We start from the raw sequence: 926579 nt of genomic DNA, 5'->3' as shown, positions 1-926579 counted from the left end.
ATTTTGTTAGCTGCTGCCATAATGCCTAGCTCATAAGTACTCATGCATTCATTCAGCAAATATCTATTGAGTGCTTGTTATGTGACAGTGTTAAGGATTAAAAATGCTGACATTTTCCTTGCTTGTTTTTAACATCTACAAAATAATAAATACGTTAATTTTGTTGTATTTGTTGGTTTTCCAGAGGGTTAAAAATACATATATCTAGGTAAGAAAGCATTGAATGGCAGTAGTATTTCTCATTGAATACGGAAACAATAAGGGATGATCTTGCTGAAAAGTTTAGTTAAATTTTATTCTGAGTCTAGTATCAAATCCATTGTGAATCATTTCCTTGAAGATATAAAGGCCTTTTTTCTACTTAATGTAACATATGACACTTTGTATAATTTGGTGCATATGTGGTCCATAAATATTTATAACTATTGTTCTTAATTGTTGATTCTTCTTTGTTCACAAATTGTCAGATGATGGTTCACCGTTTGGTAGTATTTTGTTACATTTTTTCACTGGTATAAGAGGTTGAATTTTTCCCAAAGCCTTATCTTTGCAAGTAATTTTTGTGTGCCATAGACCTATCCCCTAAGATAAGATATTTACAATGCTCTCATCCATGTGTCTTACCCTCAGAACAGGATTTGAACTCCCCACCAATTCATCTCAAAGTTTAATAGCATACATTGGGACTTATGTCTGTTGATTTATTTAATTTGAAAACATAGTTCAAGTAGGAATTCAAGTACAGTGGACTCAACTGACTTATCTTGCTGAAGGAAACGAAGTTTAGTAACAGATAAAAATATACATTTTTATGACCAAGTTTCCATGATTTCTACACAGTTGTTTCTTATTCACCACACATTTTAATGTAAACCATACACCAATCTAATCTAAATATAGTCAATATCACTTGTATTTTACCTTTTACCTAAAAAAAAAACATGTATTACTTTTAAAATTCCCCAAACTTTCTTCCTTATGTTCCAAGGTTAAAGAAAGAATTATGGGAGATCACTTAAAACATGTATCCATTCATTTTAATGTTTTCCGGTTGGTATTTTGACAGCAAATTGTATTTTTCAGCCAGTTCCCTGATGCTAGGACATCAAGAATATTGAAAATAAGAAAATACAGTTAATACAAATCTTTGTAGAGAGCAGTTTAATATCAGTAATACCATGTTACAATATCAGTAAAAACTGCATTTGTGTATACAGCATGACCCAGTTACTTCTAGGTATTTACATAGTGAAACTCACATATATACACAAAGAAATGTGTATCAGAATGTTCACAACAGCATTATTTGTAATTGCAAATAAATAGAAGCAATCAACTGTACATCAAGAGAATGGATAAATTGTGATTTATTTGCATAATAGAATATTGTGATGAAAATGGATAAACAGTACACCCCTTAATGATAACAACAAAAGTTGCAAAATTATAAATATGATTTAATGCCATTCATCAGATCTTAAAATTTGCTAACAAATACCACATGTTGCATATGAATACATGTATAAATGGCAAAAATATAAAACCATGTGTGGTAATAGTACATACAAATTCATAACAGCAGTTACCTCAGGTGAGGAAGTAGGATCAGAGTGGGATATGTGAAAGACATTGACTGTGCCTAAAATATTTCTTTAAAAGCCAAAATAAAATATAATACAATGTTAAGGCTTGAATGAGTTATGTGTACAAATGGGCTTGTCATATTTCTGTTCTCAAGTTAGGATCTAAATACTATTGCAAAAAAAGAATAGGGAATTCCCTGGCAGTCCAGTGGCTAGGACTTGGAGCTTACACTGCAAGCCTAGGTTCAATCCCTGGTCAGGGAACTAATATCCTGCAAGCTGTAAAATATGGCCAAAAAAAGAGAAAATAATAAATTGGCTTTGTCAGGCAAATTCAATGGGGAAATATATTCTAAGAATAAAGCAGCATGTGCAAAAACCAAAGATGGGAAGCAGCTTGCTGCCTTAGGGGAGTCACAGCTTATTTGAATTTGAGGAGGGGCACCTGGGAAGCAGTGTGAAGAGATGCCAGGGGCCAGTGTTGTTGGCAGCATCAGGAGGGAGGGAAGCAAGCAAGCATTTGCTTAAACTAACAAAATTCAGCTTTTCCCAGGAGGCACTGGGATACTGACTGAGGTGTGGAGAGGGGCTGGAGTAAGTTAAGGAAAGAAGCTGGAAGATTAGAATTAATAGGTAGATTTGGGACAACAGCTGAGGAATAATTTTAAGTTTCTGACGAATTTTGCTAAGGATTCACACTTCTCCAGAGAAACTACAAACTGCTTCACATACAAAATACAGTAGTAAATACAAAAAGTAACTATGCATTTATTTATTGTGCAGAAGAAGGGAAAACAAAAAAAAGCTGATAGTGCAAGAATTCCAGTTCAGAGGTGAGACAGTCTTGTCATCATTACTGTATCTTCCATTTAGTCCTTTGGGTGCTTATTATAAATGAATTTTTACAGAATTTTTAAAATCCAACATGGATGGAAATGGATGCTGTCTTTATAGATGTGGGAGACCATGCAATGACGGTGGGAAAGCCTGCCTCTCTCCAGTGGCCTCATTACCTTATTGCAGCCTCTGGATCCACTGTCTAGAAACCATGCCAATACAGCAGAGAAAGAGAAGTCTGGAAATGTAATTTTTTATGGAGAGAATACTGGTAGAATAATTTGTGGCAATACATATGAATAATAAAAAGGCAGAAACTGTGTGTAAGAAATATTGCCTCAGTAAATCTAAAGACAGTAAACTAACACCAAAATTATTACAGAAATTCCTGAATATTACTATCCATAGAAAACAGACATACTGTGATAAGTGAGGCACTTTTGACCACCTCCACAATTATCTTAACAAAAACTAAACAACTCTCTTAAACATTACAAAAGAAAGTCAATCCATACTAATTCTAATGTAATTTCTTTCACATTCATATTTTAGGTGATTTGAAGTTAATTATTTGGTCTTCCTCTAAATTTCCTATTTGTAATAAAATATAACTATAAAATATTGGAAACTACATAAATATCCAAACATAGGTGAGTGAGTGAACACAGTGTGGTACATACACACAATGAAGTATTACATAACTGTTAAAAAGAAGGAATGAAAATCTCTGTGAAGTGATATACAGTGTTTTCCACAGATATTGAGACACGAAAAAAAGCTGAGGAAAAAAGAGCATTTACAATCACCATTGTTTGAGACAGGAAACTAGAATACATACCTATATCTGCCTAGCTTTGTGATGAAAAACCAGGAAGAATAAGCCAGGAAACCATGAAGTTGTTTACTCCTGGGGGGACTGGGTAGAATGGAACAAAGGAGGGAAGACATTTCTCTGACTACATTTGTATAGCTTTCACTTTGGGGATCAATGTTAATCTTCTACAAATTTAAAAATTAAATCAAGCCACCAAAAGGAAAATAAACTAAACTAGAAACTATAGCACTATCTAACTCACAAAGCTGTCCTAATATGAGTTAATACAGGTATGGTACTTAGAACAATTCCAAGCACATGTGCCAAATACTGAGTGATACTCAGTATTACTGTTAACAATTGTTGTCATATTAAGTCACCTGACTTACTTCCAAAATTAGTTTATAATCTACCTGTCTGCAGTGTTACTGCTCAAAATCTGGCCCTCCAATCGGCCCACCAGCCTCACCCAGGAACTTGTTAGAAGTGCCTATCTCAGGCTCCAACCCAGATGGACTCAGTCAGAATCTGCATTTTTAACATCTCCTATGTACATTATAGTTTAGGGCTCAAGGACTAACAAGGTAATCTCATAAGATGACAGTGTCAAATGGATGACACCGGAAATGTATGTCACAGGTACCCAATTCCTCCTCAGTATCTCACTGTTAGGATTTATTCAGAGATGATCAAAGTCTGAAGAAAAGTACACACACCGAGCTATCAGTTTAGTTCATCACCGGACTCTCAGGCTAGTGTGGTACCCTTGAAGAGAGTGCCCTCGTGTGGAGGAGAGAGGAATTTCCAGCTCTTCCTCCCGGGCAGCGTCGTGAAGGTGATGCTCGGTCTCTGATGGGATGGTACTACTGGTACTGGTACTACTGCTTTTTCTCCAGGCGCACTTTTCAGCTTTAAAAGCCGCCACCAAGTAACTAGCTAATCATACAGTCGCTTTAGAAATGCAAAAAGCAGGGCGGGGCGGGGGGGAGAGTGACTCTAATGAATCAACCATAATCCTTGCTAAGACAAGGCCAAAGGAAAGTTTTTATACCGAAATCATTTCTGCCGTTCCTCTTCTTGGATTGGAGCACTCTGGCCACGGTGCTTTTATTAGGCGTTAAAAGCAAAACAGGCTCTTTCCTTCCCTCCTTCCTCATTTTATCCCTTCCTTCTTTCCATACTCCATTTTCGCTCCATTTACCTTCCTATCTGCTAAACTGCATATCAGGTCGCATTACTTAATAAAAAACAAACACTGATTTGTACATTCTAACTCGAATGCCTGGGAAAGAATCCGTGGCGCATATGTTCAAGTGTTTATCCGGGGCAACTCCTCAAAGCTTAAAAAAAAAAACAAAAAACCTTAACACTGTCATTCAGTTTTGTCATTGTTCCTGTGTCAACATGATTCTCCATAAGGAGTGTATTTTGAAATATATATTAGCTTATTTTCATTAAAAAAAAATAGTAACATGTTTCTTACTTGAGTACTACCACTTTATTTACCGTGTTTGCTCCACGAATCCCATCGTCAAGACCCCGTGAGCAGCGGGAGACAAACGAGGGTGTTGTTTCCGTGGCCTTGGGGGGCTGGACGGGCGGCGTATAATTTCCAGCGCACCTTAAAAGTTCTAGAAGTTGGAGAAGAGACCTCTGGGTCGCAGGGGTCGCGCGGCGGGGGGCGGGGCGGGCTCGGGTTACGGGTCCTGCGGGACGTCGCGCCTCCACAGCCTGTCAGGGAAGCAGCGGCGAGGCATCGAAACGACGGCGGCGGCGGCTCCGGAGCGCGGCGGGGCGGCGGCTCCGCCAGGGCAGCGCCGGGCAGCGCCGGCCGGTGAGTGCTCGCGGGCCGGGCCGGAGCCGGTGGGTGCGCGCGGGCCGGGCCCGGGGAGGAGCTGCTGCGGCGCGCACGGAGCGCCCACCGCCAGGCCCTCGGGGACCCACGGGATTCCCGCGTCGCCGCCTCTCCCGGCATCTCTAGCTCCGCTCTGTCTCTTGGGCTCTCCTGAAACTGCTTTCGAAAAGTGAATTCAGCATTTGACTTGCCCACACCTTGCCTGTCTCTAAAAAGCGCCTTCCTTTGCAAACCTCCGGCTCAGGCCTCCCTGTCTGCAGCGGCCGCGCCGCACAATTTTTTTTTTTTTTTTTGCCAGACGTTTGCGTCTTTACTGGACGTGCGCAACTCTTTGGTTCTGACCCAACCCTTTGCTGTTCACAACTTGGCTTTCATAGCTTCTCAGGTGCCCAGAACGTTCTCAGCCTTGCCGTGCTGTGCGCAGCCTCAAGACACCTTCTTACTGCAGCCCGCGCGTCCCCCAGCCCCGCGGTTGCCTTCGCCTGCTCTCTGGAGCCGAGCGCCGCCCCTAGTCCAGCCGGGAGTCGGGGTGGGTTCTGCCGCTTGGACGGCCAGGGTTCCCCGAGAGGGTCTGTAGTTCGTAGTCCGGACGGCTCCCCTCCGCGCCCGGAGGAAGCTTGTACCTGGAATCCGTGGCTTCTCCATGAGCCGAGGGCTTGCTGAGGGCCTTCCTGCCCTAAAATTGGGTAGTGGTAGCCTCTTGCTTAAAAACGCTTCTAAACACTTGCAGTGATGGGCGCTCAACCGCAATAAGGGTTCTGATACGAGGGCCTCTGACTTATATTTAATAAAATAGTTGATCAGGAAATCAGTTTACTTGTGTCGACTGCCTCGTTGAGGCGCACTCTGGGCAAGACCCACGAGGAAGCGTGCTGGAAGCTGTGCAAGGACCTTCGCTGTAGGGAAGGCAGCAGTCAGGCTGTGAGGAAGGTGGGGAGACCTTTCCTCACTGGGATGAGTACTGTGTATCAATCCGAGGTCTATAATTTTCAAAACACGTAAGAAAACACAACAGATATGGCAGGTTCAGGGCGGAGGGTGCACTGAGATTCAGCGCTTTCTTATCTGAAAAGTGGGGACAATGTCTATTATATAAATGTATCATTTAAGGTAAGCTTGGCAAATGCAGGGGAATTTGAAGGATGCAAAAGGAAGTGCATGCCTTCTTGAAGTGAAATTTGAAATAGTTTTATGCCATGCAATCCTTATAATTACTTCCATAGTTTTTCTGTTTCTCAAGACTTTCTGGCAGGGGACAGGAGGCTGGAGAGAGAAATTCAATCTAATTTACATTAGAAAGAAACTTGGGGTGAAGAATTCCTAGGTAAGGTTGCTATGGCTGATATGTTAAGTGCACTGCTGGAAAGCATTCTAGCCTGTAAGTAACACCTGAAGCCCCAATTCTGTTACGTAAGGTTTCTTTTCTTTCTTTCTTTTCTCTTTAACTACTCTGAAACTATACAGAGTTACACGTCCCTCATTAATTTATGAGTGATACCAAAAGAATTGACTCAATCCAACAAGAATTTGAGCTCCTTTGCTGTATGAGGCACTTTGCGAAGAGCTGCAGAAGGATGAAAGATGCAGGAACTTTGCAATTAAAACAGTAGCAACAACAGTAGGCTGATTTGTAAAGAGTGGATGCAGGTGTGCACTGCCTATTCGATTTAAAACCAAAACCAGTTGGGCTTTTATTTATTCTAAATGCCATGTGTAGCCCCTGATATCCTAATCATTTGGTAATTTATTTTTCCTATCATTGCCAGTGGTCTGCATTTTAGTAATTCCAAAGGAAAGGGTTTTCTAGGAAATACAACTAAATAAGAATATAAGTCTGTTTTCCCTAGTGTTTGCATTATCATTAAGCTAGTGAAGTCAAAATCAACAATAAAAATTAGGAGATGATTATTTTCTTTCCCTTTCATTTCAATCTAGTAAAACAAAGTCAGCATGAGTAAGTTTAATATTCTGTTGCCTCCCAAACTATTTTATCTAAGTCCATTCTTTTGGAGGATGATCCACCATCATGAAATCTTTCCATCCTTCTTTTGGAAGACAGTTCCAGAGGCCAATTTCACAAAACCTTTTGTTACAGATACCAGAAGCCATCAACATCATCACATCATCTTCTTCCCAGTTTTACCCTTGAAAACAGTTGTGTTCTATGGGACTTTAGGGAGGGGACAGGTCATTTTTAAAATCTGGTCAAAGCTAGGACTTTATCCTCGGAAAAAATGCACATGCATTCAGAATATTGTATATCTCTTGGAGGATTCATGGTACCTTGCTCAAGAACAGGGGCAGTGTGGAAATGAAGCAAGGATGTGGGTAAATCTATAAACTGTGGGTATAATTTAATTTACTTCAAATGGAATAATACCTGGCTTTTTGAGTTAGTGTTCTCTGAATGGGAAGTAAAAAACTATTATTTATAAAATGGTAAAGACAAATTAGTCCTATTAATTTTTTAGTTGATCAAGATCAGCTTTTATCTTGAACATTATTAATCTGGTTTTCCGTTTTTGTCATTCTTCTCAAGGAAATGTTTCTGAGATTATTTTTCTCTCAGCACTGATGCCTCATTCAGGATAGTTTCTCATGTGCCAACTTTTGTAATATGGGAATGGCTGAGTTCAAAATTTGAACTTGCTCACTCACACAGTTCATACAGGAAGGATATATATCTCACATAATTACCATATTCAATTTGAACCACTGTGACAGCAGTAGTTGTGTCTTGGAGAGAGTTGGTTGGTATTAGGAGTGAGTGGCGAAGAAGGCAATGGCACCCCACTCCAGTACTTTTGCCTAGAAAATCCCATGGACGGAGGAGCCTGGTAGGCTGCAGTCCACGGGGTCGCTAGAGTCAGACACAACTGAGCGACTTCACTTTCACTTTTCACTTTCATGCATTGGGGAAGGAAACGGCAACCCACTCTAGTGTTCTTGCCTGGAGAATCCCAGGGACGGGGGAGCCTGGTGGGCTGCCATCTATGGGGTCGCACAGAGTCGGACACGACTGAAGCAACTTAGCAGGCAGGCAGGCAGGCAGGAGTGAGTGGAGAACATTAAGAATATCTTGGATGTAGCTTTTTTTAAAGAACCAGCAACCTCTGGATTAACTTTCCTTCTTCTATCTCTAGGGCCAAAGAGCGAGCTCTGTCTTCTCCAACTCTCAGCCCCATGGATCAGGGTTTCATTGAATTGCACTAGACCTGCCATCTGGGTACCCTGCCCCCTGCTCTGTGTGCTGCACATTGGATCTGGCTAAGTAGAGGCCCCCTGGAACTAGTAAATGGTAGAGTGAATCATAGGTAGTAATGGATTTTACCTGGACCACGATTCGTAACATTTCTAGAAGCGAATATCACATTACACTATTTGGAAGAAAACAATAAGACACAGAATGCCAGAAGCATCACTGCTTACTCTCTCTTTTTAACTTGGACCAAGACCAACCCAGTCGATCCTTAGAAATGAACCAATCTGACTTACCTTATATTTTTTATTCTTTATCTACTTGGCTGCATTGGGTCTTAGTTGTGGCTCTCGGGATCTTAGTTGCATCAGGTGGGGTCTGTCTGCAGCACGCAGGCTCAGTACTTGCAGTGCACAGGTTTAACTGCATGTGGGATCTTAGTCCCCCAAGCAGGGATCGAACCCATGTCCACCATGGAAGGTGGATTCTTAACCACTGGACCACCAGGGAAGTCCCTTGACTTACCTTATTGTTGAGTCACAACTAGGTAGCTGGTCCGGAGAAGGCAATGGCACCCCACTCCAGTACTCTTGCCTGGAAAATCCCATGGACGGAGGAGCCTGGTAGGCTGCAGTCCGTGGGGTCTCAAAGAGTCCGACACAACTGAGCGACTTCACTTTCACTTTTTCCCTTTCATGCATTGCAGAAAGAAATGGCAACCCACTCCAGTGTTCTTGCCTGGAGAATCCCAGGGACGGGGGAGGCTGGTGGGCTGCCGTCTATGGGGTCGCACAGAGTCGGACACGACTGACGCGACTAGACGGTAGCAGCAGCAGCAGGAGCTGGTCGCACCCCTACAACGTCGTTGATGGATGTGCTCAGTCATTTCCAACTCTTTGTGGCCCCATGGACTATAGCTCTCCAGGGTCCTCTGCTCATGGAATTTTCCAGGCAAGAATACTGGATGGGGTTACCATTTCCTACTGTAGGGGATCTTCCCAACCCTGGTATTGAACCCACGTCTCTTGCATCTCCTGCATTGGCAGACTGATTCTTTACCAATAGTGCCACCTGGGGAGCCCTTAGAATGTCACTGATACACATTAATTAGATTAGTAAATTAATGGACATCATGGTTTTAATCCAAGCTCTGCCCTTAACTAGGTACATGGGCGAATAACAAATTAAATTCCTTGGACCATATTTTTCTTATATAAAATGAGGGTGTCATAGGGATCAGTGGTTTTCAACTACTACTATGTAGTCCCACACGTCTGAATCACATGTAGAATTACTTAAAATATGTATATACTCTGGGTCAGAGATTCTGATTTAATTGGACTGGGGAAGAGCCAGACATCTCTATTTTTTAAAAGCCCACCTCCACCCCATCCCACCCCCCAAGAAATGCTAATATCCAGCCAAGGTTGAGAATCCCTGAGTTAAATCAATATTAAGAACTGATTCTAAAATGGTGTAACTTAATATGAACTGTTTTTAAATCACACCCTTCCAATGTGTTACCAGCTCCTCTCTTACCAGAATGTCAACATTTATTGGTTGGCAAATTTTAAATGTTAACAATGAAATATGTGATGAATTACTTACGTGGAAAAAACAGAAACCTCTGCAAAAGATACTTAAGGAAATGTCATATCTCTTCTTAAATAAATTTTGTTTTCTTTTTCAAAAAAATTAAAAAAATAAAACCAGCTTGAACATCAAAAAGAAATAAAATAAAATGGTGTAACTTAAAGATAGAAAAGCAGACTGGTAAAACCTGTTTCCTGTGTGGCTTAGCCCAGCATTACATACACTCCACAGTAACCAAGCCTACACACACTTTTCTAAGAAGCAGTCCAAATCAAGCAATTTAAATTTATTCAGGGAAGAGTCTGTGCCTTCTCGCCATTTCAGTATTCCCACGACGCTTTGCAGGTTCTCAGCACCTTGTACATTTTGATGGACTGAATTAGATATAACTCTGCCCCTCTAAAATGATTAGCTGTTCCTGAAGGTCCCCAGGGAAATTATCTCTCTTCTCTTGGTGTCCATGCCTGTGTTTACTAGCCTATTGAAAGTTTCTCCTAGAGGTGATCTGTGACTTTCTGGGGTTGAGGAGAAGGTGTCAGCAAGGGATAAGGATGATCACATTGATGGTTGCCGAAATGTGAGCTACTGTGACCAAACTGAGATAAAAAAAAAAAAGATCCTCACACCTTCTCAAGTAGTTGTAGACTATCGAGTTACCAGAACTAGGATAGGGAAAAAAGAGCACATTGTTTACCTTCATCATTTGTTGGGACCTAATCCTGTTGCCATTACATCGTAAATTCAATTCAGGTTCACACTTTGAAAATTATTCAAGTTAAAGATAGAAGTTACTGTAATCCATGAAATTTCTGTTTATCTTTCTCTTTTTTCCCCTCCCGCTGCCCTTCATATTCCAAAATACTTAGAAGAAGAAAAAAACAGTGTGTATGTGTGACTGTCAGATCAGTAAAGAGAAACAGACATGAGTTGACAAAAGATGGAAAGGCATTAAGGAGGAAGGAGGCCCATGGATCACTTAAGTTTTTTCTTTTCTCTCTGCTGCTGGGCTTAGAGCTGCTATACATTTATTCTCAAATTTTCTAAAGTTTAAGCAAATTGTACCCCAGCTGCTATGTGTTAGTAAGTGTGGGCTTGCAGCCCATGATCCTGTGTTGCCTGCATCTCCCATACATGGTGCATTGAGTGCTATCTTAATAGGGTGCAGCCTGGACATGTTGTTGTTTAGTCACCAAATCATGTCTGACTCTTTGCCACCCCATGGACTACAGCATGCCAAGCTTCCCTGTCCTTCACCACCTCCCAGAGCTTGCTCAAACTCATGTCCATTGAGTCGGTGATGCCATCCAACTATCTCGTCCTCTGTCGTACCCTTCTCCTCCCGCCTTCAGTCTTTCCCAGCAACAGGGTCTTTTCTAATGAGTCAGCTCTTTGCATCAGGTGGCCAAAGTGTTGGAGTTCAGCACCAGTCCTTCCAATGAATATTCAGGGTTGATGTCCTTTAGGATTGACTGATTAGATCTCCTTGCATGATAAAACACATTAAACAACGTACTGGTCTGTACTGTTGACTGTATGTCAGCTGAACCTCACTATGAAGGAAGTTTAAAATGGAAGCCAACATTCAGTAAGAGCTGATTAGTGCTGACCACTTCGAGCTTGGCATGTGCTCTCAAGATTGGCATAGACTTATTACCTGGTTCACTTCAATCATTGTCATTATGTACCTGGGCTTCCCTGCTGGCTCAGCTGGTAAAGAATCTGCCTGCAATGTGAGAGACCTGGGTTCAATCCCTGGATTGGGAAGATCCCCTGGAGAAGGGAAAGGCTACCCACTCCAGTATTCTGGCCTGGAGAATTTCATAGACTGTGTAATCCATGGGGTCTCAAAGAGTCGGACACAAATTAGCGACTTTCACTTTCACCAGGATCCTGTAGATGACATTGGTGTGTGATTTATGCAGTAGTGGTTTTGATTTCGACTATCAATAGAGAACATATCTGAAGAGGCCTGATATGTTTAATTGGCAGTGGAGAAATTAGTACCTGCCTCCTAGGGTTGTATGTGAAGCAGGTAACAGAAACATAATCTTGGTAGCTTATGCTTACAGTCAAGCGGCTCACCTATGTCCATCTCTCAGTTAGTGGTATTCTCGAATGTGGAATTCTCTGAGGTCTCTAAACATAAGTCTCAGCTTTCCTCTCAAATGCAAATGTCTCCTGTGCTTGCAGACTCCTCCTCCTAAATGTACAGAAAGTACATTTAGCTCCTATTACCAGCACTTAAAACTTACTTTTATTGTGTTTGTTATGTGTCTACCATAGAAATCTTGGAAAGTACAGACAAAAGGAAAATAAAATTACCCACAATTCTGAACATAACCTCTGTTTACCCTTTTGTGGTAAATACTTTCAAATTTTTCTTCATAATGTCATAATATAAAATATGTCTATATATTTTATGTTAAAAAATATATTTACTATATAAAATTTAGCACACAATCACCAAATTTGCAAATTAAAAAAACAAGTTAAAGATGAAAGATAACATCCTAGGCACAGGCATTTGCCTTCCCTCTATCCTATAACTCTTTTTAAATGACTGTGACATTTTGCAGATAATAGAAAGAACCTGAAGGGAGTGGGGGCAAGTTATTGATGAAACAAAATCAGGAAATTGGTGCGGGAAGGACCACCATGGGAGGGAGAATGACCTTCTAGAAAGAAACTCAGGGCATGGAGTCAGCAAGGACAGAGAGCAGGCATGAGCAAGGGGGCCTGAAAGCAGAGAGCTTGATGGAGTTTTTATGGGTTAGTTAGGGTGAGCAGCGCTTCTAATTGAGTTTGGCATTATGGAGTAAATCCTTTCTCTTTCTGGCATTTGAAAAGGGAGTGAACTCTAGTCTGAAGGCCAGCTCATGCCTCCTCACACTAAAGTCAAACTAGAAGTTGAAGAGCCTACTCTGCTGTGCAAAGGTTCCTGATCACCATTCCATTCAGGGAAGAATCCTGTCCTGAAACACTTGTGTACAAGATAGTGAAGGAAAGTGACCCCAGTTAATCAGAAAAGTCAATGAGGTCTTTGTATATATACACACATACACACACATGTACACACACACACACATATATATTTATAAAACCAAGAAAAATCTGACATATGAAGGAGTATGAAAAAAACAACCCCAAGATAAACAGTTATTAATGTTAGAGGGGAGATTGTTTAAAATAGCTTTAGAGTTACCAAAGGGGAAGCAGGAGGGGAGGGATAAATTAAAAGTTTAGGATTAACAGATAGACACTATTATTGGATTGGCCCAAAGTTTTGTTCAGGTTCTCCATAATATCTTACAGGAAACCTAAACAAACTTTTTGGCCCACCCAATATGTTATTCAAACTAGATAAATAATAAGAATCCGCTGTATAGCAAAGGGAACTATATTCAATAATTGTAATAACCTATAATAGGAAAGAATGTAAAAAAATACATATATATATACATATACACACACATATATATATAACTGAATCACTTTGCCATACACCTGAAACTAACACAGCACTGTAAATCACTATACTTCAATTTTTAAAAAATGTATAAGGACTATCAAAAAAAGAAAAATATATATAAAATAACTTTTAAAAATAAAAAAAATCTGAGTACCTTCTGAGTGATTAAAAATATATTGTTTCCATACAACAAAAATATAATTCTATAAAGAAGGAGTAATAATCAGAAAACAGACAAAAAAGATCTTGAAATTTTAAAAAGTAATTACTGAAATCAATTTAGTAGAGCAGCTGAAAGATAAAGTTTAAGCAGTCTCCTGGAATGAACAACCAAATGTCAAAGAGATGGAGACTATATATGCTAGAAAAGATAAGAAACATAGAAAATAGTTCATTATGTCCAACTTCAATCTATTGGAGCTCTAGAAAGAGAAAATAAAGTCACTTAAGATTGATCTTAAGCTTCTCATCACTGAATAGGATGCTAAACTACAATGGAGCAGTGCCTTCAAAGTTGTGAGGGAAAATGATTTTGAATCTAAAATTCTGTTGCCAATTAAATTATTAAGTGCGAAAGTAAAATGAGGACATTTTCAGATCTTCAAAGACTCAGACAATTTTCTTCCAAGTACCCTTTCTTAAACAATTACCTAAGGATGTGCTCCAGCAAAATGAGAGCAGAAAGTAAAACTGGAGGAAGATGTGAAATAAGAGTGTTATTCCCCCAGTACAATCCTAGGCTGGCAGATTTGTACCAGACTTAGAAAAAAAAAAAATGATGCAAATTAAAAACAAAAAGTAATCAGTATACTCTAAGAATCATGACTTTAGGAAGAACTAAGTAACTTTTGTTCAGTAGCCAGAACCAGTAATGAACTATATTCACATAGTTATAATAACAGGACATCTAGCAACCCGGGGTATTAAACTAACTCATGCAGACCTCTCTTCAGTACAAACACACAAAAGTAAAGGATAAGACACAATGAAATATATAAGTAAATCAGTCAGTCAGTTCAGTTGCTCAGTCATGTCCGACTCTTTGCAACCCCATGGACAGCAGCATGCCAGGCCTCCCTGTCCATCACCACCTCCCAGAGTTTACTCAAACTCATGCCCATTGAGTCAGTGATGCCATCCAACCATCTCATCTTCTGTCGTCCCCTTCTCCTCCCACCTTCAATCTTTCCCAGCATCAGGGTCTTTACCAATGAGTCAACATTTCGCATCAGGTGGCCAAAGTATTGGAGTTTCAGCTTCAGCATCAGTCCTTCCAATGAACACCCAGGACTGATCTCCTTTAGTATGGACTGGTTGGATCTCCTTGCAGTCCGAGGGACTCTCAAGAGTCTTCTCCAACACCGTAGTTCAGAAGCATCAATTCTTCGGCACTCAGCTTTCTTTATAGTCCAACTCTCACATCCATACATGACTACTGGAAAAACTACAGCCTTGACTAGATGGACCTTTGTTGGCAAAGTAATGTCTCTGCTTTGTAATATGCTATCTAGGTTGGTCATAACTTTTCTTGCAAGGAACAACCGTCTTTTAATTTCATGGCTGCAGTCACCATCTGCAGTGATTTTGGAGCCCAAAAAAATAAAGTCTGACACTGTTTCCATTGTTTCTCCATCTATTTGCCATGAAGTGATGGGACCAGATGCCATGATCTTAGTTTTCTGAATGTTGAGTTTTAAGTCAACTTTTTCACTCTCCTCTTTCACTTTCATCAAGAGCCTCTTTAGTTCTTCACTTTCTGCCATAAAGGTGGTGTCATCTGCATATCTGAGGCTATTGATATTTCTCCTGGTAATCTTGATTCCAGCTTGTGCTTCTTCCAGCCCAGCGTTTCTCATGATGTACTCTGCATATGAGTTAAATAAACATGACGACAATATGCAGCCTTGACGTACTCCTTTTCCTATTTGGAAATAGTCAACTTTAAAATAAAGACTACCAGAAGAATGCAGAAAATCATTTAGAAGAGCAGTTAGTGCAAGTTTATACCCAGCACAACCATAGCAGTTTCTCTGGAGGTTACAGATCCTGAGATATAGAGATGGGATTATGCCATTTAGATCTGGAAGGAAGACGTGCCCTTAGGCACAAGGAAACATGGAACCTCTTCTCACCTCCCCCCACTTAATATGAGCTCACAATTTTAAAAACCTATAAACAGTAGTGAGGGAGTTTGAACAAACAAAACAAATAGAAGAATCAAATCCCAATGAATCAAAAATAAAACAAATATATGAAAAAAGTTATAATTGTGTTAAAAAATTGTTAAAGGGATAAGAATAGAAAACAAAATTTAAAAAAAACAGTGCATAAAAAGAACAGCATATTTTAAAAAGAAAATAAATGAAAAGTACAGACATTGATTATTTTTAGTTAATGTATTAACTAAACAACATATTACCCAAAGGAAGATCAGGGAACCAGAAGTCAAATCTGAGAAAACTGCCTAAGATCAACCCGTTGAGATTAAAAGATGGAAAATGTCATAGGTTGAAAGACACATTGGTATAATGAGCTCCAGTAGATGTCTAATAGAAATTTCAGAAGGAAAGAATAGAATGTTTTAGCCTATACTGATTACATAAGTAAACAAATTAAAATGTAATACAATCTAGAAAAAAATAGGGAGTAAGGAGACTTAAATATTCATTTTTCGTGGTAAGCACTCATAGATAATATCTAAATTCAGTAAATCAAAGATAGCCATATATTACTTAGAGCAGTAGTTCTCAATCCTAAAGGAGATTTGGAAATGTATCGTAGTGACTGGAGGGCGCTACTAGCATTTAGTACCGGGGATGAACGTGCTAAATGCACAGCACAGTTCCACATATGTCCCCCCCAAATATTAATACTAATAACACTCTTTTTGAGAAAAGCTGATTTAGAGTTAAAAATAAGCCCACCAGAACTAAAAACAAAAAAACTATTTTAAGAAAAAGTTTGCTTTAGGGAATAGAGCTGGAGTTGGGGAGAAGAGGGGTGGACAACCATTTATTTTTGTGATTAGTCCTTCCATAATACTTGTATTTTCACCATGTCTGTATTATGTTTATTAATGAAGACTGGTAAACCAGTATATTGTTCTTCCATTTTCATTTAAAGAGAACTCTTATTAAAATATCTGTCATTCAAACTTAAGCACCAATATGAATTACTGAGCTTTTTATCCCAAAGAAGATTCTAGAGGCGTATCTTCTGAGTATTAATGATCTTTCATGTGTTCCTAGTTGGAAAATAAATCTTGCAATTTATCACCTTAAGAAGTCATAGAAAACTAGTGCTTGGATGATTAGTATCTTTAGTGGAGTTGACTGTCTCATAGTAGGTGGGTTTGATCAGTAGTTCTGTATAGGACAAAGGAGGATGGAAATATGGTCAAATAGCTAGAGCACATGGCTTCAAATTGGAATGTGTAGCCTGCTTTTTTATGATCCTTTAAGACCACATCCTGTTCAACCTCTCCAGTTTCATTTCCACTGACTACCTAAAAAAAAGTCTCTACCAGTACTTTTGGTATTCTGTGACTGTGCTGCGTGATGCTTAGTCGCTCAGTCATGTCAAACTCTGCAATACCCATGTACTGTAGCCTGCCAGGCTCCTCAGTCCATGGGGATTCTCTAGGCAAGAATACTGGAGTGGGTTGCTATGCTCTCCTCCAGGGCATCTTCCCAACCCAGAGGTCGAATCCAGGTCTCCTGCATTGCAGACAGATTCTTTCCCATCTGAGCCACCAGGGAAGCCCAAAAATTCTGGAGTGGGTAGCCTATCCCTTCTTCAGGGGAACTTCTCAAGCCAAGAATCGAACTGGAGTCTCCTGCATTACAGGCAGATTCTTTACTAGCTGAGTTACGAGGGAAGCCCATTCTGTGACTAGGTCCCATTAATTTTACCTTTCACTTCTCAGTGCATAATCACATGCCTCACTTAAAGGTCGGTTTTCATTCCAATCCCAAAGAAAGGCAATGCCAAAGCATGTTCAAACTACTGCACAAGTGCACTCATTTCACACACTAGCAAAATAATGCTCAAAATTCTCCAAGCCAGGCTTCAACAATACATGAACTGAGAGCTTCCAGATGTTCAAGCTGGATTTGGAAAAGGCAGAGGAACCAGAGATCAAATTGCAGACATCTGTTGGATCATAGAAAGAGCAAGAGAATTCCAGAAAAACATCTATTTCTGCTTCATTGATAAGAAAGACTTTGATTGTGTGGATCACAACAAACTGTGGGAAATTCCTAAAGAGATGGGAATACCAGACCACATTACCTGTCTCCTGAGAAACCTGTATGCAGATCAAGAAGCAATAGTTAGAACCAGACGTGGAACAATGGACTGGTTCCAAATTGAGAAAGGAGTATGTCAAGGCTGTATATTGTCACCCTGTTTATTTAAGTTATATGGAGAGTACATCATGCAAAATGCTGGGCTGGATGAAGCACAAGCTGGAATCAAGATTGCCAGGAGAAATATCAATAACCTCAGATAAGCAGATGACACCACCCTTATGGCAGAAAGCGAAGAGGAACTAAAGAGCCTTTTGATGATTGTGAAAGTGGAGAGTGAAAAAACTGGCTTAAAACTCAGCATTCAAAAAACGAAGGTCATGGCGTCCAGTGCCATCGCTTTATGGCAAATAGATGGGGAAACAATGGAGACAGTGACAGACTTTATTTTCTTGGGCTCCAAAATCACTGAAGATGGTGACTTCAGCAATGAAATTAAAAGACGCCTGCTCCTTGGAAGAAAAGCTATGACAAACCTAGACAGCGTATTAAGAAGCAGAGACATTACTTTGCCAACAAAAGTCCATATAGTCAAACTATGGTTTTTCCAGTAGTCATGTACGGTTGTGAGAGTTGGCCCATAAAAAAGACTGAGTGCCAAAGAATTGATGCTTTTGGACTATGGTATTGGAGAAGACTCTGGTGAGTCCTTTGGACTGCAAGGAGATCAAACCAGTCAATCCTAAAGAAAACCAACCCTGAATATGCATTGGAAGGACTGATGCTGAAGCTGAAGCTCCAATCCTTTGGCCACCTGATGTGAAGAGCTGACTTGCTGGATAAGACCCTGATGCTGGGAAAGATTGAAGGTGGGAGGAGAAGGGGACGACAGAGGATGCGATGGTTGGATGGCATCACCAGCTGAATGGACATGGGTTTGAGCAAGCTCTGGGAAGTGGTGATGGACAGGGAAGCCTGATGTGCTGCCATCCATGGGGTCACAAAGAGTTGGACATGACTGAGCAACTGAACAACAACAATCCATCCCTCAAGAGCTACTTCCAGGTAGTATCCTCACTGAAGCCTTCCTTGAGCTCTAGTCTTGCTTCTAATTTGGTTAAGACCACAATGTTCCATAAGCAACAGATCACAAGTGGGAGCATATGCCTGTAATTAATATAACTTAGATAGAAGTAGATAAATATTTTGATATGATTAGTCTGATGCACAATTAATGAAGCAACATAGCATAAGAGCATGGTTTCTGCAGTGAGCAGTTCTAGATTCCAACCCAGGCTGTTATTACTTCATCTGAAAAACGTGGATAATTCCTGCCTTATATAGATGCTGAGATTCTTCAATTTCAGTCTCAATAAATGTTATACTATAATTATCATTGTATATATATATATGTATATAAGGAACTCACATAACTATCTCTCATTTATAATATTTTAAGTCAATTTGTAGTTTTTATGTACCCACTTTGTAAGTTGTCCAATACTTAAATAGAGCATTCAGTTCAGTTCAGTTCAGTTGCTCAGTCATGTCCAACTCTTTGCGACCCCATGAATCGCAGCACGCCAGGCCTCCCTGCATTAACATTGTTTAAATATAGACTATATTTTATTACCATTAACATTGTTTAAATATGGACTGTGTTTCATTACCATTATACACATAAACTCACAGAGATTGAAGAACAAAATCTCACTTGTGATAGCAGAAAATTAGAAGTAGCCTAAGTAGTCTAATGATAAACAAGTGAAAAATGGAAGTGTTAGTCACTTTGTTGTGTCTGACTCTTTGTGACCCCATGGACTGCAGCCTTCCAGGCGCCTCTGTCCATGGAATTCTCCAGGCAAGAATACTGGAGTGGATTGCCATTCTCTTCTAGATGCTTAACTAAATCATGGTATGTATATGAGAAAATATCATATAATCATTAAAAATATCTTCTGACGTTTATTGATAAGGCAAAATGTTTATGACATAATGTTAAGTACAAAAGATTTTAATGAAAAACTATTAAGACAGTATCTCAGTTCTGTGAATATACATTACATGTATGTACATACATTGGATTTGTAATACACATTTAACATATCATTTATGCATGAGAAAAGTGAAAAATTACATATTGTGCTATATATTACTTTTATAATGAGGAAAAAGTAGCATGATTTTTATATCAAAGGCCCTTGATCTCATTTCCTAAATGTTTGTATTTTGTCATCAATGATCTCTTACTCCCATCCCCAAAACCTCCTACATTCCCCTATATGTTCCTTTATTTCATATGCCTATACCCACTTGTAAGAAATCCTTTAAAGGATATAGATTGCAGAGACCCTAGATGACAGGTCCCTGAGGGCATGGACCAGAGCTTTTTAATCTCTAAGTATAGCCAACTGGTAAATTTTAGCCAAACATATAAGTAGGGACTAAGTAGATTTGTGTTGACCAAATTAATAGATGGAGACCCAAGGACTTGAGAAATGAAGCATATGAAGTAAAGGTGAGTGAGGTTCAGTTAAAAGGTAATAGTGTAAAATAGATAGCCAATGGGAATTTGCTATGTGATTCGGGGAACTCAAACAGGAGCTCTGTATCAACCTAGAGGGGTGCAGTGGGGAGAGAAAAGGGAGGGAGATTCAAGAGGGAGGGGACATGTGTAATACCTATGGCTGATTCATGCTGATGTTTGATAGAAAATAAAATTCTGTAAATCAATTATCCTTCAATTAAAAAATAAATAAAATTTAAAAGATAATAGTAATTATAAATAATAAATATTGAATGTCTTGCTGTAAGTGTTTCATAATTCTTACACTAAGCTTCAGTGCAGCACTACAAGGACTGGCCAAGCAAATTATGGGACATCCATGTAACAGCACACTCTGCAACTGTTTTAAAAAACATGAGAATGAGGAAGCTCTTTTGTACTGATATGGAAAGGTCACCAATATATAGTAAGTGAAAAAAGCAAGGTGCAGAATGGTGTAAGTCGTGCTACTGTTTGTAGGAAGAAGACCATATATTTATATCTGCTTGTGTAGAAAATATCTCTGGGAAGACACAAGAAGCTGACACCGTGATTGCCTCCCAGCCATGGAATGGTAGTATAACGTCACTTTAATGCTTCTTACACATGAATTTTCGAACCTTGTGAATATGTTGGTGATTCGAAATGACAGTTAAATGCAGACAGAAGAAAATCATTATCGCCATTTACAAATGAGCAAGGAGATTAAAGGAAATCAGGTACACTGCTCAAAGCAGCAATAATAATGGTCACTTTTACTGAGCACTTACTGTGTACCAGGCCCCAGTTGAAGTACCTTAGAAACATTTTCTTTTTACGTTTATAATTTTATTATTTATTTATTTTTTACTTTACTGGGTCTTAGTTGCTAAGCGGGCTTTTTCCATACATGGCTTTGTGGGGGCAACTCTTGCTGTGAGCAGGCTTCTCACTGCGATGAGTTCTCTTGTTGTGGCGCACAGGCTCTAGGTCGTGAACTTCATGAGCTCAGTAGTTGCAGCTCCTGGGCTCTTAGAGCACCGGCTGAGCAGTTGTGGTACACAGACTTAGTTGCTCATCGGCATGTGGGATCCTCCCAGACCAGGGATCAATCTGGTCCGAATTGGTCTGCATTGGTCTGCGTCAATCAGTCTGCATTGGTAGGCAGATTCTTTACCACTGAGCCACCAGGGAAGCCCAAAACTTTTTCTAATTTATTTTCACAGATATATAATGATTTTATCCAAGTGGTAGAGCTGAAGAATCTGAAGGAACTGTAATTTATTTTCCAGCTCAGGACACTTTGGAAGTGATAATTACTCTGGGACAGCATGCATAAGCCAGGACTAGGGTCACTCTATTTATAGAGAGGTCAGGTAACTTGCTAGATGTTCCAGCAAGAGGGAACACCAGGACTGGAACTTTGGTCTGAGAGAATCTACAGCCTGTGCTCCTGACTTCCACTTATGGATAAGCAAATGAAGGCTTGCAGAATGCACACACCTATGAAATGACAGTTCCAGCCTCCAACATTGTCCTTCTGAACCCAAAGCCTTCCATACCGTGTTGCGTCTCAGAATGAGAAATCCTTTGGCCTAGGAATTGAATGGGAGGTGGATAATTACAAAAGAAGAGAGAAAGGATGGGAAGAGCCACAGGCTATATCCTCCAGCAACCACGGCCCCCACCACTCACAAACACTCTGAGAGCATTCAGGCCGCACGCTGCATGTTACTTTGTGTTAGGTGTTCAGACAATCACGCTGTCCTCACAGAGCTTACAGTCTGCATTCAGGACCAGCTTGCAGGGATTATTGGGCCTTTGGCTCTTTCCACATATTGGGCCACTTCAACTAATCCATGATCATTAATATGGAAAAGCAGGGAGTTTATCTTGGTTATGCTGAAAGTCCCAGAGGTATAGAAAAGAGGAAGCAGCTTTTCCAAATTCCTGTAAAGAGAAGATTACAAAAGTTATAAGTGAAAGAAAAATTTTTTCTGAACTATAATCTTTCTCTGTGAGCTCTGAAAAATACAGACTCCAGAATTACTAAATCAGAATCTCTAGAGGTATTTTAAGTCCTCCTTGTGATTTCAAGGAGAAATCTGTGGTCTTTTAAGCTCTCCTTGTCATTTCAATGTGCTTCCAAGTTTGTTGTGACTGGTCTAGTTGACCCTATGATAATATCATAGAACAGCTCAGAATGCTTGAGAGGCAGAACTAGGGCCAGACCCTTACCCCAACCTTCAGTTTGGAGCATCTTCCACAAAACCATAGTGAACCTTCATTATTGGCAAGCAACTAATTCTTGCTTTTAGTTTGAAGTTAAAAATGTTGTCACTACATTTTTATTTATAAATATGTGTGCTTTTTAAAACTACTTTGAATAGGAAGCAAGGTTTTCATTTTGAAAATATTTTGGGATAAGTCAAGTGAGTGTAGATGAGTTCATTTTCAGATTTACACAGTGAGGAAGTTAAACTGGATGGTTTACAAAATTACTTTCAGATCTAGAAATCAATGTTGAAAGGTATTCTAAATTGTTTTTAAATCCCTTCTTTCATAGCTTTGAAAACCAGGGCTTCTACATCGAGATCAATTGGCTTTTCTGTCATTAGCATTTTTGTTGGAGACTCTGTCAGAAGGCTTGTTCCTTAGGTCCATCCAGAAAACTTACTCATGTGAGGGTTTATATACTTAGTTTTACAACTTGGTGATTTATAATGATAATCCACATACTGGAAGCTCATTATCTGTCAGATAATCATCTGGTCATTTGATCTCCTGCCTTGGTCCCTTGGTTACTTTGCCTCTCTTCTGATATATAACCTCTTCTTCTGATAAAGTGGTTATTGATAGCCTTCAAGGCTTTAGTTATTTAATTCTTGTGATGAGCATACAAAGTTCCCCCAAAGGACAATCTTGCATTATAACATCCTCTTCTTTACTCCTCCCAGCAGTCCTTTCCTTTCTCAGTTGAGACATCTTTGAAGTTCCAAATAGATATCTCAAGGAGGACAAAAATTGTAGTCAGGATCCTGAAACCTCAAAAGAGTTTGAGAATCCCCTCTTTTCTGTGTGTCCTCTTGACCTGCTGCTAAGTCACTTCAGTCGTGTCCGACTCTGTGCGACCCCATAGACAGCAGCCCACCAGGCCCCCCAGTCCCTGAGATTCTCCAGGCGAGAACACTGGAGTGGGTTGCCATTTGTTACCAGATTTAGCAAAGGACAATATAAGATACTCAATTGTAACTAAGTTGGGATAAAGAATAAAATTTTAATATAAGGATGCAATATTTGGAACATACTTATACTAACCATTTGTTACTTATCTGACATTCACATTTAACTAGACATCCTATAATTTGGCAACTCTGCAGAGAGTACATAGCTAAGGCTTTCCTAGTTCATCTAATGTTTTGGGGTCTAAATTCTTTTAATATTTGCTCTTAATTTAAAACTTGAATGGAATGTTTGTAATAACTAAGATTTCAGTTTTCTTTAGCATTTTCATAAAATGTTAGCATTTGCACTGCCCACCTATACACAATTCCCTTTTGTTGTGAGAATATAAGAATAGAAATAAGACTTTTCTGTAGAAACCCAAGCTTGATAATTCTCTCCTTTGTAAGTTTTTATTAAGTATTTCAAAGATACACATAAGCAAAGATAGTAATATAATGCATTGCACACAATTTATTTATACCCTATTCAGCTTCCTTCTTTTTGTTTGGTTTGATAGGTAGGTGTGAGTGTATATATTGCCATCTCCTAAGTCAGTGGTTTTGAACCTTGACTGTGCATTAAGAATCACCTGGGGAGCTTTTAAATCTCAATCCTTGCCTGCCTCCTAGACCAATTAAATCAGAATTGCTGGCAGTAGAGTCAGATGATTCCAATGTGCAGCCAGGGCTGAGAACCAGTGCCCAGAACAAAAATGGCAAATGCAAAGATACATTTTTTACTGCTAAATCATCTCCTTATATTTCACATTCCTCTTCATAACTTACTTCATGTATTTTTCAGCAAGTATATTATATCATGGTGTGTGTGTGTATATATATATATATGTATAATGTTATGTTGAATTACAGCAAACATGTCATTTTATAAAATTTACTTAAAAAAAATCTCATCTGTCTTTAATCATGTCACTGATTCATTATTAATTTCCTAAAAGCTTCCTAATTGGCTTTGTTTTCAAATATTTATTTGTGATTTTCTGATGTCTTTTTCATATACATGTCTGTCTTAGGTTATAAACCAGTGGTTCTTAACTTTACCTGCTCATTAGATTCATCTTGCTGCTGCTGCTGCTAAGTCGCTTCAATCGTGTCCGACTCTGTGTAACCCCACAGACGGCAGCCCACCAGGCTCCCCTGTCTCTGGGATTCTCCAGGCAAGAACACTGGAGTGGGTTGCCATTTCCTTGTCCAATGCATGAAAGTGAAAAGTGAAAATAAAGTCGCTCAGTCATGTCCGACTCTTAGCGACCCCATGGACTGCAGCCTACCAGGCTCCTCCGTCCATGGGATTTTCCAGGCAAGAGTACTGGAGTTGGATACCATCTCCTTCTCCAAGATTCATCTTAGGATGCGCTAAAAAAGATGTCTGGGCCCCACCTCCCAGAGGCTCTGCTGGGAGGCTCTGTGCTAATTGGTCTGGTATAGAGCCCAATCATTGAAGTTTTTAAAAAGCACCTGAGGAGATTCCAAGTTTAGGGAGAATTGAAAGCCAGATTCAAAAGATATTTTGAATCTTCCTGGGAACATTTAAAACATGCACATAATTACCCTGCTTAATGAACCTGAACCTGCATACATGCTCAGTTGTGTCTGACTCTTTGCGATCCCATGGACTGTAGCCCGCCAGGCTCCTCTGTCCATGCTTAAGGAGGTAGAAAGAATTTTGAGGTTCTAGGAGGAAGAGAAATGAGGAAATGATAAATGACCTTCATAGTAATAGGTGTAAATGAGGAATTTCTGTTGGGGGGAGCCAAAGGACTTTTGAGAATAAAAATAAGGATGTCTAATATTTTAGAAATGTTTTATTTCTTCTGCTATACTTTAACATGACCTATTGTGTTGCACTGAAAGCTTCAAAGCAGTTTGCTGTACTCAGGTACAGGGATCCATGCCCACACCCCTGTGAAGTAAATACTCACTGTCCAGACCTCACCTATGGGACCCTAATTCAGGAGGCTCAGAGTGAGGCCAGACACCAATCCTTTAAAACCTTGCCCAGAACATTGTGGTGAGAGGGCAGGTTTGGTCACTACTGCACTTTACGATAACACATCCCAATTCATTGCAATTCATCCCATTGACAACTGGGCAAATTCAAGAAGAGTAACAGTAAAATCAGTGGTAAAACTAGATTTTTGCAATAGGGATTCATATTATGAGACCTCTCTCAGATCTACCTGATCTTTTTCTCTTTGGCTATGTGAAGGAAGAAGTTATCTTTCTATGACAGGCTAGAAGACAATAAAGGAAGAGGTCTCCAGAAAAATAATTAAATAAAAATGTCAGAGTAATCTTAGTCTTCTATAATGTGAAGTACAGAGAGGAAGAATGACATACACTATCAATAACCATGATGCACCAGTACAAAGACTGTGTGTGTTCATCAGTGAGACAAGGACTGAGCTGGGTCCTGGGAATTCAGGGTATTGTCTCGAGGGATTTACAGTCTAGAAGAGGAAACCGATGATTATATAGAGGGGAGAGATAGGATATTATACATAACAGTGAGTAGAGACCCACTTCATGGGAGATTAGAGGTGAGCAAGGACTCAGGAAAGCAAAGAACAAAACCTGGCTTTTGAAAGATGATTAGGATGTAGGGGAAATGGAAGGAGAGTGAGGGAAAAGAAACAGCATTCCTTGTCAGAGTGAATGTAATTCTGGGCACAGGCACAGAGGCTGGAAGCAGCGTGGTAGGTGGCCTGAGTTGCAGATGGTTCTATGTCGCCGTTGCATGATGTTCTGGAGGAGTTGGGGGCAGAAGGGAGGCAGAGTGGCAGTGTTGCTGTCTATAAACCCACCCACATACCTCAGCCCAGCCATTCTTGTGTATTATGATGAGTTCCTGGAATAATAAATAAAAAGTTATATGAGAAGCCAGTCTTGCAAACTCTAAAACAAAAGATGTACAGTCTTAGTCAAATTGTGCCGCAGAATCCTCTTTCTTCAGGCTTATCTTTTCATATCATCAGTACTGATACTTGGTTGCATTTGCTGCTAGAATTCCTCTTTATTCTAGACTTTTAAATTTTCAACCTTCTTGGACCTAGGCTTTTGTTTTGTGTGATGTTTTCTGATTGGTCACACAAACATGATTTAAATTTGAGTGTAATTTCAGTTTGATGAATATTGAGCTTTTCACCATGAGCAAATTGTATTGGTCAGCATCAGTAATCCAGCACCCACCTGCAGTTACCACACTGGCACCTAACCATTAACTCTTGCTAACCCCTGGGGAGGGAAATGTCAACCCACTCCAGTATTCTTGCCTGGGAAATCCCATAGACAGAGGAGCCTGGTGGGCTACAGTCTGTGGGGTCACAAAGAGTCAAACATAACTGAAGTGACTAAGCATAAGCATGCTAACCCCCAACTTCTCTGCCCTTTACTTCCTTCAGTTGGGACCCATGGCTTTAGTTGTTGTACACTTATTTTTTATTATAAAATATATCTTTCAAATTTACAACTGCAAAGAATCATGTACCAACCACAATCACCAGTTTACTTACCACATAGCTTAGTCAGATCTTAACATTTTGCTCTATTTGTGCCAGTTCTTTTTTTACAAACTAAACATTGCAGATACTGTCAGTCGAAGCTCCCTTTCTGTTCCCCTTCTCTCCAGAAGTGACACCATCCTGATCTTAGTGTTTATCATTGTCATGCATGCTTTTATACATTTACTACATATGGGCACATAACAAAATACAGAATTGCTTTGTAAGTTTTTTAAACTTTAAGTACTTCCATTCTTGAAGTACCCATCTGTTCCATACACTTTTATTGAAAATTATGTTTTCGAGGTTTATGATGATGACATATGTAGATTTAGTTCATTTATTAAAATTACTGTGTAGTGTTCAATTTATGACTATACAAAAATTTATGTAGACATTTAGGTTTTTTCTGATTTTTCACTGTCATAAAGCTGCAGTTAACATATTCCTCTGTGCAGAAGCATATTGGGGTTTTGTTCCTTAAACATTTATTTTACTCATATGAGTAGTGTTCATTATGTAGATAAGTAGGTAGATAGATGTAGGTATAGAAATATCAGTCATCCTAATAGTCTCACGCATAGAAGCCTCAGCTCTGAACCACAGAATAATGTAAGGAGTAACCATATGTGAGTACAGAATTGGGAAGGAGGCTAATATACCTTCAAGAAACTTGGAGTCAGTTTAAGGACTGGTCTTGCTCCTTTTTCTGTTTCTTTGACACATAAATTGTTAGAGTCAGCCTAATTCGCTGTTTCCTTAATATTGACTTAGAGCCAATTGCTGCAATATTTGTCCACTGAATTTAATACAATCCTTTGTTTAAAGTATATACATTACCCACTAATTGCCCTGGGAAGAAATGTCATATGTTTTTTATTGACCTTAATTTCCTTTCATTTATTTGTGCCTACTCTGTCTAGATCACTAGGTTTGGTGCTCTGGGTATTCAAAGATGAAAAAGTCATTAGAGAACTTACAATAACACTGCCAGGAAGAGATGGTAGGAAACAATCATCTGTAAGATTTTGGCATCTGAAATAGAGTTTTTATTTTCTCCCTTAGTGACACTCAGGAAATGCTTGTCTCCTGCTGTTGATGAATAATTTCAGAGTACTATGGATCATGCTGAAGAAAATGAAATCCTTGGAGCAACCAAGCGGTACTATGTGGAAAGACCTATCTTTAGTCATCCAGTCCTCCAAGAAAGATTGCACAAGAAGGACAAGGTTTCGGATTCCATCGGGGATAAGCTGAAACAGGCATTCACGTATGTTCTTTCAGCCTGTTTCCTTTATTCTCTCATTCAGTTACGAGAGAAGCAAGGTCAAATGTACAAAGAGAATCTATGATGTAGAGGAAAAGACAAATGATGAACACTCGTGATTTGCAGAGCTGTCCACATGGTTCATTCAGATGTCCACATCTACATTCGGTGGTAGATATCTGATGGAACACAAGCTTTATTATGCATTTCACCATATGAAATTCCAGCTATGCCTTATGTCATATAAAGGTTTATATAAACAATCCACTTTTCAGTTCTCCACACACCTTTAAAATATCCACTGCTTTCAGTGACTGTGAAGCTGGGGAGATCCCAGCCAGGAGAAGGACATAGGATCTCATTGTCTTCCTAACCTGTCAACTCTCCTCCAAAGCCCCTCAATAAAATGGCTTGATCCTTCCCCCTACTAAAAAAATGTCCACCTCTTCCATTTCAGGAATGTTCCAACCACTCTAGTCTTTTTCCTGCTTCTACTCTAGTGCCAACACCTTGAATCTATGAATGTAAGTCCCCAACTGAAGCTATCAAAGACATTCAGTGTCTTGGGACTCTTCATTTTGAAAACACAAATACAGTAATGTGGCAGGCCTGAGACTGATAATACCTTGGTGCCTGATTGCATACCTCATTGTGCAAACTATCTGATTGCTGCCTCCTGAACCATTGAGACCACAGCTCCTATGCTGTGTTCATTTAAGCTTTGCAGTGACCCTGTGCTCTAGGTATGACATCATGAGAGGTTAAAAATACATACACTGGAGTCAAGACTACCTGAGTTTTAATCCTAATCCCAACCACCTATCAGCTGTGCATTGGTTTCCTCCTCTGAAAAATGGGAATAGTAATAGTGTTTACATCATTGGGTTACTGGGGTTAAAATTTATTAATTTATACACAGTGCAAGGCACACGGAAAACACTGTATAAATGTAGCTAGTATTAATATCTCAGTTTTCTAAACAGGGAGACTGCTATCGAATCTAGTTTGTTTTACTCAGATTCATTGCTCTTGTCATAGTTGCTTTACATTTTTGCTTCCAATATCCTTCTACATCTAATTACCAAGTACTTTTAATCACTAAAGACACTATATAAAATACCATGCATGGGCTTCCCAGGTGGCACTAGTGGTAAAGAACCCACCTGCCAGTGCAGGAGATGCAATAGACTTGGGTTCGATCCCTGGGTAGGGAAGATCCCCTGGAGAAGTGCATGGCAAACCACTCCAGTATTCATGCCTGGAGAATCCCATGGACAGAGGAGCCTGGTGGGCTCCAGTCCATGGGGTCCCAAAGAGTCAGACACGACTGAGCGACTAACACTTCACAACAATGCATTATCCTTTTAAATGGAATAAATTGCTTCCTTGTCACCAAGAGGACTTGAGACTGTCACAGTGATAATGGAATTCATCTGTCTATACTCTTACAGGCATCGACCAGCAAGACGACTGGCCAAAGCCCATAATACAGTCTCTGTATCAAAGTTAATTAAAACATCCAGGGATTAAATACAATGCCTTGGTTTTATTACCACGGTGTTCCACCTAAGCAAGACAGCCAGGCATAGACTCAGCTACAGTAACGGTGGTGTTTTGAGTTTACCTAATCAAAGACCCTAAAGCACTGAACACATGTTTATAAAGCTCATAATACCTGTGTGAATTCCTTTCATTTTATAAGGGAAAACTTAGATATATTTGTATGGCTGAGTCTCTTTGCTGTTCACATGAAACTATCACCACATTGTTAGTCGGTTATACCCCAACACAAAATAAAGGTGTTTCTGAAAAAAAAAGAAAAGGGAAAACTAAGTGGGTAGGTGCTGGTCAGTGGTTCCACAATCAAAAGTTAACTCCATTGGTAAGTACTTCCCATACTTTACATCAACACAGAAAGCACATTAAAGATTTCACCTATTGAAATAATGGCTTCTGGGATATCTCAACTATTTTGAAACTAACTTTTTCTTATTTTTCATGGTCAGTTGTGGAGTGTTAGAGTGGACCCAATTCAGATGTTCCTATTTTCTAAAAAAATAATAAGCAGCTATTCTCTCTGATCTCTGCAGAATAGAAAAATCACCCTCATCACCAGTTTGAATTTTTCCTTTTTGTTCCAAAATATAGGGAAGGGAAAATGCCTTGATGTGAATTCTACAGAAATGGTTCTCATTTATCTATTTCTTTGTCCTTCCAGATGTACTCCTAAGAAAATACGAAATATCATTTACATGTTCCTCCCCATAACCAAGTGGTTGCCTGCATACAAATTCAAAGAGTATGTGTTAGGTGACTTGGTCTCAGGCATAAGCACAGGGGTGCTGCAGCTTCCGCAAGGTCAGTAGAATATATTTCATTTTTTCTTCCTCTGATATCATCTCAAACAATTGTGTTAACTTTGTTCTGTTTAATTTCATCGTGATTTTAAATTTATAATTTTTATCACATTGTTCTAGCACCTTTTCCTGTCCAGAGTAATTCTTCAGAAACATTTTACCCTTTAAAAGCCTCAGAGCTTTTAGTTGCAGAATATGGTGATACATTTACAGATCAATACATTTAGGAACTGGTGGGGCATTGTCTTTCCTTTGCTAAGTTAATTTCTAACTCCATGAACATGTTGTTAGGGGCTGTCCTTAAATCAACTATACTCCATTTTTAAAAAAAGGTTCTTGACTAAGTCCATATCTAATTATAAGGTACCATGATATACTGAATTCCTCTGCAGTTGTATAATTTTATAGATATACAAGAATTTAAGAAAATGCTCATTGATTTATTCATCTGTTCACACGTGTGTAACCTGGCCCTCCCTGTCTTCACAGAACTAACTATCCAGTTAGGGAGAGAAGCATGAAATAAATAAAAATACACATAAATGTTTATGTACAAATGATGGTAAACACTATGAAAGATACAGGGCATTCTGACATGATAATAATATGGGGACCTAATTTAAGTAGTTAAGTCACAGAACCTCATTGAGAAAGTGAGATTGACCAGTATTGCAATAGGACCCGGAGAAGGCAATGGCACCCCACTCCAGTACTCTTGCCTGGAGAATCCCATGTACAGAGGAGCCTGGTAGGCTGCAGTCCATGGAGTCGCTAGGAGTCGGACACGACTGAGCGACTTCACTTTCACTTTTCACTTTCATGCATTGGAGAAGGAAATGGCAACCCACTCCAATGTTCTTGCCTGGAGAATCCCAGGGGCAGGGGAGCCTGGTGAGCTGCCATCTATGGGGTCGCACAGAGTCGGACACGACTGAAGCAACTTAGCAGCAGCAGCAGCAGCAATAGGACCTAAGTAGGGACTGGAAGTACTTGGCAGGGCAGCAGCCACCTCACTACATTTTATATCATATGTACCCTTGTGCATATGCATTTAAATCTTACACTGTGGTAAAGGGGTATTTTTTACAGTGCTGCAATAAAATTGGATTCTTTAGCTCTGTTCTTGTCTAATATCTAAAAAATTAGTACTTCATACTTCCACATAAGGGGAAAAAAAAGGTGAGATTGAGCTGAGACCTGAAGGATCAGTAGGAGGCAGATAAAGAATGAGAAGAAATACATTTCAAGAAGAAGCAATAGCATGTGTGAAAGCAGTTAGCAGGAAAAGAATTGGGTGTTTGAAGAATTCTGAGAAAGGCAGTGTGCTAGGAGTGTGGGGAGTGAGAGGCCAGTGGCTGGCCAGATGGGCAGCAGCAGGTCTGCACAGCCTCGATAGGATCTTTTGGATTCCATTCTGAGTCCAGTGCAAGCTTGTCAGCTTGCTTTCCCCTTGGGTGTTTTTTTTTTGCTTTTTTTTTTTTGCTAGGAGATCTCTGGGACTGTTGTGTGGGGAAGGGACTTGGTTGATGGGAGTGGCACCAGAATGAATGTAGGGAAACCAGTTAGAGGCAACAGTGACTCAGTGTAATCAAAAGGGGATAATGGCTTGACAAACCTCTAGGTTCAGTTCAGTCGCTCAGTCGTGTCCCACTCTTTGGGACCCCATGAGTCGCAGCACGCCATGCCTCCTTGTCTATCACCAACTCCCAGAGTTCACTCAAACTCATGTGCATTGAGTCGGTGATGCCATCCAGCCATCTCATTGTCTGTTGTCCCCTTCTCCTCCTGCTCCCAATCCCTCCCAGCATCAGGGTCTTTTCCAATGAGTCAACTCTTCACATGAGGTAGCCAAAGTATTGGAGTTTCAGCATCAGTCCTTCCAGTGAACACCCAGGGCTGATCTCCTTTAAGATGGACTGGTTGAATCTCCTTGCAGTCCAAGGGACTCTCAAGAGTCTTCTCGAACATCACAGTTCAAAAGCATCAATTCTTCAGTGCTCAGCTTTCTTCACAGTCCAACTCTCACATCCATACATGACCACTGGAAAAACCATAGCCTTGACTAGACAGACCTTTGTTGGCAAGGTAATATCTCTGCTTTTCAATATGCTATCTAGGTTGGTCATAACTTTCCTTCCAAGGAGTAATTGTCTTTTAATTTCATGGCTGCAATCACCATCTGCAGTGATTTTGGAGCCCCAAAAAATAAAGTCTGACACTGTTTCCACTGTTTCCCCATCTATTTGCCATGAGGTGATGGGACCAGATGCCATGATCTTAGTTTTCTGAATGTTGAGCTTTAAGCCAACTTTTTCACTCTCCTCTTTCACTTTCATCAAGAGGCTTTTTAGTTCCTCTTCAGGTTCTGCCATAAGGGTGGTGTCATCGGCAATCTTGATTCCAGCTTGTGCTTCTTCCAGCCCAGTGTTTCTCATAATGTACTCTGCATGTAAGTTAAATAAGCAGGGTGACAATATACAGCCTTGATATACTCCTTTTCCTATTTGGAGCCTCTAGGTTAGCTGGCCGGAAGAACTATTCCCTCACCAGTTTCCTGAAAAGTAATTACCAAATGATAAATTAAAAAAAAAAAATTCCCCTGTGATCAATTAGTTGGATTTTCAATTTGCCAAGTAACTGAGTTGTTGAATCTATTAAATCTGTTAAACAAAGTTTTAAATCAGGTTTAGGACCATTCTCCATAACCATTTTAGTACCAGAGGACAGAGAAAGGGATGTATTTAAAGGCAGAGGTGAGGGTGGGGGAAGGAGCAAAGGTCAACTCAGCATCTGAAGTGGGAAATAGGATCTAGACTGACGTTCAGTCAAGTTGGACTGACAGAGCTTCAGGAAATGGCTGCAGTGAGCACGTAGACAAATGCTTCAGAGAAATTCTAGGATTTTGCATAGTTGTGTTTTCACTGAAACGCCATTCTGCAACTTTTTTTGGACCTTCTTCCATTTTGATAAAGATGGTAGCTGTAAAAATGGAAAGAATTGGAAACATACATGCTGTGTTTTATAGGTAAAATCAGCAGGAGTGGCTGTTGGATTGATTTGGAGGAGAATGAGGAAGCTGGGCATGTGAGGGACAAGGAGACTGACATTAGATTAGGAGTAAGAATTTTCTAGAGAAAGGTGAAAAAGCCTTATGCATTTACCCTCCACCAAAAGTCAAGGAAGGAAAGAAGGACTGCAACAGAACCACTTGGAGCACTGGACACGTGTCCCTTAAAGTTTGTGGGCACTATTGCAGGAAAAGTAAATCTACAGGTGGAATGGTGTGAACCACCTAGAACAGCAGAATGTGGCCTGCACTTGCAAAGTTTCCTGGGGCTAAAGCACTACGGGTGCTTTGGGAGGTAACCAGGCTTGGCTCATTTGAAAGTAACCTGCCCAAGAAGACTGCCTACAGCATAAGCAGCTGCCCAGCAGAAAGAACCTGGAAGAGGTGTAAGACCTGGAACCTGGAAGGGGCCAAGATTAGGGGAGGGGTGTTACATCTGCCAGAGAATGCTGCACTGGGAGTTCCTCATTGAAAAGGGGTCTCCGGACAACCCTCAAAGCAACGCACTGGAGAAGCAGCCGGCATTTGGGAATTAACAGCAGATTACAGCTGTGCCAGTCAAGGAAGACTTTCTGCCCATATCTAATTTGGGAAAGATTAAAGCAGAAAAAAATCTACTCCTGGTGAAGAGGGAATGACAAGAAAAACTGTCTCAGCCTGGACTCTCTGAGCACAAATACAAGATTCTGTGTAGGAGTGGGACAGAAGTGTGGGCACGCTGAGACACGTCAGCTTAAATTAATAGGGTTTTCATTTGTTCGTCATAGATAAAGAACCAGGAGAGAGATAAACAGAGCCCGCTGTTTTCTAATCATCTCCCCATTTCTGTTTGGTCTTAATCCCGCAGGTTTAGCCTTTGCAATGTTGGCAGCTGTGCCTCCAGTGTTTGGCCTATACTCTTCATTTTACCCCGTTATCATGTATTGTTTTTTTGGAACCTCCAGACACGTATCCATAGGTAAACCTTATAGTTGATGTTTTACTACCTTTCCTTTTGGATTTCCCAGCTTTGCAATGTGCTGAAGAAATAACATGTTTGTTATTAGGATATCAAACTTTTGTTACTGTATGCCCAATAGGTGCTTTTAAAAAATACACTCTCCCTCAAGATTTCTAGAATTGATAGCTTTCTTATAATATGGGCATAATAGAAAAAGACAGTTTTCTTGTCTGAAAAGACAAGAAATCTGTGATGTAAGTATTTCAGTTCATAATACAGTTTGCTTGCATCTGTGTTTTCTTTTTATTTATTAACGATACTTCAAGTTCCTATTGCTATGCATACATTGCATTTGCATCTTATTTTAGACACTGAATTGTACATGGTTTCTCTTTAGTGTATTTAGGATCAGGTTTATATGGGTTTCATAGTAGTGTTGGTGCTGCCTGAGGGTGCTACCAGCCAACACACACACACACACACACACACACACGTCTCAGATGTTCATTGCTAGGTGACAAACACGCCCAAAACTTAGCAGCTAAAAACAATCATTAGATTATCTCTCATAGTTTCTGTGGGTCAGGATTTGAGAAGGGCTCAACTGGACGGTTTTGGCTCAGCATCTCTCAAGCAGTTGAGAGTCAGGTGGGAGCTGGAGCCAGAGCAGCTACAGGAGGTGGGTCTCCCTCTCCCTCTCTTCTTGCGTCTCACCCCACCCTCTCTCCATGGGGTCCTTTCTGGGGCTCTCTCACACACAAGGTTGAAGCACGAGCAAGCAGCACAGCTCTCAGGCAGAGGTCATAGCATCTTTTGTTACGTAGCCTCACAGGTCACACAGTATCACTTCCGCTGCATTCTTTTGGTTACTAGAGTGCCGCAAGTCCACCCAGATTCAAGGAGAGAGGAATTAGGCCACCTCTTCATGGGAAAATGTCAAAGTTCTAGAAGAGTGTATGGAATGGAAGATTCTGTCACTGTGCAGTGTTATTTCAGTGAGGATTTATTGACCTCACCTGTCTCTCCTGGGATACTGGCAACAATCATATCAGATATGCTGAAAATCATTTCTCTGATTAATACTTCATTATTTCAGGTCCATTTGCAGTTATTAGCCTGATGATAGGCGGTGTGGCTGTTCGATTAGTACCAGATGATATAGTCATTCCAGGAGGAGTAAATGCAACCAATGGTACAGAGGCAAGAGATGCCTTGAGAGTAAAAGTCGCCATGTCTGTGACCTTACTTTCAGGAATCATTCAGGTAAGACTCAGAGATGTGGAAATAAGCTCTCATTTGCTGATTTAATAAATATCTTTTGAGCACTCCTGGCTGGTCGTGGGCAAGGTCGGCCAGCAAAACTCCAGAGCTTAGGGTTTGTAGCTCAGGAATGCCAGTCCCACTGCATGCTTTACTTAAATTGATATTGAGTAGGAACTAGCTAACTGCAGTTGGATACTTTAGAGGTTCTAAAAGCAAGACTAGCTTGAAGCAGGGTGGGTTGGTAATGGGAAAAGGCATTTCTTATCTGCCTGGAAGGAGCAAGCAATGACATGACTAAGTGTGCCCCCACTTCTGAGGGACAGGGAGCATAAAAAGGGTGCCCAGTACTTTGTGAGGCTCCAGGCCCCTCCAAATGTTGTTGTTTTCTGAATAACCACTGACTGATTTGTTAGCTACTTACCTGCTATAGATACAAATTTGTAGTGTTAGAAAGTGGTCCAGAAAAAACTTTGGGATGTTTTCTGTTGGATTTAACTTCCTGATCTATCATGTGATTTATTTGTCTCTTTGTCATAAAAAAAAAAAAAAAAAGTTTTGCCTAGGTGTCTGTAGATTTGGATTTGTGGCCATATATCTCACGGAGCCCCTGGTCCGTGGGTTTACCACTGCTGCAGCCGTGCATGTCTTCACCTCCATGTTAAAATACCTGTTTGGAGTTAAAACAAAGCGGTACAGTGGGATCTTTTCAGTGGTGTATGTAAGTAAGCAACTTCCCGGCTGACTGGCACTTGTTTCCCTTCTGTATTTTTCCTCCTCCTCTCCTGTATCTCAAGGTTCACTTTGCTTATTTCTAAGAATTTCAGTAGAATGGAGAAGATTTAGTCATTCTAAGGCTTTTCTGAGAAGAGCATTACAAGGGGAATTAAACCTTAAAGTTTCACTTCATTAATATGTGATACTATCTACCTCACAAGAAATTTTTTGTCAGGTATTTATTTGGTGACTACAACTTTAGCCTAATTAGCTCCAGAGACAGCTTCTTCATAAGATCAGATTAGGTTCTCTTTGGGAAAGTGAAAGTGAAAGTTGCTTACTCATGTCTGACTCTGCATTCCCATAGACAGTAGCCCACTAGGCTCCTCTGCCCATGGAATTTTCCAGGCAACAGTACCAGAGTGGGTTGGCATATCCTCGTCCAGAGGATCTTCCCAACCCAGGATTGAACCTGTGTCTCTTATGTTCTCCTGCATTACAAGCAGATTCTTTACCATCTGAGCCACCAAGGAAGTCAATTTAAAGTCATTCTGGGATAATATCTCTCTCTCAAAAACTGCTTGCTCAAGCAGGCGAAAATTGGACGTCTATAAAGGATTTGACTAACACACCTAACCAGTTTAATCTAATATAATGTACATAGACCCTTCCACCCAACTCAGAGAAAATACAAATTATTTACAAGCATGTAGGTAACAATGGTAATAACTGATCATGTTGAAAATGGTCATGTACAGCTGACCACAACTTCTAAAAAAATGCAGTTTCACATGGTGCAATATAATTAGCAATCGATAACTAAAGATGGCTTAAAACCCCCATACATTTGGAAACTAAAAACACTTCTAAGCAGCCCATGGATAAGAGAAAATTATGAAATAATTAGAACCAAATGACAGTGGAACTGCTACTTATCAAAACCTCTGAAATGCTGCTAAAGATATTTTTGGAATGAAAGACCTATATGGCCTTTGTAAGAATTCATGTGTCACACACTGTGTTAGGCAGAGCAGTGAGCTTACACTTCAATGGGAAGACAGATGTGTTAGTTGCTTAGTTGTGTCTGACTCTTTGCGACTCCATAGACTGTAGCCCGCCAGGCTCCTCCGTCTATGGAATTCTCCAGGCAGGAATATTGGAGTGGATTGCCATTTTCATCTCCAGGGTATCTTCCTGACCCGGCGATCGAACCCAGGTCACCCGGATTGCAGGCAAACTCTTTACTTTCTGAGCTATAGGGAAGTCCCCAGTACAATGGGAAGACAAATAGTAAACCACTAATCACATAAATGGGCTGCCCTGGTGCCTCAGTGGTGAAGAATCCGCCTGCTATTGCAGGAAATGCAGGTTTGATCCCTGAGTCAGGAAGATCCCTTGGAGATGAAAATGGCAATCTACTCCAGTCTTCCTGCCTGGAGAATTCCATGGACAGAGGAACCTGGCAGGCTACAGTCCATGGGGTCACAAAACGGTCAGACATAGCAACCAAAACAAGTCACATAAATGTGTAATTAAGTATAAATTGTGTTAAGTGCTATGAAAGAAAAATCAGGCTGCTATGAAAATTGAATAGGGAGACCTTTAGATCAAGGATCTATAATTCATACACACAACATGGTGGAGTAGAAGAAAGTGCGCTCATCTTCTCCTGTGAGAACTCCAGAGTTACAACCAGGTGGTCAATACCGAAATCAGATTGATTATATTCTTTGCAACCAAAGATGAAGAAGCTCTATACGGTCAGCAAAAAACAAGACCAGGAACTGACTGTGGCTCAGATCATGAACTCACTGCAAAATTCAGACTTAAAAGAAAGTAGGAAAAACCACTAGACCATTCAGGTATGAATCCCTATGATTATACAGAGGGAGTGACAAATAGATTCAAGGGATTAGATCTGATAGAGTGCCTGAAGAACTATGGACAGAGGTTCCTGACTTTGTACAGGAGACAGGGATCCAGACCATCCCCAAGAAAAAGAAATGCAAAAAGGCAGAATGGTTGTCTCTTGAGGCCTTACAAATAGCTGAGAAAAGAAGAGAAGCTAAAGGCAAAGGAAAAAAGGAAAGATATACCCATCTGAATTCTGAGTTCCAAAGAATAGCAAGGAGAGATAAGAAAGCCTTCGTCAGTGATCAATGCAAAGAAAGAGAGGAAAACAACAGAATGGGAAAGACTAGAGATCTCTTCAAGAAAATTAGAGATACCAAGGGAACATTCATGCAAAGATGGGCACAATAAAGTACAGAAATGGTAGAAAGCTGAAGATATTAAGAAGAGGTGGCAAGAATACACAAAAGAACTATACAAAAAAGATTTTCATGACCCAGATGGTGTGATCACTCACCTGGAACCACGATGGTGTGATCACTCACCTCGAGCCAAACAAGTGGGCCTTAGGAAGCATCACTGGAGTGTGAAGACAAGTGGGCCTTAGGAACCATCACTACAAACAAAGCTACTGGAGGTGATGGAATTCCAGTTGAGCTATTTCAAATCTTAAAAGATGATGCTGTGAAAGTGCTGCACTCAATATGTCAGCAAATTTGGAAAACTCAGCAGTGGCCAAAGGACTGGAAAAGGTCAGTTTTCATTCCAATCCCAAAGAAAGACATGCCAAAGAATGTTCAAACTACCACACAATTGCACTCATCTCACATACTAGCAAAGTAATGCCCAAAATTCCCAAGTGAGGCTTCAACAGTATGTGAACCGTGGACTTCCTGATGTTCAAGCTGGATTTAGAAAAGGCAGAGTAGCCAGAGATCAAATTGCAAGCGTCCGGTGGATGATAGAAAAAGCAAGAGATTCCAGAAAAACATCTACTTCTGCTTTATTGACTATGCCAAAGCCTTTGACTGTGTGGACAACAAAATGTGGAAAATTCTTCAAGAGATGGGAATACCAGACCACATTACCTGCCTCTTGAGAAATCTATATACAGGTGAAGAAGCAACAGTTAGAACCAGACATGGAACAACAGACTGGTTCCAAAATGGGAAAGGAGTACATCAAGGCTATATATTGCCACCCTGCTTATTTAAGTTATATGCAGAGTACATCATGAGAAACGCTGGGCTGGATGAAGCACAAGCTGGAATCATGATTGCCAGGAGAAATATCAATAACATCAGATATGCAGATGAAACCACCCTGATGGCAGAAAACAAAGAAGAACTAAAGAACTTCTTGATGAAATTGAAGGAAGAGAGTGAAAATGCTGGCTTAAAACTCAACACTCAAAAAACAATGATCATGGCATCCTTCCCATCACTTCATGGCAGATAGATGGGGAAACAATGGAAACAGTAAGACTTTATTTTGGGTCTCCAAAATCAGTGCACATGGTGACTGCAGCCATGAAATTAAAAGACGCTTACTTCTTTGAAGAAAAGCTATGACCAACGTAGATAGCATATTAAAAAGCGGAGACATTACCAACATAGGTCTGTCTAGTCAAAGCTATGATTTTTCCAGTAGTCATGTCTGGATGTGAGAGTTGGACTATAAAGAAAGCTGACTGCTAAAGAATTGATGCTTTTGAACTGTGGTGTTGGAGAAGACTCTTGAGAGTCCCTTGGACTGCAAGGAGATTCAACCAGTCCATCCTAAAGGAAATCAGCCCTGAATATTCATTGGAAGGACTGATGCTGAAGCTGAACCTTCATTATTTTGGCCACCTGATGCGAAAAACTGACTCATTGGAAAAGACCCTGATGCTGGGAAAGACTGAAGGCAGGAGGAGATGGGGACAACAGAGGATGAAATGGTTGGATGGCATCACGACTCAATGGACATGAGTTTGAGCAAGCTCTAGGAGTTTGTGGTGGACAAGGAAGCCTGACATGCTGCAGTCCATGGGGTCACAAAGAGTCAGACATGACTAAGCAACTGAACTGACTGACTTACTAGATTAGGGATCTAGGAAAGTAGCTTTGAGGAAGTAACAATTAAATTGAGTGTTTCATTGATTAGAATAGAGTCCAACTGTGGGTGTCCATGTATGCTCAGTCATATCCAACTCTTCATGACCCCATGAACTGTAGCCCACCAGGCTCCTCTGTCCATGGGATTTCCCAGGCAAGAATACTGGAGTGGATTGCTGTTTCCTTCTCCAGGGGATCTTCCCAAGCCAGGGATCAAACCCACAGCTCCTGCATCTCCTGCATTGGCAGGCAAATTCTTTACCACTGAGCCACTTGAGAAGCCTCCAACTGTGGGAATAGTTCCTAAATATCTAAATTCTTCATTTCCCATAATAGCTGGTAACATGCTTCTTACTCAGAGATTTCTCAAAGTGCCATGTCACAAAGGAAATAGGACAGAGAAGCACACCAGAGAATGCTCTAGGCGTTGATAAGAAAGGTTTGTAGCCTGGGCTCGGCGGTCATCTACTTGCCCAGGGTCCAGAAGAGTACTGACTGTACATGGGGTGCCAAGACTGCAGCCTTAGGAGACAATTAAGTGGCTTTCTTCTCTTAAGTTTCCTGGGCTTCTTTCTAAGTTTCATCTACTCTCTTGCCTTCGAAGCTCACCTGATTCATCTTTCATCTGCTAAAAATGATTTCTCCCGCTTTCCGTTCCTAAAAGCTTTTCTGTATATTTGCTTTCAGATAATTATGCTGATATAACCCATGGTCCTTTCCTAATGCTCAGTACTCAGCTTCAGGGTGACTGTTCTGAATTTTACAATTCTACATTGAGACATTAGTGTAGCAAAAAACACTGTAATATATGATTGTTGGTTAGATATTACAACTACAAAGTTGTATAGCTGGGTAAAAGTGACTCCTAGTGGTGAAAGCTGCGAAGAGAGAGATTTCAGCCTGAGAAGTGTAAACTGGAAACATCCGCTACTGGGATGGCTAGTGTGAATTAGAGCACTGGACTGTCTGTTCAGGGGCTACTGCCTGATGTAACCTCCCGTGTTCACTGTGTTACAGAGTACAGTTGCTGTGTTGCAGAATGTTAAAAACCTCAACGTGTGTTCCCTAGGCGTTGGGCTGATGGTTTTTGGTTTGCTGTTGGGTGGCAAGGAGTTTAATGAGAGATTTAAAGAGAAATTGCCAGCACCCATTCCTTTAGAGTTCTTTGCGGTAAGTCAACTTCCAGCCACGTTCACCTAGCTGTTTCTGTGAAGGGTTTTGAAGTGGGACAGGGGAGAGAGAAGTTAGACTTTTTTTTCTCTCTGTTCCTCCAAGAGAAGGTTGGAGTTTGTCAAGGGGAACTTTTACAAATACAGTGACAAACAAATAAAAGCACTAAAACATAGGCATGGGTGACTTTTAAAATATAGATGAAGACTATCCACAAAACGTGAATGTAAATTATCTGAGTGAAATTATGGAGATTTTCCTTTCTCAGAGTTTTTATTGTCTAATTGTTTTATAATGAATATGTAATACTTTAATGACTTGAGAAAACTAAGCTGTTTCTAGTTTGGAAAGAGCAAAAGACAAAGGTTCCCAAACTTTGTTAATTCTTGGCACTCATAGGTCAAAAAAAAAAAACCTAACTAATAGTTCCATTTACTAAGTAATCAAATCCAAATAATTTAATGTATATTTATGTCTGACAACTTAAGAACTGTGTGTAAAAATAATGCATATAAATTGAAATAAAGTGTTATTACATTCTTAAATAACTACAGCAATTTATTAATGAATTTGTGTGGCTTGTGGACACTGCACAACCCTTTAAACTTGCCAGTCAGACGCCACCACCCTCATTTCCTGTGCACTTTTGATCTTTGTGTAGTACTTGTTTTCTAAATCACAGCGACCAAAGTTTGCAAACCTTTGGTATGACTGAAACCAATGTAGTAGGAACTAATGTGGAAACTGTGAACTACTCAAACTAGAAGTTTGCCTAGTATCTGACAGGTGTCCCTATTTCCCATGAAAGTCTCACAGAGAATGAGCTCTCCTTGGGACCCTGGGGCACTTTGGTGTATAGTTTGGGAACCCACAGGAGAAGAAATAAAAAGGATAGGTATCGGATCCAAATTTAGCAAGAAGTTCCAGCCCCAAAACCTACCAGCTGGTATAGCTCACAAGGAAGCCAGTGCCTTTGATCCTCTTCCTTGCTTTCATCTCATCTACACCCAAATAGGACTGTTTCTCATCATCTCAAGACCTTTTCTATCACTGGGGTTTGACACAGAGTTCCTGTTTCCTCTTGGAGAACAACAGGAGGTTCTCAGCTCCCTTGCATGGCAAAGGAGAAGGACAAGCCCTAATCATGAAGTAAATAATGAAGATTGTTTTTTCTGGCCGAGGTTCCTAGCTCTGTCCACTTTCCAGATTCCTTTTAAGGTTTCCTTCATGTTTCCCAGAGCAGTGGTTCTCCAGAATTCTTTCATTGTAATTATGGTGAACCTGTGTTTTTTGGGGTTTTGGGTGTTTTACTTATTTGTGTGTTCCTCAGAGCAAGGAAGAAGAAAGCCATGCTGGAAACTTGGGAACAGTATCTACATGACTCTCTTTAAACATAAACTTTCTTTATCATAAAATTGTTTGGGGTTTTGTATTCTGTTTCAAAATGCATCTGTGTGTGTTGGTAGGAAAGCTGTGGTTTAAATTATTTACCACTGCATAAAGTTGATGCTCCAGAAACTTGAGCCATGTGTATCCTGTGGATTTGAATTTGGGGGCACTCCCCCAGTTTGAGATGCACAACAGATGCAGTTAAGGGTGGCAGACATTACCACCAACAAAGAGGAGGCATTTCGTCATGGGGCCAGAAGCAGCCATGCCCTTGACCTCGCAGGCTGCTGTGTCTAATCATGAGCTTACCTTCTTGTTGGTTCCTTGCAGCAGGCCCTTCCATGGGGGACTGGCTCCCTTCTCTGGCCACCCCTATTCCTGAGTAACCCACTCAGAAAATTCTACAGGCAGTTGTTCTTTGGGATGAAGAAAGTTGCCATCTCTCCTGTTATTTTCTCTTCTTGTAGCTCACTGAGGCTTGTACTTCACACACAGACTAAATCCAGAAAACCTTATATATAAGTACACTTAGTGACAGGCGGTTTCGCTCTGACTCTGCCACAGACATGGGAGAAGACAGCCATGCTTCTGGAGGTGCTGGTGGGCACCTTGGTCCTGCTGTCCTGGAGACACAGTCTACAGGACGCTGATCCACCATTGTAGATCCAAACATACCTTTTACAATGATACACTGTCACTGTATCACCCTCACAAGACATATTTCATATCCTTTGTTTGTGCCACCTTGGCCGGAGCCTCATCTTACTTGCCCTAAATGCAAAGCCAACTCCTAGAAGGTTTTACGGCTTCTTTCTGTTTGGAGCCAACTAGCCAAGTGCCTCAGGATGAAACAGAGCAAAGTAAAGAGGAAAGAATTCCAGGTCACAAGGAGACTGTAGAGTCCACCTTAATGTTGTGGAGAAGGTCATTAGAAGAAGTTAGAAATGCTGGGAGCTGACTATAATTCTTTTTAAAACTGAAAGTGTGAGAATAGATTTGGCTTGGCTAACAAGTTCTTTGAAGCTTATTTTTGTGATGTTTGAATGTTTATTTCTCAGAGTGCATTCAGGTTTGTGTCTCTTTCAGGTGGTTATGGGAACTGGCATTTCGGCTGGGTTTAACCTGCATGAATCGTACAATGTGGATGTCGTTGGCACACTTCCTCTGGGGTAGGAAAATAGTTATAAGTAACAGTGTGACTTGAATAATCAGTGGATGGATATCTTATATCTCCTACTTTAATGTTCTTGAAATGAAAAATCATTTTCTCCTATATATCAAATAGCTAAAAGGGTTTGGAGGTTTTGTGTTTTTTTTTAGCTTGTGTATGTGTGGCAGAGGTTATTGTGGTAAAAATAATAATAATAACATAAAATTCACCATTTTAATCATTAAGTGCATAGTTCAGTATACTAAGTACAGTCACATTGTTGTGAAACAGATCTCCAGAACTTTTTCACCTTGCAAATCTGAAACTCTGTACTGTTAAACAATAACTCTCCTTTCTGCTTTTCCTCCAGCCCCTACTTTCTATCTCTATGAATCTGATTATTTTAGTACTCATGACTGGCTTATTTCATTTAGCATAATATCATCAAGGTTCATGTTACAGCATGTGACAGGATTTCCTTCCTCTTTAAAGTGGAATAAAATTCCACAGTGTGTCTGTACCACGCTTTGTTTATCCATTCATTCATTGATGGACATTTGGGTTGCTTCCACCTTTTAGCTATTGTGACTGATCCTGCTATGAGCATGAGTATACAAATATCTCTTGAAGACCCTGTTTTTAGTTGTTTTGGATATACACATAGAAGTGGGATTGCTAGATCATATGATAGTTCTAGTTTAACTTTTTGAGAACCTCCATACTGTTTTCCATAATTGTTGCACCATTTTACAGTCCCACCAACAATGGCATGTGGTTTTTCATTTTTTTTCCTATATAGCACTTACCAGTTTTTTATTAATAGATATCTTCCTGGGTAGCATAGGAGTTAAAAGCAAAATGACCTTAATCTAGCCTGTCACTTACTAGCTTTGTGACCTTGGGCAAGTCACATACCATCTCAAAGCCTCAGTTTCCTCCTCTGCCAAGTAAGCATGGTAATTAGTGACTCTCCGAGGGGCAGTTGTGAGACCTCTGGTGAAGTGCAGGTAAAGCGGTCCACGTAGCACCTGGCACACAGTGCATGGTCTAGACATGTTAATTGAAAGCCCTGTGGCTCATTATTTCAACCAGTTTTCTTGTTTTAGACCACATATTGCTGCTTTGCTTCATCTGTTTTTCTCTTATCTAATTCTACATTTTTTTAATTTTACTATTATTTTTTATATTTAAAGGAGTAAGAGTGACTACGAGCCTCTCCTGGTCTCATCTGTCCCTCCTTGATCATCTCTGGCTCTCTCTGTATCTCTCTGTGTGTCTCTGTCTTTTTGTCCCTGGTACCGTCTGTTTCTTGCCACCCACCCTGTCCTCTCCTTGCAAAAGAACAGAGTCAGACATTTGCCCAGATGTTGGATATTGAAAGAACCTGGCATATTCCATCAGGGCTTGCCCCAGGGACCAGCTAAGAATCTCCAGGGAAGCCCAGGGAGGAGGAGTTGCTCTCCAAGCCAAAGTTCACCCAGGGAGCAAATATTGAAGGAGGAAGCTTGCACTCAGCTTCAATGAATTGCTATCATAAATGAGTTACTTATGACTCATTTAAAAGTATAACAGTGATAATCCTTGCTTTTCTACTTGGACTTATAATTTTTTAAGTACTTTTATACCCCCATGTCAATTGATGGCTCACAATAACACTGTTGACGTGTTATCCTCACTTAGCAGATTAAAAAGTTCATTTATTCTCAATTATTCAGCATATATTTGTTGAATGCCTACTAAGTGCTAGGGACACAGGAGTTAAAAACAGAAGTGAACATGGAAGCAAAAAAGTCTTTGCTCTCATGGAGCTGATATTCTACTAGGAGAAATAGGCAGTACATCAGTGGTGAGACATGCCGTAAGACAGGGGAAGCCGGGTAAGAGACAGGAGGGGCTGGGGTTGCTCTTTTAGGTAGGGTGTCAGGGAAGGTGACATTTGAGAGATGTGAGTGCAGTTCAGTGAGTCCCAGCCTGGAGTCAGAACTCAGTCTTCTGATACCCAGTTGTGTGATCTTTCCATTACCTCACACCTGCGTCACTAACATAGTTAGTCATGTGATAAACACAAGTCTTTGGATCCAATAGATAACCCTATTCAATAACTAATCACAAGTAATTTACATGGTGAATTTTTACACTTAGATTTCTCCTTTTTAAAATTCACATGCCACCATAATTCCTACCTAATACCTTACTTTCCCTATTGCATTATACCCAAATATGCTTTCCCTCTATTAGTAAAAGCTAAACCTTAAAAAAAAAAAGTTCCGTTTTGAAACTTGGCTTCCCAGAAACCTTATCTTTATGGAACTTTGCTCAAAACCAGGCAGGAAACCAATAATGCCTGTCTAACATCCTATCTATGTACAGTCATACCACTTCAGTGATATATGAGCCTCATTGCCAAGCAACAGTGGTTTATTGGCTCACAGTTTGTCCGTGTAGGTGAGGCTCAACTGAGTGATTGTCTCTCTTAGGATCTCTCAGGCAGCCACAGACTCTAAAGAGATGACTAGGGCTGGAGGAACCAAGAGGACCTCTGTCTGACAGCTCAGCTACAGTGGCTGGAACAGCTGAGGGCTGGCTGGCATCTTCTCTCCACACAGGTCTCCAGCAGGGTAGCCAGGGTCTCTGTGTGTCGGCTCAGGCCAACAGGACAGAAGAGCAGAAGCTGCCAAGTGGCTTACCGCACTTATTCAGCATCACTCCCACCACGTTCTGGTCAAAGCAAATCAAATGGCCAGCCCAGATTCAACTAGAGGGGAAACAGATGACATCTAGATATGGGAGCAGCACACACATGTAAGGGAGGAATTGTTAGTGATTGTATTAGAAAACACTGCTGTAACTACCACACTTAACCACACACACACACAGGCACACACACTTAAATACACAATACAGTGTCCAGAAATTGATAGATGACTGTTAAAAAGATCCCATTCATGGCAATATATCACATTCCTTGGTTCACGTTCCTTCTCTTAATTCATTGCTGCATACATTCTTTTCTCATATTCTTATTCCTCAGACCCAAACCTGCTGCCATGCCTTCTCTCCTGATTAATGCTTATGCAGCAAAGTTGCAGGGAAAGACAGTAAGTTCTATAGTCAGACCTCCTGGGTCTGATCCCAGCTCTGTCTTCAGCAGATCACTTAACTCTGCTAATATCCCATTTTTTTACCTATAAATTGGGATAATAATGACACCTATGTAAAAGGATTGTTGTAAGGACAAATGAGATGCCATTTGTCAAGCATGCAGCACATAACTTGAGTTTAACACATGCTAGGTTCCTTTCCTTTGCTCCCCTCCCTTTCCCTTACCCCAGAACCTGAGACAACCCCTTCATCATGATATGACACAGTATGAGAAATAACACGGAGAGGCAGGTTCTTCACAGTTTTTGTTGAACTTGGTAGATAAGTCCTTTGATCTTGGACAAATTGCTTGACCTCACCATGCCTCATTTTCCTCATCTGTAAAATGGGGATTATAATGGTGCCTAGCTCACTGTGCTATTAGAGATAGGTAAACACAGAACCTGGCACAAAAAGAAGCACTAATAAATGACTATAAAAATATAATGCTGTGCATCAGTTAATTGATGTTATTATTATTTAGCCCAATGCCTTGAATTGGAGCAGGTGCCTTTGAAAACCTCTATTGCCCTTTCCCCCATACAATTCCAGGGAATACCTATTCTGTCTTTTAGGACAAAGGTTCCAAACTATAGGAATGGACCACAAAATTAGGTTCCCCATTAGGACGCTCCAGGAGTCATATTTATGGCCCCTCCAGACTCCTAGGGTTCCCAGGTGAGACCCAAGGAGTATAATCTGCTGCTGCTCCTTTCCCATGTGAGAAACTCACCTAAAGGGATGTGGGGGGAAAAGCAGAGTCCTTACATCAAATAGCAAGGGAGAGCAGTGAGTATCCCTGGTGTTGCCTAGACAGTAGTAATTCTCCAATAAGATAGCCTTATCCAGCTCCCTCCTCACCTCTGTTTTGGTTTGAATGTCTTGTGGCATCTGAGCGCTTCACTGACCCTCTCTTCTTCCTACTCTTGAGTCTTACTTACACCTGCCATACAGGGAGCCGTGAGGTATGGGGTTACTCCTTTTCTAAATAAAATGGCATTGGATCTCTGCTGATAACCCATTCAGGTTGAAAGCTGACACTCTGGGGGTGCGGCCTGGAAAGAACCTGTGCGTCAAAGAGGGCCCTGCTTTTTGCCCAGGAACAAGTACCCAAGTGCTGATTACCTCATCTGCAGATAGTGCCCCTCCCCCTACTAAAATGCTGCCCTCTAGCTGCATGGTTTTTTCCAATGGTCACAACACCCAGGTTAAAGTCAGCTTCACTTTTCAGGCTGCTACCTCCAGCCAATCCAGACACCAGCCTCTTCCACCTCGTGTACGTGGATGCCATTGCCATAGCCATCGTTGGATTCTCAGTCACCATCTCAATGGCCAAGACCTTGGCAAATAAGCATGGCTACCAGGTTGATGGCAATCAGGTAAAAATAATTAATTTCCTGCAGATGCTTCCTAGCGGTATGGTCATCTTACTCTACTGTGCGAGGCATTAAATCATCAGAGTACTGAGGTACTGAATCCTACCTCACTTCATCAGTCGGTGAAATCTCCACTCTGAAGTTTACAGTTTGCCAAACTCCTCTAGGTGCTGTCCCTACTTTAAAGCCCAGAGCTTGAGAGACTAATATTTTTCCAGAACCATTTTTACTCTACTCAGAAGCTTTCTCTTTGTTCATTAAACTTTGAGTTTATGATTCTTCACTCGAATATATTATTTGCTGCCATCTTTTATAAGATAGCTGCAGATAAATTATTTAATCTGAACAAATTATTTAATCTGAATGAGCCATTAGTTGGGCTTGAAGTGTTACTGTAACACTGTGTAGTTCTAAGAGGAGACTAGATGTTCTATGTTTGTGTGAGACACAGTGATCCAACTAGGAAGACCAGAAGTTGCCCTGAGAAAAAGACTCACTCACTGGTCGAAAGAGGACACTGGCGTGGGTTCCTGGATGAACATGAGCCCAGGCATTTAAAGATGCCAGTAGTCCTATCCACCAATAATTTTCTCTTAAACGTCAAAAATATTTTGTCCCTGTTGCTGTAGTTTTCTTTTAAAAACAAAAATATTAATTGTGTAGAGAGTGTGTTTAAGAAAGAGGGGGCTAGGTGATGATCACAGCATTTATCTCTAACACAATAAAAATTCAAAATGTTTTTCTCCTACCTTAAATTATGCAAAAATTCCTATTTTGAACTCATGCTAAACAAATTTTTATATCTGGAAAGAGAATGAATAGACAGTCCGTACTGTTGAAGATGTCCATTAAATGGGTCATCAAGCCTGTCTTCCTGAAAAATAACTGACCTCTTTTGTGCTTTCCTTCCACATGGAAAAGGAGCTCATTGCCTTGGGACTGTGCAATTCTATTGGCTCACTCTTCCAGACTTTTTCAATTTCATGCTCCTTGTCTCGAAGCCTTGTTCAGGAGGGAACTGGAGGGAAGACACAGGTGTGTATGCCGCTGGCACCTAAGGTCTGGTGATTTGCATGATAAACTAATCTCCTGATTATATTCTGCCTGAAGATCCATGCTCCAGTGAGCTGTGTATGAATCAGAGAAAGGCATGATTGTTGAAGCAAATCACAAGGAACTGAATCTACAGAAAAGGAGTATATTCACCAGTCAAATCAAAAAAATTAACACTCCTGGCTACCAGTAAACCTCAAGGTTCAGACATAGGATGTTGTCATGAAAGCCTGAGAGTGAGTGTGGGCAGATTGCCAGCCCCGTTCCATAGAACTTTCTGCAGTGATGGAAATGTTCGATATTTGTACTGTCCAGTATGGCAGCCACTAGTCACATGACCTTCTCGAGCACTTGAAATGTGGCTAGCGCAACCAAGACCTGAATTTTTAATTTTATTTAATTTACTTTTTACAAATGAAATAACCACACGTGGCTACTGCAAATGGACAGCAAAGCCATGTCTGAACTCTTCTGGCCCCTGTGTGTCTTAGGTCTGCACCATATCTCCTTTTCTCCACCACTGCATGGGCATTTCATTCAGAGTCTTTAAGCATTTCAGCTTCTGTTTAAAGGCTAAAAGACTTCCTGGTGGCTCAGCTGGTAAAGAATCCACCTGCAATGTGGTAGACCTGGGTTCAGTCTCTGGGTTAGGAAGATCCCCTGGAGAAGAGAACAGCTGCCCACTCCAGTGTTCTAGCCAGGAGAATTTCATGGACTGTGTAGTCCATGGGGTCACAAAGAGTCGGACATGACTGAGCGACTTTCACCTGAAGGCTCTAAGAGGAACCAAAACCTCAGAAACAGTGGGAAACAGTTACAGGTTTATGTAATGGTATGGCTGACTTATGTGAAGCCATATCTTTCCATAGTGATTTTCAAGAGACTAAGAGGAACCTATGTCCCACTTTTCACTCAAGTCTCCTAAAAGCCCCTTCCATGTGTCTTTTCTCTTCCAGCTTGCAGGTTGTTTGGCTTCACTAATGATTCTGCTGGTCATATTAGCCACTGGATTTCTCTTTGAATCACTACCTCAGGTGTGTACCTTGGACTTGGTGAGAGGTTTTTCCATGTGTAGAGATTTTACAGTTTTGTTAGTTGATATATTTGTGACTCTCGTGGGTTTTTACTATAACCCTAGTAGGGTAGTAGCAAAAAGGGTCAACACTAGGGTCAATATCCTCTTCCGCAATCTGCCAACACGGACCTACGGGAAGCCTTCTCAACATCTCTGGTTCTGTTTCCTTATCCACAAAGTGGAGGTTTGGGTTTGGCTTATCTCCAAGGTCCCTTCTCTCTGATCTTCTATGACCTTATACTTCTATTAAAAATTTGAGATGGCCTACACTCATAAAACATTTAATCTAGTAGAACTTAGGAACAATATAGAGTAGAAAACTCATGATGCAGGAAGACCATGGGGGAAATCATTCCTTGAGTACCATTGAATGCTAAACCTCCTGGCCACCATACAGGTTTGCTACTAGGATCTAAACCTGGTTTTCCAGGGCCATTTTAGCTAACCAAGTCCTGAAAATCCAGGTATTCTTGGCTCCAAGTGTACCATGACTGCTGTGTAGGAAGTGAGTGGAGAGAGGATGTGGGGAGGGCAGCAGGAGGACAGTGAGGAGCCAGCAAGGCTCCTGAGGACACAGTGTATCAGGGGGTCTCTGGACACAAGAGGAGAGGCAAGTGTGGATGTGCTGTGTTTCAGGCTGTGCTGTCGGCCATTGTGATCGTCAACCTGAAAGGAATGTTTATGCAATTCTCAGATCTCCCCTTTTTCTGGAGAACCAGCAAAATAGAGCTGGTAAGTAACAAAAGTGATTGTTAGGTGAGTATGTCATAGCAACAAATGAGTATGTCATAGCAACAAATGAATTGTTGCTGGTAAAAATGTGAGAAAGATAAGTTACTGTGGCCAGTTATTATATGCAGTATCCAGTTAAGCAAGGCTAAGTACTGTATGTGTGTGTGTGTGTGTGTGTGTGTGAGACTCAGGAAGTTTTTCACATGATTCTACCTAAACCTCTCTGTCTTTTGTTTAGACCATCTGGCTTACCACTTTTGTTTCCTCCTTGTTCCTGGGACTGGACTATGGTTTGATTACTGCTGTGATCATCGCACTGCTGACTGTGATTTACAGAACACAGAGGTGAGAGTGCAGATTGGCTTGGTTGTGTTTTCTGCCTGACACTTCAACAGTGACTTTAGATACAGACCAAAGCTCAACCTGGTCAAAGAAAGCTCTTTGATTACTTCTGGTCTGCGTGAGAGGGAGCTGAGGACTCACTGGGCTTGCTGGCTAAATAAACAAAATGACAAATGAAAAACTCAATAGGATGTTGCCAGATGCTCTATTCTGTCACAGTGTATAATTACATTAGTGACTTTTTGAAAAGAGCCCAATTTGTCTCACGGTTCCTCCCACTCCAGCCCCTGTGGCCCCCTGGCTTCCTTGCGCTCTTCTGAATGAACTATGTATTCTTGCAGTCTTTGGCACTGAGTGCTGACATAGGTTTTGATGATGTGGAGCAGACTCTGGCAGCAAGTTACCATATGTGGGGCTTCAGCTGCTCCTTCCTCCACCCTGAACTGTTATCACCTGTCATCTCTTCTCCTAGCAGGAAGCTGAGCCCAATGGAGAAGGTATAAAAGAACTTTTTTTAAAAAAAATAGTGTATTCATGATAAATAAATAACTCACTACGAAGAAAAAATAAAGAAATATTGTTTCCAAATAGCCTGACTTTGGAGTCAGACAACCCTGGATTCAAGTCCCGGCTTTCACCCTCTATATACTCTGTCATTTTACATGACAGCGTCGGTCTCTGCCTCTATAAAATGAGTCTAATGCTTGCTCCCTCAGAGAGTCACAGTGAGGTTCAGATGAGGATAATGCATGTGAAGAGCCTAGCACAGTGCCTGACTCATACTATGCACCCAACAAATTTAACACAGGAGGAATGAAAATGAGGTTAGTCTGCTTTTGCCTGTAGTTGCAAATCATGTGATAGTTCTTAAAGTTTTGATTGTGGTTTATTGAAGAGCTGCTAGATGGAGAATGGTGGGATGCTTCCCACTCTGAAGGAAGGAAATGAGCATTTTCATCAAAAACTACATAAAGGGAAATGTTAACATGTGGAATCTAAACTCAAGATAAGAATTACACTGTTTTCATAACAAACTCTACCCTGTCACTCATTTTTATGTAAAAAGAAGTCCCCTACTTGTTTTCATAAAGACATTATTAGTACATGCAAGATTTCTTTATCTCAGAGCTTTAGTGAACATCATGGTTTTAAAATATCTTTATCTTTTATGATATAGATACAGACAAAGGTCCATATAGCCAAAACTGTGGTTTTTCCAGCAGTCATGTAGGGATGTGAGAGTTGGACCATAAAGAAGGCTGAGCACCAATGAATTGATGCTTTCAAACAATAGTTCTGGAGAAGACTCTTGAGAGTCCCTTGAACAGCAAGGAGATCAAACCAGTCAATCCTAAAGGAAATCAACCCTGAATATTGGAAGGACTGATGCTGAAGCTGAAACTTCAATACTTTGGCCACCTGATGTAAAGAGCTGACTCACTGGAAAAGACCCTGATGCTGGGAAAACTTGAGGGCAGGAGGAGAAAGGGATGACAGAGGATGAGATGGTTGGATGGCATCGCTGACTCAATGGACATGAGTCTGAATGAACTCTGGGAGATAATGAAGGAAAGGGAAGCCTGGCATGCTGCAGTCCATGAGGTCCCAAAGAGTCAGACATGACTTAGCAACTAAACAACAACAAATACCCTTTAAGAAGCCATGGTATAGAATTCAAGATTTTTTTTCACTTTTTTTTTTCACCCAAATAGTAGTTTGTGATTTCTTATCATAAATTTTAAAGTTAGGTTTTTTTTTTAATGCTCTGCTTCTTTTTCTCTCCCAAATGATTTAGTAAAGTTCATTTTTTATGTTTTGTCCCTGTTGGTGATTGGGCTGGGTCTTTGTCGGTTAGAGTTTGGGGAGCCACTACTCAGGCTACTTGTTTGTTTTCAGCTGCTAATCTTTTTCTGTAATTGGAGCAGGCTGTCCAGAGAGGGCTAGTGCTTCATTGGCTTTGCTTGTCTTCCAAACACCCAGATTCCCTCATAGCCAACAAGCTTAAGGGACAGTCAGTTCATCAGCAAATAGTTCAGGATACCTCCTTCCTGTAGGTGATGTGGGCAATGATATAAATGTGACAGAAATTCAGCTTCCCCCCCCACAACTGAGGTGGGGGGAGACATATTAAAATAATTATAAGCTTTTCTTAAAAATTATAATCTTAATTGGATAAATTTTTTTCAAGGAGTTCTATGTTCTCATAGAGATGCTAGGCTAAGGGATATCGCAGTAAATAAAACATGGCCCTTCCATTCAAAAAGGCTTCACTCTCCTAAGAATGATAGATTCATAATGATGATGATGATGCTAATCATGGTAATGAAGTAATGGTGGCATTAAATTAGTGTGGTTATGTGCCTGGCTCTGTGCAAAGATCCATGCTTTGTATCATTTCATCCTTATATACCGATGACTATTAGCATCCCCATTTCACAGATGTGGAAACTTGGGCCTAGATTGATTAAGATCATATAGCAAATGGTAGACAATGATTCAAATATGAGTTTTTGTAAATCCAGAGGCTAATTCTTAAAGAGCATTTTATAATCCATCTTTAAGAAATTGAAATGCATGGTTATAAGTGCTTCAGTAACCATAAGCAAGGTACAAGTGATAATAAGCATAAGAAATGGCCAGATAAAACCCCATCAGAGTTCATAAAGAAAGACTTTCTTGCTCCTTGGGGTGATTAGAAAAGAAACAAGGAGTATTTAGACCTGAGGGTTTTCAGTGCTGCTCCAGCTGGTCGGGAAGACTTTTCCGCATCTGTCTGTTGAAGTCCTCATACACTGAGACCCCGCTCACCCAGCCAGAGAGTGCTCCTCCTCCCCTGTGTGCCCACAGCAGTGCTCTGGTCCTCCAGCACCTCGCATGTCTCCAGGTTACTTGTGTTTTGTGTGGTCCATATGCTAAGTCACTTCAGTTACCTCCAACTCTTTGCTACCCTGTGGACTGTAAATCTCCAGGCTCATCTGTACATGGGATTCTCCAGGCAAGAATACTGCAGTGAGTTGCCACTTCCTCCTCCAGGGCCTCTTCCCGACCCTGGGATCAAACCCTCATCTCTGATGTCTCCTGCTTTGGCAGGCAGGTTCTTTACCACTGTTGCCACCTATGGTCTGTGTGTTAACCCCTACTCACCCCTGCCCCCTGGCAACTAGATTGCAACATATGGACAACATTTTGAGTCTCTTTTAAAAGGTTTTCTCATAATTGTGAACTCAGCTGAGAACCTTTCTTCTTGTCTACAGTATGTTCTTGGTGTTATATTTGTCCACAGTCATCACTAGACTGTGAGCATGAGCAACTTAATTGTAGAGGTGAGATTCCTGGAGCCCAGAACCAGCACATGATTGTGTGTTCTCTGAATGTTTGTTGAGGGAACCCACCTAGAAAAACCTGTGACATTTCTGCTGTAGATTCTAACTCACAAAGCAGTTGTACATACATGCTGAGGAATACCAGAGCATGGTAACAAGGTCATGAAATGTCAAAGAAAAGACCTTGAGCCATATTCTGGGTCTGCCAAGCTCTCTAACTTGAACAGCTTACCTAACCCCACTGGACTTCAGTTTCTCTTCCACATGATGGCAGAAATAAACCCAGTATATGTTTAATGGGCTATAATAAGGTAATATCAGATGTTTAAGAAATAGTACCTATCATCATTTCACTGTCTACTTTGATCCAGACTGTAAAGATATAGGAATTTGTGTTCTTGAAAAATAATGTTTAAAATCTCTTCATTTGGGACTTTGTTAGCAGTCCAGTAGCTAAGACTCTACACTCCCAATGCAAGGGCAATGTTCAATTCCTGGTCAAGGAACACAAAATCTCACATGCTGTGAGAGAGAGTCCACATGCTGCAACTAAAGATCTCCCATCCCACTGTGCAGATGAAAGATCCCACATCCCACAGCTAAGGCCCAGCACAGCCAAAGAAATCAATAAATAATTTTTTTTTAATCTACTCACTTGCTATTATTTTCTCCCATTCTGAGGGTTGTCCTTTCACCTTATTTATAGTTTCCTTTGCTATGCAAAAGCCTTTATGTTTAAGTAGGTCCCACTTGTCTATTTTTGTTTTTATCTCCTTTATTCTAGAAGGTGGGTCATAGAGGATCTTGCTGTGATTTATGTCATAGAGTGTTCTGCCTATGTTTTCCTCTGTGAGTTTTATAGTTTCTGGTCTTATGTTTAGGTCTTTAATCCATTTTGAGTTTATCTTTGTATATGCTGTTATGAAGCGTTCTAATTTCATTGTTTTACACATAGCTGTCTAATTTTCCCAGTGCCTCTTATTGAAGAGACTGTCTTTTCCCCACTGTATATTCTTGACTCCTTTGTCAAAGATAAGGTGCCCATAGGTGCATGGTTCATCTCTGGGCTTCTATCTTGTTCCACTGGTCTGTGTTTCTGTTTTTGGGCCAGTATCATGTTGTCTTGGTGACTGTAGCTTTGTAGTATAATCTGAGGTCAGGAAGGTTGATTCCTCCAGCTTCATTCTTCTTTTTCAAGATTGCTTTGCCTATGTGAAGTCTTTTGTGTTTCTATACAAATTGTGAAGTTTTTTGTTCTAGTTCTGTGAAAAATGCCATTGGTAATTTGACAGGGATTGCATTGAATCTGTAGTCTGCATTTGGTAGTATAGTCGTTTTCACAATATTGATTCTTCCAACCCAGCAACATGGACTATCTTTCCATCTGTTTTACATCATCTTTGATTTCTTTCATAAGAGTCTTAATAACTTTCTGTATACAACTCTTTGATTCTGTAGGTAGGTTTACTGCTAGGTATTTTCTTTTTGTTGCAATAATTTTCTGATTTTTATGTTGTTAGTGTGTAGGAATACAAATAATAGCAAGTGAAACAACTGATGAAGCATTAATTTACAAATTATACAAGCAGCTCATGCAACCCAACACCAGAAAAACAAGCACCCCAATCAAAAAGTAGGCAGAAGATGACCTAAACAGACATTTCTCCAAAGAAGACATACAAATGGCTGATAAACACATGAAAAGATGCTCAACATCACTCATTATTACAGAAATGCAAATCAAAACTACAATGAGATACTACCTCACACTTGTCAGAATGGCCATCATCAAAAAATCTACAAATAATAAATGCTGGAGAGGGGGTGGAGAAAAAGAACCTTCTTTCACTATTGGTGGGAATGTAAATTGATACAGCAACTATGGAATACAGTATGGTGATCCCTTAAAAAACTAGGAATAAAACTCCCATATGACTCAACAATCCCATTTCTGGGCATATACCCTGAGAAAACCATAATTGAAAAAGACAAGTACCCCAGCTATTTACAATAGCTAGGACATGGAAGCAACCTAGATGTCCGTAAACAGATGAATGGATAAAGAAGCTGTGGTACAAAGCTGTGGTACATATATACAATGGAATATAACTCGGCCATAAAAAGGAACATATTTGAGTCAGTTCTAAAGAAGTGGATGAACCTAGAGCCTATTATACAGAGTGGAGTAAGCAGAAAGAGAAAAACAAGTATTAACGCATATACGTGGAATCTACAAAAGTGGTACTGATGAGCCTATTTGCAGGACAGCAGTTAAGACGCATACATAAAGAACAGACTTGTGGACACAGAGAGGCGGGGAGGAGACGGTGGGACAGATCGAGAGAGCAGCATGGAAACATATACGCTACCATATGTGAAACAGACAGCCAGTGGGAATTTGCAGTATGACTAGGGAACTCAAACCAGGGCTATGTGACAACCTAGAGGGGTGGGATGAGGAGGGAGGTGGGAGGGAGGGTCAAGAGGGAGGAGAGATATGTATACCTATGGCTGATATATGTTGATACACAGCAGAAACCAACATAATATTGTAAAGCAATTGTCCTTCAATTAAATATAAATTTTTAAAAAATCTATTCACACTAAACTTAAGGAAACTCCTATGCTGATTTGAATTTTTTGTTTTCTCCCCACACCTTATGTTGATCCTCCAACCTCTTGCTCCACAAGTCAGTTCTCTTATTTCAAATAAAATGAAAATCCCCTCTCCTGCTTCAGAATTAGAGCAGGAAGATAATTCTGTGTACCGAGTGACATGAAATCATGTCCCAGACGTGGTTTGAACTCTGCACAGCTCATTTTACCTCCCATATTTAAATCCTTAAGTCATTTGTCTGCAACAGATTGTGTGTATAATATGTGGATGGTATATACCAGCATGTGTGTGGTGTTATGTGTGTGTGTATGTGGTGTGAGGCATATGTGCTGTGTATGTAAATTGTATATGTGTGAGGTGTATGTAGGTGGGGGGTGTGGGATGTGTTAGGTTTGGGATGGTACTGGGAATGCAAATTTAAGTGGAGCCCTTCTGAAAAGGGACCATAAAAGGACCAAATAAACAAAAAGAGAAAAGAACCAAGTATCCCTGAAGTCACTAGCAAATCCATACCGGATTTGCAAATGTGCAGAATCTTGTGTTTCCATCACTACCTGAACGTCAGCATGATAATACTCCTTCTCTGTCTGCAGTCCAAGCTACAAAGTCCTTGGGCAGCTTCCTGACACTGATGTGTACATTGATATAGATGCGTATGAGGAGGTAGGTCCTTTTTTCTATCACTTTAAATGGTTGTAAGCATATGTTGTGATTGGCTAATTATTATTTTTACTCAGGATAGAGAGTTAGGGGTGGAGATGTGGAAAGTGTGGTGGTCAGAGTGAAAAGTCTGAACTTCCATTTGCTGTCTGGATTCAGTTTTATAGTTTATACTATACATCAGTTACACAGTCTCTTAATATTTATTTTTCCTCTTTTTTAATGAGGATAAATATATATTCTTGGACTTAAAGTATATGTTTACAAAATACCAAGACTGTTTGCCAGGGTGGTCTGTATGTGCGTGATTTCCTTCTGATGAATTCAAAGGGGTGATAAAATTCTAACATTAACCGTGTACAATGTAGGTGGTGGAGCTGTGGAATTCTTTTTTTTTTCTGCTTCATTTTTAGTGGTTAAAACCATGGCTTAAAATATCCTTGACTTTGAATTTTCTTTTCTGATGTGGAATCTCTTATGTAGAATCTTTTACAAAGTCTTCTTAAACTAGTTTTATCTGTTTGTTTTGTGTTTGGGAAGAATTTCTCAGACTCACTGTAAGATATTAATAAATTAGACTGCTAGTAGGATTGGTGTATTTTCCCCTTCCAAAGAATTATGTGCTTGATTACCTGTTTCCATCTGCATTCCAGAATTTCACGAGGCTTCTTGATATAATTTTCACCTGAGTCTGTTTTGACTCCTACCTACATTCTGTGAATAAACCAATATACACTTCTGTTCATTTTATGTGACTGCTTCTCACAGTTTGAGTGGCAGCTCCCCTCTCCTAGATTCGCTTTAAGTTTCTTCTTTGTATTTTATGGTTTAAAAAAAAATGAAACAAAGACTTTTAAAAGAAATGGGAAGATGTGCATTTTTAAAGGCCTTCCATTCAACATGCCTTCCTTCAGAACATGAGTAGGTCAGCTAGACTGACATTTTATTTAAACTCTGTCAAAGGGTCCTTGGCAACATCTGTATTAATTTTCAAGTTGGAAAAGGGAGGCAGTTGAAGTTTTGATTCTGAAATATTTCCATATATTAAATTCACTGACATTTTATTTTTCAGGTGAAAGAAATTCCTGGAATAAAAATATTCCAAATAAATGCCCCAATTTACTATGCAAATAGTGACTTATATAGCAATGCATTAAAAAGAAAGGTGAGTCACAAGGAATTAAGAGTGATTATTTCTGAGAAAGGAATCTAAAGATTGATAGGCATGTGAGGGTCACTTACATGTCTCTATATATCATTTATACGATTTCATTCTCTGCATCTCTATTTTTTAAAATTATAGTAAAATGTAACAAAATTTATCATTTTAATGATTTGCAATTATACAAGGCAGTGGATGGAATTAAGTACGTTTCAATTGTTGGCTAACCAACACCACTATTCTTTCTCTTTTAATATATACATATAGTTGTTTCAGAAATATTTAGAAAAAAAATTAAGTTTCTTATTCTTGGGAATACATGGATTCCTTTGGTCATGATTAGTACTCCACCCCACACTATCTACTAAAGAGGAAAACCTCCCAGTCAACCCTGCTGCTGCTAAGTCACTTCAGTTGTATCTGACTCTGTGTGACCCCATAGACGGCAGCCCACCAGGCTCCGCCGTCCCTGGGATTCTCCAGGCAAGAACACTGGAGTGGGTTGCCATTTCCTTCTCCAGTGCATGAAAGTGAAAAGTGAAAGTGAAGTCGCTTAGTTGTGTCTGACTCTTAGCAACCTCATGGACTGCAGCCTACCAGGCTCCTCTGTCCATGGGATTTTCCAGGCAAGAGTACTGGAGTGGGTCGCCAGTGCCTTCTCCACCCAGTCAACCCACAGTCTCTTAAATATAAAAATCTGAGAGATCTAAGTTTGAAAAACACTACTTTAAAAATATTTTTAGGGACTTCCCTGGTGGTCCAGTGGGTTAAGACTTTGCTTTCCAGTGCTTGGGGGTGTGGGTTCGATTCCTGGTCGGGAAGTAAAGATATCCCACATGCCTTGTGGCCAAAAACCAAAGCTTTCAACAGAACTAGAATTGTAACAAATTGAATAAAGACCTTAAAAGAATGGTCTACATTAAAATTCTCTTTAATATTTAGCTTCTGGCTGTCTTGAATCAAGACCAAGAATAAGAAAAGTTACCAATGTTCTTTTAATGAGGGAGTAACCCAGTTCAGGGCATTTGAGGGAGAGGGAGAGCAAGGGTTAGGGTGATAACTTGGCATAGAAAACAATCAGATGGAGAGAATTAAAGATTAATTGCTTTGGGTGGATTCTGGGAGCAAGAAGTGATTTTTGCATTTATTGCCCTCTGTAAAGACTGGAGTGAACCCAGCCTTCATAATGGGAGCAAGAAGAAAGGCGATGAGGAAGTATGCTAAGGAAGTTGGAAATGCCAACATGGCCAATGCGACCGTAGTCAAAGGGGTGAGTAGTCCCTTCACTGCAATTTTCCTTTGTCTCTTGATCTGCGTGCTCCCCCTTTACTCTTGATCTGCATGCCCCTCACCTTTTAACACAGCATGAAGTCCCTAAAATAGGAAAGCTTAGAAATAAGGTAAGTATCCTTTATATATTAAAAATACATAATAAGGTCAGTTATGAGAATGCTTCTGAAATAAGTAGTGATAGGAGCCAGGAAAACGTGATTTTTAGAAATGAAAATCACATCAGATCAGATCAGTCGCTCAGTCGTGTCCGACTCTTTGCGACCCCATGAATCGCAGCACGCCAGGCCTCCCTGTCCATCACCAACTCCCGGAGTTCACTCAGACTCAAGTCCATCGAGTCAGCGATGCCATCCAGCCATCTCATCCTCTGTCACCCCCTTCTCCTCCTGCCCCCAATCCCTCCCAGCATCAGAGTCTTTTCCAATGAGTCAACTCTTCCCATGAGGTGGCCAAAGTACTGGAGATTCAGCTTTAGCATCATTCCTTCCAAAGAAATCCCAGGGCTGATCTCCTTCAGAATGGACTGGTTGCATAATAAATGTTACTATTATTACTTTGTCAGAAATTCATTCAGCTGATAGTACAAAAAAACCTCAAAGACTGGTTTTTGCTGTTTGGTCTTATGGTAACTGTGATCTGTCATGTTGAAATTAATAAGACTATTTTAGAAGTGAGAGGAAAATGGATATGAATACTAAAGAAAGTGGTTTCATTGGACAATAGAGGAAAAGAAGGAAGAATAAAGAAATAGCTAAAATTGAATATTGTGTACATATCCTTTTTTGTCATAGACAAGGCTGGAATATAGTGAGTAATTTAGAAGAGATCTGCTATAATAGAAACTGGAGAATATAAGGACTAATTTTCCTCTTATAAATCTTTCTCAGAACCAAAATATGAGTTGTTTATAGAATTCTGGTTTGGTTTGATTTTGACGTAGGATGCTGAAGTAGATGGAGAAGATGGCACCAAGCCTGAGGAAGACGAGAATGAAATAAAATACCCCCCAATAGTCATCAAGAGCACACTTCCTGAGGAACTGCAAAGATTTATGCCCCCAGGGGATAACATCCACACCATCATTCTGGATTTTACGCAAGTCAATTTTATTGATTCTGTTGGTGTAAAAACTCTGGCAGGGGTAAGCATCATCTTCAAGGAGTCTTTTAAGGATAATATCTCTGTGCCCAGAATCACCATCAGTTAAATCAGAAAACTGAACTAGGGTTTCCAGCTCTCAAAATTTGGTTGCTGTTGCTTTTGTTTTTCAACTTTTTGTTGTTAAAAGAACAAAAATATATAAAAGTAAAGACAGAGTATAGTGAACCCCCTGTAACCATCACTCAGCCTCAACAATTATCAATTCATGGCCAATTTTGTTTCGTTTATCCCCCACACTCACTTTCCCCTCCTCTTATTTTGAAGCACATCTCAGTCATCATATAATCTATAAATATTTTAGTATATATCTCTTTGAGAAGATTTTTTAAAAGTCATTACCATAATGATTTTATTACACCTGAATAAAATTTAACAAGAATTCTTCAATGTTCCAAGTCATCACTGTTGATATAAAAATCAAACAAAAGGCAAATTTTAAATGATTAGTTCAAAATGTATAATTTTTGAAGCAAAGTCGCTCAAGTGAATGAACCAGAGCATCTTATATCACTAAATACATATTAGTAGAAAGAAACTTCTCTTGACACCTCACAGAGTCAAGAGAAACTAAACTTTATTTCAACGTTCTTACAGATTGTGAAAGAATATGGAGATGTCGGTATTTATGTATATTTAGCAGGATGCAGTGGTGAGTACAATTTTAGAATGGGGAGGCATTTTATTTATTTATTTATGAAACAGAATTTATATTACATTTATTTATAATAATTTTTGTTATAAAAAAACTAAACAGCATCCATGAAGAGAAAACTTCATCTCTTTGCATCCTTGGGGGAGGCATTTTAACATTTTGGTTTTGTTTCCTTTTTTTTAATAACTACACTTGGAAGAATTTTCCCTTAATTTTAGTTTTGGCGAAAATGAAAATTATTCTTCTGAAAATTACTCTGAAGCTAAGCTTTGAAATTAGCCACTTAACAGGCACTAACGTTCCTGGGTCACTTGCGGCAGGCCTCTTGTACTGAAGTTTGAGGAAAGGAGTTAGTAGACCACGGTGAAGGAGTTGTGGGTTTTTTTAGTAATCATGTTTTTAATGGCTGCCATAACAAAGTTATATAAAATCATTTAAGTGTTTTACCATGCAATGCCTGCTATTTTTAATATAAATTTTGGTTAAAACAGTACTTGAAAATTAAATCCACCTAAAGGCTTCACTTTTCACCTACCAGAATGGCAAAAATCGGAAATGTTTGACAGCAGGCTCTGCGGGCTGGCTGTGGAGGATAGGAACCCTGACATTGCTGGTGGGAGTGCAGACTGCAGCAGCCTCTACGGAGAGCAGACCAGCATTTCCTTTCCAAATTACAAATTCATTTTTACCTTTAACCCAGAAAATCCAGCAATATGCTACACACACTCAAAATGACACATTACATGATTAATCATCACAGTATACAAAAACAAAAGGCCAAAATCAATTTGTGTCAAACAGAAGGGGCCAGTTAAATAAACCATACATAGAACACTGTGTAATGGTAAAAAAAAAAAAAATATATGAGTGAAAAGATTAAGTGTAAAAAAAAAAATACAGAATTATATGTATGTGTATAGATACACATATATACATACACATACATACCAAAAGATAATGCTATCTTTTGGGTAATGGAAAATAAAATAAATATATACTTACATTTACATCTGCATAAAGACATACTGAAAGAATACACAAGAATATAATAAAAGTGGCTTCCTTGACCAGGGGAGTGATGTCATGAGGACAAGTATTGGGGTGAGATTTTTTACTTTATATCATTTTAATATTTTATGTGAAAGTGTTATTTTTTTTAATGTTTAAGACTGACACCCAGAGTGTGGGCTAACTTTCCCTTTTTCTTTTATAGCCCAAGTTGTGAATGACCTCACTCGAAATCGATTCTTTGAAAATCCTGCCTTACTGGAGCTGCTGTTTCACAGCATTCACGACGCAGTCTTAGGCAGCCAAGCCCGAGAAGCGCTTGCCGAACAGGAAGGCTCGGCTGTTCCTCCCCAGGAGGACTCCGAGCCCAATGCCACTCCCGAGGCCTAGACGAGGAATTCAGCCTGCCATGGGGTATGAGCCTCTCGTGATTATTAACCTACATGCTTTAAGTACTAGACTCTACGTTGTCCCCCACCCCGCCACCCCCGCCACCGAGGGTAAATACTAGTAGTCAAGGCTTGATTTGGAGGGTGAATGACACACAGCAAGATGTATCTTACTTGTATTTTTTAATTGACTATTTCAAAAATGTTGGCCTCTTGCCTGCCTTTATTGTTCAATGACATTTCTGTTACTTTTTAGTATTATCTTTATGAGCCAAGCACTTAAAAATGTATTTAAGTACTTTATCCACAAATCAGATATGCCGTCACCAGATGGGTAATAGTACTTAGTTTTTCTTCTTGTTGATCTACAGACTTTCTGTAATCAGTTACCTCATGAAAGTGGTGAACTCACAATTTTTAGAAGTTCTTCTTTTAAAATAACTATTTATTGTAATAGAAGCAGTATAAGTACATTGGGGAAAATTAGAAAAGATAAACAAAAATAAGGAGAACCTTACATTACCACCAAAGATTAGTGCTAACACTTTAATGCATATTCTTCCAGATCTTTTTCTATTCATATAATTTACATCTTTTAACCAAAATAAGATTATACTCTATGTAGTGTTCTGTAACCTATTTTTTTTTTCAGTCCACAATTTCTGCTTTCTCATTCTAACCATATTCAAAGTTCCCCAAGTGTCCCCACATTTGTAGTTGGTTTATCCAAGCTAGTATTCAGTCTATCGGAGAAGGCAATGGCACCCCACTCCAGTACTTTTGCCTGGAAAATCCCTCCTCCATGGATGGAGGAGCCTGGTAGGGTGCAGTCCATGGGGTCACTAAGAGTCAGACACGACTGAGCGACTTCACTTTCACTTTTCACTTTCAGGTATTGGAGAAGGAAATGGCAACCCACTCCAGTGTTCTTGCCTGGAGAATCCCAGGGATGGGGGAGCCTGGTGGGCTGCCGTCTATGGGGTCGCACAGAGTCGGACACAACTGAAGCGACTTAGCAGCAGCAGCATTCAGTCTGTGACCTTACACTACAAATGGTCATGTCCCTCTAAGTCTCAGAAGTCTATCTTAACCTAGCACTGTCCCTTTATTTATGACATGGACTTGTTAAAGGGAGTTGGAGCAGTTGTATAGAATCCCATCTTGTGAATGTGTCCACTTGCTTTTTCAAGATGTTATTTAGCTTGTCCCTCCATTTCCTGAACTACCTATAATCTAGAAGTTGTATCTAACTAAAGGCTTCATGAATTTGAATAAAACATTTTTTTGCTAGAATATATCATAGATGAGACACATGCTTCAAATCACATCACAACAGAAAACAAATAATATCTTGTTGATCTACCATTAATGAGGCTAAAATAAATCATGGGATTAATGTGACAACCATCCCCCAATTACATTTTCTCCTTTGTGACTAGTGAGTTATCTGTGTGGTTCCTTTAGCATTGAATGAATGCTCAGTTCTCCATTAGCCATTCACCCAGGATTTTTAACGTTTAGTAATAGTTCTTGCCTTAATCAGCAATTTTATTAAGGGTTTGTGAATTTTTTTTTCTCTAATTCTCTCCTAGTAATTTTCTCTCAACTTGAATTATTTGATCATCCTTAAATATAGTTCTTACTTGAAATCCAGGTTAAATGTTTTATTTTTTATGCTTAATTATCAACTTCGAAGTAAGGAGTTGGTTTAATAGATGATGACAGATTAAGTTCTTTTAGGTTTCTCTTTTTTGGTATAATTATAGATTCATGAATTTTTGTAGTTTTAATGTCTTTCAGTCTATCATAGTTATTCTTTTTGGTTTTCAAATCATCACACCTGTGGCCAGTAGGACCCCCCATAGAAGTTTTGCTGTTGCTGCTAATAGTGAAGTAGCCTTCAGGACCCTGTATTTTAGAAATCTAACCAAATCCTGGTTAGATTTGTATAGTTATCTATAACCATACAGATAACTGAGTATTATCCTTCTAAGTCCATAGAGTTATCAGTTAATTCTTCATCAAACTCAGTTTTAGCCAATGAGTGAGTAAAAAGCTATTTCAAGCATTTTTCTTTATAGCTGTTCAAAAGGAGACCTTTAAGCCAATATATGTCATCAGTTCTTGTTCCTATAATTCCAACCACGAGGTCACTCCAAATCACAGCACAAGTATTAGCCAATCTGCTTAAAGCCTCATCTGCTAAGATTTCCTGCTAATGTTTTATCTTTTTTATGAGTTTCCTTACTGACTCCTTATTTTAGTTTTCAGGAAGAAAACACTTTGAGGAGAAAAGTACATCAGGAAAGGACTAGATTAACATGAGTCTACTCCAAACCAAACCCTATGGTTTATTACTTTAACTCCTATCAGGTTTCTCAATGACTTTACTAATTTAATTCAAAGTAGTCCCCCTCCTTTATAACTGATACTGTATCTAGATCTAGAGTGAAATTAAATTTGCATCCAGTTGTTTCCTTTGCACTCATCACACACAAGATCAAATACATCTGCCTTCTGAAAGAGCATGTAGTTGTAGAACCTCAGCTTACACTGGAAACTTTTGTATAAAGGCTTGATCATTTCAGCCATTAAAGTAGAGCTCAAGGATTTTAAATAATGTTACACAATATTTTATTGCATAATCTTAGCATTAATTTTCAATAAATGCTTTACACACAGCATATACTCAAGTCTTGGTTGGTGATAGACTGCAAGTAGTATACAGGAAAAGTACCATCCATAGCTTACAAATTTGTATTTAACTTTTCTGCCCTTTAATTTTTAACCTACTCTGAAGAGAATTCTACCATGTACATAAAAAACACTGAAGTCTTACTGAGGAAAAGTGTGTTTTTCTGCATGCCTCTGATAACATAAGAATGCATTTCAAAATGTAATCTACATGTAAATATTTTGGAATTTTTTGGGTTATTTCGTATAGTGGGAAGTTTCCTGACCTTTTTATACTTACAATCAAGTTTTATCTCTACCTCATTCTTTCTGGACCTTAAAAGCTATGTATCCTTCTATGTCTGTATGTGTATGTTTCTGTTTTTCAGCCCAGGTTCAAATTCAGATTCTTATTGCCCTATCAAAGAGCATAATCCATACTGATAGATATAGGGACTGCTGCTAAGTCGCTTCAGTCGTGCCCGACTCTGTGCGACCCCATAGACGGCAGCCCACCAGGCTCCGCCGTCCCTGGGATTCTCCAGGCAAGAACACTGGAGTGGGGTGCCATTTCCTTCTCCAGATATAGGGACTAGACTACTATGTTTTATGGCAGTATGGGAACGCCTTGTTTTCAGGAAGGTCCCAGATAGTGAAGTTGTCTTTCTCAAATCCTCTGCCAATATGACCATGGTTTATCTCTGTCTCACAGTTGGATGGAATACGTTTGCAAACAGTTGTGAACCAGGGCCCAGGAAACTCCTCATTCGTGTCATAGACACTGACTGTACAATCATATAGCAGCTGAGAGTGGGATCTCAATGCGAGTCTCATCTGCAGTGAGATTCAGTGAAGGGAATGGATCCTCTGCAAGCCCTACGAGCTCATTTTGTAGTTTTCAGGTAACATCTAAAATATCCACTCCCTGTATTTGGTCCTGCATCCTTACCTGTACCTAACAGAGAAAGGAGATGCCTGCCTACAAAGGTCCATGTTGAGAAAATGAGACCGCCCTCTCATGTGACTGGAGAGGGTAGCAAACTGAGAGTCTGCCCCCCAGGGGGCAGGTGTGTGTTGATGTTGGGAGGTGCCCTTGAGTGGGAATGAGGAAGGAAGGTTATGATGGTGAAGAAGCCCGCCCTTTTAATCAGTTTAAATCCTAAAATCAAACCCAACTTCCTTGGTGTTAGACTGTATGCTTTAGTGAGTGCAAAAATGCTGTTGGTTCTTTGTTATTGTACCTTTTAGGAATGCTTTTAGGATTCAGCGTGTAGGTTCTTGATAATGTGGTTTGAATGCTGATAAAAGTTGGTTTGAGGACTGACAAAAGTATCTAATTCTCCAAACATATAGCTGACCAAAATGCATACAATGGTTTTTAATTCCTTCAAATCCCATAGCAAAACGTTCAAAAGCCAGGACTCCAGCAGGTAACTTGCCTGCTCTCTTGACTTGGGTTTAATATAGTTTGAGCATCTCAAAAATCCACTTTGCCTTACCAGGTTTTTCATTGTACTGGTGTATATAGCATTTCAGCTTTATGTTAACCAATGAACCTGAGCTTTGTGGAAAGTAAATTGTATAAATCTAATCACGTTTTTAAAATGTTATTTAAAAGGTCACTGCAGTATTTTTCTGAAGTCAGAAATCCTTTGTATTCTATCAGCATGCTGATACACGTGTAAACATGTGTCTGTACACACAAATACATATTTTATGTGGAGGGAGTTACCAGTGCGTATTTTCTTTTTTAAATGGAATACAGACATGCTACTCTAGTTAGTGTTGATGCTATCTGCATGCGTCTGGGCAGAGACACCCATATTTTTTCAAATAATTCATTGTGTACTGATTTTATGTGTGGCCAGTAGATTTTCATCATGTAACGGAGATGTCAAGATTATTCAGAACCTGTAACAGGTTCAGCCTGAGTACCACATATCCAACTTGAGCTGTTTCAAATTGGTGCATCTGATGTTTGTGGTGATATATGAACAAGTGCTAAGACTTTAGTGTGTTCTAAATGCATACATTGATCAAAACAGTACAAAAACATAAATCTTTAGTATTACAAGCATCACTTGGAAATGGTTCACTTTACTTCATACTTCCTGAAAGACTATAGCAGGTTTAGGGAAAAAAAGCTTTTCTGATCAAGTTCACAATAAAAAGAGAAAGGATGCTGGCTGGATTTTATGAATGAATGGCTTTAATTTTTCTGCTTAAAAATTTTATTTAAAGATTTCAATGCAACACTTAGAGCATTTTCTATGTTGTCAACTTTTTTTGTGAATTACAATGTATCCATCTCTATTTTGCATTACTTGTGAGTACTGAACTACAATAAAAATATTCTTTATTGTGCTTGGGTCTCAGTGTTTGGGAGGGGCACAGAAGGGGGGTTATTGTGGTGAAAGAGGGAGGGAATTTGGTGGTGGCGGTACATGAAATAATTTTAAAATGCTTTGTTTAGGATTCTAATACAACTTTTATTTTAGAAATACTTCAGTGTAGACCAGAATTCTTTTTTTTTTTTTAATTTTATTTTTAAACTTTACAGTATTGTATTAGTTTTGCCAAATGTCGAAATGAATCCGCCACAGGTATACATGTGTTCCCCATCCTGAACCCTCCTCCCTCCCCATACCATCCCTCTGGGTCGTCCCAGTGCACCAGCCCCAAGCATCTAGTATCATGCATTGAACCTGGACTGGCGACTCGTTTCATACATGATATTATACCTGTTTCAATGCCATTCTCCCAAATCTTCCCACCCTCTCCCTCTCCCACAGAGTCCATAAGACTGATCTATACATCAGTGTCTCTTTTGCTGTCTCGTACACAGGGTTATTGTTACCATCTTTCTAAATTCCATATATATGCGTTAGTATACTGTATTGGTGTTTTTCTTTCTGGCTTACTTCACTCTGTATAATAGGCTCCAGTTTCATCCACCTCATTAGAACTGATTTAAATGAATTATTTTTAATGGCTGAGTAATACTCCTAGACCAGAATTCTTATGGAAGCTTTACCAAAATTTTAAACCATTAAATTTATAAAATGAAAATAAGTACTTTTCTGTATAAAGCCAATTCTGGATTTTCTAAATGAATTATTATAATACATATAATAATATGTATTATATATTATTCTAATTTACTACTTTGCTAGTCATTAATATCAACAATCCTTAATTAATTTGAAATCGACTTAAACGGCAAAGCAAAACACATTACATCAGATGCTTCTTACACTTTAAACAAAGTTTAGCCAAAGCTTTATTATTCAACATTGTAGGAAAAAAAAAACTATTGAAACACATGTGATCATGTGCCTTGATGGGCCACTGTGATGAAGGAAGAAAAGTATTATGCCTAGAAGCATCAGTGCTGGCGCAGTTAAACGTGGACTCGAATCTCAGCTCTGCGACAAGGAAACAAGGCAGGAAAATTCTGCATCTGTTAAATCCACCTCACTGGGCAGATATAGTGGCAGACACAGTGAGCTAACATAGGTACAGCACCCTGCCAGCATGTCTAGAACACACGTGGTCAGAGTGAGCACTTTACAATTTGGAACCTTTAAATGGTTAGTGAGTCAAAAAACAGCTTTTCTGTCGAATGGCATTAGATATCACCCTTTATTGTACCGCAGAGAAAAAAAAAAAAGACATCTGGGAAGAAAAAATACCATTTTGAAAACCATTTATTTTGTGTGTGAAATGGTTATTAAGAAATCTGTATACGGTTAGGATTCCAATGAAAAGAAGTGTTTTCGCAAACACCGCCAGGGCTCAGTTGTATGTCATATAGCGGGGAGTAGCACTGAACTTGGCATAGGACTTAATGACCTTATTTACAGCTTCCAAGAAATCCTTCTCAGTAGCAATTTTTCGCCGTGCTCGGATGGCAAACATACCAGCTTCTGTGCAGACGCTTCTAATCTCAGCACCTTTCAAACAAAAAGAAAATAACAGGCTTAAATAAAGCAGCCCAGACAGACAGACCAAAAAACAGAAGCAAGACGTTTCCACCTACCAGTGCTATTTGGACACAGTCGTGCTAACAATTCAAATCTGATATCTCTTTCAACACTCATTGAACGGGCATGAATCTTAAAAATGTGAGTCCGACCCTGAAAATAGGGAAATTAACAATGTTAAAATGGAAAATAGCACAGGAAGGAAAAAATGTCAAGAATCCCTTTTCTACAGTGAAATGATGTTCCCACCTCTAGATCAGGTAAGCTAAACTCAATCTTCCTGTCCAGTCTCCCCGGCCTCATGAGTGCTGGGTCCAGAGTGTCAGGTCTGTTTGTAGCCATCAGCACTTTAATGTTGCCTCGAGGATCAAACCCATCCAGCTGATTGATCAGTTCCAACATGGTCCTCTGCACTTCATTGTCACCCCCAGCACCATCGTCAAAACGAGCCCCTGAGAAGACAGGAGGAAAGACATGATCTTCACATTCACTCAGAGAAGCACTCTCTGGGGAATATCATGCCCTCCAGCCCAAAGGAACCTCTCAGTTGTAAGTAAATTCTGTAAGAATAGCCTGCTTTACACAAAACTAATTAAAAGGGTTCATCATAGGTTTATTTAACACAGGTTCCTTTAAATAAGTATTTTTTTTAAATCTTCTTTAAGCAATTTTGGTTTTTAAGTCACTCAAGAACACCTCTTTTATTTGACACAATATACACCTGGACTAGGTAACAAAAATACATGCAAACTTTAGCACTATAATGGTATTTGATTATATGTAAGAAAATGCCATGCTTTTTTAAAACTGTCAAAAATATGGCTAAATCCATAATACAGTAGAACTGTAACAGCTTACTATCACACCAATTTGGATACATTAGAATACTCTATAGTGTCAAGACTTGCCTTCATTTCAATCAGAATACCACAAAACAAGACCTCCAAATATATATATTTTCATTTTAAAGTTGTACAAATACATACTGTTGCATTAATGTATTATGTACAGTATCAAGCACCAAAATGAAAAATTGTTAAATGAGATTAAATATGAGCCAAAATCCCAGTATTTTCTTCTAGTACCCTAATACAGTTTTATACAAAACTGTACCCTAATATGGACTTCCCTGATGGCTCAGAAGGTAAAGCGTCTGTCTGCAATGCAGGAGACCCGGGTTCAATCCCTGGGTCGGGAAGATCCCCTGGAGAAGGAATGGCAACCCACTCCAGTACTATTGCCTGGAAAATCCCATGGACAGAGGAGCCTGGTAGGCTACAGTCCATGGGGCCACAAAGAGTCTGACACGACTGAGCGACTTCACCTTCACCCTAATACAGTTTTATATAAAATCCACTTTGGAACCACAGATTCAGAGCATCCTCACATCATAAGGCTTATTCCAAAGGTATTACAAAAATGACATCAGGGTCACCACACCACATCTACAGATGGGTCAAATTACAGCCCTTGAACATTTACTAAAGAATGTCCAAAGCCCACAACACCCATCGAGTCTAAAAGCAAGGCTAACAACCACAGTCCCCAAACACTGGTACAGTGTCCACTATATTTTTTTTGTCAGTGAGTTCATTAAATCACAGCTGTTTAGTGATATAACACTTCTGCAGCTAACAGGGACTATTGCTTGTATAGACATAACAACAGCCAAGGAACAAGAGAACAGTATAGAGTTTTCAAAGTCCACCACATTTCTTACTTACTTTAAGCTTCTCAAAAACCCATGAAATAAAGCTGTAATTATTCTTTTTATAAGAGAAGCAAACTGGAGCTCAGAGTTAGTTAAGACAACTTGTTTAGATCGCACAGCTAATATTGTATTTCATCAAATCTATGAAGCCAGTAATATTATTTTATGTACATTTTATGAACTACCAATTAAATTATGCCTCAACTGCTTTCTGATCCAATTAAGTGAAGCTGTATCTCAAGTAAGGAGTTGCCAAAGTGTGAAAATACAAGTTCTGTGAATGAAATTGGGCAAGTTCAAAGATAAAGACTTTGAGAAATATCAATGCTATTTAATGCTTTTCCCCTTTATGTGTAGTCCTACTATTAGATCTGTAGCTCTCATGTGCCAAAGCTCATAACAGAGCTGGAATTAAAATTTCAAACAAGACTAACATATCAGGGACCTTCACACATACTACTGTAGAATCCTCATGAAACTCAGTCTTAAAGTTCTCTGAGATACCATTCATACCTCCAATAGCATCAATTTCATCAAAAAAGATAAGGCAGGCTTTCTTTGTTCTGGCCATTTCAAAGAGCTCTCGAACCATTCGAGCCCCCTAATGAAAAAAATAATTTGTTAATTCAGACCTGGTTTAAAATCTTAATAAGTTATGCTTCAACCTTTTCAGTATTTCCTACAAGTATCCTCAACTGTCATCACCTAAAATTTTTTCACAAAGATTAATGTGTGCTACCTAGTCCATCAAATTAATCTCACTAGGTTTAAAGCACTATTAAGTAATTTCATGATTCTGTACTTATTAAATAGTCAATAACTTTAAGACTTGAAGAGATCAAATTAACATAATTGAATAAAGGTACCATTTCAATCAATAAAACTTGAAGAAATGAAAGAATCTGATCACTTGGCATTTCTGATCACTGAATTTGATTTGTAAGTTTTGATCAAAGAATAAAAGTGTATCTCCACATATGGAGATCCTTTTCTAATTCTCACTGTAAGTATACTAAACATTAATGTTTTAATGTAATATATTCAGCCCTAAACTTACTCCCCAATGAAAAAAACATGTCTGTTTGTATGTGTACCTACACCGCCCCCCACACACATATATAGACAATCTCTGGTCTCTTTATCAAAAGAACATAAAACACGGCCCCTGAAGTGAATATACTTTCTAATACATTCTCTGGGCATTACTGGGGTATTTATCTTATAAACCAAATCTGTAGAAAATGGTGCCCTTCAGTAGGGAGCATACTGATTAAAAATGTTAAGCAGTTGTTTATTTCCAGCTAACTACAAGGGAAGACTAGTGGCTTCTAGACTTCTAACTACTAATTACAATCCATCAGTCAAAACATTTCAGGTCTCAAGCTTTCGATGGGGAATCACCATTTTAATTTCATCTATGCTTTATAAATCTTTCATAGAGCTACATATTCCTTGATTATGATCAATTTACTTTACCTCACCAACATACTTCTGTACAAGTTCAGATCCAATAACTCGAATGAAGCAAGCATCAGTCCTATTAGCAACTGCCCGAGCACAGAGTGTCTTGCCGGTACCCGGTGGACCAAAGAGCAGCACACCCTTGGGAGGCTCAATGCCAAGGTTAACAAATCTCTCTGGCTGTGATGGAGACATAATTTTTACACTTACTATTTCTCTATAATAAAAACAGGACTATCTCTACATCAGTATTTTTAAACCAAAATTATTAAGTCCACAATTTATGTATTTGATCTAAATAAGAATTTTACTTATTCTATGACATAAGATCCAGACTCATTAATACCCAAGGCTGAATGGCTTTTAAAGATATCCTACTATCCAGGGTTAACAAAAACACTTTTCCCCCCTAATTAAAAAAAAAATAAAAGTGTTTAAATAACAAAAGTATTAACTCATATTTAATATCTTGGTTTTTTGCATTATCCCCTAAGCTTAATTTGATTCAATTTAAGCCCATTTCTTCTTGATATCATTAAAACACACTGCTTCTTTTATAATAACCTACCTATAACATATTTAACATACTTATAAAGGTTATATCTCAACCTCCTTTGTCACTCTAAATAGATTTTCCTTTTTTGAATAGGGCTGGCTGCTCAATCCTTTTGCCTTCTCTTCTGCAACTTAACAATTCTCCACACCTTTACCCTCTACCCCATCAAAATTTTTTATTTAGAAAATAAAAATATTTAAAATGAATATATAGGTAGAATTTTACTGCACAGTAGGCAAAAGGCTGTCATATCTTTGTACAAAAAAATTTAAAAAGCAACAGTCTCAGCCACTTACATGAAGCAGTGGGGTCTCAACTACTTCTCGAAGTTTCTCAATCTGTTCCTTACAGCCACCCACATCACTGTATGTAACATCAGGTTTTTCCTCCACCTATGAGAAGGACGAAAGTGTACAACATAGAGCCACACGCTTTTGAATACTAATTATTCTATCCAGTACAGCAGACCCAATACCCTAAAGAAAAATCAAGACTTACACCAAGTAAGAATTTTAATAAAGACTGAATACACTGCCAGTGTCCTAGACTCACAAGCTATACTACTGTTATAACACTAAGTGAGAGACAAACTAGTAAAAGACTGATAAAGACTTTCTCATCTGAAAAATTATTTTTAAAATGTTGGCAACTCTTCAGTATATATGCACACATTAATATTTTTTATTAAAACTTTCAACACTTTTTGAGATGAATGCAATTGTATTCAAATTCATGCCATTCCTTTTCCCTCCCGCAGTTTCTTACCTGCATCATGGTAACTGTTGGGTCAATCTTAGGAGGCAATGGAATGTGAATCTGATACTTATTTCTGTCCACACTAAAGAGATAAAAAAAGATCCTCACTAACACATACAAAAAAATATACTGAATTATCATTGTTCTGTATACATTAATTACATTTACTCACTTAGTCCTTATAACCATGCTAGGGCAAGTGCTTCCTCCACCTACACCATGTTACCTTAAATAGACCAGAAAACTCAACTCTAAAATTCTGTACTTACTTTAATCCTGACATTTGAGGCCATGAAAGGCTAAGTAGGGGTGGGAGGTCAGGAAGCAGATGCAGAAGAAAGGATGTTCAACCACAGTCATCTACTAGATTACCCCCTGGTATTCCATGACACCCAGTTCATTCACTCAAAAGAAAGTCAAGGATGTGAATGTGACATGGCATTTTTAATCAAAGATGAGTATTTACTATAGATAGAAATCTTACCCAACTCTCATCCCTTCTTCAATATCGGTAGGTGCTACCTGATCACTGAGGTCCACCACAAACTTCGCAAACTGCTTCACATTGATAATGTACTTCGGGTCCTCTGAGTCAGCATTGATTATCTTTGTGCATCTAACATGGCAAAAGGCTTGATTAGAGTAAGGAACCTGAACCACTAATCATGAACTGAAGTAACTGGATTCTCTCCTGGGCAAGCAGTACACTACCGAGCAGGTGTAACTGCAGAAACTGGGCCACTGTTAAGGATCCTTCTCTACAGAACATGCTCAATCCCAAAGGTCTGCTCAGCTTTAGTCAAGCCAGTAAAATTTCAGAGGATATATACCCCTGGAAAATTAATCCCAAATAGTTCATAATTAGGAAGTTCCCTTTCTTGATTTTCATAACTATATCCCTTTATTAGTGATTACTCCTCTGTATCTTCAGGTATTCTCCTTTTTATTTTTCTTATTAAAAGATAGTCATCTTGTCATATCATGTAATAAGTGTTTTCATTTTTCCCTGAGTTTATATTTCAAACCCATTTTTACTGTTGCTGCTATTTTTAACTTAAATATATTTCTTCTTATGGGTTATGGTGAAGGTAAATTTGCTATCCCACATACATCACAGGTGGAGAAGGAAATGGCAACCCACTCCAGTGTTCTTGCCTGGAGAATCCCAGGGATGGAGGAGCCTAGTGGGCTACCGTCTATGGGGTCGCACAGAGTCAGACACGACTGAAGCGACTTAGCAGCAGCAGCATACATCACAGGAGAAAGTAATCTATTCCCTATTTGCTATACTATCTGCTTACAGAAGAAACACAAAAACAAACAGAACTTATATGAGAAAAAGCTTATAAGCTATCACAACAAATACAGGGAAATACAAAATAGTCTCTGGAATGTGCATTTAGGCAGAGCTAAGAGTAAGGTAAAGAATGCTTTGTCCTTGCAGCATAAATTGTGGACAGGACTCTGTTTTCTGTTATGAGCCAAAGTCTACCAGGGAAGTATAATTTTATATAAAGTATCCATCACTACTTTATCTAACAGACCGTGCCAACACAGATACAGTTTTAATCCTCAGCTGAGAAAGTACATATACAGGGACCTCAACATGCAGAACATTGAAGTAAGGAGTTTTGAAAACCTGCTCATCCTTAAAAGCAAAGAGAACACTGGCAAAAACAGTCCAGATCAACATTCTCAGAATTCTGGAAATTAACTACAGGTTTGGAAAAAAAAAAAAAAGGCTAAATCCCAGTAAGAACAGTGAGTGTTTTGCATTTAAACTCACTTTAATCCCATAACCCTCTCCCCACCTCTGCGGAAGACTTGAAAGGCAACGGCCTCCCAGACATAGTAAAGGTGGAAACAAGCAGCCTCCCTGAGGGAAGGCAGGGATGAAGAAATGGAGCTCCTCCAAAAGCCCTACCTCAGAGAACTCCTGACCTGTGTGACAGCTGGCTAAAAAGCCCCATTCTCAAGATTTGTTTTTATCTGACCTGACTCAGAGTTCACTGTCTACAGATGCCCTCCCCACAGGGCACTTATTGGAAACAATCAGTGGCAGTTATTTAACATCAACTGGCTGAAGCAGCATTTACCAGTTGGAGATAACAAGAAGCTGACCAAAAAACTTCAAAACAAGAACAGGAACAAACCCTGGGGAAAGGGGAAATCTGAGTTCCAAAATTGACGTCCAGTTTCCATCAAACAGTTATGAGACACAAAGAGAAGTAAGATACGGTCCACACACAGGGGAAAGGCAGTCCAAGGGAAGACACTGGTCTTACCAAACAGAATCTTTGATCCATGTCATAAATGGTTTTTTTGAAAACTAAATGAAATCATGTCTAAAGAATTAGTGGGAAGTGTGAGAACAAGGTTTCACCAAACAGACAATACCGATGAAGAGAGAAACTGGACTGGAATATTATTTGGCTATAAAGAATGATGTTCTGATATAAGCTACAACAAGAATGAAGCTTAAAACATCATGTGAAGCCAAAGTCAGAAACAAAGGGTGATACACTACATGATTACGTTTACATGAAATGTCCAGGATAGGCAAATCCATACGGATAGAGTAGATTAGTAGCTGCCATGTCCAAAGAGAAAGGGGAATAGGGACAGTTCATGTGTTTGGGGTTTCGTTTGGAGGTAGTGAAAACATTCGGCAGAGAGTAAATCAGAAGGTATCAAGAAATGCTGGGGCAAGTGGTAGGAGGGTGGTAGTGGTGGTGCTAACTTGACTGAAAATGAGGCAGGTGTGGAGGTGAGAGGGGAAGGGTAATTAAACGTAAGTGAACCCGCTGCTGACATTCCCTAGACCCCTACCTCCACTGTTCTTCCAAAATATTGGAGACTGGAAACAACAGGAGACAGAAGACAACTTCTCTAGGAAAAATGACCGTCCAAGTGAAAAGATCTAAACATACTGACACTGAAGGCTCCCCAACTAAACATTCAATCATATAAGCTACAGTGATGTTTAGGACAGACATGCTTCACTACTGAATCTAGAGCATCTATCAGCTTTTTTGCCTCCCACTAAAACAGAAGCCCAAAGATTATCAGACATCTAGCATAAAAGACACACACCATGCAAACCAGTACAGCCACTATGGAAGAACAGTGTGGAGATTCCTTCAAAAACTGGAAATAGAACTGCCACACGACCCAGCATCCCACTGCTGGGCACACACATCGAGAAAACCAGAATTGAAAGAGACATGTGTACCCCAGTGTTCACTGAAGCACTGTTTACAATAGCCAGGATATGGAAGCAACCTAGATGTCCATCAACAGACAAATGGATAAGAAAGTTGTGGTACATATACACAATGGAGTATTACTCAGCTATAAAAAAGAACACACGTGAGTCAGTTCTAATCAGGTGGATGAAACTGGAGCCTATTATACAGAGTGAAATAAGTCAGAAAGAAATACACCAATACAGTATATTAATTCTGTATCATATAATATGTGTATATTAACATATATGGAATTTAGAAAGATGGTAACGACAACCCTATATGCAAGACAGCAAGGGACACAGATGTAAAAAATAGACTTGTGGACTCTGTAGGAGAAGGCAGGGGTGGGATGATTTGAGAGAACAGCATTAAAACATGTATATTACCATATGTGAAACAGATGACCAGTCCAAGTTTGATGCATGAAAGAGGGCAAAGCTGATGCCCTGGGACAACTAAGAGGGATGGGATGGGGAGGGAGGTGGGAGGGAGGGTCAGGATGGGGGACACATGTACACCTGTGGCTGATTCATATCAATGTATTGCAAAAACCACCACAATATTATAAAGTAATTAGCCTCAAATTAAAATAAATAATTTTTTTTTAAAAAGACCAAACAAGAAAAGAAAAAACAAAAACAAAAAAAGAAAAACCATCTTAGAGGAAACAGAAACCTTCCAGTTTAGCCTTAGCTTCCTTAGAGACGACAACATATTATGACCATGATATGAGAACAGGACATTCAAAAAGCAACCAAACATATACACTGAAAGCTCTCAGGAAATAAAAACTTAAGTGAAGTGAGCGGGGGAACAAAATCAATACATGGACTCAAAGTTAAGAAAAGATCACGAAAAAGTAGAGCAAAAAGACACAGAAAAGCAGAAAAGAAAGATTAGCATATCTAAACAATCCAGTATCAGTAACTAAAGTCCAGAACAGAAGACCAAGAAAACGGAAAGAAATCACTCACAAATAGTTTCAAGAAAATCTACACACTGAAGGACATGAGCCCAGCATCACAGATAAAAACAATGTTTAATAAGTAGTAAGAACTAGGTATACTAGTCATTAGCACGATACAAATTAAAGTGAGCTGGGTTTCTTGCCCAAATGGCAAAAGTATAGAAATCAATAATCACATATCTTAACACTGATCAGGCAAATATACATTTCCCTCAAAACCTTTTGGTTAAGAGTTTAAACTGGCCAAACCATTTTTTTCTCCACACATTTCAAAACGGTAAATACCTCTGTCCCCATTCCACTTCTAGTAAGCTATGCTATAGGTATGTATGCACATACACAGAAAAATGTTTAACATGCGTGTTCAAAGGAGCACTGATGCCTGAACATCATCTCTTATGAACAGTGAGGAAGGAAAGGGAGGTTTTTGTATTTTGCTCTGTATTTTCCTATATCATTTAAATCTTTTATATGATTATGTCTTTGCCTATTTCTTGAATTATTACTAAAAGCATAAAATTTTAACCCCAGATACTTTTGGAGAAAGCTTTATTTACTTGGAATATGGAATAAAAATTCTTTATGAACTATTGCCTTATACTCAAAAGTACAGATAAAAAATCAATTTCCAGAGACCACTATGCATACCTCGCAACCTGCAAAGGCTGTTCACTCTGGAGTGTTTGCTTATCCGCAGCCAAATCCCAGAGTGCTGGTGGGGCCAGGCCAGTGTCAGACTCTTTAATACCTACATAAAGAAAGATCACAAAACTCAATGAAATGTACTGCAAGCTTTCTCAACCTCAGCAATAGTAACATTTCGGACTGAGTAACTGGTTGCTGGCGTGGTCCTGTGCATTCCCGAACGGCTAGGAGCATCCCTGGCCTCCAGCCACTACATCACTAGCGCCACTTCCCCCTCAAGATAGGAGAATCAAGAGAGTCCAGATATTGCCCAGTGTCCTAGGGGATCACCCCAAGTGAAAACTACTACCCCAAAGTACACATAGGCCAAAAATGTAATGCCATGTTTGACATTTTTCTGTGCAGGTCAAATACTATAAAACTTCACCACTCAAGTTCTCAAGAAGAAAAGTTTCCAACTACTAGGCACAGTCTGCTTACTTCAAGCAATAAATACCTTTTAAGATTATATTTTTATTCAAGAAATTCTGACCTGTTTATTAGAGTCTATGGAACTTGGCCTTGACCAACAGAAACATTACTTGCTTAAAGGATGATGTTTCTTAATTGCTAAGCAGTAAACTTGCTTGTAGAAATAGTGAAAGAGATTATTAAATGAGATGCAATTTCTTAACAGATAAGGGGAATTTTTTTTTTACACTTCATTTTTTAGTTTATTCTCTGTGAAAATAAAGTTACATATACTGCTTTACACACTTGGGCAGAAATAATACATAATTTAAATCTGGAAGACTGGATTTTATAATACTCCTCGTTAGCAATTAAGAGTAGAATAGGGATGACTAACAGTAGACATAAAAAACTTTAAAAAGTGAAAGAAAAAAGGAACAATGATAAAAACTTAAGAGTGTATTAGTTATTAGTGCATATCCATTATATTCACTAATGGATTTTTGTGGTTAATATGGAACTTGGGCCTGATTCTATGGAAGAATTCTATTTTGGCTTTTAAAGTGAAAACAAACTATAAGAGGAATAGCACATTTATTTGTAGCAAATAAATAGTTTTTGGTAAAGGATGACTTTCAAAAATGTATGATTAAAGAGTAACATTTGTATTTCTGCTCCTTTGATATAATTAAACCATTACATATACAGAAAGGAAACAGGAATAAAATATATTTATACCAGTGAGCTCATTAATTTTCTTGAGAAGTTGTTGAATGTCATCTTCAACCTGTTTGATCTGCCTAGAATAAGTGCTCTGACCCTAGGAGATAAAAGATATCAACAATTTATTAAACTATATTAACAAAAACTTTTAAGTTACACTTGTAATAGCTATTATTGTCCTAAAGCTTGTAAAATGAAAGTAGTTTCTCATTTTCACAACAATTCCTGAACCAACCTACACCCCCCAAGCAGGCAACACACCATCGTGCAAGATAACAAATGAACATGGTGCCTGAAATTATCTAAAATTGAGGCCCATTTCTATGCATTAAAACTTACATTTCAGCTAATTCATTTTCACACATTTTCAATATAGTAAATGTTTGTGTAAATTATTTCAAATATCTTTCCATAGAGTATCACACTTTAATTACAAATAGTATAAAAATAATGTATAAGCTTCTGATTTATTCTAAATACAAACTGTAGATATATAACATTTTTCAGTGAAGATTAAACTGCTCAAAGTCTCTTCTAACTATTCTGGAAAGACAATACCAACAAGAGTCCTAACTTCAACATAAAACATGTGTATTTTGTAGATACTTAAAGGACTTACATAAGTTTTCAGCAAGGCAATATCCCCTTCATCCAGCGCTAAAAGAAGAGAGATAATACATGAAATTCAAACAAAAGAAACTTGAGCTCACAATTCTTTTCTATTCAAACCGAACTACGTCAACTGAGAAGAAGTGTGCAAAGTTGTAGTGATGTAAATATAACCATCAATTAGTTCCTGGACTCAAGGAACTTTTATCTAACTGGGTGAAGGCAAATTCTTAACATTATATAAAACAGCTTCAGAGTGATATGACATAACAAGAACTGAGAGCCCAAAGACTTTAAGAATCAAAACGACTTCAGCACTAGTCCCAGCAGGGTCATGCATTTGCTAAGTTACCTTGGAAAAACCACTTAATTTCTCTGAGCACCAGTTTTCTCACCTGAAAGAATGTTAGCCTCAGTGTTTCTTTAAGATAAAGTAAGACATGGATTTAGAAACACAAAAAATTCCACACCCATTAGTTATAACTGTATCCAAGGGATAAACCTGTTAATATGTTTATAGAATTATAACTTATCCAGAGAAATACACAGATGAAATGTTAAATCAACGACTAAGTTTTCCACAGGGTGACTGAGCACCTCTTTCACGGAAAAAGAGTGAGATGAAAGCGGAGAGGAAACGCTTCTTTGAGGGGTGGGTGACTTAAGAAGAAAGGGTGCTACAGGAGGTTGAACTTGTTCAGAAAGGAAAGAGTTAAGAGAAAAAACAACAACGAAAAACCACCATAAGAACATTTTTAAATAACCTATAAGAAACAAAACAGCATAAACATGAGAGTACAAAAGCAAAGAAATCATGAACGGAAGTGTTGCAGGTGAGGGGTCAAGTGGTATGGTCTCTCAGGAGAGTAATCCGCACTGTCTATAAAAATGTCAAAGAAGAAAAAAATTCAACTGCATTTCTAAAACTTACCTCACAGCTTGTGTCCGTGCGTGTGGTAAGAGTTACATGAACAAGGTTATTCATTGCTCTATAATGGCCAACAGATTAGAAGAAAACGAAATGTCCATCAATGATGATTAACTCATAGGTGACTGAAAGTCCAATAATTTGGATTCTATACACTTCACACTGACTCTATATAATGATATAAACTAATTCCTAAAACATACTAAGATTTTAAAAGTCAAGATGTACATTTTTGCTTTTTCTTTTCTAAAATAGAAAAGGAATATATAAGCAAACTTGCTTGTATGTACATAGAAAATGTACAGAAAGATGAGGCAAAATGGCAACATCAGCTTCCTCTGTGGAGAGATGGCTGCGGTCAAGGATGACGCTTTTCAATTTGGGTTTTGAATCATGTGAATGCATTACCTAGTCAAAGAAATTTTTTTTTTACAGTTATGTCTCAGGATCCTGGCTATGCAGGGATAGCATAGCAGCAAGTTGTCACTTGAGGGAGCGGAGAAACAGAAAAGAGGGTCCAGGTAAGCAACCACCACCAGGCGGGGAACTTTTCAAGGCCTGCAAGACCAAGTGGAGTGCGTGATTTCTTCAAGACCTGAGAGCTGCATGTGAATAAAAATTTCGATCAGCGAAAGATGAACAGAGGACGTGGGGCTGAAAGAGGGAACAGAAAAGACCAGCCGGTTAACCCGGCTGCCGCACCAGACCGAGCGACAGAGCGACAACCTGGAATCCACTCCCCTCCCCCCACGCCGGGCCAAGACTGGTCCTGACGCGGCCCGGAGCCCCTGCCTGAGTCAACTGACCTCGGATGGGCTTGTCGTCCTTCTCATCTTCTTTAGTTTTCCTCTGATCAGCACCGAGGTAATCAGGCATTTTAAGGGCTCCAAATACCTCAGCTCCTCGGTGATTACACAGCACCTTTCTCACTTCCGGTGGTGCCCCCACCTTTCCCTTCCTCACCGGAAGTAAAGCCGGCTCCGCGGTCTTTTCACTGAGGCGCCAGGCAGAAGAGCGCCCTAGAGGTCACACGCTGGCGTTGCACCCGGCGAAGCGGGAAAGGGGGAGGCTATCCTGTATGAGGGCGAACGTCGCTCTCCTTCAGCCTCTCACTGTGGCGAGGTCCCTCAGCAACAGATTTCAAGACCAACACAGACTCAGGTTGCTAAGTTTAAATCCTGCTTTAGTCATTTACGCTATACTTAGGGGTAACTTCTTTAATTTTCCTCTTGACCTCCGAGTATTGTGGAGGCATTAAACAACGACGTTTGTAAAGTACCTGGCTTATTAGATACACAGTGAGTAGTGGCTTGTTTTATAGAGTGAGGGTAAATAGGAGTTGTTCATTAATTTGATGTTAACGACGGAGGGGGAGGTAAATTGTTTCCATTTTTGAGCTCGCTGCTAAGGAGTGGTACTGTCTTCAGATACAGGGAAGTCAGGGAAAATAGGTTTTGAAAGAAATGAATTCCGGAGATGAGGAACAGAAGAGAGCAATTAGGAGACAATTATAGAATTTAGAAAAAAAAAAGAAGCCTGACCCTTCTGTACACAGCAATGAAAAGGCAACCTACAGAATGGGAGAAGATACTTGTAAGTCATGTATCTAATAAGGGGTTAAACGACTGACCGACTGATCTGATCTGATCTGATACAGAATATATAAAGGACTAAAACTTGGTCCAGAGGTTAGAACTGGAGGTCCAGAAGTTGGGATGCAGAGCTTTTTCAGTGTGGGAGCCCAGGTTCAATCCCTGGTGGGAGAACTAAGATACTGTAAGCTATGTGGTGTCTTCAAAAGAGAATAGAAAAAACTAAAACTCAGGACAAAACCCGATTCTTTGAATAGATAATGTACTTGAATGGCTATCTCTCCAAAGAAGTTCTACAAATGGTCAACAAGCACAGGAAAAGATGTTGAGCATCATTAGGCCCTGAGGAAATGTAAATCAGAACTGTGAAATATCCCTTCATACCTGTTAGAATGGTTATTATCATGAAAAAGGGGGGGAAAAAGTGTTGGTGAGGATGTGGAGAAAATGGAAATATTAAAATGGTGTAACTACAATTGAAAACAGTATGGCAGTACCCCAGAAAGTTAAAAATGGAATGGTCAAATGACCCAGCAATTCCAGTTCTGGGTGTATACACACAAGCAGGGTCTCAGATAGTTGTACTCCATATTCGTAGCGACGTTATTCATGATTCCTGAAAGGTGGAAGCAACCCAGTCGACAGATGAATGCATAAATAAGATGTACATACAATGGAATATTATTCAGCCTTAAAAAAATCTGACACATAACCACTTGTGAGGAAATAGTGTATGATTCCACTTACAGGAGTTACCTATAGGGGTCAAATTCAGAGATGGAAAGTTAAATGATGGTTGATGGGGGCATAGGGGTGGTGGATATGGGGAGTTGTTGTTTAACACCGTAAGTTTCAGTTTTGCAAGATGAAAAGAGTACTGGAGATTGGGTGCACAACAGAGTGAATGTACTTGACACTACTGAACTGCACACTTTAAAATGGTTAAGATGAGAATTTTATGTGATTTCACTACAATTTAAAGGTTATGATGAGAATGGATGGAAGAGGTGTGAGAAAAAATTATTAATATTAAGAAAATGGAGTCAGGTTATCTTGAACTTTGGAGACTGTTTTAACAGTGGTTACATTAATAAAGAGCCTCTTGATGAAAGTGAAAGAGGAGAGTGAAAAAGTTGGCTTAAAGCTCAACATTCAGAAAACTAAGATCATGGCATCTGGTCCCATCACTTCATGGCAAATAGATGGGGAAACAGTGTCAGACTTTATTTTGGGGGGCTCCAAAATCACTGCAGATGGTGACTGCAGCCATGAAATTAAAAGATGCTTGCTCCTTGGAAGAAAAGTTATGACCAACCTGGGACAGCATATTAAAAAGCAGAGACATTACTTTGCCAACAGAGGTCTGTCTAGTCAAGGTTATGGTTTTTCCAGTGGTCATGTATGGATGTGAGAGTTGGCATATAAAGAAAGCTGAGCGCTGAAGAATTGATGATTTAGAACTGTGATGTTGGAGAAGATTCTTGAGAGTCCCTTGGACTGTAAGGAGATCCAACCAGTCCATCTTAAAAGAAAGCAATCCTGAATATTCATTGGAAGGACTGATGCTGAAGCTGAAACTCCAATACTTTGGCCACCTGATGCGAAGAACTGATTCATTGGAAAAGACCCTGATGCTGGGAAAGATTGAAGGAGGGAAGAGAAGGGGACAATAGAAGATGAGATGGTTGGATGGCATCTCCGACGGGATGGACATGAGTTTGAGTAAGCTCCAAGAGTTGGTGATGGACAGGAAAGCCTGTGCAGTCCATGGGGTTGCTAAGTGTCAGACACGACTGAGCAACTGAACTGAACTGAACTGAAAATTAATAAAGAAAGGGGTTAATAAGAGTTTTAGTGGGAAATTTATTAGCTTAGTTTTTGAAATACCAGTTTTGTCATGTAACATACATAGGTAAAAGTCAATGTATTTTAACAAATGAAAATTAATTCCTAGATAATAATTTGCTTATTTCTGGTTCTCTTTGCAGAAGAGTGGGTACATCAATTGCACAACCTAATCCAGATACTCTGGCATCGGTAATGGGAGTGGGAGTTGGGGGGGTGGGAGGGTCTGTGAATTTTCACCTATTGTTTTCCTTTTGCTAATTCTTGCTTTTTACTTCAGTCCCAGAAGGAATCATACAGCTGGAGTATAAATGTCTTTATGAACAATTTAGTCCCAGAGTCCTGTAATTGGGAATATCCTGAAAGAAAATGGTGCTAAAGCAGTGTAAAATGATTGTTGGCCTTGGATTAGGATCTAACACTGAAGAGGGGTTTCTTATGCAAATGATAGGAGTGTTAAATGAGATACCACTGGTACACTAGTAACAGCACAATAAACATTAGCTTCTATTATTTCTGGAGAAGGAAAAGGCTACCCACTCCAGTATTCTGGCCTGGAGAATTCCATGGACTGTGTAGTCGATGGGGTTGCAAAGAGTCAGACATGACTAAGCAACTTTTACTTTCACTTTCTATTATTATTTACGTAAACATAATTGCATTAGAGTGTATGTACAGAATTCTCTGTAAACGTGTAGGCTATAACAGTTATTCTCAATACTAATTTGTACACATCTTTTCACTTTTTTTTTTTCAAGTAGAGCTACTACAAAAATGAACGGTTACATTCAGACTAATAAAGTAGTAGTAACTTAAAAGGAAAAGAATATAGTAAGAGCTGCTTTAGAAAATCATGTTCTATGTATTTCACTGGAAGTGGAAATTAATCCTTTTTTTTTTTAAACCAGGAAACTGATAATTCTAGGAACCTTTCATTCGTGAATTTTGGTCCCCAGCCGGATGTTAGTCAGTAGAGGACCTAGGCAGCCGCACACGTTGGCTGAGGGGAGTGGGGGTGGGATTGGCCTACGCACCACGAAGGATTCATCCCGGAAGTAGTTATTGGCCGTCTCCATGCGCCGGTTCCTGGACCTCGTAGAGCCAAGGCGCGAGGCTCGGACAGAGAGGTAGAGCTGGAGGGACTCTAAGCGCCCTCCTCCTGGGACGCGAGCCGCTGCGCCCGCGGGGCTGGCTCCGGCGTCATCATGCTGCTCCTGCCAAGCGCTGCAGACGGCCAGGGCACCGCCATCACCCACGCTCTGACCTCTGGTACGTGCCCACTCAGCCCCGGCTCCGTCTAGCCTCAGCCGCCCCTCTCCCGGTCCTCCACCTTGGCGACTCCGTAACCTCTCTATCCTTGCCCGTGGCAACTAGCGTATCGAGTGCGGAGCTGCGACGTCACGAGTGTCTTTTTGCTCCCTGTTACACAGAAGTCCTTTCCCAGACTGGAAGGAAGGAGGGAGGGGGGCGTCTTCTTTCAGCCCCCGCAATTTCTTCCTCGTGTCGCTGCTGCTGACTCATGGATCAGGCGGAGCAGTTCGGAACCGAACCCTTCAGTACCCTAAAAAGGTTCTTAAAAGCATCTCCTTGCTTAAGGCAAGAAACTGCCCGCAGCGAGCTCCCCACGTGCCTGAGCCCCTACAAAGCTTTGCTGCCGGCGCTCACTTGAACACCTCTCTCCCTCTGTACGTTTGCTCCGGCTTTTGTTTTTTAGATATCCCAATCCAAACAGTGCTCCTTATAAGAAAAGGTGTGGTGGTGGTAAGACCCGTGTAGACAGACTCTTAAAGGCAGTCATTAAGTGAAACGTCCTATGTAAATCAACTGTCTTCAGTTTTTGGTTTTAAGGGAGAGAAAGTTCCCCTGCTGCTGCAGCTTCTTAAATTTATAGCCCAGGACAGTCATGGTATTGTAAATTTAGAGTCTCTAGTTTCAGTGATTTCATTGATTATCAGAACCACGTATACAGACGCTTGTTGTATGTGATTTCAGACATAGTTCGCAGTACATGTTATGTTCCTGCTTACAGAGGTTTCTCTGTAATCTCGCAAATAGAAAGGCTTGAAAGCCACACCTGCACTACACACACAGGTCGTACTTCTTAAATATAGTGGTTTGGAATCTTCCCTTGTGCATGGTAGAAGAAACCTCAATTTTCCTACCCAAGTAAAACATGAAAAGTGGGACTAGTTTTACAAAATTGTGGCCATTCAGTACAAAGAAAGACTTAAATCTGAGTTATTAGACAATACAGCTTTTTGCTTTCATTTGAAATATAAAATCAAGATGCTCACTTTTTTCCTGACCCAAATTACCTTTCTTTAATTGTTAATGTACAAAGGTATAGTGACTGACCGCACTTCCCAGGAATAATGATAAAGACTTACTTTTATTCAACAGCTTGGGGCTTCCCTGGTGACTCAGATGGTAAAGGGTCTGCCTGCAATGTGGGAGACCTGGGTTCGATCCCTGGGTCTGAAAAATCCCCTGGAGAAGGAAATAGCAACCCACTCCAGTACTCTTTGCCTGGAAAATTCCATGGATGGAGAAGTCTGGTAGGCCACAGTCCATGGAGTGGCAAAGAGTCAGACATGACTGACTTCACTTTTCTTTCTTTCTTTCTTTGATTTTCAAAGTGCTTTCATAGTTTGTCATCCAGTTTTACAAGGAAGCAGATAAGTATTCCCATTTTACAGTTGAAGGCATCTCTGACTCATTTCACATAGCTACTAATAGACCCACGCTGAAATTCAGAGCTTTTGATTTCAGAGCTGTTCCACTAAAGCACAGTTTCATTAGTAAATTCCTGTTAGCTGCTTGAAAATTGTCTTTCAGAAAAAATCAATGCTAATGAATTCTTAAAATGTTTGAAAGCTATCTAAATTCAGTTTTTAATAATTAAAATATTTTGAGTTATTTTCAGAAGATTTTTTTGATGAGGCTAGCTCTTTATGAGTTTTTAATTATTTGTTGCTTTATTACAGTTATTAGTCTAAAAAAGCAGAGAAGGCAGTGGCACCCCACTCCAGTACTCTTGCCTGGGAAATCCCATGGATGGAGGAGCCTGGTGGGATGCAGTCCATGGGGTCGCTAAGAGTCGGACACGACTGAGGGACTTCACTTTCACTTTTCACTTTCATGCATTGGAGAAGAAAATGGCAACCCACTCCAGTGTTCTTACCTGGAGAATCCCAGGGACGGGGGAGCTTAGTGGGCTACAGTCTATGGAGCTGCACAGAGTCAGAAACAACTGAAGCAACTTAGCAGCAGCAGCAGTCTAAAAAAGAAGGCAGTTAGTCTCTGTCCCTCATCTTCCTCTCATTTCCTCAGAAAAGTATCGATTTATTGACATTGCTGAACAATTGGATAATTATCAGATAATTGGAAGATGTTGATTAACTGTAAATACTAGGAAATGATTATTGCTTATCCTCATGTTAACTGGATTACTACAGTTAGCTTCTCAGTTGATGGTTTTAAAATTATATATTTATGCTGTCATTGGTTTGATATTATTGCCTTGGAACAGATTTATTCTGTGCAATACACTGAAGCCTCTCTTAACACTTTCACTCACAGCCTCAACACTCTGTCAAGTTGAACCTGTGGGAAGATGGTTTGAAGCTTTTGTTAAGAGGAGAAACAGAAATGCTTCTGCCTCTTTTCAGGAACTGGAGGATAAGAAAGAGTTATCAGAGGAATCGGAAGATGAAGAATTGCAGTTAGAAGAGTTTCCCATGCTGAAAACACTTGATCCCAAAGACTGGAAGGTATTTAATATCTGACTCTTGTTCAGTCAGATGCAGTTTTCCATTATTAAACCACGTTTTAAAATGATTCAACAAAATAATCATAATTTAGCACCTGTTTATGGTCAAATCCTGAGTGGGACAGCACTAGCCATAGAATACTATCTCTACTGGAGAAATCCAGAAAGATTTCATGGAAAAGGTACTGTCTGAGTGGTCTTAAACGGTTAGGTGACAGTCTTTGAAGCAAGAGGGAGAAGAGGGAGAAAAGGTGTTCTGGGCAGAAGGAACAGATATGCAAAGACACAAAGGAGTAACAGAATGTGTGCTGCCTCTTCAGGGCCTGGTGAAGGGTAGAGTAGCACATGAAAGGGTGGTGGCGAGAAATCAGGCTGAAAACAGAATCTGAACTCTGGAGTGTCCTTTTTATGCCATACCAAGGAAGGAATTTAAATTTGTTTTCAGGATAGTAAGACATCATCAGAAGTTTCTGAGCTAATTTCAGAAAAGTAATTTCTGGTAGTACAGAAATTTGCTTGAAAAGGGAGATCAGGACGAGAGGGGAAGGGAACAGTTTGCTGTTATAGGGCTAGTGTACAAGTGAATGCTTGATGCTTGAACTAAATTTGTAGCCAAGTTTTGAGACAGAGGAGAAAGATCTGCTTTTGCGGGAGGTAGACTTGACGAGTCTTAGAGACCTTGGTTGTGCTGCCTAAGAGAAGGGGACGTATTTGGAAGACCCCTGATCACCCCAGCTTGAGTCACCTGTTAGACTGTGCTGTTGGTCACCAGCACAGCATTGCAGGAAAGAAACTTTGTGGGAGGCGTGTTGTTGTGTTGCTCTGCATCTGGAACTCAGACATCTATGCTAGAGTGAACTAGGGAGTCATGAGCATTTACAGGGCAATTACTATCTTCCAACCCTGGCATCGGAGCAGATCAGCTTGGATCAAGGTATAGAGAGAGACAGAAAGAAATCCCAGGACTGAGCTTTGTAGGGCATTGAGAAGCCAGTCAGAATAACTGGAAAAGCTACTGAAAGATGGGAGAAAAACAGTGGATTCACAGAAACTAAAGCAAAATAATGTTTCAAGAAAAGAGTCACCTGTGCTGCCAGTGAAAGTTGAAGTCAAGTAAAGGAAGTTGGTTGATCTTATATTTGGCAGTTGGAAATTGATTCTGAAGAGAGCAGCTTCATAACCCCATGGCTGAGAATGGACAGAGTAGAACTAGATTGGAGTGATTTGAAAAGTAAATTCTAGAGGATGTAAAGCTAAAGGAGGACAGCTATTTCAAGAAGTAATTTTGATGGGAAGCAAAGAAATGGAAGCAAGGTCTGAATGAAGAGCGATAACAGAGCATCTTCTAATACTGATGAAAAGAATTCAGTTGAAATTTAGAAGACAGCTGAAAGATGCTAGCATTTGAGAGACATAGAGAAGATGGTGTTTAGAACCAAGAAGAGGAATGGAGTAATTTGTCTTAGTAGGACAGGCTTTCTCAGTGGTGAGGGAAAGGGAAAAGATATATGGATGCAGGACAAGGGCAAAAAGATGCAGGAATTTGAGTATGGTAATTTACATAGTTTTCCTTAAGCAGGAAACAAGGCCATTGATGAGAGGGTGGAGCAGGGTCTATGAAGCTTAAGGAAAGACTAGAGGACCAAGGTATGTAATAATAGTTGGAGAGAGTGGAATGAAGTGTGAGTGCCAGGCATAATAAAGGAATCCATCCATTGGGAGTTTGCAGTCCTGAATTTAAAGGAAAACCAGGTGATCCTATTTGATTTTTTTTCTCCCATGTTTTATACCTTCAACTCCCCTTTCTTCCCACTCATTCTCTGATACTAGATACACCCTTTGAGTTCTGTTAGGAGCCTTCGCTCAAGTGCTGCCTCAACCTCTAAATTTGCAAGGAAAATGAAAGCAGGTGCTTCCTTTTGTTGAGAAACCCCAGTTTCTCAAAATGTTCATGCAACCTTCTTTGCTCCACATGGTTCCTATCCTGTCATTGACACTGGCCCAACCTACTTGGGCTTCTGTAGTGCTCTCCTCAGTTCTGAAATCTTTCTAGCTATACCTTGATTTAAGGATAGCCATAGGATATTAATTTGTATTAATAGAAAAAGAATTATTTGGCCAAGTAATTTCAAAAAATACTAGACTCTCTAAGTTTCTGTCTGCTTGTTTTTGTTTTGGTTTTTTGGTTTTGTTTTGTTTTTAACTGCAAGGCTTCTCAGAGCCTTTGTTTGCTTTCTGTGTATACAAATTAACAAGAAGGCTATATATACAGTGGTCCATGTTTTCTAAACTTCTATGACCTCAGGACTCATTTGGAATATCTTGCTAGACTTCTATTACGAGAGTCTCATTTTAGGAAACATTGTATTCGAATAGCAACACAAGGGATAGGATATATGGCTTCATTTCAAATTTGACTCCCTTTTGTGTCTTTATCAGAACCAAGATCATTATGCAGTACTTGGACTTGGCCATGTAAGGTACAAAGCTACACAGAGACAGATTAAAGCAGCTCGTAAGTACTTGGTTATTTTGGAATAATCAAATATCTGCTATAGGAAATGTTATCCTCTTGAAAAAGTATTGCATGATTACAGTTTTCTAGGCATAACTCTGGATTTAATGTAAGTTATGTAGTGTACCAGCGTATAACCACAGTCTCCTTACCTTCAAAATAAAAAATAAGCAGTAAGTCTCCTGAATGGATATTCTCATTAGGGTCAAGAAATCGGGTGAGTGTATTTGTGACAGAATAAACAACATTCTTCTAATGGCACACTTTAAAAAAAAATAGTATTTCACTTCCCTTTGGAAGTTCGGCCAGTTGTGCTTAGTGGAAGTTGCCTTGATAACTTCAGTTTGTCGGTACTCTTTTGTGATCTTAGGTCACATCTCTGTAGATACCATCTTATCTCTTCTGTCCAAGAAAGAGGTATCTGATACTTCATTGTTCTTTTTATTGACAAGGTTAAAAATTGGTGGGGTGCAGGTACGGGGGCAGAAATCGTTGGCTAACCAGTCTTCATTGACTTAAGCGTCACTGTCCACTTAGTGCTCTAAACTGTTCTGTCCTCTGACGTCTTGTGGATGTAATTTCTTACACACCTAATTAGTAAAGTTTGATCACCTAATTAGTAAAGCTTCATGAAAGAGGTGAAGGTGATCAGTTTTCTCTCTTATCTTAGAACAGTGTTCTGCCTTCTACTCTAGAGAATGGATATTGAGATCAGAGGAGGTAAAATTGTGGCCATATGAAAAAGGAGCAGGGAATCAGGGTCAGTCAAGAGGAGAAAGTATTGTACTTGGAGAAAGATGACTGAATGAGACCTACCTCATGTTGAAAAATACTGGTTGAGCCTGAGTAAGGTAAATGGGGCTTCCCAGGTGATGCAGTGGTAAAGAATCCACCTGCGAATGCAGGAGACGCAGGTTCAACCCCTGGGTCGGGAAAAATCCCTTGAAGCAGGAAATGACAACCCACTCATTTTATTGCCTGGAAAATTCCATGGACAGAGACACCTCGTGGACTATAGTCCGGGGGGTGCACGAAGAGTCAGATATGACTGAGCACAAAGCACACACAGCTATGATAAATAAACTCAAAAGTTTCCCATTATTGCTTGTATTTAGGAAAGTCACAGGAAGTATCATCTTCATTTTGTTAGTTGAAGGAATTTATGAGATTATTTAAGACCTATTACTGGATTTCTTTAAAGGCTGGCATGATTTTAGAATAAGCATATGTTAATACATATGAATAATCATTGCAATATACATAAATGCTAGGAAAATTCATTTGCTCTGGAAAAGTATTTGCAAAGTCTTACTCTGAAAGAATAGCATACAAATACTATAAATGTGTTGACACATACAAATTTGTGAAAGAACTGAAAGTGATTTAGAACTATGAAAGTAGTTTTATGTTTTAAGATGAGGGAATTATTTCTCTAAAGATAGAAACATATGTAACAATTATAAAAGAAACATTCATTTGCTTCTGTTAAGTCCATTCATTTTATTGGGATAATAGAAATTAATTTTTGAATATTCTGTTGCCAAAAGTTTCGTACCCCCAACGTACAGATTATTAACATTATGTGGATTTACAGTTAACTCTCTGCCTCCTTGTTGTGTATTCTCAGTATTTATTTAGAAGACTGACATTCTTTTTCCTCTGTCACTGTAAAATAGATGGCTGCTACTTACTGCTCCCTGGAATCTAGTCCAAAAGTAAAAATGCAAAGTTACTTGTTAGCAAGTTTGTAATTACTAGCATGAAGTGAAGTCACTCAGTTGTGTCCGACTCTTTGCAACCCCATGGACTGTAGCCTCTCAGGCTCCTCCATCCATGGGATTTTCTAGGCAAGAGTGCTGGAGTGGATTGCCATTTCCTTCTCCAGGGGATCTTCCCAACCCAGGAATCGAACCCAGGTCTCCCACATTGCAGGCAGACGCTTTACCGTCTGAGCCACCAGGGAAGCCCATTATTAGCATAGACAAACCCAGTAATATGAGTCTGATTACATTTGAAACCTTTCTAGTTCTTGAATCCTATTACCAACACATAAAGGAGGTTGTAGGCTTTTTTTACATTTTATTTAATTTTTTAAATTAAAGTATAGTTAATGTATAATATTATATAAATTACAGGTGTCCAGTATAGTGATTCACAATTTTTAAAAGTTATACTCCATTTATAGTTACTGTGCTGCTGCTAAGTCACTTCAGTTGTGTCCGACTCTGTGCGACCCCATAGATGGCAGCCCACCAGGCTCCCCCATCCCTGGGATTCTCCAGGCAAGAACACTGGAGTGGGTTGCCATTTCCTTCTCCAATGCATGAAAGTGAAAGTGAAGTCACTCAGTTGTGTCCGACTCTTCGTGACCCCATGGACTGCAGCCTACCAGGCTTCTCCGTCCATGGGATTCCCCAGGCAAGAGTACTGGAGTGGGGTGCCATTGCCTTCTCCATATAGTTACTGTAAAATATTGATTATATTCCCTGCGATGTATAGTATATCCTTATAGCATATTTTGTACTTAATAGTTTGTTAACAGTTTTAATTTTTTAAACTTTTTGAATGGCTATGATGAAAATTAGGGATTCATTCATGAGTAGATAAAGTAAGTGGTCTTTTTTTTTCCTTTTCTGCATTATCTGAAAATAATAAATTGCTAGGAAAGTTGAATGATGGATTAAGAGAAAGTCTCTGCTTGGAAATAAAAGTCTTTGATTTGAATTTTCTAAATTTAATAATTTTAGCTTAACATACTTTTCATGGGGGACTTCCTGGGTGGTCTAGTGGCTAGAACTCTGTGCTCCAGTGAAGGAGACCTGGGTTCAATCCCTGGTCAGGGAGCTGGATCTGATACGCGCAACTGAAGATCTCATAGGCCACAACTAAGGCCCACTGCAACCAAATAAGTAGAAATAAATAAATATTTGAAAAGTAATTCTCATATTTTAAGCTGAAAACTGTTTCATAGAATGCCTCTTAAAATTAGAAATAATAGAGACTTTTTGTAATAATCTATAATGAAAAACAATCGGGGAAAAAATATATATATATCTGAATCACTTTGCTATAAACTGAAACTAACACAATATTGTAAATCAGCTGTACTTCTATATAAAGAAATCATAGATGCTTTTTCTGATAATAACAATATGAATGTACAATAAAAGCCCATTTAGTAATGCACCTTCAAAACCCCAGAAACTGTCTTTGGTGAGGAAGGGAGGAGAGAGAAGTCTGTAATTACAATAAACATGCACAACAGCTGCTCAAAAATTACCCTTGTCTCTTTCAAACTGAAAGATGTTCTTTGGCCTCCGTTATCTCATTTTTAATATTGGAGGACATCTTTTGCCTCCTTCAGCCCCACCTCTGGGCAGAGTATACTGTACATAAATGACTAGAGGTGACTAGGTGGAAACGTCAATGAAGGAAAAAACAGTGTAGCCTAAGAGCAGACTATTAGCAAGAAACAGGCATCGCCTATCTCAGACTTTATCATGAGGTTCGAAAGAAGACTTACTCCACCTTGTCAGTGCGATACAAAGATGTTGCATTGGGGTAAGGCGGGGGGCGGCATAGGCATTGCAGAAAGAGACTCAAGAAAAAAATAGAATTGCCTGGAAACTCAAAACTGGAGAGCAGGGTTTAGAATTACAAAGGCTGACTACAATTAGAAAATAGTAAAGCAGACAGCCTAGAGGAATGTTCCCAAGATTCAGAAGGAAAGAATAAAAAGATGTCAGATTTCCCTAAAGAACGGGTCAGAATAAATGTAACAGAGGCAGTAATTGCAAATAAAGAAGAAAACTTACCTGATTTATAAAGAGCTGTGACTTGAGTTTGAGGATATTTGTAGGCATGTGTGTGTGCATGCGTGTGGGTTGTGTCCAACTCTTTGTGACTCCTTGGACTGTAGCCTGCCAGCCTCCTCTCTCCATGGAATTTTCCAGGCAAGAATACGGGAGTGGGTTGCCATTAGGGTGTACTCCTCAGCACACACTTGCATTTCAAAGAACAGTGTGAGTTAGGCCGAGCTGCACAGCATCCGTTTTGCCAACCAGGGTGGAAGAGCCCCGAGCGGTGACTAGAGAAGCTATGGTTTTCCCCAAGCACTGACCGTAGGAAAAGCCAGTTCTCCCTTCCTGCAGTGCCCAACAATGGTGGGTCATCACACCTCTGAACTATCCTATTATGATGTGATTGTTGTTCCTGGCTAGTAAGCTTCCAGGCCTAATAGTCAGACTCTTAGTTCCTGTGAGGTGCCTAATAACCTTCAGTAAATTTCCTTTTCTTCTTAAACCAGCTAGAAGGTGAAAATGTCTCCTCTTGAGTGTTAGTGGACAAACTGATAATACAGTTTTTTTTTTTTTAACTGTAGCTCAAACAAAAGTGTATTTATCAAAGTTTCTGAACCCTTGCAGTGTATACAAAAATCACTAAATATGCCATAAAAAGAAATACTGTACAGAAATATTTATAACAGCCTTATTCACAGTGTCCAAAAACTGGAAGCCACCCAAATGTTCACCAACAGGATGATGGATAAGCAAACTGCTTGTATTCATAACATAGAGTAGTATTTAGCAGTTTTTAAAAAATTGCTGATATACATAAGGGGGTGAATCTTAAAACATTATGTGAGATACAGAGACATACTGTATGATTCCATTTAGATGAACTTCAAGAGCCTACAAACATAATCTCTCAGGAGAGAAATCAGAAGGGTAGTCCCAAGTGGTGGGGGTGGGACTTAACTGGAAAAGGGGTAAAGGGGAACTCTGAGTGATGAAAACAATCTGTATTTTCCTCTGAGTGGTTGTTAAACAACTGTATACAATTGTCACAACCTTTTGAACGGAGTACTTAAAATATGAACATTTTATTCTATGTAATAAAGTAGATCTGACTCAACCAAAAAAAAAAAGACTCGAGTGTTTGTATATATACACTTGGACCTGGACAGAAATAAAAATTGTATTAATAGATGTGAGAGCAAGATCACTGACTATCAGAACAGACTTTTGGCAGCTAGAGCCCTACCATCAGGAAGTTCATTGCTTGCAAAGCTATCATGTTACCTTCCCCTCCCCCTCCCCCCCCCCCCCCGTTTTTTTTTTTTTTTTTTTCCTGCACTGCAAGGCATGTAGCATCTTAGTCCTCTGATAAGGAATCTAACCCAGGTCCCTCGCAGTGGAAGCGTGGAATCTTAACCACTGGACCACCAGAGGATACCTCTGTTACCTTTTCTAAAGGAGAGAAAAAATAAAACATTCAATTCAGATATTTAAAAGAATATCACTGAGGAAAATGGAGGGAAAAAAGTAGATAAAACAATATCTTAAAATGGATTTATAAGAAGGAAAAACATAGTAGAGTACAAAAGGAATAGAAAGTGTTATAGAAGATATTTTTAACTGAGGCCACAGTTAAATGCAGGGAATTTGAAATTTTTGATAAAATTGGCTTTTTTTTTGGAATTGAAAAAATTTAAAGAGTTACCCAGAATTATCTCCTGAAAATGTTTTAGGCCTAGGTGATTTCTTAAGTGAATTTTTTTTCAAATGCTTAAGGAATTGAAAATTCTCATGCTGAACATAAACTGTTTTAGGAACAATTCATTTCATGACCATGTAATCCTAGTATGAAAACCTGGCATTGAAAGGCAACATTATGGAAAAGTCAGTGAAAAGTTCTTGGTTGCCAGGGGTTGAGGGATTGAGGAGAGATGAATAGGTAGGGCGCAGAGGATTTGGGGGCAGTGAAAATACTCTGTATATTATGGTGGATACGTGTTGTCATGCATTCATCCAAACCCACAGAATGTCCACCACCAGGAGTGAAAACCATGGCCTATAGGTGATTATGATGTGTCAGTGTAGGGTCATCAGTTGTAGCAAATAGTGGGCATTCCCTGCTAGTCCAGTGGTTAGGACTCAGCACTTTCATAGCCAGGGCCTGGGTTTGATCTCTGGTTAGGGAACTGAGATCCCACAAGCCACATGGTGCAGCCAAATTTGAAGGAAAAAAAAAAAGCTAGATGAAAAAAAAATAAATGGACTGCTCTGGTGGGGGGAGCTGATAAGGAAGGGCGGAGGGTCTATAGATCTGTTAATCACCTTCTTAATTTTGTTGTGAATCTTAAAACTAACTAATTTTTAAAATGTGGCCAGAAAGGCTTAAAAAAAAAAAAAACTACAAATATCATCCATGAATGTATTGAATAATACGAAAAACAGTTAATAGCAAAATGAATTCAACAATGTGTTAAAAGAATACTGCCAATGAATATTATTTTTAGGAAATATATTAACAAAGCTAAATCTGCTTATATTTTACACAATATTATCAATATATCAATGTGATATCCTAAGAAGATAGTGAAAGTACATACAGTACAATTTAATATTCACTCCTTTTTGATAAATAGAACTTTAAAAAGAAATATAATTAATTCCCACATATTTCAGATTTCACTGCCAACAAACTTTTAACTGTGTGATATTCTAAAAACCCATGAGGGAGTCTGCCAATGACTTTGACGCTATTTGGGAGTTTGGGTCAGTGAATTAAGATATTAAAGGAGAGAGAACTATTAGAAAGAAAGAAATATATTATTTGTAGGTAATATGTGAAAGTGAAAGTTGCTCAGTCGTGTCCGACTCTTTGTGACCCCATGGACTATACAGTCCATGGACTTCTCTAGGCCAGAATACTGGAATGGGTAGCCTTTCCCTTCTCCAGGGGAGCTTCCCAACCCAGGGATCAAACCCAGGTCTCTCTCATTGCAGGCGGATTCTTTACCAGCTCAGTCAAAAGGGAAGCTGTAGGTAACAGGATCTACCTAAAAACTATAAGAGTTGAATTAAGTAGCCAAGTGCAAGAAAAATAAACAAAAATAATAGTTTCTGAAAGGTACCATCAAATATATTAGAAAGACAGAGTCATTTTAAAGATAATCCCGTGACAAGAATAGGTAGCCAGAAACAGACCTTGGTAAAATTTACTGAGATAAAGGAAGCCTCACAAATTAGTAGAGAAGGGAAGGATTATGAGATAATGTTAAGACTTTGAAAATTAAATAAGCTTTTCAATTTTGACCATAGAAGATACTCAGATAGAAACATATCAAACTTCTGAAGAATGAAGGACCTCCTTTATAAGTACTGGAATACAATATAAAGGAAATGATCAGTAAATATGAATTAATGAACTGAATGTTTTTTAAAAACACAAGAATGGTCACAGCAGCTGGGGAAAGCATTAGCATCAAACATGATGGACTAGGAGAGGCAGCATACAAGCACAGGCTCTGGAGTCAGGCTACCTGGATTGGAGCCTGATTTTGGCCAGGACTTTGGACATGTTGAATAGAGGTAAAGTAAGTGGTTATTTAACCTCCTTGTGCCTTATTTCCTCATCTGTAAAATGGAGAAACTAATAGTACTTTTCTCAGAGAGTTACTGAAAAGATTAATTGATAAATAGTGCTGGCACCTATTAAATGCTTAATGGATATTAACAGCTAGCCATTATTCACTGTAAAATGACTCACAAACTAAGAAGAAAAACTAAGATAGCTCTCTATTACTCCATAAGTAAGGGATGAAAAATAGAAACCACAAAAATTTTTTTGATCTTGAGCACCAGTGATAATGATGTTTTAAACGATTGGATCCAGTGCTGTTGAGGTTGTGGTGAAAAGAATGTTAACATAGGGGTTGCAGTGGTATAACTTTTAGAAAGGGATTTGTTCATACATTTCACTCACTGATATACCTCTCTAAGTATATACTGAGAAGAAAGAGTCATAAATATGAAAAAATAGTTCTGTACAAAATGATTCATATTGAAATATAGTAGTGAAGAATTGTAAACAATCTATGGTAAATACTCAGTAGTAGGGAAATAGTTGAATAAGTTATGAAAAATCTACTTGAAATACTGTATTAAGTAGTTGTTAAAATTTTCTGAAGCGTTTGCAACTGCCTGGAAAATGGAACTGCTGTAATGCTTAGTTGAAAAAAATCACAACTTAAATTGGTACGTATAATATGATTATACATTTTTAAAGGTATATGCTTAAGGGGGAAAAAGTCTGTGTGGAAGTACACCAAAATATTAATGGCAGTTGTCTTTTTGGGTACTGGCACTTAGGCCAGTTCTTAAAGTTATTTCAGGGTTTCTCAGGTGGCCCAGTGGTAGTGAATCTGCCTGCCAATGTGGGAGACACAAGAGACTTCTGGATCAGGAAGATCCCCTGGAGGAGGAAGTGGCAACCCACTCTAATAACCTTGCTGGAAAATCCCATGGACAGAGGAGCCTGGCAGGGTGCGGTCCATGGGGTTGCACAGAGTTGGACATGACTGAGCACACACACAGTATTTCTCTGTAATTTCTTTTTAATAAGCGTATGTTTTACTATGGGAGAAAATATTTTTAAACTAATATTATGCTTTTAAAAATGGCTCTGCTTGACTGATCTTTTTTAATTTTGATGACTAAAAGGACAAGTTATCTAAATCTTTGTAGATAAAGCAATGGTTTTAAAACATCACCCGGACAAACGGAAAGCAGCTGGTGAACCAATAAAAGAAGGAGATAATGACTACTTCACTTGCATAACTAAAGGTAAGAAAGCGTGTTAAAGAGTTCGGAATTTTTGATAGTGAAGATTATTTATTGTTTAGATTGGGTTTCCTATGTATACTGCAGTTCATTTATACCATAACATTTAAAAACATTTTTAGTTAACATCTGGTTATTTGTGGTCATCTCCCCTAGAGCCTCACTTTATAAAGTGAGGTTCTCCCAACCAACGGCATCAGCAATACCAGAAATGCAGCTTGTCAGAAATGCAGAAGCTTTGGCCCTGCCCCAGACCTACTGAATCTGAATCTGCATTTTTAACAAGATCAGCAGGTGATTCTTATGAGAAGCTTATCCTGGAGTTACTTCATACAAGTGCTGTGTTTAAGGTTGAGACTACTAACATCTTTTTCAGTTTCAGACACTTTATGGAATTAAATTGTTCCTCAGATATTTTGCTTATTTAAATCAAGAAGTTGATTCTATCCTAGTCAAGGACCCACAGCTGTCAATGGCTATTTACATAGCCATATCCTCATAAGCAAATTAATAGAGGCAACCACCATTTCTAAATGTTTCCTTAAATGTGATTTTTAATTTTGATGCTAATTTTTTAAAAACTGTATACACACTTTTCAAACTTACTCTTCATTGGCTCACTCTTACACAGTGCTCAGGATGCCAAAGATCCTTTGATTTTTTTTTTTTAACAGCCTTGGGATCTAACAGTTAATTTTCTAGCTATTTCTTTTTCCTCAGTCATGCTTTCTTCAAGATTGAGTGTTTACTGTTCTGTCCTTTCTTTTCCAGAAGAGATACTTACAGAAGTTTTTAAGTCCAGTTGTAACCAGTAGTGCTCAAGCTATTACTGAAGTCCTCCCCTCCCCATAAGCACACACAACTTTTAAGTACAAAAAATTATTTTAAGGAAAAAAATGTAGTATTATGGTGATGTGACCTTTGATTTTTTTTTCTTCAGCTTATGAAATGCTATCTGATCCAGTGAAAAGACGAGCATTTAACAGTGTAGACCCTACTTTTGATAACTCAGTTCCTTCTAAAAGTGAAGCAAAGGACAATTTCTTCGAAGTGTTTTCCCCAGTGTTTGAAAGGAATTCCAGGTGAGTTCTGGCATCCCCTTGTGATCATAATGCTCTACTGGCTGGCTTCTTAATAGTTCCAAGTTTTGGTTTTTTTCCTCTGGTAATAGTTTGGTTCTCTTCTTCCTCCTCCTTTACAATATTGAGCTCCTCTGGTGAACTTACTATGATTGTTTATTTTATTCTCTAAACAGTTCTTCCTTCCTGTAGTTAAATTAACTCACAGGACATTTTTCTTTTAAATTTCCTTTGGGGGAAAGAACAGTGGTTGACTTTATGTAGTGTGATGCTGATACTTAGGTGACAGTGATTTCCCGTTTTCTCCTTCCCCTTTGTTAACAGGCACACTACCAACATTTGGTCAGTTTTCATTGAGGAAAAACTTCTATTCTATTTTTGAGCATCTGATTATCATAAGGTTCTCTGACAAAGGGTGAATTTATATTTAAGATTAAGTCATATGTAATTTATTTAATTAAAATCAGTTTCAAATTGTGTGAACCAGTAATCTACATTTTTTTGCTTCCATCTGCACTGGAAGGTTTCCTCAGAGCACATCTTAGCTGCATATTGGAGTCAGCTGGGGAGCTTGAACAGTTCCTGAAGCCTGGGTTCCACCTGGAGAAACTGTGATTTTAATTTAAGTGGTTTGGAATGCCTGTAGGTTTTTTAATGCTTGCAGGCGATTTTGATGGGTAGCTAAGTTTGGGAGAAGGCAATGGCAACGCATTCCAGTACTCTTGCCTGGAAAAATCCCATGGATGGAGGAGCCTAGTGGGCTACAGTCCATGGGGTTGCTAAGAGTCGGACACAACTGAGCGACTTCACTTTCACCTTTCACTTTTATGCATTGGAGAAGGAAATGGCAACCCACTCCAGTGTTCTTGCCTAGAGAATCCCAGGGATGGGGGAGCCTGGTGGGCTGCTGTCTATGGTCGCACAGAGTCGGACACGACTGAAGCAACTTAGCAGCAGCAGAAGCAGCTAAGTTTGAGAAGCACTTTGATTAGTGGTTTGATACAGTCTACTATTTCCTACACCCTTCTCCTTACCTTTGTTTTGTGGTTTAAAAAAAAAAAATTAATGTTGTAAAAAAAAAATTAGTGTATTGTATTCATGTGTGTGTGGAACAGTGCATCAAGTTGGAAAAACAGGTCAACAGCAGTCTCAGGATCCATTCAGAGATGGTGGGTGAAGTGCTAAACTTACAAGTCTGATTAAGGGGGAGGTGATAGAGATGAGGAGGTGGAAATCTATTCCCTCCGAGGATTCACGTTTCTTAAAAGGCTCAGCCTGCAGGTCACTTCTGTACTGCCTGTACTGCAGGACTAAGTGAGCTTGAAACATGGTGCTAGAGTCTGTTTTTCCTGGCCATCCTGGCATCTTCCACAACCTTGTAATTTACAGAACTAAAGATAAGCTGAGAGTTAGAACACTGTTCCATTGTTTTCTTCTGCACCCCCATCCTCCCCTTGCCCTCCCTTTACTGCACCTGTATTGCTCATCACAGCACTCCTGATCCCTCTGCTCTGTCTCTTAGTCATGGAGGACGTAGGGCAGGGAGATTGTAAGGGACTGATAAAAACTTTTTTAACAAATCAGTTGTTGAACGTTTGTACAAAATGTTTTTAGCTTTTCCTTTTTTCAATATTTCAGGTGGTCAAATAAAAAAAATGTCCCTAAACTTGGTGATATGAATTCATCATTTGAAGATGTAGATGCATTTTATTCTTTCTGGTGAGTGAATACATTGTTTCTCCAGCGCTTTCATTTTTTAAGAAAAGCATTCAATAAGTACTTGACTGACTTTTATAAATTAATTGATAGGTGGGAAAATCACAGAACCTTCACTGAACAAAAGGAGGACTCTCTTAAGAAATCAAAGTTTCCACAGAATGCTGTATTATCTTCTGTGTAATATTTAGGCTATTATGATTGTTTTTTCAATCTCTATCAACCAGATTTCTAGATGTCAAGCACACTATAGCAATAAAAAAATGAAAAATAAGGAGTCATTTGAATTCAGTAAAAAATAATTTTTCATTTATTTTTTAAAGTTATTTGAGTATATGACAATGGAAGACTGCGGTCTCTAACTGGTTCATTAATTTTAATACATATTACTCATTTTCTACTTTTATATTATGTGTGCTATATTTTCTCATTAAGTATCTGGTAAATATGAAAACAAAATCACTGTAAAACAGAAACGACAAATTTAGCTCTGTCAGTTGTAGTTGCTCTTACCTTCGGAGAACACAAACCAGGTAAAGTGACCATTACTAGATGACCTTAAAACTTGACAAACTAGTGGAGGTGAAGGCAGGGACAACTTGTACCACGTCCCAGTCAAGCGTAAAACCTGATATTCAGAAGAGATAGCAGGAAGCTGTATTTTGATTTAAGGCTGATAAGTATTTTAGACTTCCATTCCGAATACAGCATCATTTTAAAAAGAAGAAGAAAAAGAGTTGAGTACAGTGTGATTTCAGTATCAGAAAAGAGGGGAGGGACCTATTAGACTCATCCACTTGTCATTAAAGTTTCTTAAAATTTAATGCTCCTAACTTAATTTTAAAAGGAAGATATTTTTCATTTGTTTAGGCTTGACTTTATTTTATTTCTATTTATATTAGGTATAATTTTGATTCTTGGAGAGAATTTTCTTATTTAGATGAAGAAGAAAAAGAAAAAGCAGAATGGTATGTATGTAAATCATTGATAAGACATTTATTTGGTTATTTGGTATTTGTGATGATATAAAAATGCACCATGTGTATTTTCTTTCACATTTTTCTGTGTATCCATTTTAAATAAGTTTTTTGATATTTTGAGATCCCATCTCACAAGTTAAGCTTAATAGTGCTAAATGTGATTATGAAATTGTCAATAAAGCTCAAGTCAGCAAATTCTTTTTCTTCTGGTTGCTTAACTAGTTTTATTTATAAAGCATTACATTTTCTTATCATACCATCTATAAGCAATAGTTTGTTTCCAATATTTCCTATTTAATAGCCGTGATGAAAGGAGATGGATTGAAAAGCAGAACAGAGCAACAAGGGCCCAAAGGAAAAAAGAAGAAATGAACAGAATAAGAACATTAGTTGGTAAGTTTAACTAATGAATTTTTAGACTTCTTTAATTAAATGTTTGACATTCAAAAGATTTAACTTTTTTTGGTAGATAATGCATATAGCTGTGACCCAAGGATAAAAAAATTTAAGGAAGAGGAAAAAGCCAAGAAAGAAGCAGAAAAGAAAGCAAAAGCAGACGCAAAACGAAAGGAGCAAGAGGCTAAAGAGAAAGTAAGATGACATTTGATAAAGTTGGACTTTAAATGTTCATAATATTGTCAATCTTCAGATCTGTTTTAAACACTGACTGTCAGTAGAGAACTAGGTGCTTCTATGAATGAATCATGACACTTAGCACAGTTGACAGAAGGATCTTCTTTATCACCAGATTCTTACTGGGCAAAAATATGAAGTCATATAATTTCTTAACACTACACTTATTTCTAATATGTCGGTTTTACATTTCTACAAATTTTTGTAGAACTTTACCATCTGCTTTTCCTTCAGTCTTTGATAAGTTGATGTTTACCTTTCTGTAATATAAGTTACTAAAAATTGTATTTTTTTAGTAAGGTTATAGAGCATTTAAGAATTCTAATTTTATTACTAAATAATTTTATTAAAGCAAAGACAAGCTGAATTAGAAGCTGCTCGGTTAGCAAAGGAGAAAGAAGAAGAAGAAGTTAGACAACAAGCATTATTGGCAAAGAAGGAAAAAGATATCCAGAAAAAAGCCATTAAGAAAGAAAGGCAAAAACTTCGAAACTTATGCAAGGTACGTTGACTGATTGAACAAGCACTACATACAAGTAAATCAGATTTCTGTTTAAACTTAAAAATATTTCATTACGATAAAAATATAATTAAACTACTCTCTGCATTTTATCTCAAAACATAAATGTTTTAAAATTCACTTTTTAAAAATTTCACACATGCATATTCAGTATGCAACTCTGATAGGGTCGTGTTTTGTTTGTTTTTAAAATAACCATCTTGCCATTTTAAACCTTCAGAAAGAAAAAAGCTTATTATTTTAATACATGTCCCATATTCAGATCTTCTTGATTATCTTAACATCTTTTTATACTTGAATTGTTCAAATTAGGATCTAAATAAGAGCAACAGTGTCAGCTGTGTATCTCCTGGTTGTGTCTGTCACAGGTCGCCTACCATCACTATCTCGCCCCCTTCTCCCAGTTGGAGATATCAGATCATTTATTCTAAGAATGCACCACAAATTGGTTTTGTCTGGTTGCTTCTTTAATAGTGTAAATTAATTTTTATCACAGAAAAAGTTCTTTTAGAAGTTAAACATGGGTTGCTTTTAAGGATCTAAAAGCTTTCATTTTTGTCTAAATAAAAGGATATTATTTAGTTCAATGCTGGTAGTTTGTGTTCAAATAGATCTTACTAAAAATATTAACTCAAAAGGCCCAAAAGTTTTCAAATGTAGTTTTGTCCAAGAGACAGTCTTACGTTTTAAACTGGTAAAGTTAGAGGCCAGTATTATTTTATATCACACAGCATAAAATGGATAAATTAATGAAATTCCAAGCTAGAGATTGCCACACCATATACTACACCATTGTAGTTTAATTCAGCAAATATGTTCATGCTTACTATGTACAGAAAACTCTTTCATGTAACTGTCCAGAGGCTCCAGACACTAGAATATGTATTCTAATATATGGCATCTTAAATCTTCACTTAATAAAATTGAAATTAAAACTGCCCCATCACTAGGCTTTGAAAGGCATTTAATAAAAATACAATCTGTCTCTTCAGACTTTTGACAAGTGGAAAATCTAAATAGAAAAAATGAAATATTTTCCTCAGATTTCACCTAGAAAATTATATTGAGAAGAATGCAGTGTATTATAGTTACTGAGAGCATGGGCTCAGGGCTAGCAGCTTAGATTTGAAGTCATTCTCTACTTCCTGTGTCCTGGCTGTGGTTCTCAGGAGGTTCCCTCAACCTATTTGTGTCTCAATTTCCTCATTTTTACAGTAACTGAAATAATACCTAGAAAGAGTTATGAAGATGAGATCATTCACATGTAGCACTTGTTAGATTTGGCATAAGGAGAACTGAGTCAAAAACTTTAAAAGTTAGTTAGAAAATAGAAAATTTTAAAAGTTCTTAGAGATGGTACATAAAAGAGGGTTAAAGTTCTGGCCTTGGGTAACTTTATATCATTGCTCCTTTCCAGCGTAAATTCTTTTATTCACTCATCAGATATCTGATAGGCACTAAGTATGTGCCAAGCAGTTACAACGGATGTTGATATAATGAAAACACAGTCTTTGCTTTCAGGAATCCACTAGTTAATGATGGAGAATGACAAGAAAACAGGCAATTGAAATACTTCAACATGAGTACCAGGTTGAAAAAGTACCAAACAGGTGGTTAAGGAAGGATATTTGAATCTAGTGGGATTTAGTCAGGTGAAGCAGTGTGTATATGGGATTAGATGAGAGAGATCAAGGAGCACTGACACATCCATACAAGAGGTTTGATGAACCACAGGTAGCTGAAGGAGAGGTTGGGTCTTAAAGGCCATTGCTAGTCTAAATCTGACCTGAGTCAGTTTTGCTCAAGATGCCAAGAGAACACAAGAGGCCAAGAGACAAAAGTCTTTTGCATAATCCAGGTGAGAGGCTGGGCCTTAAACTGGTAGAGATGGTGGAAACAGACAAAGGTAGATGACATGAACCAACGTTTAGGAGGTAAGATCTGCTGTTGCCTGTTGGGTATCAATACTGATTCTAAGTTGGAGGAAGTATAAGTGTTAATACATGTTCTGGTTTCTTGAGTGGAATATTAGATGGTTTATAATATTACTCAGTGAAATAGAAAACAAAGGAAGAGGAAAGGGGTTAGGAAAAATTATTTCAGTTTCGGGCATGCTGAGATGAAGATACTCAGTAGGTGATTTTGAGGTACAAGTCTGATGTTTAGCAGGATCATCAGAGTCATCCACATCTCAGTGGAGAGTAGATGAGACTCCCAGGGAGAAAGAATAAAGAAGTACAGAGATCAGACCCTGGCAATCACCAATACTTAAGGTATGGATAGAGGAGCACTGATGTTAATGATAACACAGTCTTTGCTTTCAAGATCCACTAGTTAATGATGGAGAATGATAAGAAAATAGGCAATTGAAATACTTAAAGATGAGTACTAGGTTGAGAAAGTACCAAACAGGTGGTGTTAAGGAAGAAAGTGAAAGTGAAGTCGCTCAGTTGTGTCCAACTCTTTGCAACTCGATGGGCTATAGCCTACCAGGCTTCTCCGTCCATGGGATTTTCCAGGCAAGAATACTGGAGTGGGTTGCCATTTGAAGGGAGGGAACATACAACAGGGAGGAAACACAGTCCCACCCATCAACAGAAAATTGGATTAAAAATTGACTGAGCATAGCCCCGCCCATCAGAACCAGACCCAGTTGTCTCGCCCTGCCCTGCCCAGCCCAGTCTCCTGTCAGAAAGCTTTCTTCGTAAGCCTCTTATCCTTATTCACCAGAGGGAAGACAGAATAAAAACCATGATCACAGAAAATTAACCAAACTGATCACATGGACCATGGCCTTGTCTAACTCCGTGAAACTATGAGCCATGCCTTGTAGGGGCACCCAAGACGGACACGTCATGATGGAGAGTTCTAACAAAACGTGTTCCACTGGAGAAGGGAATGGCAAACCACTTCAGTATTCTTGCCTTGAGAAGCCCATGAACGATATGAAAAGGCAAAAAGATACCACCCTGAAAGATGAACTCCCCAGGTCAGTAGGTGCCCAGTATGCTACTGGAGAAGAGCAGAGAAATAACTCCAGAAAGATTGAAGAGACAGAGCCAAAGCGAAAAAACACCACCCAGTTGTGGATGTGACTGGTGTTGGAAGTAAAGTCTGACGCAGTAAAGAACAATATTGCATAGGAACCTGGAATGTTAGGTTCATGAATTAAGGTAGATTGAAAGTGGTCAAACAAGAGATGGCAAGAGTGAATGTCAACATTTTAGGAATCAGTGAACCAAATAAAATGGATGGGAATGGGTGAATTTAATTCAGGTGACTATTATATCTACTGCTGTGGGCAAGAATCCCTTAGAAGAAATAGACTAACCCTCACAGTCATAGTCAACAAAAGAGACCAAAATGCAGTACTTGGGTTCAGTCTCAAAAATGACAGAATGATCTCTGTTTCCAAGGCAAACCATTCAGTATCACAGTAATCTAAGTCTAAGCCCCAACCGCTAATGCCAAAGAATCTAAAGTTTAACAGTTCTATGATGACTTACAAGAGCTTCTAGAGCTAACATCCAAAAAAGATGTCCTTTGCATCATAGGGAACTGAAATACAAAAGTAGGAAGTCAAGAGGTACCTGAAGTGCCAGGCAAGTTTGGCCTTGGAGTACAAAATGAAGCAGGGCAAAGGCTAACAGAGTTTTGCCAAGAGAATGCACTGGTCATAGCAAACACCCATCTTCCAACAACACAAGAGACATCTCTACACATGTACATAACCATATGGTCAATACCAAAATCAGATTGATTATATTCCTTGCAGCCGAAGATGGAGAAGGTCTATATGGTCAGTGAAAAAAAGACTCGGAGCTGACTGTGGATCAGATCATGAATTCCTTATTGCACAATTCACACTTAAATGGAGAAGGAAATGGCAACCCACTCCAGTATTCTTGCCCGGAGAATCCCACAGACAGAGGAACCTGGTGAGCTATAGTCCATGGGATCACGAAGAGTCAGACACGACTGAGCAGCTATACACACACAGGGAAAACCACTAGACCATTCAGGTATGATCTAAATCAAATCCTTTACGATTATACAGTGGATGTGACAAATAGATTCAAAGGATTAGATCTGATAGACAGAGTGCCTGAAGAACTATGGACAGAGGTTCATAACATTGTACAGAAAGCAGTGATCAGGACCATCCCCAAGAAAAAGAAAAGGCAAAATGGTTGTCTGAGGAGGCCTTACAAATAGCTGAGAAAAGAAGAGAAGCGAAAGGCAAAGGGGAAAAGGAAAGATATACCCATCTGAATGCAGAGTTCTAAATAGCAAGGAGAGATAAGAAAGCCTTCCTTAGTGATCAATGCAAAGAAAGAGAGGAAAACAATAGAATTGGAAAGACTAGAGATCTCTTCAAGAAAATTAGAGATACCAAGGAAACACTTCATGCAAAGATGGGCACAATAAAGGACAGAAACGGTATGGACCTAACGGAAGCAGAAGATATTAAGAAAAGTGGCAAAAATACACAGAAGTATACAAAAAAGATCTTCATGACCCAGATAATCACTATAGTGTGATCACTCACCTAGAGCCAGACATCCTGGAAAGTGAAGTCAAGTGGCCTTAGGAAGCATCACTACGAACAAAGCTAGTGTAGGTGATGGATTTCCAGCTGAGCTATTTTAAATCCTAAAAGATGATGCTGTGAAAGTGCTGCACTCAATATGCCAGCAAATTTGGAAAACTCAGCAGTGGCCACAGGACTGGAAAAGGCCAGTTTTCATTTCAATCCCAAGGAAAGGCAGTGCGAAAGAATGTTCAAACAACCACACAACTGCACTCATCTCTCACGCTAGCAAAGTAATGCTCCAAATTCTCCAAGCGATGCTCCAACAGAACATGAACCAAGAACTTCCAGATGTTCAAGCTGGATTTAGAAAAGGCAGAGGAACCAAAGATCAAATTGCCAACATCTGTTGGATCATAGAAAAAGCAAGAGAGTTCCAGAAAGACATCTACTTCTGTTTACTGACTATGCCAAAGCCCTTGACGGTGTGGATCACAGCAAACTGGAACATTCTTAAAAGAGATGGGAATACCTGCCTCCTGAGAAAACGGTATGCAGGTCAAGAAGCAACAGTTAGAACCAGACATGGAACAACAGACCTGGTTCCAAATTGGGAAAGGAGTACATCAAGGCTATATATTGTCACCTTGCTTATTTAAGTTATATGCGGAGTACGTCATGCAAAATGCCAGGCTGGGTGAAGCACAAGCTGGAATCAAGATTGCCAGGAGAAATACCAATAACTGACATATGCAGATGATACCACTCTTAAGAGAAAAAGCCAAGAGGAACTGAAGAGCCTCTTGATGAAAATGAAAGAGGAGAGTGAAAAAGTTGGCTTAAAACTCAGCATTCAAAAAACTTAAGATCATGGCATCTGGTCTCATTACTTCATGGCAAATAGATAGGGAAACAACGGAAACAGTGACAGACTTTATTTTCTTGGGCTCCAAAATCACTGCAGATGGTGATTGCAGCCATGAAATTAAAAGATGCTTGCTCCTTGGAAAAAAAGCTATGACCAACTTAGACAGCATATTAAAATGCAGAAACATATCTTCCACGTGGTCTAAAACCACATTAATAAGAGACCTCCTAGAAGCCAGGGATCTTCTAGAGTTTACAGACTTATTTACAGACTTATTTATACTGTCAGATATTTTAGGTGAAAAGAACCTTTCAGGTAGACTGATGTCATTTTTGGGAGTTGAGGCATCAAATTGTTTTACAGATTAAAATGGGAAGGGAGATGTGTTGAATGGGTTTGTGCTTGAAGTATCTTTAAAAGTATGTTCATCTTCATCATCTGAATCAATTCGTCTGGCTTTTCTTCTGATTTTCACATTAACTACTTCTTCTGGCTCATCATCTTCCTCAGAAAGATCCACACTGAGACATGCTTTGCTATGCACTGACTCTGCTCTGGAAATAGCTGCAGAGCCACACAAGCTATTTTCTTTCTCCACATGCTCCAAAAACTGACTGGAAAGATTTTGTCCATTGTCTGCAGAGTCTTCCAAGAACTCTGTAAACTTCATAGAACTATGTTATTTCTAGAGAAGTTTTTGTAACATTACTCTGGCCATTTTAAATTTTACTCTGAGAATGTCAATTTTGTATACCACAGTCCAGATATTAATAATATTACTTTTCTCAAGCAAAAATAAATAAATAAATAAAATGCAGAAACATTACTTTGCCAGCAAAGGTCCATCTAGTCAAAGCTATGGTTTTTCCAGTAGTCATGTTTGGTTGTGAGAGTTGGACCATAAAGAAAGCTGAGCGCCAAAGAATTGATGCTTTTGAACTGTGGTGTTGGAGAAGACTCTTGAGAGTCCTTTGGACTGCAAGGAGATCCAACCAGTCAATCCTAAAGGAAATCAGTCCTGAATGTTCATTGGAAGGACAGACGCTGAGGCTGAAGCTCCAATACTTCAGCCACCTGATGCGAAGAACTGACTCATTGGGAAAGGCCCTGATGCTGGGAAAGACTGAAGGCAGGAGGAGAAGGGGACAACAGAGGATGAGATGGTTGGATGGCATCACCAATTTGATGGACATGAGTTGAGTAAGGTCCAGGAGTTGGTGATCGACAGGGAAGCCTGGCGTGCTGCAGTCCATGGGGTCACAAAGAGTTGTACATGACTAAGTGACTGAACTGAGAGGAAGCGGAAGCCTAGGGAAGTGTCCCAGTAAAAGAAGCGTTGGAACCTTAGCACCAGGTTGCATGGAGTAAGGGAGCAAGGAAAAGCGAGGAATGGGAGATGTGTCAGCGGCAGTTTAAAGAAGCATGAGAAGTACTTTCCGATTCTTGTTCATCCAGGCACATCATGACATTCCATTCTAGGTATCATCTCTAGTCAACAGGTGTTGCTGGCCTTCCTATTTCTTAACACATTATTTTTTTATAGTTTGGCGCACACACTAGATAGAACAGGTAGCCTAACAAAGGGATTTTGTTGTAAAGAGTTTCTTGATTCTTCAGTGGTTCTGTGGGGAATCATTGTTTTATAACATCCAGAGGTCCTCTGCACCATCACGTTTCTGTTTTGCTCCATCCTTGCTGATGCCGCTTTATTGCTGGCTGGCCACGGAGAGCCTTGGGAGGTGCCCTGGGAATGTCGTTGGCGGTGGTCAGAAGGCAATATGTTCAACCTAAGAAGTTCTCAAAAACTTCAAGCTTTGTAATTGTGTTTATGGATGTCTTGAGTGCCAGTAGATAGCAGATGAAAATGTTTGTGTTTTTACTTCTAGACCTGGAATCACTTTTCTGACAGTGAGGCAGAACGTGTTAAAATGATGGAAGAAGTGGAAAAACTTTGTGATCGGCTTGAATTATCAAGGTATAACTACAGAGCTGCTGTTGAAGTCTTCTGTTGGGCTTGGGATGAAGTTTCATCCCCTTTTTTCTTTTAAGTTTACAGTGCTTGAATGAAACACTCACATCTTCTACTAAAGAAGTAGGAAAGGCTGCTCTGGAGAAACAGGTAATCGTATCACTTCTACCTGTATTTAGCACTTAATTCTGCCTCAGTACTGCTTTCACCTCAGTATTTCCCCACCTAACATGGAAGTTACTGTAGGGGCAGAAAGTGTCTCATTTCTGTTAGGGTTGATGTAAACTGGATTTAAGTATTTATGCTTATTATCATATATATTTGTTTGATTTGTGGTTATCTAGCACATTAATCTGGAGAAGGAAATGGCAACCCACTCCAGTATTCTTGCCTGGAGAATCCCAGGGACGAGGGAGCCTGGTGGGCTGCCATCTGTGGGGTCACACAGAGTCGGACACGACTGAAGTGACTTAGCAGCAGCAGCAGCACATTAATCATAGATTTTTCAGAATCACTGTTAAAAAAAAATTGTGTTAATTCCTTGAGCAAATTTTTGTAGGATAATAACATTTAGAACCAAAAGAGATTTTTATTCTGTCTAGTCTACACCTTTTATTTTACAGATGAGGAAACAGGCCCAGAAATTCAATTCAGTGCAACAAGTGTTAGTACCTGCTATATATAACCCAGTGCCTAGGTGATGTGGAGAAAGTCTTACGCTATTTATTGTTGCCACAAAGTTCAGGAACAGTTACACTAAAGAGAAAAGGCCTAAGGATCAAAAGATGCAGGACACCCAGTAAATACTGTCTGTAGCTTAGAGAGGAGGTGCCAACAGTAGGTTGGAGTGCTCAGGGAAACTCAGTGAAGGGTTTGAGCCAGTTTTGAAGGACGACATTGTTAAGTGAAGGTCAGGGGAGCAGCATGAACCATAAAATACAGGTAGGAGTACAAAGTTGGCGGGGGCGGGGATTGGGAGATTAAGTTGGTTAAGAAGAGTAGAGCCAAATTAAGCAAGATTTGAATACCAAGATGACTAGTTTCCATAAGCACAGATCTTTTGAATAGCACAGGGTTAACACTGCTATTAATCTGGCATTTGTAGACAAGAGGCATTGGATGAGTGTAAGTGACTAGTGTAAGAATCTCACTTGGAGGACTTGGACTATGAGTAATAATGGGAATCACTGAAATCTTTGGGACTTGGTGACTTGTTCTAAGGGACTGAAGTGGGAAAATGAGTCAAAGATGACTCCAAGATAGCAGAAGCAACATCAGGTAAAGGCATGTTTTTGTTTTTGTTGTTTCACTTGTGCATGTTTGAAGCTACACTGGAAGTGACAGTGTAAAAGATAGAACTTAAAGATTAAGCAAAGGGCACTTTGCTGTGCTGCTACCTTTTTGTAGAGAATAAATGATACTGTCTGCAAGAGAGGATAGATAAGAGCTTTGAAATTGCCTTGTGGGTGAGTAACCCACTGACTGTAGACTTCACAAGTAGTGTCCACAGCAAATAGATATCATGTGACAGGAATACAGTGTAGTTTAGGCTGAGGCTGGTTCTTGGTTCCTTGAAGCAGAGATATGCAGCCTGGCTGGGGCAGTGTAGGGTCCTTGTCTGAATGATGCTGAGGGTCGAGAACCACAGGGGCCCATCCAGAAAGAGAACTCAGAGTAGTAAGATGCTTTAAGTCCCTGACTTACCTATGATATTTGTGTAGATAGAAGAAATAAATGAGCAAATTAGAAAAGAGAAAGAGGAAGCTGAGGCTCGTATGCGACAAGCATCTAAGAATGCAGAGAAGTCAGCTGGCGGAGGTGGAAACGGAAGTAAACATTGGTCAGAAGATGATCTGCAATTACTCATTAAAGCTGTGAATCTCTTCCCTGCTGGAACAAATTCAAGGTATTGGTTCTAATGAAGCTTCTCTTCACTGGAGCCTCAGGATTATGTAGACAAGCATCTGAAATAGCAGCATATTGCGGCAAGTTTCCAAAGATTTGCTTGGGTCTAGATGCTAAATTCTGTGCCACGGTGGAAAACGTAAAAAGCAAGAGTACATTTTGAACCTGTTTGCTAGTCTTAACAGCTTATACCAGCACACATACAAAGATCCATATATACAGCAGGATGCTTCATCAGTTTCTCAGGAAATTAAGGATCATGAAACATAAACCTTGACTGTCATGCTGGCCTATTCCATTGTGGCTTATACTAGGCACTAGGTTTTGTGTTCCATGGTTTCTCTTTAGTCTTAATTCTCCTGTATTACTTCCCACCTCAACCTGGAGCTTAAAAGTATGTGTCCAAATGGCAGTGTACACAAATGTGTGCTCTTATTTCTGTTGATTTTTTACACGATCTGTAAGATTTTATACAAACTTGAAACCAAGATTATACACAGCTGATTTAAACACTCAAGTCCAGGCAATAGTAATAATTAGAGCACCAATTTAGAGCTAATTCTTTAGATGTTATAGCTAACCTTTCTGCAGTAAAAATGTAGGATCATTCTGAATTTTTTTTTTTTCCTTCTCATTATTATATCCATTTTTCTAGATGGGAAGTTATTGCTAATTACATGAACATACATTCTTCTTCTGGAGTTAAGAGAACTGCCAAAGATGTTATTGGCAAAGCAAAGAGCCTTCAAAAACTTGGTGAGTTAGTTTTTGCCAAAAGAGTTTCTTTGCTACCTGAGATACGTATTTTAAAAGTAATCTATGCGATTTAATGAAAGACTGAGATGAACTGTATTAAAAAAAATTTTTTTCCCTTCTCAGACCCTCATCAAAAGGATGACATAAACAAAAAGGCTTTTGATAAATTTAAGAAAGAACATGGTGTGGTGCCTCAGGCAGACAATGCAACACCTTCAGAACGATTTGAAGGTAATGAAATTTCATTCTTCTGAGTAGAAAATGCTAACCTTGTGTCTACCTGGGAATATACAAGATCTAGGGCCTACAAGCAGAGTGACTGGGAAATAAAGCATTTAGTGGACTGGAAGGTGTAATCTTTTAGGACTGACTGACTTCAACACCACTGAGAACTGCAGTTCTTCCATTTCATATGCCATGAGGGGAGGGGTGTGTTTGTTTTGTTCATCGGATTTTAACAAATCAGAATTAAAGGATATTAGGACGATTGAAATTTAAGGTCTGTAACTAACTTTTTATCAAGGTTAATTTCCTGATTTTGAAAAATATACTATATATAAGGAAATGTCCTAGTTTTTAAGAGAAGACAGGAGTTAAGGGGAAGCATGCCTACAAATCACATGGTTCAGAACAAGTTACGCAGACACAATTTGTTATGCTGACATTGTCTTGAGTGTTCTAGCTAATCTCTGATTACTCTGGACCAGTGTGTTTCAAATGCAAATTATGACTCAGAAGTGGGTCATGAAATCAGTTTAATGGGTCATGAATAGAAAATATCAGAGGGCATTACATCTGTTGTACAAGTGGGTATTTGTGAAACTTCTGTTCATGTGTATATGTGTTCAGGATGTGATACATTTTTCCTTACTCTGAGTTGTTGACAAAAGTTTGAAAAGTTCTCTTTCACTTCATGCATTTGTGAGCCACCAGTCCTTTCTCCCTAACTAAGCTAATCTTGGATACACTTTCCAGATCACAGTGCCAGATCTGTTTTGGGATTAACTAACAGCTTTGACTCTTCGTGACCTCCTGTCCCTATCTTAGCAGTGCCACTTTTCCTATAGTCTGATTTATTATCCTGTATTTCAATTTGAAAATATTTTAATAGAAGAGACTTAGAATGTTCTATAAAGAGTAAAAAAATCATTGTGTTTGCTTGTTGCATTTGCAAAATCAAGGGTGACTTTTGTCTAGGCTGAGTGTTATTTTGGCTCTTTTAAGAATGTTACCTGGAGTACAAGTGGCAACTACTCCAGTATTCTTGCCTGGAAAATTCCATGGACAGATGAGCCTGACAGGCTACAGTCCATGGGGCCACAAAAGGTCAGAAACCACTGAGTAATTGAGCACAAGAAAGATAAGTAACAAAGTGGACGTATCAGGACACTTGGAGGGCACGTCTAAAGGAGATAATGCTCTTTTCCCTATGCCCTCCACAAAATGCAGACATGTTCAGATATTACTGTTACTGCCCTTTCTTATGGTTCTAATTTACATGCTTGAGGCAGGCACTGATGGTTGTTTTCTGGCAAGTGGGAGACCCTGTGAGGGCAGGAGTGATTGGCAGTGATGTGGTACTTGGGCCCGACTCCTTTATCTCTTCTATGGATTTAATGGGTAAGCCCCCCTCTCTCCAACTGTACCAGTAAACAGCAAGCTGGCTGCATTTTTTGGAATGGTGATTTCTCATGGTAATTTTACATTGCATTCATTTTGGTATTGTGAAGTACTAGGTTGGCCAAAAAGTTCATTCAGGTTTTTCCAGAAAATGTTAAAAAAAACCCAAATGAACTTTTTGGCCAACCCAATACATGGATAATAATAGCAGATAATAATTGCATGCCAGTTCCATCTTTTTTCCAAGAGAGAGAAAGTGAGTTAAATCTATGATGTTAAATGGGTGTTCAAACTAATAAAATTCCACTTAAGGGTTTTCTGGAACTTAAAAGCTGACTTCAAAAATACCAGAAGTCTTTAATCTGTCTAATCTGTCTTTAAATGGAAGTTCTCTGCCTTGTTTTGAGGTATGTTGTTTTTTAACTTGTTCACTGTGCCTATGAGTATTTTTTAATTGGGAAAGAACTTAGATTTCCAGACTTCACCCCTGGATACCATTTGTAGTAGTAGTCTCATTACTGGCAGTATAGGTGCCACTGTGTTCTCATTGCATGGTCTGAAATAACTTAAGCTATGGCTGTCTGGGGAGGCCTTACAAATAGCTGTGAAAAAAAAGAGAAGCGAAAAGCAAAGGAAAAAAGGAAAGATATGAACATCTGAATGCAGAGTTCCAAAGAATATCAAGAAGAGATAAGAAAGCCTTCTTCAGCGATCAATGCAAAGAAATAGAGGAAAACAACAGAATGGGAAAGACTAGGGATCTCTTCAAGAAAATCAGAGATACCAAAGGAATATTTCATGCAAAGATGGGCTCGATAAAGGACAGAAATGGTATGGACCTAATAGAAGCAGAAAATAAGAGATGGCAAGAATACACAGAAGAACTATACAAAAAAGATCTTCACGACCCAGATAATCACGATGGTGTGATCACTGACCTAGAGCCAGACATCCTGGAATGTGAAGTCAAGTGCGCCTTAGAAAGCATCACTATGAACAAAGCTAGTGGAGGTGATGGAATTCCAGTTGAGCTGTTCCAAATCCTGAAAGATGATGCTGTGAAAGTGCTGCACTCAATATGCCAGCAAATTTGGAAAACTCAGAAGTGGCCACAGGACTGGAAAAGGTCCGTTTTCATTCCAATCCCAAAGAAAGGCAATGCCAAAGAATGCTCAAACTACCGCACAATTGCACTCATCTCACACGCTAGTAAAGTAATGCTCAAAATTCTCCAAGCCAGGCTTCAGCAATATGTGAACCATGAACTTCGTGATGTTCAAGCTGGTTTTAGAAAAGGCCGAGGAACCAGAGATCAAATTACCAACATCCGCTGGATCATGGAAAAAGCAAGAGAGTTCCAGAAAAGCATCTATTTCTGCTTTATTGACTATGCCAAAGCCTTTGACTGTGTGGATCACAATAAACTGTGGAAAATTCTGAAAGAGTATTCCCATCTCTTATATCAATCACCTCAGATATGCAGATGACACCACCCTTATGGCAGAAAGTGAAGAGGAACTCAAAAGCCTCTTGATGAAAGTGAAAGTGGAGAGTGAAAAAGTTGGCTTAAAGCTCAACATTCAGAAAACAAAGATCATGGCATCCGGTCCCATCACTTCATGGGAAATAGATGGGGAAACAGTGTCAGACTTTATTTTTCTGGGCTCCAAAATCACTGCAGATGGTGACTGCAGCCATGAAATTAAAAGACGCTTACTCCTTGGAAGGAAAGTTATGACCAACCTAGATAACGTATTCAAAAGCAGAGACATTACTTTGCCAACAAAGGTTCGTCTAGTCAAGGCTATGGTTTTTCCTGTGGTCACGTATGGATGTGAGAGTTGGACTGTGAAGAAGGCTGAGCACTGAAGAATTGATGCTTTTGAACTGTGGTGTTGGAGGAGGCTCTCGAGAGTCCCTTGGACTGCAAGGAGATCCAACCAGTCCATTCTGAAGGAGATCAGCCCTGGGATTTCTTTGGAAGGAATGATGCTAAAGCTGAAACTCCAGTACTTTGGCCACCTCACGCGAAGAGTTGACTCACTGGTAAAGACTCTGATGCTGGGAGGGCATCAGAGTCTGCCCCATCTGACGCTTGGTGGGGCAAGAGGAGAAGGGGACGACAGAGGATGAGATGGCTGGATGGCATCACTGACTCGATGGATGTGAGTCTCAGTGAACTCCAGAAGTTGGTCATGGACAGGGAGGCCTGGCGTGCTGCAATTCATGGGGTCGCAAAGAGTCGGACACGACTGAGCGACTGATCTGATCTGATCAGTCCATTAACTTAGACTTACTACTAAACCAAGCCAGCTTTTGAACCATTTTAATTTTCCTACAAAAGTGGGATATGCACTTCTTACATCCTTAGGAAGGAATGTATTTGTGATACATCTATGAAGTGTTCTATAAGACATACAGATTTGGTTTAGCAGAGATGTACAGCATAGGCTTTAGTGGATGTGCTGACAGTAACACTGGAACATGGAATCTAATCTCACATTGCCTCTACAGCATTGGGTACCTGCCTTAATTTTGTTAAAATTGTTTTTTCTAGTTAAAAACAAAGAGTAGTTTACAGGCTCTCATCCAACGAAAAGTTTTGTAATTAGGCAGCTCTTTTCTCTATGCTATAAGGAACTAGATATATCAAAAATCTAAAGTGACTTATGATTGTGTTTTTGAACCCAGTAGTCCAACTGTATATTTTAAATCTGATTTTTAAAAAATGTCTGGTAAGTATATTTTGAGACCAGAAATACAAAGCATTTCTTTCCTTTTGTCTCAGATAATTTTCTGGGATGTAAGCTATCTAAAGTTTTTTTTCCCCAGTTAATATTGGGTTGGCCACAAAGTTTGTTTGGGTTTTTCCATTAAGATGGAAAAACTTGGTCAACTCAGTGCTGGTATATGTTTGTCTAATCTCAAAGTACATTTAAGATTACACACCAGATTCAGATGGGCACTTACAAATGACTCATCTGAGAAGGTGTTCCAAAAGAGTTTTCTATAAATTAGGATAACTGTTTGAAATAAAATTTGTTTCTTAAACAGGTCCATGCACAGATTTCACCCCTTGGACAACAGAAGAACAGAAGCTTTTGGAACAAGCTTTGAAAACATACCCAGTAAATACACCTGAAAGATGGGAAAAAATAGCAGAAGCAGTGCCTGGCAGGACAAAGAAGGACTGCATGAAACGATACAAGGTTGTAGATCTTGAGTTTATAGATTCCATTATCATTTAAATTATGGTGTTATACTTACTTCAATACCACCATAGTTGTGGGGCCAGTATTAGACATTTCCTAGCTCTGGCAATTAATTTAAAAAAATCAACCTTTTCAGTACAGATTTATCCAATTTGAATGTTTTACATATTTATATCAAACACTAGAAATGTCTGAAATCTTGACAACTTTTTGTCTAAGTAAAATGTTTGTCTTCTTCCTAGGAACTGGTTGAAATGGTAAAAGCAAAGAAAGCTGCACAAGAGCAAGTGCTGAATGCAAGTAGAGGCAAGAAATGACTTATGACAATCTTTGTTGCGTGTGCATTTTTATAATAAAACTGAAAATACTATACAAATTTTCATTCTTAAAATTATACTTAAAGTGTGTCCCAGCATAATTTCTCTGAACTCTGAGAATCTACCATTCACTGTGGTGGTCTTATCTTTTCAAAGTCTGACATACAGTATTTTATTCATATTTACCAGTATAGATTTTTTTTTTTTTTCTTTACAACTTGAGGGTCTCAGTTTTATAATGTTCCAAATGTTTATTAGGAGCATTTTTAATCATGAAGCCAGCGCATGTTACTGCAAATCTGGTTAAAATCTGGTAGTTGCTCAATAGGACCTAAGGATTTAAAAGAAAAGACAGTTATAACTAAATAAAAGGAAAGTCCTTAGCCAACTTTCTGCATGGGAGACTAGGAGTCAGGCTTACCAACAGCAGCAACAGCTGGACTCTTATCATAAATATATTTGGTACACACTTCTCGAATTACCTCAGCATTTACAGCCTGAAAAATTGAAGATACAAGCATTCGAGGTTTTTTGTATTAGTAAAGACATTGTATACCTGGAATATTTTAGAGCTAAAGCAAATTTTATGATACCTATCTTGAGCTGTTGTATTAATAACAAAGATTGTTTTACACAAGATCCAACAGTATCTAAGGACTACTTACATCAATTCTTGCTTCAAGCTCAGGGATGGGAATTCTTCGATTATAGCATAACATTTGCCTACCTATATCTTCACAGATGGGAGTGGAACCTGTTTTAATGAAAAAAGAAAACTAAGGACTGGAATCTAGATAAACCATGTGAAAAAAAGACCTAAGTCTTTATTCTTTTACCATCAAGTTGCAGCAACATGTTTGTTTTCAGAAGATTTTTGGCACGAGCAACTTCACTTTCAGTGACACTTGTACACAGTCGCATCCTAAAAGCCATTTGGAAAAATCAAAGGTCAAGTAATTTGAAAATGTTACGTGTTTTATGAGTTAATGACCTAAAGAAAGAAAGGATGCTATATTCTCTGTTATACCACAATGTACAATTGATTATGAATTCAATTTAGTAAAAAGTTGAAATTACTATTGATCCCAACAGGTTACACAAAGTTAAAATATTACTGATAATTTTCCTGGTAGGGTTAATTTCTCAAAAGGGATATGGTTAGCAGAGATTCACTACAATATAAAAATAGGCTGACTGCATTTTGAGAAATTCTACAGTCATTTTGAAAATTTGTGAATCCCCATGTGTTAGGATCTGACTTGCTAGGGGATAGATAGATCAGTGGGTCACTGGTTTCTCAAAAGAATCTAGCTGAGTCTAATTTAAACCTAATAATTAAGTTAATGATTACATCTCTTTAAGTCTGGCTCAGACAGTAAAGCGTGTGCCTGCAATGTGGTAGACCAGGGTTCAATCCCAGGGTCAGGAAGATCCCCTTGAGAAGGAAATGACAACCCACTCCAGTACTCTTGCCTGGAAAATCTCATGGATGGAGGAGGCTGGAAGGCTACAGTCCATGGGATCACAAAGAGTTGGACACAGCTGAGCTACTGCACTTCACTTCACATCTAGCTAGAGCGTAAACCATTTAAGAATGGTGTAGGAAAGGGACCAGAGCTAAATAACAGTTTTCCAAGAAGCCGTGGGACCTTCTGCCTGTCTCAAGGTACTAGATTTGACTAAAACACTACATTTCTTTTAGCAATGGCAACTTCAGATTCATTTTTAACACAGCCTTTCCAAGCCAAATAGGTTTAGAAATATTTCCTAAAATTCTAGTTGGCGTTTAAACATTTTTAACTTTTAAGATCTTTCTGAAGTAATCTGCTACTTAATGATTAAGAAGTTTATTTTTGGTTATTGTGATAGGCATGGGAAGTTTATCAGGACAGCACAGATAAATCTAATGGGAAGGAAATAAGCTTCATACTTCATATTTTTGCCCAGAGCTGTTCTTCAATGACATTGTCCTGATAGTATAATCTAGGGATTCAGTACCAGATTTCAAAAATAAAATTAAAAGACATCAGTTTCATGGGTGCATTAACATTTATGGGACAAAGGTCCATAAAAGAAAGGGTATTTCATACTCCTAGTCACACAGAGATGAACAATGATTTTTCAGAGATCTTGATAGTGTATGAATTACAATATGTTGAGCCAGTATGGTAGTAAAAACTTGCTACAGGGACTTCCCATAAGGGATGATAATCAAGTTATAGGTTTTAAGATGTTTGACAACTTATGTCTACATGAAAAGAAAAAAAAAAAGATCTCTTTGGATATTAAATATCTCTGTGAATATTCATAAAGCAAAATATTAAAAAAAAAAAGAAGAAGTTTCTATAATATAAATCAGCTTCACATGAAACCCAGAAGAAATGTGATCTTTAAAACATTGCAACAGTTGCTACTGTAGAACAGTACTTAGTCTTGTTCTCTTAATAAAATGCTATCACCATAAAAAATTAATCACCGTCAACAGTGTAAAAGAAAATAGTCTGAATTGGTAATTCTTAAGCAAGATTTAAATTATTTTCTCACCATTCTTTTTGAACAACATGTAGCATATCTGCAACAGTGGCTGGTTCACAAACCATATAGATTCCCCACAATCCTGTATCTGTGTAGGAAGTGTTGAAAGACTGGAAGCTATGGCAGAGGTTGCCATGACAGGTAAGCTGGGCCAGCTTGCTAGATAAATTCTGAAAGGAAAAGAAATTGTCCAGAAGAACTGTAGGTATACATGTGCAGACTACCAGAAAGAAAAATGACATGTAGAAATAGTGACTGCCCAAAAAGGCTGAGTTTCTCAGTTTTATTCAGCAATATCTCAATAAAAAGTGAAAATTCAATGAAACTAAGAATTATAGTTACCTCACCAGCCCAATGCATCATCCTCAGAGAAAGTCATAATGTTAAAAGAGTTAATCCTTAGAATTTGCACCCACTTCTAAAATAATAATCATACTAAGTCAGAGAAAAGCAAATATATCACTTATATAAATGTAGAATATTAAAAAACAAAGATACAAGTGAACCTATTTACAAAAGAGAAACAGACTCACAGACTTTGGGATTAACGTATACACACCACTATATATAAAATAACAAGGACCTATGCATGCCACAGGGAACTCTTAAGTAATACTCTGTGAATGGATTTATATAAATATGTATCACTTAGCTACATACCCAAAACTAACACAACTACATTGTAAATCAACTACAGTATAAAAATTAAAACCAAAAAAAAGAAGTGACAGATCCCGTCAGGACAGAGCTATCCCTAAAATTAAAAATGGGATGATCTCACATACTGTAGTTCAAGCACATTTTCAGGATCCCTTGGCTAATCCAACCCAGCATTCCACTTCTAGCACTGACTGACGTGGGATATGGTTATTAATTATGTGTTCCAGCTTTGTTGAATAATCACTTATAAAAACCATATAAACCAAAAAACTGAATAAACTATGCCAATTTGCTTTGCCAACAAAAAAGTTAAAAAGTTAATTTAAGAAGTAAAATAATGCACTATTACCAACGTACTTTGTAGAGCTTTTGGCAGTTTGCTTAAAAATCTGAAATACAGCATGTGAACCTAAGATATTTGTATGAAATATATTTTGTCAAAGTCTTTGAGTACAAATATATACATTTTGTTAGTTATTTAAAATCCTAAAATGATGCTGTTGAAGTGCTGCACTCAGTATATACTGTCAGGAAATTTGGAAAACTCAGCAGTGGCCACAGGACTGGAAAAGGTCAGTTTTCATTCCAAGGGAAATGCCAAAGAATGTTCAAACTGTCATACGATTGCACTCACTTCATATGCAAGTAAGCTTATGCTCAAAATCCAAATCCATCAAGTTAGGTGTCAGCAGTATGTTAATCAAGAACTTCCAGGTGTACAAACTGTGTATAGACTAAAGGTAGAGGAACCAGCGATCAAATGGCCAATGTTCACTGGATCATAGAGAAAACAAGGGAATTCCAGAAAAACATCTGCTTCACTGACTACAATAAAGCCTTTTACTGTGTGGATCACAACAGACTGTGGAATATTCTTAAAGAGATAGGAATACCAGACTACCTTACCTGTCTCCTGAGAAACCTGTACACAGGTCAAGAAGCAACAGTTAGAACCAGACTTGGAATAATGGACTGGTTCCAAATTAGGAAAGCAGTATGACAGGGCTATATATTGTCACCCTGCTTATTTAACTTCTATGTAGAGTACATCATGCGAAATGCCAGGCTGGATGAATCACAGGCTGGAATCAAGACTGCTGGGAGAAATATCAATAACCTCAGATATGCAGAGGATACCACTCTAATCGCAGAAAATGAAGATGAACTAAAGACCCTCTTGTTCAGGGTGAAAGAGTAGAGTGAAAAAGCTGGCTTAAGCCTCAACATTCAAAGAACTAAGATCATGGCATCCAGTTCCATCACTTCATGGCAAATAGAAGGGGAAAAAGTGGAAGCAGTGACAAATTTTCTTGGGCTGCAAAATCTGTGGATGGTGACTACAGCCATGAAATGAAGATCCTTGCTCCTTGGACGAAAAACTGACAAACCTAGACAGTGTATTAAAAAGCAGAGAAATAACTTTGCTGAGAAACATCCATATAGTCAAAGCTATGGTTCTTCCAGCAGTCAAATACTGATTCGAGAGTTGGACCATAAAAAGACTGAGCACCGAAGAATTGATACTTTCAAATTGTGGTGCTGGAGAAGACTCCTGAGACTCCCTTAGACTGCCAGGAGATCAAACTAGTCAATGGTAAAGGAAATCAACCCTGAATATTCATTGGAAGGACTGATGCTGAAGTGAAGCTCCAATACTTTGGCCACCATACTTTGATGTGAAGGCTTGGCTCACTGGAAAAGATCCTGATGGTGGGAAAGATGGAGGACAAGAGGAGAAGGGGGCAGCAGAGGATGAGATAAATTTTGAAGTAACTTCAGACATAACAGAATAGGAACAAAAATAGTACAAAGAATTACCTTTTCCAAATTCCTTAACAATTGTTAACTTATTTTCCTTTATCAATTCTCTTTAACATATTTTTCAACTGTTTGAGAACATAGTGCAAATATCCTTTTTACCCCCAAATACTTGTTAATATGCACTTCTGAAAAACAATGAATTTAACCTTACTACAGTTATAAAATTAGGATATTAATGTTGATATAGTACTATCAATGAATCCTTCTATCCTTAATCAAAATTTAACAATACACCAAAAGAAAGTTTTTTTTCTTGCCTGGGAGCAATCCAGGATCAGTTCATATGTAAGTCAAAATTCATAGCACAGTTTTATCTTCTCATTTATTATGGAAATTTACTTTTAAAATCACATACCATTCCTCCTCCGAAAGAGCGATCCCAGTTGCCAATCAGTGTGTTTGCAACCATGAGACAGATTGTATCTGGATGTGCCCAACCAACAGCTTCAACAGCTACCGCAAGATGTGCCAAAGGCATCTTGTCATCCCTCACTCGAATCTAGTTGGGATAAAGGATGCAAAGCTCTAGTTGAGATTACCACTCTATAACATGCTTGACAATAAACTAATTCACCAGTGCTATTAATTGCAAACTTAAAACGCTCACCATGACACTCTTGTTTTTTAAACAATCAGGCCTCATTATACTCCATAGTTCAGAAGGATTTCACCAAAAGATCTCTAGTTGAAATTCTACAGACACGTAGCTACCAGATAATTAATGTGGTCAAAAAGCTTTGCATTATTTAACTGGCAAAAATAATCATCAGTCTGAATTTTTCTGTCTAAATTTAGGCTAATCTCAACAGGCTTATTTTTGTACTGCCAATGCTAGTCTCATGTAACTGCCAAAATCAGGCTTCTTTCCAGATACTAATATATGAGCATCATCCCTAATGTGGCAAACAAAGCTTCTAATGAGGCTTAAAGAAATAGCTGACAGAGAGCAGATTTCTCTAGAAGTTCTGGCTTTAACAGCTACGCCCAGAAATGTACTGTGGGTAGACTCAGTCAGGAATAAATCTAATAGTGTCAAAATGTGGGATGTTTTTAAAATAAAAGATTACTTTTATGCCCTGCCAATAGGAAAATAGGCATAATGTCAAAAAGCACAAAAAGACCAAATAATACTTTCCTTAAAAAAGAAAAATAGGTGGTTAAATACATGGAACAGGAAGAAATATAAGCAACTGAATCCATATGCATTTGGACTCCTTTGGTTTCCTCCATTTTACTGTTAGGAACAGGCACATTTTGTACGAACGGTCATAAATACAACACAAGAAACCAAAAGGGTTAAAAGCTTAGGACGCTCGGCCTACCTCACTTCCTGTGAATTTGCACGGAGGCAGAGCTGGTATTTCTCCTTTGTGTGTGGACAAAGATTCACCAAAATGAAATTTTGCTAACTCAAGCAGCTCATCATGGGAAACTCCTAAATTGAAGGAAAATATTTCATATATCCAGCAGCAATAAAATGTAAAGCACACAATTAACTGCCAGTACTTCTGTTTACAATGAGCTTAAGGTGGTATAACTGATACAGGTTACACAAGGACTACTTGCAGTCAGTAAAAAGCCTTTTCAAGAGTAAGCTCACAAAGCACATTTTATCCCTGGTTGGTAAGACTTGCAGTTGCACAGATTTCTCATTCTGAATAACAATCAGTTTTCATCCACTGATTCAAAGATAAGGATAAGATAGCTTGAAGGTATTACTTTCCATACAAAATCATGTTATATTAAGTAATTAAAAGTCCTAAATGGTGGTGGTGATGGTGGTTGAGTTGCTAAGTCATGTCTAGCTCTTGCGACCCCGTGGACAGTAGCCCACCAGGCTCCTCTGCCCATAGGATTTCCCACACAAGAATACTGGAGTGGGTTGCCATTTCCTTCTCCAGGGGATCTTTCCGACTCAGGAATCCAACCTGGGTCTCCTGCACTGTAGGCAGTCTCCTGCATTACAAGTGAATTCTTTACCAATTGAGCCACTAGGGAAGCCCCCAAAAGTCCTAGTTGCAAACTAGCAAAAAAGGGTCACTTTTCAATAAAATTTTTAAAGTAGAAAAGAATATGAGCTCTGTATCATTTAAAGAAAGCTGGACATACTTTATTCTCTGTGCTCTGCTATCAAAATTCAGGACTAAAATAACCTCATACAGATTCCTGAATAAATTCATAGCTAATCAAACACTCACTATTTGCTATCCAAAATTTAAGAAGTACTTGGATTCTATAGCCCTATTTTCCAAACTTGAGCCTAAAGAGATTCAGTGAAAGATTCTTAAACTTACAAGACTAATTCAGGCATGGGTAAGTGCCTTAAAAAATATCGCCACGAAATTTTTTTTTTAATGAAACATTCCATTAGAACATAAAAGCACAACTTACACCCATATTTTCCAAAGAATCTCTGGTATAAAACAAGACAGTGAATGATTATATACACGTTCTTTTCACAATCACTACATAGGAGAGCCACCTTGATTATCAGTCCAGACGGTGACAATAGGAAGAACTTGGTGGTACAGAGATGACAAGCAGAGGGTAGATCCGTGAGCATGGACACAATTCTCAGCACCTGGCAACCACCTCCACTGTTTTACTACCTTTATCTGTAGCCCTCCTGGTTGGATGTTCCAGACTTTCAGCTCCTGTCCCAGTACCACCTCTACTTACCTCTATCTAAAAGGCAGGGGAGCCAATAATTTCTTTTCTTTTTTTTTTTAATGAAGCTGGGTCTGGCCTGTTTCACTGAATTTATAATGCCACTGCTTATAAGAAACATCATCGCTTATGTACCAATAAGACAATATGCTAATTAATCTAGGATAGGCCATTAATTGTAAGATATCCCAACTCTGACAATGTCAAAATGAACCAATGAACTGTGTGACAAAACCCACTGCATCCATATGCCACCAACAATGGCAGAATCTCCTAGACAACTTAGTTGTTGAGGCCCCATCCAACCAACAGTGTCCCCTTTCCAAGGCAGTTTCACTGTGGAACTCCAGTCACCACCAGCCATTTTAGAAACAGTGTTACTAACTCGAGAACTTTAGAGCACACAGAGCCACACAAAGGTACCATGTTTCTGACAGTTAACCTCATTTTCATCTTCTTCATTATTCCCAAGTAATAAAGTCTATCCTGGCCAACTAGAATTTTAAATTATTATCATTTCTAAAGGAAAATTTACACAAAAGAACATGCCATGTAAATCTTCGTTTTGTCTTAAAAAGAGAAAATAAAACTGGAAACCAATAAAATGTACTATTTGCCTAAATTCAGACTACTAGGAAATCTAGCAAAATCTAACCTGAACTTACTTTCTCTGTTCCTCCAAGGAGGCCTTGTCCTCATGCCACTTTCATGTTCAAATTCCCATTAAATAGTCTCAAAATCCCTTGTATACTTCCCCTTCTCAGTAATTAGCAGATCTACTGAATGAACGAACAAATCAAAGAATGAATAAACAACGTAACATACTCGGGCCATGCCTGACCAAGGATGAAGCTAGTTCTCAAGAAATAATTTAAAATCTCAAGAGATTCCCAAACTGTTGAACACTATCTTCCACTGTCATTATCTTCCAGCTCACCCATCTGCCCTTTCCTTGCAAGTAAATTCCATTATGTATGTACACTTATATACTAGAGGGTCACTAAGCTTTCCTATTAAAAAACTCTACTAAGTAAAGAGAAGACGGGGGAAGTCCAGTTTCAGTGTTCCGCATTGCCCTTACCCAGCATACTAAACAATTTGCTCTGTAAATGAAAACTCTAAAGATATCTCCCAACAGGATCAAACTGATAAGCATATCACTGTTTAAAATAGTCGTAGAAATTTAAACTTACCTCCAGCAGCAGCAAGTACTATTCTTGGTCCCTTATAATGTGTGGTTATATAATCCACTAAGTCCTTACGATTTATAGATCTGTAAATGGAGTAAGAAAAGCAGTACTAAAGGGAAATTTAAAAGCAAAGATCCTCACATAATATACCTTTATACCTCACATAATATACCTCACATAATATACCTTTAATATCCAATTAAATTGGATATTAAAGTTATTCTAAGTTAAATGCAGTCAGAAATAGGATATATACAACAAGTATCAAAGAATTTCAACATATATATATATATAAAATGTAGTATCATCACTTGTTTACTCCAGAAATAGGACCCAGATACCTGAAGTCAAGTAGGGCTAAAGGGTCATTCAAGTACTATAATGATACCATTTCATTCAGATTATTGGGGGTAAAAAATTACTTTCTGAAACATACTTTTTGAATGTTTGTGAATGTTAATTTTCACAATTCAAATTTTTTCTCAAAAAAAAAATCTGAGAATTATACCTACTTGATATTTTCAGTTGGTCCCAAAATTGTCCGTCCAAGTGCAGTATTTTGATAAGCTGTAGCATGAAGATAATCAAAAACAACTTCTTGTAAATTGGTTTCAACTTCCTGCATCTCTCTAAGGATTACTCCACGTTCACGTTCAATCTCTGCTTCTCCCAATGTGCTGTTTTGTATTATATCAGCAAGAATTTCTACAGCTAATTGAAAATAAAACACAGGAAGAAACACTGAGTCTTAATTTTCACTATTAATATCTATTAAATTAGCATCAGAAACCATGATAGTGACCAGCACTCAATACTGAATAAATGATTATTACACTGGAAGAAATAAATGTTTCTGTACATTTGATATACCTAAAAGGAATAAATTAAAATGAAAAATATAATCCCCTGTGGTACAGATGAGCTTGGAGAAAATTCCTAAATTTGCGAGAATTAGTGTCGTCTCAAACATCTTTCCCCACTTAATTACAATTAATGGTCAGTGCTGGTTAGATTCTGACTGTTTATCAAAGACTCTGATAAATGATGATTCAACAGAGCTGGAATAGTTAACAGTTGTAGAAAAGGATAATTACCCCAAAAGACATACATGTGACTATCAAAGGATAATTAAGTGACCCTTGGGGAAGACTGATAAAACCTTCAAATATTTATACAAAAACAACCCTAATTTGTAAAAAGTCACAAGTAAACTAAAGGATATATCATGCTATTAAGCAATTTTATCAGAGAAAGTACATACTTCTCCAAAAAAGAGAAACCTAAACTATCCTTGAAGAATTAGTATACAGTTGTAATCACAATCTAAATTTTAGTAAACAGAAAACAAATTTATCAACTTTCATTATGTTACCCTGCTATAAACTTCTGTTCTTTAAGTTCACTTAAAGTGGACTTGTTTCAGAAGCAAAAATGTTTCAGTACCAAGGACTTCTGTAATTAATTACCTCTACATTGCCCAAAATGACAAAACAGACTGCAAGAATAAGCTGGGACTGAGATTATGACCAAGAGGAAAAAATAATTTGTAAAACCAAATTAAAGCTATCTGTCCATCTAACACCATGTTGTGAATCAAATAAAAAATGCTCCAATAAAATTTAAAAACAATAAAATCCCATCTGTCCAGAGAAGTAAAGGCCCAGATGGGTAAGGAAGAGCCCAAAGACAGATGGGAAAATGAGAGATCCTGTATGAAGAGCCTCCTCTATTTGGAAGTAGTAGTCTAGACTAGTACCTAAAAGTGGGGATTCATATTTCCCAATATTTATGTTTTAATAAGAATCTTCTTTCTAATGTATATTTAATACTGAAATTTAAAAGCATAGATCCTCAATAACATACCTGAAATTAAATTGGACCTTAAAGATATTCTAAGTCAAATGCAGTCAGAAATAGGATATATACAAGTATCAAAGAATTTACATACACACACACACACACACACACACATATATAATACCATCACTTGTTTATTCCAGAAGCAGCTACAAACCCAAACAACCTGGAGTTAGGTGGGGCAAACTATTATTTAGGTATTCTAATGATACAGTTTCATTCAGATTGGTCATCACCAGAGATGGGGGAGGGAAAAATGAGTGAACTGTTTTAGGTTTATTTTTTTGGGTTTTAGTTTAAATAAATTGAATTTTAGAAATTCAAATTTGAAATTGAAATTAATGTAAAGGAAGCTAAGAAAGAAGTGCACTCCAGGAGGAGGAACCAGAATATGCAAATGAAATAAAGAAGCAAGCACGTTCTGTTCAAAAACAAAGCCTGGCAGTCAGAAAATATAAAATATGTTCTGGCTTGTAAGAGAAATGAAAAATTCAGATAACACAACAGAGAAAAAACAAAAATAAAAAGTAGACAGTAAAAGTGAACATATAATAAAACAGTTAAAAATCATTTACTACCCAGGTATGACTCTGGAGGAATTAATATTTGAATCAAGTGTTAGGACCTGGTTTGTACAAGTCTTGCAGCCTATAAATATTTAATATCATTTGTCATATTGGTAGAAAAAATAGGTGCCCCCTCACCCGGAGTTTGATTCACTTATTTTCACATTTCTGGGGTTTAGTCTTTCTCAAGAAACATAATGAAAACAGTACTAAATTGTTTCTGAATGCCTGTGAAAATTACATATCTGCAGTATAAATAATAATACCTCTTGGCAAATCTTTAGAGAATGCTTTGGCATAATATACAGTCTGCTCTCTGGAGGTATAGGCATTGAGATGAGCACCCATATTTTCGATTTCAAGTTCCAGATCTAATTGGGATCTCTTTTTGGTGCCCTGAAATAAAAGAGAGAGAGGGGGGAAAAATATATATATATATAAATATAAAATCTCTTCCTTTATCCCTCATTTGTTCTACACAGTTCAAACAATGAATATGAGGTGAGGACAGAAGCCTATGTACAGTTTGATGTAAGGACCAAATTTGGTTTCTAAACTACATCGGGCTTCGGAAATAGTGACATACTTTCAGATGACATTTACATCCCAAGAGAAAATCTTTGTTTCACCTCTACAGAGCAATTATCAGTAATTATTCCAGGTAATTATCCTGAAAAAAGAAAGATTCTAAAAAATAATAAAAATAAGACATGCTATACTTTTGAAGTAGTATATATAAGACATATATATAGTCTTATATATAAGACTATATCACGTAGTCTTAGAATAAGACTTTGTGTTTACTATCTCTTAAAATGTATTTAAAAAAATAATAACTTGCCTTAAAATGTATTTAAAAAATAATAACTTGCCTTGAAAGCCATATGCTCCAGAAAGTGAGCTGTTCCATTATTCTTCTCATTTTCATATCGACTTCCAGCATCAATCCAGAGCCCAACCTTAATATAGTCAGGTAAGAATTAGATAAGACGTCTTCTTCTTTCTTTTGAGGGGATAAGGAAGGGGTGGGAGCAGTGTTCTTCCTTTTTCTGACAAATGCTTTCCAGTCTTAACATTAAAGTTTTCTTGACTGGATTGACAATATAATCCTATGAATTATGAGATTTAAAAATTTTAGTCGTCAGTCTACTGGGTGCCGCAAACACTTACTTGGCAGCTTTACTGAGGACCCAGATTGTTAGCCCAGTGTGTTACTACAGTCAATTATCAAGTATAAGATAAAGAACATCAGAAGAGACTGTCAGAAGATCTAGGTTAAGATCCTGTTCTGTCATGTATTAGTTGTGACCTTGGACAAAACCATTTAACTTCTCGAATCTTGTTTTTCAACTATCAAATGGATGAAATGATCCCTGCTACAAAGAAGTATTTTAAAGATCAAATAAGACAAGATATGTAAAAACATCTAGCACACGGTAGTCCAGCAAGTATACGGCTCTCATTATTATCAACACTGCACAGTACAACCTGCTACAAGATGTAGTCACTTAAACTAAGCACACACGCATCCAGTATGGAAGTATTACAAGAAAAGCGTCACAAGGGACAATCACTTGTCAAGGCAAAATAACTGCTGCTCCTTCCAACTACCTGCCAACCTACTGAAAAGCTTTACACGTACAGTCTGCTGTCTCCTAATGAGGGGTCAAACTAAAGCACTTACTGTGCATGTTGCGAGCCCAGAGTCTTCAGAGGCCACCCTGAGTCCATTCGCCAAACAGGTTACTCGAGTTTCAGGAACATTCAGAACAACTTGTGCAGCAGCCTGTGTACTTCTCAATCTGTTTCCTCCAAAATATAAAGACTGGTTGGGGAGAAAGGAAGCAGCAAAACATATCACTGTTCTTAATACAAATTACTGATTGGAAAACCAAATCTATGTCAAAGAGACTCTAAAGTACTCTTTCCTCCTTAACTTTTACTTCACTAGATCCACCCCTTTGCCTACCCTAGGAATATTCCTCGACCAACCACTTTCCTAAAGCCAGCAACAAGTCTACAAACATGCCCTTTCCTGAAGAAAAATGAACAGTTTTTGTCATTATCCTAAAAGAAACTACTTTTATTTCAATACTTCTAGAAATGTTTAGTACTCATAAAGGGAACAAGGGGAGGAAAAGGTCAAGAAAAGGAGAAAAAAATATAAAAATACACTCACAGCATAGAAATGCTTAGCTTCCACTGTTCAAGAAAAGCAAAGTTTTGAAAAGGACAGAAAAAGAGGGTAGAAAGAAGGGTAATTACTCAAGATACACTCTGGCTGACTGATTAATTGACTATGGACTATTCCCAGGTCCCCACATGTTTTCTTCTTTATACATATGTTAAAAGTCCCTCGAACTCTAGAGAAAGCTAGTCTCTTACGAGAAAAATACATATACAGACAAACTTTTCCTTTAGCTGCCCCAGGGTTCACAGGAACCAGAGCTGATGATCAGGACGAGAGCCAGTTTTAGGCAAAAAGAGAACTCGGAGCGGATGGGGGTGGGTCCTCAGTTTTTAACAGCAACCCCCACCGCCCCCCCCCACCCCCGCCAATTGTAACCACTGCGATTTTAATAATCAACACACACTCTTTATAATGACTGAGTAACTGGGGGAGGGGGTTAGTAAACCACGGTCATCCCACACGTCCCTGGCAGGTCACGCGCTGCGGGTGACCAAAGCCAGCCCAGCGCCGACGGGAATAAGCGTCCCCGGCAGCCGGATGCCCCACGGGTCCCGGCTAAGGCCCGATCCGCAGGTGGAGGTGTGTGGGGCGGACGCCCGCGGCCCAGCCGGGCGCCCGTTAACTCAGGGTCGCCGCACAGGGTCCTGCGGGTAAGGCCCGGTCTAGCCTGATTCCAGGTGGCACCCAGACAAGTAGACGGAAGCTCACCCGCCCAGCAGCGCCTCCGATTAGGAGCCTCTCGGTGAAACCGCAAAGCCGCCGCCGCGCCGCAGAAAATAGCACCGCTCGGGCCACCGCCGCCGCCGCCATCGTCTCAGTTTGGGACTGTAGGAAGGGTGTGCTTCCGGGGTCATGACCTGATGTCCCAGAGGAGAGGGCGGACCCCACCTAGCGACCATGATGGGAATGACAGTCCTGTAAGCGGTCTTGGAATCTTTCAGGACGTGGTGCTGACTGAAGAACACGAATTAGGGAGTCTGTAGAAGCCCCTGTATCAGCGGTTACTTTTATCTCCTACGACGTGCAAGTGCACAAATGTAGAAAAAGGTAACTTGGGGCAACATATTATCCCAGTGGTGGGTAAAATTGATTGGAAAAGGAGGGATTTGATCCGTAATATGAGGAACATGATTCCTCACTGTCCTTAGAGGAAGTCTCTAGTGCATGGGACGGGCGTGGTAAGGGGAGAGAAGCAAGTATCAGTGTTGACACCTATTCACACTTCAGCACCTTACAGTCTGGCTCATCCCATGCCACAGAAATTGTTGTGAAGCCACTAACTGCTGAAAGATGGACATACAATCCTTGACATGGATTTCTTTCTTCATTGTATCTGTTTAAAATTTTTGTTTATTTATTTTCCTGCATGGGGTCTTAGTTGCAGTACACGGGGTTCTTCCTTGCAAAGCGCAGACTTCTCTAGTGGTGGTGGGGCTCCAGAGCACGGGGGCTCTTTAGTTTGGGCGCCTGTAGTTGACTATGAACTATTGTAGCTCAGTAATTGCTCGCGGTGGGTGTAGTTGCACTGTGGCATGTGAGATCTTAGTTCCCGTGACCAGGGATCAAACCCATATCCCCTGTGTTGGAAGAGGACTATTTCTGTTAAGATTTGTTTGTTTGTTTGGCTGTGCTGGGTCTTCCTTGCTGTGGCAGTGGGGCTTTCTCTACTTGCAGAGAGAAGGGTGCTATTGTTCCATTATATACTGTTCTGTTATCTTGCACGGGCTTCTCATTGGAGTGGCTTCTCTTGGGCTCAGTAGTTGTGGCACACAAGGCTTAGTTGCTCTGAGGTATGTGGGATCTTCCCTGGACCAGGGATAGAACTGTGTCCAGTGCATTGGCGGGCAGATTCTTAATCACTAGACAACCAGCGAAGCCCTGGAAGAGGAGTCTCAACCACTGGACCACCAGGGAAGTGGACTTTCCTCATTGTATCATTTTATTTTACTTTATTTATCTATTTTGGCAGTGCTGGGTCTTGGTTGCTGTGCAGGCTTTTATCTAGTTGCAGTGAGCAAAGGCTACTCTCTAGTTGCCACTGAGGCACCAGGAAAATCCTCCTTTAAGAGCTGCTCTTTCTTCTAGTCCCTTCTTCTTTACTTTCTTGGGCAGCTCTTCATGCACATATATCTTAGTGCGACTAAAAATAGCCAGCACTGTAGTAACTGTACTATTCCTGTGCTCTTTTATAGATGTAGAAACTGGGATAAACAACTTGCCTGAGTTCAGTTTAGTTCAGTTCAGACACCCAGTCATGTCCGACTCTACAACCCCATGGACTACAGCACACCAGGCTTCCCTGCCCAACACCAACTCCTGGAGCTTACTCAAACTCATGTCCATTGAGTCCGTGATGCTATCCGACCGTCTCGTCTTCTGTTGTCCCCTTCTCCTCCCACCCTCAATCATTCCCACCATCAGGGTCTTTTCAAATGAGTCAGTTCTTCGCATGAGGTGGCCAAAGTATTGGAGTTTCAGCTTCAGCAACAGTCTTTCCAATGATTATTCAGGACTGATTTTCTTTAGGATGGACTGGTTGGATCTCCCTGCAGTCCAAGGGACTCTCAAGAGTCTCCTCCAACACCACAGTTCAAAAGCATCAATAATTCAGCACTCAGCCTTCTTTATAGTCCAGCTCTCACATCCATACATGACTAGAGTTCAGGATACTAATAATAGGCTGTAGCTCCAAAGCCTTTGCTCTTAAGGCTTCCTGCCTTAAGCTGAAAGCTGATGTTCCCCAGGGTTTTGGACCTCGGCCTGGGCCTCTTCCACTGCACATTCTCCCTGATGGTTTCCACTTTCACCTGAGGCCTTCCCTGTTTGTCTTTCTTTTGAGACCAGGCCACTTAACCATTCAGTGACTAGACAACTACACTTTAATATCCCATTGGCACCTCAATATCAACTTGTCCAGAATGCACTTCACTGGCTTGCTCCTAAGTCTATTCTTGTATAGTCAATGAAAACAGCCAATGATACCTCCATTAATTAGACATCCAAACCAGAAACCTGGATTTAATCCTCAGCTCCTCCCTGTTTCTCATTCTCAACATCCAATTAATACACCCCTTTCCAGCCTTTTCAATCTACTCCAGCCCAACTGTCATAGTGTTTGGAACAAGGGGTCTTTTTTGAGTGCAACTTTTAGTATGATAGTCCCATTGTGAAGAACCCCCCAGTAACTTCCCTTGGTCAGGATAAAGTGAAGGCTCCTTAGTATGGAAGATAGGTCCCTTCATGAGCTGATTCCTGCTTATCTTTCCAGACTCATCTCTCTCCACCTCTCCCTTCTGCTATGATCCACAGGTTCAGCCTACAGGATCTATTATATAATAAAGACAGCCAAGTTTATTCCTTCATGTTTATAAAACAAATGTGTGTTAACAATAAAGAAATACAAGCATCATACATATATACAAAAATATTTAGGTATAACCACAGGAAGCACCTGGGAAATTTCAGCACATCTTAATTCAAACTTAGCTTAGGATCTCAGGGAAAATGACAGGATAAAGACCTCTGCAAATTCTCTCTTCTTTTCATAAAATAAATGAGAAAACTGAATTGGCCAAAATATGAGACTTCTCTGGTAGTCTAGTGGTTAAGACTCCGGGCCTCCACTGCAGAGGGCATGGGTTTGATCCATGGCCAGGGAACTAAGATCCCACATGCCACGCAGCATGCCTAAATAAATAAATGAAAAATAAAAATGGCCAGAATCAACATTTTCAAAACTCTGAAAATTAAACAAGGCTTGCAGTAATCTGGGTGCTATTTTTTTTTTTTTTATCCAGTAAAAACACTGAAATCTCAGTAAAAATACTGAGCTTCATACTATTCTAACTTAAGGGTTTAAAACTATAGTGTTTAACTCTGTCTTTAGCCCCTTGCCCCTAACTCGTACCCTTGAAAACCAGGATCTCACAACCAAGGTGAAAATCAGTAGCCTGGTAGCCACCAGAGAGGGCAAAATTGGGTTGGAATTCCTTCAAGGCCTCAAATCCAGAGAATCTAAATTATTTGACCTGTCTCATGCTCCACTGGGGCTTCCCTGGTGGCTCAGCGGTAAAGAATCTGCCTGCCAATGCAGGAGATGCAGATTTGACCCCTGAGTCAGGACGGCCCCTGAAGAAGGAAATGGAAACTCACTCCAGTATTCTTGCCTGGAAAATTCCATGGACAGAGGAGCATGGTAGGCTACAGTCCATGGCGTTGCAAAGAGTTGACATGACTGAGCAACTAACACTTTCACATCTTTCACTTTTCATGCTTTTTTGGATGACCTCACTTGTGAGTTTGCCTTTATTTGACCTGACTTGAGGCCAGAAGCCTTCTTCTGGAGATGTTTGTCGATAATATTTAGAGGCAGCTGTCTAACTTTAGGTGGCTGCTTGGAGGTAGCAAACAATAGGCAAACCAAGAAGCTTAAAAGAAAAAGCTAGGGCCTCAGTTGTCCATATAAGGATACCTCGTTTTACTGCTCTATACTTTTTTGTGTCTCACAAATGTTGTGACTTTTAAAAATTGAAATTTCGCGGCAACCCTATTGGCACCATTTTCTCCTGGGTCATTTGCTCACTTTGTGTCTCTATGTCACATTTTGGTAATTCTCACAATATTCCAAACTTTCTTCACTATTATTATATTTGTTATGATGATCTGCGATGTCAGTGATCTTGAATGTTACTAAGGCCCAGATGATGGGTAGCACTTTTTAGCAAGAGATAATTTTTAAATTAAGGTCTGTACATTGGCTTTTTAGACATAGTACTATTGCACATTGCAGTATAGTATAACATAACTTTTATGTAAAGCGGGAAACTGAAAATTCATGTGACTCACTTTATTACAATATTTACTTTATTGTGGTAGTCTGGAACTGAACCTACAAGATCTCTGAGGTCTACCTATAGAGGCTTTAAAAAGCCCAGACAAAAATAAAAAAATAAAAAATAAAAAGCCCAGACATATTTCTGGGAGTCTGGAAAGCCCTGCACATGTCTATGGCTGTGTGCATACTCAGGGCTGTACACATGCCCAGGAGAGACCTGAGAACCCACTGACTGACCTCGAGGCTCTGTGCAAGCAGGAAGAAAAAGCTAAGGCTGAGTTGTCAACTGCCTGGCTAAATGTTGAAGGTATACACAGAGCTTCTTGACAATGACTGAGAAGTTCATTGGATCTAGGCATTCATGGAAGTATCTGTGTAATTATTAGCTGACCATTAAGCTATTTGAGCAGAAACTTCAGTGGTAACACATGAATTTAAGGAATTCATTTAGAAAAGTCACTAAAGCAAACAGCAGCGACTATATCTGGGAAAGAGTGGAATCTGATATCCAGAACTGACACATTATATTAAGTGTCTAGTTCTCAACAAAAAAATTACAGTTCAAAGAACTAAGAAAATACAGTCGTGCACAGGAAAAAACATCAAAGTAAATGTCCCTGAGGAAACCAAGACATTGGACTTAAAAAGACAAAGACCTTTTAAAATAAGATGTTTTTAAAATGTTCACAAAACTAAAGGAAACAATGTCTAAACAACTAAAGGAAGGTATGAGAATTATGTCTCATCAAATACAGAATATCAAGAAAGAGATAGTAATTATCTTTAAATCAAAAGCCTGAAATTAAAAGATATAATAAATGAAATGGAAAATTCATTAGATGGGCTCAACAGCAGCTATGAACAGGTAGAAGAAAGAGCCAGAAAGTAATGATAGATCAACTGAGATTAACAGTCTGTGAGTTTAAGAGAAAAAAAATGAAGGGAAATGAACAGATCCTCAGATTTCTTTGAGATACCTTCATGCATTCCAACATGCACATAATGGGAGTTCCAGACAGAAAGTACAGAGAGAAAGGGAGGGAAAGTATCTTTGAAGAAATAATGATCCAAAACACCCAAATTTGATGGAAAACACTAATCTACATGTCTAAACATCTGAACAAAGTCGAAGTAGAATAAACTCTAAGACGTCTACACCTAGACATATCATTATGATAAAACTATAGAAAGACAGAGAAAATCTTAAAAGCAGAACAACTAAGATATCTATTCAAATCCTTTATCCAAGTCTTGGTAACAATTTTGAAATAATTCACACATCATATAATTCTGCCACTTAAATTATACAGTTCAGTGACTTTCAGTATATTCAGAGTTGGGTCACCATCACCACCAATTCCAGAACATTTTAATTACCTCAAAAAAAGAAACCCATACCCTTTGCTGTCAACCTCCACTCTTACCTTTTCCCTCAACCCTAGGTAACTACCCCAAAAAATTTACTTTGTTTCTTGACAGTTTTGCCTTTTCTAGACATTTCTAAAAATGGTATAATAGAATGTATAGTCTTTCATATAATCATTGAGTATACTTGTTTCTTGTAATCAAGAACTATACTTCTTTCACTTTACATAGTATTTTCAGGGTTCGTCCATGTCGCCGAACATGTAAGTCCTTCATTCATTTTACTACTGAATAATGTTGTTTCATGGATATACACCTGTGGATCATTTCCACCTTTTTGTTCTTATGACTTACGCTGTTATGAACATCAGTATACAAGTGGACATGTTTTCATTTCTCAGGTATATACCTAGGAGTGGAATTGCTGTGTCAAATGGTAACTGTGTCAAATGGTAACTCTACACTTAATTTTTTGAGGAACCATCATATTGTTTTCCAAAGTGTTATACCACTTTACATTTCCACTAGCAGCACATAAGGGTTCTAATGTCTCCACATCCATACCACTACTTGTTATTGTCTTTTTTTTTATTTTAGCCATCCTAGTGGAGGTGAAATGGTATCTCATTGGGATTTGAGTATGACTTTGATGTCTGGGGGACTGTAGGGGAGGTGGGGAAATGACTTATAGCAGAAGTGGCCCCTGGAGAGCCCAGGCGTGTCGGAGGCACTGAACTCCCGGTGGAGGCTGTGTTGTACGCATCCTGCTTAGCCTCTGATTCCTACTCATTTTCAGACCTTGCTTCTTCAGTCTCTCCACTGAGTCTGTGAAGCACAAAAGTTTTTATTTGATGAAGTCCAGTGTATTTGTTTTTTTTCTTTAGTTGCTTGTGTTTTAGGTGTCATATTTAAAAAATGCACAAAGATTATGAAGATTTACATCTGTGTTTTCCTCTAAGAGTTTTATAATGTTAGTTCTTTCGTCTACGTCTGTGGCCCATTTTGAGTGAATTTTTATAATACCATATGAGATAGGATGTCTAATTGTCTCAGCACTATTGTTGGTATGGTCATGATATTTAAATGGGTTGACGTTTATCACCAGTCCTTTTATGCGGCTTTTCTAAACTGATTAATCTTTTGACTGAATATCATTCTCAAATAGTTGTTGCTAGTTTTGTTGTTTTGAAAGTTTCTTTATGGATGTCAAATTCCTTTAAGCTTTTCATGTTTGAGAATATCTGCTTTTGTCTTTATCCTTGAACAATATTTTATCTGGGCTTGATATTCTTGGGTCACATTTTCGTTTGCTCAGAATTTCATAAACACAGCTCCATTATTTTCTTCAGTATTGCTTTGGAGAAACAGAGGCTAACCAGATTTGTTTTAACTGCCCTAAGTATGGCTCACTTTGTCTGTTTGAAAATCTAAGAAAAAAATAGTTTACCCTTGAAGTCTAATAACTTAACTATGGATATATCATAATATTGAGTAATTTTTTTCTTTTTTTGAGTAATTTTTGTGTTCAGTGATTTTCATCAAAATTTCAGGGAACACAATATATTTTTTCAATCTGCAGATTCACATCTTTCTTCATTTTACGAAAATTCTCTTTGTTTACATATTCTGGCATTCCACTCAGTGAGTTCTTTATTGGGGATAACAGTTCTCTTTATGATGAATTACTTTATCTGTCTTCCATGTTTATTAGCATCTCTCCAAGTTCTTGAAGCTTTGTCATTTTCATCTCAATCTTTTGTGATTATCTCAAGCCAGAAATAGACCCACACACATCTAGCCAACTAATTTTTGGCAAATATGAGAAAGTTATTTAATGGTCAAAGGATACCCTTTCCCACAAATGGTGCTGGAGCAGTTGGATATTTCTAGATACCCTCCCCACTTCCCTCAGTGAACCTCAGCCTAAATCACACACCTTATATAAAAATCAACTAAAATTGAATCATAGACTTAAACGTAAAACTGTAAAACTTTTAGAAAAACATAACATAAAATCTTTGGGATGTAGGGCTAGGTGAAGAATTTTTAGACTTGATATCAAAAGTTAATTTCCTGGGTGTGATATTGTATTACAGTTATGAACAATATTACCGTTGGACAAGATAGATAAAAGGTACATAAGATCTCTATACATTATTTCTTTTACTTCAAAATAAAAAGTTGAATTTTAGGCAAAAAAGAAGTTACAGTTCCAAAATAATTTTGTATTGTGGGAAAAGAACCATGTGGGAAAAGTACTGTTTCTATCTACTGATCATCACGTATCACAGTCAGGTGCACGCGCACACACACACACACACATTAGTCACAGAGGTTCTTACAAATTGATATAGGAAGAGAAATTTAGAATTGTTCATCTGTGCATAACTAATAAGGTAATAAAGCAAATTGCAAATGAATTGGAGTAAAAAAATCTTTGCATGTTTCACAAAGCTTTCCTGATCCAGCATTTTCTACAGTGGCCCTCTAATGAGGAGGGAGCTATTAGCGAACTATGAGGTGTGTAATGTGACAGTTGGAGCAGCTCTCTGCATCTGGCTATGGTACTAGCAGCCTTTGTGCCCAGTGTGGACCACTGAAGTGCTTTAGCTTTATTTCCTTTTGTTTTTTTGCCTCTCAATGGAGGTTACATTGAGTGGGAAGGAGGCCCTGAGTTGAATGTATAATCACCATGGGAACAGAGGCCACAGTCAATCCCTGGGAATGTAGCTTATGGCCCCCCCACATGACTATTGTCAAAGTCCTTCTTACGCATTTTTTCTATGTCTTGAATGTTTCTGAGTTTGAGTGAGTGTGTGAAAGTGTGTCTATGTTTGTCATTCTTATAGATTACCTGATTTGTCCTTGAGGACAGAGGCAGAGGAAAATGTAGGGTACTTTATACAAACAATTTCACATCCTTCAAAGTTCTGGTTTGTGTTTATTAACTAGGAATCAATTATAAACAAGTGTGGTAGGAGAAAAGTAATTCATGAAAAATCTGAACTCCCACTTACATCCACTCAGGCCACTGTTTTTTCTATAGGAAATTAAGTCCAGCATTTATGATGATAGCAAAATCTGATTTTATGTCTTCCTCACCTTTATTTTCTGCTGGTCTACCACTGCTACTAAGTCACTTCAGTCGTGTCCGACTCTGTGCGACCCCATAGATGGCAGCCCACCAGGCTCCCCCGTCCCTGGGATTCTCCAGGCAAGAACATTGGAGTGGGTTGCCATTTCCTTCTCCAATGCATGAAGGTGAAAAGTGAAAGTGAAGTCGCTCAGTCGTGTCTGACTCTTCGCAACCCCATGGACTGCAGCCCATCCATGGGGTTTTCCAAGCAAGAGTACTGGAGTGGGGTGCCATTGCCTTCTCCCTCTGCTAGTCTAGATGACTCCAAATTTCAAGGATTTTTGCATACCCTGTGGTCTTTCTGGGACTCTTAAATCATGAATTTCCTCCTCATCTTGTTCTCCATTGACTATCCATTCAGTGCTCCTTGACTCACATTGGACTGATATGTACTAAATGTTTCTTCCCCTGGGCTCCATTTACTCCACAAACCTTCCCAGAGACTCTGTCTTTTTTGTAGTGAAGACCTACAGTACCTTCTAGAAAGATATTCTGCTATGGATGACTCCAGTAGGGTGTGTGTGTGTGTGTGTGTGTGTGTGTGTGTGTGCGCTCAGTCACTAAGTCACATCTTTAGGATAGACTTAAACTTATTAAATCTTCACAGGAGGCATCCAACGGGTCTGGTAGAGAAGGAATGTAGAAGACAGAGTATCTGCTAAGTCACTTCAGTCGTGTCCGACTCTGTGCGACCCCATAGACGGCAGCCCACCAGGCTCCCCCATCCCTGGGATTCTCTAGGCAAGAACACTGGAGTGGGTTGCCATTTCTTCTCCAATGCATGAAAGTGAAAAGTGAAAGTGAAGTCACTCAGTCGTGTCCGACTCTTAGCGACCCCATGGACTGCAGCCTACCAGGCTCCTCCATCCATGAGATTTTCCAGACAAGAGTACTGGAGTGGGGTGCCATTGCTTTAGGTTCTAATTTAATATTGGAGAAGCTTTTATAAAGATCTTAACACAAATACACAAGAGTACGAAATCACCTGGGTCACAGGATGCTATTCAACAGACATAAGATTCTTACAAAAGTGAGAATTGAACCTATTTTCAACATTTTCTCCATTATCTGGTACCTGAGAAAAGAATAGGCAATTCAGAAACTATAGGAATGATGATCTGCCAATTAAGTAATTTAGATTTCCAGGGAGGGGCTCACCTGGTGTCTAGTGGTTGGGAATCTGCCTCCCAATACAGGGGTCAAGGGTTCAATCCCTGTTTCAGGAAGTTCCCACAGGCCACGGAGCAACTAAGCCCCCTGCGCCACAGCTACTGAGCCAGTGCTCTAAAGCCCAGGAGCCACAATTACTGAGCCCCTGCACTGCAAGTACTGAAGCCCACTGCACTTACCAGCCCATGCTCTGCAACAAGAGAAGCTACTGCACTGAGAAGCCCACACACCCCAACGAAGAGTAGACCCCGCTTTCTGTAATTAGAGAAAGCCAGCACATAGCAAGGAAGACGCAACACAACCAAAAATAAATAAGTAAAACTTTAGGCTTCCAGGGAGAGAAGCTAGTCAAGTCAGTTTGGTTTTCTATCTACCTGGATCTTTTGTATGCATCCCTCTCTTCTTAACCCTGGCTGATTTCACCATGTTTGTATAGAGATAGCTAGTAGTAGTAGTATTGTTAGTCACTCTGTTGTATCTGACTCTGTGACCTCATGGACTGTACCCACCAGGCTCCTCTATCCATGGAATTCTTCAGGCAAGAATACTGGAGTGGGTTGCCATTGCCTTCTCCGGAAACCACCAGAGGAACTTTCAAAAGCACAGAGATCTGGGTCCCACCCATCTTCACCATCTGGTCCTAACCCCACCTTCGCCCAGATTCTCCCCCTGCCCTCATTCTGTTGCTGTCACTCCCTTCCGGACTCCTGGGAGTGCTCTCTCAATGAATCACTTGCACAGGCATCCCCACTTCAGGCTCTACTTCTAGAGAACTTGCCCTAAGATGCCCACAGTAGAAGTGACATTCCTCATTTTTGTCTCATGTCCACCTTCTTTTCCTTCACTGCACTTTTCACAAATATCAATTTTATGTTTGTTTGTGGGTTAATTCATTGTACCTGTTTCCCTATTAGCCCTGTCCTCTGTGAGAGTGAGGACCATGCCTGTTTTACCCCAAAAAGTTGCACCATGTCTAGTCCCGTGGGGGAGCTCATAAGTTGTTGAACAGATAAATGAATTTGTGATTTTGGTGTCTGTCTTCAAGATGAGTGTAGCTGGTAATGGATAAAATGCATACATGGTATCTTGGACTATGACTTGGAAGTTGTATGGGGCTCCTTTATGTGTTTCTAAGTGGAAGCACTTAGAAAACTAAACTTCGCTAATTTACATTCTTTGCTCAGGAGGAGGAGGGTGGAGGGGTAGAAAATAGAATGGCAGGTGGTGGTGTTTCTTTATCTACATTAGAGAGGTGAGAAAACTGAGGTTCAAGGGGATTAGGCCACTTGCCAAGGCACAAAGTGAATGAAGGTCTGAACTCTGAATCTAATTTCAGGCTTTCTGACTCTAAAACCCATGCTTTCCTCCTCCAAGGGTTTCTTTCTCTTTCAGCCTACTAGCTTATTTAATTAAATTATCTTGGACCAAATATAAGTAAAGGTTTAAATATACGAACTTTGAGTTAATGTTAAAACTGGATATAAATCTTAAAATCCTCTTATGAGCTGCCATTAGTCAATCTATAATAATGTACTGAACATCTATAATATGTTAAACATTGATCTCATCATGATTAAAAAGGGAAATTAATCGGAGATGATTTTTAAAATTAAAGTACAATTGATTTACAATATTGTGCTAGTTTCAGGCATACAGAAAAGTGATTCAGTTTATATATATATATATATACATACACATATATATGTATATAATTTCAGATCCTTTTCCATTCTAGGTTATTACAAGATATTGAATATGGTTCCCTGTCCTATATAGTAAATCCTTGTTGTTTATCTATTTTATATATAGTGGTGTGTATCTGTGAATCCCATTCTAATTATCCTGTCCCCTTTCTCTTTGGGAACCATAAATTTGTTTTCTATGTCTGTGTGTCTGTTTCTGTTTTGTATTCATTTGTATTACTTTTTAGATTCCATATATAGGTGATATATTTGTCTTTCTCTGCTTTGCTTAGTATGATATTCTCCAGATCCATCCATATTGTGCAAATGGCAATATTTCATTCTTTTTTATGACTGAGTAATATTATATTGTGTATATATATATATACACACCACACCTTCTTTGTAAGTAGAGATGATTTTGATTTTGAATTTGCTGCTGGCCCAGTTGTTCCAAGGTCACCTGATGGAATTAAATGTACCTGTGTTTCAAGGACTGGAACAGTAGCCTAGTAGCCTCTGTATCTCCAGTTTCATCTCCCTCAAAGCCATGCTTAACCCCAGAGTGTTTTTTTAAATTGAATTATAGTTGATTTACAGTGTTGTGACAACCTCTGCTGTACAGCAAAGTGAGTCAGTTATACACACATGCATATTCTTTTTTTTAATAGTCTTTTCCATTATAGTTCATACCAGGAGACTGGATATAGTTGCTTGTGCCATACAGTAAGAGTTTCTTGTTTATCCAGACTGAATATAATGGTTAGCATCCACCTACCCCATACTCCCAGTCTATGCCTTTGCCCCTCCCCCTCCCCCTTGGCAACCACAAGTCTGATCTCTACGTCTGAGGCTCTTTCTGTCTTGTAGATGGGTTCGTTAGTGCCATATTTTAGATTCTATATATCTCTGTCTCACTTCACTTAGTATGATCATCTCCAGGTCCATCCGTGTTGCTGCAGATGACTTCATTTTGTTCTTTTTAATGGCTGAGTAGTATTCCATTGTGTGCAGAATACATCATTTCTATCCATCCATTTATCTATCGGTCAAGCTTTAGGTAGCTTCCTTGTTTTGGCTATTATGAATAGCGCTGCTATGAACATTGGGGAACATATATATACACTCTATATTCTTTTTTTCTCCTTTCTCCCTTCCTTTTTAAAATACATATGGCAGCATATTATATACAACATTCAACTCCTGTTTTTTTATTAAACAATATATCTCAGATCACTGTATAGCACTGCATCAAGATCTTAAATGTTTAAATATCTTTTAATATACAGTTTTAAACATACAATTTTAAATTATAAATATACAATTACATAGGATTCTAGTGAATTGATGTGTCATCATTTAACCAATCCCCAGTGATGGATTTATTTGTTCAGTCGCTAAGTCATGTCTGACTCTCATAACTCTCTCCTCCTCTCTCGCTATTATAAAACAGTGCTGCAGTAGATGACTACAAATACACATCATATTATGTTGAAATTATCTCCCTATGGTCTGTCTTGACTTAGGCTCTAAGTTCCTCTGAGGCAGGAAATGATGCTTTATGCATCTCCAAATTTACCTGCTTCTAGCAGGGCTTGGCATGTGTTAGGTGTGTAGTTAAAGTTGGCTGGACTGAAGTTATTATGTAAGGAATAAGCCAATCTCCACATGCTTTGCTGCCTGTCCAGGTCTGGGAATCACTGGACCTGCGGGCCCCAAAGGGTCTGTTGGGTTATCCTCTACCCTTCTCCCTCATCCATCTGACCCTCTCTACCCTGATCTCTGTACCCAGGTGGGAGCTGAGCTACATCACCATCCAGGCTCCCCACCTCTGGCTTCCCCTAGGGTTCATCCAGTAGGAGGCACTGCCAAGGGATGGGGAGTGGGAGATGGAAGTTCTTCTCCCTGATGCTTCCCTGCCTCAGAGTTCAGTTCCAGCAGTGGTTCTGTCTTCCTCTGTGTAGGACTACAGATTCCTCCCTTCACAGCTCCAGCACTCACAACACTGTCTTCTGCCCTTGCCCTTCACGCCCAAAGTGTAGTACCAAGCCCACTGTTAGTCCTGGGTGGTTGTGATCTCCGGTGCCCGCAGCCTGCAGAAGCTTGAAGCAGGGTTTCAGTCCCCAGCCAGAGATTGAAGTCAGGCTACAGCAGTTAGAATGCTGAATCCTAACCACTAGACCACCAGGGACCAGTGGCCAGTGACAAGGCCCCTTGCCCTTAGCCTTTGTAGAAATTAATTCCCTCAAAGACAGAAAAGAGTGAGACAAGTAAAGTGTTTATTAGGAGAGAAAAGAGTATGTGTGAATAGGCACACATGGGCAGGCTCAGAGAGAGCCACATCCCTGTGGTAGTTTGAATCACTTATGGGGCATTTCTTCCAGGCTTCCTGTGGCCAGTTTCCTTGCTTTGCCTGGTTCTGAGTCCATATTCGCTTTATCTCGGGGTCCTCCCCTGTGTCCGCACACTTCTCTTAGCCAAGATGTATTCTGGTGAAGAGGCCTATGGGTAGGTTGACATCATTTAGTATGAGGGGTCACCGCCTCCCTTTTAACTCTGAGGAGCATTTCTGCACATGTGAGGTTGGAAAGGTCTCCTTGACCTTGAGAATGATAAACATGTGGTCTCTTACCTGGGCAGGGCTCAACTCCTCCTCGTCTTCATCTTGGAGTATCTCTCCACAAGGGACAAGCTCCAGCTGCTCAGCCCTGGGCCCATCTATCTCCTGCCTCAGTCCTTCATCCCTTTTTGGATCCCTTAACCCTGCCCATGTCCCTGTAAATCATCTTGCCACTAAATTATCTTCACTTAAACCCTTTGCATAGAATCCTGTTTTCTGCCAGGACTTTCCCTGATTTAAGGTCTCTTCTGAATCTGAGCTTCTACCATTCTAAGCCTTGATAGAGAGTTTCCCAACTCATTTTTGAGATATAACAAAATCTGGCTAAACAGGCAGTTAAACCATAACTGATTGCCCAAAGATTTATAACAATAGTAACAAAGTAGTGTTGAGAAAATGAAGCACCTAAACCCCTGCTCCCTCGTCCTACTGTGACTGCTTTGCCAGCATCAGCATTTGTCATTCAGCCAGGAAGGCTTAATAAAAAATAAGCACAGAATTCAGAGTATTTCAAAGACTTCTGCCTAGCAGCTCTTTTCACTCATTGAAGCAGCAGATAGGAACTGAAAAAATAAAGCAAGCAAATAAGACCAGAAAATTTTTATGTGAATTAAGCAGTATGCTGCTTTATATATTTCTTATAATGTACATAGTGCTCACACAGCATGAGCATTTCCTGAATAGCTGTTCATTAGTGGGCTGTGAATTACACTTTTTTTTTTATATCTATAGGTTGTTCTCCAACCAATTAAGTTGAAAATAGGGTTTTTCCCCCAGATTAATAGCTGAGCAATAGCCTGGAGAGTCTTCAGGGCATTGAGATTGATTCTTTGTACTTTTGAATTGTTAAGGAAATCTGGCTTAAAGTAAAACATAATGGCTACAGATTGCAATGTTCCTCATTAGCAAAGCTCAGGCTTTTGAAAGGAGTGATTTAGGATTTTCCTTCAGGGAGGATCAGGCTGCAATACCTACACACAGTTTTTGCTTCTAGACGTTAGTTACCAAAAACTTGAGGAGACACACAAAGTGCAGATCTGTCACTTTGTCTCACATCAGGGTGCTTCTAAGATAGCAGACCTTTTCAGGCATGAATGATTCATGAAATCATTTCTCCACCTTAAAAATAAAATGATGAGGGGAATGACAAACAAAATGATTCATTTATTTACAGCATGTAAATGGAAGTTTCTTTGGGAAAATATATGCTATATTATGCACATGTATATAGATACATACATATATAGGAAACTGAGTCCTCCTAAAATCAAGTTCCCATGCTGAGTTTATGATTAACTTCTCTATCTAAAACTTTATTCCCTTTCTTGTCCTGCCAGTTATTATTATTGTATATAAAAGTGATATTAGTATATACACAACTAATAATTACTCAGTTTATATGGGAGTTAAGTTTCCCATGAAAAGTTTCTCTTCAGTCCTTAAAACAACCAGGTGGTCAGCTGATATGATCACCTTATGGATGAGGAAACTGGAGATCTGAGAAGCTAAGATGACACAGCTTTGAAGAACTAGAAGAGAGATGCTAAAAACAACCTAGAACTCTGACCAAATTCTGTGCTTCATGGCTTCTGTTGTTCTACGGCTTTACTTCTACGAGATGTCTCAGAAATTTCTCAGAACAACCTCAGCCTTGAATTTTATGGTACTGAAGACATGAGTTCATTTAATATTGATGAAATAAAATTCATTATTTTAAGGTAAGACAAAAATTTAAACATAAAATTTTTCTCTGCCCATTTGGAGCTCCTCCCACCCCTCTGGATGTGCATCGTACCTCTGCATTATGCATTAACGAGACCTCCCCAAGGGCAGAAATACCAGCTCAACCAGGAAGTTCAATTTTTCTTCTGGTGCCAGTCATGTAACTCCCTAGAAGATAGTATTACTTACTTATAACCTTATTAATGTTACTAGCTACATTATTTGTATTCTGCCTATTTTACAATATTGTTGTTCTTGCATTACCAAATGTATAACTGACTCTCTTTATTAAAAATAATGACTATGTGATTTGAAACAATTAACCAAATATATAATTCTATAGGATCAATAATTGTAATAGTGCAGCTCTAGATATGGGAAGAACAACAAGAAGGAACCATTTCCTGGACCATGACAGACTAGTAAGACAGGTGGGCTTTTGGCTACTGTTAACAAGACCTAGGCCAATAATAGCATATTGAGTAGCCTGTCAATGAAATCCTTGCCTGATCTGAGAATGAGTGTTTCTAGTACCATGGGACACATTGATCATGAAATGACTCTAAAATCTAGCAAAAATAAGACTAAAAAGAGGACTCTGTAAAATAAAGAACATAGCCCACCATCCAGTTCTACAAAGATCAAGTCATTAGCTGCTGTAGTTGCTGCTGCTGCTGCTGCTGCTAAGTCACTTCAGTTGTGTCCGACTCTTCGCGACCCCATGGACTGCAGCCCACCAGGTTCCTCCGTCCATGGGATTCTCCAGGCAAGAGTACTGGAGTGGGGTACCATCGTCTTCTCCGGCTGCTGTAGTTGCTGACCTGCAATATGCCTTGAAAGGAATTCAGGGCAAAGATCAGGATGAAGCATTTTGGACTCTGGGGAAACTGGCAGATTGGACCTCAAATACTTAAATATTTTCAGGAGAAAATTTTAAGAACCCAGTGTCTTGCATTTTTCCCATCCTTACCTCTTTGAAACAGTCTTCAGGGCTTTCTAGAAGACTATCTCCTGGTTTATAATCTTCAGGTTGACTTGAGTAAAAATATCTGTTTCTTTGTCAGATTGACTATTAATTTTTTGGTCAACAATATAATGAAGAAAAATTTGTTCAGGGAGATTTGCCATAAGATATCCTTCCTGTTCTCCTTTAGAAGATCTATAGAAAAATGGAGATAGTCTTTACTAGCATAGCAAAATTTAGTGGGGCCTGGCATACTGGTCCTCATACAAAACAATTTTATCGTTTGAATCACTAACACCATTTTCAATAAATTCTAACGATCTTTATTAACTAGTACATTACACACTTACTACCTTCCACCCTTGAGTTGTTTTAATAATCTCCACAAGAATCCTTTGAGAAAGTTGTCACTGGCCTTGTTGGAGAGATGAATGCAAACCAATGTACCGACCAGGTAAAAAAAAAAGATCATCTTTCTGGGTAAGTCCCCAAAGTGAGAATCTGCAGAACAGAGCTTTGGAAGTCAGGGGAAATTGCAAGATAGCCAGCAGTCAGAACTTCAGAGGAAAGAACTGGAATAGATTTTCTTAGAATATTGGTTAGAACCAGCACCAAAGTATCCCAATGGTCAAATAGTTTTCTGTGACCTAATTGTACTGTCTGAATTCAAGTGGACTTCATGAATTCAACCCATCAGCAAGTCCATTAGATCATAGCCATTGTGGATTTGGCTTTAAAATCCTGTATCAAGTCCATTCCTCAAGGCTGCATCTCACAGGGATGAATCCTTTCCTGTTGCATCAGTTGTTTGTCCCCATGTGGTGCTAGTGGTAAAGAATCAGCCTGCCAATGCAAGAGACTCAGGAGACGTGGGTTTGATCCCTGGATCTGGAGGATCCCTTGGAGTAGGAAATGGCACCCCACTTCAGTATTCTTGCCTGAAACATTTCACTGGCAGAGGAGCCCAGTGGGCTGTAGTCCATGGTATTAAAAACCAAAGACATCACTTTGCTGACAAAGGTCCATGTAAGTCAAAGCTGTGATTTTTTTCCAGTAATCATGTACAGATGTAAGAGTTGGACCATAAAAAAGGCTAGGTGCCAAAGAATTGATGCTTTTGAATTGTGGTTCTGGAGAAGATTCTTAAGTCCAACCCCTTGGACTGCAAGGAGATCAAACCAGTCAGTCCTAAAGGAAATTAACCCTGAATATTCATTGGAAGGATTGATGCTGAAGCTGATGCTCCAGTACTTTGGCCATCTGATGTGAAGAGCCAACTCAGTCAAAAAGAACCTGATGCTGGGAAAGATTGAAGGCAAAAAGAGAAGAGGACAACAGAGGATGAGATGGTTATATAACATCACCGACTCTATGGACATGAATTTGAGCAAACTCCAGGAGATAGTGAAAGACAGGGAAGCCTGGTGTGCTGCAGTCCATGAGGTCACAAAGAGTTGGACATGAGTTAGCGACTGAAAAACAAATTGGGACATTAAATTCAACTTAGTGTTCATTCTGTATCAGTCTGTTTTTTTCTTAATATTACATATATTAACTTATCATCTCAATTACACAGTAATTCATATAGCAACTTATTATAAAAATAGTAAATTTCTCAGTAAATATTTATTTAGTCATTCATTGACTAACTTTTTGGGTGCCTACTCTGCTCTGGGCACCATGCTAGGCTTTGGGGATCCGTTGCTGACACGGAGCCTGTTCTCATGGAGTTCACACTGTAGTCAGCGAGACAGATATCAAATAAATGGTCAAATGCACCAATGCAAAACTGGGATTGTGACATGCTAAGGAGAGGCGGACAATGCCGTGTACGTACTCAGTGGATGGGAACGTGTCCTATTCGGGGAAGTCAGCAAAGACTCCTATGAGAAAAGTCCTTTGAGCTGAGGAAGGAGAAGATGCGTTGTGGATGGTGATGCAGGCAGAGGGCGCAGCGGGGACCGCTGGGAGGTGGAGGCGTAGGAGTCTTAGCACCTGTGGAAACCTGTGATACTTTAAGAGTGAGGTTTGCAGAGTCCGGTGAGACAGGTAAGGAGCTTGTCTTCATTCTAAGAGGTAGAAGGCCAAAATTTATGTTTTACAAGGAAACTCTTGCTACTGTCTGTGAAAAATGGATCAAAGCATGCCAGAGAGGGTGCTGGTAGACCAGCAAAATAACTCACAATAGGCCATGGAAGAGTCATCTAGTCCAGAAGAGGCTAATTTTAAACTGTCGGTTCAGGAAGTTATATCTGAGCTGTCTTCCATCCCAGCTTGTTTAGGCACTGCTGTTTTTCTTTATTTTCCTCTTTATTCAGGCTTTTTCCCTTTTGTCACTGATGCTCAGTTTAATTGATCAAATGCATTAAGAAATAAATGAATTGACAAAAGGTCTATGGCATCATTTTGCTTGTGAGAGAAAATGGCTAAGTTTGGAGCAGCGCCATATAAAAGAACTATTAAATGTTACTGATGCATTGTTTAATATTGCTCTTGCTTCTTAAATCACAAAATACATCTGGTGATATCGGAAATTTGTTTCTTGAAATGTAACATGTGAAAAGCAGTCCTGTGAGTCCACTGGGATTATGAGTAGCTTCTGCTTTCTTTGTGTAGTGTGTTGGGTAAGAACACACACTCCAGACAGGCTGCCTCATTTGAATCCACTTTTGCTTACTTCACCAGCTTACCTTACAGAGCGGTTGGGAGAATTAAATAGGTTAAGCCACTTAGTACAGAAGCCGGCACATAAGTGCTCTCAGGAAGTGGTCATTACTGTCATTATTTTTCCCCCAAGTGTTATTTCCTAATAAACACATATTATTATATGCAGAGCTATTTTTAAACATAATGATATGCTTTATTTTTATGATGATTTGCAAAATCAATAATATTAACTTTAGTAATTGTGGTAAATAGGCTCTTGGTGTGGGATTTTATGGGTTTTTTAAACTTTTTATTTTGTATTGAAGTATAGCTGATTAACAAACAATGTTGTGATAGTTTCTGGTGAATAACAGCGAAGGGACTCGGCCATACATATATGTGTATCCGTTCTCCTTCAATCTCCCCTCCCATCCAAGCCGGCGTATAACATTGAGCAGGGTTCCATGTGCTATACAGTAGGTTCTTGTTGGTCATCCATTTTAAATATAGCTATGTGTCCAAGTTTATCCCAAACTCCCTAATTATCCCTTTCCACTCTTCTTCCCCCATGGCAACCGTAAGTTCATCCTGTAAGTCTGTGAGTCAAACGGAGTTATTTTAAAACTGGCAAATATGATAGCATAAAAATGTTAGCAATGTTTATCTCTAGATGCTGTGGTGAATGGTGATTTTATCTGCTTTTTTTGTATTTCACTGTATTTTCTTAGTTTCTAAAGCGAGTATGCATTGTTTTGTCATCTAAAATGCTCTTTTTAATTGTCTTCTTTATAAATTAGATTAATGCCAACAGGCAGATAGAAGCATTAGAGAAACAGTTCTTCAGAACAACACACTGTTGCTTGAGGTTTGTCCGGGTGCCTCATCAGGTTCAAGGTGATTGAGCCCAGTGACCTGCTGGTCCAAATTGGGCACACCTAGGAGACAGTGTTGGCAAAATAGTACCCGCTATGCTTGCTTCTTAATACTTGTAAGCTCCCAAATACAGTCAACAACCAACTGACAGCTGTGTTGTATAAGAATTGGTGATACTACAGCACTAATCTACTATCTACACTGAAGCTCAGTCCCAGTAAATATTAATGCTAGGAGCAGCTGAACTCTCCAGTTCTTTAACATATGAACATCAGATTAAAGCTCCACAGATGCAGTGACCTGCCTGCATCCCCAGAGTACTTTAATCCTCATATTTGCAGTCTCCATGACCATTTTCAAGGTCAAAAGGTCAAGGACTTAACCAGATTTTATGCACCTCAGTGTGCCCCTCAGTATGATGGTTCTACTACCTTGATCTGTCTTCCAGTATGAATAGGCAGGAGACATAAACAGAATTCAGGAATCAGACCTCATAGCTGGGTTGGGACAGGTATTTAGAGAAAAGATACTAGGAGAAAGGTGTATTCCAGAAAGTGGGACACACTGCCCAAGCCAGGTGAGGGGGAATTTAGCTCCTAGTAACTGGAATCCCCAACTGATGAGGGCCAAGGCCTGGAACGACAGAACAGGTAACACTTGGAACTCCAAGCAGTGGGATCGGGGAGGCTTGTTAGCTCGTGGTAGAACCATGTTATTGGACTGGCCTCATGAGCAGGAATCTTGTCCTTGATCCTCCTGGTGGAGGAAGGATTATGAGGGCTGGGAAGTTTGACAGGAGGGTCCCAAAGAGGGAGACTTGATAATGGATGGAGCACCAAGGCGCAGGCCCGTGGGAACATGGCAGGGGGCCAGATCTCAAAGCAAAAGCAGGAGGGCAAGAAAGTCGGCAGTGGAGATGGGTGGACATTGCAGTCAGGATTAGCCTGCACACGGGCCCAGAGCTGGGCCACCCTTGGTGGAGTGGAGGCTGGAGTGGTGTGAGTGGTATCGCAGTATGGGGGGAGCAGGAATGAAGCGGTCGGTGGACTAGGTGGAACCCGATATTAATAAAGATAGCAACTGCTTGATGAGCACCTACTGTGTCAGTCACTGTGCCAGGGCTTTGCATACACTCTTACTCAAAACACCCCTGTGAGGAAGGTGTAATTATCTCTATTTGATAAATGAGGAAACTGGGGCTTAGAGGATGAGCAATAGCCCAAGGTCATAGAGTTACAAAAAAGCAATCCAAAATGTGTGTGACTTCTAATCCAGGATCTTTCTACTCCCAGAACACATTTACTCTTCACTGTATCTGAGCACAGGTGACTCCAGTTTTTCTGTTCCTGGGGGTTAACATCATACTTGCAACCTATGATTTATGTTAAAACAGTAAAATTTCTATTCGTGGGAAAGTCAAGTCAAGAGTGGAGCTGGTAGTCTCAATAACATATATTTGTATTTCCATATTTTAATAAGTGAACTCTGTCCTTAACTTTCAGAAAACATAAATATTCCTGGTAGTAGCTTGAGAATTTTTCTCTGGCCATTTTGCTAATTCTGGAAACCCTGAAGATAAAGATTAGCTGATAGCCATTGGAACCCTTTTTATACAAAACTAGAGAAGTTTTTTAAAGATTAGACACTGCAAGTTGAAGGAAATTGTCAATAGGAACAGGAATTCTGGCGGAAGACTTTGAGGTCATGGGTTTCGGAAAGGACTTTGAGTCCCAGTCCCCTACCCACTCTTCTGTAGCAAAACTAGCAGTATCACTGCCGTCTCCACTAATCAAACAGCACATAAATGAGAGCTGGCTGCATCTTTGTCTTTTACAATTCCAAATTCCAGTATCTCAGTTTAAAAATTGAATCATGACCTCACCATGACCATATTTTAGAGTCATTGGAGGAAAGCAAGCAAGGAGGGGTAAGAATGAGCCAGGTAGTAAGATCCTCAGGCACAAACCTGTGGGCCCACAAAACCAGACTTACTGACCCCACGCAATGAGGGAGACCATTAAAGACAGGGAGGAGGAAAGCATTTTGTAAAGCTTAGGTTCCTTCTGAAGGATTCCGAGAAGGGCATAAGGGAAACAGGCACAGCTCCTGTACTGAATGCTGTTTCTGCTGTGGGCTTAAGAGAAGCGGGTACTGCCAGGAATGGAGGGTGGTTTAGCAACTAGGAATCTCCAGTAAGAGATGAGAATAATAAGATGGGTTGAGGCATCCTTGAAAGGAAAGAAGCAGTCATTCAAAGAGGAGGGTTGTGGCATTTTACAGACTGGGGAGAACAATGGTTTCTGTTAACTCTGCAGCTGGCTCTCTGTTCCTCCTCCCCGGCTGATTGACAGCAGGGCTGCTTTTTTTTTTTTTTTTCAGTTCAAGATGTATTTTTTCATCTTTTTGTTCCAAATAGGATTTTCCTCTTTCAAAAGGGTGGAGGGAGAACAGGGGGAGGAAAGTTGATTGATCCCCTTGCTCTTCCAGCTGACCTTCCTGCACTGTGATCTGGACCTTTCGGATTTTTCTATTATCACTGACGGCTGGGGCCTTCAGCCTCTCTCTATGAAGCTATGTTCGTATCATAACCTGGATGAAACATTGAAAAACATGCTTATAAGATTCTAAGTGACAGAAATTTCTGGATGAATGGACTGAGCAACACAATACGCTAAGTGCCCTCCAGGCCCAAACACCTTGAGTAAGGCATCTCCAGGCAGTATCTATGAGTTACCACGTTCTGCTCTTTGTTTAAACCAGATCATGCTCCCTACCCTCAACACACACTCCATATTTAAAACTCCTAAGTGGCTCCTAAATGATCTGGCCTCTATCTGCCTTTCTGATTTTATCTTCTCTGTCTCTTCCCCTTTCTCCCAGTAGTCCAACTACATTGGCCTTCTTTCTGCTGCTCCTGAACGCTAACCTCATTCCAGTACTCAAGCCTTTGCTAGACTTAGCTGGAATGTGTGGTAATATGCTTACAGAGAATTTTTTTTTTTTTTTTAACAGAGATTTTGGACAAGAGTAACTCCTCATCATTTAAGTCTCAGCTTAAATTTCATCTTTTCAAAGATACTTTTCCAGTCACTTCTGTCTAATCCCTCCCCCCAGCCCTGCCTCTCTCATTACCTCTTTAAATATATGAATGTATATAGCAAAAGAGAAACAGGCTCACAGGTATAGAAAATGAACTAGGAGATACCAGTAGGGAGAGGGGAGGGGCAAGCTAGGGGTACGGGATTGATACAAACCACTATGTATCAACCAGATATAACAAGGACATACTTTACAGCACAGGAAATTATAGCCATTATTTGGTAATAACTTTTAATGGAGTATAATCTATAAAAAATACTGAATCACTATGCTGTATACCTGAAACTAATATACTATTATAAATTAAACGTTTTTTTTTTTTCCTAAGAATTGAAATGGAGAGAAGAACTCTCCAAAGACACAACTCTCCAACTCTTATGGGTCTTGCTTCCACATCTTATTAGCCTTGTGCCTTCAGAAAAGTTAATTAGCCTCTAAAACTCTCAGCTCCCTCCTCTAAAAAATAAAGAGTAAAATAATGCTTAGTGCCTGAGTTTGTTATGAGGACTAAAAGATTTGTAAAGCCCTTAGCATAGTATCTGGTATGTGGAAAATGTACAGTAAGTGGTGCCCTCAAAATAATAAGCTGAATCTCAAATGTTAAAACTCTAAACTGACACAAGAATATGGAATAATACAAAGGAACATACAGAGATGACTACATCATAAAGAGAAATGCATGATCAGAGACAAACAGTAAATTACTATCAGTCTATATATTGTGAAAATACGACACAGGTTTTCTAAAGTATGGAAATGATAACCTCATTTCCACTTTAAGGAGGTTTTCTGAGTAGATTTGTCATTTTTACTTTGTTTCAAGAAAACGGAAGGCATATCCAGATCACTCAAGGAGCAGGGGGAGGGTATTTCTGATGCCTAAGAAAGAACCCTGAATGTAGACAGTTTTATGAGTGTTACTCAGAATGGTCTGTAAGGACAGAGTTGTTAACTAAGCTACCATAAAATTCTAGAATTGTGGCCTCTGCCTAGCGGCACACAAGGATGCAAAGCTGACAAATCACGTGTGGCTGCCTGCCGTCCACCTCAGTTAAGAGGCTAATCAGCAGATTGCTGTGTGAGGCAGCTCATACTGTTGCTGCTGCTGCTGCTGCTGCTGTTAACTCCACTTAAAACTGGCTTTGAAGCAAGGTCAAGAGAAATGCTAGATTGCATGTACAATGAGTATCTGAGGACGGCCTTGAATTAAATCATCACACACATCAGCCTCATTTTTTTCTCCAGGGGTCTGGAAGTCTTGCAGAAACATAAATTTCCTGTCCTCTTGTACTTCCCTTCCATCCCCCCTCCAATTCCCACTCCTGCCCAGCCCCACGTGGATTCTTCAGAATTCAGTAAATCATAATCTATTTATTCAGTCCACAGACACAATAGAAGTGTCTGTTGTGTGCCAAGCACAGTAGTAGGTGCTAGAGGTATAAATATGAATCAAAGCAGAGTATCTGCATGTGAGTAGCCCACATCCTGGTTTGGGGAAACAGAAATGGAAACAAATTGTCACACTATAATTTGCTCCCTGCTTTAATAGTTCTCTGACAGCATGAAGGTGTATGTCAAAGCTGTATATTGTCACCCTGCATATTTAACTTAAATGCACAGTACATCATGTGAAATGCTGGGCTAGATGAAGCACAAACTGGAATCAAGATTGCCAAAAGAAATATCAATAACCTCAGGTACGCAGATGACACCACCCTTATGTCAGAAAGCAAAGAAGAACTAAAGAGCTTTTTGATGGAAGTGAAAGAGGAGAGTGAAAAAGCTGGCTTAAAACTCAGCATTCAAAAAACAAAGATCATGGCATCTGGTCCCATCACTTCATGACAAATAAATGGGGAAACAATAGAAACAGTGACAGACTTTATTTTTGGGGGACTGCAGATAGTGATTGCAGCCATGAAATTAAAAGATGCTTGCTCCTTGGAAGAAAAGCTATGACCAACCTAGACAGCATATTAAAAGCAGAAACATTACTTTGCCAACAAAGGTCCATCTAGTCAAAGCTATGGTTTTTCCAGTAGTCATGATGTGAGAGAAAAGCTGAGCACTGAAGAATTGATGCTTTTGAACTGTGGTGTTGGAGAAGACTCTTGAGAGTCCCTTGGACTGCAAGGAGATCCAACCAGTCCATCCTAAAGGAGATCAGTCCTGAATATTCATTGGAAGGACTGATGTTGAGCCTGAAACTCCAATACTTTGGCCACCTGGTGTGAAGAACTGACTCATTGGAAAATACCCTGATGCTGGGAAAGACTGAAGGCAGGAGGAGAAGGGGATGACAGAGGATGAAATGGTTGGATGGCATCACTGACTTGATGGACATGAGTTTGAGTAAGCTCCGGGAGTTGGTGCAGTCCATGGGGTCGCAAAGACTCAGATATGACTGAGCGACTGAAATGAACTGAACTGAACTGACGGCATGAAGGTAGAGTTGGCCATTCTGCTTTGAGAAGGTGGGAAAGCTCCTCAAAGATGGTGATTCTTGATTTGAGTGTTGCGAGATGATCCTGAGTGCTTAAGGGTGAAGCCAGGGAAGATCATTCTAAGTAGAAGAAGCAGTGTGTACACAAGTGCAGATAAGTGTGTGGTTGACATGCAGGCTCTTGGTGGACAGGGGAGGCCGAAAAGGTTAGCTGAAGAGTGACTGTCACAACAGGAACATGTGAATGTGAAATTCAAAGTTAAACCATGTTTTGCTTCAGCTCTGAATTTTGGAATTAGAAGGAATCTTAGGGATTATGTAAATTAACCTCATAGAGGCTCAGGGTACTTAATGACTTAATGGTACTTAATGACACAGTAGGACCAGAAGCAATCTGCTGGGAGGAGAAAATATTTTCCCCTTCCCCTCTTAATTCTTTTGGCTGGTTGAATAATTAAAATGACATAAGACAGACAAACAGCTGAAAAAAATTTAATTACGAATGTACTGTGCTTAGCTGCTCAGTCATGTCTGACTCTTTGCAACCCCATGGACTATAGCCAGGCTCCTCTGTCCATGGGGATTCTCCAGGCAAGAATACTGGAGTGAGTTGCCATTTCCTTCACCAGGGATCTTCCCAACCCAGGAACTGAACCTAGGTCTTCTGCATTGCAGATGGATTCTTTACCATCTGAACCGCAGAGAAGCCCATGATGTACAGGGAATCCAAATAAATACAGGAGATTCCAGAGAGTAAAATGAGGTCATCCTACACCAAGGAGATGAGAGTAGAAGTCTGGGACTTGAAAAATAAGTAAATTCGTAGGAAGAATGAAGAGAGCAGAGGTTTAGTAAATACATATTTGCTGGGACAAACAAACAATGGGACACAGAGGAGAATTTTAACAGGCTTTTCTAGGTTCCTTCCCGTCTACCACACCTAGTTCATATTATACTACAGATCAGCGGTCCCCAAACTTTTTGGCACTGGGGACTGGTTTTGTGCAAGACAACTTTTCCTCGGACTGGGAAAGGGTGGGTGGTTTTGGGATGATTCAAGAGCATTATATTTATTGTGCACTTTAATTTAATGCTGCTGCTGATTTGAAAGGAGGTACTGGTTCTTAGAGGTTGGGGACGCCTGCTATAGATAACTCTGGTGATAGTTCTTTTTTCTGGAATAGGCCTTCTGTCTAAATTCTTTTAGGCAGGTAAAGTGAGAGTTGATAAGAAAAACTTCCCGAGCCTTGCGTTTCTTGCTCATGTCAAGAAACACGTTTTAGGTTTGTCAATTCTGCTTCCTTACCGATCTCTCCCACCCAAGGTCTGCTCCTTTCTCTGAATCCTGCAACCATGACTCCTGGCATCAACCTGAAATACTGGTCCTACAAAGCCTGGAAATTGGGTCTCTCAGAGCTCAACTTGGAAGTCAAAGTATAGAGTTTAGACGTATGTGCCCATTCATTAACTATGCTAATTGACAAATATTTTATATACATTGTTATCACACTTCAAAGACTGTTTAGAGGAGAATATATTGGTTTCCCATTGCTACTGTAACAAAGTACCATAAATTTGGTGGTTTATACATGTTTATGTATCTTCTTACAGTTCTGAAGCCAAAAGTCATAGTCGTTTTCACTGGGCTAAAGTCATGGTGTCAGCAAGGCTGGTTTCTTCCAGAGGCTGCCCACCTTCCTTGGCGATGGCTGCATCACACGGGTCCCCACTGCTGGCACCACAGGGCTGCTTCTCTTTGACCTGCTTGCTGCCTCCTTCTAAGGTCCCTTGTGATTACACGTAGGGTCCACGTGGATAATCCAGGCTGATCTCCCCGTCTTAAGATCCTTAATCACATGTGTAAATCTTTTTGCTACATAAGGTAATATTCACAGGCTCTGGGGCTTACGGGGTGAATATTTTCAGGGGAAGAGAGGATTCTTTAGTGTAACACAGGGAGCCATGTTCTTTGTTCTTGAATTGGAAGCAGTTGACACACAGCTGTTGTTGGCTGGGGACTTGGGAATTTGGGGAGGAGGACTGGACAAGAAACCCTCACTAGTCCTCAATCTCTGAAAAATCAGGTAACCTGAGGTGTTTGTTGGGAAGAAGGCAAGAAATCTTTTCTCTCTCTGCCATAATAAATGTCATCCAAGTTGAATTAACATTGTATTGTTTCTTTGGGCAGCGAACTGAATATAAAAAGAAGTTATATTAATGCAACAAGTCAATAGGGAAGTGTCTATTTTAAGGTCCAACCATCATAAGATAAAATGTTTAGTTAGCTAGAGTGAAGAGGATAAATAAGATTTAATGTCTTCAACATTAGCAGTCAGTTTTTGCTGTTTAGAGTTTGAAAAGTATCTGATTCTTTATTCTAAATTCCAATCTTTGGTTTTAACTGTGTAATTCAGCTGCATGGAAACCCAAAATAATGTTAGCTGAAAAGCATGAGAACAAAGAAGGCTGATTTTTTCTCAGGCAGTGTGCCCAGATGAAGACTTCCCTCACATCATATTCTTTCAACCACTTAGGTGTAGGAGGAGTCCTCTCTCATTGGAGATAATCAAAGTGGGTCTTCCCATATTCTTCTGGTTATTTTGTCAGTGGATTCAACCTGACAAGCTAACAACATAAGGATTAAACACTGAAGTGTATAGTCAACATGAGCAGTGTTTTAAGTTAAAACTTATGTTTTAAAAGTTAAATGAAAACTAAAATCAAATAGAAAAGTCTAAAAAAACCCTTGAAGTCTAATAATTTTTCTTAATCACAAAATACATATGTATTGGTTACTTTAAGTTTCCTCTTTCACCGTTGATGGTTTTATATATATATATATACATATATATCTCTCTCTCTAAAGTTTCATGATTGAAAAATAGCCTAACACAGAAGTCAGCAACCTTTTTTGGTAAAAGGTTAGATATTTTAGGCTTTGTAGGTCATGTCTCTGTGGCAACTACCCACTTCCGCCCTTGTATTGCAAAAGTAGTCAGATGATATATAAATGAATTAATATGACTTTATATAAATAAAACTTTTATGGACCCTGAAATTTGATTTTTACAGAATTTTCAGGTATCACAAAGTATTATTTTTTGAATTTCCTCTCAATCATGCATGTAAAATTGTAAAAAAAAAAATCATTCTTAGCTCACAGGCCATATAAAAACTATAAAACTGAAGAAAACTGAAGAAAAGGATGACATTGGACTGGCAGTGATTTCTTAGATATGACGTTAAAAGCACAGGTAATAAAAGTAAGAATAGACAAATGGGACTATACCAAACTTAAACTTTTGTGCATCAAGGACACAATTAATAAAGTGAAAAGAACCTATGGAATAGAAGAAAACATTTGCAAATCATATTTCTGATAAGCGGTTAATATCCAGAATATATAAAGAATTCTACAACTCAACAACAGAAGTCACTCAATTTAAAAATGGGCAAAGGAGTTCAAATGGAAATTTCTCCAAGATGGTATATATTAATAAACGGCCAACAAATGTACAAAAAGATGTTCAACATCCCTAATCATCAGAGAAATGCAGATCAAAATCACAATATCACCTCATACCCTACTATCAATAAAACGTGGCTACTATCAATAAAACAGAAATGACAAGTGATGAAGATATGGAGATGTTGAAACACTTGTGCACTATTGGTGGAACTGTAAAATGATGTAGTCACTATGGAAAGTATAAAAAAGTTAGTAAACCTCAATTAAATAGAGTTGGGAGACCAGAAGGGGAAGCTGTCACACCATACAATGATAGCAGAGCCCAATGGAAAGGAGAAAAACTCTTCTTTCCTGGCAAGGATTCAGCCAATGGGAAGTCATGAACTCTTTGTTTCCTGAGCCCTCCCAACTCCCTTTCCTCCTCCATGAAAGGATGCTCCTTCCATTGCTCTCTTGGGACTTGCACATGGCTCACCATGGTTGCAGACCTTGGATTGCAATTCTCTGCTGACCCCAAATAAACCCATCTTTCTGGAGAAATATCTGACAGTCTTATCTGTAGGGGCAGCCCAAATGTCCATTGATGGATGAATGGATAAATAAAATATGGCAAATACATACAATGGAATACTATTCAGCCTTAAAAAGGAAGAAAACCTTGTCACATGCTATAACATGGATGAACCTTGAGAAAATCACACTAAGAGAAGACATGGGACTTCCCTGGAGGTCCAGTGTTGAGACTTAGCCTTCCAGTGCAGGGGTTGGGGATTCAATACCCACGTGCCTCATGGCCAAAAACCAAAACATAAAACAAGTAATATTGTAACAAATTCAATAAAGACTTAAAAAAAAAAAAAAGAAGGCAGTCATAAAGAGACAAATATTGGATAATTCTATTTGTTTATGTGTTGCTGAAGGGAGCATGGATGATTCCATTTGGATGAGGTTTTTGAATAGTCAAATCCACCTAAACAGAAAATAGAATGGTGGTTACCAAGGCCTGGGAGTTGGGAGGGAAAGAGAGTATTGTTTAGTGAGTATAGAATTTTAGATTTGCACAATGAAAACATCCTAGAGATCTGTTTGCCATCAATGTGAACATACTTAACGCTACTGAACTATACCTTTAAGAATTTCCACCTTAACCATTTTAGTTATGTGTTTTTTACTGCAATACAAGAAATGAAAAAGTATTACTATAATGTAAAATTTGAGGATTTTATATTCTGAGAACTAGTTTGAATCAGAACCAAAACAAACTAGGGGGCAGGTTAGATCTGGTCCTCAGGTCAACTTTGGTTGATCATTGGCTTAATGCAATCCAACTTACCCTGTAATCAGCATGCAGTCTTCACATATTTAACCCGCCCCCCACAATCTTTTTTATTAGAGTCATTGAATGTTACAATTGTAAGTGGCCATAGAGACTTGGTCATTTTGGAGGGTAGGAGTGGGGGCCTGGTGATGTGTATTTTCCAAGGTCAAAGAGGTAGTTAATGGCAGATTTAGACGTTAGCTGCCTCATTGCTATTTGGAGTTATCTATAACAAAGGTCCATCTAGTCAAGGCTATGGTTTTTCCAGTAGTCATGTATGGATGTGAGAGTTGGACTGTGAAGAAAGCTGAGCATCAAAGAATTGATGCTTTTGAACTATGGTGTTGGAGAAGACTCTTGAGAGTCCCTTGGACTGCAAGGAGGTCCAACCAGTCCATTCTGAAGGAGATCAGTCCTGGACGTTCTTTGAAAGGAATGATGCTAAAGCTGAAACTCCAGTACTTTGGCCACCTCATGAGAAGAGTTGACTCATTGGAAAAGACTCTGATACTGGGAGGGATTGGGGGCGGGAGGAGAAGGGGACGGCAGAGGATGAGATGGCTGGATGGCATCACCGACTCGATGGACATGAGTTTGAGTGAACTCCGGGAGTTGGTGATGGACAGGGAGGCCTGGTGTGCTGCAATTCATAGGGTTGCAAAGAGTCAGACACAACTGAGCGACTGAACTGAACTGAAGTGATAGATTCTTAATGTTCATGTAAACAACTTTTGATTTAACGGGAGGTGAATGCAGTAGTTAATTCCACAGGTGCTGCTATAAATACACATTGAATTAAACTCCCCTAGTAAGTCACACGACTGAGCGACTTCACTTTCACTTTTCACCTTCATGCATTGGAGAAGGAAATGGCAACCCACTCCAGTGTTCTTGCCTGGAGAATCCCAGGGACGAGGCAGGCCGGTGGGCTGCCGTCTATGGGGTCGCACAGAGTCGGACACGACTGAAGCGACTTAGCAGCAGCAGCAGCATAAGTGACTTAGCAGCAGCAGCAGTAAGTAGTCACGTGGTGCTCTAGTCCTCTGTGCCTTTAGGCTTGGAGTTGGGAAAAGAAAGGACAATACTGATTGCAGAACTCACTTTACAGATGAGCTATTGTGCTAAAATTGGTTTATATGTGGTTTTACAGAAGTTATTTAAATAGAGCCTAAGATTTTGTGAAGTATTTAAAATAAGCTCATTTAATACTAGTCTCCAGAAATGTTACCTTGGCCCACCTAACTACTTAAGGGATCTGTGTAAATTTGCTCCTCTTCTTTACAGCATTAATTAACATTTAAAAAAGAAGTAATGTTTTTTAAAAATTCAACAGTAAATTTTAAAGATCTTATAGGCTTTATTCAGTGATTCATGAATTTGGCAGCATCCCATCTCATAGATAGAAAGAAGCTCCCAGGCATTGTACAAAATTAAAGAACTTTACAGGCAGAAGGGAGTGGGACCTGGAAGTCATACTAGCAGAAAGTGAATTGGTTGTGACAAGGTCACTTTCCTTTAGGGGATGATGTGGGTCTGGGTGTGTCGAGTCATGACATAGATATATCAGGCTGATTATCTCACTAGTGCTGACCAGGTGATTCCTTGATTGACTGGTTTAAGATTCCAGTTCCAGGAGAGGCTGACATTATAAGTCTCCATTTGGTGATGTGGAGCTAAGCATTAATTGACTCCATTTTAGGCCTGTTGTCTTATTTTTAACAGTGACAACTTAAAAGACAAACCATTATATGCCAAATGCCTGACTTTCTAGGGGTCACCAAAGAGCGAAGGACATAGAAAACCCAATTCAGCAGGTCAGGATCTAAAATTAAACCATGAGTGAAATGCAAGAGGCACAGCATTCATTCTGCTCTGTACTGTGAAGCAGGACAAGGTAGTTTTGCCTGGAATGACAAAAATTGGTATACTAAACAGCTTTTCATTGTCAAGAAAAATTAAGCTTTAGAAGTGTTAGGGGAAGCACACTGACTGAAACCGCCCACCCTGGCCAGGCACCATAGTAACTATTTGCATGACTTGTTTTACAACAGGAGGTCCTGGTAAGGAACAGGGAACTAATAAGCCAACACCAACCAGAAGGGTTCGGTGTCTGACCACCTCCCCAAATCCTTCTGTCTGGCATCCATGTTGGCTGAACAAGGCATGCACCACCAGAAGGACTCTGAGTGGACTCTGAGCAGAGCAGTTCTCCTGGGTTCCCTTACCTTGTTGCTCTCTGCTCGGGTACCTTCTTCCAATAAAGTTTCTTTGTCAGCACATGTCTCCTCCGACAGTTCTTTTCTGAGTGTTAGACAAGAGCCCGTTCTTGGGGCCCTGGGTGAGGGGGCCCCCCTTTCTACAACAGAAGTTGAGTAGAAATGACAACACAATCCATAAAGTTTATGTGATATTCCAGAGTTTAGAAAGCATAAACATTAATGCAGTGCATGAGCCTAGGCAATATCTTAGTTTAGGGGAAAAAAAGGCTTAAAAGACCTTCTTGGGACAATCACATAACTTGAAAATGGACTGGATGTTAAATACCATCAGGGAATTGTTGTCTTAGATGTGGTACTGGTATTGTGGTTTCTGAGGCGAATGTTCTTATTTTTTTAGAAGACACAGGCTGAAGTATTTAGGGGTGATTGATTTTGATACCTGCAATTTATTCAGACAGTATAACAAAAAGGTATCTCTATTTTCTGTATATTTGAACATCATCATAAAGAATTGGGGTGAGGGGAGCAGAGGACATTTTTCAAAAGTTCCTCTGCTAAGGGCACTGTGAGGACCTCCTGAGCTATCAGTAGCTTCAATTTATAGTTTGGTTTTGTAGCGCTGTTTCTTTTCCCTGCTGCAGCGAGGAACACTGTGACCCAGGAACAAGCAGCTCTTAATCACCCTTAAGTCAATAAGATTCAGCTGCAAGCTCCCCGAGGAGGTAAAAGTCCACACCTGATATAATCTGCTTTACATTCCTACGCTATTACACTTGGCACGTTCACCTTCAAATTGCAAAGTAATTTGTTTTGCATTTTTCCGCAGTTGTATCTGCATTCGGAGGCCCAGGCTGAAGGCATTTCTTTCTGGCCCGTGAACACCCAACCACTCATTGTTGAATTCTATTTGCATCTGTCTATACTTTAAAACACTTTAAAAAACAATGAATTGCATCCTGCAACTCAAAAATGAAAACTTGGGGAAAAGCTAAGAATAGTAATCTGGTGGTATTTGGTCATCACCGTAAGTATCTTGCTACCTAAGCTTCCCTTGTGGCTCAGACAAAGCGTCTGCCCGCAATGCGGGAGACCCGGGTTCGATTCCTGGGTGGGGAAGATCCCCTGGAGAAGGAAATGGCAATCCACTCCAGCACTCTTGCCTGGAAAATCCCATGGGGAGGAGCCTGATAGGCTACAGTCAATGGGGTCGCAAAGAGTCGGACACGGGTAAGCGACTTCACTTTCACTTTCACTGGCCTACTAGGATAGCGCAGGCTAAGAACCGCCACCACGCTTCCATTTAATTTTAGCAATGGGCGGCTGATCCGGGAGCTGTTCAAGCTATCTGCAAGTTAGCGTCTGGTCTAGGACAAGATAGCCTGCATAGTGTCAGAAGGGCTTGTGCGGAGGGCTAGTGGGGCAAGGACAGGGGCCGGGCCGGGAGGGGCGTAGCGGGCCGCGGCACCTCCTTTACCAACACGGCCTCGCCGGCGGGGTCCGGCCATCTTGGTAAAGGCCAGAGCACCGGCCAGCCCGGGGCTGCCAGGTTCCCTGGCGGGGCTGCCAGATTCGAAGGTCACAATGAGTGAGTGATCTGGCGACGTGGAGCGGAACCTAGCTCGGCCAGGGTCCCGCGCGGCCTCGGGCCGCCGGGTGGGCTGCGGCGCCTGCTCGGCCTGGGATGGTGAGGCGGCGAGCGCTGAGGCGCTGCCTGCAGCTGCTGGCGCCCTTGGCGGAGCCGGCGCGGCGGGGCCGGGGGCGGAGGAACTCGGGCGCCGGCCTCCGTGGCCCCTCCCGCTGCGCTGGGGCGCTGTGGCCAGTAGCCGAGGAGCTGCAGCAGCAGAAGCGGCGGCGCGCGCGCCCGACCGCCCCCCGCGCCTGGTGAGCCCACGCCCCGCGCCCGCCTCCCTCCCCCGCGCTTCGCTCAGTTCCACTGCGCGATTCGGCTGGCTTCCTCTAGGTCTCTGGGAGGAGCGGTCCTCACGCCCCGGCCTGGGGCTGCTTGGCCTCTTCGGCGGAGTAGAGCGGGCTGTGGGTGGATTCCTGCTCCCGAGCCCTGCCTCATTTCGGAGATGCTGCGCTTTTGAATGGTAGGGCTTCGTTTGAATTTGTGCGGAGCCCACATCTCTGCGCTGCGTGTTTTAAGAGCCACATAGTTTGTTTTTTTTTTTCCCCGCGCTTGGGAGAGTAGCCGTCTCTGGGATTTGTTATATATAGGTCCAAGCTTCTCTGCAGTTCACGAGGTAGCATCTTCACCGACTGGAATATATGTGGGTGTCTTTTGGTGTATGTAAATGAGTGGTTAGACAACTTCCTTAGAACAGTTTATTTCTGCTTCACCTATAGTACTTACTTCTAAAAATTCGTTGCGACAGGTTTCTCCCCATTTATTTTGAAAGTTAACCACGGAAAGGAAACGAAGAGCTAAAGTTTGGAGCAAGGTGCGGCTAGGTGGTAGAAGACGGTGCTTTCTTTTTTTGTTGTTTTTGTTTTTTTGACCGTGCTTTCTTGTTTTCTGTTCGGTGGTTTGTTTCTCAAGTTGAGTGTTACTGCAGGCTTTTCAAAACAGGTATTCAGATAGTTTTTACCCCCTCCTTTGACTAGAACTCGCTATAATCTTGGTAGTTGAGATCAATACGTTTCTACAGGTTTCTCAGTCTAATGCATCATATCTCTGTTGTACCTGGAAAATTCTAGTATGAGAAAAGTTAACCTTTAAAACGTCACTTGATTTTTGGTTTTTCCTTTACTGCAGTTGTTCTGTATATGTTAGAATATGACTCACCTGGTTTACTTTGGCTAATTAACATCAAGTGTTTGCTAGTTGATAATTCTGGTTAATGTATTGAGAAAGTGATTCTTGAAATACAGCTCTCTGAAAATTAAGAAATAATTTCCATCTTTGTTAAGAATGAATATCTAGCAGTTCCATTTCTATTTTCGGTTTCATTGGTTTTGATTTAGCCTCAGACATCCATATTGTTTAGGAAGAAGTTATGTAATGTTTAAAAAGAAAAGATTACCAGTTTCCCACAGTAGTCTGATTTTGTTGGAAGAAAATTTCAGTCTGTTAGAGAAGAAATTTAGGTCTTGTTTAAAATTTAAGAGTGCTACTGACTTCAAAATGTTTTAAGTTAAGTGAAAATATAGTCACAATTTTCCGATTTTATTTAATTACATTCTGCAGGTCTTCCTGCTGCAAGAATTTTGTAGTCTCAAAGAGACGATAATACTTAGTGTATTTCTCATACTCTTATTTTCATTCAGCGTCTCACATTTCATATTGCAAAATTTAATTATGAAATTAAATCAGTTATAACTATATGAAGGACATTTTAATACAAGCATTCCTTCGTAGGGTTAGGGTTTTAGTTAAACTTTCTATGATAGAGTCATCTTGTATGAAAAGGGTGTTATGTTAATTTTGAGTATTAGTGAACTTGGGAAATTGGGGCGATTTTTAAGAACATTTTTGTCTGTTTGAAAAAGTATTGCTTGCCTTTAATTTGTTGTTTCATTCTGCTTTTTCTTTGTAATGGTAGACAGCTGTAATTATAGTGAGTTTTTCCATTCCATTCTATTCTTTTTTTCTTTGTAAATTAGAATATGCCTGTAAGTGGTTTGTGTTGATCTGGGCATTTTAGATTGAAATGCATACAGGTAAGAAATGTTTTCATGGAAGTAGTACTGGGGAAATGAACTGTGCCCATAATTAATGAGCACACAATTTAGGCTGAAGGCCTGAGGTCATGCATAAAACTGGTATTTAAAGAATTACCCATGTGATTTCCAGTCTAAGTCAATCGTGTACTATTCTAGATGCTAGAATACTGAAGACTTCTACCTTTCTATATTTATAGTGCTTTCCTTGACTTGTCTTTTGAATTTAATAATCATTAATTGTGTATTTAAATATTTTAATTAACAGACTTTGTGATAGATTATGCATGAACTTATACATGTCAGGGGCAGTATTGTTACATCAGAGATACAGTCTTTGCCAACTCAGTTGTTTAAATAATGTATTGTTGCAGAAACTAGAAATCGAGAAACCAAGCACCATACTCGGAGAGTTGGAGAACTCAGGTTTATTACGCTGGTGGGCCCAGAGGAGTTAACACTCCAAGGTCTGAGCCCTGAACAAAGGGGTTACAGAGTTTTTATAGACAGACTATAGTGGGCAACACTAGCTGCTAACAGGCCGGTTTAAACTAAGGGGTTTTGCGCACGCACGAACAGCAGTCAAGATGGGGAGGGGATGCCTGACCTTTACATGGACAGGCGTGATTAAGTAGGTTTCCAGGGGCTGTGCAGTTGCAAAGAGCAGAACAAGGGTGAGTGAGATGAGCTCCAGTTCCTAGTATTCCCCACTTTCTGAGACTCTGTGACCTACATGATCCAGACTTTGCAAGGAGCAAGCTGAGTTACAGAGGCAGAAGGAGCAGGAGATTATGTAAAATTTTAACTTTTCCTCTTCATTCTCCCCTCTTGATGCTTCTATCATTCATTGTAGAAAGCATCATCTCATGTTTTGGTAGGACATTCAGAGCTCTCCATTGTTTAGGGGGCTATATTGAGCTATTACCATATGTAAATTTATGGATTCAATCCGAGAGGTTATGATCCTGGTAATTGTATTGAGGCTACAAGGGCCAAAAAAGAGCACCGTAAAGAGCATAAAGAGAGGACCTGTTAAAGGGAGAAGCCACGATCCTCAGCTCCAGATATTGTTTCAGTTATCCCAGGAATTAGCTAGTTTCTCCCTTAGCTGTTAGGCCATGTCTCTGTCTATTTCTGATTGGTTACATGCTGCTTTTAGCAGCCTTTTTCATTCAGGAAGAGGCAGATTCCTCCCTTTTTGGCTGTCTGTAGGCCTAGCTCTCTCCTACTTTATAAAATGACCTCAGCCAGGAAGTCTAGTTGGTCCTGTAATGAAGACAACAGCAATAATACCAATTAGGGTTAGAGGCCAGGTTTGACAGTGAAAATCCATCCATATTTTGATAGCTGGATCCTAAAGCTTCGGCTGGGTGTTGACCAGCCAGCTGCTGGAGTGTGACTGGAGCAAGACTGAAGGATCCTCAGGCTTCTGCCGTGTGTTGACTAGTCAGCTTTTGGAGTGACTAGAGCAGGGCTCAGCGTCCTTCACGGGTAAGGGCTGTTGTCTTTGGAACCGGACCTTGAGGAGGTTTTGGGGGGTCCTGAAACTGCTTTCCAGGTGTCTTCATCACAGGAAGTCACTGCCTTCTTGATTCTGGTGTGGTGGATCCAAGGAATGACACCTATAACTTTAACAGCAGTAGGGGTTGCCAGGACAACCGTGTGAGGGCCTGTCCAAACTGGCTGAAGTGGTTCCTTGATCCAATCTTTAACCCATACCTCATCTCCTGCTGATAGGGATGAACCCAGTTGCCTAAAGGAATGGGTGTCCTTTCTAAGGTTTCTCGGGCAGTTTGGTGGAAGACTTTTCCCAGGGCCTGGAGGTGTTGGGACATCTCCAGGTCAGCTAGTTGTTGGTGGTCTCCCTCGAGACCATCTCATCCTTGAGCTTTTCTATCACTGGGGGTGGTCTCCCGTATAAGATCTCACAGGGAGAATAGGGCCTCGGGGTGCCTTTACGGAGGGCGGTGAGAGTCCACAGAGTGATAAGGCAGCTTGTTCCAGCACTGTCTGGGTGTTGGCCGGGGGGTATTCTTGTTGTACTACTACTTGGGGAAACAAACCTAACGAGAAAGTTAACGATATATGGCCAAAAGATTAATAGAAGTAGGAAAGCTGCTGAGGGGCTAGCCAGGAGAACCAGGTCCAGACACTGGTTTGTAATATTAGTGTTTGTCTAGGTATGAGAAGATCCAAGAATTTGGACTCATAAAAATCTGTACCTGAAAACATCTGACTATCTGAAAGTCTGTTTTTCTGGGGTTTTCCTGGAGCACAGAGTGCCTTATTTTTTGTCTCCACCCTGAACTCCTTTCAAGGGGGTGTTGAAGGTCAGCATCTTATAGTGGTCATGATTTAATCTTTGTAGAGGCAGTTGGCAAGGGCCAACTTCCAGTCAGCAGCGCCCTTTCATAGCCACATATTTGACCATGTTTTGGGGCATTTCGTGGTCATTGTGTCCTACGGTGCTAGGAAGTCTCATTCCCAGATCTAACAAAGATTCCGTTGACAGGCCACTCAATGTGGTGTCACTAGACCAGGCCTGGTAAGTAGCAAAAGTCTCTGGACCATACCTGTCCTACTAGCCTCTTGGTCCAGGAAAATATTTCCTCTTGTTGCTTCTTCCCATATCTAGTTACATTATTACAATTATTGATCTCATATGGAACTGCATACCAGCATTTTATCACAGGCTCAGTCACACATTTGGTAACATAAGAAATAATCTTCTGAAGCAAGCTACATAGAAAATAATATCAGATCAGATCAGTCGCTCAGTCGTGTCCGCCTCTTTGCGACCCCATGAATTGCAGCACGCCAGGCCTCCCTGTCCATCACCAACTCCCGGAGTTCACTGAGACTCATGTCCATTGAGTCAGTGATGCCATCCAGCCATCTCATCCTCTGTCGTCCCCTTCTCCTCCTGCCCCCAATCCCTCCCAGCATCAGAGTCTTTTCCAATGAGTCAACTCTTCCCATGAGGTGGCCAAAGTACTGGAGTTTCAGCTTTAGCATCATTCCTTCCAAAGAAATCCCAGGGCTGATCTCCTTCAGAATGGACTGGTTGGATCTCCTTGCAGTCCAAGGGACTCTCAAGAGTCTTCTCCAACACCATAGTTCAAAAGCATCAAGTCTTCGGCGCTCAGCCTTCTTCACAGTCCAACTCTCACATCCATACATGACCACAGGAAAAACCATAGCCTTGACTAGACGGACCTTTGTTGGCCAAGTAATGTCTCTGCTTTTGAATATGCTATCTAGGTTGGTCATAACTTTGCTTCCAAGGAGTAAGCGTCTTTTAATTTCATGGCTGCAGTCACCATCTGCAGTGATTTTGGAGCCCAGAAAAATAAAGTCTGACACTGTTTCCACTGTTTCCCCATCTATTTCCAGGAAGTGATGGGACCAGATGCCATGATCTTCGTTTTCTGAATGTTGAGCTTTAAGCCGACTTTTTCACTCTCCACTTTCACTTTCATCAAGAGGCTTTTGAGTTCCTCTTCACTTGCTGCCATAAGGGTGGTGTCATCTGCATATCTGAGGTTATTGATATTTCTCCCGGCAATCTTGATTCCAGCTTGTGTTTCTTCCAGTCCAGCGTTTCTCATGATGTACTCTGCATATAAGTTGAATAAACAGGGTGACAATATACAGCCTTGACGAACTCCTTTTCCTATTTGGAACCAGTCTGTTGTTCCATGTCCGGTTCTAACTGTTGCTTCCTGACCTGCATACAGATTTCTCAAGAGGCAGGTCAGGTGTTCTGGTATTCACATCTCTTTCAGAATTTTCCACAGTTTATTGTGATCCACACAGTCAAAGGCTTTGGCATAGTCGATAAAGCAGAAAGATGTTTTTCTGGAACTCTCTTGCTTTTTCCATGATCCAGCGGATGTTGGCAATTTGATTTCTAGTTCCTCTGCCTTTTCTAAAACCAGCTTGAACATCAGGAAGTTCACGGTTCACATATTGCTGAAGCCTGGCTTGGAGAATTTTGAGCATTACTTTACTAGCGTGTGAGATGAGTGCAATTGTGCAGTAGTTTGAGCATTCTTTGGCATTGCCTTTCTTTGGGATTGGAATGAAAACGGACCTTTTCCAGTCCTGTGGCCACTGCTGAGTTTTCCAAATTTGCTGGCATATTGAGTGCAGCACTTTCACAGCATCATCTTTCAGGATTTGGAATAGCTCAACTGGAATTCCATCACCTCCACTAGCTTTGTTCATAGTGATGCTTTCTAAGGCCCACTTGACTTCACATTCCAGGATGTCTGGCTCTAGGTCAGTGATCACACCATCATGATTATCTGGGTTGTGAAGATCTTTTTTGTACAGTTCTTCTGTGTATTCTTGCCATCTCTTCCTAATGTCTTCTGCTTCTGTTAGGTCCATACCATTTCTGTCCTTTATCGAGCTCATCTTTGCATGAAGTGTTCCCTTGGTATCTCTGATTTTCTTGAAGAGATCCCTAGTCTTTCCCATTCTGTTGTTTTCCTCTATTTCTTTGCATTGATCGCTGAAGAAGGCTTTCTTATCTCTTCTTGGTATTCTTTGGAACTCTGCATTCGGATGCTTATATCTTTCCTTTTCTCCTTTGCTTTTCGAGTCTCTTCTTCTCACAGCTATTTGTAAGGCCTCCCCAGACAGCCATTTTGCTTTTTTGCATTTCTTTTCTATGGGAATGGTCTTGATCCCTGTCTCCTTTACAATGTCACGAACCTCATTCCATAGTTCATCAGGCACTCCATCTATCAGATCTAGGCCCTTAAATCTACTTCTCACTTCCACTGTATAATCATAAAGGATTTGATTTAGGTCATACCTGTATGGTCTAGTGGTTTTCCCTACTTTCTTCAATTTAAGTCTGAATTTGGCAATAAGGAGTTCATGGTCTGAGCCACAGTCAGCTCCTGGTCTTGTTTTTGCTGACTGTATAGAGCTTCTCCATCTTTGGCTGCAAAGAATATAATCAGTCTGATTTCGGTGTTGACCATCTGGTGATGTCCATGTATAGAGTCTTCTCTTGTGTTGTTGGAAGAGGGTGTTTGTTATGACCAGTGCATTTTCTTGGCAAAACTCTTATCAGTCTTTGCCCTGCTTCATTCCATATTCCAAGGCCAAATTTGCCTGTTACTCCAGGTGTTTCTTGACTTCCTCCTTTTGCATTCCAGTCCCCTATAATGAAAAGGACATCTTTTTTGGGTGTTAGTTCTAAAAGGTCTTGTAGGTCTTCATAGAACCGTTCAGCTTCTTCAGCGTTACTGGTTGGGGCATAGACTTGGATTACTGTGATATTGAATGGTTTGCTTTGGAAACGAACAGAGATCATTCTGTCGTTTTTGAGATTACTGCATTTCAGACTCTTTTGTTGACCATGATGGCCACTCCATTTCTTCTGAGGGATTCCTGCCCGCAGTAGTAGATATAATGGTCATCTGAGTTAAATTCACCCATTCCAGTCCATTTCAGTTCGCTGATTCCTAGAATGTCGACATTCACTCTTGCCATCTCCTGTTTGACCACTTCCAATTTGCCTTGATTCATGGACCTGACATTCCAGGTTCCTATGCAATATTGCTCTTTACAGCATCGGACCTTGCTTCTGACACCAGTCACATCCACAGCTGGGTATTGTTTTTGCTTTGGCTCCATCCCTTCATTCTTTCTGGAGTTATTTCTCCACTGATCTCCAGTAGCATATTGGGCACCTACCGACCTGGGGAGTTCCTCTTTCAGTATCCTATCATTTTGCCTTTTCATACTGTTCATGAGGTTCTCAAGGCAAGAATACTGAAGTGGTTTGCCATTCCCTTCTCCAGTGGACCACATTCTGCCAAATCCTTCTACCATGACCTGCCCGTCCTGGGTTGCCCCACGGGCATGGCTTAGTTTCATTGAGTTAGACAAGGCTGTGGTCCTAGTGTGATTAGATTGACTAGTTTTCTATGAGTATGGTTTCAGTGTGTTTGCCCTCTGATACCCTCTTGCAACACCTACCGTCTTACTTGGGTTTCTCTTACTTTGGGCGTGGGGTGTCTCTTCACAGCTGCTCCAGCAGAAAATGATATAGCTAGCAGTTATTAGTAAGATTACAAGTAAGAATTTAAGTCAGGAACTTTCACTGGGTATACTCTGGTATACCCCAGGTCATCTGACTCAGTTAAATGATTATAGCCAAGTGTTAATCTCCTGGTTGTACATCATGGAGCATCTGACCTTTATCCAAAGACTGGTTACTGAGATAAGCTTTAGAAACAATCTTAGAGTGTCTTTTTTAATAATGTAATTAAACCTTTTAGCAAATAACAAGGAAATATCTCAGAAGTGAGTCTTAGTAAGCACAGACCTTAATTAACAAAACTAGAATATTCAGTGAAACATAATTTTTTTCTTTTTTGGAGAACTCATTGTGAGGACATTAACACTGTAGCCAGGGAAGGCTTTAACCCATCAGATAAAAATGTCAGGGAGCCAGGAAAAGCCAAGATTTCCCATAGCCCTGGCTCTTTGATTTTCAGCTGTTGTTTATCCATTTTTAATTTCCTGATTTAGGAGCAGACTGTTGCCATGTTTTAAGGACATCAGGATAGCAAAAATCTAACTGTGAGGGCTTATATATTTTTGTTGAAGCAGAATGAGCTTTGTCTCCCTGTACCATAACCTTAACTAATGTTTATTTACTTTACCAAAGTAACAGAAAGATTTTAAAAACAAATATAAATCACTTAAAGGCAAAGAAATTAATAATCTGTTATCAAAAGCTGCATTCTAAGAAAACTTTGTTCTCTAAACAGAGAGAAGACCAAATTCCAGTCTGGTACCAGCTTACTGTTAATAACAAAATTTGTTTATCTGCTTAATTTTAGAAAGTCTTTTCCCTAAATCTTGAAGAACTAGCAGTATTTTTCTAAAGGCATGAGAGTAGAACCATAAAAGGGATGTTTAAAATCTGATTCTATTGCAATTGACAAAAGAAGCCTGGTCATAACACTTTAAGATGATAACTAGAATTATAATTGACCATATTTTATCAGGGCATATCAGAGCTATATGAATTTCATGTAATTTTAGGATATCTGTATTAGTAACATCAACCATACAGTATAACCTGAAAAGATTTATCATCCCTTTAACAGTACTTCCCATGTGATTTAACGTGTCCAATCAACCAAGGTAGCTTAAGTCTCAGGGGCCCTCTGAAGCATCCCAAAGTTAGCTAAAAGTCAAGTTATTTAGGAAGTTTTGTCAATAAATGTCAAAAGGATTTATAACAGTCAGGTAGGATCATATAAGTTACTGTGAAATAATAGTTATTTACTGTCACACAGAGTTGGACACGACTGAAGCGACTTAGTAGTAGTAGTAGTTAGCCAAAGTTAACAAAAGATTTCAAAGGTAAATATAGAATGGATCAATTAAGAGGTAAACTTAAATCTATAATTAAAAGCAGTTCAACATCTGAAGAGAGTATGTCCTCTTAACAGAGAGAAAGGCCGAATTTAAGTTTTTGCACCAGCTTGCTTTAAACTCATTTAGGTAAATTTAATTAAATTTATTTTAAACTTAATCCTACCCATGCACAAAACATTTTTTCAGGGTCCACCTTTCACATACCTTTTAACCACTTTCTGTAACAGCCACCTGTAAGTCAGACCTACTTTCTTTTCCCTTTATAAAATGTAATTTTTTTATATCTTCTTTATTAAAAACATACATCTTACTTCTTCCTTATTAGATTAGCAAACATTAATACTAGATATTTAATGTTGAATATTACCCAGTTTATGTGACTCTGAAATTTATTTGGATTAATTTTTCTCGTATTTAGAATTGTTTGATTTGTAAGTGCTTACTTTTCTTTAGGCCAATTAAATTAGAACTCATTTACAACTTCAACAATATCAGAAAAAAAAAAAACAAAAGACATACACTGAGACATAGATAAATCCAGACAGTCAGAGATCTTATAGTTTTCTGTTTGAGATTTAAAATACCTCTTTGACTACCTTTTTTCCTTGCTTGAAGTTCTAATTTGCCAAAGGCTGAGGTCTCAGGCAAAGTTGGCTGTGTATTTCAAGGACATGGAAAGGGTTAACTTTAAGCTTTTCCCTAGGGAAGCCTTTTAACAAGCTAGTTGTTTTTAATTTCAAATGCAAAAAGAATTGGTTTTGCAGTTTCCAAAAAGAAAAATTTCTTTCACTCCATTCAGTCAGCAATCACGCACTCAAAATCATTCAGAAGCTATCACAATACTTCCCTTCTCCCAAGTCCCCAGGTTTCCTTAACTGTTGCTTCCTTCCTGGGAGCTCCAAGGAGATTATCAGTCACAATACTTCCCTTCTCCCAAGTCCCCAGGGTTACTTAACTGTTGCTTCCTTCCTGGGAGCTCCAAGGAGATTATCAGTCACAATGCCTCCATTCTCCCAAGTCTCCATTTCTCCCTATCTGATGTCTCCTTCCTGGGAGCTCCAAGGAGGTGATCAGTCTCTTCTTCTACCCGTTGGGGTAGGAACTGACTGGGGACTGGCCCCAGGACCATACCTGATTCTGTGGCCATTCCTGGTGAGTTGGTCCGTCCCTCCAGTGAGTCCATTTGGGGCTCGGCCATCTGGAGAGTCGGGACACCAGTCTGAAAGAGAACCCGGAATACCATCAGGCGGCATGCCTCCTCATTCGTCTTGGGGTTCCTTCGCTCCAGCCCAGCCAAGCCACCAGTCTGGCGGCTCAAGGGGTTGGCATGGTTGGAATCTTGCTGGGGCCTCCAGAAATGTTGCTGAAACCACTAATCAAGAAACCAAGCACCACACTTAGAGAGTTGGAGAACTCAGGTTTATTACGCTGATGGGCCCAGAGGAGTTAACTTACAAGCTCTGAGCCCTGAACAAAGGGGTTACTAGCTGCTAACAGGCTGGTTTAAACTAGGGTTTTGTGCTCGCGTGGGACCAGCAGTCAAGATGGAGAGGGGATGCCTGACCTATACACGGACAGGCATGAATAAACAGGTTTGCAGGGGCTGGGCAGTTGCAAAGAGCAGGACAGGGGTGAGTGAGATAAGCTCCAGTTCCTAGTATTGTTAAGTCCCCACTTTCTGAGACTGCGTGACCTACGTGATCCAGACTTTGCAAGGAGCAAGCTGTGTTATAGAGGCAGAAGGAGCAGGAGGTTACCTAAAATTTTAACTTTTCCTCTTCAGTATTATAACTTCATAATTTACAAAAACTCTTTCAAGTATTTTTTTTAAATATGTTTACATTTAGTTTGGTTTTAGAGACTTACATGAGATTATTAATGCCCTTCCACAGATGAGGGGAACAGGAAACCGAGAACCTGGGAGATTTGAGTGATTTACCCGAGGTTCCTTAGCCTAGTAGCCCTGGCCTTAGGCTCAGTATGTGTATACGCTGCTGCTGCTTATTAGAAAGGGGTACCAGTTGAAGCCAAGGTAAGAGTGGTTTGGATCAGCAAGCTTTGGTCAGCATCACAGCCATAAGTTGTACCCTTAAAATGGTAGTACCGTTGGCTATTGGGGCACAGGGCAGGCATCTAGATGGATCAGCATAAATTCAAAAGTGACTGAAAATCAACTCAGTACAAGCCTGCTACCTGGAACAATTCATCTTTCCCCTCTGAGGCAGCAGATTTTCCTATTTATTTAGTTTGGGGGCCTTCCCAGATTAAGAGACAGTGGCATACTGTTTGAACAATATATGCCTGTGCTCATTTGTAATGTCTCTCAGCTATAAGAATGAAATTGTCAGAATACACACCAAGATTTCTCATTTTTCCGGCACCGCTTATAATGGGGAGATGCTTGTTTTGCTTAAAAAAGACGCTGATGCTGGAAATACTAGACAACAGCAGTAATTAGTTTTGAAAATTGTTTTCTGTGTTTTGAAGATCCTTCAGATTACAAAGGTGTTTGTTTTCAAATTACTTTGTTCATTCTTTAGGCTTGTTTAGAGAGTTCATGAAAAGTACTGCTGTGTATATTGTGCTGTTGTATGGCTGAAGTAACTAATAACAAAGAGTTTCTGAGCTCAGAGTTCTATTTAAAACTTGAAGCAAGTTTATCTGTTTATGAGTTAAACTATGTGAAATATCTCCCATGAGGTGAAGCAAAATGTGTTACTTATCTCCCCATGCTGACCACAAGCTATGTTGGTTCTAAGTGTTTCTGAGCATAATTCTGATGAGAATATGGCTAATAAGCTGTCCAGCCTCTTTCACCAGCCAACCCTGGACCCTTGGAGTGCTATGTAACTCTCTGGCCTAACTTGTTTCTCCTGTAAAATAAAGAGGTCACAAAGGAATGACTTGGGTCATGGAATGCTCAAGTTACAAAGGACCTAAGTATATGGCTGAGTCCAACCACTTTTACAACCCTGGACCCTTGCAGTGCCATGTAACTCTCTGGCCCAGTTTGTTTCTCCTGTAAAAGAAAGAGGTCACAAAGGGATGACTTGGGTCATGGGGTGATCAAGTTACAAAGGACCTAAGTATATGGCTGGGCCCAACCTCTTTTAACTTACAGATTTCCTGTTTCTACCCCAGAAAGTTTTAAGCCTCTTATGATACCATGGAACTGAAACATCAAAATTAAACTTTACCACCATCTCACAGAGATGAGGGTACAGCCCTCCCTGACTTATGATGGGGTTGTTGGTGGTGGTGTAGTCACTAAGTTGTGTCTGACTCTTGTGACTCCATGGACTGTAGCCCATCAGGCTCCATGATGGGGTCACATTCTCATAAACGTAAGTTGAAAATACCATCATTTGAAAATCCATTTACTATGCCTGTCAAACATGATAGCTAAGCTTAGCTGTCTTTAAGCGTGCTCTGAACACTTAACATTGGGCTTCCCTGGTGACTCAGATGGTAAAGCATTTGCCTGCAATGCAGGCAGTGTGGGTTTGATCCCTGGGTCAGGAAGATCCTCTGGAGAAGGGAATGTCAACCCACTCCAATATCCTTGCGTGAAGAATTCCATGGACAGAGGAGCCTGATGGGCTACATTCTATTGGGTCACAGAGTTGGACATGACTGAATGACTTTCGAGTACTTACGTTAGCCCACAGTTAGACAAAGTCATCTGCCACAAAGCTTATTCTATAATAAAGTGTTGTATATCTTTTATAATTTATTGAATACTAGTGAAAGTGAAAAATAGAATGGTTGTAAAGATATGGGTCATTTACCATGGTAATTGCTAGCCAGCGACCCATTCTCCTTTGGGAACTGTGGCTTGCTGCTGCCTATCAAGGCAAGAGGATCTTTTGGTCCACGTATTACCAGCCCAGGAAAAGATCAAAATTCACCATTCGAAGTAGGATTTCTACTAAATGCATCATAAAATCATAAGTTGGATCATTGTAGGTTGGGCTTCCCTGATGGCTCAGTGGGTAAAGAATCGACCTGTAATGTAGGAGAAACAGGAGATGTGGGTTTGATCTCTGGGTTGGAAAGATCCTCTCGATGAGGGCATGGCAACCCACTCCAGTATTCTTGCCTGGGAAATCCATGGACAGAGGAGCCTGGTGGGCTGCAGTCCATGGGGTTACTAAGAGTCAGGCACGGCTGAGGACACGGCACACACACAAGTCGGGAACCATTTGTACTTTAAAACTGTTGTTTGAATTTTGATTCCTTTTTCATTGTTTCTTCATATAGTGTCTCAGTTTTATACATATATATGAAATGTCTGTTATATATAAATGTATGTGTGGCTGGCAGAGCCCATTTTTGGACTGGGTGAATGGTAATCCTGGTGAACTTGTTGAATATCACCACAGTGAAGAATTTGACATACACTTGTGATGTTCTCAGCAACGTTTTCTTGGTTAAGCATGATTATATTGAGCTTTGTAATTTCTTTTTTGCTTAGCTGCCCAAATATCTTACAATCATACTTTATAATAATGGTGGTGATTTAGTCACTCAGTCGTGTCTGACTCTTTATGACCCCGTAGAGTGTAGCCCTCCAAGCCCCTCTGTCCATGGGATTCCCCAGGCAAGAAATACTGGCGTGGGTTGCCATTTCCTTCTCCAAAGAATCTTCCTGACAGAGGGATCGAGCCCACGTCTCCTGCACTGCAGGCATACTCTTTACTGCTGAGCCACCAGGAAATTACCCTTTTTAATAATGCTCATCTCCAATTTCATATAAACTGTCTACGTTCTAATACATTTTATTGAAGACATAACTATGCATGTATATGGTACCCTGAGGCCACAGAGTGATCAGTCTTCAGATTATCCCAGGACTGATGGAGTTCCCAGGATATAGGACTTCCAGTGCTAAAACTGGGAAAGCCCTGGGGTATTGATCCTCTTACCTGAAAGTGTCTCTTCTTGGGATTTAATTAAAAATTCTTCAAATTGGAAGGATAAAATGCCAAGTAGTTGTATACTGCTGCTGCTGCTAAGTCGCTTCAATCGTGTCCAACTCTGTGCGACCCGATAGACGGCAGCTCACCAGGCTCCCCCGTCCCTGGGATTCTCCAGGCAAGACCACTGGAGTGGGTTGCCATTTCCTTCTCCAATGCATGAAAGTGAAAAGTGAAAGTGAAGTCGCTCAGTCGTGTCCGACTCTAGCGACCCCATGGACTGCACACTACCAGGCTCCTCCGTCCATGGGATTTCTCAGGCAAGAGTACTGGAGTGGGGTGCCATTGCCTTCTCCGAGTTACATACTAGATGAACTCAAAGACATATTTTCAAGGCAAGGCAAATATCTTCAGGGCCTCATATATATTTTCTGTTTATATGACTGAAATATAGGATTAATTTATTCTTTTCCATGTAACTTTAAACAAAAATAATTTAGCAGTTAAATGAAATAGTTACATCATTTAAAATCTCCATGTAAAATTAAAAGGGCAGTTATAAGAGAATTGGTATTTATTGTGTACTAAGTGCTTTTTACTTTGGGGTCTGAGAAACATTGTTGAAAGCAAGAAAGGCTAGCCTTGTTTGTGAGACCATCCTGTTGGCTGTGTGCTACTAACTTTAGAACCTAGATGTCTGTTCAAGACAAAGTTTTTGGGTTTTTCTTTCATATTCAACATGATTTGTGGAAAGAGCATGGATTATGGAGTCTTATCAACTTGGGTTAGATTTCCAGGTCCAACTGTTACCAGCTTTTTGACTTTATGCAAACTATTAAATTCTGTGAACCGCTGGTGTGTCACCTGTGATATGAAGAGAATATCTGTTTGGTGAGAATGTGAGGATAAAACTAGATAATGGACGTGTATAAATTGACACACAGTGCTCAATAAATGACATACTTAGAGCAGTCATTGTGCCTCTCTGTGGACCCATGTTTGGATTAGGAAGGCTCTGTTTTTGGATACATGACCTTACATGTTTTTATATCTTCCCTAAACTTCCAAGTTAAGATCATTGTGTCAGTCAGGCTTAGTTTTGGGAGGTCCAGAGTTGCAAGGCCCAGGCTGGTACCTGGCCTCTGTCTGAAGTCCTGGCTCTCTGTGCCATTCCCAGTGAGTTGGCATCATACTCATGGCTCAAGATGGCTTGAGGCAGCAGGATGCAGGGAGACTCAAGAATGCCTCCCTTTCCCTTAAGGAGACTCCCGGAGGCACCCTGTGAGACTTTGCTTCTGTCACATCCGCTACAGTGTCATCAGTGTGGCTGGAAGGTGTGGAAAGGTAGTCATTAATTGGGGCATCAGTCAGCTCAGTTGTGTCCGACTCTGCGACCCCATGGGCTGCAGCACGCCAGGCTTCCCTGTCCATCACCGTTGCCCTGATGGGCCAGGAGCAAACGAGGAGAATGAAGACAGAACACGGAATCTGGTGCAATGGGTCAGGGGACCTGCAGTCTCCACTGGACTGAGGTGCAGAGTCTACTCTGAGTACAACATTTATTCCTAATTGCAGACTACAAGATTTTCTCAGATATTATCTTTTTTTGTTCCCTTTTCATATGAACTTTATTTTTTTAATATAAATTTATTTTAATTGGAGGCTCATTACTTTACAATATTGTAGTGGTTTTGCCATACATTGACAGATCTTACCTTTTTCAAGACACACGTTGTGTTAATCATGTACTCCTAAATGTCCTGTACTGCACTGCCATAGTCCAGATCTCCTTGTGTTACCTCAGGCCGTTCCCTCTGGGCTAGTCTCGGGAACAACTAGCAAGTGTGTAGGTAGAGTTCATGCCTGGCACCGACCCGATGTTCCAAGGTCCATGCTTTTATGATCCCAGTCATACTCCCTTCTGGTTCTGGCCTTGAGGTTTGTAACAAGGAGATTATTCTTAAGAAAAACATGAAAGGTAATCATTAACATAATTTCTTAATATATACTGTTTTTCTAGGTGCAATTTCTGTGGAATTTCTCATGGCTGTGAAAGACATTATTAGGAATTCCCACTACACATCACCAACTCCTGGAGCTTGCTCAAACTCATGTTCATCGACTTGGTGATGCTATCCAACCATCTCATCCTTTGTCGTCCCCTTCTCCTCCTGCCTTCAATCTTTTCCAGCATCAGGGTCTTTTCCAGTGAGTCAGTTCTTCGCGTCAGGTGGCCAGAGTATTGGAGCTTCAGCATCAGTCCTTCCAATGAATATTCAGGACTGATTTCCTTTAGGATTGACTGGTTGGATCTCCTTGCTGTCCAAGGGACTCTCAAGAGTCTTCTCCAACACCACAGTTCAAAAGCATCAGTTCTTGGTGCTCAGCTTTCTTTATAGTCCAACTCTCACATCCATACATGACTACTGGAAAAACCATAGCTTTGACTAGATGGACTTTTGTTGACAAAGTAATGTCTCTGCTTTTTAATATGCTGTCTAGGTTGGTCATAGCTTTTCTTCAAGGAACAAGTGTCTTTTAATTTCATGGCTGCAGTCACCATCTGCAGTAATTTTGGAGCCCCCAAAAATAGTTTGTCACTGTTTCCATTGTTTCCCTGTCTATTTGCCATGAAGTGATGGGACCGGATGCCATGATCTTCACTTTTTGAATGTTGAGTTTTAAGCCAACTTTTTCACTCTCCTCTTTCACTTTAATCAAGAGGCTCTTTAGTTCTTCTTCTCAGCTGGGGCATAGCTACCCTAAGTATAACTGGCATTCTGTTACTGAAGAGAAAATGGGGACTGGATTTTATGGTGGCATCTTCTGGTCTCTACCTCCTTGTCACCACTTTACCACCGCAGAATTCAGCTACTTCAGCATTCCTTGATAAAGATTTTTCAATTTTTATCTCCATAGTTAGTAGTCTTAATGGGAATGCCCCTTGTTGAATTTTGTTTCATCATTCTTTGGTTACTTTTGCTTCTCCTGTAGTTTGATTTCCACCAGATTCTCTGAGAAAAATTTAAGTCTATCCCACTGAAGAGTAATTATGATTTAAGCTCCTATTCATTAATTCATTCAATAAATACATTGAGCATTCATCATGCATAGGCTACTGTGGGTTATTATAGACCATGTTCGTTATCACTAAGTGTGTTTTGCATTTTGTTTGTTTGTTTGGCTTCTTGGGTTCACAGAGTTGAATTTGTGACTCAGCCGGTTGAGCACGAGTCTGTGACCTGTCAGCCCCTGTCCCTGGCAGTGCAGTCTTCCCGGTCCTAGTACTGTGTAGCCATCTTGAGGTTAGGCCACCTTGCTAACTTGGAGTGCAAGACTTTGGAGGAAGAATAGGCTTTGTTGTTGGCAACTGGTAAGCTAGCATAAATTCAAGGGTGCCAAAGTGTTTTCTTTGAGCTGGAGAATGTAAATGCCCGAGCTAGCTTTGCACAAATTGCTGATTGAATAGTGGTTCTCAACCCTGCCTACATGTCAGAATCACCCCTAGAGCTTTTAAAAATTGCCTGGGGAACACCTGCCTGGCATTTTGATTCAGGAGCCTCCAGTGTAGTTTAAAAAGCTCCACAGGTAATTCTGATGTGCATCCAGCACTGAGAACCCCAAGTTTGAGGATTTGTACCCGGCTGGCTTGGAAATACTCTAGGGAGGAGTCCCACTGTGCTCTCTATCAGTCGTCAGTCATACAAGCAGAGCCCTCCTTGATAACCTGTCTTGACCGTCAGAAGGGGAATGTGGGAGAGCTCAGAGATTTAGTACCTGGATAGGACATGTGAGACGGTGAATGTTTGGGGGACACTTAACTACAGCTGGCCTTGCTTGCCTGTTTTGCCTGTTCCTATTGTGAAAGATTTTTTTTGAGCTGGAGAACCTCAGTAACTGGGGCTCAAGCTCTGGGGAGAGTGCAAGTTGTGGATGTGGCTGCTATTAATATTGTGAGCTTGCTTATTTTTGTTCTCTAGGGACAATAAGGGGAGTTGAAGGGGGCCGAGATTGTTATTTTCAGAACCAAACACTGCCAAGGTTTGTGAGAGCCTCCTGGTGAATCTGGAGGAGTAGGTGGGGCCGCATGGAGCTGTGGGATTACATAAGAGTTCTGTGGGGAATCGTGGTTTCCTTTTTTTTGAGTTGTGTGAATTCTAGGAAGACCAGAATCTTGTATCTTCCTCAAACAGAAGAACAGAAACATCCAGACTTTATTCCTTTCATGTTTGTTCACGCCACTGCCTTCAGCCCCCATCTTATTAGTGCAGAAATGTCAAAATGGAATTCAAAGTGGAATTTTCTCCACTAACCCTTATTACTAAAATAGTGTTTAGCATGTAGTAAAACAGTGGCTTAGTTATTGAGGACTTACTATGTGCCAGACACAGGGCTGAAGGATTATGTACCTTTCGTCCAATAATCCAATGAATAGGCATCAAACAGGGAAACTAGGCTTAGAAAACATGACAGGGGTGCCAAGTTGAGAAGTATTTATTTTTAAAATGTTTTACATCTCCTGTGCATCTTTTCCTGATAATGTGGTTTTTCCTGATAAATGATTTAAAATGTACATTATGTTCTTTTTTTTTATAATGCTTGTATAATTTACTACATCCTAGTATTCTTAAATATTGAATTAACTCAGGGATCTCAAAATACTTTTGAGCCTCAAGGTTCTTTTAGGGCTGTCTGAAGGCCTTTACTCTGAGCCTGTTGTACTGACAGGAGGTTGGCTGACCAGGGTCTGACCCCAGTACTGCCCTGGGCCTTGCTTCCTTGTAAAAGCCCCCACTGTTGGTTTGGTTTTTGTCATTTACCTTTTTCTCACAAAGGATCCGCAAGAGACAAAATGATGTCTGCCCTTCTGCCGTGTTCAGTGAATCACATAACCCTTCTAGTGACTTGCCTGCTTCCCGTCACCCTCTGTCAACATGAGGGCCCTTTAACTTGTCTGCATTTAGGAGCTTAAGAGCCTTTTCAGTCTTCCTGACCCTGGTAATCAAAGGACTTAGTCAGTGTGAACTATTAATACTTGGCACGTAAGGAAAAGTGTTTCTTGCCATTTCAAGATGTAGGGCCCATTGTTTTGGAAGTGCCTTATTCTAAAGATGACTTTTCATTATTCAGAGCTGACACTTTCTGTAAATATGGTATGGTTGCTTATGGGTTTTGTTATTTTTTTTGTCCCTGAAGGATTTTGAATGCTTGGAAGTTAGGGGCTTGTATTACCCACTGTACCTAGAGAGTTAGAATTTAGATACAGTAGACAAACTGTGCTTGTTAAATATGACTTTAAAAACGCTTTAACTAGAGGCCCTTACAAATGATATCTCAAATCTTATTTTAAGGTTGAAAGTCTTAAGGGTTGTTTGATGTATCAGATTTGTCATGAAATGCCTTCTGACGTACTTCCTGCTCTGAATGACTCCTGGTCTGCCCCATCAACCTGTGAAACTAGAGCTTGTCCCTGTGGCTGACTCCGCTGTTCTCAGGCGAAAAATACTTCACTTGAAAGTGAAAGTGCTAGTCGCTCAGTCGTGTCAGACTCTTTGCAACCCCACGTACTGTAGCCCACCAGGCCCCTCTGTTCATGGAATTCTCTAGGCAAGAATACTGGAATGGGTCACCTTTCCCTTCTCCAGGGGATCTTCCTGACGCAGGGATCGAACCCAGGTTTGCTGCATTGCAGGGAGATTCCCAAATCTCTTGCTAACTTGGCCTAGGGAAAGTGGCCAGATCTGAGCTACTTGAGCTGGAAGTTTCCTAGGAGGCTGGGGCCCTGGAGAGGGGCAGCCCAGGGCTCTTGGCCACTTCAGACTCAGCAGCTCCAGAGTGGCATAAATGGGCTGTTTGGTGCAAAGACTGTTAGAAAAGGGTTGGCTTTGTGCAGGTATGGTCCAGTCCTCTCATTTTATAGATGAAGAAAGTGAGCCTTGATAGTAAGTAACTTTTTAAAGGTTGCAGAATTCAGTAGGACAAATTTGGAACCAGAACTGAGGTCAGAACTTTTTTAAAAGAGTGCATTTTCCCCCTCTTTATGTTTCGTATCTGTCCAGGAGCTATGAAGACACATTTCTCGGTTCCTTTCCTTATGCTGCTGCTGCTGCTGCATCGCTTTAGTCGTGTCTGACTCTGTGCGACCCCATAGATGGCAGCCAACCAGGCTTCCCATCCCTGGGATTCTCCAGGCAAGAACACTGGAGTGGGTTGCCATTTCCTTCTCCAATGCATGAAAGTGAAAAGTGAAAGTGAAGTCGCTCAGTCGTGTCCGACTCTAGCGACCCCATGGACTGCAGCCTACCAGGCTCCTCCGTCCATGGGACTTTCTAGGCAAAAGTACTGGAGTGGGGTGCCATTGCCTTCTCTGCCTTTCCTTATGAGTTATGCTTTAAGAACAGGCAGCTTTTAACCCAGATCTCTGTGACAACCTAGAGGGGTGGGATGGCGTGGGAGATGGGAGGCAGGTTCAAGAGGGAAGGGGCATATGTCTGTATACCTTTGGCCGATTGATATTGCTGTGTGGCAGAAACCAGCACAATATTGTAAAGCAATTATCTTCTTATAAAAACACACACAGGCAGTTTTTCTTTTTCCAGCATTGATTATGAGCAGGAGAAGGAGAGGCCATATTTTTCTTTTTAATAACCTTGGTTGTTTTTGGTAGTGTTGGGTCTTCGTTGCTGTGAGGGCTTTTCTCTAGTTGGGGCAAGCGCGGGCTACTCTAGCTGTGGTGCTCAGGCTTCTTGTTGTCGGCACAGGCCCTGGGGCGTGTGGGCTTCAGTAGTTCTGGCTCCCAGGCTCTGAAGCCAGGTCAGTAGTTGTGGTGTGTGGGGCTTAGTTGCTCCAAAGCACGTGGGATCTTCTCGAACCTGGGATCAAACCCATGTCTCCTGCATTGGCAGGCATATTCTTTACCACTGAGCCACCAGGGAAGCCCGAGACCACATTTTGACAAGTGTATTTTTGTTGAAACCTAGGATTAAGGAATAGTAAATGAACATTTAAGATCCTCTTTACATATTTAGAGGTCAAAATGTGATACATTTTGAAGTCATGCAGGCATCAATTTAGACTTTTTCCTTCTCATCCTTCCCAACCTTTTCAATTAAATAATTCTCTGTATTATTGATTATACCAGAAAGGAATCTGCACTTTTGGTTTGGTATTATTTTCAAGATATTAAGGAGGTGATGACCATATCATTTCATTAAACTTATTTTATGCGTGTCTTCTCAATTTGCTGTAACATGCCATTTTAATTTGCTAATCCCAAGGATTCCTCTTGTAATACTGGAAGTTGTATTTTTGAATGGGCTTTGGTCTTAAGTTGGCTCTTTATCTTTTTTTGTTTTGTTTTGTTTTCTAATCCTAATCAAAGCTTTGGTCTCTTTTTAACATATAGGAAAAATTTTATCATAGAGGAAGCATCTACAGAGTTTATCTTGGTGACTTAAAACCTATAAATAGCCTGTGAAATGATTTCTAGCTCAACATACTGAATTTTGTCCAATAGCAAAGAATTTTTCAAAGCCTTTGGCATTCTATGATCAAGGACATTAGTTGTTCTTGATTGCTTTTTAAAAAGAAAACATGTTTTCTAATTTGTATCCTGCAGAGTCTGATTGTATTTTACTTTCATCCTTCTCAAAACTGCCTATTCTGATTTTTTTTTTTTAATTTTATGTGGTTTAACCATTTATTCAGCTCTGTGTGCTCTTGGTAAGTTAGTGTTTCTTTGGGAATTATTTGTGTCAAATGACAAAAACAAAACAATGTAGTAACCAGTTTGCAACCCTTTTTTCAAGGGAAAACAGCCCATGGATTGGGGGAGTACAGGGCCTCATAAACAGTGGAGTGCTCCTCCCTGGGGATTTTGGGCAAAAGGGAGTTCTACGGAAGAACTCCTTAGAAGAGGCAGCCTGGAAACAGGATTCAATTGGCCAAGAGACTGGTCATTTCCTTATAAAGCCAGCAGGTCCATTTTCTAGGGTAATGTCATAAGCTAGTTAAGCTAAATTGGAGGGTTGTGCATGGTTTATGTTTGGACTCCTTGACAGGTATTTCCCCTAAGTGAAGGCTGACTTGGGTTCAGGTTTGTGATGTGGGCCAGGCTACTGGGTGGCGGGGTGGTCCTGATACAGTGTGTTGTGTGTTGAGTCACTTCAGTCGTGTCCGACGCTTTGTGACCCTATGGACTGTAGCCCACCAGGCTCCTCTGTACACGAGATGCTCCAAGCAAGAATACCGGAGTGGGTGGCCATGCCCTCTTCCAGGGGATCTTCCCCACCCAGGGATCGAACCCACATTTATGTCTCTGCATTGGCAGGTGGATTCTTTACCACTAGTGCCACCTGGGAAGCCGTGTGTGTGTGTGTGTGTGTGTGTATACACACATATATGTGTATATATATGTGTATGTGTGTGTATTAACTTTATCATTTGTCAAAGTAATTTTTCTGACTATAATCAGATGAGCACTTTATAAGACAGATTTAAAGTTTCTTTTTTTTTTTAACACAGAGGATAACTGATGTATATAAAGAATAAGGACACTTAAACTTTTTATTACTTTTTCTTACATAAAATTTTTAATGAAAGAAAAATTTCAGCAATCTGAATTTTAAAATCTGAAATTTTAGGATGTTATCCTTTACCTGAAAAAAAAAAAAAAAAACAGCTCAGTTGGATCTTAAGGTTCTATTTGTCATATTTACTCTATTTGCTCCTCTGATCACAAATAATAGTAATACTCTTTGTATTCGTGTAGCAGTGAGAAAGGTGGTGCTAGTGGTAAAGAACTCGCCTACCAGTGCAGGAGATGTTAGAGACACAGGTTCGATCCCTGGATCAGGAAGACCCCCTGGAGGAAGAAATGGCAACCCACTCCAGTATTCTTGCCTGGAGAATCCCACAGACAGAGGAACCTGGTGGGCTACAGTCCATAGGGTCACAAAGAATTAGACATGACTGAAATGACTTGACACAGGAGAAATACTAACCTATGATGTCGTAGCTCTTCATTACAGTCCTTTAAGGATGTAGTTAGGTATTATCTTTATTTAGCAGTTGAGTGGAAACAGTGTCAGACTTTATTTTGGGGGGCTCCAAAATCACTGCAGATGGTGACTGCACGCATGAAATTAAAAGACGCTTACTCCTTGGAAGGAAAGTTATGACCAACCTAGATAGCATATTGAAAAGCAGAGACATTACTTTGCCAACAAAGTTCTGTCTAGTCAGGCTATGGTTTTTCCAGTAGTCATGTATGGATGTGAGAGTTGGACTGTGAAGAAAGCTGAGCACCGAAGAATTGATGCTTTTGAACTGTGGTGTTGGAGAAGACTCTTGAGAGTCCCTAGGACTGCAAGGAGATCCAACCAGTCCATCCTAAAGGAGATCATCAGTCCTGGGTATTCATTGGAAGGACTGGTGCTGAGGCTGAAACTCCAGTACTTTGCCCACCTCATGCGAAGAGTTGACTCATTGGAAAAGACCCTGATGCTGGGTAGGGATTGTGGGCAGGAGGAGAAGGGGATGACAGAGGATGAGATGGCTGCATGGCATCACTGACTTGATGCACATGAGTTTGGGTGAACTCCGGGAGTTGGTGATGGACACGGAGGCCTGGTGTGCTGCGATTCATGGGGTCTCAAAGAGTCGGACACGACTGAGCAACTGAACTGAAGCCCAAATTTGGGTTTCCCTGTTGACTTAGCAGTAAAGAATTTGCCTGCTAATGCAGGAGATGCGGGCTTGATCCTTGGGACAGAAAGATCCCCCGGAGAAGGAAATGGCAACCTGTCCCTGTGTTTGTACCTAGGAAATCCCATGGACAGGATCCTGGAGGGCTATAGTCCATGGGGTCGCAAGAATCAGACACGACTTAGAGACTAAACCACTACCACACCCAAGTTTAGAGAGGTTAAATTTCTCTCTAAGCTTAACCTCTAGTTAATTGGAGAACTGAGTCCTGTCCCGATTCCCAACTAATGTACTTTCCACTACTGTGAAGATAAATTGCTCACTAATGTAGATTATATATTATATATACATATATCTAAGTATAATCATGTATATATATATACATTCTAACTAATACGTTGTTCATACAATAATTGTCACTGAGTTGTATATTAATAACATTGCAGTGTGTGCATGCTCAGTTGTGTCCGATTTTTTGCAAGGCTGCCAGGCTCCTCTGTCCATGGAATTTTCCAGGCAGAATACTATAGCAGGTTGCCATTTCCTCCTCCAGGGGATCTTGGTAATTAAGTATTAATTTGCTGACCCTCTTTTCCTTTGTGAACAACAGATGGATTTGTGAATAATATTGATAGCTAAGTTTGGAAAAGAAAGCTAGAATCCAGAAACAGATTTTGAGGTAATAAAGCCTCTGTGACAACTGATAAATATAAAATATAAAATTTTTAAGACCAATTTGTTTCCAAAAGGACAGCATAAATTCTATCTAGTAATTATCAAGTGCATTCTCTACGTTTCTTTTTTTTTTTTTTTTAGAAATGCTTGCATACTCTTGATTTTTTGGTGTAAAAGCACACCCTTCCCCGGCTCCCCCCGCAAAAGGTCAGTTTCCCCTTTTCCCCAAATCCCTGGATCTTGGAATGAAAGCCACCGTTCTCCAGCCCTCCCCTCCTTCAGGCCACCTTCATTATGCACTCAAAAAAATATGGAACGCTTCACGAATTTGCGTGCCATCCTTGCGCAGGGGCCATGCTAATCTTCTCTGTATCGTTCCAATTTTAGTATACGTGCTGCCGAAGCGAGCACCTCTACGTTTCTTAGAAGATTAAATGCCAACTTAATAGAAAAACTTTTATTCCTGTGTGTCTAACCAAAGAGAGGTCTGAACTGCGACATTTGGTGAAGACAGGCTGTCCAAGTACGAATATTTTACTTCAGAAGCTGCACACATGGGTAAAACGCTTTCCAAAAACAAGAATGCTTTATTTCAAAAGGAAGTGTTTTATCTTTTCTTTCTTTGACATTTAAAGATTGCCAGCTGCCTGGAATTGAATGTGTTGCTTTATCATTTAAAAAATTAAGGAATAAATAACAGTACAATGTGTGTTTGAGATTTCAACATACTCATGAATTGTAACATTGGAAATCATCATTCCTAGATTTAATATTTAATAATAATTGAGTGACTATCCATGACATATCAAAGATGCTAACATTTACCTGGAAAATATTCAGAACTGTATGTTCTGATATCAAAAATACTGAATTCACTTTTATTTTTTTAATTTAATTTTTATTTTATATTACAGTGTAGTTGATTTATAATGTTATGTTAGTTTTAGGTGTACAGCTAAGTGACTCAGTTATACATGCACATATATCTCTTCTTTTTCAGATTCTTTTCCCATATAGGTTATTACCGAGTAGTGAGTAGAGTTCCGTATGCTATAAGCCAGGTCCTTGTTGATTATCTATTTTATATATAGTAGTATATATATATGTTAATCCCAATCTCCTTATTTATCCCTCCTCCCACCAACTTTTCCCCTTTGGTAACCATAACTTTGTTTTCAAAATCTGTGAGTCTGTTTCTGTTTTGTAAATAAGTTCATTTCTGTTGTTCTTTTATATTGTATATAAGTATTACTTATATTCTATATAAGTGATATATGATCTTTTCTCTGTCTGACTTCAGTTAGTATGATCATCTCTGGGTCTACCCATGTTGCTGTAAGTGGCATTATTTCATCTTTCAATGGTTGAGTAATATTCCATTATTATATGGAATCTTATCAAATTCCACATCTTCTGTATCCACTCCTCTGCTGATGGACATTTATGTTGCTTCCGTGTCCTGGTTGTTGTGAATTGTGCTGCAGGGAACACTGGGGTGCCTGCATCTTTTTGAATGATGGTTTTCTTCGGATATATGCCCAGAGGTGGGCTTGCTGGATCATATGTTAGTTCTGTTTTTAGTTGTTATTTTTTTTTGTAGGTTGTGGAAACTTCCATAGATATATTGAGCAACTTTCAAAGATCAGATTTAAAGGAAGAGTTCTTGAAAGTTTCAATGAATCAAACCCAATTGCACATCATAATATACTTTCTTACGGTTATATCTGAACACACTGATTTTGAAACTATAGTGCAGATAAAAAACAGTAATCTTCCAATGCAGTGTTGGATTTAGTGTCAAAATGGATATGTGAATTAAGAGGTGCATAATAAGTACTCAGTAGTTTAAAGTGGTGTTACAGTGCAGCTGAAGACCGCACAGTTCCTGTTGGTTCTTGACAAACTCAAAGCAAATATTTTAAAGAATTGCAGAAATATTCTGGCAAAATGAAGCCACAGCTTTAGAAAAGGATCATAAAACTTTGATCAATATAGAGAACAAGCCTTTATTTCTGAAACTGTAGTTAAACATTGGCCAAAGATTGGCCACAATGAACATAAACTAGATTCTGGCCACATGAGAGAGGATCCACTGGAGTTTGAGGTAAAGGCCAGAATTTTGAGGGATCATTTATTGAAACAAGACATGAACTGCATATTATCTTGAAATTTCTGGCTATGGCCAAATTCTACATTTGGGCCCTTTTCCTATTAAAATTGAAAACCATCACTCAAAACTGAATATACAATCTATTTTGCTTTCCGTGAAAAGTTGATTCAACTTGTTGGGGCCTACTTTTACACTGTTTGGAAAAATCTGTATTCTGTACTTGTGTGTGCTCAGCTCTGTCCAACTCTTCGTGACCCTGTGGACTGTCCACAGGCTTCTCTGTCCATGGCATTTTCTAGGCAAGAATACTGGAGCAGGTTGCCAGTTCCTACTCCAGGTATTTCTAGTTTTATAAGGAAACCTCTGTACTGTTCTCCATAGTAACTGTATCAATTTACATTCCCACCAACAGTATACCAGGCTTCCCTTTTCTCCACACCTTCTCCAGCATATATTGTTGGTAAATTTTTTTTTTTTTTTAGTAATAGCCATTCTGATTGGTGTAAGGTGATACCTCATTTTTTGTAATTTAGATTTGCATTTCTCAAGTGATGCTGGGCATCCTTTGACCTGCTTTTTGGCCATCCATGTGCCTTCTTTGGATAAATGTCTATTTAGATATTCTGCCCATTTTTTTATGGATTATTTATTTATTTTGATATTGAACTGCATAAACTATTCCTACATTTTTGGGATTAATCCCTTGTTGGTCTCTTCATTTGAAAATATTGTCTCCCACTCTGGGGGTTGTCTTTTCATTTTACTTATGGTTTCCTTTGCTGTGCAAAAGCCTTTAAGTTTAATTAGGTCCCAATGGTTTATTTTTATTTTTATTTTCTTTAACTTTAGGTGATTGATCCAGAAAGATACTGCTGCGATTTATGTCAAAGAGTGTTCTCCCTGTGTTTTCTTCTGAGTTGTATAGTATGTGGTCTTACATTTAGTTCTTTGATAACATTTTAACTTTCTAAGTGGCACCTAAAACAATTGCTTTACGAATCCATGGTGTCTTAAATTGGATGAAAATCAGTATAATATAAAGATCCTCATCAACTTTTGAGACCCCTTTTGTAACAGGTTGTTGACGGTGTACATTTATGAATACGCCTCTCTCCTTGTACTCCGTGTTGGCCAGAAATCAAGGCAGAATTTTCACTTATTTAACCATAAGTGAAATTTCACCATAAGTGAAAATTCTGAAATTGGAGACAGATATATAACAAAAAATAATTGGGAAGTCTGCTACATTTGAAAAAGGAAACTCCAACCTGGGTATGTTCAGTGAGATTTATTTTCTAAGTTTACAGAGCTGAAAGCTAGTCAGCAGAGCAGGATCCAGTGGATGGTCTTTGTGAGATTGTTCTGTATCCACTACAGAGTGACCACCAGGGTGATATTCGATGCAGAGCCTTCGCATGGCCCAGCCATCCAGCAGCTGTGTGTGTCTCCGCAGGCTGATGCTGCCGTGGTCGCCGGATCATCTGTTGACGAAGCTCGTCATTGGGCACATTCACCAGATGCACTTGTAGTACTTTTCCTCCAAAGGAACGAGCCCAGGTGGTCGCAGTTGGGGTCTTGTTCTTCTGGTTCCTTCTGATCATCTCACGCCTAGAGTGTGTAGCGTGCAACGGTGCATCATAGCGCCAGCACTTTGTGTTGTTTGAGCACCGTCACGGGCGTACACAATCCTGTGGATTCAGCGGTGTCTATGTGCTGCTCCCTCCTCTCACCCCAGGGATACATGAAGAGTCACGTGCACAGCACTGTGGCGGCAAGGGGGCCCTGCAGGGGCGTGTGATGCATCTGAGCAGACAGATGAAGGAAGCAGACGAAGGGCCCGTATTTGGGACAGAGGAGAGTGTGGGCAGAGCTGGAAGCACGCACCCTCACGGGCCGTCTTACTGACTTTGTCCTCATTCTGAGAACAAAGGACATCTCTAGAGGTTCCCCTTTACCACATCCCCCTCTTTAAAAAAAAAAAAGATATGCCTTTAAAAAGCTCTCTTCTGAAGTCTGGATTTTGTATGTGTTAGGGGTGGGGTATGTTAAGAGAGGATAGGTTTTGGTGGAGACCTGCTTCTAAGGATTAATCTGGATGAAAGCCTGAGTCGGGGGGGAAAATGGCTTCCATGTGAATAGACAACTTTAAAAAAGTTTCTTGTCCAGGAAGAAAACAGTCCCCAAACCCATTTTTCACCCTTGTTTCGGTCTCCAGGCCCCTGGAAGCCTCTTTGCTCTCTCTTTCATCACCCCCAGAGCAGCCTGGATCCCAGAGATCCGTTTGCACTGGGTATCAGTGCTCACCTTGGATCCTTCCTTCCCTGTGATCTCAAACCCTGCCTCAGACTCCCTGGGGCACAGATCCAGTTTCTCTTCCACACTTGAAACATGTACTTAATTTCCCCTAATCCTTTACTGGATTAAGTAGGCTTCCAGTTCTGACTCATCCCATTTTTAACTCCTAGCCCCAACCTGCCCTACAAAGTGGCCAAAGTTGGCCACCATCCAGAGACTCTCAAATCTTAGTGATGCAGCTTCTTTATTGTCTCTCTGAATTGATCTTTCCTTTCTCACTATCACCGTCTCATCATCTTTTGCCTGATCTGCTATTCTGCCTTTTAGTTCTTCAGTTAAAAATAAATGATTATGATAGCTGCCTTGAAATTTTGCTGGGGATGTTAATTTAAATGCAGTGTGTGAAACATGCAGCATAGAGCCTCACTGTTAGTGACGTTCTTCTGGGTTTCTTCTGTCTCTTGCTCGTTCATTTCTGTCCCTGGCTCCAGGTTTTAGCCACTCCATTTTTGTTTTTATCCTGCTACCAGAGTTGTTGTCCCCAAACATGCCCTATTTAAGTGCCTTTAGTGTTTCCGCATGCCTGAGTGTAGCTAGACCTCCTCAATGTCACAGCCCCAGGCCCGTCCTTTTCATCCCATCCTCACACCTTTACCACCCCGACTCTCAAAGCCTTTCTTGCATCTTATGTTCCAGGTACATTTGACAACTGGGTGTTGTCTGAAAACCCTGCTTTGAGTTTTTTGTGTTTGGTTTTGAGTCAGAGTTCCCTTTTCTTTTTTCTCCCCTATCTCTTGATTGTTGAAAACAGTGAGCCAATACTTTATTATACATTTGGTAGAATTATTACATATGTGTGTCTATATGAATGTCTGTGTGTAACAAGTGCACACAGTCTCACAAACTGTTAGTCATCCCAGGGGGTGGGCATGAGGTCAAGCTCTGCCATTGGCTAGACATATTATCTTGTCCAGAAGTGACTTAAACTCTATATCTGTGTATTTTCATCTCTTCAGTGAAGTAGGGTTTAAATGGATGGTTTTTGTTTCTGCCTGGACCCAAACTTTATTATAACCCAGGTAAAGCTATTCTATAGGAGGAACTGAGATAAATCTCCCAGATCCTTTGCTTTCTAATAGAAGTTAACAACTTTAGATGTTAACTGGATTAGGGAATAAAGAATTAGTTGTGTGAGTAGCAGGCACTTTATGTATATTATGTCATTTAATCCTTTGAAGCCTCACTTGAGATAAGTAGGTATTTAACAGATAAGATGATGGAGGACTGGAAAGGTTAAGTCACCTGCTCAAGACATCAAGCTGGTTAGACTGTGGTAGCTTTTGGGCTCTCGCACTAGCAGCCATGCCTGAGCGGAAGTGGGTGCTTCAGCTTTCGTCAGCTGTGGCTTCTTAATACACTTTTTCTCTGGACCATGAAGTGTTTACTCCAGACAGTTTTGGGGGAAAAGTGTTTGGTTGTGTGTACGTGTTCATCCTGGGGTTTGAGTTATTTCCCTTTCTTCCTGGTAATATTTCTGTTTAAACACCAGTGAAATCAAATCATAATGCTTAGCTCTCTGTTATTTGTGCTTATTTTTCTCAGAAAGCAAATGTTCGTTTAACAGAATAGGAAGGGGATGAAATCCTTGGCAGGTGAATGGATAGTCTTACTGCATCGTTGCTCACTTTAATGTGTCTGGAATCCTGTATAGCCCAAAAGCAAGGATTTCAGTGCCTTGAGGGAGGTGGTGTAAGTGGGCGTAGGAGCAGTAACGAAGAGGGTGGCAGCCACGGCTCGGGTTTGTTGAGCTGGTGAGCCTGATGCGTGGGACTAACGCATGTGAGGATGTGCATACACGTGTGTTACATTTGCTGTATACATTTTGCCTGCATGTTTCTAAGTGGTTTACTTGGATTTGCTCTTTCAATCCTCTTAATAACTTTGGAGGCTGGTATTATTATCATCTCCATTTTTTAGATGAAATCAAGGCACAGAGAGGATAGGACACTTGATTAAATTCGTAGAGCTAGGATTCATGCTTGTGGTTCTATATCTGAGTTAATTGAAATTTGTATTGTTAACCTGTTACATTGATGAAATGTCTCTCAACTAATGTGTATCTCCTTTTTTGGTGTTTGGACTCAGTGCACTTTTTGGAGGGCGTTAGTTTGTCAACTGAGAAAGCAATGGCACCCCACTCCAGTACTCTTGCCTGGAAACTCCCATGGACAGAGGAGCCTGGAAGGCTGCAGTCCACGGGGTCGAGGCGCTGAGGGTCAGACACGACTGAGCGACTTCACTTTCACTTTTCACTTTCATGCATTGGAGAAGGAAATGGCAACCCACTTCAGTGTTCTTGCCTGGAGAATCCCTGGGACGGGGGAGCCTGGTGGGCTGCCGTCTATCGGGTCACACACAGTCAGACACGACTGAAGTGACATAGCAGCAGCAGCAGCAGTTTGTCTTCAAAGTAAAAATAACTAGGCCTTGTGGGGTTGTAGTAAGTCATTGGAATTAATGAAATATCCTGGAAGAACTAAGACAATCCTTCTTATTATGTGTTATTAACCATGATATTTAAAAAATGTAGATATGAAATATTACAAATTCATGAAGTTACTTTATTCTATAGACTTATTGAAATGGAAATTTTTCTTATGTTTCAGTGCTGGCTAGTGAAGTAGATTTGTTTTGAATTACAACACATAAGCAATTTTTAAAATGTTTGGCAGTAATAAGGAAAACAAACACCTTTTCTATTTAGCAAGCAATAACAGTGGATTCTTGGAGAAGGCAATGGCACCCCACTCCAGTACTCTTGCCTGGAAAATCCCATGGACGGAGGAGCCTGGTGGGCTGCTGTCTATGGGATCGCACAGAGTCGGACACAACTGAAGTGACTTAGCAGCAGCAGCAGCAGCAGCAGCAACAGTGGATTCTAAAATGATATTTTGTAGGAAGAAAGTTTCAGCCTAATAGAGGCATAACAGCATGTGTATGTTTTAACTTCTTTATGTTAAAACTCAGTATATTCTTCTTCCCTCTGCTTTCTTTGTTTTTAGGTCTTCACCAAAGAACATGGATGAAAATGAAACCAACCAGCTCCTGATGACAAGTAACCAGTATCCTAAAGAAGCAGTAAGAAAGCGCCAAAATTCACGAAATTCTGGAGGAAGTGATTCTTCTAGGTTTTCCAGGAAGAGTTTCAAACTGGATTACAGACTAGAAGAAGATGTAACTAAATCAAAGAAAGGAAAGGATGGGAGATTTGTTAACCCTTGGCCAACGTGGAAAAATCCCTCTATTCCAAGTCTTCTCAGATGGGTGATAACGGAAAGAGATCACAGCAGCGTTCCATGCTCCAAAGAGGTAGCGTTTGTCTTCCAAGTGCTGTGTATTTGCTCTTTTTTTTAAAAAAAAAATTATTGATTTATTTGGCTGGGCTGGGTCTTCTTTGCTGTGTGGGTGTTTCTCCGGCTGTGGCAAGCTGGGTCTGCTTGCTAGTCGCGGTGCCCAGGTTCTCGTTGGCAGCAGCTTCTCTTGTTGCAGAGCATAGGCTCTAGAGCATTTGGGCTTCAGTAATTGCAGCATGTGGGCTGAGGAGTTGCAGCTCCCAGGCTCTAGAACACAGGCTCAATAGTTGTGTTGCACAGACTTCGTTGCTCTGCGGCATGTGGGATCTTCCCAGGCCAGGGATCAAACCCGTGTCTCCTGTGTTGGCAGGCAGATTCTTTACCACTGAGGCACCAGGGAAGTCCTGTATATTTGCTCTTAATATATGTATTCCTTAACTTTGCTGTAAATTGTATTATGACACTCCAATTAGGTAATCGAGCCCTTTTATAGGATAAGGTTGTGGAGAGATGACATGAATAAGGTACCTTCACATTCATAGTGGAGCCTCAGAGTGCACGTGTGTGTAACTAGCTCTGATCCGGTAGCAGCTGGAAGTAGGAACAGAATGTCTTAAAAGTTCAGGGAAGGAAGTTGTTGATTCTGACTGGTGGGATTGGAAATGGTTTTATAGAAGAGATGATCTTTGAGGTAGGCCTAGAAAGATAAAAAGTATTTGGCAATGGTTTTCCCAGTGGATGGTGGCATGAAGAAGGTCACAAAAGGTGAGAGTGCATGACGTGTTCCAGATTGTACTAACCCGTGCTTTGGAATATGGATTATGAGGGTTAAGCCTAGAGTGCTTGGTTCTTCATTCTTGGATAAAGCTGCTAAAATTTTAAAAGAAATCATCAAAAAACCTTCCATTCCTTTAAAAATTGAGAGTAGGTTCCTGGCCTTTCAATATTGCAGTTATACTTATGATGAAACAAACTTTGGCCCACGGTTGATTAGATGAATGAGATTTCGCTTTGGCTGGGAGGGGCGGCTCCTAATTGCAGTAGGACTTTCTTCTCTTAGTTTCTTGCCGCTCTATTCCTCCTAACCCACCTTGTCCTGTCTCTTCCAGCACTGCCTGTCCTGTCAGACATTGTGGGGAATTGAGAGATAAGGAAGTAGACATAGGAAGTGGATGGGATTGGAAGTGGGAAGTGGGTGGGAAAAGAGTGGGGACATCCCTGAAGGCTTGATCCGCAGTGAGGCAGGAGGTGGGAGTAAGTGGGTGGTGGCTACATTGGATCTTTTAGGTCAGTGTGTCCATTTTTCTTTAAAGGATATGGGATTAAAAAACAAAACACAACCCATATTGTCACTTCAATGCCATGGAATGTGCGTACTATTAATCCTAATTAACAGAATTAGCATGAATAATATTTTCCCAGCACTTTTTAAGAGTGAGTCAGGAGATTAATAAATAAAACCTTATTGTATGTTTAAACTTTGTGGATGGGAGGAACAAGAACATTTTTGTTTCTTCTAGAAAACCCGGTATGAAGAGAAACGTGGAGTCAAGCTGTGAGAAGAGGGGCTTAGGGCAGGAGGCCAAGATGGGTGGGCTACCTGTTGGGTAAAATTCCTTCCTGGTATTTGGGCCACAGCCTCTAAAAATATAGCAGGCAGTGGCACCCCACTCCAGCGCTCTTGCTTGGAAACTCCCGTGGACGGAGGAGCCTGGTGGGCTGCAGTCCATGTGGTCGAGAAGAGTCGGACATGACTGAGTGACTTCACTTTCACCTTTCACTTTCATGCATTGGAGAAGGAAATGGCAACCCACTCCAGTGTTCTTGCCTGGAGAATCCCATGGATGGCGGAGCCTGGTGGGCTGCCGTCTCTGGGGTCGCATAGAGTCGGACATGACTGAAGCGACTTAGCAGCAGCAGCAGAGTTGATTTACAAGCTTCTTGCCATGTAGGTATTACCGAAATAGTGACAAGAGTACCCTGTTCCTTACAGAGATCCATGCTGATTATCTGTTTTATATTTAATGGTGTCTACATGTTAACCCCAAACTCCTAATTTATCCTTCACTGCCAGGTTTTCTTGTGCCTACAGCAGCCACCACTGAGCTTTCCAAGTCTGTGAGTCTATCTGCAAATAACTCCATTTGTATCATTTTTCCTTAACTGTACCTAAAAGTGATACCAGATTTTATTTGTCTTTCTCTGACTTCCTTCTCTCAGTATGATCATTGGAAGGGCCATGTACATTGCTGCAGATGGCATAATTTCAATTTTTTTAATGGCTGAGTATATATTCCCTTATATGGATCTGCACCACATATTCCTTACCTATCTTCTTCATCCATCTTCTTCATCTGTTGATGGACATTTTGGCTGAATCCGTGTGCTGCTGCTGTGAATAGTGCTGCAGTGACTGTTGGGACGCGTTTGTCGTTTCAAATTACGGATTTCTCTGACAGACACCCTGGATGGTATTGCCGGGTATATAGCTTGATACTGTTAGTTTTTAAAGAGCCTTCATACTGTTCTCCATAAAGGCTGTTACCAGTTAACATAGGAGGGTTCCCTTTTCTTCATGGCCTTTCCACTATTTATGCTTTGTTATTTTTAAATTTTATGTATTTGTTCAATTTTGTTGAAATTTGTTCAATTTGTTCAATTTTGGCTGTACTGGGTCTTCATTGCTGCACAGGCTTTCCTCAGTTGGCAGAGAGCAGAGGGGCTGCTCTCTCGTTGTAGTGTGTGGGCTTCTCATTGCGGATGTTTCTCTTGAGGAGCCCGGGCTCTAGGTGAGCAGGCTTCAGTAGTTGCGGCGCGTGGGGTCAGTATTTGCAGCTCCCGGGCCCTAGAGCTCAGACTCAGTAGTCCTGGGACACAGGTTTAGTGGCTCTGAGGCATGTGGGGTCTTCCTGGACCAGGGATTGAACCCATGTGTCCTGCATGCACAGGCAGATTCTTTCCCACTGAGCCACCAGGGAAGCCCCCTCCCACGTTTATTCTCTGTAGACTTTTTGATGTTGGTGATTCTGATTGGTGCAAGATGATACCTCATTATACTTTTGATTTGCATTTCTCTAATGGCGAGTGATGTTGAACATCTATTCCTGGGCTTTTTTCCTTAAAAGAGCCTTGTGAGTAATATTTGCCAGTTGAAATGAGCTTCTTGAGAGCTTCTTGATTGCCTTGGACAGCACATTGCATGAGGGAAAGCCATGAATACAGTAGCTCTGCGGGCCTTGCGATGCAGTTCCTCACTCCTGGTTTTCCAGTTGTTATTTTGGGAAGTGTCTACAAAGGAGCAGCATCTCTTCTTTCCCAGCACTGGTCACTAAGGGCAACTAGAAGATGAGGGCAAGTCTTGCTCCTGGGTTGTTAGTGGGAGCCCACGGTGCCAGAAGAAACACCCACCTGGGCTACGTCTCGATGCTGTCACCCCTTACCCTTCAGCCTGGGGCAGATCTCAGCCCCTGCCAAAGCGCTGTGTTGAGCTTGCTGTCCTCTGTAGGTGGGGACTCCAAGGAAGGAGGCTGTAGGTGGGAATGCCTGGAGCACCAGGAGACATGGAGGCCAGGTGACTTCTCAAAGCTATTGCAACCCAGAGGTCTATCGTGTTTTCCCTGCACTTAGCTTAGCTTAGTTTTCTGATGGCCCTCCTGGATCAGGGCATTCTGGTCTCATTACAGGGTACAAGGCACCAAAGGTCCAAGGGGGTTATTCTCTTGGCATGTCCTTCCCAGCTCCCTGAGCCCCATGACAGTCCAGCTCTATAATCTCTCAGGCTCCAGGGATGAAATACTAGCCCTGAAAAGTCAGGCATGAGGTGGGAATAGAGTCTGCTTCTTTCCTTTTTAGGTCGTCATTTAATTTTTAGTTTAAGTTGGAGTTGTTGTTGTTCAGTCGTGTCTGACTGTTTGTGACACCATGAATGCAGCACACAGGGCTTCCCTGTCCATCACTATCTCTGAGTTTGCTCAGACTCATGTCCATTGAGTTGACGATGCCATCCAACCATCCTCTGTCTCCCCCTTCTCCTCCTGCCCTCAGTCTTTTGCAACATAAGGTCTTTTCCCATGAGTTTGCTCTTTGCATCAGATGGCCAAAGTATTGGAGCTTTAGCATCATTCGTTCTGATGAATATTCAGGGTTGATTTCCTTTATGATTGACTGGTTTGATCTTGCTGTCCAGGGGACTCTGAAGAGTCTTCAGCACTATAGTTCGAAGGCATCAGTTCTTTGGCCTTCTTTACGGTCCAGCTCTCACATCCATACATGACTACTGTAAAAACCATAGCTTTGACTAGACGGACCTTTGTCAGCAAAGTGATGTCTCTGTTTTTTAATGCACTGTCTAGGTTTGTTATAGCTTTCCTTCCAAGAGGCAAGCGTCTTTTAATTTCATGGCTGTGGTCAGCATCTGCAGTGATTTTGGAACCCAAGAAAATAAAGTCTATCACTGTTTCCACCCCCCCCCCCCCATCATTTGCCATAAAGTGATGGAACTGGATGCCATGATCTTAGTTTTTTGAATGTTGAGTTTTACACCAGCTTTTTCACTCTGTTCTTTCACCTTCATCAAGAGGGTCTTTAGTTCCTCTTCACTTTCTGCCAAAAGGGTGGTGTCATCTGCATATCTGAGATTGTTGATATTTCCCCTAGCAATCTTGATTCCAGCTTGTGATTCATACAGCCTGGCATTTTGCATGATGTACTCTGCATAGAAATGAAATGAGCAGGGTGACAATGTACAGCATTAATGTATCCATCTCCTAATTTTGAACCAGTCTGTTCCATGTCCGGTTCTGTTGCTTCTTGATCTGCATACAGGTTTCTCAGGAGGCAGGGAATGTGGTCTGATATTCCCATCTCTTTAAGAATTTTCCACAGTTTGTTGTGATCTACACAGTCAAAGGCTTTAGCGTGGTCAGTGAAACAGAAGTAGACGTTTTTCTGGAATTCCCTTGCTTTTTCTATGATCCAGCAGATGTTGGCAATTTGATCTCTGATTCCTCTGACTTTTCTAAATCCAGCTCATACATCTGCAGGTTCTTGTTTCATGTACTGCTGAAGCCTAGCTTGAAGGATTTCAAGCATTACCTTGCTAATGTGTGAAGTGAGCGCAGTTGTGTTGTAGTTTGAACATTCTTTGGGATTGCCCTTCTTTGGGATTGGAATGAAAACTTGCCTTTTCCAGTCCTGAGGCTACTGCTAAGTTTTCCAATTTTGCTGGCATATTGAGTGTAGCACTTTAACAGCATCATCTTTTAGGAAAAAGCTCAGCTGGAATCGCACTACCTCCATTAGCTTTGTTCGTAGTAATGCTACCTAAGGCCCATTTGATTTCACACTCCACAATGTCTGGCTCTAAATGAGTGACTGCACTATCGTGGTTATCCAGGTCATTAAGATCTTTTTTGTACGGTTCTTCTGTGTATTCTTCCCAACTCCTCTTAATCTCTTCTGCTTCTGTTAGGTCTATACCATTTCTGTCTTTTATTGTGCCCATCTTTGCATGAAATGTTCCTTGGTATCTCTAATTTTCTTGAAGAGATCACTGCTGCTGCTGCTGCTGCTAAGTTGCTTCAGTCGTGTCCGACTCTGTGTGACCCCATAGACGGCAGCCCACCAGGCTCCCCTGTCCCTGGGATTCTCCAGGCAAGAACACTGGAGTGGGTTGCCATTTCCTTCTCCAATGCATGAAAGTGAAAAGTGAAAGTGAAGTCTCTCAGTCGTGTCCCTTAGCGACCCCATGGACTGCAGCCTACCAGGCTCCTCTGTCCATGGGATTTTCCAGGCAAGAGTACTGGAGTGGGGTGCCATTGCCTTCTTCAGGAGAGATCGCTAGTCTTTCCCATTCTATTGTTTTCCTCTATTTCTTTGCATTGTTCTCTTAAGAACACTTTCTTATCTCTCCTTGCTGTTCTTGGAACTCTGCATTTAGTTGGGTATTATCTTTCCCTTTCCCCTTTGCCTGTCACTTCTCTTCTTTGCCCAGCTATTTGTAAGCCCTCCTCAGGCAACCATTTTGCTTTATTGCAATTCTTTTTCTTGGGGATGGTTTGTGTCACTGCCTCCTGTACAGTGTTACGAACCTCTGCCCATAGTTCTTCAGGCACTCTGTCTACCAGATCTAATCCCTTAAATCTATTTCTCACTTCCACTGTATAATCATAAGGGATTTGATTTAGGTCATACCTGAAGCCCTAGTGGTTTTCCCTCCTTTCTTCAGTTTAAGTCTGAATTTTGCAATAAGGAACTCATGATCTGAGCCACAATTATTTCAGGGCTTGTTTTTGCTGACTGTGTGAAGTTTCTTCATCTTTAGCTGCAAAGAATATAATCAGATTTTGGTATTGATCATATGGTGATATCCATGTGTTGAGTCATCTCGTGTGTTGTTGGAAGAGGGTATTTGCTATGACCAGTGTGTTCACTTGGCAAAACTGTTAGCCTTTGCCCTGCTTCATTTTGTACTCCAAGGCTAAACTTGCCTGTTAGTCCAGGTATCTTGACTTCCTGCTTTTGCATTCCAATCTCCTCTGATGAAAAGGACATCTTTTTTTGGTGTTAGTTCTAGAAGGTCTTGTAGGTCTTCATAGAACTGTTCAACTTCAGCTTCTTCAGCATCCGTGGTTGGGGTATAGACTTGGATTACTGTGATGTTGAGTGGTTTGCCTTGGAAACGAACCAAGATCATTCTGTCATTTTTGAGACTGCATCCAAGTACTGCTTTCAGGACTCTTGTTGACTATGAGGGCTACTTCATTTCTCCTAAGGGATTTTTCCCCCGATAGTAGGTGTAACGGCCATCTGAATTACATTCGCCCATTCCAGTCCATTTTAGTTCACTGATTCCTAAAATGTTGATGTTCACTCTTGTCATCTGCTGTTCGACCACTTCCAATTTACCTTGATTCATGGACCTAACATTCCAAGTTCCTGTACAGTATTGTTCTTAACAGCATTCGACTTTACTTTCACCACCAGACACATCCACAGCTGGGCATCATTTCTATTTTGGCTTAGCTCTTCATTCTTTCTGGAGCTATTTCTCCACTCTTCCCAAGTAGCATATAGGACACGTGCCGACCCGGGGGCGGCTCATCTTTCAGCGTCATATCTTTTTGCCTTTTCATACTGTTCATGGGGTTCTCATGTTGAAGTAGAGTTGATTAATATGGTTATGTTTGTTTTAGGTGTGAAGCACCTTGATTCAGAAATACTGAGATGTGAGTCTGTTTTACAAATTGATGGATTTGTATCCGTTCTTAGATGGGTCGTGGAGGTGCTTTCATATGCTACTGGTCCTTATCTGACTTGCTTCTCATAGTATGAGCTTTTCCAGAGGCATCACTATCATTGTAAGTGGTCTGATTCATTCTGTTTCATGGCTGAGTAATATTCCCTTGTATATATGGACCCTGTCTTCCTTATGCATCTCTTTGGTGATGGACGGTTTGGTCTTGACTTCCGAGTCTGGGCTATTGAAATCGTGTTGCAGTGAATTTTCATGTGTACAAATTTTTATAGTTTCTTTCAGATATGTGCCCAAGAGTGAGATTACAGATAATTTAGCTCTAATTATTTTTTAAGGAATTCCATAGTGTCTGACTGGTGGCTCTTACCACTTCACCTTCTGAGGAACGAGCTAGGAGGGCTCCCCAGCATTTGTCATTTGTAAAGGTTTTAATGATGGCCACTCTGAATGTTGGGAGGTGATCCCTCATTATAGCTAGAATTTGCATTTCTCGACTAATGAGCTATGGAGGTGCTCCTAGGCTTTTTTTTTTTCCCCCCGATAGAACGTTATGACTAAAATTTACCTCACTGCATATCCTGAAATTCACCCTGTTTTGTATTTCCTCGTCATTACCTACAGTGCATTTCTCTAGGGGAGGTTCCCTGCAAAGCCACAGGCCTTATGCGGCAGTCCACCTCAGCACTAGTTTTCCAGGTACTGTTACAGGCAGCAGCATTTGCCCGTTCCAGGCACTGGTTCTACAGGGAACAAGACGACTACGGTGAGACCTGCTCCTGGGTTGTTCCTGGGAACCCCGGGTGCCAGAAGAGATGCCGTCTCAATTCTTCCACCCCTTGCCCTTAACCCTGGGACACATCTCGGCTTATGCCAAGGATGGGTGCTGAGGTTGCTGTCCTCTGTGGTGGGGTGTCCAAGGAAGGGGACTGGAGGTGTGGTCCCCGAGCCCCAGGAAATGTAGCACCTAGCTGACTTTTCAAAGCTCTTGCATCCCAGGGGGTCTGACTTGTTTTCCATGCACTTAGCTGTTAGCTTACTTGTTGGATGGCCCTTCTGCACTAAGACAGTCTCGTCCCAGCCTGAGGTTCCCGGCACCACAGGTCCAAGGGGGTTGCTTTCTTGGTGCATCCTTCCCAGCTCCCTGGGCCCCATGAGAGTCCTGCCTTAGGATCCAGCCTCAGATACCAGGGATGAAATACCAGCCCCAAACAGCCAGGCATGTGGGGAATAAAGTCAGCTTTTTTCCCTTTTGAGATTCCCTGGTGGCTCAGATGATAGCATCTGCCTGCAGTGTGGAAGACCCGGGTTTGATCCCTGGGTTGGGAAGATCCCCTGGAAAAGTTTCGGCAACTCACTCCAGTATTCTTGCCTGGAGAATCCTATGGATGGAGGAGCCTGGCAGGGGGTCCTTTTTCCTATTTTATACCTGTCAGTGTCCAGATGTTCATCCCAAACTGCAAGGTTATCTCTCTCTCCCAGCTTTCCCCTTTGGTAACCCTAAATGTCTCTCTTTGAGCCTGTGAGTCTGTTTCTATTTTACAAATTGGTGTTTTTGTTTCAGTTTTCAGATTGTTCTTGGGGTGACAGCACGTGCTAGTGCTCTTTCTGACTTGCTCCCCGTGTTTCCTGTCCACTGTGACCGGACTCACTTCAGTGTGTGTCACGGCCAAGTGCCCCCTCTTATGTCCGTTTGATGTCTTCCTCTTATATCTGTTTGATGGTGAACAGCTGGGGCCTGGCTTCCAGTTCTTGGCTCTTGAAAGCATGTTGCAATGAAACCTCAGGTGACCATGTCTTCTCATTCCAGTTTCATTCTGATACAAGCACAGGTGTGTGATTACAGATCAAATGGAGCAGTAATTAGTGTTTTAAGAAACCTGCATAGTGTCCTCTGTGGTGACTATTACCAGTTTACCTTTCGAGCAGAAGGCTAGGAGGATTCCTTTTCCCCACACCTTCCCCGGCATTTACTGTGTGCAGAGTTTTTAATGATGGCTCCTCTGGTTTGAGGTGACCCTTCATTGTAGTTAACATTTGAACTTATCTACTAATGGATACTGAGCATCTTTAGTATTTGTCTTTTAGTAAAAGCCCGAGAAAAATCTCCCTCTTTAAATGGGCTTCCTGAAGTTTAGCCCTGTTTTGAATTTTCTTTCAGTTACCTGCCTGCATGCTACTCCTCCGAATTTTTGCAACCCTCTGGACCGTAGCCCTCCAGGTTCCTCAGTCCATGGGGTTTTCCACACAGGAATACCAAAGTGGGTTGCCTTTTCCTCCTCCAAGGAACCTGCAAATTTCTCCAGGTGATTAAAAGCTTTGCAGACTTTCTTGCAAAACCAATATTGTAAAATTAAAAAATAAAATTAAATTAAATTAAAAAAAGCTTTGCAGGCTTTCTGGTGCAATTCAAAAGAGCACTGGTTTTCCAGTGGTACTTATATTAGTGTCCACAAGGCGGCAGCATTTTCGCAGTCCTAGCAGTGATTTAATAGGGCCAGGAGGCGTTAGGAAACCTGCTCCTGGCTTGTTCCTGGAAACGCCCGGTGCCAGAAGAAATGCCCTGGAATGTCTCAGTACTTCCACCCCTTACCCTTCACTCTGAACATATGTCAGCTTATGCCAAGGATTGGTGCTGAGGTTTCTATCTTCTGGGCTAGGGTCTCCAAGGAAGGAGGCTTCTGTGGGGACCCTGGAGCACCAGGATGTCTGGAAGCCAGGTGATGTTGCAAAGCTATGCAGCCCAGAGTCAGTCGCGTTTTTCCAGTCCTTGCTTACCTTTCTTGTCCAGTGACCCTCCTGCATCAGGACAGTCTGGTCCCATCCTGAGGTTCCAGATAGGACAGGTCCAAGGGGGATACTCTCTTACCACATGGGTCCCAGCTCCCTGAGCCCCATGACTGCAACATTAGGATGCAGCCAGCTCAGGCTCCAGGGAGGAAGTACAAGGCCTGAGGAGCCAGGCATGGGAACTGAGTCAGCTTCTTTCCGTTGTAGATTGTCGTTTTTCATTCATGTGGGACTACTGTTGATTAACACTGATGCTTTAGGGGACAAGCATCTCGATTCACATACCGTGATGTGAACACCTAGTCTTTTTTGGAGTCTTGTCCCATGTAGGTTATTCCAGTGTTAAGAAGTTTCTCTGTGCCAGCCAGTTGGGCCAGGTTTCTTACTGATTTAGATCTGTGAGTATGTAGGTGTTAATTCCAAATAGATTGTTTATTCTTTCCTCCCAGCATTTCCCTTTTGATCCCCTAATTTTCTTTTCTACGTTTGTGAGTCTGTTTCCCTTTAGAAATCGATGTGTTTGTATCTTTGGTCAGATAGCACTTGCAGGTCATATGGTATTCTAGTACAGTTTCTCATTCGTTTTTGGTCATGTGAGAATTTTTGTTGTAAATGTCTGATTTCATGGAGTTTCATGGCTGAGTAATTTTCCCTCCTGTGTACCCCATCTTCCTGAACCATCCTGTGCTGATGGCCAGTTTGTTGCTGGCTTCCAGGTGTGGACAGCATGTTGCAGTGAATGTGATGTGCATATATATATATATATATATTTAATTAGTGTTTCTTTTGGATATAAGCCCCGGGTGTGAATACAGATCAAATGTAGGTCTGCTTACCATTCATAGAACCTTCATAGTATCCTCCTTTGGTAGCTTTCCTGGTTTCCCTTCGGAGAATATGGCTAGTGTGTTTCCTTTTAACCAGCTCCTTTCTAGGATTGATCATAGAGTTTTTAATAGTGGACACTCTCAACTGTTCCAAGGTGATCCCCCATTGCAGTTACCAGTGGCATTTCTATCCTGATGAGTGCTGGTGTGTTCCTCTTATGTTTGTGTGTTTTAAAGTTTATTCATTTTACTTGGAGGATAATTAGTTTAAAATATTCTGATTTTTTTCTTTTTTGCCAGACATCATTGTGAATTGGCTGTAGGCACATGTGTCCCCTCCATCCTGAACCCCACTCGCGCCTCCCTCTCCAGCCCGTCCCTGCAGATTTTCACGGAGCACCGGCTTTGCATGCCGTGCTCCACACATTACCCTGCAGTGGGCATGTATTTTACAGATTCTAATGTATGTTTCAGTGCTGCTATAATGCGTGATCCCAGCCTTGCCTCCTGCAGAGTCCAGAAGTCTTATGTCTGCTTTCCATCTGTGTTTCCTTTGCTGCCCTGTATGTGGGATCGTTGGCTCTGTCTCTCAGGATTCCATGTATGCTTTACTGTACGGTCTGTCTTTCTCTGTCTGACTTACTTAACTCTGTATAATAGGCTTTAAGTTCACCCACCTTATTAGAACTGACTGAAATGCGTGGTCTTTTGTTTTTTTAATAGCTGAGTAATGTTCCACTTTGCGTATGTACCATAAATTCCTTATCCATGCATCTCTCAAAGGACAGCTAGGTTGCTTCCACATCCTAGCTATTGCAAATAGTGCTGCAATGAACACTGGCGTACATCTGTCTTTTTCAATTCTGGTTTCCTTGGGGTATATGCCCTGTAGGGCGATTGGTGGGTCATATGGCAGTTTTAATTTTAATTTTTTTAAGGACTCTCTATACCGTTCTCATAGTGGTTGGACAGATAGATAAACATAGAAGAGGAAGTGGACAATTAGGGTAGAACAATAAAGTTTCAAGATTAAGTTAGGACAGAAACCTTTTCCATCACTTCCTGCTGAAGTGTACTTCCCTGTTCCATCCTACACATGGATGGCACAGCTTCAGCTTTTACTTTGAAATTCCTAGTCCAAGCAAAAATTGAAGCATGAATTTTCTCCCAGTGACAATCAAATGAGTAAAGCAAATTGCTCTGGAAAAGAAGAGCTTTTCCTGGTTCAGGGAATTGAAAGTAATGTTTCTGAGGTGAGTGGGAAGGTGGGGTGGAGGTTGAGTGGGTACCCAGTTCTAAAGACAGCCTCATGGGACATACTTGGCAAGTTTCACGAGTGGCTTCCTGGGAGAGACCTCAGTGCAGCTCAGTGGCAGAACAGCAAAGCGCAGTTTGTGGAAGTTTTATAGAACCCAGGAATATGACCCTAAAACGAGCTCCCCTGGCGGCTCAGCGGTAAAGAGCTCACATGCAGTGCAGGAGCTGCTGGACATGTGGGTTCAATCCCTGGGTTGGGGAGATCCCCTGGCCAAGGAAATGGCAACCCACTCCAGTATTCATCCCTGGAGAATCCCCTGGACAGAGGAGCCTGGCGGGCTACTGTCCATAGGGTCGCAAAGTCAGACACGACTGAAGTGACAGCGTGCACACATGTATGACCCTAAAACACAGCTTCTTGTTGCTTAACCCAAGGATTAAATGTAGAATAACCTAAGGTATAGTACTTAACACATTTGTTGTAGTTATTGGTTCACACCTGCTTACCCCCAAAAGTGATCATCTTATCACGTCAGGACCACATTTCACTTTGGTTTGACTAGTGGTAGAAAACTTCAAAGGAAAGGAATGAGGAGAATCATCTTTGCGTGTGATTGTCCAGCAGTGTGATCACAGTCCTCTGCTTTGAATTCTGTGTACTCAGAAAGTTAGGTTCATAAGAGATCCAGGATCTGCAGTTATGTTGTCAAAGGTTTTCTTTACTATTTCTAGAGGCTGACCTCCAGAGGCAGTTTTGCAGTAGCTGAGCTTCTGGCACTTACAGAAGAGAGCCTTTACAAATATTTAGGAAAGTCAGCAGTACTCCAAGTTTTAAATTTAATTTTCCCTTTGTCAGCTGTATTTGCGAGTAAGATCTTACATTACTATCTAGTGATTACTGTGTCTGATTCACAAAGAAGTATGCATTTTCAGTAGAAAAGCAAAAGAAAAAAGATTTATCAAATGACTTCAGTTCTTCTCAAATAACCCTTCTCTCTATAATTTAGGTCAAAATGTGCTCATGATGATATATACCTTCTGTTTGTTTTTAAATATAACTGCTGCCTTTCTTTCTTTGTACACATAGCTTGATAAAGAACTCCCGGTGCTTAAGCCGTATTTTATTGATGACCCTGAAGAAGCTGGAGTGAGGGGAGCTGGCTTAAGAGTCACATGGCTGGGACACGCAACAGTGATGGTGGAAATGGACGAGCTCATCTTGCTCACGGATCCCATCTTCAGTGCTCGGGCCTCCCCATCGCAGCGCATGGGTCCCAAGCGGTTTCGTCGTGCCCCATGCACTGTCGAGGAGCTGCCCCGGATAGACGCGGTCCTTGTCAGCCACAACCACTACGACCACCTGGACTGCAATTCTGTCATCGCTCTCAATGAGCGATTCGGTAACGAGCTGAGATGGTTTGTGCCCTTGGGGCTCCTGGACTGGATGCAGAAATGCGGCTGTGAGAATGTGATCGAGCTGGACTGGTGGGAGGAGAACTGTGTCCCCGGACATGACAAGGTCACCTTTGTGTTCACGCCTTCCCAGCACTGGTGTAAGAGGACCCTGATGGATGACAACAAGGTTCTCTGGGGCAGCTGGTCTGTCTTGGGGCCTTGGAACCGATTTTTTTTCGCAGGAGATACTGGTTATTGCTCTGCTTTTGAAGAGATAGGAAAAAGATTTGGCCCTTTTGACCTTGCAGCTATTCCCATTGGCGCGTATGAACCAAGGTATGTAGGTGTCCAGAGAAAGCATTCCTGCTAAATGGTAAATCAACTGGGCTCAAAGTAGTCATGATACATGTAATCTGTGATTTTATGGGTGGTCTTTGTTATACATTGGGTAGGGGCTTGTGCGTCAGACTCAGTTAAAATTTTTTTTTTAATTTTAAACCATTTTAATTAGTCATTATCAGTTAAATTATTCAAAATCAGAAATTATATTGCCAAATAAAAAAAACACCACAGTTTAAAGAATTACTATACCTAGCACAAAGTTCATGTACTATTCCGACTAAAGTTAAACCCATCAGCTGATAATCAAATCTGACCCCAGCTTTGCCTCACGTGGAAGGTACTCTCCTTATAGAAAGAACCACCTTTTGCTCCATGACTGGACTGCCCCCATTCCTGCCCTGTGTTGAGGGCCGAAAAAGCAAGGACTTGGCCTTCAGCATCAGTCCTGGCGATGGTCTCACTTCAGTGAGCGATGCAGTCAGTTGGGTCAAGACACAGTTTCACGACTCATGGTTTCACTGGCCTTCCAACCTCTGCACTCATCACCTGACTTCAGAGCAGATAAAGGTCACACTGGCATTTGAGACCCCTCCACTGCCTATCTTTTTCTTAACACTATTTAAAGAAAAAAAGAAGTGATTTCAAAGAACTTGGTTAGATTTCCATGGACTGTGGTTGATATGTACATGTGAAGAGAAAATAAACACTGAAAATAATGAGATAAGGAAGGGCTAATTTTAAAAATGTTTTATTTTCTAAGGTGCATGTGTATGTAGGTCATGTATGCAGACAGTGGTATGTAGGATGGCATTGTATGTAGGCAGTCCTACAAAGAAGAACACGGGCACAGACGAACTGAGCAAATCTGACCATTTGTTCTGATTTTGTTATACTTAAAACTTTAAGTTCATCGAAACCATTATTTCTCCCTTCTTTCCCCTAGTTTCTTCATTTAAGGAACTAGTTTTACCTTATTAAAAACTATTATGAACCAGTAACATTGCCAGAATTTCCCTTTTCCACATACTTCTAATTCTGAACTCTATGAAATCTCAGAATATCAACCTGTTTACACATCAGTTTTCTATGGTATTGATCCTTATTCAATATATCTTCTTAGTATATTAGACTACTTATATGTAATTGTGAAAATAAGGTTTCGTATGTAGCAAGATACATGTGTCATATATATAGGTGATAATACAATGTGTACAGCTTAAGTACACAAATGCACTCATATAATTCCCCTTCTTGCTTGCATTGTAGCTGTCTTGTTCCTAAGATGGGAGAAGGATCGGGGAGGGGACAGTATTTGCTCTAAATAATTAAATCATGGTAGCCTCTACTCTGCAATCCAGTTATCTGGTCAGTACTAAAGTTTTAGAAATAATGTTATCAGCAACATTTCAAAGTAGTCTATAAATGTAAGACGATTACACCCAAAATGATTTTCAATGATCTTAGAATGCTTTCATCCTTACATCTGGGATCCCTGTCATCAAGTTTCCTATCCAAGTCAGGTAGGATTTTAAGTTTTTAATTTTTATACCGGAGTGAACATTTTTAATTTATTTCAGACAAACATGAAGGTAGAAAGGAGTATGTGTATTTCTTTGATTTGAAGTACAAGTTTCAAAAAATCAGTAGAAACACCTGATTCTACAGCAGAACCAGTAGAAACTGTTTTCATCCTGCCCTGACTTCTGAGTGTCAGGAGATAGAGCAGAGCAAGTGTCTCTCTCATCTGCTGTTGAGCAGAACACAGGGGCTCTGTCCTGAGCCCTGCAGCTCCTCACCATCGGTAACACCCCTTGTGCTGTTGCTAGACTGGCTTTTCCAGAATGTCTCTAAAAACCAGAGCAGCTCCCTGCTGGAGCCAGATCGCTGAGTTTTAACTGCAAATCAGCTGACAGTAGCAGACCCAGGATATAAATAATGTGAAGACACTTGTTTTTCTAAAGTGGTGGCTGGGAAAGCAGAGGATTTACTTGTAGATAGTACATTTTACTTATCAGAAATAATTCTTTGTCCTGAAAGTGCTGGTTTTATCAACTAAGTTGGTGCTGTATTTGATGCTTTGAATAAACTCTGTCTTGTTTAATGCTCACAACACTCCTGTGAAGTGGGAATTGCTACTATTTCACAGACAAGGAAGATGCAAGCTGGAGAATTTGAAGTGGCTGCCAAGGCATTCCCAGGAATCCGTAGAGCCAGGGTTCATGCCCAGGCCCCCTGTCTACAGAGCTCTGCTCTTCCCAGGCGTGAGGCAGCCTCAGCATTTCTACACTCTGTCCAGTCCCCCGAAGTCCCCTTTTTTCTTACCAAACCACACACTTCATCTTTGGTTGTATGATGTTTAATTAAATCCTTGATTAGTAAATTGGATTTTTTTTTTTTGCTCCTGATATTACAAATTATACAGTAATTTTTGTTTGCTGTTCACTTTAGCATGTTAAAAACGGTTTCTGTAAGTTATTCAGGTTATTTTGCAACTGAAGTTTTGATTTTTAACTTGTTACCCATTATTCCACTTCTTTGATTAACACCAAGACTGCAAGATATCTTTTTAAGATAAGACATTTCTTCAGAATAAATCCTCAGTAAAATGAAAATACATGTGGAACAAAATCTTAGTAGTCAAAGGGGAGTTTTGCTTCAGACTTACCTACTGTATAGCAGTCTGTACAAAAAATATTTTAGTGGTCTGAGGGCGATGGTTTTGACTACTGTGACTTACTCCTGTGTAGAATCGTAAAGGTTGATGAAGCAGTAATTAGAATTTAGTGTATACTTCAAAGGCCATATTTAATAAATTACTGTTTTTTAAGGTGGTTTATGAAGTACCAGCATGTAGACCCAGAAGAGGCTGTAAAGATTCACATTGATGTTCAGGCAAAGAAGTCTGTGGCAATTCACTGGGGAACTTTTGCCTTAGCAAATGAGGTAAGTACAACTGTGGTCACAGTAACTCATTGTGTGTCTGACATAGGATAGGATTCAGGCATCAGTGTACCTGGCAGTGTGTTCAGAAACCAGACTAGAATCTGGACCTGTGTGGTCATCATAGTCATCAACGTGAATTACGGTGGTAAATTATTAATTAGTAAAGCAATATTTATATACAGTGAGAAAAGCCTCTTCATTGCATGGGGTCTTTTGAATTATTTATATAACCAAAAATATGTGTGGTCTTAGGAAATAGAAAAATGAATTATCATGTCATTCCTCTTAAGGCAGACTTTTGTTTAATGGAAGATACAAGATATGTACAGAATTACTCTAAAAGTAACTTATAAAAAGTGGGACAGATGAAGGGGTCTCAGAGTCAGGGACTATTACTAATTGAAGGGGTCAGGGAGAGCTTCATGGAAGAGATGACATTTCAACTTGGCTGTGAGAAGGTAAGGAAGAAGGCATCTCAAGGAGGGAAGTGTGGGCGTGGAGATGGTGAGCAGTGAGTTCAGCCGGAGTACGAATGCTATCAAGAGCAGCAGGGAAGTAAGGCTGGACAGCTTGGAACTTTTCAGAAGTGTTATTTGTCCAGTAAACACTGATTCTGTGTCTGCTGTGTGCCAGGCACTGGGGTAAATAAATGGTGGTTTTATTCCTAGACTAGTAGAGAAGACTTCATTTTCCTATAAGGTACCCGGACCCTAGACCTCTGCTACTAGGCAGAGTTGTGGGATCAAACAGAAGCTTAGCAAAAAACTTTCTCTCCTCTCCTGGAGCCAGGGCCTGTCCTAAGCAAAACTTAGAAACGGACAAGTGAACTGAGCTGCTGCTCCTTGCTCTCTGCGGCACCTTCCACATTCCAGGGCCCCTCTGCAAGGAGTCCTCTGCTTTTTAAGCATTCCCTGTCCCTGTCCTTTTTCTGGCCTGCCTTCTCCCTGGTTGCATCTTATTCCATAATTATACACTGCCTGCCCCCGTCTACTCCCTCCCATCAAAACTCCCCCTCTGCAGTGCTACTATCCTGAACTACACTGTTGGGGGGACACCACAGAATCAATAGCTGAACGACAGGGCATAGGAAGGGTGAAGGAGAGTATGTTTCTGTGTGCTTGGAGAAACACAAGTACACAGGTCTACCGCTGTATTTAGTGGCAGTGTCTTATTCCATGTGTGCGCGTGTTCCGTATGTATATAAATTTAGATGTAAGTACGCTTATTTATGTTCCATATATATTTCGGCAACTTAGATGAAGTAGTAGTATTTTATTAAACCCTGCAAACAGAAGAGTCAAAAATGAGTCCTAGATTTTTAACTTGAGTAATTGGGAAGATGGTTATGCTCTTGACTGAGATGGGAACTTGAGAGGAGAGAAAAACCTCAGTCTTTAAGAGTTATTGTATTATTCAGTCTTACTCCTGTTAAAAATCTAACCTTCACCTTTACTTCTTAATGAAACATAAAACACAAACTCATTTAGTCTTTTTGACATTAGTTCTGTAAATCTGACAACTGCAAGTTTGCTAAATATAAAGAATTTGTGGGGAGGATATTTAGTCTATGCTTTGTAGACAGTTTAAAATGATCTGCATGTAAATAGTTGTAGTAACTGCTTACTACAGTATAAGCAACTTAAGGATGTCCTTGACTTGGCAAGACTTAAATCAGAGGTCGCTGTAGATATATTTAACCTGAGGAGTGTTGAGTGAGTTTCTTACATGTATTTAAGCATTTAAGTCACTAGTGTTGGTGGAGACAAACTGCAGGCACTACATAATATGTGTTAACTTCTTAAATGACCAGGCTCTCTATTTTGAGTGTCTTATATCTTAGAAAGGGAACAGTTTGAGTTTTCTGGGGCTGGTGCCTGGCCTTCAGTGGGTCCAGACTGCTGGGAACTTTCACCACTTACTCATATTTATGTCTGATCTACTATCTTGATCAATACATATTGTTTGGTCCCAGGTCTATGGGGCATTTCTGTCTTCCCTGCAGGACTAAGGTGCCTGCACTAAAATAGTTTTCTTGCCTGCTTGTCAAGTTATCTTCTAGATGGTTGAAGCAACCAAGAACTGACCTGTGAAGAAACTCACAGAGATAGTGCAACATCAAAATCCATACGAAGTTATAGCTTATAACTAAAGTTACAGTTTAGGAAAGAAATTATTAGTGTGAGATAACTGTGTAAGTGTTTTGTTACTGGCTGAGAGTTGTAGAACACAGGGGAAGTGGGGAAGAGTTTCGTCATTTTGAAATCTCTTAAAAACAATTTTGCAAAGGAAAGCTTCTTGGGCTATTAAAGTTATATTTTACTGGTGATATATCAGCAATCTCCTATATGCAAAGAAAAGATGAGTAGATTTCTGTTATCAACTAACCTTAATAAGTGGCTATTTCTAGGACTACAGGGTAACGAATGCTTAGTTAACCTCAGTTACTCAGCAAACAGTGGCAACGCATCTCTGAACACAGCCATAAACCTAGAAGTGAGCAAGCAGGGAGGAAAAAACTTGAGTGTGGCCAGTAGCTGTTAGCAGATCTGTACATCTGAAACCACAGAAAACTTGCCTGGTTTTCCTACTGCATCACTGGCTGGCCCTTCATAGTCTGTGGCTGATTCCTCCTCTCCCTCCCAGCAGTGAGAATGTTAGGACGCCATAGTCCAGGGGCCCCTTCTCTTTAGCTGGTTACTCCCTGGGGGAATCTCACGAGTCTCATGCCTTTAAACACGGTCTATGCACTGTAAGCTCTCTAACCTAGGATTTTCCCTACAATCCACATTTACCTACTTTTCTCCACTTGGATGTCCACCAGGTTACAAAAACTTCATACTAAAAGTTAAAAAGCTTCATTCCAAACTTCCTGTTCTTTCCTCAGACTTGTTTCTCTTGTATCTCAGCAAATGGCAAAATCCTCCTTCCAGCTCCTCAGGCTAAAATCTTTACCGTGTATATCCTCTGTCCCACTTTCTCCAAATGCAGTCAGCTCACCTTTCAGACTCTATTTGGACTCTGACTGCTGCTTATCCCGTTCACCAGTGCCACACTGCCCCTTGCTGTCTGTTCTCCACACTGCAGAGGGCAGCGACCTTTACCCCTAAACCAGATCAGGACACTTCTCTTCCAGGAGACCAGCCGCCCCAGGTCAAAGCCACAGTGATTCTAAGGGTGCCTGTAAAGCCCCCTGCAGTCTGCTCCATTGCCGGGAGCCGGCATATTGCATATTGAGTGCAGCACTTTCCACAGCATCATCTTTCAGGATCTGGAATAGCTCAACTGGAATTCTGTCACAGCCGGGAGCCAGCGTGAGGAACTCCGCCCATGACAAAGGTCATGAGGAAGGAGGCTCGGCATACGCAAAGGCGGGATCGAGCCTCAGGAGTCCCCCTGGAAATTCTCGAGCATCTACCCCCAAAACCAGAGTCTGCCTACTTTCTGCTTTGTGCTTTCACCTACACCTCTGACTTTACGGGGGGCTGTCCCCAACTACCTCTCTCTGAAAAAAGAGTTAGCTTACAGCTCCAGTTAATAATTCCTGGGTGTGACAGTGTTTCAACCTACAAACTCCTTTGGAAATCCTCTAGCCTGCCTGAATAGGTTTTCTGGCCACATGTGATTGTTCAGAGCCTCCCAACTGTGAGAGGCGGGGGGGGGGGGGGGATATTCTAAACTGTCTAAACACAGATTCCTTTGAGTAGTTAAAAGATTGATTAGAAATTGTATTGGTGAAGGGTTTTTCACTTATTGGGCCAGTGTTTGCTGCTAAGTCTCCATATCCCTTACCTGCTGTGTCCCTGGCAGTGTATTGATTAATATAATTGGTGTAAGTAGTAGCTTTAATGTTTGTAACCTGGGACCCTTGAGTTAATTCTTTTCTTGATTGAGCCCACCACACCTTTGCCCTTTAGGAATGCAACTTTATCTAATGCTTTTGGAGGGTGGCTCCTGACTTTGGAATAATCACCTTTAGAGAAAAATAAGTTTCTTAAAATGTTAACAGGCCTCCTGGCCAGAAGATGATGTAAATCACCTGAACTTTTGCATATGATAAGTTTGAAAGTCTGGCTTTGATTAGGATCAGGAACTGCTGTCCTTGCATGACTCTACCCCTTCCCCCATTATCCTCTATGCACAACTTAAGGTATAAAAACTACTTTGGAAAATAAAGTGCGGGCCTTGTTCACCGAAACTTGGTCTCCCCATGTCGCGCTCTCTCTCTCTCACTCTGGCTGAGTCTCCATCTGGAGCGCGGAACCCACCATGCTTACTAATTATGCCTGGGCTTCTAAGATCCGACCGGGGAGGCCTCAGTGTCTCCTCTCCTTCGGGAGAACGGAAGGACGCCTGCAGCCTACGTAAGTGGTGCAAACTTCTTGTCTTGAAGTTTTATTGGTCTCCTGCGTAAACCAAGCTACTCAGCCTCTCTTCTCCACTGAATTTCCTCACTGAGCTATCCTCATTCTATTACTCTTTATATCTTTGATAAATATTTAAATACATAGGTCGCCTATGCCGTCTCTCCTTCGAATACCCTGGATCAGCCGGGGCTGGACCCCGGCACTCCATCAGTGTTTGTTCAAGTGTTGCCATCTTCTCAGGTGGTTGTATTTAAAATTAAACCTCCAACTGATACTATTTTGTCCCCAGAACACATCACCCACCCCAGTACTGTTTTCCTCCTTGTTCACGTCTTACCTGTCTGTGTACTGGGATGTAAGCTCCAGGAAGGCCAGCGCTTGTATTTGGCGCCCTGACCTGGCTACTCCAGGTGCTCACAAGACACTACTGCATGAAGGGCAGCAGCGGACTCACCGCCGGCGATCAGAGGAGAGACCGGGTGATTTTTACTCCTGCTTTTAACTTTCACATTTTTACAGCTTTTCTGATTGAAATTGAAAAAAAGAAAATAACCTTTTCTGTAACAGCTGTTTTTTCCCCCTTTATTTGATATAAAATAGCCACTATCCAATGTACAGTTTTAACTCAAAAGAGAAATAACTGGTGAAATGACTTATACCTTTTACTTTAATAATTATAACATTCAAGTGGTTTTATTTGGAAAACATTTGAGTAGGTTGAAACATCCTTCAGTAGTGTGCTATCTTCCTTTTTAGCTGTGAAAAGGTGAGGAAGCACAGTGAAACTCCACTGTCAAATCTTCTCCAGCTCCCTCTCCACGTCTCAGGCTACAGAAGTGGTGTCTGGCGGGGGCTTGGGGATGACAGCCCTTCTGCAGCCAAAAATATCGTCTCTAGAGTTTGCTTACACACAGATACTCTTCCTTATAATCTAAGTTTCTATATTCTCCCCCAGTATTGGTAACACTTAATTCTTTAGCACTGGTTCCATTTAGGCTAGAATTTCATGCAGGGAAAATAGTGATCAGAGTTCATGCAGTCTAATGTTCAATCTAAGCTGGCACCAAAGTTGATATACATGGTATTAGATAAATTGATAAACGTGTGACACTTATAGCAACAATGATTATATATTAGAAAGTGATTGACTCATCTGCTAATCTTTCAATGAAACAGAAAGATATTATTTTAAGCAGGCTGTGTTGGTTTATTTTAGTTGAAATCTTGTTTGAACTATCCCCTCAAATATAGGTGTGCTTAATCTTTTTCCATTTTTGTTTCTCTCTGCCCTTTGCCAGCATTATTTAGAGCCTCCAGCGAAACTGTGTGAAGCTCTAGAAAAATACAGACTTAAGACTGAGGATTTTCTTGTCCTGAAGCACGGCGAATCAAGATACCTTAATACTGATGATGAAGATATTGAATAATATGAACACAAGAGTTTTTCATGAAAAAGGCATCATTTGATATATATGTGAGAAGACGAAGAAATGCATGAATATTATGATTTTTTACATTTGGAAGCAACTTCTGTAGGTTTATGTTCTGTTATCACCTGATACTAATATGATTGCTGGTCCATATAAACAATAGTTCAGAGGTGGGTCATTAAAATCCACATTAGCCAACTCATTATTTAAGGTCCTATCTCAGTGACATAAACACTGCAATGGGTTGTTTATTTTTTTTTTTTAACTAAAGCATTCTACTTTCATGGTAGAGTTTTGAGGTTATAAAAAACTGATTTTAAAAACTCACTCCTCTTTTTATTCTTAGGGGCCTTCTGCAAGGTAAGTCAAGGTTATATACCTACCTTGATTTTCTTAGAGGCCTGCACAGAGAAACATTTTTTATAGTCACAGAGTAAATGATGACATTGATTCCCATATGCTTATAGCAATTTGTGCTCTATTAAGATTATGCCAAATGGTAAGTGATTTATTTTTTTAAACATAAAAACATAGGAGTTTTGGCTAAGTTACCATTTGTAAAGACAATTTTTTAAAGAGAGGAACAGTATGTTCTATGGCACAAGCCCTCTGAGCTGGGAAGTGTGGTTATGAGACATGACTTATGAAATTTTTGATTTTTAATTTAAAAGTCAGACCTGCTCAGCACAAATATAGCTGCAAGGAAATAATTTAAAAAGACAAATGCACATCTTATATGTTGATAGACCATATACTTTGGATTTTAATTTTTTCCCTATTCCATCTCCTCTCTATGTATATGTACTCATTTTTTTTTTCTGGTTTCTTAATAATGCTGGCAAAGGGCAGAGAGAAACAAAAATGGAAAAAGATTATAAGATTTCAACTAAAATAACCAACATAGCCTGCTTAAAATAACTCCAGTGTCAGCGAGATTTATAAGTATTCTATGTTTTACATGAGTGTGATGTCTTATATTTTTGTATCAAATGACCCTTAAGCACGGTTCTCCCGTTAATAATTAAGCCAGTGTGGGGTGTCAGTGGTTAAAGAGACAGTGATTTTGTCGTAGACGGGCTCTGCAGGCGCTTGGTGACTGTGACCCTTCCAAAGGGGGAGAGCCGAGCAGAAGCCTGTTCTGTCTTCCTGATCAAGTCTCAGTAAAATGAATTTTATTCATACAAAATAATCAAAGTACAGGTTTTTCTACACGAAATGCTACCCAGGCAGTGCCCTGTAATATATGCACGTTGGCCACTCAGTCTGAACTTCAGTCCTGCCTCCACCGTGGGCTCTCTGTGTGCCTCAGTGTCCTCACATGCGACAAGAGGACGACTCCCACCTACCTCCAAAACTGAACAAATAGTAGTCATAGGTAAAATAGATTTGAAAGCAGAAAACAGGCTACTGCTTTTGATATATTTTGATATATTCAAGTATATATAGGGGCAGTAAAACATTGAGGTCTGACAACTTTATCTCCTGCATTGTGTAAATTTGCAGTTACAGCCAAAATAAATGTAAATGATCTTTATAAAAATGTCAGTATTTCTAGCTACAAAGATGCAGCAAATCTGTTAAGGGGAAATGTATATGTAATACAGGTGAATGTATATGATTTGAGGGCACTAAAGCACATAAAATTTCCCCCTAAAATAAACCTTCAGAAAAAAAAAACAAACCCAACACTTTCACTCCAAAGGAATATTTTGCAAGCAGACAGGAGTCAAGATGTCAGGCTTATTGGTGGATTAGCTCTGGCTCGTGTTGCCCTAATACTAGCCTGTGCTCTGTGTCACCTTCCTCGCTTGCACGCCAGACTGAAAATTCATCTCTTGCCTCATCTCTGTGAGGCAAGCCGTGCACATCTTGCTTAGTTATTTTTTCTCCTTGAATGGCCTTAATTTTGTTTTCATGTGTAGTGTTTAACTGAGGGTCTCCAAGCACTTTAATTGGACCTGCCTCATTTTTCTAGGCTTCCTCCATGCTTTAATTTTTATCAACATTAGCACTCTTTCCACTTTGGCATTTTGTTCCTTCAGTACATTGAGCTTCATCTTTCCTATCTTACATTTTGAAGGGTTTTATGTGCAAACAAAGACAGATTTTGAAAAATTAGACAAATCCCCTCTGTTCCCTTCAGTTTGATGCCTTTCATTTGTCTCATCCTCTAAGTCAATTTCATTTTTCTCTTTGATTAGCCAGCATCCATACTTAGCTCTCATAATGTACAGCTAGTTGATAATTTTCATCATATACTGAATGTTTCCTACTGTATAAAATATTTCTCCCAAGTTTCATTTCTGTATCAGTATAACCCTGAGAAATAACTAAGCATGTAAGATTTTATTGAAATTCATTTCTCCTGTGGTCAGAGGAACACTTTGATACTCATTGCCCAAGAGGGTGGGGCTGTCAAATAGGACCAACTAAAAAAGTAAGATGTGCCCTGCCCTACAAAGGTAAAAACCTAACTGTGCATTTTCACTGTGTAATTCTCTCCAGATAGTTAAAATGACTTCCCCCTGCCGATTTTCTCTAGCAGTTAGACATGTCAAACTCAATGCTCTGATCTCCAGGAAATGTTGTGTGTTCGAGGAAAAGAATAGGTGGAGTTTTAGAATCCAGTGCTGCTACAGCACATTAAAATCTAATCTTGATTTTTAATGTGTGTACATTTAGAATATATATTTTCATTAAATGAGGAAGACTACACAAAATTGTTATAAAGAAATGTGCCTTTCAGGGAAGTAATACGTTTGCATCACTGAAAATGATTCTTAGCTCTCGTAATGTACAGCTAGTTGAGAATGTTTTCTACTGTAAAAAATATTTCCCCCAAGTTTCATTTCTGTATCAGTATAACCCTGAGAAAGCACATTTTTCTGTTTGAGGATTTGTAACTTCCTATGGAAATCTATGTATTTAGAAATGAAATTCAAAGTACTCTTGCCTTAAATATATGAATAGGAAACCTTCTGCTTGCAAACTGATTTACTTAATAACTAAGCATGGTGGTGGTCATGAACTTGAATATTATAAAACATGGGGATGTGGGGTGGAGAAGAGGAAGTCAAATATAGCAAACTGTTACAGTAGCTTATGGGACAAAGATACTATTTAAAATAACTGCTAAGAATTTTTATCTTATAATTTTAGTTATGTAAAATATAGATGAAAATTAATGAATAAAACTTTTCACTTAAAGGGAGAAAATAATCTTGCCACTTTTTTCTACTAAAAAAAACCAAAAGAACCTATGAATTTTTACTGAGCATAAATTTTAAACACTAGATAGACTAAGCACCTGTACAAAGTCGTTTCCTCCCTCTCCAGTCCTACTCTCAGGAGACGGGGTTTCATTCTAGATGTACCCAAAGGCCTATACAGGAACGACAGAAGCATTCTGTTTCGAATGATGCCAGTATGTTATACACAGTAAACAGGAGTGGGTATTAGGAAACATTTTTCCTAACGGTTAAAAGTTTTCATGGTCTAAAAATAGATTCTATGATTAGAACAGACCTGAGTGGCTGGTGGCCTTGGGAGCACAGGATCTCATCGCTACTAGAGGAACAGGGTCCTTCCTGGGGCAGTGTTGCTGTCCCGGTGGAGCAACTGCAAATCCCTTTGGACAAGGGAAGGGGAGCTGACATACAAAGGGTCACTGTCGCTCCGTGTGGAGGGAATAGCTGAAGTAGCTTAGCAAAAAGCAAAATAAAAACAGTTTCAGAACAAGCTCTCATATTCATTTGGTATCAATAAAATGGTCCAACACAAACCAAAGACCACGGCAAGCTGTAGCTGTGTTGAAGATGAAGTGTATTTACAGTACATGATGTTTACTGTTTAAATTCAGCAGCTGAAAGAATCTGTTTGTGAGGAAGGTGAGAGAGAAATTTCTGTGCATTACTTCTGGACTGCATTACTCTTTGGAAAAATATGACCAACCAATTAGAATTTTGGTATCATTGTTACCTTCTCCTTCACGTCTGCATCATGGTGATGAACTAAAGCTTTCATTTTCTGGGCGCATTCTTTTCCATACAACAGGGAAAACAGTGAACCTTCAGGGAAAGTTGGCTGCGCAGCTAAACGGTGCTCTTCGTTGAGGCAGTTAGTTATGTTCTGAAGCAGTGTGAGAGCTCGAAGAAGAATCTCCTTCGGTACATGGCCATCAAGAAGTGAAAGGAATGATGAGTCCACCTGAAATAGGAAACAATGAGAATTTAAAATATACGAAAACATTTTCCATGGGTCTTTTCACATGTACTGAACACATTTTAAAAATCCTGTTGTAGAAAACTATCCCTGAGACAGCACCACATAATTGTGTAAAATCTTCAGCACCCCTGTATTGTATACCAAAGGAAACAGGAGGTTTTGTGTCTTAGCTGAAAAATACTATTTTCTTGAAATCCTACAATGTAGTCATTTTTCCTCTTTAAGATCCATCATATATGGTCATCATGGAAACTTATTAGGTGCCAGGTATAAGGCCGAGCAGATAAATAATAAAACGGTCCTTTTTTTATAGGATATTCTATCATAGTACAAACTGTGCTTTCTTCAGAATACCACAGCTTTTAATTATCTTGCTCATTTCTTACATTTTCTGTCTCCTCTACCTAGACTGTAAGCAGACAAGCACCACGTCATGCTGTTCTCACTGGTATATCCTAGCACTCAGCTGGCATCAGGCGCATGGTGGTGCCTCCGTGAACACTAGTGTCTCTGGATACTGAGATACACTGAGCATTAATATTAATAGATCAAGTATAAAATGTGTGATAAGTACCCCAAAGTGAACAGAGACATAAAAATTACCATTTATTACTACTAGGGAGACCTTTCCAAAACAGTTTTCAGAAGTAAAATATGGTCATTACAGAAAATTGAGGCAATTCATATAGGCAAAGAGAACCAAAACAGAAGGAAAAACCGCCTCTAATAGTGCTCCTCAGGGAGAATTCCTGTTAATACTTTGGGATAAATCCTTCCCTTCTGGATCTGTCTATCCAAACTGATATACAGACAGCACAAATATGCAGGTACTTACTTGAGCATCAAGAAGTCGATCTGTCATGGCTGGATTTTCAGACAAATTCAAAAGAAGCTTCAAAACTTGAACCTGAAACAAGAAAAATATCAAATTATTTCAGACAACCAAGCGTGGATTTTCTCTACCTGACATGCTATCTACCAACCATGTCCATATTTTAAAGTCCTGCCTGTTCTTCAAGGTCTGATTCAAATTCTCTCCATTGCACAAAGTCTTCTCAATTCATTTTACTTAAAAAGCTTGGTTTTTCAATTATACTGATAGAAAACAGTGAATGTCTTCACTTCCCACCACTGGCCCACACAAATACCTAACCAGGGTAACTTTAACATGTTACATAAATAATCTTTATTATGATTACTGTTATGTAAAATGTGATCTTTGGAATAAAAAAGCCATCTCTCAAACTTCAGTTTATTTCTACTTAAAGTATGAAAATGTAGTGAAAGTTTGGTTATGAAGACTTACAGTAGGTACTTTTTACTAGCTTTCTGTGATTCCTGGTGCATACTGTTATATGAAAAATGTTATAATCTTTTAAACAGACAATGATATAATCAGCAAAAACACATTAACAACTTACACTGGACTAGCTAAACTGCTTGCATTCTTTTTTTGGCATTTCATTTTTAATTGGAGGATAATTGCTTTACAGTGTTAGCGTTGGTTTCTGCCATACATCAGTATGAATCAGCCATAGGTATACACACGGCTTCTCCGTCTTGAACCTCCCGCCCCGCCCCACCCCCTCTAGCACGTCACAGAGCACTAGGTTTGAGCTCTCTGCATCATACAGCCAATGCCCACTGGCTATCTAGTTTACATATGATAGTGTATATGTTTTCAATGCTACTCTCTATTCATCCCACTCTGTCTTTTCCACCCTGTGTCCACACATCTGTTCTCTATGTCTGCATCTTGATTGCTCCCCTGCAGATAGGTTCATCAGTACCATCCTTCTAGATTCCATACGCATGTGTTAACATATGATACTTTTCTCTTTCTGCCTTCACTCTATAACAGGGTTCCCCCACCTCATTAGAAGTGACTCAGATGTGTTTGTTCATGGCTACTATCCCACTGTACGTATGTTCCCAGCTGCGTTAGCCTTCTGCTGATAGGCATCTAGGTTGCTTCAGTGTTGGAGCTACTGTAAATAATGCTGCATTTCAGTTACGGTTTCCACAGGGTATATGCCCAATGTGGGATTGCTGGATTATATGGTGGTTTTATTCCTAGTTTTCTTTTTTTAATTTTAGGATAATTGCTTTTCAGAATTTTATTGTTTCCTGTCAAACATCAACATGAATCAGTCATAGGTGAACATATGCACTCCTAGTTTCTTTAAGGAGCAGAACTTTCCCTAATCTCCTTGCCCTATGGAACCACTGCTGGGAAAAGAGGATATGCTGCTGCCGTGTGGACACTTCCCATAATTACAATGGGAAAAACCAGGGCTGAGGGGAGCTCTATAATTGCAAGGCCTGCAGAGCTATTAATGAAACCTGCCCTGGAGAAATGTGCTGTGGTAAGCAATCAAAAGAAAATTCCAAATAGGCTCAAATTTCAGGCCACTTCAGGAGTTAAGTTTTACTCACAACATTCTTTTAAGAAATGAACCACATAAGAGGCTGCTCACCATCACTCATTAGTAGAGAAATGCAAATTGTCACTACAGTGAAGGATCACCTTGCACCATGGTTAAAACTCTCAACAACAACTGTCAGGGAGGGCGGGGTGAGAAGGAACCTCCCAGCCTGTTGCTTAGACAGTAACCTGGTGACAGCCACAAGGGAAGACACTACGGAGGTTCCTCAAAAAATCAAGCAGAGCTACATCTGATCTGGAACCTCACTCCTGGATATGTGTCTGAAAGAAACTAAAGACAGAATTCATGCACAACCACCCCAAAGGGTATTTGAGGAGAAAACCAGATTTTGAAAAGTCTCATGCAGCCAAGTATGCACTGGACAAGAATGTTTCACATCCAACAAATGGAAGCAAACAAAAGGTTTATCGAGAGAGGAATGGGTAAAGAAGTGACACATGTACACAACACAATGTGACTCAGCCAAGAAAAAGAACAATTACTGTGATTTTCAGGAACACAGATAAACTAGGGGATAATAAAAGAAGTGAAGAAAGTCAGAATCAGAAAAATACGAATATCAAATATCACTTAAAAGTGGAGTCTAAAAATACACATAGTTTACTTGAGAAAACATAAGCAGACATGAGTTAAAACACATACTAAATGAGAAGGGGTAAGGGATAAGTTATACAGTTTAGATATGACAGCTATAATCACTCCATATGAAATAGACTATCAACAAAGACCAAGGTATAATAAGGGAGTTCAACACTGTAATAAGCTATATGGGGAAAAAATTCGATTGTGAGTCAATATGTATATATGCAAAACTGCAAATACATTCTGTATACCTACAGCACTCATTACCTTGTGTATCAATGTTAGTACAGTAAGAAATACAAGTGAATTTAAAAACAACAAGGGTGGAGACAAGCTTTCAGTCTGTGTTGTCTTTCCACTTTATAATTCAACACTGAATCAGGACTTTCACTGAGGCTCTGGTTGCTTTAAATAACCACAGTTGGGCTGAGGAGGGCCTACCGTTTTGTGGCCGCCCTTTAGATCAACAACGTTAACAACAGAGCTGAATGGTGTTTGATCTTCCCAAGGCCTGCAGGGCTCTACACCTGTTCTCAAGAAATGCCCTGGGGTAAATCAACAATAGAGCATTGAAAAAGGCAGACGTTAAAGGAGCCGATTTCAAGAGGTAAATATTATTTACACTTCATAAAACATAAGCACATCGAGAGATACAGAACATCACTCATTATTAACATACACACACTAATGTATATTGACTAGATAAAAAGGAGCTACTGAATAGCACAGTGAACAATACTGAACACACTAATAATCTATATGGGGAAGAACCCAAAAAAGAAGATTCAGCTCTATGTACAACTGAATCAAGGTCCTGTACACCTAAAACAAACACAACACTGAAAATCAACTCTACACCAGTGAAAAAGAAAAATTAAATGGGTGGGGATGGGGGGAGGGTGCCACGAAGAAATGCTGTCACCCTGTGGCTCTTCGCCCTAAGGGAAACTGTAAAAACCTGTGCTGATGGGCAATTAATATTCACAAGGGGCAGTCAAGAAAACCACCTGCCCTCAAGGTATATCCTGGGGTATGACATCAGAAAAGATTTCAAAACAGGGCAGATGCTCAAGAACCCAATTTCAAGAGCTGTTTCACTCACCTTGTTTACAAAAAGAAAAGACATCAATATTGCTAAATATTAGAGAAGTGCAAATCAAAAGTAGAAACAGATTTCCTCACACCATTCACAGTGGCCATTGTCCAAAAGACAATGCTGGAAACGGTGTGGGAAAATGGAAAGCTCCCTGCACCCGTGGTGAGAAGGTAAATTAGTAACAGCCACGGTGGGGAACAGCGTGCAGGTTGTTTAATAAATGAAAAGGGGGATGAAATTAGAATATTCACTAACATACAGAAAAATAAACTCCAAACATATTAAAGACCTCAACAAAAGGATGAATGCTATAGAGCTCTTGAGGAAAATACAGGCAGAACGTGCTTTGACATAAATTTCAGAAAGTTCTTTTTTGATTCACCTCTTGGAACCTAATTCCACTCAAAAGCATTGGCACAGCAGAGGAAAACATAAATACAACAGACAGACAACCCTTAGAATGTAACTGATATTTGCAACAAAGACACCCATGAGGGATTTATCTCCAAAATGTACAGTTTATGTACCTCAGTATCAGAGAAACAACCCAATCAAAGAGGGGCACAAGATTTAGATGAACATTTCTTCAAAGACATGGAGATGGCCGTTAAGCACATGAAAAGATGCTCAGCATTTCTAAGTTATTGAAGTGAAGTCACTCAGTCGTGTCCAACTCTTTGCGACCCCATGGACTGTATAGTCTACCACACTCCTCCGTCCATTGGATTTTCCAGGCAAGGGTACTGGAGTGGGTTGCCATTTCCTTCTCCAGAGGATCCTCCCGACCCAGGGATTGAACCCAGGTCTCCCGCATTGTAGGCAGACGCTTTAACCTCTGAGCCACCAGGGAAGTCAGAACCGCAAATCAAAAGTACAATGTGATAATCACACAGTTCAGAATGGTCATCATCAAAAAAATCTACAACAATAAATGCCAGAGAGGGTGTGGAGAAAAGGGAACCCTATTACACTGCTGGTGTGACTGAAAGTCAGTAAACCCACAGAGAACAGGACAAAGGTTCATTAAAAACTCAACGGAGAAGTATCATAGGACCTAGCAATCCCATTCCTGGACATAGATCCAGAGAAAACTATAATTTTAAAAGACAGATGCATCATACATCATGACCAAGTGGGCTTTATCCCAGGGATGCAAGGATTCTTCAATATTCACAAATCAATCATGTTAATGTGATAATGTGATACACCACATTAACAAACTGAAAGATAAAAACCATACGATTATCTCAGTAGATGCAGAGAAAGCCTTTGACAAAATTCAACATCCTTTTATGATAAAAACCTCCAGAAAGCAGACGTAGAAGGAACATACCTCAACATAATAAAAGCCATATATGATAAACCCACAGCAAACATCCTCAATGGTGAAAAATTGAAAGCATTTCCCCTAAAGTCAGGAACAAGAAGACATGGATGCCCACTCTCACCACGACTATTTAACATAGTTTTGGAAGTTTTAGCCACAGCAATTAGAGAAGAAAAAGAAATAAAAGGAATCCAGATTGGAAAAGAAGAATAAAAACTCTCACTGTTGCAGATGACATGATCCTCTACATAGAAAACCCTAAAGACACCACCAGAAAATTACTATAGCTAATCAATGAATATAGCAAAGTGGTAGAATATAAATTAACACACAGAAATCCCTTGCATTCCCATACACTAACAATGAGAAAACAGAGAAATTAAGGAAACAATTCCATTCACCATCACAATGAAAAGAATAAAATACTTAGGAATAAATCTACCTAAAGAAACAAAAGACCTATATATAGAAAACTATAAAACACTGATGAAAGAAATCAAAGATTACACAAATAGATGGAGAAATAAACTGTGTTCATGGATTGGAAGAATCAATATAGTGAAAGTGAGTATACTACCCAAAGCAATCTATAGATTTAATGCAATTCCTATCAAGCTACCAATGGTATTTTTCAGAGAACTAGAACAAATAATTTCACAATTTGTATGGAAATACAAAAAACCTCAAATAGCCAAAGTATCTTGAGAAAGAAGAATGGACCTGGAGGAATCAACCTGCCTGACTTCAGACTATACTACAAAGCTACAGTCATCAAGACAGTATGGTACTGGCACAAAGACAGAAATATAGATCAATGGAACAAAACAGAAAGCCCAGAGATAAATCCACACACTATGGACACCTTATCTTTGAAAAAGGGGGCAAGAATATACAATGGAGAAAAGACAATCTCTTTAACAAGTGGTGCTGGGAAAACTGGTCAACCACTTGCCAAAGAATGAAACTAGAACACTTTCTAATACCATACACAAAAATAAACTCAAAATGGATTAAAGATCTAAATACAAGACCAGAAACTATAAAACTCCTAGTGGAAAACAGGCAAAACACTCTCTGACATAAATCAAAGCAGGATCCTCTATGAACCACCTCCAAGAATATCGGAAATAAAAGTGAAAATAAACAAATGGGACCTAATTAAATGTAAAAACTTTTGCACAACAAAGGAAACTATAAGCAAGGTGAAAAGACAGCCTTCAGAATGGGAGAAAAAAATAGCAAATGAAACAACTGACAAAGAATTAATCTCAAAAATATACAACAGCTCCTGCAGCTCAATTCCAGAAAAATAAATGACCCAATCAAAAAATGGGCCAAAGAACTAAACAGACATTTCTCCAAAGAAGACTTACAGATGGCTAACAAACACATGAAAAGATGCTCAACATCACTCATTATCAGAGAAATGCAAATCAAAACCACAATGAGGTACCATCTCACACCAGTCAGAATGGCTGCGATCGAAAAGTCTACAAGCAATAAATGCTGGAGAGGGTGCGGAGAAAAGGGAACCCTCTTACACCATTGGTGGGAATGCAAACTAGTACAGCCACTATGGAGAACAGTGTGGAGATTCCTTAAAAAAGTGGAAATAATGGAAATAGAACTGCCATATGACCCAGCAATCCCACTGCTGGGCATACATACTGAGGAAACCAGAGTTGAAAGAGACACACGTACCCCAGTGTTCATCGCAGCACTGTTTATAATAGGCAGGACATGGAAGCAACCTAGATGTCCATCAGCAGATGAATGGATAAGAAAGCTGTGGTACATATACACAATGGAATATTACTCAGCCATTAAAAAGAATATATTTGAATCAGTTCTAATGAGGTGGATGAAACTGGAGCCTATTATACAGAGTGAAGTAAGCCAGAAAGAAAAACACCAATAGAGTATACTAACACATATATATGGAATTTAGAAATATGATAACGATGACCCTGTATACGAGACAGTAAAAGAGACACAGATGAACAAGAGAACAGTCTTTTGGACGCTGTGGGAGAATGCGAGGGTGGGAAGATCTGAGAGAAGAGCACTGAAACATGTATATTATCATATGTGAAACAGATCACCAGTACAGATCCGATGCATGAGACAGGGTGCTCAGGGCTGGTGCACTGGGATGACCCAGAGGGATGGGATAGGGAGGGAGGTGGGAGGAGGGTTCAGGATGGGGAACACATGTACACCCATGGCTGATTCATGTCAATGTATGGAAAAAACCACTACAATATTGTAAAGTAATTAGCCTCCAACTAAAATAAATAAATTAAAAATAAAATAATAGCAAACGAAGCAACTGACAAAGAATTAATCTCAGAAATATACAAGCAGCTCCTGCAGCTCAATACCAGAAAAATAAACGACCCAATCAAAAAATGGGCCAAAGAACTAAATAGACATTTCTCCAGAGAAGACATACAGATGGCTAACAAACACATGAAAAGATGTTCAACATCATTCATTATCAGAGAAATGCAAATCAAAACCACAATGAGGTACCATCTCATGCCGGTCAGAATGGCTGCGATCAAAAAGTCTACAAACAATAAATGCTGGAGAGGGTGTGGAGAAAAGGGAACCCTCTTACACTGTTGGTGGGAATGCAAACTAGTACAGCCACTATGGAGAACAGCGTGGAGATTCCTTAAAAACGTGGAAATAATGGAAAAAGAACTGCCATACAACCCAGCAATCCCACTGCTGGGCATACACACTGAGGAAACCAGAGTTGAAAGTGACACATGTACCCCAGTGTTCATCGCAGCACTGTTTATAATAGCCAGGTCATGGAAGCAACCTAGATGTCCATCAGCAGACGAATGGATAAGAAAGCTGTGGTACATATACACAATGGAGTATTACTCAGCCATTAAAAAGAATACATATGAATCAGTTCTAATGAGGTGGATGAAACTGGAGCCTGTGATACAGAGTGAAGTCAGAAAGAAAAATACAAATATAGTATATTAATGCATATATATGGAATTTAGAAAGATGATCCTGTATGTGAGACAGCAAAAGAGACACAGGTGTAAAGAACAGACTTTTGGACTCTGTGGGAGAAGGCGAGGGTGGGATGATTTGAGCGAATAGCATTGAAACATGTATATTATATGTGAAACAGATCGCCAGTCCAGATCCGATGCATGAGACAGGGTGCTCAGGGCTGGTGCACTGGGATGACCCTGAGAGATGGGATGGGGAGGGAGGTGGGAGGGGGGTTCAGGATGGGGAACACATGTACACCCATGGCTGATTCATGTCAATGTATGGAAAAAACCACTACAATATTGTAAAGTAATTAGCCTCCAATTAAAATAAATAAATTTAAAAAATAAAATAAAGAACAGATGCACCCTAATGTTCACGGCAGCACTATGTACAATAGTCAAGACATGGAAGCAACCTAAGTGGATGAGGACAGATGAATGGGTAAATAAGATGGGATACATACACACCAGCAAGAAGGAAGGACAACTACACTTAATACTAAGTGAAATAAGTGAGTCAAGGAAAGACAAGTATCATACGATACCGCTTGCCGATTGATTCTAAAAACGGATACAAATGAACTTCTTTACCAAACAGAAAAGGCCTCACAGACATAGCAAAACACCCTATAGTTACCAAAAGGTAAAGGTGCTGGGAAGTAAGAAATGAGCAGGTGGAGACGGACATACTCTTTATAATAAAAAAGCACCCACTGTAGGATGAGGACTCCTACTGGTCAACACTATATAATCAACTGTATGGGAAGAAAACCCGAAAAAGGAGATGTACATGTCTATGTATATGTGAACCATGGTGCTGTACACTGAAAACAAACAAACCTTGCAACATTGTAAGTCATCTATACACCAATACAAAATACAAATTACACAAAGAAAATGCCGACTCTATTCCCCTTGGGCCTTGGTGACCGGGGCTGCTGTCACATCCCCGAAGCCTGGGCAGGCTTGGTTCCCAAGGATGGACTGACGTGGGGCTGATGGTCTGGGGAGGATGTGCCAGCCAATGAGCCCTGCCCCATGGACCTGCTGTGCTTGTTTCCCTCTGCACAGGCCCACAACCTCCAGATCCAGGTGGGTCCTCCTGCAGCCAAACTATGGCTGCTGCACCCAAAGGATGGTGGAGCCTCTGGGTTGGAAGAGCTTTGAAAAGTCGCCTGGGCTCCATGTCTCCTGGTGCTGGGGTTCCCACCTCCAGCCTCCTTCCTTAGGGTTGCCCCACCTATGGATGAAAGCACCCCTCTGCAGAGTGGCGTTGCCGGAATTGGGATTTGTCCAAGGGATAAAGGGTAAGGAGGGCTTCCCTGGTGGCTCAGATGGTAGAGAATTTGCCCGCAATGCAGGAGACTCGGGTTCAATGCCTGAGTCAGGAAGATCCCTTTCAGAAGGGAATGGCTACCCACTCCAGTATTCTTGCCTGGAGAATTCTATGGACAGAGGAACCTAGCAGGCTACAGTCCATGGGGTCACAAAGAGTTGGACATGACTAAGCAACTAACATTAAGGAGTAAGGAGGGAAGAAGGTTTGAGACCCAAGCCTTAAATGTGTCTTCTGGCACATTCCCCTCTTAACTTACAACCCAGGAACAGGACCTTCCCCTAAGGCTCTGGTTTCCCCAGTAACCAGAGTTGGGCATAAAGACATGCTGCCACCTTGTGGCCATTTCCCATAACAACAACACTGTTGATGGGCACTTAATATTCACAATGCCTGCTGGGCTGTAAGTAAAAAAGTCTTCCTTCAAGAAATGTCGGAAGGGAGGTAACTGGGAAAATATTCATAACAGGGCAGATGTTCAAAAAGCCAATTTGAATAAGCAAGTTTAACTCACTGTTTAAAGGTATCACAAGAAAAGATGTCAGCATCACTAAATATGAGAGAAATGCAAACCAAAACTTCAACGAGGTTTGAGGTATTCACCTCATACTGGACAGAACAGCCACAAGCAGAAACTCTACAAACAGTAAGTACTGGAGAAGGTGGGAGAAAAGGGAACCCTCCTAGGCTGATACTGGGAATGGAAGCTGGGAACGGCCACTGTGGAGGACAGCGTACAGGCTCCTTAGCAAGGAAAATGAGAATGAAATTAGAATACTCCCAAACCCCGTACACAAAAATAAACTCCAAAAAGACCAAAGGAGAGAGACTATGAAACTTTTGAGGGAAAAAGCAGAACATGCTTTGACATAAAATGCAGCAAGTTCTTTTTTGATCCACCTTTTAGAATCATGAAAAATAAAACACAAATAAACAAATGGGACCTAATAAACATTAAAAGCATTTGCCAATACAATATTGTAAAGTGAAAAAAAATAATAATAATAAAAATAAATAAAAATAAAAATTAAATTAAAAAAATAAATAAAAGCATTTGCACAGCAAAGGAAACCATCAGTGAAAGAATAAGCCAACCCTCAGAATGGGAAAAAAAAAAAATTCTTGCAAATGAAGATACCCACAGGGAATTAATCTCCAACACATACTAGCCACTCACAGCAAAATATCAAAAAAACAAACTATCCAATAAAAAATCGGCCAAAGATCTAAATGCACATTTCTCCAAAGTTATAGAGATGGCTCCATAAAGCACATGAAAAGATGCTCAGCATCACTAGTTCCTAGAGAAAGGCAAATCAAATGTACAATGAAGTTATCACCTCACATCAATCAGAATGGCCATCTCAAAAAACCTACAACAATAAAGTCTGCAGAGGGTGTGGAGAAGGGACTGCTTCTACAGTGTGGGTGGGAATATAAATTGGTGCAGCCACTAGAGAGAATAGTACGGAGGTTCTTAGAAGACTAAACACAGAAGTACCGAGCGGGACTTCCCTGGTGGTCCAGTGGGTAAGACTCTGCGCTCCCGGTGCAGAAGGCCTGGGTTTCTTCCCTGGGCCTTCTTCCCCCATGCTGCAACTAACAGTCCCACATGCCACAACCGACACTCTGCACAGCCACATGAGTAAGAAAATATAAAGAATAAGTACCAAGTGGCCCAGCAATCCCACACATGCAGACCCAGAGAAATCCAAAACTTTAAGACACCTGCACCCCAAATAACGTGGCAGCACTAGGCACAACAGCCAAGACAGGGAAGCAATGAAAGTGTAGAAGAACAAATGAATGGATACAGAAGATGGGGTGCATATGCACAAGGCAGTTACTCAGACATAAAGAATGAAACAATGCCATTTCCAGTCACAGGAAAGAAACTAGAGATGATCACACTAAGTGAAGAAGTGAGACAGGGAAAGACAAGTATCACAGGATATCACTTCTGGTGGAATCTAAACATGGATACAAATAAACTTCTTTACAAAAGAGAAACAGCCTCACAGATTTAAAAAGAGACTTAGGGTTACCAAAAAGGAAAGGTGTGGGGGGTCAGGCAGTAATTAGCTGGTTCAGATCAATATATACACCTTAAAACAGGTACTCAAGGGCTCTTAACAGTCACAAATCTGACAGGGCTGTAAATGACACCTGCCCTCAAGAAATGTCCTGAGATAATCACTGAAAACACAAGCTAGAATCAAGATTGCAGGGAGAAATATCAACAACCTCAGATACGCAGATGATACCACTTTAGTGGCAGAAAGTGAAGAGGAACTCAAGAGCCTCTTGATGAAGGTGAAAGAGGAGCATAAAAAGCTGGCTTAAAATTCAACATTCAAAAAACAAAGATCATGGCATCTTGTTTCATCACTTCATGGCAAACAGATGAGGAAAATGTAGAAACCGTGATAGACTTTATTTTCTTGCGGACAGTGACTGCAGCCACAAAATTAAAAGACACCACCTGCTCTTTGGAAGAACAGCTATAACAAACTTAGTGTAAAAAAGAAGAGATATAACTTTGCCAACAAAGGTCCGTATAGTAAAGGCTATGGTTTTTCCAGTAGTCATGTATCGATGTGAGAGTTGGACCATAAAGAAAGCTGAGCGCTGAAGAAATGATGCTTTTGAACTGTGGTGCTGGAGAAGACGGTTGAGAGTCCCTTGGACTGCAAGGAGATCAAACCAGTCAATCCTAAAGGAAATCAACCTTGAATATTCGTTGGAAGGACTGGTGCTGAAGCTGAAGTTCCAATACTGTGGTTACCTGATGTGAAGAACTGACTCACTGGAAAAGACCCTGATGCTGGGAAAGACAGAGGGCAAAAGGAGAGGGGGAGACAGAGGATGAGATGGTTGGATGGCATCACTGACTCTAGGGACATGAGTTTGACCAAACTCCAGGAGACAGTGAAGGACAGGGAAGCCTGGCGTGCTGCAGTTCATGGGGTCACAAAGAGTCGGACACGACTTAGCGACTGAACAATAAATAACAACAAATCATCGAAAAATAATTCAAAAGGAAGGTCAACTTTCAAGAATCCAGTTTTAAGAGGTAAATTCTACTCACAAGGTGTACAAAAATAAAAGCACATGGAAAGATACTCCACATCAATAATTACTGAATCAATGCCAATCAAACCTACAATGAGGTATCACCTCACACTGGTCACAATGGCCATCATCAAAAAAGGCTACAAAGAATAAATACTGCAAAGAATGTACGGAAGAGAGAATCCTCCTTCAATCTTGGTGGGGATGTAAATGGTGAAGCCACTATGGAAAACAGTATAGAGATTCCTTGAAACACTAAACATAAAGAAAATCATCATTCAAAATGACATATGTGCCCCAATTTTCAGGGAAGCACTATTTATAATAGGACCCACAAAAATGTCCACTGACAGAAAAATGAAGACCAAGTGGTACATCTACACATCAGAATACTACTCAGTCATGACACAGAGTGAAATAACGATACTGGCGGCAGCATGGATGGACCGAGAAATCATCCTATGAAGTGAGTAAGTCAGAGAGAAAATGACAAATATCGTGGGATGTCATGTACAAATGCATTGATACATTCACACCAGTGAACTAATTTACACAACAGCAGCAGACTCATCAACGGAGAAAACCAAACTATGCTTACCAAAACAAAGTTAGAAGGGAGGGATAAATTAAGAGTTTAGGAGGAAAATGTTAATATACACAGTAATATATATCAAGTGGATAAGGAAAAAGTACCTACTGCATAGAATAGGGAACTCTACTGAACAAATTGTAATAACCTGTATGAGGGAAAAGAAAAAAACAAAAACATTTATCTTTTTCTCAATACCTGACCCTTCCAGAATCTGGCTTCTCCAGCTGGCTCCCCTGTGTACATGAGAGCTTACTGTGAACATATCCCCTTTGATCCCAGGCCCCTGTCCTATGAACCCCGACACCCAGATTGTTGATTATAAGTAGAGAAATTCAATTCACAGTGACAACGAGCTATTACTAGGAAACAGAATGGCCATCATGAAAAAGTCTAGAAAAAGAAACTGTTGACCAAATGTGAAAATGGGATTTGAACTACCAAATCCCTTGTTGTTCCTGGGATTGCCAATTGGTAAGAACCACCATGGAGAACAGGATGGAAGTTCCAAAAGAAGCTAAAAACACAGTTATCGCACAATCTGGAAATCTCACTCCTGGATCAATGTCCAGAGAACATCATCCTCGGGATAGACACATACACGCTGACGTTCATTGCAGTACTATTTACAGTCGTCTGGAGATGCAAGTAATTAAAATGTCCATGGACAGATGGATAGAGATGTGGTACATATATGGAAGAGAATTCTACTAAGCCAGAAAACAGGATGCAGTAATGTCATTCGTAGCAACAGAAATGGAGATAATCATATGAAGTGATGTAACTCATAGAAGGACAAACGCTCTATGATGTGATCGATAGGTAGAAACTAAAAATGGAAAGAAATGAAGTATGTTTCACAAATGAAACACACAGATATAGGAAACAAACTTATTCTAACCAAAAAGGAAAGGTGGAAGCCAGGGATGCATTGGAGGATGGAGCTGAAACATACACACGAACAGAAATGAAACAGATAATCGACAAGGATCTATTGTATAGCACAGGAACCTAGACACAACACAGTAATAACCTACATGAAAAAAGTACTTGACAATGAATACAGGTATGTCTACATACAATTCAACGTACAGTTAAACACAACAGTATACATGCACGATACTGCCTAAAAATCCATTTTACAAAAGTGGAATGCCTAGGACACTCCCCTCTCAAGCTTTGGGGTCCTGGGCTGGATCACATTCCTGGAGCCTGAGCAGCCCTGGTTCCCAAGTCTAGACTATCACGGGGCTGCGGGAGCTGTGAACAATGTGCCAGTAAATGGTCCCTCTGGGACGTGCAGTGCCTGCTCCACTGCGGACTGGGTGTAATGTCTGGAACCAGGTAGGACAGCTAAACCAAGGCAAGTGCACTTCAAGGATGGTGGGATGGGGGACCCTGGAGTCCCGAAGACCTGAGAGGGAATCACCTGGTACTCAGGTCTCCTGGTGTCAGGGTTCCAACCTCTGGCCTCCTTCCTTAGAGTCGCCCCAAAGTCAGAAGGACCACAGCACCCGTAGCAGAGCTTTCGCAGGGTTTGGAATTTCTCCAGTGGGGTGAATGATAGGGGTAAGAAGTAATGGGATGCGTGGCCTTGGTTCTTTGTTCCGGCACACTGGGCTCTCATTTATAAGCCAGGAGGACTTTCACCAGGGCTCTGCTGACTCCAGTAAGCAGAGTGAATATAAGAAATAACAACTTAAAGTGGTCCATTTTCAAGGATAGCTAGCTCTGAGTGATAGCTTGCTGATTTACAGTCCCATGGCTTACAAAGTGGGAAAATCTAGGTAAACAAAGAGAGAGCAGAATGCTTAGGGTTTTCAAGCAGGCTCATTCTATTGGTGAATTCAAAATATAAGAACAAGTGCACAGGAAAGGGGAAAACAAGATGTTAAAGGAGGGCCAGCCCATAAAAAGGAAGTGGATGAACCTAGGAGACATTTGGGAAGATTGTTCACCCTGCAGTACTCAGCCAATGAGGAACTGGGGAAGGGACTTGCATGCTAGAATGTAAAAATGCTTCCTGTAACTGCCAGGGGTGTGCCTGCCTACCAGACACCCAATCTTGCAAGACTATCATTAAAGCCTGGCTTTCTGGCGCACCTCCGGTCTCCAAGTCCATTCTCTGAGTTTGGGCAGTCAGTTTAGTCGCTCAGTCGTGTCCGACTCTTTGTGACCCCATGCACTGCAGCACACCAGGCTTCCCTGAGCATCACCAACTTCCAGAGTTTACTCAAACTCATTCCCATTGACTTGGTGATGCCATCCAACTATCTCATCCTCTGTCATCCCCTTTTCCTCCTGCCTTCAATCTTTCCCAGCATCAGGGTCTTTTCCAATGAGTCAGTTCTTCGCATCAGGTGGCCAAAGTATTAGAGTTTCAGCTTCAGCATCAGTTCTTCCAATGAATATTCAGGACTGGTTTCTTTTAGGATTGACTGGTTGGATCCCCTTGCAGTCCAAGGGACTCTCAAGAGTCTTCTCCAGTTCAGTTCAGTTCAGTTCAGTTGCTCAGTTGTGTCCAACTCTTTGCAACCCCATGAATCGCAGCACGCCAGGCCTCCCTGTCCATCACCAACTCCCGGAGTTCACCCAGACTCACGTCCATCGAGTCAGTGATGCCATCCAGCCATCTCACCCTCTGTCGTCCGTCCCCTTCTCCTCCTGCCCCCAATCCCTCCCAGCATCAGTCTTTTCCAATGAGTCAACTCTTCGAATGAGGTGGCCAAAGTACTGGAGTTTCAGCTTTAGCATCATTCCTTCCAAAGAAATCCCAGGGCTGATATCCTTCTCCAGTACCACAGTTCAAAAGCATCAATTATTCAGCGCTCAGCTTTCCTTATACTCCAACTCTCACATCCATACATGACTACTGGAAAAACCATAGCTTTGACTACATGGACCTTAGTCGGCAAAGTAATGTCTCTGCTTTCTAATATGCTGTCTAGGTTGGTCTTTTGAAAAGACCCTGATGCTGGGAAAGATTGACGGCGGGAGGAGAAGGGGACAACAAAGGATGAGATGGTTGGATGGCATCACCCGCTCAATGGACATGAGTTTGGGTAAACTCCAGCAGTTGGTGATGGATAGGGAGGCCTGCAGTGCTGCGGTTCATGGGGTTGCAAAGAGTTAGACACGACTGAGTGACTGAAATGAACCGAACTAGGTTGGTCATAACTTTTCTGCCAAGGAGCAAGTGTCTTAATTTCATGGCTGCAGTCACCATCTGCATTGATTTTGGAGCTCAAAAAAATAAAGTCAGTCACTGTTTCCATTGTTTCCCCATCTATTTGCCATGAAGTGATGGGACCAGTGCCACGATCTTAGTTTTCTGGATGCTGAGTTTCAAGCCAACTTTTTCACTCTCCTCTTTCACTTTCATCAAGAGGCTCTTTAGTTCTTCTTTGCTTTCTGCCATAAGTATGGTGTTATCTGCATATCTGAGGTTATTGATTTCTCCTGGCAATCTTGACTCAGTTTGTGTTTCATCCAGTCCAGCATTTCTCATGATGTACTCTGCATATAAGTTAAATAACAGGGTTACAATATACAGCCTTGACGTACTCCTTTCCCAATTTGGAACCAGTCTGTTTTTCTATGTCCAGTTCTAACTGTTGCTTCTTGACCTGCATACAGATTTCTCAGGAGGCAGGTCAGGTGGTCTGGTATTCCCATCTCTTGAAGAATTTTCCACAGTTTATCGTGATCCACACAGTCAAAGGCTTTGGCATAGTGAATAAAGAAGAAGCAGATTTTTTTTGGAACTCTCTCACTTTTTTGATGATCCGACGGATGTTGGCAATTTGATCTCTGGTTCCTCTGCCTTTTCTAAATCCAGCTTGAACATCTGGAAGTTCACAGTTCACGTATTGCTGAAGCCTGGCTTGGAGAATTTTAAGCATTACTTTGCTAGAGTGTGAGATGAGTGCAATTGTGCAGTAGTTTGAGCATTCTTTGGCATTGCCTTTCTTTGGGATTGGAATGAAAACTGACCTTTTCCAGTCCTGTGGCCACTGCTGAGTTTTCCAAATTTTGTGGGAATGGGTGAATTTAACTTAGATGACCATTATATCTACTACTGTGGGCAAGGATCCCTTAGAAGAAATGGAGTAGCCATTATAGTCAACAAAAGAGTCGGAAATGCAGTACTTGGATGCAATCTCAAAAATGACAGAATGATCTCTGTTCAACTATCATCTCTTCAAATATTTTTTCAGGTCCTTTCTCTCTCTCTTCTCCTTCTGGGACCTGTATAATGTGAATGTTGTCCCATAGTTCCCTTAGGCTGTCTTCATTTCTTTTTTTATTCTATTTTCTATATTCTGTTCTGTGGCAGTAATTTCCACCATTCTGTACTTCAGGTCATTGATCTGTTCTTCTACCTTAGTTATTCTGCTGTTGATGCCTTCTAGTTTATATCCATCTCTTTTTGCTTGTACTTTAGTTCTTCTGGGTCGTTGATAAATATTTCTTGCAAATTCTCCAGTTTTCCTGAGATCCTGGATCACCATCAGTATCATTATTCTGAATTATTTTGCTGGAAGGTTGCCTATCTCCACTTAATTTACTTGTTTTTCTGGGGTTTTACCTTGTCCCTTCATCTGGGACATAACTCTGGTTTTTCATCCTGATTAGCTTTCTATAATGTGGCTTTAGTTCTAGCTATGGGATTATGGTTCTTCTTTCTTCTGCCCTCTAAGGAGGAGGCTGAGAGGTTTATGTAAGCTTCTCGATGGGAGGGACAGTTCAGTTAAGTCACTCAGTCATGTCTAACTCTTTGTGACCTCATGGACTGCAGCAGCCAGGCTTCCCTGCCCATCACCAACTCCTGGAATTTGCTCAAACTCATGTTCATTGAGTCAGTGCTGCCATCCAACCATCTCATCCTCTGTCATTCCCTTGTCCTCTTGCCTTCACTCTTCCCCAGCAACAGGGTCTTTTCTAATGAGTCAGTTCTTCGCATTAGGTGGCCACAGGATTGGCGCTTCAGCGTCAGTCCCTCCACTGAATATTCAGGACTGATTCCCTTTAGGATTGACTGGTTTGATCTCCTTGCATCAAATGGGGAGGCACTGATGGTTGGAAAAAAATAGGTCTTGGTCTGGTGGGCAGGGCCTTGCTCATTAAAGCTTTAATCCAGTTATCTGATGATAGGTGGGGTTGTTTAGCCTGAAATGACCCAGCCCTGGGTCTACAGGTCTATGGTAGGGTTAATGATGACATCCGAGAAGGCTTACACCAAGGGAGACCTTGCAGGACTGCTGCTGCCAGTGCCCCCATCCCTGTATCATCAAAATTGCCAATTAATGAAAAACCTCTCATCACTTTTTAAATCGAGATGTGTATCAGAATTACCTTGAAATTTTTTGAAAAATATAAACGTCCAGGTATTGTTTTTTTCCTCCAAAGCTCCAAATATGTTTCTAATGAGCAGCCACGCCTAAAATCAACTTGACTATATGATGATCTTTTACTTTTATCTAGTTTATCTTACTTTTACTATTTCATATTCAGTGCTATTTCATTTAGTCTATATTTTCCAATTTTTCCATCCCTTTTTTTGGGATGTTCTTTCTCAAGCCTTTATCAAGTGTGGCAGAAAAGCTTTTGTATTTTATATATATATAAATAGTATGTATAACATATATATTTTAGAAAACTTGTGGAATTTTGCCAAACTAAAAAATGTATGACATTTTGATTCCATTTATTTCATTTAGGAAGAATAAAATGCTAGATTTCTAGTTAAAAAGATACGCAACAAAGGTTTACAAAGATATAACACTTAGAACTATAGTCAGTATCTTATAATAAACTAGATTGGAAAATAATCTGAAAAATAATATATGCACATGTATAACTGAATCACCTTGTGGTACCCCTGAAACTATATAGCTGTAAGTCAACTACACTTCAATAAAATATATATGTTAAAAGAATAACTTCAACCATCCAGCTGTACACTTCAAACAAACATCACAACGTAAATCAACTACACTGGAGTGGGGTGCCATTTCCTTCTCCAATGCATGAAAGTGAAAAGTGAGAGTGAAGTCGCTCAGTCGTGTCTGACTCTTAGCGACCCCATGGACTGCAGCCTACCAGGTTCCTCTATCCATGGGATTCTCCAGGCAAAAGTACTGGAGTGGGGTGCCATTGCCTTCTCCGAAATCAACTACATTCCAGTATAAACAGAAACACACAGATTTAGAAAACAAACTAATCCTAAATGAAAAAGACAGACTGAAGCAAGGATGTATTGGAGTCTCAAATAAACACATACCCACTCATACAAATAAAACAGATAATCAACAAGGACCTACTGTAAAGCACAGGGAGCTAGAGTCAACACAGTAATAACTTACATGAAAAAAGTATCTGAAAATGAGTACATGCCTATCTACATTAAACTCAATCATCCAGTTCTACACTTCGCACAAACACCACATGTATATCAACTATACTCCAATATGACCTAAAAAGTAATTTAAAAAGAAAATGAAATGCCTACTCCATTCCCCTCAAGCTTCAAGAGCCCAGGCTGTTTCACATTTCTGGAGCCTGAGCTGCCTTGGTTCCCAAGTTTGGACTATCACAGGGCTGAGGGAGCTGCTGAAGCATGTGCCAGCAAATGACATTTACAGGACCCTTAGGCTTGTAGTGCCCGGTCCCCGGTGAACAGGATGACAAGGTCAGGAGCAAGGCAGGACCACTCACAGCTAAACCTAGGCAAGTGCACTCAAGGATGGTGGGATGTTGGACCCTCGAGACCCAAACCTGTGAAGGAGGCACCTGGTCTGCAGGTCTCCTGCTGCTGGGGTTCCCACCTCCACCCTCCTTCCTTAGGGTTACCCCAACTTTGGACCACAGCATACCAGCAAGCTTTTGCATGCTTGGGATGTCTCCAATGGGGTGAGGATGGAGGTGGAGGATGTAATGGGGCACCAGGCCTTGGCTGTTCTGGCACATGGGGCTCTCATTTATAAGTCAGAAGCAGCACTTTCACCAAGGCTCTGTTTATCCTAGCAAGCCCTGTGGAGCCTCAGGAAATCCTGCCTCCTTGTGGTTGCTTATTGAAACTACAATGGGAAAACCACTGCCTAAGGGCACTTCACTTTCAAAATGCCTCTCACATTTTGAAAGACACTTGCCCTGGACAAACGTCCTAGGGTATGTAACTGAAAGAGAATTCACTAAAAGTCAGCATTTCAGAAAGCCACCTTGTAGAAGTAAACTTCATTCACAGTGATTTAAGAAAAGCAGCACAAGGAAAGATGCTAAATGTTGGTTAAAGTAGTGAAATTTATCACAGCACAATGAGGTTTCACTTGGCTGCACAAAGAATGGCCATCATTAAAAATCTAAAAACATAAACTAGTGGAAAAAAATTAGAGAAAATGGAATCCTGCTAAGCTGTTGCCTGGACTTTAAAGTGGTAACCGCCACTATGGAGATGATGGCGGTTCCTTCAGAAAGTCAAATAAAGCTATTATATCAACTAGAAATCCCACTCCTTCCCCTACATCCAGAGAAATCCATACTTGGAATAGAAACACACACTCTGACCAGTAGCTTGGATATGTAAGTAATTAAAATATCCATAGACAGATGGATCAAGAAGATGTGGTATATTTTATGGAAGGGAATATTACTCAGCCAGAAAACAGAAGGAAGAAACGGCATCTGGAGGAACGTAAATGGACTTGGAAATGATCATATGAAGTAAGTCATAGACAGAAAGACAAATAGACTATGATGTGACTAATTGGTGGAATCTAAAAACTGAAAGCAATGAAGTACATTTTCCAAACAGAAACACAATTACAGATTTAGAAAACAAACTTATTCTAACCAAAGGAGAAAGGCAGAAGGCAGGGATCCATTATGACGCTAGAATTAACACATACCCACTAGCAGAAGTGAAACAGGCAATCAACAAGGACCTACCCGATAGCACAGGCACTTCGACTTGACACACTAATAGCCTACGTGGGAAAGTAACCCCAAAACGCACAGGTATGTCTACACATAACTGGGTCAAGCTACTGAACACTTAGACACAGCAGTGCCGATCAACGACAATCCAACAGAATCTAAAAATTAAAGGAAAAAAAAAGAATGCCTACTACATTCCTCTCTGGCTTCAGGTTCCTAGGCTGGCTGACATTCCTGAAGCCTCAGCAGCCTTGGTCCCCAAATGTGGACTGTTAAGGGACTGATGGAGCTGGAAACGAGGTGCCAGCAAATGAGCTCCCCTTGGACCTGTAGTGCCTGGTCCCCTCTGGGTGGAACCACAGTGTCCAGAGCTGGGTCAGACCTCCCACAGCTAAACCAAACATACTGCACCCAAAGCACGGTGAACCCTCTGGGCTGGTAGGGCTTTTGATGATCTGTTCTCTGAGACTCCTGGTGGTCGGGTTTCCACCTCCAGCATTCCTCCTTAGGATCCGCCCATTTAGCGGAAGACAGTGCCCTCCACAGAGCTCTTGTGGAGGCTGGGCTTTATCTGGGTGATGAAGGGTAACAGAGAAAATTAAAGAGACACAAGGGCTTGGTCGTTTTCCTGGCACATGCCTCTCTTGTTTATAACTGTGGAAGATGTTTTTCAGGAAAGCTTTGCTGCCCCAGTATATGGAGTTGAGCATGAAGAATTTCTGACATGTTGTGGTCATTTCCCATACCTATAGCTTGAAAACTGATGCTTACAGGCACATTATATTCCCAAGGCCTTTAGGGCTATAAATGATATCTGCCCTGAACAAATGTTGGTGTGGTAATTGAAGGAGAAATCATAAAAGAGCAGACTTTCAAGAAGCCAATGCAAAGAGGTAAATTTTACACACTGTTTTAAAGAGAAAAGCACATGAAAAGATGCTCAACATCACTTATTAGTATTGAAATGCAAATCTAAACTACTAGGTATTACCTTGCACCAGCCAGAATGACCATTATCAACAAGTCTACAGTGAATACATGCTGGGTAGCACATTAAGCAAAGGGAACCCTCTCAGGCTGTTACTGGAATTTAAATTGGTAACAGCCACTATGGAGAACAGTATGCAGGTTCCTTAACTAACTAAAAAAAAAGCTACCAAATGATCACACAACCCCACTCATGGGCATATATCCAGAGAAAACCATAACTTGAAGACAGACATGTACCCTAACCTTCGCTGCAGCTGTATTTACAATAGTCAGGATGTGCAAGCAACCAAAATGTCCACTGACGGGTGGATAAAAAAGATGTGGTAAATATACACAATGAACTATTACTCAGCCATAAAAAAAGAATGAATGTCAATTGCAGCAACAGGGACGGACCTGGAGATGATCATACTAAGAGAAGTACATCAGATAGAGAAACACAGTGTCCATCACTGAGAGATGGCAACTAGCATTTATACAAATACACTACATGTTCCAAATAGAAACAGACCCACAGACTTAGAAAACAAACTTCTGGTGCCCAAAGGGGAATGGTAAGTGGGAGGGATAATCAGGAGGTTGGGATTGCCAGCACTGTCGCTCAAAGTCTCCTTTGATCACAACAGTCTTGAATCTGGTGCAGTCAACACTAGCTCCTTCTGTAAAGAGGAAACTGATTTTCATAAAACCAAATGAATATCATTCTTTTGATAAGAGAAAAAATAGACCATTTTCATAAGTTAATTTTGAAATTCAGTGTTAGGATATAAAAATAATATACTTTCTTGGGCCCATGAAAGGTTTTGAATAATAAATTTTAAATTTTCTCTTTTTTTAAGGAACATCAAAAATGTGACTTGTAAAATGAATTTTGATCTTAATAACATGGATGCAATAGCTGTTTGAACTGCAAACAATCACCATTTCCTTCATACCTTGGTGCTTCCGTTTCCTGTGACCAACACATGGAACAGGTCTGTAATATAACTGCTAAGCATGTCCTGGTGGTCATTGGTCACTGTCATGTTTGTTAACAACCTCAGTCCAGCCAGTTGCACAGCGGAGTTCAGGGGGCCAGCGATGACATCCTCACAGACTTGACTGACGTATACCTGGCGGTGGGAAAAAGGGGGTCTTCTTAGAATCTCCAAAACTTTCCTATTAAACCGTAACTCTTGCACAGTGGAATCAGGTGATTGTTTAGGATGAGAATGACTCTTTAAGAAAGATGGCATTTCTATCAAGATCTCAAACTTGGGTAACTTTTTTTTAAGTTCCTTAATTAATAGCAGGCACTGAGCATTTTACAGATATACTCACTTCAGCCCTAAGACAACTAATGAGACAGTGGTATTATGGTCATTTTATAGATGGGGACTGTAAACCCTTGAAGTAGCTTGGATTCTCTGCCCAGATGGTGGAGCAATGTCCAGATGCAGAGACCACGCTCTCAACACCAGTGGGGGGCCTCCCAATTCTGTCTACCTTTCTGTGTCTGGGCATGGCAGGATAAGGGGGAAGATCTGTGGGGACATTTTGTACCACAGTCCGTATCTGAACTGTAGGATCTAGGGGCACATCATGTTAGAAGTAAAGAACTAGAGAGGGACACTAAATAGAGCTTTCCTTCAGAGCTCTTTCTTTTATGAGTAAGCAGAGGCAAACTCTATTTGGTCCAAGGTTGTTGTTTATGATGTATATGTAGATGAATTACTCCTTTATAATATTGTAAACCACCACTGGCTGAAAGTAATGCAATGCCGGTCGTATGCCCATGTCACACATGATAGATCTAGGCTAAACCTAGGGGGACAGAGAATTTCCTGAAACTCTATTTTCTATGTCTGGCCATGAGCCTTCCAGCTTGAAAAAATTATGTCTCACAAGTAATAGGTAAACACCTAAGTCTGAACTTCATCAAAGTTCTAATTGGTAAGAAAAATTCCCTAATATAAAATGGTAAGGAATTACCAACTGTCCAGTACTAACTTTAAAAATTTCCAAATGTATTCATGTTACCACAGAAACGAAAATGATGGCAGTGAAGCAAATTGCGTAAGTAAAACAGATTAGATTTTTAATCTGGTTTCAAAATCCAAATGATATTTACAAATCAATCTGTCCTGGGTTACAATTTCATTATGCATCCATCCTTTTAAAAATATGGCACTTCCTTAGCTTATTATAAATCATATATTTTCATAGGATGCTCCTGTCTTTCCAAGCAATTCCTAAAATGTGCTGAGGGTTTACATCCTTATTGGCTCTGAATCTTTTCTTCACTTCAGTTCTGGCAACAAGATTACCAAACAGGCCACCTCAGTTATTCCTGGAGTTTGCTTACCTCACCTTGCTCCTTTCTCTTCCTCAACTCTGGCTGTAGAAATCTTGGACGGTTTTATGAGCCAGCTCGGGCCCTACCTTTTACAGAAACTTCTGAATGAAAACTCTCCTTTCTGTGTATTCAACAATATTTTACTTGTATTTTTCCTTAAAGTATTTCATCATGTTCTGCCTTGAATTACAAATCTTTTTGGACATGCTCTATCTCTCTTTCTAGCTTTCTTACAAGAGTTAATCATGTTCATTTCTAAACTCTGCAACACAGAGCACGAGCTCAATAAAAGTTGAATTAACGTTATTTCCTAACTTATTGTGTCTTTCTGCTGATATTATCTGACTTTGGCCCGGTTCCTTTTTCACACTTGGATTAAACTGAACGTCAAATTCAAAAGTCCACTGCACTTCTTACTGGCTGGTTCCGGTGCCTTCCTCCTCTTATTCTGCATAAAAAATGAGCAGAAGACCTGAAGAGACATTTTCCCAAAGACATACAAATGGTCATAGGTTTACGAAAAGATGGTCAACATCATTAATCATTAGGGAAATGCAAATCAAAACCACAGTGAAATACCACCTCACACTTATTAGAATGGTTATTATCAAAAAGTCAAGAAGTAACAAGTATTGGCAAGAAGAGAAAAAGGAATCCTTGCGTACTGCTGGTGGTTAGTGCGGCCACTATGGAAACCAGTATGGATAATCTTCAAAAAATTAAGAATAGAACTGTCATATGGTCCAGCATCCCACTTTTGGGCATGGATCCAGAGGAAACAAAATCACTCTCTCAAAGCAGTATCTGTGCCACCATGTTCACTGCAGCACGAGTCACAATAGCCAAGACACAGAAATAACCTAAATGTCAACTTACGGACAAATGGATAAGGAAATGTAATCTATATATACAATGGAATACTGTTCACTATAAAAAAAAGAAGGAAATTCTGCTATTTGTGAAAAACGGATGGACTGAGGGCATTATGCTAAGTGAAATAAGTCAGAAAAGACAAAAATCTTATATGTGGAATATGAAAAAGTCAAACTCCTAGAAACAGAGAGTAGCATGTTCAGGTGAAGGAAATGGGGAGATTCTGATCTAAGTATATAAACTTAAAAGTTATAAAATGAATAGGTTCTGGGGTCCAACGTATAGCAAGATAACTATACTTCACAATACTATATTGGATACTTGCATGCTAAGAGTAGATCTCCAATGTTCTCACCACACGCGCACACACAGGTAATTATGAGCTACTGCTATAGTGCATGCATGCTAAGTTGCTTCGGTCATGTCCAGCTCTTGTGACTCTATGGACCACAGACCACCAGGTTCCTCTGTCAATGGGCTTCTCCAGGAAAGAATACTGAAGCGGGTTGCCGTGCCATCCTCCAGGGGATCTTTCCAACCTAGGGACTGAACCCGCATTTGTTATGTCTAGCTGCACTGGCAGGCAGGCTGTTCACCGCCAGCACGACCTGCAAGCCCAACGCTATGCAGTAGTGGTAATCATTTTGCAATATATACATGTATCAAATCATGTTTTATACCTTAAACTTATACAATATTTATGTTGATTATATCTCAATAAAGCCAGAAATAATAAATCTGGCTTTATAATAATAAATACAATAATAAATTCTTGGCTAAAAGCTATAAAGTATGGTCTACTAAAATTTCATTACTTACCTTTTTGTCCTCTCTCATTTATTAGAAAACCTTACCTTTTGTAGTTTAAGGTAACTTACCTTTATCTTGATTTGATTTTCAACATTCACACTCAGGTTATTCAGTGCATTTAAAGCTTTTTCTTTAATACTCTGATTGGGATTGTTAATTTTGCTTCCAACGATTGGAATACCACCCAATTCACGAATAACGATCTAGGAGGAAAAAACAGAACCATGACTTCAATATGCAACCTCCCCTTTATTACATTCTTTGCATCTACAAATACAAATAAAAATTAATGACTCTTTAGAAATAATGTTCCCATATACAACCTCTAATTCCTATTTTTTTAAAAAGTTTACTACCCATAACTCTACAGCTTAAGAAAGTAACTGAAAATAAATTATTAATATATGTAATATTTAAACTATAGCATGGAGATATACAATGAAGATTTGTAGAGCTACTACAGTGATCTCAAAGTAATTTACAAACAAAATAATTTTACTTTGAAATAAGTTATCTCTCTCTTACAGAGCAGTTTGGAAATGCATTAAGATTTAGAACAAAACCAGTGTTTTGCTGAAATGAATACTTTGGAATACTAATCCCTCAAGATGTAAACAGATGTTCCGTTTTTACAAAGGAGATTTGGGACTTCGCTGGTGGTACAGTGGTTAAGAGACCACCTGCCAATGCGGGGGACACAGGCTCAGTCCCTGGTCGGGAAGATTCACATGCCATGGAGCAACTACAGCCGCATGCCACAACTCCTGGGCCCACATGCTGCAACTCCTGACGTCCGCGCGCCTAGAGCCTGTGCTCCTCAACAAGAGGGGCCACTGCAATGAAAAGCCCGTGTTCACAGCAAATAGAGAAAACCCGCGTGCAGCAACGAAGACCAAGTGCAACCAAAAGTCTCATTTAAAAAAGTAGGTTTCATAGATAAGTAAGTTTGAGAAACTCTGGTTATAACAAGAGTAAACATGTCTCTTCACTGTGATGCAATCCTATGGTCATGTGACTGGAATCTCCAAGAGCGGAGTATTGTATGTTGTACTTCTATAAAGTTTATCCAAAAAGAAGATCGTTTTTCAATTGTGGGAGTTGAGGAACTTATTAACATCCTGAAGAACTGAAGTTCCACAAAGTTTGGAAACGATGCCCAAATTTTCAAAGGAAAAATAAGCTGGGGATTTCTCACAGCCAACTGCAACACTAAATATTATGTGCCTTCATCTCAACATTGAAAGAGGCATAATGCTTCATTTCCTACAAGAAAAATAAGCTGAAAATGACTCCTGTCAGGTCAAAACATGCTGTTCTATCAAGAAAAGAGATAAAGAAGCTTTCCCTCTGCAATTTCAGGTTCTTCCTAAGGACCTGTGGTTACTAGGAGACAGTCTTAAAAAAAAACACAAAACTGTACCATAAAAGCAGATGAAAGCACCGTATCTGATGACAAGGGACAGCAACTCCTATTACCCAACAAAGTACGTGTTCACCAGTGGCTTCTCACCCACTCTGACTACAGTTTGTTTCAAAGGAATATAAAACTATGGCATCAGAAATACCCTCGATATAGGCATGCTAATAAGCTAGTCACCGTCTGTTATTTTTGTCTGCCTGGCAGCCCTCTTTCTACAGGGAGAGACACAGCACCTCCTCTGTCCCATACAGTTCCTGCGGGACTGCTGGTCACCTGTGTTCACACCCTCCCTGCTGTTTCTGCCTGCATGTGAGCCAGGACCCGCTAATCATGGCCCAGGCCAGCCCAACAATCGAGCCAAAGGGTTGGTACTTGATACTGGCAGAGTAACTCCACCTTTTAGATCATGAGGCTCAAACAAGAAAGCTTGAGAGGCCAGTGGCTTTCATTCCATCCCTGTGAAGAAAACCTCTTTGTGGCCAGAGAGACAAAAATCATTACACAAAAAGAAGTCGGGGCAAGCAGTCAAAAGACAGTGAGAGAGAGAGAGAGGTCTGATAATGCTTTCTGTAACCTTGATCTCTAGTCACACTTGTATCTCAAACCAAAGCTATCCTTGGACATCCAAGTTAACCGAGCTCAGTATTTTCCCTTTTCATTTTAAAATAACCTAAGTTGAGGTCTGTCACTTATAACAGAGATGTACATAATACACACATATTCCTTATATCTCCCTATAAATCTCTAGAGCTAACCTTGACATGATGGATAAAGATGGACTGAAATGAAGTATAAATTCAAAATTTTGCATTCATGCCAAGGTTAACACAGGGCATTAGCTGAAAATAATGACAAAAACTGTTTTACTCTTTCTCCACGGGAGGTTGGGGGGAAGTAGAAGCCATTTACATTTACACTGGTCCGTGGCTGTCAGAGTGTGGTCCAGGGAGCACCTGCTTCAGAACCATCCTTGTCAGCCCTTGTACAATGTAAAGCACGTACTTAAATGCCAGATGCTTCTGTTGCTCTACTGCAACCCTGCTGAGTTGTGAATAATTAAAAAGGCCATGCAATACTACTAAGTGCTGATTAGATACACTTATTACAAACATGATGCTGGTGACCAACCTCACAGATATACTAGGCTATGCTTTTCAGAAGTAAACAAACATTATTCTGTAGATATCCATAACCACACTATTTATAGATGAAAAACTTGAGGCTCTGGGAGGTTACGTAACTTATGAGAGTCACAATTACTGCCGGTGTGTGAGAATGGGAGGAGCGTGTTTAGAGACTAGGGTACTCACTTGGTTGGCCGAAAAGGCTGCATTGTTACCCAGAGTGACCAAAGCTCGTTCGATAATGACAGGATCCTCAGTCGATTCAAGCAGGTAAAGGAGTTTCTGAACTTGTTCAGCATTTAGGGTGTCATCATATGATCCACTGGTTAAGTCTTCTACATAAGAATAAAGTTATTTAAAGTTCATTTAAAATCAATATAAGACTTAAAAGACAAATCCTGAATCATATTCTGATGCCAAGCACCGTTTTGAGCACTTTATATACCTTAACTCATTTAATCGTCAAGTGATCTCTCAGAAGAAGATACTATTATGATTCTCAATTTACAGATGGAATACTAAGCCTTATAGGTATTAAGAAATTAGCCCATGGTCTTGGTACTTCTCTTTTCTTTTAGTAAGGCACTGCATGCCAATAGCATTTTCTGTTTCTTCTTTCTAAAAATCAGGTACACCCATCCAGTGGAGCACTTTCCACAGGCATAGCTTCATTAAGAAACAGAATTTGCATTTGGGAGACCTGCTCCGATCAGAGGCCAGAGGAAAAGCTATGCGAGGGACCCGATCATGCTGCCCGTGAGGTGATTTTGTTCAGTTTCTGTGAGCAAGGGTGACGACTGTGATGCTAGAAGAACAGTCCAACTGGGGGTGATGACAGAAGCTGTTGTTCTAAGGAAAAGGGCGGGCAGTTAAATGCTGGATCTGCTCAGGAAGTTTTGAAGTTTAAAGCTTGGACCTTTTAAAAAATTCTCTTTACAGAAATCTCCACAGGAAAACAGAAACCATTTGTATAATGCAGTCACTGTGTTATAAACATAGAACATGATTCTTTCCAAATCAAGCTACGAATACAGGCCAGACAGCACAAGTGTCCACAATATACTGCCCTCCGTGGAGTTGGGGCGGGGTGTAGCAATTTACAATAGGTGCTGCTGTATGATACCATAGCTGTGCTCATCTATATGCTGATGACTCCTCAATCCTAACCCCCAAGTTAGAACTCTATTTCCAGAGCTTAAATTATATAAATCAACTTACTAACTGGCACTTCAATTTAGGTACCTTAAAGACACCTCAAACTAACTGTACTCTATCCTGAATACATTGCCCTCCCACACAAATCTACTAGGCTTCAAAATCTCTACCTCACTGAATGAGACCACTATCTACCCGGTTTCCCAAACCAAGGGCATCTTCGCTTTATACTTCTCTCTCACCACCCATGATAATTCATCAAATCCTAAAAAATAAAATGTGTCTCAAATTATTAAATTTATCATCTTTGGATACTGGGATTACAAATGACTTATTTTCTACCCCGTGCTCATGAATTCTTTCTTGTTTTTTCTTTTTAATTTTTTTTTTTTTACAATAAACACATATTATTATATTAAAATAGAATATATTGCTTAAAGAGGAATCACAGACAAATATGAAGTAAATGTACAAGCTTAGATTATGAGAACCAAAAGGTGATCTGATGTCCTGAAGAAGCCAAATAAGAAATCAACTATTAGGAAAATCTAAAAGCCAAAGAGGGAGCAGATTCTCACTCCCATGTCTTATAATCAGAACCTCTGGACCATGCTTTTACTCCTGAACCCACTACCCACCTCATCTACACCTTATACAATTATTTCACCCAAACAAGATTTGAAAATGTAAGTGAAAGAATGATAAAAACACAGACTGTCATATGGAAAGACTTTTGGGGGTTCATCCAAAAGTGTTTTTACACACAAGAAAACTGAGATCAGGATCATTTAAGGATTTGCCTAACATCACACAGGAGTTAGTAGCAGAGACCAGAGAGACGAAAACACAAAGCTGCAGGCAACCCTAACCTCTTTTGGGTCTCAGTTTCCTCATATGTAAAATAAGGCTGGTCAAACACTACAATGATTCCAAAAGTCCCCATGCAGCCCTGAAGTTGTGTGATTTTATACATATACACAAGGCATAGAAAGGATACATTTCCTCCAAACTATTTCAAAGTCTACAACTTCCTCATACATTTTCCCACAAACCATTAAAAAGTTTTATAGGTATATAAATTATTAATGAATAGCCAAATAAAATTTTACAGAGAAAAGGGTAATTTTCTCTTGAAAGAAGGAGGTGTAATGTGGTAGTTAAAAGTAAGCCAAGGTTAAGTCTAGTTCAAATTCCAGCTAAGCTATTTACCAGCCGAGAGACATAACCTCTCCAAGCCTCAGTTTCTTCATCTATTCCAAGGGAGTTAAGAGTGCAAAGAAGAGGAAGACAACAGAATGGGAAAGACTGGAGATCTCTTCCAAAAAAATTGGAGTTATCAAGGGAACATTTCATAGAAGGATGGGCACGATAAAGAAGGGAAACAGTAAGGACCTAACAGAAGCAGAAGAGATTAAGAAGAGGTGGCAAGAATACACAGAAGAACTGTACAAAAAAGCTCTTAATGACCTGGATAACCACGATGGTGTGGTCACTCACCTAGAGCCAGACATCCTGGAGTGTGAAGGGAAGTGGAACTTAGGAAGCATTATTACAAATCAAGCTAGTGGAGGTGATGAAATTCCAGCTGAGCTATTTCAAATCCTATAAGATGATGCTGTTAAAATGCTGCACTCAATATGCCAGCAAATTTGGAAAACTCAGCAGTGGCCACAGGACTGGAAAAGGTTAGTTTTCATTCCAATTCCAAAGAAGGGCAGTAGCAAAGAATGTTCAGACTACCAGACAACTATACTTATTTTGCATGCTAGTAAGCTTATGCTCAAAATCCTTCAAGCCAGGCTTCAGCAGTACATGAACCGAGAACTTCCAGATGTACTCATTTCTAAAGCTGGGTTTAGAAAAGGCAGAAGAACAAGAGATCAAATTGCAAACATTCACTGGATCATAAAGAAAACATGAGAATTCAAAAAAAAAAAATCTAACTTTTGCTTCATTGACTACGATAAAGCCTTTGGCTGTGTAGGATCACAACTGTGAAAAATTCTTAAAGAGATGGGAATACCAGACCACCTAACTGTCTCCTGAGAAACCTGTATTCAGGTCAAGAAGCAACAGTTAGAACCTTATATGGAACAATGGGCTGGTTCCAAATTGAGAAAGGAGTACAAAAAGGCTGTATACTGTCACCCTGTTTATTTAACTTCTATGCAGAGTACATCATGTGAAATGCCAGGCTGGATGAATCACAAACTGGAATTATAATTGTCTGGAGAAATATCAACAACCTCAAATACACAGATGATACCACACTAACAGCAGAAAGCAACGAGGAACTAGAGAGTCTCTTGATGAGGGTGAAAGAGGAGAGTGAAAAAGCTGGCTTAAAACTCAACATTCAAAAAACTAAGATCATGGCATCCAGTCCCATCACTTCATGGCAAATAGAAAAGAAAAAGTAGAAGCAGTGACAGATTTTATTTTTGGGGCTCCAAAATCACTGCAGATGGTGACTGCAGCCATGAAATTAAAAAGATGCTTGCTTCTTGGAAGGAAAGCTATAATAAACTTAGATAGCATATTAAAAAACAAAGAAATCACTTTGTCTACAAAGGTCTGTCTAGTCAAAGCTATGGTTTTTCCAGTAGTCATGTACAGATATGAGTGCTGGACCATAAAGAAGGCTGAGTGCCAAAGAAATGGTGCTTTTAAATTGTGGTGCTGCAGGAGACTCCTGAGAGTCTCTTGGACTGCAAGAAGATCAAACCAGTTAATCCTAAAGGAAATCAACCCTGAATATTCATTGGAAGGATTGATGCTGAAGCTCCAGTACTTAGGCCATCTGATGCAGAGAGTCGACTCATTAGAAAAGACCCTGATGCTGGGAAAGATTGAAAGCAAAAGAAGAGGGTGGCAGAGGATGAGATGGTTAAACAGCAACACCGACAAAATGGACATGAATCTGAGCAAACTCTGTGAGATGGTGAACCACAGAGTCCTGCAGGCCATGCAGTTGCAAAGAGTCAGACGTGACTTAGTGACTGAATAACAACAGTTATTCAGAGCATTTTTATGTCTCTTGATACATATCCAAGAGTGGAACTGCTGGATCATACGGTGGTCTCATTTTTAGTTTTATGAGGAAGTTCCATGCTGTTTTTGACAGTGGCTGCACCAATCTACACTCTCACTAACGGCGTATGATGATTCCCTTTTCTCACATCTTCACCAGCATGTTATTTATGGCCTTTTTGATGACAGCCATTCTGACAGGTGTGAGATGATATATCATTGTGGTTTTAATTGGCATCTAATAATTAGCAATGTAGAGTATCTTTTCATATGCTTGCTGCTCAATTAAGTGGGAGATGGGCTCAAATCAAGAAAATTATAAATGAAAAAGAAGTTAAAACTGATATCACAGAAATACAAAGGATCATAAGAGACTACTACAAGTTACTACATGCCAATAAAACGGACAACCTCTTGGAAAGGTACCCTGTCCCGAGACTCAGAAAATATGAACAGACCAATCACAAGTACTGAAATTGCAACTGTGATTAAAAAGCTCCCAAGAAACAAAAGTCCAGGACCAGATGGCTTCATAAGCAAATTCTACCAAGTGGGATTTATCCTAGGGATGCAACATTCCCAACATACACAAATCAATCAATGTGATACACCACTTCAACAAACTAATAAAGAACATTATGACCATCTCAATAGATGCAGAAGAAGCTTTTGACAAAATTCAATACCTGTTTGTGATTAAAAAAAAAAAAAAAAAACTCTCTAGAAAGGGGGCAGAGAGAGAAACTCCCCCACACATATATATTTAGGATGGGCTCACTTATGTCTGACTCTGCAACCCCATGGACTACAGCCCACCCAGCTCCTCTGTCCATGGAATTTTCCAGGCAAGAATACTGGAGTGGGTTGCCATTTCCTACTCCAGGGGATCTTCCCGACCTAGGGATCGAACCTGAGTCTCTTCTGTCTCTGGCATTGGCAGGTGGGTTCCTTACCACTGTACCACCTGGGAAGCCCAGCATAATAAAGGCCACATGTGACAAATTCACAGTAAACATCATTCTCAATGGTGAAAAGCAAAGGCACTTCCTTTAAGGTCAGGAACCACACAAAGATATCCACTCTCATCACTATTATTCAAATGACTTATAAAGGCATATCCATGGGCAATCAGAGAAGAAAAAGAAAGAAAAGGAATCCAAAGAGGAAGAGAAGAAGTAAAATTCACTGTTTGCCGATGACATGATACTATACTTTGGAATTCCTAAAGACGTTACCAGAAAACTACTAAAGCTCATCAATGAATTTGGTTAAGTTTCAGGATACAAAATTAAAAAACGGAAATGTGTCACACTTCTATACACTAGCAAAGAAAGATCAGAACAACAAATTAAGGAAAAAATGCCATTTGCCTTCATATCACAAAGAATAAAATACCAAGAAACAAACCTACCTGAGGAGATAAAAGACCTGTACTTTGAAAAGTATAAGACTGATAAAAGATACTGAAGATAACACAAACAGATGGAAAGATAAACCAGGTTCCTGGGTTGGACGAATCAGTATCATTAAAATGACTATACTAAGCCAAGCAATCTACCAATTAAATCCAACACCTATCAAACTACCAATGGCATTTTTCACAGAATTAGAACAAAATTTTTTTTACAATTTGTATGGAAACACAGAAGACCCTAAATAGTCAAACTAATCTTGAGAAAGAAAAAAATGGAGCTGGAAGCATCAAGTTTCTTGACTTCAGACTATACTACAATGCTAGAGTCATCAAAACAATGTTATTGGCACAAAAGCAGAAATACAGATCAATGGAACAGGATAAAACTCCAGTGATAAACCCATGCACTGATGTGCTGTGTTTTGCTTAGTTGCTCAGTCATGTCTGACTCTTTGCAACTCCATGGACTGTAGCCCAGCAGACTCCTCAGTCCATGGGGATTCTCCAGGCAAGAATACTGGAGTGGGATGCCATGCCCTCCTCCAGGGGATCGTTCCAACCCAGGGATCGAACCCAGGTCTCCCACATTGCCGGCAGATTCTTTACCGTCTGAGCCACCAGGGAAGCCCCATGCACCAATGGTCAACTACAAAAGGGGGGCAACAATGTACAATAGAGAGAAAACAGTGTCTCTTTGACATGGGGTGCTGGGCACACTGGACAGCAACATGTTAAAGGATGAAATCAGAACACTCCCTAACACCATGCACAAAAATAAACTCAAAATCTAAATGTAAGTCCAGATACTATAAAACCTAAGAGGAAAATCTAGGTAGAATTCTCTCTGATACCTATTGCAGCAATATTATTTTTGAATCACCTCCTAGAGTAATGAAAGTAAAAACAAAAATAAAACCATCAAGAAAACAAAAAGACAACCCACAGAATAGGAGAAAATACTTGAAAACTAAGCAACTGACAAGGGGTTAGTCTCCAAAATATACAAACAGCTCATGCAGCTCAGTATTTAAAAAAAGAAAAAACCTAACCAAAAAAATGGGTGGAGGATCTAAATAGACATTTCTCCAAAGATATACAGATGGCCGAAAAGCACATAAAAAGATACTCAACATCACTAATTATTAGAGAAATACAAATCAAAACTACGTGGAAGTGTCACCTCACTCTTGTCAGAATGGCCATCATCAAAAAATCTACAAACAAAAATGCTGCAGAGGGTTTGGAGAAAAGGGCCTCGTCCTATACACTGTTGGTGGGAATGCAAATCGGTACAACCACTGTGGAGAACAGAATGGAGGCTCCTTAAAAGACTAAAAATACTGCTACCATATGACCTAGCATGCCCACTCCTGGGTATATATCTGCAGAAAGTAATTCAAAAAGGTATGTGTACCCCACTGTTCACTGCAGCACTATTTACAATAGCCAAGACATGGAAGTAACCAAAATGCCCATCCACAAAGGAATAGAAAAAGATGTGGTACATATATACAATGGAATATTACTTAGCTATCAAAGAGAATGAAATAATGCCATTTGCACTAACATTTCTTTGGATGACCTAGAGATGATCATTCTGAAACCGTGTACAAGCCTGTGTCCTCGTCTTTTGAAGTAAAATGCTTACTCAACAGTTAATGATTGGGAAATGGGAAGAAGAAACAAAGAACAGCTGTTGGGCTAAGGAACTGCTAACAATTAAGACTATAATCCTGCCACATAACAGAATCACCAAACTCCCAGTTCCTTGAAAGATACAGATAAAGGCCTGACACACATTCCCACTGTTTTTACAGAAAGCAGATGGAGACTGCTGACCACAAGAACACACACCCTAGACTGTGTTCTTGGCAGAGCCAGGAAAATTAAAAAAAAAAAAAAATCAAACTTATGGTTACCAAAGGGGAAAGGCAGGGAGAAGGGATAAACTAGGAGACTGGAATTAACACACTACTATATAGAAAATAGGTGCTCAACAACGATCTACTGTGTAGCATAGGGAACTCAATATTTTGTAATAACCTAGATAGGAGAAGAATCTGAAAAAGAAGGGATATATGTATAACAGAATCACTTTGCTGTACACCTGAAACGAACACATACTGTGAGTCAACTATACTCCAACATAAAAAAAATAAATTAAAAAACATCTTATAAAGCTGATTTGGTGGTGCTGAACTCAGCTTTTGCTTGTTTCTAAAATTTTCGTTCTTTCCATCAAATCTGAGCAACAGCCTTGCCAAGTAGGTTTTCCCTTTTCATGACTTTATATATACTGTCCCACTTCCCTCTGGTACGCAGAGTTTGTGCTGAAAAGTTAGCTGATAAACATACTCGAATTTGCTTGCATGAAACTTGATGCTTTTCCCTTGGAGCTTTTAATATTCTCTCTTTATCTTACTTTTTGCTATTTTAATTACAGTGTGTCTTGGTGTGATCCTCTTTCAGTTCAGTTCATCACTCAGTTGTGTCCAACTCTGCAGCCCCATGGACTGCAGCACACCAGGCCTCCCTGTCCATCACCAACTCCCAGAGTTTACCCAAACTCATGTCCATTGAGTCGGTGATGCCATCCAAGCATCTCATCCTCTGTTGTCCCCTTCTCCTCCTGCCCCCCAATCTTTTCCAGCATCAGGGTCTTTACAAATAAGTCAGTTCTTCGCATCAGGTGGCTAAAGTACTGGAGTTTCAGCTTCAACATCAGTCCTTCCAATGGACACCCAGGACTGATCTCCTTTGGGTGATCCTGTTAAGAAGTCTCTCTGCTTCCCGGACTTGGACGTCTGTTTCCTTTCCCAGGTTAGGAGGGATTTCAACTATTATGTCTTCAAATATGTTCTTTGCCCCTTTCTCTTTTTCTCCTTCCAGGACACCATGATTGAGGGGTGCCCAACCTTGGGGCTCTAATGCCTGATGATCTCAGGTGAAGCTGATGCAATAACAGAAATAAAGTGCACAGTAAGTGTAATGTGCCTGGATTATCCCAAAACCACCAACTGCCCATATTCATGAAAAACTGTCTTCTATGAAACTGGTCCCTGGTGCCAAAAAGTTTGGGGACTGTTGCCATAATGTGAATATTAGTATGCTTAATGTTGTCCCAGAGGTCTCTCAAACTACTTTTTTTTTCCCCTGTTCAGCTTCAATAATTGCCACTATATTGTCTTCCAGCTCACTATTCTACTGTTTTTTTGTAGTATATTTTTAAAATCAGTTATTGTCTTTTTCAGCTCTGTTTGGGTCTTCTTTACATCTTCTAATTTGCTAAACTTCTCACTGTACTCATCCATTCTTCTCCCGAGTTCTTTAATCATCTTTATCATTATTTCAGACACTTTATTGGGCAGACTGCCTATTTCCACTTCATTTAGTCCTTCTGGGATTTTATCTTGTTTCTTCTTTGGAATATGTTCCTTTGTCACATTTTTGCCTGATTCATTGTCTTTATTTCTATTTATCTGGTATGCTGGTTACGTTTTTGACCTTGGAGAAACCGTCTTATGTAGGAGACACCCTATGGGTTCCAACAGCATACTCCTTCTGGTCACCAGTTATAATCCCTAGGGGTGCTCCCTCCATGGCAGGGCATGGGTTCTTCCGTTGTGGAGGGCTGACTACTCTGGTGGTCTGGCAGGTGCGGCGGACCCTTCGTCCAGTTGGTTGCCAGGGCCGTAAGATAGCTGGCTGCAAAACTCTGGGAGTCCCAGGCCTAGTGCTGGCTCACTGGTGGGAAGAGCTTGGTTCTGGGATAAGTGACCACAGGGCTGGGGTTCCCAGATCTAATGCTGGTCTTCTGGTGGGTGGAGTTATTTCTGGAGTGGCTGCCTAAGAAGTCCAAAGTATCTGGCAGCTGGTGGGTGGAGTTCAGGCCCCAAGCTACCGCTGGCTCACTTATGAGTGAATGCAGGGTCTTGGGGTTCCCAAAGTTGGTGTCAGCCCACTGGTGGGTGTCTGCTTGAATTTATAATAAAAATCACATTTTACTTTTTCAGTAAAGAAATATAAGCCTTAAAAGTCTAAAAAGTTTATAGGATGGTGATGATCAAATATCCAGCATTTCAACTGATTATTTTTTGAATTGCTATTATATCGGTGAGGCAGTCAGGTATGTATGTCCCAGTTCTCCACTTAGCTTTATACTAATAAGACAGTGAAAGAATTTTAGGTTCAGTAGTTCACCATCTCTTCAAGTAAACTGAGGAGACATTACAATTCTCAAAGAAAAGTGACTACCAAATAATAACATTATAGTAAGACAAATTTCAAGATAATTGTCACCATACAGAATCATTCCAATCAGGAACATAATATGTTTTTTCCCTTTATAGACTCTATGTCCTTCATAAAAATTATCTTCGTATAGGCTTCTTGCTAGATGTGTTCCTAGTTTTTAAAGATTTTATAGCTATCATAAAATCTTTTCAATTATATTTTGAATTAGTTACTGCTTATATACAAAAAGCTATAGGGTATATTTATCTTGCATTCACATTACTTTATTCAACTCTTCTTGTTTCTAAAGTTATTCAGCTTATTCTCTTAGGTTTTTCCAAATAAATCATTATGTCATTTACTAATTATACTTTTGCCTCCTTTCTAATATTCATTCAGTTTTTCCTTTCTTACCAAGCTGCCAAAGACTCCAGGACAATGCTGAATAACAGCTGTGATATCAGGTATCCTTCTCCTGTTCTGTTTGTTTGTTTATTTTTGGCCATGTAGCATGTGGGATCTCAAAGCTCCCTGACCAGGGATCAAACCTGTGCCCCCTACAGTGGAAGTGTGGAGCCTTAACCACTGGACCACCAGTAAAGTCCCATACTTCTCTTGTTCTTGAATTTAATAAGGATGCTAGCAGTGTTTCACCATGAAATAGAATGTTTGCTTTTGGTTTTTGATGGATGTTCCTCAACAACTTAAGAATATTTCCTTCTATTTATTCCTAACTTGCTGTTTTTATTAGAAATAATGATATTCAAATGTCTCTCTCTCTTTTTATTTCTTCTTGGCTATGCCACATAGCTTGTAGGATCTTAGTTCCCTGACCAGGGATCGAATCCAGGCCCTAGGCAGTGAGAGTACAGAGCTGTAACCAATGGACCACCAGGGAATTCCCTTTCAAATATCTTTCTAACGCAACTTAAAAAAAAATTGAAGTATAGCTGATTTACAAGGTTGTATCAAATGGCTTTCTAATTATGAGGTCATTATGTGCTCTTGCTTTTAATCTATTTATGCAAAAAATTACATCAATCTATTTCCCAATTTGGATCCTCCCTTTACGTCAATTTGGTCTCCGAAGGAATATTATTACCTTAATCATGTAATAGGTTTAATTTGTTAGTATTTTATTTAGTATCTGTATATCTTTATTCACAATTGAAACAGATTTACAGTCTTTTCATGCTATTCTTGTCAGGTTGGGGATCAGGTTGTTGAATGAACTGGGACTATTTCCATTTCTTTCAAGCTCTCAGTGTTAGAAAAGGAATTACATTTTTCTTAAAGTTTAAGACAAAACAAAAGACCACTTGGTTCTTGTTCAAGATAGTCACATAGAAGAGCTTGAACTCACCTCCTATGTGGACACACCAAATCTTTAGCTACATACGAAACAACTGCCTGTGAAAATCTTGAAACTAAGCGATTCCCATACACTGGGAAATGGGTAGGAAAGGCCACCATCAACCCCACGCCTGGTTCAGGGACACACAACTGGGAAGGAACTGACAACTCCCAGCTTCCCCCTGAAGAGCAAGGGGTTTAGGGTCCCCATCTTGTGTTCCAACTTTTAAGACTTCCGCCTGAGAGATGGGTCCCCCAAAACATCTAGCTTTGAAAGTTAACAGGGCCTGCACTCACAACACTCACAAGGCTGTAGTGAATTCAGAGAGAGTAACCTAAAGGGTTTCCACAGAATCATCATGGCTGACCCCCAAGGACACAGTACAGGCAAAAGACTGAAACCAACATTTTCAATGAAAGAAACCAAGAGCAAGGCTCTCTGGAGACGGGGAGAACAGACAGGTGCCATCTTTGCATTCTCTCCCTGTCTTGCTGTAGGTCATTGGTATTTCCCAGAAAGGAGTTTGTGTATGCCTCTGGTTTGGAGCTGCCACCCAAGGGACACCCCTTGATCACCTGGCTCTGGTGGTCAGTGGGGCTTATGTTCACAGATTCAATAAGACAGTAGCAAACAAGGAAACGGTACTTAGCTGGTTGCCATTCCACAGCTTAGTAAAGAAGATACAGACAGAAACACCCATCTCCCAGACTCCCCCCAAAAGAAGCACATTTGCATACTTTAAAAGTTGCTACCTTAGGGTCTGGCTTCCAATCAATCTTCATTTGGGGGTTTACTGAGAATCTCTTCTTGGGACACTGACAGCTCTTGGCACATCATCAAATACTAGGAGCTAATAAAAATAAAGCAGGTTGTTTGGACAATCACAAGTTCTGAGAAACAGCTAAGAGCTGGGGCAAGATTGAACAATAAGGTTCACCTACACAAGACCTTCAAAATGGGAAAGGTGGTTGTTTCAATCTAATACATAGAAACCAACAGTGAATCAAGCCAAATGAAGAAACAGATGAATATCTTCCAGAGGAAAGAACAAACTAAAACATCAGAAAAAATCTTAACAAAATGCAGGTAAGTAATTGACCTGATCGAGAGTTCAAAGTAATGGTCATAAAGATACATACCAAACTTGGGAGAATGAATGAACACAGCAAGAACTTCCACAGAGGGAAAGGAAATATAAAAAAGGACTAAATAAAAGAGTTTACTTATGGCTGATTCACAATGTTGTATGGCAGAAACCAACACAACATTGAAAAATAATTATCCTCCAATTTAAAATAAAGTTTTAAAGAAGCCGCAGAGCTGAAGAATACAATAAATGAAGTGAAAAAGAAGCTAGAGGGGTTCAACAGCACACTAGATGAAGTAAAAAAAGGATCCTGGAACTCTAAATGCAGTGAAACTCATCCAATCTGAACGGAAAAATGAAAAAAGAATAAAGAAGAAGTGAAGATTTGCAGCCAAAGATGGAGAAGCTCTATACAGTCAGCAAAAACAAGACCAGGAGCTGACTGTGGCTCAGACCATGAACTCCTTATTGCCAAATTCAGACTTAAATTGAAGAAAGTAGGGAAAACCACTAGACCATTCAGGTATGACCTAAATCAAATCCCTTATGATTATACAGTGGAAGTGAGAAATAGATTTAAGGGCCTAGATCTGATAGATACAGTGCCCAATGAACTATGGAATAAGGTTCGTGACATTGTACAGGAGACAGGGATCAAGACCATCCCCATGGAAAAGAAATGCAAAAAAGCAAAATGGCTGTCTGGGGAGGCCTTACAAATAGCTGTGAAAAGAAGAGAAGCGAAAAGCAAAGCAGAATGGGGAACACATGTATACCTGTGGTGGATTCATTTTGATGTTTGGCAAAACTAATACAATTATGTAAAGTTTAAAAATAAAATAAAATTAAAAAAAAAAAAAAGCATTCAACAACAAAAAAAAAAGAAAAGCAAAGCAGAAAAGGAAAGATATAAACATCTGAATGCAGAGTTCCAAAGAACAGCAAGAAGAGATAAGAAAGCCTTCTTCAGCGATCAATGCAAAGAAATAGAGGAAAATAACAGAATGGGAAAGATAGGGATCTCTTCAAGAAAATCAGAGATACCAAGGGAATATTTCATGCAAAGATGGGCTCGATAAAGGACAGAAATGGTATGGACCTAACAGAAGCAGAAGACATTAGGAAGAGATGGCAAGAATACACAGAAGAACTGTACAAAAAAGATCTTCACGACCCAGATAATCACCATGGTGTGATCACTGACCTACAGCCAGACATCCTGGAATGTGAAGTCAAGTGGGCCTTAGAAAGCATCACTATGAACAAAGCTAGTGGAGGTGATGGAATTCCAGTTGAGCTATTCCAAATCCTGAAAGATGATGCTGTGAAAGTGCTGCACTCAATATACCAGCAAATTTGGAAAACTCAGCAGTGGCCACAGGACTGGAAAAGGTCCGTTTTCATTCCAATCCCAAAGAAAGGCAATGCCAAAGAATGCTCAAACTACCACACATTGCACTCATCTCACACGCTAGTAAAGTAATGCTCAAAATTCTCCAAGCCAGGCTTCAGCAATATGTGAACTGTGAACTTCCTGATGTTCAAGCTGTTTTTAGAAAAAGCAGAGGAACCAGAGATCAAATTGCCAACATCCGCTGGATCATGGAAAAAGCAAGAGAGTTCCAGAAAAACATCTATTTCTGCTTTATTGACTATGCCAAAGCCTTTGACTGTGTGGATCACAATAAACTGTAGAAAATTCTGCAAGAGATGGGAATACCAGACCACCTGATCTGCCTCTTGAGAAATTTGTATGCAAGTCAGGAAGCAACAGTTAGAACTGGACATGGAACAACAGACTGGTTCCAAATAGGAAAAGGAATATGTCAAGGCTGTATATTATCACCCTGTTTATTTAACTTATATGCAGAGTACATCATGAGAAACGCTGGACTGGAAGAAACACAAGCTGGAATCAAGATTGTTGGGAGAAATATCAATAACCTCAGATATGCAGATGACACCACCCTTATGGCAGAAAGTGAAGAGGAACTCAAAAGCCTCTTGATGAAAGTGAAAGTGGAGAGTGAAAAAGTTGGCTTAAAGCTCAACATTCAGAAAACGAAGATCATGGCATCTGGTCCCATCACTTCATGGGAAATAGATGGGGAAACAGTGTCAGACTTTATTTTTCTGGGCTCCAAAATCACTGTAGATGGTGACTGCAGCCATGAAATTAAAAGATGCTTACTCCTTGAAAGGAAAGTTATGACCAACCTAGATAGCATATTCAAAAGCAGAGACATTACTTTGCCAACAAAGGTTCGTCTAGTCAAGGCTATGGTTTTTCCTGTGGTCATGTATGGATGTGAGAGTTGGACTGTGTAGAAAGCTGAGTGCCAAAGAATTGATGCTTTTGAACTGTGGTGTTGGAGAAGACTCTTGAGAGTCCCTTGGACAGCAAGGAGATACAACCAGTCCATCCTAAAGGAGACCAGTCCTGGGTTTTCATTGGAAGGACTGATGCTGAGGCTGAAACTCTAATACTTCGGCTACCTCATGCGAAGAGTTGACTCATTGGAAAAGACCCTGATGCTGGGAGGGATTGGGGGCAGGAGGAGAAGGGGACGACAGAGGATGAGATGGCTGGATGGCATCACCGACTCGATGCACACGAGTTTGGATGAACTCTGGTAGTTGGTGAGGGACAGGGAGGCCTGGCATGCTGCGATTCATGGGGTCGCAGAGTCGGACACGTTGAGTGACTGAACTGAAAGGAAAATAACAAAAGAAGAAGAAAGGAACAAAGGAATTACCTCCTTTTGGGTTTTTATAGAAACTCCTTTACATTAGCACAATTGATTAAACTGTTGGATACTGGTGACAGATTCAACCTCCAGCCCCTCTCACCAGCCCAGAGGTCAGGGGAAAGTGGGACTGAACGTTCCAAGCTTCTAATCATGAAGTTGGCTCCACTAGCAATCAGCCCCCAACCTTCAATGCTTTCCAAAAGTCACCTCGTCAACATTAAAAAATCACGTTTTCCTCTCACATCACTTAGGAAATTCCAAGGGTTTTATTAGGAACTCTGTGCCAGAGACAGATATAAAGACCAAATATTTTGTTGTCATTTAGTCGCTAAGTTGTGTCTGACTCCTTTGCAATCCCATGGACTGTAGTCCACCAGCTCTCTCCACGGGATTTCCCAGGCAAGAATACTGGAGTGGGCTGCCACTTCCCTCTCCAGGGAATCTTACTGATCAAGAGGTTGAACCTGCATCTTCTGCTTGACAGGCAGATTCCTTACCGCAGAGCCACCTGGGAAGCCCAAAGACCAAACACACATTTCTAATTATAAATCACAATATTACAGAAACTATATGTTGTGTACAAGAGATTCACTTCAGTTTTAAATATTCAAAGACTAGACTGAAGTGAAGGTATGAAAAAGATATTCCATGCAAACAGAAATAATAAAATAGCAGGGGCAGACATACTTATCAGACAAAACAGATTTAAGACAAATTCTATAATAAGACATAAAGAAGGTCATCATATTATGATAAAGGATTTGAACCAATGAGAGCATATAACATATGTAAATGTTTATATACCAAACACAGGAGCAATAAATTAACAAATCTGAAGTGAGAAATAGGTGGCAATACAATAACAGTAGTGGAATCAAAACCCTACTTTTGTCAATGGACAGGCCATCAAGACAGAAAATCAATGAGGAAACACTGGACACATTATACCAAATGAACTTAATATTTACAGAACATTCCATTCAAAAGCAGCAGAATACAAACTCTTCTCAATCACATGTGGAACATTCTCCAGGACAGTTTACATGTTAGGCTACAAAACAAGTCTTAATAAATTTAAGAAGACTGAAACAGTACTAACAATTTTTTTTATGACCACAACCAGAGAAAAGATGGCGGAGTAAAAGGACGTGTGCCCATCTTCTCCTGTGAGAACACCAAAAGAACAACTAGCTGTTGAACAACCACTGACAGGATACTGGAATTCACCAAAAAAAACACAAATATCCCGTGTCCTAGGACAAAGGTGAAGCTGCAATGAGATGGTAGGAGGGATGTAATCATGTCAAAATCAAATCCCATACTGCAGGTTGCTGCTGCTACTGCTAAGTCGCTTCAGTCGTGTCCGACCCTGTGCGACCCCATAGATGGCAGCCCACCAGGCTCCCCCGTCCCTGGGCTTCTCCAGGCAAGAACACTGGAGTAGGGTGCCATTGCCTTCTCCAATACTGCAGGTAGGCGACCCCCAAACTGGAGAATAATACCAAAGAAGTTTTCGCACTGCTGTGAAGGTTCTAGGTCTCACATCAGGCTTGCTAACTGGGATCCAGCAAAGGGAATCCCCAGGGAAACTGACTTTGAAGGAGAGCAGGATTTGATTATAGAACTTCCACAGGACTGGGGCAAAGAGAGACTCTTGCAGGGCACAGACAAAATCTTGTGCATGCCAGAAAGAAGTGGTGACCCCACAAGAGACTGTGTCAGACCTGCCTGTGAGTGTCTGAGGGTCTCCTGCAGAGGCGTGCCTCAGAAGTGGCCTCAGGTGGAAGTAGCCTCCGCCAGGGATAGGGTCACTGGTGGCAGCAGTCCACGGAGGTGCGTGTCGGCATAAGTCCTTTTGGAAGGTTGCTAGTCAGCCCTACTGTAGAGACTGTAGACTCCAGGCCTGGGTTGCCTCAGGACAAACAACTAACTGGGAGGAAGCACAGCCATATCCATCAGCAGAAAATTGAAATAAAGATTTACTGGGCGTGGCCCTACCCAAGAGAGCAAGAGCCAGTTCTCCCCACGGCTGGTCCCTGCCTCAGGAAGCCTGCATAAGCCTCTTATCCTTAGCCATCAGAGGGCAGACAGAAGAAGCAAGAACTATAATCGAACACAGTCTTCAGAATGAAAACTACAATCACAGAAAGCTAACCAAAATGATTACACTGATCATAGGCTTGTGTAACTCAATGACGCTAGGAGCCATGCCATGCAGGGCCACCCAAGACAGACGGGTCACAGTGGAGAGTTCTCACAAAATGTGGTTCACTGGAGAAGGGAATGGCAAACCACTTCAGTATTCTTGCCTCAAGAATCCCATGAACAGCATGAAAAGTCAAAAAGATCCCACAGTGGAAGACCGAGCCCCCCACATCTGTGGGTGTCCAATATGCTACTGGGAAAGAAAGCAGAAATAGCTCCAGAAAGAATGCAGAGGCTGGGCCAAAGCAGAAACAATGCTCAGCTGTGGATGTGTCTGGTGGTGAAAGTAAAGTCTGAGCTGTAAAGAACAATATTGCATAGGAACCTGGAATGTTAGGTCTATAAATCAAGGTAAATCGGATGTTGTCAAGCAGAAGGTGGCAAGAGTAAACATCAACATGTTAGGAATCAATGAACTAAAATGCACAGGGATGGGCAAATTTAATTCAGATGACTATTATATCTACTACTGTGGGCAAGAATCCCTTCCCTCATGGTCAACAAGAGTTCAAAATGCAGTACTTGGGTGCAATGCCAAAAAAGACAGAATGACCCCTGTTTGTTTCAAAGGCAAACCATTCAACAGCACACTACCCAAATCTATGCCCCAATCACTGATGCTGAAGAAGTTGATGTCAAGGTTCTATGAAGACCTACAAGACTTTCTAGAACTAACACCAAAAAAAGATGTCCTTTCATCATAGGGGATTGGAATGCAAAAGTAGGAAGTCAAAAGATGCCTGGGGTAACAGGCAAGTTTGACCTTGGGAAAACAAAATGAAGCAGGGCAAAGGCTAACAGAGCTTTGCCAAGAGGACACACTGGTCATAACATACACCCTCTTCCAACAACACAAGAGATGACTCTACACGTGGACATAACCAGATGGTCAATACCGAAATCAGACTGATTATATTCTTTGCAGCCGAATTGGAGACGCTCAGAAAATCAGCTTCTTATTGTAAAATTCAAGCTTAAATTAAAGAAAGTAGAGAAAACCATTAGACCATTCAAGTATGACCTACATCATATTCCTCATGATTATATAGTGGAGGTGATGAATAGATGCAAGGGATTATATCTGGTAGACAGAGTGCCTGAAGAACTATGGACAGAGGTTAGTAACACTACAGGAGGTGGTGACCAAACCATTCCCAAGAAAAAGAAATGCAAGAAGGCAAAGTGGGTGTCTGAGAAAACCTTACAAATAGCTGAGAAAACAAGAGAAAGGCAGAGGAGAAAGGAAAAGATATATCCAACTGAATAGAGTTCCAGAGAATAGCCAAGGAGAGTTACAAAAGCCTTCTTAAGAGAATAATACAAAGAAAGAGAGGAAAACAATAGAATGAGAAAGACTAGAGGTCTCCTCAAGGAAACTGGAGATATCAAGGCAACATTTCACACAAAGATGGGCACAATAAAGGACAGAAACAACAAGGACCTAACAGAAGAGGAGGAGACTAAGAAGAAGTGGCAAGAATACACAGAACTGTACAAAAGCAGGTCTTAATGACCCAGATAACCACAATGATGTGGTCACAAAGCTAGAGCCAGACATCCTGGAGTGTGAAGTCAAGTGGGTCTTAGGAAGCATTACTATGAACAAAGCTAGTGGAGGTGATGGAATTCCAGCTGAGCTATTTCAAATCCTAAAAGATGATGCTGTGAAAGTGCTGCATTCAATATGTCAGCAAATTTAAAATACTCAGCAGTGGCCACAGGACTGGAAAAGGTCAGTTTTCATTCCAAGCCCAAAGAAGGGCAATGCCAAAGAATGTTCAAACTACCAGACAACTGCACTCATTTCATATGCTACCAAGGTAATACTCAAAATTCTCCAAGCTATTCTTCAACAGTACCGAGAACCGAGAACTCCCAGATGTACAAGCTGGATTTAGAAAAGGCAGAAGAACCAGAGATCAAACTGTCAACTCCAATGGATCATAGAAAAAAACAAGAGAATGCCAGAAAAACATCTACTTCTGCTTCAATGACTACACTAAAGCCTTTGACTGTGTGCTGCTGCTGCTGCTGCTAAGTCACTTCAGTTGCGTCCAACTCTGTGTGACCCCATAGACAGCAGCCCACCAGGCTCCCCCAACCCTGGGATTCTCCAGGCAAGAACACTGGAGTGGGTTGCCATTTCCTTCTCCAATGCATGAAAGTGAAAAGTGAAAGGGAAGTCGCTCAGTTGTGTCTGACTCTTCACGACCCCATGGACTGCAGCCCACCAGGCTCCTCTGTCCATGGGATTTTCCAGGCAAGAGTACTGAAGTGGGGTGCCATTGCCTTCTCCGTTTGACTGTGTGAATCACCACAAATTGTGGGAAATTCTTAAAGACATGGGAATACCAGACCACCTTACTGGCCTCCTGAGAAACTTGTATGCAGGTCAAGAAGCAACAGTTAGAACCAGACATGGAACAACAGACTGGTTCAAAATTGGGAAAGGAGTACATCAAAGCTGTATATTGTCACCCTGCTTATTTAACTTGTATGCAGAGTACAGCATGAGAAAGGCTGGACTGGATGAATCACGAGCTGCAATCAAAACTGCCAGGAGAAACAACATCAGATATGCAGATGATATCACTCTAATGGCAGAAAGCAAAGAGGAACTAAAGAGCCTCTTGATGAAGGTGAAAGAGCAGAGCGAAAAGGCTGGCTTAAATCAACTTTCAAAAATCTAAGAACATGGTATCCAATCCCATCTCTTCATGGCAAATAGAGAGGAAAAAGTGGAAATAGTGACAGATTTTATTTACTTAGGCTCTCCAAAATTGCTGAAGATGGTGACTGCAGCCACAAAATTAAAAGACGCTTGCTCCTTTAAAGAAAAGCTATGATAAATCTGGACAGTGCATTAAAAAGCAGAGACATTACTTTGCCAACAAAGGTCCGTATAGTCAAAGCTATTGTTTTTCAGTAGTCATGTACGAATGAGATTTGGACCATAAAGAAAGCTGAAAGTGAAAGTTGCTTAGTCGTGTCTGACTCTTTGCCACCCCATGGACTACACAGTCCAGGGAATTCTCCAGGATAGAATACTGGAGTGGGTAGCCTTTCTCTTCTCCAGGGGATCTTCCCAACCCAAGGATCAAACCCAGGTCTCCCCCATTGCAGGCAGATTCTTTACCAGCTGAGCCACCAGGGAAGCCCAAAGAAAGGTGACGGCTGAAGAACTGATGCTTTGGAATTGTGGTGCTGGAGAAGACTCTTGAGAGTCCCTTGGACAGCAAGGAGATCAAACCAGTCAATCCTAAAGGAAATCAGACCTGAGTATTCATTGGAAGGGCTGAAGCTGAAGCTCCAATACTTTGGCCACCTGATGTGAGGAGCCAACTCATTGGAAAAGACCCTGGGAAAGATTTGAGGGCTGGACAAGAAGGGGGTGACAGAGGATAAAGTGGTTGGATGGCATCATCAACTCAATGGACCTCTGTTTCAGCAACCTTTGGGAGACAGTGAAGGACAGGGAAGCCTGGCGTGCTACAGTCCATGGGGTCCAAAGACTCAAGACACTACTGAGCAACTGAACAACATCTACAACATGGCTGATTCACAAACTTGTCTGGCATAAAACTATACAACATTGTAAACTGATTATCCTCCAATTAAAAATAAATTAAAATAAATAAAACAATAAAATGGAAATACAACATACCAAAACATATGGGATGTACCAAAGCCACTTCTCAGAGGGAATTTCATAGCAATAAATACCTACATAAGAAATAAGAAAGATGTCAAACAACTTAACTTTACTACTCCTCAAGGAACCAGAAAAACAAACAACAAAGCCCAATGTTAGACGAAGGAAAAAATAACAAATTTCTGAGCAGAAATGAATGAAACAGAGACAAGAAAGACAACAGAAAAGATCAATGAAATAAAGAGCTGTTTTTGTTTTTTTAAGATAAACAAAATAAACAAATTTTAGCTAGGCTTACCAAGAAAAAAAAGAGGACTCAAACAAAATCAGAAACAAGAGACATTACAACTGATACCACAGAATGCACAGGATCGTAAGAGACTACTAAGAACTATTACACACCAGCAAACTGGACAACTTAGAAGAAATAGACACAGTTCTGGAAACATAAAACTCACCAAAACTGAATCATGAAGAAATGGGAAATCTGAACAGACCAATTACCAGTAAGGAAACTGAATCAGTAATCAAAAACTTGCCTTAAAAATGGAAATTCAGGACCAGATGGATTCACTGGTGAGTTCTACCAAAAATTTAAAGAATGAATACCTTCTCAAACTCTTCCAAAAAAAATAGAAGAGAACACTTTCAAACTTAATTTTGTAAGGCCAGTATTACCCTGATACTAAAATCAGACAAAGACACCAGAAGGAAAGAAAATTACAGGTCAATATACCCATTCAAAAGCAGAGACATTACTTTGTCAACAAAGGTCCGTCTAGTCAAGGCTATGGTTTTTCCAGTGGTCGTGTATGGATGTGAGAGTTGGACTGTGAAGAAGGCTGAGCGCCGAAGAATTGATGCTTTTGAACTGTGGTGTTGGAGAAGACTCTTGAGAGTCCCTTGGACCACAAAGAGATCAAACCAGTCCATCCTAAAGGAAATCAGTCCTGGGTGTTCTTTGGAAGGAATGATGCTAAAGCTGAAACTCCAGTACTTTGGCCACCTCATGCAAAGAGTTGACTCCTTGGAAAAGACTCTGATGCTGGGAGGGATTGGGGGCAGGAGGAGAAGGGGGTGACAGAGGATGAGATGGCTGGATGGTATCACCAACTTGATGAACTTGAGTTTGAGTGAACTCGGGAGTTGGTGATGGACAGGGAGGCCTGGCATGCTGCAATTCATGGGGTCGCAAAGAGTCGGACACGACTGAGAGACTGAACTGACTGACTGACTGATACCCAGAATATAGATGCACAAATTCTTAACAAAATATCAGCAAACACATTAAAGGATCTACACAATGATCAAGTGGGATTTATTCCTGATATGCAAGAGTGGTTCAATATCTGCAAATCAATACTGTGTTATATCACAATAATAAAATGAAGAATAAAAATCATATAATTATCTCAGTAGATGGAGAAAAAGCATTTGACAATATTTAACATTCACTTATGATACAAACTCTCGACAGTGGGTACAGAGATAATGTTGTTGGTGGAGTTTAGTCACTAAGTCATATCTGACTCTTTTGCAACCCCATGGACCGGAGCCTGCAAAGCTCCTCTATCCATGGGATTTTGCAGGCAAGAATACCAGAGTGGGTTGTCATTTCCTTCTCCTGGGGATCTTCCCTACTAAGGGATCAAACCCACTTCTCCCGCATTGGCAAGCAGATTCTTTGCCACTGAGCCACCAAGGAAGCCCCATAGAGGGAATGTACCTCAACATAAGGTCATATATGAAAAGCCCACAGCTAACATCATACTCAGCAGTGAAAAACTGAAAGCTTTCTGAGAAATGAGACAAGTATGCCCACTCTCATCACTTCTATTCAGCATAGTACTGGAAGTCCTAGTCAGAGCAACTCAACAAGAAAAATAAATAAAAGGCATCCAAATCAGAAAGCAAGAAGTAAAACTCTATTTACAGATGACATACAGAGAAAACTCTGAAGACTCCACTAAAAAAACTGTTAGAACCAATAAATGGATTCAGCAAAGTTGCAAGATACAAGTTCAATATTAAAAAAAAAAAATCAGTTGTGGACTTTCCTGGTGGTCCAGTGGTTGAGAGTCTGCCTGCCAATGCAGGGGACATGGGCTTGATCCTTGGTCCTGGAGGGTTCCACACACCACAGAGCAACTAAGCCCGTGCACCGCAACTACTGAAGCCCACAGACTCCTAGAGCCTGTGCTCTGCAACAAGAGAAGCAGCCGCAAGGAGAAGCCTGTGCACTGCGACTAGAGAGCAGCCCCTGCTCACACTAGAGAAAGCCTGCACAGAGCAAGGAAGACCAAGCACAGCCACAAATAAACTAACAGATGAATAAAAATTGAAAAATAAATCAGCTGCACAAAAACAAATGATAAAAAAGAGAAATTAAGAAAACAATCCCATTTGTAATTGCATCAAAAAGAATAAAATATCCAGGAATAAATTTAATCAAGGAGGTGACACACTTGCACACTGAAAACTATAAGACACTGATGGAAAAAATGGAAGATGATACAAATAAATGCAAAGATACTTATGCTCAGGGGTAGGAAGATTTAGTATTGCTAAAACGTCCATAGTACCCAAAGTGTGTTAGTTGCTCAGTCACGTCCCACTCTTTGCAACCCCATGGACTGTAGCCCACCAGGCTCCTCTGTCCATAGAATTCTCCAAGCAAGAATACTAGAGTGGGTTGCCATTTCCTTCTCCAGGGGATCTTCCTGACCCAGGAATCTAATCCAGGTCTCCTGCACTGCAGAATGATACTTTACCATCTGAGCACCAAGGAAGCAATAGCTATCAAAATTCCAATGCCATTTTCCAGAAACAACAATTCCAAATCTTTATGGAACTAAAAAAAGATCGCAAATAGTCAAAGTAATGTTAAGATGAAAACTGGAAACACCATGCTTCCTGAATTCAAAATATACCAGGAAGTTGTAGTACTCAAAACAGTATGGTACTGGGGCGGGGGAGAGAGACACAAAGATCAATAGACTAGAACAGAGAGCCCAGAAATAAACCCTCATGTATATGATCAATTAATTTATGATAAAGGAGCCAGGAATATACCTGGAGCAAGAACAGTCTCTTCAATAAATGGTGCTTGGCAAACTAGACAGTTATGTGCAAAATAATCAAACTGGACCATTATCTTACACAATACACAAAATTAACTCATAATGGATCAAAGCCCTGAATACAAGACATGAAAACTTAAAACTCCTAAAAAAAACATAGATGGTAAGCTTCTTAACATTGGTCTTAACACGATTTTTTGGATTTGACCAAAAATAGAAGCAACAAAGGGCTTCCCTGGTGGCTCATTGGTAAAGAATCTGCCTGTTGATGCAGGAAAAGCAGTTTTGATCCCTGGGTTGGGAAGATCCCCTGAAGGAAGTAACAACCTACTCCATTCTTGTCTGGGAAATCTCATGGACAGAGGAGCCTGGTGGCCTAGAGTCCATGGGGTCACAAAAGAGTCAGACATGACTTAGCAACTAAACAACAACAACAGAAGGAACAAAAGGAAAATAAACAAGTAGAATTACATTAAAAAATCTTCTGTACAGCAAAGGAAGCCATTAACAAAATGAAAAGGCAATCTATGAAGTCAGAGAAAATATATGCAAATCATGTATCTGATATTTGGTTAATACCTAAAATAGACTTAAAACCCTCATGCAACTCAGTAAGAAAAAACAAAAGGAAGCAATCTGATTACAAAATGGGCAGAGGCTCTGAATGGATCTTTTTTGAAAGAATTCAAATGACCAAGAAGTACATTTAAAGGGGTTCAACATCACTAATCTTCAGGGAAATGCAAACCAAAACCACAGTTACCTATCGCCTCATACCTGTCGGAAAGGCTTTCCTCAAAGGACAAAACACATGCTGATGAGGATGGAAAGGCAAGAGAGTGCTTGTGCACTGCTGGTGGGAAAGCACAACCCCTATGGAAAATATGGAGGTTCCTCAAAAAATTAAAACTAGAACTATCACATGATCTAGCAATTCCACTTCATGATTCCACAAAACCTCTACCTTGAAAAGGTATCTGCACCCCAATGTTCACTATAGCTTTATTTACAACAGTCAAGACAGGGAGACAACCTATGTGTCAACTGATGGATGAATACATATATAAAACATGGTAACACAGTCACACACACACACACACTCGCACATACATAGAATGGCATGTGATTCAGCCCAAAGAAAGATGGAAAGCCTGCCATTGTGACAACATGGATGGACCCTGAGGGCATGATGTCCAGTGAAATAAGTCAAACAAATGAAAGACAAGAACAGAATGATCTCACTTTGATGTGGAATATAAAAAAAAATCTTCTTAACTCATAGAAACAGAGAGTGTCATGGTGGTTGCCAGGGGCTGAGGGCTGAGGGAAATGGGAAGATTTTGGTCAAAGGGTACAGACTTCCAGTTATAAGGGCAATAAGTACTTTCAGTAATAAACAGCTTGGTGACTACAGTTAATAATACTGTGTTGTATACTTGAAAGTTGCTAAGAGAATAAATCTTAAAAGCTCTCATTAGAAGAAAATTTGTGATGATGGATGTCAACTAAACTTATGGAGATCATTTTGCAATTCATACAAATTTCAAGTCATTTTGGTATTTATCTAACACTAATACAATGTTTATTTCAATTAAAAAAAAAAGATCACCATCCGAAACATAAGGATGATGCTGACAAAATGGGTATTTCTTAAATCTTCTTCAAAGAAAAAAAAAGTATAGCTTCAGGAAGGGACTGTGAACAACTTATTTTGTAAGCTGTCTGACCATGGTAATGGTGATTTGGGGTAGTAAGACTTTGTCAGTTTCATCTTTCTCAGTAAGTATAAGTGAGTAGGTATCTGGGTTCAGGTCACCTGACTAAATACTTATACAGAAATATCTCTGACACAAAAACAACAAATTAAGCTTTGGCAGCAAGAATAAGTACAAATCTTTTTAAAAACTGATTCTTTTCCCCGTGTGCCAGAAGGGAAAGGAACCTTTTTCTTACTCTCTTTTTTGCAAAGATTTCCTTGAGCAAACTTCTAACTGTAAATTCTTTGTCCCTTTGATATGAATGTACATCTTTTAAAAAGCCAACCCTCTTGCTGGTTTACAACCTAAAAAAGTCTTTCTCAGTGGCTTTGATGTTATCTGTTTGAAGTGTAAAAATCAAGGAAGTCCCCATCTCCTTTTCTGTTTGAGTCTGAGCTTGGTACTTAGTTCTATGTTGTGACTACATGGTTAGAAAGACACTGAGAAGTCTTATTTTTTCCTCTATATAAAAGTAATTAGCTAACACAAACACTATCTCAACCACCAGTGAATTCAGAATGAACCATGTGTAGCAAATGGTTCAGGTAAGTCCTCTTAAGGACAAATTACTGTTAATCATGAGGGTATGTACATAATATAAAATAGGCTGCACCTGCGTAGATACTTAAAGGGGTGAGAATTCAGTCTTTGCAATCCCACTAGCAGACTGCTCGTGATGCGTGTAGCAATCTGGTTAAATGCTTATTTGATAATAAAGCTATTTAGTTCTTTCCCACATTTGTAGAGAGGAATTTCTTGGTTGGCAGATTTTATTTTTTAATAATTTTTGTAACAATTCCCATGACCTGAAATATCCCCTCAGCTCATCAGCAAATTGTTAGAATCTTGACCAATCAACTTTTGGACCCAAACTTGATCATGCTCTTGTCCGCCAGGAGGGTTGTCCTGAATGCAGACAAGCGTTCTAATTTGATATACACAGCTATATCTGTATCTCTTGTCTCGCAAACTTTGCTTATACATAGACCACGGTGACTTCAAAGTACCTCCTCTCAGAGCTGCCCCTCAGGTGTCCCTTCTTCCAGGCTAACCGCATGCAGAAGGCCGGGCAACACCCGACGCACGCTCAGGAGAAACCCTCTGGTAACAAAAAGGTCAGGAGCAATATTTAACGCGAAAAGCAATCAATACACTTCTGGGAAACTTAATCCTCCGCTGTGCCACCAGACTTCGGCAAGAAAGATACAGCAATTTTTCATCCTGGTATTTTGAAAAATAGAAATGAAGGTAGGGAATCGAACCCTACACTCATCCAATTAAGAGGAAGATCCGCCCTTTACACCTGGGCTTCCCGACCTCTCTCTCCTCACCAGCCTCCCTCCCTGGCTGGGCTTCTTATTTACTCCAAGCACAGGGAAGCCATAGAGAAGGAAATGGCAACCCACTCCAGTACTCTTGCCTGGAGAACTCCGTGGACAGAGGAGCCTGGTGGGCTACTGTCCATGGGGTCGCACAGAGTCGGGCACGACTGAAGCGCCTTAATGTGCATGCATGCATTGGAGAAGGAAATGGCAACCCACTCCAGTATTCTTGCCTGGAGAATCCCAGGGACAGCGGAGCCTGATGGGCTGCCGTCTGTGGGGTCGCACAGTCGGAGACGACTGAAGCGAGTTAGCAACAGCAGCAGCAAGGAAGCCAAGAGCTTCCAAGCAAACGCATTAAAGGATCATACACAATGACGGCGAGCTTTTTCAACCCCTCATCCAGGGAAAGGCCCAGTCCCAGTCCCCGCCACCTGCCAGGGACCCCGTGGCCTTACCTGCGGACCGCGAGGGACGCAGTCGAAGCTGGCGGCCGCCTCGTCTCCGGCCCCGCGTCAGCTTGTAGAAGCAGTAGCAGGCGCCGGCCGCGAGGACCAGGCCCGCCGCCACCCAGCCCACGTCCCGGGCGCCGCCCATGCTACCTCTGGGGCCGCGCACAGCGCTGGGCCCGGCGCGGGAGTGTCCGAAGCAAGCGGGTCCAGGCGCCGCCGCCCGGGATTACGCCGCGGGAGAAAGGAAATGGGGGACTGAACTCCGCCTCTCAGAAACCGCCCTGCTGAAAAGTGAAAGAGTCCACTCAGCCCGTACGCTTCCTGGCGGCTTCCTGGAGAATGGGCGGGACACGGCTGGCGGCGAGCTAGACTGGGTGAAGCGCGGCAACCACTGCACGCCCCAAGAGCACAGCCGGGGCCGCCCCGGACGCCCGGAGGCGGGTCCCGGCCCCGGCCCGAGGCCCGCCTCTCTTCCGGGCAGGCCACTGCGGGCGCGAGGCAACGCAATGCCTAGCCCCTCCTTCCACGCCGCGCGGTTGCCGTGGCAACGCCGGGACGCGCTAGCCCCTAGCTTAGGAGTGGCTCTAGCTGCGCTGGATTTCAGTAGGGCCTCAGGTCATGGCCTCGCTGCGCCGGGCCAGCCCCAGGCTGAGGAAATACTTCAGGGAGAACTACATTCCTCAGGTCTGCGAGGTACTGGAGCCACGCGGCGGCGGAGTTAGAAGAGGGAAGAATTGGCAGAGAATTCCCAGAGGAGGGACTGGAGTTTGGGGAAGAGAGGAAGTGGAGGTTAAGAGGAGCGAAAAGGGAAGAGAAGTCAGTTTTGGACAGGACGGCGGTCTGGGCTGAACATACAGATCAGAGAGTTGAAGACAGAGGGGTGATGGTGGCTGAAAGGAGGGGAATGAATGACATCTCCCAGGGAGAAAGGGGGAAAGGCCTCCGGACAGAAACCCCAAACGCCAACTTTTCAGGTTTGGACAAGAGGAACTAAGGACTAGAGGAGTGAGAATGAAATGCCTTGGAGATAGAAGAGGAAAAACAGGAGAAAGTGGGCAATAGTGTCACCTAAGATAAAGACTTGAAAAGTTGTAGTGCATTTGGCCCAAGGTAAGTGTGGGTTTTCAATGGAGTGATGAAGGCAGAAAATAGATTGAGGTTAGCTGAGGAGTGGAAACTGAGATCTTTAGATAGAAGGTAGTCAGCCCTTTGTGTGAAAGGAAGATCCCCACAACCAAGACTTAAATGGGAGGAAAGACTGTCCTTCCCCACCCACAGGAAGGAAGGGGGACAAGGGGTGGATAGGCTTTGTAGGCTCCGGGTTAGGAAGCCAATAAAATTATCTTCTGGTGACTTCCATTTTCTCTACAAATATGAGGTGAAATGTTTGTCAAGAATGAGGATGTTTGGGAGGGGATGGCAGTTGTAGAAGGGGTTTTGAGTAGTTATTCAGACAAGGAGGGAGAGTTAGAAGTCCAGGGAAGGAAAGAGAAGGAGGGTGAGGCAGTGTTGAGAGCCCAGCTGGGGGAGTAACTCTCCTACGCAAGTGGGAGGGCAATTCAGTACAGCCCACTCCCTGTGGGATGGTAATTTTCAAATATTTATTAAAATGTTAAATATGAATATCCGTTAACCAAGCATTTCCACTTCTGAGGATCCACTTTAGAGACATACTTGCACATGTAACCAGAAGGATGTCCGCGTATATTCATTGTAACATTGTCACATAGTGAACATAGTAAATAAGTATAAATAAGGGAATGGGATACCTTAAGACAAAAATGCAAATTGCCTAACAAAGTGTCTACTAAAATCTAGCTACCTGACTTCATATTTGTATGCATATGTGTATATGTATATAAGTGTGTTTTTATATGTGTGTGTATATATATATATAAATAAGACAATAATACATGCATAGAATATATGGCAAACTATTAACAGCAAATATTTTGGGGGATAGCTTTAGGGGAGAACCCTAATCTTTTACTCCATATATACATCTATATGGTTTTAATTTTTTTTCTCATGAGTTTCATTCATGTTTTACCTCTATACAATTATATTTGAAAATGTGTAGAAAGCTTGCTACTTATCTTCCCAGTTGCATGATTTTCTCAAGCAGCACTCAGTAAATCAGACCTAAGTATAAAAGTAAGAGTTGATTTCATCCAAGATAGGAGTTTGCCACACATACATAATGGAAGGGCAGTGGGGAGGGAGCTAAGCTTTTGAGAGTGCGTAAAGTGATGGGCCTAGGACTCTAAGGACTGGGTTGGATATGAGAACAAGACATAATACTGATATGTGGGTAGAAAGTGGAAGTTTGTAAGAGGTGAATGAAAAAGGGTAGAGGGAGTATTTGAGTGACGGAGCTGGAAAAGTAGGAGGTGGGGGCCAGAAAGTGGAATGTGCACAATTATCTCTCAGAAGCATCTTTTTTTTCCTATTAAAACTTTTTCTTGGTTAGATATATTAACACATGACTTCATAGTGTACAATTTCAAACTTTTATAAAGAAAATGAATTTTAGTTTCCATGGGGAGAACCTGAAAAATCTGAGGATCATCGATTTTTCCTTTTTGAAACCATTTTTGTACTATCAGCAATGCAAGTAGGCCTGGAGGGGTGAAACTATCCTCACACCCAGAGGTGGGGAGGAAGACGGAGCCTCTTCAAAGGACGTAATACAGTCATCCCTCAGTAGCCTCAGCTTTGGTTCTAGGACCCCTATGGACACTAAAATCTGTGCACAGTATTTATATACAACCTACATCCATCTTACTGTATAAATCACCTCTAAATAAATCATCTCTAGATCACTTATAGTACCTAATCCAATATAAATGCCATGTAAATAATTGCCTGCACATAGAAAATTAAAGTTTTGCTTTTTGAAACAATGGAATTTTTCCCCAGTCATTTTGGACCCACATTTGATTGATTCCATGAATGAAGAACCTGCAGATACAGAGAGCTGACTGCATTTATGATTCAGTATGAAGCCATTCCGAGTCATAGCTATGTCCAAGTTGGCCATGGAACAGGTAGCACAAGTGGACTTGAGTTGAGGATCAGGGAAGTTGTAACCTCTCCTCGCCTTCCTCTCCACTTGCCATAAAACTGACCAGCTGCTGGAGGCACCCCTGGTTCCTCCTCTGGATGAAAGCACCTCTTCCATATCAGTCTACCACCTTGCTTTGCCCCCAGAGAAATGAAGCCCTTAGAAGTGCTCCCTACTGCCTAAGACAGTATTATTCTGAGGAGTCCTTTACCTCTGCTACCATATTACTAGCACGTGCAAGAGAGCGACACATACCCACCTTAACCTGGTTACCTGCTTTCTTTGTATCTATTCAACTGATCCAGTTTTCCATGCCTAGCACTCTTCTAAAACCCATCTTCTGCAAGTTTTGGAATACATCATTTTTCATCACAAATTTCCATGTATATTTAACCTCTTCTGAACTCCACCTGCAGATGGTGATTGCAGCCATGAAATTAAAAGATGCTTACTCCTTGGAAGGAAAGTTATGACCAACCTAGATAGCATATTGAAAAGCAGAGATATTACTTTGCCAACAAAGGTCTGTCTAGTCAAGGCTATGGTTTTTCCTGTGGTCATGTATGGATGTGAGAGTTGGACCGTGAAGAAAGCTGAGCACCAAAGAATTGATGCTTTTGAACTGTAGTGTTGGAGAAGACTCTTGAGAGTCCCTTGGACTGCAAGGAGGTCCAACCAGTCCATCCTAGAGGAGATCAGTCCTGAGTGTTCATTGGAAGGGCTGATGCTGAAGCTGAAACTCCAATACTTTGGCCACCTCATGTGAAGAGTTGACTCATTGGAAAAGACTCTGATGCTGGGAGGGATTGGGGGCAGGAGGAGAAGGGGACGACAGAGGATGAGATGGCTGGATGGCATCACTGACTCGATGGACGTGAGTCTGAGTGAACTCTGGGAGTTGGTGATGGACAGGGAGGCCTGGCGTGCTGTGATTCATGGGGTCGCAAAGAGTCGGACACGACTAAGCAACTGAACAGAACTGAACTGCACTCCACCTACCTGTTCTGAATAAAACCTGGCTGTCTCCTTAGGATATCATTTCCCTGCCAACTTTTGAATAGAGGCTGATCTTTTTTCTTTTAATCCTGCTTGATTCACTGGCCTTACTTAATCAGTTGATTTATACTTTTCATCTGTTTTAGAGAATTCTTGATCATTTTCAAATTTTGCTTCTACCTAATTCTCTTTTCTCCTTCTGGGACTCCCATCATAAATATGTTAGCTTTTTCTTTTTTTTAGCTTGGTCCTATGCCTCTTTTGTTCTTTTCTGTTTTTTCCCCATTCTCTTTTCCCTCTGTGCTTAAGTGTGGATAGTTTTCATTGATTGTCTTCAAGTTTACAGATTCTGTTTTATGCTGAGTCTAATCTACTATTAAGTACATCAAATGAGTTCTTAATTTCAGATAGTGTATTTTTCAGTTCTAGAATGTCTATTTGATTTCTTTTATACATTCCAATTAAAATCCTGCCTCTTTTCATCCTTTTTGTCTATCATTTCCTGTTTTCTTCAACATGTTAATTATTATTAATTTAAAATCATGAACAACCTTGAATTAAATTATTTATTAAATTTAGTTATTAAAATAGGATAAATGTTCTTTATTCAAATTACTGGTGTGATTTCTGTCTCCTAATTGGATCCTGACTGATACAAAAGGCTTAACTGGCAGGCTACACAAAGGAACTTTCTGGGGAGTTCGAAAATGACTGAGATTTAAGTATATCCATTGTCAGAATTATACAATTAGGATTTGTGCATTTGAATTCATGTAGATTTTACCTAAAATATTATAGTAGAGAACAGGTGGAAAATGGGGAAACATAATCTAGATGAAAATAATGTTATGTTGATTTAACCCTAAGAATCACACAAACCACAGAATGGTGACAACTGTTGAAACTGGGTGATAGGCACATAGGGGTTCATTGTTTATATGTGTTTGAAATTTTCCATAATAAAATGTTAAAAGATAGTCATGGCTGCGTGTTTTCTATCTTAATGTATGTAGCTAGGGATGGATGGAATGACAAGCTTGATCTGGCTATACAGTCATGTATTGTTTGTTTTCTGTATCAGTTATTCATTGCTATGTAACACAACCACAAAACTTCATGGCATAAAAGAACATGAAGCATTTAGTTTGCTTAAAAATCTGAAATTCTTGCAAGGATTTTTAGGGAAAGCTTGTCCCTGCTCCATGCGATACCATCTAGGGTGGATCAGCAGAGTGTTAAAGATCCACTTTTAAGATGGTTCATTCACATACCTGGCAACTTGGTGCCAGAGGTTGGCTGGAAGTTAGGTTAGGTCTGTGAACCGGGAGGCTTGGTTCCTCCATGTGCCTCTCCATGGGCTGCTTGGACTTCCTCACAGTATGGAGACTCAGTTCTAAGAGCAAGTGTCCCCAGAGAGAACTAAGTAGACGTTATATCATCATTTATGGCCTAGGCTTGGAAGTCAACATAGCATTATTTTTACCTTGATTCAAGAGGAGGGAACATAGACCCCACTTCTTAATGGGAAGTATATCAAAGTCACAATCCAAAAAGAGCTCATGGGATGGGAGATATTGTAATGGCCATGTTGGGAAATACAATCAGATACACCCAGCTTATTCATACAAGAATAATCTGGGATCAAGTTGGATCTCAAAGCATTATCTGAACAAAGATGTAGTTTACTATCATCCAGCAAGTGGGTCTCAACCCTTCTGTAAATATTCCTTCTCCTTTCTTTTCTATGTTCCTCAGGTGCAGATGTATACTGGACATTAACAAGTTGCCTACACAACATCTACTTCCCTCTTGCTAATATTTCTTACATTCTTATTCCATAACTACCTCTTCCCCACATAGCCTGGGTGCTTCAGGGAAGCTGCTTATCCTTATGTCTGGGGTTGGACCCTGATTGACTTATGGCAACCAGCACATTCAAGCTCCCCTGGTCATAATGTTTATGTCTATGGCGGATGGTAGCAAGGATCGGAGAAGGCAATGGCACCCCACTCCAGTACTCTTGCCTGGAAAATCCCGTGGACGGAGGAGCCTGGTGGGCTGCGGTCCATGGGGTTGCTACGAGTTGGGCATGACTGAGCGACTTCACTTTTACTTTTCACTTTCCTGCGTTGGAGAAGGAAATAGCAACCCACTCCAGTGTTCTTGCCTGGAGAATCCCAGGGATGGGGGAGCCTGGTGGGCTTCTGTCTATGGGGTTGCACAGAGTCAGACACAACTGAAGCGACTTAGCAGCAGCAGCAAGGATCATGGGGGAGGGCAAGATGTGATCTAAACCAGTTTAGATCAGGTTGCTGGTTGGAATGCTGGGACAGAGATATAGCATCTCTGGATGTTTGTGGGGAAGCATGTAGCCCTGGGAGCCATTGCCAATTCTCTTGCGTCCACATGGGAAGATGGTTTTAGGGTAAAGGAAAGTAGAGTGGGAAAATGGAAAGAAATCAGGTCTCTCGTGACATCAGTAAATCACTGGATTAAATACTTTGGCCACCTAATGTGGAGAGCTGACTCATTTGAAAAGACCCTGATGCTGGGAAAGATTAAGGGCAGGAAGAGAAGGGGACAAAAGAGGATGAGATGGTTGGATGGCATCACTGACTCAATGAACATGGGTTTGGGTGGACTCCGGAAGCTGGTGATGGACAGGGAGGCCTGGTGTGCTGCGGTTCATAGGGTCGCAAAGAGTCGGACACGACTGAACGACTGAATGAAAAGCAGTATCTACCTTTAGAATTTCTAGTGTAGGACCCGATAAACTCCATGTTTAGTTGACATTTATAGCTGAAGCAGTGCAAGGGAATTTCATTAATATTTTATTATGAGATTGCCTAGGTTTGACTCTTGGTTTTGCCAATTACTAATTGTGTAAGTCTGAGCAAGTTTCTAAATTTCTCTGACTCGGTTTTCTTTGTAGTAAGATTCCAGATGAATGAGAGACAGGCCCTAACTTTCTAGACTAGGAGAAAGCTATTGTGAAAGGGAAGAATGGGAAAAGAAAACCACAAAATGTGTCCTGAGGCAAATTAAGTTCAGGAAAGAATATATGGAGAAGGCGAGGCTCTGGAGATTGGGGAGTCTTTTATACTATTCACTCTCACACACCCTTCGGAAAGCCTTTGTGGGCTTTGGAGAAGGAAATGGCAACCCACTCCAGTGTTCTTGCCTGGAGAATCCCAGGGACGGGAGAGCCTGGTGGGCTGCCATCTATGGGGTTGCCCAGAGTCGGACACGACTGAAGCGACTTAGCAGCAGCAGCAGAGATTTGCACACCAGCTTAAAGACTGCTGGATTTTATGTTCAATTCAAGTTAGTCAGGTTCCTTTTTTTTTTTTTTTTAAACAACAGATTAGGATCTTTTTTTTTTTTCTTGGATGAAATGGCAAGAGTGGTCAGCTAAGAAGGGTACATTAGACCATTTTTCATCAGCAAACATTTGCTGGGCATCTATTCCGGTGCTGGTAGAAAACACCTCAACAGCTTCAACCACTTGCAGCTATGACTCTGAAGCTGTCTCTAGCTCAAAGTTTCTCCTTAGTCCTCTGTGCATTTATCCATTTTGGTGTCCTACAGACACATTAAAGAAGTAGAAAGAAATAGGTGACATTAGATTCTCTACAAACCAATCTATCCAGAACATAATCATTTCAATATGGACTCATATTGACTCACTATAAAATCATATTGTCTTCAAAACTGAGTGTGTACTTTACACTTGCAGCACATGTCAGTTTGGACAAGCCACATATGAAGTGCTCAATTGTTCAGTCGCTCAGTTGTGTCTGACTCAATAGCAACATGAAATTAATAGCTGTCACATTAGACAGTGCGAGTTGAAAATGTATTAACATATTTAATAAGTCAGAGAAAATTACCTTTGACCCAGAAATGATCATTGTGTCTCTGAGAAGGTTGTTGTTTTCACCGGCACCTAGTTTCTGGAACTTTAGCAAGAGTCTGCACAGGGAGGGTGAAGTGGCTGTCTAGTCAGGTTGGTCACCTGCAATGTGTCACAGATGGGACAGTTGTTCTCACATGCACCAAAGCAAATATATAACTATTTTCAAATCTTCAGGAATCATAATGATTAGTGTTTATTGTGGAAATGAACAAAGTGATATGAACATTCTGTAGACTGAATGTTTCTCCCCAAAATTCATATGTTAAAACCCAGTCTCCAATGTGATGGTATTAGGATGTGTGGCCTTTGGGAGGTGATTAGATCATGAGGGTGGAGCCCTTATGGATGGAGTATGAGTCCTTATAATGAAGACTCCAGAGAGTTCTATTGATCCTTCCATCACATGAGGACACTGTCAGAAGATGGCCATCTATGAAGTGCTGCTCACCAGACACAGAATCTTCCTGCACTTTGATCCTGGATTTCCCAGTCTCTAGAACTGAGAGAAATATGTTTCTGTTGCTTATTAGTCATCCAGTCTCTAGTGCTCTAAGATTCCAAATGGACTAAAACAGAGAATAAGTCATGGACTAAATGTTGCCATGGCTTGTCTTAAACCACAAAAGCCTTCAAACACTTAGCTGAGAAAGACTCCAGGCGAGACTTCTGGGGGTATGAGTAAGGATTCAAAAAGTGGTCCTGCTACCTTTCTGAATTTTACCGTCCCTTTGAGATTCTTTGGTTACTATTGTATCTTGCATCCCTATCTAAATGAAGGACATATCAAATGTATAGAAAATCATGGCTGGCTAGTCTCTTAGTTGTCTTGGTCTGCTAAAATAAAATGGCATACACTGGGCGGCTTAAATAACAAAAAATTGTTTTCTCAGTTCTGAAGACTGAAAGTCTATGATCATGGTGCCAACATGGCTGAGTTCTGGTGATGGTTCCCCTCCTAGCTTGCAGATGGCTGCCTTCTCACCATGTCCTCGCTGGGCAGAGAAAGAGCAGATTTCTCTGGTGTCTCTTTATATGAGGGTGCTAATCCCATTGTGAGGATCCTATCCTCATGACCTCATCTAAACCTTATTATCTCCCAAAGGCCCAGTCTCCAAATACCATTACATTGAGGATTAGAGTTTCAATATATGAATTTTTCGGTGACATGATTCAGTCTATAGCAGTTGGGAAATGTAAGAAAACTACCTCATGGACAAAAATGAAATATAGATAAAACGAAGTCTTTTCCTCAAATCAAAACTAAAAATGTTCTGATTCTCAGAGTTGGCAAGGTGAAATGGACACTTCCACTGGCTACTAATGAAAGTACAAACTGATAATCTTAGAAAAGCAATTTTGAGAAATGTATTTAGAGCTTCAAAATACACATTTTGATTCTATATTCTATTTCTAGGGAAATAGAGTGAAGATATGTACATTATCATTTGCTGTGAAAATTAATATGTATATCATATAATTTTTAATAATGGGAAAAAGAAACAAATGTCCACTCATTTTGAAATTTTGTAACATTTATGGTACCTTTCTGTGCAATAGATTATCAACCAATCTCAATATATGATGTCTTGAAGAATTTTTGGTGGCATGGAAAATGTTCACAATATACTAACTAGCCATGAATTTTTAAAAAAGATAAATAAATTATATATATTATGATCCTAATTTTAATTTTGTAAAAAATGTATGTATTAAGGAAAGACTAAAATTAAAATTTTTATTAGAGGTTATTTCTGGTTGTCAGGATGATGGTTGATTTTTATTTTCTGTATTTTTTAATTTTCCAAATTACATCTAATATATACTATTTTTATAATCAGAAAGGGTTCCTATATTAAAACATAATAATGAAAACAGGCTTATGTGTAGGAAAATGTGCTTCCTTTTTTTTGCTTCCCGTACTATTATCAAATGAATTTTATTGGTGGAGAATCAGAAAAACATACAGAGAAAGCATAGGAAGCATAAAAACACTAATTGATAGGAAGTGCTGGCTTTTCATCCAAGGAAGTCAGGAAGTCAGGAAGGCTGGGCAGGTCGCAGGCCTTTGTCTGGTCTCCTTGGGATGAGAATCCTTTTCCTCTGGCTAGCTGGGGTCTCCTGGATACCCTCTTCCCTAGATGGGCTAGCCTCTGTTCCAGTTTACAATGGCACTTTCATAAAACCCTCTCACTCAGGCTTCAGGCAGGCCTGTGTGTGGCTGATCGCACGCTGATCGATTTCCAAAGGTTTTTTTTGTTGTTGTTGTTTTTTAGCAGAATCCTAGTTCTAAGAATTCCTGTAGGGTGTGCTATAGAGGTTAAAAAAGAGCTTTGCTTTTTCCATTTATACCCATCCAGAAACATCCAAGAGCAACTCTGCTTTCATCTGGATTACATTTGGGTATTCTCATGAGTTTAGCTTTTTTAAAAGATTTTTTTGTTTCTGATTTAAAAAATAAATTTGAAACCACTGTGATCAATCACAGGAAATAATCTCTTCCTTCATGGTTCATATCTTCTGTGTTGCAGCAAGCTAGTGTTTTCCCTTATGCATCTAGCACAGCTTTCATGCAACCTAGATGTATTTGTTTATACAACAGAAATAAACAGAGAGACCTTTTTCAGACCTTGGAGCCAAATATGTTTTAACTTTAATTTTAGATTTGAAATAAATGAACTAAATGATCAAAGATTTGGGGATTTGGACAATAAAATATTTACTTTCTATATATTATTTTAAGATTTGGCAAAAGTATACTTTAGAAATTCAAAGGTTAAAAAAAACTGCGTCCTTGTCAACACTGAGAGCCTGCACCTGAATATAACTGTAGGGAAATGGAATACTGCCTTCTAATTCTTCACTCCACTATAGTCATCATTTCTTTCTCTCTGAGAACTCTGAAATACACATCCTACCACTGTTGAAATCTCCTTCCTTGGAGATATTCCTTTCAAAAGATATTTGTATTTTAAAAAGCTATCACCAAGCTAGGAGTCCATACAATGAAGCCCTGTTGGTAGACTATCACAAGTAGGTCATCAAAAGTATTTAGAAATCTGTTTCTCCCTCAGTTTCCTACAGCTGGGCAGAAGTCAGCACAGTGTCTACAAACAAGGCCTGCCCCATAAGGACCAAAGACGGGCAAGATATTAAGGGCATAGTGTCTACAAAACTATTAAACAGCTACATACAGACACTATAGCTGAGGGTGGAAAAGTGTTAGCTCAGATTTCGGTTTAACATGTAAGAAAGATTAAAGGAATTTGCAAAACTAGATCTGCCCAGCAGAGGGCATGTTTAAGTTACAAATCATGGTTTTTATGCAAAATTTTCCATTTTTAGAAATAAATACTTAAAAAAATTTTTTATGTAGTTTTTAAGTTTGTGTGTCTTTCATGATTAAGTTTCCAACCGTATTTTAAAAATACTGTATTTATTTCTAAATCACATAGATTCTACTATCAGAATTTTTTTTAGACTAATTGCTGCAAATACTTGCCACAGTTTTAAGAATCAGGATTACTGAATATGTGAGCAAGAAACTACAGGCTTATGCAGAAGAGAAGGACCTGGTCACACTAACTCATCTTGCTAGACCTTGGAGCTAGAAGGTGGTGGCTTCTCCTGGGGGCAGTTGTGCTTGCTGAGCCCAGCCCACCAATTCCCAGATGCAGTTCAGAGACAAACCCATGGGACACTTAACCAAAAAGCATATGACTTGCTAGTTCTCTAGTAACAATTCACCTACTCAACTAGGGATTACCTAGCTGGTAACCACCTCCCCACTGGGCCACGCACGATCCTGCTGGGCCTGGGATCCAGTGTCTCGCTCTCACTTTATACAGGCTGTGTCTCCTCACCTGTCCAGTCTTCCTTAAAACTCCTCAAGTTCTGACCTTGAGGGGCATCTTCCTGTCCCTGGGGTCCCTCCTTAGTGGTTAAGGCCAGTTGGTCCCTTTCCATAATCTTCAATATGTTTTTAGTTATAGCGTATCTAAAATAAAAATTTGACACCCTCTACTTAAACGTCCACAAGACACAGAACTCCCTTTACTTTCACATTTTTAACTTAGTAACATCCATAGAAACACATGCCAACACCATCTCTACCACACATGGGGATGGTGAGCATTTCTGAGATGTCACTTTGGACTTGTTTTGGAGGTTGGAGGGGAGGGAGGTAGAAGGGACTTTGAACAGGGTTTAGGAACTTAGGCCTGCTGCTGCTGCTGCTAAGTCGCTTCAGTCGTGTCCGACTCTGTGTGACCCCATAGACAGCAGCCCACCAGGCTCCCCCATCCCTGGGATTCTCCAGGCAAGAACACTGGAGTGGGTTGCCATTTCCTTCTCCAACGCAGGAAAGTGAAAAGTGAAAGTGAAGTCGCTCAGTCATGCCCAACTCGTAGCAACCCCATGGACCGCAGACCACCAGGCTCCTCCACCCATGGGATTTTCCAGGCAAGAGTACTGGAGTGGGATGCCATTGCCTTCTCCGAGGAACTTAGGCCACTTCCTAAATAAAGGCGTTTCTGTATGTGATGTTGACATTGCAATTTTAAAAGCAATCTCATCTGAAAAAAAGAAAGAAAAAAAAAACAGCAACAAGGTGTAAACTATATGTTAATTATGATCTATTTGAAATAAGAATGTGTTTTTGCATTTACATATGAATAAAATTTTGGGGGATAGATAATGTGAAAAAAAATCCTCAAGTTCTGGAGGAAGATACACACGCAACACAATTTTGTTTCAGTGCATGGTATGGGCAGGGGAGGAGTCCTGGGTTTGTAGTTTAAAAATATGCTGGCTCTGTGAATCACTTGGCCCGTCTTTGCCTCATCTGTGAAATCCAGAAGAATATACCTGCTAAAAGTCAAGGTCATCCCTAGAGGGATTTTAGAAACACACTGAACTGTGACTCTCTGACATATGGCCATCTGTGACTTTGGCCACATGAATGATCTTGCATGGGTTTGATCATGAATAACCTAATGGGTATAGAGGGGGAACCAGTCCTGGGTCCCAGTATGGAATTCTGGTGTCTTCACAGAGTGACTCTCATTTCATCTCTCACATTTATCCTCCATTCCAGCCAAACTGGTCTGTGCTCCTGAGGCTCTGCTCTTGCCAAGAGAAGACCTTTACCCTTTCCTTACCACTTGAAAGTTTCTCCAACTTCTGAGTATCCCACAAGCACTTGGCAGTCATTTCTTCTCTGCCCTCAAGAAGAAATTATCTTCTGTATTGCTATTTAGGCCCTTAGCATTTTTTTCCACTATGTTTATTTGGGTATCTAAAAAGATAAACAAGATTTGTTCTCTCAAGTGTCTTACATCTACCCATAGTTCTAATAGACAGTTACTATCTTGCTGCTTAAATTATTGTTCTATAAATTTCTCCCTCCTGACCATTTCCCACCAAACGCATGGGTCTTAATTTCTTCTAGTAGACTTGATATAAAGCCAGTCTCTCTTCCTCTGTCATTATACTGGCCTTTGAATGGTATGAGGGAATGTTTTTAAATTTCTTTTCTCTTTGTCCAATCTTTTTTCTCTAATGGAAATGATAATTAGCAATGAAATGGTTTAAAAATGATGATGGCTTACTATCATTATTATCTATTGAGTACTTATTTTCTGCTATGAAACAAGTTAAAGTTCTTTACATACATGAATTCATTTAATTATCAGGATAGCCCTATAACATATATACTTTTGTTATCCCATGTGTAGTTAAGGAAACAGAAGAACAAGAGTTAAACCCAGTGGACTCCATTCATTGCATTATCTTGCTTCTTGAAAGATGGGTAGTAGTGTAAAGGAGTAGAAACAATTGTCCTGGATAAACTCCCATTTGTCCTCAGTACCCAGACATTTTTCAGAATATCTGAGAAATATTCTGGACTGAGATTAGGGAAGCAGAGCCAAAAGAAAGTGGAGTCTTGCACAATTGCTTTGTGAATTTATAAACCTGAAGAATACAACTAAGTTGTGGTGTTTTTTTGTCCTTGACCATGTAAGTTTTTACTAAGAAAACTAGCAATAACAAAGCCCTACTCATTGTTTTTCAGAATCAAACATTCATCTTGCAGGCATGTTTGCATATTTTGTCTCTGCTTATAAAAAACAAGTTAATGGTTTTACAGTTTTTATTTTCACTGAGCAGAAAAAAAATCTGTTGATTCACTAACAGATAAGCATAAGAAATATGCTTTCTTATTTATATGGAGCTATGCACTATTCTCACATTAATATGTGGAACCTCAGATTTTTCTTTTGCCCAATGGGAAACTATGAACAATGAGATTTCTTATGTAAAAAGTGAACACTTGAAGTATGCTAGTTCTACATGACTTTATTAGCAATCCAGAGACTTACTCTTTCAACTTGATTTGATTTCTGCAGGATAACTTTCCAGGAAAAGTAGTTTTCTGGTCTGTGGAACTTGGAAATGTAAAGAAATAAGCAACTTCTCATATTTATTAATCAGATGCCAGTTTCCTTAATAATTTATTTTAAAGGTGATCTCCAGTAAGGCACTAGTGTGATAAGAATCACCTGGGAAGCTAATCAAAATGCAGGTTCCTATGTCTCATCCTCTGAGACCAGGTCATTTCCCAGGTTATGCTGATGCAGATGTCCTCTGGATACCAGACCAGGATGAAAAGGAGGGTGTGGAGCAGGGAGTGGAGGAGCTCAGTACTCTGGTGATCAAGGCACAGAAGTGCTAGAATGCAGATGGGCTTTTCATCAGGGCTGTTTAGGGAGTTGGCTGAATTCTTGTTATTGTTATGGTTTAGTTGCTAAGTCGTGTCTGATTCTTTTGCAACCTCATGGACTGTAGCCTGCCAGGCTCTGAAGTCTAGCCTCCAGGTAACAACTTCAGTAGAAGGCTATTCAAATCCAGCTTGCCAACTTGTGAAAACACTGATCTCCTCTGTCACAATATTCTTTAGGTTTGAGGGAGAAGGAAATTAGTCCGCAGATGGCTGAGTGCTCACTGTTAGCACCTGGGGTGCAGCTAGGTCAGGAGGCAGAGGTGGGGAGGTAGAGACATGGAGGTCTTACCACAGTCCTAAAGGCTAGGTTCCCGACTTGCAGGCTGCACACCAAGAGGGGGACATGGAGTTACTGAAAGGAGGAAAATGTGTTGTGCAGATTCAATCAAGAGAGATGATCCTCTTCTCATTTGAAGGAATACTGTGAGAACAGCTGAGGATCTAATACAGGACCCCAGGCCTGCATCTGTTGACTTGGCCCATGGAGGTGGGAAGAACTCTGCATGACTGGAAGGTGGAATTATTTTGTTCATAAGAGTTAGAAGAGCAGGAAAAAATCCAGCAAAAGTAGATCTTATGTGGAATAAGGGCCAAAGAGAGTGCCTCTGTCACTATACACACACACAGACACACACACACACACCCAGAAGACCCACCAGTGAACCAAGAGGCAAAGAGAAATGTCTAAGGATTCCAGGTGGTTTCTGTGAGATGTGTGCTGCAAATCCTTTTCCTCTGTCTCAGATGGAGAGATATTCAATGTATGTCTCACCAATACTTTAATAAGAAGTTCCTTCTTTTGGGAGGAACTCATAGAAGAAAATAAGATGGCAGCAGCTTTCTGATGTTCCATATATGTGCCTTAAGGATTATCTTAGATATAATCCAATAAGTCATTTGTTTATCAAGTATATGAACTGTGCTACAGTTTTTCAAATATAACCCTGAAAATGTTGTGAATGATAAAATTTGAAAGCATTTTTAAAAGAATTTTTGGATTCACAGTAAATTTTGATTTTGATATTGGATTTTCTCAGTCATTTTCATGGTTAAGTCTGAGGAATTTTTGACTTTAAAAAGAAGTTCCTCATAGCCAAGACATGGAAGGAGCCCAAATGTCCACCAACAGATAAATGGATAAGGAAGATGCAGTATATACAACCAAAGCTGCTGCTGCTGCTAAGTCGCTTCAGTCGTGTCCAACTCTGTGCAACCCCATAGACGGCAGCCCACCAGGCTCCCCTGTCCCTGGGATTCTCTAGGCAAGAACGCTGGGGTGGGTTGCCATTGCCTTCTCTGAATAGAAAGCTACTTGCTCATAAAAAGGAATGAAATAATGCCATTTGCAGCAACATGGATGGATCTGGATATTATCATATTAAGTGAAGTAAACCAGAAAGAGAAATACAAATGCCATGTGATATCACTTATATGTGAAATATAAAATATGATACAAATGAATTTATTTACAAAATAGAAACAGACTCACAGTCATAGAAAACAGTTACCAGAGGAAAAAGGAAAAGTGGAGAGAGACAAATTAGGAGTTTGGGATTATCAGATAAACAACAAGGTCCTAATGTATAGCACAAGGAATTATATTCAATATCTTATAATAAACCATAATGAAAAATTATATATATACATGGTTATATGCATGTGTGATTGCTAAGTCACTTCAGTCATGTCTAACTCTGTGCGACCCTATAGACTGTAGACTGTCAGGCTCTTCTGTCCATGGGATTCTCCAAACAAAAACACTGGAGTCGGTTACCATGTCCTCCTCCAGGAGATCTTCCCCACCCAGGGACTGAACTCATGATGTCTCCTGCATCTACTGTATTGCAGGTGGTTTCTTTACCACTGAGCCACTGGGGAAGCCCATATATATGTATGCATGTATGTGTGTGTGTGTGTGTGTGTGTGTGTGTATCTGCCTGCAATGTGGGAGACCTGGGTTCAATCTCTGGGTTGGGAAGATCCCCTGGAGGAGGGCATGGCAACCCACTCCAGTATTCTTACCTGGAGAATCCCCATGGACAGAGGAGCCTGGTGGGCTACAGTCCACGAGGTCGCAAAGAGTCAGACATGACTGAGCAACTAAGCACAGCACAGCATATGTATGTATGTATATATGTATACACATATATAGCATTTTGCTGTACACCATAAACTAACATAACATTGTAAATCAACTATACATCAATAAAAAAGGGTTCTTCATATTTAAAATTGGTAGAAACCATTGATCTATGGTAATCACAACTATGTCTTCATTTGGACTGTAAAGTACTTCTCAAGTAATGCAAAATTCTGTGCAATGACTCTGTTGCCATTTATAATGGATTTTTTTAAAGAGTAAAGGTAAACTGCATTTTGTTTTGGTCATTTGGTAGCACTGAATAAATATAGAGGGGGTATCTATAAGGCACATTTACTTAAAAAACTGTCATGTTATTTGACTTTGTAATTGACTGAACAGAAAGTCTATCTGTTGCTTAGGAGGAACATGCAGATCCAGACACACTGATTCTACTTCCTTTCCCCAGGCTCTGTTATGTGGTCTACTGGTTACATGTCCTGAGGATCCTCTGAGGTATTTAGAGGAAATGATCATTGGAATAATGGAAAATGGTCTTGAAACTCTACTCTGGTGAGTAGTCTTTTGATTAATGGTAGGGAGATATTTTATTTTGAAGATAAAACACTCATTGTATAGTATCCAAAGAGGTCTTGCTAATGAATGTTTCCAATCTTAAGATTATTAAAGAATCTTTGCATGGGCTTTTAAATCCCCTAAACTTCAATAGTAACAATTTCTCCACTTGTTCCTAACTCAGAAACATAACACACTGTTATCAAGAACATGTGCTCATAGGGCAGTTTATTTCAACTTGAGGATGAGGATGGAGGCATGCCTATTTGGGGACCTCAGCAGAATTGTGAGGGGGAGTAATTTGAAAAAGTTCTCCAGGAGATTCTGACATGTTTATCCCAAGGGGAAGTGTTTTTCCTTCCCTTCCCCTCCACCGTTTAAAATCACAGATTTAATAATGGAACTAACAGCTATGAAATGAAATGATTTTTTGACTACATCTTATGATTTTTTAAAGGGATATGTGCATTGATCCATTAATGAAACCAAAAATTCGGAGACTGTCTGAAACTTACCTGGAACAACTTTTTGGACTGGATGATCAGCTGGTAAGTATTATTAACCAAACATTCTACACTATACATCTTAAGTTTGGATGGAAGCTCTCAAATAGATTTTAGATTTCATGAGAGGTATGAGGTCAAATTGTTTTTGAAATTGAGGAACTCAGGAAAGTGAAGCAACATTTCATACATATATACAAACACACACACAAAGCAACACTTATAGTAACCTCCCCAAACTTCCAAGAAGCATTTGGAGAGGCAGTTATTATTCATCTTTCTGATAAAATCTTTCCATTAAATTTCCCCCTTTTTCCTTCTGCCCCTCTCTTGCATCTTTACAATGGTAAAAAAAGAAAAAATAGCATTATGGAAAGCTTTAAAGGAGGATAGTTTCTTTCCATTCTAATCTACTTCCTCTGTATTCCATCCTCCTCCATTTTCTTTGCTGTCTGTCCAGGAATTATGCTACAAAGATATGGCTGAAACATTAATAAGAACCTAACTTAAAAGCCAGACCAACTTAATGAGAGGAACAACCAGCTCCAACAGTTGGTTTTGATCCTGTAAAGAGGGCAAGGAAGTACTGCAGGATATGGAGACTTTTAGAACAAAGATTGTGTAACTGAGAGAAGGTAAAATAACAAAAGGCATGTGGGGAGAGAAACAGCAACATGAATTAGACGTGTGATATCTCTAGATCCCTCACCAGTGTCTCGGTTAGGGTAGGCAGGGCTAGTTGCTGGTGAAGCCAGGCATTGAAAAGTGCAATCAAAGTCATGGTCACAGTGAGTGCTGAGAGCCAGGAATGAACCGAAGAGTCATTTAGAAGGATGGGTGGAGGGGCTTCCCTGTTGGCTCTGTGGTAAAGAATCCACCCACCAACGCAAGAGACTCAAGTTTAATCCCTGATCCAGGAAGATCCCGCATGCCTCAGCGACTCAGCCCATCGGCCACAACTACTGAGCCTGTGCACTAGAGCTGGGGAACCACAACTATCGAGCCCGAATGCTGCAACTGTTGAAGCTCAGTGCCCTCGAGCCTGTGCTCCGCAACAAAAGAAGCCACTGCAGTAAGAAGCCTGTGCAATGCAGAGTAGCCCCTGCTCGCTGCAACTAGAGAAAAGCCCAAGCAGCAACAAAGACCCAGCACAGCCAGAAATAAAGTGTTAGTCGCTCAGTCATGTCCGACTCTTTGCATCATGGACTGTAGCCTGCCAGGCTCCTCTGTCCATAGAATTCTCCAGGCAAGAATGCTGGAGTGGGTTGCCATTCCCTTTTCTAGAGGATCTTCCCCACCCAGGGATCGAACCTGTGTCTCTTGCATCTCCTACACTGTGGGTGTATTCTTTACCACTGAGCCACCAGGGAAAACAAATAAATTTAAAAACTTGTTTAAAAAACAAGAAGAAGGATGGGTAGAGAGTAACATTGGATCCTAACCAGTGTCTGCAACAGAGAGATAGAAATAGATGAGAATTTCTGTCAAGCCTGGGATGATTCTGAGGCACCAGTACACTGGGAAGAACCCATTTGTTTGATCATAGATGATCTGCATCATATGTGAGTCTCAATGACTTTATCAAGCACAGAATTTTGATCCACTATAGAGTACAGACATCTGCAAAGTGTGTTCTTGGAGGTGTTTTGGGGCAACCTCAGGAGCTGGAAAGGGAAGATCCAGGGGATGGCATTCTTGGCCCTCTCCTCTTCACCCCTTATCCTCTAGAATAGTCCTGAATTGAGAATAATGTTGCATGAAAAAAAGCTTGAAAAACCACTGCTGTAAGATACTAAAATTATTATAAACCACTGATCTAGAAGGGTAAACATTGGCAATATTTTGAAACTGACCTCATAAAACACAATCAGATTGTGTCCCATGTCTAGCTATAACCCTATAGAGAATCTTTAAAAGTTTGCACAGAATTCTAAGAGACACTGTAGCTACTTCAAATCTTAAGTTTCACTTGAAAATAAATTTTCAGAGATATTTCATGACATTAAAAGTACAAAATACTGGTGCGGATCCAGATTTAGAATGGGATATGAAAATTCAGCAAGGCATAGAAATAATGCCCACTTCATAAGTCAGAAAAAAACAGAAACTAGATATAACTTTGCAAACTGTAAATCTGTGTTGTTGTTCAGTCGCTAAGTCGTGTCTGACTCATTGCAGCCCCATGGACTGTAGCATACCAGGCTCCCTTGTACTTCACTATCTCCTGGAGTTTGCTCAGATTTATGTCCCTTGAGTTGGTGATACTATCTAACTATCTCATCCTCCACACCCTCTTCTCCTTTTGCCTTCAATCTTTCCCAGCATCAGGGTCTTTTCCAATGAATTGACTCTTCACACCAGGTGGCCAAAGTATTGGAGCTTCAGTTTTAGCATCAGTCCTTCCAATGAAGATTCAGGAAATAAAGGAAATATTGATTTCCTTTAGGAATGACTGGTTTGATCTCCTTGCAGCCCAAGGGACTCTCAAGAGTCTTCTCCAGTTCCACAATTCACAAACATCAATTCTTTGGCACTCAGCCTTCTTTATGGTCCAACTTGCACATCCATATGTGACTACTGGAAAAAAAAAGAGCTTTGACTACACAGACCTTTGTTGGTAAAATGATGTCTCTGCTTTTTAACACATTGTCTAGGTTTGTTGTAGGTTTCTTTCCAAGGAGCAAGCATCTTTTAATTTCATGGCTGTAGTCACCATATGCAATGATTGCTTCCCTGGTGGCTCAGTGGTAAAGAATCTGCCTGTAATGCAAAAGATACATACAGGATCCCTGGGTTGGGAAGATCCCCTGGAGAAGGAAATGGCAACCCACTCCAGTATTCTTGCCTGAAAATTCCATGGCCAGAGAAGCCTGGCAGGCTACAGTCCATGAGGTCACAAAAGAGTCAGCCACAACTTAACAACCAAACAATCCCAAGGCATTTTAAATTATAGTACACCAAATAAAGATTAGTTGTGTTCCCCCTTTATTTTTCTTTCCTATAGTTATAACTGCTAGTCAGAGAGATTTTAATGTTTTGATAAAAATGTTTTATAGATCACAAACAATCGCAATTTTCCTCATTGATAGTTAAGAGGGCTTTGCATGGTTTCAGCATTTTTTTATGGTGCAGTCATCATGGCTTCATACTACGCAGTCCTGCCCAGCAAGGACAGCCTGTTTACATGCCCATTTTAATAATAAGCATTTGTTTGTTATTCTTTGCCAAGAGAAGAATGAATACAAGAAACCATAAGCCAAACAATTATAAAAAGACAGAGAAATTGTTCTCATAACAGTAGATAGACAGTCTAACTGTGTGTTCCAAGATGAAAGAATTGTCTATTGTTAAGAAGGAAAAATAACTTCACAGACTTGATTCTCATTTCTTAGGAAATGAAATCTCTAGATGGGCCTACTAATTACAAGAAGAAAAGGCATTTATAGCATTAAAACATTTTTATTATAGAAAAAACTTACACATAACTCAAAAGTGAGAGTATATAATAATTCCCCTTATTCAGCTTAAACAATAATGAATATTTTGCCAATTTTCTTAATTATTCTCCTCTCCACCTTTGGTTGGGAGTATTAGAAAGTAAATCTCGGGAGTTGCATTACTTTTACTGGTAAATACTTCACTGTGCATCTTTAACAAGAAACGGCATTTTTAGAGAATATTGTACTCAGTCACTCAGTCGTGTCCAGCCCAGTGGACTGGAGCCCACCACGCTCTTCTGTCCTTGGGATTTCACAGGCAAGAATACCAGAGTGGGTTGCCATTTCCTACTCCAGGGGATGGGACACCACTGAGCAACTGAACAGCAACAACAACAGCTCAAGGGGATCTTCTGTACCCGGGGACAGAATCCACATCTCCTGCATTGGAAGCAGATTCTTTACCACTGCGCCACCTGGAAAGCCCTGACAGAGAACACAGCACAGTGCAAATGCCTATGAAACGTAATGAAATGAGCAATAACTCCTGAATATCGTCTAGGACTGACTACATTCAGATATATATATAGACTCCATATTTACTCCATATGTGGGTTTTCCAAATTGCCTCAAAAATGCCTTTTTACATATGGCTCTGTTAAGTTGATATCCATACAGGGTTCACATATTATACTTGGTTGTTCCATACTAATATCTAATATCTCTAGTAATCAGCAATAGTTCTTTCTTCTTTTTTCCCCATGCCACTAATTTATTGAAGAAAACAGATCATCTGTCATGTAAAAGGTCCCACATTCTTGTTTCCTCTAATTCCTTTCATTTGTTTTGTTTCTTGTATTTCCTGCAAGTCTGAAGGTAGATCTACAAACGTGATATTCAGGTTTGTTTTTCCTTTTGTTCTCTGGTAACAAGAATACTGCAGAGTGGACGTTGGGTTCTGTCCAGCGCATTGTATCCGGAGGCGCCCATGGTCTGCTTGACCCACTTTTAATGAATCTTGATTCTTACAGACATTAACTAATTGGTTATTAGTGTCATCCTACAATACCTATATAATGGTTTTGAAATAACTATACAAGAAGACCACTAACCATAGAACTATGGAAAGCAGTTTAAGAAAATTACTCAGTTCTTTTTGCTTTGAAGATGTGTATATCCTACCTGGTATTTTCATTAAAATAATACTTTTTTGTTATTTAAAATAATAATTGTTTGTGTTGATGGTCATCTTTTCTTTCTTTGCTATAATTATGCTTTTTCAATTATTTCTAACATCACATGATGGCAAAATCAAAGCAATAAAATGAGTATTCAAGGAAGTACTGTTTCCTTTCCAGCCTCTGTATCTACTCTATTCCATCCCTTTCTCTGGGTAACCAATTTTAGTAGCTTTTAGTGTGTCTCCCCATTGTTATTTTTGAAAAGAATGTGAGCAAATACACTGTGTCCCCCTTCCCTTTTACTTACACCGAAGTATCAGACCGCATGTCGCCTTCTATTCTTGCTGGCAGGGAGAGCACTTTGTTACCAAACTTTAAATGAAAGATATGGACTTAAAAAAATCTTACTGATACAACAAACAAAGCTTAACTATGAAAAGGAAATTTGGGGTTTTAATACTTTGGGAGAAGCAGATAGACCTTGTTCCCCAAACAAGATAACCATATCCTATAATCTTGCTGGTTTACAAAAGCATTTGTTCTCTTGTGAGAGTGGGTGGATTACTATTTCCTGAGCAGGCATGAACACAAGTGTCACTGTAATCTGGAAGGAACAAAAATTTAAAAAGTATAGAAATAATGAAGATATCCCGATATGCATATGAAGATATGGAGATGATATCCGTTTAATGGCAGAAAGTGAAGAGGAACTAAAGAGCCTGTTGATAAAGGTGAAAGAGGAGAGTGAAAAAGCTGGCTTAAAACTCAACATTCAAAAAACAAAGATTATGGCATCCGGTCCTATCACTTCATGGTAAATAGATAAAGAAAATATGGAAACTGTGTCAGATTTCATTTTCTTGGGCTCCAAAATCAATGCAGACAGTGACTGCAGCCACAAAATTAAAAGATGCTTGCTCCTTGGAAGAATAGCTATGACAAACCTAGACAGCGTATTAAAAAGCAGAGACATCACTTTGCCAACAAAGGTCCTCATACTCAAAGCTATGGTTTTTTCAGTAGTCATGTATGGATGTGAGAGTTGGATCATAAAGAAGGCTGAGTGCCAAAGAATTGATTCTTTCAAACTGTGGTGCTGGAGAAGACTCTTGAGAGTCCTTTGGACTACAGGGAGATCAAACCAGTCAATCCTAAAAGAAATCAACCTGAATATTCATTGGAAGTACTGGTGCTGAAGGTCCAATACTTTGGGCACCTGATGCGAACAACCGCCTCACTGTAAAGACCTTGATGCTGGGAAAGATTGAGGGCAAGAGAAGGGGGCGACAGAGGATGAGATGGTTGGATGGCATCACCAACTCAATGGACATGACTTTGAGCAAACTCAGAGAGATGGTGAAGGACAGGGAAGCCAGGCATGCTGCAGTCCGTGGGGTTGCAAAGAGTCGGACATGACTTAGCAACTGAACAACAACAAATGAAGATATGCAACTAGATTCATACTGTTTACTTTAGGATAAGTTTAAGTGTGAAGTTTAGTAATAGTAGCTAATGGTATGGCATAATGTATGCTTTTCTGCTATGTATGGCATTTGAGAGTTCTAAAGAACATCTTAATAAGGTTTTAATTTCATTTAAGTTGTTTCAAGGAGTTTCAGTTCAGTTCAGTTCAGTTGCTCAGTCATGTCCCCACTCTTTGCGATCCCATGAACCGCAGTACGCCAGGCCTCCCTGTCCATCACCAACTCCCGGAGTCTACCCAAACCTATGCCCATCGAGTCGGTGATGCCATTCAAGGAGTTTACCTAATAAAATTTGCAATAGATATTTACATGTTTAACAAAAATGGACTTTTCCAAGTGGTACTGAATTAAATATGTTTATTAAACATAGCTCTAAAATACAAAGGTTCGATGCACGATACTGGATGCTTGGGGCTAGTGCACTGGGACGACCCAGAGGGATGGTATGGGGAGGGAGGAGGGAGGAGGGTTCAGGATGGGGAACACATGTATACCTGTGGCGGATTCATTTTGATATTTGGCAAAACTAATACAATTATGTAAAGTTTAAAAATAAAATAAAATTAGAAAAAAAAATAATAAAATACAAAGAGTAGTCACTGTTTCCCTCCATGTACAAAAGCCCCTTGAGCATTAAACAGTTTTTCAATAATATTGAGGTCAAAAAATAAAACTACTCATCGTGAGAAGTCTAACATTTTATGTCATGCCATGATACCTATGTTAGACCCTGCTCACTTCTTCATTAAAGGCATGGTTTCTTTTTTACTATTATTGTTTTGACTAATAACTTTTATAGCCTATGAAAAATAAATATTTTAGAACTGGGAGGGATTTAAATTAATTCACTCCACCCTGTCTTAGTCTGTTCAGGATGCTATAATGAAAATATCATAGATAGGGTGGTTATAAACAAGAGAAATTTATTTCTAATAGTTCTGGAGGCTGGGAAGTCCAAGATCAAGGTGCTGGTAGATTCGTTGTCTTGAAAGCCAGCTTCCTGGTTGATATACTGCCATCTTCTTGTTATAATCTTACATGGCAGAAGGGGAGACTGAACTCTCTGGGGTCTCTTCTCTAAAGACACACTTCTTATTCATGAGAGCTCCACCCTTATGACCTAATCATCTCCAAAAAGCCCCACCTCTAAATACGATTCATTACATTGGGGATTAGGTTTCAGCATATGAATTCTGGAGAACATAAACATTCAATCATGTGAAATGCCAGGCTGGATGAATCCCAACCTGGAATCAAGATTGCAGGGAGAAATATCAACAACCCAGATATGCAGATGATACCACTCTAATGACAGAAAGTGAAGAGAACTAAAGAACCTCTTGATAAGGCTGAAAGAGAAGAGTCCATATAGTCAAAGCTGTAGTTTTTCCAGTAGTCATACCGATGTGAGAGTTGGACCATAAAGAAAGCTGAGCAATGAAGAACTGATGCTTTCAAACTGTGGTGCTGGAGAAGACTCTTTAAGAGTCCTGGACTGCAAGGAGATCAAACCAGTCATTCCTAAAGGAAATCAACTCTGAGTATTCATTGGAAGGATTGATGCTGACGCTGAAGCTCCAATACTTTGGCCATCTGGGGTGATGAACTGACTCACTGGAAAAGACCCTGATGCTGGGAAAGATTGAAAGAAAAATGAAAAGAGGGGAAGATGATGGGATAGCATCACTGATTCAATGGACATGAATTTGAGCAAACTCTGCGAGATAGTGAAGGATAGGGAAGCCTAGTGTGCTGCTAGTGGTAAAGAACCTGCCTGTCAGTGCAGGAGACATAAGAGACAGGGGTTCGATCCCTGGTTTGGGAAGATCTCCTGGAGGAGGGCAGGCAACCCACTTCAGTATTCTTGCCTGGAGAGTCCCATGGACAGAGGAGCCTGGCAGGCTACAGTGCATGGGGTCACAAAGAGTTAGATACGACTGAAGCTACTGAGCACACACACAAATAAAGTAAGTGTCTTACAAAGTTTACAATTAATGGGACCAATCACTACTGACATAAATAGCCATGAATTTGGTATGTTTGTAAACTAGGATTAATGATTTGTAATGGCATTTCATTATCCTTTCATTTATTTCAAAATTTCCCCATAAAATTAATTAATTAATTAAAAATTTCCCCAGCTGTCAGCAACCTGGGATACCAGTAAAAGTGCTGACTTGATGTTGTTGTTTAGTCATTAAGTCACGTCTGACTCTTTATGCAGCTGCATGGACTGTAGCCCACCAGGCTCCTCTGTCTATGGGATTTACCAGGCAAGAATACTGAAGTGGGTTGCTATTTCCTTCTCCAGGGGATCTTCCCGACCCAGGCATAAAACCCATGTCTGCATTACTGAGCCACCAGGGAAGCTCAACATCTCATTGCTAACAGTATTGATATCCCAAATTTCACTGCTTCCAGGCCCTATCTGGGTAACACAGAGGTTGGTTTTTCCTTAAAATTCCAATCAGTTGCTCCTGGGAATCCCAAAGCTGTTCTGTGTAAATTCAAGAATTCCAAGATTGTTTCTGTCCCAAACCTGTGAAACCATCTAAAGGTGGAGTCATAGCGCTGCTATTCTTGACTTCCTAAGAGCTCTGATGTCTAACCTGAGGTGGAGCTTCAGGCTCCTTTAACCACGAATCCTTCTGATGCCAAAATAGCACTCCTTTCACTGGATTCCTTGCTCTAGTCAAACCATAACTGATGGTCACACTGTTCAAAAGAGATAACTTTTATAACTTTTCTGAAGATGTCTAGTAAGTCAAACCTGTGCTTCAAGACTAAGGCCACATTTATTACATGCCCAAATAGTACCATGGTGTAGCAAGAACTTAAAACCTTCCATTCATTTTCCCACCAGTTTTGAAATAAAGTGCTTCTTGATAAAACTTTATTTTGAAAGTCTGCATTATTTCAAAACCTGGCATAATGTAAGATTTTGGTAGGTAATACTTTTATATCACATGATTCCCAACTTACAAAATTTAAAGTCACGTGAAATTTGATGGCACTGTGCCGTGTGTGCTGTACAGAAGTGGGGGAAATGCCTTTCCTTATTTTGTGTTGTACACTTCATAAGAGCAACTTTTGGATTTTGCTGTAGTCTCTTCCTCCATAATGCTCAGACCCACAATCCATGGGGCTGAGACAGATGTCATGCAGCTCCCCCTCCGCCAACCCCAATACTCTGATTTTACTCCCCTGGATTCCTTTCCCCCACAAAGATCAGAATTTTAGTAAAGAAAGACTTCAATAACTTATATTCTCCCCTCACCACAGACAGTTTACTTGTAATCCCCATTAAAAGCAAGAATTTTCAAATGTCGTTGAACATGAGGCAGAATATCAGGGGGCACACAGGCCTTTCTTATATGCCTAAAATTGACTTCGTGATCAACATGTGCATGCTGTATCTGTTAACTTATCAAAGCATTTACAGCAATGAGCAAAGGAGAAAAATCCTTGACTTGGAAAAGTAGAATTCTGAATTCTGCCGCTACTGCTAAGTCACTTCAGTTGTATCCGACTCTGTGCGACCCCATAGACAGCAGCCCACCAGCCCCCCCCCCCCCCCCCCATCCCTGGGATTCTCCAGGCAAGAACACTGGAGTGGGTTGCCATTTCCTTCTCCAAAGCATGAAAGTGAAAAGTGAAATTGAAGTCGCTCAGTCGAGTCCAACTCTTCGCAACTCCATGGACTGCAGCCTACCAGGCTCCTCCATCCATGGGATTTTTCCAGGCAAGAGTACTAGAGTGGGGTGCCATCACCTACTGAATTCTGTCTGAATTCTGGGAAGTTGGTATATATTTGAACGAAACTTATCTCTACACTCAATAGATATGACCATAATAGTCCCTTGGACTGCAAAGAGATCAAACTAGTCAATCCTAAAGGAAATCAACCCTGAATATTTATTGGAAGGACTGATGCTGAAGCTCCAAAACTTTGGTCACCTGATGCAAAGAGCCAACTCACTGGAAAAGACCCTGATACTGGGAAAGATTGAAGGCAACAGGAGAAGGGGGCAGCAGAAGATGAGATGGTTAGATAGCATCACTGACTCAGCGGACATGAATCTCAGCAAATTCCAGGAGATAGGGAAGGATAGGGAAGCCTGGCATGCTGCTGTCCATGCGGTTGCAAAGATTTGGCCATGACTTAGCGAGTAGACAACAACAAATGGTAAACAGGTGGCAAGAACAAGAGAAAACCATCATTCACACTTAACAGTAGCCATGTACCTATAATAAATAGTTAAGAACACAGAGAAGGCACAAACAATGTCAGCAATCCTTGGTGAGCTATTCCCACATTAATGTGTGTCATTGTGAGTAACTGGAAGTGATGCCTGCATCTCTCTCAGTGTATTCCACAGTTTAGACTTTCAACTTACGTAGTTTTCCTATTCCTGCTTGTTAAATGAGGCATTCCTATATATATTTTAAAACAGAGAATCTCACTTTCTACTTTTTTTTTTGACTTTGGTTTCATCCCCCATTTTATTTATATTTTAAAGATTTGATTGGAGTATAATTGATTTACAGTGTTGTGGTAGTTTCAGGTGTACAGCAAAGTGCATCAGTTACACATATACCCATATCCACTCCTTTTTAAACTCTTCCCCATACAGGCCATTACAGAGTATTAAGTAGAGTTCCGTGCTGTACAGCCCGTCCTTATCAGTCACCTATTTTACATATAGTAGTGTGTATATGTCGATCTCAGTCCCCCAATTTATCCCTCCCTCATTTTCTACTCTTGAGAAGGCAAAACCATTCAACTTAATAGTGACTAGCCAACCCTGGTCCAGCAACTCTATACTCCTGTCAATATAATAATGCCAGAGTGTTTACCTTAAAATGCTTTAAAGTAAGTGCAATACAATGAAATTTTAAGCTGTGATTTCAACTTAAAAAAATAGTTAGGCATGCACAATAAAATTCCAAAATATATAAATGGTCTATACTTCTTCCAGAAATCTGTTCCTATCTCCCTAGGCCTAACTCTACTTCCCAGATGCAATCACTGCTCTCATTCTCTTCTATATCTTCCAGAGGTAGCCTTTGCATTTCATTTATTTCTAATGCTTGTTATTTCATGTCTTCCTTCATTTTAGATGACTCCAGAATTAATGATAAGAGCATGTACTTTTTATACGGGGCGTTTACTGAAGACCCACTTTCAGTAAGAACATGAGTTTTATATATTATTCCCTCCTCTTTGTGTTCTTATTCTAGAGATTCTCCATATGAAGAACAACTCACTTTTGGCCAGTTGTACTGATTTTATCTATTTAATTTTGTTTTCACCATTTTATATTATATATTTCTTTTATATTTATTCAGCTTTGACTTAGTTACAAGATAGTCTTTGTTTCTTCAAGGTACCACTTTGTCTTTTTTTAAATAGAACTTCAAAACTGAAGGTACGGGTCTATAATCCCCTTATCTGAAATCCCTGTAGACAGACATATTCGGAAATCTAGATTCCCTTTCTTCAAATTTTTTTAGAAAGAAAATCTCTGCACACACTGTGTATTATATAACATCTTCAGTTGTGTCTGGGATGGCACATTGGAACCAAACATATCTGAACACATTAGTATTTCTACAATAAAATGTACTTGTACATTCTTGCTAAGTGGAATGAAGAAATACTATGAACCGTTATGTGTCAGATTCTGAGAAGTTTTGATGCAAAATTAGTTTAGGTCAGGTCTAGCTTTGCCTCTAAATAGGTTATGGGAGAAAAAAAAAAAAGTTTCAATTTCAGAGCTTTGGGGGCTTTACAAATGTAGACAAGGGAAATGCAAGCTTAAAGAAAATGCAAGGACTGATTGTAAATAAAACAATGCAAATAATTTAATAGCTTCTTTGAAGCTGTGATTTTTGAGGAGGTAAAGGAGGCCCAGTATATTACTTCTTCTCTTTCTGTGTATTTACTAATGTATTACTGTAACTTCAAAATATTATATTCCTGCATTTTCTGCTTATAGCACATGGAGAGAGATAGCAATACCTCCTACAAATGAAGATGAACTTCTGGCTGAAAAAATGGAAGCAGCAATAGTATATGCCAATTTCAGACTTAAAAAACATGTATTACATCACTGGCACTCTTATGTGAAAAATAGAAAAGAACAACTTAGAGGTAAATCCTTATATAGTAACAATTGGTTTTTCTTTTCATGGATCCAAAGTTTCAACAAACTTAACAGTTAAACATAACTTGTACTAGAGAATTTATTATTTTTATGTCTAGAAAACTGTCATGAAATGTAAAGTCACGAATTTAAAGTATTTAATGAGATTTGTCTCAAAGAGTTTTAGTGTAAAAGAAAGCAGGCATATTTTAAATAAAATTCTATATCTATTTGTGTGATATATATACAAGTTTCAATATAAATAGGGAGCTACTATTAACTTTTTTTACAAAATAGAGAGTTGGGATAGGTAGGTAGATGGACAGATAGATATCAAAATTGACTGTTTTTTTATAAACAGCTCTTTATTCTTTATATTTTATTTAATGAATTTCTGAGAAAACTTAGAGAAAAATAATTTTCTTTTACTTAAACCCTCGATAGTTGTAATGAGTGGACAGTGCATGTATGTGCTCTTCAGAGCAGGAGTAGAGATTTCATCCAGCTAACTACATATTGATCTGTTTATGGCTGCTGCAAATCAGTAAATCCTTTGCTCTTGATTGGCTCCTGTTGGTACCTCAGAGTGGACTCTGGTGATTTTAACATTAGGGTGGTGGTGGTGGTTTAGTCGCTAAGTCGTGTCCGACTTGTGAGACCCCATGGACTGTAGCCCGCCAGGCTCCTCTGTCCATGGGATTTTCCAGGCAAGAATATTGGAGTGGATTGCCATTTCCTTCTCCAGGGCATCTTCCCAACCCAGGAATCAAACCCAGGTCTCCTACATTGCAGGCAGATTCTTTACCGATTAAGCTAGGTAGTGGGTCTCTATTTCTGAGAGGAAGCAATTAGCGATAGTTAAGAATGGTGTCCCCGAGGCCTGCCTTAATCATCCTCCTCCCTGGCCTGGCCCCTGTGTTTGAGCTTTGGACCCCTGCTTAAACATATAAATATATATATATATATAGCAATCTATTTAATCACAGGGTATTTAAAAGTACTATCTCATGACTCTACTTCTATGGATAAATCTGGAAGTTCTGGTTTTATAAAGAACAGATTTGTTAAAAAGGAAATGCTATATAACTTGACATTTTGTTACATCTACAATATCTTAATTTATAAGGGCAAAGGTGATGTTTACAAGTTAATGAAGTCTCAGCAGTACTATATATTGCTGTCAATAGTAATCAATTTCAGATGCAATTAAAATAAAAACTATGAGATGCAGCATTGTTTCATATTATAAACCTGATAGAATATTAATTATAATACCTTGTAATTATATACAGTAATCTAATGCATTTTCTTCAGATGCACTACTGCGGATACAAAAGATGTTCCACTGCTACAAGATGATAGTTACCCTAAATAAATGGAGGGATAGAGCAAGACATAAGTTTAAAAAGAGAGAAGATGAGCTGGTATGGCATACTGTAAACTTACTTTTTTTAGAAACTGAACTTTGCTGTTACATTGATGTTGTCTCAGATAATAATACTGTGTGTGGAAAACACTAAAGATTTGAATATTACATACTTTTAATGGGGTCCTTGTTCTTTTAATTTAATCATCTAAATGCCTCCTCACTTACCCAAAATATTTCCTAATGAATTTTGCTCTTTCATTTGAAGTTCAACATCAAGGAAAAATCTTTTTAACATTTCACTTAAATTTATTGATAAAGACACTAAGAATTTTGTTTCAGCAAGTGTTTAAGTGGAAATAAATGTTTAAAGTGGAAGAGAAATGGTTTGATATGATTATAATAGAAATAAATGATAAAGACTAAATTTATTCTTTTCTAGATAAGATTACATTTCTGTCTACTCTTTTGAACATCCAATTTAGTAAATTAAAATCTTAATACTAAATTATCTTTAAAACTACTGAATTTCTACACTTGAACCATTCTTAACTGGGACACCTATGAGAAATTAAAGCAGTCAAAACAGAGGATCCAAGCAAACTCCTCCAAACTTATATAATAAAAACATCTCTAGTTTGCTTTAGCTATCAGTATAGTAAATTATCATTTAATGTTTTTTTAGAATATTCACAGTAACTGCTAGGAACAGATACAGAAACATGCTGGAATTTTTTGTAGTTACATTATTTAGTATGTAATGTTTTACTAATAGTCTGAAATATAAAGTTGGGATAAATAGGAAAGAGAAAAATAGGAAGAAATTAAACCCCGTTTTACGGTTCCTGGTGAAAAGGTGACCAGCGTGACCAGGCTGCTGTTTTATGTCCCCTTAAACTGAATGTCCCTGAGAGAAGGCAGCACTGTTCTCTAACCATCCCCATATACTAAACATGATGTTTTGTAGTAATTGATATATATATATATAAATATGTATGACAGTGTATATTATATATGACATAGAAATATTATCCTTCATATAAGTGAAAGTGGTGAAAGTGAAGTCGCTCAGTCGTGTCCGACTCTCTGTGACCCTGTCTATGGACTGTAGTCTAGGCTCCTCCATCCATGGGATTTCCCAGGCAAGAATACTAGAGTAGATATGTATTAAATAGTTAATTGAGTATTTAAAGAAAACGTTTTACTTTAGCTATGTGATTTCTTGGCCTAACAGTACTACTGCATTCACTAGGGTGGAGTGAGGATGGCAGGTGTCTGCTGGGAGGAGAGAGCTACGTGCTAGTCCCCGTTGTGCGCTCTTCCTTAGGCTCTAATATGTACACACATTACAGCAAAATTGTGTGTGTGTATGGGTACAACATTTATTTACCCTTTAGGGTTTTTTCCTTGATTATATGCTTTTAATGAATGTATTGAAAGTAAAAATGGGGATTTACTCTAATGATACATTAGGCAATTCTCCAAATTCTTTCCTTCTGACATTTTTTAAAGAAAAACATTTATATATATATATATATATATTTTTTTTTTTTTTCATTTTTGGCCATGCCACATGGTTTCTAGCATCTTAGGTTCCTCAACCAGGGACCTTAAACCTGGGCTCTTGATAGTGACAGGGTGGAGTCCTAACCATTGGACCAAAGAAGTCCCCTGACTCACCTCTTATAGCTCCAGGGTAACCCTTACCCTTCCGTGTGCCAAGTATCAATCCTGTCATTACCAGAACCTTGACTCTGTGGGTTTCAGCTTTCTCATTTCTACAAGAGAAGGCTGGACCACATCTTCAAGGTGACTGCCTATGCCAGTATTGTATGACAGCTAGTGGAAATGATCTATAATGCTTTGGTGGTTCAGAGACTATTACATATGCTCTGGACAATGATAATTTATATAATGACAATGATGATAATAATGTTTAATTGGTGCTATCATTGTATCAAGCATTGTGCTTTATATGTATCATCTCATTTAGTCCTTACAACAATTCCATGGAATCTGTAAATTATTTTCATGGCAGATGCTAAAGCATGAACTTCAATTACAAAAATTCTCCAAGTTAAAATTCAAAACAAGTTCTAAAGAAGAATACTTTTTTCCTGAACAATTTGTGTCTGAAGGCTTTCCTGTAGGTGGGATTCCTGAATTTGACATTTCACAGTTACCCAAAAGAGCAATATTACAGGTTCGTATGAATTCATGTCCTAACTAGTTGTTTTGATAATGTTTTCTTAGAGAGTGGTTTTATGAACCTTGTATGAATGATGGAAACCATATTTTGAAGAAAAAACATTTTTTACAACTGCCTTTGGGCTATCTCAGTTTTTGGAAGTCATCCATTTGGATGGTTGTAAAGTGTTATAATAATCAAAAATGGAGAAATTAAAGAAATAGTAAATAAGAATGAAAAAAATGTCTTTCTTTCCTTCCTCATTCAAGAACATGTTGTCATTTAAGGTACAACAGATTTTAGATACTTCACTGCATACCTTTTAATCTCTAATCCCTAATCCTTTAACTTTAAATGTTACACCTATACTCTGGAATGTAAATGGGGCTTGTCATAATGCAACTTTCAGTTAGTTAAACATATTTATGCTTCTTGTCTTTCTTCCTTAGATTGTGAGTTCATAAAAACAAGAATCACGTATCTATATAAGTCATTGAATTGATCTCTGAAATATAAACCATAATTCCAACTACTGGTTATATTCTGTCCTGTTTTGATAAATATGTAATCCCTATTTTGTGGGACTACTTGATAAATGGAAGAGTTGTAAAATATCACCTTATTCTGGTTGATGGCAGATTTACATTATAAAATCCCATGTACTAAACCCATCTTTCTAAATGTAGAGCTGAGCTCAAGTTATTTTGGGTAACAAGATGTATACCTGTATTTATATTTCATCTCGCACTTTATGTACAGCACAGAGTCAGAATGAGGACATTTTTGTCCACTGTTTCTTCTTTATAAATTGCCTGTTCACATCTTCTTTGTGTTCAAATTGGAATTCCTATAATTTTCTTACAGTTTATAAGAAAACCCTTTATATACTGGTAGTTTTCACCTTTTGTCTGGAACATATTTGAAATTTTTTCCCCTACACTTAATGTGCTGTGCTTGGTCACTCAGTCGGATCAGACTGTTTGTGGCCCCTGTGGACTGCAGCCTGCCAGGCACCTCTGTCCATGGGGATTCTCCAAGCAAGAATAGTGGAGTGCCATGCCCTCCTCCAAGGGATCTTCCCAATCCAGGGGTCGAACCCAGGTCTCCCGTACTGCAGACAGATGCTTTACCATCTGAGCCACCAGGGAAGCCCTCAATGCCTACACTTAATGCTTGCTTTCGGTTTTGCCCATGGAGTCTGACCAGAGAAAATTTAAAGCTTTATGTAACAAAATCTGTTACTATTGCCCTGATTATTTCTTTTTGTGTCATATTAATACGTCATTCTTAGCTATTTTTCTAAGCCATATCAAACTCCTTCCTACAATTATGTAGCTGGTTTTTCTTTGAACTCCTATATGTTGACTGCTAATGTTTATTTACACAGTAAGCACCTGAATTTTCAATTCATTTCAGATTATGCCTTAAAATATTTTTTATCACTTTACATATAAGAACCTAGCAAGAGTATGCTTTCATCTTCCCCTTCCTGTGCTTCATGCTATTATTTCCATGTACTTTATTTTTATGTATTTATAAACCCTAGAGTTTATTTTTCCTTTAAACAGTCAATTATATTTTATCCAATGTGTATTTTTAATGTTTAACAATCTCAAACAGGAAGGTTGCAAGTGCAATACAATATACTTTTTTTTCTGAACAATTTGAGAGTAAGGTCATGATAACCTATCACCCCTAAATATTCCTGGAGTTTTCACTATAAACAAGGGCATCCTCTTAAAGTCAGCCATCAAAATCCTTGGATCTAATTTGAGTATCCCCAGTTGTCCCAATAATGCAAAAGAATGCAATCCAGAATCAAACAAGAACAGCTGACTACCATGGCCGTTCGTCTCCTTGAGTCTGCCTTTCTTTAATTTTCATTCCCTTGACATGAAGATGAGGCCAGTTTTATTGTAGAAGATCTCTTATTTTAACTTGTTCTGTTTTCTCCAGAATAGATTCAGGTTCTGAATTTTTATTAGAAATACCACAGACATTAGGCTGTGCTCTTCTCACTACATGGTACAGAATTTGGATTTGCCTAGGATTGGTGATTTCGCAGGTGATTGCTTGTTTAAGGTGGTGTCTGCTTCTCTACTATTCAACTGCCCTCTTTGAAATGGATATGAATTTTGTGGGGAGGTACTTTACAATTATATAAACATTCCTGTTCTTTATCAAACTTTCAGTTTATTTATATCTGTATGACTCATGGTTTTCTCTTTTATTCAATGAGATATAATCTGTTACTATCACTATTTATTTTGGTGCTCAAATTCTTCCAGATTCAGAAGTAGGACTCCTTTCAAGTTGCCTTCTATGTCCCTTTGACATGTAACTATCATCCTCTGAGCACTTCCCTACTTTATAGCACAGCATGATATCACCAGATAGTTGGTACCAAAATCAGATTGATTATATGCAGCCAAAGATGGAGAAGCCCTATATAGTCAGCAAAAATAAGACCAGGAGCTGACTTTGGCTCAGATCCTAAGCTCCTTACTGCAAAGAATCACTAGGGAAAATCACTAGGCCATTCAGGTATGACCTAAATCAAATCCTTTATGCTTATATAGTAGAAGTAACAAATAAATTCAAGAGATTAGATCTGATAGAGTGCCTGAAGAACTGTGGACGGAGGTTCATAACATTGAACAGGAGGTGGTGACCAAAACGATCCCAGAGAAAAAGAAATGCAAGAAGGCAAAATGGTTGTCTGAGAAGGCCTTGCAAATAGCTGAGAAAAGAAAAGAAGCTAAAGGCAAAGATATACCCAACTAAATGCAGAGTTCCAAAGAAATAGCAAGGAGAGATAAGAAAGCCTTCTGAAGTGAACAGTGCAAAAAAATAGAGGAAAACAATAGAATGGAAAGGCTAAAGATCTCTTCAAGAAAATTAGAGATGCCAAGGTAGCTTTTCATGCAAATATGTGCACAATATAGGACAGAAACAGCAATAATCTAACAGAAGCAGAAGAGATTAAGAAGAGGTGGCAAAAATACACAGATCTGTACAAAAAAAAATCTTAATGACCTGGCTAACCACGATGGTGGTTATCCTGGAGTGTGAAGTCAAGTGGGCGTTAGGAAGCACTACTAGGCACAAAGCTAGTGGAGGTGATGCGATTCCAGCTGAGCTATTTCAAACCCTAATAGATGAATCTGTTAAAGTGCTGCACTCAGTATGCCAGCAAATTTGGAAAACGTAGCAATGGTCTGGAAAAGATCAGTTTTCATTGCAATCCCAAAGACAGGCAATGCCAAAGAATGTTCAAAGTGAAAGTGAAAGTTGCTCAGCTGAAGATCAGTTTTCATTGCAATCCCAAAGACAGGCAATGCCAAAGAATGTTCAAAGTGAAAGTGAAAGTTGCTCAGCTGTGTCCAACTCTTTGTGACCCCATGGACTATACAGTCCATGGAATTCTCCATGCCAGAATACTGGATTGAGTAGCCTTTACCTTCTCCAGGGGATCTTCGCAACCCAAGGATTGAACCCAGGTCGCCTGCATTGCAGGCAGATTCTTTACAGCTGAGCCACAAGGGAAGCCCAAGAATGTTCAAACTCTCATTCAACTGTGCTCATTTCACATGCTAGCAAGGTAATGCTCAAAATCCTTCAAGCTAGGCTTCAACAGTACATAAACAGAACTTCCAGGGGGTACAAGCTGGATTTAGAAAAGGCAGAGGAACCAGAGATCAAATTGCCAACATCTGCTGGATCACAGAAGAAGCAAGGGAATTTCGAAAAACATCTACTTCTGCTTCATTGACTATGCTAAAGGCTTTGACCGGGTGGATCACAACAAACTGTGGAAAATTCTTAAAGAGATGGGAATACCAGACCATGTTACTTGTTTCCTGAGAAACCTGTACGTAGGTCAAGAAGCAACAGTTAGAACTGGACATGGAACAACAGACTGGTTCAAAATTGGGAAAGGAGTATGTCAAGGCTGTATATTGTCACCCTGCTTATTTAACTTATATGCAGAGTACGTCATGGAAAATGCCAGGGTGGATAACTCACAAGCTGGAATCAAGATTGCGTGGAGAAAAACCAACAACCTCAGATATGCAGATGACACTACCCTAATGGCAGAAGAGGAACAAATAGTCTCTTGATGATGGTCAAAGAGAAAAGTGAAAAAGATGGCTTAAAACTCAACATTCAAAAAACTAAGATCATGGCATCCAATCCCATCCTTTAATGGCAAATAGATGGGGATAAAATGGAAACAGTGGTAAATTTTATTTTCTTGGGCTCCAAAATCACTGTGAATGGTGACTGCAGTCATGAAATTAAAAGATGCTTGCTCCTTGGAAGAAAAGCTATAACACACATAGACAGCGTATTAAAAAAGCAGAGACATCTTTTTGTCAACAAAGGTCCAAAGCTATGGTTTTTCCAATAGTCATGTATGGTTGTGAGAGTTGGACCATAAAGAAGACTGAGCGCTGAAGAATTGATGCTTTCAAACTGTGGCACTAGAAAAGACTCTTGAGAGTCCCTTGGACAGCAAGGAGATCGAACCAGTTAATCCTAAAGGAAATCAACCCTGAAAATTCATTGAAAGGACTGATGCTGAAGGTGAAGCTCCAATACTCTGACCATGTGATGCGAAGAGCTGATTCATTGAAAAAAAAACCCTGATGCTTAGAAAGATTGAAGGCAGGAAGAGAAGGGGACGACAGAGGATGAAGTGGTTTGGATCGCACCACCGACTCATCATGGACATGAGCTTGAGCAAACTCAAGGAGATAGTGAAGGACAGAGTAGCTTGGTGTGCTGCAGTCCATGTGCTGCAAAGACTCAGACACGACTTAGTGACTGAACAACGACAACAGTTTGCCTTCTGTGTCCTGTTGGCATGTAACTATCATCCTTTGAGCACTTCCCTACTTTATAGCACAACATGATATTCCAGTCTCCACTTGTATGTTACCTGCTCCATCCTGGATAGGTCATTTATCTAGAACTCTTTGAATCCTTTTGAATGGAGAATTGTACATAGAAATGAAGATTTGAACACTACCTGTGTTCATTGCCATTGGAGTGTTGCTTCTCCCATGCACTCTTGGTAGAACTAGAGATTGCGTAAGTAGGTACACACACATACACATTTCCTCCATATATACATATCTCTATGTACTTAAAACCTACACTGCGTGTGAATACTTCCAGTTCAGTTTATCACCACAGGACTCATTCTAGTCTTCTCCTTTTCTATATCTGCAATGTCCTTCTCCAACAGTGAGAATCCCAACTCTCATTATTCCTCATGTATTTACTTATCCGATCACTCCCCTGTGTGTAAGCAGTCACACATGTGGCTGCCACTGTCCCCTCTTTGTGGATACCTCATCCTGCTCAGGCTCTGACACCCCTTGCCACTCAGAGGCCCTTCTCATATGCTTGGACTATGATATTCTATGCCAGTTGCCCTTTCCCCTGTCAGTTGCCTTCCTAATTTTGTTTGGGCTAACACGCTCTGCACTGAGTACCTTCCTATGTAGATGGCCCCTTACCCTACTCAGGTTCTGAATCTCTGTGCACAGGCTGCCCCTCTTTGGGGATGCCTGCCTTATACTAAATAGGCCCTGTCACCACATGTCAACCTTCTCCCCCAGCATAGCTGCTCTCCACATGCCCCTTGCTCCAGGGATCTTACACAGACTTTTACTTCCTTAATTCACCCTCCTTGTCTTGTTCAGGTTCTTATATCCCACAATGGCTGTCCCTCCCTAGGGACTTCCTCCTCATTCCTTGCAGACTCCAATATCCTACACTGTTCTTCCACAGGGACTAGTGCCCTTCTCGTTCTGCTTATCCCAGTCTGTGCTGAGCAGATGTCCTCTTCTTGGGCTCCAGCATCCCACAGTGAGCCATGCTTCCTCATTTCTCTTCCTTTTTCCACTGAGGCTCTGATGGCTGTGGATCATTCCTCCTTGGGGACACCCTCCTTACCTGTCTTGGTCTCCAAAACCTTGTGCAAGGAAGGCTTCTCCACTGGGTGGATACTCCCCAAGTTCTGATGCCTTGCTTTGGGCCAACAGAGGCCCCCGGGGCCCCTCACCTTGGCACAGATGCTTCCTTCACTTGGACCAATCTAATGGCTTAAGGACTGAACTGCGTTGAAAGAAGAAAGTGAAAGGGTAGTGGAAGGGATCTTTTAAAGAAATTAAAGCTACAGAAAAAAGTATTTTCTATTTTTCCACAGATTGGTTGATTGTGGTGTTTTTTCTTTTAGTTTAGATATGAGTTTTCATCTGAAACCATTTTTCTTCAGCATGAAGAACCTCCTTTAACATTTCTTGAAGCACATTTCTGTTGGTGCTTAATTTTCTCAGCTTGTATTTTCTCAACCTTTAAACATTTCATTCATGCCATTTAAAAGATGTCATTCCATTATCTTCTGTACCTTATTTAAAATGAGAAGTCAATGGAATATTTTTCTTTATATGCATATGTCTTTTTCCTTTCTTGTTGCTTTGAAGACTTTTCTTTTTATGATTGAATATTCAGCAAGTTGATTTTTATATACCTTGTAGTTTTCTTTGTGTTTGTCCTTCTTGGAATTCACTGAACTCATAGATATAAATGTTTATATTTTTCAGAAAATTTTGAAAGTTTTCAGCCATTATTTCTTCAAATATTTTTCATTCTTCTTTATCTTTCTGGGACTACAGAAAGACCATTAGTTGATCATTAGTGATATTTGGCTAAGTTGCTTCAGTCTCATCCGACTCTGTGCGACTCTATAGATGGCATGCATGCATTGGAGAAGGAAATGGCAACCCACTCCAGTATTCTTGCCTGGGGAATCCCAGGAACAGAGGAGCCTGGTGGGCTGCCATCTATGGGGTCACACAGGTCGGACACGACTGAAGTGACTTAGCAGCAGTAGCAGCAGTGACATTTATAGTAGGGATTTTTAATTTTGTTTTTATTGTTGACTGCCTAACTTCAAAATAATTAAACAGTGCTTGTTTAGGGTTTTAAAAAAAAAAAAGCAGTGTCTAATCTGCTATTAAGCCATTCCAGTGCTTTTTTTCACTATAGATGTTACACTCATTTCTAGAACTTATTTGGTTCATTAAAACATTTTTCCACTTTCTCTTTCATTTTTCTTTGAAATCCTTGAGCATTTTCAGAATAGCTGTTTTGAAGAATTTGATTACCAGTTCTATTATCCCTGTAATTTCTCTATGTGTTTACATTCTAAATTTTTCTCTTGGTTATGCATTGTGTCAGATTTTCCTTCTTCTTTACAGATATTGTAATTTTTTAATTATTATATGCTGGGTGTTTAGTAAGTTACATTGTTGAGTGCCTGTTTTCTTTAAGAAGCATTAACTTGGGTTTTGCAGTTAGTTAATTTACTTGAAGACAGGCTTCATCTTTTCTCAGCTTATACTTAAGCTTTGTTAAGGAAAGACTAGAATAACATATTTCTGTGCTAGTTTATCCTTATGCTTATCAAGTGATCTTCCTGGATCTTCATTGAATGCCCTAAGTGTTCTGTGACATGTCTCTACTCTGATTTGTCTCAATTTGTAAATTTCCCAGTCCATATGAACTAGATTTGTACTGTTTACAGATTCCCGGTAGATGCTTTGTCTCCAGGAGTGGTTTTCTTGTTCAGCTTCAAGGCCTGTCCCCTGCACAGACACACTGTTTAAAATGCAAAGAGGCAAGGATCCCTATGCAGACATTTGGAGCCCTCTTTTCTGTGTAACTTCCACTTTTCCAGCACTTTGCCAATAAATTCCAGCAACCTCAACATCTTTGAACCCCATCATCTATTTCCTTGACTTAGTGAGCCTGCCTGGCACTCTTTCTCTCACAAGCCACCAATAAATGCTTCCATGCAGAAAGCCTGGGCTATCATGGCTTTCTGAACCTAGGTGGTATTTAACTTCAGTTGCTCCAAACAGTGCCCATGTATCCTTCCATGGGTCTCTTCCTTCCATTTCTTACAGAAACTTTTTAAGCTCTTATTTATGGACTAAATGTTTGTATCCCCCACCTCCTCCCTATTCCTATGATGAAGCCCTCACTTCCAATGTGACTGTATTTGGAGACAGGGCCTGTGAAGAGATGATTAGGCTTAAATGAGGTCATATAGTTGGGATCCTAACCCAATAGGGTGGTTGCCTGTATGAAAAGGGGCAGAGACACCAGAGCTCTGTCTGCCATGTGCGTATATAGCAAGAAGGCAGAGAAGAGAGAGCTCCCACCAGGAGCCAAATTGGACAGACACTTGATCTTGGACTTCCCACCCTCCAGAACTATGAGAAATACACTTTTGTTGTTTAAGCCACCTAATTTATTGTATTTTGTTATGGCACCCTGAACAGACTGTTACCACTGTTCACTTTTTCATGCTAAATACCCTACTTCACTGTCCTTCACCTTCACTTTCCATCCTTCTTCACTCAATAACTATATGCCACTAGATAGGAACTCCTTTAGCTTACTTCCTGACCCCTTTCCTCAATTCTGTTTTCCTAATCTTTGTACTCTCTTTTCAAATGTACCATCCATACCCATCTTTGCTTCCTTTTCTGTTCTAATGGCATTTTGTGCATATAATATAGAATATTTATATCAGATACCTTTCTTTAAATTCTGCCATAGGTAGTGATGCAAGCTATTTTCAGGCCATTACTAATGTCAGTTTTGAGTCCATGAGGAGTAGTTGACAGAAAGTGGCATAATTAACTGCAAACACAAGGCACTTTCTCAACATAGTTTTGTTGCCTGTTAGTCAAGGCACTCATTAGTATACACAGATGAAGTTATTCCTGGATGTCTAGGAGTATGTCTTATTCATATTATATTCTCTGATTTACAAGCATACAGAATATTTGAAAATATTTAATAAAGTAAATGAATATGTCATTTAAGGAATTAGACTATGCTGCTCCAATTCAAGGTTAAAAAGGTAGTACAGATCTAGAATAAAAGGATCACAGTTTTCCTCAGGCTATTTCTTGTGCTTGTGACAGTCAACAATTATTGATAGTTAGACATAAAAAGTAAGTTTTCAATAATTAACAAAAATCTAGTGCTGATGGAAACAGAAGAGAAAAAGGATAAGGTTCTGAACTATCTTTAGGCCTCAAGAACACAGTACCTTTCTTTTTATGGGCCTCCAAATAGGTGACTTACAGAGAGCATAAGAACATTTATGTCCTTAGTTTCAGAAGCTGACTGGATGCAAACAGTTCATTGTGCTTCAAAGTAGCTATTTTAGGCACAATACTCTGGGTCTAGTAATTCTCTAAGGTATCAGGTCATACTGTCTTCACCTACCAATACAGGAAAACATGACTGTTGGTGGGGCTTAAAGAAACAAGGACTTGTTTTTTCCCTATAACAGAAGAAGGCCATTTAGGGCTGCTTCTCCACAATGCCAATAAAAATGGAATTCTTCTATTTTTTCACTTCACAACCCTTAGTATCCTCTTGGTTATTGTCTCATGGCTGCAATATGGCTTCTCCTCTTTCAATCTCCTATTCACTTACCAGCCCAGAAGAAGGGGGAAACTCACAGTGGTGGAAGGCAATAGGTTGTCTATCTTCAATTATTAGGAAAACCAAAGTTTCCCTAAGACTTCACAGTCAAGACTTCCAGTGATGTGCCTTAGATTAGAACTTTGCCACTAAGCCACATCTAACTGCAAGACTGCTGCGGAACTGTGAGTGGGGGCTTGGGTGAGATAACAGGTAGTCAGTCTCATTGAAGGTGGATCTAAACTGCCATTCATCAGTCAGTATTTAAAAGGGCATTCCTCTTTGTCAGAAAAAAAATGTGTTGGTTTTAGTGAAAAGCAAAACAACAATTACAACAAATAAGAAACAAGAAGATGTAGAGGCTGCAAAGGAGCCACTTCCACCTTCCAGTTCTGTTGTTGTTATTCAGTCATTAATTCATGTCCGACTCTTCGTGACCTCATGGACTGCAGCCCTTCAGTCTTCTCTCTCCTTCACTATCTCTAATAGTTTGCTCAGATTCATATCCATTGAGACCATAATGCTATCTAACCATCTCTTCCTCTGCCATCCTCTTTTCCTGTTGCTTTCAATCTTTCCCAGCATCAGGATTTTTTCCAGTGAGTCAGCTCTTTGTTTTAGGTGGCCAAAGTAATGGAGCTTCAGCTTTGGCATCAGTCATTCCAAAGAATACTCAAGATAGATTTCCTTTAGGATTGACTGGTTTGATCTCTTTGAAGCCCAAGGCTCTATCAAGAGTCTTCTCCAGCACCACAATTCAAAAGCATCAATTCTTTGGTGCTCAGCCTTCTTTATGGTTCAACTCTCATATCTGTACATGACTACTGGAGAAACCATAGCTTTGACGATATGGACCTTTGTTGGCAAAGCGATGTCTCTTTGTTATAGCTTTCCTTCCAGTTCAGAGAAGCTAAAAATGCCAACTAATAAAGAACCACAGAACCCAGGAGCCAATAAACCATTTTTTAATGTGATGCAGGCCTTAACAGAAACTTGTACATGGAAACTTCGGCAGTTATGATGGAGATATGAGCTTGCATGTTTTCTCATAAGAAGTCTTTTAGTTTGATAATATAGTGATTAAAAGTCCAGCTACTCACTAGTGATATGACCGTTGGTAGTTTCAACCCTCCTGGCCCTTGTTCATCACCCCAACAAAACTAAACTTACAGAGAAGAACTTATGTTGAATTAATTGACATTTGGATTCACTTCTATCAGGATATGGGAAACATGCAAAATCATTGGGGATGTTGCTGAGGACAATGAAAATCATTGCCAGTTTCTGCATTTTAAATATTGCTTTGTGACATCATGTCATGGGTAATGATCAGGCTTCCTGTCCCTCCTTCTATTCCAATGCCCACCCCGCCTCTGTCTGGAATGATATTGAGTCCTTCGGGGATAGATTTATAGAGTCTGCCAGAATAGTCAAACCATAGCATGATCCAGAAAAGAACAGATTTTTATACTGAGATTTTACCTTTTTCAGGAGGGACAGCTGAGGATCTAAGAAATTAAATGACATTTCCAAAGCCAGACAGCTATGAAACTAAGACCAGCTTTTGTTTTTCCTGACTACTTGGCTAAAATTATAGCCTCTATATCACTCTGGTTTTTCCTCTTAGAGAATTCTAAGTAAAAAGAATATATATATATATATATATATATATATATATATATACACACACACATATATATGAATGTGTTATTCTTATATATGTAAAATAATAATTTATAGTATGTATGCATGCTAAGTTGCCTTAGTCGTGTCCGACTCTGCAACCCCATGGACTGTAGCCTGCTAGGCTCCTCTGTCCATGGGATTCTTCAGGCAAGAATACTGGAGTGTGTTGCCATGCCCTCCTCCGGGGGTCTTCCCAACCCAGGGATGGAACCTGCGTCTCTTACATCTCCTGTGCAGGCAGGTGGGTTCTTTACCTCTAGTGCCACCTGGGAAGCCCCATAATATATATACATATGAGTAAAATAAACATGAAACAAAAAACAATAATTAAGAGCCATTATGTATCTGTTTAGTTGTACTACCTTTAAAAAAATAAAGAGAAACTTTTAAAATTTACTAAATCTTGACAAGACACTAAAACACAGCATTATTTTTGGAGACATTCTCAAATTTTCCCCAGTCAAATAAGTTGTCAAGGATATCCAGTAAAATGTACAAGTAATAAAAGAGTAAACTTATAGTGTAAAACTGTAAATTAATGATTCTAACACTCATGTCTTGAAGAGTTGGGTTTATTAAGCCTATTAATACAATAGATTTTCAGAGTTAATTTTTTTAATCATAGTTTTAAAATGACATTTAATTTGGTGACTTCTCTGGTCAACTAATTCTCGGGGACTTAAACAATGTAATATGAGTTGGATCTAAACTTTATTTAAAGTTTTTGGAAGTGTTAGTTTTTAAAGGAGATTTATCTATTTAGACTGCCTAATGTTTTGAAGGAATAATTTCAAACAGCACCCAGTTTCAATTATTGGGATACAATTTGAACTTCACTTGGAAAAGTGTAGGCTTGCTTTTTATGTTCAGTTGCATCAACTTATGAAAACAAGTCAGGTTCTGTTTCACTATCATTTCCCTTAGTATCATTTATCCATTATGAAAGGCTGCTTTGTTAGCAGATGGTAGAGCTCATACGCTATCAGTCAAACTCAGAGCTTGTTGAGAGGGTTGGCAAAGATTATTTTCCATGAAAATGCAAGGTTTTTTGTATGTGTGTAGTTTGGCAAGCAATGCAGAAAAAAACTTCTTATGTTGATGAATTTGGAAAGTCTAAATAACCTAGTTAAGTAATGCAGTTGTCTTAAAATGAAAGAGCGCTTGATTAGCTTAATAATATAAGTAGTATCATAGGGCTGTCTTTCATCTTAAACACCTATAACTTTCTGTTTGTAAAAGATAATAGTATGTGGACTTGCAAAAATGTACTAAATCACCTTCAGATTTTATAGTTTGATGACTCATCTCACTTGGGGGATAAAAAAAAAAAATCTGGATAACTGTTAAAACTTGTACCGTGTTGCAGGAGGAAAACCAGATGATTCAAGCCTGTTAGATTAAATTACTTGGGATTCTAAAACAAAAGAGTATTCTCAATGACTTTTGAGTCCATATTTTGATAACCTCAGGGGTCAGTCTGACCTCAATTCACCAAAGTAGAGTGGTTCCTGGTTTCTTAGGAAAGTATTGTGTGAACTTCACATAAGGGAAGCTTCCAAAACTACACTGCTCCATCAAAGAGCTATGTGTATGTTGGCTCAATTTGTGGTGTGGATAAAAAAACAAATGAATCCAAACATCTAAAAATTGTTTTAGGATCAGTTTATTTTTGGTACAAGATTGCTCTGTCCATAGACCTGACTTTTATTGCTTTAGCCCTAATCAGTAATGCTAAGTTAAGAAGTTTACAAATGACTACTTAATCTAAAATCAATCCCTGTTCTTTTCCTTCATAGCACTTCTCACTGTAATTAGTTTTAATATTAATTTTTAACTGTGTTCTTATTTTTTGTCTGTCTCTCCCACTAAATTACATGCTTTGGGGTATTGGGATTACATCTGTTTTGATTACTTCTGTTGAACTAAAACAAATGCACTGTCAGACAGTTCTCTGGCAAAGGTTTGTTTATTCAGAATCAGCAGAGAATTGCAGTCAGAGATCTGTAACCATTGTGAGTCACGCACAAGTCCCCCCATTGCAGAGGAAGGTGAGCACTTTTATAGGGAAGGAGAAGGAAGTTGTGAGGGCTAAGTAAACAAAGAGCCCATGGCTTCTCACTGGCTGAGTCTCTGCCATGGGAGGAAGAGGAGTCCTTCTTCTTGGGCTCTGTTATCCCTACAGGTATGAGAAATCCTCTTTATGGTCTCCCAACTCTATTTAATTGAAGTTTCTGTCTATTGATTTTTTACATTTCTTTATCCTCAGCATCTAGGAGACTGGCACAAGCGAGTACTCAAGGATGTCATTTTATTTATTTAATAACTATGTTGGATGCCTATAATACTGTAATACACAGGCTCCATTTTAGGTATTGGGGGCACAGTGACGGATTAGACAAATATCTTGCTCTCACAGGGCAAGTGTGAGAAGTGTGAAGAATCAGATAGTAAAAAAGGAAACACAAAAGGATATGTTACACAGGATTAAACGCTATGAAGAAAATATATCAGGGTAAAAGAAGAACACCTTTACTAAAAGGAATGCCAAAAGCAAAGGTGGGGATGTAAATTGGTGCAGCCACTATGGAAAACATTATGGAAGTTCCTCAAAAAAAATTAAAAATAGAAATACCATATGATTCAGCAGTTCTACTTCTGGGTATTTATCTGAAGAAAACAAAAACACTAACTCAAAAAGATACCCTGTGTTCACTGCTGCATTATTTACAATTAGCCAAGACATGGAAACAACCTAAGTATCCATCAGCAGATGAATGGATAAAAATGTGAAATTATTATATATAATATATGTTAGAATATTATTCTGTCATAAAAAGAAGGAAATCTTGGCATTTTTGACAATATGGTTGGAACTTGGAGGCATTATGTTAAGTGAAATAAGTCATAAAGAGAAAAACAAATACTGTATGATCTTATTTATATGTAGAATCTAAAAAAAAAAACAGACAACAAGAGGAAAAAATGAACTCATAGATACAGAAAACAGATTGGTGGAGGCAGGCAAAATGAGTAAAGGTGGTCAAAATGTATAAGCTTTCAGTTCTAAAATAAGTTCTGTAATATACAGTAATGTGACTATAGTTAATAATACTGTATTGTATATTTGAAAATTGCTAAAACTGGACAGCATATTGAAAAGCAGAGACATTACTTTGCCAACAAAGGTCCATCTAGTCAAGGCTATGGTTTTTCCAGTAGTTGTGTATGGATGTGAGGGTTGGACTGTGAAGAAAGCTGAGCGCCGAAGAATTGATGCTTTTGAACTGTGATGTTAGAGAAAACTCTTGAGAGTCCCTTGGACTGCAAGGAGATCCAACCAGTCCATCCTAAAGGAGATCAGTCCTGGGTGTTCATTGGAAGGAATGATGCTGAAGCTGAAATTCCAGTACTTTGGCCACCTCATGCGATGAGTTGACTCATTGGAAAAGACTCTGATGTTGGGAGGGATTGCAGGCAGGAAGAGAAGGGGACGACAGAGGATGAGATGGCTGGATGGCAACACCGACACGATGGACATGAGTTTGGGTAAACTCCGGGAGCTGGTGATGGACAGGGAGGCCTGGCGTGCTGTGATTCATGGGGTTGCAAAGAGTCGGACATGACTGAGCGACTGAACTAACTAACTAAGAGTAGATCTTAAAAATTCTCATTGCATGAAAAAAAACTGCAGCTGTGTGGTGATATATGTTAACTAGACTTACTGTGATCATTTTGTGATATATACAAAGATTGAATCACTATGTTGTATACTTAAAACTAACATATTAATGTCAGTTATGTTCACCAAAGACAAGAAGCTGAAGTTGAATCATTCTATGAATATCTACAAGACCTTCTAGAACTAACACCAAAAAAACATGTCCTTTTCATCATAGGGGACTGGAATGCAAAAGTAGGAAGTCAAGAGATACCTGGTATAACAGGCAAGTTTGGCCTTGGAGTACAAAATGAAACAGGGCAAAGGCTAACAAAGCTTTGCCAAGAGAATGCACTGGTCATAGCAAACACCCTCTTCCAACAACACAAGAGAGGACTCCACATGGACATCACCAGGTGGTCAACACCAAAATCAGATTGAATATGGTCTTTGTAGCCAAAGATGGAGAAGCACTATACAGTCAGCAAAAACAAGACTGGGAGATGACTGTGGCTCAGATCATCAGCTCCTCATTGCAAAATTCAGATGTGAATGGAAGAAAGTAGGGAAAAGCACTAGGCCATTCAGGTATAACATAAATCAAATTCCTTATGATTATACAGTGGAAGTGACAAATAGATTCAAGGTATTAGATCTGATAGACAGTGCCTAAAGAACTATGGAAGGAGGATTGTAACATTGTATAGGAGGTGATAACCAAAGCCATCCTCAAGAAAAAGAAATGCAAAAAGGTAAAATGGTTGTCTGAGCAGACCTTACAAATAACTGAGAAAAGAAGAGAAGTGGAAGGCAAGGAGAAAGGGAAAGATATACCCATCTGAATGCAGAGTTCAGAATAGCAAGGGAGACAAGAAAGCCTTCCTAAGTGAACAATGAAAAGCAATAGAAGAAAACAATACAATGGGAAAGACTAGAGATCAGTTCAAGAAAATTAGACATACCAAGGGAACATTTCATGCAAAGATGGGCACAATAAAGGACAGAAAAGGTAAGGATCTAACAGAAGCAGAAGAGATTAAGAAGAGGTGGCAAGAATACACAGAACTGTACAAAAAAGGGTCTTAATGATCGGGATAACCACGATGGAGTGATCATTCACCTAGAACCAGACATCCTGGAGTGTGAAGTAAAGTGGGCCTTAGGAAGCTTACTAGGGACAGAGCTAGTAGAGGTGATGGAATTTTAGCTGAGCTATTTCAAATCCTAAAAGATGGTGCTGTTAAAGTGCTGCATTCAAACACCAGCAAATTTAGAAAACTCAGCAATAGCCACAGCACTGGAAAAGGTCAGCTTTCATTCCAATCCCAAAGAAAGGCAATCCCACAAAAAAAAAAAAAAAAAAAGAAAGAAAGAAAGGCAATCCCAAAGAATGTTCAAACTGCTGTACAACTGTGCTAATTTTACACACTAGCAAAGTAATGCTCAAAATTCCTCAAGCTAGGCTTCAACCATATGTGAACGGAGAACTTCTAGATGTACAAGCCAGATTTAGGAAAGGCAGAGGAACCAGAGATCAAATTACCAACATCCATTGGATCATAGAAAAAGCAAGAGAATGCCAGAGAAAAACATCTACTTCTACTTCACTGACTACACTAAAGCCTTTGACTCTGTGGATCACAAAAACTGTGGAAAATTTTTAAAGAGATGGGAATACCAGACCAACTTACCTGCCTCCTGAGAAATCTGTATGCAGGTCAAGAAGCAACAGAACCAGACATAGAATAATGGACTGGTTCAAAATTGTGAAAGGAGTACCTTAAGGCTGTATATTGTCACCTTGCTTATATAACTTATATGCAGAGTACATCATGCGAAATGCTGGGCTAGATGAATCACAAGCTGAATCAAGTTTGCTTGGAGAAATATCAACAATCTCAGATATGCAGATGGTACCACCGTAATGGCAGAAAGCTAAGAGGAACTAAAGAGCCTCTTGATAAAGGTGAAAAAGTGGAGTGATAAAAGCTGGCTTAAAACTCAACATTCAGAAAACTAAGATCATGGCATCTAGTCTTATCACTTCATGGTAAACAGACGGGGGAAAAAATGGAAACAGTGGCTAATTTTACTTTCTTGGGCTCCAAAATCACTGTGAATGGTGACTGAAGCCATGAAATTAAATGAAATTAAAATGAATTTATGAACGAATTACAATTAATTAATAAAATTAATTTCATGAAATTAAATGAAATTAATGCTTGCTCCTTGGAAGGAAAGCTATGACTTAGACAGCATATTAAAAGCAGAGACATCACTTTGCCAACAAAAGTCCATACAATTAAAGCAATGCTTTTCCAGTAGTCATATATGGGTGTGAAAGTTGGACCATAAAGATGGCTGAGCACTGAAGAACAGATGCTTTCGAACTGTGGTGCTGAGAAGACTCCCATGAGTCCCTTGGACTACAGGGAGATCAAACCAGTCAATCCTAAAGGAAATCAGCCCTGAATATTCATTGGAAGGACTCATGCTGAAGGTGAAGCTCCAATACTTTGGCCACCTGATGCGAAGAGCCAATTCATTAAAAAAGACCCTGATGGTGGGAAAGATTGAGGGCAGGAGGAGAAGAGGGCAACAGAGGGTTAGATGATTGGTTGGCATCACTGACTCTAGGGACATGAGTTTGAGCAAACTCCAGGAGATAGTGAAGGACAGGAAGCCTGGCTTGCTGCAGTCCTTGAGGATGCATAGAGTCGAACACAATTAAGTGAACAACATATCTCAATTGAAAAAAAAAGTGACTGGGGTGTGCTGCTGTAGATAGTACTGTCAGGAAACACTTTTCTAACAGAACAAGAACAGGGGTATTTGGTGAAAGAATTAAAAGAAAAATAATGACAGGAAAATGGTAGAAACAGTTCAGGTATCGGTGAATAAGGTCAGTTTTACGGGAATGGAAAATAATGTGTTGGGAGTAGCAAGATATAAAGTTGGAAAAATGAGACAGAGCCATATTGTTGAGGCCTTGAGTGTCCACTCAGGAGCTGGGCTTAAACTTGTGGGCAGTGACCTGATGGCAGACTTAAAAAGACATTTAGTGGGAATGAAAAGGAAAGGGCCCATGTGAGAACCAAAGTATCCACAGAATTCTGAAATAGGTAGTATGTAGAGTGAAGAAGTGAGTGAGGAGGCTGATAGGGTATCACTGAGCCTGGGCAACTGAGGGATGAGAAGCTCAGCAGTAATGAAGTCAGGAGCAGAGCCAGGGTTTTACTGATCTTAAATGCATGCATGACTCACACCACTCACCACTTACTCCTGACTCATGCTTCTGCCTTGCCAAGTGTTTTTCTTTCCATACTATACAATGTTCCATTGAGATGGGTGGTGGAACCTAATTCATTTTAGCAGTTTACCATCTGTTTTAGATGGCTTATGATCGCACTAGGCAATTTACCAGTTAACTCGAGAAGCTGTGTGCTATATTCAGAAGACAGCTCTCCTACTGCACTATAAGGTAAAATTAAATAGGATAGAACTGCTACCCCTGCTCCTTCCCTGGCCCCTTTAGTTAGTTTCTTTCTATTAATTTATTTCCTTGTGTCTATAAATGTATGCAACTCATTCCTATTCTATAAAACATTTCTCAACCCTCCTTTCTTGAGCTAATATATTTTTCTCCTTGTAAGAGTTGTCAAATATCTTGATTTTACCTCCCACCTACCTACAGAGACACTCAAAAACTGCTTTTAAAATGGTCTGTACTTGGGTGTTCCAAAGGGACAAGCCAATTCATCATTTCCAAAGTAGAACTCATCATTTCCCTCCCCCAACCCTCTATTTCTCATGTATCCTGTTTCTAAATGAACAGCAGCATCACTGACTCCAGTAATCTAGCTAGGATCTGCGAATTATGATATACTTCCCTCCTTTATTCCCCACTACATATGCTGTCCTTCTTTTCTTTTATTAATACATTTTCTTTTTTTTAAAATTTATTTAGTTTTGGCTGTGCTGTGTCTTCACTGTGACGTAAGGGCTTTCTCTAATTGCAGTGAGTGCGGGCTACTCTAGTTGTGATATGTGGGCTTCTCATTGCAGTGGCTTCTCTCTTGGTAGAGCATGGGCTCTAGAGGGCTTGGGCTTCAGTAGTTGTGGCACAAAGGCTTAGTTGCCCCAGGGCACGTGGGATCTTCCTGGACCAGGGATCGAACCCATGTCTCCTGCATTGGCAGGTGAATTCTTAACCACTGGACCACCAGCAAAGTCCCTACCTTTCCATTTTAACATGTAATCTCTTATACTTTCTCCTCTCCATTCTCTTTGGCACTCATTACTTTCAGTGACATTATTAATATCAAAGCATTTTAGTTGGGTCTTCCAGCATCTATTCTTTTTTTTTTTTTCCCCAGCACTTATTCTTGACCTTAACCTTCCAACTCATTTTTCATTTGTCCATCAGAGCTGTCTTTCTAAAGTCACATTTATTCACGTCACTTTCCTGCTTAAAAATCTCTCCTTGACTTCCCACTGGCTCTAACATTGCCCACAAAGCCCTTCCTGATCTAGCCCGTCACCATCTTTCAGCTTCATCCTCCACCATTTCTCTGTAGGAATCTTCGGCTCTAGCCATACTGCATTACTTAGTCTATTACCCAAGTACAGGACGCTCTCTGCAGCCACTATGCCTTCTCTGTATAGGGCCCCTTCTTTTCTTTGGCTCACTCCTGTTATGCACAGCTCAGATGTCATCTTTTCCAGAAAGGCTACATTTCCAGAAAGGATTCTCTTCTCTCCTTTAGTCTTGGTTAGTTACCCTTCATATGTGTTCCCTGAGGGCTTCAGGTCAGTTTGCTCTATGCCACCATTTGCAGCCAGTAAAGTCAATCTCAATCATGAATTGTAATCCTAATTCCCCCTGGGTCCTGCTCCTTGGTTGTACAAATTTTAGAGCCAGAGTACCCAAGAAGAACACTGCACTTGAGCCCACACTGGCCACCACACCCATGCTTCCTAAGTTGACTCAGTCCTTTGAAGGCAGGAGGCGCCACAGTTTCCGAAACAAGCTTGGGCACAGGGGCTTTTACCATCGTTCTCAAGGCAGGCTATTCAGTGGTCAGTTGCTGTGGCCTTCAGAGGGCTCCCACCAGGGGGCCTGTCACCTTGTCTGCATGGGAATGTAGCACAGATGTCTGCCATAAGCTCCCATTCTTTCCCTAAGTGGTGAAATCAGGAATTGAGATAGGGTATGTCTGAATCTAAGTCTTGTATTTCCCCCTACTACATCAGAATGCCTATCCTTGAACTTGTGTTGAACAAAAATGCTGAGGTCTTCTTTATCTGAACTGCTGGCCAGCAGTTTTACTTTATGTCACTGCTATTCTCAATCTCAACACAGTGGTTCCTGTTATTTCTGTTCAATTTCATCTTGTTGATTTTGGTACTGGTTCCAATATTCAGTGAGTTAGCTATGTCGTACAGCCTGTGGAATTCACTGCTTTGATAAACATGATACTTACAGTCTTATCCATGGTGAAAAAATGTTGAACACAAATCCTGTCTACTCTCCCTTCTGGGGCACATATGCTGCCCTGAGCTGTGACATGCCTCTCTGCCTTTGTTTGTGTGTGTTTGTGATCATGGTTATGTCCCCTGCCAGCTAAGTGTTCTGGCTTTGTTTTTTAAAATCAGTTCTCTATCCATATTTTCTCCTGGAGGTGAATTATATGCCAGTAGGGCACTCAACCAGAAGCATGACTGCCAGGGTGGTGCTGGCTCTAGGTGGACTGAGGGGAAGACTGTCCCATAGTTGCTTGTGGTAGAGAATAGTCTTCAGAGGATTTGCCCAAACAGCCACAACTAGGCCGGGTGTTGAGCATGGAAGAATTCCTTCCTGATGAGAGTCCTGTAGGTGTGTACAGCACATGGATCAGGGTTTGGGAGCTGTCAACATGTGACGATCATGGTGACAGGCAAGTGATCAGGGACAGATGGCCAGGCTGACACTGAGGGTCTATATACAGAGCTAAAGGACAAGCACAAGCAATGGGAGACCCCAATCCGGTTGAGGGTTGCCAGAGTTAGCAAGTAAAAATATAGAATGCCCAACTAAATTTAAAATTCAAGAAAAGTTTGCTTTTCCTTTTTAGTATAACTTTGTCCTATGCAATATGTGGCACATACTTGTACTAAAAGTCTATTAGCTGTTGATGTAAAATTCAAATTTAATTGGGCATCCTGTATCTTATTTGTCAAGCCTAATCCAGATAGAACTGGAAAGTAATGTGGAGTTAGGTCCCTCCAACTTTAAAATAGGATAACAATGGACACGTAACAGGAGTCTGCTAAGAACTGACATGAAATGCCCAGCACAGAGGAAGTCCACAATAAATTTGCCCTTTCCACTTCCACACAACCTTTCCTTTCTTACTGAAAGTATAGCATTAAAAAATTCGATTCGGTTCTTATCATAAATATCATATAAACCCTAAGAATGAACAAACTCTTTGAGGGAGAGAAATTTTAAAAATCTGCTGGTGCCAACGGGTGAGTACTGGGAAATACTCATAATTTAAGAAAAGGCAAGGAAGCCAACTGGGGACTGTTATGGTTAATTTTATGTGTCAACTTGAATGGCCCATGAATCCCCAGATATTTGGCTAATCATTAGTTCTGGGTGTGTTCTGTGAGGATGTTTCTGGATGAGATTAACTTTTGAATTAGTGCACTGAGTAAAGCAGAAGGCCCTCTCCAGCATGGGTGGATATCATCCAAGCCACTGAAGGCCTGGGTAGAATAAAAGGGTAAGCAAGGAAGAATTCTCTCTGTACTTCACTGCCTTTGAACTAAGACATCTGTCTCCTGCCTTCTGACTCGGATTGGCACTGGAACTTACACCACTGCCTTTCCTGGTTCTCAGACCCTGGACTCACGCCGGAACTACCCTCACTGGCTCTCTTGGATCTCCAGCTTATTAGCTGCAGATCTTGGACTTCTCAGCCTCCGTAATTGTGGGAGCAAATTCCTTAGTGTGTGTGTATATGTTTGTGTATCCTACTGTTTCTTTAGACTAATAGAAAAATGGAGAGAGCAGAGAACCAGGGGTGGAGAGTCAGGGAAAAACCAGGATAATGTGGCATCTTGGAAGCATGAGAATAGAGAATTTCCATTCAAAAGCCTAGTGTTTATGACTTTCTTTCTCTCTGTGCTTAACTGTTTCATAATATTTTACTTTGTTTTGATCTGAATTTCCCAAACTTATTTGGCCACATAATTATTTTTCCTATGAGATATATATTTTAAATATTTTAAGTGACACATAAAAATATTGGCCTATATTTCCCTGGGACCCAATTCTTGAATGTTAGACTCTAACCATCATAGTTCAGACCCATATGAAACTTATTATATCCAAAACAGCTTTTTGATTTATAATGGCATTTGGAAATTGTAGTAGAATGTTTTTTAGGATACTGTCTTCTAGAGAGCATATGTCTCCTTTGAGAATAAATTTAAATTAGGGAGAAACAGAAGAAGATACATAGAAATAGAAACGCATAGAAGTAGAAGAAGAAGAAAGATACAAAGTGAAAAACTTAAACATTAAATTCTTATTTTTCTTAAGATTCTATATACATGAGAAGACACTCATAAAGTTTTCAGAATATCTACCATTTTATACATCAGAAATACTGTATTAAAAACAAAAACAAGCCAAAGCAGTCTGGAGGAAGAAGAATGGAGATGGAGGAATCAACCTTCCTGACTTTAGACTATACTACAAACAATATCATACAGGCACAAAAACAGAAATACAGACCAATGGAACAAGATAGAAAGCCCAGAGGTAAACCAAGGCACTGTGTGCACCCTATCTTTGACAAAGGAGGGAAGAATATAAAATGGGAAAAAGATAGTCTCTTCAATAAGTGGTACTGGGAAAACTGGACAGCTATCTGTAAAAGAATGAAATTAGAACACTTCCTAATACCATACACAAAGATAAACTCAAAATGGATTAAAGCCCTAAATATAAGACCATAAACTATGAAACTCTTACAGGAAAACATAGGCAGAACACTCTGATATAAATCATAGCAAGATCCTCTATGATACACCTCTAGAGTAATGGAAATAAAAACAAAAATAAAAATAAACAGTTGGGAGCTAATTAAGTTTAAAAGTTTTTGCACAGCAAAGGAAACTATAAACAAGGTGAAAAGACAATCCTCAGAACAGGAGAAAATAATAGCAAGTGGAACAGCTGACAAAGGATTAATCTCCAAAATATACAAGCAGCTTATGTAATTCTACACCAGAAAAACAAACAACACAATAAAAAAGTGGGAAGAAAGAGCTAAACTGACATTTCTCCCAAGAAGACATACAGATGACCAATAAACACATGAAAATATGCTCAACATTGCTTATTATTCAGTTCAGTTCAGTTCAGTCACCCAGTCATGTCCAACTTTTTGCAACCCCATGGACTGAGGCACGCCAGGCCTCCCTGTCCATCACCAGCTCCCGGAGTTTACCCAAACTCATGTCCATTGAGTCAGTGATGCCATCCAACCATCTGATTCTCTGTCACCCCCTTCTCCTCATGCCTTCAATCTTTCCCAGCATCAGGGTCTTTTCAAACGAGTCAGCTCTTTGCATCAGGTGGCCAAAGTATTGGAATTTCAGGTTCAACATCAGTTCTTCCAATGAACACTCAAGACTGATCTCCTTTAGGATGGAATGGTTGGATCTCCTTGCAGTCCAAGGGACTCTCAAGAGTCTTCTCCAACATCACAGTTCAAAAGGATCAATTCTTTGGTGCTCAGCTTTCTTTATAATCCAACTCTCACATTCATACATGACTACTGGAAAAACCATAGCTTTGACAAGATGGACCTTTGTTGCAAAGTAATATCCCTGCTTTTTAATAAGCTGTCTATGTTGGTCACAACTTTCCTACCAAGGAGAAAGCATCTTTTAATTTCATGGCTGCAGTCACAATCTGCAGTGATTTTGGAACCCCCCAAAATAAAGTCTGCCACTGTTTCTACTGTTTGCTCATTATTAGAGAAATGCAAATCAAAAATATAAAGAAGCATCATCTCACACTGGTCAGAATGGCCATCACCAAAAAATCTGCGAGCAATAAATGCTGGAGAGAGTATGGAGAAAACAGAAACCTCTTGTACTGTTGGTGGGAACGTAAATTGATACAGCCACTATGGAAGACCATATGGAGATTCCTTAAAAAACTAGGAATAAAACTACCATAAGACTCAACTATCCCACTACTGGGCATACACCCTGAGAAAACCATAATTGAAAAAGATACATGTACCCCAGTGTTCATTGCAGTGCTATTTACAATAGCTGGGACATATAAGCAACCTAGATGTCCATCAACAGATGAATGGATAAAGAAGCTATAAAGAAGTACATATATACAATGGAATATTACTCTGCCATATAAAGGAACACATTTGAGTCAGTGCTATTGAGGTGGATGAACCTAGAACCTATTATACAGAGTGAAGTCAGAAAGAGAAAAATAAATATTGTGTGTTAAAGCATATGGAATCTATATGGATGGTACTGATGAAACCATCCATATAGATTCCATATGGAAACAGATAGCCAGTGGGAATTTGCAGTATGACTCAGGGAACTCAAACCAGCGCTCTGTGACAACATAGAGGGGTGGGATGGGGTAGGAGGGAAGTAGGAGGGAGAGTCAAGAGGGAGGGGACATATGTATACCTATGGCTGATACATGTTGATGTATGGTAGAAACCAATACAATATCGTAAAGCAATTATCCTTCAATTAGAAAAAACACAAAATAACTTCTCTAGAATGTTCTACTTTGGGTAAGCAGAACAAGATAGTTCCTAAGAACAGTCCAGGTGTTGAAATAATATTTGATTTTTTTTTAAGATTAAGTATCAGTAGAACATGGAAGCAGATTAACTGTTTTATTCTTGGGAGTTCTATTTCTAACAGGATATAAATTTTCCACTATGTGTTTGGAGGTGACAGTGTTGTTATATTTTTTGACATTCAGTGTTGTGCTAAAAGGAAAGGTTAGTTTAAACAATGAACAGAAAACTCTTGACCTTATGCTGGTAAAATTTTCATTTTGATTTTGGATGAGGAGAATGGCTTTATTAAACATCTGCAGTTTACTTTCAAACAATTTTTTTTTTTATTCAAGTAAATGGGTGTTTGCCGAGTTTTGATACAAATGTCTCTTAGGAAAATTTATGAGCAAAATTATGAAAGACATTACATACTGTCAAGAAACTTATGATTAGGAAATGTCCAGTAACTATGAGCCTTTGGAAAAATGTTCAAAATAGAGTTTATATGGTGAGGATTAAATTTTATGCTGAGAAGTGTTTTGTGACTCATTCTATTCTTGGCAGGGTGGCAGTCAGGTGAGAACAATCTATCATTCTAGACTGGGGAAAAGTTTCTGTGGAAATTGTGTAAGGAAATGAGTCTTAAGTGTAGAAAATCAGAGTTATGAATCTCAGATCTGGATAATTGTGTGTTATAGATTGAATGTGCCTCCACCAAATTCATGTGCTAAAGAATGAACTCCCAGTGAGATGATATGTATCTTGGGGAGATAATTAAGTGTAGATGAGGTCATGTGGGTAGAGTCCCCATAATAGCATTATTGTCCTGAGAAAAAGAGGAAGAAAAACCAGAGCTTCCTCTCTGCCATGTAGGACACAGCAAGAAGGCAGCTGCCTACAAGCCAGGAAAAGAGCCCTTACCAAGGACCAAACCTGCCAGTGCTTTGATCTTGGACTTCCCAATCTCCAGAAATGTGACTCAGTCTATGGTATTTTGTTACAGTACCCTGAGCTGACTGAGGTACTGTATAACCTACAGCATGTAATCTGGTCTCTCCCATCTTCAGTTTCCTGATTTGTATAATGGGAGTAAAGTTGATGTGATCTATAAGTGAACATGCCTACCAATACTAAATGTGACTAAACCAATACTAAACAATCCCACTGGTACACAATCAATGGTGGAATGGACCCAAGACATTTACTCTGACATTTAAAAACACTTATGTCCAACGATGACCTGAGTTACTAGTCAATCTTTAAATACATTCACATTCTAACAATTTTATTTTTAATCTCTGGGAATTGTGAAAACTGGCCCTTTTGAGGCAAAGCAGTGTTGCCAAAAAATATCTTTGGGGAATTTTCATTTCTTGTCCCTAAATTTGGCTCTATTTGTTCTGATGACATGAGTATTTCAGGATACAGGTTGCCCTTAGGACAGGGGTGACAAAAAAAAAAATAAACAGGGTTAAGAATTTGGCTGGGCCCATCATGGGAGAGATGGGGATGGGGATGATCTACAGCAAGGGTGGCCAACTGTGGCCTAAGGGACAAAACTGCCCCCCACCATCTTTTCTTGTATGAACTTCTAACTAAGAATAGTTTTCACATTTTCAAATGTAAAAAAAAAAGACAATGTATCTCTTGGTGAGTTGAAGACATCTCTTCTTTTCACAAAGTCAAAATATATACTTTTTTGCCCCTTTTTAGAAAATGTTTGTTGATGCATGATCTAGCAATAACTTAGAAATACTACAGTTTAGTGAATAAGACCCAGGAAATCAAATAAGTGGTAAAAGCATCCTGGAGCTAAAGGCATTTACTCCCTACTTTGATGATCTATCGCACAGTGGACTGGCAAGATGCTGCTGCTCAACAGTCAATCCCTCTGCTCTTCCTTGATGACAGAAGCCTGATTTGGTTCAAGAGTCCACTCTCCTTGAGCTTCAGGGGAGGATTTTCCCACTCCTAGCCTCATCTCTTTATCTACTTGTGTACTGAAAACCATGATTTCCCATTAATACTCAATTCTAATCTAACAGCACAGAGTTCATTCTAGTTTTCTTCCTTTCCACACTCACAACTATACCTTCTCCTAGAGGGAGAAACCCGGATCCCAATTTTCTAGGCTTTTAACTTACTCGGTCTATCCACCTCTTCCCCGTATGTACCAATCTCTAATTGTCATAGCCATGTTTCCTGTGCAAGTACCACCCTCCTTACACTCCTCTGGTTCTGATACTCCACACAGGCCAGTCCCTCATCTCATGAATGGATGTGATTCTCACATCACTGAGTTCCATCTCCACCCTACCCTTCAGTATGACCACCTGAACTTTCTTCCCCTAGGATCCCACTCCTTGACTAGACCCCTTTCCTATGCACTTGGGCTCTAAGCCCTGTGCTAGGCCAGCCTCATGCTGCTGGTGCCTCACCTCCCACACCATGCCCTCCTCTTCCAGTCCCTACCTCTCAGCCCTGTCTCATCTGGGGTGCCCACCTCTCTCACCAAATTTCCAATGCTCCAATGCCTTTCACAGGCACGTTTTTCTCATTCCTGCTTTTTATTATTATTTTTTTTTTGTATAAACCTCGAGAAATACATATATCTCAACCTGATAGTCATCCTTCTTCAGTTTTACCAAGCAACTTGAACATGTAGTCCTTGCAGAATGACTTGGCCAGTGTATACATAACAGCATTTTGATTCCGTATATATGCATTAGAATACAGTATTTATCTTTCTGTTTCTGACTCACTTCACTCTGTATAATAGGTTCCAGGTTCATCCACCTCATTAGAACTGACTCAAATGCATTCTTTTTTATGGCTGAATAATATTCCATTGTGTATATGTACCACAACTTCTTTATCCATTTATCTGTCAATGGACATCTAGGTTGCCTCCATGTTCTAGCTATTGTAAATAGTGCTGCAGTGAACAATGGGGTACATGTGTCTCTTTCAATTTTGGTTTCCTCAGGGTATATGCCTAGGAGTGGGATTGCTGGGTCATATGGTGATTTTATTCCTAGTTTTTTAAGGAATCTCCATACTGTCTTCCATGGTGGCTGTATCAATTTACATTCCCACCAACAGTGCAAGAGCATTTCCTTTTCTCCACACTCTCTCCAGCATTTATTGTTTGTAGACTTCTTGATGAGGGCCATTCTGACCAGTGTGAGGTGATAGCTCATTGTAGTTTTGATTTGCATAATAATGAGCGACGTTAAGCATCTTTTCATGTGTTTGTTAACCATCTGTATGTCTTTGGAGAAATGTCTGTTTAGGTTTTCTCCCCACTTTTTGTTTGGGTTATTTGTTTTTCTGGTATTGAGTTGTATGAGCTGCTTGTACATTTTGGAAACTAATCCTTGGTCAGTTGTTTCATTTGCTATTATTTTCTCCCATTCTGAGTGTTGTCTTTTCACCTTGCTTATAGTTTTCTTTGCTATGAAAAGCTTTTAAGTTTAATCAGGTCCCACTTGTTTACTTTAGTTTTTATTTCCATTACTCTAGGAGGTGGGTCATAGAGGATCTTGCTTTGATTTATGTCATCGAGTGTTCTGCCTGTGTTTTCCGCTAAGAGTTTTATAGTTTCTGGTCTTAAGTTTAGGTCTTTCATCCATTTTGAGTTTATCTTTGTGTGTGGTGTTAGAAAGTGTTCTAATTTCATTCTTTTACATGTAGCTGTCCAGTTTTCCCAGCACCATTTATTGAAGAGGCTGTCTTTGCCCCATTTTATATTCTTGCTAGGACCATTGGCATTTTGACTGAGATTGTATTGAATTTGTAGAGCACTTTGGGTGGTACTAACATCTTAAGTACTTTTCTTGTTAGTATTATCAATTCCTTGGATATTTGATAAAATACTCTTTGAATCTGCAGGGTGTGTGTGTGTGTGTGTGTGTGTGTGTGTGTGTGTGTGTGTATGTGTGTGTGTGTGTTTCTGTGTGTGTTTCTTCATAGGCAGATTTCAAATTCTGGTTAAATTTCTTTTATTGTTATTGTTATTTAGGTCTTAAATGTCTTTCAATAATGCTTTATTGCTTGCAGTGTACTAGTCTTTCACCTTAGTTACATTTGTTCCTAGCTATTTTTGTCAAAAATGAGGTTTATAAAATAAAGTATTTTAGGCATGCACAAAAAAAATATAATGAATGTAATCACCAATCAGCTTAAGAAATAAGATTTAACAAATACAATTAAAGCCTCTCTGACTGTATTTTTTTTTTCCCTCCCTCAGATGTAACTGGTTTCTTAAATTTAATGTTGATCATTTCCTTACATATCCTTCCCTGATAGCTCAGTTGGTAAAGAATCTGTCTGCAGTGCAGGAGACCCTGGTTCAATTCCTGGGTCAGGAAGATCCACTGGAGGAGGGATGGGCTATACACTCCAATATTCTCGGGCTTCCCTTGTGGCTCAGCTGGTAAAGAATCCGGCTGCAATGCGGGAGACCTGAGTTCGATCCCTGAGTTGGGAAGAAACCCTGCAGAAGGGAAAGGCTACCCACTCCACTATTCTGGCCTGGAGAATTCTAGGGCTGTATAGTCCATGGGGTTGTAAAGAGTCAGATATGACTGAGCGACTTTCACTTTCTTTTCTTTTTTTCCACTTCTTTTAAAAAAAATTTATTTATTTATTTTAATTGGAGGCTAATTACTTCACAATATTGTTGTGGTTTTTGCCATATATTGACATGAATCAGCCATGGGTGTACACGTATCCCCCAGTCTGGAACCCCCCCTCCATCCTCCTCCCTCCCTCCTCATTCCATCCCTCTGGATGGTCCAGGGCACCAGCTTTGAGTGCCCTGCTTCATGCATCAAACTTGGATTGGTCATCTATTTCACATCTGGTAATATACATATTTCAATGCTATTCTCTCAAATCATCTCACACTTGCCATCTCTCACAGAGTCCAAAAGTCTGTTCTTTAGATCTGTGTCTCTTTTGCTGTCTCATGTATAGGGCCATCGTTACCATCTTTCATATACATGCGTTGTAAATTTAATATACAGGCACTGATATACTGTATTGGGGTTTTTCTTTCTGACTTACTTCTCTCTGTATAACAGGCTCCAGTTTCATCCACTTCATTAGAACTGATTAAAATGCATTCTTTTTAATGGCTGAGTAATACTCCATTGTGTATATGTACCACAGCTTTCTTATCCATTCATCTGCTAATGGACATCTAGGTTGCTTCCATGTGCTAGCTATTGTAAACAGTGCTGCAATGAACATTGGGGTACACGTGTCTCTTTCAATTCTGGTTTCCTCGGTGTATATGCCCAGTAGTGGGATTGCTAGGTTGTATGGCAGTTCTATTTCCAGTTTTTTAAGGAATCTCCACACTGTTCTCCAAAGTGGCTGTACTAGATTGCATTCCCACCAATAGTGTAAGAGGGTTCCCTTTTCTCTGCACCCTCTCCAGCATTTATTGTTTGTAGACATTTTGATAGCAGCCATTCTGACTGGTGTGAGATGGTACCTCATTGTGGTTTTGATTTGCATTTCTCTGATAATAAGTGATGTTGAGCATCTTTTCATATGTTTGTTAGCTATCTGTATGTCTTCTTTGGAGAAATGTCTGTTTAGTTCTTTGGCCCATTTTTTGATTGGGTCACTTATTTTTCTGGAATTGAGCTGCATGAGCTGCTTGTGTATTTTTGAGATTAATTCTTTGTCAGTTGCTTCATTTGCTATTATTTTCTCCCATTTTTAAGGCTGTCTTTTCACCTTGCTTATAGTTTCTTTAGTTGTGCAAAAGCATTTAAGTTTAATTAGGTCCCATTTGTTTATTTTTTATTTAATTTCCATTACTCTGGGAGGTGTGTCATAGAGGATCTTGCTGTGATTTACATCAGAGGGAGTTCTGCCTATGTGTTCCTCTAGGAGTTTTATAGTTTCTGGTATTACATTTAGATCTTTAATCCATTTTGAGTTTATTTTTGTGTATGGTGTTAGAAAGTATTCTAGTTGCATTCTTTTGCAAGTGGTTGACCAGTTTTCCCAGCACCACTTGTTAAAAAGATCATCTTTTCTCCATTGTATATTTTTGCCTCCTTTGTCAAAGATAAGGTGTTTATAGGTATGTGGATTTATCTCTGGGCTTTCTATTTTGTTCCATTGATCTAGATATCTGTCTTTGTGCCAGTACCATATTGTCTTGATGACTGTAGCTTTGTAGTATAGTCTGAAGTCAGGCAGGTTGATTCCTCCAGTTACATTCTTCTTTCTCAAGATTGCTTTGGCTATTCAAGGTTTTTTGCATTTCTATACAAATTGTGAACTTATTTGTTCTCAATTCAGTCTCTCAGTCATGTCCGACTCTTTGCGACCCCATGAATTGCAGCACGCCAGGCCTCCCTATCCATCGCCAACTCCTGGAGTTCACCCAGACTCAAGTCCATCGAGTCAGTGATGCAATCCAGCCATCTCATCCTCTGTCATCCCCTTCTTCTCCTGCCCCCAATCCCTCCCAGCATCAGAGACTTTTTCAATGAGTCAACGCTTCGCATGAGGTGGCCAAAGTACTGGAGCTTCAGCTTTAGCATCATTCCTTCCAAAGAAATCCCAGGGCTGATCTCCTTCAGAATGGACTGGTTGGATCTCCTTGCAGTCCAAGGGACTCAAGAGTCTTCTCCAACACCACAGTTCAAAAGCATCAATTCTTCGGCGCTCAGCCTTCTTCACAGTCCAACTCTCACATCCATACATGACCACAGGAAAAACCATAGCCTTGACTAGACGAACCTTTGTTGGCAAAGTAATGTCTCTGCTTTTGAATATGCTATCTAGGTTGGTCATAACTTTCCTTCCAAGGAGTAAGTGTCTTTTAATTTCATGGCTGCAGTCACCATCTGCACTGATTTTGGAGCCCCCCAAAATAAAGTCTGACACTGTTTCCCCTGTTTCCCCATCTATTTCCCATGAAGTGATGGGACCAGATGCCATGATCTTCGTTTTCTGAATGTTGAGCTTTAAGCCAACTTTTTCACTCTCCACTTTCACTTTCATCAAGAGGCTTTTGAGTTCCTCTTCACTTTCTGCCATAAGGGTGGTGTCATCTGCATATCTGAGGTTACTGATATTTCTCCCGGCAATCTTGATTCCAGCTTGTGTTTCTTCCAGCCCAGCTTTTCTCATGATGTACTCTGCATATAAGTTAAATAAGCAGGGTGACAATATACAGCCTTGACGTACTCCTTTTCCTATTTGGAACCAGTCTGTTGTTCCATGTCCAATTCTAACTGTTGCTTCCTGACTTGCATATAGGTTTCTCAAGAGGCAAGTCAAGTGGTCTGGTATTCCCATCACTTTCAGAATTTTCCATAGTTTATTGTGACCCACACAGTCAAAGGCTTTGGCATAGTCAATAAAGCAAAAATAGATGTTTTTCTGGAACTCTCTTGCTTTTTCCATGATCCAGTGGATGTTTTCAATTTGATCTCTGGTTCCTCTGCCTTTTCTAAAGCCAGCTTGAACATCTGGATGTTCACAGTTCACATATTGCTGAAGCCTGGCTTGGAGAATTTTGAGCATTACTTTACTAGCGTGTGAGATGAATGCAATTGTGCGGTAGTTTGAGCATTCTTTGGCATTACCTTTCTTTGGGATTGGAATGAAAACTGACCTTTCCAGTCCTGTGGCCACTGCTGAGTTTTCCAAATTTGCTGGCATATTGAGTGCAGCACTTTCACAGCATCATCTTTCAGGATTTGAAATAGCTCAACTGGAATTCCATCACCTCCACTAGCTTTGTTTGTAGTGTTGCTTTCTAAGGCCCACTTGGCTTCACGTTCCAGGATGTCTGGCTCTAGGTCAGTGATCACACTGTCGTGATTATCTTGGTCATGAAGATCTTTTTTGTACAGTTCTTCTGTGTATTCTTGCCACCTCTTCTTAATATCTTCTGCTTCTGTTAGGTCCATACCATTTCTGTCCTTTATCGAGCCCATCTTTGCATGAAATGTTCCCTTGGTATCTCTAATTTTCTTAAAGAGATCTCTAGTCTTTCCCATTCTGTTGTTTTCCTCTATTTCTTTGCATTGATCGCTGAGGAAGGCTTTCTTATCTCTTCTGGCTATTCTTTGGAACTCTGCATTCAGATGCTTATATCTTTCCTTTTCCCCTTTGCTTTTTGCTTCTCTTCTTTTCACAGCTATTTGTAAGGCCTCCCCAGACAGCCATTTTGCTTTTTTGCATTTCTTTTCCATGGGGATGGTCTTGATTCCTGTCTCCTGTACAATGTCACGTACCTCAGTCCATAGTTGGTCAGGCACTGTATCTATCAGATCTAGGCCCTTAAATCTATTTCTCACTTCCACTGTATGTATAATCATAAGGGATTTTATTTAGGTCATACCTGTATGGTCTAGTGGTTTTCCCTACTTTCTTCAATTTCAGTCTGAATTTGGCAATAAGGAGTTCATGATCTGAGCCACAGTCAGCTCCTGGTCTTGTTTTTGCTGACTGTATAGAGCTTCTCCATCTTTAGCTGCAAAGAATATAATCAATCTGATTTCAGTTTTGACCATCTGGTGATGTCCATGTGTAGAGTCTTCTCTTGTGTTGTTGGAAGAGGGTGTTTGCTATGACCAGTGCATTTTCTTGGCAAAACTCTATTAGCCTTTGTCCTGCTTCATTCCATATTCCAAGGCCAAATTTGCCTGTTACTTCAGGTGTTTCTTGACTTCCTACGTTTGCATTCCAGTCCCCTATAATGAAAAGGGCATCTTTTTTGGGTGTTAGTTCTAAAAGGTCTTGTAGGTCTTCATAGAACCGTTCAACTTCAGCTTCTTCAACGTTATGGTTGGGGCATAGACTTGGATTACTGTGATATTGAATAGTTTGCCTTGAAAACGAACAGAGATCATTCTGTCGTTTTTGAGATTGCATCCAAGTACTGCGTTTCGGACTTTTTGTTGTTCATGATGGCTACTCCATTTCTTCTGAGGGATTCCTGCCCGCAGTAGTAGATATAATGGTCATCTGAGTTAAATTCACCCATTCCAGTCCATTTTAGTTCTCTGATTCCTAGAATGTCGACATTCACTCTTGCCATCTCTTGTTTGACCACTTCCAATGTGCCTTGATTCATGGACCTGACATTCCAGGTTCCTATGCAGTATTGCTCTTACAGCATCAGACCTTGCTTCTACACCAGTCACATCTACAGCTGGGTATTGTTTTTGCTTTGGCTCCATCCCTTCATTCTTTCTGGAGTTATTTCTCCACTGATCTCCAGTAGCATATTGGGCACCTACTGACCTGGGGAGTTCCTCTTTCAGTATCCTATCATTTTGCCTTTTCATACTGTTCAATGGGGTTCTCAAGGCAAGAATACTGAAGTGGTTTGCCATTTCCTTCTCCAGTGGACCACATTCTGTCAGATCTCTCCACCATGACCTGCCCATCTTGGGTTGCCCCACAGGCATGGCTTAGTTTCATTGAGTTAGACAAGGCTGTGGTCCTAGTGTGATTAGATTGACTAGTTTTCTGTGAGTATGGTTTCAGTATGTCTGCCCTCTGATGCCCTCTTGCAACGCCTACCATCTTATTTGGGTTTCTCTTACCTTGGGCGTTGGGTATCTCTTCACGGCTACTCCAGCAAAGCACAGCAGCTGCTCCTTACCTTGGACGAGGGGTGTCTCCTCACCACCTCCCTTCCTGACCTTCAACATGGGATAGCTCCTCTAGGCCCTCCTGTGCCCGCGCAGCCAAGGCTCCTTGGACGTGGGGTTGGTCCTCCCGGCCGCCGCCCCTGGCCTCAGGTGTGGGGTTGCTCCTCCCAGCCGTGGCACCTGGCCTTGGGCGTAGGGGCGTGGGGTAGCTCCTCCCGGCTGCTGCCCCTGACCTCGGACACGAGGTAGCTCCTCTCGACCGTTCCTGCACCGTCGCAGCCTGGCACTCTTGGCTGCTGCCTCTGACCTCGGATGTGGGGTAACTCCTCCTGGCCGCCGCCCTTTGGGAATCGGGTCCTCCCAGCTTCTGCCCCTGACCTCCAACGTGGGGTAGCTCTTCTCGGCCATGCTTAGTGCTCTGGTCATCGCAGCTGCCTGCGTCTGGGAAAAATACCATTGGTAGCTTGATAGGGATTGCATTGTATCTATAGATTGCATTGGGTAGTATACTCACTTTCACTATATTGATTCTTCTGACCCATGAACACGGTATATTTCTCCATCTATTTGTGTCATCTTTGATTTCTTTCATCAGTGTTTTATAGTTTTCTATATATACGTCTTTTGTTTTTTTAGGTAAATTATTCCTAAGTATTTTATTCTTTTCGTCACAATGGTGAATGGGATTGTTTCCTTAATTTCTCTGTTTTCTCATTGTTAGTGTATAGGAATGCAAGGTTTTTCTGTATATTAATTTTATATCCTGACACTTTACTATATTTATTAATTAGCTCTAGTAATTTCCTGGTGGTGTCTTTAGGGTTTTCTATGTAGAGGATCATGTCATCTGCAAACAGTGAGAGTTTTACATCTTTTCCAATCTGGATTCCTTTTATTTCTTTTTCTTTTCTGATTGCTGTGACTAAAACTTCCAAAACTATGTTGAATAGTAGTGGTGAGAGTGGGCACCCTTGTCGTGTTCCTGACTTTAGGGGAAATTCACTTTCACCTTCATTTCCTTACATAGTATGATAGGCAGAATAATAATTGCTCCCCCACCCCACCCCTGTACCCCACCAAATCCTCAGAACCTATGAATACAAGGCAAGAGTCTTAGCAGATGTGAGTAAGTTAAAGAATTTGAGATGGTGAGATTATCCTTGCTTATCTGGGTGGATCCAATGTAGTAACAACGTCCTTATAAATGAAAGAGGGAGTTAGTTAATGAAAGTTGTTCAGTCGTGTCAGACTCTTTGTGACCCCATGGACTATATAGTCCATGGAATTCTCCAGGACAGAATATTGGAATGGTAGCCTTTCCCTTCTGCAGGGGATCTTCCCAACCCAGGTCTCCTGCATTGCAGGTGGATTCTTTACCAGTTGAGCCACAAGGGAAGCCCAGGAATACTAGAGTGGGTAGCCTATCCCTTCTCCAGCAGATATTCCCAACCCAGGTATTGAACTGGGATCTCTTGCATTGCAGGCAGATTCTTTACCAACTGACCTATCAGGGAGGCAGGCTTAAATACATCTCTCCAAGGGCCAGATAAAAATCAGTATCTCTTGATTTTTATGACATAGAGATGTTCCCAAGGTCCTGGGACCCATATCTCCTTGAATGTAAATTAGTAAGGATCTTCCTGACATTTTGGGAGCTTGACCTAGGAAAGTAGGCTGGATTATACCCATTTGACGTTCTCGGGGAGAAAATAAAATTTTTATCATCCTTTTGGATCAGAGAATTAACTAAACAGATAGCTACAGATCTAATCTCTGTAGTTCACATAAAAGTAAAGTGTTTATAGAGGAAGTAAAGATAAAATATTACCTTTATTTCATACAGATTTCTGTGTCTCTGGAGACTAGAGTTTTTTGCAGGAGCACTGAGGAATCCAGGAAAGATTATTTCCTCAGAATGATTTATCAACAATTGAGAGTTCTGATATAACCTTTCATCATGATTGTGGATTTGTCAATTTCTCCTTGTATCCTTGTGGCTTTTCAGATGCTTACACATTTAGAATTGTTATATATCTTTAGTAGATTGTTAGAATTACTTTAATTATAATGTAGTGACCTTCTTTATCAGATAAACTTTAAAAATCCACCTAAAGTACAATGCTGAACAAGATGAACAAAACTGAAAGGAGATTTTTGATAGCTGTGTTAATATAAGAAGGAAAAACTTAAAAGCAAAAACATTATTAGGGATAATCTTTGTCTTCCCACCGGTCCTGCTGCTGCTGCTGCTGCTGCTGCTAAACCACTCCAGCCGTGTCCGACTCTGTGCGACCCCATGGACAGGAGCCCACCAGGCTCCTCTGTCCCTGGGATTCTCCAGGCAAGAATACTGGAGTGGGTTGCCATTTCCTTCTCCAAGGCATGCATGCATGCTAAGTCACTTCAGTCACATCCGACTCTGTACGATCCCATGGGCAGCAGCCTACCAGGTTCCTCTGTCCATGGAATTCTCTAGGCAAGAATACTGGAGTTGGTTGCCATTTTCTTCTCCATTCCCACCAGTGAATTTTGTTAAATTTATTATTACTAGATTTACTTAGATTCAGTTTTTCATTTCATTTTATACTATTTGTTTTTTTTATGTGCTTCCTTGTTTTGTCCTTTCCTGACTTAATTTGTTGAATTTAAAAAGCTATTCCCATCCCCCATTTTTATATTTTAGAAGATATCCATTCTATTTCTTCTATTTCAATGGTTTCACTTAAATATTTTTAACGTGCACATTTACCTTAATAAAGCTTAAAGTAAATGAATATCTAAACTTTCTTCCTGAATAATTACCAAAATTTAGAACATTTTAACTCTGATTACTCTCTCCAGTCTTAGAATATTAGTATTTTCTAGTGGTTTTGTCCCTTGCTTTTTGTACCCCCCACATTAGTCATCATCATGATATGCTTTTATAAGGTTATTGGGTTTACTCCTATCCTTATTAGTTTGTTTGCCCCTCATTACTGTTTCATCTCACTCCTCTCTTCTTACATAAACATCATTTACAAGTTCTTTTGTGATGGGCCCACTGGAGGCAAACTCTCTCAATCTTTGTCGTAGGGTGTCTACTTACTACTCATCCTTGCGTTGTGATTTACTTACATGTGGTATCTGAGATTGATAAGTATTTTCTGCTGACTTTGGCTTTCTGAGACTAAGTGACAGTCTTTTGCAGATAATCTGTCTCTGGTTGCACTTAAGGTTTTCCTTTGCTTATGGCCTTTTGTAATTTCACTACAAAGCCATGGAATAAGTATCCTGTTTGGGATTTCTTGTGCTTCTTAAATCTGAGAATTGTTGCTTTTCATCATTCTAAAGCATTTTTATTTATAATATTTTTGAGTTTTGCCTTGATTTCCATTTGCTCTCTTCCTTTCTTCTGGAAATTCTATAAGGGTCTGTATAGAATATTGTATAATGTTATCTATAACCTTTTTATGTTATATAATGTACTCTTAACTTCCTTCATATTTTTCATCTCTTTCTACCTCTGTGCCTTACCTGTGTAATTTTATCTTACATAATCTTACAGTTTGCTATTTCTTGCATCAGCTGGGTTTCTTCTGCTATGTAACTCATAGTTTGGAGAAAGGGTGTAAACATTTAGCTATAATATGAATAAGGTCTGAGAACCTAAAGTGATACATGGTGACTATGGCTGATAACACTGTGTTGTAAAATTGAAATTTGCTAACAGAATAGAACTTAAATGTTCTCATAAAAATGAATTAATTAAAATAAAGATAAATATGTGAGTGCTGGATGTGTTTAACTAGATGGAGGAATCCTTTCACAATGTATACATATATCAACTCACTACAACATACATTTTAAGTATATTCCCAGGAATCCTGTAACTTTAAAAAGAACCCAGTTCATTTCAGCAAGTGATTATTGAATGCCTTCATTTAGGGAAATCATTCACTTTCTAGCAGGATGCTACTTTCATTCAGAAAATAAAATAAAGCTACCTATCTTCTTCACCATCCTTCTGCAACTATCAGTTTGATCACACTATATCAAAGGCATCATCAGATAAGTTCTAGAACTCTAGATGAAATTTCTATCTTTAGATAAAATGCAAGCACATAAACCCCTGCTACCACAATATATGGATTGCATTATCCTTGTTAACACACACACAAATGGAAAATGCAAGAGTTAGATCAAAATTCATATGTTTTTCAAAATTGTGTATTATTTTTCTCTGTGTTTAGATTTTCTCCTACCTCAGTTTAAGAGATTTGGTAATATGTGGTCAAGTGAATCGCTCCTGGTTGTTGATGACACAAATGGGCTCATTGTGGAATGGTGTAAGTAGACACTACCTGAAGTATGTCTTTATTCTAGTTCTTAAAGGAGAACAGACTGCTATAGGCCACCTTATAGCAGTAATGGGGACCCCCTTCTTCCCTGCTCCACAACATGGGATCACAAAAAGGAGGTACACTTGTTTCACTTTCATCCAGGCACAGCCTGAAGGAAAAGAGGAAAAATGGTATTTGAAGAGATTTGATAGAAGTATTTTCTAATTTAAATAGTAGAAATAAATCGAATATTATTTTTTGGATTGAAATAAAGCTCTATTATATCTGAGTTAGGTTTAACATTGCCTTACTCAAGGAGCTCCAGAGATAGACTAAGCAAAATGCAAGAAAGGTGCTTATTGTAGAGTCTGGCATGTGGGCAGCACTCAATAAATATTAGCTATTGTTCTTAGTTTAAAAAACACACACACACACACACACAACAAAGCAGCACAAAATATGGAGTAAAAGGGAAGAAAAAAAAACTACTGAGCCTGAAATCCGGCTAAAATAGACAACATGTAAACAAAGCTTGTTTGATATTTCTTGGTGTGTTTGCATGCATGTAGACATATATATATATTGGAGAAGGCGATGGCACCCCACTCCAGTACTCTTTCCTGGAAAATCCCATGGACGGAGGAGCCTGGTGGGCTTCAGTCCATGGGGTCGCTAAGAGTCGGACACGACTGAGCGACTTCACTTTCACTTTTCACTTTCATGCATTGGAGAAGGAAATGGCAACCCACTCCAGTGTTCTTGCCCGGAGGATCCCAGGGACGGCGGAGCCTGGTGGGCTGCTGTCTATGGGATCACACAGAGTCGGACACGACTGAAGCGACTTAGCAGCAGCAGCAGCAGACATATATATACTCAGGCATTTTCTAATGTGGACTCCTAGGCTCATGCCTCTTGTATTATTCTTGTCATTGCACTATATTTGTACTATTCCCATAAAGTAGAACATGCTTTATTTTTCATTCCAAAGAAACATTGGGTGGTACGTCTTAGCCAATGATAAAAATAAGCATGTATTATCCTTGATGACCTTTCTTTTCTTTTTCTTGGATGACTGCTTTAATCTTAATAACTGTGATCATTTATGCCATCAACAAATGTTGGAGTGGCAACATTTTCCTTGTTGCCTATGTCCAGTCAATAGCTGACTTTACCACCCCTCCTTAATTGTTACTGATTGGAGGGCTAATGGTATCTTGTGCTCAGACTGACCTATGAATAGGTGATTGGGATCATTCTGCAGAAACTTTGACAAAGAACCCAAGAGGAGTTGGCAAGGTACAAGGAATCTAGCTCCATAATCCACACAGCATCTTTACCTCCCATCAGAGCACCATTCCATTCTTGACCATAGTGTTCTACTCTTACCTTATGCAGCAATGGTAATTTAAAAAATGTGCTTGTCTTAATTAAAACCTCTTAGCTACCAAATTTAGTATTCTTGTCTTAGATGTAATTTTTAGTTGAAGGCAGGGATTCTTAAACTTTAGAATGCATCAGAATCATTGGAAGGGATTGTTAGATTGCTGGTTGCCACCCCCAGGGTTTCTGACTCAGTACTTCTGAGGAAGGGCTTGAGAATTTGCATTTCCAATGAGTTCTTGGGTGATGCTGATGCTGCTTGTCCCTGGACCACAGTAAGAACCACTGATTTAAAATAATAAATCTCTTACTTATGTGACAGATTAGGGGGTGTCACTTTTTCCTTTGGAAAACCCGTAAAGAAGAAATAAACTGAATCCAAATGGTCTTGGAAAGAAGGAATATGTACCATATTAAATCAGGACAAATCTTACAGAAGACTGGCAGAAAAAGCTAGCACTCCTGCCCAGAGACCTCACTGGGTAAAGATGGAGAAAATATGAGCACATGGAAGCGAAGAGCAAAGCCAGAGTAGGAAGCTAGTTTATGCTCAGCAAATTTCTCTTTCCACAATTATCTGTTGCCCTTCATTTGCAATTATTTCTGTCTTTATTTGTGGGTGCTCAAGTGTGACACAACTGTAATAAACATTTTAGCATGAAGAATAACTTTGTTCAGAAAGCAATAAGAAATAGGATGTTCAGTACACTTAACCTTTTAGCTGAAAGGTAGTATTAGCACTATGTTATTGTTATCAAATATACTTCAATAAAAAAATACGATGTTGTTGTTCATCCACCAGCCCTGGCCATCCAGAGGTTACATAAAATTCTGTGCCTTTCAGTTTTATACACTGCACTCAGATCATCTTTCCTTATCTCTAGAACTACCCCCACAAACTTAAGAGTTATGGAAAAGCCATTATAATCCACAGAGTATATTGTCTTTCCATAGTCAAGCACTCAATGTATAGTTTGTTCTCATGAACAAAGAAGCAGGCACACATTAGTGATGAATGAAGAAGGGTCCGTTAACCTTGAAGTAGGGGGAAGCCTTGGGGCTCACCTGGAATGATGGGGGTGAGCATCCAGGCACTCCACAACAATTGACTCTTGTTGGGAGGTGGATGTGAGATGCCTGCCTTCTCAGCTGTCAACCTGGACTGGACATATGGAATCTGTAATTAAACCTGGGAATGATCACAAAACCCCTAACAAACAGAAAAGAGTGATGAGATAAAGAAATTTTAGTTCTTTGATGCTTTAAAAATATTTTAAAATTTCACATGCCAAAGATCTTTCTCATTTCTTAACATTTTTGTTTATCCTTTTTAGATTGATTTTTCTGCAGTAAAAAATATAATCACAGATAAATATATAGTGTCTATTTTGCAAAGGTGGCGTCTAAATGTGCTGCGCTTGAATTTTCGTGGTTGTGCTCTCCGATTGAAAACTTTGAGATCTGTCAGTAAGTATGTTTGTTAACTGTTTGTCTTGCTTCCATGTATTTTAAAATGGAAACTTCAGTTACAGTCTTAGGCCATGAGAATGCCTATTAAAACTATTTAAAAGTCCCATAATACAGTCAGCTCTTTCCAGATTGTATGCCCTGAGACCTGGTCCTCTGGTCATTCTTATTGATTTTTTTGTTTAGCATTTGTGTATCTATATATCATCAATTTATCCACAATATAAGGACATATTCTCACTAAAGAAATAATAATAGACAGTAGAGGAAAAAATCTACTTTCATCTCTCTCAAACCCATTCACTTACCCAGTGGTACTCAACACTATCACTTTTTCTGTTTTTCTAAAATACATTTAAGTATTTATGATTAAAAATACACACTTTTAATTTTTAACATTAAAGGGATAATATTGTTTTATATTTTCTTTTATATCCTGAAAATCTTTTCATGTCAGTACATATAGAACTACTAAATTATTTTTAAGTACTTAAAATCATTTCCCTGGTTTTAGGGAATACCATACTATGGCTATACCATAGTTATTTAACTTTCTTCGTACTGATGGACACTAAGATTATTTCCAAGTTTTCTAACTTGCTTTGTAAACTTTGTGTTTAACTGTCTTAGTTCAGGCTGCTATAATAAAGTTCTGTTTTGGCTGGGTGGCTTATAAACAGAAACTTATTTCTCATAGTTCTAAAGCCTGGAAGTCTAAGACCAGGGTGCCTAGTCTTGATTGGGGTCTAGTGAGGGCCTTTTTCTGGTTGTTGACTTGTGTATTCTTCCTGTATCCACATATGGTAGAGAGCAGGAGAGAGCTCTCTGGAATCCCCTGTATAAGGGCATTAATCCTATTTATGAGAATTCCATCTTAATTATGTCCCAAAGGCCCAACCTCCTAATAGAATTACATTGGGGGTGAGGATTCCAACATATGAATTCTGGGGGACAAACATTCAGCCCATTGCATTAAAACATATATCCTTTGAGGTACATTTCTAAGTTTCCATATATATAGTTCTGGAAATGAGAGAAAAAATAGATTTCAAAATATCAATATGAATGATATAGATATTAATGGGTGAAAGCAAGTTGTAGAATAATATATATATATAATCTAATACCATTTGTATACAAGTTTTCAATGTGTAAAATAATTCTATATACTTCATATTTTGAAATGATTTCAATATTAAATATTTAAGGTCACTTGTGTACACACACACACACACACACAGACAGCAAAATATAAACAGCATGCATGTGAATGAAAAACTCCAAATGCAAAATAGTGGTTACCTCTGAGATGGAGAGAGTTGAATGAAATGGGGAAGAGGTTCACAAGGGCTTTCAACAGTTATCTGAATTTTTTTAATTGAAAAAAGAAAAATACAAAATGGAGTTATTCTGATTGGTTATTGCTGGTGCTGCAGAAAGTGATGGTTTTATATATAATGTCATTTTATCTGATCATATATTAAACTGCCTTCCTAGTTTTAATAGTTTGTCAGTTGATTCTTTTGGTATTCTAGGTAGACTATCATATCACCTGGAAATATTTCCATTCATTCCTATTCTTATATCTTCTACTTCTTTTTCTGGTAGCAAGGATATGCAGCTATCTTGTCTTGTTCTTTAATCCTTTTCTCATATTTTTAATGAGAATGGTGTTAATATTACTATATATTCTAATTTCTGGGACACATCCTTTACAAAGACATAATGCTGTTCCATCTTTTACAGCAGCCATCTTCTGAATGTTCTTCATTCAATCTGGTAATGTTTGCATTTGGATTTTTAGGAACTATTAATTTCTGACCCACCAAGACCATCCTTGTTGTTTTCCAAGGACATGATAGATTAGAAAAATTTGTTTCTGGTAATTTGGGTAGGAAAGGAAAATTGAAACAGGTACTTAGTCTGCCATCTTAAACCAGTTTATTACTTTTTCTTCTTTTGTTCTCTTTTCTTTGTGATTTGGTGTTTGCTTGGATTTATTTCCGCTTTTTGTGTGTGTGTACACCTGTTTTACATTTTTGTTTTGTGGTTATTATGAAGTTTATGTAGAGAAGTCTTTATACATATTTGATTATTTTAAGTTGCTATTCTTTTAAGTTTGAATGCATTTTTACTCCCCTTCAAGTTTACTGTTTTTGACCTCACAGTTCATACCTTTTTGTTTTGTGTATCTCTTAACTGCTTATTGTTGATATAGATGATTTTACTACTTTTGTCTTTTAACCTTCCTACTAGTTTTATAAGCGGTTGATATTCTACCTTTACTGCCTTTGATACCTGCCTTTACCAATGATGTTTTTTCCTTTTGTAATTTTCATATTTCTAGTTGTGGCCTTTTCTTTTCGACTTAGTGAAGTCCCTTTAACATTTCTTGTAAATCCGGTTACTTTCAGCTCTTGCTCCTCTTTAAAACTCTTGGTCTTTTCTTTGAATCAGAGTGGTAGCCTTGTGGAGTATTGTTTTTCCCTTTATCACTTAAATAATATCATGCTACTCCCTTCTGGCATGCAGAGTTTCTGCTGAAAAGTCAGCTGATATCAGTTCCCTTGTTGCTTTTCCCTAGCTGCTTTTAAGATTTTCTTTTGAAATTTTTGCTATTTTAATTATAGTGTGTCTTGGTATGGACCTCTGAGTTCATCTTGTTTGGGACTCTTGGTCCTTTCTGGACCTGAATATTTGTTTCTTTTCCCGGGTTAGGGAAGTTTTCAGCTATCATGTCTTCCAGTTTTTTGCCCTTTCCTCTCTTCTTCTTATAATGCAAATGCTAGTACACGCAGGTGTGCTAAGTTGCTTCAGTCATGACTGACTGTGCAACGCTATGGACAGCAGCCTGACCGGCTCCTCTGTCCATGGATTCTCCAGGCAAGAATACTGGAGAATACTGGAGTGGGTTGCTGCGCCTCCTCCAGGGGATCTACCCAACCCAGGGACTGAACCCATATCTCTTACATCTACCTGCGTTGGCAAGTGGGTTCTTTACCACTAGTACCACCTGGGAAGCCCAATGTTAGTACACTTGATATTTTTCCAGGAGTCTCTTAAAGTATCCTTATTTTAAAGAAATTTTTTCTCTTCAGATTGGGTGATTCCACTGTTCTTCCAGTTCTGTTCCTCTGTATCATCTCATCTACTGTTGATTTCTCCTAGTATATTTTTATTTCAGTTATGATATTCCTCAGATTTTTTCTAACTCTTTGTTAAACTTCTCACTGCATTCATTCATTCTTCTCCCAATTAATTGAGCACTTCTATGATCACTACCTCAAATTCTTTATTGCATAGATTGTTTATTTCTATTTTTCTTAGTTCTTCTGGAGTTTTGCCTTGTTACTTCATTTGGAACATATTTCTCTGTTATCTCATTAAGCCTAATTCTCTGTTCTTATTTCTATGTGTTTAGGAAATGTAAAAAACTTACCAACCATGGAAGAGTAGTCTTATATAGGATATGTCCTATGGAGCTGAGCAGCACACTCCCCATTGGTTATCAGAGTTAAATGCTCTAGGGCTGTCCTCAATGCAGGCTGCAAGGGTCCTTCTGTTGTGGCAGGGCCAACAACAGTGGGCAGTCTGGTAGACATGGCTGGCCCCTGGTGTGTTTGGTGGAAAGACCCTGCCTTTTTCAGTGGTTATTGGACCACTGAGTTGGCTGTGAGGCCTGGCAGGTCTTGGGGCTGGTCACCAGCTGAAGGATGGGGCCAGTTCCCAGGGCTGCTGGCAGCAGGCCTTACGGGGGTGTCTGGTTGCCATAGCTTATTTAATAAAACCACTGTTCATTTAAACAACCTTGAGTCTATCAAAGATTAAAAAATTAATCTCAGAGATGTTTCAGCTTTTCCAGTTTTTTTTTTTCCCCCCAGCTAAGGTCAGTTGATTTATTGATGTGCCTAAAGTTATACACATTTCTGGTAAGAAGTTTGACTTTCTCACTTTTTGTTAGATTGAAGATAAATACTGGCTGATATTTTAGGCTGTTTGGCTGAGTAGCCACACGACTTGTATTTGTAATCCTTATCTACAAAAAACTTTAGAAGAAAATTAACTTTAACATATTATTTTAAATGTTTAAAAGACAGATGAGAGCAAGGCTGGGAAATGCCTGTTAAAATATTATGATAGGTAGCCAGAGTATACTGGAGAAGGAAATGGCAACCCACTCCAGTGTTCTTACCTGGAGAATCCCAGGGACAAGTGGAGCCTGGTGGGCTGCCGTCTATGGGGTCGCAGAGTTGGACACGACTGAAGTGACTTAGCAGCAGCAGCAGCAGCAGCCAGAGTATATGATGAAACACTTGAGCATACATTTGGGAAGTATACACATAGTGATTTTTAAGTCCAACAGTTGCATTTTTGAACCTGAGCAAAACAGATTCATAAGGGATGAAAGGCTCCACTTGACTGCAGTTTTTCTACACAGACTCGATGACTGGCAAGATGAGATCAGTTCAGGAAATGCTTGACTTGTAAACAGCAAACACCCTCTTCCAACAACACAAGAGATGACTCTACACATGGACATCACCAGATGGTCAATATTGAAATCAGATTGATTATATTCTTTGTAGCCAAAGATGGAGAAGCTCTATACAGTCAGCAAAAACAAGACTGGGAGCTGACTGTGGCTCAGATCATGAACTCCTTATTGCCAAATTCAGACTTAAATTGAAGAAAGTAGGGAAAACCACTAGACCATTCAGGTATGACCTAAATCAAATCCCTTAAGATTATACAGTAGAAGTGACAAATAGATTCAAGGGATTAGATCTGATAGACAGAGTGCCTGAAGAACTATGGATGGAGGTTTGTGACACTGTATAGGAGGCAGTGATCAAGATCATCCCCAAGAAAAAGAAATGCAAAAGGCAAAATGGTTGTCTGAGGAGGCCTTACAAACAGCTGTGAAAAGGAGAGAAGCTAAAGGCAAAGGAGAAAAGGAAAGATACACCCATTTGAATGCAGAGTTCCAAAGACTAGCACGGAGAGATAAGAAAGCCTTCCTCAGTGATCAATGCAAAGAAATAGAGGAAAACAATAGAATGGGAAAGACTAAAGATCTCTTCAAGAAAATTAGAGATACCAAGGGAACATTTCATGAAAAGATGGGCACAATAAAGGACAGAAATGGTATGGACCTAACAGAAACAGATGTTAAGAAGAGGTGGCAAGAATACACAGAAGAACTATACAAAAAAGATCTTCACAACCCAGATAATCATGATGGCGTGATCACTCACCTAGAGCCAGACTCTAGAGCCTGGAATGTGAAGTCAAGTGGGCCTTAGGAAGCATCACTATGAACAAAGCTAGTGGAGGTGATGGAATTCCAGTTGAGCTACTTCAAATCCTAAAAGATGATGCTGTGAAAGTGCTGCACTCCATATGCCAGCAAATTTGGTAAACTCAGCAGTGGCTACAGGACTGGAAAAGGTCAGTTTTCATTCCAATCCCAAAGGAAGACAATGCCAAAGAATATTCAAACTGTCGCACAATTGCACTCATCTCACACACTAGCAAAATGATGATCAAAATTCTCCAAGCCAGGCTTCAACAGTACATGAACCATGAACTTCCAGATGTTCAGCTGGATTTATAAAAGGCAGAGGAACCAGAGATCAAATTGCCAACATCTGCTGGATCACTGAGAAAGTACAAGAGTTCCAGAAAAAAATCTACTTCTGCTTTATTAACTATGCCAAAGCCTTTGACTGTGTGGATCACAATAAACTGTGGAAAATTCTGAAAGAGATGGGAATACCAGACCACCTGACCTGCCTCTTGAGAAACCTATATGCAGGTCAGGAAGCAACAGTTCGAACTGGACATGGAACAACAGACTGGTTCCACATCGGGAAAGGAGTATGTCAAGGCTGTATATTGTCACCCTGCTTATTTAATTTACATGCAGAGTACATCATGAGAAATGCTGGGCTGGATGAAGCACAAGCTGGAATCAAGATTGTCGGGAGAAATATCAATAACCTCAGATATGCAGATGACACCACCCTTATGGCAGAAAGCAAAGGAGAACTAAAGAGTCTGTTGATGAAAGTGAAAGATGAGAATGAAAAGTTGGCTTGAAATTCAACATTCAGAAAACGAAGATCATGGCATCCGGTTCCATCACTTCATGGGAAATAGATGGGGAAACAGTGGAAACAGTGAGAGACTTTATTTTGGGGGCTTCAAAATCACTGCAGATGGTGACTGTAGCCATGAAATTAAAAGATGCTTGCTCCCTTGGAAGAAAAGCTAGGATCAACCTAGACAGCTTATTAAAAAGCAGAGACATTACTTTGCCAACAAAGATCCATTTAGTCAAAGCTATGGTCTTTCCAGTGGTCCTGTATGGATGTGAGAGTTGGACTATAAAGAAAGCTGAGTGCCAAAGAATTGATCCTTATGAATTGTGGTGTTGGAGAAGACTCTTGAGAGTCCCTTCAATAGCAAGGAGATTGAACCAGTCCATCCTCAAGGAAATCAGTCCTGAATATTCACTGGAAGGCCTGATGCTGAAGCTGAAACTCCAATACTTTGGCCACCTGATGCGAAGAGCTCACTCATCTGAAAAGACCCTGATGCTGGGAAAGATTGAAGGCGGGAGGAGAAGGGGACAACAGAGGAGGAGATGGTTGGATGGCATCACTGACTCAATGGACATGAGTCTGAGTAAACTTCGGGAGTTGGTGATGGTAGGGAGGCCTGGCATGCTACAGTCTGTAGGGTCGCAGAGTCTGACATGACTGAGCGACTGAAATAAACTGATGCAGAGTATGTGATGTAGCACTGAACTGAACTGATGCAGAGTATATGATGAAACACTTGAGCATACATTTGGGAAGGATACACATAGTGATTTTTAAGTCCAGCAGTTACATTTTTGAACCTGAGCAAAACAGATTCATAAGGGATGAGAGGCTCCACTTGACTGCAGTTTTTCTACACCGACTCGATGACTGGCAAGATGAGATCAGTTCAGAAAACACTTGACTTGTAAATACTCCCAAAGTTGCATGTTTATGTTTCTAGAATTCATAGAATAAAATACTTAATTTTGGGGGGAATAGAATTTATGAAGTAATTTTCCAGTTTGCCTACCATATTCATGTTATTATTACTGATTCTCTCATTTATACCGATTAGTCACACTGTTGACTGATACATATTACATCTCCCCATCCACTCACCAAATACTCTGCTTCCTGCAGAAAGAAGCCCCCAAATCTCACAGAATTTAGCCAAGTAGATTCTTATTACTGAATTGCTTCTATTTGTCAGAGCAGGAGCCTTATTCAGATTTCTCAGAAATGGGTATTAATTGATCCACGGTGAAAACTCCAGGAGAGGGAAAGTTTAATAAATGACTAATCCACACTGTTTAATATTAAATATCTTTCTCAAAGAGTCAAGATTTAGGTCAGAACTGACTCAGACTTAGGACTCAGGAGACCTTAGCTTGTAGTAAATCTTATTTACTTCAAAAAAGAAAAAAATCAAAGAATCTTAGAACTAGTTAAAAAAACAAACACTTGGGTATTTGAATAAAAATTCAGGTGATATTTAAACATATGTGTTCAAATATGGAGATCTCAGGATTGTATTATTTTTGACTACTATAAAATATACTTTTAAAAAACTCCTGAATTTCATCGCCTATTGAAGAGAAGGAAGTTGCAAAGACAAGTTATTAAATGATAAGAAATGATAAGAAATTGGCAGGAAAGGAAGTATCTAATTGTTCATTCCATCATTGATCAGCAATGCTTCCCTGAGAAACTATGAACTCTGATACATAAAAATAGCAATCTTAAACTTTCAAAAACATATTTAAATTTTGGCCATGGAGGATAGTAGCGATTCTAAACAACTTACTTTTGGATGATCCAGATCAGTTTGTATCACAGTGTGTTCCAGAGCTTTATTTCCAAATAGATCCCTGGGGATAATCCTGACTATAAAACTCAACCAATAAAATTTCCAACTAGCCTCCAAAAACTAAACCAGAGAGTAATTTGGGTCCTTTGTTTGAATCAGACTTAATATCCTTATTCCTTTCCAGAACATTCACCTCTCCATTGAGTGCCTTTGTCTCCTACTATGGTCCCACCTGGGCTTTCTCCACCATCAAATCTTGGATGTTTTCTTTAATATTCCACTCTAAGTGCTCATCAACAATAAGTAAATTTATTATATCTCTCTGGTAACACTTCAAATTTAACAGCTGCCTTCAACCTATCATGTTGAATGTGAGAACTTGCTTTGAGAACCAGTGTCTCTTAAGTCTCCACCCTGACCCAAACCATAGGAAAAAGGGCATAGAGGTTAGAACCTTACAATGCTGTGTCATTTCCTAAGCCACAAGCTCCAGCAATTCTTCCTGTTCCCCACTCTCTTGGTTTCCTATACATATTAGTACAGATTTAACTGACTTGACCCAAAGATTGTCTCCAGCCCTCACAGGTATTTCAGGAGAAAAAGGAGAAAGGTGTTTCAGGAGGCATACTCGATGCCTCGGATTCCTCATCTAGAAAAGGCAGATAATATTATGTACCTCAGGAGGATCTTGTAAGAATTAGAAAAAGAACATGTGAAGCTCTTAGCACAGTGTCTGAGCTCTAGTAGGTGCTTCAGAAATGCTCAACAGAATTCCCAGGTGATCCAGGGGTTCGGACTGGGCACTTTTGTTGCCATGGCCGGGGTTCAATCTCTGGTCAGGGAACTAAGATCCCATAAGCCACATGGCACAGCCAAAAAAACATGTTCAATACTATCTGTTATTTATCATTTCTATACTTTGGAAATCTGTGCAAGTATCAAAGATCAGTTGCTAAACTTTGTATGAATACCTTGATATAAGAAATGAAAATATATTCAACTCAGTATGAAAAAGGAAATCTGCATAAAAAATTGTATTTCTAATGATATGCACATATTTCATTTTATTTTTCTAATAGAATAGTACTATCAAAATACAAACTGATGGGGTTAGTCTCCAAATACTTCCTCTCTTTCCGGTGATCTGTTTTTCTAGGTGAGCTAATTTTAACCTGCAATCCCATGGGCTTCTCTTCCATACCACCTGCTCCCTCAGTTGCTTCTGATATCAATTTCTTTTTTGTTTCTTTTTCATCTCAAATCCTGACCCTGAATCCTAATTTCATCCTGTTTTATGCTCCTTCACATATGAAGGGCTCAGATCCTTCCCACTGACAGGCGGCTCCATTGCCTAAATTCTGTTAAAACACCAGTGCTGTTTCCACACTTACTAGTGTTTATACCTGTTCAGGGCTCATGATTCACACCACATACAACTGCTTCTCAGAGTCCGGTCTTCTAACAATTTCTAACATAATTCTCAGATTCTTGGCTTATTGCATGTGACAATTCTTCTGGTTTAGCTGGACATTTTTTTTTTTTTTTTGCAAGGATCAGTGAAAAGTAGTGGAGAATTTGAGTTTACCAGGACCTCATTTTGGAGTGCACAGGAATCAAACATGGAAATTTATTCAGTGCATAAGCTGACTTACTGGAAAAAAAGGCGGGGGGGGTAGAGGGGAGAGAATAAGATTTTATTATTACTAATCATTTGTATCTCTTCATTTGATCATCTTTAGGTATGTGCACACAGCTCTTGAAAAGCATGTGAAAATGAACCAAGCTTTTTTTTAATTTTTATTTTCAAAAAGCAGTAAAAAGATTTATACAGGACATTATGAAAATCTAATGCCATCATTAGGACCCAACTCCTGCAGGTTACCAGTGTGGGATCATCATCGAAAGCTGTTCGGCAAACAGGCAGGCAAGCAGGATAAGAGTATTCCTCTGATTACTATATTGTCACAACAATAGTAATCAAGGGAACCTTCCTTTAGTTGGATAATCCTGCATAAATAAGTAATACAGTTAATCAAAATGTAAACATGCGGTTTTCCAACACCAGTATAGCAAAGGCAAAACTAGTTGGAACAAGAACAATTCTGTTATCCCACAATAGTGATTCTTACACTTTGCTTCTTTGCTGTATGATCCTTATGTATTTTTTCCCATTCATCATCTTCCATATCCTGGTCAAATGTTTCAGGGTATGCTGGTAATTTGTCTTTGGGGCATTCTTCATAGTAACTCCGAACATACTTTCCTACAAACCACCCTTTGTATTCTTCAGGCATTTTGCATTCCAGGCCATTATAATGCACGTTGTAGTGATGCTTTAACCAGTAGTAGAGGTAGTGGATGTTGTAATCACATCTCCAAGGGTTCTCTCTGAGCCACAAGAGTTTCAAAAAATACAAGTCTTCTAATACACCATAGTCAAAGTTTTGCAGACTGTTGTTTGATAAATCTAACTCTTCTAAATGTGTGAGTCCTAAAAAAGCAGCTAGAAACGGAAAATATTTATTAAACCAGTGAGTAATTAGGTTAAGTGCACTGTATATTATAAGGACAAATTTAAAAGTAAGAGACAATTCTCGCTGTTGAAAATAAAGGAAAAGATTTTCCTTAACCTCCTTTTTCTCAGAGTTCTTACTTTAGAAAACTTCCAAGTACTTTCTCTTCTTTTTTGAAATGTATACACATCCTTTAGAAGACTAAAGAGGTCTTTCTCAGCTCTCTGAGGAACATCCTGCTTAAAAACCTGGGAACAATCTCTTTGAAATGGAAACATCAAGGGAAGAAACACTCCTGCCTCCCAGTTACTGTGGGAGGGTAGAAGCCTTTAAGGCGCAAAATTATCTCTTGTCATAAAGACAGAAGTTTGTTTTCTTCTTGATAAAGCCAGTTAGCTAACACAGATGGCCACTCCAATTGCTCGGTAAGCTTTTAGAATGAACTATGTTTGGCAAATGGTGTTGTCAAGTCTTCTTACTTAAGGACTGAAAGTGAAAGTGAAAGTGAAAGTCACTCAGTCATGTCCAACTCTTTGAGACCCCATGGACTGTATAGTCCCTGGAATTCTCCAGGCCAGAATACTGGAGTGGGTAGCTTTTCCCTTCTCTGGGTTGGCTCTTCCCTACCCAGGGATCAAACATGTATTCTGAAAACACACATATGCTAGGTTGTATATGCTTGGCTATATAAAGGGTGAGATTTCTTTCTGCCTCTGCAATCTCTTTGCAGATTGCCTGTTGTATACATCACATTCCAATTTAATGCTTATTCAATAATAAAAGAGTTTTCTTTCTCTACTACTTTGTGGAGAGGATTTCTATGCTGGGTGAGGACTCTGGTTTTAATTATATTTCCCTAACAGTATAGAATCCCAGGGACAGGGGAGCCTGGTGGGCTGCTGTCTATGGGATCGCACAGAGTCAGACATGACTGAAGCGACTTAGCAGCAGCAGCAACAGTATACATGTCTAAATGAAAAATTCTGAAACACGTTTTTACTCAAAGCTCCCCCCTTGATTAGATTAATTAGAGTACAATTTTTTATTAGAAAAATCAGTTTTAAGTTAGATCTCTAAAAAATGTATTTCGTGCTCATGTGCATTTTTTAATACCCGCTGGAAAAATGCCACAGAAAGACATGGATTAGGAAAATATTTCAATGTAAGACATAAGTGCACAAAAAATGAGAAATGTGTTCAGAAATCGGACAGCTCTTTGGGAAATGAATAAACTCTGAAAATGCCTAGAAAACAGCCATTTCCAAGTTTATGGGGAAGAAATTATATTCTTGTATTGTCCAAAACAAAAAAAAATTATCAATATTTTGAAAACATCTGGTTGTATTTTGGCAAGCTATGATAGCTATCAGCCTTGAATTCATATGTATTTAATTTCACCAGAGGGTAGATAATTAAAACAAATATTGAACACATAACAAAATAATACAACAAAAAGCTATTTTTCTTTTCTGAGAGTAAAGAAATCTAAACATAAATTATCCCTATTTCAGTTAATGTGAATAGAACAGGTACGCTGTAACAGGTCAATCCTGATTTTAAATATTTTGTTTCTATTTTAAACATTTTCTCATTGCTGTTTTAAAATACTTTTGGCTAGGGTATACAGTGCCCTTATGTGGAATTTCAAAAATACACTCTCAAGCCAATACCATTAACCATTTTCATATCATTTGTTCTCAGACAAAACCCATGGGTGCTTAGTTGCATCCAACTCTTTGCAACCCCATGGAGTGTAGCCTGCCAGGCTCCTCTGTCCATGGGGATTCTCCAGGCAAGAATACTGGAGTGGGTTGCCATGCCCTCCTCCAGGGGATCTTCCCAACCCAGGGATTGAACCTGGGTCTCCCACATTGCAGATGGATTCTTTATCTTCTGAGCCACCGAGAACACCATGAATACTGGAGTGGGTAGCCTATCACTTCTCCAGGGGATCTTCTCGACCCAGGAAATTTCACTTCTCCAGGGAATCTTCTCGACCCAGGAAATTTAACCTGGGATCTCCTGCATTGCAGGAGGATTCTTTACCAGCTGAACTACCAGGGAAGCCCCCCAAAGAATTATATTTTGATGCAAAGCAATGACTTGGGTGTGGGGAGGAGGAGGGAGTGAGGAACAGGCTGCTGCGAAGGAGCAAAAGGTCAGCCCTTGCAATGATAGTTCTGAAAACACTGCATTCAAAAAAAACTAACATTTGTGAGTCAATCATCTCACTGTTTACTTTTCTTAACAGAAATTAGCCCTTCAGATTGAAAGCATCTGTAAACATTCCTATATTTTATTTCGAAAATGCTAAAGTTGTTACTTAAACCATACATATTTGGGCACTTGGGAAAGCTACTTTTCATTTGTTCCTTAAAGGAGGTAGATTCTAAAATGGGAGTGCCTTCTTTCCTTTTTCTGCAATAATATCTGGCATTTTATGAGACTGTTATTCACATTGCCTTTTAAAGATTGATATATTTCACTGCATTTGTATACCTATCAGCATACATCATTAAAGTAAGTTTGCTTTGGCAGTGTTTCAACTCAAAAACCCTGAAATATAGAAGGTATTTATTTTAAAAGTTTTAAAGGTCATTTTGACTTAAATGACCAGCCTGAAATGACCACTTAAAAGTTCTGAGATGCTTTTTTGTTCCAGAAGATTTACCAAGGAAAAGTGGTTGACATTTTCCAGATGCTCAGTACATATTTGTTAATGTAGAAAATATCATACTTTCCTGAAACTGAGTTGAACAAAGGGGGAAAGGATAATACTGCAGGTACTATTTGCAATACCCAAGACATGGAAGCAACCTAAGTGTCTATTGATAGATGAATGTTTATGTATATATACAGATACACACACAATATTACTCAGCCAGAATGAAATATTGCCATTTGCAGCCATATGGATGGGCTTAGAGATTAAAATAATGAGTAAGTCAGTGAAATTATATACTACTATATATAAAATAAACAACAAGGATTCCCTATGTAGCACAGGTCACTATATTTAATATCTCGTGATAACTTATAATGAAAAAGAACCTGAAAAAATACATATGTATTCTTGAATCACTTTTCTGTACAAATGAAACTAACACAATATTGTAAATCAACTATTTTACTTCAATTTAAAAAGACCTAAACTGACATTTCACCAAAGACAAACAGATGGCTGACAGACACATGAAACTATGCTTGACATTGCTCACTATCAGAGAAATGCATATCAAAACCACAATGAGATATCACCTCACACCAGTCAGAATGGTCATCATCAAAAAGTCTACAAACAACAAGTGCTGGAGAGAGTCTGGAGAAAAGGGAACCCTCTTGCACTGTTGGGAATGCAAATTGATACAGCCACTATGAAAGACAGTATGGAGAGTCCTTAAAAAACTAGGAATAAAACCACCATATGACCCAGCAATCCCACACTAGGCATATACCCTGAGGAAACCAAAACGGAAAAAGATACATGTACCCCAAAGTTCACCGCAGCACTATTTACAATAGCTAGGACATGGAAGCAACCTAGATGCTCATCAACAGATGAATGGATAAAGAAGCTATGGTACATATATACAATGGAATATTACTTAGCCATAAAAGGCACACATTTGTGTCAGTTCTAATGAGGTGGATGAACCTAGAGCCTATTATACAGAGTGAAATATGTCAGAAAGAGACAGATAAATATCATATACTAATGCATATATGTGGTATCTAGAAAGATGGTACCAATTAATTTATTTGCAGGGCAGTAATGGAGGAATAGACATAGAGAGCAGACTTAAGGATACAGGTGGGTGGGAGGGGAGGAGAGGGTGAAATGTAAGCAGAGAGTACATGGAAACCTACACTACCACATGTTAAATAGCCAATGGGAATTTGCTGTATAACTCAGGGAACTCAAACAGGGGCTCTGTATCAACCTAGAGGGGTGGAATGGGGAGGGAGATGAGAGGGAGGGGACATATGTATACCTATGGCTGATTCATGTTGATGTTTGACATAAAACAATAAAATTCTGTAAAGCAATTATCCTTCAATTAATAAAATAAATAATTTTTTTTAAAAAAAGAAAAATAACAATAACAACAAAAATAACAAAAAAAGAAAAACAACAACAACAAAAAAATAGTATTCCAAGGTGGCACAAGTGGTAAAGAACCTGCCTGCCAATGCAGGAGACATAAGAGACCTGGGTTCTATCCCTGGGTCAGGAAGATCCCCTGGAGGAGGACATGGAAATCCACTCCAGTATTCTTGCCTGGAGAATTCCATGGACAGAGGAGCCTGGCAGGCTACAGTGCATAGGGTCAACAAAGAGTTGGACATGACTGAAGTGACTTAGGATAGCATATATGCATTAATACATATTTTTAAACACTGGGCTTCTCAATTAGGAAGACACAAATATTATGTACATTACAAATCTGATCACCATTGCAATCATTCTCAGTTCTTTCTAAATTCAGTGTGTTAACTTACCATATTCATTCTTGTCAGGGGCTTTGCTTAGCAAATGGAGAAGAGGTTTGAAGGATGAAAAAGAATTGATCTTGATTTTGGATTAGGTAAAAATCTATCTCAGAGAAGGCAATGGCACCCCACTCCAGTACTGTTGCCTGGAAAATCCCATGGATGGAGGAACCTGGTAGGCTGCAGTCCATGGGGTCGCTAAGAGTAGGACACGACTGAATGACTTCACTTTTCACTTTCCACTTTCATGCACTGGAGAAGAAAAAGGCAACCCACCCCAGTGTTCTTGCCTGGAGAATCCCATGGACGGAGAAGCCTGGTGGGCTGCCGTCCATGGGGTCGCACAGAGTCGGACACAACTGAAGCAATGTAGTAGTAGTAAAAATCTACCTGGCTCTAAGTTGAGCACATTTTATCTTAATTTATGAGCATACTTAATTTTATGAACGTAATTTATTCTGCTTAGCAGAATGTTTCAAATTTACTGTTAAAGTCTTACTTTAAACAAGTTGGGACTTAACGAATAGCAAAGAGAATGCCAAATCTGAATTTCCTTTTAAAAAAAATCACAACATGTGTAGCATATTATTAGCCACATACTCTTATTTTTTAAATATATTCTACAAAACACTTCTTTGGGCCAATTGAATAATTGACCAATTGAATAACTGTAGCTTAGTAATATTACATACTATTACATACTTCATAAAGCAACAATTTGGCAAATATTTCTCTGAGTGCCAAGCAAGTTCTAATTAAATTCAAAGTTCTTTTTAGTTTTTCAAAAACTAAATTGTATTTACTATAAATGTTGCCAGAGAATACCTGTGGTCTGTTAAAAAGGCTATTTGTGGAACTTACCAGGATCTATGAATTGAATGCCATTGCTGCTGAGGTTTAATTTCTTTAACTCATGAACATCTTCAAACTCCTTGGGTCGAAGTTGGTTGATTTTATTGTGTGACAAGTCAAGTTTAACAATATCTGGAGGAATGTTGTTTGGAACTTTCTTCAACTCTAGAAAAAAAATCATGTTCAGGTTACCAAGCTCTCCTCTGGACCCCACTGACTCTATCACTCATGTGATAAAGAGTCAGCTCTTGAAAGGAAAAAGGATAACCCATCTAAAGCCAAAGAACTTTGCTATGAACAAGCCTGAGAATATACTGAATTCCTCCAAAGCCCAGCAACCTAAGTGCATCTCACTTAGAGGAGCAGATATCACTCATTGCTGAAATGTTCTGAGAAACTTCTTAGAGACGGCAAGGAGGACAACAGGCAGTGTGGGCTAGTAGGGCTCAAGGCTATCCGTTTGTTAGAATCACCCGGAAAGCTTTTCAAAAATAGAAAGCTGAAACAAAATAAAACCTACAAATCAAACCATTCCATGCGCGTCCCCTCTGATTCCCTTCCTACTCCTCTAAGAGCTTTGACTACTAATTACTGCCTCTCTGCAGCATCTTCATTTCATCCCTCACCTCTCAACAGATAAGCTCAGATTTCACCATCCTAAAAAAGAAGCAAAAGCCCTTGACCTTGATGACCCTCAAGCTGTTATCTTATTTCTCCTTTCCTTGGATGCTAAAATTCGAGAAAGTATAGTCCTCATTTGCCTCGTGATCACCATTTACTCCCTGAATCCTTGTGACTCAGTTGTACTCACTCATCCCTAACTCTTCCCGAGGTACTGCAGTAACTGGACTCCTCAGGAACCACAACAACAACAATAATAATAATGCTGCTACCACTACTACTGCTACAAGAGAAGCCTCTGGAAGAAGAGTCCAGTTTTCATAGGTTAATAGGCAATTAAGGTTCTCCTATCTTTCATATTTATATATCTTTAAATTATGCTTTATAGAACTATAAAGCATGTTTATTTTATATTTTAGCATAATACTTGCCCTTTATTTTAATCTTTAGCAAAATATGCTGAAGAGGTTTTGCTCAATTCTAAGCAGAGCAAGTGGAACCTATGAAGAGAAACAAACCTGTTCGGACCTAAGAAACTAGAAGCAACAAATAAAATATGCAGATTAGTTCATACCTGAGAAGTAGCATGACCAAAGACTTCTTGAATATGTAGAAATTCTTTGAACTAGTTACAGTAAAGTTTATGAAAGGTGGTATACATCTATCCATGATTCCCTTTTTGCTACAGAATAACTGAGTTGCTGATAATTTCTTCCAAATATTTTTTAAAAACCCTCTGGTATATATGATTTCTTAACTAATGGTATGTTTATCTTCATAAAGATCCAGTCTTATTTCCTCCCTTCTTTTAACAGCTTAGAATCCATGGTCAATGGTTTCCTTCTCTAGTATCCTTATTACTGTTAAATTAGCTTTTTTCTTCTTGATGGGATCTTGGTATCTTAGTATCTCTGCATAAGAATTTTTCTAGGTGTCCTAACAAGTATTAAGTGCAAGAATCCTATAAGCTAGAAAGTACATTTATCCTCATTTTACAGATAAAGTAGAGGCACAACGTGTTCATAGTCACACACCTAGGATTTAAACAAGACATGCTAGCCCCCAAACCTGTGCTTCTAACTGCTATGCTCTGTTGGCTAGTCATGGTACCTTTCAGTCTCATTTATGCTGCCCATCTGCCTACAATCCTCAAACCTGGCATATGTAGGGTAAAATGAGGATGGGGCAGCAACAGGGGTGGAAACAATATATTGGGATGGCTATAAGACCTTTCTGGCTCTGTATTTAAAATGACATCTCTCTGCTTTCAAGCAGACAACAGTAATAATACCATTTCTGTTTCTTTTTTTTTCAACAGTAGATAGCAACATCAGACACAGTGTACATCTTACTGATTTTTTTTTCATTTTCATACCCTCCTAGCCATGAAAGCTTCATGAAGGAGGTTTAGAACAATGTCTAATATATTACAAATAAATAAGCCAGCCTCTAAAATGGCACCCAACAATCCCTCTACTGATATTCATGTTCTTGTGTAAACTCTTCTCCCTAAGTATGGGCTGAACCTAGTGACTTGCTTCTAACAATAGAATGTAGCAAATATGATACGATGTCACTTTCATAATTAGGTTATCAGTAATTGTGACTTCTGTCATGCTAGCAGACTCTCTTTTGGTGGCTTTGATGAAGCAAGGTGCCATGTTGGAGAGGCTTACGTGGCAAGTAATTAAGGGGGGCCTCTGGCTGACAGCCAGCAAGGAACTCAGGCCCTCAGTCCTTAAGGAACTGAATCCTGCCAAGCCATATGAGCTTGGAAGAAGATGTTTTTCCAGTTGAGTCTTCAGATGAGACCACAGAACCAAGCCCTGGTCAATACCTTATTGCAGCCTCGTGAGAGATCCTGAAGCAGTGGACTTAGCTAACCCATGTCTGGTTTCCTGACCTACAGAAACTGTGAGATAATAAAGTGTGTTGCTTTAAGCTGCTAGGGTTTGGGGTAGTTTTTAGGCAGCAACAAAGTTAGTTATCTAATAACACATGGGAAACAATGAGCTCGTTAAATATGTTGAGTTTCAGTTCAGTTGCTCAGTAGTGTCCGACTCTTTGTGACCCCATAGACTGCAGCATGCCAGGCTTCTCTGTTCATCACCATCTCCTGAAGCTTGCTCAAACTCATGTCCACTGAGTCGGTGATGCCATCCAACCATCTCAGCCTCTGTCGTCTCCTTCTTCTCCTGCCCCCAGTCCCTCCCAGCATCAGGGTCTTTTCAAATTAAGTCAGTTCTTCGCATCAGGTGGCCAAAGTATTGGAACTTCAGCTTCAGCATCAGGCCTTCCAATGAATATTCAGGACTGATTTCCTTGCGGATGGACTGGTTTGATCTCCTTGCAGTCCAAGGGACTCTCAAGAGTCTTCTCCAACACCACAGTTCAAAAGGATCAATTCTTTGGCGCTCAGCTTTCTTTATAGTCCAAATTTCACATCCATACATGACTACTGGAAAAACCATAGCTTTGACTAGATGGACCTTTGTTGGCAAAGTAATGTCTCTGCTTTTTAATATGCTGTCTAGGTTGGTCATAGCTTTTCTTCCAAGGAGCAAGTGTCTTTTAATTTCATGCTGCAGATACCATCTGCAGTGATTTTGAAGCCCAAAATGATTCAGCAATATTTAAAGTATGAAAGTGAAAGTGTTAGTCGCTCAATCATGTCCTACTCTTTGCGACCCCAGGGGCTGTAACCTGCCAGGCTTTTTGTCCATGGAATTCTCCAGGCAAGAATACTGGAGTGAGTTGCCATTGTCTTCTCCAGGGGAATCTTCCCAACCCAGAAATTGAACCTAGGTCTCCTGCATTGCAGACAGATTCCTTACCATCTGAGCTACCAGGGAAGCCATAAGAATATTGAGCCCTCTTATAGTAAAAGTGCTTTGAAAATTTGGATTGACTTTATTTCCATCCTCTGATAAGATACTGTCTCATTTGACCTAGAACTGTGTTTGCCAACACATAGAAATGCGAAAGATTTTAAGATTTGAACTTATAATGTTGAAATACTGAGGTAATATCCTCCTTTAGGACCAGCAAGACCCTGACTGGAGAGCTACATTCTCTCTTACATACTCCATGTAAACAAGGAGATGGAGATGCTAGAAAGAACTGAAAACCACAGAGAACACTTGAGGGTAGGCAGAAGAAATAATTTCTTGACATTTAGCATTTAGAATAATTATTGGCAATGAATGGTTGTGGCATTTTCTCAGATTTTTAAAAGAAAATAAAGTTTTATTTCAAAATATCCAGGATCCCACCTCCCCTCTCTTCCCTCACTGTGACCACATTGGTCTAAGCCACCATCACCTCTTGTCTGGATCATCCCAATATTGTCCTAAGTCCACATGACTTTAAAACATAAGTCAGATCTGTCACTTTACCAGGTGGCAGAATCCTTTGTTTCTCATCTCACTATGAATAAAAGCCCAAGTCCTCACCAAAACCCTACAAAGCCATTAAGGGCTGAGGTCTTCCTTGCCAGCAGAGTTAGTATCTTCTAGGCTCTGGAAGAAGGCAATGGCACCCCAATCCAGTGCTCTTGCCTGGAAAATCCCATGGACGGAGGAGCCTGGTAGGCTGCAGTCCATGGGGTCGCTAAGAGTCGGGCATGACTGAGCAACTTCATTTTCACTTTTCACTTTCATGCATTGGAGAAGGAAATGGCAACCCACTCCAGTATTCTTGCCTGGAGAATCCCAGGGACAGAGGAGCCTAGTGGGCTGCCGTCTATGGGGTTGCACAGTCAGACATGACTGAAGCGACTTAGCAGCAGCAGCAGCAGGCTCTGGAAAGCAGCTTATTTATCAGGATTTGCTTGCTGAACCAACATCTGCTGGGTTGGGCATGAGAGTGAATGATAAGAGACCTTTCAAGCAACCACTGTAGAACAAGTTAAAGTGCTACTGCTGCTGCTAAGTCGCTTCAGTCGTGTCCAACCCTGTGCGACCCTGTAGACAACAGTCCACCACGCTCCCCCATCCCTGGGATTCTCAAGGCAAGAACACTGGAGTGAGTTGCCATTTCCTTCTCCAATGCATGAAAGTGAAAAGTGAAAGTGAAGTCACTCAGTTGTGTCCAACTTTTAGCGACCCCATGGGCTGCAGCCTGCCAGGCTCCTCCGTCCATGGGATTTTCCAGGCAAGAGTACTGGAGTGGGTTGCCATTGCCTTCTCCGAAGCTAAAGTGGGTTTACCACAAATAAATGGGTAGAAAAAATGTTTATGAGAACACCCTGAAACCCAGCTTAACCATTGTGGCAGACCTGTGGAAGAGGAATATGAATTGCAGAACCAACTTTGGCATTGTTACCAGCAGCCCTGGGTAAAAATAGGATCCACAAGTAATACCAGTAAAGGCAAACCAAAGCCTCTACCAGTAGGCTTAGAACACATGGAAAAATCTTATTTGTTGTACTGATGAGTAAAAACAGTCTTTTGTTTTTAACCTTAAACTTAAATGACAATTGCAAATATTGATGTGAAACATGGTTGCCTTTGATAAAGATTATATAAATATAAACGTCCTGAGACCAGAAGTCAAATTTGGTCAATGCCCCCATTTCTAGACCAGGCACCACTTGGTTATTTGCTGCTATCCAATAATTTTGGTAAACCTTCAATAAATGCCAAATTTACTTGATTATCACCCCTGACAAGCATTGCCTCTCCCCTCACCAAACTTTGCTGATTTTGAGGAGGAAACTGGGATTTTTTCCAGGTAATTTCCCATTTAGTAGGCTATCTTGATTGTCAGCAATGTCAGAACTACTCTGAAGGTTTGGTAGTGGTAGGTAAAGAGACATAAATGACCTTAGTCTATTGTGAATTAAAGATTCCTAATTACTCTTCAAACTAATAGTGAAATTAACTTTGGAGGCAGCTGGGAGCAATTTTTGGTCATAATTCTCCCCAGCCCTAATCTTAGGAGGAAAATGAATCCTTAAAAATAGCAAATTATTCTGGTAAGTGTGAAGCTAAAAAGCAGTTTTTAAAACCTACTTTCACGTGTTTTTGCCAAATCCATCCATCTCAATAAGGTATAAATATGCCTTTTAACTAATCTCACATTTATTCCCTTTGAAAGACTAAGTTTTATTGGTAAAGTGCCTCCCAGTGAATAGAGCTATTATTTTCTTTTTCTTGTTGTCAGATGTTTAAGGCAAAAATAGTGATCTTTGAGGTCTATGTGGTCAAACTGGTATGTATTAGGTACCCTATGCACACCATCTGACTCATCATCCGTCAGTTGGGTAAGGTCTAACTCCCAAGGCAGGGGAATCTGTATTCAGGTTCCTTGTGTGTGACTGCATGTTGATGTGTTGTACAGAGCCTAAGAGGACAGTCAATACTGGGAGGAAGCACCCAGAAGGCTTTTATAAAGTCTTCTTGGTTAACAGGCATACCCCAAATCTTGAAGGTGATGGTATATGGTGAATTGTATGGTGACCAATTGGAGAAGGCGACGGCACCCCACTCCAGCACTCTTTCCTGGAAAATCCCATGGACGGAGGAGCCTGGTGGGCTGCAGTCCATGGGGTTGCTAAGAGTCGGACACGACTGAGGGACTTCACTTTCACCTTTCACTTTCATGCATTGGAGAAGGAAATGGCAACCCACTTCAGTGTTCTTGCCTGGAGAATCCCAGGGACAGGGGAGCCTGGTGGGCTGCCATCTATGGGATTGCACAGAGTCAGACACGACTGAAGCAACTTAGCAGCAGTAGCAGCAGCAACATGGTGACCAATGGCTTGGGAATTGCTTAGGGACTACCTACATGACCTTAAAGGGCAACTTAACTTCTCTACTCCTCAGCTTCTTTCTTCATAAAATGATAATGCTAGTATGTCTTTAAGGTTGTGAGGAGTAAATGTGTGTGTGTGCTCAGTCGCTTCAGTCATGTCTGATTCTTTGCGACTCCGTGGACCATAGCCTACCAGGCTACTCTGTCCATGGGATTTTCCAGGCAAGAATACTGGAATGGGTTGCCATGCCCTCCTCCTGAGGAACTTCCCGACCCAGGGACAGAAACCAGGTCTCCTGCATTGCAGGTGGATTCTTTACTACTGAACCACTGGGGAAGCTCCAAGGATTAAATGACAATGCATAAAACTGCTATATCTTAGGCACACAGAGCATTTAGATGGCAGTTCTCATTAATATGGGCTTCCCTGGTGGCTCAGATGGTAAAGAATCTGCTGGCAATGCAGAAGACCTGGGTTTGACCCCTGGAGAAGGAAATGGCTACCCACTCCAGTATTCTTGCCTGGAGAATTCCATGGACAGAAGAGCCTGGTGGGCTATAGTTCATGGGGTTGTAAAGAGCCAGACATGACTGAGCAACTAACACTTCTAATTAATACCACTGCTAGTTCCATTCTTGACTTCTTTAGGGCTTCCCTGGTGGCTCAGATGGTAAAAATTCTGCCTGCAACATGGGAGACCTGGGTTTGATCCCTGGGTTGGGAAGATCCCCTGGAGAAGGGAAGAGCTTCCCACTCCAGTATTCTTGCCTGGAGAATTCCATGGACAAAGCAGCCTGGCAGGTTACAGTCCATGGGGCTGCAAAGAGTTGGACAGAACTAAGCAACTTAAAAAAAAAAAGAGAGAGATCCTACATGGTGTCCAACATGTGAAGCACAATCAAAAATATTGCTATATTCTGGCAGAGAGTTAAGAGATAAATACTGCTGAACAGTCATTCTTAGTAGCTGACATTTATTATCTATTTATAAAATGGAATAAGGAAAACTACAATGGATAAAATTCAGATTGTCATACTTGAATTCTAGTCATGATTTTTAATTACTATGTATTTTTATTTTTAAAAGTTGCTTAAATTACTGCTTTGTAAGAGCAAAGGAAGCAGCTCAACTATTGCCATCAATCTAAAGAACATGGCCCTGTGCCAGGCAGTACCAAAGGGAATTTAAAAGACAAGATCCTTGACTTTAAACTTATGAGAATCAACAATATAACAAAAAATGAAAAGTAAATGACCAACTGAATCAATAGAATGATATCAACCATAGTGAGGGAGATTTATATTGATGATATTAAAAGAAAAAACTACCCTTCATTTTATAATCTAAAAAGTATAGGCTCTGATTTACACCATTATTAATACGTGGAGGAACTCAAGTTGTCTTTAGTGTATGAACCTGAATGATATGTACTAGCTGTGCATGTCATGAAACTTTGCTTTCCAGTAAATAATATGTGTTTCTAAAGCAAGGGCAATGAATTTATGGGGCATATCTGAAAGGTTGTGCTTAGACAACAATAACTTGAGGAAGGAAAGCAATAAAAATAAATTTGTATTTTTCTAAGTTGATTTTTGCCAAGAGTCAAAAATATTATGGAAACAAAGACAAAGGCAGAAATAGACTTACTAGAGAAGGAATGGCCCAAGGGTAGGAAAACAGTAAATAAGAAAGTTCTTTCCTACTATGTTATCTTTTCTTAAATTACAGTGTGGTCCACGACTGAAGCGACTTAGCAGCAGCAGCAGCATTGTAGAAATCTTCAGTTTTGTTTTCATGGCATTTTTTCTCAGATAATTAATGAGTTTAACTCTATTTTCTCTGGTATAGCAAGTGCAAATGAACTTTAGCTTAAGGATAGAACCTCAGCAATATCGAGTAATTTTCTAACTCAAGTCTAGGAATAGTAGCTTCGTAATCATTTTTTTAAATGTATAATTCAAGTTTTTAAGCATTACAAAGAAAATCCTAGTAAAACATGTTCTTTGGCCTGAAGCACCAAGTACTCACTGTAGCAGTGAGTTACAGAGAAACGATGTGTACCAACTTTCCTCAAATTCTTTAATGCTTCCCGTGTTCAGGAGCTTGTTTGAACATGATTAGGTTAATTCTTGGAGAAGGCGATGGCACCCCACTCCAGTACTCTTGCCTGGAAAATGCCATGGATGGAGGAGCGTGGTAGGCTGCAGTCCATGGGGTCACTAAGAGTCACACATGACTGAGTGACTTCCCTTTCACTTTTCACTTTCATGCATTGGAGAAGGAAATGGCAACCCACTCCAGTGATCTTGCTTGGAGAATCCCAGGGATGGGGGAGCCTGGTGGGCTGCCGTTTATGGGGTCGCACAGAGTCGGACATGACTGACGTGACTTAGCAGCAGCAACAGCAGCAGCAGACTAATTCTGGACGCCAGCAGGCTCAGGTGGACTTAGCTTTGCTGCTTACCTGTGAGACCACAAGCAAGTGTCTGAATGTCCCTTAGCCTCTTTCTCCTCCTCCTCCCCTCTACAGATGGGGATATTACTACTACCTTGCTGGCAGCTGTGGACAGCATGTATGTGAAATACCTGGAGCATAGTAGGTTCTCAATTAATGAGCACTTTCTCTTGAACTTAAAGGATCCCATGATGGCATCTCCCAGCTTACAATGCTGTAATCGCTCTACTTTAGCATCAAAATTCACAGAGTGTCATAGTAAGCAAATCTTTTGGTGTCATATGGTCATGGTGCTATTTAACCAGGTGCCACCTTCCACACTCAGAGTGAGGGGGGCAAGCCTTGAGCATGACTTCGCTGATAAATCAACAAATTGACTTCTGTTTCTTCAACATTAACAGATTCCTGTCTATAATTTCTTTGAGACGTGCTGGAGTCTCTCGGTTCATCTTAACATTTCCTTTCTGTTCTTAAAAAAAAAAAAAAACCTTACAGTAATTGGAAGGAATAATACCATTTTCTATACAACCCTAATTCAATGACATCTGGCTTTAATTTAATATTACAAATAAGTTATTAACCTATGTCAGAAATGAAAGAGACAACTAAATTGTTTGTTGTCCCAGGGTAGATTAACAGTGCTCAGACCACACAGTGTCTTCACTAATATGTCAAGAGCCTCACTAAAATCTCCCATGGCGGAAATGACACCAGAAATTCTAAGTCATGGATAGGTGGTGGTGGTGCACGGATTCATAACATTCAAAAAGCATTTTTAATCGTCCACAAAAATGAAAAAGTAAGCAACTTACAAACCTTTTCTTCTGCAGTCCAGTGTCTGTATGGGAAATACATAGTTGTGACAAAGAGTAGAGTCCACCTCAGTCTTGATGACTGGGGGTTTTCCTGACAATTGGGGTCTTGGCTCCAATTGTTCACTTTCTTCTTCATTACATAACTGTTCAGATTTTATCTGCCTCAGTTTTTTATTTTTCAGTTCTTGTGGGCTTTCACACTTGGCATAGTTCCCCAAATTCCGATTCCTTGGAATCTGCAGCATTGAAATAAGCGTTTCCATCTCACAAGTACAATGCCAAGGGTTGTCATAAAGACGCAGATAGCTCAGGAGAGGTGTATAAATGAACACTTCCTCTGTCAAGACTTTGATCTGGTTGTGCTGCAGTAAGAGAGTGGTGAGTTTATTTAAACCGAAGAAAGCCTCACTCTCAATTTTGGAGATCTCATTCTGTTGTAGATCCAAGCTTTTCAGCTTTTTAAACTTGGAAAACATGCTGTTCTTCAGTATACGGATTTTGTTTCTTGCTAACAGCATGTGCAGCAAATCCTGAGGCCAGTCGGGCAGCACATAAACGAGTTTTCTTTCTTGACAATCTAAGTATTTTTCGTGAAGGTATGTGTACACCTCACAGGCGAGGCCTGGTGCATAGCGTTTGACCGGGTTGGAGCTTTTCCGGCTTCCACCAGCCCGGCCATGGTTCACTCGGTTTCTTGCACCCCCAGGGCTTGCCTTGCGGAGCTCAGCGGCTTTACAAAAGAAAAGTAGGATTACGATGATTGCCACCCGCATCCTGACATCCAGCTGGTCCCAATTACTTGGTGTGACAGATGGAACAATGAAAGTACTCCTTTGAAATCCAAGTTTGGGTAATCTTAACTAAAGCAGTTCAGGAAGAATGAGACCCAGCTGAGGTATGGCAGTCCCTAGATTGCAAAAGGAAAAAAAATAGAGACATTTGTGAACATTGCAACTGACTAATAAAATCAAATTTTCAAGTTTTTTTTTTTTCTAAACTATGAAAGTATGATAACACATTTACAGGAGACTTGGAAAATACAGAGCAAAGTTACATATAGTTCTACTATATATTACAATATTTTAAAGTACGCAAATTAAGATTTTTTTAGTTGGGGTTTCAATATCAAACTCTCAAAACTTAATAGAATAGACAGAAAAGTAGAAGGAAAGAGTAGACCTGAAAGACACTATGAACCAATTCAACATAATCAAGATTTATACAATTTTCACCCAACAGCAGGATACAAATTCTATTCAAGTTCCCATAAACTCTAAACCAGGAGACATGGAACTCAAGTTATTTTTTATTTTAAGGCAAAAGCATTCCAATTATTATAATAAAGGTACATGTAGAAAGTGGTGTACAAAGCTCGACACCCTCCTGCTTGCCTGGTTTCATGGCTAAATGTTTGGGCTCTGATGTGAATCACGGCTCTTCTACTTGCTGGACTGTGTGATCTCAGGCTAGTTACTTAACGTCATCTTCAGTATCTGTGAAGGGGGACTGATGATACCTCTAGTATTTGGGGGGAAGATGAAACAGGCTCACCGCAATGAATACTTCACAGTTCCTGGTCCAGGGGAAGAACTCAGTTAAACTGTTAGGATTTAGCATTATGAAAACTGAAACTGGATTCAAGAAGTTAAAGGGATTCTTCTCACAGCTTTGAGATGTGCAAACGAGTAGGACTCCAACGGATGTTCGGCTGAACTTATTTTTCTGTTTCCTTTGCTGTCTCACAATCACCAATCATGTTGAATGTGGGCTCTAGAAATGCTCAGGGTAAATTGCCAGCTGTTCTTGCCATCTTCTGCACATCTTGGTTCAAATGTCACCTTCTCAGCAAAACCTTTTCTGGCTGCTCTATTTAAAGTAGCACCCCTTCCCACTCACTGGTGATTCTCTAATCCATTTCTTGTTTTATTTCTCTCTAGAACATGTATCACCATCTGTCACAATAAGTATTTTGCCTCTTTTGTTTATTGTCCTTCTTCCCCAACTAGGATATAAACTTCCTAAGGACAGGGATTTTTCTCTATTTTGTTCACTGCTGTTATTTCCAGCACCTGCAGAGTTTCTAGTACATAGCAGGTTCTTGTTAAATGTTTGTTGAATTGCATGAATTCAAGTAACTGCTATTTAAAATATAAATAATCTCATAAATTTAGTTATCTTTTTGGAATCTATTTTTCCCTTCAGTATTACTGATGACTTCCAAAATCTGCACATTTTAAAGAATATTTTTCATTTTTAAAATTCTGAAATTGGTTCTGGTTTGCACTTATTAGGACATACTTGTAAGGAGGAAGAAATGTTCAAAATGGATTTATAATTAATAACATTTCTATTGTTATTATCGTGGGGCTCTGAGGTTACGAGCAACAGATGTGTTTTCTATTCATTGTCTCAGTGTGAATGCCGGGATTACCCCCTTGCCTGGAGTTTTCCTGATTGTAGGGGTCTCCTCCATTTAGAATGCCTTCTCCCCTCTTTGCCCCAAGCATTCCTTCCATTCACTGTTCTCTGTTCCTTCACTGTTTCTCTTCTGTCTCAGATTTGGAGTCTTACTCATGGCAGTCTAGACCCAGAGAGCTGGTTGTGTAACAATTTGCTGTCTAGCTCTTTGCACAAATGTCTTGATTTCCCTTCTAGATCACAAGCTGGGCAGGTGTCTCTGGTCCCAGAACTCATTAGGTACTTGGACTTTCTGACTCTCCACATATCAATCTAAAATTCTTTGTAAACTTTATGGCTATCTAACCTAAAATATAAACATTCTGTCAATTACTGTGCATGCTGAATTATTCATGACATTCATGCTGAAGTATTTGTTGGGGGGAGTGTCCCAATGTCTGCAACTTACTTTAAAATGCATAAGAAATTAAGATGAATGGAGGGATAGAGAGAAAGACGTACAGGTGGGTATGTGATCAAGCAAATATAGTAAAATATGAATTGTAGAATATGGGTGATGGATATATTCATTGTACAATCCACAATTCTCTCAACTTTCTTTGTATGTTTGAAAAATTTCATAATGTTAAAAGGAAACACAACCTCCTAAATTAACAAAAATATCACACCACAAAAAAACCAAATTGGTTTTTTTCAAATGCTTCGAAGCTGAAAAGCTCTAAGTATATACAGTTTTTTCCCCAAAGTAGTATTTTTCTCTTATCCCCTTTCCTTTTGTAATCCTCAAACAATAATAAGCATATTTTAATTTTAAAGCCCAAAGAAATCATTTTTCTAGGAAAGGAAACCATATACTTAGAACAAGTTACTTACCAGGGGTTTTGGTTTGCTTTCTAATGAATACACAGCATTGAATGCAAGGTGGAAAAACTTTAAGTTTAAATATTTGTAATATGTTTTTTAGTAATATGTAACTTGTTTGATTTAGGTTTCTGTAAAAACCTGCAAGAGCTGAATGTCTCTGACTGTCCAACGCTCACAGTGAGTATAAGAAGCTTATTTTACTGTTGTTTATATGGATTCAGACTTGCTCCACTAGAGTACTAATAACACAGAGGTTCTGCCAAAATACATGCCTGTGTGCTCATTTATATTAAATATGGAGAAAGCAAACACTGCCAAGAAATTTTATCCAATTTATATAATGCTATTATTTATCCTATAGACATGCCCAAGGTTGGAATCTCTGGAAAGTAAAAACTATTCAACAGTGACACAAAAATGAGCTATATTTATGTTTAAGGTCATGTGTGTGTATGAGACAGAAAAAAATGGGCTCCAGCAGAGACAACAGGGTCAATTTATCAGTCTTCCTGGCTGTCAACTGTGGTGCCCAAGAGGATGGAAATGAACACATAACCCTAGTCAGCTCCTTCCTGGTCCCTGTCTCCAGGCTTCCTCTGCTTTCAATCTGTCTTCTACCGCGTGACCACAGATATTCCTTCTAAAAGGCAGATCTGACCATTTCACTACTATCTTCCACCATTTATACAAATGCCTGTCATCCACACTATTGGATAAAGTCAGTTCTTTAAAATTACTGGAGACCCTCGGTGATCTTGCCTCTGCCTCACTCTCCAGTCTCACCTTCTTCTAAGTCCTGCTGCACATTAAGTTGCAGCAGCCACAACCTGCTATGTTTTCTTTGCTGTGTGCACCAAGCTCCTCTTGCTGTTCTGCCTTTGCACAGGCTGTGCTCTTCACTTGGAGATAGGAGGAACAGAATGAAGAGCCTGATTGCTTCATGCTCCTCTTAAGTCACCAGTTCTAGGTTGAAGTCCATGCACCGTGGCACAGGTGAAAAGACTTCATGAATCGGCTCCTTCTTGCTATCTACCCAGCCTCATCATTACAGTTTCTTCTTTCAAATTTCTACTCTATTTCATTCTTTATGTGCATATTTTTAGTACCTACTATGTTAAAGATATATGATATATAGGGAACTTATATGTTACAAAATAGAGGTGTTATAGGGAATTTAAGATGAATTAGGTTCCAATTCTTGCCCTCAGGGAGCTTTAGTTCTTGCTTGGAAAAAAGATCATATTCTGTAAATTTGGCTTTCTAATAGGAAAGTCAAAACAATGCCATCTGTGTTGAATTTGTGAACATCAAAGTCTTTTTTCCAGTTTTAGTTTAATAATATACAGGACTGATAATTTTATCCAGCTACATTTTACTATTGTCTTTCCTTTTGAGACAAAGACTAAGAGACTGGCTTACATTTAAGGAGTTGAGTAACATTTATTCAAAAAGGTTTAAGAAGCTTGCCTTATGAATATATTACATCCAGAAAGATTCGAGTGCATTGTGGACAAATTCCACAGACCATCTTGCAGTGTTAAACACAGAAACAGTTTTTGCATTTATGTGCTCAAGTATTTGGGGATTGCAACTTGAGTTCTTTTGTTCTTTTAAATATTGAAAACAAAATTAGTTTGAATTTCCTTCAGACAGGAAAATGAAGAGAATGGTTTGCTTCCTCGTCTCAAAGGAACATCGGATTATTCCATGTTACAGAAAGCCTACTACATCTTCCTCTTGCTGGTTCCCACAGTTACATCTGTGTGGCTACTTCTCTAAGGGTGTAAACCAGCTTTTCCTCCTCCTCCGTGTCCCATTTCATCTGCATTTTTGCCGGAATCTTCCAACAGGTGCATAGTCACTTCGATAGTTGACACCATGAATATTTTTGAAGATAGATTCTTTGTATTAAACTATAATGCCACACATTATGCTGTTCTCTCCATTCCTGTTGGGGAAAAGTGTACTGTTTACTTTTTAAAATCTATACATGGATATCCAAATCCTACATTTCTATGATGGAATGTCTAGAAACCTTGCTGGCATCTTGAATGCAGTGGCAAGAGTACAGTGTTTATTCAAAGCCCTGTACTTGTTCTCAGGTGTTACTGACACACAGAATCTTTTCTACAGCAGAACTACAGTTTTACACCTTAAAAAAACCCTTGTGTTCTCTTTAAGGTGTGGTTTGCACCTTAAATCAACCAATTCTTATCCCATGTGCAAGATGCTTTGACCTGTAGAATCTTGTTATTTTAATATTCATGATTCCAAGAAGTAGCTAAGAATAGAATATTAAGCACTGATGGTCCTGCTGAAACTAAACATCTGCCATCCTTTGTGCTGTTGGGGGCAGCCATACTATCCATGCAGAATCCCTCCCCGAACCACATCAGCTAGCCTAGTGACAGTTTACCTGACCCTGTAATGGCCTATTTCTAGGACAATGTACCACAGATATTTAAAACTAGCAGACCTCTTCAGTATTCCTGGGGAGACTCCTCCACCATCATTAAATAAACACAAACCTGCTGCTACTCGTTCTAGAACATTATACAATTAGTTACCCACACAAGAAGCAGCGTTGCAATCCAAGCTTGAAATTCATCTGTCTTGTAAATGTGAGTTTAGGGCTCATGATTGAAATCATTCTTTGTTTTTCTGCCTTTCTCATGTCGCAGTCACACTATTCTCTTGTTCTGGTTTTCAGCTCTCTGGAGGAGGGCTGACTGAATCTTTAAGATTCTCCTGCACAGTTTCCTCGACACTAAATTTCATGTCCGACATGTATGCAGCCTCTAATTCAGGCCATCTCAAACTCATCATAAGTTTGGTGAAAATCTGTTCAGCTGTTTTAAATATTCAGTAATGGAACCACAGAAACTTCACCACACACAAACATCTCTCTCTCTCTCTCTCTATATATATATATATACATATCCGTGTATGAATATGGACTCACTTTTTAATGAAGTCCAGTTGAAAGAGTTTACTACTCCCGTCTTTCAGAATGATTATAGTAAGTTTAAAAATGGATCCCTTTTCAATCATTTTCATATATCTAAAGAGTCAAGACTGTTTGGCACTTTGACACGAGCTCAAATTTCTTGTCATGATGTTGAAATGGCAAGGGTTCAAATTTTAATAAAGCGTCATTGTGATGGAATGGGACTTTATTTCCAAAGAAAGGGAACAGTGAAGTGAAACTGCTCAGTCGTGTCTGACTTTTTATGACCCCATGGACTGTAGCCTACCAGGTTCCTCCATCCATGGGATTTTTCAGGCAAGAGTACTGGAATGGGTTGCCAGTTCCTTCTCCAGGGGATCTTCCCGACCCAGGGATAGAACCCAGGTCTCCTGCATTACAGGCAGATGCTTTACTGTCTGAGCCACCAGGAAAGCCCAAAGAAAAGGAAGGGGAGGGAGTAATGAAGTTGCAAGCAAAGCAATCTTCTACTTAATTTGATTTATAACTAATAAAAAGTATGAAGAGATCAAGTCTTGCATATATTTTTGGGGGGCAGGGAGAGAGATGATAGATAATGGGGAAATAGCAAAGCCTGTTAGACTTTAATAAGATTCTTCCCTCTACTGTTACGCAGGATGAATCAATGAGATACATCTCTGAGAGCTGCCCTGGAGTCCTGTATCTCAATCTGTCTAACACAATTATCACCAACAGGACAATGAGACTCCTGCCAAGGTAATGCTTGTGTTATCTGTATTACCCTGAAAATAGTTATGCTCCTCTAGGCCCTGATTTGCTGTAGTATCACCCAAAGGCATCTCCTTTTACTAACACCCCCCGACTGTGGCACCCCTATCCTGATAACAGGAGACTGCTTTCAAGTCCCACTGCTTTCCAGTGCTGATGCTCTCCCTTCTTGGTGGGTATCCACTGAATAATTAACTGATCTGTTGCCTTGGCTGGTGTTTTGGTGTCACTCTTGTAGCAATTTGCCCAGTAGCTTGAGTTAAGCTCTGCCTGTCTCTTTCTGGTGGTCCTCGTTTTTGGACTTTGAAGCCTGGCCCCTCAATTCTAGTCCAGTGTTCGGACTTCTCTACAACAGAAAGCCAATATCCTGCTTCCTCAGACTGAACTCTGCAGCGCCAGGTTCCCTACTGCCATGCTCTGGTTACCTGCTAGGGCCCCCTCATCACCTCCAGGAAACCTAGTATTTGCTGTTTTTTTTGACCTATGGACTGTTGACAAGCTAGCACTTCTTTGGAGGAGAAGGCACGGAAGAATACATTACTAAGAGCTGACAGGATATTCAACTTTATCCAAAATTTACATCATTCAATTATCCCTTATTTTCACCAAGGAAAAACTAATTAGGAAAGCGTAATACTCATATTGGGAGAGATTCAAAACATTTTTCAAACCCCAAGAAGGAGTGAATCATTTTTGAGAATGTAACTATTTTTAGATCTTTTTAAAAATGCCAATGAGGCATTTAGAGATGCTTAAACAGAGAAAATTCTAGGTGGTACTCTTCCTTATCTTTGCTCTCTAACCATTTTCTGGAAATGTGCAAGCCTAGGAAAAGGGTGGTGACATATTTGTTTATCTCATTATTGACTTGCCACATTGTATTCAGTCAAATCTACCAAATTTTTCCTTTGAAATTTCTTGTGAATCTTTTAAAAATAGAGAGTTTTCCTCCTTCCAGGCATTTGATATCCATTTTTTCTTCTATGATTTGTTTTTAAATTTATAATCAAGCTAGAATTTATTTTGGTAGATAAATGAAACAATGATCTAACACGTTCGACCCATGTGGCCCAAAGCCTGTTTGTGTGCAGTCCATGAGCTCAGAATATTTGTTTCTCACATCAAGAGTTGTCAAACTCCTAGGGATAGCAGGGCGGAGCAGGGGAAGGGGAGAGATAAATTAAGAGTCTGGCATTAGCATATACATCAGTTCAGTTCAGTTCAGTCGCTCAGTCGTGTCAGACTCTTTGCGACCCCATGAATCGCAGCACGCCAGGCCTCCCTGTCCATCACCAACTCCCGGAGTTCACTCAAACTCACGTCCATTGAGTCGGTGATGCCATCCAGCCATCTCATCCTCTGTCATCCCCTTCTCCTCCTGCCCCCAATCCCTCCCAGCATCAGAGTCTTTTCCAATGAGTCAACTCTTCACATGAGGTGGCCAAAATATTGGACTTTCAGTTTTAGCATCATTCCTTCCAAAGAACACCCAGGATTGATCTCCTTTAGAATGGACTGGTTGGATCTCCTTGCAGTCCAAGGGACTCTCAAGAGTCTTCTCCAACACCACAGTTCAAAAGCATCAATTCTTCGGCACTCAGCTTTCTTCACAGTCCAACTCTCACATCCATACATGACTACTGGAAAAACCATAGCCTTAACTAGATGGACCTTTGTTGGCAAAGTAATGTCTCTGCTTTTGAATATGCTGTCTAGGTTGGTCATAACTTTCCTTCTAAGGAGTAAGCATCTTTTAATTTCATGGCTGCAATCACCATCTGCAGTGATTTTGGAGCCCCCAAAAATAAAGTCAGCCACTATTTCCACTGATTCCCCATCTATCTGCCATGAAGTGATGGGACCAGATGCCATGATCTTCGTTTTCTGAATGTTGAGCTTTAAGCCAACTTTTTCACTCTCCTCTTTCACTTTCATCAAGAGGCTTTTGAGTTCCTCTTCACTTTCTGCCATAAGGGTGGTGTCATCTGCATATCTGAGGTTATTGATACTGTATATAAAATAGATAAACAACAAAGACCTACTGTATAGCACAGGGAACTATATTCAATATCTTATAATAACCTATAATGGAAAAAATCTTAAAAAGAATATATTATATACATATGTGTATGTGTGTGTGTATATATATGTATACATGTATGTATCACTGAATCACTTTGTTGTACACTGGGATCTAACACATTATAAATTAACTATACTTCAGTGATTAAAAAAAAGAGTTGTTAAATAACTAACCAATTATTACAGCATCCTTTACTGAATAAAACTTTTCTCAAATGATGTGTGGTATTTCCTTATATATCTAAAATTTTTATATAGGTAGTACTAAAAACTCATCACCTTCTAATGTTTTTGTACACATTACTATTATCTGTGTTCTTGAGGTGATTTGTGTCTATTGTATCTGTATGGTGAAAATTCTATAAAATAATGTGCTCTGTGCATCTCTTCCCAACTCCATGTTCAATGATCTCTCATTGATAGCTTGAAATCAGCCAAAATGGCATGGAAAATGGCAAATAATACAAAATTAGGGCCTGGCTTACTTTTCTATTGATTGTTTAGACTGGAGAAAACAATATAGTAGATTAAAAGTGTGTCATGTCTACGAACTATAGAATGGGAGAAAAGATTTGCAAATGATGCTGCTGACAGGGCCTAGTTCCCAAAATATACAGACAGCTCAACTCAACAACAAAAAATCAAAGAACCCAACTGAAAAATTGGCAGAAGACCTAAATAGACATTTCTCTAAGGAAGAGATACAAATGGCAAATAGGCACATGAAAAGCTGCTCAACATTGCTAATTATTAGAGAAATGCAAATCAAAACGACAATGAAGTACCACCTCACTCACATGTGTCAGAATGGCCATGATTAAAAAGTCTACAAATAACCAGTGCTGGATAGGGTGTGGAGAAAAAGGTACTCTCTTACACTCTTGGTGAGAATACAAGTTGGTGTAGCCACTGTGGGAAAAAATATGGAGGTTCTTCAGAAAACTAAAAATAGAATTACCATATGATCCATTCCTGGGCATATATTCAGACAAAACTATAATTCAAAATGAAGTATGTACCCCTATATTCATAGCAGCACTATTCACAATAGCCAAGACAATGGAAACAACCTGAAGGTCGACAGAACAAGGGATGAAGATGTGGTATATACATACATGATAGAAAATCATAAAAAAGAATGAAATAATGCCATTTGCAGCAACATGGATGAGCTAGAAATTGTCATACTAAATTAAGTAAGTCAGAAAGACAACTACCATATGATATCATTTATGTGTGGAATCTAAAATATGACACCAATGAACTTACTTATAAAACAGAAACAGAATCATGGACACAGAACAGACTGGTGGTTGCCAAGAAGGACGGAGTTAGGGGAAGGGATGGAATGAGAGGTTGGGGTTAGCAGAAGTAAGTGTTTAGATGTACAATGGATAAACAGTAGGTCCTACTGTGTAGCACAGAGAACTGTATTCAATATCCAATGACAAATCATAATGGAAAAGAATATTTAAAAGAATATATGGAAATATATGTATAACTGAATCACTTTACTGTACAGCAGAAATTAACACAGCATTCTAAGTCAACTATGCTGCTACTAAATCACTTCAGTCGTGTCCGACTCTGTGTGACCCCATAGACGGCAGCCCACCAGGCTCCACCGTCCCTGGGATTCTCCAGGCAACTATACTTCCACAGAAAATACTGAAAAAAGGCATGTCATGTTTGTAGCTGCAACACTGTGAATAGCACAAAAAAGTTTAGCAAGTATCTTTTCAGTACTTGAAAACTGTTATCTGATTGAGCAAAAAAGGCACATCATTGATGACTGAGTGAAATCCGGACACACACATTTTTCTTCACTTTTGTCTTACCCATTAAAATAAAAAAATATACTCATATTGGAATTATACTCATTCCTCAATTTTAAAAATTTTACTTCTATTTTTTGGTAAAAATAAATATAGCAGACTGACCAATTTTATTTTTCCTTTGAGTATACAAGGGAGAAGACAAAAGTACCACCTATATTTATGAGTTTGGCAAAAGTCAATGAATGAAAGCATTGTGTAAGAATCAACTGGTTATACGAAATCAGTAATAAACAGTATTGTGTATGTTACGATTTGTAATTTGTGGGCTATTCATCTTTTACATCTGTAAAATAGTTGATGTAAAATAGTAAGATGTATAATTTTATAGCAAACATATATACATATGCATATATGTTTTTGAAGAGCCAGTTGTTAGATATTTACCAGTATGCCAATAATGAAAGATAAAATAAATTAGAAACTAAGCCATATTTTTACAATATTTAGTCTCCCTATCAGGAACAATTTGTTGTTCAGTTGCTTAGTCGCGTCCAACTCTTTGCAACCCCAAGGGCTGTAGTCCACTAGGTCCCACTGTCCCTTGGATTTCCCAGCAAGAATACTGAAGTAGGTTGCCACTTCCTCCTCCAGGGGAATCTTCCTGACCCCGGACTTGAACCTGCATCTCCTGCAGTGGCAGGCAGATTCTTTACCAAGGAGCCACCAGGGAAGCCCATCAGGAGCATAGTATACTTCAAAAAAATATCTTTTTTGCAAACACTCTTAGATGTCTCAAAATTTTGTTTTATTCATACAGATAGTCTTTGTGGTGTCTTTTTAATTGCCATTGTGCATGGTATCCTTTCTGATTATGATTCCTCATTATATTTTCTAAATGAATACTTTTGGATTTGGATATGATGTACACGTATTGTTTTAAACTTTTCATTTGTATGATTTAATTGACTTCTTTTCTTCTAAAATAAGAAAACAGAGGTATGAAATTACTTTTAAAGAACTTAGGCAAAGCTTGTATGGTTTGATAAATATTGTTCTCCTTTTCTGAACAAACTGCTGTATATTTGCTTACCTCTTTGACCCAATAATTATTTAGAAGAGAATTTTGTTTTTAATTCTAGTTTCGTACACTGTGGTCAAGAAATGTGGACAGAATTATTTCTACTTTTTGAAATTTATGGAGATTTCTTGGTGGACTACTTAATATAATCAATTTCAATAAATCATCCATGAATGTTTAAAACAAGAGAGTTCCTTTCAGAGAACAAAATTTCTATGTATATATGCACATGCATGTGTAAATTCTTAATGTCATAGTGATACAGTAGTTGCCTATTATAATGAAGTTTTTATTAATTTATTTTTATGTTATTCAACACATAAGGATTAATAAGCAGCATGTTTGCACATACAATCTATCTATAAATTGTAGCACTTGTTTACATAAAATTATATTTTTCTATCCTGGTTGATGTTTCTTTGTCTTAAATTCTTTTAAAATGCTATTTACACAGTCACCTTTGTTTTCTTTTGCTTGTGGCTTTGTGAAATTACTTTATGTATACCCATAATTTTTAACCTTTGTGTTGCTATATTTTATGTTTATCTTTCACATGTGGCACATAGCTAACTTCTATTTTAAAAAATTTCAATCTCTTTGCCTTTTTAAGAAAGTGGTTTAAAAGACTAATATTTCTTGTCAAAACTGAGTATATGGCCTTATTTTTATCATCTTGCTTTATATTTTTTATTTATTTTTATGTTACTGCACTGTACTTATCTTTTCTGCTTTTTGTTACAAAATGTGTTATATCTATAATCTGAATACATTTAGATAAATGCATATTCTGTTGTGTATTCTAACTAGTGGCTATTTCTATGTTTTTTAAAAACACGCTTTATCATGCATTTCTGTAATTATCAAAGTCATAATGAAACACTAACTTTGGCTCCCCCTGTGTTCGACAAGAGATCTAATACATTCTAATTCTTCCTTGAACTCGATGTTCCTCTACTTTGACTCACCTATATGTAAATATATACTAATTGTGATTTTTTATCATCTTTCTTTTTAATATTGATTTTTGGTATACTCAATATCATAATCATATTTATGATTAGGTAGTCCTAACTCGAGTTTTGGAGAAGGAAATGACAACCCACTCCAGTATTCTTGCCTGGAGAATCCCATGGACAGAGGAGCCTGGTAGGCTACAGTCCATGGGGTCGTAAGAGTCAGACACGACTTAGCGACTAAACCACCATCACCACCAACTGTAGTTTTGTCATTCATTGATGGTCTATTTGTATCACAATTTCCTTATTCTTTAATTTTGATTTTGATTCATCCTATGATGACTGGAATCTGGAGGAGGAAATGGCAACCCACTATATATATCCAGGCAAATATACTATATATATACAGTATATTTGCCTGGATAATTCCATGGACAGAGGAGCCTGGTGGGCTATAATCCATGGAGTTGCAAAGAGTAGAGTCGGACATGACTGAAGTGACAGAGATGCACGTATGATGACTGGAAACGTGCAAATATAAATTATTATATTTATCTGGAAATATGTGCAAATATTAGATTTTCAGTCATTGCTTTCTGAAGATGACTTTTTGTTGTGTCAGAGGATGAACAACAAATTCTCTCAGGGTATACTTCTTGAATCATGTCCCTTACTCTACTTAAAACCCTACAAATGCTGCCCCATAATCTTCATTATTTCAAGTTAAAGAGAAGTCTAAAGCCAGCCTGATTTTTCTCTTCGTTTGTTGGTAATCTATTTTTTTTTTTTTCTGCCAAGATGCTGGCAGGAAATTCCTTTTCTCTGAGAAATTAAAAACATTTCCCAAACTTGTGTTCTTTTAATTTTTCCTGGGACATAGTAAACCTTTCGGACATTAAAACTAATTTTCTCAGCTAAACTTTTTGGACATTAAAACTAATTTTCTCAGCTAAAAGAGAGATAGTTTTCTTTTTACTTTTCTATTAATGAAAGTCTTTATTCAGATTTCATCAAGTTTCCCACTCATGTTCTTTTATTTTTGCTCCAGGATCTGGTGTAAGCGTCCATACTACATTCAGCTGTCATTTCTTCTTAGTGCTCTCCAGTTTGTACCAGTCCACAGTTGTTCCTTGTATCTCATGACCTTGACACTTGAAGAATACTGTTTATTTATGACACTTGAAGAATACTGTTTATTTATTTTGTAAACAATCTCTCAATTTGGGTTAACTGATGGACTTTTTTTTTTTTTAATGTTTCAACCCTATTTGTTCATGTTTTAAGAATCCCCTTTCATTTTCAGGTCAGATATTTATTCCAGTCCTTCAAGCTATCATCTTATCTCTCATCATTGTTTTCTCAGCAATACTGCATTCTCTGTATCAGTAGTTCTCAAAGTGTGTTCTGAGGACAGCCGTGTTCCAGTAAATGTTTAATTACTGGCTGAGGTAGGGGGTCAAGGTATGTTTTGATTTGTAGGATTTACTGATTTCTGTGACATAAATAATTCCATCATGGCCAGTTTTAAGCTACCAACATGCCACTGAATGTAGAGTTGAGAAGAGATGCTAACAATTGGTTCTCATGGGCTAGAGCAAGCCAGCTCCAGCAGCACCACTGTGGAGGGCCTCTGACCCTTTCAGGAATTCTGTAGGATTCTCTGCCCTGTAATACAGGACATCACTCAGTAGTTTTCTTTAGAAATTCCACATTAAGATATATATGTGTGTGTGTGAATGAATATATGTGCATGGATGAATGTGTTTATATATATATGGTACATGTGTATATTTGTGTGTATGTATTTTATCTATCTATAGATAGAAAGTGAGTTGGGGGTGGCTGGAGAGGGGAGAGAGACATACATATTTAAAAATCTATAAATCCATATATGAAAATCTGAACTCTTTTAAGTAGACGATTTGGGAGTAGCGTTATCACTTTTTTTAAAAACTCAAAACATTTTTTCCAACCATACTTTGAGATAATGTTTTCTTCTAGGAAATTTAAAATAATAGTACAGCTCTGCATAGTTTTTTAAGGATGTTTATTTTACAAATGAAGCTGTATCTTTAGTGGGCAACATATAGGAAAATAGGACCTAAAATTAGAATTTTGTTTTGATTTTAACTTCTAGTTCTTGCTTTTGAGACAACATTCAGGATAAATGCTACGTGATACTGATGTTTTTCATCATATGAAAAAAATGTACACTGACTTTCTTTATCTATAATAAAAATACATTTCATAATGATTCTTTATTTCTGCTCTGCTTTCTATTGTTTTAATCATGCTTGGGTATGTAATAACATTTTTTCAGCTATAAATAACTAGAGAAGTGTTGTTTGTTGCTGTTTTCATTCTCTGGTGCCTTTAGTGTTTCTTTCCAAAGAAAAATGTAATTTGTTTGCCTTTCTTGGCAACAGTGATTTGCCAGTTTTTTATCTGAATATTTTTCCTCACTTCTTTGGGGACTTGCTCAGTTTTCTAAAGTTGAAAACAAGGGCTGTCCATAGCTCATGCCCATTTCAAAGTACTTTTTGCTTTTAAACATTTCCTGAATTAAACCCTGTCCATTTATTCCATTGCCACAGTCAAGGTGGCATTCTCAATACCTCATTTGGTGCAGCATCCAGATGGTTCACGCTTGGTCTCTCTTCCCTTATGTTGTGAGAAGTATTGTCCTGAACTTAGTCTTATCATGTCTTTGACGTGCTTAAGGTCTAGACTCTTCCTTTACTATTCTTTATCATTATCTGATCAAACTTATCTGCCTAGGTTTTCCAAAGGAAACTCTCAACTCTGGTCAGTTGACTGCTACATGCTTCTCTTTTTCTACAAGCTAGAATGCCTTTCTCCTCTCTTTGCTAATCTGTAGACTTTACATCTCAAGTCATACCATCTATCGGAACTCCACAGTAATTACTCCCTGAGTTCTAGCAGCAACATTCATTCACTTATTCACTATGTATTGATCAAATATTCTGGGCACAGAGTGGTGAGTAAAGATATTAATATTATGATCTTTGCTTCTTAATGGAGCTTTATATGCTATAGAAGCATGATGTCTATTTTTCCTATAGATGAATCAACCCTTAAATTGACTGGCAACTTCTTATTGACAAGTACTCTCATGTTAATATAGTCTTGCCACAGTTCATCAGAATGGGGTAGACAGAATAAGCTGTGGCCGTGACTGGAAATCCTTAGGGTCCACCCTGTAAATAGGAGGTCAAGTCACTGCATTTGGATTTTCTGCAGGAATTCTATTAAAATACTGCCTCTGTAAGACTAAGTCCAGTACTCAACTCAAACGAATCTATATGCAAATACTCTGTTTTACAGACTGGACCTTGTGTTAAGATTTTTCAGAGAAATGTTAATTTAAATACAGAATTCTACATTCCTTCTAGTAATAGCTACCCTCAGGTGTTGAAGATCTAACACAGAGGGCCTCAATTCTTTAATGGATAAAAAAACCCAAAGAAAAAAGAAACAGTGATCTCTGTAGTTTCTGTAAGAATTGTGATGTCTTAAAGATTATAGTAACAGTAGAAAAATAAATCACACAGAGAACGCTCCCCACACACATAAGAAAAAGTTATCAAATAATTAGAAAACATTGTCTGAAAACACTTCCTCAAGTGTAATTAGAATTATAAAGTCATCTCTGGATTGGAAAAATGATGAACTAGATCTTACTCATATAAGGGACATATTTCTTTGCCAAAATTCAGGATAAAAAGTGGCAATATTGCATAAAATTTGCCAAGTGTGATTTCACTGTAAACCAATATTTTTCTCATCCCCCAAAGCTCTAAGTCTGCGGCACTATAAAAGCCTTGAAAGGCTAACAGAGCCACTCAAGATTTGTGTTTTACTTTCAAACTGATGATTCCCATGAGGTTCCACTTTGAAGAGCTAGATCTAGACTTAATCTCAGAGTCATTTAGTTTAATTAAATGACTCTTTTGCCAAACCTGCGGTCAGTGGATCCTCCAAGAAGATCATGAATGGAAATCAGAGGTTCCATAAATTTTGATAGGAGAAAAAAAAAAATCTCTATTTTCACTAAGCTTTAACTGAAATATAGATTAAAAAAATCAGGGTAGTATTAGCAGCCCCTGGGACTCTTTCACTCATACAAATCACAATTATTTTCTCATCACATGTATTTTTTTATAGTTGTTACAAATATTTAAAATTATCATTGGTACTCAGTACTGCTTCAAAAGCATTGTCGTTAATAGACCTGTCGCTAGATGTTGTTGTTGAACATGTTAATAAAGAAGCATATACATTTTTTCAGTCATTTGGCTCTTAAAAATATTTTAATAATATCTGTGGATAAAATTGGCTGCCTTTGAAATTGTATTTTATTTTATACATTAAAAACATCATGCTGACAAAGGGGCCATAGATCCAAAAGTATCTGTGACACACAAAAAAGTTCAAAGCTTCTTGTTCAATTCTCATTTTTGGTATTTGTTAAATGGATCACATGCACTTAAAGAAACTGAAAAACAGACTTGGATCAGACTTGAATATATTTGAATATGCACGACTGTGTAAGTAATGGTTTCATTATTATACCTGAAGAAAGAAAGAATGACGTACAGAGCTTAAAAGTAGGTTAGGAAGAACAGTCAGCAAATGCAAGGGCAACAGATGGAGGAACAGAAACTACAGCAGACTATCAATCTCACCGGGGTTAACAGATTACACCTGGTTTTACCACCACGACTGAAATAGGGTACAGATGGAATATGAGGCCCCTCAAACTCTTCAAGTTAGTATGCACCACTATTGTCAGGTAAGTACCTATTCCATTAAATGGAAAAAAGATAGATCAAACTTTGTAAGAATAATTCATATGTATTATTTGAGACAGTAGTAGCAATAATAACAATATGTGTATTTTTAAAGGTTCTACCATATCCCTGCTGATTTTAATCATCAAAACTCACCCTCAATATAATACTATTATATATACATTCTTATGTAATTGTCACATCTTTACTAAGAGGAAAAAGCAGATACGTTACATTCATGTTACAGATGTTCATGTTACAGAAAACTAAGGTTCAGGAAAGCTGGAGGCCCCACAGCTGGTCAGGGTTGAAAAAAAAGATAATGCTATAATCTCCACTTAGTAAATGTGGAAACAGTCTCTGGGCAGCTAAGGGGCAGTTGCAGTAAGTGTCAGGGCTGGGATTCGAATCCAGTTTGGTCAGATTCCAGAACCCTGTGTATTTTCCATTGTGTCATGCTGCCTGCCTCACTATTCCTTTTGCCAAATTGGAGAGCTAAAAAGTTCTTAGGAATGACAACCCCCCAAGAAAATTGTGCTTTACTTAGTTGAATCACAAGGGTATAATTGAGGGAGAGGAAGATAAAGCATTTCTAAAACTTTGGCAATGCTCTCAAGGGCCCCAGAAGGGTTATGTCTTTGGGATGTTAGTGCTGCTTTCTCCTTCAGAGCCCTGCCCACCCAGCCACTGGGGAGTCCAGAAGGCTTCCCTCTCTGTTCTACTGAGTCTCATGGAAATAGCCATTACCAGAGGGAAATGGGTGTGAGTCAAATAATCCGCTACGGAATATGAATTATATCATATGATATTTTCAGATTTGGGAAATAAATCTGATTAATGATCAAAGCTTGCATATCTAATTTCCCATTTATGTGAAAGTAAACTTTATTAGTCATTTGTGGGCTTTTGAGGGACAGAAAGGCATTTTCCTCCTACTTTTTGTTCTTTTTGCTTTCTAGTTCACTGTTAAACTGCTGCAGATCACAAGCCAAGAGCATGTAGTTTAACTCTATTACAAAAGCAGAAGTGAGAGTTCTTGCACTTTTAAAAAATGCCAGGCTTAGGAGGGCTTTGAAAGTTGCCCATAGAGTGTCCTCAAACTGTGAGTCTTGCAGAGAGTTGTCCTAAAGACCCTCCTTTTTCCTGAAAGCTCTCATTTTGGCTATGGTGGTAATGCCATAGTTAATCTGTTGCAACTTCAGTGAGATTTATAGCCTCTGATATGGTTTTATTCCTTTCATATGTTGCCCACATATTTGCAGACTGCTCTTAATCCACTTTTAAGCTCTGTGTATCAGTCAGTCTTTCTTTAGTTATAATAATGAAACTGTTACTTAGAAAATCATGCACATGCAAATTTATTTTTTCAAGCCATTTGCTTGCTTTGTCCATTTTAAGAGCCTATTATATTTAACTTTGCCTCCTTTCTGCCCCAAATCCTAACTCTCATGTAACAGTTAATCACCATTTAAATGTTTACAAAGAGTTTGTCCTCCTAGACATTTGCATTGTTATTTCGATGCTCCAATATAAAAGCTAAATGCAACAATAACACAAACTGAAACTGCTTTCAAACACAAACTAACTTGCAAACAACATGAATGCACAGACCTCCCCCGCCCCCAAAGCTTTATCCCAATTGGTTTTCTTAAAAATTTAGCCAAATCTTTATTTTCATTTGAAACGTGATTATGCATTATCTGATATGCTACTGCAATCTCCTTAACAGGAAGAGAATTAACAATAAAGTTCAACTCTTGAATAGCTGCAAGGAGAAAAGATTAATTTACAGCTTTACTTCTCTTTGTCATAGTGGCTTAACAAAGATGTGAGGAAACAGCTTAAGTATAATCACTTTCCTTCCTCTCTTCTCTCTCCCTGTCTTCTCAGGTACTTCTACAATTTACAGAATCTTAGTTTGGCTTACTGCAGAAAGTTCACAGACAAAGGTTTACAGTACCTGAATTTGGGGAACGGATGCCACAAGCTCATCTATCTGGACCTTTCCGGCTGCACCCAGGTTTGTCTTTCAGCCTTCTCTTTCCTGCAGCAGGCAAAGAAGTCCTCCAGAGAACCGGCTGCATCCAGCCCCAGCCCTCATGTTATACTAACGCTGTGCACGGACTGCAGCACACTTTTCAGAAGGTTTTCAATTACGTGAACACAGCTGCTTAAATTTTCCCCAGGATTGCTACTATAGGCTCTTGGCTTCCCTCCATTGGAGTGTCACATCCACGAAGAGGCAGAGCTCATTGGATGATGAAGCAGACCACTTCTGTGTAGATATTCTGTGCACAATTACACTAGCAGAGTCCAAATCTTGAAAACTTTTTAGAATTGCTACCAAGATACAAACAAAGAAAACTATTTGGGGGAGAGGGTGGGGAGTATTTGCAAAGAACTTCCTGAAAAGTTAGTTTGCTTCCACGTGGACTCTGAGAGTAAATAGTATTAGGTAAAATGCTGCAAGTGCTAAACGTAAGAAAGGAAATACAACAAAGATAATGATTGTTTAAAATTGCATTATATCCTTGGGCTAAATAACATGAAGATTTGAGGTCTACATGGGGAAATATTTAAGTCTGAAGGAACAAGACTAAGAAACCTGGGCAGAAAATAGTGTGGAATTGTGGAGGGTATGACATGGCACTGTGGAAGCAGTTCCTGCCTCTTTGATAGTTTCTTCTGCTCTGTTTTGTTAGATTTAAGTCACCATTCATTTAACTTTTCTTCCAGCTCTCTGTGTATTGCTATTAGTGTCATAGTATGGTCATCATTCTATGAAAATAATATAATGACACAAATGAGAACTGTTACTATACACCAGGCACCATGTTGAGTGTTTCATACATATCACATTTACTGCTCATACAAATGCTGTGCCCTATAGCTTATTTAGATGAAAAGACCAGGGTTCTCAGGGTTGCACAGCTGGTAAAAGCATACTGATAATGCTATAAGCAGGTATTCCTGGAAGGAATACAGGGACAGAATGGATTTCTCCTCCAAGTTCTTGAATGGACAGAAATTTTACTTAGCCACCACCACTGGCATGTCATGGTTTCCTGGTACACTAAGCATTGGGGATGATGTAGGGGAAAGGATGCTAAGCTAGGGCTGCAAGGCTAGAGTTTGCATTTGTTTAAATCCAATCTACTGATATATCAATAGTTTGCTAAGCACCGACATCTGCCACTCTATGATCAAGATGGCCTTAATGTTCCCTCCAGATTGACAAAACTTCAGATAGGCTTTTTTCTGACTCTGAATCCCTGACCTCCTTTTTCTTACTTTAGAAAACTTGCAGTTGTACATTCTGTTTTTGCTCCCTTTGAGATGTCAACTTCTTAAAAAGTTTCTCACCTGTTTTACAACCCATGAATGTCTTCCTCAAGGACCTGGGAGCCAGGCTTTGATATGTAATCATCAAGACAGAGAGTGTCTGTATCTCTCAGTCTCCATGGATTGATGGGGGCCTAACTTGGATATGAATGTCAGCAAACACAGATGACCTGATCACAAAGGAAGAATATTTGCAACTTCAGAAATAACTCAATATGCGTTTGACACATCCCACTGATCAACCTCTCTCTGAAAGATACAGCCTTTAGTCCTTCTTTTAAAATAAAATTTTACTGGACTATAGTTGATTTACAATGTTGTACAGCAAAGTGAATCAGTTATACATATACATGTATCTACTCTTTTTTAGAGTCTTTTCCCACATAGGTCATTATAGAGTATTGAGTAGAGCTTCCCGTGCTATACAGTAGGTTCTTATTAGTTATCTATTTTATATATAGTACTGTCTAACTCACCTCAGTGCTTCAGAACCCTCCTCATAGTGTGACTTAACTCCTTTTTCTTCTCAGTTTCCACCAAGTAATTATTGCAGCAACAACACAAACACATGCATAGACACACAAACACACATAAACCTGTCCTAAGGTTAAATATTTTCAAACACAGCTCAAAGTCAGAGGTTTCAAACTGATGACTCTCTGGCCAGATATTTAGGGAAAACATATAGATATAGTCTGTCTTTAAATTTTGAGCCAACATTTGGAATTTTGGAGTTTTCAAATAAAAATCTAGACTTTAAGCTTCTCTTAAAAAAAAAATACATAAGAACTAGCGAACTTGGGCCTGCATCCCCACATGTCCTCTGTGAGGACAGAGTCAGCCTCACCCCCTTGAAACGGAGCCCTCTCTGCAGTTTACCGCCTTCTCCTCCACTCAGTAATGTGCAAACATGCACTTACTCCGGGACAGTTACCACTTCACTGCATTGCCTGCTGTCTTAGTAGGTGCTTGAGTTTGGTCTGAACGTACCAGGAATAGATTTTGTTTCCTAATTGATCCTTAATTTGTAATTCTCAAACCGCAGTGATGTTAGTGTTTCACATCATGCAAAATAATGTTAGGGTGTTCATTTTTTATTTATCTACATTCAATTTCCCTCTGTTCACTTAATAATTTAACAGCAAACAGAGATTTAACCCAAGGCACTGGAAATTTTACCATTTGAAATTTTGTAAGAAATGGCCTCATTATGAACCATAGATATTTTAATAATGGCTGCTGCTGTAACTTCAGGACGAATCAGTGTATTTTGGAAGTTATTGCACCCAAGGGACTTATGAAGTCTTCTGAGGCGGTTTCATCTACTTTCCTGGCTCCATCTACCTACCTGTGAGGATAGTTTCACCCTACCTGGTCTAATTGCATTGGTATGACAATACAAAATGGTTTCAAAGAAGGAAAGCTGACTATTCACGGGTTTTATAGGTTCGTCTCTTAGAAACTAAAATGTAGTTTCTTTTTATATGTTTGGAATTTTGCGCTATGAAGACATGTGTTAATATATCTGACCAAGGAAAAATGTCCTAATAAAACAAAAAGAGTTGAGAATAGAAGCTTATGACTCAATGTTTTTCGCTGGTGTTTACTGAGTGCCTGCTGCATACTGGGCACTGTGATGAGTAAAACAGCATTTCTGTCTTTGGAAACTCGGGATTAACATAAACAAAATATGTCAAGAGCTAAATGCTAATGTAGTCATGGCTGCCCAAAAAAGGAAAGATGTATTTATATAATATTGTGAAAGTATTTGAACCATACGTGTTAGAAAAAATAAATAAGTGGATGATGGAGAACTACAAAGAAAAGTGAAAATCAATTACATATGCCTTAGAAATATTCTACATTCTTATGGGATTGGATAAACGCTGTAGGGTGCATTAAATTATATGACTGATTTCCGAGTGAATATTAGCACTTACATGTTCACCTCATGTTATCATCTTTGATGTGGCTGAAGTAATGCCTCTGCCCAGTTTCTTCTCTTTGGAAAAACCTCTGCTCCCCCTTGGCCTGAATTGTGATAGGGCTGCTGCAGTGAGCTCTCTCACTATCCTCTGCAAAGAAAAAAATTAAATTACCTGAAAACTCACCATCCAGAAATAATCAACACTACTAGAATTTCAGTGTCTTTACACTATGCGTGTCTAGACTTCTTTTGAATTGAAAAAGATTATATAGTACACATATCTTTCATTATTCCATGTCTTTATTCCATTAAATATTTTCCTGTAACTTACTTTTAAGAGGTATAATAGTATTCCATGGTATCAAAACACCAATTTATATTTAACCATTCATTATTGGCCTACAATTCTTTTTCCTGGTCTACCTTTTTTTCGGCTATCATAAATAATCTCCGAGGAAAATTATTGTAGCCATATCTTAGCATATGTGTATGCAATTTTGGGTACAAATTTTTAGAAATGAAATGATCAGAGGTTATTTTTAAGGTTGTCCATGCTCTACAAAGACTCTCAATTTACATTTATGATGAATATAAAATAGTTTGTTATCTTCATAAATATATTCTATATTAAAAACTTGTCAATTCAACATTGAATATGCTATTTTATATTTTCAATTTGTATTTCTTTGATTTCCAGGCAAAGTTAAACCATACACAGGCACTTAATAAATATTTGTTGAATGATAGCATTTTTGTCTCAGTAAGCTGCCATTATTAAAATATTTTTCAAAGTAATTAAAATTCTTCTTTCAAACTGGGGAATATTGGAGATAATGTAACTTAAGTTCCTGACACAGTTGGTGTTAAAAAATAAAGCCTATTAGTGTATTTCTCTAAAATATTTTTCTTCAGAACCTGAGTGCAACATTTTCCTTATAGTATTTTCAGAAGAAAAAAAAAAAACTACATTCATTTAACAAAATGATTCTGGCTGAATCAGTTGAACAAATTTAATTTGTTTGCTTTTATATTTACTATTTACTCAAAGTTATAAAATCTAAGCTTATACCATAAAATGATTTTTAAAAACCATATTTAAATACAATGTAGTAAGACTCTTTGGAGACAAAATGGTTTTATCATGTAAAGAAGGTACTCTTTCCTGTGCTCCTTTGTAATTTATGATCTGGGAGACATTTGGTGACAGTGAATGGATTCATCTTTTTCTACATCTTAAGGAATGATGTGTGACCTAACTCACGGTAGATGTTTATCAGATGCTTGTTGAATATTTGGATTAATGTTTAGTTAAATAAGTGAAACTAATGAACCACTATATGAGATGTTGGTAGTTTTCCTTTGCGTCTCATTCTCTGCTTCAAGGAATCACTCCTCTCCCTTCCCTTGTGGTTCTGAGGAGCTGTCAGTCATGACACCATGAAAGTAACATACCACAGTAATTGGGAAATGGGTTCTGGGCACCTGCATTTTAATCCTGAGTTTGCTATTTGATAGGTATGGGGCTGGGGCAGGTCCTAATCTTTCTGTGTACCTTACCTTCCTTATCTATGAAATGGGGAAAATGCTATTAATGGTAACTACCTGTGTTTTGTATGAATTAAATGATTTGACACATATAAGAGGCTTACAATGATGGCTGCATAGTAAATGCTTAGCCACTATTAGATATTCTTTTTAGATTATTAACAGTGTTTTCCAATGGCCACTAGCATTTGGCCCAGGCCTAGACATTCTTAAGTTCCATATGCAATTGCTAGAATTTTTCCAGGAAGAACATGACTTTAGCAGAACCCATTCAGAACTCTTTAGGTACTGTAACAATTTTATGTATACAAATACACACACACACACACATACATATGTATGTTATATGTATATTATATATATATATATATATATATATATAGTAAAATAAGTCAGAGAAAAGAGAAATCTGTATGTTATGGCTTATATGTGTAATCTAAAAAAATACAAAAATAAGTGTATATTCAAGACAGAAACAGACTCACAGACACAGAAAACAAATTTATGGTTACAAAAGGAGAGGGGAGGGCAGGAGGGGCAAATTAGGAGTATGGGATTAACAGATAGAAACTACAATACATAAAATAGAGAAGCAACAGGGATTTACTTGGAGAAGGCAATGGCACCCCACTCCAGTACTCTTGCCTGGAAAATCCCATGGACGGAGGAGCCTGGTAGGCTGCAGTCCATGGGGTCGCTGAGAGTCGGACACAACTGAGCGACTTCACTTTCACTTTTCAGTTTCATGCATTGGAGAAGGAAATGGCAACCCACTCCAGTGGTCTTGCCTGGAGAATCCCAGGGATGGGGGAGCCTGGTGGGCTGCCGTCTCTGGGGTCGCACAGAGTCGGACACGACTGAATCGACTTAGCATCGGCAGCAGCAGCAGGGATTTACAGTGTAGCACAGGAATTATACCCAGTATCTTATAACCTATAATGGAATATAATTTGCAAAAAAAACTAAATCACTATACTATACACTTAAAACTAATACAATATTGTAATTCAACTATACTTCAATTAAAAAATGAGCAAAACATGAAGATCTTCCCCTAGTAACAAAAAAGAATACATTAATATACATGTATTAATGTATTTTTAAATTCTTATATTGTGGTTCTGTGTGTGGATATTAATTCTCATGAATTATATTGTGCTATAGCTCTCACTTTTTTTTCTATTTTTGACAATGTTTCTTAAGGTGCTTCTATAAGTTACCTCTTCTCTTCAACCACTTAATCACAGAAAGCCCCAAGGTTCAGTTTGGATCTACTTTTCTTCTCATCACACCCTTGATGATGTCACCTATTAACAGATTATAGCTTTAAATATCACCTACAATGACAAATACACACACACATATATAAAATCATATATGTGTAATATTCACACACAAATATATGTTCACATGCACACATACACATACATGTATGTAATGTGTGTATACAAGAGTATGTTTATATATGCATATATACATATGTAAGTATATATGCTTATAGGAGTATATGTGTATATATATGTTATATAGAGAATACATGTATATATGTGCATACATTTATATACATAGACACATATAATGATAGACAATATCAATATCAATGATAGACTTCTCTCTCAAATTTTAGATTCATATCTTAAAAAAAAAAAGTCTCTGCTCTAAAATATAACTCCTTGCTCCTCCTTTGGCCTTCCCTATCTTAGTTAATGACAGCTCCATGTTTACAGATGCTTAGGCCAAAAGTCTTGAATTCATCTGTTACAGATTGAATTGTACCCCCTCCAAATTAATATGTGCAATTCCTAACCCCTAGTATCTTAGAATGTGAACTTACTTGGAAATAATGTCATTGCAGATGCAATTAGTTAAGATAATATCATTAGGGTGGGCCCTGATTCAGTGTGACTGATGTCCTTTTTTTAAAAAATTTGGGGAAATTTGGACACAAACATATGCATACTGGAGAGTGCCATGTAAACATGAAGACAGCCATCTACAAACCAAGGAAGAAGCTTGAACCATATCCTTCCCTCACACTGAATGAACTAACACCCCAACACTGATCTTGGACCTTTTAACCTCCAGAACTGCTGGACAACAAACTGCTCTTATTTAAGCCACCAGTTTGTGGTCCTTTGTTACAGCATACCTAGCCAATGAATATGGCAATCTTAACTCCTCTTTTTCTCACACTCCACATGCACTCTTTCAGGAAGTCCAGTTGACTATCACTTCAGAATCTATCCAGGATCTGACCACTCCTTACCATTTCTATAGTTACTACTCAAATCCAAGTCATCATCCAATCCATCGTCTCTTGCCTGGATTATTGTGACAGCTTCCTAACTGGTCTCTCTGCTTTCACTTCAACCTCTAAGTTTCTTTTCAACAAGTAGCACCTAGAATAGGCTTCTGAAAACAGAAGTCAATGTACTCCCTCAGTTCAAATGCCTGGCAAGTCTTCCTATTTGATCAATAAAACAAAAGCCTTGAAAGGACCTTCAAGACCCCATGTAATCTGCCTGCTTCCCTAACTGTCTCTCTGACATCACTTCCTATTATTCTTCCTTTTAGCAACTCCTCTCCAGCCACAATGGCTTCCTTGCTGTTCTTTGAACACACAAGCTCTTGCCTTTGGGGTTTTTGCACTGGCTGTTTTCCTTGCCTGCAACACTCTGCAGCTATCTGTACAGCTTCTCACCTTCTTTTATTCTATTTCATGAAAAGTGAAAGTTGCTCAGTTGTGTCCAACTCTTTGCAACCCCATGGACCGTACAGGGGCCAGACTGAATTCTTCAAGCCAGAATACTGAAGTGGGTAGCCTTTCCCTTCTCCAGGGGATCTTCCCGACCCAGGAATTGAACCAGGGTCTCCTGCATTGAAGGCAGATTCTTAACCAAGTGAGCTATCAGGGAAGCCCTAGGCTATCTAATATATGTCCCTAATGAATGAAGAAATGACTAAAAGGCATCAGCCAGAATGCTCCAAAGAGATCCACATTAGTTTTCCACGTTCATATCAGAGCTCTCTAGAATGTGAACTTGTTTCTTTCAAAATCTCAAAGAAGAAATATGGGTAGAATTTACAGTTTTAATGGAAAGGACAAATCTATCCTCTGTGTACATGAGAAACTGCCAATTAGGAGGGCAGATTACTGGTTATGCTTTTCCTTTACCCTCTGCTTTGTTTGTGTGTTACTTCAAGGGTTCTCATGTTGATATTGCCTTTGGGTAGCCACTTTTCTTACAGATTTAATGTCTCTCCAATTGTATTTAGCAGTGGGTTATGGCATTATATAGAAGGTTAGGCACCCTACTCCAGTACTCTTGCCTGGAAAATCCCATGGACAGAGGAGCCTGGTAGGCTCAATTAGCAGCAGCAGCAGCAGCAGCAGGCATAGAATGATCACAGTTGTGCTGGTAACGAAGGCTGGGTTGTAGCCAATCTCAGGTTGAAACCCAAATGTCCAGAAACTAGTAACCCTGAACATGGAGTGGGAAAAGGATCCAGATGAAGATGGGGGTAGTTTGGGCCAAGGTACAGATTTAAGATTTTCAGATTTAAGGTAAACCAGGGAGAAGGCAATGGCACCCCACTCCAGTACTCTTGCCTGGAAAATCCCATGGACGGAGGAGCCTGGTAGTCTGCAGTCCATGGGGTCGCTGAGGGTCAGGCACGACTGAATGACTTCACTTTCACTTTTCACATTCATGCATTGGAGAAGGAAATGGCAACACACTCCAGTGTTCTTGCCTGGAGAATCCCAGGGACAGGGGAGCCTGGTGGGCTGCTGTCTATGGGGTCGCACAGAGTCAGACACGACTGAAGTGACTTAGAAGCAGCAGTAGCAGCAGGGAGCAAGAGGGCTTATAATAGTTTTTGCCTCTCTGCTCCTTTGTTCTTCATTTCCATCCAGCCTAAATACTTCCACTAGGCTCACTTTTTGCCTTCTGCCTAAATACCCTCAAACTGTCTCATTTCCCCATTCATCAGGTTAACTTTCACATATCCTTTGAGGCTCTGTTCAATGACAACCTTCTCCAGGAACCCTTCACTGACCCCTCCTTTCCCCTAACCCATCTGGGTTAAGATCTCTTCATTCCACTTCCAGTAAGTGTTCTCTATGTATTTGATGGTCTGCTTGTCTGCTCTCTGCCCCATTGTGAGCTCCTTATGGCAAGGATTGAGCCTGATTATCTGTATCTGTATCCTAAGTATATCATAAATACCTGACACATAGTAAGACTTTGATCAATGTTTCATGAATGAATGAATGAAACTGCAGCCGATTTCAGAGCATGGTTAGCAAGTTCTTCAGCTAGAAGCTCAGGACACTCGTTAGGTGTCTAAGAAGTTGGTAACTTGCTAGAGCAAAGTCTGATTATCTTTTCTTGGTAAGAGCTGAGCCTGATATTTCTTCAGATTTACTGGGAGAAAAGAGCCTAGGCAACTACAAAATATTACAGTGAAAGTTATGGTTTCATCAACTGTTTTTCAGTTATTATACAAGTCAACAAAAATGAAAAGGGATAGCATCCCAGAAATGTTCAAATGATTAGAATACTCAATACAGCAACAGAAGTTTATCAGTAGTTCTTATACTATTAAATCTCTCTGAGACTCATGAATCTTAAAGGTGGACTGTGTAAACTGCAAACTGGAAGATTCTAAGGTCATTTAGGTTCTCTCTACACTACATAAATTCCAACCTCCCCTTTCAGAGAGGCAAAGATCATGGAAGGTCTTACTTATTCACCCCTGGGGTTTGTGGTAGAAGTGGGAGAAAGCTTCGGAGGCACTTCCAGAGATGACTGTATTAGCCAAATGGAACAAAGAGATTGCATTAGCAGAGCAATCTCATTCTCTCTCCCTCATAAGCAGAAGGCACTGGGATGGTGAATGGAGCCCCAAACTAAAGTTAAGAGACCCCCCTAGAGCCTTTGCTATGCCACATAAGCACCTGTGCAACCCTGGGCAATTACGTAGTTTTTCTGCTTCAGTTCTCTCTTTTGTAGAATGGCTAGGTTAGGCTAGATCTCCGAGATCTTTTTCAGCTTTAGGATTTTGTGTTTCTATAAGATGATTAACTAAGATAACTAAAGAAGGAGTATGAGTGGGGAAAAAGAATAATGAATTTTATTTTGGAAAAGCTGAATTTGAGCTTTCTGTGATACATCTAGTTGTCAATGACAAGAACTACTTGAAAGTGGAAGTCCAGTCCTTGCAGCAGAGCTGGGAATGGAGGTACAGATTTGGTAGTTTATCAATAGAGGGTAATTGGAACAGTAAGAGTTATGTGACCAGCTAAGCCAGCTGTGAATAAAGAGATAATGTACCAAAATGAATTGGTAACAGCTAAATTAAAAATTTGGAGAAGGCAATGGCACCCCACTCCAGTACTCCTGCCTGGAAAATCCCATGGATGGAGGAGCCTGGTAGGCTGCAGTCCATGGAGTCGCTAAGACTTCACTTTCACTTTTCATTTTCATGCATGAAATGGCAACTCACTCCAGTGTTTTCGCCTTGAGAATCCCAGGGATGGGGGAGCCTGGTGGCTGCCGTCTGTGGGATCACACAGAGTCGGACATGACTGAAGTGACTTAGCAGCAGCAGCAGAAAATTAAAAATTATAATTTACTTATATTTTACCTTATTCTATATTTTAATGAATGGTGACTTTATTTAATCCCTGGTGACTCACTGGTAAAAAAATTCTGCCTGCTAATGCAGGGTTTAATCCCTGGGTTGGGAAGATTCCCTGGAGAAGGAAATGGCAACCCATTCCAGTATTCTTGCCTGGGAAATCTCATGGACAGAGGACAGAAGAACCTGGAGGGCTACAGTCCATGGGGTTGCAAAACAGTTGGACATGACTTAGCGACTAAACAACAACAATAAAAATTGGTACCATTTGTTGGGTACTGACTATGAACTAGATGTTGAGGTATGTGCTCTGCGTTTATTATCTCATTTAATATTTATAAATAACTATATGAGGTGTGTATCATTATTCCCATTTTTGAGGTGTGGAAACTGAGCAGTAGTGTGTTGGTAAACATCTAACACCTGAGAAGGAAAAGGCAAATCCCTGAATTATAATGGTTGCTAACTTCCATGGTGTAAATACTCTCACCATGGCCTATTTCAAGCTAACAGAGGTCACTAAAACAGTGAGACAGGAAGAAATGTGCACTATGTAATACTGTTATCATACAGATATAATAAACATATATATCTTCAAGAGCACAGATAACAGTAAAGCATAATAGTAAAATAATTATGAAGTCATGATTTTGGGTGTTCACTACATTTGTTAATACAGCTTATTTAATTTTAAGTTTATATGTTTTAATTTTTTAGCTGGCTGTGTTTAACAACTGGCTTGCATAATTCCTAAAATTTTAACAACCTGCTCTTGCAAGCTAATATAAGCTATCTCCACTTATAATGATGCCACGATAGGGTAAGTAATTTGCATAGGGTCACACTGAAAATGTCTGGACAAAGATTAGAACCTTGATCCATCGAATTCTGAAGACTGGGTTCTTAACCATTCAATTCAGTTCAGTTCAGTTCAGTCACTCAGTCGTGTCCAACCCTTTGCAACCCCATGAACCACAGCAAGCCAGGCCTTCCTGTCCATCAGCAACTCCTGGAGTTTACCCAAACTCATGTCCATTGAATTGGTGATGCCATCCAACCATCTTATCCTCTGTCATCCCCTTCTCCTCCCACCCTCAATCTTTCCCAGCATCAGGGTCTTTTCAAATAAGTCAGCTCTTCGCATCAGGTGGTCAAAGTATTGGAGTTTCAGCTTCAACATCAGTCCTTCCAATGAACACCCAGGACCGATCTCCTTTAGGATGGACTGGTTGGATCTCTCTGCAGTCCAAGGTACTCTCAAGAGTCTTCTCCAACACCACAGTTCAAAAGCATCAATTCTTCAGCACTCAGCTTTCTTTATAGTCCAACTCTCACATCCATACATGACTACTGGAAAAACCATAGCCTTGACTAGACAGACCTTTGTTGACAAAGTAACGTCTCTGCTTTTTAATATGCTATCTAGGTTGGTCATAACTTTCCTTCCAAGGAGTAAGCATCTTTTAATTTCATGGCTGTAATCACCATCTGCAGTGATTTTGGGGCCCAGAAAAATAAAGTCTGACACTGTTTCCATTGTTTCCCCATCTATTTGCCATGAAGTGATGGGACCGGATGCCATAATCTTTGTTTTCTGAATGTTGAGCTTTAAGCCAACTTTTTCACTCTCCTCTTTCACTTTCATCAAGAGGCCCTTTAGTTCTTCACTTTCTGCCATAAGGCTGGTATCATCTGCATATCTGAGGTGATTGATATTTCTCCCAGCAATCTTGATTCCAGCTTGTGCTTCTTCCAGCCCAGAGTTTCTCATGATGTACTCTGCATAGAAGTTAAATAAGCAGGGTGACAATATACAGCCTTGACGTACTCCTCTCCTGATTTGGAACCAGTCTGTTGTTCCATGTCCACTTCTAACTGTTGCTTCCTGACCTGCATACAGGTTTCTCAAGAGGCAGGTCAGGTGGTCTGGTATTCCCATCTCTTTCAGAATTTTCCAGTTTATTGTGATCCACACAGTCAAAGGCTTTGGCATAGTCAATAAAGCAGAAATAGATGGTTTTCTGGAACTCTCTTGCTTTTTCCATGATCCAGAGGATGTTGGCAATTTGATCTCTGGTTCCTCTGTCTTTTCTAAAACGAGCTTGAGCATCTGGAAGTTCACAGTTCACGTATTGCTGAAGCCTGGCTTGGAGAATTTTGAGCATCACTTTACTAGCATGTGAGAAGAGTGCAACTGTGTGGTAGTTTGAGCATTCTTTGGCATTGCCTTTCTTTGAGATTGGAATGAAAACTGACCTTTTCCAGTCCTGTGGCCACTGCTGAGTTTTCCAAATTTGGTAGCATATTGAGTGCAGCACTTTCAAAGCATCATCTTTTAGGATTTGAAATAGCTCAACTGGAACTCCATCACCTCCACTAGCTTTGTTTGTAGTGATGCTTCCTAAGGCCCACTTGACTTCACCTTCCAGTATGTCTGGCTCTAGGTGAGTGATCACACCATTGTAATTATCTGGGTCGTGAAGATCTTTTTTGTACAGTTCTTCTGTGTATTCTTGCCACTTCTTCTTAATATCTTCTGCTTCTGTTAGGTCCCTACCATTTCTGTCCTTTATTGAGCCATTAGACTATCATTTGTAAAACTATAAAGTGCTATTTACTGTATATGATAAAGAAATTATTGCTGCATTTAAATTTTGTATTTGAGAAAAGTGTTATATGGTCTTAAGTGTCATCACTCAGGAGGGGTTGTAGTGGAAAAACAGGCATGAACCAGAAAAGTCACAGTGCAATTTCTGTGTCTCTGGGTCAGCTCTTAGGCCTCAGTTTTCCTGTTAAAGGAGTGTTTTGTGTCCTTTCTGAATCACACTTCAACCCATATTGGGAAAAATATTGAAGGATTTATGAAAAATTTTATGAATCTTATAGGTAAGACTCATATAAATTTAAATGGTTGGCATAATTACTAGTTTGAATACAACTTAATACAAGCCGCATTGAAATAAAAAATAAATAAAACAAAAGCCTATTGTTTAGAATCCATAGATTAATGTAATCTCTGTAGCCAAAATATTTAAAGATGTTTATTACATTAAGTAGTAAAAAATAAAACATCTGGCAACAATTTTTAGATCTTGAAGAATTGGATGACAAAATGATGAGTCTCAGGGGCCTCAGATCATATTTCCCCCTCCTGAAAATAGGTTTGAAAAAATTGTAATGCTTTCTGAAAAACTAAACTTATTTCAGTTTCTTCTCTCTTCCCTATCATAGCAAATGGCTTATACACAGAATTTCATGAACTGCTCATAAAACTCTACTTTAGTTCTTTGGATCTGGGTGAAGCCGGTGGTTAGGACTGTAGCTGTAAAGCCTCCATCTAACTCAATAAATCTAGACAAAGGAGCTCTGTGATCATTGTGTTTTAAGAAGAAAGTATTGTAGCTGTGATTCTCTTGATTTAAAAAGAGATAAGCCTCCATTATAGCACAGCGGAAGCTCTAAGTAATTGGCTAGCGGGTGAGGAAGAGAACGACATGGTATACTCCAGACAAGGATGGTAGAGTTTAAATGGCAACCCACTCCAGTATTTTTGCCTGGAGAATCCCAGGGACAGAGGAGCCTAGTGGGCTGCCGTCTATGGGGTCGAACAGAGTCGGACACAACTGAAGTGACTTAGCAGCAGCAGCAGCAGCCTGCTTCTGCAGATCACAGCTCTCAGTCATTGTGCAGTGAGCACTTACATGCAGAGTTGGCACCCATGCTTGCCTTCCTGGTATCTGTAGGCTTCACTAATCTTGTGCTTTAGTTTTATTTTCCTTATTCACACTGAAAAATGAAAGGTTTTTTTGTTTTGTTTTGTTTTCTTTTTATTTCATGTTTGGCTGTTCAGTGTTTTTAGATAAATATGGCAATCTTTAACAAAGGACGATATTGACCATGCTCCACCCCCCTCCACATTAGAACTACTAATTCTAATTTACATTCTACACACAATTTACTTAACAACTACTTGGCCTATTAACAAGCTGTTGTTGCATCATACTTTGCTCCCAGCATGGTGTTGTAAAGGGCCTGGGTAAGACGGGCAGGGATATTACACATGTGCACCTGGAATTATTATACAAGGCAGAAGGTGCACACTGCAAAGTGAGGGCTCTGGTTGTTGGTGCTCTGAGATGTAAGAGAAAGAGACAGCTCTATCTGAAGCCTCTTCCAGAGCTATCTGGGAGAAGTGCATTAGTGAACATAGAGGCGCGAGTGGCCATGAAGAACATATAGATTCGAAAGTACAGGCACATGCAAAGAGAGAGAGTGGTAGGTATAATAATTAGGCCTCTTCTATCACCACAGAGGACATAATATTTGAAAGCCTATCAAGCCCTCTTAACACAGATCCTGAGAAGTGTTGCTACTGAAGCCTGTGGCACATTTGAATGCAATAAAACAGAATGTTCCATAATGTTTTGGGAGAAATCCTTCTTTTCAACAGTTCATTCCGCTTGCTAAGCCAGGCTTCTTTGAGGTTATCAAGAGGTTATAAAGGATATATGGATATGACTGAAGTCATCACATTACTCATTAGCCATTGGTTATAGTGCTGGTTAGAATGAGAGGAACAGCTGAAAATGGTACAGGAACACAACATGGGCTATGTCTACCTAAGATGGGTATTTCTGTCATGAGGGTCTCACGCTACATATATCTCTTTTTCTGTGTTGTTGAGCTAACTGATTCAGAGACAATGTTGCAAAGAAGGGCTGGAAAATGGGAGCTGGATAAGATGTGATCCTCCCTGAGGAGGGATCTGAGCTAGGTTGTGCTGCTCAGCACTTTGGTCTTCTTTTCATGTGGCTCACTGAGAGCTCATTTCCTTCACAGACCACTCTGTCCTGTTGTGCTCAGGCCCAGCCAGAGGCAGATGGAGAGAATTTCCCTCTGAGCACCAAGGCTTCTCTGCCCCCATTAGCAGCAGTAGCTGTCTGCTGGGACTTGAGACTGGAACACCACTGGTGTGGCCAACTTCCCCAAGTTCCCAACCAATGGGAGCTTAACCAGAAAACAGCCACGTGGCAGGGCTCCAGTTGTTGTCCAAACTGAAGCCAAAATTACCTCAAAAGTAAACAAAAAGAGATCCAACCCCAAATTTTATAAGAATCCTATACAGAAAATGCACAGATATCAGATGTGGCAAAACCCAGTATTTTACCACAGTGAAATAATTTGCTTTTTCTCTTAGAGAGGAATCTTTAATTTTAGGCTTGTATCCTCATCACTTCAGTGAAGAGAAAGGACAACTAATCGTTGGTTGGCCTAAAAGATTCTGGCAGGAATATTTGAGTCATAAAATATTAGCCAAGCATCTTTTTGGATATTCTAAAATAAACTATGTACAGAACTAAGCGTTTCATGCCAGGACAAAACTGAAAAGCTTTTCTCAGAGGTCTCCCTGCCCCTCCCCCTTCCTTTCCTGGATACAATCTTATTGGTTGATAGCACCCAGCTTTTGGCTGCATTACAAGGAACCACTCAGCTCTGGCTGATTTCTGCTATCACTTTTTCCCCCTTGTTCAGGAAATCTTGTTATGAACATGTTTCCAAGACAGCAAGAGAGAAAAAGTTTTTTACTTGTTTTGGGGAAGCCATTATTGGAGATACGAGTGTGAGGGTAATAGACTTGTTGTTATCTTTTAGTTCTTAGCCACTTGGTTGCTTAGCCACTGGGGAAGCAGGGCAATACGCTAGGGCTGAGATAAGGGGAGAAATTTAGAAGTGTTGTGAAAAACAACTGCTCCCATCCCTGGATCTGGAGTTAGTCACTATGGGGAGAAATGGTCTCTAGCCTTGGCTCTGCTGTTGACTGTGTGACTCAAGAACATCCGTTCATTCATCCAGCACTTACAGAGCACCCACTCTGTGTGTGGCACCGTGTCCAGCGCTGGGGACACACCATGAGGAACAGATAAGGAATCTATTCTCAAATCACCCAACTTCTCTAAATACCGTTTCGTCATACTTATGGTGTGAGGGATACACTAGAATGATGTCTCAAGGTCTTTACCTCTAGTTCTTGAATCTATTTTTCAGTGAGCTCACAATATGCCCAGAAGAACAGTAACAGGAAAACTGGTACTCGAAACACATACCAGGTATCATGCTAACGAACCACTTTCATATACATGACTCTGTTTTCTCAAGAATCTCCTAAAATAAGTATTATTATACCCATTTTATAGATGAGACAACTAAGCATCAGACAGGTTGAACCGCCTTTTGTTATAAGTGAGAAAGAGAGAGACTCAAACCCAGCTCTCTGCTGGCTCCAAGCCCAGCATTCTTTCCCTGTCCTCTGTTCTCCAGATTTATAATGTTAATTTATCTCCCCTGGACTTTTCCCTGCGAGTATTTATGGAAAACTTATTCAAGAATCCATGGCAGTACAATATGAAATACCTAATTTTTGTCTTATGGGTCTTCCATTAGTTTTTCCTCCCTCTTTACCTACTAAGCTTTTCTTATTCATCCCAAGGGTGGTCTTGCCACTTCATCTAAGCCAAGTACTCCCACTGCTTTGCCTCTGCTTGTGCTTTACCTTCAACTTTGAATCATTTTCAATCTTGTCTGTAGCCAAAATCTGTACTCTTTCCCAGACTTGGTCTTACTCCTAAATTTAATTCATCTATCCCCTAATAGTTATTCAACACAGTAAGAAGTTTAAAAGAAAAAGAGTATAAAATCATCTCCTTGGGGGAAATAAAACATGCACAGATTATAGGAATGTTATATGCTAAAATAGTTATAAACCTATAAGGGCGAGAGATGAAAGGTAGCAGGATAGGGCTGGAGTCACTGGGACTTGAGGAATAGCTAAGGCTTGACTAGATGAAAAGCGAAAGGGGTGGAGAAAGGTTACAAGGTCAGACAAAGAGCAGACAGGTCCACTGAGTACTGGAGAAGTTGGATGCCTTTCTGGCCGGAATGACGAAGTTTGAAGAGCTCTGGAAGCTGGGATGGAACAGTTGAACTGGATGTTATTGTTGAAGAATGTTAATCAGAAGGAGTACTGGATTAAGAATTTGTACATCTGTATTCTTGCTCTACTTACCAATCTGTAATCTGGAGAAAATCGATCAAGAGATCTGAGTCTCCATTTCCTCATCTCTTAGGGCTACCTCAGTCTATAGAAGTCTCAGCTCCTTAGAACAGCCTCTCTTCTTTTACTGTTCCTGCCTCCAGACATTTTGTAGCGTGTCTTTTAAGTGTGAGCAGTCAGTTATGAGACCTTTCACAACATAGTATAATCACACATCCTCTGTGAGAACTTTCACAGTGCTGAAAAACATGATTGGTCACAAAGCTACCACAAGTTAAATAATAAAAATTAAGTTATACAGTCTAAAGAATAAAATTTAGGCTATACAAGTTAAATAATACTCATATACAAGCATTAAAAATGGAATTTTTGACTGGGAGTTTGGGATAGGCTGGATAAACAACATGGTCCTGCTGTAGAGCACAAGGAACTCTATTCAATATACTGTAATAAATCATAATGGAAAAGAACAGAAAAGAATATATATATCTGACTCACTTTGCTGTACAGCAGAAATTGACCCAACATTGTAAATCAACTCTATACTTCACTAAAATATTTTAAAAAATGGAATGTTTCCTCTACCAATTTCAAGCTTTAACTTTAGGACACTCAGTCCAGTTCAGTCGCTCAGTCGTGTTCGACTCTTTGTGACCCCATGGACTGCAGCACACCAGGATTCCCTGTCCATCACCAACTCCTGGAGCTTGCTCAAACTCCTGTCCATCGAGTCAGTGATGCCATCCAACCATCGCATCCTCTGTCATCCCCTTCTCCTCCTGCCTTCAATCTTTCCCAGCATCAGGGTCTTTTCCAGTGAGTCAGTTCTTCGCATCAGGTGGCCAAAGTATTGGAGCTTCAGCATCAGTCCTTCCAATGAATATTCAGGACTGATTTCCTTTATGATTGCCTAAGTTCCTTAATTAAATATTTAGAATTAAAATTTTAAGACTTGAGACTTTGTGTTTTAACTTGAAAATATGGGGCAAAAATAAGGTCTTAGGGCTTTCTTTTTAGTTATGTATGAGTCAAACAGTTAGTGGTTCCAGATGGGGTGGATGGTCTCAAAGATGCTGATCTGGATAAAAGTGTGGCCAGGCAAGCTTAGATGAACAGCCAGGAAAGCAGCCAAGAGCAAAAAGAGCATTAACCATGAGTCTAGGAAAAGTCAATGTTCAAAATATTCAAGGAAGCTGTGATGTTAATTTTAGTGTGTCTACTTGAATGGGCCGTGGGTGCTCAGTTTTTTGGATAAATATTATTCTAGGTTTGTCCATGAGGCTGTTTCTGTATGAGATCAATATTTAAATAGTAGACTGACTACAGCAGATTGCCTTCCTCAATGTAGGTGGGTCTCATCTAATCTGTTGAGTGTCTGAATAGAACAAAAAGGCTGAGAAGGAAAATACACTCTCTATGCCTGTCTTCAAGCTAGGACATCAGTCTTTGCCTGTCTTCAGACAATACCTTCAGCTCTCCTGGTTCTTCAGCTTACCAACTGCAGATCTTGGGACTTTTTAGCCCCTATTTTTGTTTGAGCCAGTTCCTTATAAGAACTTTATCTATGTATCTATGTATGCATTTTTTTTCTTCCTTCCTCCCTTTCCATCTGTTTGTCTGTCTGTCTATCTATCTATCTACTTGTCTCCTATTGGATTTGTTTTTCTGGGGAACCCAGACTAATACAGTAGCATTAGGACCCACATCATAATGGGTGCTTGTGAGGATGACACAGACCAGTTATGTGAAAATATATTGGAGCTGAAGCTCTAATATTTTGGCCACCTTATGTGAAGATCCAACTCATTGGAAAAGACCCTGATGCTGGGAAAGATTGATCATAAAAGGAGAAAAGGGCAGCAGAGGATAAGATGTTGGATAGCATCACCGACTCAATGGACATGAATCTGAGGAAATTCTGGGAGACAGTGAAGGACTGGGAAGCCTGGCATGCTGAAGTGCATGGAATTGCAGAGTTGGACATGTTTGAGTAACTGAATAACAATATGAAAACTGCCTTAAAAAGTGCCTGGTAAACAATAAGTGTTACTTAAATGATAGCTATTATGAGCCCTACTAGGCTCCTAGAGCTCACCACAGCCTCTCATGGAACATTTTGGATCCTATGATCAGAAACTTTTCTTCCAGTCCATGAGTGAGGAGTAGGAGTAAGAGGAATTCAACAAATGTTTTCCTGAGCTTTAGCAGGAAGTCTTTGAAATCATCTAACAGGACACTTTTAGGCCAAATATCACCTAGAGGCTTGGCTTTTTAACAAGTTAAAAGGACCATGTCCTGAAGCAGAAGTCTTCAGTAGATACTCACTTTCAGCATACATTAGATTTCTTTAAGTATGTGACTGCAAGCCGACTCTGTGAGGAAGAGGATTGAATTTCCTTCTTCTTTCCTTTTATTCAATTTTTCTGATTACAGAAGAATTATATGCTCATTAAATAAGATTTTTAAAACACAAAAGAAAATAAAAGTCATTCATGAGCTCAGTATCCAAAGATAAACAATATTTTGAAATGTTTCTAGTTTTTTGTCTATTTGTCTGTGACATATATATTTTTTAAAACAACATTGAGATCATAATATATATGGCTGCTATTCCTCTATCTCCCTGTCATATTGTGAAGATGACTTGGTACGAGAGTTCCCCTTGATATTTGTTTTTGGAAAGAGTCTTACTCTCCCATTACTGAATCAGAGCATCATCTTATGGCCCATCCATGACCATTTGTTAGGAAATGAAGTCTAAATAACAATGTTATTTTAAGATAATTCATAGGGAAATATATTTGGTCTTTTGACCAGTAACTATTTTTGAACACTCTCTACCACTGTTGCTTCTATTAATGTAGATAATGATAGCTGAAAGAAATCAACATACAAAGCTATAGTGATCAAAATGGTGTGGTACTGCCACAGGACAGACATGTAGAATTGAGGGTCCATTAATCTATACTGTTATGGCCAACTGATTTCCAACACAGATGCCAAGCCCATGCAGTTGGGGAAAGAGTATTCTCTTCAACAGCTGGTGCTGGACAACTGGATTATCCATGAAAAAATGAAGTAGGTTCCCTACCTCATACTATATACAAAAATTAACTGAAAATGGACCAATGACCTAAATATGAACTAAAATGACAACACTTAGAAGAAAACACTGAGAATAAATCCACATGACCTTAGATTTAGCAATGGATTATTAGATATGACATCAAAAGCATAAGCAACAAAAGAAAAAGCTGAGAAAATGGACTTCATCAAAGTAAAAAACTTGTGTATCAAAGGACATTATTAAAAAGTGAAAAGACAACCTAAAGAATGAACAAAATATTTCCAAGTCATATATCCAGGGGTCTAGAAAGCAGAATATACAGGAACTCTTATAACTCAACAAATGACAAATGACCAATTAAAAAATAGTCAAAGGACTTGAATAGACATTTTCCTAAAGAAGACATTCAAATGACTAATAAGCACATGAAAAAATTTCAATTTCATTAGTCATTGGGCTTCCGTGGTAGCTCAGCTGGTAAAGAATCTGCCTGCAATGTAGGAGACCCCAGTTCAATTCCTGGGTCAGGAAGATCTGCTGGAAAAGGGATAAGCTACTCACTCCAGTATCCACCTGGTAAAAAATCTGCCTGCAATGCATATGTCATTAGGGGGATGCACATCAAAATTACAATGAGGTACTACTTCAAACTCAGGAAATTTTTTGAAAAAGGAAAATATGAAAAAATAAAAAATAAGTTTTGGCAAAGATGTGGAGAAATTAGGACCCTTGTAGATTGCTGGTGAGAATGTAAAATAGTACAGCCACTGTAGAAAGTATTTTGATGGTTCTTTAAAAAGTTAAAAGTAGAATTACCATATGATCTGGCAATCTCACTCCTAGGTGTATACCCAAAGGAATTTAAAACTGGTATTCAAACAAATAGATGTACATGTATGTTCACAGCAGCACTATTCAAAATATCCAAAAGATCTAAAACAGATAAGTGGATAAACAAAATGTGGTATCTCCATAAAATGGAATATTATTCAGCCATAAAAAGGAATAAGGTACTGACACATACATTTTGAACTTCAAAAACATCAGGGCAAGTGAAAGAAACTGGACACAAAATGACCGCATACTGCATAATTCCACTTGTAAGAAATATTTACAGTAGGTAAATCCATAGAGACAGAAAACAGATTAGTGATTGCCAGGGGCTAGGGAAGGTGTGTATGGGGAGCAACTTCTTAATACGTAAAAGGATTTTTTTTAGGGTGATAAATATGTTTTGAAACTACATAGAAGTTGTGACTATTCAAAACTATGATTACTTCAGTTCAGTTCAGTTGCTCAGTTGTCTCCGACTCTTTGCGACCCCATGAACCACAGCATGCCAGGCATCCCTGTCCATCACCAACTCCCGGAGTCCACCCAAACCCATGTCCATTGAGTCAGTGATGCCGTCCAACCATCTCATCCTCTGTCATCCCCTTCTCCTCCCACCCTCAATCTTTCCCAGCATCAGGGTCTTTTCCAATGAGTCAGCTCTTTGCATCAGGTGGTCAAAGTATTGGAGTTTCAGCTTCAACATCAGTCCCTTCAATGAATATCCAGGACTGATCTCCTTTAGGATGGACTGGTTGGATCTCCCTGCAGTCCAAAGGACTCTCAAGAGTCTTCTCCAACACCACAGTTCAAAAGCATCAATTCTTCAGTGCTCAGCTTTCTTTATAGTCCAACTCTCACATCTATACATGACCAATGGAAAAACCATAGCCTTGATTAGACTGACCTTTGTTGACAAAGTGATGTCTCTGCTTTTTAATATGCTGTCTAGGTTGGTCATAACTTTCCTTCCAAGGAGTAAGTGTCTTTTAATTTCATGGCTGAAATCACCATCTGCAGTGATTTTGGAGCCCAGAAAAATAAAGTCTGACACTGTTTCCACTGTTTCCCCATCTATTTGCCATGAAGTGATGGGACTGGATGCCATGATCTTAGTTTTCTGAACGTTGAGCTGTAAGCCAACTTTTTCACTCTCCTCTTTCACTTTCATCAAGAGGCTCTTTAGTTCTTCTTCACTTCCTGCCATAAGGGTGGTGTCATCTGTGTATCTGAGGTTATTGATATTTCTCCTTAGTTAAGAGACTTTAAGTGACTAATTTTATGTTATATGAATTTTACTTCAATACAAAATAGAATAACAAGTTAAATAGGCTTACCCTGGTGATCATTTCACAAAACATACATATAAAAAATAAAATAAAGAAATCAAGATTAGAATATGTGTTTCCTTTTTATGTCTACAGCATGTTATGATTTCAATTTTAAAACACAGTAAACCAATCATAACACATCTTTGGTTATTACTATCTTTGGATTTTATTAGAGGTGATGCTAATGGGTTCTCCCATCATTTTCACCAACTTTGTACAATTCAGATTTCAGTTCAAGGCTTCAGGAACATTGCAAACAGCTGCAGTGGGATAATGCACCTGACTATCAATGACATGCCAACTCTGACGGACAACTGTGTAAAAGTAGGTATTTGGAAACTACATTTTCTTCTCAGTCCCATTTGGTAGGCATATTTTCTAGTGGCTTGAATTATTGAAAAATATGAATGGGCTTTTCATTGCAGTTGATGTTATATAATTATGAAATTTACACACACATTTGAACATTTGAATCTTTAAATACCCTAAGAAACTTCATTTCACATTTAGGATATTTTTATTTCAATGATATTGCAATCAAATCTTATAAAATCATATGTAAGCTTAAGCATAAACCTTAAATCTGGTTCTACATGTTAAGCTTCTAAAGGTTCTGATTTCTTTCAGCATTCCATTGTCTCATGCATTCCTATCTTTTGTGATATCATTTAGTTGATTCCTACACATTACTCAAATGTAAGTGTAGTAAAGTATATTGGAAAAAGTAAAAGTTCCCATTTTCTTTGACAACAGGACAACTTAATAGTTAATGTGTCCGTTTTTGAAAAGACTGAGAGAAAAAATAATCTCATGACTTTGACAAATGTGTTCTATATAATCTGATTAACCTTTTATTTTTTCCCTTCTAAAGGCTTTAGTTGAGAAATGCCATCGTATTTCATCAGTAGTCCTCATTGGCGCACCACATATTTCCGATAGTGCTTTCAAAGCTCTTTCTGGTTGTGACATCAAAAAGATCCGATTTGAAGGTGTGAGATATAAAAAGTAGTTTAGCATTAATTTTTACTTTTAATCTTGTGGTGATTCAAATACAATCCTTAACTTTTTCTTTTTTTTAAACAGGAAATAAAAGGATTACTGATGCATGCTTCAAACTTATAGACAAGAGTTATCCAAACATCAGTCACATTTACATGGTAGACTGCAAGGGAATAACAGATGGTAGCCTCAAATCACTCTCACCTTTGAAGCATCTCACTGTGTTGAATCTGGCAAACTGTGTAAGGTAAACAGTCATTCAGTCAAGAAACACTGATTATCTAGAATGTTCCAAGCTTCCTCAAGATGTTCATTGGTCAGTATAGTAAACATGAAAGTCAGGGATCTAAGTAGAGGTAAGTGCAGAATTCTGTGGTAAAACAAAGGAGGGGCACCCAACCCAGACTAGTTATATGTGGGCACGGGGAGATGATCAGGGAATGCTCAGGATATGTGGAGTCACAGGCTCTTGTAAGATTAAACGAATTCACTAGAACATTTGTGGGCTACTTATCCTAGTGAAGGTTCTCACAGCTAGTTCAGTTAATAGGTCTTTTTCCCAAATGGACTTTCTGACTTGCCTATGAAGAACCAATCTTACTGAAGTGTTTACTCTTGGGTACTAGTTAGATTTTTCCTCTGTGTGGATCTGCTCACAGATGGCAAGTTCTTACTGAAACCGTTTTTTTCACCTGAGTTACAAATAGGCTTCTGACCTGGCATTCTCAGGGGGGCAAGGATCAAATTCTTGATAAAATGTCTTCCCCAATTGATATCTCAGCCTCTTTCCTATGTAAATTTCTTAAAATATTATGGGGCCAGAAGATAACAAAACAGCATGTGATTACAAAGAAATTGGTTAATAGTTTGTATAACATAAGACAAGTTAGAGTAATAAGCTAAGCCAAACAAAGTCTTAACCCATAGTTCCTATTATTAAAATAGGGAGGCACCGAGGGTTGGGAGGGAAGGCAAAGACAGGATTTGAAACGGGGAAACCTGGATTAGGAAAGGAAGCCTCTAGTTAATAGCCAATAAGGAATTGAGGCCTCCTACCAACAGACATGTAAGTGAATTTAGAAGCAGATCCTCCACACTCAGTAAATCCTGCAGATGACTAAAGCCCCAGCTGATATCTTGTAGTTGCAAGCTCATGAACAAGCTGGCATCATGATGGAAGCACAATATGGAAGCTATTATACAACAGCTAATGGACTTCCCTGGTGGCTCAGCTGGTAAAGAATCCACCTGCAGTACGGGAGACCTGGGTTCTATCCTTGGGTTGGGAAGATTCCCCTGGAGGAGGGCATGGCAACCCATTCCAATATTCTTGCCTGGAGAATCCCCATGGACAGAGGAAGCTGGTGGGCTGCAGTCCATGGGGTCGCAAAGAGTCGGACACAATTGAGCAACTAAGAACATAACAGTTAATCCTATTTGTATTAACATGAAATAAAATTGAATTGCAGTCATATATTTCACTCAGGCTTCTGTAGGTTAATTAATTTTAAAAATAAATGGAGGTTTTTATGCTTCTAGCAGTATAGTTGACAAAACACTTCAAAGGACTCCTTGCTATTAATACAAACAATTTAGATTCTTGATGAAACATACTTCCAATACATTGCTGAGCCTACAAAGAGTAAGAGAAATATGCAGTTCATGATTCATCACCATCCTCTCAATGAGCAGACTCTCTGAGATGGAAAGTGGAGGGCAAGCAAACATAAAAGGTGGAGCTGCTATTAGCATAAATGTTCAACACTGACATTGAGATAATCAATTTTAGTAAGACTCAAGATAGGGAAGCAGGATGAGACTTCTGCAGTGTTTGGACCCTTCAAAAGGGACAAAACAGTCTCAAGTAGATAGTACCCAAGCCCCTGGAAGAAGTTATCTGCAAGCTTTTTTGAAGGAAAGCATCTTCTCTTTAAGCATCCAGGGTTCCCATAGGTTAAGATCAAATAAATAGATGCTCACAATTAAAGACCATCAAATGTATGAAGGTATGAGTCATCAAGTGTACAAAGATATGCAGTATACATTTGAGCTAAGTAATTCAGATATTAGAAGAATTAATCATAGAATATTAAGTAACTATGTGTAAAATGTTTGAATAAATAGATAATGGAACCAGAAATATGAGCAGGCAACAAAATATGATAAAAATAACTAGACTAGCCATGGAAGTAGACATTGGCTCCTTGGAAGAAAATGTGACAAACCTATGACAAACCTACAGAACATACTGAAAAGCAGAGACATCACTTTGACTACAAAGGTCCATATAATCAAAGCTATGGTTTTTCCAGTAGTTAAGTATGGATGTGAGAGTTTGACCATAAAGAAGGCTGAGTGCCAAAGAACTGATACTTTCAAACTGTGGTACTATAGAAGACTCTCAAGAGTTCCTTGGACAGCAAGGAGATAAAACCAGTCAATCTTAAAGGAAATAAACCCTGAATATTCACTGGAAGGACTAATGCTGAAGCTGAAGCTCTAATACTTTGGCTACTTGATACAAAGAGCCAACTCTTTGGAAAAGACCCTGATGCTGGCAAAGATTGAAGACAGGAGGAGAAGGTGACGACAGAAGATGAGATGGTTGGATGGCATCACTGATTCAATGGATAAGAGTTTGAGCAAACTCCAGGAAATAGTAAAGGACAGGGAAGATCAGTGTGCTGCAGTCCATGGGGTCGCAAAGAGTCAGACATGGCTTAATGACTGTACAACAACAACTTGAAAAACTAACTTTTAGAAATAAATAAATATGATATAGTTATTGAAATAAAATGGATTGCTAATCAGCAGACTAGAACTCAGTGAAGAGAGAAATACAAAATTGGATGATAACTGAAGATATGGTAGCAGAGTGAAAAAATAAAAAGAAAAATATAATAGAGTATAACAAGATAGGGGAGGTTTAATATTAGAGTTTTAGATTAGATTTTTAAAAATTCATCTATAGAAGATACACTTAAAATGGGAAATTTGAGAAATCAAAGCATATATTTTTCTCAACCACATATCAATCCTTCAAAAAATGGACTGTGTATAAAGTTTTAAAGCAAGTCCTCACAACTTTTATAGTACTGGTATCAAGAAACTATATTCTCTTACTACAGAGCAATTATATTAGGAATCAGTAATAGAAAGCTACATTTTATTTATTTATTTATTTATTTTTGAAAGCTACATTTTAAAAATATTCATGATTTAAAATGAAAATTCCAGAGCATCAGAATCACCTGGAGAGCTGAATAAAACTACACATGCCCAAGCTCTATCCCAGAGCTACTGAATCTGAATATCTACCGATGGAACACCAACTTCCATATTTTTGAAAAAAGCAACATGGGTGCTTTTGATGCACAGCCAGGTTTACAACTAACTACATTAACTCATCAGCTTGGCCATTATGTGAAATAATCCTTTCTATTGACATTTATGCTTCCTGGACTATCATATACATTTATATATACATACATATAAACACAGACTCATGTCAGTATGTGTATGTGTGTGTGTGTGTATAAACGTGTGTTTTCAGGCAATTTTTTCTCTTTCAATCATTCATCTATCTTCTATCTAATCTTGCACAGTATTTTATCTGTAAAAATGGGGGAAATAAAGAGTATATACTCAGGATTGTTGTGAGGATAAAATAAATCAATTCATATAATATGTTTAGAATAGTGTCTGACACTTAATAAACACTCAGTAAGTGTTATCTATTATCATTATACTTTAATAAATTCTTTACCATCTGAGCTACCAGGGAAGTCCATGAAATCAGAAGATGATTGCTTCTTGCCAGGAAAGCGATGACAAACCTAGACAGTGTATTGAAAAGCAGAGACATTACTCTGCTGACAAAGGTTCACATAATCAAGGCTATGGTCTTCCCAGTGGTCACATATGTTTGAGAGAGCTGGACCATAAAGAAGGCAGAATGCCAAAGAATTGATGCCTTTGAACTGTGATGCTGGGAAGACTCCTGAAAGTCCCTCGAACAGCAAGGAGAGCAAACCAGTCAATCTTAAGGGAGAACAACCCTGAATATTCACTGGAAGGACTGATGCCAAAGCTGAAGCTCCAGTATTGTGGTCATCTGATGTGAACAGATGACTCATTGGAAAAGTCCCTGATGCTGGGAAAGATTGAGGGCAGAAAGAGAAGAGGGCATCAGAGGATGAGACAGCTGGATGGCATCACCGATCCAATGAACATGAACTTGGGCACTCTGAGAGATGGTGAGGGACGGGGAAGTCTGGCATGCTGCAGTCCATGGGATTGCAAAGCGTCAGACAGGACTGGGCGACTGAACAACAACAAAATATATTCTAATATCTAACAGACTGAAATTCTCTTCATGAGTTGTCTTCTTTTAAATTATTAGATATTTTTGCCAGTTTATTCTTCCAAATGAATGTTGGAATACTTTTGTCACATTTCAGAAAAAAATCCTATTGAGATAGTAATTGAAATTATGTTAAATACATAAATTTTGGAAAGATATATAGTTTTATAATACCTACTTGAGTTTCTCTTTCTTTGTCCAAGACTTTTTTACTAAAAATGTATTCAGATATCTAAGTAGTTTAATTATAATTTTGTAACTAACGTTTAGTTTTATAACATCATGGTACAAAAATGTGACCTCTATCTTTTGGAGTCTTTATTTAGGGGTAAGGCTGATGGGAAAGTTGATGGTTAAGTTGTTTATCATGTTGAATATACTTTAATAGTCCATGGAATTTAAATTACATTAATTATATTAATTTTCATGACCCATTTTTGTTTGTCAAAAGCCAAGTCTAATACAAAATTGTACCTTAATTATGTTCTTTTTGAATTCCTAATTATTTTTCCTTCAGTTTGTATTTATGCTATATTATGTTTGCATGAAGGGGCTTCCCTGCTAGTTTAGATGGTTAAGAATCTGCCTGTAATGCAGGAGACCCGGGTTTGATCCGTGGGTCCAGAAGATCCCCTAAAGAAGGGAATGGCTACCCACTCCAGTATTCTTGCCTAGAGAATTCCATGGACAGAGGAGCCTGGCAGGCTTCAGCCCATGTTTTGCAAAGTCAGACATGACCGAGCGACTAACACTATATGTTGCATAAAAAGTCATGACTTGGATTTTTGTCTTCATAGTAGTATTTATAAGAATTATTTGGTTAAAAGGTAATTTTTTAAAAGATTGTAGGATGACTTAGTTTTTTATGATTAGGCTTATGAATATACTTAATATTCAGAAATTTGTAATCCATATTCAAAGGCAACCAAAATTTAGAGTTAAGATTTGATTTACCATATGACCATTTACCAATTTACCATATGACCATTTACCAAATGACCATAAACATGATTTTGCCTGTGTGTGTGTGTTTAGTTGCTCAGTCGTGTCCGACTCTTTGCGACCCTATGGACTGTAGCCCGCCTGGCTCCTCTGTCCATGGGGATTCTTCAGGCAAGAATACTGGAGTGGATTGCCAAGCCCTCCTCCAGGGGATCTTCCTGACCCAGGAATCAAACCAGGGTCTCCTGCATTGCAGGAGGATTCTTTACCAGCTGAGCTACCCAGGAAGCCCGGAATTGACTATAAATGTTCTGAAGCAAATAAATTGATTTAAAATGCTAAAAAAAAAAAAATCAAATTACCAGAAAAAAAAGTCAGATTGGCCTTGGATTTTTCCTCTGTAACAGAAAATATATTTATAATTGATATTTTATTAACACTGTTTATACTGTTATATTTATATGTTTGGTATTTCTCTTGCAGAGAAGAAATCCAAGACCAATCTGATTTTTTAAAAAATTTATTTTATTGAAGTATAGTTGATTTACAATGTTGTGTTAATTTCAATGGATAGTAAGATTTTTTTAACACATAACATGTTCATAAGTTGCTAGATCACACACATATTTTAAATTGCCACATTATTACACCATTTCATTGTACATAATTTCATGGCAGGAAAGAATATGATCTCCAAATTCCACATCCATCCATATTCTCTTCATTGAGGGTTAATCCTAATCAATATAAAACTACCCTGTTAGTCTTACTTAATATTTTTACTAGCATAGAATTTTAACTGAATTGCCTTCCCTGTGTTAATTTTATTTAATTTGCTTTGAAGGCGATGGTAACCCACTCCAATATTCTTGCCTGGAAAATCCCATGGATGGAGAGCCTAGTAGGCTGCAGTCCATGGGGTCACTAAGACTTGGGCACGACTGAATGACTTCACTTTCACTTTTCACTTTCCTGCATTGGAGAAGGAAATGGCAACCACTCCAGTGTTCTTGCCTGGAGAATCCCAGGGACGGGGGAGCCTGGTGGGCTGCCGTCTATGGGGTCGCACAGAGTCGGACACGACTGAAGCGACTTAGCAGCCGCAGCTGCAGCAATGCTACTTCACAATTTTCTTCTTGTTGTCATTTTATTAAAAGTGTGTTTCTTGTTGACTATAATTTAGAGAGTGGTTATAAAGCAGGACTTATGGGAGGGGGTGGCACTGACACACAGGTGTCTCTGATTAAGGACAGTGTGGGAAGGCTGAGATCAAGGTCTTCCTACAGCATCAGGTTTTGTCTGCTTCAGAAAGGATCTATACGTAACTTACTGGGGTTTTTTCTAGTCCAGCTAAACTGACTTGTGCTTAGTGGAAATTCCTCCAAGATTTTGATAGTAGTTTGATTGTAAGTATTGGTTCTCCGTATCCTAAGTTTTGGTCTTTTTCTTTTGCAGGAGATTGCAACAGGCACTATTTAACATGATCAGATTTTAACTTCAGGGAAGAAACTTTGCAGGCCATCTGTTTTATTAATAGTCATGCCACCTAATTAAATGAACAAATGAACAGGAATAGCATTTTTATTAATACATCTATTACTATCATTTGTATATTTTATATTAAAGTAAAAGCTATATAACCAAATTTGGTTTACAAATGTGGACAAAATACCAGATATAGATATTACCTTGCCATTCTGAAATGTACTGGATGTAGTAGCTCTTATTTTAATAGTACTGTACATATTTATACATAAAATCACATGTAGAGCTTTCCTTTTTCTTTCCTACAGAATTGGTGATACGGGACTAAAGCAATTTCTTGATGGTCCTGCAAGCACAAAGATAAGAGAATTAAACTTAAGTAACTGTATCCACCTGGGTGATGCCTCCATGGCAAAACTATCAGAACGGTACGATAAAACAATAATATTACATATATTATTAGTAGCTGTATATCTGTTGATATGAGAGATCAGAGATGGACTTTTGAAGCCATTTGGAAAATATCAGGGATGCCTAGAAGCTGGTCCAATATTCGGTTAAACCAAGTAAGATATTGGAGTCATAGATTAATATTTTCTATCTCTGTTTATTACTAATATCACCTTGGAGAAAGTTTGAGATGGAATCACTCAAGAAGTTATAAATAGCTATACCTGGGTGACTTACGTGTCTTTTTCAAGGACATTGTCTCTATGGAAACCTTTACTCCAGTGTATCCCAAGGGATATTCTAGTGGGTGAATTTATTCTTGATCCTCTTTACTTGTCAAAGGTCTTGTGTACACTACAGGGTGAAGTTCAATTCTTGTAGTAAATGTGTAAGGAAAAGGAGAGATTTAAATTTGTCCTTTTAGTGGTTATTCATCTTGGTATTTATATATATGAGTTTTTTTGCATGCATGCAATATTTTTTTCTTATCAGAAATTGAAATATGAAATGAAATCACAGAAAAAATATTTCACTCAGCTGTGTATTGTCCACTTTTAAGCTTACTATTAACATTAACATTATGATGAGAAAAATAAAATCCTTGTTTAAATAGCATTTGCTTTCCCCAGATGGTTTTTATGCAAAGAAATTGCTATTTGACAGGGTGATGAAAAGTTTAAGGTAATTTTTCATGCTACTTTCTTTCAGGTGCTATAATTTAAACTACTTGAATTTACGAAATTGTGAACATCTGACTGACCTAGGAGTTGAATTTATTGCAAACATCTTTTCGTTGGTATCGGTTGATCTCTCTGGAACAGACATCTCTAATGAGGTAAGAAAAAAAAAGACTTCTATTGTTTTCTGTAACACAATCATTTCTATTTTGTAAACAATGGAGAGAACAACAATTATTTATTTCTTAAATTATTGGATTATAAAGGGTAAGTTTGGGAAATTTTTTTCTGGAATAGTGATGGTTGAGGTTATTTGTAAATCAATGGTTTTGTTTCTACTTCAAAAAATGGCAAAATACAATATTTGCAGGAAAGTCCTGACAGATCAGACTGTTAGATCTGAAATTTGTTTCAACTATGGACATTTGCTCATTGTGAAGATATATTTTAGATCGCTTAAATATATTTCCCTTGTGGATTACACATTCCAAAAGACTACTTTGTGCTTTTAGATCCAAGTCTCTAGTTCAAAACTGAAATCTAAAAATGGCCTCCTCAATAAAAAATAAGTTTTTAAAAAATGAAAACAAGAGGGGGAATAAAAATGGCCTCTTCAAATCTATAAAAGGATATATTTTAAGAAACTAATTTCCTGCAAGCTGCTGTAGCTACTCATTAGAGCTGAAACACAGGTCACACCCATCCTACCTTTCCAGCACTGCTCCATTCAAAATGAAGATAAATCCAGAGATTTGTCATGTTTCTGAAAGACTTTAATGGACTGCAGTTAGACAATAAATATGCTGGCTTCTCTTGAAATCAGAGCATTAGGAGGGACAGAAGAAGACAACAGAGGTGAGGATCTCTCCCCCATGTGCTTGCTAAATCCCTAGTCATCCCTCAGTCTCATCAGATACCACTGTCTCTGAGGCCTTCTCTGAGAAGTCCTACCATACAGGCAAATACAGCAACTTCTCTGTGTACATCTGCACCTCAGTGTTTCCTTTACCATGACCTCTTTCTCACCACATTACTGATACCTGTGTTATATGTCCATCTTTCCCCCACATTCAGTAGCCTCTTTTAAATAAAGAACTGTGTGTGTTTATTGGTACAGTTCTTTCTCTTCTTTACCTAAGAGTGAATTTAGATTTGGCCTCCATTCTGCTAGCTGGTCTCCTCTCCTCTTTCTTGGAATGTTGTTGTTGGTGGTGGTTTAGTTGCTAAGTTGTGTCTGAATCTTGCGACCCCATGGACTGTAGCCTGCCAGGCTCCTCTGTCCATGGGATTCTCCAGGCAAGAATACTGGAGTGGTTTGTCATTTCCTTCTCCAGGGGATCTTCCCAACCCAGGAACCAAACCTACGTCTCTGGCATTGCAGGCAGCTTCTTTACCAACTAAGGAGTGTTGGAGTCTTGTCTAAATGTAGAATGAGATGGGGAAGTTGGGATAGTTACATGTAGTCAACTCATTACGGTGAAATCAAGCCTGGTCTTCTCAATGCTGTCTTTTGACAGCCCATCTGGTCTTTGGTTTCCTTCCAGGGAAATCCCAGATCTATATTACCTGTCCCAGCTCCAAGGTCCCCTCAAGTTTTGGGGCTCCTTTGTCGTATGTGCCTTGCTCTGGGCCCCTTTGGGTCATCCTGAGGTGTGGGACTCTGTGAGGCCTTCTTAGGCCCACAGTCCCAGACATCCCCTGCAGACATTTCCCACTTTTACATCTGGGTGTATTTGTTCTCAGACCCATGCCTCACCCTTCTTACTCTCCTACAGAGTGGCTGACATGTCAGTTAGATTCCAGCTGGGTTTGGTGCTTGTAAAGTATCTATGAACAACAGGAGGGTCGGAAGCAGAGAGAGGCCAGGGTTTTTGTCCACCTTTCCCTGCATTATTATTATCAGCTGCATTTCTTTTGTGATCTACTCCCTTTGGTCAGGATTGTTGTGGTTCCAGTTTCCCACATGACCTTGGACTTTGGGCTGTCAGAAACACTATCTCTTTCCATTGTCCTTCCAGCATAGGCATGGTACTGGCTTCCTGCTACTGCTAATATCTAGATTTTGTCCTTATTCCATTAGGCTCCTAAGGTGTCTAATACCTATTAGTCAGTTTTCTCTCACGATTATATTTCCTCAGTTTCAAACAAGAGTTGTTTTTATTTTCCTCATTAGATTTTAGCTGGTACAATGATGAGCATAGGGAAACTCTGATCCCTTGTTGTTTTTCACAAGCATACGAGGGAAAGATAGAATGAGTTCTCATGTACTCTTATATTCCCAACCTATCAGGAGATAGAGCCCAGGAAGGTCTGGAAGTGGGCCCTGTACCCCAGCATCTCATCCTTTTGCTTCCCTCTGGCTCTCCCTTCCCCTCTTCTTCTTCCAAGCTCCCCTCCTTCCTGCTCTGCTCTCTCCCTTCCCCTCCCCTTTCCCTTCTCTTCTCCTCTCCCCTCTTCTCTTCTTTGCTCCCTGTCTTTTCTCTTGGCATAGTTTCTTTATCTAATCTGGGGGTGGAAGACATGTTCCAACTGATTATATGGTTTTTAAAAACGTCATGCTCCAAGTCTTTCAGGGTTTAGAATTTTAAGTCCAGGATGTTTTTCTACTGTGCTGTTCTGTAAAAACCCTTCCCTGACACATACAAGCAGAAGGCCCAGCTGTTGTCTGAAGGATCACAGGGTAATGAGAAGGATCAAAGCACATTATGATTACATCAAAATATAATTCCACCACAGCACTCCTCACAACCTGAAGTATCTGGTGAACAATTGTTGAATTCACAAAAGGAGGTTTAGATGCTCGATCTTAGCTTTCAGCATTTGTGAAAAACTCAGTTTTTATTTTCAAAGATCATATATTAACATTTTTATCAACTGAGGATAAGTATAAAGTTTAGGGATATAGCCTCAAGTCCCATTCACTGTTTTATTTTCTTGTAAAAAAAAAAATTAAACAATCTGAAAGAATACTTGTGGAGAAGAAAGTTAGTTGTTTTCTGCTAAAAGATGGAAAAATTAGTCTTCTGAAGGCTATTGTTTTCTTCCTTCCAATCAGTGAAATTCTGACCTAAGAGGCAAATGACTGACAACACAAGGCACAACAGCAGCTAACCTCAAACAGCCAAATTAAAATGAGTCAGCCCAGATGTCAAACTGGGCAGCTAATACCAGCCTGGACTGTAGGTCTGATGAAGTGCAAATATGACTACAGATTTAACACTTAGGATTTAAACTCTGGAATGTTGCAGATATTACCAGAGGTCAAATGTGACCATTTATACCTTTGGGAAAAAATATGTTTTCTAATAATTATGTTCACTCACGATTCTTTTCAATAGTGTTTTCAGTTTGAATCATACTACATATTTAGTTAACAAATATTTATTCTGACTACATTGTGCTTAGTGCTAAGGGTACTGAATCAGGAAAACAGACTCGGCCCCTCCTCCTAGCCCTTATATGCTAGTGGAAGACAGGTGTGGAACAATGGTCATTAAACGAGATGGGTGCGGGAAACAAACAGAAAGGAAACTTAACCTAAATCAAAGTCAGAGAAGACCTTCTTTTACAAGAGAAGGAGAAGGGGTATGTGGTAAGTCACAGAAACAGCTTGCACAAAGATAAAGAGGTTGAAAGTACGGTGGCATTAAAGACATCTGCACATTTGGATATAGCTTGATTCTGAGGAGAGTGGTGAGAGATGATGTTGGACAGGTAGGCAGGGGCCAGGTCACGAGGGGCCCAGAAGCCACAGTGAGGAATTTGTTCTCTGCCTTGTTGGCAATAAAAGGACATTCAGTATTGTCAATTAGGCCATAACGTATTAAAACTGAAATTTTGAAAAGATCACTCTATCTGCTGGATAGACATGGGAATAACGCACTAGGGCTTCTCTAGTGGCCCAGGCAGTAAAGAATCCACCTGTAAAGCCAGAGATCTGGGTTCGATCCCTGGGTCAGGAAGATCCCCTGGAGAAGGAAATGGCAACCCACTCCAGTATTCTTGCTTGGAGAATCCCATGAACAGAGAAGCTTGGCAGGGTACAGTCCAGGGGGTCACAAAGAGTCCGACATGCCTGAGTGACTAAGCATAAATGGTCAGTGACTGATTATAAAGCAGTAATCCAGGTGAAAAATTATGAGGGTCAGTATCAGGGCTAGAACCAGGGAGATGGTAGTAAGGCTGACACAGCAGATTTGAGAGACATTTGGAGAAAGAATCAATGGGAACTAGAGACAGAATGAATATGGAGGTAAGGAAGAGAAGGAGAAAATCAAGGACGATGCCAGATTTTTGGCTTGAGTGGCTGTATAACTGGTGGTATCCCTTACTGAGCTGTGTCCTTTCCACAGTGGGAGGAGAAGGATTGCTACAGGTTGGGGAAATAGGCATATTTAGTTTGAGTCACCTGTAAGACAGCTATACAGAGATGTAGAAGAGCTCTAGAAATAAGCAGGGAAATCAGTGAAATTTACTACTCGAAGGTAGAAGAGCTCTTTAAGGTTGCATGGGTAATGGGCTTTTATGTTTGGAAAATCATGGATGCTCATGAGGAAGGTAATCAGCAAAGAAAAAACTATAGATATTTAGAAATCAAGCAATATATTTAACTGAGAAAACTAATTTAAATGGGGACAGCAAGGAAGAGAACAGTTACTTCAAACTTTATACATTCCTTTTAATAATTTTATTGTCTTTAGCCATTCCTTTTTAGAAAAATAGTGACTAATCTATTACATCATCCAAGAATAAAAATTGCTTAGGAAGTTGTCTAATAAGCATATTTTACAGAAAGAGGAAGGATATCAATTTTCATCTTCCAATATAAAGAGAATAGGGTTTGTAAGTGAAGGAAATAGCTTACTAATATGATGATATTTTATGGTATCTTTAAAAATCTTTAATTTTCTATAGCCTTTTCTTAATGTCTAATTCAGCAGGATGTTATTCATTCCTTATTACCCCAGAGGGTTGTTTGAATATAAGGTTATATTTCCACATACATGGGAACATGTTTTCTGCTAGTTAGGAGAATTATCATTTACTGAAGACCACAGGATCCCCAGTTAGGACAGTTAAATCTGTTGCTTAGGTTGTCTTAGTCACCACCCATACTTGTTTAAAGGAAAAATGAGTCAGAGCTATGTTCCAGACATATGCTTAGACAGTGGTTTAAGAAGACTCTTTCATTTGCCTGATTTTCAAAATTTTTCACCATCAGCACTAGAAAAATGTTCACCCTAAGTGTCCATTGTGTAGGCCATCACCAGGCGTCCCCTCACGAGAATGTAACACCCATGAGGCTGAGACTTAATTTTGTTCACTGCTGTTTTCCCAGAATCCTGAGGGTAGTAGATGCTTGATAAATATTCACTGAATTAAGGAACAAATGCTGAGCTCTACAATACCAAATATGAGTAAGATTTGTTCCCTGCAGCCTGATTTGGAAGAGTAAGTGTGACTCATTTAAATATGGTATGGAAGATGGAGTGATAGAGGATGCAGAGAAAGGGATCTATTAACTCAGCCAGTCTAACACAAAAGCATGCCTATGCTTGCTTACTCAGGGAACTTTATGCAGCTTAGTACTGCTAGAACATGCTGTGAAAAGGAGATGTTACCAATAGAATGTCACGCTATGCCAAGGAGTCTAGACTTGAATCAATGATGAAGTAGCACCTAGAAGGGGAGTCACAGTCATGGTCAACCTCCCATTTTAGATTATCTGGGTTATTCTATTTGCTTGGGCTCCAAAACCATTGCGGATGGTGACTGCAGCCATGAAATTAAAAGACACTTGCTCCTTGGAAGAAAAGCTTTGACAAACATAGTGAAAGTGAAGTTGCTCAGTCATGTCCGACTCTTTGCAACTCCGTGGACTGTAGCCCGCCAGGCTCCTCTGTCCGTGGGATTCTCCAGGCAAGAATACTGAAGTTGGTTGCCATTTCCTTCTCCAGGGGATCTTCCCGCCCAGGGATCGAACCCGGGTCTCCCACATTGCAGGCAGACGCTTTACTCTCTGAGCCACCAGGGAATCCCATACACAGCATATTAAAAAGCAGAGACATCACTTTGTTGGCAAAGGTCCAGTCAGTTGTATAGTTTTTCCAGTAGTCATGTATGGATGTGAGAGCTGTACCATAAAGAAGAATTAATGCTGAAGAATGAATGCTTTTGAACTGTGGTGCTAGAGAAGACTCTTGACAGTCCCTTGAACTGCAAGGAGATCAAACCAATAAATACTAAAGGAAATCAACCCTGAATATTCATTGGAAGGACTGATGCTAAAGCTGAAGCTCCAATACTTTGGCCACAAAGAAAGACATGTTTCTTTTGGTGTTAGTTCTAGAAGGTTTTGTAGGTCATCATAGAACAGAGGATAGGATGGTTGGATGGCATTACTGATTCAATGGACATGAGTTTGAGCAAACTCTGGGAGAGAGTGAAGGACAGGGAAGCCTGGCATACTGCAGTCCATGGGGTCACAAAGAGTCAGATACAACTTAGCAACTGAACAACAACAAATTCTCTGGGGGATAGATTGGAGGGGAAAGTAGTGGGAGTTATTTCAGTAGTTAAAGAAAGAGATGCATTTTTTAACTAGGTCAGAGTAATAGTGTGGAAAGAACACCGTCAAGACTACTTAGGAGGTAAAACTGAAAGAATTTGGTGACTGACTAGATGGGGAAGATAAGGGCCTAGAGGTCAAGAGGATAAGAATGATTCCAAATCTGAATTTGGGTGGATGGAGGCCCTACCTCAAAGAAAGTTAAGTAATGCAGGAAAAGTAACAGGTGTTGAGGGAAAGGCTCAGAAATAAAGAGAAATAGCTCCAGAAAGAATGAAGAGGCTGAACCAGAGAGAAAACAACGCCCAGTTGTGGATGTGACTAGTGATGGAAGTAAAGCCTGATGCTGTAAAGAACAATATTGCATACAAACCTGGAATGTTAGGTCCATGTATCAAGATAAATTAGAAGTGGTCAAACAGGAGATGGCAAGAGTGAACATTGACATTTTAGGAATCAGTGAACTAAAATGGACTGGAATGGGGGAATTTAATTCAGATGACCATTATATCTACTACAATGGGAAAGAAACCCTTAGAAGAAATGGAATAGCCCTCATAGTCAACAAGAGTCTGAAATGCAGTACTTGGGTGCAATCTCAAAAACAACAGAATGATTTCTGTTTGTTTCCAAGGCAAACCATACAACATCACAGTAATCCAAGTCTATGCCCCAACCACTATTGCTGAAGAAGCTGAAGTTGAACAGTTCTATGATGATCTACAAGACCGTCTAGAACTAAAACCAAAAGAAACATGTCCTTTTTATCATAGGGGACTGGAATGCAAAAGTAGGAAGTCGAGATACCTGGGGTAGCAGGCAAGTTTGACCTTGGTGAACAAAATGAAGCAAGGCAAAGGCTAACAGAGTTTTGCCAAGAGAACACACTGGTCATAGCAAACACCCTACACAAGAGACAACTCTACACATAGACATTATCGATGGTCAATACCAAAATCAGATTGATTATATTCTTTGCAGCCAAAGAAGGAGAAGCTCTATACAATCAGCAAAAACAAGACCAGGAGCTGACTGTGGCTCAGATCAAGAACTCCTCATTGCCAAATTCAGACTTAAATTGAAGAAAGTAGGGAAAACCGCTACACCATTCAGGTATGACCTAAATCAAATCCCTTACGATTATACAGTGGAAGTGACAAATAGATTCAAGGGATTAGATCTGATAGACAGAGTGCCTGATGAACTATGGATGAAGGTTCATAACATTGTACAGAGACGGTGATCAAAACTATCCCCAAGAAAAAGAAATGCAAAAAGGCAAAATGGTTGTCTAAGGAGGCCTTACAAACAGCTATGAAAAGAAGAGAAGCAAAAGGCAAAGGAGAAAAGGAAAGATATAAGTATCTGAATGCAGAGTTCCAAAGAATAGCAAGGAGAAGAAAGCCTTCCTAAGTGAACAATGCAATGAAGTAGAGGAAAGCAACAGAATGGGAAAGACTAGAGATCTCTTCAAGAAAATTAGAGATACCAAGAAAACATTTCATGCAAAGATGAGCACAATAAAGGATAGAAACAATAAAGGCACAATAAAGGATAGGTATGGACCTAACAGAAGAAGAAGATATTAAGAATAGGTGACAATAATACACAGAAGAACTGTACAAAAAAGATCTTAAAAACCCAGATAATCTTGATGCTGTGATCACTCACCTAGAGCCAGACATCCTGGAGTGCAAAGTCAAGTGGGTCTCAGGAAGCATCACTACGAACAAAGCTAGTGGAGGTGATGGAATTCCATCTGAACTATTTCAAACCCTAAAAGATGATGGTGTGAAAGTGCTGCACTCAATATGCCAGCAAATTCAGAAAACTCAGCAGTGACCACAGAACTGGAAAAGGTCAGTTTTAATTCCAATCCCAAAGAAAGGCAGTGCCAAAGAATGTTCAAATGACCACACAATTGCACTCATCTCACATGCTAGCAAAGTAATGCTCAAAAGTCCCCAAGCTAGGCTTCAATAGTAAGTAACCATGAACTTCCAGAGGTTAAAGCTGGATTTAGAAAAGACAGAGGAATCAAAGATCAAATTGCCAACATCCATTGAATCATAAAAAAAGGCAAGAGAATTCCAGAAAAACATCTACTTCTTCATTGACTATGCTAAAGCCTTTGACTGTGTGGATCACAACAAAGTGTGGAAAATTCTTCAAGAGATGGGAATACCAGACTACCTCCTGAGAAATCCATAAAGAGGTCAAGAAGCAACAGTTAGAACTGGACATGGAACAATGGACCGGTTCCAAATTGGAAAGGAATTTGTCAGGCTGTATATTGTCACCTTGCTTATTTAACTTGTATGCAGAGTACATCAGGCAAAATGCCAGGCTGGATTAGCACAAAGCTGGAATTAGGATTGCCGGGAGAAATATCAACAACCTCAAATATGCAGATGTCACCACTCTGCAGAAAGTGAAAAGGAAATAAAGAGCCTCTTGATGAAAGTGAAAGAGGAGAGTGAAAAAACCGGCTTAAAACTCACCATTCAAAAAACGAAGATCATGGCATCTGGTCCCATCACTTCATGGCAAATAGATGGGGAAACAATGGAAACAGTGACAGGCTTTATTTATTTTGGCTCCAAAATCACTGCAGATGGTGACTGCAGCCATGAAATTAAAAGATGCTCCTTGGAAGAAAAGCTATGACCAACCTAGACAGCATATTAAAAAGCAGAGACATTTCTTTGCTGACAAAGGTCCATCTAGTCAAAGCTATGGTTTTTCCAGTAGTCCTGTATGGATGTGAGAGTTGGACTATAAAGAAAGCTGAGTTCTGAAGAATTGATGCTTTGAACTGTGGTGTTGGAGAAGACTCTTGAGAGTCCCTTGGACTGCAAGGAGATAGAACCAATCAATCCTAAAGGAAACCAGTCCTGAATATTCATTGGAAGGGCTGATGCTAAAGCCGAAGCTCCATACTTCGGCTGCCTGATGCAAAGAGCTGACTCTTTGGAAAAGACCCTGATGCTGGAAAAGACTGAAGGCAGGACGAGAAGGGGACAACAGAAGATGAGATGGATGGATGGCATCACCGACTCGCTGGACATGAGTTTGAGCAAGCTCTGGGAATTGGTGATAGAGAAGCTTGCCGTGCTGCAGTCCATGGGGAAGCAGAGAGTCAGACACGACTATATGACTGAACTGAACTGAACTGTATTGAATATTGGCATGTTTTCCATATTAAGTTTAACTGTAAATAAGATCATTTCAGATCTAGAAAAAAAAAATCTCTAAGACTAAGTAATATATAAGAATAGAAAGAAGCCAGCGTGAGGTCTTTAACAATAATTAGTGTAGTCTAAACTTCTCTCAATTCTGTCCCCCTGCCTCCTCTCCATCCCTGCTGCCACTGCCACAGTTCAAGCATCATTCTTCTTACTAACCTCTTTGCCTTAAGCATCACTGTCCTCAATCCATTCTTCACTCTGCTGCAGTGTGATCTTCCAGCATGCAAATCTGAGTCTTTCACTTCTTTGCTCATATATTGTCAGGAGATCTCCATTGCTTTCAGTATAAAATCTAAACAATCTAGTTTGGGGGACCAAGACTTCCTAAGGTGGTTCCTGCCCATCTGTGCAGCCTCACTTCCAGATAACTTCCACCTTCATTTTTAGCTCCAGAGACACAGAACTGATTCTCCTACAGCTCCTCAGACATGTCTTGCTCTTCTTTTCTTCTCACTTCTGTGAGTAATTCTGTCTGAAACACCCTTTCTTCTTGTCTATCTGCTAACTTCTTGCTCATCCCTCAAGTTTCAGCTGTGTGAAGCTCCCCTGGAATTCCTGGGCAATTCCCAGGCAAAGCTTAGGATCTCCCCACCTTGTATTTCCACTGTCCTTGCTAATGTCTCCAATAAAGCAATCAGCTCAATATATTTTTGAGTCACTCAATGTATTTTAATATTTTTTTTCCATGCCTGCCTCCTTACAACATTGTAAGACTCTTCAGGGTAGAAGATGGATTGTCCCATCTTTGGGATGCCCAGCATAACACCTAATACATAAAAGGTGTGTAAAATATTTGATCAGTGAGTAGTGAGTAAGGGAATGAATGGATCTGGTACCATTTTCTTTCTCTAAACCAAACACAAGATTTTCAAACTGCCACATCTTCTTAGCTATGATCTGAGCTAGAATGGGAATGCTTACAGCTGCACGTCTTAACCTGATGATATGCTTTCAAGAGACCACCCATCTGCATGGAACACAAGCACAAATAAAGGCTGAGGTTTAGTGCACCACAACTCCTAAAGCGGGAAGCACAGGAAATTACTTGAGATTTAAGCAACAGAAAGAAGGGGAGTTAAAAGAAAGCAGAAAGCAGAATAACTCAGAGATAAATGGATTTGCCTTGGATTAAAAAACAAAAAACAAAAAACAAAAAAAACACACACATAAGAAGTTTGCCCTATTGAACTTTTTCCTATGGAGCTGGACTTTTCTTTAGTCCATTCTAGGCTGCTTTTCACAGCCAGCGGCCTTATATAAATCTGCTGGTCCCATCACTAGCAACAGTGGTTTTCCTCATAGAGCTTCCAGTCAATTTTCTCCTGTTTCCAGAAAAATGCCTATTAAAATCATGGCAAAAAAGAAGTGACCAACGTGAGCTTGTCACTTCCCTCCAGGAGAATCTTTGGTTGATATAACTTTCCTCTCAACTTCTACCAGGTAGGAGGCAAGTAGACCCAAGGTGACTTACTCTATTTCCAGGAAACAGAGATGCTTATTTTCTTTCCCTCCACAAACATATAGAGGACCTATTTCTGTGTATTGACCAAAGCCTGCTTTCCTTTAGACTTGTAGGTTGGTAAATTAGATTGGAAAGGTTTGCACATTTTAAAAAGTATCGTTACAAAATCCATACTAATAATCAAGTAAATAGAAATAAAAATAATTAAAAAGAAAAGGCAAATTATTTTTACAAAATTGTAATTGCTAACCAGAGTGTAAAAGATCACTTTTGAGGTTAAAGATATATTTTCATGGACATTGTACAAGATAGTGTTATCAGTGATTTTAGAAAGAGGATGTGTTAATCGAGATAAAACGTATTTTCAGATAAGAGTTTTGTTCTTTATTCCTAAAAGAATGTGGAGGAGAAGGGGATGACTGAGTGACTGAACTGAACTGAACTGAAGCAGTACTGAATACAGTGACTGCTTCAGAAAGAAACATATGAAATGTAAACAATGATTCACACAATTACAAAACTGTTAGTCGCTCAGTTGTGTCCAACTCTTTGCAACCCCATGGACTGTAGCCTGCCAGGCTCCTCTGTTGATGGGATTTTCCAGGCAAGAATATTGGAGTGGGTTGCCATTCCCTTCTCCAGGGGATCTTTCCAACCCAGAGATTGAACTCCGGTCTCCCCATTGCAGGCATATTCTTTACCATCTGAGCCACCAGAGAAGCTGCACAATTACAGAGGGAAATAGATTCCACTCAAGAATTACGACAGTATACTAGCAAGATAAGAGAAAATTGGGTTCATAAAAATAGATAATTTTATAAATAGACTACTCATTCATTCACAAATACTTACTCATTGTCAGCTGTGTGTCAAAGGCTATGAAAGTGTCTAGGAGTACTAAACTAATAGACACACTCCTGGTCTCAAGGTATAGCCTAGTGGGAAAAGAATACCACCAAGAGTAACAGTACTACATGGCTAAAAATTACTAAAAGCAGGAATTCAGAGCGTGGCTTTACATCCTCACAGTTGTCACTACACTATGAGAGCTCAAGCAAGTTACTTAACCTCTCTGTGCCTCCATTACCTTCTCTTTAATGCAGTAGTTATAATATTACTTCCCTCATAGTGTTGTGAAGACTTGTAAACTGCTTAACCTAAGTATATGCTGCTGCTGCTGCTAAGTCACTTCCGTCGTGTCTGATTCTGTGCGACCCCATAGACCGCAGCCCACCAGGCTCCCCCAATCCCTGGGATTCTCCAGGCAAGAACACTGGAGTGGGTTGCCATTTCCTTCTCCAGGGGATCTTCTCGACCCAGGGATCGAACCCAGGTCTCCTGCATTGCAGGTAGACTCTTACTGTCTGAGCCATCTGGGAAGACCCAGGACTATCCAGTCCAAGAAAGGACTGCTGCTGCTGCTGCTGCTAAGTCGCTTCAGTCGTGTTCGACTCTGTGCGACACCATAGACGGCAGCCCACCAGTCTCCCCCGTCCCTGGGATTCTCCAGGCAAGAACACTGAGGCGGGTTGCCATTTCCTTCTCCAACACATGAGAGTGAAAAGTGAAAGTGAAATCGCTCAGTCATGTCTGACTCTTAGTGACCCCATGGACTGCAGCCTACCAGGCTCCTCTGTCCATGGGATTTTCCAGGCAAGAGCACTGGAGTGGGGTGCCATCGCCTTCTCCAACGTAAGTATATGGCACATGGTAAACTAGCAATAATTTATCAGACCTATGACATAATGAGGTATATTTGCTGTTATGGAGTTATGTGCACTGCACTGCATCTTGGCAGCAAGAATGACTTGGAAGGTAAGTACTTCTGTCTCTGTTGTCTCTGTGGTGGAGTCAGGAGATGGGCTTCAGTTTTTGAGGTGCAGCTAAGAGCTTTAGTAGGTGTTTGTAAGTTGAAGAAAAGAAGAGCATTCTAGTGAAGGAAGAAGCAGGGAGGAAGGCATGGAGATATGAGAGAGGGTTATGAGTTGGGGATCCACAGGTACCTTTGTATTGTCAGAGCATGGCCTGAGATAGAGGATGTGGCAGGAGATGAGGCTGGAGAAAGAGGTGGAGGATAGAATGAATATGGCCTCGGGTGCCTTGCAAAGCAAATCAGACTATGTGCTATATACAAAGGGAGCCAATGCAAAACTCAGAGTAGGACTCAAAACGATTTGTGTACAGAGACATAACAGTAAGGAAGATCTATTTAAGAGGATGAGTAAGAGATATTTAGAGGCTAGGCTACAGTCCATGGGGTCACAAAGAGTTGGACATGATTAAACGACTTCACTTTTCACACCTCCAATAATTATATCAAAATTGTCAGTCATCCTAGACTCTTGTGTACCAAATTCCACCTTATTTCTTAGGATGTGTTTTCCAACATCCTGTAATCAGATATTAAATATCCTAAATTGTATGGATTATATTTATAGATTTCCCAGGTAGAGAAATCTAGGTGCTATAGAGAGAGTCATACATGGAAAACAAACTACCGTTACCAAAAGGGATAGCAGGGTAGAGGGTGATAAACTAGGAGTTTGGGATTAACATATACACAGTACTATATACACCGACTCGATGGACGTGAGTTTGAGTGAACTCTGGGAGTAGGTGATGGACAGGGAGGCCTGGTGTGCTGCAGTTCATGGGGTCGCAAAGAGTCAGACACAACTGAGTGACTGAACTGAACTGAACTGATATATAAAATAGGTAAACAACAGGACGTACTGTATAACACAGGGAACTATACTCAATATCTTAAAAGCCTATAATGGAATGAATCTGAAAAAGACTATATATTCACATTGCTGTACATTTGAAATGAACACAACATTATAAATTAACTATATTCAATTAAGACAAAAAGATCAAAACAAAGAGAGAGTCATAAAAGTTGTAAAATGCAGAGAAAGGAACAATGTACTTAATTAAGTTGAAGAAAAGTCTACCACGAGTTATTCAACTTTAACCAAACTTCTTGCTTAAACCAGAAGAAACAGTAGGAAGAACTCATTAAACACTGTGGTTTCCAGTTTGAATACTAGTCCTTTGAAAGTAACAGTGCTAAATTTCAGATGCTTATGGCACATTCAGGTGTTTAATTTAAAAACTCTAGAGCTCAGAGGAGAGATCCTGGGCCAGCTGTAGAGAAGGCTGAGGTGCCTGAAGTTATGGATGAGAGACATATGAAGAAGAGAGGTCAACTTCAAAGCTCCAGGGAACTCGGATACTTACTGGGTGGATTTGGAAGATAAAGCCACAAAGAAAGCTGAAAATGAACATCCAGAGCAGTAGATAAGGAAAGAGTTTGGAGTGATGTCATGGGAACTAAGGGAAGTGATGTTTCAGAAAGCAAGATTGAACTTCACAGATGGACCAAGTAACATGAAGACAGAGAAGGATATATTAATTTCTGTTAAACAAAATTGTTCATATACATACATTCTTGTATATGTTAACATACAAAGCTTAATATTTTGCTTGAATATTGGTGTTTTTGTGCTGTTACAGTTTATTTGGAACAGACAGTAAACTCTCTAGAACTGTTGTGGGTCTTGTAAAGGAAATATGCATGGTGTTAATACTTTATATAATCTTTGTTGATATATATAAGAATTTAATAATGCACCCATGTATTGTTTTTTTTCCCCCAGTTATTCTAAATTACTTTTCATATTGAGGCATTTTATTTACTTATTCACTCATTCTTTTTTCCTCCTTCTTTTGGTACTTAATTATCTAGTCCCTACTATATTTAAGGCAGTAATTCTAGGTTTCAGTATAGAAACAGGAACAAGACCAGAAACCTGCCCCAAAGTTTTTACTAACCTTTCTCCCCCTCAAATCTTCCCTTCTTTGAACAGGATATTTTATTGTTGTTTTGGTCACTTGCTTTCCCAATACATTGTAATAATTTTTATTGCCATCAACTAAAAAAATAAGTAGGCTGGCCTTATACTCATTCACCAATATTGGCTGTTTTAATTTCAACAAAAAATAGATATACATTATAACTTTATTGCTATTTGATTTTGCATTTAAAAAATTCTAGCAATATAATTTCCGCCTATATTTATCATTGTGATTGTATTTTTTCTTATGTGAATTTTATGTTTATATTCTTTAGTCATTTATATATTGGGGGTTTCAATATTTCTGCCAACTTGTATGAACTCCTTGTAATAATGTAGTTATTTATCATTTGTCATATTTTCATCATACCTTTATAAAGGCTTATCTCATAACTATGGAAGAGAGGCTTGTATTAGTGTTTTAATCTTGAAAGTCTACAAGCTATACTTATAAAGAATATTCAAGAAAAAATGAATTAAAAGTTGGACAAACTATGCAATCTTATGTAATTTTATATAAATTTTTTCTAGAGATTTTCTTTAATCAAAGCAGAATAGATTATAAAATTCTGCCATCTATGGGGTCGCATAGAGTCAGACACAACTGAAGCGACTTAGCAGCAACAGCAGCATTTACTGTTCTGGTGTGCCTTATTAAACTGCTGACACTTTCCTAACTGAAACATACTATAAACAAGGGTGGTTTGTGGCAATGTGGCTATCAGATAAATTACATTATGTTTTATTCTAATGTTAGTATTCTATAATGCCTAGATTTTTTCTGAAAGCCCCGTCTCTCAGAAAAAAAAGCCACATCCAAGTTGTAAAGACTAAATCTTTCAGATTGTGAAACTGATTAACAAGGTTTCATACAGTTCAATTTCATATATAAAACTTGGTTCTTTTAAAATTATGACCAAATGTTTATAGTCTTATAATGGGGCAAAATACTGATGTTTTTTGTTTTCTTCAATGTGTCATCTTTTGCCAACAAATAACATAATTACACTAAGCAAAAGTGTAACTTCGTTTTGCAACTTCATAAGTTTGTGAACTTTTTGTAACTTCATAAGTTTAACTTCACTTAACAGGAATGTGGGAAAATTAAAACATTGTTTGCCTGTTAAAATAGATATTATCAAAAAGATAAGAAAAAACAAGTGTTGGTGAAAATGCGGAGAAAATGGGCCGTTTGTGCACTGTTGATGGGAATGTAAATTGGAGTAGCCACTATGGAAAACAGTATGGAGGATCCTTAAAAAATTAAAAAAAGAACTATCATATGATCTAGCATTCTATTTCTGGGTATTGATCCAAAGGAAATGAAAACAGTAATTTAGAAAGATATATGTACCCCCCTGTTCATTGCAGCATTATTTACAATATTTGGCTATTTATTTACAATAGCCAAAATGTGGGAGCAACCTAAGTGTCCACTGATGGATGAATGGATAAAGAAAATGTGGTCGAGGAGGAGCTAAGATGGCGGAGGAGTAGGACTGGGAGAACACTTTCTCCCCCACAAATTCATCAAAAGAACATTTAAACGCCGTGTAAATTCCACAAAACAACTTCTGAATGCTGGCAGAGGACATCAGGCACCCAGAAAAGCAACCCAAGTCTTCGAAAGGAGAGAGAAGAAATACACCTCCACCCACCAGAACACCAACACAAGCTTCCCTAACCAAGAAACCTTGACAAGCCTCCTGTACAAAACCACACAGAGCGAGGAAACGCCACAATAAAGAGAACTCCACAAACTGCCAGAATACAAAAAGGACACCCCAAACTCAGCAATTTAAACAAGATGAAGAGACAGAGGAATACCCAGCAGATAAAGGAACAGGATAAATACCCACCAAACCAAACAAATGAGGAAGAGATAGGGAATCTACCTGATAAAGAATTCCAAATAATGATAGTGAAATTGATCCAAAATCTTGAAATCAAAATGGAATCACAGATAAATAGCTTGGAGACAAAGATTGAGAAGATGCAAGAAAGGTTTAACAAGGACCTAGAAGAAATAAAAGAGAGTCAATATATAATGAATAATGCAATAAATGAAATTAAAAACACTCTGGAGGCAACAAATAGTAGAATAACAGAGGCAGAAGATAGGATTAGTGAATTAGAAGATAGAATGGTAGAAATAAATGAATCAGAGAGGATAAAAGAAAAACGAATTAAAAGAAATGAGGACAATCTCAGAGACCTCTAAGACAATATTAAATGCTACAACATTCGAATCATAGGGGTCCCAGAAGAAGAAGACAAAAAGAAAGACCATGAGAAAATACTTGAAGAGATAATAGTTGAAAACTTCCCTAAAATGGGGAAGGAAATAATCACCCAAGTCCAAGAAATCCAGAGAGTCCCAAACAGGATAAACCCAAGGCGAAACACCCCAAGACACATATTAATCAAATTAACAAAGATCAAACACAAAGAACAAATATTAAAAGCAGCAAGGGAAAAACAACAAATAACACACAAGGGAATTCCCATAAGGATAACAGCTGATCTTTCAATAGAAACTCTTCAAGCCAGGAGGGAATGGCAAGACATACTTAAAATGATGAAAGAAAATAACCTACAGCCCAGATTATTGTACCCAGCAAGGATCTCATTCAAATATGAAGGAGAAATCAAAAGCTTCTCAGACAAGCAAAAGCTGAGAGAATTCAGCACCACCAAACCAGCTCTCCAACAAATACTAAAGGATATTCTCTAGACAGGAAACACAAAAACAGTGTATACATTCGAACCCAAAACAATAAAGTAAATGGCAACAGGATCATATTTATCAGTAATTACCTTAAACGTAAATGGGTTGAATGCCCCAACCAAAAGACAAAGACTGGCTGAATGGATACAAAAACAAGACCCCTACATATGTTGTCTACAAGAGACCCACCTCAAAACAGGGGACACATACAGACTGAAAGTGAAGGGCTGGAAAAAGATTTTCCATGCAAATAGGGACCAAAAGAAAGCAGGAGTAGCAATACTTATATCAGATAAAATAGACTTTAAAACAAAGGCTGTGAAAAGAGACAAAGATGGTCACTACATAATGATCAAAGGATCAATCCAAGAAGAAGATATAACAATTATAAATATATATGCACCCAACACGGGAGCGCCGCAATATGTAAGACAAATGCTAACAAGTATGAAAGGAGAAATTAACAATAACAATAATAGTGGGAGACTTTAATACCCCACTCACACCTATGGATAGATCAACTAAACAGAAAATTAACAAGGAAACACAAACGTTAAACGATACAATAGACCAGTTAGACCTAATTGATATCTATAGGTCATTTCATCCCAAATCAATGAATTTCACCTTTTTCTCAAGCGCACATGGAACCTTCTCCAGGATAGATCACATCCTGGGCCATAAATCTAGCCTTGGAAAATTCAAAAAAATAGAAATCATTCCAAGCATCTTTTCTGACCACAATGCAGTAAGATTAGATCTCAATTACAGGAGAAAAACGATTAAAAATTCCAACATATGGAGGCTGAACAACACGCTGCTGAATAACCAACAAATCACAGAAGAAATCAAAAAAGAAATCAAAATTTGCATAGAAACTAATGAAAATGAAAACACAACAACCCAAAACCTGTGGGACACTTTAAAAGCAGTCCTAAGGGGAAAGTTCATAGCAATACAGGCATACCTCAAGAAACAAGAAAAAAGTCAAATAAATAACCTAACCCTACACCTAAAGCAACTAGAAAAGGAAGAAATGAAGAACCCCAGGGTTAGTAGAAGGAAAGAAATCTTAAAAATTAGGGCAGAAATAAATGCAAAAGAAACAAAAGAGACCATAGCAAAAATCAACAAAGCCAAAAGCTGGTTCTTTGAAAGGATAAATAAAATTGACAAACCATTAGCCAGACTCATCAAGAAACAAGGGAGAAAAATCAAATCAATAAAATTAGAAATGAAAATGGAGAGATCACAACAGACAACACAGAAATACAAAGGATCATAAGAGACTACTATCAACAATTATATGCCAATAAAATGGACAACATGGAAGAAATGGACAAATTCGTAGAAAAGTAAAACTTTCCAAAACTGGACCAGGAAGAAATAGAAAACCTTAACAGACCCATCACAAGCACGGAAATTGAAACTGTAATCAAAAATCTTCCAGCAAACAAAAGCCCAGGTCCAGACGGCTTCACAGCTGAATTCTACCAAAAATTTAGAGAAGAGCTAACACCTATCCTGCTCAAACTCTTCCAGAAAATTGCAGAGGAAGGTAAACTTCCAAACTCATTCTATGAGGCCACCATCACCCTAATACCAAAACCTGACAAAGATCCCACAAAAAAAGAAAACTACAGGCCAATATCACTGATGAACATAGATGCAAAAGTCCTTAACAAAATTCTAGCAATCAGAATCCAACAACACATTAAAAAGATCATACACCGTGACTAAGTGGGCTTTATTCCAGGGATGCAAGGATTCTTCAATACCCGCAAATCAATCAATGTAATACACCACATTAACAAATTGAAAAATAAAAACCATATGATTATCTCAATAGATGCAGAGAAAGCCTTTGACAAAATTCAACATCCATTTATGATAAGAACTCTCCAGAAAGCAGGAACAGAAGGAACATACCTCAACATAATAAAAGCTATATATGACAAACCCACAGCAAACATTATCCTCAATGGTGAAAAATTGAAAGCATTTCCTCTAAAGTCAGGAACAAGACAAGGGTGCCCACTTTCACCATTACTATTCAACATAGTTTTGGAAGTTTTGGCCACAGCAATCAGAGCAGAAAAAGAAATAAAAGGAATCCAAATTGGAAAAGAAGAAGTAAAACTCTCACTATTTGCAGATGACATGATCCTCTACATAGAAAACCCTAAAGACTCCACCAGAAAATTACTAGAACTAATCAATGATTATAGTAAAGTTGCAGGATATAAAATCAACACACAGAAACCCCTTGCATTCCTATACACTAATAATGAGAAAACAGAAAGAGAAATTAAGGAAACAATTCCATTCACCATTGCAATGGAAAGAATAAAATACTTAGGAATATATCTACCTAAAGAAACTAAAGTTCTATATATAGAAAACTATAAAACACTGGTGAAAGAAATCAAAGAGGACACTAATAGATGGAGAAATATACCATGTTCATGGATTGGAAGAATCAATTATAGTGAAAATGAGTATACTACCCAAAGCAATTTATAGATTCAATGCAATCCCTATCAAGCTACCAACAGTATTCTGTTGACACTGAGACACTGATGTATAAAACAGTCTTATGGACTCTGTGGGAGAGGGAGAGGGTGGGGAGATTTGGGAGAATGGCATTGAAACATGTATAATATCATGTGTGAAACGAGATGCCAGTCCAGGTTCGATGCACGATACTGGATGCTTGAGGCTAGTGCACTGGGACGACCCAGAGGGAGGGTATGGGGAGGGAGGAGGGAGGAGGGTTCAGGATGCGGAACACATGTATACCTGTGGCGGATTCATTTTGATATTTGGCAAAACTAATACAATTATGTAAAGTTTAAAAATAAAATAAAATTAAAAAAAAAAAGAAATCAAAGAGAACACTAATAGATGGAGAAATATACCATGTTCATGGATTGGAAGAATCAATATAGTGAAAATGAGTATACTACCCAAAGCAATTTATAGATTCAATGCAATCCCTATCAAGCTACCAACAGTATTCTTCACAGAGCTAGAACAAATAATTTCACAATTTGTATGGAAATACAAAAAACCTTGAATAGCCAAAGCTATCTTGAGAAAGAAGAATGGAACTGGAGGAATCAACCTACCTGACTTCAGGCTCTATTACAAAGCCACAGTTATCAAGACAGTATGGTACTGGCACAAAGACAGAAATATTGATCAATGGAACAAAATAGAAAGCCCAGAGATAAATCCACGCACATATGGACACCTTATCTTTGACAAAGGAGGCAAGAATATACAATGGATTAAAGACAATCTCTTTAACAAGTGGTGCTGGGAAAACTGGTCAACCACTTGTAAAAGAATGAAACTAGAACACTTTCTAACACCATACACAAAAATAAACTCAAAATGGATTAAAGATCTCAACGTAAGACCAGAAACTATAAAACTCCTAGAGGAGAACATAGGCAAAACATTCTCCGACATACATCACAGCAGGATCCTCTATGACCCACCTCCCAGAATATTGGAAATAAAAGCAAAAATAAACAAATGGGACCTAATTAAACTTAAAAGCTTCTGCACATCAAAGGAAACTATTAGCAAGATGAAAAGGCAGCCTTCAGAATGGGAGAAAATAATAGCAAATGAAGCAACCGACAAACAACTAATCTCAAAAATATACAAGCAACTCCTGTAGCTCAACTCCAGAAAAATAAATGACCCAATCAAAAAATGGGCCAAAGAACTAAATAGACATTTCTCCAAAGAAGACATATAGATGGCTAACAAACACATGAAAAGATGCTCAACATCACTCATTATCAGAGAAATGCAAATCAAAACCACTATGAGGTACCATTTCACACCAGTCAGAATGGCTGCGATCCAAAAGTCTACAAGCAATAAATGCTGGAGAGGGTGTGGAGAAAATGGAACCCTCTTACACTGTTGGTGGGAATGCAAACTAGTACAGCCACTATGGAGAACAGTGTGGAGATTCCTTAAAAAACTGGAAATAGAACTGCCTTATGATCCAGCAATCCCACTGCTGGGCATACACACTGAGGAAACCAGAAGGGAAAGAGACACGTGTACCCCAATGTTCATCGCAGCACTGTTTATAATAGCCAGGACATGGAAGCAACCTAGATGCCCATCAGCAGATGAATGGATAAGAAAGCAGTGGTACATATACACAATGGAGTATTACTCAGCCATTAAAAAGAATACATTTGAATCAGTCCTAATGAGATGGATGAAACTGGAACCTATTATACAGAGTGAAGTAAGCCAGAAGGAAAAACACCAATACAGTACACTAACGCATATATATGGAATTTAGAAAGATGGTAACAATAACCCTGTGTACGAGACAGCAAAAGAGACACTAATGTATAGAACAGTCTTATGGACTCTGTGGGAGAGGGAGAGGGTGGGGAGATTTGGGAGAATGGCATTGAAACATGTATAATATCATGCATGAAACGAGTCGCCAGTCCAGGTTTGATGCACGATACTGGATGCTTGGGGCTGATGCACTGGGACGACCCAGAGGGAGGGTATGGGGAGGGAGGAGGGAGGAGGGTTCAGGATGGGGAACACAGGTATACCTATGGTGGATTCATTTCGATATTTGGCAAAACTAATACAATATTGTAAAGTTTAAAAATAAAATTAAAAAAAAAAAAGAAAATGTGGTCTATATATATGTGTGTGTGTGTGTGTGTGTATGTGTGTGTATGTATATTTAGCCATAAAAAAGAAGGAAATCTTGCCGTTTGTGACAATATGGATGGATCTTTAGGGTATGATGCCAAGTGAAATGTCAGACAGAGAAAGATGAATATCACATGATCTCAATTATATGTGGAATCTTAAAAAACATCATAGATGCAGAAAACAGACTGGTAATTGGCAGAGGTGGGGTTAAGGTTGAGGGCAAAATGGGTGAAGGGGGACAAAAGGTATAAGCTTTTAGTTATAAAATAAATAAGTCATGGGGTATAATATACAGCATGGTGATTACAGTTAATTCAGTTCAGTAGCTCAGTCGTATCTGACTCTTTGTGACCCCATGAACTGTAGCATGCCAGGCCTCCCTGTCCATCACCAACTCACAGAGTTCACTCAAACTCATGTCCATCGAGTCGGTGATGCCATCCAGCCATCTCATCCTCTGTCGTCCCTTCTCCTCCTGCCCCCAATCCCTCCCAGCATCAGAGTCTTTTCAAATGAGTCAACTCTTTGCATGAGGGGGCCAAAGTATTAGAGTTTCAGCTTTAGCATCATTCCTTCCAAAGACATCCCAGGGCTGATCTCCTTTAGAATGGACTGGTTGTATCCCCTTGCAGTCCAAGGGACTCTCAAGAGTCTTCTCCAACACCACAGTTCAAAAGCATCAATTCTTTGGCACTCAGCTCTCTTCACAGTCCAACTCTCACATCCATACATGACCACTGGAAAAACCATAGCCTTGACTAGACGGACCTTTGTTGGCAAAGTAATGTCTCTGCTTTTGAATATGCTATCTAAGTTGGTCATAACTTTCCTTCCAAGGAGTAAGCATCTTTTAATTTCATGGCTGCAATCACCATCTGCAGTGATTTTGGAGCCCCTCCCCAAAAAAGTCTGACACTGTTTCCACTGTTTCCCCATCTATTTGCCATGAAGTGATGGGACCAGATGCCATGATCTTCATTTTCTGAATGCTGAGCTTTAAGCCAACTTTTTCACTCTCCACTTTCACTTTCATCAAGAGGCTTTTGAGTTCTTCTTCACTTTCTGCCATAAGGGTGGTGTCATCTGCAGATCTGAGGTTATTGATATTTCTCCCAGCAATCTTAATTCCAGCTTGTGCTTCTTCTAGCCCAGCGTTTCTCATGATGTACTCTGCATATAAGTTAAATAAGCAGGGTTACAATATACAGCCTTAACGTACTCCTTTTCCTATTTGGAACCAGTCTGTTGTTCCATGTCCAGTTCTAACTGTTACTTCCTGACCTGCATACAGAGTTCTCAAGAGGCAGATCAGATGGTCTGGTATTCCCGTCTCTTTCAGAATTTTCCCCAGTTTATTGTCATCCACACAGTCAAAGGCTTTGGCATAGTCAATAAAGCAGAAATAGATGTTTTTCTGGAATTCTCTTGCTTTTTTGATGATCCAGTGGATGTTGGCAATTTGATCTCTGGTTCCTCTGCCTTTTCTAAAACCAGCTTGAACATCAGGAAGTTCACAGTTCACATATTGCTGAAGCCTGGCTTGGAGAATTTTAAGCTTTACTTTACTAGTGTATGAGATGAGTGCAACTGTGTGGTAGTTTGAGCATTCTTTGGCATTGCCTTTCTTTGGGATTGGAATGAAAATGGACCTTTTCCAGTCCTGTGGCCACTGCTGAGTTTTCCAAATTTGCTGGCATATTGAGTGCAACAAGTTCACAGCATCATCTTTCAGGATTTGAAAGAGCGCAACTGGAATTCCATCACCTCCACTAGCTTTGTTCGTAGTGATGCTTTCTAAGGCCCACTTGACTTCATGTTCCAGGATGTCTGGCTCTAGGTCAGTGATCACACCATCGTGTTTATCTTGGTTGTGAAGATCTTTTTTGTACAGTTCTTTCTTGCCACCTCTTATTAATATCTTCTGCTTCTGTTAGGTCCATACCATTTCTGTCCTTTATCGAGCCCATCTTTTCATGAAATGTTCCCTTGGTATCTCTAATTTTCTTTAAGAGATCTCTAGTCTTTCCCATTCTGTTGTTCTCCTCTATTTCTTTGAACTGATCGCTGAGGAAGGCTTTCTTATCTCTTCTTGCTATTCTTTGGAACTCTGCATTCAGATGCTTATATCTTTCCTTTTCTCCTTTGCTTTTTGCTTCTCTTCTTTTCACAGCTATTTGTAAGGCCTCCCCAGACAGCCATTTTGCTTTTTTGCCTTTCTTTTTCTTGGGGATGGTCTTGATCCCTGTCTCCTGTACAATGTCACGAACCTCATTCCATAGTTCATCAGGCACTTTATCAGATCTAGTCCCTTAAATCTATTTCTCACTTCCACTGTATAATCATAAGGGATTTGATTTAGGTCATACCTGAATGGTCTAGTGGTTTTCCCTACTTTCTTCAGTTTCAGTCTGAATTTGGCAATAAGGAGTTCATGATCTGAGCCACAGTCAGCTCCTGGTCTTGTTTTTGCTGACTGTATAGAGCTTCTCCATCTTTGGCTGCAAAGAATACAATCAGTCTGATTTTGGTGTTGACCATCTGGTGATGTCCATGTGTAAGTCTTCTCTTGTGTTGTTGGAAGAGGGTGTTTGCTATGACCAGTGCAACTGCTATGACCAGTTGCTATGACAGTTAATAATAATGCAGTGTATATCTGAAAATTGCTAAGAGAGTAGATCTTAGAAGTGCTCATGACAAGAAAAAAACTGGAATATATATGGTGACAGATTTTAAAGAGACTTATTGTGATTATCATTTCACAATATATACAAATATTGAATCACTCTCTTGTATACCTGAAAGTAATATAATGTTATATCTTAATTATATCTCAATAAAAAAGGTTGTTGATAAGTGACACAAAAAATTAAGTGGGACAGTTAATTGTTTTGTCTAAAATAATCTTTTATTCAAAGTACTTCCCAAATTATTCAGCAGGGAGTAAGAAAAGAATAATGGGGAAAAAAAGGTTTAAATGAATACCGGATTCTACATTCAGAAGGAAAGACAGACTCAATATTTCTGCAACTCCCAACAAAATAACTGATTTAGGCAAGGATCATCAATTAATGCTCTAATCATTGACTGAAAGGATGTTGAGAAACAGGGAACTCATGTGGTCTCAAAGGATCACATCATGGATTATTTATTAAATAAATAGGAAAAATATAGTTCTAATGAAACAGCACCTAGGTAGTAGTTTTGCAGAAAATGTTTACCTAGAATCCAATCATAAGGAACAATCAGAAAAATCCAGAATGCAGGATATTTTATATAATGGCTGGCCTGGGATCTTGAAAGGTAAAATTTAAAGAAAAAAAAAGAAAGGCTAAAGAGACATGACAACCAAATGGAATGCATGAACTCTGGGGATTGGATAAAAAGATAATCTGAATACTGACTCTATATTATATAGTATGGTACTCCTGTTAATCTTAGGTATCATATTATATATACATAAGACTATATAGCTACATAGGGAAATGTCCTAGGAAGATGCATATAGAATATTCAGAGGCAAAGCATCATGATATCAGAAACTTATTTTCAAATGGTTCATGCTACACATATGATTTTATATATATATTATATGAATATATAATATATATATTATATATGATACCAGATACCAGATACATCATGATACCAGAGACTTATTTTCAAATGGTTCATGCTACACACAAGAATTTATATTATATAATATATAATATATATTCATATATATATATATATATGAATATATATATATATATATATTCCCTGGTAACTCAGTGGTAAAGAATCTGCTTGTTAATGCAGGAGGTGCAAGATACACGAGTTTGATCCCTGGGTCAGAAAGATCTCCTGGAGAAGGAAACAGCAACCCACTCCAGTATTCTTGCCTGGAAACCCCCATGGACAGAGGAGCCCGGCAGGCTACAGTCCATGGGGTCGCAAAGAGTCAAACAGGACCTAATGACTGAACAACAACAACAACAACATATACACATATAAAACTATATTCTTACATAAATATAAAGGATATGTAAGTACTCATTATACCATTTTTTGAACTTGTCTATAAATTTGAATATTTTCAAAATAAAGAGTTGGGGGAGGTATGTTTTCTGTTTACGTCAGTGATATTCTAAGCCTGGAGTAGTATGACTCAGTCATATAGTAAGTGCACACAAACACACATACTATTTCAACCTTTGGTAACTAGTTCATTGCTGATGTGTATCTGTATCAGATAAACAATCCAGATGCAAAACCGGGGGAAAAAAGAATAGTTTTCAAAGGCTTTGTCTGGTGTACACGCAAGGCTTCCTGGCAGTGAGCAGTATTCCCTCCCACTACTCCCAGTGACCCCAGACTGAACTACTTCCCAAACAACTCACACTTTCCAAATGAAGCCTTTGTTCGTGCTGCTTTCTCAGTCTGAAACACTGTTCCTATTACTTTACTTGTCAAAATCTTACCCAGTCTTTAAGGCTTAATTCAAATTCTTCTTCCTCCATGAAAGTTTCTTCTAGACTGACACCTCCTCCTTCCAACTAAAATCACTCCCTGCTCTGTGGTCCCTATACCTCTTTTGAAACACATCCTCATTCCTTTTTGAATTATTGTCATTTATTCCCTGAAGAGGCAAAGTTTTGTTTAATAGTGTTGCGTAGGATAACGTCTACATTCCAGAATAACGCTCAAGGCCCTCATTATGTGGTGCCTGCTTCCTTTCAAATCTTAAGTCTTGACACTCCATTCTATAGACATGATACCAGAGCTATGCATGTTTAGTCGTGCAGTCATGTCTGACTTTTTGAAACCCCATGGACTGTAGCCCTCCAGGCTTCTCTGTCCATGGGATTTCCCAGGCAAGAATACTGGAGTTGGGGGATGGGGAGAGAGGTGGGAAGGTAGTTTGGGGGAGGAGGGGGCATATGAAGACCTATGGCTGATTCTGTTGATGTATGGCAGAAACCATCAAAATTTTATAGAATAATTATCCTCCAATTAAAATTAAAATTAAAAATAATACAGCAGTGGGTTGCCATTTCCTACTCCAGGGGATCTTCCTGACCCAGGGGTCAAACCCTCATCTCCTGCATTGGCAGGTAGATTCTTTACCACTGAGCCACCTGAGAAGCCATCAGAGCTATAGTATAAGCCAATTTTCCACCAAGGACTCCTGTTCCCTTAATTCCATGGCCTGTCGAGGAGAAAAGTGCTCCCCAGGATTCCTATGAATTCCTAAGGCCTTGTGTTCTCATATAACCTGCAATGCTAGTGACTTCCCCAGGCTACCACATATTTGCTTTCCTCTGCATTTTAACTGATTACAAAATTCAGTCCCTTCTAAGTTTTGGCAAAATAAACATAACCTTTCCTGCAAAGCATTCTTGAGTTTGGCTTACTTTTGAAGGAGATGAAGGAGGATTTACATTTTCATTATACTACAAATTCCCTGGAAATTTAAGTATCCACTTTCCTTCTTATTTTTGTCTTGTCTTCCCACTTTCCTCTTTCCATCCCTCCCAGAAGTAAAAGTTTGGCACAGCCAACTCCCAGGACTCCTCCCTCAAACAATTAACAAAGGATTAAACAAAACAAAAACAAAACCTTGCAGTTTCTTCTTAAGATAAATTGTTTGACCAGCTTTTCACATAATTTTTTAAAAATCCATGTAAATCTAATCATGCCATACTATACAGCTTCATACATACACCATATTATTTCATACTTTAATGCTTTTGCGCATTCTGCTCCTTCAGCCTGGAATGTCCTTCCCTCTGTAGTTTACTTGGCAAATTACACTTCCCCACTCATGACTCTCCCCCATGTCTCTCCCCCAATCTTCTCTAATCCAAAATAGTGGCTTCATCTTTCCTCTTTGGTTTAATCACTGTGCACAATATTTACCTTCACAGGATTGTAGCAATCTATTTTAAGTATGTCTTCAATGCTAGACTATGGACTCCTTGAGGGTAGACACTGCATCTCACTGACTTTTATACTCCCAGCTTCTATCCCAGAGCCTGATCAATATCAGATCAGATCAGATCAGTCGCTCAGTCGTGTCCGACTCTTTGCAACCCCATGAATCGCAGCACACCAGGCCTCCCTGTCCATCACCAACTCCCGAAGTTCACTGAGACTCATGTCCATCGAGTCAGTGATGCCATCCAGCCATCTCATCCTCTGTTGTCCCCTTCTCCTCCTGCCCACAATCCCTCCCAGCATCAGAGTCTTTTCCAATGAGTCAACTCTTCGCATGAGGTGGCCAAAGTACTGGAGTTTTAGCTTTAGCATCATTCCTTCTAAAGAAATCCCAGGGCTGATCTCCTTCAGAATGGACTGGTTGGATCTCCTTGCAGTCCAAGGGACTCTCAAGAGTCTTCTCCAACACCACAGTTCAAAAGCATCAATTCTTCAGCGCTCAGCCTTCTTCACAGTCCAACTCTCACATCCATACATGACCACTGGAAAAACCATAGCCTTGACTAGACGGACCTTTGTTGGCAAAGTAATGTCTCTGCTTTTGAATATGCTATCTAAGTTGGTCATAACTTTCCTTCCAAGGAGTAAGCATCTTTTAATTTCATGGCTGCAGTCACCATCTGCAGTGATTTTGGAGCCCCTCCCCAAAAAAGTCTGACACTGTTTCCACTGTTTCCCCATCTATTTGCCATGAAGTGATGGGACCGGATGCCATGATCTTCGTTTTCTGAATGTTGAGCTTTAAGCCAACTTTTTCACTCTCCACTTTCACTTTCATCAAGAGGCTTTTGAGTTCCTCTTCACTTTCTGCCAGAAGGGTGGTGTCATCTGCATATCTGAGGTTATTGATATTTCTCCCGGCAATCTTGATTCCAGCTTGTGTTTCTTCCAGTCCAGCATTTCTTATGATGTACTCTGCATAGAAGTTAAATAAACAGGGTGACAATATACAGCCTTGATGAACTCCTTTTCCTATATCGAACCAGTCTGTTGTTCCATGTCCAGTTCTAACTGTTGCTTCCTGACCTGCATATAAATTTCTCAAAAGGCAGATCAGGTGGTCTGGTATTCCCATCTCTTTCAGAATTTTCCACAGTTTATTGTGATCCACACAGTCAAAGGCTTTGGCATAGTCAATAAAGCAGAAAGATGTTTTTCTGGAACTCTCTTGCTTTTTCCATGATCCAGCGGATGTTGGCAATTTGATCTCTGGTTTCTCTGCCTTTTCTAAAACCTGCTTGAACATCAGGAAGTTCATGGTTCACATATTGCTGAAGCCTGGCTTGGAGAATTTTGAGCATTACTTTACTAGCGTGTGAGATGAGTGCAATTGTGCGGTAGTTTGAGCATTCTTTGGCATTGCCTTTCTTTGGGATTAGAATGAAAACTGACCTTTTCCAGTCCTGTGGCCACTGCTGAGTTTTCCAAATTTGCTGGCATATTGAGTGCAGCACTTTCACAGCATCATCTTTCAGGATTTGGAATAGCTCAACTGGAATTCCATCACCTCCACTAGCTTTGTTCATAGTGATGCTTTCTAAGGCCCACTTGACTTCACATTCCAGGATGTCTGGCTCTAGGTGAGTGATCACACCATCGTGATTATCTGGGTCATGAAGATCTTTTTTGTACAGTTCTTCTGTGTATTCTTGCCACCTCTTCTTAATATCTTCTGCTTCTGTTAGGTCCATACCATTTCTGTCCTTTATCGAGCCCATCTTTGCATGAAATGTTCCTTTGGTATCTCTGATTTTCTTGAAGAGATCCCTAGTATTTCCCATTCTGTTGTTTTCCTCTGTTTCTTTGCATTGATCGCTGAAGAAGGCTTTCTTATCTCTTTTTGCTATTCTTTGGAACTCTGCATTCAGATGCTTATATCTTTCCTTTTCTCCTTTGCTTTATAATACATGCTAATTAAATATTTATCTAATGAATAATAAATTAAGAATGAATGAATTTTCTCTAGACCTGAGATTCAAGACTTCTAAGGTATAAAGAAAGACTGTAAAATGCTGGAACCATCATTTGCTTCAGAGAACACCTTCTAATTTGGAGCATTTATAAATTTCAGTGCCAAGGCCTCTTATTATCTGTCCATAGTCTGTTAAATGTCATACTTAGCAAGTATACTTCATTATAGTTCATTTAAAAAATTTCTAACATGGCCTACATAGAAGCAATAAAAAGTGAAAACTTCAAAGAAACTATTTAGAGATAGTTTCATAAAACAAATTCCACATAGAATAATAAAACATGTTTAGCTATTATCAAGCATAGGGCAAACAGAAAAACTGAATCACTTACTTGATATTTTTGTTCAAACAATTTAGTTTCTGTTGGGAGAGTATCTAAATTCCAATTCTTTTAACATGAATAAAACAGCATCCACATCTGGAACCCAGACCACATGTGATGGCTTCACAGAGTGCCCATTCTTTGTTTTGAAACAATGAGACAGAAAATATAATGTGTTCCTAGGAAAGGAATCCACATTTGCAATGAAATGAATAAATTGGGTCATTTTATTTTTGTGTGGCGTACAGAACTGTTAAATGAAATGAGAAATTCTAATTTAACAGTGACTTCAATCAAGCAGAATTTCAAGTACTCTTCTCTTTGATATGCATTTTCTTTTTGAAAAATGAAAGGTCCAATATGTAAATCGGTAAAAAAAACCAGCATATAATACTTGCATGACCCATTTTCAATTATAGTCCAAATGTGGTTTTTATGATTAAAAGGTAAATCAGTCCTGAAAATAAAATGTGAAAAGGACAAATCATATACCATTTCCAGCATTTTCCCCTGCCAGCCAGCTCTGGGACCATAAAAGGAGGAGAAACTGCTCTAGTCTATATAGTCTAGGAAGCATATACAGGAAATAGAAAAGTAACATGATCCTGAATGCAAAACAGAAGGATGGCATTTATAAGGCACAACAGTCAGTTCCTTAACTGAATGTTGTACCAGCTTAGGAGAATAGGTACTGAGAAATGGGCCAACCGACGAAAGTGAAAGCGAAAGTGAGTTGCTCAGTTGTGTCTGACTCTTTGCCACCCCATGGACTACAGCCCATCATGCCTCTCTGTCCATGGAATTCTCCAGGCAAGAAAACTGGAGTGGGTTGCCAGTATTTTCCAAGGGATCTCCCTGACCCAGGGATTGAACCTGGGTCTCCTGAATTGCAGGCAGATTCTTTATCATTTGAGCACCAACAAAACCACACATTAAAAAAGTGAAGAGCTGAAAGTGAAATCCATTTTTTTTAAATAAAAAGAAACAAAACTTTTAGCCTGAAAAAAGAAATGAACTACTAGTGAATAATTATCTGTCTATGGGCCTTTACCTAAAGATGTGTTTCTTCTCCCTCCAAGCAATTAAATATAATAAAATGAACTAAAGATTTTCAGATTTTAGGCTAAGCATAAATAAGAATTTATTGATAAATAGATTCATTAGCCACATGAAGTGTCTTCAAATAAAATAAAGCTGTAAACTTAGGCAACTGAAGATTTCTTTACATTGATTCATGTAACATTTACCTGAAAACAGGAGGCAAGATAAGAAGTTTTCTGGTTCTAGGATTTGTAATACTTTTTGTAAAACATTAGAGATAACCTGAAAATTTTATTGAATAATGTTGCCTAACCAAAGTGATTGTATGATTAAGTCTAAAGAAATATAAAACAGAAGCTAAATATTTTTAGTTGCATAAACTGTTGTTATCTTATTGGAAATACACCTTCTATACTAATGTATTATCAAATAATCTTTATATTAAACATTTTTAGGGTTTGATGACACTTTCCAGACATAGAAAATTAAAGGAACTTTCTGTGTCTGAGTGTGATAAAATCACCGATTTTGGAATCCAGGTAAGACAATTATGTTTTTTGTTGTTGCTGTTAAAGAATTAAGATTGAAAATTAAGTGCAAATTGAATAACCTTTGTGGGTAACAATAGGAAAAAAAAGAAGCGGAATGAAACTAATAATACGTATGTGATCTTGGTTGAGCCAGGATCAACCTTTAGTCAGGTCTCCACAGCCTGAGGTGATTGAGAGGATTTGCTTTCCCTTGTTTTCCTGTCTGGTCTCTCCCTTCCAGATGTCAGACTCATAGGATAGACAGGGATAGGCTGACATTTTATTTGGAGAATAATGAACTGCAATGTGGTAAAAGTCTTCTCATATCAATATAACAGAAATGTTCTGTAGAAAGAAATGTTATATCATCTAACCATGAAAATTGGGGGAGTCTGAAAAATTATACCAGGTACTTAACCATTAGGGACTAAGTTATTCAAACATAATTGGTAGTATACTTTGCCAGGATGGAAAGCATGAGATAAGTAATTGGATAAGATAAATGATTGTATGCTCAAATGGTAATTTAAGAACTCATGAGAAGTAAATTTCCTAGACTTGGTGTTGAGTGATAGATAGGAAGTCATAAAGTAGTTATTGTGAGCAAGCCATACATGGTGTTTATCACAACATTAAGCATCTCAGTTTGCTGTTAAAAGAAGACAACTGAAATTATATATCATACTTGTATTGAACTAGGGCAAAATCTGGTTCAGATCAGATCAGATCAGATCAGTCGCTCAGTCTTGTCCGAATCTTTGTGACCCCATGAATCGCAGCATGCCAGGCCTCCCTGTCCATCACCAACTCCTGGAGTTCACTGAGACTCATGTCCATCGAGTTGGTGATGCCATCCAGCCATCTCATCCTCTGTCGTCCCCTTCTCCTCCTGCCCACAATCCCTACCAGCACCAGAGTCTTTTCCAATGAGTCAACTCTTCGCATGAAGTGGCCAAAGTACTGGAGTTTCAGCTTCAGCATCATTCCTTCCAAAGAAATCCCAGGGCTGATCTCCTTCAGAATAGACTGGTTGGATCTCTTTGCCATCCAAGGGACTCTCAAGAGTCTTCTCCAACACCACAGTTCAAAAGCATCAATTCTTCAGCGCTCAGCCTTCTTCACAGTCCAACTCTCACATCCATGCATGACCACAGGAAAAACCATAGCCTTGACTAGATGAACCTTTGTTGGCAAAGTAATGTCTCTGCTTTTGAATATGCTATCTAGGTTGGTCATAACCTTCCTTCCAAGGAGTAAGCGTCTTTTAATTTCATGCCTGCAGTCACTGTCTGCAGTGAATTTGGAGCCCAGAAAAATAAAGTCTGACACTGTTTCCACTGTTTCCCCATCTATTTGCCATGAAGTGATGGGACCAGATGCCATGATCTTCATTTTCTGAATGTTGAGCTTTAAGCCAACTTTTTCACTCTCCACTTTAACTTTCATCAAGAGGCCCTTTAGTTCCTCTTCACTTTCTGCCATAAGGGTGGTGTCATCTGCATATCTGAGGTTATTGATATTTCTCCCGGCAATCTTGATTCCAGCTTGTGTTTCTTCCAGTCCAGCGTTTCTCATGATGTACTCTGCATAGAAGTTAAATAAGCAGGGTGACAATATACAGCCTTGACGTACTCCTTTTCCTATTTGGAACCAGTTTGTTGTTCCATGTCCAGTTCTAACTGTTGCTTCCTGACCTGCATACAAATTTCTCAAGAGGCAGATCAGGTGGTCTGGTATTCCCATCTCTTTCAGAATTTTCCACAGTTTATTGTGATCCACACAGTCAAAGGCTTTGGCATAGTCAATAAAGCATTCAAAAAATCTGGTTACTGATTAGTAAAATAGTGGAAGATAGCATTTTTAAATGGAACTAATAATCTAGGAATGTGGAAACTGTTAAATGCATTGGAAACCCCATTTAAAGTATCCTGAGAGTTCAGAAACCCCAGAAAATATGAAAATCTGGGATTAAACTCAGAAAAATAATTTAAATACAAACTCTTATTGACATAAAAGAAGTCATCTCACATGTAGAAAGATAATGCAAATATTAGCTGAAAAGTCCACCAGAGCATGGCAGACCTGAAGTTAAGCTGTCTTCCATAAATTTGAAATGAAAATTTCAGGAAGTTCTAACATAGCTAATAGGAGAGTGTTCAAACATTATATGAACTGTTGGGCTACAGAGAGTGCCAGGTCAAATGGTGTTCTAGACTTTAGCATAGAATTTCACCATTCTGAAGCTGAAGGGATCTTAGAATCATCTAAACCATCTCTGCAATTTTACAAGTGAGGAAACTAAGGCCCAGAGGGCTTAAACAGTCCAAAGTCCTATGCCTTCTCAGCAAACTAATATAATTTTACAGAAATGAAGAGTAGAAACAGAGAACCACTATTCTAAATGGTTGATGGTCAACATAACCTAGTGGGAAAAATTGTTTTCAAATGATTTTCACTGTACTTCATTGTATCGGGACAGTGTAATGGTACTGAACAGGAAAATGTAACATTGATAAGAAGTCTCCTTTAAAAAGAAGGGAAGGGAAAGAAAAAAAAAATAAGAAGTCTCCTTTAGGAGGCAATAATGTCAAACAATGTGAATTTCTCCCAGTTTCAGATCCTGGTTGCCAAATTTCTAGCAATTTCTAAGAAATCTACCTAGTAGTACATTCAACTGTATAAAAAAGTAAAAAGAACAAACACTATTTTTCAAAGCAAAGATCCCAGAGAGGAGCAACAACTTGCATAGGGCAAGATTGTAACTCTACAATAAGGAAAGGGGTTATAATGTGTGTAACCTATGAGAAGAAAAAGCCAAGAGGTTCCTCTAAGGTTAAACCATGATTTATGTACTGCAGTTCATTTAAGGATTAAACATGAATTTACATAAAACTTTATCCATGTATATGATCTAGTCAAGCATTCAAAAGGTATTTAACAAGGCAACAGAGTAAAGGTTATTAAAATTAAACAGGTACTAACATTTCTAATATTGGATTATATTTCCTTTATGGTGATCAATTACATTTGATCAATAACTACAAATCATTCAGAAGTATCAAAACCCCCTATTGTGATGACATATCATGTATCGATGTGAGAGCTGGACTGTGAAGAAAGCTGAGCACTGAAGAATTGATGCTTTTGAGCTGTGGTGTTGGAGGAGACTCCTGAGAGTCCCTTGGATTGCAAGGAGATCCAACCAGTCCATCCTAAAGGAGATCAGTCCTGGGTGTTCATTGGAAGGACTGATGCTGAAGCTGAAACTCGAATACTTTGGCCACCTGATGTGAAGAGTTGACTCATTGGGAAAGACCCTAATGCTGGGAGGGATAGGGGGCAGGAGGAGAAGGGGAGGACAGAGGATGAGATGGCTGGATGGCATCACCGACTCGATGGACATGAGTCTGGGTGAACTCCGGGAGCTAGTGATGGACAGGGAGGCCTGGTGCACTGTGATTCATGGGGTCGCAGAGTTGGACATGACTGAGTGACTGAACTGAACTGACTGATTCATTTAAAAGTGCTTCTTGGAATGAAAGAGAGTGCTCACCAAAGTTTGAAGCTAAGTATCAGGAAGCCAGTGCTTCCTGCCATGGCCTTTTTATTTTCCCTCTTGGAAGCCTGAAAATCATACTATTTTTAGGTGCTCTGAGATTTTAGATGAAAAAGTTTACCTATATGCTAACTGTATGATCATACAGCTGAGTTTGGTATAGCTTTTAAAAATGTAGTCTTTTATTGATATATTGATTTCAGTGATCTAAAAGAAAACAAAAGATGGGGATACAGGAGCATGGAAATACAGAATTATTTAATTATCAGTTGCACAAGATTGGCTGTTCTATTCAAGTTCGTGAAAAAAATTTTTTTTTCTCTTTCTCATCATCCCTTTTTTTCTCCTCTCCTCCCTGCTTTTGGAGTGTATGTGGTGTGTGTGTATGTGTATGTGTGACTGTACGCTCACACTGAAATGCTGTGACTTTTGATCTCTTTTTACCTCTTCCAAGGTTTCAAGGTTAACACTAATGGGCATGTGGTAATCTTTCTCCTCCTTTCCTCCTCCAGCTTAATTATTAAGTTCCAAAAAAAATGAAATAAAGAGGGAGGAGGAGAAAGTGATACATAAGCCAATTTCACGATTCTTTATCTGGATTTGAAACAAACGTGATTAAATTGAGATGTTTAGATTATCCTAAATTTATCAGGAAATTTCTTGTTATTTAGAAGGTAGGGAACTCGCTTTTTGGCATACGACATTGAAAACTACATAATGATTTAATGAGAAAAAGGAGACGATAAGCATTTTTACCCTGGCTTGGTTTTGCAAGAGTCATGAACATAATAAGAATAAAAAATTACCTCATTTTAGTTTTACTGGAAACCACAGCATATGAAGTTTGAATATCTGGAGCCTCAGATGTATTAAGTTTTTAGGATCTGGTTTTAATTACTTTTCCCAACTTTGGTTTTTTTCCTGAGAACATTAGACATTCAATGATCATGTTAAACTGAAATTATTTGGTACTCTTGAAAGACACTCATTTTGGAAGCAATGTCTGATATAGTCATAGCTGGGCATTTCTCAAGAAACTTTTTTCCTTGAGCATTTGGTGAATTTAAATAACAGACCGTCAAGTTTGGCAAAAGAATTGGTTTAACTGCGATGTGTGTGTGTGCTCAGTTGCTCAGTCATGTCCGACTCTTTGCAACCCCACAGACTATAGCCCGCCAGGCTCCTCTGTCCATGGAATTTTACTGGTAAGAATACTGGAATGGGTTGCCATTTCTTCTTCCAAACCCAGGGATCAAACCCGTGTCTCCTGTGTCACCTGCATTTGGCAGCAGATTCTTTACCAATAGCACCACCTGGGAAGCCCCTTTAACTGAGATGCTATGGTACAAATATATTAGAAGTTTTGTGTTATTAAGTTGTTTGAATAGAACCAATGGAATAAATAAAATTATTTAGTCTAACTGCTTTTTATATTCCCTTAACCTGGTGACTCAGATAGTGAAGAACCTGCCTGCAATGCAGGAGAAAGTGAAAGTCACTCAGTAGTGTCTGACTCTTTACAGCCCCATGGACTATACACAGTCTGTGGAATTCTCCAGGCTAAAATACTGGAGTGGGTAGCCTTTCCCTTCTACAGGGGATTTCCCCAGCCCAGGGATCAAACTCAGGTCTTTTGCACTGCAGGTGGATTCTTTACCAGCTTAGCCACCAGGGAAACCCAATTGTTGAGTATATGTGTGTAGATTAAATATATGTATACATCTTAGACACCACCCTTATGGCAGAAAGTGAAGAGGAAGTAAAAAGCCTCTTGATGAAAGTGAAAGTGGAGAGTGAAAAAGTTAGCTTAAAGCTCAACATTCAGAAAATGAAGATCATGGCATCCAGTCCTATCACTTCATGGGAAATAGATGGGGAAACAGTAGAAACAATGTCAGACTTTATATTTTTGGACTCCAAAATCACTGCAGACAGTGACTGCAGCCATGAAATTAAAAGATGCTTACTCCTTGGAAGAAAAATTATGATGAACCTAGATAGCATATTGAAAAACAGAGATATTACTTTGCCAACAAATGTCCGTCTAGTCAAGGCTATGGTTTTTCCAGTGGTCATGTATGGATGTGAGAGTTGGACTGTGAAGAAGGCTGAGTGCTGAAGAATTGATGCTTTTGAACTGTGGTGTTGGAGAAGACTCTTGAGAGTCCCTTGGACTGCAAGGAGATCCAACCAGTCCATTCTGAAGGAGATCAGCCCTGGGATTTCCTTGGAAGGAATGATGCTAAAGCTGAAACTCCAGTACTTTGGCCACTTCATGAGAAGAGTTGACTCATTGGAAAAGACTCTGGTGCTGGGAGGGATTGGGGGCAGGAGGAGAAGGGGATGACAGAGGATGAGATGGCTGGATGGCATCACCGACTCAATGGACGTGAGTTTGAGTGAACTCTGGGAGTTGGTGATGGACAGGGAGGCCTGGCGTGCTGCGATTCATGGGGTTGCAAAGAGTCGGACACGACTGATCAACTGAACTGAACTGAATACCAAACAAGATTGCCAGGAGAAATATCAATAAAAGCGAAGAAGAACTAAAGAGCTTCTTGATGAAAGTGAAAGAGGAGAGTGAAAAAAATGGACTTAAAACTCAACATTCAGAAAACTAAGAACATGGCATCTGGTCCCATCACTTCATGGCAAATAGATGGGAAAACAGTGGAAACAGTGGCAGACTTTATTTCTGGGGGCTCCAAAATCACTGTAGATGGTGACTGCAGCCATGAAATTAAAAGACCCTTGCTCCTTGGAAGAAAAGTTATGAGCAATCTAGACAGCATATTAAAAAGCAGAGCATTACTTTGCCAACAAAGGTCCATCTAGTCAAAGCTATGGTTTTTCCAGTAGTTATGTATGGATGTGAGAGTTGGACTATAAAGAAAGCTGAGTGCCGAAGAATTGATGCTTTTGAACTGTTGTGTTGGAGAAGATTCTCGAGAGTCCCTTGGACTGTAAGGAGATCCACCCAGTCAATCCTAAAGGAAATCAATCCTAAATACTCATTGGAAGGACTGATGCTAACGCTGAAACTCCAATACTTCGGCCACCTGATGCAAAGAACTGACTCATTTGAAAAGACCCTGAGGCTGAGAAACATTGAAGATGGGAAGAGAAAGAGACAACAGAGGATAAGATGGTTGGATGGCATCACCAACTCAATGGACATGAGTGAGTATACTCCGGGAGCTGGTGATGGACAGGGAGGCCTGGCGTACTTCAGTCCAGGGGGTCTCAAAGAGTCAGACACGACTGAATGATTGAACTAACAAACTAACTAATACCAAATAAATTGTGGTCACTATTCAAGGCAAATAAAAATTAGTTTTTTAAGGAATTATCTTTTTGGTTGCTCTCACCTTCTGAGATGACCCACATTCTGCCTGTGGAGTGTGTTTCTCTCTAAATAATTACCTATCACTTTGTCTCTCACTGAATTCTTTCTGCAATGAGACATCAAGAACCTGAGTTTCATTAATTCCTGAGATCAGGTGTGTGATCTCGGTTTAAAGACCATGGGTTCAAGTCCCAACCTGAGTTCCATGGTTTCAGCTGGTGAGTTGCAGGGGACAGTGATAAGGCACTCACTCCCCCAGCTGAGTCCTTCCTCAGGAGCTGCTGTATCCCAGGGTAGGCCTCTTCCCTGGATCAGAGCTAATCCAGTTGCTGGTTGATACTATGAGGCAGAGGCCCAGCCCTCTTGCTTCAATTTAAGTCAACTTGGAAGAGTCCATCCTTCCAGTTCAAACTGAAAGGATGTGAAACATCTGGATATACTGCAGAATATCTCAAGGGTTCACTACATCAACGAACAAATGTGGGAGGTATATTGGAAGCCTTAACTAGACATATTTGTTTCAAAGAATGGGAGATAAATCCTGCAAAGCATCAAAGCTCAGCTAAAAGTATACGTACACAAAAAAAACCTTCATGCAGATGTTTATAGGAGTTTTCTTTATAATTGCCAAAATAAGCATCCAGCATGTTCTTCTATAGGTAAATAGATAAATAAACATCCAGACAATGGAACATTATTCAGCAATAAAAAGAAAAGAGACACCAAGTTGAGAAAAGACATGGAGGAAGTATAAATGCTATTACCATGAAAGAAGCCAATCTGAAAAAGCTAAGTACTGTATGATTCCAACTATATGACATTCTGGAAAGGCAAAACTATGAAGACAGTAAAAAGATCAAAACCTATAGGGGAGGAAGAGATTGAAAGGTGGAGCACAGAGGATTTTAAGGGCAGTGAAACTGCTCTGTATGATATTATCATGGTGAGTACATGTCATTATACATTTGTCAAAACTAATAGAATGTACAATTCCAAGAGGGAACCCTAATGTAAACTATGGACTTTGGGTGATTATGATGTGTTGATACAGGTTTATCAATTGTAACAAACAAACCGCTCTGGTGGGGCATGTTGATAATAGGGGAGGCTATGCATGTTGTGGGGGTAGGAGATAATATGGGGAATTTCTGTAACTTTTGCTTAATTCTGCTGCAAACCTAAAACTCTTCTAAAAAATAAAGTCTATTTTTTTTAAAAAAAAGAATTATCTTTTTGTTTATACTTTAAAAAATTAAGAATCTATGTAAATGGCAAGACTCCTTTTCCTATGGTAAGGAAATGTTTCGAATATGCTTTTAGAAGAAACAATTAAAAAAGTTTTATTCCTATGAATGAACCAGTGCATTTTGGGGGGCTTGCCAGGTGGCTCAGTAGTAAAGAATCTGCCTGTGATGAGCAAGAACGTGGGTTTGATCCCTGGGTGCATTTTTTAGTGGCACCTAAATTATAATTGATTAAACATATGTATGTATAAGAGTATTAAGCAATTCTATGACACTACATAATTAATTACTACTATTCTTGAGAATGCTATAAGAGAATATACAAAGTAAAAAGGAAATGGATCATTGTTTTTAATTAGGATTATGATTTTAGACATATTTCCCAACATCCCAGTTAAATTAGTATAACATGCAGGATATTGATGTACACACTTAGGCACTAAATTAACCCTTTTGCTTTTGGCAACGTGTATGTGCCCTAAGCCCCCAGATGTTTGGTGTTTTTTTTTTCCATCTTTACTCAGCCTGACTCCATATCTACTTCTGTTACAATCTCATAACACTGTGCATCATGTTCACATACTACAAAGGCAGGCCTCTCTGTTTAAGCCCTCTTACTGCCCACCTATGTATGAGCAAGGCTTGTCAAATCTTGGAGGAAGAAGGTCTACAGGGACAAAATGAACATACAGAACATTCCTTTTTGTATACTAATTTTATATCATGCAACTTTGTTATAATTGCTTATTAGTTCTAGTAGTTGGTATGTTTTTTTGTTTTGGCTTTTTGTTAATTCTTTGCGATTTTCTACCTAACAGTCATACCATCTGCAAACACAGGCATTTTTTTTCTTCTCTATCTATATACCTTCTATTTCTTTTTCTTACTGAATTAGTTAGGACTTCCAGTATGATGTGGAATAAGAGTGAAAAGGGAAAACATCCTTGTTTCATTCCTGATCTTACAGGGAAACCACAGGTTTCTTTTCACTGAGTATGATGTTAGCTATAGATTTTTTGTACATGTTCTTTACCATGTTGAAAGAACTTTCCCTCTATTCCTAGTCTTGCTGAGAGTGTTTTTCAGTAATGTGTGTTGGATTTTGTCAAATACAATCTTTGATATGATCATATAGTTTTTCTTCTTTAGACTATTGATGTGATGAATTACATTAGTTGACTTTTGAATTTTGAACCAGGCTTGCATATGTCCAGAGCATTATTTCAAAATGGTTACTAAATACTTTATTCCTCCCCTTAAGTCTCTGCTGTCAGAACTTAGAGGCCCTCTTAGAGGCCCTCCTAGAGGTAAAGCTCACGAAAGTCTGTAGGCCCACTTAAGGTTGGCCCGCCAGGAATTTTTCTCTCAGGCTACTCCATTCTCGGTTTCCAGCAATTAGTCAATTACCCTTTCAGTGTGCCTACTTGTACTGGCTCCAGCCACAAGTTTCCCCACTCCTGCTGCTCCTGCTGCCGCTGCTAAGTCACTTCAGTCGTGTCTGACTCCATGCAACCCCATAGATGGCAGCCCACCAGGCTCCTCTGTCCCTGGGATTCTCCAGGCAAGAACACTGGAGTGGGTTGCCATTTCCTTCTCCAGTCCATGAAAGTGAAAAGTGAGGGTGAAATCACTCAGTTGTGTCCAACTCTTTGTGACTAGTAAGCCCTAATTCTCTGTATTTGCCTGACTCTCCAATTTTGACAGTGGTGGTTTGTTTTATGACCTCAATTATCTGACAGATCTAAGGAGAGCTGCTGATTTTCAGTTTGCTCAGCTTTTTTCTTGTTTTGAGGATGGGACTGATAAGTTCCAGACTTCCATGACAGACTGGAAACTGGAAGTCTGGAACATGAGTTTTGGATCCCTGGATGTTGGCTGAATCAGTGGCATCCAAAAAGGGATGACCAATGTACAGTGGGCTCTGAATCAGATCTTGAGGCCCAGCAATGAAGTAAGGAACTGAAAGTCGCTGGAGCCAAGAGCAGAGACCCATAGGTAAGTTGGGCAGGTAGGTGGTCACTGTCAAGCATGGCACCTGTGGCTGTTGTGAGCTCTCTGCAGTGTGTCTGGCTGTGCTTATATAGATGGGGCCTGTGGCTGCCCCAAGGTTCAAGTATTTTCTTTGGTCATGTTCTTCCAGAAAGATCTTCAGTTTCCTTAGTACAACACTAGAATTTTATTTGCAATTACAAAATTGGAGAAAACTTTAGATGATTAAGTTCAACTTGAATGAAGAATTCCACGCCCTCATGTAAAGACAATAATCTGTCTAAATCAGATTAACTGATTTTATGAAAATGGGACAGTTTGCTCAGTGACTGAACTGAAAACATTTGGACTGGACTTTCTATGTAGTGGACACTGAGATAATCTGTTTTTGAAAATAGAAATCATTCTAAAATCTTTAAAGAATATTGAGTCTGGGTCTAGTAGAATAAAGAGACTTAGAAAAATCCAATACCACTTAGTCATTGTAACATTAATTTAGCATCTGCTACATGCTAGACACTGTTCTAAGTATTTCCCATTCAGTAATTAGCTACTTTATGAGGTAGGTAATACTTTTGATTCCACTTTACAGATAAGGAGACTGAAGTTCAGAGAGGTTATGAATCTTACCCCAAATAATGAAACAAGCAAGCATGTGAGCTGGGGTATAACATGTCTTATTCCAGAGTGACAATTCTTGCCATTATGCTGTGATTAACGAAGCCACAGAAGGATTCAGATGAGATACTTAATCCAGCATGGGAATGACAATGAGAGCCTATCTGTTGGAAAATCACTTTAATAAGCAATATAGAAGATGGATTGAAGATCAGAGGGGAGAAAGAACTGCTATCACTATTAAAGGTAGAAATATGTTGAGAGGTTTTTGTTATAGTCCAGGGGAGAGAAGATGGCAGCCTGAACAGCAACAGAAGAGAATGAATGGGAGACTATCTGGATAGCAAATCCACAGAATGGTCATGGTTTGGATGGGACAGGGTCAAGCTATGGTTAAGGATGATGGCCATGCTTCTGGATTGAAGACTGGGGGGCAAGAGAAGGGGGAGACAGAGGATGAGATGGTTGGATGGCATCATCGACTCAACAGACAGGAATTTAAGCAAACTCCCAGAGACAGTGAAGGACAGGGAAGCCTGGCGCGCTGCAGTCCATGAGTTCACAAAAAGTCAGACACGACTGAGCAACTGAACAGTAACAACAACAACCACGATTCTGATTTGGCTGCCTGGGAAGTTTGTGGTACCCTCATTTTCAAGCTGTTTTCCATAGCCAAGTCAGGTGTCCAGGGCTATGAACAACCAAGTCTGATTCAGCATTTTTAGCATTTACTGCTGCACTTTATTTTCTTGGGAGTGATTTTGTCTGTGCATCCTCTCAGCTCTCGTCATCCCTTTACTCTGAAGACAGTCTTAAGCATCCGCTCTCCCACTCTTTACCCACAGACTCATGGTGGCTAAGGGAGCTCTGCTGGAGTTTGTTTCTGTTTTTACTCTATGTATAGGTAATGTGAGGTGTTCTCTGTGTCCTAGTAATGATGAATGTATGGGTCCTATGGAGTTTTATTTGTCCTCTCAATAGATTTTATGGCTTTGGGAACAGGGGAAGATTCAGATGTAGGTAACTGTCATTGTTCTTCAAATCCAGTCATGGCCTCCTCTTTATTTATTATTATTTTTTAATGAAAAAAATTAAAAAAAAATTTATTATCTCTAACAGAGAAGGCTGCTGCTGCTGCTGCTAAGTTGCTTCAGTCATGTCCGACTCCGTGCGACCCCAGAGATGGCAGCCCACCAGGCTTCCCCATCCCTGGGATTCTCCAGGCAAGAAAACTGGAGTGGGTTGCCATTTCCTTCTCCAATGCATGAAAGTGAAAAGTGAAAGTGAAGTCACTCAGTCGTGTCCGACTCTAGCAACCCCATGGACTGCAGCCCAACAGGCTCCTCCGTCCATGGGATTTTCCAGGCAAAAGTACTGGAGTGGGATGCCATTGCCTTCTCCAACATAGAAGGCTATCTACCTTTTAAAACCCTCTAATCAGAATGCAGTGGGTAGGACTTATAACCATATAAGAGAGATAAGAGGCATGTGGTAGTGATTCAGCTTCATCTACTCTCTGTTGTCTTTTCTGTCTAGCTTGTTGTTTATATTCTTCACAAGCTGGTTTACTGGTATCTTGCAAATGGCACTGCTGATGAATTTTAAGAGCCCAGATAAAGTCTAGGTTACTGTCATATTCTCTGATGATCACAAAGGTATCTGATAACTTTTGGTTTTGGGTAAAAGCAGCAGTGGAGGTGCTAGAACCTCCACATCCCTCATTGTTCTCTTAGGGACTCTTCTTTTTTGAGATCCTTAATTTTGCCCTAACTGCTTGGACACTTGAGATAATAAGTTCCTTTTCCCCTTTAATCTTCAGTGTGTTTTGACCTCTTTTATCCTGACTTACAAACTTTTGATTTTACTTTTTATTTGACCTTTAGTAACAGATTTACCTTGACTTGCAAACAGAAAGGGGAGAAGAGAGGAAAGATCAAGGAATAAGGGACAGGGGAAGTGTGGCCATATGGGGCAAATTATAAGCTATTTCATAGCTGGGAGAACAGCAAAGCAAGATCCATGGCTGTTCATCTGGCTTTCAGCTTGACCCAGGAATGTTTAGTAAGTTGAATGGTTCTATAGATATGGGTCTGCTCCAGGCTGAGTCCAACTGAAGACTGAGGATTCAGGGTTTTCAGTCCTGTACCCTGGACTCCCTGCGCTAGAGAACTGAAACCCTTACAACTTGCATGGAGCATCTACATGGCTACTCAGGTTGGAAAGGCCTCGTTCCCCAACAGTCCTATCTGCGTCTTCCTCCTTAATAATCGCCTACGGCCAGCCTGTTCTGCAAGTGTAAGAAAAACTGGATTCTTGTTTTGCCCTAGCACTCATCCTGGATTCATTCTTGACCTAAAAACAAGAACTGAATGACTCTCCAGTGACTCTTTTCTGATCTTAAACTCCTATTTTGAATTACTAAACTTTCTGAATAGTTATAAAATGTTGTTTATACCAGACTCTCATCACTCACTCTCATCAGTTCATAGACCTCACCCTCTAGTACTAAACCAAAATCAGTTTTAGTGGGCTTTGACACAGAATAACTTACAGTGCCAAAGATGGATTAGATGTGTTGGCTCCACATGGCAACAATGTTTAAAAAAAAACATTGATTTCTATTTGGTTTCCAAGATTAAACCATTTAAGAATTATCAAAGCATGGGATTTCAATAACTCCACCTCTTCCCCAGGGATACAGTTATGTTTATTGATTGTAAGGGAAGCAACAAACAGAAGATCCATTTCCAAAACGGCCACAATTCTTGGCCTCTGGTGCAGTAGAAGCTATGAAATCTCCTGCATGTGGGAAGATGGGGCATCCAGACGTCTGGACACTTTATCTCTTGGCTATACCACTCAGGAAAATTCTTTATCTTATCCACTAATATGGCTTATTATTAGGAAGTAACTGACTAAACAGTCTATGATGAAGATATCAGAAGATCTCAGGTTCAGAATTATTTCACATGGTCTCAGAAGAAGGAACTAAGGAATCCCTCTGGTAGAATTAAGAACTGGGTATCTGAAACCTTATGGAAAAAGCACCTCCCACAGAACCTGGAATAAGTATGAGCTTTGTTACAGAAATTGATGCTTCATGGCTACCCATGCCAAGAACAGTCTATTTATAATAGAACAAAATACTCTTTAGAGAACTAAGGACCTGAAATCAACTGAGTCACAAACTCCTACCAAGATACCTAGGCTTTATTCTCTTTTCAAAGGCTATGAGCAAAAGAAATAAGCTCAGAATTCTCCACTGCTCCTTATGCTAGTGTGTTTCCAATTGTTGAGGCAATTCAATAGAATTAAAAATTTGCCAGCACTTCAGAGGATGTGGGATTTGAAAGCCTGTCATTTTCCCACAGTCTCTACTGTTCAAGGCATAATGGAGTCTTGGGTACCATGTTTTCATGTCTGATAAACAGTGGAAACTGAGAACACCCCGCACAAGTACTGGCTTCTTGCCTACTCCCACTGGAGAGAACCATTCTCCAACAACTGAAATGCTGATAGATTCATTAAATGAATGCACACATCTGTTATTTTCATGTTGAACATCCACAGAAAAGAGCTATGAGAGAATATGTTATAGGAAGATAATCCTTTGGAGGCCTCTCTCAATTTAAGCTGTCCCTGGAACATTAGTTTATCCTATGTAATCTAAAACTTGCCCAAAGTCAGATTATCTGAAGGCAAAAATAAAAGGGCAGGAAAAATAAATGTCAGAATCTCACTTTCCTACAATAGTATGAGTTTATGCTTCTTAAGCCTAAGTGGCTAATGTGTTTTTGATCTCTCTTTTATGCAGCATGCCTAGGCTCATTGCACCTCACCTGACATGAACTGAGCACCTGAAGCATGTCTGATAGAAGCTGTGGTTTTTCTATGTCATGACTTCTAATAATCCTCTTTGTTAACTTCCAGTTAAATTGTGTGCATGATATTTCTTCATCTCAAACCCTCCAGCACGTTGAAGGTGGTAAGGTGGTATTCTCATGTCTTAATTGGCAGGCAGGATTGTTCTACAGCCTCTCTGGTTCCACTGCTGACAGACAAAAAGTCAGCATTTACACAGGGTATTACGTCTGCAAAGGGATCCTGGAGTACACATTTTCTCTCTACCTTCCAATAAACCTGAGAGATAGACAGTTGTTTTCATTCTCCTCTTAAAGATGAGGAAATTTGAAGTTAAGTAACTTGCCCAAGGTCACAGACACAACTTCAAATTCCTGGCCCTTTGTTTTTCTTCTAGACCAGGAACCTCCCTTGATTACATCATCTCTTATTCCATTATGCACCAAAATTGGAGATCAAAGCATCAATAACAGTTGATGAACTCATTATTCAATAGAGATTCTTAAATGGAAGAGGTCACAGGATGACACTGTGACTTTGTCCTTAAAGTTCTGAGTTGCCGTTTTCTTGGGAAAGAAGGAGAAAAAATAAGAAGTCGAGGGCTGACTGTGCAAATAGAAACCCATCAATTCTTTAAAGCTGATTATTATAGCTTAAGTAATTTCTCTGCCCAAAGATCTTAATAGACATTTATCCAAAGAATACAGATGACACATGAAAAGATGCTCAACATCACTAATAATTAGAGAAATGCAAATCAACCCTGCAATGAGGTACAATCTCACAGCTGTCAGAATGGTCATCACTAAAAAAAGTCTACAAATAACAAATGCTGGGGAGGGTATGGAGAAAGAGGAACCCTCCTACACTGCTGGTGGGAATGTAAATTGGTACAACTACTATGGAGACCATTATGGAGGTCACTTAGAAAACTAAAAAAAAAGAACTACCATAATGTCTAGCAATCCCACTACTGGGCATATACACAGATAAAATTATTAATTTTTTAATTAATGTATCTTTTTTAAGATACATGTACCCTATGTTCATAGCAGCACTATTCACAATAGCCAAGACATGGAAACAAAGTAAATGTCCACTGACAGATGAATAAAGATGTGGCACACATATACAGTGGAATACTGTTCAGCCATAAAATGAACGAAATAATGCCATTTGTAGAAACATGGAGAGATTTTCATACTAAGTGAAGTCAGAAAGACAAATACCATATGATATCACTTATATGTGGAATCTAAAATATGACACAAATGAAATTATCTATGAAACAGAAACAGAATCACAGATATACAGAACAAACTTGTGGTTGCCAAAGGGGAGGGAGCTGGGAGAAGGAAGGACTGGGAGTTTGGGATTAGCAGATGTAACTAATATACATAGGATGGAAAAACAACAAGGTCCTACTGTGCAGCACAGGAAACTATAGCTGATCTCCTGGGATAAACCATAATGAAAAAGAATACAAAAAATATTGCATATATGGTATAACTGAGTTACTGCAGAAATTAGCACAATACAACACTTCAACCAACCACACTTCAATTTTAAAAATATTATTAATAATCATTTAAAGCAAAAAAAAAGGCAATTTCCTCACCCTTTTGCTCTCACGGGGTTGCTGGAGTGTCAGGTAACTTGGCCACTTGATATCCTTTTCTTATTTTTTAAAAATGGAAAAAAATATTGGTTATATTTCAAGCCACAAAAAAATACCTAACTGACCTTTGGGTAGTCCAAACTTAGCTCATTTTTTTTGAAGATGAAAATCTAGGATTTTCTTTCAACAGTCCTAATTTCAAATTATAATTCAGAGATACTTTGTTTTGACCTTCCTGATCTTCCTTCCAATATGCATTTTCTTCCACTCACTCAACCTGTTTATAATTTTCTTATATTTGACATCTTTTTATGTACTTGTCACATTTGATACTTTAAAAGTAATTCCCTTGTTTTTACCCATACCTAGAGTCTGTAGAGCCAGTATGTCATTAAAGCTTACTGACAACCAAAGGCATACCATTGAGTAGGTTTCTCTAGAGAAAGCATTTACTCTGGCAAGTGAACAAGATGATCTATTTTGGTGTGACAAGAAAATATTAGAACTTCTATTATGATTTAGTTTTATCTCATATATTTTATTTTTACATACTTTATAATATATATTTGAATATCTATATAATTTACAAGTACATTTAATTTACATTTTTTGAAAGTATATGCTCAAAATATTTTTATTATGGTGTGATGATTTTAAAAATTTTGAAATCATACCCATAGAGAATCAGTAGGTACAAATAATATTACTAGCTATTACTTACTAACTGCTATGTTCCAGGCATTGTTCAATTCCTTTATTCATCTTAATTCACTTAATCCCCCTAACAACTCTATGAAGTAGGTGTCATAATAACTATACCATTTTATTCCCATGCTGCAAGTGAGATCATTCAGACATTGAAAAGTTGGATAATTTATCTAGAGAGACAGAGCTTCTAAGTGGCAGGATTTTAAATTAGGCTAGTGGACTCCAAACTCTGTCCTCTTAACTACTCTTGTTCACTAGCAATTACTGAACAGAGTGCCAGGTAGGACTGGGCTTAGTGGAATCTACGGGAGCTCATTCTCCTCACTCCTTTGATGAGAGACATTTTCCATTCTCTTTGGAAACTCTCATCTTGAACTTCATCTGTATACCAGATGTTGGCCACAAGATAATTTAGACATGGTCTCTGCCCTCAAGAAGCTACAGTCAATGCAGAAGATAAGACAGTTGTATAAATAGCTATAATATAAGTGGAAAGTGAGAAGGACAAAAAATTAAAGCTACAGAAATTTTGGAGAGTCATTACTTCCAGAGTGAGGAATTGGGAAAAACTTCATGGAATAAAGTACATTTGAGCTGTGGCTTATTCCCTCAAATCACTATATAACTGATAAGAAATTTCACAGTGAAAGTATCTTTGGAAATATTTGTTTTGGGTCTTGGCCTTGCCCTTTCTCCCTTTCACAGTCCTCTCCGTATTTAAAAACAGTAGGCTCCTCTAAAAGTGGTATAATCCTGTAATGCTGAGCCCAAGCTAAGCCTAGTTTCCCTGGCAGGGAGCACGTGAATGCAGGGGAGGCATCTTATCAGTGGGGTGATAGGGATGGTGGTGGACACTTAGGCACTGATAGTTTGGTTTTGGTGCCAGGGCCCAGATTTCACAGCTCAGTGTGCTCAGGCAACCACCACTCCTACCTGTTCTGAGGCCTAAAGGGGACAAAGCATTATAAGAGACTATAGTTTTGAATTCAGTTTATAACTTAGAATTGAGGAAGTTGTATTTCAACTAGTCCCAAATAGCCTTCATTATAGAAAATGGTTCATGATAGCAAAAGAATTCTCCATAATTATCAGTAGAAAACTGTATCCTACTCCCACACAGAACTCTGTAGCAGGATTAATCAGAACTTAATAAGGCAAATAAATAGTCAAGAGATGGTTTTATGAGTATGCACCATGAGGTGAGCTTTTTTAAGACTGCGAGCTGACACCTTTTGAGGTAGTTTAAATTAGGATTTTGACAGAAGCACATTATTGTCACATTCGGTAAATATTAGTGAGATTCAGTCTCTTCCACATATCCAATTTAGAAATGCAGTCATTAAGCCCCCACACAGTGATTCAATTCATGAAATACAGAGAAGAAATTATTTAACTAAGAGATTTGGAAGTTGTCTTAAAGACTGCTGAGAAAGTCAAAGTGTTAGTCACTCAGTTGTGTCTGACTCTGCGATCCCATGGACTATAGCCCACGAGGCTCCTCTCTCCATGGAATTCTCCAGGCAAGAATACTGAAATGGGTAGCCATTTCCTTCTCAAGACTGCTAACCCATGGCAAAACTGGTTGATACATGGGATGAAAGTCAATCCTATAACTTGATAATTTTTGTACTTTCTCTCCATTTTCATTATAAAAGATTTTTACTTTGAATAAGCTCAGAGTAGCATTTTCCAAGATAAGAAAATCAACAGTATTAATGTATGTGTGATCCTGAAGCATTGTAGCCAGAAGAGCATAAATAATCTTATGGGTAAGGGGGGTATGGAATTTCATGAGTGATTATGTTGAAAAACATGCCTGTAGGCTTAAGTACTTAATACAACTTACAATCTCTAAAGGAAAATATGGATTGTAAGAGAGGGAAAGTTCTGACTTATTTCTTAGATCTGCACTGATTTATGCCAAACATAAAGCCCTGGACTCATCTTTGTGCCTCAGATTTTCCCTGAATGAGAATGCTACCATGAATGCATCATAGGCCTTATTAATCATTTTTATAAGTTCTTCTGTAATTTAAAAATTCTGAGAAAGTTTAACTTCAAAGAATATCAAAGCTTTTAAAAAGGCTTAAAGCAGAACTGATTCAAGCAGTCCAAGACACTGACAGATGCTTCTGAAGAGTCTGCAGACATGCAGAGACTTGAATTTCCCTTTGAAGCTTGTTTCATCTTTTAATAAGTTTTTCTTACAGTTCAACTATTCCTTCTTGCTTTATATTTTCTCTGGTTCCTTGAACTCTATCCATTCTCTAAATAGAAAACAATGTTATCCTACCCCTTGCAACATAAGAATTCCTGTATTATTAAAACCCAAGTCTTTATATCCTTGAAGATACTCACAGATTGAGCAAGCAGCTAGTATTTATTGAGAACTTACTGTAGTCTAAATATGATGCTTATGAAAGGGGTATAAGAAGCAAGCAGAGTTCCAGACAGTACCTCTGAGAGACTTATTGCACTCTAACTGAAAAACTTATTGAATGTGAGCTGAGTTTTAAGACCAATTCCAATCCTTTAAAGCTAGATTTCCCTAGTTGTGCCCTCTATGCTTGATTAGCTCCAATAACAGGGACCTCAATATCTCCTTACAAACTGCCCCTTCCAATATCTGACATCACTTAGTTGCTAGAGAAAACAAACCTCCATATAAACTGAGCTACAAAACAGGAATGAGTCAAGTACTGTAAGTGCTGAATCAGCTGAAAAAGACAAGTTTTGTATGAGGTCAGACGAGAGGAATCACTGATGGTTACTGTGGTCAGAAAAAGATGATGATTTAGGGCAAAATAACCAGTATCTTTCGGTTTTCTCCAAAGTACAACACAAATGTGCATCTTTATTATTACTGGTATCATATGCAAATTCCAGTAATAATTAATATTTATTGAGTGCTTGTTGTTCAGTTGCTAAGTCGTGTCTGAATCTTTGCAACACCATGGACTGCAGCAGGCCAGGCTTCCCTGTCCTTCCCTGTCTCCCAGAATTTGCTTAAACTCATGTCCATTGAGTCAGTGATGCCATTCAACATCTCATCCTCTGTCTCCTCCTCCCCTCAATCTTTCCTAAGAACTAATCAATATGTTAAACTGCCCCTCAAATGACACTGTATATAAATTTTAATATAGGCTTTTTTTCTTTTTACTGAAAGTAGGAATGAAAATTAAGAACAACCAAGATAAAGGGAAGAACTTTTAATGATTTCCAGACCTTTTCTAGCCCTAGAAATTTTAGATGAACATTTTGGCATTCCAGAACAATGCTGGAGGGTAGATATTATTTTCCCTAACTTGAAGAAACTGAGGCTCAGAAAAATTGAGTGACTTGCTAAGGCTTCAGTGCTAATAAAGTGGTAGAATGAAATTAAAACTCAAGTCTGTCTGATTCCAAAAACTGCTTTTTCCATTGTATTTTAGCATCAACCCCAGAGTGTTTGCCATCTAATTCTTATCTCCAGATTTCTTTTCTTCTACCCACTGAGCTGAATATAACTCTAAGTACTAACCATATGGGTAAAATTCCATTAGTGATAGAAAACCAAATTATGTTAGCAGGAATTTGAATATTACTGAACTGTTAAGTGGTGTCTGAGTATCTTTTGTTATAAGGAGATTTTGGACTTAATGGCTTCTTTGTTTGCAACAAAATGTAACACATCTACATCTCAAGAGCTGAAATGCATACTAAATAAACTTCCACGGGGTAAGACGGCATAAAATTTGAATAAAGACTAAGAAAAAGAAAAAAAAAGAAAACCACTAACTTTGGAATTTCTTGCAGGTATTCTGCAAAGGCTCACTGACCTTGGAACATCTGGATGTCTCTTATTGCCCCCAACTATCAGATATAATTATTAAAGCATTGGCCATTTATTGTATTAATCTCACATCTCTCAGTGTTGCTGGCTGTCCAAAGGTATGTGCAGGAGTTAGAGCTCAGACATGTCAGACTGAAGTACTGCCAAAGAACACAGGCAGGGTAGCAATTAGGTGTTGGACTCATAATAGAACTTTTCTTTGCCATATCTGAGGTATTCATCAAGAGTTCTCCTTCCCCAAACTGTAAGTAGCTTTATGATTTCATTTGTGTAAAAGTAGTACCTGGAAAAAGTTAAAGACAATTCTCATACAAATATAAAAATGTGTCAAATATTTATTTAATTCACTAATGAGAGAACCAGCAAAATGATAACGTCAGTTCATTCAGCATTTGATCAAACTGAGCATTTACAGGAACTGAAGAAAGAATGTTGGAACATGATTGTTAGGTTAAATCCAAAATTGGTTAAAGTCCTACAAGGTAACAAATCAATAACCTTGGAGCTATAGTTTCTACCAGAAATAATCTGCATCTCTCTTAGACAAAAATACAACAGGTAGAATTTGAGCCCTAATCGATAATAAATAGTATGTCCAAAAAGCGGCATAATTCCTTGTATAATTTCTCAGTTGGACCTGTTAAAATAATGTTCCAGTAAACGTGAAAGGGTAGGCAACCGTCTTTTGTCTTATTTTTCAAGTGTTTGACAATTTTTCTTGACGTCTGTTTTTGAAAGGAATATATACTCATTACAAAATCTTTGTACTGCATATATTAAAAGTATGAAAGTAAAAATTCAAAGTCATACCACCATCCAGGACGTAGAGTTCTTTTCTATGTACAGAGATTATAGTTAAAGAAGGTTTGTCTTGCTTTTTAAAGAATAGAATCATACTTTCTAAAATGCACTGTAACCTACATTCTTTTCTCTTAATATACTACAGATAATATCACCAGGTCAAGAAATAGAGGTCTCTGGTTCTGGGTTAATTTGGCATATTAAATATACCCTGATAATTTTGTTCCCTCTTGAAACGCTACCAAAACTGCAGAAGAAGGATAAGGGCCCACAATGATAGGGAAAACAGTAGGAGACAAAAGCAACAAAATTTTGGAAACCTGAAAATAGATGAATTAATTTAGCATACCAGAGACAACTTTGAATCCTAAACCAATAGTAGAGAAAGCTGGGGAAAGAATGGATTTACACCATAACCTTCAACTTGGCAATACTGTATACTTCTGTAACTGGGTTAAGAGGATGGCTAAAGTAAGGAAGACTGGGTTAAAAGTTCTTGAGAAGTAGGTACATCAATAGATCTCCTTCCCTATTCTATGCTTTCAGGCAACTACCCCTCGTCATCCTCACCAGATTTGAGATATATTTCCTAGAGCCAGATTTCTCAACCGTAGCATTACTGACATTTGGACAAGATCATTCTTTACAGTGGGGGATTGTTTTGTGCACTGTGGGATGTTTAACTACATCCTTGCTCTCTATCCAGTATGTGTCAGTAGCACCTAGCCCCTGCCCCCCATACCTCCAGTCATAACAATAATAAATGTCTCCAGATATTGTTGAATGTTCTCTGATGGAGGAGGGGAGTAAAATCTCTCTACTATCCACTCTACAGATAATAAAACAGAAGGTGGCCAGGCTGGAAGACATCATGTAAAACTGAGAGCTTGGATACAAAAGTAAAAATGGGAATTAAGTGACTAAATGCTTAATGCAGAGATACTCAGCACTTTTCCAACACAGCATCCAGAATTTGGCTGCCAGATCTTTCCCTCCAGGCAGGAGGCTGGAATTCTTTTTTCTGGGGACTCTGACTAGTCCAAGATGAAAACTGAAAAATACTGACATTTGTGGATTTTCCAACAAATAACTCATTTAGCCCACTGAAGCTGAAAGAAGAGAAGGCCCATATTATGCACTCAGACCTTCCATTCAGCTTTTGTTGTTGTTTTTGTTTAGTCGCTAAGTCATGTCCAACTCTTTTATGACACCATTATTTGTAGCCCACCAGGCTCCTCTATTCATGGTATTTCCCAGGCAAAAACACTGGAGTGGGTTGCCATTTCCTTTTCCAGGGGATCTTCCTGACCCAGCGATCAAACCTGCATCTTCTGCATTGCAGGTGGATTCTTTACTGCTGAGCCTCTAGGGAAGTCCAATCAGTTTTTAGCTTTTCACTATTAATCACCAGCAGACAGTCAAGGACATGAGGCCACACTTAGGAGAAAAGCCTCTAAAGGAGAAGATAAAGACCAAACCAAATTAACAGAAAAACCTCAGAGGAAGTAAACTACCCAAAGGGAAGAAAACTAAAATATCTCTTAAAAAATCCTCAGAAATTGTGAAGTTACTAACAATTTTGTCCTCTTCTGTTGCACACATTAAAGTATCACCTGAACTTTCAAGACTCCTTGCATTCTAACTGGTCTAAAAATTCAGCTTCTCAGTTGTTCAGTCTGGGTAGTGAGTAGGTTAAGAGAGTGATGCTAGAACCTCCTGATTTCTCTATCATTAACCATCCCACAATAAGGAGGAGGCAGTGGTGGGAAAGCTATGGTCAATCATGACAAAACTGATCTAGAAAATTTACAATAAAATTCTTTGTTCAACAGCCTTTAGAACTAGGGAAACCAGATGTCTTTCTGGTCAGCATCATCTGGTTCTAGAAGTAAGCTGGGGCAAGGTATCAGGACAGCATTGACCATAAACCCTCTGCAGCTTGGGCAGTCACAGCTCGTGGGGTCCTTGCTTTCACTGCACACGGACACACAGACACATGGGTAACACATGGCTCACTGGGAACTGCCCTGGCTCTAAAGAAAGCACAGATGTTGACTGGGTTTTTAAGAGGCTCCACTAATAAGGGAGGGAAATAGGAGAATGAGAAAAGGAAAGACTCTAAAGAGAACAAGAACTGCGGCAGAGGATTTGTGTTTGTTTTGTTTTTGTAAGGAAAAACCGACAGAGTTCCTTCAACAAAATGTGCAGTGGACGTTGTCTTACAGCCTAGAAACTAAGGAGGATAACACAAATAACATTTTATAAAATGCATCACTCTACACTGAAGATCTAGACTGAGAAAAAGGAAGGAGAGTAGATTATTTCAGAATCTCAATGTAAAGGAAAAGCATTGAGCTTTACCATCTATGCAGGTGAAATGAATATTCTGATTCAGAAGATGTAATGACCATAATATGAACACTCCCCACAGCCTCAGAAATCATAAGGCTGTGGTCCTGTCTAATATATTTCAGTTCCATTGTTTCTGATGAGCCATAATACACTTCAGTGTCTGGCTTATCATTCTAGGCTACATTTCCCAAAAGCCCATGAGTTAATCTTGAATGGGCATCTTATACACCTCCTGGAAGGTCCCTATAACCAGCTCACCTCCAAGGTTAGTGAGTAGTACTATGACCTCATCCTACCCAGCACTAATATGGGAATAACATAATCTCTGCTCAGTAGGACTGAGATCAAGACCTTGTATCTGGGAGTTAAGAATGTGGCCAGTCACCTCGACCTCCAGTTTCCAGCTCCCATAAGTTCCAAAAACATCACCTCAGTCACTGAACACTTGGGATTCTGATCTACAGGAAATGTTGGGCTCCTTTTCAGTTCCTCCAGTAACAAAAAAACCTAGTACTCTGAGCTCTACCTCTCTGGTATTTTTCCATCATCTCATTGTCTTTCCTTTTCCTACAATTCATTAGGGGCAGGCTAACTCCTGCTCCCAATGATATCAGATCCTCAGAGACCCATAGAGTGTGGCAGGAATGTCTGAAGGCATTTATGTGAGAATCAGTTGCAATGTTAAACCTTGGTCCTGAGCATGTTCTGGAAACAGGGCATACTTAGACAATGACATCTATCTTTCCAAACATAAAAAGTATACATTTCAAATTAAAGGGGGTCTCTGCATAATTCTCTCAATTTTATGTAAAAAACAAGAGCTTAGCCTCATGGCATGTTTTTTTAGAATGTTCAAACATTTAAAGTAAATTAAATCCAGTTGGAAAAAAATTCCTTTGGGGAGAGTAATCTAGTTGATTCTGCAACAAGTCTCAGTTCAGCTATAAATTCAAACACTAGACCTTGAGTAAGTGAAGTAATCTAAGAAGTGGAGTTGAATTACTTCTACAGAACATCTGTGCAAACCCTCAAGATGTTGGAACCGTTAGCAGAAATTCTCAGTGTGAGATTCATGTAGTCTCTGTGGCTTCTGCTCTTCTTTCCTCTGCTGCCTACAAACATCTCTCTCACCTACTAGTCCCTTTCCAGAATCAATTATTCCATATACAAACCATCAGAGATGTCCAGATCCCTTCTTATAGCAAGTTGATTCTGTTTGTAGGTTAATATATATTATATATATATATTCATTTAATACATATATTACAGTTTTGTAACATGTGGTGTTATTAAACTTATGCTTCTCAAATTGATGATGCCTTAGAGTGGATTTCAAATTTAAAGCCAAATGCTGTTACAGCAGAATTTCGTAAGTTGCTCATACTGGTGTGACAAATATTACTAGAAAATTTTGATGACGTTTCCCATCCTAAATAGGTAACTCTAAAATAAAAATAACAGCAAGATCACAAATTCTTATAGTGCCACTTGAAAGAGACCTTTTACTGTTCTGGAAACAGACTAAGTCACTGACCTGAGTTATAGGCTCATCACATGGTAAGAGAATATGCAAGGATTCTGACTATATTTGTTATAGACTGAGTATTTATGTCATTCCAAAATTCACATGTTGAAACCCTCATCCCTGGCGCGAAAGTATTAGGAGGTAAGGCGCTGGGGAGGTAACTAGGTTTAGATTGAAGTCACGAGGGTAGCACCCCCATGATGGAATTAGTGTCCTTGAAGAATAGAAAGAAACTAGAGCTCCCTTCGGGCTTACCTGGTGGTTCAGATGATAAAGAATCTGTCTGCAATGCAGGAGACCCAGGTTTAACCCCTGGGTTGGGAAAATCCCCTGGAAAAGGAAATGGCAACCCACTCCAGTATTCCACTATGTACAGTTACAGCAAGAAGGTAGCCATCTACAAATCAGGAGGAGGACCCTTACCAGACACTGAACCTGTGGGCAGCTTAATCTTGGACTTAGCTTCTAGAACTCTGAGAAATAAATATATGCTAGTTAAACCAACTAGTCTGTAGTATTTTGTTAAAACAGCCCAAACTGACCAAAATACTATTCTTCCTTGGGATGCAGCTGGTCGAAATAATCAGTAGTTACTTTGGCTCTATGTCCAGATTACTGACTCAGCAATGGAGATGTTATCAGCAAAATGCCATTACCTGCACGTTTTGGATGTTTCTGGTTGTATCCTGCTTACTGACCAAATGCTTGAGAACCTTGAAATGGGCTGCCAACAACTCCGGATCCTAAAGATGCAGTACTGCAGACTTATTTCCAAGTAAGTATGTACCTGAATATGAAAAGTTTTGTGAACTACTTGAGAAAACAGATTATGTCACCACAGCATTCACAATACAATCCATAGTGGCTTTCAGAGTTAGGAAGTTTTTATTTTTCACCTAACTGAAGCCAATATATTGAGCTCACCTCTAAAATGGTCTTTGTGGTTTTATACTCCTTTTCCAGTAGTCCTTCTACTCTTAGTGCTTCCCTTTCCTTGACTGTGCAGATGCCCAAAGCTCTAACTCTGCTCCTCAAGGAATAATCACTAGCTCTTCCTCTACTTCCTTCTCAAAATAATACCATTCAGTTAATCTCCCCTGTGGGTTAAGAAAATCATCAGACATAGTAATAGCGGTGTTAGTCACTGAGTTGTGTCTGACTCTTTGTGATCCCACAGACTGTAGCCCACCAGGCTCCTCCGTCCATGGGAATTCTCCAGGAAAGAATACTACTGGAGTGGGTTGCCATTCCCTTCTCTAGAGGATCTTCCCAAATTGAAGCCGGGTCTCCTGCATTGCAGCCAGATTCTTTACCATTTGAGGTAGCTCACAATTAGGTACAAATGACTAACAGTTATAAGTCCCATCTCCCCCAAAGCTATTTGTTATATATTTGTTATTTTACTAAGATCTAGCGCTAAGAGTCAGACACGACTGAGAGACTTCATTTTCACTTTTCACTTTCATGCATGGGAAAAGGAAATGGCAACCCACTCCAGTGTTCTTGCCTGGAGAATCCCAGGGACGGGGGAGCCTGGTGGGCTGCCGTCTATGGGGTCGCACAGAGTTGGACACGACTGAAGTGACTTAGCAGCAGAGCTCAGAGTCAGGTATTCTGATAACTGCTACAGGCCAAATGCCTATTTCCTCAATTTACAAAATGTTTCCAATGAAATAACAGCTGGGTAAACAAGAAATCTATAAAGGTATAAATCTATCAGGTGTTATCCTATGATTTTAGATAGAAAGCCGTTTTTTGCTTTGTTGTTAATTTTTTTTTCTGTTGACTGGAAATAAAAACGTGGAAGTATTTTAAATGACCTGATGAAGTAACCTGTGGAGTGTTCACATGAGAATTCTTGACCAGTTCCTGAAGGTCAGGTTCTTTTCTGAAAGTTGGAAAAATGAATACTAAGAATTAATATTATCAAGGTACAAAGTACATAATGTGTTCTAAGTATGTAGATTTCACAGAGGAACTTTCTTAGTTAAACAGCCCTGGCAAGAGCTGAACCCATGAGATCTGGTCACTTGATAACTGAGGAAGAAAATGATTTTTGATCTAATGATATGTGTGCTAAAATGAAATGAAAAAACAAAAACAAAGCTATTACTTATAGAATAAGCACTTCCACTGGGCCTAGACTTGCCAGGGGAGAAAGCAGCCAACTGAAAATGGATCAGAAAAAAGAGGACAGGTTGTTGAAAACTGTTGAAGAAGAATAGAGACTCAACCTTTCTTGATAGGTCTGGCGATGACTGACATCAATATTATTAACTCAGAGTATTACACCATGAAATAAGGTCCTAGGAATTTCTGTTGACCTTGTGATATCATAAAACAGCCAAGATATCACCTGTGGGTAAGATGATAGTCAATGGATAATGTATTACACAAAGGAGTTTAGTTTTTAGTCTTTTGATTATATTTTGCCAATCATTATTTTGGGGAGGTAATATTATTAAACTTCTGAAATGTAGGATGTGAAGTAGAATGAATGGAAGACTTAGCTAGGGTCCCTGTGAAACTAAACATGGTTACCCACTCCTCGTGCAAGGTCCATAGATTGAAAAAAAAAAAAATGCAAGGAAAATAAACAAGTAAGATTTTACTACTAGCTGGGGTTGCCCCCCCCACCCCACCCCACCCCCGCCCCTCAACCAATGCAAAACTCTAGTTAACTAGCTGAATCCATGGAAAATTCCTTTACCCAATCCAGGACCGTTAAAGGCCTGCTTTGTTTTCTACCACCAGGCCTGGCTGTCCCTATCAGCCAGGAGCAGACAGAGACTTGGCCCTCATGCTTAAAGGGGAGCCGGCTTGTCTGCCCATCTTATTGTCTAAAGAGGCCAAACCATTTCAGTTTCCCTTGTAGCTCCACTCCTGCTAAGATCCAGTAAGAAAGCGGTCTAGAATTTTCTGATTCTATCCTTGTCTAGCAATGGAGAGGGCTGTCCCACAGCATGGTGGCTAGGCTAGTAAGGCTCCAGGAGCATCTGTCTTGACATCCAGCTTCCAGGAGAGGATGCTACTTGTCAGTCAAGGAGGTCCCAAGATACTTGGGTTTCAAAATTTTGATTAGAGCAGTGGTAAGGTCTGGCCTCATTTTGCTGTGTGGGCTCAGATCTAAAGACTAGAGCATTTTCTTCTTCACTTAGACCCATGGGATCCTTGGGTGGAGTTGGAAATGCTGCAGAGTATGTGAACCCTTGAAGACACAAGTTCATGATGGTATCTAAAAAAAGCAGTTGTTTGCTCTTGCTCCCTCAACAGTGAGAGCTTTGTTTCGTCTGGGTGAAATGAAACATCTGGAAATTAGGATGGAGGAGATTTTTCTTGGGACGAGGTTTCATGACTTTGAATCACAAAGCAAAATATTCTCACACATCTGACTCCATTTGAACATAAAAACGTATGAAATCATATAAAATCTAGTTATAGCCCTCAGAAGAAATTGTCCTATATACAAATTCCTCCATACTCAATGGAATCTGAAAATATTTCACCAGCTTTACAAATCAAAGAGGTCTGTCTATTCAGCCTACCCTTTCTGAACAAGGGAAGTAGTAAACTTTTGGTCAATGAGCAAATTATCTAAAGCTCTTTTGCAGGAGAGCTTCCAGCATGAGATATTCTGTCATTCTACAACCTCAGAGCCTGAAGGGATCCCAGGAAACGATTCCAGAGGTCTCATGTGGAGACATAATAAGTGAATGAAAGTCGCTCAGTCGTGTCTGACTCTTTGCAACCTTGTGGACTGTAGCCCACAAGGAGTGGGTTGCCATTCCATTCTCTAGGGGATTTCCTGATCCAGGGATCGAACCCAGGTCTCCTGAATTACAGGCAGATTCATTACTGTCTGAGCCACCAAGGAAGCCCATTAGAGACATAATTCTCCTTTAATTCAAGGAGAAATTCTTAATAACTGAGATAAATATGACAAGAAAATCTAGCTGTCTACATTTGAAGCAGTTGTATCCACCAAGTCTTTCAACTTATAGACCTCTGTGAGGAAAGCAAGATAGGCAAAGGAAAAAATGAAAAGCATAATGGGAAAGCCAGAGAAAGACCCAAACGATGGTCTCCAACAATCCAGGAGGGTCTGAGCCACAAAGAAGCATAAGAGCCGTTAAGTCTGTAACTGGCAAAGAGCAAAAGGATCCTTCTGACATTATTGGGGTCTGGAATCCAAAATTTTAAACATTAGAGAGATGAGCAGAGAAAATCTAGATGGTTGTCAGAGCTTTGAACAGCAGTACAGAGATTCTTTGAAGACCTTATTTAGCAGTTGTTGGCAGCATAAATTACTACCTAAACACTCTAAGAGATCTGCATTGTTAGAAAATCTTAATAAAACTCAGAGTTCTCCTCTCCAGCTCATGGGAATGTCTTTGTGGAAAGGCCTTTGTAATCTGGACCTACTGAATTTTATTACTAATATGAACAAATAATATTACTTAACTACTATTATTTGCCATGTACTGTGCTAAATCCTATTTTATTATCTAATACTCACAAATACTATTACCATAAAAATGAATAAGGAAACTATCTTAAACAGGTTAAATAACATGCCTAAAGTCATACAAATAAAAGAGCCATACTTTGTACCTAGGTCTTATCATTGCTATGCTATTCTTTTGTCTTTAGATTAGTGATTTTCAAGCTTTCCTAAAGCCCTAAGATTCAAGAGATTTGATCAGTAAGGGAAGATAAGTACTCTCTGCCTACTTTACTGGCTGATGCATAAATACAAGGCTGATTATAAGCAGTCTTTGATGTAGGCTCCAAATTCTCCTTTCTTTTAGCTTACTCAATTAACTAGAAGGAAATTTGAGGGCAGTTCCCTGATAGCTCAGCTGGAAAAGAATCCGCCTGCAATGTAGGAGACCTGGGTTCAATCCCTGCGTTAGGAAGATCCCCTGGAGAAAGGAAAGGCTACCCACTCAGTATTCTGGCCTGGAGAATTCCATGGACTGTATAGTCTATGGGGTCGCAAAGAGTCGGACACGACTGAGTGACTTTCACTTCATTCAATGTTTATATAGGGATAACCTTTAATCAGAGACTACTTTGTCAACAAATGTCCATCTAGTTAAGGCTATGGTTTTTCCAGTAGTCATGTATGGATGTGAGAGTTGGACTATAAAGAAAGCTGAGTGCCAAAGAATTGATGCTTTTGAACTGTGATGTTGGAGAAGACTCTTGAGAGTCCCTTGGACTGCAAGGAGATCCAATCAGTCCATCCTAAAGGAAATCAGTCCTGGGTGTTCACTGGAAGGACTGATGTTGAGGCTGAAACTCCGATATTTTGGCCACCTGATGCGAAGAGCTGACTTATTCGAAAAGACCCTGATGCTGGGAAAGATTGAAGGCAGGAGGAAAAGGGGATGACAGAGGATGAGATGGTTAGATGGCATCACCAACTCAATGAACATGAGTTTGGGTAAACTCCGGGAGTTGGTGATGGACAGGGAGGCCTGGCGTGCTGTGGTTCATGGGGTCGCAAAGAGCCAGACACTATTGCGACCGAACTGAACTGAACTTTTAATCCCTTTTAATTTATGAAAAACAAAAGTCATTTACAACCTAAACCCTCTAATGTAATACAACTGTTTGTGGCATTTCATGTTTGAAAATCTTTGTTCTATTCTGATCCAAAGAAACCTCTCTCACCAGGTTAAATGTGTAATGACTAACCATTGTAGTAGACTGCTTCAGTTTTCAAATCATTTCTTACCAGGTCTTGGTATTGCTCAGGCCAAGCCTGAGTAGAAGGTACTCAAAGGATTCCATATGCACATGAAAGAACTTAGAACACACAGTGATTCCTAAGTAGACATTTTCTTTTCAATATTTCCCAGCTCCCATATAGATTAGAGCATCAAGCTATTAAAAAGAAAGAGGGGGTGTTTGAGACAAACAGGCAGACAAACATGTTTCTAGCAGGAGCATTCAGTTTCTACATTTTCAAGTTTTCTGATACTTTTCAAAAGTTCTTATGTGCAAATACACAGCTACACAGAATGTTGTGAAAAGTAACTGTGAAACTCACTGGCAGTGAGTTTGAAATGGACCGTGCTGGTCCGTTCTCTTGGTTAGGTCCTGTGTCTTAGGAGTCAGTCAATGCAAGGATGACCAAAGTCCTAGTAAGGTGGTGAGGGCAGCTAGTTTATGGCCTAAAGATTTTCTAAAGGGGGGAGAGGAAGCAGACTAGGAACTAGTCTACACTAGTATTCCAACTCTAAAACTAATGCCAAATTTGCCCTAAACAGATTCAGATTTTTCAGTTTTCCCCAGGACCATGCTTGCTGGTAAAATATGTAGGACTAAGTTATCCCTAGAGACATTCTAGACTTGAGGAAGCCTTAACCTCCTGGCATTTGTGATTGGGGGAAGAGGGTCTCAGATCTGATCCTTTGTTCCTCTCTTGTCTGGATCACCTTCAATGGCCAGGAGGCCCTCTGATGTTTAGTTTCAGTGAAGCTGACTGTGGGTAAAAGGCAGAGCAGTGCTTATCACTAACAGCTAAAGTAGAGGTAGTATGGAATTGCAGAAGTACTGTGTACTTCATCCATGGCCAGGGATCAATCTGCAGCTTTTTCTTTTTTAATATGCAGTTCATTTTTATTCTGTCACATGATATTGCACTTAATGAGTAGTTTTCCTATTCATTCCCTATTTTTCTTGTCTATATTGAGTCAAAATCCCCAACTTTCTTTTTCTTGTTACTTTTTCAAACTCCCATTACTTGCTAACTTTTTATATCACATTACCTACCATCTATCTTCCTGGGTCTTATAAGTCATTTGAGGAACTCTATTACCCAGTATTTATGTATCCTCAAACTTAATACTGGAGAAGGGAATGGCAAGCCACTCCAGTATTCTTTCCTGGAAAATTCCACAGACAGAGGAGCCTGGCAGGCTCTAGTCCACATGACTTAGCGACTGAACAAACTTAGCATTAAGAGTACTTATCCTCTTACCAGTTAACTAGAGTTCTCAAAAACTCTTGCTCTTCTGAGGCCAAAGGTTGTACATAATTTGCTCAACTATTTACAAATCTTTTACTCCCAAACATGTCCTTTTCCTGTAGGTCAAGACCTTGTTGCATAAACTCAGTAGTATTGTTATCATCAGTGGCATTAAATCATTATCAATAACTGTGAAATATAGTATGTGTGTCCAGCGCTCTGCTGTTAGGATGTTGGAAACAGCAACCTAAACCAAACCAAACTAGACCAAAAACCAGCAGAAGATAAGACAGCTAAAGGGCTCCTCAGTAAACTACTAAAGTCTCTTTGATTTTGCTATTACTGCTGTATTTCAGGAGATACCAAGAAATGTGATATGCCCTTAAATACCTTCTTAAAGGAAAGAAAAATAACAAAGTCTAAAATTATAAACAGTTGATACCATGAAACTATGTACTGGAAAGAAACTAATTCTATGGTCAACTTCCTACGAAAGTTTAGAGGAGGTAACATTGGGTTGGAGTCTTAAAAGACAGGCAAAGTTTAGACAGGCAGAGACAGGCTGAAGGGTAAGTAACAACAGATCTCTGTTGCCCAGGATAGTGCTTTAACCTTTTAACCATGCTTCTGAGTCCCCCAGCATTTGGTATTATATTGTGGCAGGTTTTTGAGGTTAAAAAAAAAAAAAATCTCACAGGAAACACTTTAAAAAACATGGCAATCTTGTCAACTACATAGAATTGAAAAGGGAGAAAAATCTTCAGAAGAAAATAGAGAAAGCTAAAGATATCTATTATTTTTGCATGGTACTATTCTACGTAGAAGACATAAAGATTATATAAGTAATTTAAAACATAGAATCACACTTCTTAAAAAAGATTGAAAAATTAGCAGAATGCTTTTTTTTTCAATCTTTATATTGAAAATTTATATTCAAAATTTTTCAATCTTTATATTGATTTTGGACTTTATAAATTTATAAATTTTCAAACTTTATATTGATATTGGACTATAGACTTATCTTCAAATTTGAGAATAAATATTTCTCTGAAGAGAAGACATCTCTTTGCTAAGTTTTAATGCACAGGGATTTGTGGCTCAGAACTAGAAATTAGTATAACAACTGCTTTTCCTTAAATTGTTCTTTAAACTTTTGTAAGTTTTATGAGTGCAAGTATAGTAGCCAAAAAGCAATGTGGTAAGAAACAGAACTGGCAATGCTTTGGCTGTCTCTCTGCTGAGTTTGCTTACAATTATTTTAAACTACCTAAGATTTGACTGAAGTGAAATGGTCTTTTAAACAACTGATGTATCTTAGCTTTTTTGTAAATTTCATAGCCATACCAGAACTCATATGGCCACTGAACACAAACTTAAGTATATGACATCAGCCTCCATATTAATGACTCAGTTTCCAAACTTATGCAATTAATAACTGAATGTAATATACAGTAATAGCAAGCAAAGAATCCCCTACATGGGCAAATGTTGTTACTTATCTCTGTTCCTACAGAAGCTGCCAGTTACTTATTTCCTTTCTAGTGCTGATCTCACCATTCAAACCAGCTTCCCAGGAAAATCCTTCTGTCCTGGAAATGACATTATTTTCAAGTTAGATATACTTTTTTTCTGATGTTGAAATATTGTGCTTTATAGGACATATATATTTGGTCATTCAGAGGATCAAAATTTATCTTATATATATGTATTTGGTCTTCCTCCATGGTTTCTGGCTCACAGCTCCCAAAATCTTTGGAATTTCCTGAGTGATAAGAGCAATGGAAGAATCTTTTATCATAGTATTTGGTCTCTTACCTTCAGTTTCTGAAACTGATTCAGAGCCACAAGGCGAAATGATGGGTGTCTTGTTATTCATAACAAGTCCCTTTCTACTACAACTGAGTTTATGTTAAGGAGGTGACTTCTGGAAAGCACCTAAGAATGAGGGCTGGTTGCCAAGGGAATCAACCATGAATAGAGGAGTGAAACATTTTCAGGATGATTTCAAAAATCACCCTCTGATTTCTGGGGAGAAGTGAGGGACTGGAGGTTGACTCAGTCACCAACGGCCAGTGATTTAATCAATCATGCCTACATAATGAAGCCTCCATAAAAACCCAAAAGGAACAGGCTGAAGATCTTCAGGTTGCTGAATGCATAGATTTGGGGCGAGTGGTATGCCTGTAGAAAGCAACGATTGGCATCCTTTCCCCATATCTTGCCCCATGCAGCTTTGATACCTGGTTGTTCTTGAGTAATATCCTTTAATGAACCAGTGATTCAGTGAGTAAATGTTTCTGTTTTCTGTGAGCAGCTCTAGGTAGTAGATCAGAAGCCCAGGTAACAACCTGGACTTGAGATTGACATCTGGAAGGTTTTCCGTGGGTCTGAACTCTTAACTTGTAGAATCTACTGCTATACCTGGATATATAGTGTTAGAAATGGGCTGAATTATAGGATGGCCAGCTGGTATCTTAGAACTGTTAAGTGGTGTGGGAAACACCACTACCCCATGTTGGAACTGGGGTCCCAAATGACTTTCTGATGATTTCTTTGCTTTCTTCTTTCTAAGGAACACATATTTTTAATCATTTTGGTCATGGACACCTTTGAGAAGTCAATGAAAGTCACAAACACTCTCCTCAAAAAAAAAGCATAGTAGATACAAAACTGCATGAATTTTCAAGGAATCCCTGGGCCCTCCCTGAAATTCATCCGCATATCCAACAGGGATCTGTGGACTCTAGGTTAGGAGCACCTGCTCTGGTGCACAGCTAACTTTCACGGGTTGCCTAGTTAGGATACTTCCATCAAAGAAACCTGAATAACAAGCTCACTTAGGAGTGCTAGCTGTAGAATGCCCTCAGTGTTTCCAGGCCTAGGCCATGCTATTTCCTTACATATTTCAGTATCTGTTAATCTTTGAACTGACTGAACCAGAGAACTACTGAGCTACTGAAGCTTTGGGATCCTGATTATTAGCACAATTTACCCACACCCTCCCGCTCAGGAAAGCAAAAGAGATGTGAACTCGAGTTGTGACAGTGAGTTCTTTAACTCCAAATGTGGTCGAATTTGAAAATTCTGCACTAGCAATTACTTTTTCAACTAGCTAATGCTCATCACTGTTATTACAGGGAGGCAGCTATAAGAATGTCATCTATAGTTCAGCACCAGGAATATAGCGCTTCTAACCCTCCACTTTGGTTTGGCTATGATTCTGAAGGCAAGTCTCTTAGAGAGAAACAAAACACATCACTTAAAAATTCAGAACTGACTGCAAAAGAGTCAACATACAATAATGAAGAGGAAGCAGTATGACCTTCAACCTCAAGCAAGAACCAGAAATGTAGAATCTGGCAACTTCATTTAATGTAAGTATTTTTTACTAGCTGGATCTGAACAGTGTAAACAAGCTGGAAATCATTTCCAGATTTTTATTCCAGCTATGTATTTGTAAATACATCTATGAGTTCTTCTAACAATCACGATTAAAAAAAGCCAAATCAAGTACTGCTACTATGTAACTTTTCTACTTTAATTTACCTTAATCAAACCAATTGTTTTGATGAGATTATCAAATTTAGGTTACAGTTGTATACAAAACAATCTTGACAGATATGATGTTTTTGACAAGAAATTTAGAAGCTTCTCCTTAGAAAAGAAAGCAGAAGGCTATATAAAATAGTAAGCATTTTGAGTGACAGCAATGACATTAAGGATCTGTAAGGCTTTATTATAAATGATACAGATATACATTTTAAAAAGAAACAAAGCTTTCTAATAATTTCTAGACACTTAACAAGAGAGATCTAAATGCCAATTAACCCAGGACTCATTTCAACATTTGACTTAACAGTCAGAGGCAAATTAAAAAGAAACAGTCCCTTTTAGTCAAATTTGCATGGTCCCTGCAATGTCTCAGAAAGATCTTTTTTTATTGAAGTATAGCTGATTTACAGTGCTGTGTTAGTTCGGGTGTATAGTACAGTGATTCAGTTATACACACGCACGCACATAAGTTATTACAAACCCTTGAGTTCCCTGTGCTTTTCAGAAGATCCTTGTTTGTTAACCATTTTATATATAGCAGTGAGTACATGTTAATCCCAAACTTCTAATTTATCCTTCCTCCCACCACCTTCCCTTTGGTAACCATAAGTTTGCCTTCTATCTGTGGGGTTATTTTTATTTTGTAAATAGGTTTGTTTATATCTTTTTCTTAGATTCCCTATATAAGTGGTATAATATGATATTTGTCTTTGGCTTACTTCACTTACTGTAATAATTTCTAGGTCCATCCTTGTTGCTCCAAATTATTTCATTCTTTTTATGACTGAGTAATATTCTGGTGTGTGTGTGTGTATATGCATATCTATATATATTTCACATTTTCTTTATCCATTCATCTGTTGATGGACACTTAAGTTGCTTTCATGTGTCCTGACTATTGTAAATAGTGCTGCAATAAACACTGGGGTGCAAGTATTTTTTCAAATTATAGTTTTTGAGTGGGAGTGCTAGATCATATGAAAGAAATTGAAGAGCAATATTGCGCAGGAACCTAGAATGTTAGGTCCATGAATCAGGGCAAATTGGAAGTGGTCAAACAGGAGATGGCAAGTGTGAACACTGACATTTTGGGAATTGGTGAATTAAAATGGACTGGAATGGGTGAATTTAACTCAGATGACCATTATATCTACTACTGTGGGCAAGAAGAAATGGAGTAGCCATCATAGTCAACAAAAGACTCCAAAATGCAGTACTTAGATGCAATCTCAAAAACGACAGAATGATCTCTGTTTGTTTCCAAGGCAAACCATTCAATATCACAGGAATCCAAGTCTATGCCCTGACCAGTAATGCTGAAGAAGCTGAAGTTGAATGGTTCTATGAAGACCTACAAGACCTTATAGAACTAACACCCCCAAAAGATGTCCTCTTCATTATAGCAGACTGGAATGCAAAAGTAGGAAGTCAAGCTCTACCTGGAGTAACAGGCAAATTTAGCCTTGGAGTACGGAATGAAGCAGGGCAAAGGCTAATAGAGTTTTGCCAAGAGATACACTGGTCTTAGCAAACACCCTCTTCCAACAACACAAGAGACGACTCTATACATGGACATCACCAGAATGGTCAATACCGAAATCAGATTGATTATATTCTTTGCAGCCAAAGATGGAGAAGCTCTATACAGTCAGCAAAACAAGACCGGGAGCTGACTGTGACTCAGATCATGAACTCCTGATTGCCAAATTCAGACTTAAATTGAAGGAAGTAGGGAAAACCACTAGACCATTCAGATCAGATCAGATCAGTCGCTCAGTCGTGTCAGACTCTTTGCGACCTCATGAATCGCAGCACGTCAGGCCTCCCTGTCCATCACCAACTCCCGGAGTTCACTGAGACTCACATCCATCAAGTCAGTGATGCCATCCAGCCATCTCATCCTCTGTCGTCCCCTTCTCCTCCTGCCCTCAATCTCTCCCAGCATCAGAGTCTTTTCCAATGAGTCAACCCTTTGCATGAGGTGGCCAAAGTACTGGAGTTTCAGCTTTAGCATCAGTCCTTCCAAAGAAATCCCAGGACTGATCTCCTTCAGAATGGACTGGTTGGATCTCCTTGCAGTCCAAGGGACTCTCAAGAGTCTTCTCCAACACCACAGTTCAAAAGCATCAATTCTTCGGTGCTCAGCTTTCTTCACAGTCCAACTCTCACATCCATACATGACCACAGGAAAAACCATAGCCTTGACTAGATGAACCTTTGTTGGCAAAGTAATGTCTCTGCTTTTGAACATGCTATCTGGGTTGGTCCTAACTTTCCTTCCAAGGAGTAAGCGTCATTTAATTTCACGGCTGCAGTCACCATCTGCAGGTATGACCTAAATCAAATCCCTTACGATTATACAGTGGAAGTGACAGATTCAAGGGATTAGATCTGATAGAGTGCCTGAAGAACTATAGATGGAGGTTTTGTGACATCGTACAGGAGGAAGTGATCAAGACCGTCCCCAAGAAAAAGAAAGGCAAAATGGTTGTCTGAGGAGGCCTTACAAATAGCTGAGAAAAGAAGAGAAACAAAAGACAAAGGAGAAAAGGAAAGATATACCCATTTGAATGCAGAGTTCCAAAGACTAGCAAGGAGAGATAAGAAAGCCTTCCTCTGGGATCAATGCAAAGAAATAGAGGAAAACAACAGAATGGCAAAGACTAGAGATCTCTTCAAGAAAATTAGAGATACTAAGGGAACATTTCATGCAAAGATGGGCTCAATAAAGGACAGAAATGGCATGGACCTAACAGAAGCAGAAAATATTAAGAGGTGGCAAGAATACAAAGAAGAACTATACAAAAAAGATTTTCATGACCCAAATAACCACTATAGTGTGATCATTCACCTAGGGCCAGACATCCTGGAAAGAGAAGTCAAGTGGGCCTTAGGAAGCATCACTACAAACAAAGCTAGTGGAGGTGATGGAATTCCAGTTGAGCTATTTTAAATCCTAAAAGATGATGCCCTGAAAGTGCTGCACTCAATATGCCAGCAAATTTGGAAAACTCAGCAGTGGCCACAGAACTGGAAATGTCAGTTTTCATTCCAATCCCAAAGAAAGGCAATGTTAAAGTATGTTCAAACTACTGCACAATTGCACTCATCTCACAAGCTAGCAAAGTAATGATCAAAATTCCCCAAGCCAGACTTCAACAGCATATGAACTGTGAAATTCCAGATGTTCAAGCTGGATTTAGCAAAGGCAGAGGAAACAGAGATCAGATTGCCAACATCCGCTGGATCATCGAGAAAGCAAGAGAGTTCCAGAAAAACATCTACTTTTGCTTTATTGACTATGCCAAAGCCTTTGATTGTGTAGATCACAACACATTGGAAAATGCTTAAAGATATGGGAATACCAGACCACCTGACCTCCCTTCTGAGAAATCTGTATGCAGGTCAAGAAGCAACAGTTAGAACTGGACATGGAACAACAGACTGGTTCCAAATTGGGAAAGGAGTACATCAAGGCTGTATACTGTCACCCGGCTTATTGAACTTCTATGCAGAGTACATCATGCGAAATGCTGGGCTGGAAGAAGCACAAGCTGGAATCAAGAGTGCTGGGAGAAATATCAATAACCTCAGATATGCAGATGACACCACCCTTATGGCAGAAAGTGAAGAAGAACTGAAGAGCCTCTAGATGAAAGTTAAAGAGACTTAAAACTCAACATTCAGAAAGCTAAGATCATGGCATCTGGTCGCATCATCACTTCATGGCAAATAGATGTGCCAACAGTGGAAACAGTGACTTTATTTTGGGGGGCTCCAAAATCACTGAAGATGGTGACTATAGCCATGAAATTAAAAGATGCCTGATCCTTGGAAGAAAAGCTATGACCAACCTAGACAGCATATTAAAAAGCAGAGACATTACTTTACCAACAAAGGCCATCTAATCAAAGCTATGGTTTTTCCAATAGTCATGTATGGATTTGAGATTGGACTATAAAGAAAGCTGAGCACCAACTGTGGTGTTGGAGAAGACTCTTGAGAGTCCCTTAGATAGCAAGGAGATCCAACAAGTCAATCGTAAAGGAAATCAGTCCTGAATATTCATCAGAAGGACTGAAGCTGAAGCTGAAACATCAATACTTGGGCCAGGTGATGTGAAGAAAAGACTCATTGGAAAAGACCCTGATGCTGGGAAAGACTGAAGGTGGGAGGAGAAGGGGACAACTGAGGATGAGATGGTTGGATGGCATTACCAACGTGATGGACATGAGTTTGAGTAGCCTCCGGGAGTTGGTGATGGACAGGGAAGCCTGGTGTGCTGCAGTCCATGGGGTCGCAAAGAGTCAGACATGACTGAGCGACTGACCTGAACTGAACTGAACTAAAATTAGCTAAATGCTTTTAGTAATTCTCCCCTTTCTTAGGTTGGTTTTGAAAGGTTTTGAAATAAGCAGTATCACTTAGCTGTGAAATGGTTCCTGGAAGTGGACTGCTGTGCAATCAACTGAGTAGGAAATTTTAACACCTAACCCGAGACATAAGATGACTGTACCAGAGGGTGATTTTTAATTAAATTTGGAGATTCTGGCAGCTGCATAGAAATTGGCTTCTGACCCCTAAGTATTTCGAGTGTATAACTGGAAAGTTATGCAAGATGCAACTGCTTTCTAAAGGAATAATGCCTGCCTGGGTAAAACCACAGTAAGGAGAAACATACCCACTATGTTTCTCTAGAAACCAGGCAGGGTATTTAAATGTCAAAGCTTGCTCCAAAATTCTTTGAGTAAGGTCCTGTCTTAAACAAAAACAAGAGACACATCTGTTCTTTACGGGGAGACAAATTTTATAGTAGCAGAAATGGAAGAAAAGGTTGGCTATGAAAGGGAACTAAGAAGTGGAGTGAACAAGTGGTGAAACTGTTAAGTTCTGGGTGCAGATTACTCAAGGTATCCATATTATTCATACTTAGGTCTTCAGATCTTAAGCATTTGAAATATATAGGTCTGTATTCAAGACAGTAAAATATGTGACTTTACCTGTCAGTCTGGACTTGAATCTGTCATCCAAATATGTACCATTCCTTTAATAATTGTAAATACAGTTGACTGCTGTTTATGCTACCTTTCTGGCTATTGTTGACCAAGTTCATAAACTTTATTTTTAGTCATGAAAATGTTTATATAATTGCAGAAGGTGGAAAAGATGATAAAAATTGCCTTATTGCCTCCTAGTGCCCTCTACTTAATAATTTAATACACACACACACAACCACATCAAACATACTAACATGTGAGTGTTGTCCAAACCCAAACAAATTATAATTTTATGAAGTACGAAGTAAAAAGACACTGTGAGATACCTGACAAAGCTGACATTTTGCTTCATAAATAAAAAGTTAAAAACAGAACTCCAAACAAATTAAATATTAACAAAAAGAGACTATTACAGGTCGTATTTGGAAAGGTTTATTAGAAAATCAGAATTTAGGAGCAAAGAAATACAATCCAATAGATAGCATTTATTCAGTATTGTCTAATTTAAATCTTCCAGGGGTAAACAAGGTTTGATAGAAAGAAAATTCATAAAATAACTTAGATAGTACATTACTGTAAAAGTGAAAATCTATTTTCATACAACTGGCTATAAAGTAGTTGAATGCTACCCCACCACCAGAATGCATTATGCCTTAAATTACATTAAAAAAAAAAACAATCAGTAGCAACCGCATCATATTTGTGATGTATTTTATTTGTATATGTATTTGTGATGTAGCCACAGCTTAAATTTATATTGTTGTCATAGTAAGTGCTAAGTAAAAACATTTTATACAAGAGCCCTGGTACAAAGAATTTTAAAATAACTGCCCCCTATTACCTATTATTTTTGTATAATTTATTAAGTGGAAACTATGAATATGATGAAATATCATTTTATGATTACATTAGATTAGATGACAAAACAAAGATTATCCTGAGTAGGCCTTACCTAATCCTCTGAGCTCTTTAAAAGCAGTTATCTCAAGCTGGTTGCAGAAAAAGAACTAGATATTCAAAGTATGAGAAGGACTAATTGCATTATTGCTGGCTTGAAAATGGAGAGGGCCACATGAGAAGGGAGGTAGGTGGTCTCTAGAAGCTTAGAGTGATTGCCAACTGACATAATGGAAACATAGATCTCAGTCACACATTCATGATGAATTGGAGTTTGCCAATAAAATGAATGAGCTTGCAAGTAGACTATTTCTCAGATCATCCAGATGAGAATTCAGTCTGGCCAACACCTTAAGTCCAGCCTTGCAATACTGTGAGCAGAGAATCTAACCACCCTGAGCTCCTGATCTACAGAACAGTGAGCTGATGAACAGGGGTTTTTTTTTTAGCTTAATAACTCATATTAAAAAAAATTAATCAGGTATGGTTGATATACAATATTACGTAAGTTTAAAGTATTCAACATAGTGACTGACAATTTTTAAAGGTTATATTCCATTTTAGTTATTACAAAATATTGGCTATATCCCATGTTGTACTATATGTCCTTGGAGCTTATTTTATATATAGCAGTTTGTACCTCTTAATCCCCTACCCATATCCTGTTCCTCCCCACTTTCCTCTCCCTACTGGTAACCACTGGCATGTTCTCTGTATCTGTGAGTATGTTTCTTTTTTAAAAATTATATTCAGTAACTATATTTTTCAGATTCCACATATAAGTGATATTATATAGTATGCATATTTCTCTGACTACTTTCACTTAGCATAGTACCCTCCAGGTCCATCCATGTTGCTGAAATTTTCATTCTTTTCATGGCTGAGTAGTATTCCATTGCATCTAAATATTTGTTTATTTATCTGACTGTGCTGGCTCTTAGTTGTGGCATCTGGGATCTTCAATCTTCATTGCAGCATGCAAACTCTTAGTTGTAGCATATGGGATCTGGCTCCCTGACCAGGGATTCAACCTGGTGCCCCTGCATTGGGAGTGTGGAGTCTTAGCCACTAGATCAATAGGTAAGTCCCTTATTATGTTTGTATATACCACATCTTTTTTATTCATTCACCAGTTAGTGGACACTTAGGTTGCTTCCATATCTTAGCAATTGTAAATGCTATTAATATTGGGGTGCAAGTATCTTTTCAAATTACTGTTTTTTGTTTTTTTTCAGATAAATAGCCAGGAGTAGAATTGCTGGGTCTTATGTTAGTCCTAGGTCTGGGGTTTTTTGTTTTTTGCAAAACCTCCATACTGTTCTCCATAGTGGCTGCACCAGTTTACATTCCCACTAAGTATAAGAAGGTTCCCCTTCCTCCACATCCTTGCCAATATTGTTTATTTGTGGTATTTTATGATGATAGCTATTTTGACAAATGAGATATCTCATTATGCTTTTAATTTGAATTTCTCTGATTATGATGATGTTGAGCATCTTTTCAAGTGATGATGGCCATTGGTATGACTTGTTTAGGAAACAAACGTCTATTTGGATCTTCTGCCCATTTTTTAATCTTTTTTTTTTTTTTTACATTGAGTTGTAAGAGCTGTTCATATATTTTGGATATAAGCCTCTATTGGCTGTATCATTTGCAAATATTTTCTCCCATTCAGTAGGTTGTCTTTTTTTGTTGTTGATGATTTCCTATGCTGTGCAAAAGTTTTTAAATTTAATCAGGTCCCATTTATTTTTGTTTCCACTTTCTTTGCTTTAGGAGAGCTCATCCAAAATACTGCTACAATTTATGTCAGAGTGTTCCACCTATGCTTTCTTCTTGACGTTTTGTTTCTGGTATTACATTTAATTCTTTAACTCATCCTTAATTTGTGTTTGCATATGGTGTTTTCATTCCAATCCCAAAGAAAGGCACTGCCAAAGAATGCTCAAACTACCTCACAATTGCACTCACCTCACACACTAGTAAAGTAATGCTCAAAATTCTCCAAGCCAGGCGTCAGCAATATGCGAACTGTGAACTTCCTGATGTTCAAGCTGGTTTTAGAAAAGGCAGAGGAACCAGAGATCAAATTGCCAACATCCGCTGGATCATCGAAAAAGCAAGAGAGTTCCAGAAAAACATCTATTTCTGCTTTATTGACTATGCCAAAGCCTTTGACTGTGTGGATCACAATAAACTGTGGAAAATTCTGAAAGAGATGGGAATACCAGACCACATGATCTGCCTCTTGAGAAATTTGTATGCAGGTCAGGAAGCAACTGGACATGGAACAACAGACTGGTTCCAAAGAGGAAAAGGAGTACGTCAAGGCTGTATATTGTCACCCTGCTTATTTAACTTATATGCAGAGTACATCATGAGATACGCTGGACTGGAAGAAACACAAGCTGGAATCAAGACTGCCGGGAGAAATATCAATAACCTCAGATCTGCAGATGACACCACCCTTATGGCAGAAAGTGAAGAAGAACTCAAAAGCCTCTTGATGAAAGTTAAGTGGAGAGTGAAAAAGTTGGCTTAAAATCAACATTCAGAAAATGAAGATCATGGCATCCGGTCCCATCACTTCATGGGAAACAGATGGGGAAACAGTGGAAACAGTGTCAGACTTTATTCTTTGGGGCTCCAAAATCACTACAGATGGTGACTGCAGCCATGAAATTAAATGACGCTTACTCCTTGGAAGGAAAGTTAGGACCAACCTAGACAGCATATTCAAAAGCAGAGACATTACCTTGCCAACAAAGGTTCGTCTAGTCAAGGCTATGGTTTTTCCTGTGGTCATGTATGGATGTGAGAGTTGGACTGTGAAGAAGGCTGAGCACCGAAGAATTGATGCTTTTGAACTGTGGTGTTGGAGAAGACTCTTGAGAGTCCCTTGGACTGCAAGGAGATCCAACCAGTCCATTCTGAAGGAGATCAGCCCTAGGATTTCTTTTGAAGGAATGATGCTAAAGCTGAAACTCCAATACTTTGGCCACCTCATGCAAAGAGTTGACTCATTGGAAAAGACTCTGGTGCTGGGACAGATTGGGGGCAGGAGGAGAAGGGGACGACAGAGGATGAGATGGTTGGATGGCATCACTGACTCGATGGATGCGAGTCTGGGTGAACTCCGGGAGTTGGTGATGGACAGGGAGGCCTGGCATGCTGTGATTCATGGGGTCACAAAGAGTCGGACACAACCGAGCGACTAAACTGAACTGAACTGATGGTGTTAAGAGAATATTCTAATTTTATTCTTTTACATGTACCTGACCAGTTTTCCCAGGACCACTTATTGAAAAGATTGGTTTTTTTTTTTCCCTATTATATATTCTTGCCTACTTTGTCACAGATTAATTGACCATAAGTGCATGGGTTTATTTCTTGGCTCTGTTCTGTTCCACTGATCTACACCCTTGTTTTTGTGCCAATTCCAAGCTATTTTGATTACTCTAGCTTTTTAGTACAGTCTGAAGTCAGAGCATGTGATTCTTCCAGCTTCTTTCTTTCTGAAGATCATTTAGTTATTTAGGGTCTTCTGTGTTTTCATACACATTTTAGAAATACTTAATTATGTGAAAAAATGCCCTTGGTATTTTGATAGAGATTGCATTGAATCTGTAGCCTGCCCTGGTTAGTATGGTCATTTTATAAAATTAATTTTTCCAGTCAATGAACATGGCCTATCTTTCCACCTGTTTGAATCACCTTCAATTTCTTTCATCAGTGTCTTATAGTTTTCCAAATGCAAACCTTTTACCTCTTTAGGTAAGTTTATTCTTAAGTATTTTATTATATTTGATGAGATGGTAAATGGGATTATTTCCTTAATTTCTCTGATAGTTCATTGTTAGTGTGCAAATACCAGATTTCTCTGTATTAATTTTGTATCCTGCAACTTTACAAATTTAGTGATAAGCTCTAGTAGTTTTGACAGTGTCATCTTTAGGATTTTCTGTGTACAGTATATCATCTGCAAACAGTGACTGTTTCACTTCTTCCTTTCCAATCTGGATTCCATTTATTCCTTTTTTTTTTTTTGTCTGACTACTGTGGCAAGAAATTCCAAAACTATGTTGAATAAAACTGGCAAGAGTGGGCATCCTTGTCTTGTTCCTGATCTTAGAGTAAATGCTTTCAGCTTTTAACCACTAAGTATGATGTTTGCACTGATTTGTCATATATGGTCTTTATTATGCTGAGGTATGTTCCCTCTAGGCCCATTTTCTAGAGCATTTTTAAACATAAATGCATGCTGAACTTTGTCAAAACCTTTTCCTCCATCTATGGAGATGATCATGTGGTTTTTATTATTCAGTGTGTTAATATGGTGTATCACATTGATTTGTGTATACTGAGAAATTCTTGCATCCCTGAGATAAATCCCACTTGATCACCATGTATGATCCTTTTGATATATTGTTGGATGCCGAGGACCAGCCCCGGCTGATCCAGGGTATTCGAAGGGGAGACGGAGTCGGCGACTATTTACATATTTATCAAAGATATAAAGAGTAATAGAATGAGGATAGCTCAGTAGGAAAATTCAGTGGAGAAAAGAGGCTGAGTAACTTGGTTTACGCGAGAGACAAATAAAACTTCAAGACAAGAAGTTTGCACCACTTACGTAGGCCGCAGGCGTCCTTCCGTTCTCCCGAAGGAGAGGAGACACTGAGGCCTCCCCGGTCGGATCTTAGAAGCCCAGGCATAATTAGTAAGCATGGTGGGTTCCACGCTCCAGATGGAGACTCAGCTGGAAGTTAAAGGGAAGAATGACATGGGGAGACCAAACTCTGGTGAGCAAGGCCCGTAGCTTTATTTTCAACAGGGGCTTTTATACCCAAGTTACACATAGAGGATAATAGGGGATGCAAAGTCAGCAGTTTTTGATCCTTATCAAAAACCAGGGTTTCGTTCCTACAAATTTATCGTATACAAATGGTTTAGGTGATTTACATCATCTTCTGGCCAGAAGGCCTATTAACATTTTATGGCTCTTGACAAGGACTTATCAACAAAGACTTATTTTCTCTAAGAGTAATTATTTTAAGGTTTGGCGCCATCTTCCGAAGATAAAATTGCATTCCTCTAGGGTGGATGTGTAATGGGTTTACAACAAAGGAAAGAATTTATTACCTTAAGGGTCTAAAGTTACTAACACCAAGGCCACTACTTATTTTTTCTACATACCAACTATATTAATTAATACACATTCAAGGATACAATTCAGGGGATGTGAAAACTTGACAACAAGCATTGGCTCATCAATGAAATCTTTTACTAGTTTTATTCTGACAGTTTCTAACTCTCTGAGAGGCTCTAAGCTATTTGAATATCTTAAGCTTCCCATGCCTCTTGAGGCTGGGAGACTGTAAACAATCGTATGCATAGCTGTAGGAGTCTGGGTAAACTTGTCAGGCGAGTTAGAGAGCCATCTGAGGGGTTTGGATTTAAACACTCCTAATTGCCCAGGAACTTTATTAATTGGAGCTGTAAGTTAACTCTTTGACAGAGAGAGCGAGATGGTGGTGGTGGGGGACAGCCCCCAGTAAAGTCAGAGGTGAGAGCACAAAGCAATAAAGTAGGCAGACTCTGGTTTTTGGGGGAAGATGCTCGAGAATATCCAGGGGGACTCCCGAGGCTTGATCCCGCCTTTGCGTATGCCGAGCCTCCTTCCTCATGACCTTTGTCACGAGTGGAATGTCTCTCACCGGCTCCCGGCAGTTGGATTTGATTTGACAATATTTTGTTGAGTATTTTCACATCAATATTCATCAGTTATAATGGCCTATAATTTGTATATGTGTATAATTATCTTTGTTAGTTTTGATCTTATGGTGATTTCTGGCCATGTAGAATGAGTTCTGCAGTGTTCTTTCCTCTGCAATTTTTTGGAATAGTTTAAGAAGTGTAAATGCTAACTAGTCTCTAAATGTTTGGTAGGATTCATCTGTGAAGCCATCTGGTCATCGACTTTTTGTTTGCTGGGAATTTTTTGTCACTAATTCAATTTCATTACTTATAATTGATATGTTCATATTTTGAGTCAGTCTTGGGAGTCTACTATTGATTCCTTTTAGCATACATTTTTAGGATTTGCCTATTTCTTCAATGTTGTCCACTTTGTTGACATATAGTTGTTTGCAGTAGTCTCTTATGGTCCTTTGTATTCCAGGAGCATCAGTTGTAAATTCTCCTTTTTCATTTCTGACTTTATTGATTTGGATCTTTTTTTTCTCAATGAATCTGGCTAATGGTTTATCAATTCAGATTATCATTTCAAAGAACAAGCTCTTAGCTTCACTGATCTTTTCTATTGTATTTTTTAAGAGTCTATTTCATTCATTTCTGCTCTCATTTTTATGATTTCTTCCCTTTGACTAATTTTGGGTTTTGTTTGTTTTTTCCAAGACAGGAAAGTTTTCAGCTATTATGTCTTCAATTATGCTCTTAGCCTCTTTCTCTCTATTCTGTGGGGATCCTAAAATGCAAATAAAAATGAGCTTGACGTCTCAGAAGTCTCTTAAAATGTCCTCATTTCTATTCATTGTTTTCTCTTCAGCATAACTGATTTCCACTACTGTTTTCCAGCTTCAGATCCATTCCTCTGTATTATTTAGTCTACTACTGATTGATTTTAGTGTATTTTTCATTTCAGTTATTATATTTTTCATCTATGCTTGTTCTTTTTTTCTTTGTTAAAAACTTCTAACTTATCAATCTGTGCAGCCATTCTTTTCCTAAGTTCTTTGGCCATTTTTATGATGACACCTTGAACTCTTTCTTGGTTAGATTTCATATCTCCTACTTCACTTAGTTCTTCTTCTGGGGTTTTTATCTCAATCCTTTGTTTGGAACATGGTCCTCTGTTGCCTCATTTTGCCTAACTAGCTGTTTTTGTTTTTTATGTATCTGACATGTTGGTTATGTTTTCCAATCATGAAGAAGTGATCTTCTGTGTTCCAGCAGTGCACTCTCATCAAAAGCTATATGCCTTAGGAGTTCCCCCTATGAGGGCATGGGTCTGTTTTGGCAGACTGACTGTGTAGGTGGTCTGGTAGGCTTGGTTGGCCCCTGATCTGTTTGGTTGCCAGGTGCTTCCTTGTGCAGAGGCTGCTGGCCATTGGTTGATGGAACCAGGTAATGAGGTGGTTGACTGTAGAGGCCTTGGGGCTAGTGCTAGGTAGTGTCAGCATCCAGGAGATCCCAGGACAAACAGGTATTTTTTAAAGTCAGTAAGTTTGTGGTAATTTGTTACGAAAGAAAACTAACAGCAAAGTACAAATTTTGAAAAGATTTCTCCAAGACATTCCAGTTTGTTGTTTTCAACATTTGTATGAACACTGGTATTTGCTTTTTTGTAGTCATAGATCTACTAGTCATTGTTAAAAATTAGGAATATAATTCAAGCCATTCAGTCTTGCAGCTTCAGGGACTGAAACCAGCTTTGGCTTCTAAAACGTACAGTTCCTTTTGGGGCATCAGCCTTAATCCATTTTTCATGTTTGCTTGTTTGATTCAGGAATCCTGAAACACAAAATTGCATAAAGTTATATCCTGATTGACAAGAGCAATACTGACTACATATATCCTAACAATATATCTCTAAATCTAAAAAACATTTCAAACAGCAAAAATCTTGGTAAAGATAGCCTGAACTGGAAGAGTTGCAAAGAGGTTAGTTACCTGGGCTTGCTCTCTCCTTTTTTTCCCTCAAAACAACATGCAAAGAGAAACTACTCTGTTTTTTATTTATTCATTTTTGTATGCAGGTTTTAAAAAGAGCTTTATTTAAGTATAACTGACTAAATAATGCATGTATTTAAAGTACGTAACAAGCTTTTACATATGAAAAGTCTGAAGAACCATCCTCAAGAGGTTTGACAGAAAACAACAAAATTCTGTAAAGCAATTATCCTTCGATTAAAAAAAAAATGAACATATCCATCACTCCCAAAAGTTTCCTTGTGTCCCTTTGTAATATTTCTCTCCTGCCCTGCCATGCCTGTCCTATCTGCACCTCTTCTAATCTCTCAACAATTACTAATCTACTTTGTGTCACTATGAATTAGTTGCATTTTCTAAGATTGTAATAAATAGAATCATGCAATATGTACCCTATGTAGTCTTTTAAAAAATATCTAGGTTCTTTCAGCATAACTATTTTGAGGTTTGTTCACATTGTAGCATGTTTCAGGTGGTTTCCTTACACATACGCTGATCCATACTTTGCTAAATAGTCATGGGCACCCTGTATAACCCGGCTCACTCTGGAACTTTCTCTTGTTAACTTTAGCAACCCATATCTCTTCCATGTGGTGAATCTGTTGGGCTCTGCCTGTGTTACCCCTCTCCCTGCCCTACAGCCTGGAAACTCTCAAGCTAATGGGCTATGGCAATCATTGTGCTCACCTGTTTTTTTTTTTTTTTTTTGCCATCTCTAGTCTGCTGCTGCTGCTGCTGCTGCTAAGTCGCTTCACTCGTGTCCGACTCTGTGCGACTCCATAGACGGCAGCCCACCAGGTTCCCCCGTCCCTGGGCTTCTCCAGGCAAGAACACTGGAGTGGGTTGCCATCTCCTTCTCCAATGCATGACAGTGAAAAGTGAAAGTGAAGTTGCTCAGTTGTGTCTGACTCTTTAGTGACCCCATGGACTGCAGCCCACCAGGCTCCTCCGTCCATGGGATTTTCTAGGCAAGAGTACTGGAGTGGGGTGCCACTGTCTTCGTCTCTAGTCTTCTAGTTGTCTTTTTTCTTTCAATCAAGGTAGTTAAGGTGTTATACCTCTGGTGTTCCACGGCAATTCTGGACTTAAGAAACCAGTCAAATCTGAACTGAGGAATATTGTGAATACACTGTCTGAATTCATCATATACATTTTCCGTGTTGAATCCAAGCACACAAATCAAGGAAACAAACTCTCTTCTCTACTACAGTTTTCTCCTTCCTTAGTATATATGATGTTCCCACCTGCTAAAAAGGTATTTTGTACCATCCAGTCTTTGTGTCAAGACTTTGTATCTTTCTTTGATACAAACCCTCTGAATTCTTGCCTCTTCCCTTTGATCTGAGCCATAATCTTGTCTATTTCTTTACTGCATCTTTCACAAAAGACAGTTGCATATTCAATGACTTCCTCTGGAGATTTTTCCTTCCATTTCTTTTGCTGTATTTCCAGTATCATCATATCCCAATTTCTCATCAAACTGCTTAAAATCTTTCTCATTGAACTGGTGAATCTTTGTGTTAGAGGCTTCTCTTTTTCCTCTAATCTTCATTATTAAGGGATTCACAATTTTGTCAACTTTAATCTCTTCATCTTTTTGTGCCTGTACTACATTTAATAGATCATGATTTCAAGGTATCTATAACCAACAGTTTTTCTATAGTATAAATTTCTTTTTCTAGTAATTAAAACAAACATTGAGGAAAGAACTGGTAATTCTGAATCAGTTCAGTTCAGTTGCTCAGTCATGTCCGACTCTTTGTAACCCCATGGACTGCAGCATGCCAGGCTTCCCTATCCATCACCATCTCCCGGAGGTTGCTCAAACTCATGTCCTTGAGTTGGTGATGCTATCCAACCATCTCAACCTCTGTCATCCCCTTCTCCTCCTGCCTTCAATCTTGCCCAGCATCAGGGTATTTCCCAGTGAGTCAGTTCTTCACATCAGGTGGCCAAAGTATTGAAGCTTCAGCTTCAACATCAGTCCTTCCAATGAATATTCAGGACTGATTTCCTTTAGGATTGACTGATTTATCTCCTTGCAGTCCAAGGGACTTTCAAGAGTCTTCTCCAACACCACAGTACAAAAGCATCAATTCTTTGGTAATTCTGAATACCAATTGTTAAAACAACCAGGAATAATTAGAACTATTATTTTTTTACATATTTTAGCAACAATAGTAAAGTGTCAAAAATAGTAAGGGTTTCCCAAATACTTAAGATCTTTTGTTGTTCAGTCGCTCAGTCATGTCTGACTCTTTGTGACCCCATGGACTGCAGCAAGCCCGTTTTCCCTGTTCTTCACCATCTCCCAGAGTTTGCTCAAACTCATGGCCATTGAGTCAGTGATGCCATCAAACCGTCTCATTGTCTGTCATCCCCTTCTCCCTTCCATAAGCAAGCAACTCATGACTGGGGAGGTAAAATCTTTTAAAAAGTAAGACCTTTTACCTCCCCAATCATGAGTTGCTTGCTTATGGAAAGAGAAGCCAAATCTACCTATTTCCTTCTGCAGCAATAGAGACCATGCACAGTGCTATTACTACTAACAAACTGAACACACAAGTGATTATAGCTTATGAAAAATACTCACAAGCAAGACAGTTTATAAAGTTCCATTTAGCTTGCTGGAAAAGAGCTTTCTCTTGCCAATAAGCAATTTACTAAAAGCTCTGAACTTTGGGTTGAATCTGTGGAGACTCTAATTCTAATTTGTAAAGTTTATAAATTCCTTCCTACAAAAATCTTGTAACATGGATTGGAACTTGGAGTTGCAGAAACCTTGTTCCTTTTTTAATTCCCTTTGCCAATGAAAATCAGGTAATATTTTTTGACCAATTAATGAGAAATGACTATTCTATCCCCATGTGGCTTGGCTTCCATTAATTGGGAAAAAAGTTTATTCTCAGGATGTTTTTAAACTTATGCATTTGCTCTCAAAATCTGCCATGTTCAAATTTACCCAAGTATATAAATACTCAAGTTGGACATTTATATGATTGATTGATTTCCAAATACCTAATTGAGAGGTGTTATACATGGTGATTGCAGACATGAAATTAAAAGAAGCTTACTCCTTGGAAGGAAAGTTATGACCAACCTAGATAGCATATTGAAAAGCAGAGACATTACTTTGCCAACAAAGGTCCATCTAGTCAAGGCTATGGTTTTTCCAGTGCTCATGTATGGATGTGAGAGTTGGACTGTGAAGAAAGCTGAGCACCAAAGAATTGATGCTTTTGAACTGTGGTGTTGGAGATGACTCTTGCGAGTCCCTTGGTCTGCAAGGAGATCCAACCAGTCCATTCTAAAGGAGATCAGTCCTGGGTGTTCTTTGGAAGGACTGATGCTAAAGCTGAAAACTCTAGTACTTTGGCCACCTCATGCGAAGAGTTGACTCATTGGAAAAGACTCTGATGCTGGGAGGGATTGGGGGCAGCAGGAGAAGGGGATGACAGAGGATGAGATGGCTGGATGGCATCACCGACTCGATGGACGTGAGTCTGGGTGAACTCTGGGAGTTGGTGATGGACAGGGAGACCTGGCGTGCTGCAATTCACGGGGTCACAGTCAGACACGACTGAGCAACTGAACTGAACTGAACACATTATTTAACCCAAAATGAACCTGATCTAATCAGCATTAGCCATGGACAAAGATAGGGCTGTAAGGAGTAACTGGCAAAATTTCTGTCTCTTGTTTAAAAACAGGCTTAAGCATCTTGGCTAAGGTGAGCTTCTTCCTGCCACCCACCCCAGCACTCCCCACTCCAAGCCCTGTAACTGACTTTATTTACCTTGGGTTCAGAGGGATAATTCTGATGCTGTCTTATTAGGAACCAATTAAATTTCATTGCATCACAGTTGGAGGATTCCCTCTTTTACATTATAAACACTAATGACCACACAAAGTGGGAAGCACAATGCTAAGTATCTTAGGGAGGTTTAAACAATGTATGCTGCTGCTGCTAAGTCACTTCAGTCGTGTGCGACTCTGTGTGACCCCACAGACGGCAGCCCACCAGGCTCCCCCGTCCCTGGGATTCTCCAGGCAAGAACACTGGAGTGGGTTGCCATTTTCTTCTCCAATGCATGAAAGTGAAAAGTGAAAGCGCAGTCACTCAGTCGTGTCCGACCTTTAGCATGGACTCAGCCTACCAAGCTCCTCCATCATGGGATTTTTCCAGGCAAGAGTACTAGAGTGGGGTGCCATTGCCTTCTCCGTAAACAATGTATAGACATGCTAATATCCTCAAAAAGCTTACCAGCTGGCTAAGAAAATAAATTATACACTTAAGAAAAAGCATGAAAATAATTACTTTGAAATCTTATTATTTTATGTATTTCACAAACAAAAGCTCTAATACAAAACACAAGCACATAGTGAATATTTTAATGTTGTCAACATTCTTAAACTGTTTACATACAGTCTTCCCTTGACCAAAGTGCAACCCAGGACATCTTAACAAATTTCTACCAGAAAGTATTTTTGAGCTAGTTTTAATGCTGCCCATCATTGTATTTTCTCTCAATTATCAGGGATAATGACAAAGTCAACAGTAGACTAGGCTTTGAGCAAATATAAAATTAATCAGTTTTGCCCAAGAAATATTATTCTGTGTCTAATTCCACCAACTGTATTTCTCATCTCAGATAATGTAGCTTTCATTTCTAGAAATTCAATTTTAGTCTGGCTATTTTCACTCAGCATAATGCCTTTAGGTTCTAGCAAAGTTGTATTAATAGATTGTTCTTTTTCATTATTGAACAGTACTCCGTTGTATGCTGTGACAATTTACTGGTAGAAGTATATTTTAGTCCTTTCCAGTTTGGGGCTATTGCAAATAAAGCTATGAATATTTGTGTACAGGTTTTTATGTGAAACACTAAGCTTCATTTCTCTAAAGTAAATGCCCAGGAATGTCATATGGATCATATGGTAGTTTCACATTTAGTATTTTTTTTTTTTAACAAAATGCCAGACTGAATTCAGGAGTGGCTATATTATTTTACACACCCAACAGCAATGCAGGAGAAACCCAATCTCTCCACATCCTTGCCAGTATTTGATATTATCAGTATTTCTTATTTTAGCCATGCTAATAGGTATGCAGTAGCATCTCATTCTGGTTTTAATTCATATCTCACGACTGACTAGCGATATCGAACATATTTTTGTGTTTTCACGTGCTATCTTAAATTTTCTATGGCTGTACTGTTTCTTAAATTTTACATTATTATACTTCTATGTGCACAAATCTTTTTTTCTTCATTATTGGGAAGAGTTCCTCAGGGTAAGATTTGGCTACAGTTCAGTCTTTCTTGAATGACCAAAATAAACATGAAAACAAAACAATTTAAAAAGAAACAAACCTAGGCATCACACACAGAATTTACATGCTCTAAGACTGGGGTCTGCACTTTGATCTCTAGTCTAGGGAGTCAGCAAATTATGGCCCACAGGCCAAATCTGGCCTGAGGCCTGTTTTTATAGCCTAAGAGCTAAGTATGACTTCTACATTTTTAAAGGGTTATAAAAAACAAAAGAGAATACACAACAGAAACCATATGTAGCCTGAAAAATCTAACATTTACAATCTGTCCTTAACATGTAAAGTTTGCGGATGAATAGAAACAAAACCTGATCTTTCTTTTTTGGTAAACCTTAACAAACAAAGCTGATGTCTATCTATTACACTCCCAGGATCTTAAACTTTAACAAAACGGAGAAACAAAAATACCATAAAAGCACAAATAATCTGAAGGCAGTTTCTACATTAACTCTCTGTCAAAGTATTTTTAAGCAGCCAGCCATAAACCTATAGCATTCTTCAATGTTACCAAATTTCTTCCTCATCATCCTGAAGCACATCTACATGACTGACAAATCAGCATTTCTCCAAATGCTATAAACTGGAAGAAAACCAAAACTTGTGTGTTCTAAAAAAGTTATTCCTATGAGTCATATCAAAAGACTAGACTTTTTTTTCTTGTTTGGAAAGAAAATATTGCCTCTAGCTCTTAAAAGTGGCATCCTGTGGGCTTAGTCTCATTTCAACCTCTTTTCCAACCAATGAATTAGTTTTCCAATAGAAATCACAATACCATTAAATATATAAGTTTCTGGCATACAAACAAGCGGAGAACTCTCTTCTGACTTAGTAGTTTATTTTGATCCCAAATGAACTTACTTTTATCATGCTTTACATTTACAATTTGACTAAAATAAAGTGAACCCAGTAATAATTAATACCACTCTCCCTACCATGCAGACAATGTCAAACAAACAATTGTTTGGCTGACAACATACTTTATTTCTAATACTCTCTAATCATTTAAATTGGGGCTCTTTTAAGACAAAAGAACTTTGTACCACATGCACTTCTGGTCTTAGAGAATGGCTTGATATACAATGGAGAGGTTTCAAATTTAAGTTGGTGAATCCAGTTTAAAACTTAACAGAGAAATCAATTTATTTCTAGAAATATCTAACCTAAGCTATTCATCACCTATCCAATTTACCATATATATGTGCTGTGCTGTGCTTAGTAGCTCAATCGTGTCCGACTCTTAGCGATCCCATGGACTGCAGCCCACCAGGCTCCTCTATCCATGGGGATTCTCCAGGCAAGTATACTGGAGTGGGTTGCCATGCCCTTGTCATGCCAGGGGAATCTTCCCAACCCAGGGATCGAACTCAGGTCTCCCACATTGCAGGCAGATTCTTTACCATTTGAGATACCAGGGAAGCCCTACCATATATGGGTAGAGCACAAAACTTTAGAATCAAGGATCTCAAAAGGATTAGAGAATATATCCTAAAGAATACACTGTGCATAACTCTTTAGTAGGTATTTAGCTTACCTTAGAATAGCAGGTATTTATAAATCACTTTAAGAATTATACAACATACATTTATTTATCAGTGATGGCAACAACAAGGGAAACCATGGAGCAGGAAATCAAATAAAATTATAGGCTGACACATGCTAACCCTGTGGGAAGCCTGAGCCCTAGGAACTAAAGTTTACTGGTGTGGTTTCTTATAGAAATCATGCTACAGATATAATCCATACCTCTTAGCAGTGAGGGTATTTCTGTTTCTATGCCTCACAGACTCTGTAACGAAGGCCCAGAAGAGCTGAGCTCAGCTGCCTATAATAACAACTCACATATAAAGCTGCTCATTACTTCCAAAACTGGGTTTCAGATTGGAAATCTCTACAGAAAAAACAATCTGTTTTGATTTTCAAGACCTCTTAAATTATTACATCCAGTTCATAAAAGAGATCTGTGGACTTTTGAGCACCAGTTTTGAAATCAAAATGAAGCATGAAGGTTTCTCTAAACCCAATAACTTGTTCATACAGCTCTCTCTACAAAAGACTGCTGAAATCTTTATCTGAAATCTCTCTGTATTACCACTCTCATGGGTTTAATTTAATATCAGAGACAACCTACAGATCCATTTGGGGCCCAATCTCACAGTGTATCATGTGCCACTCGCCAAAAGAAATCTGATTCTTGGGCTGTGAGCAGGAAATAAACTTTGTTCTGCAATTTGGTCCTTCCTGGTTTAGGAAACAGGGGCTAGAGTATAAGACATAATAACACAAAAAATAATTAAATGGGCTAAGGAGCTTCATAATAACAAATGAGGTAAGCATACATCTTCCTCATAGCATCCATTTACAATCATAATTTAAAATTTGATACATTTTTAAGTATAATAAAAATCTGTAAATTGTAAAGTAAAAAATATTGCTAAAAATTGCTCATTATTTGACCCTTTAGCAATTAATAATCTTCTTGCTGGTAGAGAGTCTTGCCTTGATGATGATGGCTGCTGACTGATTAGGGTGGTGGTTGCTGAAGGATGGAATGGATATGGCAATTTCCTAAAATAAAATAACAATGAAGTTTGCTCTACTGACTGACTCCTCCTTTCACAATGTCTCCATGGCATGCAATACTGTTTGATACCATTTTACCCACGGTAGAACTTTCAAAATTGGAGCTAACCCTCTCAAATCTTGCTCCTGCTTTATCAATTAAATTTGTGTGATATTCTAAATCCTTTGTTATAATTTCAAGTCTGCTAGCATCTTCACCAGGACTAGATTCCACCTCAAAAATATCACTCTCTTTGCTCATTCACAGAAGCAATTCCTCAATATTATAGTTTCATCATGAAACTGCAGTAATTTAGTCGTATCTTTCTGTGCTCTGCTTATAATTCAAGCTTTCTTGCATTTCTACTGTATCTGTAGTTACTTCCTCTACTGAAGTCCTGACCCCCTCAGAGTCATCCATGAGGGTTGGACTCAACTTTTTCCAAACTCTTTTCACTGTTGATATTTTGACCTCTTCCTATAAAATCAAATATTCTTAATGACATCTAGACTGGTGAATCCGTTCCAGAAGGTTTTCAGTTCGTTTTGCTCAGATCCATCAGAGGAATCACTATCTTTGGCAGCTAGAGCCTTATGAAATTTATTTCTTAAACAGTAAGACTTGAAAGTTGAATTTACTCCACATCAACTTGGATGTTGTATCAGCAGGCAGGGAAACAATATTAACACCATTGTATTGTCTCCATCACAGCTCTTAGGTGGCCAGGTACATTGTCTCAGAAGCAATATTTTGAATTTCTTTTTTTTTTCCTGAGCAGTAGGTAGCAACAGTCGGCTTAAAATATTCAGTAAACCGTGTTGTAAACAGATGTGCAAAACAAACCCAGGATTTGCTGTTCCATTTCTAGAGTACAGGCAGAGTCAGTTAGGTTCAGTCGCTCAGTCCTGTCCGAATCTGACACCATGGACTGAAGCACGCCAGGTTTCCCTGGATAGGTTAGGTGCTGGGATAGGTTTCCCTATCTATCACCAACTCCCAGAGCTTGTACAAACTCATGTCCATCAGGTTGGTAATTCCATCCAACCATCTCATCCTCTATCGTCCCCTTCTCCTACTGCCTTCAATCTTTCCCACCATCTTTTCCATGAGTCAGTTCCTCACACAAGGGGTCAAAGTATTAGAGTTTCAGCTTCAGCATCTGTAATTTAGTAATTTACTTCCAATGAATATTCTGGACGGATTTCCTTTAGGATGGACTGGTTGGATCTCCTTGCAGTCCAAGGGACTCTCAAGAGTCTTCTCCAACACCACAGTTCAAAAGCATCAATTCTTCAGCACTCAGCTTTCTTTATGGTCCAACTCTCACATCTGTACATGACAACTGGAAAAACCATAGCTTTGACTAAATGGACCTTTGTTGGTCAAGTAATGTCTCTGCTTTTTATTATGCTGTCTAGGCTGGTCATAGCTTTCTTCCAAGGAGCAAGTGTCTTTTAATTTCATGGCTGTAGTCACCATCTGCATTGATTTTGGAGACCCCCAAAATAAAGTCTGTCACTGTTTCCATTATTTCCCCATCTATCTGCCATGAAGAGGTAGGACAGGATGCTATGATCTTAGTTTTCTGAATGTTGAGTTTTAAGCCAACTTTTTCACTCTCCTCTTTCACATCAAGAGGCTCTTTAGTTTTTCTTTGCTTTCTGCAATAAGGGTGGTGTCATCTGCATATCTGAAGTTATTGATACTTCTCTGGCAATCTTGATTCCAGCTTGTGCTTCATCCAGCCTGGCATTTCATATGATGTACTCTGCATAGAAGTTAAATAAGCAGGGTGACAAAATACACCCTTGATGTGCTCCTTTCCCAATTTGGAACCAGTCCATTATTCAAAGTCCAGTTCTACCTATTGCTTCTTGACTTGCATACAGATTTCTCAGGAGGCAGGTAAGGTGGTCTGGTACTCATATCTCTTGAAGAATTTTCCAGTTTGTTGTGATCCACAGAGTCAAAGGTTTTAGCATATTCGATGAAGCAGAAATAGTGCTTTTCTGGAATTCTGTTGCTTTTTCTATTTTCTTTAGGCCCACTTAACTTCGCATTCCAGGATGTCTGGCTCTAGGTGACTAATCACACCATCATGGTTATCTGGGTCATTAAGATCTTTTTTGTATAGTTCTTCTTTGTATTCTTGCCACCTCTTCTTAATACCTTCTGCTTCTGTTAAGACCATATTGTTTCCACCCTGTATTGTGCCCATCTTTGCATGAAATGTTTCCTTGGTATCTCTAATTTTCTTGAAGAGATCTCTAGTCTTTTCTGCAGAGTAGGTTGAGCATAATTCTGAAGCTGTGTAGGATTTTTGGTATGGAAAATGGACACTTTAAGTCACCAGCTGCATTGGCCCCTAATAAAGTCTTCTGAAGCTTTGAAGCCAGACATTGACTTCTCTAGCTATGAAAGTCCTAGATGGAATTTTCTTCCAATGTAAGGCTGTTTCTTCTACATTGAAAATCTATTGTTTAGTGTAGTCACATTCATTAATTACCTTAGCTAGATCTTCTGGATAACTTGCTACAGTTTGTACATTAGCATTTGCTATTTCACCTTGCACTTTTACGATGGCTTCTTTCCTTAAACCATACTTTGTTAACTTCAAAGTTTTCTTTCGTAGTTTCCTCATCCTTCTCAGCCTTTGTAGAATTGGAGAGAATTAGGGATTTGCTCTGGATTAGGTTTTGGCTTAAGGGAATGTTGTGGGTGGCTTGTTCTTCTATCCAAACCACTAAAACTTTCACCATATCAACAATAAGGCTGTTTCACTTTCTAATCATTCATGTGTTCACTGAAGTACCACTTTTAGTTTCCTTCAAGAACTTTTCCTTTGCATTCATAACTTGTTTACCTGTTTAGTGCAAGAGGCCAAGTTCACATCCTATTTTGGCTTCAACATGTGCTCCTTGTTAAGCTTAATCATTTCTAGCTTTTGATTTAAAGTGAGAGATATGCAACTTCTCCTGTCACTTGAACGCTTAGGACTCTTCCTTTCACTTGGAAGTTCCTTCCTTTCACTTGAACCCTTCCTTTCACTTGAACAGTTATTAGATGCCATTGCAGGGTTATTTCATTACCCTATTTCAATAATGTCTCTCAGGAAACAGGGAGATCTGAGGAGAGGGAGAGAGACAGGTGAACAGCCAATTGGTGGAGCAATCAGATGACACAGAACCTTTATCAATTAAGTTCAATGTCTCATAGGGATCATCATGGTGTCCCAGAACAATTTTAACAGTAGCATCAAAGATCACAGATCACCAAAACACATATAATAACAATTTTAAAAATTAAAATACTGCGAGAATTAACAAAGTGAGATACAGAGACACAAAAGAAGCAAATGTTCTGGAAAAAATGGCACCAATATACAAGCTCCACACAGAATTGTCACAAAACTTCAATTTGTGAAAAACACTGTACCTGTGAAGTATAATAAAGTACAATAAAATGAGGTATACCTGTATCTATGTTTTTCAACCAAAACTTATTTAAGGCTTTTTATTCACTTGTTTTGGAGAAGGCAATGGCACCCCACTCCAGTACTCTTGCCTGGACAATCCCATTGACAGAGGAGCCTGGTAGGCTACAGTCCATCGGGTCGTGAAGATTCGGATATGACCGAGTGACTTCACTTTCACTTTTCGCTATCATGCATTGAAGGAAATGGCAACCCACTCCAATGTTCTTGCCTGGAGAATCCCAGGGACGGGGGAGCCTGGTGGGCTGCCATCTATGGGGTCACACAGAGTCAGACACGACTGAAGTGACTTAGCAGTAGCAGCAGCATTCACTTGTTCGGTTTAAAATAGATGATTGTGGAGTCCAGGCCACTAAACTCTTTCCCCTGAATTACTGTGATAATCTGTTAATTATCATTAACTTTTCTTTCACCCACCATTGTCCTTTCCAATATTTCCCCACTCAACATTCAGTAATCTTTCTTTTGTTGTTGTTGTGTTGGGTCTCCATTGCTGTGCAGGGGCCTTTTCTAGTTGCGGCAAGAGGGGTTACTCTTTAGTTGTGATGCATGGGCTTATCATTATGGTGGCATCTCTTGTTGCAGAGCACGGGTTCTACAGCATGCAGACTCACTAGTTGTGACTGCATGGACTTAGCTGCCCCGCAGCATGTGCACTCTTCCCAGACGATGATTTGAATCCATGTCCCCTGCATTGCCAGGTGGATTTTAACCACAGGACCACTAGGAAGTTCAGTGATCTTTCTAATACACAGATCAGATTATATGAACTCCAGATTGAAACCTTGCAGTGCCTTTGAAGTGCATTTGCTATAAAAGCTAAATTAGCCCTCTATGATCTGACCCCTCTTGAACTCTCCAGCCTCCTTTTATACCACTCTGCCCCTCACTCGCTATACTCTATTGAACTTGTCTTACTTCCTCAAATTCACAATGCTAGTATAATTTAGACGTGCCACTTTCATGCTCTCATGGTACCATGCACATACCTTTATTACAACATTTATTCCACTTTATTATATTCATTGGTTTGTCTATCTTGCTTCACTAGGACATAAGCTTCTCATATGTCAGAGAGACCATGCTTTATTACCTTATCTTTGCACTCCTAGTTTCTAGCAGTACCTGACTCAATAAATGTTTTTTGAGTGACTGACCAAAAAAAGGAAAATAGAGACGACAGGAGGAGGAAGAACTAGCCTAGTAAAAGATAATATCTGTTTTTACATATATTAAGTTTAAAGTGGTACCTGGTTAGTGGAATGGAAATGGGCAAGAACTTAATAAAAGATATCAGGTCTGCAAATAATGATTTTATCTAATGACAGGACTACCAGGTATTCTTAGAGGATATAATGAGATCTTTTTTTAAAGGCTGAAATGATGAGAACAAGGTTTTGAAAAGGAACTTAAACCAAGTCTAAATTTCAGAAATGCATGATTTTATGAGTTACAGAATGAAAAGTGAAAAAAATATTTATAATTCAAAATTCTAACATGAAAAATAATTTGATTATGCTATCATTCAGAGCATTATTAAATAAATTTGTATTATTACTTTATATTAAGGGGCCAAAAAAGGTAACTCTATTGGTTCTTTATCAAATTCAAGATATCATATCACAAGAAATTGATTCTTACCACATTTAACCTTAAAATTTTCATCAGATTTTCTCTGTGTAACCAAGAGTCTGAGTTAATCTGAAATTGTACAGGTGTTATTTTTTACTACTGCTACACTTTTTGCTAATATTTTATGATTTTAAGACTGCCTTTTTAACTTTTATGATATATAAAATGAATATCTAAGTCAAAAACTTGATTTTTTTTTTTGGTCATTAAATAAATTCCTTTACTTTTGAGGAAAAAAATTCTCCCTTCCCCCAAATCTCTACTCTCTGCCAAGATTTAATATAGTGGCTGTTAATTATTGTGAAACTTGATCTCAAGAAGACACCCCACTGCCATCATCACCACCACAAATACTTCCTTTTTCTCAAGAAATCTCATGGGTAAGCCTGCAGCATACATTCACATACACACTTTCATTTCAGTGTCCTCTGCGCTAGAGACAAGATTGTGCAGCAGAAGGACTTGAGTTCATCTCTTCTCATGAAAACACCAAAACCACAACTAACTGCTAAGCGATCATCAACAAAAGATTCAAACTTACCAAAAATAGTATTCTATATCCAAAGATGGAGAAGCTACAACAAGATGGTATAAGAGAAGTTTTCACAACATAATCAAATTCCATACCCGCTGAATCGGTGACCCACAGACTGGAAAATAATTACATTACAGAGGTCCTCCCATAGGAGTGAGAGTTCTGAGCCCCACATCAGGCTCCCCAGTCTGGACGTCTGCCATCAAGAGGAGGAGCCCCCAGAGCATTTGGCTTTGAATGCCAGCAGGGCTGCAGTACAGGAGCTCCACAGGATTTGGGAAAACACAGAAACCACTCTCAGAGAGTGCACACAGGTTTCATGTGCGCACCCAGGAAAAACCAGTGACTCCATAGAAGCCTAGGCCAGACCTACTGGTGGATTTTTAAGGGGTTCTGGTGGAGGCAGGGATCAGCTGTGGCTCACTGTGGAGGCAAGGACACTAGTGGCAGACACCCCAGTGAACAATTATCATCCACGTGAACTCTGCCAGAGGTCAACATTTTGACACTGAGACCCAACCCCACTAAAAGCCTGCAGGCTCCAGTGCTGGGATGCCTCAGGACAAACAACTAATGGCGGGGTTGGGTGGTGGGTAGTGGGGCTGGGGTTGGGTGGAGGCTAAGGAAACAGCCATACCCATCAGAAGACAGGTTGCATAAAGTTGTCCTGAGCCAGCTCAGTTCAGTTCAGTGCCTCAGTTGTGTCAGACTCTTTGTGACCCCATGGACTGCAGGAAGCCAGGCTTGCCTGTCCATCACCAACTCCTGGAGCTTACTTAAACTCACGTCCATCAAGTTGGTGATGCCATCCAACCATCTCATCCTCTGTCGTCCCCTATTCCTCCTGTTTTCAATGTTGCCCAGCATCAGGGTCTTTTCCTTTTTTTTTTTTTTTTAAATTTTATTTTATTTAACTTTACAATATTGTATTGGTTTTGCCATATATCAAAATGAATCTGCCACAGGTATACATGTATTCCCCATCCTGAACCCTCCTCCCTCCTCCCTCCCCATACCATCCCTCTGGGTCGTCCCAGGGCACCAACCCCAAGCATCCAGTATCATGCATCGAACCTGGACTGGCGACTTGTTTCATACATGATATTATACATATTTCAATGCCATTCTCCCAAATCATCCCACCCTCTCCCTCTCCCTCTCCCACAGAGACCAAAAGACTGTTCTATACATCAGTGTCTCTTTTGCTGTCTCGTATACAGGGTTATTATTACCATCTTTCTAAATTCCATATACATGTGTTAGTATACTATATTGGTGTTTTTCTTTCTGGCTTACTTCACTCTGTATAATAGGTTCCAGTTTCATCCACCTCATTAGAACTGATTCAAATGTATTCTTTTTAATGGCTGAGTAATACTCCATTGTGTATATGTACCACTGCTTTCTTATCCATTCATCTGCTGATGGACATCTAGGTTGCTTCCATGTCCTGGCTATTATAAACAGTGCTGCGATGAACATTGGGGTACACGTGTCTCTTTCCCTTTTGGTTTCCTCAGTGTGTATGCCCAGCAGTGGGATTGCTGGATCATAAGGCAGTTCTATTTCCAGTTTTTTAAGGACTCTCCACACTGTTCTCCATAGTGGCTGTACTAGTTTGCATTCCCACCAACAGTGTAAGAGGGTTCCCTTTTCTCCACACCCTCTCCAGCATTTATTGCTTGTAGACTTTTGGATCGCAGCCATTCTGACTGGTGTGAAATGGTACCTCATAGTGGTTTTGATTTGCATTTCTCTGATAATGAGTGATGTTGAGCATCTTTTCATGTGTTTGTTAGCCATCTGTATGTCTTCTTTGGAGAAATGTCTATTTAGTTCTTTGGCCCATTTTTTGATTGGGTCATTTATTTTTCTGGAATTGAGCTACAGGAGTTGCTTGTATATTTTTGAGATTAGTTGTTTGTCAGTTGCTTCATTTGCTATTATTTTCTCCCATTTTGAAGGCTGTCTTTTCACCTTGCTTATAGTTTCCTTTGTTGTGCAGAAGCTTTTAAGTTTAATTAGGTCCCATTTGTTTATTTTTGCTTTTATTTCCAATATTCTGGGAGGTGGGTCATAGAGGATCCTGCTGTGATGTATGTCAGAGAGTGTTTTGCCTATGTTCTCCTCTAGGAGTTTTATAGTTTCTGGTCTTATGTTTAGATCTTTAATCCATTTTGAGTTTATTTTTGTGTATGGTGTTAGAAAGTGCTCTAGTTTCATTCTTTTACAAGTGGTTGACCAGTTTTCCCAGCACCACTTGTTAAAGAGATTGCCTTTAATCCACTGTATATTCTTGCCTCCTTTGTCAAAGATAAGGTGTCCATATGTGTGTGGATTTATCTCTGGGCTTTCTATTTTGTTCCATTGATCTATATTTCTGTCTTTGTGCCAGTACCATACTGTCTTGATGACTGTGGCTTTGTAGTAGAACCTGAGGTCAGGCAGGTTGATTCCTCCAGTTCCATTCTTCTTTCTCAAGATAGCTTTGGCTATTCGAGGTTTTTTGTATTTCCATACAAATTGTGAAATTATTTGTTCTAGCTCTGTGAAGAATACCATTGGTAGCTTGATAGGGATTGCACTGAATCTACCCAATGAGTCAGTTCTTTGCATCACATGGCCAAAGTATTGGAGTTTTAGATTTAGAATCACTCTTTCCAATGAATATTCAGGATTGATTTCCTTTACAATTGACTGGTTTGATCTCCTTGCACTCCAAGGGACTTTCAAGACTCTTCTCCAACACCACAGTTCAAAAGCATCAATTCTTCAGTGCTCAGCTTTCTTTATAGTCCAACATGACCACTGGAAAAACCATAGCTTTGACTAGACAGACCTTTGTTGGCAAAGCTTTGTCTCTGCTTTTTATTATGCTGTCTAGGTTGGTCATAGCTTTTCTTCCAAGGAGCAAGGGTCTTTTAATTTCATGGCTGCAGTCACCATCTGCAGTGATTTTGGAGCCCCCCAAAATAAAGTCTGACACTGTTTCCACTGTTTCCCCATCTATTTGCCACGAAGTGATGGGACTGGATGCCATGATCTTTCTTTTCTGAATGTTGAGTTTTAAGCCAACTTTTTCACTCTCCTCTTTCACTTTCAACAAGAGGCTCTTTAGTTCTTTGCTTTCTGCCATAAGGGTGGTGTCATCTGCATATCTGAGGTTATTGATATTTCTAGTAATCCTGATTCCAGTTTGTGCTTCATCCAGCCCAGCATTTTGCATGATGTATTCTGCATAGAAGTTCAATAAGCAGGGTGACAACATACAATATACAGGGTGACAATATACAATGTACTCCTTTCCAAAACTGGAACCAGTCTATTTTTCCATGTCCAGTTGTAACTGTTGCTTCTTGACTGGTACACAGATTTCTCAGGAGGTAGGTCAGGTGGTCTGGTATTATCACCTCTTTAAGAATTTCCACAGTTTGTTGTGATCTACACAGTCAAAGGCTTTGGCATAGTTGATAAAGCAGAAGTAGATGTTTTTTTGGAGCTCTCTTGCTTTCTCGATGATCTAGCAGAGGTTGGCAATTTGATCTCTGGTTCCTCTGTCTTACTTGCTAAATCTAGGTTGAACCTCTGGAAGTTCATGGTTCATGTACTGTTGAAGTCTGGCTTGGAGGATTTTCAGCAATACTTTGCCATCATATGAGATGAGTGCAATTGTGCAGTAGTTTAAACATTCTTTGGCACTGCCTTTCTTTGGGATTGGAATGAAAACTGACCTTTTCCAGTCCTGTGGCCACTGCTGAGTTTTCCAGATTTGCTGGCATATTGAGTGCAGCAGCACTTTCACAGCATCATCTTTTAGGATTTTAATTAGCTCAATTGGAATTCCATCACCTCTACTAGCTTTGTCCATAGTGATGCTTTATAAGACCCACTTGACTTTGCATTCCAGGATGTCTGGCTCTAGGTGAGTGATCACACCATTGTGGTTATCTGGGTCATGAAGATCTTTTTTGCATAGTTCTTCTGTGTATTCTTGCCACCTCTTCTTAGTATCTTCTGCTTCTGTTAGGTCCATGCCATTTCTGTCCTTTATTGTGCTCATCTGCATGAAATGTTCCCTTGGTATCCATAATTTTCTTGAAGAGATCTCTAGTCCTCCCCATTCTATTATTTTCTTCTATTTGTTTGCGTTGATCCAGGAGGAAGGCTTTCTTATCTTTCCTTGCTATTCTTTGCAACTCTGCATTCAAATGAGTATATCTTTCCTTTTCTGCTTTGCCTTTCGCTTCTCTTCTTTTCACAGCTATTTGTAAGGCCTCCTCAGACAGCCATTTTGCTTTTTTGCATTTTTTCTTCTTGGGGATGGTCTTGATCCCTATCTCCTGTACAATGTCACGAACCTCCATCCATAGTTCATCAGGCACTCTATCAGATCTAGTCCCTTAAATCTATTTCTCACTTTCACTGTATAATCATAAAGGATTTGATTTAGGTCATACCTGAATGGTCTAGTGGTTTTCCCTACTTTCTTCAATTTAAGTCTGAATTTAGCAATAAGGAGTTCATGATCTGAGTCACAGTCAGCTCCGGGTCTTGTTTTTGCTTCTCCACCTTTGGCTGCAAAGAATATAATCAATCTGATTTCAGTGTTGACCACCTCATGATGTCCATGTGTAGAGTCTTCTCCTGTGTTGTTGGAAGAGGGTGTTTGCTGTGACCAGGGCGTTTTCTTGGCAAAACTCTATTAGCCTTTGCCCTGCTTTATTTTGTACTCCAAGGCCAAATTTGCCTGTTACTCCAGGTAGCTCTTGACTTCCTACTTTTGCATTCCAGTCCCCTATAATGTAAATGACATCTGTTTTGGGTGTTAGTTCTATTAGGTCTTGTAGGTCTTCATAGAACTGTTCAACTTCAGCTTCTTCAGCATTACTGGTTGGGGCACAGACTTGGATTACTGTGATATTATAACGGTTTGCCTCAGAAACAAACAGAGATCATTCTGTCGTTTTTGAGACTGCATCCAAGTACTGCATTGTGGACTCTTGTTGACCATGAGGGCTACTCCGTTTCTTGGTCCTGAGCCAAGAGCTGACTACAAATACATTCCTTGACATGGCCCTGCCCACCAGAGTGACAAGTCCCAACTCCACCCACCAGTGGGCAGGCACCAGTTCCACCCACCAGGAAGCCTGCCCAAGACCTTAGGCCAACTTCACCTCCCAGGAGGCAGATACTAGAACCAAGAAGAACTACAATCATGAGAAAAACAAACCACGAACATGGAAAGTTAGACAAAATGAGATAGCAACAAAATATGTCCCAGGCAAAGGAACAAGATATAAGCACAGAAAAACAACTAAGTGAAGTGGAGATTGGCAAACTACCTGAAAAAGAATTGACAGAAATGATAGTAAAGATGGTCCAAGATCTCAGAAAATGCGTGGTACACGGACTGGACTGAGAGGATACAAGACATGGTTAATAAAGAACTAGAAGCCTTAAAGAATGGAGATGAACAATATAATAACTGAAATGAAAAATACACTAGAAGGAATCAAAGCAGAACAAATGAGGCAGAAGAATGAGTAAATGAGTTGGAAGTCCAATTGATGGAAATCACTGCTGTGGAACAGAATAGAGAAAAAAGAATGAAAAGAAATAAAGACAAACTCAGAGATCTCTATGTTAAATGCACCAACATTTGCATTATATGGGTCCGAGAAGGAGAAGAGAAAGAAAAAGGGAGGAAAAATATTTGAAGAGATAATAGTTTAGAATTTCTGTAACACAGGAAAGGAAACACTCAAGTTCAAGAAGTAAAAAGAGCCCATTATAGGATTAATCCCAGGAAGAACATACTGAGACACATATTAATCAAACTGACAAAAATTAGAGAAAATATTAAAAGCAACAAGAGAAAAGCAACAAACAACATAGAATCCTCATATGGTTATCAGCTGATTTTTTCAGCAGAAACTTGGCAGGCCAGAAGGAAGTGGCACGATACATTTAAAGTGATGAAAGTGGAAAAACCCACAACAAAGAATACTCTACCCAGCAGGGTTCTCATTCAGATTTGATGAAGAAATCAAAAGCTTTATAGACAAGCAAAAGTTAAGAGAATTTAGCACCACCAGGTCAGCTTTAAAACAAATGGTGAAGGAACTTCTCTATGTGGAAAAGAAAAGGCCAAAATTAGAAACAAATTACAAATAGGAAAGCTCACCAATAAAGACAAACATAAAATAAAGATAGAGAATCATTCACACACAAATATGATATCAAAACCAGTAACCGTGAGGATAGTGCAAATGCAGGATATTGGAAACGCATTTGAAAGTAAGAGACCAGCAATTTAAAACAATCTTGCATATATATATATATAAAATTATATCAAAACCTCATGGTGATTTCAGTGTCTTTCTCAATTACACTCTGGTGTAATTGATGTAAAGGAGAAGTTCACCGGCATTACTTATTACTTTTTTTTTTTTACTATATAAATGTATTATCCATACCATAAATATTTTCTGAGGTAGTATCAGTTATCAGTATAGCCAAAGGTAATTAGAAAAAAACGTGGAAAAACTTTACATATTTTTGGAATTAAGAATTTGTCAAACTAAAAGATCAAGTTTACAATGCGTACAATACCATACCAAACTCCTATTTCTTTATTACAATTATACAAAGTTAACTTCATATCTTACAATATAATATATGTGTTTACAGTTCAAACTGAAGAACACAAGTTTGAACTATGTGAATCCACTCACACACAGATTTTTTAAAAATAATACATATGACATTACTACATGATCTGCAGTTTGTTGAATCTACAGATGTGGAACCACTAATATGGAGGACTCACTGAAAAGCTACAGCTGGAATTTTGACTTTGCACTCAGGTGGGGGACCAATGACCACAATTTCTCTGTCATTCAAGGGTCAACTGTAATTGATTTTTAAGACCAAGAATTAGAAAGCAACTATGCCAGAAAATAAAAAAAGAGAGATTTTTGGTTATAGTAAAAAACACAGAAAATAAAATTTACCATTTTGTTTTTTATTATAATCAAAAATTAGTCATTTTGTCAAATTATAATCATTTTAACTATTTTAAAATCTACAGTTTAGTAGTGTTAAGTATATTCACATTGTTGTGCAACAGATCTCCAGAACTTTTTCATCTTTCAAAACTGAAACTTTATACCTGCTGAACAACTCCCCATTTTCCTCTCTCTCTATTTTGATTCTTTACATATCCCATGTAAATGTAATCAGACATTATTTGTCTTTCTGTGACTGGCTTATTTCACTTACTGTAGTGTCCTCAAGGTGCACTGATGTTGTAAGCATATAACAAGATTGCCTTCCTTTTAAAGGCTAAGTTCGCACACTCATGTTCATGACAACATTATTCACAGTAGCCAAGAGGTAGAAGCAACTCAAATTTATATTGATGGATGAATGTATAAATGAAATCTCTTTGATAGGAAAGTTTCTAAAATCTACTTTATCCAATGACAGGACTAAATGCCTGCAATTGTATTAGTGATAAGCAGCTGGAAGAAAAATGTGTCAAACATCACTATGTGACAACAGAAAAGAATAAAAGACTAAAGCTGCAGTTAAGTAGCATATTTCTACTTATAGATGGACAATGACTATTCATCTTACATATCAAAATGCAGTCTCCTTACCAGTAATTATCACACCATCATCTCTATGAGCTTCATTCATTTCTTCAACATGGACATCTGAGTTCACATCAATCTCTTTCCCTGATAACTGTAAATAAGCTTGAAGAGAAGATGGAACCTTGACAAGAATAGAGCCTGTGATGAATTTAATGGAGAGCTTATTTAATGCAAAGAAATAAAAAGTACTGCAGACTATTATAAAAATTATTTAAAGAGTAATATTGCTCCCAATAGTCTGTCTTTACTCATCAGTATATTTGATTTAAATAGCAATACCTTTTCCTCAGTCTCAGGTGGTCAACATCTCTTATTCCCAAGGCAATCACAGTATCTTTTGTCAAGAATATGAGCCACTAGGCCATCATGAACTACTATTTCTTCTTTTGCCAATAGTCTTAGTCCACTTGTCCAATACCAGAAAAGTGAGTTTAATAGACATGCAGCTTATAGACAGAATTTACCATTAATTGAGCATTTACCAAGAGCCAGACACCTTCATTACATCATCTTTTAACTTCCCTCTCAACTTTATGAGGTATTACTGTAATCCTAATTTTACAGGTAAGAACTTGCTCAAGTTTCCATGACAGCTATTGCTAGAATCAAGATCCATTGCAATGACAACAAACCAGCACTCTTAATCACTGCAGTATTTCATACACTGCTACCTCACTGTATTACCAGACTTGTGATCTCACTGATCACTGTAACATAACTAGAACCCTGAGCTCTTATGCTTTCAATAGTACCTTGTTTGTGGTGGAGGGGAGGGTCAGTAACAAAAATTTAAAAAGGAATATTTAGATTTCAACTCACTAATGTTTCTTTTAATGGATTACAGACTTCTTTGGGGGTACCTGAAGCAAGACACTCAACTTTATTTCTACTACAATCTTACCAAAACAACAACAAAACACCTGTTAAGGAGGAGTCATTTTTCAAAACAATTACATGGGTTGCAGTGAAAATTCACCAGTACATTCTCATTTCAAGAGTTTTCTTTCTCCATTTCTTACATATCAAATAAATAAGAGGCCCTTCCCATAAAACAGTAACCTCATCTCTGTCCACAAAGAAGGTCAGGATGACAATTATTGTGAATGTTGTAAAGATTTCTTCTAGAAGGCTTTTGTTTATGGGTCATTGTGTGCTTTCCAGTTTGGTTAACATCAGCTTACGTTTCCCTAAGTAATTCTGTATCTTCTCAACCTTTCTAATGGGAGCTGGAAATCTGGGGTTAAAACTGATGAACTTTAGTATTTAGTCCTCAAAAAGGGGGGAACAAAGCACATTACTACAATTGGTTTATCTTATTTAAAAAACAAATTGCTTTTCAGAGTTTCAATGTCAGCTACTTAAATAGAAGCTGCCCACAAAAACAAATTATGAGGGCTTTAGGAAAACTCAAAAGCAAACTAGGAAAATGTCAGGATAAATAGAAGATACATGTTCTTCTACCAAATATACTTTAAAATGTAGAAAATAATGGATTTTAAAAACCTTTTCTAAAGGTTTTAAAACTTTATCTCTAAATACATCAAATGTGATAATTTTAAAAACATTTTTTTCTGTTCTTAAATAAAGGGATTGTAAATCTATGGGAGTCTTAAAAATGTTAAATGATGCAAAGAGTTCTATCCTTATCTCTCCACAGCCTTAAAGAGCAAAAACTATCACTATCAAAACTCCATTCCTACCTGTGAATGAAGTTTCACAATTTTTGAAAGCTCTACCCTAAGTGCCATCTCTAACACTATCTTCTTTAGAAAGGGCAGCACCTATTATATCTTCAACCTCTTTTCACTTCAAAAACTGCTTCATGGCTACTGACATCAATACTATATTTTGAAAATTAAAAAGTGAATACTAACAATAGCATCATTTATTGAAGGGATATTATATGGTTAAGATTAAAGGCTTTATCAAGGAAAAATTTTAAGTGGAAAAGTCAGTACTCAGATGCAACTCTGACTCTCAAGCCTAAACATAGCCTTTTCAAATGAATTCATCAGGTCACCATGTTAACTTTCATAGGAAGAGAGGAAATAAGCATTGTGACAGTTTTTTTCACCTGGCAAAATGACTACAGGGGCTGAAAGGACAGCGAAGGAGACTCAAGTGGCTGGCTTTTAAACCCTTCAGCAAGACAGTGGCAGAGCTGGAAAGGATTCCAGATGTCTTTACTCACTAGTAAGCAACAGAATTTTGAAAACTTTCCATCACTTCAGAAGGTTAGTGCTCCCAAGTCTAGTGAGAATTAAGAGACCTGAATTAAGATAGAAAACTTTGTTTCCAGTTATCTTTACGCTCCTGCCAGTATCATGGTCCCAACAGGAGAAAACATAAAATTGTAATTCCAATCAAATCTTGCAATATCATGTGCTATTTCAGTAAGTTACTGGAAAAACAATCCAAATAATAGTTAAAAATACTTCAAGTGGATGAAGATTAACAATGCTTTTTGTTTGCTTTTACTTTTTTGCCCATTCATACAAAATAGTAAATGATTTCCATGTAAGAGCTATCCAAAACTATGTTTTTACTCTGTTACTAGTTACAGTAAATGTAGTAACAGTTTTTCTCCTTGGGTCTTCACAATTTAAGAATGCAATTATATGAATTTTTTGACATTTACAAAATATCCTAAATAGTATTACTGAAGCTCTTAGAAATGTAGTGAGAACATAATATTATCTTATTTAAAAGGAAAAAAATGTGATCTTGAGAAATCAAATAATACCTGTGTATCAGCAATAACTTCAGTTTCACATATTTATGCTTGTAGTTTCATTTTGATACTGAGAGCCTCATTGAACAAAATAAGTACTAAACCAACATGATAAAGAAATTACTAACAGGAACAAATGGTCTCTATGGAGGTTTTTCCTTGTTATAAACATAGCCATGTTCTCGCCTACATGCAAGAGCTTCCAGATTTTCTCTAAAAAAATTTTTATATACAGGTATGGTTCTTAACTTTCCGAACCCAGATCACTTAAGCCCCTATAGCCAAGCTACTTCAAGTCCCCAAGTCACTTATCACCATGCATGTGTACATCTATGTGCATGCATGCATACAAAGACTTGTATATTCAGCCTTCAGGTGATTAAAAAGTATATAATTTTTCATGAAAGACTTGAACTCTTAGAATAGACTATTTGTATTAGAAATAAGATTACAGAAAGAGACACATCATAAGTCTGAAACTACAACAGTCCTCAGTCTTTTCGGCACCAGGACAGATTTTGTGGAAGACAAATTTTCTACAGACCGGGGTCAGAGGGTGGTGTTTCAGGATGATTCGAGTACATTACATTTATTGTGTACTTAATTTCTATTATTATGACATTGTGATATATAATGAAATAATTATACAGCTCATCATAATGCATAATCAGTGGGAGCCCTGAGCTTGTTTTCCTGAGATGAGGCCAAAACACAAGGGATGGGGAGTGACTGTAAATAGGGATAAAGTTTTGCTCACTGGTCTTTTGCTTACCTCCTGCTGTGCCGCTCAGTTCCTAACAGACCTGGGACCACTACTGGTCCATGGCCCAGGGGTTGGGGACCCCTGCTACCAGAGACTTAGTTAATCACTTTAGAGGACCTTCTTGGTGACACATTTATTTTAGGATCGTACCTTTAAAAGTATTATTCTAGTATAATGGCCTGAGAAGCCCTCTTACAAGGGAGCAGGAAAGCTACCAAAAGAATGTATGAAAACTCTTTCCCTCCAAAGAGTATTTATTTCAGACATTAAACTGAAAAATTCCAAAATAACAGTCAATAAATTACAACATTTTTGTTTGTAATACAAAAAAAAAAAAAGATAGTCTTCATGGCCATCAATTCCAAAAGTTTCAAAGATCATTGGTCTAGAGGGCCAGTATTTATTTCAGTCTTTAAATCAGGTTCTAACAGAGAAAAATTTTATTTGAAATCTCTGTCAGTGTAGATAAGATAATTTGACCATCTGTTTCCTGAATGTTACATAAAATCTTCCTAATATCATATGTCAAAATAAAACATTCCACTTGGCTAACCTTTAGGGACTTTCAATTCCACTTTTCCCAGTTGGCTGACATAAACATCTATGGCACCCTGCTGAGCCAAGGCATTCAGACATCCAGAAGACGAATCTAGGAGGAAGAAAGAACCATAAGCATAATCATTCTTATCTGAGTAACTGGAATTATAAACCTGAAATAAAAGGCTCTACTTCAGCATTAGGATAAGGAGCTAAGAGTCCTGAAGGTTTCCTATTTTCCTTGTCACCATACCATGTTTTGCTTTAAAAATGAAAACAGAATCAGAGGTCTACAAATCTACACTTAGGTAACTAATAAGAAAATCCCTATGTCTGCAGTAACCTCCAAAACTTAACTCTAAACATGTTTAATCTAAAACCCAACTCGTAGGAAGGATATTATGGAAGTAACGACAACCCAAACCATTAAGCATCATTGACACATTTAGTTTACTATCAACTTTCAATATTTACTAAAGAATTCTATCTCACATACAGTCACATAGAAGTAGTAGCAAAGTTAATAAAAATAAAAACTCTTATATTTTCTCCTTTTAGCAAATGAGCTAGTACTAAAAAGTGCACCTAACAGTGAAAGACTACATTACATAAGGTTTTGTTGCATTTGTTAGAGAGATGTGGAGGGGAAGGAATGACATGAAAAGTGGGTGAAGTTTATTTATATCTAAATATTTCAAGTTTTGGGAACTGAACAGATTATCTTTAAGTCAAGGGAAGAAAATCATAGTTAAGGTGGTCCTGGTTTGCCACTCAGATTTCCCTTTGTCATCACTGAACCCAGTTTTCAATCATCCAGTGTTTCAAGTTTCAGGGAATGCTGACAGGTAAAGAAGTAAGATGACTGTGGTGAAGAGTCGGTACTGTGTAGCTTCTCCTTTTTCATCCTTTCCCATAGCAACAGAACTTTTGAGTTTTTCTATTAGATTGTCCTTTCTATTAATTTGTCTATTTGATTGTCCTATTTGAAGATCAAAGCATATTTTTTACAGAGATCTCATAAAAAGCGTATTTTATTAGGCGCTTTTATTACTTCAAGGTAGAAACAAATTAGGGAGTATGGTGAAAATAATGCCCCAAATTATACACCTTTTACAAAATGTGAAGGAAAAAAATTTGTATACTCACAAAGGAACCATCATTCTTCTTTAAAATAAATGTTTAAGACTTTAAACAGAGACAAAAACTTGGGAATAAATAGTTTAAAATGTGACTTCAAGATAATTTATAATAATTTATCTCTAACCTATATTCAAAATGCCATTTATCAGATCCAATGTATTTAATTTTTAAGTGTTCCAAGTGAACACCGAAGTTGGGAAGTTAAGCCACTGGAGATAAATGATATGGAGTAGCTAGACAAAGGCAGAGAAAGCAATGGCAACCCATTCCAGTATTCTTGCCTGGAAAATCCCATGGATGGAGGAGCCTGGTAAGCTGCAGTCCATGGGGTCACAAAGAGTTGGACACAACTGAGCGACTTCACTTTCACTTTTCACTTTCATGCACTGGAGAAGGAAATGGCAACCCACTCCAGTGTTCTTGCCTGGAGAATCCCAGGGATGGCGGAGCCTGGTGGGCTGCCATCTATGGGGTCGCACAGAGTCGGACACGACTGAAGCAACTTAGCAGCAGCAGCAGCTGGACAAAGATGAGTATTTCTCTCCTCAGGTACCAAGAGAAACTCCTATAAAAACTTCTTCAATCAATTCAATTCAATGCAGTCGCTCAGCAGTGTTCGACTCTTTGTGACCCCATGGACTGCAGCATGCCAGGCTTCCCTGTCCATCACCAACTCTCGGAGCTTGCTCAAACTCATGTCCATGAAGTCAGTGATGCCATCCAACCATCTCATCCTCTGTCATCCCCTTCTCCTGCCTTACTGAATCCTAAAGAAAAACTTCTTACTGCATCCTAAAGAAGCCAAGTAAAAATATGTTATGGCAAAAAAAAAAAAAATCTACAAAATGTGTATTACCCCAAGCTGAACAAAGTAAAATATTTGAAACAATATTTAATTTCTTGCTTTTACTAGGGGAAACCCACAAAATTTTTATATAGCTCATAAACAATGCTTTTCACTTCTGTTTCTCTTCACATGCGACATAAACAACAGCTAAGTAATTATATCCTAACCCATTAATAAATTATACACTCATGTTATCAGTTCTGAGCTCTAATACTGGCCCACCCACTGAAGGCTGTCAAAAAAATTAAAATTCAAGATGTGTTTTCAAAAGAGAAAGCAAAGGTAGTATTTTAAAAGCTATGTAATGGCAACCCACTCCAGTATTCTTGCCTAGAGAATCCCATGGACAGAGGAGCCTGGTGGACTACAGTCTACCAGGTTGCAGAGCCGGATGTGACTGAGCAACTTCACTTTAATACAAATGAATGGAACTAAAAATTAATTACCAAGAGTCAAATTAAGGCTTCATTCATAGAATTTCATTTTTTGGAGATTCACAAAACAGAGAAATTCTATTATAGATCTTGGAAGAAGCCTTAAGGAAAAAAGTGTTAGAGCTTAAGTGAACAAAAATTACTAGTACAGACAGTGACTAGAATAAATAAAATCCCACAGAGAGTTTTCTATCACCACAACTTTGGAAAAAGATTGTGTTCATTTGACAGAGACCACTGAGTCTTCCTGGAAAATTACACACACAAAAGGGAAAAACTGATGTCAGCTACCAGCTAACACTACATATAACCAAATAAATAGATATTTGTAATATATACTCTGCTATTAAGCAAAGAATAACAACTAAGCTCAAAAGGCTAAAATTCCAAACTTTTCTATTTTCTTTCAGATAAAGGGAGAATTCTCTTGAAATTGTTCAAACACATTCAGAGAGTTCTTCTGAATTTTTATAATTTTACCTCATTTCAACATGCAGATAACTAAGGAACAGCAACACAAAAGATAATGATTTTGCAATTTGAGTCCTATACTTCCAAAGCTACACTAATTTCAAGAACAAGGAACAAAGTTTATATATAGGATGTAAAGGATTTGTAAAGGCAGAATTTTAAGGTCACTTTGAGGAAAATTTTCTAAATTAATGTCCTGCCCCTAGGTATTCTATGTTAGGAAGGTAGCTTATAGCAGGCTGGGCTTATAAGAAACACATAAGGCAACTGCTACTACCAGCCCCCCCTCAAAAAAAACTATGAAAATATCCCTTCTTAAAACATATAATTTCCAGTACACAGCTTCTGGCAGTGCCTTCCAAAAGAGGGAACATAGAACAGGCAAAGTAAGGCTGGATGAGCAACTTCTATTTCACCATTATCTACCATCAAGCCCTGCTTTCTCCTACTGACTTTTTAAAAAAGGAAGATGACCAGGTATTCCAGAGGAAAGATACTGTTTTTAAAAATATAAGTCTAGGGAAAATTAGGATGAGGATGAGATGGCTTGGATGGCATCACCGACTCGATGGACATGAGATTGAGTAAACTCCGGGAGTTGGTGATGGATAGGGAGGCCTGGGGTGCTGCAATTCATGGGGTTGCAAAGAGTTGGGCACAACTGAGAGACTGAACTGAACCAATTTTTTTTTTTTTAATATAACTTCAGCTTCTAAGAGAGCTCTAAACGAATTAGGGAAATTGGGAAGAACAGGGTTTTTCTACGTAGCTGCTGCTGGTGCTGCTAAGTCGCTTTAGTCATGTCTGACCCTCTGCGACCCATAGACGGCAGCCCACCAGGCTCCCTCATCCCTGGGATTCTCCAGGCAAGAACACTGGAGTGGGTTGCCATTTCCTTCTCCAATGCATGAAAGTGAAAAGTGAAAGTGAAGTCGCTCAATCGTGTCTGACTCAATCATGTCTGACTCTTACTGACCCCATGGTCTGCAGCCTACCAGGCTCCTCCGTCCATGGGATTTTCCAGGCAAGAGTATTGGAGAGGGTTGCCATTGCCTTCTCCGTTTGTATGTAGGTTAGAATGTATATATAAAATCCAAGTGATTGTGGAGATTACCTAAGAAGCAGATCAATTATATTATCTAAACTAGATTTAAAGGATCATAATTACATGTATTCCTCTTAAAAGGAACCATGAGATAACACAATCTATTTTCCTGAAATTAGACAATATAATACCTGTATCATCTTTAGTCTCTTAATATTCCAATTTGATAATATTGTATAGCTTTTTCTCTACATCCATTCCAATATTTTGAAACCTCTGGTAGACTAACAAATTTCCTTCTTAGGTACCTACATCACTTTTTGTTTTTTTGTAATTGTTTTGCTTCTACAGATCTCAATTTCTCAAAACTCAAGTTATGAAGTGACTTTAATTAGGTTGTCTTGATTTGCTGAGCTGCCTCAACTTTGTCCAACAAATCTTCTGATTTAAGGAAAACAAAAATCAACCAATCAAGAAATTTCAAATAAATATTACCCACTTGTCACCTTTGGGATTAAGGTACCAGACCCAACATTTCTCCAGAATCATAACAACAATGGTCTTTAGATTCTATAGCAGGGTCGTCAAATTACAGTCCACCTCTTATTATTAATAAAGTATTACTGGGACACAGACACATCCATTTGTTTGTATACTGTCAATGGCTGCTAGCATATTAAAATGAGAATGCTGCGGAGTATTCATAGACTACGTGGCTCACAGAGTCCAAAAATTTTACTATACGGCTCTTTACAGATAAAGGCTGCTGCTCCTAGAGCAAAACATTCTAAGAAAATGAGCTTCTATCCCCACAAAAAACCCACAATGTTACATTTGTTTCTATTTAAGACAAAGATTTACCAGTCTAGTAAAATCAATTCTTTTTTCTAAGACTTCAGTAATGTACAGATAGGTACACAACTCTTGCTTACAGAAAGGAAAAAGATTGTTGTCTCAGGGCAGTTCTGACTCTTCATTGACCCTGATTGCTTACTGTTTTCTAGCACTACCAGGGTTGTTTCCATCCAATTTATTAAAGTGAGAAACAGCATATCACAAAATAAGTAACAAGGACTATCATGACTTGCATAAAGATTATGTCAGCTTATTTGTTTATATATTTAATCTTTTACACAGTGTGCTCTTATTAAACAAAAGCTGATTTTTTACTTACTAAAGAGCTCAAGTGGGCTCCTGATGAATTGTATGGCATCTCCTGCTCTGGTTGTCAGTAAAAATGGGACCTATTCCCACAAATCAGTGACTTAGGTCCAGATATATTCAAAGGAAGAAACCTGTAACAGGATCCAAACAACTTTGATTTCTATATAAATTCTGGATGAATTTTGCTGTGCTCTCCTCTTACTTCCACTCTCATTCTCCTTCCCTCCCTTCTTTTTTCTGATTTAATACTCAATATGAAAGCATATTTTGAAATAATAGTACGTTTTACTATTTTTTTTCATTTAATTAAATGTCAGGAATATCCTTCTATAATGTATACTACAGACCTAAGTATATTGTTAAAGGCTGAAGAACATTCACTTTATGACTGTAGCATACTGTATTTAGTTATTCTCTTACTGAGAACAACCTAAAATGTATACTTTCTTTTGCTATTAAAAACAGAGATGATATATACATACATCACGTATATATCTTTATATCCTTATGTATATATCCTTATATCCTTACCAGACTCTCTCCTTGAGATAAAGTTCTAAAAGAGGAAGTGCTAGAACAAAGCAAATGTAGACGCTACCAATTTTAATATACATTTACAAACTGACTTACATAATGATCAATTTATATCTGAACTAACAATTGATGGGAATCCCTGTTTCACCCTAACTTTCCCAACAATGGATATTATCAATGTTTTAACTCATGACAGTTTATACTTAGATGCTTTTGATTAGCAGTAAGGTGAAACAACAATGTACATGTATATTCTGGGAACTGCTTGTTCATGTTTATCCATGTTCCCATCCCACTAAGTGTTCCTTTTCCTCTCATCATCATGTGTGTATTGTACACACATATGGACAGAGATTATATATGAATATATATATTCAACTTCATTTTATAAGCATAGTGTAATCCTAATAACAAAACCTACAGAGATTTTACAAAATAAAAAATCACAGATCAGCATTCATCATAAACATGAATATAAAGTCCTTGACAAAATATTAGCAGCTGGGCTTCCCTCGTGGTTAAGTAGTAAAGACTCTGCCTGACAATGCAGGGGACATGGGTTCAATCCCTGGTCTGGAAAGACACCACATGCCATGGAGCAAATAAGTCCATTCATCACAACGACTGAGCCCATGCATCCTGGAGCCTGTGCTCCACAATAAGAGAGATTACTGCAATGAGAAGCCCGCACACAGCAACTAGAGAGTAGCCTCCACTTGCTATAACTAGAGAAAGCCCACATGCAGCAACGAAGACCCAGCACAGCCATAAATAAAATAAATAAATAAATCTTAAAAAAAAAAAAAAGAGCAACCTCAACCCAACATGTATAAATAGGATCAATTCAGCTCATTCGCTCAGTCATGTACAACCCTTTGCGACCCCATGGACTGCAGCACACCAGGCTTCCTTGTCCATCACCAATTCCCGGAGCTTGCTCAAACTCATGTCCACCAAGTTGGTGATGCCATCCAACCATCTCATCCTCTGTCGCCCCCTTCTCCTCCTGCCCTCAGTTTTCCAAGTTTCAGGGTCTTTTACAATGAGTCAGCTCTTCGCATCAGGTGGCCAGAGTATCGGAGCTTCAGCTTCAGCATCAGTCCTTCCAATGAACATTCAGGACTGATTTCCTTTAGGATTGACTGGCTTGATCTTGCAGTCCAAGGGACTCTCGAGAGTCTTCTCGAGCACCACAGTTTAAAAGCATCAATTCTCCAGTGCTCAGCTTTCTTTATGGTCCAACTCTCACATCCATACATGACTACTGGAAAAACCATAGCTTTGACTAGACAGACCTTTGTCAGTCAAGTAATGTCTCTGCTTTTTAATATGCTGTCTAGGTTTGTCAGAGCTTTTCTTCCAAGGAACAAGCCTCTTTTCATTTCATGGCTGCAGTCACCATCTTCAATGATTTTGGAGCCAAGGAAAATAAAGTCTGCCACTGTTTCCATTGTTTCCCCATCTGTTTGCCATGAAGTGATGGGGACTGGATGCCATGATCTCAGTTTTTTGAATGTTGAGTTTTAAGCCAGCTTTTCACTCTCCTCTTTCACTTTTATCAAGAGACTCTTTAGTTCCTTTTCACTTTCTGCCATAAATAGGATACTACATCATGATAAGGTATGTTTGATCCAAGGAATACAAAGTTCAGTTCAGTTCATTCAGTTCAGTTCAGTCCCTGGGTCGTGTCCGACTCTTTGTGACCCCATGAACCGCAGCACACCAGGCCTCCCTGTCCATCACCAACTCCCGGAGTCCACCCAAACCCATGTCCATTGAGTCAATGATGCCATCCAACCATACAAGGTTAGTTAACATCAAAAATCAATGCAATTGATCATTAATAGAGTAAAAAAAGAATTTAAAAAGCAATCATTTCAATAAATACAGAAAATACATTTGACAAAATTCAACATCCATTCATGATCAAAGGAAAGAAAAAAAAATCTTTCAGGAAACTAGGAATAAAAAGAATTTCCTCAGTCTGATAGAGAGTATCTATGAAAAGCCTGCATAGCTAACATCACACTTAAAAGGGAAAACACTGAATGTATTCCCTCTAATACTAGATGCTAGGACTGGGAACAATCTGCCACTAATATTCAATACTGTGCTGCAGAACCTTCCTAGCCTAATAAGGCAAAAGAGAAAAAAAAGGAAAACAGATTGGAAAGAAAGAGATAAAACTGTATTAATTGCAAATGGAATGACTGCCTACCTAGAAAAGAATTCTGGATGCTAAAAAATACACTATTTAGAATAAATAAATAAATTTAGCAAGGTCACAAGAAACATAGTCCATGAATAAAGGTCATTTGTATTTTTTTTATATACCAGCAGCAGACCATTAGAAAATGAAATTTTCTAAAATTCCATTCATAATGGGGTCAAAAAAGCAAATTTAACCAAAGATATCTCAGACCACTACACTGGAAACTAAAAAACAAGGTAAGAGAAATTAAAGATATATATAAATGAAAAATGACACTTTGCTTATGAAAGACTTGATTTTTGTGAATGTATCTTCTCTGCAAACTGATAAACTCATTTCACGTAAGGGCTTGCACTGGCTGTCCTCTATATCCACGGAGCTGTGCATACAGAATTTTACATGCCTTTTCCCCATTATTCTGACCTTAATTCAAGTATCTCTTCTCCAGACTCTCCTTGATTGCTAAACAAAGCAGCTTTCTTTCTGCTCTATTACATTACCCTCTCTTATTTACTCATTACACTATGTGAAATTATCTTTTGTTATTCACATACTTACTATCTTTCTTCTCAGCCCAAAGATATGAAGACAATATCTTTTGACCAACATATTCCCCAGTATCTACAAGAGCTCCCGGTATGGAGCAGGAACTTGGTAAATATATGTGGACTAGTTTTTGCCATATCCAGGGCTGTCTTCAAATGCTAACAGAATTTTAAGACCAATATAAACAGTGACATAATTTATACTTTCTTCCAAAGTCTTAATAGAGATATGCAAAGAATTAAAGGAATTTAAGAAATGAACACTCTTGTTAAGGTTAAAACATTGTGGCTTACTGTCTTATAGATAATAAAATGAAAGAAGAAAGAGAAAAACACTACCCACTCTTCCTACCCCCATCCAGATTAGTTTGTGTGTGTGTGTAAGTCACTCAGTTGTATCCAACTGTTTGCAACCCCCTGGACTTTACAGTCCATGGAATTCTCCAGGCCAGAATACTGGAGTGGGTAGCCTTTTCCTTCTCCAGGGGATCTTCCCAACCCAGTGATCAAACCCAGGTCTCCTACATTGCAGGAGGATTCTTTACCAGCTGAACTAACAGGGAAGCCCTTAAAACTTAAAACGGTTAATCATTTATACAGTGTGAAACCATCTTCAAAGATGTAAATTACTGTTCATTTCATCCTGGCTGTTGCTGTTCTTTTTCAGTACGGGTAATAATGCATTTATTTCCAATTTTAGAAAGAAGGGTTTTCCCTTTATGTTCCCACAATTCCATCCAACAATAATACTAGCATTATCAAATAAGTATTTCTCAAATTCTCATCTGCCTAAAGGGCCTGCTAGTGGGCAGTGAAACTCACTGTGCCTCCCAATTGGAAATATTCCCTTTCTTTCCTTCCCTTCCCTTACTGCTACAAACTCTACCCATGTCTAGGACTCTCTCCACCCCCAGATAGATCAGCTTTTTACTAGTGTATCTTTTTTTCACCCTAGAAACTTTCCTTACTAACCCCAGACGCACCCTCTGATGGAACAGCCTGAAAAGTCAGCAGTAAATTTTGATTTCTCTCTGGGACAAAGGTAAATCCTGTCATGTTTTCAGTTAAAATGATTTACAACTATCACTTAGGAAGCCTTTATCTTCTATTTATCCCTCACTGAACATAAAGGTTACAATGTCTAGAAAACTTAAAAAGGGATGTGCACCTTAATTCTGAGAATCCACAAGAAGTGATAGCGAAAAGGATTATTGAGTATATTTACCATTTCAATTAGCACACACACAAAAGAAAGCGTAAAATGTCAAAAGGACAAAACCAGGAAGCCAGAGCATTCATACTGGCAATAAGCCATAGCTCCTCAACAAACATCCTGGTTTCCCACCACTGACCCCTATGCTCTAAGGTCTAAAAATCAACCACCACTCAGAGCTCAGATTGCTCAGACTGCCTTCACCTAACAGGCAAGCAGGTGTAACTAGGGATAGAGAAGAGCTCTATCTAAGCTTTCCAGGATCTGAACTTTTATTCCCATAGGCATAGCATCACATATGGTGATTAGGTCTAAAGGACCATTAGCCACTGTTAGTTCTGGCTTAGGATTAGAACAATAACAATAATTAAAATGGCTATTATTTACTGAGTACTTACCATATGTCAGGGAGAAGTCAATGGCACTCCACTCCAGTACTCTTTCCAGTGGAGTGCCATGGGAAAATCCCATGGATGGAGGAGCCTGGTAGGCTGCAATCCATGGGGTCGCTGAGGGTCGGACACGAATGAGTGACTTCACTTTCACTTTTCACTTTTGTGCAATGGAGAAGGAAATGGCAGCCCACTCCAGTGTTCTTGCCAGGGCAATCCCAGGGACGGGGGAGCCTGGTGAGCTGCAGTCTATGGGGTTGCACAGAGTTGGACACGACTGAAGTGACTTAGCAGCAGATCATATGTCAGATGCTACGCTAAAGAACTTAAATATCTCATTTAATCCTTACAAGAACACCATTTGATAGGTACTAACTGTTATTTCTCAGTTAGTACCTATCAAATGGTGTTCTTGCAAGGAGATCCAACCAGTCCATTCTGAAGGAGATCAGCCCTGGGATTTCTTTGGAAGGAATGATGCTAAAGCTGAAACTCCAGTACTTTGGCCACCTCATGCGAACAGTTGACTCACTGGAAAAGACTCTGATGCTGGGAGGGATTGGGGGCAAGAGGAGAAGGGACGACAGAGGATGAGATGGCATCACTGACTCGATGGATGTGAGTCTGAGTGAACTCCAGGAGTTGGTGATGGACAGGGAGGCCTGGCGTGCTGCGATTCATGGGGTCGCAAAGAGTTGGACACGACTGAGCGACTGAACCGAACTGAATTGAACTGAACTGTTATTTCTATTTTTTTCAGAGGTGGAAGCTTAGGTATAGAGCAGTTAGGTAATTTTCCACGAATAGAAAGTGGTGAAATTAGAATTCTAACAGTATTCTGACTGATAGCAAACCTATAATTATACAGAATTTATAGGATGATGAATCAATGAACTTTTAGAAATAATTTCACACATTCATGTATTTATTGTTGTTTAGTCACTAAGTCATGTCTGACTCTTTGTGACCCCATGGACTGCAGCACACAGGCTTCCCTGTCCTTCACTACCTCCTGGAGTTTGTTCAAGCTCATGCCCATTGAGTCAGTGATGCCATCCAACCATCTTATCCTCAGTTCATATAGTGGGTCTGCCTATATCTGACTGGTATATCAGGATACTATTAGGTTCATCGGCTAAATTGTAGATTTTATGTACTCTAATAAAATACCGCAAATATAGCTATTTTAAAAAGAATACAAAATTTACTAACAACCACTTAGCACATACCTACTGTGATGTTACCCATCTTGCTTCGTAATGTTATATTACCTGCAAAAGAGAGAAAAAGAAAGCTTTACACATTAGGGGTAATCCAGAAAGGAAATGTATTAATAATGTTCTAAAACATGGTTAGATATCCACAAGGTTATTTAATAATATTATTATTGTCGTGCACAATTTTTCTCAGTATCACACTCCCAGTCAGAGATTTATGCGCAACTACAAAATAAATAGCTTTAGGCATCTATACAAACTCTCTTCTTCCACTCTAACTTAATCTACTACAGCACAACTAAAAAAACAAACCCCTGTACTTCCTGGGAAACATGGAAGAAAAATAATGATTCTTCTAAAAGTTAAAAAATGTAAAAAAAAAAAAAAAAAAATGACTTAAATGTACTGACTACGCATTTTCAACCTAAACATCACAATATTTATCAGACCGCACAAAGCCAAGTTTTGAACCAAATAACACTAAAATAATCCATGGAAAAAAGTAATTACTGTTATTTTTCAGGCCAGTTTGGCAAACCTATCTGTGAGATTTCAGTGGTTTTTCTGCCAAGAGTTTAAAAGGCTTGGGACAGGAATAATAAATAATTGAAATATGACTAACAAAGAAAAAAAAACTTCAAATATTCCCTTCTTCCAATGAAAATCTATTTTCCAGGATAAACACAGGACTCTGAAACCATTCTTCCCAGTGCCTTCCTCCAGCATCAAAAATAGCAGTATTTTTCTTCACGTGTGTTTAAGGGATACTCATAGAGTTATACCACCTATATTTACTGCACTATCATAATTCTAAAACTATAGTGAAGAGTAAAAAAGGAGTAAAAAAAGAAAATGGTAAGAAACAAGTAGAGTAAAAAAGCTATGCTATTTAAAATCCCAAAAGATGATGCTGTTAAAGTATTGCACTCAATATGTCAGCAAATTTGGAAAACTCAGCAATGGCCACAGGACTGGAAAAGGTCAGTTTTCATTCCAGTCTTGAAGAAGGGCAATGCCAAAGAATGTTCAAACTACCATACAACTGCACTCACTTCTCATGCTAGCAAGGTAATCCTCAAAATCCTCCAAGCCAGGCTTTAGCAGTACATGAAACTAGAACTTCCAGATATACAAGCTGGGTTTAGAATGGGCAGAGGAACCAGAGATCAAATTGTCATAGAAAAAGCAAGAAAATTTCAGAAAAACATCTACTCCTGCTTCATTGACTATACTAAAGTCTTTGACTGTATGGATCACAACAAACTGTGGAAAATTCTTAAAGAAATGAAATATCAGACCATCTCACCTGCCTCCTGGGAAACCTGTGAAGCAGGTCAAGAAGCAACAGTTAGAGCTGGACATGGAACAACAGACTGGTTCCAAACTGGGAAAGGAGTATGTCAAGGCTGTATATTCTCACCCTGCTTATTTACCTTATATGCAGAGTACATCATGTGGTATACTGAGCTGGATGAATCATAACCTGGAATCAAGACTGCCAGGAGAAATATCAACAACCTCAGATACACAGTGGCACCCCACTCCAGTACTCTTGCCTGGAAAATCCCATGGATGGAGGAGCCTGGTAGGCTGCAGTCCATGGGGTCACTAAGAGTCAGATAGGACTGAGTGACTTCACTTTCACTTTGCACTTTCATGCATTGGAGAAGGAAATGGCAACCCACTCCAGTGTTCCTGCCTGGAGAATCCCAGGGATGGGGGAGCCTGGTGGGCTGCCATCTACGGGGTCACGCAGAGTCGAACACGACTGAAGCGACTTAGCAGCAGCAGCAGATATATAGCTGATACCACTCTAATGGCAGAAAGCAAAGAGGAACTAAAGGGCCTCTTGATGAGGATGAAAGAAGAGAGTGAAAAAAGCTGGCTTAAAACTCAACATTCAAAAAACTAAGAACATGGCATCCAGTCCCATCATTTCATGGCAGACAAATGGGGAAAAAGTGGAAACAGTGACAGATTTTCTTTCCTTGGGCTCCAAAATCACTGTGGATACTGACTGCAGCCATGAAATTAAAAGACGCCTGCTCCTTGGAAGAAAAGCTATAACAAACCTAGAAAATGTATTCAAAAGCAGAGACATCTCTTTGCTGACAAAGGCCCGTCTAGTCAAAGCTATGGTTTTTCCAGTAGCTATGTATGGATGTGTGAGTTGGACCATAAAGAAAGCCGATGCTGAAGAATTGATGCTTTCAAACTGTAGTGCTGGAGAAGACTCTTGAGAGTCCCTTGGACTGCAAGGAGATCAAACCAGTCAATCCTAAGGTAAATCAACCCTGAATGCTCATTGGAAGGACTGATGCTGAAGCTGAAGCTCCAATATTCTGGCCACCTGATGCGAAGAGCTGACTCACTGTAAAAGATCCTGAAACTGGGAAAGACTGAGGGCAGGAGGACAAGGGGGCGACAGAGGATGAGATGGTTGGATGGCATCACCAACTCAGTGGACATGAGTTTGAGCATGCTCTGAGAGATAGTGAAGGACAGGAAGCCTGGGAACCTGCAGTCCATGGAGTTACAAAGAGTCAGACACAACTGAACAAAAACAACAAAAGAAGAGTAAAAGAATAAATTTTGTCTCAGAATTAATCAGGATGAATAAAATAATTTATTTCATTTCATGTATCTTATAAATACTGACATGTATCAGTACCTGGGAAAAAGGAAAACAAAGAAAGGAGGCACTTGATTCATTTGTCCAACAGTTAAACGTGCTTTGACTGTAAAAATTTCTCTAAAAGGTTCATATTTCATCATACTTCACGTGAGCATATGAACAAGAGGTACACTTGTGTAGGAGTAAAACTTGGTTTGTGTGAAGTTAAGCTTATAAAATTATTTTCAAGTTTCAGTAATTTACAAGGCTGTGCAGATACTCCTGTTACACAGTTAAGTAAATATTATTTCACTGGCGTGTTCTAGATATTCTTCCAATTTTCAAACCCAGTAAATGCAGATTCACATGCAAATAGTGGCCAAGGATCACAAAGCTGCTAAGATAGCTTTCAATGATCCCTGCCTCCTGGTATTCATGCCTATGTATGAGCTCCTTCACTCATATGGAGGCTGGACTTACTGATGCTTTTAACAAAGAGAATAAGGGCAAATGAGATGTTACTTTCAAGACTAGGTTACAAACGATTCTTGCATCTGTCTTGCTAGCTCTCTTTTGCTGCGATGGAAACCAGCTAGCCATATTGTCTAACTGCCTTATGAAAGAGGCCCAAGACCAAGGACCTAAAGAGGCCCCTAGCCAATAGAATCTGAACTGAATCTTGCTAACAACAACATGAATGAACTAGGAAGCGGATTCACTTTTGGCTGAACCTTCAAATAAACCCATGGTCCCACCTGATACCTTTATTACAACCTCAAAAGAGATCTTGAGGCAGAAGACCCAGTTAAGTGATACCCAGATTCTGGACCATCCAAAGTATAAGAAAATAAGTGTTTGCTGTTTTCAGCTGCTAAATATGTTACAAAGGAAGAGGTAACTAGAAAAGATGTTGAAAGCTGGACGTGGGTGATGCCACAATAAATAACTAAAAATATGGGAATAGCTCTGGAAATTGGCAGTAGGCATAGGTTGGAAGGATTTTTAGGGGCATGGTAGAGAAAGCCTAAATTGCCTGAACAGTGTGTTAGTAGAAAGCTGGACTTAGAGCGCTTCTCATATAAGGGCTTAAATGGAAATGAAAAAAGTGTTTTGGAAACTGGAGGAAGGCAGATCTTTGTTAAGCAGTATTAGAAACTTCGCAACACTATCACATTCAGTAATGTGGAAAGTAGGAAATGTGCCTAATGAACTGAATCATCTAGCTAAGAAGATGGCCAAGCAGAGTCAAAGTGTTGTAGGCGCTGCCTATTTTTTCTTGTAGCGTCAGTAAAAAGCAAACAAAGTAAGATAAACTAAAGAAACGATTGTTTAAAAAAACAATCAGGATGAGAATCATTTTGAAAATTCTCAGCTTCTCAAGATGGCAAAAGATGAGAAAGTTAAGAATAGCTTCGACACAAAGTCTGAATTCAGTGTACTGCCAGAACATGGCCTAAAAATGAAACTGATGGGTTGACTGTAAAATCTTTTGTCAAGATTCCAGAAAGATTAAGAGTGATACCTCACAGTATTAATTTAGCTGTACAAAAAGTCCATTAAACCAGCTGAGGGTATCTCACAGATCGTCTCAATCAAGCAATAGGTCTCCTAGAAAGCTTGCGAGAACCATATCTTAATTTCTCTGCAGAAGTCCACATTTTGAAAACATTCTTGGATGTGGCCTTCATCTAATGGAATAAACACCAATGTGATTCATAGAAGGCTGACAAAATTTGTGAGAATTACATCAGCAAACACATTGCTAACTTCGACCAAAAGGGACAGTAACAGTACAAAGTGAAATGAGACCACTGGAGTCCCAAAATTCTGCTGGCAGGAAGCAGACTAAGAAACTTCCTCAGCTGCAAACACATGCTACATTTCATGAAAAAGGAAGGATGACTCAGAGGGAGAAACCAAGAGCTCAGAGGGCAAAGCCTGGAAACCTAAAGAATTATCACAAGGCCATGAGATCTAATCAAAGAACCTCTAATGTTTTCCTACCTAAATTTCAAAATCATTATGGACCAATGACTCCTTTGTACCCCTTATTTTTCTCCCCTTTGAACAGGAAAGTCTATAGCAATTATCCTATGTGTATCCCATCACTGTATGCTTAGTGTGCAGGTGGTGTGTGTGGGTTGAGGAGGTTAGAGAACAGGTCTTAAGACTGAGAACTATACGTGAGGAATTAGACCTAAGCAACTGTACCCGAGGAGGCTCATCTACATCTGGATCTGATTTTGGTGTAGACATTCTGGACTCTGAGCAGATATGCAATAGGATGAGACTCTGGGAACCTTGAAAGGAAGGGAGTGTATTTTGTATGTGGGAAGGACACAAATCACTTGCAGGGGCTGCAGAGGATAGACTGGCCATTCAAAACCTTATAGGCTATCTAGGGATATACATACATGAAAAGTTAAAAATGAGTATTTATTAATAATTTTAAGTTAATGTTGTAACTGAATAGTATGTATTAGGTTCCATAACCATTCCGAGGAAGCAGACTAAAATGATGTGGCATGAACAGGGAGAGAATCATATTGGAGATTTCATCAGAGTCTATGTTTGAAATATGAGTAAAATTTGATGCTGAGGGATAATGATTTTGTTGAAAAAGTATGCAAGCAAAGGTAAAAAGGTGTAACTACTCATGCTATATTTAAATCATGCTCATCAGTTAAGTTAGAGCAATTAGGCCAGTCTACGAGGACAGGGATTGAGTGTTTCTTACTTAGCATTATATTTTGAGAGCTTAGCATATTGCCCTGTACATAGTAAATACTATTATTTTTTGAACCTATGTTCAAATTTAGTTTGGAAAAACAGGTAAAAACAAATTTGCAGAAGAATCATACAGTGTTTAGTCTATTGACTTTGTCCTATACCAAAGGAGTCAAAGAATTTCAAGACGCGAAGAACACAAGAAAACCATCTAGTATTCATTCCTTCCTAATCTTTAGGAAGATTAAGCTAGTGTCAGACATTCAGAATTCTCTTTACTGTTTTCACCTTATGAACACCTTAAAAATAAGATAAAGCAGACTTCTGATATTTGTGATTTTAACTATTAGTAAAACAACAACAATAAAAAAACTGACATAGTTCTATAGTCAGTCATTTAGTTAGTGAGTTCAGCCATTCAGCAAGACAAAAGGAGCTTTATTAAACTAGTCTCCAATGAATGCAGCAAAAATTTACTTTTTAAAACAAAAACAGAAAATGTGGTCTTTTTCAAAAAGTCAGTCAGTAGTGAGCATGATAAAAGTGATCAAGAAAACAATGGTTTTAGAGCCAAAAAAAAAGTTTGTTTCCTTAAAAAAAAAAAAAAAAAAGGACTAGTTAAATTACAAAGTGAAGTCACTCAGTCTTGTCTGACTCTTTGCGACCTCATGGACTGTAGCCTACCAGGCTCCTCTGTCCATGGGATTTTCCAGGCAAGAATACTGGAGTGGGTTGCCATTTCCTTCTCCAGGAGATCTTCCTGACTCAGGGATTGAATTCGGGTCTCCCGCATTGTAGGCAGACGCTCTACCATCTGAGCCACCAGGGAAGTCAGTTAAATTATAGCAGAATCTATACAGTCTCAAACTACATCTCTCTTGAATGTTAGAGTTCTGTACAGGAAAAGCATAAAGGAATAATAAAACTATGGAAAAAAAGACTATCTGTAAATATAAGGAATATATAAAAATATTTTTGTTAGTGCTAAAGGACTTTTAAAACAATAAACAAAAAAAATATTCTCAACTCATCAAACTGTTTAGAAAATCTCCACCCTAAACAGAAATATTCCAAGGTCATTAAAATACACAACATGGAATTCTTATCTCAAATACTTTGTGGAAGAAGACAGAGTATTTTAAAATACACAGATCAACTGAATGGACATTACTAGCATAGTTTTCTGTAATTTGGTTTTACCTTTTTCCATCACCAGACGGTGAAAACAATAAACAAATCAACTATCTGAGACGAGTAGAGCTTTGTAAAAGATCTCCTATCAATAAAGCAGATGCCACATGATCTGTAATAATTATTATGCTTACTCTTCTTTCAAGTTATTTAATTTTTCCACAAAACCCAATGTTTGAGAAAATAAACAGTTCTCCTTAACTAGCCACTCTTCATTCTAAAAGGATCAGAGGAAGAATTAGCTATCAATTTAAAGGCAAATAGTTTATTTTTCTTCACTAAAATAAATGTGATTTTAGTAAAAACAGCACACATACTCTCATTATCCAAACAAAGAAATAAAATATCCATAAAGGTTAAATCCTTTTTGTGCTTCTTTTTTAAGGGGAAGACTGGGGGAGCAGAAAGAATTTTCTACTTTGCAAGCACATGGCTAAATGCAAAGCATATAGAGGTAAATAAAACATGATCCCTGCTATTGAGGAGTTTATAATCAGGCAAGAATTTATGGGTCAATGGAAGGCCAGAAATGGAGAAAGTCTCCTTTAGCTGATTATGAAAAGATTACTAAAAGTAAATGAGATAAAGAAAGCCGAGAAAAACATTTTAGAAACACTGTAACCGATCAGTATGATCAAGGGCTCTGATCAAAAACTCAGAAGTATAAAACAGGTATGAATGTATACAGGAAGAAGTAAGAGATTGTGTAATTCTAGAACACAAAGCACAAGGTCAAAAAAAGATAGTAAGTTAGCTAAGTCACTGAGTAGGAAGGGGTTTGGGTAAGACAATGCCATGTTCAATGTGCTTTTCTAATAAACAACCATATAATAGTTCCCTAATGGCTCAGTTGGTAAAGAATCCACCTGCAATGCAGGAGACCCTGGTTGATTCCTGGGTCAGAAGATCCGCTGGAGAAGGGATAGGCTACCCACTCCAGTATTGCTGGGCTTCCCTGGTGGCTCAGCTGATAAAGAATCCACCTGCAATGCGGGAGACCTGGGTTCGAGCCCTGGGTTGGGAAAATCCCCTGGAGAAGGGAAAGGCTATGCACTCCAGTATTCTGGCCTGGAGAATTCCATGGACTGTAAAGTCCATGGGGTGGCAAAGAGTTGGATGTGACTGAGCGACTAGCACTTGCACTTTCACACAATAGTTAGGACAATGAATTTGAAGAAGGCAAGACTGGAAGCAAATTTATTGCTTATAGAGGTGAGGCAAGAGCTGACAAGAATCTTAATTAGAAGAGTAGAAATTTTGAACAAAAGATTGAAAGAAATATTTAGGTGATTGTGCTCGTGAAGCTCAGTCATGTTTGACTCTTTGCAAACCCATGGACTATACCTGCCAGGTTCCTCTTTCCATGGGATTCTCCAGGCAAGAATACTGAGTGGGCTGCCATTTCCTCCTCTAAAAGAACTTCCCAACCCAGGGACCAAACCTGTGTCTCCTGCATCTCCTGCAATGGTAGGCGGATTCTGTACCACTGAGCCACCTAAAACCTATCTAAACTTGGTGTTGACTAAATGTGGAAGGTGACAGAAATTCAGGATTACTTCTGGATTTCTAGCTTGGGAAATAATGTACATGGTAATATTAGAGTCTGCAAATGGGAATAAAAGAGGAGGAATACATTATGGATGAGGTTGGGGATGGGGGCTGGGAAAATAGGAGAAAAGAAGTTAGAAACATGAAGTCATCAGAGAAGACTATAAAGATCCAAATGGCTATGTCTACTAAGCAGATGGATGTGTAAGTTGGAAGTCAGGGCTAGAGATACAAATTTGAATTATTGGAATACATTGGTAGTTGAGAATCAAAAGTGTATAAGATGTCCAAGGAAAAGAAAGAACTGAAAGAACAATGAAACAGGATGAAATGCTGAAGAATACCAAGTGGGTGTGTAAAAAAGGAAGAACTCACAGACATTTGAGAAAGAGCAATTTTAAATACTGATGCTTTCAAATTTGGTGCTGGAGAAGACTCTTGAGAGTCCCTTGGACTGCCAGGAGATCAAGCCAGTCAGTCCTTAAGGAAATCAACCCTGAACAGTCACTGGAGGGACGCATGCTGAAGCTGAAGCTCCAATGCTCTGGCCATCTGACATGAAGAGACGATTAATTAGAAAAGACCCTGATGCTCTTAAAGACTGAAGGCAACAGAAGAGGACACCAGAGGACGAGATGGTTAGACAGCACCGACGACTCAACGGATATGAACCTGGGTGATAGTGAAGGACAGGGGAGCCTTGCATGTTGCAGTTCACAAGGAGTCGGATGTGACTTAGCAACTGAACAAAAATTATAAATATAAGATGTGACACAGATGCCAGTACCCACTAATACTTGTGTGCCTTTCTCCTTCCTTAGAACACACTAAGCTCTTTATCTCAGACTTCTATAGTTAAAGTCATTTTAAAACATTCTGGCTAACAAATTTCTCACATGATCCTCTATGATCTCTCTTCCTTTAGTGGAAGCTTGGAGGCCATACACTGAAAATGGCATTATCACCTTTAAGGAAGGAGTCCAGTCCCTCCAAGGAAATGAGTGGAGTCCAAACACTGCATGGAATAGCAGCATATTTATCACATGTCTAAATCGTGAAAAGAAAAAATCTATGCTATCTGTACCACAAAGGAAGCTATAACTTCTAATAAAAATGTTTTAAGTGTCCAGACTCAATATTAACATAAACTATGTGTCAAATGACAATCAAACTTAATGAACTTAAGAATAAACACTAAAATTAGAACAAAGCATTTTCATAAGCTTATGAAGAATCCCATTAAATCCAATAAGAGTTTCTTTCCTTTAGAATTTTGTATTTCTGAGTTTCTAAATTCATAAGGCAGATTTATAAATTTACCAGAGCTTATATGTTCTTCTTAGAGAAAACTGAAACACTTCTTTATGAAGTTTTGAGTGCTATCAAAATTATCAATTGTATTTGCATAGTTTATATAACTTACTTTTGTAAAAGTTTCTAAAATCCAAAGTTATTTAAGAAAGCATTTAGCATGTATATATTGCTAAATCTTTTGGCAACAAAGGACTTCTGAAGTAGAGAAAAATGGGAACTAACAGTCATCAATTTATTAATGTATGTTCCCAAAGAGCCTAAAATAAGGTCCTGTTAGATAATTTAAATATTTTAAATAGTTTTATTCATTAATCATTTATTCCAAAAAATAACATAAGTTAAATATAAAACACTAAAATGACTGTCATGAGTACTCCTATATATTAAACCCAATTTTTTTATTTAAATTCTAAGTAAAATCAATCCCAGCAAACCATTTCAAGGATGCTCTTCTTCCTGAGTCAGGATACTATACATTTATAAATATTCTAAAAATAGGACAACAGCCTTGTCTAACTCAATGAAACTAAGCCATGCCCGTGGGGCCACCCAAGATGGGCGGGTCATGGTGGAGAGGTCTGACAGAATGTGGTACACTGGAGAAGGGAATGGCAAACCATTTCAGTATTCTTGCCTTGAGATCCCCATGAACAGTATGAAAAGGCAAAATGATAGGACACTGAAAGAGGAACTCCCCGGGTCAGTAGGTGCCCAATATGCTACTGGAGATCAGTGGAGAAATAACTCCAGAAAGAATGAAGGGATGGAGCGAAAGCAAAAACAATACCCAGTTGTGGATGTGACTGGTGATAGACGCAAAGTCTGATGCTGTGAAGAGCAATACTGCATAGGAACCTGGAACGTCAGGTCCATGAATCGAGGCAAATTGGAAGTGGTCAAACAAAAGATGGCAAGAGTAAACATCAACATTCTAGGAAATCAGTGAACTAAAATGGACTGGAATGGGTGAATTTAACTCAGATGACCATTATATCTACTACTGAGGGCAGGAATCCCTCAGAAGAAATGGAGTAGCCATCATGGTCAACAAAAGAGTTCGAAATGCAGTACTTGGATGCAATCTCAAAAATGACAGAATGATCTCTGTTCATTTCCAAGGCAAACCATTCAATATCACAGTAATCCAAGTCTATGCCCCAACCAATAATGCTGAAGTAGCTGAAGCTGAATGGTTCTATGAAGACCTACAAGACCTTTTAGAAGTAACACCCCCAAAAGATGTCCTTTTCATTATAGGGGACTGGAATGCAAAAGTAGGAAGTCAAGAAACAAATGGAGTAACAGGTAAATTTGGCCTTGAAATACGGAATTAAGCAGGGCAAAGACTAATAGAGTTTTGCCAAGAAAATGCACTGGTCATAGCAAACACCCTTTTCCAACAACACAAGAGAAGACTCTACACATGGACATCACCAGATGGTCAACACTGAAATCAGATTGATTATATTCTTTGCAGCCAAAGATGGAGAAGCTCTATACAGTCAACAAAAACAAGACCAGAAACTGACTGTGGCTCAGATCATGAACTCCTTATTGCCAAATTCAGACTGAAATTGAAGAATGTAGGGAAAACCACTAGACTATTCAGGTATGACCTAAAGCAAATCCCTTATGATTATACAGTGGAAGTGAGAAATAGACTTAAGGGACTGGATCTGATAGACAGAGTGCCTGATGAACTATGGACTGAGGTTCGTGACATTGTACAGGAGACAGGGATCAAGACCATCCCCATGGAAAAGAAATGCCAAAAAGCAAAATGGCTGTCTGGGGAGGTCTTACAAATAGCTGTGAAAAGAAGAGAAGTGAAAAGCAAAGGAGAAAAGGAAAGATATAAGCATCTGAATGCAGAGTTCCAAAGAACAGCAAGAAGAGATAAGAAAGCCTGTTTCAGTGATCAATGCAAAGAAATAGAGGAAAACAACAGAATGGGAAAGACTAGAGATCTCTTCAAGAAAATTAGAGATACCAAGGGAACATTTCATGCAAAGATGGGCTCGATAAAGGACAGAAATGGTATGGACCTAAGAAGCAGAAGATACTAAGAAGAGGTGGCAGGAATACACAGAAGAACTGTACAAAAAAGAGCTTCACGACCAAGATAATCACAATGGTGTGATCACTCACCTAGAGCCAGATATCCTGGAAAGTGAAGTTAAGTGGGTCTTAGAAAGCATCACTACGAACAAAGCTAGTGGAGGTGATGGAATTCCAGTTGAGCTATTTCAAATCCTGAAAGAAGATGCTGTAAAAGTGCTGCACTCAATATGCCAGCAAATTTGGAAAACTCAGCAGTGGCCACAGGACTGGAAAAGGTCAGTTTTCATTCCAATCCCAAAGAAAGGCAATACCAAAGAATGCTCAAACTACCACACAATTGCACTCATCTCACATGCTAGTAAAGTAATGCTCAAAATTCTCCAAGCCAGGCTTCAGCAATATGTGAACCGTGAACTTCCAGTTGTTCAAGCTGGTTTTAGAAAAGGCAGAGGAACCAGAGACCAAATTGTCAACACCAGCTGGATCATGGAAAAAGCAAGAGAATTCCAGAAAAACATCTATTTCTGCTTTATTGACTATGCCAAAGCCTTTGGCTGTGTGGATCACAATAAACTGGAAAATTCTGAAAGAGATGGGAATACCAGACCACCTGACCTGCCTCTGGAGAAACCTATATGCAGGTCAGGAAGCAACAGTTAGAACTGGACATGGAACAACAAACTGGTTCCAAACAGGAAAAGGAGTACGTCAAGGCTGTATATTGTCACCCTGCTTATTTAACTTATGTGCAGAGTGCTTCATGAGAAATGCTGGGCTGGAAGAAGCACAAGCTGGAGTCAAGATTGCTGGGAGAAATATCAATAACCTCAGATATGCAGATGACACCACCCTTATGGCAGAAAGTGAAGAGGAACTAAAAAGCCTCTTGTTGAAGGTGAAAGAGGAGAGTGAAAAAGTTGGCTTAAAACTCAACATTCTGAAAACAAAGATCATGGCATCTGGTCCCATCACTTCATGGGAAATAGATGGGGAAACAGTGGAAACAGTGACAGACTTTATTTTGGGGGGGCTCCAAAATCATGGCAGATGGTGACAGCAGCCATGAAATTAAAAGACGCTTACTCGTTGGAAGGAAAGTTATGACCAATCTAGATAGCATATTCAAAAGCAGAGACATTACTTTGCCAACAAAGGTTCGTCTAGTCAAGGCTACGGTTTTTCAGTGGTCATGTATGGATGTGAGAGTTGGACTGTGAAGAAAACTGAGTGCCGAAGAATTGATGCTTTTGAACTGTGGTGTTGGAGAAGACTCTTGAGAGTCCCTTGGACTGCAAGGAGACCCAACCAGTCCATTCTGAAGGAGATCGGCCCTGGGATTTCTCTGGAAGGAATGATGCTAAAGCTGAAACTCCAATACTTTGGCCACCTCATGGGAAGAGTTGACTCATTTTAAAAGACTCTGATGCTGGGAGGGATTCGGGGCAGGAGGAGAAGGGAATGACAGAGAATGAGATGACTGAATGACATCACTGACTCGATGGACATGAGTCTGAGTGAACTCCGGGAGCTGGTGATGGACAGGGAATCCTGGCGTGCTGAGATTCATGGGGTTGCAAAGAGTCGGACACGACTGAGTGACTGAACTGAATTGAGAATACATATAAATACAGAATTCTTTAAAAATCACAAATATTCAAATAGCAGAATACAACAAACTACACTTTACAAAGAATCTAAGTTTTGATAACTTAGAAGAAAATCAAAAGATAGTAAACTGTCATAAAATTTTACATCTGAACACAAACTACTCAAGTACTTATTCTCCCACTAAATTCTCAGTGACAGAACATTAGGGAATTTTTGTTGAATCAATGAATACACTAGTTTCTTCTGTATTAGAAGGCATACATACTTAATATATGTGATTCAACATTCAGTTCAGTTCAGTCGCTCAGTCGGGTCCAACTCTGCGACCCCATGGACGGCAGCATGCCAGGCCTCCCTGTCTATCACCAACTCCCAGAGTTTACTCAAACTCATGTCCATTGAGTTGGTGATGCCATCCAACCATCTCATCCTGTGTCATCTCCTCCTTCTCCTGCCTTCAATCTTTCCCAGCATCAGGGTCTTTTCCAGTGAGTCAGTTCTACGCACCAGGTAGCCAAAGTATTGGAGTTTCAGCTTCAGCATCAGTCCTTCCAGTGACTATTTAGGACTGATTTCCTTTAGGATGGACTGGTTGGATCTCCTTGCAGTCTAAGAGACTCTCAAGAGTCTTCTCCAACACCACAGTTCAAAAGCATCGATTCTTCAGTGCTCAGCTTTCTTTATAGTCCAACTATCACATCCATACATGACTACTGGAAAAACCATAGCTTTGACTAGATGGACTTTTGTTGGCAAAGCAATGTCTCTGCTTTTTAATATGATGTCTAGGTTGGTTATAACTTTTCTTCCAAGGAGCAAGCGTCTTTTAATTTCATGGCTGCAGTCACTACCTGCAGTGATTTTGGAGTCCCCAAAAATAAAGTCTGTCACTGTTTCTATTGTTTCCCCATCTATTTGCCACGAAGTGATGAGACCAGATGCCATGATCTTAGTTTCCTGAATGTTGACTTTTAAGTCAACTGTTCCCTCTCCTCTTTCACTTTCATCTAGAGGCTCTTTAGTTCTTCTTCATTTTCTGACATAAAGGTGGTATCATCTGCATATCTGAGGTTATTGGTATTTCTACCAGCAATCTTGATTCCAGCTTGTGCTTCATCCAGCCTGGCATTTCTCATGATGTACTCTGCATATAAGTTCAATAAGCTGGTGATGGTATACAGCCTTGATGTACTCCTTTCCCGATTTGGAACCAGTCTGTTGTTCCATGCCTAGTTCTAACTGGTGCTTCTTGACCTGCATACAGATTTTTCAGGAGAAAGGCCAGGTGGTCTGGTATTCCCATCTCTTTCAGAATTTTCCACAGTTTGTTGTGATCCACACAGTCAAAGGCTTGGCATAGTCGATAAAGCAGAAATAGATGTTTTTCTGGAACTCTCCTGCTTTTTCGATGATCCAACAGATGTTGGCAATTTGATCTCTGGTTCCTCTGCCTTTTCTAAATCCAGCTTGAACTCTGGAAGTTCACGGTTCACATATTGCTGAAGCCTGGCTTGGAGAATTTTGAGCATTACTTTGCTGCCATGTGAGATGAGTGCAATTGTGCAGTATTCAACATTACAAATGGAGAAGGCAATGGCAACCCACTCCAGTACTCTTCCTTGGAAACTCCCATGGATGTAGGAGCCTGGTAGGCTGCAGTCCATGGGGTCGCTAAGAGTCGGACACGACTGAGCGACTTCACTTTCACTTTTCACTTTCATGCATTGGAGAAGGAACTGGCAACCCACTCCAGTGTTCTTGCCTGTATAGTCCCAGGGACGCGGGAGCCTGGTGGGCTGCCGTCCATGGGGTTGCACAGAGTTGGACATGACTGAAGCGACTTAGCAGCAGCAGCAACATTACAAATAGTAAATATTACTAGTTCATTAAATAACTCATTTTCTTATCGAGAAAATACAGCTAGCTATGCTTAAAATTTTCACTTCAAAAAACATTTAAGATAGATTTTTTTTTTTCTCTCTCTACATATAGGAGTCAATCTGCAAGGCCAGGAAAGACTTATTACTCCTTTCATTTTCCCTTTCTTCATTACTGAGCATCCTCTTTTAAGTATTCAACAGTACTGGTTTGCAGTTATGACCAACCTAGATAGCATATTAAAAAGCAGAGACATTACTTTGCCAACAAAGGTCCGTCTAGTCAAGGCTATGGTTTTTCCTGTGGTCATGTATGGATGTTAGAGTTGGACTGTGAAGAAGGCTGAGTGCTGAAGAATTGATGCTTTGAACTGTGGTGTTGGAGAAGACTCTTGAGAGTCCCTTGGACTGCAAGGAGATCCAATCAGTCCATTCTGAAGGAGATCAGCCCTGGGATTTCTTTGGAAGGAATGATGCTAAAGCTGAAACTCCAGTACTTTGGCCACCTCATGTGAAGAGTTGACTCATTTTAAAAGACTCTGATGCTGGGAGGGATTGGGGGCAGGAGGAGAAGGGGACGACAGAGGATGAGATGACTGGAGGGCATCACTGACTCGATGGACATTAGCCTGGGTGAACTCTGGGAGTTGATGATGGACAGGGAGGCCTGGTGTGCTGCGATTCATGGGGTCTCAAAGAGTCGGACACGACTGAGCGACCGATCTGATCTGATCTGATATGAACAAAAAGAATACATAGACAAAAAATAAATTTCAAGCTCCCTGTTCCTTTATGGAAGGAACCCTTTGAAGCCACACACTGAAGATAGCAGCAACACTTTTATAGAATGAACTGAAGACCTGAATGGCTCCATGGAGCTAAGCTGAACCCAGACACTCTGCTGCTGCTGCTGCTAAGTCGATTCAGTCGTGTCCAACTCTGTGCAACCCCCTAGACGGCAGCCCACCAGGCTCCCCTCTCCCTGGAATCCTCCAGGCAAGAACACTGGAGTGGGTTGCCATTTCCTTCTTCAGTGCATGAAGGTGAAAGGTGAAAGTGAAGTTGCTCAATTGTGTCCAACTCTTCACGACCCCACAGACTGCAGCTTACCAGGCTCCTCTGTCCATGGATTTTCCAGGCAAGAGTACCGGAGTGGGTCGCCATTGCCTTCTCCAGCCAGACACTCTATGGAATACCAAAAACTCATTTAAGGAATAATAAATGGTTCTGAAACTGGAGTTTACAATTCAGAACCTAGCTGAAGCAGTGCATCTGTGTTATAGTGTTGTTTGCCTAGAGGAAGCATCTGTAGAGCAACCCAGGAAGCCCTCAAAGTGATGACAGAATTTGGGTTGCAATCAAGAAATTTACTATGGCTATGTACAAACACTGTTTTAAAACATCTCCCTAAAAGTCAAGAAATCTGGATTGAATACTTGCTCTTCCACTAATTAACTTATAACTGAGAGCAAACAATTAGATATTTCTAAGTTTTGTATTCTTCATTTGTAAACAGCCAATTATCCAGCAAGTAAAAGCAGCAGACTCACTGAAGCACACAATAAATGTTTGGTTTAAACACACTTTCACACAAACGGCCACCCACCTACTGATGGGCTCCCCAGGCAGTGGTAGTGGTAAAGAACCTGCCTGCCAATGCAGGAGACATAAGAGAGATGGGTTCGATCCCTGGGTCAGGAAGATCCTCAGGAGGAGGGCAAGGAAACCCACTCTAATATTCTTGCCTAGAAAATTCCATGGACAGAAGAGTCTGGCAAGCTATGGTCCCTAGGGTCACAAAGATTCAGACACAACTGAAGCAATTTAGTGCACACACACACCCCTACTGACACAAGGGCTCCAAATTCATATATCTGAAGACAGTTATTGTTATGATGTTTGTGGTATAAAAGGCTTTTACAACATCTGTATGTTGGAGTTAAAAAACAAAGATCTACTATATGAAAAAGTAGCCAAACTAAACAAATCCTGAACAGGCAGGTCTTAGAATATATATATTCTTATGAGTTTATTTTCTGTAAGATGTTTAGAAGTAGCAATCTATTATCCCATAAAAGATTCCCAAGCTAGTTTATTTAAATACAACCAAAATATGGATCTAATTTGCATTATATGACCATCACCACTTACAACAAAGAATTCACTGGAATATATATTTAGTGTTCCAGCTTAGGGTGACACTTGGGAGGTATCTCTCCCTACTAAACTCCAATAGCTAGAACATAGGGACTTCCTCCCCACAGTCATGACTCTATCTTTAAACTTATTAGGATGTAGGGCTAGAACATTGGCTACTCTTCTGTACCATCCCATCCTCACACTCCAGACTCAAGGAACATGTGCATATAATCCCTTGAGACAAGGATGGAACTAGGTGTGGCATAGAAGGGAAAGGCAAGAAACTGGGGCCTCTCTGAAGGGTGACTTAAAAAGTAGGTAGGCACTGGGTGTGACTGAAAAACAAAAATGGTTTCTTTCAAATCTCTCTCTCTCTTATACTGACTACCACTGGAAAACCAAGTAGAGTGAGAGCCAAGGATTAGATAGAGAAAGCAGTGTTGAACAACCTTTTGTATTTGTACAATCTTTGTACAAATGGAACCTTTTGTACCGTGGCAACTGGATCAATTTTCCCTTCTACTTCTTTCTGCTCTACTAATATTACAAACAAGAAAGATGACACCCAATCCTCCCACTAGACTATGAGTTCTTTAAAGATAGAGATCATCTCCTGCCCAACTTCATACCCCTGGGGCCTGAAAATCTGGCACATAGTAGGTGGTCAATAAAGGTACTGCGTGAATCAATAAAGGTAGAGGATGCTGTACGTTGTCATCCAGAATCCCCTCTGTAACTGAAGGGCTTATTTTCTGATCTACTGGGAATACTGCTGGCAGACAGTCCTCAATGGTCTGTCCGCTTAGGGAACTGGTTTAGCTGAACAGAGTCATTTTGATACAGCATCATACTGCTTCTGGGGCAGCCTGCATCTTAGGACTGGGGACATAAAGGTCCACCTCCCCTCATCCCAACGTGAAACAATTCTGAGGACCATCTCAGCTTCACAATCTAAAAATACTCATCAAGTTTAATCTCTCCTGTGGAAACTAGGCTTTCTTCCTTAGTATGGCATTGGGTCCCAGAGGCCTCCCTGGTAAATCTGCTACACTCTTCATTTCCATCTTATAGTCTCCTTTCAAAAATCCCATCAGAGACAAAGTCTGAAAGAGGATGCAAGTCTGATTAAACAACCCAATAAAAGGTATTTGACTTCAAAGTAGAGGTCAGTAAATAAAAAACACTTTACAAAAGCTAAAGAATGAACTCTTTTATTTCTAGCCATCTGTTTCCATTTCAGCCACTGTAACTAATCAAGAGACCTAGAGTATTTTGGCAATGGCACCCCACTCCAGCAATTCTTGCCTGTAAAATCCCATGGATGGAGGAGCCTGGTAGGCTGCAGTCCATGGGGTCACTAAGAGTCGGACACAACTGAGTGATTTCACTTTCACTTTTCACTTTCATGCACTGGAGAAGGAAATGGCAACCTGCCGGGAGCCACCACGGGAGATCCCACCCATGACAAAGGTCATGCAGAGAGAACCTGACAGGCAAAGGCGGATCAGGCCTCAAGGGACCCCCTGGATCTGCTCGAGCATCTACCCCAAAACCAGAATCTGTCTGTCTTACTATTTTGTGCCTTTCACCAACTCTTCTGACATTAACAGGGGGCTATCCCCGACCACCTTTCTCTGGAAAAAGTCAACCTAGGGCTTTAGTTAATAAGTCTCCTGGGTATGATAGGAGTGTTTCAGTACAAACCCCTCTGATGGCTTTCTAGCTTGCCTGACAGGTTTATCCATACTCTTACAATTAACACACATGATTGTGCACAGCCTCCCAAACATGAGAGACACGGAAAGCCTAAAACATTCTAAAAATACAGAGCTCTTCGAAGAGTTAAAAACTATTAGAGTAGTGCTGGTGTAGGATTACATTGTTAAGCCAATGCTCATATCCCTTATCCATTGTGCACCTGGGAGTGCATTGGTTAACATAGTTGGAATGTAAGAAAAACAAGTAGCAGCCTTGGAATTAACCACATCAGAACTTTGAGCTAATTGGTTCTTTCTTTGTTGTGACCCACTACACCTTTGCTCTGTGAGAATGTAACTCTGTTTAGCACTTTCTGAGGCTGACACAGATTAGAAATATAAAGAAAAAACACTTCAAGGGAAAGTAAGTTTTCTGGTTGAGCAGTTTTTATCAAAAAAGAGTCATAAAATGTCCACAGGCCTCCAAGGCCAGAAGATAATGTACACAACATTGTCTATGGAAAAGGTATGCAGAAAAAATCCTGGTTTCAATAAAGACAAAACAGATGTAATGTTTGGGCTGACTCTGTATGACTTTGCATCTTTCATTTCCCTCTATGTACAAGTCAAGGTATAAAAGTTCCTTTTGAAAATAAAGTTATGGGCCTCGCTCACCGAAGCTCGGTCTCCCCATGTCATTCTTTTTTTCCTTTTCTCTCTTTTTCTCTCTCTCTTCTTTCAGGATGACTCCTTGGAACACAAGAGCTTTATTGGCTTTCTGTGTAAACCAAGGAAGATCGAGCCTCTTTCTCTTCCCTTATTACTTTCCTTATCGCCTATGCTGTCATCCTGAGGGTACCCCTGGATCCTGCTGGAGCTGGACCCCGGCAGCAACCCACTCCAGTGTTCTTGCCTGGAGAATCCCAGGGACGGGGGAGCCTAGTGGGCTGCCATCTATGGGGTCGCACAGAGTTGGACACGACTGAAGCAACTTAGCAGCAGCAGCAGCAGAGTATTTGAGGACTGCTTCCAAAAAGTACATTTGTTTTACTATCATGCAAACTACTGATGTTAAATTGTACCAAGTTCAATTCTTGACTAACTTAAAGCAAAAAAAAAAAAAATTAAATGTTAATGAATTTAGAATAAACATGATATAAAGTACTGCAGAGAAGAGAGCTGTTCTTATCTATTCTGAGTGTTAATCAATATGTAATATGGTAAGGAACTGCTTTTCCACTAAAAGTTACTTAATATATTAAGTACAGCACTTTTAGTTACAATTGACAGTTAGAAATGCAATGCTTACATATAAGTCATTGTTCAAATATGGAGTTACAAAGTACCAGAACTAGTGAAGGCATAACTGAGTGAAAAAAAAAAAAAACCCTGATGAATAAGTAAGAAAACTATTTGCTTTATTTAGGTTCAGCTCTACTGGACACAAGTTACTCTGGTCTCAAATAATGCTTTAAGCCTACAAGAATTATTGACAAGGTTTAACTATGAAATTGAGGTTCAATAATTATTTCAAGCATTTAAGTTCTCATTTTTTTAGTTTTCTTTTTAACTGTAAGACTACTTGCCAGTTTACTATACAGCATGGTTAGCACTAGTCAGGTTTTCTAATACTACTTAATAATCCATGTTGATTATGAAAATCTGGAAGTTTCACCAAAGTATATAGACAACAATATTTAGCTTTCCTATAGAAGTTAAATGAGTATGGACTACGTACAGCAAAAGTTTGTTTATAACTCCTGGAAAATGGTCCTAAAGGCATTCAGCATATGTGTATACACTACCTGCCAGGATAAGAGATTCTTAATTCTATTAATATCTATATATATTTCAGAAAACATGCCTGGACTTAAATCATCCGCTATGTGGAAATTAAAAAGCATGCTGAGTGACACTAAATACCAACATGCCCTCTGCCATATTCAGTTCAGTCGCTCAGTTGTGTCTGACTCTTTGCCACCCCATGAATCGCAGCACACCAGGCCTCCCTGTCCATCACCAACTCCCAGAGTCCACTCAGACTCACGTCCATCAAGTCAGTGATGCCATCCACTGTCATTCCCTTCTGTCATTCCCTTCTCCTCCTGTCATTCCCTTCTCCTCCTGCCCCCAATCCCTCCCAGCATCAGGGTCTTCTCCAATGAGTCAACTCTTTGCATGAGGTGGCCAAAGTACTGGACTTTCAGCTTTAGCATCATTCCTTCCAAAGAACACTCAGGACCGATCTCCTTTAGAATGGACTGGTTGGGTCTCCTTGCAGTCCAAGGGACTCTCAAGAGACTTCTCCAACACCACAGTTCAAAAGCATCAATTCTTCCGAGCTCAGCTTTCTTCACAGTCCAACTCTCACATCCATACATGACCACTGGAAAAACCATAGCCTTAACTAGATGGACCTTTGTTGGCAAAGTAATGTCTCTGCTTTTGAATATGCTGTCTAGGTTGGTCATAACTTTCCTTCCAAGGAGTAAGCGTCTTTTAATTTCATGGCTGCCATATTACATCACCATTATGTTCTCTTCTTTTCTTTCAATAACACAAAAGTTAACTAAGTAACATTATTTAACTGCAGAGACATGTTTTGAAAGTTGTAAGATTGTATTTAGTTAAAGAACACCGAAAATGGCAGGGCACTGAGAGGACCTGGTGCTAGTACACACTAAAGTATTTTAGCCAAAATTAGTATCACTGAATTGCTATAATGTCTCAAACAAATGTTTAATTTATTTCATCCTTAGCTTTCCTATCATAACATAAAACACTCAGAACCCATCTTTATTTTTTAACACTGCTTTCACTTCATCATGCTTTCCTCTGAATAGTCCTGCACACATTTCTTTGTTGTTTGTTCCATTCTACAAGGAAATGCATTAAAAATCAGAATTATTTTTAGCTTCATGTATAACAACATGATATTCAATTTCTTGACAAAATAAAATTCAGTACATTATGAGTCACTTTATTTTGTGGGTTTTTAAAGACGATTAGTTTGTAATTATTTAGAGGGACACCTTCCTAATTTGCAGATCCTCCTTCAACTACAAAGAAATAGAGTCATCTCTTAAAATTTGTTACATGGCATATCTAAGATGTATTAGGCCTTTGTCATCTTACCATGAACACTTCCTAATGTAATATCCCCAGCAGCAGAAGACAGAAACGATGATTCTGTATAAAGATACTTGACTTTCAGCAAACCATCTTCAGTAGATATATTAACAGAACTTCCCTGTAGTTTATCTACAGTCACAGTCTAGTAAGAGAAAGATTCAAATCAGTATAAAATGAAGGCTAATAAAAAGTGAAAATGGTACCAACAGAATTCGTGAGCAACTAATATGTACAGCATGCAATCAACTTATTGACTTCAACTCCCCAGCTCTAATTACATGATTATGAGCAACAGTGTATTCTCTATGGAACAGATCCATTATATTCCTTCATTTATTTAGATCTTTACTTTCTTCCTAATAATGTTTTATATCTTCTATGTAGAGTTCTTCATATTTTGTTAAATTTATTCATATATTTTATGTTTTCTAAATATCATTATAAAAGGCATTTTTTTTTTTTGGCATTTTTAAACATCATTTCATCTTAATTGGCTTTTGTATTTGACCTTAAATCCAAACCTCACTAAACTCAATTCTAATAACTTACCTGAATTTAAATAATTTTTCTATATGCATAATTATATTGTTTACAAATGATAGTTTCATTTCTTCCTTTCCAATCCTCATATTTTTTTTCTTGCTCTTTCTTGGCTTATTCAGCTCAGGCCTTCAATTCAACAGTGAATAGAAGTGATGACGTTACAAGTAAGCATCCTTATCTAATTCCTGTTCTCAGAGGGAAAGCTTACAACACTGCGTCATTAAGTATGATGTTTGCTATAGAGATCTTCTAGATCCCTTTTTGTTAAGACTAAGGAAGTTCCCTTTTATTTCATATCTGTTTTGTTGTTGTTGCTGTTTAAATCATGAATGGGTTTTAAATTTTAGCATATACCTTATCTGAATTTATTGGACTATCATATGATTTTTCTCCTCTCATCTGTTAATGCAGTAAATAAACTATTATTTCTAGAATTTTTCCCCTTTACATAGAATGTCAGTAGTTTTACATTGAGCAAAATGGAAATACTTTTATATTTATGTCTAAGCTTCCCTAACAAAATTTAGTATGCATTTATGTCTCAAATACTGAGCACAATGTAAAATGAAGATATCTAATTAATGAAGATATCTAATTAAGAACTCCAGATTATCTTTATAGTATTTTAAGCAAATATTTTACAAATATAAAGTGATTGCTAATATAAAATTGCTGACATAAAAACTAAATCACCAGGAAGGCATGCCACAGTTTTGCCCAGGGTCAGATTCAAGCATTACACTGAGGTATTTAAAGACAGAACATCTTTGTTTCTCAACACATTGGCATCAGTATTATTCAGTCTTAACACTTCCTTCAAAAACTGTTGAGTGCAAAATATTATCTAATAAGAATTGAGTTTCAAGAATACTAAAATATGAAAAGAGAAATAAAAGTACCTAGAGGTTGTTATGGTAAGTACACTAGAATTACTTTGCCATCTGGATATGAAGTATAAAATTTTCCTTTTTAATGGACTTTTATTAGATATATTAAATACACCCAATTACTTCTTATCTACTACAGTTTCTTTTCCACTAATTATGGATTCACAGGTTTACTTTAAATCTAGTTTCGATAAATCTGTCAAAGGACAGATATTTTACATACATTCATATTTGTGAGGATACACATGCTTTGCATTCTTCAGTGTAACAATAAAAGTTTAATATTTCTAAAAAAATTATTCTTTACCTAAAAACTTTCTTTATGAAAAGTTGCTTTATGCATAGCTTCAAATTCTCCGAGTATTTCCATAAAGCAGACAAGTATGAATACTCTAGCTTTTTATAAACAGTGAGGCTGTTTTAGGGAATACCAAAAGATAAATATTGAAAGAATACTAGAAACTTAATTGAATTGGCAAAGGAGGAACTTTTGATTAGACTCTCCTCACAATCAAATAAAGCGTTTAAGACATTCCTTATGTATTAAAAAAAATATATGAAAAATTTACTAAAAAAGCTAAAATTTACTAGAAAAAGCTAGAAAAAGCTTTTTACTAGAAAAAGCTAAAAATTGACTTTGTTCATTAAACACTAAATATTTCACCCTGTAGGAAGCTAAAAAAAATCCTCAAAGCAAATGAAAGCAAGCAAAAATACAACTCTCGCCACAATAATATAACTATTTTAACCAATCAATCAATAAAATTACTTTAAAGAAATAGAAAATTCACTGAGGGGCATATATAATGCATTGTATCAGATACTAACTGGAACAATTAAACTTAGGGCACCATAGTTTAAATATTGATGGTCTGATTTATATTAATGGAAATAGCACAAAGGGTAAAAAATAGACTCATTTAAACTGCACAGCTTGCTTGTTGAGAAAAGGAGCTATTTAAAAAAAGAACAAAAAGCAGACTCAAAAATACCTTTCTTAGATATTGCTATAAATTAATCTGCCTTCCTACACAAAAAGAACTTTTTCTCATAAAGTCTAGTTATTATAAATAAACATTATCAAATTAAAATGAAGTTTTAAGGGAAAATTGTGGCCTTGTAGTCCAAACTAAGAAAGGAAGGTCAAATGATAACTATATCATCAGTTCATTCAACAATCAGATAAAATGGATTTCTACCTTCTCTGTATCAAACTTAGGATACTGAAATTAACAATACAATTTAAAAATAGCCATTTCATATAAAATGATACATATAGAATACAACAGAGTATTTATTATGCTCACTTGATTCTCACAATCTTCTTCAGGAAAAACAAAAAAATCACCATCCCTATGTTGTGAATAATGAAAGAGTCTCAGTCAAGTTAACTGGGAGGTTTGCTGCTGCTACTGTCGCTTCAGTCGTGTCCAACTCTGTGTGACCCCATAGACGGCAGCCCACCAGGTTCCCCCATCCCTGGGATTCTCCAGGCAAGAACACTGGAGTGGGTTGCCATTTCCTTCTCTAATGCATGAGGTTTAGGACTTGTCAAATTATCTTTCCTGTGTTTCATTTACCTCTATCAACATCATTGTCATCAACACTACAACAGAGTTAGCTATGCCAGACACCGTATTAAGTACTTTATCTATATTATGTTTTAACTCATTTAATCCTCATGACAACCATCTGAGTTAACACCGTTATTATTATTCCATTTTCCAGAAAACCAAAATACATAGAGGTTAAATAACTAATCTGAAAGTAAAGAGCTTAGTTAGTGGCTGTGCCAGGATTCAAACCCAAGTACACTGATGCTCAATTTTGTGCTCTTAACCAATTCAGTATGCTACCTCTCAAATATCCAAAACATTTCCATGAAAGCTGTATATTAAAAGTTAATATATTTTATAAGCATTTTTTATATAAAGCCCCACAAACTTAGAAATATGTATTAAAAATTAACATTATGCATAATATAAACTAAAAGAAATATCAAAATAAATTTGTTAGCACAACACAAAACTCAGTTAGGCAGGAAACAAACAAACAAACAAAAACAGAAAGTAGGAATAAACGAATATTCAATAGACCATGAAAGTTGACAGAAAAGATAAATGATGAGTGGAAACAGTGGCCAAAATATTAAAAATAGTAAATAATTATGATGATTTAAATCTTTGATAGTTACATCTGAACATCAGTGTGTACTATTCTACAACTGCAGTTGTCCAATTTCCCTTTTGTACCTCCAAGACCACAATCAGAGAGGTGAAGCTAAATGCCATCTCAAAACAACTGCCACATAAAGCCAGGCAGTGTCTTTCAACACTTTTTAAAAAGATACATTTAAATGTTTCGGTTTAAACAGTCTCCCACAGGTTCTAAGGAAAAGGCTATGAAAAATAAAAAGGTATAATAATTAGTGTGATAACCTGCCTTGTTTAATTATGCCAACAATAATCTACATATAGGATTCCAGTTCCTCTCTACCAATCATCTGAGGATATAGTTGAGTATGGAACTGAACAAATTTATGACGAAAGAGCCATGCAAATTATCTAAGTGTAAAATAAAAGATGGCTTGTGTGCTCAGTCATGACTGACTCTTTGCAACCCCATGGACTGTAACTTGCGATGCTCCTCTGTCCATGGAATTTTCCAGGCGAAATACTGGAGTGGGTTGCCAGTTTGTATTCCAGGGGATCTTCCTGACCCAGGAATTGAATCTGCGTTTCTTTCGTCTCCTGTATTGCAAGTGGACTCTTTACTGCTCAGCCACCACGGAAGCCCCAAAAGATGGCTTGTGCCTGTGTGCTAAGTCACTTCAGTCATGTCTGACTCTCTGCAACCCCACTGATTGCAGACCACCAGGCTCTCCTGGCAAGAATACTGGAGAGGGTTGCCATGCCCTGCAGGGGCATGGGGTTCTCCAGGCAAGAATACTGAAGTGGGTTGCCATGCCCTCCTCCAGGGGATCTTCCTGATCCAGGGACGAAACTGGAGTCTCTCATGTTTCCTGCATTGGCAGCGGGGTTTTTACCACTACTGTCACTTGGGAAGCCCAAAAGGTGGCTTACACCTTTCTAAAAGATTCAATATATTATTGACTGTGCTGAAAAACTGTTGACAATTTATACTTCAAAATCATACCTTTATTCTTAATACTATGTTAAACCACAGAAAGCAACAAAAGTTGAATGAAAAATGCAAACTGTCTTATAAAAATGAAAATTCCTATGGCTAATAAAAGCGTTTGGAAAACAGTAATTCTATCTAATGGCGCCATCTTGTGGAAAATACTGAAGAAAGTTGAGTTTTGAAACTCATCCTTCAATTGCCTAAAAGCAAAATAAACAGGTATTGGGTAAAAAAAAATACTCAAATAAACCTAACACTAAGAAAAATTTAATTCCAATTATAGTACTACTTGGGGCTTCCCTTGTGGCTCAGCTGGTAAAAGAATCCGCCCGCAATGTGGGAGACCTGGGTTCAATCCCTGGGTTGGGAAGATCCCCTGGAGAAGGGAAAGGTTACCCACTCCAGTATTCTGGCCTAGAGAATTCCATGGACTGTATCGTCCATGGGGGTCACAAAGAGTCGGGCACAACTGAGCAACTTTCACTTCACTTCACTTCTTCATAGTATTACTTAATGAATAATTTTAACCCATGATCAAAAAAAAAACCTCTCTTCAGAATCAGAATTAAATATTAAATATTTGGGAAGAAGGCACTGGGAGTTTGGGGTTAGACACAAACTATTACACATAGAATGGATAAACAGTAAGATCCTACTGTACAGCACAGTGAACTATATTCAACACCCTGGGATAAACCATAATGGAAAGAATACAAAAAAGAATGCATATGTGTATATAACTGAATCACTTTGCTATATAGCAGAAATTACCACAATACTGTAAATGAACTCTACTTCACTTAAAAAAAATTTTAAACAAATACTAAATATTTAAAGATATTACTGATTCCAAATAAGGAACTAATAACAAAAGTTTTAAAACACAAATTTAAAATTAAATTGTATAATATTTAATCATCTCTATTTCAAACTTAAACTTACTAATAAACTAAAATGAATTAAAAAGGGGAAGTTATACCACAAATTTTATAGAATCTACCCTCTATGTGAGCCAACCTGAGACAAAACTACAACTATTAAAAATGAAAATTTCAATCTCACACTTTTATCTGATGCATGGATATCTATATTTCCATAAACCGTTCCCAGGCAGATCACTTTGCCTCCTGTTGTTTGGACATGTAATTTTTGACTCTGAAAGACAAATAGAAAATACACATATAGAAAAAGAGAGCATAAATTTGACTTACACTAATAAATATTCAACATTTTATACATTTCTTTTAAAATAATAATAATAAAGCAGTAACAGAGGAACTAGGAATGAAATAGAAATGTACTGCTTTGAATAATAACATCTGTGAGAAAAGAATGTCAACTGCTGTTACAGGGATTAAATAAAGCTGTTTGGACTAAAGGGAAAAAAAGATACTCAGGAGTTTCAGTAGCTTAACTGAAGAAAGGGGTGGGAATCAAAGATCACTGTGACTGGCTAACTAAACATAAATGATAAAGATGATAACAATAATCAATGTTACTGTTCATCATTATTAATGTGCATATTATTAATAACAGTAACATCTATGACTTGGCATTCTCTTTGCATCAATAACAGTGTTCGCTACTTTACACAAACTAACATTTAATTCTCACAACTCAGAGTGATGCATATTATGTGTTTCCCCATTTAACAGAGAAAGTAATTCAAGAATCAGAAAGGTTAAACAACTTTATCAGGTGATATACTGGAAAACAGTAAATTATAAACTAACAGAATTAAACTTACACCTCCTGCACTGGAAGGCGAGGTCCTTTACCACTAGCACCACCTAGGTGCTTCTAAGTTCTTGCCAATAAAATATACGTGGAAATACTATGTTTAATACCCAGGCTTGTGCTTTTAGAAGAACTGATGTGCCTTCTCTGTGCTCTGCCCCTTCCATCAGGTGAGTGTATATTACAATAAGGCTTTAATAGATGACAGAGCCAGAAGATGAAAGGAACCTACAGTAACTGAATAGAAATGAGTCACCCACGCAAATGAAAAATAAACTTGGACACAAATGAAAACTAAACTATAGTTGTGTGTGAGCTATTAGATGGTTCGATCTATTTTTCATAGTTGTGTGTGAGCTATTAGATGGTTCGATCTATTTTTCAGAGTATCTTTCTTCACCTTAATATCTGTGTAAGTCTTCAGTTCTACTACAAGTATAAAGAGAAAAAGAACACGTAAATATCAGAGAATGAAAGACAGCAAAAGCAAACCCATCAAGATCACAACCAGCAGCAACAGAAAAGTATCTAAAAAGTAGGGGAAAAAGTTCAAAACAATCATATACCTTCTGGTTGCTTACTCAGAGGGAAAAAAAAAAAAACAACAGTAAAACTTTAGATAAAACAGCCCAGGGATGAAATTCAAAAAATTCAGTAAAAAGGGCAAAATGAACCCCTCTTAAAAAGTTCATTCATATTACAGCATGGTAGACTACTTCATGCCCATAGAAACATGAGTCAGAAGTCCAACTGTATTTAATAATACAGTCTTTATTAAGCAGACAAGTAATTCATGAGCTTTAAAAAAGAACATCTCCAAAATAACTGAAGGACAGGGAGGCCTGGCGTGCTGCAGTCCATGGGGTCACAGAGTCAGACAGGGCTGAACAACAAGAGTTCTTAACCAAACTCACATGAGATTCTAGAGTCTGCAAAACTTATGAAATTGTAAGCAAAATTTCATATGCATGTATATTTTTTCCAAGTAAATAATCATCCTATTTTCAAAGAAGTCTAAAGCTCAAAACTAATATGAAAGTTAAAATGTTTAATTAAGTCAGAAGCTATTTAGTATAATATAAACTATTATTACTGCATTTAAGAAAATGCAAATGTGTGGCATTCAATGAGGTAAGAGACTATTGCTTGAAAAGTTTACTTATTTATTCCCTAACTATGCTGAAAAAATGTACTACTGCTAGACATTTTGCTTGGACAATAAAGAAAGGTGAAAACAGCATAAGCTTGGAATGCAGAAAGACCCAAGTTCAAATCTTAGCTCTATGTATTAACTGTGGGAACCTAAATGAGTTCCTCGGTCTCTGTATCTGACAGTTTCTTCCTTGGTAAAAAGGAGACAATTTATGGAATAAATGAAGGCTTAGCTAAGTTTCTGGATATATAATAAGAACTCAGTAGACAGTTTTGTTGCTTGTTGTTGTTCAGTCACTAAGTTGTATATGACTCTTTGGAGACCCCATGGACTGTAGCCCACCAGACTCCTCTGTCCTTGAGATTTCCCAGGCAAGAATATTGGAGTTGGTTGCCATTTCCTCCTCCAGGGGATATTCCCAACCCAGGGATCGGAATCTATATCTTCCATGTCTCCTGCATTAACAGGCAGATTCTTTACCACTGAGCCACCAGTAGCTATTAATATTGCTATAAACATCTTATTACATAGATCAAATATATCTCAAATCCTTAAAATGAGTGGAAGAGAAACTTACATTAAAGGCAATCACTAACTAGAAATAATATTATACCGTATTCAAAGCTTTAAACCAGGTATTTTATGAAGTGTTCCCATTTGTGAACTTAAGTCAGTTAAATTCTGAGATCTCAAGAATGATTCTCTCAACTCAATTCTCCTAACTATCACTAAAATTCAGTGGACCCAAATTTAATTTTTGAATATTTTTGAACTATTCTATTTGAGGGCTTCTCTGGTGGCTCAGTTGGTAAAGAATCTGCCTGCAATGAGGGGGACCTGGGTTGTATCCCTGGGTGGGTAAGATCCCCTGGAGAAGGCAATGGCAACCAAACCCATATTCTGGCCTGGAGAATTCCATGAACAGAGGAGCCTGGTGGGCTGCAGTCCATGGGGTCACAAAGAGTACGACACAACTGAGCAACTAACACATTCTATTTGTAGGACTGATGTATCATGACTTTTATTCTTTTTAAGAGGTATCCTAAAAAAATAAGTAGAAGATATACAAATTTTTTAAATCGGATAAGCATTATTCTATCTTAAAATTACTGTAATGGTCCACTGGGCTCCTTTGTAAATCTAAAATACATTATGGGATCTTAGTAATCTTATTTTTCATATGTCTCAAAACATTTTGCTACTTCATTATCTGAGTAGTTATTTCAATATAATTTTTCAATTATTCCTAACTCTGACAGAAAATGACTAAAAGAATAAGACAACAGAAGAATGATACACTTGCTTTGGATGGTGTTTGGTGGTGGTGGTTTAGTTGCTGAGTTATGTGCGACTATTGCAACCCCATGTACTGTAGCCCGCCCATCTGTCCATGTGATTTCCCAGGAAAGAATACTGGAATGGGGTGCCATTGTCTTCTCCAGGGGATCTTCCCAACCTAAGAATCGAACCTGGGTCTCCTGCATTGCAGGCGGATTCTTTACAGACTGAGCTACGAGGGAAGTTTTGAATGGTGTTTTTTAACGAAAGGTGATTTTGCCCCCCAGAGGAGGACAATGTGTGGAGATATTTTTCATTGTCCTAAATGAGGACTGTTTCTTAGCACTTTATTTATAGAAGCTAGGAATACTGCTACACACCGTAGAGTGCATAGGTCAGCCCCTGACAACAAAAATTTATCATAGCCCAAAATGTCAATAGTGCCAAAGCTGAGAAATCATTTTTCATGTTATGCACATAAAGATAGAAAAAAGAAAAACTGACAAAATAGATATTTCAGAATTTTCAGATGAGTCAAAAGATGATTGCAAAGACAAAGACAGCAGTGTAGTTGTTTCTAAGTTTGATTGTGAAATTGAAAATCTAAGACTCTGAGTCTCCAGGGGACGATATTCTAGATGAGTGTTCTGAAATTCAAGCATTGATGAATGAACAATACGTTTATAAGAACAAAAAGGAGCCACGGTATTTTCATTCAGTTAGTCATTCAACATGAAAACCGCATTGTGCAATCTTTTACAACAAGAACCAGAACCATCTCATTTTTCCAAAAGTGTATGTAATCTTTTTTGATATTTGTGCAACTAAATGTATTGAAAAGGATCACATGTGAACAGATGACAAAGGCAGGTATGTAAACAAAGGTGGTTGGAACAAAACAAATACTGTAAAAAAAATTTAATGCATCCAATTAATCATTCTAATTAGTGTTTATAAAACTAAAAGTGAAAATGTTTTGCAATTATGAAGCAGAGATGACTGACTTCTCTTCAGCAATACTAACAAAGTTCACAAAAGTATTGAGTTTTGAATATGCAAATATAAGAAGTACCAGTAAGAATAAGCTAAATTTATCAATATGCGTTTGAAATCGTTTAGAGCTGAGACAAATTTGATTTTAAGAAAATTAAATATAAAAGTGTTACAGCACAAAATAAAGCTTTTGTTGTTTAGTGAAATACCTACTTAATCCTTAAGTAATGGGCTACCTGGTACATTATAATTTTGATTAACTTAATATTTTAAGCATATTTATAATGTTTAAAGACTTCTCCTTACTCCTTAATAAATGTAAGAAAATCATTCTTTAATTTCTTAAACTTGGCAAGATCTAAAAATACTAAGAATGTATTATGAGTTTTGCTGTACACTTTGAAATGAAATCTAAACGTAATATTATGAAAACCTCCAAAGTTGCTACAACCTCTACAGTGTCATAACAAAACTGATTTTAAAACAAAGAGTTTTACAAGGAATTTCTGAGTGATGAATAAATGATACTCAATATTTTCAGTAAATGATGTTCAGAATAACAGCCTTCATTAGATACCATGGTTCACAGTTTAAAGTGTTTTAAAAAATAATATTAAAACAAAATCAGAAAAATAAATATACCTTAACAGACTGTAAGATGCTAGTCCCCTGCTCAGTTTCAATTTTGCAATTATCACACTCAATATTTTGGACCTTTACACAGCCAGACCCTGATGACTGGATATTCAAATCTACAAATGAAAAAAAGAAAAACCAAGTTACTATGGCTAATGGCTCCAAAGCATTTAAGTATCCCATAGAAATTCAGTTCCTCAGTCATGTTCATGACTTTACAGAATTCTGGAAAGAACATAGTTGTTAGTAATCTCCCTCTAAAGCTAAGGGACCTCCACCACAGCAGGACCAGATGTAAAGCCTTTTTCTACCAGTTTTTAAAAAGCAGTTATTTCTGTTGGCCTCTATCATCTAAAGAAAGGAAGTAACATAGGAGGTAAACAAAGGAGGTCAAAGATTCCAGATTCTTATAGGCACACCTGGGAAAGATTATAGAAGCCTCTTTCCCACTGAGAAAATACACACACAAATCTGAGTAAGAATACAGCAATTTAACATCATTATGGTGAACTGGATAAGTCAGTTAGATTATTCTCTTTTAAAGCGCAAAGATTTGTTTTCAAACCTCCCTCGAATTTAAAGCATACCGTAGGAGAAATTTATCAGTGTACATGATTATGACTAAGGTTTTCAAATCCTACCTCTAACCCTTCATATTATCATGCAGCTATATCACAAGGTAATCTGAAGTAATAAAGAGTAGAACAACTCTGAAAAATTTAGTACTGAATAATATTAAAACCTCAAAATTGTGGATAACAGTAATATACCTGAAAAAAGTTTAGAAAATTGTAGTGGGGGGAGGAGCCAAGATGGCGGAGGAGTAGGACGGGGAGAACACTTTCTCCCCCACAAATTCATCAAAAGAACATTTAAACGCTGAGTAAATTCCACAAAACAACTTCTGAATGCCGGCAGAGGACATCAGGCACCCAGAAAAGCAACCCAACTCTTCGAAAGGAGAGAGAAGAAATACAGCTCCACCCACCAGAGCACCGACACAAGCTTCCCTAACCAGGAAACCTTGACAAGCCACCTGTACAAACCCACACACAGTGAGGAAATGCCACAATAAATAGAAAATTGTAGCGTACATACTGGGTCGTTTCTGACTCTTTGCAATCCCACGTAGTGCAGGCCACCAGGTTCTCTGTCTATGGAAGTCTCCAGACGGGAATATTGGAGTGGGCCGCCATTTCCAACTCCTGGGGATCTTCTCCACCCAGGGATTAAACCCAAGTCTCTTACATCTCCTGCACTGGCAGGGAGATTCTTTACCACTGCACTACCTGGGAAGCCCAACTTTAACCTTAAACTCAACTTAATATGTAAACTTAGATGTCTCTGTATAAAAATTTAAAACACCAGTACTTAATACCTAATTCAAATATTGATGATTTCCCTTAAACCAGACCAGCGAAGTAATGTTGCTCCAAACACAAAGTACTGGGGCCTAACACTACAATGCTAGTAGTTATGGTATAAAGATCAGTTTCTACAGTTGTGTATATGGCAGTCTCTATAAAGGCAATATTTTGATTTGGATTAATATAAAAAACATAAAAGGCAATTTTACCCCATATTTACATGGATGCAAATGTAACTGGCACATTTTTAGCCATTAAGTAGTGTTATAACATAAGGCTTGATCTCAGGCAGTTTAGATAGGCATGGAGAGAAGAAAACAGATTCTAAATATACTCTACCCTCAACAGGTGGGTAGAGGAGTTAAGGATAGATATTGAGTAGTGGTGGAAGTGAGAAATAGATTTAAGGGACTAGATCTGACAGAGTGCCTGATGAACTATGGACGGAGGTTCGTGACATTGTACAGCAGACAGGGATCAAGACCATCCCCATGGAAAAGAAATGCAAAAAAGCAAAATGGCTGTCTGAGGAGGCCTTACAAATAGCTGTGAAAAGAAGAGAAGCGAAAAGCAAAGGAGAAAAGGAAAGATATTCCCATCTGAATGCAGACTTCCAAAGAATAGCAAGGAGAGATAAGAAAGCCTTCCTCAGCGATCAATGCAAAGACAGGAGAAAACAACAGAATGGGAAAGACTAGAGATCTCTTCAAGAAAATCAGAGATACCAAGGGAACATTTCATGCAAAGATGGGCTCGATAAAAGACAGAAATGGTATGGACCTAACAGAAGTAGAAGATATTAAGAAGAGGTGGCAAGAATACACAGAAGAACTGTACAAAAAACAGCTTCAAGACCCAGATAATCACAATGGTGTGATCACTCACCTAGAGCCAGACATCCTGGAATGTGAAGTCAAGTGGGCCTTAGAAAGCATCACTACAAACAAAGCTAGTGGAAGGGATGGAATTCCAGTTGAGCTATTCCAAATCCTGAAAGATGATGCTGTAAAAGTGTTGCACTCAATATGCCAGCAAATTTGGAAAACTCAGCAGTGGCCACAGGACTGGAAAAGGTCAGTTTTCATTCCAACCCCAAAGAAGGGCAATGCCAAAGAATGCTCAAACTACTGCACAATTGCACTCATCTCACATGCTAGTAAAGTAATGCTCAAAATTCCCCAAGCCAGGCTTCAGCAATACGTGAACCGTGAACTTCCAGATGCTCAAGCTGGTTTTAGAAAAGGCAGAAGAACCAGATATCAAATTGCCAACATCCACTGGATCATCGAAAAAACAAGAGAGTTCCAGAAAAACATCTATTTCTGCTTTATTGACTATGCCAAAGCCTTTGACTGTGTGGATCACAATAAACTGTGGAAAATTCTGAAAGAGATAGGAATACCAGACCACCTGACCTACCTCTTGAGAAACCTATATGCAGGTCAGGAAGCAACAGTTAGAACTGGACATGGAACAACAGACTGGTTCCAAATAGGAAAAGGAGTACGTCAAGGCTGTATATTGTCACCCTGCTTATTTAACTTATATGCAGAGTACGTCATGAGAAACGCTGGGCTGGAAGAAGCACAAGCTGGAATCAAGATTGCCAGGAGAAATATCAATAACCTCGGATATGCAGATGACACCACCCTTAGGGCAGAAAGTGAAGAAGAACTAAAGAGCCTCTTGATGAAAGTGAAAGAGGAGAGTGAAAAAGTTGGGTAAAGCTCAACATTCAGAAAACTAAGATCATGGCATCTGGTCCCATCACTTCACGGCAAATAGATGGGGAAACAATGGAAACAGTGGCTGACTATTTTTGGGGGGCTCCAAAATCACTGCAGATGGTGATTGCAGCCATAAAATTAAAAGACGCTTACTCCTTGGAAGAAAGTTATGACCAACCTAGATAGCATATTCAAAAGCAGAGACATTACTTTGCCAACAAAGGTCCGTCTAGTCAAGGCTGTGGTTTTTCCAGTAGTCATGTATGGATGTGAGAGTTGGACTGTGAAGAAAGCTGAGCACCGAAGAATTGAACTTTTGAACTGTGGTGTTGGAGAAGACTCTTGAGAGTCCCTTGGACTGCAAGGAGGTCTAACTAGTCCATCCTAAAGGAGATCAGTCCTGGGTGTTCATTGGAAGGACTGATGCTAAAGCCGAAACTCCAATACTTTGGACACCTCATGTGAAGAGTTGACTCACTGGAAAAGACTCTGATGCTAGGAGGGATTGGAGGCAGGAGGAGAAGGGGATGACAGAGGATGAGATGGCTGGATGGCATCACCGACTCGATGGATATGAGTTTGAGTAAACTCCGGGAGTTGGTGATGGACAGGGAGGCCTCGCATGCTGCTATTCATGCGGTCGCAAAGAGTCAGACACGACTGAGCGACTGAACTGACTGAATTGAATGCTATTCTCACTCTTTCACTGAAACAGTTATAGACAAACTGGAGGAACACTAGTTGAGTATGAAGAAAACTGAACTATGTTGATTTGAGGGGCCTGTGGAATACACACATGGAAACAGTAAAACTGGAAATGGGATTCTGGCTCTAAAAAGAGGAATCAACAAATAATGAAGTTTGGGTAGTTCATTTTTATCTGAGCTGCCATAAAATTTTGCTTTTCTCTATTTCAATATTCAGTTTATTTTGTACTATCTAATGTGTTAGCAAATCTTCCTCCCCACCGTAGACTTTTATATTTTGAGATCAGGGTCTCTTACTCATCTAGGTTAGTTAAAAAAAAAAAAAAAGTTGAGAAGCAATAAAGCATAGTTTTTCAGCAGACTTCAGTCAGTTCAAATCTCAGCTCCACCACCTTATATCTGAGAGACAACAGGCATATTTTTTGATCTATCCCACTAGAAATTAAGTTTCATGAGGGCATGGATCTCCTCTACTTGTTCACCCATAATAAATACTCAGTATATAAAACTTGTGCTGTGCTGTGTTGCTTCAGTCATGTCCAATTCTTTGCCACACTGTGGATGGTAGCCCACCAGGCTCTTCTGTCCATGGGATTCTCCAGCCAAGAGTACTGGAGTGGGTCGCCATGCCCTCCTCCAGGGGATCTTCCCCACCCAGGGGACTGAATCACTGTCTGTAGTTTCCTGCATTGACAGGTGGGTTCTTTACCACTAGGGGGGTCATCAAACTTGTATTTCCATTCTCTTCTCGAAAACAGTGACAAAAACAGTGTCTATAATATAGTGCAACTGTAATTAGAAAAGATTATCTTAGTGTTATCTGCTATTATGATCATTAAAAGTATCTTGCTTCAGTCCTAGGAAGGCAGAGAACCTGGGAAGACTTTCCTAGAGAAGTGTCGCGGAAACTGTGGCTTCCATGTGAGATATAGCATGGAACTCAAAACACCTAGAAAACATATCTGGCAGCCATTATCAATTGACCTTTCTGGGGCAATCTAACTATGTGTTTTTCTTCAAAGCCTGCAAGTCACAGAAAATTTAGTTAGGCCAAAACGAATGCTGATGTTTTCAGTAAGAAGCTGGGTGCCTATTAGAAACCAAACACTTGGTCCAGATTAGATGGAACATACTATAGGCAAGGCTGTTTGGGGAACAGACCCCAGGCCATGAGCAAGTGGAAATGCGGACGGCCTGCCATGCCACTGAATGCATTACTAAGATACCTTAACCCTGAAAAATAAAACACTTTGTTATGGACAAGGTGCAGTAACACAAATAGGAAGAAAGTGTCAAAGGAGGATAGGACAAAAAAATGTTATGTGGCTTAGGTTATTCCAAATCACGTTTCTACTAGATTTATAAAATTGCTATAACTGAAAACGTAATTCCTAACTGCTACTCAGAAACCCAAAGTAGAACAGAAAAAAAAAAAAAAAAAAAGACATAGCTTCTGAAGGGGTCAAGAGTAAATTACGCTGAAAGGTCTCATCCAAAGGGACAAATTAAAAATGCACGTCGGCTTAATTTCAGAAGTTCACACGGTGTGCCCGGGACCCAAACCCGTTTTACAGTCACTTGCCAAACTTCAGGGGCGCGTTCACTTCCACGGACGCCTGGTGGTCGATGACATCAGCCACGATGGTCACCTCCTTCTGCGCCTCGTCGTAGTTCACCTGCAGGCCGGCCAGGGCCCGCGCCCCGCCCTCCACTCCGCTCACTGTGACCAGCACGCGGTCGCCGTCTGGGTAGGTGAGGGGGTCCAGGGGCCTCACGGTCAGGTGGCATGGGAGCCGCGCCCGCAGCCGGCCGAAAGGGCTCACCAGCAGCGCCCACTCCTTCAGAGTCCCGCGCACAGGGTCAGACCTAGAGACCTCGGGCTGGGACCCACCTGAGCCGTACAGCCGGGACTGACATGTCCCACAGGCCCAGCGCCCGGTGGCCTCACCGGCCCACACTCTGAGCAGACAGAGCCGGAGGCAGCCCAGCCCCCATCCCGAGAAGGGGAACATGGCGTGCCCCTCTTTCTCCCCAAGATTACTTCAGCCTCAGGTTAGTCTCCCCACGTCCAGTCGGCTTGCCGCTGTGCTGACCAAGCCAAAAGGGAGACACTTGATAAGAGGGTTGGCTGAAGCAACAGCAAGACCGCTCACTTCGTTTAGGAGTGTAAACGTCAGCTACACGGGTCTGGGCGGCAAATTGGAATTTTAAAGTTCTAAGTATCCATCCAGTTCTAAGTATCCATCCTGACCGGAGCCCCTCGCCTACTCCCGCCCCTTTCGCAAAGGCCGGTGGGATAGGTAGTTCCAATGGTGGCCAGATGTTGAAGGGCTCGGGCAACTAAGAAACTACATTTCCCAGAAGGCAATGTGCAGGATGCTAAGGTTAGTTAGGGCAGGTGTTGGACGGAACTCGGAAGGCCTGCGCTTTTCCCTCAAGCCCATTAGCCATTGGAGGGACGGGGGGCGGAAAAAAAAAAAAAAAATCTACACAGGAACCCACTGGCCAATGGAAAGCGAGGAAAGCAAAAGAGGGGCCAGACTGCTTGGTTTCCTTGGATACCGAGGACGCGACTTCTCCGAAGAGGGTGGAGCTTTGGAGTGAGACGGAGGAAGATACACTGAGAAAAATTAGGAGCCTAAATAAGAATCAGGACGAAGAGAAGAGCTAAGAAACTGCGCTTTTAAAGGTGAGAACGTGATTTAAAATAGGAGTACCCTCAGTGAGTGGTTAGCTCCAAGCGGCATTAAATTAGTGCGGGTTACCCTGGGATGGAGAATACCTCTGCAAGAGGTTAATGACTCATTAGTGATCTCAAAGGAAACTCCCTCTTCGAGAGCAAATGTAGTAATAACATTAGCGTCCTGTCTCCTTTCAGACTCTAAATGACCTCAGGCCAGTCATTGAATGTATCTGAGTTTTAACTGCTTGCTCTTAAAATTAGGTCAATAATACCTTCTTTGTCGTGCCTCAAAGGTTTTTTTATTTTAGGGATTAAATGAGATAATGGATGTGAACACCGGTGCTCAGGCTGTCAAGCTGCAGTTTATACTATTTTTATTTTATATCTAAAAATCCTAATGAACTGAGCTGAAGTCCTCAGGGGCCCAAGTCACAGAGTTCTTTGCAAGCCATTACCTGTTTAAAAATTCAGTGTTTTTCTTAAGTTATCCTTTCCTCCTTTCTGCCCTAGTCCATCTCCCTCCTTATAAAGGCTCACTCATGATAGGTGCAAGCTTTTAGGTTCATCAAGTTCCCACTGCATATTAGTTGTGCCCTTGGCTTTGTGTTTCATTTCGTCAAAATTATTCAAACTGATCTTCAAACCGTCTTTTTAATAAAATCCCACAGGAATAATTTTGGGAAAGACATTGGTTTAAGCATCTTGAGAATGCATTCAACTTAGTTGTTCAGTTCAGTTGCTCAGTCGTTTCTGATTCCTTGCGACCCCATGGACTGCAGCACACACCACGCCTCCCTGTCCATCACCAACTCCCGGAATTTACTCAAACTCAAGTCCATTGAGTCGGTGATGCCATCCAACCATCTCATCCTCTGTCATCCCCTTCTCCTCTTGCCTTCTATCTTTTCCAGCGTCAGGGTCTTTTCAAATGAGTCAGTTCTTTGCATTAGGTGGCCAAAATATTGTAGCTTCAGCTTCAACATCACTCCTTCCAATGAATACCCAGGACTGATCTCCTTTAGGATGGACTGGTTGGACCTCCTTGCAGTCCAAGGGACTCTCAAGAGTCTTCTCCAACACCACAGTCCAAAAGCATCAATTCTTCGGCGCTTGGCTTTCTTCACAGTCCAACTCTCACATCCATATTTACTATTTTCAAATAAATAAAATAAAACTGACCAAAACCGTTACTTTTTGGATCATCTGAGCTTTAATATGGAGATTATGTACATTAAGGTTAACATAAGATATTAAAAAGTTAGTGATACTTTTATAAGTCTGATGTCATGTAGCAAGTCTGTCCACATATCAATAATAACCAGTAAAAGTACACCTTCCACCTTTATGAGATTATAGTTTTCAGAGCATGTTCACATGTATCATGTCATGGTATCCTCACAAAACACTCTGTGTTTAGCAGGGCAAGTATTATTATGCTTACATTATTGATGAAGAAACAAGTTTTGAAAGATTAAGAAACAATTAGAAGGTCTGACCCTCTCACCACTCTACTAAAAGGTCCTTCTATCTTCCTGACACCTTTGGAGAACAAAAATTATTTATGAAATGAATAGAAAGTCGTATATAACTTCCCTCCATATTTAGAGTTTACTTGTAAAATATTTTTGCACAGTCAGTTTTTTAAAAGCCATTCCTGCAGTCATGAACATGCAGTGCTGGTAGGAGTATGTTCTTAAAACCTTCAGAGTTCAGTTTAGCAACATGCATAAAGCACCTTCAGAATGTGTGTATCCACAACCTAGAAATTGTACTTTTTGGAACTTAATGTAAACATAAAATTAGGGATATTCACAAAAACTTACATTCAAGGAATTTTTTTACAGGATTACTTATGATAATAAAGAACTGAAGCAACCTAAATGTCCAAAAATAGGAGGGTGTTACATAATTTGTGAACATCTGAAATATTATGCAATAACTTAAAAATTATATTTTGAAGACTGTTCAATTATATGTGAAATCTTCTACAACATAAAGAAAAACCTATAATTCTCCTTCTTTGTATGGAAGAACTACACCCACAACTACCACACTCACATAAAACTTCCCTTTGACACTTCCAGTCATCCAATGTTTAGAGGTTTTCCCCTCAACAAAAAGCAATTTCTGTGACACCAGCTGGATGTCCTACAGTTCAACTCAATTCTGACACTAAGGTTAGATCCCATAGGTTAGGGGTTCAATTGCACAAAACTGCTCCCACCCACCTCAGATGCCGATCACAAGTAGGAGGTCCTCAGGTTACCCATAACTTCTATCCCATTTGGCTAGAAATTGGAGATTCCCACAAGCCCCTCCTTAGATTCAATTAATTTGCTAGCGTGGCTCACAGAAATTGGGAAAATACTTGAATTTACCATTTTACTAAAGGATTAGTAAAGGATACAGATGAATAGTCAGATGAAGAAACAGAGGATGAGGCCTGGGAGGGTCTGGACTGCAGGAGCCTCTATCACCCTGGAGTCAGGATGTGTTCCTCTCCTGGTGCGGATGTGTTTACCAATCTGGAAGCTCTCCAAACTGCATACAGTCTGATTTTTATGGAAGCTGCATTACGTAGGCTTATCAACTCCATTTTCAGTCCTTCCTTCTCAAGAAACTTGGGGGCAGAGCTGTAGATTCCAAGCTTCAAATCATGTCTTGTTTTTTCTGGTGACCAGACCTCATCCAGGAGTCTACCCAAAGGCACTTTCTTTAAAATAAAAGACACTCCTATGATTTGGGAGAATGGCATTGAAATATGTATAATATCATATATGAAACGAGTCGCCAGTCCAGGTTCGATGCACGATACTGGATGCTTGGGGCTGGTGCACTGGGACGACCCAGAGGGATGGTATGGGGAGGGAGGAGGGAGGAGGGTTCAGGATGGGGAACACATGTATACCTGTGGCGGATTCATTTCAATATATGGCAAAACCAATACAATATTGTAAAGTTAAAAAATAAAATTAAAAAAAAAAGAAAAGAATGGGGAAAAAAATGACAAAATAAATAAATAAACAAAAGACACTCCTATCACCCAGGAAATTACAAGAGTTCAGGAGCCCTTTGTTGGGAGCCAAGGGCTGAGACCAATGGATATATATTGTTCTGTTATCTCACAATAATGTTAAGTGACATGAGTAAAATATCAAATTGTATGTACAGTGTATGATCTCAGCTCTATAATAAAAATAACAGGAATTTTAACATAAAACTATATTTTAAAATATTTAAAACTATATTTTAACATAAAATATCAAATTGTATGTACAGTGTATGATCTCAGCTCTATAATAAAAATAACAGGAATTTTAACATAAAACTATATATTTAAAATATATGTTAAACAATTATAGAGAAACACAGCTTGATAACAATGGTAAGTAAGACAAATTACTTTATCTTTTTTTGTGTGTGTCTTCAATAATGAATATATATTATATTTATAATAAAAAAAATTTAGATGCATTTCTTAGCATGTATTGTTTCCTAAGACTGACTCAAATAATAGGTAGAGGATTTCTTACCATCTAAATGCCCATGAATATTTTACTTAATAATTAATATTCAATAAGTGTACAATTTAATATAGCATGATGAAATTTTGTCTGAGATATTTTATATTTAACTATTCTGATAGTTAAAGCCATGGTTTAAGCAGCTGTTTCATAAGCTAGCCTAGTGATTAATTTTTGACACCTCGTCCTGTGATGAAGACTTAACATACTCCAGACAGCCTAATGGAACAAATTCATTCCATACTGGACAATACATTCTGGAAAGTGAATGACAGTCTCTCATTGAGTGGGCGAGTCTTTTCAAGTGTGGGGGCAGGGAGGGTGGGGCCCCTGCAGCTGGGAGTCCTGGTCCGCCTAGGGCTCTTTAAACTTTCCATTTGGCTGAAGTACACCAGGTCCTGATCACGCTCAGGAGATCCCTTCCCTGTGTCTTCCATCCCCTTCACAGGGGCCAGCTGCTGTGATTTACAGAGTCCTTCCCGGAGTTAACCCATCATCAGCCCCCAAGGCTCTCAGGCTGCAAAGTTGTGAAGATTCAAGGCTTTTTGTGGATGATAGGAAATGGTCCTCACATTAAGTTCTGTGGACTGAATCTATTCAGAAAGGGATCTCTCTCAAGTTTTAAAAAAGGGAAATTTACTTGCCTCATACTACAGAAATAAGAAACTTAAAAGATTTGTGCTTGAAGATCCAATAACTCACAATTGTAAGGTCACATACAAGGATAAGTATTATTATAAGTAATTTCATTACAGCATTTTAAAAATGCCAGTTAGGTTTTATTAGTTGCAGAGCTCTACAACTCTTACACCCTATGAATGACAGATGATACTTGCATGAAATCAGCACCTGTCTTCCATCTTATAAGATACTCTGAGTGATATCAGTCACAAAAATCATGTGTGGACAGCCACAGCAGGCTGTCACAAAAGCAAAAAGAAAACCTACAGGCTAGGAGAAAATATTTGTAAACAATGTGACCAATAAGGGCTTAGTTTCCAAAATATTTGCAAACAATGCAACAAACAAGGGGCTTAGTTTCCAAAATATACAAGCAGCTCGTACAACTCAACAACAAAAAATAAACAATGCAATCCAAAACTGGGCAGAAGACCTAAATAGAAATTTCTCCAAAGAAGAAATACAGATAGATGGCCAATAGGCACATGAGAAGATGCTCATCACTAATAATTAGAGAAATGCAAATCAAAACTACAATGAGGTACCACCTCATACGAGTCAGAATGGTCATTATTAAGAAATCTACAAATAACAAATGCTCGAGAGGATGTGGAGAAAAAGGAACCCTCCTATACTGATAGTGGGATTGTACATTGGTGTGGCCCCTGTGGAAAACATTATGGAAGTTCCTCAGAAAAGAATTATCCATATGATCCAGCAATCCCACTCCTGGACATATATTCAGACGAAACTATAATTCAAAAAGATACATTCACCCCTATGTTCATAGCAGCACTATTCATGATAGCCAGGACATGGAAACAACCCTAAATGTCTATCAACAGATTTAATGGATAAAGAAGATGTGGCACATATAAACAGAGGAACACTACTCAGCCGTAAAAAAAGAATGAAAAAATGGCATTTGCAGCAACATTAATGCAGCTAGAAATTATCATACTAAGTGAAGTAAGTCAAATACAGAAATACAAATACGATTTCCCTTATATGTGGAATCTAAAATATGACACAAATGAAACTATGAAACAGAAACAGAATCACAGACATAGAGAACAGACTGGTAGTTGCCAAGGAGGAGGGATGGAGTGGGAGCTTGGGGTTAGCAGATGTAAGCTTTTATATAAGAATGGATAAATAACAAGATCCTACTGTAAAACACAGAGAACTGTATTCAGTATCCTATGATAAATCATAATGGAAAAGAATATATATATCAATAATGTATATATATAGATGTATAACTGAACCACTTTGCTGTACAGCAGTAATTTACACATTATCAGCTATAAGCATTAGTCGCTCAGTCATGTCTGACTCTTTGCAACCCTGTGAACGGTAGCTCTCCAGGCTCCTCTGTCTATGGAAATCTCCAGGCAAGAATGCTGGAGTAGCCATTCCCTTCTCCAGGGGATCTTCCCGACCCAGGGATCAAACCCAAGTCTCCTGCATTGCAGGCAGATTCTTTACCATCTGCTGCTGCTGCTGCTGCTGCTAAGTTGCTTCAGTCTTGTCCAATTCTGTGCGACCCCATAGATGGCAGGCCACCAGGCTCCTCTGTCCCTGGGATTCTTCAGGCAAGAATACTGGAGTGGGTTGCCATTTCCTTCTCCTATGCATGCATGCATGCATGCTAAGTCACTTCAGTCATGTCCGACTCTGTGCAACCCTATGGACAGCAGCCCACCAGGCTCCCCTGTCCACGGGATTCTCCAGTCAAGAATACTGGAATGGGTTGCCATTTCCTTCTCCCTTTACCATCTGATACTTCAACAAAAAATTCAATAAATGAACAGCAGAGGGCATTGGAGACTTTTCAGAAAAAAAAAAAAAAAAATGTAACCTACAGAAAGGATTCTGGAATTCACTTTAAGTGAGGGGTGCCCTAGGAATTTGCTAACTTAATTATAAACTTTTGAAATAAATATATCTTACAACTTCTGTTCTTCTTACAAAATCTTAATAAACTCAATAATAGAGTTTATTATTATCTAGAGTAATAACTATAATACTAAGAAGTAGTTAATGAATATGTAGGTAATCCCATTTGAAATCCCATGTTATTTGTTTTCATGCAGATGATGTACCAGAAAAAGCTTCTTAGTTAATGTAGTCAAATTTCTCTCACATTAAACACTTTGAGAAATCATCTAGTTTACAAATATCTGAAGAAGATTCTCAGGGTATACATTAAAGCAATATGTGTGTGTGTGTGTGTGTGTGTGTGTGTGTCTAAGATAATATTTACTGCAAACAGAAAGTTAACTTAGAAAAACTTTAAAAGCTCACTTTAGGCTAGAGTTCTTGTATGTGCTAACTCTTCACTGCACTTCTACAAAGCAGCAATACTGTTGCAACCATTCACATTGCAGTACCATTAACATACTTTTGAGTAGAAATTTCATTTACATTTTACATATTTTGAGGCAATACTGTTAGTTGTGTACAGGGTCAGGATTAATACTACTTCTCGATAAAACTGTTGTCATTAAATAATATCCCTCATTATCTCTAGTGCTGCTTTCTATCTCGATACATATTTTAATCTAATAATAATATTTTCATCCTTTTATTTCAAACCTGTGACATTATATTTGGGACTTGTTTCTTATAAACAGAATATAGACAGATATTTTAAATCTAATTCAAGAACCTGTATTAACATGTAAATTGAATCTACCTTCTTTTTTGTAATTACTTTTACATTTATACTTATTCATACCATCTTATTTTGTGTTTTCTATTAACCTTGCCTTTTTGTGCCTTTTTTGTTGTTCTTGCTGTTCCTGCTTTTCTTCATTCATGTCTTTAGTTTAAATGTTTTTCTTTGTTCATCCTTTGCCTCTATAGTAATTTGAAAGGCTATTTTCTTCTAATCATTATCCTTAACTTTTTCACATACTCGACTTAACAAATGTCTAATCGATCAATATCTCTATCTTCATCTCAAATAATAGAATTCTCTAACATAAGTCTGTTCCCTTCTATCTCTCATGTCATTTATTGTCTTGTGCTTTTTAGTTCCACCTTGTTTTTGAAGCCAAGCAACTAGTTATTATTATTGCTGTTTATATTTAAAGCTTACTTAAATTTAGCAAAGTTTACCAATTTATTTGCTCATCTCTTTCCTTCTAGATTTATTTTTGTTTGAGAGTCTTTGAGTAATTTCTTCAGACTATGAAGTGTTTTTATTTCAACCTCACTCTTAAGTAATAACTTAGTTGACATATACTGTCTCTCAGTGGGCTTGCCAGGTGGCTTCAGTGGTAAAGAATCTGCCTGCCAATGTAGGAGATGCAGACACAGGTTCTATCCCTGAGTCGGAAACATTCCCTGGAGTGGAGTAGGAAATGACAATCCACTCCAGTATTCTTGCCTGGAAAATTCCATGGACAGAGGAGGCTGGTGGGCTACAGTCCATGGGGTCAGAAAGAGCCAGACACGACTCAGTGACATGCACACAAGCATTGTCTCTCAGTATCTCTGAAGAAATACAGTTTTTGCTAATGAGAAGTCTTCTATTTGTCTAATTTACTTCCTTTGTGGAGAATCTATTTTTTATTTTTGGTTATTTTTAAATTTTTTCCCTTTGTTGTAATAGTTTACATTTCAGTATTCTGTGTATGTTTAGATCTTTTTGTTTGCTTTGGTTTGTTTTAAAGTCAGGTTTGCTGCTGCTGCTGCTAAGTCGCTTCAGTTGTGTCCGACTCTGTGAGACCCCATAGACAGCAGCCCACCAGGCTCCCCCGTCCCTGGGATTCTCCAGGCAAGAACACTGCGGTGGGTTGCCATTTCCTTCTCCAATGCATGAAAGTAAAAAGTGAAAGTGAAGTCGCTCAGTCGTGCCCGACTCTTAGCGACCCCATGGACTGCAGCCTACCAGGCTCCTCTGTCCATGGGATTTTCCAGGCAAGAGTACTGGAGTGGGGTGCCATCGCCTTCTCCAAAAGTCAAGTTTTTTGAGGTATAATTCACACAAAGTAAAACTCACCCATCTAAAAACAAAAAAATATACAACAAAAACCCCAAAACTTTCTCCAAATCCAAGGTTGCAAAGATTCTCCTCTACATTTTCTTTTGGAAGTTTTTTTACTTTTAGGATTTACAATTAGGCCTATGCTTCATTTCAAGTTAGTTTTTATAGATTAGTTAGAGTATGAGGTGAGGAACATTTTTTTACATGAGGATGTTAAAGATCAGTTGTTCCAGCATCATGTTGGAAAATATGGTCATCTTAACGGATTAAAAAAAAACCAAACATTTAGCAAAATTCAATACCTAGTCCTGATTAAAAACCCTCCACAAACTTGGAAGCAAAGGAATCTCCTCCACCTAATATAGGCATTCATGACAAACACACACTCAGTGCCATGCTGCTGCTGCTGCTGCTGCTAAGTCGCTTCAACCGTGTCCGACTCTGTGTGACCCCATGGACTGCAGCCCACCAGGCTCCTCCGTCCATGGGATTTTCCAGGCAAGAACACTGGAGTGGGGTGCCATTGTCTTCTCCGACTCAGTGCCATACTTCACCATAAAAGACTGGATGATTTTTCAAGATCTCAAACAAGGCACAGCTGGGCACTCTCACCACTTGATTGTTCTGGAGGCCCTAAATGTTATAATAAGGCAATAAAAGGAAATGAAAGCCATCTACATTGGACAGAAAGAAGTAAAACTGTCTATATGCAGACATGATCATCTTAGTAGAAAATTCTAAGGACTATTATACAAAGCTAACTGAATTAATTTACAGGTTTACAAGAAACAAGGTCAATAAAAAGATCAATTCTAAGGGCCAAAAATGGCATTTGGAAATTGAAATTTAAAGACAGTGCCATTTACAATAAAATACAAAATGTGAAATACTTAGGGATAAATTTAATGAAATATATACAAGACCGATCTTCTGAAAACCATGAAGCACTGCTGAGAGAAAATGAAGATCTAAGTGGAGTGAATTACCATATTCAAGGAAAATAAGACTCAAGGTGGCATATCACTCACACTAATTATTGATTCATTGTTCAGTCAAAGATTTTAGCTGGCTTCTATTTTAAATTCTATTTAAAAAATAGAAATTGACAAGTTACTTCTAACTGGAAATGGAAATGGAAATGTAAAATGCCAAGTATAGCCAAAACAATTTTGAAAAAAGAGCTAAGTTTGAGGACTTATCCTACTTAATTTTAAGACTTATTTTAAAACTGCAATAATCAACACAATGTTGTATGACTGTAAGGAGAGACATTTAAATCAATGGGACAGAATAGAGACTATAGAAATAGACCTAAAAATATCTGGTTAGTTAATTTTTGAGGAAGGTGCTACTATAATTATAATACAACAATGGGAGGAGGAGACTTTTCCCAACAAATGTGCTGAAACTTTAAATACCCATATGCCTCTCCATCCCTCCTCCAAAAGAACATTAACCTTTACATCACAGCATACACAAAAATTTGAAATAGTTAAAAATTGCAAATAGAAGAGCTAAACTATAAAAGTTCTAGAAGTAAACATAAGGAAAATCTTGTGACCTCAAGTTTGGCAAAGATTTCTTAAGATACAAAAAGCATGAGTTAAAAAAGGAAAAATTATAAATTGGATTTCCTCAAAACTCAGAAGTTTTGCTTTTCAGAATGAAGAGACTAGGAAAGATTGAGAGAAAATATTTATAAAACATTAATAAGCAACTTGTATCCAATCTCCAATTAAAAATAAAATTAAAAAAGGACTGTATCCAGAATATGCAAATAATTGTTACAATGATATGAAAAACTATTTTAAATGAGCAAACAAAAAATTGAACATACGTGTAAACTAAGAAGATATATAAATGGCAACTAAGCCCACAAAAAAATGCTCAAAATAATTAGTCATTATGGAAATGCAAATTGAACCACAAAATTATTAGATACTATTCAAACCTACCAAAATGGCTAAAACTAAAAATACTGACAATACCAGGTATTGACAAGGATGTAGAGCAGTGGGAACCCTCATACATTGCTCGTGGAGTATAAAATGGGACAGCCATCTTGGAAAACCATTTGACTGTTTCTTACAGAATCAAACATAATTTACCATTTGACCCAGAAATTCCATTCCTAGGTGTTTACCCAAAATATACATTCACATGAAGACTTGTACTTAAATATTCGTAGCAACTGTATTCATAATAGCCAGGAAAGAGAAATAAACATCTACCAAATGGAGAATGGCAAATAAATCATGGTGTATTTATACAATGGAGTATCATTAAGCAATAAAAGAAATGAAATATTGATATCCATAACAATGTATATGAGCTTCAAAAACCTTATGCTAAATGATAGAAGCCAGAAACAGAGAAGGCAATGGCAACCCACTCCAGTATTCTTGCCTGGAAAATCCCATGGACAGAGGAGCCCGGTAGGCTGCAGTCCATGGGGTCGCTAAGAGTAGGACACAACTGGGTGACTTCACTTTCACTTTTCACTTTCATGCATTGGAGAAGGAAATGGCAACCCACTCCAGTGTTCTTGCCTGGAGAATCCCAGGGACGGGGGAGCCTGGTGGGCTGCCATCTATGGGGTCGCACAGAGTTGGACATGACTGACGTGACTCAGCAGCAGCAGCAGCAGAAGCCAGAAACATGTATGATTCTACATACATGAAATTCTAGAAAAGGCAAAACTACTAGTGGTTTCCAGGTGCCTGAGATGGAGGGGACAGAAAGGGAAGGAGCACTGACTGTAAAGGGGCACACAGGAAATTTTTAGAGCAATGGGAATGTACATGGCAGTGATCACACCCTGTCCATATTTGTAAAAACTCATCAAATGTATACTTACAATGAGTTTTGTTTAACATAAATTATATACCTCAATAAAGCTGATTTTTTTAAATTTACTGAATTCATGTTTCCCCATTCCTCTCCTACTCCTGAGTATGAGACCCAAGTTCAGAGTTGTTAGGTAGCATTATAGTTCAGGGTGGCTGTCTAGTTAGTGGTGTCTGACCATTCTGATTCCTCCTGAGATGTGTATCCACCTGGGTCCCCTATGTGGGCCTCCATGCTGGCATCTTCTGAGAATCCTACATCCCCATTTGATGCTCAAATGTATGATCCACAGAACTTTCTGAAGTAACGTCTTATCATAACAGCAAGGGCTCTTGGGGTGCAGCACTCCCGGTCACCCTCAACACCTCTCCCACTCCACTCTAAAATCTCTTCAACCCTCTCTGCTTTATCACATGAAAGGGTAGGACTGATGATGGCTCTGGAAACTTGCCACTTTCCCCAAGTCCTATTTGGCAAGAGAGGCACATTATCCCTCTGATGTCCTGCAAAGTCCAAGTTTCACTGTCTCATTTCTTGAGCTTGATCATGAGTGGACACAGTGCCTCAGGGGACCATGCCAGCTTGATTCCTCACCACCTCTCCTTGTTCCCCAGCTCAGAAGGTGTTTTGATTTATTTTATTTTTAATTTCTTCTTCCAACGTACAATAGGAAGATTATCTTGCTAAATATTCTTCTAACCCTATCAGTTCAGTTCAGTTCAGTCGCTCAGTTGTGTACAACTCTTTGCGACCCCATGGACTGCAGCGCTCCAGGTTTCCCTGTCCATCATCAACTCCTGGAGCTTGCTCAGTCTTATGTCCATCGAGTCGGTGTTGCCATCCAACCATCTCATTCTCTGTTGTCCCCTAGTCCTCCTGCCTTCAATCTTTCCCAGCATCAGGGTCTTTTCTAATGAGTTGGCTCTTCCCATCTAATGAGTTGGCCAAAGTATTGGAGCTTCGTCTTCAGCATCAGTCCTTCCAATGAATATTCAGAACTGATTTCTTTTAGGATGGACTGGTTTGATCTTGCAGTCCAAAGAACTCTCAAGAGTCTTCTCTAGCATCATAATTCGAAAGCATCAATTCTTTGGCACTCAGCTTTCTTTATGGTCCAACTCTCACATCCATACATGACAACTTGAAAAACCATAGCTTTGACTAGACAGACCTTTGTTGGCAATTAATGTCTCTGCTTTTCCAGTACTCTTGCCTGGGAAATCCCATGGATGGAGGAGCCTGGTAGGCTGCAGTCCATGAGGTCGCTAAGAGTCGGACACAACTGAGTGACTTCACTTTCACTTTTCACTTTCATGAATTGGAGAAGGAAATGGCAACCCACTCCAGTGTTCTTGCTTGGAGAATCCCAGGGACAGAGGAGCCTGGTGGGAGGCCATCTATGGGGTCGCACAGAGTCGGACACAACTGAAGTGACTTAGCAGCAGCAGCAGCAGTAGCAGCTTTTCTAACCCTATAATAAACAATGTAAAAACCTTTGCTTTTAGAGGAAGGAAAGAAATTGAGTAAGGGATGCTGCCTGGGGAGAGGAAGACAACAGTAGAGATCTGCCTTGGACCAGAGGAAACCTGTGAACAGGAAATACTCATGCAATGAAAATAGAAATCTGTGAAATTTCTAAATATGGGAGAAGGAACTTGCTTGCTTTACTTACTATCTGAAAAGTTGGCTCTTCCCACAGGGCTTCCATTGTTGTCTAGTGGTTAAGAATCTGCCTGCCACTGCAAGGTACACAGGTTTGATTCCTGGTCCAGGAAGATCCCACATACCACAGAGCAACTAAGCCCTGCAAGCCACAACTACTGAGCCCATACACCATACACCACGCCTACTAAAACCCATGCACCTAGAGCCCATGCTCTGCAACAAAAGAAGCCGCTGCAATGAGAAGCTTGTGCACCCAAACGAGAGAACAGACCCTGCTCTCTGCAACTAGAGAAAGCCCACATACAGCAACAAAGACCCAGTGCAGCCAAAAATAAATACCAATAAAATCTAGGGAAAAAAAAAGTTGGCTCTTCCATGACTCAGAGTTGACACATATTCTTTCTAAGGACTTTTAAAATTTTTAGTTGCTCCCTTTCTGCTTCTCCAGTACCCAATATCCTACACAGTCTTTCTTATCTTAGATTTAAACATCTCACAGTGGGATTTGAAGATTAGATTTACCAGGACTCTCACACCAAATCCTAAGGAGAGCTCTGGGACAAAATCATGCTAAAGAGGACCCAGGTCGCCTTTTCCAGACCATAGATTCCTGAAATAATTTGGTCCAGTCCCAGGCTGACCTCTGTTTATTTTTTTCCCTATAAAAATAATCCAAGGTATACTGTATATGAAAGCAGAGGAACCAGGCAGAGATGGGAGGAGGCTGCCATTTATTGAGGACTATATGCTGAATCTGGGCAGAGACTTTACATACACTGTCCCATTTTATCTTCGCAATAACTCTTAAATCATCTTTCAGTTAAGGAAACAGCCACTTAGAGGCTGAATGTCTTGCCCAGGGTTATACAGGAGGAGGGGAGGAATGAGATAAGCCCACACTGAGGAACTTCCAAGTAGTCGATCCATTAGCCCATGCTGTCATCCTGGTAGACTACGTAAAAGACACTCATCCCAGTCTTAGATGGAATAACAGAAGAAGGGGGAGGACAGAGAGGAGAAGAAGAAGGGAGAGACCTGGGCTGTGGCAGATCGGAGGCAGTGACAGTCCCATATTTCATGAACACCTTTGCTAAGGAAACAGACCCATGCAGACACACAGATTCTCCTGACTGTGACACGGGGAAGAGAACAGGTGTAAATGAAGGAAGACGTATGCAAGGCAATGGTCTGATTACATAGGACAGACAAATGTTGGAATGTTATGAATGTGCTTTCTGGTATCACGTTTTTTTAATTCAAGCAAAGATACTAGAATTTGAAAACCATGGACATTTTCATAGCAAGAGTGAGGAATGGCCTACAATGTGAAGATTTTAGGTTGTATGCACATGTGTAAGAATCTCTGTTTAACAGACCTTCTGGGAGACTGGCAGAAGATGGCAGAAGATGTCAGAAATGCCCAGAAGTACTTGGGCATTTCATACCTCCCACAGGCTTTGATACTCAGTCTCTGCTTAATACTAAATTATTTGGAAACTATTAGGGAGATCAATAGGACCTCTCAGGCACTCTGAATTTCTGAAGCCTGACCGGACTTGTAGATTGATTGTAAATTATTGCAGATGTAAGATCCAGCATTTCTTGTCATACATCGTATATGTGAAGGCATTCCTTTGCTTTGTAACTATAACAACAGGTTCTATAGCCCATGATTTTACACAGATCAGTCTTAAGGCCTTTCGGACTGACAATCACTGTTCTACAAGCATTAATTTGTTTCTGATTTATACTCTGCTGGCCTGCTCTTTCCCAAAGGCATCCTAGCCTTACATCTTTGTGGCTACAGAAGTTGAATTCCATCAGCCTGCCTGTGTTCTTGACCCTGCTTTCCACTACTGGAGGCCTAGGGGCAAGAGCTTTGCTAGGACCATGGCAAGTGTCCCACAGAGCAAAATGCAAAAGGGTAAGGGATTTAGAGCAGTAAACATGGGTTTGAATAAATACTGTCGTTTATTGCTGTCTGATCTTAGTCACATCATTTATATTCTCTGACCTTCAATTCCCTCACCTATGAAATGAAGATAATTATTCTTATGGAACATGGCTGTTGTAAGGATTAAGTAAAAGGGAAAGTTTCGTTTAAATAGTAAGGGACTATATAAATGTTCTTATAATTAGGTGCACAGGTAAGTGACCACTGGGCAAGAGTAGCTGCATGCTAATGGGGGCAATCAGGAGGATATGTTAGAGACAAAAATCATGTCAGTTTCACATCTATGTAGAAGAACTGTTTCTATGACAGTTTTTCTACATAGATGGTACTCACCATCACAACCCAATATGTTATACCCACTCAGAAATGAGTAACATAGAGCTCCTTTTAGCAGTGCAGATTTCTAAGAAGAAAGCAGGAAGCTTTAAAGAAAGGATAGCTTTTCTTATATCCGTGTTTGGGGGGGCGGTGTTCAGGAGGAAGTGATAGAACTATGAAATGAGTTGGGAGTGGGGCTAGAGCTCTCTCAGCATCTTTCCATCCCAGAGAAGGGAGCTCATCCTGTAAGAGTCCTGGGTTCTCTATGATCATGGGCAGTTAACAGTTCCTCACTGGTCGTGGTGGTTGTTTAGACACTGAATCATGTACGACTTTTGCAACCCCATGGACTGTAGCTCGCCAGGTTCCTCTGTCCATGGGATTTCCCAGGCAAGAATCCTGGAGTAAGTTGCCATTTCCTTCTCCAGGGGATCTTCCAGACCCAGATATCAAACCCATGTTTCCTGCATTGACCGGCAGATTCTTTACCACTGAGCTATCTGGGAAGCCCTCCTCATTGATTATACATGCATATATTATCATTTAAGACAACTCTCTAATACTGTGAACATTTACTTTAAAGTTTAGATATGCACTTGGAGCTTCCTCTCAAGAGTTTTAAGTGTATGAAATGTTTTTAATTAAAGGATGTCCAAGCAACATTGTTAGTTTAACACTTTGATTATGAACCAGATTTTATCTACTGACTGCTGCTGCTGTGAAGTCGCTTCAGTCGTGTCCAACTCTTAGCAGCCCCATGGACTGCAGCCTACCAGGTTCCTCTGACCATGGGATTTTCCAGGCAAGCATACTGGAGTGGGGTGCCATTGCCTTCTCTGCTACTGACTGCAGTGGTTTTATTTATTTTTTTCTGTACAAGAATGGCTTTTTGTGGGGTTTTTTTCAAGATTCTTTTTTGAGTGACTCTTTTTCTGTCTCATTTTTTTTTTTTTTTTTTTAGGAACAGAAAGAAGCTGTGGTTTGATTTGTTGGGTCTTTGAATGACAAAGCTTTTCTATTCCCTCTTCTTAAAAACATGACATGAAATCTGTATCTATACGTTATTAATAAAAAAAAGTTTCAAGTATAATCTTGTCTTTGCATGGTACTAAAGGATATTATATAATTGTACATAAAATAAAGTACCTAGACATGAATAAGTTCAATAATTGTATCTGTTGCATTTAAGACTGCCAATGTCTTAATATCTGATAATGATCTTGTTGTTATTGTTGAGTAAATTGGATCCGAGGTGACTGCAGGCTGTGTGTTGCGTTGGCTGCCCAGTATTCTGAGCCTGTCACACTGTGGACCAGAGGCCTCTCAGAAAGAAAAGCCTTCAGTGTAGACTTTAACGTTACCTTCAAAAGAGCATACACGTGTAATCACAGAGATACACTGACAGGATTGAGAGGCACTTGCCCTACAACTTTCAATATACCACAGTTTTTTAACCCCGTTTTGACATTTTTATGTTTTTTAATAAATATAGGAAACTGAAACAACAAAAAATTAGGTGTCCCAGACTTTTCCCGTCCTCCAAGGGGTCTAGCTCTGAATTACTATAGAAATGTTTATGTAACTAACCTTTTATAGCAGTGGGTGATGGGGAAAGGAGCATGTGATTATGTTTCCAGGGCAATTAAAAATGCTAAATTATGAAAAATAATGCCCAGGTTCTGTGTGGGGCAAAGAAATACTAGTTTGACTTTACAGTACACCTCACTATTCTAAGATAAGCAAAATGTGTGCCCGTTAGTGACTAGTGATATCAAAAGGCAATACGGTGGTTTCCTGCTACATCTACTTTGAAACAAGCATTGCCATTTCACCTTCAAAGTCATATCATTTGTGTATCCTGCCCATTCTCTGGTGTGCAGGGTTTTCAGTTTTTTGCATGTGTTTCTTGTAAATGTCAAGACAAATTTCCTGAACAGTGCAAAATCAAGACAAAATGATCACCTCTTTAGTTTTAGGGAAGAGGAAGTAGTGGTGTATCTTACAAAACAAGGCATGCCCTGCAATGTGTATTGCTTAATTATTCTCTGGGAAGCTTCCTATTTTGGCTCTGTCTTTTAGCCCCGAGGTGAAGTGTGAATAATAGAGGAGTTGAGTGTTCTTCTGCAATGGGACTAAAGCTTTTTCTTTTCTTCTTTCCTCCTTTAGCGGCCTTTTGTTTTTCTGTGTCAAAGCTCAGTATGTGTCCTTTCCCTTCATACAGCCACAGCCTCTCTCCTCTGGACTCCTACAATGTAGCATGGTGCTGCCTTGGTACTGCTCTCAGTACCTCACCTTCCAGTCAGGGTTGCTTCCCTGCAGACCTTTCCCTGCGAATGGCACTCACTGGGAACATGTAGTTGCCCCATAACCCTGCTTCTGCATCCATGCTTTCACAGCATCTCCTTCAGTTACTCATAATTTTTATATTTATCTCTGTGATTCTGTGATTAATTGCCATCTTGCTCACCAGTCTGTGAACCTCCCTGAGGTCAGAGACTTGTCTGGTTTTGCTCACTATGGCATCCATCTGCTACCCATAGCACAGGGACTGGCTCAAAGCCTCTAAATTGTCTCCTTGCCTCCAAATTCACACCCTTTCCAGACCATTCTTCTCACTGCCAGCAACATCTTTACAAATTCAGATAACACTTCTCTGCAAAAAATGTAATGGCTCCCAATACATACAGATTAAAATCTAAATTCTAGGATACAAGTTTCTTTTTAAGCCTTACCTACATTTCTAAGAAAACTGCTTTTTATTTAGGTTTATTTTATCTTCATGGACTACACTAAAATCTATGACTGTGTGGATTACAACAAACTGGAAAATTCTTAAATAGATGGGAATACTAGACCACCTTACCTGCCTCCTGAGAAATCTGTATGCAGATCAAGAAGGAACAGTTAGAACTGGACATGGAATAACAGACTGGTTCCAAATAGGAAAAGGAGTACGTCAAGGCTTTATATTGTCACCCTGCTTATTTAACTTATATGCAGAGTACATCATGTGAAATGTTGGACTGGATGAATCACAAGCTAGAATCAAGGTTGCCAGGAGAAATAGCAATAACCTCAGATATACAGCTGACACCACACTTATGGCAGAAAGCAAAGAGGAACTAAACAGTCTCTTGATGAAAGTGAAACAGGAGTTGAAAAAGTTGGCTTAAAATTCAACATTCAAAAAATGAAGATCATGGCATCTGATCCCATCACTTCATGGCAAATAGATGGGGAAACAATGCAAACAGTGGCAGACTTTATTTTGGGGGGCTCCAAAATCACTGCAGATGGTCATTGAAGCCATGAAATTAAAAGACACTTGCTCCTTGAAAGAAAAGCTACGACAAACCTAGACAGCATATTAAAAAGCAGAGACATTACTTTACTGACAAAGGTCCATATAGTCAAAGCTATGGTTTTTCCAGTAGTCATGTATGCACATGAGAGTTGAACCATAAAGAAAGCTGAGTGCCAAAGAACTGATGCTTTCAAACTATGGTGCTGGAGGAGACTCTTGAGAGTCCCTTGGATGGCAAGGAGATCAAGTCAGTCAATCCTAAAGGAAATCAGTCTTGAATATTCATTGTAAGGACTGATGTTGAAGCTGAAGCTCCAATACTTTGGCCACCTGATGCGAGGAACTGACTCACTGGAAAATACCCTGATGCTGGGCAAGATTGAAAGCAGGAGGAGACGGGGATGACAGAGGCTGAGATGGTTGGATGTATCACCAACTCGATGGACATGAGTCTAAGCAAGCTCCGGGATTTGGTGATGGACAGGGAAGCCTGGCATGTTGCAGTCCATGGGGTCGCAGAGAATCGGACACGACTGAGCAATTGAACTGACTGATTGTACCTTATCTTGTATGACATAGAAATTATTTCCCTGCATTCCTCCCTCTTTAGATTGTAAATCGCTTGCATCTTTGTAGACTCTTGATTTTCATAAAATGACTCAATAAATGTTTGCGTAATTGATTTAGGTATTATGGAGATATATGGCTCTAGAATCACTATGCTTGATAGCTATGTAGTTCTTACACCAGGCATTTAGACGTTTTATAAATATTCTCTTGTTTATATCATTGTGGCCTATGAGTATATATTGTTGTTTTATTTATGGCTCTTAATTCATATTGACTGCAGCATGATAATATTAGTACAATGGGCTTTGCTATATTAACTAATCCTTGAATTTTTTTTGTCTGTTAAACTTTGGTATCTACTTAAAGCCTTTCAGTCTCTATATTTAACTAGATTTACTAGTGTTTTATATTTAATTCACATGAGACTTTTGCATTTGCCTCTATTGTGTTTTTTAACTTTCTTACTCTCCCTTTCTTTTCTAACGGTTGAAGTTTGTCTGATAATGTCTGTCAGAATTCCATTAGTGTCCTTTAGTTGCTTTCCTAAGGAGAAGGCCATGGCACCCCACTCAAGCACTCTTGCCTGGCAAATCCCATGGACGGAGGAGCCTGGAAGGCTGCAGTCCATGGGGTCGCTGAGGGTCGGACACGACTGAGAGACTTTGATTTCACTTTTCACTTTCATGCATTGGAGGAGGAAATGGCAACCCACTCCAGTGTTCTTGCCTGGAGAATCCCAGGGATGGGGGAGCCTGGTGGGCTGCCGTCTATGGGGTCGCACAGAGTCAGACACGACTGGAGCGACTTAGCAGCAGCAGCAGTAGCAGTTGCTTTCCTATGTAAAATGTCTTACCTGCCGTAAAATATTTAGAATGTTTTCAAGATAGTAGAGCCTGAAAACATCAACAGACTCAAGAATTTGTGCAAATTCAGCATGACATCTTCTTTCGTTGCCCAGGTAAGCTGTACCATATTTAAAGGTGCCATGCTCTGAGAAGACAGCCTGAGCTTCTGTTTTCAGGTTAATGCCATCTGGATTATAAAGATTCCAAGAGCCTTGAAAATATACTTTTAAATAAATTGGTGTACTTTGCTTTGCAAAACTGTAATGGCAGAAAACTGGAAACATTCATATATTTATAAATAAGGGATTATTTGAATGGCTTGTGGCATACCTATGCAAAGGGGTGCCTTGCACCTGTGAAATGAAATGAGAACTATCTCTACAAATATACAAAGATATTTAGGGAGTTCTTCAGTATATATTATTAAGTCTAGCTGTCTAGGTTTTGCTTCAAAATAATATGAGAGTGGAAAGGGAAAATGAAAGGGTTTAGATAAAACAAAATTACTCGAATTGTTATTTGTTGAAGTTACTATGGTTATATTTGATATATTTCTTAAAGAAAAGGCTAAAAGAAAAAGCTGAAAATAACAGTTATGACCTGATGTTCTGAAGAAAATGTTTTGCTGGGAAAGCCCTAAACATTTTTCATCCATGAAATGATTGAACGTACATATTTTAGCTTATTAACACAAATATCTAAACACTCCAGTGTTCTTGCCTGGAGAATCCCAGGGACGGGGGAGCCTGGTGGGCTGCCACCTCTGGGGTCGCACAGAGTCGGACACAACTGAAGCGACTTAGCAGCAGCAGCAGCAGCAGATCTGTCATCAAGCCATTTCCAGTTCCCTGAAGACTTAAACAATAAACTGATTAAGGTTGTGATACCTTAATAATAACAGGTACTATTTTTTTTTAAACTGTATTATGACATTAAAAATGTGTGTGTTAAAGGAGGGGCAGTCCAAACAATCTCAATTACTATTAATATCACATAAGGAAAAACAACCAGACATTCAGTGCTTCATGATGGAAGTGCATGCTACAACTGTGAAGGGTTTTTGTAGCAAGAGGAGGAAGGCAAGTGCATGTGCAATTTATGGCTGTGGCAGAAAAGTGGAGATGGTAGAGTGGAAGCTACAAGTCCAGAGGCATTATCACATCTAATATGCATTTTCTTTATGAAACAGAAAAATTAGTTACTATCACTTCCATTTTAGAGAGGAGAAAACAATCAATCAGTGATATGCCTGTGACCACTTTAATAAATTCAGGAATCAGAGCCCGCCGTGCCATCTAGATTCATATTTTAGAACATATTTTCCATATTAAAGGAAGGAGGAGCCGTATCATCAGAGTAGGGATAACATAGACATAATAGGCAATATGCGCTCAACAAAACCTTAAAATTACATAGGCAGAACACTCTTTGACATAAAGCAGCAATATATTTTTGGATCCTCTCCTAAAGTAAAGGAAATAAAGGCAAATATAAACAAATGGAACCTAATTAAACCTAAAGCTTTTGTGCAGCAAAGAAAACCATCAACAAAATAAAAAGACAGCCTACTGTATGGGAGAAAATATTTCCAAGTGATATGACCAATAAGGGATTAATATCCAACATATATAAATATCTCATACAACTCAACATCAAATAAAACAATCAATCAAAAAATGGGCAGAAGACCTGAAAACACATTTTACCAAAGAGGAAATGCAGATGGCCACCCAAAATGCACATGAAAAGATGCTCAACATTGCTAATCATCAGGGAAATGCAAATCAAAACTACAATGAGATATCACCTCACTTGTCCAAATGGCTAACATCAAAAAGACCACAAGTAACATAATCTGCCATTGATGTGGAAAAAAGGGGAACCCTCCTACACTGTTGACGGGAATGTAAATTGGTGCAGTCACTGTGGAGAACAGAATGGGGCTTCCTCAAAAAACTAAAAATAGAACTACCATGTGACCCAGCAATTCCATTCCTTGGTAAATATCTGAAAAAACACGAATTCAAAAAAATACATGGACCTCAGTGTTCACTGCAGCACTACTTACAACAGCCAAGATATGGAAACAACCTAAATGTCCATCAACAGATGAATGGATGAAGAAGATGCAGAATACTACTCAATGGAATACTACTCAAGTCATAAAAAAGAATGAAATTTTGCCATTTGCAGCAACATGGATGGACTTGGAGGGCATTACACTAAGTGAAATAAGTCAAACAAAAAAGATAAATACCGTATGATATCGCTTATATGTGGAATCTAAAAATTGGAACAAACTAGTGAATATAATATAAAAGAAACAGACTCATAAATATATAGACAAACAAGTGATTACCAGCAGGGAGGTACAAACTGTTGGGTGTAACATAGGCTCAAAGATGTATCATACAACATGAGGAATATAACCAGTATTTTGTAATAAGTGAAAATGGAGAGTAACTTTTAAAAATTGCATAAAAATTAAAAAAAATTAAAGCAAAAAGAAATTATGACAGTTGAAGTGATCCTGTCTAGTAAGAGAAGAAAGCAGGTATGCTCATCTGTCGAGTGAAAATTCACATATGCGGAGATCAAAAGAGCAGATTAGATTGGCATTCTTCTATGCAATGGAGGCCTCTTACCAGCTCTCAGAGGAGCGGCCATCCCAATGCCACCAAAGTGAACCAATAGAAACCTTGCTAGCCAACATAGGGGTCATTTTAGAAAGGACTCTAGGTCCACTTGACTACTTGAGGAAATCAATGGTCAATAATCAGGGCTGGTTTCAAGGATGTGTGACCTGTGCGGTGATAAAATGACCCACTTTTGGAGGGGCCAGTACTTGGCTTAACGTTCTGGTGTCACCAGCTTGAAATACCAGCTTATGTTTTGTAAGTGGAGTCCGATGGAAGAGCTGAGCATATGCACACGAGCACAGAGACCGGCCTGCATCAGGGTGCACAAGCACACAGGCCTGCGCAGTGGCAGCAGCAGGCAGTGTGGGTATCGGGCAATTAGCCCGGAGGCCTTGTGCACACGTGCATGCCCAAGGCAGAGTGGGGCGCCACAGGCTGTTGTTTTTTATGTTTCCAAAAGTAATTTGAATTAACTTTGTGCTATATTTTAAGGATAAAGGTTCTGTTTATTAATCCAATCAATGAATAGTAATTGAGTGCCTACTACAATACTCAGTGAACAAAATTAGGTTTATTTTCTGCCTTCATGGAACCTAAATTCTAGTTACTAATTATTTTTTCCAGTTAGTGAAATAATCTACTCTTTAAAATCGGAAGTATTGCTTTGAGTGTATCAATGGAGAGCATCTTTGCAACAAAGCAGCCTTTTATAGTAATGTGATTGCAGCTAAGTTTCCTGACCTAGAATTTCATTGAACAGATTACTCTAATTGCTTTTATTATCCTATCCTCCATTAATTTTACTTTATAACTGAAGATATCCATAAATAGCTAAATATGGAATGATTTTATTTTAGAATTGTGAAAAATGGAAGACAGTACCACAGACACAGACCAAGAAGAGGAAGAGGAGAAAGGTGGAAAGGCGCAAGAGGACCCCATTTATGCCACTGCACCCACAATTAACATCCAAGATGAGCGATTTGTTGATTTATCTACAACTCCAGCTTTCATTTGTCTGCATGAGGTACATATATATTTATTTATTACTCCCTTTATAAATTATTACAATGAGACTTGCCTCCTTACCTACTTAAAAATTCAGATGAAGTTAATATCATCATCAAAATAATTTATCATATGTAATCTGTATGTGATACATACTGTTTCAAGCTCTTTAAAGTAGTCCCCACCTTCTCTTCTGAAAGCCTATCACATAATCCTGGACTAATGCAGTAGTGTAGGCTCGATGCTTTGAAGGCATAATAAATCTTTACATACATGCAACTACTTAAGTACATTCTGTCTGTTGGTAAATTAATTAAGAGAGATTTCTTTCATTATTGGATAGACTACTTCAATAAAATGAAGATAAAAGGTTTTATCTTATAATGATAGACAGAATATACATTTAGTTAACTAAATGTAGTTACTTCAGAAGGGCACTGAAATATACTGTTTTCTATTAGCAGAGAAGCAAAACAGGAAATATGATTTTTGTTACATTTTTTTCTGATTTTTTTAAAAAATAAGATGAACATTTAGGAAATACCCCAAAATGAGGAGACTGTTTTCTTTAATAGTAACTGACCACATAGCAACTTGTCAATTTTGAGAGCTGTACTTGAGAAAAGAGCTTAGAGGGCATATGAATTCTGGACTCCTAAATTTACATGAATATAACTGAATAAAACATCTAAGAAATTTGATAGTAATATTAAGCTAAAAAAATCTTTGGGTAAAATCAGAGTTTACTTAAAACCAGAAGCAAAAGTAAATCCCCACCCAAATATTTTGTTGGTGTAAATGTCTTGAATATTGTTGAAATTTTGTTTTACATATACATAGAAACGACATATCAGGAACACCTGATGTCAGTTTGTTCCATTACTCATGTTTTCAGCTTTTATCACTTGGTTAAGGTGGTGACTTCTAGCTTTCTTTTCTATAAAGTTATGTTTTTCTTCTCGAAATTAATAAGGCCCTATGGGGAGATAATCTGAGGCTATTTACGTATCCTCTTTGTTGTCATTCAGTCACTAAGTCGTGTCCAACTCTTTGCAACCCCATGGACTGCAGCACACCAGGCTTCCCTGCCCTTCACTATCTCCTGGAGTTTGTTCAAATTCATGTCCATTGAGTTGGTAATACTATCCAACCATCTCATCCTCCGCTGCCCTTTTCTCCTTTTGCCTTCAATCATTCCCAGCATCAGGGTCTTTTCCAGTGAGTTGGCTCTTCCCATCAGGTGGCCAAAGTATTAGAACTTCAACATCAGTCCTTCCAATGAATATTCAGGACTGAGATCGAATGGTTTGATCTCTCTGTAGTCCAAGAGACTCTCAAGAGTCTTCTCTAGCATCATAATTCGAAAGCATCAATTCTTTGGCACTCAGCTTTCTTTATGGTCCAACTCTTACATCCATACATGACTACTGGAAAAACCATAGTTTTGACTGTATGAACGTCTGTCAGCAAAGTGTTATCTCTGCCTTTTAATCTGCTGTTCTTCCAAGGGGCAGGCACACTTAATTTCATGGCTGAGTCACTGTCTGCAGTGATTTTGGAGCCCAAGATAAGAAAACCTGTCACTGTTTTGATTTTTCCCCATCTATTTGCCATGAAGTGATGGGACCAGATGCTATGATCTTTATTTTTTAAATGTCAAGTTTTAAGCCAGCCATTTCACTCTCTTCTTTCACTTTCATCAAGAGGCTCCTTAGTTCCTTTTCACTTTCTGCCATTAGAGTGATATCATCTGCCTAGCTAAGGTTGTTGATATTTCTCCTGGCAATCTTGATTGCAGCTTGTGATTCTTTCAGCCCAACATTTCACATAATGTACTCTGCATATAAGTGAAATAAGCAGAGTGACAATATACAGACTTGTTGTACTCCTTTCTCAATTTGGAATCAGTCAGTTAGTCGTTCCATGTCTGGTTCTAATTGTTGCTTCTTAACCTGCATACAGGTTTCTCAGGAGACGGGTCTGGTATTCCCATCCCTTTCAGAATTTCCCACCATTTGTTGTGATCCTCACAGTCAAAGGCTTTAGCATAGTCAAAGAAGCAGATTTTTTTTCTGGAATTTCCTTGCTTTTCCTATGACCCAGCAGATGTTTGCAATTTGATCTCTGGTTATTCTGCCCTTTCTAAACCCAGTCTGTACATCTGGAAGTTTTCAGTTAACATACTGCTGAAGCCTAGTTAGAAGGATTTTGAGCTTTACTTTGCTAGCATGTGAAATGAGTACAACTGTATGCTAGTTTGAACATTCTTTGGTATTACCCCTCTTTGGGATTGGAATGAAAAGTGATCTTTTCCAGTCCTGTGGTCACTGCAGAGTTTTCCAAATTTACTGACATACTGAGTGCAGCACTTCAACAGTGTCATCTTTTAGGATTTGAAGAAGCTTAGCTGGGATTGCATCGCCTCCATTTAAGTATCCTGCTCTGCTAAAATTTTCACCTACTAGTTTTACATCTCTGATGATTCTTCCCCAAATTAATTATTACTATGATGGCTGCAAAATGGCAAGTTTCTTATTCCATCATTTCTTCTACAATTATTAGTCGGCATCCTACTGTAAGGTAGAATGTTCTCTTCTTTCCTGTATCTATCAATCCATCCATCACCCATCAGGGTGAACTTATGAGTTCTTATTCTACTCAGTGAGTTATAATCCATCATTGCCATTATTCATTTTGATACTTCAATTGTCCCAGATTTGGTCAGTGTAACTCTTTCAAGAAGGCTCACTTACCCTTTTGACGTGTTCCTAAGATTCTTTATGTACTTCTTAACTTTCTGTCATAAGAATATATTGCACGTTCAGCTTGCATTTTCTTTGCTCCAACTCTGCTGCTGCTACTGCTAAGTCACTTCAATCGTGTCCGACTCTGTGTGACCCCATAGATGGCAGCCCACCAGGCTCCTCCGTCCCTGGGATTCTTCAGGCAAGAACACTGGAATGGGTTGCCATTTCCTTCTCCAATGCATGAAAGTGAAAAGTGAAAGTGAAGTCGCTCAGTCGTGTCCGATCCTCAGCGACCCCATGGACTGCAGTCTTCCAGGCTCCATCCATGGGATTTTTCCAGGCAAGAGTACTGGAGTGGGGTGCCAATGGCTTCCCCGTTGCTCCAACTCTAGGATCAGCCATTTCTCAAAGGATTTTTAGTTCCCTTTTCAGAGGAGAATGATATTTGAAAACTAAGATCTCAGTGCTGGATGTGTTCACTGCTACTGGACTATCATTGCTTCTAAGTACTCTTAGAGATAGGAAATAGGCACATAAATATATTTATTCTATGCAAATTTATATATATTTCTATCTATATCTTTATATATTTATAATGATGAGTTTATACCTCTATTATTCATGTTTTCAAATGATCAGGGTTCTCTATTTCTTCTAAAATCCATCATATGTCTAACTTTGAAATAGTATTTCTACTTTCATACCACTATTCCTAATAATTCTATCAAATAAGGGAACAGTTTATTTCTACCAAAGTGAAAGTGAAAGTGAAGTTGCTCAGTTGTGTCCGACTCTTTGTGACCTCATGGACTGAAGCCTACCAGGCTCCTCTGTCCATGGGATTTTCCAGGCAATAGTACTGGAGTGGATTGCCATTTCCTTCTCCAGGGGATCTTCCCGACCCAGGGATCAAACCCAGATCTCCCACATTGTAGACAGACGCTTAACCATCTGAGCCACCATGGAATTCTACCAAAGGTTATGCTAACAATAAAAATTATAGTCAAATTTTGTAAGCCACAGATAAATAAACAGGAAATGTTTGCTTTGTAACATCAAAGGAGAACTTAGGACAACTTCTCCTGAATATTGCTCTTCAAGGTAACGATTCATTAAATATTTCAAGAATCTGTTAATACTCATGTATGCACAAATTATAGCTATTAATCATTGGGTATGGTCCCCCCCCCCCCCGCCCTGATATAGTGGATACCTTTGATTATAAGGTCAAAGAACTGTCCAGCTGTTTTGGGTAGTATTTACACCAATGATTTTACTGCCTGAGAACTCTTTTTTTTTTTTTTTCAGCCAGCAAAAGTCTTGCATAGTGAATTATTGGCTTAAAACAACTTTACTTCCATAATAAACACCCTTGAGGTTATTCCTATTGGCATCTAGCTTTATTTTCTAAGATTCACAAGTCTAAGATTCCCAAGTCTTATAATTTTTTAACCTATTATATATAAGCCTTCCTCCTTCAGTTGTCCAAACAGAAGTTGAATCTGCAGAATAACAAAAGTTCTGAAAGAAAGCAGTCAGAAATCCAATTCTAAAGATCCAGATGCTTGGCATCTCACAGAAAGAACCAGAAGCTGCTGACGCATTTATTGTTGCTAATGCTAGCCATACAATTGGCCCAGTGCTACTTAATTGTAAAGCATGGATATCATGCTCTCATCTAACATTGCACACAGAATGTGTTCCGCAGTCATGGCACTCTGCGATTTGGGCCCAAACTACTTTTGCAATCTAATAGTTCACATAGCCCTCATGATCTTCTGTTTATGTTACTCCTCTTAGTATGGAGTCTCCCATATTTAGATGGCTAGTAAACTAGCAACATATTCACAAAGCATGATGCAAGGTCATGGCTGTCCATAATCCTCCTACTTATGTTGCCTCTTGAAAGACTATGGTACTCCCACTAAAAAGAAATCAGATCAAACACTTGCAGAGGCCACCCCTTGCAAACCTGCATCGGTTCCCAACCTTTTAGAATCTGGCTTAGTTCCCACATCTTTCAAGAAACTGTATCTGAGCAGCCAGCGCACAGTATTTTCTCCAACCTGTCAATTCTTATGGCATTTGTAGGCTGTACCTTTCACTTGGTACAGGATCATTAACAGATATTTACTGAATATCTTCTCATCATGCAGTATTTTGCATAGCAGATTTAATTCCTCACTGATATTATGATCACATTAAACAGTAAGACTTAACAGGGCAGGGACTACATTGTGTTAAATCCACTCTTTGGGATTAATGTTCAAAGTGGTGCTTGGGAATGAAGTCACATCAATGGATTGTGTGGGTTAATTCTAGACACCTGCTCCTCAACCCTGCCATGGCTGCCTAATGATGAGGACTGACACTCTACAGACTTCTCTTGTCCTGTTGAAAACTTTTATTTAAAAAAATTTTTGTTAAGGTGTAACATATATTCGGTAAACACAAATACTCAGGGTATAGCACTTTTTTACATATGCCATTAACCAACATGTTCAGCACTAAATTCATTATTCTCCCGATCCTAATTCTCCTCCTGTGTTCTCTTTATTAGCTTGAGGGTTAAATATCTCCATTAACTATTTCTTGAATTTATCTCTTCTTCATTCATGCCATATTTACACTGACATGAAAATATATTTCCTGCAACTCAGTAGTGTCCCTTGAAACTCTTCCAAGTCATTGCTCCCACCGAAGTTAGCCACTATTCTGACTTATCACTACATATTAGTTTTGCCTCTTTTAAAAAATCATATGAATGGAATCATAGTACCATGATCATTCTTGTGCATGCTTTATACTTATGAAGTCATTTATCTTGGGTGTATACCTAGGACTGGGGTTCCTGTGTCATAATTTAGGCTTATATTCAACTTTAATTGATATCTTCAAATATCTACTACTGTGGCAAGAATCCCTTAGAAGAAATGGAGCAGCCCTCAAAGCCAACAAGAGTCCAGAATGCAGTACTTGGGTGCAATCTCAAAAACAACAGAATTATCTTGGTTCATTTCCAAGGCAAACCATTCAGCATCACAGTAATCAAAATCTATGCCCCAACCACTAAACAGAAGAAGCTGAAGTTGACCAGTACTATGAGACATACAAGGACACCAAAAAAACATGTCTTTTTCATCATAGGAGATTGGAATGCAAAAGTAGGAAGTCAAGAGTTACCTGGAGTAACAGGCAAGTTTGGCCTTAGGAGTACAAAATGAAGCAGGGCAAAGGCTAACAGATTTTTGTCAAGAGAACATGCAGGTTATAGCAAACACCCTTTTCCAACAACCCAAGAGACAACTATACACATGGACATCACCAAAAAGGCAGTACTGAAATCAGATTGATTATGTTCTTGGCAGCTGAAGATGGAGAAGCTCTATACAGTCAGCAAAAACAAGACCTGGGGCTGACTGTGTCTCAGATCATGAACTCCTTATTGCAAAATTCAGGCCTCAGTTGAAGGAAGTATGGAAAACCACCCAGCCATTCAGGCATGAACTAAATCAAATCCCTTATGATTATACAGTGAAGGTGATGAATAGATTCAAGGGATTAGATCTGGTAGAGAGTGCCTGAAGAACTATGGATGGAGGTTTGTAACACTGTACAGGAGGCAGTGATCAAAACCATCCCCAAGAAAAAGAAATGCAAGAAGGCAAAGTGGTTGTCTGAGGAAGCCTTACAAATAGCTGAGAAAAGAAGTGAAAGACAAAGGAGAAAGGGAATGATATACCCAACTCAATGCAGAGTTCCAAAGAATAGCAAGGAGAGGTAAAGCTTTCCTAAACGAACAATGCAAAGGAATAGAGGAAAACAATAGAATGGGAAAGACTAGAGATCTCTTCAAGAAAATTATAGATTCCAAGGGAACATTTCATGCAAAGATGGGCACAATGAAGGACAGAAATGGCAAGGACCTAACAGAAGCAGAAGAGATTAAGAAGAGTTGACAAGAATACACAGAACTGTATAAAAAAGGTCTTAATGACCCAGATAACCATGATGATGTAGTCACTCACCTAGAGCCAGACATCCTAGCATGTAAAGTCAAGTGGGCTTTAGGAAGCATCAAAGATACTAGAGGTGATGACATTCCAGCTGAACTATTTCAAATCCTAAAAGATGATGCTGTTAAAGTGCTGCACTCAATTTGTCAGCAAATTTGGAAAACTCAGCAGTGGCCACATGACTGGAAAAGATCAGTTTTCATTCCAATCCCAAAGAAGGGCAATGCCAAAGAATGCTCAAACTACTGTACAGTCGTGCTCATTTCACATGCCAGCAAGGTAATGCTCAAAATCATTCAAGCAAGACTTCAGCAGTATGTAAACCAAGAAGTTCCAGATGTACAAGCTGATTTAGAAAAGGTAGAAAAACCAGAGATCAAATTGTGAACATCTGTTGGATCACAGAGAAAGCAAGGGAATTCCCGGAAAAGCATCTACTTCTGCTTCATTGATTATGCTAAAGCCTTTGACTGTGTAGATCACAACAAAGTGGGGGAAATTCTGAAAGGGATGGGGATACCAGACCAACTTTCCTGTCCTAAGAAACCTGTATGCAGGCCAAGAAGCAACAGTTAGAACTTAATGTGGAACAACAGACTGGATTAAAATTGGGAAAGGATTACATCAAAGCTGTATATTGTCACCCTGCTTATTTAACTTACATACATAGTACATCATGCAAAATGCCAGGCTGGATGAATCACAGACTGGAATTAAGATTGCCGGGAGAAATAGCACTCTAATAACAGGAAGCGAAGAGGAACTAAAGGGCCTCTTGTTGAGAGTGAAAGCAGAGAGTGAAAAAGCTGGCTTAAAACTCAACATTCAAAAAACTAAGATCATGCCATTCAGTCCCATCATTTCAAGGCAAATAGATGGGGGAAAAAGTTGAAACAGTGGAAGATTATATTTTCTTGGGCTCCAGAATCACTGCAAACGGTGACTGTAGCCATGAAATTAAAAGATGCTTGTTCCTTGGAAGAAAAGCTATGATAAACCTAGGCAGCATATTAAAAAACAGAGACATCACTTGGCTGACAAAGGTCTGTACAGTCAAAGCTATGGTTCTTCTAGTAATCATGTACAGATGTGAGAGTTGGACCATAAAGAAGGGAGAGCACCGAAGAATTGATGCTTTCCAATTGGTGTTGGAGAAGACTCTTGAGAGTCCCTTGGACAGCAAGGAGATCAAACCAATAAATCCTAAAGGAAATCAACCCTGAATATTTACTGGAAGGACTGATGCTGAAGCTGAAGCTCCAATACTTTGGCCACCTGTTGGGAAGCACTGACTCACTGATGCTGGGAAATACTTTCAAATGACTTTCTGAAAAGACTGTACCAAGATACACACCCTGATGAGCTATAAGCAATTGTCCTCCTCTGACACTATGGTGAGGACCATGTGTTAAACAGCACCTGGCTCTAGATCTTGCACAGAGATAAGTAGTAAATATTTAGTATTGTATGCTAAGTCACTTCAGTCGTGTCCGACTCTGTGCAACCCCATAGATGGCAGCCCAGCAGGCTCCCCCGTCCCTGGGATTCTCCAGGCAAGAACACTGGAGTAGGTTGCCATTTCCTTCTCCAATGCATGAAAGTGAAAAGTGAAAGTGAAGTCGCTCAGTCGTGTCTGACTCTTAGCGACTCCATGGACTGCAGCCCACCAGGCTCCTCAGTCCGTGGGATTTTCCAGGCAAGAGTACTGGAGTGGGGTGCCATTGCCTTCTCCATAGTATTGCAAAATATTGTTAACAAATAGTGTGTATCTCTTTATTCAAAGCATCATGTCTGTTGCACATTCAGGCTTAATTTAAGTGATAGCTTTCATGGTATTCCCCAAGTCAAAATTTCTACTTTTAATCTGTACGTGGTTATGTAAAGTAGCACTGATTTCTAAGGGTCAACTTGGTTGTCAAATGTCAGTGTGTCAGATACTGAACTTTTCCAAGCGTTGGAAATCATAAAATCATTCTTGTCTGAATGCCAAGAGCCAAAACCAAAACATGAGTGTATCTTGCCTGAGCCTTTTGGCTGTTTTGCTTTTCATCAGAACTAGTCAGCAACTCCTTTCATTTCCTAAAAATAATTTTTATGCCAAACATTGTTAAGTCTTTGACCTGATTTAACCAAGGGATAGAGAAAAAGTAGCACAGAGCATTTGGGAGACACAAGGGGGAGTGTGAACACTGGAGGAAAACACTAGGGAAGTAAAAGTGTGAATCTGTATATAATACAAAATTCTGTTAGAGTGTAGGGTATGCAAGTATTGTGGATGTGTAGATTACGATGGATTAGGCTTGTTGATAAGTGACCTTTTCACTGAAACAGATTCTATATAAAACTATCAACTGTTGGACTCCTTAAAAATGTATAATAAATATATCTGTGATCAAGTTTTAGTTGCATGTCCAATTGGAAAAGAATTGAGATACCAAGTTTTTGAATTGCAGTGAGAGATGTTAAATCTTAATCTTTTTAACAGATATTAATTCAGTGCCCACTATGTGCCAGGCTCTGTGTTAGGAAATATTTATTACCATTGTTATTAAAGCTACTAAAATTTACTCAAATTTATCCCTTTAGCTCCTCCTCTCTTTTGAGAAACTCCCATGTGCTGCACAATGCTAGATGTCATGGACATTCATAGGCATAAAGTATTTTAAAGGGTACTAATCCCCTGGAGGAAGAAATGGCAACCCACTCCAGTATTCTTGCCAGGAAAATCCCATGGACATAGGAGCCTGGCGGGCTACAGGCCATAGGGTTGCAAAGAATCGGACACACTGAGCGCACACACAATATGCAATTCTTTAGAAGCTTAATTTGGGAAACTTGTGGTGGTAAACATCAGCAAAAGGCATGGCCGAGAACCTAAAGGTCCAAACCGTGTGATTACAACTAAATGGAAGAAACAAACACTGTTGGTTGAGATGATCTGGAAAAGGCTTTTCAGAAGCAGGAGGACATGAGAGAGAATATTTCGTCCAAATCCATGGTGTCCACTATGAACCCACTCTTCTATCTTAAGCTTTGCGCATACTGATATATGCACATACTTGGAATATCTTCATCTGGATGATCCCAAGTTACCTCCAACTAAACATGTTCTGAATTAAATTTGTTATTTTCCTCCCAAACCTAATTTTCCTCCTGTATTCTGTCAGTTGGTTTTCTCTCTTAAATATCCATTAAATTTTTCTGTTTTACATTCCTACCATCTCACCAACCAGAATGCCATTTCAGTGATCAAGATAAGATGTGGATACCGAACCAAGCAGTGGCCATGGAAAGGAGAGAATACTTATAGGAGAGGTAGTAAGGAAGTACAAAATGCTAAATTAACTGAATGGATATGGATTGAATAAGGGAAAGGAGTCTAAATTGACGTTTAGATTTGTGATTTAGGAAAGCGGCTGGATCATGGTATTGTAAGTGACAGAAAATTCAGAATAAGCAACGGTCAGAAGGAAGTGTCCAATATGTAAGTCTTGAGCGTACCAGGGAAGGCCCTTGACTGAAGATACAGACATAGCAGGTTCTTGGTAGTCAGATGGCTTTTCTGAAAAGAATGCAAATTGCTTCTTATGTATATTTAACAGCATAGTCTACCACTGCATATTTATAAAACAGATGTTATTATCATTTACCTAATTTCCTACCTTTAAAATGACCTCTTTCACATGTTCAAAAGGCACTTTCTTATTTTGTATTCACTTTGATCTCATAAGGCTGGTAACAGATTAAATAAATTTTGGAATTTTAAATAAGAACTTTATAAACTTCTGAAAATACTGGTGATTTTTCTGATGCTACTAAAGCTTCCTTCACTTTCAACGTTGGATCTCTGAGTTACTGATGAGTTTCTTAAGATAATGTTTTCTACTTCTTTCATACATGAGCTAATTAAGTAACGAGTTACAAAGAAGAAAATGTAAAGCTTACAGACAAGGCAGTTTCAAGTATGTGATTTAATTTTCATAATAATTCCATAAAGAAGTTTCAGATATCATTATTTCCACTTAAAAGGTTCTGAAAGACTGCGGCTTGCCCTGCTTTGCACTGCGAGGTAGATACAGAGCCAGGCATGCAACCTAGTCTCCTGTCTCCAACCCCGATGCACATTTCACCTGCCGTGCTTCACTTGACAGTCACACATTTTTTAAACACTGCTATTTTAGGATTTTACAAATTTACTTTTAAAGTAAACGGTATATTAAAAGAAAAAATAAAGATAAATATTTTAACTCTCCATTTAAATATTTCTCTTTGGTTTCCCTATCCTTTCTTAGTTATCACACCTCACTAAAAGTTGTACTTAGAGGATATGCACTAAAAAAAAAAAGCACTATAAATTTCTTTTAAAAGTGTTTCTATAAGTCTTATGGTTTTTGGAATCTTTTTACTTTTCCTTCAGACATCTAGGTAGGCTTGCAAGAATAACTCTTCAGGATTTTGTTTGACTGTCAAGAAACTTTAAATAGACTAATAATTCATTAAACAATACAGATAGGTTCCATTTTCCCCATAAAGTGTTTTGTTTTTTACTTTAAGAGCAAGATGGAAATTTTAAAATCTTTATAGTATGGAAGAAGATCATGGATCATGCTTGGAATACACTAAACATTTGGGGTATTAACATGGCTTGTGTCTATCTATAAAGATTGGAAATTTACATTAGGATTATGGGAATAGAAGCCATATTCCACTTTGCAAAGTGATTAACACCCCCAATTCAATCAGTAAAAACTGTATCAGGGAAAGATAAAAGAAGGTCCCATGTTAGGGTATCCTCACCCTTGGCACCTTCAAAAATGATTCTGGACATGAATCTGGGGTGTGGTTTAAAAAAATGGTATTTTTTTTCCTGCTATCTGAACATGTGATCTGAGGTTATTGATATTTCTCCTGGCAATCTTGATTCCAGCTTGTGCATCTTCCAGCCCAGCATTTCTCATGATGTATTCTGCATATAAGTTAAATAAGCAGGGTGACAATATACAGCCTGACATACTCCTTTTCCTGTTTGGAACCAGTCTGTTGTTCCATGTCCAGTTCTAACTGTTGCTTCCCGACCTGCATACAGGTTTCTCAAGAGGCAGGTCAGGTGGTCTGGTATTCCCATCTCTTTCAGAATTTTCCACAGTTTATTGTGATCCACACAGTCAAAGGCTTTGGCATAGTCAATAAAGCAGAATATAGATGTTTTTCTGGAAGTCTCTTACTTTTTCGATGATGTGAAAGAGGTGAGTGAAAAAGTTGGCTTAAAGCTCAACATTCAGAAAACGAAGATCGTGGCATCTGGTCCCATCACTTCATGGCATATAGATGGGGAAACAGTGGAAGCAGTGTCAGACTTTACTTTTCTGGGCTCCAAAATCACTGCAGATGGTGACTACAGCCATGAAATTAAAAGACATTTACTCCTTGGAAGGAAAGTTATGACCAACCTAGACAGCATATTCAAAAGCAGAGACATTACTTTGCCAACAAAGGTCCATCTAGTCAAGGCTATGGTTTTTTCAGTAGTCATGTATGGATGTGAGAGTTGGACTGTGAAGAAAGCTGAGTGCCGAATAATTGATGCTTTTGAAGTGTGGTGTTGGAGAAGACTCTTGAGAGTCCCTTGGACTGCAAGGAGATCCAACCTGGGTGGAGATCAGTCCTGGGTGTTCACTGGAAGGACTGATGCTAAAGCTGAAACTCCAATACTTTGGCCACCTCATGCGAAGAGTTGACTCATTGTAAAAGACCCTGATGCTGGGGGGGATTGGGGGCAGGAGGAGAAGGGGAGGACAGAGGATGAGATGGCTGGATGGCATCACTGACTTGATGGACATGAGTTTGAGTAAGCTCCAGGAGTTGGTGATAGACAGGGAGGCCTGGCGTGCTGCGATTCACAGGGTCGCAAAGAGTCGGACACGACTGAGTGACTGAACTGACTGAACATGTGATCAGTGGCAAGTAGGAGTTAGAGAATGTTAAAAGTTGGGAACCGAAAGGAATTGGCAGTTCCTCTGCCTCCTGTAAGTGAGGTTGTGTGTGTGTTAATTGCTCAGTCATGTCCAACTCTTTGTGACCCCATGGGCTGTAGCCTGCCAGGCTTCTCTGTCCTTGGAATTCTCCAGGCAAGAATATGGGAGTGGGTAGCCATTCCCTTCTTCAGGAAATCTTCCTGATCCAGGGATTGAACCTAGGTCTCCCACACTGTGGGCAGATTCTTTACCATCTGAGCCACCAGGGAAGCCCACATGAAAGATTATCTCCCTTTAATCGTTCTGAAAATCTTTCCTGAGCATCCACCACATGGCGGACTCAGGCCTCAGAGCCAGAGGAAAACATGGTAGTGAGCGCTGTACCCTCTGCAGTTCATCTGTTCCTTCATCTGTTTGGCTTATGTTCTTTGATTTCCTTTTTTGATTCCCTTACTGACACAAGACCCTAGTCTGTGTGTGCATGCTTGCCTGTGTGTTTATTTTAATTATATATTTAACAAAGTTTTGATTATCTATTTTTCATTGATTCTTTAGCTATTTTGTAGCAAGTTGATTTAAATATTTAAAAAAATAATGTAAATTCAGATGCTCTTTTTTTGTCACTGTGAACAGATGTTGCTTTTTAAAATAATGATTAGGAGAAATACTTAGTGTATTGTTTTCTCCTCAGAGAAAGACAGCTCTTGAGAGAGGAAGTTGGCTTTCGATCATCAAGTTTGTAGTTCTCAATAGAGTATGTGCATCTTGTGATAAAAGGACCTTTAAAAATCCACAAACTATTTGAATATATTAGGCGTTAAAGATGAAAGCTTAAGGATTAAAACAAATAATGCCCTTTTTGATTAAAATCTATTTTATATAGGTAGGTGGAGAGATACTTTTGTCCGTCGGGTAGACTTTTTGGGGAATAAAGCTGAGAGGTGTATGATTGGGAATTTGGCTATTCAGCAACTGGACTTACAGAAAACATTAGTAAATTAGTCAGCGGTAGTGAGGGCTTCCCTAGTGACTCTGCCTGCAATGCAAGAGACCTGGGTTTGATCCCTGGGTTGGGAAGATCTCCTGGAGAAGGGAATGGCTTCCCATTCCAGTATTCATGCCTGGAGAATTCCATGGACAGAGGAGCCTGGGAGGCTACAGCCCATGGAGTTGCAAAGAGTCAGACATGACTGAGTGACTAACACAGACACACACACAGCAGTAGTGAACACCAGAAAAGCCCACTAAAACGAGGTAATTATTACAGTTTTCATTAGGCAAACAAGATCAGGATCTCAGCAATTAAGCAGTGAGATAGAAGCCAGGTCTCAGCAGTTAAGTAGTGAGATAGAAGCCAGTGAGTCAGAAGCCAGGAAATTAAAGAATAGAGTACTAGAGAGCCAGGTATTAAAGATTTTAACCATGAGATTAGTATCTTTCTCTTTTAAACCATTTTTAATACAAAAAATATGATGTAGTACAAAATTCAAAGATGCAGAATAGTACACAGTGAAAATTAAGCCAGTCTGCCACCCATTCCAGTCTGCTGTCCCCTTCCCCAGAGGCAACCATCATTCACAGTCTCCTAGAGAGCCTTGCAGAAATCTGCACAAACAAGTAAGTGGTAGCATAATATTCATACTTCCTTTTTTATACACATATATACAATTGTTATATTCTTTTTAATGTTTGCATAGTATTTCAGTGCATGGATGGAGCATAATATAACCAATTTCCATTATAAAATTTGGATTAATTTGGATTATTTCTATCCTCTGGTGTTATAATGATAGAGTCAATAACCTCATGTGTACATCATTTCACATTGAAATAATCACAGGACAAATTTCTAATAGTGGGATTGCTGGATCAATGGGTTTGTTCGTTTAAAAAAATTTTTAACTGTGGAAAAGTAGACCTACCATATTGACCATTTTTATATGTACAGTTCAGTAGTGCTAAGTATATTCACAGTGTTGTACAACCAATTTCCAGAAATTTTCATTTTGCAAAGCTGAAACTCTGTATCAAGCAACACTTTCTCATTTGCCCCTCCTCCCAGATCCTGGCAACCACATTCTGCTTTCTGTTTCCATGAATTTAACTACTCGTCCATGCGTGTGTGCTCAGTTGCTCAGTTGTGTCCGACTCTTTGCAACTCCATGGACTATAGCCTGCCAGGCTCCTCTGTCCATGGATTTTCCAGGCAAGAAAACTGGAGTGGGTTGTCAATTCCTTCTCCAGGGCATCTTCCCAACCCAGGGATCAAACCCGCGGCTCTTGTGTCTCGTGCATTGGCAGACAGATTCTTTTACCCCTGTGCTACCTACGCTAGATACCTTATATTTTACAGAATTTGTCTTTTGTGACTGGCTTATTTTACTAAGCATACTGTCTTCAAGGTGCATCCATGTCGTAACATGTGACTGAATTTCCCTCCTTTTTAAGACTGAATAATGTTCCATTTATACTGGATTGGCCAAAAAGTTCATTCAGGTTTTTAATAACATCTTATGAAAAACACAAAAGACTTGTTTGGCCAACCCAAAATGCCATATTTTATTTATACATTTATCTGTCAGTGGACATTTGGGTTCCTTCCACTTCTTGGATATTATGAATATAATGCAATGAACATGGTGTCCAACTATTTCCTTGAGATCCTACTTTCAATTCTTTTGAAGTAGAATTGCCAGATCATGAGTTCATGTATTAAAAAAAATTTTTTTTTTACTGCCAAGATGCTCTCCATAAAGGCTGTAATAATTTATGTTCCCCTCAACAATAAATGTATCTTTACTCAGCAGTGTGACTGTGTGACTTTTCAGCCTTTGTCACTCTGATGAGAGACAAGGTTATATCATCATAGTCTTCATTTACATTTATCTTTAAATGAACTGAGTTTCTTTTCATAGATTTAAGACTGTTTTAAAATATAGTGTATTGTAAGTTCCCTAGTGATCTAGTGTTTAGTATTCAGTGCATTCACTGCTGTGACCTGTGTTCAGCCCCTGGTTGGGAAACTGAGAACCTACAATTTTGGGGCATGGCCAATACATAAATAAATTAGATGTATTAATAAAAAATGTGAGGTATAGGAAGGCCAAAAGGTCAGGAGACAATTGTCATTGAAACAATAGTTTACTACTCACAGTTTCTAAAAAAAATGGGGGGTATGCCATAACATGGGGGGGCCACATGGGGAAGCACCAGGTTGATCAGGAGGCAGAGGAGAGGGAGGAGCAGTACATAAGAGCTTTTATTGTGGTTTCCCTAGGAAGGAACGGGTGATTTGGAATAAGCAGCTTAGGACTGGCTGGTGTGAATAATTTCAGCAGACTCTGGGGCATAGGCGATGGCCTGTGTTGTCTGGCACCTGACATTGGGATGATTAGGACAGTTGTACAGTGACCTGAGCACATGAGCCCAGTAAAGGATATTGGTGAGGGTGTGGACTCTGGATTAGTTGGTTTCCATTTGACAAGTCGTCTTCCTCCAAGGAGGAAGACTCCTGTCAATGCCCGGGAGGAGGACGATGAGGGAGGCAAGGTGACTCGGGCATATTATCAGAACAAGGCGTATCTGGCATAGGCATGTAGGGCAGATGTTAAAGCATCAAATATACAGAAGCTGGTTAATACAAAGACCTATTTGTACTTTGGTTTTTTTGTTTGTTTCTTTCTTTGGTAAATTTTGTTCACAGCTTTTTGTTTTTTTCGATTTTTTTGAGTGTAGTTTTTTTCTTAGAGACTCATAGAAACTCTTTATACATAAAGAAAATAGGCCTTTGTGCATAAAACACATTGCACAAATCTTATTCTCTGATTTTGGATTTCTTTTGAGTTTGCTTAAGATGATTTTTCTCCACGTGAAAATTTATTTTATGTGTGCTTAAATTTATTGACTTTTTCTTTTACAACTTCAAGATTTTATGCCATACTTAAGAAGACCTTTGGTACTCTGTTATCATAAATTATTTCCTGTGTTTTCTCTTAGTATATTGATAGTTTGAGTCATCATATTTTAACCTTTATTCTACCTAGCATGTACGCTGATATAAGGGGAAACAGAAAGGAGATGACAGCAAGCTTACAACCGCATGCCAAGCCCAGAACCTCTGGACTTACCTTACGAGGCAAATGCTCTTTACATATTCCCAGCCCATGTACACCTAGGTGTGGGAAAATAGGTATACCTGGGTGGCATCAGAGACATGAGTGAAGTGGGTACAAGAATTACCAAATATTGAACCACAGATTAAGAAGACGGGAATTTTGCTGTCTACATCGAAGAATGGACAGGCTCAAACTATCTTAAATTTGAATGGTTTGGAAAGAAAATCTCTGATTGGTGGGGCACGGTGGCTGGGGGAGGCAGGGAGTGGAAAAATGGGTCAGATTTCCTGCTCTGCATGTACTAGTCATACACTTTCAATTCCTGAGCCTCACTTTACACCAACAGTACATTTCTCATCTTCAGAGGCACCTCAAACTGCCTACCATTGTGATTTTCACCCTCCTTTTAAACTGCTTTTATTACTTGCTTCCCAGTTAAAAAAAATCTTACACGGAAGCACAATATGTAAGACAGAGTTGGATATGGTGGGTGTAGAGGCGAAGGATGCAGAGGTGAAGGTCCGCAGTTCTTTCCACTCGCCTCTCCTGTCCCCGCCAGCACTGGGCCCCAGTCCCTCAAGGCACTGGGGAAAGCCCCCATGCTCTGTGCAGACAGTCTGTGAACTGCACTCAATCGAGCCGCCTCTCCCCCACCCTAAAACCCATCAGCACAGCCAAAGGAAACACAGATCTGTCCCAGAAAGCCACAGAAAGCGATGTGAGTACACTGAAGGTTCCTTCAGGGAGATAGGAGGGAGCTCCACCGCGTGTCATATGGCAAAACTTGCTAAAATTCCTCATCATAGCAGAAGCCTCTCCCCACCACATATACCCCTATTATTCCCTCTTTAAGATCTCCTCCAGGAACTTTTTTTTTTTCCCCATCCCCAGCTGGGTTTTCCTCTTCGTATCTACACCCATCTTTCCCTTGATATCTTTGGCCACTTCATTATTTTAGTCTTCAGAGTTCCTTCCAGCTTTCCTCCCCACCCAGTGTCCCAACATCACCCCAGATTCAGACACAAAACCAGTCAATAGGTGGCAGGGGGATTCTGTAGATACTTAGATTGTGAGTTTTTTCCTGCTTTAACATAAAGATCAAATATTACTTCTGTGAACTTATAGTCACATCCCTCTACAGTCTCATCCACCATTCCTTCCTTTTTTATTTTGTTTTTTTAACTGTTCTCTGCTACATACCTTAAGCTCCAGTCAAATTAGATGTATCATTGTTTTCCTAACTAGCTCCTGGTTTTCCAGCCTGCTTTTGTTCATCTTCTACCCAGCCTGGGACTGCTCTCCTCCACATTTCAGTGCTTTAGAATTCTACCCATTTTCCCCCCAGGACAGTTCAGATTCCACCTTCTTAAAGCATGGCACTTCCTGACAAAGTGGGGACACTTCTGTTGCTGTAACTTCTCTGCATATGCTTTTACCACATGCCACTTTTTTTTTCCTTTTTTTTTTTAAACAAAAGCTAATCTATAGTAGCTTTAGGAACTTTGAAAGCAGGAAGCCTGTTACTCTTCTTGATATTCCTTGCTAACTCTTGGCACACTGACACACGTGTAGCCATGTTATTTTCCCATCCACATACTAACCAGGTCCGACCCTGCTTAGCTTCCGAGATCAGACTTGTTCAGGGTGGTATGGCCATAGACTTTCAAAGGAATAGATGTATACAGTAATTAGGAAAGCCCTCTACCAAAATAATCACACTACTGAATGGCTACTTTACAAGGCACACTAAAGAGGAGAAATTTCTTCGGAATTTCTGATTGCATTTTCCACATCAAGCCCACCAACATTCTCAGGTATTTAAATGTTTAAAGTTGGAAATATCATACCAAGTTAGAACTGTTGTGCATCTATTTTAGTTTTATTTTTCTGACTGAGCCCCAAAAGGGATATGCAATGTGGAGGCAATGATTTTACAATATTTTTTGGAAAGAAAACAGAACAAAATCTTTTAAGTGAAATTGAAGGTGAAGCCCCAAGATTCAAGATAAAAGTAAAACCAGAACTATTCAAGGTGAACAGTGTTTCATGCATCATATATTCTCCTGGCAGCCTCTCCTTCCCCGCTTCCTTTAGCATTCATGAAATATGTCTGCAGAACCTTTTAGGTTGACCGGGGACACAGTTCGAGAACCTTTCCTCTAGTGGTTCAGCCTGTTAAATACCAACCCCATAAATGCCGTATGTAAATACAGTAACTCCCGTAACCATCCAACTGACATAACTACCCATGATATACCCATGAGTCTCTCTAGACTTTTAATCACTGACTTGTTATAGGATAGAAATTTTCAAAGTCACCATCACCAGTACCATTCATCTAAATGATATGCACATTTGAAAAGAATTATATAACAAATGAAAATAAAAACTTTGGTGTTTACAAGAGAAATCTTTTGGCTCCCAAAGAACTTACAAAGTGCTTTGTACTTAAATGGAATGTTTTCCTTAGTGAATCCTGCCACGTAACCATGGAAGTAAAACAGTGTTTGGAGAGTACAGAAACTTGCTTGTCTTTTCTGTCAGAATTGTTATAAATTCTGACTTAGCTACAGAAAGTAAATAATTTTTAACCACTAGGTTAAGTAAGGACATTAACACCATTGAAAATATATATATTTTTAAAAATATCTCCTACCAACAGAATGTTATGTAATTGTTTTTTGAGAAGATACAAAGAGAGTTATTTCACCTTAAGTTGAGATTTATTTGGAATCATTTTCCGTTTTGTAGATTCACACAAAAAGTCAGACAGGGGTGATACTGAGGCTTACAATGTACGTATTGGGTTGGCCAAAAAGTTCGTTCAAGTTTTCGTATACCATCTTACAAGAAAGACCCAAAAGAACTTTTTGGTCAATCCAATACTTTACCATGGAATTATCACAGGTAATTTATCATGGAAAATTAGTCCATTTCATGAGAAAAACACCAAGAAGTCCAGGAGAGCTGAAAACAGATAATGGCCCACACATGATACACAGCTTGTAGATAACAAAGATTGTTTTTTTTTCCCTCCTTCAGGGAAGACTTTAGTAAGTGTAAAACATTACCTCCTTATTGTGGCATGAATCACAGCAAACAGAAAAAACACTGGAAATGGTCCTAGGAAAGGATCCAGCACATGGCTGGCTCTCGGCAAGTGAGAGTTGCTTATTATTATGAGCATTTAGAAGCAAAATTTCTAAACAAAAAGTAAAACAGATTAATTAGATTGACTGAAAAATTATTATACTCATTACTGAATGAGAAATAAATGTAAGCAAATAGTTTTGAGTCCCTTCTTTGATAAAATTTCACAGCTATGTAAGCACAAAGTACTTGCCTCTTGTAGAAGATGAGAAACTCAATTTCCAGAGATATCAAGTGAGAAAGTTTTAAGGTTCTACATGATTTCAAATTTGCTGAACTTTTGTATGAGGCCTTTTGTAATGGAGAAGCAATTCATCTTAATAGTGTCATCCTTAATTACTCAGAGAAAATCCTGAATGCTAGAAATTAAACTCAGATTTTGAGAGTTCAGAAAGTTATTATTTGGAAAAAACCTTATTCAGAATACTTTAATAGCACATAGCATCATGCTATACACACAGTAGGCAAATGATAACTATTTATTGGATTAAAATAATAACTATAAATGTAATAGTTGTTATAAGGGGCTAAAACAAAAAAAAAAGCTGTTTATTTTAAAATGTGATTTTTTTCACTCTCAAAAAAAGAGTATAGATTCTCAGCATTATAGTGTATATTTCCTTCTGAAAATAGCTAATAATAAAGATCTTTTTGAGTTACTATATGAAGTCCAGGAGGACACTGATCACAAGTTAGCTAGATTTTAATTTTGATTCCCTCCTGGGACTTTAGGTGAGCAAAGATGCACGTGGAGAATTGAATATAATGATGAGGACAGTAGGTTGCTTACCTGACAGAGAAGTAAACAGAACAAAGGAGTAAAAAGAGCAGAGTAGAAGGAGCCATGCTACGGGATTGTGGATGAGAAGAGAGGCAGTGCAGAGGAGCAGCTCAAGGAATATCAGCAGCACCAAGAGCATAGAATTTGTTTCAAGGATTTAAAGAAACTGCCTAAAGCTCAATTTTATGGCAATCTATTTGTATGTGTTTATATAAAATGAGCTATGTTATTATATAAGCTAGCTATTGGCCCACTGTGATTTTTGTTGTATTGACTTTGAATTACATGTAAGAGCTGCATATCTATTTTATTTCAGTGGACAGGCTTCCTCATGTGTTACAGCATGCATGTCACAAATTCCGTATGTAAGCCTTCTTGTATATCATATATGTGCATGTGGGGTGTGCATGTATGTGCACGTGTGCATGCATCTACGCACCACAAGGGGCACCTCCCCACACGCAGAGACCTACACTCATTGCTGTCCGCAGCTGCTGCTGCTGCTGCTGCTGCTTGGTTGCTCAGTCATGTCCGACTCTCTGTGGCCCCACGGACTATAGTCCACCAGGCTCCTCTGCCCATGGGGATTCTCCAGGCAAGAATACTGGAGTGGGCTGCCATTTCCTTCTCCAGGGGGTCTTCCTGACCCTCTATCTGCTGCTGGACCCAACCTAAGTGGAAACATCCAGTCACATTCACTGATAACCATTCCATTGTAAGCACTTTGAAAGCTATTAGAAATACAAGATTTAGGTTACATCTGACTTGGAAAACTATCAGAAAATATTTGTAGGAAAAAAAAACAAGTTTTAAGATCACTAATGTCTCAAAAATAAAAAGAAGTAAAACTAAGTCTCCTCTTAACTAAAGGTTTATAATCATAGCAAACTAGTGCTCTAATGATTTAAAATGTCCATACATGATTCCTCAAACTTGGACATTACACTGTCAACAAAGAATGTTTTTTAGTCTGTAGCCTAGGTCATATTTCTTTTGCTATGTACACATGTGTACACACACACATATACACCATATCCTGCATGAATGACAACCCTCCCCCCTCAGAAGGTGGCATCTCCCGGATGATGCACTGTGTAAGATCTCAGTATGGTATTCCTCCTCTCTTCACTGTGAAATGACTGCTTAAGTCAAAAGCAACGACTTGTAGAAATCCACAGTAAAATAATGGCTTCTAAGACATCCAGTAAGCCAACAGCAGTGTGGCTGACAGAAGCAAGAAAAAGCACATCCAAACCTCCAATAATCCAGAGAAAGTATCTGTTCCACTAGGAATAAATCTCTGCCCTCTTCATAAGGAAGCTACCCTGGGACTTCTCAAATGACACATTTACAGGGTGATCGGATGGGATGCAACTGTGTTGGTTCCTCCTTATCTCCAGCTTCTTCTCTTAAAGTCTTCGCTTCACGTACATCTGTTTATTATGTTATTTCATCTAGTCCCAAGGATTTGTTACCAGCTATATTTTAGCAACCTACTTATCTTCCCTGAACATCACACTAACATCCAAATGCCATCCACGTGAATGTGTTATAGATCTGAACTTAAGATATTCAAAACTGCTGATCCCCATCCCCTCCCCCACCACCCCCACATACACTTTCCAGACAGGCTCCCCCTGCAGTCTTCCCCATCTCAGTTAACAGCAGCTCTCTACTTCAAGTTGCTCAGACTAAAATACTGTAGTTTTCTATGATACCTCTAAATCTTTCCACTGTCCATACCTTTACCCCATCACTCTCCAAGTTTATCGCAAACACCATCAAGCTGGTGTTCATGCTCCACTCTTCTCTCCCAACTGTACTCTTCCCTCAGCTACAAGAAAGGAAGTGAAAGTCACTCAGTTGTGTCCGACTCTAGTTGTGTCCGACTCTTTGCAACCCCAAGGACTACACAGCCTGTGGAATTCTCCAGGCCAGGATACTGGAGTGGTAGCTGTTCCCTTCTCTAGGGGATCTTCCCAATGGAGGGATCGAACCCAGGTCTCCCACATTGGAAGCAGATTCTTCACCAGCTGAGCCACCCGGGAAGGCCAGGGATACTGGAGTGGGTATCCTATCCCTTCTCCAGCGGATCTTCCTGACCCAGGAATTGAACCGGGGTCTCCAGCTTTGCAGGTGGATTCTTTACCAGCTGAGCCACCAGGGAAGCCCAGCTACAAGAGTGATCCTTTTAAAACTGGATGAGATCATCTGCCTCCTGGAATCAAAACCTTTATGGCTCTTATCTACTCAAAAGGCAAAATCCTTATCATGACTCACATGAGTTGGCAGCCCCCACCCCCATTTCTTATTTAAACCCAATTCCCCAAGCTCTCTCTGATTTCATCTCCTAAGCTCCCTCCTCCCCAGACTGCCTGCTTTTCCAGGCTCCTTGCTGACTCTAAAATACACCAAATGCTTTTGTACCTGATGCTCTTTTTGCTTGGAACATACTTCTCCCAGTTGTCTGTCTGGCTGGTTCTCCCTTATCTTTTATGTCTCTGATAAAATGTCACTTCCTCAAGGAGGTCTCCTCAGACCTCCCTATATAAAATAACACGGTCCTCTGAAACTCCTTATCTCTCTTGGTCTGCTTAATTTTTCATGGCACTTATCATATATTGTTTATTCATCTCCTCTGATTAAATATAAACTCCCCAAGTATACTGTTAGTCACTCAGCTGTGTCCGATTCTTTGTGACCCCATAGGCTGGAGCCCACTGGGCTCCTCTGTCCATGGAATTCTCCAGGCAAGAATACTGGAGTGGGGTTGCCATTCCCTTTTCCAGGGGATCTTCCGAAATCAGGGATCAAACCCAGGTCTCTTGAATTGCAGGCAGATTCTGGTAAATATACCTCTGTCAATGAATTCAGTCACATATGAAATTCTGGTACTTTTTTCTTTCTTGGTCAAACAACCTCAAAATCTATCTTTATGTGTGTTCCCCAAATTTCTGCTAATATAAATTAGCCAAGTTGTATAAAAGCTTCTCTGGCAATTTGACTTTATAATTCTCAGGAAGGCATGTCTTACCTTAGTTATAGATCTAGAGATGCTGAGGAGTGAGATGGAAGAGCCTAAAGGAGGATTAACATCACTCCTTCAGAATTTGTGGTTTTGTTTTTTTCAGCTATGTATCCAGGAGTAGAATTGCTAGGTCATATGGTAGGTCTATTTTTACTCTGTTCTGTTTTCCACAGTGGCTGCATCAATTTATATTCCCACCAATAGTATATAAGATTTCCCTTTTCTCCACATCCTTGCCAACATTTGTTATTTGTGTGTGTTTTTTTAATGGTTGTCATTCTGACAGGTATGAGGTGATATCTCATTGTGGTTTTGATTTGTATTTTCCTGATGATTAGCAAAATTGAGCATCTTTCCATGTGCCTGTTGGCCATCTGTATTTCCTCTTTGGAAAAGTGTCTATTCATTTTCTGCCCATTTTTCAATTGGGCTGTTTGTGGGTTGTTGTTTTTTTTTATATATATTGAGTTGTATGAACTGTTTATATATGTTGGATATTAAGCCCTATTTGGTCATATCATTTGCAAATATTTTCTTTCATTCAGTAGGTTGTCTTTTCATTTTGCTGATGGTTTCCTTTGCTGTGTAAAAGTTAAGTTTAATTAGGTCCCATTTGTTTATTTTTGCTTTTATTTTCGTTACTTTAGGAGACACATTCAAAAAATATTGCTGCAACTTTTGTCAAAGAGTATCCTGCCTGTGTTTTCCTCTACAAGTTGTATAGTCTTACATTTAGGTCTTTAATACATTTTGAGTTTAATTTTGTATATGGTATTAGAGAATGTTCTAATTTCATTCTTTTACATGTAGCTGTCAAGATAAATGAACCCCAGTGTTCATAGCAACATTATTTACAATTGTCAAGATATGGAAGAAACCTAAGTATCCATCAATAGATGAATGGATAAAGAAATGTGTGGTATAGAAATACAATAGAATAGTGTTCGGCCATTAAAATGAAAATTTGCCATTTTCAGAAACATGGACTTGGAAGGTATTATGCTAAGTGAAAAAACTCAGACAGAGAAAGACAAATACTTCATGATATCACTTATATGTGGGATTTAGAAAATACAGCAAAAAGCAGACTCACAGACATAGAGAACACACCAGTCATTACCACTGGGGAAGGAAAAGGGGCAATATAGGGGTGGAAGACTGAAAGGCAAGAACTATTGGGAATAAGATAGGCTGAAGGACGTATTGTACAACACAGGGAATGGCCAATATTTTGTAATGACTGTAAAGGGAAAGTAACATTTAACAGTTATATAAGAATTTTTTGAAAGATTATTCCCTTAGGAAAGAAAGCAACAGTGCCTTTAGCAAGAAAGACCTTATTAAATGTGGGGGCGGAACTGCTTCAAGGAGCAATGGCTGCTCAGTCACATTTAGGAATTCAGGCGACTCTGAGTTCCCCAAGCACACCCCATTTCCCTCCCTCACTTCTAGTCTTACTTTCCACTCGTCCCAATCAATAAACAAAAGAAACCTGGCAAAGCTACCATTCAATAAACATTACCATTTGGCAATGTGCAGAATGAAATTCAAGTCTGGATTTAGCCAACTCTGCTTGTTACCTCTGGGGAGAGGGAGGGGATTGGAACTGAAGGTGGTTTGCAAAGGGGTCTTTAGTCTAAGTGATGATTGTTTAAGAAATTAAAGCATTCGTGCATTTTTTATGATTAAAATTAATTTCAAAATTGCAATACAAGTATGTAAAATGCTTTTTTCTTTAGGAACTCAGCCAGGTAGAACAATCACTGGCCTGGTAAAACTATCGTTCTCTGCATGATACCCAGAAGCATGTGCCCAGAACCCCTTCTAAAAGTTTGCCATTGTTTTAAGTACCCAACCCTATAGTATATCTGATCCTGTCTTGCCATACCCTCCCCTGAAGTCAATCACTGCTAACTTGTATTCACAATCTCCTAAATTCTCAGATTTGATGATACCTACTCCTTCCCCATTTATAACTCTGGCTTCTTTTGACTATAGCTCTGCATGTGTGGTAACATATTCATGAACCACTTTGAGTAATAACACTCCTGTCTCAAATTTCCTTTACATCCTAGTCAAACAGATTGATTTCAGAGTAGAACGTAGACAATTATTGAATAATGTAATGGATAATAAGGAATATACAGGATGGTATAAAACCAATGGGAAGAGGCACCAACCCCGCCTTGATGTCATCAGAGAAGACTGCCCAGAAAAGATAATTACTTAGAAAGATGATAATGATGATAATACATATGTATATTCTAGGTGCTTTATATACACTATCTCATTTAATCCTCTCAATAACTCTGTCAGATTCTACTGTAACTCATTTTGAAGGAACCAAAAAAATGAGATTAGGTGATTTTGCTTGTGCTCACAGAGCTTGCAAATAATGGAGTTGAAATTCAAACTTAATTCTGGCTTATGAGTCCCTGCTCTTAATCATGGATATTAAAACAAAACTCAGCAGGAGTTAAGGATGGCATTCTACCTAGACCAAGAGAACAACAACAGAAAGTAATGAAAATATGAGAGAACATGGTTTATTCTAGAACAAGGCTTTTAGTATGGTAGGAGTGTGAATAGTGGCAGAAAGGATAGGCAGAAATCAGTTAATGAAGGAGCTTATTTGCTGAATTTTATTGTTTAAAAAAAGAAGGAGTTGTTAAAAGGTTTTAAGCGGGAAAATATCATGATCAGAATTATATATATATATATATATATATATATATATATATATATTTTTTTTTTTTTTTTTTTTGCTGCACCAGTCAGCATGCTGGATCTTAGTTCCCCAATCAGAGGTCAAACCTGTGCCCCCTGCATTGGGAACATGCATCTTAACCACTGGACCACCAGGGATTGTACTTTTTGAATCATTCCTCTGGCAGTGATGTGGAGGACAGGTTGTAATAGATTCAAACTGAGGGCACAAGTCACACTCAGGAAGGGCTTGCATTATCCTAAGAGGATGTTGAGAGCTAAACCAGAGCAGCAACATGAATGATGGAAAAAAGAGGAGATGGGGTTAAATGCCACAAAAATGAAACCAAAACTTCCATATTTCAAATGTGTCAATAGTACTCGGGAGGAAAATAAGATAATGGTATTCCTGTATTTGCCCCTGTCTTCCCGTTAATGAAATAGTTCTCATTAAAGTCGTCAGTGAGTCAAAGGTATTGTCTAATTAGGTAAACATTATGCAACTTTTCAACTAAGAGTAAATATATAGAAATTATTTTACAAACAATAGTACTTAATGTTTCCAAATTGAAGAAATAAATAGATGTGATGATTAAATCTTTTATTTTATAACATTTTTAAAAGACATAAAACATAAACCTATTTTTATGTTTTATATAAACATAAAAACATTTCCTTTTATACATAAAGGAAAATAAGAATTCTAAACAAAGACTTATCATGACACTACTACTCCTCACTTTTTACCTTTAAACCTTCTACCCTTTCCTTGGGTAGACATTCAAAAATAAGGAACAGCAAATTTGTTACTCAGATTTCTTTTGTCTTGTATATTTAGGCTCTTTATTTATCAGATAAATGTGTCAGCACTTCATTTGGAGCATTACTACTTATCAGAAAAATTTGATTTTTTTTCTCAGTGATTAGTGAACCAGTTCCATTTGGAATTTCTAAAGCCTAATCTTAGTCAATATTTTCAAAGTATGATAAAGCTCAGAAATAATTTGTTACCTCAGATAACAAACAAGTCATTAAAATGGAACCAAGACAAGACTCTAAAATACTTGTTAGTAGTCAATCCACATTTGTGAACATTAGCTCATGATATTAGTGAATAGTTTTGCCAGGAAAAAAAACTCTCTCAAATAGAATCTATTCCCATCAATATGCTTAAGATTATAAAAATCTAAAATATATTTTATAAGTGACATGAACTGACTTCAAAAAGGAATTTCTATGTTATAGAATTTGTTATTAGAAAGGTGCCATAAATGTATAATAGAAAATAAAATTTTGATTCTTTGATGAAGGTGGAAAGATAGACAGGCTTTTGAGTATTTACGTAGATTAATGAATTATTTGCCAAATTCTCCTGAAATGATACCTGCATCCTATTAAAATCAGTGGATAGTTGCTATGTGAGCTATTTTTTTAGAACTGTATTTTTTAAGGAATCTATTTTTCATCTCAGAAATTTGCCTAACTTTATACACATGTTAGTAGTTACATATAGTAAGTAAAAATACCTTTATCTGAAATATTATATTGTATAATATCAAAATCTTCTTAGCCTTTTTGTAAAAATCAGAAAAGAGAGAGAAGTAAAGAATAAATTAGTTTACAACATTTACACTTAGTATCCAATTGAGAGATATGAAGCCATTGAAATCTACAATGATATCTTACATTTTGGTAGTCACTTAATTCTATTTGCATTTCCCTTGTTTTGGCATTTTAATAATTATTAATAATAACATAATTTTTCATTATGCTTACCTGAACTTTGTACATTATATATTTTTAAAAGAATGTCTTGCTTTTTGATTCAAATTATCTATAAAAAGGCAATACTTGAAAAATTAACTTCTTACCTAACGATACTATTCTCAATTATTTTCAAATAATGGGTAAAGCTGCATTTTTGTGAATTTATTTTGAAAACTTGGCTACCTTAGTAGAAAAAGATACTAGAAATTAAAGATTGACTGTATGTCTATGACTCACATACAGTATTGTGTATTCTTCCAAATGTTATTCTAGAGCATTTTTAAAACATGCTGTAGAATACTGCTGTTCTCTCTGAAATGATTCCTTTTTATAATAGAGGAATTTAACAAATAATTTTTATTATCCTTTAAATATGATTCTTGCATTTTAGAATGAATGAATTATAAGCGTTCTAGCTACTTTTGTTAAAAAAAAAAAAACACACACACCTGTGTTGGAATCTTTTGATAGCAAAGTAAGCAATACACCAGTTAGGGTTGAAATACATATTTGAACTACTCTTCTATATATTTCAAATTCAAGCTTTTTATAAATATGAAGATTTACCTATTTGTCATATAAACTTAGCTTTGTATAAAGTGAATCACCTAATAATATCAATGCTTTGGATCTAAACTTGGCTTTCAGAATGTTATAGCCTCTAAATAAGCACTTCATTCCTCGGCCACACCTACTTCTCCAAAGGAAAGTTTACCAGTAGTCTCGCACAGCAGTGAGCAGTCTTAAATTAAAAACTATTATGCATTACAGCAAAGGAAGATATTGTTTATACTAAAGCAGTTTTTACCATCAAACATCTAAAGAGTTATAAACTATAAAAGAACTACCTTTAAATCATGGTCTTTAAGGTTAAATTAATTTTCTGAATGCTTTTTGGAGGGACATTATACTATCACATTTTAAAATATTTTCAATGATAAAATTTTACATTTCACAAATAGTACCTGAGCAGGTTTAATTATATTTCTTCTTTCTTGGAAACTAAAATGCCATAAATGCTATAAACTGAGTAAATTTATCTCATAATGAGGAACAGGGTATTTAGATACAAATAAATACCCAGTAACTATAGCCTGAAAAAAATGTGTTTAAATTACTGTCAAAACAGAGGTCACTTGTGTAAAATCTAGCCTGCTGAAAAAAAACAATTATTTTTTAATTAGAGTGAGTAATGTAAGTAATATAAAACTTTTTAAATAAGAGAAATTAAAAGCATTATAAGTCTAATGTGTGATTCTTAATATTTCCAATTGCTTGCAAGTGTTTATTTCAATAACAGCAGAATAGCGATAAAGGACTTCTTTAAAAGGCATATTTTTCAGCTTTATTTCAAATGCTATGTGGCATAAGAACCCATTGCTCAGAGATAAATTTTAAGCCGTGGAAAAGGAGTTTGAAACATATTCCAAAGTGCTGAAGGAATTAATTGCCCTATTGGGTAATGAATACCCAGAATTGTTAGCATTAGTGATTTACGGCTTAAAGTGCTTGGGTCTGATCATCATTTTGACTTCTTTGAAGGAGGACTTGTAACCACCAGGTTGTGCCTCACTTATGCCAGGCCAGGTACCCCAGAAAATCCCATTTCGGACACCTCTGTATTTTTGGTGATAATATTTGCCATTTAAGTTTGCAGAAAGACAGGCATCAAACCACCAGCCTGAACTGTAGTAGAGCCCACAGTTCCCAGAGGGGTATCGATCATTGTCTCTATCCGGGGTGGTGAAAAACTTCAGGTCATGGTTGTAATGTTTACTGAAACGTAAGGCATCTCCAGCTGTGCCATTATAGTTACCAATGTGTAGACGGTATTTGAGAAACTCGTTGGCCACATAAAAGTGATCATACAAGGCATAGAGTTTGATACCATTAAAGTCTTCAAGGTCTATTCTTAGAATCATGTCCTTACTCTTAGTCAGAAGGTGGATTTTATCATTCCCCAGCCAAAATTCTCTTCTGAGGTTTCCAAAGCCTACTTTGTAGTCTTGCCATGTTCTGGTGAAGTTGGTGCTTCCATCAACACGTGCTTGCAGCACCGTCCAGCCTCCCGCCATGGTCTCCATGTCACAGAAAACTTCGAAGCTACTGTTTCTGGGATCCGGTGTAACTCTATAGAGCTCACTGCTTCTTTTGCCTATTGTGTAGTATTCAGAGCAATCTTTATATATAAGATGTTGTTGAACTGAAGGAGTGAAAACAGAAAGGCATTGGATTTTGTTAATAAAAACTAAGCATCTAAAGAATTCTTGATATGCACAAAAGCAGTTTGATAATTTGATCAATGGTGACAATGAAACCTTTCTCGGCTAAATTACTTGAACCTATTTAGCAAATGCTTATTAAAGGCTCAGAACAAGACCTTGATGTTATAAAGCAGGCAAAGTTCTCTAACATCCTCTTGGTTTAATAATATTGACAATATCAACAACTAATAACAACAAGAAATAAAAGTGATAGTTTTAGTAATTTAATGATATTTAGTGAGGGCTCTGCTTGTGTCTTAGAGATTCTGCCAAAGACTTGGTGACATTTTTACAGTTGATCTGCACGTGAACTTTATGACATAGGTAGTATTACTAATCTGCTGGTGAAAAAGGATATTTAGGCTCAAAAAGGATCAGTGGCTTGCTCAACTTCATAGGATCTTTAAATGGCAGAGCCAAGAGAGAGCAAAGCTTGTCCCTGTAACCACTTCATTCCTTAGTCCTGAAACTCAGATGATTCCAACTCTCCTAGAATTGCATTCCATGCATGCAGAGGACGCACAGGCTTCTATTTCCTTTCACCTAAAGAGGCTGATATGGAGAAGGCAATGGCACCCCACTCCAATACTCTTGCCTGGAAAATCCCATGGACGGAGGAGCCTGGTAGGCTATAGTCCATGAGGTCGCGAAGAGTTGGACACGACTGAGTGACTTCGCTTTGACTTTTCACTTTCATGTATTGGAGAAGGAAATGGCAACCCACCCCAGTGTTCTTGCCTGGAGAATCCCAGGGACGGCAGAGCCTGGTGGGCTTCCATCTATGGGGTCGCACAGAGTCAGATATGACTGAAGCGACTTAGCAGCAGCAGCAGCAAAGAGGCTGATATACTCCACTTTCAGGTCATTTTATAAGATTATTCCAAATGATTTATTAAAATTCTAAAATACAGCATTGATCAACATTTCCATTTATCTTACTTGCTTGACAAAGAAGCTCAGGTTAAAAAAGAACTTCACTAATATATGAATATTCTTATTCTGATTTATTATCCAGGAAAATATTCAGCATTTCACATGTTTGGTTTTTAGAAGGAAACCATAGGTGATTACATTCAGTATAAGTATAATCATCAAATAATGTGGCTTTGTAGGAACCACTAGAGATATTTACTCCAAAATAATTTTTACAAAAATCCCTGCCAGATCAGGCAAGTTTAATACATTAATACAAGCCACTATGAGCCACAAATAATATATTCATGTGTATTTAGAACTCAGAATATTCAGACAGTTCCCCAAAACTTTAGTATAAAAATAGCAGAATCTTATTCTTGTCGTTGCACATTGCCATGCAGTACCAATCTAATGCACACCCAGGTATGCCACCTACGACATGAACGTTGCCTTGCAACGTGCAGGGTCCATTTAGATACAGGCTGCTGGGAGTATTAGCAACAGTGGTCTTTGAAACTCCCAAACACCTTCACTGGTTGATTCCCTGGGAGTGGAACATGCATGAGGTGCTTCTTTCAAAGGAACGCGATCTCTGCTGCAGGCACCACACCCCTTCAAGTCACACTCATGCAGAGACGGCTTTCAGAAGACCATCAGCAAGGGTCCCAGGAACTCACGTGGAATACCAGGGTTTGGGGGAACCAGTGCCACAGCCAGCAGTTCTTGGACAGAGTGGGTAGTTAGGTTTGTGGTCTTTAACATATATTTATTAAAGTTAATTCAAATAATCTGGATGGGGAGGATGGATTCTACTGCTATATGCTTGAATTCTAGTAATAGAAAGGAAGAAATAAGAATGTATTCCTTTCCTCAGTAGCATGCCAAAACTCTGCATAAAATAGTTTTTGTGCCACTAGGTCTCAAAGTAAAAAGTTTTGCACACACATGAAACCATATAAGTATTTTTATCCGATCCATAAAATCTCCTATTTCCACTAGATGTTTGGGATTATTAACTGCAGATTACTTGCTAAAATCTTTCAAAGGTCTCTTGTTGCTGTATAAGGAGCAATCACCCAACCACAAAAAAATTGATTTGCGAACAGAGTACAACCACAAACACTGCCTTAACTCTACTGTTTTCAGATACTTCAGTGAACAGATAAGTAAGTTAAAGTCACTGAAACATTAAGACATTCTCTCCACTTCTGTTTGTGTGTAGCTCTGGTGTCAGCAAATAAGATCTTTAAAAGTACTTTAAAATGGATTCAGAACTCATTATGACTTTTTTTGTAATTAGGTCCTATCTCTTTTCTGTGGTCACATTTAGAAAGATAATAGTTTCCCTTGTACTACCTTGATGAATAAAAGGCTTAACTTTTAATTTGTCCTTTATTTAACATAATTTCTCAGGTTAACGTTTATACATCCTATTGAGTTATATAACATTCATCAACAAATGATAAGAAAACATTATTATACATACCTGGGAGTGATTGTATTTGTTCTTGCCTGGGACACTTAGATGAACATTTGCCATCCAAACTATTGACAACAAATGTGAGGTTTGCCACTTTGCTATCAACATACTGTTCTATGTTGTTCATATTTACAAGATTCAGCTTCTCCAGGCGACCCTGAAGCACATCGATCTCCTCCTTGGCATTCTTAAGGTCAGAGGACAGTTTGTTAACCTCGCCCTCTAATTCTCTCACTCTGTTGTCCCCAGTTTCTCCTGGGGCTCCTGTGCCTGGTAACAGCAATCCATTTCTTCCTGGGTCTCGACTGTCATCAGCCTGCAGTTTGCAGTCTTGGCAAGTCTTCTTCAGGCTATTTACAATTTCCTTGAGATTCTGAACTTCTTTGAACACCTCCTCGATCCTGCTGAACTGCTTGGGGAGCTGAATAGTCAGCGGGGGCAGGTTCACCTGGTAGGGACATTCGCCTTCCTCCTCACATCTCCCTCTGCTCTCTAGTCTCACCCGGCAGGCATTCTGGGCTGCTTCGTCTTTAATTTCTTCTGTTTCATTGTTTGCCACAACCAAAAAACCATATGTAGCAAGGACAGTTGAGCTCAGCCAGCACCAGTTCGCCAGCTTCATCTTTGCGGTGGCGCTCACTCACCCCAGCAGGGAAGGGTGCCGGGCTGGAGCTGTTTTAAGAGTGGCCGCTGCCAGCTGCCGGCCTGAGTCAGGCTTTCTGTGTTCTCAGGAAAGGGCGGGAGCTCTTTGCATCACAAGTCTCAGAAACGCGGAGGAAGAGACTGTCTTCATCAAACTCAGTTTGCCAAAAACTGTTATTTTCAATCAAAATCATCCTCTTTGGAATTCCTGCAGCTAGTCAGATGCACATATTCAACAAGTTTCACTTTCATTGCTTATTTTATGAAGCACAAGAAAATAATTGTACTTGGAGTAAATCATTTCATGACAATTAACTCCCCAGTGGGGAAAATAGTTTTTAAAGATAAAACTGAATGTGCTAGCTATCCAGATTGTGTGAAGGACAGAAATGTTACTAAAATGGATATGGTTCTTTTTCCTTTTTGGAATAAGCCATAGAGAATCCTGTAGTTTCTTCACATTGGGCTTTCAGGTGAAATCTCAAGCCCTTAAACACAATTTTAAATATAATAAAGCTAAACTTTCTGACTCTTGCGGTGGACTTTTGTTTAATCTATTTGAAAAGGGAAGAAAACCAGTCAAGAAAAAAAGTTCTGCTTTCTCTTTCTTTGACCATCACACAGTGTAGGAGAAATGTCTAAATGATGAAAACACTTTATAAGGTATATCATTGTCTTTCATCAAAACCAGCAGCCTCCTCCTTTGGCCTTCAGCAGTTTTGTGACTGTGCTGTCCTTCCACAACCACCCAAGTGAATCTGAACTAGTCCCGCCTGTGCTCCGCTCCTTCTTTGTCTCAAGCATCTCTGCCTGCCCTTCCTCCTGGCAGCCCTGCCAGTCCCAGCTCTGTGCTTTCTGCCTCCACAGTGGGCCTTCCACTTGGTCTCCATGCCACTTACACTACTTTGCCCCAAACATGTCTGCATTCCTGACTTTTCAAACTTTTTTCCCACAGTTTTCAAACTTTCCTCCTGGGAGGTTGAGGGCAAGAAGAGGGAACAGCTTTTATTGGAGAAACCACTTCCTTTTAATTTGTTTTACATATTGGCATCTCATACAAGATTTCTAATTGGTGGTAGTGGTGGCTTAGTTGCTAAATTGTGTCTGACTCTTTTGCAACCCCATGTACTGCCAGGCTCCTCTGTCCATGGGATTTCCAAGCAAGAATGCTGGAGTGGGTTGCTATTCGCATGGACAGAGGAGTCTGGCAGGCTACAGTCCTTGGGGGTCACAAGGAGTCAGGTATGAATTAGCGACTAAAACAAGATTTATTTAAAAAGGATTTTATGGCTTTAAAAATCATTTCAAAGTTATGGCTAAAAATCTAAATTCTTACTATTATCATTTGCAGTACTCTGTAATCTGTCTCTTATTTATTTCTTTAACCTGATTTCCTATTCTTTTTCTATATATGCCTTCATCCCAGCCAAACTCTCCCATTCAACCTAACTACTCATGTTCTCTAAATGTGTCAGGTTCACTTTACACTCACAAACTGTATTTATTCCTGAATACTCAGGAGACCTAGCTTCTACCTCTGGATCTACTTTTTATTGGATCTATCATTAGCTTTGCTGAATCTTGGTTCCTGTAACTGTGAAGGAGGGGTTTGGCTATTCTTCCCTCATACAGGAATGATAGTTATAAACACCTTGAGTGCTGGAGTGCTGAAGGAAAAATGCAGTGTATAAAATGTAACATGCTTTCCAAACAAATTTGACAAACATGTTACACACACTTAGGTCTCATTTTCCTCCATCTTCTTGCAGCTTTTTAAAAAATTAAGCTTGTTTTCCTCTTTATTCCATTTAACATATTCAAATACATTTTAGATGCACTGTTAACTTTTTGACTAAAATATATATATATTTAATCTCCTAATTTCATTTCTCTCTCCTCACCCACTTTCAAGCTGTGACACTCCCTTACTGTGAGGGGAGAAATAAATGAATGATTAGGGAATTTTAAAAAATGATGATAATATAAATAATAGATTCAAATATCTTATAAAGTAGAAATACATAGGAACAATGTTTAAGGTACATTATTAAATGCCTTTGACTGAATTGACTATAAATCCACATGTTTAGGGACTTCCCTGGTGGTACAGTGGCTAAGACTCCACACTCCCAATGCAGGGAACCTAGGTTCAATCCCTAGTCAGGGAACTAAGATCCTGTGTGCTGCAGCTAACACCTGGTGCAGCTGGGCTTAATAAATATATATTTTTTAATCCACACATTTAGTCAAGTCCAGTCAAGTATTTATTAAAGATCTGTATACTCAGATTGATTATATTCTTTGCAGCCAAAGATGGAGAAGCTCTATACAGTCAGCAAAAACAAGACCAGGAACTGACTGTGGCTCAGACCATGAACTTCTTATTGCCAAATTCAGACTTAAATTGAAGAAAGTAGGGAAAACCACTAGACCATTCAGGTATGACCTAAATCAAATCCCTTATGATTATACAGTGGAAGTGAGAAATAGATTTAAGGGCTTAGATCTGATAGATAGAGTGCCTGATGAACTATGGAATGAGGTTCGTGACATTGTACAGGAGACAGGGATCAAGACCATTCCCATAGAAAAGAAATGCAAAAAAGCAAAATGGCTGTCTGGGGAGGCCTTACAAATAGCTGTGAAAAGAAGAGAAGCGAAAAGAAAAGGAGAAAAGGAAAGATATAAACATCTGAACGCACAGTTCCAAAGAATAGCAAGAAGAGATAAGAAAGCCTTCTTCAGCGATCAATGCAAAGAAATAGAGGAAAACAACAGAATGGGAAAGACTAGGGATCTCTTCAAGAAAATCAGAGATACCAAAGGAACATTTCATGCAAAGATGAGCTTGATAAAGAACAGAAATGGTATGGACCTAACAGAAGCAGAAGATATTAAGAAGAGATGGCAAGAATACACAGAAGAACTGTACAAAAAAGATCTTAACGACCCAGATAATCACGATGGTGTGATCACTGACCTAGAGCCAGACATCCTGGAATGTGAAGTCAAGTGGGCCTTAGAAAGCATCACTACGAACAAAGCTAGTGGAGGTGATGGAATTCCAGTTGAGCTATTCCAAATCCTGAAAGATGATGCTGGGAAAGTGCTGCACTCAATATGCCAGCAAATTTGGAAAACTCAGCAGTGGCCACAGGACTGGAAAAGGTCAGTTTTCATTCCAATCCCAAATAAAGGCAATGCCAAAGAATGCTCAAACTACCGCACAATTGCACTCATCTCACACGCTAGTAAAGTAATGCTCAAAATTCTCCAAGCCAAGCTTCATCAATATGTAAACCGTGAACTTCCTGATGTTCAAGCTGGTTTTAGAAAAGGCAGAGGAACCAGAGATCAAATTGCCAACATCCGCTGGACCATAGAAAAAGCAAGAGAGTTCCAGAAAAACATCTATTTCTGCTTTATTGACTATGCCAAAGCCTTTGACTGTGTGGATCACAATAAACTGTGGAAAATTCTGAAAGAGATGGGAATACCAGACCACCTGATCTGCCTCTTGAGAAATGTGTATGCAGGTCAGGAAGCAACAGTTAGAACTGGACATGGAACAACAGACTGGTTCCAAATAGGAAAAGGAGTTCGTCAAGGCTGTATATTGTCACCCTGTTTATTTAACTTCTATGCAGAGTAAATCATGAGAAACGCCGGACTGGAAGAAACACAAGCTGGAATCAAGATTGCCGAGAGAAATATCAATAACCTCAGATATGCAGATGACACCACCCTTACGGCAGAAAGTAAAGAGGAACGAAAAAGCCTCTTGATGAAAGTGAAAGTGGAGAGTGAAAAAGTTGGCTTAAAGCTCAACATTCAGAAAATGAAGATCATGGCATCCGGTCCCATCACTTCATGGGAAATAGATGGGGAAACAGTGGAAACAGTGTCAGACTTTATTTTTGGGGGCTCCAAAATCACTGCAGATGGTGACTGCAGCCATGAAATTAAAAGATGCTTACTCCTTGGAAGGAAAGTTATGACCAACCTAGATAGCATATTCAAAAGCAGAGACATTACTTTGCCAACAAAAGTTCATCTAGTCAAGGCTATGGTTTTTCCTGTGGTCATGTATGGATGTGAGAGTTGGACTGTGAAGAAGGCTGAGCGCCGAAGAATTGATGCTTTTGAACTGTGATGTTGGAGAAGACTCTTGAGAGTCCCTTGGACTGCAAGGAGATCCAACCAGTCCATTCTGAAGGAGATCAGCCCTGGGATTTCCTTGGAAGTAATGATGCTAAAGCTGAAACTCCAGTACTTTGGCCACCTCATGTGAAGAGTTGACTCATTGGAAAAGACTCTGATGCTGGGAGGGATTGGGGGCAGGAGGAGAAGGGGACGATAGAGGATGAGATGGCTGGATGGCATCACTGACTCGATGGACGTGAGTCTCAGTGAACTCCGGGAGTTGGTGATAGACAGGGAGGCCTGGCGTGCTGCGATTCATGGGGTCGCAAAGAGTCGGACACGACTCAGCGACTGATCTGATCTGATATTCAGACCTGTATATTCCGAGCATAAAGATATGTATACTAGAGCATAGATAAGATGGATCCACCCATCGTATATTAACTGAGCATCCCGTATATGCAGGACACTATTCAAGGCACTTAGGCTGCAGACATCAAACATAAATCCCCTTTTCCTTCTTAGGAAGGAGTATTGAGGACTTTGCATTTTGTTCATGTTGAACTTTCAAGTTAAATCTTAAGCACTTTTAAGCTTTTCTAAATCTAACAAAAGTACAGCTTTCTGGCTCTTGCATTGGGCTTTTGTTTCATCCCTGTGAACCAGGGATTTGCTTTCCAGGCACTGCTGTTGATTCTTGGGCCCTGCAAACCCCACTTAGCCAAAGGCCAGTGTTATAGTTCTACCTAAAATTTCTGGATGTGCTATGGGAACTGGCTCCTGTCCCTTCAGGACCATAGAAAATACCCAAAATAAAGGCAGAAAATTGCTTTATTAATCATTTTTTGACATTAATAGGTGGGATTCTGAGTTCTTAATTTTAAAAGATTATTGTTCACTTACCCCGGGCAGACACTGACTACCACATGAAAGAGGCTCAATCTGACTAGTAAATTTATAGCCCATGGGGGCGGAGAGTTTGGTACAGTTGTTCAAGAAGCTTTCACAAATACTGTCTCACTACATCCTCCCATCCACACAATTACTTTCTGCATGTGCAGATGAGCAGAGAAAGAGTTCAAAGAAATAAATGATTTGCCTATAGTTTCACACTTTTTAGGGACAGTGTATTAAAAAGCAGAGACATTACTTTGCCAACAAAGGTCCGTATAATCAAAGCTATGGTTTTTTCCAGTAGTCATGTATGGATGTGAGAGTTGGACCATAAAGACGTCTGAGTGCCAAAGAATTGATGCTTTTGAACTGTGGTGTTGGAGAAGACTTTTGAGAGTCCCTTGGACAGCAAAGAGATCAAACCAGGAAATCAATCCTAAATGTTCATTGGAAGGACTGATGCTGAAGCTGAAGCTGAAGCTGCAATACTTTGGCCACCTGGTGCAAAGAGCCCACTCATTAGAAAAGAGCCTGATGCTGGGAGGGATTGAAGGCAGGAGGAGAAGGGGATGACAGAGGATGAGATGGTTAGATGGCATCACCAACTCAATGGACATGAGTTTGAGCAAGGTCCAGGGGATGGCGAAGGACAGGGAAGCCTGGTGTGCTTCAGTCCACGGGGTCGCAAAGAATCAGACACTACTGAACAACAACAACAAGCAACAGAGCTGGAATTTGAACCTGGTCTGACTCCAGAGTTGATGTCTTTTCTCCTGTGCCATCCTGTCATGTGGGGGGCAGGGAGATAATAGTGGAAAGGAACACTGGTACCATGTTGTGGAGAGCCTGGCACTTAAATCACTGCTTAGATAAGTGGGGACTCACTTAAAGTTTTGAGCAAAGGAATAATTTAATTAGTTAAGAAATTGAGAGAAGTTAAAACTGTAGGTGCATTGGAAAGGGAAAGATTAGGTAAGGAGAGCAGTTTCAGTTCAGTTCAGTTCAGTCGCTCAGTCGTGTCCGACTCTTCGCGACCCCATGAATCTCAGCACGCCAGGCCTCCCTGTCTATCACCAACTCCTGGAGTTCACTGAGACTCACGTCCATCGAGTCAGTGATGCCATCCAGCCATCTCATCCTCTGTCGTCCCCTTCTCCTCCTGCCCCCAATCCCTCCCAGCATCAGAGTCTTTTCCAATGAGTCAACTTTTCGCATGAGGTGGCCAAAGTACTGGAGTTTCAGCTTCAGCATCATTCCCTCCAAAGAAATCCCAGGGCTGATCTCTTTCAGAATGGACTGGTTGGATCTCCTTGTAGTCCAAGGGACTCTCAAGAGTCTTCTCCAGCACCACAGTTCAAAAGCATCAATTCTTCGGCGCTCAGCCTTCTTCACAGTCCAACTCTCACATCCATACATGACCACAGGAAAAACCATAGCCTGGAGTAGACGGATCTTTGTTGGCAAAGTAATGTCTCTGCTTTTGAATATGCTATCTAGGTTGGTCATAACTTTCCTTCCAAGGAGTAAGCGTCTTTCAATTTCATGGCTGCAGTCACCATCTGCAGTGATTTTGGAGCCCCCAAAAATAAAGTCTGACACTGTTTCCACTGTTTCCCCATCTATTTCCCATGAAGCGATGGGACCGGATGCCATGCAGTTTAGAGGCCATTTAAATAGTCCAAGTCATTGTTTCCCAAAGTGTGTTTTCTGGAATGTGAGTGACTAGATGTTGATAGATGTTGTGTCAAAATAGAGTTCCAGGACAGGTGGATCTGAATATTATCAGTCATTTGCTAGGGTGCATTATAGCTGGCCAAAAGCTAAATAATATATGCTGAATTTTTAAAATTATGATTGATAATGGGAAACTTTTTTTTTGATTTAGCACAATTTTTAAGAATGAATCTTCTGCTAGAAACCAGTAGGAAATGCTATTGCATATGAAAGGTGGCATGGTGGCAGAAGAGGTGGTGAAGGGGTAGCAGCTATTGTTTTGTGTGTGTGTGTTTAGTCGCTAAGTTGTGTCCAGCTCTTTGTGACCTCATGGACTGTAGCTTGTATATGTGTGTGTGTGTGTAGTTGCTAAGTTGTGTCCAGCTCTTTATGACCTCATGGACTGTAGCTTGCTTCTGTCCTCCTGTCCATGGGATTTCTCAGGCAAGAATACTGGAGTGGGTTGCTATTTCCTTCTCCAGGGGATCTTCCCAACTCAGGGACAGAACCTGTGTCTCTGAGTCTCCTACATTGGCAGGCAGATTCTTTACCACTGAGCCACCTGGGAAGCAGCTATTTTTAGCAAAGAGTAATAGAAGCTACAGAATCTGATAAGGGATGAAAAATGGAAGGAGAGGAAGAGTTGAGAAAGCACATGAAATACAACTTCAATTGAAGTTAAGTAATCTTATGACAATGAGAGTCGAGAGGCAGCAGTAAATTGGGGAGAGTGTAGCAGTAATATTTCTGTTTTGAATAGAGTGACAAGATGCAAAGTAGAAATACCTAATATACAGTTGAATATCTAAGTATTACAAACAACACAGAATGGAAATGGATGTCAATTTGAAACCACAGGAACCAAAAGGATTGTAAAATACCAGAATCAGAAGAGTACAGTGTCACAAAGACCAGGGGAGAGGGTTTCAAGGAGTCAGCCATCAAATGACCAAAAACTTGAAGAGCTGACTTCCTGTCCTCAACTTGCACAAAATTCCCACCCTCTGACCTTGATTCTCCCTCTTGCTAGGAAACCATTGTGGACTTTCTCATGCTAAGCCTGTCCTGACTCCTAGGATCATCTACTGATGATGGCAGTCAGAACCTTCTATCCCATATCCACTCTCAACATAAAACTGACACATTATGCCCACTTGTTTTTCAGATCTGAACAAATGAACACCAATATATGTTGGAATTTTAAAGTAGTAAGATATGTTTTTATAAGCCCTATGTGAAAAGTGCTTTCATCAGTCAATGCTCACAACATATTCAAACTTATTTTCTTTTTTTTATGCAAAGTATATTCAAAAGGGATCTGCATTTACTGTATCTGGATCAGATTCCAAAAGCACATTTTCCTTTCCCTTAATAGAGTTTATTATTAAATAAAGAAACCCTTTATGTTTCTATTTTTATCAAAAGGAGTTAAGTAAATTTAATAATTATTATTTGTAATGTTGAGATCCCTTTGTTGATATTACACCTATTAATTTAACATATTTGTAGTTTCTGACTTATTAAATGGTTCTTTAGGGAGTGTATGATTTCGTGATAAAAATTAAACTTTCACTTTTTAAGCTACTTGAAATGTCAACAATAAATACTGTTTATCTTAATACTCCTTAAAGGTTCATTGTGTATCTCATGGAAAGAACTTTAAACAAAAGCCTGATTTCAGCAATCCACAGAGAGATCAAGAATTGCCTGATTTTGGTTAAAGCTAGAATAACAGTTGGTAGGTTCTTTGTTACATCTTGCAAGTACTTCACCCTAGCATAGATGAAGCGATTTAGACTAGGAATCCCTCCAGCATGGACCTACCATGAAAGATCCACTATGTGGGTCCTTACAGGGGTTCTGGATCAACAGAAATATCCAAAGGTCCACTCTTTATAAGACTACAGAACATATAATCACTTGATGTACTAATAGCCTGTCTTCAATGGGGTATCCAGGGATTCTCAGATTAGAATTTTATGAAACTGGAATATTCCATGGGAGTCTTGGGATGTCCATCTGTCAATACCTTATCAACAAAAATCTCTTTACTATGTATCCCACACCAAAAGGGGATCATGGAGGATCCAAGAGATCCATGGGGTGTGGCACCTAATTTTGCTGTCATTTTTCTAAATTTCCAGAGACTTAAAAATCTTCATATAACCAATGAGGAAACAAAATATATTTTTGTATCTTGTATGAGAGATTGATCTTGAGTTTCCTTTTAATTCCTCAAATCACTGCAGATGGTGATTGCAGCCATGAAAATAAAAGATGCTTACTCCTTGGAAGGAAAGTTATGATCAACCTAGACAGCATATTAAAAAGCAGAGACATTACTTTGTCAACAAAGGCCCATTTAGTCAAGGCTATGGTTTTTCCAGTGGTCATGTATGGATGTGAGAGTTGGACTATGAAGAAAGCTGAGTGCCGAAGAATTGATGCTTTTGAACTGTGGTGTTGGAGAAGACTCTTGAGAGTCCCTTGGACTGCAAGGAGATCCAACCAGTCCATCCTAAAGGAGATCAGTCCTGGGTGTTCATTGGAAGGACTGATGCTAAGGCTGAAACTCCAATACTTTGGCCACCTGATGTGAAGAGCTGACTCATTTGAAAAGACCCTGATGCTGGGAAAGATTGAGGGCAGGAGGAGAAGGGGACAACAGAGGATGAGATGGCTGGATGGCATCACCGACTTGATGGACATGAATTTGGGTGGACTCCGGGAGTTGGTGATGAACAGGGAGGCCTGGCAATCTGAGGTTCATGGGGTCACAAAGTGTCGGACACGACTGAGTGACTGAACTGAACTGAACTGAAGAAAGAAATCATAAAAAAAATGAAATTGTGTTTTTTTGTGTGTCTTCCCATTGTTTCTCATGATTTATGATAGTTATATTTTCTAAAGTCACCACAAACACTGAATTAGCAAATACCAAACCATTGCTCCTAGGGGAAATATAGGGTTAGGTCTCTGTGAGCCTCTTTGGTCATAATATTTTTGTCAACTGATCAATATATAACCTTATTTTAAATGTTTCTGTTTAAAGACATCTTATTTAACATATACTATTAATTCATTAACACAGAATTCATGACCAAGAGAACAATAATTCATGACTGAAGGAAGCTTTTCTAACCCATGTATTTTCTCCTTAAGGTATATCACAACTTTCTTGCACTGAGGAACACTTGATAGCACCTCAGAACTATGCTCAGGGGCCATTTTAAATGGTGATAACATCAATAAACACACACACACACACACACATGTTGAAAAACATGGCACTTAGACCACAAAAAGAACACTTGTTTACAGTATGAGAGCTGAAACAAGACAACAGTGTTGATCTCTGAGCTTAGCTGGGGATGTACATGCTGGGCAACTCAAACTTTTCACGGCCCTGCACGTGTCTGCAAATGGTCCCCAAGGCCCACAGGTATTATCTTGGGGTTGCAAATAAATTCTAATAAGTAAGCAAATTTGCAAACACACAGTACATGAATAATTAAGATTCACTGTATATTGTTACAAAATCCAAGGCTTTAAATTCTTGAAATGTCTATATAGCCATTTCAACTTAAGGGTTAATTTGGTTTTATCTGTTTTATCACTTGTGTTCCTTAGGGTATTATTTGTTTTGTCTTCACTAGGTATTTAAAAATAATATATAAATATGAATTTATATAATATATAACATATTCAGTTCAGTTCAGTCGCTCAGTCATGTCCAACTCTTTGCAACCCCATGAATCGCAGCACGCCAGGCCTCCCTGTCCATCACCAACTCCGGAGTTCACTCAAACTCATGTCCATCGAGTCAGTGATGCCATCCAGCCATCTCATCCTCTGTCATCCCCTTCTTCTCCTGCCCCCAATCCCTCCCAGCATCAGGGTCTTTTCCAATAAGTCAACTCTTTGCATGAGGTGGCCAAAGTATTGGAGTTTCAGCTTCAGCATCAATCCTTATATATGTCTCATTATATTTTACATAATTGTATATAATATCATGCAATATCATTTATATTATATAGTTATATAAATTTAAACTGAATAATAAAATTTAGCTTAGGAATTTGTTTCAGTTCATTCATAAATATAGTGTACATCTTAAACAATTAAATTATTATGGAAAAGCAAAACTATTAAACTAATTCCATGCCACTTGAATAATTTCATGTTGAATGTATCTTTTGAATGCTTGTTCATTTTCTTCAAAACTTGTTTTTAAAAGACTCAAGTTTATCTTATGAAATACATCTCAGTATATGAATTCTCAATAAATGTTCATTTTAAGCTGATTTCCACTGTGCTAGTAGCTAAAGAAAATTTATAAAATAGAGTAAATGTAGTAATTTAATAGTAAACATTTGAACACACTGATAACTTATCACCCAAGTTCTTCTAAGTAAATCTTTTTAAACATGATTCAAACTATAGCATTCTGAGATATAGTCTATCTTACTGAGTTTCTTTCTCTGCTGCTGGCTTGATGTTATCTATGATTTCAGTCATATCCTGTTGTTTGAAGTGAAAAATTTCAGAGTATAAGAAACCATTTGTTGATCATCATCAACAAATGTAAAATTGCTTGGTCCTTATTTTGCTTATTTGAAAGTGTCCACCATTATTTACCACAGCTTCCTCTGCTTGTGTATTTATTTCAATCATGTACAAATGATATGGCATGTGTTTTGATACTTTATATATATTAAAGTTCAGCTTTAACAATTGTTGCACAAGAAGATGACAAAATAGATGCATAAGTTGTGGTCAGTTATGGTAATAAACATAGGCTTAAAGTAAGTTCCCATTTTTACTACCATTATCATCTTAAAAACATCATGACATGACACAGTGTAAAGAGCCTTAGGGTGGTGGTCCAGAAACCCATGATCTTAGTGAGCAAACTCCCACTTTCTTGTCGCTTGTCCTCATCTGTAATATGAGGTCAGATTAGAGAGCTCAAGGTCCTTTTCAGGTGTAATAGTTTATGACTAAATGTTATTAATTAGAAGCCATGTAATAGCAAAGAAAGTTATAAGTGCAGATGGTCCTTTGATTAAATCATTAATTCCAATGGAAAATTATAAAGATCTACTTCATTTTAGTTATTCCTCCATTCAATGAGTCCTTATTTTCCATTTATTGAGTCGTGCTCTGTACTAACCCTGGGGATGACAAAAGTGAAAAAACAGGCCCATTTCTCACTTCGTGGAGCTTCAAGCTGCAAAGTAGTTCAAACCAGAGCCAGCCTTGGGCCAAGACAGTATGTTTGGCCTTGGAGAGGGGGTCAGTAAGCACACTAAGGTCTTTTGCACCCCTCAACTCCCTCCCTTAATGCCATGGCATTGGCCTCTCCCTTCGCTAACTCTGAAAATAGCCACTTTTAGAGTCATTCTTTTCAAATTTGACCACAAAGATTGCACAGTGTCTGTATATAATGATGGTTATGTTGGATATACACTGCTTGGCAGAGAAGAGAACTTTCTCTTTTCTTTATTAGGGTTATTTCTCTATGTCTTAACCCATTTCCATAACTGCTACCACTCCAAAATGATCCATTTACAAAGCAGAGAAAAACAAGTGTTTGGAATGAAAGGGATTTTAAAAAGAAAACCATATTTTATACAAATGGCATGCATAGCTTCCCTAGGTCTAAATTTTACTTTAATAAGCATGTGCATGCTAAGTTGCTTCAGTAACGTCCAACCCTTTGGGACCCTATGGGCTGTAGCCCTCCAGGCTCCTCTGTCTATGGGGTTCTCCAGGCACAAATACTGGAGTGGGTTGTGTTTCATGCCCTCCTCCAGGGGATCTTCCCAACCTAGGGACTGAACCTGCGTCTCTTAGGTATCCAGCATCGGCAGGTGGTTCTTTACCACTACGGCCACCTCAGAAGCCCTAATAAGCATAGGGTTTATTAATTCAATAAAGTATGGATTCTGCAGAATGCACAGAATAAAGATACAGTTGTAGCACTGAAAATATAAGCACATAGAAGGTAAACATATTAAAACTTTTTGCTTTTATATATGCTGTTTTCCCTATTTTTTCCCTCATGTTTTATCTTTGATTCTGCATTATGAAACAGTAGGGGCATGGAGGAGGAAGAAGTTGTTCTTTAGCAGCTATAAGCATGTGGACTGGGGGGTTTTATTTTTCTCTTTTCTAAGGCAAGACCCAGAAGAGGGGTTTAGCCTGACTTGGAGAATCTAGGCTGAGTTTAAGTTGCTCTTCCTCCCTGCTCCACATCTAGCTAACATCTGCTGCTTAATATGTGGCCCATATTCTCTAATTTTCCTGCTAATTCCCATCCAAACACAGAAAACAGAAATACAGTGCAGAGGAATGTAGCGGAGCCCAGAGAGATGAAGGTGGTAGGATAAAGATGACAAAGAAACAAAGAAAAGAGACTCAAGGGGGAAAGAGGGAGAGAAATTGAATTATGGTGGGGTCTGTACCAGAGTATTTTGTTTAAAGAAGATATTAAGTCCATATGTAAAGCTAATTTTATAGGATTTCTTTTCTGGAATGGGTATTGAGAGAACAAAGTTAGAGGACATGACTGCATCCAAGCAGTAGGGCATCAAAGATAAATGCTTTATCCATCATTTTGCCAGTGGTCAGTTGTGTTAATATTTGCTTCAGATTGTATTACTACATTGATATAAATGAAGTTAAATAAACTTTTAGGACACAGAAGTTCTAAACAGCTTTACTTTACAAACAATGTAAATTTTTAGCCAACATACCCAATTTCCAATGTTTAAAGGAGTTTTACTGTGGAGCTATTTGCTTTCATAACAATTTAATTCACTGTGATTTCTTGAATTTTTCATATTTTAAAATACCAGTACTATAGCAAACAGAATAATAACATTATCAGGTGGAAGTTGAATATACTATTCCAGTAATTAATATAAAATATCTATAACAAACTGCATTTAGTTTATTAAATGAACTTTAATGTTAAACAACTATTTCACACTTTTCTAGTGCTGTAAAACTTCAGGAAATGACATTGCATGTTATCAAGACCAGCCACTTCATTTTACAGATGAGCAAGGAGGTCTCAAAACAACTAAATGAAAAAAAAAAAAAAACAACTAAATGTCCTGCCCACACCTCACCAAGGCTGCTGAAGTCTCCCAATTCCACACCATCTACTCTAAACTGATCTCTACAGTACCCTTAATTTGTAGCTAGACTATAGAAACATGCTATAAAAATAAAGTCCACCCATATTAAAATTTTCCTAGTTAAATGCTTCTGGGGTTTTAGAAAGCAATAACTTCCTTATATTTCAAAATAACTGGGAGTTACCAAATGAGCTATTCACATGTCTTGCTATATGATTCAATTTCTCTTATACTTTCATGTATATATTACATATACATATGTATATAATCCATAATCCATCACTACAATTTTCAATTATATAAAACATAATCCATTGCTACAATTTTCCACCTGTTTTTTATGCTTGTTTGTGTTGTTTGGGTTAGAATATAAGTTCTTAGAATAATAATTTTTTTAAAACATCTTATGCCTCACCCTGCCCAGAGCTACATTCTAGAAGACATGTGAAAAAAATTTTTTTTCTCTTTTCATAGAAAAAATTTCTGATTATAAATGTAATGCTTGTTCATTATTTAAAAAAATTAGAAAATACAGAAATTCTCAGGAAGCAATAAAAATCTCAAACAACCTAACCTTATACATAAAAGAACTAGAACCTTACACCTAAAGGAACAAAACCCAAAGTTAGTAAGAGAAAAGAACTCATAAAGATGAGCATAAATAAGTTAAATAGAGACTTTAAAAATAGAAAAGGTCAAGGAAACTAATAGTTCTTTGAAAAGATAAACAAAATTGATAAACCTTTAGCCAGACTCATCAAGAAAAAAGGGGGCCCAAAACAATAAAATCAATAATGAAAAAGAAGTTACAACCAACACCATGGACATACAGAGAAGCATCAGCGATTACTAAGAACAATTATATACCAATAAAGTGGACAGCCGAGAAGAAATAGATGAATTCCTATAAATGTACAATCTACCAAGACTGAAATAGGAAGAAATAGAAAATATGACCAGACCAGTTAGAAGTAATGCGATTGAATTAATAATTTAAAAACTCCCAACAGGACTTCCCTGGTGGTAGAGTGGATAAGTCTGCCTGGCAATTCAGGGAACGTGGGTTTGATCCCTGGTCCAGGAAGATTCCACGTGCCCCAGAGCAACTAAGCCAGTGCACCACAAGTACTGAGCCTGCACTCTAAGACCCACAAGCCACGACTACTGAGCCCATGTGCCGCAACTACAAAAGCCCACGCCCTGGAGCCTGTGCTCTGCAGCAAGAGAAGCCACCACAATGAGAAGCTCACCCGCTGCAACAGAGTAGCCCCCCGCTTGCTGCAACTAGAGAAAGCCTGAGGACAGCAACAAAGACTCAGTGCAACCATAAATAAATAAATAAGTTTTTTAAAAAACCTCCCGAGAAACAAAAGTCCAGGACCACTTGGCTTCACAGGTGAATTATACCAAATATTTAGAGATGATGAACACCTATCCTTCTCAAACTGTCCCTAATTATTACAGAGGAAGGAACACTTCCAACTCATTCTACAATGCCAGCATCATCCTGAAGCAAAATTCCCACAAAGATAAGAAAATTACACAAAAATCACGCAAAAAGAATTTTAGAGGCCAGTATCGATAACAACACATACACACATCAATAGCAAATATAGATGCAAAAGTTCTCAACAAAATATTAGCAAACCAACTTCAACAATGTATTAAAAAGATCATATACCATGATCAAGAGAGATTTAGCTCAGGGATACAAGAATGATTCAACATCTACAAATCAATGTGCTATGCCATATTAACAAATAGAAGAATAAAAATCATATGACCATCTCAATAGATGTAGAAAAAGTATATGACAAAATTCAACATCCATTTATGATAAAACTCTCCAGAAAATGAATATAGATAAAACATACCTTAACATAATAAGGGTCACATATGATAATCCCACAGCTAACATCATATTCATGGGTGAAGAGCTGAAAGTATTTCCTCCACATGGAATCTAACAAAAAGAATGAAATGAACAAATATAACAAAACAGAAACAAACTCACAAACAGAAAACAAACTACTGGTTATCAGTGGGGAGAAGGACATGGGGAGGGGCAAGGTAGGGGTAGGGGTCTAAGAGGGCCAACTGCTATGTATAAAATAAATAAGCTACAAGGATATATCATAAAGCACAGGGAACATAGCCAATATCCTATCATCTTAAATGGAGCATAATCTATAAAAATTTGAATCATTATGTCGAACACTTGAAACTAACATGATACTGTAAATCAACTGTTACTATACCTCAATAAAAGAAAATATAGAAATGTATATAACATCGACATTCCCACCATTTTTTTTCTTTTTTTAAACCTTTTTTTTCTATCACTTTTTATTGTGGTAAAATATTCATAACATGGAATTCACTATTTTAATCATTTTTAAGTGTACAGTTCAGTGGCATTAAACACAGTCACATTACTATTCAACCATTACCACCATCTATATCCAGACCTTTTCATCATCTCACACTGAAACTCAGTACTCATCAAAAAATAAACCCCCCTTCTCTGCTGCCCTATTACTGGTAACCACTGTTCTACTTTCTGTTTCTATGGATATGAATATTCTAGGTGCCTCATATGAGGGGAGTCATACAATATTTGTCCATTTACATATGGCTTATCTCAGTATAATGTCTCTAAGGTCTGTTCATGGTATAGCATGTATCATAATATAGTTCCTTTTTGGCTGGATGGCATCACTGACTCGATGGACGTGAGTCTGAGTGAACTCCAGGAGTTGGTGATGGACAGGGAGGCCTGGAGTGCTGCGATTCATGGGGTCACAAAGAGTTGGATACGACTGAGCGACAGATCTGATCTGATCTGATAAATTGAAGAAAGTGGGGAACACCACTAGACCATTCAGGTATGATCTAAATCAAATCCCTTATGATTATACAGTGGAAGTGAGAAATAGATTCAAGGGATTAGATCTGATAGACAAGAGTGCCTGATGAACTATGGACAGAGGTTTGTGACATTGTACAGGAGACAGGAATCAAGACCATCCCCATGGAAAAGAAATGCAAAACAACAAAATGGCTGTCTGGGGAGGCCTTACAAATAGCTGTGAAAGAAGACAGGTGAATGTGAAGTCACTCAGTCGTGTCTGGACTCTTTGCGACCCCGTGGACTGTAGCCTACCAGGCTCTTCCATCCATGGCATTTTCCAGGCAAGAATACTGAAGTGGGTTGCCATTTCCTTCTCCAGGAGATCTTCCCAACCCAGGGATTAAACCCAAGTTTCCCACATTGTAGGCAGATGCTTTACCATCTGAGCTACCAGGGAAGTCCCTAATGAAAAGAAGACAAGTGAAAAGCAAAGGAGAAAAGGAAAGATATTCCCATTTGAATGCAGAGTTCCAAAGAATAGCAAGGAGAGAAGAAAGCCTTCCTCAGTGATCAATGCAAAGAAATAGAGGAAAACAACAGAATGGGAAAGACTAGAGATCTCTTCAAGAAAATTAGAGATACCAAGGGAACATTTCATGCAAAGATGGGTTCAATAAACACACACACACATATATATGTATATTTGGAAAGATTATTTTAAATACCTGAAAATGTTCATAAAAGTAGCATTACACTGTACTCAACAACAAAACCCAAGAATTCTAATAAAGGACAGAAATGGTATGGACCTAACAGAAGCAGAAGATATTAAGAAGAGGTGGCAAGAATACACAGAAGAACTATACAAAAAAGATCTTCATGACCCAGATAATCACAATGGTGTGATCACTCACACTCACCTAGAGCCAGACATCCTGGAATGTGAAGTCAAGTGGGCGTAGAAAGCATCACTACGAACAAAGCTAGTGGAGGTGATGGAATTCCAGTTTAGCTATTCCAAATCCTAAAAGATGATGCTGTGAAAGTGCTGCACTCAATATATCAGCAAATTTGGAAAACTCAGCAGTGGCCACAGGACTGGAAAAGGTCAGTGTTCATTCCAATCCCAAAGAAAGGCAATGCCAAAGAATGCTCAAACTACCACACAATTGCACTCATCTCACACGCTAGTAAAGTAATGCTCAAAATTCTCCAAGCCAGGCTTCAGCAATACGTGAACAGTGAACTTCCAGATGTTCAAGATGGATTTAGAAAAGGCAGAGGAACCAGAGATCAAATTGCCAACGTCCACTGGACAATCATTTAAGTTCCAAAAATTCTAGTGACTAATTTGGGGATAACTGGCTGATAAAAAAGATATCAGCCTGGGACATTTGTTCAAATCTTCTTTTACATTTCCCTATACACTTTTGTATAGTTTTCTGTATAGCGCTTTCACATTTCTTGTTAAATGTATTTCCATATTTTTATCTTTCCCATTGTTGTTATGAATTAGATCTCTTCTTCAATATGTTTTAAAACTTCCTAGTCTGATTAATTTGGAAACCTATATTTTTATAAATTTATTTTATAAATGGTTTCTTTACTGCATTATAAAATTATTTTTCACGTAGGCATTTATATCAGCTGCAAGTAATGACTATTTCTCTGTCTTTGCACATCATTTTCTGTCTAAATGCATCGGTATATATTTTCTAATTTATATTTTAGATTCATACATATCACTCTTCCCCACCTTATTTCTGATTTTAACGGGAATTCTTCTAGAGTTCTCTAATTAAAATATGGTGCCAGCTATTTGTTTGAAATTAGTGCTTAAGGGATAATAAATTCTCAATAGTTGGTACCAAGTCTGTAACTGTTGTCTGATTCTAGCCAACATGGCAGGAGACAGAGTAGAATAGTGAAAAGAGGATGAACCCTGAAGTCACCGTGAATTGGAACCCTTGCTTCTCTCCTTAGAACACAGACTCTCTGACGCATACCTATTTCATGGGATTATCAGAAGATTAATTGAGATAACATATTCCAGGCTCCTAGTGTACTGTTCTGGCATATATTGTTATTATGCACAACCTAAACACTGTCGTTTAGATTTTCCCACAGATTTCTTTGCAATTATAACTAATATTTTATTCATCTATATATTAATTACACTCATCTATTGTTCTGAAAATACACAGCACTTCTCAAAATGCTCAAAATAAGGGTATTCTCTATAAAAAATAACTACTTTGATGAAATACCAATCAATGTTGTATCTCTTTTCCTCTGTAGAATAGAATGTAGTCTCTAAGTTTGATAAGAATATCAGAACATATTCAAAGTATCTTTGTAATATGTTCTAGGAAATTTTGTTCCTTTATGCTTTCTTTTTAAACTAGTCAATATAGTATATTCTAATTCTGTGGTATAGGTCTCCAGCACCGCAGGCAGATTATTTAAACATCTGAGCCACCAGGGAAGCCCAATGTTGACTATAGGGATGATTAAATATATATTATAATTTTGATTATTATAAGATATAATTATATAGGATATCAGGGAAGCACATAATATATAATTATTCTATATATATATAGAAACTATAATATTACTGAAATAAATTAATGGCCTTTAAAGTATTTTAGGTCAACACTCTTCGATATCTAAATTCTGATACTTCTGATTATCAAGAAATATATATAACCCTTTAAAGAAAATTTCCAAAACTACATTAAAGTAAAGAAAATAATATAGGAGCCCCCAAGAACCCAAAACTTAGCTTCAGCAATCATCAATTCATCCCTCACTTATTTCCCGTATCACTGAACTGCTAATTACTGTAAGGCAAATTCCTAATATCAAAGCAATTTTGTTCATAAATATTTCATTATGTATCTCTAAAAGATAAAAATTCCCTTAAAATGTAACCATGATGCCATAATCATATTTCCTCAACTAAGAAAAATTACTTGATATATTAGCTATCCAGTCAGTTCATACTTCCCTGTTTTACATAATTTTTAAAGTTATCATGCAGTTATGAAACAACTGGATACATAGTTATGTTTGATTGATTTATTCTGTTTTCAGCTTTTAGGAAATGATTTTAATTTTATAATTAAGGTACTATACTGCTCTAAATCATGTCTATAAAACAAAGTATTCAAACAAGTATTGCTTCTATCACTAGCTCCTTGCCTGTTTTCTCTTCTTACAGTATAATTCTATTTTAAAGTTTATTTGTCCTTTATATTTATTAACGTGTCTCTTTATACATAGTAGAGTATCTGGATTTTAGGAAGACTTGTGCTTTTGTTATAATAGTTACTTTTATATTCATACCATTATGTAATAGCATTTCTCCCTTTTTATAATTATTTTTGACTACTGTTGTTTGGTTTCACACTATAAGTGATTTCAAATTAGCCAATATCCTCTTCTTCCTCTTACCGGCCTCACAGCATCAACTTGGCACAGTGTCCTTCTATAAGTATCGCCCACCCCTACATGGTCTTTTATACCTGCCAACCTGTACTACCTTTAGTTCTCTAGATGTGTTGCACACTATCTCCAAGCTATCAGCAAGATTATGCTGCTTATTCCTGAGCTTCCCTAACTCATTTAAAAATGAGTAACAGAATAGGATTGTGATCAAATTCCTACAAAGCCTCCTAAGAGCTTTGTGACCTTGTTCAAGTTTCTCAAGCATCTTCAGTTTTATTTTTAAATTTTAGATAGGAATATTTATTTCATAGGATTATTGTGATGACGAAATAACATACATAAAGCACCTAACATAACAATCTCTCAATAAAAAATGTCAAAAAGAAGAATTATTAATTTGTACTTTTTGTATATTTTCATCAGTATTCTTGGGCTTCCCTTGTGGCTCAGCTGGTAAAGAATCTGCCTGCAATGCAGGAGACCTGGCTTCTATCCCTGGGTTGGGAAGATCCCCTGGAGAAAGGAAAGGCTATCCAGTCCAGTATTCTGGCCTGGAGAATTCCATGAACTGTATAGTCCATGGGTCACAAAGAGTCGGACACAACTGAGCGACTTTCACTATGGTATGGTTCCATTTCATAAATATTGATATTTATTGAATAAATTCATTTGATGATTTACCCATTTAATAAATACTTATTGAATGACTGCTATTTGCTAAGCACTCGCATGTATGTTTCCTTTCACTTACTCAGCATGTATTTGTGAGCTCCATATGAATGTCTATTCCATAGACCTTGGAAACATAGTGATGGGAAAGATGAGCATGGTCCCTAGCTTAATGGAATTTTCAGTCTTTTGTAAGTCATAAATTATGCTCTTTCAAATCCCAGGGACGGGAGCCTGGTGGGCTGCCGTCTATGGGATCGCACAGAGTCGGACACAACTGAAGCTACTTAGCAGCAGCAGCAGCAGCATGCTCTTTCTGAATCTATATTTTTGTCCCAAAGACCCCCCTCTTAGAATCCCTAGGGTTCCACTGCTTGACTTGCCTGGAAATTATTTTCTCATTTGACTACATTACTCAGTGTTTACTTATTTGGCTCAAACCTCAACTAAAATGATAACTGCTAGGGTAAGTTGTTCAGAATTTATCTGCAACTTTCTTAGAAATTATAATTTGCTATTTTGTCAAAGCTTATAATGTACAAAGCCAAAAAATAGCTGCTAGGATAATGTTTGTAGATAAGGAAAAGCTCTTTATTTTAACTGAACGTTTCCTGTTTTTCAGCCCCCTCCTCCAAAATTGAGCCAATTGACACATTTTTTTCACATTCTTCTCAGAACCTTTTTAGCTTAATTTTTTTCCATGGTGTATAAAGTTTTAATAAACTGAATAAAATATATTTCAATATCCAAATAATAAAATATCTCAATTTGAATATTTTTAAAATGTTAGTCAAAAATATCAGAATCATATTTATTTAATCTTTTCATAAAACTATCAGAAACTAAAATGGAAAAACAGTAAGAAAATCTCAGAAATTTTAAAGCATTAAGTTTTAAACTTCCGATATAGTTATGTGTGTTTGTATATGTGTTTTAATAAAGCATGAAACAAAGCAGCGTTCCAATGTTAAATGCCTACTACTACAGGTCTGTAAAGGTAACAAGTGAAACAGCCTAGGTGTTAGTACATTGTACATACATTGAAAGGGTAGGGTAGACTGGGCTTCTTTTAAAAGGGGGAAACCTCTTTTTATTACTTCTGAAAGTCAGTCTCTGCTAAATGCCAATTGATTATTATAATGTTAGAATATGAATCCAGTGTCATCAAATCTAAAGTTTTTTCAAGAGAAGCTGGAAATTCAGTCTTTATGGCAAAATCTACAAGTTTTTAGATGGTACCAGCTAATTTTCTAATTTTAAAAACTGTACATACTAAAAATATCTGCAGATTTGTACTTTTGACTGCTGTGTGCTAAGTTGCTTCAGGCATGTCTGACTCTATGCAACCCTATGAACTGTAGCCCACCTGGCTCCTCTGTCCATGGGATTCTCCGACAAGAATACTGGAGTGGATTGCCATTTCCTTCTCCAGGGGATCTTCCCAACCCAGGGACGGAACCTGAGTCTCTTACGTTTCCTGAATTAGCAGGTGGAATTTTTACCCCTAGCACCATCTGGGACTGCTAGTTTGCAATATTTGGAGTAAAATACACTGCTGTGACATGGATTCAGGTGCATCTCACATATTTTAAGAGATATGGGCAGTATCTTACCTACTTTTCCTGATTAAGTAATATGTAGAAATAGTTACCAGTCCCTAAATTTTACAGCCTATCAAGGATAACTGGAAATGTGGCATTTCCATGAAATGAGGCTCTTCATGTTTGCCAGCAAGCACATTAAAATATTTTGTAATCACTGACTTAGTGAACTAGAAACAGCTGTGTTTGGTGAAGTGTTTGTTAAAATCTACTTTTTAAACTTTTTTTCATGTATTTTTATTTTACTTTGCTTGGGTATCAAAGTTGGTATCAAGTGAAAAAGTTTTAAAATTATACTTGGTGACATTATATGGTTTTCTCTTCTTTTTTCAAAACTAAAAACTATGTCTTCAATTATCATAAAAAAACAGACTTCTTGGCAAACTGTGTTAATTTCTGAATATTCCACCCTTTTCTGAGGAAATCCCAGAATAGGCTGTTTTATAATTACCATGAGCAATTGCTATCCATTGGTTACCATTGAAGTTATAGTATTTCAAGAAATCTATAAAGTGACTAATTGGTTCATATAAGTACATAACAAAAGATTCTGAGGATCTAACTTTCAGTTTAAGTATAACACATTATAATACCCATTTAGTTATAAAAATTCTCTTATCTTTCCCTTTAAAGAGTTTTTGTTAGGATTCAAACATTCAGGTATTGGATTGTATACTTTATTCATGGATTTTAATATTTCTGGTACTTAAATGTGACCTAACAGTCTACAGAAGTCTGAGTAATTATGGGCTGAGCTATGCATCCTTGGAAGTAGATCAGGTTGAGTTGAGGACTTTCCCCCAGTGACAAGCTGTCAGGAGAAAATGTTTGACAGTTTTTCTATTCAAAGGCTAATATTCCATTCCAACCTGTATGGGGAGTGTGCATTCCACATACAATCAACCAATCCATAAATCTTCTACACATAATACCAGCTTATATCCTCTTAACTTTTATACACACTTGCCCACATGCACATACACATACACACACACCACACATGCACACACACCCTTCAGGCTGTTGGTGTTCCTTCTAGATTGACTTTTTTATATTATTTCAGTGATGTCCTTTATCCTTTTGGCCCAATTCACATGTGTATATGGAGAGGACAGGTCATATATTGAGGTAAAACAGCAAGTTTTAATGACTGCCCTCTATTTTCATGGTTAGTTATTTTACTGATATGTGCAGCCTCTCATGCCACACCCCTATCTGCCAGATGCTGATGGATTCTTGAGGCATGTGCTTAGCACCTGCTGTGTGCTAGGTTCTTGAGACATCAGAATGATTTCCACCTTCAGAGAGCTTCCCATCTGGTGGATAGACATCTGAGCATGATTTCAACGTTAAAGATAAGCACTCTAATTGAGGAATGCGTGAGCTATAGTAACATCACGATGAAATATTTCTACTGTTCAGCAGGTTCTAGATATCTGGGCTATATCAAATGAATAAAAGAGTGAGAGATATTCTGCTTAACAGAAACATCCGTAGAACTCATAGGAAAGCTTACAGCAGGTTTTAAGGACTGGCCTATATTTTCATGGTTAATAATTTTACTCATCAAAATCAAATGGCTTCTGCACACTAGAAATAAACAATCCAAAGATGAAATTGCAAAAACAACTGCACTTACAATAGAATCAAAAAGATTAAAAAACTTTGGGATAAAATAAACAAAATTTAAATGGCTTGCCCAAATATGTTGCCAAGATTTAAAGCTCCCCTACCAGGAGATTAGCAAGAATGCAACTCAAACATCCTCATATTCTGCTCCTGAGTTTCCATTTCATGGTATTAATGAGGAAGTTGCGAGCTGTCACTTCAGGTTTTTGTTCTTTTCCAAACAACACTTCTTCGGTTAGCAATGAAAAGCTTCACTGTCCATCCCAATCTGCCTGCTAGAAGGGGAAGTGGAGGACGCTGCCACAGAGCACGCTCATCTGGCACCGGGGCTTCCCAGATGCCTCTCTGGTAAATGCACTGTTATTTATGAACACCGGGAAGAGCAGTGTGGGCAAATGCATCTTCAAAACAGGAAGGTGGGCACCAAAGGTCCCAAGTTTCTTTGTTGTGGGAAGTGGCTATATCCTTTATCTGTAACCTCATAGCCCAGAGCTGGAGGAATTGGCTGCCAGCCAGGTGAGGGGGAGGTATCCTTAGCACAAAGAGGACCCTGAAAGGTGGGAGCAGCAGCAGAGAATAGCCAGGTCCGGGGACCCAGCCAACGTGCTCCAGGCTCCCCACTTTACAGTGATGGCTCCTTGGGCTGCACTCTGTGATCTGCATAGTGAGATGAATAATTGACCATCTTTTATACATTTGTAACCCTTGTGTGAGAGATGGGTCCCAGCTCCACTTTCGATCTCTCCCTGCTTAAAGGCACTCCAGATCTGTAAAGGTGCCCTAGAGGTGGGACCCCTGCATGTAAATGAATGAAAACTGATTGGTCAGAGTCGGCAGGCAGCATAGCTCTTCCTGCCCCGCCCCCACACGGCCATTCCTGACCCCACCCCTACTCTTCTAGTTCCTGTTTTTGTGATTTTAGTCATTCGTGTTTTAACTCTGTTTCCTAACTCCGTTATGTTCTGACTATCGTGTAAATACCCCTCAGGACTCTGGCCCAGTTAGCTTCTTTACTCTTAACCATTAGTTTGTCCTTTGAAGTTTGGAAAGAGGAATCTGGGTTTTAATCTGGTTCATTTCCTGCCTCCTGGGCTCACAGCCACTCCAACCTGCTATCCTCTTTTCCCACGATCTTTGGAAGTAGGGGTAAAATCATTTAAACAAAGGATAAATGATTGTTAAAATTCCAAGCAACTGCAGTTTCACTGGGACAAATGTATTTTAAAGGAATGTCACTCATTAGCATGTATGTGCTTAGACATGCTTTTTATTTATTTGGCTGTGCATGTTATCTTAAAATTACTGTAACTTAACTTTAAAGTCTTACACAGAGCTAAGCCACCTGCATTACTCACCCACAATGTCCACTGCATTTGATACCTTAACTCTGGGAGGCCCTGTTTGCCACTTGTGGCCTCCCCCGCATTCCTGCGGTCGGCCACCAAAGGAGGAACAAGACAGCTGTGGGAGGCAGTACCAGAGCTCTCTGCTCATCCTGTGAGCCTTGCCAACCACACAGAAGGGGAGCTGTGGGTGAGGCAGCCTGTGTTGTATGGCACTCTCTGCTCTTTGAAGTCTTGTGTTGAGGCCAAGTTACCTGCTCTTGTCCTCCTTTTACACCTGCCCTCTCTGATGGGAAAGTTGGAGTGGAAGTGAATGAATGAACAAGCGTTCTGACAGCCACATCATTGGTTTTAAGATAAGCTTAAGTCAAACAGTGTGAAGAATATTACCCAGTACTTATAAGATACCAAGCTATGTGCTGGGGCTTAGAGATGAACACCCTAGGATTTCTATCATCAGGGAGTACACAGCCTAACAGGGGTGACACATTTAAACATAGGCTGATAATAGTTTACCATGTGCACAATAAGATACGCATCTAGATTTAAAGAAGCAGTAGAGAGAAAGAAGTAATCTGCCTGGAAATGAAAGTCAGCCACAGAGGCTGACTGAGATGTTTCAAAAGAAGAATAAGAATTCTCAAAGTGGACAAGAGAGAGAAATTGAAGCTAGGGCAATACAACATACAAAGACATAGTATGAGACGGTATTCATTTTCTACTGCTTTCATAACCAATTACCATAAACTTGGTGGCTTAAACAACACAAATTTATTATATTCTGTAGGCGAGATGTCCAATACGGGTCTTGATGGGCTAAAATCAAGGTGTTGATAGGACTGCATTCTTTTCTGGAAGCTCTAGGGGAGTATCTGGTTCTCTTCCTGTTCCAGCTTCTAGAAGCAGCCCTTATTTCTTGTCTTGAGGACCACTTCCTCTGGCAGGTCAAATCCTTCTCACACTTTCAATCTTTCCTTCTTCTTCCATCTCATGTACCTAACTCAGCCAAGAAACATTCTCTGCTCTGAAGGACTCATGTGATTAGACCGGACTCAGTCAGATAATCCACAATAATGTCCTCATCTTAAAGTCTGTATCTGCCAAGTCCCATTTACCATAAAAAGTAACATATGTACACATAATAGGGATTATGATGTGGACATCTTGGGATTGGGGGAGGGGCATCATTCTGCCAACCACAGGACATGTTCTAGAAATGAAATGGTCACAGTAGGTTTAGAAGGAGAAGAGCCAAGTTTGGAGAGGGTGGCAATCTCCAGATAACCAAGGCCCTTGTATAACAAGTAGAGTAATTTAGACTTCACCCTGAAAGCGATAGGATCCTCTGAAGGGTTTTAAGCAAGGTGAAAATTGTATTTTAAGGCACAGGCATTCTTCCCCAACTGGCTATGCCTCAATAGGATTGACCTCTCCCTGGGGAAAGGTACGAAAATTGTGTTTTAGATAGAGTACTCTGCTGGCAGCTAGAAGGAGATTCAAGGGGACATAACTTGAAGTCAGGAAAGTGCTTAGTTATCTACTGCCACATTCTCAAAAAGAAGTGATGAAGACTGGTGTATAGCACTAAATAGATTCTGTCTATTCTATGAAATTATCTGACATATCTAGTTTAACAGAATCTATGGATGAAATGCCCCATAATATCAAATTTCTCTCTTAAAAAATGGTCACAGTATATGAATGTTGATATTATATCATTTAAGTAAGTCATGTATTCTAAATGTTAGAGGAAAATGTTTATTGCTCTCTAACTCTTAATTCCCATAGTCCTGAATGGCTCTTGCCCAAACAAAGTCCTAGTTTGTCCAATAACAGTAGCCTGCAGGCTCCTCTGTTTGAGAGTCATTGGCATACAGGCAGGTTCAGACTATACAGTTAGTTCAGACTAGGTACAGTGGATAACTTTTAAAAGAAAAAAGGTCATGTCAAAAGCACGGGCAACACCAACTTTCAAAAAGTTGGTGAGAAAAAAACAGAAGAATTAGGAAAGAACCATGAGACCATATGCCACAGGAACCAGAGGAGAGAGTTCAAGAACAATGAACTGTCAGAAGTCAATAGTAATAAATGTCATAAGATTATCATGTATAATAAGGACAGAGGGATGTTTGAATTTAATAATTAAGGTCACTAAGGCTCCACTTCTAACCAAGATGGACTAACAGAAACTAGATTTACCCTCTTTACCTTAAACAACTAAAAAATGGACCAAATCAGGTGAAACAATGGTTTCCAGACTTTGGACAATAGCATAGGGCAGTGATCCCTTGGAATAGGTAAATAAATGAGTTGAGAACTATCAGTTCAGTTCAGTTCAGTTGCTCAGTCGTGTCCGACTCTTCGCGATCCCATGAATCGCAGCATGCCAGACCTCCCTGTCCATCACCAACTCCCAGAGTTCACTCAGACTCACGTCCATCTACGAGTCTGTGATGACATCCAGCCATCTCATCCTCTGTCGTCCCCTTCTCCTCCTGCCCCCAATCCCTCCCAGCATCAGAGTCTTTTCCAATGAGTCAACTCTTCGCATGAGGTGGCCAGAGTACTGGAGTTTCAGCTTCAACATCATTCCCTCCAAAGAAATCCCCGGGCTGATCTCCTTCAGAATGGACTGGTTGGATCTCCTTATAGTCCAAGGGACTCTCAAGAGTCTTCTCCAACACCACAGTTCAAAAGCATCAATTCTTCGGTGCTCATCCTTCTTCACAGTCCAACTCTCACATCCATACATGACCACAGGAAAAACCATATCCTTGACTAGACGAACCTTCATTGGCAAAGTAATGTCTCTGCTTTTGAATGTGCTATCTAGGTTGGTCATAACTTTCCTTCCAAGGAGTAAGCGTCTTTTAATTTCATGGCTGCAATCACCATCTGCGGTGATTTTGGAGCCCCAAAAAATAAAGTCTGACACTATTTCCACTGTTTCCCCATCTATTTCCCATGAAGTGATGGGACCAGATGCCATGATCTTCGTTTTCTGAATGTTGAGCTTTAAGCCAACTTTTTCACTCTCCTCTTTCACTTTCATCAAGAGGCTTTTTCGTTCCTCTTCACTTTCTGCCATAAGGGTGGTGTCATCTGCATATCTGAGGTTATTGATATTTCTCTCGGCAATCTTGATTCCAGCTTGTGCTTCTTCCAGTCCAGGGTTTCTCATGATGTACTCTGCATAGAAGTTAAATAAGCAGGGTGATAATATACAGCCTTGATGTACTCCTTTTCCTATTTGGAACCAGTCTGTTGTTCCATGTCCAGTTCTAACTGTTGCTTCCTGACCTGCATACAGATTTCTCAAAAGGCAGGTCAGGTGGTCTGGTATTCCCATCTCTTTCAGAATTTTCCACAGTTTCTTGTGATCCACACAGTCAAAGGCTTTGGCATAGTCAATAAAGCAGAAATAGATGTTTTTCTGGAACTCTCTTGCTTTTTACATGATCCAGTGGATGTTGGCAATTTGATCTCTATAATTGCCCCCATTTTAATACTTACGAGAGTGTTTCTCCAAGTGATAATAGAGGGAGGGGATTCCAAACAGAGCCAGCTGGCCTTGCTGATTTGACAGATAGAGTTTGGGGTTCAGGGAGGCCACGTTGGCTAAGTTAGACAGGTGAGGTGAAGGGAGAGTTGCACAGGGAGAGAGAGAGAGAGCAAGAGCACTCCAGAAATCTGCTGAGGAATGCTGATCAGTGCATGCATGTGAGGACTGTGCTGAGGCTGGGAAAGAACCCCCAGAGAGACTGGCATAGAACAATACCTGGAACTCACACAGAGCCAAGAATAGTTCGTTAGATTAGAAGACCTCTTGACACAGGAGAAGTGTATTGATTCAGGAGTGGGGCCAAATTAGCCCAGAAAGAAAGATCATTCTAGACTTCCTCAACGAAGTTTCAAAGCAAGCCTTGAAAGGATCACACTATTTCCAAGTACCTTAACTGTGACTCATAAAGTCCCAAAATATTTAAAGGAATCCATTTAAATATTGGATAAGTGTAAAAATCACAATGTCTGTTGTCCAATCAAACAAATTAGTCCAAATTAGTCCAAATGTCCAAATTAGTAGGCATGCAGAGAAGCAGGAAAATGTGACCTATAATGAGAAAAACCAATAATGGAGTAGACACAAAAACAGAATGAGTAGACAAGGACAATAAAACAGCTACTGCACATGCTTTGAATGTAGGGGGAAGGGAGAGGAGAGCATGAACATAATGAGAGAGCAGCAGTTATAAAAGACGCAAAGCAAACTTCTAAAGATGAAAACACAACATTTGAGGTGAAAAGTTCACTGGATGGGACTAATAGCAGATTAGATACTAAAGAAAAAGAGATGAGTAAGATTTTAGATATAACAATAGAAACTATCCAAAATGAAACATAAAAGACTAGAAGACAAAAATGAACAGAACATCAGTGATCTGTGGACATCAAGTGGCCCAACATGCTTAATTAGAATCCCAGAAGGAGATGAAAAGGGGACAGAAAAAAAATATCTGAAGAAATAACACTTGAATTTTTTTCCAAATTTGATGAAAACTGTAAACCCACAGATTGAAAACACTGAACAAATCTCAAGCCAAAGAAAACCACACCAAGACATATCCTAAACAAATTATTGAAAACCAGTGATAATGAGAAAAATATCAAAATCAGCCAGAGAAATAAGGAAATCATCAGTCAGTTTACCAATCTGGTGATACAGTGGCAGCCTGATCACTATGGATTGGTGAGTGACTGGAAGGTAAGAGAGTGGAGATAAAGGGCAGAGCCAACTCTTCTGAGAAAAAACTGAAATCAAAGAGAAGGAGAGAAAGAAAGGGGTAACTAAATGGGAGCATAGCATTCAAGGTATGTTTTGTTTTTATAAGATAGAGGAGCAAATTTATAGGTTGAGGATAATGTTAATGATAATAATAATAAAATAACTAACATTGATAAAGCCCTTCTAGATACTATGCTACTGCTGCTGTTAAGTCGCTTCAGTCGTGTCTGACTCTGTGCGACCTTATAGACGGCAGCCCACCAGGCTCCCTTGTCCCTGGGATTCTCCAGGCAAGAACACTGGAGTGGCTTGCCATTTCCTTCTCCAATGCATGAAAGTGAAAAGTGAAAGTGAAGTCGCTCAGTCGTCTCCGACTCATCGCAACCCCATAGACTGCAGTCTACCAGGCTCCTCTGTCCATGGGATTTTCCAGGCAAGATACTATACTCAATACCTTATGTATATTGATTCCTTTGGTCTTCACTACAGCTTTATGAGGGCTTCCCTTGTGGCTCAGCTGGTAAAGAATCCACCTGCAATGCAGGAGACCTGGGTTTGATCCCTGGGTTGGGAAGATCCCCTGGAAAAGAGAAAGGCTACCCACTCCAGTATTCTGGCCTGGAGAATTCCATGGACTATATAGTCCATGGGGTCGCAAAGAATTGGACATGACTGAGCAACTTTCGGAGAAGGCAATGGCACCCCACTCCAGTACTCTTGCCTGGAAAATCCCATGGACGGAGGAGCCTGGTGGGCTGCAGTCCATGGGGTTGCTACAAGTCGGACACGACTGAGCGACTTCACTTTCACTTTTCACTTTCATGCATTGGAGGAGGAAATGGCAACCCACTCCAGAATTCTTGCCTGGAGAATCCCAGGGATGGAGGAGCCTGGTAGGCTGCCATCTATGGGGTCTCACAGAGTCGGACACGACTGAAGCGACTTAGCAGCAGCAGCAACAGCAGAGCAACTTTCACTTTCACAGCTTTATGAAATGGGGCTATTTTTGTTTCTCTTTCATAAATGAGGTACAGATGGATTAAATATTACTCCAAATTACAGGGTTAAAAAGTAGCAGAGCTGGAATTCAAACCAAAGTCCACTTGTAATGTACTTGACTCGTATGTGTTGACCCAGCAAAGAGGGGAAGCAGAGGTTATTATAAAGGCGAGAAAGTATAACTGATGCCTAGGAAGGTGTAGTAGATACATATTTGAGAGCACATGTGGATGGATGAGACATGACCAAGAGGAAAGGAAGACTTCATATTTGAGATCTGGGGAAAGAAATTAAGGCTGTGTGTAAGTGTAGGTAAATAGATTTGTTGATGACTTTAGGTGGCCAAAGTTTGCTTGGTGAATGTGTTAGGTTAGGTGTACAGAAAAGCTAAAACTTGATATGACAACCAAGGGGAGAAGTCAAACAAAATGAGTGATGAATTGTTGAGAGTTTGATTGCATTTGAGCTACATCTAATAGCTATGTTCTTTTTTTCTAGCAGTGAAAGGGAGAGGGTGAGAGAGAGATAAGGATGGTAAATATTTATCCTACCTCCCGAAACATGGCAGCTATTTCTCAGGATGAGACCACCAGTAGGTAATGTCAAAGAAGCAACAAGAATGGAGCAAGTTAATAATCATGGTCACCTTGGTTGCCCTACAAACACCCACACAGATACCTAATTGTTTCCTCATGCTGAACCCTTCTAGATAAGTCCACTTGGTAAAAGCTCTTACTGAGCTATTAGTTTCCTTGGAAAGTCCTAGAATTTCAATTTTTGAAATTTTTTCCATATTATTACATGTCATCTATGAATCATGAATTCTTGTTACTTTTAGCTCTATAGTAAATGTTTCCTTCCAATCTCAATTACCAACAAAGCGATTCAGAAACACAAGAATCTATTGTGAAACCATATTTATGAATTTCTGACATTATATCTAACCTTTTGTTGTATATACTCTTTGACAACTTAAGATTGGGCTTTATGCTCTATTTCTTAGAGCATGCATTTTTAAAACATGACAAACTTGGTTTCTGTACCAAGTTGTGTCATGCAGGGTGAAAATGCAACTGTCTTTTCCAGGTTTATGTTTACAGACAAATAATTTCATCTACTAGAACTGAATCTTTTTCTTTTTAAAATTGTATTTATATTTATTTATTCAATTTCTTTTTGGCTGTGCCAGGTCTTTACGCTGTGGGGGCTTTTCTCTAGTTGTGGCGTGCAGGCTTCTCATTGTGGAGGCTTCTCTTGTGGAGCACGGTCTCCAGGGCCTTGGGTTCAGTAGTTGCAGCTCCCAGGCTCTAGAGCACAGGTTCAGCAGTTGTGGTGCACGGACAAAGCTGCTCTACACTAAGTAGGATCTTCCTGGACCAGGGATAGAACCTTTGTCTCCTGCATTGGCAGGCGGATTCTTTACCACTGAGCCACGAGGGAAACCCGACTCTTTTTAAGAGAGATTTGTGTTTAGTAGAATAGACCATAGTAAGATAGTAGATCATAGTAAGATAGCTTATCAGTGCTTTTTCCGAACATCTATGATTTAACCTTTTCCAAGTTATGCAGAAACTACAAACACATATCACAAGTGTTGCCCTGTCAGCTTTCTTCCAGATTCTGGATACCAAAGGTAATCTGGCTGGTGGAGTGATGTAAATAGCAAATAGAAAAAGAAACCTGTCCACCTTCTTGCTTTTTCTGTGGTCACAAAACCTGCCAACAGGCATCCATGGCTGACCTGCCATCAGGCTTCAAACTACTGCTGTTTCAGATGAGACTCAAGTTAGGGAAAACTCAGCTGAGTTTTCAATAAGTCTGAGCTAGAATTTGGCTGTTTCTGCCACTACGATCTGATCACAGTATTCTCCAGTTTGAAATTCTGTTCTGAATTCCTATTGCTTATAGCAATTGTTTTCAAGCCTATTTTAACTTTTTGCTATTAAAAGTAGTATGTATCCATTTGGAGAAAATTATGAAATATAGATAAACAAAAATAAAAATATAAAAACTATACATTCTTATTACCCAAAGAACATCATTTTTAAAAAATCTTAGTTCTTAACCTAGATCTATACCTTACTGATGGTCTCTATCTGATGAGCTGTCACCATAATCTCTTCTAATTCTTTAAATGTGATTTGTTTCATTTTTTGAACATATTGTAATAGCTGCTTTGAAGTCTTTAAGTCCAACATTTACACACCCCAAAGCAGTTTCTGACTTTTTTTCTTTGCATATCTCAGGATTTTTTGTTGAAAAACTGGACATTTTGGATAACACTGGGGCAAGTCCAGATTCTGATCCTCTCCAGGCTTCTTCTTGTTGCCGTTTAGTCTTTGTTATTGTGCAGCCTCTGATGTCTCCGTGTAGATAATCTTTCCTTGTTTTTGTTGTTAAGCTTGGCTTCTTGGGTGGGGGGTGCTCCATAGCCTGGTCAACCACTGGTTGGTCAGAGATTGTATTTAAGCCTCCTGAGCCAGTAAACATTTCAAGGTTTCATTCTTTTCCATTCAATCTGTATGTGGCTTGAGGACTGCTTTCAAAGTTCAGGGAGTTTACATATTTGCCCCACCTTTAGCTCAGGGACCTTGGAAGTATCCTCTCTGGTTCTTCCTCACAGGTCACAGCCTTAAGCTTTTCCGCAGCCTTCTGGACCACCGGTATCAAGTGTGATATTAGCAGGGCCCTCTTTGACTCTTTCTGGCCCCAATTTCTTTGTTAAAACTTCTGCTGGTCTGCCTCCACTGGTATCACTAAGCTATTAGCCTCCTTTTACTGTTAATTCTTGTGATAACTATTCTTTTTGACAATTCTTTGGGGCATGGATTGTCTACACTGTTTCAAATCGAGTGAGCATCCTCAGGCAGGAGGTGATCAGCATCTGCTAAGGGGTCTGATCTTCTTAGGCTGCCAAGCCTACCGAGACTCTCCCTGTACAGCAGGAGATCGGGGAGTGGGGATGGGCACTACTTGACAGCTTCAGTCACCTACCCAGTAAAGCTCTTTCACATACAGAGCTTGGGATGAAGGGAGGTAAAGCGCAGCAGCTTTCTGGGGCTGTCCCACCCCCTGGAATACATCTTCAGCAATAGAAAGGTGGGGCAATGGGATTTTCACTGACTGTCAACCCTGCCCAGAATGCTTCTTATACAAGAGGGAGCTAAGAGTGATGGATGCAGCTCATGGGGTAAATGCCATAGTCTTCTTACTCTTCTGAGTTTCAGTAGATTTTATTAAATAAATACCTCTAAATGTCTTTCATGCCCTTAGGTCAATTTCCAGAGACCATAAATGGGTGTCTTAGATAATTTTGACCAGCTTGATCAATGTTTCTTTGAGAGAGGGGCTTCGTCAACCACTTCACACCACCAGTTTAGAATTTCCACCCCATGGAAGGGGTCTCTAATTTATAATTTTACTTATTTGCTTTAACTTACAACATAAAGAAAATAATTACAAAATATCAGATACACTTTTTTAATGAACAATAAAACTACTGAGTGTAGTTCTAAGCATTCAATAATTTCTTTTGTGCCTATCGCCTCAAACCAGGAGCTACTGTAGGGCAGGCCCTATGTCAGTTCACTTGTTTCCATGGTGCAGGGCAATGGATGGGAGGTAATGGTCTTTACAGCCTTAAAACAAAATGCTATATGTGTTTTTAAACACATGATTCTATGATTACCTTTCCTAATGGCTTAACTTCGGAGGAGCCTGGTAGGCGGCAGTCCATGGGGTCGCTCAGAGTTGGACACGACTGAGCGACTTCACTTTCCCTTTTCCCTTTCATGCATTGGAGAAGGAAATGGCAACCCACTCCAGTGTTCTTGCTTGGAGAATCCCAGGGACAGGGGAGCCTGGTGGGCTGCCATCTATGGGGTCGCACAGAGTTGGACACGACTGAAGCGACTTAGCAGCAGCAGCAATGGCTTAACTTCAGTGACTATCTCACTAGGCTAGTTTGTTGCTAGTTACAAGGCTGGCTCCCAAGTGGGCTTCCTAGTACACACATACTCATATAAGCCCACACTCACACACTTAACCTTTTCCTAACATTTTCCCAGTTACTTGTCTCCTTTAAGAGTGCCCATATGTGAGTTTTTTTAACCAATTAGACTTTAAAGGCACAATGCCTATGGCCTGCACCCTTTTTTGAAGCCAATGAAAATGTTTGTGATTCAAAATAAGTTATATATTGGCTCAGAAACACAGAAAGAAAACTGCAGAACCAAAATAAATGTGTTTAATTAAATGTTTATAAAATCAAATATTAGGTCAACCTATCAAAAACAACACTTAAAAAGTTACATATGAATTATATTTAAGGCGGCATATAAATACATTTGGGGACATTTGTAGTGGCTCAGCAGTAAAGAATCTGCCTGTCAGTTCAAGAGACACGAGTTCAATCCCTGGGTCAGGAAGATCCCTTGGTGAAGGAAATGGCAACCCACTCCAGTATTCCTGCCTGGGAAATTCCATGAACAGAGGAGCCTGGTGGGCTACAGTCCACAGGGTCACAAGAGAGTCGGACATGACTTAGCGACTCAACATCGACTGGTGTTAACTACTTCTGTAACTTTAAACACATTACTTAAGCTTTCTAAACTTCAGTTTGAAAGGAAAAAACACCCTATTCACAAAACATTTTCAAGAATGAAACAGCTGATGTACAACAGCTGCTCATAATAGACACTCAATAATTACTAGTTCTTTCAACTTACAAATAGCCACCCTAGTAATGTATACTCTGTACCTCGTTTGCTAAAGCTAGATACATGAGATTTTTTTAGAGCTGGAAGAATTTAAATCAATTCCTTCCCTCAGTTTACAGATGGAGAAATCACAGTATTCATCTTGAGAGGGAACTCAGCCCAATAGAACTAGAACCATCTTCTCTGAACACCTGCCACCTTTCTAATGTGCCTCGTTGTTGCGTGTTTCCTAATGTTTAGTTGAAAGATTTTATGATATATCCATTTTATCTTTGCTTAAAGCATAAAGAGGATTATGGCTAATAGTGGTCTTGTGTTCCTTGTGTTCTCTTTGCTAGTTACATGCTCTGGGGAAACTTCCTGGAACCAGGATGGCAGAGTTAAAAGCCAAGTACACCTTGCTGCATGATACCGTGATGAGGTATGCTATTTACCAACGTGGAGACATACTTACTCATGCTTCTACTTCTTACTTGAAATGGGACCCATCTTATTTTTCATTTTCCCCAAAGCAGACTCTGAGACCAAGATTTGAGTTCAAGCGGTTTAAGAACATTATCATGAGGGAGTGGGGAAGTGACACGGGGAAGAAAGTTATTCAGCTGGGGATGTGATAATCTTCAGGTTAACACTGCAGACAAACGGGGCTCAGTCTCACCGAGTGACCACAGAACACGCCTCAGAACTCTCCCACTGAAAGCACGAGAACACTGGTATATCTGTTCACTAATTTCCATCTCCCCTTGATCTAGGGTTGCTTCTAGGTGGGTGAGCCCCTGACACCTCTACCTTACCCTCTGAGAAGCCATAAGTTCCAATGGCCAGAGAAAGCTCTCGGGCAGAGACACACAGATGCTGTTGTTATATATGACAACTGTCCACCAATGCTACTGGTGGCCGCTAGAGTGGGCCTAGGTGACTCTGGTGAGGCACTGACATTCTCTGCTACAGGACACTTCTGAAAGATCCTCTCCTCCCCACCTTCACCATTCAGGAGGTGTAGGTTCTATAACAACTCCAGTCTATGTCTGCTAAGATTTCTGTCTTTACTTCTCACCTGTTCCTCCTATCTCCAGCCACTCACCTTAGCCCAGTTCTAATCAGCAGAGGTCAGAAGACTAGGCGACAATGGAATAATTCAACAAGGTTTTCTAAGCATGTGCGGTCAGCCATCGGGAATCAAGGGGGAAGGAGAGCGAAGAAAGAAGTGGAAATCTTTAGTGCTGCTACTCCCAAGTCCCCTCTTCCTTTTCCCCACCTCCTGCCTCATAGCTTTGCATGACGTCTTCATTAAAACCCAAGGAGAGACAGTGATAGACACTCCGTCCTCCCCCTCTGCCTCGCTCATATCCACCCATTACTCCTACTGCTTTGCTTGCCCAGGTATTTGGCTACTTTGAGTATGAGAGCCTGGGGAAGGAGTGAAGGAGAGCAGAGCTGCATCCCTATAGACCCTCCCCTGGGCTCCACTTCATACACACTCAGCTGCATCCTGGCTCCTAACCACCCTCCAGCTTGTCTCCTTCTCTTCCCCAGCCCCAAACCAAATTCTCACCCTCACCCCTGTAACAGGGACTCCATTTCCCACAACTGATCCCAAATGCCAGCGTGTACACGCAGCTCTCAGGACTCAGGAACTTAGAGGATTTAGATGGAAAGTCTGGGGTGATCTTTTCAACATATTTCACACCACTTTACTGCGAGAAATTCCACACAGTTATCTGAGCCTCCTTGCAGATTGAAACACTTGTCACCCTCTGGATAGCTCTAACCTAGAGCCCCACAGAGCCCTGTGTGGTGCTGATGTGGCTGCCTCCTTGCCTGGCTCACAGCTCAGCTCCCTGGACTCCAGTGAGAGTCACGCAGGACCAAGGCCATGGCACTCTTTCTTCCTTCTTCCAGGCTGTGTCACAAAACCATTACTTCCCTTCTGCTACATTTTACCCCCTTCTGACCCCAACACAAAAGAGTTCCCTCTTTTGTGATTACAACGAACACTCACCACTCTCTCCCCACCACTGCCTGGTGGGTAGGAAAGACATGAAGATGCAGACTCCTCATTCTTGGTGCTGGGGCTGCAGCAGGGCAGATAAAGGCTGGAAATGCTGAACCGAAATTGAATGAGGTGTCCATAGAAATCATGTTACAGGAGCTGTTAAATTCTCTTCTGCTGATGCTCTATTTCAAGTTCACATGTGTAAATTACCATTTGTGTTCTGGCTGGAGCCGCAACCACTGTGTTTGCCTACTTTCTGAGGGCAAATGGGCTCAATGGCCCGAGACGATACCTTACAATTCCTAGTTGAAGACTCATGTTAAGGATATCAGGTAACTTCATATATATACAGTATATACAAGGAAATGAATTGTAAGAAATAACTCTAGCATTCATGAATGGAAATTACATGTGTATCTTTATAGCTCTTGTTGCTATTTAGCACCTAACACAGTGCCTGAAACATCTGATAGCCCAATAAATGTTTTGCTGTTGAGTAAATGATGTAGTAAAGACTGAGAAAATGGGTGGGGCTGGTAACTTCAGTCGAGACAGGCTTGATTAAGTTGTTGGGCATCTCTGCAAATGAACAGAACCCTGAAGAGTTCTCCTAGTGAGAAAAGTTGGTGGGGAGCATGCACACAGTGCTGCCTTTAAAACAGGAACTGGCAGGGTCTTGCTTCTGAACTGGAGAGACAGCAAATGCAAGGAGGGAGGATTTCTGAGAAAGAAGAGTCAGATCTGCTGATAAAGCTGGATCTGACACTAGCTCGCACCATAGGTCAGTGATTCCTTGAAGACACTGGAGAGTCCAATAAGTCCAGTTTCTATGCTCATTCAATTCTGCCTCAAGCCCCATGCTTAACCCTTTCCCAAGATAAGGCCAAAGCCACAGAATATACTTGGAATTGTAGGAACTGCTCTTTTCTGTGACATTCACATCTGTAGCCAGGCATTGAAGTTATGATCAAAAATATGTAAATTAAGTACATAATTTTATAGAAGAATTTTTCTTCCTAGTTTCCTGGTAAAGTGTCATTAGAAAATTTAACTGTTTTTTCTTATTACTAAGGAAGAAAAGATTTTCCTTTAATCAGGTCATGAGAATCCACGAATTCAAGAAAGCCAGGGTTGCTAGGGCATTTGGAGGGAGAACCCACTCTTCTTGGTATTATTATTCTCACCCGCTGGAAGGTCATGATCAAATATCTGCTGGAAGGTCAAGTGCAAATATCACATTCCCATCCAACTAATCCTTTCTCTGTCATCTCCCACCATCTAGATCTAGACACGGGTGGCAGCACTTGTCAGCTGGTACTCCAGCTTCCTACTCATGTCTGCTCCCCTCGGCTAGGTGTGAGTTCCATTTGCCTTTAAGATCTAGTGCAATACTTGGCACAGAAATGCCACTGAATTGACCTGAACCCAGCATGGACATACTCCCTCCACACCTCACCAGACCCCCCACAGGAGCTACCAAGGGCATTGAAGGTATACACTGCTCATTATGCAAATCTGTTTTTCTGGGATCCAGCACACAAGAATCAGAGGTCCAGCTGCTACAGGATGCCAAACGTTTCACTGAGCAAATACAAGAGCAGCAGTTTCACCTGCAGCAAGCTGATAACTTTCCACAGGCGTTCACCACCGAAGTTTCCAAAATGAGAGAACAACTTCTCAAGTATCAAAATGAATACAATGCAGTGAAGGAAAGAGAGTTCCACAATCAGTACAGACTGAATAGGTAAGTACGCGATTCTCTCAAGTTTGCTGAAGACAGATGCAAGCAAAGCTGCTTCCACATAAACTAGGAGAAAAAACGTGGACTAACTGAAGAAGGCATTTTAGGTACAGGGATTATGAGGTAGCAATGATAAGAGAACTACAAGCCTAGTTCTTTCCTTGAGTCCCTAGAACAGGTGGTCCCTGAACAAGTCCCTGAAAAATAAGCTCGGGTTTCAGGAAGATGCTCTTAGGAAGAGGAGATCCCTGTAGTGGTTTCCGTGTGTCAGGAAAACTATAAGCATCGGGAGCTGCGACCAAAGAACACACTCCATAGGGCAAGGACTTGGCATACACTCTTGGCCTCTTCAGCCCGGGTGGTGGCCCCTTTCCATTTGTGGTACCGGATCCCGTGTCTGCATGGCGAGTGCCCCATGAGGACTTTTTGAACAAGCCTATGTGAGCTGAGGGTCATACCTGGTTCCCTTGATTCTTCTAATACAGGGACGGGGACCACATAGTCAACCCTCTTCTCCTATTACTAGACTATTCCTTAAGGTCAAGGGAAAAAGTGATATCCTTTTGGAAGACACATTCACTTATCCAAATCTGAGGGATGTCATTCAGTGAACTAAAGCAGAAATGTATTGCTGGAAGGGATAAATGCTATTCGTAAAATCTCCTCTAACATTCCTCCTGTGAGTAGCTAGTCAGTGAAAGAGTTTGTTCAGCAAATCACGCTAGTTAGATAGAATTTCACAACAACTGTAGTCCAGGTTTTGTGATATGTGCTGTGCCTGGAGAGAAAGCCAAACCATCTCGCCTAGAATGTGTTACCGTTTAAAGTGGCAGAACTTTCTCTGGCTATTTTTAAGAGTAGGTAGATTCCCTGCAGAGTGATGGAACTCAGTCCTGCTAAGAAATAAAGGAATGATTTGAGTGACCTTTGGAGGACTTTGCTTGCCCTGGTTTTGAATCCTCTCTTTGGGGCCTATTATTTCAACTGGGGGATGAAGATTAGCTTAATCAGGAGAATTATATTCAGGGGGGAGGGTAATCTGAGTTCTTCTTTGTCTTTCAATCTAAACTTGTTTCAGGCTCACCAGTGACATCTATAAAAAGAAAGCTTAGCTATTTCTGTGCTCTGTAAGCACTCTTTCAGTTGAGAAAATAATGAAATTAAAACAATTGGTAGTTGTTCATTAGTATTGAAAATATGAATGCTTGACATTTCCATGAAAGGGTAAGAGGAACATAAGTCAGTTGATATTTAAATTGTTTAAAATTTCCCAGTATTCCTGCCAAGAGGAAAGGAAAAAAATGACCAGAACTCTTGCCTTTTAGGTATAGACAGGCAAATTGTTCATTGAGTCGCTTGGGATGGGGGTGGGGGTGAGGACTGTACATAGTGATCTACAGTAAACAAGAACATTTAAAGTGAACATCTGCGGAAATGTTTTGTGTGTATTATTTTTGGATTTGTTAACATGTAATACTTTAGCTTAGAGAGACTTCCCTGCATCCTCAACTATTAGCAGCTCAAGAATTAACAAACTTATTTCCATAAAAATAATGGCGATATCAAAATAAATACTAGGAAAGACTTACAGGCTGTGTATTTCACTGGCTTAACATACTTAGTATTACATGGTACGGAAACAAATTCATTCAACACTTCCTCCCTGGGAAGAAAGTAGATATTTCCATCCCCACATAAAAATAAAGAAACCAAGCCAGTGAGAGAGGAAAAAAAAAAAAAAAAAAACTATTCATCCAAATATACAGATGATATTTTTCAGATCAGCACAACAAAACCTCATTTTACTCTGGGCCTGAATAACAGAACTCCAAATAACTAGCACTCCTCTACCCCAACATCTTCAGGAACTTCTGAATCATTAGCAACTAAGAACAATATATTGTTTAAATATTCTAGAGAAAAGATTTTTGCTTTATAATTTAGTTGATTTTCTTATGTTTCAAATAATATCAACTCCTTAATAAGTGCTAAGGGAAGTATAATAACATGGTTGGTTAATAATTAAATCTGTTGCAATAGTTCTTGGCTTTGGATTAATACTGATGATCCCTTGGTAACTATGCAGTTCAGGAATGAATATGGAACTTACTTCAATAAATAAACACATACAAATAAATAATGAAGTGATTAAATAAATACTGTTGAGAACTCATACTTGAAACAAAGTAGAAGTCATTATTTTTCCAGAAACTTTCCCTGAAAAGACTATTCAGTATTCTTTTCAAGGTTTTTCTAGCTTTTACTTTGTTACCTTTTGGGGGCTTCTCTTCTTCCTAGAAATCCTAAAGATCTGGACAGCAAATCAGCTGAGTCTCTCATGCTAAATCTGAAATACCCTGACAAGTCTTAGTCGGCTGGGGAAACAGAGCCACGGCCAGTGCTGTGCTGTGCATGTGGACGTGGAGTGGGGGACACGCGTGCTGCACGTGTGCAGGACTGTGCGGTGTGATCACGGCCTTCGGGACTACTTCCTCTGCCGTGGCTCGTTCCCTGTGGGCGCTCACCCAGGGGTATAGCAGTCATTTTCCATTCTTAGTCCAATAGCGATAGCAAAGTTGGAACCAAAAACCAAACATCTGATAAGAAAGGAACAGAGAGATTACTTTAGTGATGCCTCTGGAATTCCAGAAAGTTAGACTGACAGAGGGACGTGCAGATCATCAGGATTAGTAGTAAGGAAAAAACTCACAGCTGGAACAGATTTTACCTTCTAAACATTAAAAAAAAAAAAAAAAAAAAAGTTCTTGTGGCAACCAAGAACAGAAAGAGCTTAGAACAGGTTTTGCTGCATATAGTCCTCATAACTGAAAGAGAAGCACCTTAGATCCATGTTTAAAAGGCAGATCCAACTCTAAAACTAACAATTCCACTTTCTGTCCAGGCCTTCCCACCCAAGATAACATGAGTTGCTCACATACTTCCTATGTGATTCTTATTCTTGTCAGAGTTTGAGAACTGTTGGTCTCCAAAGAGCTTTCAGCCCTGAATACTCTCAGAATCACCCAAACCTTCTCTCAGTAACCACTCATTGTGTGCTCAAACACTTCCAGTGATGGGGGCTCACAGCCTCCGTAGCAGTGCAGCCCAGCCTTGGACAGCAGGACTCGCAGATGGCTGTTGCTTATACTGGATAAGAAACTGACCTTCTACAACTTCCACCCAGTCAAGCTGGTTCTACTCCTGATGGTGGATGATGCCTCACGCACTTGGCAGCACACACAGCTTCCAGCATTGCTTCTTCGCCTACAAGTCCTTAAAACCAAAATCCTTTGATGACATGGTTCAGTTATGACTCTTGCTGCAGAAAAGAAACGAATCCTGAGGAGCTTTGATGCTGATACACCCCTAAGTCAGGAAAGCTGAAAGTGTCAGTTTTAGATTTTAACGTCAGTTTGAAAGGTTAGAAGTCTATGTATATCAAAAGGCACACACACAATAACTTTTTCTTATCCCAGTAATGCCCCACAAAAATGAGAATCCAAAACAAGAAAAAAGACAATGCATGAAGATGCCTATTATTATTTATAAAAGCAAAAATCTAAAGCAATCTAAATTCTAAAAAACAGTGGAATATTTCAATAATAGTGTATTCCAGGTATAGCTTGATACTGAACAGTGCCTTGGAGGTGGATAGAGCTGAGTTTGAAAGTCAGTTTAGCCTTGACTGGTGACTTTGGAAGAGGTGCCTCACTTCTCAGTTTCAATGTTTCTTAATGAAAAAGGGGAAAATGTATGATTGAAATTTAATTAATTTAAAATCTTTAAAAGAATTAGCCATTTTACATTTTCTCAAGATAAAAAAACATTTTGCATTTAAAGAAGAGACTAAGTCTTATCTTGTGGGAGAGTCTCATGTCACCATTTTGAAATTCAGGGACACTCAGGTGGGCTTTGCAACCCAGCGATGGCAGCACACTATCACCCCCTGGTGGCAACACAGCTGAGGTGCAGGATCAACAGCTTGGAAGTAAAATAGCAGTATATACACACGTTGAGAGCATGAGATGGTTGGATGTCATCACCAACTCAATGGACATGAGTTTGAGTAAAGTCTGGGAGTTGGGGATGGACAGAGAGGCCTGGCGTGCTGCAGTCCATGTGGTCGCAAAGAGTCAGACGCGACTGAGTGACTGAACTGAACTGAATACACAAGCTCTATAAGGAAAGGGCTTCCCTGGTGGCTCGGATGGTAAAGAATTGGCCTGCAATGCGGGAGACGTAGGTTTGATCACTGGGTTGGGAAGATCCCCTGGAGAAGGGAATGGCTATCCACTCCAGTATTCTTGCCTGGAGAATTCAATGGACAGAGGAGCCTGGCAGGTGACAGTCCATGAGGTCGCACACTTTCTTTCTTTCTTTCTAAAAGGAAAGGTATAAGTATTCAAAACTCTGAAGAAATTCAGCTTCAGCCTACAGTCCATACAACTAACCTATAAAATTCTGTGTGGCGCACAGTTATTGCAAAAACCTTCAATTTACTTATTGCAAATATAGTTTCATAAAAACAAACCTGGTATGCATGTCTCTTTAGACCTTCTTGCTAGTGGGATCTTCTAATTAGATGGAACCAGTAAAGGCTGTATCAGTAATCCAGACAGGTACTGCTGCTGCTGCTGCTAAGTCACTTCAGTCGTGTCCGACTCTGTGCGACCCCATTGAGGGCAGCCCACCCAGCTCCCCCGTCCCCGGGATTCTCCAGGCAAGAACACTGGAGTGGGTTGCCATTTCCTTCTCCAGTGCATGAAAGTGAAAAGCGAAAGTGAAGTCGCTCAGTTGTGTCCGACTCTTAGCGACCCCATGGACTGTAGCCCACCAGGCTCCTCCGTCCATGGGATTTTCCAGGCAAGAGTATTGGAGTGGGGTGCCATTGCCTTCTCCAGACAGGTACTAGTTTCTTGTAAATAATATAAATAAAAAGCCCAGAGCCTGCCTGGAAGGAACCTGAGTCTGGAGGGGAGGTCGTGATCCCAAGCAGTTACAATGTGGTGAGAGAACTCCTTTGATGGGTGTGTGTACAGTGTTAGGGAGGACTGGAGAGGAAGCCCCTACATGAACCTGTGGGAGTCAGTAAAGCCATCACCAAGGATGGACACCAGGCTGACAAACACACCTGAGAGTGCATCCTGAGAAGAGAAAGTAGAAAATTATTACGGTGCAAATACTTTACTTTTTTGTACTTTGTCAAAGTTGATTTTTTTTTTTTTTTTTTTGCAGCTTAGTGGAAGAAAAAAACCTCATACTAAAGGAATTTGAGAAGATACCTAAGCCAGGAGTAAGTCTTAGATGATCTAGACTTTGTTAAATACAGCTGGATTGAAACAACCTTTTTGATAAATATTAATGTTTATCACAGAAACCATATCCTGAAACATTTGAAAGACCCAGAAGTCTTAACTATGGATGATGATGAAAGCAATACCTGTATAACTTCTGCAGTAAGCATAAGTGTGCCTATTACAGGATTTAGCTACTTGGCATCTAATTTAGGTTGTGTTTGGTTGGACAATATCTGCTTTGTTTTCAGAAGGAAAAAGGATTCTATGGTTGGCACTTAAAAACATTATTTTTGCTATAGTTATTACTCTTTTAGCTTCCTGAATGTCTCAAGCTGACTATAAGAAATTTTTATACAGATGTATCACTTAGTAATTCATGCCTAACAAACTTCCCTAAAACGTACTAGTTTAAAACAACAGCCATTTCTCATTTTCAACAGTTGTGAATTCTTCTAGCCTGAGCTGGCTCAGTTGGGGTAGGATGGCTTCATTTGTATGTCAGTCATTTCGGTGTAGTTGGTCTAAGGTCACATGTCACTGGTTAGTCTCATGATGATGGAAGGGTTTCCGGTCTCAAGAAAGAGACAAATAGTCTCAAGAAAGGTCAAACCTCAACACAAGCAGGTTTTGAGCCTTTGCTTAAATCACTGTTGGTAACATCACATTAGTCCAAGCAAGTCATAGTGCCACATCTGGAATCAAGGGGCAGAGGTCCTCCTACATCTAAATATGACACAGCCATACTGCAAAGAGGTGTGCAAACAAGATTAGGAGGAATTATGTCCCTTTCTTTTGCAATCTATCATAGAAAGTAAATGGAAGAATCAGCACACATCACAGTAAATGGGACTGCACTACACCTTCTGAATGGTTTTATTAAAAAAGTATGTTGTTGGTGGTTTAATTCCAAGGCACAAAAACTTGTTAAACATAGAGTAAGATACTATTACACATGAGTATAAATATACATCATATTATATATGAATGTAAGAATGTATACATATGCATATATGTATATATTATATACTATCATATAAGTATTCCTAACCACCACAGAGATTCTATGGGAAAAAGTATTTTGAATTTTAGTTTCAGATCATAGGATCACTCACCAATTTTACCCTCCAGAACAGCAGTGGAAGAGAGCCATATGCAGAAAGGCCAGAGAAGGCTAAGTGGATCCTTCCCCTTAGTCATTAGTAACGTGTGGCCCTCCTGAGTACAAGAAGGCTTCTCTCTCATAAGTTAAACACTTCTCAGATAATCAGTCACGGGAAACAGTCAAAGCCCTGTTAGGAGTCTGAGGCAGAGGGCATTTGAGGAGACTGTGCATGAGTTAGAGAAGTAGTATTAATGAGAGTGGAGGATTAAGGAATGTCAAGGACTAGAGACATTCCAAATATGAACTCCCTAATCTTTAATTCTCATGTGTGACTCAGACTAACCATAACCTAGATATTCAAACATTATTTGTATCTGATTTGTCAAATCACAAAGCTACTAAAAAAAAGGCTGGAAATTTTTACTAATGCTTTTTGGTATCAAATAAACATTAACTCAAAAAAAGGAAACATTTAAAATGTAGGAAGACCGAAAAGAGCATTAATTAAAAAAAAAAGAGTTCAAATCTAATGTAAAACGTTTAACACATATAATTGCTATGCATTTATTGAAGAGGTCAGAAATCAAAAGTTGCATTTAACTCTGTAAGAAATCATTTATGAAGCTCAGAGCAAATATAATTAAAATGGTAAGTAAAATTTTTAATTTGATTTTTAGCCAAACAGATCCTTGCTCAGACTCTGTATAACCTGATGATTTTCATGCCTTTTAAAGGAAATGGAGAAGAAGATGAGACTATTGAGAGAAAGCACTGAAGAATTACGTAAGGAAGTAATGCAGAAGAAATTAGAAATTAAAAATTTACGGGAAGATTTGACATCTAAGCAAAAGCAATTACTAAAGGAGCAGAAGGAGCTAGAAGAACTGCTTGAGTATCAGGTCACCTTAAAGGTGTGCTGCTTCACTCGCACATATGTAAACACTGATCTGCAAGGACATAAAAACGCATGGGTGTCATTACACTTTTTGCATTGACTACATAGGTTTGACAAAAACCCAGACACACAAACTGAAATGTTATGCAGTTGTGATTGATCCTATCAGACTAAACCTGGGCTCTGGGGATTCACAAAAGATTTTTGAATATTCAGTAGCATCACTCTAAGTTGGAGCTCTGACTGGGAGAAAAGGTCTCTCTAGACCTCGTCAAGCATTTTCCAATATTAGAAAGCAGTGTCACAAACACAATCACTTCCTTCAAGAGCAACCAAATGTCCTAACCTCTTTACATATTGTTACTACTTTATCCTTGTCTGCCTGTTTGATTCCACTTCACTTCCCTCTCACTGTGAACATTATACAAGACCCACATTTATGTTTTCAGTTCAGTTCAGTCTCTCAGTCGTGCCTGACTCTTTCCTAAAACATATTTGTGTTTTAAGAAATAATTAAAATTCATTTCATTTTGAAATATTTTGCAACAGGTCTTGAAACAATTTAAGTAACCAGAGTTATTTTTTAAAGCAACACATCTGAGATGCCTTGGCTTAGAATTAGGATTCACTCTGACCTCCTTAAGAGATGAAGCAGTCAGCCGAGACATATCCAGCTGCCACCTAGAACATGGACACTGAGCCAAGATGGATTTACAAGGAACCCAGTGAAGCTAAAGCTTCAGCCCCTCACATGCGTTAAGCGCCTCCAAGGCCCTGAACCTAATTTAGCATTTGTAACTTGTGATTCTTTCTCTTAAAAAGAACTGTACAGTCCCAAACTGTACAAGTTTTAGCCTCACAAAATTTAGATCTGCTCAAGACTGAGCAAGACCCCAGAAATATACCACACTGCAGGGATGTCTTCAAGCCCCTGTGCTACCCCAGGACCCAAAGTCCAGCATGATCCTCAGGTGGGAAGGGGCTCTTTCACAACCCCTGCCATGTATGTACATACCATTCTTCAGGCTATAAGTGAATCTTCTGTGAATCCACAGAGCATAGTGCAAAGCGGTGTTAGACAAAGTTAGCTTCTGATCTTGGCCTTGCTGCTTAGAAGTTATGTGACTTTGGGAAAATCATTTACCTTCTCTTAGCCTCAGCCTTAGAGATTAAGATGCATATTCAGGGAGGTAAAGCTCTAAGGAGAATCCGATAGGTGAGTGAGGGAAACAGGACAGAGCTGCGGAAGAAGTCAGGCCAAAATATGATTTCAGGAGACCCCTAGTTTCAATCTGATCCCATGGGAAACTCAGATCATGAATCGCACCACAGAAGGTGTTCCACCCTGAGTCAGGGGTGGGCTGCTGTACCTCCACATCAGTCACAGCCTGTGCCCCTCTTCCTTCCATCCCCCTACCCACCCACCCGCCGCCAAGGCAACTCTGCACAGCCATGGCGCTCTGTGGAGAGAACAAGCATAAGCTGTTGCTGCTGCTGCTGCTAAGTTGCTTCAGTCGTGTCCGACTCTGTGCGACCCCATAGACAGCAGCCCACCAGGCTCTGCCGTCCCTGGGATTCTCCAGGCAAGAACACTGGAGTGGGTTGCCATTTCCTTCTCCATTGCGTGAAAGTGAAAAGTGAAAGTGAAGTCGCCCAGTTGCGACCGACTGGTGGTGACACCATGGACTGTAGCCCACCAGGCTCCTCCATCCATGGGATTTTCTAGGCAAGAGTACTGGAGTGGCTTGCCATTGCCTTCTCCAGCCTTCAAAACCTCTGAGGGATGGGTGTATCTCCATAAAGAGAACCTGGGCAGAGCACCCACACCATTCGCTACTGTCAGTTAGCTCCTCTTTCAAATGGTAACCACGACCATCTGAAAGGTCATTATGAGAATTAAATGGAATAATTAAAGCACACTGCAGGGTACAGGACAGATAATAAAAATTCTACACCTTGTAGCTCCTTTCTCTCTCTATTTAATTTGCTTAACTGCTTCTCATCTAAGAGTACATAATTTAACACGGCCCCATTTCTTTACTAGGATGAAGTGGTCCACCATCAATCCATCCCTGTACAAATTGGAAAAGAGATAGAAAAAACAACACGCAAAAAAGTGTATGGTTTAATGTTTTTTATTTTCTATCCCTCCGGCCCACACTTCCCCAAGTTATGTGTGCATGCTAAAACAAGAATATTAGCCACTGAATATATCAAATTACTGTGATAATTTTAGAAATATCTGCATTTGGCCCTCTCTAGGTTGTACACATTAAGTTCTTTAAAAGAATGTAGTGCAGCCCATTACTGTCATTCCTAACACTTATTTATGTCTTAATTTTAGGACAATATTCTCTTTCTAATATATAAATCTTGTCTCTATGGAGAGTAACTGACTTTAATAGAACTGCATGTGGAATCAGTTGTTTGAACTGTGTAGAATTTCATGGCCTAGATATGTCAGCCAGCCAGATGCCTGAAACCCAAAAAACAGTAATTCTTCACTTGTCAGCTATCTGTGTGCATAAGCCCCTACACATTTAAAGTAGATTGGAGGCAGAAATCACAGAGAAAATTCTCAAAGTTTAGAGGAACCAAAAAAGATATATAAGTGGAGATACAAAAGTCTGGAGAAGAGGGGAAAGAAGAGACAGACAGTAGTAGTGGTTCTAAAACCCAAGGCCCACCAGTACCAATGCTGAGAAGTTTAGGTCAGTTCAGAGGATGAGGGTTGAATCCCAAGAGATGGTAGCGCCGGGGACCTGGGGAGAAAGTAGGGAAGCTGGACAAATGCTTACCCTCAGTGACACTCAGTGGAGATACCCCCTCAGTCCCACTCATCTGTGGTCTTCATCTCACTTCTGAATTTATGACTAGACCTTCTGTTGCCTGGTTAGAAAGTACAAACAGGTGAAGACATCCAGGGCTCAAAATAAGGCAAATGTGTATGTGTGAATGTGTTGTGTACATACATATATATGTGCGTATGTATCCCCACAGAGAAATGGAAAAGAAAAAACTTGTCTTGGAATATGAACTCAAAGAGCTAAATGATTCCCTAAAGAAAGTCGAAACCAAAATTAATGCTGTAATGGAAGAGAAGGAGGATGTAATAAAGGAAGTTGAAGGCAAACGGGCCTTACTTGAAATTAAAGAGCGAGAATATAACCAATTGGTCAAGCTATTAGAATTAACTAGAGAGAATGAAGCAAGTTCACTAACTGAAAGGTTTGTTATATTAATGTGTTTTGTCATCTAAATATTTCTTTGATTTCTATTTTAAGATTCAAAATAATCTCAAACAGATTTATATTCACTTAGTAAACATTTTTATAGAATTTTAGATCATTTTACCATTAATAAAAATATATTGTTAAATCATTTCAAAGTATTTTTCTATCCTTTATTCTTCATTGTCCTCAATTTCTTGTGACCAAATCTTAAGGACACAATTTATTGTATTTTTTTTTAAGTTTATCTAATGTACCTCTGGAAAATTGTATCACTGGAGTCTGCTATAATTGAAGGATTTTTTTTTCCCTGTAGATTACAGCATTTCTGAAGTAATCATGATATTTTTCCTAAAAGGAGCAATATCATGATGTGAGTCTCTAGCAGAGTGTTAATTCCCATTTTTAAGTAAAATTTCAGAGAAACTAGGAACTTCTGTCTCTGCCAATTCACTCTTCCATTTGGGTTTTTATGACTGTGACACTGACAAGAACTTGCAAACCACATTGCTTTTGGCATTACTTAAAATTTGATTCTAACATGAAAATAGTTCTGTACATATCTGCTGACCATGCTTCCTTGAAAAAGGGCAGTTGATGACAAATCACTTTCATATTCTCTTTTTACCTGGAACAGAGGGATCTTGGATCTCAATTTACGAAACTGTCTTATTGACAAGCATAACTACCACGATGAACTTTCTCGTAAGCAGAGAGAGAAAGAACGAGATTTTCGAAATTTAAAAAAAATGGAGCTACTCTTGAAAGTGTCCTGGGATGCACTCAATCAAACTCAAGCACTGCATCAGAGGCTTCTGTTAGAGGTGGGTGCTGAACACTGCTGTCTGGTTTGCAAGCTCAGTGCCATCTTTTTGTTTTTTTGGTTTATTCTTTTTTTTCTTTGGGAAGTACTGGTGCAGCTTGTGGGATCTTAGTTCCCTGACCAGGGATTGAATCCAGGCCCTCAGCAGTGAGAGCACAAAGTTCTAACCATAGACAGCCAGGAAATTCCCTCAGTACCATCTTTTTGAAGCAAAAATATTTCAAGAACTTGTTTTTGCTGTCAATAGGGAAAGAGGGAAAGGAAAAGAACAGATAAAAGATAGCTTTAAAATGCATAAAATCTGTTATAGAGGCCCAGTCGTACAGTATGTTTCAATCTTTTTGTTATCCCAAGATTAGAGAAATGTCTTATTGGGATCACGCATCAGCCTGGCCATGGGAGGCAGTTAGGACATCCAGTTCTGGAAGAGCTAATGGGTTCACTTCAGGGTAGAACTAAGTGAACCACTATGTTTGAAAGAGTTCAAAGAGTCAGATCCAGAATGCTGTTACTGAGACTACAAAAGTCAGAAACAAGACCAGATCATGTGAATACAGATAGACAGCCAGCCTGCACCTCCAGTTAGCCAACGCCCATCAGAACCCAGTGTCAGCTTCCTGAATAATTTTGTGTGTATCAGAGGTATACTACAGCTAGAGAATGTTCATTATAGCTATTACCTTCTTACTACCTCTATGCTCCCATATAGAGGGATTTTGGTCCCATTGTCTCTGATTCCCTCCTCTTTCACACGGACCAAGCACTGCTGAAAGGCAGTGAATCATAAAAAGGACTGCGTCCCTATGCCTAGGCCTCGGCCAGTGCCTCCTTTGGTGAAAAAGAGATCAGTCTCTGAGATGAAGCAGCTGGGGGTACAAAAATCATACCTGTTCTCTTCAGGATTGTCATGGTCCATGACCTTATAGAGGTTCATGACCTCAGAAACTTAAACAGGAGTTTCCAACTATGGTTCAGTTCAGTTCAGTCGCTCAGTCGTGTCTGACTCTTTGTGATCCCATGAATTGCAGCACGCCAGGCCTCCCTGTCCATCACCAACTCCCGGAGTTCACCCAAACTCATGTGCATCGAGTCGGTGATGCCATCCAGCCATCTCATCCTCTGTCGTCCCCTTCTCCTCCTGCCCCCAATCCCTCCCAGCATCAGAGTCTTTTCCAATGAATCAACTCTTCACATGAGGTGGCCAAAGTATTGGAGTTTCAGCCTCAGCATCAGTCCTTCCAATGAACACCCAGGACTGGTCTCCTTTAGAATGGACTTGTTAGATATCCTTGCAGTCCAAGGGACTCTCAAGAGTCTTCTCCAACACCACAGTTCAAAAACATCAATTCTTTGGCGCTCAGCCTTCTTCACAGTCCAACTCTCACATCCATCCATGACCACAGGAAAAACCATAGCCTTGACTAGACGAACCTTTGTTAGCAAAGTAATGTCTCTGCTTTTGAATATGCAGTCCCTGGGGTTGCAAAAAGTCAGATACGACCTAGCATGCTCAGATACATTTGGGCTTATGGCCGCTGTATTACTATTGCTTTTTCTCTGTCTTATCTATTTTTTATACCATTTTTTCTGTCTTTTCTTCTTTCAAATTAATCAAAAAGATGAATTTTTCTATTTTCCCCATTTTTTATATGCATTAGTTTTGCACTCTCTTTTCAGTCTTTCAGTGGCTACCCTTAAGATTACATCATTCATCCTTATTAGAGTCCAATATAAATTCTTTTATCCTAGATAATGTTAGAACCTTTGAAAACTCTAGATCTTTGCAACTCTTATACCTTCAAGTGTATTTTTTAATCCAACTTTTCAAGTTATTTTTACTCAAAGTACTGGCTTACTGCAAGCCATTCCATCTTAGCCCAAAGCCTTGCACATTAGAAAGTTAAGTTGGAACTTTGGATAAACACAGAATTTCTGGTATTCCACTTCACTCACAATGAGATCTACAGTGATAAGCAGTTAAAATATTTATTCCAAGAATTGGTAGAAACCTAGATGTGGTGAATAGAAGGCTCTTAAGACCAGTAAATGTTGCTTTTATTAATAAAACAATCCTTGTTTATTAAGCAAATAACCATAGTAAGATTTCTTTAAACAATAATAGGACAAAAATTATCATTGCTTTTAGTAATCTACTATGGTGATTCCAGTAGTAAGTGAAGTTAGTCTATTAAATGTGTTGCTAATGCTGACTCAACAAAACATTCTCCTTAAAAGTGGAAAGAAAGATAAGTTGAATGGGAGCAGTAAGATAGCTTGTCACGTAGAGAAATATCTATTGGTGATCTCAAAAGCAGTTATAAGCTGATAACAGTCACAATATTGGTTCTAAAACATGACAAATACTAAACAGAATTAAGTTTGTCTTTATCAGAAAATTTAAAATAGAAGGGCACATAAACAGAATATAAAATGTAACTCTGCCATTTCTACTTCCAGTTAAGACATAAAGCATTGGAGTGGACCATGGTTCCTGTCATAAGAACCAGAAAAAAATTAATAAACTAAAAATCACATATTTTTAAAAGACGTATGAGAGTTGTAGAAGTAAATTCTGTAACGGTGTAAACACTTCCTAGATGAACAGATACAGGTAGCCTTTTTCCTCCCTGAAGCATTTGCCAAGTCTAGGCATGAGCAGGAAGAAGGCGGGCCTGCCAAGGAGCAAAGCTGGAGGCATAATCCTCCCAGACTTTAGACAATATTATAAAGATACAGTAATCAAAATAACAGAGTACTGGTACAGAAACATATAGATCAATGCAACAGAATAGAGACCCCAGAAATAAACCCACACATCTATGGTCAGTTCATCTTGGGCAAAGGAGGCAAGAATATACAATGGAGAAAAGACAGTCTCTTCAGTAAGCTGTGTTGGGGAAGGTGAACACAACCTCATAAAAATTCATGAAATTATAAGAGAACACTGCCTGACACCACACACAAAAATAAACTAAAGTGACTTAAAGACTTACATATAAGATGCAAAACCATAAAACTGCCAGAAGAAAACAAAGGCAAAACATTCTCTGACATAAATTATACCAATATTTTCTTATGTCAGTTAACCAAGGCAATAGAAATAAAAGCAAAAGTAGAAACAGGATACCTAATCAAACATATTGGAGAAGGAAATGGCGACCCACTCCAATATTCTTGCCTGGAGAATGCCATGGACAGAGAAGCCTCGCAGGCTATAGTCCATGGGGTTGCAAGAGTTGGACACGACTTAGCGACTAAACCAATCAAACATATAAGCTTTTGCACAGCAAAGGAAACCATAAACAAAATGAAAAGACAACCAATGGACTGGGAGAAAATACAGGCAAATATCACTTCTATGTGGAATCCAAAAAAATGACACAAATGAATTTATCTATGAAATAGGATCACAGACATTGAGAACAGATCTGTGGTTGCCAAAAGGGAGAGGAGGTGGAGGAGGAATGCAGTGGGAATGTGGGGTTAGCAGATGCAAACTATTATATATAGAATAGATAAACAATAAAGTCCTACTGTATAGCACAGGGAACCATATTCGGTATTCTGTGATAACCATAATGGAAAAGAATATTCAAAAAGAATGTCTCTCTATATATCTGAACTCCTTTGCTGTATAGCAGAAATTAACATAACACTGTAAATTAACTATACTTTAAAATGAAATATATCCAAAATAAATAATGAGTTATGTGAAAACTGTAAAAAAAAAAAAATAAAGCGACATACATATACATCTTAAACTGAATTCTGAAGTCTATAATTAGAATTTCCTCTCTGTTTGGTTCATCACTTTGCCAATACTTTGTCCTTATTACAGTCTTTTCCTTCAAAGAAATGCAAATAAGATTCTTGGCTTTTAATTAAGAAAAGCCTTAAGTGCCATATTACCTATATTACTAAAGTACAATGGGCTCTGTTTCTGTATGTTGAAATACAGTTGATCATGCAGTTTCATGAAATATGTATGATTTTTATTGGGAAACAGTGTCAGACTTTATTTTTCTGGGCTCCAAAATCACTACAGATGATGACTGCAGCCATGAAATTAAAAGATGCTTACTCCTTGGAAGGCAAGTTATGACCAACCTAGACAGCATATTCAAAAGCAGAGACATTACTTTGCTAACAAAGGTTCGTCTAGTCAAGGCTATGGTTTTTCCTGTGGTCATGTATGGATGTGAGAGTTGGACTGTGAAGAAGGCTGAGTGCCGAAGAATTGATGCTTTTGAACTGTGGTGTTGGAGAAGACTCTTGAGAGTCCCTTGGACTGCAAGGAGATCCATCCAGTCCATTCTGAAGGAGATCAGCCCTGGGATTTCCTTGGAAGGAATGATGCTAAAGCTGAAACTCCAGTACTTTGGCCACCTCATGCGAAGAGTTGACTCATTGGAAAAGACTCTGATGCTGGGAGGGATTGGGGGCAGGAGGAGAAGGGGACGACAGAGGATGAGATGGCTGGGTGGCATCGCTGACTCGATGGACATGAGTCTCAGTGAACTCCAGGAGTTGGTGATGGACAGGGAGGCCTGGCGTGCTGCGATTCATGGGGTCGCAAAGAGTCAGACACGACTGAGTGACTGATCTGATCTGAAAAAAAGAAAAAGACCAGCCTGCCATAAGGAGAGAGACTTTGCTAGGGTTAGGGAAAACCATGACAAATTGAAATGTAGAAAATTTCTTAAAGGTATCACACTTTCAGGAAATCAAACTACACATTAAAGTACACTTCTGATATTTTTTTAATTTTATTTTATTTTTAAACTTTACAAATTGTGTTAGTTTTGCCAAATATCAAAATGAATCCACCACAGGTATACATGTGTTCCCCATCCTGAACCCTCCTCCCTCCTCCCTCCCCATACCCTCCCTCTGGGTTGTCCCAGGGCACCAGCCCCAAGCATCCAGTATCGTGCATCGAACCTGGACTGGCAACTCGTTTCATACATGATATTATACATGTTTCAATGCCATTCTCCCAAATCTTCCCACCCTCTCCCTCTGCAACAGAGTCCATAAGATTGTTCTATACATCAGTGTCTCTTTTGCTGTCTCGTACACAGGGTTATTGTTAGCATCTTTCTAAATTCCATATATATGCGTTAGTATACTGTATTGGTGTTTTTCTTTCTGGCTTATTTCACTCTGTATAATAGGCTCCAGTTTCATCCACTTCATTAGAACTGATTCAAATGTATTCTTTTTAATGGCTGAGTAATACTCCATTGTGTATATGTACCACTGCTTTCTTATCCATTCATCTGCTGATGGACATCTAGGTTGCTTCCATGCCCTGGCTATTATAAACAGTGCTGCGATGAACATTGGGGTACACGTGTCTCTTTCCCTTCTGGTTTCCTCAGTGTGTATGCCCAGCAGTGGGATTGCTGGATCATAAGGCAGTTCTATTACCAGTTTTTTAAGGACTCTCCACACTGTTCTCCATAGTGGCTGTACTCGTTTGCATTCCCACCAACAGTGTAAGAGGGTTCCCTTTTCTCCACACCCTCTCCAGCATTTATTGCTTGTAGACTTTTGGATCGCAGCCATTCTGACTGGTGTGAAATGGTACCTCACAGTGGTTTTGATTTGCATTTCTCTGATACTGAGTGATGTTGAGCATCTTTTCATGTGTTTGTTAGCCATCTGTATGTCTTCTTTGGAGAAATCTCTATTTAGTTCTTTGGCCCATTTTTAGCTCTATTGACTTCCGTTGAGGTATGGAAGAGGAATAAAACCCCATATCTACATTCTAACACAGTCCCCTCAGTGACTCTGGGGATTTTGCTTTGACATTCACTGTCATGTTTTAAGGGTTGGAATATTATGTCTGTAGGGTTATTTTCTTTCAAAATAAAAACATACTCAAGATTGTGACAACAACAAAATCCTCTAACCAAGTAACTATGTCATTTTCTGTATGTACACATCAAGTCGTGTACCACACAGGTCATCAGTCCCAAGGAAGCAGAATGCCATGCACCACTCACCTACCTTGAAGAGGGGGCCCATTGCACCTTGGTGTTGGAGTCACCGAGGAGAACACACCAGTCAAGCACTGGATGGAACAATGCTACCTACACAAAGAAGAGGCAGAGGAAGATCAGCTTCAGTAGTGACCTTTGGTCCCCAGTGGCCAGCTGTCTCTCCTGATGGCCAACTCAGGGTGACTGGCCTACGCTCACGATTGTCTTAAACTATGGTGAAAGGAACCTTGATCCTTCTTGTGGAGTCTGAAACGCTGAAAGCTGGCGGTGTGCCTGAGGGCCACTGACACACACAGGCTGAAGCAGAACCAAGGAGTTCTCATTGTGCCTGAAACAGGGAAAGATATTCCCACACAAAGTGATAAACCCAGTACAGGCTGTGTGGATTCCCTATCTCTTCATAAGGAAGAGTTCTAGGGCCAAAGCCCATTCTTTTGTAGCTAAGTGGGGGTGAAAAGGCTGCAGGCAGGAGACTGCTTTTTCTAACAGCTCTTTTCCTTTATTTGTAGTTTTATAGAAGATTCATCTCTCTCTGCTCTTAGAAGTGATTCTGCATTTCTCTTAGTGACTCCCTTCCAGTGTTCAAGGCAATTGTGACAACTTAACTATATGGAGGAGAGCATCAGTTTTGAGTCAGGCAGAGTCAGGTTTAAATCCTAGATTCATTGAACAGCTGCTGCTGTTTGGCATTTTCAACCTTTGAACTGGGATTATTGCAAGGAATAAAGTGATTGCAGATGTGAAAGTATGTGGTTCCAAGAAGACGGTACCAAGAAACAACTGTTGCTTTTCTTCCTGTATATATATAAACTTTTTCAAAGGCTAAAGAAAATTTTATAATCAGAATAAGACTTTGAATATGGCTATTCATTCCAATGGTGAGGATGGCACGTTCAGGCCCTACTGATAACCCTCAGGAAAGCCTTTCAGTATCCACTCTGCATCATCTGAATGACTGCCACTGCCACCAGCTATTCTCCCTTTGTTCTATTTTTTCCAGGTTCAATCTACTCTCCATTTTGCTACTAATATTCTTAAATGAAAAAAATAAAATTGAAAAAAATCTTAAATGGTACTTTCATGTGTCACCTGCTCAAGACATTCAGTGTTCTTTATTTTATATAATCATGGGATGAAAGAACTGAGAGGAATTGTAAAGATCATATGGTCCAAGGAAAGCAAGTGCCAATTCTCCTCAGCTGGTGGTAGCCCCCTGTAGTGAACACTTTGCAAAGGATTCTGAGACTCAGCACTGACTTCTCAGCTCTGGAGTTGATTAGTGATGTCTGCCTCAGGTATAGAAAGGTAGATGACAGCACATACACCATTTATTTCCTATTCTTAATTAAGTCCTCTTCCTTTAGCTAATTCTTATGATCCATCTTCATCATTTAAGTAATACGTGAATAATGCTACTCCTTTATTTTTCAGTTTTAGACCTGATTATTTTTCTTCTCATTATAAACGATGAGGATTAAGCTTATTTTACACCCTGTCCATTGAACATACCTATTTCTTGCCCCTCCATATACTAAATAGCTTTATGCTATAATTTTAACAATTTTGAAGTTTCATATTTGCATTATTATGAGTAAATGTTATTCACACGTGAGTCACATTAGATAATTACTTATAAAATTGTATTCCCCAATATTTATACACATTGTGTTTTTATTTGTAGTTTTCTGTGTACTTATCATTAGTTCAACCCCAGACTGTCCTGTTAGTGTGTAAATTTCCTCTCAGCATGTTAAAACACATTTGGTAGTCTATTCATTTAATCTTCTTATGGAAATAACTTCTGAGACTTTTCAGTAATCTCTAGCCAAAAACCAGTAGGAACACATGTATGGTTGAATGAGTTGAGTTTACTACTCATTGCAGCAAGGGAAAGTACACACCAGGCGGAATAGTAGGGTACTCAGTGTAGCCTATTAGAAAGGACACATAGGTTTGGGGCTGGTGCTGTGTGTTTTGGGGGATAGTTTAAGAAAACAGGACTTTGCCTTAGATTTGAATATTGTCAGAAAGTGAGGGTAATCCTATGATTGAGTACCTTAATAAATTTTATGGCAGAAAGAGAAAAGACTAGATTGAGGCTAGAGCTATAATAGGCAAGGAAGATGGGAATACATGATATTTTGTGGCTTGGACAATGTTCTTGTTTGTATCTGTGACCAAAGACAAATACAAAGTGGTCTTGTTTTTGTCTATGATCATACTCCAGTACTCTTGCCTGGAAAATCCCATGGACGGAGGAGCCTGGTGGGCTGAAGTCCATGGGGTCGCTAAGAGTCCGACACGACTCAGCGACTTCACTTTCACTTTTCACTTTCATGCATTGGAGAAGGAAATGGCAATCCACTCCAGTGTTCTTGCCTGGAGAATCCCAGGGACAGGGGAGCCTGATGGGCTGCCATCTCTGGGGTCGCACAGAGTCGGACATGACTGAAGTGACTTAGCAGCAGCAGCAGCAGCAGCAGCATAGAATGGTCTTGTCTGATGGTGATTTTCTGTGAAATTGTGTTCAACAGAACACCAGGCCCAGCTGTGAGTGCCAGGTCAACTGCCAGATATCAGAAGCTGCTTTTCTCTTCTAAGCTTTCCGATCTGTTGCAAATTGGGTCTCACTTCTCTACATGTACACTCCCCAGCTTAGGAGCCTTACTCCACCATCTTGGTGACTCCCTCTCTCTCTCTCTCTCTCTCTCTCTCTCTCCTATGTTGGATCCCGTATTCCACGAGTCTCTTCTATTTCTCTTTTGACTTACTCTCTTTTTGTGAGAAGGGGATATTGTCCACCTTTCCTTGAGAAAAAGTGAATGGAAAGTAATCTTTTAAGACTGGTGTGTCAGAAAATGCATTGTCAGAACACCTTGCATATCAGGAAATATTTTATCCTCACTTTAGCTTAACAGATAATTAATAATTTTACTGGATATGACATTTTGATTGGAAATTATTTTTCCTCATAATGAAGATACAGATCAATTGTTTTTTATCGCACTACTAAGACACTTGGTACCATTCTCATGCTTGATTCTTTGTTTGAAACCAGTTTTTCCTTTTTTCCATGCTGAAAACTTGTAGGATTTTTTATTGCCTCCCAAAATTTAAAATTTCACAATGTAGTTCCCACTTGTGAGGCTCCTGTTTTTAGCCATCATACTGGACATAGAGTGGGTTCTTTGCATAGAGAGACTTAACGTTTTTCATCTCTGAAACACCATCTTAAATAATTTCTCCAAGTTTGTCCACTTTTATTTTACTATTCTCTTTCTGGGACTTCTTTTATCCAGATGTTAGACCTTCTCAAAGAATCTTTTTAATTTTCTTGTCTTTTTTTTTTCTCATATTTTCCATTGTTTTTTCTGGCTTGCTACAAGGGAAATTTCCTCCACTTTTTCTTCCATTCTGTTATATTTTAAATTTCCATGAGCTATTTTTCTCCTAACACTTATTTTTTATTGTACCCTTATGCATACTACATATCATTTTTTAATCTCACCAAAGATATTAATAATAGCTTTTTTTTCTTTTCTCTGCAAGTTACCTTATTCTGTTTTTGTGTGTGTGTGTGTTTTGTGTTCTTGTTTATTTTTTCTCTTTCTTACTAGAAATTTTTCTCATCTGGTAATCCTTAGCTATCAAGTTACATCTGAGAGTGAGAGTACTATAAAGCTAACTGCATGCTGTTTCTGATGATGAGGTTTGCCACTATAGATTATCTCACTTGACACAAATATATAAGGGATTTCTCCTGACCAAAGAAGAAATTGTGGTAGAATGCTCACAAGTTGTTAGTATTTTAGTAAAGAAATGCTATTTATATTGGACTACTTCTAGCTATTTATTAAGTCCATAAAATAACTTCTAGTCCATAAAAAAAGTCCATAAAAAAAGTCCATAAAAAAACTTCTAGCTATTTATTAAGTCCATAAAATAACACTCATATAGCGTTAGAAATGAAAATAAAAGTCCTTTTCCTTCCCTGATTTCAAGAAAAGCCTATGCTTTTGTTCTAGTTCAGTTTCAGGGAGAGACTAACTTCCTCTTTGAACTTATGACTTATAATTAGCCCAGCCGTGGTCCTACACTGACTGGCAGTACTTGAAAATAGGAGTGGGTCAGGCCAGTCACTCCCAGCCTGAACATTTCAGACTTGCAAGCATTCTAAAAACAGAAAAGATAAAAGATAAGCAAGAAGGGGTCAGGCTATTCTTCAAAATTTGTTTCCCCCTAGGGACAACTGTTTGATTCTCTTAGGCCTTTGACTGTAGAGACTCTCCCAGAATTCCACAGACCTCATGAAAATTTGAAATATTTTAGAAAAACAACAGAGCCTTAAAGAAACTGAAGTTCACTGATACAAAGTAACTGGGATGTTTACAACAACAGAATATGCCTAATTTCTTAATTTCATGAAAGTAAATGTTTGTTCATGTATTAAAAATGTTAGGAAAAACAGACACCAAACTATTAATGCTGCCTCCTGATGAGTAGCATCTGAATGTGGAAGTGGGGAGTGAGGATGTTTAATTTCTTACTTTACCTACTTTTTTCATTTTTTTGTTACAATAAACACACAGTTTTTAAAAATATATCAAATGCTACTCTATAAAAATCAAATAAATAACTAAAATGAATAAGCTTACAAAACATACTATATATACAGCTTGCCGGCTAGAAAATAATGGTCTATTACTTTACATCGGTATTAGAACTTTGATACTTGATCAGTTTTTCTCTTCTCCATTAGTGGAAACTTCAGCTTAACTCTAGCCTATTCCCCAGATTACCTTAGGAAGATTTCCTTTGGAAGAGATGTATCAATCAGGTTTTTAATTTGGCTTCAAGAAGTAATAGACACTCAGTTACAGTGGCTTAAGTAAATACGGGTTGCTTCATTCAAATAATAAAAAAATTCAAAGATGGGCACACACCAAGCAGTTTCACATAATGGAAGTCCAGAGCCTCTGAGCTTTCTCGTCTGTCATCTATAATATGCATGTTTTTTCTCCAAGGTTACAAAATGGCCATTAAGCCTCTGGGCATAAGATCATACAGAAGTGAGGAAGGGCAGAGAGCAAAATGCATATGGCAGCTGACCTGGCTGACACTGTCTTTCTAAAACAGTCACCTTTCCAGGAGCCCCTCCAGTTACATTTTATTGGCCCACCCTGGCTCTTATCATCACCCCCAACTTTGAAGGAGTTTGAAGATTTTTGGATACACCGCAGCTCTGAACAAAACTGGGGTTCTGTTAGTAATGTCAAAGTGGAGGACAGATATTGGCTAGGCAGCCAGGAAGGAAAAGGCAGAAGGAAATGGCAACACACTCCAGTATTCTTGCCTGGAGAATCCCAGGGACAGAGGAGCCTAGTGGGCTGCCGTCTATGGGATCGAACAGAGTCGGACACGACTGAAGTGACTTAGCAGCAGCAGCAGGCAGCCAGGAAGCTCTGCTACCAATGCCTCACCTTATTACCTCTTTCACAAAGCACACGTAATTCCCTCCTGAAACTGGAGGGCTGGGTTTGTGGAGAATTGAGAAAATGTCAAAAAACAGTTATGCAGAGTTCAAAAATGAGTATCATTCACTGTAGTATTGTTTGTAATTTAAAACATTGGAAAAAACTTAAAATGCCTGAGACCTGAATCCAGGAAAATTTGTCAGGAGCCTTTAGTTTACAGAGGAGTTGAGTTTGCTCTCATCATATCTCTGTAGAAACTGTATAAGCTTCTCTAGTCCCTGTCAGTGACATGTACAGATTTGCCTACACTTGGGAGCAACATTTAGAGCAGCCTGCTCCTGGGCATCAGTGGCAGAGAAATAGTCAGGGACCAAGATACTTGCTGGACTCCAATCTGTCCAGGAAGAATTAACTCTACTTTCCAGAAGAAAAATCAAAGTCTTCCTCACTGGCTTCTCAACTCTTCCTTGAAACCTTCCTTGATTATTCAAGTCTATGTGGAGCTCTCCATCTTCTGACCTGCTGTAGGAATTATCAGCTCATCCAAATCACAAAGTCTATATATTGTTACATGGATTTCACAATACCATGTCTCATTTTCCTAAGTCCAGTACGTGCTTCTCAGCAGCTAGCTCTCTGCAGTAGGAGAGGCCATGGAAAGCAAGATATCATTGGGCCTCTGTGGGCGAAAAAAATGCTACTGAAGATGCACAGGTTCATGCGTGTGGAGCATCCAAAGACACATTTCAGCTTCTTTAAAAGATCAGTGTCAACTTCAGAAGGATCCTGTTTAGTGACCTTTAAATCACTAAAAGAGTATGATCTTCTCTTCTTGGGACACATTTCAGTAATATTCAACTTTGGTGCCTAGAAGTGTGTGCTGTCACAGTAGGAAATAAACCACATCAGATTGGAGTCATGAGCTTTTGATGTGAAGATCCAACTCTAAATCTTCTCTGAGTCAAGTATGCGGTCAGCACCCCCAATGTAACCCTTCTCGTATCCTTGGATGGTACTCCTTCCCCATCAGCTGCCACGTGTCCTCTTTTTCTCTGCTCTCTTCTCCATCATAAAGAATCCGATAAGTTCACTGCTAATAAGGGAACAACATCTTATAATAAGATGTTCTCTCTTCAAAGTATTTTGACAGAGGACAAAAGCACAAGCTAATACAATAGAAATGTAATGGTGGAATCTCAAGTATCAACAAAAAAGTTAAGATTGAGTTTTCTTTCGTATAACAACTTTCCAGGTACTCAAACTACTACAGAGTAGACAACTATTCTGTTCTTAATAATTCCTATTTTTCTTTATAGTATTTCATAAATGAATTCAGGTAAGTATTGATATAAAAAAATATCATTTGAATACATGTTTCCAAAGTGCTGAGTCATTAAAGAGGTAGTAAAATACAGTGTTAAGACCATGGGCTCTGAGTCTAACTGCCTGGGTTTACACGTATACCAGCATGCAAGGTGCTTAAATGTCTTTGTTCCTCATTCTCATCTGTACAATTGGAGATAATATTACCTACCTAATGGGGTTATTATGAGAATTAAATAAGACTATACACATGAGCCGGAGTAGGGAATGGCACCCCACTCCAGTACTCTTGCCTGGAAAATCCCATGGATGGAGGAGCCTGGTGGGCTGCAGTCCATGGGGTCGCAAAGAGTTGGATGACTGAGCGACTTCATTTTCACTTTTCACTTTCATGCATTGGAGAAGGAAATGGCAACCCACTCCAGTGTTCTTGCCTGGAGAATCCCAGGGATGGCGGAGGCTGGTGGGCTGCCATCTATGGAGTCACACAGAGTTGGACATGACTAAAGCGACTTAGCAGCAGCAGCATACATATAAGCACTTAGAACTTTGCTTAACACATACTCATGCTCTATAAATGTTAGCAACTATTAGTAGTAAGGTTTTTATTTCCAAATGAATTAGAAGTAGAATATTAGCAGCTGGTGAATTACAAATCTCTTGCAAATCTTCATATTTCAATTTACCATGACTTTACAAAGAATAGTCAACATAATAAGCAGTTTCCTGTAAGAGTGAGCATCATAATTTGCCCACCGTTTTCAAAAGGTTCATGATGGGGTTGACTACAGGACACTGAAAATTTCTTTCTTGTATAATACCTGTTTTAAATTCTGATTTCCAGATTGAAGCTATTCCTAAAGATGATTCTACATTATCTGAGAGAAGGCGAGAACTCCATAAGGAAGTTGAAGTAGCTAAGAGGAATTTAACCCAGCAGGTTAATATCAAGTTTCACTTAAGTTTCTAAGAATGACTAATGCAAAGCTGTGTTTTTAACTGTGTTCCATGAAACCTCGTTAGTAGAAGAGTCAAAGAAAGTATGATCCTACCTAATATGAGTCTGTTTCTTTATCTCAAAGTGTACTCAAACCCACATTAAAATTTTGAAAGAGGAAAAAAAAATATGTTTGAGCTGTCAAAAAAATTATACAAATTCATGAGTTTAAAGTAAAAAGCCTGATTCAAAATACATAATAAATGCATTATTTCACCAATATCCAATTTCAAATTTTGTTTATCCAAAACCACTGTCAAAGTAAAACATGCTTTTATTTCTCTGCGAAGCTTTACTTGAAAATACAGTCTGAATAAGAAAAAGTTCTATGCTATCATGTTTGCACATTCTTTTTATAAGATAAATACCTGGTGCTAAGGCAGCAGAGTTACTTTTTGTGTTTTAATAAAATAAACTCTACATAGAAGACTTTAAAAGTAGTCTGAGATACTGGCCTTAATTCAGTTCAGTCACTCAGTGTCTGACTCTTTGCAACCCCGTGAGCCTCAGCATGCCAGGCCTCCCTGTCCATCACCAACTCCCAGAGTCCACCCAAACCCACGTCCATTGAGTCAGTGATACCATCCAGCCATCTCATCCTCTGTTGTCCCCTTCTCCTCCTGCCCTTGATCTTTCCCAGCATCAGGGTCTTTTCAAATAAGTCAGTTCTTCCCACTATGTGGCCAAAGTATTGGAGTTTCAGCTTCAACATTGGTCCTTCCAATGAACACCCAGGACTGATCTCCTTTAGGATGGACTGGTTGGATCTCCTTGCAGTCCAAGGGCCTTAGTGTGTTCCTTCAAATAAATACTTTATAATATTTGTGTTTTTCCAAAAGAAAATCCTATCAGAAGCTGAGTCTAAGTTAGTAGAACAGCAACTTGCTGAGGAAAACAAGCTTTTAAAGGAGCAAGAAAACATTCAAGAACTGCTTTTCAACCTTGTCCGTATGACTCAAATCAAAATTGATGAGAAGGAGCAAAAATCCAAGGATTTCCTGAAAGCTCAGGTAACTGCATTTTTGTAACCATTCATTAATTACCACAACAGTCCAGGGTAGCCTCATGTTAATACAATGTGCATTAGAAAACTATGACTTTAAGCCCCCTGCAAGTTCAGTGACTACACAGCTTCCCTAAACAAAACTCAACCATGTAATGAAAAACAGTCCCAGGATTCAGCTGGCAATAGTCAACAATCTAGAGGAAAAAAGAATTAGATTAATGACAATGAGCAGAGATTTGAACAGATGACAATTTCAGTAAGAATAAGGTGAGTACCTCCAGGGGAAATGGCTGACAGGCTCAAAGGCACAGGTGTCTGTGATTCACCACCATCCCACAGTCCATCATGATCTACCCAGAACAACTCAGGAGCCGCAGAATCAGACCACTCTCCTTCCCAAGTTCATCGAGTCGGCATCATTTAAACCACTGTGAGGACAGTTACCTTTAGTAACTGTTTCTCCCTATGCCTTTCCTGGGCTCCTGACCAAGGGCCAGAGCTGACCCAGTGCAACATCCCCAAACAAAATCAACAATGAAACAATAGCAAAACAATCTTTCTATGATAGGTAAAATCCTAACATTACAATCATTTATTCCACGTAAGGATTGTGTCCAGAGACCCTCTTTTAAAAATTATTATGGCGTTTCCCTGGTGGTCTAGTGGTAAAGAATCCACCTGCCAATGCAGGAGACATGGGTTCCATTCCTGGTCCAGGAAGATCCCACATGCCTCGGAGCAACTAACCCCGAGTGCTGCAACCACTGAGGACTACACACTTAGAGCCGGTGCTCCACAACAAGAGCAGCCACCACAATAAGAAGCCTGAGCACCACAGGGAGGAGTGGCTCCCACTCGCTGCAGCTAGAGAAAGCCCACACACAGCAACGAAGACCCACCACCCCGAAAACTAAAATAAGTATACAATCTTCTTAAAAATGATATGATGCTACTAAAGTAGAATACCTAAATTTACCATGTGACCCAGATGCTGGCTGTTTCTGAGTGCAGCTTTGTTTAATTCTGAGCAAGCATTCACACAGGGCAGCGTTTCTTTCTTATTTTTCGGAAAGAATGCACAACGAAGCATTAGTGAGCCATGAGGGTAAATACAGATGAGAGAAAACTGAGGTAAAGATCTGCATCACACAACCCATGGCCAGCTATTCAAAAGGCCCTTTAACTGTCTATTGCCACATCCCCCACCACCCCAGAATACTTGAGAGAGAGCAGGATACTTGGAACATGGATCTGTTTCATGAACTAGACAATTTTTAAATTAACCTCAAAACCTGATACATGTGTTACCTATGTGACTAATCTATGTCTGCCAAATCTCATGACTAAATTGGCTAATTTAGCTAATTTAGCTCTCTAATTGCTCTCAAAGGAGATCAATTCTTTCTCTTGAAATATGGAAATCAATAAAGGAAAAATATTGTTTCCCTGAACTATTCTGAGCATTGGGGATTGATTAATCTGTTTAACAGTGGTAATACACTATACCTTCCATAAGGAACAGTCAATCTTATCATTTATTTTCACCTCTCATCTATATCCCTAAGATAAAAGGTGAAGGAACAAAGAAAGTCAACGTTGCTATCACCTCCAAGTGGGAGTGGATGACTACACTTTACATCTCTTTAATTGTTCATAGACACAGTTACTTAGATGTCTAGTTTCTTTTATGGGAATTGCTCTCACAGTCCTTAAGGCCAGCAGAAACTGGTTTCTACTAGCAAAATTCTGTACTTCTTTGAATACATTTCTCACCCTAGATGAGACACACAACATCTTTAGATTTGAAGATGTAACTAGTTCATTTAACACTTGGTATATCTTGAGGACTTTGGAAACAATAACTGCTGTCTTTTAAAATATTTGTGTGGAATCTTGTTTCTTACCTCCTTATGGGGCTGGTCTCACCATAGCACTTCATTCTGTAGGAAAAAACACCCACAGTACAAAATAATGGAAAGGTGCTTTAAAATCAGGGTTTCAGGGACTTCCCTGGTGGTCCAGTGGTTAAGAATCCACCTTCCAATGCAGGGAACGCAGGCTTGAGCTCTGGTTCAGGAAGATTCCACATTCGGGGGCGGGGGTGGGAAGGAACTAAGCCACTGCACCTCGAGCCTGCACCGAGAGCACTTGCGCCCCAAGTACTGAGCCTGCATTCCGGAGCCCCTGCCGGGCAACTAGAGAGAAAGCTCCGCGCTGCAGCTAAGACCCACCGCAGCCAAACATAAATAAACAAACAAAAATAAAATTACAACTTCAGTCTCTCACCAAAAATCATTGAGGCTTCAACTCACAACAGTTCTATGACAACCTAGAGGGTTGGGATGGGTGGGAGGTGAGGTGGGAGGGATGCTCAAGAGAGAGGGGACATATGTATATCTATGGCTGATTCATGTTGATGTATGGCAGAAACTAACACAATATTGTAAAGCAATTATCCTCTAAAAACGAAAAAAAAAACAAAAACTGATTCCAAACCCTCTCCCTCAACTCTCCTTCATAAATTCCTCACTCACCCAACCCAGTCATGCTTTCCGTAATCATTCTTTGGCTCGTGAAAAGTTCCCTGAAGTTTTCCTCAAACCAACGTGGGCAGGCTCCTTTTTTCCCCTCCTCTCTGGATCTTTCTGTCCTTTAATGAACCCTTTGTCCTAGTCAATGCAATTCAGTTCAGCTGACCAGGTAATTTTCAGCCCCCGCCCTCACCTCTTCCCTGTGATCTGCACAACCCAGCTGATGAAGATAGAATGGTCTTTATTGGATACTTATGAGATGGGGTTGGAGAAGGCAATGGCACCCCACTCCAGTACTCTCACCTGGAAAATCCCATGGGCAGAGGAGCCTGGTGGGCTGCAGTCCATGGAGTCGCTAAGAGTCTGACACGACTGAGCGACTTCACTTCCACTTTTCACTTTCATGCATTGGAGGAGGAAATGGCAACCCACTCCAGTGTTCTTGCCTGGAGAATCCCAGGGATGGGGGGTCCTGGTGAGCTGCCGTCTGTGGGGTCGCACAGGGTCGGACACGACTGAAGCGACTTAGTAGTAGTAGTAGTAGTATGAGATGGGGTGAGGCTGGGAATATCCACATGCTGTTGGTGACGGACTTTTTAAAAATTTCACAATTAACTTTTATATTTCAGCAAAAATATACCAGCATTGTTAGGGAGATCAAAGCAAAGGATCTTGAAATCCGGATACACAGGAAGAAAAAACGTGAAATTCATCGGAGGTAAAAGAATTACTTGAGGACTTACCTAGTTAGTTTTTTTTTTTTTTCTCTTTCTTTTTTTTTTAAATTTTATTTTATTTTTAAACTTTACAATATTGTATTAGTTTTGCCAAATATATCTAGTTAGTTTATAGAGGGAAACAGATATTTATTTCACAAGTTTCAAAAATTCTTGTGTTTTCACAGACTCAAAGAGTTTGCTAAACTGTATGACACTATTCGAAATGAAAGAAACAAATTTATTAACTTACTTCACAAAGCTCACCAGAAAGTCAATGAAATAAAAGAAAGGCATAAAATGTCATTAAATGAACTGGAGATTTTAAGAAATAGTGCAGTTACTCAAGAAAGGTAAGTCTTACAGTAACTACTGTCCTTTCAAAAGTTTCTCTTCTGAGTCACTGAATGATAAAATACCCTGGGGATGATGAAGTAGAAAACAAGTCTTCTACAAAGCTAGAAAAGCCCTTACTCACATACCTTGCTTTAGAGCTGACAAGCTAAGCATTTACATGTGATTCCTTATGCTTCTACTTGGGAGCTGTATTTTTTTAAGTGAGGGGAAAACTAAATCTGTAACTATTCTCATTTTATTTTCATTTATTCATCTAGAAATAAAAGCACAAATTTGACAATCTAAAGTTTAAAGTTAGAAGTTTAAATTTAAAGTTAGAAGTTTAAAGTTAGAAGACAATCAAATGTTAATTAACCAGCATCCTATGACTGTAGTCCTGAAGCATCTAATGTGCTTGTGGGAGGCAGTATAGCAGAGCTGTTAAGAGAGGTGACTTTTCTAGACTCAAATCCCAGTCCTGCCACTTACTGGTTGTGTGACCTTGGGCAAGAAATCCTAGCTCTCTGGGCCCACTTTTTTTAATCCATAGAAATAGTCCTTTATATAGGACTTTTTGTTATTAAATGAATTAATCCAAGGGTTGTTTTTTAAACTTTATTATTTACCATGTGACAAGATCTGGTGGACTCTCCCACCTGTATTTAGTCCCTGATCCATAGAATCTATACAACATGAACTTTTTCTGGTGGCCACTATTCCCCAGTTTTTTTTCTAAAGATATTACAAACTAGGCTCTTGTGTGGGGGGTAGTGGAAGGGAGATGGGGGTAGAGCTGAGAGGGGACTGCTATGAAAAGGCAAAGCTAACATCCTAATCAGGTTCTCATCCTTCATGAAAGCAAATGTCATCTACGGAGGCCATGCATTCATTCGGCATTGATTCTGATGCCATATTAAGTCAAGCACTACGTTAGGTCCAGTGGACATTGTCATATATAACCACCTTCACCCTCAAGACAGCAGAGTCCCCTGGGGACAAGAGAGCAGTAAATGAATCACTGTAGTCTCTTGCTTTGATAAAGGGGAGCAGCAGATTCTTGGGGCACAAAGGAAAGATGTCCTAATCCAGATTAGAGGAAGTTGGAGACTTGGAAAATTACAGAAATTCCTAAAGAGTATGACATGATGAACATCATCATTACTAATACTACTGTCATTTCAAGGAACATAGTAAGGCAAGAGCTACTTTGATAGTTTATGTTTCTGAAGTCTTCATTGTTTTTAAAGAAACTAAAGGAAGTTATAATCATACCCATTTTCCCATTATTTTTAAAGAAAGCTACAAAATTCAATGCTGAAGCATGCCAACAACATTACCATCAGAGAAAGCATGCAAAACGATGTGTGCAAAATTGTAGCAAAACTTCAAGAAATGAAAGAGAAGAAAGAAGCCCAGTTAAATAACATCGACAGACTTGCCAATATGATCACAATGATTGAAGAGGAGATGGTACAACTTCGGAAGAAATATGAAAGAGCTGTTCAGCGTCGAAATGAAAGGTGAAAACCAGGAACCTAATGTGAGAGTAAAGAACCCAGAGACCTGATTTAGAAATGTTGCCCATTTTTCTATCTAGACTTGACAGTGAACAGTGAGGGACATTTGACACTTAGATGTCATTAGCCTCTGCAGGGCAGGGAGCGGGGCTGTATGCTTTCCTTGAAAATAAGACACTTCGTCCTCATATGAGAGACAGGCAAGAGTAGGGTTTGGGAAGCTGCTCGCTTTAAGATCACAGTCCTTTCTCAGGCTACCATTTAGGATACTATCAAATTATTTCAGAATAATTGATATAAATAAGAAGTCTTTGGATCTTGTACTCACTTTGGGGACAGATTTATTAAATGATTCACCCAGTACATTTTCTCAGCAAGTAAGTATCACCTTCAAGAGGTGTTACCCTTGAAGCATTATTTCTCCCAGCTATAATAATATTAATCGATTACTACTTAACAGTTTTCCCAAGTTTCTTGTGCTCTAAGAAATCTGGCATTTGAGACTATAGAACCTTGTAGTGATTATATCAGGCATTATGTATTTTTTTTTCATCAAACCTTGCTTGTGTGCTGTTCTGTGTAAGGCTGTGTTCTGTGTAAGTGCTGGGCCCTGAAAGTAAAATAGGTGATAAAGCACCGCACCTGGCTTCTGATGTCAAGAGATCAAAGATGCTCAGGAGATGACCTGGTGAACAGCAAGTGAGCAAGAGCTGAGAGTAACCAAATGTAACCCTGTGCACACATGTCTTGAGGGAGGTGAGAGAAAGAAAGAAAAAGCAATGAAAGATTGCTTTGGGATAATAGATGGGATAACTCTGGGATAATAGATGCAGACAGTATCAGGGGAGAACTTCAGGGTCCTGACGAACACAACTTTTTCAAAGGCCTGGCAGGTGTTCTCTCTGGGAAAAGAAAGTCCTCTTATGTGGCTCCTGGCACAAATCAAAGCATGTAGGCAGTGTGTTCCAGACCTTGGTCAGTTCTGTGAGGCAGGAATTAGAAAATTCTTACTTTGATTTTTCCCCATAGTCTCCTCAGGAGCGGTCTTTCCCCTGGCATGATTTCAAAAGACAGGATTTTGCTTATGGGGAAATGTGCATCAGAAATATTTAACTGTGAAAGAGCCTAATGTGTCTGGCAAGTTAGAGAGAGCAGAATAGCTGCAAGAGACACATTCCCTGGCTGCCCGCCTGGGTACCTCTGGCCAGATCTTGGCTGGCGAGTCTGGCCCATGAAAAGGGTCTGCAGAAAATCAGACTCTGGGATCACGTTGTTCATGTGTGGGGAGTGACATTCTTTCCCATCCCGGGAGAACCTTTGGGACTTGCCAACAACATAGTTAGCTCAGAGTTCAGATGCTAAACAACCCTCTCTGTCTCATGCCCAGAAAAATTCAAAATGTAAGAGTTTAACTAGAAAGCCTACAGTGAGTGTCTATTGTCTTCTGGAATTCTGCAATGTTGATGTGTTATTTTGCACCCAAATCCAGAGGGAACCACAATGACTAGTAAAACAGTGGCCTCAAAATCCTCTCAGCCTCTGCCTTTCTATTTGTCCGTAGTGGTGTTCAGCTGATAGAGCGGGAAGAGGAAGTGTGCATTTTTTATGAAAAAATAAATATCCAAGAGAAGATGAAGCTAAATGGAGAAATTGAACTACATGTCCTGGAGGAAAAGATCCGATTCCTGAAACTCAAGATTGCTGAGAAGCAAAGACAGATTCACGTGACCCGGAAATTACTGCCAGTTAAGAGTGCTTTGGATGCTGACTTAGCAGTGCTCCAGATTCAGGTGGGAAATGTATTCATGACAAAATTCCTGGGACCATTTGCCTTTTTTTTTCCTCCTTTGTTTGTATGTCATGTAAGTTCTTTCTTGTAAATCAAGCCATGCTACTCCTGGTGCCTAGGAGAACTCATGACTTAAATGTCAGGGTGCAATCTGTGCTTCAGACATCTGAACCATAGACTGTCTTTCAATCCCTGGTGAATCACTTTCTGCCTTTCTTGGAACTTAGACCCTCACAAATCTCAACTCTAGCTCAGCTTCTTCAGAGCTGGCTTTCGCTATGTGTGTTCAGTCATGTTAGACTGTAGCTGACACCATGGACAGTAGCCCACCAGGCTCCTCTGTCCACGGGATTTCCCAGGCAAGAATACTGGGGTGGGTTGCCATTTCCTTCTCCAGGGCATCTTCCTGACCCAGGGATTGAACCCCACATCTTCTGCACTGGCAGGTGGATATTTTACCACTGCACCACCTGGAAAGATGACAGGCTTCCACCACCACCCACATAATTATGTTTTTGATGCCTGCTGGAAGATCTTGCAGACCATCTAGCTCTCTTATTTTTTGATACTCTTGTTCTCTAGAGCCAATTTTTTTTTCTTATACATTGATAATCATATATAGACTTCTTGTTCACACCTGTAATTTCCCTGTAATTTAATAACTTGGCCTTTGATGTGTTTTTTAAGTGGAATAAAGTCATAGCATTTAAACACAAAATAGCCAATAAATAAAACCATTAATATAAAGCTATTTTCTTCTTATATAATAATTATACTTTTTTTCTTAGTGAAAATAGAAAAAAAAAACACTAAAACATTTGAGGCTAAATTTTTCCCATTGATTCAATGTAGCACGAACGCATTTTAACCTACGTTTTCTAAAAAGTCACATTTGCTTTCAGATTTTTTTTATTATAAAACTAAGACAAGTTCCGCTTACGAAGTTTTGTAAAACATGTTAAAAAGTCAAAGAAAAATTACATCCCTAAGATATAATTACTACTAAACTTATGAAAAATTTAGATGAGATCCTTCTAGTCTTTTTCTAGGTATACAGGCAAATGATTTCATTAGCTCATGCTATAGACACAGTTCTGGGTCTTTTTTTTTTTTTTTTAATCATGTCAGGCAATTTATAGGACTTTATGAAATTGGATGATGCATCTATTTCATGGCATTTGAATGTGTAATATGCTATATAGACAAAAGGGTCTTTCACTTTGCATAAATACGCTAAGGTTTGGATTCCAGTGTTTCTTTAGCTGCGTGTTCTCCTGTTCACTTCTTCAATAAGTGCAGCCCTGACTCAGAGTCCCCAGGCCTCCCCCAGGTCTCCCACAAACTGACTCCTGCTTCCAATCAGTGGTTCATTTGGGGGATCCCCTCCTCAGATCGCAAACATGGTGTCTGGTCCACTTCTGTGTCACACTCCTCTTTCCACCTGCGCTGACACAAGGCCGTTCCTGTGAGGTCTGTGTCTGTAAACTGACTTTACTGAAGAACTGGGACACCAGTGTGAGAGGATACGTTAATGCAAAGGAATTCAAATTAAGTATCAGACAAGTAGAGTTCTTAGGACCACCCCACCACTGGGAACAGTCCCCCAGGTGTATTGGCCCATGCAGCACCCAGCCTAGCTCATTTCACAGCCTTGTCTTTCCATCCTTCACCTGCCACCATCTCCCTTCCACAACCTCACCATTCCGGATTGCCCCCCAGGGGCAATCTTAGTTCTAAGCCAAAGAACAGTTGAATAGAAAGCTTCCCATTAGTCTTCAGACTGCATCTAATTATTTAATCGTATACTCAGCACTAATCGCTTGGTGCTTTGAAGGATATGATGTGAAATTCTGAACTTCAGGCAAGCCCCTGCCATGCAGTGCCAGATCCCTGTCATGTCCTGTTGTTTGTTATAGTGACAGTGTTTTGTGGTCTTTTTTTTTTTTTCTTCCCCCAATCTTCCTCTTTTTTGTATCATTTTCAGAATTCTCTTAAGGTTTGACTTTTTTGGTTTCTTGAAACAGTTTTTAATTGTCCAACAGTCTAATCCAAGGATTGTCATGAGTCATATTTTCCTGCAATATTTTACTTATAATGATAGCCTCTTTTTAGGGTTCTCAGAAGTCATGTGAACTATTTTAGGACATAAGAACACCATTTTATATAGAAAAAGGAAACAGTTTTTCTTCAAGCCCATGGGAAAATAAGATCAGTCAAGGGTACCACTTTGATAAGCAAGTACCATATATTTTTTCCTATTTAATTCCCTAATTAACCATGGAGACAGTAAATATTATTAATAACAAATACAACAAATGCTTAATTACACATATAAGGATAATTTAACTCCATATTAAGGGCAATTAGGAAGTGTGGAGAGAAAGAAAAAAATATTCATGTCACCATTTGAAATTCTTTTTTGTTGGGAGGACAAGAATAAATTAAAAATGTTAAATTCTACCTATGTCACTCTTGGACATGTTGTCAAGTACTCGAAACGTATTATCTCTTTTAATGGATCAGTCCCATGAGTTTGGGACTTATTTTCCCATTTGACAGTTGAGGAAACTAAGGTTTAGAGAAGATAAATGATTTGCCTGAGATTATACAGATTTTCAGTAGAAAAGCTAAAAGTGATGACTCTTGGTTTTCGCTGTGTTCAACATCTCTCCCTATAAAACGGCTAGGTTTAGCTGCCACTCCTACTTGGGAGTTTCTGTATTTCTTCATCTACCTCCACAGTCTCAAGGTCAACAAATATAGTTGATACATGAAACAACATATTGGGTGTTTACCAAAAAAAATACAAGTAGTTCAGGCTATTCCTCACAGACTGTACACTGTATTCACCTAGTAATAAGAACTTCACTCTTCTCTGGTAGGCCATTAAGCCTATTGCCAGCAAAGGGATTTACACTGGAGGCCAGTGTGTTGTGTACCCTGTACCAGTATGCAATAAAGAGATCAAGTGTGTATAGTCAGAGCTCTGCAGCTACAGTATCTCATGAATATAACACAAATGGGAAGTAATAAAAGGACTGGTTATAAAGTCTTTCTTTTTTGGTGCCCCAGAAATCACCACCTTGCTTTGTATTAATAGAGTCAATTAACAGGCATCTTCCTCATGGTACCATGAGTGAGAAGAAATACTGTCTCACCCCGAGTCCCAGCTGAACGGTTTGTTAAGAATTCCCTTCCAACTTTGCCTGGAAGGACCCTAAAGACCCTGGGCTAAGTGACTTTAAGATTTACTGAGCAAAGTTAATGTTTCTTTCTTGTTTAATAGTTTTCACAGTGTACAGACAAAATAAAAGACCTGGAGAAAAAGTTTATAAACCCTGAGGGTGAGAACAGAACACGCTTACTTCCAGGGAAAGATATGACTGAGGAAGAAATGATCAAAAAAATGGATGAGGTAAATGTCTTTTCTTAAAATAGCATCTGTTATCCCCTTGTTGATCAGTGTCACAGATATCTGTGGTACTGTTTCATGTTATGCAGATTAATCCCTCATGATTCTAGTCACTAATATAGTCCTTTCATTGTTATTTAGTAACAAAATCTAAGCTTGACTTTAGATGTTGCCAAAAGAAGCAAAATTTGAGTGCTTTCAAGATACCCATCTCCGTCTCACAGCCCATAGGAGCAATTTTGGCATCTTAAATGACTTAGTCTTCCTGATGGAAGCATATCAGAGGAATGACAATATGGGAGCTAGATGGAGCCGAGAGGTCCATTGTTTGCCATGGGGAGAAAGAACTCCATAGCGCATGTGAGGGGAGGGGATGGAGGAGGTTGGAGAGGGTAAGTCTGGACTTCGTCCAGTTCTAAAGATTTTCTGGAGTTATGAAGGCAAGGGGTTTCCACTGGGGAAAGGGGGGAATAGTACTCTAATTAGGAAAGATTTTGACTTGCATGACTTTTTTTCTCCCTTTGAAATTCTTTTTAACTGTAGCTGGAACTACAGCTGGCCAAGAAGGAGGAGAAGTTGCTAGAGAAGGATTTCATCTATGAACAGGTCTCCCGGCTCACAGACAGGCTCTACAGCAAGACGCAGGCCTGCAAACAGGACACACTACTCTTAGCCAAGAAGGTCTGCCAAGTCCCTGCCTCTCTCTTCTGCCCTTCCTCCTCTATCACCCTCCATTTTCCATAGATGGCTTCATTTACTGAGAAAAGCCCTGGAGAGGTTAGGCTTTATGACTAGAGAAATACAAAGAATTAAAATTTATACTGTAAAGATGACTCTTAGAGAATTGCCCAAGGTAAGTTTCAGTCTTGTTTCCCTGAATGAATTCTCATTATAATGGGAAATTCTAAGCCTTTCAATGACAGTACACAAATTTCACTTAACAGAGTACGTACTCAAAAATGACCATCATTATCTTCATATTTCATGTGCCATGTTAAATCCTTTCTACTTCCTTGTGAAGGGAGGGCCTCACTTATCCAGTGGTTTGCATGGGAATTGCCTAAATCCAGAAGCAGCCAGATCCCAGCAATAGTGTTGTGGTTTAGAGTCTAAGTCATATCTGACTCTTTTGCAAGCCCATGGATTGTACCTGCTAAGTTCCTCTGTCCGTGGGATTTCCCAGGCAAGAATACTGGAGTAGCTTGCCATTTCCTTCTCCAGGGGAATTTTCCTGACCCAGGGATTGAACCCACGTCTCCTATATTGGCAGGCAGATTCTTTACCACTTAGCCACCAGGGAAGCCCCCTAGAATGGAAGGGAACCATTAAAGAGAAGCAATCACACAACACCACAGGGTGGAGCTGCCACCAGGCCCCACTAGTGAGGAAAGGCCAGTAACACTGAGCTTCCTAATTCCCTAAGCCTAACTTACCAGGGCTTCTGATCCAAAGCTTAGGGGTCAGGCAGAGACTCTGGAAGCTATACCAAGAGGAGCGAGGCTCGTGATTAGGATGCAGCAGGACTTTGCACCGTCTGGAGTCAGAGGGTCTGCTGCCTGCCTGGTGTCCCCAGCCCCTTGGAGAATCCTTCTGTGACAGCTCAGGGTTTTACTCAGTCTGCAACAGTTACTTGAGCTGCTGTGTGCAGAAGGGGAAAGGACCCAATGTCCACACATTGCAAAAGGGAGGGAGCAGTTAAGAAGATACCACAGATAACAGTGACACCATGCCTCCCACTGTGGGCTCCTGAGGGCAGTGGTTCTTTCTTATTCTTAGTTTTCCAGACGCCTCGCATGTACTAACCTCTAGAAAAACATTTATTGAATAAGTTGACAGTTTTGTTTGAGAAACAGTTCTGGCACACTACATTATGGTAAATCTGAAGCCTTCTTGGCCACTTTTATTTGGTTGTTCCTCTTCCGCTCTAATCCTTTCCTCTAATGGACTGCAGCACTTGTGCAAATCTCAGCTTTGCCTCATAAAATAAGAAACCTTAAGAAACTTTTTTAAGCTCATAAACTTAGCCTAAATTAGCATATCTGGAGTTTCTTTAAATGTTGCCTTCCTTTCTTTTGGAAAATGAATTTCCCTTTCTGTGGGGGAAGTTGGTTTCGCTGAGGGCTGGCTTGTCAAAGCTGATGGCAGTCTCTCCGGTAGTCAACTGGAAAGCCAGAGTAACACAAATAGGAGCCATTGAGACCATACACTTGGCCAGGAAGGTTCCAACATAACTGAGTCCTGTCCTCATGATTTATTTCCCCTTTCCTTTCCCACCTTCCATGCTCTCTACCTGGCTTTCATCATCCTCCATTTAAAATAACCTCTTCATAGTAGGCAGAGTTGGAAGATAAGACATTCAGATCCCAGATCTGTGATTTACCAACACTAGCAAGTGATCTTGAGAACTATACATAATCTTAAAACTCAGTTTACTGATCTGTGAAATGGGTGTGACATCAGCTAACGTGGTGGCAAGTATCACATAGTCAAGCAGAAATGGCTGGCCCCTTGCAGGTGCTCAGCAAGGTTGCATAGCTCATCTCTCATCTCTCTTGGAGAGCTTATGGCTCCTCTTACAAGTTTCCCAAATGAACAGAAAATGGGAAATTTCAGCAAAGACTTAGAGAACCCAGAATAACACCATCCTTTTTTTTTTTTTTAATGGAGGAGAAGGGAGGTTGGTTACTTATACACACACTCAAGTGTGCAATGGCTGATTAATGACATTTAAAAGAGATAACGACTCCTCATTGAAGCTTTGAATGCCTATCATTTTTATTATTCAAATTCTGCTTCCTGAAAATTAGTGCAGCATAGAAGAGTTATAAAAATTTATATTCCCAGACTTCCCTGATGGTCCGGTGGTTAAGAATCCGCCTGCCACTATAGGGGACATGGGTTCAGTCTCTGGTCTGGGAAGACTCTACATTCCAGGGGGCAACTAAGCCTGTGTGCCACAACTACTGAAGCCTGCTTGCCCTTGTTCCACACAGAGAAACCACCACAGTGAGAAGCCTGTGCAGCACAACTGGAGAGTAGCCCCGCTTGCTGCAACTAGAGAAGGCCTGCATGCAGCAACGAAGACCCAGTGCAACCAAAAAAAAATTATATGCCCTATTCCATTAAAGAGACAAAGTTTGCACATAATAATTGGTCATTATATTTTCAGAGGAAAGTTAAATCACCAGCAGCAATGTTTCTGTAAGCAAATGTACAGATAGACCAGTATATACTCTAGGGAAGAAAGTGTTTTGAGGTAGGGTGTAGTTTTTGGAAGCTCATATTTGTGTCTCAGTTTTGAACTTTCGGAGAAGGCAATGGCACCCCACTCCAGTACTCTTGCCTGGAAAATCCCATGGACAGAGGAGCCTGGTGGGCTGCAGTCCATTGGGTCGCTAAGAGTCGGACACGACTGAGCGACTTCACTTTCACTTTTCTCTTTCATGCATTGGAGGAGGAAATGGCAACCCACTCCAGTGTTCTTGCCTGGAGAATCCCAGGGACGGCGGAGCCTGGCGGGCTGCCATCTATGGGGTCACACAGAGTTGGACACGACTGAAGCGACTTAGCTTTGAACCTTGGTTTGAACCTTGGTTCAAAGGACTGAGCAGTTAGACTGAGAACGTATTCATTCCTTCATTCAACAAACATTCAGTTTTAATTTTGCCTCCTATATTCTAAGCACTGGGGACATTATGAGTAAAACAAATAGACCTTGTCCCCATGAAGAATACGTTCCTGTGGGATGACAGGCTATACCCAAATACATTTATACTATGATGTCAGTAGTGAAAGGATATGAAGAAATACTAAGGCAAAGTAATACAACAGTGAGTGCTTGCGGGTGGAGGGAGTCATCTCTTACTGCCCCACCAGGGCTAAGGCCACACTGAAAGGCCATGCAGTGGGCCAGAAAGCTTATAGGAACCGCCAATTCCAACTTTTACTTCTTTTCTGTCCTTTAAAATCAAAATTTCCACTTATTCTTATCTTTTAATTCTTTGATTCTTTAATTCAATGATAAATAGCTTATATGAAAAGGTAAGGACATGTATGTAAACACATATAACTAGGGATATTACACTTCAAATTACTGTCCAGATGGTCCAGTTCAGCTCATGCTTGCTTATGACCTCATAATGATGACCTCATAATGATGCATCAATAAAACACACATGTTGAAGGGTAATAGCTTCTATTAAAAATCATCACAGATGCTGATTATCTTTTTTAAGCCAGTGTTAATACACTGTAACTAATACTGTTCCATTTTATCAGATTCTCCCCCCGGATAAGTAGCAAACTAGTAAGAAGGCAAAATCAGGTCAAAACTTAGACATCAAGAATATCCTTTCCCTTGTTCTTACCACCTCTTAAATATGGAGACACTAAACTATTCCCCTCAATTCTACCCACCTGGAAATCCATTGACTAGATGAACAGATCTCTTTCTTTTCCCTCCTCCTTGTCCTTATTTCACAGCCAGAGTGTTGGGCTGAATCTCTGAGGTCTTCTCCAGTGCTTAGTCTCTGTGAATTCCCACTTAACCTCTCCCTTCTTCAGGCAAGAATGCCACCCACTATCACAGACAGCCAGTAGCCTGTCTTCATGGAGTGTGTACATAGGCTAAGCCTTGGGCTTTTTAATCCTAGATGAATGGCTACCAGAAAAAGATCAAAGATGCTACTGAAAAAATGATGGCTCTTGTTGCTGAGCTGTCCATGAAACAAGCTATGGCCATTGAACTCCAAAAGGAAGTCAAGGAGAAGGAAGAGTTCATCTTCACTTGCAATTCCAGGATGGAAAAGGGTCTTCCCCTCAATAAAGAGATTGAGAGAGAATGGTTGAAAGTACTTCGAGATGAAGAAATGTATGCCATGGCCATCGCTGAAAAGTCTCGGGTAAGCTATGGCTTCTTTATTTTCTACATTGCATTTGTAAAGTGTGCCAGGAAGGGCTGTTTCAGGGATTGTCAATCTCCCAAAATACATGAAATTTTTCTACTCCACAGCACACAGAGTCCCAACAACTCATTAGAGAGAAGTTTTGCTCTTTTTAAGCTATTACGTAGGTAGTCAAAAGTACAACAGTGCAAAGCGTCAGAATATTCCCTGGAGAACATTTGGCAAGCACCAAGTCCCACGCCAGGGCCTCCCACTAGCATGGCAATGTCCATGCTGGCATTGGTTTTATCTTAGATCTCTGGTCTCTGTCTTTGCAGCCCTGCTCAGACCATACCTTACTCTTCGATGTCCATCTGCTGTGGCCACCACAGCATATTGTAAGGCCTCAAGCATAAGCTCATCACAGGTTTCTGAAGACTCTACATTTGGTGCAAAAGCGATGACTCCAGCGCCACCCTTCTTCTCCCACCAGTGACCTAACTCTATCACTGACCCCACTTAGGAGCTGTGTGTCCAGTTCTTTTTCCTACTCCCATGATTTTTCAATAATCTTAGAGTGGAATTAGGCATCTCTTTCAAAAGAGACCTACAACTTACTCTTGACTATGGGGCAGACATCCCCAGAAGATCACTATTCACTCTCTAAGCCAAGAAAAAAGTGTATTCCAAACACATACTAAGAATTCTTGAAAATAGGGTCTGACTTATCATTCTCACACTCACTGCCTAGGATTGTATTTTTGAAGACATTCAGATTTTTACCTGTGGTGTCCCAGCTGTCATTTACCTGTCTCCATTTCCCAACCCACCCCCCACCCAAGTTCTTTTTAATGCTATAAGAGATTCCTGTTTTCCAGAAACACAGGCAGAATCTTGAGGCTCAAAGCAAGCTGCTGACCACTTTCCTCTAATTCTATTTTACTCTTCCTTTGTACCATTTGCTCACCAATGACCTACCAAAGGAAATAGATTATCCTGCCTTTGTCACAGACATGGAAATAACTAGTGCTTAATGTAAGATACTAAGTTTGGAACATGGTGACTTTAGGCCCTATCAACCAGTTTATGGTAGACCCTATACCCCAGGAACAGAGTGATGCTTGAGCAACATGGCTCATTCTAGTGAGAGGAAATGTGTGTGGGGGTGTGTGTGTTTGGTGACTCTACCCTCACACCCTTTTGTCCCTTGGAATATTGGCCAGCATAGCCAACGGGTGCTCAGACCCAGCTGTGTCTGATGGGCCCTGGGGATGAAGTGACTTAACCACTGTTTTCAAAAACTGAAAAGGATAAATCATTCTTTGCAGGAGTTCTTGGAAGCTGAAACTCGCCAGCTGCCCAATGGTGTTTACACAACTGCGGAGCAGCGTCCAAATGCCTACATCCCAGAGGCAGAGGCCACTCTTCCTCTGCCAAAACCGTATGGCGCTCTGGCTCCTTTCAAACCCAGTGAACCTGGGGCTAACATAAGACACATAAGGAAACCTGTTATAAAGCCAATTGAAATCTGAACATGTGAACCAACCCAGGCTTCTGAAGGAGATACTTCAACCAGGCTTCTTCACATCCACAGCTGGAAAATGTCAGCAAACAGCCCTAAATTACAAACAAACACAGTATCCACAATTACCCAACAGACGACAACATATACTTCCTTCCATTCATACTCATCGATTTTTCTTTTTCACTCCATCTCTTGATTACATTTCAGAAATATATAGTAGTCTGAGTGTTATACAAATGCAATAAAAATAAATACCTTTTCAACAAAGTACAGAAATTGGCAGTGGTCTTTATTACAGAAAGAAAAGGAGATCCTGCTCAATATATTCATTTTAAAGAGAAAGAAAAAATGGTTTAAAAGAAAAATATCCCAAGTATCACAGGGGCATAACTCACTTTGTTAAGTAAATAGCTATACTGGAAGTTGATGTTGATAAATCTAAACTGAAAAGCAGTAAGGGACCTTGACTTTTTTAAAGTGACATTATAAGTGATTCTGTTTACAAACAAAGAATCCTTTTGTGCAAAACATTCATGCCCTATTTTACCTTTCTTAAAACTAGATTCTCCCCAATATTATAGGCAAATATACTTGTGATTACTTTCTTTTGATGCCAGATCTTTCAAAATTTCAATGAAAACATTTATAACTCTGCATGTGAAAGAGTTGAAACTGAGGCCAGTTTCACTTATTTCATTACTCTATATTGTATTGCACCCAAATGTACTTTCATGATTCTGTTTACTTTCTCATATAAAAATACACAAGTAGATTTGAAGCCTGTGGTTTTTCCACTCGTTAATATGCTCAAACTACTGTCATTTCATATTGATATCAGTTCCGAATTTAATTTCTCTACTCTGGGAGTGAGAAATATCACATTCGTTTGTTTTGCTAAATCAAACAAAATCTGTGCCAAGCCCCCACCTGATAGACTGGATCTACATTGAGACTGAATCTCCTCCTCAGTCTAGGAGTCCTGAACCTACCTGACTGCTTTGTGAAATCATTAAAAAGCAATTCCTTGGGAGTGCCTATAAGTGATGCTGTATAAGCTGTGGTTAATGCCAGAAAATACTGCATACTTACACACAGCTGCTGTGCTGTAGGATCAGTAATTAGGGATTCAAAAAACAAACACATAAGAGGTTTAACAATATCAAAAGGAAAAATAATTTGTAAAAATCAGAAAGGTTTGAATGCTTAAATATTACAACAATGCTACAGGTCTGGAGAGTGAGATACCACTGTGCACTGGAGTGGCCAGGGATCGATCACTCAGACGCAACTTTTTATCTGGCCCTTAAGCATAAATAAGATTTTAATAAGTGGAGGGGAATTCCAGGTGGGGAAATAACCTGAGCAAGACTTGGAAGTAAGAAGACAAAAGCCGTGCTCCAGGCCCAGTAAGCCAGCGTGGTATGAAGGGACACTAGTACTAGGGAAGTGTATGAGGCCAGGATGTTGGAGGTCTTACATGTCAAGGAGTTTGGAATTTACCCTGTAGTAAATGCCAAGTGCTGGAAGGATTATGAGGAAAGTGGTGATAGGATCAAACTAGTGTTTATCTCCGGAGAAGGCAATGGCACCCCACTCCAGTACTCTTGCCTGGAAAATCCCATGGACGGAGGAGCCTGGTAGGCTCCAGTTCATGGGGTCACTAAGAGTCGGGCACGACTGGGCGACTTCACTTTCACTCTTCACTTTCATGCATTGGAGAAGGAAATGGCAACCCACTCCAGTGTTCTTGCCTGGAGAATCCCAGGGACAGGGGAGCCTGGTGGGCTGCCGTCTATGGGGTCGTACAGAGTCGGACACGACTGAAGCGACTTAGCAGCAGCAGTGTTTATCTCAAATATGCGTCAGATGAATTAGACCAGAAAGCAACAGAAACAAACCTGGTGAGAAAGGGAAAGTGTAGGGAATGAAAAATAGTGACCTTATCAGGAGGAAAAATCAGCACCGCCTTGCTGATATGGCTCCAAGATTTTGAGCCTCAGTGACTGTGAAAGATTTAACCAAAACGGGAAATTCTGTAGGAAAGGATAATTTTTAGAATACAATGATGATTTTAGAAAAGCTTAATTATTATACCAGCTAGTGATGTTTGTAATCATTAAAATTTTACAAGTTCACTGAGGGAACAAAAAAAGGGTCATGGGCTTTTTTACAGGAAGCAGCTATATTATGGTCAGAATGTCACTGTAGAAGAGAAAGGGGAAAAAAAGAAAAGTGGGAGAACTCATTAGGCTTCATGGGGTTTGGGGAACATGTTCATGGACTCATGATTCTTGACAGGAATGAAAAGGCAAAGTTCAAAGAACAAAGGAGGCAGGCTAAAACTTTCAGTGTTTTTTTTAAATGCTGCTGCTGCTGCTGCTGCTAAGTCACTTCAGTTGTGTCCGACTCTGTGCAACCCCATAGACAGCAGCGCACTAGGCTCCTCTGTCCCTGGGATTCTCCAGGCAAGAATACTGGAGTGGGTTGCCATTTCCTTCTCCAATGCATGAAAGTGAAAAGTGAAAGTGAAGTCGCTCAGTCGTGCCAGACTCTTAGCAACCCCAGGCTCCTCCATCCATGGGATTTTCCAGGCAAGAGTACTGGAGTGGGGTGCCATCGCCTTCTCCTTTTTAAATGATGAGGTATGGCTAAATCAAACATCTATAAATATAAAAAAAAAACTCTTTACAATATTAAATACAGTTTCATCTGAACCTTCACAAAGACAAATCCTACTCTATGTATGTTCAAATTGTTGTATTCTACAAATTATTCTGTACTGGAATTAATATATCTCACTTTGTTTAAATTTAGTTTTTTAAAAAAGTATCCTCTTTCCAATAGAGTTTTTCTGCAACTTTTAATTTTTCTGCTTGTCACATACTCAATGACACATCTAATTTTTGTTTTTCTAAGCACTGTTCCTGCATTTTTGAAGCATATTTTATTTCAGAGTATAACAGAAGCTAACTTTTGGCCTATGAGAGTACTAGGAAGATCAGTCACTTGGAAGAATTTACACCATTGCATACCTCCTTGGACAGGTTGTCATTTCTCTACACTTGACTGTTCATCTGCTGTTCAAAATGGGATAAAGCACAATGGTTTAGTTCTAGCTGAACAAAGTATTATTAAACTGACCTTCAGAGGGCTCAACAAGGTACTCTGACTTTGGTTACCAATATAAAATATCGCTAAAGAATTCTCAATGAGAATGGAGCTAATAAGCAAGATTAAAATATTGGAAGCAGATATAACTGTATTTTCTCTTTATAATCCTAAAAGCATTGCGGTGTGTTTCAGAGCTGCTTCCTCTACAAATTTTGCATCCACATTGTCATGTCCTTCAAAAGCATACAGAGCTGAAAGAAAAAACAGAGAAAAGAGTTACTATGAGGTCATAGAACATTTATAATATGGTGCCTACAACTCACTGAAATCATAGTTATTTTATATCCTAGTAAAACGTATTATTCTGAGAATGTGTTGTTAAAATTTATTAATCTTCAGCACCAAGAAAGGCCATTCACACAAACCAAATGGGTTACAACTCTTAATTTTTTTAAAACCTGAAAGGTGGTTATTCCCTTGGTAATTTCTGTAGTAATTTCTTGCTAATTTACAGGTAGTAAACTGTATATTGCTAATTAAAACCAAATGCAGTAAGATCCTACTTACCAGTAAGGGACATTTTGGCAAGAAAAGGGTACACAGAAGTAAATAGAGACTGATGGATGTATCAAGGGAAAACAGGCAAATTCTGAGAAACAGAGGAGTGACTTACCTGGATTGGAGGACTCGATGTCTGTCAGGATGTGAATGAAGTAGTTCAGAGGCAGAAATTCTACACTGAATGACGACTTGTCCATTACAGAACTCCAGGGCTAAAAGGGAAACAGCTGTAAAGTCAGTTGATTCTCCAAAAAAGCATGAACTTAAAGTGGTAAGAACTATAAATTGCTGTCCATACTTCAGCACCAAGAAAGGCCATTCATAAAATGGACAAAGAAGCTCCAAAAAAACATATAGCAGGGCTCCGCTCCACACAGACTCACCTGTTTGTTGTAGTTCTGAAGCAGTCGCTTTACATGGTTCCGGGAAATTATATTAGAACTAACAGGATGATCCCAAAGTCGACAGATCTTCTGACCTGTAAGCTATTTTTGCAAATTAAAAAAATATGTAGAGGAGGATTTTTAGGGCAGTGAAAATACTCTGTATATACTACAATGAGAGATATCTCCTTATACATTTGTCCAAACTCACAGAATGACCAACACCAAGCATGAACCCTGATGTTATCTATGGACTTCAATGATTATGATGTGTTAGTGTGGGTTCATCCATTGTAGAAGATGGACCATTCTGGTGGGGGCTGTTGATAATGAGAGAGGTCGTGCATGTGTGGGGACAGGGGGTATATAGGAATCTCTGTACCTTCCACACTAAAAAAATTTAAGTCAGTAATTAAAAATATGGAAAAAGAGAGAGAGGAACCTATAGCTCTCAGCAATAAATAAATTTATCTTATATCTATTCATAATTTTACAAGCTGTATTCCAGCTAGTTAGTCTAAAAGATGTCATCTTTATAGTTAATGATCTTGGAGAAAGGCCATTTCCTATGAGGTATGCTTCTGAATTTTGAATAAATACTCCCTTAAACGCAACTCTGTGGAAAGCAATTTGTGCACTGATGTTGCCGAACTCTTTTTTTTTTTAAATGGAGTTCATCTGTTACTCTTCAAAACTGAGTATGTGCATGCCAACCCTAAGTGATATTTTAATATGAAGCTAAAGGTTATAGGCATGTACTCTGAAAATGTCTTGCCCAAAAATTTCAATTCCCTAAGAGTATAAGGGGGAAAAAAAAACATGTTCAGAAACCAAACTAAATGTTCAGAGATATTCCCCAGAGAGATCTAGCCATGGAAAATATGCTTTGTTTTCTATTCTTGCCTTTGCTTCGGTAAGCCTGTGAAGGTGAGAAGACGTTACAAAGCAAGATGATGAGGTCCCGAAAGGCATCAGACACCCCTTGGTGGGAGGATCATGCTAGAGATATGAGTGTTTACTGTATGTAAACAGCACAGAGCTGGCCAAGGCTCTCGGGGCCAGGAAGTCCACAGAGTTAGAGGCTCTGAAGACCTTGCAGTGGGATTTCTTAATTTCACAGCATTTCTGACTCAGAGAGCTAATATCCTCCACAAAAACAAGCAGTGCCTGTTTAACCCTTTCGCTCATGTTTCTCATCTTTCCTTCAACCCGGGAATGTTTTCCTGCCATGGCAGGAACAACAGTGGGAGGAAATACAGTTCCAGAACCTTCTGACCTCACCTGTATTTAAATTTATCAGTTTAAATGCCAAAAGCATGTGTTTCCCTTCTGCCTCCCCTCAGACTCACAGATGTAAATATTACTGTGGTTTCCTAAGAGGAGAAAATGGTTAAGCATTCTATGTGGTCTGTGCCAAGAAGCACACACACAGCCAGAGGGGCAAGTACTCGGTAGGCCCAGCAGGGGCAGCAGACAGAGGGGTGGGGATGGATGGGATTTCTTGGAAAAGGCTACAGCGTGAAAAATTCAATTGACTTCAACCCAAAAGCAAGTAAATGCTCTTCTTGTGAGAAAAAATTGAAGAAAGTACATGCCAAGGCTTAGAAAATAAAGTATACTTCAGGTTTACCGGAGGAAGCCGCATAATGATGCTGAATTTTAGTTTTTCATTTTTCTCTGTATTGTCCAGATCTACGAGAAAGTTAGAAATTGGCAAACAAAACAAAACAAAAAGAAAACAAAACAAAACAGAAATCTCCATTTTAATACCTGAGCAAGTTAATATTTCAGTGCTTCATCCTGATAACACGTCTCAACCTTGTTTTCCAAGATAAGTCTAACAACGCTATGAAAATATTAGTTTGTGTCTCTATGAATAAAAAAGGGATTTCTTAATGAAGCTGCTGCTATATATCATGGAACAGGGTTCTGAAACAGGCTGCTAGTCACAAAAGCAATTTTGCTAACTTAAAACACAAGGCACCTTGAGGAATGGCAAGTACTTCAATATATATTAACAAAACTCATCTATAAAATACCACAGTCAAATAATTTGATAGTTATTATATTATAGACCTTTTTTCAAGTTCAAATTCCCATAGGTACTGTATCTCTCATTTTTCCTTGCATTCCAAGTCTTACTTTGAGAGGACAGAGTTAATCAGCTGAAAGCAAGCCATTTTATGAGATTTTTCTTGAGAAACAAGCCTTCAGTCTCCTATCCTCAAGTACTCTCATGTACAGAAAAGGAGTCTAATAGTTGTGTGTGGATTGAGAAGCCCTTGAAGGGCTAAGGCACATTGGCCCAAGGATGGTTACGGGAAACGAACTGCACTCAGCAGGCCCAGCTGTGGAATCATGGAGCCCGTCTTCAGCTATAGACTGAAGCCAGAACATTAAACTGTGTGTGGGCCCTTCTGAGTGTGGCAGGGCCTGGAGTGACCACACAGTCGCACACCCACAAAGGCAGCCCTGGGGGTGCTGGGGGCTGGGATAAGGCAAACTCAGAGGCCTTACCTTTCATGAGCCTTGTGACAGCTGCTTCTGTGAGAAGTAATACTCCATGATCAATGTAATGCAACAGGTTATGCAAAGGCAGACAGCGGACGCCAAGGATCATGTGCAGAGTGTGAAAACCTGGGAAGAGAGATCCAGGATGATAAACATGGTCAGTCAGCATCTCCAGCCTCCCAGAGGAAATGAGTCTGGTGATGGCAGTAAAGCACTCAGCTCCCCGCTTGGTGCCTAGAGTCAAATAAATGCTTCTTGAAGACCCTTGAAGATAAGGTCCAAGGTTCCTTCTTTGTATTATCACAACTAAGTATGGTATATAGTAAGTTCCCAGTGAACATGTATTCCCTCCACCTTGTACATCTTCCTAGGCCAAAGTGAAGAAGAGTGCATAAAAATGGACTTTTTTTATACAGTTCTTTTATATAGTTTTTTTTTAAATACTTTTAATAGGTCTATAATTCAATGGTAAAATTGCAAAATAGAAAAATTAACAGAAGAGCTTCAAACTCCACATGCCCAGGCTAAGGCTGATGGCCAGGGACCATTTTATTGAAGGGGAAAATATTTGGACCAGAAGGGAATGCTTTTTAGGACTAATCTCTGGGTATGCCCTGGAGAAAGGCTTTTGGGGTCTCCTTGAACTAAGTCATAGAAAAGAAAAACTAAAATGATATGGTTAGATAGCTAAACCTATAGGAATTCAGTAAAAAGGCACTCTTAAGTCTCATGGGCAGGGCTACCCTAGTTCTCACAAAGCTAGAGCTCTAAGTCCACTATTAACACTAACCCAGACACACAACATCCATGGGAGAAGAAGATATCAGACTGGAAGAGAACCAGAAAAGCCCTCTTGCATGTCAGGTGAGAGGTGCTTTGAAGGGCTGATGCCATTCCTGACAGCGGAAATGCTGTGAGAGAACGTACAGACTGGAGAAGCAGCAAAAGCCCTGTGGGTCTGAGCAAACAGAGGCCAGAATTATGCTGTGCTGCTTACTAGATACAGGTAAGTAAGCCTTTCTGGTCTCTGTCTCTTCATCCCTCAAATAGACTCACCAGCACCTTTCCCGCAGGGCTGCTGTGAGAACTCGAGCCAGGTCTGTGAAGAGCCTGGCACACGGTCCAACAACCGTGACTAGTACCAGACACGTTCTGAGGTCTTTCATCTACGTACAGGCTCACTTGGTTCTCATATAACACCACGGGGTGGGTACTGCGCGATCCTTATTTTATAAATTGGGAAACCAAGATTCACAGGAGCTAAGAAAACTTCCCAGGATCATACAAATAGGAAGTGGCAGAGAGGACATTTGAACCCAGGCTGCAGCATTTTAGTCTAGGCTTTTAACCATGTTATCTTGCCTCAATAACTGGCATTAATGGAATAATATGAGCAGAGGCTCAAAGGTAAGAAAGTATGTGGCACATTCAGGAAAGAGTAAACAATCGGTTGGGTTAGAACACATGTGTAAGGGGAATAGTGGGAGGTAAGGCTGGAAAGGTTAATTTATTCAATCAACAGGCAAAGGGGCTGGGTGCGCAGTGATGAGAACAGGCATGACTGCTGCTCCCATCCACTTTCCAGTCTAAAGGGAAGACTGACAATCAAATAATCACAAAATAAATATACACTTTTTTAATGACCAGTTCTACGACGGAAAAGTAAAGGGTGCTCTGAATGTAGGTGTCAGGGATTGAATGCTGAATGACAGCAAGGAATCTGTCATCTAGTAAACTCTGGAGAGGCACTGGAAGCTTTTGAGCAGGATGGTTGGAGGTTCTGAATTTTACTTTCGGAATATTAACATAGCAATAGGCAAAGAATGGGCTTCCCTGATGGCTCAGCAGGTAAAGAATCTGCCTGCAGTGCAGGAGACACAGAAGATGGGGGTTCTATCTCTGGGTCATGAAGATCCCCTGGAGAAGGAAATGGCAACCCACTCCGGTATTCTTACTTGGGAAATTCCATGGACAGAGGAGCCTGGTGGACTACAGTCCATGGGGTCACAAAGAGTCAGACACTCTCTGCAGGCAAAGAATGGACAGGAGTGACAGTTTGCTACCACCAGAGGAATGAAGGCCTGCTGGGAGGCCAGGGCATGAACCTGTGCAGGAGGGATCGCGGACACTGATAGTGACAGGGAGGGAAGGGACTGGAGGGGCAATGTGATATGAACTGGCTTGGAAACTGATTAGATGTGGGTGGGGAATGACGAAGATTCACTGACTAGTCTGAAAGGCACACATGACGAAGACATGATGGCCAAAGACAGCTGGGACTTGGATTCAGAGAGGTCATAGAGCTTCTTTCTTCAAGCACATGAATCACGAGCAGAGGGAGACTTGAGTCCCATCACTGGCAACACTGAGGTCAGATAAAGTTCAGACTCTGCCCGCAAGCAAATGTTAATGGGCTGACAATGGGATGAATCTTCCAAAAGCCCTGATTCAAAAAAAAAAAAAAGATTCTACTAGATAATTAGAAACATGAGATTTTTCAAATGGATTTGGACAGTCTTCCCAAGATTAAAAAAGTTATGAGATTATTTCTGAAACAGAGTTTATAATAGGCTACTGATCTTATAGTTCTCTGGATTCAAAATCCCTCTCTAGCCCCACATCCATGTCCTAAAGATCCCTGATGCCCTTTCATCCTCTTTCCCAAGGGCACAGTCCCAAATTCAACAGCCCGTTCTTGGCTTCCGCTCAGCATGTCAGCTTTAAGCAACAGAGCAAACTGGGCAGAAGAAGGCATCAGTTCCAAAAGAGAGAGTTCTTCCGCCAGCCAACCCTAGTACTCATCCTCTAGGACTCTGGGCCTTCTCCAGGCAGTAAGGGGAACACAGGTCCCTTTTATATTGTAAATGCTCCAGCTCTAAACTATGACTTCCCTTCTGTGGGCCCCATTCACTTTTTGATCTTTAATTCCAGTTACATGTTCCTGTACTTGGAACTCAAACAGTTCTCATTAGTCCAGGGGGCCTGGAAAGCAAGTTCATTTACATATGAACGCACAAAAAGTAACCTGCATTTACACACACACACAATCCAGTGCCACTTCATATTAGAGAAGCATTTCAGAAAAAAAGAGAAAGAGAAACTGCTCTTCCTTACTTGATCCATGGACACCAGCCATTTAAGTCTTACTCATGATAATTCTCAGTCACTATGGGTAACGTTTTTCTGTTTTCTGTTGTTATCCATCTCTGTGAAGAAATGCAACGTTCCGTAGAAAGTGCATTTTTATGATCTCCCAGATAGAATATTATCCCCAGTGAGTCAGTTTTATTTATATATAAAAGGAGTTTAGATATCCATGGTGAACATTCCTCTACCAGGTCTATTGTATTAAAGACAAGCATTTAAGAATTTAAGCCAGAAAACCATACATAACTTTCATGAAATCCTTTCATTCTTTCTAGAGGGTACTTCACAATTCATATTCCATTTAAAACCTGCCATTCTTCTCATGAACCGTCACTTTCAGATCCCTACAAAGTCACAAGAAACTCCTTTTGTGCCTCCACTACAAGCAGATCTTGTAAGATAAGGTGTATGGATAGAGAAAGTATAATGGATTCCAGACTGTATCAGATACTTCACAAATGCCAAGAAGCTGAGATGTGCTGTGGGGATTTTCTGCACCCATAAATAGCCAATGTTTCAATATCAACTAATTCAACTGGATTTAGTTGAATTCAAGAGGCAGCACAGAATAGTAGTTAGAAGCATAGATTTTAGAGCCAAACTCTCTGGATTTGAGTGCTGCTCTGTTGCTCAATAGCTATGTGACTTTAGGCAAGTTAATTCCTTTCTGTGCCTCAATTTCACCATCTATAAGATAGGAATACTATTAAATGGAACTGTATGAAAGTGCCATCTTTGTTGGTCAAAAGCTGATTACATAGAAATAATTTAATGTGGTTCAATTTAAGCTCTTATCACTTAGCATCATTATGAAAATTAAATACGCTAATTTATGTAAAGTACTTAAAACAATACCTGGCACAAAAATGGATACCATATACAGTCAGTGGAAAATGAATGCACAAAGGAGCAAATTAATGAGGAATGGATGGGTAGATGTATAGGAAAGAACAAATTAAATAAAATTGGCTAATACCCCACACCCAAGGAGTGGTGGCTGCGCGGGCGCAGGAGGGCCTAGAGAAGCTACTCCATGTTCAAGGTTAGGAGGGGCGGTGGTGAGGAGATACCCCTCATCCAAGGTAAGGAGCAGCCTCTGTGCTTTGCTGGAACAGCCATGAAGAGATACCCCAAGTCCAAGGTAACAGAAACCCAAGTAAGACAGTAGGTATTGCAAGAGGGCATCAGAGGGCAGACACACTGAAACCATAATCACAGAAAACTAGTCAATCTAATCACACGGACCACAGCCTTGTCTAACTCAATGAAACTAAGCCTTGCCCTGTGGGGCCACCCAAGACCGGCGGGTCATGGTGGAGAGGTCTGACAGAATGTGGTCCACTGGAGAAGGGAATGGCAAACCACTTCAGTATTCTGACCTTGAGAACCCCATGAACAGTATGAAAAGGCAAAATGATAGGATACTGAAAGAGGAACTCCCCAGGTCGGTAGGTGCCCAATATGCTACTGGAGATCAGTGGAGAAATAACTCCAGAAAGAATGAAGGGATGGAGCCAAAGCAAAAACAATATCCAGTTGTGGATGTGACTGGTGATAGAAGCAAGGTCCCATGCTGTAAAGAGCAATATTGCATAGGAACCTGGAATGTCAGGTCCATGAATCAAGGCAAATTGGAAGTGGTCAAACAGGAGATGACAAGAGTGAATGTTGACATTCTAGGAATCAGCAAACTAAAATGGACTGGAATGGGTGAATTTAACTCAGATGACCATTATATCTACTACTATGGGCAGGAATCCCTTAGAAGAAATGGAGTAGCCATCATGGTCAACAAAAGAGTCCGAAATGCAGTACTTGGATGCAGTCTCAGAAACGACAGAATGATCTCTGTTCGTTTCCAAGGCAAACCATTCAATATCACTGTAATCCAAATCTATGCCCCAACCAGTAACACTGAAGAAGCTGAAGTTGAACGGTTCTATGAAGACCTATAAGACCTTTTAGAACTAACACCCAAAAAAGATGTCCTTTTCATTATAGGGGACTGGAATGCAAAAGTAGGAAGTCAAGAAACACCTGGGGTAACAGGCAAATTTGGTCTTGGAATATGGAATGAAGCAGGACAAAGGCCAATAGAGTTTTGCCAGGAGAACACACTGGTCATAGCAAACACCCTCTTCCAACAACACAAGAGAAGACTCTACACATGGACATCACCAGATGGTCAACACCGAAATCAGATTGATTATATTCCTTGCAGCCAAAGATGGAGAAGCTCTATAGAGTCAGCAAAAACAAGACCGGGAGCTGACTGTGCCTCAGATCATGAACTCCTTATTGCCAAATTCAGACTTAAATTGAAGAAAGTAGGGAAAACCACTAGACCATTCAGGTATGACCTAAATCAAATCCCTTCTGATTATACAGTGAAAGTGAGAAATAGATTTAAGAGACTAGATCTGATAGATAGAGTGCCTGATGAACTATGGACTGAGGTTCATGACATTGTACAGGAGACAGGGATCAAGACCATCCCCATGGAAAAGAAATGCAAAAAAGCAAAATGGCTGTCTGGGGAGGCCTTACAAATAGCTATGAAAAGAACAGAAGTGAAAAGCAAAGGAGAAAAGGAAAGATATAAGCATTTGAATGCAGAGTTCCAAAGAATAGCAAGAAGAGATAAATAAAGCCTTCCTCAGCGATCAATGCAAAGAAATAGAGGAAAACAACAGAATGGGAAAGACTAGAGATCTCTTCAAGAAAATTAGAGATACCAAGGGAACATTTCATGCAAAGATGGGCTCGATAAAGGACAGCAATGGTATGGACCTAACAGAAGCAGAAGATATTAAGAAGTGGTGGCAAGAACACACAGAAGAACTGTACAAAAAAGATCTTCATAACCCAGATAATCACGATGGTGTGATCACTGACCTAGAGCCAGACATCCTGGAATGTGAAGTCAAGTGGGCCTTAGAAAGCATCACTATGAACAAAGCTAGTGGAGGTGATGGAATTCCAGTTGAGCTATTTCAAATCCTGAAAGATGATGCTGTGAAAGTGCTGCACTCAATATGCCAGCAAATTTGGGAAACTCAGCGGTGGCCACAGGACTGGAGAAGGTCAGTTTTCATTCCAATCCCAAATAAAGGCAATGCCAAAGAATGCTCAAACTACCACACAATTGCACTCATCTCACACGTTAGTAAAGTAATTTTCAAAATTCTCCAAGCCAGGCTTCAGCAAGATGTGAACCGTGAACTTCCTGATGTTCAAGCAGGTTTTAGAAAAGGCAGAGGAACCAGAGATCAAATTGCAAACATCCGCTGGATCATTGAAAAAGCAAGAGAGTTCCAGAAAAACATCTATTTCTGCTTTATTGACTATGCCAAAGCCTTTGACTGTGTGGATCACAATAAACTGTGGAAAATTCTTTAAGAGATGGGAATACCAGACCACCTGACCTGCCTCTTGAGGAACCTATATGCAGGTCAGGAGGCAACAATTAGAACTGGACATGGAACAACAGACTGGTTCCAAATAGGAAAAGGAGTACGTCAAGGCTGTATATTGTCACCCTGCTTATTTAACTTATATGCAGAATACATCATGAGAAATGCTGGGATGGAAGAAGCACAAGCTGGAATCAAGATTTCCAAGAGAAATATCAATAACCTCAGATCTGCAGATGACACCACCCTTATGGCAGAAAGTGAAGAGGAACTCAAAAGCCTCTTGATGAAAGTGAAGGAGGAGAGTGAAAAAGTTGGCTTAAAGCTCAACATTCAGAAAACGAAGATCATGGCATCCGGTCCCATCACTTCATGGGAAATAGATGGGGAAACAGTGGAAACAGTGTCAGACTTTATTTTGGGGGGCTCCAAAATCACTGCAGATGGTGACTGCAGCCATGGAATTAAAAGATGCTTACTCCTTGGAAGGAAAGTTACGACCAACCTAGATAGCATATTCAAAAGCAGAGACATTACTTTGCCAACAAAGGTCCGTCTAGTCAAGGCTATGGTTTTTCCTGTGGTCATGTACGGATGTGAGAGTTGGACTGTGAAGAAAGCTGAGCGCCAAAGAATTGATGCTTTTGAACTGTGGTGTTGGAGAAGACTCTTGAGAGTCCCTTGGACTGCAAGGAGATCCAACCAGTCCATTCTAAAGGAGATCAGCCCTGGGATTTCTTTGGAAGGAATGATGCTAAATAGCTGAAATTCCAGTACTTTGGCCACCTCACGCAAAGAGTTGACTCAGTGGAAAAGAGTCTGATGCTGGGAGGGATTGGGGGCAGGAAGAGAAGGGGACGACAGAGGATGAGATGGCTGGATGGCATCACCGACTCGACGGATGTGAGTATGAGTGAACTCCGGGAGTTGGTGATGGACAGGGAGGCCTGGCGTGCTGCAGTTCATGGGGTCGCAAAGAGTCGGACACTACTGAGTGACTTCACTTTCACTTTTCACTTTCATGCATTGGAGAAGGAAATGGTAACCCACTCCAGTGTTATTGTCTGGAGAACCCCAGGGACCAGGGAGCCTGGTGGGCTGTTGTCTATGGGGTCGCACAGAGTCGGACATGACTGAAGCGACTTAGCAGCAGCAGCAGTAGCTACCATAAGCTTAAAATTCATCAGAACTTAAACATATTCAGCATAAGTTAAGCAGTTTAGAGTAAACAGGAGCTTATTTGTTTCTTAAAATGAATATTGATTTATATGCATATTTTCCCTAGTAGACTTTTGTTAATTTTTGGAACTGCTCTAACTACCAGCCCAGTACCTGGAATGTAATTGCTCAACAAATGTTTGTTGATTGAATTTAAAAATGACCAATTAAATGAATGATTGCAGACACATGTGCCAAGAGTGTTTTGAGACCTGATTTGGTCCTGTTTCAAAATCCCAAGGGAAGTTTTCTGTTTCCAAGGAACACATAAAAATCAACTCAATTTTTGAAACACAGCCAGGTTCACTTCCTTCTGAGTGTTAACTTTCTTGATCAGATAAACTAAGCCTGGACACATCAACGTAAGTTTTTCACTGGTTCAAAATATCCTAGACAGTTGCAAGGGGACCAGATTTGGCCCCCTAAAGTTGGTGACAAGCTACAGTACAGTTTAATAATCAGAAGAGAGTTTCTGGTTAACCACAGCTCCCTCGTCCATAGGGCCTTGAATCCAGGTAATAGTTACGGGCACTTAAGAAGACGGAGCAGGAGGCCATAAATCCTCCCCCAGGAAAGAGGAGATGGATTACATCACTGCAGTCTATACCCTCCTAAAAGACTTCTCCCATTTCCCCTGCCCAGTACTTCATCTTTCCAGAAAGGAACAGTAGCTGACTCCAAGCTCCCCTCATCTACTGAGAAAGCACGCGCCAGCAAGTTTCCATAGAAGTTAGACTTGGCTATTCTCTTGGCCTTCAATCTGCTCTTTAAAATATACAAGGCAGACTTCCCTGGTGGTCCAGTGGCTAGGACTCTGTGTGCTCCCAATACAGGGGGCCTGAGTTATATCCCCAGTCAGGGAACTAGATCCCAAATGCTGCAACTAAAGATTGCAGGTGTTATAACTAAGACTTGGTACAGCCAAATAAATAAATATCAAAAAAAAAAGAATCAGAGGAGATGTGATCAGCAGAGACCAACCTCAGACCCATCTCTTACACTGACATGAGACCAAAAATTTCTCCGACTCAGGAGGTCTCCTTCTTAAACTCATAATGTGCCAAAGTGCAGAAGAAAGAACAAATTTATTACAACAACAACAAAAAGCCAAGACTTACCAGGAGGCAGGGGTAAAAACAAAGTGTTAGTAGCTTCCAAAATCCTGGTCATGATGTGAAAGACCGCAAATTCAGCAGCACTCGCCTGTCTATTGCTGCAGGTCAAAGAACAAAGCAGCAATTCAGCCAAGCAGCTCATTTCCAAACCCCATTTGCACATAAGCAGTGGCTCTGAGTGCCACGTCCAGATGAAATTCATGCTATCAGTGAAAGGCAATACCCTATGGAAAGCTTCATAGATATGATGATGACCATCGTTGTAATGCCTAGAATCTAACGAGACAGTAGGCACATAAATGACAAATTGCGTTAACTCAAATTCCCCTTTTTGGCAGTACTGAGCTTATGTGCCCCTCCCTTCTCACCAAGCATATACCAAAGAAAGAGGACGGGTGAAGAAGCAGGGGCATAACTTTAAATGCTGAGTTCAGAACTAGGACGGATGGTGTAAGAACTTGTGAAAGTTACTTTCATCTACTAAGTTTAATCAAGGCTTTGCTAATACTAGCAGCAGAGTTGTTTAGCATTTTGCACACCAGAATAAAACAGAGCAAGAAATACTTGCGTACAAGTGGAGAGCCCAGGGATGAAGATTATGTTTCCTCCAACTGGCTTCCAGTATTTGGCAAATGAGATCCAGCTAGAGGGTAAAGAAAGTCTGTTAACCTCCGTTCACACCCTTTCCCCTCAGGAGCCCCTACTGCTCTGCTTCCATAGCTCTAACAGGCACATTCAGGGCAGCTGGCATTCAGGCTGTGCCTGGACATAGAACCAGCCTTTCAGAGGTCAATTCTGAAGCACTGGAATTCAAAATGGAAAGACTGAAAATGTGCAGCCACATCTAACAGAGCATCCACTGTCACTGTGGGTAGTGCCCCAGCGGGGCTTCCCCACCGCTAACTGGCCCCACCGCTCACAACACAGGCCCTCAATCACAGGCCTTTGTCCACCAGTGAAGGTCAAGTGCAACAGGGTTTTGCCTTAGGCCTGTTATGTGGCAAGGGTGACACGGTAGACAGCTGACAGAGGAAAGGCGATTTTGAACAGAATGGAGGTCCCGAGCATGGATTGTGAAGTAAAACTAGTTTCAAGTCAAGTTCTATATTTTACTAGCTTGTCAGCAATAGGACAGTGTTCAAGGAATTGTTATCAGGACCACAAATCCATGCACTGCACATGTAGGCAAAGGACAGGGAGCAAAATTAGGAAGAGTTTCCATATGAGCACAGACAGACACTATTTATTCTCAGTGATACAGATTCTCAGTTTCTCCCTGGCTGAAATCATGTAAGATAACACACAAGCAATATAATCAGGTTCTGCAGCAACTTCCCAGGATTTATTTTTAAAGGCTGTCCAGTCACCCTCCTAGGAGGGGACTGGGAGATGCAGATGTCTGCTTCTGGGCAGGGCAAGCAGCTTTGGCATCAGTCAGTGACTGCTGGGTTGGAAAGGCAGGGGGCACCAAGTCTCAGTTTTCTGAGACTACATTGCTACCATTTCTGGTCCTATTGGTTCTAGGAGATATTAGCACAAACTAGTGTCACATGGATGTTTTTTTTTTTAATATGATTAACTAAAGGGAAGACTGATGCTTGAAGAAAAACCCTAACACTCTGGAAGAGGACGTTTAAAGTCAACAGAAAGAAAGATGATACATGATATGATAAATAACTGTGCATTATGAAAGGACACGGAGAAGGCAATGGCACCCCACTCGAGTACTCTTGCCTGGAAAATCCCATGGATGGAGGAGCCTGGTGGGCTGCAGTCCATGGGGTCATGAAGAGTCGGACACGACTGAGAGACTTCCCTTTCACTTTTCACTTTCATGCATTGGAGAAGGAAATGGCAACCCACTCTAGGGTTCTTGCCTGGAGAATCCCAGGGACGGTGGAGCCTGATGGGCTGCTGTCTATGGGGTCACACAGAGTTGGACACGACCGAAGTGACTTAGCAGCAGTAGCAGCAGCATGAAAGGACAAAGACGGGGGCTTCCCTGGTGGCTCAATGGTAAAGAATCTACCGCCAGTGCAGAAGACACAGGTTTGATCGCTGGTCCAGGAGGATCCCACATGCTGCACAGCAACTAAACCCGTGCGCCACAACTATTGAGCCTGTGCTCTTGAGCTTGGTGATAGCAACTGTTGAACCTATGCACTGTTACTACTTAAGCCCATGCACCCTTGAGCCTGCGTTTGGCAACAAGAAGCTACCGCAATGAGAAGCTTACACACTGCAACAGAGGGTAGCCCCGACTTGCTGCAATTAGAGAAAAGCTTGCACAGCAATGAAGACCCAGCACAATCAAAAATAAATAAACAAAAAAAAATTTTTTTTTAAAGGACAGTGAAATCAAGTCAGTATCAACATAAGAAAGATCAGTAACACATTTGTAAAGTGAGCTCCTTTTCTACCACAAAGAATTATTACCTAAGAAAGTTCCAATGCCCTGCTTGTACACATTAGTATATGCAAATACCAACCTCTCCTAATATATTAAAAACTATAAAACTCAAACTTTGCTGTAGAAATTCAAATATATCATTTAAAAACAGATATCAGTGACTGCAATAAAAGGGGAAAACTATAAAAATTGAACATGAAATTAAATCAGGGCCATATCCAATAAATTGAATCTTCTGGAGTTCAATGCAAAAATATTTGTTCATATTTACACACTAGTCCTATCCAAACTAGAGAAATGGAGTATTGGAGGTTTTTTTTTTTCTCTTTCTTTATATTTAAATACTTAAAAAAATTTTTATCTATCATATTATTTCTAGATTCTAAGTAGGGTCAGGCCTCAGTTCCATACGCATTTTGAATGATACCAAGACAGGCTCAAATTTCAATCCAGCCTCATCACTTCTGTTTACACAAGGATCAGTGTTATTAAGTTCGATCACACAATTTCAATGAGTGGCTACCCAGTGAATGAGCTGCCAATCTCACCTGCAGATTCTAACGTGGTAGTATTTATACAACTGAGCTGGAATCTCGCCTAATTAGGCTGTTGGAGCTAATTAAGAATTGAAATTCAAGTTCTCTCACGTTTGCATAAACCTCCATGTATAGACATTACTACCTACAGTTTAATAAGGAGCTGGAAAATGCCAAGATGACATGAACATTTGGCACCCATGCTGAATTCATCACTGTTCCATACATATGTAAACATATATATGCACTGGTCCATAAACATATATAACCACTACTGGAAGGGAAAAATAAACCATTTCCAAGGCCTGTTCTCCTTGTTTTTTGGTTCTTTTCCCCCTTTCTTCAATCTACAGCATCATATATACAGGTTTGAGGACAGGAGAGATCCAAAATCCTAATATGAAAAACATACTGAACCACATACTGGAAACTATACACCAGGGGACCAAGGAGGTGGGTTGGGGGAAGGGTGCACGGGTAGAGAAGATAAAGCAAAACCAACCAGTTTTGAAACGTAGTCCAGAACCATCTGTTCAATTTTTCTCTTTTCTACACCCTGTAGATGTCTCAAAAGATGCTCTCTTAGTTCAGACACCATCTGAAAACAGAATGTAGATAAGTCACAACCTACCCACTCACACCTGCAAGTGGTTTGAATTCATTTATTAACATTCCCTATTAATATGAAAAATATTGGACCTGAAGATCCCACTAGCAGAAATGTATAACCCATGATGTTCCTTTGATGGGCATAAATCAGGCGGCACTACCATTTTCCTCAAGAGGAATGACTTATGATACACCCAAAGCCCAGTGAGCAGCTGAGAGTCAGGCTGCCTGACTGTTAGAATTCTCCAAAGCAGCCAGTGGAAGTTAGCCAGTGGAAATCACTAGGCTCAGCAGTCAAAAGCTTTGGGATCTACCAAAGGATTGAAGTCTCCTGCTCCTGGCTCTGGAGAACTAACAGGAGCAACTCTAAACATGGAAAGTCTATGCTAACGGGAAGGAACAGGGTTTGGATGTTTGGAAGGACAGAGGCTGGAATAAAAAGGAAATGCCCTAGGTACCTCCCTCTGTGCAATGGCTTATACATTCCACGCAGTTCCCTGACATGCAAAGGTATGGAAAAATTTATTCTAGTGCCTCCAAATGGGCTTGTTTCTATAGTCGCACTGTTAGGACCATCCCTGGGGCTCCCCAATTAGTGTAGCATTCCTAGCTTTTCTCTTCCCTTCTTCCTTTTCTTGTCTCTTTTGTCTAAATGCCTTGCTCAGCAACAGACCCTCTTGGCTAGAGAAACCTTTGTACCAATAAACACCATGGGAATTGTACAACTAACAACACACACACATGTATATATGTATCTTCTATTAATATCTAAGCAGATTTATAATAGACACCCTGGGCAAAACTAAGCCCATGGCATCCTGGGCCAAGACAGAGTGGTATATTATTTCAGTCTCCTGCATGTATTAAATGATAAAGCTTTTAAAAAAAAAACATTATTTTTTTCTGCATGAAATATGATGCATATTCTTCCCATTTTAATTTTTCTATAATAATCATATAGATGAAAACTTACATTGCTCATAATCCTACCATTTATATTAACATTTTGGTTTTTTACTTTCCTTTTTTCCAGGGTGTATAGTCATTCTAATATTTTACAATCTGCTTTTTTATTTAATAGTTTGTCATTAAATATTCTTTATCACACTAGTTGTAATAGTTGTACAGTAACCAATTTTATGAAAAAATACTATAATTGAACTGTTTATTCCCTTCTTATACATATGGAATATTTATTACTATTAATAATACCACCAAAAACTTTGTATACAAGGGTTGTTTGTCATATCCTTGATTATTTTGTCAGGCTAAATTCCTAGAAATGGAATTTCTTGGGTCCTGTACTTAGACTTAACAGAGACATTACTGAAATGCCTTCTACTGAGATTATATTAATACTAATTTCAAATTCCATTGGATGAGACTGTCAAATCCCCCATACTATGACCCTTCCTAATATAATTTTTAATTTTTGTCAATTTGATAGGCAAAAACAACAAACAAATACTTATTCTGTTTGTCATTTGGTTATAGCAATGTTAAGTATTGTTTTTCTTTCTCTGCCCCAACTCGAGATATTTTCAGCCTAAACTAACTTTTGAAAATTCATTGGTAACAGTTTTTGTCCATTTCCCTTCTGGTATGTTGTTTTCTTACTGATTTATAAGCTTTATTTATATGCCAAATGTTATCCTTTTATCACATTATGTGGCAAATATTTTTTTCTAAATATTATTGCTTGCCTTATTGTTGTTCTGTTTCAAGATTTCAATCAATCTTCTACAATATGTTTATATTCAATAATACACTTGAAAAGCTTTCTCAGTATTATTTGTCTACTTATTTTATTCAAATTATTTCACAGTTTAATTTTTTATATTTATATATTAATTTTATTTAAATAATATATACATTATACTAATTTTTATATTAGATTCCTTAATCTGATATTTCTATGGTATAAAGTGGTATTTGGGGTGGGAAAAATTGAATTTAATTGACTTTTCAAAATAGTCAACCACTGATTGATCTGACTAAAAATAATTTCTTTTCACATTGATTTTTAAATATTTCATTTATCATTCACCAAATATTCAAAATTAAATCAGAATTTCATATCTTTGTGTTAGTGCCATCTTTTTCCAATTATTGCAGATCAAAAGCACATTTAGATATCTCATAATGTCGGTCCCACTCTTTCTTATTTTGTTAAGTGAGTCACTCAGTCAATTGTCAGAGAAATTTCATTGGCTTTTTGTTTGTAATTTCATTAAAGCTAGATGCTAAAGATTTGGAAATTATACACTGTTTTTCATTATCTGTTCTAACTGATTAATTCTAATAAAATGAAAATAAATATAGCATTGTCAGCTTACTAACTCACATTATTTTTATTCTTTATTTTTTAATTTTATTACTTTCCATTTTCCCAGTTGATTATTTTGTTGTTTCATTAGACAATTATACCATCTTCTTTTACTCTTGTTTCTTCTTTCATTGGCTAGAATTTTTAGAATAATGTAAAATTTTAGTGACAATAGCAAGTATACCTAGCTTCTTTCTGATTTTCATAGGAATGCCTCCAAAGTGAGATTAAGAAGGACGTTCGCTACTAGGATTAGACTAAACTTTGTTTAAAATTCCAAGAGTGGAATTATACTTTCATCAAATTTTAGCACCCATAGAATCATTTTTGCCTCTTGGACTCAGTGATATGATGAACTACATTAATATATTTTCTAATATTAAGCCTTCCTGGAAATAAGCCCATGTGGCCAAGTTGTATTTTCAAACAAAGTATTGGAAAGTATTTTAATTAAGCCTGTGGGATCTATATTCACAAGTAAAAGTGGTCACTGTCAGATTCTGGTTTAAAGATCATGCTTTTTAAAGTGAGTAAAAAGCTTCCCATCTTTCTTCAGAAATACTTTACATAATATGAGAATAATCTGGTCTTTAAAACTTTGAAAGAACTAACTTGTTAGATAACTTGGGGCCTTTTTTAGAGATAATCTTTGACATTTTTTCCAAATTATTTTATGGTTATTATACGTTCAAGTTTTCTATTTCTCCTTGGCTCCAGTTTGTAATTTCTATTTGCCAAGGAAACATTGTTTAACTAGAATTTTTAAGTGTATGGCTATGTATTTACACATATTTTTCTCATATTTTTAAACTAGCCTTATCTAAGGTAATAGATTATCCCATTCCTAAGCCTGCACAGCATTAAAAATATTTTATTAAATTTTTTTTAAAACTAGTTTTTCAGTTAAAGATGTTTTTCAGATTTAGATGTTTAACTAGTTGTTTGTTGTTGTTGTTGTTTTTAAGATTTTGGATTTATTTGCCAATTCTGCTCTTCAATTAATTTATTTTGATTTACATCTTTGGTCTTCCTACCGGTAAGACCTCTTGAGAAAGAATACTTTATTCCTTTGTATTTTAAACCCAAATACAAAGGCCACAGAGATGCTGGTCTTTCCTGTTTTAAATACTCTCAGTGCTATCCATTTCTCTATGATGCATTATAATTATACATTTATTGGGGTGACTGATTAATTTGTGTTTCTCTCACAAGACTACAAATACCAAGAGGGCAGAAATTATGTATGTGTTCCTTACTACTGAACACACAGGGCCTACAGTGGGTGGATGGCAACAACCATATGTGGACAGAATGGATGAAAAACAAGATCAGAATGAGAAATACAATCTAGTCCTCTCCCCTTTCCTTGGAGCTCACTGTTTGCCAGCACCAAACGTCCTACTTACCAGCCCGATAAGCAGCTGCTGGTGGGTGTCTTCCTCCTGGAAGAGGGGTGTTAATCTTGGCTCTGAAATTAAACAGAGCGATAGTCAAGCAGGGTGTTTTTAGGAAATGACCAGAAGGAAGAGGCCTCAGTCTGGGCTTCCCTTCTCTGAGTCATTGGGGAAATTATAACACTTTCCTGACGGGATGAAAACTTCTCTTTCAGTGTGACCTTGCCCTACACGCTGCAACTTATCACTCAGGTAATACGCAGGGAGCACTGTGAAGCAGAGAGAGGCGCAGACTGAAAGAGAGAGAGAACACAAGGAACACATTGCCAACACCAATACCCTCTGGCTTCAATTTCTCTTCAATGTGGAGACTTGTCACTGAGATCCTCTGCTTCACAGGAGACTAAACAACTCAGGTCCTCTCTTAACCTAAGGAGTGGCAAACCCAGGAACAGGGACTGAGTGGAAGGATCACGTGACTCCCTTCTTTCTGACTCCAACTTGTAGTTTATAGAATTACTGAGGTGAGGGGACCAGTCACCGCAGTCAATTACTGAGGCAAATAATAACTGGCACATTATAGGACTGAAAATGTAGTTAGACTGAGATGGAAAAGTGGCGTGTAAGGTTAAACCAAATGGCACTTTATCCACCATGATTTGCACTGTGCCAGCAGGACTGGAGGGGCAGGCAAACGCTGTCTCTAGGAAGATCTCCTAGAGCACCTTCATGCCCCATCTTCCTCTGCCAGAACCTGAGTCACAGTGCTGGTCAAGAGGTAGAATTGCCCTGGTCAGGGAGCTGAGGACTCCTTTCAGGAGGGCACAGATGCTTCTTGACCACTTGGGATAAATCCTAACTGGATCCTACACAACCTTCATGATGAAAACTTCAAAACTAGAGCCCAGCAGTTTTCATGGTTGTTCCGCATTTCACAAAGAATGTTCGCTTCTGACAGTGACTTTCTTCCTAGGAAACTAGCACAAACAAAGAATGTGAGAGGAAGCAGCGAGTTCCCTAAAGTGCATCAAGAGAGAATGACTAGTAACAGATGCAAACAGCCCTGAAGCTCAGGAGCGGAAGGAGCTCTAACCAGACGTGGGAACAGAGGACACAGAAACCTCAGCCAGACCAGTCACACTTCCCATACTACAAATCCCCGAGTGATGCAAGAAGGGGAGCCTGCAAGCATGCTCACAACCCCTGGCTCCTGCCTGGGGTTGGTGGCAGAACCCTGGCTTCAGGCCGGGACGACCTGTTCCCCCGGGGCTGCTAAGTGACTTCACTGCTCACGTGGGCTGTGTGCACAGCTGCAGGATGTGCAGCAAAGCACTGTATAAAATAATTTCCATTAGGGTCACCCAGCATATAACTAAACATCCAAGCCCATAAAACAACATAAAAATAACAGCTTAAAAAAAAAAAAGTGAGGCTGACCTTTAAGAGGTGTGAAAGAGTCCCACAGATAGATAGCTGGAGAGAGAACAGCTCTAGGCCAAGGGAAGTACACCCAGCGAGCATGTTAATTAGATCAGTTCTACAGGGAAATAGGAGGAAAACCTACAGTCAGGGAGTCCTACAGCAAAAGCACATTCAGCAGCTGTTCCCAAAGGACCTGGTGCCAAGAGAGACATGGAAGAAACTGGGAGTCGCTCTGACAGGAAGATAGTAAAGGGTGCTGCCTTCACTGAGCTAGTGGAAGTGACTTCCCTGCCAACCCACAGTGGGAGAATGGTGTTACAAACAAACAACTGACTGAAATCAGAAGACTTTGTTATAGGTCTTTTCTTACCCAAATTCTTTGCTTCTACGTTAGAAATCACCCTATAAGAAAAATTAGCCAACGTTATTCACACAGGAAACATTAATAAAAAAAAGTTTTTAAAAACCCACAATACCATACAAAGATACTGTCGTTTAAAAACCCATAAAACCACTGCAGAGACTGTTCTCAGGCTGCTGAAAACCTCAAAAACTTTAATCAACTTGGCAAAAGCCACATTAAGCAATTATAAAATCTCAAAACTCTTTAGTGCAAACAATGACGGTAATTTAGAACAACTGCAGCTCTCAGTTATTGGAAATAATAGGAACAGAAAATAGAACAGGGGTTGGAATGGGGCCTATGCTTGTAGCACTCCGAGATGACTCATCTACTCAGAAAACATGTTTTCAAAATAAGAGCAGGTTCACCAGCCGACTAACTCTTATTTAAAATCAACCCACTACTTGGACCCCTTTAAAGTGCTCTATTAGTAAGAGCTTTCATTACCACTTATTCCTTCTGAGTCATCCATCCCCAGGATGCAAATCTAAAAGGTTTAACATATAAACTTTTCCTACAAGAAACTCTAGCTCCAATCTCCAAAACAGGGCTCGGGCGGTGCTGACAGCATCATCTCATTGAGAATACAACAAAAGTAATAAGCTACTTCCCTGAAAGGCAGCCAGCAAAGTAATTACAAAAGATAGCCATTTATAGCTATAATAATCCTTCATTTTACTTACTTTATTGCATTATCAAGAATATTTCTCACATACACCGTAGACCTTCTTTTTCCTGTTTTCTAGGAGTGAAAATACATCAGAGGTATGGAAGGTGAAGGTTTTGTGGGTGACATTTTTCACATTAAGGTCATAATACAATATAGTTAAGAGTTCAGAAAAAAGGAGACTTTCTTTCAAGGTAATCATAACACCTAGATTCTTAAAAAATTGGCTTAAAAAATTTTTATTCTGAAACTATTACAAGTTTTCAGGGAGCTGCAAGTCCAACTATATTTTATATATCAATACAATAACACTATAACTATATCCAACAATGCTGCAGAGAGAGCTCACATACTCTTCACCCAGTCTCTCCCAGTGTTCATATCTTATATAAACAACAATAGTACAATACCCAAATCAGTGAGCACACAGTTCTGTCATTTTTTCACATGTATAGATTCACATATGACAATGTACAACCATAATCCCAAGACAGAACTGCTCCATCACCCCCAAGATCTCCCTTGTGTTACCCCTTTATAGGGGTCATATTCATTCTTTTGCTTTCAACCATTCCTAACCCATCTGTCTGTGCTCAGTTGATCAGTCGTGTCCGACTCTTTGTCACTCTATGGACTGTAGCCAGCCAGGCTCCTCTGTCTATGGGATTTCCCAGGCAAGAATACTGGAGTGGGTTGCCATTTCCTCCTCCAGGGGATCTTTCCCATCAAGGGATCAAACCCACGTCTCCTGCACTGGCAGGTGGATTCTTTACCACTAAGCCATCAGGGGAGCCCTCCTTAACTCCTAGCAACCACAAATTTGGGAACTTATAGATTTTTTTTTTTAATTTTATTTTATTTTTAAACTTTACATAATTGTATTAGTTTTGCCAAATATCAAAATGAATCCATCACAGGTATACATGTGCTCCCCATCCTGAACCCTCCTCCCTCCTCCCTCCCCATACCATCCTTCTAGGTCGTCCCAGTGCACTAGCCCCAAGCATCCACTATCGTGCATTGAACCTGGACTGGCATCTCGTTTCATACATGATATTTTACATGTTTCAATGCCATTCTCCCAAATCTTCCCACCCTCTCCCTCTCCCACAGAGTCCATAAGACTGTTCCATACATCAGTGTTTCTTTTGCTGTCTCGTACACAGGGTTATTGTTATCATCTTTCTAAATTCCATATATATGTGTTAGTATACTGTATTGGTGTTTTTCCTTCTGGCTTACTTCACTCTGTATAATAAGCTCCAGTTTCATCCACTTCATTAGAACTGATTCAAATGAATTCTTTTTAATGGCTGAGTAATACTCCATTGTATATATGTACCACAGCTTTCTTATCCATTCATCTGCTGATGGACATCTAGGTTGCTTCCATGTCCTGGCTATTATAAACAGTGCTGCGATGAACATTGGGGTACACGTGTCTCTTTCCCTTCTGGTTTCCTCAGTGTGTATGTAAGTAATGCAAGAACACATCTGAGACTCGAATGTGAATCCCACCACTTCTACTATGAATGTGTTGTGTGTGTCCCTTAACCTCTTTGCACTTTAATTTCCTCTTGAAGAGAAAGAGATCACAGAAGCAGCTTGGTCTGCCTACTGGGGATCAGCAGCACTTATGAACAGTGCCTGGCAACAGCGGTGAGTGCTGGACCTAAGCCAGCTTTATGACCTAAGGGCCTCACCTAACCTACTCTGCTGGGCTTCTTGCTCTCCTTTCAGGAACCCACACATACCTCTTCTGAGATCAGGTTGTGCCACTCTCTCCTGACCACGCTGTTGTTATAGTGTAAGTGTGGCTTGGAGTACTTAACATATTCCAGGTTGGAGTTCAGTTTTTCCCAGTAGCCCTTAAAGCTATGCACCTGTAAGAGACAAAAACATCAGTGGGCTCGAGAAGCAGGTCCTGTGGCCTGAACTACACAGCACGGCCCCTGCAGGCCTTGCTAAAAAGCTCTCAGGAGGCAGCATTTCTGAGCAGATACTTCCCACAAGGGATGGCAGTCTTGTCCCAACAGGAATTCTAAAACAGACTCAAAGAGGCTTGCCTCCCTCCCTTTCTTTTCGAGCCCCTTTTACACAGAGAGAGCTGCTCAGTTCCCTAAGCCAGTGTGACTCCCCCTGGGTGAAGGCTAAGCAGGGAAGCCTGCTTTGAACACATCAAGTCATTTCCTCCCCAGAGACCCATTCTGACTCAGGTTATATCAACAATGTCATGTTCATTGACAGAATGGTCACAAGATTTGGAGCACACGGAAGCATAGGTTTACTTTCCAGTTAAGTTTATTTACTTCCAAAGGGTCTTTTTCAAAACTCAAGAATCAGATAGGTGAAGCGCACTCCTTTCACACTCAGTTGTCAACTATTTCAAAATGGAATTAGCGGGCAACCATCTCCCTCTAGGTTTTTGACATATTGATATCACTGTACTAGCCCGAAGCAAAAAATATTCATTATGTTCATTTTAAAATAAAATGCTATAGTAATACATTTTTAATGTTAAAGGATATCCTGACAAAAAATTGATTTGGCAAATTAATGAAGACAGATTCATGAAATATATGCATTTATAAAAGATTTGACTGGGATCAAGGGTGCAATGTGTGGCCAGGAAACAAAGTGAGCTTAATGTTTACAGAGGGAACAGACTTGGCTGTATTACAAGGGGTAAAAAAAAAAGAGAACTTAAAAAAAATGCCCCATCAAGGAAAATGCCCTTTGTTAAGTAATAGCTGCTGCTGCTGCTGCTAAGTCACTTCAGTCGTGTCCGACTCTGTGTGACCCCATAGACGGCAGCCCACCAGGCTCCCCCGTCCCTGGGACTCTCCAGGCAAGAACACTGGAGTGGGTTGCCATTTCCTTCTCCAATGCATGAAAGTGAAAAGTGAAAGGGAAGTCTCTCAGTCACATCACCCAAATTCTTATTGAAAGCACAGTCACAAGTGGCTTAAAATGGATACCGGTATCAGGAAAGTGAGTTACATAACAAAACGAACTTGCTATTTTAGAAGCTTGAAAGGCTTATCCAGCCAACACCCATTTTCACAGAGACAGGAAGAGCTATGTCCAAGAAAATGTTATTTCCAGAGGAAATCGGAAACCTGGAGTCAGGTCCTACTCTCCATCTGACCTGTCTGTTTTATCTTTTGTTTCCTTGTCCATACACTGACAGTGAATACATCTTTGTCCACCTTTTTGTCTCCCTTATACTGAAAGAACAATAATGAAAGCAAACCCCGTAGACAATTGACAGAATTAGGACCCTGACAGGAAGTCGCTGCAGCTTTTCTTGCTGAAGCTATTCTACATCTCGGTTCTGGCAACTAGTGCCCAAAGCCATCAAATTAGCTGGTGTTGTGGTGACATCTAGTGGTCAGTTATGCATTTGGTTCTGTCTGCTTTGCATTGGAGTCCCACGGCTCGGTGCACTCAACCTTGCCCAGGATGAGACAGGGGAGGAAGGAATGATGATGTCCTACCTGTGCGAGTCCCTCTTCCCCTCAGGCCAAAGGCATCCTTCTGTCAGAAGACCCTATTTTCATACTCACACTGTGGCTTCCCAAGAAAAGATCTCTCCCAAACTACCTTCCTCTCACCCTCGCCCCATTAAAAAAGTCCCTTTCCATGTAGCCTTGTCTTAGTTGAGAATAAGCAGATAAAACAAGTCCAAGGACATGCTTCAGAGGCGCTCCAGAGTCTAATGATTGTATGTAAAACAGAGTATGTGTTCTTATGAGCACTTTGCTGGGACGAAGGTCTACAGTTTATATCCGTTTCAAAGGAATCCATAGCTTAAAATAGTTTAAAACTACTGAGGTAGAAGGAAACACATTAAGTTTTAAAATAATAACTTACATTTAAATAAGGGTAGCCCAAAGCCCCAGAAATATTTTAATATTTGTAGGTCTATTTGATATGTGTAGGTCATTGGAAGAGGTCACTGGGCTGGATGTTATGATATAGATATTGAAAGAGTGCAAACAGTTAATGGCATATGTCACTACTTGGTATCTACTAGATAAGGATGCAATTTTTTAAGCTATGAAAATTCACGAAGATCATTATAAATTGGGAGGGCTATTTGGAAGTCTGTGCTTAGTCACTCAGTCATATCCAACTCTTTGCAATCCCATGGACTGTAGCCTGCTAGGCTCCTCTGTCCATGGGGATTCTCCAGGCAAGAATACTGGAGTGGGTTGCTATTCCCTCCTCCAGGGGATCTTCCCAACCCAGTATCAAACCCAGGTCTCCCACATTCTAGGTGGATTCTTTACCGTCTGAGCCACCAGGGAAGCCCAAGAATACTGGAGTGGGTAACCTATCCCTTCTCCAGGGGATCTTCCCGACCCAGGAATCGAACTGGGGTCTCCTGAACTGCAGGTGAATTCTTTACCAGCTGAGCTACGAGGGAAGCCCATTTGGAAGTCTTGGAAATAGATAAGACCCAAAAGATGAAAATGGATACATAAGTGAAGGGTGAAGAGAGAATGTTCCAGGTGCAGCTCCTAGGAAATGAGCCAAGATTCAGACCATAGACAGAGCTTTAGAAAAAGTAGAGAAAACCCCACGGCACTTCAATCTCTGCAGTGAAGATATCTGCCCCTAGGGTATGACTGCCAACCTCAGTAACCACCTGGGTCCCACTCCCTAGACTCCTACTGGTGTGGGCTGTGACCTGGGCCTTGTGAGTTTTAGACATTTCCCAGGCATGTCTACTATTCAGCCTGGGCTGAGAACATGCTTGAGCACATCCAGGTCATGTCAGTCTCTTACCCACTCTCGAAGGTTTTCATCTACATCTCTGGCTTAAAGGCTGATGAAGAACCACCTGCCTGAAGACTTGCAATTATGTTGTGACATAACAGGAGATAGGGTTAGAGAGGAGGTTCAATCTAACCTTCAAAGAATCTTCAAATGCCAACGTAACACCAGCACATTCCTTGACCCAGAGAGTAAAAGAAGCACCAAGGTAAAATGCTAGCTGTTGTTACACAGTATGGGGGGAAGAGGGCGTGGGAGCTACACAATCACACCCTACCAGCTAGCCTGGGAGCACAGAAGGACACTCCTCTCTGTCAGCCAGCATTTACGGCACTAGCTGAGTACTAAGCACCATATTCATCAGGGACAACAGGAAAGGAAAAGCCACAACAATCTAAGAAGCACATTGCCAGCTTCTTGAAAAGAGCTTATAATGCTTTCAAATACACAAAAATGCTTTATCATACCCATGAGTTTAGCTACTTCTGGGAGACTCTGGTGTTAGAAGCCGTCAGATCCTTAAAGAATAACCCAGGAGCATTTCCCTATACAAGGGACAGTTTTACATTTTGATTTTAAAGGAAGGAGAATTATTTCAAGTCTCTTCTTGAGAAATAATCTTGATTTGACTTTTAGGATGACATGAAATAATTAACCAAATGTAGCCCACCAAAACTAATATTAATTGAAAAAAAGGATTAAAGGGTTATATTAACAGACTGTTTCCCATTTATGTGGGAAATAAATTTGATTTTTTTCTCTTTAAAAAAGAAGTACCAAGAAAGGGAAAAAAAACAAAACAAAACACTGTGGTACTTATTGGCTCATCTGCAAATTACTGCCAGGAAAAAAATATCTGCCTCTCGTTTCTTAAAGGCCCTCTGGCTTTGATCCTACATCTGCTGATTAACCAGCATCTTCTTTAACAGAAGAGGAAGCCAACCTCATCCTTCATGCCAGGGCTCAACTAGTGGAGGTAAAGCATCAAACTTGTCTCTTCAGTGGATACTATCTCAGTATCAGCTTTTACTTGCAGCCCAGAGAAACACAGTGGCCCACTACTTCCAGTACAAACAGAATAAACTAGAAACATCTATGTGTCCATAAAGCTAGCAAGGTACGTTACTAGGCCAAGATGCTCTAAGCAGGGCCATCCATACAGAGGACAGTGACTTTAACTCCTGAGGCTTCCTGCTAGGAAGACCACATGCTGTATGTGCAAATTCTCCAATTTACAAGTGGACTTTCTCCTTCTTCCCAACATTTAGTAAAAATATCTCTCTTCTCTTCCCAGCTGGGTAGTACTCATTTTTAATAGAATGTAATTTTTAATGTAATTTCCTAAATATGGCTCTAAACTATTACATCTCACGATCAACATGTATCTTAAGAAAGCCCATGCTAAGATAGTTTTCTACTGTCAACCTTAAGAATTAAACATTATCTTCTCAACCCAACTATGAACAAAAACAGCACAGTCGAATGACTGGCAGAAGAGGAAGAAAAATAGGAATCCTTGATCAGGTCTGTTCTTCAATTTCAATATCTGGGAAGTAAACTGAAGGTACTCCCATCTCTACAGATAATGACAAGAATAAATTTTCCAGCCTGGTGCGCTGTCTCTAACAAGTAGTGTTTCTTTGGACCATTATAAAATTATGTTTCTACAATCTTAACTGAACTTGCCATAATTCTCTGCCTCTAAAAATACACTATATAGGAATAACTTGTGTTTTTTCTCTCCAACAGTCTATTCACAAAATTTTTCATTTCTGGTCACCAAATGTGTGGGTTTTTTCCTCCACATTCATCAATTCTCCAGTGCCAGCAAGGTGTCCTACAAGTATCTGGAGACAATCTCAGACCCCACAGGTTGAGGACTCAGTCCCACAAGGCTGCCCCCTTTTCAAATGCTAATCTCAAGTCTAGGTTGCTACCTGTGATTCTGACCAACTGTGTATCAATCTGACGTTCCCAGCGCCCCCTTCATGGGTTCTATAATATGTTACAGTGGTTCTGAACTCAGGAATACAGTTTACTGCCTATATGCCAGTTGATTATAAATGGATACAACTCAGTAATAACCAGACTGAAGCGATGCATAGGGCAGGAATGGGCTCTGAGCTTCATGTCCTCTTCAGGTGCACCACCCCAACCCCTGCACCTCCATATATTCATCCAACCCATTAAATCTCTGAAACCTTTCAACCAGGGTTCTTTATGAAGGCTCCATCACACAGGCACAATTGATTAAACCATTGGCCATCAGTGCTGAACTCTATCTCTAGCCACTCTAGCCTTGGAAAGTGGTGTTGATAGAGGGCTGAAAGGGCCAACCCTCTAATCACATGGTCGGTTCTACTGGCAACCAGCTCCGCCCTTAGGTGCTTTCCAAAAGTAACTTCATTGACAAACTCAGGTGTGGCTGAAAGGGGCTTGTTAGGAATAATAAGACCTTCTTTTCACCTTTGTGCTCTGGAGCTATTTCAGGAACAAAAGATCTCCCTATAGTTCTTATCACTTAGGAAATCACAAAGATTTTAGGAGCTCTGTGCCAGGAATCATGGAAGAAGATGAAATATATATTTCTAGTTATATCACAAGATCGCATATGTACAAACTAAACTTTGGAAAGTCAATATCTCACTCATAACCAATTGACATTTTTGGTAATGCTACACAGTTGTCAAAGCAACAATTCTCATTTTTAAAAACTGTAAGTTGTTACGATTCAACACTGTGAATTGCTAAGAAACCTTTTCTTCAAGTGATGGTGGCCATCTGCACTGGAAGGGGCAAGGAAAAAGGTGTCTTTTGTGCCTCACTAAAAGCTTAATTATGTTCATGCTTTGCCCAATTACAACAGTATTTTTTAAACACTTTTTAAGTGTTTAAGAGAAGAAGCATAATCAAGTGAAAACCACTCTTTCTCCAATTGCTCAGGGGCATCCAGACCCCTGATGGACATTGCAGCAGCCTCCTCACTTGGAGTGGCCATAACTGGGAAAGGGCTTGAAGTCCTTCTCCTTCCCAGTCTCTGGGTCAGATAGTTAATAGTCACAACACAAATGGTTAAATTAAAGCCTTCCTTACTGTATAAAATGAAACTAAAGATGTCTGGCTTAAAAATACTTTAATAAAAATACTCCATTTCTCCATTCTTGATATTCAAGTAAGCTATTGTTTCTACTTTTTTTTTTTTTAATTCTTACATGACTTCCTGTGGAAGGGATTAAATCATTCTTAGGCAGGCCATTCTCGATGACATTCCTTTTAAGATTTTAAGGTGCAGATCTTGTTTTAATATACTTTCTGTTTCATTTAAAAAAATTCTTTTGGAAACCATTCTATAAAGGAAACCTTTTGTCTTTCAGATGATAAACTGGTATAAACCAATTAAATTCGATGGCCATATATTAAACATTTATAAAGTACTCCACTTCACACTAAAATTACTTGCATGAAGACCAGACGGAAAGTGCTCGTCTAGTTTCGTTTTGTCCTTCCTTCTCCAGACTCCTTATCAGGGCAGTCATCTTACAAGCAGAATGGAAGCAAGCGTGCTCAGAGCAGACAGGGGTCCCTTGGGCCTCATGGAAAATCCAGCAGCAAGCACACCTCCGAAAGGTAACTTGTGATTCAGGTTAAGGGTGCTCAGAGCTAACTCCCATCAGGGAAGCTGCAAGAATAGTCACATAACGGGCCAGGGAGGGAAGAAAAGTAGTGGGGATATGCTACTACAAGATCCATTGCAATATAATTGGGCTGGGACCTGCGGTAGAAGTAGGTCAAAGGCAGCTGCTTATAGTGAGAGGTATTATGCAAGCAGAGATGGAGAAACAAATGAGAGTTGTGAGGGCCAAGAGTCTTGTGAACTGAAAGATTTGATAAGTTATGGGGGTGGGGGAGAGGGGCAGGAGCTGGCCAAACCAAACCCAGTACCATCTTCTCCTGAGTCCAAGGGAAAATCCCTTGACATTCCTATGGCTTCCCTGATGAATCCTGTTTGCATGGAAAGGACAGTGAAGAGATCTACAGCTCAAACTTGTCCTATGTAATACTTCTGACTCGTATATGAAAACATGTAGCATCTCAGAAGAACTCCCAAGCATGTTTGGCAACAGTTAATGGGAAATAACTCTCTGCAGAGCCAAATGCTAAAGACAATTAGGGGAGAGTAGAAAAAAGGGAGGAAAAGGCAAAGTGAATAACAGAAGGAAATAAATGAACTACATAAAAAAATAATTTTATACATGTGCACACACACACACACACACACACACAAAGTTAGAGAGTGCAAAAATAAGCTAGCTTGTTCCCAAGCAAAGACAAATTGTATTCTTAGAACAAATCGATGCGTAAAAATCTTGAGAGCCTTCCCATCAGTGTTTTATACTTAATTTTTTAAGTGAAAATACACAATGTTGGTAAGGTTATAGTAAAACTGATAAACTCATAAATCCCTTATAATACTGTAAATTATCACAACATTTTTTGAATATGAGTTTGGCAATAAAAATCAAAGGCTCTAAAAATTATCATGGCCTTTCACTCAGTAATACTCCTGGGCATTTAACCTTAGAGGAATAAATAAATAACACACGCACACACACACACACCCCCAAAAAAACCTACATAAAAGTATTCATTGCCAAATTATTTTTAATAGCAAAAATAATTTTTTCAGTGGGGGCTAGAGACAAACTAAATGTCTCAAAATGGAAGAATGATTAAGTAAACTCAGACACAGCAACACAGTGGAAACCTATGGAGTCATTAGAAATCATAATTATGAAAATTATGAAGTTTATGTACCAACATGAAGATGTGCATGATATACTGTAATTCATAATCTTTATTAAATATCACTAGATGGCCAGTACTACTAGGCAAAATATGCTCACCTATGACAAAGACCAGGAGGAAATGGGGCAAACAGACAGTTATGCTAGAAATTAAAGAACTGTGGGTGACGTTGCTCTCTTCTAAAAATTCCTTCACTGGTTTATTGTGTGTCCATTAAACACATTCTGGATTTGTTGAACTTGTGATAAAAGCAAAAACAAGAAAATGAGAAGATGGAGGTTCTTAATAAGAATCTTTTACGCTGTTAATCAAACCTTTCTTTTGCCTCATTTTCCTGCTTTGGTAGAACTTCAAAGTTGTCCCACATTGCTGCCTAGAAACCTCTCTCATCCATCTCCACTTAAAGGATGCTTGAAGGCCAAAACCAAGAACCGCTAAACTTGCCCCAGTCGGCCCTCTCTCACCCCCAGGGCATCAGCATGACCTCAAACACCCACAGCTTCCCCCCAGCTTCCTGGGCCTGGCCTGCTCTTCATGGAATCAAAAGAATCAAATGTAAATACCAAGAGGCACACTGGGCTGCCTGCTGCCAAAAGTTGAGATTTCCCAGCACACAGCAAGCTATAATTAACAGGAGGCAGTGCCAAAAACAACAAAGGAGCTTCAAGGAAACTGTGCTAAAATACTCCCCAGTTTTTAACTACACACACATTCTTTTCTACTCACCCACCTTACCCCACCCTCCCCATTGTCTTAGAAACTCCTGTGAAACCACCAGCCTGTAGAGAGACACTAACGCTGTCACTTGGCGGGCAGGAAGAAGGTGCTCTGAGACCACAGAGACAGCCCAAACAGGCCACTCTTAAGAAGCAGAAAGCCCGTTCTCAGAACCAGAAGGAAACTAGATAATCCCAGCCCAGGTTACTTAATGGTTTTAAGATTCTGTGGTGTGTGTGTGTGTGTGTGTGTGTGTGTGTGTTGAGGGGGTGACAAAGTAAGTGAAGTGAAAAAAAAAAAAAAACCACAGCTCTCGGGTCCTCTAGAGAAAATTTACAGGACTTCCTCCAGCGTGGATCGGCTTCAAGCACAGTGGAAAGTATGACTTCTACATGCTTCATATTCTCTGTCTTCAGAAAACCTCCCTCTTTAAAGAGCACTCCTAAGAATTGCCCTGATACCATCCTTAGAGACTACCACATACAAAGGACTGCCTAGACAACCAGCCTTACCCGTCACCCCACCCTCCCCCAATAGTTTACAATCCCTCTGGAACCGCCATGACGTTTGGGGCAGGTGACTGTGGAGGCCAGCAAGGAAGCCATGCAGGCCTGGGCTTTTGTCTCTCTGTAAGCACTTACCTTCATAAGAGGCAACGGAATCTCTTCTGTCACAAGGGTTATTCCAGGAATTTCCTGTGGAGGGGGAAACACACACACAACTGCTGAACTATCAACTACCACCAGCCTGAGCCTGCAGGAAGTGTTTTCTGTGCACACAGAAGCTGAGGGCAGCTCCCAGTTTGCTAACCTCTACTTTAAATAAACCTTGGGGTTTATAAATACTAGTGAACACAACCTATCTCTTACCTCAGGAAGGAAATATTCTGTAAAGTTACAATTATGATAGTTGACAGTATCACTAAAGGAAAGAATAAGACTACTATAAAGAAACAGAATAATGTATTATTTATACATTTCCATTTAAGAACAAAGGAGGCAAATTACATTTGCACCATCAAGTATGATGATAAGGTGGACACTTTTTTTTTTTTTACTCCTTTCTCCCTCTTCCCCTTCATTTAAATATATTATAGTTGATCCCCATCTCACTAATGAGATTCTTTTTTGACTTCAGTGGAAAACTGTTCTGCACTTCATCCTCCAACATAATTTCAGAAATAAGAGATCTCCATAAAGATTTATACAGCACAATCACCATGGCAAATGTGCAAGAGGCAATTCATATCAGGAAATCCAAATAATAACATTCTTCTAACTCATGAGCATTACAACAGAAATTTAAACAAAAAGATAAACTGCCAAAATTGCCACTTATTTTGAAAAGAGTGGTTCCTTGTTGTTATTAGTCTCTCAACTAGTCAATTCCTCTTTCACTTCCTAAAAAAAAAGTAGATGATATATGGGAAAATAGAAATAAAATCTGGTATTTGTTTAGAACTCAAATGTCCTGAGTTTCATTGACATACAATATTCCTGAGAAAAATAGCATCACAGGGATGGAGAAATAAACCTCCAGAACATTCAAGCAACTGAGATCTTCACTTGACAGGAGAAAGCCTGTTTTAAGAATCTATATGTGCTTCACTTATCACTACTCAGGAACAGAAATTTCACTACAGTTTTAGGCTATAAATAGCATCTTAAAATAGGCACAACAGGCCTCATTGTCTGCAAAGCATAATTCAGGATTATCTATGAGTAAGAGCACAATATTTTCTAGTATCTTAAAAAATCCAATTCAGCTATTTATAGAAATAATCTATTTCCATATAGTAATACAAGTATGTAGTAGCTTCCTGGCCTCGGCTTTCGGTGGGGATGTTCCTTTGCTAGAGGTTCGGATGGCTCGGGTCGTCCAGCAGCCAGCCCTCTGAGGGCCCGGGCGCCAGGCAGGACCCTATGGCCTCCCTGAGTCTTGGAAGGCTGCTGCCGCAACCGAGCCAGGCAAGATGCTCCCGGCACCTGAACGTGTGGAGGGCAGCGGCCTGCTTTGGCCTCCGGCACGTTGTTGAGACCTCTGGAGGCTCCAAGCGGCCCTGAGTCTGCTTTTCCATGCCAGGAGACGGGGCGATGGGGGTTGGGGCTTTTGAGTTCATTGACTGTGTGTCAGGGAATTTCTAATGAGGGGATTTTGTGCGTGTGAAAGGGAAAGGCTTCACCGTGCAACAGCATGTAATGCCGACCATGTCGTGGTGTGAAATCAGGTCAACGAGAGAGTGCCATTTCAGGTGTAGATCTTGATAACTATGTCATGGTGCAGAATTTGGCAGAAATGAGTATCACCATCCTCGCAGGTGAAAGATGGACACTGGAAGCATAGACTGCTGCCAACTGAATACTTAACTATCTGGAAACGTGAAGATGACCTAAGGCTGTCCTTGATGAGGAATTTGACAACTTGATCTTCAGGAGCCGCTTAGAGTATTTAAAATTTCCAGGATTGCTTAAAAAAAGAAGTGCTTTTGGACAGCCCATAAATGTACATATAAAACAATGGGACTGTAAATAAAATAATGTGCTTCTTGAAAAAAAAAAGATGTAGTAATAGAAGTATGAATTAAAATTTTCTATTGTGGCAGGTATTTATTAAGGGTATAGCATTAAGAGCATAGGCAGATTAGAGAACAGTAAATGATTTATATCAATGCTAAAATCAAATCATAGGATCATAGAATTTCAGAACTAGGAGAGACCTTTAAGGTAACATACTCTAACCACAAGAACTTTAAAGCAACGTGGTAAACCCTAAAATAAGCTCTGTGCAGTGGTTTAACTGGGCTTTTTCATATTTTTCATATTGTATTTCTCATAGGACTTCCTGATGTCACTCTGTATGTCCACAAAGTTCCTCTGTCCCACAAAAAAGGAGAAACACAAATGTGAAGAACTGTCTGTCAGGGTGACAGTCACACAACAACCAACTAACATATTCTCAACCCTGGGAACTAGAGGGCCTGTTTAGTCTCCCAGACACTGAACACAGAGAGTGACAGCCAGCATTGGTGGTGAGGGGAGGAAGCTGAAATGTACATTTCCTGCTTCTGGCTAGGGTGGAGGTGGGGGTTAACCTGCAAACTTCCTGCCACCTTACCACACAGTCTGCACGTTTGAAGAACCCTTGTTCTTCAAACAGTGAGGACCTGGAGAAGAAACAAGCTCAGATCTTCCCTTATAACTTCACAGCGAGGCATGAAAGTTTAACAACTCTAAGTGAGAGACAAGAAGAAAGGGCCTTTGGGAAAACTCTTCCATTGTGAATGTCAAAAATTTAGCAATTAATCAAACATGGGACCTCCCTGGCTGGAAGACGTGATTAAGTCTTCCCTAGCGGTTAAGACTCTATGCTTCCACGGCACAGGGCACAGCTTCGATCCCTGGTGAGGGGAACGAGGGTCCTACATGCTGCAGGACAGGGCCACCACCAAAAAAATTAAAAATCAAACACATCTGAAAGGCCTTTTTAAAGGATTAAATTTAGATAGTTTTAAAACAAAATGGGAAGTGTTACAGTTTATCCTAGTACTTATTTTCCGGTGTCTCCTGAAATAAATTTATTTTTCTAAATGCCTTGTTGATACAAACCTCTGCCTCAAGAGTAAGCACACAGTAGTTTTAACATCTAAACATGTAAGGAGGAGAGGCAGAACCTTTTTCAGGGGCAGCCTGTACGTGGTTTTCACTTCTGATCCAACAAAGTTCAGTTTATTGAACCACATTCAAGAGAAAATGAACAATGTTTTCTCCTGTAACACTTCTTCCCAACTAAAAGGAAGGGAGTCTGGACCAACAGGAAGAAAACGATGAATGGGGTGAATTTGCTTAAGATTACTGACTTTAACTGATCTTGACACTCTAGAGTTATCACAGCTTTTCTTCCTAAGGCTGGGGGAAAAGCTTATGAAGGTGCTAATCTACTAAGTAAATAGAATGGCTCTGAGTAACAGCAGTGGTCCAGCCGCTGCTCATTTATAAAATCCTAAGATTATTTTCATATACTTCCACTGCTAAAAAAATCTTTAAAAACTAAAACAATTTGAAGATGATAGAAGCTTCATTCTGCTTGGTAGTAGGAAGGGTAACACATACACTGTATCTTCTCCTTCAATTCTAGAGTTTTATGTTAAATACATTTGGCCAACAGTAACGATTCATTGTCTTTCTTCTGCCAGAAATCCCCAATTCAGATCCTTATGGGGGCTTCCCTGATAGCTCAGTTGGTAAAAATCTGCCTGCAATGCAGGAGACCCCAGTTTGATTCTTGGGTTGGGAAGATCCGCTGGAGAAGGGGTAGGCTACCCACTCCAGTATTCCTGGGCTTCCCTTGTGGCTCAGCTGGTAAAGAATCCACCTGCAATGAGGTTCGATCCCTGGGTTGGGAAGAGCCCCTGCAGAAGGGAATGGCTACCCACTCCAGTATTCTGGCCTGGAGAATTCCATGAACTGTATAGTTCACGGGGTCGCAAAGAGTTGGACACGACTGGCCACCTCATGCAAAGGGTTGATTCACTGGAAAAGACCCTGATGCTGGGAGGGATTGGGGGCAGGAGGAGAAGGGGACGACAGAGGATGAGATGGCTGGATGGCATCACTGACTCGATGGACGTGAGTCTCAGTGAACTCCGGGAGTTGGTGATGGACAGGGAGGCCTGGCGTGCTGCGATTCATGGGGTCGCAAAGAGTCGGACACAACTGAGCAACTGATCTGATCTGATCTGATCTGAGTGACTTTCACTTTCACTTTCAGATTCTTATGAGTCAAAATAGAAATGAAATCACGGCCTTGGTTACTGAGACAAGGATGTCCTACAACTGACCCACTGTGAATCAATTTTAATTACACAAGGAATATATAAAGTGTTAACTTACTGTATCCCAAGTGAGCAGTGAGGAATACGGCAAAAGTTTATCCATGTTACTTGTCTCTGGATAAATGCTCCAATATGAAGAAGCTGAGTAAGTTTGGGGAGGGGGAGACATGTTTTAATATGAAGAACAGGCAGTAGACTTTGTAATTCACCAAAACAAGCAAACCAACAAAAGTTTTCATTGCCTTATTCTTCATTCTCAAAAGGCTAATCATCATGGTTCTGTCTACTGATTAAAATGTTCAGGTTCTACTTTTTACATTGAGAACAATTTCAAAAATTATTTGACATTTACATCTGTCCAAATGACATTATATCACTTCACACAGAACCAGCCAACACAATGCTGAGCATTACTTTTTACTGGAAAAAAAAATCACTAACAAGGTTATAGAATCAAGATCATGTCTTATATTCCATCAGTCTCCAAAGAGTCACAGCTTCTTGCAAAACCACAAGAGAATTAGCTGCTGACTACAATAGAGTTTAAAAATAAAATGCTCCTATCCAACATTTTGACATATTGAGGCCTTATCAATTTACCGCTTTCCCTTAAGCAAAAGAATCATGGATTCAATTTAACATGCACCATCAGAAACACCTACCAATTATAAATTCCTGAATGAGGTCAAATGAATGGCAGGCAGAGATGTTCTCAGAAATCCACTGAATAATCTTTAAAAAGTAAGAAGACAATTCCGTTGGTATTTAAATCTAAACCATGCCCTCCCATCACCAAAGAAGTACAAGATATGTACGAATCTTTTAAAGTGTGATATCTATTTTAGAATTGCCTAGAAACACACTCACTTCTACATAACACAAAGCTGCGTGGGTAAAACAGCACTATAAATGAGGTCCTCTTCATACATCATTTTAATAAACGCCCTTGGCTGGGATCCAAATAAGTCTTCTTGAATCCAGTGTTTGTTTTTGCTAGAGTAGGATATATAACAGCGAAATAATGGCGTGAAGAGCTATGGATACAGGAGAAAACCGAACTCAACCACTGAGCTTGGAGGCAGCAGACCTGGGTTTGAATTTCAGCACAGTCACACCATTTCATTGTTGTCAGCATGGCTATGCTGTCTTCCCAAGGACAGTATAATTCCTGTTATATCTACGATTCTCTCAATCAACCTCTATAACATCCTGCTGCAGAAACAAAACTCTTTGCTCCTGAACCTTAGAACTGATGCTATGAGGTCTGACTAGCCATGGAGCCTCTCACATTTCTGTTCCTGCCAATAAGTTGTTCTTATTTCCAAACATACTCATGCTAGTTATCTTATTAACACTATTATTAATTGATAGTATTTAAATATTTGATTGTTTAAATATTATTAAATTTAAATATTATTTAAATATTGAAACAACTATTTAAATAATATTTAAATATTAATAAAATATTACCCCAGACAAGTGAAATATGTATACAAAAAGAATACTGGTGGGTTGGTTAGTTGAGTGCTTGGCTAGTAGGAAGCTGCTGTACAGCACAGGGAGCTCAGCTCAGTGCTCTGTGATGACCTAGAGGTCTAGGGTAGGAAGTGGGAGGAAGGTTCCTGAGGGAGAAGATGTGAGCATATGTATAGCTGATTCACTTTGTTGTCAGCAGGAACTAACACAACACTGTAAAGCAATTATACTCCAATTTGAAAAAAAGATAAAGCTGAAAGAATAAAATGCTCAAAATACAGCTCCAAGAGACAAAGAGTTGGTATAAAGATGAAAGACAAATCATGACAAGGAACACAAAGCAAGGCATGTGAACAATGGGATACATGTGTCTCTTTCAATTTTGGTTTCCTCAGGGTATATGCCTAGGAGTGGGATTGCTGGGTCATATGGTGGTTTTATTCCTAGTTTTTTAAGGAATCTCCATACCGTCTTCCATAGTGGCTGTATCAATTTACATTCCCACCAACAGTGCAAGAGCATTCCCTTTTCTCCACACACTCTCCAGCATTTACTGTTTGTAGACTTCTTGATGAGGGCCATTCTGACTGGGGTTAGGTGATATCTCATTGTAGTTTTGATTTGCATTTCTCTACTAATGAGCGATGTTGAGTATCTTTTCATGTATTTGTTAACCATCTGTATGTCTTCTTTGGAGAAATGTCTGTCTAAGTTTTTTTCCCACTTTTTGATTGGGTTGTTTGTTTTTCTAGCATTGAGTTGTATGAGCTGCTTGTATATTTTGGAAATTAATCCTTTGTCAGTTATTTCACTTGCTATTATTTTCTCCCATTCTGAGGGCTGTCTTTTCACCTTGCTTATGTGCTTTCCTTTGCTGTGCAAAAGCTTTTAAGTTTAATCAGGTCCCACTTGCTTACTTTTGTTTTTATTTCTGTTATTCTAGAAGGTGGGTCACAGAGGATCTTGCTTTGATTTATATCATTGAATGTTCTGCCTATGTTATCCTCTAAGAGTTTTATAGTTTCTGGTCTTACATTTAGGTCTTTCATCCATTTTGAGTTTATCTTTGTGTATGGTGTTAGGAAGTGTTCTAATTTCATTCTTTTACAGGTAGCTGTCCAGTTTTCCCAGCACCATTTGTTGAACAGACTGTCTTTGCCCCATTGTATATTCTTGCCTCCTTTGTCAAAAATAAGGTTCCCATAGGTACATGGGTTTATCTCTGGGTTTTCTATCTTGTTCCATTGGTCTGTATTTCTGTTTTTGTGTCAGTACCATACTGTCTTGATGACTGTAGCTTTGTAGTATAATCTGAAGTCAGGAAGGTTGATTCCTCCAGCTCCAGTCTTCTTTCATCAAGACTGCTTTGGCTGTTCAGGGTCTTTTGTGTTTCCATATGAATTGTGAAATTTTTTGTTCTAGTTCTGTGGAAAATGCCATTAGTAATTTGATAGGGATTGCATTAAATCTGTAGATTACATTTGGTAGAACAGTCATTTTCACAATATTGATTCTTCCTACCCAGGAACAGAATGTCTCTCCGTTTATGTCATCTTTGACTTCTTTCATCAGTGTCTTAAAATTTTCTGTGTACAGTTCTTTTGTCTCCTTAGGTAAGTTAATTCCTACATATTTAATTCTTTTTGTTGCAGTGGTGAATGGGATTGATTCCTTAATTTCTCTTTCTGATTTTTCATTGTTAGTATATAGAAACACAAGTAATTTCTGTGTATTGATTTTGTATCCTGTAACTTTGCTAAATCCACTAATTAGCTCTAATAATTTTCTGATACTATCTTTAGGGTTTTCTATGTACAGTATCAAGTCATCTGCAAACAGTGAGAGCTTTACTTCTTCTTTTCTGATCTGGATTCCTTTTATTTCTTTTTCTTCTCTGATTGCTGTAGCTAGGACTTCCAGAACTATGTTGAATAATAGTGGTGAAAGTGGACACCCTTGTCCTGTTCCTGATCTTAGGGGGAATGCTTTCAGCTTCTCACAATTGAGAATAATGTTTGCTGTAGGCTTATCATAGATGGCCTTTACTATTGTTGAGTTAGTTTCCTTCTATGTACTTTTCAAACTTTTTTGAAGAGTTTTAATCATAAATTGTTGATGAATTTTGTCAAAGGCTTTTTCTCCATCTATTTAGATGATCATATGGTTTTTATCTTTCAATTTGTTCATATGGTCTATCATATTGATTTCTGTATATTGAAGAATCCTTGCATCCCTGGAATAAACCCAACTTGATCATGGTGTATGAGTTTTTTGATGTGTTGGTGAATTCTGTTTGCTAAAATTTTGTTGAGGAGTTTTGTATCTATGTTCATCGGTGATACTGGTCTGTAGTTTTCTTTTTGTGTGTTGTCTGTCTGGTTTTGGTATCAGGGTAATGGTGGCCTTGTAGAATGAATTTGGAAGGGTCCCTTCCCCTGCAATTTTTTGAAAGAGTTTTAGAAGGATAGGCATTAGCTCTTCTCTAAATGTTTGATAGAATTCTCCTGTGAAGCCATCTGGTCCTGGACTTTTGTTTTTTTTGGGAGATTTCTGATCACAGCTTCAATTTCAGTACTTCTAACTGGGTTGTTCATAATTTCTATTTCTTCCTGCTTCAGCCCTGGAAGAATGAACTTTTCTAAGAATCTGTCCATTTCTTCCAGGTTATCTATTTTATTGCCATATAGTTGTTCATAATAGTCTCTTATAATCTTCTGTATTTCTGCCCTGTTGTAACCTCTCCTTTTTAATTTCTAATTCTGTTGATTTGATTCTTCTCTCTTTTTTTTTGATGAGTCTGGCTAGATCAGATCAGATCAGTTGCTCAGTCGTGTCCGACTCTTTGCGACCCCATGAATCGCAGCACGCCAGGCCTCCCTGTCCATCACCAACTCCTGGAGTTCACTGAGACTCATGTCCATCGAGTTGGTGATGCCATCCAGCCATCTCATCCTCTGTCATCCCCTTCTCCTCCTGCCCCCAATCCCTCCCAGCATCAGAGTCTTTTCCAATGAGTCAACTCTTTGCATGAGGTGGCCAAAGTACTGGAGTTTCAGCTTTAGCATCATTCCTTCCAAAGAAATCCTAGGGCTGATCTCCTTCAGAATGGACTGGTTGGATCTCCTTGCAGTCCAAGGGACTCTCAAGAGTCTTCTCCAACACCACAGTTCAAAAGCATCAATTCTTTGGTACTCAGCCTTCTTCACAGTCCAACTCTCACATCCATACATGACCACTGGAAAAACCATAGCCTTGACTAGACGAACCTTTGTTGGCAAAGTAATGTCTCTGCTTTTGAATATGCTATCTAGGTTGGTCATAACTTTCCTTCCAAGGAGTAAGCGTCTTTTAATTTCATGGCTGCAGTCACCATCTGCAGTGATTTTGGAGCCCAGAAAAATAAAGTCTGACACTGTTTCCACTGTTTCCCCATCTATTTCCCATGAAGTGGTGGGACCGGATGCCATGATCTTCGTTTTCTGAATGTTGACCTTTAAGCCAACTTTTTCACTCTCCACTTTCACTTTCATCAAGAGGCTTTTGAGTTCCTCTTCACTTTCTGCCATAAGGGTGGTATCATCTGCAGATCTGAGGTTATTGATATTTCTCCTGGCAAACTTGATTCCAGCTTGTGCTTCTTCCAATCCAGCATTTCTCATGATGTACTCTGCATAGAAGTTAAATAAACAGTATACAGCCTTGACGGACTCCTTTTCCTATTTGGAACCAGTCTGTTGTTCCATGTCCAGTTCTAACTGTTGCTTCCTGACCTGCATACAAATTTCTCAAGAGGCAGATCAGGTGGTCTGGTATTCCCATCTCTTGAAGAATTTTCCACAGTTTATTGTGATCCACACAGTCAAAGGCTTTGGCATAGTCAATAAAGCAGAAATAGATGTTTTTCTGGAACTCTCTTGCTTTTTCTATGATCCAGCGGATGTTGGCAATTTGATCTCTGGTTCCTCTGCCTTTTCTAAAACCAGCTTGAACAGCAGGAAGTTCACGGTTCACATATTGCTGAAGCCTGGCTTGGAGAATTTTGAGCATTACTTTACTAGTGTGTGAGATGAGTGCAATTGTGCGGTAGTTTGAGCATTCTTTGGCATTGCCTTTCTTTGGGATTGGAATGAAAACTGACCTATTTCAGTCCTGTGGCCACTGCTGAGTTTTCTAAATTTGCTGGCATATTGAGTGCAGCACTTTCACAGCATCATCTTTCAGGATTTGTAATAGCTCAACTGGAATTCCATCACCTCCACTAGCTTTGTTCGTAGTGATGCTTTCTAAGGCCCACTTGACTTCACATTCCAGGATGTCTGGCTCTAGGTCAGTGATCACACCATCGTGATTATCTGGGTCTTGAAGATCTTTTTTGTACAGTTCTTCTGTGTATTCTTGCCATCTCTTCTTAATAAGGGTTTATCAATTTTGTTTATCTTCTCAAAGAACCAGCTTTTAGTTTTATTAATCTTTACTATTGCTTCTTTCATTTCTTTTTCATTTATGTCTGCTTGGATCTTTATGATTTCTCTCCTTCTACTAATTTTGGGGGGTTTTTTTGTTCTTCTTTTCCAGTTGTTTTAGGTGTAACATTAGGCTATCTATTTGATGTTTTTCTTGTTTCTTAAGGTAGGACTGTATTGTTATAAACGTCCCTTTTAGGACTGTTTTTGCTTCACCCAATATGTTTTGAGTTGTGTTTTCATTGTCATTTGTTTCTAGACATTTTTTGATTTACGTCTTGATTTCTTCAGTAACCTGTTGGTTATTTAGAAACGTGTTGTTTAATCTCCATGTGTTTGTGTTTCTTACAGTCTTTTTCATGTAATTGGTATCCAGTCTCATAGCATTGTGGTTGGAGAAGATGCTTGATAAGATTTCAACTTTCTTAAATTTACTGAGGTTTGATTTGTCATCCAAGATGTGGTCTATCCTGGAGAATGTTCCATGTGCAGTTGAGAGAAAGGTGTATTCTTCTGCATTTGGATGGAATGTCCTGAAGATATCAATGAGATCCATCTCATCTAATGTATCATTTAAGGCTTGTGTTTCCTTGTTAATTTTCTGTTTTGATGGTCTGTCCATTGGTGTGAATGGGGTGTTAAAGTCTCCTACTATTATTGTGTTACTGTCAATTTCTCCTTTTATGTCTGTTAGTGTTTGTCTTATGTATTGAGGTGCCCCTATGTTGGGTGCATAGATATTTACAATTGTTATGTCTTCTTCTTGGATTGATCCCCGATCATTATGTAGTGTCCTTCCTTATCTCTTGTAATCTTCTTTATTTTAAGGTCTATTTTGTCTGATATGAGGATTGCTACTCCAGCATTCTTTTGCTTCCTATTTGCATAGAATATATTTTTCCATCCTCTCACTTTTAGTCTATATGTGTCTTTAGGTCTGAAGTGGGTTTCTTGTAGACAGCATATATATGGGTCTTGTTTTTGTATCCATTCAGCCAGTCTGTGTCTTTTGATTGGAGCATTTAATGACTTACATTTAAAGTAATTATTGATATATATGTTCCTATTGCCATTTTCTAATTGTTTGGGGTTGATTTTGTAGATCTTTTTTTCTTCTCTTGTATTTCTTGACTGTATAAGTCCTTTTAACATTTGTTGTACAGCTGGTTTGGTGGCACTGCATTCTCTTAACTTTTGCTTGTCTGAAAAGCTTTTTTTCTCCATCAATTTTGAATGAGATCTTTGCCAGATACAGTAATCTTGGTTGTAGATTTTTCCCTTTCAGTACTTTAAATATATCCTGCCATTCCCTTCTGGCCTGCAGAGTTTCTGCTGAAAGATCAGCTGTTACGCATATGGGGTTCCCTTGTATGTTACTTGTTGCTTCTCCTTTGCTGCTTTTAATATTCTTTTTTTGTGTTTAGTCTTTGTTAGTTTGATTAGTATGCATCTTGGTGTGTTTCTCCTTGGGTTTATCCTATATGGGACTCTTTGTGCCTCTTGGACTTGATTGACTATTTCCTTTTCCATGTTGGGGAAATTTTCAACTATAATCTCTTCCAAAATTTTCTCATACCCTTTATTTTTCTCTTTTTCTTCTGGAACCCCTATAATTTGAATGTTGGTGCATTTGATATGGTCTCAGACGTTTCTGAGACTGTCCTCAGCTCTTTTCGTTCTTTTTACTTTATTCTGCTCTTCAGAAATTATTTCCACTATCTTCCAGCTCACTGATTCATTCTTCTGCTTCAGATACTCTGCTCTTGATTCCTTCTAGAGTATTTTTAATTTCAGTAATTGAGTTGTTTCTCTCTGTGTGTTTATTCTTTAACTCTTCTAGGTCTTTGTTAATTGATTCTTGCATTTTCTCCATTTTGTTTTCAAGGTTTTTGATTATCTTTACTATCATTATTCTAAATTATTTTTCAGGTAATTTTCCTATTTCCTCTTCATTTATTTGGACTTCTGTGTTTCTAGTTTGTTCCTTCATTAGTGCAGTATTTCTCTGCCTTTTCATTTTTTTTAAAGTTATTGTGTTTGATGTCTCCTTTTCCCAGGCTTCAAGGAAAATTGAATTCTTTCCTTGAAGAAGGTTGAATTCTTTCTTCCTTTTAGTTTCTGCCCTCCTAAGGTTGGCATCACCAACTTGATGGACAGGAGTTTGGGTGAACTCTGGGAGTTGGTGATGGACAGGGAGGCCCGGCGTGCTGCAATTCATGAGGTCGCAAAGAGTCGGACACGACTGAGCGACTGAACTGAACTGAACTGAACTGAAGGTTGGTCCAGTGGTTTGTGTGAGCTTCATGTAGGGTGAGATTTGTGCTCAGTTTTTGTTTGTTTGTTTTGCCTCTGATGGGCAAGGCTGAGTGAGGTGGTAATCCTATTGTCTGATGATTGAGTTTGTACTTTTGTTTCGTTTGTTGTTTAGATGAGGCATCCTGCACAGGGTGCTACTGGTGGTTGGGCGATGCTGGGTCTTGTATTCAAGTAGTTTCCTTTGTGTGAGTTCTCACTATTTGATACTCCCTAGGGTTAGTTCCTTGGTAGTGTAGGGTCTTGGAGTCAGTGCTCCCACTCCAAAGGCTCAGGGTTTAATCTCTGGTCAGGAACGAAGATTCCACAAGTGGTTTGTTATGGCATTAAGTGAGATTAAAACAAATATCCAAAAACAAGAAACCAAAGATGAACCCCAGACAAATGGCAGTTACAAAATCAGGCAAATAATAATTAAAATAATGGAATACACACACACACACACACACATATATATACACACACCCATAAGCAAAGTGGAAACAGTCCAACAAAAATAAAGTACAGTAGATTGATCTGGTGAACAAAGGAAATCAAAAATTATATTTACCAGTTAAAATATAAACTAACTTAAGCACAAACTGGAAAACAAGACTAAAGCAAGGTGCCAAGTGGGGAATAAAGCAATGAAAACAAAACTAACAAATATGTTGAGAGGAAAGGAAAGAAAGAAAGAATAGATACGCAAAGTTAAACAGAGGTAGATGAAGAAGATTTATATAAATTAAAGATTAACTGCAAGGGGAAAAGAATGGAAGAAAAGGCAAGCAAAGGAATAAATGTAGAAAAAATAGGTTTAAAAAAATTAAAAATAGAAAAGAGAAAAAAAAACAGAAGAAGAAAGAAAAAAGGGAACAAAAAGGAAAACTCCACAAACTGCAAAAGCCCACTGTAGAGGCAGAGGTTTTTAACAAGAATAGAAAATGTGACTGAATATACACATATACATATATACCCATAAGCAAAATCAAAACAGTTCAACAAAAATAAAATACAATAGATTGACCCAGTGAACAAAGGAAACCAAAAATTTTATCTACCAGAACAACACTAATTAAAGCACAAACTGGGAAACAAAACTAAAGCAAAGTGACAACTGGGGAATAAAGCAATGAAAATAAAAGTAACAAATATGTTTAGAAGAAAAGAGAGAAAGAAAAGAAAGAAAGAATAGATATTCAGAGTTAAATAGAGGTAGATAATGTTAAATGTAGATATGTTAAATATAACATATAAGTGTTTATATACGTTAATGATTAACTGCAAGGGGAAAAGAATAGTAGGAAAAGCAAACAAAGAAATAAATGTAGAGAAAATAATAATAGATTTAAAAAATTAAAATTAAAAAAAGAGAAAAAAAAGAGGAAAACTCCACAGAACTGCAAAAGCTCAGTGTAGAGGCAGAGGTTTATAACAACAATAAAAAATATGACTGAGGGGGAAAAAAAAAGCTCAAAAGCTTAATTGAGTTTCTTAGTGCCAATAGAATCAAGAATTACAACAGAGGGGGGAAAAAAGAAAAAACAATCCAAAAGAATCTATAGAACAGGTCAAAAAATAATAATAAATGTTTTTCTTGAGTCACTGCTGTCAGAGTCCCCTCCCTAGGATCCCCTCCAAAACTGTGCTGATCTCTGGACCTGCTGTGGGGGCTGCTCAAATTCTAATCTGGTCCTACTCCTGTGTGTTCTTGCCTCCAATGTCCATAGCTATCAGAGCTAGTGTGTCATCTTTTGTGGGCACTCTCAATGGCCTTTTATATATTCCATAGACATAGAGTCTGCTTAGTTGATTGTGTGGATTTAATCTGCAGCTTGTACAGCTAGTGGGAAGGTTTTGGGTCTTCTTCCTTAGACACACTGCCCCTGGATTTCAATTGTGGTTTTATTTCTGCCTCTACATGTGTGTCTTCCACTGGGGTTTAGCTCTTGAGGCTGCCCTGAAGGGCTTGAGTTTGCCCCTGTGAGGGCCAGGTTTGGAGGTGGTGCAGCTGCTTGGGTCACAGGAGTTCTGGCAGCACCAGGAGCTCAGGGGGGGGTTAGCGACTAGGGTAGTAGGAAATACGGTGCTCTAGAAGGGTTTGGGAAGAAGGCAATGGCACCCCACTCCAGTACTCTTGCCTGGAAAATCCCATGGACAGAGGAGCCTAGTAGGCTGCAGTCCATGGGGTCGCTAAGAGTCAGACACGACTGAGCGACTTCCCTTTCACTTTTCACTTTCATGCATTGGAGAAGGAAATGACAACCCACTCCAGTGTTCTTGCCTGGAGAATCCCAGGGACGGGGGAGCCTGGTGGGCTGCCGTCTATGGGGTCACACAGAGTCGGACACGACTGAAGTGACTTAGCAGCAGCAGCAGCAGCAGCAGCAGAAGGGTTTGGCAACCAATCTTGGCCAATACGCTCCAGTATTCTTACCTGGAGAACACCCTCTCTGACAGAGAAGCCTGGCAGGCCACAGTCTGCAGGATTGCAAAGAGTCGGACATGACTGAAGCAACCCTGTGCACACAAACGTAAGACTGTTTCTTTTGCCTGTGGCAGCTCTGCCCCAATGAGGGTTGAACGTGAAGGAGGTGCAGCTGCTTGGCTTGCAGGGACCCTGTCGGCGCCAAGTGTGCAGGGACACGGATTGCCTCTACTGCAGGAGTTATGGCCCTAAAAGAATCTTTTGTTGAGCTTCTTATAGCTGGTGATCAGAAGGTCTCTTTGGCCAGTCCTTCTCCATAGCTCTGCCCATTCATGCACTTAGAGGGCTCCCTTGCTTTGGGTCCTTTTCTACTGTTTTCTAAATAAGAGAAAGTAACTATCAACTTCATATCTATACTCAGTTAAATGATCATTAAAGAAGGAGCGCAGCTTTCCCCAGCAGTTATGAGCCTGGGATGCTGGCACGGCTGCTGGTAATGGTCCTTATCATCATTTCTTCTCTTGTTATTCCCCTCAAAACTCTCAATATAAATCTCACTTCCTGCTATAAGTAAAGGTCAAATAAAGATATTTTCAGGCACACACACACAAATAAAATTGAATGTTTGGGAAAGACTCTAAGACATGTCTCTAAAAACACTTATTAAAAAACTAGGTGGAGAGTGAAAAAGTTGGCTTAAAGCTCAACATTCAGAAAACGAAGATCATGGCATCCGGTCCCATCACTTCATGGGAAATAGATGGGGAAACAGTGGAAACAGTGTCACACTTTATTTTGGGGGGCTCCAAAATCACTGCAGATGGTGACTGCAGCCACAAAATTAAAAGATGCTTACTCCTTGGAAGGAAAGTTATGACCAACCTAGATAGCATATTCAAAAGCAGAGACATTACTTTGCCAACAAAGGTTCGTCTAGTCAAGGCTATGGTTTTTCCAGTGGTCATGTATGGATGTGAGAGTTGGACTGTGAAGAAAGCTGAGCGCCAAAGAATTGATGCTTTTGAACTGTGGTGTTGGAGAAGACTCTTGAGAGTCCCTTGGACTGCAAGGAGATCCAACCAGTCCATTCTGAAGGAGATCAGCCCTAGGATTTCTTTGGAAGGAATGATGCTAAAGCTGAAACTCCAGTACTTTGGCCACCTCATGCGAAGAGTTGACTCATTGGAAAAGACTCTGATGCTGGGAGGGATTGGGGGCAGGAGGAGAAGGGGATGACAGAGGATGAGATGGCTGGATGGCATCACTGACTTGAGGGACGTGAGTCTGGGTGAACTCCGGGAGTTGGTGATGGACAGGGAAGCCTGGCTTGCTGTGATTCATGGGGTCGCAAAGAGTCGGACACGACTGAGCGACTGAACTGAACTGAACTGAGGTGTGAGACAACTATAATAGGAAAAACTGCCTGATAATATACAAACTACTTAGAAAGGATCTTTAAACTATTGACCTCCTTAGAGAATAAAATGAAAAGAAAAAGAAAGTAACTGGAAGAGCCTTATAGGTACAGATAAAGCTAGGACATTAGTAGTGGTTTTATGTAAGAAAAATAATTTTTAACTCCAATTAGTTGCCAAAGAATGGGCCTTGCTGCTGCTGCTGCTGCTGCTAAGTCTCTTCAGTCGTGTCCGACTCTGCGTGACCCCATAGACGGCAGCCCACCAATCTACATCAAAAGATAGGGAAATAAATGTACATCTACATGTTTTAGGTTAAGATAATAAAATATTTAAGATATCTTCTTTTCAACTGATCAACCACCCATTGGTCCCAATCAAGTCTAATGAAGGGTTTCTCCAACTTCATCAAATAGTTGTAAAATTAAGCGGTAAGATGTATGAAAGTGCTTCATAAACTATAATGTGAAATATAAATGTGAGCTATCTGTAATTAAAGTGTAATAAATAGATTTAGTCCTTTTGATGATATACACAAAATACAGACCAGGAGAAAAAGTAGATATTTGAGAAACTCTATTTTCCTGAGCACTTCCTTGGAATGTTACTGATAGAGCTAACATTCACTCACAGTATGGAAAAGAGAATAGTGAAAAGAACAGACATGCCTCCCAGTATGAGGTCTGTGTGCATAAAAAAGCAGAGTGCAAGGGAAGAATACCTTCAAGTCAGGATCAAAAAACGATAAACTTCAGTTGTCACCGAATAAACCTAACTTCTGTTCATTTCAACCATGAAACGTATACATCTGGGGTTGTCCATCTGCAAATTTCTAAACTTAAGCTATATATTCCCACCTTGGCTTCCAGTCGCCGTGGGTCTCGGCCATGCGAGAGTGCACAGTGAAGCAAGGCCATCCTCTCACAGTCCAGCCGGGCGCTCCGCAGGAACTCCACTAAATACGACTGGTTGAGGAGCACCCTGTAGAGCTTTCCAGAACGTGAATCCAGGACCAGAGACCCTGACAGTGACTGTAAAGGACTATGAGGTAGCATGTCAATCACTTCACTGTTTTCTGGCCAAAAAAAAAAAAGTAGATCAGTAAATAAAAGAACCCCACTCCCCCAAATATAAATATTAACATTTAAATGAACCCAAACAGACCACGTTCACAAGGGAAAAACTACAGGCATACCTGTCAGAAACAGACTGTGGCAGATCAGGTCTGGATGTTGAATGTTAAGGAGATGAAAGAAATGACCAGGTAAGTAAACGGCCACATAATAGTCTATGGAAGAGAGATTTAAGTCAGCTCCAAGTGGCAAGTGCTGCACAGTACAGATTAAAGTCAACAACTTTACAGTATCCCTATTTTTCTCTGAACCTCTTAAAACACAGAAATTTTGACCAATGTAACAAAAAGCTGTCTGATGTCAGTACATTTCATCCTACTAGCAAGATATCATTTATTTCTACCTACAGCTTTCTTCAGATATTTAGCTATGGTTATCTTAATTTATATCTGTAATTTTGTTTATGAATTGTGGCTTTATATAAATCTGAATGAACTCTGAGAACAAATCAGAATTAAAAAAATATCCAGCAACATGAATTATTCCTTAATATGACAGGCTGGAAATAGTTTATCATGGGAATTTCCTTCATAATTTCTGACATGTGAGGGAAGTTCTAAAATTTAGTTTCCTATGTTTGCCCACTGCTCATTGTCACCATTATCGTCAGCAGCAGCATTTTCTCTAAAGAACCTTCAAACTGATATTCATCAAAACAATCTCTGTAGGCATTCTGACGCTTCATGATGTACTAATTTGATTCCTTGCATAACAAGCTGCCTAGAATTCACACCTTCACAGTCCCTTCATAAGATATTTTTGTACAAAGAACAGAATTTTTGTATACGGATTGAGGCAAGGTATACAAAATAGGTTTCTGGAGAAGGGGGCAGGATAGAAGTAGTCCTTGCCAGTAATTTTTCTATGATCTTAGAAAAACAGAAAAATTCATATAGTAGGAGTGAATTTCATGCAGATGAAGCATTTAGATTATTAATATAAGCGAACCAGCTAGACTCGTTTTTCTCCCTAAGAAGTAAAGAAATACATGCTGATAATTATTTGCATAAAAGGCATTCTGAGGATGTAAAACTCTAAATAGTTGACTTATGACTGTCCTTTCAAGTCACTGTGGATTAAGTGATGTTAAAGTACTTAGCATAAGTGGTTGTGATGTTATCATTATGGCAGCACTTAAGTAGAAAAACACAAATCATGATACGGTAGGGCACAATGGAAAGACATCGTGACCTAAATTAACCCCTCATCCTACCACTTACTTAACCAGTTAACTAAGGTAGTACTATGTCCCTGGGAAAGGGGGCATTTGGAAATACATTGAGGGTGTTCTAAGCTGTCACAATTATTGAGGCAGAGGGGAGATTTACACTGCCATTTGATGAATGAGTGGGCTCCAAGAATGTCAAATCCCTCAGTGTGCACACAAAGTTACTGTCTCACCAAAGGTGTCAGTAGTACCTGTGGTAGGCTGACCATCCCAAAGATGTGGTAATCCCCAGAGCCTATGAATATGTCACCTCAAGTGATAAAGGAGACCTTGAAGATGTGATTAAGGATCTTGAGATAGGAGTATCCTACATTACCCAGTTGGACCTAATGTAATCACAAATGGTTTTATAAGGAAGAAGAGGAAGATTTGACTACAGAAGAGAAGACTATAAGATTATGAAAGAGACTGGAGTGATGTGATCACAAGCCAAGAGATGCTAGCCTTTAGATGCTGGAGGAGGCAAAGAGTCAACTCTTCCCTGAAATCTCCAGAAGGAACCATTTCTGCCCCTACCTTGATGCCCTAAGACTTGCTCATTTTAGAATTTTGACCTCCAGAACCACAAGACAATGTGTTGTTTATTTAAGAGCTAAAATTGTGGTGATTTCTTATTGTAGCAATAAACTAATATAAGATCTTCAGGGGATCTTCCCAACACAGGGGCTGAACCCAGGTCTCCCACATTGCAGGTGGATTCTTTACCAGCTGAGCCACAAGGGAAGCAGTGCCCCCGATAAGAGACACTAAAAGAAGTTTTGAGTACACAACACAGACTTTCTGAGTTTCAGTTTCATTATCTGTAAAGTAGGGATTCTTTACCAACTGAGCTATCAACATTCAGAAAACTAAGATCATGGCATCCAGTCCCATTACTTCATGGCTAATAGATGAAGAAAAAGTGGAAACAGTGGCTGACTTTATTTTGGGGGGCTCCAAAATCACTGCAGATGGTGACTGCAGCCGTGAAATTAAAAGACACTTGCTCCTTGGAAGGAAAGTTATGACCAACCTAGACAGCATATTAAAAGCAGAGACATTACTTTGCCAACAAAGATCCATCTAGTCAAGGCTATGGTTTTTCCAGTGGTCATGTATGGATGTGAGAGTTGGATTATAAAGAAAGCTGAGCACCAAAGAATTGATGCTTTTGAACTGTGGTGTTGGAGAAGGCTCTTGAGAGTCCCTTGGACTGCAAGGAGATCCAATCAGTCCGTTCTAAAGGAGATCAGTCCTCGGTGTTCTTTGGAAGGACTGATGTTGAAGCTGAAACTCCAATACTTTGGCCACCTCATGCGAAGAGTTGACTCATTGGAAAAGACCCTGATGCTGGGAGGAATTTGGGGCAGGAGGAGAAGGAGACGACAGAGGATGAGATGGCTGGATGGCATCACTGACTCAATGGACATGAGTTTGAGTAAACTTCGGGAGTTGGTGATGGACAGGGAGGCCTGGCGTGTTGCAGTCCATGGGGTTGCAAAGAGTTGGACATGACTGAGCGACTGAACTGAACTGAACTGAACTGAAAGTAGGGATAACATCACCAAGAAAAACTGCTGTAAAGATGAAGAGAACTTAAGCAAAACACTTAGAATATAGTGTTAATTGAGAAAAGACAGTTTTTTAATGTATAAATATATCTCTCTTATATAGAGGTGGTTTGGGGTTCATGAAAAACTTCCCTCAAAACTCTATTCTTTAATATTTAAATAAATATAAGCTCCTTCTAACAGGGTGACACTTCAGGGAAATTACATGCAATAAATTGCAAAAGACCTCACTCAAAAAGCAATACTGTTGTCATAAAAGTCACCTCTAGAATAGTTTTAATCTTGGGTACAAACTTGTGCCTATGTAACAAAATCTGTTTCAAGAAAGAAAGACAAGTTATGTTAGATAGCCTATTTTTACAATAAGCTTTACTATTTTTGCACTCTCCACACTCTAAAGATCATAGATTAAATCATGGCTGCCCCTATCAAGAGTCATTCCTAGGGGTTAAAAAAAAAAAAAAAAAAAAAGGAAGCATACATTTGACCTTGCAAAATGGGAAGTTTTTTTTAACAGAAAGTTTCCCACATCACTCTAGAGATGGGATACTGCTATAGCTTTGCTGATAAGAATCAAGTCTCAGACCCAGGAAATCTTATATTTCTCTCTCTTACCACAGGATGCAGTAGAATCAGGCCTCTCAAAAACAATTTCCCACAGGTTCAGAGCTCATATTAAAAACTGCCACATATTGGCCCACTTAGCATAGGATATCTCCCCTCACCAACAGTATCATTCAAAATAAAAATATTTTTTTTGCAACAGTGTGGATGGACCTACAGAGTATTATGCTTAGTGAAATAAGTCAGATAGAGAAGTAAGAAATATTCTGTGTCACTTATATGAAGAATCTAAAAAAATAAAACAATTATCTATAACAAAACAAAAGCAGACTTACAGATACAGAGAACAGATTAGTGGTTACCAGTGAGGAGAGAGAATAAGGGCAAAATAAGGGTAGGAGATTAAGAGGTACAAAGTAAATAAGCTACAAAGATATATTTTACAGACAAGGAAACATAGCCATTATTTTGTAATAACTTTAAGTGGAGTATAATCTATAAAATAATGAATCACTGTTGTTCACCTGAAATTAATATAATATTGTGAGTTAATTACACTTCAATTTAAAAGACAAAAAAATATAAACTTTCTTATCATTTTGGTTCTTTCTTTGCCCAGTTCCTTTACAAGCTTTTGCCATGATAGTAGGCAAACTGGGAAACAGGGATAAAGAAAATATTAAAGAACTCATCTGCTCTAAACCTGAAGTTTTTCTTTTAAAAATACTGTGCCATGTCCCATATGCAGGCAAGCAATAGTTCTGTTTAGTCTTGTACTAACCAACCGGTTTGTGCCCACTCATCCCACCTGTCATGGAAAAGCAGCTTTCCACTGGTAGCCACAATAAATCCCTTCTTTATTGGCTTCGTTATAGACTCACTTAATATGTTTTTTTTTTTTTTTTTCACTTAATGTATTTAAGTTTAATACTCAAGTTCCCTTTACCATATTTACTCAGTGAAAAACAACTCACTCAAGCTAATCTATCTATAAATGATTTATGGGACTCAGAAGCTTTTAGCAATTAGTAACAGGGAACAGATGATTTCTCACGGGTTTTTGTCTCTAAAATCAAGGGACAACATGATGTATTATTTCTCATAGGCTTTTAAGAAACATCTCATTCACTATCATCATTTTTATACTAACAAATGATCTTTTAGGATTGCTACTAAAAACACAGGAACACTGACATCCTAGGTTCTAAGAAGGGAGATACATTCCCCCTGCACCATCCCGCCTTTCAAAAAGCTCATTTTGGTGGTGGTGGGGGTGTATCCAGAGAAAACCTTCCCCTATCTGGCTTCAAAAAGGTCAGTCATAGTCATCACAACCTGAGTCCCAAAGAGGCATTAGAAAATGGGGTGCAAAGGAAAAACAAGGCCTAACATGTACCACAAGGAAAGGTCAGAGCAGAGAGACACATATGCTGCTCACTCACCAAGGTTGAGAAAAGTTATGCCCTTTGTCACATGTGAGTCAACACTCCCAAGAGTAGTAGTGAAGGTTTTGCTGTGCCCTGTGGAAAGAACACCAAGCCAGAGAAAGGATGTTAAGAAACAAAGAGCTGCAATTCCACCCAAGGCAGTGACTACACATCATACTCTCCACACTGAGTAACTGTGAAACTGACAAAGCAAGTATCTTCAGAGTCCTAGAGCTCATGGTTCCCCCCTCATTCTCCAGAAGCCAGCACTGAAGACAGATCACCTAAGTGGAGTCACAAGCCAATAGTTGTTCTGGGCTTACACATAATCTTAGAGCTTAAAAGGTGGGTTGTGCTGGGACAGAAGGATCTGAGGAACTTTACTTAAGAATCCAAGAGATGGAGCAGACCAGGTGGCTCTTTGGCCCTCATGCCTCAAGGCTCACTGCCACACTCTTGTGGTCATTAAGGCCCTTGAAGGCTTCTCTGAATCACTGAGGAAGCCCACTGTGAGTCAGAGTGGGTGTTTATCTAGTACACTCAGGGTAGTACTGGGCTTCACTTTTCATTCTTCTAACTCTTAATCATGGTTATTAGCTCTTAGTACGACTTTCAGAAAAGTTCTATTTACTGACTTTAATTATTAACCATTTGAAAAGGGTATTAAAATGTTCCACAAATATCAAACTTGTATTATTAAAGCATGCATATAGGTCTTCTGAATTTTCTTCTGTTTTCTTCATTATTAAGTTATTAAACATTTTTTACTTTGATCTCTAACTTCTGAATGTAACATTAGGCAGAATAAAATCTCGTGTGACCTGGCACAGTTTTTTTCGAAAATCCTAATTTTAAATAATTTTAAGTCTACCCACGGTATTATTATATAACTACTAATTTTAAGCAACTAAACAAGCAGAATAAATACTCTTTAGCATGGTTCAGGCTAAAACTATTAAAAGTCAATTTTAAAACTATTAAAGGGCACTCTGATGTCAACTACAGAACTAGAAAAGATTGGACACTTTACTCCTGTCCTCCAGGCTGACTATTGATATATCAATTTCTTGGGCCACAGATGTTATGAAATAAATCTATCTTAGGTCTAAGAGCTGTTAAAGTCTAAGATGGTAGAAACTTATTTAACTAAAACCTTGTGTACCTTTGTAAGCTAAATCTATAGGTACCTTTCAATTAGTAATAATATAAAAATCAAAAACACACCATCAGCAAATACATCCCTTTGCATTGGTCTATAGGCCTGGTAAAAAGATATAGGTCAGGAAAAAATATATATTACACAATATTATTTTAAAAATAATATAAAAATAACTAGCTAACAACACTCATCATTCATAAATTTCTTTAGGAAATATGTATTATATAGGTACACAGATATATGATGTACTGATCAAATTTGTTATAAGGTAATAAAACTTTAAAATCTATATACTTTGCTATTTGGAAAAAAGGATTATGTTAAAAAAAAGAATAAATGAAAAATACCTTTATGAAAGTAAAACACTGAATATGTGATTTGTTCCCAAGAGTCAAAGTTCGGGCAGTAACATACACACAAACTTCCTAGAAGGAAGAAAGTATTTAGTAAAGCTTAAAAGAATCACAGACAAATAAAGTTTCCTAAGCTACTTATCCTTACTGCCATTCCTTTAGACGTTCTGCCTCAATTTACCTCATAGATTATTCCCAAATTCTAGAAATTAACTATTAACATGTTGCTAAGAAATTTCAATTCAACAATTACTCACCACACACTATATGCAATGTATTGTGTAGACTATTGAAGGCTAGGAAAATGAAGAGAGACTTCCATATACGAAATTATGGGAGTCTAGAGAAGTTTACAAAGCTTCATGAGATTCTCCTTATATACAGTTCCTCCCCTGTGCTCTTTTTAAGTTTGTTCCCCAGCCATTACTAATAGCTATGGACCCCAGTTAATCAAAAATATGTCTCCTTCTTACAGAAAGTTTCCAGTCTTATTATTTATTTACAATGGAAGGCAAACTGAGGCAATGAGAGCGAGTGGTGTGTGAGCCTGTTCCCACCTGTATTTAGGTCCCTGAGGTCCATGGCCCAAGGTCAAAGGAGAGCTCCTGGGATGGACTGGTTTTTCCAGATGAGCCCTGACCACCCTCACTTAGCCCACCACTTCAGAACAACCTCAGCCTGCCCACCCGCTTCAATGTGTAAAACTGTCCATTACGTCCAGCAGCTGCTGCCACCTGTACATCTGGGTAAATTCATCAATGACTTACAAATGACGGCATTATGCTAAGATGGATACTTCTATTCTAATGCTAGCATTTATGTGATCATCTGAAATAGGAGATTTCTAGGGTGGAAAGGAACTTGACAAACCTGGTTCTAGTCCCAGAGCGACTATTAACTAGCTATGTGAACTCTATTATTATTCTACTTCAGTGAATCATTTCCTCTACCATACTCCACTAGAGTTCCTTTGTTAAAAATCATGGTAGGGAAAAAAGGTCCATTTTCCCTAAGAAGGCTATTTCAGGACATATTTAAGCATTCTGTTATAATATTTATCAGTTTTGACTCTTTTAATGATTTTTAAGATTGCAATATATTGTTAGAAATTCATTTTATTGCAATATTTTCAACATGAAATGACAAAAAAGAATAACTTTATCAGATTAAAAAAGGTAACAATTCTGTTATATTTTAAATTACCATTATGCTTAATGACCACACAATAATACCTTTATTTAAAACTACAGCAGACTCACTAAGAGTAAAATAATGCTATACTAAAGCATAAACAAAAATAGTAATTAAAAGAGTTACCGAAGTCCCATGTACCACTTTGAATACTTTCATATAGTAAACATTCTATATGTTTACTATAGAATGTAAACCTATTGGTTTATCCTGTTCTTTTATGTTCTATGATCACAAGGACAAAGACATTTTTAGCAGACAGTTAAAACTTCAGCCTCTGTCTGATAATAAAGAAATAAGAATTAAAATAAGGTACCACATTTTCCCTTTAAAATTAACAAAGTTTTAAAAATTATAATCAATTCTGCCAATGGAAGAACAATCTCAAATAACAGTAATGAAAAGGTGAACTAGTACAACCTCTCTGAAAAACAGTTTTGCACAGAATGAAATATATTCACACCTGTTGACCCAGCAATTGTTCTTTCAGGAATCTGTCCTGAGGAACGAGCATGAAATGTAAACAATATAAGGAAGATTATAATCTTCATTCTAGAAAAAAAATCTCTACAAACCATTCTTTAGAGAATCGAAGTTATTGTTTTCCTTGTTTTGAAGAAAGTTAACATGAGATGTAGAATAAACTTACGTAAAAACATACACTGAAAGCCATATTAGATTTCATAGCAAGTATCTCCAAACAGGTTGTAGCTTAGTCACCCTTCTCAGTCCCAAAGGGGGAAAAAAGACACAGCAAGGGGAAATGGACTGCGCACAGGCTCTGCAAACCTGTCCCGCTCCTAGAATTTTCTCTGATAGCGTCAATGTTCTAAATCTGGTTCTAAATCTGGTAGCCATGAGCCACATGTGACTACTGAGCATTTAAAAGACAGCTACTGTGACTGACAAACTCCTTTTAAATTTTATTTGATTTTAACAACTTAAATAGCTGCACATGGCTAGTGGCTACCATACTGGACAACACAACTCTGGAGCACTGGAGCACTGGTTCTCACCTCTGAAAGCACATTAAAGCTTCCTGAGTTCACAGATACCTAGGCTCCATTTGAGACCACTAAATCAGAATCTCTGGGGCTGATACTCAGGCATTAGTATTTTTTAAATTTGTGTGAATCATATTAATTGAAATCTCTAAGCCTCAGTTTCCTCATCTGTAAATAAAGAAAACATAGCACCTCCTTCATATGGTTCTAATATGAGTGTTAAATGAGATAATATGTATAAAGCTCTGGCAAAAAAGTTATATGTAGTCATAAAGGTTAGCTGCTATTATTATTATTCCAGAATAATTTTGCTGCTATTTATGAGTTGAGGGAAGTCCGAGTTTGGGGGAAAAAAAAAAAAGCATGCTCTTAATGGCATATCCAGCGATGTTTAATGAATATTCATCAATGATGAAGATAATATCTCAAAGTTGGCTAGCCTGGGGGAAACCATTTGGACAATGAAAGCTATTATGGACAAAGTTTTCCAAGGGAAATTATCTCATTGTAAAAAGCTCTATAAAATGCTAAACAGAGGCCTAATTCTGGGAACTTGTGAAGGGCAACTCTTACCATTAAATGTGCAGGACGGAGAAGTTACACTTTTCACCCCTCACCACCTCCCAGTAGGTGGTGCACAAGAAAGAATTACAGCCACTACAGACTCAGAACACACAGAGCATTCTAAGTACCACTTCAGGGTTGACTCTCAAGATAGGGAGTGCAGTCTTTCCTTCAGTGCTTTAGAAAGTCCCTGATTCGGGCTTCCCTGGTAGCTCAGCTGGTAAAGAATAAGCCTGCAGTGCAGGAGATCCTGGTTCGATTCCTGGGTTGGGAAGACCCCTGGAGAAGGGGTAGGCTACCCACTCCAGTATTCCTGGGCTTCCCTGCTGTCTCAACTGGTAAAGAATCCGTCCAAAATGCAGGAGACCTGGGTTTGATCCCTGTCAGCGATCAATGCAAAGAAATAGAGGAAAACAACAGAATGGGAAAGACTAGAGATCTCTTCAAGAAAATTAGAGATACCAAGGGAACATTTCATGCAAAGATGGGCTCGATAAAGGACAGAAATGGTATGGACCTAACAGAAGCAGAAGATATTAAGAAGAAGTGGCAAGAATACACAGAAGAACTGTACAAAAAAGATCTTCATGACAAAGATAATCACGATGGTGTGATCACTCACACTCACCTAAAGCCAGACATCCTGGAATGTGAAGTCAAGTGGGCCTTAGAAAGCATCACTATGAACAAAGGTAGTGGAGGTGATGGAATTCCAGTGGAGCTATTTCAAGTCTTAAAAGATGATGCTGTGAAAGTGCTACACTCAATATGCCAGCAAATTTGGAAAACTCAGCAGTGGCCACAGGACTGGAAAATGTCAGTTTTCATTCCAATCCCAAAGAAAGGCAATGCCAAAGAATGCTCAAACTACCACACAATTGCACTCATCTCACATGCTAGTAAAGTAATGCTCAAAATTCTCCAAGCCAGGCTTCAGCAATACGTGAACCGTGAACTTCCTGATGTTCAAGCTGGTTTTAGAAAGGGCAGAGGAACCAGAGATCAAATTGCCAGCTGGATCACAAAAAAAGCAAGAGAGTTCCAGAAAAACATCTATTTCTGCTTTATTGACTATGCCAAAGCCTTTGACTGTGTGGATCACAATAAACTGTGGACAATTCTGAAAGAGATGGGAATACCAGACCACCTGACCTGCCTCTTGAGAAACCTGTGTGCAGGTCAGGAGCAACAGTTAGAACTGGACATGGAACAACAGACTGGTTCCAAATAGGAAAAGGAGTACATCAAGTCTGTATATTGTCACCCTGCTTATTTAACTTATATGCAGAGTACATCATGAGAAATGCTGGGCTGGATGAACCACAAGCTGGAATCAAGATTGCTGGGAGAAATATCAATAACCTCAGATATTCAGATGATACCACCCTTATGGCAGAAAGTGAAGAACTAAAGAGTCTCTTGATGAAAGTGAAAGAGGAGAGTGAAAAAGTTGGCTTAAAGCTCAACATTCAGAAAACTAAGATCATGGCATCCAGTCCCATCACTTCATGGCAAATAGATGGGGAAACAGTAGCTGACTTTATTTTTGGGGGCTCCAAAATCACTGCAGATGGTGATTGCAGCCATGAAAATAAAAGATGCTTACTCCTTGGAAGGAAAGTTATGACCAACCTAGATGGCATATTAAAAAGCAGAGACATTACTTTGTCAACAAAGGTCCATCTAATCAAGGCTATGGTTTTTCCAGTAGTCATGTATGGATGTGAGAGTTGGACTATATAGAAAGCTGAGTGCCGAAGAATTGATGCTTTTGAACTGTGGTGTTGGAGAAGACTCTTGAGAGTCCCTTGGACTGCAAGGAGATCCAACCAGTCCATCCTAAAGGAGATCAGTCCTGGGTGTTCAATGGAAGGACTGATGTTGAAGCTGAAACTCCAATACTTTGGCCACCTGATGTGAAGAGCTGACTCATTTGAAAAGACCCTGATGTTGGGAAAGATTGAGAGCAGGAGGAGAAGGGGACAACAGAGGATGAGATGGTTGGATGGCATCACCCACTCAATGGACATGGGTTTGGGTAGACTCTAGCACATTTGGATAGGGACTCCAGGCGTCCCTATCCAGGTGATGGATAGGGACGCCTGGCATGCTGTGGTTCATGGGGTCACAAAGAGTCTGACACGACTGAGCGACTGAACTGACTGACCCACTCCAGTATTCTGGCCTGGAAAATTCCATGGACGGTATAGTCCATGGGCTCGCAAAGCATCGGACACAACTGAGCAACTCAGATAGGGTGTGCAGTCTTTCGTTCAATGCTTTAGAAAATCCCTGATTCACCTTCCTATTGTTAAAAATGTATTAGAAAAAACTATAGGAACTCATAGTCCTAATATATCAGTGGTCTGACATTAACAGAGCACTTTTGCCCACCACTAACTCTTATGATCAGCCTCATCATCAAGATTTTAACTTTTAAATCTCTGAAAGGTAGCAGATTTCATTTCTGAGGGCAGGAAAATTCAGGGCCAAGATGCTTTCAAGAACGTAAGAAGTGATAGTGAAAGGACAAAGTACTCTCAATGACCAATATGGAACAACTAAAAAACAAATGTTATTACAGCATCAGCATGAATGTAATAGTTGAAATAAGTAGAGTTTGTAAAAGGTCCTGAGTCTATTGGCATTTCTTTCATGAACCATGTTTTCTGTTCTCCACACTAGTGGAAAACTAAGCTCCTTATTATAGAGGGAGCCATATAGGGATTAGACTATTTGCGCCTTTCTCCATTTGCTGAACTAGGTATTTGTTTTAATCACAAAGTTCCAAAAGCTGTTTTTGAAAAGTAATTTGGGAAATACATGAACTGACAACTTATGAGTTGAAAATAAAAAGGGTGCTTCTCTTGGTTTATTTCATCTTAAATCTGAAAGCACCTCATTTGAAACAGGCTTATTTTTTTTTATTTCAAAGCTGACTGTGAAAAGCAAGGCTCCTAGACATTACTGAGAAAGGAAAAACAGGCTCTTTCACATCTTTTGCAAAATTGACCTAACATTTCTTAAGATATGTCATAGATAGCCTATTTATAAACTACTACTATTTGTGAGAAATTCCTATGGGAATAAAATAAAACAGAATAAAATCTTTACAGAATAAAAGCCTAAAATGATTATTTATATCTAACAAATTTAAAGTAAGTAGCAGGGAAGAACCAACTCTGGGGGCACCACATGAGCTCTGGATCTCATTACATCTCACCTTCTAAGCAAATTCACTCTATTACTTATTTCTCTCTGCTGTATATTGTCATCTTTTCTTTTCCATTAAATATCCTATAAGCATTCAAACATACTGCAGTCTCTACCGTCTCAAAAAATAATACCCCCACAATTCCACTTCCCCATCCAGCTGCTGCCTCTCTTATGCATGTACATGTTGCTATAATTTTTCAATTCTCACATGAGATTTCACCCAGCACAATCAAGATTTTACCTCAATCACCCAGCACAAACCACACACAGTAACTTCCACGCAGCCATACCCAATGGGCTCCATTTCTCACCACCTACTAAGTCACTCTTGTTTATGAAACCCCCTCGGCTCTTGGCTGCTAAAACATCTCACTTGGTTTCCCTCTTCTCTCCCCATACTCTTTCCTTTGTCTTTGGATGTTCCACATAAGCTTTGTATATTTATATCCAGATCTAATTGCTAAACCTCCTCCCTTTTTTGACCCTTTACTCGTGTGAGATGAGTGCAACTGTACAATAGTTCGAGCATTCTTTGGCATTGTCTTTCTTTGGAATTAGAATGAAAACTGACCTTTTCTAGTCCTGTGGCCACCGCTGAGTTTTCCAAATTTGCTGGCATATTGAGTGCAGCACTTTCACAGCATCATCTTTTAGGATTTGAAATAGCTCAACTGGAATTTCATCACCTCCTCTAGCTTTGTTTGTAGTGATGCTTCCTAAGGCCTGCATGACTTCACATTCCAGGATGTCTGGTTCTAGGTGAGTGATCACACCATGATTATCAGGGTCGTGAAGATCTTTTTTGTACAGTTCTTCTGTGTATTCTTGCCACTTCTTCTTAATATCTTTTGTTTCTGTTAGGTCCATACCATTTCTGTCCTTTATTGTGTCCACCTTTGCATGAAATGTTCCCTTGGTATCTCTAATTTTCTTGAAGAGATCTCTCGTCTTTCCCATTCTGTTGTTTTCCTCTATTTCTTTGCATTGATCGCTGAGGAAGGCTTTCTTATCTCTCCTTGCTATTCTTTGGAACTCTGCATTCAAATGGGTATATCTTTCCTTTTCTCCTTTGCCTTTTGCTTCTCTTCTTTTCACAGCTATTTGTAAGGTCTCCTCAGAGAACCATTTTGCCTTTTTGCATTTCTTTTTCTTGAGGATGGTCTTGATCCCTGCCTCCTGTACAGTGTCATGAACCTCCATCCACAGTTCTTCAGGCACTCTATCAGATCTAATCCCTTGAATCTATTTGTCACTTCCACTGTATAATCATAGGGATTTGATTTAGGTCATACCTGAATGGTCTAGTGGTTTTTGCTACTTTCTTCAATATAAGTCTGAATTTTGCAATAAGGAGTTCATGATCTGAGTCATACTCAGCTCCCAGTCCTGTTTCTGCTGACTGTATAGAGCTTCTCCAACTTCGGCTGCAAAGAATATAATCAATCTGATTTCGGTATTGACCATCTGGTGATGTCCATGTGTAGAGTCTTCTCTTGTGTTTTCTCTTGGGATTTCCTGATGGCTCAGTTGGTAAAGAATCCGCCTGCAATGCGGGAGACCTGGGTTCGATCCCTGGGTTGGGAAGATACCCTGGAGAAGGGAAAGGCTATCCACTCCAGTATTCTGGCCTGGAGAATTCCATGGACTCACAAGAGACTGACCCAGACTTGCCCGTGAGTATCCAGGAGTCTCTGGCAGAGGTGTGGGTCAGCTGTGGCCTGCTGCAGGGTTGGGGGCACTGAGTGCAGCAGTGTGTGCATGGGACCTTTTGAAGGAGGTCGCCATTATCTTTGTTACCTCCACCATAGTTTGGCCTCAGGCCAAATAACAGGGAGGGAACACAGCCCCACCCACTGACAGAAAATTGGATTAAAGATTTGCTGAGTATGGCTCTGCCCATCAAAACAAGACCCAGTTTCCACCTCAGTCAGTCTCTCCCATCAGGAAGCTTACATAAGCCTCTTATCCTTCTTCATCAGAGGGCAGACAGACTGAAAACCACAATCACAGAAAACTAACCAATCTGATCACATGGACCACAGCCTTGTCTAAGTCAAAAAAACTATGAGCTACCCAAGTGCTACCCAAGACGGAGGGGTCATGGTGGAGAGTTCTGACAAAACGTGGTCCACTGGAGAAGGGAATGGTAAACCACTTTAATATTCTTGCCTTGAGAACCCCATGAACAGTATGAAAAGGCAGAAAGATAGGAGACTGAAAGATGAACTCCTCAGGTCGGTAGGTGCCCAATATGCCACTGGAGATCAGTGGAGAAATAACTCCAGAAAGAAGAGACAGAGCCAAAGCAAAAACAACACACAGTTGTGGATGTGACTGGTGATGTAAGTAAAGTCCGAAGCTATAAAGAGCCATATTGCATAGGAACCTGGAATGTTAGGTCCATGAATCAAGGCAAATTGGAAGTGGTCAAACAGGAGATGGCAAGTGTGAACATCGACATTTTAGGAATCAGTGAACTAAAATGGACTGGAATGTGTGAATTTAACTCAGATGACCATTGTATCTACCACTGTGGGCAAGAATCCCTCAGAAGAAATTGAGTTGCCTTCACAGTCAACAAAAGAGTCTGAAATGCAGTACTTGGATGCAATCTCAAAAACGACAGAATGATCTCTGCCATTTCCAAGGCAAACCATTCAATATCACAGTAATCCAAGTCTATGCACTGACCAGTAATGCTGAAGCAGCTGAAGCTAAATGGTTCTATGAAGACCTACAAGACCTTCTAGAACTAACACCCAAGAAAAATGTCCTTTTCATTATAGGGGACTGGAATGCAAAAGTAGGAAGTGAAGATACACCTGGAATAACAGGCAAATTTGGCCTTGCAGAATGAAGCAGGGCAAAGGCTAATGGAGCTTTGCCAAGAGAACACACTGGTCATAGCAAGCACCCTCTTCCAACAACATAAGAGAAGCCACCCTCATCTCTTGCTAAAATCCTCCCATGGTCTGCGAGGCCCTCCATGACCTGGGCCCTGCCTACCTCTTCAGATCTCTCTACCAATACTTTTCCTATTGCTCACTCTACTGCAACTAGTCACCCTGTTCTTAGCTCACATACATCCTTCAAGTATCAAGGGAAATATTATTTCCTGCCCTAAATTCCCCAAGACTGGTTTATAGAGGGACTTGTGGGCTTGAAGGAGACCCGAAATGGAGAGAAAACTATGGGCTGCATTTTGAAAAAGTGAGGTGGAAAAGGAAGCAATTTTCAGGACTAAGAATGCATTGGCTGAGGCAGAACATACTTGTACATATTTGAACATACTATAACAGTATCTTCTATTAAACCTCCACTATATGCTCTCATGGCTCCCTATAATTCTCATTCATAAAATGTACCATGATTCTATTCAAATATTTTGTGTGCACTTAATGTCCAACATCTGTACTAAGTAGTAACTTTCTATTAATGCTCATAAGTGATAGATCAATGAATACCACATAATATGGCTTTAAATGAATGTAATTTTAGTCCAAGCACTACTTAACTCTAATAGTAACTGTCCACTCAAGTTGGAGTATTAAATATGGCTATTAGATTTAGTTATTAGAGTTGATTACTTAGATGATTATTAAAGTTAATGAGCAGTTTTTTATGAGATTCATTGACTGTAATCATACTCCTCTCCTCTCATTTTCAGGCATTATTTTTCCCCTTCCATATTTTTTCTATCTATAATAAACAGGTCTTAAGAGATGGAATACTGTACCCTCATAACTTGTATGTGAAGATTTGATTGTCAGCTCAGTAGGTTATAGCATGGCTCTGAAAGTAGCGAATCACATTGGTTTAGAACTTCAACATCAGTAAGCCAGACACAAAAAGTATGTTATTTCTTTACAATGAAGCAGGTGAGAAAATGTAGCTTGATTAAATATGAACCCATCCCCTCTACTAGAGAAATAATACAAAGAAAAACTTTTAGAACAATAGCTGGACTGTGGCTTCTTTTATACAGACAGCAAATATATAAAATTACAGTGGAGAAGTTAATTTGGTATGTAAATATCCACATAATCACTTATGTTCAGGATCCATATAGCTGAACAACACCTAAATATATGGAACTCAAGTAAAATTAAGTAAACTGACAAATACAACCCAGTTCTACCTGTATGGTTGGTAAAAACACATAAGGTCAGGTGTTCGGATAATTCCTCTTTGTCTTGAAGATCACTATATCCAAAGTTGACAAGTCTAAGAACATAAAGGATAGGAATTTACAAATAAGTTCCCTCATAAAAGATGTGAGTAACCACTATAATTTATCCACATGTCTTGAGAAATTTAAGTAGACAACATGTCTTTTTGTTAAAATAAATAATTAAAATAATAATTTTTCAATCCTTAGTCCAGGAAGATCCCATACACTGCAGACAGCAACTAAGCCCATGTGCCACAAATACTGAGCTTCTGGTCTACAGCCCAGGAACCCCGACTCCTGAGCCCTCGTGCCACAACCACTGAAGCCTTCATGCCCCAGAGTCCATGCTCCACAAGAGAAGCCACCATAATGAGAAGCTACTAGAGGGTAGTCCCCGCTTGCCACAACTAGAGGAAAGCCCACACAGCAATGAAGACCCAACACAGCCAAAAAATAAATAAATAGAATTATTTTTTAAAAAACAGTAATTTTTTAAAATACATGGTACATAAATGGCAATAGGGAAAAGGATACACAATATTTCAACTTTTTTCTAATTTTAAAATAATGTTGATGCTACATTTCAAAATAAACAGAACTGAATATTCATATATGATAAAGCTAGTGAAATGTAGCATTTTGCAATTATCATTAATTCAGGAAGACTTTCATTTCTTCTGTGCACTTATGGCTTTAAGTCTATTTTTTCAAAAGTATCTCCTGTTTTTACTAAATGTAAAATAGTCTGGGGGGAAAAAAAAAGCAATAGACTCAGCTGAGCTATAAGTGGATTGACCTGAGACATCCTCTTTCATGGCAACAAGAAAAGGGTTCTGATGCTTCATTCTAAACATAGAGCTCTCTGACTCTGACTCTGAATCTTTTTATTGAATTACAGAGCACTTCCACATATCAAAAAAAAATGAAGATGCCCTGTAGAAATAAATGGCTAAGAAAATCAATATGATTGCCTTTACATGGAAAAACCCTGTGTTCATACTTGATAACATTGCTTATATTCCCTATAGAAACAGAAACAGAAAAGATGACAAACACTCCCTCACATAAACAGAACATCAAATTATCCTTTTAGCAGTATATCACAGATTATGTTTAAATATAATCATTCTGTCCAGAAGTGTCTATAAAAAATAATAATAATTTAGGAGTAACCTACTTGAATCCTGAGTCACTTAATGATATATCCAAGGGTGCTTCAAACTGTCAAAAAATCAGGTGATAACAAAGCAAAAGATGACATTAGTTAAGTGATAGTTCTGGAAACCAGAGCAAACCTGACGACACTGTGCTTACATAATGATGAAGAGCTCCTTTAACGAGCATTATCTTTAGAGGTTATTTCACAAATCTACATAGAGAAAGTCCACTGGGAATATTCTGGAGTCTACATAAATCACAAACTTGATGTATATTTACCAATCATAAATATACATCAAGATTTTGCTTCAGATTTGACTACTGTAGATGGGTTGTGTAATAAGTCAATTGGAAGGAGTAGGCTTTTATAGGACACAGATGACTGTGTAGGAAATGGTATCTTTAGAAAAAGAATGAGTGTGAGTCCAAAAAAGGGGGCGGGCAGGAGGAGTAAATTAAATTCTTATAATGGTATGATGTCAATCTGCATTAGATAGCAATATTAATCCTAGCCAGGAAGAATAATGTTCTGTCCATCACAGATAAAGATACTTATGACTCCTCACTACAATGATACTTCTCACTATACTCCAAATACTTTTCCAGGAGTGATTCTAGATTTTTACTAATTAAACCATATCCTCCCATCGACTTTAGACTCAATCCACCATCCTCACACATCCTTTTGGGTCAAATGACGTGTAATCACGTACTACTGACCACACCTACCACATACTGCTGCTGCTGCTGCTAAGTCACTTCAGTCGTGTCCGACGACCCCATAGACAGCAGCCCACCAGGCTCCCCCGTCCCTGGGATTCTCCAGGCAAGAATACTGGAGTGGGTTGCCATATACTACCTTCTAATAAATACTACCTCCTACAAACCCTCACTCGTTTCTTTATTGTGAAGCATTCAGTTAGCAGAAATTCCCTGTGTGTGCTCTTCTAATCACCTATATTAACTGCATCTACTATAAGGCTGAAGCTTTGAGCTGACAGAAACTATATTACTTGCTCATACAAGCTATTAATACATGATCGAGAATGCTAAAATGCTCTTTATGATAACTTTCATTAAAAAGGAGTAATGGTTAGTATAAGGGTTTCCCTTGTGACTCAGCTGATAAAGAATCCACCTGCAATGCGGGAGACCTGGGTTCGATCCCTGGGTTGGGAAGATCCCCTGGAGATCTTCCAGGGAAAGGCTACCCACTCCAATATTCTGGCCTGGAGAATGCCATGGACTGTGTAGTCCACAGGGTCATAGAGTCGGGTGTGACTGAGCGACTTTCACACAAATCACAAAATGGGTATAAAATTTCACCATATAGCCCAGTCATTTTCCGGACGTACCATTAAGTTAAAGTGCTCTTCAGCATAAAACTGGATGCATTTTAAGACACTCCTTGATTTCTAAAAGAGAAAACAAAGTAAGTAACAAAGGGGGAAAAAAAACACTAGAGAGAGAGAAAAGGAAGCAACAAAAAAGCAAACAGTAATGAAAATCTTCATTATTTGTAATAAACTTTGACTGCTCTCATCAATGAAAATGAAATAACTAATAAATTACAATAATGATAATTTCAAAATTAAAACACTCCCATAAAAAAGAGAGCCAGTGGACTAGTTTTTACCTTCAGATCAATATAGTATAATCTCTGCTCTGACATATCCCACTGAGCCCAAACAAAATCTTCGGCTATTCTCTCTCTTGGGAGATGGCCAGAATTTTTAATTACCTAAGGAGGCAAAGAGATTTTAGAAATAAATAACTATTTTAAAGGAGAACATATCTGGGTTTCATAGTTATTTTGAATATTCTATCTTTATAGTACATGTAAATATTTCCACAGTTAATTTTTAGTTGCCACCTACCTCCAACACATACACATGGAAACTCTTTCCAAAAAAAGATTTAAGGTATCATTTCATTACTTGCTCTTCACAACACTCTGCAATAAACTATTTTATTCTTGTTCTTAGTTAGACAGATAGGCTGGGGCTGTTGAAGCCAAGGCCACACCTATCACAAATCAACAGGTAGGCAAATAGAAGATTCAAAGTTTCCTGTTTTGGACATAACACACTCAAGTATCTGCAGTCTAGAGGGCTTTACTACCAAAGGTCGACTGTGAGGACAAGGGAATACTCAAGCCTAGGAGAGGGGAGTACTGGGCAACAATCCTAGATCTGCCATAAACACTTCATGTGGCTTTGGTCATAGTTCTTACCTGTCCACCTTCTACAATGAGTATGATGATACTGCCCATTTCTCAGCAATACTTATTCATCCTTTAAGATCCAGCTGAAGCACTGCCTCCTGTACAAAGCCCAATTTCACCTCCTAATATGAAGGCAAAGCTCCCCATCTCTGTATTTCTGTCACTTTGGCATGCTTCTATCACATTTATACTTTAATTAATGCTATAAGTCTACTCCAATGATTATGCACTCTTCTACAGCACCTTTATATTTTCAGTGACTTGACTGTTTCTAGTACGTAGTAGTACTCAAGAAATACTTGTCAACTAAAGGGAAAGGAAATAAGGTATGCAAGGGTAAATTGAAAGAAATGCTAAATGTAACACAAGGAATTCAGAGTTCATTTTCCTCAAAATGCTCAACAAGCAAAAGCTATACTGGAACAGGTAAGTAAAGAATGAAGACAAGTTGATGTAGGAGAATAAGGAAAAAAAGGGATGGACCTTTTTTTGATGGTCTGATGGACCATCAGAATGGTCCATATTTGTACCTAAACCCTCTCTAATCTCAAACAGGATTTCTCCCCTGAGGCTAAGTTGGAACTCAAGGGAGGCACAGGGCAAGCAGAATCATACACCTCTATTTCTGTTTGCCTGGTTCCATCACATTTGCTGGAAAAAGATCTAAGGGTACTTATCTGACTCTTAACTTTGGGAAACCCATCTTGTTTCCATCTGATGGCAACCAAGGTTCATATAGCAGTTCTTTCCTCTCCAGAGTTACCTCACCTGTGTGAGTCCACATTGTTGTGTTTCCTGAAAATGCTGGGATAAATATAATACCATCACTTTTATATAGGGATGTTAGGGTTGTTATAGGGGTTATAGGTTGTTATAGGTTGTTATAGGGATGTTAGCAGTGCCTCACAGAAGGGCACACGTGGATGAAGGTTTGCTGGGGCTGTATCATCTTGGCCAGGAGAATCTTTCCTGGGCTTCTGACAAGTGCCTCCTGGCCTCACTCTCCCAGCAATGTCTCTCACGACTCCCAACCCCTCTTCTCACCAGCAGTCCTCTGTCCATTCCCAGTTCCTGACTCCAATCTGTTTATTTAACTATCTCCAAATCCTCACTGATGGTTTTGGGATTTCGCACCTTGGTCGTTCCTCTCTGGCCTGACCATTTCCAACCACTGGCCTTATCTTTGCCCTCCCATCCATCTGGGGCTCAGAGCTTTAGTCACACACTTTCTCGTCATTTCCCAGCCAGGCGTCTTGATTTGAGGCTTTCGATCATAGATACACAATTAACAAATGCCATTTCTCATTTCAATTTTGTTCACAGAATTTAAAATTAAAATCAGAGAAAGAGTATTCTGATGTAGACCATTTAAATATTGAAGGAAATCATTTTAATATCAGTAACATCACAAAAACTGTCAAGAAAAAAGACAACCTAGCAAAAATATACACAAGAATATAACTAAACAATTTTCAGAAAAACAAATTCACATACCCAATAAGTGTAGAAAATGTTCAAACTCAACAATACTAAAGGAAATACAAACTCAAATAATAATGTTCAGTTCAGTTCAGTTCAGTCGCTCAGTAACAAACCTATCAAACTGGATTTTTTAAAAAGGGAAACACATCTATTATTGGTATGGATACAGGGAAAGGGTACTTTTATATTTTGCTTGCAAAACTAAATTGTTACAAGTCTTCTGGAAAGTAATCTGGCAAAATGTGTTGAAGTTTATTAAATGCATATAACCATCAACCCACTTATCCATCCCTGAGGGTTTAACTCAAAGAAACATGTGTACCAAACATGTAAAGTTAAAAACATTTGAAACGATTTGTAATGTAAACAAATAAAAGGGGGGAAAAGGCAATCAAGTGAATATACATCCACGGAAGAATGGTGACAAAATTGTGTACATCTATGCCAGGGACCATCTGCATTTCTGAGGACAATGCACTAAGCTACTCTAGGTTGCTCGGCAGTAACTCCACAAAGTTCAATAAGGAAAGAGTGAATAATAAACAAACCTCTGGGTGTATCAGGGTGGGGATGTGAGACACAGAGGTATGGAGAAAAGTATGAAAAGATACACAATACACATGGTTGTGAACAAAAGTTAGAGGTGAAGAGTCAAGGGGGTTGTGGAAAACAAGCAAAAAAGAAAAGAAAACTGAACTATATAGAACCTCAGTATATATGCTATGATCTCATTTATTATATGCATGCTTATGTATACACGTATACAAATTAAGAGAAATCGTATCTCTGTTTAGAAACCTACAGGGATACCCCTGATATGTTAAGCAAAAGCAAAGGCAGCAAATTAATATCTATACTATGAATCTATTTTAGTAAAAGCAACTGAATCCCAGTATCTGTGCATCGAACCCTGGGCGAGGTACAAAGCATGGAAGCATCACTCAAGGCTGTCATCAGTTATCTCAGGAGACTGATCGTGGTGGGGTGGGGGGTGGGGGTGGGCGGTGAGATAGATATGAAGGAGATAATCAACTCCTTTATATATCTTATATTATTTCACATGTTATAACAACCAATCTATAACTTGACACCAAATAAAGTAGAATGTTTCCATAACATTAATACATCCTTAATAGTCTAGAAATGCTACTCTTTATGGGAAAAAACTCTGAAGCAAAAGGAATTTCAAATATTTACCACTCGATTTCCATCTTCTTGGACAACTTGGATATGAAACTGTTCAATATCTTTAAAAAAAAGAAAACAAAGACAGCTTAACCTTCATGAAAAATATGAGTACTTTTTTTCACCCAACAGTTGTGAACTTTTTTTTAATATATAAAAGCAAAGCAGATTAAACAATTGGCTGAAAAATAGTACTATCACAGACGGCAATCTCACAAGAAAGGTTCAAAACAACAACCCACCTTTCTCCACCCTCCCTTTACAGTCTGTGTCAAGTCCAGCATTTACTCTGCTTCTCAATACCAACAACACATGAAGCATTTAACTCTGCTACTCCCCTGGGTTAGCTGAACAAATGTTTCCCTCCCCAATACCATCAGTCTTATATAGGGCTCATTTGGCAGGGTTTATCTTCAATTTCCAAATACCAAATACCTCTTTATATGAAAACATCATATAGAAAACTCATTATGCCAGATATTAGGGGGGGGGTTATTTTTATAGGGGTCATTAACAGAACACTATAAACACCTTATTGATGTATAGATGGACCATTTTTCTCAGTAAGAAGTTTACATTGAGCCATATGTATCTTCTGTTGGTTCTAGTTACAAAGATGTGAGATACGTAATTGGGCAAGAGTATTGGAGAGGGCAATGGCAACTCACTCCAGTACTCTTGCCTGGAAAATCCCATAGACAGAGGAGCCTGGTAGGCTGAAGTCCATGGGGTTGCGAAGAGTCAGATACAACTCAGCGACTTCACTTTCACTTTTCACTTTCATGCACTGGAGAAGGAAATGGCAACCCACTCCAGTGTTCTTGCCTGGAGAATCCCAGGGACGGGGGAGCCTTGTGGGCTGCCGTCTATGGGGTCACACAGAGTTGGAAACGACTGATGCGACTTAGCAGCAGTAGCAGCATAGGAAGTGAACACAAACCAAATCTTCAGTCTTGTCCCTCCAATTACAAACCAGCTGCTTCACCTCATAACAAGAAAGACAGCTTCCTATATAAGATGCACCAGTGAATTTTGTCCTTTCTCTATCCCTCCTTCTACTTGAAATCATCATTAAAGGATGTCCCAATCTTATCTCCCTCTACCTGAATTTGACCAAGTCACTATGTATCCTCGAGTTCTGCCATGGATTTCTTCTAGCTTCTAATACCGTTCCCTCTGTCCATCCGATCCTCTCTCCTTACTTTATAGTTTCAACTGTGACAGACATCCTAAAGAAGGATGGGCTACAGAAGACAAAAATGACTGTTCTACAAGCATTCTACCATGTGCCAAACTGGAAATCCATATTTGCAGAAGCCCATCACATATGGAGACAGAGCCCAAGAGAACAACAAGTGAGGCAGAGAGAAAGTCCTTCCACAGGAGTCCTAGGTCTCCAATGGACATCAAAGTCAGTGGACTTTTGGATTGACGAGTGGACAGTTAGAAGCTTCCTCACATTCTATGCTTCACTAGGAGACATGCTGTTCATGAAGTCCCTATAGAAAACCTAAAGATATACTTACATTTCTCTTCTGAAAGCAGTAACAGATGATTCTTTGGTTGAGGGCAACTTTCAACATGTGGGTAGAGGAACTATAAAAAAGAAATTAAAGTCATAAGCAACTACCTTGCTTACACGATTATTTCAAAAGCTATGTTCAATTACTGTACTACTACATACCATAGAAGGGAATGAGAACCGCAAAATAGTTTAGGAAAATCACATTCATACACATACACTATAGATGGAAGCAAGGGAGGAAAAGGAACACTTTCAGGAGCTCGGTTTTGCAGGAGGGGATTGATGGCAGGTCCAACACAATTCCTTTAAACAGTAAGGCTAAATTGTAAGCCATTCCTAGGGATGGTGCTTTTTATTTGGAATATGTGATTCTGAAGTCAATCAAAAACAATATCAATAAACAACATTTGAACAGAAAGTTCCATTTCACAAGCACCAAAAAAAGAGTGATCGATAACAGTTTCTTATGCAGCTAAACCTAGTGTTTAATTTGAGACCCAAGTAAACAAACTCTCCACGACGACTTCCAAAGTCCCACATCCGAGAGACAAAGCACAACAGAACCAGGGACTTTCCAGGAAAGGACAGTGAGTCACAGTGTGGCATGTGGTGGAGGGTTTACCTCAAAGTATTCAACGACTGCCACTGGAAGAAAAGGCCTGATCCAGCCCTTCCTCCTCCTCTGTGCCTGCCCTTATTTGTCAGCCCACAGGACAAAGCGGGCAGCCAGAAACACAGGCCTGACACCATCAGCTGTGATACTGAGGGGAACCTGGCCATGGGATGACTCCAGTGACTTAAGTCCTTCATCATTATAAGAGTAACTATAAATCTGAAGTTTCACTTTGTAATATGAAAGACAGCTCACTAGGTCCACTGGCTAATTTTGGGTTTTCTCTCCAAACTTGAAAGCATAATAAAAGAACAGAACTTTTCAAGTCCCTGTTTTACAGCCTACAGCCTTTCTAAAGACTAGGGAAATTTCTGACAAAATATATTACACGGTATCCTAACTTTTCATAATGCCAAATTAGAATAGATCTCGTCAACTTTTAAAAAGATTTATCTTTTTTTTTTTTGTCCACACTGTTGGCATACAGGATCTTAGTTATCCAACCAGGAATTGTAGTTGTGCCCCTTGCAGTGGAAGCTTGGCATTTTAACCACTGGATCACCAGTGAAGTCCCTAGAATCGGTTAACTTTTAAAACTGCTTGTAGTCATTTCCCTTTGAGAAAAGCAAAGCATTAACTCTATACCATTCTTCACAGCAGGGCTTCCCCAATGGCTCAGAGGCGGGAGACCCAGGTTTGATCCCTGGGTAGGGAAGATCTTCTGGAGGAGGAAATGGCAACTCACTCCAGTATTCTTGCCTGGGAAAAAGCCCATGGGCAGAGGAGCCTTGCGGGCTACAGGCCACGGGAGAGCAAAGAGTCGAACACGACCGAGCAAATAAGCACACACACATACCCGCATTCTTCACTGCAATTAACTCAAAACTGTAAAATAGAAAGAAATGCAAAATTCAGCTATGAGAAGAATATAGAACTTATTTCTGCTGATTTGTGAAACTGTGTACACCAAAAAGGATACTTTGTGTACTGGAGTTGCGGAGAAGCAATGATGAGTTTTCACACAGATAATGGAAGAGCAAATACCCAATGCCTCAAAATAAGGAGAAACTACAGATTTGGTGTTCCCTGGGTCTCCGGAGGTGACCAGGGCCCGCTGGCTTAGGGCTGTGACCTAAACTGATGATCAGTTCTAAACCTTTGCCTGGTCTCTGTGAGGCAATCACGATTTTAAAAGTTTCATTCAGGTGGTTGTTTTTCTTTCGAATTTGAGGCAACCCTGGAGCAAGGCCTACAAGTGAGAATATACATAAGGCAGGCTTCAGACACAGATCTACAAAAGCATGCAACGATTTTAGAGATTTTGTTTTGTTTGTTTTGTGAGTAGGAATCTATATAGACTATGTTGCTGCTGCTGCTGCTGCTGCTAAGTCGCTTCAGTCGTGTCCTACTCTGTGCGACCCCACAGACGGCAGCCCACCAGGCTTCCCCGTCCTTGGGATTCTCCAGACAAGAGCACTGGAGGCATTCTCCAGGCAATGGCACTAGGTTGCCATTTCCTTCTCCAATGCATGAAAGTGAAAAATGAAAGTGAAGTCGCTCAGTCATGTCTGACTCTAGCGACCCTATGGACTGCAGCCTACCAGGCTCCTCTGTCCATGGGATTCTCCAGGCAAAAGTACTGGAGTGGGGTGCCATTGCCTTCTCCGATATAGACTATGTTAGGAAAATAATTATTTTTGTAAATATTGAGCTGGATTGTGATCATTAATATTCACTGATGGAAGGTCATACTATAGGCATGTGGACGTGGACAGTGTGTAATTATCCAACGAACTATCTGGAAGGTACAATCATGCTGGTGGGGAACTCTACAAGGGTCCCAGACTGAGATCCGGACTCCGCTCACTACTGTCCTGAAGAAGTTTCTTCACGAAGGCTGCACAGGTAGAAGGAAAATGTACTACTGGAAATCATCATGGGTGTTTTGGAAAGAAAAAGGAAATAGATCACAGGGTAAGACCAAATTTTGTGGACAATGAATGGTGTTTCTCTAAAGGAGAGCAGAATGAAGAGAGGGTGAAGGTGGGGATTTGCCATGGGTGGAGGCTTGGAGGAGTTTATTTCTTCAGAGGCCTGAGCATGAGAGCACGGAGCAGGGCTTGGAACTGGATGGACCAAGATGAGTGTGGGTCTACTTCACATGGATGGGGGTGCAATCATGCACCTTGCATTTTTAATTTTTTTAATTAAGATAAAATGCACATAACAACATTCACTATTCACAGTTTTCACTATTAATAATACAATTTAATATCTTTAAAATATATTCAGAGTGTTATGCAACTGTATATTTGTAAAACCTTTTTCCTTCCTACACTCTGATTACCCATCCTTCAATAACATCATCATTGCCTACACAGCCCTGGATAAAAATGGTAAAGAAACCAAAAGAACATGCCAGAAAAGGGAAGTGTCCCACAGTCACCCCTGCACTGAGGACAGTGTAAATAAACAGAGTGGATTCCTGGGGGAGGGAATGTAGCTTAGAAGTTCCAGGCCAGGCCCTGTCTGGCAGCAAGCAGCGGCCCGGAGAGAAGCCAGGAGTGGTGGTGAAATGCACAGCCGGAAGGACTGGCTGACAGTGGCCAACCAGGCACATGAGAGACAGGCCGTTCTCCCAACACATACTGCCAGAGGGAGACCCAAGGTCAGAGGCTGAGGATAGGTAGGGTAGGGGGAGGCTACACGAGGTAATTGTTCATGCAACCCAGCAGGAACAAGGGTAATCGATTCTTGTTCTCAGTGATAGTTACCTTCCATCTGTGCCGGCATCAGTGCTTAATCGTTTTCAATTCTTTTTTGACTCCATGGACTGTAGTTCGCTAGGCTCCTCTGTCCATGGGATTCTCCAGGCAAGAATACTGGAGTGGGTAGCCATGCCCTTCTCCAGGGGATCTTCCCAACCCAGGGATCAAGCCCGACTCTCCTGCATTGCAGGCAGATTCTCTACTTTCTAAGCTACCGTGGAAGCCCTGTGTTCCATAAGGTCACCACAAACACTGAACTCTGAACCACTGTTCCCAAGGGAAATAGTGATACACGCTCCTATGAGCCTCTAGCTACAATATTTTTGTCAACAAAATAAAACAAAACTTGGTCTAATGTGTGTCCCTATTTAAAGACATTGTGGGACTTCCCTGGTGGTCCAGTGGCTATGACTCCGCACTCCCACTGTAGGGGGACCAGGTTTGATCCCTGGTCAGGGAACCAGGTCCCACATGTCGCAACTAAGAGTGTGCACGCTAAAAAGATTCCGTATGCTGCATCAATGATCAAAAGATTTGGCGTGCCACAACTAAAGATACTGTTGATTCGTTAGCAGTGAACTCAGTCAGCTGCACTATAATGCCTAAATGAAGTTTATCTAATGAACACACATATTTTCTCTGTAAAGTATATAGCAGCCTTTTTGCACTTAGAAACATGAAACACTACTTCAGCAATACACTTGGAGGACATTTTAAACATGAAATCAACTGCCAAAGAGTGAAAAACATGGCATTAAGTTGACTATGAAAACAATGTTTGTTTATAGTCTGAGAACTGACTCTGAAAGGCAGGGTCACCTTGTTCTACCTCAGCTGGGAACATGTACATTGGGTGACAAATTTTCACGTGTCTACCAATGACCGATTTGGGGGTTGCAAATGAATTTTAGTGGGTAGCAGAATTTGCAAATTCTATGTGCAAGCAATGAGGATTGACTATATCTAAGTCTATTTGTGTTATACACACAGTGCTTCTGCATCAGTGCATGGAGTTGAGAAATTCAGGGATTAATTATGTCATTTAAACACAGGCATTTAACCTGTTAACTCTATGAAACATTAGATAAGCCATTTTCAAAGTTCCTTTCAATGTGTTTTGATATTCAATATTTTATCATGTAAAAACATCTATTATATCAAACAACCATGATGTAATAGAGACAGAGAGCTAGGTTTGAATTTTGATTTCCATGTTTGTGAGGGAAGAGGTGTTCATTCCAGCCATACCCATTCACTGGATTATTCTGAGGATTATATGTGATAATGTGTATGAAAACACTTTTAACACCACTGTCTCTAGGTTTCATGCCTTTTGATTAAAGAGATCACTTACCTGTACCCAAATATAGCTATCCACTGCTTTTAGAACCTTCACATTGTTAATGGGGTGGATCTCGACCAACAAAGTTAAACACTTTGATCCTATAAAGTAAAGGATGCTTTTAATAGTAGCAAAGCCCAGAATATTACACATTACTCTTCCACATAGGCCTGAACTTTGAAAATGTAAAATGCATTACTTACTGTATTAGTTACTCCACAAACAAAAGCAGTTATGTTAAAATTGAGACTTCTTAAAACTGCAAAAAAAAAAAAACCCCAAAAAAACGCAAATAGATACAGAAAACATCATAAAGGAGGAGTCAATGTACATGGAGTGAGAAACACGTTCCCACCCATTTCTCAGCTATTTTTACCATCACTTCACAGGCCCTCTCAGCTTTTAAGTCTAAATAAATACATCTCAGTTCAGTGTCACTACAATTCTGTAGCACAATGGCAAATACTGTTTGTGTAGGAAAATATAAAGATTTCTGATGAATGAATGTGTTAGGGTTGACAGCAACTAGCACAGGGACTGGGCTTCCCTCAGGAAGGCTGGAGCTGCATGGATAAAGACTCACTTATTTCCTTAGTGTCACATCTGAGCAAATGTCGTTAAAGATAGTAATTAGGAGGAAGTTTTGGACACAGGCTAGAATGGGGTTACCACAGATATTCAAAGTTAGACCAAGAGTTTCCCTTCTCAGAAAAGGAGTTGCCTTATATTTGAGTTCTTATAACAGCTCTAATATTCTCATGTGGTTCCTCAATGACTTGACTTTGAGTAATCATTTACAATTTGGGGATGGTACAGCAGCCTGGAATTGAATCAATGCCAGTTTTCACTATTTAAGAAAACAACCTAACAGTATTGCTTTATGTCAAGAAAAAAAAAATGTAAAGAATATAAAATATTTTCTGGGATATTGCCTCACATTTTCAAGAACTGGATATTTCTATAAAAATACCTTTTAGAGTTTACTGAAAGCAAAACAGTGAGTGAGTTATTATATGGGGTCACAAATACACAACAACAAAATAAAATCAAAAGCAAATGTTGTTTGGTCGATGGGTACTTAGAATTAAAATTCCAGTGACAGGTCATTCACGATTCAAAAGGGCTATATACTTCTAATAACTGAGACAAGGTAAAGTGAGATGCCTAGGGAGTCTGCTTGATGGCTCAAAAAAATGGCTCTAAGAATAAGAAATATTGATGTCAAAGATACTTGTGAAGAAAAATAGACTGTGAAATGTGGGAATGACAAAAAAAAAAAAAAGCAATTTTCCTTATTGTCTTAAGTATATATAACTAATTTAATACAGTAAATAGTACAAGTTGATGTTTGACTATTTCATCTCTTGCCCAAAAAGTTTATAGATTCCAACTAGGGGAAAAATCTTTTTAGGGGGCAGGCGGGGGAATATTCTCATTGGAAAAATAACAAATCACCTATATTCAGCTTTTTTGTCAATGAATCTGTTCCCAGATGAGATTATCAGCTAATTTCACTTACCTTTAAAATGCGAGGCTTATCGAGGGCAGGGCAAAATTCATCTTCCTACACTAATTTTTCATTTCTTTAGGGCAGCTCAGATGCTTAATATAAGTAGCTTAATGAAAAGAGTAATTGGACAAACAGAAATGTCTCTCGATAACATACCATGTGCTTTCATAGTGTAACGGGAAGCACTCTGGAATAGGATACTAGAGATATCAATTCTAGTTTAAAATCTGTCGCTAACCTGATATTTATACTTCAATAAATCACGAAGCTTTCCTAGGCCTTGGTGCTTTGTTTTTAGTTTATTTTTGCTTTTTTTTTTTGGCCATACTGAGTGCAGCTTGCAGGATCTTAGTTTCCCAACCAGGGAATGAACCCGGGCCCCAGCAGTGAAAGAGCCAAGTCCTAACCACTGGACTGCCAGGGAATTGCCAGTGTTTTGTTATTTAAAAAATAAAGTGAAGAACTACAGAATCAGATTATTTCTACAATCACTTTTAGCCCTAAAATCCACAGTGATTCCATTACGTGCTTAAAGTTGTCTTAACAATTCAGAGAATCCAGGTATCAATGGAGCCTGGAAGTACATCACTGAAAGGCAAGACAGACCCGGCAGGACACCAAAGCTGTAGGGAGTAGAGCAGCAGGCCCAAAAGGGACAGCTGGATGGACCTCAAGGTGTTATGCTAAGTGAAGTAAGTCATACTAAGAGTGAAATAATGCCATTTGCAGCAATATGGATGGACCTAATGAAGTTAAGTCAGAGAAAGACAAATATCAAGATATCATTTATACATGGAATCTAAAAAAATATATACCAATGAACTTATTTATATAACAGACACAGACTCACAGACATAGAAAACAAACTTTACTAAAAGGGGAAAGGGTTAGGGAAGGATAAATTAGGAGTTGGGATTAACAGATATGCACTACTATATATAAAATAGATAACAAGTTCTTAGTGTTGAGCACAGGGAACTATATTCAATACCTTGTAATAAACCATAATAGAAAAGAATCTGAAAAGAAAAATACATATGTGTGTAACTGAATCACTTTTCTGTACACCAGAAACTAACACAATATAGTAAATCAACTAAAATAAAAGACAAATACCATATGATCTCTTTTATATGTGGAATCTAAAAACCAAATCAAACCAAAACCAAAACCAGGTTTATAGATACAGAGAACAGATCGGTGGTTGCAGGAGGCAGAGGGTAGGAGGTAAGGGGAGAAATGAGTGAATATTTTTGCTTTGTTTAAACTGAATTTAAATTAAAAAAAGAAAAAAAGCACAAGGATAGGCATGGCACAGGGAGGGTGAAGAATGAGAAAAAGAAAGAACCTGGTCTGATGCAGGTAAAGGTACATATTGCAAAATAGTGAAAAGCTTGGAAGAATTCAGTCAAGTCTGGTTGTTTAGAAGCTCTGGTTATTAGAACTTTGCAATTAAAGTAGCCCCATGGAGCATCTGCAGCACTTAACTGACCACAAAGGCTCCTGGGGTCCTGGAGCAGCAGTGGGGCCCACGACACTGCCCACAGGGACCTGCTATGCCTTAGGGAAAATGTCATACCCCAGGAAGGGTGAGAGGGGCAGCTGGGCCTGGCTTCCTGCGTAAAACCATTTCCCAAATGAAACAAGTTTGCATGGCCTTGGTCAAGAAGAGAAGCACTGCTGACAAAAATTTTGTCATAAAGTTTGTAGACCAAGGAACTCTATCTTGCTTATATGAGATACATTATAGTCTGTCTCATTTGCAATGGAAAAATCTCATGATAAGCAACAGTGTTAACACCTTGAGGCAAACTACATTTTATAATCAACTGGCTTATCAAGTTATTCACAAACAAAAAATCAGCCTTCAGCAAAAGGAAAATATTTACATAATATTTGTTCAAAGGACTAATCATTAAAACAGATCCTATAGTACTTTCTGGTCACACAATTTCTGAAATTGTAGCTGAACAAAAGACCTCCTAAGGGCTTCCATGATCTGTCTGCAACTCACGTTCATTTCCTGCTGGCCTTATTTCCCACCACTCTGCCCTTGTTCACTCCAGTCCAGCCTCACTGACCTCACTATCCTGGAACAGCCAGGGAGTCTACCAAGCACTCTGGCCTCAGGGCCTTCATGCTGGCTGTTCCTTCTGCCAGAAATGCGCTTCCCCATGCTGCCGCTGCTTAGTTGCTTCAGTGGTGTCTGACTCTGCGACCCTATGGACTGCAGCCTGCCAGGCTCCTCTGTCCATGGGATTCTCTAGGCAAGAGTAGGTTGCCATACCCTCCTCCAGGGGATCTTCCTGACCCAGGGATCAAACCTGGGTCTCTTGCATTGCATAGATGCATGCTTGCTGCCCCCCTCCTTTCAGGTCTCTGTTTAAAAACTCCTAGGATCATCCCTCAAACTATCTGGGCTCAAATACTAACCTCTTCCCGACCTTTGGTACCAGCTTCTTTCTGCCTGTAGCACCTGTTTAGTCTGCAGGTGCTAACTGCCTTTTTTTAATATTTTTGTTATTCACTGTTATATTATTTTCTGTACTTTCTTGTTTACTTGGAAAAAATGCAAAGAACATGCCTGACATGACCTTTGCCTTTGTATTCTGAGATAAAGCTATTTGTAAATATGCTTGCAGTTTGACTTAGTAGTTCAATAAATCTTCATCTATCAAGTACTAAAAAGTATAATTTCATTACCTGGTTGAAGCTCATTACTCCTTCCTTCTTTAGCAGCTTGAACTAAACTTGTAGCTAATGGAAAAAGAAAAAAAAAATCCATTAGCAAACAATCTATGCAATGGCTTGTTAAAGTTTACCAGATAATACCCAGAATCAGTGAGGGCTCAAAGGATCTGTCAGTGGATGATCAAAGTAAAATACAAAGCACCCTTTATTGTAGGTAGACTCTACAGATTCTTTATTTCAAATCTTATCTCTAAAGTACATCTTTTCCCAGAATAATCAACTATTGTAAAAATTCAATACTTTGAAACTCAAAAAATATAGCTTAGTTCTCGACTTGTAGCAATAAAAGAGTTCAACTTACCCAGCAAAGTTTTCTCCTTGTTGACTGAGCAACTGACAACTTGCAAATCTTTCTCAAATGTATAGAGATGCTATTAAAACAGAAGTATTTTTTAATTTGGAGTTTCATGTTAAATAACAATTTTATGAATGCAAATCCCCACTCAGCTCTTTAGCAAGTATCACTGTGGCAAGCATTTTATTAAAGGACCACCAATGAACCAGTTTATCTATACTGAGAAGTTTCAGATTATTTTTTAAGAAAAAAGTTTGCTATTGTAGGCCATGTTTGGCACTGAAATTTAACCAGGAGACAACACAGTGTAGTGGTTAAAAGCACAGACCTTGAAGTCAAGCTAGACCCAGGCTCAAATCCTAATTCTGTCACTTGCTAGCTGTGTGACTTTGGATGAATTACTCAACCATTTTATCCTCCCATCAGCAAAATAGGAATCATGTTACTACCTATCTTGGGAGATTCTTAGAAGTGCTAAGTTAAATAATCCATGTGAGAATACTTACTACAATGTCTGCCACACATAATAAGCACTCAAGGGTGAGCAATTAGGATTATGAAGGCAAGTTAGCATTTTAATCAAATTACATAACTATGACATCATTAACTATGCCTAAGTGACTGTCACAAGTGCATCTCCTAAAGGATGCCCATATTTAGAACACTGGCAAAGTAATCTGCTATTTTTATTTAACCTGTATTTTATTTTCTTACTGTTTAAATGTTGCAAGATTCTATTTCCTGGAATATCAAAGAAAATTAAAACGGTCATGCAGAAGGAGGATGTGAGATGCAGACTGAGGAAATGGAGACAATCACAGTTATATTAAGCAAACTCTCTTAAAACATATTCAGGGTATAAGGAAAGATAGAATCTTAGACTTCAGGAGAGAATAAGTTAAGAGAAACAGTGACTAGCAGAACTATTACGAAGGTAAATAGTACTTGCAGACTAACAAAGCACTGAAAACATACTAGAATGCAATGGCCAAAAGTTGATAAAAAGAAGTCAGGAAAAGTAAACTTGAGTTAATAAGATAGCTCTGAATTCATGTGACAAATTATGGTTTCCTTTATTCTTGCTCTGAGGGATTCTTATTTATAAGTAAGAAGAGGCATGAATGTATATACTTAATTGTAACTGCTTCATCCTTACAATTATGTAATAACACACATAGTCTAATAAGTGTTTAAAACATGCAAACACTACCAAACAAAAAGTCTAAGTTCTCCATTATATTCACCCTATCCCAAACCCTTTTGAAAAAGAAACATTTTGTAATTTACTCTGTAGTCTTTCAGATCATTCAAAATGAGTTTTTAATATATTCACACACATATATATTATGTTATTTTCTTGCAAGTTTTTTATAAAACATAAATGGAATGCATTATCCTGGCAACTTGCTTTTTCATGTAATAATGTGTTTTGGAATGACTGTGACAGTGTACATTTATAGACTTCTCAGTCTCTTGATATTTACAAATTATTTTTACATAGACACAAAGGGACCTCCTCCCACTTGCCTCAAGAATTAGACAAGCCTGTCACATTAACCAATGTCTTATGTGAGCTGTCTGAGGAAAGATTAAGAAAAAGAAGCTGGTTCTACAACTGGATCTTTGAGAAGTAATGAGAAGAAAATCAGTGAAGTTCTGCAGAAGCAGAACTCAGAGGTCATTCTGACATTCTAAGCTTCTGGGAAACACACATCCTAGGGAGGCCACTGGACTTCCTACATTCCTACAGAATACTGGATAATTGGTTTGAACCTGTTCAGCTTAAATCTCAAAGGACTAAAAGACTACAGTTGACATTTGGTCCAGGAGTCCTCACATGTTGTTTTTTTTTTTTAAAGATAGTATAAAAGGACAAGAGAAGGAAGACAAAGAAATATAAAATAAATTTGTATCTTAAAAAAAGGAAAACCAAAGGCAGTAAAGTAACTGAAAACTAATGTATAATTTATGGTGATTTTTACCTCATTTTGTTTGGTTTGGTAATCATACAATCCAAAGAAGACATTTCCCTTATTGTCCTGAAAAGAAAAAATTAACTAGATGTTTATTAAAGGTCATTGTTTAGGAATTTACTAATTTTAAAAGAAATCTGCAATAATTCAACCAGTATTAGCAATAAGCACTCTAAAGGTAGCCTGCTGTGCATGTCAGAGAAGGACTGAACACGTTTCCGATGGCAACACAGGTCAAGCGGTGAAAGGGAACCATGAACACACAGCTCAGTGAGTTTGAGGGAGCCTGTCTACAGGACACAGCATAGTGAAGGAGCAAATCTTTTTCTACTTTCATTTATTTCTGTAAAAGAATATGAACGATGGATACTGAAAGTAGGTAGAATAAGTCCATGATAGTCTTAGAAGTAAAACTTCTTTGCAAATAGATGGCAAAACAATGGAAAACAGGGACAGATTTTATTTTCTTGGGCTCCAAAATCACTGTGAATGGTGACTGCAGCCATGAAATAAAAAGATGCTTGCTCCTTGGAAGAAAAGCTATAACAAGTCAAGACAGTGTATTAAAAAGCAGAGACATTACTTTGCTGACAAAGGTCTGTACAGTCAAAGCTATGGTTTTTCCAGTTGTCATGTACAGATGTGAGAGCTGGACAATAATAAAGGCTGAGCACCGAAGAATTGATGCCTTCAAACTGTGGTGTTGGAGAAGACTCTTGAGAGCCCCTTGGACTGAAAGGAGATCAAAACCAGTCAATCCTAAAAGAAATCAACCCTGAATATTCATTGGGAAGACTGATGTTGAAGCTGAAGCTCCAATACTCTGGCCACCTGATGAGAAGAACTGACTTATTAGAAAAGACCCTGATGCCGGGAAAGACTGAAGGCAGGAAGAGAAGGGGATGGCAGAGGATGAGATGGTTGGATGGCATTACCAACTCAATGGACATGAGTTTGAGCAAACTCTGGGAGATGGCAAAAGACAGGGAAGCTTGGCAAAGAGTCAGACATGACTAAGCGACTGAACAATGACCAAAAACTTCATGAATCATAGAATTCCTTGAATGTAGCATCCTCATGGATACAACTTAAAATAACTTCTTTAAGCAAAAAAAGTACAGTAATACAACTTGCAAAGCAAACTGGCCACCAATTATTCTTTCATGTTTCACTATTACGGTAAAATTATCCACGAAGTTAAATTTTCTTTCCTTAGAACAGTTAACATTGAAAACACACTGTTAAATAATAATGCCTCAAAACCCTGAGTATACAGAAATCTGAACAGATGATGTACAGTAATAATATTTAATGTTTTCTCAAAGATAAAAACTTAACATATTGATTAAGTTTAAATATCTCTTACTTGGCATTTTTCCTCTAGAGGATGAAACTGTTCATTTATTCAAAACCTTTGAGCACTGTATCAGACATTGGGTATAGTTTTATTTTATTTAAAAAAGAAAAAATATTACATAAGACTGAATTTCAATTACCCTATTCAATCTCACAAAATAAAAAAAAAGTCATATGTTAAAGATTAAATGCCAACAAGTCTTATTCACTATACCTTCTAAAGATAAAGCATAAAAGTCTGTTGAAAAAAAATACATATATATATAAATGGTTAAAGAGTAAATTTTATGTTAAGTATATGTGTGTGTGCTTAGCTGCTCTTTGTGTTCAATGCTTTGTGATCCCATGACTGCTTTGCTCCTTTATCCATGGAGATTCTCCAGGCAAGAATACTGGAGTGGGTTGTCATACCCTCCTCGTGTTATGTATATTCTACCTCAATTTAAAAAAGAATATAGACTTACCTTATAGGTATAAATAATATTTCTGTTTCGTTCAACATTTAGTACACGTAAGCACTCATAATTGTTTTCTAAAACACCTAAAACAGAAATAATCATAAATTAATATCTAGAAGGAGATGTTTAAAAACATATCTAACAATGGTGAATGGAACTGTTTCCTTAATTTCTCTTTCTATTTTCTCATTATTAGTGTATAGGAATGCAAGGGATTTCTGTGTGTTGATTTTATATCCTGCAACTTTACTATATTCATTGATTAGCTCTAGTAATTTTATGGTGGAGTCTTTAGGGTTTTCTATGTAGAGGATCATGTCATCTGCAAACAGTGAGAGTTTGACTTCTTTTCCAATTTGGATTCCATTCACCATTGCAACGAAAAGAATAAAATACTTAAGAATATATCTACCTAAAGAAACTAAAGACCTATATATAGAAAACTATAAAACACTGATGAAAGAAATCAAAGAGGACACTAATAGATGGAGAAATATACCATGTTCATGGATCGGAAGAATCAATATAGTGAAAATGAGTATACTACCCAAAACAATCTATAGATTCAATGCAATCCCTATCAAGCTACCAATGGTATTTTTCACAGAGCTAGAACAAATAATTTCACAATTTGTATGGAAATACAAAAAAGCTCGAATAGCCAAAGCGATCTTGAGAAAGAAGAATGGAACTGGAGGAATCAACCTGCCTGACTTCAGCCTCTACTACAAAGCCACAGTCATCAAGACAGTATGGTACTGGCACAAAGACAGAAATATAGATCAGTGGAACAAAATAGAAAGCCCAGAGATAAACCCACACACCTATGGACACCTTATCTTTGACAAAGGAGGCAAAAATATACAGTGGAGAAAAGACAATCTCTTTAACAAGTGGTGCTGGGAAAACTGGTCAACCACTTGTAAAAGAATGAAACTAGAACACTTTCTAACACCTTACACAAAAATAAATTCAAAATGGATTAAAGATCTAAACGTAAGACCAGAAACTATAAAAATCTTAGAGGAGAACATAGGCAAAACACTCTCCGACATACATCACAGCAGGATCCTCTATGATCCACCTCCCAGAATACTGGAAATAAAAGCAAAAATAAAGAAATGGGATCTAATTAAAATTAAAAGCTTCCGCACAACAAAAGAAACTATAAGCAAGGTGAAAAGACAGCCTTCAGAATGGGAGAAAATAATAGCAAATGAAGCAACTGACAACTAATCTCAAAAATATATAAGCAACTCCTGCAGCTCAATTCCAGAAAAATAAATGACCCAATCAAAAAATGGGCCAAAGATCTAAATAGACATTTCTCCAAAGAAGACATACAGATGGCTAACAAACACATGAAAAGATGCTCAACATCACTTATTATCAGAGAAATGCAAATCAAAACCACTATGAGGTACCATTTCACACCAGTCAGAATGGCTGCGATCCAAAAGTCTACAAGCAATAAATGCTGGAGAGGGTGTGGAGAAAAGGGAACCCTCTTACACTGTTGGTGGGAATGCAAACTAGTACAGCCACTATGGAGAACAGTGTGGAGATTCCTTAAAATACTGGAAATAGAACTGCCATACAACCCAGCAATCCCACTGCTGGGCATACACATCGAGGAAACCAGAATTGAAAGAGACACGTGTACCCCAATGTTCATCGCAGCACTGTTTATAATAGCCAGGCCATGGAAGCAACCTAGATGTCCATCAGCAGATGAATGGATAAGAAAGCTGTGGTACATATACACAATGGAATATTACTCAGCCATTAAAAAGAATACATTTGAATCAGTTTTAATGAGGTGGATGAAACTGGAGCCTATTATACAGAGTGAAGTAAGCCAGAAGGAAAAACACCAATATAGTATACTAACGCATACATAAGGAATTTAGAAAGATGGTAACGACAACCTTGTATGTGAGACAGCAAAAGAGACACAGATGTATAGAACAGTCTTTTGGACTCTGTGGGAGAGGGAGGTGGGGGATGATTTGGGACAATGGCATTAAAACATATATAATATCATATAAGAAAAAAAATAATAAAATTAAAAAATTAAAAAAAAACATATCTAACAAAAATATATTTGCATTAGATTTTAAAAGCCAAATACAAAAGAACACTGATAATTCCCTCATATAGAGCTTAAAAACAGGCAAAGCTAATCTATTTTACTGGAGATCAGATTAGTAATGACCTTTAAGGAAGAGGAAAGTAGTGATTATCAAGTATCTCAAGGAAATCTTGCTAATGGAAGTGTACATTGGACAAAACTAGCAGAATCTACTAAGGCTGAATATATATGGCTCAACAATTGTCTGTGTACTTATATCTCATCAGAAGTATATACATAATTTGGCAAATGACACATATGAAATATACAGCACTATGATTCATAATAGCCAAAACTGGAAACCCAAAATATTCATCAAGCAAAGAACTAATAAATCATGATATATTCAAACAATGGAATGTTATGTAACAATAAGAATTAATTAACTTGCTATAAAATACATACATACATAAATAATTGAGTAAAGGAAACTCATATTTTCATTCCTCCCCAAAAGGCACAAACTGTATGATTTAATTTATACACAAGTTTCAAAAACTGGCAAAAAGAATCTATGGTGCTAGATGAATGACAGCTGAAAAGGAATATGAAGGGGATCTTTGGGGTTCTATTAATGTTCTCCTTCCTGCTCTGAGTGCTGGTTCCACGGAGGTGCCTTACTTTGTGACAATTAACTGACCTGTGCTCTGTGATCTGTATACTTTTCTGTATGAAGGCCATCTTCAATGACAGATATAAAGATTGTTTACACAAAACATTTAACTTGTAAGTTAACTGATCATCACCTTTCTTCTAAAATTTTAGGATATTCCTCTGAATTCTACAGTTAAAGGATTTAAACACTGGTTAGAAACAGCATCAATAATTATCATCATTAATCAGAGAGAAATGCATATTTCCCCAATTTCCTCAAAATAAATTGCTTAAACTTGACTCATCTTCCCCACACAAGAATAGTGTTTTTGATGTTAAAATATCATGTTGATTATGACAAATACCAATATTCAGAAAAAAAATATGCAAAATACCCTATAAATCAGAGCAAACTTCAGCCTGTATTCCTGATTAAAAAGGAAAAATCAAGATACAAAATCAGGATAATTGGTGAGCTCAATCCCTGCACTGGAGCTGGCAGTGGGAAACATTTAGAAAGGCAAAGAGCAGGTTCACTGAGAACCCAGGAATCATCCTGCAATCTCTCTTCCAAACTCTTTACAGAAAGAAACTACGTGGATTGTCTGCAGACAAGGCAAAGGGAGGGGCAAGTGTTGCTTATATATGTGTATATACAACTTTCAATGTCTAGTGAGGTATCAGAAACACTTCTCAAGGATTAAAAAAAAATAATCCCTTGGTCTCTTAGGATAATAGTATGATTCAGTTGGCTTACTGCTGAATAGCAAAGAAAAGGTAAACAGAATGAACTGTTTCCTCTATCATACTTATAATAGGAAAATGGGTAATTACTGAAAAATCCTTTAAGGTAGATTTTGCAGACATCTAAAGAGAATTTCTGTGAGTTATTTTTCATCCTGCATATGACTCAAAACTCCTGGAATGTAATGTGTCAATATTTTGCAAAGTATTTTTTTTTTCTTTCCAGATTATAAGGATGCTGGGACTTTCTCAAAAGTACACTTAAAAGGTTTTAACTAAGATAAGAAACTCCTTTATAAGAATCTTGCTAAGAAAATCCAATTTCCTTGCAAAAGCACACCTATTTTCAAATCACTATAATATTAAGAGAAAAAAAAAGTCTTCAACAAGTGCAGATTACAAATGATATATGCTTATTCCATTAACTCAGGGGTTCTCAAGGCTGGTTGTGTCAGAATCATCAGGGGAAATTTTGAAAGAACATGGATGCCCAAATCCTGCCCCCAAATATTCTGATTTTTTTGAGCTGGTAAAGGTCCTGCTCTCTCCTGTGTGTGTTTTTAAGTTCACTTTGTTATTCCAATGGGCAGCCAGAACTGAGAACCACTGAAGTACATATTTACAATATACATTAAACAATATTTATTAGACAGCACAATTATAACCAGCTTACAATGTAATCATTATATACAGATTTGAAGGAAATAATAAAAATTATGCCTTCATGGGTCTATTAGGGAGCAATGATTGCAGTCTTAAATAATTCTGCAGTTAAGCACATGGTTCTCATCTCTATGACATTTGCATTAGATAAATTTGGCAATACTGGAAATCCAGACACTGGCATCTCACCACACACTATAAACCCACTAGCCCTTCCTCTTCAGATTAGCTGCTCATGGTTTAGACACACCCTTTTAAAAGACTTATTCAATAACCTCTTTGCTTATTCATTCTGACTATTCTCCCACAGTTCATCATTGGAAAGTCCAGGAGGAAGTTTAGCAATTTCAAATGAGGAAATGTGGTTTAGTTTTACAGTTAGTTAAATCAGAGTTCATGAAGAAAAATGTAGCATTTTGATAGTTACTTGCATAAAAGTAAATCTATTATAAAAAAAAATAAGTAGATACTAAGGGTGTTGGCAAAGTTACAGCTCATGTGAAATTTAAGCTGGTTTGCCACATAGTCTCATCCAGCTCAGTGTATTCTGTGCTAAACACCAGTGATTTCACTTTAAAAGAAGATGTTTACCAAGTATGCAGATTTGGTCTCCAACTGCTATGAAATAAGATAAATCTCATATAAAAGTATTTCTTTTCTTTCTAATGACTATTGGAGCATGGGGAGTCTCACAGCCTTATACAAAAATTTGAACTAGTTTCTAAAATACAGATCAAGGAGTGTTAAAATATGATTATACCTATGACATTTCTATTCTGTAAATAATTCACATAAATCCTCCTGCTCAACATGACTAGGTGCTATAATTCCTAAACTTATGAAGTAAACATCATTATGTGATTTATATTTCATATTCTGGATAAAATGAGGAAAATCAAGGGTGGGGTGATGAAGCCAGAAAGAGAAGAGACTCAGAAAAGGAGACTAGGAAAGTAGGGGGAGGAACAGTGAACAGGAAGGACAGTGGCAAGAGAAGACTGAAACAATAAAGAAAAATAACGTGGCAAAGCCAATCCTCTAGCCCCCGAATCTGTTTGGGGGTATCTAGGAGGCAACAACAAAAGCACTACCCTTGAGGCAGTCACCTGGTACAATATATCACTTCCCTGGAAAAGATGAATAATTACAATATTAGAAAGAATAATCAGTCTGGAATATTACTAAATTCTAACAAATTCACAAATCTAGTGCTAATTGAAGCAGACAAGGAGACACAGAAATGGAAACCCACATTCTTCCTGGTCTTAAGTATATGTGACATTGAAACCTCAGAAAATTCACATACCACAGACTTTTTCTTAAGTTTCCTGAGGATCTGATGTATTCCAAGAGATTAAGCATTAGACACAAAAATTAATATATAAAATCTATTATATTGCTACATACCAGTAATAGTACATATAATGTTTTTAAATGTGCCATTTATGAGAGCAACAAAAACTAATAATAGCCCAGGAGTAAATCTAGTAAATTTTCATGGAGAAAATTCTAAAACTTGTTAAGAGTCATAAAAAGGCTCTAAATAAATAACAGGCTATATACTTTGTTCACAATTGGGAAGATTTAATATCGTAAAGATGCAACTTCTCCCCTAGCTGATCTATAGATTCAATGTAACTCAAATTAAAAAATCCAACAGACTTTTTGGTGAAATCTGACAGGGTGATTCCAAAATCTAAATGTAAGAACAAGGAGCATAAAATAGCCAAGAGGACCCCAACAGAGACTGAGGTGAGGAGACGTACCAATTACCAAGACTTAACAGAAAGATAGTTACTAAGGTGTCTTCACCTTATATTGACCAATGGAACAAAATTTAAAACCCAGAAAAGAAGACTCACATGCATACGGAAACATGATGTTTAAAGGAAGTGGTTTTGCTGTCAATGAGAAAAGGTAGGGCTATCTGGTTAATGACCGTAGAACTACTAGCTATTAACAGAGAAAAACAATGCAGTTGACAAAAGAATATTTTAACACATGTAAGCTATAGATAATAACAAAATAAAACCATGTAACGACCACCCAGCTTAAAAGTAACAGATATCAAGACTACTTCTAAAGGCTCCAGTGTTCCCCTGATTCCTATATCACATTACATACAGAAATACATTCCAGGTAAATTTAAAAAATAACAAAATTCAAAAAGAAAAGCTTTAAAGCTTTTAGAAGTTAATATAAAAATGTCTTAATGGCTTCTAAGTTTCTTTAAAATATTCCAAAAGCACAAACCATAAAGGAAAAACACTCACAAATTAGACTACATTATAATCAAGAACTCTTATTTATTCAAGGTAATTACAAACTGAAAAAAAAAAAAAAAAAAAAAACATATATGATAAACAAAGGACTAGAATCCAGAGTGAAGAATGCCTTAAAGTCTATATGAAAAAAAAAAAAAAAACCCATAACAGAAAAATAGACAAAAGGATGAACACCCTACAGAAGAAACACAAATAGCCAGTTAAGTATATATAGAGAGATGCTCAACCTCAGACCATAAAGATGTATTATTTAGACCCACCAGTCTGACAAGAAATTAAACACTTGGAAAAATCAAGAGCTTGTAAAGATATTGAGTACCAAAAATATTTTGATAACACAAATGATACAAGTATTGTGGATAGCAATTTGGTACTACCCAGGAGGTAACCCAGTGGATAAAGAATCTGTCTTCAATGTCTTAGATGCAGGAGACACAGGTTCTACCTCTGGGTCAGGAAGATCCCATAGAAAAGGGCATGGCAACCACTTCAGCATTCTTGCCTGGAGAATCCCATGGACAGAGAAGCCCGACAGGCTTCAGTCCATAGGGTCACAAAGAGTCAGACACAACTGCAGCAATTGAGCACATAGGAAAAGTGAAGGTGTGCATAGCCTGTGACTCAGCAACCTCACTGTCAGACATCTATCCTAGAGAAACTTGAACCAGGTGATGTGCACAAGGTTAGTAAAAGCCTTGAATATAACAGCAAACCCCAGAAACCTCCCAAATGTCACCATCAGGAAAAGGATAAGTAAGATGGGTTCCGTAGGAAACACCCTGAGACACTTTAGTACACAGTATATTTACTAGATTGTGCTTATTAAAGTGGGATTAATGTCTGTAACAGGAAGGAGAAGCAGGATCGGGGTGGGGGGAAGAAGTCAAGCTGTAATAAAGGTCCAGTGGCCTCAGATGACGTTGAGGTCTTCCATCAAGAACGCTCCAGAATTGAAATGAATTGCCACCGTTGTCCCACGTGAGTCAAAATGCCCAGGCTTTTATATCCTACCTGAACCCCTTATTAGAGGAGGGCACACCTAAAGGGGCATAAACTTGGGTGATACAGCCCTCTGCCGAGGCCATCCCTGAAGATGCTGAAAGCTGAGGGCTCTGCTGCCACGTTCACAGCACCTGGGACAAGCCCTTCCTTGAAACAAAGATCTAAGCAGTGCATCTCCATGTTTACGATATTGTATAGGCACACAAAAGGAATACTATACAGCAGTGAAAAGTAATGCCCTGTAGCAGTCAACATGGCACTAGTGGTAAAGAACCTGCTTGCCAATGCACGAGATATAAGAGATCCAGGTTTGATCCCTGGGTTTGGAAGATCCCCTGGAGGAGGGCATGGTAACCCACTCCAGTATTCTTGCCTGGAGAATCCCACGGACAGAGGAGCCTGGCAGGCTACAGTCCATGGTATCGCAAAGAGTCAGACATCACTGAAGCAATTCATCACACATCACATACCAGTCAACATGGATAAATCTTACAATACTGATCAGGAAAAAAAAGCAGAAAGAATACATATGATATTCTTTCACTTACTTAAAGTTCACAAACAAGAAAATGAAATGATATTTTGCTTAGGGAGATAGATACAGGTTAAAACTACCAATAAGATTGAAGGAATGTGAAAATATAAAAGTTTACATGGTTGTAGGCAACAACATATAGATGAGACATATGAAGAGAAATAGGATCAAATAGGGAGAACCAAGAACCGTCAAAAGTCTTGCTCTTGTTCTATTTTTAAGACAGGTATATGGTTTTGCTTTTATATTATTTATAGCTTACATGTGTTAAAATATTCTTTTGTATAACTGTTTTAATTTTTTTTTAAAGAAAAAATATTTTCTTCATTTATTTCAGGAGAAATAATTTCCCCAAAGTTCAACTCAGAACCAGGAACAGAGGCAGTAACCAAATCTGGTCTCCTTATTTCTTAACCCTTATTGACTAAAATGCTATCCCACTGAATTTCTGCCTGGCTAACTTAGCCTAGCTCTCTGGCTATTTTGCCAGAAATATGTCATACATCAGGTGTACTACTTAGCACCACTAAGAAATCTTCAACTGTATTTATTTATGTAAGAACATTAAGGCTTCAAATTTAGAGAGTAAGTGTGCAGAGAGGAGACTTACAATGGTATAATTATTCATAATTTACATTTGAACAGCTGCGACTTTGAAAGGAAAATAATTTACACAAATGTGTGGAGTCAGAGCTGTGCTAGAGATAAAATAGAATTCCAGATTCCTCTGCCAGTGCTACAAATTACAGCAGCAGAAGAATTAACTTGTGGGGTTTTTTAAGCTGCCACTAGTGATTATCAGAAGTAACAATGTCTTTTAGGATAACAGGGCTAATATTTTTGCCAAGCTGCTCTGTAGGAGCAAAATACTACCAATATGAGAAAAAGCTGGTATTCCTAGTAAGTTTACTTTCTGAGGACCCAAGGGTATCTGCTGTTTGGTGGAATGTCAATGTACAAGTCTATGTGTCTTCACAGATGGATTAAAGACACAAGGAAGCCAAAATCTAACTGGCTCACACACTGCTTTTCAATCACATTACTGAAACATAAGGCTGTGGCATTTCACACTTCATCTAACTTCTCATTCTCGAGCACCTGCCACTTAGCTATATAAGGAGATGGTCCAGAGAAAAGGGGCTTCCCAGGTGGCGCAGTGGTAAAGAATCTGCCTGCCAATACAGGAGACTCAAGAGACACAGGTTTGACCCCTGGATTGGGCAGATCCCTTGGAAATGGCAACCAGCTCCATATTCTTGCCTGGAAAATTACATGGACAGAGGAGCCTGGTAGGCTATAGTTCACCGAGTCACAAAGAGTCGTACATGATTGAGAACACATGCCAGAGAAAGGACTTTTGTGTTGAAAAGCACAAACCTTCAGAAACTCTTTAGACATCCAGGAGACTTTTTTAAATGCAGCACCTTCCCACCCCCTACCCCGCCAAAGTTAGCCTTTACTAATAATGACACTAGTCGTTAGTCAAACTCACTAGTCAAACTGGAGTCTTGAGCTAGACAAAGATGACTATGTATTTGGAACCAAGACAGCCAACATGCCAAAACAAGGAACCCTACAAATATTCAGCTAAAACCACAGGACAGAAAACTTTCTCCAGTGATGAGGGGAAAGGAGTTGTAGATACCGGTAATTTGATAGCTGTGTCCCAAAAAATGCCTTCCAGCAGTCTACAGTGCTTAAGGAAAACCAGAAGTGGGGGGAATACACTGAAGTGGCTAGCTCCCTGTGCACAACTGGGATTCCAGGGTACATTGCTTAGAACCTGAACCCAAGCCCTGAAGATGCAACATTATGTGAAGCAAACTTCTCTTCTTACAAAATAACCTGAGAAATCACGGAGTTCCCCTTCTTTAAAGTTTCAATTGATCAATGCTGGGAAGGCTCAAAAGTCACTTTTCACTCCCTCAAAATCAAAGGATTTCTGAGACATATGAAAACCAAAGCCTCAAGTGCAGGGAATGTATTCCAATCCACCCTGAGAAAGTAGGGCAGGACACCTGAGCATCTTTTCTTTCTCATAAAGTAAGACCTTCCAGCCCCTAGTCTTGCTAGATCCCCTACCCGGGTGACAAATCTTTTTAAAACAGGTGAGATGTGAATGAAGCATAGAGAACCACCCTCTCCCACTCCCCACAGCCTTGCGCCAGGGGAACAGAGCCTGGGCAGCTGTTCCTCCGCCTGATGAGATGATGCTTAGGGTACCACGAGTGTCCCCTGCCTTTCTGCTTAAGGTGACTTACTGTGGGCAATCAGTAAGCCAGAAGATGGAGGACTCGCCAGAAGAAGCGGTATAGCTCGGCCGAGACTTTGCCCGGGAGCTGCCCCTCCAACCTTCACCCAGCGGCCCGGGGTGAGGATGACAAAGCCCAGACTCTAAAGAGGGCAACGTTCCCCTTTCAGGACCAAACTTCACAGGCTGGCAGGGGGCACAGGCTGCCGCTTTGGGTCGGTGCTCACCACTTGAGCGCAGCCCGGGAATCCCTAGATATGAATGACTGTCCCGCCTCCACTCCCCCCACGGCCCCCCGGCCGGACGCGCCCCCCGCCCCGCCCCCCGGCCGGACGCGCGCCTACAGCACCTGGGCCGCCGCCTCGGGCCCCGGCGGCCGCTGACGCCGCCAGCTGCACCCGCAGCCACGGGAGCACGTCCTTCTCGAGATCGAAGTCGGCGATCAGACGGAGAGCCATAGCCTGGACACGGCCACGGAGCGGCCCGCACCGCGGGCATTCCCGGCCCTCCGCGCACCACCGCGCCGGACTCCCGCCCCTCCTTCTCTCCCCTCCCCAGTCCCCCCCGCCAACCCCCCCGCCCCCCCTCGCCGCCACTTTCGGTTCCGCCGCCTCCGGGGCCCGAGAAGCCCCAGCACCGCCTCCTCCCGGCCCGCGCCGCGCACGCGAGCCTCGAGCTGTGCACACCCGGCTGGGGGGAAGGGAGACTGCGGCGCGGGGATCAGACCCCACCCGACCCCAAACCCGCCGCTGGCACCCTCCAGGCTGAAGGCAGAGAAGGAGGATTTGGTCTTTTAAGAGCTGTGGATGTCAATGTATGGCAAAAACCACTACAATATTGTAAAGTAATTAGCCTCCAATTAAAAAAAAAAAAAAAGCTGTGGAGATGTGGCTGGACCGATGGTTCCCAAATTATGCTGCACGTTACATGTGGGCACTAGGTGTTTGGGGTTTTGTTGTTTTTGTCTCTTTTAATGCCCAGGTGAGTCCATTGTGCAACAAAGTTCAGAAACCAGTTGGCTAGAGAGAGGTAATAGCTGGTTCACCTGAGAAGTTTCAGGTCCATCGCCAGGGCCAAAGCGGCTGGCGATTCGGGCCTATTCGACCCAATTTCAGGGTGACGGTGTTTTATTAGTATTATTTAGGTAGTCAGTAGCAGCGAGGAGTGTGTGAAGAAGATGATTCTATTTTAAGAGAGACGTGGAGACGCTGGAAAGGGTCAGTTGGCTCAACACAAACAGGTCCTCTGCCTGTTTACCAGATCGTTCCCTACATTGGCTTGAAGGAAGCTGAATTAAGGCTCCCTTTGCACTTTGTCTTTTACAAGTGCTCTCCTTCCTCCAAGGTCACCGTCACTCGGGACACCATCTCACCCCCATACAAGTACAAACAAGTCCAGTATGGTTTTTTGTTTGTTTGTTTTGTTTTTAATCGTGCCACTCAGCTTTCTTTCCAACTGAGAGTGTTCTGTCACTACTGCTTGCTGTACCTTTGGCACTGCAGATCCAACCCATCCTGAACATGAATGCCAAGTTATTACTCTCCCTCAAAGCTGTCTTCATGTCCCTATGTAAAGACCTGGAGGAAAGCCGACCCCAGGAACAAGTGCCTATGCTTTACCTGACCCTTCCAGCCTTTTCACCTAGACCTTCAGTTCCACGTTGGCCTGACTCCAGAAACCCTCTGATTCCACCATCTTCCCTCTCAAAAAAAAAAAAAAAAGACAGAAAGAAAGAAAGAAAGATCACCAGAGCCTTCCAAGCTGGATCCACAAAGTCCTCTCACAGCTTCAGCCCCTAGTGACCTTCCTAACCCTGAACCTCTAGAGAAGTGTTGCTAGTACACCTCATTTGACAATCAAATACCACATGGAGACATGAACTGAATCTTGCCTCTTGGCACACTTCTCTGCAGCAGCACCCAGAAGTTGCTTGTCCTTTACTGAAGGATGAGTAAATGCAGTAACAGACCAAGGAGCTCTGTGTCACATTTCTCAAAGTGAAGGTCTGAAAATACCTGCATTGCAGTCATCTGGGAAGCTGTTTTACAATGTGGACTCCTGGGCTCTAGTCTAGACCTGGGCAAGGCACAGAAAATGTGCATTTTAACCAGAGTCTTAGGTTGCAAAGAGCTGGACACGACTGAGCGACTAACAGCTTCACTTTTTTTTTTAAGGTGATTTTTTTTAGGCTTGCTAAGATTTGAAAACTTCCTCTGTAAATAAAGATAAAAGAAACTCTTGATTTTCTCATACAGACCTGTTTCTCCAGTTGAACTAGTGGTTGATTTCAGGTAGTTCTCCACTCTCAACACCATATTCATAAGAAAATCATCCTACCTGTAAAGTGCATGAAACTCAACAGAAATGCTTACTCAGGCTGATAATATTGGGAGTGCATAAAAGTGAGATCACTGAAATCATGGGGAGATACTACGCTGAACCTTCATAGTAAATGGAGCAGGTTGCCTTTGTCATACAGAAACATCTTCACTTTCCTATTTTAAAAACTCAGTAGGTTCCTGATTTTTTTTTCTGTTAACCTCTATTTTTGTGAAGCAAGATTGATTTTACAGTCCTCATCAAGCAGTGATTATATAAAAATTCCCCTCAAAATAAATTTAAGTAAAAAAGAACAGAGTTCAGGATGGGGAACACATGTACACCCATGGCTGATTCATGTGAATGTATGGCAAAAACCACCAAAAAATAAAATAAAATAAAAAAAGAACATAGAGAAGCTGAGAAATAATAACAAAGATACCAGAAAGATACAGCCAATGTCATAAAAACAGTATACAAATAGCTGAGCTTTAGAGGTAATTCACTAAGGAAAAGACTAGTGAATGGTGAGGTTTTTGTAATTGCTTAGTCACTAAGTCGGGTCCGACTCTTGGACTCTAGCCTACCAGGCTCCGCAGTCCATGGGATTCTCCAAGCAAGAATATTGGAGTGGGTTGCCATGCTCTCCTCCAGGGAATCTTCCAGACACAGGGATGGAACCCTGCATTGACAGGGGGATTCTCTACCACTGAGCCACTAGGGAAGCCCTGAAAGGTGACTTACTGGTTTACAATCTGTGGAAGGTAAATAGGAAAAGAATGCTGATGGATTATCCTTCAGCTCTAGAGAAGGCAGAACTGGATAATGTCCTATCTTCTTTAGTTAAAAAGCTGCTTCTTTGATGGATGTGTTAACTTGACTGTGGTAAACATTTCATAATTTATATTTACATTAAACCTCACATTGCACACTTTAAATATTACCTCCAAAAAAAAAAGAAAAGAAAGCTGCCTTAGAATCATTAGGTACTGGAACTGTCTTTTGGATAGAGTAGGGATATTCTGCTTTTGGGGGAGTTTAAGAACTAACCATCATCTTTCTAAATATCAGAGCATAGGATAGAGTTGGAGATTTAAAGATCTTATAATCAAGACCTTTATTTTATAGATGAGAACACAGGCTTAAGAAGGTGAAATTAGTGTCTGGTCTCAAGAAGCAAAGCTAGTAGTTAAGCACAAGGTTGGGATCAGAACACAGGGCTACGGCAACTGGTGTTTGTGTTGATTATGTCCAGTGACTTAGAAGACTCAATTACCATTCAGCCTGAGGATTCCTAGTTATACAAATACCACACCCTAACTGGAGTGGAATTCTGGGACCACACTGAGAAATCACAGAATTTGAACCACATAACTTCCTCAAAATAGCCTAGGTTCTCTGTAGTTTCATCTTGAGTTTTAGAGTTGAAGAAAACTAAAGGAATTTAAGATGTGGGATGAGTGATTCATTTGTAAATAAAAATAGTTTATCTAATAGAGATGTTAAAATTAAAAGTTTCACACCATTCTCCTAACCCAGAAAGAACTTCTGAAAGTGGAAAACTACACATGTTGATTTTGAAGAAGTTAGAAAATGGCCTATTTAACAAATCTAACCAAAAATTTTAAAATTGAAAGGATTTTAAGGAAAGGACTATAGATACTAGGTTTGAAACTGGCATTCATTGGAGCAATAAATGTGCTAAAAGAACATTTTTATTTGTAAGCTCAAGTGGTTGAAATTAAGTAGAAGTGAATCAACTAAAATCCAAACTTCATAGTTTGGAGGCTAATCCTTTGAAAGCACAGCTGATAATTTTTTCATGAAAATTAATAGAGGTTATCAGAAAACCCATTAGAATCTAAGTAATGCATAAGTAAGTTTCCTCTTCCTCAACAGTTAGAACCAGACACGGAACAACAGACTCATTCCAAACTGGGAAATGAGTACATCAAGGCTGTATATTGTCACCTTGCTTATTGAACTTCTATGCAAAGTACATCATGCAAAATGCCAGGCTGGATGAATCACAAGCTGGAATCAAGACTGCTGGGAGAAATGTCAACAATCTCTGATATGCAGATAATACCACCCCAATGGCAGCAAGCAAAGAACAAAAGATTCTCTTGATGAGGATGAAAAAGGAGAATGAAAAAGCTGGCTTACAAGTCAACATTCAAAAACTAAGATCATGACATCCAGTCCCATCACTTCATGGCAAATAGACGGGGAAACAATGGAAACAGTGACAGACTTAATTTTCTTGGGCTCCAAAATCACTGCAGATGGTGACTGCAGTCATGAAATTATTTGTGAAAATCGTGAAGTCGCTCAGTCGTGTCCAACTCTTTTCGACCCCATGGACTGTAGCCTATCAGGATCTTCCGTCCATGGGATTTTCCAGGCAAGAGTGCTGGAGTGGATTGCCATTTCCTTCTCCAGGAGATCTTCCCCACCCAGGAATCGAACCCGGGTCTCCCGTATTGCAGGTACCGTCTGAGCCAAAGATGCCTAATTACTTTGTCAACAAAGGTCCGTCTAGTCAAGGCTATGGTTCTTCCAGTGGTCATGTATGGATGTGAGAGTTGGACTATAAAGCTGAGTGCTGAAGAACTGATGCTTTTGAACTGTGGTGTTGGAGAAGACTCTTGAGAGTCCCTTGGACTGCAAGGAGATCCAACCAGTCCATCCTAAAGGAGATCAGTGCTAGGTGTTCATTGGAAGGACTGATGTTGAAACTGAAAGTCCAATACTTTGGCCACCTGATGTGAAGAGCTGACTCATTGGCAAAGACCCTGATGTGGGAAAGATTGAGGGCAAGAAGAGAACGGGATGAGAGAGGATGAGATGGTTGGATGGCATCACCGACTCAATGGACATGGGCTTGGGTGGACTCCGGAAGTTGGTGCTGGACAGGGAGGACTGGCGTGCTGTGGTTCATGGGGTCGCAAAGAGTAGGACACGACTGAGCAACTGAACTGAACTGAACTGAACTGAACTCCTTGGAAGAAAAGCTATGACAAACCTAGACAGCCTATTAAAAAGCAGAGACATTACTTTGCCAACAAAGGTCCATATAGACAAAGCTATGGTTTTTCCAGTAGTTATGTATAGATGTGAGAGTTGGACCATAAAGAAGACTGAGTACCGAAGAATTGATGCTTTCGAACTGTGGTGCTGGAGAAAACTCTTGAGAGTTCATTGGACTTCAAGGAGATCAAACCAGTCAATCCTAAAGAAATCAACCCAGAATATTCATTGGAAGGACTGATGCTGAAGCTCCATTCGATACTTTGGCCACCTGACGAGACAAGCCAACTCATTGGAAAAGACCCTGATGCTGGAAAAGATTAAAGGCAGGAGGAGAAGGGGATTACAGAGAATGAGAGGGTTGGATGGCATCACCCAGTCAACGGACATGAGTTTGAACAAGCTCTGGGAAGCTTGGAGTGCTATAATCCAGGGGTCGCAAAGAGTCAGACACAACTTAAGAGACTGGACTGAACTGAAGATTCTTCTGAACTTTCTAGGAAATAATCATCTAAGTTTTGTAACTCAGATGATGAAGTACTTACAATAAGGTGGCTTCTTATGTAGATATTGAGAATGCTGCTTTCCTATAGTAATCTGTTTCTAGCAGAAGTACTTAATATATTTTTAAGTAGTATTTACTGTGGTAATCATTACGACCCCAACCCCATTCACTTGCCCCCAGTCAGGTGGTGACAGTTCCTCTTGCCAGTGACTGATCGGCAATGGGCATGCATACTAGTCAGGATTAGATTCACCAGAAGTCAATGCAAACCCAAATTAAAAATGAATTAAAGATACAGATCTTACTTTCTCACCTATCTGGAGGTAGGTAGTCCAATGCTCGTTAAGGGCAGGTCTCTGAAATCATCAGGGACCCAGGCTTCTTCCAGTTTTTTGAGTATGTCTTTGTCATCATGGTCCAAGGTGAATGTGAAAGCTTCAGCCATCATGTCTGCATTAAAGAAATCAGAATGAAAGATAAAAGAGGATGCTGCCTTCCTTTTAAAAAATACTTCCCACAAGTTCTACATAACATTTTTATTTACATTTACATGGAAATAATTTACAAGGAATTATATTTAAATTTAAATGACTAGTCATAAGCTCTGATAAAAATCAGGATAATATTAAAGAAAATGGGGAGAACAGATACTTAGAAGCAACTAGAGGTCTCTGTCATGGCATGAAATCCGATTCTGGACAATGGGTTGTAAGGAAACCTCTAATATGGTATTTCAGGGAAAGATTTCTCTATTCCTAAAAAAAAAAGAAAACCAAGAAAAAAAAACAAGAAAAAAAAAGACATGAGAAATCTATAAAAGCCTTTATCTATTTTAAGGCCTGGATATGATTCCTGGAACTTCATCAGTCCTGCTACGAGTCTGAAGAGGGAGTCAACAGATAGAACTGGGTAGAGCCCAGAGAACTGCAGAGAAAGAGGGCCATGGCCTCTCATTCTTGATGCCAGCCCTATCTCTGGCCTTCTTGATATTAGAGATAACAAATTTCCCTATTGTTTAAACAAAGTTGAATCAGACTTTTATATTACTTGAGGCCAAGGCTCTCAATTTTAAAGGCCTGTCATTTTGCAATTTTCGTAACTTCCATCAAAGAATCTTACAGTCATAACAGGTTTTGAACACATTAGGACAAATTGTCCTATATTTTTGTATTGTTCTTATTCAAATAAAATGAAATAATATTAAGGGAGTAGGCTTGGAGGAAAAAACCCAGATAAGCAAAACCTTAGTTTCAGATGTATGATAACTTAAGAACCTCTGGATCAGATCACACTTAAAACTCACTCAACAGACTTTTTAATTAGAAGAGCCAATACATCTCCTTTATTATGTAAGCCAGTTTGGACTGAATTCTCAGTTATTTCTGCTAAAAGCACCCCAAGTGGAGATTCTCTAAATTTAATGAGCATACAAATCACCTGAGGATCTTGGAAAACTGTAGATTCTGATTCAGCAGGCTGGAGTCTCCAGTTTAACAAGTTCAGAGGTGATGCCGATGCTGGTGGTCCACAGCTGACACTTTGAATAGCAAAGTCCTACTACCTCACGCAAGGATCTTTCCATTTGTGCACTGCTACCTTACTTTCACCACAGAGGGGGCCAGGTAGGAAAAGGCTTGGATGGGTTAGCTGTGGTGACACTGCAGAACTAAAAATCCGGTCCCATCACTTCATGGGAAATAGATGGGGAAACAGTGGAAACAGTGGCTGACCTTATTTTTCTGGGCTCCAAAATCACTACAGATGGTGACTGCAGCCATGAAATTAAACGACACTTACTCCTTGGAAGGAAACTTATGACCAACCTAGATAGCATATTCAAAAGCAGAGACACTTTGCCAACAAAGGTTCGTCTAATCAAGGCTATGGTTTTTCCAGTAGTCATGTATGGATGTGAGAGTTGGACTGTGAAGAAGGCTGAGCGCCAAAGAATTGATGCTTTTGAACTGTGGTGTTGGAGAAGACTCTTGAGAGTCCCTTGGACTGCAAGGAGATCCAACCAGCCCATTCTGAAGGAGATCAGCCCTGGGATTTCTTTGGAGGGAATGATGCTAAAGCTGAAACTCCAGTACTTTGGACACCTCATGCAAAGGGTTGACTCATTGGAAAAGACTCTGATGCTGGGAGGGATTGGGGGCAGGAGGAGAAGGGGACGACAGAGGATGAGATGGCTGGATGGCATCACTGACTCAAGGGACGTGAGTCTGAGTGAACTCTGGGAGTTGGTGATGGACAGGGAGGCCTGGTGTGCTGCGATTCATGGGGTCGCAAAGAGTCGGACATGACTGAGCAACTGAACTGAACTGAACTGAACTGATTCCATAAATTAGAACCAGACCATGGGCCACAAGTTCTAGCAGCAAATTGCAGAAATCAGAAACTGAAGGGAGGAAATTTTAGGAAACAGAAAAGGATCTTAGCCCAGGACTTTTAGAAAGTAGAGCGTGGAGAAAGAGTAAAGTGCTAACACTTCACAGGAGAGATGCAAACACGGGCAAGAAAAGAGGTAAAGAGTGGATCAGACTGTGCCTTTTAACAAGACCCCAAATGATTCATGTGCCTGTTAAAGTTTGAGAAGCAGTGTTCTAGCTACTATATGCTTTAAATAAGAGTTGTTTTCTCTCTCTCTTTGTGACTGAGTTATTGAGTTCCAAGTGTGTGTGGATTTGGTACAGAAGTAGAGATCTCACTCCAAGAAACAGGAGACAAGTGGTTCAGAATTACAAGACTCCTTGCAAGGTACACCTACTCTGTGCATATCACAACACAGTGACCCTGAAAGAAATAAAGGGATTTCCTTCTTTGTGTTCATACTTTACACTGTTTTACTGAATGTGGCTTCAGCAATATTAGAGATCTACACAACAGGAAATGAACAAAGATGTGGCTTTTCTAGGGAATCTTTAAAAATATACAAGATGTTCAAGGTGGATAATTTGTATGTACCTAAATCAATTCCAAATTCTGTTTTGATAGAATGTTTTTGCAGTCATGTTAAAATTCTGTCATAAACGTGAAAGTGAGGCACATTGACATCCAACACACTTCTTCATCTAAAAAAAGTTATCCTATTTCTCTGTATTTAAAAAGAGACAAAAGACATAGTCCTATTTCTTTACCATTTACCAAATGGAATTCTAAAGATTGTCTCAACTGTTAACAATAGTCAACTCTGGGAAATATAATTAGGTAAAGTTTTTTTAAAACCTTAGCCACACATGGATTTTTTAAATTTTAAAAGCTAGTTTAAATTTTTAAAAGATCACCTTCACTCTGACTTTGGTAATAAAATTATTGTTCAAGCTTTAAGGAACTTCTTCCTGATATTATGTGCAAATCTTTGTCCTGTGTGTTGTGGAGATGGCTGTATGTTTAGGGACATCGTATATGTTTTTACAGGTTTTCTTAGAGAGCTGACACTGTTTCGCAGCAGTGATTCATACAATAACTGTTTAAATCTGCTTGCTTATCATTTACAATGTTAGTGTGAGAGTAATTTCCCTGCAGTTTGTTGAAAAGACTGACATAAATCTTGTAAGGAAATGCTCTGGACAATAATAGCCCTCTGATTAGAAGGGATATAGAGGGCTGACATTTAACAAGATGGACTAGACAACAGTTGGAACCCATTCTAAAGGAATTATACCTGATTTAATCAGGTCATGGGGAAGAATTGGGCTGAAATTATCAGAACAGTGCTAAATACTTGGTTGCACAGATTTGGACACGACTGAAGCGACTTAGCAGCAGCAGCAGCAGCAAATACTTCTGACAGCAAGAATGCTTCCCCAATTCCCTTTTGAAGTTTAGCTGATGAGTAAGTATCATCTGTGTGGAATTACTATTTCTCAAATAGGAAGAACAGTGGTATGTACAACACATAAAAAGATCATCTAAGAAGTATACAATCATGTGAAAGTTAGGTTGCCATCTCTAATATCTGGACTTTGTATTACTTGTAACGACCAGGGGGAAAAAAAGTTGTTATATTCTACCTCAGTCAGAAAGCACTCCATTTCTAAGGGGCTTCTTAGAGTTCTCTTATTTCAACTGTATCATTTTAACAGAAACTTAATCTGCTTATTTGTGATTTATTTAAACAAAGATGTGCTTTCCCCCTCCCTTCTTCTTCTTCCTTTTCTCTCATTCTTTTCCCTTCCTCCTTCAAAGCCCTTTCCCTTTTTGATCCCAAACAATTCCATCCTCTAACCATCAGGTGGGGCAAAGCATTCACATAGCTAGAGTTGAGGGCAGGATGTTGGCCAAGATTTATATTTCGGGGCCCAAGCAGGATGAAGAGGGTGTTCATGGGGGGGTGGAAGGTGTCACCTAGCATGTGGTGTCAGAATCCAATCAAGGTGACCTGGGCAGGCAGGTGGGGGTGGTTGCTCAGTAGGGGATATCAGCTTTCACGTGGTTTGGGGAGGGCATCTGCACAGGGGTGGCTATGGCAGCCAAGTTAGGAGACTGGCTACTTACCATGGGGATTGTATCAGATAAGTAAGTATATTAAGAATGATATAAGTCATGTTTCTCATTGGCATGCAGAGGTGTAACCAGAAAAGAGAAAAAGGCTTAAGTAAACTGTAGTATTGGACAGGACTTGGAAATATTAGTATAAACTTACAATTTTCTTTAGAGAGATGATGGTGATGATAGATAGAAATGTAGATGTGATATAAATGCATGTATGTGTTAGATATACATATACACATACACTAGTTCCATCCATTGAAAGCCTGGGAGCAGCAATACCTCCAATGCCAGTTTACCTGTCTGGTACGAGAAAGAAGACGATGAGCTGGAAACACCTCTTAGTGCCAGAAAGCAACAATGTGCTCCGAGAATGATGGCAACGTGTCAGGACATGTGAAGGAGGTTCCCACTGGCCACACCTGGGACAATTTGAGCGTCGAAATAATATTGATAATAAAGGATTGTGAACTGTTAAAAGATAAAAGACATATTAAAAATTAAAGAGTTTATTTGAACAAAATTCCATTTGAATTGGGCAACACCAAATTGAAACTGGTTAAGAGCACTCCACTAGGGAACAACATAAAGAAATTATTGATTGGCTCTAGCTTCAACTTGGTTGGCTCTTTGTGACTGGTAACCCTTAACTTTTGATTTCATAATCTTGACGGATATATGGGCTTAGATTCTGGTTTGCTTACATAGGCTGCCACAGCATTAGATTCACTGCAGTCCAATGATCTCTCTGTTTAATTAAGGTAACAAATCAAATAAAGCAGGAATATACACACACACCTTAATACACATAAATAAAGTTTAATGTAGAACAAGATATCTAGGTAGTTTCTGAGTATCACTCCACAAAATACTGGTTAAGCCTCAAATATATCACCAAAATCAAGGGATCAAAGTAAAACAATATCGGTAATAATACAAACAGAAATTATAGGATAAAATCATTTCCAAAAATTGTAACTTTAATCATGAGAAAACATCAGACAAACCCAATAGAAGAATGTTCTATGAAATAACTGGAAAGTTGTACTTTTCTAAGAATTTGTCCATTTCTTCCTCGTTGTCCATTTTATTGGCATATAATTGTTGATAGTAGTCTCTTATGATCCTTTGTATTTCTGTGTTGTCTGTTGTGATCTCTCCATTTTCGTTTCTAATTTTATTGATTTGATTTTTCTCCCTTTGTTTCTTGATGAGTATGGCTAATGCTTTGTCAATTTTATTTATCCTTTCAAAGAACCAGCTTTTGGCTTTGTTGATTTTTGCTATGGTCTCTTTTGTTTCTTTTGCATTTATTTCTGCTCTAATTTTTAAGATTTCTTTCCTTCTATTAACCCTGGGGTTCTTCATTTCTTCCTTTTCTAGTTGCTTTAGGTGTAGAGTTAGGTTATTTATTTGACTTTTTCTTGTTTCTTGAGGTGTGCCTGTATTGCTATGAACTTTCCCCTTAGGACTGCTTTTACTGTGTCCCACAGGTTTTGGATTGTTGTGTTTTCATTTTCATTCGTTTCTATGCAAATTTTGATTTCTTTTTTGATTTCTTCTGTGATTTGTTGGTTATTCAGCAGCGTGTTGTTCAGCCTCCATATGTTGGAATTTTTAATAGTTTTTCTCCTGTAATTGAGATCTAATCTTACTGCATTGTGGTCAGAAAAGATGCTTGGAATGATTTCTATTTTTTTGAATTTACCAAGGCTAGCTTTATGGCCCAGGATGTGATCTATCCTGGAGAAGGTTCCATGTGCGCTTGAGAAAAAGGTGAAATTCATTGTTTTGGGATGAAATGTCCTATAGATATCAATTAGGTCTAACTGGTCTATTGTATCGTTTAAAGTTTGTGTTTCCTTGTTAATTTTCTGTTTAGTTGATCTATCCATAGGTGTGAGTGGGGTATTAAAGTCTCCCACTATTATTGTGTTATTGTTAATTTCTCCTTTCATGCTTGTTAGCATTTGTCTTACATACTGCGGTGCTCCCGTGTTGGGTGCATATATATTTATAATTGTTATATCTTCTTCTTGGATTGATCCTTTGATCATTATGCAGTGACCTTCTTTGTCTCTTTTCACAGCCTTTGTTTTAAAGTCTATTTTATCTGATATGAGTATTGCTACTCCTGCTTTCTTTTGGTCCCTATTTGCGTGGAAAATCTTTTTCCAGCCCTTCACTTTCTTCTTCACTTTACAACTTCACAACTTCACTTCACAACTCCTACAGCTCACAACTTCACAACTTCACTTCACAACTTCACTTCACAACTCCTACAGCTCAACTCCAGAAAAATAAATGACCCAATCAAAAAATGGGCCAAAGATCTAAATAGACATTTCTCCAAAGAAGACATACAGATGGCTAACAAACACATGAAAAGATGCTCAACATCACTCATTATCAGAGAAATGCAAATCAAAACCACTATGAGGTACCATTTCACACCAGTCAGAATGGCCGCGATCCAAAAGTCTACAAATAATAAATGCTGGAGAGGGTGTGGAGAAAAGGGAACCCTCTTACACTGTTGGTGGGAATGCAAACTAGTACAGCCACTATGGAGAACAGTGTGGAGATTCCTTAAAAAGCTGGAAATAGAACTGCCTTATGATCCAGCAATCCCACTGCTGGGCATACACACTGAGGAAACCAGAAGGGAAAGAGACACGTGTACCCCAGTGTTCATCGCAGCACTGTTTATAATAGCCAGGACATGGAAGCAACCTAGATGTCCATCAGCAGATGAATGGATAAGAAAGCAGTGGTACATATACACAATGGAGTATTACTCAGCCATTAAAAAGAATACATTTGAATCAGTTCTAATGAGGTGGATGAAACTGGAGTCTATTATACAGAGTGAAGTAAGCCAGAAGGAAAAACACCAATACAGTATACTAATGATATATATGGAATTTAGAAAGATGGTAACGATAACCCTGTATACGAGACAGCAAAAGAGACACTGATGTATAGAACAGTCTTATGGACTCTGTGGGAGAGGGAGAGGGTGGGAAGATTTGGGGAAAAAAAAAAAAAGAGGAGGTTAGAAGAAAGATATTTACAAAGGGATGATCATGTGAAGACACAGGGGAAAGATGGCCATCTAAAGCCAAGGAAAGAAGCCTCAGAAGAAACCAACCTGCTGACACCTCTATCTTGGGCTGGCCTCCACAGCTGTAAGAAAATAAATGTTAGTTGTTTTAGTCAAAAAAAAAAAAAGGAGGGAAATCCCATGTTTTCAAGGCAGTAATATTATTATTTTTGAACTATTAAGCAACAGGGACAGACAGTCATACTAAACAAACGTCTTGACCAAACAGTAAGGAAACAGCACTGTTTCTTGTCTTTGGGGCCAGAAGAAGCTGGGTTCAAACCACTTCTGCCACATACTGTCCATGGTGCCTCTGGCTGATCACTAACCTGTGCTTGTCTTGTTTCCTGATTTATAAATTATGGATAATGGATAATGATGTCTACTTTGACAGATGCTGACAAAGGTTAGTGCAAATGGCACTATCTTAAAGCTGATACACAGTAATTGGTCAATAATTGGTTACTTAATCAGGTCCATCCAAAACCCGTTAGTCACAGTTTAGAAATCCTAAGAAAGGCTTTGTTTGGTTTTTGTAAGTTCACGTCAAATAAATTTGGCAACAACAACAACAAAAAAGAAATAACTGGACTGTTATCTTTGAAAGTGTCAAAGTCATGAAGAACACTGGAAAACTGAGGAACTGTTCCAGACGGCAGGTGGCTGAAGAAACATGACAGCTAAATGCTGCACAAGACTGTAACCTGGATACTTCGCTATAAAATTCATTATTGGGTCTAAATGCTAGAGAGGATGTGAAGGAAAGGGAACACCCCTACACTGTTGGTGGGAATGTAAATTGGTGCAAGCAGTCTGAAGCTTCCTTAAAAAAAAAAACAAAAACTAAAAACAGAGAGCATATGATGCAGCAATCCCATTCCTGGGCATATATTCAGAAAATCTGAAAAGATACATGCACCCCAACGTTTATAGCAGCACTATTTATAATAGCCAAGACATGGAAGCAACCTAACTGTGCATGGACATATGAATGGATAAAGAAGATGTGGTACAAATATAAAAAAAAAAAAGAATCAAATAATGCCATTTGCAGCAACATGCATGGACTTAGAGATTATCATAATAAGTGAAGTCAGGCATAGGAAGACAAATATCATATGATTTCACTTATATGTAGAATCTAAAAAAAGTGATACAAATGAACTTATCTATGAAACAGAAATAGACTCACAGAAAACAAACTTATGGTTACCAAAGGGGAAGAGGGGAGGGGTAAATTAGGAGTTTGGCATTAACAGATACACAGTACTATGTGTACAATATATAAATAGCAAGGACCAACTGAATAGCACAGGGAACTATAATCAATATAAGAAGTTATGATGGAAAAGAATCTGAAAAATTACATATATATGAAATTATAACAGAATCACTCTGCTGTACACCTGAAACTAATACAACACTGTAAATCAACTGTACTTCAATAAAAAAAAAATAAAGTTCATTATTGGGTCAACTGAATAAACTTGAACAGGTCTGAGAATTAAGCAGTAGTGATGTTTCAAAATTAATTTTCTCATTTTGATTATTGTACTGTAGTTATGTAGGAGGATATTCTTATTTGTAGAAGATACATACCAAAGTATTTGGGAATAATGAGACATCAGATCAGCGTTTGTGCATGCTTAGTCGATCAGTAGTGTTCAACTCTTTGCAACCTTTTGGACTGTAGCCCATCAGGCTCCTCTGTTCATGGGATTTTTCAGACAAGAGTACTGGAGTGGGTTGCCATTTCCTCTTCCAAGGGATCTTCCCGACACAGGGATGGAAACCATGTCTCCTATGTCTCCATTGCAGGCGGATTCTTTACCACTTTGCCACCTGAGAAGCCCATCAGATCAGCAATTACTCCCAAATGGTTCAGGAAAAAAAAAATTATTTTGGTGATACTTGCAACTTTTCTGTAAGTTTGTGATTGTTTTGAAGATGAAAAATATTTTAAAAAGCATAAATGCTATCAGAATGATTGGTGTTTCAAAAGTCTCATTATTTTCTATAGAAGGAAATACCATCTATTGTCTTAAGAACAAACTTTAAATAGTGACATGAATGGATTTGATTTAAAACATTGAATTATCAGAAGATGCGAAGATTTCTAGTTAGATTGCATTGACAGAAATGCAAAGAAAATTACTAAACTTAGTAGCTCTTGTGCTCTATGAAGTGAATTCTCCAAAACTAGCTGAAAAGAAACCATAGTCAAATAAAAGGAGAAGTATGATGAAAAAATTTTCACCTCTTACATGACTATCTTTTTTTTCCTTAATAGGAATCTTCCATTAACTATTCTCAGGGGAAAAAAAATTCCTAAAATTAAACATTTTTTTCAGAGCAATCAGATGACTTTATTTCATAGGGAAACTGGTGGCATAAATATAATAAATACATAAAAAGAATAAATATATATTACAAATACATTTTCACTAAGAATGCACACATTGAATTTCATTAACAACACTTACCCATTTAAAAAGAAATGTATAACAGATATTTGTGTGTGTAGCAGATTTTTAATGTCCAACTGCCATGTGTTCTGTACGTAGATTTTTTTTTCCTTCAGATTTCTAAGCACAGTGGAAGCCACAAGAGAGAATATCTGAAGCGATTCATTAAAATCTTGGCAGCAGAGCCTGCAGCTCCTGTTTCCCTGAAAGCTGCCTTTACTGGAGCTGCAGTTCCCTCCACAGAAGCCTATTGTCACTGCCTTTGGAGGGGCAACTCCTGCAGGGACTGCTTCAGCCAGTCCAGGGTCTTGAATAAATAAAAACTACATAAATAAATTACCATCTCGAAAAGCGGTGGTTTAGTGTGCTCTTTTGAATGTTCCTGGGAAAATAAATTTAATGAAAATGAAATATTCTTGCCGTACGATGTGAAGCTCCAATTCAGTGGATTCAAGTAAGTGTCAGCTGTAGGGGGAAGGGACATGACAGGCTGTCTTTCAGCTGTCGAATCAGACGAACCTCTTTTCCTGGACAAGATTCCACAGTGAAAATACGCTGTAAGTGATCTAAAATGAAAGATTTTTTACCTGTTTGTGGTTCTGGTTTTGTTTTTGTTTTTATTCTTGCTACTGTCCCCTCTACTGGGCTTTGGTAATTACGGCTGGGAATTTCCTGATTCCAGCCCTCCGTGGTAGCCTTTTCCCTCCCTCCAGTTTCCTCCCAGTGGCCTATCTCTTTAGTGTCTTTGTTCTCAGTACAAAATAGTCCCTGAAAGCATTGATCAAAGTTCTATGAATACACACTGACTCATTAACTGCTTGAAGATCTTCTTCATTAAGTAGCTTCTTTTTAAATTTTGGTGATGGCTTTTTTTTTTTTTTTCCTTACCATGAATCACAATATACAAAGGGAACATGACTTGACAGAAAAAATCCATATCATAGAAAATCTTTTTGAAAAAGATTTTACTGTGCCAAAAAAAAAAGAAAAAAAAGGAAGCCTCTGATCCTTTCTTTGTGTGCATGCTAATAATACAGATTAATTCAGAGAAACAGAAACAAGCCCAGCACATTCAAAAGAGAATCCAAGCAGTTAATCACTAAAATGACAAGGCATTAGTCCTCTTTAAAATCCTTGTTATTTACTGAAAATAATTTAATAGGTGGAAGCAGTGAGATCTGCAGGTAGTTAAAAAAAAATGTTTATTGAAGAGTCCATGAATGTTCCCACATATGTCCATTTAGGTTTTTGAAATATGTAATTTAAACCCTCTTCATTCTCAAAAATCCAAACCTTTTCCAAATTTTGAGATTATACCTCCTCACACTGCAGAATTTTTCTTTAAAAAGATGATCTGTATCTGTGTCATTATAGTGAAGGCTGGTCTCTGGGCCTTCACTGGAAGAGAGACTAGAGAGAAAAATACAAGCCAATGTAAAAGAGGTATCTTTTTGTCCTGCGTGGAATTGAACACCATGGAATGCCTGGTACTAATGGCAGCCTGAAGCCTGTAATGCTCCACCTTTTCCTTCACAGACTCCACCTTTCCAAACGCCCATCTAATCTGGGTCCACCCTTGGGAGCAGACAGTACAGTTCCCAGTCAGGGTGTTCTCTGATAGTATCAAAACTCACTGCTTAAAAAAAAAAGCCTGATATCTACTCCAGGTTGGCCAAAAGCTCAGCTGAGTCTCAAGAGGGTGAAGAATTTCAGATATTAAAAAAAAAAAAAGCATACGTTTATTTTCTACATCTGTGTCTCTATTTCTGCTCTGCAAATAAGTTCATAAGTATCATTTTTCTAGATTCCACATACAAATGGTATTTGTTTTTCTCTTTCTGACTTACTTCACTCTGTCTGATAGTCTCTAGGTATAGCACAGGCAATCCTACTCGATGCTCAGTGGTGACCTAAATGGGAAGGAAATCCAAAAAGAGGGAATATATGCATATGTACGGGCTTCCTTAGTAGATCAACTGGTAAAGAATCTGCCTGCAATAGGGGCTTCCCTGGCCGCTCAGATGGCAAAGAATCTGCCTGCAATTCAGGAGACCCAGGTTCAATCCCTAGGTCAGGAAGATGGCAACTCACTCCAGTATTCTTGCCTGGAGAATTCCATGGGCAGAGGAGTTTGGCAGGCTACAGTCCATGGGGTCGCAGAGAGTCGGACATGACTAAGCTACTAACACTTTCTGCCTGCAATGCAAGAGACTGCCTACAATGTAGGAGACCTGGGTTGGGTCCCTGGGTGGGGAAGATCCCCTGGAGAAGGAAATGGCAACCCACTCCAGTATTCTTGCCTGGGAAATCTCATTGACAGAGGAGCCTGATGGGTTGCAAAGAGTTGGACATGGACTTAGTGAATAAACCACCACCACCACACATACGTATAAGTGATTCACTTTGCTGTACAGCAAAAACCAACACAACACTGTAAAGCAACTATACTCCAGTAAAAATTAACTTTAAAAAAATGCAAAAGGGTGACCTACAAAGTACTCAACTGAGTTAAGAAGCCTGAATTCTTGCTACAGCCCTGGCGTCAGGTGGCTCCGTGACTTTGGGCAAGTCTCTCAAACTTCCTGGACTTGGTTCTCTTGTTTGTAAAATAAAAGAAGTTGGACCATGATCCCCAAAGTCTCTTTTTATAAACAGTTCTATGATTATTAACTGTAGTGGCAATAAGATAATCTAAAAAGGATATTCACACACCAACCTCTGTCACTAAGTATATATGTGGAGAGAGGCTTATGAGAAATAGTGCAACTCTAGTAACCAATACTTTGGCCACCTGATGCGAAGAAGTGACTCATCTGAAAAGACCCTGATGCTGGGAAAGATTGAAGGCAGGAGGAGAAGGGGACAACAGAGGATGAGATGGTTGGATAGCATCACTGACTCAATGGAGATGAGTTTGAGTGAACTCCGGGAGTTGGTGATGGACAGGAAGGCCTGGCATGCTGCAGTCCATGGGGTTGTGAAGAGCCGGACATGACTGAGCGACTGAACTGAACTGAACTGAGTAACCAAGGAAACACAAAAATTTTAACAGTGAAAGATACCCTGTATAGCCAGGTAAGACACATCCTGCAAAGCCAATCAGGAAAATGGAATAGAAGATTAAGGAATATTAGGGAGTTTTAAAAAACAGTTTACTTACACTCCCTAATTCCCACTCAAAAAGCAAACTGTAGGTTTACCACATACCACTGGATAAATGACGCTTACTCCTTGGAAGGAAAGTTATGACCAACCTAGATAGCATATTCAAAAGCAAAGACATTACTTTGCCAGCAAAGGTCTGTCTAGTCAAGGCCATGGTTTTTCCAGTGGTCATGTATGGATGTGAGAGTTGGACTGTGAAGAAAGCTGAGCACCGAAGAATTGATGCTTTTGAACTGTGGTGTTGGAGAAGACTCTTGAGAGTCCCTTGGACTCCAGGGAGATCCAACCAGTCCATCCTAAAGGAGATCAGTCCTGGGTGTTCATTGGAAGGACTGATGTTGAAGCTGAAAGTCCAATACTTTGGCCACCTGATGCAAAGAGCTGACTCATTGGAAAAGACCCTGATTCTGGGAAGGATTGGAGGCAGGAGAAGGGGACGACAGAGGATGAGATGGCTGGATGGCATTACCAACTCGATGGACATGAGTTTGGGTGAACTCCGGGAATTGGTGATGGACAGAGAGGCCTGGCATGCTGCAGTTCATGGGGTCACAGAGAGTCGGACACGACTGAGTCGGAACTGAACTGAAGTGGATAAATGCCTGAGAATCCTTTAGGGGTAGTTAATCCCTTCTAAAATTCAAGCAATGTTGCTAATTTTTTCTTTAAAATTTCTTCAACTAAAAAAAAAAGATTGAAAGAAAAAAGAAAATTAAAAAATGCCTTCTTTGAAGTTTGTTTCGTTGTTAAGAAAATCTTAACTCCCTGGGTACTGATGATATTGAATCCAACCCTGCTGTCCTGTCCTTCAGAAGTCTGCAGTGTATTCTGTAAATAATCATCTCATTAAAAAAACATAGATTGGAGTAAATAAAGACCCAGATGCCTCAGACAGCTGGATCTACTGTTCCTCTTTCTCTTTCATATATTTACATATTAATTTTAAACCATAGGTGTAAAGTCAAGTCTGCTCTCTCCCAGTCTCTCTTTGATGTTGCAAAGATCAAAGGCTTCCTAAGGGAAGGTTTCTTGCAGGGAATATTGATTCCAAGTATGATTGGTCCCCTGAATCTGACTGCTAAGTCAGTGTGAGGACTGAAGTGCTCTGTCGGCCTCAGGAATTTGGCCACACTGCCCACCACTCTCCACCAAAGCCTGGGGTGGGGATGGCGCTTCTACTGAGAGTCGGGTCACCAAAAGCTGAAACTGGAACATACATCATAGTCACATCCTGTTTAAGTGAAAGACAAGTTCTATTTCCAGAAACTGCTTTTTGTCTGAGGAGAGGGAGAAGGAAGTAGCGTTGGGTACTGGATTGCTTCAGTTAGCAACGTGCAATCAGCCCCTTGGAATGAGAATCCCAGCTGAATGGGTAGGCAGGGGACTGGCATGGGCATCCTCTCTCTCTGAGCTTTCTCTAACATTTCTCCTCGTCACTTTTTCTCCTCTCCCAATACTCACTGGAGAGCATGCTAGACATGGGGAAGTTAAGAGGAGAAGGGGAGAAGAGTTGTGGTAGGGAATAATAGAGACAAGAGATAGTAATGGTAAGGATTAAGTCCTTTTCAGGCCTTTGCGTCCGTTTTTTCCTCCATTATGGGCCCCTCCTCCATCTCTGTAAGCGATGTTATGAGAGCAGTAGAGAAAAGCTTTGTTTTTCATCGTACGCAGTATTAACCACAAGTTGGAATAGCTCCCGTGTGAGCTTTTTACTTGGAATGAGACTGGAATCCCAGAGAATAATTTCCCTCCCAAAATACAAGTTCTGAGCTGGCTCAGACAGAGGAGTACCCTGTAAGGAGTGCGAGGGATGGGCTCTGCCCTGGTGATCAGCCACTACCTGCACCGCCCATCGGACACACTGCCCATATGATGCACAGCCCAGTCTACCTCACTGTTACCCTGTGAAATTCCAGCTCTAAGAGGCGCCTCTAATATGAATGGGCATCTCCTGCAGCAACTGTTAAAATAAGGATCCCTGGGCTCCACAGCCAGTTTCTGGTTTGCATTTCTAATGAGAGATCTCAGATGATGCTGTGGTTGCTGGTCTGAGGAACCACACTTGAGAACTGCCATTCCACCACATAGCAGGCAGTTAACCAACATTTGTTGTGGATCTGCATAATGAGAGGTGAGGGATGAGTGCTGTGGGATAGAAGAAAAAGAGCAATCGTTCCATTCTGGGTTTCTGAGTTAGCATGGATTTGTTTGCACTTTTCCTCAGTTGACCACACTGTTGATGCAATTTTAGCATTGTTACTGCAATTTGAACAATTTTCAGGAAACAGCTGTTGCTTTCCTCCTTAAAAGACAATGGAAATTTAATAATAGGTTAAATGGTGTTTGGGAAGGAACTAGCATTTCCTATATATCTGTGATAGCCTTGTCTCTGGTATAATCGACAACTGCCATTACAGGGATTCTGTTCATTGACTTTTTCTTTCAAATCTTTAGGGAAACTTAATTAAAATGGTTCAGGTGATTTGCCAAGATTTACACAGGATGCTTTTTTCCAGAATAAACATTTCTGACCTGAAGAAATCTTTTCTGACTCAAGTGATCCCTTTTGATCATAAGCTAGAAAAATATTAGAATCTGCACAGTGGCATTCAGGATCGCCACTTTCTTCATGCCATTTCTTTAACTCATCTCCTTTAGCTTAAAGCCTGAACATGAGTGAGTGAAAAGAAAATGTATCTTTTAAAACCCACATTTGTGGCTGATTCTCCATTCTCCCAATGTCCTCCTCTTAGACATACATGCATCAGGAAACATGGAGCATGAAAAGCCAGCTTCTATATAATGAAAATGAATAATGCATATTCATCGATATATTAATGACTGGAATTAAGACTTGCCAGGACCACTGCAATGACAATACATTTTCTCGTAATTATACTTTTCTATGCTCACAAAGCTTTACAGGCTTCTAAAACGAATCTCTGTAACATCCCTCTAAGAAACAGATGTAATTATCCCCTCTTCACAGATGGATAGGCAGACACAAAGGAAGGGACTGAATCAGACAGTAAGGAAATCCAGCTAAGGACTCAAATAATTCTAATACAACCTGCCTCTCCTTTTCAGTGCCATTTTCCTTTGATTCATGACAATGGGTTGTGGGAAACTCAGAAGGCACTGTTTTTTCATTCTTCAGTGATGTCCTCAACTCTGTAGGGACATCTAAAGAGAGGAAGTGAGGAACAGGAGTGCAAGTCTCGGGGAACCAAGGTTTAATTTTCCTGAGTAATAGAGTTAAGGTCCTTCAATGCTGAATTCCATCAGTACCTGATCAGCTAGCACAATGGTTTTAGTTGCATAATATCACAGGAAGAGAGGCTAATACAAAACTAAATGACATGATTGCTAATCTACAAACCTCTCAAAGTATCCAACATTTGGGAAGTACTAGTTTATGAAGCAAGGGGGAATTTTTCTGAATGACAATAGTTTTCAGAGCAACAGGCTTGGAAATTATGCTGTCTCTGGCCACAAGCCAGATTGCTGACACGAAACAGCAGAGCCACAGATTCTGGGGAGAGGAGACTACAACAGCCTGAAAGCCCACGCAATGAATCCTCTTTCATGTACTTTGTTAAGAAGAGATTCATACTACAAAACTGTTTCCTTTAAGAATTATTAGCCTAATATTCTCACTTTTTAAGGAATGGACACAGTGACATGATCACGAACCAGAAGGCCTAGCCAGCTCCAGCTTCTCAAGGCCATTCAAACCCCCAGTGCTGAGGTCTCCAGGCATCACCATCCCACTCCCACTCTCTACTCTTCTCCATACCCGCCGCCGGCACACACCCAAAGAAAGGAGATAGCTCTCCTCCCCTGATCCTGAGACTGCAGGGAATGAGAGATGACTGAGAATGCCTTCAGTGGTGAAGGTGGGTGGGTGGAGGTCTCAGAGTACGAAGCTCCAGGGTCTCCTTTCTGTAAGTGCTGTTCTTTACCAAGTGGAGTAAGTTTGAAGTGTGAAATTCTCCTATTCAAGGTAGAATGGGGCAGAAATAAAATTCTCAAAAGAGGCAGAGATCATAACAAGGGTAAACTACTATTCTAACAGGAGTTTGCCTTGAATTTCCAAAAAATGAGAATAAAGAGTGCTTTATCTATGCAGTGTTCTTTCTAGCACTTTACAGTTGAGAAGATAACATGCTCATATACAACTACCTATGAACACTGACTATATAAAGATACAAACAGGTATTCAGAGGGAGGTAGGTTACTGTTCTAATCAAATAAAGCTTACAGCTTAGACACACATTTGATGCTATATGTCACTGTTTGTGCTGCATAGTAGTAAGACACAACAGAAACAAGGTCATTGAAATGACTGTGATTAATATTGTTTGGCAAGCTTGACCAACATTTTCAGTATTTTTTGGATAGTTCAACATCTTAAGCTACCAACACTATTATCAGTTTTCCATAATTCCATGAGGTTCCCCCAAAACCCCTAGGCTGCACAGCATGTTGGATCTTAGCTCTCTGACCAAGGATAATCGAACACCTCCCTCCGCTGCACTGGCAGTGTGGAGTCAACCACTGGACTGCCAGGGAAGTTCCAGTTTTCTTTTTTTTTCATATCAGCATTCATGCAGATATATTAGTACTGGGGAAAGAACAAAGATGTTGGGTCAAATTCCTTTTCACTCAAAAGTTTCCTTGTCTCTGCTCTCTGCCACTTATGTCCCTACTTGTCATATGTCTTCACCCTTCTAGTCCTTGCTATGTACATTGGAAATTTTTCTTAAACTTAACAGATGCAAAGAATGAAAGAAAATTAAAAGGTTTCAGGCCAACCCACTTGTCTCTAGGTAAATCGCTGAGGGAATCGGCATATTTAACAAGCTGCAGGCAAGTACAGGAATACTATACAGTGGGGTCCATATTTTCCAAGTCTAAAACTGAGCTCATAGATTTTTTTTCTTACTGGTTCAGTCAGATCAGTTGCTCAGTCTTGTCCCACTCTTTGTGACCCCATGGACAGCAGCACTCCAGGCTTCCCTGTCCACCACCAACTCCTGGAGCTTACTCAAAATCATGTCCATCAAGTTGGTGATGCCATCCAACCATCTCATCCTCTATCATCCCCTTTTCCTCCCACCGTCAATCTTTCCCAGCATCAGGGAAGAGTCAGTTCTTTGCATCAGGTATTGGAGTTTCAGCTTCAGCATCAGTCCTTCCAATGAATATTCAAGACTGATTTATTTCCATTAGGATGGACTAGTTGGATCTCCTTGCAGTCCAAGGGACTCTCAAGAGTCTTCTCCAACACAATGGCTCAAAAGCCTTCCTCAGTGAACAATGCAAAGAAATCAAGGAAAACAATAGAATGGGAAAGACTAGAGATCTCTTCAAGAAAATCAGAGATACCAAGGGAACATTTCATGCAAATATGGGCACAATAATAAAGGACAGAAATGATATGGGCCCAACAGAAGCAGAAGATATTAAGAAGAGATGGCAAGAATACACAGAACTATACAAAAAAGATCTTCATGACTAAGATAACCAAGATGGTGTGATCTCTCACCTAGAGCTAGACATCCTGGAATGTGAAGTCAAGTGGGCTTAGGAAACATGACTATGAACAAAGCTAGTGGAGGTGATGGAATTCCAGTTGAGCTATTTCAAGTCCTAAAAGATGATGCTGTGAAAGTGCTGCACTCAATATGCCAGCAAATTTGGAAAACTCAGCAGTGGCCACAGGACTGGAAAAGGTCAGTTTTCATTCTAATTCCAAAGAAAGGCAATGCCAAAGAATGTTCAAACTACCACACAATTGCACTGATCTCACACGCTAGCAAAGTAATGCTCAAAATTCTCCAAGCCAGGCTTCAACAGTACGTGAAACATGAACTTCCAGATGTTCGAGCTGGATTTAGAAAAGGCAGAGGAACCAGAGATCAAATTGCCAACATCCACTGGATCATCAAGAAAGCAAGAGAGTTCCAGAAAAACATATACTTCTGCTTTATTAACTATGCCAAAGCCTTTGACTGTGTGGATCACAACCAACTGTGGAAAATTCTGAAAGAGATGGGAATACCAGACCACCTGACCTGCCTCCTGAGAAATCTGTATGTAGGTCAAGAAGCAACAGTTAGAACTGGATGTGGAACAAGAGACTGGTTCCAAATCGGGAAAGGAGTACGTCAAGGCTGCATATTGTCACCCTGCTTATTTAACTTATATGCAGAGTACATCATGCGAAATGCTGGGCTGGATGAAGCACAAGTTGGAATCAAGATTGCCGGGAGAAATATTAATAACTTCAGATATGCAAATGACACCACCCTTATGGAAGAAAGCGAAGAAGGACTAAAGAGCCTCTTGAAAGTAAAAGAGGAGAGTGAAAAAATTGGCTTAAAACTCAACATTCAGAAAACTAAGAGCATGGCATCCGGTCCAATCACTTCATGGCAAATAGATGGGGAAACGATGGAAACAGTGACAGACTTGATTTTCTTGGGCTCCAAAATCACTGCAGATGGTGACTGCAGCCATGAAATTAAAAGACACTTACTCTTTGGAAGAAAAGCTATGCTCAACCTAGACAGCATATTAAAAAGCAGAGACATTACTTTGCCATAAAAGTCCCTCTAGTCAAAGCTATGGTTTTTCCACTTGTCGTGTATGGATATAAGAGTTGGACTAGAAAGAAAGCTGAGTGCCGTAGAATTGATGCTTTTGAACCGTGGTGTTGGAGAAGACTCTTGAGAATCCCTTGGACTGCAAGGAGATCCAACTAGTCCTTCCTAAAGGAAATTAGTCCTGAATATTCATTGGAAGGACTGATGCTGAAGCTGAAACTCCAGTATTTTGGCTACCTTCTGCAAGGAAGATGCTGGGAAAGACTGAAGGCGGGAGGAGAAGGGGACGACAGAGAATGAGATGGTTGGATGGTATCACTGACTCGAAGGACATGAGTTTGAGTAAGCTCCGGGAGTTGATAGACCAGGAAGACTGGTGTACTGCAGTCCATGGGGTTGCAAAGAGTCAGACACGCCTGAGCAACTGAAAATTTAGATACTAAGTTGTGTACTGAAATATTTTATAAAATGTGTTGTTGGTTTTCCCAAAGAACAAGATGACTCTGCCTGAAATGTGAAGCATCTAGGATATCCTGTCTGGCTGGGAGTTCTACCCTGAAAAGGAGTGAAGCTTAGGTGTGTAAATGAGGAAAAGCACACAAGAGAAAGGAGAGGAGAAAAGCACAGAAAAAGGAGAGGAAAATCAGAACAGATCCGATCTCAGGCTGAGAGGGAAAGGAGAGGAAATTTTGGAATTAAGAGGCCAGGACTGTGTTGTGGTGGGGAAATGACTATGGAGTATTCAGCATCTTCCACAGGATAGACCCTTTATAGTTGTAGCTACAGCTGCTGCTATATCCAGTGCGCCCTTTGGCTATAGAAAAAGGTTAGAAAACACAAACACTGTGTCTTCAGTTTCTTAAGTAACTCCCGTATACAATACCAAAGCCAGTTTACCTTCAGAGCCACCCAAGGCAGAATTGGCTTTCAACAGCAAGATGGACTGTGCCCAAAGAAATATATATTCTTCCAGGAAGGAAGAGAAAAGATCATTTATTATGTGCTTGCTCTGTATTAAGTACTTTGGAAGGAGCTCAGATGTGTGGGCCTAATATTCATAGAGTAAATTCCTCTTCAGTACCTGTCAAGTGCTGAGCACTGGGTTAGGTTCTAAGAACGCAGAAGAATAATAAAAGGGATGGTTTGTGCCCTCATGAAACTTACATTATAGTGAAGACAGACATTTAAAAATTAACACATAAATCCAAGTTGTGTAGTGAGTTTAAAATTTATAGTCACCCTAATACAGTACACTAACACATATATATGGAATTTTAGAAAGATGGTAACGATAACCCCACATGCAAGACAGCAAAAGAGACACAGATGTATAGAACAGTCTTTTGGACTCCGTGGGAGAGGGCGAGGGTGGGATGATTTGGGAGAATGGCATTGAAACATGTATAATATCATATGTGAAACGGATCGCCAGTCCAGGTTCAATGCATGAGACAGGGTGCTCGGGACTGGTGCACTGGGATGACCCTGAGGGATGTGATGGGGAGAGAGGTGGGAGGGGGGTTCAGGATGGGGAACACGTGTACACCCGTGGCGGATTCATGTCAATGTATGGCAAAACCACTACAATATTGTAAAGTAATTAGCTTCCAATTAAAATAAATAAATTTATATTTTTTAAAAAAAGAAATAAAATTTATAATCATCCAGACGTGCTGGAATTTACCTTTATCTATCTTTTTCAAACTTAGCTTTTTAGTCCCCTTTCTGCTGACGAAGAAAAAAAAATTGACTCAACCTTGCCACTTGAAGATAACTCGGTTCCTTTTTGTTTAAAACTACTAAATATTCATTGAGAGAGGCAACCCACTCCAGTATTCTTGCCTGGAGAATCCCCATGGACAGAGGAGCCTGGCAGGCTATAGTCCATGGGGTCGAAAAGAGTCGGACATGACTGAGCAACAGAGCACAGCACAAATATTCATTATGATTCAAAGTTTTCCTCCTCCTTCTGCTTCCTTTTTTCTTGAGAATGAGCCAACTTCCCCAAGAAATTTTAACTACCGTCCAGCACGGGACACCTGCAGTCCTTGGTGGTCACGAACACGCACCAGCAGGTACGGTTTGTCACAAGTGGTGTTTGGCATCCACTCTGGTGGCCTTGGTCCCTGCCATGCTTCTGGCCTCAAGGTCCACGTACTCAGTCTCTCTTGATTTGCTGGGCCTCTTGGCAGTTTGCCACTGCCCTCAAACCCTTCAGAGGCTTAAAACAGTTTCCTCACAGCACCCTGGCATGTACAAGGTTCTATAAAGGGGCCGCAGCCCATCTGCCAAGACTCATTCAGTCCTTGCTGGCCAGGTCCTATTAGCTGGGTGTGGCCAAACCTGAGATTAAACTAAGTAAATCTGGGTATTGAAACTACCTCCTCAGTTTTGCTCCAGCAGAGGACAGGATGCTAGCACCCTTCTCAGGGCCCCTTAGCATCTATAGTCTACTCCTACATCCTCTGAATCTCCTCTTCTTGTCTGGAAGACTGACTCACCATAGAGTTTTTACAACAAGCCTAGGAAATTAGGAAAAATGAAAGCTGAAGAAATAGCCCCCAACTCAGTTAAACTCAGTTAAAGGTGAGGACCAAGTTAAGAACAGCATATACACTGGATGACCTGGCCTAAGAACACAGTCAACCCTGGGAAGAAAAGAAGAGGAAGGAAGAATGGAATCTGACTTGGTGCTTAATCACAAGAGAAAAAAATTCCAATGTGGAAATTATTAGCATGAATTGTCAAATGTATATTTTCCCATGCTGAGCTGGAAACCATGCTTTGTGTGTTATAAAGAAGTAAAGTTATATACACTGTCACATTCATGCACCCCTGACTTTTCTGACTATAAATCTTCAAAGACCACTACAATTACACATTGTGACAACTACTGTGAAGGAAAAGGGATGCTCTGAAACTATAAAAAATGCCCGATTCAGATTAGAGAGGAGGAAGGGACTGGGGCGCTAGCCAAGCTTTCTCAGCCTGGCCGCAGCTGCTCATTTGAAGAAGCCCACCTCACACTGTCACCAGGCACTCACAGCCAGCAGCATCAAAGCCCAGACCTCTGGTTGTCGTCATCGGTGCCCAAGATATTACCACCAAACTGGTGAAACCTGATAATAATTACATGCAAACCTTTCTTTAATGTTTTAAGCTGTCTTGTAACTACACTGCAGGCATGTAAGCAGCGAAGTCCAGTCTATGATGAAAGTGACAGGTTAAAAACAAAATCTGTTTTCTTCAACAAGTAAATTGCAAAGAGTAAAGAAACAGAGAGGTAACATATAAAGAAATAATCACAGTGTGAGGGATTAGATTCTGATTCAAAAAACAAACTAAGAAAGCTGATGTTTGTATCAATAAAACAATGAGAAACCTGAATACCAATTGCCTGTTTAATTATAGTAAGAAATTTTAGGCATGATAATTGGTCATGTGGTAATTATTTTAAAACTGTTTTTGGGGACTTCCCTGGTGGTCCAGCAGTTGACTCTGAGCTCTCAATGCAGGGGGCCCGGGTTCGATTCCTAGTCAAGGAACTAGATCCCACAGGCCGAAACTAAAAAAGGTTCGAGCATGCTGCAATGAAGATCCTGCACGTCGCAACTAAGACCCAGCGCAGCCAAATAAATAAATTAAACTATTAAAAAAAACAAAACTGTTTCTGTCTTCTAGAAAAATATGCTAAAAAAATAACACAAAACAGGGAGTGGATGAGGGAAGGAATGGGATAAGATTGACCTTAATAGGTTAATGTAGACTGGGGCTGAGTGACGGGAAGATAAGAATTCATTATACTATAATGTCTACTTTTGTGTATATTTAAAATTCTCCACAATTAAAGGTAAAACAAAAAAAAAAAAAAAATTAAAAATTACCTAAAATCTGCCTTGCAATTCTAGCCTCATGTATGACTATGTGTCACGAGTGTGTCACCTTTCCACAAAGTCGGTGGAAAGGAGCTGTCCTTTCTCTTTACGTCTAAGCATTAATGTACATACACATTATACTCAGTCTTACTTACATTTACCATCTGTTATCACTCAGGTGTCATGAAATAGAGAGGGGTTTCTGGGTTCTACATTGCTAACTTCCACAGACATGTGTGTCTTCAAGCGTGCAGTTTTAACTCTAAATATTAATATTGTTGCCTGTAGAAAGGTATTGTGAGCATTAATGGAGGAACAGTAAAAATAGTTGGGCATCATGCAGTATAATGGAGAGTTTGGAGACCTGGGCTGGCTTTGACTTAAGATCTGGATATTAGTCCTGGCTCTGCCATTGGTTGGTTGTATTGCAGCTGGACAACTGGGATGAGTCATTAACCTAGTTAGTCCTCAGCTTCTTCACCTGCAAATGAAATGCTCTCCAAAATCCTCTAAGCTCTGATGCTATGATTTCATTAAGGTTTATTCTAAAATGTGTTAAAATCTTATCATACAAAATAGTGAAAGCATGCTGCTTTTTTAATCTCATAATGATACAGATATAGGTATATGGTATACTACTACTACTACTAAATCACTTCAGTCGTGTCCGACTCTGTGTGATCCCATAGACAGCAGCCCACCAGGCTCCCCCGTCCCTGGGATTCTCCAGGCAAGAACATTGGAGTGGGTTGCCATTTCCTTCTCCAATGCAGGAAAGTGAAAAGTGAAAGTGAAGTGGCTCAGTCGTGTCTGACTCTTAGTGACCCCATGAACTACAGCCTACCAGGCTCCTCCGTCCATGGGATTCTCCAGGCAAGAGTACTGGAGTGGGATGCCATTGCCTTCTCCGGGTATATGGTATAGATAGCCTAAATAGTACAAGTTAAATATTATCTTTTTTTTAATTGTTTTTTTGGGGGGTGGTGAGGGAGTGATCGGGGCTAGAAAATGATTGTTCATTGGTCTTCTATAAATAAAGAAAACAGAGCATTTAAATAATATTTAACAGTAAGCAACAGTAAAAGCTAAGTTGTTATCACAAGTAAGGTAATCAAGGTTATGACTCGGAGGATCAGAGACCATGAAACTACATGGAAACAGAGTAATTAAATTGTTTCTATTAATCTTCATAAAAACTAAAATAAAAATGTCAAAGAAACATTAGTTAAAACTGTAACATAATAGATTAAAATTGAAAGAAATTTTGACAATAGCAACATAATAACAACTGCAAATTTTTATTTCACTCTTACTATAATATGGTGAGCACTATTCTAAACAACTTGACTGTATTTAACTTGTTTAATTTTCATAATAATCCTAGAGGTGGCTATTATTGTTTTCTTCATCTCTAAGATGAGGACCTTTGCCCAAGGTCACAGAGCCAGTTTAACACCAAGGTGTTTTGAGATAATTAGATGGTATATGTGAAACAGTGTATGTGAAAATACTTTGTGTCAAACAGATCTTAATTACCATATTTATGATGGGGCGGTGGGGTTTAAATCTCTAAAATATATTTAATAATAAAAGATGAAAAAAATAATAAAACATTTCAAAATTCTGGAAGATCTTATTGTAAACAAACACAGGATGTGCATAATGAAATAATGGATCATCAGTGGCAGCCGAGACCAAAGGTGAAAGCTAAGGGAGGACTTTATAATGGATGGATGAGGGTGACAACGCTTAAACCCATTGACAAATGTTAGCAGCAAAAAAGAGAGATAACGAGACATTATGTCTTTTCTGGTGGATATACATAACCTCATCTATGATAAAAATCAAACCAGAATCTGATTAAGATTCTAGATCTAACTTCAGTTTACAGGAAATTCTGGGGACAGAGGTACACTAAACTGTGAAAGGAACCATAAGGATGGATTCAGCCAAATTCAGAATGTGAGAACCATTATAAGACAAATGAGTTGGTTTCTTCAATAAACAAATTCCAAGAAAAAAGTGAGGGAGAGAGAAGAACTGTAATTAAAAACCTATATTTTAAAGGGATGTCTAAAATAGGGTTTGGATCCTCAGTCATCACTGAAGGCAGGCGGTGTGTACATAGGGTTTAGTTATAACATTCACTCTATTTTGTATATGTGTCAATTTTTCAATAACAGAACAGGTTTAGGAAAAGAAAGAGAAACACAATACACCAACTGAAAACAGTTTTTGAAGCTGCACAGAATCTTATTATTCTTAAAGTGAAGATAGCTCAGCTAAGGCTTCCCTGGTGACTCAGACAGTAAAGAATCCACCTGCAATGCAGGAGATCCAGGTTCAATCCCTGGGTTGGGAAGACCCTCTGGAGAAGGGAATGGCAACCCACTTAGTATTCTTGCCTGGAGAATTTCATGGACAGAGGAGCCTGGCGGGCTACAGTCCATGGGGTTGCAAAGAGTCTGACACGACTGAGCGATTAATACATACAACTCGCTAAATTTCACTTTCTGCCTGTGAAGAATCCAATGCAAATGTGTTCTTTAAAAAGACAAAGACAGAACCTCTAGAGATTTGTTATTTTGTTTTTCTTTCTGGTTTAATTTAGGAATTAGAAACTCAAAGAAAAAGAAGACTGCATGAATTATTCTGTTATTTAACAATCATTCCCTAAGCATACACTATGTGCCAGACTCTCATTTTGTTATATAAATTTGTGGAATTTTAGTTACAGTGTAAAATCCAGCTGGGAATACAAAGACACCAAGCAATTAAAATCAGTGCAGGATACCACTGTAACAAAGCCAGATGGTTAGTCCCCTCTCTGAGATTTGTGCTTCCCATCATACAACAGGGTAAGAGTAGAGTAGTTTCAAGGATGCAGTTGCCCAGTCAGGGGGTACATTTCCCAGCAAAGGTGATTAGTCCTCATAACCAAAAGTGTTGACTTGTCCCAGCTTGACTGAGGTGCCCAAGAAGCAGATGTACCTTCTCCACTCTTCTCCAATGCCTGGGCAACTCTGGGAACTTTGCATTCAATATGACAGAGCCTGCATCACCCGGGACCCCTAAACGGCTGTGAAAAGCACAGCACCCCTACCACCACCATGAGCAATACACGAACACTTACACTATCTTCACTGAACAACAAATAGATCTATGATATTAAGCCACTGAGATTTTGCGTTTTATCAGTTATAAAGCCGGTACAGGTATCAGTTGCTAAGTGAGATGTTGTAGTGTATATGTAGGGGTTAGAAATCACCACAATTGAGAAAATTTAGAAAACTGGAGAAGGTACAGCTTGAGCTAGATGTTGAAGTATGAACTATATGTAAGTAGCTAAATGGAGAGAAGAGTAAGCAGTTTACCAGTGTAAGGAACCAACACAGGAACCACAGGAGGAGTTCACATACAGCCAGGGCACAGTGAGACCATTTTGATGGGCAGGTGCAGGTTGGGGGGAGTGGGAAATAAGGATGCAGAGGCAGGATGGGATTAGAGTATGGAGATCCTTGAGAATTTAGGACATGATTCAGTGGCGATTACCGAAGTTTCTGGAGTATTCAAGGATAACTGATGAAAGGTCTACATTAGGAAAATCAGTGAGACAAAAGAGAGCAAGATGCACCTGAGGAAAAAAAGATCAGTCTGAGTGACAATCCAGTTTAGATATAGACACCATATTGGCAAACACAGTAGAAAGAAAGGGGTAAATATGTCATCTTAAAGCACAAATCCATAGGGTTTGATAACAGAGGAGAAAGATGAAATCAAAAGATTATTCAAATAATGAAAAGATTTGATTATGAAATCAAAAAAAGACTTATGTCTAGTCCCAGCTTCCAAAATTGTGAGTTCTATTGTTTTGGACTTTTTTTTTTTAAAGTATCTGTTTTTTCTTCCTCTATTAAATGAGGGAATAGAGTCAGAAGACTTCAAAGTGCTTTCTATCTGTAAAATTCTATGGTTATGAAATAATGAAGGAAAAATAAAACAACATAAGTGATATACCCATTAGGCGGAGACATAGAAGGGGAAGTATCCCACCATCTGCATGAACAGTTTATCTGAATTGGTCTCCTATAGGGGGATGCTTGAAGTGTTTTTACTCTTTTGCATCATTATCAGTGTGGTGATGCATGGTGCAAAAGTACTTTAACATGCCAAGATTTTCACTTGCATCTTGGTTTTAAGAACAAATACTGAATACAATAATTTGCCATAACAGTTACACTAGTTGCAGTACTAATTCCTCTCTTAAAGATTAATTCTAAAGTTTATTTCTTGATTTTAAAGATTTGAAAAAAGGTGTGAAAGTACTTTGAGGGGGGAAAAGATGTCTTCACAAACTTGCAATATCATCATCAACTTTATTACCATGAAATCACAGATAGCACTAGCTACTTTTTCCCCTAGATAACTATCAATAAAGTAACATTAAAACATTAGTTTTATTTATTTATTTATTTTACAATTACCCTTATATTTATTTTACTTTGTGTTACTTTATGAACAGAAAAAAAAAAAAAAAAAAAACTAGTGGGAAGGGAGCTCAAGAAGGAGGGGATATAAGTATACTATGGCTGATTCATGTTGATGTATGTCGGAAACCAAAACAATATTCTAGAGCAATTATCCTCCAATTAAAAATAAATAAATTAATAAAAAGATATGTACAATAACCAAAAAAGAAAAAAACTAGATGAAATTATTTTTTGAAAGTAAACTAAAAATGCTAATTTCCATTCTGAAAATAACCATTGATACTATAGAATGACAAATAGAATAAACAGCCCCTGACATTCGATCGTTTTCTGAAACTCCACTTTTGCCTTCCTGTGGCATTAAAGAAGGATACCACCTGGCAGGTATTTATTTTACAGACCTATAAGGGTCTTTGGACAAGATACGTAGACAATACTTGACACTGGTTCAGTTATGCTACAGAAAGGAGACCAAGATGGATGAAATCAGAGAAGAAATGGGTTCACAGACAGATGCCTGACAAAGGATTGGTATCCAGGACATATAAAGAACTACAACCCAATGACAAAAATATAAGCCATCTAATAAAAAAGTAGACAAAGATTTAAAGAGAAATTTCACAAATAAAAGCCTATGAATGACCAAGAAGCATATGAAAAGTACTGAACACTATTAGTTACTAGGAAATGCCAATGAGTACCTATATGAGACATCATTATATACCCACCAAAATGACTAATATTCAAACGACTGACAACAATAAATGTTGACAAGAATGTGGAACAACAAAAATTGGGGCTTTAAATTCTGAATTACGTGCTTTAGTAAGATTTTACATACTGTTTGAATACTTACATTCAAAATAGTTGCAACAGAAAAACAGGCACACTGATCTTGGTTTTAGTATCTGTTAAAACAATAATCAAAGTAAATGTGACTAGAGGCTCTGTTTCACAAAGGGAAGGGCCGAAAATTTCAGTTGAGGGCCGTGGGGTAAAGATGTGTTATATCACAATAAAGAGATGATGTTTTGGAAACAAAAGCTAAAGATAAAATCTTTAATAGGACACAAAGCTGTCCACAACAGAGTTTTTGACTCATGCCTTTCTCAAAATAGATTTTCTTTGAGCCTTAAACCCTGAACTGTGCTATGTCCCTGAGGATCTCCCAGAATGAGTTATTTCCACTTGTTAATCCCAGACCTTAATACTAATCTGTTACCTCACCTGTTAGAGGATAGTTTAAACTAGCTTGATTGATTGCAGGACTAGATATGCATTAAAATGTCTTTTATAGTCCCTGACCTAGCAAGGTATGAGAAATATCTGAAGTATGAAATAAATGCAGAGTGATACTGGTAAGGGGTTGCATTTTAAACTGCAAATGCAGCACTGATTTAGTTTCTATTTTGCAGATTCTTTTAACTCTACAAAGAAAATTACTTGCAATACTGAATCACAATTGTCTGTAGTCTGTAAACAGACAAAAATCTTAAATCAATGGACTTAATCAATTTGGCATACTTCCATTCCTTTTTTTGAGACAGAAATTCAATATTCTTCCACTACAACTTTGACTGCAGTCTTGACAAACAGGTTGCTATCTTTTTAAAGATAATACTAGAATTTCACCTAGTTAACCTCATTTGAATTTAAGTTCTTTAAAAACTTGTTGGTTCATTAATTAAATAATTTGTTTTTCTGTTATTAAAAATCATCAGGCTATACTTATAAGATTCTGCAAAAGAATTATTAAGTCAAAAAAGTCTTAGATATGACAGTCTGCTAAATACTTTTGCTTGCCATTTAAAGCATGACTATAACTTCCTTCTGTAATTTCCTGGGCTCTTTTGGTTGTGCATGATGGCATTGCACCTGGGGAGCTGTCAGCTCAGTAGATCAGCCAATGAATAGCTCAGAGGCTCTGTGTGCATACTCATGCTCTGGGCTAACTGCGAGAGCACTACCACTGGGTGGGCAGCAAGGACAGCTGGGGAACCAGAGACTTCAAATACCCAGGAGCAAAGCACATGGCTTCCTCCCTATCCTATACCCTTAGAGTCAGTCTTATTAACAAAAGGAGAAGGTGGAGGCAGAGGATAAGATGGTTAGATAGCATCACTTGAGCAAACCCTGGGAGACAGTGAAGCACAAGGAAGTCTGGTGTGCTGCAGTCCATGGAGTCACAGAGTCAGACAGGACTTAGCGACTGAACAAGAACAGAGACCATACAGAACAAGGAAGTAAAAACCACTAGGAAGGGCTTCCAGATATATATACATATAATCTCACTTAATCCTCACCAGTACTTTAATGAAGCAATTACTGTCATTACCTCTTTTGCACAGATATGAAAATCAAATATCAGAGAAGCTAAGTAATTTGCCTAAGGCCACCAAGTAGTCAGTAATCAAACCTAGACTCACAGCCCCAGGACTAAAAATCCTGCATTTAACCATAATACCACAAAACAGACCTGAGGCTGAACCCAGGGAAACTTCCCAGAGGAAACAGAACCGGAGATGGACTGTAAAGATTGTAGGAACTGGATATACAGAAAAGGAGTGACCTTTCTAGAAAGAGAACAGAAGGAAAAAGCCAGAAGTGGGAATGACTGTTGGTGGAAGAGTGAAGGAACAAGCCTGACTGGGTTAACGGATTAACTTATTATGAATGATTTCATAGGGACAATAAGGGAAGACATTATTTTAATCTATATGCACATATACAGAACTTAAATCAAGAGGATAAGTGATGCCTCCATCACATGCCCTACCCCACACAGGGCCTTTGTCCATATTGCTTCTTCTGTCAGAAATGCACTTTCTCTCTTCTTCACCTTGTTAACGACTATCTGTCATGAAGTCAGTCATGACTTCCAAAAACAACCTTAGCTGAACTCCCCTGCTGTGGTTAGAGTCCTCCCTAGTGTACCTCTTCTTTACTGGATTTATCATGTTTATTCTACTTATTAATGCGAATAAGTGCAAAGAGAATAAATAATTGAATAAACAAATTGACAGAACTCAGCTCTGCCTAAGGCAACTGCTCAAATATTTTCCACATTAATACACTATTTATAAAAGGTATACCTGAAAGATCTGAAAGCTATTTTACCTGGGTAAAAAGAGAATTTAGGGAAGAGGATCTGACAGCTGTCTTCAAACCTCTAAAGAACGATCATGTTGAAGACAGATTAGACATATTCCGCATAGTTCCCAAGGGCGGAACAAAGACAAATGAGGTGAAAGTCCAGGGAGGCAGATTTCATTACAGTATAAGGAAGTGAAAGATGTAACAATGAGACCTGTCCAAATATGAAGTGGACTGACTGTAAAGGAGGTGAGTATTCAAACAAATAGATTCAAGGGATTAGATCTGATAGAGTGCCTGAAGAACTATAAACCGAGGTTTGTGACATTGTACAGGAGACAGGGATCAAGACCATCCCCAAGAAAAAGAAATGCAAAAAGACAAAATGGTTGCCTGAGGAGGACTTACTAATAGCTGAGAAAAGAAAAGATGCAAAAGGCAAAGGAGAAAAGGAAAGACATATTCATTTGAATGCAGAGTTCCAAAGAAGAGAAAGGAGAGATAAGAAAGCCTTCCTCAGTGATTAATGCAAAGATCAAGGAAAACAATAAAATGGGAAAGACTAGAGATCTCTTCAAGAAAATTAGAGATACCAAGGGAACTTTCATGCAAAGATGGGCACAATAAAGGACAAAAATGGTATGGACCTAACAGAAGCAGAAGATATTAAGAAGAGGTGGCAAGAAGACACAGAACTATACAAAAAAGATCTTTAGGACCCAGATAATCACGATGGTGTGATCACTCACCTAGAGCTAGACATCCTGGAGCGCAAAGTCAAGTGGGCTTAGGAAGCATCACTATGAACAAAGCTAGTGGAGGTAATGGAATTCCAGTTGAGCTATTTCAAGTCCTAAAAGATGATGCTGTGAAAGTGCTGCACTCAGTATGTCAGCAAATTTGGAAAACTCAGCAGTGGCCACAGGACTGGAAAAGGTCAGTTTTCATTCTAATTCCAAAGAAAGGCAATGCCAAAGAATGCTCAAAATACCACACAATTGCACCCACCTCACACGCTAGTAAAGTAATGCTCAAAATTCTCCAAGCCAGGCTTCAACAGTACATGAAACATGAACTTCCAGATGTTCGAGCTGGATTTAGAAAAGGCAGAGGAACCAGAGATCAAATTGCCAACATCCTCTGGATCATCAAAAAAGCAAGAGAGTTCCAGAAAAACATCTATTTCTGCTTTATTGACTATGCCAAAGCCTTTAACTGTGTGGATCACAACCAACTGGAAAATTCTGAAAAAGATGAGAATACCAGACCGCCCGACCTGCCTCCTTAGAAATCTGTATGCAGGTCAAGAAGCAACAGTTAGAACTGGATGTGAAACAATAAACTGGTTCCAAATCGGGAGAGGAGTACGTCAAGGCTGCATATTGTCACCCTGCTCATTTAACTTTTATGCAGAGTACATCATGAGAAATGCCAGGCTGGATGAAGCATAAGTTGGAATCAAAGCTGTCAGGAGAAATATCAATAACCTCAGATATGCAGATAACATCACCTTTCTGGCAGAAATGAAGAACTAAAGAGACTCTTGATGAAAGTGAAAGAGCAGAGTGAAAAACTTGGCTTAAAACTTTCAAAAAACTAAATCATGGTATCCGGTCCCATCACTTCATGCAAATAGATGGGGAAACAATGGAAACAGTGACAGACTTGATTTTCTTGGGCTCCAAAATCACTGCAGATGGTGACCCAATGAAATTAAAAGACACTCCTTGGAAGAAAAGCTATGAACAACCTATACAGCGTATTAAAAAGCAGAGACATTACTTTGCCAACAAAGGTCCCTCTAGTCAAGGCTATGGTTTTTCCAGTAGTCATATATGGATGTAAGAGTTGGACTATAAAGAAAACTGAGTGCCGAAGAACTGATTCTTTTAAACTGTGGTGTTGGAGAAGACTCTTGAGAGTCCCCAGACAGCAAGGAGATTCAACCAGTCCATTCTAAAGGAAATCAGTCCTGAATATTTATTGGAAGGACTGATGCTGAAGCTGAAACTCCAATACTTTGGCTACCTGACATGAAGAACTGACTCATTGGAAAAGGCCCTGATGCTGGGAAAGATTGAAGGTGGTAGGAGAAGGGGACAGAGAATGAGATGGTTGGATAGCATCACCGACTCAATGGCCATGATTTTGAGTATGCTCCAGGAGTTGGTGATGGACAGGAAAGCCTGGCGTGCTACAGTCAATGGGGTTGCAGAGTTGGACACGACTGAGTGGCTGAACTGACTAACTGATTCAAACAAGGCCAGAGGAACACCTGTCAGGCATGTTTTTAGTGGAAATTCCTGTTCTGATCAGGAAATTTTTAGCTGGGTCTTTGCAAGCTTGTTATGCATCTATAGGTGTGGGACAGATTGAAAAACAAAACTGAGTTTGATGTGAACTGACCTCAAGGGAAGAGAGCTGCAATATTAGACCCTTTTAGTAATACAACTGCACTTGTGGGTGGCCGTTTCGTGCCACTGGCGAGGTCTTTGATAGCTAGCATTCCGACAGTAGTTAGGGCTGTGCAGCTGCCACTGTGACTAAACAGTGTGATACTCCAGCCCTACGGTACCAGGGACTGATTCCAGGGTCACCCCCCTCCTTGGAGCAGTCGTCCTCTTCCTCCCCCACTCCCTACCCCTTGTTCACTCACACACAAACATATTTCTACTCCTGGAGCTACAGTGGTGTGCTGACAGATCTCCTTCCAAACTACTTCTGGAAGTGATCCTTTTGTCTAGCTTCTTAAGGCTATCCCTTATCCTGAGCACAGCTTGACAGCAATATTTCTCCTTGTGCCAACAATCGGATCATGAAAGAGACACTGAGGGAGAAAAAAAAACTAAAAATCACCTTTTGAATCTGACATTCTTATCTTAATTTCACAAAATCAAAGGCCTTAAAAATTATGTACGGGCTGAAAACCAGGAATCCTGATTGGAAACCAAGGTCCTGATCTTGCAGAAGATCTGTAACTGTTGTTTTCAGTGGATGCAGACCTGAATTGACAATGACAGCTTTTCCATTAGAGAAATGTAATCTGAGTGTTAAATAACCAGTCTGCAAATTCTGAAATTCAACCCATTTGTGAACAATCAAATTCAACTCATTATAATGTTAAAATTTATGGATAATTTATCATCTACATTTCAAACTACAGTGTCAATTTTGCTGTATCATACTTGGTAATTTAATCATCAAATATTTATTGAATACCTCCTAGGGACTTTCCTGGTGGTCCAGTGGTTAAGACGTCACCTTCCAATGCAGAGGGCACAGGTGGGATCCCTGATCAGGAAACTAATCTCACATGCCTCGAGGTACAGCCAAAAGTAAATACATAAAAGTGAAAGGTTTGCGAAAAAAAATTATTGAACACCTCCTGTGTGCAAGGCACTATGCTGGAAGCAAAATAGAAAAGATCTCTGATGGTACAGGATTTATAATCTAATTGAGACAGTAAAAAGCAGCAAATTACCACATAACTACAAATTGTGACAATCAATATGAAGGCAGAGGGTTAGTAAGAGAGACTCCTAAAATTACATAGGAAGAGACATTTCTCGTTAAGAGACAATTCTCTGAGAAATTAAGAGTAAGTGAGAGTTAACCTTGTGAAGGATTAGAGAAAGGACATTCCTGGCAAAGGGCGTATCCCAAAGCTCTGGGGTGGGAAAGAATGTGGTTCCTTCAAGAAATGGCAAGAAAGCCAAAATGAGCAAAAGGCAGGAGTGGGGGGCTGGGGGCTAAGGAGAAAATCCCTGATGTGACACTGGGGAGGAACACAAAAGAGCACAAGGGCAGAACCCGTGGAGCACTGAAAACTGAAGGGGACTCTAAATGCAATGGGAAGCCCCAAAATAGGGGAGTGTGCAATTTACATTTTTGAAACAATTATTCAAAAGGTTAGATATGGAGAAGAGCTTAGGTAGAGAGAAGAATCATCTTTTTCTCTAAATCCCCTATTCACAAAAATGAGAACTTTCCAATTTACAACAATATTAATGTAGCATAGAGTTATTGTTTTTAAATACTTATAAAAGTTTAATATTCCACATTTTTGTTTGTTTATTTACTAGGCATTACTAGAATTCTTTCTGAAGGAAACATACTACTGTTAAATGAATGAAAACTGAACTGTTTTCTATTCAGGCAGTATAAATTCTAACTCACACTGAGAAGGAAGACAAATGATTATTCCTATCCACAGAATGAATCAAAACAAATGCCTTTTTATGTAATGTTGCATTCAGAACATTATCTCTATTTTATAATCTGGGGAACCTCTGCACTTCACTGAGAATGCTGGGATGGAAACAGAGCCAGAATTAGACATTCTCTATTTTGGCTATTTCTCTGTTTTTGTTGCCTTGTACTATTTCTTCCTGTGGAGTATGTAGGAGCAGGCAGCCAGTCCTCTTCATCATTCTCATCAAATTTAGGTGTAGACTCTTGGCAAAAGTGAGTATGTGCAACTGGTTAATGCAATACTTGGAAAAATAATATGCTTTTCTCTTACTGCTCTGAGAACAGGACAACTTGACAAGGTCAGTTCATGGTATCCAGCAGGGGAGGGAGCTGGAAATTAGTGTATCTTAAAGAAGGAATGCAAAGGCAAATGTAATAGCTTCTGGTACTCAAAATAGAATCATGCAGCAATCCAGGTTATTTTCCACGTAACTTATTCCAACCAAACTCAAAGAGTTTTGTTTGTTGGTTTTGTTAGGTAGGTAGAATAGGGAAAAGGAGTCCAAAATGGCGGTGGCTAAAAGACAATGAAGGTCCGAGGACCAGAGTGAAGACTTCAGGCAGAACAAACAGAACAAACAGCACTCCTGGCTAAGCCCAATTTGCATAGGGCAGGCCCAGGTAGAGGAAAAAACATGTAAAAGGAGGAGCCAAAGCGCTTTTTCTCGGACTCTCTCTCCCGCGTGCATGCGCGCGCTCTCTCTCTCTCTTTCTCTCTCTCTTTTTCTCCCTCCCCACGCACTCCTCCACTCCCTTCTCTTCGAGTCTTGGATTCTCCTGCTATCTTCTAAATAAAATGGAGCTGTAACACTGATTTGCCTAAGAGCTGTAACATGGTTTGTCCAAGACCTGAGAGAGCTGTGATGCGCCGAGGGCTTTAATGTCCGTTGCTCCAAATCTTTGTTGTGACGAGACAAAGAACCGAGGAACATACACTCGCGTGACAGTTTGTTTTGTTGTGGGATGTTGATCTGAAAGTTGGTGTTTTACAGTAGTAGCCTATTACATTAGGGGAAGTAAACAAAACACTTACTTCACTTAGATCCAGGGAATTGTAAAAACCAGAGAGACCAAGACAAAAACAGAGTCAGTCAGTTAAGTATGTATTCTGATTTGTCCTTTCAGTGAATTGCATTAAATCATGTCTCTCAAAATGTAATAAGCCTCAAATCACCTAGAGTATTTGTTAAAACACAGTTGCTGGGCTCCACCCCTAGAGTTCCTGATTCAGTAGGTCTAGATTAGGGCTCAATAATTTGCATTTCTCACAAGTTCCCAGGTGGTACTGAGGCTGCTGGTCCAGGAATCACTGTATTGAACAAGTGAAAGTAAAACCAAGGGCAGAGGAGTTTGTCCGTGATTGTTACAGTGACCTGGAAAGAGATCCTCTTGATGACTGTACCCTGCTGAAACTGGTGAGCCAATCCGTCCCACATCAATGGGGACACAGAAACCACATCCCTCTTCCATTTACACCAGGAACCTCCAGGAGAGAAACAGGATGGATGGGGGTACCTCAGAGATTGATAATTTTTTCCTAGAAAGATACAGTGTTGCCTACCGGGACTGTTTAAATTTCCAAATCGAACTATTCTTAAATTGCATTGGACACACTGTCAGGCGTCTTTCTCTTTCATTTCCCTTTCTAATAACCATGCCAGGTTTCATAAGGCCTTCTCTGCCCTCTTTTCCTTTTCCTACTGGCTGGAATGTGGACTCAGTTGGTATGATAATGAGCCATTTTCAGTGGTGTGAATGATAAAGGCAACATCTTTAAGAATGGCAAAGCCACAAAATAGAGGGAGCCTCAGTCCCGGACACTGAGGACTAAGTCAAGCCACCTTACAGACCCTGGATTTTACCTGCTGTCATTATATGTTGGGCCCTTTGGATACAGCAGTCTAATCTGTATCCCAATCAGTACAAATGGAATGAGAGGTATGAGCTGTGTAAGAACAGTACATAAAGAAAGTCCTTGCAATCAGCGGTTAACTTGTACAAGCACATTTTTCCTATGTTATACTCTTCCATGCTGATTGCCAGTGATCCTTCCAGGGCTTTGGTTAGCTCAGTCCCTCTTTTCCCTCTTCTCATTTTCCTTTTCTTGCTTGGCTGTTCTTTGTCTTCCATTATAACAGTTTTTTAGGTCTAGTGACCTATGTAATTTCACATGTTTTATTAGTGTTACTTCTAACTGCTTTAGTGTTGTTAGAAATGACTTGGGCATTTTTTTTATACCTCCTTAATACTTTTGAATTGGAGAAGGAAATGGCAACCCACTCCAGTGTTCTTGCCTGGAGAATCCCAGGGACGGGGGAGCCTGGGGGGCTACCGTCTCTGGGGTCGCACAGAGTCGGACACAATTGAAGCGACTTAGCAGCAGGAATACTTTTGAATATCTGAATAAGCAATAAATACTCAAAAGAGTACACCTGTTTTACATTGTCATTATCAACCTTTCATTTTTTGTGTGAATTAACAGGTATAATTTATGAATTAACAGGTATGATTTTGATTAAGTGATAATGTGAAAATTATGTCCAGTTGAATCTTAGGCAATATACCTAAGAATATATACATGCATTTATTATTTATTTATATATGCATATTTATTTTATATCTTTACATACATATCCATGAATTTTAAATTTACATATATGTACATATTAGACACATAGATAGCTTCTATTGAATAAAAGATCTTATAAAGTACATTCTCAAAAAAAAATACATTCTCAAAACTTCCCTGGTGTTTCAGTGGCTAAGACTTCATGATCCCAATGGAGAGGGCCTGGGTTTGATCCCTGGTCAGGGAACTAGATCCCACATGCTGCAACTAAAGATCCAGCATGCTTCAAAGAAGATCTAAGATCCCATGTGTCATGGCACAGCCAAATAAATAAATAACTACTTAAAAAAAATACATTCTCAAATCCCTATTCATTTAGTAATCAAGTATTTTAATCAAGTTTGTCTTTTTGTAAACTCAGTATGCAGGACTTCCCTAGTGGTCCAGTGGTTAAGTGGTTAAGTGAAAGCTGTGCTTTCACTGCAAGGGGTGCAGGTTCAATCCCTGGTTGGGAGATTAAAATCCTGTGTGCCGCAGGGCAAAGCCAAAAAAATTTGCATTTACATGTTATATATTTTTAAATGTTTAGCTTTTGGGGGGGCCATACACCATGTGGCATGTGGAATCTTAGTTTTCTGACCAGAGATCAGCCCATGCCCCCTACAGAGGAAGCATGGAGTCTTAACCACTGAACTTCCAGGAAAGTCTCTTAAATATTTTTAAATTTGAATTTTCCTTCCCAAAACAAAATATTATTTGGTAAGAAAAAAAAAAAAAAATGACTGTCCTCTCTTTGGCTCTCAGACTGTAGGACACTATTCAGTCCTAAATAAATATCATTTTTGAAATATTTTTGGTTGTTTATCAGTTCAGTTCAATCGATTCAACTCTTTGTGACCCCGTGGACTGCAGCACACCAGGCCTCCCTGTCCATCACCAATTTCTGGGGCTTTCTCAAACTCATGTCCATCGAGTCACTGATACCATCCAAGCATCTTCTCCTCTGTTGTCCCCTTCTCCTCCTGCCTTCAATCTTTCCCAGCATCAGGGTCTTTTCTAAGGAGTCAGTTCTTCCCATCAGGTGGCCAAAGTATTGGAGTTTCAGCTTCAGCATCAGTCCTTCCAATGAATATTTAGCACTGATTTCCTTTAGAGTTGACTGGTTGGATCTTCTTGCAGTTGAAGGGACTCTCAAGAGTCTTCTCCAACACCACAGTTCAAAAGCATCAATTCTTCAGTGCTAAGCTTTCTTTCTGGTCTAACTCTCACATCCATACATGACTACTGGAAAAACCATAGCTTTGACTAGATGGATCTTTGTTGGCAAAGTAATGTCTCTGTTTTTTAATATGCTGTCTAGGTTGGTCACAGCTTTTCTTCCAAGGAGTAAACATCTTTTAATTTCATGGCTGCAGTCACCATCTGCAGTGATTTTGGAGCCCAAGAAAATAAAGTCACTGTTTCCATTGTTTCCCCATCTATTTACCATAAAGTAATGGGACCAGATACCATGATTTTCATTTTTTGAATGTTGAGTTTTAAGCCAGCTTTTTCACTCTCTTCATTCACTTTCATCAAGAAGCTCTTTATTTCCTTTTTGTTTTTGGTTGTTTATATAACAAAATAATATTCAGAAAAAAAGTTCTCAAAATAGCCAGTAAATAGTTAACCCTTGAACAATATAGGTTTCAACTGCTTGAGTCCACTTATACACATACTTTTTTCAATTAATATATTACTTCAAACTGCTTTCCAAACCGTCACATCACTGACTTGGGTTGGCCAAGCTAAAACAATTTTTAAAGTACATATAACCTAGAGGGGTGGCATGGGTAGTGCTGGGAGGAAGATTCAAGAGGGAGGGGATATATGTATACTTATGGCTGATTCACATTGTTCTATGGCAGAAACCAACACAACATTGTAAAGCAATTAACATCCAATGAAAAATAAATTTTAAAATAATAATACTGCAAGGACAACAACCACAAAAAAACACATGTACATCATAGGCTATCTCCCTCCAGACCAACAAATATGTTACTATTCTATACTTCCCTCCATTCAAATTGCAATAGCCCTCTTGCCAAAAAAATATGGATATAGATGTAGATAAAGAGAGAAAGATTACTAAAAAAAGTACTCACACATCATTAATACAAAATTACAAACACATGGCAAATTTTATTTAAAACACTTTAGAGTGCTTTTAAATACAGTTTCAAAAGAAGGGAATACGTGTATGTATTCTATTCTACTGGGGCTTCCCAGGCGGCGCTAATGGTAAGAACCCGCCTGTCAATGCAGAAGACCTAAGAGACACAGATTCGATCCCTAGATAGGGAAGATCCCCTGGAGGAGGGCATGGCATCCCACTCCAATATTCTTGCCTGGAGAATCCCATGGACAGAGGAGCCTGGAGGGCTACATCCATGGGGTCACAGAGTCAGACACGACTGAAGTGATTTGGCACGCACTCGCACATTCTATTCTATTAAGCTCTAATGCTTCAGAGAACCACAAAATGCTCATTTCATCACCTGAGCTCCTACTGATCATAGAGGTGGCATAAGAAGCCATGACTAGGAGAATAAAACAATGAATCTCTGTGACCAGCTACAGCAAACCCAGATCACAGGCACTGACTGGTAGCCTGTGCTCAAAACAGAGCCAGTAATCAGAAGAGCCATCATGAGTTACGGAGCACACACAACCAGAGTTCAAAGCAAGTCTTGAATCACATAAAAAACAGAGGCCAAAGTAAGGCACGGAATCAAGAATCAAGACAAGAATTCAGAATCATACATATTGAGCACCACACTGTCCACTGGTCATTTGAGTGGATCTAGTTGCAGCAAGAATAGTATGTGTTAACAGCAGGTAGATGAGTTCCAGCCTTCCCTTCCATACCAGCAGCCTCCCAGAGACTGGTAACAAAACATGCCACTCATTTTTCCCACTATGCATTAGTTGGGCTTCAGGAGGAAAGCCAGACTAATTATAGACTAAATAAAGAACTTCCATTTTCTCTTTGCGTCTGAACTGTAGTGTGAGTTAAACTTCTACCCTGTTACATTAGCTATTGGCTGGACTTCAAGCGGAATTAAAGGGCAAAGCAAATGTGAAATTACGCTGGGAATGTCCAGCTAGTCAGAGAAGTAATAGGAGACAAAATTAAAAGAAAAGAACACACATTGTTTCCTTTTTACAACTTTATTAACATATAATTCACATACTGTACAATTCACCTATTTAAAGTATATAATTTAATGGCTTTTAGTATATTAACAAACTTGTATATCTATCACCACAATCAATTTTAGAACGTTTCATTATACCAAAAAGAAACCCCACCCCTGGGCAACCACTAATCGACTTCCTATCTGTAGAGAATTGCCTACGTGGAAATTCCACACAGAATCGCACAATGTGTGGTCCTTTATGCCTGGCTTCTTTCACTCGGCCTCTTTTCAAGGTTATCCATTCTGTAGCATGTATCACTACTTTATTCCTATTAATTGCTGAATAACATTCCACATTTTATTTATCTATTCATTAGTTAATGATTATTTAGGTTTTTTTCTACTTTTTGGCTCTTCTGAATAATACTGCAAAGAACATTCATGTACCAGCATAAGCTCCAGTGTGGACATATATTTTCATTTCTCTTCTGTATACCTAGAAGTGGAATTGTTTAATCACATGGTAACTCTATGTTTAACTATTTGACAAACTGCCAGACTGTTTTCCAAAGCAGCTGTACCATTTTTCATTCCCACGGCAGTACAGAAGGGTTCCAGTTTCTCTATACTCTTGTCAGTAGCTGCTTTTATTAATATCTGTCTTCTTCATTGTAACATTCTATCCCCTGTATTAAATCTTAAACAGACCTTTTGGATCTTTGGGTCTGGTAACTGAACCAGTTCCCTGGTTAGAGGAGCCCACTTACAAAAGGTAAAAGGCTGAACACACATATGCCAATGAGCAAGCAGGAAAGAAAAGGCCAATGTCAGGGCACCCAGTCCCTTCTGAGTATAAACACAAAGGAGGACTTCCCTGGTGGTCCAATGGTTAAAAATATGCCTGCCTATGCAGGGGTCACAGGTTCCATCCCTGGTCCAGGAAGATTCCACATGCCTCGGAGCAACTAGGCCTCTCTGCCACAACTACTGAGCCCACACTCTAGAGCCTGCCAGAGCTGGCGACAAGAGAAGCCACCACAATGAGAAGCCCGTGCACCGCAACTAGAGAGTAGCCCCTGCTCACCCAAACTAGAGAAAGCCCATGCACAGCAATGAGGACCCATCACAGCAATGAGGACTGAGCACAGCCAAAAAAAAAAAAACACAAGGCCTGGCATTGACACTGCTTCTAACTGAATTTATTCAAGGCATGGCAAGGGCAGGATATGTAGGTAAGATATGAACAAAGGTTGAAACATCATTTGAAAATTAACTGGGTGGGGGAACATGGAGCCAAAGTTATCTTCTCTCCTCCACTCTCACTTGGATTTTTCCACCAGACAGTACACATTGAGTACATATTTGGGAGTTCTTCTCTACCTTTAAAGTTATATGATTCCATGATTTTTTTCCTGAAGTACAATTTAAACTGAATGCACTATGTATCTCTTTTATAAACAGAAGCCTTAATCTTAAGGCTCAGTTGAAATGCTTTTCATGTTTATTTAAAAACATTTTTACCTTTGATGATCCTGAATCTTGTTATAGTAACTTTAGCATTAGTATTTCCTGGAAGTCACTAAAAGTTCCTGAAAGTTAACCCAAGAGAAAAAGGTGAATATGGTTAAAAGGGAAAAACTAAGAAGCACATAGATTACTTATTTAGCTAGCAAGAGAACTGTGTTCTTTCATCCCTGAGAATCTTGCTTCCAATATAATGACCAACGATTTCCAATATAATGATCACATCTGAAAATACAGGAAAAAAATTGTAAGGATGGAGGATTCAAAATAAGGAGGACTGATTCCAAATACAATACTAACTGGTCAAATAAGAAGATATTATTATTAGAAAAGAGTGTTACACATGTTCTTCCTTACTTAATGTGGAAGGAAATCACAATGAATATGTGGCTAAGAAGGCACCTTCTGGGCCCTAGCGTTACTGGTTCTTCAAGTCAACAGAAATTTGTTGTGTATCTGCTATGAGCCTGAAACTCTGCTAGCTTTGCCAAAATAAATAAGACAGAATCTCCGCTGGCAAAAAGCAGCAGAGAGCTTGGCCTCTGCCACACAGATGCAAACACATTATTCAGCTGCAGTACCCTGGGACCATCCTACAGCTCTGACAGGAAAGACACAGAGTGGAAATTCTGAAGAAGGATGATTTACAGTAACCTCAGCTACAGTGAGAGGCGAACAGGATACGGATGGCAAAGGAGCAGGGGACATGCCAGTGAACTCAGCCTCATCAATAACACGAAGGATGTCACCAAGCAGAGACAGGCAGAGGACGTTCGTGAAAATACTAGTGGGAGAGCAAATGTCTGGAGATTTATAAGGTGTACCCACATACAACTGCCAATAGTCAATCACTTTCTGGTCTACAGACATAGTATCCTCATATGGTTTCAACTAACACAAAATAATCCCCACTGGTGTGTTGGGTGAATGTTTAGGAGAACTAGTTACGAAAGTAGTTGGGGTCAGAGTAGAAAGGCCTTGAATTGCCTTCTAAGTTTCAACTTTGTCCCACATGTGATGGAGGCAGTCAATTCACAAAAAGAACTCTAAAAAAATGGTCAATAAATTTATTTTTAAATATTTAAAGAATTTTGGATTTAAAAGAAAACTATGTATCATTTTCAGTACCACAAATTTAAAAAAGTTAATAATATTCAGTGCTAATAAGGTCTCAAGGAAAACAGGATGCTCCCACACACTGCTGTATGTGTAAACTGGAATAATATTTCTGGAAGGCAATCAGAATACCCTTTGACCAAGCATTTCACTCGTAGAACTTTATCTTAGCGAAACAGTCAAGGGTATTAACTGAAACAAGAAAAAACGTTTTGCCACCAGGATATACTTAATGTCCAACAACAGCAAGTTGGTTAAATGAATCATGAATCAGCCTTATAAGTGAACAGTATACAACTACTTTAAATATTCAGAGGAACATGGAAATGCTCACAAAATTTCTATTATATGAAAAAATTAGGATATAAAATGTTATATGTATCAGACCTCTTAAGAGCTAGGTTAAGACTAAATTAGTTTCAGAGCTGCTATTTAGCCATATGACCTTGAACATGTAACCTGTCCTCTCTGCAGCTCAGTTTCATCATCTGTAAACTCGAAATTATACCAGTATATAATATACATAAAGCACTTTGAAATCTGCCTGGCACACAGTAAGCACTATCCGAAGCTAGTTATTGCTAATATCTAAGAGTCAGTTATTGTTAGTATCTAAGAGTTAGTTATTATTAACATCATTAGTGCTCATTGCCAGGAAATTAATTCAACTTTTAAACTAATTTAAGAAGTAAAGGTGGGAAGACAAACCACGGGGCAAGAACCACACCCAACACACCCTGCAGAGCTGTTCCTGTGAAGTCATCACGGCAGCTGCCAAGCACTGACCCCATGGCTTGCACTGCCAAGTCTTCAGATGCCGGACACTGCACACTGCCCCAGAACAGCTGTCTCTGCTGCCACTGGAAACCGGATGCAGCTGCCATCACTGCTGTGCCCTGGCCAGAACGCATTCTGCGTCATCCCTGCTGCTTTGAGTCACCAGGTCCTGAATCAAAGCCTAGAGGATGCATCTGCTTGGCTGCACCAAGTCCTCAGTTCCCAGCTGTAAGGGAGATTGAGCAAAGGAGCATTTTGTCATATAGAAAAGGCAGATTCTACTTTGTAAGTCAGGGGATTCAATACACTTAGCAAATTTTTACACTGGGAAACAAAAGAAAGCTGTAAACAATCCTTTTAGGGTTTGAAAAACACAGATATAAACTGAACATACATTTACAATATAGAAACAACTAAAAGGAAATACATATATATTAATATATCTCAAAGTATTAATGACCATGTAGCTGATTTGAATTTTTTATTTTCTGACTCTGTAACTTTCCAAATCTTCTATGACACAGAAAAGATCTTTTTTCTTTTCAAGCAAGACTAGGCAATATTTGATCTCTATTTTTGAAAGAGAATTGAGCCTCAGATCTGGCCATGGGCTGGGAAGTGGGAACTAGGTCAGGTGGCCACTGTCGGCCTAGAGGAGGGCCTTGTTTATCAAAGTGCAGTCAATACAGCAGCACCATCAGCTTGATTCAGAAGCATATTAGAAATGCAGAATCTCAGGTCCCCACCCTGATCTACTGAAAGCAAAGAAGAGGATGGTTAAAATGATATTCTAAAAGTATAAGTAGCAAGACTTGACACCTGACAATGTGAAAAAAAAAAAAGAGTCACAAATGATTACAATACTTGGAAACAGTTACAAACTTGGAAGAATGTAGAGTCATTAACAGAAACGGATTACTGGAATAGGAAAGAGTTTCAAAGGAAAAAGGTAAGTGTGATTTTAGATATGAGAGGTTTGAGAACTTGAAAGATGGCCAGATGGATGTAACCATCCTGGACAATGTAGAACTGGGAGCCAATAAGAAATGTCAAGATTGGGGACTTCCCTGTGGTCCAATGGCTAGGACTCTGAACTTCCAATGCAGGGGGCCCAGGTTCTATCCCTGGTCAGGGAACTAGATCCCACATGCTGTGACTAAAGATCCCGTGTGCCACAACTGGGACCCAGCACAGCCAAATAAATACACAAACAAATTTTTAAAAAAAGAAAAGAAATGTCAAGATTGGACTTTCATATTTGAGAGCAATCTAAAAAAGGAGGTAACAGAAGCCATAAAAATAGATAAGAGCATGCCAAGCAAGAGAAGAAATCCAAGCAAGAGTCTTTGTTAATATCTGTATCTTGGAAATAGGAGAGAAATAGAAGTCAGAAAATGGATGGCCAAAATTAAGATCATTGGGAAATTACAGAGCCAAAGAAAACAAAGGACATCAGGATGGAGGGGACACATGTACACCTATGGCTGATTCATACTGATGTATGGCAAAAACCATCACAATACTATAAAGTAACTATCCTTCAATTAAAATAAATAAATATTTTTTTTTAAAAAGAAAAAAAATGAACAGGTAAAAAAAAAAAGAAAACAAAGGGCAGATGTTTCATTATAATTCAATTCTTCTCTCCTTTTATGACAAATTAGGAGTGGTTTACATAGTTATACTTACATTAGACTTGACAGTGATAGATTAAAGGAGATCTTAATTCTTGAGACATAGAATGTCCAAAATACTTGGAAAAGAACACTGATGCTTTGGATGTTATAGTCATAGGTCATATCATCAGGAGATATTCAAAGCTTCTGTGTCATTTTAAAAAAGTTTTTAATGAAAACTTTGTAATTTTTCAAGTAAGTGCTGCAAATCAAGTAAGACCATGACTCATCTTTGTTTTATTCATCCATTCACTGAGCAAACATTTATTGAGCACTTACTAAGAGCCAGGCACTCTTCTGGGTTTCGAGGATACAGCAGTTAACAAAATAGGCAAAAAAAACCTTTGCACTCCTGGGACTTACAAGGAGGGGAAGATAGATAATAAACAAAAGAAATAAGTAAACATATTGTTATGTTATTCAGTAATAACTGTTAGAAAAGTAAGGAACATAGGAGTGGGGTGAGAATTGGAATTTTAAGAGATGACAAGGAAGTTGCCACTAAGGTGAACAGACCTGAAGGAGGTGAGGAAACCACTCCTGTAGATACCTGAGGGAAGCATCTTTCAGGTCAAGGCTGAAGTGGATCTGGGGGGTCAAGAAGGACTGAGGCAGGAAAAGAAGACTGAGGAGTAAAGGCCATCGGATGTTTCTGAACATATAAGTGGCATTATTTGACTTGGATGTTAACAGAATCGTTTAACTGCTATTTTATGAACAGATTGAAGCTGGAAAACCAGATAGGTGGCTATTGTGAATACCGAGGCAAGAATAATGGTGACTCAGACCAGGTACCTTTGACAGTTTTCTCTTTTCAAATAACTACCTTTTCTGTTTTTCTTCTAGTATGATGCAAGAGGGTGGAGAGATTGTGTGCATAGAAGGGAAAGGAGTACAGAACTCCCAATTATTCTAGTTATATAATTCCATATATTATATAGTTATAGTATATGGAATATAGTTACATAATTATAGTTATATAATAGTTATATATATATATATATATAAAACATATAGTTATATAATTCCCCCAGGGCTTCCCTGGTGGCTCAGTGGTAAAGAATCCACCTGCCGATGCAGGAGACATGGGTTCGTCCCTGGTCTGGGAAGATTCCACATGCCACAGAGCAACTAAGCCCGAGTGCAACAACTGTTGAGCCTGTGCTCCAGAGCCTGGGCGCCAACGATGGAGCCCGTGTGCCACAGCCACTGAGACCTGCACGCCCTGGAGTCTGCGCGTCACAACACGGGAGCCACCATGATGGGAAGCTGTACATGTGCGGCAACTAGAGCGTGCCCCTGCTCGCTGCAGCGAGAGAAAAACCGGAACACCAGTGAAGACCCAGCACAGCCAGAAACAAATGATTAAATGTTAGGTAGTTAGAATAGGAAAAAGGAGTCCAACATGGTGGTGGCTAAAAGACAAAGAAAGGGAAAAATCCGCGAAAAACAGAGCAAAAGAAAATCCACAGACCTGAGTAGGAACCTAAGGTGAAACAAACACGCCCCCTTCCTGGCTGGGCCTAATTTGCATTGGACAGGCTCGAGGGGAGGAAACAAAACCTATAAAAAGAAGGAGCCAAGGCGGTTTGAGTCCTCTCCTCTGGGGTCGGCCCTCACCTGGTTGGCCAGCCCTCACGCCTCCAGGGTGTACTGTTCTTTGCTTACTGAATAAAACTCTGAGCCATAACGGAGCTATATACACTGGTCTGCAGTTTCAAATCTTTGTTGCAGCAAGACAGAACCAAGGAAACTACACACTTTCCCAATATTAAATAAATAAATAAAATTTTTTAAATTATATAATTTCACATTTATCTTCAGCCACACAGAACAAAATGTATATACAATTTAAACATTTAAATTTAACTTAAACATGTAATATGTTTAAATAAGTAAATCTTTTAAATTATTACAATTTCAAGGAAATGTTTTAAAAAATAAAACTAAACCAAAAACCATTATCATCACCCTGTCAATAAATTTATATTTAGGCCAAGGTAGTAATAACGCTGGGCATTATGCCGGGGATTAACAATGCAAAATGCTGGGCTGGATGAAGCACAAGCTGGAATCAAGATTGCCAGAGGAAATATCAATAACCTCAGATTTGCAGATGATACTACCCAAAGTGAAAAGGAATTAAAAAGCCTCTTGATGAAAGTGAACAAAGAAAGTGAAAAAGCTGGCTTAAAACTCAACATTCAAAAAACTAAATCATGGTATCCAGTCCCATCACTTCATGGCAAATAGATGGGAAAACAACGGAAACAGTGATAGACTTGATTTTCTTGGGCTTCAAAATCACTGCAGATGGTGACAGTAGCCATGAAATTAAAAGAAATGCTTGCTCATTGGAAGAAAAGCTATGACCAACCTAGACAGCATATTAAAAAGCAAAGACATTACTTTGCCAACAAAGGTCTGTCTAGTCAAAGCTATGGTTTTTCCACTAGTCATGTATGGATGTGAGAGTTGGACCATAAAGAAAGCTGAGTGCTGAAGAATTGATTCTTTCGAACTGTGGTGTTGGAGAAGACTCTTGAGTGTCCCGTGGACTGCAAGGAGATCCAATCAGTCCATCATAAAGGAGATCAGTTCTGAATATTCACTGGAAGGACTGATGCTGAAGCTGAAGTTCCAATACTTTAGCCACTTGATGTGAAGAACTGACTCATTTGAAAAGACCCCGATGCTGGGAAAGATTGAAGGCAGAAGGAGAAGCAGATGACAGAGGATGAGATGGTTGGATGGTATCACTGACTCAATGGACATGAGATTGAGCATAGTTTGGGAATTGGTAATGGACAGGGAACCCTGGTGTTCATAGGGTCGCAAAGAGTTGGACACAACTGAGCAACTAAACTGAAGTGAATAATAAAAGAACTTGACAAGTTATTTTAAAGACATGAGAAATATTTTTGAAATGTAGAGTCATTAAATAATGACTAGTTCTAAAAGATGTCATTTTAAAGTTTCCACTCTGTAATGCTGTAATTAAAAGCGAAATGAACATGAGATCTAGAGAGTACACACAAAGACCTGGGTCACCTCAGGACACACAATTTGCCTCTTCTACAGATCTAAGCCCAAAGGCTTCATTTATTTGCTAAAGATTAAAAGGATAAAGTGATTTTTTTTTCTTGCTTTAAAATAAAAAGGCAACTAAGTCAAGTCAAACATTGACTCAGAAGGAGAAGAGCTGTGGACACTTAGTATTATCCTAGATGTGTGGAGTGGTTATTGTTTACAAAGCACTCTCACTACCATTACCTCATTTGATCCTCACAATAGACCCATTAGTAACATTGTTCTTAATTTACAAATAAAGAAACCCAGACTAGGAGAGTTCAGGGGACTGGTCCAAGAGTATGCAACTAATTGGCAGTACTAGAGCTGGGATTCTTTACCATCTGAATCAAGAAAAAGAAACGCAAGAAGGCAAAGTGGTTATCTGAGGAGTCTTTACAAATAGCATAATAATGAAGAGAAGCGAAAAGCAAGAGAGAGAAAGGTACATCAATTAAAATGCAAAGTTCCAAAAAATAGCTAGAAGAGACAAGAAGGTCTTCTTCAGTGAATAATGGTTAATAATAGAAGAAAACAATAAAAAAGTGAAAGACTAGAGATCTCTTCAGGAAAACTGGAAACATCAAGTGAGCATTTCACCCAAAGATGGACACAATAAAGGACAAAAATGGTAGAGACCTAGTAGACACTGAAGAGATCAAGAAGAGATGGAAAGAATACATGGAAGAACTGTAGAAAAAAAGATCTTCATGAATAGGATTATTACAATGGTGTGGTTAGTCTCCAAGAGCCAGACATTCTGAAGTGTGAAGTCAAGTGGGCCTTAAGAAGCACTGCTGTTAATAAAACTAGTGGATGCAATGAAATTCCAGCAGAACTATTCAAATCCCTAAAGGATGATGCCATCAAGGTTTTGCATTCATTATATCAGCAAATCTGGAAGACCCAGCAGTGGCCACAGGGCTGGAAAAGGTCAATCCTCATTCCAATTCCCAAGAAGGGCAGTGCGAAAGAATGTGCTAACCATCAGACAATTGCACTGATCTCCCATGCTAGTAAGATCATGCTTAAAATTTTGTATGCTAGGCTTCAGCATTATATGAACCAAACTTCCAGATGTTCAAGCTGTGTTTAGAAAAGAAAGAAGAACTAGAGATCAAATTGCCAACATTTTCTGGATTAGAGAAAGCAAGGGAATTTCAAAAACATCTACCTCTGTTTCATCGACTACACTAAGGCCTTTGACTGCTTGGATCGTGACAAACTGTGGAAAGTTCTTAGAGAGATGGGAATAGCAGACCATCTTACTTGTCTCCTGAGAAACCTGAATGTGGGTCAAGAAGCAACAGTTAGGCCTTGCAGATGCCGCCACCCCAGAGCCTCCCGTGCTGTCTAGCCATGGTCAACCCCACAGTGTTCTTCGACATCGCTGTTGATGGTGAGCCCTTGGGCTGCGTCTCTTTCAAGCTGTTTGCAAAGTTCCAAAGACAGCAGAAGACTTCCATGCTCTGAGCACTGGGAAGAAAGGATTTGGTTATAAAGGTTTCTGCTTTCACAGAATAATTCCGGGATTTATGTGCCAGGGTGGTGACTCCGCATGCCATAATAGTACTGGTGGCAAGCCCATCTATGGCGAGAAATTTGATGATGAGAATTTCATTCTGAAGCATACAGGTCCTGGCATCTTGTCCACGGCAAATGCTGGCCCCAACACAAACAGTTCCCAGTTTTTCATCTGCACTGCCAAGACTGAGTGGTTGGATGGCAAGCATGTGGTCTTGGGCAAGATGAAAGAGGGCATGGATATTATGGAAACCATGGAGCGCTTTGGGTCCAGGAATGGCAAGACCAGCAGGAAAATCACCATTACTGACTGTGGACAAATCTAATAAATTTTACTTGTGTTTTACTTAACCACCAGACCATTCCTTCTGTAGCCCAGGAGAGCACCCCTTCACCCCCATCTGCTCCAAATATCCTATAATCTTTGTGCTTTTGCTATAGTTCTTTGGGTTCTATATTTTCCTTATCTCCCTCCAAGTTTAGCTGGATTGCAAAGTTAAATTTATGATTATGAAATAAAAACTAAACAATTAAAAAAAAAAAGAAGAAGCAACAGTTAGAACCCTGTATGGAACAACTGATTGGTTCAAGATGGAGAAAGGAGTATGACAGGGCTATCTGCTGTCATTCTGTTTGTTTAACGTATATGCTGAGCACATCATGAGAAATGCTGGGCTGGATGAGTTATGAGCTGGAATCAAGATAGGAGAGAGAATCATCAACAACCTCAGATATCCAGGTGATATCACTTTAAATGGCAGAAAGTGAAGAGGAACTAAAGAGCCTCTTGATGAGGGTGAAGGAGGAGAGTGAAAGAGCCAGCTTAAGACTAAATACTAAAAAAAATAAGATCACGGCATCCGCCCCCATTACTGCATGGCAAATAGAAGGGGAAAAGGTGGAAGCAGTGACAGATTTCTTCTTGGGCTCCAAAATCACTGTGGATGGTGACTGCAGCCATGAAATCAGAAGACAAATGCTTCTTGGCAGGAAAGTGATGACAAACCTAGACAGTATGTTGAAGAGCAGAGACATTACTCTGCCAGCAAAGGTTCATAAAATCAAGGCTATGGTCTTCCAAGTGGTCACATACAGCTGTGAGAGACAGACTGTAAAGAAGTCAGAATGCCAAAGAATTGATGTCTTCGTACTGTTGTGCTGGAGAAGGCTTCTGAAAGTCCTATGGACAGCAAGGAGATAAAACCAGTCAATCTTAATGGAGATCAACCCTGAATATTCACTGGAAGGACTGATCCTGAAGCTGAAGCTCCATTATTTTGGTCTCTGATGCACACAGAAGAGTCATTGGAAAAGGCCCTGATGCTGGAAAAGATCGAGGGCATCAGAGGATGAAATGGCTGGATGGTATCACAAATGCAATGAACGTGAACTTGGGCAAATTCTGGGAGATAGTGAAGGACAGTGACACCTGGCATGCTGCAGTCCATGGGGTCGCAAAGAGTTGGACATGACTGGGTGACTGAACAACAACAGAGCTGGGAACGGAACCCTCACTTCCTAGCTCTTTCTAATTCACCAACTTGTGTTTTCTCCTGATATAAAATTGGGAAAGAGAATGTTTTCCCTGTGCAAGAATTATCAGGTCAACAAAACCAAAGGTGCAGAGCAGTATCTATGGAGAAGTACCAGTTTGGGAATAATTGCCTTATGATAGATTTTATTGTGGGGACACGATTTGAGGTTAGAGAAGCCAAGGAACAGAGGTTTATTAAGTCAAACACTGGTTCTTTAAAGATTCAGGGGCTGGATGCCATTTAGGCATAACACGGTCTTCTCCCCACACCCACCCCCTTTTATAGTTGGCTTGCTCTCCTAGTCTGCTCTTTGGCACCTCCACCAGAGGGCAGGCAGAGCAGGAAGAAGAGCATTGGTAACCTGCTTGATCAAAGAGTTGGAAGAAGAAAACTTAAGACCACTACCTCAACTTAGAGTTTTGGAGTCTTTCTAGATTTCAGTTATGAATGGAAACTTTGCCACCACAGAATAAACAATGCAGCAAAATGATCAGAACTGGAGACCAGGATTGCATTGCGTGCAGTCGCTTCAGTCATGTCTGACTCTTTGCAACCCCATGGACTGTAGCTCACCAGGCTCCTTTGTCCATGGGATTCTCCAGGCAAGAATGCTGGAGTGGGTTGCTATGCCTTCCTCCAGGGGATCTTGCTGATCCAGGGAATGAATCCACGGCTTTTATGTCTCCTGCATTGGCAGTCAAATTCTACCACCTATGTTTCTCTATATTTTCCCTCTGATTTTTCTGAATGATCAATATAAAGTGTTAAATCATTAAAAATATAACAAAAAAATGTGTACAAATAGACAGGCAATAAACAAGAATAGAAAATTCACAAAAGGAATTCAACTGGCAATGAATATCAGAAAATATTCCATTCCACAGGCAATTAAAGAAATACACACTTAAAGTAAGAAACTGCCACCTTTCTTCTGTCAAGTTAATGAATATTAAAAATTATAATTATGTGCAAGGGTATGGTGAGACAGGCATTTTCATATATGATTAGTACAAATGAAAAGTTGGTACCATCTTTCTGGAGAGAAATCTAACCATATAGAGAGATTAATCTGACAGAAGACAATCAGAGAAATTTCCTACTACTCAAGTTGGAACTAAAATCTGGTTCTTTTTCCTCTAATCAAGTGAGTCCTTACATGGACAATACAGAATCATGATATATGATAAAACAAAAAGCAAGCTTTATGCCACCTCTAGCCCTTGGCTGACTCAGTGGGATGGAAAGATGAGAACCTCTACCCCGAGAGAGAGAAAGGTCTGTAACTGTCACCACTCCAGCAACAGAGGCAGAGCATCCTGACAGTGGAGAGAACTGGGAGCATCTGGATGTCTCTCAAGATCACAGGGGCTGCCTCAGACCCATAGGAGAGGAAAGCAGTGCTTTCTCTAGGTTTTAGAAGGTGTAACACATCACGCTGACCTGCAGCCTATTGCGCCAGGCTGCCCTGGAGAGACAGAGAGAGTCAGGGGGAGACTGATCTTTTTATGGCACTATCCAGCATCCGAGGGTCTTATCAACAATGGTCAGACTTGCAGTTGGCCACTACTACACCTTCAAATTACATTGCAAAAAGACAGTTGTGGTCTTAAAGGTCACATACAACATTTGTCCCTAAATGCGAACTATTGTACCATAACAGAGTTCCTTGATCTTGTTTATAAATTAATACCTGCTAGATTCATTTAATGGAGAAGACAATGGCACCCCACTCCAGTACTCTTGCCTGGAAAATCCCATGGACGGAAGAGCCTGGTGGACTTCAGCCCAACAGGCTCTTCCGTCCATGGGATTGCGAAGAGTTGGACATGACTGAGTGACTTCACTTTCACTTTTCACTTTCATGCATTGGAGAAGGAAATGGCAACTCACTCCAGTGTGTTCTTGCCTGGAGAATCCCAAGGACGGTGGTGCCTGGTGGGCTGCCGTCTATGGGGTTGCACAGAGTCAGACATGACTGAAGTGACTTAGCAGTGGATTCATTTAATAGAATAGAGATCCTGATGGTGAATAGAAGAAGTCTCATTATAGCACAAATCTGCTTGGGAGACCTAAGCCCCATAAAAAGAGATTCTCCTGAGTTCTAAGTATACATTCACTATAGTTTATAATATGGAGAAACTGAAAGCAGCTTAAATGTCTGATCAAGAGTGTGGTAGGTGCCTATTAACTATTTTATAAAATGGAAAATGCTTATGAAAAAGAAGTGAAGATGCAGAATACAGAGGTTCTAGCTGAGGGTAAGTGACTCCCTCCTGTCTTTCCCACTGAATGGAGATATAACGTGGAGAGAATAAACGACTGCTCTAAAATGAAATATAGTAGTCAGGTTGGAAAAGAAGATGAGAATGTGAAATCCTGCTAAATCAGCAGGGAGTTTCCTGTGTTTTGTTTTCTTTTTTTCCCTCCCAGTATCTCCTAGTCTGGACTTGGGGAAGACTGAAACCAGAACTGGGACCTGGTCCTGGACAGAGAGACTCCAGAAGCCTCTAGTTCTGGCCCAAGAAAAAGAAAGAGGATCTCTAATGCTCAAAGAAGACAGAAGAAATCACCTAGTGTTTTAATTTTTTTTTTCCATTTCTTTTTTTCCCATTTTAGACTCCAAGTAATCTAGGAGTATCAGTGGTGGCAGCTGTCACTGTGACAGAAGAAGGGATAACAGTGCCTGAAACTCTGATGGAAAGGATGTTTATTGAGAAGAGAAACCAGTGTGGGGCTCCAGGGAGGGTAATCATGGTACCAGAATTGTAACTGTGGACATGACATTGGCAAATTGCCTGTGAGAAGATACCATGTGGATATGTCACAGGTAGCTAGAAACGTAAATCTAGAACTCAGAAAAGAGGTCTGGGGTAGAATTATAAGTTCGTGAATCATCTGCATTTACAAGTTATTTAAAGCTAAATACCCTAGACATTTTCTCCTATTTGAATGACAGTTAATTACTGAGATTTTCTTGCAGCATTCTTCAGTATTTGCTTCACTGCCAAAGTGAAAAATAAGACCATTTATTACAATACTAAAGATGGATTCTCTCCAACCACTGAAAAAAGGACATAGGGTTTTATTTGGTCCCAAGATTTGGTGCCTGGCTCCTAGAACAGCAGTGTTTAAGACTCTGCTTGCAACATCCCTAAAATAACTTTGAAAAACTTTATATTCTCTAATATCTTTTAAAATTTGCATATATTTTTTCATCAAATTTAAATAATGGCAAAAGATATGATTCAGAGTATCATAACTATTGATATGTTTCTTTTAATTGACCATTTAAAATTATTTATTTATTCATTTCTTTTTGTTTTGGCTGTGCTAGGTCTTTGTTGCTGCTCAGACTTTGTTCTCTACTTCCGGTGCACAAGCTTCTCTTGTTGCAGATCACAGGCTCTAGGACACACAGGCTTCAGGAGTTGCAGCATGTGGGCTCAGTAGTTGCGGTTCCCCGGGTCTAGAGCACAGACCCAATAGCTATAGCACACAGGTTTGTTGCTTCTCAGCATGTGGGATCTTCCTGGATCAAGGACTGAACCCGTGTCTCCTGCATTGGCAGGTGGATTCTTTACCAATGAGCCATCAGGGAAGCCCTTATGCCATGTTTTGATGTTTGAAAATCTTTGATTGATCACTATCAATTTTTTTTCAATAACAATCTGAATGCAAATTGATATATTCTCTGGTTCTATAAAGCTGTGTTACTTCTTCTTTTGTATTTAATTACCATTACAGTTAATAAACAGATTAAAATGATCAAAGAACATAAACAACACAAATAACTGTTAAATGTGCAAAGTTAAAATTTTATTATAAATATATGCTTTAATGAGATAATGGGTCTTTTTTTGTGTGTATGAATTCAAGATTCTGTTATTTATTTACTACTCCAATAAAGGTATGATAAGCATGTTATTTAATTAGCTTTTCTAATATTAAAGTTACACATCTTATGGTTTGCATGGTTAGTTGCTCAGTCATGTCTGACTCTTTGCAACCCCATGGACTGTAGCCCACAAGGCTCCTCTGTCCATGGGGATTCTTCAGGCAAGAATACTGGAGTCGGTTGCCATGCCCTCCTCCAGCAAATCTTCCCAATCCAGGGATCGAACCCAAGTCTCCTGCTTTGCAGGTGAACAGGTGGGTTTTTCACCATCTGAGCCACCAGGGAAGCCTTCTTTATGGTTTCAACAGCATCAAATTGCCCTAGAAGACATATAACAAAGTATTACATGCCTTCCCCCCACTTCCCATTTTCAACAGGCAACTACTTCTATTTTTACCTCCATATGTCCAAATAACATACTTATATTGCTACTTGTTGATTAAAAAAGTTTTAGTCATTATTTATTGATACTCCCTGGAAGCAGATGAGGTTTCACTTTTTAAAGCTGAAATACAGTTAGTGTACAATATCATGTTGATTTCAGGTATACTGCATAGTGATTTGACATTTGCATACATTATAAAATGATTACCATGATAAATCTAGGAATCATCTTTCTCCACATAAAATTATTACAGTATTAGTGACTATATACCTAATTCTGAATATTGCATCCCTGTGGCTTATTGATTTTATAACTGGAGATTTGTACCTCTTAATCTCCTTCACCTATTTTGCCACCCTCTATACACCCTGAGGAGCTTCCCTGTGGCTCAGTGGTAAAGAATCTGCCTGCAATGCAGGAGACCCAGGTTAAATCCCTGGGTCGGGAAGATCCTCTGGAGAAGAAAATGGCAATCCACTCCAGTATTCTTGCCTGGGAGATCCCATGGACAGAGGACCCTGGTGGGCTACCATACATGGGGTCAGAGTCAGAAAAGATTTAGTGACTAAACCACCACCACCACTACCACCACCTACCATGAAGGGGCCTTTCTTCAATTAGTGTATGAGTTTGTGGCAGCAGAGGATGAGATGGTTAGATAGCATCACCGACTCAATGGACAAGAATTCGAATACTTACCTGGCAGGGGAGATACCATGATCACGAAGGTGGTTTTCCCAGGGCGAGGCTTATCCATTGCACTCCGGATGTGCTGATCCCTGCGATTTCCCCAAATGTGGGAAACTCAACTGCATAATTTGTGGTAGTGGGGGACTGCGTTCGCGCTTTCCCCTGTAAAAAAAAAAAAGAATTCGAGCAAACTCTGCAAGGCAGTGAAGGACAGGGAAGCCCAGTGTGCCACAGTCCATGGGGTTGCAGAGTCAGATACAACTTAAGAGACTGTACAACAACATGCATCTATGGACTAATACTACATATTGCCAGAATTTAGATATATATTTTGTTCTTTTCTATTTTTTAAACTACTTAATTTATTTAACTGTGTCAGGAGTTAGTTGCAGCATGTGGGATCCAGTTTTCCAACCAAGGATGGAACCCAGGAGCCGTGCACAGGGAGTGTGGAGTCCCAGCCACTGGACCACTAGCAAAACTCTGAAAAAACTTATTCACATAAATCAGAAGATGGGACTGAAAGGAGTTTTATTATAGGAATAACCTACAATTATTTGAACCTCTAAGAGTTATATAATTACAATCACATAGTAATAGATAATTAAAAATTATCTTTAATGAGTCACCAACTGACCACTCAATTAATTTCTCCTTTAATTTTGTAGAAAGTAGTGAAAACTTCCGAGTTTCAAAAGGATTATTATAATTATTCCTCTTGCTTACTGTCCACAGCAATAATTTGAATTGCCTGGCACTTCAGAAGTTCCTCTACCCCAAGGCAAAGAGCTGTAACATCTCAGAGGGAGGGAAGTCTTTTTTTTCTTAATGTGGGAGGTGGAGGGGTGGAGATTATGCAAGCGGAGATGAGAAAGGAGAAAAGAGTGCAGTGAGGGGGTGTCCTGGAGCAGATCAGTTTTAAGCAGAATGAAGGAAGTTGAAATCCAGAAGCTGGGTCCATCCAGTAATTCTGTCTTTTGGCTTTCTTATCCTTTAGAATACCCTTATCCTTTTGCGTACCCTTACTTGGTTTAACCAACTAGTATTTCCTTTCTTTCATTTAACCCTATCATGGGCGGGGGGGGGGGGGGGGCAGTGGTGGAGAGAGAGGAAAGAAAACATAAATCTGGGAATATTTTTTGAGGGTTATAGAAAAAGAGTCTGATCCCTAAGGATAAAGAATTCTCCAGGGAAGAGGGTGTGGTGAGGAGAAGGAGGAAGAGGTTAAGTATTCATGGGTGGGATAAGGAACTACTTTTACCCTATTCCCCCCAAGGTAGAGTTGAGGCCATTCCTGGAATCAACAATTTGGTATTGTATTTCATTTATTGAACAAACATTTTTTAGGCACTTTTATGTCAGCTTCCCTGACAGCTCAGTGGTAAAGAGTCTGCCGCAATGCAGGGGACTCCAGTTTGATTCCTGGGTTGGGAAGATCCTCTGGTGAGATAAGCAACCCACTCCAGTATTCTTGGGTTTCGCTTGTGGCTCAGCTGGTGAAGAATCCGCCTGCAATGTGTGAGACCTGGGTTTGATCCCTGGGTTGGGAATATCTCCTGGAGAAGGGAAAGGCTACCCACTCCAGTACTCTGGCCTACAGAATTACATGGACCATATAGTCCATGGGGTCACAAAGAGTCAGGCGCAACTGAGTGACTTTCACTATGTCAGCTTCTGTGCCAGGCCTCAGAGGTACAACGACCTTTGAGGGAATTACACCACCACTCAGGACTCAGGTTGTTCACTGAGGTGCTCTAGCCAGCCACCCTCCCTACTTCCTACCAAATACTTCTCCACATTTTCAGATTTCTCCTCCCACCATCCCCTCTTCCCTATTACACCATCACCAAAAGTTACTGTCATCTCATTTTCTCCAAACACTACCCAATACTTTCTACTGTAGGTTGGGCCACACCTAGTGGGCACTGCAAAGAGATGCAATGAAGGGGTACCCAACATAGCTCTTCAACCCCTCAATAATTCCAGGGGGGAGGGCTGAGAACTAAGCATTAGGAGGCCACATCTGAGATACCTCTAGGCAACAAGAAGCTTTGAATATGCTGTACAAATATTTTCATACTTTTACTTGTATACTGGTATCAAATATGTTAGGAAACACTGGAAACTGATTAATCAAAGTACGGATCAACAGGTCCAAACGTATTACCAGGAAGCTGAATCTGTCCTGCAGACATCCTTGGTTTGGCAGATACAGTGTTGACAATTTAAAAATAATTTATTTTTGACATTAAAAATTTTTATTGTTCAACACAATATTACACACTTTGAACCTTATACAGTATTTTAATTTACACAGAATTCATTACATGCATTAACCTTGTATAACATTCTTAACTCACTTGAAATTGGTTTGAACTCCCCAGAAGGCATATTATGTGCTTTGGAGCTTAGACAATAATTTCCATCACTTGGTTCTGGTAGAAAGCTATATGCTTCAACTTTCGTTTTCAGTATCTTGGTGGTGGTGGTTTAGTCACTAAGTTGTGTCCAACTCTTGTGACCCACTGGACTGTAGCCCGCCAGGTTCCTCTGTCCATGGAATTTCCCAGGCAAGAATACTGGAGTGGGTTGCTTATGTAGAAATTAAGTTCTTAGAATGACCATCATATTAAAAAAAAAATAAGATAATACTTCCTGGATGCCCAAGTTTATGAAGATTCATCCTTGCTGTGCCTACTGTTTCTCCCTATGAATGTATATTGTTTTGGGACTTGGGTTTTTCACAGAATTATATTGTGAAAATACAACTAGAAGAATTTCTAGTTACTCTAGAGAGTGGTCGTTGAAGTGCAAACAATAGTTACCTCTACTATTTTAACTGGGATTGGTAAGGTTTCACAGATTTAAGATGCCAGTGACAACTGCAGTTTGAGAAAGGGAATTATGAATTTACAAAATTATGGAGGGGGAGAAAAAGCTTCTTTTTCTAAGTAAAATAAAAGTGTATCAAGAAAGGTTTTAATGTGGTTCTTTCTAGTCAAGTAAAAATAATGTTTACTCAGAGTTTTTATACTTTTTTAGCCTTTCTATTGTAAAACACAGCAGTTTCAATAGCACTGAAAACAACCTGAACAACTGTCATAATTATCCCATTTTAAAGCTGCTCCGTGTTGAATTTTTCTTTCCCAGGGTATTTATACATTGGTTATCTTAACATACATTTACAGAAGGCCTACTCTGTGCCAGGCATTATGCTAAGTGCTGAGAGAAAAGGATAAACAAGATACAATCTTCTCCCTCTAAGAGATCTCAATATAGACAACGTGGACAACTGCACTACAGTGCTGTGACGAGGCACAATTCAGAGCAGAACGAAGAAGGCAGTGGGGCACCTGCGGGAACGCACTGGAGGAACACCAAACTGCAAGACTGATTAGAGGTGAAGAAAGGAGATGGTGGCTGAGTCTTAAAGTATGAGTAAGAGTTTCCCAGATGAAAAAGTGAGGACGCCATTGCAAGCAAGAGGAGCAGTACGTGCAGAGAAGTATGGTGAGAAAACAGGGTGCAGTTAGGAAGTTAATTTTGGTTTAGCATGACCAAGAAGTTAAGTTGGAGAGTGGAACAGAGAGGATAAGGCTGAACAGAAGCACAAATGTCAGATCATAAAGAATCTTCCATGTCACGCTGAAGGTTTGAATTTTATTTTTAAGGCAATGGGAATTCACTGAAACCTTTTTAACAGAAGACAGCCATAATCAGACTTGTATTTTAGAAGGTCAGTAATTTTTCATAGAATGAAGACTCAATATTGGAAATAAAATAGTTGGGAGCTGATGGAATTATGAGAAATGATAATGGCATGAGAATAGGTGGTGACAGTAAAGACAGAGAAAAGAGGATGAAACTGAAGATGTTTAGGACATAGAGCCAGTAAGATCTAATAACTGCATGGATGTGGGAAATGAAGGACCTTCTGGTCATGGTCATTGTAAATACTTATGAAAATGTTTGATCTCCTTTATTGGTATTAAGTTCAGGTTAAAACAAATAATACTATTTCTTACTTTTGAGTACTAAAACTTTATACTGAAAGCTTTTCAGCCTCTTGAATGAAAAATATTTTGATGGTGTAGTCTCAATATTCAGTACATATTTTTCTGAATCATAAAACCACTATTTGCGAAGAAGGTGACAAAAAAAATGGGGATGGGGATGTGGTTCTTTAGAAATGCAGCAATTTCACATCTTTCTCACCACAATCTACTACACCTGTTCATACACCCACCTCCTGTCATTATTAATAGCCCTTTGCTTTTTCAATTTTCCATTCGAACCAAGTTTTTAAAAAACAGGCTGACCACCAAACTCGGTGAGTCACTTTTAAAGTCATTCTAATGATTAGTGGAGTTTCGGTTCTCAAATTTGTTTTAAATAATGAGTTATCCAAAATGTTAAAAAATTTGAGTAATACTATCAACCTTCTTAAATCAATCAGAAAAAGGCAAGGGAATTGTAATGCAGTATGAATTTAAATTGAGGTCTCAAATCATGTATTATGGTAGGTGTGATTTAAAGGAAAGTGATCTCACTAGTGTCAACTTACACACATTTGAATCAAATGGGAAGGGCACTGCTCAATGGATTTTATAGATACAAATGTAAAACATAATACTGCATTAGTTGGAAACAAATAGATACAAATATTAGTTGTAACATATAACATTGTTAGAAACTGCAAGTTTACTGAATAAGCTTATTATCATATGAAACATATTAGCATGTTTTTAATTTGAACTGTTTTTTCTCCATATGCCATTAAATTTAATGTTATATTGCTGTTGTTAAAATATTTAGAACTCGATTACCAGTGATGCTTAATGGTAGAACTCAGGAATTATGGGAAATAGAGCTTGGGAAATTCCTGACTCCACTAAGAATTCCATGAGTTATTGGACATAACTCAATGTCCAAGAAAGAAATCTGGGCCTTGATTGACACAAGAAATGAGTTCCTATAACTTGAATTTACAGGAGAAACAATGGAGAATATCTTGCTAAACTTTCCAATATTAAGAAATTCTTTGAGGGCCAAAGAATTATCTGATATAACTAACAAGATAAAAATAGTTGGTGATGGCCCTAGGATCGCTCTAGATTAGAGCTCTTCCCATGTAGCCCTGCCTATCTTTTCCATTGAGCTAAGGAAGTTTCAACTAGAGAAGGAACTCTTTTCTATAAAGTTAATAACCAGCCTCTAAATTACATTATATTTTACACAAATTCTGATTTTCATATCTCTATTCAGTATGCTTAAAGTAAAATATATTCAAATGGTTATACCTGTCGAATTTGGATTAGAAGGGAGGTTGTGTGGACAACAGCCCAAATTAATCAAAAGATTGAAATTTTAAAAAATTTATAAGAATATGTTCTTTGGAGTAAACACAGCCATGAGACTATGAGTCCACCATGTCTTGCTCATAAAGATTAAAGATTCTGTTTTAGTAACTGATATGGATGATAGTGATCAGCATATCTCAAGTCTAAGTTGGATGGTTCATCTCCCTCTGCATAGGTGGGATCTAAAGCCCAGCCAGCTTCTATCTAATTTGTGATTTTCAGAAGTTCAAGTTACGGTGTTATTGTAGTTGTGAAAAATCTCCAGCAAAAAGAAAGTAACGGTCTGGCAGGAAGCTGCATCAGAGGCTTTCAATGAGCCCCAAACAGGAACATTCTGTATCTACCTCCTTGTCTCCTCCTATCATTGCGGACTATAAAAAGAGAAGGGAAGATAGTCATGCTAAGCACATGGCATATGAGAGTCCTTGGATTTACTGGGAATCTTGCTCTTCACATGAAATACTCAATTGCAGTCCTTTGCTTTCTGGTCATTAAATTCCTTTGTACACCTTTGTGTTGAGAGTGCTTACAACTGAGGAACACTTGGCTGCTCAGCAGTATTCATTTTCATGTGGGGTGGGTGGGGCCCTGTGCCAAAGGAAGTTCAAGGCAATAAAACAATTACCCAAGCCCTTGTGGCTGAGCCAGTATTGACCAAGATTCAGGCTATTATTAAAGAACTTACTTTCTGAGTCCTAGTATGTACTGAAAACCTGTTTCACAGATTCATAGCTATTCCTAGTCAATAAGGGAAGGGAACTAACATCTGAGCACCTGCAATGTGTTTTACATGTTTCCACATTCTCACAACAGCCCTGTAAGAAATGTATTACCCCACTTCACAAATGAAGGAACAAGTTCTAAGAAATAAGCAAAGTTGCTCAAGATCATACAGCCAGAGGACTGACCTGCTAAACTCAAAATTCAAGTCCATTCCACTATGTTCTGTTCTTTCCCCATCTAAGAAGGTAGAGGATCTCCAAATCTCCATTTGGAGTAAAAATATATTGTAAAATCCAATGTCCCTTGGATTTGGAGAGAATTGCCTTGCTTTGAGGCCATATTATGTCTCTGTTCACTTTCTGCAAAATCTGCAGACTATCCTTCACTTCAAAGAGCCAGAAAGTATCTCTATGATTAACTAACACTAGGGTAGGGATTTAAGAAATGCAACTTGATGATGACTGCAGGAACGTTTGCTTCACAGCCATGAAACCAGACCTAATCCCAGCTTCACTGCACTGAGATTGTCAAGTGCCAAAGGAAGTGATAACAGGGAGCCTGGGCAGATATTATGACAAATTAACAAGGGAGGCTGCCGGTCAGGAAAGTCATAAACTGTTTGAAGCATACACTGAAGAACAATTTCAAGTCATCTAACATGGCGCCTAAAAGAGGTTGTCAGAAAAGTAAACCCAGTTTTGACTGGAAGAGCCACAGAGACAAGATAGCTGAGCTCCTAGCAGGATCTGGTTTTGTCATCAGTAGCTTCATTGCTAAGCATGTGGGCTGGCTTTCACATGCAGTGGGATTGTGTAAAATGAAACATTAAGTCATGGCCAGTTTACCAGAGCCAGTCAAGTGTGATCTACATTTAGACGAAGAGGAAGACTTTCTGGGCCCTACCTCCTTAATTGGCTATAGGACAACCTAGGGTCAGTCAGAATGACTGTCTTGGTTTTACTTACCCTACATGGAAACTGTCTCCAGCACCATCTAGGTCACATTTTTATATTATTCAACTTGGAAAAGTATCAGTAGCAGAGTATTTTCATCATATTCATAGAGATGAGTATTAAAGACCTGCCTAATTGTGATGATCCACACACATTAGGGTACATTTCATCAGCGTGAGTTATCTCCTAAATATGCCAGTCACAAAATGTGATGGTGTATTGAAGGGGCCAAAGAATAGATAGATGTGCTAAAAGATAAATATGTAAAAACAGAAAGGTTTTTACCAAAAACTGAAGGACACGCAAACAGCATTTTAAAATATGGGGAAAAAAATGTTCACCATCACAGAGGCATCCTATAATCCCATGTGATGAAGTTACCAAGAATTTTTGGGGGGAGGCAAAACTGGGAAATGCTGCTCACTGACAGAAATAAAAAATAAATAAATAAAACAAAGACAATTAAAAAAAATACCCAAGATGTGTGAAATAAAGTTGCAATTAGAGACTTCTCTGGTGGTCCACTGGTTGACTTCAAGCTACCACTGCAGAAGGCATGGGTTCAGTCCCTCATCAGGAAACTAAGATTCCCTCATGATGTGTGGAGTGGCCAAGAAAACAACAGCAACAACAACAAAAAAAACCCTGCAATTAGTTCACATTTTTTGCCCCTAACATCAAAAAATCACAATATTGAATGAAATAAAGGGTACAGTGGGGTAGGCTTTCTCATACTCAACTGATTAGAAATATAAATTGCTGTGAGCTCTCTTGAAAGTCAAAATTTCAAAAGTCTTAAACTGTTTATATGCCTCTGAAAGTACAGTGGTATCAGAAACTTGGGGGGTGTGGCCAAGTGATCTGTGTCTTAAGCTAACCAAGTGATTCTGATGCATGTATAATATGAAGAACCACTGCCCTATGGGCTCTCACCCACTCCCATGGCTACTGACCATCTGTAGAGAGATAAGTCCTAAATCAACATCTGTACCCCAGATGTCTTTTCTGAATTCCAAAGCCATACAATCAACTTACTCTCTTGGCATTTCCTTTCTCATATCTCATAGCACCTCAAAATAAACACATTTAAAATTAGGTTCAGACATTTCTTCCCCAAATATTCTCTACCTCCAGTGATTCTAATCTCCATAAACATTACTATCATTTCTACTCAAGAAAACTAAGTGTCATCTTTGATTCCTCCTACCCTCTTCTAGCTAGGACTGTGATTTTATAAGAGGAGGAAGAGAGGGAAAGAGAATAGAGATCTCTCTTCCTTTTGAGGACATGGTAAGAAGGTGGCCATCTGAAAGTCAGGAAGAGCACTTTCACCAGAAACCAGCCCTGGTGGGACCTTAATCTGAGACTTTCAGCCTCCATAACTGTGAGAAGGTAAGTTTCTATTGTTTAAGACACCCAGTATTTATTATATATTTTATTACAGTAGCCTGAGCCAACTAAAACAGATGTCTGTGAGCTGTTCATTTCTTCTTATTCCAATTGCTACCATTCTTGCACAGACCACTATCATCTCTTACCTAAATGACTGTAACATCCTTCTAGATGTGCCTTACCTGCTTCAAATCATTTTCTATACCCAGCTACAGAGACAATATCAAATCAGGTTTTTATTTAAAATCCTTCAGCAGCTTTCCATTATCTTTCAAATAATGCCCAAATATTTAACATAGATATGTCAGGACGATATAGGAAATATTAACTGATGGACTTCAACACCACCCCAATGTAATGATCCCTGGTCCTTCCTCCTCTAGTCACCTGCTTAGTCAGTGTTTGCATTGCATCCCCAGTACCCTCAAGGTCAGCCTATGCTTATGTGTCACTTTCTGGCCACGTAGGATAGTATCTGACTGTTCCCCACAGCCTGCGGGAGGTCATCTTTATCTGTAAGTCTCTGCCAGTCCTTTTAGGCACCCTATGACGGTCCTGTACTATAACCTTACTCAGCAACTACAGTGCCCAATGTCTTCTAGTTTCTGGCCTCTTACTATTATTTTTTTGTTGTTTAGATTTAAAAGTCAAAATTTGAAGCTTCTGTTTTTTGTTTTCTTTGTGGTATTCTTTTTACATCTTGAAGAAATACTTTTTTGCCTATAGCCAAAGTGGTGGAGGGTTGATGGTTAATACAGTACAGGCACTAAAAACACATCAATTAATAGTTTATAAATTACTCCACTGCATTGGCTAGAAAGTCTTATACTCTCCAGCCTCTAATGAACAGCTCACTAGTCTCTCCAGCTTTGTTGGAGAAAAGCCATGACAAGTTTTAGTTTCTCATATAAACCATGATTCTCCCACCTTTAGGCCATCACACATAGTAGCTTATCTACTTGGAATACTTTTTTGCTCTTCCCTTTGCCTATTCACTTTTCATGTCTCAAGTTAAACATCATGTCCCTTAAGAAGAACATCTCTGATCACTTTTGTACAAGGTTAGGTCTCCTGTCATACCTCCCCAGCATACTTAGAATTCCTTTCACCTTGCAGTTTAAGTACTTATAATCACTTAGAATTATTTGTTTAGTGACTATCCTCCTTGTTAGGCTATAAATTCCATGTGTCTGTTTTCTCTAATGCAGTCTCAGTATCCAGTACATATTAAGTGTTCAATGACTATTTATGACTGACCCACTGCCAAGGTCAAATCATTTTAGGGTAGATTTCACAGTTAGGGTTATGGCACCATATCTGTTTATCTATAGTGTCCTGTAATTCCAAAACATTTTTTTAAGCGTTCAATTTGAATCCACTTTTCTTACTGAATCAGGATTTTAAACTATATATCTATATATGGAAAGAAATCTGTTTGCTCATATACAACCATCATCCATACATCCTAGTTTAAAATTTTTATCTTCATCAAAATAACCTCACTGTTCTCATGAAACTTTGGCAACAACTTTAGAATGAATAAATGGTATATATTTGAACTCAATCAATACAGTTACATTTCTGATATACTATTTCTACAAAAGATTTCACTTGAAAAGAGAGCTTGAAAGCCACTTTTCAATAATGGCTTTAAGTCCGAGTGATGAAAAAGAACTTCTACAATAGGTTGGATGGAGCCTAGATACAGACCTGTGAGACATCTATAGGAAAAGTATTATTTCATATTACCTAGTTTTGTGCCCAGTTGAAAAATTTACAATAATAACTGCAGTTTTGGGTTTTATTCTCTTCTCTTACAATTATCCTACATAATTTTGCCTCCCCCAATTTATAAAACAGAGATATGTCTGTCAGTTAGCTGGGGCAAAGCAAAGGAAGGATTGAGGGAGAGGAGGAGAGCTCTAAGGGAAAGAGCTAGGCCCTAGGCATCTCCTAAGCAACATATAATACTGAGTATCCCACCATGAATCCTCTAACTTTTCATATTCTACAACCCAACAGAAAACACAAAATACATTGTATTTGACGCCATGTCATATTGGAATGACACCAATAGATGTATGTCATCTTCAGGACAATCATGGTTGCATCACATTAAAGAAATAATATAGCTACAGCAGCAATTCTCTGAAGTTCACCCAACAGAGAATTTATGTCACTACTCAACCTCAAGACTTGAGTCATCAATCAATTACAAGCTGCCAACAATATAATCACGATCTTCAATTGGATGTCAAAACCAACATGTCTCACATGGAATTCATTATTTCCTCTACAAACCAGCTTTCCTTCTTCATTTCCCTGTTTGAATCAGTGCTCCATCATAATCCTACTCATTAAAATTTACAACCTATGGGCTACCTTTAACCTCTCTCTTCCCTCATTCCTCATGGTACATGGAAGAGAGAAGGAGCTAGGACCCAGTCTCTGCTCTAACCCACTAAAGTGGGGTGAGTGAAAGTGAGTTGCTGTCATGTCCAACTCTTTGCGACCCCATGGACTGCAGCACACCTGGCCTCCCTGTCCATCACCAACTCCCGGAGTTTACTCAAACTCATGTCCATTGACTTGGTGATACCATCCAACCATCTCATCCTTGTCGTCCCCCTTCTCCTTCCACCTTCAATCTTTCCCAGCATCAGGGTCTTTTCCAACAAGTCAGTTCTTCACATCAGGAGGCCAAAGTATTGGAATTTCAGCTTCAGCATCAGTCCTTCCATTGAACACCCAGGACTGGTCTCCTTTAGGATGGACTGGTTGGATCTCCTTGCAGTCCAAGGGACTCTCAAGGGTCTTCTCCAACACCACAGTTGAAAAGCATCAATTCTTCTGCACTCAGCTTTCTTTATAGTCCAACTCTCACATCCATACATAACTACTAAAAAAACCATAGCTTTGACTAAATGGGCCTTTGTTGGAAAAGTAATGTCTCTGCTTTTTAATATGCTATCTAGGTTGGTCATAACTTTTCTTCCAAGGAGCAAGTGTCTTTTAATTTCATGGCTGCAGTCACCATCTGCAGTGACTTTGGAACCCAAAAAAATAGTCTGTCACTGTTTCCATTGTTTCCCCATCTATTTGCCATGAAGTGATGGGACCGGATGCCATGATCTTAGTTTTCTGAATGTTGACTTTTAAGCCAACTTTTTCACTTTCCTCTTCCACTTGCATCAAGAGGCTCTTTAGTTCTTTGCTTTCTGTCACAAGGGTGGTGTCATCTGCATATCAGAGGTTATTGATATTTTTCCCAGCAATCTTAATTCCAGCTTGTGCTTCTTCCAGTCCAGCATTTCTCATGATGTATTCTGTATATAAGTTAAATAAGCAGGGTGACTAAATACAGCCTTGACGTACTCCTTTTCCTATTTGGAACCAGTCTGTTGTTCCATGTCCAGTTCCAACTGTTGCTTCTTGACCTGCGTACAGATTTCTCAACAGGGCTCTGTGACCCACCCTGACCTTGCATTGCACCCTGATAACTCTCTGATGTCAAAGTGGGGTAGCCACTGACATCAGAGGGTTGTCAGGGTGCAATGCAAGGTCAGGGTGGGTCAGAGAGCCCTGCTACATTTGTTTAAAATGCAGACTACCAGACACACCTCAAACCTACAGAATCAGAGTTGGGTTGGGCAATCTGCATTTTAAATGAGCTCTCCAGGGAACTTCTTAGGTCAACTAAACAGAAAGTTGATCCATCCTGTCCTACTCTTTGTGACCCCATGGACTTTGTGTAGCCTGCCAGGCTTCTCTGTCCATGGAATTCTCCAGGCCAGATTACTGGAGTGGGTAGCCGTTCTCTTCTCCAGGGGATCTTCCCGACCCAGGGATTGAACTCTGGTCTCCCGTATTGATGGCAGATTCTTTACCAGTTGAGCTACCAAGGAAGCCCCTAAACCACCTGGCTTCTCTGTCCATGGAATTTTCCAGGCCAGAATACTGGAGTGAGTAGCCATTCCCTTCTCCAGGGGATCTTCCTGACTCAGGAATAGAACCCTGGTCTCTTGCACTGCAGGTGGATCCTTTATCATCTGAGCTAAACAGAGTCAGTGCTCTAAAATAAATTTAATTACCCAGTTACAGGAAGATACACCATGAAGACGCAGCCATGTGAGCAAGGCATACTGTCCAAAGGGCACAAGAGGAAGTAAAGGAGTCCCAAGCAGGTGGGTGGAACACAGAGACAGAGAAACAGCCTGTGAGTGTTTAATACTTCCAAAGTCACCTTTTGGAAGTATTAAACATGACACCTATTCACGAATAGCTGTCACGAGGATAGGGCAGGAGAGACTCTAGTTCACCAAAAAGAGGATCAACAAGTCATGTCAGAGACTAGTTCTCAGAATTAAAATACACAGGAGAGGAACAGTAGCAACTCAGGCAACAATGTATCCATTCCAGGGTTATCCCTGGCTTGTAGGGTAACAGCTCTGACAACAAAAAGAGACCTAGGAAACAATACAAGAGGCTGGTAGAAGGCTGGGAGAAATGATGGGCTTCATTTGTGTCATTCAGAATTTGGGTGCTAATAAAAGAAGCCACTCTAGCTCACTGAAACTAAAGAGATTTAATATAATGAATTGGATGTTAATAAAATTGTTAGAAAGTCTGGGGAAACAGGCTCCAGTCTGAGCTTCCAGGAATGATTGTCAATCAAGGTAGCTATTGCCTGTGCCATGATCAGAAAACTAGGCAATGATCAGAAAGCTGGGGAATAAGGAAATGGGAGCCCCAGTTGCTGGTACCAGGCACATGGCATCAGTCCAGGTCCACGTCATCAAAATGGATGTCCCTGGCACCCACAGAAGTAGGTACCAGACCCTGGGGCCTCCACTACAATTGCCATAGAAAACCAAATTCTCCACATCCCTGCTTGCTATTGCACAGAGCAGATGTGCCACCTCTGTCTCACTTTTGTTTTCCAAATATGACATTCATATGTCTGCTAGGGTAGAGGCTGGGCACACAGGAAATCTGGGAAATGGACCCTTATGTTCCCTATCCTTCAGTGTGTTACAAACGGGAGAGAGGTGGAGTTATGTGAGCCACATAAGGCATCTCTCTCACCACCACACTCAGCTGTAAGTTTCCCTACTATAGGCGAGGGACTTGGAATTTTAACTGTTTCAGAAGTCCCAGCACTTTGCAGAGTATCTAATGAGCAATGGGTGAAGGAAGAAAAGAAGAGAGGAGAAAAGGAAGGGAGGAAGGAGGAGAGGGGGGAAGAGAAGATAGGAAAGAACTCAAGACCAAGTTGTGCAGAAGCCATAGGTGGAAAACACTGGGGAATTCAGTTTTGACAATATTTAAAACTTAAGGTGAAATGAAGCAGGGACTGACACTAACAATTCTTATTTCATAGTAGCTTTTGCTTTCAGTCTGTTTATCTTTATTTCCATGACTATAAACTTAATACAGTTCAAATTCCTTATGTCTGGAAAAAATCAATTGTTCCCTAACTGGGATCCTGCCCAATTTCTCCCTATTTTATTCCATTCTACACATTGATCACTGACAGAGTTTCCTAAAATAGCAGTCTTCAAATTTTTTACTTGCAAACGTTTCCAAAAGAATCTTGTAGAACTTTGTATTCTCTTGAATATTATTAAGCTGACATCTAAAATTTTTCATCCGAAGTTAAAATAGTTGCAAAGGATGTAACTTCCAGTCTACTGTAAATATTGTCTCTAAGAAAGTAATATAGCACTGTGAAAAATATAACCAATAGAATCTAAGTACCACAACATCTATTTTTTAAAAAATATATGAACAAGCTGTTCTTTAATAATGAGATTTTACATGTTTCCTTTTTCTCCTTAAACTTGTACTTTCACTCTGCTTCTATTAAAAATTTTGGTCCTAATATGACATATTCTGATTATTGTCTTTTGTCAATTATCTTAATTATCACAACAAAAGGCATAAATGTTGAAACTTCATCTTTTATATCAGTGACCATGCAGCTGTGTTTAAAAATTATTCTGGATTGAGTTATCATTTCTATTACTACTAGTATACTATTCATAAAGATAATATAACTATTGATTATTAAACAGAAAAAACAAAATTTTATTTTAAACATGTCTCTTAATGAGCCAGATGAGGACTGAATAGTTTTGTTAAAGTTAGGTCAAGCATTTAACTTTTGCTAAAATTAGGTCAGGTATCAATTTAGAGATAATTATGCATTCAGTTCAGTTCAGTTCAGTCGCTCAGTCGTGTCCGACTCTTTGTGACCCCATGAATTGCAGCACGCCAGGCCTCCTTGTCCATTACCAACTCCTGGAGTTCACTCAAACTCACGTCCATCGAGTTGGTGATGCCATCCAGCCATCTCATCCTCTGTTGTCCCCTTCTCCTCCTGCCCCCAATCCCTCCCAGCATCAGAGTCTTTTCCAATGAGTCAACTCTTCGCATGAGGTAGCCAAAGTACTGGAGTTTCAGCTTTAGCATCATTCCTTCCAAAGAACACCCAGGGCTGATTTCCTTTAGAATGGACTGGTTGGATCTCCTTGCAGTCCAAGGGACTCTCAAGAATCTTCTCCAACACCACAGTTCAAAAGCATCAGTTCTTCGGTGCTCAGCTTTCTTCACAGTCCAACTCTCACATCCATACATGAGTACTGGAAAAACCATAGCCTTGACTAGATGGACCTTTGTTGGCAAAGTAATGTCTTATGACTAAATTGAGATAGGCTTCAACCTCAGTATTATCTCCCCACCATTTTGCATTTTATTATTAACATAGACATTGAGAAAAATTTGTTCATATAAATAAAAAGGTGGGAATAAAGGGAGTTTTGTTATAGCAATGTCCTCATTTCTTTGCACTCTGTTAGAAACATATGCCAAAAATCAGGGGAAACCTAGCACCAAATAATTGACATCTTCCTCTGATTTTACTAAAAGCAAACTAGGAAAATATATGTAAAACATAGTAAAATTAGGAAAAGGATGTATTATTAATTCTTTAGTGTGACTCCCTTTCTCAACAACAATACCAATATCTATTCTATATTACCCCAGTGTGTTACAGAGGTTTTTCTACTGTAGGGTAATACACTATGGAAAGATTAGAGTAAGAAAAGGCCTTGCTTCTTTAAAATAAAATAATGGGGAAGGACTGTGTGAAAGAAGAGGTGGAAATGTTGTATCCTCAGGCAGATTAGCTAAAAAAAAGTTTTTTCAGTTTTTTTTGATGTATAATTGACAAAACTATAAAGCATCTAAAGTGTACTATGTGATGATTTGATATATGTATACATTGTAAATGGAGAAGGAAATGGCAACCCACTCCAGTGTTCTTGCCTGGAGAATCCCAGGGATGGGGGAGCCTCGTGGGCTGCCGTCTACGGGGTCACACAGAGTCGGACAGGACTTAAGTGACGTAGCATAGCATAGCATAGCATACACTGTAAAATAATTGGTCCTATTGAGTTAATTAACATAACAAGCACCTCACATATTTACTTTTTTTTGGGTGAGAACAGCTTCTACTCTTTTACCAAATTCAGCCATACAATAAATACACTGTTAACAACCATAGTCACATTATACTTAGATCCTCAGATGTTATTCATCTTTTTTTGTACAACACTTTACCAACCTCTCCCTATTTCCTTCACTGTACCCAGCTCCCCACCCTTGCCACACAGGAAGCTACTTTTCTACTCGATGTTTTTATGTGTATGAACTTTTTTTTCCCTTCAGATTCCACATATAAGTAATACCATGCAGTATTTGTCTTTGTCTGGGTTATTTCACTTAGTATAATGCTCTCCAGCTTTACCCTTATCAATGCATATGACAAGATACCCTTCCTTTTTAAGGCAGGATAAAATTCCATTATATGTGTATATATAAAACCACATTTTCTTTATCTGTTCACATGAAGACAGGCGCTTAGGTTTTTCTACATCTTGGCTACTCTGAATATTGCTGCTATGAAGAGGAGAGTACAGCTGTCTCCTCGAGATAGTGATTTAGCTTCCTTCAGATATATACCCAGAAGTGGGATTGCTGGATCATCCTGCGGTTCTATTTTTCATTTTTTGAGGACTCTCCATACTGTTTTCCATACTGGCTGAACCAATTTACATTTCTACCTGCAAGACACAAGGGTTCCCTTTTCTCCACAGCCTTGCCAATACTTGCTATCTCTTGTCTTTCAGAGGATGGCCATTCTAGAAGGTGTGAGGTGATACCTTATCATGATTTGGATTTGCATTTACCTACTGAGCACCTTTTCATGTACCTGCTGGCCATTTGTATGTCTTCCTTGGAAAAATGTCTATTCAGATACTTTGCCTGTTTTTTAATTGGGTTATTTCCTTTTTTGCTACTGGGCTCTATGAGTTCCTTGTATATTCTGCATCGTAACCCCTTATGAATATGTGGTGTGCAAATATTTTCTTCCATTCCACAGATTTCCTTTTCATCTTATTGATGATTTCCTGTGCTGTGCAGCTTTTTATTTTTAGTTTGATGTTACCTCATTTCTTTATTTTTGCTTTTGTTAACTTTACTTTTGGTATCAAATCCAAAAAAATCACTGTCAAGACCAACGTCAAAGAGCTTGCATGCATGCTTAGTCACTCAGTTGTGTCTGACTCTGTTACCCTGTGAACTGTAGTCCACCAGTCTCCTCTGTCCATGGGATTTTTTTCAGGAGAGAATACTGGAGTGGGTTGCCATTTCCTCCGCCAAGGATCTTCACAACCCAAGGATTGAACCCGTGTCTCCTGTGTCTGCTGCCTTGTAGGCGGGTTCTTTACCTGCTGAGTCACTGGGGAAGCCCAGGTGTTCAAAAGCCTGCTGCTGCTAAGTCACTTCAGTAGTGTTCGACTCTGTGTGACCCCATAGATGGCAGCCCACTAGGCTCCCCCATCCCTGGGATTCTCCAGGCAAGAACACTGGAGTGGCTTGCCATTTCCTTCTCCAATGCATGAAAGTGAAATCGAAGTTGCTCAGTCGTGTCCGACTCTTCGGGACCTCATGGACAGCAGCCCACCAGGCTCCTCCATCCATAGGATTTTCCAGGCAAGAGCACTGGAGTGGGGTGCCATTGCCTTCTCCCCCTTATGATTTCTTCGAGGAATTTTATGGAATCATTGTATTCAGGTCTTTAATTCACTTTGACTTATGTGTGGGATGTTAAATAAGCATCCAATTTGCCAACACAGTTTATTAACAATATTATTTTTGTTTGCTATGGCCTTGTCAATGTAAGTCCTATCAGCTTTCAGAGCTAGGTGTTTGGGGAACTAGTTAAATGGGAGTCCTAAAACTCAGGGTGCTTCATGTAGGGTGCAAGCCTTTCACTGAAGGGAAAAGCGGGAGTTGGGGGTTTAGTCCTTACTGTATGGTCGTGCCAGGAGTAAGATTTATGGTGAGAGAATGTCTCATTCTCTCCTGCCTGTTTTTATGTGGGTATTTTCTTACTTATCCAGCGTGTAGGAGTTGCCTGGCTAGTTTCTGGATCTTTCAGAGGTATCTGCTCCATGTGCAACTTTTAGTGCATCCATGGGAGGAGGGAGCCTCTTAGGTTGTCATCTTGGTCCTCTCTCCAGAAATTTCTTTTTCCAATCACTATTAAGGAGTGCAAAGAGAAACTAAATATACATAATCCTAATTCTCCTAAAACTCTTTTTTTCTGGCCTTCATATTTCTTGCAAAGTATTTATATCATAGTTTAGGCATAGGTACAGTTTGAAGACTGCTACTGCAAAACAGCACAACTTGCCTCAGTAGTATCTTCTCATTGGCATAAGTGAATTCGCTCAGTCGTGTCCGACTCTTTGCAACCCCATGGACTGTAGCCTACAGGCTCCTCAGTTCATGGGATTTTCCAGGCAAGAATACTAGAGTGGGTTGCCATTTCCTTCTCTAGAGGATCTTCCCAACCCAGGTATCGAACCTGGGTCTCCCGCATTGTAGGCAGATGCTTTACCATCTGAACTACCAAAAATATGCACAATTTGAAAATAAAAATTTCAAATTTAAGTGATTCTTAATCACTTAAACATGTATTTTAAAAGAGCTCACTATTAAGTGACTTGACAACTGATAAATACAGGTGTAATGTCACCATTTCTAGAACTGATGGATATTTTTGCAATTATTTCTAAGATTTTACCCAGAAGGCTTTTTTTTTTTTTTTTTGCATGAAAAGGTGTTGTTAAATCAACAGTGCATTTTACAACTTGAGGAAATACACTTCTCAAGATGAGGGGTGCGCAGGAACAAAGAGGTGGTTTATTGTTCTCGGTCCTGCCATTCCATAGCCAAATGAAAACTTCCTCCAAAGACTTAGCTGTCAGTCATTAACGTGTACTGGAGTCCCATTCCCAGGCCCCACCTCCAGAGTTTCTCATCCAGAATGTCTGTGGAGGGGGCAGCGCTCTGAGCGCTTTTAGTGTGAGACACTTTGGGCAACCATCACCTAAAGGGAGTGTTCTAGAAAATACATAAATTTAAATTTGTAGAGGTGATTTATAAAATGAAAAAGTTAAGAACCAGGGGTGTGTTAATATAGCTGGATTTGGAGCAAAGAGAACCATGACAAAACACACATACTGTGAGTTCAGGATTGACTTGAACAGGAAGAGCACAACCTTGCTTGCGGTCATCATTCATCTCCACAGGCTCTCTGGGTCGAAAGGTGAGCTGGACTGGCAAGCTCGCCCTGTGCTCTGGAGTCTGTGGGTTCTCCCAGGGTACAACAGGACCCACTGAGTCACTTTACCATTCCTGTAACAAAACATTTTATATTCTGGAAATAGGCTGAAGACATCTATAAGCTACTTTACAGGCTGCTAAGTTCCTTCAGTCGTGTCCAACTCTGTGTAACCCCAGAGACGGCAGCCCACGAGGCTCCCCCGTCCCTGGGATTCTCCAGGCAAGAACACTGGAGTGGGTTGCCATTTCCTTCTCCAATGCATGAAAGTGAAAAGTAAGAGTGAAGTTGCTCAGTCATGTCCGACTCTAGCGACCCCATGGACTGCAGCCTACCAGGCTCCTCCGTCCATGGGATTTTCCAGGCAAGAGTACTGGAGTGGGGTGCCATTGCCTTCTCCGACTAGGCAATTTGAAATAGAGTCTGATTTGAACATGATTTGAATTCTCTAAGAATGCCTCCAATTCTCAAAAAAAGGTTTTTTTTTTTTTTTTTTAATATGTGAGGAGGGCATTATAAAGGGGGCAAATAAATCAATATAACTTGAAATAACAGAGGGGAAAATAACTCTACTTTTACATTTGATAATATTTTTCATTAGTGTTCATAGTGCAGTTGTACTATAAAATTAAAAAAAAAATGACAAGCTAAAATAAGAAGTAATGCACTCTTTGAGGTAAAAGGTAGAATTTTTAGTGTACATGGTTACAGAGTTGGGCATGATTTCACGACTGAACAATCTACTGGATTTACAGTACATACTTAGTTTCCTACTTAATTATCTTTGAAATTGATAAAAGATTATTTATCTATATATGAATAGATATTTAAAAAATTTATAGCGAAAGGTACCAGAGGTCCTTACAGAGAACTTAAGATTCTCTCAACTTGGGTGGGGGAAGTAATGAACTGATGACATTAAAGTGTACCATGTATCTTGATGTTTATGAAAATGATTATTCCTTCCCAACCTATAAAACAGAGAAAGTATGACTATAATGTAAGGTGACTTTCTAAACTTTTTATTATTAAAAGTTTCAAACATATGTAAAATGGATTATTACAATGAACCTCAAATGTCTATTCACTAATATTATTTCATCTGAACTCTCCACACTGCCCTCCCCTCCCCACCACTGCTGCTGCTAAGTCACTTCAGTCGTGTCCGACTCTCTGCGACTCCATAGATGGCAGCCCACGAGGCTCTCCTGTCCCTGGGATTCTCCAGGCAAGAACACTGGAGTGGGTTGCCATTTCCTTCTCCAATGCATGAAAGTGAAAAGTGAAAGCGAAGTCGCTCAGTCATGTCCGACCTTTAGCATGGACTGCAGCCTACCAGGCTCCTCCGTCCATGGGATTTTCCAGGCAAGAGTACTGGAGTTGGGTGCCATTGCCTTCTCTGCTCCCCACCACAGTTTTACCTTATTATTTCTGGATGTATCTGTCTCCAAAGAACCATCTTAAAGGGCTATAAAGATGCTAGCATTTCTAAATACTTTTTAGAAGCATTTTGGAATACTTCTCAGGATTATTTCCAGGATTTGCATTGTATTCCTTAGTTAATTATCCCAAATGATGACAAATCTTTACTCTTCAAGGGTAGACTTGACTTGAAAATGGTCAAAAGTCTTTGGGAATAAACCCCAACAAATAGGGGGAATAATTAGACTGGGCAGGACTGGTTTTGTTAAAGAGAGTAATATATGCAGAGGCACAAGGTGTGTCCCTTTCATGAAAGGAGTCTGATGCTCATAAACTAGCTCAGAAATTACCCTCAACGACCAGAGATGCTGAGTGCTAATAAGAGCTCTGTTGTATTGGGAGCAGAAGCCAGAGTGAAATCAAGAGGATAATGTGAGAGGCAGCTGAGAGAGAGCCAGCCAACTGGTGAAAGGAAGTTATTCTTAATTTTTGTACCCTAAATTCCAGTGATTCCAGGCCACTTTCAGGATTTATTTTGCATTTCAGGCCTCCGTGCTTTTGCAAACAATGTTTCCTGTGATTGGAATGCCTACTCCCACTGGGTGGACCCACTGGGTGAATCTCTAGTCATCCTTTAAGACCTTGATAAAATATTACCACATTCCTTGACTCTCTCTGGCACAATTAGCTGTTCCATTGTCTGGTCCCAGTTGCATTTTGTAGGTATTTTTTCTAACATTTTTGTGACTATAATTATTCTGTATACATTTCTCCTATTAGGCTGGGGGCTTCATTTTGTATCTTTGGCTCACAGACAGTGATGGTTGGATGGAATCGCCGACTCAATGGACATGAGTTTGAGCAAGCTTTGGGAGCTGGTGAAGGACAGGGAAGCCTGGTGTATTGCAGTCCATGGGATCGCAAAGAGTTGGACACAATTGAGCAACCGAACAACAACAACAAGGCCTTCAGTAATCATTTGTTGAATACCTGGATAAAATTAATAATATGTGCATTTTTACATGGGGTAGACATTGAAATATCCTCCTAATGCAACAAAGTAGTTGTGGGCTTGAAATATTATAGAATAAAGTGAAGAAGAGAGCCTTATGCAAGAGCAGCTTTTGTAACAGAAAACTCTGGAAGTTTCAGATGTTGACAGTGGAAAGTTACAGCATAGAACCACCCAAAGAAATGTTAGCAATCTCTTTTCCTCTTTTTAAAAATAAAATTTCCAAATTCATTTCTTGGGATCACGTTGTTTTCTTTTTCTTTGAGGGATTGATACTTGTGGAATGAACAAATTAAGTACCAATTAAACTGAGTTCAAACTTGGTTGATGCACATTTTTCTCAAAATAAATTTGGAAGGCAGAACACAAAGTGTAAGAAATGAATCATCTACTTCAAAGGGAATAGATGACGGACTCTTAAAGTCACTGTGAAAACTAAAGAAATCTGTAATGATTAAAACTACTAAGTATGCTCTCTTGTCAGGACGATTCATATACCCTTCTCACTTTCTCTCCCACCTTCTGTCCCAGAACAAGAACATGCATGTCCGTTCCTACTCCAGTGACCTGGTCTTAGGTCTTGGTGGGAAGTGACTCTTGGCAGTGCCACACCTGCCACACCTGTGGCATAGTCCTAGGATGAGAAATAAAGGATAGCCCAGTGGTAGCCCAGCTGGTTAGAAAGGAGAAGGGGGAGAGCCACCCATAAACAACAATTACATCTGATATCACCTCTTATTGGTTGAACCTGAATTTTATCCAGACAATAAAGCCTGCTTTTCAGACTGTGTTCCAAACCCCAGTTGGCTTACAGCATATTTTCAAATTAATTTAAAAAAATTTCAAGAAGTCCACAGAAATTTTTCCAGTCGTTCTTGTCAGGTGGTATAAATATCCTACTGAATGAACCATGTTTGTATGGAAATAACCTGATTTGGATACAGAAGAAACAGGACTGAAGTAGTTGAGCAACAGGTTTGCTTGGTTTTAAAGGTTACATTGCACAACCTGGGAAAGGTATCCCATGATATAAAAGACTGTTCTAGCTCACCCTGGAAATCTAGCCAGACCAACCAGGGGCTTACAAAAGCCCCTCAGCCCCCACAACACTGACATCATGACACATGGCCTCTTGGATCCTGTGGCCACTCTGAACTGGAGAACATATGAAATAAATTGGCACTTGCTTTTTGCTAGTTTTATAAAGAAAATCTATTTTTTAAAGAAAAATAGAATCAAAAATTATAACCTAAAATGAATGCATGCACACAAACTTGAGAATACAGAAATGATGCTAATCCAAATAATAGTACCATTTTTTTTGTTTGAAAACTGCATATTTTGACTGTCACATACAAAGAATTTCTCATTCCTAATAGAGGAAACAATCAAACATTCAAGATTCTCTTTTACCTTTTGAAATACCAAATACTAAAAAGTAAGATGTAATTTGTTTCCAGATTTCAGAGAAAGTTATATGAGACACATCTTTTTTGATTCTCAAAGAAAACAAATCTAAAATATTTAAAATGATTCTTTAAAACATATATATTAATGATCTTCCCTGAAAATCAGTGGCTAGGTTGAGATTATTTTTCCCAAAAGAAGTTTATTTTTTTTGCTAGGTCCAACTTTTACATATTCATATATAAAAAGGTAAAAATATTAAAAAAAATAAACTTTAAAACTGTTCATTGTAACTGCTGCTTCCTACTTAATCATCGATTTGGTTCACATTAATAATGCAAACTTCTACTTGCAGATCTATCTATGTCATTATGCTAGCCTGGAGGAACCACACATTAAAAAGGATGAGAGAGAATTCATCACTCTCATTACTTCTTTTAAGTACATTCATGAGAATAATGCATCAATTATGACAAGTAGATTGCTAAGGGCAGACCTATACCTGTGATTTGGACTTGTAAGCCTTTTCTAAATAAATTCTATTTAAAAAGTTAACTAGTTGCATCAAGAAATCAATTACTTTCTATAAAACAAGATACATAATTTTTGAACTTTTTTGTATTAAGTAATTTACAAAACTTACATAAGAACTGCAAAAATAGGACATACAATTCCTGATATTTTTCATTCAGTTTCACCAGCTTTATCAGTCTGTCACACTTGCTTTAGCATTTGCTTTCTCTCTTTCTCTGCCTATCTATCTATGTATGTATTTATAGTTATTATTTTACATGTTCAGGGATTTCAAGACTAATACAATATTATATTATTATCTAATATACTGCCCATAGTCAACTTCACCAGTAATGATCTTTATAGCAACCTTTCTCCTAAATTGAGAACCCAATCAAGGATTACTCACTGCATTTAGTTGTTACAGCTTTCAATCTCCAGATCAGATCAGATCAGTCGCTCAGTCGTGTCCGACTCTTTGAGACCCCATGAATCGCAGCACGCCAGGCCTCCCTGTCCATCACCAACTCCCGGAGTTCACCCAGACTCACGTTCCATCGAGTCAGTGATGCCATCCAGCCATCTCATCCTCTGTCATCCCCTTCTCCTCCTGCCCCCAATCCCTCCCAGCATCAGAGTCTTTTCCAATGAGTCAACTTTTCGCATGAGGTGGCCAAAGTACTGGAGTTTCAGCTTTAGCATGATTCCTTTCAAAGAAATCCCAGGGCTGATCTCCTTTAGAATGGACTGGTTGGATCTCCTTGCAGTCCAAGGGACTCTCAACAGTCTTCTCCAACATCACAGTTCAAAAGCATCAATTCTTCGGCACTCAGCCTTCTTCACAGTTCAACTCTCACATCCATACACGACCACAGGAAAAACCATAGCTTTGACTAGATGAACCTTTGTTGGCAAAGTAATGTCTCTGCTTTTGAATATGCTATCTAGGTTGGTCATAACTTTCCTTCCAAAGAGTAAGCGTCTTTTAATTTCATGGCTGCAGTCACCATCTGCAGTGATTTTGGAGCCCAGAAAAATATAGTCTGACACTGTTTTCACTGTTTCCCCATCTATTTCCCACGAAGTGATGGGACCGGATGCCATGATCTTCGTTTTCTGAATGTTGACCTTTAAGTCAACTTTTTCACTCTCCACTTTCACTTTCATCAAGAGGCTTTTGAGTCCTCTTCACTTTCTGCCATAAGGGTGGTGTCATCTGCAGATCTGAGGTTATTGATATTTCTCCCGGCAATCTTGATTCCAGCTTGTGTTTCTTCCAGCCCAGCGTTTCTCATGACTTACTCTGCATAGAAGTTAAATAAACAGGGTGACAATATACAGCCTTGATGAACTCCTTTTCCTATTTAGAACCAGTCTGTTGTTCCATGTCCAGTTCTAACTGTTGCTTCCTGACCTGTATACAGATTTCTCAAGAGGCAGATCGGGTGGTCTGGTATCCCCATCTCTTGAAGAATTTCCCACAGTTTATTGTGATCCACACAGTCAAAGGCTTTGGCATAGTCAATAAAGCAGAAATAGATGCTTTTCTGGAACTCTCTTGCTTTTTCCATGATCCAGAGGATGTTGGCAATTTGAACTCTGGTTCCTCTGCCTTTTCTAAAACCTGCTTGAACATCAGGAAGTTCACAGTTCACATATTGCTGAAGCCTGGCTTGAGAATTTTGAGCATTACTTTACTAGCGTGTGAGATGAGTGCAATTGTGCGGTAGTTTGAGCATTCTTTGGCATTGCCTTTCTTTGGGATTGGAATGAAAACTGACCTTTTCCAGTCCTGTGGCCACTGCTGAGTTTTCCAAATTTGCTGGCATATTGAGTGCAGCACCTTCACAGCATCATCTGTCAGGATTTGAAAGAGCTCAACTGGAATTCCATCACCTCCACTAGCTTTGTTCGAAGTGATGCTTTCTAAGGCCTACTTGACTTCACATTCCAGGTTGTCTGGCTCTAGGTGAGTGATCACACCATTGTGATTATCTGGGTCGTGAAGATCTTTTTTGTACAGTTCTTCTGTGTATTCTTGCCATCTCTTCTTAATATCTTCTGCTTCTGTTAGGTCCATACCATTTCTGTCCTTTATCGTGCCCATCTTTGCATGAAACGTTCCTTTGGTATCTCTGATTTTCTTGAAGAGATCCCTAGTTTTTCCCATTCTGTTGTTTTCCTCTGTTTCTTTGCATTGACCGCTGAAGAAGGCTTTCTTATCTCTTCTTGCTATTCTTTGGAACTCTGCATTCAGATGTTTATATCTTTCCTTTTCTCCTTTGCTTTTCGCTTCTCTTCTTTTCACAGCTATTTGTAAGGCCTCCCCAGACAGCCATTTTGCTTTTTTGCATTTCTTTTCCATGGGGATGGTCTTGATCCCTGTCTCCTGTACAATGTCACGAACCTCATTCCATAGCTCATCAGGCACTCTATCTATCGGATCTAGGCCCTTAAATCTATTTCTCACTTCCACTTTATAATCAGAAGGGATTTGATTTAGGTCATACCTGAATGGTCTAGTAGTTTTCCCTACTTTCTTCAATTTAAGTCTGAATTTGGCAATGAGGAGTTCATGGTCTGAGCCACAGTCAGCTCCTGGTCTTGTTTTTGCTGACTGTATAACGCTTCTCCATCTTTGGCTACAAAGAATATAATCAATCTGATTTCGGTGTTGTCCATGTATAGAGTCTTCTCTTGTGTTGTTGGAAGAGGGTGTTTGTTATGACCAGTGCATTTTCTTGGCAAAACTCTATTAGGGTTTGCCCTGCTTCATTCCGTATTCCAAGGCCAAATTTGCCTGTTACTCCAGGTGTTTCTTGACTTCCTACTTTTGCATTCCAGTCTCCTATAATCAAAAGGACATCCTTTTTGGGTGTTAGTTCTAAAAAGTCTTGTAGGTCTTCATAGAACCGTTCAACTTCAGCTTCTTCAGTGTTACTGGTTGGGGCATAGACTTGGATTACTGTGATATTGAATGGTTTGCCCTGGAAACGATCAGAGATCATTCTGTCGTTTTTGAGATTGCATCCAAGTACTGCATTTTGGACTCTTTTGTTGACCATGATGGCCACTCCATTTCTTCTGAGGGATTCCTGCCCGCAGTAGTAGATATAATGGTCATCTGAGTTAAATTCACCCATTCCAGTCCATTTCAGTTCGCTGATTCCTAGAATGTCGACATTCACTCTTGCCATCTCGTTTGACCACTTCCAATTTGCCTTGATTCATGGACCTGACATTCCAGGTTCCTATGCAATATTGCTCTTTACAGCATCGGACCTTGCTTCTATCACCAGTCACATTCACAGCTGGGTATTCTTTTTGCTTTGGCTCCATCCCTTCATTCTTTCTGGAGTTATTTCTCCACTGATCTCCAGTAGCATATTGAGCACCTACTGACCTGGGGAGTTTCTCTTTCAGTATCCTATCATTTTGCCTTTTCATATTGTTCATGGGGTTCTCAAGGCAAGAATACTGAAGTGGTTTGCCATTCCCTTCTCCAGTGGACCACATTCTGTCAGATCTCTCCACAATGACCCGCCGGTCTTGGGTTGTCCCATGGGCATGGCTTAGTTTCATTGAGTTAGACAAGGCTGTGGTCCTAGTGTGATTAGATTGACTAGTTTTCTGTGAGCATGGTTTCAGTGTGTTAATGGTTTCAATTAATGGTTTCAATCTCCATTAATCTGGAAAGTTGCCCAGCCTTCCTCTTAAATGTTTTTTAAAAATACAGTCTATTTGTTTTTACAGAATATCCTCCAATTTGCATTTCTTTGAAGTTTCCTCATTATGAGATCAAAGTATGTATCATTGGCAAGAATGCGCAATAAGTGATGCTGTGTCTTTGGTGCATTGCATTAGGGACACACACTGAGAAGATTTTCTCATTAGTGATTTTAACTTGATTACTTGGTTAAGGTGATACCCATTAGCAAAACAATATGAATTCTGGTTGCAAATAGGAAATAATTATATTAAATTTTAGAGTTATTTTGTATGGATTGGTTTTGAATATTAAAATTTCACATTTAATGACACAATACCAAGCACACAAAAATAAGAAAATATGCAAGACTTGTTAAATGAAATGCGAGGAATCCAAACAAGAAATATTACTTATTATATCAATGACTAATGGGACTACATGACTTAATAAAAATAGCTTTGATATATTTTATGTACACTACCTGAAATACACTTTAGCAGTTATAATTTCCAAACTTCATTATAGACTTGAACATTTTTAATTTTGGCTCCATTCTGCCTACGAGGCAAGAAAATTCAGTGGTTCTTTTGGAATTAACAAGTAGTAAATGGAAAAAACAAGATTTGAACTCAAATCTACCTGGATCTCAAAGCTCTGCTTACTCTTGCATTTCATACTGTAGTTCTACTAAATGCAAAATCTAAGTTTCTATATGTTAGCCAAAATCAAATATAAATGTTATTGATTTTTCTCCATATAAAAAAGTAGATTAACCTTTGAAGAGAATTTTAAATGCCAATGGTAAATTTTATTTTTTTAATTTTTTAAAAAATTTTATTTTAT

General features: G+C 39.3%; 12 protein-coding genes, 2 non-coding genes and 1 pseudogene across 27 annotated transcripts; 7 read left to right on the top strand and 8 right to left on the bottom strand.

Moving 5' to 3' along the window:
• Nucleotides 1-27940: 27940 nt before the first annotated feature.
• SLC26A5 (solute carrier family 26 member 5) lies at nucleotides 27941-69177 on the top strand. The gene is made up of 19 exons (XM_070787713.1): nucleotides 27941-28133; nucleotides 30349-30488; nucleotides 34402-34512; nucleotides 35591-35757; nucleotides 36311-36475; nucleotides 41436-41588; nucleotides 44064-44146; nucleotides 48500-48647; nucleotides 49566-49679; nucleotides 50654-50731; nucleotides 51409-51504; nucleotides 51743-51849; nucleotides 58380-58449; nucleotides 59519-59611; nucleotides 60771-60878; nucleotides 61842-62042; nucleotides 62657-62711; nucleotides 63928-64136; nucleotides 67497-69177. Exons 1-18 carry the CDS (start codon nucleotides 27982-27984, stop codon nucleotides 64110-64112), a joined length of 2226 nt encoding a protein of 741 aa, XP_070643814.1. The 5' UTR covers nucleotides 27941-27981; the 3' UTR covers nucleotides 64113-64136; nucleotides 67497-69177.
• A 1296-nt stretch (nucleotides 69178-70473) lies between these two features.
• PSMC2 (proteasome 26S subunit, ATPase 2) lies at nucleotides 70474-83787 on the bottom strand. Its single transcript, XM_070787711.1, has 12 exons — nucleotides 83628-83787; nucleotides 81904-81941; nucleotides 81300-81381; nucleotides 80115-80214; nucleotides 75736-75867; nucleotides 75261-75333; nucleotides 74792-74887; nucleotides 73955-74119; nucleotides 72992-73079; nucleotides 71017-71219; nucleotides 70824-70920; nucleotides 70474-70737 (listed from the first exon to the last, which is right to left on the bottom strand). The coding sequence occupies exons 1-12, from the start codon at nucleotides 83695-83697 to the stop codon at nucleotides 70580-70582; spliced, it is 1302 nt and encodes a 433-aa protein (XP_070643812.1). The 5' UTR covers nucleotides 83698-83787; the 3' UTR covers nucleotides 70474-70579.
• Nucleotides 83788-83832: 45 nt separating this feature from the next.
• DNAJC2 (DnaJ heat shock protein family (Hsp40) member C2) lies at nucleotides 83833-121352 on the top strand. Of its 4 annotated transcripts, none has more exons than XM_070787708.1 (18): nucleotides 83833-83982; nucleotides 86402-86450; nucleotides 89927-90028; nucleotides 92467-92542; nucleotides 101074-101172; nucleotides 102110-102251; nucleotides 103887-103967; nucleotides 104867-104932; nucleotides 105246-105337; nucleotides 105414-105535; nucleotides 105930-106079; nucleotides 113383-113471; nucleotides 113546-113615; nucleotides 115187-115371; nucleotides 116026-116126; nucleotides 116250-116357; nucleotides 120801-120955; nucleotides 121201-121352. In XM_070787708.1, the coding sequence occupies exons 1-18, from the start codon at nucleotides 83900-83902 to the stop codon at nucleotides 121273-121275; spliced, it is 1845 nt and encodes a 614-aa protein (XP_070643809.1). In that variant the 5' UTR covers nucleotides 83833-83899; the 3' UTR covers nucleotides 121276-121352. The 4 variants fall into 4 exon arrangements, with proteins under 4 accessions (XP_070643809.1, XP_070643811.1, XP_070643807.1 ...); XM_070787710.1 differs by lacking the exon at nucleotides 83833-83982 and adding an exon at nucleotides 87167-87527; XM_070787706.1 differs by lacking the exon at nucleotides 83833-83982 and adding an exon at nucleotides 87167-87527 and having other exon boundaries at nucleotides 89838-90028.
• PMPCB (peptidase, mitochondrial processing subunit beta) lies at nucleotides 120952-135619 on the bottom strand. The gene is made up of 13 exons (XM_019958638.2): nucleotides 135471-135619; nucleotides 134256-134396; nucleotides 133444-133530; nucleotides 132838-132967; nucleotides 130661-130859; nucleotides 130152-130231; nucleotides 127614-127726; nucleotides 126647-126790; nucleotides 123820-123980; nucleotides 122112-122197; nucleotides 121941-122029; nucleotides 121697-121772; nucleotides 120952-121606 (listed from the first exon to the last, which is right to left on the bottom strand). Exons 1-13 carry the CDS (start codon nucleotides 135570-135572, stop codon nucleotides 121542-121544), a joined length of 1473 nt encoding a protein of 490 aa, XP_019814197.2. The 5' UTR covers nucleotides 135573-135619; the 3' UTR covers nucleotides 120952-121541.
• Nucleotides 135620-135625: 6 nt separating this feature from the next.
• On the top strand, nucleotides 135626-228025 carry NAPEPLD (N-acyl phosphatidylethanolamine phospholipase D). 3 transcript variants are annotated; one of them, XM_019958630.2, is made up of 5 exons: nucleotides 135626-135809; nucleotides 202156-202462; nucleotides 215660-216303; nucleotides 219138-219252; nucleotides 224915-228025. In XM_019958630.2, the coding sequence occupies exons 2-5, from the start codon at nucleotides 202172-202174 to the stop codon at nucleotides 225041-225043; spliced, it is 1179 nt and encodes a 392-aa protein (XP_019814189.2). In that variant the 5' UTR covers nucleotides 135626-135809; nucleotides 202156-202171; the 3' UTR covers nucleotides 225044-228025. The 3 variants fall into 3 exon arrangements, with proteins under 3 accessions (XP_019814189.2, XP_019814190.2, XP_019814188.2); XM_019958631.2 differs by lacking the exon at nucleotides 135626-135809 and adding an exon at nucleotides 169589-170203; XM_019958629.2 differs by lacking the exon at nucleotides 135626-135809 and adding an exon at nucleotides 170237-170412.
• ARMC10 (armadillo repeat containing 10) lies at nucleotides 180372-286178 on the bottom strand. Of its 4 annotated transcripts, none has more exons than XM_019958633.2 (7): nucleotides 285727-286178; nucleotides 258416-258564; nucleotides 255754-255888; nucleotides 252603-252779; nucleotides 230106-230177; nucleotides 229025-229252; nucleotides 180372-180611 (listed from the first exon to the last, which is right to left on the bottom strand). In XM_019958633.2, the coding sequence occupies exons 1-7, from the start codon at nucleotides 285863-285865 to the stop codon at nucleotides 180387-180389; spliced, it is 1125 nt and encodes a 374-aa protein (XP_019814192.2). In that variant the 5' UTR covers nucleotides 285866-286178; the 3' UTR covers nucleotides 180372-180386. The 4 variants fall into 4 exon arrangements, with proteins under 4 accessions (XP_019814192.2, XP_019814193.1, XP_019814194.1 ...); XM_019958634.2 differs by lacking the exon at nucleotides 180372-180611 and adding an exon at nucleotides 224185-224488 and having other exon boundaries at nucleotides 285727-286175; XM_019958635.2 differs by lacking the exon at nucleotides 180372-180611 and adding an exon at nucleotides 228852-228918 and having other exon boundaries at nucleotides 285727-286174.
• Nucleotides 194993-195099, bottom strand: LOC139182871 (U6 spliceosomal RNA). Its single transcript, XR_011566432.1, has one exon. It is a non-coding gene; the product is annotated as a U6 spliceosomal RNA (small nuclear RNA).
• A 94-nt stretch (nucleotides 286179-286272) lies between the features above and the next one.
• FBXL13 (F-box and leucine rich repeat protein 13) lies at nucleotides 286273-513252 on the top strand. 2 transcript variants are annotated; one of them, XM_019958626.2, is made up of 21 exons: nucleotides 286273-286413; nucleotides 303024-303127; nucleotides 303588-303678; nucleotides 314856-314923; nucleotides 315735-315889; nucleotides 317196-317305; nucleotides 319286-319450; nucleotides 357984-358079; nucleotides 360788-360920; nucleotides 389722-389774; nucleotides 393200-393300; nucleotides 405908-406037; nucleotides 428980-429078; nucleotides 429626-429743; nucleotides 429838-430000; nucleotides 436852-436971; nucleotides 437702-437828; nucleotides 470011-470094; nucleotides 490821-490955; nucleotides 496147-496310; nucleotides 505649-513252. In XM_019958626.2, the coding sequence occupies exons 1-21, from the start codon at nucleotides 286339-286341 to the stop codon at nucleotides 505830-505832; spliced, it is 2475 nt and encodes an 824-aa protein (XP_019814185.2). In that variant the 5' UTR covers nucleotides 286273-286338; the 3' UTR covers nucleotides 505833-513252. The 2 variants fall into 2 exon arrangements, with proteins under 2 accessions (XP_019814185.2, XP_070643806.1); XM_070787705.1 differs by lacking the exon at nucleotides 319286-319450.
• Nucleotides 370487-425949, bottom strand: LRRC17 (leucine rich repeat containing 17). Of its 2 annotated transcripts, XM_019958624.2 has the most exons (6): nucleotides 425851-425949; nucleotides 423538-423764; nucleotides 409300-409434; nucleotides 386317-387222; nucleotides 376679-376834; nucleotides 370487-371316 (listed from the first exon to the last, which is right to left on the bottom strand). In XM_019958624.2, the coding sequence occupies exons 4-6, from the start codon at nucleotides 387086-387088 to the stop codon at nucleotides 370919-370921; spliced, it is 1326 nt and encodes a 441-aa protein (XP_019814183.2). In that variant the 5' UTR covers nucleotides 387089-387222; nucleotides 409300-409434; nucleotides 423538-423764; nucleotides 425851-425949; the 3' UTR covers nucleotides 370487-370918. The 2 variants fall into 2 exon arrangements, with proteins under 2 accessions (XP_019814183.2, XP_019814182.2); XM_019958623.2 differs by lacking the exons at nucleotides 409300-409434; nucleotides 423538-423764; nucleotides 425851-425949 and adding an exon at nucleotides 405978-406553.
• On the bottom strand, nucleotides 486318-594519 carry FAM185A (family with sequence similarity 185 member A). Of its 2 annotated transcripts, XR_011566215.1 has the most exons (11): nucleotides 593806-594519; nucleotides 588429-588538; nucleotides 583688-583780; nucleotides 578055-578193; nucleotides 556156-556197; nucleotides 544946-545041; nucleotides 540902-541036; nucleotides 501276-504100; nucleotides 497356-497423; nucleotides 496192-496322; nucleotides 486318-486376 (listed from the first exon to the last, which is right to left on the bottom strand). XR_011566215.1 is itself a non-coding variant. In XM_019958622.2 (8 exons), the coding sequence occupies exons 1-8, from the start codon at nucleotides 594233-594235 to the stop codon at nucleotides 519378-519380; spliced, it is 1158 nt and encodes a 385-aa protein (XP_019814181.1). In that variant the 5' UTR covers nucleotides 594236-594516; the 3' UTR covers nucleotides 516756-519377. The 2 variants fall into 2 exon arrangements, 1 of the variants encoding a protein (XP_019814181.1); XM_019958622.2 differs by lacking the exons at nucleotides 486318-486376; nucleotides 496192-496322; nucleotides 497356-497423; nucleotides 501276-504100 and adding an exon at nucleotides 516756-519490 and having other exon boundaries at nucleotides 593806-594516.
• Nucleotides 594520-594765: 246 nt separating this feature from the next.
• CCDC146 (coiled-coil domain containing 146) lies at nucleotides 594766-734662 on the top strand. Its single transcript, XM_019958620.2, has 19 exons — nucleotides 594766-594912; nucleotides 618105-618274; nucleotides 688118-688200; nucleotides 691310-691519; nucleotides 696752-696809; nucleotides 698650-698826; nucleotides 700855-700928; nucleotides 701811-702038; nucleotides 702678-702864; nucleotides 716510-716605; nucleotides 717502-717672; nucleotides 720829-720917; nucleotides 721104-721268; nucleotides 722547-722771; nucleotides 724330-724558; nucleotides 727844-727972; nucleotides 728513-728650; nucleotides 732622-732870; nucleotides 734181-734662. Exons 2-19 carry the CDS (start codon nucleotides 618116-618118, stop codon nucleotides 734382-734384), a joined length of 2871 nt encoding a protein of 956 aa, XP_019814179.2. The 5' UTR covers nucleotides 594766-594912; nucleotides 618105-618115; the 3' UTR covers nucleotides 734385-734662.
• FGL2 (fibrinogen like 2) lies at nucleotides 645360-651955 on the bottom strand. The gene is made up of 2 exons (XM_019958621.2): nucleotides 651206-651955; nucleotides 645360-648743 (listed from the first exon to the last, which is right to left on the bottom strand). Exons 1-2 carry the CDS (start codon nucleotides 651819-651821, stop codon nucleotides 648034-648036), a joined length of 1326 nt encoding a protein of 441 aa, XP_019814180.1. The 5' UTR covers nucleotides 651822-651955; the 3' UTR covers nucleotides 645360-648033.
• On the bottom strand, nucleotides 734646-835762 carry GSAP (gamma-secretase activating protein). 3 transcript variants are annotated; one of them, XM_070787701.1, is made up of 31 exons: nucleotides 835565-835761; nucleotides 825017-825093; nucleotides 823206-823262; nucleotides 821230-821299; nucleotides 820881-820934; nucleotides 816680-816768; nucleotides 811946-812015; nucleotides 810432-810481; nucleotides 807165-807269; nucleotides 806884-806943; nucleotides 805548-805591; nucleotides 804338-804423; nucleotides 794219-794296; nucleotides 792728-792805; nucleotides 788006-788098; nucleotides 787668-787885; nucleotides 775399-775468; nucleotides 774795-774877; nucleotides 770547-770600; nucleotides 761358-761486; nucleotides 759620-759678; nucleotides 758904-758935; nucleotides 757124-757185; nucleotides 753285-753380; nucleotides 750409-750479; nucleotides 749840-749934; nucleotides 740950-741069; nucleotides 740063-740124; nucleotides 738433-738534; nucleotides 738162-738261; nucleotides 734646-737739 (listed from the first exon to the last, which is right to left on the bottom strand). In XM_070787701.1, exons 1-31 carry the CDS (start codon nucleotides 835671-835673, stop codon nucleotides 737648-737650), a joined length of 2565 nt encoding a protein of 854 aa, XP_070643802.1. In that variant the 5' UTR covers nucleotides 835674-835761; the 3' UTR covers nucleotides 734646-737647. The 3 variants fall into 3 exon arrangements, with proteins under 3 accessions (XP_070643802.1, XP_070643803.1, XP_070643804.1); XM_070787702.1 differs by lacking the exons at nucleotides 792728-792805; nucleotides 794219-794296 and having other exon boundaries at nucleotides 835565-835762; XM_070787703.1 differs by lacking the exons at nucleotides 816680-816768; nucleotides 825017-825093; nucleotides 835565-835761.
• A 56120-nt stretch (nucleotides 835763-891882) lies between these two features.
• Nucleotides 891883-892439, top strand: LOC109558086 (peptidyl-prolyl cis-trans isomerase A pseudogene; annotated as a pseudogene).
• Nucleotides 892440-898553: 6114 nt separating this feature from the next.
• On the top strand, nucleotides 898554-898717 carry LOC139182855 (U1 spliceosomal RNA). Its single transcript, XR_011566423.1, has one exon. It is a non-coding gene; the product is annotated as a U1 spliceosomal RNA (small nuclear RNA).
• The last annotated feature ends 27862 nt before the right edge of the window (nucleotides 898718-926579 follow it).

Source organism: Bos indicus, chromosome 4 (genome assembly GCF_029378745.1).
Source record: "Bos indicus isolate NIAB-ARS_2022 breed Sahiwal x Tharparkar chromosome 4, NIAB-ARS_B.indTharparkar_mat_pri_1.0, whole genome shotgun sequence".
In the NCBI taxonomy this organism is placed as follows: Eukaryota; Metazoa; Chordata; class Mammalia; order Artiodactyla; family Bovidae; genus Bos; species Bos indicus.
Note: the sequence above shows the minus strand (reverse complement) of the source record. Positions and strands in the feature narration are given on the sequence as shown.

Excerpts from the sequence above, each read along its gene's own strand:
- SLC26A5 (XM_070787713.1), top strand. The coding sequence starts at position 27,982 with ATGGATCATGCTGAAGAAAATGAAATCCTTGGAGCAACCAAGCGGTAC. Across the intron at positions 35,758-36,310 it reads TACTTTCAGGAATCATTCAG|TTTTGCCTAGGTGTCTGTAG; the intron begins GTAAGACTCAGA and ends AAAAAAAAAAAG. Across the intron at positions 59,612-60,770 it reads GCAATGCATTAAAAAGAAAG|ACTGGAGTGAACCCAGCCTT; the intron begins GTGAGTCACAAG and ends CCCTCTGTAAAG.
- PSMC2 (XM_070787711.1), bottom strand. The coding sequence starts at position 83,697 with ATGCCTGATTACCTCGGTGCTGATCAGAGGAAAACTAAAGAAGATGAG. Across the intron at positions 75,334-75,735 it reads GAAGAAGGGATGAGAGTTGG|TGTGGACAGAAATAAGTATC; the intron begins GTAAGATTTCTA and ends TTATCTCTTTAG. Across the intron at positions 70,921-71,016 it reads TTAGCTTACCTGATCTAGAG|GGTCGGACTCACATTTTTAA; the intron begins GTGGGAACATCA and ends CCCTATTTTCAG.
- DNAJC2 (XM_070787706.1), top strand. The coding sequence starts at position 87,464 with ATGCTGCTCCTGCCAAGCGCTGCAGACGGCCAGGGCACCGCCATCACC. Across the intron at positions 113,616-115,186 it reads AGGCTGCTCTGGAGAAACAG|ATAGAAGAAATAAATGAGCA; the intron begins GTAATCGTATCA and ends ATATTTGTGTAG. Across the intron at positions 116,127-116,249 it reads AAAGAGCCTTCAAAAACTTG|ACCCTCATCAAAAGGATGAC; the intron begins GTGAGTTAGTTT and ends TTCCCTTCTCAG.
- PMPCB (XM_019958638.2), bottom strand. The coding sequence starts at position 135,572 with ATGGCGGCGGCGGCGGTGGCCCGAGCGGTGCTATTTTCTGCGGCGCGG. Across the intron at positions 133,531-134,255 it reads CTGGGCTCGCAACATGCACA|GTTGGGCTCTGGATTGATGC; the intron begins GTAAGTGCTTTA and ends GACTATATTAAG. Across the intron at positions 126,791-127,613 it reads GCAAATTCACAGGAAGTGAG|ATTCGAGTGAGGGATGACAA; the intron begins GTAGGCCGAGCG and ends TATCCCAACTAG.
- NAPEPLD (XM_019958631.2), top strand. The coding sequence starts at position 170,004 with ATGGTGAGGCGGCGAGCGCTGAGGCGCTGCCTGCAGCTGCTGGCGCCC. Across the intron at positions 170,204-202,155 it reads CCGACCGCCCCCCGCGCCTG|GTCTTCACCAAAGAACATGG; the intron begins GTGAGCCCACGC and ends CTTTGTTTTTAG. Across the intron at positions 202,463-215,659 it reads GCGTTCCATGCTCCAAAGAG|CTTGATAAAGAACTCCCGGT; the intron begins GTAGCGTTTGTC and ends TTGTACACATAG.
- ARMC10 (XM_019958633.2), bottom strand. The coding sequence starts at position 285,865 with ATGGGCGGCGCCCGGGACGTGGGCTGGGTGGCGGCGGGCCTGGTCCTC. Across the intron at positions 255,889-258,415 it reads CAGCCTTTTCGGCCAACCAA|ATCGTTATTCGTGAATTGGG; the intron begins GTGAGTACCCTA and ends TTTTCCTCCTAG. Across the intron at positions 252,780-255,753 it reads AAAATCAAATCAAGATAAAG|GTATACGTCAGTCAAGTCTG; the intron begins GTAAGTTACCTT and ends TCCCACCGCCAG.
- FBXL13 (XM_019958626.2), top strand. The coding sequence starts at position 286,339 with ATGGCCTCGCTGCGCCGGGCCAGCCCCAGGCTGAGGAAATACTTCAGG. Across the intron at positions 286,414-303,023 it reads ACATTCCTCAGGTCTGCGAG|GCTCTGTTATGTGGTCTACT; the intron begins GTACTGGAGCCA and ends TCCTTTCCCCAG. Across the intron at positions 303,679-314,855 it reads TTGGACTGGATGATCAGCTG|ATGACTCCAGAATTAATGAT; the intron begins GTAAGTATTATT and ends CCTTCATTTTAG.
- LRRC17 (XM_019958624.2), bottom strand. The coding sequence starts at position 387,088 with ATGCGGGTGGCAATCATCGTAATCCTACTTTTCTTTTGTAAAGCCGCT. Across the intron at positions 376,835-386,316 it reads ACTGGACTGCAGAAGAAAAG|AGTTGAAGAAAGTTCCAAAC; the intron begins GTTTGTAAGTTG and ends TTTTTTTTCTAG. Across the intron at positions 371,317-376,678 it reads CATTCAATTCATAGATCCTG|CTGCTTTTTTAGGACTCACA; the intron begins GTAAGTTCCACA and ends TTCCGTTTCTAG.
- FAM185A (XM_019958622.2), bottom strand. The coding sequence starts at position 594,235 with ATGTTCCCCTTCTCGGGATGGGGGCTGGGCTGCCTCCGGCTCTGTCTG. Across the intron at positions 583,781-588,428 it reads GCATCTTACAGTCTGTTAAG|AGTCAAAAATTACATGTCCA; the intron begins GTATATTTATTT and ends TTTGTCTTTCAG. Across the intron at positions 545,042-556,155 it reads GATGGGTAACATCACAGTAG|ATTCGTCTTCTGGATGTCTG; the intron begins GTATGTGCTAAG and ends TCTTCCTCCTAG.
- CCDC146 (XM_019958620.2), top strand. The coding sequence starts at position 618,116 with ATGGAAGACAGTACCACAGACACAGACCAAGAAGAGGAAGAGGAGAAA. Across the intron at positions 700,929-701,810 it reads AAAACAACACGCAAAAAAGT|AGAAATGGAAAAGAAAAAAC; the intron begins GTATGGTTTAAT and ends GTATCCCCACAG. Across the intron at positions 702,865-716,509 it reads ATCAGAGGCTTCTGTTAGAG|ATTGAAGCTATTCCTAAAGA; the intron begins GTGGGTGCTGAA and ends TCTGATTTCCAG.
- FGL2 (XM_019958621.2), bottom strand. The coding sequence starts at position 651,821 with ATGAAGCTGGCGAACTGGTGCTGGCTGAGCTCAACTGTCCTTGCTACA. Across the intron at positions 648,744-651,205 it reads ACAAATACAATCACTCCCAG|TTCAACAACATCTTATATAT; the intron begins GTATGTATAATA and ends TCACTCCTTCAG.
- GSAP (XM_070787701.1), bottom strand. The coding sequence starts at position 835,673 with ATGGCTCTCCGTCTGATCGCCGACTTCGATCTCGAGAAGGACGTGCTC. Across the intron at positions 806,944-807,164 it reads TATACTATATTGATCTGAAG|AAATCAAGGAGTGTCTTAAA; the intron begins GTAAAAACTAGT and ends TTTCTCTTTTAG. Across the intron at positions 794,297-804,337 it reads TGTTTTTACCAACCATACAG|GAAGTTTGTGTGTATGTTAC; the intron begins GTAGAACTGGGT and ends TCTTCCTTCTAG.